A 1,085,127-nucleotide genomic window follows, 5' to 3' on the forward strand; every position below is an offset into this window, starting at 1 on the left:
TCTGTCAAAAACGGGCAGGAGTAGGACCTGCACTACTTTTGACGGAACGGCCGCGCGGTTCCATTAAAACAACGGAATTGTGCATGGCCGCATTGAAATGAATGGGTTCAGGGCGCTATCCGTGACAACAACGGATAGCACCATGAAGAAAAAAACTGAAGTGGGCATGGGGCCTAAGGGTATGCGCACACACAAAATCAAAAACGTCTGGAAATACTGAGCTGTTTTCAAGGGAAAACTGCTCCTGATTTTCAGACGTTTTTTTTTAGCAATTCCACGTTGGAACTTCTGATTTATTAAGGCCTGAAAAACGGCCGAAAATAAGCCATGTGATCATACCCTTAGGGTATGTGCACACAAAGTATTTTCAGCCATTTTTCGGGCCGTAAACGTCCCAAAAAACGGCTAAAAATCGGGCGTTTTTTTTACACTTCATTTTCAAAAAACGGCACGTAAAAAGACACCCGCGAAAAAGAAGTGCATGTCACTTCTTGGGATGTTTTTGGAGCCGTTTTTCATTGACTCTATAGGAAAACAGCTCCAAAAATCAGGAGCTGTTTTTTCTTGAAAACAGCTCCGTATTTTCAGACGTTTGTTTAGTAAGCGCGTGAACATACCCTTAGCCTTTTGGTGTGTCCTATAGCTTCCATTTGTACAATCACTCCCATAATGGCAGCCAGACAATGCTTATCAATTTGAAGACACCTTTTCCTGGCTTGTAGCCAAAAATAGTGAGGGGGAGTGAGATTCCCACCCACATTTACGGCAGCTGTGAGTCAGGTTGCTTTGCCTTATTCACCTTGCTGTAATTCTGGGAAGTGTTCCCTCTGGTGGCCAATAGAGGAATACATGTTATTATTATTATTATTATTATTATTATTATTAAATTTGTAATACTTTCCACCATGTGGAAGAAAAAAAAAAACACAGCGAAAAATGTAAAAAATATAATAGAAATAAGTAACTTACTTTAAAAAAAAAAAGTTTTCATTCGCGACACATTCCCTTTAAGCAAAAGGTCATTTTCTGATGACACATTCCCCTTAACCCCCTAATGACCAGGTCTGAAAGGCCTTAATGACCTGCAAAATATTTTCGATTTTGCCTCTCTGCCTTTCAGCAGCAATAACTTTTCATTGAAGTGGATATATGAGGCTTTGTATTATACGGCAGAAATGTTATTTTTTTCTTTACTTTTTGGGGTAGGAAAAATTTACTGTGTAAGGCCTCATTTACACGAGCGTAATATACGCGCGTGCGACGCGCGTGCTTTTCACGCGTGTCGTACGCACCTATATTACTCTATGGGGCAGTGCAGACGATGCGTGAATTTTGCGCAGCGCGAGTGCGTTGCGTAAAACTCACGACATGTTCTATAATCGTGCGTTTTTCGCGCATCACGCACCCATTGAAGTCAATGGGTGCGTGAAAACAACGCATGACACACGGATGCTCCTGCGTTGCATGCGCGAAAATCACGCAAGAGTTGTTATGTCCATGAAAAAGAGTCTATAAAGCTGGACAAAGCAAACAAAAACCAGGAAGTGCCTGCGTTTCCACTGCGAGGGGGCAAGCCTAGTGAGTGCCTGGAGACTGTGTGAAGGTATCTTCCTCTGTGTGAATCATCTTCTGCCATGCCGCGCGGGATGGATGTAGAGCGCCTCATCCTCCTTGTCCAGGAACATCCTGCGATCTGGGACACGCGCTCGGAGGCGTACCACAACCGGACGGTCAAGGAGGACGCCTGGGAGGTGGTCGCCAAGAACCTTTTCGAGCAGGAGTGGGAGAGTGCACGAACCCGGGACCGCAGTCGGTTGGGTGAGTACCAGGCATTTTCTGTCAATGCCTGTGATCCCTATAGAAGACCTGGGGCCCTGTATGTGTCTTCTGCGCATTAGCACGAGGAACTTTGGTGGAGCAGGCGTATCACCGTGTACCACGTCATTGGCAGTGCAGGGCCCATCATTTAGAAGTGAGAGGTGATAGTTCTGATGGCGTGTTATGTGTTTTTTTAATCCAACAGTCCAAGATATCAAAACACGGTGGCGGAGCTGCCGTGACCAATTTCGGAGAGAAATGGGTGAAAGGGGACGCAGCGGGGATGGCGCATCTCGCAAGCGACCCTATATCTATACCAAGCAGCTGATGTTCTTGAAGGACATCATGGAGATGCGCACGTAAGAGTTTCTGCCTTTGCATGTGTCTAATGTGTGTTTGCCCATGTCCTGTTTGCCAACGTGTTGGTGTGGTCATTGTTCAATATTCTGTTCTAACGTTATTTTCTCCTCCTAGAACCACCGACAATTTGGAGGACACCGCAGAGGAGACAGACGTTGGCGAGTCTCTGCCAGAACCTCCTGCTGCCAATGTCCTGCCGCCCAGCCCAGAGCCGACACCCCAGGAGCCCACCCCTGGGCAGTCTGCAGGGGCCGTCGCCTCTCCAGCAGAGGAGCGCCCCGTGCGTGCCCGCACTCGCCGTGCCCGTGCTCAACAGGCCTCCACAGCTGCCCAGGTAGATACCCGTGTCCTGGAGTATCTAAGGCGAGCCGCTGATGAGGACGGGAACGACGCCTTTGGCCGAAGCATTGTTCCCCTCCTCCGGCTGGTCCCCATGGACCGTATGGGCCGTCTGCAGGCGTCGATCGTAACATTGATTGACGCTTCCAGACCGCCCCACAATCCTAACGTTTGCTTCACGGCCATAGAACAGTGGCGCAGTTCAGCCATGCCGGCCACCACGCCCCAGGTGCCTGGCCCATTCCACCCAGCCCCCCAGATGCCCCGCCCGCATCCTTACATGCGCCCTATGGCTCCCCACTTCCCTGGGCCAACATACCACCCCCAACATCAGCACCACTATGCTGGCGAGGAACAACCTACACAGCTCCAGGTCCAGCATAGTGGTGCTGAAATGCAGGCGTATTCGTCCCCGGGCCACCAGTACCAACACCTCTGAGTGTGTTGGTGGCATGATTTTTGGACGCCACAGTTGGGTGTGGTGCAGGGCTGCCAACTTGCCGTTCTTTTGTTTGTTGGATGTGTATTATTATACACCATGTTGGTGTTTTTGTTTTGATGCGAAATCTGCGTGTGTTGGCAAAACACAGTAGTAAAAAATTTCATGTTTAATGATTGGATTTCGTGTTGTTATTCATTGATACCACACAACATAAGGTTTGGGACACATTTCCTTTGCCTAGACTCTCACACACTTCTTGGCTTTTGGTCCAATGCATACACACGTGATATGAGGTTTTAGTTAATCTCTCGGGATTTGACATGGTTTGCAAGAGGTGCGAACGTTTAGGTGCTGTCATGGGCCCCGAAGCAAACTAAGTACACTTGCAATTGGACTTTCCTAACTTTAGGCCGCACAACATTATATCTCCAGAAAGAAAGTTGCCAACTGTCAAAAGTCCTGCTCAAACCCCGACAGATGTAAGCTCGCAACCCGCGTCAAGGGTCCTCATGTTTTGCGAGTCCCTAACCCAACACGAACCCCAAAAAAACCGAAAATAACTGGTCACATGTGACGTGTGTAGTGAAGCCGCCAAACAACAGACAACCCTTCAAAGGTCATCACGCCCCCACGGTGCGGCTCCTGATGGGCACTCAAAATATGCCGCCAAAGTATCCCGCACTCGAAGGCCGGAAGAGAGAGATCGGCCGAGAGGAATAACCGGGACAGTGTGGCTGGTGCCTGCATGTGTTAGGATATATTCTGCATCAAAGGTAGCATCATTAATGCGGCAGAAGTTATGCAGAACGACACACGCTTGTATAACACGTGTGACATTCTGCATGGACAATTGCATTGTCGTCAGAAAGACACGCCACCTGTTCGACATAATGCCAAAGGCACATTCCACACATCGACGAGCTCGGCCTAGGCGGAGATTGAACATGCGACGACTGTCATCCAAGCCCCTTCTCGCAAAAGGACGCATGACTTGCCTTGTCAGTGCAAACCCCTCATCCGCCACGATGACATACGGGATTGGGGGGCCGCTGGAGCCCGGGAGGATGGAAGGTTCCGGCGCCGCCAGTCGATTATTCACGAGTCGCTTCCCCATTCTTGATGAACGGAATATGCGGGCATCTGCCGAGCTTCCATACGAGCCGATGTCAACAATAGTGAAACAATAATTAGTGTCCGCCAAGGCTAACAATACCATAGAAAAATACTGCTTGTAGTTATAGTATTGCGAGCCACTGCGTGGGGGCTTTCTCACACGAATGTGTTTGCCGTCTAGGGCACCAATGCAATTTGGAAATTCACTTGCTCTAAGAAATCCCTCTGAAATACTTAGCCACTGTTCTGTCGTGGGCTGAGGCATGACCGTGCTCTTTAACCTCTGCCACAACACGACACAGGTGTATGTGACAATGAACGAAATGGTGGTCACTCCCAAAAGAAATTCAAAATGTAACGAATGATAACTATTGCCTGTGGCCAGAAATCTAGAAAACAACGAGAAAGAAAAAGAAAACCACAACACATGTTAGGGGGGGGGGGGGCTGGTAAAGCAGACAGCGTCATTGACTAAGTAATACCAGCTGCACACATACCTCAAGGTCACAAGCAGCCGTTCCTCGGGCGAAATGCAGCGTCTCATGTTGGTATTCTTGTAGGTGAGACCAGAGCGAGTTTGCTCAAGCAGAAGGTCAAATGTGGCCACAGACATGCGGCAGAAGGCTCGAAATTAATCAGGATGCCGTCGTAAGTCCTCATACAGGCTATGGAAATGGCCTTTTATCGTACGTTGGGCCACAAGTGGATGAACCCAAATGCGACATCTTACAGGCGTCTGGTGCTGCAGCATGGGTCGACGCTCCCCAAACCGACGTGAGATCATCCAGGCAAGAAGCACACGTGCCAGCGACTGAGAAGGCATAATTATGGCGTGTCAAGGCGATTCCAACGTCAATGGAGAAACACACACTGTGGTTTCTGCAGAGGCGGAAATAAGGTGCAAAACAGGCTTCTCCCAGCAAGCAGGGGTTGGGCCAGCTGGCCTATTTGTAGGCTGGCGTCGCATTAATCCCCTCGGCGTTTTTTACGCGCGATGCAAACGCTAGTCGTGCGCGCGTTTTAAACGCAACAACGCTGCGTATACGCAGTGCATACGCAATACCAATGCGCGCAAAACGCAGCGTATTTTGAGGCCTTAGTTATATAATTTCTTATATAATTTCTTTTTGTGGCGTGAATATAGGAAAAGGCGAATTTCTGCTTTTTTTTTTTGTTTATTTTTTATCCTGTTCACACTTCAAGTTAATTAACCTGTTAAATTAATTCTTCATGTGTAGATTTAATGTTTTATTTTATTTTTTTAATGTATGGGCAATAAAATTTATCTTTTGCAAAATAATTTGTTTTTGGACCTTTATTTAAATTTTTTTTTTTACATTTTTTTTAATCGCATGAAGAGTTATATTTATTTACAACTTCATTTTATGTTTATAATGTATTAGCATACTCCTGTATGCTAATACATATTACTGTGTCACTATGACACAGGCTGCTGTTAGGGCAACACATAGTGTGTGCTAATAGCAGACAGCCCTGGGGTCCTTTCTAGGACCCCAAGGCTGACTGCAGAGTGTTCCCCCAGTCTCCGACTGCGTCACCGGGTTTCTGACTACACAATAAAAGACCGGAGTCCCTTTTGATCATGCCGCGCTCACAGATCTCGGCGATCAAAGGGTTAAACAGCTGGGGTCTGAATTTTTCCGATACCAGCTGTAATCAAAAGGCTTCTCTAAGTTACAGGTAGGGCACATTCACACGTGGCGGAATTGCTGTTGAATTCCACTGCGGACAGTCCGCAGTGGAATTCTGCAGCAGCCTTTTTTACATTTATTTCTATACATTTTTAGGAAAGTTAGTTCAGATGTTGCAGAAAATAACTGCGGAATTCAGGCTGCGGTGCAGAATTTTCCCTCCGCAGCATGCTCATGACGTTGCAGAGAAGTAGCAGAATTTCATTGCGGATTTCAGCCTTTGCAATGCAAAAACTGAAATCTGTGGCAAGTCCGCTGTGATATCTGCAACATCTGAATTACCTGTCAAATATGCAAATGTTGGTGTAGATCTGTTGCGTAATTGCCCCAAATCGGCACCAACATTTGCAGTGGAAAAATTCCGCCACGTCTGAACGTGCCCCTTCTGCTTAGAGAATGAGCGCTTCCAGGAGCGTTCATATGCCATTTCTACAGTGACACCAAAAGACGTCACTGTAGACTAGGAACCTGCAATGCCTCCCATCAAAGGACAGCGGGAAGTCGTTAAGGGGCTGAACTGTAATAACCAGAACTAAACTTTTGCCGCGTGTTATTAGTTGTCTCACACAATAATAAATTTACCCTGTAGAACAATAGGCAAAGAGTTTGATAATCAAGAAAGTAGTAATTTTCTTACCTAATTAGGTAAACTAAGCTGGTAAAGTAGTGTGACCAAATTCTGTTCTTTGTCTAGAATTCTAAAATGCAATGCTTTTAACAGGTGAAATCCAAACCTTCAATCCAGATCTTAATTCAGTCTCAAAAAAAAAAAAAAAAAGGCTGTGGTTAAACACTTTGGGTGGGTTCACACATTGCGGTTAAATATATGTTTTACTGCTATGAACTGCCACAAAACTGCTCCATTTTGCTGCAATTTTGCAAAAATCACAGCAAAATTATGCGGGTTTGTAGCAGATCGTGGCAGAAAATGCAACTTGAGAACCCAGCATTGCACTTCACTGGAACTCGTGTGAAAAGAACTTAAGGGCTTGTCCACACACGACGGAATTGCTGCAGAAAATATCTGCAGCAATTCCGTTGAGAAACGCAGACATTCCACTGCGGCAAAAATGCACCATTTCCTGCGGTTTTTACGGCAGAAAATAGTGCTTATTTTGCGGCGTTTTTCACAATGTTAGGAGATGGAGACATCTCCTCTGAAAAACGCAGCAATTCTGCACAATTACCGCGGCAGGAATTTACATGCTGCGGTCCGAAAAATATGCAATGCAGGTCAATTTCTGCTCTGAATTTTTACGCAGCATCTGGATGGGATTTGTTAAATCTCATCTATTATGTTGCTACTGTATTCTGCTGCATTTTTTCAGTCCGAAATTGCGTCCGGAAAAAATGCGGCAATTCTGCAGCGTGTGGACGAGCCCTAACTCTCTTAATTCAGCATCATTTCATGGTTTTCAGAGTAGCTAAAGGCCTCTTTCATGCAGCAGTATTTTGCATCAATATTTAGAAGCCAAAAATAGGAGTGGGACCAAAACATGGAAGAATAATAAGGCTGGGTTCACACGAGCACGTTACGTCCGTAATGGACGGAACGTATTTCGGCCGCAAGTCCCGGACCGAACACACTGCAGGGAGCCGGGCTCCTAGCATCATAGTTATGTACGATGCCAGTAGTTCCTGCCTCGCTGCCGGACAACTGTCCCGTACTGTAATCATGTTTTCAGTACGGGACAGTAGTTCCACGGAGAGGCAGGGACTCCTAGCATCGTACATAACTATGATGCTAGGAGCCCGGCTCCCTGCAGTGTGTTCGGTCCGGGACTTGCGGCCGAATTACGTTTCGTCTATTACGGGCGTAACATGCTGGTGTGAACACAGCCTTAATCTTTCCATTATACTTCACTGTGTAGGTTCCACTCCTGGTTTCAGCTTCCAAATACTGATACCAAATCCTGACCTAAATACTACCGTGTGAAAGAGGCTTTATTTTTTTATTTACTTGCTCCTGTGTGATTGCTTGTATATGTACTGTGTGTGAACCCTTAACCTTTTATTGACTTTGTATGACCTCTTACTGCCCTAACCTTTTGGTATGTTGGTAAACATTAACATGAAGATATTTTATAGTGTATGCTAGAGTCTTTCACTTTTTTTTAATATTACCTTAAGGTCTTGTCGACATAATGTTTGTGATGTACGTTTAGCATGTATGCCAGATAAGCTCCTGATGTGCACATGCTAAACATATCCATAGCTGGTATATGTTGGTATACCTTTTTTTTTTTAGGTATGGAATATCATAGTAGATTACGCTATTCCACACAAAGGGATCCCGCAAAAAAAAAAAAGCATACCGAGCAGTACATGTGTTTTCAACATGGGATCCTATTGGTGACGTATGTCACTGTATGGCATACGTCACAGGCAACCATTTACGCATACATCAAGAGCTTTTCAATAGCTTTTCATGATGTATACGTTAAACGGATGCCATAATAATCTATGGGTGATAGATGCTTGTGACGGATGGCATCTGTCACCCATAAACTATTATGTATACATCTTGAAAAGGTCATAAAAATGTTCATGATGTATGTTCATGATGTAAATCACATAATAGTCTATGGGTGACGGATGCCACTGTTAAGCATCTGCTACAGTCTACGTTTAAAGTATACATTAAGAGCTTTTCCCGATGTATACGTAAAACGTAGGCCAAAAACATGATGTGAATTGGGTCTAAGCTTCTGATCTCTGTCTGGTTCTACAAGAAAAACAGTGTGTAGGTAGAACTACTGTATTCTGTCACAGTCTGTTTTTGGAGGTCAGGGTTCCTGTGTTTAACAACTCTAATTGTTTTAGGGCCGGTTCACATCAGCATTCGCTTTCCGTTTAGGGGTTCCGTCTGAGGTTTCCGTCGGGTGAACCCCTCAACGGAAAGCCAGACGGAAACCTTAGCTTCCGTTTGCATCACCATTGATATCAATGGTGACGGAAACATTGCTAATGGTTTCTGTTTGTCACCATTCCGGCAGGTTTCAGGTTTTTTTCGACTGAATCAATAGCGCTATTGATTCCATCTAAAAAATGGAAACCTACCGGAATGGTGACAAAAGGAAATCATTAGCAATGTTTCCAACACCATTGATATAAATGGTGAAGCAAACGGAAGCTAAAGTTTCCGTTTGACTTTCCGTTGAGGGGTTCACCCGACGGAAACCTCAGACGAAAACCCTGAACGGAAAGCGAGCTGATGTGAAGCGGCCCTTACTAGTTCTTCAAATGAAAACAGTGTAAAAATGCTGCAGAAACGAATCTGTATCTGTAACGTACTATAATTATGCTGATTTTCCGTGCTGATTTGCGCACAGAAAAACATCAGCAGATTACAGTGCCAACCATGTTGATGAGATGTTAACAAATCTCATCCACATGTTGCAGAATTTTTTCATGTGGAAATTGACCTGCGATGCAGATTAAAAAAAATTCAAAATTTCAATTTCTGACACAGAATGAGCACGGCTTTATTGAGGATTTTCCCCCTTTAATTCAATGGGGAAGAAAAAAACAAAGCCTAGTGGAACTACCTGCAAAATCTGTTGCAAAATCCGGAGGTGCGATATTTGTTTAAAATGTAAAAAAAAACCAGTATACTCATTTTACCAATCCATTGGCACTCCTGTGGCAATGCTTGCCTGGTTACCCCGCAGCTCTCTATATACTGGCCTCCAGCGATGATGTGTCATGTTCACAGCCTGCAAAATTCACATATGTCGGCACGTCATCGCAGGAGGTCAGCATACAGAGAACGGCGGGAGACCAGGAAAGCGCCGCCATAGGAGTCCTAGGGAATTGGTAAGGTGATCATACTGTTTATTTTATTTTTTGTTTTTTAACAATCAACTTTTCTGTAAGGGTATGTCCGAAAAACGGCCGAAAAAATCGGTAGCAGAACGCCTCCAAACATCTGCACATTGATTTCAAAGGGAAAAACGGCGTTCCGTTCCAATGGGCCGTTTTTTTATGCGGCCATTTTGAAAAACGGGCGTGTAAAAAAACGCCCGCGAAAAAGAAATGCAGGTCACTTCTTGGGACCTTTTTGGAGACGTTTTTCATAGATACTATTGAAAACAGCTCCAAAAACGGCCGTAAAAACCGCAGATTATGTGCGGCATTGATGCGGACAGTGTCGGCAGAAACACGCCACGTCTGGCCATGCCCTAAATGTTAACAAATTGACCTGTGTTGTAGAATTTAATTCCGCAGCATGTCAAATTATTCTGTGTTTTTGTTGATTTTCCGTTGCAGGTTTTCCCCATTGAATTCAATGGGGATGCAAAACCTGCAACAGAAACCCAAGTGTCACGACTTTTGCGATTTTGCGATTATGCAACTGCAGAAAAAAACCAAAAACATAATTATCCATAACCCTCTCCTTCTTACTGCAGTCTGGCCTCCTGGGATGATGTTGCATCCCATGTGACCACTGCAGCCAATGACAGGCTGAGGCACATGGCCTGCAACATAATCCAGGGAGGCCGGAGTGGACGAGGAGGGAGGGGGTAAGTATGAACAGCTTTCTTCCGCAACGGAAATTCCATCCGAAAAAGCGCACGATTTTTCGGACGGAATGTACTGCGGGTTCCAGGTCGGATACGCTGCATGGTTTTTATCCGTACCGTGATCAACCCAGCCTCACAGATTTAACTGCGTTTATTAGAGACTCTGTTTCAGAAAACCTGCAGTGTATCCTGGCTGTCGGAACATACCCTAGAGGATGTTCCAGCTGATAATAAAATAATTCAATTATTTTTTTTTAGGTTAATATTTTATATTTGCAGAGAAGCTTCAATATCCTTGCGTCAGTGTTGGATTTCAAGTGTTCAATAAAAGATGTGGGTTCCCTAGAAACTTTTCCACAACTACACAATGCTTGGAAACATAAAGTTGGGAAACACATGGCTTTCTAGCTTCTCTTTTGCCATTTAATGTTAGCTATCCATCAATATAAAATTCTGCTTTTTAATGCCATGCATAATACTGGTAAGCTTCCATCAATGTTTGACTAATGAGTGAGGATTTTTCTATCAAAATGATTCATGGCATTCAACAAAGGTAACTCACTTTTGCATTGCATATTACTCGTAGCAGCTTCAGATATTATATATTATTTAGCTCCCTTCACTGATTATAAACATAATCATTTATCTTTGCTAATGTAAATGTAAGATTATAAAATGGAAAACATGTCAAGTTTTTCTGTAATCATTTAGGATAATTCATTTAATACATATACACTGGTCCACAGCTTACAGAAACGTGCAAACATTCAAGAACGGAAGGCACGTACCTTTAATTACGGCATTTTATACATCAAATCCAAAAATACCCTTTTTGTATTCAGAGCTCAAATCGGCTTGCAATGGTTATGCGTTGCATATCCCATCGCTACAAGCAGCATCCCACACGACAGATTTGTTGCTGAAATTTCTGTGACTGTCGCTTTCATCTGTATGGGGTTTGTCCATGTGTAGTGTCCCCCAAAACACTACTTGTGAGACAATATGTTGTAAATGTATTTTAGATAGTATTTTCCAGGAAGTTTCCAGAAGGAGGGAGGAGTTTATATATAGTGGACCCTCTCCCCTCAGAGTGGCAGTTGGAGCTAGTTGGCAGTTGGAGTCAGGAGTGACCAGTTCTGGTGGAAGATCAGCACATGGCAATTGAGCCCATGAAGACAGCTCATTGAGGAGATAAAGCAGGAAAGAGAGAGATCACATCACAAGGGCCTTTGACTACAAAATCTGTGATGCTAAGTAACCCCAGGAATTGGAAATAGAGCCAGAGAGCCTGACTGGATGAAGAGATACTGATATGGGTTAGAAAAGCCCTATATAGCAGTCGACTGCGCTATTAATTCAGTCAAAACAACGGAACCCGTTCACAACAGTGGCAAACGGAAACCATTAGCAAAATTTCCGTCACCATTGAGATCAATGGTGATGCAAACGGAAGCTAAGGGAAAGTGACCCAACGGAAACCTCCGACGGAACCCCTCAACAGAAGTGCAACGCCGATGTGAAACGGGCCTACTATAGCGTGGAAAATGCCATAATTGCACTACGCTGTGTTGTAGATTGACATTATCACAGGACTTTGTAACTGACATTTTGTAACTATGTAAAGTCTGTTTAACTGCCACCACAACCTCCTGTTTTCCTTTGTACACCTAACATCAAAGACACCCCAAACGTCATCAGGACAGAAGCAGACACAGGGAGTGTCCCGGGGAATATAGAGACTGACTTCCTCATTTACCCGTGCAGACCCCCTCATCACTAGCTGTGAGGAAGCCCTGAGAGAGTGGGAAGGCCTGTTAGCCACCGTGATGCACACTGAGAGCCCAGGAGGCTGCAGTGGCGGAATGTGTCGCTATAATTGTTTTTTTTAGTTAAACAATTATTATTTAAATGATTACACATTGTTTTAATTTTTTTAATTTTTTCACAAGTCAGGAAATCTTATAAATTAGATTCTAATTTATAACATTTCCATGTGCTGGTCACTAGAGGGAGCAGTTCCCAAAATTGCAGCATGGTCATTGTGGTAAAGCAACCTCATTGCTTTATGCTGCAAATTTGGGGTAGACACACTCGCTCTAGTGTCCTCACACAATCCCCCCTCCCTTATTCTGGCTAGTGCCAGGAGATGGAGGGGTTTGAATCTTCAAACCTCCTACACTGTGTGCCGCCATTTTCTGAGCGACTGCACAGTGTAGGAGGATTAGATACAGTGCTAAGCAGACAGTATAACACGAACATACACGAACATAATACACACATCACATACACAAACATAAATTACCTGCTCCTGCCGCCATTGCCGCTTCAGCTCCTATTCCTTGCGTCTTCGCTTCCTTGAACATAGGGCCGGAAGCCCCGGCCGGAAGTCGTCATCTTACAGTCCGGCAGCGGCTTCCGGTCCACATGAAAATGGCGCCGAATTTTGCTCTGCTAACGAGCTTCGTTTTGGTCTGTGTGGGAGCGGCTCATGCGCCCTTCCCACACAGACGGAGTACGATGCAGAGAATGGAACGGCTCCCGTTCGCATTCTCTATGGGGATGTATGTGCCGTATTCCATCTCTGTATGTGTCGTTAATCAACACATACAGAGATGAAAAAAAATGGCAGCCCCCATAGAGAAGTAAATGTAAGAAAAAAGTAAAAAGTAGAACACAAATAAATAAAATGTATTTTAATATCATACTAAAAGCAATATGATAAAAAAAAAAAATTCATGACATCTTCCCTTTAAGCAGACTCAACTTGCAGCAGACTTTACTTAGTTGCAAAATGTCTGTTACAAGTCCACACAAACTGGGGATACAAGATCCTGTGATAATGTCAATCTACAACACAGCTTAAAGAGGCTCTGTCACCACATTATAAGTGCCCTATCTCCTATATAAGGAGATCAGCGCTATAATGTAGGTGACAGTAATGCTTTTTATTTAGAAAAACTATCTATTTTAAACCACTTTATGAGCGATTTTTTGCTTTATGCTAATGAGTTTCTTAATGCCCAAGTGGGCGTGTTTTTACTTTAGACCAAGTGGGCGTTGTACAGAGGAGTGTATGACGCTGACCAATCAGCGTCATGCACTTCTCTCCATTCCTTTACACTGCACTAGCGATATAGTTATATCGCTATGTGCAGCCACATACACAAACACTAACATTACTGCAGTTTCCTGATAATGAATATACATCACTACCAGCCAGGACGATCTCCTTATATATGAGATATGGCACTTATAATGTGGTGACGGAGCCTCTTTAAGTGCAAGTAAGGTGTTTTCCACGCTATAGTAGTCTGCTCTGCTTCTACCAGTCGCTGATCCCAGGAGTATATGCTGTAAAGAGCTTTTTTAAACCAAATCAGTACCTCTTTATCCTGTCAAGCTCTCTGGCTTTATTTCCAATTCCTGGGGTTACTTAGCATCACAGATTTTGTAGTTAAAGGCCCTTGTGATGTGATCTCTCTCTTTCCTGCTTTATCTCCTCAATGAGCTGTCTTCATGGGCTCAACTGCCATGTGCTGATCTTCCACCAGAACTGGTCACTCCTGACTCCAACTGCCAACTAGCTCCAACTGCCACTCTGAAGGGAGAGGGTCCACTATATATAAACTAAACTCCTCCTACTTTCTGGAAACGTCCAGGAAAATACCATCTTGCATAACATCATAAAATACACTTACAAATATTGTCTCACAAGTAGTGTTTTGGGGGACACTACACATGGCACTTATTGGTTAACTGTACAGAGCATATATTTAATATATATTTCATAAAAAATGTAGTTATTACATGTACATCAGCACTCCATTAATGGGGTCATTCCACTAATAACATTTATCACCTATCTACAGTACAGGTGATAAATGTATGATCGCTGGGGGTCCTACCACTGGTACCCCCACCAATCTCTCGGGCATGTGCGCTGCTGCGCCATCCAATGTCTATGGGGCCAATGGAGACAGCGCTCAGCTATTTCCATCTGCCCCATAAGCATTTTGGGGTACATGCAATTTTTTGATCTCTTATTTATTTTTTGGGGAGCTTAGATGACCAACAAAAAACCTGAAATTCTGCCGAACTTTTAACATTTTTATTTTTTTTGTTCTATAAAAAAACCTGTATTTGACTTTTTTTTGTCCCCCTAGGGGACGTGAACAAGCTATTGTTTGATCACTGGTATTTCAGTGCATGGTTCTTTTAACTGGCTCCTATTAAGTCCTGCCTCTCAGGCAAGGTTTAATAGCAGGAAAAGCATGGCAGACTGGGGAGCATTCGTTAGACCAGCAGGCTCCAATACGTCTGCAAACATCTGCCCATTGCCTGCAGACGAGGTGTAATTTTACGCGTCGCAGTCAAAGAAGTGAAGGACACTTCTTGGGACGTTTTTGGAGCCATTTTTCATTGACTCCAATGAAGAACAGCTCCAATTACATCCGTAAAAGACGCCGCGAAAAACGTGAGTACATGCAAAAACTTCTGAAATTCAGGAGCTGTTTTCGCCTGAAAACAGCGCCGTAATTTCAGACGTATTTTGCATTGTCGTGTGCACATACCGGCATCTAAGTGCTTAAATGGTCGGGGTCGGAGTTATCTCCGATCTTGGCTGTTGTAGTGAGTTGGCTGTAATATATAGCTGACACACGCTGAGTATAGAACAAGCTCAACCAGTGAGCCCATTCCATACGCTACATTGGCGGCTGTAACATACACTTACATCACATGTCACAAAGGGGACTATAGCTTTACAACAGATAGATCTAACCATTGACATTTTGAAATATGTCCAATGATAAGGAAAACATAAGATAAAATGAATGATGTTACAATGGTATTAGACTCCAGACAGAAACTTTGAATCCAATTTGGCCTCCCTGCAGCAATCTAACCGAAGCTGGAACACAAAGAAAATAGAGCAAAGATGATCAAACTTTGAATCAACATCCTCTTGAAATCTATTCATGATAGACAAGTGACTGTTCTGTTTCAAAAGCTTTCCTAATAGAGCTTTGCAGACAAATATAGCTGGGCACTAGTTGCTACAGTCTGGAGTAGACATACTTTAGTGCCGCACTGGGGAATTGTAATACTGGAAATTGCATATTTGAGAACAGGACACAGGAGAGATAAATACTGGATTCTAAGACAAGACCTTAGTTCTGTTATACATGGATCGTTTTTATGTTTCACTTTGCACACTGTATCATCTGCTTAAAGTCAGTGATATAGTCTATCAATTAAATATACCAAACTTTCTGATGATTGTTCCCCGAAAGAGAAATGGAATTTTCCACTACACATGGCAATGTCCCAAATTGCCTCTAAAATTCAACAGATAAAGTTGTGGTAATGTTTTAGGTATTAGGGGAGTACAGTAAAAAATTGTGTAGTACCGTGTTAGCCAGAGACAATATGAAATGTTAAATACTTTTGTGTCAAAAAAGACAAAAGTATAATAGGTATGATACCTTTATTGGCTAACCATAAAAGTTCTATATGCGGCTTTCAGAGCACAGAGGCCCCTTCTTCAGGCAGTTTACAAATGAATGACTTAGAAAAAAGCACAACATTTAGATGTTACACAAAGACAATTAGTACATGAGGTGATACATCATTAAGATAAGCCGGGGCAATAAAACTGAGGTTATAGGGGTGATGACTTAGGAGTTAAGGCATCTGGAGTCAGTCTGATGGGGGACGTGACGTGTGTCCATGTAGTGGCTCATAAATCCTGGTGTTAGATTGAGGCCTTGTGTCAATGACTGGAATTTTATCATCATCTTGAATTCCCAAATTTTTCTTTCTCTGTTGTTTTTAAAATGACCCTTCAGAATGAGTACCTTTAAATCTGCCAAACTGTGGTCTGGTCCAGAGAAGTGTTTTCCCACGGGTGTATCCACCTCCTGTTTTATTGTATGTCTGTGAAGATTCATCCTGGTTTGTAGTTTTTGTATTGTTTCTCCAATGTAGATTCCTTTATTGATGCACCTTGTACACAGGATCATGTACACTACATTGGAGGATGTACAGGAGAACGTGCCAGTGATTTTATAGTCCTGCTGCGTGTTTGGTATCTGGATGGTGTTTGATGACCAGATGTTGGTACAGGTCTTGCATTTTCTACTGTTGCAAGGAAAAGTGCCAGTCTCTGTTAGGGGAAAACAAACGTCTTAGTTCACATGTGGCGTAACTGTTACAGATTTTTGGTGTGGAATTCGACACAGAAAATCTGCAACGGTGTACAGAACAATACTATTGAATGGGTTTTAAAGAAAACATACTCACATGCTTCCATGAAAATCTCTTGTGTGTTCAGGGAATGCTGCAGATTTTAATATCTGCCATATGCACTATATATAGCGTATTTGCGTCGGATGTGTTAGGGTATGTTCACACGCTTAACAAAAAAACATCTGAAAATACGGAGCTGTTTTCAAGGGAAAACAGCTCCTGATTTTCAGACGTTTTTTGAGCAACTCACGTTTTTCGAGGTGTTTTTCGCGGCGTTTTCGTGGCGTTTTTTATGGCAGTTTTTGGAGCTGTTTTCAATAGTCTATGAAAAAGGGCTCCAAAAACTTCCCAATAAGTGTCCTGTACTTCTTTTGACGAGCCGTTATTTTACGCGCTGTATTTTGACAGCGACGCGTAAAATTAAGGCTTGTGGGAACAGAACACCGTTAGGGCATGCCCCCACGTGGCGGATTTCCTCCGCAACTGTCCGCATCAATGCCGCACAGAATCTGCGTTGCAGATTCTGCGGCGGATCTGCCCAAAATGTGCAGTAAATTGATGCGGACTAGCTGCTGCGGACTGCGGGAAAAGTGCTTCCCTTCTCTGTATCAGTGCAGGATAGAGAGAAGGGACAGCACTTTCCCTAGTGAAAGTAAACGAATTTCATACTTACCGGCCGTTGTCTTGGTGACGCGTCCCTCTTTCGGCATCCAGCCCGACCTCCCTGGATGACGCGGCAGTCCATGTGACCGCTGCAGCCTGTGATTGGCTGCAGCCGTCACTTAGACTGAAACGTCATCCTGGGAAGCCGGACTGGAGACAGAAGCAGGGAGTTCTCGGTAAGTATGAACTTCTATTTTTTTGACAGGTTGCTGTATATTGGGATCGGTAGTCACTGTCCAGGGTGCAGAAACAGTTACTGCCGATCGCTTAACTCTTTCAGCACCCTGGACAGTGACTATTTACTGACGTCTCCTAGCAACGCTCCCGTAATTACGGGAGCCCCATTGACTTCCTCAGTCTGGCTGTAGACCTAGAAATACATAGGTCCAGCCAGAATGAAGAAATGTCATGTCAAAAAAGCAAGACGCATCCGCACCACACACAACATGTGCATGACAGCTGCGGACTTCATTGCGGAATTTAGAATCTCCATGGAAGTCAATGGAGAAATTCCGCCATGAGTCCGCAACCAGTCCGCCACTGGTCCGCAACAGACAGAGCATGCTGCGGACACCAAATTCCGCTCCACAGCCTATGCTCCGCAGCGGAATTTTACGCATCGTCTAAACGAACACTGCTAAATAGAAGTGGAAGTCAATGGAGAAACGGCTCCGCTGCGGATTAACGCTGCGGAGTGTCCGCAGCGGAATTCAAGTGCAATTCCGCTATGTGGGGCTTTAGCCTTAAACCCATTGCAAGCAATGGGCAGATGTTTGTAGGCATATTAGGGGCATTTTTTCAGGCGTAATTCGAGGCGTAAAACGCCCGAATTACATCTGAAACCACTGCGTGTGAACAGTGGCGGATTAAGTAGACCATGGGCCCTGGGCTGTTACCCAAACTTGGGCCCCCCTTCCTCACCGCCGCCCTGCCGCGCCGTAACTATTTTTAACACTACCTTTTTGGGCAAGCATTAACAGTGTTACGATTTCCCTTGTCACAGCGCGGTGTCCCTACATACTGAGAGTATCACACTGTGCAGGGACACAACCTCCTGACAAGGGGAATTGTCTATCAGTCCTGGACTGCAGAAAGACTTTTTGTGAAATACAAGGATTCCTATAATAAACATGTCAGGAGAGGTGACAGATTCTCTTTAAATCTAGTGACTCACAGGTGACGACGTCTCAGATTCTAGTAGTTTTTTTCCTCTTTTCTTCTCCATCCGGTCCAGCGCTCATGACGACTTCTCCCGGCCATGACTCATTTCTGCAGAATTTGCCACTCAGACGTCTCCTCACTTTTCCAACATTTCCACACCTATAAACGAAAATAAAGTTATCATGGTGCCACATACTGTGCCCCTAAATATAATAGCACCAAACACTGCGTGCCTGAATATAATAATACCACACACTGTAAAACACCACATACACACAGCCCCCTGTACATAGTGCCGCACACAGCAACTGTAGATATTACACAACCCCAAAGATATCGCCATACACAGCCCCCTCTATATATCACACATCCCCCTCGTAGAGAGCGTTACACACAGCCCCCTATAGATAGTGCCGTACAGCCCCCCTGTAGAGAGCGCCACACAGCCCTCCCCCTCTTGTAAATAGCACCAAAAAGCCCCCCCTATAAAGAGCGCCACACACATACCACTGTGGATAGCACTACACAGCCCCCCTTGTATATAGTGCCACACAGCTCTCCCCCTTGTATATAGTGCCACACAGCGCTCCCCCTTGTATATAGTGCCTCACAGCGCTCCCCCTTGTATATAGTGCCTCCCAGCGCTCCCACTTGTATATAGTGCCTCACAGCGCTCCTCCTTGTATATAGTACCTCACAGCGCTCACTCTTGTATATAGTGCCTCACAGCGCTCCCCCTTGTATATAGTGCCTCACAGCGCTCCCCCTTGTATATAGTGCCACAAGGTTATGTACACATTTAAAAACTTTATATTATAATTATATATATATATATATATATATATATATATATATAGTGTATGTGTGTGTATCAGTGTGATTTATGAAAAAATATTTTTACTTTTTGAGATACAGCTGCTTTGTATCCTGTATCCGTCAGGTCAGCAGGACTGACAGGATCAGTGACACGCAGGATCCACCTCAAATCTATCACATTTAAGATTATAATTTAGCGCAGGGCCCGTTTCACTGATCCCGTCAGTCCTGCTGACCTGACGGATACAGGATACAAAGCAGCTGTATCTCAAAAAGTTAAAATATTTTTTAATAAAACGTAATTACAAAGTTGCCCCAAACACACATTTTTATTAAAAAAAAATAAAACCGACGTGATTTTTGCGACGTTTTTTCCGTAGATAATGCAGGTTTCGTTTTTTTAGCGTTTTTATACACAACTTTTTTGCTATTTTAGAATTTTTATTCATAAAGTTTGAAAATAATAGTAAAAAAATAAGCTTTTTTACGTTTCAGCTATTTTTTTTTTTGGTAATAACATAGTTTTACCCTAAAATAGACCTTTTATTTGTAATCGTCATTGTCTACCGTAAATTTTAATATATTACATGTCTATATTAGGGTAATTGGGTCAGCGCTAGCGTTACAACAATGATTGGCGGGGGGGGGGGGAGGGCGACGTTTTTATTTTGGGTTGGGTATTTTATGTGTATTTATTATTACATTTTTTTTTGCACTTTACTTTATTATTTTTTTATTACTATGGTCTGTCTCCCAAAGGTCAAAAAAGACCTTTGGGGAACTTTATATATTTTTTTTCTTTGTTTTACACCATCTTTTCCACTGTAACTGGAGCTGCACAGCAGCCCCAGTTACAGGGGAAATCAGCCCTCTCATAGTGACGATTGTCACTAATAGGGCTGTGCTGGGTCTAGTAAGACCCAGCAACAGTCTGCCACTAACGGCACCCGGCGATCATGTGACCAGTCACATGATCACCGGGAGGAATAGAGACAGCGCCGCTGCTGCTGTCTCTATTCCTTTACACAGCGTTCATTGAGCGCTGTGTAAAAGAGATCAGAGAAGACAGAAGCAGCGAAAGCTGCTCCTATCTTCTCCTCAGGGTCCCCGGCAGTCACTGACAGCCGGAGACCCGACATTCAGCTGCCCGATCGCGCGGGCAGCAAGTTAAAACCCGAGCCGTAGAAAGTCTATGGCTCGGGTTTTAAGGACCCGTCCCTGACCGCTGGCCGTAAAAATACAGCCAGCGGTCAGGAACCAGTTGGGCAGGAGGATAAGCCTATACTGACCTCAGCGCCGGTGACCGCCCGCCCGGCTCTTCTCCCTCCTGCTGCTTTGGAGTAACAGAACAGCCGTCCGTCGCTGTTCTGTTACTCAATGGCGGCGGCCCGCACTTGTCAGGGAGGCGTGTCCTACCCCTTTCCCGGCCAATTCCCTGCTCCTCATCTTCGGCACTTAGCAGCGCTAGCGCGCTGAATAGATTTAGCAGATGATGTGCGGTTCGGGCTGCCATGGGCCCCCTGGGAGCCTCGGGCCCCGGGCGGCCGCCCGAAACGCCCATATGATAATCCGCCACTGCGTGTGAACATACCCTTAAGCGGATTTCACCCTTTGCAATGCAAATCCGCATGAAAATCCACTGCATGCAACATATGCAGATTTTACAGAAGATTTGTTTTTGCCCCTTGTGTGTGAACTTATCCTTAGTAAAACCAGTCATTAACAGAAGTATTAGGATATGTTCACTCATGGTACTGTAGATTTGTTGCAGAAATTTCTGTGACTGTCCCATACATCCTAATGAGATTTGTAGAAAATCCATGCACATCCCATTCAGATTTATGGAGCGGAATTTCAGTTACAGAAATTTCTGCAACAAATATGCCGCATCTGAACATACCATCGGTGTAAGGCCACATGTAGCAGCAGCAGTTCAGTCGAAGTGCATCAGTGACGTTGTAAAAAAAAACAACAGCATGTGGTTTTACCATGAAACGGCTCAGTTTTGCAACCCTCTTTTATGTCTGCATGGTTTGTGCAGGTAAAGCTACGGTTTCACCTACAGAAACTGCACGTACACATAAGGCTGGGTTCACACGACCTATTTTCAGACATAATGGAGGCGTTTTACGCCTCGAATTACGTCTGAAAAAACGGCTCCAATACGTCGGCAAACATCTGCCCATTACTTTCAGTGGGCTTTACGATGTACTGTGCCGACGACCTGTCATTTTACGCGTCGCTGTCAAAAGACGGCGCATAAAATTACAGCCTCGTCAAAAGAATTGCAGGACACTTCTTGGGACGTAATTGGAGCCGTTTTTCATTGACTCCAAAGAAGAACAGCTCCAAATTACGTCCGTAAAAGACGCCCCGCAAAACGCGAGTACGAGCAATTACATCTGAAATTCAGGAGCTGTTTTCTCCTGAAAACAGCTCCGTAATTTCAGACGTAATTGCAGTTATCGTGTGCACATACCCTAATAGTATTGCAAAACTGCACCAATTAGAGGTAAAACCGCATGCTGCAACCCCACTTCGACCAATTCGTGTTCACTACGTGTGGCTTTACCCTTACACAACTTATGTTCCTTTTCTCATCTTCTGTGTCGACAGATTCTCATGTGGACTAATAATTATGCCTGTGTTCATTCACCTATCTAGTTGGTAAACATAAAAAAAAGAGGCCCATGAGGTTGCCATGGTATTACAAAACATATAAACCATTCACCAGAAAAAGATCCAGCTAAAATATATGTCTATGCAGGACTGCCACCGGGGCAAAACAGGTAGTACTGTAGCCAGGAGCCTTAATGAGTTAAATAAAAAGATCACACAACTGTCACTGTATGGGACTCACATAGTTACACGTAAACAAAATGAATAGGCTATAACATGCAAACATGCCTAGTAAGTCTTCTGTCCCCCACTCCTAAGGGACCATCCATTCCCTCTTTCATTATTCTTAGGGTATGTGCACACACAAAATCAAAAACGTCTGAAAATACCGAGCTCTTTTCAAGGGAAAACAGCTCCTGATTTTCAGCCATTTATTTTAGCAACTTGCGTTTTTCGCTGCGTTTTTTACGGCCGTTTTTGGAGCTGTTTTTCTATAGAGTCACTGAAAAACAGCTCCAAAAACAGCTCAAGAAGTGACATGCACTTATTATTCGTGGGCGTTTTTCTACACGGCCGTTTTGAAAAAAGGGCAAGTAAAAAATGCCCCCGGTCGGAACAGAACGCCGTATTCCCCATTGAAATCAATGGGCAAATGTTTGGAGGCATTGTGCTTCCGATTTTTCAGCCGTTTTTCGGGCCGTTTACAGGGGCTCACAGATTTTGTCACTGTGCATGGGAAAGGGGTTAACATGATCTTAAAGAGGCTCTGTCACCACATTATAAGTGGCCTATCTTGTACATGATGTGATCGGCGCTGTAATGTAGATTACAGCAGTGTTTTTTATTTAGAAAAACGATCATTTTTTACGGCGTTATGACCTATTTTAGCTTTATGCTAATGAGTTTGTCAATGGACAACTGGGCGTGTTTTAATATATGGCCAAGTGAGCATTGTGGAGAGAAGTGTATGACGCTGACCAATCAGCGTCATACACTTTTCTCCATTCATTTATACAGCACATAGCGATATAGCTATATCGCTATGTGCAGCCACATAAACACACTATAACATTACTGCAGCGTCCTGACTAGAGATGAGCGAACCGGGACAACCGAACTCGGTTTCGGTCCGAACATCGGGAAAAGTTCGGTTCGCAGCGAATCCGAACTTCACCGGGTTCGGCCGAACCCGTTTTGACCGAACCCGGTCAAAAATATTAAACAAATCGGCAGCCACTTGTCTCTATCAATCACTGATTGCTCCATTCCGATCCAAAGTAGAGCATGTCCTACTTTGGTCCGAGATTCCGTTACCGTGAGGCCCATGCAAGTCAATGGGGCTGTCAAAAAAACTGAAGGCACACGGAAGGCATCTGTGTGCCGTCCGTGTGTGACGGAGCCGTTGCCTAGCAACGGCCGGGCGGTCAGAAATACATTACAGAAATATTACACTAATCGGCAGCCACTTGTCTCTATTAATCACTGATAGAGAAAAGAGGCTGCTGATTAAAAATAAAATAAAAAGCATTTCATACGTACCCGGTCGTTGTCTTGGTGACGAGTCCCTCTTCTTCCTCCAGTCCGACCTTCTTTTCAGTCTGTTACCTCTCCTCCACTCCTGTCCTCAATAACACCTTCACATGATTGGCAAGTCACCACGTAATGGTAAGAGCAGAGTTCACAGCAGCACAGAGTATTTCAGGAGATGAGCGTGCTGATCTTGTGCGGGGTGGTGACTTGCCAATCATGTGAAGGTGTTATTGAGGACAGGAGTGGAGGAGAGGTAACAGACTGAGCTACGTAATGGTAAGAGCAGAGTTCACAGCAGCACAGAGTATTTCAGGAGAGGAGCGTGCAGATTCTGTGCTGCTGTGAACTCTGCTCTTACCATTACGTAGCTCTCAGTCTGTTACCTCTCCTCCACTCCTGTCCTCAATAACACCTTCACATGATTGGCAAGTCACCATCCCGCACAAGATCCGCACGCTCATCTCCTGAAATACTCTGTGCTGCTGTGAACTCTGCTCTTACCATTACGTGGTGACTTGCCAATCATGTGAAGGTGTTATTGAGGACAGGAGTGGAGGAGAGGTAACAGACTGAGAGCTACGTAATGGTAAGGATTCACTGAACTCTGCTCTTACCATTACGTAGAATTCACTGTATTTCAAAGATGTATTCAATTGTGCTCCCTCAACATAACAATTTTAAAGGATTCACTGGTGTAATATATGAGTAAAATATAACATTTATTTATAACTCTCTAAAAACAGGGGTACAATCACCACTGTGAAAAAGCCCCACCGTGTGTATAAAAACGTATTAAATAATAAACACTGAGTTCTAATTCAATTGTGAACCTCCTATAGCTCAGTGTTCAACTAGAATATCAATACGGAATCAGCATTTGAAAAATGGGCATAACAATAGTCTTGACCCTAATTCACACTAGAGTCCGTGATAACCGCACCGGAAGCTCCTAGTGTTGAGGTATACAAACAATGCTAGTGTTCCCAATGCTAAAAAATTCCTATTCACAACCGACCCTACGCGTTTCAATACTCATCATCAGGGGTCTGTAGCTTGGTCACTCTGGCAATGCTAGTGTTCCCAATGCTAAAAAATTCCTATTCACAACCGACCCTACGCGTTTCAATACTCATCATCAGGGGTCTGTAGCTTGGTCACTCTGGCCGGTATGCCAGCGATATTTAGTTCAGCAGCAGGTATTCTGCTGTACTCCACGGAAGCATGCTCGCATAGATGTCATGCCGATGAAATCTATGCGAGCATGCTTCCGTGGAGTACAGCAGAATACCTGCTGCTGAACTAAATATCGCTGGCATCCCGGCCAGAGTGACCAAGCTACAGACCCCTGATGATGAGTATTGAAACGCGTAGGGTCGGTTGTGAATAGGAATTTTTTAGCATTGGGAACACTAGCATTGCCAGAGTGACCAAGCTACAGACCCCTGATGATGAGTATTGAAACGCGTAGGGTCGGTTGTGAATAGGAATTTTTTAGCATTGGGAACACTAGCATTGTTTGTATACCTCAACACTAGGAGCTTCCGGTGCGGTTATCACGGACTCTAGTGTGAATTAGGGTCAAGACTATTGTTATGCCCATTTTTCAAATGCTGATTCCGTATTGATATTCTTGTTGAACACTGAGCTATAGGAGGTTCACAATTGAATTAGAAATCAGTGTTTATTATTTAATACGTTTTTATACACACGGTGGGGCTTTTTCACAGTGGTGATTGTACCCCTGTTTTTAGAGAGTTATAAATAAATGTTATATTTTACTCATATATTACACCAGTGAATCCTTTAAAATTGTTATGTTGTGGGAGCACAATTGAATACATCTTTGAAATACAGTGAATTCTACGTAATGGTAAGAGCAGAGTTCACAGCAGCACTGAATCTGCACGCTCATCTCCTGAAATACTCTGTGCTGCCTTAAACTCTGTGGACAGGTCAGGATCCTGTTTCTTTTAAATGCTGCACTGTAGCGCAGCCTTATATAGTGGATCGAGCGGGTTCCCCAGCAGCATTTAAAAGAAACAGGATCCTGACCTGTCCACAGAGTTTAAGGCAGCACAGAGTATTTCAGGAGAGGAGCGTGTGATTGGCTGCAGAGGCCGCTGCAGCCTGTGATTGGCTGCAGAGGCCGCTGCAGCCTGTGATTGGCTGCAGAGGCGGTCACGTGGGATGAAGCGTCATCCCTGGAGGCCGGCCTTCTGACGTCATCCTGACGTGCGTGACCGCCACTACAGCCTGTGATTGGCTGCAGCGGCGACATGGATGAAACGTCATCGCTGGAGGCCGGACAGGAGGAATGTAAGTATGAATGTATTTTTTTTTTTATTACATTAAAATTGTATTTTCCGTGCGCCGAGCATGGTACTGTCAAGTTTGCTGAAAGAGTTAGTGCAGCCCATTAACTCTTTCAGCACCCTGGACAGTACCATGCTCGGCGCACGGAAATTACAGGTTCGGTCAGAACTAGTTCGGTCCGAATCGAACTTTTTTGTGAAATTCGGAGAACTAGCCGAACCAAACTTTTCATAAATTCGCTCATCTCTAGTCCTGACAATGAATGTACATTACCTTCAGCCAGGACGTGATGTGTATTCAGAATCCTGATACTTCGCTAATACAATCCCGATACTACAGCACAGGAAGCGTAATCTCGTTTGAAATGACAGTTTACAGCGTAATCTCGTGAGATTACGCTTCCTGTGCTGTAGTATCGGGATTGTATTAGCGAAGTGTCAGGATTCTGAATACACATCCCGTCCTGGTTGGAGGTAATGTATATTCATTGTCAGAACACTGCAGTAACGTTATAGTGTGTTTATGTGGCTGCACATAATGCTATATCGCTATGTGCTGTATAAATGAATGGGGAGAAGTGTATGACGCTGATTGGTCACTGATTGGTCAGCGTCATACACTTCTCTCCACAATGCCCACTTGGCCATATAGTAAAACACGCCCAGTTGTCCATTGAGAAACTCATTAGCATTAAGCTAATATAGGTCATAACTCCGTCAAAAATGATCGTTTTTCTAAATAAAAAAACACTGCTGTAATCTACATTACAGCGCCGATCATATTATATACAAGATAGGCCACTTATAATGTGGTGACAGAGCCTCTTTAATGCATCGTAATGATCAACTGATCCTCCTCCCTAAGGCTAGGTTCACATGTTGCGTTTTTGTTGCATTTTTAAACTGTTAGGCCTTATTCACACGAACGTGTCCATTTTGCGCACGTAAAAATCGCAGCGTTTTTCTTGCATTGCAGTTCTGTGTGACATCCGTGTACAGTGTGTGTCTGCGTTTTATACGCGTGTATGTCATCTGTATGTCACGCGTTTCTACGGAAGCAATACCGTAGTCGACTATGCTATACATTCCGTCAGAACGACGGAACCCTTGCACAACTGAGACAAACGGAAACCATTTGCACCGGATCCGTCACCATTGAAATCAATGGTGATGCAAACGGAAACCTATCGTTTCCGTTTCTTTCAGTCAGGGTTCCATTCTAACGGGAAGCTCCGATGGAACGCCAGAACAGAACCCAAACGCAGATGTGAACAAAGCCTTAGAAACAATATGTCCATTCGGCTGAGCCAAATGGACATGTAAATAGGAGATTCAGTCACTCAGCAAAAATTATGTCCATAGTTAGTATTAGGCACTCCCTTATCATTTAAATAACAATCTTCCCTTCATCCTATTTGTTAACATCCCATACTAGTGATAACTTTCATGAAATAAATAGACTAAATAGAACAAAAACTGTTCTCGTATATCCCTCATGTGAGCAATTAGTAAATTTAGATTTCGCTTAACATTTCTATCTAAAGCTTTGGTCATCCCCACACACCTCTATTGTGTAGAATGAATATATATATATATATATATATATATATATATATATATATATATATATATATACATATATATATATATATATTATACATACATATATATATATATATATATATATATATACATACATACACGTGTATATATATATATATATTGAACAGCCAGTACCCTCCAGGTTAGCTATGTGTCTAAAAAGATTAATAAAGGCTTGCAGATGCCTGCTGTGATTCTTCTAATTGACAGTTCTTCTACTTTCACTTCATTAACCTCTTGTCACTGAAACACAAGTATGTACCATATTCCCAAATGGGAAAACGGACATATATTATTGAGGCATGTTGGATAAGATGGGAACCTCTGATCGAATTCAATATTCCCACAGGACAATAATAAACCTTTATGGTTTATCCATACTTTGAAAGCTTGATTTTTTTTTTTTTTTAGTTATGCATTAGTTATTCATCATTCAATGAGATGAAAAAAAAAATAATGGCAGGGTATACATTTTTTAAAATCAGCTCATGATATAAAATAGTGTAAGGAATGCAATCAAGTGGCATTTTGTGTTGCATTGAAATAGCACCAGTAATGAGGATAAAACACTTTACTAAACAGAATGAATGCCATACCAAATTATAATACAGTAAAATATCTCATGTACGAGAATTGATTACATCTTTAAAGAAAATATTTATTTCATTACATTTAGCTGGCATAATTTATACGAACTAAATTATTGAGAATATAAGGAGTTACTTCGGAATTCGGTGACCTGAATAAATGCACTCAGTCTGCGGCCTCATGCTTTTAGAAGACCATGCAACTCATAGGTGACTCTTAATAGTCTTATAATCTACAGAAGGGTCGAAATTATACCATATATTATCATATTGTACATAATTTGTGTAAATCCAACATTCAGTTAATCTTTTACTCTGAAGTACCACTTTGAAAATATAAAAATGTTGAAATTTTAATGCAGTCATATAGAATTTTAAATGTAAATCCAAATGATATATAAGCCACTTGTGCCTCTAGGAAGCTGTTTTATCATTTGTTACATTTCATAGGTTAGTGGCAATGATCTCTACAGCTACAGTGTAACATGTTAGTGTCTTTGTCTTACTGGCAGGAAATGAAGAGTCAACTAGAGTTGTTGATGCAGAGCAAACAATACAAATACCACAGGGAGAAGCATGGAAGTCAGGTGCAAGGGAAGAGATCAGTCATCACAGATAAAGAAAACATCAGCCAGACACATATATAGCCCACCTCTCATTTTAGGCAAGCTGTGCTCCAATAGTTTTGTGCTTGTGTGTAAAGAAAAAGTAAAAGGAAAACTAGTCCATAAAAATTCATGTTTAAATACTGCTGTTATTATACAGCTATACTACATTACATCATATATGTACCCTCTCACCAATTACTCTATATTCTAAGCAGGGGAACATTTTAGATACATATATCACAGTCTATAGGGAATGCCTGAATAAAGGATTTGGTGGAAAGATTGATGAGACTTAGAAAATATCAATATCTTCCTGTCCTCTTTAAATATTGTAAAATAAGGAATATTAGGACATAAACAAAGGGTACGACTTCCCCCAAATGATGCCAATGGTGGACCATTCATAGGACCATACATTTAAAATAGATTCCCTACATTTATTGCAGTAAGCTAGCTAGAAAGGAGCTTCCCCCCATCGGTATATGAGTCCTGCGTCAATGTGCATTTTGGTAAACTCAGATAAGATGTTTTTGAGCATTTCATTTATCATTTTGATCATTAGGCTTGTACCATAGTAACAGGGATATCAATTTTCAACCAGCTTTTAGTCATGGCACACATTGCTGCTGATAATTGAGTGCAATACCCTGACCTGATTGATTCCTTCAGTATCAAATCATAAACCACTCCATCAGGGGCTTTCGATACAGACATATCTAAAGAAGATTAATCAAGGGTAATATTATAACCCATTAGAAATACATACATTCATAATGAAAGTCAATTATACCACACGCTCATTTAACATTTTTTGTGTGTGTGTGGGGGGTGGGGGGGGGGGATTTTGTAAATAAAGTATTTATCACAGATAATAATAAAAGTTCAGTTTTATGTTATATCTTGACTGTCAGGAAAGGGTTAAATATGGGTTGCTGCTGTGGTACTGTTTGTATGTTATGGGATATTCTCAATCAGGTTTATGTGGTAGTAAAAATGTGGGAGGATATAGTGTAGCAAATTCTAAAGCATGGCACATGTCCTTCCTTCATTGCATTCATAGGAACATATTTGTGATAGCTAAGACTCAATTCAAACCATGTCTGTAGTGCACTGTCGGCATATATCCTGGCAGAGTATCCCAGTGAAAATGCCAACATGCTGACTATATTAGCAAAATATATGACAAAAGAGTGTCCATTTGGAATACGTTTGAAAATGAAATTATAGTTATGCTAATCCTTTTACTATCTAGACCACTAATCCTTTTACTACCTAGACCACCAGAAATAATGGCATGAAAGGGGTTTTACTACTACAGAAATCGATGTAATATTGCTTGACTATGACATCACTTCTTCATTGGTAGGGGTCTGACTGTTCTGACACCCACTGATGCTTAGAATGTAGGGACCACAGCGCTAACTAAGAACTATAGGGAACTACAACACAATCCCATTCATGTGGCCAGGAGAGGTCACAAAGGGTCCCATGGCATATGGGAATACCCCTTTAACTGCTTCACTATCCTAAACCACCAGAAATTTCCCTATTGAGGGTGATTTATCAATACAGTCATCATAGTTTTCTTTCGTATTTGCACTAATTTGATAGAAACATCCCATTTATCATGTTTTGTAACACAACTGACAGCTTTGCTTGTGTCAGCAAAGAGGGGGTGTGGTTTTCAAGTCGCACTCCACGTAACAGATTTTTTAAAAGTTTTCTGCTATATTTTTGTTAAGTAGTCTAGTATGGCCATTGTTAAGTAGCTGCACTATATTCTTCAAGAGGTGTGTGCCATGCTGGGTCAAATGGTGCAAACTAAAGAAAATTACACAGTGGTGAAGTACGCCAGTCTTAGGCCCCATGCACACGGATGTAAAAACGCCCATAGACTTCTATTGGCCACAGGTACCTCCCCGTATGCTTACGGGGAGGTGCCCGTGCCGTTGAAAAATATAGAACATATCCTATTTCAGGCCGTAATTAGGGCACGGGCAGGCCCATAGAAGTCTATGGGACTCCCGTAATTACGGGCGTCTACGTGTGTGCACCCGTAATTACGGGAGCGTTGCTAGACGATGTCAGGGGATAGTCACTGTCCAGGGTGCTGAAAGAGTTAAACAATCGGCAGTAACTCTTTCAGCACCCGGGACAGTAACTACCGATCACACTATAGATCAACCTGTAAAAAAAAAAGACGTTCATACTTACCCAGAACTCCCTGCTTCTTCCTCCAGTCCGGCCTCCTGGGATGACATTGCAGCCTATGTGACCGCTGCAGCCAATCACAGGCTGCAGCGGTCACATGGACTGCCGCGCCATCCAGGGAGGTCGGGCTGGATGTCGAAAGAGGGACTCGTCACCAAGACAATGGCCAGGTAAGTATGAATTTCTTTTACTTTTACTGCGGAAAGGGATGTCCCTTCTCTCTATCCTACACTGATAGAGAGAAGGGCTGCCGATTAGTGCAGTGCAATTTTGCAGCGAAAACGTGCCCGTAAATACGGGTGGAATACTGGTGACACCGGTCCCGTATTTACGGGCACGGGTCCGTAAATACTGGTGCAATACGGGTCGAATATGTGTGACCAAGGACCCGTATTTACAGGAGGACAAAAATACAATCGTGTGCATGAGGCCTTAGTGAACACTATAAAACCTTTAGCAGATACATGGTAAGCACTGTGATATGGAGAGGGGGTAAGAGATTACATAAAAGGAATGTATCATCAGAAAACTACATACATTAAATTAGGTTTAAGAATGGCAAGATTTTTATGCTGCTTAAAGGGGATGTGTCATGTATTTAATTTTAGTTTCATTAATTAGTATATAGATTATAAATAATTTAGTTTTTTTTAAATGTTGTGGCCAATTATTTTTACTTGTAAAACCTTCACTGGGCTCGGCCATATTGGAGACACACATTTTATTCCTGTACTTCCTGTGTAGTCATAACAGCTGGGTGTGTGTGCTTTATGGCAACTGAAATGAATGGGAGTCAATTGACAGAGAAATCTCATAGATTTTAATAATGTCCAGGAAGTGAAGGCGTACAACCCCTACCCCAGAGACCAGGGGAGATGCATACGGTGCATGTGTTTATAGTGTTGCTATCCTACCTTATCTAGGCTTCCAGAAATATAATAGAGATGCTGTTAACTTGCTCACCTTCTAATGATTATTAAATGATTCTCATCATCCTGTGCCTGTATACAGGGCCGTTCTTAGGGGTGTGCGACCTGTGCCATTGCACAGGGCGTATCACTCCAGCAGGTAGAAGCGGGCGCTGCGCTGGCTCTTTTCCCCTTCTTCTGTTTGAGAAGGCCTGGCGACTTAGCAGCTGCCTTTCAGCTGCTTCTTCTCTCAGTGGCGCCGCTACCGCTGTAGCAGCCATAGCGGCTGCTAGCGGCAACATCGGGCATGAGGGCAATAGTGCTGCCCATGGAGACGGGACCCCCCATGTCCGGCGGCACTGCTAGCAGCCGCTGTGGCTGCTATAGTGGTGGCTATGCCACATTGAATAGTATCTGCGTCCTTAGGAGCGCCACTGTAGCTCCTTGAAGGAGCGGAATCCCCGTGTGGCCAGGGATTCGGCTCCTGGATGGAGCGCTTGATGTCTCTGTCCATATATGGACAGTGGCATCAGGGGCAACTCCTGAAGCGGAATCCCCATCCACAGTATTGCCGTTGCTGTAACCGGGGATTCCATTCCAGGAGAAGCCCCTGAAGTCAATGTCCATAAATGGAAAGAGACGTCAGAGGCTTCTCCTGGAGTGGAATCCCGAGTCACAGCGTTAGCAATGCTGTGGATGGGGATTCCGCTTCAGGAGTTGCCCCTGATGTCACTGTCCATATATGGACAGAGACATCAAGCACTCCGTCCAGTAGCGGAATTCACTGCCACATGGGGATTCTGCTCCTTCAGGGAGCTACAGTATGGGGGTGTGTGTGCTATCTAGAAGGGGGCTGTGTGGCAGTACCTACAAGGGGGCTGGGTGGCACTACGTACAAGGGAGCTGTGTGGCACTACCTACAAGGGGGCTGTGTGGCACTACCTACAAGGGGGCTGTGTGCACTACCTATGGGGAGCTGTCTGGCACTACCTACAAGGAGGCTGTGTGGCACTGCCTACAAGGGGGGTTGTGTGGCACTACCTACAAGGGGCTGTGTGGCACTATCTACAGGGGGCATCTGTGAGTAGCGGGCTGATGGTCATTTTAGTGAGAGTGGTGGGCTGATGGTCATTTTACTGTGAGTCGGGGGCTGATGGTCATTTTACTGTGGGTGGTGGGCTGATGGTCATTTTACTGTGAGTGGGGGGTTGATAGTAATTTTAATGTGACTGAGGGGCTGATCGTCATTTTACTGTGAGTGGGGGCTTATTTATTTTTTTACAGGGGTGCCTCGAGTTTGAAAAGGTTGAGAAACTCTGTACTAGACTACAGGATCACGCTGGCCTATGCAAGGATCCCATCGTCAACGTTGTGGAGCAGCTCAGTTCGTCGTGGGAACGGGGCCAAGGTGAGTACAATTTTCTTTTGTTTGGGGGGACTGTCTACAAGGGGGAGGTGGGGGGCTGTTTGGCACTGTCTACATGGGGAGGTGGGGGGCTGCATGGCACTGTCTACAAGGAGGAGGTGGGAGATTATAGTACTGTCTACAGGGAGGCTGTATGGCACAATCTACAGGGGGGGCACTATCTACAAGGGGGCTGTGTGTGGCAGCCAGGGGAGGGTGCATTATACTGTGTGGAGGCCACTAAGCAGACATTATACTGTGTAGGGGCACTACAGGGGGCAATATACCATGTGAGGCACTTAGGAGGCATAATACTTTGTGGGCACAATTAGAGGACAAAATACTGTGTCCTTGAAGGGGTTATAATATATTATTAAATATTATTATACTGTATGGGTGGCGCTAAATGGGCATTATACTGTGAGGGGGCATTATACTTTTTTATGGGGCATTTTTTTTTCTTATGATGAGGGTGGGGCGCCAAAAGATAATTACGCATGGGTCGCCATCTATCCTAAGGCCGGCCCTGCCTGTATGAACAGTAAAGCTGACAAGTGGACAAATGAGCTACAGAGTACTGAAAATATCAGACTATTTTGACTATTTTGACTTCTTTAGTGGCCAGTGTGAAAAGCTGAGGTTTCACTGGGGGGCGGTGTCTGTGTTGATTGTATGACGCTGTCCTCACGCTATGCAGGGATGGGGAGAAGCTGTAAGATGCTGATAGGGCAGCGCCATACAGCCAACACAGACACCGCCCCCAGTGAAGCGTCAGCGTTACCGCCCCTTTGGCTAGTATTGCCTAATTAGCATAATAAGAAAATTGGGATACAAATTACACTGACATCATTAGCGTGACATAGCCTATGACATGTGGGCTTTACTGAACTGGTGATAGGTCCCTACAGCTTTAACATTTAGTGATAATTTTAAAAAACACTAATCAAATATCAACCAATCAAATGACACCTTTTATTTCTCAGAGGCACTTTCAAAAATGAAAGCAGCAAATTTATTGGTTGCCATAAGCAACTACTACAGTTTTCCTTTTCACCAGTTTTGATAAATCTCAACCTAAATGTTCAATAAGTGTGTAAATGACACTGATTATAGATTCAGTGCCTGGGACATTGATACTGTATGAGCAGAATGTGCATTATTTTGGACACACATAAATTTTTTATTTTTTTTGAATGAACTGCGTTTGACTGTATACATAGAGTTCAATGTTTAGAACCTGTTCATTAAGTGAAGCTGGGTTTATCTTTTACGAACGCTACTTTGACCAATTATTGGACCGTGTAAATGGACCTTAAGCAAAGGCATAAGTTGAAGCTCCTGAGCCCCAATGCAAAATCTATAACAGGGCCCCCATCTACCATGTGCCATTTATAATACTGATATCTTCTTATATGGCAGATGGGGCTTTGGGCCTTCACATGCATCAGTGCCCGTGTGCAACTGCTACTTCTGAACCCCCTATAGCTATGCCCTCAGGATAGGCCATCAATATCTCATCGGTGGGAGGTCCAACTCTCAACATCCCATGCCGATCAGCTGTTTGAGGTGCTGCGGCGCTCATGCGAGCGCTGCTTCCCCTTCATTTCTGTCACTGCTCTGTACTGTAAGGGTATGTTCACACGATGAGAGGCATTTACGTGTGAAAAGACAGACTGTTAACAGCTGCCTCGTTTCACACGTAAATGCTCCTCCTCGCATTTTGCGAGCCGTCTGAGATGCTCGTAATTCTTGAGCTGTGCTTCATTGAGTTCAATGAAGAACAGCTCAAATTACGTGGCAAAGAAGTGTCCTGCACTTCTTTGCCGAGGCAGTCCATTTACGCGTCGTCGTTTGACAGCTGTCAAACGACGACGCGTAAATTACAGGTCGTCTGCACAATACGTCGGCAAACCCATTCAAATGAATGGGCAGATGTTTGCCAACGTATTGTAGCCTTATTTTCAGACGTAAAACGAGGCATAATACGCCTCGTTTACGTCTGAAAATAGGTCGTGTGAACCCAGCCTGAATCGCCGACACACTTGTAGCGGCGGTTCACATTAATACAGCCTTCTCCCTTTTACTTGAATTGAAGAAGGTTGTAATACTGTGAAGTCCCTCTACAAGAGTGTCAGCGATTCACAGTATGGAGCATGTAAGGAATGAAAGGGAAGCAGTGCTTGCGTGAGGGCCGCAGCCCCTTCAAAACAGCTGATTGGCAGGGGTGCTGAGAGTCAGACACCCACCGATCAGATATTGTTGGCCTATCCTGAGGGTATAGAACAAAGAATGCAGGTAGATAATGGTGGGGATTTTTGTCGGTGTTGTTCATAGATACCAATAACTAAGCAGTTACTTTTAAAAGAAATTTGGTGTGCAAGCCTGAAAAAGGGTTGTACACCAAGCCTGAGGAAGGGGTTGGTCCAACCCCGAAACGTGTAGCTTATAGTTTTTATGTACTGCATCAAATAAATTATCTTTTAAAAGTAACAGTTTAGTTATTGGTATCCACGAGTAGCGATGAAGAAAATCGGCCCACCATTATCTACCTGCATTCATTGTTTAATTACCGGACCAGAACAAACTCCCGGTGGAGGGAAAGTTGGCAGCAGCCTACATTTTCGGTGTCACATTACACAGAACCACTATTACTAAAGTTGTGCCCTCAAGCACAACTACGATCAACTTAGGGCCTGTTCACATTGCGTTGTCTTTCCGTTGAGGGGTTCCCCCGATGGAAAGCTCAGATGGAACCCCTCAACAGAAAGACAACGCTGATGTGAACAGGCCCTTATCCCTCTATCTACAATTTTTTTTAAAAACAATATGACCTATGGCCTATGAAGCGTGGTTTCTCTCTTTTCCCACATCCCGAGGATAGGCCATCAATCTCTTCTCACTGGAAAACCCCTTTAAACTGTACTCACATCACTCACATTAATCCCTATCCCCAATACAGTTTATCACAGTCTTAGCCAAGCTTTCCTTCACCCGTGACAAAGATTTAGTTAGAATCCCTGTATCTAAATACCTTGGCCAAGGCAGAGCCGTTTGTTCGCCCACTTGGCATCCATCACCTAGGGTACATGTCCCGCCAGGCCCATCCTAGCTATGCCCCCGCAGCTCACAATCTAATTTTCAAATAACATACGTAATCTAGGACTAATGTCTTACAAAAAACTAAATTGTACTAATGCAGTTGGGTGGGGTGGGGGGGCATTTCTGACTGCTATGTGACCCTATGAATTCTAGTTACACCCCTGTACATTGGACATTCATTTACTTCAAGTAGAGCTCTTAAAAATTTGGAGGACCTGATGCATAAAGCATATTATAATCTGTGTTTCTGGGATATTTTGTAGGCGTTTTTGGAAGTATTAGGGTACGGCTGTGTTTACATCAGCGTTGCCCTTCCGTTGAGGGGTACTGTCTGAGGTTTCTGTTGGGTTAACCACTCAACGGAAAGGCAAACTGAAACCTTAGCTTCCGTTTCCCTCACTATTGATCTCAATGGTGACGGAAACGTTGCTAATGGTTTCTGTTTGTCACATTTGTAACAGGGTTCTGTTGTTTTGATGGAATCAATAGCACAGTCGACTACGCTATAGATTCTGTCAAGAACAACGGAACCCTGTCACAACCGAGACAAACGGAAACCATTAGCAACGTTTCCGTCACCATTGAGATCACTGGTGAGGGAAACGGAAGCTAAGGTTTCAGTTTGCCTTTCCGTTGAGGGGTTAACCCGACGGAAACCTCATACAGGACCCCTCAACAGAAGGGCAACGCTGATGTGAACAGGCCCTTAGGCTTAATAAAACAAAGTTGGCAACTATGATATAGATAAGCTTTAATTACATAAGATTTCACAACTTATCTAAGGGTATGTTTACACAGCATTTGTGTGAAGCAGAAAAATATAACGTTGATTTCAATAGAAAACATCCTCTAAATCCAGACGTATTTGGAGTTGATTTTCAGTGTATTTGATTTTCGCAAGCATTTTTGAAGCGTATTTTAAGTCGTATTTTGAAGCTTTTTTTGTAGTGTCAATGGAAAATCATTTTGCAAAACATTTAAAAAAATTGCATGTTACTTCTTTATTATGAGGCCTATTTTTACAAGGCATTTTTTAATTCAGCGGCAAGCAGCATAAAAATACTCATGAACTACAGTGTATTTCCCATTGATATCAATAGGAAGCTGTTTGCAGGAGTATTTCAAGTGTATTTTGGAGCATAAGGCAGGGGCGGACATACCGCATGTGCAGCCGGTGCAGCTGCACAAGGGCCCCGCGTGGGAAGGGGGCCCGTTCAGTGGCGTAACTACCACAGTAGCAGCCGTAGCAGCTGCTACGGGGCCCGCGGCATGGGGGGGCCCGTGTCGCCCTGACAGGCACATTACATTTTATGTACCAGGCCTGGCGGCACGGGCCCCCTCATGCCTAGTAGCATCACAACACTAGGCATGAGGGGAGGGAGGGGGCGGGGGCCCGGTGATAGCCGCCACACTGCACTACCAATCGGGAGGGAGGGGGCGGGTGCCCGGGCCCGGTGATAGCCGCTACACTGCACTGCCAATCTGGCACAGATGAATAGGACAGGACGGCGATGCTGGTGGTAGGAGGAGCGCTCAGGCAGGGGAGAGGACAGGGGGCGGTGCGACGTAAGACTTCGGGCGGCTGGACAGTACAGTCAGGACTGCCGGAGAACTCATAGGATGAGCGGAGGACAGACACAGGACGAGTGGAGGACGTGCAGACTGCAGAGGACAGGTAGATGAAGTTAAAAAGTTCATGTCAGAAGGGAGAAGTTTTTATGTAGAAAAATCTGCCTCATAATTCCTTCCGGAATTTTGAGGCATATTTTGACCTGCCGGTAGAACACTTCCCGCGTTTTTCATTGCGTTTTTTTGTGGCGTTTTTCGGCCATCGGGCCGTGGGCAGGGAAACGCAGCAAAAAACGCATTTTCTGCCTGCCATTGTTGTCAATGGGAAGTCAGAGACAGAAACGCCCGAAGAAAGGGCATTGCGCTTCTTTTTCCCGCATGCGGTTTTTACTGCTCGCAGGAAAAATTTCATGGATTTCAATGGGAGGCACTTTCTGACGTTTTTCGCGAAAAAAACCTCAGTGTGAACTCCCCCTAACACAGGGGCGTAACTACTGCTATAGCAGCCGTAGCGGCTGCTACGGGGCCGCGGCATGAGGGGGCCCGCGTCACCTGCCGGCACGGGCCCCCACCTTGGCCGGAATCTCCGCTAGCTGCCGCTATGGCTGCTACAGCGCGATGCCACGGAACACTACGGCAGAGCAGGGAGTATCTCCCCGCTCTGCCATTAAACATAAGACATGTATCCCCTATCCACAGGATAGGGGATACGTGTGTGATCGCTGGCATTGATAGGGAGAACGGGGGACCGAAAGTCCCCTGAAGTTCTCCATCACAAACCTCGGACTTCCGGGGTCTGTGTCGGCAGCTCCGTAGAAATGAATGGAGCGCCGGTCACACTTGAGCTGCGCAGACACCGGAAGTCAGAGGTGAGTGATGGAGAACTTCGGGGGACTTTCGGTCCCCCGCTCTCCCTATCAATGCCAGCGATCACACATGTATCCCCTATCCTGTGGATAGGGGATACATGTCTTTTGTCTTTTCACACTGTAGGTCGCATTTTTTTGAGTGATTGGGGGTGTATGGCGTTCCCTACAGGGGGGGGGGCTGTATAGCGTTCCCTACAGGGGGGGGCTGTAAGGCGTTCCCTACAGGGGGGGCTGTATAGCGTTCCCTACAGGGGGGGCTGTATAGCGTTCCCTACAGGGGGGTCTGTATGGCGTTCCCTAAAGGGGGGTCTGTATGGCGTTCCCTACAGGGGGGGGCTGTATGACTTTCCCTACAGACCCCCCCTGTAGGGAACGCCATACAGAACCCCTGTAGATAACGCCATACAGACCCCACTGTAGATAACGCCATAAAGTCCCCCCTGTAGATAACACCATACAGCCCCCTGTAGATAACGCCATACAGCCCCCCTGTAGATAACGCCATACAGCCCCCTCTGTAGATAGCGCCATACAGTCCCCCCTGTAGATAGCGCCATACAGTCCCCCCTGTAGATAGCGCCATACAGTCCCCCCTGTAGATAGCGCCATACAGTCCCCCCTGTAGATAGCGCCATACAGTCCCCCCTGTAGATAGCGCCATACAGACCCCCCTGTAGATAGCGCCATACAGACCCCTCTGTAGATAGCGCCATACAGTCCCCCCTGTAGATAACGCCATACAGCCCCCTCTGTTGATAGCGCCATACAGTCCCCCCTGTAGATAACGCCATACAGCCCCCTCTGTAGATATCTTGAGATTCAGTCCTGCTTGATAGGTAACAGTGCAGTAAGCTAAGCATGATAAGATCATCTAAATTATTGCATCTCAGTTGCATGAGTGCTTTGTGTTATATTCAATGATTCAATTTAACCTAAGTCTCTAAATGTGGGCAAAGAAAATAAAAAAACTATACTCACCTCCTCCCTCGCCTCCGTTCACCCGCCGCAGCCCCCATCCTCCTGTCTCGGTCTGTGTTACAAGTGTACAAGGCTGCACTGGTGACGCGCTGCCGATGGCACGTGACCGCTGCTGCCAATAACTCCTCATTGGTGTGCTGCTGAGGACAGTAGTTCCACAGCAAATCGCTGTTGAGGGCATTGATTGGCTGCAGCGGTCATGTGCCATCGACCGCGCGTCACCACAGCAGCTTTGTAAACACAGAAAGGGATAGGGGCTGCGGAGGGGGAACGGAGGCGCCGGAGGAGGTGAGTATAGGTTTTTCATTTTCTTTGCCCACATTTAGGGACTTAGTTTAGATAAGAATTTAACCCGGAAAAAAATGTGTTACTTGTGTTCTAAACTGGTAATAAAATGTACAATATAAATCTTCCTTCATAATTTTTATTAGTAAGGTTTATTTTTATATGCATATATATGTTTAGGTAACTTTGTCGGTATTGGGGGGGGGGCGGGGGGGCCCTGGCACATTATCTGCACAGGGGCCTTTTGCAGTCTGTGTCCGCCACTGGCATAAGGGCATGACCACACGTGGCGGATTTCCTCCGCAACTGTCCGCATCAATGCCGCACAGAATCTGCGTTGCAGATTCTGCTGCGGATCTGCACAAAATGTGCAGAAAATTGATGCGGACTAGCTGCTGCGGACTGCGGGAAAAGTGCTTCCCTTCTCCCTATCAGTGCAGGATAGAGAGAAGGGACAGCACTTTCCCTAGGGAAAGTAAAAGAATTTCATACTTACCGGCCGTTGTCTTGGTGACGCGTCCCTCTTTCGGCATCCAGCCCGACCTCCCTGGATGACGCACCAGTCCATGTGACCGCTGCAGCCTGTGCTTGGCCTGTGATTGGCTGCAGCCGTCACTTAGACTGAAACGTCATCCTGGGAGGCCGGACTGGAGACAGACGCAGGGAGTTCTCGGTAAGTATGAACTTATATGTTTTTTACAGATACATGTATATTGAGATCGGTAGTCACTGTCCCGGGTGCAGAAACAGTTACTGCCGATCGCTTAACTCTTTCAGCACCCTGGACAGTGACTATTTACAGACGTCTCCTAGCAACGCTCCCGTCATTACGGGAGCACCATTGACTTCCTCAGTCTGGCTGTAGACCTAGAAATACATAGGTCCAGCCAGAATGAAGAAATGTCATGGTAGTAAAAACAATACGCTCCGCAGCACACATAAGATCTGCGGACTTCATTGCGGAATTTTGACTCTCCATTGAAGTCAATGGAGAAATTCCGCCATGAGTCCGCCACTGCTCCGCAACAGACAGAGCATGCTGCGGACACCAAATTCCGCTCCGCAGCCTATGCTCCGCAGCGGAATTTTACGCCTCGTCTAAACGAACACTGCTAAATTAAAGTGTAAGTCAATGGACAAACGGCACCGCTGCGGATTAACGCTGCGGAGTGTCCGCAGCGGAATTTAAGTGAAATTCCGCCACGTGTGAACCCGCCCTAATACTGGAGATTTACACTCTGAAATACGCCTAAAAATAAGCAGTGTGAACATATCCTAAAAGTTCCCTACTGATAAATCCTTTTGAGTACTAAGACATGCAGTTGTTTTCTCCTCAGGATAAGGCGACAGATAAAGTATTAATACAAACCCTATTTGTGCCTATGATTGTCTTCATTAATACTCAGCCATGTGACTACTCCTTTCTCTGAGGTAAATTTTATTGAGATAATGTATAATATGCGCTGTGAATTACTGACATGATATTATTGTACATATACAGTGCTAGTTGTTCGCTGTTTTTATTTTATGCTGAAATGCCTGTTTTCTTGACAGTTGTCCAGCGGTCCTTAGGTCCCGTTCTACAGAACATACCGCTATTTCTTTATAATGCCATATGCTCTTAAGTATTATTGGAGGAAATGGTGTGTAACACAGGACATAAGCCGCGATTAATTCACATAACATTAACCGGCTGAGAGATAAAGCGCTCAGCCATGTACGTAACACAGCGATACATTTAGCGCTCATTATTTATCATCTAATAAAACCATTCACCTTTCCAAACTCCTCCTAGCATGAGGTGATGGTCCAATCAGGTGTCGGGGGTGTGGTCGGCTGCACAGATAACAAGATGAGTAGATGAGGCGAGCAGCTACTGTGTAAGGGACCCTCATCTAGGGCTCGGTCTCCTTGCTGTCACCTGACTATTAGCTCTAGTGCTGACTGCACAAGGTGCACGGAGCACGTAAAAATACTGATTTAGATTTGTCCTTTTTTTTTTAGACACAGAAGGGACAGTTGAATTTACTTTTATCTCTCGAAACTTTTATTGATATTTGTCTTGCCCGCTCTTCCTTGAGCCACTTATGCAGCATATAGAATAAGTGCAAGCAGCTTCGGAGGAGCCCAGCAATGGATCAGAGGAGCTCCTGCACTAGCAGGCTGTGGACTGTGCTACTGCTTGGGATGCTGTATGTGGCTGTTGTACGAGGAGCAGTCGGGTATTACCCTAGATTCTCGCCTTTCTTTTTCCTGTGCACCCACCACGGTGAGCTGGAGGGAGATGGAGAGCAAGGAGAGGTGCTCATTTCCCTGCACCTTGCGGGGAACCCCACCTACTATATACCTGGACAAGAGTACCACGGTAAGTAGCGCCCACCATAACACTAGCTCAATGGCATTGTCTGTATGTGATTCAGGGCACAACTACAAGCAGCATCGATGCCAGGCAAGGGGACATTGAGGTGGAAGAAATGGTAATCTAGCACCTCAAGTCCATGCCATAGAAGCCACTCGCAGTATGGGTGAGCCTTGTGTGGGACATGAGAGGGATTATGATGACAATCTCTCCGGCTGTGAAGAGTTTATAATATACATTGTCTTCATTTTAATAGAAAATTAGAGTGCAGCTTACATTTGGGGTGTGATGCCTTGTTCCAGATCTGGCTATACAAGGGCTCAGTAGTTTGACATTACCATGTTGCCAAAACTGCTTCATAGTTTCAACATGTACAATATTGAACAAATGTGTTGGGTCTTGAACGGAAGGAGAATGCTGTGTAACAGGCCTTCCTTCTTATATATGTGTTTTACCAAACTCATAACCAGCTTCAATACTTAATACTTATGTGACTACATTTTGACTACCCTTTGTTTCCTAAAAAGTGTCAGCGTTGAAGAAAAATAGAGCAATACATTGATAAATAGGGCACATGTATAGAATGCTACGTTTTCTGATATAATTGCGCCATTTTGTGCTGTAAAAAGATTGATACATGAACCCCACTGGGTTTATTAAGTTGCTACCTGCAGTTATTCTTTGAAGTCACTGTTCATTTGCCTTTGCTCGGTGAATTTTCAGTCTGCCTTTGTCTATCTAGGTTACTGGATTTATTATTTTCTATACAGGAGCACCGTTCTCTTGTTTTGTACATGAAATAAAAAGATTCTTGCACACCGACCCGTATTATTGCTTTTTAAATGTAAGCGGTACGCTGGCCGTACACATGGTGGCATTATTAATGTCCTACAATAAGATCAACGCTTCTTACATATATCAAAGAAATTTGCAGAGATAAAAACCTCACCACAGAAACCGTTTTCTTTGATGCGTGCACTCTGTAAAAGTCAGTGCAGGAATTGTATGAGTTTTCCCATAGATGGTGCAATTTTTCCCAAACAAATTCCACCTTAAATTGAAGATTTCTGTGTCAGATTTTTCAAGGCAATTGGATTTTAATGTTTCCCTCGCAGGTCAAAGAAAAGTACCAATTGTTTCTCAGCGGTATATCTTTATCTAAATAGATAGATTTACTTTTATTTCATTACTAATCCTGGTACGCAGCCGTAAAGTGAGATAAACTTAATGGTACCAATCACCACCCAGAATATAGACGGAAAATAGTAACTTGATCATTGTGAGTGCTCACTATTGCTCCATGTTCACACATTGTGGATTCTATCAGGATTATGGCGCAGATTCTGCACCTAAATCCAGATGCAATATGCTATCATTCTGCCACAGTGCATGTGAATAGGGTATTTTATGTAAACCTGTATCTTCAAAATCAACTATAGATTTGCCTAGGGCAAATCCTGACCCTGTGAACATGCCCTTTCATACCCTTTCATGTGAACTTTGAAACGAACAGAAAATGTTGTGTATATGCATTATATGGCAGGTAAGAAATATGTTACAGTTATCCTTTTTTTGCTACATTTATCAATAAAAAATTTACATTACATGCTTTATAACTATGTCACTTTGTGTATGGGTCCTTAACAGAAAACTGTTGCTTATGTCAGAACTGGTCTTAAAATTTGGGTATTTCCCTACATTTGGCACATTTTAGCTACATTTTCCATTCCATCTGTATTTTGATATTTTCACTTATTTTTCAGTACATTTATACCTTGTGCAATGTAGGGATAAAAATCTCCTTTTGCTTCCTGAAAGCCACAAACGAGCATGCTAACTGCTGCTGTCGACAGATCTGTTATTTTTGTTACGTATGTGCCTCTAATACATAATGGTGTACTGCTGAAAACGATCTAGCGGTCTGATGGGTTTAATAACACATTAGACCACTTTCACACAGTCATAAGGTGGCTGCATTTTAGGGTCTGAATTACAGCCACAAAACCCAGACCACCCTTCCCCTGAGTCCTAAAGAACTGAACTTAGATCACCATAGAAAACTCTGTTGATCAAAACGTGGCCCTACACTTTAGATAAATGTCTTTCAAACCCGCCGTATTAAGCGTAACTTGCCAACCATCCAATGTGTATGGCGGTGTCCCAACTCTAAGGATTAGGCTGTTGGATTTACACATGCCCCATACTTTTGTTTGTAAGGAGATCATTCTTAACTCCTTTTGAGAACACACGCACGATTGACTGAGCCGCATGTGTATGTGGGGGTTGGGAGGGATAGCTTTCAGCTGTCTAACAGTAGAATAGTGCAGGGTCTTGGTGTTGCTGCCATAAGACCTGTATAGGTCTTGGTTTTGCTGCCATATAGACATTAAAATCTATCCGTTTTACAGCAATATAAAACTAGACTATATTGGGAATGACAGACCCAGATTGGTCCTATGCGTCTTACCATAATAATCAATGACCTCAGCCCCCCCGGCAAGAGAAATATTTTCCAAAGTCCCAAGAACGGGGATGCCCGGTACCTTTTTCCCAGCAGAGTGGTGGCTTCGCATGCATGGTCACCAATATAGTGAAAGGGAGATATGGACACAGCTGAGTGATCAGGCGGGGCTGTTTCTATGTGGTCTGCATTTACCCAAAGAACAGAAATACTCATGTGATATGCTATATAATTCCCCTACACATGTACAGAGCACTTGCACATACTGCTGTATGTGCTCAGGTTGTGCTATTAAATAAATCAATTATGTAATAGAAATAGAAGCATATTTTTGATGTACAATATGAAGACACCTCCAATGAGGAAGCATTATCATTGACAGTGTGCTTTGGAACAAGTTGTAATCACCTGCTGTAAATTGAGGAATCGATTCAAACCCATTTGCCCATAAAATTGTCAGTATACATTTGTAAATAAAAGAATAGTACTTCAACATATAGTATTCATATGCCTCCGTGGGGCAAACGTATTGCAGGTTTACTTCTGGATTCCTTTTTTACATTACTGACAAGCATAGGCTACTGTGTTTTACAAAACAGGAAACCATAAAAATTGTATACATTAAAGGGGTTTTCCAGGCACTAAAAATTGATGGCCTATCCTCGGGATAGGCCATCAATAGCTGATGGTTCAGGGCCCAGCTCCCTGGACCCCCACCAATCAGCTGTTTTGAAGGGTCCGCAGTGCTTATACGAGAGCTGCTTCCTCTTCATTCCGGTCACTTGCTCACACTGTGAATCGCCAACACAGCAGTAGCGGCGGTTCACAGTATTACAACCTTCTCCCATTGAAGTGAATTGGGGAAGGCTGTAATACTGTGAACCGCCGCTACGGCCATGTTGGCGATTTACAGTTTGAGAAAGTAAGGGAAATGAAGGGGAAGCAGCGCTGTATAGGAGCTGCAGACACAAAACAATAGGACATTTTTAATTATGACTTTGCAAAGTTGTGTTACCTTTTTGGTTTTAGATGCAATAAGAAAAAAAATAGTTATAAAGGTGGACATAGCCTTTAAATACTGTATATGGATTGTATATGTATTTGGATATGAACTTCATATGCTATGACAATTCCTTATCCTCTAGGCCTTTGGAACCAACTGACATTTCATAACCATGATAGATATAGAAACCCCTTTTCTTTGTCTGGGCAACTATAATTTGTTCTTCGGGAGGCAGCCACCTAGCACCAGCTATTGGGTGCTGGCGGGCGCCTCCCGATGTTGCCGCTGAAACTATAAAGTGTCCGTGCTGCTACCTCGTAGCAGTGCGGTCACATGAGGTACTCCAGTGTGCGTGCACGCGCACGGGATTACCTCATAATTTGGAGCAAGACGCTGCTCTGGAAGGCGCTACCGCAGGCAATCAGATTAATTCCTAATATCCACAGTTTTAAATGTGCCCTGAAAACACATATTTTTAGACAGGCCTATAACATTCCCTAATCTGACTCCTTTCCTAGGCCCCATTAGTCATCAGAATAAGATTCCCTCACACTCCTTGCCCCGTACTGCATTTCATGTCCATCATACACGGATACTGGCTGGTGACCGGCTCATACAGCTTTATGTGTACCACCCCATGTGTATAAAAGATGGCTGGACCATTGTACTGAACAAACACTTTTACACTTTGTGTCTCCCTTATTTCTTATTATTTCTTGCGAGCAGGCTCCTCAATCCTCCAGTCTGAATTATAAATTAGCTTTGTCACTATTCACCCTGTGTCGTTTCGTCTTGCTCTTCCTACATCCCTTAGGATTCATAAAGTATTTCACAAATCTCTCCTAAAAAAGTTTTTCTCTATCATTTTGTCCACTCGAGAAACCTCCTCCCCCAGTTCAGGTAGAAGGAGACATGGAGTTTGAGGTTAAGAGAATGGTGGATTCCAGAAGGCTAGGGGGTACTCTACAATACTTGGTACACTGGAAGGGGTATGGGCCAGAAGAACGTACTTGGGATCCTGCCCATTCAGTACACGCCAGTCATTTGGTTAAAATTTTTCACTTTACGTTTCCTTTGAAAACTAGGCCAAGGCTTAAGGGTCCGGAGGCCCCTCATAGAAGGGGACGAGTACTGTTAGGGAAACACCTGTTCCCTTAAGGTCGCTATGACAACCTGTTTAGCTTCTTGGCGGTTCTCCTTTTACCTTGAGCCTATCTCTTTTCTCTGTCCTTCTGCCAATCAGCTGTAGGGTTGTCTTTGCTTGTGAATTTTCCTATCTCCTGGTTTCTGCTTAAGCTCCTGACTGTTCCTGCACTTCTGTTTACTGGACCTCATGTATACTGACCTCGGGTTGTCTCTCGTTAACCCTCTGCTTACCGATTCTGATTATCTGCTCCTGGCTGGTTTTGACCGTGGATTGTCTGATTACCTCTACTCCGTTTCTGGACTTTCAGTTTACCTATTGGCTGTCTGGTTTCCAACTCAAGTTTGCCTGCATTGTTGAGAAGGACCTGGGTGTACTTGTAAATCATAAACTCAATAACAGCATGCAGTGTCAATCAGCTGCTTCAAAGGCCAGCAGGATATTGTCGTGTATTAAAAGAGGCATGGACTCACGGGACAGGGATGTAATAATGCCACTTTACAAAGCATTAGTGAGGCCTCATCTAGAATATGCAGTTCAGTTCTGGGCTCCAGTTCATAGAAAGGATGCCCTGGAGTTGGAAAAAATACAAAGAAGAGCAACGAAGCTAATAAGGGGCATGGAGAATTTAAGTTATGAGGAAAGATTGAAAGAATTAAACCTATTTAGCCTTGAAAAAAGACGACTAAGGGGGGACATGATTAACTTATATAAATATATTAATGGCACATACAAAAAATATGGTGAAATCCTGTTCCTTGTAAAACCCCCTCAAAAAACAAGGGGGCACTCCCTCCGTCTGGAGAAAAAAAGGTTCAAGCTGCAGAGGCGACAAGGCTTCTTTACAGTGAGAACTGTGAATCTATGGAATAGCCTACCGCAGGAGCTGGTCACAGCAGGGACAGTAGATGGCTTTAAAAAAGGGTTAGATAATTTCCTAGAACAAAAAAATATTAGCTCCTATGTGTAGAAATTTTTCCTTCCCTTTTCCCTTCCCTTGGTTGAACTTGATGGACATATGTCTTTTTTCAGCCGTACTAACTATGTAACTATGTAACCTATTATCCAAAGCTACACTCTGTTAAGACAACCTGGGTTCTAAACAGTAAAGTTCATTCCACCTTGGGGTCGGCTCTGGCGAACACCTTAGAGAAACCTTAGACACTGCCGATCAGAGTGGTTACGAATTTGAGTTTACGGGTTTACGTGCATGCTCTCTCCCGGTAGACCCTAGCAGCCTTGAGGAAAAGGTTAGCTTTTCACCTAGATACAAAGCAGTTTCAACTACAAGTTCTAGTAGAAAAAGAGTTGGACATAAAAGAGAGAGTAAACATGATTCTCACTACAGATTTTCTCTCTCTAAGGGTCCATTTGAACCAGCCAATTATTGGGCAAACTTGCGTTTATAGAACGCTCGTACCCGATAATTGCACTGTGTAAACAGGGCAACGATCAGCAATGAACGAGCAAACTCTCGTTCATCAGCTGATTGTATAGTTTTAAATGCCCAAAATATTATCATTGTCGACAGCAATGATAGAAATGTATGTGAACGAGCAATCGGAGTAACGATCGCTCGTCCCCAAACTATCTCCTTGTTAAAGGAGCAAATGAGCGCCGATCAACAAGCTGTCTCGTTGATCGGCACTCGTTTACACGGCCCATGTCGGACCGTGTTAGACCGCCCTAAGAGATCTGGCAAGACTCATTGGAAGAGTTGTAGCGTTATAACCAGGGTTCAAAACGGCTCCAACTCTTTGCCGGGAGATGCAGTTTCGTTAGATCTCCTCAGGAAAAAACAGTGTGTTCAGAATTCCTCTACTGGTCAGAAGAGAATTAGAGGCAATTATAGCCTTGCAAGATCCTATTCCAAATTTTATTTGCATCCCTGCTGCGGACTTAACATTAACATCGGTTGCATCTCTTATGGGGCAGGGAGCCTACTCACTAGACTCCACAATAAGAGGCACTTGATCAGGCATAGAGAAAAATATGCATATCAATGTCCTAGAATTAAGAGCAGCGAGACTCGAACTTTAGCGAAGGCAGAGACGACCTGTCAATCCATTCTGATCCAGATGGACAACAAGACAGCAGTGGCATACCTCAACATGATCGGAGCTACCAAATCTAGGAGATTATGTGTAGAAACACTGGAGTTCTGGACTTGGGCAATAGACAGTAAGTTAGAATTGAAAGCACAATATATTCCAGGACACACCAACGAGATTGCAGATCCAATCTCCAGTCAGAAATTATCCTTGGCAACAGTTTCGTGAAAGAACCAGCTCTTCAAGTTTCAGATATTCGGGACCTTGGAGATAGAACTATTAGCGTCAGAGACCACGGCACAAACCGAGAGATTTGCTGCAGGAACATGGTTCCCAGGAGCTTGGAGGATAGATGCCCTATCCTTCCCATGGAGGGACTTAATGCATCTTTATGCATTCCCTCCTTCTACTTTACTGCCACAAACTCTTCAGAAGATAGAAGAAGAGTATGTAGCATGGTTAATACTAGTATACCCTGTATGGCCATCAAAACTGTGGTACCCCAAAATACACTTATTGACAATAGAGGAGAAGCTACCATTGGGGATGACAGTGGAGTGTTTCCAGGGACCAGTGGACCTTCTATTTGAGCTCCCACAACTAATGTGGATAGCTGCGAGAGTTAGCTGTTCTAATTTCTGGAGCTATCAGCACAGGCAAACAACCTAATTAATTGGTCTTTGAAACCGAGGACACGTAATAGATATCGAGCCATTATATCCAGAGTTCCAGACTTGGAGATCAGAAATATATAGAGCAGTTAGAGATCCCTCAGATATGTGGGCAGCACTAGAATTCTCTAATTAATAATTTCATTTAGGTATAGCCTCTAACACTTGAAAATCGATAGGATCCATTCATAATGTCATTATTCCTAAACTGATGGAGAATAGAATATACTTTAGGCTTCTAAAAGGGGCTGTTGGATCCAGACCTATTCTTGCAAAGTACTCAAGTACTTGGGATATAGAGCCTCTTTTGACCTATTTAAGCCAACTGGTTGACTCCACTATGTCTTTACGATGGGTCGGTATAAAACTAGCAAGCCTTTTAGCTCTTGCTATGGCTGCTAGACCAATGGAGTTGACTTTGATTCATGTAGTGGAGCCGTGGCTGTCACGGACTCCTAAAGGTTATCATACTATTTTAAAAGGCAGGACTAAGACCTCACATATTGATAATAGTCCTATGGCGATCGATCTCTTGGAAGATGGGGCTGACTCATCCCTCTGTGCTGTGACACTGTTAAAATCCTATCTTGATAAGACATACACACTGAGGGGTGAGATTAGTAGCTTGTTTGTAACTTTGAGACAACCACTTAGGAAAGCCACAGCCAATACCATTAGGGGTTGGTTACTCTTGGCTTGCAAAGCGCAGGTATAGACACAAGTATCTTTAAAGCGCATTCCTCCAGGGCAACGGCTAAAGGAATTTCTTTGGATTCCATCCTTTAAGGCAGCCAGATGGTCATCAGAGAGATCCTTTACTAAACACTACTGGAGACCCTCTGACATAGATCAGATAAGATTTATGAGAGCTACTACCAGGTGTGTGCTACTCTATCCAATAACTAGTGCTAGGTGGCTGCTTCCCAAAGAACAAAGATCAGTTTGCAGGAATCTATGATCTGCAAACTGCATTTGTTCTAGGGAATAGGCCAGCCACCTAGCAACAGTGCCCACCCTCCCTTCCCTGATGGTATTTTCCTGGTAGTCCCTCTCAAGCTAATTATGCGCTTTATTCTAGGCGCCACCAGGAATCAGAAACAGATATCTCTTTAAAATACTTTGGGGGTCAAGAAGTGATGCCTTGAGGGACAGACTGCATTAGTTGATCAGAAAACTCGTATTAGGATATCTGAAGTTTAAAAACAAAAAAAAAATTGTGCATGCATTATATTTATGACGGAATAACTATACAGTTGTAGTTTGAAATATCTGGCAGCTATTAAAATTCACTTTGAAACATGTTCTAGCCTGCAGCATATTTTACCTTTTCGGGTAGACATAATTGTATATCTTACTTCCAGGGACGAGGTCTTTCCACTGAGCCTCTCGAAAAAATTTGCGTGCACACAGGAGGACTTCACGTGACCGCACGGCTACGAAGGTAGCAGTGCGGACACTTTATCATTTCAACTGCAAATTTGGGAGGCGCCCACAAGCACCCAATACCTGTTGCTAGGTTGCTGACCTATTCCCTAGAACAAATGCAGTTTGCAGATCATAGATTCCTGCAAACTGATCTGTCTTTGAATGAAAGATGTACACACCGTATAGCTCTGTGGTATATTTTACTTGTAATTGTAATATTATTTTCTTAATTTAAATAATCAAACTAATGTATTATATTCTGTAATTGCAGGGCATATCTCATTCAGCTACAACTACATATTGTTTTACAGCACTAACTACATGCATTATAATTATGCTTTGTTGTCTGTTTACATTCTGTCTCATTCCCTTATCAATGTATTCTCTTTATGTGTCTTTTAAAGACTATTTTCATTCTATATAATACGAGAATAAAATAATGAACCATGTTTATGAATATAGGAGTTAGTGTAGTTTGCACCATATTCCAAAACATGGCTCACACCTTTTAAGGAATACAGTGAAGCAACTGAATAACTCTAAGTTGTACCTGGCAATGTTAACCAATACTTTTTTTCTTTAGAAAGATTTCAGTGGCGGATTAAGTTAACAATAGGCCCTGGGCTGTTCCCCAAACTTGGGCCCCCCTTCCCTACCGCCACTCTGCCCTGTCTATAGTGGATACCACCTTCCTGTCCAAGCATTGACAAATGGGTGTTACGATTTTCCTTGTCAAAGGGCTGTGCCCCTACATACTGACAGTCTCCAACCATTGCTGACAGCATCACATTGTGTAGGGACACATCCTCCTGACAATGGGGATGGTAGCACACATTTGTCTATTAGTCCTGGGTACACAAAGACTTTTTGTGGAATACAAGGATTTCCTACAACAGACATGTCAGGAGAGGGGACAGATCCTCTATAGATCCAGTCACTCACAAGTGATGTCTTCTCTGATGGGAGTCGTTTTCTTGTCATCTGACACAGACCATTATGGCGACTTTCCTGATGAGACCTCTTTGCCCTTCGCTTCTAAAGCCATTTCCAGCTTCTATAGAAACACAAAAATGTAGATACCAAGGCCCAGGCACATATATTAAATGGGTTGTCTGGGCACGGACCGGTTTTTCATACTGATGACCTATCCACGTGCCCGGACAACCCCTTTGACTAATAAATTCAGACCCCAGACCGGATCCCAGAATACATACAGGCCCCAGACCTTCTAAATAATTGCAGTCCCCAAACCAGACTCCCCTAAACAAATACAGACCCCAGAACAAGCACCAAAAATAAATACAGACCCTAGACCAGACCCCCTAAATACAGACCTTGGACCAGACCCCAAAATACAAAACCCAGACCTGACTCCCTAAACTAATCCAGACCCCTAAACTAATACAGGCCCCAGACCAGACCCCCTAAATACAGACTAGACCCCCTAAATACAGACCCCATAAACTAATACAGACCCAAGACCAGACCCCCTAAGTACAGACCTTGGACCAGACGTCAAAATACAGACCCCAGACGTGACTTCCTAAACTAGTCCAGACCCCTAAATACAGACTCCATTCCAGACCCCCCTAAACGAATACAGACCCCCTAAATAGAGACCCCTAAATAAAGACCCCTAAACTAATACAGACCCCAGACCTGACTTCCTAAACTAGTCCAGACCCCTAGATCCAGACTCCATTCCAGACCCCCTAAACTAATACGGACCCCCTAAATAGAGACCCTTAAATAAAGACCCCTAAACTAACACAGACTCTAGACCATGGCTTCTGTAGCCATTTCCAGCTTCTATAGAAACACAAAAATGTAGACACAAAGGCCCAGGCACATATATTAAATGGGTTGTCTGGGCACAGACCGGTTTTTCATACTAATGACCTATCCACATGCCCGGACAACCCTTTTTACTCAGACTAATAAGTTCGGACCCCAGAACAAATCCTAGAATACATAGAGGCCCCAGACCTTCTAAACTATTACAGTCCCAAGACCAGACCCTCCTAAACAAATACAGACCCCAGAACAAGCACCCTAAATAAATACGGACCCTAGACCAGACCCCTAAATACAGACCTTGGACCAGACCCCAAAATACAAAACCCAGACCTGACTCCCTAAACTAATCCAGACCCCTAAATCCAGACCCCATACCAGACCCCCTAAATAAAGACCCCTAAACTAATACAGGCCCCAGACCAGACCCCCTAAATACAGACTAGACCCCCTAAATACAGACCCCATAAACTAATACAGGCCCCAGACCAGACCCCCTAAATACAGACCCCAGACCTCTTAAACTAATCCATCCCCTTATACTTACTTAGCAGGTCACCTCACAGTCTTCTCTCTGGAGTCTTGCTGCTGTTCTGGGACCTGCACTCATGTGACTTACAGGTCTCTAAGCAGTAACAAGAACTGCAGACATGAGGTCATATGACCTTATGTCTGCAGGTCCTTTTGCAGGACATACACAATGCGATTCACTGCAAAAAACGCGACAGAACTCCAATGTGCTTTTAGCGGCCATGGGCCATCCGGGAGCCTCGGGCCCCGCACGGCCACCCAAATCCGCCATTGTTTGTTTTGGAAAAAGTGTCTGGAGTCTTCATAAAGTGTGCTATATACCATGTAGTCAATGCAATAACACAATGTGTAATTGCATTGATAAATCTCCCCTATTGTGTAATTTTTACACTGCAAATTTGACACAAAACCGGGTTGAAAATAGTTAATTTAGAAATGAAAAAAAAAATTATATAATTTCTTTGTTATATGTTGAAATCTAAAGCAGCAGTAAGGTTCCATGCATACGACCATATTTTTCATCAGTAATTACGGACAGTATCCATTTATTTATATTGGCCACAGACTCCTTTCAGTATTTTTACTGATGGGTGTCCATGCTGAAATAATTATAGAACCTGTCCTATTCTTGTCAGTAATTATGGCAAGGACTCTCCCATTGAAGTCTATGAGAGCTTCCGTGTATACGGATGGCTACGGATGTACATCCATATATGTCCGTATTTACGGATGCGTTGCTGTGCAACATGCTGATGACATCATTTGCATCCTCCCTCTTTTTTTTTACGGATCCATATATACGGATAAAATACGGATGCCTACGGATCCGTATTTACGGACAGTATTTTGGGATATATGAAAATACGGTCATGTGCATGGAGCCTAAATGTGATGCAGTTTAGATCCTTTTTAGGTTATAGATATTTTAGATAATGCAGAACAATAACTGTTTTCAAATTGTGCCTGTAATTGCAGCAGACTGAAAGAATATGCCTGAAAGTAATTTGAATAGAAATCATATTTAGGCCTCATTTACACGAGCGTAATATACGCGCGTGCGACGCGCGTGCTTTTCACGTGTGTCGTACGCACCTATATTATTCTATGGGGCAGTGCAGACGATGCGTGAATTTTGCGCAGCGCGAGTGCGTTGCGTAAAACTTACGACATGTTCTATAATCGTGCGTTTTTCGCGCATCACGCACCCATTGAAGTCAATGGGTGCGTGAAAACCACGAAGGTCGCACGGAAGCACTTCCGTGCAAACTGCGTGATTCGCGCAAGAGCTGTCAAACTGGTTGTAAACAGAAAAGCACCACGTGCTTTTCTGTTTACAAACATCCGAACGGAGTGTCTTAGACATGAGCGAACCGAACTTTACCGGGTTCGGCCGAACTCGTTTTGACCGAACCCGGCAGGAGACAGTCACTGTGCAGGGTGCTGAAAGAGTTAAACTGGTTCAGCACCCTGGACAGTGACTTCCGATTCCAATATACGTGAACATGTAAAAAAAAAAAAAAAGTTCTGACTTACCGATAACTCCCGGCTTCTTCCTCCAGTTTGACCTCCCGGGATGACAATTCAGTCCAAGTGACAGCTGCAGCCAATCACAAGCCAAGCACAGGCTGCAGCGGTCACATGGACTGCCGCGTCATCCAGGGAGGTGGGGCCAGATGTCAAGAGAGGCGCGTCACCAAGGACGCGTCACCAAGGCAACGGCCGGGAAGTTCTCGGTAAGTACGAACCTCTTTTTTTTTTAAACAGGTTACTCGATATGGTGATCGGAATGCACTGTCGAGGGTGCTGAAAGAGTTACTGCCGATCAGTTAACTCTTTCAGCACCATGGACAGTGACTGACGTCGACTAGCCTCATCTCTATGATGGCGGCTGCGCGAAAATCACGCAGCCACGCATCATACACGGATGACACACGGAGCTGTCAAGTGCCTTTTGCGCACGCAAAACGCACACGCTCGTGTAAATGAGGCCTTAATGTGAGCAAATTCATTGTAATACTTTATTTCTTTGAAATCTTTTATTAAAAAAGCCCAAACATAATAGAGTACTCTATAAAAGTAAATGATATCTGCATTTTACTTTTGGGCAACAGGTAGGCAGATTCTTAGGGCACAATTGAGGGGGGGGGGGGGCAATTAGGGACTACAGAAGCAAAACAAAAGCAGAGGCTGACCCGTCTAATTTTGGGTTCATATTTTTATAATATTTTTTTTTATATTAATGGGGAAGGCAAAAGTAGACAACTATGGATTAAATTAAAAAAAACAACAAATCAAAAATGTTGACTTTCTTCTCCATACATTTTTAAATAAAGCACTTTGTCTTCTAAACTATAATGAAATAACTTCTAGTGCACATTATCTATCTGTGAAAATTCCGTATGCACATTACACTTTAACATTAAATATATTTAGTGTAGGATGGTACTGGTGCTTTTATACTCCCATATCTTAAGCTTTGTTACATTTGCATATTGTGGCTTTGTATTCTGTCTGTGTGAGGTAGGTGTAGACTAAGGAGCTATTTTAAACGGGAAATACTTTTCTTTCAACTCTTTTTTATTTACTGTTGGCATAGCTCACAATGAAAGCACATTTCTTCATTTATAGAGGAAGCATCTTTCTTATATGAGGTTACAATTATTACTATTCCAGTCTTTCAAAGTCTAATGATTTTTTGTCTGTTAATCTCTACAAGGTACATGAACTTAGTAGCACAACAATGTACACTGGCACAGTTGACAGCAGCATATCATAGGCGGAGAGAGAATTTGATTTGTCAAAGGGAAAATATAATTAAAATTATAATAATGAGTTGAACTGACATACTATCTAGGCTGGAGGCTTGGTGTCCAAAGATATGACATGACAAAGGCTGATCTTACGGCTCAAAAAATTTAGCCTGAGGCATATAGCTAATAGGGGCTCTCATTTGGGAATGGTTACTATTCCAAAAAGTCGTTATCACAAAGAGAATTGTGTGACAAAAATGCTAGAAGTTTTTAAAAAGATATATTTTGTTGGAGTTAGTAAGTAATGTGTTTTAAGCATGAATCTGGTTCTTCTGTTTTTGCCATCCGCATATTTGCTAAAAGCATTTGTGAAAATGTTTATATGTATCAAATCACACCGTGAGGGTGAATTGATTTTTGTGTTCCAAGATTAGTATTTAGGATTGATGACATGTACATAGTTAAGCTTCTTTGCTAACATTTTTATTCAGTACGAGCAGAACACTATTTTAATTTATTTTCTATCAAAAGGTTGGGATATATTAGGCAGCAAGTGAACAGTCAGTTATTGAAGTTGATGTGATGGTAGCACGAAACATGGGAAATCACAAGGATCTGAGAAACTTTGACTAGGGTCAAATTTTGATGGCTAGACGACTGTCAGAGCTTCTCCAAAATGGCAGGTCTTGTGGGGTGCTCCCGGTATGCAGTGGTTAATACCTACCAAAAATGGTCCAAGGAAGGAAAACTGGTAAACCGGCAACAGGATCATGAGCACCCAAGGCTCAATGATGCGCATGGGGAGTCAAAGCCAGTCTGTCTGGTCCAATCCCACAGAAGAGATTCTGTAGCACAAATTGCTGAAAAGTTACTTCCAGCTTTGATAGAAAGATGTCAGAAAATACAGTGCATCGCATCTTGCTACATTTGGGGCTGCACAGTCGCAGACCCATTAGAGTGCCTATGCAAACCCCTTTCCACCATCAAAATTGCCTACAATGAGCATGTGAGCATCAGAACTGGACCATGGAGCAAAGGAAGAAGGTTCCCTGGTTTAATGAGTTTTCTTTTGCATCATGTGGATGGCCGGGTGCGTCTGCGTCACTTACCTGGGAAAGAGATGGCACCAGTATGCACTATGGATGTCACGATCTGGGGGTATGTGGACCCACTAGGCCGCTTCGCCATAACGGAGTGGCAACTGACCAAGTCACAGTCTATGCAAAACCTATACAAAATTTGGAGCACAAGGGTACCTGAGATAGTCCAGAAGGTAGCAGAGGCTTTGGCACAGATGGGACTTTGTTGTGGCAGGTAGCGCCAGACATGGTGGATGATACCAGGAGTGGCAGGTGACACCAGATATGGTGTAGAACAGCAGACGTGGCAAGTGATACCAGACAAGTAGAACAGCAGGCGTGGCAACGACGCAACACGACTCCAACACTGGAAAGGCTTAGTGGCAAACACAGCACGGAATACAGGATACAGGTAGCAGCGTACGGGAACACTGGGAACAGGATACGACTAAGGAGCCATTTGCAAGATTAACATAGGAATACAAGCGCTCAGGCAAGGAGTAAAAGGGCAGGGCCCTTTTTATAGTCCAGGGTGATCTGGGAAAATAATTAGTGAATTAATTGCATATGCGAGCGCTGGCCCTTTAAGGCCAGGAACCAGCGTGCGCACGTCCCCTCGTGGACATTGCAGAACAGAGTGACCAGACTGTCTGTGGTTGCGGCCGTCAGCAGGTAAGGGGAGGCGGCGGTCCGCGACCGTGGCCATTACAGTACTCCCCCTTACACCCCCTCTTCTTTGGTTCAGAGTGAGAGAGGAATTTTTTAACGAGGGTAGAGGTATTAAGATTCTCTTTTGGTCCCCAGAACCTCTCCTCAGGACCAAACCCTCTCCAGTCCATCAAATAGAAATTCCTTCCTCCTACCCTCTTGCAGTCCAGGATCTCCTTCACCTCAAACACATCAGATGAACCGCTGGGAGTAACTGCAGGACTAGGAGTTTTAGTGCAGCGCTTCATTACCACAGGTTTCAGGAGGGACACATAAAAGGAGTTGGGGATTCTGAGGGTAGGAGGCAGCCGAAGCTTGTAGGAGACAGGGTTTATCTGTTGTAGGATTTCAAAGGGTATGAGGAACCTGGGATCAAATATTTATGAGGGCACCTTCAAACGAATGTTCCTTGAGGATAGCCAGACCTTGACTCCAGGAAAGAACTGAGGAGGAACTTTTCTTCTTTTATCGGCATGCTTTTTCATACGGTCCACTGCCTGGAGGATCGCAGACATAGTTTGCTGCCAGATATGAATAAAAGTCCCGAATGAGGAATTTGCTGCTGGTACTTGAGTCACGGCTGGCACGGGAAGAGGAACTCGAGGATGCTGGCTGTACACAATGTAGAAACTAAATGAGGCAGTAGATTCACTTGTGTGATTGTTGTATGAGAATTCCACCCAAGGTAGAAGTTGTACTCAATTGTCGTGTTGGGTGGAAACTAAATGACGAAGATAATTCTCCAAAATTTGTTCCTTTCCACTTGACAAGTGGACTGCGGGTGATAGGCGGAAGAGAAGTCCAGCTTAACATCTAGCAAGTTGCACAGGGATCTCCAGAACTTGGACATAAACTGTACACCCTGATCCAAGACAATATGCAGAGTAAGTCCATTCAGACAGAAGATCTGTAGATTAAACAGATTTGCCAGGCGAGGAGCAGACGAAGACCAGTCAACGGAATAAAATGTGCCATTTTAGAGAAACGATGCACTACTACCCAAACCGTAGTACATCCAACTGAGGGAGGAAGGTCTGTAAAAAAGTCCATAGCAATAGGAGCAGACCAGTAGGTTTGCAGTGGGTAGACTTGTTTGAGGCGCAGTTTGTACATGAAGAGACATAGTCTGCAACATCTCTAGGCAGCATGGGCCAGCAGTACTTATGGGCTATGAAGCCCTGAGTGAACACCTGAGTTCCCCGCCAGTTTGGAGCTGTGTACCCAACGGAGAATTCTCTTCCCCTCTGCAAAGCAGACAAAAGTCTTTCCAGGAGGAATTTCTCTAATTTGCAACGGATTAGCGACAATAATCCTAGATGGATCTATAATATATTGAAGAATTTTCTCAGAGCCATTAGTCTCAAATTATAGAGACAGGGCGTTAGCCTTCACATTCTTATCAGCAGGAAGGAAGTGGAGCAAGAACTGAAATCGAGTGAAGAACAACGACCACGTGGCTTGGGGAGGATTTAGTTTTTGTGCTGACTGTAAGTACGTAAGGTTCTTGTGGTCCGTATAAATGATAAGTGGGTGAACCGCGCCATCCAGCAAGTGTCTCCATTCCTCTAATGCCAACTTGATGGCCAGCAACTCCCGATCCCCGATGGAATAGTTGCGTTCTGCCAAAGAGAATAATTTAGGGAAGAAGCCACAGGCCACCATCTTGCCCTTAGAGGTTTTTTTTTACATATTAGTGCTCCAGCACCAACGGAAGATGCATCCACTTTCAGAAAAAACTGCCTAGAAGCATCAGGGTGTGGGCCTTGGCGCTGACACCCTTCTTGGTGAGGGCCGATATTGGACCAGTCAGAGATGAGAAGTTCGGGATAAATTGCCGATAGAAGTTTGTGAATCCCAGAAATCTTTGTATGGACTGAGGGCCCTGTGGATGTGGCCACTCTAAGACAGATCTCACCTTTTCTGGGTTCATCTTGAGGCCACGGTCAGATACAATGTAGCCCAGGAATAGCAGAGAGTTTCTCTTGAACACACATTTCTCAAGTTTAGCATATAGGCAATTCCCCCTTAACCGCGACAGAACTTGGCGAACATGCTTCCGATGTTTCATCAAATCAGATGAGTAAATCAGAATGTCGTCCACATAGACCACCACACAGACATACAGCAGATCCCGGAAAATGTCATTTACAAACTCTTGGAATGCAGCTGGAGCGTTACACAGTCCAAAGGGCATCAAAAGGTATTCGTAATTGCCATCTTGGATATTAAAGAGAACCTTTCACCTGCCCATACATGTGCAGGTAATTGCAGCATGTAATGGGCAGGGCTGCACAAACCCTGGGGCACTTTACATTTTTTCCTACCCTCCTCCGTTATTTAGATATCGGTGCTGTTCTATTTGGCACCCGATATTTAAATAACCCCCTGAACTGTCAATGGGGCGTGTTTTAGTCAAGGGGCGTGTAACATCGCTGTGACACTGTCCAATCAGCTACGGACAGTGCCACAGCAGGAGCCGCGAGAGATCACAGTCTTGTCCTTGTGTGCCAAGAGCTGGAGAGCTTGTGCGCGCGCATGTGCAGATCAGAGCTATGTGCGCGCATGCTTTCACTCACTCTTCAGCTCTCGGCAGACAATGACAAGACTGTGTGATCTTTCGCAAGAGATCGCACAGTCTTGTCTTTGTCTGCCGAGAGCTAAAGAGTGAGTGAGAGCGCATGCGCGCACAGCTCCGAGCTGTGCGCACATTCTCTCCTCTCTACAGCTCTTGCTGTGGCACTGTCCGTAGCTGATTGGACAGCATGGGATCTTCAGGTAGAACAACAGGAGGAGGCAATAGTGGTCTCTGGAACGAGGGTGCCAGTCTGTGGAGACATCTCTCCCAACGAACCTCCTTAGCACATTCCTGGATCCTCATGTTGACCCGTGTAGCCAACAGGATAAGAGCATTCAGGGTAGAAGGAAGATCGTGGGCTGCCAGCTCATCTTTGATGTGCGAGGACATTCCCTGCCAAAAGGTCGCCAACCAACACCTCATTGTTCCATGCCAACTTTCTGCCAGGGTACGGAAGGAGATAGCATACTCTCCTATTGTGGACCCTCCTTGCTTGAGGCTTAGCAGAGTGTCCGCTGCAGAGGATGTTTGACCCGGCTCCTCAAACACAGTACTAAAAGTCTGCAAGAATAAAGCTAGGTCCGAGAATTCATGTCCCTCTCATTCCAAAATGAGCGGCCAGATGCGCTGACGTCTCTGGGGAAGGTAACCTTGGCCAGAGGAGGAAGGTCTGCAATCGCGACCGTCAGCAGGATTGGGGAGGCGGCGGTCCGCGACCACAGCCAATGCAATGGGAAGAAGGTGGAGGTAGTGGGATACTCTGGGTAATGTTTTGCTGTGAATCCTTGGAAACTGTCATTTATGTGGCTGTTACTTTGAAAAGTACCACCTTTCTAAACATTGTTGCAGATCCTTACGCTGGACAATTTTTCCTGTTTCCAACACATCAACTTCAAGAACTGACTGCTTGTGTGCTGCCTAATATATCCCACACCTTGACAGGTGACATTGTAACAAGCTAATCAATGTTATTCCCTTCACTGGCTAGTGGTTTTCATGTTATGGCTTGTTGGTTTGTGTAGAATTTATTATATACAGTTAGGTCTAGAATTATATGGAAAGTGACTCAAGTTTTGGAATTTTAGCTGTTTACCAAAACATATTGAATATACAGTTATATAATAAATATGGGCTTAAAGTGCAGATTCTCAGCTTTAATTTCAGTGTATTCACATTCTAATTTGAGGAAAGGTTTAAGAATGACAGCTCTTTAATATGTAGCTGCCTCTTTTTCAAGGGACCAAAGGTAATTGGACAATTATCTCAAAAGCTATTTAATGGGCTGCATGGGCTATTCCCTTGTTAATCCATCATCAATTAAGCAGGTAAAAGGTCTGGAGTTTGTTGCAGATGTGGCATTTGCATTTGGAAGCTGTTGCTGTGAACCCACAATATGAGGTCAAAGGAGCTCTCAATGCAAGTGAAACAGACCATCATTAGGCTAAAAAAAATTAAGAAATCCATCAGAGAGATGGATTCCATCAGAGAGCACAAATGTTAGGAGTGGCCAAATCAACAGTTTGGTACAATCTTAAAAAGAAAACAAAAGAGCGCACTTGTGATCTTGTGAACTCCAAAAGGCCTGCACATCCACGGAAGACAATAGTGGTGGATGATCGCAGAATCCTTTCCATGGTGAAGAAAAACCCCTTCACAACATCTACCCAAGTGAAGAACACAGTAGGTTTATCAGTAGCGAAGTCTACCATAAAGAGAAGGCTTCATGAGAGCAAATACAGAGGGCTCACCACAAGGTGCAAACCATTAATTAGTCTTTAAAAATAGAAAGGCCAGTTTAGACTTTGCCAAACAACTTGTAATGACGGCGTAAGGAGACAGACAGGTGAGCCCTAATCTACCCGCCACTCAGTCCCTGCCTACTTGCACGACCCGTCCTAGGCGACGGCGTACAACTGGGCGACGGTCCCTACGCTCAATATGTGAACGAGATACAAACAGACAAGGGTACACAGAAGCTAAGGGAAATGGGGCAGTTGCCCACGGCAACACCGTGAGCAACAAGAGTAGTGAACGAGCCGAGTCAAACCAGGAGTATACGAGGTACCAAACGCAGAGCAGGAGCGTAGTCAGTAAAGCCAGGGTCAAAATGAAGCTGAGGTCAATACTAATAGCTGGAACAGCAGAGCCAGGAAACAAGAGAGAATCACAGTCAAAGACAAGAAGCAAATTAAGGTATACATAGACCGAGGGCGGTAGCTAGAACCGTCTGGCCAGGCTGTGATAGGTTCTCCCACTCCTCAGCCTACCAGCCTAAGTGGTAGCAGATAGAGTCACTCTATCAGACCTAGGAGCAGATGCAGACTGATTAACCACGGGCGTCGACACAAAAGCTGTGTCTGGCAGTTCCTTTACACAACTCATCCATGTATTGCAGTGTATTGTACCAACGATGTAATGATCGCTGGTTCAAGTCCCCATGGGGAACTAATAAAATGTGTAAAAAAGCAAAAAAGTTAGATACATTTTCAGGAGTGTAAAAAATGTTTAAAAGTAAAAAAAAAAACTCCTTTTCCCATTTCTCCCCAAGCATAATGTAAAAATAAAAAAATAATAAAAACATTGGTATCACTGCGTCCGTAAAAGTCTGAAACTATTACAATATAGCATTATTTGACTCACACAGTGAATGGCGTAAAAAAAATGAATTGATAACCCCAGAATCGTTGTCTTTTGGTCACCATAGCGCTAAAAAGAATGAAATAAAAAGTGATAAAAAAATTTAGCAAAAAAATGGTGCTAATAAAAACTACAGCTCGTCCCGCAAAAAATAAGCCCCCACACCGCTCAAAAGATGGAAAAATATAACTTATGGCTCTCAGAATGTGGTGAAACTGACCAATTTTTATTTTTTTTAACCAATAGTTTTTTCTTTGTAAAAGAAGTAAAATATGATTTTTTTTCCTATGTTCTGTTGTCTAAAACCTGGGTGCCTCTTATAGTACGAAAAATACGGTACATTTTATTACAAATAATTATTACTTTTTGAGCCGTATCTAGCGCTGAAACCTGTATCAGTCAGGTCAGCGGGACTGACGGGTTCAGTGACAGTGGGTCCTGCGATTTTCTGACACGCAGGATCCACCTGTTATCGAACACATCTAAGCTCATCATGCTGATCACATCTAAGTTCATCATGCTGTTACTCACCTCTCCACGCTCCAGCATCCTTCAATCGCTTCCTTGTGGTGGTCGCACCGTGCTGCTTGGTGACCGGTGCGCGCCCACTGTTATCGCTATGCTACTTTAAAGTCTTTGGGCTTGTGACCAAACCCTATTGATTCAGCTCTCTAATGGCAACGCCAATTAGTATTCACATACAACGTAGGTCACCAATGCATGTACAAATATACAGCCAATTCGAAAGAATCCTGCACAACATAACCTTTCTTGCAAAATAAAATCCAATATTTATTTGTCACCTTTAAAAAGATTTTTACACGCAAAACAGATATATAAAGAGTGATGAGAGACAAAGACAAAAGAACTGATTCAAAAAAAGGGGTGGACTCCCCGCATACAAATGACCCCAGAAACTGATAATAAATGGTAGATATAACAGTTGCAAAGTACTTTAAATACAAATTGTTGGATATAATCCGTCCATCTAGAATAGCATGATGACCCCCATAGTGGAACTGATAACATGAACAAAATGAAGATCCAAAAGACAAAGTAGTACAATAAATTGAGTGGGCAAGCTGGAAGCAAAGGCCCAGGAGAAGGGGTATCAGGGAATCCACCACACGTAACGCGTGTTTTGCAATGAAAGCTTACCCCGACAGGATTAGTCAGGTACAGTACTGTCCATAGGTTGTCCCTCGAGGAGGGAAAATGATTCCAGCTGTGATTGCTCTGTGACAAAGAGCCTTGCTTGTTCTAGCTTTGTCCCAGCCATGTGTTTGCTGTTCTTGGTGCTGTAATGGCCGGGACCAAAGTTAGCTCCGATCCCCGCCATTAACCCCTTAAATGACGAGATTGCCAGAGTACTGGTGGCTGCAATGGCAACCAGAGCCCTAATATTGGTGTCCTGGTCTGCCGGCTACAGAAGTCTTATAGGCCTTGCGTGGAGGCAGTGCTAAACGGCTTCCGGTAGCGACGGGAAGATGGCGTGGGCTCAGAAACTGAGCCTGTATCATCAGCGCTGGATGTCAGCTGTAAGTTACAGCTGACACCCTGCTGTAATAGCAGGGACCAGAGCTAGCTCCGATCCCTGCCATTAACCTCTTAGATGCAGCGATCAAAAGCGATCGCTGCATCTTAGTTGGTTACCCATGTGATCGCAGGAGTGCCGACAGCTGCTATGGCAACAGGAGGCCTAACAATGGCCTACTGGTCTGCCAATTATGGAAGCCGTTTAGGCCCCATCCAGAGGGGGAGCCTACGTGGCTTGCTGTCAGTGAATGACTGACAGTTCTAATAAGTTGCACTACATAGGTATATACATAATACAGTGGGACTAGAAAAAAAGTTGTAAAAAAATAAATAATAAAAGTTTCAAGTAATAAAATAAAACAGTTACCCTTTTTCCCTTATCAAGTCCATTATTATTGAAGAAAATAAATAAACCATATATATTTGGTATCGCCGAGCTGCACTTGTAACTTTAGTTTCATAAAAAAATACACGTAAGTTTTATGAAACTAAGTCAAAGATGTGTGTCAGCACTTGTAAAGAGTGCCGACACATAGATTAGTGCAGATCTGCTCACGCTGAAGCAGCTTCTGCACTCATTAAACCAGGATCCACGCTGCAAACGTCTATATATGTGCAAACTGCACGGGGCATCGGCAGTTAAAATTTATATAGCAGTATGGCAGTCGTGAAGGGGTTAATGACCAAACTATTTTTTTAGTTTTTCCATTGTCATTTAAAAAGCTATAACTTTTTTTATTTTTCCGTCGACATAGTTGTATAAGGACTTGTTTTTTGTATTTTTGTATTTTGTATTTTTTAATAGCACCAATTTGGGGCACTTATAATTTATTAATTAACTTTTTTTTGGTGGGGTAATAGGAAAAAAAACGGAAAGTTCGCCACTCTTTATTTGTGCCTTAAATTTATGCCGTTTACCATGTGGTATAAACATAACTATTCAGCGGGTCATTACGATTGCGACGATACCAAATTTATATAGTTTTTTTTATGTTTTACTACTTTTACACAGTAAAAACTATGGTTTTTTTTCAAAATTATTTGTTTTTGTGTTGCCATATTTTAAGAGTCATAACTTTTTTATTTTTCTGCTAACAGCTGTATGAGGGCTTTTTGGTTTTTTTTGCGGGACAACTTGTAGTTTTATTGGTACCATTTTGGGGTACATGCGACTTTTTGATCACTTTTTATCACATTTTTTTTAAGGCGGGATAAACAGAAAACAGCAATTCTGGCATTGTTTTTTTTATTTGATTTTGTACGCCGTTCACCATGCAGGTTAAATAATGCAATCATTTTATAGTTGGGGTCGTTATGGACTTATGTGTAACTTTTTACTTTTTTTCATAATAAAGTATTTTGTAAGTGGAAAAAGTGGGTTTTTAATTTTTTTTACTTGGTAATTTTATTTAATGCAAACTTTATTAAACTTTATTCGAACTTTTTTTTTTTGTCTCACTAGGGGACTTTACTGTGCGATCTTTTGATATCTTTTATAAAACACTGCAATACTTCTGTAAAACTGACAGGCATATGTTGGACCATGCCTCTGGCATATCCTAATGGGCATTTACTAAAGGCAGACCTGGGGCCCTTTGTTAGGCATTCAGGCTGCCAAAAATACCATCGGCACCCAATGATTGCATCGAGGGGTGCCGATGGGATGAGAGGGGTTAAACATGATCAGAGACCACTGCGAGTGGTCTACGATAGATGCCCTGAAGCCCGAGGCTGTTAGTAACAGCCTAAGCCTCAGGAGCACTACGCCCGATGCGGAAAAACTTCTTCTGAAGCGCTGACTGGAAAAGGCGGCGCTTCAGAAGAACTACACCGAATGGCCGATGTAGAAACACTATGCGCCGGTCGTTAAGGGGTTTAAAAGCAAGCCCTTAAAAATGTACATGCCACCACAATTTTACACTAAACATGAAAATGTTTGATCTAACAGGTAGAAAAGGAACTGTGTGCCTAGTTTGTGGCAATACTATAGTGTCACTTAAATATGCTTTGTAGTGACCTCAGGGATATTGACATGTGTGATTTTACTAAGCCAATGTTTGTAATCTGTTACATAAATGATAGGCGGACAGCTGCCCTTAGATATATATAATTACTATATCCTGGTTATGAAGCAAAAAATAGCATTCTGTGAAGCAGCATAACGAATGATTACATATTGCCCCTGTACACATGCAGCACAAATGAGGAAGTCTGCTTTTTATTTGTGTAAGTGTATGATAATGCTGAATTCTTCTAGAGAATTGTAGAAGCAGGGCCATTAAATATTAAACAATACATGTGCAGTAGTTGATTAATTCAGAAAATTTGTGAGCATCTCATGAAAATTTAATACCCATATTTTGCTTATTGAATATCTTCTGCGTTGTTTACTTCATCTTTATATAGATTATTACCTCATATGTGTGAATGTGTAATGTATTTAATCATTGTTTATTTGAAATACAATAATAATATCTTAACCCCTTCCCGCTTTGGCCACTTTTGACCTTCCTGACAACCTCATTTTTCAAATCTGACATGTTTCACTTTATGTTGTAATAACTTCGGAATGCTTTTGCCTATCCAAGCGATTATGAGATTCTCGTGACACATTGGACTTTGTGTTCCTGTTAAAATTTGCTCAGTACATTTAGTATTTAATTGTGAAAAACACCAATATTTAGTGAAAAATTACAAAAAATTAGCATTTTTCTAAATTTAAATGTATCTGCTTGAAAGACAGGCAGTTATACCACACAAAATTGTTGCTAATTAACATCCCCCATATGTCTACTTTAGATTGGCATAGTTTTTTGAACATCCTTTTATTTTTCTAGGATGTTACAAGGCTTAGAACTTTAGCAGCAATTTCTCATATTTTCAAGAAAATGTCAAAAGGCTATTTTTTCAGGGACCAGTTCAGTTATGAAGTGGCTTTTAGGACCTTATATATTAGAAACCCTCAATAAGTCACCCCATTTTAAAAACTTCATCCCTCAAAGTATTCAAAACAGAATTGACAAAGTTTCTTAACCCTTTAGACGTTTCACAGGAATTAAACCAATATAGAGGTGAAATTTACAAATTAAATTTTTTTTTCTTGCAGAAATCCATTTTTAATCAATTTTTTTTCATAACACAAGGTTTTACCAGAGAAACGCAACTCAATATTTATTGCCCAGGTTTTGCAGTTTTATGAAATATCCCACATGTGGCCCTAGTGTGCTACTGGACTTAAGCACAGGCCTCAGAAGCAAAGGAGTACCTAGAGGATTTTAGGCCTCCTTTTTTAATTCAAATGGTTTTTATTGAAGTTTTTCAGACAAAGAAAACAAAGGGAGCATCAAAATCAACCCAGTCTCATAATAGCAAAAGACATTGAGAAAATGTACAAGCCAAGATTACTCCGGATATAAGAAATCATAAAAATGCAGCATTGGAAATTTCTGAATTATGAACAAACTAACATGTCATGGTATATTAGACTAAGCATGTTCATGACGACAGTGTACATTAAATATGCAATTACAGATTATACATACAACTGCAACAACAAGAACAGAAATAGTAAAAATACTGTGAACAAGCCTAACAGGACTTCAGTGATTAAGATCATGGACAGAAAGTAGAACTTGACCAAGCTAACCAATATTTATTAAAAGACGCAATAGAGAAATTCCCGAATGCAATTGCTTTTTCATACACAAGTAGTGTTAATTAACGAGAGGAGTTCCGAACATGTTTTTTCCAATATCTGGTTACCACAAGTTTAGCCATAACTAGAATTTTACATAAAAGTCTTCTATGAACCCATGGGACCTTGTCCAATTCCAAAAACAGTAAAGATGTGTTGTGGGGCACGAGGGACTTTCATAGAAAATATACCATCTATAAGATTAAACACTTCCGCCCAATATTGCGGAAGAATAGGACAAACCCATAAGATATGGGTAAGAGAGCCGACGTTTCCACAATTCCGCCAACACAATGCAGTAGAATTGGGAGACATTTTATGCAAGCGCTCTGGCGTGTAATACCATCTGGAAAGCGATTTATAAGCGGCTTCCAGGTGTGAAACACACTTAAGAGAGATAGGTATCCATTTTAAGGCCAAAGACCACTGTTTATCTGTAAAAGACTTCCCCAATTCCCTTTCCCAATAAACAATTGGGGTAATTTTTTCAAAACCAGAATGAGAGGACATAGAGCTATAAATATGTTTCAGTCCTTTCATTCCTTTTGCAAAACTATTCAGTAGTGTCAGATTCCCTTGGAATGTCAGATCGATATGACTATGAATAAAATGTTTGACTCTAATATACCTAAACAGTTCGTTCTTGGGGACAGAAAAAGACGCAATACATTTTTCAAAACTCAACTGAGTGTTATTAAAAAGTTGGTCACACGTTGTAATGCCATGCGATTTCCAATTCCCAAGGTCCATATCAATAATGGCCAATTCTAAAAAATCCAATGGAAATACGACCTAGGTATATGTAAACGTTCCGAGGAATTCACATGTATGTGTGTCCAACAAGTCAGAGTTGCTGTAGTGAGTGGGGACAGCCCCTCTGGAAGTGGTAACCTTTCAAGTGGTAGGAACAACAGGGCCTTTAGCCATCGTGATCCCAAATAAGACGCTTCAATATGTACCCAATATTTTGAAATGTCTTCCTTTCACCAATACACCGCTTGAGCAGCCAAGGTCGCCACATAATATTTATGGAGATGAGGAACACCCAAGCCCCCAAAAGTCTGAGCTTTAAACATTAAGTGAGTGGCAATTCTCTGTCTTTTCTTGACCAAATGAAGGTCATTAATATACGTTGAATTTGTTTGAAATATGATGTAGGGAGTGAGATGGATTAAACAGGATGTCTCACAGGACAAATACGTGTAAAGGGGGGAGACAACACTCAACCACCCATATGAATAATTAGAGATAAGGACTCTAACAATATATGATAAACAAGAGAAAAAAAGGAGTCCATACATATCAATATATGAAAAAACTAAACATCTTTATTGATAACATAAAATACATTAAATGACAAAGACAGAGAATCTAAAATAAATCCTAGTACGGATCACAGATGTATACATTGAGTATATATATATATTTTTAATACACTGATGGTATGCACAATTACTGTAACTCAATGTAGCTCCAACATGGGGTGCATCAAAATAGGAGTAATTTTAAAATATAAGTTGTGTAAAGAAGGACAATGTGCCTAACTCAAAAAAGGCCTATAGTAACTGAAAAGTAATTGGTGCCTGGAAAAATGGCATAGAGCCAAATTTAAGTCCGATATGTGCACTTACCCATGTGTGGGAGATTGAATGTGACCCAGCGGTATAGGAGAGCGCCCCGACGCGCGTTTCGCCTGTGGCTTTCTCAAGGGGTGAGATGGGTAGAGTCCTAAACAGGTTTTAGGCCTCCTTTTTATTAGAATATATTTTAGGCACCATGTCAGGTTTGAAGGGCTGTATAGTGAGCATTTTGACCCTACAGGTTTATTGCAGAAATTATTGGAAGTAGGCCGCGAGAATGGAAATCTACATTCTTTCAAAGAAAAGGTAGGTTTAGCTAATTTTTTCTCATTTCCACAAGGACTAAAGGACTAAAGGTGAAAAAGCACCACAACATTTGTAAAGCAATTTCTCCCGAGAAAAGCAATACCCCACAAGTGATCATAAATGGCTGTTTGGACACACAGCAGGGCTTAGAAGGGAAAGAGCGCCATTTGGCTTTTGGAGGTCAAATTTAGCAGTGAAATTTAGCAGTGAAAACGCCCAAAAAGTTACTCCATTTAGGAAACTACACCCCTTGAGGAATTCATCTCGGGGTGTAGTGAGCCCATAGATTTTATTAGAATTGGGCAGTGAAAATAAAAACAATCCTTTTTCTTCAATAAGATGTAGCTTTAGCTCAAAATTTTTCATTTTCTCAACAAAATAAACAAAAAAAAAAGAACCCCAACATTTGTAAAGCAACTTCTCTGGAGAACGGAAATACCCCATATGTGGTCAGAAACTGCTGTTTGGGCACACAGCAAGTGTAGTGAGCATTTGGACACCACAGGTGTTTCATAGATTTTATTTGAATTGGGCAGTGAAAATAAAAAATTTTTCCAATAAGACGTAGCTTTAGCTAAAAATTTTCCATTTTCTCAAAAAATAAAGGAGAAAAAGCAACCCAACATATGTAAAGCTATTTCTACCAAGTACGGCATATGGGGATATGTGGTCATAACCTGCTTTTTGGGCACACGGCAGTGCTCAGAAACGAAGGAGCGCCATTTCGCTTTTGGAGTGCAGATTTTGCTGGATTGGTTTCTGGTCGCTTTGTATCATTTGCAAAGCCCCTGTGGGATGTTAACCCTTCAGATGTTTTGCAGAAATTAGTGTGCACCATAACAAGACAGCTCTATAATTATTATGCTGTGTTTCCCGGTTTTAGAATCACCCTACATGGGGCACTAATCTTTTCCCTGGACATTCGACAGGGCTCAGAAGTGAAAGAGTACCATGTGAAATTGAGGCCAAATTTGGCGACTTACAAAGTATTGGTTCACAATTGCAGGGCTCTGATGTGAAATAATAAAAGAAACCCCTGAGACACACACATCAAAAATTGTTAAAAGGGTTCTGCCGGGTATGGTGGTGCCATATATGTGGAAGTAAACTGCTGTTTGGGCACGCTGTAGGGCTCAGAAGGGAGGAAGCGCCATTTGGCTTTTGAAGCGTAGATTTTTCTTGGTAGCAGTTTTGTTTGGAGTTTACTGGTATTTCATTTTATAATGTGGGGGTACATGTAAGCTGGGCAGAGTACATCAGGGGCATAGTCAGGTGGTATAATAATGGGGTAAAAAAAGAACAATAGAATAATCCATAGATGTGTAGAAGCAATCCTTTCTGCACAGGCCAGTGTCACACTGATGAATGGTGTCCTTTCTTATCCCCCTTTTGGTACACACTCGGCACCTTTGCAGTTTGGGGAATTGTGCTGTGTTGTCCTGGTATAATACGGGCACCCTCACTTCCAGCAGATATGTTTAGGCCCTCCCCTTCCTGGTTCCCTAATTTTATGGCCCCGATAAATCGCTTCTTGAAACAGAAGAAATGTTCTCTGGGCCTACACAACCGCAAATTTTTATTTTCTGACTTACTGGAGCCTTAACTAATTTTAATTTTTCATAGACGTAGTGGTATGAGGGCTGTACTTTTTATCCTATTTTTTGGGAGGCAAGGTGACCAAAAAACAGTCATTCTGGCATAGTTTTTTTAAAAAAAAATTTATACAGCGTTCACCATGCATTATAAATTTACATGTTAACTTTATTCTGCGGGTCAGTACGATTCCGGCGATTTCTAATATATAGCACTTTTTTATGTTTTACAACTTTTTGCACAATAAAATTACTTTTGTAAAAAATTTATTTTTTCTGTCGCCATGTTGTGGGAACAATAACTTTTACATTTTTTAGTCGACGGAACTATATGAGGGCTTGTTTTTTGCTAGACGTGTTATAGTTTTTATAGGTACCATTTTTGCATAAATGTGAGTTTTTTATCACTTTTTATTTACATTTTTGTAGGGCAAAGTGACAAAAAACAAATTCTGGCATTGTTTTTTACATTTATTTTTTTTACACCGTTCACCGCGTGGAATAAATATCATAATATTTTTATAGTTTAGGCTGTTAAGTTTCGGCAATACCAAATATGTTTTATTTTTTATTATTTTCAATAATAAAGGACTTAATAAGGGAAAAAGGGCGATTGTGTCTTATTTTATTACTTGAAACTTTTATTATATTTTTTACAACTTTTTTTTTCACTTTTTTTACACTTTTTGTTACACTTTTCTTTAGTCCCACTGGGGGACTGGAAGGTCTAACTGTCAGATTGTTTTTTCTAATACATTGCACTACCTATGTAGTGCAATGTATTAGATCTGTCAGTCATTCACTGACAGCAAGCCGACTAGTCTTCGCCTCCGGGCGGGGCCTAATAGGCTACAGTAATGGCAGAGTAGGAGGCCATTGTTAGGTCTCCTGTTGCCATAGTAGCAGTCGGCAGCCCTGTAGAATGCCATGTTCATATTGGGCAGCCCAACAGAATGCCATATTTAGGGTCATATCTCAGCATTTCCCAGTACTTATTTATTGTAGTTTTAATGAGGTTAGCACAGCTGTCGTAAGTAGAGACATAATTGTTCATTATTTTTATTTTTGCGTAACTCTTCTCTATTATAAGATGATATTTCAGAGCCGATATTGATCATTTCATTTATTTTGTAGCCTCTGTCAGCAATTTCTTAATCACTTTTTTCTCTTGTTTATGGTATTATTCTTCCGTGCTACAAATATGTCGCGCACAAATAAACTGGCCTTTAGGGATTTCTCCGGTACCTGCCGCTATAGGTCAATGTCAGCTGTAACATACAGCTGACATCCACCGCTGACGACGCCAGCGCTCATCTCCTGGGGGGGGGGGGCTGGAAGTTCTCCGTAATAGGCAGACCGGGAGGCCACTATTAGGCCTCCGGTTGCCATTGCAGCCACTGACACCCCGGCGATTTCATTGCTGGGGGGCCGATGAGCTACAAAAAGCTTAAATGCAGCAATCACTTGACTGCTGCATTTAAGGGGTTAATGGCGGGGATCGAAGCTAACTTCGGTCCCCGCCATTACAGCAGGGTGACAGCTGTAAGATACAGCTGACATCCTGAGATGATGGCACCGACTCAGCTTCTGAGCCAGTGCCATCTATTTGTTGTAAGTATACAACATTTTGCGGGAAGAACTGGCTTTCCATGACGTATACTTACGACAAATGTCGGGAAGGGGTTAAACCATGAAACAAGAACTTCCAGTTAATCAGCTATAGTTATATAAAGAAGAAGATGCCTCTTTGCTCTGAGTACTAGCATATAGTCATAATTCTTTTTTTCCAATATATGGGGAAGATTTACTAAGGCTGGCGTTTTATACGTTCAAATCTCTCTTAGGAGTTGTGGTTAAGGGGTTAAAACCAATTTGAAGCGGTGCATCAGTGGGCAAAAGTTAAAGTTTGGTTATTGTCAACCGGCATATGCGTTTTTAGAGTGTTATCGCCATGATATTAGATTAATTATAGTGAAATATTGCAGATAAATATTTAAGTGAATTGGTGTTCTGGTATATTTATGTAGGATGTTGTGAGAGGTGTATGTGGCCGTTGAGCACATAATAGAAGTCGAAAAGGCAATAACAATAAATTACAATGGGGAGGGAAGGGGGGTTGGACATTCTGACTTAAGTGCAGTTGCACACGACCGGGTGCCACTCGGGCCGTTTATGGCAGTTTTCATGGTTCCATTCACTTTAGCAGGTGAATCTGGTCTGTGAAAACTGACCCGATTCTCCGATCCATGGAAAGGACATGTCCTATCTTTCCACGGATCACTTATGGGACCCAGCCGGTACACAACGGTCGTGTGCATCAGGCGTAAGGGTATACCTAAGGATTTAAAGGTATAGTTAGGTGTAGTACTTGTTAAGTTCAGATAAGGAAGAGATCCTATCCTATGTATGCATATGGTTAAGTCTAGTTTGGTAGCTGTACTTCAGTAACCTAGGAGGAAATAAGAAGTTAAGGCATGATATCTAATATACCATAAACATCAAAGGCACGAGATGGTAATCCTATCTAAGTAATTGAAAGTTCTGTATTCTTGTAACTGAGTTGTTAAAACTATGTTCCTTGAAGAAGATGAAATGGGCTATAAATTTGAATTTGGTATTAGCTCAGGTTTTCAGGGAGCCCAATTGTTTCTGATTCTTTCTAAGGTTAGGGATTGGGAGGCAAATTTTAGTTCCATTTAAGGGCATGTGAGACTGATGTCCAGACTTCTGAGAGTCATGGAGGATTTGGTTTTTTTCCAATATTTGGCTATTAAGTTTCATGCTGCTAAGATGATATGGGATGTCACTGTTCTGGTATGAGGAGGAAGTTTATGCTTTTGAAGAAAACATAGTGGTAAGCCCTGTTTGGGAGGTATGTTTGTTGACAGCAGGTTATTTCGAGTATTGAAAATGGAGGACCAGAAGGAGTTTATTTTGGGGCATGTCCACCATGAGTGGAGGTAGGTTCCTTGTAAGTCGCATCCTTTCCAACATAGGTCAGTGTTGTAGGAGTTTGATTTTGCTGTTTTATTGGGGTCAGATGCCATCTTAATATCAACTTTTTTGAAAGTTCCCAGTGATAAACTCCTTTGGTGACATTTTTGGCCCATTTAAGAGCTGATTGCCAAATCACCGGGCTATATGAAAGTCCTAAGTCCATTTCTCAATATTGTATGTATTTAGATTTCCTGTCACCATTATTGCTTGTCAACTTATTTTAGAAGGTTGATATTCCTTTGAGTGGTATCCGAGTGGAAAAAAGTAGAAAGGCTATTCTGGGGAAAATTGGACTTAAACCACTTAATTTTAAGAAGGCCAATTTCCCCAGGATGAGGGCTGCAATTCAGGATATAGACTGGGAAGAACTAATGTCAAATAATGGTACAAATGATAAATGGGAGATTTTCAAATCTACTTTGGGTAATTCTAGTCCAAATTTTATTCCTATAGGTAACATGTATAAACGACTAAAATTAAACCCTTCATGGCTTACACCTTCTGTAAAAAGGTCAATACATGACAAAAAAAGGCCATTTGAAAAATACAAATCTGAGGGTACAGCTGTAGCCTTTGTAAATTATAAAGAGCTTAATAAAATCTGTAAAAAGGTAATAAAATCAGCAAAAATACAAAATGAAAGGCAGGTGGCCAATGATAGTAAAACAAATCCCAAAACATTCTTCAAGTATGTAAATGCAAAAAAGCCAAGGTCTGAACATGTAGGACCCCAAAATAGTGGTAATGGGGAGTTGGTCACAGGGGATCAAGAGAAGGCAGAGTTACTAAATGTGTTCTTTATCTCTGTATGTACAACAGAAGAAAGAGCAGCTGATGTAGCGGGTGCCAGTGCTGTAAATATATCAGTTGATATAGTGAATTGGCTGAATGTACAGGGTGGGCCATTTATATGGATACACCTAAATAAAATGGGAATGGTTGGTGATATTAACTTCCTGTTTGTGGCACATTAGTATATGGGAGGGGGGAAACTTTTCAAGCTGGGTGTTGACCATGGCGGCCATTTTGAAGTCGGCCATTTTGTATCCAACTTTAGTTTTTTCAATGGGAAGAGGGTCATGTCACACATCAAACTTATCGGGAATTTCACAAGAAAAACAATGGTGTGCTTGGTTTTAACGTTACTTTATTCTTTCACGAGTTATTTATGTCATTATGGGTGTCAGGTCCGAGCATTCCTAGATGAACAGTTTCCTGGAAAGTGGATTGGTCGTCGTGGGCCAGTTGAATGGCCCCCTAGGTCTCCCGATCTGACCCCCTTAGACTTTTATCTTTGGGGTCATCTGAAGGCAATTGTCTATGCTGTGAAGATACGAGATGTGCAGCAACTGAAACTACGGATACTGGAAGCCTGTGCTAGCATTTCTTCTGCGGTGTTGCTATCAGTGTGTGAAGAGTGGGAGAAGAGGGTTGCATTGACAATCCAACACAATGGGCAGCACTTTGAACACATTTTATAAGTGGTCAGAAACTTGTAAATAACTCATGAAAGAGTAACGTTAAAACCAAGCACACCATTGTTTTTCTTGTGAAATTCTAGATGAGTTTGATGTGTCACATGACTCTCTTCCCATTGAAAAAACTAAAGTTGGATACAAAATGGCCGACTTCAAAATGGCCACCATGGTCAACACCCAGCTTGAAAAGTTTCCCCCCTCCCATATACTAATGTGCCACAAACAGGACGTTAATATCACCAACCATTCCCATTTTATTTAGGTGTATCCATATAAATGGCCCACCCTGTACATATGGTCCAAGCTAAGTTAAATAAAATAAATGTAGACAAGGCCAGGGACCAGATGGGTTTACACCCTAGAGTTCTTAACCCCTTCCCTCCGCAACCATTTTTCGGATTCCAAAAGCCATAACTCTTTTATTTTTCCATCAATATTGCCGTATGAGGGCTTGGTTTTTGCAGGACGAGTTGTAGATTTGCACAGAACCATTTTTAGTACCATATAATGTAGTGGGAAACGAGAAAAAAATATATATGTGGGGTGGAATAGGAAAAAAACTGTGATTCCTCAACTTTTTTGGGTGGTTTTGTATTTACGGCGTTCACCGTACGGTAAAAACGGCATGTTAACTTTATTCTGCGGGTGAATACGATTACAGCGATACCAAATTTATATCGTTTTCTTTTTGTTTTACTACTTTTACAAGGAAAAAACTGATTGTTAAAAATAAAATTTGAGTTTTGTCGCCACATTCTGAGAGCCATAACATTTTTATTTTTCTGTCGATTTAGCCGTGTGAGGGCTTATTTTTTGCGGGGCGAGCTGTTTATATTGGTACAATTTTGGGGTACGTGAGACTTTTTGATCACTTTTTATTTCATTTTTTGTGGGAGAAGGGACCAAAAAAAGCAATTCTGATGTTTTTAATTTTTTATTTTTTACGGCGTTCACCGTACGGACTAAATAATGATATATTGTAATAGTTCAGACTTTTCCGGACGCGTCTATACCAGTTAGGTTAGCTTTTTTTTTTTTTTACATTGTGCTTGAGGGAAAATGGGAAAAGGGGTGTTTTTTGAGCTTTCAATTTTTTTCTTTTTTTTTATTTGTTCAAAAAACTTTATTTTACAGTTTTTTACTTTTTTCCCTTGTGCCCCTAGGGGACTTTAACTAGCGATAGTTAGATCTCTTGCACGATATACTGCAATACTAGTGTATTGCAGTATATCACGATTCTGTCAGTCTCCTATGAAGCCCTGTCTCCGGCAGGGCTTCATAGAAGTACAAAGATGGCGGATCTGGGGGACTTCGTCAGATCCCCAGGCAGCCATGACAACCAACGGCTCCCCCTGATCTCGCCGCGGGGGGCCGTTGGGACGTTACAGGTGTTCACCCCCCTGTTTTTAGTAATTTAAAGCGGCATTTAACGGGTTAAACAAGCGGGATCGCGCTCGAACGGGATCCCGCTCGTTACTCGCACACAGCCGACACACTCGCTCTATGGAGCGGTCTCAGCCCGTGAGCCAGCTCCATATTCCCCCACCCGGCGTGCGCCGTATTTATACGGCGGATGTCGGGAAGGGGTTAAAGAGCTTAGTTCAGTTATTTTTGTCCCCCTCTTCATAATATTTAGAGATTCTCTAGTGACTAGTATAGTGCCAAGGGACTGGCGCAGGTCAAATGTGGTGCCTATTTTCAAAAAGGGCTCTAGGTCTTCCCCGGGTAATTATAGACCAGTAACCTTAACATCCATCGTGAGGAAAATGTTTGAGCGGCTATTGAGCGACTATATACAGGATTATGTGACAAAAAATAGTATTACAAGTGACAGCCTGCATGGTTTTGATAAGGACATAAGTTGTCAAACCAACCTGATTATTTTTTATGAAGAGGTGAGCAGAAGCCTAGACAGAGGGGCCGCTGTGGATATAGTATTTTTGGACTTTACAAAGGCATTTGACACTGTCCCTGATAGACGTCTGATGGGTAAATTATGGACTATAGGTTTAGAAAGTATAGTTTGTAATTGGATTGAGAATTGGCTCAAGGATCGTATCCAGAGAGTTGTGGTCAATGATTCCTACTTTGAATGGTCCCCGGTTATAAGTGGTGTACCCCAGGGTTCCGTCCTGGGACCACTATTATTCAACTTATTTATTAATGATATAGAGGATGGGATGAATAGCACTATTTCTATTTTTGCAGATGACACCAAGCTATGTAGTAATGTTCAGTCTATGGAAGATGTTCATGAATTGCAAGCGGATTTAAACAAACTAAGTGTTTGGGAGATCCACTTGGCAAATGAGGTTTAATGTAGATAAATGTAAAGTTTTGCATCTGGGAACGAACAACCTGCATGCATCATATGTCCTAGGGGGAGCTACACTGGGGGAGTCACTTGTTGAGAAGGATCTGGGTGTACTTGTAAATCATAAACTAAATAACAGCATGCAATGTCAATCAGCTGCTTCAAGGGCCAGCAAGATATTGTCGTGTAATAAAAGAGGCATGGACTCGCGAGACAGGGATGTAATATTACCACTTTACAAAGCATTAGTGAGGCCTCATCTAGAATATGCAGTTCAGTTCTGGGCTCCAGTTCATAGAAAGGATGCCCTGGAGTTGAAAAAATACAAGGAAGAGCAACAAAGCTAATAAAGGGCATGGAGAATCTAAATTCTGAGGAAAGATTAAAATAATTCAACGTATTAAGCCTTGAAAACAGATGACTAAGGGTATGTGCACACGCTAGCTGTCATTTACGTGTGAAAAGACAGACTGCTTTCAAGAGAAAACAGCTGCCTCGTTTCACACGTAAATGTTCCTCCTCGCATTTTGCGAGCCGTCTGAGACGCTCGTAAATCTTGAGCTGTGCTTCATTGAGTTCAATGAAGAACAGCTCAAATGACGTGTCAAAGAAGTGTCCTGCACTTCTTTGCCGAGGCAGTCCATTTACGCATCGCCGTTTGACAGCTGTCAAACGACGACGCGTAAATGACAGATCGTCTGCACAATACGTCGGCAAACCCATTCAAATGAATGGGCAGATGTTTGCCGACGTATTGGAGTCCTATTTTCAGACGTAAAACGAGGCATAATACGCCTCGTTTACGTCTGAAAATAGGTCGTGTGAACCCAGTCTTAGGGGGGGACGACGACGACATGATTAACTTATATAAATTTATGAATCCATGTAAAACTCCCTCAAAAAACAAGGGGGCACTCCCTCCGTCTGGAAAAAAAAACGTTCAATCTGAAGAGGGGACAAGCCTTCATTACTGTGAAAACCATGAATCTATGGAATAGTCTACCACAGGAGCTGGTCACCGTAGCTACAGTAGATGTCTTTAAAAAAGGCTTAGATAATTTCCTAGAACGAAAAAATATTAGCTCTTATGTGCTCCTTTTCCCATCCCTTGGTTGAACTTGATGGATATCTGTCTTTTTTCAACCGTACTAACTATGTAACATCCTTTTATTTTTCTAGGACGTTACAAGGCTTAGAACTTTAGCAGAAATGTATGACATTTTCAAGAAAATTTCAAAAGGCTATGTTCTTTCAGGGACCAGTTCAGTTCTGAAGTGGTTTTGAGGGCCCAACCCTTTATAAATCACCCAATTTTAAAAATGTAAACCCTCAAAGTATTCAAGACCGCATTTAGAACGTTTCTTAACAGTTTAGGCATTTCACAAGAATTAAAGCAACGTAGAGGTGAAATGTACAAATATAATTTTTTTTTGCAGAAATTTATTTGTAATTCTTTTTTTTTCTGTAATACAGAAGGTTTTACGAGAGAAACAAAACTCGATATTTATTGCCCAGATTCTGCAATTCCCACACGTTGCCCTAGTGTGCTAATGGACTGAAGCACAGGTCTCAGAAGCATAGGAGCACCTAGTGGATTTTGGGGCCTTCATTTTATTAGATTATATTTTAGAAACCATGTCAGGTTTGAAGAGGTCTTGTGATGCCAGAACAAAAGAAACACCCCAAAAAAGACCCCATTTTGGAAACTACACCCACAAGGAATTTATCTAGGGGTGTAGTGAGCATTTTGACTCCACAGGTGATTCATAGATTCTATTAGAATTTGGACATGAAAATAATAGTTTTTTTAATTTTTCCAATAAGATTAAGTATTAGCTGAAAAAGGAAAAAGAAGAAAAAGCAACCCATAATTAGTAAAGCAATTTCTCCAGAGTATGGAAATACCTCATATGTTGTCGTAAATTACTGTTTGGGCACACGGCAGAGCTTGGAAGAGAAAGCGAGCCATTTGGCTTTTGGAGCGCAGATTTTGCTGGATTGGTTTTTTGGCATCATGTGGCTTTTGCAAAGCCCCTGTGGGACCAAATCTTTGAAAACTCCCCAAAAGTGACTCTATTTGGGAAACTACACCCCTTGAGGAATTCATCTAGGGGTGTAGTGAGCATTTTAACTTCACAGCTGTTTCATAGATTTTATTAGAATTGGGTAGTGAAAATAAAGTTGGTTTTTTTCCAATGAGATGTAGCTTTAGCTCAATTTTTCATTTTCTCATCAAATAAAAGGAGAAAAAACATCCCATCATTTGTAAAGCAATTTCTCCCGAGTACGGCAATACCCCATATGTGGTCATAAACTGCTGTTTGGGCACCCAGTAGGGCTCAGAATCGAAGGAGCGACATTTGGCTTTTGGCATGCAGATTTTGCTGGATTGGTTTCTGGGCGCTATGTCGCATTTGTAAAGCCCCCGTGGTACCAAAATAGTGGAAACCCACAAAAGTGACCCCATTTTGGAAACTACACCCCTCAAAGTATTCACATACGGGTGTAGTGTGAATATTAACCCTGCATGTGTTTTCCAGAAATGAGTGTACACTCGATGTTGCAGAGTGAAATTGCAATTTTTCTATAGATATGCCAAAATGTGGTTCCACATGTGCTTGTGCTTGTGCTACCATAAACAGACATCTCTCTAATTATTATGCTGTGTTTCCTGGTTTTAGAAACACCCTACATGTGGCCCTAATCTTTGCCTGGACGATCGGAAGGGCTCAGGAGTGAAAGAGTACCATGCGAAATTGAGGCCTAATTTGGCGACTTATTAAAGTATTGGTTCACAATTGCAGGGCTCTGATGTGAAATCGTAAAAGAAACCCCTGAGAAGTGACCTCATTTTGGAAACTACACCCCTCAAGGCATTTATTAAGGGGTGTAGTGAGCATTTTCATCCTATAGGTCTTGTCCATAAATTATTGCTGCGGATGTTGCAAAGTACAAATTGCAATTTTTCCCTAGATATGCCATTTCAGTGGAAAATATGTCATGCCCATCTTGTGCCACTGGAGACACATACCTTAAAAATTGTTAATAGGGTTCCCCTGGTTTGGCGATGCCAAATACGTGGAAGTAAACTGCTGTTTGGGCACGCTGTAGGGTTCAGAAGGGATGGAGTGCCATTTAGCTTTTGGAGCGTGGATTTTGCTTGGTAGTATTTTTGTTTTGAAGCTTTACTGGTATTTTAGTTTATAAAGTTTATAATATAGAGTACATCAGGGGCATAGTCAGGTGGTATAACAATGGGGTGAAAAATAAATAAAATAATCCATATATAATGATGGGGTAGGGAGACAGACAGGTGAGCCCTAATCTACCCGCCACTCAGTCCCTGCCTACTTGCAACGACCCGCCCTAGGCGACGGGGTACAACTGGGCGACGGTCCCTACACTCAATAGGTGCACGACAGACAAACAGACAAGGGTACAAAGAAGCCGGGGAAATGGGGAAGTTGCCCACGGGAACACCGTGAGCAACAAGCGAGGTGAACGAGCCAGTCAAACCAGGAGATGAGTGAGGTACAAAACGCAGAGCAGAAGAGTGGTCAGTAAAGCCAAGGTCAAACAAGCAGAGGGTCAGTAGTTCAAGAAGCTGCAGCAGGGCCAGGAAACCAGCAGAGAAGAATCACAAGCAAAGTAGGAACAGGAAAGGCAGGTATAAATAGACAGAGGGTTGGAGCTAGCTCCGTCTGGCCAGGCTGTGATAGGCTCTCCCACTCCTAAGCCTGCCATCCTGAATGGTGGAAGATGGAGTCAGTCTCACAGACATAGAAGCAGGTGCAGACTGATTACCTATGGGCGTTGACACAGAAGCTGTGTCTGGCAGATCCTTTACACCATAGATGTGTGTTACGCTGTGAAGCAATAATTTCTGCACAGGCCGGTGTTGCACTGATAAATGGTGTCGTTTCTAATCCCCCTTTTGGTACACACTGCACTTTTGCAGTTTGGGGAATTTTGCTGGGAAAGTATTTTCCTGGTATAATACAGGCATCCTTTCTTCCAACAGATATGTTGGAGTCTACCCCTTGCTGGTTCCCTAATTTTAGGGCCTTGATAAATCGCCGCTTGAAACAGAACAAATGTTCCCCTCGGGCCTGCACAGCTGCATATTTTTCTTGCCTGAATGGGAGCCTTAACTTATTTTATCTTTTCATAGACGTAGTGGTATGAGGGCTGTTTTTATCAGAACGAGCTGTCGTTTTTATTGGTACCATTTTGGGGTACATGCGACTTTTTCATCACTTTTTATCCTTTTGTTTTTTTGGAGGCAAGGTAACCAAAAAACAACAATTCTGGCATAGTTTTTTTTTATACAGCATTCATCTTGCGTTACAAATGACATGTTAACTTTATTTTGCGGGTCAGTATGATACAAAATTTCGAGCACTTTTTTATGTTTTACAACTTTTTGCACAATAAAATTACTTTTGTAAAAATTTATTTTTTATGTCGCCATGTTGTAAGGGCCATAACTTTACAAAATGTTTGTCAAAAGAGCTATATGAGGTCTTGTTTTTTGTGAAGCGAGCTATAGTTTTTATAGGTGCAATTTTTGGATACATGCGACTTTTTGATCACTTTTTTTTTCTTTTTTTGGAAGACAAAGTGACTAAAAAAAACAGCAATTCTGGCAATGTTTTTTTACGCCGTTCACTGCGCGGGATAAAAAAACATAATATTTTTATAATTTTCTATAGTTCAGGCCGTTACAAACACGGTGATACCAAATATGTATGGCTTAATTATTTTTGCAATAATAAATGACTTGATAAGGGAAAAAGGGCGATTGTGTCTTACTTTATTACTTGAAACTTTTATTTTATTTTTGAAAACTTTTATTTTATTTTTTAAAACTTTTTATTTTTTACACTTTTTTTTTTGTCCCACTAGGGGACTTGAAGGACCAACTGTTTGATTGATGTTGTAATACATTGCACTACCCATGTAGTGAAATGTATTAGAACGGTCAGTCGTTCACTGACAGCAAGCTGATTAGGCTTCGCCTCCGTGAAAGGCCTAATCAACTTCCATAATGGCAGAGTGGGTGGCCATTGTTAGGCCTCCTGCTGCCATAGTAGCGGTCAGCAGCCTTGTTATCGCATGGCAGGGCTGCCGATTTGCTACCAACCACTAAGATGCAGCAATTGCTTTCGATCGCTGCATCTAAGGGGTTAATGACAGGGATCAGAGCTAGCTACGGTTCCTGCCATTACAGCAGGGTGTTCACTGTAACATACAGTGGACACCCAGTGCTGATGATGCCGGCTCAGCTTCTGAGCCAGAAGCTGAGCCGGCGCCATCTTGACGTTGGTATAGGAAGCCTTTTAGGCCCCGCCTCTGAGCGGGGCATAGGAAGCCTCCGTAGGTGGCAGACCAGGAGGCCAGTATTAGGCCTCTGGTTGCCATTGTAGCCACCAGCAACCCAGCGATCACGTTGCTGGGGTGCCGGTGGCTAAAAACCCCTCGTATGCATCGATCCCTATTGCAATCAGCATCTGTGGGGTTAATCGGCCGGAACAGGAGGCTAGCTCCAGTCCCAGCCGTTACTGCAGTCTTTCAGCTGTAGCATACAGCTGGCACCCGGCGGTGATGGTGCGGGCTCAGCTGCTGAGCCCGCACTTTCACCGCAACGTAACTGTACTGCAGTTTGCGGGAACTCCTGCCCGACAGCGCTGTATATATACGGCGGATGCCGGGAAGGGGTTAAGGACTAAGCCTGTTTTGGCCTTATGGACCAGGCAAATTTTTCAAATCTGACATGTCATTTTAAGTGATAATACCTTTGGAATGCTTTTATTTTTTCAAGTGATTCTGAGATTGTTTTCTCGTAACACATTGTACTTTAAGTTAGTGGTAAAATTTGGTCAATACGTTCAGTGTTTATTTGTGAAAAACACCCAAATTTTGAGAAAATTTGCAAAATTGTGCATTTTTATAAATGTAGATGTATCTGCTTGTAAGACAGATAGTAATACCACACGAAATACACCGTGTTCCAAATTATTATGCACATTGGTTTTAAGTGTCATAAACATTTAATTATTCGTTTTTCAATTAAACTCATGGATGGTATTGTGTCTTAGGGCTCTTTGGATCATTGTAATCAATCTCAGACACCTGTGATGATTAGTTTGCCAGGTGTGCCCAATCAAAGGAAAACTACTTAAGAAGGACGTTCCACATTATTAAGCAGGCCACAGGTTTCAAGCAATATGGGAAAGAAAAAGGATCTATCTGCTGCCAAAAAGCGTGAAATAGTGCAATACCTTGGACAAGGTATGAAAACATTGGATATTTCAAGAAAACTTAAGCGTGATCATCGTACTGTGAAAAGATTTGTGACTGATTAAGAGCACAGACGGGTTCGTTCAGATAAAGGCATAATGAGGAAGGTTTCTGCCAGACAAATTGATAGGATTAGGAGAGCAGCTGCTAAAATGCCATTGCAAAGCAGCAAACAGGTATTTGATGCCGCTGGTGCCTCTGGAGTCCCGCGAACCTCAAGGTGTAGGATCCTCCAGAGTTTTGCAAGTGTGCATAAAGCTATTATTCGGCCACCGCTAAACAATGCTCACAAGCAGAAACGGTTGCAGTGGGCTCAGAAATACATGAAGACTAATTTTCAAACCGTGTTTACTGATGAGTCCCGTGCAACCCTGGATGGTCCAGATGGATGGAGTAGTGGATGGTTGGTGAATGGCCACGATGTCCCAACAAGGCTGCAGCGTCAGAAAGGAGGTGGCGGAGTCATGTTTTGGGCTGGAATCATGGGGAGAGAGCTGGTAGGCCCCTTTAGGGTCCCTGACTGTGTGAAAATTACCTCTGCAAAGTACGTAGAGTTTATGACTGACCACTTTCTTCCGTTGTACAAAAAGAAGAACCGTGCCTTCCGTAGCAAAATTATCTTCATGCATGACAATGCACCATCTCATGCTGCAAAGAATAACTCTGTGTCATTGGCTGCTATGGGCATAAAAGGAGAGAAACTCATGGTGTGGCCCCCATGTTCCCCTGACCTCAACCCTATTGAGAACCTTTGGAGCATCCTCAAACAAAATATCTATGAGGGTGGGAGGCAGTTCACATAAAAACAGAAGCTCTGGGAGGCTATTCTGACATCCTGCAAAGATATTCAAGCAGAAACTGTCCAAATACTCACAAATTCAATGGATGCAAGAATTGTGAAGGTGATATCAAAGAAGGGGTCCTATGTTAACATGAAACTTGGCCTGTTAAGTTTTTTTTGATTGAAAGAGCTTTTGATTTCTGATGCTGCAAATTCAACAAATTACCATTTTAGTTCTCTTTACAACCTTTAGGCTGGGTTCACACGACCTATTTTCAGACGTAAACGAGGCGTATTATGCCTCATTTTACGTCTGAATATAGGGCTACAATACGTCGGCAAACATCTGCCCATTCATTTGAATGGGTTTGCCGACGTACTGTGCAGACGACCTGTAATTTACGCGTCGTCGTTTGACAGCTGTCAAACTACGACGCGTAAATTGACTGCCTCGGCAAAGAAGTGCTGGACACTTCTTTGCAACGTAATTTGAGCCGTTCTACATTGAAGTCAATGAAGAGCAGCTCAAGATTTACGAGCGTCACAGACGGCTCGCAAAATACGAGGAGGAGCTTTTACGTCTGAAACGAGGCAGCTGTTTTCTCCTGAAAACAGTCTGTCTTTTCAGACGTAAAAGGCACTTCTCGTGTGCACATACCCTTAAAATGTTTTGATCTGTTATCATTAGGAGATTTGTTCAATAAAATTCGCATTATACTCCAACCGTTGAAGGCTTGAAGATTATACTGACTGTCATTTGCATCGACTATTTAGGAAAATCAGCGAAAAATAACATTTGCATAATAATTTGGAATGCGGTGTAGTTACTAGTTAACATTTCCATATTTCTACTTTATGTTGGCATCGTTTTTTGAACATTCTTTTATTTTTCTAGGATGTTACAAGGCTTAGAACTTTAGCAACAATTTCTCACATTTTCAAGAAATTTTCCAAAGCATTTTTTTAGGGACCAGGACAGTTCTGAAGTGGCTTTGGGGCATATATATGAATATATATATATGGGGCATATATTAGAAATCCCCTAAAAATCACCCCATTTTAAAGACTGAACCCCTCAAAGTATTCAAAACAGCATTTAGAAAGTTTCTTAACCCTTTAAGCGTTTCACAGGAATTAAAGCAAAGAGGAGGTGAGATTTACAAATCCATTTTAATCCATTATTTTCTGTAACACGGAAGGTTTTACCAGAGAAATGCAACTCATTGCCCAGATTCTACAGTTTTTAGAAATATCCCACATGTGGCCCTAGTGTACTAATGGACTAGAGCACCATCCTCAGAAGCAAAGAAGAACAGAGTGGGTTTTGGGGCGTCCCTTTTTATTAGAATATATTTTAGGCACCATGTCTGGTTTCAAGAGGTCTTGTGTTGCCAAAACAGTGGAAACACCCATAAGAAGACACCATTTGGCAAACTACACCCCTCAAGAAATTTATTAAGGGGTATAGTGAGCATTTTGACCCCACAGGTTTTTTGCTGAATTTAGTAGAATTAGGCAGTGAAAATGAAAATCAACATTTTTCTAATAAAATTTAGTTTTAGCTCAGTTTTCTCCATTTTCACAATAGATAAAGGAGAAAAGCCACCCCAAAATCTGCAAGCAAACTCTTCTGAGCACGGAAATACCCCATATGGGGTCATAAACTGCTGCTTGTACACACGGCAGGACTTAGAAGTGAAGCAGCGCTATTTGGCTTTTGGAGCTTAAATTTAGCTGGAATGGTTTTCAGGCGCCATGTTGAATTTGCAAAGCCCACCAAAACAGTAGAAATCCCCCAAAGTGACCCCATTTGGGAAAGTACGTCCCTCAAGAAATCTATCTAGGGGCATAGTGAGCATTTAGACCCCACATGCCTTTTTGCAGAATTTATTGAACTTACGCCGTGAAAATGAAAATCTAAATTTTTTTCCCACGAAATTGTAGAATTTTTTCATTTCCATGAGGGATAAAGGAGAGAAAGCACCCCAATATCTGTAAAGCAATTTCTCCCGAGTTCGGCAATACCCCACATGTGGTCATAAACTGCTGTTTGGAGATAAGGCAGGAGCGCAATTTGGCATGCAGATTTTACTGGATTCGTTTTTGGGCGCCATGTCGCATTTGCAAAACCCCTGATATACCAGGATACAGTGGAAGCCCTAAGAAATGACCCCATTTTGGAAACTACACCCCTCAAGGCATTTATCATTTGCGTGGACATATGACAGGGCTCAGAAGTGAACAGAAACATGCGCATTTGAGGCCTATTTTGATGATTTTCACAGCATTGGCCCACAATTACAGAGCTCTGAGTTTAAATAGTAAAACAAACCCCCAAGTAGTGACCCCTATTTTGGAAACTACACCCATTAGGGCATTTTAAGTGGTGTAGTGAGCATTTTTACCCCACATGTGTTTTTTCATGAGAAATTTGTGCAGCGGATGGTGCAAAGTAAAAGTTGCAATTTTCCACTGATATACCATTTTAGTGCACAATATGTTGTGCCCAGTTTGTGCCACTGTAGATTAATACCTCATAAACCGTTAAGCGGGTTCTCCCAGGTATGGTAATGCCATATATGTGGAAGTTAACTGCTATTTGGGCACACTGTAGGGTTGAGAAGGGAGGGAGCGCCATTTAGCTTTTGGAGCGCAAAGTTTGCTTGGTAGTTATTCTGTTTGGGGTTTTACTGGTATTTTAGTTTGTACTGTGGGGGCATAAGTAAACTGTGCAGAGTACATCAGGGCATAATGGTCATGGAATCAGTACTTGAGCAATTCCCCAGAGTGACAGTTTATGGCATTACTATACGAGCAATTCCCTAAAGGCAGCTGGACACTGTCTGGATCAAGCGTACAAGTAAATCAGCTACCTCAAGTCCGTCACCACTCTGGTCAGCAGAGTCTAAGGCTATTTTATGGTCTTCACCAGAGCCCGCCACAAGGCAGGTTGGATTTGGCTACATAGAACCCAGGTTGCTTTAACAGCATAAGGTGTTGGACAGGAGGTGCACTTGCAGGCAATACCAGAACTGGTAACCAGACAGCCAGAGTGGTGATAAACTAGCAGAGTTCAAACCAGGAGAGACTAAAAGTCCAAATCGCAAAACAAGTATGCCAGGAGTTGCATAGTGTCACGTTGGGTACGTGCACCCACTGGGCCGTACCGCCATAACGGTATGGCAGCTGACCAACAGGACACATGTCAAAGTCTATAGTTCATATAGGTGTAACCTGTGGTAGCTTCAGACAGTAGCGAGGCAGGCTCGGAAGGGACTTTGGCAGCAGGCGGACACCAGGCGTGGTGTAACAGGACAGTCGTGGTACACAGCACACCACGACTCCAACTCAATACGGCACTTGACCAGGATAGCACAGAATACAGGTTAAAGGTAGCAGGAACGGAAAACACTGGGAACTGGAAGACACTAGGAGACCTTTTGCAGAGACAAACTAGGGTAACGACAACAAAGCTTAGGCAAGGCAGGAAGGGGCTGGGCCCCTCTCTTATAGTCCAGGGTGCTCATGGTCTAATTTGGCACTTAACTCCGGTGCGTGCGCTGGCCCTTTAAGAGCGGGAATGAGCGTGTGCGCGCACCATACGGGACCCGGCTGAGAGAAGCAGAAGTGAGCGCTGGTGTCTCCTGAGGCGGAGATGGGGGCCAGCGCTCACAGATCCATGGCTGCAGCCGTCAGGAGGTGAGTGAGCCTGATGACCCGCGGCCATGGGCAGGACACAGAGGTTGAAACCAGCTGTAAGCAGAATATCCAAATAAGTAAGCAGAGGGTAAATCCAAAGACAAAGCCGAAGTTCAGTTCAAAGAGTCCAAGTAGTCAAGGTGGTTTTAGGGTGTAACCTGGAGCTTGATCAGTAAGATCTATTCACAAGAAAATCACAAGCAACAAACAAGAAACTGAACAGACTTAAATACTCCACCCTTGGCCCTGATAGGCTGCAGAAAGAGAAAACAGATTGGCTCTTCATTTCAAACCAGGGCCATCCAGAAGCTTGGCTAGTAGTCATGACAACTTAAAAGTGACGGACGTTTCCTAACAGTACCCCCTTTCTACTAGGGGCCACCGGACCCTTAAACCTCGGGCTAGGTTTCAGAGGAATCTTCTAATTAAAAACTTAAACTAAACGATCAGCATGAACTGAATAAGCAGGTACCCAAGTTCATTCTTCTGGCCCATACCCCTTCCAGTGCACCAAGTACTGGAGTGTACCCCTGACTCTTCTAGAATCCACAATCCTTTTGTAAAGGATCTGCCAAACCGTCAACGCCCATAGGTAATCAGTCTGCACCTGCTTCTATGTCTGTGAGACTGACTCCATCTTCCACCACTCAGGATGGCAGGCTTAGGAGTAGGAGAGCCTATCACAGCCTGGCCAGACGGAGCTAGCTCCCGCCCTCTGTCTATTTATACCTGCCTTTCCTGCTCCTCCTTTGCTTGTGGGCCTTCTCCTTGGCTCCTGACGCCCCTGAACTTTCCTCCGTTGATCTTTTTCTTTTCTACTCTCGGGCTCATTTATGACGAGACTGACAAGACTGCCTTTGCCGAGAGTCAGCTGGTGACCTTACGTCAGGGTGAGAGACCTGTTGAGGAGTATTGTTCTGGCTTTAGGAAGTGGTGTGTAGCTTCTCGGTGGAATGACCCTGCCTTAAGGTGCTAGTTTAGATGGGGTCTGTCGAATGCCCTGAAAGACCTGCTAGTTAGCTATCCCTCTTCTGACTCCCTAGATCAGGTTACGGCTTTAGCGGTACGACTTGACCGACGTCTCAGGGAACGACGACTTGAACGTTTTTGTGTTTTCTCCTCTGACTCCCCCATGATGCCTCCCGAGGTTCCGTTGCTTCGTTCTTCCACGAAAGACTCGGAGGTACCTATGCAACTCGGGGCCTCCGTGTCCCCTCAACAACGTAGAGAGTTCCGCAGGAAGAATGGTCTCTGCTTCTACTGTGGGGATGACAAGCATCAAGTGAACAAATGTCCTAGGCGTAAGAATAACCAGTCGGAGGAACTTCCGCGCCTAAGTGACCATCGGGGAGGTCACTTGGGCGCACAGGTATTTCCCGTAAATATGAAACGTAATAAAATCTTGCTTCCCTTTCAGGTCTCTTTTGGTGGTAGGTCTGCCACTGGCAGTGCCTTCGTGGATTCAGGGTCTTCTGCTAATATTATGTCTGTGGAATTTGCTATGTCTCTAGCTATGTGTAATGGCAGGAAGGAGGTGAAGGGAAAGTGAGCCCTAATCTACCCACCGCCCTGTCCCTGCCTACTTGCAACGACCCGCCCTAGGCGACGGGGTACAACTGGGCGGCGGTCCCTACGCTGTCTAAGTGCACGGGAGAACAAACAGGGAACACGCAAGGGAAGGGGCAGTAGCCCACGGAACGCCGCGAGGAAAAGGATCGGTGAATGAGTAGTCCGGACCAGGATGAAGTGGAGTATACCCAAGTGAGCACGGAGGAGGAAGCAAGCCAGAGGCAAAGCAAAGCAGGTTAAGCGGAACTGCAGCAAGGCAGAAGCACGGCAGAAGCAGGCTGGAGCAAGGCAGCAGTGGGGCCAGGAATCCAGAAGAATTACAAGCACTGAGGAGGAGAACACGGCAGGTAATAAAGGACAGGGGGCGGAGCTAACTCCGACTGACCAGGCCGCGATAGGCTCTCCCACTCCTGAGCCTGCCACCCTGGTTGGTGGGAGATGGTGTCAGTCGAACAGGTCTGGCCTCAGGTGTGGATTGATTAATCCCAGGAGTATACCTAGACGTAGTACCTGGCAGATCCCTAACAGTATGCCATTGATTGATTTGCCTAAACCTGTCCCGGTAGTGGGTATCGACCCCACTCCTCTTGCTAATGGTTATTTTACACAGCATACCCATGTTTTTGAACTCCTTGTTGGCTCCATGCATTTGGAGCAGTGCTCTGTACTGGTGATGCAGGGATTATCGTCCGATTTGGTTTTAGGCTTTCCCTGGTTGTAGTTTCATAATCCCACGTTTGACTGGAATACTGGGGATCTTACCAAATGGGGTAATGAATGCATGACGTCATGTTTTTCTGTTAATTCTGTTTCTCCCCCTGAGGAGGTGAACACTCTACCTGAGTTTGTTCAGGACTTCGCTTATGTTTTCTCTAAAGAGGCCCCCGAGTGTTACCTCATCATAGAGAATACGATTGCGCAATTGATTTGGTACAAGGAGCTAAGCTCCCTAAGTGTAGGGCTGGGTGTAAAAATATTAAGGCTAATGCACTGTCGCGTAGCTTCATGGCCAGCCCTCCTTCGGAGGAAGATCCTGCTTGTGTTTTGCCTCCAGGTATAATCATTTCCTCTATTGATTCTGATTTAGTCTCTGAAATTGCGGCTGATCAAGGTTCAGCTCTCGGGAACCTTCCTGAGAACAAGTTGTTTGTTCCCTTGCAATTCCGGCTAAGGGTACTTAGGGAAAATCATGACTCCGCACTATCTGGTCATCCAGGCATCCTGGGTACCAAGCACCTCATTGCCAGAAACTATTGGTGGCCTGGGTTGCCTAAAGACGTTACGGCCTATGTCGCCGCTTGTGAAGTTTGTGCTAGGTCCAAGACTCCCAGATCCCGACCAGCGGGCTTACTATGTTCTTTGCACATTCCCCAGAGACCTTGGACCCATATCTCCATGGATTTTATCACCGATTTGCCTCCATCTCAAGGCAAGTCGGTGGTGTGGGTTGTAGTAGACCGCTTCAGTAAGATGTGCCACTTTGTGCCCCTCAAGAAACTACCCAATGCTAAGACGTTAGCCACCTTGTTTGTCAAACACATCCTGCGTCTCCATGGGGTCCCTGTCAATATTGTTTCTGACAGAGGGGTACAATTTGTTTCATTGTTTTGGAGAGCCTTCTGTAAAAAGTTGGAGATTGATCTGTCCTTCTCCTCTGCCTTCCATCCTGAAAATCATGGCCAAATTGAGAGGACTAATCAGTCTCTAGAACAATATTTAAGGTGTTTTATCTCTGACTGTCAATATGATTGGGTCTCATTCATTCCCCTCGCCGAATTTTCCCTTAATAACCGGGTCAGCAACTCGTCAGGGGTCTCCCCCTTTTTCTGTAATTTTGGGTTTAATCCACGGTTCTCCTCCGTTTCACCTGGTAGTTCCAACAATCCTGAGGTAGAGGTCGTTCATCGGGAACTGTGCACAGTCTGGGCCCAGGTTCAGAAGAACCTAGAGGCGTCCCAGAGCATACAAAAGACTCAGGCAGATAGAAGACGTTCTGCTAACCCCTTGTTTGTGGTCGGGGAACTGGTGTGGCTATCGTCAAAAAATTTGCGCCTTAAAGTCCCGTCCAAGGATTTTCCCCCCCGGTTTATAGGGCCGTACAAGGTAATTGAAGTCCTCAACCCTGTCTCCTTCCGACTGGAGTTGCCCCCGTCTTTTCGAGTACACGACGTGTTTCATGCCTCCCTCCTTAAACGCTGCTCCCCGTCCTTGGCTCCCTCGAGGAAACCTCCGGTCCCTGTTCTCACCCCTGAGGCGGTAGAATTCGAGGTGGCCAAGATTGTGGACAGCAGGATGGTCCAAGGCTCCCTCCAGTACCTGGTCCATTGGAGAGGATACGGTCCTGAGAAGAGGACTTGGGTACCCGCCCGGGATGTTCACACTGGAGTATTGGTCAGGAGGTTCCACCTTCGTTTCCCCAATAAACCAGGTCCACCTAGAAAGGGTCTGGTGGCCCCTCATAAAAGGGGGGGTACTGTAAAGGATCTGCCAGACACAGCTTCTGTGTCAACGCCCATAGGTAATCAGTCTGCACCTGCTTCTATGTCTGTGAGACTGACTCTATCTTCCACCATTCAGGATGGCAGGCTTAGGAGTGGGAGAGCCTATCACAACCTGGCCAGACGGAGCTAGCTCCCGCCCTCTGTCTATTTATGCCTGCCTTTCCTGTTCCTCCTTTGCTTGTGATTCTTCTCTGCTGGTTTCCTGGCCCTGCTGCAGCTTCTTGAACTACTGACCCTCTGCTTGTTATTGACCTTGGCTTTACTGACCACTCTTCTGCTCTGCGTTTTTGTACCTCGCTCATCTCCTGGTTTGACTCGGCTCGTTCACCTCGCTTGTTGCTCACGGTGTTCCCGTGGGCAACTTCCCCATTTCCCCGGCTTCTTTGTACCCTTGTCTGTTTGTCTGTCGTGCACCTATTGAGTGTAGGGACCGTCGCCCAGTTGTACCCCGTCACCTAGGGCGGGTCGTTGCAAGTAGGCAGGGACTGAGAGGCGGGTAGATTAGGGCTCACCTGTCTGTCTCCCTACCCCGACATTACACCTTTTAACCTCAAATTCCATTTCTTCTTCTAACTCAATTGGAGCAGGATGATTCTTGAGTGGATTAGATGGTGGTACAAATTTTTTAAGGATAGATTTGTGAAAAACATCTTGAATTTTAAAAGGAGGAAGAACCATGCGAATGGACACAGGGTTAATAACTTTAACAATATCATATGGACCAATAAACCTAGGAGCAAACTTGTGAGACAGTACTTTCAGTTGAAGATTCTTAGTAGAAAGCCATACCTTTTGTCCCACACTGAACACAGGACCCACCGTACGTGTTTTGTCAGCATTTTTCTTTTTTAATTAATTAGGAATTCCTCAGGTTTAATTAAACTGTGCACAGTTTATTTGATTCAACTTTCACCTCAGGGCTATCGATAGAGGCGGAAAATGAACCAAAACAAGGATGAAAATCATAATTACAGAAAAATGGCGAGGTATCAAGAGAAACATGGTGACGATTATTGATAGCAAATTCCGCTAATGGAACGAGACACATTCAGCCTGGTTATCCAAAATATAACACTTAAAATATTGTTCTGAGGTTTGATTAAAGCGCTCGGTTTGACCATTAGTCTCGGGTTGGAACGCAGAAGAGAAAGATAACTGTATGCCAAGTTTCTTACAGAAAGCTCTCCAGAAGTTAGCCACAAATTGTACACCTCTATCAGTGAAAATATTTTCCGAAACACCATGCAGATGAACCACTTGGTCAAGAAATCATTTAGACAGAGTTTTGGAATCAGGGAGTTGAGGCAATGGAATGAAATGACACATTTTACTGAAACGGTCCACCACAACCCAAATGACAGTTTTTCCTTCAAAGTGAGGCAAATCGGTGATAAAATCCATAGACAGATGGGACCAAGGTTTCAGTGGCACAGACAATGGAAGTAGTTCACCCATAGGACGAAGTCAAGGAGTCTTAGCGCGAGCGCAGACCTCACAAGCAGAGACATAGAACTAACATCACAAGATACAGACGTCCACCAGTAGAGACGTGAGATTAGTTTATTTAGTACCAGTTATCCCTGGATGACCACACAAAACAGAATCATGTAACTCCTTAAGCAAACGAAATCTGAACTGAGAAGGTACAAAAAGTCTGCCTGCAGGAATGGTTTGCTGAGCGAGCTGCTGACCTTCTTTAATCTCAGTTGCAAGATCAGGCGATATTGCAGAAACCACTATCCCTTTAGACAAAATAGGTTCAGTAAAGACATCCTCAAAATCTTGAATACACTCGGGCAACAATGTTGCATTACATGATACATTAGTAGTAGATATAGACTTTCAAGATTCATGACATTTAGGATTCCATTTAATCAAATCTGCATGTACACAATCAATAACAGGATTGTGTGCTTGTAACCATTGAATACCAAATAATACCTCAGTAGGCAAATTTTCTAGGAAAAAGAAAGAGATTAGTTCAGTATACAAGGTACCCACTTCCAAAGTAACAGGCGGAGTGGAGAACTTGACTGACTCCTGAGAGAGAGGGGTATTATCTACAGCAGACACTTTGACAGGGCTCCTCAGTTGAACGAGGAGAATAGCCAATCTTTTAGCAACCTGAAAATCCCCAAAAATTTTCTGCAGAACCACAATCTACAAAAGCCTGACCAGAAATACGAAAATTGTTAAACAACATATTAGCAGGCAAAAGGATGATGGCGTTCCCGGGGGTCATTTAGGCTCTGAAGTTTTCCAGAGCAGGACATTTGGAACAGTTCTTGACTAGACATCCTGAACCCCAACTACATGGGCTCCTGTGTGACTGATGGGGGGATCTCAGGGAAGGGCAGAGACCATTGCTGAACGTTCATTTTTGCGCTCTCGTAGACGTTGGTAAAGATGAGAGTCATGGTATCTTCTGAAGACGAGGGCGGAGGGTAATTTACAAGAAGATCTTTTAAGGTTTCAGAAAGGCCTCGGCGGAATTAACAATGGAGCCCTGCATCATTCCACTGTGAAGGGACAGACCCCCATCTAAATTCCAAAGCGTAATCCTCGTCATGACGCCGTCCTTGCTGGAGAGATAACAGATTGGACTCAGCCACTGCAGTGATATCTGGTTTACCATATAATAAACCTGGGGCCGCAATGAAGGTCTCAACAGAGAGAAATTCAGTGGCAACAGTGAAGAGGCCCAGGTTTGAGGTCCTCCCTGCAATAAGGAAATGACGAGACCATCTCATTGCTGCTCAGTTCCAGAGGAAAATTGAATTTACAACTCTCCCGAAAGTTAATGAAAGACTTACTTAAAAACTATCAGGTAAGTTCATCTTACTTTCAACCGGAGTTGCAGGGGGAACGACTGCTTGGACCTGCGCAATTTCATGGTGTTGAATCCATTTGGTCAGATCTTGTACCAGCAGAGTAAGACCATTCATCTGCTCCACCATGGCTGCGTATAGGTCCCATAGTGGAAAATAAAATTTGAAGGGCTTGTGATTATGCCATGGAATAACTTCTTGAACAATTCCCCCCATTGAAAGTTTATGGAATTGCTATACAAGCAATTCACTAAAGGCAGCTGGAGACTGTCAGGCATTAAGCATACAAGTAAATCAGCTACCTCAAGTCGGTCACCACTCCGGTCAGCAGAATCTAAGGATACTCTATGGTCTTCACCAGAGCCCGCCGCAAGGCAGGTTGGATTTGGCCACATAGAACCCAGGTTGCTTTAACAGAATAAGGTGTTGGACAAGAGATGCACTTGCAGGCAATACCAGAACGGATAACCAGACAGCCAGAGGGGTAATAAACTAGCAGAGTTCAAACCAGGAGAGACTAAAAGTCCAAATTGCAAAACAGAAGTATATTAGGAGTTGCAGAGGTCTAAACCAGCTGTGAGCAGAATATGCAAATTAGTAAACAGGGTAAATCCAAAGCCGAAGTCCAGTTCAAGGAGTCCAAGTAGTCCAGGTGATTTTAGGGTGTAACCAGGATCTTGATCAGTAACATGTATTCACAAGAAAATCACAAGCAACAAACAAGAAACTGAACAGTTTCAAATACTCCACCCTTGGCCCTGATAGGCTGCAGACAGAATAAACAGATTGGCTCTGCATTTCAAATCAGGGCAATCCAGAAGCTTGGCTAGTAGTCATGACAACCTAAAAGTGACGTACGTATCTTAACAATAATAATAGGGTATAATAATGCGGTAAATAAATTATAATCCGCAGATATGTGGCCAGTGTCGCACTGATAAATGATGCACAATCTTATACGCTTTTGGAACACATTCTGCACATTTTGCTTCGCCATATTCTGAGAGCCAGAACTTTTTTACATTTTTTACCAACAGAGCTGTGTGAGTTATATTTTGCAGGACAACGTGTAGTTTTATTGGTCAAGCTGACCAAAAACCAGTAATTCTGATTTATTCCCTGACAGCAAGCCTATTAGGCTCTGCCTCTGGACGGGGCATAATGGGCTTCTGTACGTGGCAGACCAGCCACTGTGGGACTCCAGTTGCCATAGCAACGATCCGCCACCCTCGATCACATCGTAATGATTCCGATCATCAAGAAACCACCAAGATGCCACGATTGGCCATTGTTAGGTCTCCTGTTGCCAAAACAGCCGATCAGCAAGTAAAATGGCTCCCCGACTCTATTTGCTGGGTAACCATGCTGCAATGCTGTGATTGGTCAGTCACAACTGACTAACCAATCATAGCGATCGTGGGCGGCGCTGCGCCGTGATTGGTCTCCTGCCGCATCATAGTGTCTATTGGCTATCTGTAACTGTACTTCATGGTGCCTTAAGACAGTGCAAACCATGACGTACAGTTGCATCATTGTGCGTTAAGGTGTAAAACATGTAAAATAACTGAACTTGGTGTATTGAAATTGATATTTGGAAAGGAATTCCAAGTAACCCGTATGAAAAAATATATATTTGCATCTAGTAAATACAGTCATGAGAAAAACAAAGCATACCCTCTTTTAATTCTTACGTGTAAAGCTAATAGATAAAAGGCAAGCCAAGTTGTCAATGACTCACTTATTCTCTGATTGGATGCAGTGGTCACTTCAGTCAATCAGTGGCAGGTTGAAGCAGACCTGCATAGTGCTAAATGTAACTCTTCAGCCTGCCTCTCTTCTCCCTGCATGAACTATTGTAAAGGGAACCTGTCACCTGCATTTTCACCACTAAACCCACAGCACCCTCAGGTAAGGTATTAATTATCCTTTTTAGCGTTCCCTCTTTTATGTTAAAAATCTTCAGTTTACCTATAAAAATGCTCACATCTGTGTTGGGGTTCCATTGATGGCTTCTGTCAGACCTTTCCGTCAGGGGAACCCATCAGCGCAAACAAAACCAACCAATCGTGCAATTAATGGAATGAACCATCACAACATGCTGGGGCAGAGTGTTCAATAATCTCATTGTTCTTACAGTAAAAACATGCTGATGGTCAAACTTTCTTTCTTCTATATGTAGGGGATTGCCCCTTGTAGTATTTATAGCCCTGGGCATAAAAAGATCATTGCATAGATCTCTGCACAGTGTAATTAGTGTACAAGTTTTCACTATTTTGTAAGTAATAAATATATATCATCTATTTACAGTGACTATTTCAACGAGTACCTACTTTGATGGCCTTTTAGTGACTGGATTATACACATCCACTAGCGTACAAGCATCTCAAAGTATTGGAGGATCCAAGGCATTTGGATTTGGTGAGTACAAGATGACTGTTATGAATTGGATAGCTAATTCACTGACATCAGAAATAGACATGTAACTTGTGGGTTATAAAGAAGGTAGAACTTTTTTTTCTGACAATTTAGCTTTATATAATATCCAGGTTAAAGAGGCTCTGTCACGACATTATAAGTGGCCTATCTTGTAATATGATCGACGCTGTAATGTAGATTACAACAGTGATTTTTATTTAGAAGAACGATCATTTTTGACAGAGTTATTACCTATTTTAGCTTTATGCTAATGAGTTTCTTAATGGACAACTGGGCGTGTTTTTACTTTTTGACCAAGTGGGCGTTGTGGAGAGAAGTGTATGACCCTGACCAATCAGCGTCATACACTTCTCCCCATTCATTTACACAGCATATAGTGATCTTATTACATCACTATGTGCAGCCACATAAACACACTATAACGTTACTAACATTACTACGTTTTAAATGACAGGTTACATCGTAATCTCGTGAGATTACGCTTGCCTTGCTGTAAATATCACACAGACGCTACGGAAGTGTCAGGATTCTGAATAGACATCACGTCCTGGCTGGAGGTAATGTATATTCACTGTCAGGACACTTGAGTAACGTTATAGTGTGTTTATGTGGCTGAACATAGTGATGTAATAAGATCACTATATGCTGTGTAAATGAATGGGGAGAAGTGTATGACACTGATTGGTCAGCGTCATACACGTCTCTCCACAACGCCAACTTGGTCAAAAAGTAAAACACACCCAGTTGTCCATTAAGAAACTCATTAGCATAAAGCTAAAATAGGTAAACTCCATCAAAAATAATAGTTTTTCTAAATAAAAAACACTGCTGTAATCTACATTACAGCGCTGATCATATTATGTACAAGATAGGCCACTTATAATGTGGTGACAGAGCCTCTTTAAAGCATGAAAGTTGACTGTTTTTTTTTTACAATAAATGTATTTATTAATTGTGGATGGGATTGTCTCAACTAAACGACCCTTTGTCTATATGTCCTAAAAGGTCATATGGACGTCATAGTGGAAGGTACACTTCTTAGGACCTCCTCTATTGGAGTAGTGAGCCACTATAAAGATTGTCTCGCACCCTGGAAGACTAGGCACAGCCATACATCGCATGGCTGCTCATTAATTTGAAGGTGCGCCATGAAATACTGCATTTCCCCTGCAAAGAAATGTGAATGAGTTGATCTCTGGAGTGGTTGTATTCTGAAACCCTTAATAAAGTGCTGATCTGTTGTTAGCACTTTATCAAGAGAATACTCAGTTTAGTCCCTGTAACTAGATTGAAGTTTTCTAATAGTTCTAGGAAAAATAGCCTATTCAGTAAAACAATTTCTCAAAATAAAAATTAATAGCAAGACAAAGAATTGAATAATAAGATCTATCAACAGATACTTGTTGATGGTTTCTAGATAGCAATAGAAGACATTGCTCAACACTACATAGACTAAAACTTAGCTAAACAAAATATAAACAGAAACAGAGGTAATATATAATGAAAATATATATCACAGGTGCTAGATTTTACATTGATGTGTACAGGGTATCTTAGGCCATATTCACATCACATTTTTGGCGGAAAAGCTCCAGATGTATACGCTGGCTGTGACGAATGACAGAATAGCCTTTGGATGATGGATGCCACTTTTAGGCATTCGTCACAGACATCCGTCACCCTCCCCTATAGGCTATTATGAGATACGTTTAACTGATATGTCATTTAAAGCTATTGAAATCTCATAGCATATATGTTTAAGTGGCATAGATCTACCACAGGTTCCCATGTTAAAGTATACTGCTCTGAATTTATTTTTTTTGCGGTATCCTTTTGTATGGAATAGCCTAGCCTGCTATCTTATTCCATACTTTAAAAAAAGATATACTGCTGTTTACCAGCCAGAGGCTAATGGAGCCAAAATATGATGTGAACAGAGCCTTAAATACTTTTCTGACAGCTTAGTACAAGATTTAGCCATGGCACATTGTATTTCATAATAAAAATAAAAAAAATATTTTTTGTAAATAATGTTTCAAAATGGTAGAGAGTGGTCCGGCACACGATGCAGATAAAATTAATGCTGCTTCATTGTAACAAAATTGAAAACAAATAAATAAAGAAATTCATGGGTGAAGAACGCTTACGCGTTTCAAACCATTCGGTTCTTACTCATAGCTACTCTTCCAATAGAGGAGGTTCGATTTAAATCAGGTGTTTCAAAACATGTGATCCTCAGAATAAATTAACCCATTCAATGTCAGGGGCATGTGTACTACCAGAACAGGTGTATTAAGTCATTATCAAAAAGAGATAGATGAACCACAGCGCTTCAGATACTTTGATATAGAATAACACCAAGACATGTATATGTTACATTCATACACATGTCTTAAATGTGTAGGAAAATAAGTCTAAGAATAAGCTATTTAAAACACAGATCGAGGAGCCAAAGAAAATATCCAACCTATACATTGTCTAGGGCATACATATGTGTAAGAGGCGTACGTTACATAACCACAGTTGGAATATAAACTATTAAAGTTTCTAATGCCTTTATTTATATTATATGTCAAAGAGGAATATAAATGTATATTATTAATACGTTTTAGTATATATGTATTAGACTGTTGTTTACTACTCGAGTGGAAGATCTACAATTCTAAATCAAACTTTTCAAGATATAAGATCCTCAGTGTGAGTTGAACCTTTCAATATCAAAGGTATATACAGTTAAGTCCAGAATTATTTGGACGGTGACACAATCTTCATGATTTGGGCTCTCCATGCCACCACATTGGATTTGAAATTAAACAACTGAGATGCAATTGAAGTGTAGACTTTCTGGTTTAATTCAAGGGGTTGAACAAAAATATCCTGTGAAACATTTAGGAATCGCAACCATTTTTCTATACAGCCTACTCATTTCAGGGGCTCAAAGGTAATTGGACAAATTAACATTACCATAAATAAAATGTTTTTGTTTTTTTAAATAGAGAATCCCTTGCAGGCAATGACTGCCTTAAGTCTGGAACCCATGGACATCACTAAACGCTGGGTTTACTCTTTTGTGATTCTTTTCCAGGCCTTTACTGCAGCTGTCTTCTGTTGTTGCTTGTTTGTGGGTCTTTCTGCCTTAAGTTTTGTCTTTAGCAAGTGAAATGCATGCACGATCGGGTTGAGATCTGGTGATTGACTTGGCCATTACAGAATACTCCACTTCTTTGCCTTAAAAAACTCCTCGGTTGCTTTCACAGTATGTTTTGGGTCATTGTCCATCTGTACTGTGAAGCAACGTCCAATCAACCTTGCTGCCTTTGGTTGAATCTGAGCAGAAAGTATATCCCTGAACACTTCAGAATTCATCTGGCTGCTTCTGTCTTCAGTCACATCATCAATAAACACTAGTGACCCAGTGCCTTTGGCACACTGCCTCCACCATATTTTAGAGAACGTGGTGTGCTTTGGATCATGAGCTGTGCCAAGCCTTCTCCATACTTTCTTCCTCCCACCATTCTGGTACAGGTTGTTCTTAGTTTCATCTGTCCAAAGAATGCGGTTCCAGAACTGGGCTGGCTTCTTTAGATATTGTGTGGCAAAATCTAATGTGGCCTTTTTATTTTTGTGGCTGATTTAATGGTTTGCACCTTGTAGTGAACCCTCTGTATTTGCTCTCATAAAGTCTTCTCTTTATGGTAGACTTAGATACTGATACAACTACTTCCAGGAGAGTGTTCTTCACCTGGGTAGATGTTGTGAAGGGGGTTTTCTTCACCATGGAAAGGATCCTGCGATCATCCACCACTGTCGCCTTCCGTGGACGTCCAGTCCTTTTGAAGTTCACGAGATCAACAGTGCACTCTTTTTTTTCCCAAGAATGTACCAAACTGTTGATTTGGCCACTCCTAACATTTGTGCTATCTCTCTGTTTCACTTGCATTGAGAGCTCCTTTGGCCTCATGTTATGGGTTCACAGCAACAGCTTCCAAATACAAATGCCACACCTGGAATCAACTCCAGACCTTTTACCTGCTTAATTGATGATGGACTAGCCGCACCACTCAGTAACTATACGTCATTGCGGGTGGTTACTTCCCGCACGAGGATGTATAGTTGCATCGGGAACCGGGAGGTCAGCTGACACTCCACACTTGCCGCCAATTAAAGCCTTAAATGTGGTGATCAGTTACGATCATCGCATTTTAGGGGTTTCTAGCACATCGGCAGACCCCGCACTGAAATCGCGAGGTTTGCCGATGGTTGGCATGGCAACCGGAGGCCAAACAATGGTTTCCGGGTCTCCGGCTGGTCCTGATAGGCTTCCTGTCAGAGTAGCTGGAAGTCACTGTGTCGTACCCGATTCACACTGTCGATGACAGTGTGCTTCGGAAACCGGGAGGTCAGCTGTCCCCGACAGCTGACACTCCAGTGTTGCCGATCAACGGCTCATCGCTGCTGATTTAGGCAATTAACCCCTTTAAATGCTGTGATCAATTGCGATCGCCGCATTTAGGGGGTTTGTAGCACATCGGCAGCCCCCATTCAATCGTGGGGGTTGCCATGTGAACCGGAGGCCAGACAACGTCCTACGGGCCTGCCATGTATGGAAGCCTATGAGGACCACCCTCTTATAGGGTTACTGTCAGAGTGACTGTGAGATCACACTGACAGTTGGAATACATTACACTACCTAGGTAGTGTAATGTATTCTAGCAGCGATCAGTGCTGCAGGTAAAAAAAAAAATGTAAAAAGTTAATAAACATGTTTTTTTTCCCTATAATAACTCTTTTATTATAGGAAAAAAATTAAAACATTAAAAAAGTACACATATTTGGTATCACCGCATTCGTAACTACCCAAACTATAAAACTATAATGTTATTTTTCCCACACGGTGAACACCGCAAAAAATATAATCTAAAAACTATGCCAGCATCGCTATTGCTTGTTCACCTCCCCTCCCAAAATATAGAATAAAAAGTGATCAAAAAGTTGTATGTAACCCAAAATAGTATCAATAAAAACTAACAACTGTCCCGCAAAAAACAAGCCCTTACACAGCATTTTTGACTGAAAAATCAAAATGTTATGGCAACTTAAAAAAGAAATAATTTAATAAAAATTTGATTTTATTGTGCAAACGCTGCAAAACATAAAAAAAACTTTTTTAAAAGACTTGCAGAATAAAGTAAAACGTAATTTATTGTGCACGGTCAATGTCGTAAGAAATAAAGAATTTAAAACGCCAAAATCACTGTTTTTGGTCACCTTAGCTCTAACAAAAATGTAATAAAAAGTTATCAAGAAGTTGTATGTAACATAAAATGTTACCAATAAAAGCTACAGCTCGTCCCGCCAAAATTAAGCCCTCACGTTGCTCAATCGATCAAAAAATAAAAAAGTTATGGCTCTCAGAATGTGGTGATACAAAACAATGTTTTTTTTAACAATGGTCTTTTCTTTGTAAACGTAGTAAAATATAAAAAAAACTATATAAATTTGGTGTCACTGTAATTCTTTTGAGACACAGAATAAAGTTAAGTTGTCGTTTTTACCGCACCGTGAAATGCGTAAAAACAAAACCCAAAAAACAATGGAGCAATCAGTTTTTTTTCCAATTTCAGCCCGTAAATAATTTTTTTTGAGTTTCCCAGTACATTATGTGGTACTTTAAATGCTGTTAATAGGAACTTTAACTCCTCCAGCAAAAAATAAGCCCTCACACCACTCTACTGATGGAAAAATAAAAAAGTTATGGCTCTTGGAATTCAGGGAGTGAAAAACAAAAATGAAAAAGCAAATCAAAATCAGTCCTGAAAGGGTTAATTAATTTATAATAAAAAACCAATGCGGTATTGTCGATCGTACTCGGGAGAAATTGCTTTACAAATGTTGGGGTGCATTTTCTCTTTTATCCCTTGTGAAAATGTTAAAAAATTAACATTTTAGTGAACAAAAATGTTGATATTAATTTTCACGGCCTTATTCCACTAAATTCTACAAAAAACCTGTGGGGTCAAAATGCTAGAAAAATTCCTCGAGGGGTGTGGTTTCCAAAATGGGGTAACTTTTGGGGGGTTTCCACTGTTTTGGTCCCTCCAGGGCGTTGCAAACTACACATGGCACGGAAAAACCATTTCAGCAAAATCCTCGCTCCAAAATCCAAATGACACTCCTTCCCTTCTAAGCCCTGCTGTGGGTCCAAACATATGGGGTATTGCCGTAATCGGGAGAAATTGCTTTACAAATGTTGGGGTGCTTTTTCTCCTTTATTCCTTGTAAAAATGAAAAAATGCAATGTTTTAGCAGAAAAAAAAGTAGATTTTCATCTTCAGAGACTGAATCCACTAAATTCTGCAAAAAAACTGTTGGGTCAAAATGCTAACTATACCCCTAGAAAAACGCCTTTTGGGGTGTAGTTTCCAAAAAAGGGCCACTTTTCGGGGGTTTTGACTATTTAGGCACCACAAGATCTCTTCAAACCTGACATAGTGCCTGAAATATATGCCCAAAAAAAGGAGGCCCCAAAATCCACTAGGATGCTCCCTGGCTTCTGAGGCCTGTGTTTCAGTCCATTAGCACACTAGGGCCACTTATGGGATCTTTCTAACAACTGCAGAATCTGGGCAATAAATATTGAGTTGCATTTCTCTGGTAAAACCTTTTGTGTTACAGAAAAAATATATATTATAAATGAATTTCGCGAAAAAAATATGTAATTTGTAAATTTCACCTCAACATTGCTTTAATTCTTGTGAAACGCCTAAAGGGTTAAAATTCTTTCTGAATGCTGTTTTGAATACTTTGAGGGGTGCAGTTTTGCAAGTGGGTTGATTTATGGGCACTTCCCAATACATAAGGCCTTCAAAGTCACTTCAGAACTGAACTGGTCCCTGAAAAAATAGCCCTTTGACATTTTCTTCAAAATGTGAGAAATTGCTGCTAAAGTTCTAAGCTTTGTAATGTCCTAGAAAAAGAAAAGGACGTTCAAAAAATGATGCAAACATAAAGTAGACATATGGGATATGTGAAATAGTAACTATTGTATGTGGTATTACTATCTGTTTTACAAGTAGATAAATTTAAATTTAGAAAATTGCTAATTTTTATGAATTTTCTCTAAAATTTGAAGTTTTGCACAAATAAATATTGAATTTATCGGCAAAATTTTTTCACTATCATAAAGTACAATGTTATGAGAAAACAGTCTCAGAATTGCTTGGACATTCCAAAGTTATTTTAAAAAATCATCTGTGTCCACAAGACCAAAAACGGCTGCGTCCTAAAGGCGTTAACGAGGGAATAGCCCATCTCTAAGGCCTCATGCACACGAACGTATTTTTGTCCTCCCGTAAATACTAGCGTAAATACGGGTCCTTGGTCACACGTATTTAACCCGTATTGCACCAGTATTTATGGACCCGTACCCGTAAATACGGGTCCGGTGTCACCCGTATTCCACCCGTATTTACGGGCACGTTTTCGCTGCAAAATTAGACTGCAGTAATCGGCAGCCCTTCTCTCTATCAGTGCAGGATAAAGAGAAGGGACAGCCCTTACCCGGCCGTTGCCTTGGTGACGCGTCCCTCTCTTGACATCGAGTCCGACCTCGCTGGATGACGCAGCAGTCCATGTGACCGTGGCAGCCTGTGATTGGCTGCAGCGGTCACATGGGCTGAAACATCCCAGGAGGCCGGACTGGAGGAAGAAGCAGGAAGTTCTCGGTTAATTCTGAATGTCTTTTTTTTTTTTTTTTTTACAGGTTGCTCTATATTGTGATCGGAAGTCACCAGGGTGCTGAAACAGTTACTGCCGATCGTTTAACTCTTTCAGCAGTCTGGCAGTGACTATTTACTGACGTCGCCTAGCAACGCTCCCGTAATTACGGGTGCACACACGTAGTCACCCGTAATTACGGGAGCCCCATAGACTTCTATGGGCCTGCCCGTGCCGTAATTACGGCCTGAAATAGGACATGTTCTATATTTTTCAACGGCACGGGCACCTTCCCTTAAGCATACGGGGAGGTACCCGTGGCCAATAGAAGTTCATGGGCCCGTAAAAACGTGCCGTAATTACGGGCGTTTTTACGTTCGTGTGCATAGGGCCTAATAACCCATGTCCAATTACCTTTGATCCCTTGAAAAAGAGTCAGCCATATATTAAAGAGCTGTAATTCCTAAACTCTTCCTCAAATTAGGATGTGAATACCCTCAAATTAAAGCTGAGAGTCTGTACATTAACCTCTTCGCGCTCCACGACGTACTATTCCGTCATGCTGAGTGCAGCTTTCGCGCTCAGTGACGGAATAGTACATCGCGGAAGGAACGGCCGTCCTCCCGACACATACAGATGCTGTGACAGCTGCTGTCTCGTACGGGGCGGGCATCCCTGCTGATTAACCCCTTAGAAGCCGCGTTCAATAGCGATCGCGGCTTCTTAGGGGTTAAACCACCATCGATGGCCCGCTACATGATAGCGGGCGGCGATGGTTGCTACCGGAGTCCTAATAATGGTGTTCAGCTATGCCATCTACGGAAGCCTAGTGGGTCCTGTTCATTCTCTGCTTATGCTTCTATGTCGCACCATTTTCTTCTCAGTCATGCTATTCCTTTTTGGCCATGCGCTGCCCGCCCAGAAAAAAAAATTCTGGGCGGGCAGCGCACAAGCACTGAGGAATAGCATGAACTAAAAGAAAATTGTGCTGGCATTGATGCATAAGCAAAGAATGAATGGGGCGGACATTAAGGAGGCTGTGGAACAATGGGATGGATCAAACCCGGGACTTCTGACGTATACCTGGGTTTGAGGCATCCTATTGGTCCACAGCCTCCTCAATGCCCGTGCCGTTCATTCTTTGTATATGCCAGACCTGTGTCGATACTCCATGAGGTATCAACACAGGTCTGTCTGCATAATAACACTCGTGCAGGAGCGTGTGTCGAAGCAAAAAGCACTAGGATGAAAAGCAGAACTTCCGGCCGGCCAGAGGTAGGGTGATTAGGAACAAATGCGTTCTGATTTTTGACAGAATGCATATATTAGGAGGTTTATTTAATTTTGACATAGAGTATTAGTACAAAAATGTTGTATCCCTGGAAAACCCCTTTAAGTTCTTGAATTCTCGTTGAAATTGAGAAAGAGTGTGAATGCTTCAGGATCATTTTAGTTTGTTGTTTTGTAAAATTTGTGTTCAGTTCATTTTCCCGTGTTTGAATATATGAAGGCGTGTCATGGAGTGGCAGTAGAAACTTGTAAAGTTTAGAAATAATACCTCGTACAGGTTTAGTTAAATTTGGTCAATAAATTGTATGACGTTGAGTCAGTGACTTCTGGAAGAAAAAGACTAACAAACTGCAAGATAATTCTAAGGTCTTAATTGTTTAGATCCAAGTCGTTAAAAAGAGGGAGGTGAGATAGATCCTGGATAAAGTTATTTTCAATTAAATGGTTTATCAGTAAGGTAGCTAGACTTGTATTATTGGACATTTTCTGTTTCAAAGATCTGTATTTGTTTGGTTTGGGGTATGTGCACACGTAGTGATCAAAAACGTCTGAAAATACGGAGCTCTTTTCAAGGGAAAACAGCCCCTGATTTTCAGACGTTTTTTGAGCAACTCGCGTTTTTCGCGGCGTTTTTTACGTCCATTTTTGGAGCTGTTTTCATTGGAGTCTATGAGAAAACGGCTCCAAAAACGTCCCAAGAAGTGTCCTGCACTTCTTTGACGAGGCAGTCATTTTACGCGTCGTCGTTTGACAGCTGTCAAACGACGACGCGTAAATTACAGGTCGTCTGCACAGTACGTTGGCAAACCCATTCAAATGAATGGGCAGATGTTTGCCGACGTATTGTAGCCCTATTTTCAGACGTAAAACGAGGCATAATACGCCTCGTTTACATCTGAAAATAGGTTGTGTGAACCCAGCCTTAAGAAACAGCAAAGGGATGAATCCACAAACTTTAGGAATAAGCAAGTGTTTTTTATTGAGCCTATGCCATGTCTTCACAGTGAGATTATGTCAGAGCGTTTCCTATTTCATTACACAGAGTTCTGTTATTACGGAGTGGTCCACATGTATTTTTCTATTTTTTTCCCCAGCATATTTAATTTTATGTCAGTCCAAAGTTTACATTTCGGATAGAGATAGAGCTAGAGAAATCTGTTAGGCCTCATGCACACGACCGTATTTTTGTCCACCCGTAAATACTGGCGTAAATACGGGTCCTTGGTCACACGTATTCGACCCGTATTGCACCAGTATTTACAGACCCGTGCCCGTAAATACGGGTCCGGTGTCACCCGTATTCCACCCGTATTTACGGGCACGTTTTTGGCTGCAAAATTGCACTGCACTAATCGGCAGCCCTTCTCTCTATCAGTGCAGGATAGAGAGAAGGGACAGCCCTTTCCGTAATAAAAGTAAAAGAAATTCATACTTACCCAGCCGTTGTCTTGGTGACGCGTCCCTCTCTTGACATCCAGTCCGACCTCCCTGGATGACGCGGCAGTCCATGTGACCGCTGCAGCCAGTTATTGGCCTGTGATTGGCTACAGCGGTCACATGGGCTGTAACATCAACCCAGGAGGCCGGACTGGAGGAAGAAGCAGGGAGTTCTGGGTAAGTATGAACGTCTTTTTTATAATTTTTTTTATAGCTTTATCTATATTGTGATCGGTAGCCACTGTCCAGGGTGCTGAAACAGTTACTGCTGATCGTTTAACTCTTTCAGCACCCTGGACAGTGACTATTTACTGACGTCGCCTAGCAACGCTCCCGTAATTACGGGTGCACACACGTAGTCACCTGTAATTACGGGAGCCCCATAGACTTCTATGGGCTGCCCGTGCCGTAATTACGGCCTGAAATAGGACATGTTCTATCTTTTTCAACGGCACGGGCACCTTCCCATAAGCATACGGGGAGGTACCCGTGGCCAATAGAAGTCTATGGGCCCGTAATTACGGCCCGTAATTACGGGAGTTTTTACGGTCGTGTGCATGGGGCCTCAATGTGAGTTACATCTCTGTATTTCTCTAAGTCTGGTAGGCCAATTCCTCCTAGTCTCTTCGGCTTAGCAAGGGTCTCATAGTTAATTATAAATCTTTTAGTATGCCAAATGAACCTTGATGTCAATCTCTTGAGACTTTTAAAGAATGATTTTGCAATATTAATGGGGAGAGTTTGTAGGAGATAGAGCACTTTGCTCAGGATTATATTTTTGACAAGGTTGGTTCTTCCAAAATATGAAGTTTGTATTGAGGCCCAGTTGTTGAGATCTGTCTCTACTTTGTCCAACAGGGTTTTGACAATTAAAGAGGCTCTGTCACCAGATTTTGCAACCCCTATCTGCTATTGCAGCAGATAGGCGCTGCAATGTAGATTACAGTAACGTTTTTATTTAAAAAAAACGAGCATTTTTGGCCAAGTTATGACCATTTTTGTATTTATGCAAATGAGGCTTGCAAAAGTACAACTGGGCGTGTTTACAGTAAAAGTACAACTGGGCGTGTATTATGTGTGTACATCGGGGCGTTTTTACTTCTTTTACTAGCTGGGCGTTAGGAATGGGAGTGTATGATGCTGACGAATCAGCATCATCCACTTCTGTTCGTTAACACCCAGCTTCTGGCAGTGCAGACACACAGCGTGTTCTCGAGAGATCACGCTGTGACGTCACTCACTTCCTGCCCCAGGTCCTGCATCGTGTCGGACGAGCGAGGACACCGGCACCAGAGGCTACAGTTGATTCTGCAGCAGCATCAGCGTTTGCAGGTAAGTAGCTACATCGACTTACCTGCAAACGCTGTTGCTGCTGCAGAATCAACTGTAGCCTCTGGTGCCGATGTGTCCTCGCTCGTCCGACACTATGCAGGACCTGGGGCAGGAAGTGAGTGATGACACAGCATGATCTCTCGAGAACACGCTGTGTGTCTGCACTGCCAGAAGCTGGGCGTTCTGAAGAGAAGTGGATGATACTTCTCGTCAGAACGCCCAGCTAGTAAAAGAAGTAAACACGCCCAGATGTAACACACAAAATACACGCCCAGTTGGACTTTTACTTTAAACATGCCCAGTTGGACTTTAGCAAGCCTCATTTGCATAAATACAAAAATGGTCATAACTTGGCCAAAAATGCTCGTTTTTTAAAAATAAAAACTTTACTGTAATCTACATTGCCTATCACTGCCATAGCAGATAGGGGTTGCAAAATCTGGTGACAGAGCCTCTTTAACCCCTTAATGACCGCCGATACGTCTTTTTACGGCGGTCATTAGTGGGCTTTATTCTAGAGCGCCGCTATTCTACGTCGCTGCTGTAGAATAAAGTAAACAGAGCAGGGAGCCGTGAAATCTCCCTGCTCTCAGCTGCCAGAGGCAGCTGAGGGCTGGGGGCGTCTCTGCTCTGCCGGGTGAGATCGATATTAGTATCGATCTCACCCGTTTAACCCTTCAGATGCGGTGCGCAATAGCGAGCACCGCATCTGAGTGGTTTTGGAGAGAGGGAGGGAGCTCCCTCTCATCTCACTGACACCCGGCGATAAAATCGCCGAGTGTCTGTGTCTTCTATGGCAGCCGGGGGTCTAATAAAGACCCCCAGGTCTGCCTGGAGCGAATGCCTGCTAGATCATGCCGCAGGCATGACCTAGCAGATGCCTGTCCGTTTTAAACGGACAGGCAGTAATACACTGCAATACAAAAGTATTGCAGTGTATTATAATAGCGATCGGAGGATAGTGAAGTCCCCTAATGGGACTAGTAAAAAAGTAAAAAAGTTTAATAAAGTTAATAAAAAAAAAAAAAGTGAAAAAAAAAATGAAAAACCCAGCTTTTCCCCTTACAAAATGCTTTACTATTAAAAAAAACTACAATAAAGCAAAAAAGTTACACATATTTGGTATCGCCGCGTCCGTAACGACCCCGACTATAAAGCTGTTGCATTATTTAACCCGCACTGTGAACGCCGTAAAAAATAAAATAAAAAACAATGGAAAAATTGCTGTTTTCTGTTAATCCTGACTTAAAAAAAATGTGATAAAAAGTGATCAAAAAGTCGCATCTACTCTCAAATGGTACCAATAAAAACTGCAAGTCGTCCCGCAAAAAACAAGACATTATACAGCTATGCCGACGCAAAAATAAAAAAGTTACAGCTCTTCGAATGTGACAATGGAAAAATGTAAAAAATGGCTTGGACATTAGGGCCCAGAATGCAAGCAGGGGGAAGGGGTTAAATCATATTATTTAATATTGAGGAGTTTTGATTTTGAGTTGTTTATTTTAAAGCTGGATATTTTCCCAAACTGTTCAGATTCTGTAAGATTTTAAGTGATTTTTGTGGATTGGTCATGATAATGAGCATGTCATCTGCAAAGGTCGCAGTTTTATGTTTAATTTTGTTACATAAGATTCCTTGGATGTTGGGGTTTTCTCTTTGTGCCAATACTTCCATTGTTAAAATGAATAACAGGGGGCATAATGGGTAGCCTTGTCTTGTACCATTCCCAATTTTAAAGGGATGTGAAAGATCACCATTGATTTTAATTCTGGTGGATGGGTTTGTGTATACTGCCATAATTTTTTCTAGTAGATAGTCTGGGAATCAAAACTTTGAAAGTGTTGATTTTAAGAATTGCCAATTGACCCTATTGAATGCTTTTTCAGCATCTGTCGTTAAAAGGGCTAGTGGAATATTTTGTTTTTTAGCATATTGTATGATATTGATAATTCTCACGGTGTTATCCTTCTCTTCTCTGTTTGGGGTGAATCCTACTTGTTCAGGGTTTATAAGGGAGAGTAAGAAAGGCTGTATCCTATTTGCGAGCAATTTTTGCATCATTATTAATTAAGGAAATTGGTCTGTAGTTGCTGCATATAGTGGGGTCTTTGCCTTCTTTAGGGATTAGCGTGAAATAGGCCGTCAGATCCTTTGCGGAAAGGCTTAGAGGCGTTAATGCTGTTTAGATAGTAAGTAATGAAGGGAGTAAGGGCATCTTTAAAAACGTTAGGGTATGTTCACACGGCCTATTTACGGACGTAATTCGGGCGTTTTTGCCCCGAATTACGTCTGAAAATAGCGCCTCAATAGCGCTGACAAACATCTGCCCATTGAAAGCAATGGGCAGACGTTTGTCTGTTCACACGAGGCGTATATTTACGCGCCGCTGTCAAATGACGGCGCGTAAATAGACGCCCGCGTAGAAGAAGTGACCTGTCACTTCTTTGGCCGTAATTGGAGCCGCTATTCATTGACTCCAATGAACAGCAGCGCTAATTACGGCCGTAATTGACGCGGCGTTCAAGCGCCTGCACATGCCGGTACGGCTGAAATTACGGGGATGTTTTCAGGCTGAAACATCCCCGTAATTTCAGCCGTTACGGACCCCCGCCGTGTGAACATACCCTTATAGTAAATGGAAGGGAGTCCATCCGGGCCTGGGCTTTTCCCATTTGGGCTTGATTTAATTATGTTTTCAATTTCTTGAGATGAAAGGGGACTGTTAAGTATTGCTTTTTGTCTGTCGTTGGTACAAGGTAAGTTGACATTGTTTAAAACTTTAGTTATTGCTCTTTCTCTATCTTGGTTGTTTTGGCAGTCCAGATTGTAAAGATCTTCATAGTATGCTTTAAATACTTTGGCTATTTCCTTTGTTGAGTGTACCAAATTTTTGTGTTTATATTTTATCTTTGTGATAAAAGTTACAGTCTTTTTATTTTTTTTACCAGAGAAGCTAGTTTTTTGCCGCATTTGTCCAATTGTTGATAGGATCTAAATTTTGAATATTAGAGGAATTTTTCAGTATTCAAGTTTAATAATTCTGAGTTCTGATTTAAGTTTATATAGATCTTTTTCTAGAATGAGGCTTAAAGAGGCTCTGTCACCACATTATAAGAGCCCTATCTCCTACATAAGGAGATGGGCACTATAATGTAGGTGACAGCAGTGCTTTTTATTAAAAAAAACTATTTTTACCACTTTATTAGCGATTTTAGATTTATGCTAATGAGTTGCTTAATTCCCAAGTGGGCGTATTTTTACTTTAGACCAAGTGGGCGTTGTACAGGGGAGTGTATGACGCTGACCAATCAGCATCATGCACTCCTCTCCATTCATTTACTCAGCGCATAGGGATCCTGCTAGATCCTTATGTGCTGTCTTATACTAACACATTAACAATACTGAAGTGTTTAGACAGTGAATAGACATTCAACGGGATGTCTATTCACAATCCCTGCACTTCGTTACTGTTTCTATGGTAGTTACAGCAGAGGAAGCGTGATCTCGCGAGATCTCGCTGTAAATGACAGGTTACAACGAGATCACGCTTGCTCTGCTGTAACTACCATTTCCACTCAGAAATCTGTTGTGGAAATTATGACGTGTTTAGGCTTTGTGTAAGTCCTGCACAGGTGTCCCGTGCAGGCTGGAGCCGGGACTCGGCTGTCTGATGACAGCCGGGCTCCTGCTCCACTGGCCACGATCGAAGTTGACTTAGATCGTGGCCGTTTAAGCCGTTAAATGCCGCAGTCATTACCGACCGCGGCATTTAAATCATTTGCAGAGGGAGTGCGCTCCCTCTGTCACCCGACGGTGACCCGCAAATAAAATTGCGGGCCTCCGAGGGGGTGTCATGGCAGCCAGGGGCCTGATAAAGGCCCCCAGGTCTGCCCTGGGCATATGCCTATTAGGACACGCCAGAGGCACGTTCTAATAGATTGCCTGTCAGGTTTACACTGACAGGCAATAATGCTCTGGTATACTAAGTATACCAAAGCGTTATAGCAGCGATCTGAAGATCGCACAGAGAAGTCCCCTAGTGGGACTAAAAAAATTAGTAATAAATGTGAAATAAAGATTATTACCCAAAAATTAACGTAAATAAAAAAAATAAAATTTTTTTTTTCCATAAAAAGTTTTTTTATTTAGTAAAAGTTTAAAAAAATAAATAAAACGACACATATATGGTATTGTCGTGACCGTAACAACTCAAACAATAAAGGTAATATGTAATTTAAACTGCAAGGTGAACAACCCAGAAAACCCAGAAAAAACAATGGCAAAATTGCTATTTTTTTCCATTGCTCCCCAATAAAGTCATAATAAAAGTTAATCAATAAGTCCCACAGATCCCAAAACAGTACCAATCAGAACTACTTCTCGTCCTGCAAAAAACAAGCCCTCATATCACTACATTGATGGAAAACGACGCTAGGAGTCCCTGCCTCTCCGTGGAACTACTGTCCCGTACTGAAAACATGATTACAGTACGGGACAGTAGTTCCATGGAGAGGCAGGGACTCCTAGCGTCGTACATAACTATGACATAACTATGACATAACTATGATGCTAGGAGCCCGGCTCCCTGTAGTGTGTTCGGTCCTGGACTTGCGGCTGAAATACGTTCCGTCCTTTACGGACCGAACATGCCTAAGGCCACACGGTGCATCATTGACGTGGTTTTGTTGAGGTTTTGTTGCATTTGAAAACCGCATGCAGCTTTTTTACGCACATAGTTTATGGACATAGTTTTCACTGGTGTTGAAGTTTGTTAGGTGCTTCTTGTATATAGTTCATTACAATGCATTGCAGAACTTTTAGCAAAAATGCAAGCAGTTCAGCAACAACTTTGGCAGCGCGGTCATTAACCGCATGCGGTCGGACATTGTGAAGATGCAGTTAAGGGCAGATTCACACGAACGTGATTTGCGTCTGTGCAGCCCGCATGGTTTTCACGCGGGTCACACGGACCTATGCAAGTCTATGGGGCAGTGCAGACTGTCCGTGAGTTTTGCGCAGCGTTAGTCCGCTGCGTAAAACTCGCGACATGTTCTCTATTTCAGCGTTTTCAGCGCATCACGCACCCATTGAAGTCAATAGGTGCGTGAAAATCACTTCCGTGGGACAAGCGTTATTCGCGCAGCAGCAGTAAAAGAATGAATGTAAACAGAAAAGCACCACGTGCTTTTCTGTTTACAAACATCCAAACGGCGTGTGATATTGATGGCGGCTTTGCGAAAAGCACGCAGACGCGCCTCCATATGAACAGGGCACACGGAGCCGTCAAGTGCCTTTTGGGTGCGCAAAAATGTCACGTTCGTCTGAATCAGCCCTAAGGCTGTATTCACACGAGCGTGTGCTTTTTGCGCACGCAAAAAAATGCGGCTGTTTGCATGCGCAAAAGGCACTTGACAGCTCCGTGTGGCAGCATCATATGATTCTCGGCTGAGTGGTTTTTGCGCAGCCGCCATTATTATGACAATCCATTTGGATGTTTGTAAACAGTAAAGCACGTGGTGCTTTTCTGTTTTCATTCATCCTTTTGACTGCTGTTGCGCGTGATTTCGAATTCGATTTTCACTCACTCATTGACTTCAATGGGTGCGTGATGCGTGAAAAACGTAGAAAGAACGGACATGTCGTGACTTTTTCGCCGCGGACTCACGCGGCGTAAAAATCAAGCACATGTCTGCACGGCCCCATAGACTAATATAGGTCCGTGCGGCGCGCGTGAAAATCACGTGCGTTGCCCGGACGTATATCCCGTTCGTCTGAATAAGCCCTAACTGCGCAAAAAACACATTGTAATATAATAGCAGCAGTCTGTCCATAACAAACATTTCACCATTGACTTCTATTGAAAAATGACTATGCGGTTTAAAAACGCAACATAAACGCAATGTGGCTGCACCGTGTGGATTTACCTTTAGGCCTTATTCACACGTGTCCGTTTTGCGCGTAAAAAATGCAGCGTTTTTCTTGCATTGCAGTTCCGTGTGACATCCATGTGTTTTTTACGCGCACATGTCATCCATATGTCATGCGTTTTTTACGTCGACATTTCTTTAGCAACTGTTGCGTAAAAAATGCATGGCACTCGGATCTGCATATGTGTGCTGTCCGTGATTTTCACGCGTCGTTTGACTTCAATGGGTGCGTAATGCGCAAAAAACGCATAATATATATGAAATGCAGTGAGTTTCACACAGCGGACACACGCTGCGTGAAAAACACTGAATGTCTGAATGGCCCCATTGAATTGCATAGGTCTGTGTGACGTCCATTGTTTTAATGCACGTGAAATACGCTCGTGTGAATAAGACCTTAGTGAGTGATTTGCAAGAGATTTCTAAGCGTTTTTTATGTTACTTTATGAAGGAAAAAAGCAGCTACTACTTTGTAAAATAGTTTAGAAATCTCAGCATGTAGCAATAAAAAAGAATAATAATCGCTAGCAAATCGCTTGACTGGAGCAATTTTGAAGAGACTTTCATGCTACTCAATGTATTCATATAGACAGCGTTTTTATAGTGTAATACTTTGTTTTGCATAAAAACAGCTAGCTCTACATCTTAAATTTAGCGGCAGTAGCGACAGAAAATAAATTGCAACAGCACAATAAATAATCAATTAATTGAATACACTAATGAGCATAATATTGTAAGTTAACATTTATTCTATCTTCAAAGACAGTCACAGGCACTCTTTTACTCACTAAGGCCTCGTTTACACGAGCGTGTTATTCGTCCGTGCGACGCGCGTGATTTTTCACGCACGTCGTACGGACCTATAATAGTCTATGGGGCCGTGCAGACAGTCCGTGAATTTTGTGCAACGTGAGTCCGTTGCAAAAAACTCACGACCTGTTCTATATTTGTGCACTGTTCGCGCATCACGCACTCATTGCAGTCAATGGGTGCATGAAAACCATGCATGTCACACGGAAGCACTTCCATGATTCCATGATTCGCGCAACAGCAGTGAAAAGGATGAATGGATTTCTGTTTACAAACATCCAAACGGAGTGTCATAATGATGGCGGCTGCGCGAAAATCACGCAGCCGCGCATCATACGGGGCTGACACACGGAGCTGTCAAGTGCCTTTTGCGCACGCAAAACGCCGCGTTTTTTGCGTGCGCAAAACGCCGCGTTTTTTGCGTGCGCAAAACGCACACGCTCGTGTAAACGAGGCCTAAGGCTGGATTCACACGAGCGTGTGCCTTTTGCACACGCAAAATACCCGGCTCTTTGCCTGCGCAAAAGGCAATTGACAGCTCTGTGTGGCAGCAGCATATGATGCGCGGCTGCGTGATTTTCGCGCAGCCGCCATCATTATGACACTCCATTTGGATGTTTGTAAACAGAAAAGCACGTGGTGCTTTTCTGTTTTCATTCATCCTTTTGACAGCTGTTGCGCGAATCACGCTGTTTGCACGGAAGTGCTTCCGTGTGACATGCGTGGTTTTCATGCACCCATTGACTTCAATGGGTGCGTGATGCGCGAACAGCGCACAAATATAGAACATTGACCCAAGAACGGACATGTCATGACTTTTACGCAGCGGACTAACGCTGCGTAAAAATCACACACGTCTGCACGGCCCCATAGACTAATATGGGTCCGTTCGTCTGAATAAGGCCTAATGCTAAATGCGTAAGGGCTTGCCTACATGTAGCGGAATCGCTGCATAGTTTTCGTCCGGAATTGCGAATTGAAAATACGCAGCAGAATTCAGTAGCAGCAAAGTGGTTGAGATTTTTTACTGCATAAAATTTCTGACCAGAAATTAACCTGTGGTGCGTATTTTTCGTACCACAGCATGTCAATTCCTGCTGCGGAAAGTGGACTGAATTGCTGCACTTTTCAGATGTCACCATCTCCCAACATTGAGAAAAACGCAGCAAAATCCGCACTATTTTCTGCAGTAAAAAACCCAGGAAATGGTGCGGTTTTTTCTACAGCGGAAATTCTGCTAGTTTCTGCGGAATTGCTGCAGAAATTTTCTGCAGCAATTCCGTTACATGTGGACAAGCCCTAAGGCTGGGTTCACACAACCTATTTTCAGGCGTAATGGAGGCGTTTTACGCCTCGAATTACGCCTTTAAACACGGCTCCAATACGTCGGCAAACATCTGCCCATTCATTTCAATGGGTTTGCCGATGTACTGTGCCGACGACCTGTAATTTTACGTGTCGCTGTCAAAAGACGGCGTGTAAAATAACAGACTCGTCAAAGAAGTGCAGGACACTTCTTGGGACGTAATTGGAGCCGTTTTTCATTGACTCCAATGAAGAACAGCTTCAAATTACGTCCGTAATGGACGCCCCGCAAAACGCGAGTACATGCAATTACGTCTGAAATTCAGGAGCTGTTTTCTCCTGAAAACAGCTCCGTAATTTCAGACGTAAATGCAGTTATCGTGTGCACATACCCTAAGGCTTGTTCACATCTGCGTTGGGGTTCTGTTCATGGGTTCCATTCAATGGTAATGCCTCCGTTGCTATTCCAGAGTCAATAGTGCAGTCGACTACGCTATTGATTCCGCCCAAAAAATGGAAATCTTACGGAACGGAGACAAACTAAAACCATTATCAACGGAAGCATTACCATTGAAATCAATGGTAATGCAAACGGAAAGCTATGGTTTCCATTCATGGGTTCCCGTGGTCTGAAGGTCTGAAGGAACCCATGAACGTAACCCCGACTCAGATGTGAACGATGCCTTAGGCTGGTTAAAAGTTGCAGGATTAGAAAAACATGTCTCTTAATTAGAAACACTGCCACACCTGTATGTAGGTTTATCTGGTATTGCAGCTCTGCTCCATTGAAGAGAATAGAGCTGAGGTGCAATACCACAAACAACCCATGGACAGGTTTGGTGCTGTTTTTGGAAGAAAGCAACCATGCTTTTCTAATCCTGGACAACCCCTTTAACTTCTCTTTCCCAGCAGGCCGTTACAGGTATCTGATATTCTATTGGCTGTATTTTGCGGATTATATATGTACTTCCACTTCTGCAATGTGCTGCTTTTATAACTGGAGACAGTCCAAAGAATGTAAAATTACATATTTAATGTACGCAACAAAATTACCATTGCTTGTTTATTAAAACATGGAAATATTATATTCTAATTTGTGCTTTAGCATTTTCATTTGCATGAATATGAAGAAGAAAATTTTAATTTATCTTTCTTCTTAATGCCAAAAAGAGGACTGATAACCTTCATTATAAGAACTGCTAGCAGTCCTATGAAAATTACTCTGTAAATCTCAGTTAGGGATTTTAATCTTCTGCTACCTCTGCATCCTATCCTTCCATTATGTCAAGTAAGAACTGTAGCCAGTGTCAGAGCATTTGACAAATGAGGCACAAGCGAATGTGATTTACATTGCTCCTGTATCCTTGTCTCATTGCCATCTTTATATTTATGAGGTTTGAGGCCTTTACTTGCTGCAAGTCAGACAGGATATGTTATCATGAAAGATTAAATTTTTTTTTGCTCTAAAGTTTTATTTTCTAGTAAATTGCTATACTGTCATATACATGATTACCGTATGAGTGTAATTTAAACACTTTGCATATGGTCTTCAAACTCTGGAACAGCACGCAGTAATTTATCTTACTGCTATTAATGACAGAAGCGGAAAGATTATTTCCTAAATTCTTCAAGTTATAATCATTCCCTGCTGACAAGAAGTCCAATAAGCATAAAATTGAATCTCTAGGTAGTCCTAGTAGTGTAGTCTGACAGGATTTGTTTGGGCGTGTTCACTTGGCTGTGAACAGTACGTTTGACCTAAAAGTGGCTCTACCTGTGATCTAGCTGTTCACGATGCCTAGAAGCCTACACGAATGTGATAGTGTAGCCCTCTGACAATGGAAATTACCACTTTATAGCGATCCGCCATTTGTATTTATCTGTGGATTATCTGCATTTAACCCCTCAAGGACAGGACAGTTTTTTTTTTTATTTGTCCTCTTTGTATTCTGGTGCAGAAGTACTAAAACGTAATATAAACTATACATATTTGCTATGGCCGTTTTCATACCGGCAGAATAACTAAATTTGCTATTTTTTTACAGACAGTCAACAGCAAAAAATAAAAATAAAGGCAACAAACAATGACAGAATTGCTGTTTGTTCTTTTTTTTTGCATTCCCACCAAAAAAAACAATAAATAAGCTAATCAATAACTTATTTGTATCCCAAAATTATGCCTTGGCAAAATACAACTAGTCGACTACGGTATTGCTTCCGTCAATCAAAACGATAGAACCCTTGCACAACGGAGACAAACGGAAACCATTTGCATCGGATCCATCACCATTGAAATCTACGGTTTCTATTTGTTTAAGTCAGGGTTCCGTTCTGATGGAAAGCTCAGAGGAAACGTCTGAATGGAGCCCTCACGCAGATGTGAATGAAGCCTTAGGGTATGTTCACACGGCAGGGGTCCGTAACGGCTGAAATTACGGGGATGTTTCAGCCTGAAAACATCCCCGTAATTTCAGCCGTACCGGCATGTGCAGGCGCTTGAACGCCGCGTCAATTACGGCCGTAATTAGCGCTGCTATTCATTGGAGTCAATGAATAGCGGCTCCAATTACGGCCAAAGAAGTGACAGGTCACTTCTTCTACGCGGGCGTCTATTTACACGCCGTCATTTGACAGCGGCGCGTAAATATACGCCTCGTGTGAACAGACAAACGTCTGCCCATTGCTTTCAATGGGCAGATGTTTGTCAGCGCTATTGAGGCGCTATTTTCAGACGTAATTTGGGGCAAAAACGCCCGAATTACGTCCGTAAATAGGCCGTGTGAACATACCCTTACCTGGCATCTATGTTGCAGTAAAGTATTTGAATGTAACATTTTTTTGGTTAAAGAGTTTGTCCTAGAATTAACCCTTTCAAGACCGAGCTCATGTTGACCTTCATGACCAGCCCCATTTTCTCAAATCTGACGTGTCAATTTATGTGTTAATAACTCTGGAATGCTTTTGCCTATCCAAGCGATTCTGAGATTGTTTTCTCGTGACATATTGTACTTTATGTTAGTGGAAAAATTTCATAAATTTCATAAATTCATTGCTTATTTGTGAAAAACACCAAAATTTAGAGAAAATTTGCAAAAATTATGATTTTTCTCATTTTAAATGTAACTGCTTGTAAAACAGATAGTAATACCACACCAAATAGTTACTATTTTATATATTCCATATGTCTACTTTATATTTGCATCGTTTTTTGAACATTATTTTATTTTTCTAGGACGTTACAACGTTTAGAACTTTAGCAGCAATTTCTCACATATTTTCAAGAAAAATTCAAAAGGCTATTTTTACAGGGACCAGTTCAGTTCTAAAGTGGCTTTGAGGGTCTTATGTACTAGATAGACCCCATAAATCACCCCATATTAAAAACTGCACCCCTCAAAGTATTCAAAATAGCATTCAGAAAGTTTCTTAACCCATGAAGAGGTGAAATTTACAAATTTTATTTTTTTGCTGAAATTCATTTGTAATACATTTTTTTCTGTAACACAGAAGGTTTTACCCGACAAATGCAACTCAATATTTATTGCCCAGATTCTGCAGTTTTTAGAAATATCCCACACGTGGCTCTAGTGTGATAATGGACTGAAACACAGGCCTCAGAAGCAAAGTAGCACCTAGTGGATTTTGGGGCCTCCTTTTTTTAGAATATATTTTAGGCACCATGTCAGGTTTGAAGAGGTCTTGTGGTACCTAAACAGTGGAAATCCCCCAAAAGTGAGACGGTTTTGGAAACTACACACCTCAAGGAATTTATCTAGGGGTACAGTTAGCATCTTGACCCCACAGGTATTTTGCTATATTTATTGGAGTTTGTCTGTGAAAGTGAAAATCTACTTTTTTTCTGAAAAAATATAAAAAAAAAATAATATTTGCAAGGAATAAAGATTAAAAAGCACCCCAGAACTTGTAAAGCTACTTCTCCCTATTACGCCAATACCCCATATGTGGTACTAAACTGCTGTTTGGACCCACGGCAGAGCTCAGAAGGGAAGGAGCGCCATTTGGATTTTGAAGCGCAGATTTTGCTGGATTGGTTTTCAGTGCCATGTCGCGTTTGCAACGCCCTGGAGTAAGCAAAACAGTGGAATCCCCCCAAAACTGACCCCATTGTGAAGACTACACCCCTCAAGGAATTGTTCTAGGGGTATAGTTAGCATTTTGACGCCACAGTTTTTTTGCTGAATTTAGTGGAATTAGGCCGTGAAAATGAAAATCTACTTTTTTCTGAAAAAACATAGAAATGTTTAATTTTTACAATGAATAAAGGAGAAAAATTACCCCAAAATTTGTAAAGCAATTTGTCCTGATTACAGCAATACGCCATATGTGGTAATAAACTGCTGTTTGGACCCACGACAGGACTCAGAAGGGAAGGAACAATATTTGGCTTTTGGAGCTCAAATTTAGCTGGAATGGCTTTCGGGTGTCATGTCGCATATGCAAAGCCCCTGAGGTACCAAAACAGTGGAAACCTCCCAAAAGTCCCTTTAGGGGACTGGAACGAGCGATCATTAGGTCGCTGGTACAATACACTGCAGTACTAATGTATTGCAGTATAATGTCATTTTACAGGCTCCTGTAACAGCGCGATCGCTGTTCCTGTCCGTTAGTCCCGGGTGTCAGCTGTAATACACAGCTGACCGCTGCAGAATATGGAGCGGGCGCAGCGCGTGAGCCCGCTCCATATATAACCCCTCGCACCACGACATGCTATTAAGTCGTGGTGCGCCAAGGCGTTAATGCGCAGCGGATGGTGCAAAGTGAAAATTCAAATTTTCCACTGATATGCCATTTTAATGCACAATATATTGTGCCCAGTTTGTGCCACTGAAGACAAATACTTCATACAATGTTGAGCGGGTTCTCCCGGATATAAAATGTCATATATGTGGACGTAAGCTGGTGTTTGGGCACGCTGTGGGGCTCAGAAGGGAGGGAGCGCCATTTGGCTTTTGGAGCGCAGATTTTGCTTGGTAACTGTTCTGTTTGGGGTTTTGCTGGTATTTCAGTTTATGATGTGGGGGTATGTGTAAATTGGGCAGAGTACATCAGGGCATAATAAGAGGGTATAATAATGGGGTACATAAATATAATTCACAGATATGTGGCCAGTGTCGCACTGATAAATGGCGCCCGATCCTATCCGCTTTTGGAACACTCTGCACATTTTGCATCGCCATATTCTGAGAGCCAGAACTTTTTTATTTTTTCTCCAACGGAGCCGTGTGAGGGCTTATTTGTTGCGGGAAAATCTGTACTTTTCATTAGTACCATTTTAGGGTACATGTGATTTATTTTTTTTTATCACTTTTTATTCGATTTTTTTTTTTTTGGAAGCAAAGTGACAAAGAAACATAAATTCTGGCAATGTTTTTTGTATTTTTTTTTTTTACAGTATTCACCGTGCGGTATAAATGACATTTTACTTTATTCTGCGGGTCGGTACGATTACGGCGATACCATATGTATATAGGTTTTTTATGTTTTGTGGCGATTGCGCAATAAAATCACTTTCATAAAATTATTTATTTTTTGTGTCACCGTATTCTGAGAGACATAATTTTATATTTTTCCGTCAAAAACGCGGTGTAAGGGCTTGTTTTTTGCGGGACGGGTTGTAGTTTTTATTGGTACTATTTTGGGGTACATGCGACTTTTTGATCACTTTTTATTCTATATTTTGGGAGGGTTGATGACCAAAAAAAAGTGATTCTGACATTGTTTTTTAATTATTTTTTTGCGGTGTTCACCGTGCGGGAAATATGATATTATAGTTTTATAGTTTGGGTCGTTACGAATGCGGTGATACCAAATATGTGTACTTTTTTTTTTTAACATTTTAACTTTTTTCCTATAATAAAAGACTTATTATAGGAAAAAAAGCATTTTTTTTTTGTAACTTTTATAACTTGTTTTTACACTTTTATAAAACTTTTTTATTACTTTATTTTTTAACTTTTTACTTGTTTTACTTGAAGCCTGGCAGCACTGATCGCTGCTATAATACATTACACTACCTAGGTAGTGTAATGTATTATAAATTGTCAGTGTGACGCTGAGAGTCACACTGACAGGAAGCTTATGAGGACCGGCATCCGGCTGGTTCTCATAGGCTGCTGTGCATGGCAGACCCGGGGGCTGTTATATGGCCCCCGGTTCTGCCTTATAACCGACTGCAGCACCCGCAATCTGTCCCCGGAAAAGTTTGTTGTAGCAACAAACTTTCCAGTTTGTTATAGCAACAAACTTTACAGTTCGTTGCTACAACACACTTTCCCTGCGATCACATGACCGGGACCTGAATTAATTAGGTCCCGATCATATCTCCGGGAACAGAGGTCGGTGATAACAGCGCGATCCGGGTGTCAGCGCTACTCTGAGACACCCGGATCGCGCTTTTAACACCCACCGTGAATTCACGTTGGCACTGATGAAAAAAAAGAAAATCAGACAAAATATGGTACATGAAAATCTCTTTCTAACAAAGCTAGAGCCAGCCCTGTATCTAAGGGCCAGTTCACACAGAGTTTTTTTTACACGTTTTTTGATGCGGAAACCGTGGAAAAACCGGCTCGCGGGAAATAGAAGGGGCATGCCCTATCTTCGGGCGTTTACGCCTCTGACCTCCCATTGACATCAATAAGAGGCAGAGAAAGCATATTTTGTGTCATTTTTTGCCCGTGGGCAAAAAACATAGCGAAAATCGGCATGCAGGCAGAGAAAAATCTACCTGCAAAACACTCCGATATCTCCCCATTCATAGATTTTCTTGAGGCTGGCAGCACAGGGGGCGTGTCCTCTGCTGGAGCTCCCCCCCCCCATGTTATAGCTTGTATAGGCAGATCATTCTGTTTCACTGCCTCTGCCTCCTATCTAAAAGAAGCTTTACATATGCCCCCCATTACATGTCTTTTTCGAGGGAGAGCCCAGCCCTATATAACTGAAGAAGGCAAGCTGTGTATAAATCTTCTTCTCTACTTTTTTACTGACAAGAGGAGAAGACATTTTCTATTGGCTACTGGCAGTTGGAGAATTTGACTGAGCGTGTGCGTCCTGCCTCAATTAGCTCAGTAAGTGGATGCGCACCTTACTACACAAATTGAACACCAGGGGAAGCCATTATAATGAAGTAAAGGGAATATCTCGCAACTGGAGCATTTTTGCTAAGGAAAATTACAAAATCAATTCATTTTTAATGCAGAATTATATTGCTATAACATTTAAAAGTGGGACGAACCCCTTTAAAGGGAAGGTGTTATGATTTTTTTTTTTTTTTATTATATTGTTTTTAATAAAATATAAACAAAAAATGTATTTATTAGTGTTGTCACGTTCTAATTTTTACGGTGTTCAAGCTTTTACTTCTCTATGGGGGCTGCCATTTTTTTCATCTCTATGTGTCTATTAACGACACATACAGAGATGGAATACGGCAGATACAACCCCATAGAGAATGCGAACGGGAGCTGTTCCATTCTCAGAAGCGTACGCCGTCTGTGTGGGAACGGCGCATGCCCCGCTCCCACACAGACCAAAACTAAGCTCGTTCGCAGAGCGAAATCCGGCGCTATTTTCATGTGGACTGGAATCCGCTGCCGGACAGTAAGATGACGACTTCCGGCCGCGGCTTCAGGCGCATATGTTCAGGCGCAAGGAATAGGAGCGTAGACCGACGGCGGCATAAGGTAATTTATGTTCGTGTAGGTGATATATGTATTGTGTTCGTGTATGTGATGTGTGTATTATGTTCGTGTAATACTGTCTGCTGAGCCCTGTATCTAATCCTCCTACACTGTGCAGTCGCTCAAAAAATGTCAGCACACAGTGTAGGAGGTTTGAAGATTCAAACCCTTCCTTCTCCTGGCACTAGCTAGAATAAGGGAGGGGGGATTGTGTGAGGACACTAGAGGAGAGTGTGTCCACCCCAAATTTGCAGCATAAATCAATGAGGTTGCTTTACCACAGTGACCATGCTGCAATTTTGGGAACTGTTCCCTCTAGTGCCCAGCACATGGAAATGTTATAAATTAGAATCTAAAAATTAAATTTGTGAAAAAATTAAAACAATGTGTAATCACTCAAATACTAATTGTTTAACTGAAAAAAAATAATAATAATAATTTCTAGCGACACATTCCCTTTAAGTATAAAAGCAGATAGGGACAAGGCAGCAAGTGCTTAAATGGAGGACAATGATTATGTTTTTTTTGTTCGGTTTGGGAAACCTCCATTCTGCATGCTGTGGGTACACTATGGCATGGGTCACTGACATTCTGGTAGGGTATCTATTTTATCCATGATAAATGTAAGCCTATACAGGAAAGTTGTTGCTTTATTTTTTTAATTTATTTTTTTACATATCATAATTTTTCATTTTAAAGAAAGGGGAAAAGTGGGAACAGGGCGGTCACATTTGGCACAATTTTTACCATTTTATATGGAGAGAAAAAACAAGATGGTGTGTAAAATGCAATATATTCACTCACTCTATACATATTTATCAAACAACTTAATATTTTAGTAGGATTCACATGCAGAAACATAGACAATAATGCCCTCTTTACATCATGTTTATGAACTATTCTTAGCATGTACGTCAGGAAAGTTCCACTCTGAGGGATCCCGCAAAAATCTTATACTGCACGGAATACTGTTTTCTAATGTTGAAGCCTATGTGTGACGGATGCCACTGTAAGGGCATTTTCAGACGTGGCGGAATTGCTGCAGACTCTGTCCGCATCAATGCCGCACATAATCCGCATTGTGGATTCCGTTGCGGATTTGGCTAAAATGGTAGGTTAAATGCTGCGGATTTGTCGTTGCGGATTCAGGTTCGGTTCACACCCTTCTCTCTTTCAAACATTCCATCCCAGTCTTGGTATAGACCTCGACACACATAGGTCCTTCCTTGATGCCGTGTGTTGCGCTCACTATACCCTGCACTGGAGGTGTCCCACAATTCGGGATGGTTATGTACCTGAAAAACAAATAGACAGTGCATATTGAAGTTTGATTTGTACTTATGAATAATGTTATATATGTTTATCTTTGTTATAATGTTTACATACTGCAGATGCTGCTATTCAGACATCATACATACAAGTAAACTAGTGAAAACATGACATAAACATGTAAAGTTACTTACAAGGTTAATAAGAGTAGACATTTCCATATCCATTCACCTATATCTGGCCATGGTAATAGCTCTGTGTTCATGTAATAAGCCTGGAAGGCGAAAATGGAGGTTTTTTCTTCCTCATCAGAATGATGAAATATCCTGTTCCTGAAAGAAATCCGCAACGCAACATACAGCAAATCCGCAACACACATTACATCTGCGAATTTCATTGCGTAATTTTGAAACTCCATTGAAGTCAATGGGGAAATTCCGCAACAGACAGTGCATGCTGCGGTCTGAAAATTTTGCACCGCAGCCTATGTTCCGCAGCGGAGTTTTCCGCAACGTCTGCATGAAGTTAACTAAAAAGGTGTTGAAACCAATGGACAAACTGTCTGCTGCGGATTTCCACTGCGGACTGTCCTCAGCGGAATGCCACAGCAATTCCGCCACGTCTGAACGTGCCCTTAGGCATCTGTCTCAGGTATACGTTAAACGTGTACGTCCGAAGCTCCATTGACATAACTGTTCATATATGGACAGTTCTGTCACTGGAGCTTCGTGCTTAGCCGCTCTGCCCAGGGACTCCTATGGAGTCCTCCGGCGAGTCCCTGGGCAGAGCAATTCTTAATGCTTCCTCTGCCTCTGGACTGGGGCCCTGAGGATGCTCCTAAAGTCACTGTCCATACATAAACCGTGACACCAGGAGCTTTCCCAGGGCTGGAGTCCCCGGGCAGAACATCAGGAATTGCTCTGGCCTGGGGAAGCTCCTGACATCATTGTCCATATATGTTAGGAACTTCCCTAGGGCGGAAAATCCTCAGGCAGAGGGATTCTTGATGCTTCCCCTGCCTGGGAAGTCCGGCCCTGGGGAAGCTCCTAAAGTCACTGTCCCTGGGTGATGTATCCCGCTGTATGCCATACAATGCGATAAATTCAGCCAACCATCTGAGATATACATCGAGAGTGAGGTATACCTCCGATGGAAAGCCTTAACACTGTGAAGAGGGTCTAAGGGAATTAAAAACACTAAACGCTGTACATTAATGCCAGGGGTTGCAAGCTCTAATAAGTTGTGACTGCCCAGACTAAGGGTATGTGCACATGATAACTGGCTTTTACGTCTGAAATTACAGACTGTTTTAAGGAGAGAACAGCTCCGTCGTTTCAGACGTAAATGCTGCTCCTTGCATTTTGCGAGGCGTCATTGACGCCCGTAATCTTGAGCTGTTGTTCATTGAATTCAATGAAAAACATCTCAAATTACGTTTCAAAGAAGTGTACTGCACTTCTTTGACGAGGCAGTCATTTTACGCGTCGTCGTTTGACAGCTGTCAAACGACGACGCGTAAATGACAGGTCGTCGGCACAGTACGTCGGCAAACCCATTCAAATGAATGGGCAGATGTTTGCCAACGTATTGTAGCCGTATTTTCAGGCGTAAATTGAGGCATACTACGCCTCGTTTACGCCTGAAAATAGGTTGTGTGAACCCAGCCTAAGGGTATGTTCACACGTACACGTCCGTTACGGCTGAAATCACGGAGCTGTTTTGAGACGTAATGGCAATGGTAGTGGACGTAATTGGAGCTGTTTTTCCATGGTGTCAATGGAAAACGGCTCCATTTACGTCTCAAGAAGTGACAGGCACTTCTTTGACGCGGGCGTCTTTTTTACGCGCCGTCTTTTGACAGCTGCGCGGAAAAAAAAATTACCGTCGGCACAGTACATCGTGAAACCCATTCAAATGAATGGGCAGACGTTTGCTGCCGCTTTGGAGCCGTATTTTCGGACGTAAATCGGTGCTAAAACGCCAGAATTACGCCCGTAAATAGGGTGTGTGAACCCAGCCTAAAAAAAAATGCAACAAAATTCACACACAAAATCCACACCTGTTTTCGCATCAAAATGTAAAATCCGCACCTAAAAATGCATTACGTACGTTAAAATAGGTTCTGTAAGTTATGAGCAATTTTAGATTTATGCTAATTAGTTTCTTAAGGACCAACACTGGGCGTGTTTTTACTTTTGACCAACTGGGCGTTGTACAGAGGAGTGTATGACGCTGACCAATCAGCGTCATACACTTCTCATTGCTCCAGCCCAGCGTGATTGTGCAGTGAAAGAAGCTGAGCTGGAACAATGAGAAGTGTATGACACTGATTGGTCCGCGTCATACACTCCTCTGTACAACACCCAGTTAGTAAAAAGACGCCCAGTTGTCTATTAAGAAACTAATTAGCATAAATCTAAAATAGGTCATAACTTGCTCAAAAATGATCGTTTTTCAAAATAAAAACCACTGTTATCTACATTACAGCACCGATCACATTATGTAGGAGATAGGGCACTTATAATCTGGTGACAGAGCCTCATTTTTGAAATCGGACATATTTCACATTATGTGGTAATCACTTCAGAATGCTTAAACCTATCCAAGCGATTCTGAGATTATTTTCTCGTGAGCCATTGGGCTTTATGTTAGTGGTAAAATTGGGTCGATATATTCAGTGTTTATTTGTGAAAAATTGCAAAATTTAGAGAGAATTTTGAAAGAGTAGCATTTTTCTGAAATTAAACACATGGCTATACCACCCAAAATAGTTACTAGTTCACATTTCCCATATGTCTACTTTAGATTGGGATAATTTTTTGAACATTCTTTTATTTTTCTTGGACGTTACAAGGCTTAGAACATAAACAGCAATTTCTCATATTTTTAAGGAAATTTCGAAAGCCTCTTTTTTAAGGTACCTGTTCAGTTCTGAAGTGGCTTTGAGGGGCCTATGTATTAGAAACCCCCATAAAACACCCAATTTTAAAAACTAGACCCCTCAAAGTATTCAAAACAGCATTTACAAAGTTTTTTTTAACCCTTTAGGCATTTCACAGGAATTAAAGCAACGTGGAGGTGAAATTTAATTTTTCTTGCTGAATTTCAATTGTATTCAATTTTTTTCTGTAACACAGAAGGTTTAACCAGATAAACACTACTAGATATGTATTTTCCAGATTCTGCAGTTTTTATAAATGTCCCACATGTGGCTCTAGTGTGCTCGTGGACTAAAACACAGGCCTCAGAAGCAATGGAGCACCAAGTACATTTTGGGGCCTATTTTTTATTAGAATATATTTTAGGCAGCAAGCCAGGTTTGAAGAGGTGTTGAGGTGCCAAAACAGTAGGAATCCCCCAAAAGTGACCCCATTTTGGAAACTACACCCCTCAAGGAATTAATGTATGGTTGTTGTTACCATTTTGACCACACAGTTTTTTCACAGCACGTATTTGAATTGGGCTGTGAAATTTAAAAAATGATTTTTTTTTTCCAATAAGATCTAATTTTTGATCAAAAGTTCTTATTTTCACAAGAAATAAAATACTCCATTTTGTTGCCCAATTTGTCCTGAGTGCGGCAATACCCCATTTGTGGTGATAAACTGCCGTTTGGGCCCATGGGAGGGCTCAGAAGGAAATGAGCACTATGTGTTCTTTGGAGTCCAGATTTTGCTGGATTGGTTTTCGGGTGTCAGGTCGCATTTGCAGAGGCCCAGAGGTATCAAAGCAATGGAAACCCACCAGAAGTGACCCAATTTTGGAAACTACACCCCTCAAGGAATTGATTTATGGGTGTTGTGACCATTTAGACCCCACAGTTTTTTCACAGAACTTATTTGAATTGGGCTGTGAATCAAAAGAAATGTAATTTTTCCCAATAATATGTAGTTTTGGCTAAAAATTTCGTATTTTCACAAGAAATAAAATGCCCCATTTTGTTGCCCAATTTGTCCTGAGTGCGGCAAAACCCCATTTGCGGTGATAAACTGCCATTTGGGCTCATGGTAGGGCTCAGAAGGAAAGGAGCGCTATGTGTTCTTTGGAGTCCAGATTTTGCTGGATTGGTTTTCGGGTGCCATGTTGCACTAGCTAGAATAAGGGAGGGGGGATTGTGTGAGGACACTAGAGGAGAGTGTGTCCACCCCAAATTTGCAGCATAAATCAATGAGGTTGCTTTACCACAGTGACCATGCTGCAATTTTGGGAACTGTTCCCTCTAGTGCCCAGCACATGGAAATGTTATAAATTAGAATCTAAAAATTAAATTTGTGAAAAAATTAAAACAATGTGTAATCACTCAAATACTAATTGTTTAACTGAAAAAAAATAATAATAATAATTTCTAGCGACACATTCCCTTTAAGTATAAAAGCAGATAGGGACAAGGCAGCAAGTGCTTAAATGGAGGACAATGATTATGTTTTTTTTGTTCGGTTTGGGAAACCTCCATTCTGCATGCTGTGGGTACACTATGGCATGGGTCACTGACATTCTGGTAGGGTATCTATTTTATCCATGATAAATGTAAGCCTATACAGGAAAGTTGTTGCTTTATTTTTTTAATTTATTTTTTTACATATCATAATTTTTCATTTTAAAGAAAGGGGAAAAGTGGGAACAGGGCGGTCACATTTGGCACAATTTTTACCATTTTATATGGAGAGAAAAAACAAGATGGTGTGTAAAATGCAATATATTCACTCACTCTATACATATTTATCAAACAACTTAATATTTTAGTAGGATTCACATGCAGAAACATAGACAATAATGCCCTCTTTACATCATGTTTATGAACTATTCTTAGCATGTACGTCAGGAAAGTTCCACTCTGAGGGATCCCGCAAAAATCTTATACTGCACGGAATACTGTTTTCTAATGTTGAAGCCTATGTGTGACGGATGCCACTGTAAGGGCATTTTCAGACGTGGCGGAATTGCTGCAGACTCTGTCCGCATCAATGCCGCACATAATCCGCATTGTGGATTCCGTTGCGGATTTGGCTAAAATGGTAGGTTAAATGCTGCGGATTTGTCGTTGCGGATTCAGGTTCGGTTCACACCCTTCTCTCTTTCAAACATTCCATCCCAGTCTTGGTATAGACCTCGACACACATAGGTCCTTCCTTGATGCCGTGTGTTGCGCTCACTATACCCTGCACTGGAGGTGTCCCACAATTCGGGATGGTTATGTACCTGAAAAACAAATAGACAGTGCATATTGAAGTTTGATTTGTACTTATGAATAATGTTATATATGTTTATCTTTGTTATAATGTTTACATACTGCAGATGCTGCTATTCAGACATCATACATACAAGTAAACTAGTGAAAACATGACATAAACATGTAAAGTTACTTACAAGGTTAATAAGAGTAGACATTTCCATATCCATTCACCTATATCTGGCCATGGTAATAGCTCTGTGTTCATGTAATAAGCCTGGAAGGCGAAAATGGAGGTTTTTTCTTCCTCATCAGAATGATGAAATATCCTGTTCCTGAAAGAAATCCGCAACGCAACATACAGCAAATCCGCAACACACATTACATCTGCGAATTTCATTGCGTAATTTTGAAACTCCATTGAAGTCAATGGGGAAATTCCGCAACAGACAGTGCATGCTGCGGTCTGAAAATTTTGCACCGCAGCCTATGTTCCGCAGCGGAGTTTTCCGCAACGTCTGCATGAAGTTAACTAAAAAGGTGTTGAAACCAATGGACAAACTGTCTGCTGCGGATTTCCACTGCGGACTGTCCTCAGCGGAATGCCACAGCAATTCCGCCACGTCTGAACGTGCCCTTAGGCATCTGTCTCAGGTATACGTTAAACGTGTACGTCCGAAGCTCCATTGACATAACTGTTCATATATGGACAGTTCTGTCACTGGAGCTTCGTGCTTAGCCGCTCTGCCCAGGGACTCCTATGGAGTCCTCCGGCGAGTCCCTGGGCAGAGCAATTCTTAATGCTTCCTCTGCCTCTGGACTGGGGCCCTGAGGATGCTCCTAAAGTCACTGTCCATACATAAACCGTGACACCAGGAGCTTTCCCAGGGCTGGAGTCCCCGGGCAGAACATCAGGAATTGCTCTGGCCTGGGGAAGCTCCTGACATCATTGTCCATATATGTTAGGAACTTCCCTAGGGCGGAAAATCCTCAGGCAGAGGGATTCTTGATGCTTCCCCTGCCTGGGAAGTCCGGCCCTGGGGAAGCTCCTAAAGTCACTGTCCCTGGGTGATGTATCCCGCTGTATGCCATACAATGCGATAAATTCAGCCAACCATCTGAGATATACATCGAGAGTGAGGTATACCTCCGATGGAAAGCCTTAACACTGTGAAGAGGGTCTAAGGGAATTAAAAACACTAAACGCTGTACATTAATGCCAGGGGTTGCAAGCTCTAATAAGTTGTGACTGCCCAGACTAAGGGTATGTGCACATGATAACTGGCTTTTACGTCTGAAATTACAGACTGTTTTAAGGAGAGAACAGCTCCGTCGTTTCAGACGTAAATGCTGCTCCTTGCATTTTGCGAGGCGTCATTGACGCCCGTAATCTTGAGCTGTTGTTCATTGAATTCAATGAAAAACATCTCAAATTACGTTTCAAAGAAGTGTACTGCACTTCTTTGACGAGGCAGTCATTTTACGCGTCGTCGTTTGACAGCTGTCAAACGACGACGCGTAAATGACAGGTCGTCGGCACAGTACGTCGGCAAACCCATTCAAATGAATGGGCAGATGTTTGCCAACGTATTGTAGCCGTATTTTCAGGCGTAAATTGAGGCATACTACGCCTCGTTTACGCCTGAAAATAGGTTGTGTGAACCCAGCCTAAGGGTATGTTCACACGTACACGTCCGTTACGGCTGAAATCACGGAGCTGTTTTGAGACGTAATGGCAATGGTAGTGGACGTAATTGGAGCTGTTTTTCCATGGTGTCAATGGAAAACGGCTCCATTTACGTCTCAAGAAGTGACAGGCACTTCTTTGACGCGGGCGTCTTTTTTACGCGCCGTCTTTTGACAGCTGCGCGGAAAAAAAAATTACCGTCGGCACAGTACATCGTGAAACCCATTCAAATGAATGGGCAGACGTTTGCTGCCGCTTTGGAGCCGTATTTTCGGACGTAAATCGGTGCTAAAACGCCAGAATTACGCCCGTAAATAGGGTGTGTGAACCCAGCCTAAAAAAAAATGCAACAAAATTCACACACAAAATCCACACCTGTTTTCGCATCAAAATGTAAAATCCGCACCTAAAAATGCATTACGTACGTTAAAATAGGTTCTGTAAGTTATGAGCAATTTTAGATTTATGCTAATTAGTTTCTTAAGGACCAACACTGGGCGTGTTTTTACTTTTGACCAACTGGGCGTTGTACAGAGGAGTGTATGACGCTGACCAATCAGCGTCATACACTTCTCATTGCTCCAGCCCAGCGTGATTGTGCAGTGAAAGAAGCTGAGCTGGAACAATGAGAAGTGTATGACACTGATTGGTCCGCGTCATACACTCCTCTGTACAACACCCAGTTAGTAAAAAGACGCCCAGTTGTCTATTAAGAAACTAATTAGCATAAATCTAAAATAGGTCATAACTTGCTCAAAAATGATCGTTTTTCAAAATAAAAACCACTGTTATCTACATTACAGCACCGATCACATTATGTAGGAGATAGGGCACTTATAATCTGGTGACAGAGCCTCATTTTTGAAATCGGACATATTTCACATTATGTGGTAATCACTTCAGAATGCTTAAACCTATCCAAGCGATTCTGAGATTATTTTCTCGTGAGCCATTGGGCTTTATGTTAGTGGTAAAATTGGGTCGATATATTCAGTGTTTATTTGTGAAAAATTGCAAAATTTAGAGAGAATTTTGAAAGAGTAGCATTTTTCTGAAATTAAACACATGGCTATACCACCCAAAATAGTTACTAGTTCACATTTCCCATATGTCTACTTTAGATTGGGATAATTTTTTGAACATTCTTTTATTTTTCTTGGACGTTACAAGGCTTAGAACATAAACAGCAATTTCTCATATTTTTAAGGAAATTTCGAAAGCCTCTTTTTTAAGGTACCTGTTCAGTTCTGAAGTGGCTTTGAGGGGCCTATGTATTAGAAACCCCCATAAAACACCCAATTTTAAAAACTAGACCCCTCAAAGTATTCAAAACAGCATTTACAAAGTTTTTTTTAACCCTTTAGGCATTTCACAGGAATTAAAGCAACGTGGAGGTGAAATTTAATTTTTCTTGCTGAATTTCAATTGTATTCAATTTTTTTCTGTAACACAGAAGGTTTAACCAGATAAACACTACTAGATATGTATTTTCCAGATTCTGCAGTTTTTATAAATGTCCCACATGTGGCTCTAGTGTGCTCGTGGACTAAAACACAGGCCTCAGAAGCAATGGAGCACCAAGTACATTTTGGGGCCTATTTTTTATTAGAATATATTTTAGGCAGCAAGCCAGGTTTGAAGAGGTGTTGAGGTGCCAAAACAGTAGGAATCCCCCAAAAGTGACCCCATTTTGGAAACTACACCCCTCAAGGAATTAATGTATGGTTGTTGTTACCATTTTGACCACACAGTTTTTTCACAGCACGTATTTGAATTGGGCTGTGAAATTTAAAAAATGATTTTTTTTTTCCAATAAGATCTAATTTTTGATCAAAAGTTCTTATTTTCACAAGAAATAAAATACTCCATTTTGTTGCCCAATTTGTCCTGAGTGCGGCAATACCCCATTTGTGGTGATAAACTGCCGTTTGGGCCCATGGGAGGGCTCAGAAGGAAATGAGCACTATGTGTTCTTTGGAGTCCAGATTTTGCTGGATTGGTTTTCGGGTGTCAGGTCGCATTTGCAGAGGCCCAGAGGTATCAAAGCAATGGAAACCCACCAGAAGTGACCCAATTTTGGAAACTACACCCCTCAAGGAATTGATTTATGGGTGTTGTGACCATTTAGACCCCACAGTTTTTTCACAGAACTTATTTGAATTGGGCTGTGAATCAAAAGAAATGTAATTTTTCCCAATAATATGTAGTTTTGGCTAAAAATTTCGTATTTTCACAAGAAATAAAATGCCCCATTTTGTTGCCCAATTTGTCCTGAGTGCGGCAAAACCCCATTTGCGGTGATAAACTGCCATTTGGGCTCATGGTAGGGCTCAGAAGGAAAGGAGCGCTATGTGTTCTTTGGAGTCCAGATTTTGCTGGATTGGTTTTCGGGTGCCATGTTGCATTTGCGGAAAATCAGAGGTATCAAAGCAACGGAAACCCACCAGAAGTGACCCCATTTTTAAATCTACACCCTTTAAGGCATTCATCTAGAGGTGAGCATTTTGACCCCACCGGTATTGTCTGAAAGGTAATGCGCAGCAGATGGTGCAGTGTGAGATTTGCAATTTTTTATATATCTATGCCATTTCAGTGTCCGATATATTGTGCCCAGCATGCGCCACCGGAGATATACACCCTATAAATTGTAATGTGGGTTCTCCAGGGTACGGCAATACCCTACATGTGGCTGTTATCAGCTGCCTGGGCGCACAGCAGGGTTCAGAAGTCAAAGATGAGGGGGATAAGCTGTGCGGGGTAGAAATCTAAGGGATGTATGATAAATTTTAAAACACTCTTTCATATAGAGCCCTGGGACACGTGTCACATTGATATATTGTGTCCTTCCTTATCCTCCTCTTATAGCAGACTTTGCACCTTTTTTGACTTTTTCCCTTCTTGCCAGTTTGGGGAACTTCTCCTGGAAAGTGTTGCCCTGGTATGATGCGTGTGGGCTTGCTTCCAGAAGTACTGGGTGCCCCCCCCCCTTTCTTGGTCCCTAAAGATTAGGTTCTTGATAACCACCTCTTGAAATTCCAGGAAAGTTCCCGTCTGGCCTGCACATCGACGTAGCACATACGCATTGTACAATGCCATCTGTATGATGTGCATGGCCAGCTTCTCATGCCACACTGCATGGCGATGTGGGGCTTCAGGACTTGATCTGACAAGTCCACCGCTCCCATGTACCTATTGTAGTCCAGGATGCAGTCTGGTTTGGGGTCTCTGTACTGGTACCTCGTCCTTGTACACGGGTACTGGTGTGGCCATGTATTGTTGTCAATACAAGGACATCTCTCTTGTCTTGTACGTGACACACAATATGTTGCTGCTAGAATGTGCCCTGGTTAATCAGCGGGGACACAGCAATCGGTCCCTGCTATAGGAGATATGGCAACTGCTGTACGAGACAGCAGCTGTCACAGCTCTTGTATGTGTCGGGAAGGCGGCTGATATGGCCGTGACTCCTGTGACGTACTATTAGGTCATGGAGCGTGAATGATACAGTTACCATGACCTAATAGTACGTCCAGGAACGGAAGGGGTTAAGAGCCTCCGTCGCAGATACAAAATCTTAAATGGCACGGGGGGGGGGGGTCGAGTGGGAGCTCATTTGAAAGCTATTTTTAATACAAAAACGATGCTGCAATCGATTTTGAGATAGGATATTTTTTTTTCGCTGAGATATTTAACGTTAAAATTATCATCTTCATTATCGGCTACCGCCGGTGTTAGCATTAAATGTGTGTGGGCACTTGTGCGTGCGTGAGCTTGGGAATGTCACATCAAGGTGACTTTAAATTACAATCGGCCTCGGCGATACAAAGTGGACCTTGTCTATGATTGTAACATGATTTCATGTGTACACATTTCGGTAGTCTCTTGTCTTGCTCCACTCGGGACAGATGTTTGGGTCTTCCGGATCTTGGTGCGTCTTTTTTTTTTTTTGTATTTCAAATTTTTTATTTTCAACCAAGAAAGTAAGGATACAGAAGGAAAAAGGGGAGACGAGGGTACATCTATAGAATCTGAACACAATGCGAAATGTACAGTTAACTCTACAAGTCTGCTTGATTTTCAGAAATGTCAATATTTCAAAATACTTCTCACATCTGCCATTGTCGATATAGAGAGACTTGTACCATAATTTAACATCTCTTAGCGACAGTTCCCTATACCCTCCTGCCACCCCCCCACCAAAGACCATCTGTGACTATAGTCAAGAATCAGATGACAGAAAAAGAACAATAAAAGGAAAAGAAAAAGGAAAAAACAAAGAGGATTAAAAGATATGAGGGAAGAGGGGAGTCATCTCTCCCAGCTCTCTCCCCCCCCCCCGCAGCACGTCTCTACTAACCAAATACTTCCCAGCATCATTCCCAACTTGTTCACCCATAGCTTCCTTGTACCTGTCTGAGCAACAAAATTCAAGCCAGTAGAACCATGTTTTCCAGAAACTACCTGCTTGTTCAGGAGAGTAATGAAGCAACTCTTCCATTCTCGTAATATCTTGTACCCGCTTCAGCCATTGTCTAATCGATGGAGGCTCAGAGGACTGCCATTTCGCTGGAATACATGCTTTAGCTGCATTTAACAAGTGTCTCACCAGCGATTTCTTATACGTCCCTATGGGGATGTCATGATGATGCAACAGAATCCACGCCGGATCGTCCCCCAGGGTGAGTCCTGTGATCTCAAATATGACGTCTTGTACTTCTGCCCAAAAGGAGCGAAGACTGTCACAGCCCCAAAATATATGTAGTAGCGTACCTTCTTCCCTGCCACATCTCCAACAGAGATGTGAGACTTCAGGGAACATTTTGTGTAGCGCATGTGGAACTCTGTACCACCGGGATAATATTTTATAATTCGTTTCTTGATAAGCATTACTGATAGAGGCTTTATGAGAGAGGAGCATGACCTTCTCCTTTTGCTCTTGCGTTAGGGAGATCTGAAGATCTCGTTCCCATTTCTCGATAAACGGTGGCGTGAATTCGTCTACAGGAGAAATCAGTATACCATAGATTTTAGACAATGCTCGTTTCACATGTCCCGTCTGGAAACACATTGTTTCAAACTGGGTTAGTCTGCGATCATAAGCAGCAGGTGCAGGTATATGGGCCAAGTAGTGAGATAGCTGTAAAGTCTGCCACTGTGACGCTACCAGCATGCCCTCAGGTTCAGCGAGTTCCCTATCACGTAGCCAAGTCGCCTGTCTACGAAAGTGACTAATCCTAAAATGACCCTGTTGAAGCCAGTTCTTAAATGTCACTTCCGATAATCCTGGTTCAAACTCTGGTGTCCCCAAGACCGGTGCGAGCGGCGAAGGGGCCGATGAAACCTCTTCCCTTCCCCTCACTCTCCTGAACACCTGTAGTGTTGGATATATAGTAGGGTGATCTCTCAGGGATTTTAGATGAGTCATAGGTATCCATGGCAAGCATTTCAGTGGGAGATCCGTAAAGCCTTGTTCCACATTTATCCAATCTTTAAGAGAAGCATGGCGGCACCAGTCAACTATCCTAGTCAAGTGTATGGCTTGGTAATATTGCTCTACATCAGGCAGCCCAATCCCTCCCCGACGTTTGTCAAGCACTAGAATTCTCCTCTGTAATCTCGGCGGTTTATCTGCCCATACAAAGGAAGTGATGTATTGATATACGGTTTTAAAAAAGGACGTAGGTAATTTAATTGGTAAGGCCTGCATCGGGTATAGAAATCTGGGTAACACATTCATCTTAATAATACTCACTCTCCCAAACCATGAGAACGTCCCCCTTGTCCATCGAGCCAAATCATTTCTCAATGTTTGTAACAGAGGTAAAAAGTTTAGCTGGAATGTCCGCTCTATATTGGCCGGTAATTGGATACCCAGATATTTGATCGATTCCCTCGCCCATCTAAAGGGAAAACTAGCTCGTAAGGAATTCTGTAGGTCATGTGGAGTATGTAGCATCATCGCCTCCGACTTCTGAAAGTTGATTTTCAGGTTGGACATTAGGCCATACTCTCGAAATTCCTTCATGAGATTGGGCATTGAAATGTGAGGAGAGGTCACAAAAAATAGCAGATCATCTGCATAGGCCGCCACCTTGAAAACTTTACCTCTCATTGTTAAGCCACTCACATTAACGTTGCCTCTGATCTTACATAAAAAAGGTTCCAGAGCTAAGGCGAACAGCAGGGGTGAAAGAGGGCATCCCTGTCTTGTCCCGTTATGAATCATAAACGGGGAAGAGTAAGTACCATTCACTCTCACAGAAGCCGAAGGCGACGAGTATAGTGCCCCCACCCAGGAGCGCATGTTAGGTCCTACACCCAGATGTTCCAGAGTTCCAAATAAAAAAGGCCACCCGACTCGATCAAAAGCCTTTTCCGCGTCTGTGGATAAAATGACAGCAGGGCTCCTCTGCGAGTTGACCCAATGGACAAGGTTGAGAGCCTTAGTCGTGTTATCTCTCGCTTCCCTTGACTGAATAAAGCCTGTTTGATCCCCGTGAATTACGGTAGTCATCAATGGAGCTAGCCGATTCGCCAAAATTTTAGAAAACAATTTCAGATCTACATTGAGTAACGAAATCGGTCTATAGCTAGCACACGAGGAGGGATCCTTGCCATCCTTCGGGATAACCACTATGGTGGCCCTCAGTGAATCTGAAGGTACCGAGCTGCCTGATGATACAGCCATCTGCTAGTTGATCTAGGAACATTTTATAGTAACCAACCGTCAGTCCATCCGGGCCTGGGGCCTTACCCTTTTTTGTGTCCTGCAAAGCTTCAGAAAGTTCTTCATGAGTGATTGGATGATCTAAGGTGTCACATGCATCCTCAGGTAGTCGTGGGAAACCTGAGTAGGATATATATTCCTGTATAGCTACCTTCGTGGGAGGAGAATGAGGTGTTAATTGGTATAGGGAGGAGTAGAATTCCCGAAAGGATCGGGCGATCTCCCTCGGAGAGGTTATCTTTGCCCCTGTCTGGGAAGTAATATGAGGAACATAAGCTGAGGCTCTCTGGGTTCTTAAAGCATTTGCCAGTATTTTCCCCGGTTTATTTCCATACTCATAAAATATTCTCCGACACTTAACTAATGTGGCTTTAGCCTTAACTTCATAAAGAGCTCTAAGTTCTTCCCGAAGTGACAGCAAGACTCCCCTAGTTTCTGAAGTCTGACAATGTTTGTGTTTGCTCTCTACTTCGCCAATCTTATTCAACAGGTCACTCGTTTTTGCCACTCTCTCTCTCTTGAGCCGCGCCCCCCACTTGATGAAAAAACCTCTTATGTAGCATTTATGAGCCTCCCATAATGTGAGCGGATTTGCTACTGAGCCAGTATTGGTAGTGAAGTAGAGCTCCAGCTCACGGCGAATTTCAGATTGAGCCTCAGGATGTTGAAGTAAAAACTCGTTGAGTTTCCACCGACCTTGTGCCTGTGAGGGCGGGGCGAAAGAGAGAGAGAGCGCAATTGGCGAATGGTCCGACAAAGGTGATGTGTGAATGTCTGCCCCCACTACTCTATCCAGATGGAAATGACTGATGAAAAAATAGTCTATTCTGGAAAACATATCATGAGTTGCTGAGTAATATGAGTAATCCCTAGCTCCCGGGTACAGAGTCCTCCATACATCCACTAGTTGGTGATCATGAATAGTTTTCCTAATGGAGCTGAGTTGAGAGTAGGGAAGATGGGAGGCACCCCTTGAGATGTCTAGGTGAGGTTCCATTGCTACATTAAAATCCCCTCCAACTATAATCACGCCGTCCCCAAAAGTCTGGAGCTGTTCCAAATATACCGCTAGAGCCGCTGATTGTCCCGTGTTTGGTAAGTACAGGTTAGCTAGTGTAACTGCCTGTGAGAATAGAGTGCCCTTGACAAACAGAAATCTACCCTGAGGGTCAGCTAGAGAATCAGTGAAGATCCAAGGTACATGTTGTGCAATGAGAATACTCACACCCCTAGATCTGGCGTCCTCTGAGCAACCATGATAGCAATATGGAAAGCGTCTATTGGAGAATCGTGGTACCTTATCTTTCCGGAAGTGTGTTTCCTAAAGAAACGCCACCTGAGTTTTAAGTCTCCACAGTTCAGCAAGAATCATGGAGCGCTTCTCCGGAGTCCTCAGGCCTCGGACATTGTAGGAGAGCAACTTCGTATTCGTGTTCATAGTTCCCAGGTGCTGTGAGGGAAGAAACCGAAGGGAGGGAGGGAGAAAAAGGAAAGAAAAGAAAAGGAACAACAATAGGAATCGAAAACAGATAAGTAAGTAAGGATAATCAGGGAATTCTCTAAGGAAGGTTAAAGAAACCGAGGGTACTCAGCCAGCGAGACACCTCGGAGGGAATACCTATAGGGGAGAGTTGGTAAGGAATCTAAGGAAGTGGAGACCACCTCCCGTGTAATTATCTGTAAATAGTACACTTTCAGCGAACACAAACACCCACCTCCAATCTCTATTAGTAATTCACCAGGGAGAACAATGAAGTGATGTTACTTCAAAACTCGTAACAATAGAGGTATAGCCCTGCTCCATAGGAGTCTCAAACCTCTTCTCAGCTCTGACTAACTCGCTCCCGCCAATAGGCCCATAAAACTCCATAAGGAGCCTAACCCCAGGTACCAGCTCCTGCAGCGACACTTCATGACAACATAAGGCTCCTCCACCTTTTGCAATGGACTCCTGAAATTTCTCTCACTCTCAGAGGGTGTTTACGAAACGTACTCCATTACCCAGAACAAACGTCTCCATACTCAATAAGTCCCAACTAATAAACCCTAACTCAACTATGTGGCATAATCCTATGCATATCCCATCAGATGACGTACCATGAACCCTGAGGCCCACATTATCCAGCTGCGTGCGTGAATCTATCTCTTTCCCCCTAATCACATACGGACCGCTCCGTGATTTGTTCTGAGAGAGATATCTAGCTACTAGATAAACATTTTTAGGGATCTATTCCTTCAGCATGACTCCATTTATAAGGATACATTATCTGATCATCTAGGCATAAAATCAGGAAACCAAACATTTGCACCAGGATGAACAGGGAGTCCCGTGTCATGTCTAATCATGACTCCACAGCACGGCAAGACAATCATAGATCTTGGATTCCCTTTTATGGCAGTTGTTGCCTCGCCGGTCTGATGCGCTGCGGTCTGGGTTGAAGAGGGTCGATAGGGCGGTTTCTGCTACGTCTTGTAGGACGATAATTCAAGGATGCCGCAATCCAGTCCGGAATTTGGACTTCCAGGAAGACAAAAAGGGCGGGTAAATCTTGTGGCGAATGGATAGCAATCACCAAGCCTTGTTTCTTGACGATAAGGTGGAACGGAAAACCCCACATATATGTCGCTTCAGCTTCTCTGATGATATCCAGTAGTGGTCGCATCACCCGCCTCATATGCAATGTACGAGCTGATAAGTCAGGCAAAATATGAATTTCAGCCCCTCTAAATTTCACGTGGCCCATGGTGCGCATTTTACGCATTAAATTTTCCTTCACTGTAAAGTAGTGAATCCTACATACAATGTCCCGTGGACGATCTGGATCTGCTGACACCGGGCCCAACGCTCTGTGTACCCGATCCAATTCTATGTGATTGCTCGGCAGCTCTCCCAGAATACCGTTAAACAGTTCTACCACTATTGCGCGTAGATTATGGCCTTCCTTCTCCTTCGGTAGACCCCTAATACGGACATTATTGCGCCTGTTGCGGTTCTCCAGATCATCATGGTCCAGAGTCATAGCTTGGATTAATGCCTGTTGTGAGCGCAGTTGGTCTTCCATCCTATCCAGTCTGTCGCCATGAGAAGATGTCTGTTGCTCAATGGCTGAGACCCTAGAGCACATTTGCTCAACAGTACGGTTCACCTCCTCTAAACACGTACGTTGCATTTTCTCCATTCTTTCTAACATGGTGTCAAAGAAGCCCTGGGATGGGAGATGCTTAGGGGCCTCTGCCAGATCTGATCGTGTTAGTGGCGTTCATGGCGTCTCCATACAGGGCGAGGAGACAGGGCCCGGTGACCAAGAACTTCCCTCATGGGATCTCTCCGGACTAGGGCTGGTGACCGGGGCACTCTCCAGGGGTTTATAAGGAGTAGACACACCTGGTAGCTCGTGGGAACGGGCTGATGTCGTCGCTCCCGGTCGTTGAGGCGTTCCACATGCGGCTGCGACCGCCATGTTGGCTTCTTCCTGCTTCTGTGATATACGTGGCCGTAGGAAGCGAGACAGTGAGGATGCCGGAGTATATTTTGCGGGTACTATTTAATGAAGCTACCAGTTGAGGACCTGTGAGGCGTCTATTTCTCAAACTAGAGTCTCTAATGTACTTGTCTTGTTGCTCAGTTGTGCAGCGGGGCCTCCCACTTCTCTTTCTACTCTGGTTAGAGCCTGTTTGTGCTGTACTCTGAAGGGAGTAGTACACACTGTTGTAGGAAATCTTCAGTTTCTTGGCAATTTCTCGCATGAAATAGCCTTAATTTCTAAGAACAAGAATAGACTGTCGAGTTTCACATGAAAGCTCTCTTTTTCTAGCCATTTTGAGAGTTTAATCAAACCCACAAATGTAATGCTCCAGATTCTCAACTAGCTCAAAGGAAGGTCAGTTTTATAGCTCCTCTAAACAGCAAAACTGTTTACAGCGGTGCTAACATAATTGCACAAGGGTTTTCAAGTGTTTTCTAATCATCCATTAGCCTTCTAACACAGTTAGCAAACACAATGTACCATTAGAACACTGGAGTGATGGTTGCTGGAAATGGGCCTCTATACACCTATGTAGATATTGCATTAAAAACCAGACGTTTGCAGCTAGAATAGTCATTTAGCACATTAACAATGTATAGAGTGTATTTCTGATTAATGTTATCTTCATTGAAAAAAACTGTGCTTTTCTTTCAAAAATAAGGAAATTTCTAAGCGACCCTAAACTTTTGAACGGTAGTGTGTGTGTGTGTGTATATATATATATATATATATATATATATATATAATGTGCATTATATTACTTGTATTCTGAAATTTTTTTGGTGTTCCCCTTTGCAGGCTTTATCTCTAATTCTCAGTTTTCTCTGAGCCAGATGGTGAAGCCAGACTGCTATCATGATTTCTATACACTGTACACATAATTTCCTTATTTTTGCAAGAAAAGCACCGTTTTTTTCAATGAAGATAACATTAAATTAATCATAGTTACACTCTATACATTGTTAATGTGCTAAATGACTATTCTAGCTGCAAACGTCTGGTTTTTAATGCAATATCTACATAGGTGTATAGAGGCCCATTTTCAGCAACCATCACTCCAGTGTTCTAATGGTACATTGTGTTTGCTAACTGTGTTAGAAGGCTAATGGATGATTAGAAAACACTTGAAAACCCTTGTGCAATTATGTTAGCACCGCTGTAAACAGTTTTGCTGTTTAGAAGAGCTATAAAACTGACCTTCCTTTGAGCTAGTTGAGAATCTGGAGCATTACATTTGTGGGTTCGATTAAACTCTCAAAATGGCTAGAAAAAGAGAGCTTTCATGTGAAACTCGACAGTCTATTCTTGTTCATAGAAATGAAGGCTATTCCATGCGAGAAATTGCCAAGAAACTGAAGATTTCCTACAACGGTGTGTACTACTCCCTTCAGAGAACAGCACAAACAGGCTCTAACTATAGTAGAAAGAGAAGTGGGAAGCCCCGCTGCACAACTGAGCAACAAGACAAGTACATTAGAGTCTCTAGTTTGAGAAATAGACGCCTCACAGGTCCTCAACTGGCAGCTTCATTAAATAGTACCCGCAAAACGCCAGTGTCAACGTCTACAGTGAAGAGGCGACTCCGGGATGCTGGCCTTTAGGGCAGAGTGGTAAAGAAAAAGCCATATCTGAGACTGGTTAATAAAAGGAAGAGATTAATATGGGCAAAAGCACACAGACAATGGACAGAGGAAGATTGGAAAAAAGTGTTATGGACAGACGAATCGAAGTTTGAGGTGTTAGGATCACACAGAAGAACATTTGTGAGACGCAGAACAACTGAAAAGATGCTGTAAGAGTGCCTGACGCCATCTGTCAAGCATGGTGGAGTTAATGTGATGGTCTGGGGTTGCTTTGGTGCTGGTAAAGTGGGAGATTTGTACAAGGTAAAAGGGATTTTGAATAAGGAAGGCTATCACTGCATTTTGCAACGCCATGCCATACCCTGTGGACAGCGCTTGATTGGAGCCAATTTCATCCTACAACAGGACAATGACCCAAAGCACACCTCCAAATTATGCAAGAACTATTTAGGGAAGAAGCAGGCAGCTGGTATTCTATCTGTAATGGAGTGGCCAGCGCAGTCACCAGATCTCAACCCCATAGAGCTGTTGTGGGAGCAGCTTGACCGTATGGTACGCAAGAAGTGCCCATCAAGCCAATCCAACTTGTGGGAGGGTCTTCTGGAAGCATGGGGTGAAATTTCTCCCGATTTACCTCAGCAAATTAACAGCTAGAATGCCAAAGGTCTGCAATGCTGTAATTGCTTCAAATGGAGCATTCTTTGACGAAAGCAAAGTTTGAAGGAGAAAATTATTATTTGAAATTAAAATCATTATTTCTAACCTTGTCAATGTCTTGACTATATTTTCTAGTCATTTTGCAACTCATTTGATAAATATAAGTGTGAGTTTTCATGGAAAACACAAAATTGTCTGGGTGACTTTTGTAACCTTTTGAACGGCCGTTTATATATATATATATATATATATATATATATATATATATATATATATAACCCTCACACAGCAACAATAAAAAAAGTTATGACTCTCGGATTGCAGTTGAGCAAAAACAGAAAAATGAGTTGCACCTCTAAAATAACCTCTCTTTTTAAGGGGCTGATCAAACCCTATCTCTATATACTAAAGGCCAAAAGTCAAATTCAAATATATAAGAAACTAAGACTAGATTTACACGCAACGCAAATGCTGCAGATTTTCTGCAGTTTCTCCAAAGCATTTTTTATGTTACATGCAGATTTTTCGGAGAAAATTCCTGCGAATTCACTGTACATTTAAAATTAAATCCGCAGTAAATATCCAGCAGAGAATGAGAATTTTGCAGATTTTAAAATCTGCATACTCTGATTTTCGTGCGGGAAAATGTTCAGCAGCATGTGGATGAGATTTGTTTAAAACTCATCCACATGGCTGGGACTGTAATCCGCTGCAGATTTTTCCGCACAGAAAAATCAGCAGCATTTCTGTCCCATGTGAACCTAGTCGACGGGCTTGTTCACCCTTCCATATATATTTGGAGCTGTTTTTCTATTGACCCAATGTAAAACGGCTCCAAAAACGGCCCAAGAAGTGACATGCACTTCTTTTTACGGGGTATCTTTTACGTGCCGTTTTTACAAACGACCGTGTAAAAAAAGTTTTTCACGTCCGAGGTGCATCCGTGCTCAGCGCTGCGGGACGCGATGTCACGCATCCCCCATAGTTGAGAGTCTATGGAGGGATGCGTGTTGCGTGAAAAGGTAGGACATGTCCTATTTTCCCACGGACCCTTCACACGGTGCGTTGAAACAACGGCTGTGTGAATGGCCACATTGAATTACATAGGTCCGTGGGACGGCCGCTGTTTCAACGGCCGTCCCACGGACGTTTAATATGTTCGTGTAAATAAGGCTTAAGTAACGATCTCGGTCTGTTTGGTGTGGAATGAACCTACGGCCGTTTCGCACTACATGCGCTTTGTCAAGGCCCTGGCGTCACTTCCTCTTTGCTCCTTATATATTTTACTCTATATGAGCCTACATAATCGCCTTTTTAATAAAGGTACCAAAAAGGTACACAATGTTAGGGCTTAGTCAGACGAACGGAATATACATCTGTGCAACGCGTCGCACGGACCTATATTAGTCTATGGGGCCGTGCAGACATTTGCGTGATTTTTTTCCGCAGCTTGAGTCCGCTGCGAAAAAGTCACGACATGTCCGTTCTTTGGGTGTATTTCGCGCATCACGCACCCATTGAAGCCAATGGGTGTGTGAAAGTCACGCGCAGCACACGGAAGCACTTCCATGTGACGCACGTGATTCGCGCAACAGCAGTAAAAAGTATGAATGAAAACAGAAAAGCACCACGTGCTTTTCTGTTTACAAACATACAAACAGAGTGTCATAATGATGGCAGCTGCGTGAAAATCACGCAGCCACGCATCATACGCGTCTGACACACGGAGCTGCTAAGTACTTTTTGCGCGCGCAAAACTCACACGCTCGTGTAAATCCGGCCTCAGAATCACGATATACTGCAATACATTAGTATTGCAGTATATCATGCAGTGGATGATCATTGCAGTGGATCGCTGCTTCAAGGGGACCTAGGGGGACTAATAAAAAAAACAAAAAAAAACGTTAAGTAAATGGTATGTTTTTATCTTCCTAAAAAAAATAAAGTAATAAAATAATAAAGTATTAAAAGTTCAAAAAACCCCCCTTTTCACCTTTTTTTTTTCCTAAGCAATTTCTCATATTTTCAAGAAAATGTCAAAAGCCTATTTTTTCAGGGACCAGTTAAGTTCTGAAGTGGCTTTGAGGGCCCTATATATTAGAAAGTCCCCATAAATCACCCCATTTTGAAAACTGCACCCCTCAAAGTATTCAAAACAGCATTCAGAAAGTGTTTTAACCCTTTAGGTGTTTCATAGGAATTAAAGCAAAGTAGAGGTGAAATTTACAAATTTCATTTTTTTTTTTTCGAAAATTCATTTGTAATACATTTTTTCTGTACCACAGAAGGTTTTACCCAAGAAATGCAACTCAATATTTATTGCCCAGATTCTGCAGTTTTTAGAAATATCCCACATGTGGTCCTAGTGCGGTAATGGACTGCAACACAGGCCTCAGAAGCAAAGGAGCACCTAGTGGATTTTGGGGCCTCCTTTTTCTAGAATATATTTTAGGCACCATGTCAGGTTTGAAGAGTTCTTGTGGTACCAAAACAGTAAAGCCCATTTTGGAAACTATACCCCTCAAGGAATTTATCTATGGGTATAGTTAGTATTTTGAAGCCACAGTTTTGTTGCTAAATTTATTTAAATTAGTATGTGAAGATGAAAATCTACTTTTTTTTTTTGTGAAAAAACATAGAAATTTTACATTTTTGCAAGGAATAAAGTAGAAAAAACACCCCAACAAATATAAAGCAATTTCTTCCGATTATAGCAATACCCCACATGCGGTAATAAACTGCTGTTTGGACCCACAGAAGGAGCACCATTTGGAGTTTGGATTTCTGTTTTTGCTGGAATAGTTTTCAGTGCCGTGTTGCGTTTGCAATGCACTGGAGGGATGAAAACCGTGGAAACCCCCAATAGTGACCCCATTTTGGAAACTACACCCCTCAAGGAATTTTTCTAGGGGTAAAGTTAGCATTTTGACCCCACAGTTGTTTTGCTGAATTCATTGGAATTAGTCTGTAAAGGTAAAAATCTACTTTTTTTCTGTAAGAACTTAGACATTTTAAATTTTTACAAGGAATAAAGGAGAAAAAGCACCCCAGCATTTGTAAAGCAATTTCTCCTGATTACGTAAATACCCCATATGTGGTAATAAACTGCTGTTTGGACCCACATCGGGGCTTAGAAGGGAAGAAGCGCTATTTGACTTTTGGAGCTCAAATTTAGCTGGAATAGTTTTTGGGTGTCATGTCGAATTTGCACAGCCATTGAGAGACCGAAACAGTGGAAGCTCTCCAAAAGTAACCCCATTTGAGAAACTACACCACTTAAGGAATCTATCTAGGGATATAGTGAGCATTTATGCCCCACACGTCATTTGCAGAATTTATTAGAATTAGGCCGTGAAAATTAATATCAACATTATTTCCACTAAAATGTTGAATTTTTTTCAATTTCACAAAGGATAAAGGAGAAAATGCACCCCAACATTTGTAAAGCAATTTCTCCCGAGTACGGCTATACCCCACATGTGGTCATAAATGTTTTTTCATTAGAAAGTAATTAACCCTTTCCGAACTGATCCATGTTTTGCATTTTCTTTTTTGTTTTTCCTCCCCGCTTTCCGAGAGCCACAACTTTTTTTATTTTTCCGTCAATAGATTGGTGTGAGGGCTTATTTTTTGCGGGACGAGCTGTAGTATTTATTGGTACCATTTTTTGGTACATAAGACTCTTTGAGCACTTTTTATTACATTTTTTGGTAGAGCGAAGGTGACCAAAAACTGTGATTTTTGCCGTTTTCAAATTCTTTATTTTTCACGGTGTTCACCGTGCGAGTTCAATAATGGTATATTGTAATAGCTTGGACTTTTACGGACGCGGAGCGATACCAATTTTGTGTATTTTTTAAAAAAAAATGTACATTACTTTAGAGAAAAAATTTGAAAAGGGTTTCTGTTTGGACTTTAAATATTTATTTAATTTTTTCCGCTAATAATAACTATTTACTTTTGTTTTTACACATTTTATTAGTCCCCCTAGGAGACTTGAACCAGCAATCGTTAGATCACTGGTAGAATACAATGCAATACTAATGTATTGCAGTATATTGTCATTTTTACAGGCTCCTGTAACAGCGTGTTCGCCGTTTCTGTCCGTTAGTCCCGGGTATCAGCTGTAATACACAACTGACACCCGCAGCATATGGCGCGGGCTCAGCGCGTGAGACGCTCCATATATCACCCCCCACACCACGACATGCTATTAAGTCATGGTGCGCGAAAGGTTTAATGCGCAGCGGATGGTGCAGAGTGAAAATTAAAATTTTCCACTGATGTTCCATTTTAGTGCACTATATGTTGTGCCCAGTTTGTGCCACAAATACCTCATAAAATTTTAACCGGGTTCTCCCAGGTATGGTGATGCCATATCGGTGGACGTAAACGGCTGTTTGGGCACGCTGTAGGGCTCAGAATGGAGGGAGTGCCAACTGGCTTTTGGAGCGCCGATTTTGCTTCGTAGTAGCTCTGGCGTTTTGCTGGTATTTCCGTTTATAATGTGGGGGCATATGTAGACTGGGCAGAGTACATCAGGGGCATAATAAGAGGGTATAATAATGCAGTAAATAAATAATAATCCGCAGATATGTGGCCTTTGTGGCACTTATAAATCGCGCCTGATCTTATCCGCTTTTGGAACACTGCACATTTTGCATCGCCATGTTCTGGGAGCTAGAACTTTTTTTATTTTTTCACCACCGGAGCCATGTGAGGGCTTATTCTTTGCGGGACAATCTGTAGATTTCATTGGTACCATTTTGGGGTACATGCCATTTTTTTAATCACTTTTTATTCCATTTTTCGGCAAGCCAGGTGACCAAATACCATCAATTCTGACAATGATTTTTATTTATTTTTTACAACATTCACCCTGGGCTATAAATGACCATTATATTTTATTCTGCGGGTCAGTACGATTACAGCGATACCATATGTATATAGTGTTTTTATGTTTTGCAGCGTTTGCGCAATAAAATAACTTATTTAGAAAATAATTAATTTTTTGTGTCACCGTATTCTGAGAGCCATAAGTTTTTTATTTTTCAGTCAAAAAAGCTGTGTAAGGGCTTGTTTTTTGCGGAACGGATTGTAGTTTGTATCGGTACTATTTTGGCGTACATGCAACTTTTTGATCACTTTTTATTGTATATTTTGGGAGGGGTGGTGACCAAAAAATAGTGATTCTGGCATTGTTTTTCGTTTATTTTTTTTGCGGTGTTAACCGTGCGGGAAAAATAATATTATAGTTTTATAGTTGGGGTCGTTACGAACGCGGTGATACCAAATATGTGTACTTTTTTTTTACGTGTTCATTTTTTTTCCTATAATAGACTTATTATAGGAAAAAAAGCAGTTCTTGTTTATATCACTTATAACTTTTTATTTTTACACTTTTTTTAAAACATTTTTATTCTTTTTTTTTACTTTTTTCACTTGTCCCACTAGGGGACACTTAGACTTGCAGCTCTGATCGCTGCTGGAATACATTACACTACCTCCGTAGTGTAATGCATTCCAACTGTCATTGTGACGTAACAGTCACACTGACAGGAAGCCTAGGAGGACCAGCAGAGGCTGGTCCTCATAGGCTTCTGTACATGGCAACCCGGAAGCCATTGTCTGGCGTCTGGTTGCCATGGGCACCATCGCCAGCCCCCGTGATTTCACATGGGGGCTGTCGATCGGCGCTAAACACCTTAATTGTGGCGTTCAAAATCGAACGCCGCAATTAAGGGGTTAACTGCCGAAATCAGCACCGATGGGCCGCTGATCGGCAACGGGGAATGCAGGGCAGACACCCTGCACAGTTAACCGACGCTGCGGTGTAGCGCCGCGCGGCGGTTAACTGTCAAAGCACAGACGTTACTGCACGTCAAGGTGCGCGAACTTACTGCACACATTGACGTGCATTAACGTCTAGGTGCGGGAAGGGGTTAAAAGTCCGAACTATCACAATATACAGTAGCGTTGGTTAACCCGCTGGGCGAATGCCGTAAAAAAAAATATATAAAACGCGCAAATTGCTGGTTTTTGGTCAACTTAGCGCTCCAAAAAAGTGATCAAAAAGTCGCATATACCCCAAAATGGTATCGGTGAAAACTACAGCTCGCCCTGCAAAATTTAAACCCTCACATCACTAAATTGATGGAAAAAAGATAAAGTTATGGCTCTCAGAACACGGCGACACAAAACATTTTTTAATTTAGCAAATAGTTTAAAAGTGGTAAAATATAAAACAAAACATATAAATTTGGTATCGCCGTAATCGTATCAAGAATAAGGTGAATATGTAATTTTAACCGCCTGATGGATGCCGTAAAAACAAAACCCCCAAACAATGGCGTAATCGCTGTTTTTTTGCCCATTTCACCCCACAAATGATTTTTTTTCAGCTTCCCAGTACATTATGCAGTACAATAAATGGTGCCATGAAAAACTACAACTTGTCCCGCAGAAAACAAGCCCTCATATGGCTATATAGACGGAAAAATAAAAAAATTATAGCTTTTGGAAGGTGGGGAGGAAAAAACAAAAGTGAAAATCCGAAAAATGGCTGAGGAGAGAGGCAATGGGTTAAATCAGCTGCATGCCTATTAGGGCTTATTCAGACGAACGGGATATACGTCCGTGCAACGCGCGTGATTTTCACGCGCGTCGCACGGACCTATATTAGTCTATGGGGCAGTGCAGACAGTGCAGACTGTCTGCACTGTACTGTAATCATATTTTCAGTACGGGACAGTTGTCCGGCAGCGAGGCAGGGACTCCTAGCATCGTACATAACTATAATGCTAGGAGCCCGGCTCCCTGCAGTGTGTTCGGTCCGGGACTTGCGGCCGAAATACGTTCCGTTCATTAAGGACGTAATGTGCTCGTGTGAATGCAGCCTAAGTTTATCGTGTAGTCCGTAAATCTCCTAACGTACACTATAAGCAACGTAGACGATAATTCACAGGGCTCCATTATGTCCTTTTAGCCTACGTCGGGCTGGTAGACGTCGGTATACCTTATTTTTGAAGGATGGAATAGCGTAGTAGACTTTGGTATTCCGGAGTCCCCAAGCAGAGCATCACAAGTGCTCTACCTGTGGACTTTTGTTCCTGGGAAAGCTCCTGACATCACTGTCCATATATGTGAAGTGACGTCATGGGATTCTCCAGGGCTGGAATCCCTGGTCAGGCTTTGCAAACTTCGGACATCACTTTACGTATATAGACATCAGGAACAGCGCCAGAGTCCCTGGGCGGAGCGCTAGTACAAGGCTCCAGCCCTGTTCATGGACAGTGACTTCAGTAGTTTTCCCTGGGCCATTCCCCGGGCGATGTATGCCATGCAGTCGGATACGTTTTGGCTAAATAGATCAAAATCCAGAGCATGAACCGGTCACTGCCTGCTCCATGGTTTCCTTCACTGTCATTGACATCAGTACCAAAAATAGGTAATTTGTATAACGTACAAACGTGAGTGCCACACTTTCCATTGACCACCCCCGGTAATGGAGGGGGGGGGGGCCAGACATCTTGGCTATATGGGGCGCAGAAATTCCTGATGGCGGCCCTGCATACGGTTGTATTGTTTGTCGACATTAATGCATTGCAGTCCACATTTATGGGAACCAGACTTTTCAGATCTATATTTATATCTATTTGTAGGAATTTCTCTTTGTCTACAACCGCTAATCCATGGTTCATGGCTGCTACTTTACTAACCAATCTATGGAATTATATTTTTAGGTATTTAGCCCTTATCTAGCGGAATTATTGGCTCTATATGGCCCTGACCTTGTATGGTTTTTACATATGTTAAATCTCCATTATACTTCATTAATGTGATGTTTATATGCATTGTGCAATTTCGACTTAGCATATTATCTTTATGAGCAATTGCTCTTCAATACTGTTAACCATGCTATTTATTTCCCGGCCGGGCTTGTGATGTATATGTTTGTTTGTCCGTAAATGCAGGATTGTATCTGCTGCCTTTTATTATATTTAATAAAAAATTTAATTTTTTATAGTATTTGAGCCGAGTGCCTTGTCTATACCAGGATCCCCCCCCCATCTTTGATAGTGTTATGACCATTCGGCATAATTTACACGAGCGTAATATACGAGCGTGCTTTTCACGAGTGTCGTACGCACCTATATTAGGCTATGGGGCAGTGCAGACAGTGCGTGAATTTTGCGCAGCGCGACGGCGCTGCGTAAGACTCACGACATGTCCTTTCTTTGTGCGCTGTTCGTGCATCACGCACCCATTGAAGTCAATGGGTGTGTGAAAACCACACAGGTCGCACGGAAGCACTTCCGTGCGAACTGCGTGGATCGCGCAACAGCTGTCAAACTCTGAATGTAAACAAAAGCACCACGTGCTTTTCTGTTTACAAACATCCAAACGGAGTGTCAAAATGATGGCGGCTGCGCGAAAATCACGCAGCCGCGCATCATACACTGATGACACACGCAGCTGTTAAGTGCCTTTTCGCACGCAAAACGCCGCGTTTTTTGCGTGCGCAAAACGCACACGCTCGTGTAAATCAGGCCTTCCTGGTTGGCACCATACGATTGTACTGAGCTCTGATAGATTGATCTACAACTTAGATTCCCTAAGTTTTTTATGTTTAGCTATATTACGGATGTGGCGATACCAGTTACGTTAACTTTTCTTTTTTTTAACATTGCTTTAGGGAAAAAATGGGAAAAGTTTTTTTTTGGAACTTTTAGTATATTTTTTTCTTTCTTTGGAACATTAAAAAAAACTTCCTTTGGCTATGTTCACACGGAGTATTTTGCCGAGTTTTTTTACGCGGAAACCGCGTTGCAAAACTCGGCAAAAACGGGCCGAAAACGCCTCCCATTGATTTCAATGGGAGGCGTCAGCGGCTTTTTCCCGCGAGCAGTAAAATTGCCTCACGGGAAAAAGAAGCGACATGCCCTATCTTCAGGTGTTTACGCCTCTGACCTCCCATTGACTTCAATGGGAGGCAGCGAAAGCGTATTTTGCGGTGTTTTATGCCCGCGGGCGAAAAACGGCGTGAAAATCGCCACGAAAATCGGCGTGCAGGGAGAGGAAAATCTGCCTCAAACTTCCAAACGGAATTTTGAGGCAGATATTCCTCCTGCAAAATACTCCGTGTGAACATAGCCTTTAACTGTTTTTTACTTTTTTCATTAGTTTCTCTAGGGGACTTAAACCAGCGATCGTTGGATTGCGTGCATGATCTATTGCAATACTAATGTATTGCAGTACATCCTGATACTAACAGTCTCCTTTGAAGCCCTGCCAGATTCAGGGCTTCAAAGCAGTACAAAGATAGCAGACCTGGGGGCCTTCATTAGACCCCCGGGCTGCCATGACAACCATTGGCACCCTCAATTGCATCATGGGGGGGGGGCGATGGCACGTTGGAGCGGGACGACCCCCTGATTCTAACAATTTAAATACCGCTGTCGCGATTGACCGTGGCATTTAAGGTGTTAAATGGGCAGAATAAAAATGATCTTTGATTCCGCCCGTTGCAGTGAGGTGTCGGCTATATAAGGGCTCGTCCACACACTGCGGAATCGCCGTGTTTTTTCAGTTCGGAATTTCTAATGGAAAAAACGCAGCCGAATACTGTAGCAGCATAATGGATGAGATTTAACAAATCTCATCCACACGCTGCGTAAAAATTCAGAGCAGAAATTGACCTGCGGTGAGTATTTTTCGGACCACAGCATGTCAATTCCTGCTGCGGAAAGTGGCCAGAATTGCTACGTTTTTCAGGGGAGATGTCTCCAGCTCCTAACATTGTGAAAAACGCAGCAAAATAAGCACCATTTTCTGCCGTAAAAAACGCAGGAAATGGTGCGTTTTTGCCGCAGCGGAATGTCTGGCTTTTTTAACGGAATTGCTGCAGAAAATTTCTGCAGCAATTCCATTGTGTGTGGACAAGCCCTTACACAGCCGTCACCCGCTGAGTATGGAGCTCGCTCAGCTCGTGAGCCTGCTCCCTACTTTATCATGTCGTTAAGGGGTTAAAATAAATGGAGAGGTTTTTAGCACTGAGATCTGTGGTAGGCATCTGCACTTTAGTACTAAGGAGGGAGTGAAAAGTATCAAAGAGTAGTTCTGGATTATTAGGTGGTGTGGAGATGAGAGAGGTGAAATAGTACATTTTGAGCATAAATTTGTAATGCAGGAAATCTATTGACAAATGTGATTTGCTTCACAGATATTCAGCGCATCTCGAGCACTACTGAAGAAAGCGGGATTGAGTCAACACAGAGAGGGGCTCCCTCTGTCAATGATCAGTGGCCCACGTTCGCCGTCGGCTTGCCATGGCAGCCGGTGGCATAAAAAAGGCCCCTAGGCCTGTCATGGCTATATGCCTATTAGGCCATGCCAGAAGCATGGCCTAATAAATTGACTATCAGTTTTACTCTTAAGTATACCAGAGCATTATATCAGCGATTAAAAGATAAAATTAAAAAGAATAGAGTTTAATAAAATAAAAAAATAAAAAAAATGGTTACAGTAAAAATCAAACATGGCCATAAAAAGTGGTTTTATTTAGTAAAAGTGTAAAAAAACAAAGTAGACATATAATGGGTCGCCTCGATCAAAATGACTCAAACAATAAAGTTAACACATTAATTAAGCTGCTGGGTGAACGCCGTCCAAAAAAAAACAGCAAAAAACAACGGCAAAATTGCATTTCTTCCCCCCCAAAAGAATTTAGTAAAAGTTAATTCATAAGTCCCATGTACCCCAAAATAGTACCAATGAAAACTACAGCTTGTACCACAAAAAACAAGCCATCATACGGCTACATCGACAAAAAAAAGAAAAAAGTTGCTGTATTGCGTATGCGACGATGCGAGAAACAAATAATTATTGTTTAAAAGTATTTTTATTGTGCAAACCTAGTAAAACATTTTTGGTATTGCCGTAATTTTACTGACCCATTGAATTAAGATCAAAAATAGATATTGGGATGCACTCCTCAATCTATTAGCGTGGTGCTAGTAAGGCAGTGAGAGTATCCCACAATATTGGAAATATATAACCCCAGCACACACAGAGGTACACAAGAGATCCAGATGCAAGCAAATTTAAGTTTTATTGCAACAAAAGTTGGTAAAGTTGAGGTAGTAAGCGACTTGGTAAGACGTTTCGGCCAAACCTCGGCCTTTGTCACTGTAGCTGTTCGTCGATATCGCTGGTATGGGATGTCCGCCGGATCTTCCCTGTGTGTGCCATTGAATTAAGATGGCATGTTATTTACACGGTACACCGAATAATGAACGGTGTAAATTTAAACCGAAAAATCACAATACCGGAATAACTGTTTTTTTTTTAAAATCTCTTCCAAAAGAAAATTAATAAAAGTTACTCAATATATTATATGCACCCACAAATGGTGCAATTGAAAAATGCAACTCGTCTGGCAAAAAACAAGCCCTCATACGGCTATGTCGATGGAAAAATAAAAAAGTTATAACTCGCGGTCAATAAGACCAATATAGGCCTGGTCGCAAAAGGGGTTAAAGACTGAGACCGTCTAAAGAAAATATGGTTGTTTATGGGACCTAAATCACAAAAACATTAGTTATTACAGAAAGTAGTTTTCATTTCAGAAGGTTGCCTAGTTTAATTAATTAACGACCGGCGTACAGTCCTTTAACGTCGGCCATTCTGGGTAGTTCTTCTGAAGTGCTGCCTTTTCACGTCGGCACTTCAGAAGAACTTTTCCCACATTGAGCGGGGTGCTCCTGAAGCCCTCCGATCATATTTAACCCCACAGATGCGGCGCACACTAGCGAACGCCACATCTGAGTGGTTTTAGAGGGAGGGAGCTCCCTCTCTCACCCCACTGACAACCCCCGTGCATCGCGGGGTGCCTATGGTTTTTATGGCAGCCTGGGGCCCTAACAAATAGCAAAGGCCCCCAGGTCTGCCTTTAGTGATTGCCTTTTAGGCCATGTCAAAGGCATGGCCTAATAGATGGCTGTCAGTTTAAGTGTATGTTCACACGGCAGCGTCCATTATGGCTGAAATCACGGAGCTGTTTTCAGGAGAAAACAGCTCCTGAATTTCAGATGTAATGGCATGTTGCCGGCGTTTTTCGCTGCGTCCATTACGGATGTAATTGGAGCTGTTTTTCTATGGTGCCAATGGAAAACGAAACGGCTCCAATTACGTCCCAAGAAGTGGCAGGCACTTCTTTGACGCGGGCGTCTTTTTTTACGCGCCGTCTTTTGACAGCGGTGCGTAAAAAAAATTACCTTCGGCACAGAACAACGTAAAAAAGAATGAATGGGCAGATGTTTGCCGGCGCATTGGAGCCGTATTTTCGGACGTAATTCGAGGTTAAAACGCCCGAATTACGTCCGTAAATAGGGTGTGTGAACCCAGCCTTACACTGACAAGCAATAATACACTACAATGCAGAAATATTGCAGTGTATTATAAAAGCGATCAAAAGATCGCACAGTGAAGTCCCCTAGTGGGACTAAAAAAAAAGTTAAATAAAGTTTTAAATAAATAAAAGTCCCAAGTGAAAAAAAAATAAACACTTTTTCCCCTTATAAGATTCTTTATTATGAAATAAAGGAAAAAGCTACTCATATTTGGTATCGCCGCGTCCGTAACGAACCCAACTATAAAACGATTACATTATTTAAACCACACGGTGAACGCAGTAAAAAGTTAAATAAAAAACAAAGCCAGAATTGCTGTTTTCATCCTGCCATCAAAAAAATTTGAGAAGTGATCAAAAAGTCGCATGTACTCCAAAATGGTACCAATAAAAACTACAAGTCGTCCCGCACAAAAAGCCCCCATACAGCTGCATTGGTCGAAAATGAAAAAAGTTACGGCTCTTAAAATATGGCGACACAAAAACAAATAATTTTGAAAAAAAAAGTGTTTTACTGTGTAAAAGTAGGAAAAAACCTATATGCATTTGGTATCCCCGCAATCGTAATGACCCGCTGAATAAAGTTATTATGTTATTCATCCCACACGGTAAAAGGTGTAAAATTAGGACACAAAAAAAATTGTGACATTAGTCTTTTTCCAGTACCCCACTAAAAAAGTTAACCCCTTAAGGACATGGCACGTTCAGGACGCAGTCCCATTTTTCAAATCTGACGTGTCACTTTATGTGGTAATAACTGGAATGCTTATACCTATCCAAGCAATTCTGAGATTATTTTCTCGTGACACATTATACTTTAAGTTAGTGGTAAAATTTTGTCGATACATTCAGTATTTTATTGTGAAAAACACCAACATTTTGCGAAAAATGGCAAAAATTTGCATTTTTCTCAATTTAAATGTATCTGCTTGTAAGAGCCTGTTCACATCAGCGTTGGCTTTCCGTTCCAGGATTCCGTCGGTGGTTTACGTCGGGTGAACCCCTCAACGGAAAGTCAAACTGGAACCACAGCTTCCGTTTTCGTCACCATTGATATCTATGGTGACGGAAACAATGCTAATGGTTCCCGTTCGTCACCATTCCGGAAGGTTTCCGTTTTTCCAAAAATTTAATTATTTTTGCAGAAATTCATTTTTAATCCTTTTTTACTGTAACAGAAGGTTTTACCAGAGAAACGCAGCTCAATATTTTTTGCCCGCATTCTGCAGTTTTTAGAAATATCCCACATGTGGCCCTAGTGTGCTAATTTACTGAAACACAGACCTCTGAAGCAAAGGAGCACCTAGAGGATTTTGGTGCCTTCTTTTTATTCGAATATATTTTAGGCACCATGTCCGGTTTGAAAAGGTCTTGTGATACCAAAACAGTGAAAACACCCCCAAAAAGACACAATTTTGCAAACGACACCCCTAAAGGATTTTATCAAGCGGTATAGTGAGCATTTTGACTGCATAGTTTTGGTTCTTGCTGTTATTATCAGCAATAATATGAAAGATTTTATATGTTTTCAATTTTGATGAAAAAAAATCTTTACACGTGAATATCAGATCATGTACAAATAAAACAATCAACTTGTTTTTTTTAAAAGAAACATATGTAGTGCGTGATTTGAAAGCTGTTTACAAAAATACTCCCCAAACTGATGCTTAGCAAAGTGGCAAAAATTGGCCACCTCAGCTAGTAAATCAAATTTCTATCTGTAAATGGGTTTAATTGACACTAACTTTTCAAAAAACTTATGCTAATCTAATTGTATACCTGATAGATACATACATATATATATATATATATATATATATCTCAACTAACCTTTTGTGGTTTATCCATACAAATTCTGTTTAAAGTTACTGCCACTAGGTGTCTCCCTTCCTGTTGTCAAGCAAGATCCATCCCTAGTTACAGAGAAGAATTGACTGCAGAAAGTGGGAGGTGTCTACAAACTGCCTGCCTAAGGTCTATGGAGAGGGGAGGTGGAAGCAGGAGGAGGGAGTGGGACAAGAGAGGAGCCACAGACACGCTGCCCATACAAGTCTATGGGGAAGGGGAGCAGTAGCAGAGTGAGAAACACACATGTGCTGCAGCTTCCTGGCAATTGCTATTTCTCACCCCAGTGCTGGATTCTCAGCTACACTGCTCAGTACTTCTGTATAATGTACTCCATGCTTCTGCTATATATATATATATATATATAATATGTGTGTGTGATAAATAGAGATAGGACACCCAGACAATTTTGTGTTTTCCATGAAAACTCACACTTATATTTATCAAATGAGTTGCAAAATGACTAGAAAATATAGTCAAGACATTGACAAGGTTAGAAATAATGATTTTTATTTGAAATAATAATTTTCTCCTTCAAACTTTGCTTTCGTCAAAGAATGCTCCATTTGCAGCAATTACAGCATTGCAGACCTTTGGCATTCTAGCTGTTAATTTGCTGAGGTAATCTGGAGAAATTTCACCCCATGCTTCCAGAAGCCCCTCCCACAAGTTGGATTGGCTTGATGGGCACTTCTTGCGTACCATACGGTCAAGCTGCTCCCATAACAGCTCTATGGGGTTGAGATCTGGTGACTGCGCTGGCCACTCCATTACAGATAGAATACCAGCTGCCTGCTTCTTCCCTAAATAGTTCTTGCATAATTTGGAGGTGTGCTTTGGGTCATTGTCCTGTTGTAAGATGAAATTGGCTCCAATCAAGCGCTGTCCACAGGGTATGGCATGGCGTTGCAAAATGGAGTGATGGCCTTCCTTATTCAAAATCCCTTTTACCTTGTACAAATCTCCCACTTTACCAGCACCAAAGCAACCCCAGACCATCACATTACCTCCACCATGCTTGACAGATGGCGTCAGGCACTCTTCCAGCATCTTTTCAGTTGTTCTGCATCTCACAAATGTTCTTCTGTGTGATCCAAACACCTCAAACTTTGATTCGTCTTTCCATAACACTTTTTTCCAATCTTCCTCTGTCCAATGTCTGTGTGCTTTTGCCCATATTAATCTTTTCCTTTTATTAGCCAGTTTTAGATATGGCTTTTTCTTTGCCACTCTGCCTTGAAGGCCAGCATTCCGGAGTCGCCTCTTCACTGTAGACGTTGACACTGGCGTTTTTCGGGTACTATTTAATGAAGCTGCCAGTTGAGGACCTGTGAGGCGTCTATTTCTCAAACTAGAGACTCTAATGTACTTGTCTTGTTGCTCAGTTGTGCAGTGGGGCCTCCCACTTCTCTTTCTACTCTGGTTAGAGCCTGTGTGTGCTGTCCTCTGAAGGGAGTAGTACACACCATTGTAGGAAAACTTCAGTTTCTTGGCAATTTCTCGCATGGAATAGCCTTCATTTCTAAGAACAAGAATATACTGTCGAGTTTCACATGAAAGCTCTCTTTTTCTAGCCATTTTGAGAGTTTAATCGAACCCACAAATGTAATGCTCCAGATTCTCAATTAGCTCAAAGGAAGGTCAGTTTTATAGCTCCTCTAAGCAGCAAAGCTGTTTACAGCGGTGCTAACATAATTGCACAAGGGTTTTCAAGTGTTTTCTAATCATCCATTAGCCTTCTAACACAGTTAGCAAACACAATGTACCATTAGAACACTGTAGTGATGGTTGCTGGAAATAGGCCTCTATACACCTATGTAGATATTGCATTAAAAAACAGACGTTTGCAGCTAGAATAGTCATTTAGCACATTAACAATGTATAGAGTGTATTTCTGATTAATTTAATTTTATCTTCATTGAAAAAAACTGCTTTTCTTGCAAAAATAAGGACATTTCTAAGTGACGCTAAACTTTTGAACGGTAGTGTATGTGTACAGTGTATAGAAGTCATGAGAGCAGTTTGGCTTCACCATCTGGCTCAGAGAAAACTGAGAATTAGAGATAGAGCCTGCAAAGGGGAACACAATTTTTTTTTCAGAATACAAGTAATATAATGGCAAGAAATAGTTTTATTCCTCATGTACACACATATGACAGATTATTATGAAAAGTCACCTGAAAAGTTTGGCTACGCTTCAAAGGATTTTTCCAACCACTAATCAAATGTACAATAATATGCTCAATAGATTCCCCATTATAAAAGAAATATGTAATTCCTCAAAAAACTTACATTTCTACTGAGATTGCATTAGGTGGATGCAGCCTTACAAATAGATATTGGAGTAAAAAAAAAAAATTCCAAACATGAATGCAAATCATACGGCTATTGCCATTACACCATTACATATCAAGAATCTGTGAGTGTTTCCATGAAATCACATGTTTTCTTGATTATTGAACAAGATTTAGGAGATACATAACCTCTCGGATCGTTCAACATTCTCTGTAAACTTTTCAAAAATAATTTTATCCCCTATATCTTCACACTTGGGGGTGAATCAAGTTTGCATGTCCTCTTCCCCCACCTCCCTTCTCTACTATTTAAATGGCTTACTGGATCTTCAACCACATTCTTATCTTCGAGGCTGGATTTAATCTACAAGGACTACATCTCCATAAATGAAGTTAAATGAGTAGTGCTACAATTTTTTAAACATCGTCTTCATGATGAAACATACTGAGAATATACATTTCTAGCAATCTATCCATCCTGGTCATTGGACTGGACAATACCACTGTCTTTCTATGTATTTAAATGCTTTCCTGGACTTGCAAATTAATACAAACTGCCAACAGACCTCAGGCCAAATACTTACCCCTCCACCTCTACCACTACCTTTCCCTTTCCGGTTACATTAGTAAGAATTAGGAAATAAATTATGTTGAAAATATTTAATAAAAACATTTTTCGAAAACAAAATAAAAATCTAAACATGTGTCAGTGACCAGACAGAATCAGTAGTGACTCTTTGACCTCCCTGCCTGGCTATTATTTAAATTCAGGATCTATGAAGCCAGAGCATATACTGCACTTCTGTATGCAAAATTGATGCAAAGTATGTTAAATGTCAAAAATGACTACATTTTAACCCCTTAACGACCCCCAATACCCCTTTTCACGGCAGCCGTTAAGGGTACTTATGCCAGAGCACCGCCTTTTCACGGCGCTCTGACATAAGCCCGGCACGGGTGTCCTGTGCTGGCTAAAGCGGGTGTCGGGCGGTCTAAAGACAGCCGGAAACCTGCACTAACGGACAGGATCAATTTCAACATCGATCTCACTCGTTTAACCCCTTAGATGCGGCGCTCAATAGCGAGCGCCACATCCAAGTGGTTTTGGAGGGAGGGTGCTCCCGCTCTCACCCCATCAGCACCTTGCGATTGCAATTGCAGGATGCCAATGGCTTCTATGTCAGCTGGTGGCCTAACAAAGGCCCCCAGGTCTGCCTGTAGTGGATGCCTGCCAAGCCATGCCTGAGGCATGACCTAGCAGGTGCCTGTCAGTTTTACACTGACAGGGAATAATACGCTGCAATACAGAAATATTGCAGTGTATTATAAAAGCGATCAGAAGATCGCAAAGTGAAGTCCCCTAGTTCAATAGAGCTAATAATAAATTAAATAAAAATCCCAAATAAAAAAAAATGAAAAACCCACTTTTTCCCTTATAAAATACTTAAATATGAAAAAAAAAATAAATAATTAAAACATTACACATATTTGGTATTGCCGCATCCATAATGACCCCACCTATAAAGCGATTACATTATTTAACCTGCACCGTTAACGCCGTAAAAAATAAAATAAGAAACAATGGCAGAATTGCTGTTTTCTGATCATTCTGCCTTCAAAAAAAGTGATAAAAAGTGGTCAAAAAGGTGAACTCCAAAATGGTACCAATAAAAACTAGATGTCGTCCCGCAAAAGACAAGCCCTCATACAGCTGCATCGGCGTAAAAATAAAACAATTACGGCTCTTAAAATATGGCGACACAAAAACAAATAATTTTTTTTAAAGTGTTTTTACTGTGTAAAAGTAGTAAAACATACAACATCTATGTAAATTTGGTATCGCCACAATCTTAATGACCCACTAAATAAAGTTATGTTATTTATACCACACAATAAACTGTGTAAATCTAAGACGCAAAAATGTATGGTGAAATTTATGGTTTTTTTCCATTACCCTCCTAAAAAAGTTAATAAAAGTTAATCAATAAATTATATGTACCCCAAAATGGTGCTATTAAAAAATACAACTTGTCCCGCAAAAAACAAGACCTTATACAGCTATCGATGCAAAAATAAAAAAGTGATAGCTCTTGGAATGCGATGATGGAAAAACGCAAGAAATAGCTTGGTCAGATTTAAAATTGGCCGGCTATTAAGTGGTTAAATAATAAAGGTAGAAGCTACAGGCCAAATACAGTTAAGAAACCCACTAAACAAGAATTAATACTGAAGCTAGAAACATTATCACATTCAAAACTGGTTTCTGATTTTTCCTCTAACAATCTATGCTTTTGAAATGAATCCCTTCCTGCAAAATCGCATACAGTTACGTGATGGGTGCTGGTGTGTTAGCGCATTTCCACGTAACTGTATGTGATGAAGCTGCCTCAGAAGCTGAGCCAGCGCCATCACCGCCGGGTGTCGGCTGTATATTACAGCCGACACCCTGCTGTAACGGCCAGTACCAGAGCTAGCTTCCGATCCGGCCGATTAGCCTCTTAGATGCAGCGATCAAAATCGATTGCTGCATCTAGGTGGTTTCTAGTCTGTTGGCACCACTGAGACTTAGTCTCAGGGATACCGATGGTTGCCATGACAACCGGAGGCCTAACAACGGCCTCCTAGTCTGCCAAGTATGGAAGTCTTTTAGGCCCCGTCCGGAGGCGGTGCCTAAAAGGCTTGCTATCAGGGCCAACAAAATGGCGCAGGCTCAGAAGATGAGCCTGCGGCATTAGCCGCGGGTGTCAGCTGTTTGTCACACCTGACATTCTGCTGTAACGGCCAGGACCGGAGCTAGACTTTTCTCAGAAAAAAAGTAGAATTTAATTTTTACAGACGAATTCCAATAAGTATAGCAAAAAAACCTGTGGGGTCAAAATGCTAACTATACCCCTAGATAAATTTCTTGAGGGGTGTAGTTTCCAAAATTGGGTCACTTTTTACACTATTTTGGCACCACAAGACCTCTTCAAACCTGACCTGGTGCCTAAAATGTATTCAAAAAAAATTTCGTGTTTCAGTCCAGTAGCACACTAGGGACACATGTGGGATATTTCTAAAAGCTGCAGAATCTGGGCAATACATATTGAGTTGCGTTTCTCTGGTAAAACCTTCTGTGTTACAGAACAAAATGTATTACAAATGATTTTTTGCAAAAAAAATTGAAATGGCAAATTTTACCTCTACTTTGCTTTATTCCTGTGAAACGCCAAAGGAGTTAAGAAACTTTCTGAATGCTGTTTTGAATACTTTGAGGGGTGCAGTTTTTAAAATGGGGTGATTCATGGGGACTTTCTAATATATAATACATGTACAGTTGCAAGAAAAAGTGGAATTGCCTGGATTTCTACATTGAATACTAATAAAATGTGTTCTGATTATCTAAGTCACAATTATAGACAAACACAATCTAACTAAACTGATAAAGCACAAACTGTTGTACTGTTTGTGTTTTTATTGAGCACATTGAGTAAACATCCACAGTGCAGGAAAAATGTAAGTGAACCCTTGAATTTAATAACCTGTAGTAGTATCCTCTTTAGTAGCAATCACCTCAACGAAACGTTTCCTGTAGCTGCAAATAAGTTTTTTTTCTTTTGTAAGTACTTTTGTAAGCTGTTTGTCTCGAGACATCGTTCATTGTTCACATCTGCATCGGGACTCTGATCATGGGTTCGGTCGGACCTTTCCATCAGAGTAAGCCATGAACGGAATCCAAACTAAAACAAGCGAAAACCGTATGTTTCCGTTTGCTTCACCATTGATTTCAATGGTGACGGATCCGGTGCAAATGGATTCCGTTTGTCACCGTTGTGTAAGGGTTTCGTTGCTTTGATGGAATCAATAGCGCAGTCAATTATGGTATTGATTCCATCAAAACAACGGAACCCTTATACAACAGTGAAAAACGGAAACCATTTGCACCGGATCTGTCACCATTGAAATCAATGGTGATGCAAACAGAAACCTATGGTTTCAGTTTGGATTCCGTTCATGGGTTCCTCTGACGGAAAGGTCCGACCGAACCCATGAACGGTGTCCCGACGCAGATATGAACGAAGCCTAGGGGCATGTTCACACGTGGCGGAATTGCTGTGGAATTCCGCTGCAGACAGTCCGCAGTGGAATTCTCCAGCGGCCGTTTTTTACATTTGTTTCAATACATTTTTAGGCAAGTTAGTTCAGACATTGCAGAAAACTCCGCTGCGGACCATCGGCTGCGGAGCGGAATTTTCCCTCCGCAGCATGCACTGTCTGCTGCGGAGAAGAAGCGGAATTTCACTGCGGATTTCAGCCTTTGCAATGCAAAAACTGAAATCTGTGGCAAGTCCACTGTCTTATCTGCAACGTCTGAATTACCTGCAAATGTTGGTGCAGATTCGTTGCGTAATTGCCCCAAATCTGCACCATTTGCAGCGGAAAAACTACGCCACGTGTGAACATGCCCTAACTCAGAGGTTCACTTACTTTTTCTCCCTGCATAGTGGATATTTGGTCAATATTCTTAATAAAAGACATAAACATTACAACTATTTCTGTGTTCTTAGCGTAGTAAGATTGTTTGTCTATAATTATGACTTGCATAACAATCAGAACATATTTTATTAGCAATCATTGCAGAAATCCGGGTAATTCCAAAGGGGAGCGAGAGAGCTAGACATGCATCAGAGGGGACGGACGATTTATGTAATTTGTCCACTTTGCCTGTTTTTACCCGCTGGCTATTTCAATGAAGAATAATACTTTTATATTCCACAAGGAGTTCTTATCCGTTTCCTCTTGAAAACAATTCCAAAGGATTCACTAACCTTTTTGTGCAATTATATAACGGTTGGAGCTTAATTTTTCTGATACAGAGCAACAAATCTTCTACCCTTCACGCAGATATATAAATAAATGATCAAACTATAAGTACCTGCAGTCACCCCTATAGGTATCAATGTGACGTAGCTTTCCTAGTTGAAGATATAAAGAAGTCAGGGACTACGGCTGCTTTGTAGAAGGGATAGTCAGGGCATCCCGGTTTGATGCTTTTGAAACTGCATAGAAGCGGACTGGTCAGAGTGCCAATGCTGACTGACCCCTGCAAGGAAACTTCTTGTTTGCCCCTATTGATATCACTTATAATTTTTTTCAACATTCCAACATTCAGTGCATGGTTACATCTGTAGAAGCTGTATAACACAAATATATATATTGCTAGCCACAACTTATAGGTTTAAAGGAGAGAATTTAAATTCTTCTTTCTCAAAGGATGCAGAAGCGTGAATTATTTTTGTTGAAGCAGGCTTATATTTTTCTTTCCTCTGGTCTTTATACGCTAAATTGCTTAGTGGGAACCAACTTAATTACTCAGTTTTGTAACAATCCCCTGAGACCATGATCATGCAAAAGAGAGTAGTGTTTGTTTTTTACGGAGCTAATTTTGTTGCTTACAAAGACCAATAGCTATTTCCTGTCGCTAATGATGAGAGTATAGACTGTTTGCTCTTGAGAAAAAAGTTTAACATTTAGGTGAACCATTGTAGTGTAATAAAGTATATACATCAGGCATGGCAGAAAATAACATCTAACCAATAAAGATATTGAAACAAGAGGGCTAACACCACATTCCAGTTTGCATCCACCTGTATAAAAATCCTTTCCGGGGGGCGTGGCCTGGACGTGGATGGCTGCAGATGCGTGACTGACTAGCTCCTGAAAGCTGGAAGCTTAAAACGGCACAACTAAGCCTAAAAACCTGACAGATTCGGTGGAGTTCGGTCCCCTGGTACTCCGGAACATCCAGCGCAGAGTCGGTCCAACTTTGGGGGAGAATCTGCAGTGTTCCGAGCAGTCCTGGGAGTTGTGGCCTCAGAGTGCTATTTGCCTCCTGCGTAGCAGTTGAGGCTTTGCGGCAGAGAAATCCTTCTCAGACGGCACTGAGCGGCGGCGGATGTGGAGGTGAGAGGAGTTCACACAGCTCACACTGCAGCAGATATTTGCCGGAGCAGAGGTAATCTTCCATATAGAAGCCCGTGGCCCTTTCCAGCTCCTTTCTCATTGCCATAACCGGGAAGACAAGGCGGGATCCGCCGCCATCTTAGATGTGATACATCTACGTACACAGTACATAGCACTATAAGACTACAAGGTGCCTACTGGGTGGCTGCCCACGAACATTCTATTTTTTGGCACTCCTCTGCAAGACATTTGCAGATTATACACATAATTGGTGAAAAAAGGAGAAAGGAAAAAAAAAAAGCACTTTTGCTACAGTGCGAACTGAACATTCTTAAAGTGATATACATACTCCCTCTGCACATCTTCCTGTTCCCACAGGATGGGTGATCCGTCAAAGAGAAATACTAAAGCTAGGCCGACAAAGCTTACTGAATTTTTTGCTAGCTCTCCTTCGCAGCAAATGGAGGTTAGCCGACGTATATAGCTACCTCCCTCCTCTCCTTCTCACTTGTCAAGAGCTGAATCGGTAGATAATGACATGAGTGATGGACTGGAATCCTTGCCTGTTACAGAGGATGTGATAAAAAAAATTACTGAATTCTTTACCAGACTCTCTCCAATCTGATATGAGACAAGTCATTGGAGACTTAAAAGCTGATATTCTATCAATTGCATCAAGCACAGAGCATATTGAACATAAACTAGAGGTCTTTGCAAAATCTCATAATTTACTTATAGATGCCAACTCAAAACTAGAGGAAGAAGTAGGACGCCTAACCAATAAAGTTCTGGATCTGGAAGACAGGTCGAGGAGGAATAACGTGAGGATTAGAGGTATCCCTGAATCAATTGCGCCTGATCAGTTGTTTCAATATCTCACGGATTTAATGGCTATAATTCTGCCTCAAAAATCTACTTTAGATCTGACAATTGACAGAATTCATAGGATTCCTAAGCCAAGTGTAATGACAGGGATAGGGAAACCAACAAGTGAGCCCTAATCTACCCGCCACTCTGTCCCTGCCTACTTGCAACGACCCGCCCTAGGCGACGGGGTACAACTGGGCGGCGGTCCCTACGCTCAGTAAGTGCACGAGACAAACATACATGGGAATACAAAGCAAAGGGAAAGGGGCAGTTGCCCACGGCAACACCGTGAGCAACAGAGTGGTGAACGAGCCAAGTCAAACCAGGAGAGCACGAGGTACCAAACGCAGAGCAGAAGAGTAGTCAGTAAGCCAGGGTCAGTATGGAGCAGGATCAAATAGTTAGGAGCTGTAGCTGGGCCAGGAAACCACACGGAAAGAATCACAAGCAAGGAGGAACAGGAAAGGCAGGTATAAATAGACAGAGGGCGGGAGCTAGCTCCGTCTGGCCAGGCTGCGATAGGCTCTCCCACTCCTAAGCCTGCCATCCCGAGTGGTGGAAGAAGGAGTCAGTCTCAGAGACGTAGATTCAGGTGTAGACTGATTACCTATGGGAGTTAACCCCGAAGCTGTGCCTGGCAGATCCTTTACACCAAGATTTATAGCGTCTCATCTACCTAGAGATACGATCGTTCATATACATTTGCATTTGGTTGGAGACTTTAATGTGGTATCTGACTCAGACATGGATCGTACTATAGGACCAAACAGACTAAATATATCAGAACCTGATATCTGAGGAAAGCTTGCATCATATTTGGAGATACCAACATGCCTCAGAGAGCGACTTTACCTTCTTCTCTTCCCCTCGTAATACCTATTCCAGAATAGATTTCTTTCTAGTGGATAGGGAGATCTTATTGAACTCGGTACAGTCAAATATTGGTGTGATATCGTGGTCGGACCATGCGCCAATTGATCTTATTCTTGCTGACAAATATATAATAGATAACCTAGTTTTCCTTGGAGACTAAATACTTATTTATTAAACTCTATCTCTCTATAGACTTCTATAGGGAAAGCCTTAACAGAATTTTTTTTTTTAACTCCTCATCGGCTTCTTCTCCTGAGCTCTTGTGGTATACTCATAAGGCATTTGTTAGAGGTTTATTTATCCAAGCGGCTGCTAAAGCAAAAAGAGAAAGAAACAAACAAATGGACACCCTTCTTTCTTATATTCAAAGTTGTGAAAAACGGATGAAGGTGTCCCCTTCAGTTGTCCTGAAACAGAAAATTAGGGATAAGTTACGTTCCTTATATCTTTATGCTTATGAGAAAAACCTGAAGAAATTTAAGTGGAATTTTTATGTCCGAGGGGATAGGCCCAGGAAAGTCCTAGCTCACAGAGTTAAATGGCAAACGGCGAAAACCAAAATTCCTTTTTTTAAATCTACAGGAGGAAAAAGAATTTATGATCCTCAAAAGATCACTGACGCTTTTGCAGAATATTTTAGAGAGCTTTTTAATCTTAGGGATGATACTTCACTCCCACAAATATCTACGGAGTCCATACAATATTTTCTAAGTAAGGTAAAGTTACCTCAATTGTCTGATTCACAACTAGCCCAATTGAATGCTCCAATATAAAGTGAGGAATTAAAGAAATTACTTTTAGGATCCAAACAAAATAAATCCCCGGGTCCGGACAGTCTTCCTAATGAATATTTTAAAACATTTGAAAATATTTTAATTCCACACATGGTAGATACTGTCAATGGTGTAGTATCACCTCATGGTCCTCCCTCAGAAATGTTGCAAGCAATTATTGTTACGCTTCCCAAGCCAGGTAAACTTCCGGATTCCCCAGCAAATTTTAAACAAATATCTTTACTAAATAGTGATATTAAGCTCTTTTCTAAATTGCTAGCTTCAGCCAGGGTATTATCCTCAGGTTTTATGTCTAAACTTATTGGGATAACTAATGGGACTCGTCAGCGATGCCCTTTTATCCCCTCTAATTTTTACTTTCTGCATGGAACCTTTTGCAGAAATGATTCGTAGTACCCAAGGGATCTCTGGTATTAAAATGAGCGCCACGGAACATAAGATTGGGCTACATGCAGACGATGTGATTATGACTTGTACTTCCCCCTTGAAGTCTCTGACCGAAGTATTAAATGTTATTTCACAATACTCCTGAGTTTCATACTATAAATTAAATATAGCTAAATCTGTAATGTTACCAATTAATATAACTAACTCCCTGAAGGTGGAATTATCAAAGCTTCTGTTTTCCTGGGCTGTGCCAGGTATTCCTTATTTAGGTATAAAGTTATTTCCAAGTCCTTCTCAAATACTGTCTGAAAATTATTCTGCACTTTCGTTGTCCATAAAAGAAGACTGTGACCGGCTATCTAAGTTTCAATTATCTTGGATCGCTAGGATAAACTTGGTTAAGATGTTCTTATTACCTAAGATCTTGTACTTATGTAGTACCATTCCATTTCTTATGCCTGTCTCTCTCACTACACAATTCCAAAATATTTTCCTTAAGTTTATCTGGAATAATAAAAGAGCGCGAGTAGCTAAAACACTGTTGTACCGTAGGATTTGGGACGGGGGTTTGGGGGTTCCTGACATTGCTTCTTATAATGTTGCAGCTATAATGGACCAATTACGGGAGTTATGGCATTGTTCTCCTAGGTACTTGTGGTCAAAAATTGAGGCTGTGCTTGTCCCCCACCAATCTTTCAAAACGCTTATGATCTCTTCCTATATGGGGGGTCCAGTTCCTACTTTTCCCATACAATCTATGACGGACTCCATCCAAGTATGGTCGCAGTTTGTGTGTAAATATCAGTGGCTGCATGACTCCTTAAATCATATGCCGTTGACCTCTATTCAAAATGTTATTCCTGCCACTCCAATGGTAGAATGGGAAACCGCAGGTTTGAAAGTTCTTTATGACTTTTATGATAAAGTGATCTTTAGGACATTTGCAGATCTGGCCGACTCATTTAATATTTCTCATAAAAAGTTCTTTCAATATCTTCAAATTCTGCATTTTTTACAAGGTTTAAAGCTTCCTACCCAACCGACCCAGCTATCCACATTTCATAAATATTTGTTTGAGTGGCAGGGTTTTCAGAAAGGCCTCACCTTTTAGTTATGACTTATTGTTGCATAGAGGGTGTTCTACAAAAGACTCCTATATGTCAAAATGGGAGGGGGAATTGCGTAACTCCTTTTCGCCAGAACAGTGGATTACAGCTGCTTATTGGCTTTTTAAGCATTCTAGATGCATAAATCATATTGAGCTAGTAAAGAAAATATATTTAAGGTGGTATTTAACACCTTCCAGATTTTCGCATTTTGGTGGGGGTAGTTCCAATACTTGTTGGAGAGGATGTGGGAATAAGGGATCCACATTACATATTTGGTGGGCTTGTCCAACTATTAGTTTTATTATGAAGAGAAGTTTTTCAACTGATCTCTGAATTTTCGGGTATACAACTTACGGGGTCCCCAGAACTGGCTATAAATAGATTTCGGCTTGAAAGAAATCCCAAGCGTAGTCAGACTAATATCTCATCATATACTTATAGCTGCAAGACTGTCAATAGCTAAAATGTGGAAGTCTCCTATATCGCCGTCCTTGTCAAAGGTCATTAGAAGAGTAAACATAGATTGTAGTCATGAAACTTCTTTATATTATTACTTTAATGCTCCTCGAACTAAAGTGGCAGCATGGAATTTATGGAAGGAATCAAAGTATTTTAGGTAATCTGTAAATGTATATGAGCGGAGACACCGTTTGTATCTGATTTTGTTTTCTTTTATGTTATTGATGACACTCTTTAGGTTTTCCCATGTTGGGAGACCTTTGGGTGCTGACCTTTTGATGTATTTTATTTTCTATATGTGTTTGGAAAATCTTAATAAAAAATCTTATTGATTTAAAAAAATCCTTTCCGCACAAAAATATACCCAGGCGTATTTTGGAATGATTAAAAAAGCAAACAAACACTGGTGCCACACAGAAAGCACACCAATGACACAAGGAAATAAAATGCATGAAATATGCTCAGTTTCTTTGCGGAGGGAAAACGGACACGCTCGTCTGAATCAGGCCTAAGAGTGAGGCCACACATCACAGTTTAGTTGCATCGTTGGGCCAAGATTTTAAAAACCACTTTGTTTTTTCTGAAAAAATATGCCAAAGTGCAACAAATTTGCTTCTTGTGGACTCACATTAAGGCATCATTTACACGAGCGTAATATACGCGCGTGCTTTTCACGCGTGTCGTATGCACCTATATTAGTCTATGGGGCCGTGCAGACAGTCCGTGAATTTTGTGCAACGTGAGTGCGTTGCGTAAAACTCACGACATGTCCTATCTCTGTGCGCTGTTCGCGCATCACGCACCCATTGAAGTCACGCATGCCGCACGGAAGCACTTCCGTGGGAACTGCGTGATTCGCGCAACAGTTGTCAAACTCTGAATGTAAACAGAAAAACACCACGTGCTTTTCTGTTTACAAACATCCAAACGGAGTGTCATAATGATGGCGGCTGCGAGAAAATCTCGCAGCCGCGCATCATACACTGATGACACACGGAGCTGTTAAGTGCCTTTTGCGCACGCAAAACGCAGCGTTTTTTGCGTGCGCAAAACGCACACTCTCGTGTAAATCAGGCTTAAAGCTTATTTTAAAGGGGTTGTCTGAGAGTTGAAGGAATTAAGCAGGCTGCAGGAAATGTTATAAAATAAAAAAAAGAAACATTTCTCACCTGCTAACTTCGTCCCGCCGCAACCACTTTTGGCCTGGTGGACACAGCCCCATTTTTCAAATCATTTTATGTGGGAAAACATTTTTAATGATTTTACTCCTCCAAGTGATTCTGAGATTGTTTCTAAAAAGTGATTCTAGATTGTTTTTTTCGTGACACATTATACTTTGTTAGTAGTAAATTTTGTTGATGCATTCTGTGATTATTTGTTAAAATATTGAAAAATTGGCAGTTTTCAAAATGTTAAATTCTGTGCTTGTAAGGCCCGAGTCACACGAGCGCTGCGCATCTCGGACATGAAAAACTGCAGTTTTTCAGGTCCGAGGTGCATCCGTTCTCAGCGCTGAGGGACGCGATGTCACGCATCCCCCATAGTTGAGAATTTATGGAGGGATGCGTGATGCGCGAAAAGAACGGACATGTCCTATTTTCGCACGGACCCTTCACACGGTCCGTTGAAACAACGGCTGTGTGAACGGCCACATTGAATTACATAGGTCCGTGGGACGGCCGCTGTTTCAACGGCCGTTCCACAGACGTTTCACGCGCTCGTGTAAATAAGCCCATAGGCCTTATTTACATGAGCGTATTTCACGTCCGTGATACGTGCATGAAAATCACGCACGTCGCACGGACCTATGTAAGTCAATGGGGCCATTCAGACATTCCGTGTTTTTCACGCAGCGTGTGTCCGCTGCGTGAAACTCACTGCAGGTACTATACTTGAGCGTTATGTCAAAACCACGTGACATGAGGATGCCATACGCGCGAAAATAACGCAGACACGCACCAAACACTGATCACACAAGGAACTGCAATGCGCGCAAAACGCTGCATTTTTTACGCGCGCAAAACGTACACGTTTGTGTGAATTAGGCCTAAGACAGATAGTAGAAAAGTTGCAAATGGCACAAAAGTTGCACCGCACTTTTCTAATAAGTTGCAGAGCTAAGAGGGAGAGCCAGGAACACATTTACCATAATTTTTGCCAAAAGCTAGTAGCTGGCATAGATTTCACTTTCTGGCACACAGACTGCAGAGATGCGCATAATTTATTAAGATGTATGCGCTTCTTAATAAATTAGGAACATTTTACTCCAACTTTGTTTATATTTAGGGCTTCTCCACACGTAATGGAATTGCTGCAGAAAATTTCTGCAGCAATTCCATTGAAAGTAGCACACATTCCGCTGCGGGAAAAAACCCACCATTCCCTGCTTTTTTTTTATTGCAGAAAATGTTGCATATTTTGCTGTGTAATTCAATCCACTTTCCGCAGCAGGAATTGACATGCTGTGGTACGAAAAATATGCACCGCAGGTCGATTTCTGGTCGGAATTTCTATGCAGAAACTCTCACCCATTTTGCTGCTACTGTATTCTGCTGAGTATTTTCCGTCCGCAATTCCGGACGTAAAATATGCAGAAATTCCACTACATGTGGACAAGCCCTAAGACTGGCATATGAAAGGTCAGTCTTAACCCGCCCATTACTGTTTTTATGGCGGCCACTAACAGGAATAAATAAATAGAGCAGGGAGCCGTTAAATCTCCCTGTTCTCAGTTACCAGAGGTAGCTGAGAGCAGGGAGCAGCACTGCTCTAACAGGCGAGAACTCATATCAGTATCGCTCTCGCCCGATTAACCCCTCAGATGCGGCGCTCAATAGGGAGCGCCGCATCTGAGTGGGTTTGGAGAGAGGGAGGGAGCTCCCTCTCTCACTCCATCGGCACCCTGCGTAAGATCGCAGGGTGTCGGTGTGCCAGGCCTGCCACTAGTTATGCCTGCTAGGCCATGCCAGAGGTTTTACACGGACAGACAGTAATACAAAAGTATTGCAGTGTATAATAAAACCGGCCGATGTCAATGCTGCAATTGTCTGCACCATTATATTTTATGTGTTGAAAAACGGAAAATAAAAGAATTTAAAAAAAAAATAAAAACGATCGGATAATCACATAGTGGAGTCCCCTAGTGAGACTAGTAAAAAAAAGTTAAAAACATTTTTAATAAAGTTAATTTAAAAAAATAAGTGAAAACCCACTTTTTCCCCTTACAAAATGCCTTATTATTATTATTATTATTAATAAAAAGAAAAGTTACAAAGTTACACATATTTGATATCGCCCCATCCTTAATCACCCCAACTATAAAGTTATTACATTATTTAACCCACACGGTGAACCCGTAAAAAATAGTAAAATTTCTGTGAATCCTGCCTTTAAAAAAATCCGATAACAAGTGATTGAAAAGTCGCATCTACTTCAAAATAGTACCAATAAAAACGTTGTCGTCCTGCAAAACAAAAGCTTGCATACAGTTGCATCAGCTGAAAAATAAAAAAGTTATGGCTCTTGAAATATGGAGACACAAAAACAAATAATTTAGAAAAGTGTTTTTACTGTGTAAAAGTAGGAAAACATAAAAAAATCTATATAAATTTGGTATCGTTGCAATCGTAAGAACCCACTGAATAAAGTTATTGTGTTATTTATACCACATGGTTAACGGCACAAATTTAGGAAGCAAAAGTGTGGCAAAATTGCTGGGTTTTTTTTCTATTCTCCCCCAAAAAAGTTAATAAAAGTTAATGAATAAATTCTATGTACCCCAAAATGGTGCTAAACTATACAACTTGTTCTGCTAAAAACAAGACCTTATACAGCTATGTCGACACAAAAATAAAAAAGTTATAGCTCTTTGAATGAGACGATGGAAAAACTTAAAATATAGCATGGTCAATAAGGCCTAAAATAGGCTGGTCACTAAGGGGTTAATACATTCTCCCTAAGTGTTTTAACAGTGTATAAAAATTTCTATGCACTCAACTATGTCTGGTATTGAAGCTCAGCCCCATTCAAAGAAAATGTTTACTTTTCAGTTTTATTTGTTATTGTTGAAATTTTGTTTTCATAATGATTTGGAATACCATTTTATTCCAATGCATTAGGTCTAAGTGACTGTATATCTGTGGACTGTGTATAAAGAAAATAAAAATTGCCTGATGTGAGGATACAAGAGAATTTTTTGTAATATTTTTCCATTCTCCTGATCTACACAAGTAGCATTTGAATTTGCAGTTTGGTTGGAGCCTGGATGGTGAATATGTGGTTTATTGCAGAGGTAAGCCTCTAAGGCAGTGATCCCAACTTGTATCTCTTCAGCTTTTGGAAAACTACAAGTTCTATCATACCTTGACAGCTGCTGGCAGACAGGGCATGCTGGTAGTTGTAGATTTGCAACAGCTGGGGAGCCACAGGTTAGAGACCGCTTTTCTAAGGGTATGTTCACATGCTTAGCAAAAAATGTCTGAAAATACGGAGCTGTTTTCAAGGGAAAACCGCTCCTGATTTTCAGACGTTTTTTAATTAACTAGCGTTTTTCGCAGCGTTCTTTACGGATGTTTTTGGAGCTGTTTTTCTATAGAGTCAATGAAAAACAGCTACAAAAACGGCTCAAGATGTGACATGCACTTCTCTTTCGCGGGCGTTTTTTAACTTGGCCGTTTTTCAAAACGGCCGCGTAAAAAATCTCCCCGCCGCTTTTCCTATTGTAGTCAATGGGCAGATGTTTGGAGGTGTTCAGCTTTTGATTTTTCGGCCATTTATGGCCAGAAAAGCAGACGAAAATAAGCCGTGTGAATATACCCTAAGGGTAAGATCATATGCACCTTAACCACTTCCTGACCAGAGGCTTTACCCCCCTTCCTGACCATGCCCATTTTCACGTTTTAGCCATGTGCCGATTTAAAAGCAAATTGTTCTTCTATTACTCTTCTGCATATGTAATTTTAGGTAAGATTTTTTTTTACATCTGGTGCATGCCACTGGGTAAACACATCTAAATACATATATGGCAACTTCTACTGACTTTAACGATACCAAATATGTGTGTATGCAGGGGTGGGATCCGACTGGTTCGCCCCAGTTCCCCCGAACCGGTTGTTAAAATTCCAGCCGGTTCACAGAATACTCAATTGTATTCGCACCCTTCTTGACTTCACTAGCGCTGCCTTGGCGAGGCACAAGATGGTGCTTTAGTGATGATGCAGTCGGCGCGATGACGTTATTGCGCCGCTGCGTCGTTCTGCTGGAGGAGGACTGGCGTTGCTGGAGGATGGCGCGGCAACAGGGCAGGTAAGAATATGTTTTTTTCCTTTTATTGTGGGCAGTGTCGGGGGCCTTAAATATAGGGGACAATAATTACAGGGGAGTACTATATAGGGGACAATAACTACAGGGGAGTACTATATAGGGGACAATAACTAGAGGAGAGCACTATATAGGGGACAATAACTACAGGGGAGGACTGTACAGGGGACAATAACTACAGGGGAGGACGATATAGGGGACAACAACTACAGGGGAGGACGATATAGGGGACAACAACTACAGGGGAGGACGATATAGGGACAACAACTACAGGGGAGGACTATATAGGGGCACTAACTACAGAGAACGCTACTATCTACAGAGGACACTATAGGGAGTACTATCTACAGGGGGCTCTATGAGAGACACTATATGGGGTTTTACACTGGGCAACTATCGGGCAGATAATTAGTTCTTAGAACGCTCGTTGACGATAATTGCCCTGTGTAAACAGGGCAGCAATCAGAAGATGAACGAGCAAATGCTCGATCATCTGCTGGTCGTACCATCTTAAAAGCTTGGGTCTGGTGCTATATATATCTACTGAGCTTGTTCTGGGGCTGTATATATGTACTGAGCTTGCTTCTGGTGAGTATATATGTACGGAGCTTGGTTCCGGTACTGTATTTATCTACTGAGCTTTGTTCTGGTGTTGTATTTATGTACTTGGCTTGGTTCTTTTGCTGTATATATGTACTGAGCTTGGTTCTGGTGCTGTATATATGTACTGAGATTTGTTCTGGTGCTGTATTTATGTACTGAGCTTGGTTCTGGGGCTGTATTTATGTACTTGGCTTTGTTCTGGTGCTGTATATATGTACTGAGCTTGGTTCTGGTGTTGTATTTATGTACTTGGCTTGTTCTGGTGCTGTATATATGTACTGAGCTTGGTTCTGATGCTATAAATATATATGTACTGAGCTTTTTTCTGGGACTGTATCTGCATTAGCTGGGAGAGTTCTCATGACTTACTGCGCACGCCGCCCTGTCCTCCACCCTTCTCACAGTGCACAGCCTAACTAAATGGGCTGAGCACGCTTAGGATAATGAATGTGCGCATATAGGTCTATACGTAATGGGTGAGTTTAATATAATGGTAGGTAGGTATGTATGCTTATGTAATTATATACATAATGTGGTAATACACACTAAAACATTCTGGACAGGGAATTTCTTTATTTAGAGTCCACTTTAATATAGGGCGTATTTGGAATACGCCCTATATTAAAGCCATAGTATGAGATAGATAGATAGATAGATAGATAGAAAAAGGAAGAACAGCACATATAAATGCAAAATAAGCGTAGTTGTGTGTGTACAAGCCTTAGGACCTCAGACTCCAGTCCCACATATATATTTCCAAATGAATAGGCAGCACTACACAAGCCTCCAATTCAGTGAAAAAAAGGTTTATTCACCCATACGTCAGTGCAACGTTTCAGTACACATGGGCGTTTCTCAACCATAACAAACAATGTGTATACAGCATGACATGTAATTACATGATTGTGATAATTAAGTAAAATATTAATATTAAGATGGAATTCCATCTTAATATTAATATTTTACTTAATTATCACAATGTATCAATATCTAATGCTGTATTTAAACCTGTAACACATATTGTTTGTTATGCTTCAGAAAGGCCCTTGTGGGCTGAAACGTATGGGTGAATAAACCTTTTTTCCACTGAATTGGAGGCTTGTGTAGTGCTGCCTATTCATTTGGAGATAGTTAGATAGATAGATAGATATTCAAAAAATAGGCAGCACTCCACATCGTAGTATTCAAAAAAGTGAAAACGTTTTATTCACCCATATGCAAGATTGCTACATTTCAGTCCTAGTCTGGACCTTTCTCAAGCAAGGTCCGGACTAGGACTGAAATGTAGCAATCTTGCATATGGGTGAATAAAACGTTTTCACTTTTTTGAATACTACAATGTGGAGGGCAGCCTATTTTTTGAATTTCTAAATTTGGACTATTGGTCGTGGTCTGGAGGCTTGCACACACGAAACCTTTTGGTAGAGATGATTTTTAAATATCTGTGGTGCGGTTCTCCTTTGCATTTCCTAGATAGATAGATAGATAGATAGATAGATAGATAGATAGATAGATAGATAGATAGATAGATAGATAGATAACATAAACAACAAAAATGTGAACAGCACATTCCAACTAAATGATAAAAAATGTGTATGCAGGTGCAGGAACACCTGTGACTGCAAATATACAGCAGAAAAATAAATGGCGACAGCACACTTCGACACTAATGCCACCTAAACCACTAAATATAAATAAATATGCACTAAAGCTAAATCTATTTATAATAGGGAGGTTCTTTCTGCACATTTTGATCAAAAAGTGTTTGCCCACCTGCCACGACAAGGCGACCTCTGTAAGGTGGGAAACTACGCTGCACATACACCCAGAACTGGGACTAAGCCTACATATATACCTGGGGATGGTAGGATCCAGCATTGAACTAATTAAAATCACCCAGGGCAGAATGGGAGGAGTTCAAGAACAAAAAATGGAGACAGTCACTAACCCCACATATATGGATCACATAAACAACAATCATTTGAACAGCACATTCCAACTAAATGATATAAAATGTGTATGTAGGTGCAGGAACACCTGTGACTGCAAATATACAGCAGAAAAAGAAATGGCGACCGCACACTGCGACACTAATGCCACCTAAACCACTAAACCTCCCTATTATAAATAGATTTAGCTTTAGTGCATATTTATTTATATTTAGTCGTTTAGGTGGCATTAGTGTCGCAGTGTGCTGTCGCCATTTCTTTTTCTGCTAGATAGATAGATAGATAGATAGATAGATAGATAGATATGAGATAGATAGATCGAATTACATAGATACATATTACATAGATTGATATTAGATAGATATTACATAGATTGATATTAGATATTACATAGATTGATATTAGATAGATATTACATAGATTGATATTAATTTGATAGATAGATAGATAGATATGAGAGATCGAATTACATAGATACATATTAGATTGATAGATATTACATAGATACATATTAGATAGATATTACACAGATTGATATTAGATAGATAGATAGACAGAATTCGTGTGACATGGGTACGTAAAACCATGTGCCAAAACGCTAAGGAAGCCTCAAAGGACACTTGGTTTAGGAGAGGGGAATGAACACGATGGTCATCGTCGGATAACCACAGTACATACCCCAAGATTTGAGGGGTACCAGCAACAGGAATATGCATCCATACTGTGGTTATCCGACGATGACCATCGTGTTCATTCCCCTCTCCCCTACCAAGTGTCCTTTGAGGCTTCCTTAGCATTTTGGCACATGGTTTTACGTACCCATGTTACACGACTATACGTGCACACATGTTATGGATACATCCATACTATCGTTTTCCATAGCGTTTTTCACCTATACTATTGGAGTTGCTGATCATTTTTTGAATTCTGTGTATCTAGGACTTGGTCTGTCCCTCAGAGCTTGCACCCTCACGCTGCCGGTGCTACTGGAATTTGTATATACAGGTAGACAGATAGATATGAGATAGATAGATAGATATGAGATTGATCGATATTACATAGACAGCCTGCCAGGAGAGGGAAAAGTTAGAGTGGAGGGCCTTGAGGGGAGGCGGGGGATCAACCGCGAGGGGTGTGGGGGGTGCCGCGAGGATGGGGAATGTATAGTGATATATTGTGACAGTTGTCATAATGATCACATGCCCAGAGAACTCACTGATTGGTCTCTGGGCAGAGCTCCGTGATGTCAGCTGTCTAGAGATAGCTGTATCACTGAGCTAAATGCCGCTACAGAGCGGCAAAAAGCTATTACTGCAGGACATTCTAGAACGGCCCTGCAGAGTTAATTAAGGACCGCCCAGACGTTTATAGTCAATGGGCGGTCCGGAAGTGGTTAAATACCTCTGAATTTCTTACTAGATTCTCTGTGTGGCAACATAAATTAACATGCTGTAGATTGAAAATCCATACAGCAAGTAAATTTCCGCACATCTTTTGTACTGGCTTTTTCTGCAGTATGTGGATGAGATTTGTTAAATTTTCATCCACTTGGCTGTTAATGAATCCGCACATTTTTTGATTGTTTGATTATTTGAACAAGACACTGCAATACTTATGTACTGCAGTGTATTATGCTTTTTGCAGCCTTCTAGTTAGCCCTTCCTCTGGTAAACCAGGAGTCCTTCATTAGACCTCCAGCTGCCATCCGCATCCCACTATCGTGTCTTGGGGGGTCAATGAGGTGACAGAGGGGTTCCCCTCTGTCTAACGCCTTAGATGTTTGGTCGTTATTGAGCCCGTTTCACATTCCCCCTCCCGCCTATGATGTACATGTACATGAAATATCGGGAAGAGGGTGAAAACTCCACCAAAAACTACCGAAAAAAGCATGTTACATTTAAAAAATGCACAGTTTTTTTTACCTGTATTTTTTCATGCAATTTAAAACACCAGACAAAATCTCTGTAAAGGAGGCCTAACACGGCTTAAAGACGTCAATATTAGTGTCATCTCATAGATCTGAGCAAAATAGGTGCAACACTACAGATTATGTTAAATTTATTGTGTTCTCAACTTGTCTAGCGAAGCTGCTCCCTGAAGGGAAACCACTTAATGTCAATGGTGTAAAATGAACAAGTGGCATTTATGGTGCTCTTTGTTGACTAACATCTGGGCTTCTTTTATGCATGCTCAATGGTTGAAAATCTTGTATAGTTTTCAGTGAATGACTCCTAAAATGTTTGTGTCTTCAATCAGCCTCTCTTGCCTGTTTGACTTACTTTCAATACATCAATCACTGCACAATAGACCATGGGCTATGTCTGTGTTGCTGTCTAAGCATAGTGTACATACATACACGCATGGCAGTCATCTTTCTGTGTCTGGTTACCCTTTCAAATAAACTGTGAGTAATCAATTTGACTCGAGAAATTCTGGTAAAATGCAGTTCAGTGACTAAAAAAGTCAGTGGTCTTGGATAGATATTGAAGTGAAGCGATGTCCAGTATATAGTTATAGATGCAGAAAAAAAGCACTTAAATTAGTCACCCAAAATTGCAATGCAGTGATGGCCAAGGCTAATGCTTTCAATTTACCAGCTGAATACATTGAAGACAGAAAATTCAAATCTGCCGCCTGTTTCTGCACCGTAAATACTTCTCCGTTATGTGGTTTTCTACCCTATGATATTAAATTATCCTCAAATAATAAATAATACCTTTCTGTTAAAAACAATACATTGATCACAGACTGTCCGGCTCCTGTGTTCCCCAGAGACCTGCTTTAATCTGCTGGGGAAAATTGACAGGAAGTGTTCAATTCCCCTGCAGCTACGTGACCGAGGAAAAGAGCCATTACCGGTGTCGATTTGTTGCACATATTATAAAGTCTATGCTCCCTGTTGACCAGCTTCACATTTATGTTTCCTGTTAATCTGTCTGTTTTTTAAGGCATATTTTACACGTATTCTACACCTGAAACCAGTGTTGAAGTTCATAAGCCACACATATCAAGATACTGTTACTCTCCATACTACTGTTATTATCCATACTGCATTCATGTTCTACCTAGGTGGTGGTCTTCTGATTTTTCTTTTTAATTAAAATTCCTTGAATTCCTGGTGCAGATTCACATGATGCACAATTAAATTATTAAGTCTGTATTTACTTATTAATGGTACTAATCTATGCGTTTAGAACTTAAAAGCTTTTGGTTACTAGTGGTTCCAGGACTTTTATCATTGTCCTCTATGGAGCATCAGTTATGCCACAAATTAGCATTAATAAAGCTTATATATAAAAAGTATTTTAGTATACATTAAAAATTTAAAAACATTTCTAAAGTATCTGAGTTATAGCCTGTGATTTGACCACTTTAGGATAAAGCCCTGCACTGTATAGAGTTTCTGGGGACAACATGCCCCCTACTGATTTTTGTGATAAGCAGTGTTGTTGTGGCTATCTTGTGTGGATTCAAATCACTATACACAGCAAAGACAAAAAAAGTACTCACTGATATTTCAGAGTGTATCAAGGAAATGTAATTTAGGGAAGTTATCTTCAGCAAATTGAAGTCTTCCTGTACATTGAAAGTTACATCTATTTTTCATGTTTATGTTACATCTGGGGATAAAAAATGTGTTACTACTTTTTGAAATTGAAGAAAAATCCTACAATAGCCTCTGTGTAGTCCCAACCTTATATATCAGTCCTGGAGTAAAGGAGTGGGGGAAAGAGCGCTTCAAAGGACTTTTAATAAGTCTGGTAACAGGGAAACACGCTCCATTGCAATGCTTTTAATATGGGACCTTCAAAACCACAATCCACAGGTTTGTTTGTTTTTTTGTTTGGGTATCCTCTATACCAGGGGTGTCAAACATGCGGCTCGCGGGGCGCCATAGCTACCTCGGGAGAGGAGAGAGCAATCTGAAGGAGGATCACGCTGGCGCTCCTTCATGCCGTCACACAGCTCCCTGTAGATAGTGCACCCCCCCAGCGGGTTTGACAGCGACACCCTCCCTCCCTGTAGATGGCTCTATTGGGGTTTGCTCTAGGTGTGGAATCCCCAGCCAGAGCATTGCTGACGCTTTGGCCAGGGATTCCTCTGCTGGAGGGGCCTCTGAAGTCACTGTCCATATATGTCTATACTAGCGCTCTGCTCCGAGACTCCCACTCTGGGGAAGCCCCTGACATCACTGTCCATATATGGACATTGATGTCAGGAGCAGAGCAGGAGTCCCAGGCAGAGCGCTAGAAGCGGCTCTCCAGGCTCTTCTCCAGGACTCCGGCTCTGGGGAAGCCCCTGACACCACTGTCAATATATGGACAGTGATATCAGACGCAGAGCTGGAGTCCCAGGCAGACTGCTAGTAGCGCTCTGCTCTGGGACTCCGGATCTGTGGGTACCCCTGACATCACTGTCCATATATGGACAGTGATGTCAGGAGCAGAACTGGAATCCGAGTGCTAGTAGCTCTGCCAGGGACTCCAGCTATGGGGGTCCAGGAGGATCCCCTGACATCACTGTCTATGGAAAGTGACATCAGGGGCTCCTTCAGTAGAGGAATCCCCAGCAAAAAGCGTCGGCAACGCTCTGGCTGGAGATTCCACTCCTAGAGGGAGCCCCAATGGATCTAACTACAGGGGTGTGTGTGTGTGGCACGAACTATAGGGGGTGTGTATGTGACACTAACTATAGGGTGTGTGTGTGTGTGTGGCACTATCTACAAGGGGGTGTATGTGGCATTATCTACAGAGGGCACTGTGGCATTATCTACAGGGGACACTGTGGCGCTATCTAAAGAGTGTACTGTGGCACAATCTAAAGAGTACTGTGGCACTATCTAAAGAGGGCACTGTGGCACTATCTAAAAAGGGCATTGTGGCACGATCTAAAAAGGGGCTGCCTAATATTGACATTCTTGTGTCTGCCAAATGTTGCCAACTGAGCCGCCGGACTGCATTTAGCGACGATTAAACTGGAAAACTGGATTGTTAAAAAACACTTGGAGTAAACTCGCAAATTTCCATTAAATTTAAAGCTAGCGGTATTATTGTAGTAATGTAGTATTGTTATAATAATGTTGTATTATTATAGTAATGTAGTATTGTTATAGTAATATAGTACACACCCCTTGAGGAAGCAGACCGCGAAATGCGCGTTGGGGTTCAACAGCACACTCGATCGACACTCCCGGGCCATTCATTATGGGTAAGATGACTTCTTGAATTGAGGGGTAATATCTGATTTTTTCAGTCTGTGGACCTGACTTTCAGGTGATTTATCTCCACTCCTTCACCCTGTTCTTAGTATGTGAAGGCTGCACTTTTTTTCATTAGGATTTAACTATGTATCCGTACCATTAGACCTTGTGTCTTTGCCTTACACTTTGTACTGAGATTGGTTGTTTATCTTGCCCTGGACTACTTCTGGGAGTCTCTCCTGTTGTGTTGTTATTGGAACTACAGAGTCCTTTTGTCCTTTTGTATTTTTTAACATTTTATGTGTATTTATGTGTTAATAAAGGTACTTATTTTTACTATATTTGGCTATCTAGCTCCTTGATCTCCTCTTGTTTATAATAGTAATATAGTATTAGTATTGTTATAGTAATGTACTATTATTATAGTAATGTAGTATTGTCATAGTAATGTACTATTATTATAGTAATGTAGTATTGTTATAGTACGTAGTTCAGATATCTAATTGATTAACAATAATTTTGTATTGTATCAAATTTGAAAATAATGCGGCCCGTCAACGTAAATTTTTTTCTATGTGCGGCCCATTTACCCGGCCGAGTTTGAGACCCCTGCTCTATACTACTGTTCGTTCTAGAGAGGCTCAATGTGGATTGCTCAAAATACCATTATATATTTTCCAGACAGAAACTCATTTGAGTTTACTGGAGGACTTTCCATGGGAGAAATGTACTTTACCGAAAGTCAAATCTTTCTACAGATTCACAGTTTTACCCCGTAATATGGTATATATGCCATTTGAGATAAATCAGATAAACTAGGTAGGCTAAGTGTTGGAGAGCTGGAAATGAGGCAGTAAGACTATGTGGACCATCTGTTTGCCAGCTCTTTTATACATGGCAGGCTTGCTGTAGTGGTTTCAGAAATCTGTTTCTCTAGTTAATGCTCAAGTAACTGATCCATGCTTTTTACAAACAGTGAGTATAAAGCATTCAAGTTAAAGTGGGCATGGTAGAAACTGTGTTGTAAATGTGATTAAAATTTCCTCACTGGCTATCTTTTATTTCTTCAGGTATAATGTCTGACCACCAGTTTGGAACACAGTTCATGTGCAGTGTTGTGGCTTCACATGTAAGCCACCTGCCAACAACAAACCTCAGCTTTGTATGGATCGCCCCACCAGCTGGAACAGGATGTATTAACTTCATGTAAGTAAAATCCTCAAATTGAAAAGGATATTAAATGGTTGTTAGGTATTACAACTCTTAGATATTGCAGTTTAAAATGAAAAAGGTTAATCAAATTGTTGACTTATGGTGTGAAGTTTTCATAAAAGAAAGCTAAAGACTGTAAGCTAAATGATAAGAAATTGCATATTTTAGTTAAATGTACCTCAGTCATTAGGTAGCAGCCTGCTATAGAACAGTGAAATAGAACACTGCCAGACAGTCATGCATTGATCATAGTGTCACACAAGTAAAGTTGCATAGACCGTAAGCTTTGACAGGGTTTTGGCTTAGTTAAGTTAATTTTTTAAACATACTTAGTGTAGTACTTGGTATCTTTGCATTCTTAGGGTATGTTCACACGGCCTATTTACGGACGTAAATGGGGCGTTTTTGCCCCGAATTACGCCCGAAAATAGCGCCTCAATAGCGCTGACAAACATCTGCCCATTGAAAGCAATGGGCAGACGTTTGTCTGTTCACACGAGGCGTATATTTACGCGCCGCTGTCAAATGACGGCGCGTAAATAGACGCCCGCGTCAAAGAAGTGACCTGTCACTTCTTTGGCCGTAATTGGAGCCGTTATTCATTCACTCCAATGAATAGCAGCACCAATTACGGCCGTAATTGACGCGGCGTTCAAGCGCCTGCACATGCCGGTACGGCTGAAATTACGGGGATGTTTTCAGGCTGAAACATCCCCGTAATTTCAGCCGTAACGGACGCCCTCGTGTGAACATACCCTTAATGTTCTTCTAAGATCGTCTAAGATCATCTGAGAATTTTATGGTTCTTTTTTGCCACAAATTCCCAAAATACATGATTTGTCTTCATCGCTGCCACTACTAGATATAAAGTGGCTGCAAATGTTATAATGACAACTGCTTACTTAATGGTTTCCAGTTAAAGTTGTATAAAATGTTCAAGGAACATATGGACCCAAATGGTCTTTGCAATACTTATGCATTTATAATGTTTAAAGATAAGCTATTTATATTTTTTAATCAAAGGACTTTACCACTGTATTTGATTTAAAATTTAAACATTCTAGTAATTGTGAAAAACTAATATGAGCCTATGATTATTTAACATTGATATTGCTGTTTTCTGTAACTATGTGTATGTCTTGAGAATGCCATTTAAATCGTTTGCTTCCAGTTATGCTTCTATGTAAAGAAAGGACTAAATTAACAAAATCTATCGCCACAATGTTTGGACATAAAATAATACTATTATCATGCAGATGTTAATGGAAATACTAATTTCTAGTGCTTTTCTAGTCATTTGCTGCTAACTGTAAATTGTATTTATGGATGATCTCGTAGTAAAACTTAAGGTGTAATAATACTACAATATTGCATGAAAAAAACTTTCAACTTGTATTTTTTTTTTTAAACTCGTTTTATTGAACTCAAAACTTGCAATCGAAAAAACACAATATTACAGTATAACATACATCAATAGAATTAACGAACAAAATTACATGCCATTCAATGCACCGTATACACAAAGAAAAAACACTTCAAACAATTGTTGCAAGTATCATCTAGACAAATTAGCTGCATGACAGAAGTAAATATATACATGCTTACATACAGCAAAATAAAAAATAAAATATATTACTCAATGACATTGTCCCATCTGATCTAACTCACACCACCCTCCACTGTCAGCCTGTCCAATAAGGAACGCATATTATTTCCCGTTTCTAAGGTCAAAGAAGAAGAGAGCCATACATCCCAGATCTTCCCAAACTTGAGGTGGCATTTCCTATTACGGTATACTACTCTCTCAAATGGGATGACATTATTAACCAGGGATTTCCATTGTGTGAGCGAAGGAGGTCTATCTGCCATCCATCTCAGGGCAATAGCTTTCCTAGCCATAAATAAAGTTTCTCTGAGAAATATTTGTGTATGAAATTACCAATTTCCCTCCTGCGGCAAACCCAACAAACACACCTCTGGGGTTTTGGGTACAGGTACCGAGGTAATACCATTCAAAACATCAATCACTTTATCCCAAAAGGAACTAATATATTAACAATCCCAAATAAGATGTATGCAATTTGCCCCAGAAGAATAACAACTGTGACATTCTGTATGTGGCAACCGACCCATACGATATAAACGAGTTGGAGTAAGATAACTCTGGTGTGTTATGAACAATTGGGACAGTCTATTGTTTACAGAATGAGAAACAAACAAATGTGATTCCAGGTCCTCTGACCAATCCTCCTCAGATAAGGTGTAATAATTGTTTTCCAGGCAGCCTGTACAGAGAGCGTACACGACTTGGTTTTTGCATTCAGAAGATGTGTGTAAATTGCCGAGATAATACCCTTGGGTCCCTGTGTCTTCAGAATTCCTATCAACGGGAATTTCGAAAGAGACGGGGGCTGTGCTCAAAATTGCGAATTCAACTCGTGTCTTAGTTGTAAGTATCTAAAGAATTGGGTGCGATTTTAAATGATAGCTTTCCATCATCTGGGTAAATGATAATAACACATTTCCCCGATATACATCACCGAGACAGAGAATCCCATTAGATTTCCAAAACTCAGACCCTTCCAGCATTTGTAAGTGAGGGAACATTGGATTATCCCACATCGGAGTTTCCCCCTCCAAATCCCCAAAACCACATAGCAGCTTAGCTGCCTACCAAACCTGATGTGCAAGTCTATGAAGTAATACTAATTTCTCTCTAAATAGTGTGGGGTTCCCCAGAACAGGCCACAGGACTCAGCGTCCCAGCAGGTGCCCCAAAGCAAACTCCGAAAATGGTTCTGGAATCAAGGCAATCCAATCCTTCAAATAGTGGAGTTGGCCACTCAGGAAATAAATATAAAAATCAGGTAGTGCCAAGCCACCCTTGACCTTAGGACGCTGGGGTGTGGAGAGAGCAAGTTTCCTGCGAGATTTCCCCCATACAAAACTAGCTACCAGGGAGTGCAATCTGTCAAAGAATGATTGTGGAATAGGGCCATTAGCATGTTCCAGTAAATATAAACCTTTCGGTAAAAGGATAATTTTTACCAGGCTTACCCTTCCTGCCACCGATAAAGGTAGAGTCTTCCACGCTCTAAATTTCTGAAAAAAGTGAGTCTCCAGGGGGTATATATTCTTAGCATGATTCAACAGTATACTTCGTTATATATATGCCCTGATATTTAAAACATGTAACAACTGGTAAATTATAATAAATATCTGGCCAGTCCACCTCCCACAAAGGCATCAGAGCCGACTTAGACCAATTGATCAGGAGACCAGAAATAAGTCCAAAACGGTTCACAATTTCAATAGCCATAGGAAGTGTATCGTGAACATCGGACATGAAAAGAACTAGATCATCCGCATACATACCTATTCTACTTTCTCTATTGCCAATAAGCACTCCCAAAAGTATACAGTCCTGGCGAATTTGGATAGCAAGTGGTTCTATAGCCAAAGCAAATAGAAGAGGGGACAAGGGCATCCCTGTCTAGTTCCCCTACCTAGATAACAAAAAGGATGTACCCATACCATTCACCAAAAGATTTGCCTTGGGATTCTTGTATAAAATGGAAACCCATTTGGAAAACCCAGATCCAAATCCAAATCGTGTCAACACCGCTTGTAGATACCTCCATTCCGAAGGCCTTTACCACATCAAGTGATGCCAATGCCCAGTGTTGGTTCAAATCCCTTCCCACCTGTGAACGCCTGGACCCTGTGGATGTTCCCAGAAGTGTACCTCCCGGGAATAAAGCCTGATTGATTGTTATGTATTAACGAGGTAATAATAGAATTAAGTCTATTTGCCAAAAGCTTAGTCAGAATTTTATAATCTAAATTGAGTAAAGAAATTGGTCTATATGACCCACACTCCAGAGGATTTTTGTCAGGTTTCAGCAAAATTATAATAGTGGCTTCGTATAGAGATATAGGCAAAGTACCCAACTCAAAAGCTTTCTCGTACATCTGAAGTAATTCAGGACCAGTAATCTCAAAATATCTGGAATACTTTCTAAAGGAATCCCATCAGGTCCAGGCAATTTTCCAACTTGTATTTTTACTTGTTAGAATATAACAAATAACTTTAGTTCTCATATGGCTAACAGAATAGTGAGAGTTCCAAAGTAATTGCTACAGGTTTTGCCAATTCACACCACTGCTGCTGGCGGCCATGGATTTCTTCTGCAGTGGCCATATTCAAGAGAAGTGTGGTGTTGCACGGCTCCCGAGTCCTTCAGAGGCTCCAGTGGCTTTCCATTCTGGCATACTAGAAAATAGATCTTCTATCATTTAGCATTCAGTAACAGCCCTGTATATAGGACTTATATTGAGTGTCCCTGCATACAGAAGCCACTGTTACTGATGTCTTAGGGTTTGGGGGATGCTGAAAAGAAGCAATATGTATTTTCTGAATGTCTTTATTTAGTGATCACTGGTAACAGCGATCTGTTTGACTGTTAAGGCCCTTTTACACTGGGCAATTATCGAGCAGACAAGCGTTCATAGAATGCTCGTTGACGATAATTGCCCCGTGTAAACAGGGCAGCGATTAGCGGATGAATGATGCTGATCACATCGTTTAAAAAACTGAAATACAATCGTTGTCGGCAGCACATCTCCCTGTGTAAGCAGGGAGACGCGATGCTGACATGATAATAATGTAGCGATCGGAGTCATCCTTGTGATAGGAGCAAACAAGCGCCAATCAACAAGCTGTCTCGTTGATCTGTGCTCGTTGCATCAGCCAAAATTGTCCGGTGTATTAGGGCCTTTACCATTAGTTCATGGTTATTAGTTATCTTATTATGTTGACAGCAGGGAAAACACATACGTATAATGTGTTCCTTTCTAACCTGTGCCCCAATAGTAAAATATTAATAATAATAATAGTAGTAATAATAAGTAAAAAGTAAATATAATGAACTGTAAAATAAATAAATAAATTGAATGAGAATAAAACAATAAGAAAAGTGCAAAACTACCCCATAAAAAAAAAAGTACTAGACCTTCTGTGTGACAAACACTTTTTCCATGTGCATCAGTTGATCATGCATTAATTTTTTCATATCACATGTTACTCCAAACACAGGGTGCGTTCACGTTTATCAGTTGCCCCTTTCAGTTTCCCTCCGGCATGTTGCAGAAAAGCTGGAGGGAAACTGATGCTAGAACGGATCCCATAGCTTTCTATGGGATCTGTTCTGGCACATGGGACATAAGTTGTGGCGCCATACGGCGCGCGGCCTGTGCAGGAGCCGGATCCAAAAACGTTACCTGCAGTGTTTTTGTGTCCGGCTCCCTGTGAGGTCCGTCACCGTATCCTATTTAATATACTGTTCGCCAGTTCAACGTCGGGTGCTGCCGCATCTGCCTTCCAGCAGCACCCGGCGTGGGAATCCCCGGCCAGAGCATTGGCGACACCCACCCGGTAGATGGAGCTACCCCCTGTAGATCTTGCCATTGGCGCTCCATCTTGGAGCAGAATCCCCAGCCAGAGCATCGGCCATGCTGTGGCCGGGGATTCCGCTGCAGGATATATATATCCATATATGAACTGTGACATCAGGGACTCCTCAAGGAGGGAATCCTCTGCAAAAACGTTAATCCCCAGCCAGAGTGTCGGCAACGCTCCGGCCGGGGATTCCGCTACTAGAGGGAGCCCCTGACGTCCCTGTCCATATATGGACTGCGACGTCAGGGGCCCCTCCTGAAGGGAATCCCCGGCCGGAGCGTTGTCGACGCTTGCCGAGGATTCCGCTCCAAGAGGGAGCCCCTGACATATGTATGGACATTGACGTTAGGGGCTCTAACAGGAGGGTTGGTCGGTGGCACTATCTACAGGGGGCGGTGGGTGGCACTATTTACAGGAGGGCGTGGGTGGCACTATCTACAGTGTGGCATGGTTGGCACTATTTACAGGGGGCGTGGATGGCACTATAGTGGCACAATCTACAGAGGGCTATGTGGCACTATTTGCAGGGACTGTGTGGCAATATCTACAGATGGGCTGTATGGCACTATCTATATGGGATGTGTATGGAGCTATCTACAGGGGGCTGTGTGGCGCTATCTACAGGGGGCTGTGTGGCATTATCTACAGGGGGCTGTGTGGAATTATCTATTGAGGGCTGTGTGCCATTATCCAGAGGGCACTGTAGCATTATCTACAGAGAGCAATGCAGCATTATCTACCGGGGGGGGGGGGGGGGGGTGTGGCACTATCTACAGAAGTCACCGTGGCATTATCTACAGGGTGTGTGTGGCACTATCTATAGAGAACAGTGTGGCACTATATACAGAGGGCACTGGCATTATCTACAAATGAAATTTATCAATTTTTAAAACGGACAGTGAAAAACGGATGTAGAACAGATCACAATCGGCAGTCAAAAATGAAAACACGGAACGGATGCAAAACAGATGCAAAATGGTAGGAGATGCGGGGTGGGATTGGGTAGCTGTAAAGGCGCCAAAAACTAGTTACTCCCTAAAGTTAGGTCTAGTGCAGGGGTCTCAAACTCAGCTGGGTAAGTGGGCCACATATAGAAAAATTTTGAAGTTGACGGGTCGCATTACTTTCAAATTTGATACATTGCTAAATTATTGTTAATTAATTAGTTATTTGAACTACTATAACAATACTACATTACTATAATAATAGCGCTAGGTTTAAACTTACCGGAAATTTGCGAGAGTTCTCCACGTGCTTATTTCAACAATCCAGTTTTACAGTTTAAGTGTCGCTAAATGCAGTCCGGCAGCTCAGTTGGCAGTGTTTGGCAGACACACAAATGTCAAAATTAGACAGCCCCTTTTTGGATAATGCCACAGTGCCCTCTGTAGATAATGCCACAGTGCCCTCTGTAGATAATGCCACAGTGCCCTCTGTAGATAATGCCACAGTGCCCTCTGTAGATAATGCCACAGTGCCCTCTGTAGATAATGCCACAGTGCCCCTGTAGATAATGCCACAGTGCCCTCTGTAGATGCTGCCACAGTGCCCTCTGTAGATAATGCCACACACACCCCTTGTGGATTGTGCCACAGACACCCCCAGTAGATAGGTCCATTGGGGCTCCCCTAGGAGTGGAATCCCCAGCCAGAGCATTGCCGACACTTTGGCCAGCGATTCCTCTGCTGGAGGAGCCCCTAATGTCACTGTTCATACACAGTCACGTCAGAGGATCCTCCTGGACCAGAATGTGAAATCAGGAGCAACTCCAGAGCCGGTGTCCCAGAGCGGAGTACTAGTATAGGCTTGGCTCCGGAACTCTGGGTAAGCAACTGACATCAGTGTCCATATATGGACAGTGATGTCAGGGGCTTTCTCAGAGCTGGGGTCCCGGAGCAGAGCCGCTTCTAGCACCCTGCCTGGGATTCCAGCTCTGCTCCTGACATCACTGTACATATATGGACAGAGATGTCAGGGGCAACCCCAGAGCTGGAGTCCCGGGCAGAGCACTACTAGCACTTTTACTGGGACTCCAGCTGTGCTCCTGACATCACTGTCCAGCTCTGGGGAAGCCCTAGATATCGCTGTCCATATGTGGACAGCGATGTCAGGGGATTTCACAGAGTCCCAGGGCAGAGCCTATGCTAGTGCTCTGCCTGAGACTCCGCTCTGGGGAAGACCCTGACAAAACTGTCCATATATGGATAGCGATGTCAGGGATTTCACAGAGTCCCGGAGTAGAGTCTGTACTAGCGGCTCTGTGTACCAGGGGCCGCAGATGACAGCCTCAGGTTCACAAGGCTGCTTCAAAGATCTGAGGTAAGTTGAGTGGACAGCAGCTGCCCTCTGGGCTCTCCCTCTCGGTCCCGACCTTGGCACTGCACTGAATACTACACATGTGACATTACAATGTGTGCTTCAGACTTCAGTATAGCGCCGAGGCCGGAGCAGGAAGGAGAGCCCTGACATAACAGGATCATGTCAGAAGTTTTGTAAAATGACGAGTACACAACATCTAATTTATCATGTATCCAATCGATCAAAAACTATGCATCACTCTGATAAAATTGGCACATTTTCAGACCCTAGACTACCCTTTTGGTGAACCACTGTGGTAAAAACTGATGTTTAAAAAAGTGTGGGAAAAACTAATGACAACTAAGGCCTCATTCACATCAACGTCAGGTTCAGTTCATGGGTTCTGTTAGACCTTTCCATCGGAGGAACCTATGAATGGAAAGACAAACGGAAACTATTTGCATTACCATTGATTTCAATAGTAATGCTTCCGTTGCAAATGGTTTCCGTTTGTCTCCGTTTCGTAAGGTTTCAGTTTTTTTAGCGTAAACAATAGCATAGTTGACTGCACTATTGTTTCCGCTAAAAAAAAAACTGAAATCATATGTAACGGAGACAAACGTAAACCATTTGCAACGGAAGCATTACCATTGAAATAAATGGTAATGCAAACGGAAGCTATGGTTTCTGTTTGTCTTTCCGTTCATGGGTTCCTCCGAAGGGTCTAACGGAACCGATGAACGAAACCCGACGGTGATGCAAACGAGGCCTTACAACAATCGATGACAACTGATGGTTTTGTAGTCAAAATTGTGAAAAAGCCTGATGGCAGCTGATACATTTTTGCATCAATTTTTTCATCAGTTCTTATCACTTGAGAGACTAAATAAACTGATGCTGATGCAACTGATATATGTGAACACATACAATAATTAATTTTACCCTTGTCCTATTTGCTTTCACTAATAAAATTCTGTACCTGGATGATTATCATCTATGTGTACATTCTTAATCTAAAGTTAAGAGGAGAGAAATAGTATGAAGGCTTGTTTTTTTGCAGATCGAGTTAAATTTTATAATAACACAAATTATATATATTAGATATTATGTATTAAAAAAACTTGTGCAGAATATTATTGACGGTGGAGAAAAACATCTATTTGTCATTGTTTTTTAGGTTTACCATTGTTTTTCTCCCCATTAAACCATCAGGCACCACGACCTGTGACAGCTCTGGCACAAAATAAGCCTACATATGGCTACATTGTCAGAAAAATACAAAAGTTATGAATCATGGAATGCGGCGATGCAAAACAAATAATTTTTATTTGAAAGTGTTTTAACATGACAAACCTTTACTTAACAATAATAAATAATAATAATCTTTATATAGCACCAACATATTCCGCAGCACTTTAAAATTTAGAGGGTTCATGTACAAACAATATCAGACATTGCATGTACACTAAACTAATTTACCTTTCAAACAAGAGGAGGGAGGACCCTGCTTGCAGGAGCTTACAATCTGAGGAAATAAGGGAGACACAAAATGTAAAAAAGTGCTTGTTTAGTACAATAGTCCAGCCATCCTTTATACATATGGGCTAGAACACATTAAGCTGCTTGAGCCGGTCACCAGCCAGTATCTGTGTATGACAGACATGAAGTGCATTAGGGTGCAAGGAGTATGGGGGATACTGCTGAATGAGGGGGTCAAGTCCTCATGACTTATCTAAAAGGGGGGCCATGGAAAGGAGTTAGATTAGGGAATATTATAGACTTGTCTAAAAAGATGTGTTTTCAGGGAACGTTTAAAACTGTAGATGTTGGGAATTGATCTGATTATCCGGGGTAGTGCATTCCAGAGAACTGGTGCAGCATGAGAAAAATCTTGAAGATGGTAGTGGGAGGTTTGTATTATGGTGGCTGTTAATCTAAGGTCGTTGGCAGAATGTAGAGCGCAAGTAGTGTGGTAGACAGAGATGAGTGAGGAGATGTAAGGAGATGCATCACTGTGGAGAGCTTTGTGGTTGAGAGTAATGAGTTTGAATGTAATTCTGAAGGGTATAGGCAACCACTGCAGTGACTGGCACAGGGTAGAGGCATTGGTGTCGTGGTTGGTCAGAAAAATTAGCCTGGCTGTTGCATTAAGGGTTGATTGTAAAGAGGAGAGTTTAGTGAGTGGAAGACCGATTAGAAATGAGTTACAGTAGTCAAGACGTGAGTGAATCAGAGCGACAATGAGAGTTCTGGCTGTTTCCACAGTAAGAAAAGGGCGCATTCTGGAGATGTTTTTGAGGTGAAATTGACAGGAGCATGTAAGTGAGTGCGAAGTAAAGGATAGATCAGAGTCAAAAATAACCCCAAGACAGCGAGCATGCTGCCTAGGAGTTATGGTAGTGTTGCACACTGAGATGGAGACTTTAGGTAGGTTAGCAGTTGGTGGGAACACAAGGAGTTCAGTTTTAAGAAGATTCAGTTTGAGATAGAGAGAGGACATGATGTTAGAGACAGCTGAGAGACAATCACTGGTGTTTTATATTAGAGCAGCGGTGATGTGATGTGAAGAGGCATATAATTGGGTGTCATCAGCGTAGAGATGGTACTGGATTCCAAATCTGCTGATGGTTTGTCAAAGAGGGGCTGTGTAGAGAGAAAACAGAAGCGGACCTAGGACTGATCCCTGAGGAACCCCAACAGAAAGGGGAAGAGGAGAAGAAGTAGAACCAGCAAATGATACTCAGAAAGATAGGAAGAAAACCAAGAGACAGCAGTGTCTTTAAGGCCAATAGATTGGAGCATGTTAAGTAGGATTTGGTGATCTACAGTGTCAAAGGCTGCAGAGAGATCCAGAAGAATCAGTAGAGAGTATTTACCGTTAAGAGATCTTTTGCGACTTTAGTAAGACAGATTCTGTGGAGTGTAGAATGCGGAAACCAGATTGTAAGGGGTCAAGAATAGAGTTAGCAGACAGATAGCGGATAAGGCGAGAGTAGACCAAGCATTCCAGGGGTTTGGAGATGAAGGGGAGATTAGGGACAGGTCGATAGTTAGCAGCGCTGGATGGTTCAAGAGTTGTTTTTTTCAGTAATGGGTTTATAACGGCATGTTTAACCCATTAGTGACCACCCCATAGTGTTTTTACGGCTGCCACTATTGGGCATTATTCCGATGCAATAGCCTTTTTACCTCGCTGCTTCGGAATAAATAAACAGAATAGGGAGACATTAAATCTCCCTGCTCTCAGCTACCAGAGGTAGCTGAGGGATGGGGGCATCCCTGCTCGAACGAGTGAGATCGATATTAGTATCGATCTCACCCGTTTAACCCCTCCTATGCGGCACTAAATAGCGAGCGCCGCATCTGAGTTGTTTTTGAGAGAGGGACCTAGCAGATGCCTGTCCGTTTTACACGAACAGGCATAATACACTGCAATACAGAAGTATTGCAGTGTATTATAAATGTGATCAGATAATCGCATAATGAAATCCCCTAGTGGGACTAGTAATGAAGCAAAAAAAAAAGTTTAATAAGAAGTGAAAAAAAAAAATGAAAAACCCACTTTTTCCCCTTACAAACGGCTTTATTATTAAAAAACTAAATAAAGTAAAAAAGTTACACATATTTGGTATCGCCGCGTCCGTAATGACCCCAACTATAAACATATTACATCATTAACCCGCACGGTGAACGTCATAAAAAAGAAAATTTAAAAAACATGCAAAAATTTACTGTTTTCTTTGAATCCAGCCTTAAAAAAATTCTGATAAAAATTGATCAAAAAGTCGCATCTACTCCAAAATGGTACCGACAAAAACTACAAGTTGTCCCACAAAAAAAAAAGCCCTCATACAACTGCATCGGCGAAAAAATAAAAAAGTTATGGGTCTTCAAATATGGATACGCAAAAACAAATTGTAGCGTCCATGGCCACGGGCCGTCGGGTTTACTCAACTCCCGATGCCCGCAGCCATGGATCCGTGAGCGCTGGTCCCCATCTCCTTCCTAGGAGACGCCAGAGCTCATTTCTGCTCTGGTCTGCTGTGTCCTGTAGAGTGCTCGCGCAGGCTCGTGCCCGGCCTTAAAGGGCCAGCGTGCGCACAAGAGGAAATAATCATTATTAACTGCCTATGATTTCCTGGTCCATAAGAAGGCCCCAGCCCTTCTGATCCTTGCCTGAGTGTTGTTAGTTATCCCAAGTCTGTCTTGCAAATGGTCCCTTAGTGTTCCCATTCCAGTTGTTACCCGTGCCCTGTTACCTGTTCCTGTATCCCGTGCTGTTCTTGTTCCTGTGCCTACTAGTGTCGGAGTCGTGTAATGTCCTGTGTCATCTGCCACGTCCAGAGGAATTCGCCACGTCTGGTGCAACCTGCGGCATCTGTGTCATTCACCATGTCCTGTGTCATCTGCCACATCCAGAGGAATTCGCCCCGTCTGGCGCTACCTGTGGCACCAGTGTCATCCGCCACATTTGTCATTACTTGCTGCACCCATCTCCATCAGTGCCAGAGCTGCGGCCACTGTCTGGACTATCCAGGTACTATCCACTGTATTGAAGGGATTCCCTGTTGTTTGGCCAGCTGCCTCCCCGCTACGGCGTTACAGCCTAGTGGGTCCACAAACCCGCAACGTGACACAAATAATTTTGAAAAAAAGTGTTTTCACTGTGTAAAAGTAGTAAAACATACAAAATCTATATAAATGTAGTATCGCTGCAATCGCAACAATTCGCTGAATAAAGTAATTGTATTATTTATACCACACGGTAAACTGCGTAAATTTAGGACGCAAAAAAGTGTGGCGAAATTGCAGTTTTTCTTCTATTCCCCCCCATAAAAAAGTTAGTAAAAGTTAATCAATAAATTCTATGTACCCCAAAATGGTGCTAATAAAAATTACAACGTGTCCCGCAAAAAACAAGACCTTATACAGCTATGACGATGCAAAAATAAAAAAGTTATAGCTGTTTGAATGAGACGATGGAAAAACGAAAAAAATGGCTTGGTCATTAAGGTCTAAAATAGGCTGGTCACTAAGGGGTTAAAAGAGGAGGGAAAGATTCCAGAAGAAAGAGAGAGGTTAAATATTTTAGTCAAGTGACTAGTGACAGCTGGGTATAGGGACTGGACGAGGTGTGAGGGGATATGGTCACAAGGGCAGGTAGTAGGAGGAGAAGAGGGGAGCCTAGAGACTTCTTTTTCTGTTATTGGGTCAAATGCTGAAAGTGAAGAAGAGGGAGTGCGGGAGGTAAGGGGATCGATGTTACTAGGGGACTGGGAGATAATATCATACCAGATGTTGTCAATTTTAACTTTAAAATAAGTGGCCAGGTCTTCAGCACTGAGATCTGTGATTGGCGTCTGCACTTTAGGACTAAAGAGGGAATGAAATGTATCAAAACAAAATTTTGGATTATTAGATAGTGTGGAGATGCGAGAGGTGAAATAGACTTGTTTGGCACAGAAAAGGGCAGAGTTGTAAATTCTTAGCATAAATTATTAATGAAGTAAGTCTGCTGACAAATGTGATTTTCTCCACAGATGTTCGGCACATTTCGAGCACCGCTGAAGAAAGCGGGATTGAGGCGTGTGTCAGAGTGGTGGACGCTTTTGCCGGGTGGTTCGGAATGTAGGAGGGCTGCTTCATCCAAAGCATTTCTGAGAGTATTATTGTAATGTTTGGCAGCCAGATTGGAACAGGAGAGGGAAGAGATAGGGGACACTGTGGACTGTAGACTGTCTATGAGTTGCTGAGTGTTAATGGCAGGTAGATTTCTGTATGTCTGATGGGTAGGCATGTTCTGAGGTGACAGAGAATTTTTGATAGTAAAGGAGAGAAGCTTGTGATCAGAGAGCGGGAGAGGACCGTTATTAAAGTCAGAAACTGAGCAGAGACGGAAGACCAGGTCAAGTGAATGCCCAACTTCATGGGTAGGAGAGTTAGTAAGTTGTGACAGACCTAGGGAGGAGGTTAAAGATAGAAACTGGGAGGCAAATGAGGAGATTGGGTTATAAATGGGGATGTTAAAGTCACCCATGATGAGAGTTTGTGTTGCAGATTATAGGAATTGTGGAAGCCAGGCAGCAAAATGATCCAGGGATTGAGCGGTGAGCACTGGGGGTGGTAGACAACTGCCACTCGGAGGGAGAATGGGCGAAAGAGTTTGAGGGTGTAGACTTCAAAGAGTGAAATTTGAGTGAAGGTACAGGGGAATTACCTGGAAAGTGCAGTGTGGCTAAATAAGTGTGCCTACTCCTCCACCCTGCCTGTTCTCAGGTCTGGGGGCATGAGAGAAGTACAGACCACCATAAGATAGAGCAACAGGTAAGGGGTGTAGCCATGTTTCTTTAATAGCCAGGAGGTTGAGAGAGTTAGAATGGAATAAGTCATGAATAAAGGTGAGTTTGTTGCACACAGACCGAGAATTCCAGAGCGCACAGTTAAAAGAGACAAGAGAAGACATACAAGGAATGTTAAGGAGATTAGCAGGGTTTCTATATGTGGCAGGTAAGGGGTTGGGCTTAGCAGAAGAAAAGCAAGGACCAGGGTTGGGAGAGATGTCCCCTGCAGCAAATAGCAGGAGAATGGAGAAAGTCTGCAAATGGTTCAGTGATTTATAAGAGTGACTTTTGTGTTGAACAGTGGGATGAGATGGTTCAACCCCTTAACGACATCCAACGTACTAGTACGTTGTTGTTAGGTACCTAACGCAACACAAACTATGGGTACGTTGTGTTGCTAATGCGGGCTAAGAAACTGAGCCCGCACCATCGCCAGCGGGTGTCAGCTGTATATTACAGCTGACTGCCTGCTGCATGGCCGGGACCAGAGTTAGCCTCAAAAGCGAGCGCTGCATCTATGGTGTGTACTAGCAGATCTGAACCCCGCAATGCATCGGGGTTCCGATGACTGCTCTGGCAGACCGGAGGCCTAAGAGGCTTCTGGCCATTAAAAGAATATGGCGCAGGCTTGCACACTGTAATGGTATACGTCCACATATAGGGCATTGCCATACCCAGAAGAACCTGCTTCACATTTTATGAGGTATTTGTCTTCAGGGTCACAAACTGGGCACAACATTTTGTGTACTAAGATGGCATATCAGTGGAAAATTGCAATCTTCACTTTGCACCATCCGCTGCGCATTAATTTCTAATGAAAAAACATGCCTTAAGGGGTGTAGTTTCCAAAATAAGGGTCACTACTTGGGGGTTTGTTGTACTATTTGATCTCAGAGCCGTGAAATTGTGGGTCAATGCTGTGAAAATCACCAAAATAGACCTCAAATGCGCATGTGCTCGTCAATTCTGAGCCCTGTCATCTGTCCAGGCAATTGATTACTGCCTTGAGGGGTGTAGTTTCTAAAATGGGGTCACTTCTTGGGGTCTACTACTTTACTCTGATACCTCAGGGTTTTGCAAATGTGACATGGTGCCCAAAAACAATTCCAGCTAAATCTGCATGCCAAGTAGTGCTCCTGCAGTTCTGAGCCCTGCCGTGTATCCAAACAGCTGTTTACGACCACTCGGGAGATTGCTTTACAAATGTTAGGGTGCTTTTTCTCCTTTAACCCTTGTAGAAATGAAAAATGTCAACATTTTAGTGCAAAAAAATTTAATATTCATTTTCACAGCCTAATTGCACTAAATTCCGAAAACAACCTGTGGGGTCTAAATGCTCACTATACCCCTCAATAAATTCCTTGAGTGCTTTTGTTTCCCAAATGAGGTCACTTTTGGGCGGTTTCCACTGTTTTGGTCCCTCAGGGGCTTTGCAAATGTGACATGGCGCCACAAACTATTCCAGTAAAATTTGAGCTCCAAAAGCCAAATGGTGCTCCTTCCCTTCCAAGCCCCGCCGTGGGTCCAAACAGCAGTTTATCACCACATATGGGGTATTGGTGTGCTCAGAAGCGTTCACGCTACAAATGTTGGTGTGCAATTTTTCTCCTTTATCGATCGTGAAAATGGAAAAATCTGAGCTAAATCTAAATTTTATTAGAAAAAAACTTAGATTTTTATTTTCACAACCTAATTCCACTAAATTCAGCAAAAAAAACCAAACTGTGGGATCAAAATGCTCACTATACCCCTTGATAAATTCCGTGAGGTGTTTAGTTTGCCAAATGGTGTATTTTCGGGGAGGGGAGTTTCCACTGTTTTGGCACCACAAATCCTCTTCAAACCTGACATGATGCCTAAAATATATTCTAAAAAAACTGGAGGCCCCAAAATCCACAAGGTGCTCCTTTGCTTCTGAGGGCTGTGCTTCAGTCTATTAGCACACTAGGGCCACATGTAGGATATTTCTAAAAACGTCAGAATCTGGGCAATACATATTGACTTGCCTTTCTTTGGTAAAACCTTCTGTATTTTAGAAAAATGAATTAAAACAGATTTCTGCAAAAATTAATTGAATTTGTTCACCTGCACTTTGCTTTAATTCCTGTTAAATACTGTTAGGAGAATTTTCCATTCTTATCAATAAAAATTCAAGGATTCATCTATTCATCTGAATAAGTTGAGAAGGCGCTTCTTTTATTCTTGCGGCAAGGAGACAAGTGGCAGATCAGCAGTTGTCTGGCCTTCATCACATAAGCACAGGTTTATATACACATATCAAGGCGTATTGCGATTTAGACTAACTGAAAACCGTTTGTGGCTTTCCTGTCATGAAATGTTTTACACCTCAGAATGAGATTAGGCCACAGTTGAACTTCCTCTGGAGATTTCAGTCTTTATTCAGAAGTTCAACCGCCTCACACACTTGATCAGTTAAAAGTAGCTTGCATAGCTTAATGCACATTTAATATCCATTACATGAAGTAAATATAAATTTAGAATAAAACTTTCCTAACATTTCCCCCTGTTGTAAATTTATCAAGAAATGTTCTGTGACACATCCAGGACAGGTTCTCTTCTTAAGTTTTCACCAATCCTTTCATACTTCAGAATCTGGGTACATAGTCTTTGTCACTGAGGTCTCAATTAACCTTTGGACCAATCCTCTTATGCAGGGTATCGCACAACATCCACAAACAGTCAATATACTGGCAACAACAGCAATAGTCATGAGTACAGCGGTTTCCAGGCCAGTCCATTTTCCAAACTACCCCTCAATCCACGAGGTGAAGATGTCATTTATTCTGGAGTTTTCCGCAAGCTCCTTGGACAGGGAATTGAGTCCTTTCAATGCCTTGGTAATACTACCATCAGGAGCTGTATTATTGGCAATAAAAGTACAGCAGAAGGTACCAAACATTTTGCAGACACCCCCTTTTTCTGCTAGTAACGTATCCAGGGCCATTCTATTTCGCCATGTTATTAAAGATGTAGGTCCCAACTGATCTGCAGTGCCCTTTATTGCATCACTGGTATAATTAAAAAATCTCTGTTGATTGTGTTAAATGTGTCATGCCCATGGCCGCGGGCCGTCAGGCTCACTCACCTCCTGACGCCCGCAGCCATGGAACTGTGAGCGCTGGTCCCCATCTCCTCCTCAGGAGACGCCAGCGCTCACTTCCGCTTCTCCCGGCCGGGTCCCGCTCTTAAAAGGCCATTGCGCGCTCCTGAAATTAAGTCAAACTTAGCCCATGAGCCCCTGCACTAAAAGGGGGGCCCAGCCCCTTCCTGCCTTGCCTGAGCCTTGTGGTCATTACCCTAGTCTGTCTATGCAAATGGTCTCCTAAGTGTTTTCCAGTTCCCAGTGTTTCCCGTTCCTGCTACCTGTAACCTGTATCCCGTGCTATCCTGGTCAAGTGCCGTGTTGAGCTGAAGTCGTGCTGTGCTGTATACCACGCCTGTCCAGCTACACCACGCCTGGCACCTGCCTGCTGTTTAGTCCCAGCCGAGCCTGTCTTGCTACTCTCTGAGTTACCACAAGTACACTATATGAACTATAGACTGTGACCTGTTGACCAGCTGCCATACCTTCAAGGTGGTACGGTCCAGTGGGTCCACGTACCCAACATGACAAAATGTAATTAATCCAGTCTACATTCTTATTTATCGTAGACCACCAGCATGATGCAATCTGATTTTGGGCCTTAAACTCATTTGGCACCTCTCGGGGTACACCTATTTTCTATAGTCAAAGGAACCTCCAGTGATCGACCGCTTATAGCGATTCAGACAGTCTCCAGGGCTTTTTCTCATTCTCTGAAACTCAGGTGCTGAAAACAAGTGGAATGGCATCAGAAGCTTGACTAGAGTACAGCTTCCCCGCCGCTTGGCCTTCCTGTCTCCACATAAGCTCCAGAGATCAGATCTTGCCCTTGTATGGTTGGTAAACCAATTAGAGGAGTAATTACCATTATCGGTACCAATATCTATGGTGGTTTTGCAAAACTCCTCAGTGAGGCTCCCTACTTTCTTACCTTGCCCGTTCCTCAGAAAGCAGGTGTAGTTGCCTGGGTAAGTAACTACTAAGAGAGGGATTTCATCTCCACAGGTGGGTACAATAAAGAAAGTGTCTTACATAATTGATCACCTGGATTATGTGATGCATTATATAAAGATCACATGCATTGCAGACCTTGTGGATTCTCCTTATCTGATAGCCTGAAAGGTATAGTACCCAGATGTGGCCTAGCAGTCTTTTATAGCCTAGGAGGATTGTGGCAATTCCCTAACTATCTTACAGTGTGATAAGTGTATCCAAGAGGTACGTTTTGGCTATCTTTACGGCCGTAGGTGTGGTAAGCAGAACCTGATATGGTCTTTCTCATTGAAAATAATACCAGTGTTTTATTTTTATAACTTTGATCATGATCCAATTTCCTGGCTTCACAGGTTCAGGTACAGGGTCACCTGGAATACAATTAGAGATAGAAACTTCCTTGTTGGTTAGCATTTTTGCCATATATTCAACAAGTGTAAAATCAGACTCTTCATCCATCTTAGAGAATGGTTTTAACTGTGGTATTACAAATGGTCTACCATACATAATTTCAAAAGGTGACAAACCTGATGCTGTAGGACTCACATGCATATTTAGGACTACTAATGGTAAACAATATACCCAATTCTTCCCAGTCTCTTCCAGTGTTTTTTATTATCCCATTGTGTCTTTCTACCAATTCCGCTGATTTTAATTCTATTTGTAAGTACTGCACTAGTAAGGATATGACATTATTCACAAAGTTAGATCCATTGTCACTGTATATTTTCTCAGGTATCCCAAACCTAGGTATTATCTCCTTTACCAATGCTTTAGCGACTTTGATAGCATCTGTGCTTGCTGTGGGAAATAATTCTACCCATTTGGTAAATGCATCAATAATCACTAAGCAATATGTCTTCCCTCTGAGTTTTGCATGAGAACCAAGGTCAAAAATAACTAATTTTAATAACATACGAAATCAGCATTAATATACTTGTCTTAAAGGAACAAAAGGAACAATGTCTTTCTTTTTCACTACATAAGAACAAGATGGGGTCTCCAGACAAGATGGCTGCTGCACAAAATTAATTCATTTAAAAATTATTTTATTCACTTTCACATTTCCCACCTTTTGTTTATTTGAGGACATTTTGTACCCAAGCCAGGTACTTAAAAATCCCCTTAACAGACTTTATTGTCTTAGCTTGCTCTACGGTCATACTTGTTCTGCATAATGCCAAAAAGGTCCATACAGTGGCAACAGGCTGGGCCAACTACTTGGCAAATGCCCCCTTGGGCAGCATTCAAAACAACAAACACATAATCTGTAATAGTGTCCAATCTGTCGGCCACTTACTCTATATTATGGGCATTCGTTACTGCTAAACCTACTAATATTGGCAATAATCCAAACTTGTCCTGCCACGGTACATATTGCTCATAATTGTGTCACACTGTCACTTACTGTCCTAATGGGACTTTTACCTCTGCAGATATAACCGGTCATGGGCAGCATCTTTCTCAAACCTAAAGACACACAGGTAACATAACCTCCGGACTCTCAATGCTGCCATGTACTTTTTACTTATGAATGACAACAACCAGTGACCTTCACCTCATAACTCCACATAAAACACCTCAAGTTGAAATACACAATACCGTGGCATGTTTACATACATTATAATTATAATCCTCAGACAATAGTTCTCAACTAATAAAATAATACTATCACCAATCTCATTCTATCACCCCTCAGGTTTGGGTCCCATCAGTTCATTGACAAGTCCTGTACATCAAATCAAACAACAAACAAACACCTTTATATAAGAAAAACTTCTCTGTCCCTCTGGACAGGGCACCTAGAAAATGTGTAGCTGCTGGATACATTTTATTTGCACTTGGTGTTAAACTTTTCAGCAGGATTTGTACCTTGATCTGAGATGATTACCTGTAACAGCTCCTACACACAAAAATATTCACAGATACCATATGTTTTATCTGACAAGTGTCTCAAACCAAATTTCTTCTTACCTACTCTAAGGTAAGAAGCTAAAAACACCTTGTTTAATTCAATGAAATCCATACAAATGTGTTAGAATGGATATTGTGGATTTGGGATCTGTCCTCTTTTTAAACTTACATACCCCTGAGGATTGTGTTTTGCACAAATCAAACATGTTAAACAAAAAGTTTTTGAGTAGTTTGTAAACCCATAAGCCGTGAACAACATAGATATATTCTCTACTATTCCCCCTGTTGAGACATGGCTCGTCCCATGGCTCAATATTGCTGCATATCTGAAAAGATTGCTAGGTAAGAATATATATTTCCGTGGATATACAGTGGAGGAAATAAGTATTTGATCCCTTGCTGATTTTGTAAGTTTGCCCACTGTCAAAGTCATGAACAGTCTAGAATTTTTAGGCTAGGTTAATTTTACCAGTGAGAGATAGATTATATAAAAAAAAAAAAAAAAGAAAATCACATTGTCAAAATTATATATATTTATTTGCATTGTGCACAGAGAAATAAGTATTTGATCCCCTACCAACCATTAAGAGTTCAGCCTCCTCCAGACCAGTTACACGCTCCAAATCAACTTGGTGCCTGCATTAAAGGCAGCTGTCTTACATGGTCACCTGTATAAAAGACTCCTGTCCACAGACTCAATTAATCAGTCTGACTCTAACCTCTACAACATGGGCAAGACCAAAGAGCTTTCTAAGGATGTCAGGGACAAGATCATAGACCTGCACAAGGCTGGAATGGGCTACAAAACCATAAGTAAGACGCTGGGTGAGAAGGAGACAACTGTTGGTGCAATAGTAAGAAAATGGAAGACATACAAAATGACTGTCAATCGACATCGATCTGGGGCTCCATGCAAAATCTCACCTCGTGGGGTATCCTTGATCCTGAGGAAGGTGAGAGTTCAGCCGAAAACTACACGGGGGGAACTTGTTAATGATCTCAAGGCAGCTGGGACCACAGTCACCAAGAAAACCATTGGTAACACATTACGCCGTAATGGATTAAAATCCTGCAGTGCCCGTAAGGTCCCCCTGCTCAAGAAGGCACATGTACAGGCCCGTCTGAAGTTTGCAAATGAACATCTGGATGATTCTGAGAGTGATTGGGAGAAGGTGCTGTGGTCAGATGAGACTAAAATTGAGCTCTTTGGCATTAACTCAACTCGCCGTTTTTGGAGGAAGAGAAATGCTGCCTATGACCCAAAGAACACCGTACCCACTGTCAAGCATGGAGGTGGAAACATTATGTTTCTCTGCTAAGGGCACAGGACTACTTCACCGCATCAATGGGAGAATGGATGGAGCCATGTACCGTCAAATCCTGAGTGACAACCTCCTTCCCTCCACCAGGACATTAAAAATGGCTCGTGGCTGGGTCTTCCAGCACGACAATTACCCGAAACATACAGCCAAGGCAACAAAGGAGTGGCTCAAAAAGAAGCACATTAAGGTCATGGAGTGGCCTAGCCAGTCTCCAGACCTTAATCCCATCGAAAACTTATGGAGGGAGCTGAAGATCCGAGTTGCCAAGCGACAGCCTCGAAATCTTAATGATTTACAGATGATCTGCAAAGAGGAGTGGGCCAAAATTCCATCTAACATGTGTGCAAAACTCATCATCAACTACTAAAAATGTCTGACTGCTGTGCGTGCCAACAAGGGTTTTGCCACCAAGTATTAAGTCTTGTTTGCCAAAGGGATCAAATACTTATTTCTCTGTGCACAATGCAAATAAATATATATAATTTTGACAATGTTATTTTTTTTAATTTTTTTTATATAATCTATCTCTCACTGGTAAAATTAACCTAGCCTAAAAATTCTAGAATGTTCATGTCTTTGACAGTGGGTAAACTTACAAAATCAGCAAGGGATCAAATACTTATTTCCTTCACTGTATATAATCCATTCTGGATTGTTGCTCTTCCCACTTTATCTAATGTATTAAGGAACAATACATATGTTATATACTCATTCTGTCCGTGCCCCCCTAGTCACAAGGGACTGTGAGCTTGAGTCATCATAAAAGACACATATACATTATCACATGAGTTATCATAAATGTTCTCATCATATTTTGAGCTGTGTGACAGTCTGGGGTGAGCTATATCTGATAGGCATATCTAATAGGAACAAACGTTACAGCTTGTGGCTAGCCTTATCTGATAGGCATCTATGAAAAAGGAACTAAAATTTAAACTGTTATTACACAAATTAATTCTAGAATGTAATATTTTTTTAAAAACAGAGAATGAAAATTAATGATTGTTACAAAATGGATACCATAACACAAAAGCAAATCATCAACATATTGCAATAGAAAAGTGGTAGAATGTTTGGGGGACCACTTATCCAGCAGCTCTTTTATTGTACGGGTGAAAATATCAGGGGAGTTTTTTGTACCCTGGGGAAGCACAATCCAGGCATATTGTTTGCCTCTATCTGTGTAGGCAAAATATTGGCAACAATCTGGAAACAGTGGGATAGAGAAAAATACAGAAGTCCTTTCTGCAGACCGTGCTTGTTTTAATATTGTTGTAATATTTCAATTGAGGGAGAGAGAGAGAGATCAGCAATTTACTTCTAACATTTTAACACACTGCCCCCCCCCCTGCCTTTCACCACTTACATTTTCTTGTAGAACTAGAAGCCTCAGCAAGCCAAAATGCTGAAAGTAAATGAAGACTCTAAAACCTAACTTTACACAGCTATCTTTAATGATTAAAACCTTTTAGGTGAGGTAGTTTCAAAAGCCAGTCTATCTACACAACCGTGCACTTTAGTTCAATGTTCTAGGACTTTTTACACACTATTTTTACATATAATAACAATAATTTAAAGTTCAATTAATTCAGTTCTTAATCTGGATTGCATACTTCTCATTATAATCCAGATTACTAATTGCAATGTACCTAGCTGTATTACTCTTTATCATCACTAGTACAGTCACTCTTGTCAAAAGCTATCCTTTTATGCACATACTATTCATATCAACATTTATTTACACACTCTTCTATAGTTCTGCTTTTCCTATCAGTTCATGGTCTTTCAACCAGCCTACATTTTGTTCTATGAAAGTTTTTACGTTTTTCATCTTGATCTATATAAACAACCTTTTTTTGACATTCCTGATCATTTTTACATTCTGTCAGAACCTTCTGCCTTGTTCCCTTTTCTTAGATTCTTCCAACCATCATCTTGCACAATCAAGACCATACTTTCTTCTCTTTTTCTCATCACACTTTTCAATTTCCTTCACTAAATTATCACATTCAATTACACTCAACTTCCCTCTAAATCCAAATTTGCCACACCACTTATAATATTTTACATTCTCCACATGTAATTTGTGCATATACTTAACATCCCCTTCTAAGGGAATATGTGTATATATGTATATATATATATATATATATCTCTATTCAATGGACACACAAATTGGGTATCTTTAGGGATATATAGTTTGACTCCTTCTAGGTCCGTTAATAATGTGCCAATAGTTTTTTCTAGAGTAGGAGTCTTATGTATATTTAATCTAAACACTTTTAATGTGAAAAGATTGTTTGTTAAGGAACCAAATCCTGTTTGATTAACTTCGTATCCTTTATCAATTATGCTGACTATTCTCCAACCTTCAGTAGAAATAGCCAATAATAATCCAAACAGACACTCAGGACAAGACATTTAAAACAATCTGGTGGGCCTTCATCCTTTTCTATTATTTTTAAGTATCTTAACTCCTTAATGACCGTCTATACGTGTTTTCACGGCGGCCTTTAACCCCTTAACGCTCAGCGACGTAATATTCCGTCGCGCTAACCATGCTGTTCGCGCTCAGCGACGGAATATTACGTCGCGGGAGTAACGGCCTTTTCGGCCAAAGTAATTAAGTAAAAAAGAAGTAAAAAGAAAGATGTGTAAAAATAAGAAAATAAAAGTTTTAAAAGTAATACAAGTAAAAATCCCCCTTTTTCCCTTATCAGTCCTTTATTATTAATAAAAATATATAAACAAACAAACTATACATAATTGGTATCGCTGCGTCCGTAACGGCCTGAACAATTGTTTGGTCACTTCACCTCCCAAAAAATGGAATAAAAAGAGATCAAAAAGTCGCATGTACCTAAAAATGGTCCTGATCGAAACTACAGTTTGTTACGCAAAAAATAGGTCCTCGCACGAATTTATTGATGGAAAAATAAAAAAGTTCTGGCTTTTAGAATAAGGTAACACAAAAAGTGAATGATTTTTTACAAAGAGTATTTTATTGTGCAAACGCCATAAGACATAAAAAAAACTATAAACATCTGGTATCGCCACGCAGAATAAAGTGAATATGTCATTTATAGCGCACGGTGAACGCTGTAAAAAAAATAGAATGAAAAAACAATAGTAGAATTGCTGTTTTTTAGTCACCACGCCACTTAAAAATAGAATAAAAACGGATCAAAAAGTCGCATGCACCCCATGAAAACTGCAATGAATTCCTCAAGGGGTCTAGTTTCCAAAATGGGTTCACTTTTGGGGGGTTTCCACTGTTTTGGCACCACAAGACCTCTTCAAACCGGACATGGTCCTTTGCTTCGGAGGCCGGTGTTTCAGTCCATTAGTGCACTAGGGCCACATGTTTCTCTGGTAAAACCTTTTGTGTTATAAAAAAAATGGTATAAAAAGGATTTTCTGACAAAAAAAAATATGTAAATTTCCGTGAAACACCTAAAGGGTTCATAAACTTTCTAAATGCTGTTGTGAATACTTTGAGGGGTCTAGTTTCTAAAATGGGGTGTTTGATACGGGTTTCTAATATATAGGCCCCTCTAAGCAACTTCAGAACTGAACTGGAACCTAAAAAAAAAAAAAAATGAGGCAATACTTCGCTTCTTACATTATGCTGATAATGAGTCGTTCCCACCCTGAGATGACCCCAGTTTTGACCGTTTGTATAAACAGAGACCCCTATTAGACCGTTTCAGTGCCCGGTTTTCCCAAGCATACACCCCCGAGAATTGTATTTCTATTGATGTGTCCATGGTACATTTTAAAGGGAGGCTTCAATTCCGCCAGTACCTGCCGAGTAAGAGGGCAAACAAGGTATGGTGTGAAGATGTATAAGCTGTGCGAGAGTGCATCAGGGTATACCCACAGATTTTGCATATATCAAGGGAAGGACAGCAGTATTCAGCCCCCAGAATGCCCCCCCCCCTTACTGTTAGTTAATGCTAAAATTGTTTGGGATTTGGTGCACCCACTTCTGGACCAGGGTTACCACCTCTACCTGGATAACTTTTATACCAGCTTCCCACTCTTCAACTTCCTCGCTTCCAGAAGTATTGCAGAATGCGGCACTGCTAGAAGTAATCTGAGAGGCCTCCCTAAGACTCTGCTTGGGCAAGCACTCAGAAGGGGTGAGAGCAGGGCACAATCCAGCAGCAACATATTGTGTGTCAAGTACAAGGACAAGAGAGATGTCCTTGTATTGACAACAATACATGCCCACACCAGTACCCATGTACCTGTACGAGATACCAGTACAGAGACCCCCAAACCAGACAGCATCCTGGACTACAATAGGTACATGGTAGGGGTGGACTTGTCAGATCAAGTCCTGAAGCCATACAGCGCCATGCGGTGTGGTATAAGAAGCTGGCCGGGCACATCATACAGATGGCATTATACAATGCATACGTGCTACGTTGATGTACAGATCAGAGGGGAACTTTCCTGGAATTTCAAGAGGTGGTTATCAAGAAACAAATTTTTAGAGACCAGGAAGGGGGGGGGTGGCTCCCAGTACTTCTGGAAGCGAGGCCACACGCATCGCACCAGGGCAACACTTTCCAGGAGAAGTTCCCCAGACTAGCAAGAAGGGAAAAAGTCAAAAGAGGTGCAAAGTCTGTTATAAGAGGGGGGTAAGGGAGGACACAATATATCAATGTGACACGTGTCCTGAAAAACTAAGGCTCTGTATGAAAGAGTGTTTTAAAATGTATCATACATCCCTTAATTTTTAATCTACCCCAGTTTTACTTACCCTGATGCACTCCGCACAGCTTATCCCCCTCATCTTTCCCTTCTGAGCCCTGCTGTGTGCCCAGGCAGCTGATAACAGCCACATGTAGGGTATTGCCATACCCAGGTGAACACACATTACAGTTTATGGGGTGTATGTCTCCGGTCAAAATTCTCACTACACCTCTAGATGAATGCCTTAAGGGGTGCAGTTTTAAAATGGGGTCACTTCTCGGGGGTTTCAACTGTACTGGTACCTCAGGGGCTTCTGAATACATGACTTTGCATGAGGAAAATCCCCAGTAGGCCAAATGGTGGTCTTTTCCTTCTGAGCCCTCCCATGGGCCCAAACGGGAGTTTATCACCACAAATGGGGTATTGCCGCACTTAGGACAAATTTGGCAACAAAATGGGGTATTTTGTTCCCTGTGAAAATAAGACATTTCGATCAGAAATTACATTTTATTGGAAAAAATGACATTTTTTTAATTACACAGCCCAATTCAAATACGCGCTGTGAAAAAACTGTGCCTTCAAAATGGTCACAACAACCATAAATCAATTCCCTGAGGAGTGTAGTTTCCAAAATGCGGTCACTTCTCATGGGTTTCCATTGCTTTGATACCTCTGGGGCTCTGCAAATGCGACATGGCACCCCAAAACTAATCCAGCAAAATCTGGACTCCAAAGAACAAATAGCGCTTCTTTCTTTCTGAGCCCTCCCATGGGCCCAAACGGCAGCTTATCACCACAAATGGGGTATTGCTGCACTCAGGACAAATTGGGCAACAAAATGGACTATTTTATTTCTTGTGAAAATAAGAAATTTTGAGCTAAAACGACATATTTTTGGAAAAAAAATATATTTTTTTAATTCCCAGCCCAATTCAAATAAGTTCTGTGAAGAAACTATGGAGACTAAATGGTCACAACACCCATAAATGAATTCCTTGAGGGGTGTAGTTTCCAAAATGGGGTCACTTCTGGTGGGTTTCCATTGCTTTGATACCTCTGGCGCTCTGCAAATGCGACACTGCACCCAAAAACCAATCCAGCAAAATCTGCACTCCAAAAAAACACACACACAGCGCTCCTTCCCTTCTGAGGCCTCCCATGGGCCCAAACGGCAGTTTATCGCCACAAATGGGGTATATCTGCATTCAAGAGAAATTGGGCAACAAAATGGGGTATTTTGTTCCCTGTGAAAATAATAAATTTTTATGAAAAATGACATTTTATTGGAAAAAATTTCATTTTTTAAATTTCACAGCCCAATTCAAATACGTGCCGTGTAAAAACGGTGGGGTCAAAATGGTAACAACAACCATAAATTAATTCCTTGAGGGGTGTAGTTTCCTAAATGGGGTCACTTTTGGGGGATTCCTACTGTTTTGGCACCTCAACACCTCTTCAAACCTGGCATGCTGCCTAAAATATATTCTAATAAAAAAGAGGCCTCAAAATGCACTAGGTGCTTCTTTGCTTCTGGGGCTTGTGTTTTAGTCCACGAGCACACTAGAGACACATGTGGGACATTTCTAAAAACGGCAGAATCTGGACAATACATATTTAGTAGTGTTTCTATGGTAAAGCCTTCTGTGTTACAGAAAAAAATTAATACAGCAAGAAAAATGAAATTTTCAAATTTCACCTCCACTTTGCTTTAATTCCTGTGAAAGGCCTAAAGGGTTAAATAAACTTTCTAAATGCTGTTTTGAATACTTTGAGGGGTCTAGTTTTCAAAATGGGGTGTTTTATGGGGGTTTCTAATACATAGGCCCCTCAAAGCCACTTTGGAACCGAACAGGTACCTAAAAAAAAAAGGGTTTTGAAATTGTCTTACAAATATGAGAAATTGCTGTTTATGTTCTATGCCTTGTAACGTCCAAGAAAAATAAAAGAATGTTAAAAAAAACGATGCCAATCTAAAGTAGACATATGGAAAATGTGAAATGGTAACTATTTTGGGTGGTATAACCGTCTGTTTTACAAGCAGATGCATTTAAATTCTGAAAAATGCTATTTTTTATAAATTTTCTTTAAATTTTGCAATTTTTCACATATAAACGCTGAATATATCGTCCAAATTTTACCATTAACATAAAGCCAAATGTCTCACGAGAAAATAATCTCATAATCGCTTGGATAGGTTTAAGCATTCCGACGTTATTACCACATAAAGTGAAATATGTCAGATTTGAAAAATGGGCTCTGAGCCTTAAGGCCCAAACTAGGCTGCGTCCTTAAGGGGTTAAGGGTACTTATGCCAGAGCACCGCCTTTTCACGGCAGCGCTTTAGCATAAGATAGCGCCCCCAGGAGGCGCTTAAACTCCGTGGACTCAGCTACGAAGATAGCTGAGGCCTCAGAGCACAGACCGATGACCGTTTTGTCCGGTCCCCGGTCACGTGATCGTCGTTATTCAACGAATAACGGCGATCGCTATAAAAACAGCGGCAGTTCGTTCTCTCCTCACACAGAATATATTCTGTGAGAGAAGAGAGAAATGGTCTAAATAAGGGCTAGCACCCCATAATACACCCCCGATCAAACCCCCCCTGTCTCCCCCCCTTATCTGATCCGGAGCTTCAAGATGGCGCGTGACTGACTGTCCCGTCACAATGACAGAACACATTACACTATGTAGATAGTGTAATGTGTTCTATCAGTGATCAGAGCTGCAAATCTAATAGTCCCCTAGTGGGACATGTAAAAAAAAGTAAAACAAAGATAATAAAAATGTTTTAAAAAAGTGTAAAAATAAGTTATAAGTTACATAAACAAAAAAATTCTTTTTTCCCTATAATAAGTCTTTTATTATAGGAAAAAAATGAACACATTAAAAAAGTACACATATTTGGTATCACCGCATTCGTAATTACCCCAACTATAAAACTATAATATTATTTTTCCCGCACAATGAACACAGTAAAAAACAATCATAGAGTCACTATTTTTTGGTCACCACCCCTCCCAAAATATATAATAAGGGGGGATTCACACGAGCGTGTATTCGGTCCGTGCGGGCCGCGTGGTTTTCACGCGGCACGCATGGACCAATACAAGTCTATGGGGCAGTACAGACAGTCCATGCTTTTTGCGCAGCGTTTGTCTGCTGCGCAAAAAGCGCGACAGGTTCAATAACTCTGCGTATTTCGCGCATCACGCACCCATTGAAGTCAATGGGTGCGTGAAAACCACGCAGGTTGCACGGAAGCACTTCCGTGCGAACCGACTGAAACAGCGCACCAGCTGTCAAAAGGATGAATGTAAACAGAAAATCACCACGTGCTTTTCTGTTTCCGAACAACCAAACGGAGTGTCTTTGCGATGAGCGAAGCCGGACAACTTCACCGGGTTCGGCCGAACTCGTTTTGACCGAACCCGGCAAAAAAATTATCGGTACGCGACGTCAGGAGATAGTCACTGTCCATGGTGCTGAAAGAGTTAAACTGTTTCAGCACCATGGACAGTGACTTCCGATCCCAATATACATGAACCTGTAGAAAAAAAACGAAGTTCTGACTTACCGATAACTCCCGGCGTCTTCCTCCAGTCTGACCTCCCGGGATGACAATTCAGTCCAAGTGACAGCTCCAGCCAAGCACAGGCTGCAGCGGTCACATGGACTGGCGCGTCATCCAGGGAGGTGGGGCCCGATGTCGAAAGACGCGTCACCAAGGACGCGTCACCAAGGCAACGGCCGGGAAGTTCTCGGTAAGTACGAACTTTTTCTTTTTTTTCAACAGGTTTTTCGATATTGTGTTCGGCATTCACTGTCGAGGATGCTGAAAGAGCTAGCTCTTTCAGCACCTTGGACAGTGACGGGCGTAGACTAGCCTCATCTCTATGATGGCGGCTGCGCGAAAATCACGCAGCCGCGCATCAGACACGGATGACACACGCAGCTGTCAAATGGTTTTTGCGCGCGCAAAACGCAGCGTTGATTGCGCGTGCAAAAACGCAACGTCCGTCTGTATCTCCCCTAAGACGTGATCAAAAAGTCCCATGCACGCCAAAATAGTACCAATAAAAACTACAACCCGTCCTGTGAAAAAACAAGCCATTACACAGCTTTTTTGACTGAAAAATAAAACAGATATGGCTCTCAGAATATGGTGACACAAAAAATAAATTATTTTATAAATAAGTGATTTTATTGCGCAAACACTGTAAAACATAAAAAAAAAACTATATACATATGGTATCGCCGTAATCGTATCCACCCGCTGAATAACATAAAATGGTCATTTATAGCCCATGGTGAACGCCGTAAAAACATAATAATAAAAACCATTGTCAGAATCGACACAGCTCCGGTGAAGAAAAAATAAAAAAGTTCTGTCTATCAGAATATGACGATGCAAAATGTGCAGAGTGTTCCAAAAGCGGATAAGCTTGGGCACCATTTATCAGTGCGACTCTGGCCACATATCTGCGGATTATTATTTATTTACCCCATTATTATACCCTCTTGTTATACCCTGATGTACTCCGCACAGATTACATATGCCCCCAAATTATAAACTGAAATAGCCGTAAAACGCCAAACAGAACTACTACCAAGTTAAATCTGTGCTCCAAAAGCCAAATGGCGCTCCCTCCCTTCTGAGCCCTACAGCGTGCCCAAACAGCAGTTTACATCTACCAATATGACATCGCCATACCCGGGAGAACCCGGTTAATATTTTATGAGGTATTTGTCTTCAGTGGCACAAACTGGGCTTAACATATAGTGCACTAAATGGCATATCGGCGGAAATATTTAATTTTCACTCCGCCCCATCCGTTGCGCATTAAGCCCTTCACGCACCATGACTTAATAGCATGTCGTACTGTGGGGGTAAAGTATGGAGCGGGTTACAGGAACCTGTAAAAATGACAATATATTGCAATACATTAGTATTGCAGTGTATTGTACCAGTGATCTAATGATCGCTGGTTCAAGTCCCCTAGTGGACTAATAAAATTTGTAAAAACAAAAGTAAATATTTATTAAATTTTTTTCACTAATAATAATTTAAAGTCCAAAAAAAAAACCTTTTCACAATTATTCTCTAAAGTAATGTAAAAAATACACAAAATTGGTATCGCTGTGTCTGTAAAAGTCCAAACTATTACAATATAGCTTTATTTAACTCGCACGGTGAATGCCATGAAAAATAAAGGCTTTAAAACGGCAAAATCACAGTTTTTGGTCACCTTGTTCCTACCAAAAAATGTAATAAAAGTGCTCAAAATTTTGTAAGTGCCAAAAAATGGTACCAATAAAAATTACAGCTCATTCGGCACAAAATAAGCCCTCACACCACTCTATTGACAGAAAAATAAAAAAGTTATGGCTCTTGGAATGCGGGGAGGGAAAAACGAAAAAGAAAAAGCAAAAATGGATCAGTCTGGAAAGGGTTAATTACTTTCTAATGAAAAACCATTTATGACCACATGTGGGGTTTCTCCATACTCGAGAGAAATTGCTTTACAAATGTTGTGGTGCTTTTTCCTTCTTTATTCTTTGTGAAATTGAAAAAAATTCAACATTTTAGCGGAAATAATGTTGATATTCATTTTCACTGCCTAATTCTAATAAATTCTGCAAAAGACCTGTGGGGTCAAAATGCTCACTTTACCCCTAGATAGATTCCTTAAGTGGTTTTGTTTCCCAAATAGTGTCACTTTTGTGTGGTTTCCACTGTTTTGGTCTCTCAGGGGCTTTGCAAATTCTAAATGGCGCCCGAAAACCATTTCAGCTAAATTTGAGCTCCAAAAGCAAAATAGTGCTCCTTCCCTTCTAAGCCCCGCTGTGGGTCCAAACAGCAGTTTATTACCACATATAACATATTACCGTAATCAGGAGAAATTGTTTTACAAATGTTAGGGTGCTTTTTCTGCTTTATTCCTTGTAAAAATTCAAAATGTCTACGTTTTTTCAGAAAAAAAGTAGATTTTTACCTTTACAGACTAATTCCAATGAATTCAGCAAAATAACTGTGGGGTCAAATTGTTAACTTTCCCCCTATAAAAATTTCCTTGAGGGGTGTAGTTTCAAAAATAGGGTCACTTTTGGGGGGTTTCTACCGTTTTGTTCCCTCCAGTACATTGCAAACGTGATACGGCACTGAAAACTATTCCAGCTAAATCAGAAATCCAAAATCCATATGGTGCTCCTTCTCTTCTGATCCCTGCTGTGGGTCCAAACAGCAGTTTATTACTATAATTGGGAGAAATTGCTTTCCATATGTTCGGGTGTTTTTTCTCCTTTATTCCTTGTAAAAATTAATTACATACTAATTCAAATAAATTACATACTAATTCAAATAAATTGAACAAAAATACTGTGAGTCAAAATGCTAACTACACCCCTAGATAAATTCCTTGAGGGGTGTAGTTTGCAAAATGGGGTCACTTTTGGGGGATATCCACTGTTTTGGCACCACAAGACCTCTTCAAACCTGACATGGTGCCTAAAATATATTCTAAAAAAGGGAGGTCCTAAAATCCACCAGGTGCTCCTTTGCTTCTGATGCCTGTGTTCCAGTAGCATACTAGGACCACATGTGGGATATTTCTAAAAACTACAGAATATGGGCAATAAATATTGAGTTGCATTTCTTGGGTAAAACCTTCTGTGGTACAGGATTTTTTTTTATTACAAATGAATTTTGGCCAAAAAAAAAGAAATTTGTAAATTTCACCTCTACTTTGCTTTAATTCCTGTGAAACGCCTAAAGGGTTAAAACACTTTCTGAATGCTGTTTTGAATACTTTGAGGGATCCAGTTTTCAAAATGGGGTGATTTATGGGGACTTTCTAATATATAAAGCCACTTCAGAACTGAACTGTTCCCTGAAAAAATAGCCTTTTGAAATTTTCTCGAAAATATGAGAAATTGTTGCTAAAGTTTTAGGCCTTGTAACGTCCTAGAAAAATAAAAGAATGTTCAAAAAACAATGCAAACATAAAGTAGACATATGGGAAATGTAAACTAGTAACTATTTTGTGTGGTATTACTATCTGTTTTACAGCAGATACATTTAAATGTAGAAAAATGCAAATTTTTGCATATTTTCTCCAAATCTTGTGTTTTTTACAAATAAATATTGAATTTATCAACCAAATTTTTTCACTAACATAAAGTACAATATGTCACGAGAAAACATTCTCAGAATGGCTTGGATAGGTAAAAGCATTCCGAAGTTATTACCACATAAAGTGACACGTCAGATTTGAAAAATCTGGTCATTAAGGCCAAAACAGGCTCAGTCTTGAAGGGGTTAATCATCACAAATATAGTAAATAATAAAAGACCAACCAAACTTAATGAGAAGCCTTTGGGACAATAGACGTTAATCCACTTTTTTTGCTACGTGGCAATTCAGCTTACTAATGTTCATTTATCCCTTTATTCTATTATTTGGTCTTGGTTCTATGATCTGACTCTAATTTCATCTCGTACAAGGAGTCTTGTAGGATTTTGATGGTCAGTTGGAAATGTTGAATAACTGTTCTCACTGCACCTTATAAATAAGGCCGCTTACCAAAACTTTATTCTCCCTGGACTGTAGTGCTCGCTGCAATCTAGACGCCTAGAGCCGCTTACCAAAACACAGTCCCAAGACAGTAATGTCTCTCACCCAAGGTGACCACGACGAGGATTTTTTGAAAGACTGTCTCAACCTTCAGTTTTGCCACATTTAGACAAGACACATGATGAACGATTAACAATACAAACAAATTCGATATGAATAACAAAACCTACTATCTTATTCTATATTTCTGTATACCTCGTTTATCTTGACCTCAAGGTATTTTCACCAAAGTCACAGTACACACACAACAACGTTCACAAGTATTATGTTGATCAGTCATATACTTAATGTTCCTGTGTGATTTAACAGTATTTATCTTACTAATTTGTCCTGGTAACAATTTTGCATAGGACCAATCCTAATTGGACTCCCTTATACACACAGGGTTTTATTTATTTAACCCTCATACATTCAATCTTATCAGTCAAGGACTCTCATATATGTTTAATCTATAACAATCATTTCTTTCAACTTCACCAAATCAAGAAATACTTGATTACCTTAAATCTTCTGGTGTCAGGGGCATCCAGAGACGGATAAGTCAGATGTTCTGGATGTGTCTTTACACCACAGTTTGAAAGTCTTTATCTTTCTTTAACTTTGGATTTAGTTTATCCCAATCTTTCAATACTTTTAGGCCTCATGCACACAAACGTAAGTGCTATAAGAGTTAACTGATCGGCAGTAACTCTAAGCACCTGGGACAGTGACTACCGCTGGAGTTAATAGTATTAAAAGTTAACTTACCCAGAACTCTTCTTCTTCTTCTTCCTCCAGTCCGGCCTCCCGGGATGACGTTTCATCCAATGTGACCGCTGCAGCCAATCACAGGCTGCAGTGGTCACATGGACTGCCACGTCATCCAGGGAGGTCGGACTGGATGTCAAGAGAGGGACGCGTCAAGACAATGGCGGTAAGTATGAATTTCTTTCACTTTTACTGTGGAAAGGGCTGTCCCTTCTCTCTACCCTGCACTGATAGAGAGAAGGGCTGCCGATTAGTGCAGTGCAATTTTGCAACGAAAACGTGCCCGTAAATACGGGTGGAATACTGGTGACATCGGACCCATATTTACGGGCACGGGTCCGTAAATACTGGTGCAATACGGGTAGAAAACCTGTGACCAAGGACACGTATTTACGCCAGTATTTACGGGAGGACAAAAATATGTTTGTGTACATGAGGCCTTAATCACAATCTTAAACTTTATAAATCAAATAATCCTAACACTCTATAACAAATAATCCTAATACTCTATAATCCTTAATCTATAAGAGATCCTCCAAATCTCCAAGTACTTTATCTTTTACGTACTGCATGGAGTTATTACCTGTAGCCTTCTCACACAGGCTATGGATTACTAACCTCGAAAACGGTATTCTCAGGTTTTTATATTAAGACCTGTGCTTAATATAACTAAGACCCTGTCTTAGTACCTAAGATCCAACATAGGTTTTTATAACATAACCTTATAACATCTAAATATGAAAAATAATAAAAACACATATAAACAAAATTATATTACCGTTATTCAGATGAAAAATCGAATCCTCGATTCTCCTGTCCATGTTCTTTTAGAATCCATCACTCCACCTCGTCTCTCTGTCTGACTGGCCTCAGTTTAACGGCAATTCAGCCGGAGTTCTTTAGATTTAGTGAGTTGATTGAACAACTCACACCATGCACGGTGTACAGTCCTTGAGAGGACGAGGGTCTAGAGATATGGTTTCCGGCTCAAAGAGCCAAAATGTTAGGAGAATTATCCATTCTTATCAATAAAAATTCAAGGATTCATCTGAGTAAGTTGAGAAGGTGCTTCTTTTATTCTTGCGGCAAGGAGACAAGTGGCCGATCAGCAGTTGTCTGGCCTTCATCACATAAGCACAAGTTGATATAGACATATCAAGGTGTATTGCAATTTAGACTAACTGAAAACCGTTTGTGGCTTTCCTGTCATATGAAATGTTTTACACCTCAGAATGAGATTAGGCCACAATGAACTTCCTCTGGAGATTGCAATCTTTATTCAGAAGTTAAACCACCTCACACACTTGATCAGTTAAAAGTACAGCATATTTAAAGAGGCTCTGTCACCAGATTTTGCAACCCCTATCTGCTATTGCAGCAGATCGGCGCTGCAATGTAGATTACAGTAACGTTTTTATTTTTAAAAAACGAGCATTTTTGGCCAAGTTATGACCATTTTTGTATTTATGCAAATGAGGCTTGCAAAAGTACAACTGGGCGTGTTTACCGTAAAAGTACAACTGGGCGTGTATTCTGTGTGTACATCGGGGCGTTTTTACTTCTTTTACTAGCTGGGCGTTAGGAATGGGAGTGTATGATGCTGACGAATCAGCATCATCCACTTCTGTTCGTTAACACCCAGCTTCTGGCAGTGCAGACACACAGCGTGTTCTCGAGAGATCACGCTGTGACGTCACTCACTTCCTGCCCCAGGTCCTGCATCGTGTCGGCACCAGAGGCTACAGTTGATTCTGCAGCAGCATCAGCGTTTGCAGGTAAGTAGCTACATCGACTTACCTGCAAACGCCGATGCTGCTGCAGAATCAACTGTAGCCTCTGGTGCCGATGTGTCCTCGCTCGTCCGACACGATGCAGGACCTGGGGCAGGAAGTGAGTGACGTCACAGCGTGATCTCTCGAGAACACGCTGTGTGTCTGCACTGCCAGAAGCTGGGCGTTCTGAAGAGAAGTGGATGATACTTCTCGTCAGAACGCCCAGCTAGTAAAAGAAGTAAACACGCCCAGATGTAACACACATAATACACGCCCAGTTGGACTTTTACTTTAAACACGCCCAGTTGGACTTTAGCAAGCCTCATTTACATAAATATAAAAATGGTCATAACTTGGCCAAAAATGCTCGTTTTTTAAAAATAAAACCGTTACTCTTATCTACATTGCAGCGCCGATCTGCTGCAATAGCAGATAGGGGTTGCAAAATCTGGTGACAGAGCCTCTTTAACACTTTGACAGCTAAAACATGTTCTGGTAAGCTTGCATAGGTTAACCCCTTCCCGCACCTGGACGTAAATGCACGTCCAGGTGAGCAGTAACTTCGCGCACCTGGGCGTGCAGTTACGTCCGCACTTTAACAGTTAACCGCGGCGCTACACCGCAGCGGCGGTCAACTGTGCAGGGCGTCTGCCCTGCTCTCCCCGTTGCCGATCAGCGGCCTGTCGCCGCTGAAATCGGCAATTAACCCCTTCAATGCGGTGGTTGGTTGCGATCACCACATCGAAGAGGTTTACAGCGGATCAGCAGCCCCCCACATGCATTTGCGGGGGCTGGCGATCGTTATCATGGCAAACAGAGGCCAGACAATGACCTCCGGGTTGCCATGTATGGAAGCCTCGGAGGAGCAGCCTCCGGCCGGTCCTCCGATGCTTCCTGTCAGTTTGACAGTCACGTCACAATGACCGTTAGAACACATTACACTACGTGTGTAGTGTAATGTGTTCTCGCAGCGATCAGAGCTGCAAGTCTAAGGGTCCCCTAGTGGGACAAGTAAAAAAAGTAAAAAAAAGATAATAAAAATGTTTTTAAAAAGTGTAAAAATAAAAGTTAGAAGTGACATAAACAAAGAATGCTTTTTTTCCTATAATAAGTCTTTTATAATAGGAAAAAAATGAATATGTTAAAAAAAGTACACATATTTGGTATCACCGCGTTCGTAACGACCCCAACTGTAAAACTGTAATATTATTTTTCCCGCACGGTGAACACCGCGAAAAAAATAAACGAAAAACCGTGCCCAAATCACAATTTTTTGGTTACCAACCCTCCCAAAATATACAATAAAAAGTGATCAAAAAGTCGCATGTACGGCAAAATTGTACCGATACAAACTACATCACGTCCCGCAAAAAACAAGCGCTTTTTTGACTGAAAAATAAAAAAGTTATCGCTCTCAGAATATGGTGACACAAAAGATTATTTATTTTATAAATAAGTGATTTTATTGCACAAACGCTGCAAAACATAAAAAAATTATATACATCTGGTATCGCCGCAATCATATCGACCCGCAGAATAAAGTAAAATGGTCATTTATAGCCCAGGGTGAAGGCCATAAAAAAACGAATAAAAAACATTGTCAGAATTGATGGTTTTTGGTCACCTTGCTTGCCAAAAAATGGAATAAAAGGTGATCAAAAAAATTTCTGGTACCCAAAAATGGTACCAATGAAAACCTACAGATTGTCCCGCAAAGGATAAACCCTCACACTGCTCCGGTGGAGAAAAAAATAAAACCGTTCTGGCTCCCAGAATATGGCGATGCAAAATGTGCAGTGTCCAAAAGCAGATAAGATCGGGTGCCATTTATCAGTGCGACACCGGCCACATATCTGCGGATTATTATTTATTTACTGCATTATTATACCCTCTTATTATACCCTGATGTACCCCGCAGAGATAACATATGCCCCCACATTATAAACTGAAACACTAGTAAAACCCCAAACAGAACAACTACCAAGCTACATCTGCGCCCCAAAAGCCAAATGGCGCTCCCTCCCTTCTGAGCCCTGCAGCGTGCCTAAACACCAGTTTACGTCCACAGATATGGCATCGCCATACCCGGGAGAACCCGGTTAATATTTTATGAGGTATTTGTCTTCAGTGGCACAAACTGGGCATAACATGTAGTGCACTAAAATGGCATATGAGTGGAAAATTTAAATTTTCACTCCGCACCATGCGCTGCGCATTAACCCCTTCGCGCACCATGACATAGCATGTCTTAGTGTGGGGGGTGAGGTATGGAGCGTCTCACGTGAAAAATAAAGAATTTAAAATGGCAAAATCGCTGTTTTCTTGGTCACCTTGGCTCTACCTAAAAATGTAATAAAAAGTGCTCAAAAAGTTGTATGTACCAAAAAATGGTACCAATAAAAACGATCGCTCGTCCCTCAATAAATAAGCCCTCATACCGCTCTATTGACTGAAAAATAAAAAAGTTGTGGCTCTTGGAATGCGGGGAGGAAAAAACTAACAAGGAAAAGAAAAAATGGATCAGTCCAGAAAGGGTTAATTACTTTCTAATGAAAAACCATTTATGACCACACGTGGGGTATTGCCGTACTCGGGAGAAATTGCTTTACAAATGTTGGGCAGCTTTTTCCCCCTTTATCCTTTGTGAAATTGAAAAAATGCAACATTTTAGTGGAAGAAATGTTGATATTCATTTTCACGGCCTAATTCTAATAAATCCTGCAAAAGACTTGTGGGGTCTAAATGCCCACTATATCCCTAGATAGATTCTTTAAGTGGTTCTAATTTACACTTTTGGGGGGTTTCCACTGTTTTGGCCTCTCAGGGGCTTTGCAAATGCAACATGGCACCCAAAAACCATTTCAGCTAAATTTGAGCTCCAAAAGCCAAATAGCGCTCCTTCCCTTCTGAGCCTTGCTGTGGGTCCAAACAGCAGTTTATTACCACATATGGCATATTTCCGTAATCGGAAGAAATTGTTTTACAAATGTTGGGGTGCTTTTTGTCCTTTATTCCTTGTAAAAATTAAAAATGGCTACCTTTTTTCAGAAAAAAAGTTGATTTTTACTTTTACAGAATAATTCCAATGAATTCAGCAAAACAACTGTGGGGTCAAAATGCTAACTTTACCCCTAGAAAAATTCCTTGATGAGCGTAGTTTCCAAAATGGGGTCACTTTCCGGGGGTTTCCACTATTTTGTTCCCTCCAGTGCATTTCAAACGCGACACGGCACTGAAAACTATTCCAGCAAAATCAGAATTTCAAAATCCAAATGGTGCTCCTTCCCTTCTGAGTCCTGCTGTGGGTCCAAACAGCAGTTTATTACCACATATGGGGTATGGCTATAATCGGGAGAAATTGCTTTACATATGTTGGGGTGTTTTTTCTCTTTTTATTCCTTGAAAAAATTAAAAATTTCTAAGTTTTTTTCAGAAAAAAAGTCGATTTTCATCTTCACATACTAATTCAAATAAATTTAGCAAAAAAACTGTGGGTTCAAAATGCTAACTATACCCCTAGATAAATTCCCTGAGGGGTGTAGTTTCCAAAATGAGGTCTTTATTGTTTTGGCCCCACAAGACCTCTTCAAACCTGACATGGTACCTAAAATATATGCTAAAAAAAAGGAGGCCCCAAAATCCACTAGTTGCGCTTTTGCTTTTGATGCCGGTGTTTCAGTAAATTAGCGCACTAGGACCACATGTGGGATATTTCTAAAAACTGCAGAATCTGGTCAATAAATAATAAGTTACGTTTCTCGGGTAAAACCTTCTGTGGTATAGAATTTTTTTTATTGCAAATAAATTTTGTAAAAAAAAAATGAAATTTGTAACTTTCACCTCTACTTTGCTTTAATTCCTGTGAAACGCCTAAAGGGTTAAAACACTTTCTGAATGCTGTTTTGAATACTTTGAGGGGTGCAGTTTTCAAAATGGGGTGATTTATGGGGACTTTCTAATATATAAGGCCCTCAAAGCCACTTCAGAACTGAACTGGTCCTTGTAAAAATCGCCTTTTGAAATTTTCTTGAAAATATGAGAAATTGCTGCTAAAGTTCTAAGACTTGTAACGTCCTAGAAACCAAACTAAAGTAGACATATGGGAAATGTTAACTAGTAACTATTTTGTGTGGTATTAAAATCTGTTTTACAAGCAGATACATTTAAATTGAGAAAAATGTTAATTTTTGCAAATTTTCTCCAAATCTTGGTGTTTTTTACAAATAAATATTGAATTTATCAGCCAAGTTTTTTCACTAACATAAAGTACAATATGTCACGAGAAAACAGTCTCAGAATCACTTGGATAGGTAACCGCATTCCAGAGTTATTACCACATAAAGTGACACATGTCAGATTTGAAAAATCAGCTTCGTCCTGAAGGCCAAAACAGGCTCAGTTCTGAAGGGGTTAAACAGGCTGCTGATAAACATCAGAAAACAACTCTTGCTTCTCATGTTGGGGACAAAGTATGGCTTACCACAAAAAAATTTAAAGCTGAAAATACCTTCTCCAAAATTGGGCCTGAAATATATTGGATTTCAAATTTCTTCTCAAATTAATGAAATCACTTTTTGTTTAAAACTTCCTGAGAGTATGAAGGTGCATCCTGTTTTCCATTTCTTTCTTTTTTTTTTTTTTTTTTAACCATTTCAGGAGAATCCTTTTCTGGGCTGCGGTTTGCCTCCTCCACTATAAGTGAATGAGCAAGCTGAAGAAGAATATATTGTTGATAAGATCTTGGACTCCAGTATTTTTTGGACTAAAGTGCAGTACTTGATCAATTGAAGGGGTATGACTCTGATGAGAATTTTCATGAAGCAGGGAGTGATGTTTATGTTCCTAGGCTTAGAAAACAATTAGGAGTACTGTCAGAATTCAAACCTGGAAACTCCTGTGTCCCAGGCGCTAGGTGTTCTCGTTGAGCCATTGGTGCTGTTGGACAGCTTTAGTGCGGGATTTAGTGTCTAGCTTCTCTTGATTTCTGTCTCTCTGGATTCCTTGCCTTGATTGCTAAATTTCCTGACTATTGAGATTTCCGCTTGTGGTCTAGCTCCTCCCTGTCTCATGTTACTACCAATTGCCGTTTATCTGTGTACCGAACTTGGAGTGTTTCCTGATCACATCTCTGCCTCACGTAACTACCTTTTGCTTTTTAAGTGTGTACCAAACCTGGACTGTTACTTGATTAGGCCCCATTCACACGACTGTATGTTTCATCCGTAATTACGTACCGAAATTACGGACCTATTAATTTCTATTGGCCACAGATCCGTAGTCATCCGTATTTGATCCGTATATACGGATCCATAAAATAAGAGGGATGCATAGCAACGCTTCCGTAAACACGGATGCACATCCGTAGCAGTCCGTATTTACGGTAGCACCCATAGGCTTCTATGGGAGAGCCATGCCATAATTACGGACAAGAATAGGACAGGTTCTATAATTTTTTCAGCACGTACACACATCCGTAAAAATACTGAATGTTGTCTGTGGCCAATAAAAAGTATGGGTCCGTAATTACGGATGAAATATACGGTCGTGTGCATGGGGCCTAACTCTTTCTGTTAACAGCCTACTGCCTGATCTTTTCAGCCACTGGACTGGACTATGCCACAGTCCCTGGCACTATGATGTGAGGCAGTGTGTGGATGCCTATTGGCTAAAAAAAAAGTGCCAGTCAAACAAAACAAAGACACGGCTAGAGATAAAGTATCTTTTTGGTCTGTAAGAGACAAGATCCCCTTTGTGACACAGTTGTCTCATGTTTACTTGATAATGGGGTTTTATTTCTCCGAAACGCTTTGTACCTCAGCTTTCTGTTTTTTAAGTACATTTTATGATGATCTATTGTTTTAGACAATAAATAATATTTTTTTCAAAAACCTAGCTTCATTCGTGGAACTATTGCACCTGGATGGTGTTGGTTTTTCACAGTGGATCCAACCTGGTTCCCATTGATTTTATCTACGGTACCTGCATTTACTTCCCGGCGAGGTTGGCACCTGACACTCTAGGGATTACGGCACTGGCAGCATCCTTCCTAACCATCTGCCTCCGCAATAGTGTTGTGCCTATCCATGCACAACCTGTAAGGCTGGGTTCACACTGATTTTTTTTGCAGGAGGAAAGTCTGCTTCAACATTCCGTTGAAGATAGGGCATGTCCTTCTTTTCCCTGCAAGCCGGTTTTTCCGCTCGTGGGGAAAAATGCCTCCGCCTCCCATTGAAATCAATGGGAGGCATTTTTGGGCGCAGTTTCCGCGTCAAAAAACTCGTCAAAAAAGTCTGTGTGAACTCCCCCTAAAGGTGAGCCTTCCTTTACTATACTTAACAGAGAAAGCTATTGTTAATCTGACATGCTCACCCTGTGTAGCACTTATTTGTTCTCTCTGTTCTCAACCAGCCTTTATATACGCCTTTGTGACGTCATGGAAGACAAAACAATTGAGGCAGTGCTGCTAAAACCCCGTTACCACTGAGGACGTCGGTGGTCTGGCAAAACATGTCAGGGGACCTCTAAGTTTTAAGTACAAACGAAGTTTAAACTACTTTGTCATAATATAATAAAAAGCAGCTTGGACTGCAGCCATGCAGCTAAAATACGGCCATGTGCAGCTTCATTGCTGCATTGTATCTTTGAGACTTGGTACATTTATATGAGAACAGTCCCATAGGGACAAACATTACTAAAGGTAGATCTTCGAGTCCATATTTGTAATTAATTAAAATCACTAAAAGTAAAGTGGGAAAGATTTAATGTAATTAGTTGCCATTTGGTAAATTGCATAAAAGTTGTGGTTATAGTTGGTGTTCTTAAAAATTTCTATAGGGAGAGGTTGAATAAATATAGTTGCTTTATTTTGAATTACATATATTGTGTTAGCAATAAAACACTTAAAGGGGTTTTCCAAGACAGTAATAATGATGGCCTGTCCTTAGGATAGGCCATTAATATCTGATCTGTGGGGATACAAAGCAGATTAGCTGAATGAAAGGGACAGGCAGAGCACTGTATATTTGGTTGTAGCTGCACCTAGTAATACAGCTTAAAGGCTATGTACACCTTCAAAAGCGATTTTTTTTTTTTTTTTTTTTTTTTTTTTTTTACATTTCTTTATTTTATAAATAAAAATGTGTATCAGTGTGTTTGGTGCAACTTTGTAATTACAATTTATTAAAAAATATTTTAACTTTTTGAGATACAGCTGCTTTGTATTCTGTATACACAGCATCTGTATCTTGCGCTCAATCCTGTATCCATCAGGTCAACGGGACTGACGGGTTTAGTGTCAGCGGGTACTGCGTGTTTCTGACATGCAGGATCGAGCTGTTACCGATCACATCTAAGTTCATAACTTATATGTGATCCATTACAAGTGGATCCTGCTGACACTGAACCCGTCAGTCCCACTCACCTGAAGGATTCCAGTCTCAGGGCACGATACAGCTGCTCTGTATACAGAATACAAAGCAGCTGGATCTCAAAAAGTAAAAGTAATTTTTCATAAAAACAAATTAGAAAGTTGCACCAAACACACAGATTTTTTTAAATTAAAAAAATAAATCACTTTCAAAAGGTGTACATAGCCTTTTTGTCCTATTAAAGTGAATGGGACTGAGCTGCATTACCAATAATGTATAGCACTGTGCCTGGGTAACCAAAGAAGGGGATGCTGCCTTTGTGTTCCCGGAAAACCCCATTCGTTTTACAGTATATTGTTGCATTTTTGGATGGACACAAAAATAAGTTACTATAGTAGCAAGGATAGTGTTGTATATAATATCTATAAATTATTTATACAATATAGTGTATAAATATATACTGTTATAGAGAGTTTACAATTGTTCATTGTTCTGAAAAAAGGGAGAGGAGGTGTGGGGTTAGTGTTTGTGTAGCAGTAACTGAAGTATTTTTGCTCTGACTTAAATATGTTTTTATTGTAGTTTAAATACTGCAGGCAACTACATTTCCCTAACCTTACTTATACATATTTCAATACTTGGCATAAAAAAATTTAATGTCTCTTTTAAATTAACCCTCATAAAACATGCCACTTGCCGAGTTACAAGTAGTACCTTAGAGATAATAGAATGTCTTCTCGGGATTCAGTGACCTTATTTCACTAAGGAAGGACATGAAACAATGTCATGCTGAGGCCTTGACGGAGTTTATTCCTGGCAGGCAACAGTAGTTTACTGGCCACCTGCATCTGATGAAGTATAGACACTTTGCTGACCTTCCATTCATCTCTCCAGTCAAAGCACAGCAGGGCAAAAAGGGAAATGCTTGCATGTCAAGGACTGGTGCAGTACAGTGCAATTTTAGGAAACAATAATGTACATAGCAAAGGGAAGGTTATATGAAAGGTGAGACATGAACTTTATCCAGGAGCGCAAATACTGTCCATGTTTTAGTATCACAGATCACAGCTATGGTTTGTGATGAATGAAGCAATATATATATATATATATATATATATATATATAATATATATATATATACACTATCGTTCAAAAGTTTAGGGTCACTTAGAAATTTCCTTATTTTTGAAAGAAAAGCACAGTTTTTTTCAATGAAGATAACATTAAATTAATCAGAAATACACTCTATACATTGTTAATGTGGTAAATGACTATTCTAGCTGCAACCGTCTGGTTTTTAATGCAATATCTACATAGGTGTATAGAGGCCCATTTCCAGCAACCATCACTCCAGTGTTCTAATGGTACATTGTGTTTGCTAACTGTGTTAGAAGGCTAATGGATGATTAGAAAACACTTGAAAACCCTTGTGCAATTATGTTAGCACCGCTGTAAACAGTTTTGCTGTTTAGAGGAGCTATAAAACTGACCTTCCTTTGAGCTAGTTGAGAATCTGGAGCATTACATTTGTGGGTTCGATTAAACTCTCCAAATGGCTAGAAAATGAGAGCTTTCATATAAAACGCGACAGTCTATTCTTGTTCTTAGAAATGAAGGCTATTCCATGCGAGAAATTGCCAAGAAACTGAAGATTTCCTACAACGGTGTGTACTACTCCCTTCAGAGGACAGCACAAACAGGCTCTACCAGAGTAGAAAGAGAAGTGGGAGGCCCCGCTGCACAACTGGGCAACAAGACAAGTACATTAGAGTCTCTAGTTTGAGAAATAGACGCCTCACAGGTCCTCAACTGGCAGCTTCATTAAATAGTACACGCAAAACGCCAGTGTCAACGTCTACAGTGAAGAGGCGACTCCGGGATGCTGGCCTTCAGGGCAGAGTGGCAAAGAAAAAGCCATATCTGAGACTGGCTAATAAAAGGAAAAGATTAATATGAGCAAAAGCACACAGACATTGGACAGAGGAAGATTGGAAAAAAGTGTTATGGACAGACGAATCGAAGTTTGAGGTGTTTGGATCACACAGAAGAACATTTGTGAGACGCAGAACAACTGAAAAGATGCTGGAAGAGTGCCTGACGCCATCTGTCAAGCATGGTGGAGGTAATGTGATGGTCTGTGGTTGCTTTGGTGCTGGTAAAGTGGGAGATTTGTACAAGGTAAAAGGGATTTTGAATAAGGAAGGCTATCACTCCATTTTGCAACGCCATGCCATACCCTGTGGACAGCGCTTGATTGGAGCCAATTTCATCCTACAACAGGACAATGACCCAAAGCACACCTCCAAATTATGCAAGAACTATTTAGGGAAGAAGCAGGCAGCTGGTATTCTATCTGTAATGGAGTGGCCAGCGCAGTCACCAGATCTAAACCCCATAGAGCTGTTGTGGGAGCAGCTTGACCATATGGTACCCAAGAAGTGCCCTTCAAGCCAATCCAACTTGTGGGAGGGCCTTCTGGAAGCATGGGGTGAAATTTCTCCCGATTACCTCAGCAAATTAACAGCTAGAATGCCAAAGGTCTGCAATGCTGTAATTGCTGCAAATGGAGCATTCTTTGACGAAAGCAAAGTTTGAAGGAGAAAATTATTATTTCAAATAAAAATCATTATTTCAAACCTTGTCAATGTCTTGACTATATTTTTTTGTCATTTTGCAACTCATTTGATAAATATCAGTGTGAGTTTCCATGGAAAACACAAAATTGTCTGGGTGACCCCAAACTTTTGAACGGTAGTGTATATATACACACCTGCCTACAAGAAGCAGCGGGGCAGGGAGACAATGTCTCTCTGCTCCGCTGCCGGATAAAAGCAGCTCGCTGCCTTGGCCCACCAGAGGATCCTCCGGTGGGCTAGTCTGACGCTGGTCAAAGTCACCAATGCATTTAAGGGGTTTGTAGTTAATCGGCGCCCCTGCGACGTGATCGCCAGGGTGCCGATGACAGCAATGGAACTGGAGGCATAACACTGGCCTCCCGAGTACAGAAGCCTTCTAGGCACCGCATAAAAAAGGTGGGGCCTAAAATGGTTCCGGTAGCGACAGGAAGATGGCGCAGGCTCAGAAGCTGGGCCTGCGTCATTAGCGGTGGGTGTCAGCAGTATTTTAAAGCTGACACCCTACTGTAACGGGTGTCTAGCTGCTGCTAGCTCTGATCCCCACCACTAAACCCTTAGATGCAACGATCAAAAGGGCTGGAGGCGGAGCCTAATCTGCTTGCAGTCAGTGAACGACACTACATAGGTAGTGCAATGTATTAGAACAGCAATCAAACAGTTGGACCTTCAAGTCCCCTAGTGGGACTAAAAAAAAAAAGTGAAAATAAAGATGCAAAAATATAACCGTTTTAAGTAATAAAATAAAACAACCGCCGTTTTTCAATTATCAAGTCCTTTATTATTGAAAAAATAAATAGACCATACATATTTGGTATCGCCGTGTCCATAACGGTCTGAACTATAAAAATATGATGTTATTTATCCCGCGCAGTGAACACTGTAAAACAACAACACTAAAACGTCAATGCCAGAATTGCTGTTTTTTGATCACCGTGCCTTCCAAAAATTGGAATAAAAAGTGATAAAAAAGTCGCATGTATCCAAAAATGCAACCTATAAAAACTATTGCTTGTCTTGCAAAAACAAGCCCTCCTACAGCTCCGTCGATTAAAAAATTTAAACTTTATGGTTCTCACAACATGGCGACAGAAAAAATATTTTCTTTTTACAAAATAATTTTATTGTGCAAAAAGTTGTAAAACATAAAAAAAAGTGCTATAAATATGGTATCACCAGAATCATAGTGGGCCGCAAAATTAAGTTAACATGTAATTTGTAATGCATTGTGAACGCTGTACAAAAAAAAAATAATGCCAGAATTGCTGTTTTTTGGTTAACTTGCCTCCCAAAATAACAGAATAAAAAGTGATCTAAAAGTCGCATGTACCCCAAAATGGTACAAAAAAAACCCTACAGCTCGTCCCACAAAAAAAATCCCTCATACCACCACATGTATGAAAAAATAAGATAAGTTAAGACTCCTATAAGTCAGGAAATAAAAAATATGTAGTTGTGCAAGCCTAAGGCAAATATTTCTTCTCTTTCAAGAAGCTGAATGCATTGTCCAAATTTTACCACTGACATAAAGTACAATATGTCACGAAAAAACAATCTCAGAATTGCTCGGATAGGTAAGAGCAATCCAAAATTATCATCATATAAACTGACAATTTGACTGTCAGATTTGAAAAATGAGGCTCTGTCAGGAAGGTCAAAAGTGGCTGCAGCAAGTATAAGTTGTTATGCATATGGGGGATGTCAATTATGTGTTGTTGTTTTTGTTTGTTTTTTAAGTTATATGTATTTCACAAAATTTTATTTGTGTTTTGTGTGTGTTTTATATATTTTTACAAAAATTAATTTTGATGGTACATTTTTTTGGCCTATATAGGGACTTTAAATTGACGTTCTATTTTTTGAATTTTTTGTACAATTTACTGCCATACTTCTGCATGCGAGCGTGTTATGTCTGTGCATAGGAAAATGCACAGGCGCCTACAAGAGCATAATACAAGTATTCCCTAATAGACATACACATGAGACAGCTCTGGGAACCTTAGTTAGCTCATCGGATGTTTCCATGGTGATGCCAGCCTCAGCGATTATGCCGCCGGGTATGCCAATCACCAGATTATAATGCCGAAAACGTACATTATGGTAAGAGAACTGACAACATTTTCGTTATTAGTTGGGACCAGGTTAAACCACATATCAGCTGACACACATAGGATTAGTCTCACTTAAAAGGTCAAAACATGTAACAAAAATACACATTTGAACTAGACAATATCGTTAATAAAAACAAAAGCCACATGTACCAGACACATTCAAAAGCAAGGTATAAATAAGTTTTGTAGTTATAAAGAACAATAACGGGTAGTGGGAATCTGTAGTAATACAGACAAGCCACAAATTAGTATACATGTCCCATTAATTTAATAGAAAAGGAAACAAATCAAAGTACCTATTAAAACCTTTTGAATACATAGCATCAAATTTGTGTTTTCAGTATACCTCCCTCTGTGTTTTCTTATTTCTGTCCTCATCCCTTCTTGGTATCGGGACAAGTTCCAAACTTTGGAAAAACTCCTGATCAGGTAAATAGCCTTTTTCTATGAAGTGGCAAGGTACAGGCAGGGCCGACCTTCGGATAGATGGCACCCCATGCGAAATTTACCTTCGGCAATCTATCCCCATCAGAAAAAAATGCCCCATAAAAAAGTATAATTAATGCCCTTTTTAGCGCCCCACAAAGTATAATGCCCTTTATAGTGCCCTTTACTGCCCCACACACAGTATATTGTCTCCTCAGTGGCCCCAAAGAGTATATTGCCTCCCACACAGTATAATGCCCCTTTAGTGCCCCATACAATATAATAATATATTATAACCCCTTTGAGGACACAGTATTTTGTCCTCTAAGTGTGCCCACACAATATAATGCCCCCTAAGTGCCACACAGTATATTGTACACTGTTGTGCCCTCACACAGTATAATTTCCCACCTCCCCTGGATGCCACACACGGCCCCTCCCTTGTAGATAGTACCCCCTGTAGATTGTGCCATACAGCCCCCCTGTAGTGCCATGAGCGGCTAAGCATAGACAGGCACAATGCAGTGTCGTTATCACACCTGTCTGCGCCAAGCCAAACAGAGCACAGACCGGAGGAGCAGAGGGATCTCCTCCAGTCATCATGGGCTATAGGGGCATTATATTGTGTAGGGAGGCACTAGGGGCATTATACACTGCAGGTGCAGCTAGATTAGATAACTTTGTTAATCCCAAAAGGAAAATTTGTCACAACAGCTCTCAAGAAAAAACACAATATCATAATAATAAATAAAACAATACAGTAAAACCATAACAATAAACACCCAACATAAACACAACCACATCACAAAAATTAAGCATAATAAACATTTACAATAACAAGCTGCACAAAATATACAATTGATTTCAGAATAATAAGTATAAATAATAATAAATTACAACATCCCCTAAAAATCCAACAGGTCATTATACTGTGTGGGGGCTTCTGTATTAGCATTATTCTCTGTGGGGTACTGCTATAGGGATATTATACTGTGTGGAAAGGCACTATAGTGGCATTATACTGTGTGGGGGCAGTATAGGGGCATTATTTTGTGTGTGGGACAGCTAAGGGGCATTTTACTGTGTCGGGAGGCAATATAGGGGCATTATCCTGTGTGGGGTCAGCTATCGGGGCATTATACTGTGTGGAGAAGCACTATAGGGGCATTATACTGTGTGAGGGCAGCTAATGAGGCATTATCCTGTCTGGAGGCATCTATAGGGGCATTATACTGTATGGGGGCAGCTATGGGAGCATTATTCTGTATGGGGGAAGCTATAGGGGCATTATACTGTGTGTTGGCAGCTAAGGGGGCATTATACTGGGTATGAGGGGGCTGCAATAGGGAAGTATACTGTATGGGGGCAGCTTTGATGGTATTATACTGTATTAGGCCGGTATAGGGGCATTATAATTAGACAAGAAGTCTCACAGGACAAGTGCGTGTCAAGGTGGGAGACAAATCTCAACCACCCATATAAATAATTAGAGATAAGGACTCTAACAATACATGATAAACAAGAGAAAAAAAGAGTCCATACATATCAACATATGAAAGAATTAAACATCTTTATTGGTAACATAAAATACACTAAATGACATAGACAGAGAATCTAAATTAAATCCTTGTACGGATCACAGATGTATACATTGATAGCAGTACATATATACAATACACAAATGGTATACACAGTTAATGTAGCTCAATGTAGCTCCAACACAGGGTGCATCAAATAGGAGTTAATTGAATTGTAAGCAGTGCAAGGATGGGCAAAATGCCTAACTTAAAAGGCCTGTAACAACTCTAAGTGATTGGTGCCTTGGAAAAACGGCATAAAGCCAAGTTAGGTCCGATAGATGCACTTACCCATGTATGGGAGATTGAGTGTGACCCAGAGGTGTGGAAGAGCGCCCCAGAGGTGTGGAAGAGCGCCCCGATGCGCGTTTCGCCTGTGGCTTTCTCAAGAATTACATTGAGCTACATTAACTGTGTATACCATTTGTGTATTGTATATATGTACTGCTATCAATGTATAAATCTGTGATCCGTACAAGGATTTATTTTAGATTCTCTGTCTATGTCATTTAGTGTATTTTATGTTACCAATAAAGATGTTTAATTCTTTCATATGTTGATATGTATGGACTCTTTTTTTCTCTTGTTTATCAGGTATAGGGGCATTATACTGTGTGGGGGCAGCTTTGGGGGCATTATACCGCATGGGGCAACTATGGGGCATTATACTGTATGAGGGCAGCTATGGGGGCATTATACTGTATGAAGGCAGCTATGGGGGCATTATACTGTATAAGGGCAGGGCAGCTATAGGGGCATTATACTGTGTGTTGGCAGCTAAGGGGCATTATACTGGGCATGAGGGGGCTGCAATAGGGAAGTATACTGTATGGGGGCAGCTTTGGTGGTATTATACTGTATCAAGCAGCTATAGGGGCATTAGACTGTTTGGGGGCAGCTTTGGGGGCATTATACTGCATAGGGCAGCTATGGGGCATTATACTGTATGAGGGCAGCTATGGGGGCATTATACTGTATGGGACAGCTATAGGGGGTTAGAAGTATATTTACTTTTGTAATAATCAAGACGATGTTATTTTTCTCTGGACACCAATAGCTAAAATGTCTACAAATATGTTATAGCTCTTCTATAAGCTAACATCAATAGTAATCATATTTCTGACTATTCCGTATACTGTACGTTTTACACCCAGCATACATTGTATAATCACTGCTATTAGCCAGAACATGAAAATCAATATTTAAGTATTGTCGCTACCAGGGCATTAAAGGTGAATTCACACGTGGTGTCATTTTATGTCATGGATTTATCCGCAGGGAATCCGTTGCAAAATCTGCATGTTTTACAATGCAATGCAAAGGGTGAATTCCACAGTAAATCCACAGTACTTTTTATAGAAATGTAGGAAGGAATGAATAACACAATGGAAGACAATCTGCTATTATTATTTTTATTATTACTATTATTATTATTTCAGTTCTAAGGTTAATGTTTCTGAAAAAAAAACTATAAATCATCTAAATCATAAATCATTAAACCAAGTGTTTTTTGTTTTTTTTAATATACTTGCTTTTAACCCCTTAACGACATGCCATGTACAGTTACGTTGTTGCAGTTAGGTACTTAACGCAACAGCATGTAACTGTACGTGGCAGTGATGGAACGGACTCAGAAGCTGAGCCAGCGCCATCACCAGTGGGTGTCAGCTGTATATTACAGCTGATACCCTGTTGTACGTACAGAACTGGAGCTAGCCTCAGAAGTGACTGCTGCATTTAAGTGGATTCTAGCCGATCGGCACCCAAAAACCAATCCAGCAAAACTTGAACTCCAAAAGCCAAAAGATGCTCATTCCTTTCTGAACCCTACCATGTGTCCAAACAGTAAAATCCATATGTCAAACATGCTGATTTTGCAGCGGATTAGCTGCAGACATGTTAAAATGTAAAATTATGCCTCGTTTGAATCCATTCTTATATTACCATTGTATGCACAGATTTTAGATTGTTTTCTTTTGCTAAATGATCTGATGGCTATTGGCATGGAACCTATTGTTGAATCCATGCTTACCCTCCAGTATTCCCTGCAGCATCACACAATGTCCCATTATAACTAATGGTGACAGCTACTATCTGCAATCGCTTCATAGGCCACTTTGACACGGCAGTATTTTGGTCAGTATTTTGCATTAGTATTTGTAAGACAAAACCAGGAGTGGGTCCAAAATACGGAAAGAGGTACAAATCATTCATTATAATTTTCTCTGGCACTTTTCAGAGCACCAGCATTATTTTTCCTGCTTTTTCAGTTTCAGCTTTATTTTACCGACATTACAAGGAGTGGGAGAGGGAAACAGAGACAGAATGTGTGCGCTTGCCACATTGTCTGTGAATTTTAACAGAACACAGTTAACAAACATTTCTGCATTAATTACCACCCATTTCTAAATAGCACAATAAAAAGTCTTTATGAAACACATGACCAATTAGCACTTTTTATAGAAATGTAGGAAGGAATGAATAACACAATGGAATACAATCTGCTATTATTATTATTATTATTATTATTATTATTATTATTATTTCAGTTCTAAGGTTAATGTTTCTAAAAAAAACTATAAATCATGAAGTGTTTTTGTTTTTTTTATGTACTTGCTTTTAACCCCTTAACCACATGCCATGTACAGTTACGTTGTTGCAGTTAGGTACTTAACGCAACAGCATGTAACTGTACGTGGCAGTGATGGAACGGACTCAGAAGCAGAGCCATGCTAGTTTTCGCAAATTTTCTCTACATTTTGTTGTTTTTTCCGAATAGACACTGAATTTATCAATCAAATTTCACCACTAACATGAAGTACAATGTGTCACGAGAAAACAATCTCAGAATCACCTGAAAAAATAAAAGCATTCCAAAGTTATTACCAGATAAAGCGACACATGTCAGATTTGAAAAAATTGGCCTGGTCCATAAGGCCAAAACAGGCTGTGTCCTTAACGGCTTAACTGGTGTATTTTCATGTATCTGTTTTTGTTATGAAAAAAAGGTGAAAAAATACAACAGTTTCATGATTCTGCATTATCACGTAAATGCATCCTAAACCGATTGTGACATTTAAGCTACATATTTAGCTCAAAATAGCATGCATTTTTTTTATAAAATCTGAACTATGCACTTTGGTATTTCTGTTTTATTATTTTGCAGGCTGATATTTAGTGATTGGAACCGACACTAAATATTGTCTGTCTGCTTAGAATTCAAAATGAACTCAACATGGCATTACCTAGGACACTTTCACACAAGTGTATTTTGCATCAATATTTATAAGCCAAAACTAGGAGTGGGTTCAAAACATGGAAAGCTGGGTTCACACCTGCTTAGGTGTTTCCGTTGTTCTGCTCCGTCAGAGTAGCAGAAAAATTGAAATACCAGAAGCACCGGTTTTGTTGTTCAACAAACACCACCATTGGCCGACGCAGTGGTGTTGTTGAGGTCAATAAGTCCCAAGTAACTCTAGATCAGGGGACTCAAGCACACGGCCCGCGGGGCTGTCATCTGCAGCCCGCGGGACACAGAGCCGCTAGTGCAGGCTCTGCTCCGGGACTCTGTGGAATTCCCTGACATCGCTGTCCACAGAACAGCGAGCAGTGCATGAGTAAAGATAATACACATTCCTTTTCACGGAGGAGAGAGGTGTATACACGGGAGGGAGGTCACAGTCTGAGCCTTCAATATCAGCTGCCTCCCGCCTTTCACAAAACCCCCCCTTTCCTCAGACCCATGCTTTGCTGGAAGAAATTAAAACTCCTGACTACATTTTTAACTCTAGAATCTGACTTTACACAGTGAATTTTTTTTTTTTTTTTAACCACACACAAGGCACACTAAAAAGCCAGAAATATTTACACTTTGTACTTAAATTTAATACACAAATTTTACACAAAATTTACTCAGTACTGCTGTTAAGAATGAGAGCATGCAATATAGATCTAAAATCAATGCTATACTGTGGCCACCGGTCTCATCAATACGTATAAAACCTGCTCAATGTCTAAGCTTGTACCAGTCTGCTTTTCAGACTCCACATTGCACACATGTTACATCAAAAACATGTTCACACATCACACACGTCACCTTACCCACTCCCCCCCCCCCCAGTTCTAATCCACATTATTCATTATCATCATTATTTCCTTGCATTCAGGATTCACTTACTCTTTCCACAGTTTGTTATAGCGTCTTTCTTACCCTGCTTGTCACAATTTCTTTGGCTGTACACCACACCACGGGGCTCCCCCTGTCACTCTGCCCTCTGAGTTCTGTAATATAGGACTTAATCGCAGAAGTCCTTGTGGTACTCTATCTGGTACTACCTACTGGATATTACCTACGAATATCCAACCTCTCTGTCACCTATGGACAGTCTGTATTGCTACTGTGTTAGTGGTCTGTAACAATAGTCAGTGGCCTGTGACTCTCCACTTTGTCACCTATGGACAGTTAATACCTCGCCGAGTCAGGCATCCCTGACAATCGACTATCTCAGAGCAAATGGGCAAAAGGATAGTTCAACAGAAAGAAGCCGTTCCCTTGAACCTTGACAGATTACACAACTGCCAACAATAAGTGATATTTCCAACAGACCTACAACATTACAAGCCAAATCCAACAGCACAGTTCATTGCAGGTTCATTTTGCAAAACCTTCAACTTCCTCACCTTACACATAAACAGTTGGACGCAATGGACACACGACCTCTGAATTTAGGTTTCTTTATCAGCACAAATTTTTTCACAGTCCAAAATGTAATCCTTTAACGTCACATGTAAGTTACAACTCCTCTCAAGCATCCTCTATGTCAATGCATTCCAAAGGGGGGGTCATTCACTCACTTCTCACAACTTTACACTTCTGCTAATAATCATCTTAAAGGGAACCTGTCACCAGAATTTCACCTATTAAACTCTACTCACCCCTCGCTAGCCGTTGCTGTCAAAAGTTCTTTGCCGTTATCTCCTCTCCTAAATTCCTCCTCTGACCATAAATAATGGTCTGCAAATGTTTTGCACATTTTATGGTAATAATCCGGCAGCGTCTTTCCTTCCTCTTCTTATGCCCGCCCACCTTCAAAAACTGACCCATCCCAAATGCTGTCAGTTAAAAGTAAGCAGTCAATCAAAAGTAAGGAGGCGGGGTTAGCTCGGAAAGGCTTTAGGAATGAAGATATGACTCTTTTCGAACAAAGATATGACTAAAGCTTTTATGCTCATTATCATACGGCATAGGAACACTAAATAATTGAATACTAAAGGTACAGAGCCTTCTTAGAAGATAATTATAGGTTACATATACATGCTTTTTCACCCACTACCGCCATGTATTGCTGGTTTAATAGGTGAAATGCTGGTGACAGGTTCCCTTTAACAGTTTCATTGCTGGCAAAAATCCTCTCATGTCCCCCCCATACCATGAACCTCATTTATGCCTTTCATACCATCATCTCTAGATAGACGTACGCATCTGTAATTATTAATCACACAAAAAGTTTTAACATACCTCTGGATCCTTCATACCATTCTGGATAAATTCCTGGCGTCCGGGAGATATGACGTCATGACAGCTAACTCCAAGGTTTAAGCAATACATGAGTGAAAGGTTTGTGTAAGAATAAGCTTCTCACTTACTGCGGTTTTGACTTCACTGATTCAATGCCCGACCTCTCAGTGACAGCTATTAGACATTTAATCTCCCGGGTTTCGGCACCAAAAACTGTTGAAGCAATCATGGCCAAAAATATATATATATTAGGCCTCGTGCACACTTCAGTCTTTTTCTTCAGGGTGCTAGCCGTTTTTCCGATGGCTAGCACCCTGACCTATTCATTTCAATGGGGCCATGCACACTTCAGTTTTTTTGACGGTCCCGTTGCTCCGTTCTGAGATTTCGTGACCAAGTGGCCCATTCAAGTCCATGGGGCCGTCAAAGAAACTGAAGGCACACGGAAGGCATCCGTGAGCCGTCCGTGTGTGATGGAGCCGTTGCCTAGCAACGGCCGGGCCGGCAGAAGTACATTACAGATATATTACACTAATCGGCAGCCACTTCTCTCTATCCATCACTGATAGAGAGAAGAGGCTGCTGATAAAAATAAAATCAGTTCATACGTACCCCGGTCGTTGTCTTGGAGACGAGTCCCTCTTCTTCCTCCAGTCCGACCTTTTTGTATGACGCGGCAGTCCATGTGGCCGCTGCAGCCTGTGATTGGCTGCAGAGGCGGTCACGTGGGATAAAGCGTCATCCCTGGAGGCCATCCTTCTGACGTCATGCAAACTTGCGTGACCGCCACTACAGCCTGTGAATGGCTGCAGCGGTGACATGGGATGAAACGTCATCCCAGGAGGCCGGACAGGAGGAAAATGCAGGGAGTTCTGGGTAAGTATAAACTGATTTTTTTATTTCATTAAAATTATATTTTGCGAGCACCGAACATGGTCATTCTCCAGCGCTAGTCACTGTCCAGGGTGCTGAAAGAGTTACCGCCGATCAGTGCAGCCCATTAACCCTTTCAGCACCCTGTACAGTGACTAGCGCTGAACAACCCTGCTCTTTCAGCACCCTGGACAGTACCATGCTCGGGGCTCGGAAACGGAAACACGGGGTGTACACGAGAGTGCACACGGAAACCACACGGCCGTTAAAACGGGCACACGGATCCGTCAAAACGGCCACTAAAACGGTGAAGGAAGTGTGCACGAGGCCTTAGATTTAAGTTTTAGACGGGTATGTCAACCGATATCCTCTCAGGGAATTTATCCAGATCCATATCATAGGTTATATCGATATATATCGGAGAGAAGTAAGAGACATATATACACTGCTTGTATGCTCAAAAATACTCCTCTGGCGTTTATTGATCAAACAATTACAATAATATCTTTCATAAAAGGGTAGGCTTAATTTCAACTAATCATTTACAATATAATAATAACTCTGATTCAGCCAATAGCATACAATGAGAATATTTCATATTGAGCCAATCACAGACATACAATACATTTCAAATGTAATAATATAATTTTTCATTAAATGCTTACGTGTGGCTTAACATCTGCACCATTTCTCAGGCAAGAATACAATACTATCTTTATGAGCTGTTCTTTCTCATGAAAGACCACAAACAGTATCCATTTTATTTGGGCTAGAATGAACTCTTATCTCACTCCCCTTCGTTCGCAATTAAAGGGTTTTCTTAGCTTTGAGGTCACTGCACATCTCTTGCAACAGGCTTCATATAAGAACCAAGGAGTTACATAGCTAAGGCCCCATGCACACGAACGTAAAAACGCCCGTAATCACGGGCTGTAATTACGGGCCCATAGACTTCTATTGGCCACGGGTACCTCCCCGTATGCTTACGGGAAGGTGCCCGGGCCTTTGAAAAATATAGAACATGTCCTATTTTAGGCCGTAATTACGGCACGGGCAGGCCCATAGAAGTCTATGGGGCTCCCGTAATTACTCGTGACTACGTGTGTGCACCCGTAATTACAGGAGCATTGCTAGGCAACATCAGTGGATAGTCACTGTCCAGGGTGCTGAAAGAGTTAAACAATCGGCAGTAACTCTTTCAGCACCCTGGACACGGGCTACCGATCACAATATAGATCAACCTGTAAAACAAAAAAGACGTTCATACTTAAACAGAACTCCCTGCTTCTTCCTCCAGTCCGGCCTCCTGGGATGACGTTTCAGCCCATGTGACCGCTGCAGCCAATCATAGGCTGCAGCGGTCCCATGGACTGCCGCGTCATCCTGGGAGGTCGGGCTGGATGTCGAAAGAGGGATGCGTCACCAAGACAACGGCCGGGTAAGTATGAATTTATTTTACTTTTACTACAGAAAGGGCTGTCCCTTCTATCTATCCTGCACTGATAGAGAGAAGGGCTGCCGATTAGTGCAGTGCAATTTTTCAGCGAAAACGTGCCCGTAAATACTGGTGGAATACTGGTGACACCGAACCCGTATTTACGGGCACGGGTCCGTAAATACTGGTGCAATACGGGTCGAATACGTGTGACCAAGGACCTGTATTTACGCCAGTATTTACTGAAGGAAAAAAATATGTTCGTGTGCATGAGGCCTAAGAAATAGCATTATTATACTTTCTTAAAGCAACAGATGACTTCTAAAATTCACTAAAATGGATTATTTAAGATGCAAGATAAAGACCCCATGCAAGATGGATGCTACATAAAATTTAATCATTTAAACATATTTTAATCACTTTTACAATTAGCATCGAAACATACAGAAATCGCCCTTTCGGGTTAGCGTAATCTTCTTAGCTCAGTGACTTTTGTAATATTTTGACTATGCCTTTTGGAGGTAAACCGGGACTGATGAGCATTGTTTAATCCACAGTGCTTTGAGAGTGCATTTTGACTGTGTTTCCTGCAGTAATATGATATCTGGCTGAAGCTGCTTGATATATGTCAGGACGCATTAATGTTTTATCGGTAAATGTAGTGTAAGTATGTAGGAGGTCTAGTTTCTTGTCAGGCAGTGCCATAAGGAATCTCGAGACCTTATAGGTGACTTTAATGATGTAGTTCAGCGGGGGTGTCAGATCTGTTGGGCTGGAGGGGTTCCCAAGGCTTTGGTGTTGAGGGTTTATCAACCAGTTGTGCTGGTGGCAGTAAGTTGGAGGTCATGCCAAGTATGGTGATATCTTTGTGTTTAGCTGCTGCCGATGTAGTAGGGAGGTCCTGTGGTAGCTTCCATTGCGACTTCTTGACCATGTCTGTGATGAACTTCAGCAGATAATTATCTATAACCCTAGGCGCTACAATATAAGTAGGCAGCTGGAGAGATGGTATGGAGCCTCAACTCACTGTTAGATTACAGGGAAAGTTTAAGGTTCGCCAGAGCTCTCAGTAAGGGGGAGGCCGAGGCAGGTTGTGCTGGGTCAATTGCAGTGAACCCACTATGATTCCATTAGTACCACAATTCCAGAGTTAAAACGGGAGGAGAGGGAGTTGGCTGGTCCCGACTTTAGTATTTCAAATGGTGGTCGCTTACTGTGGGGGTGATAGACAGGGTGACAAGAGATAGGTTAGGATGGTCCCTAAGCAGCTGCACACACCCAAAGAGTCACTTATCTTTAATCACAGCAATCAGGTTCAGTCAGTTGGTGCAGGTGGGAGGTGCTGGGTGCCTTGTAAAGGTTTCAGGCTGTGGCAGTTGGTGTGTCCCGGCTCAGTAGTAGGCCTCAGACCGGAAGTCATGGACCTTTCCGCCGCACCAGTGCGACCCAGCGGGGGATGCAAACAGACGACAACTACTCAAGTGCAGCAACGTTGCAGTGGAATGGGGCCAGTGGTCCGTGAACGCTCGTGGACCTAGAGGTGGATAGGCCTTGAAGTGGGATGTGCTGCCGGCATGGGAGCCATTTGAGATGGCATCACATTCCCTGTTCACATGCTTCCTAAGGGCCACAAGGCAAGCTGATCGGAGTACTTGTGAAGGGCATCGTTCAGAGGCTGCAGCTCAGGGGATGGGAGCGGGCAAAGCCTCAGTTGAGGCCATCAAGCCAAGTCAGTATGGTCCTCTGATGAGGGTGCACAGGCAGCGCCGCAAGTTTCGCAGGACATCAAAATCGGCCTACCCCTGATGGCTGCAATTAAGGTCAGCTAAAGGGAAGCCGGATGGCCACAATATTCAGTGAATAGGAGCCACTATCAGGTTTTCTATCCTTCCGAAGATTCTTTATTGATTCCGTTATGAGTTACAAAAATAGTCTAGCAAGAGTGGCCACCTCTCCATTCATTCACCGCCTGGATTCGGCAGCCGGATGCTACATAACTTAAGGTGCACTCTTATGTATGATTAACTGTTATTTCCATAAAATAAGAAAATTCATTCTACCAAAGCTTTTGCTGGGTGTAGATATGTATACCTAGTCATGCATGTTTGTTAATATGATTTCACAGGGACTTCCTGACTTTGAGAATAAAGGCTTATTTTGGTAGCTGTCAGGCTCATTTCATCTGCCATAATAGATTCTTGGCTTATAATCAAATTGTAGCAATTTAGTACTTGCAGGAGCACGGATCAGAATTAACAAGGAAACATTTTCCAATCGCTTAAACCATGAGTCACATTTTATAGGCCTCAATATGCTGTCTGTAATATGTGATAACAGAGCCAATGGAAGCATCTGCCTAGAAAGAGATTACTTTAATTATGGACTCAATGTCCTATTTCCTGCAACAGATCCCTAGAGAATGACTTCATTCTAGACGAGATGTGTTCACATTCACAAAACAATTCTCAACTCAAACACAGGGAGATTATAGTCCAAAATCAGGATTGTGAAAACTCATGAAGCGTCCAGTTAGGTGCTAAAATAAAGTTATTGTCTTCTAATAATTTTACCACCTGTCAAGGTTTTGTATCTCTTAGTGAAGAGATTAATGATATTACAATTTTAAAGGCTATGGATGCCTTTGCACTATTTTTTTTAAAATTATTATTCTTTCGCTTTCTACGTACAAAATTAAGCAACTTTCTAAATAGTTTTCAGTAAAAATTTCCTACCTTTTTATAGCTGTACAGTCTGTGTTACTCCTGTACATAGCTGGTTGTCCTGCTGATTCTGACTTAAATCTGAGCGCACAAAGCTCCTGTAAGTTTGGGCTCTCTCTCTTCTGTAATGCAGTTTGCAACCTGCTCCTAGTTTTACACTTTTGTCATGTGGGCATGTCCCTCCCAGTAATACATGCTGTATGTTAGTTCTGTGAATCCAGGATGCTGCTGCCTTCATTAACTCTTATGTATCAGCACTGCTTTCTCTCGACACTGTAAATTGCCCTTCCCTCCCCATCTGTTTTCTTTTCTATCTACACTCAGATAGTCACAACCTGTGTGATCTGCCCTTCATGAACACTTGGATGGTTTCCTTCTTCTCCACACTCAGATGCGAGAAAAAAGAGAGCCAACACAGCCAGGAGCAGTGTGCTGTAGGAGTTATGTCAGAATTACACCTAGCTGATGTTGTGCAAAGTGTTATATAGACTCTCTAGCAGCAAAATGGTAGGAAATTGTAATGAACGCTATTTGGAAAGTTGCTTTATTTTGCATTTAGGAAGCAAATGCACAATTTAAAAAAACAAAAAACAATCAATGCAAAGGCCTACATAGCCTTTACAGACAAATTAATTGTTTTAGTTTTTGCATCCTTGATTCCGTCAGCCATAGCATTTTTATTTTTTAAGACTACATAGCTATTTAATACTGCTTTTTTTTTGCAGGTCAAGACATATTTTTGAGGCATGTTTTACAGGTTCATATGTGGTAGCATTTAATTTATATTCATTTGTTTATAGCACTCTATTGTCTAGATTCTATTAAGTCTTGCCTCTTGAGATAACTTTTTCTTTTTTAATAAACTTTATTTTACTTTAATAGTACATTTTTTAGTCTTACTAGGAGGATTCACAAAACGATTGCTTCTCTAATGCTTTGGTATACACTACCGTTCAAAAGTTTGGGGTCACCCAGACAATTTTGTGTTTTCCATGAAAACTCACACTTATATTTATCAAATGATTTGCAAAATGACTAGGAAATATAGTCAAGACATTGACAAGGTTAGAAATAATGATTTTTATTTGAAATAATAATTTTCTCCTTCAAACTTTGCTTTCGTCAAAGAATGCTCCATTTGCAGCAATTACAGCATTGCAGACCTTTGGCATTCTAGCTGTTAATTTGCTGAGGTAATCGGGAGAAAATTCACCCTATGCTTCCAGAAGCACCTCCCACAAGTTGGATTGGCTTGATGGGCACTTCTTGCTTACCATACGGTCAAGCTGCTCCCATAACAGCTCTATGGGGTTGAGATCTGGTGACTGCGATGGCCACTCCATTACAGATAGAATACCAGCTGCCTGCTTCTTCCCTAAATAGTTCTTGCATAATTTGGAGGTGTGCTTTGGGTCATTGTCCTGTTGTAGGATGAAATTGGCTACAATCAAGCGCTGTCCACAGGGTATGGCATGGCGTTGCAAAATGGAGTGATAGCCTTCCTTATTCAAAATCCCTTTTACCTTGTACAAATCTCCCACTTTACCAGCACCAAAGCAACCCCAGACCATCACATTACCTCCACCATGCTTGACAGATGGCGTCTGGCACTCTTCCAGCATCTTTTCAGTTGTTCTGCATCTCACAAATGTTCTTCTGTGTGATCCAAACCTCAAACTTCGATTCGTCTGTCCATAACACTTTTTTCCAATCTTCCTCTGTCCAATGTCTGTGTGCTTTTGCCCATTGTGAGGGTTTAGCATCAGGAGAGGTTGGTACAGCGGTTTCTTTGTAGCCAGAGACTGGGACACTGTGCATTAAAAGTCATAACAGGGCTTTGCCTGTGTTTTTTATTCTTGTCAAAGAAACAGCCTCTTGTACAACAAGGCAAAATACAAAATAAATCCTGCTCGTCTGAGCACTAACTAAACAAGATATTATCTAACTATACCAAGTGCCTTCCTACCAGGCACTGGACACAAAGTAACACAGGTCTTTACTCACATAGAATACAGGCTACTCCAGCCTTAGTAGTCTCCAGTGTGAGTCAGGTGTCTGCACCTTTTTATACACAGGCTACAGGTGCAGCTAATTGAGCAGCAGCCTTGTCCTACAAACAGAGATGGACTAGGGATTGGGGAACTTGCCCTGCTCTTCTCCAATCCAACTCCAGGCCCTTTTTCCGGCTTTTCCTTAATCCGAGATTGGAAAGCTAGAGCTTTCTATTGCAAGAACTACTCATTCCCTGGAGCTTAGGATACATATGACAGGATTCCAGGGGAAATGTACCTTCCCTCAATGACTTTACCTGTCACTGTCTCACATACCCTCTTCCTCTGTTCGAGCCCGTGGGATCGGACACATTTAGCTACAAGGCAGTGTGTCCTAGACAAAGCGTCAGCATTGCCCTGCAGTTTTCCTGCTCTGTGTTCCACAGTATATTTGAAGTTCTGCAAAGTAAGAAACCACCGTATAACTCTTGCATTTCTCTCTTTAGCTTGACACATCCACGTAAGAGGAGAGTGGTCTGTAACCAACCTAAACCGACGACCCAATAAATAATATCTCAGGGACTCAAGTGCCCACTTAATTGCCAAGCACTCCCGTTCAACTATGCTATAGTTTTTCTCAGCCGGGGTAAGTTTTCTGCTCAAATAGGTCACAGGATGTTCCTCACCACCCACCTCTTGTGACAGAACTGCTCCGAGCCCCACATTAGAAGCATCAGTTTGGACAACAAACTCCTTTTTGAAGTCAGGAGTGACTAAGACTGGTTGGTTACACAGGGCCAGTTTCAACTCTTGGAAGGCGCTTTCAGCCTTCGTGTCCCACTTGACCATGACAGACTTACTTCCCTTGGTAAGATCTGTCAGGGGCACGAATGAACCTGCGGTGATAACCTACAATTCCTAGAAAGGCTCTGACCTGCTTTTTGGTTGAGGGCTGGGGCCAGTTTTGGATAGCATCAACTTTGTTGACCTGTGGCTTTATCACCCCTCTCCCAATTATGTACCCCAGATACCGTGCTTCCTCCAAGCCTAAGGAACATTTCTTTGGGTTTGCTGTTAACCCCGCGGCTCTGAGGGAGTTTAGTACTTCTTGTACTTTTGGTAAGTGGCTTTCCCAGTCATCACTAAAGATTATAATGTCGTCCAGATATGCCGAAGCATACCGACGATGGGGTTTGAGGACTATGTCCATTTACCTTTGAAAGGTCGCTGGAGCCCCATGTAGCCCAAATGGTAAACAAATATATTGAAACAGACCATCCGGGGTGATGAACACAGTTTTCTCTTTGGCGCCCTCCGTGAGGGGTACTTGCCAATAGCCTTTGGTTAAATCAAGTGTTGAAAAATACCTTGAATGACCCAGTCTCTCTATTAACTCGTCAACTCTTGGCATTGGGTATGCGTCAAACTTTGACATCTCATTTAACTTGCGGAAGTCGTTACAGAAACGCAATGACCCATCTGGTTTCGGAATCAATACAATGGGACTTGACCATTCACTTTTTGACTCTTCAATAATCCCAAGGTCTAGCATTTTCTTGACCTCCTCAGATATGGCTTGTCTACGAGCTTCAGGGACTCTGTAGGGTTTCAAGTGGACCCGAGCCTGAGGCTCGGTCACAATGTCATGTTTTATTATACTGGTCTGTCCTGGCAGTTCTGAAAACACGTCTGTGTTTCTCTGCACAAACTCTTTTGTCTCCTGTTTCTGTGGCTTTGCGAGGGATTCTGACACATACACATCTGGGTTAGGACTATAAGGGGTCCTTACTGCCACGAGGGTCTCTCTTTCTTTCCATGGCTTAATTAAGTTTACATTATATAACTGCACTGTCTTCCTTTTACCTGGTTGGTAAACTTTATAATTTACATCCCCCACCTTTTCAATGATCTCATACGGCCCTTGCCATCTAGCAAGAAATTTGCTTTCTACGGTTGGCACTAAGACCAACACTCGATCACCAGAGTTAAAATTTCTAACTTTAGCAGTTCGGTTATACACCCTGCTCTGAGCATCCTGAGCTTGCTCCAAGTGTTCCTTAACTATCGGCATGACCGCAGCGATTCGGTCTTGCATCAACGTAACATGCTCAATTACACTCCTATAAGGTGTGGACTCTTGCTCCCAGGTTTCCTTGGCTATGTCCAGGAGACCACGGGGTTGTCTGCCGTATACAATTTCGAAAGGAGAAAACCCTGTGGATGATTGAGGAACTTCACGTACAGCGAACATCAAATAGGGCAGAAGACAGTCCCAATCCTTCCCATCCTTACTAACCACCCTCCTCAACATGCCTTTTAATGTCTTATTGAATCTTTCGACAAGACCATCAGTTTGAGGGTGATATATAGAGGTACGCAGGTGTTTAATTTTCAGCAGTTTACATAATTCCTTGGTGATTTTGGACATAAAGGGAGTTCCCTGATCGGTAAGGATTTCCTTAGGTAAACCAGTATGGGAAAAGATGTAAAACAACTCTCTTGCAATGGCTTTTGAAGAGGAATTTCGCAAAGGGACTGCCTCAGGGTAGCGTGTGGCATAGTCCAACACCACTAGGATATATTGATGTCCTCTAGAGGATTTGACTAAAGGGCCGACCAGATCCATGGCAATTCTTTCAATCAGGTTCACCAGCTGTTCCGCATCTGTAGGATCTCCTTGACCGACCCAACGCTGAACCTTCGGTGGTAAGGAGCGGATGTATTTGTCAAGCACCACTCTCTCCACGATCTGCGCAGGGGTTAATTCCTCTGACTGTAGCCATTTCCTTGCAAGATGGACAAGATCATACATTTGTGATCGCGCAGGTAGGTGTTCCACGAAAGTCCATATTAACACCCAGACGGGCAAGGATCTCACCCTTCAGCTTGGAGTAATCCTTGGCATCCTGCTCATTGAGATCAAAGTACGCCTTTTGCGGCTCTCCGGTTAGGAAAGGTGCCACCACTGCTGCCCACTGATCTGAAGGTAACTTCTCTCGTTCTGCCACTCGCTCAAACACCATGAGATAGGCCTCAACGTCGTCGGTGGATGTCATCTAATGCAGAGATGTCTGTACCGCTGCACGAGTGGTTTGGCGCAAACCATGAGGCCCCGCTGACCTCTCCACTGAGACCTGAATTTGGTCTTGCAAATAGCGATTAATTTGCTGCTGTTCTTTTAAGGCCAGTCTGTGGGCTTCACCCAGCAGAATATTGGTTTCAGCCTGTGCACGCATGGCTTCCTCATGCACCATTCGCTGAGTCGCGCTGGCTTCTTGCAGAGCTGTGCTTATCTTCCCCTGGTTGATATTAGCCTGGATCAGCTGTTTAAGTATTTCATCCATTTTAACAGTCTCTTTTAGCCCTGTTGCCGCCTTCACCCAAGACATACACTTCCAAGCACTCTCGGGGAGAAAAAATTGTGTTGTTGCCCCTAGCAACGATTTTCCACTTGGAGCAGCAAAAGTCCTTTTAAATAGGTGTATGTCTCTTTAAGACCGTGCCCGCATCCTCCACCATATGTGAGGGTTTAGCATCAGGAGAGGTTGGTACAGCGGTTTCTTTGTAGCCAGAGACAGGGACACCGTGCATTAAAAGTCATAACAGGGCTTTGCCTGTGTTTTTTATTCTTGTCAAAGAAACAGCCTCTTGTACAACAAGGCAAAATACAAAATAAATCCTGCTCGTCTGAGCACTAACTAAACAAGATATTATCTAACTATACCAAGTGCCTTCCTACCAGGCACTGGACACAAAGTAACACAGGTCTTTACTCACATAGAATACAGGCTACTCCAGCCTTAGTAGTCTCCAGTGTGAGTCAGGTGTCTGCACCTTTTTATACACAGGCTACAGGTGCAGCTAATTGAGCAGCAGCCTTGTCCTACAAACAGAGATGGACTAGGGATTGGGGAACTTGCCCTGCTCTTCTCCAATCCAACTCCAGGCCCTTTTTCCGGCTTTTCCTTAATCCGAGATTGGAAAGCTAGAGCTTTCTATTGCAAGAACTACTCATTCCCTGGAGCTTAGGATACATATGACAGGATTCCAGGGGAAATGTACCTTCCCTCAATGACTTTACCTGTCACTGTCTCACATACCCTCTTCCTCTGTTCGAGCCCGTGGGATCGGACACATTTAGCTACAAGGCAGTGTGTCCTAGACAAAGCGTCAGCATTGCCCTGCAGTTTTCCTGCTCTGTGTTCCACAGTATATTTGAAGTTCTGCAAAGTAAGAAACCACCGTATAACTCTTGCATTTCTCTCTTTAGCTTGACACATCCACGTAAGAGGAGAGTGGTCTGTAACCAACCTAAACCGACGACCCAATAAATAATATCTCAGGGACTCAAGTGCCCACTTAATTGCCAAGCACTCCCGTTCAACTATGCTATAGTTTTTCTCAGCCGGGGTAAGTTTTCTGCTCAAATAGGTCACAGGATGTTCCTCACCACCCACCTCTTGTGACAGAACTGCTCCGAGCCCCACATTAGAAGCATCAGTTTGGACAACAAACTCCTTTTTGAAGTCAGGAGTGACTAAGACTGGTTGGTTACACAGGGCCAGTTTCAACTCTTGGAAGGCGCTTTCAGCCTTCGTGTCCCACTTGACCATGACAGACTTACTTCCCTTGGTAAGATCTGTCAGGGGCACGAATGAACCTGCGGTGATAACCTACAATTCCTAGAAAGGCTCTGACCTGCTTTTTGGTTGAGGGCTGGGGCCAGTTTTGGATAGCATCAACTTTGTTGACCTGTGGCTTTATCACCCCTCTCCCAATTATGTACCCCAGATACCGTGCTTCCTCCAAGCCTAAGGAACATTTCTTTGGGTTTGCTGTTAACCCCGCGGCTCTGAGGGAGTTTAGTACTTCTTGTACTTTTGGTAAGTGGCTTTCCCAGTCATCACTAAAGATTATAATGTCGTCCAGATATGCCGAAGCATACCGACGATGGGGTTTGAGGACTATGTCCATTTACCTTTGAAAGGTCGCTGGAGCCCCATGTAGCCCAAATGGTAAACAAATATATTGAAACAGACCATCCGGGGTGATGAACACAGTTTTCTCTTTGGCGCCCTCCGTGAGGGGTACTTGCCAATAGCCTTTGGTTAAATCAAGTGTTGAAAAATACCTTGAATGACCCAGTCTCTCTATTAACTCGTCAACTCTTGGCATTGGGTATGCGTCAAACTTTGACATCTCATTTAACTTGCGGAAGTCGTTACAGAAACGCAATGACCCATCTGGTTTCGGAATCAATACAATGGGACTTGACCATTCACTTTTTGACTCTTCAATAATCCCAAGGTCTAGCATTTTCTTGACCTCCTCAGATATGGCTTGTCTACGAGCTTCAGGGACTCTGTAGGGTTTCAAGTGGACCCGAGCCTGAGGCTCGGTCACAATGTCATGTTTTATTATACTGGTCTGTCCTGGCAGTTCTGAAAACACGTCTGTGTTTCTCTGCACAAACTCTTTTGTCTCCTGTTTCTGTGGCTTTGCGAGGGATTCTGACACATACACATCTGGGTTAGGACTATAAGGGGTCCTTACTGCCACGAGGGTCTCTCTTTCTTTCCATGGCTTAATTAAGTTTACATTATATAACTGCACTGTCTTCCTTTTACCTGGTTGGTAAACTTTATAATTTACATCCCCCACCTTTTCAATGATCTCATACGGCCCTTGCCATCTAGCAAGAAATTTGCTTTCTACGGTTGGCACTAAGACCAACACTCGATCACCAGAGTTAAAATTTCTAACTTTAGCAGTTCGGTTATACACCCTGCTCTGAGCATCCTGAGCTTGCTCCAAGTGTTCCTTAACTATCGGCATGACCGCAGCGATTCGGTCTTGCATCAACGTAACATGCTCAATTACACTCCTATAAGGTGTGGACTCTTGCTCCCAGGTTTCCTTGGCTATGTCCAGGAGACCACGGGGTTGTCTGCCGTATACAATTTCGAAAGGAGAAAACCCTGTGGATGATTGAGGAACTTCACGTACAGCGAACATCAAATAGGGCAGAAGACAGTCCCAATCCTTCCCATCCTTACTAACCACCCTCCTCAACATGCCTTTTAATGTCTTATTGAATCTTTCGACAAGACCATCAGTTTGAGGGTGATATATAGAGGTACGCAGGTGTTTAATTTTCAGCAGTTTACATAATTCCTTGGTGATTTTGGACATAAAGGGAGTTCCCTGATCGGTAAGGATTTCCTTAGGTAAACCAGTATGGGAAAAGATGTAAAACAACTCTCTTGCAATGGCTTTTGAAGAGGAATTTCGCAAAGGGACTGCCTCAGGGTAGCGTGTGGCATAGTCCAACACCACTAGGATATATTGATGTCCTCTAGAGGATTTGACTAAAGGGCCGACCAGATCCATGGCAATTCTTTCAATCAGGTTCACCAGCTGTTCCGCATCTGTAGGATCTCCTTGACCGACCCAACGCTGAACCTTCGGTGGTAAGGAGCGGATGTATTTGTCAAGCACCACTCTCTCCACGATCTGCGCAGGGGTTAATTCCTCTGACTGTAGCCATTTCCTTGCAAGATGGACAAGATCATACATTTGTGATCGCGCAGGTAGGTGTTCCACGAAAGTCCATATTAACACCCAGACGGGCAAGGATCTCACCCTTCAGCTTGGAGTAATCCTTGGCATCCTGCTCATTGAGATCAAAGTACGCCTTTTGCGGCTCTCCGGTTAGGAAAGGTGCCACCACTGCTGCCCACTGATCTGAAGGTAACTTCTCTCGTTCTGCCACTCGCTCAAACACCATGAGATAGGCCTCAACGTCGTCGGTGGATGTCATCTAATGCAGAGATGTCTGTACCGCTGCACGAGTGGTTTGGCGCAAACCATGAGGCCCCGCTGACCTCTCCACTGAGACCTGAATTTGGTCTTGCAAATAGCGATTAATTTGCTGCTGTTCTTTTAAGGCCAGTCTGTGGGCTTCACCCAGCAGAATATTGGTTTCAGCCTGTGCACGCATGGCTTCCTCATGCACCATTCGCTGAGTCGCGCTGGCTTCTTGCAGAGCTGTGCTTATCTTCCCCTGGTTGATATTAGCCTGGATCAGCTGTTTAAGTATTTCATCCATTTTAACAGTCTCTTTTAGCCCTGTTGCCGCCTTCACCCAAGACATACACTTCCAAGCACTCTCGGGGAGAAAAAATTGTGTTGTTGCCCCTAGCAACGATTTTCCACTTGGAGCAGCAAAAGTCCTTTTAAATAGGTGTATGTCTCTTTAAGACCGTGCCCGCATCCTCCACCATATGTGAGGGTTTAGCATCAGGAGAGGTTGGTACAGCGGTTTCTTTGTAGCCAGAGACAGGGACACCGTGCATTAAAAGTCATAACAGGGCTTTGCCTGTGTTTTTTATTCTTGTCAAAGAAACAGTCTCTTGTACAACAAGGCAAAATACAAAATAAATCCTGCTCGTCTGAGCACTAACTAAACAAGATATTATCTAACTATACCAAGTGCCTTCCTACCAGGCACTGGACACAAAGTAACACAGGTCTTTACTCACATAGAATACAGGCTACTCCAGCCTTAGTAGTCTCCAGTCTGAGTCAGGGGTGAGACTCACACACACTGTGTCTGCACCTTTTTATACACAGGCTACAGGTGCAGCTAATTGAGCAGCAGCCTTGTCCTACAAACAGAGATGGACTAGGGATTGGGGAACTTGCCCTGCTCTTCTCCAATCCAACTCCAGGCCCTTTTTCCGGCTTTTCCTTAAGCCGAGATTGGAAAGCTAGAGCTTTCTATTGCAAGAACTACTCATTCCCTGGAGCCTAGGATACATATGACAGGATTCTAGGGGAAATGTACCTTCCCTCAATGACTTTACCTGTCACTGTCTCACACCATATTAATCTTTTCCTTTTATTAGCCAGTCTATGGCTTTTTCTTTGCCACTCTGCCCTTAAGACCAGCATCCCGGAGTCGCCTCTTCACTGTAGACGCTGACACTGGCATTTTGCGGGTACTATTTAATGAAGCTGCCAGTTGAGTACCTGTGAGGCGTCTATTTCTCAAACTAGAGACTCTAATGTACTTGTCTTGTTGCTCAGTTGTGCAGCGGGGCCTCCCACTTCTCTTTCTACTCTGGTTAGAGCCTGTTTGTGCTGTCCTCTGAAGGGAGTAGTACACACCATTGTAGGAAATCTTCAGTTTCTTGGCAATTTCTCGCATGGAATAGCCTTCATTTCTAAGAACAAGAATAGACTGTCGCGTTTCACATGAAAGCTCTCTTTTTCTAGCGATTTTGAGAGTTTAATCGAACCCACAAATGTAATGCTCCAGATTCTCAACTAGCTCAAAGGAAGGTCAGTTTTATAGCTCCTCTAAACAGCAAAACTGTTTACAGCGGTGCTAACATAACTGCACAAGGGTTTTCAAGTGTTTTCTAATCATCCAGTTAGCAAACACAATGTACCATTAGATACACCTATGTAGATATTGCATTAAAAACCAGACGTTGGTAGCTAGAATAGTCATTTAGCACATTAACAATGTATAGAGTGTATTTCTGATTCATTTAAAGTTATCTTCATTGAAAAAAACTGTGCTTTTCTTGCAAAAATAAGGAAATTTCTAAGTGACCCTAAACTTTTGAACGGTAGGGTATATATTGTGACAACTTGGGGTAAGTTAGCTCACATGATCGCCATCTTCAGGGTAAAATGGTTGGCACACTTAAGAATTTTCACTCCAACAAAGTGGATTCGGTCGGAAACTGGCCGCAATCAGCTTTATTGTCTTCATACAGGAAAAGCAGTTTTACAAAACAGGTCAAAAATAAACCCTAAGCCGTCCAGCCTCTAACTAAACATACAGCTTCCCTAGCTATCGGGGTGAAAGACCTTCTGCCTAGCACCTCACAACAAATGTATGTTCTTACCAGAACTTCTTACTCCCACCGGCTAGTAATACCTGTCTTCCTCAGACTGGGAGCATTGTGTGAATAGATCACACCTCACACCTTTCTTAAAAGAGCCTTAACAGCTGGCAGCTAATGAGACTCATAAGGCAGCCCAAACCCTGGACTGCCCTGAAGACGGAGTGGAACTTTTACTATTCTCTTCAACTCGAGCAACTATATAATTCTGGGCCAAAATCCTGCCCCTTAGTAGCTGCACTGCTACAATATATAGATATATATATATAGATATACTGTATATACACTGTTGCAGCTCTGTAACAATTAGTCTTCTCTCCCTGTCAGCCTGGATCTCTGTGAGGGGAGAGTGAAGAAGGCTATATTCACTCCACAGTGAGAAAAAAAACAGCCGTTAAAAACGGACCAACTGTCAATTTTTCATGGGCGTTTTGTATCAGTGTGTCTCCAAATTTTCATCCATTTTCTGGCCGTCTGACGATTTGTCATCTGTTTGCCATCTGTTTTTCATGGCCGTTAAATGGATTAATTTCATTAGTCAGGGTTTTTTGTCCCAGCCCTCTGAAAGTGCCACAGTGCCCATAGAGATAGTGCCTGTGCCCACATAGATAGTGTGAGTGCCCACATAGATGGTGCCACAGTGCCCACTGTAGATAGTGCCATAGTGCCCAATGTAGATTGTGCCAAGATATAAGGTGCCAGGGCCACATCGTACCCATGTAAATAGTTCCACACACAGTGCCCATGTAGATAGCGTTAGTGTCCCCTGTAGATAATTCCCATATAGTGCCACAGTGTCCATGTAAATAGCACCACACCCTCCTGTAGATGGCACAACACACTCCCTGTATATAGCGCCACACGCATTACACTGTAGATAGCGCCACCCCCCCTATCGCTATTACCACACCCCCCATAGATAGAGCAACTGGGGCTCCCTCTAGGAACAGAATCGTCGGCCAATGCATTGCCGAGACTCTGCCCGGGGATTCTGCTCCTATGGGGAGCCTTTGACGTCACTGTCCATTCCCTGACTAAAGCTTTGCCGAATTCGCTTCTAGAAGGAACTCTTGTTGTCAGGGGCTGCTCCAGGTGCAACGCTCTGGCCGGCGATTTCGCTCCTGCAGTGAGCCCCTTACATCACTGTTGGCAACGCTCTGGCCATGGATTTCACTCCTGGAGCAGCCCCTGACGTGACGTCATATATGGACAGTGACATCAAATGCTCCTTCGAGGAGCGGAATACCCAACCAGAGCGTCGGCAATGCTCTGGCCGGGGATTCTGCTCCTTGAGGGAGCCCCAGTGGTGCTATTTACAGGGAAAGTGGGTGTGGCGTTATCTACAGGGAGTAGTGCTATCTACACGGGGGGTGTATTCTGTCATCTCAAAGCCCCTAATGGACGTATATGGACGGTAGTGTCCAGGGTTTTTCCAAGACAAGAGTCATGCTTGCAATTCTCTGGCCGGAGATTCCATTGGGGAAAGAGCCGACAGACAGGAATATACATTAAGCAGTGCTGCACACATTAAAGCCTTTTCCACGTTGCCAACGTTTATATACGTGACAACTGCATGGGGCATTGGCAGTTGGAACGTATATAGCCATACGGCTGATGTAAAGTGGTTAAAGTAGCTTCCTTGTTATGATTCAGTACAAATTGATAATTGTTGGTGCAACGGGCATTTAATTGAAGTGTTTTATCAAAAGTAGAAGGCTACTACACTACAGGATCTGTGTGTTCTGAATTTATATATTTTCTCTAAAGATTTGTAATATGTAGGACATTACAAATGCCTATATTTCCTATTTAGAGTTCTTGCCAGGCCATTTTAAACTTCGTTCACATCTGCGTCAGGGTCCCGTTCTGACGTTCCGTCATAGCTTTCCGTCAGAACGGGACCCTGACTGAAACAAGCAGAAACCATAGTTTTCCGTTTGCATCACCATTGATTTCAATGGTGACGGATCTGCTGCCAATGGTTTCCGTTTGTCTCAGTTGTGCAAGGGTTCCGTCGTTTTGACGGAATCAATACCCCAGTCGACTACGCTACTCAGTCCGTCAAAACGACGGAACCATTGCACAACTGAGACAAACGGAAACCATTGGCACCGGATCCGGCACTATTGAAATCAGTGGTGATGGAAACGGAAACCTATGGTTTCCATTTGTTTCAGTCAGGGCTCCATTCTGACGGAATGCTCAGACGAAACATCAGAATAGACCCCTGACGCATATGTGAATGAAGCCTTAGCGGCTGCATTCTAAAAATCTTTAAAGATAATTAGGATTTGTTTTTATGTTTGTTAAATATACTATGGTTGGTTATTATTCATACCTTAGCACAGATACATTTGATAACATTTAATTTATGGTCAAGTTTACTTTAGCAATGTAGTTTTTTTCTCAATCTAATAAAGTACATGTTTATAAAATGTATGCCAACAACTATGTAACTACAGTCTGAGATATTTACCAAGCTGTTTCTAGAGGGGGCATTATAGATTGTTAAACCATGCACACAGTTGTTTTTTTGGCATCATATTGTAAGAAGCAAGTAGAAATCCCGCTGCGATACAATATTAACTTCTGATTTTATTCCTTTTTTCCCACATCATAATTGGTTTGCTGCTGGGATTGGCTTGTCCATTACTTATGAGTTTCCTAAACATACATACTACAGTGTATACCGTAGTTTTATTAACACGTTTACCACCTTTTGCTTCCTATATTGGAACTTTGCTATTCTAAAGAATCTTCTTTGTATAATCACTTGGATTTTCTTTTTTTTCTTAAAAGGTTTTCTCAAAATACAATGTACAAAAGTGCAAAATTGCACACAAAAACATACATAGCATACTGACCAACCACACTAGTCGGCAATAACAATAATCAGAGAAAGATACAGTTATAATGCAAAAGCCAGCATGAAAACTTAACGGATCACAGGTGCATATAAGTGTATTGCAAAGAAAACAGGATCACCATTTGACCGTCATTATTGCCAAAAAAGACAAAACAGACAACCAGTCACATTTCATTCACACCTGTCGATCAGACAGCAGTGTCCGAAATCTCCATCCATCTAGCCCAAATCTTCCCGAATTTGTCATGACACCCTCTGCTAATGTATGACTTCTGATATAATGGTATATACTTATTTACCAATTGCAAACAATGTTCTATACTAGGACACACTAGGCCTTCCATTCCATAATTATAACCTTCCGCGCACAGAACAAAACAAATCGGAAAAAGATTTTGTCATAATAGCCTTGTACTAACTCATTCATAATTCCCAAGAGACACACCTGAGGGGAGATAACCCGTGGAAACTCAAAGTTATCATGCAGAAACTCTACAACCCTTGACCAGAATAGTGAAATCCTAGGACAGGACCATACACAGTGGAGGTACGTGCCAACATCCGACTGTCGCCTAAACCAGCTGTACGACCCATAGGCCCCAATTCTCTGGAGTCTAACCGGAGTATAGTAAATTCTGTGTAGAAACCGCGATTGTATTAAAAAATCTCGAGCACTAACTACTGAATCAAAGAAGGAAAGCTCCACCTCCCTCCACTCCTCCTCCGACAAATCAGGGATATCTCTCTCCACCCCAGATACGCCTTATCAAAGGGACGTTTTACAGCGGACAGCAACAGCGCATACGTCTAAATGGGTCTTAGGAAGGTCTGGCGTGCCGAGCAGGTCCTCCAATCCGGAAAACCCCAAAGTTGGCGCGACAGACCCAAACTGAGCCGAGCAGGCATGTCTCAACTGGAGATAATGATAAAACACCTTCCTCGAGACCCCAAACCTCTCCTCTAGCTCAGAAAAGGAAACAAACCCACTGTCCACAGAGTATATTTGGCCTAAAAATCGAACCCCTACCCCTGCCCACATAATCGCTCCCGGCAGGGACATCAGGTGAGGCAACCATGGATTGTTCCATAGCGGAGTCCTAGCGGAAACAGAAGAATCCGCAGTATCTTTTAGTAAGAACTGTGCCTTCTTCCAGGCATTCGCAATAGTTTTTAACGGTACTGGCGCCCGACACAAAGATTTAAACCTATATAAGAGGTTGGTAAGACTCTCATAGGAGGTCATGAGTGCTCCAGCCAGTGCCGTGGCCGCATTACTTAAGTCAATGTCAATCCACCAGTGAGCCAGTAACAGCTGCAAAGCCAAATAATATAAGTAAAGGTTGGGCGCCGCCATCCCCCCCACACTCCTTGGGGCCTGCAGAAGATTGAGACTAAACCGGGGTGTGCCGCCTTGCCAGTAAAACCCATGTAGAATCCCATCCAGGTGGCAAAAAAATCTGCATACAGGGATATTTTCTCAACTAGTGATCCTCGAGGGATACCAATAATGGAAGAGGAACGCCTAATTGCCAGCGCCAGAGGCTCAATCGCAAGAGCAAACAACAAAGGGGAAAGTGGACAACCCTGGCGCGTACCTCGACCTAAAGAGATGGGTCTAGAGACATCCAGATTTGTTCTCACCCTAGCAATCACTTGGATTTTTAAATGTAATTTTACTAACATTGTTGTTTAACTGTGTTCTTTTTAACGTAAAGTATTTGGAAATACCGTACACATTTCCTAAATCTTAATATACAGACGTACATGATGGATTTCTGGGAGTTTAGAAAAGAGTAGGCAACTTTCTGATTACTTCTAGGGTTAAGGGGTGCCCACAGTAATGTACACAGCAGATTCTAAAGTAGGCCTGTCCTAGTTTCTAGTAGAGCTTACAAACTCATTTTCATATCACTATATACACAGATGGTGGGATGAATTACTGATAACAGTATTGAATTAACTAGAGTTTTACAGAAGAATGAATGGGGTGTGTTGAAGAGAGAACCTTGTTTTTTTGCTTTTCGCTTTTTTTCATTATTATTTGCTAACAGCTTCAGCGCTTCTGGGACTGGTCTATAAAATCTATGCATACCTATGTGTCTAGCTCTTCCCATCCCACAAAGAAATACCTACACCTATCTATCTATCTATCTATCTATCTATCTATCTATCTATCTATCTATCTATCTATCTATCTATCTATCTATCTATCTATCTATCATCTATCTATCTATCTATCTATCTATCTATCTATCGTCCAAGGTATAGCAGCATTGGTCACAGTGGTTGGGTGCAGATCCTAGTGATTTGACTATCATCCCAAACTGACAAAAAACACAAAGTAGGCAGCACATCCAGTTGTAAGTGTTGAAAAGATAAGCTTTATTAGCCCAAATGCAATGTTTCGGCTCAGTAGCCTACAGCCTTTCTCAAGGCTTGAGAAAGGTTCTAGGATACTGAGCCAAAACGTTGCATTTGGGCTAATAAAGCTCTATCTTTTCAATACTTACAACTGGATGTGCTGCCTACTTTGTGTATTTTTTTTATCTATCCATCTATCTACTTTTATATATTGATAATATATCCCTCTTTGTCAGCCAGGAAAAATCTGCCTCAAAATTTCTTTGAGAACTTTTGAGGCAGAGTTTGAAATGTCAGCTTATTTTGCCGCTTTTTGTGCTGATTTTTATGCTAAGGTATTTCATAGGCTTTTTTTTTAATGAATCAAATGCAGAAAACGTAAGCTGTTTTAGGTAAAAGACTGCACCAAAAAACACTACAAATGGGCGGCGCAGGCTTTTTCTGCCTACCAATAATTTCAATGTAGGTTCAGTGGCGAAAACTGGTCCATTTTTTTTTTCCACGAGCGATCGAAAACCGCCTGTGGAAATAAACGCCTCTACCTCCCATTGAAATCAATGGAGAGAGATTTGGGGCGTTTGTTGGCGCTGATTTCCTCTCTAATTTAGTGAAGTAAGCTCAAGCCCTTTAAGAGCTGGGACCACTGACTACAGTCAGCAGAGAGCAGTCAAAGTCTCATTTTGACTGCTCTGTGAGATTTCCTGCTTCTGAGCTAGGAGAGCCCACTATGGGGAGGTGGCTGTAAGGCTGGGTTCACACGACCTATTTTCAGACCTAAACAAGGCGTATTATGCCTCGTTTTACATCTGAAAATAAGGCTACAATACGTCGGAAAACATCTGCCCATTCATTTGAATGGGTTTGCCGACGTACTGTGCAGACAACCTGTCATTTACACGTCGTCGTTTGACAGCTGTCAAACGACGACGCGTAAAAATACAGCCTCGTCAAAAGAAGTGCAGGACACTTCTTTCAGACGTAATTTGAGCCGTTCTTCATTGAACTCAATGAAGCACAGCTGAAAATTTACGTCTGTCAGAGAAGCCTCGCAAAATGCGAGGAGGAGCAATTACGTCTGAATCGAGGCAGCTGTTTTCTCCTGAAAACAGTCTGTCATTTCAGACGTAAAAGCCTGCTACCGTGTGCACATACCCTTAGTGTGCACCATGTAAAACAGGGGAGATCTCTACTTCGTGCTAGATGTTGTTATATTGGCAGCAATGTAAGGAGACGAAAAGAAGCAGCAGAGGTCAATCCTGTCACATCTTTCTCCTCAGTGACTTCTGCTAGCTCTGTGTATATGTAGTGAGAGAGTCATATTAACCCTTTACAAGCAGCTGTCTCCTCCTCTAGCAGATTACTGCTAAATTCACATGGGGCGGATACACTGCGTAAAGGTACACAGCGTATCAGCCCCAGTGGCTGCAGGTAATTCCGGGCGAAAAACCGCACCAGATTGCAGCATTTATGACGTTTCACCCCAGGAGACCACTGGAGCCTGTGATTGCATGCAGCGGTGGTCACATGGGATGACACGTCATCCCAAGAGGCTGGCCCTCTGACGTCATCCAGGCCGGCCTTCTGGGATAACGATTCATTCCATGTGACCGCCACTACAGACCTTTATTGGTAGGTCAATTTGTGTGTGGAATCTCTGCATATCAAGTAACCAGCGTGTGGATGAGATTTCTTGAAATCTCATCCACTCCTCTGCTACTGTATTATGCTGCAGATTTTCTGCAACTAAATACTTGAGGAAAATCTGCAGTATTTACTCCGCGTGTGGCCTAGCCCTAACCCTTTAACCACTTCCCACACCTTGACGTAACTGCACATCCTGGTGAGGGGTTACTTCCCGCACCAGCATGTACAGTTACTGCGTGGTACCCGACACACTGTCCTAACGGACAGTGTCTACGAACCGGGAGGTCAGCTGTCCCTGACAGCTAACACTCCACTTTTGCCAGCCAGCGGTCCATTGACACTGATTTAGGCAATTAACCCCTTAAATGCGGCGATTGATTGTGTTCGCTACATTTAAGGGGTTTGTAGCTCATCGGCACCCCCCATGGTGCGATCGCGGTGGATACCGATTGTTGGCATGGCAACCGGAGGCCAGACAACGGTCTGCCATGAATGGAAGCCTATGAGGACCAGCCGCCTCCAAATTTTTTCACTAACATAAACTACCATATGTCACGGATACTGTCACGGCTATGGGGTATGTGGACCCACTAGGTCGCTCTGCTAGAGCAATGTAGTAACTGGCCAAACGTCAATTACAGTCTCTAGAACAGGGGTCTCAAGCACGCGGGTGCTGTCATCTGCGGCCCGCGGGACACAGAGCCACTAGTATCGGATCTGCTCCGAGACTCTGGAATTCCCTGACATCGCTGTCCACATATGAACAGCGATGTCTGGGGCTTCCCCAGAGTGGAGTCCCGGGCAGAGCGCTAGTATCGACTCTGCTCCGGGACTCTGTCTAATTCCCTGACATCACTGTCTATATATGGACAGTGTGTCAGGGTCTTCCCTAGAGCGGAGACCCGGGCAAAGCGCTAGTATCGGCTCTGCTCCAGGCAGAGTGCTAGAAGCGGCTCTGCTCCGGGACTCCAGCTCTGGGGGGCACTGTGGCAGCATCTACGGAGGGCACTGTGGCAGCATCTACGGAGGGCACTGTGGCAGCATCTACAGAGGGCACTGTGGCAGCATCTACAGAGGGCACTGTGGCAGCATCTACAGAGGGCACTGTGGCAGCATCTACAGAGGGCACTGTGGCAGCATCTACAGAGGGCACTGTGGCAGCATCTACAGAGGGCACTGTGGCAGCATCTACAGAGGGCACTGTGGCATTATTTAGGGGTGTGTTGCATTATCTACAGAGGACACTGTGGCATTATCTACAGAGGACACTGGCATTATCTACAGAGGGCACTGTGGCATTATCTACAGAGGGCACTGTGGCATTATCTACAGAGGGCACTGCGGAAGCATCTGCAGAGGACTCTGCGGCAGCATCCGCAGAGGGCACTGCGGGAGCATCCATCGAAGGCACTATCTAAAAAGGGGCTGCCCAATCTTGACATGTGTGTCTGCGAAACGCTGCAAACTGAGCCGCCGGACTGCATTTAGCGACACTTAAACTGGAAAACTGGATTGTTGAAATAAGCATGTGGAGAAATATCTCAAATTTTAAACCTAGCGTTATTATTATAGTAATGTAGTATTATTATTATTATAGTAATATAGTGTTATAGTAGTTCAAATAACTAATTGATTAACAATAATTTTGTAATGTATCAAATTTGAAAGTAATGCGGCCTGTCAACTTCCCATTTTTTCTATAGGCGGCCCACTTACCCGGCTGAGTTTGAGACTCCTGCTCTAGAACAAGAGTACTTGCATAGATGATTTGGCAAACAATCAGCGTGGTAGACACTGGGCGTAGCAGACACGTGGCATAGCAGACTCGTAGCATAGCAACACGTAGCGTAGCAGACACTGGGCGTAGCAGACACGTGGCATAGCAGACACTTGGCACAGATGGCACTTTGCACAGATGGTACTTGGCACAGCTGGTACGTGGCACCGATGATAGTTGGCACAGATGACACTCTCGACTCTGATACTAGATAATGCACTGGAACAAACACAATTATTGGATAAGGGATGCAGGAAACGGAAACACTGGATACAGGGTACAACTAAGGGACTATTTTCAAAGTCTAACATGGGCAGACACAACAACACTCAGGTAAAGAAAGGAAGGGCAGAGCCCTTTTTAAAGTCGAGGATGTATTAGGGATTGGCCAGGGAACTTTGAACTGGTGTGCGCGATGACACTTTAAAGCCAGGAACGAGCGCGTGCACACGCATGCAGATTTAATAGGGAAGCTGCAGCCGTGTGTGCCGGCGTCTCTGGGGAGGGAGACATCGGCATGAAGAAAGTGTCCTGCAGTCGCGGCCAAAAAATTGGCTGTGTCCTCAAGGCCAAAACAGGCTCAGTCCTGAAGTGGTTAAAAGTATCTGTTTCCTTTTCCTATAGCTGGGTTGCAAAATAAACAGGGACATCATATTACATGGCTAATAGAATAACATCTGTGTGCTATCCGTGATTCACGCACCTTTTGCTAAAGAAATGCAAAGAAAATAAAAATAAATAAATAAAAAAATGTGCACCAACACTGACATCAAAAACGTATGCCACACGGAACACACGCCGATGGCACACGGAACTGTTACGCAGGAAAAAACGCTGAGTTTTTTGCGGACGCAAAATGGACACGTTCGTTTGAATCTAGCCTAATACTGAGGGAAATCTTCTATTCGACTAATGATATACACTGATCAGGCAAAAAATTAAAACCATTGACAGATGAAGTGGATAACATTGGTTATATTTTGTTGCAATGGTGCCTGTCAAGGGGTGGGCTATATTAGGCATCATGTGAACAGACAGATTTTAAAGTTGGTGGTAGCAAGAAAAATAGGCAAATCTAAGGATCTTTGACAAGGGACCAATTGTGATGGCTAAACCACATCTCTAAAACGGCTGGGGTTTTGGCATGTTCCCAGTTTGCAATGGTTAGTAACTACTAAAAAATAGTCTAAGAAAGAACAGGCGACAGCTCATGGGCTTATTGATGTGCATGGGGAACAATGGCAAGCCTGTCTGATCCAATCTTACAGAAGAGAAATGTAGCACAAATTGCTGGAAAAGTTACTGCTAGCTATGAAATGTATCAGATTACAGTGCATCTAGCTTCGTTTGAGGCTGCGTAGCCGCAGACCGGTCAAGGTGCCCATGCTGACCAATGTCCACCTCCAAAAGCTCCTAAATGTGGACGAGTGAGAATCGAAACTGGACCCTGGAGCAATGGCAGAAGGTGGCCTGATCTGATGAATGACATTTTCTTTTACATCATGTGGATGGCTGGATGCGTGCGCGTCATTTACCTGTGGAAGAGATTACACCAGGATGCCCTATGGGAAGAAGGCAAGCCAGCAAAGGCGGTGTGAGGCTCTGTGTAAAGATCAACAACTAAATCTTGGTTTCTGGCATTCATGTGGATGTTACTTTGATAAGTACCACCTACCTAAACATTGTTGCAGACCAAGTACACCCCTTTATGGCAACAGTATTCATTAATGCCACACTGCAAACATGGTTCAGTAATGGTTTAAGTAACATGACATGGTGTTGACTTGGCCTCCAAATTCCCCAAATGTCGATATGATCGAGCATCTGTGGGATGTGCTAAAAAAGTCCTATCCATTGAGGCCCCACTTCACAATTTACAAGACTTAAGGATCTGCTGCTAATGTCTTTGTTCCCGATACCACAGGACTCCTTCAGAGGACTTATAAAATCCATGCCTCGATTGGTCAGAGCTGTTTTGGTGGCACAAGGGGGACCTACACAATATTAGGCAGGTGGTTTTATTGTTTTGGCTGATTGGCATATATTTGAAATAACCCTTATTTAATCTACTATCACTTTTTGTACTCTTCTCAGAACCGATAGGTCCTCTTTAAGCCCCATTTATACTGACCCAGTATCGCATGATTCCAAACAATCAGAACGATAATTAGCCAGTGTGGATGTTGGAAAAGATCTAGAATAAAAATCCTCATTATAGCCAGAACTATATAATTTTGAAAAATGAAGCTCTTTGCCCTCCTTAGAGGAAACAGCTGCAAGGAGGGTCGTTCGCATGGAAATGTACAACAGATCTCACCAAAATTCAAATCATATGTGGTTTAATAGAACTCTACATGTATTGGCACCTTTAGTATACTGTGTGTTTCTTATCTTGCGGTCAACAACTTTTTTATAAAAAGAAAATACAGAATAGCGTCTAAGAATATTGGTTCATGTTTTGTATTTGTATATTTTTTGTATATAATATTATATTTTTCCAATTATAGTACAGTGATTTATAAGAGCATGTGTGTTGTATATATTGCCTCAAATTCTGTGTTTGATATAAAACATCAATATCTTTAAATTAATTCAATGACACCAGTTACCAATTTTTGCTTTGATAAGAAATGCACTGAAACCATAAATTAGATTTATGTATAATTCTTAAAGTTTTCTTCTATCTTGAGTAGGTGGGGGTTAGGTTAAAAGGTGCCATAAATACATTTTGTCTTTCCCTCTGTGATTAAACAATAGTTGTATTCATGTGGAGTGAGCAGAAGTATATGAATGCAGCATTTATGGACTTTGCATTATAACAATCACATATGTGTCATTCAATTCATTTTCAAATGGTACAGAATAGGTTTACTACAGAAGTGTCATATATAATTAGATAACTGCATATATATATATATATATATATATATATATATATATATATATATATACACCTATCCATATATATGTATATACTGTGTGTGTGTGTGTGTGTGTGTGTGTGTGTGTGTGTGTGTGTGTGTGTGTGTGTGTGTATATACACTACCGTTCAAAAGTTTAGGGTCACTTAGAAATTTCCTTATTTTTGAAAGAAAAGCCTACTACACTGTGTATTCGCTCAAAAAATGGCGGCACACAGTGTAGGAGGTTTGAACATTCAATCCCCACCTTTCTCCTGGCACTAGCCAGGATAAAGGAGGGGGATTGTTTGAGGACGCTAGAGCGAGTGTGTCTTCTCAAATTTTGCAGCATAAAGCAATGTGGTTGCTTTACCACATGCCAATGCTGCAATTTTGGGAATTGCTCCCTCTAGTGACCAGCACAGGGAAATGTTATAAATTAGAATCTAATTTATAATATTTCCTGACTTGTGAAAAAATTAAAAAAATTAGAACAATGTCTCATCATGTATATAATAAGTGTTTAACTAAAGAAAAAGAAAAATTTCTAGCGACACATTCCCTTTAATAAAGAGATTAAAAAGAATTGTGCCTAACACCGATCCTTGTGTGCTGCTGACTTCAGCCCATTTTGAGTGAGTTCCATTTATAACGACTCTTTGTTTTCTGTCCCTTAACCAATTCTTTACCCACTTGCATATATGGTCCCACAGTCCCTGTGTCTGTAGCTTCAGAACAAGACTGCTGTTTGGAACAGTATCAATTCTTTTGCAAAATCCAAATAAATCACATCAGCCGCATGACCAATCTCCTGATAGAAACCGAGCATGTTAGTTAGGCACAACCTGTTTTTCATGAATCCATGCTGGTTATCAGTTATTAGACTTTTCTCCGCTATATACTTTTGCAGTTCATCTCTTAGAATACCCTCAAATATTTTGCATACCACAGATGTCAAACTTACTGGACAGTAGTTACTTGGTCCCACCTTTTTACCCTTCTTAAATATTGGTACATCAGCTGTCCCCCAATCCTGTGGCACTGATCCTGTTACAAAAGAGTCTAAGAAGATGAGAAACAATGGTCTGTCCAATACTGAGCTCAATTCCCTTAATACTCGTGAATGAATGCTGTCTGGGCCAGGGGATTTATCAATATTTAATTAGCTCAGACGCAGCTGTAGTTCCTCCTGTGTTAAATAGGTAATATTGGATGGGGAACCTTTATCACTGTCCCCTGAATATCTGGCACTGGGAGCTCATCAGTAAACACTGAGCAAAAGTATGTGTTTAATAACTCAGCGCTCTCTTTGTCCTCTACAATCGTTTTGGTGGCAGATACCACAGGACAACTTTAGAGGTCTTGTAGAGTCCATGCCTCATCGGGCCAGAGCCGTTTTGGTAGCAAGAGGGGGACCTACATAATATTAGGCAGGTGGTTTTAAAATTATGGCTGATCGGTATATATAAATATTATGGCTGATCGGTGTCTGTGTGTGTGTGTATATGTAGACATCATTAGACATATGTAGACATCATTAATGAATATGAGAACTGTTTTTAATCATTACACTGTGTACACAATTATTAGGCAAGTGAGTATTTTGACGATATCATCATTTGTATGTTATGAAATCAGTAAACACCGAACAAAAGTATGTGTTTAATAACTCGGCGCTCTCTTTGTCCTCTACAATTATATTCCCATGCTCATCTTTAAGAGGGCCAATATTATCAGATTTATTTTAGCTTACAGGAAATAAATTATCTGCTGCTAACGTTTTGGAGCCAGATACCACAGGACAAAGGTCTTGTAAAGTCCATGCCTCGACGGGTCAGATCTGTTTTGGTAGCAAGGAGGAGGACCTACATAATAATAAGCAGGTTGTTTCAATATCATGGCTGATCGGTGTATATATGTGTGTATGTATATATATATATATATATATATATATATATATATATATATATATATAGACATCATTAATGAATATGGGAACTGTTTTTAATCATTACACGATGTGCACAATTATTAGGCAAGGGAGTATTTTGACTATATCATCATTTGTATGTTATGTAATCACCAGTTGAGCCATTCCCAAGGTGAACGTTTATGGAATTGCTAGGCCAGCGACTCTCCAAAAGCTGCTGAAGATTGTCAAGAATGAGCATGCAAATAAATCTGCAACCCCAAATCCGTCACAACTCTGATCAACAGAATCTAAGGCTATTCTATGGTTTTCGCCAGAGCCCACTGCAAGGCAGGTTGGACTTTGCAGTGTAGAACCCAGGTTGTTTTAATAGAGTTTGTGTTGGATAAGAGGTGCAATGCAGGCAATACCAGAGCAGATAACAAGACAGCCCGAGCGTAAATAGAAATCCAAATCACAAAGCTAGTGGATATCAGGGATTGCAGAGGTCAAAACCAGCCAGGAGCAGAAAGTCGAAATCAGTAAACAAAGGGTAATGCAGAGACCAGCCGAGGTCCAGTTCCAAAAAGCGCAAATAGTCAAAGGTACAGGGTATAGTCAGTAGCTTGAACAAACACATTGAAACAAAGAAAATCACAAGCAAAGAAAACAGAACCATGCCAGATTTAAATACTCCACCCTTCACTCTAATAGGAAGAAAGACAGAGACGTGGAATAGGCTCAACAACTAAAACCAGAACCGCTCAGAAGCTAGACTAGTAGTCATGGTAATCTTAAAGGGACGGACATTTCTTAACAGTACCCTCCTTTCTGCAAGGGGCCACCGGACCCTTAAACCTCTTTCAAATGAAAGACTTTAACTAAACGCTTAGCATGTAATGAATGGGCAGGAACCCAGCGCTACTTAATATTGTGTAAATTTTCACATATATAAGTTTGCATTATTGATTTGTTGGATTTAGCAGTATCTATTGTGATATATCCATCTCTTCAGCTGATCTCTTGTGGTTTTTAACCAACTCAATTGTATGTTATAGATCCTTGTTCCTTGGATTTTGAATGTTTAACTCATTGAAGGAAACGGCATCTACTACTCCTTTTAATTCATAAATATTTTTGTATTTCCTTTGATACTAATTTATTTTACCTAGAGTGTGCTGGTTTTGTCCAATGATTTTTGTTTTGGTTGTCATTTATCATATTTTGGACAGCACCGTGCATAATAGTTTTGCATTTTTTCTAGGTTACTTAATTGGATAATATTTTCATCTATCTTATATTAAATTAAATATTGGTTGACTGAGTTTCAGCTCATCAATGTTAAACTTTTTTTTTAGCTCTGCCCCTGCCTTACCAGCACAGAGTGCTGTATGTCTGTTGCCGTGGAAGGAGTCAGGAGACTCCAGTTCCTGCCTGCCTTGCATCCTGTAATTATTCTTATAAGTGAAAAGGTGGAGGGACCTTAAAGAGGCTCTGTCACCACATTATAAGTGCCCTATCTCCTACATAAGGAGATCGGCGCTATAATGTAGGTGACAGTGATACTTTTTATTTAGAAAAATGATCTATTTTAAACCACTTTATTAGCGATTTTTATCTTTATGCTAATGAGTTTCTTAATTCCCAATTGGGCGTGTTTTTACTTTCAACCAAGTGGCCGTTGTACAGAGGAGTGTATGACGCTGACCAATCAGAGTCATGCACTCCTCTCCATTCATTTACACAGCAGCATCACGTTCTTACTAGAACACGATGTTCAGCCACATAGACACACATTAACGTTAATCAAGTGTCCTGATAATGAATATACATGACCTCCAGCCCGGACGTCATGTGTATTCAGAATCCTGACACTTCTGAATCTTTTCTGTGAGATTTCCAGCAAGGGAAACAAAATCTCGTTTACATTGTAATCTCATGAGATTACGCGTGGCTTGCTGGAATGTCACAGAAAAGATTCAGAAGTGTCAGGATTCTGAATACACATGACGTCCAGGCTGGAGGTCATGTATATTCATTATCAGGACACTTGATTAACGTTAATGTCTGTGTATGTGGCTGCACATCGTGTTCTAGTAAGAACGCGATGCTGCTGTGTAAATTAATGGAGAGGAGTGTATGACGCTGACTGGTCACTGGCCGAAAGTAAAACACGCCAAGTTGGGCATTAAGAAACTCATTAGCATAAAGCTAAAAATCGCTAATAAAGTGGTTTAAAATAGATCGTTTTTCTAAATAAAAGGCATCACTGTCACCTACATTATAGCGCTGATCTCCTTATTTAGGAGATAGGGCACTTATAATGTGGTGACAGAGCCTCTTTAAGCAGTGTATGGGTTGGGTGGGCATCAGTTTGTTTGTGTAATGCGGGGCACCCTTAGTAAGTGTTTTGGTGGTGAAGGGGAGTCCACAGTATTTTACTTTGGGCCCCCACCTCGCATTACACAGTGCCCCAACACCACCATACATGCACTGACTGAGGCCCCCACGACCACCCATACACTTCCTGTCAGTATGTGTATGGGAGATGAGGTGTTTCCTCAGTAAGTGTATGGGTGGTGGGGAGGGGCCTTTATTCAGTAAGTATATGGGTGATAAGGAGATGCCTTAGTAAGTGCATGGGTGGTGGTGGGGCCTTTTAGTAAGGCTTTGTTCACATAGCGTTTGTGAATTACGTTTGGCGTATGCACTGAGAAAACTCCTGACGTATGCGCTGAACATATTCATAGACCATCTTTTACCTGTCTTATGCCAAAAGCGTGTACTTTTGGCATACAGCGGTACAGCAAAGTCTACATACTTTTTTTTAACTATAGAATTGTGTAGTAGATGACTCTATTTTATACAGAGGGATCCAATAAAAAATGTATACCACACAGTAAACCCTACTCTTTTTATAATGGCATACTATTGCCAACGTGTTCCACTGTTTGTCTATACAGTGGGATGTGTGACCGTCTTCTGTCGGAGCCATACTTCGGGAAATTCTCCCGATGTATACTTCAGATGGAAGGGTCTAGCGCAGTGTGAACATAGTCTAAGTTTATGGGAGTGGGTAAGGGGCCTTGAGTCAGTTTTTGGGTTATGAGTCATGAGGGGCTTCCTCAGTAAGTGTTTGGGGGTGGTGGGCATATGGGTGGTAGTGCATGGGTGGTGTGGCAGATAGATAGGCGCTTAATTTCCACGACTTTTTTTGGCGTCACTGTAGAAGAGACTCATGCTCTAAGCAGGAGCTGTGACTAACAGCTCTTGAACTTAGAGCAGCCTGCTGAACACAGCTAAAATCAGAAAACATTCCGACCTCAGCTACTTAACCGTTTGATCGCCGTGGTCTGTGACTGCGGCATGATCAAATGGAACTCCCCTCTTTGATCACATCACTTTAAACCCGGTGACACAATCGAAGACCAGGGAATCCCTCTGCAGTCAGCCCTGGGGACCTAGAAAGAACCCCAGGGCTGTCTGTTCAGTTTGCCTGCTGTTAGAGCACACTATGTGCTGCCCTAACAGAAGCCTGTGTCCTAGTGATACAGTGTAATGTGTTAGTTATATAGGAGTATGCTAATACATTATAAGCAAAAAAAACAAAGTTGTAAATAAAGTTATCTCTTAACCTGTTAGTGACCGGCCCATAGTATTTCTACGTCGGTCACTAACGGGCCTTATTCCAATGCCATAGACTTTTTACGTCGCGGCATCGGAATAAGTAAACAGATCAGGGAGCTGTCAAATTTCCCTGCTCTCAGCTGCCAGAGGCAGCTGAGGGCTGGGGCGTCCCTGCTCAACCAGGTGAGATCGATATAAGTATCGATCTGACCCGTTTAACCCCTCAGATGCGGTGCTGAATAGCGTGCACCGCATCTGAGTGGTTTTGGAGAGAGGGAGGGAGCATCCTCTCATCCAACTGACACCCGGCGATAAGATCGCCGAGTGTCTGTTTCTCCGATGGCAGCCGGTGGCCTAATAAAGGCGCCCAGGTCTGCCTGTGGTGAATGCCTGCTAGGTCATTCCGGAGGCATGACCTAGCAGATGCCTGTCCGTTTTACACGGAAAGGCATAATACACTGCAATACAGAAGTATTGCAGTGTATTATAAATGTGATCGGAGGATCCCATAGTGAAGTCCCCTAGTGGGACCAGTAAAAAAGTTTAAAAAAAAGTTAAAAAAAAAATGAAAAACCCACTTTTCCCCCTTACAAACTGCTTTATTATTAACAAACAAAATAAAGTAAAAAAGTTACACATATTTGGTATCGCCGCGTCCGTAACGACCCCAACTATAAACTTATTACATCATTTAATCCGCACAGTGAACGTCGTAAAAAATAAAAGAAAAAAACATGCAAAAATTGCTGTTTTCTTTGAATCCAGCATTAAAAAAATTTGATAAAAAGTGATCAAAAAGTTGCATCTACTCCAAAATGGTACCGATAAAAACTACAAGTCGTCCCGCAAAAAAAAAGCCCTCCTACAATTGCATCGGTGAAAAAATAAAAACGTTACGGCTATTCAAAGATGGAGACACAAAAACAAATAATTTTGAAAAAAAGGTGTTTTCACTGTGTAAAAGTAGTAAAACATACAAAAACGATACAACTTTTGTATCGTTGCAATCGCAACAACCCGCTGAATAAAGTTATTGTGTTATTTATACTACACGTTAAACGGCGTAAATTGCTGTTTTTTTTCTATTCCCCCGCCAAAAAAAAATTAATAAAAGTTAATCAATAAATTCTATGTACCCCAAAATAGTGCTATTAAAAATTACAACTTGTCCCGCAAAAAACAAGACCTTATACAGCTATGTCGACGCAAAAATAAAAAGTGTATAGCTCTTTGAATGAGAAGATGGAAAAACGTAAAAAATGGCTTGGTCATTAACGTCTAAAATAGGCTGGTCATTAAGGGGTTAATGGGATAAAAAAAATTAATAAATAAATAAAAAAATGTCCCCCCAAAAAAACCATTATATATTATAACACTATATTCACTCTGGAAAAATAAATTATAGAACTCACACAATTAATTTTTTGTACTCCCAAACCACGCAAAAAGAAAATACAATTTCTCCCGCATAAAACAAGGCCTCATGCAGCCACGTCAATGAGTAAATAAAAACGTTATGGCGGCTGAAATACAGAGAGGGAAAAATTTAGCTGGTCATTAAGGCCTTTTCAGGCCCAGTCATTAAAGGGGTATTCGGACCTGCCATAGAGAATGAATGGAGCGGCAGGACGCATGAGCGACCTGCCGCTCCATTCAAATAGGGGGTAATGGACCCCCGTTCTCATAAATGGTGGGGGTCACAGCTTTCTGAAACACCCACCGATCAGCAAGTTACCCCCTATCCTATGGATAAGGGGTAACATGTTGTAACCGGAATACTCCATTAAGGGGTTAAACTAATGGAGTGCTGCCTCTCCTTTCTACTTTATTTAAAGTGAAAGTTGTCAGTCCAGTGACACACATACATGGGTTTGGTGGGGATGTTCCCAAAGGTCTGGATTCCCCAGAATGCCTGAATTATTATTTTTTTTATATTATTTTTAAATACAGTGTAGGCCGTTATTTATTTGATTTATTTTGCATCATGCAAATGAATGCATAACCCTCACATTCTCATGGCTCCTTTTTCCCGGGTTCTTTTTCTTCTGGGCGTTGCCACACTTGTTCCTGGTGCCACAATTAGTTGTTTTTTTTTGCTCTGGTCTGGGATCTGAATTAATTTTGGGGTCCGTATTTATTTAGGCGGTCTGGTCTGAGGTCTGAATTCATTTTGCGGTCTGATCTGGGATTTGATGCCTCCACTACCCCTATCCTATATGTTCTACTTATGTGGCTGATAGTGCGTGTAGAACCATTATTTGTGTTTTTTACACCACCTAGATTTTATTCTTTAGAGCGGAACATCACAACAGAGGGGTAGCTGGCCAGCAGAGCCTGAAGAGAAGAGCACGCCAGCGCGGAAAGCAGTACAGAGAGCTTGCTTTGGTGATGTGCATCCATGTCTCTCCTTCTCAGTCTTCACACATTGTATTAAAAGTAGAGTAGGAGGATTGACCATCCCTATCGGCGCTGGCCACCAATTTTTAGAGAGGGACTGGTAATTACTGGCTATTGGAGGAGGGCAGCACCTCCCTAAGTAAAATTTCTGGGTGCGCACCTGTCTCAGTCTATGGTTGAGTATGCTGAGTCTAGGGCTAGCCTGTCAGCAACCTGCTAATGTCAGGGGGCCACTCAGTGTGTGCCTGGTGGTGCTGCAAAGATAATTCACTATCATGTGAATTAGTTTAATAATTTTTACAACCATATTTATGTTATGTTTACTAGGTACTTTACTAACAATATTCTAAAAATCGTTAACCCTTCAATCGAAACAATAAATGTACGCTTTTCTCATTAGTATCACCTGTGTTTGCGATAGGAGAGAAAGATATATATATTTTTTATTATAATTTCTATAGGGTGATTTGCTGTTTTGTGGTCACCTCGTCTCCAAAATAAAATGGAATAAAAAGTGATCAAAAGTCATATATATCGTAAAATGGTACCACTAAAAACTACAGCTCGCCGTGCAAAAAACATAATAAAGAAGTTATAGGTCTTAGAATATGGTGGCACAAAACAAATTTTATTTTAAACAATTAGATTTTTTCTTTGTAAAAGTAGTAAACAAACGCCGTAATCGTATTGACCCGAAGAATAAGTCGTTTTTACTGCATGTGAACGCTGTAAATACTTAACCCCAAAAAAACAATGGAGGAATCACATGTTTTTTTCCCATTACACCTCACAAATATTTTTTTTTACAGTTTTCCAGTACGTTTTATGATACAATAAATGGTGCCATGAAAAACTGCAGCTTATCCCCAAAAAACAAGCCTTGAACAGGTAAATCGATAAAAAAACTTGAAAAGTTATGGCTTTTGAAATGTGGGGAGGAAAAAAACTAAAATTAAAATGGCTGCAAGGGGTTAAAAGAAATCTGTACTTATAGGGTATGTTCACACGAGGGCGTCCGTTACGGCTGAAATTACGGGGATGTTTCAGCCTGAAAACATCCCCGTAATTTCAGCCGTACCGGCATGTGCAGGCGCTTGAACGCCGCGTCAATTACGGCCGTAATTAGCGCTGCTATTCATTGGAGTCAATGAATAACGGCTCCAAATACGGCCAAAGAAGTGACAGGTCACTTCTTTGACGCGGGCGTCTATTTACACGCCGTCTTTTGACAGCGGCGCGTAAATATACGCCTCGTGTGAACAGACAAACGTCTGCCCATTGCTTTCAATGGACAGATGTTTGTCAGCGATATTGAGGCGCTATTTTCAGACGTAATTCGGGGCAAAAACGCCCGAATTACGTCCGTAAATAGGCCGTGTGAACATACCCTTATAATAAAAGCATTTTTATTGCTCCAAGCTTTCACGCACAATTTGTTTTTAGTCTACCCCCATAGAAACACATAGGTCTGCATAGGAGCTGTATACATAAAAGTAATAGGACATTTTTAATTAAAACTATTTACATGGTTGGTTTATTTTTTATTTGTGTAAAATAGACTTTATTTTAGACAAAATAATAAAATGTATAAATTGCATTGAATTATACTTTCAGTCCTACAAATTGGAAGACTTAACATTAAAGTTGCCTCCAGGCAGCCCTAGCATGTCCCCCACCCCCATACTTTGATGAGCTGATGATGTGCGTTTACATTGCCTCATAGAGGAATTATGAAAGTCTTAGGAAATTGGGGGATCTTTTATGTTAGGGACACACATTCTCGCAAGACTTTGGCAATGACTCTATGAGGGGATATAAAGGCCCGTCATCAGCATAAAGAACAATGGGAACATACTGGGGCGGTCTAGAGGCAACTTTGCTGTGCAATTTGCCCAATCAAGAAAGGTGAAAGGGTTATATTTTAATGGTAATTATACAATTCTTTTAATAAAATCTATTTTACAAAATCCTTTTACTGCTCCGCACTCTATTAAATAATAGTCCTTTTAAGTTCGTAATAGTTTTTCTTTAATTTACACTTTATCTAATGTACCTTAATTTGAAGTATTTATCAGTCATATAAGTTTGATTAATTTACATATTATTTTCTCTTATATATGAGCACGTTTTACTACACAATTAAGAGTGGTTAGCATTATTGCTATATAGCTGAAGGGTGGGGCCTAAGAACAAAGTTCAAGGTAGTCCTGTCCAATACTGACTGCCAGAGTATCTAGTATCTAGCTGCGGCATATGTTCTTCCTATTGAAATAAACATTCACACTCAGCATACCATTCTAATCCCTCCATAATTCTGCAGAAATTGAATGATATTTTGCAGAGATCTGGCATACAACTGTTTATTTGTCAAGTGATAGAGAAAACTTACTGACAATCGTGTTACATTACAATTAAGAAAAGACAATTGTTTTAGATTGATATACTGACAGATAGATAGATAGATCATATATAGAATATTACTAATCTGATGAGTATCTGCGCAATATTTCCATTTCGATATATTGTGTTATAGTGATTAACCACCACATAGGTATCATCTGCTTACTTTGGTCATACTCCTACATTCAATTAATTTTACATTGGGCAGTATTCCAAGTGTATAGCACAAACAAAAAACAAAAAGTTTGTTTTAATTGCTTCATGAAAATTCGATGACTAATTTGTCATCAGTCGGAAGTTTTATTTTTATTTTATTATGCCTTATTGGTTTTGTTTGTTGGAAACTAAAGAACACCAGCAAGCCGCTGAGGCTTCTGGGCTGCAATCCAGATCATCAATCAGCACTCTGGCTGAATTTTCTATGTTTGCTGGGACCTGAACTATGATAAGCTTATGTAGTGTTTATAAATATGGGTAGAGAACATTCTTTGAGGTACAAATAATGATGTCAATGCAGCCATCTTATTTTCTGACTCACTAGCTTTTCATCGAATCACCAGTCAATTAAACAGTTATAATAGCTAGACAAAACCAATTACTAATAGTCACAAACTAATATGCAATTTGTACATATTGGTCATAGTAAAAAAAATATATATAAGAAACACTACTAATACTGAACATATACTCTATATACTTTTTAAATTACATTAATGTCAATGTTATGTGTATCCTTACAATACATATTACATTTGTCCTGAACACAATCTGATAGCATTTTTTATTGTCAAACTGCAAATATTAATGTTCGGGTACATACATAATAGAAAGCTCTGTTTTGAATACGTATTGAGACAAGATATAATTTATTGCATTTTTGCTATCATTCCACTACAGCTTTTTTCTACATAATGACAAGAGTGTGTCAATGACTGCCGCTCTTTGAATCGGAAAGTCTCAAATTTATGCAAACAAAATATGATGATTCTTACCCTAATTAAATGAAACAGTTTTTGACAGTGAATTAAGAGATGATAAAGGTAATTTGCTTCAACAATTTGCTGCAACAACATTTAGCTCATAGCTAATCTTTGGATTAATGTGACCTGACAACGCTTGCAATAAATGTACATTTATCAGATTAATTGCCTTTTACCATGTTTCTTTCTTAAATATATTGTGTCTATCCTGACTAAACAGATTAGAAATTATATTATGTTATTAAATATGGAACACAGCAATATTTCACAATGTTCTAAGAAATTCACTTATGTATTTTGACTTTTGAGCATTCCTACTAAAACAACCATATTCCACTACCCAAGTACCTGTCAATTTCTGATTTAATTTATTTTCTTTGTAGCTGTGCTTGGCATTCAGTGCGTTGCTGTGTCAGTACTGCAGTGAATGGACAGTGGAGCTTCAGTGAGTACAGCTTAGGACACGTGGCGATTATGACCTAAATCAAAATCACGATTAATTGAACATGTAACCTCAATTACGATTAATGAACGATTATTTAGGCCACACCCCTTTTTGCATACCATGCCCCTTTGTGCATTCTACGCCATTGAATTAATATATATCCTCTGAGCCTGCTATATGCTACTGTATATAATATTCCCCCTGACACTGCCCCCACACAATATATTTCCCCGATAGTGCTTCCCACACAGTATAATGGCCCATAGCGGCCCCCACACAGTATAATGCCCCTATAACTGCACTCCACACAGTATAATACCCCTATAGCTGCCCTCCACACAGTATAATGACCCCCATAACTGCCATCCACACACTATAATGCCCCTATAACTGCCCTCCACACAGTATAATGCCCCTATAGCTGCCCTCCACACAGTATAATGCAACTATAGCTGCCCTCCACACAGTATAATGCCCCCATAACTGCCATTTACACAGTCTAATGCCACCATAGCTGGCACACACACACACACACACACACACACACACACACATATACATACATACATACATACATACATACATACATACATACATACACATACACACACACACACACACACACACACAGTAGAATGCCCGATAGCTGCCTCTACACAGTATAATGCCCCTATAACTGGCCTCCACATGGTGTAGTGCTGTTATAACTGTTCTCCATATAGTATAATGCCCCTATAACGGCACGCCACACCGTATAATACTCCCTATAGCTGCACTCCACACAGTATAATGCCCCTTACAGCTGCACTCCACTAAGTATAATGCCCCCTATAGTTGCCCTCCACACAGTATATTGCCTCCATAGCTGCTCCCACACAGTATAATGCCCCCCATAGCTGACCTCACACAGTGTAATGCCCCCATAACTGCCCTACACACAGTATAATACCCCCATAACTCGCCCCACGCTGTATAATACCCACAGATACCCCCCACACAGTATAATGCCCCTATAGCTGCCCCCACACAGCCCCAATAGTGGCTAATAAAACACATTCACCTAACCCAGTTCTAACGATGAGTGGAGGAGATTCCACTGCTCCTCCTGTCTGTGAGGTTTGGCGCAGAGAGGCGCGATAACATCACTGCCTCGCGCCCGTTTGTGCAGAGCATGGAGCGCCCAGCGATACATAGTGATTGGTAGAGCAAGGACCTTATGACTCCCTGCTCTACCATTGGATTCAACTGTATCTGCATCCTGAGGACACAGATACAGTTAAAACTGGAAAAACAAAATAAAATAATCAAAGAAATCAAAATGCGCAAGATGACATTGGGTGATTGCGCTGAATTTCGGTTTCTTTTAGATTAATTGCCCAACCCTAGTACAGCGGCTTCTTTTTTATGCTGATCGCAGGAATACCCGGTGTTGGACCCCTACCTACAGTATCACACAATGATGAATTATCCTGAAGATAGGCTATCAATGTTATATCCTGGGAAAATCCCTTTAACCTTTCTTTGATCCCATAGTGGATTCTCATTTTCATGATGGTGTTGCTTTATCTTACATCCCCTATAATGGTATAGAAAGCTTAGATCAACAGTACTGTTATTCGTATGCTGATTTTGTAATTTTTGTTTGTTTACTTTTTTACAATATTATAGTCATTAGAGACAATTTATGCTTCTGATCTTTTTTAAAACAGTCAACTTTATTAATTTTTTTGCATAAAACACGTATCAAAAATACAGTATAATAAAATACAGAAAGAAGAGAAACATCTGGACATTATCACACAGAGCATAATCCTGGCATCCCTCCCCCCAAATACAACTCCCTAAGAACCCTTCACCTCCCAGGTGTCCAACTCGCTGATCTTATTCCTATCTCCCCCCTGGCCCTATATAATTATCACCCAAGTTCCTATTCCGATACCTCATACTGTTTAACAGCTTACCCCTAGAACAGGGGTCGGGAACCTATGGCTCGCGAGCCAGATATGGCTCTTTTGATGGCCGTATCTGGCTCGCAGACAGGGCTCCTACCTGTCTATGGGAAGGATGCATGCACCGCGCTCCATCAGCCCGTGCACCGCGCTCCATCAGGCCGCGGTGCACGCTGATATTGGTAGTTCTTTGATGGCCTGATAAGCATTGGCGGCAGTGGTGAGCGGCAGGGAGCATGGACTACATTTCCCATAACTCCCTGCATAGCCGCGCCGTCTGCAAGCACGCACCTGCGTCCCCTAGTGAAGCGGCATCTGCCTCCTCCCTTGTGTCTCCCTTGGACGTTAACGGTAGGAAGTATTCTATTCGTCGTTGGTTAGCAACAGCATTAAAACGTTATTATGTTATAAAAAAAAGAGTTCGGAGATTTGTTGTTCTTTAAAATTAAATACAAGTCAATGTGTGCACTTTATGTACAGTGAGACTATTTAATAAAGTTCAATTATTTATTACGCTGGGTGTGCCTGCTTGTATGTACCACTTTAAGTAGTAAATGCTTTAGTTCCCTATGGGTCTGAGCCTCTCTTTTTTGTTCATTTTCTGTAAGACCAACACTTTTAAAAGGGCCACTGACAGATACAATTGCTCCAGCGGTCACTTAGTACACAAAGGAGTGTTCCTCTCTGCTGCACTAAGCCACCGCTGGACCTAAACAATAATTCGCTGTAAAATAATAAAATAGATAATTGACATAACTGACAATGCGTTGTGTGACATGTCCAACATTCCAGCTTCTTTCTTCTGCGAATGCCTCAAAGCTGGCATTCTCTCAACATCAGGTGGGAAGAATGCCAGCTTCCAGTCATGCGCAGGAAAAAGAAGAAGCCAGACTGCTGGACTGATGTCATGCATCGCAAGCTCACAATGTAAGTTATTTATTTAATTTTTTTACTGCTAATTACCATTGTTTCAGTCCAGTTGTGGCTTTATACAGCAGGGAGGAGCATTCCTTGCTGTACTAAGTGAACATTGGAGCGATTGATCTGTCAATGGCCCTTTAAACATATTGTACGGCTCTCGCGGAATTATATTTCAAAATATGTGGCGTTTACGGCTCTCTTAGCCAAAAAGGTTCCTGACCCCTGCCCTAGAAGATCAGGTCAAGCCACATCCGGACAGGTTACCCATTTACCCCATATCTTCTCAAATTTCTTTGGAACTTTACATTTGAAATATATTTTCCTTTTCATCAGAATCATGCCATTGAGAACTGCTATCAATAGATAGAGGATATTTTTCAACCAATACTTAGCCACCAATTTCTTGACATGATAAAAAATCTTAGTAACCACGAATACTTCTCGTGAGTCCACTCCCATGTCTCCTGTCATTTCCAGCAAGCCCACTTTCAGATCCCCTAAGATGGATATCCCATACACTTTAAATATCAGGTCCCCCCCACAGCTTTCCAGTATGGGCCCAACATTGCACAAGTCTAAAGCATGTGCTTAGGATCCACCACTTCAACAGGACATCGAGGACATTTAGCATTATATTGCAGTCCCATTTTCCAGAGCAATTTAGGAGTACCATAAACTGTTAGGAATAATTGTGACCATCATTTCGCCACATTCAGGGAAAGAATCTGTGGAGACCCTATATCCTCCTTCCATTCTGACTGCGAGAGAATACCAACATCCTCCTCCCACCGAAGCCTCACCAGTTCCATGGGGTCACCCAAGAACTCTGACAGTAATCTACCATATGCCAGAGAGATAATTCCTTTAGTGTGTTTGGAGGTCAAAATATTGTCAAGCACCCCAGATGAGCGACAAGTGAGATCTGCCGACTCAGCCTGTGCCTGTGAGGCGTGTCATATCTGTAAATACTGATAAAACATATGATTATCTAAAGTCATCTTTTAGATGTTGAAAGGATTTGAAAGTTCCCTCTCTGAAAGACTGATGGACATAACTTACACCTTTCAGGTCCCAATGATGGAAGCCCTCCAGAAGTCTAAATTCCCACAAATAGCTATTATTCACAATGGCATATAATGGCAACATACTGATATCCCATCAGCCGTTTACATTCCCACCACACTTTATGTAAAAGGAGGATAGTTGATCTACCCCCAACTACTCCCTTCAGCTGACATGCTTCCAATGCCTCAGGCAACAAATTGTTACCAGTCAGAAAATTCATGATTTTACTACTGGCATCCTACATAGTCTTATCCCGCTGCCGTCTCAAGTATTGAAGTTGGGCAACTAAATAAAAGACACAAGCATTGGGAAGGGCAAGACCTCCCTCCTCTTTGGGAAGCTGTAGCTTGACCAAACCAATCCTAGAATGGGACCCCTCTTTTCCACACCACATCTCTGAAGCGATTATGCATTCTGCAGAACCAATATTTAGGTATCCAAACCAGGGAATTATGTATTATATATGACACTTAAGGCATAAGGTTCATTTTTTCAAGTTTGTCCATCCAAGGACCGAAAGGGGCAATTTAAGCCATGTCTCAAAACCACTCTTTAATTCTGACTAATAAGGCTACTGCCACACAGATCGGCCCTGACACGGTCACAACGCAGCCAACAACCGCGCTGGCACTATGTGGGAGCGGCTGACAAATACCTCGTTAAGAGGTATTCCAGTTACATGCACACTGCTGGTCCATTCATTATCTATGGGAGCGCCGGAGATAGCCGAGTGCAGTCTTCTGCTTTTTCCGGCGCTGCCATAGAGAATGAAGGGGGTAAGTTGTTGTAATTTGCAAACTCGTGCGGCCATAAAGGGTGTATTAATTTATGGCCGCACGATTTTGCAGATAGAGGGACGGCTTACCCACGTTAACATGCGGCCACTAACAGGCTGTTTGACAGCCGCACCAAACATGTTACCGGCGCGGTTGTTAGCCGCGTTGTGACCGTGTCAGGGCCACTCCATGTGGCCCTACCCTAAAGGTTGAATATTCAATTAAATTAAATCTTTGAAAACCCTGTATCTAGTGAAATTCAAAAAAATTTGGAAATGCATGAAGAAACTGCACTAATAAATAGATAAGACAAGTAGAAAAAATATATTTTTCAACTGACAACATTGCTATTAATGTCTACTGTGAATGTTATAGGAATCTAGTATTTTAAATACTATTAATGATGCCAAAAAATGGTGGTTTATTGGCTATTAGCAATTCAATGAAAGTGAGGATGTATGAGTCAATGTGGAATGTGGCTGTTAGCTATGAATTTAGGCTTTAATATGGTTCTCTAAGGACTTATGTGCAAGGGGATAAACAAGTTTAGTGCCTCAAAGAAGAACAATCTATATCTGCAGTAGAATGAAGCTGACAGTTGTGATCAGTGAAAAATTAAAATCCTTGAGGCTGGTGTCTCCAATGAAAAAATACAAGGAAAAAAACAAACAAACTGGTTATAGCACATATTAAAATAAGCCTTCAAACCAATATTTTTCAAAAGTAATGCATTTATTTGGTATTGTCTCATGCATATAATTATTCTTCCAATTACAGTCTACTCGCAGTACTATATGCTATAATATTGTGTTGTATTTGATAGCATGTAATATTGCACATTATAATATTTAATATAATATTTTTTTTTTTATTACTTGGGCTACCCGAAAATCCGCAGCAATAAGTGACTTGCTGGATTCTGTGCAAGAATCCCGGAGGATTTCCATACGCGAATTAGTCCCATTGTTTGGGGCTAATCCACTTGCGGATCCGCTGCAATTCCAACTGCAAATCCACGGCAGAAATCCGAGATAAGCCTTGGATTTCTGCCCGTGTGAACATAGCCGAAGATCACCATGTATAATGCAAAATGTTGGCTGGAGTGGTGTCCAGCACGCCACTACTGTACTCTGGAGCAGTGGAAATGTGTTCTCTGGAGTGATGGATTGTGTTTCACTATCTGTCAGTATGATGGACGAATCTGGGTTAGGCAGATGCCAGAAGAACGTTACCTACCAATCACGCTTAATACTGGAAAGTGTACCTGGAGGCAGATGTTCTCTTATGCACTGGATAGGATGGCATGGAGCAGAAAACTAAGAGTTGCTGCTGAGGTGCAGGAGTGCAGGTCATGCTGATGGGCAATACCCAAGTTATATGAAGAGTAGCAGGCAATACAATACTACACCTGCTTGCCCTGCTGGCTACTAGTAATGATGTGGCTGTGGCACCCTGCTCGCCCATGCAGTCCATTAGCAGAGATGCATCCGTGACAGTATCAGGAATCATAGTGCCTACTGTGAAATTTGGTTTAGGAAGGATAATTGTCTGCAGCTGTTTTTCAGTGTTTAGACAAGACCCCTTTTGTCCAGTGAAGGATAATGTTAATACTACAGCATACAAAAACATTATTGATAATTGTATGACTGTGCCCCTGTGCACAAAGTGATGTCCATAAAGACATGGTTTGACAAGTTTAGTGTGGAGAAACTTAATTGGCCTGCACAGAGCCCTGACCTCAACCTTATTGAAAATCTTTTGGATAAATTGGAACGCCAGTTGCGAGCCAGACCTTCTTGTCCAACATCAGTGTTTGACATTACAAATTCCGTTCTGGCTGAATGGGCACAAATTCCCACAGTTACACTTTTAAAAGCTGTATTAGCCACAAAAGAGGCCCAACTCCATATTGGCTTCCATAGTTTTAGAATGGGTGTCCAGCAAGCTCATATAGGTGTGATGGTCAGGTGTCCAGGGCTGGCCTTAGGATAGATGGCGCCCCATCCAAAATCATTTTTCGGCGCCCCACCCCATCATTAAAAAAAAATGCCCCATAAAAAAATTATAATGCCCCTTTAATGCCCCCATACAGTATAATAATAATATTTAATAATATAATATTTTACAACCCCTTCAAGGACACAGTATGTTGTCCTCTAATTGTGCCCACAGTATTATGCCCCCTGTAGTACTCCTACACAGTATAATGTCCGCTTAGTGGCCCCCACACACTATAGTGCCCCCCTGTAGATTTTGCCAAACAGTCTCCCTGTAGACAGTGCCATAATCCCTCACCTCCTCCTTGTAGATCGTGCCATACAGCCCCCACCTCCCCCTTGTAGACAGTGCCATACAGTCCCCCACGGAGACGGGGATTTCGCTTCAGGAGTTTCCCCTGATGTCACTGTCCATATATGGACAGAGACATCAAGCGGAGCGCTCCAGGAGTGGAATCCCCGACCGTACGGGGATTCCACTCCTTCAGGGAGCTACAGTGGCGCTAGTAGATAGCAGAGAGATACTTCCCTGCTCTGCTATAGTGCTGTCGCTACCACTGTAGCAGCTGCAGCTGCTGCTAGCAGCGCCACCGCCCTCATGCCTGGTGTCGCCGCTAGCAGCCACTATGACTGCTACAGCGGTAGCGACGGCACTGAGTGAAGAAGCGCCCCGGTGGAAAGGCGACTGAAGCAAGGCTTCTGAAGCAAGCAGGGGAAGGAAGCCAGCGCAGCGCCCCCTTCCACCTGCTTGAGTGATGCGCCCTGTGCAAAGGCACAGGTCGCACACCCCTAAGGCCGGCCCTGCAGGTGTCTGCATACTTTTGGCCATATAGTGCATGTGTACGTTCTGTAATGTATGATGCTATAGTGTAGAGAATAAAGACCCCAGTTTAGTTTTCCATATATCTCTTTCTTTAGCTTTAGATGCAGCATCTTTATACGAATGGTAACGATCTAGGAACAGACTTGTAGGCTATGCGCAAAAGTGAATACGGCTGGGGTTACAACAGCCAAAATTTAGTGCCCAAGAATATTTATCATATGTTTGGGGTCACATAAATTTTTTCACATACACAAAATCTAATCCCAACCAAATACACTGCCAGGGGCCGTTCTCTATGAGATGGACACATTTTACATGGACCTCTTTGATCCATATATATTATATACACCATACGTGTGCCACTAAGTGCAGAATGTAATGGGCAGTGCTTTACAAACCCTGTTTCATTTGAAATAATTTTTCTAACTTCCTCCATTATTTACATATCGGTGCCATTATATTTGGCACTCAATATGTAAATAATCCCCTGAACTATCAATGGGGCACTGTGTGATCTCTCGCTCCTTCGCTGCTGCCGACGATACTCCCGCCGCCACGGAACAGAAGAAAATAATTCACATGCTTCTCTTCTGTTCCACAGCAGCGCCGGAGCAGTGCATGTGCGCATGCACGCTCTCCCCTTCATCTCTTGTCAGACAGTGAAGAGATCGCGAGAGAGATCACACAGCATAAGCAGCTGTGACAGTGCCCGTAGCTGATTGGACAGTGTCACAGCAATGGTATGTTCACACGGCTTATTTTCGGACGTTTTTCTGGAAAAATCGGAAGCAGAATGCCTCCAAACATCTGCCCATTAATTTCAATGGGAAAAATGGCGTTCTGTTCCGACGGGGCATTTTTTTAACGCAGCTTTTCTAAAAACGGGCGCGTAAAAAAATGCCCGCGAAAAAGAAGTGCATGTCACTTCTTGGGCCATTTTTTGGAGCCGTTTTTCATTGACGCTATAGAAAAACAGCGCCAAAAATGGCCGTAAAAAATGCAGCGAAAAACACGAGTTGCTAAAAAAACGGCTGAAAATCAGGAGCTGTTTTTCCTTGAAAACAGCTCCGTATTTTCAGAACTTTTTTGCTAAGCGTGTGAACATACCCTAACACGCCCCCTTGCCATTTACACACCCCATTGACAGTTCAGGGGTTATTTACATATCGGGCGCTAAATATCACGGCACTGATATGGAAATAACGGAGGATGTTTGAAAAATAATTTCACGTAAGACAGGGTTTGTGAAGCACTGCCCATTACATGCTGCACTCAGCTGCACATGTATGGGCAGGTGAAAGGTTATTTTTAATACATCAATATCACAGAATATACAGTTAGGTGCAGAATTATTTGGACAGTGACACAAGTTTTGCCATTTTAGCTGTTTACCAAAACATATTGAATATACAGTTATATAATCAATGTGGGTTTAAAGTGCAGAGTCTCAGCTTTAATTTGAGGGTATTCACATCCTAATTTGAGGAAGGGTTTAGGAATTACAGCTCTTTAATATGTACAGTGAAGGAAATAAGTATTTGATCCCTTGCTGATTTTGTAAGTTTGCCCTCTGTCAAAGACATGAACAGTCTAGAATTTTTAGGCTAGGTTAATTTTACCAGTGAGAGATAGATTATATTTTAAAAAAAACCAGAAAATCACATTGTCAAAATTATATATATTTATTTGCATTGTGCACAGAGAAATAAGTATTTGATCCCTTTGGCAAACAAGACTTAATACTTGTGGCAAAACCCTTGTTGGCAAGCACAGCAGTCAGACGTTTTTTGTAGTTTATGATGAGGTTTGCACACATGTTAGATGGAATTTTGGCCCACTCCTCTTTGCAGATCATCTGTAAATCATTAAGATTTCGAGGCTGTCGCTTGGCAACTCGGATCTTCAGCTCCCTCCATAAGTTTTCGATGGGATTAAGGTCTGGAGACTGGCTAGGCCACTCCATGACCTTAATGTGCTTCTTTTTGAGCCACTCCTTTGTTGCCTTGGCTGTATGTTTCAGGTCATTGTCGTGCTGGAAAACCCAGCCATGAGCCATTTTTAATGTCCTGGTGGAGGGAAGGAGGTTGTCACTCAGGATTTGACGGTACATGGCTCCATCCATTCTCCCATTGATGCGGTGAAGTAGTCCTGTGCCCTTAGCAGAGAAACATAATGTTTCCACCTCCATGCTTGACAGTGGGGACGGTGTTCTTTGGGTCATAGGCAGCATTTATCTTCCTCCAAACACGGCGAGTTGAGTTTAATCCATTACGGGATTTTAATCCATTACGGCGTAATATGTTATCAATGGTTTTCTTGGTGACTGTGGTCCCAGATGCCTTGAGATCATTAACAAGTTCCCCCCGTGTAGTTTTCGGCTGAGCTCTCACCTTCCTCAGGATCAAGGATAGCCCACGAGGTGAGATTTTGTATGGAGCCCCAGATCGATGTCGATTGACAGTCATTTTGTATGTATTCCATTTTCTTACTATTGCACCAACAGTTGTCTCCTTCTCACCCAGCGTCTTACTTATGGTTTTGTAGCCCATTCCAGCCTTGTGCAGGTCTATGATCTTGTCCCTGACATCCTTAGAAAGCTCTTTGGTCTTGCCCATGTTGTAGAGGTTAGAGTCAGACTGATTCATTGAGTCTGTGGACAGGAGTCTTTTATACAGGTGACCATGTAAGAGCTGTCTTTAATGCAGGCACCAAGTTGATTTGGAGCGTGTAACTGGTCTGGAGGAGGCTGAACTCTTAATGGTCGGTAGGGGATCAAATACTTATTTCTCTGTGCACAATGCAAATAAATATATATACTTTTGACTATGTGATTTTTTTTTTTGTTTTTTTTAAATATATAATCTATCTCTCACTGGTAAAATTAACCTAGCCTAAAAATTCTAGACTGTTCATGTCTTTGACAGTGGGCAAACTTACAAAATCAGCAAGGGATCAAATACTTATTTCCTTCACTGTATATGCCTCTTTTTCAAGGGACCAAAGGTTGAGACAATTATCTCAAAAGCTTTTGTAATGGCCATGGTCGCGGACCGCCGCCTCCCCTTACCTGCTGACGGCTGCGACCGCAGACCTTCCTCCTCTGGCCTACGTCTCCATCCCCGGAGATGTCAGCGCATCCGGCCACTCTGTCCTGTAAAGTCTGTGAGGGATCGCGCGCGCTAGTTCTCGGCCTTAAAATTCCCGACGCATATGTAATTAATTAATTATTTCCCAGTTCACCCTGGACTACTAAAAGGGCCCTGCCTTTTCACTCTTTGCCTGAGTCTTGTTGTTGTCTACCCGTGTTCGTATTGCAAATTGTCCCTTAGTTTCCTGCTCCCATTGTTCCCATGCCCTGCTACCTGTATCCTGTGCTGTGTTTGTTCCTGAGCCTTTCTAGTGTTGGAGTTGCATTGTGTCTTCTGCTATGCCTATTGTTATACACCACATCTGGTGTCATCCACTAAGCCTGCTGTTATACACCACGTCTGGTGTCACCTACCACTCCTGGTATTATCAGCCACGTCTGGCGCTACCTGCCACGTCCAACCCCATCTGTGACAAAGCCTGCGCAACTGTCTGGACTATCTCAGGTACACTTGTGCTACGAATGTTTGCATAAAATGTGACTTGGCCAGCTGCCACTCCGCTACGTCGGAGCGGCCTAGTTGGTCCACATACTCCTAGATCGTGACAGCTATTTAATGAGCTGCATGGGCTGTTCCCTCATTAAGCCATCATCAATTAAGCATGTAAAAGGTCTGGCGTTGATTCCAGGTGTGGCATTTGCATTTGGAAGCTGTTGCTGTAAACCCACAACATGAGGTCAAAGGAGCTCTCAATTCAAGTGAAACAGATCATCGTTAGGCATACTAAAAATGAAGAAATCCTTTAGAGAGATAGCATAAATGTTAGGAGTGGCCAAATCAACAGTTTGGTACATTCTTGAAAATAAAAAAGAGCACTGGTGATCTCGTGAACTCCAAAAGGCCTGGACGTCCACGGAAGCCAACAGTGGTGGATGATCGCAGAATCCTTTCCATTGTAAAGATAAACCCCTTCAGAACATCTACAGAAGTGAAGAAGACTATCCTGGAAGTAGGTGTATCCGTATCTAAGTCTACCATAAAGAGAAGACTTCATAAGATCAAATACAGAGGGTTCACCACAAGGTGCAAATCATTAATCAGTCTCAAAAATAGAAAGGCCAGATTAGACTTTGCCAAACAACATCTGAAGAAGCCAGCCCAGTTCTGGAACAGCATTCTTTGGACAGATGCAACTAAAATCAACCTGTACCAGTATGATGGGAGAAAAAAAGTATGGAGAAGGCTTGGAACGGCTCATGATCTAAAGCACACCACATCCTCTGTAAAACATGGTGGAGGCAGTGTGATGGCATGGGCATGCATGGCTGCCAAAGGCATTGGGTAACTAGTGTTTATTGATGATGTGACTGAAGACAGAAGCAGCCGGATGAATTCTGAAGTGTTCAGGGATATACATTCTGCTCAGATTCAACCAAATGCAGCAAGGTTGATTTGACGTTGCTTCACAGTACAGATGGACAATGACCCAAAACATACTGCGAAAGCAACCCAGGAGTTTTTTAAATCAAAGAAGTGTAATATTCTGCAATGGCCAAGTCAATCACCAAATCTCAACCCGATCGAGCATGCATTTTACCTGCTTAAGACAAAACTTAAGGCAGAAAGACCCACAAACAAGCAACACCTGAAGACAGCTGCAGTAAAGGCCTGGCAAAGCATCACAAAGAAGGAAATCCAGTGTTTGGTGATGTCCATTTGTTCCAGACTTCAGGCAGTCATTGCCTGCAATGGATTCTCTACAAAGTATAAAAAAAAAACATTTGATTTATGGTAATGTTAATTTGTCCAATTACTTTTGAGCCCCTGAAATGAGGAGGCTATGTAGAAAAATGGTTGCAATTCCTAAATGTTTCACAGGATATTTTTGTTCAACCCCTTGAATTAAAATAATTATGGACCTAATAATATGTTAAATCAAAGCTACACAAATGATTATCTGTCATTAGTTTTTGTCTCTCTATCCCTGTCCTTATCTGCTCTTACACCTACAATAAAAATTTCTGTACATGTGAGCGTTGCACCTAAATGTAGTTGGTCCACCAGAAGAAAATAGAGACATGTGTTCTTGGGTAATATAGCAATGATTTACTGTAGGTTGGGCAAAGTATAGGTGTTTGGTATCATTATACCAAAGAGTACTAGATTATTTTGTTAAATATATTTGTCTGGTTAAATTAAAAGAATACATTTTTCCTTATTTTTCCCGCCATATAAAACGTAAAAAATTAAGATGCTGGTTCTGTTTTGGTACCGCATTAAAGAGGCTCTGTCACCAGATTATAAGTGCCCTATCTCCTACATAATCTGATCTGAGCTGTAATGTAGATAACAGCAGTGGTTTTTATTTTGAAAAACTATCATTTTCGAGCAAGTTATGAGCAATTTTAGATTTATGCTAATTAGTTTCTTAATGACCAACTGGGCGTGTTTTTACTTTTTACCAACTGGGTGTTGTACAGAGGAGTGTATGACGGTGACCAATCAGTGACCAATCAGCGTCATACACTTCTCATTGTTCCAGCCCAGCTTCTTTCACTACACAATCACACTAGCTGGAACAATGAGAAGTGTATGACGCTGATTGGTCACTGGTCAGCGTCATACACTCCCCTGTACAACGCCCAGTTGGTAAAAAGTAAAAACATGCCCAGTTGTTCTAAAATTGCTCATAACTTGCTCAAAAAGGATAGTTTTAAAAAAATAAAAACCACTGTTGTTATCTACATTACAGCATCGATCAGATTATGTAGGAGATAGGGCACTTATAATCTGGTGACAGAGCCTCTTTAAAGCCCCATCTGTGCCACAAGAAAAAATAAAATATTTGCCCAAAGTATAAATTGAAAAAAATAAAATATTCACCCATAGAATGTGTTATTCCAAAAAGTGAAATTCTGCTGTGAATATTCAGGCGTCTTGAAAGGGTTAAAGGGGTTTGCCCATCAAGGACATTAATGGCATATCCACAGGATATGCCATAAATATCAGATAGATCTCTCGGACCCGCACCTATCTCTAGAACGGGGCCCCCTAAACCCCGTTCTACCTTCCTCATTTCCCGCTGCACTTGTAACTTTTGTGTACCGTATTTTCCGGACTATAAGGCGCACATAAAATGCTGAGAATTTCTCAGAAATAGAAAGTGCGCCTTATAATCCGGTGCGCCTTATATATGAACCCGACAGTAAAGAGAGGGGTTCATACAGGATCCTTTACCTCTATCGTGGGCGGCAGGGGTCGGCGGCGGCATACCACAGCACACACCATGCTCCTCCCCCCCGTGCGCCTAGGAATGAACTGTAAAAGTACGGTAAGGGTATGTGCACACACACTAATTACGTCCGTAATTGACGGACGTATTTCGGCCGCAAGTCCCGGACCGAACAGTGCAAGGAGCCGGGCTCCTAGCATCATACTTATGTACGATGCTAGAAGTCCCTGCCTCGCTGCAGGACAACTGTCCCGTACTGTAAACATGATTATACTACGGGACAGTTGTCCTGCAGCAAGGCAGGGACTCCTAGCGTCGTACATAAGTATGATGCTAGGAGCCCGGCTCCTTGCACTGTGTTCGGTCCGGGACTTGCGGCCGAAATACGTCCGTCAATTACGGACGTAATTAGTGTGTGTGCACATACCCTAAACGTTTTGATTTGCAATTACAGCTGAACCAGTTGCAAGTTATTGTTAAAAAGTGTAATAAATTTTGACTTGCAGTCTGAGCAATGGTTTATTTAACGGTAATGTGCTGCGCCTTATAATCCAGTGCGCCTTATATATGAAACATGATTGCTTATAAGGCGCTCATAGAAAGTGCGCCTTATAATCCGGTGCGCCTTATAGTCCGGAAAATACGGTAATCAGAAAACAGCGTTTTCGCCGAGCTGCGCTGTTTCCATAACTCCCATAGAAGTGAATGGCAGTTACGGAAGCATCGTAGCATGCCATTAATGCCATTCACTTCTATGGGCGATACGCGTGGTGCGCTTCATACGTTCTTTACTCCTCTTTATGGACACTCCATGATGCTTTAAGGCATGTTCATTTATACGGTTTGATGTAATATTCTCTTTACCTGTGTCCTTACCATTGTTCTAGTTATTTGAGAGGTATCTAGGTAGGTCTTTTTTCTGGGGTTGATTGTATTGGGCTGCTTATCAGGGCGGCATCCCCTAGTTAGACCAGTTATAGCAGCCATTTGCTTTTTTAAGTGATTTTATCATGTTTTTGTGGAGTACTTATTTTCATTAAATTTACATGTTTTATCATATCTCCTGTGTCTATAGACGTTTTGCGATATATATACCCGTGTATGTGTGTGTTCTCTGTCCCAATCTACTTCAGGACAATTATACTGGTCATGTGTCCAAGTAGTTAAGGGGACCCTAAACATGGAAAATACACAGCAGAAATAAAAAAATTGTCAAGAATTCCTTATTTTATCTCCTACTTTACTTTAATTCTATTTTGTCGCATATTGAAATAAAAACTAAGAAAGAGATAAAGAACTTCTCTATATGTTTGTCCCAGGAGATCAGTCATTCCCCCCTTCTTGTCCCCACCATCACATGTCTAGCTGTATGACAACCTGCTGCAGAAAAAGCCTCCCCCCACGTCTCTGTTGTCCGCAAAGGACAACAAAGAATACTAAACCCCAAACATTTGCTAAGCCCTGCTTCTTAGCTGTCTGCAAGACGAAAATGGAAAAAAATCAGAAATAGTTTAACCCCTGTTTTCTTTCAAGAGTTCTATGTTTTAGGACCATACAGATATTCCCGAAGACTGACAAACAGCATTGGGAAAGTTTATCTCATGTTTATTTATCTTTAATTTATAGGTTTAGTGTTCCTTTAATTTTTGAGAAAAAAATCTGGGCTGATGATCGCCCAAATGAGCACACTTTCGAACACTCGTTCTCGGTCTTTGCCCCATGTAAACATTTTCCAAAGCTAGTTTGTTGGCTAACTGTGGGCGTAAAGAACATTTTTGGCAGCACATATCCCCATGTAAACATGGATGTGCTGCCAACTATAATGAAACTGTATATGTCCGAACAATTGACTTGCTATATCGGCACTCATTACCAGTAGAAAATCTACCAGTGTAAAAGGACCTATACTTTTCAAGAGATTTAAGTCCTCGTAGAACTATTTCAGAAATATTTTAATAATAAAACAGGAAATAAATATTAGCAAAAGCAAATTGAAAATACAAATAACAGAAATATGAATAGGATTTCATACTCAATAATCTATAAATGAAAACATAAATTGGCAACAAAATCATCCATGATGTAATATACAATAAGCAGGGAAATTGATGAATAATCAGGCATATAGAATTTGGATTTAGATGTGGATTTTCTGCAGAATTTACCCATTTCATTGCAAAAAGTAAAGTCTTTGGGGAAAATCTGTAACAATTCCATAAGATAATAGGCATAAAAATTCTAAAATCCGGACTGATTTTTTCCGCTACATGTGGATGGAATTTTAAAAACCCCATTCACATGTATTGTACGGTAGCTTGTTGCAGATTTTCTGTATGGAATCTGCCCCGAAAATCCATAATGAATCAGCTGCGTCTGAGTGATCCGTGCTAGAGTTATGTATCTTTTGCAAAGGATCAGTAAGCTTTGGAAAAGGCTTGGTTCTAGATATATGGTTCCAGGACATATCCATAATACGGCTATGCGCTTCGTCACATTTTTCCCTTTCTATCGGGGCTCTAGGATTTTTTATGACAAAAACAGCACCGTAATAGTTGAAAGTATCGGAACCTTGACAGAAAACTGACAGACCTAATTATAAGTAAATAGGACCAATTAAAAAAGGAATCCTTCATTGGGGTCATAACTGTTATGAATAGAAGACATAGCACTAGTGTGCACCTTGCCTTAGAAATAGAAACCTGTTTAAAAATGTAAGTGGAAAAAGGTGTGGCTTCTGCAGTCACTAGGAGTGGATGGTAAAAGTGAAGCGGGAGTAAGGTTTATATGTGAGAACAAACAAAGAACATTAGGAATATGAAATAGTAGAAAGAACAAGAAAATAGAAAAATAAGCAAGATATATTGTTGGACCTAATAGGAGAATACTATGAGAAAAAATAAGAGGCAGCAAATTCAATATTCACCCTCAAAATGAATAATACATTATGAATTGACATGCCTTATCATCTTCAGTGTGAATGCGTCTGTAGTAAAGTAAAAGAAAATATTTATTTGCTGTGCAATTATTGGTATATCTACGTTTATGAAATGTATTTGCTCTATTGAGGCCATTCCGAACCACTGTTTATGAATGTAGAAATCCAAAAAGCTTCTCTTTGTTTGAAGTTATCCCCCCACCCTCGTCTTGGTCAGAGGACATGCTTAATCATCTGGAATTTCAGCTGAGATATTATATGATAGGCAGGGGACATAACATATTGTTATATCATACAATTGATTTGTGTTTTGAAATGTGGTCTGTTTTATATACAGTGCTGATTGAAAGTTTGGGAACCCTGCAGAATTTTCTATATTTCTGCATAAATTTGCCCTAAAACGACATAAGATTTTTAAACAAGACCTAAAAGTAGATAAAGTGAACCAAATCTGACAAATGAGTCAAACATATTAGACTCGGTCATTTATATATTGCGAAAGATGATCCAATATCACATATCTGTGAGTGGCAAAAGTATGAGTGCCCAAATATTTATATGCGTGCCAACTAGGTTATTAGTTCAATAAATTGTATACTATGTATAGTGAATTATGGCTAGTCATAGACTTTTTTTTTTTCTGCCTCCAGGGCTACCGCAACCCACAGAGGCCAGGTTATATTCAAAGATGCTCTAGCACAACAGTTATGTGAGCAAGGAGGTAAGGAATTTTATGTATTGAAATTGTATGTATATGTTGTGTTTTTTTGCAGCGTTATTCATACTCCTGATTTTCATTGTAGGGCATTATTTTATTGATCAAAGACTGCCATCGCTCAGCTTTTTGTATACGCTTAAGGCACTTGTCCTCTCACATTCATTGGATCTGTTACCTTTTATCTTTACTAATGAGGGACCAAGGGACTTCAGCTTTAAGGCTAATGGAAGACGCAAACATGTCAAGAAACAAATCAGAATATACAAAATTATGCAGCAGTTCAAGTCATGTCAAGGATGTGGTCATAGGCACAGAGCCTTGCAAAAATATTAACCCACTTGATGTTTTTCTTGTTTTGTTGCATTACAAATTACAACCTTAAATTAAAATGAATTTTTGTTGAGGTTTGAAGGTGCTAAATATTTTTTACTATGATACAAACAACAATTAACACAAAATACAGAGAACTTTAATATGCATAAGTATTCACCCCCTGAAAGTCAATCCTTTCTGGAGCCACCTTTTGCTGCATTTACAGATGCCAGTCTCTGGGGTATGTATTTCTTAGCTCAGCACATCTAGACACTGGGATTTTTGCCCATTCTTCCAGGAAAAACTGCTCCAACTCTCCAGGTTAGATGGGGTGCCTTGGTGTACAGCAGTCTTCATGTTATGCAACAGATTCTCAACTGGATTGAGATTTAGGCTTTGACTAAGCCATTCCAAGACATTTATATGTATCCCTTTAAACCACTCCAGTGTAGCTTTAGCAGTATGTTTAGGGTCATCGTCCTGCTGAAAGGTGAACCTCCCTCCCAGTCTCAAATCTCTGGCAGACTGAAACAGGTTTTCCTCATGAATTGCCCTGTATTTACTGCCATCCATCTTTCCTTCAATCCTGACCAGTATTCCATCCGCTGCTGATGAAAGGCATCACTGTCATGATACGGTATGTGGACCCACTGGGCCGTGCCGCGTAGCGGGATGGCAGCTGGCCAAACAGGTATAGTACAGAGTCTATAGTCCAGAAAGGGTACCTGTGGCAAATCGGACGGTAGCAAGGCAGGCTCGGCTGGGACCAGGCAGCAGGTAGACGTCAGGCGTGGAGTAGGAAAACATGACAACAGCTTCAGCACGACATTAGACCAGGACAGCATGGGATACATAATACAGGATACAATTGGGAACTGGAAGACACTAGGGGACCATTAGCAAGACAAACTTTGGGTAATGAACAACGCTCAGGCAATGAACAAAAGGGGGGAGCACTTTTTATAGTCCAGTGGCATTCTGGGCTTGATTGCAGATTTCCTGCAATTATGCGCGCACTGGCCCTTTGAGACCGTGCACGTGCACCCTCTGGAGACAGTCTCGATACCAGGAAGTGAGTGCCGGCACCTCACAGGAGGACGACGCTGCAGAGAACTCACATGTCCATGGCCGCGGCCGTTCAGGGGTAATTCAGAACGACGGGACGCAGCCATAGACGTTACAATCCTCACAGCATAATGCTGCCACCACCATGTACAACTGTTCTCACCGGTTTGTTCGTGGATCCTCGGTGTCGTCTGGGAGATGGTGATTGGAACCCAGGCAACGCTTGGCACAGCGGGTAGAGGCTGTCGGATGGATAATCAGAAGTCAGTACAGGCAGCAGACTTCGTAACGGGTATGGCAGCAATAGGTCAAGGCAGGCAGCAGACGTCGTAACGGGTAAGGCAGCAATAGGTCACGGCAGACGTCGTAATGGGTATGGCAGCAATAGGTCAAGGCAGGCGACAGACAAGGATAGTGAAGTTCAAGTAGAGGTCAGTAACGGGAAATCCAGTTAAAAGGCAGAAGGAATGGAAATGGGGAACTAGGGCACAGGGAACTCACGGGGAACTTGGTTAAACAAGCAGGGATGCAAGGGAGGAGGAACCTTAAATAGGAAGTTCTAGGAATTAAGGCGCGCGCTGGCCCTTTAAGGCAGGACGAGTCAGCGCGCGCGCCCTCTAGTGACTGCAGCCGCACATCGAGGATGCTGACCACGGAAGGAGGTAATGGGTGCACTCACCTGACCCCAGAACCGGAGGGCGCCGGAACCGGAGCAGAGGCCGTTGGAACGGCGGGGAACGGCGCGGCAGTCGTTGCAGTACCCCCCTTTATGCCCCCTCTTTTTAGGCTTGCTTGGAAACCTTCGCTCAAAGTCCTTGATGAGAGCTGGGGCGTTGATATTCTCCACGGGCTCCCATGATTTCTCCTCAGAACCATAATCTTTCCAGTCCACTAGGTACCACAATCTCCCCCGTGTTCTTTTGATATCCAGGATCTCTTGAATTTCAAATTCTGCATCAACCACTAGTACAGGATGGACAGGAATTTTCTTAAAAAATCGGTTGAGAATGGTGGGTTTCAGCAGAGAAATGTGGAAGGAATTAGAGATTTTTAGAAACGGAGGAAGGCTAAGATTGAAAGTTACTGGATTAATTTGTTTAGTTATTTCATAGGGGCCCAGAAACCAAGGAGCTAGCTTGTAACAAGGGGTCTTCAAACGTATGTACCGGGTGGATAGCCAAACTATCCCCAGGAAGGAGCTGCGGCGGTATCCTGCGTCTTTTATCCGCGTCTCTTTTAAACCTGGCTACGACTCTGTGGATGGAGTCCTTGGCCGTCTGCCAAATCCGTAGAAAGTCGCTGTGGACCGTGTTAGCAGCTGGAACCTCAGAAGGCACAGAGACTGGTAGGGGAATTCCTGGGTGCTGGTCATACACCAAGAAGAAGGGAGAAGAGCGGGTAGATTCCCCCGTATGGTTGTTGTAGGCAAATTCGGCCCATGGGAGCAGACCTGCCCAGTTGTCTTGTCTCGGAAACACGAAATTCCTGAGGAAACCTTCAAGTATTTGGTTAATTCTCTCTACTTGACCATTGGATTGGGGATGGTACGCGGAAGAGAAGTCTAGTTTGACCTCCAGCAGTTTGCACAAGGCTCTCCAGAACTTGGATGTGAACTGAAATTTTCTGTCAGAAACAATGTGCTTAGGAAGACCATGCAGGCGAAAGATGTGCTCGACAAACAGCGTTGCCAGTCGGGAAGATGACGGAAGGCCTGAGAGAGGTACGAAGTGCGCCATCTTGGAAAAGCGATCCATCACAACCCAGATTACTGTACACCCAGCAGAACTAGGCAGATCGGTGATGAAGTCCATGGCAATGTGCGACCAGGGAGAGTCAGGCACAGGCAGGGGGTGCAACAGGCCAGCAGGTCTTGAATGGGAGACTTTATTTTGAGAGCAAGTGGAGCAGGCAGAAACAAAGTCTTTAGTGTCTTGGTACATGGAATGCCACCAGTACTGACGACCAATCAAATCGAGAGTCCTTTTGATGCCAGGGTACCCAGAAACTCTGGAGGCATGACCCCAAAGCAGAACACAATCCCTTTGTTTCGGGGGTACGTAGGTCTTTCCTCTGGGAATGTGTACCACTTCAGCAGGAGCAGCGATCACAATACGTTTCGGATCTATAATAAACTGTGGGCTGGGCTCTTCGTCCGTGGGGTCAAAACAGCGAGATAAGGCGTCAGCCTTGGTATTCTTTCCAGCAGGTCTGTAATGAAGCTGAAAATTTAATCTGGAGAAGAATAATTCCCACCCAGCTTGACGAGAGTTTAGGCGTTGAGCAGTCTGTAAATATAGGAGGTTTTTATGATCTGTGTAAATGATGATGGGGTGCCGTGCACCCTCAAGCAAATGTCTCCATTCCTCCATGGCCAATTTAATAGCTAAAAGTTCTTTATCTCCAATTCCATAATTTTTTTTGAGCGGATGTGAACGATTTGGAGAAAAAAACGCAGGCCACCAGTCTCCCTCTACAAGTTTTTTGGGACAGAATAGCTCCAACTCCCACAGAAGAAAAATCGACCTCCAGAACAAATGGTTTGGTGGAATCCGGTCTATGTAGGACTGAGGCAAAAGAGAAGGCAGCTTTGAGAGCTTGGAATGCGGCTTCGGCCTATGCGGTCCAGTCTTTAGCATTAACCCCTTTTTTGGACAAAGCAGAATTAGGAGCCGTCATAGAGGAGAAATGAGGAATAAACTGGCTGTAATAATTTGCGAATCCTAGCAGGCATTGGACCTCTTTGAGTCCTTGCGGACGAGGCCAGTTGAGAATTGAGGACAGCTTGGCTGGATCCATTTGAAGACCCTGGTCGGAAATGACATTGTAAAGGATCTGCCAGACACAGCTCCTGTGTCGACGCCTGTGGGTAATCAGTCTGCACCTGTTCCTAAGTCTGAGAGAGTGACACGATCTTCTACCAGTCAGGCTGGGAGGCTGAGGAGGGGGAGAGCCTATCACAGCCTGGCCAGACGGAGCTAGCTCCCGCCCTCTGTCTATACCTGCATTTCCTGCTCCTCCTTTGCCTGTGATTCTGTCTGCGTCCTGGCTCTGTTGCTGCTGCTGCTTGAACATTTGTCCTCTGCTTCATTTTGACCCTGGCTTTACTGACAATTCTCCTGCTCTGCGTTTGGTACCTCATACACTCCTGGTTTGACTCGGCTCGTTCACTACTCTCCTGCTCTGCGTTTGGTACCTCGTACACTCCTGGTTTGACTCGGCTCGTTCACTACTCTCGTTGCTCACGGTGCTGCCGTGGGCAACTGCCCCATTTCCCTAACGTCTGTGTACCCTTGTCTGTTTGTCTGTCGTGCACTTATTGAGCGTAGGGACCGTCGCCCAGTTGTACGCCGTCGCCTAGGACGGGCCATTGCAAGTAGGCAGGGACTGAGTGGCGGGTAGATTAGGGCTCACCTTTCACCTTTGTTTTTCCTCCACAAGATAAACAGTGCAATTTGGCTTTTGGAGCGCAGATTTTGCTAGATTGATTTTTGTGCGCCATGTCGCATTTGCAAAGTTCCTAAGGCACCAGTACAGTGGTAAACTCCCAGAAGTCACCCCACTGTGAAAAGGACACCATTTAAACCATCTATCAAGTGGTGAAGTGATAATTTTTACCCCACAAGTGTTTTCCAGAAATTAAAGCGTAGAAGATGGTGTAAAGTGCGCATTCCAGTGCGTATTATGTTGTGCACAGCTTGTGCCAATGGACATACACACTCCATAAATTAAGTGAGTTCTTCTTAAAATAGTAATGCCATATATGTGGACGTAAACTGCTGTGTGGGCACACTGCAGGGCTCAGAATAGAAGGAGCACCATTTGGCTGTTGAAGCGCAGATTTTAGTGAATTGGTGCTCTTTCTTATCCCCTTTTGGAAAACACTCTGCACATTTGAAGGTTGGGGAATTTCACTTGGAAAGTGTTGCACTAGCACAATACGGGCATCCTCGACTACAACAGATGTGCTTGGGCCCTCCCTTTATTGGTTCCACAATATGAGGGCCTTGATAACCAACTCTTGAAACAGAAGAAATGTTCCCCTCTGGCCTGCACATCAGGATGTTTCAACCCTGCCTTTTGGGGGCCTTAACTTTTTAATATTTTTTATGGACTTAACTGTATGAGGGCTGTTTTTTGCTCCAAAAACGGCCGTTAAAAACGCAGCGAAAAACGCGACTTTGAATAAAAAACGTCTAAAAATCAGGAGTTGTTTTCCCTTGAAAACAGCTCCGTATTTTCAGACGTTTTTTTATTTTGTGTGTGCACATACCCTTATTGGTACAATGACTATTTCATAATTTTTTAGTCCCTTTTGTGGGAGACAAGGTAATAAAAAAACTGCAATTCCTGCAAAGTTTTTAGATTTTTTTTAATACGGCATTCACTTTGCAGTATAAAGGACCTGCTAACTTTTTTCTACGGGTCAGTATGATTATGGCGATACCAAATGTATATAGTTTTTTTTTAATGTTTTACTAATACACAATAAAAAAAAATTTAAATTCATGTTTTTGCGTCCCCATATTCTAAGAGCTATAACTTTTTTTGTTTTTCCGTCGACAGAACTGTGTGAGGGCTTGTTTTATGCAGGACTAGTTGTAGTTTTTATGCTACCATTTTGGGGTACATGCAACTTTTTTTATCCTTTTTATTCTATTTTTGCGAGGCAATGTGACCAAAGAATACAATTCTAGCATAGCTAATACATTGTTGTTTTTTGTTTTGTTTTTGCAGTGTTCACCATGTGGTAGAAATGACATGTTAACTTTATTGTGCACGTCAGTGCGATCCCGGCGATACCAAATTTATATAATTTATTTGTGTTCTACAATTTTTCCACAGTAAAAATAAAGAATATGAGAATGTTTTTTTGTGTCACTATAGTCTAAGAACCATAACTTTGTTATTGTGTCAACAAAGCTGTGTGAGCGCTTGTTTTTTGTGGGATGAGCTGAATTTTCATTGGTTCTTTTTCTTTAAAGCAAGGTGATTAAAAAACGGTCTTTCTGGTATTGTTTTTTTTATTCCTATGGCGTTCACCGCATGGGATAGAAGCCTAATGTTGTTAGAGTTCAAGTCGTTATGAACACGAGGATACCAATTATGTATAATTTAATATTTAATTTTTTTTCCATTGATAAAGAACTTGCTAAGGGAAAAAATAAATTTTTTTATATTTTATTACTTGAAACTTTTTTTTTCCAGAACCTTTTTTATAATTTATTTTTTTAGTTTTTTTTAGTCCCACTATGTAACTTGAAGGCTAGAACCTCTGATCGCTGTTATAATACACCACACTACTTATGTTGCGCAGTGTATTATAACTGTCACTTTTACACAGGACGGGAAGCCTATAGTGCCCTAATAGGCTTCTGTGGCAGACCTGGAAGCCATTTTTAGGCCTCTGGTCGCCATAGCAATAATCGCACCCCCGCGATCATGTTATACACATAACTAGAGACAGGCAGTCATGTTATACATCACATAGAGACAGCTAGCCTTGTTATATATCTAAATACAAGTAATTGTTGCAATAACCATAATAATAAAAGTAATAATAATAATATTCGTTATTCCTCCTTTAGTCCTATTCGGTTAGCCCATATGTCATGACACCCTGTTGCTAACTGAATTCCCGGGGTCACATGACATTTAGGGTGGTGGTCATGATACCATATTTAGCCCTATTTAGTTAGTCCATAGAAGCATTACACAGGACTGATCAATGGGCTATAGAAGGAGTAGGCACCCTTTTTTGTATGGCATGCCGATAAAAAGAAAAAAAATAATAAAGTACTCAGTGTGCCATGCAAACATGAAAGTCATTTAAGACGAACGGTTACCATGTACTTTATATGACATAAACCAATTAATCAGTTAATTAAACTTACATTTCAGTATAACACTTGTCACTGACTTTCTTTGCAAAGATGATCCATCTGTGGTGCATACGAGGCTACTGAACACCTACTGGAGGGGAAGCTGTGCACATAGGAGAGACTACGGTTACTGAACACCAGCTGGAGGAGGGGTGCACATAGGAGGGGCCGCAGTTACTGAACACCAGCCAGGGAAACTGCACACAGGAGAGACTGTGGCTACTAAATCCCAGATTAGGGGGACTGCACAGAGGAGAGAGCGAGTACTGAACAGCAGTTTCAGGGGGTGGGTGCACATAGGAGAGACCATCGCTACTGTACTTGTAGATCATAAACTAAATAACAACATGCAATGTCAATCAGCGGCTTCAAAGGCTAGCAAGATATTGTCGAGTATTAAAAGAGGCATGGACTCGCGGGACAGGGATATAATATTACCACTTTACAAAGCATTAGTGAGGCCTAATCTAGAATATGCAGTTCAGTCCTGGGCTCCAGCTCATAGAAAGGATGCCCTGGAATTAGAAAATAATACAAAGAAGAGCAACAAAGCTAATAAGGGGCATGGAGAATCTAAGTTATGACGAAAGATTAGAAGAATTAAACCTATTTAGCCTTGAAAAAAGACGACTAATGGGGGACATGATTAATTTATATAAATATATTAATGGCACATACAAAAAATATGGTGAAATCCTGTTCCATGTAAAATCCCCTCAAAAAACAAGGGGGAACTCCCTCCGTCTGGAGAAAAAAAGGTTCAACCTGCAGAGGCGACAAGCCTTCTTTACTGTGAGAACTGTGAATCTATGGAATAGTCACCGCAGGAGCTGGTCACAGCAGGGACAGTAGATGGCTTTAAAAAAGGCTTAGATAATTTTCTAGAACAAAAAAAACATTAGTTCCTATGTGTAGAAATTTTTTACTTCCCCTTTCCCATCCCTTGGTTGAACTTGATGGACATGTTTATTTTTCCAACCGTACAAACTATGTAACACCAGATTTGGGGGGAGCACATGGGAGACCGGGAGAGAGAGCAGTGCTGCATTGCATGTTTGCCAAGTGTTCAGCCTCAACAAACACAATGAAGCATAGCTCTCTCTCTCCTGGTATTAAGCATCGCCAAGCTGATATTGAAGCGCCGCTCTCTCTCCCTGTGTTCAGCGCCGCCAAGCACACAACAGCACTGGATACAGGGAGAGGGAAGTGTGCCAGCAAACCGTGCCCCATATACCGGCTGTGGTACTGGTGTCACAAGTTGCTGACCCCTGGGCTATACCATTCTACTGTGCAGACGGGTGTCAACTGTACTGATATAAGAAAGGTATGTGAGCAGCATTTTAAATACATATATATTACAAAATGGTATGATATCCTGATCCATAAAACAAATAAATACCAAAAAAAGTTAACTGTAATACCCCTTTAAGAAAATTTCTGCTCATTAAATTTGATGAAGCGGTGTGCCCTTGTCCAGCCCTCTTAGAATACAAGATTTAGCATCTGATTGGTCAATGAGGTGACCTCACATAATTTTCTAAACTACAATAAATCTTATTGGTCAGAGCGCTCACTGCAGCTCCAGCTCTAATACTCAGAACCAACGCTTCAGACTAATTTCTTCAAAGTTTATGTCACAAAGAAACACTAAAAAGTTAGAAAAATCATGTAATTGAATGTCCACATCATACATCATAAATTAATATGGATACACTCCACATATTAGTGACAGATTAAACCAAGGCTGTAAAGACATGCACCCAATGAATCAAAATTCTTGCAAGACTGTCTAGTGGCCTATAGATGAATATATAAATTTGTACTGAATATGTTTATGCTTTCTTTTTCCTTGTAGCTCCAACAAAAGCACCATTACGCCCAAATTTAGGTAAGTGTTCGTTACTAGATTAGAATGATGATGGTACATGACCTAATTATCAACATTGCTATTTTCACCTGTAAATTTGCTTTATAATATACTTACTCTGTGTAGGTTCTACTCCTAGTCTTGGATTCCAAATACTGATGCAAAATACTGACCGAAATACTTCCCTGTGAAAGTGGCCTAAGGCCATTATCGCACACACAGTTTTGATGCAGTTTTTGATTCTTTTTTTTTAACCAAAGTCAGAAGTAGACCCGAAAGAAAGGAAAGGTATAAACAAAAGACTGACTCAGCTCCTTTCTTTTGTGTCCAGTCCTTCATATTTGGCAAAAAAAATTAAACAAAAATTGTACCAAATACTTCATCAAAACGACGTCTGTAATTATACCGTAAGAGTGAATTCACACGTGCAGTTTTGTTCAAGTTTTTTTTTTTTTTCCGTTTCTAAAGCCAAAACCAGGAGTGGATTGGAATAAGAGGATAATTAATATCTGTCCTTTATACTTTCTCTCCCTTTTATGATCCACACCTGTTTTTGGCTACAAACACTAGATAAAATAACTTGAACAAAACCTGATCAACACCTGCACGTGTGAATACACCATAACACATTTTTTTCATTACTCAAATTGAGACTCCAGGGAAATCTTCATAATTACAAAATTAACCTACTATTGTTATTTAACATATGAGTGCAAATGCAATTTTGCAAGGTGTTCTTTACACTAGAGGTCCCTAACACCGGAGCCAATTACAAATGCTGTTACATGCTTCTCAGTTATACAGGAAACGTTTTTTAAATGATGCCCCCACTCTGACATTACTTCCTGCCCTGCACCTATTAACCAAAGCTGCACTACATAGACTTCCTGCTCTGCCCTCATCCTGCATGCACTCTACACATAATACTGGTAATACTGAGAGATGTCTGCTCCCTTTCAAGAAATTATTTTTGCATTCTAGTCCAAATACAAGAGGAAGCAGCTTAAATGGAGAAGATGGCTCTCAGTATGAACAGTAGTATGTGCAGAGTGAATGCAATGGTTGGGCAGTACAGGAAATCTGTACGGTGCAGCTTCAGCCAACCACCACAAAGCACTGAGTGAGGTCTGAGATGAGGCCATTGCTTTGGCAACTTCTCCGGTACAGCCCAGGAAAATTTGCTGCAGTATGTGTTTTTGCGTGTGGAGTTAAGGATCTATTAGAGCATCTTGGAAATCTGTATTTTGGTCAGAGTAAAATAATAAATTGTTCGGTATGTTAAATGACCCTAGGAGGTCAGTTTTACTAATTATGAAAACTTGCCCAGTGTTTTATTTTAAAAATAGATGTTATTTTATATTCAACGTATACATTACCTGTATACTTTTATTTTCTGTAATCTTTCTTTTTCAGCTGAAATCCATAGTGAAAGTATTATTTTGAGAGATGATTTTGATTCTTACAAGCAGCAGGAATTGAACCCTAATATTTGGTAGGTGGAGTATCTATTGTTTATAACAATTTATGTAACATTACTATATTTTTTTTCTAAATATGACTGACTCATGACTGATTAATGAATTAACAATATACTTGGAAGATAATGCTTAGGCCTTGCTCACATCTGCGTTGGAGGCAGGGGCCCTCTGTCGCAGATCCAGTTGCGCTATGATTTCTAGTACAACCACGGACACCACAAAGGAAAGCCGATGGAACCCTTTAAAGTCAATGGCTTCCATCTGCCGCCGGTGTTCCGTGGTGGAATGGAACCATCGGCTCCCGTTTTCCCTTGTTCTGCTCCTCAGATGAAGCAGAACAACAGAAACCCCCGACACCGGTGTGAACATACCCTAAGGCCAGATTCACACGAGCGTGTTTTTTTTGCGCATTTTGTGCGCGTTGCAGTTCCGTGTGTCATCAGTGAATGGTGCGTGACTGCGTGATTTTCACACATATGCCATCCTTATGACACGCGGTTTTGCTGTTTAGAAAAATAAATGAAGGAAGTTCTTTTATTTTTTCCCTCATTTCTTTATCTACTGTTGCGTGAATCACACGCGACACATGGAAGTGCTTCCGTGTGCCGTGCGCGATTTTCACGCACCCATTGACTTCAATGGGTGCGTGATGCGCAAAAAACGGGCAAGTTCAGGACATGTCGTGAGTTTTACGCAGCGGACATACGCTGCTTGAAAATCACGGACTATCTGAACGGCCCCATTGACTAACATAGGTCCGTGCGTTCGTGTAAATAAGGCCTTACTTGGAATATAAAATTGTCAGTCCTTGGTATTTATGAAAGCAGAGGCAAACCACCTCACTGAATATACATAGGATCCACTAACAATGAAGTAATTAAAATTGATCTGAAATGAAAAATTTATAAACTTTTCAAATAGCCATCATAGTAACAGACCACAAACAAACTCTTGTGTAGTCTGATTCTGCAGTCATACTGCCCTCCATCTGCCCGCTACTTCTTGGCTAGCCTAGTGATTGTGTAATAGCAAGACATGAGGGACAGTTTAAAGAGAGTATGATTTCAGGATCAGACTACACAGGGATGCATAATTTTGCATAGAAGCTGTAGACACGAAGTGGTAGAACATTTTTATCAAGATCATTTCCAAAGTTTCTTTTTTTTATTTTAGATGAACGGGAACAATTTAAAAAAAAAAAATGGTTGCGAAGATGTGCATAGCCTTTTCAGACAAATAACTTGAGCAGTTAAAAGAGGGGCCATGACTGCTACATTTTTTTCATAAGGCCTAGTTCACACAGAGGAATTTGCTGGCAGAAAAAAATCTGCCTCTTAATTCTCTAAAGGAATTTAGAGGCAGATTTTGACCTCCCTGCACTTTTTTGCCACGGTTTTCGCAGAATTTTTCGCTCGCCGCCATTGAGAGCCACGGGCAAAAAGCGCAGTGAAAAACACTTTCCCTGCCTCCCATTGATTTCAATGGGAGGTCAGAGGCAGAACCGTGGCAAGAAAGAACCTGTCATTTTTTTTTCAAAAAAAGCCGCTAAAAGCAGACAAAAAAAAAAAGCCTTTTTAATGCCATTTTTTGTTGCATTTTTTTTTTTGTGTGGCTAGATGTTATATTAAAGTCTATAGGAAAATACCAAATTAAGTAAACATAAGTGTATTTTGGTCAGTGCCATTTTTTTCCGAACGCATCATGCTCTGGGTATGGCTGTTTTTTCAGCCGTTTTTTTCCATAAGTTCCTCAATAGGACTTAAAAAAACAAACAAAAAAGGCATGTACAAAATGACACCAAATAAAAAACGCCAACAAAAACACCACCAAAATGCCTTAAAAAAAGACACATGTTAAATTTAAATAATGCTAGCATTTTTATAAGCATTTTTTGATGCAGTTAGTAAATTAATGTGGTTAAAAAATTTTAATTTAACAATATATTACGTCTGCTAGTATCATTAGGAGAATAAAGAAAAACAGCTTTTTGTAATTTTTTTAAAAGAAACAGTAAATGGAGAGTGTTGTTGAATAGGCGTAAAACTGTTAGAAAATGTGAGGAATAGCAGATGTTTCCCTTCCCTTAAATTGTTTGGTGAGGTGAACTGGGCAGGGATATCTTCATCCGGTAAATGGTTGGAAATGTAGCTTCTTTTTATACCTAAAAAGATAAACATGATATGTGCTAATAGATTCAGTGACATTGAGAATTAGAGATAAAGTGAGCCATGGATAAATTATCATCCCTATTGCCAGGAAACACTCAGCACACGAGACAATGCAGGAAAAATGTGGGTTCAGTTCACATAAGAACAATAATTATGGGAGTATTTACCGTGAAAACATGTTAGGACCATTGCCCATGCTAGGCTGGAATCAACAGTTTCTGTGGTAGTTTTTGTATCATGTTTTGAGTCAAACACTGGAGTGGATACAAAAAAGGAAAGGAAAAGTATAAGGGCTTATTCAGACGAACGTATAATAGGTCCGTGCAACGCGCGTGATTTTCACGCGCCTCGCACGGACCTATGTTAGTCTATGGGGCCGTGCAGACTGTCCGTGAGTTTCACGCAGTGTGTGTCCGCTGCGTAAAACTCACGACATGTCCTATATTTGTGCGTTGTAAAACGCACACGCTCGTATAAATCCGGCCTAAGGCTGAATTCACACATACCGTTTTACTGCATTTTTGTGCGTTTTTTTGTGGTGTTTTTAATGTTGTTTTTTGTTGCGTTTTTTAGTGTGGCTAAGGCCGGATTTACACGAGTGTGTGCATTTTGCGCGCGCAAAAAACACTGCGTTTTGCGTGCGCAAAAGGTACTTCACAGCTCCGGGTGTCAGCCGCGTACGATGCGTGGCTGCGTGATTTTCGCGCGGCCGCCATCATTATGACACTCTGTATGTTTGTAAACAGAAAAGCACGTGGTGCTTTTCGGTTTTCATTCATACTGTAATGATAGGGGTAGGGAAACGGACAAGTGAGCCCTAATCTACCCGCCACTCTGTCCCTGCCTACTTGCAACGACCTGCCCTAGGCGACGGGGTACAACTGGGCAGCGGTCCCTACGCTCAGTAAGTGCACGAGACAAAACATACAAGGGAATATAAAGCAAAGAGAAAGGGGCGGTTGCCCACGGCGACACCGTGAGCAACAGAGTGGTGAACGAGCCAAGTCAAACCAGGAGAGCACGAGATACCAAACGCAGAGCAGAAGAATAGTCAGAAAGCCAGGGTCAGAATGGAGCAGGATCAAATTGTTAGGAGCTGTAGCTGGGCCAGGAAACCACACGGAAAGAATCACAAGCAAGGAGGGAAAGGAAAGGCAGGTATAAATAGACAGAGGGCGGGAGCTAGCTGAGTCTGGCCAGGCTGCGATAGGCTCTAGCACTCCTAAGCCTGCCAGCCTGAGTGGTGGAAGCTGGAGTCAGTCTCAGAGAGATAGACTCAGGTGAAGACTGATTACCTAAGGAAGTTAACCCCGAAGCTGTGCCTGGCAGATCCTTTACACATACTTTTTACTGCTGTTGCGCGAATCACGCGCGTCACACGGAAGTGCTTCCGTGTGCTGCGCGGGATTTTCACGCATCCATTGACTTCAATGGGTGCGTGATGCGCGAACAACGCACAAATATAGAACATGTCGTGAGTTTTATGCAGCGGACACACGCTGCGTGAAACTCACGGACAGTCTGCACGGCCCCATAGACTAACATAGGTCCATGCGAGGCGCGTGAAAATCACGCGCATTGCATGGACCTAATATACGTTCTTCTGAATAAGCCCTAAATGTTAGGGTATGTGCACACACACTAATTACGTCCGTAATTGACGGACGTATTTCGGCCGCAAGTACCGGACCGAACTCAGTGCAGGGAGCCGGGCTCCTAGCATCATAGTTATGTACGATGCTAGGAGTCCCTGCCTCTCCATGGAACTACTGTCCCGTACTGAAAACATGATTACAGTACGGGACAGTTGTCCTGCAGCGAGGCAGGGACTCCTAGCATCGTACATAACTATGATGCTAGGAGCCCGGCTCAATGCACTGTGTTCGGTCCGGGACTTGCGGCCGAAATACGTCCGTCAATTACGGACGTAATTAGTGTGTGTGCACATACCCTTACATTAGTGCGTGTAGTAAATTATCAAATGCACTAAACACAACTGTGTTTTGATTTGTGGCGTTTTTGTGTCAATTTTGTGGGACTGTGGCAGGGATCAGTCTGTTTTGTGTATCTCAGACTAGGCCCTTGTCCTCTAATTGTCCTTCTGTCAAAACTGAATTACCCAGCTCAGCCTCACTAACACTAAACTATGCTCTATTATTTCTAATAGTCCACACTGAAGATTTGATTTATAGCCCCCTGAAGGGTCCTGTTCTTCTCAAGTATGTAATCAAAACCCTGGCTACATTGCATATATGTACAGGTCAAACTTCCATTGCAAATCACCTGACTAGAATGATTTGGCTGGGAAATGGGTAGTCCCTTCAGGGTCAGGTCCCAGGTAAAGGTTTTAACCTTCTGTGGCATCTCAGTTACAATGTTTGAGGTTCTGCTACCAGAGTTGGTATCTATTTGGAGTCTCCTGTAAGGGTATGTGCACACGCTTACTAAAAAAAATCTGAAATTACAGAGCTGTTTTCAAGCAGCGTTTTTTGAGCTGTTTTTTTTTTATAGAGTCCATGAAAAACGGGTCCAAAAACGGCTCAAGAAGTGACATGCACTTATTTTTTGCGGAACAGTACGGCGTATTTCCCATTGAAATCAATGAACGGATATTTGGAGGCATTCTGCTTCCGATTTTATGTCCATTTTTCGGCCGTCTACGGCCAGAAAAATGGCTGATAATAAGCCGTGTGCACATACCCTAAGGGTCATGTTAGCTCCCCTACGAGAATTCATCCAATGACATGGAATATAGTGAGGCTGACATCAAGTCCAGAACTCTCATTACTTGAGAAGGGAATCTAAAGCCGGAACTAAATTAAACTCCTCAAAGGTATACTATGGGCCCTGCGGACTCAAGGGGTCGTGACGAGGGCTGTTTTCTATTGGATTTCATCCAATAAATAATTGCAAGCATCACTTAACGCTCCTCACACCTCTGCCTCTTCACCTCAAGGTGCAGCCACACACAGTGCCTCATTTTGGCACACAACATCCTAATACTTACTGGCATTAGGACCCTGTGTGCAGCAGCGCACACAACGTCCTGGTGCTGGCTGGAATAAGGAACCAGCGTGCAGCGGGGGAGCTAGCAAGTTAATGGAAGTCTGAATTATATTTTTTTTGTTCTAGTCTGGTGTCCGAATATATTTTGGAGTCTGGCCTGGGGTCTTAATTAATTTTGGGGTCTAGTCTGAAGTCTGAATTTATTTATGGGTCTGGTCTGTGCTCTGAATTTATTTCGGGACTGGAATAAGGTGTCAATTAATTTTGGGGTCTGAATAAACTTTGGGATCTGCTTTGGAGTCTGGATTAATTTTAAACAATGGTCTGAAGTCTGAATTTGTTTAGGGGTCTGGTCTAGGGTCTGAATGAATTTTGGGGTCTTTTCTGCACATGGGCACATAAGGCAACCTAGTATATTTCTGGGTTCACATCATCGAGTCTGTCTGGGATTACATAAAGAGGCAGAAGGATTTGAGGAAGTTTATATCCACAGAAGATCTGTGTTGTTTTTTTTAAACTCGTTTTATTAATCCCTTCCCGACATTTGCCGTACATGTACGTCATGGAAAGCATTGACTTCCCGCATCTTGCCGTACATGTACGCCGAATGTTTGTGACCGGCTCAGAAGCTGAGCCGGTGCCATTATCACCGGATCTCAGCTGTATCTTACAGCTGACATCCGGCTGTAACGGCGGGGACCGAAATTAGCTTCGATCCCCGCCATTAACCCCTTAAGTGCAGCGCTCAAACGCGATCGCTGCACTTAAGGTGTTTGCACCTCATCGGAACCCCAGTAATGAAATTGCCGGGGTTCCGGTGGCTGCAATGGCAACCGGAGGCCTAATACTGGCCTCCCTGTCTGCCTAGCACCAAAGCCGGTCAAGATCCGCCCGGCGGCGGAGCCTGATCGGCTTCCGTAGCTGCCGGCAAGATGGCGCCGGGTCAGGAGCTGATCCGGCGTCATCAGCGGTGGAAGTCAGCTGTACTGTACAGCTGACATCCACCTGTAATGGCAGGAACCGGAGCTAGCTCCGATCCCTGCAATTAACCCCTTCGATGCAGCAATCGAAAGCGATTGCTGCATCGTAGCGGTTACTAGCAGATCGCCAGCCCTGACAGGCAATCAGGACTGGCGACTGCTGTTATGGCAACAGGAAACACAATGGTCTCCTGCTCTGCCATTACGAAAGCCGATTTAGGCCCCGCCGGGAGGCGAAGCCTAATCGGCTTGCTGTCAGTGAATGACTGACAGATCTAATACATTGCACTATATAGGTAGTGCAATGTATTAGAAAAAAAAAAATCTGACCGTTGGACCTTCAAGTCCCCTAGTGGGACTTGAGAAAAAGTGTAAAAAAAGTATAAAAAAGTGTAAAAAAAAGTGACAATAATAAAAGTTTGAAAACAATAAAAGTTTCAAGTAATCAAATAAAACACAATCCCCCTTTTACTCTTATCAAGTCCTTTATTATTGAAAAATAATAATAAACCATATGTATTTGGTATCGCCGCGACCGTAACGACCTGAGGTATCAAAATATTATATTATTTATTGCACGCGGTGAACAGCATAAAAAACGTTACCAGAGTTTCTGTTTTTTAGTCACTTTGCCCTACAAATGTTAGAATAAAAAGTGATCAAAAAGTCGCACGTATCCAAAAATGGTATCTATACAAACTATAGCTCGTCCCGCAAAAAACAAGCCCTCATACACCTCCGTCGACAAAAAAATTAAAAAGTTATGGTTCTCACAACTTGGCGACAGAAAAAATACATTCTTTTTACAAAAGTAATTTTATTGTGCAAAAAGTTGTAAAACATAAAAAAGTGCTATATATTAGGTATCGCCGGAATCGTACTGACCCGCAGAATAAAGTTAACATGTAGTTTATAATGCATGGTGAACGCTGTATAAAAAAAAAACGAAAAAACCTGTGCCAGAATTGCGTTTTTTTGTTTACCTGGCATCCCAAAAAATAGGATAAAAGGTGATCAAAAAGTTGCATGTACCCCAAAATGGTACCAATAATAACTACAGCTCGTCCCGCAACAAACCAGCCCTCATACCGCTACGTCTATGAAAAATAAAATTAGTTATGGCTCCAATAAGTCAGGAAATAAAAAAATATGCAGTTGTGCCCGAGGGGAACATTTCTTCTGTTTGAAGAGGCGATTTATCAATTACCTAAAATTAGGGAACCAGGAAAGGGAGGGCCCAAACATATCCGCTGGAAGCGACGGTGCCCGTATTATACCAGGACAACACTTCCTAGCAAAATTCCCCAAACTACAAAGGCGCGGAGTGTGGATAAAAAGGGGGATAATAAAGGACGCCATATATCAGTGCGACACCGGCCTGTGCAGAAAGGATTGCTTCACAGCGTAACACACATCTATGGATTATTTTATTGTTTTTTTTTACCCCATTATTATACCACCTGACTATGCCCCTTATATACTCTGCCGGGCTTACATATGCCCTACATTATAAACGGAAACACCAGTAAGACTCCAAACAAAACTACTACCAAGCAAAATCCACGCTCCAAAAGCCAAATGGCATTTCCTCCCATCTGAACCCTACAGCGTGCCCAAACAGCAGTTTCCTTCCACATATATGGCACCGTCCTACCCGGGAGAACCCTTTTAGCAATTTTTGGGGTGTGTGTCTCCAGTGGCATAAGCTGGGCACGACATATTTGCCACTGAATGGCATATCTAGGGAAAAATATAAATTTTTAATTTGCACCATCCACAGCGCATTCATTTATGGAAAAGACCTGTGGGGTGAAAATGCTCACTACACCCCTTAATAAATGCCTTGAGGGGTGCAGTTTCCATAATGGGGTCACTTCCCAGGGGTTTATTTTTATTATTTCACATCTGAGCCTCTGCAGTTGTGAACCAATACTTTGTAAATCGCCAAATTAGGCCTCAATTTTACATGGTACGCTTTCACTCCTGAGCCTGGTCGACTGTCCAGGCAAGAGATTAGGGCCAAATGTAGGGTGTTTCTAAAACCAGGAAACCCAGCATAATAATTAGAGCGCGGTCTTGTTATGGTGGCACAAGCCGGGCACCACATATTGTCCACATATCTGTGGAAAAAATCCCATTTTCACTCTGCAACATCGAGTTCACACTAATTTCTACAAAACACCTGCAGGGTTAACATGCTAACTACACGCCTAGGTAAATGCATTGAGGGGTGTAGTTTCCAAAATTGGGTCACTTCTGGGGGGTTTCCACTGTTTTGGGCCCACAGGCGCCCAGAAACCAATCCAGCAACATCTGCACTCCAAATGGCGGTCCTTCCCTTCTGAGCCCTGCCGTGTGCCCAAACAGCAGTTTATGACCAAATATGGGGTATTGCCGTACTCGGTAGAAATTGCTTTACAAATGTTGGGTTCTTTTTTTCCTTTATTTGTTGCGAAAATGAAAAAATTTGCGCTAAAGCTACGTCTTATTGAAGAAAAAGGATTGTTTTTATTTTCACTGCCCAATTCTAATAAATTCTATGAAACATCTGTGGGGTCAAAATGCTCACTACGCCCCTAGATGAATTCCTCAAGAGGTGTAGTTTCCTAAATGTTGTCACTTTTTGGGCGTTTTCATTGTTTTTTCCCCTCAGGGGCTTTGCAAATGTGACATGGCCGCCGCAAACCATTCCTGCTCAATGTGATCTCCAAAAGCCAAATAGCGCTCTTTCCCTTCTAAGCCAAGCCGTGTCTCCAAACAGCCGTTTATTACCACATGTGGGGCATTGTTTTACTCGGGAGAAATTGCTTTACAAATTTTGTGGTGCTTTTTCTCCTTCAGTCCTTGTGGAAATGAGTAAAAATAAGCTAAACCTACATTTTCTTTGAAAAAATGTTGATTTTTATTTTCAGGGCCTACTTCCAATAATTTCTACAAAAAAACTGTGGGGTCAAATCGCTCACTATACCCCTAGATAATTTCCTCAATGGGTGTAGTCTCCAAAATGGGGTCACTTGTGGGGGGTTTCCACTGTTTTGTCTCCTCAGGGACTTCGTAAATGTGACATAGCCTCCGCAAACCATTCCTGCTAAACTTGAGCTCCAAAAGCCAAATAGCGCTCTTTCCCTTCTCAGCCCTGCCGTGTCTCCAAACAACCGTTTATTACCACATGTGGGGTACTGTTTTACTCGGGAGAGATTGGTTTACAAATTTTACGGTGCTTTTTCTCCTTCAGTCCTTGTGGAAATGAGAAAAAATTAGCTAAACCTACATTTTCTTTGAAAAAATTTATATTGTCATTTTCAGGGCCTATTTCCAATAATTTATGCAAAAAACCTGTTGGGTCAAAACACTCACTATACCCCTAGATAATTTCCTCAATGGGTGTAGTTTCCAAAATGGGGTCACTTGTGGGGGTTTCCACTGTTTTGTCCCCTCAGGGGCTTTGTAAATGTGACATGGCCTCCGCAAACCATTCCTGCTAAACTTGAGCTCCAAAAGCCAAATAGCGCTCTTTCCCTTCTCAGCCCTGCCGTGTCTCCAAACAACCGTTTATTACCACATGTGGGGTATTGTTTTACTCGGGAGAAATTGCTTTACAAATTTTACGGTGCTTTTTCTCCTTTAGTCCTTGTGGAAATGAGAAAATAAATCGCTAAACATACATTTTCTTTGAAGAAATGTTGATTTTAATTTTCACGGCCTACTTCCAATAATTTCTGTAAAAAACCTGTGTGGTCAAAATGCTCACTGTACCCCTAGATAATTTCCTTGAGGTGTGTAGTTTCCCAGATGGGGTCACTTTTGGGGGATTTTGACTGTTTTGGCACCGCAAGAGCCCTTCAAACCTGACATGGTGCCTAAAATTTATTCTAACAAAAATAATCCACTAGGTGTTCCTTTGCTTCTGAGGCCGGTGCTTCAGTCCAGTAGCACGCTACGGCCACATGTGGGATATTTTCTAAAACTGCAGAAACTGGGCAACAAATATTGAGTTGCATTTCTCTGGTAAAACCTTCTGTGTTATAAAAAAAATTGTACTAAAAATGTATTTCTGCAAAAAAATATGAAATTTGTAAATTTCACCTCTACTTTGCTTTAATTCCTGTGACATGTGTAAAGGGTTAAGACATTTTCTAAATGCTGTTTTGAATACTTTGAGGGGTGAAGTTTTTAAAATCGGGTGACTTTTTGGGGGTTTCTAATATATAAGGCCCTCAAAGCCACTTCACAACTGAACTGGCCCCTGTAAAAATGTCCTTTTGAAATTTTCTTGAAAATTTGAGAAATTGCTGCTAAAGTTCTAAGCCTTGTGTAAAGGATCTGCCAGGCACAGCTTCGGGGTTAACTCCCAGAACTAATCAGTCAGCACCTGAGAATACATCCCTGAGACTGACTCCTGCTTCCACCATTCAGGCTGGCAGGCTTAGGAGTGGGAGAGCCTATCGTAACCTGGCCAGACTCAGCTAGCTCCCGCCCTCGGTCTATTTAAGCCTGCACTTCCTGTCCCTCGGTGCTTGTGATTCTTTCCTTGTGGTTTCCTGGCCCAGCTACAGCTCCTGCTATTTTTGATCCTGCTGCATACAGACCCTGGCTTACCGACAACTCTTCTGCTTTTCGTTTTGTACCTCGCACACTCCTGGCTTGACTCGGCTCGTTCACCACTCTGGTTGCTCACGGTGTTGCCGTGGGCAACGGCCCCTTTTCCTTGCTTGTGTTCCTTTGTATGTTTGTCGTGTTTGTCGTGCACTTACTGAGCGCAGGGAACGCCGCCCAGTTGTACCCCGTCGCCTAGGGCGGGTTGTTGCAAGTAGGCAGGGACAGAGTGGCGGGTAGATTAGGGCTCACTTGTCCGTCTCCCTACCCCCTGCCATTACACCTTGTAACGTCATAGAAAAATAAAAGGATGTTCAAAAAACGATGTCAATCTAAAGTACACATATGGGGGATGTTAATTAGCAACAATTTTGTGTGGTATAACTGCCTGTCTTACAAGCAGATACATTTAAATTGAGAAAAATGCTAATTTTTGCAATTTTTCGCTAAATTTTGGTGTTTTTCACAATTAAATACTGAACATATCGAGCAAATTTTGCCAGTAACTTAAAGTCCAATGTGTCACGAGAAAACAGTCTCAGAATCGCCTGGATAGGTGAAAGCATTACGGAGTTATTACCACATAAAGTGACACATGTCAGATTTGAAAAATGAGGCTCAGTCAGGAAGGTCAAAAGTGGCTAAAGAGGGAAGGGGTTAAGAACTGTTGCAGTAACAAGTATAAAATCAGTCACACAACTCTGATTGTAAAATACATCACATTGGATCAAGGAAATTTACATACAGCAAGTCAAGTAATGAGAACATACAGAACATTCCAGGAATATAATATGCCATAAAAAATGGCGCTTAGACTGGTTTACTTTAACGTATGTATGACTATTCTAAGACAAAAAACAAGAACAGAAATAAAAGAAAACAAAACAGCCTAGGACCTGTGTCACCCACGAGCATCTAATAAATCAGGCACAGCAAGTTCAAGGAGATACATAACAAAAATGCGGGTCACTTATGTTACTATCTCATCGTATCTGGTGAAACAGCAGAGTGGCTGACTGTCAAAAGGGAGTTGTTCAAAATATCCCAAACTTTAGAAAACTTAGTACTACAACCACGATTCAGAAATACTACCTTCTCGAAAGGTATTACAGAATTTACCAATCCCTTCCAATGACCGATGGATGGAAGTCGATCATTCATCCAATGCTGTGGTATAGTTTTTCGTGGTAGAAACAGAGTCTCTCTCAAAAAAATTCTAGTATGGTGATTCCATGTCTCCCCATCCAGTATACCAAATAAACATATCTTAGGACATAAAGGAATACCTACATGTAATAAGGACGATAACAGGGATAGTATATCATTCCAAAAGTCCCTAATGATGGTACATGACCATATCATATGCCAAAAATCTGCCTCAGGGACATGGCATCTCAGACAGTCTGAAGAAGGCAATCGTCCCATTTTGAATATCCTAACCGGGTTCAAATATGCCTGGTGTATTATACATAACTGGATCATTTTATTATTTGCGGATGGGGAAACATGAAGATGGGATTCCAAAATATCATTCCAATCATCTGTCTGAATTGTAGGAATCCACCATTTCCATCTACTCTCTATAGCAAGTGGTGTGGAATTCACCGTGATGGATAACAAATGGGTATAGAGAGTGGATATCAGGCCTCGTGGACCCTGGGAGTTAAGAATCCCTATAAGTGGGAAGGAAGAGATTGTTAAGTTATTTCTCAAGTGATGGAATTGGGTATGTAAAATATGACGAATCTGCAGATACCTATGAAAATGGGTGCGAGGTATGTCATACTTAGTTTGCAACTGAGTGAATGAAATTAGGACATTATCCTCATATAGGTACCCTATGGTTCCAATAGCTGGAGATATCCGTGGTGGCATTAAAGGAAAGTACGAAGCATTGTTCCATAAAGGCATTTCAGACACAATATCATTGTAACCCAGCTGCTTTTTCGCTTGTGTCCAAACCACACCAGCCAGCTTGTGTAAGGGCAAGGGTTTAATATGGGCTGGGAGAGAATTTACTTCAAGGGAGCCGAGCAAACATTGACTTCCAAGTACATGAGCCAAATGGTGCTCTGAGTTGGGAAGATCCTTTTCAGGCATCCAGAAACTTAAGGTTTTCAGCTGACCCGCTAAATAATATAAAAATAAATCTGGTAGAGCCATCCCTGCCAGTGCCTTAGGCCTTTGGAGCGTGGACAACCTAAGTTTATGTCTAGAATTTCCCCATATAAACAGTGATCAGAAGATCTGTGGTTAGCTTTCCACGATGTTCGCAACAATCTCCCTTCCAAGTTCCTTCAAAAACTGTGTGCAAGTGTACCTGGCAGAATTGATGCTGTTTTGAAGGCAAAGGATGATCACACCGAAAATGTATTTGATTTTGATTTCTCTTCCGTTCGTTCACTTTGTATTTTGTTGATTGATAAAAAAAATATGAACACTTTTATTTTTGAAAGGGTTCTCACTTTGCAACATGTTTCCACAACTGCCTAAAACCTCCACAACTGCCTAAAGCGATATATATATATATATATATATATATATATATATATATATATATACACACACCATTCAGCCATATCATTAAAACCATCTGCCTAATATAGTGTAGTTCCTTCTCTAGTCGCCAAAACAGCTATGATCTGGCAAGGCATAGACTCCATGAGACTTGGGTGGTGGAAGATGGAGTCAGTCTCACAGTCATAGAAGCAGGTGCAGACTGATTACCTATGGGCGTCGACACAGAAGTTGTGTCTGGCAGATCCTTTACAGATCCATAATAAGATACACCATGAAGTGTGGAAGAGCCCCAAACTAAATCAAACCTGCTGGACACATGAATGGCCCTAATAAGGATCCCACTTCAACGCATGTGGTAATTCCTAAAATAGGATAAGATCATGAAGAAATGTGATATACAACGCAAAAAGCCACAAACCTAAAACATCGTAAGAATAAGACAATAGATACAAGCCAGGTCGAGGGGCGCACACTTAAAAACAAAGACCAGCCCCACACGTATCGCCAGGAGAAACCTATCTTCCTCAGTGGTATAAACAAGACTGATATGGTGTCCTTTTATATATATATTTGGCGCGAGCAGACCTGATGGGAAAACAGATGCATCATCGACCAGGAGCCAGGGAGTAAATATACGGCAGTGATGAGCAGGAGCGACGGCCGTTATGTTAGCAGCAGATCCTTTAGGGTATGTTCACACGAGGGCGTCCGTAACGTGACGCTGCTATTCATTGGAGTCAATGAATAACGGCTCCAATTACGGCCAAAGAAGTGACAGGTCACTTCTTTGATGCGGGCGTCTATTTACGCGCCGTCATTTGACAGCGGCGCGTAAATTCCGCCTCGTGTGAACAGACAAACATCTGCCCATTGCTTTCAATGGGCAGATGTTTGTCAGCGCTATTGAGGCGCTATTTTCGGACGTAATTCGGGGCAAAAACGCCCGAATTACATCCGTAATTAGTGCGTGTGAACATACCCTCAGATCGTGAAAGCTGAGAGGTGGGACAGCCATTGATCGGACTTGTTTTTCCAGCACATCCCCAGATGCTTGATCGGATTGAGAGCTAGGGAATTTGGAGGCCAAGTTTACACCTTTAACTCTGTCATGATCCTCAAACAATAATGCGCCCTGCAGTGTGGAGGGGCACATTGCCCTTATGAAAGAGAGCACTACTTTTAGGGAATACCGTTACTATTAAGGGGTGTACTTGATCTACAGCAAAGTTTAGGTAAGTAATAGGTGTCAATGTAACATCCACATGAAAGCCAGGACCCAAGGTTTCCCAGCAGAACATTACCCAGAGAATCACACTGCCTCTTGTGGCTTGGCTTCTACCCATAGTGCTTTCCTGGTGCCTTCTCTTTCCCAGGTAAGCGACGGACACGCACACGACTGTCCACATGATGTAAAAGAAAACGAGGTTCATTAGACCAGGCCACCTTATTCCATTGCTCAATGGTCCAGTTCTGATGCTCACATGCCCATTGTCAATGCTTTCAGTGGTGGACAGGGGTTGGCATGGGCACTCGGATTATTCTGACGTTACGTAGCCCCAAGTGCAGCAAGCTGTCATGCACTTTGTTTTCTGACTACTTTCTATCATAGCCAGCATTACCTTTTCAGCAATTTATGCTACGGTAGATCTCTTGTAGTATCAGATGAGATGGGCTAGCCTTCACTACCCTCAAAAATCAATGAGCCTTGGGCGCCTATGAACCTGTTGCTGGTTCACCGGTTGTCCTTCCTTTTGAACCACTTTTGGTAGGTATTAACCACTGCATAACAAGACCACCCCAATCACAATTTGGCTCTTGTCAAATTTGCTCAAATCCTTACAATTGCAATAACGGACTGTTCACTTGCTGTCTAATATATCCCACCCTTTTACAGGTTTCATTGTATCAAGATAATCAATATTATTCAGTTTGTCAGTGGTCTTAATGTTATGGTTGATTGGTGTATATTAAAATTAGCCATAGTAAATAAATAAATAAATATATATATATATATATATATATATATATATATATATATATATAATATATATATATAATGGAAAAGCAGCAGCACTCACAATGCAATTCCAAGATGGTCTCAGGTGCAAGCAGGTAATCCCAATCCGGGCGATATAGATCAATATTGAAGAGAGACCCACAGCACTTCGTGTTAGTGAAAAAAATGGTGGTTTATTAAGCCAGCACAAGCTGCAACGTTTCCGTCCTGCTATAGAACGGAAACATTGCAGCTTGTGCTGGCTTAATAAACTACCATTTGTTTCACTAACACGGAGTGCTGTGGGACTTTCTTCAATATATATATATACATTATCCATCTATATACAGTGAAGGAAATAAGTATTTGATCCCTTGCTGATTTTGTAAGTTTGCCCACTGTCAAAGACATGAACAGTCTAGAATTTTTAGGCTAGGTTAATTTTACCAGTGAGAGATAGATTATATTTAAAAAAAAACAGAAACTCACATTGTCAAAATTATATATATTTATTTGCATTGTGCACAGAGAAATAAGTATTTGATCCCTTTGGCAAACAAGACCTAATACTTGGTGGCAAAACCCTTGTTGGCAAGCACAGCAGTCAGACGTTTTTGTAGTTGATGATGAGGTTTGCACACATGTTAGATGGAATTTTGGCCCACTCCTCTTTGCAGATCATCTGTAAATCATTAAGATTTCGAGGCTGTCGCTTGGCAACTCGGATCTTCAGCTCCCTCCATAAGTTTTCGATGGGATTAAGGTCTGGAGACTGGCTAGGCCACTCCATGACCTTAATGTGCTTCTTTTTGAGCCACTCCTTTGTTGCCTTGGCTGTATGTTTCGGGTCATTGTCGTGCTGGAAGACCCAGCCACGAGCCATTTTTAATGTCCTGGTGAAGGGAAGGAGGTTGTCACTCAGGATTTGACGGTACATGGCTCCATCCATTCTCCCATTGATGCGGTGAAGTAGTCCTGTGCCCTTAGAAGAGAAACACCCCCAAAAGATAATGTTTCCACCTCCATGCTTGACAGTGGGCACGGTGTTCTTTGGGTCATAGGCAGCATTTCTCTTCCTCCAAACACGGCGAGTTGAGTTAATGCCAAAGAGCTCAATTTTAGTCTCATCTGACCACAGCACCTTCTCCCAATCACTCTCAGAATCATCCAGATGTTCATTTGCAAACTTCAGACGGGCCTGTACATGTGCCTTCTTGAGCAGGGGGACCTTGCGGGCACTGCAGCATTTTAATCCATTACGGCGTAATGTGTTACCAATGGTTTTCTTGGTGACTGTGGTCCCAGCTGCCTTGAGATCATTAACAAGTTCCCCCCGTGTAGTTTTCGACTGAGCTCTCAGGATCAAGGATACCCCACGAAGTGAGATTTTGCATGGAGCCCCAGATCGATGTCGATTGACAGTCATTTTGTATGTATTCCATTTTCTTACTATTGCACCAACAGTTGTCTCCTTCTCACCCAGCATCTTACTTATGGTTTTGTATCCCATTCCAGCCTTGTGCAGGTCTATGATCTTGTCCCTGACATCCTTAGAAAGCTCTTTTGTCTTGCCCATTTTTTAGAGGTTAGAGTCTTTTATACAGGTGACCATTTAAGAAAGCTGTCTTTAATGCAGGCACCAAGTTGATTTGGAGCGTGTAACTGGTTTGGAGGAGGCTGAATTCTTAATGGTTGGTAGGGGATCAAATACTTATTTCTCTGTGCACAATGCAAATAAATATATATAATTTTGACAAGGTGATTTTCTGTTTTGTTTTTTTTATATATAATCTATCTCTCACTGGTAAAATTAACCTAGCCTAAAAATTCTAGACTGTTCATGTCTTTGACAGTGGGCAAACTTACAAAATCAGCAAGGGATCAAATACTTATTTCCTTCACTGTATATCATTATAGACATTATCCATCTATCTGTCTGTCTATCTACAAAAATAGAATCCAGCAGCACAGGCTTAAGTGAAAGGGGGTTCAAGCCCTAGGGTATGTTCACACGACCAAGTTTCAGACGTAATTCGGGCGTTTTACGCCACGAATTACGTCTGAGAAAACAGCTCCATTACGCCGACAAACATCTGCCCACCATTACTTTCAATGGGTTTTACAATGTACTGTGGCGACGACCTGTCATTTTACACGTCGCTGTCAAAAGACGGCGCGTAAAAAAGACGGCTCATCAAAAGAAGTGCAGGTATTTTGCGCTGTCATGTGAACATACCCTAAGGGAACTGACCACGGTCCCTCTAGACAAAAAGCAGTAAATAGGCAGCACTCACAAAGGCTTATAGAGAAAAAAGAGGGGGCTTTATTGACCATAAAAGTGCCACGTTTCGGCTCACACAACATGAGCCTTTCTCCTCCGGTTGTGTGAGCCGAAACGTTGCACTTTTGGGTTCAATAAAGCACCCTCTTCTTTCACTATAAGCCTTTTCTGAGTGCTGCCTATTTACTGCTTTTATCTATCTATCCTATCTATCCTATCTATCCTATCTATCTATCTATCTATCTATCTATCTATCTATCTATCTATCTATCTATCTATCTATCATCTAAACTTTTGCATTGTACTGTGTGTAGATAGATAGATAGATAGATAGTGTAATGGCAGGAAGGAGGTGAAGGGAAAGTGAGCCCTAATCTACCCACCGCCCTGTCCCTGCCTACTTGCAACGACCCGCCCTAGGCGACGAGGTACAACTGGGCGGCGGTCCCTACGCTGTCTAAGTGCACAGGAAAACAAACAGGGAACACGCAAGGGAAGGGGCAGTAGCCACGGAACGCCACGAGGAAACGGAGCGGCGAACGAACAGTCAGGACCAGGACGAAGTGAGTACACCCGAGCGGGCCCGGAGACAGAAGCAAGCCAGGGGCAAAGCAAAGGAGGTCAAGCAGAACTGCAGCAAGGCAGAAGCACGGCAGAAGCAGGCTGGAGCAAGCAGCAGTGGGGCCAGGAATCCAAAAGAATTACAAGCACTGAGGGAGAGAACAGGGCAGGTAATAAAGGACAGGGGGCGGAGCTAACTCCGACAGACCAGGCCGCGATAGGCTCTCCCACTCCTGAGCCTGCCACCCTGGTTGGTGGGAGATGGTGTCAGTCGAACAGGTCTGGCCTCAGGTGTGGATTGATTAATCCCAGGAGTATACCTAGATGAAGTACCTGGCAGATCCCTAACAGTACTCCCCCTTTTATGAGGGGCCACCGGACCCTTACTAAGGGGACCCGGTTTAGTGGGGAAGAGAAGGTGGAACCTCCTGATCAATACCCCAGCGTGAACATCACGGGCAGGTACCCAAGTCCTCTCCTCCGGCCCGTATCCTCTCCAATGGACCAGGTACTGGAGGGAGCCCTGGACCATCCTACTGTCCATAATCTTGGCCACCTCGAATTCCACCCCCTCAGGGGTGAGAACGGGAACAGGAGGTATCCTCGAGGGGGACCAGGACGGGGAGCAGCGTTTAAGGAGGGAGGCATGGAAGACGTCATGTATGCGAAAGGATGGGGGGAGCTCCAGACGGAAGGATACAGGGTTGAGGACTTCAATGATCTTATAAGGTCCAATAAATCGGGGAGCAAACTTCCTGGACGGGACCTTAAGGCGCAAGTTCCTGGACGACAACCAGACCAAATCCCAGACGACAAACCGGGGGTTAGCAGAACGTCTACTATCCGCCTGAATCTTTTGTGCGCTCTGGGACGCCTCTAGGTTCTTCTGAACCTGGGCCCAGACAGTGCACAGTTCCCGATGAACATCCTCTACCTCAGGATTATTGGAACAACCAGGGGAGACGGAGGAGAACCTTGGGTTAAACCCGAAATTACAGATAAACGGGGAGACCCCTGACGAGTTACTGACCCGGTTATTCAGGGAAAATTCAGCAAGGGGAAGGAATGAGACCCAATCGAATTGACAGTCAGGACCAGGACGAAGTGAGTACACCCGAGCGGGCCCGGAGACAGAAGCAAGCCAGGGGCAAAGCAAAGCAGGTCAAGCAGAACTGCAGCAAGGCAGAAGCACGGCAGAAGCAGGCTGGAGCAAGCAGCAGTGGGGCCACGAATCCAAAAGAATTACAAGCACTGAGGGAGAGAACAGGGCAGGTAATAAAGGACAGGGGGCGGAGCTAACTCTGACAGACCAGGCCGCGATAGGCTCTCCCACTCCTGAGCCTGCCACCCTGGTTGGTGGGAGATGGTGTCAGTCGAACAGGTCTGGCCTCAGGTGTGGATTGATTAATCCCAGGAGTATACCTAGATGAAGTACCTGGCAGATCCCTAACAGATAGATAGATAGATAGATAGATAGATAGATAGATAGATAGATAATATATTTAAAAAAATAGGCAGCACTCCAAACGTAGATGAAAATAAAGAGCTACTTTATTCACCCTGGAGCGACTTTTCGGCTCCACACACTAGAGCCTTTCTCCAACTTGAGAAAGGCTCTAGTGTGTAGAGCCGATACGTCACACCAGGGCAAAAGTAGCTCTTTATTTTCATCCACGTTTGGAGTGCTGCCTATTTTTTGAATATTTTCTATCCAGAAGGGACTTTGGTCGTGCACCCACCCATCTATATATATAGATGTGTATATCTATATATCTATATATATATCTATATGTATATATATATCTATGTGTGTATATATATATGTGTATAGATATAGATATTTATAAATTAACCAATTATACCAAACAGGTGATAATGACCATCATTTTCATATGTAGGTAGGTAGGTTAAAAAACGGTCATTAACTGTAACAGAAACAGCTGTGTGGAGGCGTAAAACTGGGTGAGGAACAGACAAACTCTGATACAAAGGTGAGATTGGGGAAGACCGTTTCATGTCACAGGTCCACCATGGCAAGTCTGAGCACAGCAACAAGACACAAGGTATTTATACTGCATCAGCAAATTCTCTCCCAGGCAAAGATTTCAAAGCAGACTTGGATTTCAAGGTGTGCTGTTCAAGCTATTTTGAACAACAAAGAAACGGGCAACATCTAGGACCGTAGACGGAGGGGTTGTCCAAGGAAACTGCAGTAGATCAAAGACAAATGCTTACTTCCCTTCAAAATCAGAAGATGCCCAGCAGTGCCATCAGTTCTGAACTGGCAGAAACCAATGGGACACAGGGCTGGAGAATAGCACAATGATGAGTGTCTGCAGGCAACAGTGAAGCATGGTGGAGGTTCCGTGCAGGTTTGCAGCTGCATTTCAGCAAATTCAGTTGGGGATTTGATCAGGATTAATGCTGAGACATACAGGCAGATACTTATCCATCATAAACTATCTTCAGCGTAAAGAAGAACAAGGAGTCCTGGAAGTGATGATATGGCCCCCACAGAGCCCTGGTCTCAACATCAGTCTGTCTGGGATTACATAAAGAGAGAGAAGGACTTGAGGAAGTGTACATCCACAGAAGATCTGTGCTTAGTCGTCCTTGATGTTTGGTACAACCTCCATGTCGAGTTATTTCAAAAACTGTGCGCAAGTGTACCTAGAAGAATTAATGCTGTTACATAAAATTAGCCATAGTCTTCAATCATAGGAACCAAATAATAAAAGCCATAATTTTCCTTAAAGTCCATTTCCACCTTTTAACACTGTGTTGTTCTTAGGTACAGCTTTCTGTGTTGATTTATTTTTAATATATCTTTATAGGGTAGGGAGTTCTGTTTTTATGATACTGAGCTGTAAATCCCCTGCAAAGACATAGGGGGGAATGTAAGAACATTTCTACACCAGCAAAGAAATGGGCAAAAAGTTGCGACTTTTTGGCTGTTTTCGCTACTCTCTGCACTTGTTTAAAAGGTGGGCGGAGCTTAATGAAAAGGGCACCACTCCGGTGTTTGGCTCAAAAAATGGATCAACATGGATCAAAGCTGTGTGTGTTCTGTGGATGCCACGGCCAGTTGCCTTTACTACAATTTATGGCAAAAACTGGGGCAAATTATCGTGGAAATCTGACTGGCGTAGATTTCATTGAGTGGCGCATGGACAGCTGCAGGTGTGACAAATTTATTAAGAGGCCTTTGCCTTGTGCCTTATCCTAGAGGATAAAAATGACCTAATATTTTATAATGATCCTTTTAAGTACAGGCATATCAAATAAGTTCCCAATATAGCACAATAAATTACGTTGAATCAATGACCCAGGTTGATCTTGTTTGATTTTGATGTACTTTAGTGTCACAATTAGCAATAATGAAGACCTACAGACAGGCAGAATGTTTAATACAACTAATAATCAGTAAATAGTGGTGCATGTTTTTTTGTTCTGCAACTGATCTAAGCTCATTGGAAAAGTGATGACAGATTGCTAGTTTTTTAAGTCAGTCACCCGTTGATCATAATTGGAGTGAATTGTTAATATTTCAACATACCTTGGATAAGAAAGGGTTGTACATAGAAAAATGGTAGAATGATATAAAAGTAATATTTGAGAGCTGAAAGAATGCTAAAGAGACAAACACCATAGTTGATTTTAAAATGTTACCATGCCGTTACCCTAGAGACATGGGGAGGGTAGCATGCAGAAGCTTTTTCAAATTTCCAAACAAAAAGCAATGTTTTATACATTTTGTTGAAGTTTTCATTCTAGCAATGGGAAAAATGTTCACCAATTAAATAATATATATTCTTTATTTTATTTTATCATGTAGGGCACCATGCAAAAACTGTGAAGTCGGAGAGCTGTGTGGTGTAATTATGCATGGGAGCGCTGTAACATTTTGTGATCCATATGGTCCAAGAGAAATCGTAAGTTAATATTTTAATTTAGGAGTCAAATTATTTGAACAGTTTTGTTTACACTTGACTATATTTTCCTTCAATTTCAATACATTTTCATTATCATTTTAAAGTTGGAAGCAGGCATTTTTCTGTATTTTGGTAAGGCCTCCTTCACACACACAGAAATTTATAGGTGGTTTAAACGGCATCAAAAAACGCTTCTAACGAGAGGATCACACACACAGTTTTGATGCTGTTTTTAGTGCATTTTTTGGCTCAGTTTTTTTTAGCCAAACACAGGAGTGGACACAAAAGAAAGAAAATGCATCAGTCTTTTCTTTATACCTTTCTTATCCACTTCTGACTTTGGCTCAAAAAACAGAGCCAAAAACTGCATCAAAACGGTGTGTGTGTGATCCTGGCCTAAAAACACAAAAATGTATAATGCGGTTTTTTGAAGGCGTTTTTAGTGGCGTTTTTTTGTCACCTATGTCATTCGTTGTATGTTTTTGTACATGCTTTTTTTCTTGCGTTTATGAAATCCTATAGTGAAGCCTATGGGAAAAAGGCCTAAAAAAATTATATGCCCAGAGCATGCTGCGTTTGGAAAAAACACCACTTACTACAAAATTGCCTCAATAACGCCACAAACCAAAACGCAGTTGTGTGTAGTGATTTGATGTTTTATTTAAGGCCTTAATTTAGCATCTGGCTGCACTAAAAAAATGCATTAAAAAAGCACAGCAAAAAAGCCATTTAAAAACGCCACGAAAAACGCAGCAAAACGCTGTATGTGAATCCAGCCTAAGGCTGGGTTCACACGACCTATTTTCAGGCGTAAACAAGGCGTATTATGCCTCGATTTAGGGTATGTTCACACGCACTAATTACGGACGTAATTCGGGCGTTTTTGCCCCGAATTACGTCCGAAAATAGCGCCTCAATAGCGCTGACAAACATCTGCCCATTGAAAGCAATGGGCAGACGTTTGTCTGTTCACACGAGGCGTAATTTACGCGCCGCTGTCAAATGACGGCGCGTAAATAGACGCCCGCGTCAAAGAAGTGACCTGTCACTTCTTTGGTCGTAATTGGAACCGTTATTCATTGACTCAAATGAATAGCAGCGCCAATTACGTCCGTAATGGAAACGGGCGTTCAAGCGCCTGCACATGCCGTTACGGCTGAAATTACGGGGATGTTTTCAGGCTGAAATTTCAGCCGTTACGGACACCCTCGTTTGAACATACCCTTATGCCTGAAAATACGGCTCCAATACGTCGGCAAACATCTGCCCATTCATTTGAATGGGTTTGCCGACGTACTGTGCCGACGACCTGTAATTTACGCGTCGTCGTTTGACAGCTGTCAAAAGACAGCCTCGTCAAAAGAAGTGCAGGACACTTCTTGGGACGTTTTTGGAGCCGTTTTCTCATAGACTGTATTGAAAACAGCTCCAAAAACGGCCGAAAAAACGCAGCGAAAACGGCGCGAAAAACGCAGCGAAAAACGTGAGTTGCTCAAAAAACGTCTGAAAATCAGGTGCTGTTTCCCTTGAAAACAGCTCCGTATTTTCAGATGTTTTTGGCTCAGCGTGTGAACATACCCTAAGAGATAAATAAAGAAAGGTTTTCTAAGGGAATGTTAGAAAGTCAGACCATACATGGCCCACTTTTTCTTTGTGTATTAGATGATGTTCAGATGATAATCTGGCGGGGTATGAGGGAACATAATTGTAAAATTGGTAAATCTCAGTATATGGGTATGTTCACACGCAGAGTTTTCAGGCGTATTTCGGGTTGTAAACGCATCTAGATACGCCTGAAAAAAACGGTAGCTAAACGCCTACAAACACTTGCCCATTGAAATCAATGGGAAAAAACGGAGTTATGTTCAGACGGAGCTTTTTATTTATGACACTGCTTTAAAAAAATGGCGTGTAAAAAACGCCCCGTAAAAAGAAGGAGCATGTCACTTCTTGAGCCGTTTTTGGAGCTGGTTTTCATTGTGTCTATGGAAAAACAGCTCCAAAAACGTCTAGAAAAAAACGCCTCAGAAGAGTTTTCAGCTTCAAAAACGGCTCAAAATCAGAGGTTGTTTTCTCTGAAAACAGCTGTAATTTCCAGCCATTTTTACTTGTGAACATACCCTAATGTCACCAATGCTTTTACTTTTTAAGAGAAAAATAGGGGAAAGAGAAAATAAACTCATGCACCACTGGTGAAACTCATAGGATCATGCTATTAGTGAATAGGATGTCCTTGGGTAGGTACTTGTGGTTGATAATGAGACATCTGCATGTTCTTGTAACTACTAGATGTGAAGTATTGCCTGATTTCGTGTCTATTTACAGTTAGTTACTTAAATCTACTAGCGGGATCTTACTGACAGAGGTGTACGCAGAATTATTTCAAAGAGGTTTTTTGTTCTTTTACAGAACATGTTTGCATTTAATTTTACAACTTTAGCCAGCCCTCAACCAGACCACTATTATGTAAATGAGCTGGCTGTCAGGCTCTCGTCAACTCCTCAGCTGCAGCCCAGCTCACTGGCTGCTTGCACTCCCGTTCCCCATGCTCGCCTCCCTCCTGCTCCTCAGTCTGCCCAGTGCCTAAACAATTTTACACAGACTTCTACCTCTCACCTGTTTTAAAGGAGAGGGGAAATCCTTTGTAAAGTTGCTATAAGAAAGCTAAAACAAGTGGCTGTGTGTCGATCACATGATCAGGACGGATTGTTATCCTTTAGATGTAAACTATGAAAGTTCCTATTGAATAACTGCAAGAATAGATCTTGAAAATTGTGAGCAATTGATATAGAAAAGATATTGGAAAATTGTATAACTCTTTTTAGGCTACATTCACATGACAGTGAAAAACGGCAGTTTTCAGAACAATAGAGTACTATGGGTGTATTCACATGGCTGTTTTTTTAACGGCCCGTGAAAACTGTCCATCAAAAAATAGTACATGTCCTATTTTTGGCCGTTTTTTTGCCCCACGGCTCCCACAGAAGTCAATGGATCAGTTTTTACCGGCCTTAAAATGATGATCATTATCACCTGTTTGGTGTAATTGGTTAATATACAAATATGCATGTGTATATATATATATATATATATATATATATATATAATAGCCCTTTTAATTTTCTAATCAATATTGCATGTAGATTCTAGATGAACTAATATTAAAATACATACAGGATATTTAATTTTTTTATTTATTTTTTAGGTAACAACTAGCCTTAATACAACGACATCATCAGTGTTGCAGTTTTCTATTGGTAAGTCTATGTGATCTGTCTGTTAATTTACACTGTGACAGGTCCGTATGTGACTGATTGATTACCCGACAGATGATGTGTTCATATCTTAAAGGGGTTTTCCAAGTTAACACATGTAACGTGTATGTGTTAATGCTTTTAACTTGTGCATGTAAATACATTTGTAATGTACTTACAGTTTCCAAATTCGCCCCGTTTCCACATGCTGCTATGAGTACATGACGGGTGATGTTAATCTCTGGCCGCTGTGTTAATAATCAATTTTCTTCTTGATATACGACACGTCACTAGTGACGTGCCGTGTATGGGCTGTTCTGTTGTACAGCCAGCACGCGCATGCGCGGTCCCTGCTGTTCTCGGTAGATTATATTATATGCAATAGCAGGTCCAGATATTTGCTTTACAGCAGGCACTTTACAGCAGGCAGAAAATTCAAGTGTTTCATAAAAAATAAAAGTCAGAAACAACCTATAGTTGAATGATGTGGCAGTCTGTATTTTATTCAGAAGTCAACGTTCAAGGATGGGGAGGAGGGAAGTTGAGCTGAGCGGACTCCATTACCTACAGTATTGCCTTTAGATATATAATAGATATGTTATCTGTCATTGTAATACTATCTGATAATAATAATGATGATGATAATGATCATCATGATAATGATAATAATAAATAACACTCCGCAGCACTTTAGAATTCAGGGGATACATGTACAAACATTATCTTACATCACAGAGTAACAAACTAATTAACAATCCAAACAAGTGGCGTTAGAACCCTGCTCGCAAGAGCTTACAAACTATGAGGAAATAGAGGTGAAACAAAAGGTAAAAGTGCTAGATTTGTATTATGGTCCAGCCATCTTTGGTACAAAATAGAATACTACTGTATATAAATAAAACAGCATGAGTCAGTCACCCAGTCAGTATCCTTGTATGCAAAATCATAGGAAAATTTGTTTCAAACATTAGGTCAAGGTTTTTTAGACATTTTGCACTTCTAGTAAAAAAGGACAATTTTAACTCTTTTGACATGTACAAGTAAAACCTGAATTTTAAAATTAAAAATTCATACTAAACCCCCATTCACATTTATTTTAAAAAAAAAGTAGACACCCAACACAGTAGACATTCATTGCGTGCGGAAGAAAGACGTTTCAGACATCAATATAGGAAAGGGTTCTTTACCGTTAGAGTAGTCAAACTTTGGAATGCATTACCCCAAGAGGTAGTAATGGCAAATACTATGTCAACATTTAAAAAAACAGCTAGATGTTTATTTACTGATGAATGGCATTGAGGCAGGGGTGTATCTAGGAAAGACTGGGCCCCATAGCGAACTTTTGACTGGGCCCATCTCCCCTTGGTGCCACACACAGCTCCGCTTGTAGATAGCGCCCTCCTGTAGATAGTGCCCCCCCCTGTAGATTGTGCCATACAGTCCCCCCTGTAGATTGTGTCATAGTGACCCCATGTAGATTCTGCCAAACAGCCTCACTGTAGACTCTGCCATACAGCCCCCCTGTAGTTAGTGCCATACAGCCCCCCTGTAATTTGTGCCATACAGCCCCCCCATAGATAGTGCCATACAGCCCACTTGTAGACAGTGCCCCCACCTCCACTTTGTAGAAAGTGCCATACAGCCCCCCTGTAGTTAGTGCCATACAGCCCTCCCTGTAAATCGTGCCATACAGCTCCCCATAGATAGTGCCATACAGCCCCCCTTGTAGATAGTGCCATAAAGCCCCCCTTGTAGATAGTGCCATACAGCCCTCCTTGTAGACAGTGCCCCCCATTTCCCCCTTGGAGATAGTGCCATACAGCCCCCCTTGTAGACAGTGCCCCGCAAACAAATAAAATGAAAAAAATGTACTCACCTAGGCCCTCAACGGAGCAACATCCTCAACACCAACAGGATCCTTGCATAGGTCGGCGTGATCCAGTGACGACATCACGCCGGCAGGGATCCTGTCCCTGTGCCTGATAGGCTGAATGCCGAACGTGGCCTGTAGCCTAGTAAATGGCAGAGCAGGTGGATACCTCCCCGCTCTGCCATAAGACTCAATATATCTGCGTCTTAAGGATGCAGATACTATTGAATGTGGCATCACTACCACTGTAGCAGCCATAGTGGCTGCTAGCGGTACCACCAGGCATGAGGGGCTGTGTCGGCGGGCGGCACGGGCCCCCCTCATGCCGGGGCCCCATAGCAGCCATAGCGCGGTGGTTACGCCACTGCATTGAGGGTTATAACTAATCCAGCAATCAAAGAAGTTTTATGGATTGAAAAAGGTTGAACTTTGATGGACCTGTTTTTTTCAACCTATGAAACTATGTAAAACATTGTCACAATGCCGCTCAGTACTTTATACACACATCTGCCTTCATAACATTTTTATTAAAAATGCATAGAAAGTGATGTTTGCAGCCAAAAATCTGAACCATGCAGAAAATTAGACACACAAAATCTTCTAAATATAAAAGTTAAAGATGGGCAGAGTTCATACATGTCATCTATGTCTATATGTGCAGGAAAATATCTTCACAAAATCACTAAACAGACCAAAATTCTGGTTTTAAGCTGTAAATGTAAAAAACGAACAAATTAGAAAACAAGCATTACCCAGTGCCAGATTAAGGCCTGTAGCTGAAAATTATGAGAAGTCTATTGTGAGCAGCTCCGTAACACCCGGGGAGGGGTGTAACTAGTGTTGTAGCAGTGCGGCCACCACCCTGAGGGCGTAGCTATACAGTAAATTGTAAGTTTGCAAACAGGGCACTCTTACCTTGTTGTCTATCTGTTATTAGTGTGTCTTGTTTCACGAACTACAAACACAGCCTGGACCTATTGTACTAAACAAGCACCTTTTACATTTTGAGTCACCCCTTTTTCCTCTTAAGCATGTTTTTTTCTGTACATGTACCCTCTAAATTACAAAGTGAACAGAATGTTTGCGCGAGATAAAGATTATTATTACTAATACGCAGTACGCATGTTCAGTGTTTAAATGTAGAATGCAAGTAGATGCTTGTGAAAAGTAGCTGCCAGTCGGGTATATGAAAGACACGGTCCGTTTCACGTTGCTTAATGTCAATTCGATTGGCTAAGGAGATTAAATCGAGATTAGATCCCGACCTACCATTTTATCCTTAATGCGGCCTGCCAGACTGTCCCAAAACGTAACTCCATAGCCATGGTACGGAACTGGATCACATTTTGTCCAGCCTCAGATGATGCCGACCAGGTTCTTTAAATACCATTTTGAAAATGGATGAGAACGCTTTTATATTAAACATGACTGGCTTATTTTGTTCCCACAATGTCGATGAGCACTTCTCCAGACAATAGAGATAAGACGTAGGCCACTTTGGCCCGATTAGACGCAAACTGATGCGCCACCACTTCAAAATGGATTGTGCACTGATTCAAAAATCCTCTGCAGAACATGGAGTCGCCATCATAGAGAGAGGGAGTCGGTGGATACAATCCAGGGCTGAAGGCCGCAGCTTGAGATGGTGGCATTTGTGCCACAGGGGAGGTGGCAGGTACAGCTGGAGAATACAAATTATGCAGAGAGAAACTTTTTGTAACAACTGAAACAATTGATCTTGGCAGACATGTTGTCTATGAAGTTCTTGGGCCAGGTCAGGAGAACATTAGTGGGGTTCATAGCCTGAGGAAACTGTCACAGGCCTGTAGAAGTAGTCTGTCACAGGGACTACAGAGGATGGTGTGGACCCACTATGTTGCCAATGGATTTGGGTTGGGGCTAAACTGGAGGGCAGAGTCTAAGAGATAGCTAGGGTTTTACCCTTTTACCTCCGTAAGGAGATGTGGACTTGGATGCTAGTTTCCCCAGATCTCTAGCCCTAGTGTAGTCTCAGTTGGTAATGGACAATATGGACAGACGAGGTACAATAACAGCAGGTAGGATGTAGGGTCCAGTATTAGCGTAGGTCAGGGAAGGAAGACGTCCATAAGCGGTTAGCAAAGCCAGAGGTCAGGGTAGGCGGTAGACATGAATAATCAAATTCAAGCAGGGTCAGTAACAGTGAATCCAATAGAAAACACAGGAGAGCTGAACCAGCAAGCTGGACAAACAAACCTAATTGCTCATGCATGGAGGTTCCTTTCTATATCCAGTAGGAGGTTCCTTTCTATATCCAGGAAAGCTGAGTGGAATTTGGCGCACCGGCCCTTTAAGAAAAATGGGTCAGTCTGTGTTCCCTAGGGGCAGCAGAAAGAAAGCCAGAATGAGAGCGGCGGCGGGGAAGGCAGCAAACAGCATGGCGTGGAGACTCGCCACCGGCCGGGAGCCAAAAGCCACGGCGGACTGGTAAGTACACGGTGGTGGGAGCGGGCAGCGGCCATTACAAAAATAATGGAAATTAACAATAATTGTTCAGAATTAGATTTAGATCGAGCCAACAATAGAAATGAATCATTTAATAAGGACAATGTTTCAAGTTTGTGACTACAGCTTGAAATAACATTAAAGTGATATAAATGTTCTAGCCCTACTAAGCTATCCTATAACTAGAAAAGCACACAAATTATACACCAATCAGCAATAACATTAAAACCAACAGCCTAAAATTGTGTAGGTTCCCCTTATGCCGACAACACAGCTCTGACCGGTCAAGGCATGGTCTCCACAAGACCTCTGAAGGTGTCCTGTGGTATCTGGAACCAAGATGTCGACAGCAGATCCTTTAGGTTGTGAAAGTTGCATTGTGGGGTCTTCATGAATTTGACTCGTTTTTCCAGCATATCCCACAGATGCTAGATCAGATTGAGATCTGGGGAATTTCAAGGCCAAGTCAACATTTTGAAATCTTTGTCATGCTCTTTGAACCATTCCTGAACAATTTTTGTAGTGTGCTGGGCACATTTTTCTGCTGAAAGAGGCAAGTGCCATTAGGGATTACCGTTGCCATGAAGGGGTATACTAGATCTGCAACAATGTTTAAGTAGGTGATACAAGTCAAAGTAACATCCACATGAATGCCAAGACCCAAGATTTACCTGCAGAAAATTACCCAGAGCTTCAAACTGCCATCACCGGCCTGCTTACTTCCAATTGTTTATCCCGATGCCATCTCTTTCCCAGGTAAGTGACGCACACACACCCAGCTGTCCACATGATGTAAAAGAAAACGTGATTCATCAGACCAAGTCACCTTCTTCGATTGCACTATAGTCCGGTTTTAATGCTCACATGCCCACTGTAAGTGATTTAGGTGGTGGACATAGATCAGCATGGGCACTCTCAACGCTCTGCGGCTACACAGCCCCAAATGCATCAAGCATGCGTTGCACCTTCCTATTATAGGCAGAATTAACTTTTTCAGCAATTTGTGCTGCAGTAGCTCTTCTGTTGTATGAGACCTGGCGGGATAGTCTTCGCCCCTCACCCGCATCAATGTGCCTTAGGCGCTCATAACCCTGTCACTGGTTCACCAGCTGTCGATGGACCACTTTCGGTAATATCCATCCCATACATGTGAATGTCCTCAGTCTTACAGTCAACAATTTTTCCTGCTTCCAACACATCAACTTCAAAAACTGATTGTTCACTTGCTGCCTAATATATCCTACCCCTTGTTAGGTGCCATTGTAAAAAGATAACGAGATATATGTATATAAATACACACACATATATATATGTGTATGTATGTATATATATATATATATATATGTATATCACAAACAAATGATAGGTTAATGTTGATATCAATTTATAATTATTTTGATCACATCTGCTTCCACTGTCTGTGTTCCAGTGAATGAACATCTGCCGTCCATCTTTGTACAAATCTCCACAACAAGGCTCCAAATTTTAATCATGTTCATTTATTTTACTTAGAGTCACGTACAGAACCAATCAACCTCATCTTTAGTTCGTCAAATACATTCATGCAGCATGAAAGATTAAACTAAACATGATTCTATACAGTAAAATGAATAGTCACATAATGAGAGGAAGATTAAGATCTCTCCTGCTATTTTAAATTGCTAAATTTTACATAATTTCAAAACCACCATTAGTTATTTCAAGCAATACATTCTGTAAGTAAAACACATAGGTGAAAATCACTAATATTTTCTTGACACACATTTTCAGAAAGACTGTCAAAAACTGAAATTTGTATTTTCTTTATATGTTTTTTAGTTACAAACAAAAAAAAAACAATGTCACATTATTTCAAAATACTTAAATATCATTAAAAAAATATCTGTAGGCTCACATCTGCATCTCGGTTTCCGTTTATAACAGAAACCAGTACTCATTGAGCGATGTGTAGGTGAAAACAGAGAAGACATGCTAAATCCCGCGCCGTAGATGTACCATGGCGCGAGCATTTACTATCAGGTCCGCCCACCATAAATATACAGTGGGCGCTACTGAACCGGTTAAAATGAACTGCGCTGGATTAAAATACGCCTATCTTTGCCTGTCCATGCACCAGAAAATCAAATCTAAATTTGCGCTTTAAAAATCGTATATTTGCCCTATAATTTATGGTAAATCTGTCTTTTGCCCACACGGCACACCACTGCAACCAACATGTGAACCCAGTCTTAATGGGAATGTATCATGTATTCAATTTATTTAAACTGTGAAGCACGGCATGTCTACTTTATGGCAGTTATCTGACAGAGAAGTCTCCTAGACTATTTAGTCTCCAAAAAGGGGTGGAGTACACCTTCTCACCTAGAGACCAGGGAGTTACATGGAAGCTGCATACAGAACCTTATCTGCGTGTGTATAGTGTCAATGTACTATTTCATCTAGGCCTGCAGTAGTACAATAGAGCTGTAATTAAATCATCCACCTGTAATTATAATAAGATGACTATGCTCATTTTCTCGCAGTCTATACAGCAAAGTTGACAAGTAAGCTGCAGAATACAGGAAGTTACAACCTATTGTGTCTTCTCTAGTGGCCAGTTTGATTTTTCTTATTTGTGGAAACTTGTTATTTTTAAATATATATATATTTTTTAAATCAGATAATTTTTTTATTGAAGTTTCAAAATTATATAGTACAAAACATACTAAACAAACCCTATCCCAACCCTCCCCCCAGGCACCGTCACAAAATTCCAAATTAGATAGTATATAAAATAGAAATTGTACCAAATATCGAATACATTATTCACAAAATACAAGGTTTATGGGACAGATCATTTTCCAAGTGTCAAGTAGCTTAATCATGTACAAGCATGTATAATACAAAACAGATCTAATATATGGCATATATTTAATCCTCTCTATTTCCCCCCCTTCTCCTTATCCCACATCTATATACATAACCCCAATACCGTGTAAAAGCTGGCGGTCATACTGAGTCCCTGAATAAATTTTATAATACAGATTCCATTACCCCTACCCATGGTCCCCATATGGATTCAAATTTTTTAAGCGTTTTGCGCTTTGCATAGACAACCTTTTCCAATACAATCATTTTATTCACTTTTGCAATGAATTTGCTCCTAGTCGGCGGGGTGCCTTGTATCCAATGTAGGGCAATTAGTTTTCTAGCTATATATAGCAACCTTACAATAGCCAACCGCTCCAAAGTAGAGGGTGGGGTGTCCATAATACATCCCAAAACGCATTCCATAGGAGTCCCTTGCAACACAGATCCATAGGCCTCCTGAATCACCTTCAGTACATCCATCCAGTACGTGGTTAACTGTGGGCAGGACCACAACATATGCATATGGTCAGCCTCCTCTTCCGCGCATCTGGGGCATTTCGAGTCACTCCTTACCCCAATATGAAAAATAAATTTAGGAGTCCTGTATACTCTATGGATAATATATAATCGAGAAAGGCGCCCAGCCTCACTAAGAGAAGTATTCGGAACTGCTTTCATAATATCTATCCATTGTTCTTCAGAGATGGGACCCATATCTATTTCCCATTTTTTAGAAGCCATCAGGGGGTATTTATCAAAAAATTTACTGATCAACAACTGATAAATATGTGAAATAACCCCCGATGTAACACTCCCGGTATGTAAAGCAGACAACACCCCATCTGCGTGTATTGACAAATCCACCGCCTTCTTCTGGGCATCAAAAGCATGTCTTATCTGTAAGTATTGATAGAGGGAATTTCGAGGTAATTCAAACTCCTCTTGGATCTGTTGATAAGTTTTAAATACATCCTCTTGGAGCAACTGGGAGACATAAAGAATGCCTCTTGCTTTCCAACCCTCAAATCCTTCAAGAGAGAAGAATTCCGGAAGTGCCTTATTCCCCCATAAAGATGTAAAAATTGTGCAAACCCCCATATCTCTAATAGCTCGGACTTTATCCCATACTTTACGCATTTAGTGTATATGTGGGCGTATTCCTGCCCGCCAACATAGAGTGACCTGCCTCCAATACTGAGAATAAAACAGATGGTCCAAACTGTGCCTGTAAAATCGATCCATTGGATCCCTTTGATATAATTTCCCCCCACCCCTTAAAGTGCTGACATTGGGAGGCAAGAAAATATATCCAAGGGTTGGGTAGGGCCAGACCGCCGTCATGCTTTGCGCGCTGTAGAATTTCTAATCTAATTCTTGAGCGACCCTTACGCCATATTAGGTCCCTAAAAAGTGCATTAATATAATAAAAATTGCGTAATGAGATCCATACGGGGGAGTTATGTAAAATATACAACATATTCAGAAGGGGAGGTCGAGATCTTGATCCCTAAATATTTAAGATGTTTAACGCATCCTACAGGTACCGCATGCACCCCTGGTATAGAGCACATTGAATCCACAGGGAGCAGATGGGATTTATCCCAATTTATTTTAAACCCAGACAATGCCCCAAATTTCTCAATTAGGGATATTGTTTCTGCCAGAGAGCTACCCATATCCCCCAAGTATAGAAGCATATCATCTGCATAAAGAGCTACCTTTTCTTGCACCGAGCCATACAAGAAGTCCTTAATATCATCAGACAGATGTATGCGCGCTGCCAAGGGCTCTACTGCCACGGCAAACAGGAGGGGCGATAATGGGCATCCCTGTCTAGTCCCTCTTTCAAGAGCAAACCGGGGACACAATCCTCCATTTGCCTGTATTCTGGCTGTAGGGCAAGAATACAGGACCTTAATCCATGCTATAAAAGATGGTCCAAAACCCATAGCCTCCAAGGTGCACCAAAGATATTGCCATTCCACACTGTCAAACGCTTTGGCAGCGTCCAGTGAAAAAATGGCTCTTTCGCCTACATTGTCTGCCCTCAGCTGAAGATTTAAAAATAAACGTCTCAAATTCATGGCTGTCCACCTAGCAGGCATAAAGCCGGTCTGATCCGGGTGTATAATGGTAGCAATAACGCCATTCAACCGCAGAGCTAATGCCTTTGCCAGAATCTTAACGTCAGATGTTAATAATGAAATCGGTCGATAAGAATCAGCTAATTGAGGATCTTTCCCGGTTTTTGGCAAGACCACAATAATGGCTTCTTGCATAGAAGCTGGCAAAGAACCACAATCCAATGAATAATGAAATACTTCTAATAATTTGGGCAAGAGCACCTCAGAGTATTTTTTATATATTTCAACTCGTAGCCCGTCCGCCCCAGGTGCCTTATCATTAGCCATCTGTTTGACCGCTTCTTCCAATTCCTCCAACGTGAGTGGAGAATCCAGAAGTGCCTTGGCGCTTCCTGACAGCTTAGGGAGCTCTGCTTTATTTAAAAATGTATAAATATCAGATGTAGATGGATGCACCATGGAGGTATATAGGTCTGAATAAAAGTCTCTCAAAACTTTTACAACTTCCAAGTTCTCTGTAACTAAATGGCCCTCCGCAGTTTTTAAAGCAGTGATATGTGTTACCCCCTGTTGTGCCTTTGCTACCACTGCTAGCATATGACCAGCCTTTTCTCCTTCTTCAAAGGTATTCTGTGCAAAAAAACTGCCGTTTTCTGCTCGCTACAGTTAACAGATGTAAATTAAGTGCCTCTTGTGCTCTTCGCAAACTCATTTGCTGCACCACAGTAGGATTTAAAATAAATGCCGCTTCTGCCTTACTCATTTCTTCATGTAGTCTCGCATCCTCCACCCTAGTAGCTGTTTTGTGCCTTCTAATTGCCTGCATAAACAGGCCTCTCAAATACGCCTTCATTGCATCCCATACATATGGAACAGAAGAAGAGCCACAATTAATTTGAAAATAGTCCTCTAGCCTTTGGGCAATGAAACCTTGCCCATCAACCAAAGTCAGCCAGAAAGGGTCCAGCTTCCAGATTCTCGGGCGTTGGGGACTCTGGTTATTAATATCAACCGTGACCCTAATGGGAGAATGATCTGATAACGTTCTAGGTAGATACTACACCTGATTAACTAAGGACATCATACCCTCATTCCCCAAGGCCAGATCTATACGGGATAAAGAAGAATACGTGTATGAACAGCAGGAAAACTCCCGTTCACGAGGGTGTTGTAATCTCCATATGTCCAACAATCCTATTTCTTGTACCAATGTACCAAATGGAGTCCCAACCTTCCCTTCACTCCTGTCCCCCTCTCTACATTTGTCCCAGTTGGAATCAAGAATATTATTGAAATCCACGAGTAGGAGCAAGGATATCCCTGGTTTATCCGCCACAAAAGACATGGCCTTTAATAAGACTCTATTACAAAAAGGAGGAGGTATGTATATAGATATTATTATAAACATTTTTTAATATATGGTACAAAGTACACAAATATATCGACCTTCTGTGTCCACCTCCATATCCAGACAATTAAATGGAATCTGTTTATGTATTAAAAAACTTACTCCCCTAGAATATACTGAGTATGTAGAGTGACCACTAAATCCCACCCACCTCCTCTTTAGCTATTGTAATCTTTCAGCTATCATATGTGTCTCTTGCAGACAGACAATCGCTGGCTGGTGCTCACTAATAAGTTGAAAAATGGCCTGACGCTTTGTGGCATCAGCCATTCCCCTAATATTCCAACGAATAAATCTGACTGAATTTGCCATATTTAGAATAAAACACAATATTTAGCCGTACATGTGTCATCTGTAAACAGGGGTGTACAATCCAACTAGGTGCCGACTTTATTCCCAAAATCCCCCCAAAAGAAAACCCCACATATAAACATAGTAAACCTCTCTCACCGAGAGAGTGGGTGTTGAGATTCCTACTGATGAAATATACAAAACCACAATAGAATGGTACAGATCGTATGACCATTTTATCTAAACATGTATCCTGCATTAAAAATATAACAATAAACTTGCAGGGCATAAAGCCCATCAGTGCTGCCTGAGAGACCAGTAAATAACAACAGATTAGATCACATATTCATTCCTTTACATTTCATTAATCAAAATACAGGATATATGACCAGCAAAATAGGATATATGAAACATATTTCAGGGCGTCTTGACACATAGTTGCCTCTCGTGTCCATCAAGCCATTGCATGGCCACTTGCGGATTTTCAAAAAAATGAATTCCTCCCAAAGCTGCGACACGCAACTTTGCTGGGTATAGCATAGAATACGCCACTTGAAGATTTCTCAGCCTCTTCTTGACATCTACAAATCTCGCTCTTTTACGCTGTACTTCTGCTGAGTAATCCGGAAATATGGAAATTTTTCCACCATTTATAACCAGATCCGGGCATTCCCTCGCTTTCCGTATAATAACATCCCGGTCTTTATAGTTTAGTAACTTAGCCAGTATAGGCCTCGGTGGGTGCCCAGGTGGAAATGGGCGAGTCGGCACACGGTGAGCCCGCTCAATAGCAAATAATGGTGTGAAGGTGTCACCCCCAAACGAAGTACGCAGCCATTTTTCCAGGTATTCCGTGCAGTTCAGACCTTCCGATTTTTCCGGTATTCCAATCAGTCTGACATTATTACGACGTAACCTATTTTCTAGGTCGTCGGTTTTCTTAAATAAGGCAACAATTTCTTGTGTCGATTTTTTTGAATCTTTCATGGTTTTAAACATATTATCTTCCAGGTCTGTGACCCGTCCCTCCACTTCACCTAATCGCTCATTAACTTTTTGCATATCGTGCCTAATAAAAGCGATATCTTTCTTCATGGCACCCACCTTCATATTCAAGGTAGACAGTGTGGAATTGCAGTAGTTAATAGCCAGGAAAAAGTCTCTTAATGTAGGCTCACCTCCATCCATTGCCTGCTGCACAGATATCGACTCCCTCCTTGATTCACCAGCCAGCTTCTCAGCTGCCCTGGAGGCCGTAGCACTCACTGCTGCAGTCCCATCGAGAACAACAGGATCAGGAATATGCTGCTCCCCAGTGCACCTTTCCCCGGGCTCATTTGCAGTACAGGCAAAACGCTCCAGTCTGTCCGCGATCGTAACCACCGGCTCAACATGCTGCACAGCCCGCATTTCTTCCCCGTCGCCATCTTGCAGATCCTGGTCCACCGGTCTCTGAGTACATCGTGCCTTACTTCTGGTCATGTTTCAGCTCACCAACCCTCATTCACCACAGCAAGTGAAAATCAGCGGAGGTACAGCAATCCAGGTATGTTTCGCTAATTATAGATCACCTCAGGCAAAGTATCGGATAGTTTAAGGAGTTCTCTGCAGGAGCTCACCAACGTGCGGCTCTCTACATGCTCAGCAAGCCACGCCTCCGCTCATTTTCTCGCAGTCTATACAGCAAAGTTGACAAGTAAGCTGCAGAATACAGGAAGTTACAACCTATTGTGTCTTCTCTAGTGGCCAGTTTGATTTTTCTTATTTGTGGAAACTTTTTATTTTTAAATATATTTAATGTGAAATGGTATCAATATTCACTTTCCCTTCCAAGGGCGTATCTCATACATTCTGGCAGGGAAGCACTTCAGTAGCAAAGACTGCATCTGATGCTTCCTTGCTATAAATGGACCAAGTTTAGGCTAGAGAAGAATCTTGGCTTTAAAACAAGATCAAGATTGTGGCACAAACCGCAATCTATCCCGAGCTAGAGCAGGTTGAAGGGGGAACTGTTTAGACAGGCTGCTAGTACTTCAGCCCGTGTGAAGGAGCAGAGGGAGGACTAGCGGGGGATGTGTTGACAGTATCCAGAAAGAGGAGGAGTATTTGTGATCCTTCTTCTGTCCAAATATAGCTTTACATGACCCCTGGGGCAGGAAAATGTGAAATAAGATGACATTTTGTTTATGTTATTACCTATGTTATTACCTATTCTAATCAGAGAGCATATTTAGTCTCTGATTGTCACATATAGGGGTTGAAGAGGTGAGCAGTTGCTGACCTAATCACCCCTCTGTGCCTAATTAGGCCATTTACATACTCCATGACCTATATGTTTACCAGTGTCTGGATTGCGGCATTAAGTAAGTCGCACTAAGCACCACACACGCACACAAACAAATGTCTATCAAGTGTATACATTTTAGACTTCGTTCACATCTGTATCAGGGCTCCGTTCAGGCGTTCCGTCTGAGCTTTCCTTCAGGGGAACCCATGAACAAAACCCTGACTGAAACAAACGGAAACCATAGATTTCCTTTTGCATCCCCATTGATTTCAATGGTGACAGATCCGGTGCAAATGATTTCCATTTGTCCCCGTTGTGCAAGGGTTCTGTCGTTTTGACGGAATGAATAGCGCAGTCGACTACGGTATTGCTTCCATCAAACTGATGGAACCCTTGCACAACGGAGACTAACATTTGCACCGGATCCGTCACTTTTGAAATCAATGTTGATGCAAACGTAAACCTATGGTTTCCGTTTGTTTCAGTCACGGTTCTGTTCATTGGTTCAGCTGACGGAAAGCTCTGACTGAACGCCTGAATGGAGTCCTGACGCAGATATGAATGAAGCCTTACAATGTCTCTCTCCTGTCTGTAAATGCTTCTCTAGCGATACTTGTTACATACTACAGTAAAAAAAAAATGGTATTAGCTAATGCATTCAATTAGGCTTTGGGATTTGCGATTATTGATTAGAGTTAGAGCTCATATTTGGGAATGGGAAATTAAATACGTATATTCTCCCCAATTTTATTTGCACGCAAGAATCAGTTTATACATTTTTTTAACACACACAACACGTAAATGTATTTCTCTGCTTTTCCATGTATGTGATGCGTGAAACATGGACAGCACATGGATGTCGTTCCTGTGCTGTCCGTGGTTTTAATGCACCCATAGACTTCAATAGGCGACTAGGTGCGTGAAAACACACCAATATAGGAGATGCAGTGAGTTTTACGCAAGGGACACATGCTGTATTAAAAACAACACATGTGTGAATAGCCCCATTGAATTGCATAGGTCCGTGTGCTGTGAGTGATTTCAACGCACAGCACATGGACGAGTATTACACTCATCTGAATGAGCCACAAGTGTTTTAGTTGCAAAGTTGAATTTTCATGCAGTTTTTGTTTATATTCAGTATTTGATGCTCCATTGCGTGAAGGTGGATGTGCACATAAATTATTAATTTGTATTTACATACAAGGCATGCTGTGTGCTTTCTTAAATTTTTTTTTATTTTTGAAGCATAGTAGCTGTTTGGGTTGTGAACTATATATTGTTATAAAATATGTGGATGAAGGCCAAATATTGCATTGCCTCTGTTTCAGCATTTTTTAAACCACGAGATATTGTTGAAGTAGACGGTTGCGGTATATATAAACTTTGCACACCTTGTTTTTGTGTGTAAGCCTGTCATTGGATGAAAGTTTTAGGCGCAAATGTAAGATTGAATGCATTTTTTAAATTATTTCTATTTATCACAAAGTTACATGAAAGTAGTCATGGCTGTAAACAGCCCATAAAGGGCCTGATCACATCACCGTTGCCCTTCCGTTTAGGGGTTCCGTCGGAGGTTTCCGTCGAGTTAACCCCTCAACGGAAAGGCAAACGGAAACCTAAGCTTCCATTTCCCTCACCATTGATATAAATGGTGACGGAAAACAACTAATGGTTTCCGTCTGTCACCGTTGTGACAGGGTTCCGTTGTTCTTGACAGAACCCTGTCACAATGGTGACAGATGTAAACCTCCGACGGAAACCTCAATGTAAGGGCAACTGTGATGTGAACAGGCCCTAAGACAACTGAAATTGTCAGGTTGTACGCTTTCAGGAAATATATAAAGGTATGGGGGTATACTGACATTCCAAGGTATGGAATCCCAGGGCCGTATTAACAATGGGGCTGATGGAGCTACAGCTCCAGGCCTCCATGAAAAATAGGCCTATGGGCTAAGCAGCAGTGTTTTTATCAATGGTACTCAAGGGTTCACATTCCATGAGGCGAGGTGAGCATCTCAACTCAGGTGGCGCTCTTCCCTAAATGCTGGGGGTGGCACATCTGCAAAGAAGCTGCCGGCCCTGCAGTATCAGTGTAGCTTCTGAGGCTAGGATGGGTGAAGAACCTGCAGTTTTATCATGGTGACATGACCATTAGTGAGCAGGTACTTAATACAGCGGTAGTGTGGAGACTAAGTAGGTAAGACAGAAACCCCCCCCCATCTCTAGCATCCTCTTCTTACCATCTGCAGCCTCTGCTTTGTGGTGGGGATTCTGTTCCAGTAAGGGAAGGGTGGGTACGGGGAAACTGCTGCTGTCATTAGGGAGGGTTAGCATGTGGAAAGTGCTGCTGCCAGTGGGAGAAGAGGGGTTAAGGGATTAAAAGCGGTTACCAGTGGAAGGGGGATGTGAAGAAAGTTGCTGCCACTGGAGGGGGGATGTGGAGATAACTGCTGCTAGTCGAGAGGGTGTGGAGAAAATTGCTGCCAGTGGGAGAAGAGGGGTTAAGGGATTAAAAGCGGTTACTAGTGGAAGGGGGATGTAAAGAAAGTTGCTGCCACTGGAGGGGGGATGTGGAGATAACTGCTGCTAGTCGAGAGGGTGTGGAGAAAACTGCTGCCAGTGGGGGTTAGATGTGTAGAAAGCTTCTGACCGTGGAAAGGAAGGGAGTCGGGTAGAAAGCTGGCTGCCAGTGGGCGGGGGGTGAGAAGAAAGAGAATGCTGCTGCCAATGAGAGAGGGATGGGAAAGGGAAGAATGCTGGTTTCAGCAAGGTAGTGATGAGAAGTGCAGCAGGGAAAGGGGGCTGTGCTGGGTTATTAAAACATGTCCATGACTGAGAAGGCAGAAGACATGTCAACTGTGAGCGATTTGACTTAAAGGAGTTTTCCCATCAGGGACATTTATGACATATGCACAGAATATGTCATGAATGTCAGACAGATGAGTCCCACCTCTGGGACCCACACCTGTCTCTAGAATGGCCCCCCCTAAACCCTGTTCTACCTCTCTGTGTTTTGGCTGAAGCGCGTGATTCCCGACCGTGAAGAAGAAAATAGCGTAGCTCACTGAGGGGGTGTGTGGCACTATATACAGAGGGCCGTGTGTGTGTCGTTATCTACAGGGGACTGTGTGTGGCGCTATCTACAGGGGCACAAATGGGGTATTATTACTGTGTAGGGGCACGGGTACTGATGGTGTACTTTTGTTGTGTTGAGCAGTGAGGGATCATCTGGGGCACTGTGGAGTACGAGTTTGTTTAGAGGATGGGGTATAGGTAGAAGGTTGCTGAAAAAGCGAGAAACCAACATGTCTGTGTGTCAAATTCGAAGTTGTCACACTGGTCTGGGCCGGATGGAGAAAAAAAGGGAAAGTGAACGACTAATTGGAGAAAAATATCACCTGTGAGTCATTGGATGTAAATGTGCTGTAATCACTTATATCGTCTGCAGAGCTCCTGTGTATAACTGGTATCTACCACTATATGGTCACTATATGGTGTTCTTTGTATAGTGGTTTTTATTCATTAACAGTATTAAGGGTATTATTCAGTCACTATGTGGTTATGGTGTGGCGGTATTATTCAGTCGCTATGTGGTGATGGTGTGGAGGTATTATTCAGTATCAGTATGGGGGTATTATTCAGTCAGTATGTGGTTATGGTGTGGCGGTAATATTCAGTAACAGTATGGTGGTATGATTCAGTAACTATGTGGTTATAGTGTGGCGGTATTATTTGGACCTTATATTGTGTTATTATTGGTAATATTGGTCTTATAATAATAGTCAATTGTGTTCAGTAACAGTGTGCAGGTAATATTTAGGTAAAAGAAAAAGAACCACCTATTCTATTGTTTCGTTTTACAATTCTTGCCCAGGTGTGCACCACCAATATGAGTCATAGAAAATTGTGGGTATGGCGAAAGAAGGAAAGTAGGGCAAGAATAATTGATGTTAGGTCACCTTCAATTATCGTGTATATTGATACCGACAACTACAGGGAAAGGAATGTCCAGTGCAGTGTCCCCTTTAGTTGCACTGACTATTGCAATTTTTATTGTAATTTTTATTTTTTTATTTTTATTGTACTTAGGTATTTTTGTATCTTATTTTTTATTTATATATTATTAATATTGTATATTTCTCTTATTTCAAATCCCATCGATTGAAACTACCATCCTGTGTGAATGGCTATGTTTGCGTCAATGGGAATAGAGATGGAGTGCTCTTAGGCCCCATGCCCACTTCAGTTTTTTCCTTCAGGGTGCTAGCCATTTTACTGACGGCTAGCACACTGACCCATTCATTTCAATGGGGCCATGCACACTTCAGTTTTTTTGACGGTCCCGTTGCTCCGTTCCGATCCAAAGTAGAGTATGTCCTACTTTGGTCCGAGATTCCGTGACCGTGAGGCCCATGCAAGTCAATGGGGCCATCAAAAAAACTGAAGGCACACGGAAGGCATCCGTGTGCCGTCCGTGTGTGACGGAGCCGTTGCCTAGCAACGGCCGGGCGGGCAGAAAAATATTACAGAAATATTACACTAATCGGCAGCCACTTGTCTCTATCAATCACTGATAGAGAAAAGAGGCTGCTGATTAAAAATAAAATAAAAATCAGTTCATACGTACCCGGTCGTTGTCTTGGTGACGAGTCCCTCTTCTTCCTCCAGTCCGATCTTCCTTTCTGACGCGGCAGCCTATGATTGGCTGCATAGGCCGCTGCAGCCTGTGATTGGCTGCAGAGGCGGTCACATGGGATGAAGCGTCATCCCTGGAGGCCGGCCTTCTGACGTCATCCTGGCGTGCGTGACCGCCACTACAGCCTGTGATTGGCTGCAGCGGCGACATGGATGAAACGTCATCGCTGGAGGCCGGACAGGAGGAAAGTAAGTATGAACTTTTATTTATTTATTACATTAAAATTTTATTTTCCGAGCGCCGAGCATGGTACTGTCCAGGGTGCTGAAAGAGTTACCGCCGATCAGTGCAGCCCATTAACTCTTTCAGCTCCCTGGACAGTACCATGCTCGGCGCTCGGAAACACAGAGTGCACACGGGAGTGCACACGGCCGCTAAAACGGGCACACGGATCCGTCACAAACGGCCGTGAAAACTGTGTCGGAAGTGTGCACGAGGCCTTAGAGCTATGTTTGTGTGACTTCAATGTGTGTAACTTCCTTACATAAAGAATTGCCTAAATGGAACCTCAATCCATAAGGTCATATATACATAACCTGGTGATAGTGGCAGGCAGCTGTGGTATAGTAAGCCAGGGGAAGCTACACTCTCTCGGTTAGCGGCACTGTTTTTTTGCCCGCTGTGCAAGCAAGTAGCTCGCCAGAGCAACCAGCACGCAGTTAAGTGTTGCGATGCTGCCACTAGTAGCACTCACAGCGTCGCTGCTCTGGGAGTTCTCTCTTGAGCAGCGAGACCAGCGGTGAACAGGACCACAGCTTGGTTAGAGCTGCTGGCGGCTAAGGTGTTAGCCGTGAGTGACTCTGTTGTCATCAATGCTCCACGACGGAGCGGCGCGAGCGAGGGATGTAAGCGCTGTTCTCGCTCACTCTCGCTACAGCTAGAAGGCAATTGGTGAGTAAGATAGGATTAGCTTGTATATTTCTACACTAATCTCTCCCTCTATTTATACCATTCCCTATTATGAAGGAATTATATATGGAAAGAGAGGAATTCTAATTGACTGATTCTTCTTTATTTTGGCCCATAATGATCCCCCAATTACTTAGTAATTGGGGGATCAATATGGGCCAAAATAAAGAAGATTCAGTCAATTAGAACTCCTCTCCTTGTCCATAATACACAATATTATTGCTGTTTCCATATATAATTCCTGGTTTCTGGGACAATTTGCGGAAATCGTGGAAATCAAGATAGATAACATTCATGCTTGTATGAAAACTACCTGTGGATACCAGAGTGTCGTCCAACATGATGACTTTTTTGACTTCTTATAACCAACAAAGAGGTGCACAGATTATAGACTAATACTTTAAGTATTAAATGTAAAATCTAAGATACCAAAAATTCTCTCACAACTTATATTTATAATAATATCTATATTGTGTCTTATAAGTGCTTATGTGTCTAGTGGAAAAGACAGATACTGTAACAGTAACATGGGATACTGCTTTTTTGCAAATGCCCTGTTACTATTGAAACTAAAGTCACAATGTTATGTCTTTAACCCCTTAATGACCGCAGATACGCCTTTTCACGGCGGTCATTAATGGTCTTTATTTTAGGCCACCGCCTTTTCACGGCGGCCTAATCAACGTCCTGCACGGTTTTCCCGTGCAGGCTGGAGCCGGGGCTCGGCTGTCTGATGTCAGCCGGGCTCCTGCTCCAACAGAAGCGATCGAAGTTTACTTCGATCGCGGCCGTTTAACCCTTCATATGCCACAGTCATTAGCAACCGCTGCATTTGAGTTGCTTACAGAGGGAGTGTGCTCCCTCTGTCACCCATCGGTGGCCCGCAAATGCAATTGCGGGCATCCGATGGGGTGCCATGGCAGCCAGGGGCCTAGCAAAGGCCCCCAGGTCTGCCCTGGCTATATGCCTATTAGCACGTGCCAGAGGCATGTCCTAATAGATGCCTGTCCGTTCTTTACTAAAGTATACCAATCTGAATCTGAAGATCGCATAGTGAAGTCTCCTAGTGATAAAAAAAATGGTTTTATTTAGTAAAAGTGTAAAAATAAAAACTACACATATATGGTATCCCCGCAATCATAATGACCCAAAAAATAAAGTTATTATATTATTTAAACCGCAAGGTAAACTCTGTATAAAACCCCACAAAAAACAGCGGCAAAATTGCTATTTGTTTCCCATATTCCCCCAAAATAATAATAATAAAAGATTAATCAATAAGTCCCATGTACCCCAAAATGGTAGCAATGAAGTCCCGCAAAAAACAAGCCCTCATATGGTGACATTGACAGAAAAATAAAAAAGTTATGGCTCTTGGAAAGCAGCGATGCAAAGTAAAATTATTTTAGTTCAAAAGTGTTTTTATTCTGCAAAAGTAGTAAAACATAAAAAAAACGCATATTTGGTATCCTCGTAATCGTACTGACCCATAGAATAAAGGTAGCCTGTTATTTACGCCACACAGTAATCGGCATAAATGTAAAACGCATAGAACAATGGCTAAATTACAGGATTTTTTATATATCCCCCAAAAAAAGTTAATAAAAGTTAATAAAAAAATTCTACATACCCCAAAACGGTGGCTTTTAAAAATACAACTCATCCCGCAAAAAACAAGTCCTCATATAGCCATGTCAACCTGAAAATAAAAAAGTTATAGCTCTTCGAATGTGACGATGGAAAAACTATAAAAATTGCTTTGTCATTAGGGCCCAGAATGAATGAAGGGTGAAGGGGTTAAAAGACATAACTAGTAACATTTTACCCCTACAATGTTGACTGAATGAACCTGCTGTCAGTCAACTTTTGGCCTATAAAAAGCGCCATAACCAAAATGCTCCCGCCCCCGGAAGTAGCTGACTATGATCAGCGAAACGTACGTCGGGAAAATACTGACTTAATAATAGGGAATGGTATAAATAGAGGGAGAGATTAGTGTAGAAATATACAAGCTAACTCTATCATACTCACCGATTGCCTTCCAGCTGTAGCGAGAGCGAGCGAGAACAGCGCTTACATTACTTGCTCACACTGATCAGTCGTAGAGCATTGATGACGACAAAGTAACTCACGGCTAACACCTTAGCCGCCAGCAGCTCTAACCAAGCTGCGGTCCTGTTCACCGCTGGTCTCGCTGCTGAAGAGAGGACTCTCAGAGCATCGACGCTGTGAGTGCTACTAGTGGCAGCATCGCAACACTTAACTGCGGGCTGGTTGCTCTGGCGAGCTACTTGCTTGCACGGCGGGCACAAAAACAGTGATGCTAACCGGGAGAGTGTAGCTTCGCCTGGCTTACTATACCAGAGCTGCCTGCCACTATTACCAGGTTATGTATATATGACCTTATGGATTGAGGTTCCATTTAGGCAATTCTTTATGTAAGGAAGTTAACATTGAAGTCCCACAAACATAGCTCTAAGAGCACTCCCTCTCTATTCCCATTGATGCAAAGATAGCCATTCACACAGGATGGTAGTTTCATTCGATAGGATTTAAAAGAAGAGAAATATACAATATTAATAAAATAAAAGTAAGATACAAAAATACCTAAGTACAATAAAAATAATAAAGTAAAAATTGCAATTGTCAGTGCAACTATAGGGGACACTGCACTGGACATTCCTTTCCCTATAGTTGTCGGTATCAATATAAACGATAATTGAAGGCGACCTAACATCAATTATTCTTGCCCTACTTTCCTAATCTGGTATAGACAGTGGCGTAACTACCGCCGTAGCAGCAGTACCGGCTGCTACGGGGCCCGCGGCATGAGGGGGCCCGTGTCGCCCGCCGGCACGGGCCCCCACCATGGCCGGAGGCTCTGCTAGCAGCCGCTAAGGCTGCTACAGCGGGACGCCACTGAACACTACGGCAGAGCAGGGAGGTATCTCCCCGCTCTGCCATTAACTGGTTCCCGACCGCTGGCTGTATTTTTACGGCCAGCGGTCAGGGTCCTTAAAACCCGAGCCATAGACTTTCTACGGCTCGGGTTTTAACTTGCTGCCCGCGCGATCGGGCAGCTGAATGTCGGGTCTCCGGCTGTCAGTGACTGCCGGGGACCCTGAGGAGAGGATAGAAGCAGCTTTCGCTGCTTCTGTCTTCTCTGATCACTTGTACACAGCGCTGAATGCGCGCTGTGTACAGGAATAGAGACAGCAGCAGCGGCACTGTTTCTATTCCTCACAGTGATCATGTGACTGGTCACATGATCGCCGGGTGCCGTTAGTGGCAGACTGCTGCTGGGTCTTATTAGACCCAGCACAGCCCTATTAGTGACAATCTTCACTATGAGAGGGCTGATTTCCCCTGTAACTGGGGCTGCTGTGCAGCTCCAGTTACAGTGGAAAAGATGGTGTAAAAGAAAGAAAAAAAATAATAAAGTGCAAAAAAAATGTCACTAATAAATACACATAAAATACCCACCCCAAAAAAAACAACTTTCCCCCCGCCAATCATTGTTGTAACGCTAGCGCTGACCCAATTACCCTAATATAGACATGTAATATATTACAATTTACGGTAGACAATGACGATCACAAATAAAAGGTCTATTTTAGGGTAAAACTATGTTTATTACCAAAAAAAAATAGCTGAAATGTAAAAAAGCTTATTTTTTTATTATTATTTTCAAACTTTATGAATAAAAATTCTAAAATAACAAAAAAGGTGTGTATAAAAACGATAAAAAATGAAACCTGCATTGTCTACGGAAAAAAACGTCGCAAAAATCACGTCGTTAGCACAACAAATAAAAAAGTTATAGCCATTTAACTAACACGTGCTAAAAATGGCTAAACGGTGTCTGGTCCTGAAGGCGCAAAATAGAGCAAAATACATGTATCCCCTCTCCACAGGATCTCCACAGGACATGTATCCCCTCTCCACAGGACATGTATCCCCTCTCCACAGGACATGTATCCCCTCTCCACAGGACATGTATCCCCTCTCCACAGGACATGTATCACCTCTCCACAGGACATGTATCCCCTCTCCACAGGACATGTATCCCCTCTCCACAGGATCTCCACAGGACAGGGGATACATGTGTGATCGCTGGCATTGATAGGGAGAACGGGGGACTGAAAGTCCCCTGAAGTTCTCCATCACAAACCTCGTACTTCCGGGGTCTGTGTCGGCAGCTCCGTAGAAATGAATGGAGCGCGGTCGTGCTTGTGCGCATGCGTAACCAGCGCTCCTTTCATTTTTATTGAGCTGCGCGGACGCCGGAAGTCAGAGGTTAGTCATGGAGAACTTCAGGGGACTTTCAGTCCCCCGTTCTCCCTATCGCTGCCAGCGATCACTCATGTATCCCCCTATCCTGTGGAGATCCTGTGGAGAGGGGATACGTGTATTTTGTAGGACACACTGTAGGTCGCATTTTTTTGGGAGGGGGTATGCTGTATGGCGTTCCCTACAGGGGGGGGGGAACGCTGTATGGCGTTCCCTACAGGGGGGGGTGGCTGTATGGCGTTCCCTACAGGGGGGGAGCTGTATGGCGTTCCCTACACGGGGGGCTGTATGGCGTTCCCTACAGGGGGGGCTGTATGGCGTTCCCTACAGGGGGGGGCTGTATGGCGTTCCCTACAGAGGTGGCTGTATGGCGTTCTCTACAGGGGGGCTGTATGGCGTTCTCTGCAGGGGGGCTGTATGGCGTTATCTACAGGGCGGCTGTATGGCATTATCTACAGGGGGCAGTATGGCGTTCTCTACAGGGGGCTGTATGGCGCTATCTACAGAGGGGGGGGGCTGTATGGCGCTATCTACAGGGGGGGCTGTAAAAAAGGCCCTATCTACAAGGGGGGGGTTGTGTGACACCCAGGGGAGGGGGGCCCCAGTCAAAAGTTTGCTATGGGGCCCAGTCTTTCCTAGTTACGCCCCTGGGTATAGAGGTATGATTTCATATATATATATATATATATATATATATATATATATATATATATATATAAAAGTAGAGATCTTGCAGCACTCAAAGTGGTGAAAATAAAGTGGTTTATTCAGCCAACAAACAGCGACGTTTCTGTCCAACAATAGGACCTTTATCAAGCATGGTAACATACTGAGTGAGCATGGTATATAAAGAGTGAAAGAGAATTTGCATAATTAATCTCAATAGCATACATGTGACGTGCAAAGTGCAAGAAAAAAACCAAACACAATGTGTTTAAATAGTATCAAGACTGATCAAAGCATTGACACATAAGAAGCACAAGTGTGAATACATACATAGAATACAAATATCGCATGCAAAAACCTATAAATATAAAATTACGGCATAAACATATATGCAACAGTTGTGTTGAACCAGATCACGTTGCTTTTCCTCACCAATCAGAGCTTCAGGACCTTCATAATGCAAACACATACAGGTAATCCAAATAGCAATAATAAATGCACCAAATGTGGTCTTGCAACATGTGTGAATGTGTGTGTATATATATTGCCAACTTCCGGTTGATAAAACCGGAAGTATTACCGTGGCCTAGCAACAGGACGCTGTAGGAACATAGCGGCAGATACGTAATCTCGCCGAAGGCATCCCTCTCGCAGCGCGTCCATCGTTGCCAGGTAACATCCAATCACACGACTCCATGTGATTGGAAAGGTAAATATAGTGACGCAATCACCATTGTTGTCAAGTGTAGTCCATATAGAAAAATTATCAAAACTTGATCACAAATATGCTCGTAGGTGTAGTCAGTAATGATGCAGCAGTATTTCTAATAGTACGTATATATCGAAAGGACAAGATACACCACAAAGTCCACACGCGGGTATACCCGATCCCTGGCCACACTTCCGTGGTCAGGAGGGAACGGTTCCCCAGAAACTCCAGAATCACTCCAACCACAACTTAATGTATATGGGGGATCCAAAGAGATCGTGAACGTGTAACGGACCTATATTGTCGATGTAATATCAAGTCCGCAGAAACAATGTCTGTAATAAGAGAATATGAATCTGGGTAATCAGCCCAGTATTGTTTACTGACAATCCACATACGAGACAAGAAAAAAATATAGTAAAAGCTATCTTTATATGGAATAGATTGGGACTAAACAAGAGTACATTATTTTGGCAAGTGCATACAATACAATAGGACTGAACACGGAAGAAGATGGTCCCGAAGTTCTGTTGGGATCTAGAGTGATACAAAACAGAGTATATTAGTAACAGAAAAAAACATATCCATATAGTATAATATTTTAAAATCATGTCACCAAATTTAGTGTCCGATGAGAGACATATACAAAAAACCTAAAAAAAAAACTAAAAAAGGGGGAGAGGGAGGCAAAGCGCTACACAGTGATTCTATCCACATTAAATTCTACATTGAGCCCATTAGGTCTCAATGTGTTAAGTGAAAAAATCCATTTCAATTCTTTCTTGTGCAGGACCATGTGTCTATCACCACCATTGGGTAATGGGGGAACATGGTCCAAGATCATAAATTTTAGATCTCTCTCGGTATGTCCCTTCTCAACGAAATGTTTTGCAACGGGTAGATCTAGTTTTTTCTTCCTAATTGAAAATCTGTGGTTATTAAAAAGAATTGAAATGAGAGGGTGTGTTACTGTACATATACAAACACAAACATAGATTATTTTATGGAAGTATTTTCTATTCACTATGCAGTGGTATTATTTATTCATTGTATAATAGAGTTATGTGGGACGTGCATAGCAGCTGTATATATGGGTATATTATGATACTGTAAGGGTATGTTCACACGAGGGCGTCCGTTACGGCTGAAATTACGGGGATGTTTTCAGGCTGAAACATCCCCGTAATTTCAGCCGTACCGGCATGTGCAGGCGCTTGAACGCCGCGTCAATTAAGGCCGTAATTAGCGCTGCTATTCATTGGAGTCAATGAATAACGGCTCCAATTACGGCCAAAGAAGTGACAGGTCACTTCTTTGACGCGGGCGTCTATTTACGCGCCGTCATTTGACAGCGGCGCGTAAATATACGCCTCGTGTGAACAGACAAACGTCTGCCCATTGCTTTCAATGGGCAGATGTTTGTCAGCGCTATTGAGGCGCTATTTTCAGACGTAATTCGGGGCAAAAACGCCCGAATTACGTCCGTAAATAGGCCGTGTGAACATACCCTTAGTGGGGTACTTTTATAACATTGTTGTTTGGTCATTCGTTCTGGCACGATTTTTCATTTACAGTATTTTATCAATATTTGTTTTAACCCTTTAGTGTCCAGCCAATTTTCTGATCGTCGAGTTTAAAACACCATAACTTTTTTGTTTTTCCGTAACGATAGCTGTGTCAGGGCTTGTTTTTTGCAGGACAAGTTGAATTTTTAATGGCACCATTCTGGGCTACATTTAATTTATTGATTAACTTTTAACTTTTTTGGGAACTAATAGAAAAAAAAATGTCACCATTCTTTTGGTATCCTTAATTTACACCGTTTACCCTGTGGTATAAATAACCTAATAACTTTATTTTGTGTGTTGTTAGGATTACGGCGATATAAAATGTAGCTATTTTTTTATGTTTTACAACTTTTGCACAATAAAAATGTATTTTTATGTCGCCATATTCCAAAAAACATAACTTTTACATTTTTCCACTGATGAGGCTTTATGGGGGCTTATTTTTTCCAGGTCGAATTGTAGTTTTTATTCGTACAATTTTGGGATACCGTACATAAAACGTTTTTAATTACTTTTTATCACATTTTTTGGAAGGCAAGAACAATAGAAAACAGCAATTCTAGCATTGTATTTTATTTAATTTTTTACAGCATTCACAGTGTGGGTAAAGTAACATAAAGGTTTTATAGTTCGAGACATTACGAATGTGGCGATACCAATTATATGCAGCTATAGTGTAGTTTTATATTTATTTTAGTTTTTCAGAATAAAGCATTTTGTAAGGGGAAAAAGTGGGTTTTGTTTTTTTTTTACTTGGTATTTTTTAATTATTTATTATTAACTTTATTGATCTATTTTCTCCTTTCCTTTTTTTGTCGTAGTATGGGACTTTTCTATGTGATCATTTGATAGCTTTTAGAATATTGTTTTAGGTGTATTATGCCTGTCAGTGTAAAACTGACAGGCACTCTTTTTGGTCCTGCCTTTGACAGGACCTAATAGGCATATACTGAAGGCCGTCCTGTAGGCCTTTGTTATGCTTTCAACTGCCAATCGCGGAGATTCCGATGGGGTGACAGAAGGAGCCCCCTCCCTCCAAAACCATGTAGATGCTGCGGTCGCTATTGACGGCGGCATCTAAGGGGTTGAATGGGCGGGATCGAAGCTTACTTCAATACCACCTGTTAGAGCAGGAGCTCAGCTGCCTTTCAAACAGACCGACACCGGTTTTAACCAGCACGTCCGTTTTAACCAGGACAGCCGTGCCGGATATATGTTACAGCGCCGACTTTTCATGCTGTGCCTTAATGACCCCCGTGAAAAGGCATATGCGCGGTCATTAAGGGGTTAACAGTGCTAGTCATGGAAGTGTAGCAGTATTATTTAAGTTTGTGTAATGTGGTGTGTACTGTATGTAATTATGTAGTCAATTTAAATATACATGTGTGTACGTAGTGAGCGTTTGTGTAAACAAGCATGTGTTTTATGTATGTAGTATATGTATTCAGTGCCAGCCTTAGAGGTGTGCCTTCTGTGTGGCCATAATTTTTTTTATTTGTATGTCTACATAGATGCTTGAAGCCTTATTTTTTTTGCAGGGGTTAGACATGTTTTAGACATCATTTTGGGATACATATATGTTAGCATTTAATTATTTTTTTTTTAATACCTTTCACCTTGAATTACACGGTAACTTTACTGTACAGTTTGTTACTGTTATGGGAATACCAAATATGTACTTGTATTTGACTGTTTAGCAACTATTGTATAAATTATTCAATAAAAAAAGTAACTTTTTTAGTTGCATTAGGGGAAATTTACATTTAAACAGCATTTTAAATGATAATGTTGTCGTTGGCACCCTTATCTCCTCAACTTATGTTATGGCGCCGATTAAAGTATTGAGTTGGAATGTGCGGGTGTTGAATTCCAAATTTAAGCGAGCTATTGCTCTAGACTTGATAAAAATGCATTTCCGCAAATAATCTGTCTGCAGGAGACGTACCTGACTGATCCTTGCTCTTAAACGGGCTTGGATAGCGAGGGGATATCCTTCCACATACTCCACCTACTCACATGGTGTGTCCATTTTAATAGCCACAAGTCTTCCCATTCAGGTAAACCAGGTTGACCATTTTGGATGATTTATTATTCTACATTGTCTATTATATGGTTTTATTTTATCATAGTAAATATTTATGCTCCTCCTCCCCTTGACCCTTCTCTGCTCCATCTGGTATCTGATAAATGTACGCACTTCCATATATGCCCTTTCCTCTGTGTTGGTGATTTCAATGCTGTTCCCGATGCCTCTGTGGACCGAACTGGTGGTCCTGACCCTACTTCTGTACATCTTACCTCTTGGTCCTTATCATTCCATCTAGTTAATATCTGGCGATGGAAGTTCCTGGTGGATAAACAATACACCTACTATTCTACCTCTCATAACATTTTTCTCGTATTGATCTTGCCATGGCCTCTCCAGACCTCTTACACACTATTTTGGTTATTGAGTTTACCTCTAGGGGAATTTCGCATCATTTTGCCCTTTGTCTGACCTTTCTGGCTGGTCCCCCAGTGGACCCCAAGGTCTGGAGACTCCATCCTGCTTGGTTAACTTCTCCGGTAGTGGTGGCAAGGGTTTCTAAGGCTCACGATGAATACTGGGAAATTAACTCCTCGCTCCCGGGCCCTCTGATTACATGGGTTGCATATAAGGCTACAAATAGAGGAGCTTTTGTTGCAGGCATAGCAGGGCAGAGACGCTTACGTAGAGTATTTGACCAACCCCCAGAGTATTTCCAATGCGGTGTGGGCTAAAGCACAGAGGGATCTTCTCACTCTGGCCACAGAACAAACTCAGAAATGCTTGGTGTCAGTTGAGACTGCTCAGTTTGAATATGGAGACAAAAATGGTAAGCTGTTGGCATACTTGGCATGATCTGAGCATACTTGTTCTACTATCCCCTCTGCGCTGTCAGTGGATGGTATGGTTTGTACAGCACCTAAGGATATTAATCAGGTATTTTGCCAGTTTTATTCTACTCTTTATAGTTTGCAGAGTTGTACTTCTTCCTCGGTGGCCGGGGATTTCCTAGACCGACTCCGCATGTTGGAACTCTAGGCTGCTCAGGCCTCTGAAGTGGATGCCCTGATCACCGGGGAGGAAATTGCTGCTGTCATTCAGTCCCTATCTACTGGTAAGACACCTGGTCTTGAAGGTCTGGGGGGGATTGGTACAAATCTGACTCAGATATGCTGGTGCCCAGGCTCCTGGACTTCTACTCAGTGGCTCTGGAATGTGGTGTCTTGCCTGCTTCGATGCGTGAAGTATTCATCGTTATTCTGCTGAAGCCAGGGAAGGACCCTACTCTTCCTGATTCTTATAGACCTATTTCCCTCCTTAACTCGGACATAAAAATACTTCCTAAGGTTCTGGCCACTAGACTGAACAAAGTTATTCTGTCTCTTATACATTCAGATCAAACCGGCTTTATGCCGGGCAAAGGCATGAATATAAATATACAAAGACTATTCCTGAATATTGCAGCTGCACGTCATGACCCCTCTCCAGGCTTTGTTCTTTCTTTAGATAGATGTAAAGTTTTTGATTCTGTTCAATGGCAATACCTTTGGTCCTATATTTATCGCCCTTGTTAAATTATTGTACAAGTCTCCTATTGCTAGAGTTAGAACAAACCTGGATATTTCTGAACCCATTCCACTAGGGCGTGGAACTCACCAAGGGTGTCGACTGTCCCCGCTAATATCTGCACTTGCCATGGATTGCGTTGGCCATTCGCCAAACCCCCCCAATATGCAGGGCACTGTTAGAAGCTCCATTATTGAAAAAGTTTCTTTGTAAGCACATGACTTACTAGTTTATTTGGCAGATGATGGTCCTTCCCTGGTTTCTTTACTAGATCTTGTTGAGATCTTTGGTACCTTCTCGGCACTGCTGGTAAACTGGTCCAAGTCTGTTTTGTTTCTCCTGTCTCTTGGGTATACTCCTCGGCAGACTCTGGCAATTCCCCTCTTGATTGCTCCTCAATTTAAATATCTTGGGATCAGATGCTTAACTTAGATCCTCTGATTAAACTCACTGAACGACAATTGGACTCACGGCGTAATCTCCCTCTCATTATATGGTAGAATTTATTTATTTAAGATTATATTCTTGCCTAAATTTCTGTATCTGTTTTACGCCTGCCCGATAGTGTTAAAAAAAACAACAGAATTTTTTTCACATCTGAATGGTATTCTCCGCTTCTTTTAATGGTGTGGCGGTCCCCCCAGATTTGCTCTTACCCTGCTACAGGTACCTAGATCCCTGGTTGGAATGGCAGCAACCCATATGTATTTTTTATTATCTAGCCTCACAACTGGTATAGTGGATCAACATAGATCTGGGTAATGCAGCTACGGCAGTGGCAGGTGCTCTTATGACCTCCTATGAGTGTCTCACCAACTTCTTTTATAGAGTCAAGTTGCCCTGCTCAGTGGCCCTTCCAATTCAAACGGTTGCCAGGATATTGAACATTGCACAGGCTATCCTTGTGGGCCCTAGCGGCTCCCCTTACTCACTTAGAACCGCTCTGTGTGCTAATCCGCACTATGCAGCTACGGCAGTGGCAGGTGCTGTTATGACCTCCTATGAGTGTCTCACCAACTTCTTGTATAGAGTCAAGTTGCCCTGCTCAGTGGCCCTTCCAATTCAAACGGTTGCCAGGATATTGAACATTTCACAGGCTATCCTTGTGGGCCCTAGCGGCTCCCCTTACTCACCTAGAACCGCTCTGTGTGCTAATCCGCACTTACTAAACTTGGAGTCTTTGCCGGGGCGACGCTCTGGACAGGGGCTGGGATCAAATTTGTGCGTCAACTTTATTCCATTGACAGTGGGTTTGTGTCATTCTCCGATCTGGCGGACCGATATGGTGTGCTGAATACTGCCTTTTCCAATTATTTACAACTACAACATGCATGTGTAACACAATTTGGCCCTCAACCGCCTGAATTGTCTTTCTCTAAACTGGAAAGTCTCCTAGGTTCCATTGAACGGTCTAAACCATTGAAACAGATATACACACTGTTACAAGATGCCAGACCTCGTCCCTTTGACAGGGCTTTCTCTAGATGGAATAGATGGGTGAGGAATGGCAGTAGGTGGAACTTTCCTTTTTCAACACTGCTGTGAGTGATAGGGATTTTGTCCCGATTTTTGCACAGGATATACTACACTCCGGCTTGTTTTTAAAGGATTGGTATTTCTAACTCAGATACTTGTTTTGGATGTCTGTCTGCTGTTGGCACATATCTCCACTCTGTATGACTTTTCCCTAAAATCTCGCCCTTTTGGTCATTGCTTGTTGAATTTCTCCATAACCACTTCCAGTTTCCATGACTCCTGTCCCCACAGGTTTGTCTATTGCGGATCCTGAATGATGTAATATCGGGCTATTAAGATCTTTTTTCGTTTTGTGTTATTTTGTACCAGAAAAGTCATTGTTATGTCATGGAATGCGACAGAGGTTCTGAATATCACACACTGGCTTCAACTTATTAATAAATATGTACCCTTATATAAAAAATTATATTCATAGGAAATGGCCATACAAATTTGAAAAAATTTGGTTCAGATGACTGAATACGCCTGAAACTGTGGTATCAATCTCCTCTCGGTAGGGGTTTGTGTTTGGGTTTGGGGTGGGCCAAGAAGCGCATTTGATTTTTTGTAGTGTGATTGTGCTGTACTTGGGTGTATGGGTGTGAGCTTGTTTGTTTGAGGTTTGAGTGTATGGTGCGGTACAGGAACTATGGTTGGTTATGTTTTTTTAACCTGTTACATTTGTGATTTCCTGCTTTTCTCCGACAGAAAACCCCCCTATAATACTGTTCTGTATCACTTTGAGAATGGGGATACTATTATCCAACCAACCAGTGCAATTGTATACATTCCGAATGTACTGTTTACTTGTTGTATTGTTGAAAAAGCATAAATAAAAACCTTTAGAAAAAAAATAAATGAAAATATTGTGTCATATTTCTGCATTGCCTGTGCCTATAAAATGTTGGTATCTGTTGGGCGCCATGCACACGAATGTATTTTTGCGGCCGCAATTCACCCGCAAATCTGCGGGTGAATTGCAATCCCATTAATTTCAATGGGCCCATGCACACGACCGTGGTTTCCACGGTCCATGCATTTCCCAGGAGCCTAGACTGCATAAAGAACGGACAGGCTCATAGAAATGAATGCACGGCCCGCGATTTGCGGGCGGCCGCGGGTGACACTCTGCGGCCGTTCGAGCCGCAGGTCACTGCTTGTGCACACCACTACGGTCGTGCGCATGAGGCCTTAGGGCATACCTAAAATATTATTACTGGCCAGCCCTGGGGGCCTTTTGTTAGGTTTAGAAAAACAACACAGCACAAAGTGTAAACGTGGCCTAAAAATATAATTCCGCACAAGGAGCCAGATAACATAGAGCTGGCCCTGGGTCCAGCCATCTTTTATAAAAAATAGGGTAGTACAAATAAAGCTGCATGAGTCAGTCACTAGCCATTAAGTGCGTTTTAATACAAGTAGTATCAGGGTTGCTGTTGAATGAAGGGAATAAATTCTGAGGTTTAATGAAAGGAAAGGAGTTAGATTAGGGAATGTGATGGGCCTGTTTCTAAAAAGATGTGTTTTTAGGTCTCGCTTAATACTATGAATATAAGGAATTAATCTTTAATCTGATTGTCTGGGGTAGTGCATTCCAGAGGACTGGTGCATCATAAGAAAAATCTTGGAGACGGAGGTGGGAGGTTCGGATTATGGAGAATGTTAGTCTTTGATAGTTGGCAGAAAATAGAGCATGGGTAAGGTGGAGATGAGATGAGGGAGGAGATGTAAGATGGTGCAGCACTTTAGAGAGTAACATGTTTAAATTGTATTCTAAAGTGAATGCTCAGCCAGTGTAGTAACTGGCACAGGGTAGAGGCATTGGTTTAGCGGTTGGTCAAATAGATGACCCTGGCTGCTGCATGTATGATAGTTTTGGAGAGGGGAGAGCTTAGTGAGGGGAAAATTGATTAGTAATGAGTTAAGAGTAGTCAAGACGAGATTTAATTAGAGCGACAATAAGAGTTTTGGCTGTTTCCACAGTTATAAAAGGTCGCATTCTGGAGGTATTTTTGAGGTGCAGGTGACATAAGCATGTAAGTGATTTTTTATGGGTAAATAAAAGATTTGAGTCAAACATAACCCCAAGACACCGGGTGTGCTGTCTAGGAGTTATGGTAGTGGAAGGAGCTCAGTTTTTGAAAGATTTCGTTTCAGATAGAGAGCACAATGTTAGAGACAGCTGACATACAAAAATTTGTGTTTTGTATTAGTACGGGTGTGATTTCACAGGAAAAGGCAAGTATCGGATGTTGTCAGCATAGACATGTTACTGGAAGCCCCAGCGGCACTGGTTGCCATGCGATACTGCACTTGATAGAGTAGGGACCCACTTAAAAGAGGTCGCCGTGAAGTGGCAAGTGGCAGTTTGATTAAAATGTAAACAAAGAACCTTATGTTCATACATTCTTAAATTTTGCTGAGCCGCAATAGATCAATTATAGCAAAGTGGATGTGCGGTCCAGGTTTTCTTCTCTCCCCTTGTAAGCAAATCTGCTGATCGTTTGTCCAAAAGCGGCTATGTATAGAGAAAGCATAGGAGTGAACCTAGGACTCATCCCTGTTGAACCCCAAAAACAAGAGGAAAAAGAGAAGAAATAGAATCAGTAAATGAAACACTGAACAAGCGGTCAGAGAGGTAGGAAGAAAGCAGACCGAGAGCTGTATCCTTAAGTCCAATAGAGTGGAGAATACTGAGTAGGAGTTGGTGGTCTATAGTGTCAAAGAAGAAACGATAGAGAATTTGCCATTATATCTAGCCATCAGGAGGTCATTTGGGACTTTAGTTTCTGTAGAGCAGTGTTTCCCAAACTGTGGGTTGAGACCCCCATGGGGGTCGGTGTGAAGACCTCCGGGGGGGTCACGAGCCACTCACCGATGTCCCGGTTCCAACTTTATCAGGATGCAGATACAGTTGAATTCAATGCTGGAGCAAGGAGCGGATGGCTCCTTGTTCCATCATCCACAATTGTTCCATCATCCACAATGCGGTGAGCCATGAGCGGCACGGCGCGGACAGGCGCGATGTAGTAACGTCATTGCACCTGTAGGCTCAGAGTCACTCATAGCACAGACCAAATGAGGAGAATGTTCTCCTCCAGTCATCGTGGAAATGGGGATAGGTAAGTATTTTTTTTATTATTTTTCTATTAGGCACTATGGGGCATTATACTGGGTATGGGGAGGGGGCTGATATGGGTCAATATACTGAATTGGGACAGATGTGTGAGGGCAGTTATGGGGGCATTATACTGTGTGGGGGCAGCTATAGGGGTGGTATACTGTGTTGGGGGCAGCTATGAGGACATTATACTGTGTGGGGGCAGCTATGGGGGCATTATACTGTGTGGGGGCATTATAGTGTGTGGGGTCAGCTATGCGGGCAATATAATGTGTGGGGGCAACTATAGGGGTATTGTACTTTGTGGGGGCAGCTACACCTCTGATGGCCACTGATGGACAGATCGGGTCACATAACCACCATAGTCGGGCCTCAGCGACGCACAGCAGCAGAATACCTTGAGCCTGCACCCTCCCTGTCCTGCACAACTATCATTGTTTTCGATGTTGCAGGGACTTATTTTTTGAATAGAGCTAAGTACCAGCATCTAACTACGAATAATGTTGATATACTAGGGTCTAAGTATGGTAGTGGGAGGGGGGGGGGGGGGTCACAAACAAAAGACTTGGCCAAAAGTGGGTCCCGGCCACAAAGTTTACGAACCACTGCTGTAGAGTGTATAGTGCGGAAATCAGATTACAAGGGGTCGAGAGGTGAGTTAGCAGATAGATAGGGTATTGGGCGAGAGTACACCAACTTTCCAGGTAGGGTTGCATGATGCATTGAAATATCTATACTATTTATACTTGCACTCTCAAACGGTTTTTAATACAGTTAATTCATGTATTTCGATACTAAGCTGTGAATTTAGTAAGTAGCAAGATGAGATGCGGCCAGTGCTGCACTTATGAGCGGCGGCACTAGCCCTAAAGACAGAGAACATGGCGGGCGCACTGCAAAACACCGCCATGTTCTGTCTTCAGTTCCAGTACTGTTTCTCATTAGTGCAGTGCCGGCCGCGTCACATCATGCTGATCGCGTGGACACAAGTGTGAGCGCGCGATCAGGAGCGGGGCAGTGGCTGTATAACACAGCCGCAGCCCCGCTGTAACGGCGGAGATCAGAGAAACCTCTGATCTCTGTCGCTATTCCCTTGAATTCGCGATCAAAGCTGACTGCAACATACAACGGGAAAATGAGAAGGAGATGGCCCTTTGATCACGTCACAGGGAATGCCTGTGACGCAAACAAGGGACATACCATATATGGGCAGACAGCCCAGGGTCCATTGAAGGACCCCAGGGCTGTCTGACCATATTTCCCGTTGTTAGGGCATACTTAGGTATGTCCTAACAATTGCCTGTGTATTATCCGTACACAGGCTAATGTACTAGCATATAGATTTATGCCAGTACATTAAAGTATAAAAATAGAAAAGTAAAAAAAAATAATGTTAAATAAAACAAACTAAAAAAATACACATACACAGTTTTTTACAATAAACCTTAAAATAAAAGTCTCAATACATAAAATATATACGCATATTCGGTATCGTCACCACCGTAATAACCTGCACAACAAATTTATAGTGTAATTTATTATGTGTACACAGTAAAAAAATAAAATAAAAACTTCTTTGTTTCACTTATTAATGTGAGGCGCATGGTATTATGAATTTAGTACCTCCATGTACCTCACATTAATAGTAATTAACCCCAACATGTACCTCACACATTACCCAATGTTGTCCATTATGACTGTGAGGAACATGGAGGTTAATTACTACTAATGTGAGGCACATGGAGATTCAAAATTCATCACACCACGTGCCTCACATCAGAATTTTTTTTTTATTATTGTTGGCAAAGTATTGTTTTGGTATAGAGAATCGCAATACTACACGAGGTATCGGTATCGAAGTCCAAATTCTGGTATTGTGACAACCCTAGCTCCAGGAGTGTAGAGATGAAAGGGAGGATAGAGACAGGCTGGTAATTTGCAGCGGAAGACGGTTCAAGAAATGTTTTTTTCAGTAATTGGGTTATAATTGTGTTATAACAGAATGTTTAAAAGTGAAGGGAAAAATCCCAGTGGAATAAGAGAGGTTAAATATTTTGGTTAGGTTATTAGTGACAGCCGCGGAGAGAGACTGGACGAAGTGTGTGGGAATAGAATCACTAATGCAGGTAATAGGGCTAGAATGAGAGAGGAGCATTGAGACTTTTTTGGTTTATTTGATCAAATGCTGAAAGCGCAGAGGAAGTGTGGGAGGGAAGAGGATTGATGCCACTTGGGGACTGGGAGATGATTTAACCCTTTAATGACCAGGGCAATTTTTTAAATTTTTTTGTCCCTTTTCGCCTTCCAAGAGCCATAACGTTATTTTTTTATTGATATATCTGCATGAGGGCTTTTTTTTTTTTTTTGCGGCACACGTTTTATTTTTATAAAGTCACCAAATAGTGTACCATATAACGTACTGGTAAACTTTTACAAATTATTTTGAAAAGTGGACTGCAGAAAAACAGCAATTTCCCCATGTTTTTGGATTTCGTTTTTACGGTGTTTATCCTGCAGTAAAAATTACATGTTAACTTTATGCTGTGGGTCAATACGATTATGGAGATGCAAATTTATATAGTTGTTTTTATATTTTACTACTTTTACAACTTAGAAATTGCTTTGTATCGCCATATTCCGAGAGCCAAATTGTGAGTTTATTTTTTGCGGGGTAAGTTGTAGTTTTTAAGGTAATGAAGCAGCGAATGCATTTACTTCAAACTCTTGACTGAAAACTCAGACGCAATTGAAAAAGGTCTGAGACAAGAAGAAACGTCGTTATGGTCCTACAGTCAAAATCATAAAGCTTATCTGGATACCTTGTTTGGAGATCATAACATTGAATTTGAAATATTCTTTTTGTTAAAAGCTGAGGAGGGAGGTCAATGTAGAAAATAATGGGGTAGTCAGGTTAGAGAGGGGTCAGACTATATTGGTGGGGGGAGAAACAGACTGTGGGGAGAGGACTAGACTACAGGATAGGGAGTTCCTTTTGTTCCAAACAGCAATGAAAATAAAAATACCCAAATAATGTCAAATAATCCAATTTCTGATACTGAAAGTGAAAAACTGAAAGGCAAGTTAAAGTGTATGTTCACAAATGCCAGAAATCTAGCAAGCAAAATGGGGGAGCTGGAGACCTTGATACTGGAATAAAATATAGATATAGTTGGTGTTGCTGAAACATGGCTAGGCTCTTCGCACGACTGGGCTGTAAATCTACAGGGTTTTACACTTTTTCGGAAAGACAGGACAAATAGGAAAGGCGGTGGTGTATGTCTGTATGTGAGAAGTGATATGAAGGCAAGTGTGAAAGAGACATTAGAGGGTGAAGATATTGAGGAAGTTGAAACCTTGTGGGTGGAATTACAAAGGGAGGTAAACACTGAAAATATTACTTTTGGTGTAAACTATAGACCCCCCACTATAACTGAGGAGATGGAAGGTCAGCTATATAAACAGATGGAGCGGGTTGCACAGGCTAGTACTGTAGTGATCAGAGGCGTAGCTAGGTTCTCCATCACCCAGGGCAAAGATTCAGTTTGGCACCCCCCCACCCCAACCTCTTTCCCGACATCTCCTTCCCCCTCGCCATGTTTGTTTTCTCTACCAATCGATGACGTGTCATTTCTTTTCCACAATTTTTTATGTAACACGAGCATAAAAACATTTGTACATTTTACAAGCAATATAATACTATACACAACACCAGAACCAAGCTAAGTACATATATACAGCACCAGAACAAAGCTCAGTACATATATACAGCACCAGCACAAATACAGCTCAATTTAGTGCAACCCCTGCCGTATAGGTTTGCACTAAATTGTTTCCGGCTCCCAGCATGGCCCGAACAATGGTAAGGATATGCTGGGAGATGCTGTTTAAAAAAAATAAATCATATCATAATCATACAACCCATCATCTCGCTGCAGTTCATACAGTGACTGCATTACTGATTAGAAGCATAGTGAACATTTACATTAAGTGACTGACCGGTGACGTCTCAGATTGTAGTTATTTTTCTCCATCTGGTCCAGACCTCTATGATGACTTCTGCAGTTTGCCGCACAGATGTCTTCAGCTTCTCACTTTTCAAACATTTCTACACCTATTAACAAAGATAAAGTTCTCATTATACCACACACTATGCCCCTAAATATAATGGCGCCATACACTTTACCTCTAATTATAATAGCACCATACACAGGATATACACTGCAAACACTACACCAATCACACTACAAAAATCAAATCAAACACACCACTTCACTCACATTCCTGTATTTACTTGCTTTCTGATTGCAGATGCAGACCATTACCAGTGTGCACCACCCATGACCCATATACTGTTTGATCCCCCATCACTATATCACACACACCACTCTAGGGATGTCACGATACCAGAATTTGGACTTCGATACCGATACTTCGTTTAGTATTGAGATTTTGATACCAATTCGATACTTTGCTAACAGTAATAAAAAAAAAAAGTTCTTCCTTTTTCTGATGTGAGGCGCGAGGTGTGATTAATTTTTGAATGTGCCTCACATTAATAGTAATTAATCTCATCATGTTTCTCAGTCATAATGGGTTAATGTGTGAGGTACATGATGGGGTTAATTACTATTAATGTGAGGCACATGGAGGTTAAATTCATCACACCTCGTGCCCCACAATAAGTGAAAGAAAGCAGTTTTTATTTTATCTTTTTACAGCGTACACATCATAAATGACGCAAAAAAATTGTGAAGGTTATTACGGCTGCGCCAATACCGAATATGTATATTTTATGTATTGAGACTTATTTTAATGTTTATTGTAAAAAAGGTGCATGTGTATTTTTTTTAATTTAACATTACTTTGTTTTTACTTTATTTTTAAACTTTAATGTACTGGCATATATCTATATGCCAGTACATTAGCCTGTGTATGGATAGTACACAGGCAGTTGTTAGGACATACCTAAGTATGCCCTCACAACAGGAAATATGGTAAGACAGCCCTGGGGTCCTTCAATGGACCCTGGGCTGTCTGCCCATATATGGTATGTCCCTCAATTGCGTCACAGGAATTCCTTGTGACGCGATCCAAGGGACATCCCCCCTTCACACTTCCTCTTGAACGCTGCAGTCAGCTTTGATCGCAGCATTCAGGGGAATAGCGGCGGAGATGAGGGGTTTCTCTGATCTCTGCTGTGTAATAAAGCCATTGCCCTGCTCCTGACAGTAAGTGCGTGCGCGGTCAGCATGAGGTGATGCGGCCGGCGCTGCACTATAATAAGCGGCGGCGCAGGCACTGAGGACAGAACATGGGGGTGTTTTGTAGTGCGCCCGCCATGTTCTGTCTTCAGTGCCGCCGCTCATTAGGTTAGAGCTGGCCGCATCGCATCATCCTGATGGCGCGCACATGTCAGGACTCAGGAGCGGGGCAATGACTGCATTACACAGCCGCAGCCCCGCTCTCATACATTCATGTTACAATACTGAGCTGTGCAGCCGCACAGCTAAGTATCGAAATACATGAAATAACGGTATCGAACCATTTGGGGATGCACAGTATCGAAACAGTATCGAAGTTTCGATGCATCGTGCATCCCTACACCACTCACACACTAAATACACACCACTCTCACACTAGATGCATACCTCACACGCGGACACCATAATACATTAGACACACATATAGCTCACACAAAGAGTATATATCACTCATACAATGGATATGCAATGTAAACACTACACTAATCACACTACAATTATCAATCAAACACACCGCTTCACTCACATTCCTGTATTTGCTTGCAGATGCAGACCATTACCAGTGTGCACCACCCATCCCCCTATACTGTTTGATCCCCCATCACTTTACCAGGCTGGTTCTAGCTTTGCTGAAGAGATAAACCTGCTGGTGCTGTGCAGTAATTGTGAGTCACATACCTGGCAGGGGCACAAGTCTTCTTCTTCTCAGCAGCAAAACTGAAGCTGTGCTCTGTGGGCAGAGCAGAAAGCAAGCCTAGCGCTGATTGGCTAAAGCTCAGCCAATCAATGTTAGGCTTGATTTCTACATGTAGTCAGGCAGGACTCTACTGATTAGCTGGGAACCTGTGCAGAAAACAAGACTAGCATTGATTAGCCGAGGCATGGCCAATTATCACTAGACTTCTTTACTGCACCCGCCCATCATTGCAGAGGAGCATCTCTAAGCAAAGTGTAGTTGTGAACACCAGGGGGCAGCAGTGCCCGAGCCCAACACTATCCGACATTGATTGTGTGAGCACCCGGCCCTCTGTTCACCGGCCAGTCCGGCCCTGCTGGCGCCCCCCTCTAAGTTGCGCCCGGGCCACATGCCCGGCCTGCCCCCCCTAGCTACGCCCCTGGTAGTGATAATGGGAGATTTTAATTACTGTGATATTAATTGGTGTCATGGTTCGGCTTCAACTGCAAAGGGGAGAAACTTCCTCAACCTGTTGCAGGAAAATGTTATGGGCCAGTTTGTGGAAGATCCCGACTAGAGGTGAAGCTCTGTTGGATATGGTCATTTCTAATATCGCAGAGCTTGTTGGGAATGTGAATGTTCATGAAAACCTCGGTAACAGTGATCACAATATAGTTATATTTTACCAATACTGTAAAAAACAAACACAGGTTGGGAGGGCAAAAATACTTAATTTTAAGAAGACCAATTTCCCAAGGATGAGGGCTGCAATTCAGGATATAGACTGGGAAGAACTAATGTCAAATAATGGTACGAATGATGAATGGGAGATTTTCAAAATTACTTTGGGTAATTATAGTGCAAAATTTATTCCTATAGGTAACAAGTATAAACTACTAAAATTAAACCACACATGGCTTACACCTTCTGTAAAAAGTGAAATACATGACAAATAAAGGGCATTTGAAAAATACAAATCTGAAGCTACAGCTGTAGCCTTTTTAAATTATAAAGAGCGTAATAAAATCTGTAAAAATGTAATAAAATTAGCAAAAATACAAAATGAAAGGCAGGTGGCCAAGGATAGTAAAACAAATCCCAAAAAATTCTTCAAGTATATAAATGCAAAAAAGCCAAGGTCTGAACATGTAAGACCCTTCGATATTGGTAATGGGGAGTTGGGCAGAGGGGATCAAGTGAAGGCAGATATTATGGCAGGAAGGAGGTGAAGGGAACAAGTGAGCCCTAATCTACCCACCGCCCTGTCCCTGCCTACTTGCAACGACCCGCCCTAGGCGACGGGGTACAACTTGGCGGCGGTCCCTACGCTGACTAAGTGCAAGGGGATACAAACAGGGAACAAGCAAGGGAAGGGGCAGTAGCCCACGGAACACTGTGAGGAAACGGAGTGGTGAACGAGCCAGTCAGGATCAGGATGTAGTGGAGTATACAAACGCAGAGCACGGAGCAGGAAGCAAGCCAGGGGCAGAGCGAAGCAGGATAAGCGGGAACTGAAGCAAGGCAGAAGCACGGCAGAAGCAGGCTGGAGCAAGGCAGCAGTGGGGCCAGGAATCCAAGAAGAATCACAAGCACTGAGGAAGAGAAAACGGCAGGTATAAATGGACAGGGGGCGGAGCTAACTCCGACTGACCAGGCCGCGATAGGCTCTCCCACTCCTGAGCCTGCCACCCTGATTGGTGGGAGCCGGTGTCAGTCTAAGAGGTCTGGCCTCAGGTGTCGACTGATTAATCCTGGGAGTATCCACAGACGTAGTGCCTGGCAGATCCTTTACAGTACTCCCCCTTTTATGAGGGGCCACCGGACCCTTACTAAGAGGACCCGGTTTAGTGGGGAAGAGAAGGTGGAACCTCCTGACCAATACCCCAGCGTGAACATCTCGAGCAGGTACCCAAGTCCTCTCCTCCGGCCCGTATCCTCTCCAATGGACCAGGTACTGGAGGGAGCCCTGGATCATCCTACTGTCCACAATCTTGGCCACCTCGAATTCCACCCCCTCAGGGGTGAGAACGGGAACAGGAGGTTTCCTCGAGGGGGACCAGGACGGGGAGCAGCGTTTAAGGAGGGAGGCATGAAAGACGTCGTGTATGCGAAAGGATGGGGCAGCTCCAGACGGAAGGATACAGGGTTGAGGACTTCAATGACCTTATAAGGCCCAATAAATCGGGGAGCAAACTTCCTGGACGGGACCTTAAGGCTCAAGTTCCTAGACGACAACCACACCAGATCCCCGACGACAAACCGGGGGTTAGCAGAACGTCTTCTATCAGCCTGAATCTTTTGTACGCTCTGGGACGCCTCTAGGTTCTTCTGAACCAGGGCCCAGACTGTGCACAGTTCCCGATGAACGTCCTCTACCTCGGGATTATTGGAACAACCAGGAGAAACGGAGGAGAACCTTGGATTAAACCCGAAATTACAGAAAAACGGGGAGACCCCTGACGAGTTACTGACCCGGTTATTCAGGGAAAATTCGGCGAGGGGAAGGAATGAGACCCAATCAAATTGACAGTCAGAGATGAAACACCTTAAATATTGTTCCAGGGATTGATTAGTCCTTTCCGTTTGGCCATTAGTTTCGGGATGGAAGGCGGAGGAGAAGGACAGATCAATCTCCAACTTTTTACAAAAAGCTCTCCAAAATAAGGAAACAAATTGTACCCCTCTGTCAGAAACTATATTGACTGGGGCCCCATGGAGATGCAGAATGTGTTTAACAAACAAAGAAGCTAACGTCTTGGCGTTAGGTAGTTTCTTAAGGGGCACAAAGTGGCACATCTTGCTAAAGCGGTCTGCTACCACCCACACCACCGACTTGCCCTGAGATGGAGGCAAATCGGTGATAAAATCCATGGAGATATGGGTCCAAGGTCTCTGGGGAATGGTCAAAGAACGTAGTAAGCCCGCAGGTCGGGACCTAGGGGTCTTGGACCTAGCACAAACCTCACAAGCGGCGACATAAGCCCTAACGTCTTGAGGCAACCCAGGCCACCAATAGTTTCTGGTAATGAGGTGTTTGGTACCCAAGATGCCAGGATGACCAGATAGTGCGGAGTCATGGTTTTCCCTGAGTACCCTTAGCCGGTATTGCAGGGGGACAAACAGCTTGTCCCCAGGGAGGTTCCCGGGAGCTGAACCTTGATCAGCCGCAATGTCAGAGGCTAAATCAGAATCAGTGGCAGAAACGATTATACCAGGGGGTAAAATACAAGCAGGATCCTTCTCAGAAGGAGGATTGGCCATGAAACTACGTGACAGTGCATCAGCCTTAATATTTTTGGACCCAGCCCTATAGGTAACCAAGAAGTTAAATCTGGTAAAGAATAGCGCCCATCGAGCTTGTCTAGGATTAAGCCTCCGGGCAGATTCTAGGAAAACCAGATTCTTGTGGTCAGTAAGGACCGTTACCTGGTGTCTGGCCCCCTCCAGGAAGTGACGCCACTCTTCAAAAGCCAATTTAATGGCTAAAAGTTCGCGGTTGCCAATATCATAGTTACTCTCCGTGGGCGAAAACTTCCTAGAGAAGTAAGCACAGGGGCGGAGATGGGTGAGGGAGCTGGTACCCTGGGACAAGACGGCCCCCACTCCCACCTCGGACGCGTCAACCTCCACAATAAATGGCTCCCTTTGGTTGGGCTGAACCAGCACGGGGGCCGAGATAAAGCACTTCTTGAGGGTCTCAAAAGCCTGGACGGCCTCAGGAGGCCAGTGGAGGACATCAGCACCCTTGCGAGTGAGGTCCGTAAGAGGCTTAGCGACGACCGAGAAGTTGGCAATAAATCTCCTGTAATAGTTAGCGAACCCCAAAAAACACTGTAGCGCCTTCAGGGAGGCAGGTTGGACCCATTCCGCCACAGCCTGAACCTTGGCAGGGTCCATGCGGAATTCATGAGGAGTGAGGATTTGCCCCAAAAATGGTATCTCCTGTACCCCAAACACACATTTTCCCGGAGGACCTGGAGGACCTTCCTGACATGCTCCACGTGGGAGGACCAGTCCTTGGAAAACACCAGTATGTCATCAAGGTACACTACAAGAAAATTTCCCAGGTAATCTCTCAGAATTTCATTAATAAAATTCTGGAAGATGGCAGGGGCATTACACAACCCAAAGGGCATGACCAGGTATTCGAAATGACCTTCGGGCGTGTTGAACGCAGTCTTCCACTCATCCCCCTCTTTGATGCGGATAAGGTTATATGCCCCCCGTAGATCGAACTTAGAGAACCATTGGGCCCCCTGAACCTGATTAAAAAGATCCGGAATCAAAGGAAGGGGATACTGGTTCCTTACTGTGACCTTATTCAAGTTCCGATAGTCAATGCACGGCCTAAGACCACCATCCTTCTTCCCCACGAAGAAGAAGCCAGCACCTACAGGAGAAGTCGAGGGGCGAATGAAACCCTTGGCCAGGCATTCTTGGATATACTCCCTCATAGCTTCACGTTCAGGACATGAAAGATTAAATATCCTACCCTTAGGAAGCTTAGCACCAGGTACCAAATCGATGGCGCAATCGTACTCTCTATGAGGGGGCAACACCTCGGAGGCCTCCTTAGAAAACACATCAGCGAAGTCCTGAACAAACTCAGGTAGCGTGTTTACCTCCTCACGGGGAGAAATAGAGTTAACCGAAAGACATGACGTCAGGCATTCACTACCCCATTTGGTGAGATCCCCAGTATTCCAATCAAACGTGGGATTATGCAGCTGCAACCAGGGAAGACCTAATACCAGATCGGACGATAATCCCTGCATCACCAGTACAGAGCACTGCTCCAAATGCATGGAGCCAACAAGGAGTTCAAAAACAGGAGTATGCTGAGTAAAATAACCATTAGCAAGAGGAGTGGAGTCGATACCCACTACCGGGACAGGATAAGGTAAATCAATAAAAGGCATTTTTAGAGACATAGCAAATTCCACAGACATGATATTAGCAGATGAGCCAGAATCCACGAAGGCAGTGGCAGACCGGCCAGCAAACGAGACCTGAAAGGGAAGCAAAATTTTATTGCGTTTCATATTAATGGGAAATACCTGTGCGCCCAAGTGACCTCCCCGATGATCACTTAGGCGCGGAAGTTTTCCGGCTGCTTATTCTTGCGCCTGGGACAGGTGTTCAGTAGATGCTTGTCATCCCCACAATAGAAGCAGAGACCATTCTTCCTGCGAAACTCTCTACGTTGTCGAGGGGACATGGAGGCCCCGAGTTGCATAGGTACCTCCGAGTCTTCCGTGGAAGAGCGAGGAGACGGGACCTCGGGGGAAATCGCAGGGAGGTCAGAGGGGAAAACATTGAAACGTTCAAGCTGACGTTCCCTGAGACGTCGGTCAAGTCGTACTGCTAGGGCCATAACCTGGTCTAGGGAGTCAGAAGAGGGGTAGCTAACAAGCAGATCCTTCAGGGCGTCAGATAATCCTAACCTAAACTGGCACCTTAGGGCCGGGTTGTTCCACCGAGAAGCTACGCACCACTTTCTAAAATCAGAACAGTATTCCTCAACAGGTCTCCTACCCTGACGTAAGGTCACCAGCTGACTCTCGGCTAAGGCAGTCCTGTCAGTCTCGTCGTAAATGAGTCCGAGGGCAGAGAAAAAACGATCAACGGAGGAAAGTTCAGGGGCGTCAGGAGCCAAGGAGAAGGCCCACTCTTGGGGCCCTTCCTGTAGTCGGGATATAATGATACCCACCCGCTGGTTCTCGGAACCTGAGGAGTGAGGTTTTAGACGGAAGTAAAGTCTGCAACTCTCCCGGAAGGAGAGAAAAGTCTTACGGTCCCCTGAGAACCGGTCAGGTAACTTGAGGTCGGGTTCTAGAGGTGAGGTGAGGGGTACTACTATGGCAGCATCAGACTGGTTGACCCTCTGAGCCAGGGCCTGGACCTTTAGGGAGAGGCCCGGCATCTGCTGGGTCAGGGTCTCAAGGGGGTCCATGATAGCGTCAGCGTAGGAGAAATGGTAGACTAGGTATGGGCTTGTGATTATGTTATGGCAGGAAGAAGGTGAAGGGAACAAGTGAGCCCTAATCTACCCACCGCCCTGTCCCTGCCTACTTGCAACGACCCGCCCTAGGCGACGGGGTACAACTTGGCGGCGGTCCCTACGCTAACTAAGTGCAAGGGGATACAAACAGGGAACAAGCAAGGGAAGGGGCAGTAGCCCACGGAACACCGTGAGGAAACGGAGTGGTGAACGAGCCAGTCAGGATCAGGATGTAGTGGAGTACTAAATAGGTTACTAAAGTACTAGAGTACTAAATAGCAGAGTTACTAAATAGGTTTTTTAGCTCTGTCTATACAACAGAAGAAAGAGCAGCTGATATAGCCGGTGCCAGTGCTGTTAATATATCAGTTGATGTACTGAATTGGATGACTGTAGATATGGTCCAAGCTAAATTAAATAAAATAAATGTACACAAGGCCCCGGGACCAGAAGCGTTCTTAAAGAGCTTAGTTCAGTTATTTCAGTCCCCCTCTTCATAATATGCAGAGATTCTCTAGGGACTGGTATAGTGCCAAGGGACTGGCACAGGACAAATGTGGTGCCTATTTTCAAAAAGGGCTCTAGGTCTTCTCTGGGTAATTATAGACCAGTAAGCTTAACATCCATCGTGGGGAAAATGTTTGAGGGGCTATTGAGGGACTATATACAGGATTATGTGACAAAAAATAGTATTATAAGTGTCACGGTGTGTGGGTATGTGACCCAAAGGCCACACCGCCGTAGCAGGGAGGCAGCTGACCAAACAACAGGGAACCCTAGCAATACAAAGTCCCGCACAAGGGTACCTGGACAGTCCAGATAGTGCCCGCAGCTCTGGCACGGATGGAGATGGGTGCAGCAGGCAACGCCAGATGTGACCGATGACAGCAGGTGCCGCAGGTTGCGCCAGACGTGGTGAATCCCTCTGGACGTGGCAGATGACACAGGATGTGGCGGATGACACAGGTGCAGTAGACACGACTCCAACTAGTAGGCACAGAAACAAGAACACAGCACAGGATACAGGAACAGGTAACGGCACGAGTAACAACTGGAACGGGAAACACTAAGGGACCATTTGCAAGACAGACTTGGGAATACTAACCACTCAGGCAAAGATCGGAAGGGCTGGGGCCTTCTTATAGTCCAGGAAATCATGTGTGTTGATGATGATTTCCTTTATGTGCGCGCGCTGGCCCTTTAAGAGCGGGCACGAGCGTGCGCGCGCACCCTACAGGACACAGCGGACTGGAGCGGAAGTGAGCGCTGGCATCTCCTCGGAAGGAGATGGGGACCAGCGCTCACAGATCCATGGCTGCGGGCGTCAGGAGGTGAGTAGACCCGACGGCCCGCGGCCATGGACGCTACAATAAGTGACAGCCAGCTTGGTTTTACTAAGGACCGAAGTTGTCAAACTAACCTGATTTGTTTTTATGAAGAGGTGAGCAGAAGCCTAGACAGAGGGGCCGCTGTGGATATAGTGTTTTTGGACTTTGCAAAGGCATTTGACACTGTCCCTCATAGACGTCTAATGTGTAAATTAAGGACTATAGGTTTAGATAGTATAGTTTGTAATTGGATTAAGAATTGGCTCAAGGACTGTATCCAGAGAGTTGTGGTCAATGATTCAAACTCTGAATGGTCCCCAGTTATAAGTGGTGTACCCCAGGGTTCTGTGCTGGGACTACTATTATTCAACTTATTTATTAATGATATACAGGATGGGAATAATAGCACTATTTCTATTTTTGCAGATGACACCAAGCTATGTAATATAGTTCAGTCTATGGAAGATGTTCGTGAATTGCAAGCGGATTTAAACAAACTAAGAGTTTAGGCGTCCAGTTGGCAAATTAAGTTTAATGTAGATAAATGTAAAGTTATGCATCTGGGTACCAACAACCTGCATGCATCATATGTCCTAGGGGGAGCTATACTCGGGGAGTCACTTGTTGAGAAGGATCTGGGTGTACTTGTAAATCATAAACAGCATGCAATGTCAATCAGCTGATTCAAAGGCCAGCAAGATATTGTCGTGAAATAAAAGAGGCATGGACTTGCAGGACAGGGATGTAATATTACCACTTTACAAAGCATTAGTGAGGCCTCATCTACAATATGCAATTCAATTCTGGGCTCCAGTTCAAATTTAACCCCTTAATGACCGGGCCATTTTGCACGTTAATGACCAAGGATTATTTTTTGTTTTTCCACGGTCGCATTCCAAGAGTCGTAACTCTTTTTTTATTCCGTCGACATAGCCGTATAAGGGCTTGTTTTTTCCGGGACGAGTTGTATTTTGTAATTGTACCATTTTTAGATGCTTATAACATATTGATTAACTTTTATTAACTTTATTTTAGGAGAGAATTGAAAATAAGCAGCTATTCCAGCATTAATTTTCACGTTATAAATTTACGCCGTTTACTATGCAGCGTAAATAACATGTTAACTTTATTCTATGGGTCGGCACGATTACGGGGATACCAAATGTGTAAAGGTTTTATATGTTTTTTCTACGTTTGCACAATAAAAACCCTTTTAGAAAAAAATTACTTGTTTTTGCATCGCCGCGTTCCAAGAGGCGTAATTTTTTTATTTTTCCGTCGATGTGGCCGTACGTGGGATTGATTTTTGCGGGACAATGTGTAGTTTTCATTAGTACTATTTTGGGGTACATAGGACTTATAGATGAACTTTTATTTTATTTTTTATGGGGGGAATGGGAGAAAAGAGAGAATTTTGCCGTTGTTTTTTGCGTTTTCTTTGGACGCCGTTCATCCGGCGGTTTAATTAATGTGTTCATTTTATTGGTCAAGTTGTTACGATCGCGGGGATACCATATATGTGTATGTGTGATTTGTTTTGACCGTTTTATTAAATAAAACCACTTTTTGGGGCAAAAAAGTAGTTTTATTTGACTTTGACTGTAATTTTTTTTATTTTTTTTTTCACAAACTTTATTTAACGGTTTTACTTTTTTTTTTTTAGTCCCACCAGGGGACTTCACTATGCGATATGCCGATCGCATATATAATGCTTTGGTATACTTCGTATACCAAAGCATTATTGCCTGTCAGTGTAAAACTGACAGGCAACCTGTTAGGTCATGCCTCTGGCATCGCCTAACAGGCAGATGCTGAAGACAGACCTGGGGGTCTTTGTTAGACCCCCGGCTGTCATGGAAACCCGACGGCGACCCGCGATTTGTTTGCGGGGGCGCCGATCGGGAGACAGAGGGAGTTCCCCCCTCTGTCAAACACATTAAATGCCGCTGTCACTGTTGACAGCGGCATTTAATGGGTTAAACTGCCGGAATCGGCGCGTGCTTCGATTCCGGCAGTTGCAGCAGGAGCCAGGCTGTGTATAACAGCCGTGCTCCTGCCGCTGATCGCGTGGGTAAACTGTCAGTACCCGCGCGATCACAGGACGGATATATCCGTCCTCCTGCGCGAACTAGCAGCTGCTGAGGACGGATATATCCGTCCTTCGGCGTTAAGGGGTTAAGGATGCCCTGGAGTTGGAAAAAATACAAAGAAGAGCAACAAAGCTAATAAGGGGCATGGAGAATCTAAATTATAAGGAAAGATTAAAAGAATTAAACCTATTTAGCCTTGAAAAAAGACAACTACACATAAATCGTCCATGGCCAGCAGGTTTCAGGAAGCGGGTTTTAAAATTTTAACGCGCTGGTATAGGGTGCCTTCCAGATTACATGCTATGATTCCGGCGGTCTCACCGCTGTGTTGGAGATGTGGTGACCAGGTGGGAACGATACTACATGCCTTTTGGGAGTGCCCGAGGCTGACTGCCTTTTGGTCAGAAGTGTGGCGTATCACCTCCAAATTGACGGACTTCCCGCTCCCGTGCACACCGGCCTTCTTCTTGCTCCATCTGTGCGAGGTCCCGTTGTTCTCATATCGTCGCTCTGTGGTCCGCAATCTGGTGAATGCTGCCAGGGCCTGCATACCAGCGCTGTGGAGACAATGTTGTGCGCCTTCGCTCAGCATGTGGTTCGATAAGATACAGGAGATCATGAGGATGGAGGATCTCACGGCATCCATGAGAGGTACTCACGCCAAGTTCATCCAGACTTGGTATCATTGGGTCAGGTTTCAATCATCTTTGGAATTCAGGAACATCGTAGCCTCTTGATTTGCACTTTCTACATGACACTTAAAGAGGCTCTGTCACCAGATTTTGCAACCCCTATCTCCTATTGCAGCAGATTGGCGCTCCAATGTAGATAAGAGTAAGGTTTTTTTTGTTTTTTTTAAACTAGCATTTTTGGCCAAGTTATGACCATTTTTATATTTATGCAAATGAGGCTTTCTAAAGTACAACTGGGCGTGTTTAATGTTAAAGTACAACTGGGCGTGTATTGTGTATGTACATCTGGGCGTTTTTACTTCTTTTACTAGCTGGGCGTTGTGAATAGAAGTGTATGATGCTGACGAATCAGCATCATCCACTTCTCTTCGTTACCACCCAGCTTCTGGCAGCGCACAGACACACAGCGTGTTCTCGAGAGATCACGCTGTGACGTCATTCACTTCCTGCCCCAGGTCCTGCATCGTGTCGGATGAGCGAGGACACATCGGCACCAGAGGCTACAGTTGATTCTGCAGCAGCATCAGCGTTTGCAGGTAAGTTGATGTCGCTACTTACCTGCAAACGCTGATGCTGCTGCAGAATCAACTGTAGCCTCGTCCGACACGATGCAGGACCTGGGGCAGGAAGTGAGTGACGTCATAGCGTGATCTCTCGAGAACACGCTGTGTGTCTGTGCACTGCCAGAAGCTGGGCGTTGTGAAGAGAAGTGGATGATGCTGATTCGTCAGCATCATACACTTCAATTCACAACGCCCAGCTAGTAAAACAAGTAAAAACGCCCAGATGTTACACACACAATACACGCCCAGTTGTACTTTAGAAAGCCTCATTTGCATAAATATAAAAATGGTCATAACTTGGCCAAAAATGCTAGTTTTAAAAAAAACAAACGTTACTCTTATCTACATTGCAGCGCCGATCACATGCAATAGGAGATAGGGGTTGCAAAATCTGGTGACAGAGCCTCTTTAACAACGGAACTCCTCCCTTCCTTTCCCTCCTCTGTCGTTCCTCTTTTCTCCTTTCCTTTTTCATACTTCCTTCTAAGTTATGTTTCGCTGTGGGCCTTAATGCATGTCTGCAGGTTCAGGATGTAGGGGATTAGCCCCAATTATTGCTTGACTATATTCTGTTTTTTACATCTACCATACAGGATGACCACATATGCCGGCCTGCGAGCCAAAGTACTATATAGTTGCATATTCTTTTGGCATTTAATGTGATATGTTTGTTTGTAAAAATTTATAAATAAAAGAATTTATAAAAAAAGAAAAAAGACAACTAAGGGGGGGACATGATTAAGTTATATAAATATATTAATGGCACATACAAAAAATATGGTGAAATCCTGTTCCATGTAAAACCCCTTCAAAAAACAAGGGGGCACTCCTTCCGTCTGGAGAAAAAAAAGTGCAACCTGCAGAGGCGACAAGCCTTCTTTACTGTGAGAACTGTGAATCTATGGAATAGTCTACCGCAGGAGCTGGTCACAGCAGGGACAGTAGATGGCTTTAAAAAAGGCTTAGATAATTTCCTAGAATAAAAAAGTATTAGCTCCTGTGTGTAGAAATTTTTACCTTCTCTTTTCCCATCCCTTGGTTGAACTTGATGGACATGTGTCTTTTTTCAACCGTACTAACTATGTAATGAAGAATAATGTATAGCCAAGTCATACATTTATGTCATATACACAGGTTATACCATAAATGTGTGATGCTAGGTGTATATATATAATATATAAGTATTGCAGTGTAGTATATGAGCGATGTGCTAATCGCATAGTCTAGTCCACTAGTAGGACTTAAAAAAAATGTACAAAAAAAATCTATGAAAGGCTAAAAAATAGATTAAAAAAAACACAAAGAACCTTTTTTTCTACCAACAAAAACTACAAAGAAAAAAGTATACATAAATAGTATCGCCGTGGACATACCAACCCAAACTATAAAATTACTGTTATTTTACCCGCAAACATTTTTAAAAAATTCAAGAATACGTAATAAAAGTGATTAAAAAGTCTTATGTAACCCAAAATGTTACCAATGAAAAGTCAACTTCTCATGCAAAAAACAAGCCCTTTCACAGCTTCGTTGACAGAAAAAGAAAAAAGTTATGGCTCTCAGAATATAGCGACACAAAAACATAAATTTTTCTTTAAAAAAGTACTTTTATTGTGCAAAACTTGTCAAATATAAAAATCTATATAAATTTGGTATTGCTGTAATTAGACTGACCCGCACAAGATAGTTAACATATAAATAATACCACTAGGGGAACGCTATAAAAAACAAAATACAAAATACAATGCAGAGTTGCTGTTTCTTTACACCCCGCAATGTTTTTAAAAATAAAAGTTATTTTTTCTGGACCTCGCTACAAGGGTCTAGTCTGGTGTGTCTTTTAGACTGTCCAACCTCACTTCTATTAAGGGCTTGGCCCAAATTTTTTTCTTTGGTAGCTACAGGCTTTCTAACACACTTCTTCATCTACGTCCACTCAGAGGGCCTGAATATGCCTTGATCCTAGATCTATGTAGGGCAGCCTCATGATCCTTTAAGTGAAAGAAACATCTACGATGGACAAAATCGGTCACAGCAAACCTAGAGAACCCGCTACCTCTACCAGATACGGTAACCTTGATACCTTCTTAAAAAAGAACTCTGCTTCAGACTTGGTTTCCTCAGAGGCATCCGCAATGGGCCCAACCAAACCTCCCACGAGTTCACAACAGGACTCGGGCAGCAACGATGATGACCAACAGTCCTCCTTGTACTTGCCCATATCCAGATCTTTCATCAACAAGGCCCTGATCAAAGCTCTAGATCCCGTGATACGGGACCTGCAAGACATCAAACAGGAGGTTAAACAGATTGGCTCTAGGGTGGAGGCCATGGAGTCCTCTCACTCGCAGGTCGTTGCCTATACTGCGGCTTCTGCTACCTCGTTCCAAGCTTGCCCAAACCATCTCAACTCATTGATGGATCTTATAGAGGATCAAGATAATAGAGTAAGACGGAATAATTTGCGCATAAAGGGCTTGCCGGAGTCCGTCGAGTCGGAATCTTTGACTTCCACGGTTAAACAACTGTTTATTTCCATCCTGGGTGAAAATTTCTTGGAGGAAATTTCGATTGAAAGGGCCCACAAAGCTCTCAGAGCTAAACCTAATCCAAATCCTAATCTCCAGTTCGGGATGCCATTCTTAGGAAGTCAAGGGATGCACATCCTCTTAGATTTGAGGACTCTCCCATTGCTATCTTTCAAGATCTCTCCACGGTTACGCTAACAAAAAGGAGGATTCTGAAACCCCTGACCGATGAACTTCGTCGCCAACGTATACTATACAGATGGCTCTTCCTGTTTGGAATCACGTTTTTCTAGCAGACTATTTATCATCCGTCATCACAGGGACCTCCCTGATGCCCTGGCAGCCCTCAACCAAGCGGATTTATCCATACCTGATTGGGCGGGAGTTCAGGAACTAGCTTCTCTTCCCGCTCTACAGCCACCCACTCTCTGGAAGGTTGTGGGCCCGAATAAGTCGAGCAAGTCACGCAGGAGGTCTGGGAAACTTACACCTCACAACATCAATATGGACGACACCTGGTTTGTCAGATATAATTTGCCTGTCATTACATGCTGTCACTAACCCTTTGTCTGCAGGTTTCAGCTGGGACATGTGATATTTGTTTTGCAACGTTGACCTTCATGCATACCGTTTGTTTCTTTTCTTGATTTTCTGAACAATGTTTGAATATTTTTGCATTTATATTGGATCCTGGGGTACTGCCCTACCCCTGATACACCATCCATTATGACTGTTTTAGTCAATATCCCTCCCTTTGCAACACCTGTACTTCTGTTTTACACTCCCCCTTCCCCATAAGGTTACACCTAGACCCAGATCTTTTTATTAAAGGTCACCTGGCTGGGACTATGGTTACAATGGCTAATTTGTACGCACCGAATGTGAATCAGGTAAATTGGCTGCTGGAGGTGATATATAGTCTTTTACTTTTTGCAGAGGGAATGATTATTCCGGGTGGAGACCTAAACCTAGCTATCAACCCCCTGGTTGACTCCTCGACCACAAGATCCGCTCAAACCTTTTCTTCTCTTAAGCGGTTGATTGCCAAATTACACTCAGCCAAACTAGTAGATGCATGGCGCCTCCAGCACCAAAGTGATAGGGACTATACATTTCATTCCGCCGTACACAACACCTACCATCGGTTAGACTACCTTTTCATATCTGAGCCTCGCCTCCCGTTAGTGCATTCCACGCAGATTGGACATATCAGACTGTCCGACCATGCACCAAAACTTGCTGTTACTTCCCTTCCTCCTCAAAGCTGGTCATGGAAACTTAACGAGACACTTCTAGACGATGCTAGGGAGGTTGCTCGATTAGAGGTAGCCTTATCTGAATTTTTTGAAAGGAACGAGACCCTGGGCGTTTCCCCTCATCAAGTGTGAGAAACACATAAGGCCTTTATTCAGCGCAAATTCATTGCTTTAGGCGCAAGACTGAAAAAACAGAGACAGTTAAAACTGAATTCCTTACTAGCCCAAATTTCTTCTTTGGAAACTATTGGTAAGAGATCCTTGGCAATCTCCCTGCAAGATGATCTCTGTGAATTACGTCGCCAACTTAGGGGGCTAAGCTACTAGCAAATAGGATCAAACCCCTGTTGCACAATCTGATTGGTCCGGAGCAGGCTGCGTTCATTCCGGGTCGAGAGGGCAGACATAACACTACCCACCTAATAAATCTCGTACATTACACTAGAAAATCACACGTCCCTTTGATATTCTTAAGCAACGACGCGGTGAAGGATTTCGACCGTGTCAACTGGGAATACATGAGAGCGGTTCTGTCAAAATTTGGTTTCCTTCCAGGGCTTATTCAGGCAATTTTCTCATTATACTCTTCCCCTAGGGCTAGACTGAAACCTAACGGCACTCTTTCACCTTCTTTCCAAATATTAAATGGCACCAGACAGGGGTGCCCCTTATCCCCTTCCCTTTTCCTATTAATAATGGAAACTCTCATCCAGAAGATCCGGGGGTCAGACGGGATCGAGAGTCTAAAGGTGCGAAATTTTGCACACAAGACTGCTGCCTTTGCAGATGATTTATTGCTCCATCAGTAACCCTGGACCCGCTTTCCCGGAGATCCTTCGGATCTTTGAAAATATTGGCTTAGCATCTAATTTCAAAATTAATTGTACTAAATCTGAAGTTCTAAACATTTCGGCTCCTCCTACAGTTGTGGACCCTATTAAAAGACTCTCACCCCTTAGATAGCCAGACACTGCGATTAAATACCTCGGTATCCTCTTTTCTAGAGATCCTGCACTCTTATATTCTCTTAATTTTAGCATGTTCTTACAACATATTCAGACTCACTTAGACGGCCTGAACATACCCTTTGTTGCCTGGCTAGGCAGGAAAAACCTTCTTAAAACCTACATTCTCCCCAAATTCTTATACTTAATCCAGATGGTACCCATCTTCTTACCCTTGTCCTTTTTTGTTAAATTAAGGAGAGTGTTTGCACGTTTCCTGTGGGCCAAAAAACATCCCAGGCTCTCCTATAGTTTACTGTCTCTGAAACCTCACCAAGGTGGGGCTGGTTTGCCGGACCCGTACGATTACGACCAGGCGGCACACTTAAGTAGATGGGTTTCCCTGTGCAGAGGAAACCAAAATCCTCCCCATATTGATCTTGAACGCCATTTATTAGGTAACGTGCACTCCATGCTATTGTGGGGATTGTTCCCACACCTTCCTGTCTCCAAAATCATTAGCCCACTTTCCAGAGGGACTATCATAGGCTTTCGTTCCTATCTTGCCTCTTCGGACCCTCCCACACAATTTTCTCCGCACACCCCATTGCGTATGGTTCCTGTCATATTGGACGGTAAACCCCCATTGGAGGGTGTATGGGACTCATTAGGGAACATCACCATTTCAGAGGTCTTTGATGACCTGATTTCCGAAGATGTCTCCTCCATTTTAGCACCACACCACAATAACTCTCTGCACTTGCTGGGTTTTCGCCATTCCTGTAACACTTTAAAAAATAGCTTCCCTGTTCTCCCTGAGGCTTCCTGTCTAGATGTTCTCACCCGCTTCCCCTCACCCCCTATAAAATTACTGTCCAAGATCCATTCAGACATTATGATTCGTAAAGCCCCGGCAGACAAAAAACCGACTTTCATTTTGGCATGGGAAATGGAACTGGGGATGATTATTGATGAACTCGACTTGTCCCGGATCTTCGGGGATTCTCATGGGTTCACCAGGTGTGTGAGAGTTCAAGAAAATTCCTTTAAAACCCTCACCCTGTGGTATAGGACCCCGGAATTTTTGTTCAAAATTGGTATCACCTTAGATGACCTTTGTTGGCGTTGTAGAACACACACTGGTTCACTCTCTGGTGGAGCTGTACTAAGATTGCTCCTTTCGGGCGGGCAATCTCCTCCTCCATCCTCGCTGTTTGCAACAAACACTTGACCTTGTCGGCCACTTTGGTTCTCTTGTGGAAACCTGACCCAACTCACCAACCAGCAAAACATGACCTAGTAACTTTCATGATTACCGGGGCTAAATGACTAATTTCCCTTAAATAGCAGTCCGTTGAGCAGCCTTCTATTCGAATGTGGGTAGATAAGATTGACCACCTATGTAGGATGGAAGAGCTTGCTAGCTGGGAGGATAGGACTCATGATAGATTTGAAAGAACCTCGGGTCCTTGGAGGGCTGCCAGGGACACTATTATCTTGGATTGATTCACCCCCCCCCCCTGGGTACCTAGGTCATGCCTCCGATTACTCTCTCTGACTCTTTGCTATGGTGTCTCAGTTTCATAGTACACATGGTCTTTAATGAGCACAGTTCTCACCCTCCCCCTTGTACATAGTTGTTACATTTTTGTTATGTTTCCTTTGTACTTCATATCACTGTATTAGGAACTTACAATCTTATGTGTACATTTTGTGTATGTGCATATCACTTCCTGAAATATGAGTTTGTCTGAAATGTTCTTTTTATCCTTTGATATACAAAATATTGTAAAATTTTCTTTCTATAAATAAAGAATTGATAAAAAAAGTTATACAATACATTATACTGTACATATCCCCAAAATGGGGCCATTTAAAAATACAACTCGTCTTGCAAAAAATAAGCCCTTATATGGCTACATTGACGATAAAATGAAAAAGTTATGGCCATCGATCTTACACACCAATTACACAAAATCAAATGCACTAAATGTTTTGTTTCCCTCTGTGTTCGCTACCTTATAATCCCATTACACCTTCCATTAGGTATTGGGCCAGCTTGACTATCTGGGAAGTAGCCTCACTAATGTTATACCCACTATTTGTATTGCCAACTACCCACTACCCCCCACTGCTGGGATGTCTTAGAGCTATGACGGAAGACTGGGGCAAATACCATATCTTATGGCTGGATCGGGTGCACGCGCTAAAAATGGTGTTTGTACCTAAACTGTTGTATTGAAATTGAATGCTATCCAATCCTACTGGATAGCTCCTATGGCTTCTCCCTTCTCAGCGGTATTTCATCACCAACCCAATGTTGAAGCACTCTTTGCGAGTTTGTGATTCAGTCAAATACACGGCTAAATTGACATCTCCATTCCTACCGCTGGCCCCACTCTGTGTCTATGCACTTTCCCCCCCGGGACTTAAGTCCCCACACCTATTCCAATCTTGGTCTGCATCAGCACTTAGAAAAATGCATTATTTCCTGACTATATCAGGGATTAAACCCTTCCATGCTTTGCAACAAAAGTGTTCCCGCCGAGTGGTGAACTATTTCGCTAATAACAGATTAAACACTATTTCTCCTCCTTGCACAGGAACATCTCTACCCCTCTTGAGAAAATGCTATGTATTTGAGCAAAGTTGTTGTCAGAGCACTCACTGCCTTGGTACCATCTCGCACTTATACAATTGTTTTTCCCAATCCCAGACGCCAGCGGCCGTATGTGCATATCATGGTCCTCACATGGTGGTATTTGACCGCTGCCCAGGGCCGCACTGTCCATGTGGTGAGGTGAGCATTTTGCCTCACGCGGCGGCCTGCTGCCTCTCTGAGGGGGAGACAGCACCACTGAAACCAACCACCGCCACCCCCTCCTGCACTATAATTGTACCTGCGTCTATAGTACACAGATACAATCGTATGCATAAGCGCTGAATGGCAGGGCATGTTCAGCGCCTTTCAATGACGTAAGCGGCACTAAGACGTCATCGCGCCACCTGCGTCGTTGAATGACAGGGCAAGGCACCCTGCCAATCAGCGCCTTTCAACAATGCAAACGGCGCGATTATGTCATTGTGCCGCTTGCGTCATTGAAAGGCGCTGATTGGCAAGGCAGAATGACTTGCCGTGCCACTCAGCGCCTTTTAGCAACGCAAGCGGCGCGATAACGACATCGCGCCATTTGTGTTGTTGAAAGACGCTGATTGCCAGGGTGCCTTAGGTGTGGGGGGTTTAGGTGAGTATGTAAAGTTTTGTTTTTTTCTGTTAAAAGTGCAAGGGGCTATATGTGGAGCACTATCTACAAGGGGGCTACATGTGGGGCACTTTCTACAGGGGGGCTATATGTGGAGCACTATCTACAGGGGGGGCATATGTGGGGCACTATCTATAGGGGGCTATATGTGGGCCACTGTCTACAGGGGGGCTATATGTGGGGCACTATATACAGTGGGGCTATATGTGGGGCAATATCTACAGGGGTACTTTATGTGGGGCACTATCTACAGGGGGGCTATATGTGGGGTACTATCTACAGGGGGCTATATATGGGGCACTATCTACAGGGGGGCTATATGTGGGGCACCATCTACTGGCGGATATATTTGGGGCACTATCTACAGGGTCTACTATCTACAGGTGGTCTATTGGGGCCACTATCTACAGGGGGATCTATGTAACGACATCGCGCCATTTGTGTTGTTGAAAGACGCTGATTGCCAGGGTGCCTTAGGTGTGGGGGGTTTAGGTGAGTATGTAAAGTTTTGTTTTTTTCTGTTAAAAGTGCAAGGGGCTATATGTGGAGCACTATCTACAAGGGGGCTACATGTGGGGCACTTTCTACAGGGGGGCTATATGTGGAGCACTATCTACAGGGGGGCATATGTGGGGCACTATCTATAGGGGGCTATATGTGGGCCACTGTCTACAGGGGGGCTATATGTGGGGCACTATATACAGTGGGGCTATATGTGGGGCAATATCTACAGGGGTACTTTATGTGGGGCACTATCTACAGGGGGGCTATATGTGGGGTACTATCTACAGGGGGCTATATATGGGGCACTATCTACAGGGGGGCTATATGTGGGGCACCATCTACTGGCGGATATATTTGGGGCACTATCTACAGGGTCTACTATCTACAGGTGGTCTATTGGGGTCACTATCTACAGGGGGATCTATGTAGGGCACTATCTACAGGGGGCAGTATTTACAGGAGGCTCTATAGGGGACACTATGTATGTGGGGCACTGTCTACAGGGAGCTCTATGTGGGGCCCTGTTTACAAGGGGCTCTATGTGGGGCACTAATTCACTGTCTATAGGGGTCTCTATGTGGGGGGACTGTCTATAGGGGGCTCTATCGGGGGCACTTTCTACAGGGGGCTCGATGGGGGCACTATCTACAGGGGGCTTTATGGGGGCACTATCTATAGGGGGCTCTATCTGGTGCACTATTTACATGGGGCACTGTGTGTGTGTGGGGGGGGGGGCGGTGGACAGTGTATGGTGCTATTAGAATCAGGGACACAGTGTATGGTGCTATAATCAGGGAGACCGTGTATGGTGCTATTATAATTAGAGGTTCAGTGTGTGGCACCATGAGAATTTTATCTTTGTTTATAGGTGCAGAAATGTTTGAAAAGTGAGAAGCTGAAGACATTTGAGTGGAAAACTGTAGGACTGGGCTGTGGCCGGGAGAAGTCATCATAGAGATCTGGACCGAATGGAGAAGAAAACCGAAAAAGAACAACTAGAATCTGAGAGGACATCACCTGTGAGTCACTTAACGTAAATTTTATATTCTTCCTCTAATCAGTACTGTAGTCACTGTATGATCTTCAGAGAGATGATGGGTGGTATGATTTATTTTTGTGTGGGGCTGCTAGTGATGTAGAACAGCCAGGGAGATGTCAATCAAGATCTAGGGGGCAGCATTTAAATTTTTGCCTCAGGCAGCAGAAAAGCTAGAATCGGCCCTGCCCCTGCCGGTTTAGCTAGGGCATTACCGGGTTACCATCTCTTAACTTTTCTAAAGTTAAGAGACGTATGTCTTGGTACATGACTAATGAGAAACTGACAGCCATACCTCTGGCTTGGGTGGATTGGTTTAAGTCAATATAGTACACATGGGCTGACTATGTCAGTAATACTCTTTTTGTTCATCCTGCTCCCCCCCCCCTCCGCTCATGAGTAAGGGTGTTCCCTGTGCAGGTCGGTGTCCTGGGCTCGGTGCCTCTGGTCTCTGGGTCTTCCTCTTCCCCTCCTAACCGTTCTATTTCTATGTCTTTTCCTGCCCCTTTTTTTCTCTTCTTTCTATCTATTTTCTCCTCTTCTTGTCTTTGTCCTGTATATTGACCACTACTCTATGTGGTCACTTATTCAACAACTGGTCCTTAGGTGGGTGGAGTTTTCCATAACTAGCAGCCCCCCTAAGTCTAGCTTTCAGCTGCATCACGCCTTGATCCTCTGAGCAAACACTATGTAACCCCTTTCTACGCCCCCTATAATAACTTTTTACGATGTTTACTGTGCAGTATTAATAACATGTTAACTTTTTTCTATGTGGTCAGTACAAATACAGCGATACTAAATGTACACTACCGTTCAAAAGTTTATGGTCACTTAGAAATTTCCTTATTTTTTAAAGAAAAGCACAGTTTTTTTTCAATGAAGATAACATTAAATTAATCAGAAATACACTCTATACATTGTTAAGGTGCTAAATGACTATTCTAGCTGCAAACGTCTAAATATCTGCATAGGTGTATAGAGGCCCATTTCCAGCAACCATCACTCCAGTGTTCTAATGGTACAATGTGTTTGCTAACTGTGTTAGAAGGCTAATGGATGATTAGAAAACACCTGAAAACCCTTGTGCAATTATGTTAGCACCGCTGTAAACAATTTTGCGGTTTAGAGGAGCTATAAAACTGACCTTCCTTTGAGCTAGTTGAGAATCTGGAGCATTACATTTGTGGGTTCGATTAAACTCTCAAAATGGCTAGAAAAAGAGAGCTTTCATGTGAAACTCGACAGTATATTCTTGTTCTTAGAAATTAAGGCTATTCCATACGAGAAATTGCCAAGAAACTGAAGATTTCCTACAACGGTGTGTACTACTCCCTTCAGAGGACAGCACACACAGGCTCTAACCAGAGTAGAAAGAGAAGTGGGAGGCCCCGCTGCACAACTGAGCAACAAGAAAAGTACATTAGTCTCTAGTTTGAGAAATAGACGTCTCACAGGTCCTCAACTGGCAGCTTCATTAAATAGTACCCACAAAACGCCAGTGTCAACGTCTACAGTGAAGAGGCGACTCCGGGATGCTGGCCTTCAGGGCAGAGTGGCAAAGAAAAAGCCATATCTGAGACTGGCTAATAAAAGGAAAAGATTAATATGGGCAAAAGCACACAGACATTGGACAGAGGAAGATTGGAAAAAAGTGTTATGGACAGACGAATCGAAGTTTGAGGTGTTTGGATCACACAGAAGAACATTTGTGAGACGCAGAACAACTGAAAAGATGCTGGAAGAGTGCCTGATGCCATCTGTCAAGCATGGTGGAGGTAATGTGATAGTCTGGGGTTGCTTTGGTGCTGGTAAAGTGGGAGATTTGTACAAGGTAAAAGGGATTTTGAATAAGGAAGGCTATCACTCCATTTTGCAACGCCATGCTATACCCTGTGGACAGCGCTTGATTGGAGACAATTTCATCCTACAACAGGACAATGGCCCAAAGCACACCTCCAAATTATGCAAGAACTATTTAGGGAAGAAGCAGGCAGCTGGTATTCTATCTGTAATGGAGTGGCCAGCGCAGTCACCAGATCTCAACCCCATAGAGCTGTTGTGGGAGCAGCTTGACCGTATGGTTCGCAAGAAGTGCCCATCAAGCCAATCCAACTTGTGGGAGGGGCTTCTGGAAGCATGGGGTGAAATTTCTCCCGATTACCTCAGCAAATTAACAGCTAGAATGCCAAAGGTCTGCAATGCTGTAATTGCTGCAAATGGAGCATTCTTTGACGAAAGCAAAGTTTGAAGGAGAAAATTATTATTTCAAATAAAAATCATTATTTCTAACATTGTCAATGTCTTGACTATATTTTGCAACTCATTTGATAAATATAAGTGTGAGTTTTCATGGAAAACACAAAATTGTCTGGGTAACCCCAAACTTTTGAACAGTAGTGTATATATAGCCTATTTTCAGTCTTCTCTTTTGGTGTGTTTGCACTTATTTGTGATGTATTTACTTTGTGATGTATTCCTATTCCTTATTGAAAAATTCTATAAAAATGCAGGTTTGAAAAGAAAAAGTTATGGCCCCTTTGAAACGCAGTCATGAAAAAAAAAAAAAAAATCGTGTCCTCAAGACCCAAAATAGCTGCAGCTCCAAGGGGTTAATAATTACACCAGGGGACTTGAAGCTGAGATCACTTGATTGCATTTATGATGCTCTGGAATACTTCATATGCAAAAGCATTATTGCCTGTCATAATGTTAAATTGCCAAGACTGCAATAAACAGAAAACAGAAAAAGGGCAAGAAAAATCTCACTATAATCACTTATTCTTAAAGCAAAATGGATCAGTAATAATGCCTCATGCACGTGGCCGTGTCCACGATTGTGCTCACTGCCGGACATGGGCCGCAGCCAGCATTTTGGGCACGTGCTCCCATACAAAGTATGGGAGCACGGGCCCGTAAAACGCAAAATATAGGACATGTTCTATCTTTTGCGGTACAGTTCTATGGCACGGACACCTATCCGTAGCGATACGGAACAGCGTCCACGGCCAATAGAACTGAATGGGTCCGTAATTGCGGACCGTATTACGGTCTGCAAGTATGGAGATTTTCTACGGTGGGCATGGGGCCTAAGGTTGTTTGTATGGGAGAACGGGCCGAAAATGCAGGCTGCGGCCCGCGGCTGGCTGTGCTCGCGATCGCGGGCCGTGATTACGGGCATGGCCGTGTGCATGAGCGCAACTACTCGATTGGGGATAGGGAGTTACTGGCCATCAAGTTGGCTTTGGAGTAGTAGAGACATCTACTGGAGGGCGCAGCTCACCCTATTCTGATGTTTACCGACCACAAGAACCTCACCTATCTCCAGTCGGCCCAACAGCTGAATCCCCGTTAAGCCAGGTGTTCTTTGCCCAGTTCCAGTTTGAGCTCCACTACCATCCTGTGAGGTCCGATGCCTTGTCCAGGTCGTTCGAGACTGGGGACGCCATGGTGTCTCTGCAAAACATCAATGATCCGTCCTGCATTGTCTCTGTCAACCCCCCTGCAAGTTAGAAACATTCCTCGGGGAGGACTTTTGTACGCTTGGCGGACAGAAGTAGAGTTCTTCGCTGGGGACACAGCTACAAACTGGCAGGTCACGCGGGTGCCCGTAAAACCTGAGACTTGATTGCCCATCATTTTTGGTGGCCACGCTGCCCAAAGACACCATGGACATTGTCTCGTCCTGCACGGTGTGCGCGGCTAACAAGGTTGCTCACTCCAATCCTGCATGCCTGCTCCAGCTGCTGCCGGTGCCCAATGCTCCCTGGCAGCATATTAGCAATGGACTTTGTCACGTATCTGCCTCCCTCTCCTGGATGGAGTTCGGTCTGGGAGGTGGTGGACCGATTCTCAAAAATGGCTCATTTTGTTCTGCTGACCGGCCTACCTTTTGCTTGTCGACTGGCAATCCTCTTCATCAAACACATCTTCCGCCTGCATGGCTTACCTCTGCATATCGTGCCTGATCGGGGGATTCAGTTTACCTCAAAGTTCTGGAGAGCCCTCTATAAACTCCTTGATATGAAGTTGGACTTTTCCTCAGCCTACCGTCCCCAGTCCAATGGTCAAGTCGAGAGGTTCAGTCAAATCATGGAGAACTATCTACGACACTTCATCTCCAGGCAGCATGATGACTGGGCGCATCTTCCTACTTGGGCCGAGGAATACCTTGTTTTTTGCTGTATTGAAAAGTGTAGTAGACTACGCTATTCCATGCAGAGGCATACAGCACAAAAATGTATACAGAACGGTGTATGTTTTTCTACTGTGCGGCCTATGTGCTACAAATGCCATTGTTTGCCTTTACAGTGGCATACATTGCAGCTTTTCGTCAAAGGTATAAATTGTAGGAAACCTCCAGATAGTAAGCATGAATGTGATATGAACAGAAAATAACTGTACTGAAGTTTCGCTTCAGCTATAAATCACCATCTTGCTTTTCTCTTAAACTGAGCAAAAGTATATTTGAGAAAAGTCACATTATCATTTATGCCAGTACTTTATGACCTATTTCTTGTTTATAAGTGCCTTCCTGACCTTCAGAAATTCAGCACGTATGCTAAACTCTTAACATAATTATGCAAACATTTGTCTTGTGCCAATATCATCTAGGAATAATCCTTTTTATATTTTAGCAAGGCACCATCTAGTGAATAAAAATATGAATATCTACTAATAAATGGCATAATATTTAAATTAACCTGGTAAACTGTTAGAATTGTTGTAATATATTTAGTAGCGGAACTCTGTTTTATATGGTGCATGTAGATTTAAAGCTAGTATGAGGACGTACAAAGTATTGATTTTGCTGTCAGTAATATTTAGGTCATATGTCAGTAATATATACATCTTTACTGAATGCATAATTCACATTGCTCCCCAGGGAAATCTAAAATATATTATAAAGCTAAGCTCTGATTTATCACTTTTATATCAATTTGAGCATCAAGTATGGATAAATCTGTTGGTTACTTTCAGCAACAGCTCTTATGGCATTCTATTATTGATTTAGTAATTCAATATATAAAAAATGGGCATTGTGTGTAGGGGCCACCTGGCAATTTCAGTTATAAAGTAATAATGAATGCCCTTTGTCACAGTGTAACATTTTCTTTAAATGGTTTTATCTTACAGGGTCAGGCGTATGCAGATTCAGCTACTCTGATCCTGGTATTGTTGTTTCCTATGCCAAGAGCAATGCTACCAACTGGATGGCACTAGAGAAAATCAGGTGTGTTCCTGTGTATATATCGATCAATGAAATTATTATAAATGCTTATATCTTGTTAACCTGGCATGCCGTTTATACCTACAAATCTATTGTTGTTAATACATTTTGCAGGCTTTGCACTTCAAATATTCAAGTACTTTAAATACTAAACCAATGTATAGTCTTCCACAATTCTAAAACTAAACTATCATAGAACCGCTGCAATGTGTTTTTTTTTTTTGTTTTTTTTTTATATTCAGAGAATCATGCCATAGGGACCCAGCCTGTTGTCTTGTAGGGGCTTGTTAGGTAGAAACTGGTTGTTCACTGGAGATGGCTATAAAGGTTGGAAATGATAAAACTACTTTGCAGAAAATTATAGCATTGCTTAACCATTTCAATGCTGGAGATTTGGATGCTGTACTTTGTCAGGTGGCCTTACAATTGTTGCTACTGTTAAGAATATCTCAAATCTCTCTTTATATTTTGAAACTATACAACCTGCCCTATTTAAACTGGTTTCTTTTACAACTGCTGCTTTTGTCACAATTTTTGAGAAAAGAAAAAATAATAACAACCATAAAATTAATCAAAACTAAAATAAATAAATTTATCTCCCAAATTCTTTAGGGCTTTTTATTTGGAAAAGGAGCTAGGCTAATAGATTAGTGTCTTTATACTTCAGCAATTCAAGTGTGACGACGGCCCTAACCTCCCTAACATTAAATTATACTCCTTAGTTAAGGTAGATAGCTGAGTGACTATGTGGTAAATCTAACTTCAGAAATCTGGCACAAGACAAAAACTTCTTCCCACCTTACAGGTTGGAATCTATCCTATATTGTTAAACAGTACTAAGACTCAGAACCCATAGAAAACCCCTTATTTTGGTCTGCAATGTTGGCTTGGCACCAGATTAGGAAACGTCATAAATTGCCTATTGAAACTTCTGTGTTCTTAGGGTATGTTCACACGGCCAAATTTCAGACGTATACGAGGCGTATTATGCCTCGTTTTACGTCTGAAAATATGGCTACAATACGTCGGCAAACATCTGCCCATTCATTTGAATGGGTTTGCCGACGTACTGTGCAGACGACCTGTTATTTACGAGTCGTCGTTTGACAGCTGTCAAACGACGACCCGTAAATTTACTGCCTCGGCAAAGAAGTGCAGGGCACTTCTTTGCCACGTAATTTGAGCCGTTCTTCATTGAAATCCATGAAGCACGGCTCAAGGTTTACGAGCGTCTCAGACGCCTCGTAAATTACGAGGAGGAGCTTTTACGTGTGAAACGAGGCAGCTGTTAACAGTCTGTCTTTTCACACGTAACTGCCTCTCAGCGTGTGAACATACCCTTAGCCTTTACTGGTAACCAACTTTTTGGGGAGTCAACCATCAATGCAAATTTTGAATATTTTATAGGGATGTGGCTTACTGATCAATTAGCTTGATTCTGAATATCATGATCTAATCTGTAATGTGGCATGTGATAAATTTCCTATATTATGAGGCCCACAATTCAATTTTTTTTAAATGCATTGATAATAAACCAGATACTATCTTAACTCACTGCAAATGTGGCAGAAAATAAACTTGAGCTTTTCTTTACAAAAAAAGTCTGTGTCAGACTATGAACATGATTTACAGAATTATTAAACCGCGTACAGATTGGTCACAAATTTGAAACGCTAGATGGTCTTTACAGGTGCCAACCATAGATGGTAAAACTATTTTTGTAAAGGATCTGCCAGACACAGCTTCTGTGTCGACGCCCGTGGTTAATCAGTCTGCATCTGCTCCTAGGTCTGATAGAGTGACTCGATCTGCTACCACTCAGGCTGGTAGGCTGAGGAGTGGGAGAACCTATCATAGCCTGGCCAGACGGTTCTAGCTCCCGCCCTCGGTCTATGTATACATTCATTTGCTTCTTGTCTTTGCCTGTGATTCTCTCCTGTTTCCTGGCTCTGCTGTTCCAGCTATTACTATTGTCCTCTGCTTCATTTTAACCCTGGCTTTACTGACTACGCTCCTGCTCTCTGTTTGGTACCTCGTACACTCCTGGTTTGACTCGGCTCGTTCACTACTCTTGTTGCTCACGGTGTTGCCGTGGGCAACTGCCCCATTTCCCTTAGCTTCTGTGTACCCTTGTCTGTTTGTCTCTCGTGCACATATTGAGCGTAGGAACCGTCGCCCAGTTGTACGCTGTCGCCTAGGATGGGTCGTGCAAGTAGGCAGGGAATGAGTGGCGGGTAGATTAGGGCTCACCTTTCTGTCTACTTACCCAGTCATTACAATTTTACAGTCTACTATGAAACTCAATAGGGTTATAAATGTAAGTTCTCAAGATATGGCATTACTGATCTGTCATAGAGGCTACATAACACCTTATCATCCAAGATGTCTAGCACTGAAATATATACTTGTTCTAAAAGCCTAACTTAACTCAGATATCTAATTTAATAAATTATATAACCAAGAAGGACCTGGTGTCCGAAGCTCACATAGAGTTCCACCCACGAGCCAGAAGACTGAGGAAGGAGATGTGAGTGATTAGTGGCGTAGCTATAATGCCCCCCTCCCATACACAGTATAATGCCCCCATCTCCCTCTCATACACAGTATAATGCCCCTATATGTACGGACCTAATAAAAAAATAACATCCCCATTCCCCCCCCCTGTTGGAGGATCCTTCTCCTCCTCCAGTCTGTGAGATGTGAGTGGCTCAGTGCAGAAAAGCGCGATGACGTCACTACATCGCACCTGCCTTCGCCGAGCCGCTCACAGGGCACTGAGCGCAGTGCAGAGGAGGCAAAAGATCATCCACCCATTGTGGCAACGGGGATAGGTAAGTATGTAGGTTATTATTTTTCTAGTTGGTCCGTACATATGGGGGCATTATACTGTGTATGGGAGGGAGGGGGGGCATTATACTGTGTATGGGAGGGAGGGGGGCATTATACTGTGTATGGGAGGGAGGGGGGCATTATACTGTGTATGGGAGGCAGGGGGCATTATACTGTGTATGGGAGGGAGGGGGCATTATACTGTGTATGGGAGGGGGCATTATACTGTGGGGGCAGTTATGGGGAGCATTATGCTGTGTGAGTGCAGCTATGGGGGGCATTATACTATGTGGGGGAAGTTATGGGGGGCATTATACTGTGTGGGGCAGCTATAGGGGGCATTATACTGTGTGGGGGCAGCTATGGGCGACATTATACTGTGGGGGCAGCTATGGGGGGAATTATACTGTGTGGGGAAGCTGTGGGGGGCATTACACTGTGTGGGGCAGCTATGAGCGGCATTATACTGTGGGGGCAGCTATGAGGGGCATTATACTGTGGGAGGAGCTGATATGGGGGCATTATAATGTGTGCGGCCAGCTATGGGGGGCATTATACTGTGTGGGGGCAGCTATGGGGAGCATTATACAGTGTGGGGGCAGCTATGGAGAGCATTTATATACAGTGAAGGAAATAAGTATTTGATCCCTTGCTGATTTTGTAAGTTTGCCCTCTCTCAAAAACATGAACAGTCAAGAATTTTTAGGCTAGGTTAATTTTACCAGTGAGAGATAGATTATATTTTAAAAAAAAACAGAAAATCACATTGTCAAAATTATATATATTTATTTGCATTGTGCACAGAGAAATAAGTATTTGATCCCTTTGGCAAACAAGACTTAATACTTGGTGGCAAAACCCTTGTTGGCAAACACAGCAGTCAGACGTTTTTTGTAGTTGATGATGAGGTTTGCACACATGTTAGATGGAATTTTGGCCAACTCCTCTTTGCAGATCATCTGTAAATCATTAAGATTTCGAGGCTGTCGCTTGGCAACTCGGATCTTCAGCTCCCTCCATAAGTTTTCGATGGGATTAAGGTCTGGAGACTGGCTAGGCCACTCCATGACCTTAATGTGCTTCTTTTTGAGCCACTCCTTTGTTGCCTTGGCTGTATGTTTCGGGTCATTGTCGTGCTGGAAGACCCAGCCTTGAGCCATTTTTAATGTCCTGGTTCCATCCATTCTCCCATTGATGCGGTGAAGTAGTCCTGTGCCCTTAGCAGAGAAACATAATGTTTCCACCTCCATGCTTGACAGTGGGGACGGTGTTCTTTGGGTCATAGGCAGCATTTCTCTTCCTCCAAACACAGCGAGTTGAGTTAATGCCAAAGAGCTCAATTTTAGTCTCATCTGACCACAGCACCTTCTCCCAATCACTCTCAGAATCATCCAGATGTTCATTTGCAAACTTCAGACGGGCCTGTACATGTGCCTTCTTGAGCATGGGGACCTTGCGGGCACTGCAGGATTTTAATCCATTACGGCGTAATGTGTTACCAATGGTTTTCTTGGTGACTATGGTCCCAGCTGCCTTGAAATCATTAACAAGTTCCCCCCGTGTAGTTTTCGGCTGAGCTCTCACCTTCCTCAGGATCAAGGATACCCCACGAGGTGAGATTTTGCATGGAGCCCCAGATCGATGTCGATTGACAGTCATTTTGTATGTCTTCCATTTTCTTACTATTGCACCAACAGTTGTCTCCTTGTCACCCAGCGTCTTACTTATGGTTTTGTAGCCCATTCCAGCCTTGTGCAGGTCTATGATCTTGTCCCTGACATCCTTAGAAAGCTCTTTGGTCTTGCCCATGTTGTAGAGGTTAGAGTCAGACTCATTAATTGAGTCTGTGGACAGGAGTCTTTTATACAGGTGACCATTTAAGACAGCTGTCTTTAATGCAGGCACCAAGTTGATTTGGAGCGTGTAACTGGTCTGGAGGAGGCTGAACTCTTAATGGTTGGTAGGGGATCAAATACTTATTTCTCTGTGCAAAATGCAAATAAATATATATAATTTTGACTATGTGATTTATTTTTATTTTTTTATATAATCTATCTCTCACTGGTAAAATTAACCTAGCCTAAAACTTCTAGACTGTTCATGACTTTGACAGTGGGCAAACTTACAAAATCAGCAAGGGATCAAATACTTATTTCCTTCACTGTATATATATTAACAGACCACTGCATTCCTTTTGCTAGTAAACCCGTGTAACAGGTTTTCTATACTAGTCTAATATATATTTGGCAAGGACGTGGTGATCCGAGGTACAGTTAGCTGTTATACTGTGTGCGGCCAGCTATTGGGGGGCATTATACTGTGTGGGGGCAGCTATGGGGAGCATTATACTGTGGGGGCAGATATGGGGGCATTATATAGTGTGGGGGCAGCTATGGGGCATATATATATATATATATATATATATATATATATATATTAACAGAGCACTGCATTCCTTTTGCTAGCAAACCCGTGTAATGGGTTTTCTATACTAGTCTAATATATATTTGGCAAGGACGTGGTGTTCGAGGTACAGTTAGCTCCGCCTACAGCCACAGCCCGACCTGCAAGAAGCCTGTGAGGGAGGAGATGTGAGTGCTCAGTCTGTCTGCTGTTTGTGCCTCTATTTGCCTGTGTGTCTCTGTGTTTGTGTATGTATAAGCTCCAGTTTGTGTGTGTGTGTGTGTGTGTGTGTGTGTGTGTGTGTATAAGTGCCTATATATGTATCTCTGTATGTGTATATATTTCTGTGTGTGCATCTACTACTTTATCTGTACTCAGAGTTCTCACTGTGTGTTATCTGGTGTGTTATCTGTGGTGTTAAGGCCCTATTCACAAAGCAGGGATTCCCAGCCGTGTGTCGGCCGATACTTGAACGGCCGTCACATGGTTGAAGTAGGAACAATAGACCCTAAATTGGGCCATTCACACAGATGATGTTTTTGACGGCCCGGTAAACCGGGCAGTCAACAATTGGGACATACCTTATTTTGGGGAGCTGTCCCGGCCGCAAATGAAAGGGGTTATCTGGTTCTTATTCTTAAGATAGGCCAACAATATTAAATTGGTGGGAGTCCGACTCTCAGCACCTCATTGATTAGCTTTTTGAAGGAGCAGAACGCTGTGTCCCCTTCATTATTTACCAGGCATATTTCTATAATTCTAGAAGCGGCTGTGCCTGGTATTACAGCTCGCTAAAGTTGTGGTATCATGTACAGTCACTACTAAAAGTATGGCACTGTGCCTGGTAAGCAATGGGGGCGATCTATTATTGCTGGCCTATTATAAATATAGGGAAATCTCCCGATGTACACGCTAAACGTGTCCATAGGGCTCTATTAGGCTGACGAAGGCCAAAAGAGTATTTTTTTGGTCTTTGTTGGGTTGGTATATGGCGGTATACATTTTTTTTTGTTGGATGGAATAATGTAGTAGAGTACACTATTCATCCTGAGGGATACCACAAAAAAAGTATACCGTGCGGTATATTATTTTTTTTTTTAAATGGGAGCCTATGTGTGATGGCTGCCATTGCATGGCATCCGTCAGAAGTATACATTAAGGCTGCATGCACATGTTGCATAATTTGATGCAGAAAATCCGCACCAAAACCGCAGATGTATGCACGTAATTCCGCAGCTAAAACCTCACATAATGGTGTGGTTTTTTTATGGTTTTTTTTCAGTTGCGGTATTTACGTTTTGATGCGGAAATAGGTGCGGTTTTAAGCTGCGTATTTTGGTCTGTTTCTCTTTGCAACTAGTCAGATAAAATTCGCAAGCGAAAACGCAGGATAAATTGACATGCTGCAGATTTTAAAATACGTTCTGCAGGTCAATTTATAAGCAGAAAAATCTGCACCGTGTAGATAAGATTTCTTGAAATCCCATTTACTTTGCTGGTACTGTATTACGCTGTGGATTTGCCGCATGAAAATATGTGCGGCAAATCCAAACGTAATTGTAAAGGATCTGCCAGGCACAACTTCTGTGTATACGCCCATAGGTAATCAGTCTGCACCTGAGTCTATGTCTCTGAAACTGACTCCATCTTCCACCACTCAGGATGGCAGGCTTAGGAGCGGGAGAGCCTATCGCAGCCTGGCCAGACGGAGCTAGCTCCCGTCCTCTGTCTATTTATACCTGCCTTTCCTGTTCCTCCTTTGCTTGTGATTCTTCTCGTGTGGTTTCCTGGCCCAGCTACAGCTTCTGACTATTTGATCCTGCTCCATACTGACCCTGGCTTACTGACTACTCTCCTGCTCTGCGTTTGGTACCTTGTTCTCTCCTGTTTTGACTCGGCTCGTTCACCACTCTTGTTGCTCACAGTGTGTTGCCGTGGGCAACTGCCCCATTTCCCTTAGCTTTGTGTACCCTTGTCTGTTTGTCTCGTGCACTTACTGAGCGTAGGGACCGCCGCCCAGTTGTACCCCGTCGCCTAGGGCGGGTCGTTGCAAGTAGGCAGGGACAGAGTGGCGGGTAGATTAGGGCTCACTTGTCCGTTTCCCTACCCCCTTCATTACAGTAATATGCAACATTTGCATTCAGCCTAAGCGTTTACATTGGGGAATTTCCCCAGCGCCGGAGTCCCCTGGAAGAGCAACAGACAGCACTCAGCCCAAGGATTCCGGCGCTAAGGAAGCCCCTCACATCACTGTCAATATATGGACAGTGATGTTAGGGGCTTTTAACTACAGAGTCCCCGGTCAGAGCATCAGGAGCGCTCTGGCCAATTAACTCCAGGACTGGAGAAGCCCCTGGCTTCACTGTCCACATATAGACAGGGATGCCAGGGGCTTTCAACTGTGGAGTCCCCAGCCAGAGCATCGGGAGCTCTCCTGGACTGGAGAAGCCTCTGACATCACTGTCCATACATGTTTCTTTATGGTGTTCTTCAGTCCTCCAGCCTTCCACCACACTTGGGATCAGCCCAAGCATTGGTGCAGCTGAGTCACTCTGAAGCTTTCTGGTAAGCATCAGATGTGTTTTTATGCGTTTTTTCTTCTTTAATGACTTCTTTCTAGCTACCCTCCCATACAAGCCAACTGTATACAGAGCTCTTGATATACTTGACTAGCGCACACCTTCACTCTCAGTCACTGAACTTTGCAGCTCCTAGAAAGTGATTGTTGGTCTATGCTTCCTGCTCTGATGTTGAGTGTTGAGGGTCAGTCTTGTCTAGACAGTGCTAGGGTGGTAAGATGCATCTTCCATATCCCCACAACGGTCCTAACTGGGATATCCAAACTTAGATATTACTTTGTAGCTTTCTCCGTTTTTCCATTTTTAATTTAATTTTAAAACATCTGCTGGTAAATCATTAATAGTAAGTAAATTTACTTTAATACCATACTGGTTTGCAATATCTACTAGCTATCAAATACTAGGTAGAATAATCTGCGTAAAGTGTAATTTGTAATCCGGATACATCTATTGACTTTTTAGGGTGTTAAATACATGTGCAAGGTAATGAGTATAAATATATAATTTATTTATTGTCTTCTTCCAGCGCTCCTTCTAATGTCAGTACAATCATCCACATTATTTACCTTCCGTATGAAGCCAAAGGAGACAATGTGTGGTTCCGGTGGGCACAAGAGCCCACACAGGCAGGAGATGTGTATGAGGCATGCTGGGCACTGGACAACATACTTATAATCAATGCTGCACATAAGCAAGTTATATTAGAAGATAATCTTGATCCAATGGACACTGGAAATTGGCTTTTCTTTCCTGGAGCTACTATCAAGGTTTGTTGCATTTATGTAAAGTACTTCTATAACAGGCATTTAATAAACAGATCATTTCTGAAAATATCAGTATATTATTTGTGACTGGTGACAAAACCAAAATTGAAGATCATTAGAAAAGTTGTTAAAACAAATAATAGTTAGTTTAGTTAAAGCGGATCTGTAATATATTTATGCTGCTCTGTCACCTATTAGGTAATGTGCCTTACAGTAGTTTCTGAGAAGCTAGATCATACACTCACGGCACACAGCCAGTGGACAGTAGTATATTGATTTATTTGCGCTCCAGCCGCTGATTGCCACTTTCCTCCTAAGGCATGGCAGCATACATTTGTGACAGATCCGCTTTAATTATCAGACATGAACTCAATCCATTAAAAGGGATGCAATTACTAGTGAATACTTTGTTCACGTGAAACATTGAAACAACATCGAAACAACATGTTATAAGAACAATAATAAATACATTCTCACCTTCTTACTTTAAAATGTTCCAGTTTACGCCAGGGTTTGACGACTTTAAACAATCTTTTGCCTTGATGATACCCTGATCACAGGGTGTCCTGTTGCAGGAACCCCCAGTGGTCAGCTGTATTCTTTAGTGGACCCAGGCAACAAGCGTTTCCCACAGGTAAAATTAACCATTGCACATCTGCTAATGAAATCATTGGGATCTAGAGTATGTGTAATGAACAGTCAGGCCAGGTCCTCTAGTATGAGAGAGGCCCTTTGTAGTTGCTTTGCAGTCTAGCTAATTGAGGGGGGTTCTGAATGGGGGACTCCCCTCTATTTACTCAAAATCTCCTAATAGGTTTTTGAAAATTAGTCTTCTGGACCAGAAAAGCCCTAAAAAACCGTGATATCGGGATAAAAACTCTTTGTTCTAGATTTAATAACCTAGTAACTTTTTTTGCAGAAGGTCTCAGCATTAAGAGGCCATCTGAGATTGTTTCAGATATGCAAATCCCAAAGCTTAAAGTTGGATACTACTTCAGCCTAGAATTTGTCGATGTATACTGATGGAAGTGTACTGCAAATCCTCTTTAACTCTTTTACTTTGGCTCTTTTCACATCTGCGTTTAGTTTTTTCTTTGTTCTGCTCCGTCATCGGAGCAGAACAACAAAAAACTTGGGGCCCGCCAGATCCGTTGCATAACGACAACGTCAAAAGAACCCATTGACTCTAAAGGGTTCTTTTAAAATCCAGCTATCTGTTGAAAACCAGCCATCAAACTCCTTAGTTTTCACTCAATATGCCCTTTCGTCCCTACATTCAAGTAAAATCAATAACTGTGGTACAATCAGCATACTTAATTATTACAATTCTCTGTTGCTTAGACACATAATCCGAAGTTAAAATAGAAAAGAAAACTCATTTGATAAGGAACAGCCTTGAGGAACCCCTATATTATATATACTAAGGGAAGAGAATGAATTACCTACTTTCTAACCTGCTAGAGTCTGCTATTTAAAATGCATAATACATTTGTAAATATTACCTCCGGCATCCTGCAATATTTTTACGAAGTTATCAGTCTCTACGGTGTTGACGGCCATACTAAATCAATAAATAGTAATTGTGCATATTTATTCCTATTTTAAGGATCCAGTATCAGTAACATGTATTGAGACAATGGCATCATCAGTACCTGTTAAGCCAAGAAGCAAGCTGTAGCACATCATGGCAATAGCAAACTCACTGTGTAGTGTGGACCATCCCAAAAACAAACTGATTGTTTATTTCAAATTTCAAATTGTTAGGTGTACTATTAATTTTTAAAGTGAACCTACAGTACTATGCTAAAGTATAGAAGTATAAAAATAGAAGTGTTAATAGTTTTCTTTTTTTTTCACCATTTAACAAAATGCAAAGTGAATGAGCAGAAGAGAAAGCTAAATCAAATCAATATTTGGTGTGACCACCCTTTGCCTTCAAAACAGCATCAATTCTTCTAGGTACACTTGCACAAAGTCATGGATTTTGTAGGATTATAGTCAGGCGTCTGGTTCCAAATTTATTCTGCAGCAGTTCAACGACCCCAAACATACAGCCAAGTTCATTAAGAACTATCTTCAACGTAAAGAAGATGATATGGCTCCCACAGAGCCCTGATCTGAACATCATCTAGTCTGTCTGGGATTACATGAAGAGACAGAAGCATTTGAGGAAGGGTACATCCAAAGAAGATCTGTGGTTAGTACTCCAAGAGGTTTGAACTGTGTGCAAGTGTAGTTAGAAGAATAGATGCTGCTTTGAAGGAAAAGGGTGGTCACACCAAATATTGATTTGATTTAGATTTCTCTTCTGTTCATTCACTTTGTATTTTGTTAATTGATAAAAAGGTGGTTTTACACGTACGATGTGGGCTGGGCAAATGAGCACCGATCAACGAGACACTCTTTGATCGCAGCTCGTTTGCTCCTTTCACAAGGAGCTAGTATGGGGACGAGCGTTAATTACTACGATCGTTTATCCCTATACATTTCTGTCATGTCGGCAGCAAATGATTTTGCTCGTTCATCGGCTGATCGTTTCCCTATTTACACAGGAAACTTATCGGGCAAGAGCGTTCCGTGAACGCTTGTTTGCCCGATAATTGGCCAGTGTAAAAGGGCCTTTAACTTTAGCACACTACATTGTAAGGCTTATCTTGAACTTTTGTCGGTTCATTTTTTTTGCTCTTCTGGTCATTAACATTGTTATAACACCTCATTCACTGTATCCAATGTTTTTTCTTTATACTATGTATGACATTATATAAAAGAAAATGTGCAAAATTTTAGATAAAATTGATTTTCATACATTAGGGGAACAAGAATCATAAACTTGTCAGTGTATCATAAATAAATAACAGACCACCTATAGAGAGCTTTTCTGGAAGAGCACCAAATTCATCAGCATTTTGTCTCAGTTGCTTAGACTTAGTAGTGGACTGTTCCTTCAGGATGGATGGAACACCTTTTAAAAATGATTCACTGCTGTGGGACTGAGGGTCAATGCAATTCTGCTTATTAGGAGAGCAAACAATGAGGAGTTTTAGGCTAGTGCTACAATAGGCATGTAATTTAGGATTTTCAACATCCAAATGACACCCAAAAAAAACCTCAAGACCCACATTGAAGTCTATGGATTTTTCGCAACTGTCGTGTCACATCACATCACGTGGAGTAACATTCACGTTCTAAAGCATTACTTGCGATATCGCAGTGCGACCTTGCAAAGGTTGTCTGCCTCCAGCAAAGTCACCGTTTAGCCTTAGACTAATGCTTGCAAATGTGGTTGCATTTCTACACCTAGTGCGATGCAACTGAGGCACAACAATCGTGTAGAATCCATATCTGCTGGATTTTTGGTCACAGATTGCAAATCGCAAGCGACATTTCCAGCATAGACAATGTAGGTGCTTGCCCTGCAACTCATTTGTGACATATCAGCAATTTTTTTTTTTTTTCAGATGTCGCAAATCCTAAATAGCATGTGACTTGCAATCAAATCATACCCTAAAATAGTTGTGTAACTTCAATGCAGCAGCAAGTCACAGACAAATTACACACATACTTTTTGTAAACAAATAAACAACTCAGCTCTCTACTCACTGAAATAAGGAGATAAACAATCAGAGCAGGTAAAAAAGAGATGAAATCCTCAACACCACAAAAAAAAAGAGACAAATTAATAGTTTTTTACCGCTCAGATGGTTGTGGATGTAAAGTCTGAAGTGTCCATCAAGGGCTTGACCTATTTTTTTATATTTTTTGCACAACTTATATGCAAACTAATGTCACGTGACCAAAGTTTTTATATCCTTTAGGGCTGGACCGCTGTTTGTTTGGTAACTCTCTTCTTGATTTGTTTATATAACAGCTGGTAAGATGCATGATAATAATTTAAAAAAAAATAAATATATATATATATATATATATATATATATATATATATATATATATATTGGGCTGATTAGATGAACCAACTTATTTATAGTCTTCTATGGACTCGTAAATCACGCAAATCATCAACTCATACTCATATCTAGCAGCAAATATTGTTTCCTTTGCATTGCTCTGTGTTTTTTTTCCTTTATAGTAAATTTCCTCTTGATATTTACCACAAGGAAAACATTTAAAGCAAGATCTAAAAAAAAGTCAGAACCGTCTGTTGTAGTTCCATAGAAAAAATATTATTGTTAATTAGATTTAACAGTCCAGGGCACCAATTTTTTTTGTATCAAGTTGTATTGTTACATTTTTCAAATACAAATAAAACATGCAAAAATGAATGCACCCCTCCCTCCCTATTCCACCCAACCCTGGTACACCTGGAGTCACAAAAGTGGAACCATCTCCACATATTACCTGTCACATCATTGTAGTGGCACATCATCCCTATCAGTAGCTATGCAAAAGACTTCAGTGGGTACAGTGAAGACAAAGCACAGCACCGTAAGAAACATTCCACTCCCAAATGTATAACAAGTTCTGTATAACCCACAATACATCAAACACAGTTCAGTCAAGAAGATCCTGTCTTTAATCAGAGCTGTTGAGACAAGGCCAGAATCATAAAGGCATTTTGACCATAGCGCTTCATACTTTTTAACAGCTCCACGTTTAAGGTGAATTGGTTTTTCCATAAAAATAAGACAATTTATTTTCTCAATAAACTCATGGTGTGTTGGTGAGTCTTCCTGAAGCCATTTTTGAGCATTCAGCTTTCTTGCAATGTACAACATGTGTGCCACAGTCACTTTTAGAGGTTCAGTTACCAGCAAATTGTCAACATATCCTAGAATACATAGAAGATCTCCAATGAGTTGAGGCTGCTGTAACGGCTGCCGCGCCGTTCCCCGCCGTCCCCACGGCCTCTGCTCCGGTTCCGGTGTCCTCCATCTCCAGCTGCTCATCCCGAACTCCACTTACTCGGTCCGGACGCTCTGCTGGCCCTGGACGGCGTCAGGTGAGTGCATCCCTTACCTCCCTCCAAGGTCGTCATCCTCGATGTGCGGCTGCAGTCACTAGAGGGCGTGCGCGCTCTGACTCGTCCTGTCTTAAAGGGCCAGCGCGCGCCTTAATTCCTAAGAACTTCCTATTTAAGGTTCCTCCTCCCTTGCATCCCTGCTTGTTCAACCAAGTTCCCCGTGAGTTCCCTGTGCCCTTGTTCCCTGTTTTCCGTTCCTTCTGCCTTTGTCTGGATTTCCCGTTACTGACCTCTGCTTGAACTTGACTATCCTTGTCTGCCGCCTGCCTTGACCTATTGCTGCCATACCCGTTACGACGACTGCCGCCTGTCCTGACTTCTGCCTATCCATCCGACTGCCTCTACCCGCTGTGCCAAGCGTTGCCTGGGTTCTAAGCACCATCTCCCAGACGACACCGAGAATCCACGAACAAACCGGTGAGAACCGTTCTAGCTACACTCCAAATGAATTAAAAAAACTACTTTATTTACCCAGTGTTCACAGCAACGTTTCACCTTCTCATTGAAGGCATTTTCAAGCTGAGCTGCAGATAATACTAAGCAGCCACCACCCTCATAAATAGTAGGCGTGAGAGTGACTGTTTATCAGTATTCTTCACCTGTGGAATCTCCCCTTATATAAAGTTATGTCCAGAATTATTTGGACAGTGACACAATCTTCATGATTTGGGCTCTGCATGCCACCACATTGGATTTGAAATGAAACAACTGAGACGCAATTGAAGTGTAGACTTTCAGGCTTAATTCAAGGGGTTGTACAAAAATATCCTATAAAACATTTAGGAATGACAATAATTTTTCTACACAGCCTTCTTATTTCAGGGGCTCAAAAGTAATTGGACAAATTAACATTACCATAAATAAAATGGTTTTATTTAATACTTTGTAGAGAATCTATTGCAGGCAATGACTGCCTGAAGTCTGGATCCCATGGACATCACCAATAGCTGGGTTTCCTCCTTTGTGATGCTTTTCAGGCCTTTACTGCAGCTGTCTTTAGTTGTTGCTTCTTTGTGGGTTTTGTGCCTTAAGTTTTGTTATAAGCAAGTGAAATTCATTCTTTGTGGGTTTTCTGCCTTAAGTTTTGTTATAAGCAAGTGAAATGCATGCTCGATCAGGTTACATAGTTACATAGTTACATAGTTACATAGTTAGTACGGCTGAAAAAAGACACATGTCCATCAAGTCCAACCAAGGGAAGGGAAAAGGGAAGGAAAAATTTCTACACATAGGAGCTAATATTTTTTTGTTCTAGGAAATTATCTAACCCTTTTTTAAAGCCATCTACTGTCCCTGCTGTGACCAGCTCCTGCGGTAGGCTATTCCATAAATTCACCGTTCTTACTGTAAAGAAGCCTTGTCGCCTCTGCAGCTTGAACCTTTTTTTCTCCAGACGGAGGGAGTGCCCCCTTGTTTTTTGAGGGGGTTTTACAAGGAACAGGATATCACCATATTTTTTGTATGTGCCATTAATATATTTATATAAGTTAATCATGTCCCCCCTTAGTCGTCTTTTTTCAAGGCTAAATAGGTTTAATTCTTTCAATCTTTCCTCATAACTTAAATTCTCCATGCCCCTTATTAGCTTCGTTGCTCTTCTTTGTATTTTTTCCAACTCCAGGGCATCCTTTCTATGAACTGGAGCCCAGAACTGAACTGCATATTCTAGATGGGGCCTCACTAATGCTTTGTAAAGTGGCAATATTACATCTTACATATTACATGAGGTTGAGATTGGTGATTGCAGAATATTCAACTTATTTGCCTTAAAAAACTGGGTTGCTTTCGTAGTATGTTTTGGGTCATTGTCCATCTGTACTGTGAAGCGACGTCCAATCAACCTTGCTGCATTTGGTTGAATCTGAGCACAAAGTATATCCCTGAACACTTCAGAATTCATCCGGCTGCTTCTGTCTTCAGTCACATCATCAATAAACACTAGTGACCCAGTGCCTTTGGCAGCCATGCATGCCCATGCCATCACACTTCCTCCACCATGTTTTACAGGGGATGTGGTGTGCTTTGGATCATGAGCCGTTCCAAGCCTTCTCCATACTTTCTTCCTCCCATCATTCTGGTACAGGTTGATCTTCGTTTCATCTGTCCAAAGAATGCTGTTCCAGAACTGGGCTGGCTTCTTTAGATGTTGTTAGGCAAAGTCTAATCTGGCATTTCTATTTTTGAGGCTGATTAATGGTTTGCACATTGTGATGAACCCTCTGTATTTGCTCTCATGAAGTCTTCTCTTTATCGTAGACTTAGATACCGATACACCTACTTCCAGGTGAGTGTTCCTGACTTGGGTAGATGTTGTGAAGGGGTTTTTCTTCACCATGGAAAGGATTCTGCGAACATCCACCACTGTTGGCTTCGGTGGATGTCCAGGCCTTTTGGAGTTCACGAGATCACCAGTGCGCTCTTTTTTTTTCAAGAATGTACCAAACTGTTGATTTGCCACTCCTAACATTTGTGCTATCTCTCTGATGGATTTCTTTATTTTTTTCAGCCTAATGATGGTCTGTTTCACTTGCATTGAGAGTTCCTTTGACCTCATGTTGTGGGTTCACGGCTTCCAAATGCAAATGCCACACCAGGAATCAACTACAGACCTTTTACCTTCTTAATTGATGATGAATTAATGTGGGATTAGTCCATGCAGCACATTAAATAGCTTTTGAGATAATTGTCCAATTACTTTGGGTGTAATGTCGGGGTAGGGAAACAGACAAGTGAGCCCTAATCTACCCGCCACTCAGTCCCTGCCTACTTGCAACTACCCGCCCTAGGCGATGGGGTATAACTGGGCGACGGTCCCTACACTCAATAGGTGCACGACAGACAAACAGACAAGGGTACAAAGAAGCCAGGTAAATGGGGAAGTTGCCCACGGGAACACCGTGAGCAACAAGCGAGGTGAACGAGCCGAGTCAAACCAGGAGATGAGCGAGGTACAAAAACGCAGAGCAGAAGAGTGGTCAGAAAAGCCAAGGTCAATCACAAGCAGAGGATCAGTAGTTCAAGAAGCTGCAGCAGGGCCAGGAAACCAATAGAGAAGAATCACAAGCAAAGGAGGAACAGGAAAGGCAGGTATAAATAGACAGAGGGCGGGAGCTAGCTCCGTCTGGCCAGGCTGTGATAGGCTCTCCCACTCCTAAGCCTGCCATCCTGGGTGGTGGAAGATGGAGTCAGACTCACAGACATAGAAGCAGGTGCAGACTGATTACCTATGGGCGTCGACACAGAAGTTGTGTTTACATTGGGTGTCTTGAAAAAGAGGCAGCTACATATTAAAGAGCTGTAATTTCTAAACCCTTCTTAAAGTTAGTATGTGAATACCCTCAAATTGAATCTGAGAGTCTACACTTTAAGCCCATATTGATTATATAACTGTATGTTCAATATGTTTTGGTAAACGGCTAAAATGCCAAAACTTGTGTCACTGTCCAAATAATTCTGGACCTAACTGTCGCAATTGTGGCTTGTCTTCCCATTCTCAACTGCCATTCACCTTTCCCTTACTAACCTTACTAAGCCTCAATGCCAGATTGGAATTCAGCTCAGCCCACCTACTTCTCTCACTGTATTACTGGTCTTACAGGAACAAGTGCCCACCTTATTTGTGCATGGCTTTCTTCAAATCTGTTCCTAAGCAATTATGACGCTTGTCACAGTGCTAGGGCTGTTTCTCCCTACAACCAGCGGCAATGAGGCTATGGACACTGCCCCACCAATGTTAACTTGACCCCCTTTACAGGCAGAGGTACCATGGTGCATGTAAATCAGTCCTCCCCCATGTATTTATATCTACACATTAAACAGGTTCCTCCAAAGGCCCAGGAATCAAGTACAGGCTTTTCTTTATCATCTGTGTGACAGAAACACAGGTCACACCCATGAAACCGTAACACACTACACTGTGTTCCAAATTATTATGCACATTGGATTTAAGTGTCATAAACATTTAATTATTCGTTTTTCAATTAAACTCATGGATGGCCAGATACTGCAGAGTCATGATTTTCCCTCAGTACCCTTAGCCGGAATTGCAGGGGAACAAACAGCTTGTTCTCAGGAAGGTTCCCGGGAGCTGAACCTTGATCAGCCGCAATTTCGGAGATTAAGTCAGAATCAACGGAGGAAATGATTATACCTGGAGCCAAAACACATGCAGGATTTTCCTCTGAAGGAGGACTGGCCATGAAGCTACGCGACAGTGCATCAGCCTTAATATTTTTAGATCCAGCCCTATAGGTGACCAAAAAGTTGAATCTAGTAAAAAGTAACGCCCATCGAGCTTGTCTCGGGTTTAGCCTCCGGGCAGATTCTAAGAAAACCAGATTCTTGTGGTCGGTAAGGACCATTACCCGGTGCCTAGCCCCCTCCAGGAAGTGGCGCCACTCTTCAAATGCCCATTTAATGGCTAAGAGTTCGCGGTTGCCAATATCATAGTTACTCTCAGTGGGCGAGAACTTCCTGGAGAAGTAGGCACAGGGACGGAGATGGGTGAGGGACCTTGTACCCTGGGACAAGACAGCACCCACTCCCACCTCGGAGGCGTCAACCTCCACGATGAATGGCTCCATTTGGTTAGGCTGAATCAGCACAGGGGCCGAGATAAAGCACTTCTTAAGGACCTCAAAAGCCTGGACCGCCTCTGGAGGCCAGTGGAGGAGGTCAGCACCTTTGCGAGTAAGATCCGTAAGAGGCTTAGCGATGACCGAGAAGTTAGCAATAAATCTCCTGTAATAATTAGCAAACCCCAGGAAGTACTGTAACACCTTCAGGGAGGCAGGTTGGACCCATTCAGCCACAACCTGAACCTTGGCAGGGTCCATGCGTTATTCATGAGGAGTGAGGATTTGACCCAAAAATGGTATCTCCTGCACCCCAAACACACATTTTTCGGTTTTAGCAAACAGTTTGTTTTCCCGAAGGGCCTGGAGCACCTTCCTGACATGCTCAATGTGGGAGGACCAGTCCTTGGAAAACACAAGTATGTCATCAAGGTACACTACAAGAAATACCCCCAGGTAGTCTCTTAAAATCTCATTTATGAAATTCTGCAAGACCGCGGGAGCATTACACAACCCAAAGGGCATGACGAGGTACAGAAGCTGTGTCTGGCAGATCCTTTACAGGCTATTTGTGACCCAGAGCTGGACAAGGCTTGTAGATGGTTGGGCAATGATGTAAGTGGGTATGTAAGAAACTATAAAATGTTGTCTGCAAACATACAGAGCTTATGAGCCACAGAAGCAATTTCTATTTCTTGAATATTAGGGTTCAGATATATGACAATAGATAAGGGTTCAAAAAACAGCATAAAGATTAGAGGAGAGAGAGGACAGCCTTGACAGGTACCTCAGGCAGTGGTAAAGAGGACAAAGGATAACCCAGTATATTGCACAAAGGCCTTGGGAGAGCTATAAAGCACTCTGAGGCAGGTGACAAAATATGAAGGAAAGCCCCACCGGCGTAACACTGCAAAAATGATATGTCCAAAAGAAGGCCTTCTGGATATCAAGGGAGAGGAACATAACCTATATGCCCCTAAGTTGACAACCATGCAGGAGGTGAGAGATCCTGTGCGGATATTGGCAGAAGCCTGTCGATGCGCAACAAAGCCAGCCTGGTCATTATGAATTAACACTTCCAGATCTATGTTCAAACGGAGTGCCAGATTTTGGCTTATACCTCGACATCTATGTTAATCAGCGAGATAGGGTAATTAGATGGTAATTAGACCAACTTAAATGGTCAGTATTGGGTTTAGGGATCATAGAAATAGATGTAGATAATGAAATTAGTGACAGTCCCCACTCTAAGAGAATTGAGGAATTTCAAAATTGGCTGACTCTGTATGTGTGCATACTTTTTATAATACAGGGCAGTGAAGCAATCTGGGCCGTGTCACTTTTTATTCTTTAACATTTTGATGGTAGCCTCGACCTCTTCTAGTGAGATCTCCTTATCTAGAATCTTGGTGTAACGTCTGTGTTCGCTGACCACGAACTCCTTCCATCTGGTCGACGCCCTTCTCCCCAGAGATGTCTGCACATGCGGCCGTCCTGTTCCACTGTGACCACCAGGGTGCGCTCGCGAGCTCAGTCCAGCCTTGGAGCCAAAGCGCACACAGGTGTGAGATTGAGCTGATTGTTCCCAGAGCACCCTGGATAAAAAAAGGAATTTTGAGGCAGATTGTGAATTGCCAGCGTTGTTTTTTGCCGGCAGTTTTATTAAGCTTTTGAAGCGAATGAAAAAACGCTGCAAAAAATGTTCCAAACGAGCGCAGCAGGATTTTTCTGCCTCTTATTGATCTCAATGGGAGGTCAGAGGCGGAAGCTGCTCGAAGAAAGAGCTTGGCGCTGATTACGATGCGGTTTGCATGGCAAAATCAGCCACACAAAACTCCATGTGGACTGACCTTAAGAGTCCAATTAGTGGGGCGGAGACATAAGAGCGAGGAGCACATGGAGAGACATGACGCTGTTATCCGACCATGAGACTGTCATAATAGAGGTAGATAGTAGATTAGATAGAAACATGAGTTTGACCATAATATTGTCATTCCTAGTGTATAGATCAGGGGTCTCATACTCGGCCGGGTATATGGACCGCACATATGAAAAGTGTGAAGTTGACGGGCCACATTACTTTCAAATATTTTTACAATACAAAATTATTGTTAATCAATTAATTATTTGAACTACTATAACAATACTACATTACTGTAATAATAGTGTAGGTTTAAACATACCGGAAATTTGTCAGTTTACTCCACGTGCTTATTTTAACAATCCAATTTTCTAGTTTGTGTCACTAAATGCAGTCTGGCGGCTCAGTTGGCAGCATTTGGTAGACACAAGAATGTCATGATTAGGCAGCCCCTTCTTAGATAGTACCACAGTGACCTATTTTGGTAAATCCTCCACCCCCCCCCCATAGATAATGCCACACCCCTGCTAGATAATGACCCATTCCTCCTAGATAATGCCACAGTGCCCTCTGTAGATAATACCACAGTGCCCTCTGTAGATAATGCCACAGTGACCTCTGTAGATAATGCCACACTGCCCTCTGTACATAATGCTGCACTGTCCTCTGTAGATAATGCCACAGTGCACTCTGTAGATAATGCTGCACTTCCCTCTGTAGATACTGCCACTGTGCCGTCTGTAGATACTGCCACAGTGCCCTCTGTATATAATGCCACACTGCCATCTGTAGATCTTTCCAAAGTGCCCTCTGTAGATACTGACACACTGCCCTCTGTAGATATTGCCACACTGCCCTCTGTAGATATTGCCACAGTGCCCTCTGTAGATAGTACCACACCCCCTTGAATATAGCGTCACCCCCCTGTAGATAGCGCTACCCCCTCCCCCATAGGTAGTGCCTTTGGGACTTCCTCTAGGAGTGGAATCCCCAGCCAGAGCATAGGCCGAGTATTCCGTTCCTAGAGGAAACCACTGATGTCACTGTGCTGGAGCGAAATCCCCTGCTAGAGCGTCGGCAATCGGGATTCCACTCCAGGAGTAGCCACTGACGTCACTGTCCATAAATGGACAGTGACGTCAAGGGCTTCCCCAGGCACAGTGCTTAAAGTAGTGCTGCACCTGGGGAGTCATCAGCGAGCGGAGGAGCTCCCTCTGTTTCTTTGCTCTGAGCTAATGCTGAAGCAGGGAGCTGACGGTTCCTTGCTTTCAGCATTGGGTTCAACTGTATCTGCATCTTGAGGATGCAGATACAGTTGACAGCGGGACATACCCCCGGCCGCCCGGGACCGCAAGACACCGCCTGTAATACGGGACTGTCCCGCTGAATCTGGGACGGTTGGAAGGTATGCCCCGTCAGGAATGTAGCTTTATCTACAGGGGTGTGTGTGTGGCGCGATATCTACAGGGTAGGGTTGCACTATCTACAGGGGGCTGTGTGGCCATTGCTCACCTACCACCAACGGACTGCGCTCCTTCATGACGTCATGAAGGAGCGCCGGCACATTCCTTCTTTCGGCCTTCCCTCTCCTCTCACGAGGAAGCTATGGTGCCCCGTGGGCCGTAGATGACAGCCTCAGGGGCCGCGTGTTTGAGACCCCTGGTATAGATGGTGCCTAGCTGAATAAAATCTATAGTTCCAAGTGTTGAATGCAGTTTCCTCTATGCCTCAGCCCAGTAATGAGTAGAAAGTAAGCAACGCTAGAGTTGGACTAGAGGACTTGTTCAGCCTTGGGTGAAGTACCCAATTAGAGTCACCACACACTATGGTCTAGAAAACTAAGTAGGTGCAGCATAGTCGTCAGTTACCAGGGCAAAGCACAAAGTGCTAAGCAGCAGTGCTCAAAGCACTTGGGGGGACATGGTCATTCAAGTGCTCTAAGTATTATAAGTCGGTCAAGTATTATAAGTATTATCACTGGAAGAACAGAAAGCGAAGAGAGGAGAGAGGGTAAAAAAAATGGTTTGGAATTAAGGGGCACAAAGAAAAAAGTCGCAGTAGTTGACAATAACCAGTGAACCATGGAGACACAGGAGGGCTCTTGGTAACCAGCTGTAAATCTTAAGGATGTTGTAGGAACCAGTCATAGGAGTGCCCTCGGCAAACATCCAATCCGCAGGGTAGTGTGGGATCCAGTCCAAGTGGTGATGACCAATAGCAGTGATGACTAATAGCAGTATAGGGCAGTTCGTTAAGGAACTAAAGGTCTTCTGGTGACCAAATAAAGAAAATTCAAGTCTTTGGAGACCCTGTGGCCGGTGGAATTGAAACGGACAGCTGTGCCAGATCAGAACGTTCAAGAGATGTGGGATGAACTGAATCTTTGAAGCATAGCTTGGAGAAGCATTTCTTGGGCTCCTGCCAGTGACATTACAGTATGAACAACATCCAGATAGGAAAACATCAGCTTAACGGGGAAGCAGCAACAATATTTTATGTTTTTAGCTTGTAGTACTTCCAACTGAGGCCGCATAGCCCTGTGCTTGACAATGGTTGAATGCACCAAGTTAGGGTAAAGCTGATATTTATAGCCTTGTAAAGAAAAAAGTGGGGGCATTAACTAGTTGGTCTATTGTGCGAAAATAATGGAATTTTATGACAATGTCCTGGGGGGACCGTCTGGGTTTCATTTGGTTAGGGCTCTGTGAATGCATTCCATTTCTAGTTGCTCAATAGGAACGCCAGGCATTAGTTTCTGGAATATGAATAGGGCAGTGGCAGTAAATTGTAAGTTGGATATGGACTCAGGGAGCCCCCTTAAACGCATATTGCTCCTGTAGGCTCTATTCTCAAAGTCCTCCAATTTATTGTTTAGGGCATAAATATCATCTTGTTAAAGCTTGACATCTTTCCCTTAGATTTCAAGGGCTGAGGAGACAGAATCCATTCGGTCCTCCAGGGCAGCTATGCGCATACTTAAAGGCAATGTGTTGCCAGAAAAACATGTTGTTTTTTTTTTAATTAAACATTTAGTGTGTAGGTGATTAAACATTGTTCAAATTTTTTTTATTTTTTTCACGAGTCAGGAAATATTATAAATTAATTCTAATTTATAATATTTCCCATTGCTGGTCACTAGATGGAGCTATTCCCAAAATTGCAGCATTGCAAAATTGGGTAAAAAGCCCTCGCTCTAGTGAGCTCTCGGCATCCCCCCCCCTCCTTTATCCTGGCTAGTGCCGGGATAAACGAGGGGTTTGAACGGTCTAACCTCCTACACTGTGTGTCGCCATTTTTTGAGCTAACACACAGTGTAGTAGGTAGTATACGTACACAAACACGTACATACATATAAATCTCTTACCTGCTCCTGCCGCCGCGGCTCCCTCCGGCCCGTCCGCTCCGTCTGCTGCCGCTGGTCCAAGTGCACAAGTCCGGAAGCCGCGACCGGAAGTAGTAATCTTACTGTCCGGGCGCGACTTCCGGTCCACACGAAAATGGCGCCGGACGGCGCGCATTTCAAATTGGACTGTGTGGGAGCGGCGCATGCGCAGTTCCCACACAGACGGCGTACATTGAAGTGGATGGGACGGGAGCCGTTCGCAGTCCCTATGGGACTGTGGCTGCCGTATTCCATGTCTGTATGTGTCGTTAATCGACACATACAGAAATGGAAAAAAAAATGGCAGCCCCCATAGGGAAGAAAAAGTGTAAAAATAAGAAAAAGTAAAACACAAACACACAAATAAATATAAACCTTTTTAATAAAGCACTAACATCGTTAACATATAAAAAAAAAAATTGTGATGACACTGTTCCTTTAAATCTCTAATCTGCTTAGTCAAGTCCTAAATTAGTTTAGGAGAAATTTTTGTGAGCTCAGTATTTAGTATGTTCCTAAATTGCCCCAGAGAGATGCAGGGTCAGAGACAGACAGGGAGATCAGTACCTGGATGCACTGTGGAAAAGAAGTAGGAGTCGTCAATAATCAGGGGATCCAACGCCATGTACTAATCACGGCCCAGTAGGGAAGCGTGCTCTGGAACTTCCCTTTGCTGTGATCGGTGCAGCAGAACTTCTGTGGATGTAGGCTTCCTCCAATCCTTCTGTCTCTTCATTAATCAGGTGTAATGTCAAATGGGCAATGTATTATATGGGCAATATATATACACTGTGTGTATATATATATATATATATATATATATATATATATATATACAGTGAAGGAAATAAGTATTTGAACCCTTGCTGATTTTGTAAGTTTGCCCACTGTCAAAGACATGAACAGTCTAGAATTTTTAGGCTAGGTTAATTTTACCAGTGAGAGATGGATTATATAAAAAAAAAACAAAAAAAAAAAACAGAAAATCACATAGTCAAAATTATATATATTTATTTGCATTGTGCACAGAGAAATAAGTATTTCATCCCTTTTGCAAACAAGACTTAATACTTGGTGGCAAAACGATTTGACGGTACATGGCTCCATCCATTCTCCCATTGATGCGGTAAAGTAGTCCTGTGCCCTAAGCAGAGAAACATCCCCAAAACAATGTTTCCACCTCCATGCTTGACAGTGGGGACGGTGTTCTTTGGGTCATAGGCAGCATTTCTTTTCCTCCAAACACGGCGAGTTGTGTTAATGCCAAAGAGCTCCATTTTAGTCTCATCTGACCACAGCACCTTCTCCCAATCACTCTCAGAATCATCCAGATGTTCATTTGCAAACTTCAGACGGGCCTGTACATGTACCTTCTTGAGCAGGGGGACCTTGCGGGCACTGCAGGATTTTAATCCATTACGGCGTAATGTGTTGCCAATGGTTTTCTTGGTGACTGTGGTCCCAGCTGCCTTGAGATCATTAACAAGTTCCCTCCGTGTAGTTTTCGGCTGAGCTCTCACCTTCCTCAGGATCAAGGATACCCCACGAGGTGAGATTTTGCATGGAGCCCCAGATCGATGCCGATTGACACTAATTTTGTATGTCTTCCATTTTCTTACTATTGCACCAACAGTTGTCTCCTTCTCACCCAGCGTCTTACTTATGGTTTTGTAGCCCATTCCAGCCTTGTGCAGGTCTATGATCTTGTCCCTCACATCCTTAGAAAGCTCTTTGGTCTTGCAAATGTTGTAGAGGTTAGAGTCAGACTGATTCATTGAGTCTGTGGACAGGAGTCTTTTATACAGGTGACCATGTAAGACAGCTGTCTTTAATGCAGGCACCAAGTTTATTTGGAGCGTGTAACTGGTCTGGAGGCGGCTGAACTCTTAATGGTTGGTAGGGGATCAAATACTTATTTCTCTGTGCACAATGCAAATAAATATATATCATATTGACAATGTGATTTTCTGTTTTTTTTTTTAATATAATCTATCTCTCACTGGTAAAATTAACCTAGCCTAAAACTTCTAGACTGTTCATGTCTTTGATAGTGGGCAAACTTACAAAATCAGCAAGGGATCAAATACTTATTTCCTTCACTGTGTATATATACACACTACCGTTCAAAAGCTTGGGGTCACTTAGAAATTTCCTTATTTTTGCAAGAAAAGCACAGTGTTTTTCAATGAAGATAACATTAAATTAATCAGAAATACACTCTATACATTGTTAATGTGCTAAATGACTATTCTAACTGCAAACGTCTGGTTTTTAATGCAATATCTACATAGGTGTATAGAGGCCCATTTCCAGCAACCATCACTCCAGTGTTCTAATGGTACATTGTGTTTGCTAACTGTGTTAGAAGGCTAATGGATGATTAGAAAACACTTGAAAACCCTTGTGCAATTATGTTAGCACCGCTGTAAACCGTTTTGCTGTTTAGAGGAGCTGTAAAACTGACCTTCCTTTGAGAAAGTTGAGAATCTGGAGCATTACATTTGTGGGTTCGATTAAACTCTCAAAATGGCTAGAAAAAGAGAGCTTTCATGTGAAACTCGACAGTATATTCTTGTTCTTAGAAATGAAGGCTATTCCATGCGAGAAATTGCCAAGAAACTGAAGATTTCCTACAACGGTGTGTACTAGTCTCTTCAGAGGACAGCACAAACAGGCTCTAACCAGAGTAGAAAGAGAAGTGGGAAGCCCCGCTGCACAACTGAGCAACAAGACAAGTACATTAGAGTCTCTAGTTTGAGAAATAGACGCCTCAACTGGCAGCTTCATTAAATAGTACCCGCAAAACGCCAGTGTCAACGTCTACAGTGAAGAAGCGACTCCGGGATGCTGGCCTTCAGGGCAGAGTAGCAAAGAAAAAGCCATATCTGAGACTGGCTAATAAAAGGAAAAGATTAATAAGGACAAAAGCACACAGACATTGGACAGAGGAAGATTGGAAAAAAGTGTTATGGACAGACGAATCGAAGTTTGAGGTGTTTGGATCACACAGAAGAACATTTGTAAGACGCAGAACAACTGAAAAGATGTTGGAAGAGTGCCTGACGCCATCTGTCAAGCATGGTGGAGGTAATGTGATGGTCTGGGGTTGCTTTGGTGCTGGTAAAGTGGGAGATTTGTACAAGGTAAAAGGAATTTTGAATAAGGAAGGCTATCACTCCATTTTGCAACGCCATGCCATACCCTGTGGACAGCACTTGATTGGAGCCAATTTCATCCTACAACAGGACAATGACCCAAAGCACACCTCCAAATTATGCAAGAACTATTTAGGGAAGAAGCAGGCAGCTGGTATTCTATCTGTAATGGAGTGGCCAGCGCAGTCACCAGATATCAACCCCATAGAGCTGTTGTGGGAGCAGCTTGACCGTATGGTACGCAAGAATTGCCCATCAAGCCAATCCAACTTGTGGGAGGGGCTTCTGGAAGCATGGGGTGAAATTTCTCCCGATTACCTCAGCAAATTAACAGCTAGAATGCCAAAGGTCTGCAATGCTGTAATTGCTGCAAATGGAGCATTCTTTAACGAAAGCAAAGTTTGAAGGAGAAAATTATTATTTGAAATAAAATCATTATTTCTAACCTTGTCAATGTCTTGACTATATTTTCTAGTCATTTTGCAACTCATTTGATAAATATAAGTGTGAGTTTTCATGGAAAACACATTGTCTGGGTGACCCCAAGCTTTTGAACGGTAGTGTATATATATATATATATATATATTTTATATATATATAGATTTAATAAAAGGTATTTTTTATATTGATACTTTGTGTATTTTGGTCTGCATGACTCCAATTTGGTTGATTGTCAGTTTATCATATGTATATGGAGTTTGGACCCCGTTTATATTTCCTGGACTTCATATAAGTGTAACGTCAAATGGGGTTGTGGATCCACTGAGCTACTCCGCAGTAATGGAGTAATTGCTGGCCAGACCGATGTTAAACAGTCACATGTTGATGATACCCTGATGGCAGCTGGATACAGTCAGATTGCAGGTAGCGGATACAAGTTGGTGCCGGATTACTGGAAGCAGGCTGGTGCTGGATTACTGGAAGCGGCCACAGGATACAGACTGGTCACGGACACAGGACACAGAATGCAGGATATCGACTAGTCACAGTCACAGGATGCCAGATACCGACTGGTTACGGAAACCGGATATAGGTGGTCACAGGGCACTGACTGGTAACTGACACAGTATACAGAACCTTCGCAGACTAACACTAGGTTAGTACACTACAGGTCCCGGGGGTCAGCAGGCAGAGCACGCCGGCATCCCCAGGAAGGCAGAAGGGGACACCGGCGGTATGTATGTACAGACTGACAGCTGCAGCCGTTGAGATGGGGGAGATGCCGATAGTCCGTGACCGTTGGTGCTACATCAGGGGCCTGTGGACGCCATATCATCACTTCCAGGGCTCCTTCCTCTTCTTTACATTGAAGATAGTTCTTATTAACATTGGCTGTATGTTTGGGGTTGTTGTTCTGCTGCTGAAAAATTTGGAGCTAATCAAACGCCTCACTGATGGTATTGCATAATGGATAAGTATCTGCCTGTATTTCTCAGCATTGAGGACACCATTAATCTTGACCAAATCCTCAACTCCATTTGCAGAAATACAGGCAAAACTTGTAAAGTACCTCCATCAGGCTTCACTGTTGCCTGCAGACTGTACCGCTCTCCAACCCTTCAGCAAACAAACTGCCTTCTGTTACAGCCAAATATTTAAAATTTTAACTTATCAGTCGAGAGCACCTGCTGGCATTTTTCTGCACCCCAGTTCCTATATTTCTGTGCATAGTTGAGTCGCTGGAACTTGTTTCCATGTATGGCCTTTTTGCCGCAATTCTTCCATGAAGACTCTTCAGGACAGATTTCTCCGAACAGTAGATGGATGTACCTGGGTTCCACTGATTTCTGCCAGTTCTAATCTGATGGCACTGCTGGACATCTTCCAATTTCTAAGGGAAGTAAGCATGATGTGTCTTTGATCTGCTGTACTATATTTCCTTGGCCAACCATTGCGTCTTTGGTCCTCAACATTGCCCGATTCTTTGTACTTCTTCAAAAGAGCTTGAACAGCACATCTTGAAACACCAGTCTGCTTTGAAATATTTACCTGGGAGAGACCCTGCTGATTCAGTATAACAACCTTGTGTCTTGTTTCTGTGCTCAGTCTTGCCATGGTGGACCTGTGAGATTAAACTGTCTACCACAACCTCACCTACAGTACGTAGCAAAGTTTCGCTGTTGCTCACCCAATTTTAAAGGCTATGTAAATGTTTGAAAGTGTTGTGTTGTTATTTATAAAAATGGGTCCTAGTGTGCGTTAATACATTTTGGTAATACATTTTATTAAAAATAATTTTTACTTTTTAAGATACAGCTGCTCTTTATTCTCTATACAGAGCAGCTGTATCTAGTGCTATTGAATGAATCTGTAAGTCTCGTGGAGCTGATAGTCTTAGTGACAGCAGGTCCTTCGTGTCTCTGACACGCAGGATCCACCTGTAAACTATCACATCTAAGTTATGACTGACGGATTCCGTGAATAGCAAATGATACAGCTGCTCTGTATAGAGAATACAGAGCAGCTGTATCTTAAAAAGTAAACATAATTTTTAATAAAATTAAAATACAAAGTTCATTAACACACACCAATACACATTTTTATTTAATAATAAAATAAAAAAACACTTTCAAACATTTACATAGCCTTTAACCCCTTCCCGCTGCAGCCCTTTTTCAGATTTTCATTTTCGTTTTTCCCTCCCCACCTTCCAAAGGCCATAACGCCTTTATTCTTCCGTCTATATAGTACTATGAGGGCTTGATTTTTGCGGGACAAGTTGTAGTTTTTCGTAGCACCATTTATTTTGCAGTATAATGTACTAGGAAACGGGAAAAAAATTATTTGTGGGGTAGAAAATGAAAAAAACAGTGATTCCGCCATGTTTTTTTGCGCGCCATTTTTACGGAATTCACTGTACAATTAAAACAACATATTCATTTTATTCTATGGGTCAATACGATTACGCCGATACCAAATATGTGTAGGTTTTTCTATATTTTACTACTTTTACAAGTAAAAACCTAAGTGTAAAAAAGAAAATTTATTTTGTTTCGCCAAATTCCGAGAGCCGTAACGTCTTTATTTTTCCGTCGATTAAGTGGTATGAGGGCTTATTTTTTGCGGGATAAGCTGTAGTTTTTAATAATACCATTTTGGTGTAAATGTGACGGTTTGATCACTTTTTATTTCATTTTTTGTGGGAGATTAGGTGAACAAAAAATAGAGATTCTGGCGTTTACAATTTTGTTTTTTTTACGGCGTTCACCGTGCGGGTTAAATAATGATATATTGTGATAGTTCAGACTTTTACGGACGCGGCGATACCAATTATGTTTATTTATTTAATTTTTTACTATGCTCTAGGGGGAAAATGGGAAAAGGGGGGTTTTTTGAACTTTTAATATTTTATTTTTTTTTACACAAAAAAAACAACTTTATTTAACTAATTTTTACATTTTTTATTAGTCCCCCTAGGGGACTTCAACCAGCGATCGTTAGATCGCTTGCACGATATACTGCAATACTAATGTAATGCAGTATATCGTGATTCTGACAGTCTCCTATGAAGCCCTGCCGGAGGCAGAGCTTCTTAGGAGTACCAAGATGGCGGACCTGGGGGACTTCGTCAGACCCCCAGGCAGCCGTGTGAACCAACGGCTCCCCCCGATCTCGCCGCAGGGGGGCCGTTGAGACGTTACAGGGGGTCGCCCCCCTGTTTTTAGTAATTTAAATGCCGCGATCTCTATTGAACGCGGCATTTAACGGGTTAAACAAGCGGGATCGCGCTAAAGCGCGATCCTGCTCGTAACCCGGAAGTGTCGGCTGTAACACACAGCCGACAGATTCGCTCTATGGAGCGGACTCAGCCCGTGAGCCCGCTCCATATTCCCCCACCCGGCGTGCGCCGTATATATACGGCGGATGTCGGGAAGGGGTTAAGACTCCTACACAGCTGTTTCAGTTACAGTTAATGACTGTGTGTCACGTTGGGTGCGTGGACCCACTGGGCCGTACCGCCTTTACGGTATGGCAGATGGCCAACAGGAAACAGGTCACAGTCTATAGTTCGTATAGTGTACCTGTGGTAGCTCAGACAGTAGCAAGACAGGCTCGGCTGGGACTAGACAGCAGGCAGGCTCCAGGCGTGTTGTATCAAAACAGGCGTGGTATACAGCACAGCACGACTTCAGCTCAACACGGTACTTGAACAGGATAGCACAGGATTCAGGTTAAAGGTAGCAGGAACGGGAAACACTGGGTACTGGGAAACACTAGGAGACCATTTGCTTTAACAGACTTAGGGTACAACAACGCTCAGGCATTGCGGAAGGGGCTGGCATCTCCTGAGGAGGAGATGGGGACCAGCGCTCACAGTTCCATGGCTGCGTGTGTCAGGAGGTGAGTGAGCCTGACGGCCCGCGGCCATGACAGTATCCCCCCACTTACGCCCCCTCCTCTTGGGGCCAGAACGAGAGAGAAACATCTTCAGGAGGGTAGGGGCATTGAGGTTCTCTTCTGGCTCCCAGGACCTCTCTTCAGGACCAAACCCCTTCCAATCCACCAAATAAAAGGTTCTTCCACTCTCTTGGTGTCCAGGATCTCCTTAACCTCAAAAGTCTCTGATGAACCACTGCAGGAGTGGAAGTCTTGGAGTAGCGGTTCAAGATCACTGGCTTCAGCAGGGAGACATGGAAGGAGTTGGGGATCTTGAGGGTAGGAGGCAGCCGAAGCTTGTAGGAAACAGGGTTGATTTGTTGCAAAATCTCAAAGTGTCCAAGGAACCTGGGAGCAAACTTGTACGATGACACCCTAAGCAGGATATTCCTAGAGAACGGCCAGACCTTAGTACCTGGAAGGAACTGGGGAGGCTCTCGTCTTCTTGTGTCGCCCTTTCTCTTTATGCGGTCGACCGCCAGCAGAATAGAAGATTGACTCTGCTGCCAGATCTGTAAAAAGTCCCTGAATGCAGAGTCAGCTGCAGGCACCTGGGACGTAGTGGAAACAGGAAGAGGTATACGAGGGTGTTGGCCATAAACAATGAAGAATGGACTCTTAGCGGTGGACTCACTAGCATGGTTGTTGTAGGAGAACTCAGCCCAAGGAAGCAGCTGCACCCAGTCATCATGCTGCCTGGAGATAAAGTGTCGTAGATAGCTCTCCATAATCTGGTTTATTCTCTCAACTTGACCTTTGAACTGGGGATGGTAGGCAGAAGAAAAGTCCAACTTCACACGAGGAGTACGCAGAGGGCTCTCCAGAACTTAGAGGTTGTAGCGCCCATGGCCGCGGGCCGTCGGGTTCACTCACCTCCCGACGCCCGCAGCCATGGATCTGTGAGCGCTGGCCTCCGTCTCCCTCCTAGGAGATGCCAGCGCTCACTTCCACTCCATCCGGCTGGGTCACGTAGGGTGCGCGCGCATTATCGCGCCCGCTCTTAAAGGGCCAGCGCGCGCACATGAAAACAATGATCATTAACCCACATGATTTCCTGCTCTATAAGAATGCCCCAGCCCTTCTGATCCTTGCCTGAGCGTTGTTAGTCTTTCCCAGTCTGTCTCGCAAATGGTCCCTTAGTGTCTCCCGTTCCAGCTGTTACCCGTGCCCTGTTACCGTTCCTGTATTCCGCATTGTTCCTGTGCCTACCCGTGTTCTAGTGCCATCTGCCACGTCAAGTGCCATCTGCCACGTCAAGTGCCATCTGCCACGTCAAGTGCCATCTGCCACGTCAAGTGCCATCTGCTCATCGGATACTGCCCACCACGTCTGGCGCCACTTTCCGCACCTGCCTCCATCTGTGCTGAAGCCACAGCCACCACCCGGACTATTTCAGGTACCTAAGCATTACTGTCTGTCGTCTTACTTTCACATAGACTGTGACCTGGTCAGCTGCCTCCCCGCTACGGCGGAGCGGCCTAGTGGGTCCACAAACCCAGTGTCCGTGACAGTACGCTCAGGCCATGGAAGCCGCTGGCCAGCCCAAAACCCCAGTACAGAAGATTCAGACAGAGATGCATGACCTACGCACTCGTCAGGATCAACTCCTTGAGGCGGTGAATTCTATTCTGGTCCGCCTGGATCTACTCGCTGTTCCACCCCCAGTTCTTCCTCCAGAGGCTGTTGCCGTGCCACTGCCTGTTGCTCCCCCTGTTTGTTCCGGATCCTCAGTTCCTCTGCCTCTTCCTCCTCGCTACGACGGTGACCCCAGAGCATGCAGAGGATTTCTTAATCAATGCACGGTGCATTTTAGGCTACGGCCTCATCTCTTCCCCTCCGAGGAGGCTAAAGTAGCGTTCATTTTCTCCCTCCTCGCTGGCAAGGCCCTCGCATGGGCGAACCCAATCTTGGAGCAACAAGGACCTGTATCCTCGGACCTAGCCTTGTTCCTGCAGTCCTTTCGTGCCGTGTTCGAGGAGCCGGGTCGAACATCCTCTGCCGCAGCCACTCTGTTGACCCTCAAGCAAGAAGGCTCCACAGTAGGGGAGTATGCGGCGATCTCCTTCCGTACCCTAGCAGCCGAGCTGGCATAGAACAATGAGGCACTGGTGGCGACCTTCTGGCAGGGACTGTCCTCTCACATCAAGGACGAACTGGCAGCCCGCGACCTTCCTTCTACCTTGGATGCCCTCATCCTGTTAGCCACCCGGGTTGATATGAGAATCCGGGAGCGCTCTCAAGAGGTTCGTCAGGAGAGCCGGGCCCACAGACCAGCACCCCCTGCCCAGAGACCACTATTGTCCACTCGTGGTGCGCTACCTGAGGAACCCATGCAGGTAGACAGAGTCCGGTTATCTGAACAGGAGAAGCAGCGCAGACGCTCCTCTGGACTTTGCATGTATTGCGGCCTCAAGGGTAATTTTGTGCGTCAATGCCCACAGAAACCGGGAAACTCCAGTACCTAGGGTTGGTTGGAGAGGCATCTCTAGGTGGAACGTCTCCAAACGTTAAAACCTCTTCCAAATTATCGATACCTGTGGCCATCGTCACCGGACAGACTTCACATCCTTCCTCCGCCTATCTTGACTCTGGAGCGGCTGCTAATTTTATCCACCAAGATCTAGTGGATCGGTTTCAACTACCCACAGTCCGTCTGGAGAGACCCCTGGCAGTTGCCTCTGTGAATGGTCTACCGCTGCCTGATCCAATCATGCTCATCACTGAGCCGGTGACATTACGGGTCGGAGCTCTTCACTCAGAACAGATCTCCTTCCTGGTACTACCCAAGGCTATCAATCCTATCCTGCTGGGTCTGCCATGGCTCTGTCTACACGCCCCGACACTCGACTGGAGTTCTGGAGAAGTTCTTCAATGGGGCTCCAGATGCCATAGCCATTGCCTGTCACAAGTCCGTCCTGTTGTGCCCCCTCTGCCTCAGTCACTCTCCAATCTACCTTCTCAGTATGCCAGTTTTGTGGATGTCTTCTGCAAACGAGAGGCTGAGACGTTGCCTCCACATCGGAATTATGACTGTCCCATTGAACTGGTTCCCAATGCTTCTCTTCCCCGTGGACGAGTATATCCTCTCTCCTTGCCAGAGACTTTATCGATGTCAGCCTATATCAAGGAGAACTTGGAGAGGGGTTTTATTTGAAAATCTTCCTCCCCGGCCGGGGCAGGATTCTTCTTCGTTAAAAAGAAAGATGGATCTCTCCGACCCTGCATTGACTACCGTGGTCTCAATCAGATCACGGTCAAGAACAAATACCCGTTGCCACTAATTTCCGAGCTGTTTGATCGCATACGAGGAGCCAAAAATTTTTCCAAGCTAGATCTGTGGGGGGCCTATAATCTAATCCGGATTCGCCGGGGTGATGAATGGAAGACAGCATTTAACACCCGCGATGGGCACTACGAATACCGAGTGATGCCCTTTGGACTGTGTAACGCTCCCGCAGTATTTCAGGAGTTCGTTAATGACATCTTCCAAGATCTCCTCTTTACGTGTGTTGTAGTTTATCTCGATGATATTCTAATCTTCTCCCCAGATCTGATGACCCATCGGAGGCATGTTCGTCAAGTTCTTCTGCGACTAAGAGAGAATCATTTGTATGCCAAGTTAGAGAAATGCACCTTTGAAAAGAGGTCTCTGCCCTTCCTGGGCTATGTCATCTCGGATCAAGGCCTTAAGATGGACCCTGAGAAGTTAAAGTCTGTCCTGGAATGGCCACGTCCTCAAGGCCTAAGGGCCATACAGCGGTTCCAGGGTTTCGCCAATTTCTACCGGCAGTTTATTCCGAACTTTTCTTCTCTGACGGCCCCCATCTCTGCCCTTACCAAGAAGGGTGTGAACGCCAAGGTGTGGACTCCGGAGGCAGAGTCCGCATTCATTAGCCTCAAGAAAGCCTTCACTTCAGCTTCGATCCTCCATCACCCTGACGTATCTCGGCAGTTCTCACTGGAAGTGGACGCTTCCTCTGTTGGTGCAGGCGCACTTCTGTTCCAGAGGAGCTCCAAAGGAAAGGCAGTAGTGTGTGGCTACTACTCAAGACTGTTTTCCTCTGCTGAGCGCAATTATTCCATTGGAGATCGGGAGCTACTGGCTATCAAATTGGCCCTGGAGGAGTGGAGACATCTTCTGGAGGGCGCTGCTCACCCAATCCTGATCTTCACCGACCACAAGAATCTCACTTACCTTCAGTCCGCTCAAAGACTGAATCCTCGTCAAGCCAGGTGGTCACTGTTCTTCACCCGTTTCCAATTTCTGCTCCACTACCGTCCCGCTGACAAGAACGTGAGGGCCGATGCCCTGTCCAGATCATTCGAAACGGAAGACACGGTGGAGTCCCTTCAGACGATCATAGACCCATCCTGCGTTGTCACCGCCAATCCTCTGCAGCTTATAAATATCCCTCCAGGGAGAACTTTCGTTCGGTTGGCAGACAGAAAAATAATTCTCCGCTGGGGACACAGTTCTAATCTAGCTGGGCACGTTGGTGTCAGTAAGACCCAAGACCTAATCGCTCGTCACTTCTGGTGGCCCATGCTACCTAAGGATGTTCTGGACTTTGTCTCTGCTTGCACGGTGTGTGCCTCTAACAAAGTGGCTCACAGCAAGCCTGCCGGCCTGCTTCAACCCCTGCCTGTACCCAGTGCCCCCTGGCAGCACATCGCTATGGACTTCGTCACGGACCTTCCTCTCTCAGCAGGATGCAACACCATCTGGGTGGTGGTGGACCGGTTCTCTAAGATGGCACATTTTATCCCGCTGACCGGCCTACCCTCTGCTCCTCGACTGGCAAGTTTCTTCATTCAGCACATCTTCCGCTTGCATGGCTTGCCTCTTCACATTGTGTCCGACCGGGGGGTCCAGTTTACCTCCAAGTTCTGGAGAGCCCTCTGTAAACTCCTGGATGTGAGTTTGGACTTTTCCTCTGCCTATCACCCCCAGTCCAATGGGCAAGTTGAGAGGATCAACCAGATCATGGAAAATTATCTCCGCCACTTCATCTCTTCACAGCACGATAACTGGGTACAGCTTCTACCATGCGCGGAGTTTTCATATAATAACCACACAAGTGAGTCCACCACCTCCACTCCGTTTCACATCGTGTACAGTCAACATCCCAGAGTTCCTCTTCCAGTGTCGACTTCATCTGAGGTACCCGCTGCTGACTCTGCATATGGGGACAAATCTGGCAACAGACCCGGTCCTCTATTTTGCTGGCGGTAGATCGCATGAAGCGTAAGGCAGATACCAAAAGAAGAGAGCCGCCTCAGTATCTTCCTGGGACTAAAGTCTGGCTGTCCTCTCGAAACATTCGCTTGAGGGTGCCTTCATACAAGTTTTTGCTCCCAGGTTCATTGGTCCCTTCGAGATCCTGCAACAAATCAACCCTGTTTCCTATAAGCTGCGGCTGCCCCCTACCCTCAGAATCCCTAACTCCTTCCATGTGTCCCTCCTGAAACCAGTGGTCCTGAACCGCTACAGCAAGACCTCTAGTTCCACAGTTGCTTCCAGCGGCCCTTCTGATGTATTCGAGGTAAAGTAGATCCTGGACCGCAAGAGGGTAGGAGGAAGGACTTTCTATCTGGTGGACTGGAGAGGGTTTGGTCCTGAGGAGAGGTCCTGGGAGCCAGAAGAGAACCTCAGCGCCCCTACTCTTATTAAAAAGTTCCTCTCTCACTCTGGTCCCAAGAAGAGGGGGCGTAAGAGGGGAGATACTGTAGCGCCCATGGCCGCGGGCCGTCGGGTTCGCTCACCTCCCGACGCCCGCAGCCATGGATCTGTGAGCGCTGGCCTCTGTCTCCCTCCTAGGAGATGCCAGCGCTCACTTCCGCTCCGTCCGGTGATCCGGTGATGATGGCACTGGCTAAGCTTCCGAGCCGGTCCCAAACATTCGGCATAAATGTACGGCAAGATGCGGGAAGTCAATGCTTTCCATGACGTACATTTACGGCAAATGTCGGGAAGGGGTTAATGATCATTGTTTTCATGTGCGCGCGCTGGCCCTTTAAGAGCGGGCACGAGCGTGCGCGCGCGCACATGAAAACAATGATCATTAACCCCTTCCCGACATTTGCCGTAAATGTACGTCAAAAGTTATGGTTCTCACAACTTGGCGACAGAAAAAATACATTATTTTTACAAAAGTAATTTTATTGTGCAAAAAGTTGTAAAACATAAAAAAGTCCTATAAAATAGGTATCGCCGGAATCGTACTGACCCGCAGAATAAAGTTAACATGTAATTTATAACGCATGGTGAACGCTGTATAAAAAAAACGAAAAAAGCTGTGCCAGAATTGCGTTCTTTTGTTTACCTGGCATCCCAAAAAATAGGATAAAAGGTGATCAAAAAGTTGCATGTACCCCAAAATGGTACCAAAAATAACTACAACTCGTCCCTCAACAAACCAGCCCTCATACCGCTACGTCTATGAAAAATAAAATTAGTTATGGCTCCAATAAGTCAGGAAATAAAAAAATATGCAGTTGTGCCCGAGGGGAACATTTCTTCTGTTTGAAGAGGCGATTTATCAAGGACCTAAAATTAGGGAACCAGGAAAGGGAGGGCCCAAACATATCCGCTGGAAGCGACGGTGCCCGTATTATACCAGGACAACACTTCCTAGCAAAATTCCCCAAACTACAAAGGCGCGGAGTGTGGATCAAAAGGGGGATAATAAAGGATGCCATATATCAGTGAGACACCGGCCTGTGCAGAAATTATTGTGTCACAGCGTAACACACATCTATGGATCATTTTATTGTTTTTTTTTACCCCATTATTATACCACCTGACTATGCCCCTTATATACTCCGCCCGGCTTACATATGCCCTACATTATAAACGGAAACACCAGTAAGACTCCAAACAAAACTACTACCAAGCAAAATCCACGCTCCAAAAGCCAAATGGCGTTTCCTCCCATTTGAACCCTACAGCGTCCCCAAACAGCAGTTTCCTTCCACATATATGGCACCGTCATACCCGGGAGAACCCTTTTAGCAATTTTTGGGGTGTGTGTCTCCAGTGGCATAAGCTGGGCACAACATATTTGCCACTGAATGGCATATCTAGGGAAAAATATAAATTTTTAATTTGCACCATCCACAGCGCATTCATTTATGGAAAAGACCTGTGGGGTGAAAATGCTTACTACACCCCTTAATAAATGCCTTGAGGGGTGCAGTTTCCATAATGGGGTCACTTCCCAGGGGTTTATTTTTATTATTTCACATCTGAGCCTCTGTAGTTGTGAACCAATACTTTGTAAATCGCCAAATTAGGCCTCAATTTTACATGGTACGCTTTCACTCCTGAGCCTGGTCGACTGTCCAGGCAAGAGATTAGGGCCACATGTAGGGTGTTTCTAAAACCAGGAAACCCAGCATAATAATTAGAGCGCGGTCTTGTTATGGTGGCACAAGCCGGGCACCACATATTGTCCACATATCTGTGGAAAAAATCCCATTTTCACTCTGCAACATCGAGTTCACACTAATTTCTACAAAACACCTGCAGGGTTAACATGCTCACTACACCCCTAGGTAAATGCATTGAGGGGTGTAGTTTCCAAAATTGGGTCACTTCTGTGGGGTTTCCACTGTTTTGGGCCCACAGGCGCCCAGAAACCAATCCAGCAACATCTGCACTCCAACTGGCGGTCCTTCCCTTCTGAGCCTTGCCGTGTGCCCAAACAGCAGTTTATGACCAGATATGGGGTATTGCCGTACTTGGGAGAAATTGCTTTACAAATGTTGGGTTCTTTTTTTTCCTTTATTTGTTGCAAAAATGAAAAAATTTGCGCTAAAGCTACGTCTTATTGAAGAAAAAGGATTGTTTTTATTTTCACTGCCCAATTCTAATAAATTCTATGAAACATCTGTGGGGTCAAAATAATCACTACGCCCCTAGATGAATTCCTCAAGAGGTGTAGTTTCCTAAATGGTGTCACTTTTTGGGCGTTTTCATTGTTTTTTCCCCTCAGGGGCTTTGCAAATGTGACATGGCCGCCGCAAACCATTCCTGCTCAATGTGATCTCCAAAAGCTAAATAGCGCTCTTTCCCTTCTAAGCCAAGCCGTGTCTCCAAACAGCCGTTTATTACCACTTATGGGGCATTGTTTTACTCGGGAGAAATTGCTTTACAAATTTTGTGGTGCTTTTTCTTTTTCAGTCCTTGTGGAAATGAGTAAAAATAAGCTAAACCTACATTTACTTTGAAAAAATGTTGATTTTTATTTTCAGGGCCTACTTCCAATAATTTCTGCAAAAAAACTGTGGTGTCAAATCGCTCACTATACCCCTAGATAATTTCCTCAATGGGTGTAGTCTCCAAAATGGGGTCACTTGTGGGGGGTTTCCACTGTTTTGTCTCCTCAGGGACTTCGTAAATGTGACATGGCCTCCGCAAACCATTCCTGCTAAATGTGAACTCCAAAAGCCAAATGGCACTCCATCCCTTCGAAGCCCTGCCGTGTGTCCAAACAGCCGTTTATTACCACATGTGGGGTATTGTTTTACTCGGGAGAGATTGGTTTACAAATTTTACGGTGCTTTTTCTCCTTCAGTCCTTGTGGAAATGAGAAAAAAATTAGCTAAACCTACATTTTCTTTGAAAAAATTTAGATTGTGATTTTCAGGGCCTACTTCCAATAATTTATGCAAAAAAACCTGTTGGGTCGAAATGCTCACTATACCCCTAGATAATTTCCTCAATGGGTGTAGTTTCCAAAATGGGGTCACTTGTGGGGGGTTTCCACTGTTTTGTCCCCTCAGGGGCTTTGTAAATGCGACATGGCCTCCGCAAACCATTCCTGCTAAACTTGAGCTCCAAAAGCCAAATAGCGCTCTTTCCCTTCTCAGCCCTGCCGTGTCTCCAAACATCCGTTTATTACCACATGTGGGGTACTGTTTTACTCGGGAGAAATTGCTTTACAAATTTTACGGTGCTTTTTCTCCTTTAGTCCTTGTGGAAATTAGAAAAAAAATCGCTAAACCTACATTTTCTTTGAAAAAGTGTTGATTTTAATTTTCACATCCTACTTCCAATAATTTCTGTAAAAAACCTGTGTTGTCAAAATGCTCACTGTACCCCTAGATAATTTCCTTGAGGTGTGTAGTTTCCCATATGGGGTCACTTTTGGGGGATTTTGACTGTTTTGGCACCGCAAGAGCCCTTCAAACCTGACATGGTGCCTAAAATTTATTCTAACAAAAATAAGGCCACAAAATCCACTAGGTGTTCCTTTGCTTCTGAGGCTGATGCTTCAGTCCAGTAGCACGCTACGGCCACATGTGGGATATTTCCTAAAACTGCAGAAACTGGGCAACAAATATTGAGTTGCATTTCCCTGGTAAAACCTTCTGTGTTATAAAAAAAATTGTACTAAAAATTTATTTCTGCAAAAAAATATGAAATTTGTAAATTTCACCTCTACTTTGCTTTAATTCCTGTGACATGTGTAAAGGGTTAAGATATTTTCTAAATGCTGTTTTGAATACTTTGAGGGGTGAAGTTTTTAAAATGGGGTGACTTTTTGGGTGTTTCTAATATATAAGGCCCTCAAAGCCACTTCACAACTGAACTGGCCCCTGTAAAAATGGCCTTTTGAAATTTTCTTGAAAATGTGAGAAATTGCTGCTAAAGTTCTAAGCCTTGTGATGTCATAGAAAAATAAAATGATGTTCAAAAAACAATGCCAATCTAAAGTAGACATATGGGGGATGTTAATTAGCAACAATTTTGTGTGTTATAACTGCCTGTCTTACAAGCAGATACATTTAAATTGAGAAAAATTTTAATTTTTGCAATTTTTCGCTAAATTTTGGTGTTTTTCACAATTAAATACTGAACATATCGAGCAAATTTTGCCAGTAACTTAAAGTCCAATGTGTCACGAGAAAACAATCTCAGAATCGCTTGGATAGGTGAAAGCATTCCGGAGTTATTACCACATAAAGTGACACGTCAGATTTGAAAAATGAGGCTCGGTCAGGAAGGTCAAAAGTGGCTAAAGAGGGAAGGGGTTAACCCACATGATTTCCTGCTCTATAAGAATGTCCCAGCCCTTCTGATCCTTGCCTGAGCGTTGTTAGTCTTTCCCAGTCTGTCTCGCAAATGGTCCCTTAGTGTCTCCCGTTCCAGCTGTTACCCGTGCCCTGTTACCGTTCCTGTATTCCGCATTGTTCCTGTGCCTACCCATGTTCTAGTGCCATCTGCCAAGTCAAGTGCCATCTGCCACGTCAAGTGTCTTCTGCCACGTCAAGTGCCATCTGCTCATCGGATACTGCCCGCCACGTCTGGCGCCACTTTCCGCACCTGCCTCCATCCGTTCTGAAGCCACAGCCACCGCCTGGACTATTTCAGTTACCTAAGCATTACGGTCTGCCGTCTTACTTTCACATAGACTGTGACCTGGTCAGCTGCCTCCCCGCTACGGTGGAGCGGCCTAGTGGGTCCACAAACCCAGTGTCTGTGACAGAGGTGAACTGAACCCCCCGATCCGACACAATATGTAGATGCAAGCCGTGCAGACGGAAGATGTGTTGGACGAAGAGATTGACCTGTCGGGAAGCAGACGGTAGGCCGGTCAGTGGAACTAAATGAGCCATTTTGGAGAATCGGTTCCACCACCACCCATACTGTACTGCAACCAGCAGAGAGAGGCAGGTCCGTGACAAAGTCCATAGCAATATGTTGCCAGGGGGCATCGGACACAGGCAACGGCTGGAGCAGGCCCGCCGATTTGGAGTGGGCAACCTTATTTGCTGCGCACACCGTGCAGGAGGAGACAAAATCCGTGATGTCTTTGGGAAGCGTGGTACACCAGACTGCCGAGCGATCAGGTCTTGGCTCTTATGGGCGCCCACGTGACCTGCCAATTTCGAACTGTGTCCCCAGTGGAGGATTCTTCTTCTGTCCCCCAGACGCACAAATGTCCTCCCTGGTGGAATGTCTCTAATTTGCAGAAGGTTGACAGGGATGATGCAGGATGGGTTAATGATACTCTGTGGAGACTCCATAGTGTCCTCTGTGTCGAGTGACCTGGACAAGGCATTGGCCCTCACATTCTTGTTGGCTGGACAGTAGTGGAGCTCAAACTGGAACCGGGCAAAGAACAGCGACCACCTGGCCTGACGAGGATTCAGTCGTTGGGCCGTCTGGAGATAAGTGTGGTCCTTGTGGTACGTAAATATGAAGATGGGATGAACAGTGCCCTCTAATAGATGTCTCCACTCCTCCAGAGCCAATTTGATGGCCAGTTACTCTTGATCCCCAATCGAGTAGTTGCGTTCTGCGGAAAAGAAGAGCTTAGAGTAATAGCCACATAACCATTGACTTGCCCTTGGGACCTCTCTGGAACAGGAGTGCATCAGCACTAACAGAGGAGGTGTCAACCTCCAACGAGAACTGTCGAGAAACATCTGGATGATGGAGGATAGAGGCTGACGTGAAAGCACTCTTCAGGCTATTAAATGAGGGCTCTGCTTCTGGAGTCCACACCTTGGCGTTCATGCCTTTCTTGGTGAGGTTAGAGATGGGAGAAGTCAGTGAGGATAAGTTTGGAAGGAACTGGCTGTAGAAATTGACTAATCCCAGGAAGGCATGGCCATTCCAGAACAGACTTTACCTTTTCAGGATCCTTCTTGAGACCTTGATTCGAGATGATGTAGCCCAGGATGGGTAGAGCATCTTTCTCAAATACACACTTCTCCAACTTGGCGTACAGGCGATTCTCCCTTAACTGCAGCAAAGCTTGACGGACATGTCTCCGATGAGTCATTGGATCTGGAGAAAAAAAATCAAGATCTCATCAAAATAGACCACAACACAAACATAGAGGAGGTCGCGGAAGATGTCATTAACGAACTCCTGGAAGAACGCGGGAGCATTACTCAGGCCGAAGGGCATTACTAGATATTCATAGTGTCCGTCACAGGTGTTAAATGCAGTCTTCCATTCATCACCCCGGCGAATCCCTATTAGGTTGTAAGCCCCACGCAGGTATAGTTTATAAAAAATCTTGGCACCACGTATACGATCAAACAGTTCAGATATCAATGGCAACAGATACCTATTTTTCACCGTGATCTGGTGATCCGGTAGTCGATGCAAGGACGCAGAGAACCGTCTTTTTTTTCTTGACGAAGAAGAACCCGGCTCCTGCCAGGGAAGAAGACTTCCGTATGTAGCCCCTCTCCAAGTACTCTTTAACATAGGCGGACATGGACAGAGTCTCTGGCAAGGAGAGAGGATATATACTACCACGGGGAAGGGATGCACCAGGAACCAGGTCAATAGGACAGCCATACGCCCGGTGTGGGAACAGCATCTCCGCCTCTTTCTTGCTGAAGACGTCCGAAAATGCAGAATAATGACCAGGCAATCCTGCCAAGGACCGAGGCAGAGGAGGCTGAGCCGAACTAATCTGTACCAGGCAATGGTTGAGACACTCGGAGCCCTACTGGTGAACCTCTCATACCCAAAAAGGAAATCATTTGCCTTTTTGTCAGAGGTTTCAGTGCTTGGAGTATTGCTGACTTGCTTTCTTCATCTAGATGTTTACCTTCTCGGGTAATATGGTGTATGGAATGCCTGTCTGCTGCCGAGGCTAGTAAGTATATGCCCTAGTACTTCTTAGCTTGCTCTATGGTCATACTTGTCCTGCATAATGACAAAAAGGTCTATACAGTGGCAACAGGCTGGGCCAACTACTCGGCAAATGCCCCCTTGGGCAGCATTCAAAACATCAAACACATAATCTTCGGCAGGACAAAGAACGAGAGGTGTTCGGAGTGGAGGGCTCCCACTTGGAGCCTCAGCGGCTTGGTCACAGCTATAATTGGGTCTGGCAGAGGTAGTCCATTTATAGATGCAACCATCAATGGCCTCTCCAGAGGGGTAGTAGGCAATTGGAGAAGATCCACCAGGTCTCTACGAATGAAATTAGCAGCGGATCCAGAGTCCAAATACGCAGAGACCCGATGCGTTTTCTCGCTGGACACTATGGTCACGGGAATGGATCATTTCGACGAAAGTCCTTCTTTACCCAAGGTTGTCTCTTCCACCAACCCTAGGCTCTGGGGCTTTTGGGGACACAGACGCACAAGATGGCCTCCGAGGCCGCACTATAGACAGAGTCCCGAAGTGCATCTGCGTTGTCTCTCCTGGGTAGATAGCTTAAACTGGTCCATCCCCACAGACTCCTTAGGAGCATCGGCATATGAGGACAGCAGGGGTTGCTGCAAAGCAGGGACCGGACTAGGGAGTCCTGTCTCCCAACGAGCCTCTTGGAGCCATTCTCGGATCCTTATATCAATCCGGGCGGCCAGAAGGATGAGGTCATCCAGAGTAGATGATAGATCTCGGGCGGCAAACTCGTCCTTAATCTTAGGAGACAGTCCCTGCCAGAATGTAGCCACCACAGTTCTCCCACCAGAGTGCGGAAGTAGATGGTGTACTCGCTCATAGAGGTGTCTCACTGGCGTAGGTTCAGCAAGGACTCGTCCAGGCTCCTCAAACACCGTGCAAAATGTCCGGAGGAACCCCTGGAAGTCATTGGTCTCTGGTCCTTGTCTCTCCAAGATAGGATTCACCCATGCAAGGGCCCTGCCAGTGAGGAGAGAGACGATGAAAGCGACCATCAGACGAAAATGCCCTTGCATACAGGCTAAAGTGGATCTGGCACTGGTTCAAAAATCCACGGCAGGTCCTTGCGTCTCCATCATAGCGGTCAGGAAGTGGCAAAGAAAACTTGGGATCAGCACTGCCAGGAGGTGTAGTCAGAGGATCACTACTGCCAGGAGGTGAAGTAGGAGGATTGGCAGCTTGCACCTCCAGCTGACGTGCAATAATGTCCAAGGTCTGGAGGAGTTGGTCCTGTTGAGACCGGAGGTCTAGCATATCCGCCCGCATCTCTTGTGACGTCATCATGGTCTTGGATTGACCAGCTCAGTACTGTCACGTTGGGTGCGTGGACCCACTGGGCCATACCGCCTTGACGGTATGGCAGCTGGCCAACAGGAAACAGGTCACAGTCTATAGTTCGTATAGTGTACCTGTGGTATCTCAGACCGTAGCAAGACAGGCTCGGCTGGGACTAGGCAGCAGGCAGACTCCAGGCATGGTGTAGCAAAATAGTTGTACTATACAGCACAGCACGACTTCAGCTCAACACGGTACTTGACCAGGATAGCTCGTGATACAGGTTACAGGTAGCAGGAACCGTAAACACTAGGAGACCATTTGCTTAGACAGACTTAGGGTACGACAACAATGCTCAGGCATTGCAGGAAGTGGCTGGGCCCTTCTTATAGTCCAGGGTGCTCATGGGCTAATTTAGTACTAATTTCAGGTCCCTACGGGACCCGGCCGGGAGAAGCGGAAGTGAGCGCTGACATCCCCTGAAGAGGAGATGGGGAAGAGCACTCACAGTTCCATGGCTGCGGGCGTCAGGAGGTGAGTGAGACTGACGCATGACACTATGTTTCAACCTACATATGAAAATTATAATCATAATCCCTTTTTGGTATAATTGGTAAATCATACACTTGACTATAATCCTACAAAATCCATGACTTTGCAAGTGTACCTAGAAGAATTGATGCTGTTTTGAAGGCAAAGGGTGGTCAAATATTGATTTGATTTCGATTTTTCTTCTGTTCATTCGCTTTGTATTTTGTTAATTGATGAAAAAACAAAACAACTATTATCACTTCTGTTTTTGAAAGCATTCTTACGTTGCAGCATTTTTCCACAACTGCTTAAAACTTTTGCACAGTACTGTAGCTGTAACATTTGATTTACTAATATATATGGCCAATGTTATGTTTTGGGTGAAAATCCCCTATCTTTTTGTATAATGTATAGTGTTCTTTTACTATTCTGTCTCCCGTCAAGCAGCCCCCCCCCCCCTCCGTTCTGCTCCAAGCCTCCCTCCCAGCATTATGCCTTATTCATACAGTGCAGTTTTGTCTCCGAAATTGAAGATGAACAAATATTTCCTTTCGCTGGATTGACATATGCAGTTTATGAAGCAGTTTTCTTTTAGCCAAAATTAGGACTGGGTTAAAAGGGAAGGAAAAATATAAAGGAAAGACATATACTTTCCCTTTCTTTTTTTTTATCTACCCATGTGTTTGGCTCAAAAAAACACTAAAAACTGAGAACTCAAACCTAGTTTTCGCTAAACAAAACACATGCAAAAACCACACCAAATGCGCGCTGTGTGAGCAATGCCTTAGTCACAGAATCAGACATATTAAAGAAGAGGCTTAGCAATTATAAATAGCCTGTAATGTGTCTGAGAAAATTCAGATGAATTTCAGAAAGTTTGCAATGTCATTTGAATAACCCTGACATACCACTGACTATATTTATTCATATCATTGCAAAAGGGTTGGTCCAAAGAACTGGCAAAGCATCATTTTGGTGACAGATGCTCTTTAGACATATCTCACAGATTTGCTCTTTGCACATTTTCTGACATTTTCTTCTGGACTATTGTAAAACCTAAATAAACCAAAGTAATATTTAAGCTGCATGCATATAAACCAATTTTTATTTTTTTTTACTAAAGAAAGCATCCTATAAACCTATAATGCTATTGACCGTATTTTATTTTATTTTTTGTCATCTGAATGTAAATAGGGAAATCTGCAGTATTTGCAATTTCTGCATTTTCAACATTTGACATCCAGTGAGTTCATTTAAAATGAAATGGCACAATGCGTCTTCTGCATGTTTGTACTGAATGTTTGTTACTTATACATGTTAATATGCATTCTAAAGATAAAAGGTAGTAAATATAATTGACAGCATTTTTTTGTATTTTTTACTCATTATAATTGTTTATACGTCTACAATCCCCTATGTAGACTGACAGTGACTAACAGAACAGTGTTTCATTATAGGTTGGTTCCCAGTGTACTTGTCACAATCATCTAGATTATTGTAGTATGAGAGTGTGAAGACAAGCCAATTAAATATTATGCTGACATGTTGGGAGGTTGACATAATAACGTACTCTTGGTTCTTTGCGTCCTGGGTCCTGTTTGTCAAATTCATTTTTTTCCTGAAAACTAGTAATTACTCACGCTGTTATGTTGGAGTTATTTTGTTTTACTTGGAGTCTTATTTTAGTGAATAGTAGAAAATATGCTGATGTGGCATTGTATGGACGTGTTTTACATGTAGCAATATCTTACTGTTATAGTTTACATATCATTATTTTTATTATTTTATAATAACCTTTCTGTAGAAGTTGGAAGATGGATATTTATGTTATTAGTGATCAGAGCACCTTTTCGCCCACATAGAGCTCTAAATCCCCTGCTTTTATATTTTGTTACCATTTGGCTCACATGAAAACATGAAACTTTGTAGTATGGCATCTTGTTAACCTCCCAGCCGCCTGTAGCTCCATTTCCCTTGCTTACATGCATTATCTAGAGTAATACAGTAGATAGAAGCCAGAAGAAGTGGGATGTGTGTGCAGTTTTTATATATTTCTGTGTCTGTGATATTGCATGATGTGACAGAGGAGCGGAGTAAAAACTGGGCACATATACTGTAAATACTAAATTTACTTTTCTATAAATGTAAATTAATTTCAAATAGATGATAAAGTGTTGTTTAACATCAACCACTTTATAAAAATCTAAGCTGGTGTAGTAATCAGCAGACTGCTGCAGCTCCAGCTTCTCAGAGGGTATGTTCACACAGGGCGGATGCGCTGCATATAAGTACACAGCGTATCCACTCTGCACGCCCCTGGGAGTTACAGACGGAAAAACCTCACCAAACTGTGGTGCAGTTTTACTGCCGGAATGACCGCTGCGGAAATCCTGCACTGAAAAAAATAGATGGCTACTTACCATGGCGACACGTCCCTGCAACGTCCTGACGTTTTGCAGTCCCGGGATAGCGTTTCATCCCATGTCACCGCTGCAGCCTGTGATTGGCTGCAGCGGTCACATGAGATGAAACATCATCCCAGGAGGCCGACCTGGATGAAGAAACAAAGAATTCTGGGTAAGTATAAGTTTTTATTTTATAAGAGTTACGTTTTTTTGCGGTGGAATCACTATTCTACATCTACAGCAACCACTGCAGAGGAAATTTAGCATTACATGGCGAACATTCAAATTAATGGACTGTCTGGAGCGGGAGCTACTTTTACAGACCTATAGGCTACTTTTAAGCCCTACGCTTACAAGATAAATTATTGGGAGAGAAGGAAGAGATAATAATCTAAAGGATTCCTTGAGGTATCATACTACTACATTTCTATAATCTTGTCCATGAGAGTCTTTTCTCTTGGGCTGGAGTATATGAACGGAATGATGTGTATAATAGAGCTCTAGAAACGTGCAGATTGCAAGACTTAGGGTATGTTCACACGGCCGTAAAACGGCTGAAAGATCGGAAGCAGAACGGCTCCAAACATCTGCCCATTGATTTCAATCTGAAAACGTTGTTCTGTTCCGACAGAGCGTTTTTCGCGGGGGTTTTTTTACGCGTAAAAAAACCCCCGCGAAAAAGAAGTGCAGGACACTTCTTGGGAAGTTTTTGGAGCCATTTTCCATAGACTCTATAGAAAAAGTTTAAAAAACGGCTGTAAAAAACGCTGCGAAAATCGCGAGTGGCACAAAAAACGTCTGAATCAGGAGCTATTTTCTCTTGAAAACAGCTCCGTATTTTGAGATGTTTTTGCTCACTGCGTGTGAACATATTGTGAGCTGGCGTCCCCCTTGGGTTGCTGTATTGGGCAGTCACGCACACGGAAACAGGGTAAACAGACACAGCGGGTACTTTTTATTTGCACCAAACAAACAGATCCTTTTTGTACAGAGTTTGCGTCCACTGGGTAAAGTAACAAAAAAAACAATATAACTTGTCGAAAAACAATCTTTAAAGTTCTCACCCTGTAGCAGCCACCACCTGAGTGTGCAAATCCCCTTTGTTAGGGTTCTTCGGTCATAGCAGTCTCCCTGGAGGAATAACAACCTCCTTCCTCCTCACTCTCCCTCTTCACACTGTCAGCTTCCCTTTTAATCAGGGCCAGCTGAGACTCAGAACCTCTAGAAACCAAAACCTGGAGTGGAGGTATGGGAATGACCATCCCACCCAGAATCTCTACAGGCATTCCTAAATCCCGGACCATGAAATCCAGCCTAAAAAACTCCTGCTCACCAACTAACCTTGCTGAGCAACGAACTTCCCAGAGATTTACACCACTGAGATAAGAAATCTCAGTGGCACATACCTACCCTCTACCAGTCTTCCTACTGACAGTTTACATATCCCCCCCCCCCCCCCTCTGCCCAAGGCCAGGGGACTGGGCACTTGTAGCCGATAAGCAATGGAGACGTGAAAGGGCATCGGCATTGACATGTAGTTTCCCCTATCTGTGTTCCACACTATAATTACAATTTTGCAATGCTAGAAACCATCTGGTTACCCTTGCATTATTTCCTTTGTTGTGGCACATCCACTTCAATGGGGCATGATCCGAAACTAGCCGGAATTTTCGCCTAGTAGATAGTATCTCAGCGTCTCTAGTGCCCACTTTATGGCCAAACATTCCTTTTCCACTATTGAATAATTCCTCTCACAAGAAGTGAGTTTCTCGTCCCCATTCACTTCTTGCGATAGGACTGCCCCTAAACCAACATTGGAGGCATTGGGTTGTACAAAAAATTCTTTCGAAAAGTCTGGTGCTATCAACACAGGCTGACTGCACAAGGCTTTCTTAAGCCCTTGAAATGCCCTTTCTGCTTCTGGGGACCACTGAGCCATAACGGACTTCTTCCCTTTCGTTAGATCTGTTAAGGGTGCTGCAATGGAGGCAAAGTTTGGGACGAACCTTCGATAGTATCCCACAATACCTAAGAATGCCCTCACCTGTTTTTTTGTAAGGGGCTGTGGCCAATTTTGTATTGCCTCAATTTTGTTCACTTGAGGTTTTATCACACCTCTTCCTACCAAATAGCCTAAATACCTGGCCTCCTCTAACCCAATGGCACACTTTTCTGGGTTAGCAGTAAACCCTGCTTTTCTGAGGGAATCTAACACAGACTGAACTTTATTCAAATGGGTCTCCCAGTTAGTGAGGAAGATGACTATATCATCTAGGTAGGCTGCCGCGTATCTTTTGTGCGGACTCAAAACCCGATCCATCGCCCTTTGAAAGGTGGCCCGTGCACCCTGTAACCCAAAGGGCATGGTTACATACTGAAACAGCTCCTCTGGGGTGGATAAGGCAGTTTTCTCCCTGGCTTCCTTTGACAACGCAATTTGCCAGTACCCTTTTGTGAGATCTAGGGTTGTAATATATCTGGCTGGCCCCAATTGCTCAATTAACTCATCTACCCTAGGCATAGGGTAGGCATCAAATTTGGAAACTTCGTTCAGCTTACGAAAGTCATTGCAGAACCTCCATGTCCCGTAGGGTTTTGGAACTAATACTATGGGGCTGGACCACCCACTATTAGACTCCTCAATCACCCCCAGTGCTAACATGCGTTTCACTTCCTCTGAGATTGCCTATCTCCTGGCTTCTGGGATTCTATAGGGCTTAATGCTTACTCTGACTTTTGGGTCAGTAATAATATCATGTTCTATCACATCAGAAACCCCTGGGAGATTTGAATACAGGTCCCTATTATGCTGTAAAAATTCACTCGTCTGTTGTTTTTGTGGTGGTGACAAAGTTTCAGCAATCTTAACCTTTCTAATCTGCACATCCAGATGTTCAGATATTTTTGAGAAAGTTAGCAAGGACTCCCTATCCTGCCAGGGTTTAATAAAATTTATGTGATAGAGCTGGATCGGCTTCCTTTTCCCCGGCTGATGTACCTTGTAAGTTACCTCACTAACCTTTTCCAAAATTTCATAGGGGCCTTGCCACCTGGCCAAAAATTTACTTTCAACTGTGGGCACTAACACCAACACGCGATCACCCGGGTTAAACTGCCTCACTTTGGCTGCCCTGTTATATATTCGGCTCTGTGCCTCCTGAGCTCTCTGTAGGTGGTCCTTTACTATGGGCATAACCCTGGCTATCCGATCTTGCATTTGTGCAACATGTTATATTATGCTCCTATAAGGTGTCGCCTCACTCTCCCATGTTTCTTTGGTAATATCGAGGAGACCACGGGGGTGCCTGCCGTACAGTAACTCAAATGGAGAGAACCCAGTGGAGGCCTGAGGGACCTCTCTGACAGAAAATAACAAATAGGGCAAAAAGCAATCCCAGTCCCGACCATCCTTCTCCACAACCATTTTTAACATACCCTTCAGGGTCTTGTTGAACCTCTCTACCAGTCCATCGGTCTGAGGATGATAGACAGAGGTTCTTATTTGTTTGATCTTGAAGATCCTACATAACTCTTTCATGATTTTAGACATAAAAGGGGTTCCCTGATCTGTCAATATTTCCTTTGGCAGGCCAGTTCTCGAAAATATGTGCACCAACTCCCGAGCAATACATTTAGAGGAGGTGTTTCGCAGGGGGATAGCCTCCGGATATCTGGTGGCATAGTCCAACACCACCAGAATATACTGGTGGCCCCAGGCAGATTTAACCAACGGTCCCACTAGGTCCATCGCGATTCGTTCGAACGGGACCTCAATTATAGGCAGGGGAACTAACGGGCTCCTAAAGTGGGCTACCGGAGTAGTTAACTGACAGGTTGGGCATGATTTACAATAGTTCGCAACCTCTTTATAACAGCCTGGCCAGTAGAATCTTTGTAGGATCCTTTCCTGGGTCTTATCTGTACCTAAATGACCACCTAGCACATGGGTGTGAGCCATGTCCAGTACTATACGTCTATAGGGGGTGGGTATCAGCAACTGTTCAACTAGGGTCTCCCTTATTTGCGTGACCCGATACAGTAGATCCCCATTAAGAGCAAAATGGGGAAAACATTTATCCGCATTATGACCCTGCGGAACACCATTAATGACAGTCAGATTTCCGAAGGCATTTTTTAGGGTGGGGTCTCTCAGTTGAGCTGTTCCAAAGTTGTCCCGGGATACCTCAAGATCAGGGGGACTTTCCTCGGGACCTGCAGGCTCACCCTCTTCTCCTGCTAAAACCGCCAGAGGAAAATTGTCGGCCCCCTTTTCTGTTACCGCTACTGCCTCAGTGGGCCCATCCTCATTTAAAGGAACAGGGTGCAAAGACAAAATATCAACCTTATTCCTGCCCACCCCACCCCCCCCTAGCCGACCTGTGGTCCCACAGCTCCCGGAACAAGGGAAAGTCACGGCCAATGATAAAGGCATGAATCAAATTATTTACAACCGCGACCTCATGGGCCTGAGACCCACAGTCAGTCTCTATAGTGACGTTGGCCACCGGGTAGTCCTTGGTGTCCCCATGTACACATATCACCCCCACCCGCCTTTCCGGGTTAACCAGTACATGTGGTAGGGTGGCCCGCAAGAGTGTGACCAGACTCCCTGAGTCCAGGAGGGCTGTGACAACGGCCCCATTCACAAGGACTTGTCGCTCCTGTAGTCCCTCATCCTGTCGGGTACCAGCACTGCAGGCCAAATGGGCAAACAGGGAGCATCGTTGAGTGGCACTGCAATCCATCGGTTCCGTGTTTTGGGGACAGTGGGCCGCAATGTGGCCCGGCTGCTGGCACCTCCAACAGAGAAAGTCAGGTCTACTCCGAATTGGAGACTGGAACTGTTGGGTGCCTGGTGCTAGGGGTTTAAACTTTAGTTTCCCTCCTCGTGGCAACTCTGCCATTCGGGTCCTAGGGACCGGATTCGCTCCGACCGCAGCAGGGTGTACCTCATAGCTTCGCTCAGGAGGTCGCACTTTTGGTTCAGGGGCAAGAAAATCTTCAGTAGAGGTATACCTCTCGACTGCCGAAAGCATTTGGTCTAGAGTCTGGGGGTCTCCCTGGGCAACCCAGCGATACAACTCTCTTGGCAGGCTACTCATGTAGCGGTCCATCACCACTCTTTCCACCATCTCCCTAGGATTTAGGATTTTGGGCTGAAGCCACTTGCGTGCCAGATGCAGGAGATCGAACAGCTGGGATCGCGGTGGTTTTGTCCTCTCGTACCGCCAAGCATGAACCTGCCGAGCCCGCACAGAAAGGGTAACCCCCAACCGAGCAAGTATCTCTGCTTTCAATAGATAATAGTCACTGGCTTGCTCCTGTGTCAGGTCGAAGTTTGCCTTTTGTGGTTCTCCCACTAAAAATGGTGCCAGGACCTCTGCCCACTCTTTCAGAGGGAGTTTCTCTCGCTCTGCCAACCTTTCAAACATGGTTATATATGCCTCCACATCATCTGCAGCAGTCATTTCCTGCAGGGTGCTTTGCACTGTTTTGCGCACATTTATCAGGGTGGTGGCTGTTTCCCGTGGTAGCTGTTATTGAGCCGTCTCTCTTAGGGTGGAAACTTGCTTACCCAGCAGGTGGTTGGTCTCCTGTTGAACCTGTATAGCCTCCGCATGAGCCCTCTGCTGCTGTGCGATCGCTTGCTGCTGTTGCAGGTTTGCCTGCACCATCTGTTTTACGAGCTCTTCCATAACAGTCTCTTTTTTCAATCCTGTTGCTGCTTTTACCCAGGACATACGGGTAGTCCAATCAAATTAAGGAACTGTGCGTTTACCCTTAGCTCGACGCCCGCATTCTCCACCATATGTGAGCTGGCATCCCACTTGGGTTGCTGTATTGGGCAGTCACGCACACGGAAACAGGGTAAACAGACACAGCGAGTACTCTTTATTTGCACCAAACAAACAGATCCTTTTTGTACAGAGTTTGCGTCCACTGGGTAAAGCAACAAACAAAACAATATAACTTGTTGAAAAACAATCTTTAAAGTTCTCACCCTGTAGCAGCCACCACCTGAGTGTGCAACTCCCCTTTGTTAGGTGCTTCGGTCATAGCAGTCTCCCTGGAGGAATAACAACCTCCTTCCTCCTCACCCTCTTCACACTGTCTGCTTCCCTTTTAATCAGGGCCAGCTGAGACTCAGAACCTCTAGAAACCAAAACCTGGAGTGGAGGTATGGGAATGGCCATCCCACCCAGAATCTCTACAGCCATTCCTAAATCCCGGACCCTGAAATCCAGCCTAAAAAACTCCTGCTCACCAACTAACCTTGCGGAGCAACGAACTTCCCAGAGATTTACACCACTGAGATAAGAAATCTCACTGGCACATACCTACCCTCTACCAGTCTTCCTACTGACTGTTTACAATACCCTTAGGCTTAATGCACATGGCAGAGCCTTGTGCACAGAGCCTGTATGGCCGTGTGCTGTACAAGTTGGATTGGGTGTCCTGTGTACAGAAATATTCTCGCCTAGAAGCAATGCTTCTAGGCTAGAAAACCTTAGAACATACAGCATCTGATGAAGCATGCCACATTTTTTTTCCGTCGGATTCATACAGAACTTGACAGAAAAATGTGCGTATGACATCCATACGAAATGGGAGACATACAGTGGCAGAGTGGAAGCCTCATGTACAAAACGAAGGTGTAATACAGACATGTGCATGAACCCTAAAGTTAATCCTTATCATAAATACTATTTCATATTCAGTTAATGTATCATTTGCAAACACATTTAATATGTAATGTTGCATGGAATATGTATACATTTATTTTCTGCTTTTATTATTATAGCAATTTTAAATAAATAAACTTGTTTTAATCCACATAAATATTTAATCCCTTCTGCGTTTAATAACGTTTAAGGGTTCGTTCTCACATTTGCGTTGGAGGCTCCGTTAAGTGTTTCCATTGCAGATCCGGCAGAGATTACCGGGAGAAAACAGCGCAGAATGCTGTTCTATTGTCACGACAGATATCCCAACGGAAATCAGACGAAACCCATTAAAGTCAATGGGTTCCGTCGGCCACCGGAGGTATCTGTCATGCAGCGGAACCATTGCCTCCGTTATTCCCTTGTTCTGCTCCTCTGATCGAGCAGAACAACTGAACACCGCAACGCAGCTGTTACCAAGCTAAGTACATGCATTTTTCATGTTTTAGAAACTCAATGTGTGTGTTGCTACTACCTGTACACAAACATATATGATCAATGTACACAATAAACACCTGAGACTGTACTTATTTCAGTTACCATATAATGAATTACAATACAGACATGTTATTCTATTCCGCAGCGGCTCCCCATTAATCTCTTTCCTATTTTTCCCTCTAACTCTTGTAACTTAGCTGTGCTTATTGCCTACATTTTAATTAAACAAACTTCCTCTCTAAGGAGAAATCAGAAGTGGCAAACATAATCACTTAAAATATTACAGTCATTACAGAAATTGGCTTTCGCATTTTCAATCTACTCGTAAACTCTTATTTTCTATTGCCTCCAAAGTGTTCTTTGCATCCACATTGTTTAGAAGCTAATCTGGTTACCAGAAACCTTCCACTCAGATGGGCTGAGTGACAACTCCTTAATAGATTAAATTGATGACTTTATGCGCACGTAGAGGTGAAGGCAAAGTGGACAGATTTCTTCCCATCTGCCACCAGACCTTTACATGCTGCCTGTCCCAAGTACCCAATATTCTCAATCCAATCAAAGAGATGTCGCCAAAAAATAAATTGTTAGGCTACAGCTGTCTATAAAAATCATTGGCCTATTTGAGCTCCAAGGAGAGATTATGAAAGGAAGTATTTCTGATGTAAGCCAGCAGCAACGGCAAAGATTTTTAAGTTTAATGTAAATCATTCTTAAAGCATGGGGAGCGTGTAATAGCGGAAAAAGCAATATAACAGGTTAAACATGTCTAAACAGTCCCATGTAATTTCATTTTAGTTTATGGAATTAATTTTGGGGATTAAATCGTAAAATATAGCAATTTACATATCTGAGTTTTTATAAACATGAATTTTATTACACTGAATATGTAATATACTATAGTTGATGTCCATTTGGAATATACAGTCAGTCACATTTTATTTCATGTCATGTCTTTCTTTTTGATATTTTGTCAATTCATAGTAGTGTATTTATGTACAGTAAATAAATATCTGTGTGTTGGCCAATCCTATGATATGATAACAAACATAAACTGATTCCTTGAAAGGCAAATTCGAGTTCCATTTCTGTACGTTCAGCATCAAAGAGATAATGTTTGTCCATGGAAGCCATAAATGAATGCAGAGCTGAATAACATCTAACAACATTCTATGGCTAGGTTCATACCACATTTTTGTATCCTGATGAAGATCCTGTTTTATTTTTTCTTGAAAAAAATACAAAAAAACATATGTCAAACAAGATGATGCAATAGGACGCCTATCCTGTAGCATCCTGTTGCCAAAAACTTGCATTGTACAGAAAAGTAGATCCTTGTCGCCACGGGGGATGCCGCGAATAGCAGAGAGGGAGGCAGGAATGCGGCGTTGGCCTGGAGCCAGAGGATGCTTTCGAGAAGTAAGTATATAGCAGCAGGGAGCAGCAAGAGCGGTGGCCGTTACAGTCAGGGCCCCTGAACTCCCCATTATGTTCATCAATCTTCATCTGGTACCCTTTTGCGCACATTCTTACATACAGTAGTGACTCACTGATTGTGAAATGAAAGCGAATAATATGATCTATATGCAGCCTCTCAATCCCATACCTTATATTTAGTGGGCCCATGCGGAAGGGGGAACAGAATGCTAATTGGGGCCTGTACACTTACACTATATGACAGGGTTCCCACGTTGCGGTTGCCGCAACCAGAATATGTGGACGCTTTTTAATTATTGAGTTTAGCTGCTCAAGCCACACCCACTGCAAATAGGTGCATAAAATCAAGCACACAGCCATGCAATCTCCGTAGATTGTCATGTTATTCTAGGACACCACCTTTGACACAAGTAAGTTTGTGAAATGTCTAATCTGTTAGATCTGTCTGCCCTGGTCCTCACACTGCAGCATCCAACATACCTGAATTGCGTTCTTAACAGACGGATTTCAGATACAGATCCGGTATACAGGTGGAGCAGCAGCAGATGACATTTACCTTATCCTAAGCCCTTTATGGTATTGTGCCCATGTTGCACTATTTCCCCAGGATTGCATGTTGGAACTGCCACATAACTTTGTCCATGTAGTTTTACGCTATGGGGTACTGTGTCTCAGTTATTCTGCTCTAGCATTATTGTGAAGTGGAAGCATCTAAGAGTAACAACTGCTGAGCAATAAAGTGGTAAACTATACAAATTCACAGAGCGGGCCGCTAAGTGCTCTGTGAATTTGCACAAGCATGTAAAAATTGTCTATCCTCACTACAGAGTACCAACGGTCTCTGAAAAGTGACATCAGCACAAGAACTGTGCATTGGGAGCTTCATGAAGTGGGTTTCCTTGGTCGAGCATCTACACACAAGCCTAGGATCACTATGCAGAATGCCAAGTGTCAGCTGGAGCTGGACTCTGGACCAGTGGAATAATTTTCTCTGGAGTGACAAACCACTTTTCACTGTTTGGCAGTCCGATATGCAAATCTGGGTTTGGCGGATGCCAGGAGAAGGCGACCTATTGGAATCCATAGTGCCTACTGTAAAATGTATTGGAGGATGGATAATGGCCTTAAGCTGTTTCTTAAAAATCTGGTTTAGGCTACTTGTTACTAGTGATGGCAATGTTAAAGCTGCAGAATACAAAGGCATTTTAGACGATTCTATGCTTCCAACTTAGTGGCAACAGTTTATGACTGTACCCCTGTGCACAAAGCGAGGTCCATGAAAGCATGGTTGGGTAAGTTTCATGTGGAGGAACTTGAGTGGCCCGCATAAATCCCTGACCTCAACCCCATTAAACACCTTTTGGATTAATTTGAACACAGATTGTGAGCCAGACTTTCCTGTCTAACATAAATACCTGACCTTAGAAATGCGCTGAATGAGCACAAATTCCCACAGACACCCTGCAAAATCTTGTGGAAAGCTCTCAGAAAAGTCGAGGCTGTTATTGCCGTAAAAGAAGGTCAAACTCTACAGTGAAGGAAATAAGTATTTGATCCCTTGCTGATTTTGTAAGTTTGCCCACTGTCAAAGACATGAACAGTCTAGAATTTTTAGGCTAGGTTAATTTTACCAGTGAGAGATATAAAAAAAAAACAAACAGAAAATCACATTGTCAAAATTATATATGTTTATTTGCATTGTGCACAGAGAAATAAGTATTTGATCCCTTTGGCAAACAAGACTTAATACTTGGTGGCAAAACCCTTGTTGGCAAGCACAATAGTCAGACGTTTTTTGTAGTTGATGATGAGGTTTGCACACATGTTAGATGGAATTTTGGCCCACTCCTCTTTGCAGATCATCTGTAAATCATTAAGATTTCGAGGCTGTCGCTTGGCAACTCGGATCTTCAGCTCCCTCCATAAGTTTTCGATGGGATTAAGGTCTGGAGACTGGCTAGGCCACTCCGTGACCTTAATGTGCTTCTTTTTGAGCCACTTCTTTGTTGCCTTGGCTGTATGTTTTGGGTCATTGTCGTGCTGGAAGACCCAGCCACGAGCCATTTTTAATGTCCTGGTGGAGGGAAGGAGGTTGTCACTCAGGATTTGACGGTACATGGCTCCATCCATTCTCCCATTGATGCGGTGAAGTAGTCCTGTGCCCTTAGCAGAGAAACACCCTCAAAACAAAATGTTTCCACCTCCATGCTTGACAGTGGGGACGGTGTTCTTTGGGTCATAGGCAGCATTTCTCTTCCTCCAAACACGGCGAGTTGAGTTAATGCCAAAGAGCTCAATTTTAGTCTCATCTGACCACAGCACCTTCTCCCAATCACTCTCAGAATCATCCAGATGTTCATTTGCAAACTTCAGACGGGCCTGTACATGGGCCTTCTTGAGCAGGGGGACCTTGCGGGCACTGCAGAATTTTAATCCATTACGGCGTAATGTGTTACCAATGGTTTTCTTGGTGACTGTGGCCCCAGCTGCCTTGAGATCATTAACAAGTTCCCCCCGTGTAGTTTTAGGCTGAGCTCTCACCTTCCTCAGGATCAAGGATAGCCCACGAGGTGAGATTTTGCATGGAGCCCCAGATCGATGTCGATTGACAGTCATTTTGTATGTCTTCCATTCTCTTACTATTGCACCAACAGTTGTCTCCTTCTCACCCAGCGTCTTACTTATGGTTTTGTAGCCCATTCCAGCCTTGTGCAGGTCTATGATCTTGTCCCTGACAGCCTTAGAAAGCTCTTTGGTCTTGCCCATGTTGTAGAGGTTAGAGTCAGACTGATTAATTGAGTCTGTTGACCGGAGTCTTTTATACAGGTGACCATTTAAGACAGCTGTCTTTAATGCAGGCACCAAGTTGATTTGGAACGTGTAACTGGTCTGGAGGAGGCTGAACTCTTAATGGTTGGTAGGGGATCAAATACTTATTTCTCTGTGCACAATGCAAATAAATATATATAATTTTGACTGTGATTTTCTTTTTTTTTTTTTTTTATATAATCTATCTCTCACTGGTAAAATTAAAATTCTAGACTGTTCATGTCTTTGACAGTGGGCAAACTTACAAAATCAGCAAGGGGTGAAATACTTATTTCCTTCACTGTATATAGTTTGAAAATGGAAAATTCAACAAGCTCAATGTAATGATGGGGGTAGGGAAACAGACAAGTGAGCCCTAATCTACCCGCCACTCAGTCCCTGCCTACTTGCAACGATCCGCCCTAGGCGACGGGGTACAACTGGGCGACGGTCCCTATACTCAATAAGTGAACGACAGACGAACAGACAAGGGAACACAGAACCTAAGGGAAACGGGGCAGTTGCCCACGGCAAAACCGTGAGCAACAAGAGTAGTAAACGAGCCGAGTCAAACCAGGAGAGTACGAGGTGCCAAACGCAGAGCAGGAGAGTAGTGAACAAGCCGAGTAAAACCAGGAGAGCACGAGGTACCAAACGCAGAGCAGGAGAGTAGTCAACAAGCCAGGGTCAATACGAAGCAGCGACAAATAGTACAAGAAGCTGCAGCAGGGCCAGGAAACCAACAGAGAAGATTCACAAGCAAGGAGGAACAGGAAAGGCAGGTATAAATAGACAGAGGGCGGGAGCTAGCTCCGTCTGGCCAGGCTGCGATAGGCTCTCCCACTCCTAAGCCTGCCATCCTGAGTGGTGGAAGATGGAGTCAGTCTCACAGACCTAGAAGCAGGTGCAGACTGATTACCTATGGGCTTTGATAAACAAGCTGTGCCTGGCAGATCCTTTACAGTACCCTCCCCCTTTTATGAGGGGCCACCGGACCCTTTCTAAGTGGACCTGGTTTATTGGGGAAACGAAGGTGGAACCTCCTGACCAATATCCCAGCGTGAACATCCCGGGCGGGTACCCACGTCCTCTCCTCAGGCTCGTATCCTCTCCAATGGACCAAGTACTGGAGGGAGCCTTGGACCATCCTACTCTCCACAATCTTGGCCACCTCGAATTCTACCCCCTCAGGGGTGAGAACAGGGACCGGAGGTTTCCTTGAGGGAGCCAAGGACGGGGAGCAGCGTTTAAGGAGGGAGGCATGAAACACGTCGTGTACTCGAAAAGATGGGGGCAACTCCAGTCGGAAGGAGACAGGATTGAGGACTTCAATGACCTTGTACGGCCCTATAAACCGGGGAGCAAACTTCTTGGACGGGACTTTCAGGCGCAAATTTTTTGACGATAGCCACACCAGATCCCCGACCATAAACAAGGGGTTAGCAGAATGTCTTCTATCTGCCTGAGTTTTTTGTATGCTCTGGGACGCCTCTAGGTTCTTCTGAACCTGGGCCCAGACTGTGCACAGTTCCCGATGAACGACTTCTACCTCGGGATTGTTGGAACTACCAGGTGAAACGGAGGAAAACCGCGGATTAAACCCAAAATTACAGAAAAAGGGGGAGACCCCTGACGAGTTACTGACCCGGTTATTAAGGGAAAATTCGGCGAGGGGAATGAATGAGACCCAATCATATTGACAGTCAGAGATAAAACACCTTAAATATTGTTCTAGAGACTGATTTGTCCTCTCAGTTTGGCCATTAGTTTCAGGATGGAAGGCAGAGGAGAAGGACAGATCAATCTCCAACTTTTTACAGAAGGCTCTCCAAAACAATGAAACAAATTGTACCCTTCTGTCAGAAACAATATTGACAGGGACCCCATGGAGACGCAGGATGTGTTTGACAAACAAGGTAGCTAACGTCTTAGCATTGGGTAGTTTCTTGAGGGGCACAAAGTGGCACATCTTACTGAAACGGTCTACTACAACCCACACCACCGACTTGCCTTGAGATGGAGGCAAATCGGTGATGAAATCCATGGAGATATGGGTCCAAGGTCTCTGGGGAATGGGCAAAGAACATAGTAAGCCCGCTGGTCGGGACCTGGGAGTCTTGGACCTAGTACAAACTTCACAAGCGGCGACGTAGGCCTTAACGTCTTTAGGCAACCCAGGCCACCAATAGTTTATGGCAATGAGGTGCTTGGTACCCAGGATGCCTGGATGACCAGATAGTGCGGAGTCATGATTTTCCCTAAGTACCCTTAGCCGGAATTGCAGGGGAACAAACAGCTTGTTCTCAGGAAGGTTCCCGGGAGCTGAACCTTGATCAGCAGAAATTTCAGAAACTAAATCAGAATCAATAGAGGAAATGATTATACTTGGAGGCAAAATACAATCAGGATCTTCCTCCGAAGGAGGGCTGGCCATGAAGCTACGCGACAGTGCATCAGCCTTAATATTTTTAGACCCAGCCCTATAGGTAACCAAAAAGTTGAATCTGGTAAAAAATAACGCCCATCGAGCTTGTCTCGGGTTTAGCCTCTGGGCAGATTCTAGGAAAACCAGATTCTTGTGGTCGGTAAGGACCATTACCCGGTGCCTAGCCCCCTCCAGGAAGTGGCGCCACTCTTCAAATGCCCATTTAATGGCTAAGAGTTCGCGGTTGCCAATATCATAGTTAATCTCAGTGGGCGAAAACTTCCTGGAGAAGTAGGCACAGGGACGGAGATGGGTGAGGGACCTGGTACCCTGGGACAAGACAGCCCCCACTCCCACCTCGGACGCGTCAACCTCCACGATAAACGGCTCCATTTGGTTGGGCTGGACCAGCAGCGGGGCCGAGATAAAGCACTTCTTAAGGACCTCAAAAGCCTGGACAGCCTCAGGAGGCCAGTGGAGGAGATCAGCACCTTTGCGAGTGAGATCCGTAAGAGGCTTAGCGATGACCGAGAAGTTAGCAATAAATCTCCTGTAATAATTAGCGAATCCCAGGAAGCACTGTAACGCCTTCAGGGAGGCAGGTTGGACCCATTCCGCCACAGCCTGGACCTTGGCGGGGTCCATGCGGAATTCATGAGGAGTGAGGATTTGACCCAAAAATGGTATCTCCTGCACCCCAAACACACATTTTTTGGTCTTCGCATACAGTTTATTTTCCCGAAGGACCTGGAGCACCTTCCTGACATGCTCAATGTGGGAGGACCAGTCCTTGGAAAACACAAGTATGTAATCAAGGTACACTACAAGAAATACCCCCAGGTAGTCTCTTAAAATCTCATTTATGAAATTCTGGAAGACCGCGGGAGCATTACACAACCCAAAGGGCATGACGAGGTATTCGAAATGACCTTCGGGCGTGTTAAACGCAGTCTTCCACTCATCCCTCTCTTTGATGCGGATAAGGTTATAAGCCCCCCGTAGATCAAACTTAGAGAACCATTGGGCCCCCTGAACCGGATTAAAGAGATCAGGAATCAAAGGAAGGGGATACTGGTTCCTCACAGTGACCTTATTCAAGTTTCGGTAGTCAATGCATGGCCTAAGACCACCATCCTTCTTCCCAACGAAGAAGAAGCCAGCACTTACCGGAGAAGTAGAGGGGCAAATGTAACCCTTGGCCAGGCATTCCTGGATATACTCTCTCATGGCTTCACGTTCGGGACAGGAGAGATTAAATATCCTACCCTTAGGGAGCTTAGCTCCTGGTACCAAATCGATAGCGCAATCGTATTCTCTATGAAAAACATGACGTCAAGCATTCATTACCTCATTTGGTAAGATCCCCAGTATTCCAGTCAAACGTGGGATTATGCAACTGCAACCAGGGAAGGCCTAAAACCAAATTGGACGATAATCCCTGCATTAACAGTACAGAGCACTGCTCCAAATGCATGGAGCCAACAAGGAGTTCAAAAACAGGGGTATGCTGTGTAAAATAACCATTAGCAAGAGGAGTGGAGTCGATACCCACTACCGGGACAGGTTTAGGCAAATCAATCAAAGGCATAGCTGGAGACATAGCAAATTCCACAGACATGATATTAGCAGAAGACCCTGAATCCACGAAGGCACTGCCGGTAGCAGACCTACCACCAAAAGAGACCTGAAAGGGAAGCAAGATTTTATTACGTTTCATATTTACGGGAAATACCTGTGCGCCCAAGTGACCTCCCCGATGATCACTTAGGCGCGAATGTTCCTCCGGCTGCTTATTCTTACGCCTAGGACAGGTGTTCACTTGATGCTTGTCATCCCCACAGTAGAAGCAGAGACCATTCTTCCAGCGGAACTCTCTACGTTGTTGGGGGTACACGGAGGCCCCGAGTTGCATAGGTACCTCCGAGTCTTCCGTGGAAGAACGAAGCAATGGAACCTCGGGAGGCATCATGGGGGAGTCAGAGGAGAAAACACCAAGACGTTCAAGTCGTCGTTCCCTGAGACGTCGGTCAAGTCGTACCGCTAAAGCCATAACCTGGTCTAGGGAGTCAGAAGAGGGGTAGCTAACTAGCAGGTCTTTCAGGGCGTTCGACAGGCCCAACCTAAACTGGCACCTTAAGGCAGGGTCATTCCACCGAGAAGCTACGCACCACTTCCTAAAGTCAGAACAATACTCCTCAACAGGTCTCTTACCCTGACGTAAGGTCACCAGCTGACTCTCGGCAAAGGCAGTCTTGTCAGTCTCGTCATAAATGAGTCCGAGAGCAGAAAAGAAAAGATCAACGGAGGAAAGTTCAGGGGCGTCAGGAGCCAAGTAGAAGGCCCATTCTTGGGGCCCCTCCAGGAGCCGGGACATAATTATACCCACCCGCTGGCTCTCAGAACCTGAGGAGTGGGGCTTTAAGCGAAAATAGAGCCTACAACTCTCCCGAAAGGAGAGAAAAGTCTTCCGGTCCCCTGAGAACTGGTCAAGCAACTTGAGGTGGGGTTCAAGAGGTGAGGTGAGGGGCACTACCATGGTAGCATCAGGCTGGTTGACTCTCTGGGCCTGGACCTGTAGGGAGAGACCCAGCATTTGCTGAGCCAGGGTCTCAAGGGGGTCCATAGTAGTGTCAGGGAGCAGGGTAGACTAGGTATGTTGGCTTGTGAATATGTAATGATGGGGGTAGGGAAACAGACAAGTGAGCCGTAATCTACCCGCCACTCAGTCCCTGCCTACTTGCAACGACCCGCCCTAGGCGACGGGGTACAACTGGGCGACGGTCCCTACACTCAATAAGTGAACGACAGACAAACAGACAAGGGAACACAGAACCTAAGGGAAACGGGGCAGTTGCCCACGGTAACACCGTGAGCAACAAGAGTAGTAAACGAGCCGAGTCAAACCAGGAGAGTACGAGGTGCCAAACGCAGAGCAGGAGAGTAGTGAACAAGCCGAGTAAAACCAGGAGAGCACGAGGTACCAAACGCAGAGCAGGAGAGTAGTCAACAAGCCTGGGTCAATACGAAGCAGGGACAAATAGTACAAGAAGCTGCAGCAGGGCCAGGAAACCAACAGAGAAGATTCACAAGCAAGGAGGAACAGGAAAGGCAGGAATAAATAGACAGAGGGCGGGAGCTAGCTCCGTCTGGCCAGGCTGCGATAGGCTCTCCCACTCCTAAGCCTGCCATCCTGAGTGGTGGAAGATGGAGTCAGTCTCACAGACCTAGAAGCAGGTGCAGTCTGATTACCTATGGGCGCTGATAAACAAGCTGTGCCTGGCAGATCCTTTACACTCAATGTGATAGTCAGGTGTCGACAAACTTTTGACCAAATAGAGCCAATTTCTTGTATAATTGAAACTTCGTCGCTCCCAGGCAGTGTTTTTTGGAAAGTAAGAGGGTGACAGCACACAGTGCAGTTTGGACCTCTTATTTGCCTGGGCACCAGGTAGTAGTACCTCCTGGTGGTCCCAATTGTGTCTACTAAACTGCAGGATGTTTGCATAATCTAAGAATTGACAGTACAAAATATGGAAAAAAAATGCAATGAAGTCATTTTTATTTATTTCTAGGTTCAAATTACATATATAATATAATCACAGTTTAATCTGCTAATAGCATATAATTTACTGAAATAATATATGATGTTAGTATAAAACACTATAGGCATGAAAAGACAGGTATAATATATTTATTATATTTATAGCAGAGCATTCCATAATGAGACATATGTCACATGCCCTTTATTATGACAATTGAGATAGCACTGCCAACAATGGGTCATAGTTATGAACCCACTACAAAGGCGAAGAGGATTCTAAATCCTCAAGGATACACTACTCAATGAGAGATGAATACACTAAAATCCTTGGAATAATGTAAGCAATCTTTAAAGCAATGAATGGAAATAGGAGCTTACAGAAAGCTTTTAGCAAAGCATTAAGTCAGTTTTTTATAGTACTTAGATAGCATACAGAAAAAAATTTGTTTAGATAGAAAATGCACTGGAAAGGAATTATGCAAGGATTAAAATCATCCATACACAATTCAACTTATCTGCTTTTAGCAGGATACCAACGCTCTTGGAAATGTGCCAACTGCATGGATCAGTGGTTGTTGGCTGAGCACATTTCATTTTAAAAATAACCATGTCCTTACACTGAGCAGAGTTATGTTAGGTCGTTCTTATGGTGGTTGTGGGTATTGTCATTGCCAAATAAATCAGTGACTTAAATATAATGTACATTTCTTCTTATTTCCCCAGCAGGGTCAATAAGTACACGGCAAAGAAAGATAATCAATTTGTACACAAAATTATATTTTTTACTTGATATGATAAACTACATTCTTGTTAATATTGGAAATATTTAAGCACAAAGAACTTAACATTTTAATTTATTTTCTTTGTACGACATGAGGATTTAGCAGTGATCCTTGTGTCATAGCAGCCTCACTTACAGGAGAAAACAGCTCTGTATTTGAAAAATTTGTCACAATCACAGCTAATATTATTAGCCCTTCTCTGATAATCTGATCAGCACCCCAGTGATCACACAGTCACTTGATGGCCAGTAGTTATGCACTGTATTATATACATTATCCTGTGAGTACTGTGTACATAGAAATCGCCATTGAAAGCCGGCACTTAATGACAGCTGCATGATTTTTTGTGAGGCTGGTTTTAAGTCACAGAACGTTTCACAGAATAAAGATTACAACCTAATGTTGAGCCCTAGTTAATGGTTTTACTAGATAATGTGTCGATTATCTGTGTGACAGCAATGTGCAGCTACTTGTAATGATCTGGTTATGTATAAATTCCAAAGAAAGAAGCAGCCAGACACACTATTCACCTGTAGGGACCCCAACTACGGTTTTGGTTTAAGATACTAAACTGACCCGAGAACTTCGGCGCCAAACTTATTTGGTATTTGATTCTATAAATTTATGCCACTTTTATGAGGCACCACTAGACCATTAGAACCAGATATAAGATGATTTTTTAGAATATGCAGATTTCTGCATGAACTGACCTAGCTTGAACCCAGGACCTCTGGTCTATAGCCCTTCTAATGAACTAAGTATTGAAGGGGACCCCTAATCATTCTGAAGTCTAAATTGGCTGGACCTCAAAATCTTGATGACCTTTTCTACAATGAAAAAATGTGCAGTGGTTTAACAAGATGCATGGGAAACTGGTAAAGTTTTATCAGGGACTTATGGAAGATGTTTGGTATTTTCATGGATGAAAGCAGCTGAAGACAGGAGGCAGTAGGATTAATCACCTCCAGAATCTCATAAGGACCAGGGATCTTTAACTTAAGATACTTTGAAGCCAGCTGAACCTTATCGCCAATACCAAACACAGGACCCAGCAATTGTCTTCTATTTGCTGTTATTTTTTGTCTCTGCAGCCTAGCACAAATTTCGTTGTACCTCTGACCAGACTGATCTCAAATGATCCATGATGATTCTATCTCAAATGAAGACAATGAACAAAAACAGGGATGAAAACCATAATTACAGAAAGAGAGATTTAATGGGAACCTGTCACCAGCATTTCACCTATTGAACTCTACTCACCCCTCGCTGGCCACTGCTGTCAAAAGTTCATTGTCTTTATCCCCTCTCCTAAATTCCTCCTCCAACCAAACGGTCTGCAAACATTTTGTGCCTTTTTTATTTTTTTAAACTCGTTTTATTGTATACAATATACAAATGACAATTATAATCGTAATAGACATTACAAAGGATACAAAAAGCCGTACTAATAAACAGAAACCTGTGACAATAACAAAAACAGTCCTGCTCCAAAACATTTCACATTTTAGCCAAGAGTGTTACATAGATAAAGAGGAATAATCCAAAGTAGAACAAACAATGTCACCGCACACAAGCTTGAAAAGGTACATCAAAATATATAAATGATATAAACGAAATGACAAAAGAAAAAAAATGAAATGAAAGAATCCGGCATAAAGCAAAGCAGGAATCAGAAGGAGAACAGGATATGGTACATAATAGGAAGTCAATCAATCACACAATGCATCTTGCGGTAAGGAAGCTTGAAGGTCGCTCACGCTAAAGGAGGTATGAGGAGATGAGCACCAACCTCCCCAGACATTCATAAACTTATGTTGACATCCCCTATGTTTATACACCAAATTTTCATATGGGAGTATAGAATTCACAAATTTTTCCACTGGGAAACCCCCGGAGAGAGATCACCCATCCAACGAATGGCTATCGCTTTTCTGACTAAGAACAAGGCTTCACAGAGAAAAACTCCCTCATAGTGGGACCAGACATCCAATGTAACCAGCCCCAATAAACATAGTCCGGGTTCACAAGGAACCAATCGGTTCAGAATCGAGGAGAGCAGGTTGGTTACTTCTCTCCCAAAGTGTGCTATGACTGGACACAACCACATCATGTGGTCAAAATAAGCCCGTTCTTGGGAGCATCTAAGGCAGTTTGAGCTAGATGCTCTGCCCATATGGAGTAGCTTAGTCGATGTAACATAACATCTTTGTATAATATACAGTTGTGTCATTTTATTATTCGCTGCAGGTGAGACTAAAAGATGTAATGCTATAACATCCTTTCAATCCTCTTTGGATAAAGAAGGGATTAAGCTCCTCCATCTGACCTCAACCGTGAATTCAGCGTGAGCGACCCTCTGAGACAAAAGGTAAGTATAGATGACCGACACCAACCCCCTCGGACCCTGAGTTCTGAGAATCCCTATAAGAGGTAACGAAGATATAGGACCCTGATCCTCTCTGAATTGACAAATTAAACATGCCGTAGTTGTACACATCTCAATATATCTCTATCTGGTACCCGGAACGTTTCCTGAATCTTCCTAGCAGTTAGTGTACGACCCTCTTCATTAACCAAATTCTGCAATTTGGTCACTTCCAGGGCTGTCCAAAACGCTGAATCATTTAGGCCCAGAAAATGTGACAAGCCGATATGAGACCACAAAGGCAGCTCAGCAACAGTGTGCGAATAGCTCAATACTTTTTTTGCATGGGACCAAACCTGTTTAGCTAGCTTAATTAATGTTAAGGAGTGCTTAGGGCTGTAGCCATGAGGTTTGAGAATTGGCCACAAACTGGGGACTCGGAGAAAGTGAGCTAAATGATGTTCTGCATTTGTCAATGGAACCTCTGATAACCATAGTTTAATATACCTAAGTTGACCCGCCAGATAATAAAGGAAGATGTCCGGTAAAGATGCTCCAGCTTGATCTTTAGGTCTCAGAAGTGTACTAAGTTTGAGCTTAGGTCTTCCCAAACCCCATACAAAAGAGGAGAACAAAGAGCCAACCAAGTTAAAAAAAGCGTTTGGGGACCAAGGTGTCAGCGTGTTCTAATATGTATAACATCTTAGGAATCACCTATCATTTTAAATAAGTTGATTCTACCTGATACCTAGAGGGGAAGCATTTTCCAAACAGCAAATTTATCTTTCAAATATGTTAACAAAGGGTATACATTGAGATCATAAGATTGTGCACCATCTCGGGTGACCAAGATAACCAGATATTTAAAACACTGAACCACCTGTAGACCCTGGAAATATGAATCCCACTCACAATTATCAGTGTGAAGAAGCATGAGATACGATTTACTCAAATTTATGCAAAGTCCGGAAAATCTACCAAACATATCCATAAACGACATAGCTCCAGGGAGGGAGGCATTCGGGTTAGCCATAAACAATATCATATCATCAGCATATATACTCGCGTGGTCCTATAGGAATGCCCTGAAAAGCCGCATCTTGTCGGATACGGATAGCCAGGGGTTCGATAGCCACCGCGAATAAAAGAGGGGACAATGGGCACTCCTGCCTCGTTCCTCTATGGAGGCAAAAGGAAGGGGACAAGATCCCATTAATCACCACCGAAGCTCGTGGATCCTTATAGAAGATATTAATCCATTTGGCGAATCTCTCACCAAAGCCAAATCTACAGAGGACTGTAAATAGGTAAGACCAGTCCACTAAATCGAACGCCTTGGCCCCATCTAATGAGGCCAAGGCCCAGTCCTGTTCCTCCCACCAACCAATTTGAGTCACCACCTGATCCCTACGTATATTATCCGAAGTGGATTTGCAAGGGATGAAACTGGATTGATCCGGATGAATAATATCTGTGATAACTCCACACAGTCTATTAGCTAACAATTTGGTTAAAATGTTATAGTCTATGTTTAGTAAAGATATGGGGCGATACGACCCACATTCCTCTGAACTTTTCCCCGGCTTCAAAATAACTACTATAGTAGCGTCTTTCAAAGTGGCAGGTAACTCACCCCTTTGAAAAACTGCATCAAAAACGGATAGTAGCTGGGGAGATTAAACATCCATATATTGGAGATACACCTCTAAGGGAAGACTGTCAGGGCCTAACGCCTTCCCTTTAGTCATAGAAGACATGCATTCTGCGATCTCTTCCACTGTGAAAGGGGCATCTAACATAAGCCTATGATCAGATGACAGCGCAGGAAATTTAACCTCATCCAAATAGGTGTCCAATTCAGCAAGAGAGTAGCGAGCCCTCGAGGTATACAACTCCCTATAAAAGTCAGCAAAGTTATTCAAAATGTCTTGAGGCATGATAGAGTAGCCCTGATTAGGGTTGCAAATGCCAGCACTGGGGAAGACATTGTATTCTGTTTCACTATATGGGCCAATAATTTACTAGATAGGTTTCCCAGTTCAAAAAACGATTGCGTAGTAAAAAATATCCTACGAGTGGCTTTCTCCCATACGAGAAGTAAATATTGTCTGCCCACTGCAAGCCAAGCTTCTCTATTAAGTGGGGAAGGGTCCCCCACAAAAGTATCCTCTAACTCCCTGCACTTCTGAGCTAGTTCAAGTTCCTGTCTAGCTGAGGATCGCTTAACATATCAGATAGAAGAACGCAGACAGCCTCTCAGGTAGGATTTTAATGTGTCCCAAATCAATAGGCCATTCTGTTCCTGGTTATGTGCCTCTATAAAGACATCCAGTTGGTTGGGAATTCTATTGTTTACTTGAATCTGTTGTAACCAAAAAGGGTTATTTTAAGAGATCCTCTTAAACCTTCAGTCTGCTGCTTCAATTGTAAAAGAATCGGGCTATGGTCCGATACCCCTCTAGGTAGGTGATCAATAGTGAGCATGGCAGAATAAATAGTGGGAGAGCCAAATACATAATCAATACAAGATAATGCGTTAAACTGGGGGGTATGGCACGTAAACTCTCTTATTCCCCGATGACACACCCTACACAAATCAAACCATCCTATCTCCTCTATCAGGGAAGCTAGCTGTGAAGTGCTTGTTTGGGCCCTGGGCCCTTCTAACATATTAAAACGATCCATAGAAGGATTCATAGTTAGGTTTAGATCACCCATGAGGAAAACTCTAGCTACCTGATGAGTAGAAGCGAATGAAATGGACTCTCTAAGTATGTCAAGAGAGCCATGAGGCGGATTATACACTCCTAGAATGACAAATGGGGTAGAAATTCACATTGGCATGTACAAACACAAATCTTCCCTCCGCATCAATTCTTGTATGAAGGGCCTCCCATCTGAGTTTTCTATGAATCAACAGCAACACCCCCCTAGACGAGGAAGATCTTATGGGGTGTCTCCCCCATTGAATCCAAGGCTTACATAACAGATGCACATTATCAGCAGTCAGATGCGTCTCCTGAAGGCATATAATGTTTAGCATGTTTCTCCGTAGCACAGAAAAAAATTATATTTTTCTTTCCCGGCAATCCCATCCCTCTCACATTCCATGTCAATGTTTTAAGAGATGCCATAGTACAAACATTACCATTGCAGGAAGAGCAGCCCACATGTCTCAAAGTAGCTGTGCTAGGGTCACTACAAAAAGGTGACATATATATTCCTTGTCAACTCTATAAAGGAGTATGATATAGCGCAGGACATTAAACAGTAACAGTAAACAGCAGGGCTCAACAGGAGCTTCAGACGCATACGTGGCTGAGAGAACCAAATAAAAAAGGGGCAGTGGCGTAGCTATAGGGGTCGCACTGGTCGCAATTGCGACCGGGCCCCGAAGCCAGGGGGCCCGCAGCCCCCTGCACCACATCAATAAAAAGTTACTATAGTAACTCGGGCCACGGGCCCCTGTTACTATAGTAACTGACAGTACTTACCTTCCCGGTTCTGGAATCGAATCGGAGGTCCTGACATCACAGTGCTGTGTGCAGCGCATTACGTCACAACGCTATGCGCCGCGCACAACGTCGTGATCCTGGATAGAGTCAGGACAGGACTTCCGCTGCGGCTGTAGATGAGGGTAAGATTAATATCCCTGTCTGCTGAAGCTGATTGGCCAGCTCCCGGGAGTCGGACCCCGCCAATCAGCTGTTTTGAAGGGGCCGCAGCACTCGTACGAGAGCTGCTTCCCCTTCATTCCGGTCACTTCACTCCGGTCACACTGTGAATCCGTGTCGGCGATTCACAGTGTGAGCATGTAAGGGAAATGAATGGGAAGGGAGCTGTGTATCTAATCCCATCATGTGTGAAACTGTCTGCTGGGCCTTATATCTAATCCTATCATGTGTGATACTGTCTGCTGAGCCACTGTATCTAATCCTATCATGTGTGATACTGTCTGCTGAGCCACTGTATCTAATCCTATCATGTGTGATACTGTCTGCTGGGCCACTGTATCTAATCCTATCATGTGTGATACTGTCTGCTGAGCCAATGTATCTAATCCTATCCATAGTTTATAGGGTCGTAGTGCTATAGATATGCTATGCTGTCTCCTATACACACACACACACACACACACACACATTTTTTCTGGGCAGACACATATGTATTGGGGCTATTTCCCCTGACATTTTAAGTCCTTAGTGACGCCCCTGGCTGCTAGTGCTGCATTGTTGGGTCACTTAGGAGACCAAGCGATGCAGCTGAAATCTGCGGACCGTCGGCCATGAGAAGTTTGCGGGGGGGGGGGCCCAATAAGAACCTTTGCATCGGGGCCCATGAGCCTTTAGCTACGCCTTTGAAAATGGGGTACTTTGCACTATTAAGGGTATAAACACAGTGGAATCAAGAAAGATGAGATCACACTCCAGTAGCATCCACATGTATCTATCAATATCAAATCAGTAAAGAAGACTATGTCCCAATACACATAACTGTAGCGCCCATGGCCGCGGGCCGTCGGGTTCACTCACCTCCCGACGCCCGCAGCCATGGATCTGTGAGCGCTGGCCTCCGTCTCCCTCCTATGAGATGCCAGCACTCACTTCCGCTCCGTCCGGCCGGGTCCCGTAGGGTGCGCGCGCACGCTCGCGCCCGCTCTTAAAGGGCCAGCGCGCGCACATGAAAACAATGTTCATTAACCCACATGATTTCCTGCTCTATAAGAATGCCCCAGCCCTTCTGATCCTTGCCTGAGCGTTGTTAGTCTTTCCCAGTCTGTCTCGCAAATGGTCCCTTAGTGTCTCCCGTTCCAGCTGTTACCCGTGCCCTGTTACCGTTCCTGTATTCCGCATTGTTCCTGTGCCTACCCGTGTTCAAGTGCCATCTGCCACGTCAAGTGCCATCTGCCACGTCAAGTGCCACCTGCTCATCGGATACTGCCCGCCACGTCTGGCGCCACTTTCCGCACCTGCCTCCATCCGTGCTGAAGCCACAGCCACCGCCCGGACTATTTCAGGTACCTAAGCATTACTGTCTGCCATCTTACTTTCACATAGACTGTGACCTGGTCAGCTGCTTCCCCGCTACGGCGGAGCGGCCTAGTGGGTCCACAAACCCAGTGTCCGTGACAATAACTAAAGGAAGGAGGAGGGCAGACAAATAAGACATCTAACACCCAAGGCTTATAAACCCTGTATAAATCAAAATGGAGAACGACCATAGCTATGCCCCCACGTCCCGCTTCCCCCATATAATATATAAAGAACACATAAGCTACAAGGGTCATGAGAAATATATATGCACTAAAAAAATAAAAAGGATATTCTTCGAACTGCAAAACTTCACATCCTATTTTGAAAAAATAACAAGTAACTAATTCAGGAGAACCACAAGTAAATGTTTGAGAGTGATCTCCCAAAACTCACGACCACCAACTCACGAACAGGTACGATATGTCAGCGGCGAGGAGATCGTCTGATTCTGGAGAGCCATTCATCAGCCGCCTCCGGGGTGGTAAAAAATACAGATCTGTCTCCATCAACCACTCTCAAGCGTGCAGGATAGGCCATGGAATATCAGTCGTCTTTTGATGTGAACATATGAAGCTCTCTGGCGTTGTAACTCCAGAGAGAAATCGGGAAAAATGGAGACTGTAGTATTCTCAAACTTGATCTCTCCTTTACGTCGACCCGCTTGCAGTACCGTGTCCCAGTCTTTACAATTCAACAGGCGTGCCAGGTGGTGGAGGTTTGGCGGGAACTCTGTGCGCCCTTTCAACAGCAAAAGCCTGCGAGAATATAGTGTCTGGAAACAAGTCTTTCAGCCATTTTTCAATATATTCATCTGGCCTTTGGCCTTCCACCCTTTTAGGGAGGCCTATAATCCGCAAGTTATTCCTCCACAAACGATTTTCAAGATCGTCAGCCTTTTGGCACCACAGCTCCACTTTGCCGGTAAGGCCACTCAGCGTGCGAGGCATGGCTGCCGTATAATCTTCCAAGGTAGAGATTCTAGTCTCGACTTGGGTAACCCGGTCTCTCAGGTTATGAAGGTCCTGACGCAGTAAACCGACATCCACTTTCACCTCCTCGACTTTAGTGGTGACTGATGTCCGAGTCTCCAGGATCGCCGCCAGAAGCGTCTCCGAAAACTGCTTCAGCGTCCGCTCAGGAGTGGAAGATTCCTCTGCAGAGTTAAGTATGGCAGGCTGCACAGTCTGTGCATGTGCCGGTGAGGAAGATTCGACTCGGGCGCCATCTTGTCCGGAGTTTCTAGCAAACTCCTTACGTTTTTCGGCCTCAACTGATGTCTTAGAAAGTCCCATAGTGTTCCTAATGGGTCTCCTACCCTTTTTCCTTAAGTTGTAGGGAATTTTGGCATCGATACTACCACCGCAGGATGAATTACAGGGCTCAGCATGAAATCAGAATGATCTAACACCACCCAAATTATAGTTTTATTATTTAAAACAGGGAGATCCATGATAAAATCTATGGATATAATATATGTCTGTGGCCTCTTGGGCACTGGGAGAGTTTGCAGAAGGGTAATATATGTGGTTGCTTAGAATGAGCACATGCTTTGCAGGCTGAAACATAGGGTTTAGTATCTCGCCGGTAAGAAGGCTACCAAAACGGACACAATACTAATCTGCAAGTAAGTTAGATACAGGGATAACCTGCCAAAACAGAATCAAGAACTTCCTAAAATACTCGTAATCTGAGTTGTGCAGGCACAAATAATTTCCCTACTAGGGTGGATTCAAGGGCAAGTTGCTGACAGGCTTCTATCCCTCCAGCCAGTTTAGTTGAAACTGCAGATACAAAAATCCCCACAGGCAGGATATTGACTTCCGCACTGCAATTAAACTGTACTGTTTTGTAATAAAAATTCTAGAGTGCATCTCCCTTATTTGCTTCAAGGTTTAAACGTGACAATGAAATTAAATCTGGTAAACAACAGCGCCTACCTAGCCTATCTAGGATTCCGTTTCTTGGCAGCTTCTAGATATAAGAGGTTCTTAACAACAGTGATAACAAAAACCTGATGTTTAGCCCACTCCAGAAAATGTTTCTGCTCTTCAAAAACCCATTCAATAGTACAAAGGCGGTAATGCAGAATCGTAGTCAGAGGTAGATTGGGTCACAACTATAGACAGATTCATGCATCTATAAGAAACAGGAAACACTAGTAACTGCCCCTGAGGCCACCGTGAGCTGAATTCAAATACAGTGCCCTACATTCTGACTGGACAGACGGCCGTGCACTCTGCAAATGTGCTGCCCGACAACCCTGCCACGACGGCTGACAGGAAAAGACAGCCCTGGAGTTCGGAGAGGTGAGTATGTTACACTATTCAGATACACTGTTTATACAAATTTAAAGGGGGTGTCCACGACCGGACAACTGATGACCTATCCACAGGATAGGTCATCAGTATATGATCGGTGGGGGTCTGACGGCCCTAGACCCCGCACCGATTAGCTGCTCCTGCTTCCTCTGGGCACCAGACGTCCATGCTGGAAGCAGATGGCTCTGGTCATGGAATAGTGGCCGAGCTGTAGTACATTAAATCACGACAAAAGCATGATTACACTGCGACGTGTGGATACAGCCTTAGAGTTTGTAAAGTGGGGGGGGGGGGAAATTATATACCTATATAATCCCCAATTTAATTTACATGCAATAATTGATTGGTGCATTCCTGTAGTTATGCCATTTCTTTAACACACACCTGTGAGCGTAGACATGTACGGTTTGTATCAACTTCACACATCTTACAGTTCTTTGCAGAGTATATATTTTTTTTTGCTTAAGGCCATGTTCACACGGCATGTGTTCAGGCTGAAAAATACTGATAAGGCTGATTTCAAGAGAAAAGAGTCTCTGAATCCAGCATTTTTTATATTTGGAAACGTTTTTTGAAGTGCGAATGGGAAATAGGAAAAATCAGCTTGTAAAACGCATCAAGAAGTGACATGTTCTTTTTTATGAAGCGTATTTTTACGAGGCGTTTTTAATTCAGCAGCGCAAAAATGCGCCTCATATGTACTACACAGTGTATTTCCAATTGAAATCAATAGGAGGCTAAACTCCTCTAAATACTGTATTCCGAAATATCGCATCCCCTATAAATATTTCTGATCTCCTCTCCCCCACAGGTACTGACATGAGTATTTTTCTGAACTCAGCTGGATTTGAAAGTCTTTGCCATAAATTAGAAAAAACTTTCCCCTCCTACAGAACTCTCATGGCTAGATACCTTGCTTTGCTTCCCTTCCAGCCCCACCAAACTGCTCTCTAAAATGCTGACCTTGTTCTTCATTCAGCACCGCCTAAACCAGGATATATTACAGCTTAGGAGAAAGAGCTTAACACTTCCTGGTCACCTCTTGAAATCTCCACTATTTTACAACGTTCGCATGGCTTCTCGAGGTGTGTTAGAATTCAGGAGAACTCTTTAAAAACACTTGCCAGGCGGTATAGAACACCTGAATATCTCCATAAAATGAATTTATCTCCTGATGAGTCATGCTGGCATTGTAGCAAAGGTGTTGGATCTCTCTCACATATCTGGTGGGATTGCCCGCTAATTAAACCTTTCTGGAAAACAGTGTCTGACAAAATCTGCTATATTACTGGGAAGTCTGTATCTCTGTCTGCTCCTTTGATCTTAGTTTGGGTCCCTACCCCTCCCTTTCAGCCAGCTAAAAATTACTTAGCCACCCACCTTCTTACTGCTGCAAAGCTATTAATTCCACTTCATTGGAGTTAACACCGTGTATGAAAAAATGTATCAGAATTGCAGAATGGAGGAGCTGGCTAGTTGGGAAGCTAGAGACCACCCTAGATTCATGTCAACCTGGAAACCTTGGAGATCTTTTAGGCATACTCTTACTCTCCAAACATCTATCCCCCACCCTCTCCAATCGACTACTCCACTACTCCAAATTAGCCCTATTCTATTGAACTATCTCTAGTGCCTTAATAATCACTATCTACGTAGTCTGTAACCATGTATCCCCTTTTACTGAGCTTACTTTAAGCACTTACTGAGGTATACTCTGTTCGCATGGAATTTGTAAATACTGTTTGTAACTACTATTTTTATTTCTGTTTGCTCTTTATTTTTCTCATGCGATCCTATTACTCACCGGTGACTTGTTCACATGTAACTTAAATATTGTTATCTCATTTCCTTTATTTTCTAAACAGGCTCCGCTAGCCCTATATGTAAGAATCTTATTATATTTCATAGCTGTCATGCCGGATAACTTCCTGCATTTGTTATTTGCTCTATTTGATTGTATTTGTTGTTTGTATTAAAAATTTCTCAAATAAAAAGAGAATTTACAAAAAAGAAATCAATGGGATGCGGTATGCAGGCGTTTTTAAAAGTACATTTTGGACTATAATACGAGCGTTTTATGTCCTGAAATATGCCTGAAAATATGACGTATGAACATGGCCTAAGGGGTCTGCTTTACTACACATTTTAGTTCCAAAGTTGAATTTCCATGCAATTTTTTCTTTTATTCAATCTTTGATTCACTGCGTGAAGGTGGTTGTGTGTATAAATTATTAAGCTATATTTTTATATATCGTATGCTGTGCGCTCTCAAAAAGTATTGATTTTGTTAGCATAGTAGCTATTTGCTGTGTGCAATATATATATTTAACACATTTGTGGATAATGGCCAAATATTGCATGGCCGCTGTTTTAGAATTTTTGAAAACACAAGCTGATGTAGATGTTTGTGGTATATATGAACTTTGCACACCTTGGTCTATTATTTTTACATTGTGTTTGGTTTCAATCTCTGCTTCTATGTGAGTTTTAAGTGAGTTCTAAGTGAGTTTTAATTTAAAAAAAAATAAAAAAATTATGTTTGTCACAAAGTTACGTGAAGGTAGACATGACAGCAACAACCTATTGTCAAGACTATTGTAATTGTCAGATTGTCTGCTTTCAGGAAATATATAGGGTATGGGGGTGCACTCACTTTTTAGAGTGTGTAATCCCTATATTTTATAGGTACTAAATTTTTTTTACTTTTGCAGTTTAAAAAACTATTTTTAGTCTTTTCAATTTTGGTGATTTTATGAAGATATGTGCATGTAGACATACACATAAATGGAATGAATGAAATATGCACATGTTGAACTTTTGTTTTTAGGATGTGTGGTGCATCATATTTTTTGCTTGGGTCACATTTTTAGCCACAAATATAAAATTGTATGTCTCTTTTTATGAAGAATCGCAATTTGACACAAAATTGCATAACGGTACCTATGTGTATAAATTGCTGAGAGGCATTTTGACAATGTGCCAGATGTCTACTTTAAGAAAATAAGTTTGAGTTTTGAATTTTGTAATATATGTTTTATTTGTACATGTCAACAGTGTGAAAATTGTCCTGGTTACCAGAACTGCAAACTGTCCAAAAACCCCTGACAGCAAAAGGTTTAATGATTATTTTGTCTGCGTCCCCCTCCAGATGAAAAAAATTATTGTAAAGTAAAAAACAAATTGTGACCCATGCTTGGTGTGTTTTTCTAAAGGAAACTATAGAAAATATAGTAGGATGAAATTTTTTTTTTTTCATTTTTCTTAGTTATTGTTATCTCCAGTGTGGGAAAGGGGTGTGTTTTGAATTATCGATAAATTATAAACATTGTGTTTTAATAATACATGTTCAGTATATGTTCTTGATATGCTATTTAAAAGGAACTAAAATTAAAAGAAAAAAGTAATACAGACACATATTAAGATATTCCTTTTAGCAGAAACTATGGGCCTTTTTTTTCCCAACTTTGTGAAGCTGATGCAGGTGGATGCACTCACATACTTCACCAGCAATGGACTAAATACCAGCCCTTTATGACTTCATAGAGGAACAAGTCAGGGCTGCCCCCTTTCCCCTCCCCTTTATAACATATCGCTACACCCCCTATTACTCATGATACACTCTGATACGAATGTTCAAGGAATCAAAATTAATTCCCAAGAGACACGTGTCTCAGAATTTGCTGACGACATATTGCTGTTTCTATCTAACCCCAGACAATCGCTCCCTTCAATCCTTTCACTTCCAGATACATATGGACCACAATCGGGTTTTACCATTAATTTACAAAGATCAAAAGCCGTACTTCTCAAAGGCCCATCCCCTCCGTCGTGGGCTATGGGACTCCCGCTCAAATGGACGCGATCACATATTACATATCTAGGGACAATCCTTACAAAAAATACAAACAAACTATATGCTGATAACATAAATGCTCACATTGTACATTTAAAACATTTACTTCTCACATGGAAATGCTCCACCCTTTTATTTTCTTGCAGACCCAACCTACTGAAATCAATGGCTTTCCCTAAATTGCTGTATTTACTACAATCCCTTCCTATATATCTAAAGCCCAGAGATGAAGACTATTACAGCCTTATACAGAAACTTTATATGGATTAATAATGCTTGTCTCCGAATAGCCATGAGGGTTTTACAACAAACAAAATATGGTGGTCTTAATTTCCCAAATATACGTAATTACAACTTGGCGGCTATTTTGAGAATCATGGCAGACTGGAACCATAACATGTCCCACTACTCAGATCGCTCCATAGAGGCACAATTTCCCAAACCATACTTCTTATATATCTTACACGCCCCTAGTGACAGCCTTTTGGGCAAGGTGCACCTCAACCCCCTTCTCTCCACAACTATCACAATATGGCATGCTGTGTGCAAAAAAGCCAACTTAGATCCCCATTCCACATTACTGTTACCATTTCTGGGTAACCCAGACTTTCAACACGGTCATCATGCTGGAATATTTGACCAGTGGGTGGAGGGGGTGTGAGATGCATCTCTGATCTTATGTTGTCGGTCAATACTTGTCCGCTCATATTCAGAGAATTTCAGGATAAAATCCACCTTTCCTCCAAAGCACTAATCCCCTTTCTGCAGGTTTCTAGCTACGTAAGGAAAAACACTCATCGAATATCACCTAAACTCACTCTAGATGTGGTAGTCAATTTACTGCTTAAAACAAAAAACTCACATAAAAAAATATTGTTTGTATTATAATTTTCTGAGATCTCCTATAGACTACACTGCCCCTTCGAGGAGAGCAAACTTTTGGTTACAGCATTTTCCTACTTTGTCTATCAAAGATATTATGGACAGCCTATATGCTGCTTCATGATTTCTCCCATCTGCATCTTACTGGGACATGGCGCTGAAAATTACCCATAGGGCTTACATATCCCCGATGAGGAATTAACTTATGGGCAGAATTCCCACATCAGCCTGTCCAAAATGTACAGCATTAAATGCTGACCTCTATCATTGCTTTTGGAGTTGCTCTGTTATTCACCAGTTTTGGAAGAGAGTTGAGGCCTTTGCTTTGAAATACTTAGTTAACTTTGTTCGGACATCTCCTCTTTGGGCAGCTTTTAGTGTTTTAAACTCAGATTCTCCTCTGTGCGCCTCAAATGCTAAAAAAACACTCTTTATAATTTCTAGTGCAGCCCGTAAGCCATCCTACAAGAATAGTTATCACTTCAGCCCCAATCCTTGAAATTGTTCTTAGAAAAACGTTCACATATTTTAGGGATGGAATGGATGGCGGCTACCCTGCATAAGGAAATTAAAGTAAAAAAATGTTTTTCCTTGTGGTAATCGTTTATTGACCCGTTACCGCCTAGGATAAAACAAAAACTCAATACATGTTTTCAGTATACCACCTGGCATCTTGAACAGACGACTGGTGGTGCTCCACCAATCATCTAATGCTTGGTTGTGTTCAGGGCCGCCATCAGGGGGGTATTACTGGTACTCCCGTCAGGGGCCCGGCCACATGGATGAAGAAAAGGGGCCCGCCGGGCTGCCGTCGCCCCCCCCCCCACCTCGGACTGTTGCCCCCCCCTCGCAACGCTCACGGGCCCCCCCTCGCAACGCCCGCGGCACCCCCCTAGCAACGCCCGCGGCACCCCCCTAGCAACGCTCGCGGCACCCCCTGCATACCTGTTGAAGATGCAGCATGTGCAGAAGCTGTGTGTGGAGATCCCGCCCCCCAGCCAGCTCCTCTACACTGCCGACAGGACCTGCAGGCTGGTGAGTATTTTCCCCTATCCATCCTGCTTCCCATCCCCCTGACCCCGTTTGTAGTATGTATAAAGTTGATTAAAATGTTTTTTGGTATTTTTTCGTTTTCCTAGCGTTTTTTTTGCCGCGATTTTCGTAATCGCGGCAAAAATGGCGCAGTTTTGCCGCGATTATATAAAAATCGCTGCAAAACCGTGTGATTTGTGCCCCAATTACGAAAATTGCATAAAAAAAGGATTCAAGACATGAAAAGTGTTGTTAGGCTATATTCTCACAGTGCGGTCAAATCACGTTTTTGCCGCGATTTTGCAAAAATTGTGGCAAAAAATGGGATTTCACCGCACTGTGTAACTAGACTAAGGTCTTATTCAGACGGCCGCGTTCGGTCCGTGACATACTGAGCGTGTATCGGCCGTATTTCCCAGGCTGACCACAATTCATGGAGCCGGACTCCTAGCATCATAGTTATCAGTGTTGCTGGGAGTTCCTGCCTCTCCGCAGGAATACTGCCCCATATTGTAATGATGCTTTAAGTACGGGACCGGGGACAGCATCCCCACGGGAAGGGAAGGACTATGATCATAGAACTGTGATGCTAGAAACCCGGCTCCCTGAACTGTGGTCGGTCCGGGAAATATGGCCGATACACGCTCCGTATTTCACAAACCGAACATGGACGTCTGAATAAGGCCACGTACTTGCCTCCTATTTTTGGTGCGGATTGCGCACTGAAAATTCACTACAAATTACAATATAAGGCCTTATTCACACAAACGTGTTATACGTCCGTGCTACTAGCGTGATTTTCACGGGCGTCGCACGGACTTATGTTAGTGAATGGGGCCGTTCAGACTGTCAGTGAATTTCACGCCGCGTATGTGTGCTGTGTAAAACTCACGACATGTCCTATACTTTGCCCGTGTTTCGCGCAGCACGCACCCATTAAAGTCATTGGGTGCGTGCAAATCGCGCACGGCACACGGAAGCACTTCCGGGTGACGCGCGTGATTCGCGCTACAGCTGGTAAAGAAGAGAAGGGAAACATAAAAGCCCCTCCTTCTTTACTGTGTTGTAACATCAAAACAGAGTGTCATAATCACGCAGCCACGCACCATATGCTGATGCCACACCGAACTTTTATTCGCGCAAAACGCAGCGTTTTTTGCGCGTGCAAAACGGACACGTTCGTGTGAATAAGGCCTAAGGCGATATTCAGACCAACGTGTGTGAAATCAGACGTGAAGAACGGCCGATTTGCAGCCGTGCGGGACCCGTTTTCACAGACTTGAGTCTATTGAGGGATCCGTGAAAACGCACAAAAATAGGACATGTCCTATTTTTTTACAGGCCCTTCACACGGTCTGTTAGAACAACGACCATGTGAATAACCCCATAGAAATACATGCAGCCGTGTGACGGCCAATAAAAAAAACGTCCTTCACACGGACGATTAACACGTTAGTCTGAATAAGCCCCAACTCATGTGAATGGGGTTTGTCAAAACCTCATGCACGTGCAGCATTTCACCCCACAAATAATTTTTTTCAGCTTCCCAGTACATTATGCGGTACAATAAATGGTGCCATGAAAAACTACAACTTGTACCGCAAGTAAAAAAATTATAGCTTTTGGAGGGTGGAGAGGAAAAAACAAAAGTTAAAATCCAAAAAATGACTGAGAAGGGTATGTTCACACAATTAGCAAAAACAGTCTGAAAATACGGACATATTCAAGCGAAAACCGCTGATTTTCAGAAGTTTTTTACGGCCGTTTTTGGAGCTGTTTTTCTATAGAGTCAATGAAAAACGGCTCCAGAATCGTCTGAAGAAGTGACCCGCACTTCTTTTTCGCGGCCGTTTTTTTATGCGGCCGTTGTAAAAAGAACGGCCCATCGGAACACAACGCCGTTTTTTTCTCATTGAAATCAATGGGCAGATGTTTGGAGGCGTTCTGCTTCTGATATTTCAGACGTTTACGGCCAGAAAAACGGCAGAAAATAAGCTGTGTGAACATAACCTAATGTTGCAGAGTTACAATGTAAAGGGTTAATTTGCTGTAAATCCCCAGCAAATTCTGTAACGCACACATTGAGGAATTTGGTGCACAAAATCCGTATCAAAACCGCAGGTAATTCCGCAGGTAAAATCTGCACCTAATAGTGCGTTTTTTTATAAGTTTTTAGGTGCGGTTTTTACTTTTTGATTCGGAAATAAGTGCACGTTTTATGCTGCAGATTTTTTTATTATTTTTTAAACTAGTCAAACAATTCGCAAGCGGAAACGCAAGATAAAGTGACATATATCATATTTTCAAATACGCACCGCAGGTCAGTTTTTGTGCAGAAAATGCGACATGTAGATGAGATTTCTTGATCTCATTTACTTTGCTGGTCCTGTATTACACTGAGGATTTGCCGCACGAAAATACCCGCAACAAATTTGCACGTAATAATTATGTGCATTTGGCCTAACAGAGATTTTTTTCAACTCCCACTAAGGCCCCGTTCACACATGTTGGATTTGATACGGATTCCGATGACATGTCGATGATTCTGCATCCCATGCATATGAGGTTTCCGCAACTCAGTTCACATGCTGTGAAAAATTTTCCACGTGTATTTTTGTCCGCACCATGAAAAGAAATCCACCACCGCAATAAGTAGCATGCGACATATATTACATGGAAAAGCCGAGGATGAGCAACTTTGAATGACAATGGGACTTAGGCCTTGTTCACACAGCTTTTTGCAGGCAGAAAAATCTGCCTTGAAATTCCTTCAGGCTTTCTCTGCCTCCCATTGATGTCAATGGGAGGTCAGAGACGGAAATGCCTGAAGAAAGAGCATGCCGCTTCTTTCTCTCGCGGGAAAAAAACACCTTCGCCTCCCGTTGAAATCAATAGGAGGCAATTTCGGAAGTTTTTTGCCGCGGTTTCCGCTGAAAAAAATGTGGCAAAAAAACACTGTGTGAACAGGGCCTTATTCTCGTGCGGATCTGCTACACGCTTTTAGCATCTGTGCCAGGAATCAAAGGGAAAGCCTCCGATTTTTGCTGTGGAAAAACACATTGAACTTTAATGGCAACGTAAGAGCGGAGCATTAGTGCTCCTTACATCCTCACAAGCGCTTCCCCCTCCCTTCCCCCTTCACATCGTGTTGTTGCCCTAAGTTTATCTGGTAGTCAGGAAATCTCCTTCCTTACAGTATAAACAACGTAAACGATAATTTATAGGGCTCCTTTATGTCCTTTTAGCCTCCGTAGGGCCGGTTTACCTTATTTTTGAAGGATGAAATGGCGTAGTAGACTTTGTTATTCTGGAGTCCCCAGGCAGCATCATGAGTGCTCTACCCGTGGACTTTGTCCCTGGGAAAGCTCCTGACATCACTGTCCATATGTGTAAAGTGACATCAGAGGTCTCTAGGGCCGGAATCCCTGGCCAGAGCATTGTCGACGCTCCGGCCGTGTACTCAGGCTTTGCAAAGCTTCGGACGTCACTTTATGTATATGGACATCCCTGGGCAGAGCGCTAGTAGAAGGCTCCAGCTCTGTTCATGGGCAGTGACTTCAGGAGTTTCCCCTGGGCCATTCCCCAGGTGACGTATCCCACTGTATGCCATACAGTCGGATACGTTTTAGCTAAATAGATCAAAATCCTGACGAAGCCGGTCGCAGGCGAAACGCGCGTCGAGGCGGTCCTGTGCCATCTCTCCACGTCCCGTGCTGCCATCATGTCCACAGGTATATCCGTTTTCACACCACCTTTTTTGGCATATATCTGTAACTTTTGCCTGTATCTGCGCCAGTGATCTGTAGCGGGCACTTGCTATGCACATTTTGCAATGGGCAGCATTTCTTTTATAGATGTAGCCTCATATACATATATTTTGTATACCCTATTGGCATTATATTATACTTGTGCGCATGGCATGTCTAGTATTGGGACGTGTTTCAGAGTTTGGTTGTCTCTTGTTTCCCTCATGGTATGTTGTTCCTTCACTGTAATTGACATCGGCACCAAAATCAGTTAATGCGTATAACGTACAAACGTGAGCGCCACAATTTCCGTTGCCCACCCCCGGTAATGGAGGGGGGGCCCCAGACATCTTGGCTGTATGGGGCCCAGAAACTCCTGATGGCGGCCCTGGTTGTGTTGTCAACTCCAATACGTTACTCTGCTTTTTGAGCTCTCTCGCTGACATTTAGTGACTCACGCATCCATCCTCATACACTATCCCTTCCTTCCCCCCCACCTCATGATTGTTACATGTCTTGATGATATACAATGCTCACCCATATCTTGCTGATATTCCAGACTTATGTACGTCATAACCGATCATTATACTGTACTTGTTTGAGATTTGTTTCACTTTCTTTACCGAATGTACTAAGAAATCTGATTGCATATCTGCTATACAAATACTTGATGTTTATACTGACATGTATCTTATTCTCCCGATAATGTTCCCCATTCCTTCCCCTTTGTTATAATGGAAAAATAGTTAAAACAAAATAAAAACAGTAAAAAAATATATATTCCTTTTATTTCTGTTCTTATCATTATAATTAACCCCTTCACGACTCGGAATACACCCCACACTGTAGATAGTGCCACCCACAACCGCCGCAAAACCCTCTGTAGATAGCGCCACCTAAGCTCCCTCCAGCATCAGAATCCCCGGCCAGTGCTCTGGATGAGGATTCCCCTCCTAGAGGGAGCCCCTTTTCCATCCCCGCTGTAGATAGTGCCCCCCCCACAGATAGCACCCCCACTGTAGAAAGCATCACACCCCCCACTGTAAATAGTGCCACCTGAACAGACTAGGAGCGGAATCCCCTGTGTCAGACCACACTGGCTGGGGATTCCTCTTCTAGACAGAGCTCCTGACGTCATTGTCCATTTGCACAATGACGTTAGTGGCTCTCTCTAGGAGCGGAATCCCCGGCCGACACTCTGGCCGGGGATTCCGCTACTGGAGAAGCCCCTGGGGTCACTATCCATATATGTACAATGACATCAGCGGCTCTCTCTAGTAGCGGAATCCCCGGTGTCAGATCGCTCTGTGTCGAGAGATTCCGCTACTTGAGAAGCTCCTGGTGTCACTATCCATATATGGACAGTGAGGTCAGGGGCTACTCCTGGTGTGGAATCCCTGCTCTGGCAGGGGATTCCACTTTTAGCGTTAACCCCTGACGTCACTGTCCATATATGAGGGGCTTCCTGTAGGAGTAGAATCTTCGGCCAGAGGGATTCCGCTCCTACAGAGAGCTACAGTGGTGCTATTTACAGGAAGGGGTGCCATTTACAGAGGGGGGGGATGGCGCTATCTGCAGCGGGGATATTGCTAAATACATGGGAGATGTTGCTATATATATACACTACCGTTCAAAAGTTTGGGGTCACCCAGACAATTTTGTGTTTTCCATGAAAACTCACACTTATATTTATCAAATGAGTTGCAAAATGGCTACAAAATATAGTCAAGACATTGACAAGGTTAGAAATAATGATTTCTATTTGAAATAATAATTTTCTCCTTCAAACTTTGCTTTCGTCAAAGAATGCTCCATTTGCAGCAATCACAGCATTGCAGACCTTTGGCATTCTAGCTGTTAATTTGCTGAGGTAATCGAGAGAAATTTCACCCCATGCTTCCAGAAGGCCCTCCCACAAGTTGGATTGGCTTGATGGGCACTTCTTGCATACCATACGGTCAAGCTGCTACCACAACAGCTCTATGGGGTTGAGATCTGGTGACTGCGCTGGCCACTCCATTACAGATAGAATACCAGCTGCCTGCTTCTTCCCTAAATAGTTCTTGCATAATTTGGAGGTGTGCTTTGGGTCATTGTCCTGTTGTAGGATGAAATTGGCTCCAATCAAGCGCTGTCCACAGGGTATGGCATGACGTTGCAAAATGGAGTGATAGCCTTCCTTATTCAAAATCCCTTTTACCTTGTACAAATCTCCCACTTTACTAGCACCAAAGCAACCCCAGACCATCACATTACCTACACCATGCTTGACAGATGGCGTCAGGCACTCTTCCAGCATCTTTTCAGTTGTTCTGCGTCTCACAAATGTTCTTCTGTGTGATCCAAACACCTCAAACTTTGATTCGTCTGTCCATAACACTTTTTTCCAATCTTCCTCTGTCCAATGTCTGTGTGCTTTTGCCCATATTAATCTTTTCCTTTTATTAGCCAGTCTCAGATATGGCTTTTTCTTTGCCACTCTGCCCTGAAGGCCGGCATACCGTATTACAGCATTCACTGTAGACGTTGACACTGGCGTTTTGCGGGTACTATTTAATGAAGCTGCCAGTTGAAGACCTGTGAGGCGTCTATTTCTCAAACTAGAGACTCTAATGTACTTGTCTTGTTGCTCAGTTGTGCAGCGGGGCCTCCCACTTCTCTTTCTACTCTGGTTAGAGCCTCTTTGTGCTGTCCTCTGAAGGGAGTAGTACACACCGTTGTAGGAAATCTTCAGTTTCTTGGCAATTTCTCGCATGGAATAGCCTTCATTTCTAAGAACAAGAATATACTGTCGAGTTTCACATGAAAGCCCTCTTTTTCTAGCCATTTTGAGAGTTTAATCGGACCCACAAATGTAATGCTCTAGATTCTCAACTAGCTCAAAGGAAGGTCAGTTTTATAGCTCCTCAAAACAGCAAAATTGTTTACAGCGGTGCTAGCTTAATTGCACAAGGGTTTTCAAGTGTTTTCTAATCATCAATTAGCCTTCTAACACAGTTAGCAAACACAATGTACCATTAGAACACTGGAGTGATGGTTGCTGGAAATGGGCCTCTATACACCTATGTAGATATTGCATTAAAAACCAGACGTTTGCAGCTAGATTAGTCATTTAGCACATTAACAATGTATAGAGTGTATTTCTGATTAATTTAATGTTATCTTCATTGAAAAAAACTGTGCTTTTCTATCAAAAATAAGGACATTTCTAAGTGACCCTCAACTTTTGAACGGTAGTGTATATTGATGTATTGTACAGTTTTAGGCTGGGGCTACATGGCGACTTTGGCTGAGACACTGGTCGCATGCACAAAGATCGCTATGGAATCAGCATTGGAAAATTTTCTCTCCAAATGCCAGTTTGTGCACCATTCATTGTAAGCTCCGTCTTGCACCCAGCGTGTAAGAAATGCGCACACATTTAGTATTGCTGAAGTCGGCAGAAGTTGCCAAATATGTATTCAGGTGTGTTTACCCAGTGGCATGCACCAGATGTAAAAAAAAACATCACCTAAAATTACATATTCACATCTTTTTTTGGCATTTATTTCTCCTTTTTTCCTTTTACATTTTTTAAAAACGAAAATATATCACTTTTTTTTTTTTACACAATATGGAAGCCCAACATGTTCTGAGAAAGACCAAATACATGCAGGTTGGAAGAGTAATAGAACAACAATTTGCTTTTAAATTGTCACATGGCTAGAACTCTCCTATTGTCGGTGCGGATTACGCACTGAAAATTTACTACAAATTACAATATAACTCCTGTGAATGGGTTTTACCTTATTTTCAAGGATGGAATAACGTTGTAGACTATGCTATTCCATTCGGAGAGATCCCGCAAAAAAACGTATACCGATCCTGACAACGCTATATGTACAACACTATATGTACAGTAATGTCAGGAGCTTCCCAATGGCGGAGTCTCCAGGCAGAGCATCGCAATTGATCTGCCCTTGGACTTTGACCCCTGGGAAGTTCCTGACATTACTGTCTAAATATGGACATCAGGAGTCCCTGGGCAGAGCTCTAGTAGAAGCTCAGAGGACTCCAGCCCTGGGGAAGCTACTAACGTCAGTGTCTATTTGTGGACAGTGACTTCAGGAGTTTCCCCAGGGCCATTCAACGGGCAACGTATCACACTGTATGTCATACAGTGGGATACATTTTGGCTGAATTGAACAAAATCCTGGGCATTAACCGGTCATGTGCCTGACCCATGGTTTAGTTTACTGTAATTGACATCAGTACCAAAATCAGTTAACGCGCATAACGTACAAATGTAAGCGCACCACTTTGCTCCAGCATTCACTGTGCCGCGAGCGGTTCGGCGCAGGCAGGTGCAATGTAGTGACGTCATCATACCTGTCCTCGCCAAGTCACTCACAGCACAGTGCAGAGGAGGAGAAGGACCTCCTCCATCCGTCATGGGAACCGGAATAGGTTAGTAATTATGTTATTGTTTTTCTATTCGGTACGTACATATGGGGGCATTATACTGGGTATGGGAGTGGGGGCTTACACGATAGCTGCTGAGGGGGCATTATACTATATGGAGGGGCATTATACTGTATAGGACAGTTAAGGGGCTTTATACTGTATGGGACAGCTATGGTGGGCATTATACTGTATGGGACAGCTATAGGGGGCATTATACTGTATGGGGACATTATACTGTATGGGACAGCTATGGGGGCACTATACTGTATGGGGGCATTATACTGTATAAGGTAGCAATGGGGGGCATTATACTGTGTGGGGCATTATACTGTATGTGGCAGTTATGGAGGGCATTATACTGTATGGGGGAGCATTATACTGTATGGGATAGCTATGGGGGCTTTATACTGTATGTGGCAGCTATGGAGGGCATTATACTGTATGGGGTGCATTATACTGTATGGGGAAGCTATGGGGGCATTATACTGTATGGGGGCATTATACTGTATGTGGCAGCTATGGAGGGCATTATACTGCATGGCTGGCTTTATACTGTATGGGACAGCTATGGGGGCGTTATACTGTGTGGGGCATTATACCGTATGGGACAGCTATGGGGGGCATTATACTGTATGGGGGGTTATACTGTATGGGACAGCTATGGGGGGCTTTATACTGTATGGGGGCATTATATTGTATGTGGCAGCTATGGGGTCATTAAACTGCATGGGACATTATAATGTATGGGGCATCTATGGGCATCATTCTGTATGGGGGCATTATACTGTATGGGGCAGCTATGGGGGCATTATACTTTATGGGACATAGAGTATGGCACAGCTATGGGGGCATAATACTGTATGTGGCAGCTATGGTGGGCATTATACTGTATGGGGGCATTATAGTGTATGGAGTGCATTATACTGTACGGGGCATTATACTGCATGGTGCTGGTATGGGTGGCAATATACTGTAGGGGCAGCTATGAGGGGTATTATACTGTGGGGCAGCTTTGGGGGGCATTATACTGTGTGGGGGCATCTATGGGGGTATTATACTGTGTGGGAAGCTATGGGGGGCATTGTACTGTGTGTGGGCAGCTATGGGGAGCATTGTACTCTGTGTGGGCATCTATGGGGGTATTATACTGTGTGGGCAGCTATGGGGGGCATTATACTGTGTGGGGGCAGCTATACGGCATTATACTGTGGGATCAGCTGTTGGGAGCATTATACTATGGAGGCATTCATGGGGTCTGTCGGACAAGGAGGCTGGGCATAGGCGTGCACATTGGTCTGGTGATGTTGGGAAGGGGTAGGGGGACCCAAGCTAAATTTTTGCACCAGGGCCCATGAGCCTTTACATACGCCACCTGCTCAGAGAACTACAGGATTTCAATTAGGGGTAAACATTGTTCAATATACTTCCTTATAATAGAATGTGAAAAAAATAGAAAACATATTTCCCCGGTTTCCTACAATTTTTCCTAAAAATACTTTTTATTGAAGGTTTTACATTTGAAACATGTACAAATATAATAAATAACCGTACAAAAAAATTATAAGAATACAAATGAGTAGGGCGTAAGTTAACAAAGGCCCTAATAATAATAATAATAATATAGGGAACACATCATCTATGTTACAGTAGATACATACATATATACCAAATGCATACAAATATATGGTTACTTTCAGAACAATCAGCCTTCAATTTGCATAATTACCTGCACTTCTCTAGCCCAGTGGCTTACAAATCGCTAGTGGCTACAAGGTAGCGGGGACACTTTTTAAGGGAGGACAGAACCATGGCCAATTGAAAGAAGTGAAAATGAGGCAGAGTGTGAAATGAGGATTCCACAAAGACATTTCCCTACTGAAAAACCTTCAGAACAAAAATGTTGCAAAAGAGGGCAACTCCACCAGATATGAAATAGGGTGCCCACATCACTCATATACCTCCAGCAAGTGTCTAAAACTGACGGATAAAAGGATCAAACCACTGTGGGAGCAGTGATGCCACCTAGAGAGAATATTGTAGTTGTGTTCCTTAGTTCTACATGCAATAGAGAGGGACTGAGCTAACACACATGCTTTATTTTTCTCCTCATCTCCCAGGGGTATGCCTAGTTTAATTACCCATTTGTCCAGAAAAACAGGAAAACCAGGATTGGTGAATTGAAGCAAGAAAATTAAACTGTGAAGAGGCGTGGGCGTGGAGCAGATAAGTGTAGGAGAAGGGTTTCAAAATCTGTCTAGGATGAAGAATAAGGGGTCTTTGTGAACTGGAAGCGGACAAAGGATTACAATTGTTAATATTGCAGCCAGGAAGAAGATTGACCCATGGAAAGGCAAGGTATGGGCCTCAGCCTTGTACCGTCCTGTGGCCAACATAGTAAAATTGCCCTGTGGCCTACATAGTGAAATCTGTGGCAGCTATGAGCTTGCGTAGATTTGTGCCATCATTTACACCAGTTTTATGACGCCACACCCTTTTTTTAAGTAATGAGCATGATGTAAATAAGGGAAAAGTCAAAAAAATTCACGCAATACAGCTGTGCGACTGAGTTTGCATCTTTTTTTTCGCTAACAGTGGTTAATAAATTCTCCCAATTGTGTTTCTTCTAATGTGACTAAAAGCTTATGGGAGGTCATGAAAGAAAAAAAGAAGAGCATTTGTGAAGTCAGACATTGATGTTGGAGGAGAGGACCTGACTCGCAATCATCCCAAAGGTGTTGGATTGGGTTCAAGTCAGGGCTTTGTGCGTGCCAGTCAAGTTCTCCAAACCAAACTTACCCAACCATTCCTTTACGGACCTTGCTTTGTGCACTGGGGCACAGTTATGCTGGAAAAAACAGCCTTCCCCAAACTGTACCCACAAAGTTGGACGCATACAATTGTCCGAAATGTCTAGGTATGCTGAAGCATTAAGATTACCCTTCACTGGAACTAAGGGGCTAGGCCAATTCCTGAAAAACAACCCCATAGTATTATCCCTCCTCCACCAAACTTTGTAGTTGGCACACTGCAGTCAGGCAGGTAATGGTCTCCTGACATTTTCCAAACCCAGACTCGTCCATCAGACTGTGAGATAGAGATGCATGATTCATCCCTCCACAGAACATGTTTCCACAGCTCTAGAGTCCAGTGTCGGCATGCTTTACACCACTCCATCCGACGCTTGGCATTTCATGCAGCTGCTCGGCCATGGAAACCCTTGACATGCATCTCCAGACACAGTTTTTGTGTGGGTGTTAAAGCCAGAGGAGGAGCAGAGCGTTGGCGACTTTTATGCACTATGCACCTCAGCATTCGGTGACCACGCTCTGTAACTTTACGTGGTCTGACACTTCATGGCTGAGTTGCTGTGGTTCCTAAACACTTCAGCTTTGCAATAATACCACTCACAGTAGATAGTGGAATATCGAGAAGGAAAGACGTTTCATGGACTGACTTGTTGCATCCTATTACACTACCACACTGGAATTCAGTGAACTCCTTACAAACATTTGTGAAAGAATGAGTCGTTCTAAGGGCAAATGCACATGATGCGTATTATGTGCGAATAGGCCACGTGCATTTTCATGTGGCAAATCCGCAGCGTAATACAGTACCAGCAAAGTAAATAATATTTCGAGAAATCTCATCTACACGTTGCAGATTTTTTCTGCTAGTAAATTGACCTGCGATGCGTATTTTAAAATCTGCAGCATGTCACTTTATCTAGCATTCTGGTTGCGAATATTATCTGACTAGTTTTATTAAAAAGAACGCACCAAAATTTGCAGCATATAACTGCACCTATTTCCGCATCAAAATGTAAAATCCGCACATAAAACCGCATAAAAAAACGCACTATTAACAAAAATGGTAAACTGCTAGCATACTTGGCTGGGTCGGAGCACCCATGTGCCTCTATTCCGTCCATTCTCTCCTTTGACGGATTTCTAAGTACTGTCCCTAAGGACTTGAATGAAGTGTTTAGTGACTTTTATGCTGCATTATATAGCTCTAGATCAGGGGTCTCAAGCACGCGGCCACATATGAACAGCGATGTCTGGGGCTTCCCCAGAGCCGGAGTCCCGAGCAGAGCGCTGGTGTCGGCTCTGCTCCGGGACTCTGTGGAATTCCCTGAAATCGCTGCCCATATATGGACAGTGTGTCAGGGTCTTGCCCAGAGCGGAGCAGAGCGCTGGTGTCGGCTCTGCTCCTGGACTCTGTGGAATTCCCTGACATCGCTGTCTGCATATGAACAGCGATGTCTGGGGCTTCCCCAGAGCCGGAGTCCCGAGCAGAGCGCTGGTGTCGGCTCTGCTCCAGGACTCTGTGGCATTCCCTGACATCGCTGCCCATATATGGACAGTGTGTCAGGGTCTTGCCCAGAGCGGAGCAGAGCGCTGGTGTCGGCTCTGCTCCTGGACTCTGTGGAATTCCCTGACATCGCTGTCCACATATGAACAGCGATGTCTGGGACTTCCCCAGAGCCGGAGTCCCGAGCAGAGCGCTGGTGTCGGCTCTACTCCGGGACTCTGTGGAATTCCCTGACATCGCTGCCCATATATGGACAGTGTGTCAGGGTCTTGCCCAGAGCGGAGCAGAGCGCTGGTGTCGGCTCTGCTCCTGGACTCTGTGGAATTCCCTGACATCGCTGTCCACATATGAACAGCGATGTCTGGGGCTTCCCCAGAGAAGGAGTCCCGAGCAGAGCGCTGGTGTCGGCTCTGCTCCGGGACTCTGTGGAATTCCCTGACATCGCTGCCCATATATGGACAGTGTGTCAGGGTCTTCCCCAGAGCGGAGTCCCGGGCAGAGCGCTATTATCGGCTCTGCTCCGGGACTCTGGGGAAGCCTCTGACATCGCTGTCCATACATCGACAATGATGTCAGGGGCTTCCCCAGAGCAGGAGTCCCAGTGATGTCAGGAGCACAGCTGGAGTCCCAGGAAGAGCCTACTAGCGCTCTGCCTGGGACTCCAGCTCTGGGCAAGCCCCTGACATCACTGGGGCAGCCTCTACAGAGGGCACTGGGGCAGCCTCTACAGAGGGCACTGGGGCAGCCTCTACAGAGGGCACTGGGGCAGCCTCTACAGAGGGCACTTTGGCAGCCTCTACAGAGGGCACTGTGGCAGCCTCTACAGAGGGCACTGTGGCAGCCTCTACAGAGGGCACTGTGGCGTTATCTGCAAGTGGGTGTGTGACAGTATCTGAAGAGGACACTGGCATTATCTAGGGGTGTGTTGCATTATCTACAGAGGGCACTGTGGCCTTATCTACAGAGGGCACTGTGGCCTTATCTACAGAGGGCACTGTGGCCTTATCTACAGAAGTTGTGTGGACTGAATACTACTTCTCATCTGAGAGTAGCACAGGTCTGTACAGGTTTTTAGCCTTTGAATGAAAACATTAGTGTTCTCATTCACTAACTACAAAAAAGGTCTTTAGGTTGGAATTCCACAGGGCGTATTGATTGCGTTTTTACTGCAATTTTCTAGTGATTTTCATGTGTTTCTAAAGTGCTGTGAAAAACGCATGATAAAAAACACACACGTTTTACTGCGAGTTTCAGTTGTATTGCCATGAGTTTATTACATGTGAAGCATGTTCTTCATCTGCAATAGCCGCATGCCTGAAAACCACATTTCAAATCCATGGTACAATTCGAGGTACAATGCATTTGATTTTTACCTTGCGTTTTTCACAGTGATTAAGAAGCACATGAAAATCACTACAAAACTGCAGTAAATACCCGATCAAAACTCCCTGTGGAATCCTAGCCAGAAAATGGCGAGCAGTGGAGACTCAAAGTACATTGGAGAATTGTATAACTTTTCACCTTGTAGAGTGATTAATCTTTTTCTGCAAAATACCAGGAAAACCCATTTGACACTGAAAATCGAAGTCCTTTTCAATGCACTTCAAATATGGACAGATGACTAGATGGACGTATAGATGTGTTCTAACCCTCAGACTAACTTGACTTGCTACGTCGTCTTCTTCTTCTTGTCTCCATAGCATAGCTGTCAATCAGATGGAAACTCCATCTATTTCCATGGAACAGAGGGAAGTGAATACAATTTTGCCACAACAAGGGATGTTGATTTATCTACTGAAGACATCCAGGATCAGTGGTCAGAAGAATTTGAGAGTCAGCCAGCTGGGTAAGCATTTCCCTTGCAAACACAAACCAACACACTGATTCAATGGACACCTACTAAATTGAAAGATTAGAAAATTACAAAGTACCTTACTCCTTGACTTTTGTTAGGGTTTTCTATGATAATCATGAAGAGGAGTCTTTCATGTTGCATACGTTTATGTGATATGATTTACCTTATTTCATTCCAAAATACAACTCAATAAGGGTCCTTTTACACAATCTGATTTCTTGCCAGAAATGATCGCCAATAGATGATATAGCCAGTCAACTGGCACTTTTTTAACTTCCTTTTACATGCGGCAATCATTGTAAGTATTCAAACTGTATGGGTACGAACGATTGTAAATACGATTGTTTGTCCCGATACAGTTTGCATTATTGTCTGGCAGTACATCCTCTGTTTACACAGGAAAATGTGCTGGCGATAAATGATTTTGAAGACCACCTAAAAGATGCGATCAACGACAAACGAGTGTTTGTTCATTTTTTCGGCTGATCATTGGGCATAAATAACGTAATTTGTTCGGCTGATCATCAGCCCATGTAAAAGGCCCCTAAAGGGGTACTCCAATCTCAGACAGCCACACTTATCTCTAAAAAAGGGCCCCCTGACTCCCGTCCCACCATCTGCCACGGTGGCTGGGCTCAAGGCCACTGTCTGACAAGGTGGCCGGTTTTTCTAAAATTAGCCGAGTGCGTTTTGCTATGTTGTTTCTGGAACTCCCATAGAAGTGAATGAAAGTTAGGCTGTTTCCGTAGCTCCCGAGTCCTGGAAATAGTGTAGCACAGCAAGCTACGTACGCTGTTTCCGTAACTTCAAATTACTTCTATAGGAATTTCAGAAACAGCGTAGCAAAACACGCTTGGCTTGTTTCAGAAAACCTGACCACGTTGGTCAGAACCCACCTACAGCTGCAGAAGCTAGGACGGAAGTAAGGGGGCCGCGTTCTAGAGATAGGTGTAAGTTCCAGAGTTGAGACCCGCATTTATCTGACATTTATGGCATATCCTGTCAGAGATGGTAATATTCCTTTAGGGCATAAAGTTCCACAACTATAAGTAAGACTAAAAAACATGTGCTTTCTGCGTTGCAAGGAGTGTCATTACTTAACAGAACAAATAAATAATCTCAGATGCTTTTATTTAACTCTGTCTTCTTTCTGTTAGTTAAGAGGTATTTGAACAAATCAGGGTAAGGGTAAGTGCACGTAACCATAATAATACATCCTTTTTCCCAAAAAAGCAATAACAAATAATCAAAAATTCCTATGTACCCCAAAATGTGGTCACACAAAATAAAAAATAAAATTTTTTTTTTATTGTGCAAAAGCAGTAAAACATAAGAAAGATGTATAAATGTGGTATCCCCATAATCATAACAAACCAATGAACAAAGTTAAAAAATAATTCATACCGCACGGTGAATGCCATAAAAACTTATATGGCTATGTTGATAGAAAAATAATGTCTTTGGAAATGAGGAGATAAAAAAATTACTGCGCCCTTAAGGACGCAGCCTGTTTTGGACTTAAGGACACAGACAATTATTTTCAAATCTGAAATGTGTCACTTTAAGTGGTAATAACTTTGGAATGCTTTTATGTATCCAAGCGATTCTGAGATTTTTTTCTCGTGACACATTGTACTTTATGTTAGTGGTAAAATTTGGTCGATACATTCAGTGTTTGTTTGGGAAACACAAAATTCTGAGAAAATAAAGGTATTTGCTTGTTAGACAGATAATACCACACAAAATAGTTACTAGTTAGGCCCCATGCACACGACCGTAAAATCGGCCGTAATTACAGACACATTAGTTACTATAGGTGTCCGTGCCGTAGAAACTTGGCGAAAAAAATAGGACATGTCCTATTTTTTTTATTTTACGGGCCAAGCTCCCATATTTTATAATGTAAACACGGACGGCTGTCCGCGGCCGGCGATGCCCATAATTCCGGGTCGTAATTACGGGCACGGTCGTGTGCATGGAGCCTTAACATTTACCATATGTCCACTTTATGTTGGCATCATTATTTAAAAGTCCTTTTTTTTTCGAGGACGTCACAAGGATTATAACTTTAGCAGCAATTTCTCACATTTTCAAGAAATTTTCCAAAACCTATATTTTTAGGGACCAGTTAAGCTCTGAAGTGGCTTTGAGGGGCCTAGATTTTAGAAACCCTCATAAATTGCCCCACTTTAAAAACTGCACCCCCAATGTATTCAAAACAGCATTTAAAACGTTTCTTAACCCTTTAGGGGTTTCACAGGAATTAAAGCAAAGTGGAGGTGAAATTTACAAAATTATAATTTTTTTGTAGAAATTTGAATTTAATAAATTTTATTCTGTGACACAGAAGGTTTTACCAGAGAAACATAACTCAATATTTATTGCCCAGATTCTGCAGTTTTTAGAAATATCCCACATGTGGCCCTAATGTTCTAATGGACCGAAACACCGGCCTCAGAAGCAAAGGAGCACCTAGTGGATTTTGGGTCCTACTTTTTATTAGAATATATTTTCCGGACCATGTCAGGTTTGAAGAGGTCTTGTCATGCCAAAACAGTAGAAACACCCCCAAAAAGACACCATTTGGCAAACTACAGCCCTCAAGGAATTTATTGAGGGGTATAAAGAGCATTTTGAGCCCACAGGTTTTTTTTGCTGAATTTAGTGGCATTAGGCTGTAAAAATTCAAATTTAATTTTTTCCAATAAAATTTACAAGGAATAAAGGAAAAAGAGCACACCAATTTTTGAAAATCAATTACTCCTAATTATGGCAACACCCTATATGTGGTAATAAACTGCTGTTTGGACACAGTGCAGAGCTCAGAAGGGAAGGGAATTTTTTCTAATAAAATGAAGTTTTAGCCCAGATTTTTTCATTTTGACAATAGATAAAGGAGAAAAAGCACTCAAACATTTGTAAAGCAAACTCTTCTGAGCACAGCAATACCCCATATGTTGTAATAAACGGCTGTTTGGACAGACGGCAGGGCTTAGAAAGGAAGGAGCGCCATTTGACTTTTGGAGCTCAAGTTTTGCTAGAATGGTTTGTGGCACCATGTCGCATTCGCAAAGCCTCTGATCGCTCAAAATAATGCAAACCCTGCAAAAGTGAGCCCATTTGAGAAACTACACCCCTCAAGGAATTTATCTAGCAGTATAGTGAGCATTTTGGCCCCACTGTTTTGCTGAATTTATTGGAATTAGGCTGTGAAAATGAAAATTGACATTTTTTCCATTAAAATGTTGCGTTTTTCCATTTTCACAAGGAGTAAAGGAGAAAAAGCACCCCAACACTTGTAAAACAATTTCTCCCGAGTACAGCAATTTCCCATATGTGTTCATAAACTGCTGTTTGGACACACCGCAAGGCTCAAAATGTCAGGAGTGCTACTTGGCATGCAGATTTTGCTTGAGTGGTCCTTGGGCACCATGTCGCATTTGCAGAGCCCCTGAGGTACCAGTAGAAACCCCTGAGAAGTGAAGCCATTTTGGAAGCTACACCCCTCAGGTCATTCATCTAGGGGGGCATTGAGCATTTTGACCCTACATGTGTTTCATAGATTTTATTAGAATTAAGCAGTGAAAATGAAAAATTTAAAAAAAATTCAAAAAATATGTTGTTTTAGCACCCAGTTTTATATATTCACAAGGGGTAATAATTTAAAAAACACCACACAATTTGTTACTCAATTTCTCCCGAGTACGGGAATACCCCATGTGTGGCCCTAAATTGCTGTTTGGGCACATGGCAGAGCTCAAAATGGAAGGAGCGCCATTTGGCTTTTAGAGTGCAGATTTTGCTGGACTGGTGTACGGGCACCATGTCGCATTTGCAGAGCGCCCTTAGGTACCAGAGTAGAGTGGAAAACACTGAGAAGAGACCCCATTTTGTAATCTATACCCCTCAAGGCATTTATCATTTGCCTGGACATATGACGGATTAGGAGTGAAAGAGCAAATGCGCATGTGAGGCCTATTTTAGTGATTTTCGCAGCATTGGCCCACAATTGCAGGGCTCTAAGGTTAAATAGTAAAACAAACCCCCAAGTAGAGTCCCTGATTTTGGAAACTGCACCCCAAGGAATTTTTTAAGTAGTGAGCATTTTGACCCCACAGGGTTTTTTTTTTAACCCCCTTCCCGCCGCAGCCATTTTTCAGATTTTCATTTTCGTTTTTTCCTCCCCACTTTCCAAAAGCCATAACTTTTTTATTTTTCCGTCGATATAGTCCTGTGAGGAATAGCTATACGAGTATAGACCATTGGCATGCGCCAAACAATAATGCGTCCACACAAATCATAAAGCAAATATCAATACCTATACCAGACTGTGAAGACTACTAGTATAGCCAGAAAATGAAACACACATAGCACAAGTCATGTACCATGACAATATAAAATAAACTTTATTGAAATATACATAACACATTGGCCATCAAAATATAAAAACAATATAGCACACAGTTAAAAAGGAGAGTATGGAGGAGCTGCGTGAATAATCCAATATATATGCTACCATACTATAAATCGTTTATAGTATGGTAGCATATATATTGGATAATTCATGCAGCTCCCCCATACTCTCCTTTTTAACTGTGTGCTATATTGTTTTTATATTTTGATGGCCAATGTGTTATGTATATTTCAATAAAGTCCTATGAGGGCTTGATTTTTGCGGGACGAGTTGTAGTTTTTCAGAGCACTATTTATTGTGCCATATAATGTACAAGGAAACGGGAAAAAAAATATTTGTGGGGTAGAAAATGAAAAAATGAAAAAAAACGGTGATTCCTCCATTGTTGTTAGCGCTTAGTTTTTATGGACTTCACTGTGCAATTAAAACAACATGTTAACTTTATTATGTGGGTCAATACGATTATGGCGATATGAAATATATATATTTTTTTCTATATTTTACTGCTTTTACAAGTAAAAACCTAAGTGTAAAAAATAAAATGTATTTTGTCGCCAAATTCTGAGAACCATAACTTTTTTATTTTTCCGTCGATTAAGTGGTATGAGGGCTTATTTTTTGTGAGATACGCTGTAGTTTTTAATGATATCATTTTGCGGTACATGCGACGTATTGATCACTTTTTATTTCATTTTTTGTGGGAGATGAGGTGACCAAAAAATAGCGATTCTGACGTTTACTTTTGTTATTTTTTTTTATGGCGTACACCATGCGGGTTAAATAATGACATCTTGTAATAATAGTTCAGACTTTTACGAATGCGGCGATACCAATTATGTTTATTTTTATTTTTTTACTATGCTCTAGGGGGAAAATGAGAAAAGAGTTTTTTTTTAACTTTTGAATATTTTTATTTTTTTTTACATAAAAAAACAACTTTATTTTACACATTTTTTATTTGTCCCCCTAGGGGACTTCATCCAGCGATCGTTAGATCGCTTGCACTATATACTGCAATACTAATGTATTGCAGTATATCGTGATTCTGAAAGGCTTTTATTAAGCCCTGCCAGAGGCAGCGCTTAATAGGAGCACAAAGATGGTGGAACGGGGGTCATCATTAGGCCCCCAGGAAGCCATAGTAACCATCGCCACCCCGCGATTGCATTGTGGGGGGGGCGCGATGAGCTGCTAGAGGGGGTCGCCCTCTCTTTCTAACGAGTTAAACGAGCAGGATCGCGCTTGAGCGTAATCCCGCTCGTTACTCTGAAGTGTCGGCTGTAACATACAGCCGACACCCGCAACGTATGGAGCGGTTTCACTCCGTGAGCCCGTTCCATACTTCCCCTACCCGACTTTGGCGTATGGATACGTCAAAGGTCGGAAAGGGGTTAATTAGAACTGAACGCTCAGCGGATGGTGCAAAGTGAAAATTGCAATTTTCCACTGATAAGCCACTTTAGTGCACAATATGTTGTGCCCAGTTCATGCCACTGAAGACAAATACCTCATAAACTGTTAAGCGGATTCTCCCGGGTATGGTGATGCCATATATGTGGAAGTAAACTGCTGTTTGGGCACACTGTAGAGTTCAGAAGGGAGGGAGCGCCATTTGGCTTTTGGAGCGCATATTTTGCTTTGTATGAGGTAAATGCGATTTTATGATCACTTTTTATTTAATTTTTTGGCAAGCAAGGTGACCAATAACAAGCAATTCTGACTATGAATTGTTATTATTATTTTTTTTATGGCGTTTACCGTGTGCTATAATTGACATATTTACTTTATTCTGCAGGTTGATACGATTATGGCGATACCATATGTGTATAGGTTTTTTTTATGTTTTGCAGCGTTTGCACAATAAAATCACTTTTAAATAATTTATTTTTTGTGTCACCATATTCTGAGAGCCATAACTTTTTTATTTTTCCTTCAAAAAAGCTACGGCAGGTCTTGTTTTTTTTTGCAGGACGGGCTGTAGTTTTTAATGGTACAATTTTGGGGTACATGCAGCCTTTTGATCACTTTTTATTCTGTTTTGGGAGGGGTGGTGACCAAAAAAAACATTGACTCTGGAATTGTTTTTTATTTCATTTTTTTACGGTTTTCACTGTGCAGGTAAAATAACATGATATTTTTATAGTTCGGGTCGTTACATGTGTAGTTTTTTAATAGATTCAGTTTTTTCCTATAATAAAAGACTTATTATGGGAAAAAACTTGAAACTTTTATTTCTTTTTTAACTTTTTGTTTGTCCCACTATGGGAATTGAAGACATGAAGCCCTGATCGCTATTCTAATGCACTGCACTACCTACATAGTGCAGTGTATTAGAGCTGTCAGCTACTCACTGACAGCAAGCCAATTAGGCTCTGCCTACAGGCGGGGCCTAAAAGGCTTCCATACTAGGCAGACCAGGAGACCATTGTTAGGCCTCTGGTTGCCATAGCAACGATCGGCACCCTGCGTGTACCGATCTAACCACCTAGATGCAGCCATCGCTTTTGTTAGCTGCATCTGAGGGGTTAATCGGCTAGCCCCGGTCTTGGCCATAACAGCAGGGTGTCAGCTTTGACAAACAGCAGATACCCGCGGCTGATGGCGCAGGCTCAGCTTCTGCGCCATCTTCTTGGTCTTGACCGCAAACCATTTAGCCTAAATGGCTTCAGTACTTGGCATACCAGGAGGCCATTGTTAGGCCTCCGGTTGCCATGTTAACCATTGGCATCCCCGCAACTGTGTCGCACGGTTGCCGATAGGCTAGAAACCATCTAGATGCAGCAATAGCTTTTGATCACTACATCTAAGGGGTTAATACGTTAAATGCCGGGAAGGGGTTAAGCATAGAACCAGATACTGAAACTTTCTTTTTTATATTTTATTTTTATTTTCTGATTCAAGACTTTCTTTTCCTATTTTTTGTACATGATTGGGGGGGGTTTCTTGCCAGAGGAGGCGAGCTGTCCCCATCACCTATTGTCAGTGGTAGATCCTGCGTTATCTGCCTCCTGCTTTTTAATAAAAATTTAGCTTTTCATTGTAATCCTGCCTGTGATGATAATGAGATGACTGCTGAGAAGTGATCTCTACAGAACAGGGAGTGTCAGTCTATTGTGAGGCTTAGTGGCCAGAGTGAAAATGGCAAGATTTTACGATTATTTTAAAATGTCATTTATGCCATTTGTCATTTATTGTCATTTTCTGACAATGCATTCCCTTTAAGACCCCTGTTAGAAAGATGAATTATCAGCTATATAGATGTCTATAAGGGTATGTGCACACGAGAAGTGCCTTTTACGTCTGAAAAGACAGACTGTTTTCAGGAGAAAACAGCTGCGTCGTTTCAGATGTAAAAGCTCCTCCTCGCATTATGCGAGGCGTCTTTGACGCTCGTAAATCTTGAGCTGCTCTTCATTGACTTCAATGAAGAACGGCTCAAATTACATTGCAAAGAAGTGTCCTGCACTTCTTTGCCGAGGCAGTCAATTTACGCGTCGTCGTATGACAGCTGTCAAACGATGATGCGTAAATGACAGGTCGGCTGCACAGTACGTCGGCAAACCCATTCAAATGAATGGGCAGATGTTTGCCGACGTATTGGAGTCCTATTTTCAGACGTAAAACGAGGCATAATACGCCTCGTTTACGTCTGAAAATAGGTCGTGTGAACCCAGCCTAATAGAGAAAGTCACTAACGTGGTAACGGATTTCCTAGGAGTACTTGTTAGAATCTGGCGAGGCATAAGAAGTCAGTCCATCTGGTAGTCAATCCCGGGAAGAGGTAAAGACATCCCTGAGTTCAACATTTTATGAAGAAAAGGGGAAGGAGAGAAAGAAGGGAAGGTGGAGGAGGGGGAAAAGCCCATGTGCCTCTGCATGCTCCACTGATAGGCACTATAAAATGATTTAATAGGGGTTTGCCCCTCAACTTCTGTTCTAGGTGCCAAGTAGTGGCTTGGAAGTGTGTTTTGATTTTGTCTTGGATACTGGGAGTCTGGTTATAAAGCTTTCCGATGTGGCAATCCCTCAACTCATGATTCTTTCATAATGGTTGCCTCCACCTAATCAAGCCCGAAAAGGTTGTACAATTTTTCTAGGAATAATATGCGATAGGGGCTAGGAGGGAGAACCAGGTCTGCAGAACAGCTGGTACTTTTGTATTATGTTTTTAGGATCCACTTTAGGAAGAAAGAGATAGCACAAATGTTAGGAGTGGCCAAATCAACAGTTTGGTACATTTTTGAAAAAAAAAAAGAGTGCACTGGTGATCTCGTGAGCTCCAAAAGGCCTGGACGTCCACAGAAGACAACAATGGTGGATGATTGCAGAATCCTTTCTATAGTGAAGAAAAACCCCTTCACACCTTCTACCCAAGTAAAAAACACTCTCCTCGAAATAGGTGTATCAGTATCTAAGTCTACCATAAAGAGAAGGCTTCATAAGAGCAAATACAGAGGGTTCACCACAAGGTGCAAACCATTAATCAGCCTCAAAAATAGAAAGGCAAGATTAGACTTTGCCAAACAACATCTAAAGAAGCCAGCCCAGTTCTGGAACAGCATTCTTTGGACAGATGAAACTAAGATCAACCTGTACCAGAATGATGGGAGGAAGAAAGTATGGGGAAGGCTTGGAACGGCTCATGATCCAAAGCACACCACATCGCCTGTAATGGTGGAGGCATTGTGATGGCATGGGCATGCATGGCTGCCAAAGGCACTGGGTCACTAGTGTTTATTGATGATGTGACTGAAGACAGAAGCAGCCGGATGAATTCTGAAGTGTTCAGGGATATACTTTCTGCTCAGATTCAACCAAATGCAGCAAGGTTTATTGGACGTCGCTTCACAGTACAGATGGACAATGACCCAAAACATACTGTGAAAGCAACCCAGGAGTGTAAGGCAAAGAAGTGGAATACTCTGTAAAACATGGTGGAGGCAGTGTGATGGCATGGGCATGCATGGCTTCCAAACGCACTGGGTCACTAGTGTTTATTGATGATGTGACTGATGACAGAAGCAGCCGGTTGAATTCTGAAGTCTTCAGGGATATACTTTCTGCTCAGATTCAACCAAATGCAGCAAGGTTGATTGCACGTCGCTTCACAGTACAGATGGACAATGACCAAAAACATACTGCGAAAGCAACATAGGAGTTTTTTTTAAGGCAAAGAAGTGGAATATTCTACAATGTCCTAGTCAATCACCAGATCTCAACCCGATTGAGCATGCATTTCACTTGCTTAAGACAAAACTTAAGGCAGAAAGACCCACAAACAAGCAACAACTGAAGACAGCTGCAGTAAGGGCCTGGCAAAGCATCACAAAGGGGGAAACCGAGTGTTTGGTGATGTCCATGGGTTCCAGACTTCAGGCAGTCATTGCCTGCAAAGGATTCTCTACAAAGTAGTAAAAAAAAAATAATCGCAATTCCTACACATTTCACAGGATATATTTGTTCAACCCCTTGAATTAAAACTGAAAGTCTAAACTTCAATTGCATCTCAGTTTCATTGCAAATCCAATGTGGTGGCATGCAGAGCCCAAAGATTGTGTCACTGTCCAAATAATTCTGGACCTAAATGTGTATATATATATATATACATATATATGTATATATATATATATATATATATATATATATATATATATATATATATATATATATATTCATATATATGTATATGTATATATATATATATATAAAAATGATAGTAGTTATTATCCCTCTCTCTCCCCCCCCCCCACAGTCCCCCTCCGAACACCCTACAGCATCTTAAAAAAAAAAAGGGTTCCCGTCATATATTATTTTGTGTTTCGCTGGGAAGAATAACGAAAATTAGATATTAGCATTTCTCATGCATTTTTTAACTTACATGAACAACATTCTTTTTTTGCTGGTCTGAAGTGAATAATCAGAATATAGGAATATTTTCGATATTTAAATTGCAGTTTCGGCATTTTTCTGTCAGTTCTTAGAATTTTATCTCTATCTTGAACTGATACAAATTTCACCAGAATTGAACGAGGGGTAGAGCCTGGGGATATTTGCTGCAATGTTACTCTGTGAGACCTTTCCACTGGATATAACAATATGCTTGGATCCTAGGCAATCTTTTCTTTTTACCAACTTGAAGTGAATAGTGTACAAACTTGACCTTCAGCTCCCTCCGGAAGCCCACGCATCTGATCTATCTTTAAGATCTGTTAATTTATCTGATATGTTTTTGTTAACAATTTTGATCTGCAACTTCTTTATTCAGAGTAACAATGTTATCCTCCACCAATTCCACTCTCTACTTCGATGTTGTCAGCCGGTTTCTCATTTTCTCAAAGTCTTCCCTCATCAGGGAGACCTCTGATGACCTTCCCCATCTGCATAGTTAAATTTGAAAGTTCACCTTCTATTTTTTGTACCGACTTTAGAATAGTAACCAGCATAGGGTTTAATACTTCATTACTTTGACCTTCTATACCCATTTTGGGATCTCTAGTGATTCAGTTGATGATTCATCAGAATTTTCATGGGAGGTAACCCCTGTAGTGTTGGTTTCAGCTCCCTGAATTTTCCTTACTGCTCCTCGCCCTTTTTTCCGAGGTGGGTGACTTCCATAAATTATCAATTCTTGCATTTGTTTTCTCTTTACTTGGGTCTGCGTGTACACCTCCCATAGATTAGCAACTTTTAACTACTGGAATTGGATCATCTACTCTCTTTAATCTTATAGTATATGCGATGGGTCCTTATACCAGTCCTTCAAAAAATTGAGGCCCAAAAGTCAGTCCCAAATTTGGACCCCTTATTTTCCAAAATAACAATATAGCATAAAGTTCTAGTTTCCCAGGCACAAAACACAGGGAAAAAAAACAAAAATCTCACCCAGACAAATTTCAGGCTCCCTTTATGACAGTCCAACCGGCAGGAAAGGGCCCAGAGTGTCGTCTTACCCCAGTACTAGGCATCCAGAAGCCTCCATGTATATGATGCCACACAGCCTCCCTGTATATGATGCCACACAGCCTCCATGTATATGATGCCACATGGCCTCCATGCATATGGTGCCCCACAGCCTCCCTGTATATGATGCCACACAGCCTCCATGTATATTATGCCACTCAGCCTCCCTGTATATGATGCCACACAGCCTCCCTGTATATAATGCCACACAGCCTCCATTTATATAATGCCACACAGCCTCCCTGTATATGATGCCACACAGCCTCCCTGTATATGATGCTACACAGCCTCCCTGTATATGATGCCACACAGCCTCCATGTATATGATGCCCCACAGCCTCCATGTATATGATGCATCACAGCCTCCCTGTATATGATGCTCCATAGCCTCCCTGTATATGATGCTCCACAGCCTCCCTGTATATGATGCCACATAGCCTCCATGTATATGATGCTACACAGCCTCCCTGTATATGATGCCACACAGCCTCCATGTATATGATGCCACACAGCCTCCCTGTATATGATGCCACATAGCCTCCCTGTATATGATGCTACATAGCCTCCCTTTATATGTTGCCACACAGCCTCCATATATATGATGCCACACAGCCTCCCTGTATATGATGCCACACAGCCTCCCTGTATATGATGCCACACAGCCTCCCTTTATATGATGCCACACATCCTCCCTGTATATGATGCCACACAGCCTCCATGTATATGATGCCAAACAGCCTCCCTGTATATGATGCCACACACCTCCCTGTATATGATGCCACACAGCCTCCCTGTATATGATGCCACACAGCCTCCCTGTATATGATGCCACATAGCCTCCCTGTATATGATGCTAGGAGTCTCGGCCTCCCCACGTACTGAACAAAAAGATACAATGCGGAACAGGGGAAGTAGGGACTCCTTAGCATCATAAATGTCTACGTGACCTACAGCATCATGTGCATTAGTGCCGCCGCTACTAACAACCCCATCTCTGCATTACCCCATGTCATAGTTACTTACCGCCTTCCCGTTCTGTTCTCCTCGCTGCTCGCTGGTCTCCTCGCCTCACTGCTCACTGTAGAACCTCCTACCACTGTGCAGTCGCTCAGAAAATGGCGGCACACAGTGTAGGAGGTTTGAAGACATTCAAACCCCTCCCTCTCCTGGCACTAGCCAGAAGAAGGGAGGGGGGATTGTGTGAGAACACTAGAGGGAAGTGTGTCCACCCCAAATTCGCAGCATAAATCAATGAGGTTGCTTTACCACAGTGACCATGCTGCAATTTTGGGAACTGCTCCCTCTAGTGGCCAGCACATGGAAATGTTATAAATTAGAATCTAATTTATAATATTTCCTGACTTGTGAAAAAATTAAAAAAATTAAAACAATGTGTAATCACTTATATACTAATTGTTTAACTGAAAAATATAATAATAATTCTGGCGACACTTTCCCTTTAAATACGGCAGATGGAGGGATAGAGAGACTGAAGGAGACACCAATAGCAAGGATAGGCAGGAAATGGCTTATTCAGGCGCAAGACAGCGGGAGACACAGCAAGAGAACCACAATGCAGCAAGAGGGCGTCGGCAGTGTTGGGGACGGGCTTTAGCCACTCAGCGGGAGGAGCACTCTGATCACAGGGGACAGAGTACAGTTAAATTTTTGCAGTGTGTGTGTGTGTATATACTGTATATATACATGTGTGTATATATATATATATATATATATATTTATAAATATAGCGTGTCCCACATTTCTATTCTCAATATATTTATACATATATACATACACATACACACATATATATATATATATATATATATATATATATATATATATATATATATATATATATATATATATATATATACATACAAACACACTATATATACAGTATATGTAAATTGCAGTTTCGGCATTTTTCTGTCAGTTCTTAGAATTTTATCTCTATCTTGAACTGATACAAATTTCACCAGAATTGAACGAGGGGTAGAGCCTGGGGATATTTGCTGCAATGTTACTCTGTGAGACCTTTCCACTGGATATAACAATATGCTTGGATCCTAGGCAATCTTTTCTTTTTACCAACTTGAAGTGAATAGTGTACAAACTTGACCTTCAGCTCCCTCCGGAAGCCCACGCATCTGATCTATCTTTAAGATCTGTTAATTTATCTGATATGTTTTTGTTAACAATTTTGATCTGCAACTTCTTTATTCAGAGTAACAATGTTATCCTCCACCAATTCCACTCTCTACTTCGATGTTGTCAGCCGGTTTCTCATTTTCTCAAAGTCTTCCCTCATCAGGGAGACCTCTGATGACCTTCCCCATCTGCATAGTTAAATTTGAAAGTTCACCTTCTATTTTTTGTACCGACTTTAGAATAGTAACCAGCATAGGGTTTAATACTTCATTACTTTGACCTTCTATACCCATTTTGGGATCTCTAGTGATTCAGTTGATGATTCATCAGAATTTTCATGGGAGGTAACCCCTGTAGTGTTGGTTTCAGCTCCCTGAATTTTCCTTACTGCTCCTCGCCCTTTTTTCCGAGGTGGGTGACTTCCATAAATTATCAATTCTTGCATTTGTTTTCTCTTTACTTGGGTCTGCGTGTACACCTCCCATAGATTAGCAACTTTTAACTACTGGAATTGGATCATCTACTCTCTTTAATCTTATAGTATATGCGATGGGTCCTTATACCAGTCCTTCAAAAAATTGAGGCCCAAAAGTCAGTCCCAAATTTGGACCCCTTATTTTCCAAAATAACAATATAGCATAAAGTTCTAGTTTCCCAGGCACAAAACACAGGGAAAAAAAACAAAAATCTCACCCAGACAAATTTCAGGCTCCCTTTATGACAGTCCAACCGGCAGGAAAGGGCCCAGAGTGTCGTCTTACCCCAGTACTAGGCATCCAGAAGCCTCCATGTATATGATGCCACACAGCCTCCCTGTATATGATGCCACACAGCCTCCATGTATATGATGCCACATGGCCTCCATGCATATGGTGCCCCACAGCCTCCCTGTATATGATGCCACACAGCCTCCATGTATATTATGCCACTCAGCCTCCCTGTATATGATGCCACACAGCCTCCCTGTATATAATGCCACACAGCCTCCCTGTATATGATGCCACACAGCCTCCCTGTATATGATGCCACACAGCCTCCCTGTATATGATGCTACACAGCCTCCATGTATATGATGCCACACAGCCTCCCTGTGTGTATATATATAGCGTGTCCCACATTTCTATTCTCAATATATTTATACATATATACATACACATACACACACATACATATATATATATATATATATATATATATATACATACAAACACACTATATATACAGTATATGTACTTACTGCGAACGTGGCAATCCATTTACCCATCACAGTGCAGTGCTTGAGTTAGCACATTCTAAAAACAGCATCATTTCTAACATAATTTTTGTTTTGAGTACTCTTATTCTTATGCAAATTCAATTCTGTACATAATTGCTATATATTATAGATATACTGCCGATTTATGTCCCACTGTGATGTTTTTTCTGTTACCAGGTGGGAAATTTCCGGCGCTATCATTGGTACTGAATGTGGAACAATAGAATCTGGTTCTTCTCTTGTATTTCTGAAAGACGGAGAAAGAAAAGTGTGCACTCCTTATATGGATACTACTGGATATGGCAATCTACGATTTTATTTCAGTATGGGTAAGTTAACAAAAGTTACAATCTTCTGTTCAGATCAGCATTTTGTTACGCAGCAGGACAATGCCTGAAGCACAGAAATCAAGACTTTAAGAAAAAGGAGTTGCACTTGTATAGTCCGCCATCCCTTACGCAGTCTTAGAACCTCTATAGGGAAAATGGTGCATAGAAAGCAGTGTATCACGTGACAATAACATCACTTATGTGACACGTCATCAGTCCATCCGCTCTAAGAGACGCCATTTTGCTGATTGAAGTGGACCTCCCTGCCTGGGTTTCTGGCTCTTGTTTTTTATTTGGTAGGTAAAAACCAACACATCATGCAAGATGCTAGGAGAATGAGTGTACAGTGTAGGCGTTCATAAAGGATCATATGGCATCAAATAATAAAGGCGAGGAAAACAGGCACTTGCAAGTCCCCACAGGATCATGAACTTTAACTTTAATAGCGTTTTTTTATCAACTTAAATTATGCATATATATTGCATTTTATGGAAATAACAAAATGTTCAGGTTATTATATTGTATATACCGGTAGTTTCTGTCATATATAAAATATGTTTCATATAAAGAAGAACTGTGTTTAGGCAATTTTAGGCAAACTCTGGCCCCTATAAAAAATTATGTCAGGTCTGTATTAAAGTTGGTTTGGTCCCTATTCTATTATGAGACCCTAACCCCCTGACACCTTCTTGTTATCAATTATAAGAGATTTATTCTCTCCACTGAAGTCTATTTGAGTTACAGAATCCGCTAAGCCAGCAAGTCTTCAATGGAGAGAGCAACATGCATGGCCACCTCTTAGATTAGAAGTGTTTACTCCACCCATATAAATAGTTCCCTTTTTACCTGCCTGACACTTGTTCTTCTGTACCATTGTGATTTTCAGCAACAGGATTGGAAGAACTGGCCTGGGCAGGGATGGTGGGTGGTGTAGACCTCCTAGGTTCCTTAGCTGGTGGACACCAGTGCATGTGCACCTTGTGCCCTCCCTATAATCCAGGCCTAATTGTTGAATATAACTTACTGTGCTGAGCCCCTTTAGAAACAGGTATATTTATCATATACCAGTTTGATAGGAATAGTATGTGAATAACAATGCAGTTGCTCATCTAATCACCTCTCTTTGCTAAATCACACCAAGCAATCACACCACACACAAACACTTATTAATAAAGATCATACATTTTATACTATCCTTATCCCAGTCCGCACAAATCTATACTGAAAGCCTTACTGATCGTTTTGCTAGCAATACTCGCTACATGCTACAGTCATAGTGATAAGATTATCACGAGAGATTATGTTTCATACATTTCTGACCGATGGAACACATTTTCACCCACTGATTGTTGCCATGAACAATCGTTTTCAACTGTTTCACAAGGGTTACAGTGAGCATAGGGGAATAAAAAATCATATATGTGTATACTTCCTGCTTATGATTATGCAGAAAATGTTTTTGCCTGTTGATACAGGGAAGCTGTTAATCACTGTATGTGGATGGAGAGAAGAAAGTATGCTGGTTATTTAGTGACAATATGTTTTTATACAAAATATAAATGAGTTTTAAAAGGAATCTATTCTTGTTGTTTTTTTTAAAACATCTTTTTATAGAATTTTCAAAAGAGTAAAATGACAGAGCATTTGGCAATTACAAGATAATAACCAGAAATGACAGTACAATACCATAGTTTACATGATATGTCAGATATCAAGGTAATAGCCCCATAACCCAACAGCCCCCCATTACCCATAGACAACAAGTTGAATGTAATAGCACATTATTATAAGAAACACGTAAATAGAGTCTAAACAGAATCGCAACCATATAAGTATCGCCATTTTCATATCATGTATTAACCATTCAGATTTCCCAGCATACCAGTTAAGCCTCTTGTCAAGTACCAAGATGTGTAATAAAAGGGTGTCATCAGCTCCGTAATTTTGCTTGGTTAGAAATGTTTACATACAAAAGTTTTCCATTTTTGGAAAAACTTGAGGGCATGGGACTCTGCCGAGCGTTCCATTTCCAGCTTGTCCATGTGTATAAATTCATTAAACTTGGAAATAACTTCCGATGATAACAGTGGCTTAAGCCAATGGGCCAAAATGATCAGTTTAGCTGTAACTAAAAGGGCGTGTAAGGCCTATGGAGTGCGTGGAGAATCAAGTATCACATGGAATAAAAGAGGTAAGGGGTCGATGGCAAGTGAAATTCCCTATGTATCTACCAGAGCCAAAATATCTTCCCAATATGAAGAACCCATGAAACATGTTTGTCTTAGGAGTGTTGCACCTTGGGCATGCCACCAGCCTATCTGGAACATTGGGATGAGGGGGTATATCAAATCCATAGATGTGCAAGAATTTAAAATGGGTTTCCCTCCATTGCTCACTTACAACCGCCTTCCTCACCCTTGCCCACCCTTCTAAGAGCTTTTGCATTAGATCTGAGTTTGTGATTTCCCTGTTCCAAGCCTTAAAGGCATGGTGTCGCCCCAAAAACATGTTTTTTTTTTAAAATTTAAACATTTAGTGTGTGGGTGATAAAACATTGTTCAAATTTTTTTTATTTTTTTCGCGAGTCAGGAAATATTATAAATTTTTTCAAATTTATAATACTACCCATTTTTGGTCACTAGATGGAGCTGTTTGGAGCTAGTTCCCAAAATTGCAGCATTGCAACATTGGGTTAAAAGCTATCGCTCTAGTGAGCGCTCAGCATCCCCCCCCTCCTTTATCCTGGCTAGTGCCGGGATAAACGAGGGGTTTGAAAGGTTTAACCTCCTACACTGTGTGTCGCCATTTTTTGAGGTAACCCACAGTGTAGTAGGTTTACATGCAGTAGTAAACACACACAAACACTAACATACATTGAAATCGCTTACCTGCTCCTGCCGCCGCGGCCCGTCCGCTCCCTTTGCTGCCGCTGTTCCATGTGCACTTGGAAGCCGCGACCGGAAGTAGTAATATTACTGTCCGGCCGCGACTTCCGGTCCACAGGAAAATGGCGCCGGACGGCGCCAATTTCGAATAGGACTGTGTGGGAGCGGCGCATGCGCAGTTCCCACACAGACGCCGTACACGGCAGTCAATGGGACGGGAGCCGTTCGCAGTCCCTATGGGACTGTGGCTGCCGTATTCCATGTCTGTGTGTGTCGTTAATCGACACACACAGAAATGGAACAAAAAATGGCAGCCCCCATAGGGAAGAAAAAGTGTGAAAAAAGGAAACAGTAAAACACAAACACACAAATGAAAATAAACGTTTATATTAAGGCACTAACATCTTTAACATATAAATAAAATATTTGTGATGACACTGTTCCCTAAACACAGTGGAGAAAATCAGTTTTCTTTATCTAAATGGGGTTGTTTCTGTAGCAAGCACAAAATCTGCAACAAAATAAGCAGCCTTAGGCTATGTTCACACGGGGTCTTTTGCCGAGTTTTTTGACGCGGAAACCGCGTCGCAAAACTCGGCAGAAACGGCCCGAGAACGCCTCCCATTGATTTCAATGGGAGGCGTCGGCGTCTTTTTCCCGCGAGCAGTAAAACTGCCTCGCGGGAAAAAGAAGCGACATGCCCTATCTTCGGGCGCTTCCGCCTCCGACCTCCCATTGACTTCAATGGGAGGCAGGAGAAAGCGTATATCTCGCTGTTTTATGCCCGCGGCGCTCAATGGCCGCGGGCGAAAAACGGCGCGATAATTGCCGCGAAAATCGGCGTGCAAGGAGAGGAATATCTGCCTCAAAGTTCCAAACGGAATTTTGAGGCAGATATTCCTCCCCCAAAATACTCCGTGTGAACATAGCCTTACAATGTCCAAATTACACTGTCCAATTACATGTTATCATAATATATACACCGCATTCCAAATTATTATGCAAATGTTATTTTTCGCTGATTTTCCTAAATAGTCGATGCAAATGACAGTCAGTATAATCTTCAAGCCATCAACCGTTGGAGTATAATGCAAATTTTATTGAACAAATTTCCTAATGGTAACAGACTTTTTTTTAGAAGTAAAAAACTCAAAATGCACGGTTTCAAATTATTATGCACAACAGAGATCAAAACATTTTAAAGGTTGTAAAGAGAACTAAAATGGTAATTTGTTGAATTTGTAGCATCAGGAGGTCATATTTACAGAAATCAAAAGCTCTTTCAATCAAAAAAAACGTAACAGGCCAAGTTACATGTTAACATAGGACCCTTTCTTTGATATCACCTTCACAATTCTTGCATCCATTAAATTTGTGAGTATTTGGACAGTTTCTGCTTGAATATCTTTGCAGGATGTCAGAATAGCCTCCCAGAGCTTCTGTTTTGATGTGAACTGCCTCCCACCCTCATAGATATTTTGCTTGAGGATGCTCCAAAGGTTCTCAATAGGGTTGAGGTCAGGGGAACATGCCCATAGCAGCCAATGACACAGAGGTATTCTTTGCAGCATGAGATGGTGCATTGTCATGCATGAAGATAATTTTGCGAAGGAAGGCACGGTTCTTCTTTTTGTACCACGGAAGAAAGTGGTCAGTCATAAACTCTACGTACTTTGCAGAGGTCATTTTCACACCGTCAGGGACCCTAAAGGGGCCTACCAGCTCTCTCCCCATGATTCCAGCCCAAAACATGACTCTGCCACCTCCTTGTTGACGTCGCAGCCTTGTTAGGACATGGTGGCCATTCACCAACCATCCACTACTCCATCCATCTGGACCATCCAGGGTTGCACGGGACTCATCAGTAAACAACACGGTTTGAAAATTAGTCTTCATGTATTTCTGAGCCCACTGCAACCGTTTCTACTTGTGAGCATTGTTTAGGTTTGGCTGAATAATAGCTTTATGCACACTTGAAAACCTCTGGAGGATCCTACACCTTGAGGTTTGCGGGACTCCAGAGGCACCAGCGGCTTCAAATACCTGTTTGCTGCTTTGCAATGGCATTTTAGCAGCTGCTCTCCTAATCCTATTAATTTGTCTGGCAGAAACCTTCCTCATTATGCCTTTATCTGAAAGAACCAGTCTGTGCTCTGAATCAGCCACAAATCTTTTCACAGTACGGTGATCACGCTTAAGTTTTCTTGAAATATCCAATGTTTTCATACCGTGTCCAAGGTATTGCAGTATTTCACGCTTTTCGGCAGCAGAGTGATCCTTTTTCTTTCCCATATTGCTTGAAACCTGTGGCCTGCTTAATAATGTGGAACTTCCTTCTTAAGTAGTTTTCCTTTGATTGGGCACACCTGGCAATCTAATCACAGGTGTCTGAGATTGATTACAATGGTCCAAAGAGCCCTAAAACACAATACCATCCATGAGTTTCATTGAAAAACGAATAGTTAAATGTTTATGACACTTAAATCCAATGTGCATAATAATTTGGAACACGGTGTAGTTTGGATGAAAGATCCCCCAGCACAGTTAGGCCTCATGCACACAAACTTATTTTTTCCCCCCCGTAAATACTGGCGTAAATACGGGTCCGGTGTCACACGTATTCGACCCGTATTGCACCAGTATTTACGGACCCGTGCCTGTAAATACGGGTCCGGTGTCACCCGTATTCCACCCGTATTTACGGGCACGTATTCTCTGCAAAATTGCACTGCACTAATCGGCAGCCTCTTCTCTCTATCAGTGCAGGTTAGAGATAAGGGGCAGCCCTTTCCGAGGTAAAAGTAAAAGAAATTCATACTTACCCGGCCATTGCCTTGGTGACGCGTCCCTCTCTTGACATCCAGTCCGACATCCCTGGATAACGCGCAGTCCATGTGACCGCTGCAGCCTGTGATTTGCCTGTGATTGGCTGCAGCGGTCACATGGGCTGAAACGTCATCCAGGGATGTCGGGCCGGATGTCAAGCGAGGGAAGCGTCACCAGGCCAGACTGGAGGAAGAAGCAGGAAGTTCTCGGTAAGTATGAACGTCTTTTTTTTTTTTTTTTACAGGTTGATGTATATTGTGATCGGAAGTCACTGTCCAGGGTGCAGAAACAGTTACTGACGATCAGTTAACTCTTTCAGCACCCTGGACAGTGACTATTTACTGACGTCGCCTAGCAACGCTGTCGTAATGACAGGTGCACACACGTAGCCACCCATCATTATGGGAGCTCCATAGACTTCTATGGGCTGCCCGTGCCGTTATTACGGCCTGAAATAGGACATGTTCTATCTTTTCAACGGGACGGGCACCTTCTCGTAAGCATACGGAGAGGTACCCGTGGCCAATAGAAGTCTATGTGCCCGTTATTTCAGGTCGTAATTACGACCCGTAATAACGGAAGTTTTTACGGTCGTGTGCATGAGGCCTTATCTGTATTTATTTTGTTAATTTCAGCATATATACAGTATTTCGCATTAGAAATAGCACCCAACCAATTTCCTGAAAAAGTGTGATAGATGTATGTACTACCGATAAAACAACTAAAGATTTCTGTATTACTTTTCATTTTTTATTATGTATTTTTTTTCCACGCTAAGTAATTTTAATGATACTTTTTTATTTAATTGATATATTATTATATGTAGGTGGACTCTGCAGCCCCGGAGATTCCCATGAAAATGATGTTGTCTTATATGCACAAATTGATGGTGGAAAAGAAAATATATTAGTGGATACACTCTCCTATTCATCCTACAAGGTGAATCTGAAATAAAAGCAGTAGGTAAAACTGGATGGAAAGCTATGTTTCAGAAATATAATCTAAATATACTGACTGATCTATGTTTATAACAGCAGAGTATATGATAATTAGTAACCAATACCTGAATTTTCAGCTTTTAACCAGAGTTAGCAATGAATCTATTAAATGTATTTAAAAATTCTTGTTTGTTCTTTTAAAGGTTCCATCTTTAGTTTCTACTGTTATAAGCCCAGAACTGCAGACTCCTGCCACTAAGTTTTGTCTCAAGCAAAACAGTCACCGAGGACACAACTTAAATGTTTGGGCTGTGGACTTTTTCCATGTGCTTCCTGTTCTGCCTTCCACCGAATCCCACATGATACAGTTTTCTATTAATCTTGGATGTGGATCACATCAGCCCGCAAACAGGTGAATCTATACCCATTACCCATAAACATATAATGCCTTAGAGAAATCGTATAACCTGCCACTCTGTGTATGTGAATGAGCAATATTAAGTGACTAGCTGAATATCAGTAGTCTGTTTCATAGAAGGAATAAACACCCAGGTGTTCTACTTATCAATCCTGCTGACTTGTTTGCCTGATGCCCTTTACACATCTCAGGAATTTCAAAGGTGACCTTACATGACACGGTTTGTCTAAAAAAAAAAAGTGATACAGTTAGAATATGAGCATGTGAGGGAGAAAAGACGTGCCGCTGCTCCTGATTGTGAAACGCTTCTGTAAAGATACAAGCGACCATGTCTTCTCCACGCCAGTTCCACGCTGGTTCCCTGCATTCTGCCGCCAGGCATCATGAACTGCTGAGTTAAGTGGTCGCTTGGGAGAATAGTAGAGTTTCCCTGCAAGCTGTAATGGAGACCGGGGGTTGTGAGGTCCAGGGCCCAGATGTAGGTGTGCTAAAATAGTGTACTCGGCCTTGGTGACTGATTTGCACTCCCTCTCTGGCTTGCTGTCTGTCTGCTGTGGAGATCAGAGGCAGGAGTTATAGGGATGAGTTCTGAGATATTGGGAGTAGCCTGGTATTGCTGCTGGGGAGGACACTATGCAGGCCCCTTTTTCTCCCTTATATATTGTTGCCCAAAGACTGATTCCTGCTGGGGGGCTATTGTGCTGGCTGCCAAAGGTGTCTCTTTAGGTGAAAGATCCCCAACACCACTGAGGTTCTGTTTTGGGCTGCTATGCTGGTTGGCAAAGGTGCCTATTTAGGGGAAAGATCCCCATTGCGACTGAGCATCTGTATGGGCTACCGGACAGGTTGCCAAGGGTGCCTCTCCAGGGGTATGACCCCAACATCACTGTCAGAGGGTATTACTGTGTCACGTCCCAGAAACACAGTGAAGCTAATGGTACCATCAAAAGAGTGCAAGAGTGCCATCATCTTCAGGAATTTGGTGACTATAAAATCATTTCTATTTATTCATTTTTTTCATACTCGCTTAATTGTGCTGGACTTTTTTTTCCATAAGTGTATAATTTGGGGTGCTTGTCTGATCGCTGTTTCCAATATGCCTAGGAAACAGAATGTGTATGTTACTACTAACAATATTAATGTCAAAGATAGAAAGTCTTTGGGGCAGGTTCCTACCTTAGACCGCCCAAAACATCTTACCAGAAATACCACAGCCGCTAAATACTTGAAATTCCCTGGCGTAGCCCAGAAAATGATGCAGATCCCACAGCAACTCTGCTATATCTTGTAACATGCAAGCAACGACATGACACAGCATGCAAGCAACGACCCAGCAAGTCAATATTACTGACTCTAACCTTATTGACTGTTCTCTAATTAGTGCCAAGAGTACCTCAGCTGTGTTAGATGAAAGCTCCTTTAGGTTAGGGCTAGACATAGCGATTAATGATTCTTGAGCGATTAATCACTGTCCATAGGACATAGGTTAGCGCTATATATCTAACTACAAAAAAATCGCTGCGATATCGCTATGTTAAATCGCTGTGTTACAGAGATTTTCAAGCTACTCAATGCATTCCTATGGACCGTGATTTATGACAGTGATATTACAGCTGTTTTTTTTTTTTGCAGTGAGATAATTAGCTCTAGTCTAATACATGCCTATGAACAGCAATTTATCACTGTGATATCACAGGGATTATTTGTAGTGAGATACGTAGCTCTAGCCTAATACATTCCTATAAAGAGTGATTTATCGCACACTACAAAACAAAAGTTTAGGTCTAGCCCCAGTCTTAGGATGGATCTGCTCACGGTGGTAGAACTGGTCTTGGGGATGTTCTTAAAGCTATAAATCTTTGTAATGCCCAATTAAAGGATTTTACACAGCAAACTGGCAGCATAAAAATGTATGTTTCCCAAATAAGGGCTGATATGAATAAATTTAAAAAGAGACTGACTGAACTAGAGACCAAGCTTAGAGATAATGAAGATAAAATGGTTGCTATTACAAAATGAATGGCTAAAATCTCAAAAACCAACAAAATTGTACTGGATAAAGTAATCAATTTGAAGAATAAATCTAGAAGATCTATAGAATAGTGGGATTTCGTGAAAAATGCGAGGGGGATGATCCAGTCAAATTTATGCAGTAGATTTTAGCAAACATCTCAAGAGAGTACCTATTGGAATTGTTGGGTATAGAGAAGGTGCACAGAGTTCCACTCCGTGTACCCCCACCATCTAGCGGACAAAGGGCTTTCTTACTAAAGCTGATCTGCTTCAGGGATTGTGACAAAATTCCGAGGTACCTCAGAACCAATAATTCTCTTACACATTAAACTCACCAAAACATTTTTTTTCCAAAATGTGCTTTGAAGATTGAAGAAAATTGCATGAAATTTAGTGACGTGAAGAAAAGGCTGCAGCTTGCAGATATCAAATTCTATGTTAGAATTTGATAGAGTCTGGTAAGATGTTAACATGAGAAAGTGGGAATTAGATTCCAGGTGGTTTGCTATGCTATGGCTATATTTACAAAAAAGGTGGGAAAGGGGAAGAAGAGAGGAAAAGGGGACCAGGTTATGTTTGTCCAGTAGATATAAAATAGGTACTTAACATGGGCCTAAAGCCGACTAAACTATATTATAGTCGTAGTAATTATTTTACCTATAGCCCTAATGATAAAATAATTTTTTGGGGTTGGGAGACTGTAAATAATATTAAAATAGGGGTTACAAAACCACTGAGGGTAAAAGTAAAGTTACAGATTTATGGCCTAGGGATAATATTGTTTATATGCTACAATTACAGTAGCAATAATATCTATCGGGTAGTACTGGGTTTTTTTCTGAGAGCGAGAGCATGCTCAGGTGTAGGAATCTGTTTAGGGAGCTTTTTTTTAACTTTTGTATGCGACCCGAATGGATTACTTTGGGTTTTAGGGATTTGAGGAGCATGGGGCTATGTGGAATCGACGGGTGTTTTTTTTTTTCTGGTTCTTCTTTTTTGAATGTCATCTAGAATATTGCCCTGGAACGTGAGGTGACTAGCAGACAAATTTATAACTTCAAGGTTGTGCAAACACTACCCATTGGATGCTCCCACTAACTGTGTGAGATTCATTTTAAAATAAGTTCAATTGGTATGCTTTAAAAACATAACAGTATCAAATTAAAAAACAAAAAAAACAACATCAAGGTGCTTCAAAATATTTTCTACATGAGTCCGCTAATACTTATATTTGTTCTCTTCTTGAAATTGCTAGACTAGTAGCCGGGAAATAAATGTGTCTATACAATCCACAAAAAAGTATAAGTTTCCCTTTACTCCTTTGTATATTGTATATGACACCTTGTTCCAGCAAATGGAACTACCTTGATTATATTTTTTGTTTTCTAAACCAGATACTACTGACAAATACGAGCTGAGCTCCCTGCTGCACTTGGTCTATAATAGCATATTAGAGCATCAATCATTAGACTACATAGATTGTGATTTAAAAACTACATACATTCATACAACCTCCCCACTCTTCTTCCAAATGTACAATGGTCCATAAATAGAGTCCATAGTATGGGATACAGCAAAGGTCTATTTAAGGGGGATTTTTCAGGGAGAAATGCCTTGGGACAAGAGGAAACAGAAGGAGGCTCAATCATCCCTCCAGGCAAAACTCAAAGAAGCAGAGATCAGATATTTACATAATCCAATAGATGCTAACAGGGATACATGGGAGTGACTTCAAACAGAATTTAATAATTTGGTCATGAAAAAAGTACAAAACATGCATAGGATACAGGGTTGTAAGAGATTTATGGAGCAGGAACTATCAGGAAAATTCTTAGCCAATCTGATTAAGAACCAGCAAAAATTGTCTTTTATACCGTATATTCTGGCAACAGATGGAAGAATTTTGGAGTATTGTTCGGACGTCTTCCAAGAATTTTTAGCATATTCATTATATATCTTAACCCCTTCCCGACATATGACATACAGTTACGTCATAGCCGGGTAAGGGAAGTATGGAGCGTGCTCACGGAGTGAACCACTCCATACAATGCGGGTGTCGGCTGTTTATTACAGCCGACACTTCAGAGTAACGAGCGGCATCGCGCTCGAGCGCGATCCCGCTCGTTTAACTCGTTAAATGCTGCGGCTTAATAGATGTCTGTCAGAATCACGATATACTGCAATACATTAGTATTGCAGTATATTGTGCAAGTGACCTAACGATCGCTGGTTGAAGTCCCCTAGGGGGACTAATAAAAAAAGTAAAAATTAGTTAAATAAAGTTTTTTTTTGTGTAAAAAAAATAAAAAGAAATATTAAAAGTTCAAAAAAAAACCCTTTGCCCATTCTCCCCCTACAGCATAGTAAAAAAATAAAAAATAAACATAATTGGTATTGCCGTGTCCGTAAAAGTCTGAACTATTACAATATATCATTATTTATCCCGCACGGTCACCTAATCTCCCACAAAAATCAAATAAAAAGTGATCAAACCGTTGCATGTACACAGTGGCGGATTAAGAAGACCATGGGCCCTGGGCTGTTACCCAAACTTGGGCCCCCCTTCTCCACCACCACCCTGCCGCGCCGTAACTATTGCTAACACTACCTAAACACTAGTACACAAAGTAGGCACATTATGCACAAAGTACACACAGTACACAAAGTACGCACATTATGCACAAAGTACGCACATTATGCACAAAGTACACACATTATGCACAAAGTACACACCGTACACAAAGTACGCACATTATGCACAAAGTACGCACATTATGCACAAAGTACACACAGTACACAAAGTACGCACATTATTCACAAAGTACGCACATTATGCACAAAGTACACACATTATGCAAAGTACACAAAGTAGGCACATTATGCACAAAGTACGCACATTATGCACAAAGTAGGCACATTATGCACAAAGTACGCACAGTACACAAAGTACGCACATTATGCACAAAGTACGCACATTATGCACAAAGTACGCACATTATGCACAAAGTACGCACATTATGCACAAAGTACACAAAGTAGGCACATTATGCACAAAGTACGCACAGTACACAAAGTACACACATTATGCACAAAGTACGCACATTATGCACAAAGTAGGCACATTATGCACAAAGTACACAAAGTAGGCACATTATGCACAAAAGTACGCACATTATGCACAAAGTACACAAAGTACGCACATTATGCACAAAGTACACAAAGTAGGCACATTATGCACAAAGTACGCACAGTACACAAAGTACCACATTATGCACAAAGTACACAAAGTAGGCACATTATGCACAAAGTACACAAAGTACCACATTATGCACAAAGTACGCACATTATGCACAAAGTACGCACATTATGCACATTATGCACAAAGTACGCACAGTACACAAAGTACCACATTATGCACAAAGTATGCACATTATGCACAAAGTACGCACAGTACACACATTATGCACAAAGTACGCACAGTACAAAGTACGCACATTATGCACAAAGTACGCACATAATGCACAAAGTACGCACAGTACACAAAGTACACTGTAATGGCAGGGGGTAGGGAGACGGACAAGTGAGCCCTAATCTACCCGCCACTCTGTCCCTGCCTACTTGCAACGACCTGCCCTAGGCGACGGGGTACAACTGGGCGGCGGTCCCTGCGCTCAGTAAGTGCACGACAGACACGACAAACATACAAAGGAACACAAGCAAGGAAAAGGGGCCGTTACCCACGGCAACACCGTGAGCAACCAGAGTGGTGAACGAGCCGAGTCAAGCCAGGAGTGTGCGAGGTACAAAACGAAAAGCAGAAGAGTAGTCGGTAAGCCAGGGTCTGTATGGAGCAGGATCAAAAATAGCAGGAGCTGTAGCTGGGCCAGGAAACCACAAGGAAAGAATCACAAGCACCGAGGAACAGGAAGTGCAGGCTTAAATAGACCGAGGGCGGGAGCTATCTGAGTCTGGCCAGGTTGCGATAGGCTCTCCCACTCCTAAGCCTGCCAGCCTGAATGGTGGAAGCAGGAGTCAGTCTCAGGGATGTATTCTCAGGTGCTGACTGATTAGTTCTGGGAGTTAACCCCGAAGCTGTGCCTGGCAGATCCTTTACATACACACATTATGCACAAAGTACACAAAGTAGGCACATTATACACAAAGTATGCATAGTACACAAAGTACACACGAGTATGCACATTATACACAAAGTACACCTTGTAAACACATGAATATGGACATTAAACATACATGAATATGGACATTAAACATACATGAATATGGACATTAAACACACATGAATATGGACATTAAACACACATGCACTTACCTTTTATGTCTTCACTGCAGCTCTTCTCCTGCTCACAGCACAGAGCCCGCCGAAAGTCTCCCCTCCCCCATGTCCCGACAGCTAGCAGCAGAGGAGAGATGTTTAGAGCAGGGAAGGGGGGTTGGAGGGGGAGCTTCTAAAGCAGCACTGACCACGGCTGCTAAGTAGAAGCGAAGCTCCCCTCGCCTGACAGGTGCGGTCCTGGCACCGGGGCTCCCTCCGGTGCTAGCGACGCCACTGGGCATGAGGGGGTTCGGGCGGTCATAGGCCCCCTGGGAGCCTTGGGCCCCGGGCGACCGCCCGAAACGCCCTAATGATAATCCGCCACTGCATGTACACCAAAATTGTATTATTAAAAACTACAGCTTAACCCGCAAAAATAAGCCCTCATACCACTTAGTCGACGGAAAAATAAAAAAGTTATGGCTCTCAGAATTTGGCGACACAAGATAAATTTTCTTTTTTACACTTAGGTTTTTACTTGTAAAAGTAGTAAAATATAGAAAAAACTATATATATTTGGTAATCGTATTGACCCACAGAATAAATTTAACATGTTGTTTTAATTGCACAGCGAATTCCGTAAAAACGGCGCGCAAAAAACCATGGAGGAATCACGTTTTTTTTCATTTTCTACCCCACAAATAATTTTTTTCCCGTTTCCTAGTACATTATATGGCAAAATAAATGGTGCGTCAAAAAACTACAACTCGTCCCGCATAAATCAAGCCCTCATAGTACTATATCGACGGAAAAATAAAGACGTTATGGCTTTTGGAATGTGGGGAGGAAAAAACGAAAATGAAAATCTGAAAAAGGGCTGCGGCGGGAAGGGGTTAAGGTCATGGAGGTTTATAACTACCTGAAAATGGTTTAGTTTTCATCTTTCTCCATTCATCGGAGAGAATTGTTAGATCACCCAATTTCCTTGGAGGAATTGAAAAATGCACTAATGGCCAGTCCGATAAACAAATCACCTGGTATTGATGGAACATCAAGATATACTTCTTTCTCAGATGTTACAAACGTATAACTGCTGCCTTGTCGAGGGGACCCTGTCGGCGTATATGAAGGAGGCATTGATCATTCTTATTTTGAATCAAGATAAGAATCCCCTTTTCACAGATTCATATAGACATATTTCATAGTTAAATTTTGATACAAAATTACTGGCTAAGGTCCTCTTTACAAGGCTTTACAAAGTCCTTCATGACCAATGGGGAAATATCTTGAGTAAATCGGGTAATGAAAACGTAAGAAATTTATTCTTCAACTTAAAAATTAAATGTTCTAATATGGGAGGTCACTCTATACTATCACTCGAAGCGTTTGACTTTATCGGATGGAAATTTTTGTGGACTGTGTCAGAGAAATTCGGCTTTGGGCATAATTTTATTTCTTGGATAAAGTTGTTGTATGCAGATCTAAAGGGACACAACACGGCTGTTCCTTACACCCCCCCCCCCCTCCCCTCCGTTTTGCCTTAGCTATTAAGCCCCTCGTGCTAATTATTAGAAGTAAGAAAGATAGAGGGATTTAGATATGGACAAACTGAGATATGATTCTATACACCGACGATATGTTATTATTTTTTGGCAATACCATGAAAGGGATCTTAACAGTTATGAATATCTTTGATAAATTTTGTCTGTTTTCTGGTTGATGTATAAACTGGCAGAAGTCTCTTCTGTTTCCAATTGGCCCTGGTACATACTCTCTGAAGACTCCTTTACAGGTTATTGACAAAATTCATCCTTCAAATTTTTGGTCTCTAGAAGGGTCCAGGACTTTATAAACTAAATTTAATCCCTCTTATTCATAGATTGAAAGCTAAAGTTAAAACCTGTAAGAGTATTCCAGTATAAATGGCTTCATTTTTTAAAATGGTGATGCTATCACAGGTTATTTTTGTTATTTGAAATAGTGCATTCTGGATTACACTAAAAATTGTTAAAATGCTTGATGCTTTGATTGCAGAATTAATATGGAAGCGGATGGGCCTCTCCTATCTTCATTGTCCAACAGAAAAAGTCCTAAATATGTTCTATTATTAATCAACAAGCATGAAACTAGAAACGGGGGAGCCCCGGAAAAAATGGGCAGTCGGCTCCAGGGCTCTTAAAATATCACATCTTAGCAACAATATAAAAGAAAAAAAAAAGAAAAATAATATATATAGCCCCTTGTTTATATAGCCCTTCGTTTTTCTACCATAGCATTCCAAGAGCCAGAGTTTTTGTATTTTTTCCTTAACATGGCCATGTGAGGGCTTCTTTTTTGCGGGATGAGCTGTAGTTTTTAACAGCACAATTTAACGTACCATATCATGTCATCATCATATTTATTGCTTATGTTTAAATGACACCCTTTGTCCTTATTTATCTTTAGTTCAAAAAGAGCTATAAATATTCAATTTTATATGGGGCCCCCAAGGATAGCTGCCCCTAAGAGCAAAGTAAAATCACCCAGTTTTATTTAGCATTGTAAGGTGCTATTAGTTAGGAATTGAATTCCAATGTTATGTGGGTACTATAAGCAATATTATGTGGGCTTATTAAGGGAGTATTATTTGCATATTTTTGGGGTACTATATGGTATTATGTAGGCTGTATATGGCAGCCTTCTATTGCCACTATATTTCAGTGTTATGTGGGCTCTAATTACGAGAAAAACTGTCAAACAATGGCTTCTATAAAAAACGCCCCTGTTATTAATATGTAATCTTTCCTTTATCCCCTGTTACTTTAGTATTTAGGGATGTATTTGATTATGTGTGGATTAGACAAAAAGGGGTTATATAACTTTTAAAAAATATATTTCAATATCAGTGTTATGGTAAAAAAAAATACACTTACTAAGACACTTTCATTAGCAAAGCTGCCCAGGAGCTGTTTTCTGAACTGCAGTCACGTGATGCACTGGCCACTATTTACATCCAGGCGCAGTGAAGTTTCGTATTTTATCTGGGTCCACAAAATATGAAATGTCACTACAGCCCTCTCAATAGGAACACCCCCAAATGAAAGGTCATAGATCATGTGATGATTCCTGTTACCAGTGCAACGCCACCTGAAGCCTGCATCCTCGGACAGTTCAGCTATCATTCTACCACTGCAGCAGATCGTTGCTCTGTTTGTGTCCTACTGTATGTATCAAGTGTTTAATTGTCTTCCCCAGCCTTCCCTCTCTCGCATTCATCTGACTTCTGCTTCCCCCCACGTATTCCACCTTTCTGGAATCCAGTATCTGATGCCTCCCCCCTCGCAACGATTTTTTTTACACGAATCGTGGCAAAAAAAAACGCATTTTGACACGACTTGTAAGACCAGCAGCCAGTCTGTAGCTGTTGTACTACAGTGGTCGTGTTCAGAAGCTGCTGAGGGATACGGACAGTAGGAGGGAGGGCTGTCCTTGAAAGGAGGGACTTGGAAGTGGGGATTCATGGGAAATGTAGTTTCCACACTTTCATTTAAGCAGAGAGGGACCACCCATCATTTCGGCAGTGGTACATGTAAACAACAGAGCCACTGCCAACAATCAAAACACAGGAGACAGCAAATATTTAAAAAAAAATACAGATATAGGAGGCATTGTTAAGTAAAATTAATGGAAATACAGGTTGTATTTTTATTTTTTGACAAGTCGGATTAGGGCCTATTCACATCAGCGCTGGCTTTCCGTTCCGGGGTTCCGTCTGAGGTTTCCGTCGGGTGAACCCCGCAACGGAAATTCAAACTGAAACCACAGCTTCCGTTTCCGTCACCATTGATATCAATGGTGATGGAAACATTGCTAATGGTTTCCATTGGTCACCATTCCGGCAGGTTTCCGTTTTTCCGACGGAAACAGAAGCTGTGGTTTCACTTTGACTTTCCGTTGCGGGGTTCACCCAACGGAAACCTCAGACGGAACCCCCGGAATGGTAAGCGAATGCTGATTTGAAACAGGCCCTAAGGCTTCTTTCACACTGGCGTTACAATCAGTTTACCTCTCTTCCATCAGAGGAAGAGGGGACCGATACATTAAACGGAGAGCAACGGTTCCGTTAAAATTACCATTGATTTCAATGGTAATTCTTTTGTATCAGTTGCTTTCCGTTTGTCTCCGTTCACTAGGTTTCTGTTTTTTTGAACGGAAACAAAAGTTCTGCAAACGGCACTTTTGTTTCCTTAAAAAAACGGAAACCTAGCGAACGGAGACAAACGGAAAGCAACTGACACAAAATAATTACCATTGAAATCAATGGTAATTCTAACGGAGCCGTTGGTTCCGTTTAATGTATCGATCCTCTCTTCCTCGGATGGAAGAGAGTTAAACTGATAGTCACGGTAGTGTGAACTTAGCCTTACACCTTTAATAATGTGAGCATATAGCATTTCTTGGAACAATGCAAACTTTGTCATATTTCAACTACAGTATATAAAAATAGGTGGATTATCTTTCATGAGACTTTGCTATAAGCAGTATATTTGTGTACCTTTTTTTATAGATATGAAACTATAAATTTCTAACTTTACCTTTTTTTTCTATTAAATGTCAATAGTGTTAGTTTGGAATTTTCAACCAATCATGGCAGAACCTGGTCTTTATTGCATTCTGAATGTCTGCCTGAGCTTTGTGCTGGACCTCATCTCCCACACAGCACCATATACTCATCTGAGAACTACAGTGGGTAAGAAAAATTGGATACTTTATCTTGAAAATATAACTTTCAAAAATTAGTTTTAATCAACATTCACACAAATATTGCTGCAATAACTGATCCTTCTGATTTTCCCTAATATTCTTTGGAGATGTGAACATATGGCCTCAAGCTGCAGTAATACAATTTTTTTTATAAACAATAGAAAATAAATATATTACTGTCCTCTCAGAAAACAGTATTTATACAAAGATAATCTAAAAAAAAAAGTTACGGATTTGCTAAAATAACATAAAATTTCAAATTCCCCACTGTTGGCATGCCAATTATTTATCAGATCAGAGCCTGATATGAGCACTGCACCAACAGCGCAGTCACCACTGTTCTGACAAAAGTGATCAGATCAGTCTTGCTAGAGCTCTTGTATCAACCTCTGATTGGCTGCTCTCATGTAACTCAGGCTATGTGCACATCACATTTTGGCTCTACGTGTTTGTCAGGAAAGCTTCCAATGTACACGCTAAACCTGTCCAAAGGGCTCCATTAACCCTACGGAGGCCAATAGATCCTCCGTCGGGCCGGTATACGGCTGGTATGGATCACGTATGCAACTGTATGGCGTATGTCACAAATGCACGTTTAACCTATACGTCATGTAAACCTCTCTTCATTCTGGGCTTAGGAGTCCAGTGGGCGGTCCTGCTCAGTAATTAAGAGCATTTCCTGTATGACTATGAATACAGAGATAACTGTCAATCAGTGATTAGGACTGCCCACTGGACTGCTAAACCCAGAATGAGTAGAGGTTTAAATGAATAATTTACAAGTTCTACTGAATCTTTTGCTACAAAAATACATATCAATCTGCTGAGCTCCTCCTGCTCTATAACATGTTCCCCGCAGATTGGTTTGCATTTTCAATTTGACAGGTTTCCTTTAAACTAAAGGGACCGATTGTGATGAAGCTATTTGAGCTGTTCACTAATGTATTACCTAATATATTCAGAAACGTGAACCATAGTTTCATTATAAGAGCATGGTAGGCTTAATTTTCAGTCAATGTGTTATTTAATATTAATGTAGATATTTATATTACTCAGGTGGAATAGGATTACAATCCCTCTTCCAAATGCAGCACTTACCAGAGACACACGACTACGATGGAGACAAAATGGACCTGTTGTTGCGAACATGTGGGCACTTGATAACAGTTAGTATTAAATTCATACCTAAAAGCAAGATATAGAACTCTACTGTGGATGTAAGAATTTAAGTTTCTATTATTTTTTCACCATCTACACTTTTGTGTACATGGCGGATGGTAAATTAACTGGATATGTCCAGATGTAGGTTCATGAGAATACAATTTGAGTTTTCTTACTTCTGTATCAAATATAAGGGAGTATCCCAAAATATAACTTTTATGATGTGTCATCGATAAAAAAAAAAAAGTCATATAAATGGGTGCCCAAATTAAAGGTGTTCTATCATTTCTATTATTTTAAACTAATATTATAACACTAACAGAGCACATGAGGTATCCACCGTGTTGCAATTCATTAGATAAAGACATACTCTGTCAGGGTATGTTCACATGCAGTGGTTTTCAGTCGTTTTTCGGGCCGTATATGTCCTGAAAAACGACTGAAAAATCGGAAGCAGAACGCCTCCAAACATCTGCCCATTGATTTCAATGGGAATAACGGCGTTCTGTATCGACGGGGGTGTTTTCACGCAGCCGTTTGAAAAACAGCCGCGAAAAAGAAGTGCATGTCACTACTTCAAACGTTTATGGAGCCATTTTTCATAGACTCTATAGAAAAACAGCTCCAAAAACGTCCGTTAAAAACGCCGCAAAAAACGCAATTTTGATTAAAAAACGTCTGAAAATCAGGAGCTGTTTACCCTTGAAAACAGCTCCGTATTTTGAGATGTTTTTTATTACCCTTACAATTACCCTGTTGTTGTTCTGCTGGCCTTGACTTCAGGGGGGATAGGTGCATAGATTCCTATAAATGTGTCCCACTCGATGGCTGTGTTCACATAAACAACTAATTCACTATACTCACTAGACTCCTTGGTTCCCAAAATGGGCACATTAAAGTATATAAGAATAACTGTGAGCACTAAATGTGCTTTTTTCCTTACTGATTTTCTGACCTGGTCACAGGTCATTTATCAAAATGAAAAAGGACAAACCACATTGCCTCTAGTATACATAGTGTTGCAGTTCAGAAGAGATGGTGTATACAATAGTTAACCTAAACATACACTTGCGACAGACTGCACAATTTTAATCAATTCTCTTGCAACACATGGTTTAATACTTTAGTAGTTTATGGGGGAATGTAACAACAGGAGGTAAATCAACAATGTGTCTGTTGCTGGCTTCTGATAGCATGCCGCCAGCTGAGCTGCTGATTACGGAGGTGGTGTGTGAATTTAATAAAAGGCATCAGCTCTTCTGACACACAAACAGCCATGTAACTCTATGTGCAGCTTGCTAGATAAATGCTTATCTGAATATTTATTTCATCACTATTCTAGAAACATGGGTTGGGTTAGATTACGTCCAGTTGGTCTACAGTAATCAACATGGCATGCATAAATCTCAAGGATATGATAAGAAACTTTATTATTGTAGCACCCTGGTTTTAAAGGGACTGTCTAGTCAGGGGACTGAACAGTCATGTAAAAACCCTTTTAAATCCACAATTTAAACATTTGAAATTAGCAATATGATGGCAGATTGCTTTTAATATCACACCGCATTTCCTTGGACCAGGCTATCAACATATCAACATGGTACTACTAATGTGACAAAGAAATGAAATAATTATGTCCCTGTGACTAAAAGAGCAGAAATGGTACTTAGCAGAAGCAACATCTAATTTCATCTACTTGTCTTTCAAGTTAAATGTGTGATGTATGGATGATTTTTCAAGCGTAAATATTTCTGTATGATGTAACAAATAAAAAGATATACAAATTGCGGTGTATACAATATAGTTTTCATTATTTGCTAGAGACCTAGAGCTGTATACCTTAAGATTTACTGAACACGTTATTTAGTAATGTCTAAAAAAAAAACATTTTGACAGTAGAGATGAGTTTCTCAGATACTTAGTGATTTAAGGTGGCGGAAAGGTCACTGGTGTGCTAAGCAAATATTTACGGGTCCTGTGTTGGAGTGCCCCTGAAAAAATATATCCTTTTCATCCAGCACCCTTACCATGGATTTATTCTCACAACTTTCCCAGTTGTAATCAGAGTCCACCGTTCTCTCATCACAAATCAACTGACGTGTAAATGAAATTTCTGTTACAGTTTATATTGGACCATCTTGTCTGAAATTCTGCTCTGGTCGAGGACAATGTACAAGAACTGGTTGCAAGTGAGTGTCACATATATCTTGCAAATACCTCATCTGGTGTTGAATTCACTTATTACTGCAGTCTAGGTCAAGACCTCCCTCATGACACTTTATCTTGAAGTGATGAGATTTTTCTTTATTGATTTTTGCTGAGTTTTTATTGTGTAATCATTCTTGTCATCTGCCTTTCAATCACATTTAAAGCATGATAGCATATCTTTATCATATACTGGTATCATTATTTGTATAACAGTTTAAATGTGTGAGAAGCTAAACTATGTTTTAGCTACAATGTTGTTGTAAACTGAGTATACGTGTATATGCAATTTCTGTTAAGATTTTATACGTCACAAGGAATATATAAATATATATATATATATATATATATATATATATATATATATATATATATATTTACACATATCCTGTGTAGTAAATTCAATATGTGTTTGCCAACTGTGCCATCATTTGAACTGGCATTGCGATGCACACTAATTATATGCTTGAAATCTTCTAAGCTGTGGTAAGAACACAACAAATGCATATTTTCTTTTTTTCTCAGAATACCAACTTTTTAAATAATGTGTCAATTTATTGTAGCTACATTTCAAATTTAACTGAACATTTTTTTACATTACAGATGTGAACCTGGATTTTCAGGACCAGCTTGTGAAATGGCTTCACAGACTTTCCCAATGTTTATTTCAGAGAGCTTCACCAGTTCCAGGCTTTCTTCTTACCACAATTTCTACTCTATCCGTGGTGCTGAAGTTAGTTTTGGCTGTGGTGTTCTTGCTAGTGGCAAGGCTTTGATTTTTAACAAGGATGGAAGACGGCAGCTTATTACTACCTTTCTTGATAGCTCACAGTCCAGGTGAGTAAGTAGGAGAGCTGCAAATCTACCAAAACAGCTCTAGTTTACACTTTATTACATCACGTTTGCCAAAGGAAGACAAATCTATCATTATATGTTGGTATGTTGTCCTGGAAACATGTGTCGGTACAATTTCAAAAGAAAAAGTCAAGAATGCAAACATTCAACATTTTATATTTATTTTGAGAACATTTGTTATTGAGAAACATATACACAAAGTCTATTAGCTAAGGCTGGGTTCACACGACCTATTTTCAGACGTAAACGAGGCGTATTATGCCTCGTTTTACGTCTGAAAATAGGGCTACAATACGTCTGCAAACATCTGCCCATTCATTTGAATTGGTTTGCCGACGTACTGTGCAGACGACCTGTAATTTACGTGTCGTCGTTTGACAGCTGTCAAACTACGACGCGTAAATTGACTGCCTCGGCAAAGAAGTGCAGGGCACTTCTTTGCAACGTAATTTGAGCCGTTCTTCATTGAAGTCAATGAAGAGCAGCTCGCCTAGCTTTTTCATAGGATACTCAGGTTTCGTGTATAGATATAATGGCTGCGATGGGCCTCCACTTAGCCCTCAGGAAATGCGTGCAGCTTATACCGTATTAGTTTAAGTGTCAATTATAGACCGTCATATAAGGGGTGTGTGTCCGAAGTTGTTTAGAGGACGAGCTATCACCTGCAGCGCTGGAGGCAATTAGCCTACTGTTACCTCCCCCACCCACCCTCTTTTGCTGGTTAAATATATTAGACAAGGGTTTGCGATGCGGGATAGGGGGAGTTTCATAGGATTCTGCTAGTCTGTATTTCTGATAATTTTATAATGCGGTGATTGCCAGGCATACATCAGATGCGTGTTAATTTTCAAATCCTCTTAACGGCTAGGAGGTCGAATTTTTGGTTGATAGACGGTTATAGAAATCTTGAATACTTATATAGAAGGGTGTTGCATCGCTATAGGTTGTTCATAAGAGGTCATGGCTATTAGCACAGGTTTTGGGTTAACCTTCCTTGGGCTATTAGAAGCTGAGAGATGCAAGTCGGTTCTATCATTGCTTGTGCCTCCATCGCCTCCCCATTGGTAGGCGATGGAAGAAATGGTTTACTGTTTGATGATTATGTTTGCGCCCCCCCGTGGCTTTCCAGGTCCCCACATATTTAACAACCTTCCTTTACAGGTTTTCGTACCTTATAGGAGTCGGCCTTCGGGCCTCTTTCTTGTGTATCGTCTCATTCTCTTTTTTTTCTTGTCTCTATCTGTCCTCCTTTCGTCCTTTACTTTGCCTTCCCCTTCCCCTTCCCCTCCACCGCATGCCAGGACAGATATGTCGCAACATACACAAACGGACCTGACTATTGGCTCAATAAATGTCAAGGGGTTACACAGCCCTGGAAAGCGATCCATACTTTTCAATTTGCTGAAAGGCAAACATATACAGGTGGCATTCCTCCAAGAGACGCACCTATGCCAGCAAAAACCTTTTAAACTCTCTAACGCATGGTTCCCCAATGCATATCATAGTCTTTCTCCGGACACGAAATCCAGGGGGACAAGCATTTTGATCTCTAGATCTCTCCCTTGGGAGTTCAGGGGGTCTCGCAGTGATGAATTGGGACGGATGCTCTTGATCAAAGGAGTTATTGACTCTCAAGTATACACTTTTGCCTCTTTTTACCTACCCAACTCTGGTCAATGCACAGCCCTTGTTGGCTTTCTGAATGCCCTGGAGGAGTTTGGGGAGGGTACCATTGTTCTGGGAGGGGATTTCAATGTAGCGCTAGATCCCGCACTAGACACTTCCGTAGGTTCTTCTTCATTCTCGAGGGCGCATCTGCGCCGCATTATGAAATCATTCCACAAACATCAATTAGTGGACACGTGGCGTCTCCTACACCCAGCAGATAGGGACTTTTCCTTTTACTCCGCAGTACACGACAAATATTCCAGAATTGATCTTTTTTTCGTCAAACATCACTCGCTGCATTCTATACGCTCTGCTGATATTGACTCGATTTCCTTTTCAGACCATGCATTAGTCACCCTAACCCTCTCTCTACATTCCCCTCTATACCGCCAATCTCAGTGGAAACTGAACCCAACGCTTCTTTCGGACTCAGTTGTTACTGCTGATATCCAACGTAATATAGCTGACTACTTCGCAACTAATGCCACGGAGACCATCAATCCTCGCATTATCTGTGAGGCTCATAAATGCGTGATCAGGGGTATATTTATTAAACATGGAGCCCGCCGGAAGAAAGAAAGGGCGGTGGCCACGGTCTGTTTGCTGTCCGAAATTGAGATACTTGAGATCTCACACAAACGTTCCCATGACCCGGAGTGCAGGATCGCCCTCCTCCGTAAAAGAGAGGAACTGCGAACTTTATTGATGGCTCGAGCCAAGGCTACGCTTTCTAAATGTAAACGTCATTACTACGAATATGGCAACAAAAGTAGTAGGTCTCTGGCTAGAGCCTTGAGGACCCAACAAACCTAGAATTATATACCCTCTATAGTATCCCCCTTACAAACACGGCTTCGTTTGCCGTTGGACATAGCTTCCGCATTCCGGGATTTCTACGCTGCCCTATATAATACGGACTCTACCAATCCGTCTGTGGCATCCAGCGAATTCAGGTCTAACATTTCTAAATATATCGCAGATTCTGGTCTACCTGCCCTATCGGAAGATAACATTACTAGCCTGGAAGAACCACTTACCACACAAGAACTTTCATACGCTTTAAAGCACTCCCGAACAGGAAAGGCACCTGGCCCAGACGGATTCACAATTCAATATTATAAAAAGTTTCTGACGACCCTAGGCCCACATTTCCTAGCCTCCTTTAATTCATACTCGGCCTCCTCCCCCATTCCTCCTGACGCCCTTAGGGCGCATATCGCGGTGATCCCCAAACCTGGGAAAGACCCTACACAATGTGCCAGCTACAGGCCTATATCCCTCCTCAATACGGATATCAAATTGTTTGCCAAAATTCTGGCGGATCGTCTCGCACCATTGATTGGAGGAGTCGTTCATACGGACCAAGCAGGGTTCATGGCAGGTAGAGAGGCACGTGACAACACAACTAGAGCCATCAATCTGATCCACAAGGCCAAAATCTCCAATATACCTCTTATGCTTTTATCTACGGACGCGGAAAAAGCGTTTGATAGAGTCAACTGGACCTTTATGGAAGAAACCCTATCACGTCTGGGCCTTGGATCACATATGATGGGCTGGATAATGTCACTATATTCATGCCCATCCGCTCGAGTTCGAGTAAATGGCCTTCTCTCAGATGAATTTGCTATACACAACGGCACCAGACAGGGTTGTCCCCTCTCACCCTTGATATTTATACTGACACTAGAACCCCTTTTACGCCATATACGTGCGAACCCGGATGTGAAGGGACTAGAAACGAATATCGCAGCTAACAAGGTGGCGGCTTATGTAGACGATCTGCTTTTTTTTCTGACCAGTCCAACTGTCTCCCTTCCTAATCTCATGCGGGAATTCCAACGGTTTTCAAGTTTATCCAATTTTAAAATTAATTTCTCTAAGTCCGAGGCCCTGAACATCTCTCTTTCACCCCATCTTTCCGCAACCTTGAAACAATCTTTCAGTTTTAAATGGACTCCAACAGCTCTGAAATATCTCGGGGTTCGCTTAACAGCAGACCTGAGAGATCTCTTCCAATTAAATTTTCCCCCACTCCTTGCGGAACTTAAGGCAGATTGTGCCAGATGGGCCAAAGGCACCTTTACTTGGCTGGGCCGTTGTACCATCTTCAAAATGAATGGTCTTCCTAGGCTACTATATTTATTTCAAACCCTTCCCATAGCCATCCCAACGCAGTTCTTTAAAACGGTCAATTCTCTTCAGATTACGTTTGTGTGGAATGGTAAGACTCCACGTCTTTCCCGCACGCTATTGTGCCGATCTAGGGCATCGGGAGGACTGGCATTACCTGACGTCCACACCTACTACATTGCATCTCATCTTGCTCGGGTAGTTGATTGGTGCAGACATGCGACCGTTAAGTCTTGGGTGTCTTTGGAGCAGAGTTTTTACTCTATTCCATTATCGGCTCTTCCATGGATACACCGTAGCCAACTCAGGCATCTCCATCATCACCCTACTATAGGCCCAACACTAGTATGCTGTTATCTCCCCTCGGTAAGGACATCTTGCTTGCCAATCCCCTCCTCTATGTTTCCGATACTGGGCAATCCATCCTTTCCCACTGGCTTGACGGACCCAATTTTCCGTATATGGCTATCCCTGGGATGGTATCGTGCAGATCGGTTCTTGTCGGACGGTGAATGGCTTTCTGCTGCAGACCTGGCCCAGATGGCTGATCTCCCTCCGTTGGGACACTGGCGTTCGTTGCAATTGCGACACTTCTTAACCTCTATCTCAACCCCTATGTCCTACCAGGAGGTAAAGACTCCACTAGAGACCCTCTGTACAGGCTCTGACTTGATTAGACATACATTGTCCGCAATTTACAAAATTCTCATGGACCCCCCAGATATGCCCACTCCTACATACATATCAAAATGGGAAGAGGACCTGGGGATATCCCTCTCCCCCGCACAAGAGCAGCGTATACTCCTTATGGCTCAAAAAACTTCCATCTGTTCAAGGTACCAAGAGGCAAGCTTCAAACTACTCTCACGTTGGTATAGGACCCCAGCCCGCCTACATAACATCTTCCCCACAGTGTCCCCTATGTGCTGGAGATGTGGGCAAGACATTGGTACCCTCCTTCATACCTTCTGGTCATGTCCTCTCCTTACACCATTTTGGGAAGGTGTAAAAAGGGTGATAATGGAAGTCACAAATACAAATGTAACTATGGATGCGGCCTTATTCCTTCTTCATCACTGCGACATTCCAGCGAACAGGTATAAGCGTTCCCTGCTTCACTTTCTAGTGATGGCAGCACGTCATTGCATCCCACTACGGTGGAAGGATCCATCTCCCCCACACTATCCCTCTGGGTTTCACAGGTTAACGACATCATGCATATGGAGGACTTGACATCCGTTATTCATGACTCATGCTCCAGGTTCTGCCAAACTTGGACCCAATGGATAGTTTTTCAGGATTCGGACTCCTATAAAGACATCATTTGAGAGCCGCATCCCTTTAATCAGCCGGAATAACACCCCTGTCTATGGGATGCTGTGGAGGGCCCCCTCCTCCCCCCCTCCGTCTTCTTTCCGCTTTCTCCTTCTTTCCTCATTCCTTAGATTGGGAGCCTAGCTCCATCCTCTCTTTGGAGATTCGTGTTCCCCTGTCATTATTCCCTCTTTTTCATTCAGTATGCCATTGTATAACGATGTACTTATTGTTTTTTCTGTTCATTTGCTTTTGGATTATGTATTCTAAATGTACATTGCCTTGTTGTATGTTCCCTTTATGTTACAAAATGGACCTCTTGGGTCAACAAAATAAAGAATTAAAAAAAAAATGAAGAGCAGCTCAAGATTTACGAGCGTCACAGACGACTCGCAAAATACGAGGAGGAGCTTTTACGTCTGAAAACAGTCTGTCATTTCAGACGTAAAAGGCACTTCTCGTGTGCACATACCCTAAGGCTCATGAATATGGCAAAGTCCTGTGCACAGACGATGTGTGATGGCTGGAGTTCCTACAGGTCCATATTACTTACCCATAGGCAGTTCATGTTTCACCGCATGACACCATTTACTTCCATGGAGTTAGAGCAAATAAAATTGTGGGAATGCCTAGGTGCAGTATGGGCCCATGGCATACCATAGGTGCGGACAGGTAATATGGATGTGCGCGAGAGAAGATCATATTAAACGGATGGAACAAAATTTATTCTTACGTTATATTTTTTCTGATGGATGGAACAATCTTAGACAAATAACATGAACTGACTTTACCAAGATTAAAGTATTTAAGAATTTTATTCACAGATTTCTGCAGTTTACTTTACGGATCGGAAGTAAATCTGTCTTAAGTACATGCAAAGCCCCCAACAAGCCAGGAGAAGGTGTTTTACTCCACTACTCTCATGATAATGGCATTACCTGGAAACTGCTAGAGCATTATTCTTATCTTAACTATCACGAACCAAGGTATGTACATGTGTTTGTGTCAATACTTTAAAAAGTGGTCTACTCTTCATTGCTTGTATGGGCCTCCTATTATCATTATCCTCTAACATGTGTTTACTGCTACAGGAAACAGTTATTACATGATATTAAAATGTGTTTTGATCAGCAATGGCATCAAATATGTTCTCTAGCCGATCACATAAGCAATTTTGGCATATTTTTTTATCAGGTGTGTAAAAAAAAAAAAAAAAAAAGAAAAAGTCAACATAAGATTCATTTTAAAATGACAAAAATAAAGCATAGAACATCTTATTTTTCATTAATGATATTCAAGTGTTCACATGAAATTTCCTACTTGCCAGACACAAAACCAGAGTTATATAGTGAATATTATTTTACAGTGTTCAATTAAAGGAGTTTTCCGGGCATAACAAAAAAAATCTTTCAGCCGCAAATGAGATAAAATAAGTAAAAAAAAAAGACCATACTTGCTTTTTAAATCCCCCACTGCTGGTATGGACTGGCAGCGCTGGTTATCTTTCTCTCATCCCATTCAATCCCAAATATCAGAACTGTCAATTACAGTCTCATAAGTCCTCTGTCTCAGGATATCCATTAATTCCGCCCTGTCCTTCAGGCCCCACACATCCAGGCCCTTACCACCTCCTGCCATCTCCACCTTAAAAACATTTTTTTGAATCCGCTCTTTCCTTGGCCATGAGTCAATAAACATGCTAGTACATGCTGTCATCATAAACGACATCAACATCCTGTTCCATGACCTCCCCTCTTACACTCTTGCATCCCTCCAATCCATCCTTAAACCACCCTCCTGTCCAAAAAGACAAATTTACTATGCATTGGAAATATAAAGGGAAGTGACCTGCTGCTATGCTCCTTAATGACGCGGTTTCCATTACTACTTTCCGGTTCCCCATTTTCCGCTCTCCAAGATGGCCAACACAGTCTGAGAATTTGCTATGTAGAGCTTCTTTGGAAGTCTGAGACGCCACCTCACCCCTACTCCAACCTCTGTCTGTGCCCAACTCTCCCTGGCAGCATATAGCAATGTACTTTGTCACAGATCTTCCTTCCTTAGCAGGATGCGATACAGTCTGGGTGGTGGTGGACAGGTTGTCGAAGATGGCACATTTTATCCCGTTGACGAGCCTACCTTCTGCCTCTTGACTGGCTAAACTCTTCATCCACCACATCTTCTGTTTGCATGGCTTGCCCCTTCACATTCTTTCTGATCGGGGGGTTCAGTTCACCTTGAAATGCTGGAGAGCCCTCTGTAATCTCCTAGATGTGAAATTGGACTTTTCCTCAGCCTACCATCCCCAGTCCAATGGCCAAGTCGAGAGGATTAACAAAATCATGGAGAATTATCTTTGCCACTTCATCTCCATGCAGCATTATGACTGGGTACAACTTCTTCCATGGGCCGAGTTCTCATACAACAACCATACAAGTGAGTCCACTGCTTCCACACCGTTCTGTTTTGGCTACAATCCAGGTACCCACAGTTGTCTCTGCATTTGGGGACTTTCTACAGATCTGGCAGCAAACTAGTTCCACTATTTTGCTTGCAGTCGATCGCATGAAGCGAAAAGCGGATACTAGGAGAACAGAGCCACCTCAGTATCTTCCGAGTACCAAAGTCTTGCTGTCCTCAAGGAATATCCTTTTTGAAGGTGCCTTCATACAAATTTGCTCCCAGGTTCCTCAGACCTTTTGAGATCCTGCAACAAATTAACCCTGTCTCTTATAAGCTTCGGCTACCTCCTACCCTCAAGATCCCCAGCTCCTTTCATGTGTCCCTCCTGAAGCCTGTGGTCCTGAACCGCTACACTAAAACTGCTAGCCCTACAGTTGCTCCTAGCGGTTCTTCCAATGTGTTCGAGATTAAGGAGATCCTGGACTTCAAGAAAGTAGGAACAATAACTTTTTATTTGGTGGATTGAAAGGGGTTTGGTTCAGAGGAGAGGTCCTGGGAGCCAGAAGAGAACCCCAATGCCCCTACCCTCATTAAGAAATTCCTCTTTCGCTATGGTCTCAAGAAGAGAGGGCGTAAGAGGGGGGATATTGTAACATCCATGGCCGTGGACCGTCGTTCTGACTTAACCCTCGACGGCCGCTGCAATGGACTTGTGACATCTCTCTCCTAGGAAACGCCAGCACTCCGTTCCGCTCTGCTCTGCTGTGTCCAGCGGGGTGCACGCGCCCAACCTTAAAGGGCCACCTCGCGCACATGTAAAAAAATCAACAACTAGCCCATGATCACCCTGGACTATAAAAAGGGCTCTGCCCTTTTACTCCTTGCCTGAGCGTTGTGTATACCCATGTTAGTCTTAGCAAATGGTCCCTTAGTGTTATCCTGTTTCCGTGCCCTGCTTCCTGTATCCTGTGTCCCGTGCTGTTTTTGTTCCTGAGCTATAGAGTGTTGGAGTCGTGTTGTGCCATCTGTCACGCCTGCTGTCTCACACCACGTCTGGTGCCATCTGCCATACCTGATATCATCCGCCAAGAGTGGCGTCATCTGCCTTCATGTTCATCTGTGCCTAAGCCTCCACTACTGTCTGGACTATCAAAGGTACTCTTGTACTAGCACTGTTATTTGGCCAGCTGCTGCTCCGCTGCGGCAATGGGGCCTAGTGGGTCCACATACTCACGAATCATGACAGTAAGAAAGCACTATATATAAATAGTTTACATCTCTTATCCATTAGTCGACCAATTAGATCATCTTTCACCAGAAGAAATCTAATTCTCTAATATGCTGAGATTTAGGAAAATTATATCTATTAGGTGTAAAAATTGTTTCATTTTTGTACCATCCCACAGCTCTTCCAAAGAGCCAATTCTACAAGGAAAAATGAAAAAGCGATGAGACGAAGTTCAGCCAATTTCAGCTTAAGAGGCGACGTTTATATAATATATTTACCCCACATTTTTATGACTGTGCTTATGGAGTCTAGACCTAAGTCAGGGATTCCGCACTGGCCCGTTATTGGTTTGACTAGAATACCTTTAAGTGATGGTTCCCCCATTTGCGTCTATTCAATATGCACCCAGGGTTCTTCAATTACTTCCTGTCAATAGAATTGTAAAGGTTCTAATATTGCCGCAATTTGGTAGCTCTAGATTTTGGGAACTCCCATTCCTCCCATATTCGTACAACTAAATATTACATGATTTGATACTCTTGATCCTTTAGAGCCCCAAACAAATTTGAGAGTCAGATCACTTATTTCCTTAAAGGGAATGTGTTGTTAGCAAAAAATGTATTTTTTTTTTAGTTAAACAATTAGTGTGTGGGTGATTAAACATTAATGTTTTTTATTTTTTTCACGAGTCAGGAAATATTATAAATTGGATTCAATTTATAATATTTTCCATTGCTGGTCACTAGATGGAGCAATTCCAAAAATTGCAGCATTGCATGTGGTAAAGCAACCACATTGCTTTATGCTGCAAAATTGGGAAAAAATCCCTCGCTCTAGTGAGCTCTCAGAATCCCCCCCTCCTTTATCCTGGCTAGTGCCGGGAGAAACGAGGGGATTGAACGGTCTAACCTCCTACACTGTGTGTCGCCATTTTTTGAGCTAACACACAGTGTAGTAGGTTAACATACACTAGTAAACACACAGTAAAACACGAACATACATAGAAATCACTTACCTGCTCCAGTCGCCACCGCTCCCACCGGACCGTCCGCTCCGTCTGCTGCCGCTGCTCCATGTGCACAAGTCCGGAAGCCGCGACCGGAAGTTGTAATCTTACTGTCCGGCCGCGACTTCCGGTCCACAGGAAAATGGCGCCGGACGGCGCGCATTTCAAATTGGACTGTGTGGGAGCGGCGCATGCGCCATTCCCACACAGACGGCGTACACCATAGTGGATGGAACGGGCCCCGTTCGCAGTCCCTACGGGACTGGAGCTGCCGTATTCCATGTATGTATGTGTCGTTAATCGACACATACAGAAATGGAAAAAAAAATGGCAGCCCCCATAGGGAAGAAAAAGTGTAAAAATAAAAAAAAGTAACACACAAACACACAAATAAATGCAAACGTTTTTAATAAAACACTAACATCAAACTGATATAAAAAAAAAATTTGTGGCGACACTGTTTCTTTAAGGCTAAGTTCACACTACCATTGTCTCCCATTTAGGTCTCTTCCGTCAGAGGAAGAGAGGACCAAAAGTCCATTCCGTTTGAATTACCACTGATTTCAATGGTAATTATTTTGTTTCAGTTGGATTCCATTTGCCTCTGTTCGCTAGGTTTCCGTTTTTTTTCACGGAAACCAAAGTGCTGCAAACTGCACCTTTGCTTCCGTAAAAGAATGGAAACCTACCGAACGGAGACAAACGGAATTCAACTGAAATAAAAGAATTACTATTGAAATCAATGGTAATTTAAACGGAAGCGATGCTTTCCTTTTGGACTTTTGGTCATCTCTTCCTCTCCGTTAGAGACCTAAACAGGAGACAACTATAGTGTGAACTTAGCCTAATTAAGGATTTCGGGAATAGGAGTGGAATACATCTAAAAGTGTATTGTATGAGTTGCACTATATTCATCTTGATAACATTATTTTTTGCAATCCAGGAAAAGACAGTTCTCCTATATTATGTGAGTTTATCTAAAACCTGGGACCTTAGCTTATAAGCATTGTGCCTGATACGTAGATGAAATAAATATTCCAAAGTAGGCAAAACACTTTTCTGTCCATTCATATTGGAACTTCTTTTTTAGGGAGTCCCTGAGAGCATCCGAGCAGTGTATTCCCAAGATTTGGCATTTTTTTATTTAGTTTATAATTAGAGACCTTTTTACAAGCTGTCATTGAGCATTCCAAATTAGAGCATGTAAGTATAATATCATCAGCGTAGAGGCCAATTTTAAATTCTTAACTATAAGTTTGACAGGAATAAGCAGGTGTGAGTACAATACATGTAATTGTCCTGCATCCAATCCCATCTAAATACTTGTGTGGAAGGTTGCTTATATAAGGCTGGAAATAAAAAGAATGTTAACAGAGCTGAAGAAGAATTCAATTTCTTATTTTATTATTACATTATGTCTATAGGTCTAGGATAGTTCTTTAAAGTCCAAATCAAAACCACAAACCAGTATTTACATTAGCCACAAAATTATTTTTTTAAAGAAAAACTCCTTTATGTAAGGCTTAATCCTTTACAACATAGTTAAATTAATTAGGCAATCTCTTCTGATATTTACACAGGTAGATTACAGTGTAAGCAAATGATGAACCTTTTTTTTATTGATGTGGGCAACAATCCACAGTCAAGCAATCTTTACAATGTACTATTAAAGTACTGATGAGTCTGCTAAGGATTTATTTCCCTTATGGTAGAGTACTAGGGGGATTTATTATGCACTGCTTTCAGCAAAGGATCCATATATTTCACATAATGAAAAGGAGCGAGACATGCATTATGCATCATTCGGATCACACACACGTCTGTTTGTAGGCTGTGTTAAGTATTACAAAGTGTGCTCGCCTCATTCATAAATCTGCCATCAAAATGATGAAATTCCCTGACTTTTAATACTGTAATCTCACAGCAACATTAATAAATATCATTTTTTATTTACATAGAAATAACATTACATAGAAATAAAGGTTATAGAGACTTATTTTTAAAGCATTTCTTTGTAATGAGAATTGCATTAATGGTTGAGATGTTACCTTCACCATTATATTTTAGATTTGACCGATGTAATTTCATAAATTCTAAGCGTGAAACAAAATGAATGTAGTATTGAAAATGTAGTTGTAACGGCGTGGGCTGTGGACCCACTGGGCCATACCGCGTAGCGGGATAGCAGCTGGCCAAACAGGTATAATGCAAAGTCTATAGTTTTGAAAGGGTACCTGAGGCAATGTAGACAGTAGCGGTGGATTCAGGCTAAGATGAGGCTCTGACAGTAGACAGACACCCAGCTGGGTGCGACACAATAGATGCAGTGGAAGGCACAACACGACTCCAAGTCTTGAAGGCACAGAGGCATGGTAACAAGGGATACAGAGTACAGGCAGCAGTAACGGGAAACACTAGGAACTGGAAAACATTAGGAGACCATTTGCAAGGACAAACTTAAGGTAACACAACAACGCTCAGGCAAAGATCAAGAGGGCAGAGCCCCTTTTATAGTGCAGAAGTATTCTGGGCTAATTGTAGCTATTCTGCAAACAGTGCACTGTTTATTGCACTGATTGGAGAATAAATTCACTTTTCTGAAAACATCTGTTTGGAGTGCTACCTCTCTTTTCTACTTCCTGTTTGGACATATATGGACAGTGACGTCAGGGGATCCTCCTGGACCGGATTCCCCGGCCAGAGCTTTGCCGACGCTCAGGCTGGGGATTCCTCTGCTGGACAAGCCCCTGAAGGGTGTAACAGTGAAAATGTACATACAACAAAACATTGCAAGTGCACAATTAACTACAACTATGGGGTAATGAAATTGATCATACACTAGATAAATTCTTTGAGGGGTGCAGTTTCCAAAGTGGGGTCACTTGTTGGGGGTTTCCACTGTACTGGTACCTCAGGAGTTCAGCAAACGCAACACGGCCCCGAAAACCATTCCAGCAAAATCTGTGCTCCAAATGGCGCTTCTTTACTTCTGAGCCCTGCCGTGGGTCCAAACAGCAGTTTATTACCACATATGGAGTATTTCCGTAATCGGGAGAAATTGCTTTACAAATGTTGGGGTGCTTTTTCTCCTTTATGCCCTGTAAAAACGAAACATTTCTAAGTTTTTCAGAAAAAAGTAGGTTTTCATTTTCGCAAACTAGTTCCAATAAATCCAGCAAAAAACCTGCGTGGTCAAAATGCTAAATACACCCCAAAAAAAATTCCTTGAGGAGTGTAGTTTCCAAAATGGGGTCACTTTTGGGGGTTTCCACTTTTGGTCCCTCCAGGGCGTTGCAAATTTGATATGGCCCCGAAAACCATTCCAGCAAAATCTGCGCTCCAAAATCCTAATGGCGCTCCTTCCATTCTGAGCCCTGCCGTAGATCAACACAGCAGTTTATTACCACAGATGGAGTATTGCCAGGATCAGGATAAATTGCTTAACAAACGTAGGGATGCTTTTTTCCTTTATTCCTTTGAACAAATTAAACATTTCTACATTTTTTCTGAAAAAAAGTAGATTTTCATTTCAGAGACTAATTCCAATAAATTAAGCAAAAAAAAAAACCTGTGGGGTTCAAATGCTAACTATACCCGTAGATAAATTCCTTGAGGGTGTAGTTTCCAAAATGTTTCACTTTTGGGGGTTTTCATTGTCTTGGCACCAATAGCCTCTTCAAACCTGACATGGTGCCTAAAATATATTCTAAAAAAAGGAGGCCCCAAAATCCATTAGGTGCTCCTTTGCTTCTGAGGCCTGTGTTTCAGTCCATTAGCACACGTGGAAAAACGTGACTACATGTGGAAAATTTCTAAAAACTGCAGAATCTGGGCAATAAATATGAGTTGCATTTCTCTGGTAAAACCTTCTGTGGTACGAAAAAAATGTATTCAAATTTCAGCAATAAAAATATAATTTCTAAATTTCACCTATACTTTGCTGTAATTCCTGTGAAACGCCTAAAGGGTAAGAAACTTTCGAATGCTGTTTTTGAATACTTTGATGGGTGTAGTTTTTAAAATGGGGTGATTTATGCGGACTTTCTAATATGTAAGGCCCTCAAAGGCACTAAAGAACTTAACTGGTCCATAAAAAAAAATTCTTGAAAATGTGAGAAATTGCTGTTAAAGTTCTAAGCCAAAATAAAAATAAAAACATAAACACAATACCAAAATAAAGTAGACTTATGGGAAATGATAACTAGTAAATATTTTGTGTGGTATTACTCTCGGTTTTACAAGCAGATACATTTAAAATTTAGAAAAACGCAAATTTTTGCTAATTTTCTCCAAATTTTGGTGTTTTCACAGATAAATACTGAATTTATCGACCTAATTTTTTCAATAACCTAAAATACAATTTGTCACGAGAAAATAAATATCAGAATCGCTTGGATAGGTAAAAGCATTCCAAAGTTATTACCACATAAATTCACACATGTCAGATTTGAAAAAAATCACAAGGCCAAAACAGGCTGTGTCATGAAGGGGTTAATTACAACAACAATAGCAAAATAGATTGATACTCCTGGCGGCCATGAGAAACATATTTCTCCTCTCGTTAGCCCTTGACCCACCCACGATATTGCACCATAAAAAATTAATTGGTCTGGAAAAGATAGAAGTGGAAAGACACAAGGAGATTTAAGCAAAAAAAAAAGAAAAAAGTTGACAAATGGAAACTCTTTTTATTAAACACTGGTCAACGGCAAAACTAAATCAGTTTAGGATGTATTTCAAAATACACAATGGAATACCCGAGAAAACCTTATGGGAAATTTAAGGGTTCTTACTCTCAATCCTAATTTAAATTCCAACTTGAATACATGTTCACCAACCCTCGCTCCAGGGTAGGGCACAGTGCAGCTTTTGTAAAAAAATTGATGGTACGAAGACAGGAGTGATGGTAAATGTCACACACGGCCACAACAACAATTCTCAGTAGCCACAGGGCGTGGCTTGGACGTTGGGGAGAGCAGACGTGTTCCTGCAGAGCTCAGCCAGCTCATATCCAATCTGCCTTCATCTAATCGCCTGGGTACTGGAGTGGTCCTGCCATCATCTCCATTAGATCCCCGCTGCTCTGGGGCACATTTTAACACCGGTTCTGACCGGTTTGGACCACTTTTAAGTTTGGGCCTAGTCGAGAAGACGGATCCCCGGCCTCGATTTAGACCGGAAGTGCGCGGGCCGCGCTCCCGCCGGACTGGAAGTGCTGTTTTGGGAGCCGAGAAGCGCAGGATACGCACTAATCGAGAGCACTGGTTTCCTGGACTGTACCCTGCAAGATTAGTGGGATTGCTGGGCACTGAACAGGCTCCCCTGAAGAGACTTCCAGAGGCACGGCCGCCATTTTAAACTCCCCTATAGAGTGCATCCTGCGGTCTCAACACACTCCTACTGTCCTCACATTGCTCCAGCTGGGCACCTGTTGTACCCTGACATTATCCCATTTGCTGAACATGTGCTGACGCTTTGTCTGACCCCCTCTGCGACTGTCTATTTCAGTCACAGGAGCAACGGACAATGATAGTGACTGTCGGTACTAAAAGCATCAATATTTTTGTAAAGGGGCACTGCTCCAATTTTTTTCAGCTGCATCCATAGTGCAATTTACAACTTGACTTGCACATCCTATTGACTTGGGAAGATAAAGTTCAATATTTGCTGCTGGATGCACTACCATTAGGGTCTGAGGACCGACTTTTTCCTGGCACGTCATGGAAATGTTTGTGATGGCCAGCATTTGATCTACCTTTGGGAAAGATACAGGGGAATTATGTTATACTAGCAAATACTATCTACAACATCACAGTAATTGAGCTTTCCTATGACAGCGAGCGATAAGTAGATTGTCAAACATGGTGAAAATTGGCAAACAAGAGGGGTGTAGTATTCCAAAACAACACAAGAAATCGCAATCTGATATGGATACATTTCTTACACAACGACCCCCATCTACTAAGAGAGTACCACCTAAACCTTCACCCATTCCGACTCCGGAGTTTGAGAATATGGACTCCTCGGGGGACAGCTCAGGGGAGGAAGATCCAAGGGGAGCCTCCTCGTCTATTCACCTGTCGCAGCAAACTATGCAGAAAATAATTGAAAATGCTCTTAAACCAGTTGTGAAAGAATTGAAAGACATCAAATATGAAATGAGACAACTCAATGGCAGGGTCGAACACCTGGAGGAAACTCAGCGTTCGCTCCTCCATCATGGCAAAGCCACAACTGACGCTTTACAAACCTGCCAAACTCACCTGAATAGCCTTCTTACTTATGTCGAAGAACTGGACAATAGAGGTAGGAGGAATAATCTCTGCTTGAGAGGAGTGCCGGAATCTGTCCCGGTTACTGAGATAATGGTCACTACCAATGCCATCCTGAAATCGCTATTAAATGCTGACTTAGCTTCGTCTTTGGAGATTGAAAGATCCCATAGGGAATTGAGACCTAAGCCTAAGGATGGAGAACCGCCCTGTGATATAATTTGCAGAATTCTCAACTCTACACATCGAGATGCTGTTCTTCGGAAGTCGAGAGAAATCCAGGATGTGACTCATGATGGTGTCACGGAGCGGGTTAGTGGACCCACTAGGCCGTACCGCCGTAGCGGGGAGGCAGCTGGCCAAACAACAGGAAACCCCAGAAATACAATGTCCCGCACAAGGGTACCTGGATAGGCCAGACGGTGGCCTCAGCTCTGGCACAGATGGAGATGGGTGCAGCAAATAACGCCAAACGTGGCGGATGACACAGGTGCCGCAGGTTGCGCCAGAGGTGGCGGATTCCTCCGGACGTGGCAGATGACACAGGACGTGGCGGATTCCTCCGGACGTGGCAGATGACACAGGACGTGGCGGATTCCTCCAGACGTGGCAGATGACACAGGACGTGGCGGATTCCTCCGGACATGGCAGATGACACAGGACATGGCGGATTCCTCCGGACGTGGCAGATGACACAGGATGTGGCGGATTCCTCCGGACGTGGCAGATGACACAGGACGTGGCACGACCAGCTACTAAAGGCACAGCACGGGAAACAGGAACAGGGAACACGGGTAACAACTGGAATGGGAAACACTAAGGGACCATTTGCAAGAAGACTGGGAAAACTAACAACGCTCAGGCAAGGATTAGAAGGCCTGGGGCCTTCTTATAGACCAGGAAGTCGTGGCAGTTGATGATGACGACTTCCGATTTGCGCGCGCTGGCCCTTTGAGGCCAGGCACGAGCGTGCGCGCGCACCCTACGGGACACAGCAGAACGGAGCGGAAGTGAGCGCTGGCGTCTCCTAGGAAGGAGATGGGGACCAGCGCTCACGGATCCATGGCTGCGGGCGTCGGGAGGTGAGTAAACCCGACGGCCCACGGCCATGGACGCTACAGATGGTCATAAGATTTCTATCTTTTAAGATATCTCTCCGGTAACTCTCAACAAGCGGAGACCACTGAAACCTTTAACGGACATTCTTGGGGATAGAGCCATCTCCTACCGTTGGCTCTTCCCTTTCGGCTTATCGTTTGTGCTCAGGGGCACTCTAAGGATCATTAAACGTCCAGAAGATCTTCTCCCCATATATGACGACCTGGGACTTGATCCGACTAAACCCTTGTCCTGGCTACTGATCACAGACGTTGCGGGACTCCCGGATCTCCCGGAAATTATGCCGCGGTTTCCTGCTAAAGATTGCTCCTCACGCAAGTGCTCTCCTCCATCTTCGGAAAATTGCTTGGCAAGTAGTCCTTGAACATCACTTGATTGTTTTTTATGTTAATTCTTTCAAACAAAGTTATGATATATAAATAGTTCTGTAGAGCTGATCCATGGGAGGAAAATGCTATGATTTGTATATCTAATGATGTGCCTCCTATCCATGCTTACATAGACTCATACAATCTCTAATATTTTTGATGTTTATGTATTAACTTGTGTATACTGTGCATGTACTTAATTCTTTCCCCTCATATCTCCCGATATCTGGGCAATTGTTATTTTGCTAATGTCCTACTTGGAGTCAATTCATTGTAATTATTGACTCAGGTTTATCCTGTTTAATAGTTGATTAATTTTTTCAACTTGATTTCTGTTAACATTATAAGTAATCTATTATTGTATAATGTCCACAGTACATGTTACTTCTTGGAATGTAAAGGGGTTGAACTTGCCCACAAAGAGGTCTAGAATTCTCCAAACTCTCAGATCACACCACACGGACATAGCGATCTTGCAAGAAACACATTTTGCTCAGGGTAAACTCCCGACTTTACCATGTACATATTTCTCCAAATGGTACCATTCACAGCATCACTCCTCCAAGAAAAGGGGGGTTACAATTAGATTTAAAAAATCTATCACTTTTTCTTCAATCTCACAATTAAGCGACCTGGAAGGCCGGTTTCTGTTCTTGAAAGGGACGATTGCGAACACACTGGTTACCATAGCTGGCCTATATGCCCCTAATACCAAGCAGATTCAATGGATAATTGACACAATTGAAAATTTTTCAATCAGGTATATGTATTGTGGGAGGGGATTTTAATCTTACCCTAGAGCCCCTAGTAGATTCCTCTAATGGACATTCCCAACAGTCATTTAGGAGTTTGAAGGCGCTCCATAGAAAATTGTCTGACTTACAATTGAGAGATATTTGGAGAACCTTTTTTCCATCCACCAAAGATTACACATATTATTCTGCTCCACATCATTCATACCCAAGAATTGATTATTTCTTTGTTAGGTCTCAACATGTTCAACTAGTAACTTCTTCTACTATTGGTCATATCACAGTCTTTGACCATGCACCAATATTCATGAACATGAACATTTTATCACTACCCCGAAAGCCATATACATGGAGACTCAATGAACTCCTTCTTAATAACGACAAACATAAGCAACGTGTAGCAACGGTTCTCTCAAACTTCTTTCTGGAAAATGGGCAGGACCAAACCCTGGTGCCCATAGTTTGGGACTCTCATAAGGCTGTGGTGAGGGGGGAGTTCATATCTCTGGGTTCACATGTCAAAAAATTACATAGAAAATAAATTGATGATGTTTTGAAAAAGATATTACATCTGGAGGGAAGACATAAAAGATCACTGGCGACTGAGGTTCAACAAGAGCTTACTGTACAGAGGGAATATTTGAACAATTGATGAACCTTAAGGCAGCCAAAGCATACTTATATAATCACAACAAAATGTATGTTCATGGAAACAGGGGCTCCAAATTGATGGCTACTATGGCTAAGAAGAGACAGGAACAAACAAACATTAAAGGTATACGTACTGAGGAAGGTCATTTACTTACAGAAATGGCTGACATTGCTAAAAAGTTTCAATCTTATTATGATCTACTTTATAACCTTAGAAATAATACGTCCGAAACAGAATTGCATGAGAGGATATTAAAAATTGACACCTTTTTAAGAGATTTACAATTGCCTTCTCTTACTCCTTCCCAACAAGAACTTCTCTCTAAACCCTATACTCTCTTAGAATTAGAGACTGCCCTGAAGAATACTCCCTTGGGGAAAAGTCCTGGACCTGATGCTCTACCTTCTGTATATTACAAATCCTTTCCAGACATACTGTTACCTCAGATGTTAAATACATTTAATTCCCTTCTTCACACTACGGGTTTTCCCAAACAATCTCTAGAGGAGCACATTTCTATACTACCCAAAGAAGGTAAAGATACTGCTGAATGTAGCAGCTGTAGACCAATCTCTCTGTTAAATGTAGACATTAAGCTTTATGCGAAATTATTAGCCAATAGACTCAAGCCGTTATTGCCGGACTTAATTCATCCAGAGCAAGTAGGATTTGTTTCCCATAGGGAAAGCAAAGATAATACCCTGAGAATTCTAAATTTGATACACTATGCTAAGAAAACACATGAACCAATGGCCTTGCTATCTACAGATGCAGAAAAGACATTTGACAGAGTGGATTGGTTATTTATGAAGTTGGCTCTACAAAAATTTGGGTTACCATTAACCGCTATCATGCAAATTATGGCTTTATACACCTGTCCGTTGGTGCAAATACGGGTTAATGGCACTCTCTCGCCCTATTTTACTATCTCCAATGGCACCAGACAGGGGTGCCCTCTGTCCCCCCTATTGTTTGTACTCACTATCGAGGCACTAATCCAACATATTAGGCAGAACAAATTTATAAAGGGCTTACGGATAAAGGATCACACTCATTGTACAGCTTCCTTCGCGGATGATCTCCTCATTATAACATCAAATCCTGATAGATCTTTCCCTATCTTATCAGAGATATTTGACCATTTTCATGACCTATCACACTTTAAGATTAACCCAGTTAAATCTCAGGCCCTTAATATCACATGTCCCCCTCAGATGATACTTGCAGCCCAGACTGTATCTCCGTTTCCCTGGTCTTCCTCATGTATAAAATATCTAGGTCTGCAGATTTCCGCATTTCCAGATTCCTGCTTTGCACTCAACTATACCCCACTGTTAGACAACATTTCACTGATTATGAAATCTTGGAATCTCCCATATGTTTCTTGGATTGGACGGAGTAATCTACTAAAGATGCTCATTATCCCTAAACTGACATATTTGATGCAATCTATGCCTATTTATTTGCCTCAGAGTTTTTTCTGTAAAATCCATAGGCTTTTATTGAATTATATGTGGAATGGGAAGGGGCATCGCTTATCCTTAAATACCTTGATTCGTCTGAAGCATCTGGGAAGGCTTAATTTCACAGACTTACAGGTGTATTATCAAGCGATTCAGCTGGGTAGAGTTATTGAATGGCATACTCAATATCGACCTAAACTGTATGTACCGGTAGAGGAGGAAATTTGTGAATCTTCCTTGACGCGAGCACTCATTCGTTCTGATTATTTAGGGGGCACTGTACCTAGAGTCAATCTATTGACAAAAGCAGCCATATAGGTGTGGAAAAGGTTGTCTGCCACAATGGCAATAAGTCCTTCGCCTTCTCCATTGATGAAGGTGGGCGATTTACTGGGTATGGAAGACCCAGACCCGAAATTATGGTCCTCCTTACAAAACTCTTTAAAGGGGAAAGTGATTGGTGACATAATGCTAGATGGAACTTTTCCTCCGTTTGAACTATTTCAACTTACATTTCCTAACACTTCTATTAATCACTTACATTACTCGCAATTGTTATTAAACTTTAGGAATCTTTCGAAACAGGGCTCTTTCCTACGAGATCTCACATGATTTGAACGATTGATGTCTGTGACGCAACCTGTTCCTAAACTTACCTCCAAAATATATAAAAATCTCATGCTGAATGCACACCTTGCTCAGTTGTCTTATATTCGGGCCTAGGAAAAAGAGTTAGATACTACATTTAGTCCTACTGACATATCTCATATATTTAAAAATTGCTTTGGCCCCTCTAGGTGTGTAGCTATACAAGAGACGACTTACAAATTGGTGAGTAGGTGGTATAAAACCCCGGCTCTCCTTCACAAATACGACCGCAGTATCCCCCAGACTTGTTGGAGATGTTTATCACATACAGGTACCTATGCTCATATTTGGTGGGAGTGTCATCTTATTAAACCTTTCTGGGCTAAAGTAGAGGACACATATTGTTATCCATTTGCCCACAGGCTCCTAGGTTATCCATGAAACATGTGTTTTTAAATTTGCACTCGATTCTTCCGAGTTCATTTAATAGGGTGTTGTGGTTACATATGCTATCAACTGCTAAAGCCATGATTCCACTTTACTGGAGGAAGGAAGATACTCCTCCAATCTCTCAATGGTTGAATAAAATGACCCAGATTTCTAGACTGGAGGAGTTATGTCATGTAGCTCAGAGAACCGTAGGGAAATATAACCGAATTTGGTCTGCCTGGCATGCCTTTCTTCAAGATCCACAACAATACGGTAGACTCTCTTCATAGTGTGTAGAATTGATAGTCCACTTGAGTACAACTTCCTCCTCTACTCTTTATGTCACCATTTAGTCAATTCCTTTTAGACGGTCTAGTGGTATATGCTGGGGAAGTTAGCTCACCTTTTACACATACTTGCATTCAGATGTGTCATTTACTTATTGTAGAAATTCCTTATAGATATGCATGTACTGACTTTGTGGTTTGCTAATTAGAGATATTTCTCTGCAGTTTATTCTGTAATGGTTTAACATGTTCTTGTAAATGTATGTTCTCTAAAATATGTTATTGTATTGCAGTTTTTGCTACTGATGACTGTACCTTTATTGTGTACCGTGTTGTAGAGAGACAAAACTAATAAAAATATATTTGAAACAATTCTCAGTTACCACTGAGAGGCACAGTTCTTAAAACACATGGTTCATTCATGCATATGATGGCTGGCTTGCTGTATACATGTTGTAGACAGGGACAAGGACGTCTAGTAGGCCACAAAAGGGAGGCTGCTGGCTTCTTTACTTTAGGCCTAGTGCCCTTGAGATGGAGGTTGCTGGTTGCTAATTAACAGGCCTTTATAGGCCTAATTTGGGACTGTCTCTTCCCTTAGTCATTCACTACGCTGGCCACCTCTTTCGAACGTTTCCTTTACGTTTCACTTTAACTGCCTAGCTAGCTCTTCTTACAGTGTGGGCTGCCACCCACCCACTGCTCGCTCCTTAGGACCTACTGCCACTACAAGACCAAACAATGGTTGCAGTCTATCCCGGTTCTCACCAGTTTTCTCTAGGCTCCTCAGTTTCTGCTCAGAACCATCCCTCAGGCTTCCTGCTCCTCAAGGGCTGCTTCCATCAGCACCTTCTTCTTTGCAGGCACTCTTTTCACTCTCTCTTGTCACCACCAGCAACATTTCACTGTATATATATCTCCACCAGTACTGCAGCTTTTTATAACCCCTCACTCCCTTCTGCACAGACTTGTTACTTCATGGGCCTTAGCCCATACTCTGAACCCTGTTTGGCAGCTTCCCTGCTGTTTTATACAATAAACACCCAGCACTGTGCAATACCATGCATCCAATCGCCTACAATTTAGATAGAGATAGCGAGCCAACCTTTCCTTGCTAGGCTTGCAGGGGAACAGAGTTAAATCAACATAACATCAGCACAACACTCTATACTCTAGACAAACAGAAACCATTGGCACCAGATCCGTCACCTATGGTTTCCGTTTGTGTCAGTCAGGGCTCTCGTCTGACGAAAACCTCAGACGGGAACGTCAGAATAGAGCCCTTACGGATATGTGAATGAAGCCTTATCAGTATTTTGCTACTCTTGTACTTTAAGCCTTTGTTGTCTTAACCTTGAGAGAAAAAAAATCTTTGAGAAAAAAAATAAGTAAATTAAAAGCAGTGGCAAATAATATATCTTTCATATCTACTCCTGTAATGCTTTATCAAATAACAGTTAATTACTTAGGTGTGTACATTAGGCGCATTATCTAGTGACTTCACTACAAGCTTTCCATTAGTAAAAAATTGCACGTCACATAATGATAGATAGTTTGACTTGTAACCAAAACCAGGTTTGAGCAAAAACATACAGATGAGGAATTTACTGAATATTAAATCTCATGACAACAATGTTATGACTTTGCTCCACTCCCATATGCAGTAATTGCAACAGGAGATTAGAAATTATTCTTAATTTTCTTTGTCATTTGTCAAGTGCACCTTTCTTGTCACAGCTGCCGCAGCAAATCAAATGACCCTGCAGATTTTGTTACACCCTGAGGAATGGGTCTGGGTCTGATTTCCATACATACAAAGCAAATATTTATACACTGTAGGAGAACATAATCTATGTTTGACAACACTACGCTTGTAGAATAATTTTAATGAATGTACTACTTTGCAAAAATATTTCATATCTATTTACAGAAAAAGTTGTTAAAATTACTTTAATCATACAATATTGCAAAAGGGTACAATTTTGCAACCATTTTTTTATTGCTCAAATAATCCAAAGTAAAAAAGTAAAGCATCTTTCCAAATAGTCTTGATTGAAATTGTCCTACTGTTTTGTGTACAGCTTTTATACAAATCTATGTGTCTCTATGGTTACAGATTACAGACAAACCCTGCATACAGTTTGATTTTTTTGCAGCCATGTGTTACTCCATAACCTACAGATAGTAGAACAGGGGACAAATGCCAAGCTGAGACTGCACACAGTGATTGTTAGTAGTCTGTATCCATGGAGACACATAGGTCTGCATAAGAGCTGCAGACACAAAACTTTATTGTTCACAAAAGAAAAAGAAAAACCCTGGCTCTATAACTCACAACAGAATATATATCCTTCAGGCCGGAGCAGGTAAAAAAAGACTGGTGAAATCCAAAACACCATAGTACCAACACCAAGTAATGCAAAATAAAGGAAATTTTTTACTGCTCAACGGCACTGCAAAGTGAGTTCAATGTGTAGTTTATATGAACAAGAGTTCCAGTGGGTATCGATAGACAATCCACGAACCAGTGTAGGTATAGATGGTACCGATGGTACTAGTAGTTCCACATGTATGCAGTCGATAAATCGACGTCTTCCAATCTGGAAGGAACCTATGTGTCGAATAGGGAAAGAAGGAGAACAATAGTGCAATACCCTTCAACACAATGTTCGTCACGCAAGTTTTATTGCATACTTACAAAACAGGACAAGTATTCAAGCTCATGCGATAAAAACATGTGCAGCACGCCAAACAGTTTCGCCCGACCCTGGGTTTCACCATTCCGGCTTCCTCTGGGGCATGTATGACGTGTCTAATCAGTTAGTTTAAAGAGCCGCTAGTAATATTACTAAAATACATTGATACAAAGATACATTATACAAAAATACATATACATTTTCTCTAAATAATAGTAATAGACATAATGTTCATAATATACATAAAATTATATAAAAACACATAAATAAAAACATACAGCAGAGTCCTCACTACATTAATACGTGAAACATAAATAAGCTGCAACACACAAGGTTCACCTATTTATGATGTCAGGTTATGCAATCCCTTAGATTTTATTTTATTTTTATCCAAATATCCATAATTTAAAAACCACAATCTAAATTCCCACCACTCGGAAATAATACTGAATCGGCCAATGACAAATCACACGATGATGCCAACTCATTCATAAAGACAAGGACGTAATCAATGGAGAAAGAACCACTACGTGTAGAGCAGGACAGGAAGGAACCATCTAAACAATATAGAAACGACATCACAAAGTAAGCATTTACAATAATCTCACATTTAATTTGGCTATGTGCCTGTTGTAGGGCAAAACTAGTTATAAAAGAAACAGCTTATGGGAAAAAAAAACAAAGCCTGACTATCACATATAGCCATACTGACATAATTCCCGTTTTAGTAGGAGTAAATATTATCTTATGCCAGTTATATTAAGAATTTATGTACACGTTACATGTTGTCTCATAAGAAAAGGTCATCACGGGACAGGAAAAAGTATGTTACGGGACAGGAAAATATCATCTCAGGCGCCGCAACACGGTCACCTAAAAACATATAAGTGAGCAAAACTAGACATCCGATTCACCATATACCTGGTTAGTATTTTACATATAGTAATAAACATTATAAACAAACCAAATATATATTGAAGCTAGGAACAAACGAGATATAGAAGCTGCACTGTAGCATAATGTTGTGGGTGCTACCGGTATTCTCAGAGGAATCTTGACAAAAGACCAAGCAAAGATCAGACCACAATCCAAAAGAAGAGGCAGCACTCCAATGGTATAGAAAAATCCAAAATGTATTCACCCAACATACAGGCAACGTTTCACCTTCCCATTGAAGGCATTTTCAAGCAATGAATGTGTGTGGCCAAAGCAATTATATAGTGTGCAAAAGATGCAAATTGGCAATATATGATAATCAAACATGATTAATATTAAATTGGAAAATGCAATACAGTATTACAGAATACAAATATTATAATTGTTACAAAAACATGTGAGTCTATAATTCAATATAAGATATAAGAATATATAACAATAATCACATGAAGTACATAAATCTGCAATAAAGTGTCAATCATGATATTATAAGTTACAGCTGGCACTCACCCCAAGTCATCACGAACAACACACCTGTTCTAACTATGAAAATTATGGTAATGTATTATTACCGTCATGACGCACCGAAATCTCGGCGTTGTGGGGAACCCACAGCGCATGCTCACATCGGCTCACCCGGATTGATTGGAAAGAAGTCTTGGAAACCGGATAGTTATTTCCAACAGGGAATAAGTGTCAAACGGTATCAACAAAAAAACTAGTGAGATCCGGATGAGCCGATGTGAGCATGCGCTGTGGGTTTCTCACAACGCCGAGATTTCGGCGCATCATGATGGTAATAATACATTACCATAATTTTCATAGTTAGAACAGGTGTGTTGTTCGTGAATCGTGATGACTTGGGGTGAGTGCCAGCTGTAACTTATAATATCATGATTGACACTTTATTGCACATTTATGTACTTCATGCGATTATTGTTATATATTCTTATATCTTATATTGAATTATTGACTCGCATGTCTTCCACATGTTTATTGTACCAATTATAATATTTGTATTCTGTAATACTGTATTGCATTTTCCACTTTAATATTAATCATATTTGATTATCTTATATTGCCGATTTGCATCTTTTGCACACTATATAAATGCTTTGAGCACACACATTCATTGCTTGAAATGCCTTCAAGGGGAAGGTGAAACGTTGCCTGTATGTTGGGTGAATACATTTTGGATTTTTCTATAACATTGGAGTGCTGCCTCTTCTTTTGGATTGTGGTCTGATCTTTGCTTGGTCTTTTGTCAAGATTCCTCTGAGGATAGCACCCACCATATGCTACAGTGCAGCTTCTATATCTCGTTTGTTCCTAGCTTCGATATATATTTGGTTTGTTTATAATGTTTATTACTATATGTAACATACTCACCAGGTATATGTTTTTAAGTGACCGTGTTGCGGCGCCTGAGATGATATTTTCCTGTCCCGTAACATACTTTTTCCTGTCCCGTGATGACGTCTTATGAGACAACATGTAATGTGTACATAAATTCTTAATATAACTGGCATAAGATAATATTTACTCCTACTAAAATGGGAATTATGTCAGTATGGCTATATGTGATAGTCGAGGCTCTGTTTTTTTTTCTCATAAGCTGTTTCTTTTATAACTAGTTTTGCCCTACAACAGGCACATAGCCAAATTAAATTTGAGATTATTGTAAATGCTTACTTTGTGATGTAGTTTCTATATTGTTTAGATGGTTCCTTCCTGTCCTGCTCTACACGTAGTGGTTCTTTCTCCATTGATTACGTCCTCGTCTTTATGAATGAGTTGGCATCATCGTGTGTGATTTGTCATTGGCCGATTCAGTATTATTTCCGAGTGGTGGGAATTTAGATTGTGGTTTTTAAATTATGGATATTTGGATAAAAATAAAATAAAATCTAAGGGATTGCATAACCTGACATCGTAAATAGGTGAATCTTGTGTGTTGCAGCTTATTTATGTTTCACGTATTAATGTAGTGAGGACTCTGCTGTATGTTTTTATTTATGTGTTTTTAAATCATTTTATGTATATTATGAACATTATGTCTATTACTGTTATTTAGAGAAAATGTATATGTATTTTTGTATAATGTATCTTTGTATCAATGTATTTTAGTAATATTACTAGCGGCTCTTTAAACTAACTGATTAGACACGTCATACATGCCCCAGAGGAAGCCGGAATGGTGAAACCCAGGGTCGGGCGAAACTGTTTGGCGTGCTGCACATGTTTTTATCGTATGAGCTTGAATACTTGTCCTGTTTTGTAAGTATGCAATAAAACTTGCGTGACGAACATTGTGTTGAAGGGTATTGCACTATTGTTCTCCTTCTTTCCCTATTCGACACATAGGTTCCTTCCAGATTGGAAGACGTCGATTTATCGACTGCATACATGTGGAACTACTAGTACCATCGGTACCATCTATACCTACACTGGTTCGTGGATTGTCTATCGCTACCCACTGGAACTCTTGTTCATATAAACTACACGTTGAACTCACTTTGCAGTGCCGTTGAGCGGTAAAAACGTTCCTTTATTATTAACTAATATTTTGGGCATTTGTTTATGCATGTTTCATTTTAAATGCATTTGAGTAGTAAAAAGATGTTTTCAAAAGTGTACATACCCTTTTAATGTGTTTTGCAAGACATAGAATACAATTACAGTAGTAAGATTTATTGCACGGTGCCTCATGTAACAATTTGTCGCAAGGAAATACTGTAATTGTTGCCCTTAGCAACTTACATTTGAAAAATTAACCATTTATGAACAACAAGGCCATACGCACGACCCTATAGGCTTCCAGTTTTTTAGACTGTTGGTGTACTGTTGAAATATGTAGGGCGATAATCCCCTGAGAAGTTAGAACATAAAAGTACATTTGGAGTTTCATTTGAAGACATTTATTTATTGAATTTGGAAAAAAGGAGGAAATAATGTAACACAAAAGAGGAGGATTGTGAACTCCAGAGGCCTCGCTCTGTTTACCCTTCTTTCATGTGCACACTTGACAAGTCTCTATAAAACATCAAAAGATTATTCCCATCCCAAGGATATACTGTTGTATATAGTGTTTTTTACTGCACCGTGGTGCACCCCTCTATGTAGGGCACAGCAGCTAGCCCAATTCACTTGACTGTGAAGGGGCTGCAGTGCTGAATCCGTTCTATAGCCCCTTAATCCTTATGATTGGTTAGGGTCCCATAGGTTGGACCCCCACCGATTATAACGTGATGGCATATTGTAGAGATATGCCATCACTTTAGGAGATGGGAATACCCCTTTAAGTGCAGAGTCTCTGTAATAACCAGCGGCATGTGGACCCAATAAGTAGCCTCCCCGGTATTCATACTTTAACCCTCGCACGGGGATCTGGACTTCGCTGCCGGGAGACTACTAGCTCTCTTCCTCTTCAGCTGGTACCAAGTAGCAGGATACAGACTGGTAGCAGGGTACAGACTGGTAGCAGGGTACAGACTGGTAGCAGGGTACAGACTGGTAACATGATACAGACTGGTAGCAGGATACAGACTGGTAGCGGGTAGCAGGATATAGACTGGTAGCAGGTTACAAGGAAACAGACCAGTAGTGGGTAGCAGGATGCAGGCTGGTAGCGGTTAGCAGGATACAGACTGATAGCGGGTAGCAGGATACAGACTGGTAGCAGGCAGGGGTGAACCTAGCCCCTCTGCTGCCTGAGGCGAACTATAAAAAGACGCCCCCCAATCTATCCGAGTTTTCTCATTACTGGCTTTATACAACAAACACGCAATATATAATTTTTTTTTAAATAGGAAAACATTTGTTGTTTATTTGTTAAAGTGCTGTTTAATGTATAGAAAAGATTTAAAGAACCCTTTTTACTGTATTACTTTAGTATCATAGATCAGCAACGCAACATTAACACTGAAAATGGTTTAACACATCTTCTATGCCCCTTTTTTATTACCTAATTGACTTATGATATTTAACGGAGTTGAGTGGCCCGGCGTGGACGGCATGATACAGTGACGTCATCGTGCCGGCCAGTTGACATCATCAGCGTGCTCCCAATCTCTTGTAGACCTCAGACCTAAACCAGGCTGTGGCCTACAAGAGCAAACGGCAGAGCAGGGGTTTCTATTATGGCAAATTAAAAAAAAATATATATTTTTATACTGCTAACTTTTTTTTGGTAGGTTCCGCTGGACCGTTTGGACTACGTCGTAGATTCATTGGACTAATTCAATGATCTACTTTAAAAAAAAAATTGTGAAAGAAGGTTGCATGTGGGAGTTTTGATTTCAATAAAAAAAAAAATCTTATGTCTGTTTTTCTTAATACTTTATTATGGCCTTAGGGCTGCTGTCGGATTGACGTTCAAGTACTAAGGCTGGGGCTTAGCATTAGCCAGTAAAAAGGCTATCGCTAACCCCTATTATTACCCCGGTTCCCACTGCCGCCAGGGATACCGGGAAGAGTCGAGTACGATTCAGTACCTGGCCATCTGAAAAAACAGTTAGGCCGCAGGCTGGTATTATCAGACTGGGAAGGGCCAAAAAACTTGGCCCTTCCCACCCTGGTGATGCTAGGCTGCAGCTGCTTTATTGTATCTGGCTAGTTATGAAAAATAGGGGGAACTCCACGTAATTTTTTAAAAATAAATTGAAAAAAAAATTACGTGAGATCCTCTCCATTTTTCATAACCAGCCAGATACAATAAAGCAGCAGCAGCCTAGCATCACCAGGGTGGGAAGGGCAATGGTTTTTGTCCCTTTCTAGCCTCATAGTACCAGCCTGCGGCAACCCCAGTACCCTTCACTTCATATGGTCGGGTGCTGGATCGTACTCAGCTCTTCCACGTACTCCTGGTGGCGGTGGGTACCGGGGTAATAATAGGGGTTAGTCATAGCCTTATTACTGGCTAACACTAAGCCCCTTCTTAGTAATGGACGCTCTCAATCAGACAGCAGCCATTACTAAGGCGGTAATGAAGTATTAAAAAACAGAGACATAAAGAAATTTATTTTATTGAAATTACAACTCTTCCACAATTCCACTTTAACCATTTTATTAAAAAAAAGAAAAAAAGCTTAAATCCGCAAAGTAGTCCAACGAATCTACGACGTAGTCCAAATGGTCCAGCGGAACCTGCAAAGCAAAAATTAGCAGTATGAAAAATAAAAATAAATATGGCTGCCCCACAGAAGTACAAACAGATGAATAAATAGTTACCTTCGGGAACATATTAAAATAATTAGAAAAATTAGGCCCATAAAATAAAACATATCAAATAAAAAAAATAAATTATAACACCTTTCTTTTAAAGAGAACCTTTCGCCTCCCCATACATGTGCAGCTGAGTGCAGCATGTAATGGGGAGGGCTGCACAAACTTTGGGGCACTTTACATTTTTTTCCTAGCCTCCTTCGTTATTTAGATATCGGTGCTGTAATATTTGGCGCCCGATATTTAAATAACCCCATGAACTGTCAATGGGGAGGTAATTGGCAAGGGGGCGTGTAACATCGCTGTGAGACTGTCCAATCAGCTACGGACAGCGTTACAGCAAGAGCTGGAGAGAGAGTGCGCGAGTGCGCAGCTCTGCCACCACTAAGGAACAGAAGAAGATTGAATTCTTCTTCTTCTGTTTCATGGCATCGGAGCTGTGCGCGCACGCACGCTCTCACTCTTTAGCTCTCGGCAGACAAGAACGACAAGACTGATCTCTTGCGAGAGATCACATAGTCTTGTACTTGCCTGCCGAGAACTGAAGAGTGAGAGCGTGTGCACGCGCACATGCTCTCCTCTCTCCAGCTCTTGCTGTTGACATTGTCCGTAGCGGATTGGACAGTGTCACAGCGATGTTACACGTCCCCTTGCCAATTACCGCCCCATTGGCAGTTCATGGGGTTATTTAAATATCGGGCGCCAAATATTACGGCACCAATATTTAAGTAAGGAAAGAGGGTAGGAATTTTTTTTTAAAGTGCCCCAGAGTTTGTGCAGCCCTGACCATTACATGCTGCACTCAAATGCAAATCTGTGGGCAGGTGAAAGGTTCTCTTTAAAGTGTAACAACTTTTTAAAAAACTTTTGACATGTCAGAAGTTTTGATCAGTGGGGTCCAAACACTGAAACCCCCCACTAGTCGCTAAAACGAAGCAGCAGAAGTGCTCGGGTGAGCGGTGTGCCACTTCAATTCTGTTTGGCTTTCCTTGGAGCAGTGTACGGGCTCAATAGAAAGTCTATGAGTCTGTACACCGCTCACTCGGCTGGAAGTCCATCATAAATGAGCCGACACATCGCTCACCCGAGCACTTCTGCTGCTTCGTTTTAGCGATCGGTGGGGGCCTCAGTGCTCAGTCCCCCACCGATGAAAACTTTGGACATGTTACTATGACATGATAAAAGTTTAGTTACAGTTTAAAGGCTATGTACACCTTTAAAAACATATTTATATATATATATATATATATATTTATATCTAAGATATCTATCAATGCGATTGGTGCAAGTTTTAATTACTTTTTGAAAATTATTGTTACTTTTTGAGATACAGCTGCTTTGTATCCTGTATACAGAGCAGCTATATATAGCGCTGAGACCTGAATCTATTAGGTCGCCTATTATTGATCACATTTAAGTTATGAACTTAGATGTGATCGGTAACAGCTCCATCCTGCAGGACCCGCTGACACTGAATCAGTCAGTCCCGCTGACCTGACGGATACAGGATTCAGCGCTATATACATATATATATATTTGAATTAGCGGGGGAAGGATTAGGGCCTGTTCACATCAGCGTTGGCTTTCCGTTCAGGGTTTCCGTCGGGTGAACCCCGCAACGGAAAGTCAAACTGAGACCACAGCTTCCGTTTCAGTCACCATTGATATCAATGGTGAAGGAAACATTGCTAATGGCTTCCGTTCGTCACAATTCCGGCAGGTTTCCGTTTTTCTGAAGGAATCAATAGCGCAGTCGACTGCGCTAATGGTGATGGAAACGGAAGCTGTGGTTTCAGTTTGACTTTCCGTTGCAGGGGTTACCTCCGACGGAACCCCGGAACGGAAAGCCAACGCTGATGTGAACAGGACCTTACTATACTGCAAGGTTAGGGGGTCTGAGCATCTGACTGACTGCTCTAAAGGGGGGGCAGAATCCCCCCCTATAGAGCCCTCTGCAGTAAGTCAGACGCTCAGACCAGACCCTCCCCCCCAATCCTTCCATTATAGTGATGTGAGGGCTCTATGGGTTGGATTATTCCTGCCCCATAGAGCCCTTTGCTGTCGGTAAAATGCCCAGACCCCGCCTTGCAGTATACGGGTCCCGGTCCCAGCAAGGCAGGAACGCACCTCGTGCGTCTCGTCACTTCTCGTCGCTCGACCACTCCTCCTGCAGACTTGCTCCTCTCTGGCTGCATGTACTGCGTACAGCGTCAGAGAGGAGGAGGAGTGTTACAGACGTGCCCATCATGCGGTACGTCTGCTATGTGTGTCTGCATGGCCCTTCCCCCCGCTCCAGTCCGTCCCTGGCTGAAAATGCCGCCCCCCGTTTTTGGGTAGGTGGTGCCGCCTGAGGCTGTCTGCTCACCTCGCCTCATGGCAGGTGCGGCACTGGTAGCAGGTAGCAGGATACAGACCGGCAGCAGGTAGCACGATACTGACTGATAGCAGGTAGCGAGATGCGGGCTTGTATCAGTTAGCGGAGTACAAACAGGAATATTTGCAGGAAACAACTATGTTGCACTATAGTTGCTCAGGCACCAAGTAACCAGTGGAGCTGTCAGGGAGTGGTTGGGGAGCATTGTAAATGCATATGCCCCCGTTGCCATACAGCATGCTGATTAAAAAAAAAATCTGTGCCGTGAAGCCGGCACTTCCTGGTTACGGTCACATGGTACACTTAGTGTACCATGTGACTGTGACGTCACGTGACACGTCTTCCTGCCAGTGCAGTGGAAGAGCCAGTGCGGAGGACTCCAGGTGAGCTGCAGAGTCTGTATTGTAATGTAATGTATTGTGTTGTTTTAATGTATTGTGTTGTGTTGTCTTGTATTGTGTTGTGTTGTATTGTGCTGCCTGTGTTTGCGGTAGAGAGGGGGGCCCGTTAAATTACAGCCCCCCCCCTGTGCCCTGAGCAGCTCGACACACGCAAGCGAGATGTAGCGACATCATCGCGCCTGTCTGCACCGAGTCACTCATCGCACACACTGGAGGAGGTGAAGGATCCTCCACCCGATGTGGGAACGGGGATAGGTAAGTATTTATGTTATTTTTCTATTATGCACATATAGGGGCATTATACTGTATGGGGGCTGATATGGGGGAATTATACTGTATGGGGGCTGATATGGTGGGGCATTTTACCTGATGGAGAGCGGATGTGGAGTGGCATTATACTGTATGGGAGCTGATATGGCAGGTATTATACTGTATGGGGAGCTAATATGGGGGCCATTATACTGTATGGGGAACGGATATGGGGGGGCACTATACTGTATGGGGGCAGCTATGTGGAGCATTATACTGTGGGGGCTGATATGGTGAGCATTATACGGTATGGGGCAGTTATGGGGGGGCATTATACTGTATGGGGCTGTTATGGGGTATTATACTGTGTGGGGGCAGCTATGGGAGCATTATACTGTGTGGGGGCATTATACTATGGGGGCTGTTGGGCAAGGCACCTGGGTATAGGCGCGTGCATGTGTCTAGTGATGGTGGTCTTGGGGAGGGGTAGGGGTAGCCCAAGCTGAATTCTTGCACCCGGGCCCATGAGCCTTTAGCTTCGCCCCTGCTTAGGTTATAAAGCACCCTGTGTGAAACTGTTTTGATGCCCCCTTTTCCTAAAAGGTGATAGGTGAAATACGGAAATGTATTTAGGTGGAAGAGGGAATGGTTCTAAACTGATATTATAATAATAATTAAATGTATACGTAGCGCTAATGCTGCTTTGTGCAAGCACTATTGCAAATATGACTGCTTTTATAAGGGTATGTGCCTGCACTGTGTTCGGTCCGGGACTTGCGGCCGAAATACGTCCGTCAATTACGGACGTAATTAGTGTGTGTGCACATACCCTAATTGTGCCGTTATCTGCATACCGAGCACAAAAATGTCCAAAACTGAAGTCTACATGCACACGTTGTGTAATTTGGTGCAAAAAAGTTTTTATGCTGTGGATTTTGGTGTGTTTTTTTTATAAACTCTACATATACAATTCTGAGACGAAAACTCAAGATAAACGGACATGCTGCGGATTTTAAAATACACACAACAGGTCATTTTAGGTGCGTAAAAATTCTGCAACATGTATATGACATTACTTGATACCTCATTTACTTTGCTTCTACTGTATTACGCTGTGGATTTCCTGCTGGCAAATCTGTACATCAAATCCGCACATAGTACGTATCGTGTGCATGTGGCCTAATGCACCAGGTATAACCCATTCTCAATTGGAGCAGGAGCTCCAGTCATGGAGTTGTATAGGATATAAAGGCAAGTAAATTAAAGTTAGCAAAACCATTCTAACTTTATTCTATAGCAGTCACTTACAAATAAACAAACAAATAGTATAGTAAGACATGACAGATAGATACACACACACACACACACACACACACACACACACACACACACAGCTCTATATACAGTGTACTGTATATATTTGGAACATACCGTACATTCTCATGTATGCACACACACACAAATATACACTTTTGAACGGCTCGAGGTAGAGGGTTTAAATTTGGTGGGATTTAATGGGGTCATAAAATCTACCAGTTAACGCCAATTTGAAAGCTCTTTTCAATGAGAAAACAATGCCGCAATCGATTTTGAGATAGGATTTTTTTTTTGCTGAGATATTTAACTTTAAAGTTATCATCTTTATTATCTGCTACCGCCGGTGTTAGCAATAACCAAAATGTACCGCGCGGGTAAAATCCTAAATGTGTGCGGGCGCGTGTGCCTGTGCCTGTGCGTGTGTGTGTGATCTTGTCTGCAATTGTAACATGATTTCATGTGTACACATTTTAGTAGTCAATTGTGAATTTCAGTGAGCGCTAATTCGGAGAGTAATTTTCATTTTTGTACATTTCTATTGTCATATCACAAAATGCATTTGACCGAAATGGAAAGGATCATTTTATTGATGAGAGGGTATGGCGAAGAAAAAATAAGATCCTATCGAGAAGTAGCGGCTTTATTCAATGCCAATTATCCTATCCGTGATCCAACTTCATTGTCAACTGTTAAAAGTGCACACTGCTCCCTTGGAGGTACAAGTATTATAAAAATCTGATAAACAAGCAAGAGCAGAGAGTGGACTCCCCACGGGATAGGCTGCTGCCCTGAGCAGCCAGCAAAAAGAGGAAGACACTGCGTGGCATGGGCAAGTAAGGGAGGCAGAGCCAACACTTATTGGGGGCCCACAGACCGTTCCGCATAGAGGATCTTGTGTAACAGGGAGGGCTGCCCATGACAGCGAGGAAGTTGGAATGCATTTAAAAGATGAATTATATTTGACCTACTAAAGTGGCACACCAGGGACCTGCTATGCCAGTCCGTTGTGCCTTGTTCTTCGGGAGGTACCAACTGTGAGGTGGAGGAGCTGATACTATTCATTAGTGTTACATAGAGTATTATAAAGTTATAGTTACAGATATCAATTTCTTCTACGTTAAAGTTTTATTAATTCTGGGAACGTTTTAGGTTTATTTGAAAGTTAAATGATGATAAATGATCTTTAATATCAACTGCAAACTTTTAATGGTACAGGTTTTATGGGAAGATATATTATTTAGTGATGTTAGCAAATTTAGCAACATTGGTTGTTCTGCATTCCAAAATAATATATATTTTTTTCTAATGTAAATGTTTAGGTTAAATGGACACTAACTTTTCAAACAACTATTGCTAATCTAATAGAGTACCTGATATAGATCAACTTTGTAAATTACTCACTGATAACATTTTGTTGGTTTATCCAAGCAAATTCTGTGTGATGTTACTGCCACTAGGTGTCTCGCTTCCTGTAATCTGCTGCCAACCCCTATTGTCAAAGCAAAATTCATCTCTAGTTACAGAGCAGAGGAGTGGGACTGCAGAAAGTGTGTGTGGGGGTTGTCTCTTCACAGCCTGCCCATAAAAGTCTATGGAGAGAGGAGGGGGAGGAGGGAGCAGGAGCAGAGTGAGTGAGAGGCAGACAGACACACAGTGACATGATGAAGCTGCTGGTAAGAGTTATATGTCACCCAAGTGCTGGATTCACAGCTTAGCTGCTCATTACTGCTGTATAATGTCATCAATGCTGCTGCAACTTCTATATATATGATAGAGATAGGAGAACAGGATGTTCTCATCTCTATGTGTGCTCTGCATAGAAGACATAATAGTAGTTAGGCTCCAACCTCTGTTTTAGAGAAAACTGAGAATTACAGGGAGAGACTGCAGAGAGAAAAACTGCTAAAAAAAAAATGCAGAATACAAGTCATATAATGGCCAAAAATTGTGTCATTCCTCATGTACTCACATATGACAGCTTATTCTGAAAAATCACCTGAAAAGTTAGGTTTAAGGCATGATAGATGGTAAGTATTTATTTATGAACAAAAGAGATACAAATAGCTGCCATTCAACACACAATAGAGCCAACAAATTCAAGGGAAACAAGTAAAACCATCTAAATGTGTGCTGTTAAATGTCTTCCTTTAATTATACTGTACCAGCAATTTCTTATCTTGAGCCCCACCTATTCTTCTGCTACAAGAAAATCATGCTTTCCATCTATACAATGTATCTACAATGAATACATTTAAGGCCTCATGCACACGAACGTGCTTTTGCGGCCGCAATTCCCCCAAAAATCCACAGGAGAATTGCGGCTCCATTCATTCCTATGGGGCCATGCACACGACCGTCCTTTTCCCAGGAGCCCGCACCGCAGAAAGAACGGACAGAGTTCTTATTGCGGTCGTGTTCTGCGGTCCGGGCTCATTGAAAATAATGGCCGTGGCCATGTGCACGGCCCGCGATTTGCGGGCGGTTCGCAGCTGTCACTCTGTGGCCGGCCGATCCGGAAATCACGGCCGTGCACATGGCTACGGTCGTGTGCATGAGGCCTAAGATGTATTCTGGTTTTAGCAAATAATTGTTAATAAAATAATTCTTTGTATAATTAAATGTCTTACAATTTTCCAATATACTTTCAGTATTAATCTCTTAGATCTCTGCTTGTGGTCATTCAGTAAGAATCTTCAGGGGCATAACGATAAAAGGTCCTGACGTTGGGTAGCACCAGGACGTTGGGTGCTGCATTGCATACATCTGCTTGACACTGCCTGTCATCAGGACTTGTATGCACAGTGGCACAAACCTTGTGTGCTGGGGCCTGATGTGGCAGGGGGGCCTTGTGTGGCAGGCCCTGAGGACAAGTGAAGCCAAAAGCGAGGAGTAGTTAGTATATGCCTTTTGCTTTTTTTTAATGTCTAATCTGGGGTCCGATTTCAGAGTCTGGGGTCTGATCTGGGAGGTAAATGATTAAAATCTGTCTGGGTCTTGTGATGGACACACAGGTGCAGGTCTGGTTACAGTATGTGTATCAGAGATTGGGTCTCGAAAAGAGCTGAGCACCCTGTGTATCCGTTACATGATCAAGGGCGGATTTTTATCCCCTTGGAGTAAACAATGAGGATTCCTATTGAATGACTACAAGCAGCGATCTTGTAAACAATTGAGAATTGATACAGAAAGTATATTGTAAAATTGTATAACTGTATACTATGCAAAAAATAGCATTTTCTTTTCTGGAGAAGGAATACCCCATTACAATATGTGTGATTACGTTTCTGTAAAATCTAGTGATTTATTTTATAATTTTGTTCTTGCTTCAGAATTATATCTGTGGAGCTATCTGAAGAAGCCAAGCAGTTTGGAATTCAATTTAGGTGGTGGCAGCCATACCACTCTGGACAGGGGGAAGATGTTTGGGCCATTGATGAGATCATCATGACATCCGTTCTATTCAACAGTATCAGCCTGGACTTCACCAATCTTGTGGATGTTACTCAGTCTCTTGGATTTTATTTGGGAAATGTGCAGCCATATTGTGGACATGACTGGACTTTATGGTGAGATTCTTATTGAAGATCCTACAGAAAAAAATGTCATGACTGCAATAAAATGCACACACATGCAATACATTCGTATGACTGACTTTTATGCTTCTGTTCCCTTCACAAGCTTAGTGGTGGGTCAGAAAAGAATAAAGAGTGATGGTCATGGTAACAAATATTTGTTTTGGTGCATAAATAATACTGTATATAAGTAACATTTATAGAGGGCTATCAACTGCTTGTAAATGTACTGATATTACTATCCGTAATTTAAAAAAAAAAAAAAAATAGATGTGTTTATGTTTCTTTTTGCAGCTGGAGTGCTTGTTATTGTGATTGTAATTATCATTTTACAGTTTACAGTAAATTCTGGAAATGTGTTCACGATGTACCAAATAGTGCCAAAACAATGTGAGACTAACAGTGTACAAATAACATTGGCTAATGAATAAACTAGGGAATGAAGTTACATCCTATTCAGCTGAATTTCAAGAGTGATCAAGGCCAGTGGCGCTTCTTAAGTAATGACAGGCGATGCGCCCTGTGTGACCACACAGGTCGCAAACCTCTAAAGCCAGCCATGAATGTGTTCATCTTATGGTACAGTCCCACGTAGCGGCGGACGTATGTGGCTGAAACAACACTTACATGCGGTGGTCAATGATACACGATTGTGACGGTAATATCTGGCATAATTGTGCCACCATAATTGCTGGCTAATGCAAATCGGCATGCGACTGCCGCTGCGTGTGACCATACCCTATGTATTCTTAGCTATAGCCATAGATTACTTATAATACTCATGATTCATTTTTGGTTTTTAAATTTGTTTTGTCCCTGGGGCTATTAAGGTAAATGTAACAAATATATTGCTACAATCCCACATGATATCTGCAGTATGCAGCGTTTACCGACAAGACAAGTTTAAGCTCTGTTCACACCACATTTTTTTCTATAAGTTGAGGCATTTTTTTTTTCAGCTTCAAGAAAAAAGTATACTGAAAAATCAAGTATACAACTGGATGCCTATACAGTATTCTGTTGCCATTGACTTTCATCCGAAAAAAACACATTATGGGGCAGATTTACTATTGGTATTGTGCCAGAATTCCAGCCAAGTTGCACCTTGTTTTTGGCGCAAATCATTTTAGACAAATTCATCATTGAAATGAGCCAAAAAGAACCAAAGAACATATGCTTGCGACACGCCTGACGAGAGGGTGTGGCTTATTAGAAAAGGGGGCGTAATTTAAGACAATTTTGTCGCAAAAGAAAAAGTGGACTAAAATGAGTCAACCTAGTGGTATAAAGTTAGTCAGAAGTGTCTAAAGGTGCACCAAATATATCATTCAGCATGAGCCACCGTGATGAATTTTGCACATCCAGTCTAATTCTAAGGGGGGATTCACACGAGCGTGATTTTCGTGCGTGCAGGCCGCGTTTTTTTCGCGCGCCACGCACAGCCCTATAGAAGTCAATGGGGCAGTTCAAACAGTGCGTGATTTTTGCGCAGCGTTTGTTCGCTGCGTACAAAACGCGACAGGTTCAATATCTCCGCGTATTTCGCGCATCACGCACCCATTGAAGTCAATGGGTGCGTGAAAACCACGCAGGTCGCACGGAAGCACTTCCGTGCGAACCGACTGAAACAGCGCACCAGCTGTCAAAAGGATGAATGTAAACAGAAAAGCACCACGTGCTTTTCTGTTTCCAAACATCCAAACGGAGTGTCTTTGAGATGAGCGAACCCGGACAACCGAACCGAACTTCACCGGGCACCGGGTTCGGTCGAACTCATTTTGGCCGAACCCGGCAAAAAAATTCCGGTACGCGACGTCAGGAGATAGTCACTGTCCAGGGTGCTGAAAGAGTTAAACTGTTTCAGCACCATGGACAGTGACTTCCGATCCCAATATACATGAACCTGTAAAAAAAAAACGACGTTCTGACTTACCGATGACTCCCGGCTTCTTCCTCCAGTCTGACCTCCCGGGATGACAATTCAGTCCAAGTGACAGCTCCAGCCAATCACAGGCCAAGCACAGGCTGCAGCGGTCACATGGACTGCCGCGTCATCCAGGGAGGTGGGGCCCGATGTCAAGAGAGGCGCGTCACCAAGGACGCGTCACCAAGGCAACGGCCGGGAGGGAAGTTCTCGGTAAGTACGAACTTTTTCTTTTTTTTAACAGGTTTCTCGATATTGTGTTCGGCATTCACTGTCGAGGGTGCTGAAAGAGTTACTGCCGATCAGTTAGCTCTTTCAGCACCATGGACAGTGACGGGCGTCGACTAGACTCATCTCTATGATGGCGGCTGCGCGAAAATCACGCAGCCGCGCATCATACACGGATGACACACGCAGCTGTCAAGTGGTTTTTGCGCGCGCAAAAACGCAACGTTCGTCTGAATCTGCCCTTAGGGTCAGTTGACACGTTGCATAAATACTGAAGATTTTCCGCAACAGAGTTCGTTGTGGAAAATCTGCAGCAAATACAGTAGCAGCAAAGTGGATGAGATTTAGCTCAGAAATTGACCTGCGGTGCAGAGTTTTATTCCGCAGCATGTCAATTGTACTTGCGTAAATGCTGCTTATCTGTTGCGGGTTTTCCCCATTGATTTCAATGGGAAGGTAAAACCCGCAACAAATAGCAGTTGTTGCGTTTTTTTTGTGGTGGGTTCGCATGGATTCCGCCGCAAAGGACGCAACTCAGAAAAAAAAAATCTTACACTTACCCAGGAGTCTATGTTTCTATGTTTTAATCACAGGCTGGAGCAGCGGTCACATGGGATAAAACATCATCCCAGGAGGCTGGCCTGGATGAGGTCAGAGGGCCAGCCTCCTGTGATGACGCTTTATCCCATGTGACCGCTGCTGCAGCTAATCACAGGCTGCAACAGTCTCCTGGGAAGAAACAACATCCCAGGAGGCTGGCCTGCTAAGAGGCTGGCTAAGTGCTGCAGTTTTTTGCAGCGTACATTCCGGGTGAAAAACTGCACCACAGTTTGGTGCGTTTTTTCGCCCGGAATTCCCTACAGCACACAGGGCGGATACGCTGCGTGCTGTTACGCAGCGTATCCACCCCGTGTGAACTAGGCCTTAAGCTATGTTCACACTGGGCGGATAAGCTGCGGATTTCCCACAACGGATTTCATTACAGAAAATCCGCAGTGGATTACAGTAGCAGCAAAGTGGATGAGATTTAAACAAATCTCATCCCCATTCTGCTGAAAAAATCTACTGAGAAATTGTGCACAAATTTAGTTGTGATGCATTTTTAAATGCGGAATCCTTGCACTTTTGTTGCGTTTTTTTATCCTATTGAGTTCAATAGGGAGGTAAAAGCCGCAACAAATTAGCAAAATAAGAGGGACGCGTCGCAAAGGCAATGCCAGTGAGAGTAAGTATTTCCTTTATGAGCTATGAGTCCCTGCCTCGCTGCCGGACAACTGTCCCGTACTGTAATCATGTTTTCAGTACGGGACAGTAGTTCCACGGAGAGGCAGGGACTCATGGCATCGTACATAACTATGATGCTAGGAGCCCGGCTCCCTGCAGTGTGTTCGGTCCGGGACTTGCGGCCGAAATACGTTCCGTCCATTACGTACGTAACATGCTCGTGTGAACCCAGCCTAATCCACACACTGCGCAAATATAGAACGAAAAATAACGCTCAGAATTTGACCTGCGGTGCGGAATTTTATTCCGCAGCATGTCAATTGTATTTGCGTAAACGCTGCTTATTTGTTGCCGTTTTTGCTTTTTTTTTGCAGCGGGTTCGCAGCGATTCCGCCGCAAAAAACACAGCTCAAAAAAGAAATAAAAATGTTATACTTATCCAGGGGTGGCGCTATATCCAGCATAAGATTGTCTGTGTTTCTCCCGCCAGGCTATGGGTGGATTCACATGCGGCAGATTTTTTTGCAGAAAATTTCTGCGACTGAAAATTAGTAACATTTATCTTAATGGAACTTAAAGAAATCCAAATACCTGCTGCAGAAACTACCCCATTTAGATTAATGAACGGATTTTCAGTCGCAGACATTTCTGCAACAAAATCTCCTGCATAATCTTCTTAGACTGGGTTCCCACATAGCGTAAATGCGGCAGAATTTCAGCAACGGAATTGTGTGCAGAATTTCTGCAGCATTTAGGGTATGGTCACACGTGCCCGTCCGTTACGGCTGAAATTACGGAGCTGTTTTCAGGCGAAAACAGCTCCTGAATTTCAGACATAATGGCATGTGCAGGCGTTTTTCGCAGCGTCCATTACGGACTTAATTGGAGCTGTTTTTCTATAGAGTCAATGGAAAACGGCTCCAATTACGTCCCAAGAAGTGACATGCACTTCTTTGATGCGGGCATCATTTTTACGCGCCGTCTTGACAGCGTAAAACGCCCGAATTACGTCCGTAAATAAACCGTGTGAACATACCCTAACAGTAGCAGTAAAGTGAATGAAATTGAAAAAAAAGTCCGGTCCGGCCTCCCTGGATTGGCTGCAGCGGCGGTCATATGGAATGTAACGTCATCCCCGGAGGCCGGCCTCTGACGTCACTCAGGCCGGCCTTCTGGGATGATGTATCATCCCATGTGACCAGTGCTGCAGCCTGTGATTGGTTCAGCGGTCACATGGGATGACACGTCATCCCAGGAGGCAGGAAGGCAGGAAGGCAGGAAGGAGGAGGGCGTTCTGTGTAAGTATTATTTTTTTTATTTTCCATAGTTATAATTTTTGCTGCGAATACGCCGCAAAAGTCGCAACAATGGGTTTTCTGTTGCGGGTTTTGCATCCCCATTGAATTCAATTGGGAAAACCCGCAACGGAAAATCAACTAAAATGCAGCATAAATGCTGCGGAATTAAATTCTGCAACTGGTCAATTTATTAACGTTTATGATGTCGTTTTTTTCCGCAGTGTGGGCATGAGATTTTCTGAATCTCATCCACTTTGCTGCTACAGTAAATGCTGCGGAATTTACGCACAGAATTCTTATGCGGAAAATCTGCAGCGTTTACGCTACGTGGGAACCCGGCCTTAGGCCAGGTTTCCACATAGCGTAAGCGCTACAAAATTATTGTAATGGAATTCTATGCAGAAATTCCGCAGCATTTACAGTAACAGCAAAGCGAATGACATTAAGAAAATCTCATGCCCACACTGCTGGGGAAAACACAGCAAAAATGTTCATAAATTGACCAGTGGTGCGGAATTTAAATCTGCAGCATGTCAATTTATGCTGCATTTTTATTGCTTTTCTTTTGCGGGTTTTCCACATTGAAATCAATGGGGATGCAAAACCCGCAACAAATAGCAATGTTGCGACTTTTGCAGCAGAATCGTATAAATGTATACTTACCTAGAACTCCCTGCTTCTACCTCCAGTCCGGCCTCGTGGAATGACGTTTCATCCAATGTGACCGCTACAGCCAATCACAGGCTGCAGCGGTCACATGGGCTGCAGCGTCGTCCAGGGAGGCCGGACCAGACGTCAAAGGAGAGATGCATGACCATGCAAACGGCCGCGGTAAGTATAAACATTTCTTTTGTGGTGCGGATTTTGGACGGAATCTGCTGCAGGTTCTAGGTCGGATACGCTGCCTAGTTTTACGCAGCGTATCCGATCCGTGGGAACCCAGCCTTAGGCTAGGTTTCCAGACAGCGCACCACATAAGCGGAATTACTGCTGCGGAAAGCAGCGCTAGAAAAAAAAAAACAGTTCATACTTTCCATGGCGACACGTCCCTCTGACGTCCTGAAGCCCGGCCTCCTGGGATGATGTTTCATCCCATGTGACTGCAGCCCGTGATTGCCTGCAGCGGTCACATAGGATGAAACGTCATCCCTAGAGGCTGGACAGGACGCAGGAGCAGAGAGTTCAGGGTAAGTATGAGATTATTATTTTTTTCGACTTCTGATTTTTGCAGCAGATTCGCTGCGATTCCGCTGCAAAAGTCGCAACACTTAACTATTTGTTGTGGGTTTTACATCCCATTAAATTCAATGGGGAAAATCTGCAACAGAAAATCAACGAGAAAGCAGCATAAATTGACATGCTGCAGATTTAAAATCTGCACTGCAGGTCAATTTATGAATGTTTTCGCTGCGTTTCCTTCTAAATCTCATACAATTTGCTGCTACTGTAAATGCTGAGGAATTTCAGCGCAGAATTGTGTTGCGGAAATTCCACAGCGTTTATGCTACGTGGGAACCCGGTCTAAACACTGCAGAATTTCCACAACAGAATTCTGTGCAGGAATTCTGCAGCATTTAGGGCACATTCAGACGTGGCGGAATTGCTGTTGAATTCCGCTGCGGACAGTCCGCAGTGGAATTCTCCAGCGGACATTTTTTACATTTGTTTCTATACAATTTTAGGAAAGTTAGTTCAGACGTTGCGGAAAACTCCGCTGCGGACCATAGGCTGCGGTGCAGAATTTTCCCTCCACAGCATGCACTGTCTGTTGCGGAGAAGAAGCGGAATTTCACTGCGTATTTCAGACTTTGCAATGCAAAAACTGAAATCTGTGTCAAGTCCGCTGTGTTTTCTGCAACGTCTGAATTACCTGTCAAATATGCAAATGTTGGTGCAGATTCGTTGCATAATTGCCCCAAATCTGCACCAACATTTGCAGCGGAAAAATTCCGCCACGTCTGAACGTGCCCTTAGACTGAGTTCACAAGGGGCGGATACGCTGTGTAAAGATACACAGCGTATCCACGCCGGTGGCTGTAGGGAATTCTGGTTGAAAAATCGCACCAAACTGTGGTGCAGTTTTTTGCCCGGAATGTCCGCTGTGAAAAACTGGCCTCCTTAGCTGCAGCGTTGTTCACATGGGATAAAACGTCATCCCAGGAGGCTGGCCTGTGGGAAGAAACACAGACTTCTGTGTAAGTATAAGATTTTTTTTGGAGTTTGCGTTTTTTGCGGACATTCCGCTGCAAATAATGCAACAACTGCTATTTGATGCAGGCTTTACCTCCCTATTAAATTGAATGGGGAAAACCCGCAACAAATAAGCAGCGTTTACGCAAATACAATTGACATGCTGCGGAATAAAATTCTGCAACGCATGTCAATTTCTGAGCGTTTTTCCCTAAGGGCATGACCAGATGTGGCGTATTTCTTCCGCCACTGTCCGCATCAATGCCGCACATAATCTGCGTTGCAGATTCTGTTGCGGCTCTGCCTAAAATGGGCATTAAATTGATGCGGACTAGCCGTTGCGTATTGAGGTGAAAGTACTTCCCTTCTCTCTATCAGTGCAGGATAGAGACAAGGGACAGCACTTTCCCTAGTAAAAGTAAAAGAATTTCATACTTACCCAGCCGTTGTCTTGGTGACGCGTCCCTCTCTTGACATCCAGCCTGACCTCCCTGGATAACGTGGCAGTCCATGTGACCGCTGCAGCCTGTGATTGGCCTGTGATTGGCTGCAGCCGTCACTTGGACTGAAACGTCATCCCGGGAGGCCGGACTGGAGGAAGAAGCAGGGAGTTCTCGGTAAGTAGGAACTTCTATTTTTTTTACAGGTTGATCTATATTGTGATCGGAAGTCACTGTCCAGGGTGCTGAAACAGTTACTGCCGAACGTTTAACTCTTTCAGCACCCTAGACAGTGACTATCCACTGACGTCGCCTAGCAACGCTCCCGTAATTACGGGTGCAAACACGTAGTCACCCGTAATTACGGGAGCCCCATTGACTTCTATGGGCCTGCCCGTGCCGTAATAACGGCCCGTGATTACGGCCGTTTTTACGTTAGTGTGCATGGGGCCTCAGTCTGGCTGTAGACCTAGAAATACATAGGTCCAGCCAGAATGAAGAAATGTCATGTTCGTAAAACAAATACGCTATGCAGCACACATAACATCTGCGGACTTCATTGCGGAATTTTGACTCTCCATTGAAGTCAATGGAGAAATTCCGCAATGAGTCCGCAACAAGTCCGCTACACGTCCACAACAACCAGTGTATGCTGCGGACACCAAATTCTGCACCGCAGCCTCTGGTCCGCAGCGGAGTTTTCCACAACGTGTAAACGAACCTCAGCTGTGGAAAGCAATGGAGAAACGTGTACGCTGCGGATTTCCGCAGCGGACTGTCCGCAGCGGAATTCCAGAGCAATTCCGTCACGTCTGGTCATGCCCTAAAAGTTCTGGTGTATCAGTGTCTAATGTCTAATGGAGGGATCTTGATGAAATTAAAAATCAACATTAAAGAAAAAAATATTTGAATCTTTTTATCTAATGCGAACTCTAATTAAACTTAAATAAGTATTCGGCTTTTAGTGAATTAAGCTTACTGATTATATAATGTTAAGTTCTTAAAATGTTGTCATTTAATTTGTATAACGGATCCTGACAGTCTTTTAAGATCTCTGCTTGCAGCCATTCAGTGGGAAACTGATCATATAGGTGCATGACTTGTGAGGGTATGTTCACACGGCCTATTTTCGGACGTTTTCCGGGCCGTAAACACCCAGAAAAACAAACGAAAAATCGGAAACAGAACGCCTCCCAACATCAGCCCATTGATTGCAATGGGAAAAACTGTGCTCTGTTCCGATGGGCCGTATTTTTAGGTGGCCGTTTTGAAAAACGACCGCGTAAAAAAACGGCCGCAAAAAAGAAGTGCAGGACACTACTTGGACGTTTTTGGAGCCGTTTTTCATTGACTCAGATTGAAAACAGCTCCAAAAACGGCCGTGAAAATCGCGAGTGGCTTAAAAAAAACATCTGAAAATCAGGAGCTGTTTTCCCTTGAAAACTGCTCTGTATTTTCAGACGTTTTTAAGTTTGCATGTGAACATACCCTTAAATCACCAGAGGTTTTTTCTGTAATGAGCCATGCATCTGTGTAAGCATCACATGACCAGGACATATTTTCCTCCTCTGGAAATAAACGGGGAAAAAAAGATTCCCATTCACTGACAGCAAGCAAAGATCTTGAAAACTGAGCAGTATTGATAGACAAGTAAATTAAAACATTACCTAATTTTTTTAATACAATAAATACCATTTATTTTCTGAAACGGAAGAATAATTTAGGCCTCCTTCACGTCTCTGGCAATTTAAACTGTGCATAGATTGCTGCAGTCTGGCTGTACTGTACTGTGAAACACATGGCCTTTATGTGCTTCACCTGTGCTTACTGCGCATCTGAAAACCACAATTCAAAATTGTTGCAATTTCTGGTGAAAAGGCATGCGGTTATTGCCACGCTACACATAAGTGCTATGTGTATGAGCACCTAATAAACCTTCAAGACCATTCAGATACTTTATTGTGATGCATCTTGACTTATAGAGATCAGATTATATTGTAGCGCACCTCAGTCATATCCCTATCATGCAGTTTTATCGGCCAGCACATTACAGCAATGTGATTCCACCTTGTGATCATCTTTCTATGTGAAGGGGTCGGCTGTGCATGCTGCAGAGAATGTTCTCTAGCAGTGATAATGAGGCTGTGGATGCAGCATTATCCACTTCTAACAAGGACATGGGAAGTCCTCACAGCTCATTAAAGTGAATTGACATGACTTGCACCGCGGTGCTTGCTTTTCCTTAATCAACTAATCAAAACAAAATTTAAAAAAAACACCATCGCATTGTCCTTTACTTCATTCTATTACTTCAGTATTACTCATAATATATCTAAACATATATATATATATATATATATATATACATATATATATATATATATATATATATATATATATATATATATATATATATATATATAATAATTATTATTATTTTCTACACCAATATTGCAATCTGAATCCACTCTTCGTCTTTAGTAAACTGTGGTTAGTTTGGCATCCCTCCAGCTTCGTGTCTATTTAGCTCTCAATAGTTTTTGTTTTTTTACCCATGGCTTTTACGCAGATAAAGATTTATTTGCATGAAAAATGTCCTCACTGGGAACCTTGACAATTGTTTTTGTTTTGTTTTATCCATTAGAATCACTATAATTTCTGACACTGTGCAGATTTTTTTTTACTATTAGGCCGGGTTTACACGAGCGTGTGCGTTTTGCGCACGCAAAAACGCGGCGTTTTGCGTGCGCAAAAGGCACTTAACAGCTCCGTGTGTCATCAGCGTATGATGCGCGGCTGTGAGATTTTCGCGCAGCCGCCATCATTATGACACTCCGTTTGGATGTTTGTAAACAGAAAAGCACATGGTGGTTTTCTGTTTACATTCATAGTTTGACAGCTGTTGAGCGAATCACGCTTGTCCCACGGAACTGCTTCCGTGTGACATGCGTGGTTTTCACGAACCCATTGACTTCAATGGGTGCGTGATGCGCGAAAATCGCACAAATATAGGACATGTCGTGAGTTTTTCGCAGCGGACTCACGCTGCGCAAAACTCACGGACTGTCTGCACTGCCCCATAGACTAACATAGGTCCGTACAACACGCGTGAAAATCACGCGTGTTGCACGGACGTATATCACGCTTGTGTAAATGAGACCTTAAATAAATAAAATACATTCAAAGTGCAATATTTTTAGCTAAGTTGGGTCCACACATTTATGTTTGTTTGTTGAAAATCTTATTTCAAATGAAAACCTGAGCATGTAATATGAAGTTAGTCTCTACTTTGCTGCTACAACAGCCTTTAGGGCTAGAAATCACGCGCGTCGCACGGACCTATGTTAGTGAATGGGGCCGTTCAGACTGTCAGTGAATTTCACGCAGCGTATGTCCGCTGCGTGAAACTCACGACACGTGCTTTTCTGATTGTAAACATAAAAACAGAGTGTCATAATGATGCCGGCTGCGTGAAAATCACACAGCCACGCACCATATGCTGATGACACACGGACCTTTTGCGCGCGCAAAACGCAAAATGTCCATGTGAATAAGGCCTTAAATGTATAACGTTTCTTTTAACATTGGAGACTAAGGCCGACAGATGCTTCTGATGAATGCCATCTGTCGGCCATCCATTGCCCATAGACTTCCAGATTAAAAAAAAGTATACGTTTAATGTACTGTATACGTTATTTACTGGGTGACTGCGATGTATACTTTTTTTAACATGGTAGTCTATGAATGACGGATTGCTGACGGATGGTATCCGTCAGAGGTATACATTTTTTGTAAATTTTTGTTTACTAACTCGCTGGATACATCTCGGTTATGTCAGATTTAGGCTCTGATCACATCTGCGTCGTAAACTCTGTTAGGTGCTTGCGTCGCAGATTTCGTCATTTTTCAGACAAAATGTCTGAAACAATGACGGAAACTGGACAGAAACCATTAGGGTATGTTCACATGTTTACTAAAAAACGTCTGAAAATATGGAGCTGTTTTCAAGGGGAAACAGCTCCTGATTTGAAGCCATTTTTTTAAGCAAACTCACGTTCTTCGCTGCATTTTTTAAGGACGTTTTTGGAGCAGTTTTTCTATAGAGTCAATGAAAAACGGCTCCAAAAAACGGCTCAAGAAGTGACATATACTTCTTTTTCACAGGCGTTTTTTTACGCGCCCGTTTTTAAAAACGGCCGCGTAAAAAAACAGCCCGTTAGAACAGAACACTGTATTTCCCATTGAAATCAATAGGCAGATGTTTGAAGGCGTTCTGCTTCCGATCTTTTGGACGTTTTTCGGCCGTTTACGGCCCTAAAAACAGCCGAAAATAAGTTGTGTACACATACCCTTAATGTCAACGGTCATGCAGCAGATTTGTCACTGTTGTTTTTCTTGTTGTTTTGCTCCTATGACAGAGCAGAACGGAAAATGCAGATGTGAACGAGAAAGTAAGAGTGGACACATCTGCATTAGTAGCATCGAGTACAGAGCCTAACAGTTAGGGTATGTTCACACGGCGGGGGTCCGTAACGGCTGAAATTACGGGGATGTTTCAGCCTGAAAACATCCCCGTAATTTCAGCCGTACCGGCATGTGCAGGCGCTTGAACGCCGCGTCAATTACGGCCGTAATTAGCGCTGCTATTCATTGGAGTCAATGAATAGCGGCTCCAATTACGGCCAAAGAAGTGACAGGTCACTTCTTCTACGCGGGCGTCAATTTACGCGCCGTCATTTGACAGCGGCGCGTAAATATACGCCTCGTGTGAACAGACAAACGTCTGCCCATTGCTTTCAATGGGCAGATGTTTGTCAGCGCTATTGAGGCGCTATTTTCGGGCGTAATTCGGGGCAAAAACGCCCGATTTACGTCCGTAAATAGGCCGTGTGAACATATCCGTATGATTATTTATGTGACTAATCGTCGATTTTTTTTGCTGGTAATTCTGTTAATTACTTTAGAAACTTCTACCATTTTTAAAGTGTAGCTAAACTTTTGACAAACTTCTGACACGTCATAGTGACATGTCAGAAGTTTGGATTGGTGGGGGTCCGAGCACTGAGACCCCCACCAATCTCTAGAACGAAGCAGCTCAAGTGCTCGTGTGAGCGCTCAGCCGCTTCATGTCTGTTCGGCTTTTTCCAGAAAGCCGATGTATCAGAGTACAGGCTCATAGACTTTCTATTGAGTCTGTACACAGATACATTTATTTCCGGAAATAGCCGAACAGACACGAAGCGGCTGAGCGCTCACACGAGAGATTCAGCTGCTTCGTTCTAGCGATTGGTGGGGGTCTCAGCGCTCGGACCCCTACCAATACAAACTTCTGACATGTCACTATGACATGTCAGAAGTTTAGACAAAAAGTAGGAGAAGAGGCCTCCAGCTCACCTTGTATGCTTGTTTGGCTCAGATAACCCTGCACGGATCCTCGTGTCGGCGCACGATGAATAAACAGCAGTAGAAGAGAAAAGTTGGATCCAGCGTGGGATATAAGTAAAATGGAAACTTGTTCCAAGTTTAATGGTCAAAATCTAAAAATCAGGACTTAGTTAAAGTGTAGAATCCTGAAGTGTGAGGAGAGGTATCGTAGGTAGAGGAAGCCTACGCGTTTCAGACGCTTCCAGCGTCCTTAGTCATGGCTGATGATATGTCAGAAGTTTGTCAAATGTTTAGCTACACTTTAACTGAACCAAGTACTTGAATTGAAATGACCATTTTTATCACTTTTATGTCTTATTACGTTTTGGAGATGTTGACTGATAATATTTAACAAATGTTGTTTTGTTCTGAAAAGTTTTACAGGAGACTCTAAACAATCTACCAGCACACGTTATGTAGAGACACAATCCATGCAGATTGGAGCATCTTATATGATCCAGTTTAATTTAGTAATGGGATGTGGTGAGCAGTTCACGCCACATATGGACAATCAAGTGAAATTGGAGTATTCAACCAACCATGGTCTGACATGGCATCTTGTGCAAGAGGTAAGAGTTAGCTCATATAAAGGACGCATACGCTGTGTAGTTTTACGCATCATATCCGAACCATGGGAACCTGGCGTTAATCAGACATATATCTCTGCACAGTGTGAGGAATGGGAGTGAGAAGATCTCACAATTATTGGTTGTTGGGAGAGAGCTGAGATATAGAGGTAATCTTGGCCGGCACAAAGCTGGAATGGTTGACAGGAAATCTTCTTGTGTCATAAACTATATGCCCTGTTAGGACATATGGATGTCATAGAGGGGGCCCTGCTGTAGCTACTGCAGAGAAATGTATAGCTAGGTAACGAATGAGAGGCCACCAATCACACATAAAGTATGTGAAAGATAGACCACATCGGTGTGCACCACCTAGGTAAGTATGTACAAATGGAGAAAGGGAGGAGAAAGAAAGTGTGTGGTCTTGTAATATATAACTTTTATTTGTTTGATTATAATAGACAATAAATGTTAAAAGTTACAATTAGTTGCACGAATTGGAACTTTTATCATTTATTGTCTATTTTAATCAAACAAATAAAAGTTATATATTACAAGACCTCACACTTTCCTTCTCCTCCCTTTCCCCATTTGTACAGAAATGTATAGCTAGCCACAGCTTCCCCCAGCGATAATAGCTGGTCACCAGGGATAGACCCACGGCCATCACGGACACCTTCAAATAATTTTGCATCAAAGCTTAAAGTTTTGTAAAAAAAATGCTTAAAAATTCATATTAAAAAAATGCTTAAAAATTCATATTTGTGACTAAGAGTCCAACTCAGCAAAGCCGGAAATGCAGAAGTTCTCACAAAAATAGAAGCTCAAGATGTGCAGAGTTCATAATGTATATATCTACATGCACATATCTTCATGTAATACCAGAATTAAAGAGAAACAAAAATCTAGATACAGAAGCCAGTAAACATCCAATTCACAATTCACATCCAATTCCATTTAGAACAAATCTAAATGGAAAATCTATATGTGCAATAACGAGTACATCCATTTTTTTTTTTAGAAGTACTTGTTTTTATCCCCATGTACGATTTATTTCCTCCATATTGGTCAGTCCACGCGGTCTAAACAGGCCATTTATTATATAGTCAACCTTAGAATTAATATGCAGTATAAGAAAAATAATTCTGTGCAATGACTAATTATTAAGTAAAAAAAAAAAGTCATAGATAGCTTCAAGAACTTTTTTTACTTTTATTTTTTTTATAATCATTTACCTATACAAAAACGATTGTACCTTTCTACTGAAAATGATTAGAATGTCAGAAGGCAGCACATGTATCTAGCATAGTCTAAGTGCAGTTGCACACAACCTAGTGCCACTCAGGCCATTTTTCACGGAATACGAGTGGCGCCCGATAGTTTTCACAGACCCATTCACTTTAGTGGGTGAACCGGGTCTGTGAAAACGGACCCAACTTTCACATCTGTGGAAAGATAGGACATGTCTTATCTTACCACGGATCACAGATGGGACCTGGCTGGTGCATACTGTCGTGTGCATGAGGCATAAGGCTATGTTTACACATCGTGATTTGTTGCTGATTTAGGCCTGATCCAGACAAACGTATTATACGTCCATGTGCTGTCCGTTAAAAAAACCGGACAGCACACGGACCCATGCAATTCAATGGGACTATTCCCATGTCCGTGTTTTTCACGCATCATGTGTCCGTTTCGGGAATCTCACTGCATTTCTTAGTTTGGTTAATTTTTGCGGACCACGTCACCCATTGAAGTCAATGGGTGCGTGAAAAAGACGGACAGCACACGGACGACACCTGTGTGCTGTCCTTTTTTTTCACACACGAGTTGCTAAAGAAATGAAAAAAATAAAATAAAACAGGAACACTGATACCATATGGAACTGAAATGCAAAACGGACACGTTCATCTAAATCAGGCCTGAGGTGCAGAATTTTGAGCCAAAGCCAGGAGTGGTTTAAAAAAGAATGGGAAATATAAAGGAAGAACATACTCAAAAATCAGCATAAAAATATTTACCAAATGTTTTTGCAGAAATTTTCTGCGACTGAAGATCTGAAATCCATACACCTGCTGCTGAAAAAAACCCATTCAGATGAATGAAAATGATTTTCCAGAAAATTTATGCAAGAAAATCTTTTGCGTGTTGACCCTTAGGCCGGGTTCCCACGGAGATGCGCTACGTAAAAATCACGCAGCGTGTCCGACTTGGAATCCGCCATACATTCCATCCGAAAAATTTTCTGCGGAAAGCAGCAGTAAAAAACGCTCAAACTTACCTAGGCCGTTGCTATGGCGACTCGTCCCTCCTTTGCAGTCCGGTCCAGCCTCCCTGGATGATGATGCAGCCCATGTGACTGCTGCAGCCTGTGATTGGCTACAGCAGTCACATGGGATGCAACGTAATCCCAAGAGACGGGGCTGGACGAAGAAACACAAACTACTGGGTAAGTACAGTATGTTTTGTTTTTTTTCCCCGTAGTTGTGATTTTTGCAGCGTAATCATTGCGAATATGCCGCAAAAGTCGCAACACTTGGCTTTCTGTTGTGGGTTTTGCATCCCCATTGAAGTTAATGGGGAAAACCTGCAACGGAAAATCAACTAAAATGCAGCATAAATTGACATGCTGTAGATTTAAATTCCGCACCGCAGGTCATGTTATTAACGTTTTTGCTGCGTTTTTTTTCCGCAGTGTGGGCATGAGATTTTCTAAATCTCATCCACTTTGCTGCTACTGTAAATGCTGCGGAATTTCCGCTCAGAATTCCGTTGCGGAAATTCCACAGCGTTTATGCTACGTGGGAACCCGGCCTTAGGCCTTGTTCACACAGTGCGGATTTGATGCAGATTTTGCATTTATTTTTTAAGCCAAAACCGGAATTGAATCCAGGAGCGTAGACACTTTAATGCCTTCCTTTATAGATTTCTTCTGTTTGGGTTCCGTTCCTGGTTTTGATTTAAAAAAAAAAAACTTAAAATCTGCAGCAAATTTGAACTGTTTGAACAAGGCCAAAATCTGCTGTGGAATCTCATATAAAACGCAGAAAAATCCGTCACATGAATCCACAGAAAATTGTTTTGTTGGGCATATTTCTGTGGAAACACTGAAAATTTTCTGCAGCAGTTTTACCTGCGGATTTAGGGCACATTCAGACGTGGCAGAATTTTTCTGCTACAAATGTTGGTGCAGATTTGGGGCAATTACGCAACGAATCTGCACCAACATTTGCATATTTGACAGGTAATTCAGACGTTGCAGAAAACACAGCGGACTTGCCACAGATTTCAGTTTTTGCATTGCAAAGGCTGAAATACGCAGTAAAATTCCGCTTCTTCTCCGCAACAGACAGTGTAGGCTGCGGACTGAAAATTCCGCACCGCAGCCTATGGTCCGCAGCAGAGTTTTCCGCAACGTCTGCACGAAGATAACTAAAAAGGTTTGGAAACCAATGGACAAACTGTCTGCTAGGGATTTCTACTGCGGACTGTCCGCAGCAGAATTCCACAGCAATTCCGCCACGTCTGAATGTGCCCTAAGTGGGTGAAGCATTGAATGTAGCAAACTTTATGTGCATCTGCAGTGTTTCTGCTGCATAAGGCCTTATTCACACGAACGTGATTTTCACGCGCGTCGCACGGACCTATCTTAATGAATGGGGCCATTCAGACTGTCAGTGAATTTCATGCAGCATATGTGCGCTGCGTGAAACTCACAACATGTCCTATATTTGGCCGTGTTTCGCGCAGCAGGCACCCATTGAAGTCAATGGGTGCGTGCAAATCGCGCTCGGCACACGGAAGCACTTCCGGGTGCCGTGCATGATGCGAGCTCCAGTAGTAAAATAAATGAATGAATGAATGAAAACAGAAAAGCACCACGTGCTTTTCTGTTTGTGTCATCATGATGCCGGCTGCGCGAAAATCACGCAGCCACGCATCATATGCTGATGACACACGGACCTTTTGCACGCGCAAAACGCAGCGTTTTTTGCGCGCGCAAAACGGACACGTCCGTGTGAATAAGGCCTAACTTTGCTCAAAACACATCAAAACTTGCGTATTTTAGTGCGGAATTTACTCTCCCCATTCAAGTCGCGCCAAACACAGCATTTCCGAACAGAATACAGAGCGCAGATTTCCGTACAAATTTTAGCTTTTTTTTTTGCAGTATGTGGTGGAGATGTGCAAAAATCTCATCCACTTTGCTGCTACTGTGAGAGTATGTTCACACGCTTAACAAAAAACTGAGCTGTTTTCAAGGGAAAACACCCTCTGATTTGCAGCCGTTTTTAATGCGTTTTTTACGGCCGTTTTTGGAGCTGTTTTTCTGTTGACCCAATGAAAAACGTCTGCAAAAACGGTTCAAGATGTGACATGCACTTGTTTTTTACGGATTGTTTTTTTACGCGTCATTTTTAAAAAGGGCCGCGTACAAAACACCCTGTGGGAACAGAACGCTGTTTTTCCCATTGAAATCAATGGGCAGATGTTTGGAGGCGTTCAGCCTACGTATTTTCAGCTGTTTTTTGGGACATTAACGGCCCGAAAAACGGCTGACAATAGGCCGTGTGAACATACCCAAAGGGTGTAATCACACGTTCTTTCATTTTGCACGGAAATCGTGGCAAATCGCAGAAAAACGCATGTTTTTTCGGTGCGGTCAAGAGCTGCTCGGCAAAAAATGCAGCACAACAGCACGCATACTTTTTTCTGTGATTTGCCAAGATTTCTGTGCTAATTGCAAAACCGCGAATGGCGGCAAGAAAAAATGCAACCGCACCATGTGAATACACCCTGCCATTTTTCACGTCCGGGGTGCATCCGTGCTGCACCCCTGCGGGATGCGTTATCACACATCCCCCATAGGCTAGAGTCTATGGAGTGATGCGTGAAATGCAAAAAAATAGGACCTGTTCTATTTTTTAACGAACCCTTCACACGGTCAATTGAAACAAAGGCTGTGGGAACGGCCACATTGAATTACATAGGTCCATGTGATGGCCGTTGTTTCAACCCTCAGCCTTATTCACACGAATGTTGAAATCGTCCGTGTGATGGCCGTTTTTTTTTTAACGGCCGTCACAAGGTTGCATGTCTTTCTATGGGGCTGTTCACACAGCTGTTTTAATGGACCGTGTGAAGGGCCCATGAAAAAATAGGACATATCCTATTTTTGACAATTTTCACGGATCCCTCAATAGACTCAAGTCTATGAGGGATCCGTGAAAAAGGGTCCTGCACGGCCGATTTAACACATGTTCATCTGAATTAAACCTTAATGCTGCTGAATTTCCACACAGAATTCCATTGCGGAAATTCCACAGTGTATCCGGACTGTGGGAACATATCTTTATAGGATCTTATTTTCTTCTTTTCTCCTTCTGATGTAGTCTAGTAGGGGAAATGAGACCAAATCCTGCGCTTATTAGAGCTTCATAACAAAAACTAAAATGTAGAACACTCCATACAGCGGTCTTTAGTCATTCTACAGACAGCGCAAATTAAATGTTTTCATTTTTCTGTGTTAATTTGACTCAGGAATACATCAAAAATGGTAATCCGCTCAAAGATATGAAGATATGTAAATGTGTGTTTTATGTTAGTGTATGATTTATAGAGTGAACTTTCTGGTGGACCTCTGATTATCTGGTAAAAACATTTGCAGTGAAGCTTTCAGCAGTGGGTTTTCCGTACAGAGGAATGAATACAGTATTTGGTCCCATTGTGCCTGTGTTATCTCAAATTGGTCCTGATGGCTGAGTGCTGAGCAGAAAGCCTGCCACTTAATTAGTTTTGCCACACTACCAGGTGTTTTCTCGATAAAAGGATAATAATGAACACAATTCAATCAGTAAACAACAATTTCAGCCAGAGAGGTTTTGATGTTTTTTATATCTTAATAATGGTTCCTACACTTTCAGCGACACACAATTATTGAAAATATTTGGATGGCACCATTAAAACTTAAGAGCTATGTTTTTTCTCTTTGTGGCAAGCTCCGTCCTTCAGGTTCAGTCCCTTGTGTATCCTGGTTGTAAGCAATAATGCATATGATTTAATATGATCATAAAGAAACTGTGTTATTTGTTCGCATCAGCCTCATATACAGACTATATAATACATTTCAGAAAATGTTACATGCAAAATGACTGGGCATGTAGCTCTGTTCCCTCTAGCCATATTTTCAGTTATTACAGTTTTTCAGTTTGCTATACCTTTAATTGTTAATATTTAAATATTAAATGAATACAATAGTTGCTTTATTTAGAAACACATATTTCAATTGAAAATACTTTGTTTTCCAGGAATGTCTGCCAAGTATGCCCAGCTGCCAGGAGTTCACCTCAGCAAGCATCTATCATTCAAGTGAATTTACTCATTGGAGAAGAATAACATTGCCTTTGCCACAAAAGACCTGGTAAGTTAATGCAGTAAACTCAAGCTTTAAGATTGAAGTCTTTGTTTAAATATTTCCTGGCAATATCAGTTTTACCGTGCCTTCTGCTTTCTTTCAAGTTTACTCACATATATAAGCATGGCATGACTTTTGGATATGGGATGGAACATATCTCCACCTTAAAGGGGTTTTCCTGCCAGTAAAAATTGATGGCCTGTCCTCAGGATAGGCCATCAATAGCTGAAGGGTCGGGGTCCCCATCAATCGGCTGTTTTGAAGGGGGTGTAGCAGTCAAACGAGTGCTGCTTCCCCTTTATTTCTTCTTGCTCACTGTGAATTGTCGACACACGTAGCGGCGATTCACAGGTATTGCAGCCTTATTCTCTTATTCACTTCAATGAGAGAAAAGGCTGCAATACCTGTGAATCGCCCGCTGAGCTATGCTGTTTCCGTAACTCCAATAGTAGTGAATAGCATTTACGGAAGCAGAGTAGCATGCGAGCTACACTGTTTCCATAACTACCATACAGTTCTATGGGGCTTACAAAAACAGCGTAGCTCAGCGAGCTACGCTTTTTTTACCTTCATAGTCGGAAATTAGCCGACACACACAGAGCTGGAATGGGGTTTAGGGGCCACGTTCTAGAGATAGGTGCGGGTCCCAGAGGTGGGACCCGCATCTCTCTGACATTTATTACATATCCTGCGGATATGTCATAAATGTCCCTCATGGGAAAACTCCATTAAAGAGGCTCTGTCACCACATTATAAGTGCCCTATCTCCTACATAAGGAGATCGGCGCTATAATGTAGGTGACAGTAATGCTTTTTATTTAAAAAAAACAATCACCACTTTATTAGCGATTTTAGATTTATGCTAATGAGTTGCTTAATGCCCAAGTGGGCGTGTTTTTACTTTAGACCAAGTGGGCATTGTACAGAGGAGTGTATGACGCTGACCAATCAGCTTCATGCACTCCTCTCCACTTGGGCATTAAGCAACTCATTAGAATAAATCTAAAATCGCTAATAAAGTGGTGAAAACAGACCGTTTTTTTAAATAAAAAGCATTACTGTCACCTACATTATAGCGCCGGTCTCCTTATGTAGGAGATAGGGCACTTATAATGTGGTGACAGAGCCTCTTTAAATACTAGTTCTGCAATATAATGTTATCGGGATTGTTACCAAACTAAGGGTGTTACATACCAATAATAAAAACTTTTTTATAGAAAATTATTCTTTCTAGAAGGTTCATATAAAGTAAATATTTCTTAGTTGTAAAGATGAATGTTTAATACCAAGTGTAAATACAGTAATATTTAGATATTTATAGAACATTGTACTATTTTAAGGTCCAGTGCAACTCGTTTCCGCTGGAGCCAACGATATTATACATCGGAAGATGAATGGGCTTTGGACAATATTTACATTGGACAACAATGCCCTAATATGTGCAGTGGACATGGCTGGTGTGACCAAGGAATTTGCAGGTACATTTACATCCTTCCTTTAACCATTAAAGTGGTTGTCAATTGGGCAATGTTTTATTTCTAGATGCGTCCAACAATATGAGCCCGTAGGCGTGCGTGCTGCCAGGAGCTATGGCCACTCCATGCACCAAATTACCAGCATCACAACAAACAGCCCCATACCATTAGATTCCACTGCCACGTTATGCACTCCCTCATCATTTGATAACATATGTTCTTGTCTTTGGCCCAAACATCTTAGGCTCATTCATCCATAACACTGTTTTCCACTCATCCACAGTCCCATGAAATATTAAGCTCCTTGGCAATCTGCCACATGGAGTAGTCTTTATTTAGTTGAATAGGCCGAAGTGTCTATTAAGACAGCTTTGTTGTTTTGGCCATTTTTGAGTTTAACTTTACAATCATATTTGAATAACAGATTATAAATATATGATTGCAATAAATTGAATGGTACCTTCAATATATATGCTAAAAAAATTTTTTATAGAGAAAGATATTCCTTAGTGATACCAAATATATGCACAGTAGTGTAGATGCTCAAAATATTGTATTGTTTTGTACTGATTTAGCAGCTTAAAGGGGTTGCCTGTTTTAGGAAAACAATGTTCAAATACCCTTTTAGGGATTTCTGAGTTGGCATATAGGGTTCCCCGTGTACAGGATCCTCATCTATTAGTCAAAGTGGAGAGTGGCTACAGAGAGCCTCCCGGATCAGGCAATACACAGCCCATTGATTCAGAGTGTGGTGTAATGCTTTGTTTCATCTGACGTTGTAAGGCATGAGGAACTGAATTCTTTTTGGCTGGTTCCCCCACAAATTAAAGCTGATTGCTGGGGGTTTTAACAGTAGGATACCCTGTGATCAGCATGTCACTGTTGCCGCTGGGGTTGTGTTTGACTCAGATCTTTCTTTCACTCCTTATACTCAATAACTTGCACAGTCATGCCATCTGCACCTCAAAAACATCTCCAGACTCTGTGGTAACAGAAAATAATTCTTATTTTTGCATTAAATTCATTCTTGTCTTGACTACTGTAACTCATTACTAATCGGCCCTCTTCTGACTAAACTCTCCCCTCTAAAATCAACTCTTAATGCAGCAGCCAGGCTCATCTTTCTGACTAACTGCCTCTACTCTGTGCCAGTCACTGCACTGGTTGCCCATTCACTTTAGAATAACATTTAACTTATTACTCTCACCCAGAAAGCTCTCCACTCTCCTTTCAATTCTGTCTACCACCCTACCCATGCTGCACATTCTACCAACGATATAAGATTAACATCCTCAATAATCAGAATCTCCCACTCCCGTCTCCAAGTCTTTTCTTGTGCGGCAGCAGTTCTCTGGAATGCACTACACCTGACAGATTAGTTCCCAACAGTCACAGTTTTAAGCGTGCCCTAAAAACACATCTTTTCAGACAGGCCTATAACATTCCCTAATCTGACATGTACCCTCTGAATTGTAAAGTGCTGTGGAATAGGTTGGCGCTATATAAATAAAGATTATTATTATTATAGCCTGATTAGAACAAATTTCATCCTGCAGCCGTACAACAGTCTAATGCGTACCTCTTAGCTATGCAAAATCTATTTGGTGCAGAAAAGAGAGCTGGATATATATCATAGTGACATGTCAGAAGCTTTGATCGGTGGGGGTCTGAGCACTGAGACCCCCACCGATTTCTGAAACAAAGTGACAAAAGCGATCGGAAAGCCGATGTAATGGTGTACGACATTCTATTGAGTCAATCAGACACCAAGCGGCTCAGTGCTCATTCGAGAGCTTCTGCCACTTCGTTTTAGCGATCGGTGGGGGTCTCAGTGCTCGGATCCCCACCGATCAAAACTTCTGACATGTCACTATGACATGTCAGAAGTTTGTTGAAAGTTTAGTTACCCTTTAAATAACTGACAACTAGAATTCTGAATATTTGCAAAGCTACACATGGATAATTGTTTAATAGAGTTAAAAGTTTGAACTTAATAGAAGCTTTGTCATTGTCAATGTATTGATATAGATCTGATATAATGGTACCTTGATCAAACAACATACTATCAAGTCTTCCCAAAGTGATTCCAAACTTTTGCACATTTGTGTGATTACTCACCTTTTGTGTTTTGGTCCTATTGACATCTAAAAAATTTAAATATCTGAAGGAAAACCTGTCTATTTGATGATTGCCCTCTGCTAATGCTAAAGGTTAAATTTACTGTCTAACTTGGCCAATCCTGTGTGTATGGGTATCTCCATCAGCCAATTAAGCAGGTTTATAGATATTTTAATAAAACAACATACTGCATTTTGTTTGATTATTTGTTTACAGGTGTGATTCTGGGTATCAGGGTTCTCAATGTCTTCCTGAAAATTCCCTCCCATCCACTGTAATGTCAGACTTTGAAGGACTAAATGGCTGGGAAACAGACTGGCAGGAAGTGGTTGGAGGAGAAATTGTTAAGCCTGAAGAAGGCTGTGGAATTATTTCATCAGGATCATCTCTGTACTTCTCCAAGGTATTATTTTATTGGCCACAAAATTAAAAGCATAACAACATAGCAGATGTGAGAATAAATGAGTGTATAGTGGTATATGAGTGGAATAAGTTATAATGACGTCCGTTATTTTATCTAAAAAGTTGAGTTTAGAAGCTGCTAAAGTACAAGGCTGTCTCAGGGTAAAAACAAGACAGATCCCAATAGCGCAATTGGTTTTTCTCCAGTAGAATTGAGAATTCTGTGGCAACTTATGATCTGTTCTACAAATTGCCTCTTAGTTTTCACATAAGTTCCAGTTGGAGAATTTTTGAGCAATATGGAGGAAATATAAGAAGGTGGAGTATTACTTTGTATGATAAAACTAGGGTTTTGAATTATATCCTTTGTGTAAAATAAAGCAATGCCTTTTTAAAACAAAATGAATTTTATAGCTCCCTTACATGTACGTTGAGGCATAAAATGATCAAATATATAGCCTTTATATAATTCATGTAAAAATGTACTGCTGACATCCAATTATAGTCTATAGACAAACGGAATCTTTCGCAAGTGAAGCTGAGAGAGGCTGATGGATCACCGCATTCTGAAGACCACCACAGCCCCTTAATTAAAACAATCTTGGGGGTCTTAACGTTTGTTATTTGGCGAGTATTTAATACTTTTTTTGTCCACGTGGGTTCATATTTAGATATTGCGGTAGGCGTCTATTTCTGAAATTCTTGCACAAAATTCTAACTAAAATTACATTGATTTGAAATGCCTTTTATTTAGAATGTTGCAAATTTTCATTTGCTGTACTTATATCTCTGGATTGAGATTGAAGAAGACAAGAATCATTTAGCCCCTTTGATTAAATACCATGCAACTTCTGAGGTTTCTTTTCTTTGTGGCTCTGCCTATAAGCCCCGGATTGTCACCCCACCACTCAACATGCCTTCCTTTGGACCTCTCTATATTTGAGGCCCTCAATCTGCAAACTGAAGTCAAGTGCTGACAGCTGCCTCACCAGGTGGGACGGAGGTCAGATGACCCTTGTTCTGGAGATAGGTGTGGGTCCCAGAGCTAGTACCTATATCAATCAAACATTTATGGCATATCCTGTGGATATTTCATAAATGTCTTAGGTTGGAATAACTCTATAATAACATGATATTCTTTGCATTGAGAATAAAACGAAAATGTGATTTTAATACCCCAAATAGTGTTATAAAATGATGCATTACATAATTAAACTTGATGGGCATGTGTCTTTTTTGAATTGTACTATTTAACTATACAGTATAAGGCCCCACGCCAACTGCCACCCGCATTTTCGGGCCATGCTCCCATACAAAGTATGGGAGCACGGCCCGCAAAATGCAAAAGAACGGACATGTTCCATAATTTTCGGAACATTTCAACGCACGGACACCCATCCGTAGCGCTACGGAAAGGTGTCCGCGTTCAATGAAAGTGAATGGGTCCATTAACAGTGGTACTGGTACAAAGAAAGCTAGGTATACAAAACAACAGTTACAGATGGGCTCAGTAAGTGCCACAGATTATATATACAAAAGAGCAGTGCAAAGCAGTTTCTTCTTAAAATTTCATAGATATTACTAACAATATACTACACCGTGTTCCAAATTATTATGCACATTGGATTTAAGTGCCATAAACATTTAATTATTAGTTTTTCAATTAAACTCATGGATGGTATTGTGTCTTAGGGCTCTTTGGATCATTGTAATCAATCTCAGACACCTGTGATAATTAGTTTGCCAGGTGTGCCCAATCAAAGGAAAACTACTTAAGAAGGACGTTCCACATTATTAAGCAGGCCACAGGTTTCAAGCAATATGGGAAAGAAAAAGGATCTCTCTGCTACCGAAAAGTGTGAAATAGTGCAATACCTTGGACAAGGTATGAAAACATTGGATATTTCAAGAAAACGTAAGCGTGATCATCGTACTGTGAAAAGATTTGTGGCTGATTCAGAGCACAGACGGGTTCGTTCAGATAAAGGAATAATGAGGAAGGTTTCTGCCAGACAAATTAATAGGATTAGGAGAGCAGCTGCTAAAATGCCATTGCAAAGCAGCAAACAGGTATTTGAAGCAGCTGGTGCCTCTGGAGTCCCGCGAACCTCAAGGTGTAGGATCCTCCAGAGGTTTGCAAATGTTCATAAAGCTATTATTCGTCCACCCCTAAACAATGCTCACAAGCAGAAACGGTTGCAGTGGGCTCAGAAATACATGAAGACTAATTTTCAAACCGTGTTGTTTACTGATGAGTGCCGTGCAACCCTGGATGGTCCAGATGGATGGAGTAGCGGATGGTTGGTGAATGGCCACCATGTCCCAACAAGGCTGCGACGTCAGCAAGGAGGTGGCGGAGTCATGTTTTGGGCTGGAATCATGGGGAGAGAGCTGGTAGGCCCCTTTAGGGTCCCTGACGGTGTGAAAATGACCTCTGCAAAGTACGTAGAGTTTATGACTGACCGCTTTCAACCGTGGTACAAAAAGAAGAACCGTGCCTTCCGTAGCAAAATTATCTTCATGCATGACAATGCACCATCTCATGCTGCAAAGAATGCAAAGAATACCTCTGTGTCATTGGCTGCTATGGGCATAAAAGGAGAGAAACTCATGGTATGGCCCCCATGTTCCCCTGACCTCAACCCTATTGAGAACCTTTGGGGCATCCTCAAGCAAAATATCTATGAGGGTGGGAGGCAGTTCACATCAAAACAGAAGCTCTGGGAGGCTATTCTGACATCCTGCAAAGATATTCAAGCAGAAACTGTCCAAATACTCACAAATTCAATGGATGCAAGAATTGTGAAGGTGATATCAAAGAAGGGGTCCTATGTTAACATGTAACTTCGCCTGTTACGTTTTTTTTTATTGAAAGAGCTTTTGATTTCTGTAAATATGACCTCCTGATGCTGCAAATTCAACAAATTACCATTTTAGTTCTCTTTACAACCTTTTAAATGTTTTGATCTCTGTTGTACATAATAATTTGAAACAGTGCATTTTGAGTTTTTTACTTCTAAAAAAAAATCTGTTATCGTTAGGAGATTTGTTCAATAAAATTTGCATTATACTCCAACGGTTGATGGCTTGAAGATTATACTGACTGTCATTTGCATCGACTATTTAGGAAAATCAGCGAAAAATAACATTTGCATAATAATTTGGAACACGGTGTAGAATTGAATAAGAATATATGTATTGTTAAATGCCTGTATTTTATTTTTTTGTTTACTTTGTGTCTATATATATATATATATATATATATATATATATATATATGTGTGCTATGCATCATTCTTCGGTTAAATTCGTGCTGAAACATTGTAACTTTGTATTTCTTAATGCAGCCAAAATATACAGAGCATCTGCAGTAACTTTCTTTGTGTCTGTCCATCACATGCTCACACAGGCTTTAAGAATCTCACCATGAATAGTTGATATCAAGTGTTAAAAATAATACTTGAAAGGTGTCTGCACATATATTATTTCGTAAATCAATCTCCCGATGGGCTATAACTATAATGCTTTCTTTGTGCTTGTTTTTTAGGTAGACAATATTCCCTGTAAATATGTTTTTATATTATTTGTACAAACATTATGCCAGCAATAGTTGTACATAATGCCTTTTTTGTACAATACAGTAATATTTTTGGAGAGTCTGTGCAGACCACAAAGATGTCATTACTAAGAGACAGATCTGTCTGATCTTCAAACCTCATGCATAACAAAACCTGCATCTTTCATGTAAGGCCAACAATATGTATAATACCCTGCCAAATAACTAATTCCCGGCTGTATAAAGCAAAAATTCAGTGCCAGGATTCTTAGGACTTTCCCCTAAAGGGTTCTGGAAACTGGAATGGGAACATTTTAAATTCTCCTTTGCATAGACATGCATATATTCGGTATATTACACAAGAAGGTTCAACAGAAATGGTGAATGGAATAGAACTTTTAGTTTATCATTTATTTTAACAGATATTATTATACAATTGCAAGAAAAATTTGGCTACCTGCATTGATTACTAATAAAATAAGAGGGTATGAACATATTATGATATTCATGAACTCCCATATTGTTGATGTATCTTTATTTAACAGTACTCAATCTAAGTCTAGACTGATGCTTCACTTAGTTGATTGAACTTTGCCATTTCACAATTCAAGGCTCTTGTAGTTAACATTTGTACCATTTTCTAGTCTGATAAATACTTAACATATTAGGGTATGTTCCCACGTAGTCAACAAAAACGTCTGAAAATCCAGAGCTGTTTTCAAGGGAAAACAGACCCTGCTTTTCAGACGTTTTTTTACCAACTCGCATTTTTCGCTGCGTTTTCGCGGCGTTTTTTACGTCCGTTTTTGGAGCTGTTTTCATTGGAGTCTATGAGAAAACAGCTCCAAAAACGTCCAAAGAAGTGTCCTGCACTTCTTTTGACGAGGCTGTATTTTTACGCGTCGTCGTTTGACAGCTGTCAAACGACGACGCGTAAATAACAGGTCGTCTGCACAGTACGTCGGCAAACCCATTCAAATGAATGGGCAGATGTTTGCCGACGTATTGTAGCCCTATTTTCAGACGTAAAAGGAGGCATAATACGCCTCGTATACGTCTGAAATTTGGCCGTGTGAACATACCCTTATAGTTACTGCTTGTCAAGTGCTTCCAGACCTTGATATTGCATCTGGTCTAAGGCTATGGTCACACTGCATTTTTGTCAGTTATATGAACAGTTATATCACTTGAGCTTCCTGCACATAGCCGCAACCAGCGCTATGACATTAATCCCAGCACTGGGAGGAGGGGGAAATACAAAGGGAAGTTGGCAAGCTGCTGCCTTATAATGGTCCCTACTTAGACCTCTGAGGAATGAGCGCCCGGAAGCGCACTCACCTCCCCTGCCATCCTCGGCCATGCTGCCTGCACTTCAACTTCCCTGCACCAGAGTGAGTCAGGTGACTCCCCTCTCTTGATTCCTCCAGCAACATTCCCTTGCCCATATATGGACAGTTACAACATTGGGGATATTCCAGGAAAGCTCCAGTGACGTAGGTTCCCTGGACAAAGACGTAACTGCTCGTACTCGCATTTTGCGAGGCGTCAATTACGGACGTAATTTGGAGCTGTTCTTCATTGAAGTCAATGAAAAACGGCTCAAATTACGTCCCAAGAAGTGTCCTGCACTTCTTTGACGACGCTGTCATTTTACGCGCCGTCTTTTGACAGCGACGCATAAAATGACAGGTCGTCGGCACAGTACATCGGCAAACCCATTGAAATTAATGGGCAGTTGTTTGCCGACGTATTTGAGCTGTGTTTTCAGGCATAATTCGAGGCGTAAAACGCCTCGTTTACGCCTGAAAATAGGTCGTGTGAACCCAGCCTAAGGGTATGTGCACACGTGAACTGTCTTTTACGTCTGAAAAGACAGACTGTTTTCAGGAGAAAACAGCTGCGTCCTTTCAGACGTAAAAGCTCCTCCTCGCATTATGCGAGGCGTCTTTGACACTCGTAAATCTTGAGCTGCTCTTCATTGACTTCAATGAAGAACGGCTCAAATTACGTTTCAAAGAAGTGTCCTGCACTTCTTTGCCGAGGCAGTCATTTTACGCGTCGTCGTTTGACAGCTGTCAAATGACGACGCGTAAATGACAGGTCGTCTGCACAGTATGTCGGCAAACCCATTCAAATGAATGGGCAGATGTTTGCCGACGTATTGTAGCCCTATTTTCAGACGTAAAACGAGGCATAATACGCCTCGTTTACATCTGAAAATAGGTTGTGTGAACCCAGCCTAACAGTTCCGCCCTCACACATGACAGCACGGACAGCCATGCAGGTGGGTGTGGGGTAGATCGTTGTTGGATTGAGGGGTGGTCACAAGAATGGGGCCGAGGAAACCAAGAGAGGGGAGTCACCTGACTCCTTCTGGCGCAGGGTGGTTGTAGTGCGGTGGGCATGGACGAGGACAGCGGAAGAGGTGAGTGCGCTCCTGGGCACACATACCTCAGATGTCTGCACAGGGACCAGTATGAGCAGCTTGACAACTTCATCTCGTGTTTCCCCCTCCTACTGGCGCTAGTATTCATGTGAGGGTATGTTCACACGTGCACATCCGTTACGGCCGAAATTACGGGGCTGTTTTCAGGAGAAAACAACCCAGTCATTTCAGCCGTAACGGCATGTGCAGGCGCTTGAACACCGCGTCCATTACGGACGTAATTGGCGCTGCTTTTCATTGGAGTCAATGAATAACGGCTCCAATTACGTCCCAAGAAGTGACAGGACACTTCTTTGGCGCGGGAGTCTATTTACGCGCCGTCTTTTGACAGCGACGCGTAAATATACGCCTCGTATGAACAGACAAACGTCAGCCCATTGCTTTCAATGGGCAGATGTTTGTCAACACATTCAAGCCGTAATTTCGGACGTAATTCCAGGCGTAAAACACCCGAATTAACGTCCGTAATTTGGCCGTGTGAACATACCCTCATAGTGCTGCCTGCGGCCCTGTACAAGAATCTCCAGTGATATAACTGTCTATACATGGACAGTTACGTCACTGGAGCTTCCCGATTCCTTACAGTGGCATCTGTCACCCAAAGGCTACTAAGTGAAAAAATATATACGTTTAACTATACGTTTTTTTTACTAAATGCCTCTGAATATAATAGTGTAGTTAACTATGCTATTCTATCCTGAAAAATAAATATTATCCCCATCTTATAGCGCCCGACGGAGGCCAAAAGAACCCTCAGTATTAGGCCTTATTTACACGAACGTGTTTAATGTTGCACTGACCTATGTTAGTCAATGGGGCCGTTCAGACAGTCCGTGATTTTCACGCAGCGTATGTCCGCTGCGTAAAACTCACGACATGTCCTATACTTGGCTGTTTTTCGCGCATCACGTACCCATTGAAATCAATGGGAGCGTGAAAATAGCGCACGGCACACGGAAGCACTTCCATGTGTCGTGCGTGATTCGCGCAACAGTAGATAAAGAAATGAAGGAAAAAATAAAAGCACTTCCTTCATTTCTTTTTCTAAACAGCAAATCCGCGTGTCATAAGGATGGCATATGCGTGAAAATCATGCAGCCACGCACCATTCACTGATGACACACGGAGCTGCAACATGCGCAAAACGCACACGTTCGTGTGACTAAGGCCTAATGGGAGCCTAAGAGTACATTTTACATGTGTGCCGAGAACTGTTCTGACACATACTTTAAACATACAGGCAAAATGCAGTGTGAACATAGCCTAAAATCCTAAATTTGTCAGCCCCACCTAACATTATGAAACAAACTTGCAGGTGCTAATCTGTAAAAACGTTAATGCAGAATGCAAAGAAAAGAAAGATCCAATCCCCTCCGAACACTAAAATACATATGTAAAGTTTAAATATTAATGTAATCATACACTGCATTACTGCCATATTTATAATACTTTAATACATTTTAGGTTATTAGCACACATTTCAATGGAACTGCGTTAACCTGTTTGCCGTGACAGGCTTTACCTTTGGATCAGTTCAAGATAAATAAAGTAAATTATTTGCAAAATTACTTAACTTTTTCTGGAAATAAGATAACTTTGCAGAGTTGCCATGAGCCACCCCGGAGTTTGTATTGGAAACACTAGTTTATAACTGCCGATACTGGTGACCACAGATATTGTGCCTTTTGTGTGTATAGATACCGTGGTCACAGATACAGGAGGTCATTAACAGCTCAGGAGAGTTTATGCAGGAGAAAAGAGGATCATTCCAAGGGCGCTGCTGTGTGGTGATAAGGATATGAGTGAAGTACGGAGATAATCGTAATAAAAGGAGTTTATTCGAATGAGTGGCTACGCGTTTCGACGATGAACAATCGTCTTCATCAGGCAATGTTCTCGGCCAGGTTGTCCTGGTTACCAAGTTAGCGTCCCGGCGTCCTTCGTTCGCCACCTAACAACCTACTGGTTTGTAGCTCAGTTTTTTAACTTCCACGTATTGTGTTTTTTTATCCTTTTATTTTGGCATGTTTTCATTTTTGTTTCTGATTACTCATATGTCGACATTATTTTATAAATATCTTTTAGCTCTCCCTTGTAATAAACTTACTGTGTATGAGTGCTATACCGAACATGTATAACTTTTCACTGATCCATGTTGTGATTGGTTCCAGAGGTAAAAAGCCGGGTGTGACGTCACGAACGCACCTTGACCTTTGCAGATTTGGCGGTTTTTTCACTCGTGTCATTTTATGAACCATGATGGTATATAAGACGTGTTTAATGTACTGTGCATATGGCCTGATGAAGACGATTGTTCATCGTCGAAACGCGTAGCCACTCATTCGAATAAACTCCTTTTATTACGATTATCTCCGTACTTCACTCATATCCTTATCACCACACAGCAGCGCCCTTGGAATGATCCTCTTTTCTCCTGCATAAACTCTCCTCCTAAAGCGGTCCCTATTGGATGCCGAATCGGATCTGGCAGCAGCACTGTGGATTTCTTATATGCCTGTTAAAACCTTTACTTAGGTGAGCATAATACCTGTAATACGGCATCATTGTCTCACCTTTACCGACTGATCTGCGCAAGGTGGCGCCGTGGTTTTTCTGTTTTATCTCAATTAACAGCTCAGGAGGAGGCTTAAAACAGGTTTTATGATTTTATGTAATATCACTGTATCATAAAACGATATGCAGCTTTCTCACATATTTTATGTATGTTTTTATAAGCCATTTTCAAGATAACTTAGTGGGAGTTTTTAATACTACAGATATGGAGAATGCCTGATGTAAAGACTATTCTTCCCAGAATGAAAATATATACAGCAAGTTCTGAAATTGAGCCAGCAAAGAACTTTTTGCAAAGACGCATTCTATATATAATTTATAATTTGTGACATATAAAAATGTGGACATATGCTTTATGTGCTCACAAAATGAACTACCTGCCATTGCCATCTGGCTTCTGATTATAAAACTTAAAGGGGTTTTCCCATGAAGGACAAGTATGACATATCCACAGGATGTGTCATAAATGTGAGATAGATGCGGGTCCCACCTAAACCCTGTTCTGCCGCTCTGTGCTCCCGCTTCATCCCGGCCACTTCCTGGTTATATGGTGGGGAGTTAAGAAAACAGTGTAGCTCCTTGAGCTATGCTGTTTCCGTAACTCCGATAGTATTGAATGGCAGTTACGAATATTTCCGTAACTACCATTTAGTTCTATGGGAGAGCTATGCTGTTTTCGTAACTCACGACCATATAACCTTTTTTATGGTCGGAATTCACCTGGTTCAGCCTCAATACCGAGCGGCTGAACAAGGTTTAGCGGGCCCCGTTCTGGAGGTAGGTGCAAGTCCGGGGGTTCACATCTTTTCTGGTCCGAGGGCCACATTGTCAGATTGTACCGCTGCCAAGGGCCGTGATAAAACTTGGCAGGTGGGGCCATTTGGGACTCCCATTTCTGGGAAAACACAGAGACAGCTAAGCATCTTGCAAGTCCCATTAACTATAATGGAGAAAAGAGCATGTATGCGTGGCCACGTCTCCACCTTGTCTCCTCCTCTCTGGAGGATCACTCAGGGTAAAACTGATGTTCTTCATCATGCCTAATTCAGGGCCTGAGAGGCGTGGTGAATGCAGAGGAATTCAAAGGGCACCAAAGAGTGAATACCAGTCATGCACTTCCCCCTAAGCCTGTGCTAAGCATAACACAGTGACAGTTTTGCCTGGATTGCTCCTTTAAGTTGCATAAATTAGGTCTCATACAGCCTCACAGTGTCCCCTACAACAGTGCAATTTACACAGTGCCCCCTGAACAGTGCCAGCCACACAGTGCCCCCTATAACAGTGCCAGACACACAGTGCCACTTGGGGAAGCACAGAACAGCTTTGCAGACTGCAGGTTGTGCACCCCTGCTCTAGATTGATACATTTGTGCATTTTAGAACATTTCCTTTTCTTTTAAAGGATGGCAGAAGACAGCTGGTTAGCTGGGAAATGGAGACAACGTTGGTTGATTTTATACAGTTTTATATACAAATTGGAGGAGAAAGCCCATCCTGTAATAAAGCAGATAGTAGGGAAGAAGGAGTGTTACTGCAGTATAGTAACAATGGAGGCATCAATTGGCATCTGCTGGCGGAAATGTATTTCTCTGACTTTACAAAACCTAAGTAAGTACTAGTTATTCTTTCTTCTTGTTTATGAATAAAGTACTGTGAAAATGAAGTTCAGTTGATTTCTTCGTGATTTATGTTTTTGATTAAGTTTATTTGGCATTGGGAACGGTTTCTGAAATAAATAAAATGAGAAATGGCTTCTCTAATGTGTCATCACTTTCTTGATATTGTAGAGGATGCTTCCTTGTGGACGCTGTTGGGTTAATTTTGCTCCTGACATAGCTAAGTGTAAAATATTTGCTCATCTTATGTATTTTATTAGGTTTGTATATCTTGAGCTTCCTAGTGCAGCAAAAACACCCTGTACCCGTTTCCGCTGGTGGCAGCCTGTATTCTCAGGAGAAGGATATGATCAGTGGGCTATTGATGATGTCATCATTCTGTCAGAAAACCAAAAACAGATCATTCCTATTGCTTATCCAACATTACCACAAGTAAGTCCATATTAAATCTTGATTTCTGAGTACATATACACAATTTTTTTTCTGCAGGTTTTTTCATCCTAGCTTTTTTCTTTTGTTAGGCTAAATCAGCAGGAATATCAGGGCTACCTTATTTACATGTACGCATAAAGCCAATTTGACATGGGAGTCAGCTCTTACATATGGTGCTGCCATTAGTAAGAAAAAGTAGAAATACATTTGTTAAAGTATCAAACGTAGTCATATAAGTGCAGAAAGGAGTAGGAAGTTTTACCTTTACCAAAACTCAGACTTACACTACAAGTGCTAAGCACAAATCTAAATTTTTCTTTTTTTTTTTCTTCAGTAATTCAGTATTTGTTAATAGTTTAAATGTTATACAACAAAACACAGTACGGTCAAATGTGAAAACGGAGAAGGAACTTAGGCTGAGTTCACACCTGCATTGTGAATTATGTTTTTCAAATGTGTCGACATCGCCGATGGAGGCTCCAAATGGAATTTGTCTAATGCACATGTGAACAGATCAATATCCATCAGTGTCTAGTGAAAGCCTATAGAAAAGATATGTGTGGATGGGAAGCTTTAAAGGAATAAATAACATGCAACTGATAGACATTCCAACATAATAAGGGCCTGTTCCCATCAGCGTCACACTTCCTTTCATGGGTTCCGCTAGACCTTTCTGTCAGAGGAACCCATGAACAGAAAGGCAAACGGAAACCATAGCTTCTGTTTTCATTACCATTGATTGCTATGGTAGTGCTTTCGTTGCAAATGGTTTCCGTTTGTCTCCGTTCAATAAGGGTTTCCATTTTTCTGGCGGAAACAATAGCGCAGTCGGAACGGAAACAAACGGAAACCATTTGCAATGGATTACTTCCTGGTCTGCTCTGGCCTCTTAGCCCGGCAGTGTCTGCAGACATTCTCCCCTCCCTCATGGTCCTGACTACTAAGCTTACTGCATGCTACTGTACATTACAAAAGCAGGAGGACGTTTTGGCTGTTGTAATGTATTACATACAGTAAAGCAAAGACAGGAGCTGCTCCCATGGGGGAAAAGGGGAGATGACAGAAGTTTCGTTTGGCACTAGGCAGGGTGTGAATCGTCTATGCAGTAAGGGGTGGGGGGTGGGAAAGGACGGCAGATTGATGTGCTCCCATCAGGGGCAGGCCTCTCTTCTCCATGTTCCCCTTATTTTGCTGATAGGCTGAGCTGTTGCTGTGTATTGTAGGCAGCAGCCCCGGCGCTGCAGCATACAATACACAGACTATAGAAACATAAGCAGCCCAAGTGTGAATACACCATTCAGATCGGCTCAGATCAGCACCCTGGTTGGGCCCCCGCTCTCTGGGCCCCTGTGCAGCTGAATCAGCTGCACAGGCAGTATGGCCGCCCTTGGTGTCACTGTAGTCTGTTCTCGCCACACTGTGCTACTCTGCATCACTGTCCCTGAAACATCATCCAAGTTCCGACTACACTATCTGGGGACCGGCAACCAGAATTCCAAGCATTAGACCGGTTACAGAACCTGCTGGTCCTTTATTCATCTTCTTTGTATATGTGGAAGAATACAAAGTAAAAACAACAAGCTGAAAGTCAAGAACCAATGTTATATATCATGAAACAGGTATGACATAGAAAGGAGCACAAAGATCATTCCCATCAAATGTTCATTCAAACATTATAACCATTTATTACACAGAAAGAAAAAGCAATAAAAATTAGATATCTCTATAGATATGATTTTTAAATTTGTTCGTTTTTTATAGTTATTATTACTATACTGGACTGCAGATGTGATAAATATAAAATAAATATGTTTTCTCCTTCCCAATTAGAATTTTTACGAGAAGCCAGCCTTTGACTATCCAATGAATCAGCTGAGTGTTTGGCTAATGACGGCTAATGAAGGGATGGTTAGAAATGAAAGTTTCTGCTCTATTACCCCCTCTGCTATGATATTTGGAAAATCAGATGGTGATCGATTTGCTGTTACTCGGGATCTAACTTTGAAACCAGGATATGTACTACAGTTCAAGGTATTTCAGAAGTCTTTCTGTTTTAATGGATTTATAATGTACTGCTATACAAACTGTAGAACGTTTTCAACTTTTAAGGCCCCATGCACACGACCGTAAAAAACCTCCGTTTTTGCGGACTGCAATTGCGGGCCGCAAAAATGGACCCATTCACTTTCATTGAACGCGGACACCTTTCCGTAGCGCTACGGATGGGTGTCCATGCCGTAGAACCGTGTCGGGAATTATGAAGCATGTCCTATTTTTCGTATTTTACGGGCCATGCTCCCATACTTTGCTCCCAGCCGTGTCCGCAATTGCGGGCCATGATTGTGTGCACGGTCGTGTGCATGGGGCCTAAGGGGTTTTCCCATCTCTTAAAATGATTGCATATCGCTAAGATATGCCATCTCTTTCTGATCTGTGGTGATTCGACTCCTGTACCTCCACAGATCCTGAGAATGGAATGGCTGCAGTGCCCCTTGAGGGTATGTTCACACGGCTTATTTTTGGACGTTTTTTCAAGCCGTAAACGGCCCAAAAACGGCCGAAAAATTGGAAGTAGAGCGTCTCCAAATATCTGCCCATTGATTTCTCAAAACGGCCGCGTTAAAAAACGCCCGCGAAAAAGAAGTGCATTTCACTTCTTGAGCCGCTTTTGGAGTTGTTTTTCATTGACTAAAGAAAAACAGCTCCAAAAACAGCCGTAAAAAAACGCTGCGAAAAACGCTAGTTAAGTAAAAAATGGCTGAAAATCAGGAGCTGTTTTCCCTTGAAAACAGCTCCATATTTTCAGATGTTTTGTGCTAAGAGTGTGAACATACCCTTAGTATTGCATCCTTTCTAAAGTTTTCCCTGCACACTGACAGTACAGGGAACTACAGCATTGTCCCATTTTATACAATGGGCCTGTTCTGCAGTTCCCTGTACAACAGATGGCCAGAAGCATTGCTATTCAGGGAACAGCAGTGAAGGGACACAGCACTAAACCAGCAATCACATTACATTGTGGGTTTTCATTTATTTATTTTTTACTTTTAACTTATTAAAACTTTCATAAAATGTATGTTCTTATGTTGTAGTTTGAAAGTAGTAATGAACACTCCCCTCCCCCATGACTGTGCCAGCCACTAAGATAATTCAAGTCGAGATTTAAAAGGGCCCTTCTCCAACACTACCCCTATCTATTTCTGTCCCTTTGCGTCGAATAGCATTAGCAGTTTACCCCATATGTGGTCATAAACTGCTGTTTGGGCACACAGTAGGGCTCAGAAGGGAAGGAGCGACATTTGGCTTTTAGGGTATGTTCACAAGGCCTATTTTCGGCCGTTTTTCGGGCAGTAAAAAATCGGAAGCAGAACGCCTTCAAAGATCTGCCCATTGATTTCAATGGGAAAACGGCGTTCTGTTCCAACGCTGCGTTTTCCCTTGAAAACAGCTCCGTATTTTGGGACATTTTAGCTGACTGCGTGTGAACATACCCTAATGGCTTATCCAGATGAACGTTATATACTTCCGTGCAACGCATGTGATTTTCACGCGTCTCGCACGGACCTATATAAGTCTATGGGGCCGTGCAGACAGTCCGTGATTTTTGCGCAGCGTGAGTCCGCTGCGTAAAACTCACGACATGTCCGTTCTTTATGCGTATTTCGCGCATCACGCACCCATTGAAGCACTTCTGTGGGACGCGCGTGAGTCGCGCAACAGCAGTGAAAAGGATGAATGAAAACAGAAAAGCACCACGTGCTTTTCTGTTTACAAACATCCAAACGCAGTGTCATAATGATGGTGGCTGCGTGAAAATAACACAGCCGCGCATCATACGGGGCTGACACATGGAGCTGTTAAGTACCTTTTGCGCGCACAAAACGCCGCGTTTTTTGCGCGCGTAAAACGCACACGCTTGTGTGAATCCGGAAGAGTGCAGATTTTGCTGGATTGGATTCTGGGTGCCATGTTACATTTACAGAGCCAAAACAGTGGAAACCAAAGTGACATTATTTTGGAAACTATACCTCTCAAGATATTCACCTAGTAGTATAGTCAGCATGTTGACCCACACAGGTGTTTTTCAGAAATTAGTGGGAAGTGGATGTTGCAGAATGAAAATGGCAATTTTTCCATAGATATGCCATTTCAGTGTCCAATATGTGGTGCCCAGCTTGTGCCACCATGTAAAGACAGCTCTCTAATTATTATGCTGTGTTTTCCGGTTTTAGAAACACACTATGTGGCCCTAATCATTTGACTAGACATATCACAGGGCTCAGTTCCATGCGCATTTGAGGACTTATTTGATGATTTACTGTACACAGATTTGATTTTACAATTGCAAAGGCTCTGAGGTCAAATAGTAAAAGAATCCCCCAAGACGTGACCCCATTTTGACCTCACAGGTTTTTTTCTAGAAATCAAAGTGCTGCGGATGGTGCATAGTGAAAATGTGCAATTTTTCCACAGATATGCCATTTCAGTGTCCAATATGTGGTGCCCAGCTTGTGCCACCATGTAAAGACAGCTCTCTAATTATTATGCTGTGTTTTCCGGTTTTAGAAACACACTATGTGGCCCTAATCATTTGACTAGACATATCACAGGGCTCAGTTCCATGCGCATTTGAGGACTTATTTGATGATTTACTGTACACAGATTTGATTTTACAATTGCAAAGGCTCTGAGGTCAAATAGTAAAAGAATCCCCCAAGACGTGACCCCATTTTGACCTCACAGGTTTTTTTCTAGAAATCAAAGTGCTGCGGATGGTGCATAGTGAAAATGTGCAATTTTTCCACAGATATGCCATTTCAGTGGCAAATATGTTGTGCTCAACTTGTTACGCTTTTTGAACTCTAAAGTGGATATTTTGTTTCAAATAAAAAGGGTAGAAGCTTTTTAATTCTTGAGGTAAATTTATTTATACGAAACCAACAACTGTTAGGCTGGGTTCACACGTGGCGGAATTTCACTTGAATTCCGCTGCGGACACTCCGCAGCGTTAATCCGCAGCGGAGCCGTTTCTCCATTGACTTCCACTTCTATTTAGAAGTGTTCGCTTAGACGATGCGTAAAATTCCGCTGCGGAGCATAGGCTGCGGTGCGGAATTTGGTGTCCGCAGCATACAATGGATGTTGCGGACCAGTGGCGGACTGGTTGCGGACTCATGGCGGAAGTTCTCCATTGACTTCAATGGAGATTCTAAATTCCGCAATGAAGTCCGCAGCTGTCATGCACATGTTGTGTGCTGCGGATGCGTCTTGCTTTTTTGACATGACATTTCTTCATTCTGGCTGGACCTATGTATTTCTAGGTCTACAGCCAGACTGAGGAAGTCAATGGGGCTCCCGTAATTACGGGAGCGTTGCTAGGAGACGTCAGTAAATAGTCATTGTCCAGGGTGCTGAAAGAGTTAAGCGATCGGCAGTAACTGTTTCTGCACCCTGGACAGTGACTACCGATCCCAATATACAGCAACCTGTCAAAAAATAGAAGTTCATACTTACCGAGAACTCCCTGCTTCTGTCTCCAGTCCGGCTTCCCAGGATGACGTTTCAGTCTAAGTGACGGCTGCAGCCAATCACAGGCTGCAGCGGTCACATGGACTGCCGCGTCATCCAGGGAGGTCGGGCTGGATGCCGAAAGAAGGACGCGTCACCAAGACAACGGCCGGTAAGTATGAAATTCTTTTACTTTCACTAGGGAAAGTGCTGTCCCTTCTCTCTATCCTGCACTGATAGAGAGAAGGGAAGCACTTTTACCGCAGTCCGCAGCAGCTAGTCCGCATCAATTTACTGCACATTTTGGGCAGATCCGCCGCAGAATCTGCAACGCAGATTCTGTGCGGCATTGATGCGGACAGTTACGGAGGAAATCCGCCACGTGTGGCCATGCCCTTAAGGCTTATTCAGACGAATGTATAATACGTCCGTGCTACGCGCGTGATTTTCACGCGCGTCGCACGGACCTATGTTAGTCAATGGGGCCATTCAGACAGTCCGTGATTTTCACGCAGCGTATGTCCGCTGCGTAAAACTCACGACATGACCTATATTTGCCCATTTTTTGCGCATCATGCACCCATTGAAGTCAACGGGTGTGTGAAAACCGCGCACGGCACACGGACGCACTTCTGTGTGCCACGCGTGACACGCGCTACAGTAGTCAAAACTATGAATGAAAACAGAAAAGCACCATGTGCTTTTCTGTTTACAAACATAAAAACAGAGTTTCATAATGATGGCGGCTGCGCGAAAATCAAGCAGCCACGCATCATATGCTTTTGACACACGGAGCTTTTTTGGACCTTTTGCGCGTGCAAAATACTGCATTTTTTGGGCGAGCAAAACACACATGCTTGTGTGAATCCGGCCTTAAACTGACCATACATGAATGTTTTAGTTTGCCAACTTGGTACATTCTTGAAACTTTTCTGAGATACTGTTAGGGTATGTTCACATGGATTATTTTCGGACGTTTTTCGGGCCGTAAACGTCCGAAACGCGGCCTAAAAATCGGAAGCAGAACTTCTCCCAACATCAGCCCATTGATTTCAATGGGAAAAACAGCATTCTGTTCCGACAGGGGCGTTTCTGAAGAACGGCCGCGTAGTAAAATGGCCACGAAAAAGAAGTGCATGTCACTTCTTGTGCCGTTTTTGGAGCAGTTTTTCATTAACTCTATACAAAAACAGCTCCAAAAACGGCCGTAAAAAATGCAGCGAAAAATGCGTGGTTTGAAAACCTTTGAAAATCAGGAGCTGTTTTCCCTTGAAAACAGCTCCGTATTTTCAGATGTTTTTGAGTTTGCGTGTGCATGTACCCTTATAAGATGGAAGTACATTTTTGTTCAATGGTGTGAACTGCCTTATCTCAATTTGTGGTTTAGTTGAAAGCAATAAAACGAGAATATTTAGTAAAAAAAAATTTGCTTATCAATTACCGTATTTTTCGGACTATAAGACGCACCCAGGTTTTAGACAACAGAAAATGGGAAAAAAATGAATTCATATTTTGCTACTTTTACAAAGAAAAAACGATGTTAAAAAAAAAATTTGTTCTGTTTCACCACATTCTGAGAGCCATAACTTTTATATTTTTTCATCGATTGAGCAGTCTGAGGGCTTATTTTTTGCAGGATGGGCTGTAGTTTTTATTAGCACCGTTTTTTGGTACATATGATTTTTTTATCACTTTTTATTTAATTTCTTTTAGCACTAAGGTGATCAAAAAACGATTCTGGTGTTTTAAATTGTTTGTTTTTTTTACGCCGTTCACCGTGTCAGTTAAATAATTGTATATTCTAATAGATCGGACTTTTATTTATTTTTATTTTTTACATTGGACTTCGGGAAAAATGTTAAAAGTTTTTTTGTTTTTTTACATTTATCTAACTTTTTTTACACATTTTATTAATTCCCCTAGGGGACTTGAACCAGGGATTGTTAGATCGCTGGTACAATACACTGCAATACTTGGATGATTCCCTGAGCTACAGTGTTTCCGTAGCTCCCATAGTAGTGATTGGCAGTTACAGAAGCAGCGTAGCATGCGAGATACGCTTTTTCCGTAACTACTATTCAGTTCTATGGGAGTTACGGGAACAGCGTAGATCAGCGAATTACGCTGTTCCAGTAACTCGACATGTTTTCAAGTGGTCGGGTGAACACAAAAAGCTAGAACGAGGTTTAGGAGGTCCTGTTCTAGAGATAGGTGGGACCCGCATCTATCTGACATTTATGACATATCCTGTGGCTATGTCATAAATGTCCTTCATTAAAAAAACACTATAAATGCCGCGGTCGCTATTGACCGTGGCATTTAACTAGTTAAACGGCCAGGAACAGCCCGATCACTGTTCCTGGCTGTTAGAGCAGCGTGTCAGCAGTAAAATACAGCTGACACCAGCAGTGCATCGCAGTGTATAGCATGTGAGCCCGCTCCAAACATCACTCCCCCCCCCCTCTCCGTGATGTGCTGGAATGTCATGGGTCGGGAAGGGGTTAAGTAAGGAAGCGGTCATGGGTCCCTTGACTGCCGACTATAAGACACAGGGACTTTTTAGCAAGATTTATTTTTGCTAAAAACTGAGTCTTAAGCTAAATCCACACGAGCATTGCAAACCACGGATGTGAAAAACTGCAGTTTTTCACAACTGAGGTGCATCCGTGCTGCACCCCATAGACTATGGAGGGATGCGTGATGCGCACAAAAATAGGACATGTCCTATTTTTTAACAGACCCTTCACACAGTCTGTTGAAACAACGGCCGTGTGAACGGCCCCATTGAAAAACATGCGTCCGTGTGACGGCCGTATTTGACACTCGTGTGAATAAGGCCTTAGGCCTTAATCAGATGAACGTATCCATTTTGCGTCCACGAAAAACGGACACATTTGTCATGTGTTGCAATTCCGTGTGGCATCAATTGTTGATGTCTGGTTATGTACACATTTCTTTATTTAAATTGTTTTTTCTCTTCATTACTTATGAACTCGTGTGTGAATCACGGACAGCACACGGATGTGCATCTGTGTGATGTCCGTGATTTTGACGCACCTATTTACTTCAATGGGTGCGTGATGCACAAAAAACGCACAAGTATAAGACATGCAGTGAGTTTCACGCAACAGAAACACACTGCATGAAAATCACTGCATGTCTGAATGGCCCCTTTGACTTGCATAGGTGCGTATGACGGCCATTGTTTTAAGCCTTTGGCGTTATTCACACGAATGTGTAATACGTATGTAATTAAATTGGGCCGTTCACACACCCTTTATTTCAACCGACCATGTGAAGGGTCCGTTAAAAAATAGGACAAGTCCTATTTTTTTGCGCTTCACGTGTCCCTCCATAGACTCTAATCTATGGGGGATGCGTGATACCGTGTCAGGCAGGGTACAGCAAAGATGCACCTCGGACGTGAAAAACTATCGTTTTTCACGTGTGATGTTTTGTTTACAACGCTCGTGTGAATCCAGCCTTATAGTCCAAAAAATACGGTATATATTACCACCAGAGCTGTTGTCAAGCCAAAAGGGGAGCCACCTTATTTATATATGAATCAGAAACTATTAATCTGCATGCTGTCATTATTGAGGCCATATTTACATTTATCATTACCATTTCAATTTGAACATGGATCTATAATATGCAAGTCATTATGCAATTAAAAACTGCTTCTATGAAATTATTTATGTATATAGATGTATATGTATGTGTATATACAGTATATATATATATATATATATATATATATATATATATATATATATATACAGTGAAGGAAATAAGTATTTGATCCCTTGCTGATTTTGGATTTTGTAAGTTTGACCACTGTCAAAGACATGAACAGTCTAGAATTTTTAGGCTAGGTTAATTTTACCAGTGAGAGATAGATTATATAAAAAAAAAAAACAGAAGATCACATAGTCAAAATTATATATATTTATTTGCATTGTGCACAGAGAAATAAGTATTTGATCCCCTACCAACCATTAAGGCCTCATTTACACGAGCGTATTATACGCGCGTGCGACGCGCGTGCTTTTCACGCGTGTCGTACGCACCTATAATAGTCTATGGGGCTGTTTAGACGATGCGTGAATTTTGCGCTGCGTGAGTGCGTTGCGTAAAACTCACGACATGTTCTATATTCTTGCGTTTTTCACGCAACACGCACCCATTGACTTCAATGGGTGCGTGAAAACAACGCATGCCACACTGACGGTCCTGCGTTGCATGCGCGAAAATCACGCAAGAGCTGTCAAAAGGATGAATGTAAACAGAAAAGCACCACGTGCTTTTCTGGTTACAAACATCCAAACGGAGTGTCAAATTAGAGATGAGCGCACCGAACTTCACCGGGTTCGGCCGAACTCGTTTTAACCGAACCCGGCAAAAAATGTTCGGGTACGCGACGTCAGGAGACAGTCACTGCCCACGGTGCTCAAAGACTTAAACTGTTTCAGCACCATGGACAGTGACTTTCGATCACAATATACATATACGTGTAAAAAAAAACAGAAGTTCTGACTTACCGATAAGTCCCGGCTCCTTCCTCCGGTCCGACCTCCCGGGATGACAATTCAGGCCAAGTGACAGCTGCAGCCAATCACAGGCCAAGCACAGGCTGCAGCCAATCACAGGCTGCAGCGGTCTCATGGCCTGCCGCGTCATCCTGGGAGGTGGGGCCGGATGACAAGAGAGGGACGCGTCACCAAGGCAACGGCCGGGAGACCGGACTGGAGGAAGCAGGCAGTTCATGGTAAGTGTGAACGTCTTTTTTTATTCACAGGTTGGTGTATATTGTGATCGGCATTCACTGTCGAGGGTGCTGAAAGAGTTAATGCCGATCAGTTAGCTCTTTCAGCACCTTGGACAGTGACGGGCGTCGACTACCTCATCTCTATGATGGCGGCTGCGCGAAAATCACGCAGCCGCGCATCATACACGGATGACACACGGAGCTGTCAATTGCCTTTTGCGCACGCAAAACGCAGCGTTTTTTTGCGCGCGCAAAACGCACACGCTCGTGTAAATGAGGCCTAAGAGTTCAGCCTCCTCCAGACCAGTTACACGCTCCAAATCAACTTGGTGCCTGCATTAAAGACAGCTGTCTTACATGGTCACCTGTATAAAAGACTCCTGTCCACAGACTCAATTAATCAGTCTGACTCTAACCTCTACAACATGGGCAAGACCAAAGAGCTTTCTAAGGATGTCAGGGACAAGATCATAGACCTGCACAAGGCTGGAATGGGCTACAAAACCATAAGTAAGACGCTGGGTGAGAAGGAGACAACTGTTGGTGCAATAGTAAGAAAATGGAAGACATACAAAATGACTGTCAATCGACATCGATCTGGGGCTCCATGCAAAATCTCACCTCGTGGGGTATCCTTGATCCTGAGGAAGGTGAGAGCTCAGCCGAAAACTACACGGGGGGAACTTGTTAATGATCTCAAGGCAGCTGGGACCACAGTCACCAAGAAAACCATTGGTAACACATTACGCCGTAATGGATTAAAATCCTGCAGTGCCCGCAAGGTCCCCCTACTCAAGAAGGCACATGTACAGGCCCGTCTGAAGTTTGCAAATGAACATCTGGATGATTCTGAGAGTGATTGGGAGAAGGTGCAGTGTTTGGAGGAAGAGAAATGCTGCCTATGACCCAAAGAACACCGTCCCCACTGTCAAGCATGGAGGTGGAAACATTATGTTTTGGGGGTGTTTCTCTGCTAAGGGCACAGGACTACTTCACCGCATCAATGGGAGAATGGATGGAGCCATGTACCGTCAAATCCTGAGTGATAACCTCCTTCCCTCCACCAGGACATTAAAAATGGCTCGTGGCTGGGTCTTCCAGCACGACAATGACACAAAACATACAGCCAAGGCAACAAAGGAGTGGCTCAAAAAGAAGCACATTAAGGTCATGGAGTGGCCTAGCCAGTCTCCAGACCTTAATCCCATCGAAAACTTATGGAGGGAGCTGAAGATCCGAGTTGCCAAGCGACAGCCTCGAAATCTTAATGATTTACAGATGATCTGCAAAGAGGAGTGGGCCAAAATTCCATCTAACATGTGTGCAAACCTCATCATCAACTACAAAAAACGTCTGACTGCTGTGCTTGCCAACAAGGGTTTTGCCACCAAGTATTAAGTCTTGTTTGCCAAAGGGATCAAATACTTATTTCTCTGTGCACAATGCAAATAAATATATATAATTTTGACAATGTGATTTTCTTTTTTTTTTTTTTTTATATATATATATAATCTATCTCTCACTGGTAAAATTAACCTAGCCTAAAAATTCTAGACTTTTCATGTCTTTGACAGTGGGCAAACTTACAAAATCAGCAAGGGATAAAATACTTATTTCCTTCACTGTATATACACACATATATATATATATATATATTACTCTATGCAAAAAGTGCTGAACTATGAAATGTCTCACCTACTTATACTTATCTGAAGATTTTGCTGATGTCCAGGCTAATGTAGATGCTCTGCTTATAGAAAATTACATGAACGTCGCACTACAAAAAGGGTATGCGACTGAATCTTGCCTTAAAGAGGCTCTGTCACCACATTTATAAGTGCCCTATCTCCTATATAAGGAGATCGGCGCTATAATGTAGGTGACAGTAATGATTTTTATTTTTAAAAACGATCTATTTTAAACCGCTTTAGGCTAATGCCCAAGTGGGCGTGTTTTTACTTTAGACCAAGTGGGCGTTGTACAGAGGAGTGTATGATGCTGACCAATCAGCATCATGCACTCCTCTCCATTCATTTACACTGCACCAGCGATATAGTTATATCGTTATGTGCAGCTACATACACATACACATACACAAACACTAACATTACTGTAGTGTCCTGATAATGAATATACATCACTACCAGCCAGTACGTGATGTGTATTCAGAATCCTGACCACTTCTGAATCTTTTCTGTGAGATTCCAGCAAGGCAACCGTAATCTTGCGAGATTACGATGTAACCTGTCATTTCAAGGAGATTACGGTTGCCTTGCTGGAATCTCACAGAAAAGATTCAGAAGTGTCAGGATTCTGAATAAACATCACATCCAGGCTGGATTTCATGTATATTCATTATCAGGACACTGCAGTAATGTTAGTGTTTGTGTATGTGGCTGCACATAGCGATATAACTATATTGCTAGTGCAGTATAAACGAATGGAGAGAAGTGCATGACGCTGATTGGTTAGCGTCATACACTCCTCTGTACAACGCCCACTTGGTCTAAAGTAAAACACGCCCACTTGGGCATTAAGAAACTCATTAGCATAAAGCTAAAAATCGCTCATAAAGTGGTTTAAAATAGATCGTTTTTCTAAATAAAAAGCATTACTGTCACCTACATTATAGCGCTGATCTCCTTATATAGGAAATAGGGCACTTATAATGTGGTGACAGAGCCTCTTTAAAGTCGCTCTACTTTTTGTCTAAGCAATTTGTGTGTAAGTTGCATGTGACTGCGATTTGCAATTTTTTTTGTCATGACCTTATAAATTCGCACGCGATTTACATTACTGCCTGTGCAAAGCCACGTCGCGTGCGACTTGTAACCCACATATACAATCATTGGCTGCGATGTCGCTAGTGCATGGCACCTTTCTTGTAGCATGACACATGTACCTTTGTAGCTCAAGCCTTATTTAATCTAAAAAGAATATAATCAATTATACATTTCATTAGCTGAAACAGTGATGTAGTCATTATATCATTGTAGTGTAGTGTCATATATCATGTGCCAACCTAATCAGGTAGATCCAATGATTAATCTAATGAGAGTTCAGAGAAAATGGGGCAGATGTACTAATACTGTCTAAGTTTTAGACAGTATATCCTTAAACAAGGCAGTCAGACAATGCACCAAATTTGGTGCCTGTTGTACGATAATTTTGGCACATCGTGCTAGACATGCTAGTTGACTTAGTTTACACCATTTTTTTGCACCAAACGTTTTGGCACATTTTTGGTGCACACTATCACATTTTAAGCCACATCCCCTTTCTGAGAGACCACGCCCCTTCCCCGGCAAAAACCCGACTCCCTATTGTCTAACGTGTCAAAAAAAGTGTCTAAAACAGGTAACAAATGTGGCGCACAGCATGTACGCCAGAATTCTGGCGCATTTTGAATAGTAATCCTGCCCCAATATATCAACCAATGAAGAATATTCTTCAAACTAGTTCCCTGTACCCAAAACAAAAACATGTTTAATGTACTTAAGCCTACTATAAAACTTTCAGGGAACAATCGTGCGTGTGCTTTACAATCTTTCAAATTATTTTCATAGGTCTAAATTTTATCCCATGCAAAGAAAACATTTAAAATGTGTATCTGAAATTGGGCTTTATTTGGTTAGACAGGCTGTTGTCTCTAAACCGTGATCAAATTTTCATTAAGTTTATAATGAATTCCCATTTGTGAATTTCCAGGGGTAGACAGCAATGTAATTTTAATGAGCTAGCCACCACTACATGGTCCTTACATAATTGGTGAATACAGATGATGAATAATTTACAAGGGGAATTATTAAAGAGATCAGATGTTTACAGGGGAGCCTTCAAAGATTATTCCCTCAGTTCTATAAATAGGACCGCAAGCTTGGAAGGGGGCAAAATGCACTTTAAATAGGATGTGCTGAGCAAGTATTTTGGGCTTTAAGAAATATGTCCCTAAAACATAGTCATTTATACTTGTTATGATAGCTGTTGATTTAACTTTTCACTTTTTGTCTGTTATAAAACCCTGCTAGAAATACAGACTTAACATTTCAATCACTTACAAATTGTAAACCAGATACATTGATTTAAATAATCACAATGCAAATTCTCCTATATAGTTTGAGCAGTGAAAAACTCTGTCTGCGGTTCAGAAAATTTTAGATTGGCTTTTAATTAGTTATATTTCGTGAAAGATTTTTCATACATTTCAACTGAAACTTGGAAAGGCTCTGAGATCTGTGAGGTACACATATTAATGGTTATTTATATAACATTAGCAAGTAATTTGGCCACATACATTGATTTGCAGAGTATTGAGACAATCTGATTTTATATTTCAGGGCGCCAAATCCAAAATCATATAGGGGGGAATTTATCAACCTTTCCACGCCAGTAGAAAAGTTGCAAAAGGGCCCAAGTTTTTACCTTTATAAGCCGCCGTCACCACTTTTGTGAAAAGGTGGCGTGGCTTCCCAAAAGGGTGGCGGGGCCACAGAAAGCAGACAAATTTATGATAAATTACGCCAAAAAACTGGCGTAAATTATAGTTGAAATCTAAGCCAGCTTCTAGCTGACGTAGATTTTACCCTGTGAGGCGTAGCAAGGAGAGGCCCCAAACCTTGCCCGCCCCCCCCCCCCGATCAGACAATTAAATAAAAAGGTATTCTCACCTCACCGCTCTTCTTCTCCCCTCTGGGTCCCCTCAGGCTCCCTCAGCATGTTGCAGCTTATACAAGGTCCTGACGCAGGGCAGTGTTAGAACGTTCTTTGTGACATTGAAGTGCTGTGTCGCATATAAGGCTCTGATGCTGCTTGGCGTCAGAACCTTGTATGAGCCGCCGCATGCTGAGAGAGTCTCAGGGCACACTAAGGGGAGAAGAGGAGTGGTGAGGTGAGTATACTTTTTTCGTTTATGTCTAATGGGTCGTGTGCCACAATTATGGTGCACGACCAGTGGGAACATGTGACAGATTTATTAAGAGGTTTGCGCCTCTTAATAAATCCCTTAATAAATCTGTTACATCTTACTCCAATGGAACAGATAGCTAAGACTGGCATATGAAACGCCAGTCTGAGTATATCTGCCACATAGTGTGTGAATCCTATATACATATTTCTGAGTACCACCAATAACAAATCACACAAAAGATAAAACTCACCGTCATTTCATTAAACGTCTGTCATGTCAGAAGTTGATAACGGTAGATATCTGGGAGCTGAGACACCCATCCCTTGCTAATGTGATGGGGCACAATTGGTACAATGGTTTCAGCAAATAAAGGTTTTTCTTTGTATAATAAAAAAAAAAGTATACAATTTTCCATTGCATTTTCTATATCTATTACTCAAGATTTTCAAGATCTCTCTTTGCAGTCATTCAATGGGCATTGTCATTGTTTACTTCCAGTGCAGGACTCAATACAAAACAGAGCTCTGATCCACATACTATAAGTAGCCGTGCACCTGTGTGTCCATCACATGACCAGGACAGATTTTTGTTTACAGGAAGTAAACAATGATGGTTCTCATTGTACGCATGCAAGAAGAGATATTTGAAAGACTGAACACATTTCAGTGTGGTGGTCCACAGGGCTAGAGAGTGGAAATAAAATGATTCTCCAAGATTGTAAATACTGTTTGAGGCAACAAAAAAAAAAGGGATAAAGCCTATAAGCAATGGGGTTTATGTTTATTTCCTACTTTCCTATTTCCATAAGTGTTAAACAGCAATGTGAAGATCATCAACACCTTTCACATTAACACATTCCCAGCACAGCTTGTGACATAGCAGCTGGGCAGGTGTTATCACTCACAAGGTTTCTCAACACAACCTAAATAAAGAAGTAATTCATCATTTCTTTTTTTTAAACCTTCACAATGTACCAGACTCAACCTTGAAGTAGACATCTCATTGAGAAATATGTACAGGACCCCTTGGCTAGCCTTAACCGAAATTAAAGCAGCACTACGTGCACCTTCCTTCTGTTCTCTGCGTTTATTACTGGCACTAATACTGCAGAGAACAAAAACAGCTACAAGGTCCAGTACTGATATTTCCTGTTATTAAAAATCCTCCACTGACTCAACATTTTTTTATTATTCATACTGTGGAATCCCAGCATTGTGTTAAAGAATCCTCGAATTTTTGAAATGTCGACACTGTAGTTACATGAATATAGAGTTCACCACATGTGGCAACAGATAAATATGATTTCTTGTTTTTTGTTATGATTATTTTTTTTCATAAAGCCTGTCCATGTATAGTTTACTTATGTTTTATGCTTAATTTCCTAGTGACCATTACCAGGTTCCAGTGTTATCTAGAAAGTAAATTCCATGGTGGACAGTGATTACATACTTTATTCTACCCTCAACTGAACGCACGCAAATCAGAATTTGCTGAAGGACATAATGTTAAATGCAATTAGCCATTTCCAAGATGATAGTCTTTTACTCTCTATTAAGCTTCATTGTTGGTGGTTGGATGCTGGAATGTGTAGTCACATGCGGCAGATTTTGTGAAAGAAATTTCTGCAACTGAAAATCAGTTCCATTCAGCTAAATAGAACTTGCAGAAATCCGTACACCTGCTGCAGAAACAAACACATACAGATGAATGGAACTGATTTTCAGTCGCAGAAAATTTCTGCAACAAAATCTGATTGTTATCTTCAGCAACGTTTAAACTAAGTTACCTAAAAATGTATAGAAACCAATTAAAAATATGGCTGCTGCGGATTTCCACTGCGGACTGTCCGCAGCAGAATTCAACAGCAGTTCCTTCACATCTGAATGTGCCCTAAGACTTCCGCATGCTGTTCTAATCTGTGCAGTAAGAAAAAACTGAGACCTGAGAGACGCTTCAAGATCTGTTACAAAGCGGGCATGACACTAGTGTGAACAGAGCCTTAGGCCATGCTCACTCGTTCAGGATTTGATTTTCATTTAGGTACGGCTTCCACATCCAATGCAGGGTTTTTTGTACAGTGGAAAAATATGTGCAAAATAATGAACGCGCTGATTTACCCCATTAAGTTACAATGGGGCCAATCCTTGTGCGGATCTACTGGCATATCCATGCTGAAAAATTGAGTTTCAGCAAATTTGACACTTTTAAACAAAATGACGAGATTGTGAGGTGCCGATCGGTTGCTGTGGCAGCTGGAGGCCTATTGAAGACCTCTAGATCTGCCTTCTATGATCTATTGTTAAGCCTTACCAGAGGCAAGGCTTTATAGTAAAGCATAGATAAATTCAATACACTACAACATATAATTCCCCAAAAATTATGTTAGTAATAAAAACAAAGTAAACATAATTGGTATAAACTATTAAAATATCACATTATTTAACCCGCCGGGTGAACGCCATAGGAAAAATAAATTCACAAAATCAAGCATTGCTACTATTTGGTCAACTCGATTTCTCCAAAAGATGGAATAAAAAGTGACTAAAAAGTTACATGTACCCCAACATGGTACCAATAAAACTACATCTTATCCCACAAAAAATAAGCCCTCACACCACTCAAATGACTTAGAGGATATGTACACCTTTAAAAGGCAAAATGTTTGTTTTTAATAAAAAGGTGTATCATTTTGTTTTGTGAAAGGCTAGATTCACACGAGAGTGGGGAAACTCAGACGTGATAAACGTGACATTTTTCACGTCATCGATGCCTCCGTGCGGGTTACGTTTTCACGGATCCCCATAGACTTGAATCTATGGAGAGATCCGTGAAAACGGAACAACGGACCCTTCACACGGTCCGTCAGAGACACGCAGGACCAGCCGACACTGAACCCGTCAGGTCCGCGGAACTGACGGATTCAATGAATAGTGCCAGATACAGCTGCTCTGTATAGAGAATACTGTCACAATCTAGGGGTTTGTGGACCCACTAGGCCGCTCCACCGTAGCGGAGAGGCAGCTGGCCAAGTCACAGTCAATGCACAAGTCTATACAATGAGTTCGTATCACGAAAGTACCTGAGATAGGCCAGACAATGGCTGAGGCATTAGCACGGATGGGGCTGGATGTGGCAGGTTGCGCCAGACGTAGAGGATAACAGTAGGTGCAGCAGGTTGCGCCAGACATGGCGGATGACAGTGGGTGCAGCAGGTGGCGCCAGATGTGGAAGATGACAGCAGGTTGCGCCAGATGTGGCGGACGACAGTAGGTGCAGCAGGACGCAACTCCAACACTAGACAGGCTCAGGAACAAAGCACAGCACAGGATACAGGGTACAGATAGCAGGGCACGGGAACAGGATAACACTAAGGAACCATTTGCGATACAGACCTGGGAAGACTACAACAACGCTCAGGCAAGGAACGAAAGGGCAGGGCCCTTTTTATAGTTCAAAGTAATCTGGAGCATAACTAATTAATTACATATGCGCACTGGCCCTTTAAGGCCAGGAACCAGCGCCCTCTAGTGGCCACTACGGGACAGAGCGGCCGCATGTGCTGACGTCTCCGGGGAGGGAGATGCCGACAGGAAGAGAGAGGTCTGCGGACGGAAGTTAAGTGGAGGTTGCGTTCCGTGACTGCGCCCGTAACAAATACAGAGCAGCTATATCTAAGGGTATGTGCACATGATGAGAGGCTTTTATGGCTGAAATGACACTGTTTTCAGGAGAAAACAGCTGCCTCGTTTCAGACGTAAATGCTCCTCCTCGCATTTTGCGAGGCTTCTCTGACAGCCGTAAATTTTGAGCTGTGCTTCATTTAGTTCAATGAAGAACGGCTCAAATTACATCTGAAAGAAGTGTCCTGCACTTCTTTTGACGAGGCTGTATTTTTACGCGTCGTCGTTTGACAGCTGTCAAACGACGACGCGTAAAGGACAGGTTGTCTGCACAGTACGTCGGCAAACCCATTCAAATGAATGGGCAGATGTTTGCCGACGTATTGTAGTCCTATTTTCAGACGTAAAACGAGGCATAATACGCCTCGTTTACGTCTGAAAATAGGTCGTGTGAACCCAGCCTGAAAGAGTAAAAATAATTGATACTAAAAAGTATTTACAAAGTTACAGAAAACATACTGATACACCTTTTTATTTAAAAAAAAACAAAAACATTTGGCCTTTCAAGGGTTTGCATAGCCTTTAATTAAAGAAAAAAGTTATGGCTCTCAGAATATGGCAACACAAAAAAAAATTTTAACCAAGAGATTTTTCTTTGTACAAGTAGTAAAACATAAAAAAACCCTATAGAAATATAGTATGTAGTTTTTACCACACAGTGAACACCATTAAAACAAAATCCAAAAAACAATGAAGGAACCAGAAAGAATTTTTTTTCAGTTTCCCATTACATTATATGGTACATTAAACGTTGTCACTAAAAACTGCAACTGGTCACTCAAAAAACAAGTCTTCATATGGCTATGTCACCGGAAAAATAAAAAGGTTATGGCTCTTGCAACAATGGAAAAACGAAAATGAAAAAAAGAAAATTCGCTGTGTCTCCAACGGGTTAAGAGAGCTATTTGTTTGTTTTTGTTTATGTCATACTATATTTTTGTTTTGGGGACTAGAAATACAACCAATTATGCTGATAAAAAAATAAAACCACTGTCACAGAGATCTCATACTATTTAAAATCCCATTGTATGACAGACTTCAATTACCATGGATTTAATTTATATTGAATATACTATACAATATATTTGATCTTTCCACCCAGTTTAGTCTAATCTGTTCATATATCTGTTAACCTTCCTAACACAAAAATATATCTACCCCTAGCATTCCCGTCAAGCTCCACCAGCTCACCATTTTCCTTATCATTGTCTTCCATGTTAAGGGCAATCAGTTATACATAATTCCGTTAATTATGCTTTACCATCTTGCACACTTTATTTTTATTTTGTTAATGTATCTCACATAGCTGAAAATTTATGAACAGTCAGTACTTATCTATCACACATAAGCGAGCTTAGTAGAAGTTAGACTAGCTTAGTGGGCAGTCCTATCTGTACTAATTGTATTCGCTGCCTGTTCTGCTTAAAAATTGATTTTTAAAAGATATAATGGTTTATCACATATCCTTACCTGCTTCAGTTAAATGTAGGGTGCACGAAAGAGTTCAGCAATTCGACTCCAGTCCTCCTTCAATACTCCCATGATGCAGGTCTATCTTGGTCACTCGTGAGGGAGGGATGTTATCCTGCATCCCCAGGAATCAAAGATTGTGAAGGAAGTTCCAGGGAACTGGGGGAACCAACCTCTTATTTACAAGGAGACTATGAAGATTGGACAAGGGCTACAATCATCATAACAAGATCACTTGCTTCAAGGTAACTTGTCTAATTGTAAAAAAAAATTATATCTATCTATCTATCTATCTATCTATATATATTTATGATGGTGTTCTTAATGGTTATCTTTCAAATGCTTTAATAATAAGACTATTAAAATACTTCAAATATTTAAAGTTGTGTTTGAGAATGGGAAAAGTTTTATAACAGAGACTGGTTAAAAGAGGAGGGTAAGGCAGATACTTATAATGAGACTTTAGTTTTTGGGTTAAAATAATTTATTGAAACAAGGCAGTTTAGCAGGTGTACATTTAAAGACCATTTATTACTTGCCAGACTATGATGCCTGATTTACACGAGCGTGTGCGTTTTGCGCACGCAAAAAACGCGGCGTTTTGCGTGCGCAAAAGGCACTTAACAGCTGCGTGTGTCATCAGTGTATGATGCGCGGCTGTGAGATTTTCGCGCAGCCGCCATGATTATGACACTCCGTTTGAATGTTTGTAAACAGAAAAGCACGTGGTGCTTTTCTGTTTACATTCAGAGTTTGACAGCTGTTGCGCGAACCACGCAGTTCGCACGGAAGTGCATCCGTGCGGCATGCATGGTTTTCACGCACCCATTGACTTCAATGAGTGCCTGATGCGCGAACAGCGCACAAAGAAAGGACATGTCGTGAGTTTTATGCAATGCACTCGCGCTGCGCAAAACTCACGCACTGTCTGCACTGCCCCATAGCCTAATATAGGTGCGTACGACACGCGCGTCGCACGCGCGTATATTACGCTCGTGTAAATGATGCCTGATGCTGGAGAAGGTTGTTGATTGTGGGTGGGTGTGTGTGCACCCACTAAACAGCCCATTGGTTTTCCCTTTGGGTCTGCCAGTTTTGTCATTTTAGCCATATGCATCCAAGCCCTCTCAGGCATTCCCTACCAAAATTTTAAACATAGGTTAATTCAGCCACCCAAGCTTTCTCAGCAAAACCTCATCCTATATAGATTTAATCAGGTGCAGAAGTAAAAAGGTTGTTGCTATGTGAGCCCTCTCAGCACATCTTAATAGCCAAGAGAGCTCAGACACCCTAAGGGTATGTGCACACGATAACGTCAATTACGGCTGAAATTACGGAGCTGTTTTCAGGAGAAAACAGCTCCTGAATTTCAGACGTAATTGCATGTACTGGCGTTTTGCGAGGCGTCTTTTACGGACGTAATTTGGAGCTGTTCTTCATTGAAGTCAATGAAAAACTGCTCCAATTACGTCCCAAGAAGTGCCCTGCACTTCTTTGACGACGCTGTTATTTTACGCGCCGTCTTTTGACAGCGACGCATAAAATTACAGGTCGTCGGCACAGTACATCGGCAAACCCATTGAAATGAATGGGCAGATGTTTGCCAACGTATTGGAGCCGTGTTTTCAGGCGTAATTCGAGGCGTAAAACGCCTCCATTACGCCTGAAAATAGGTTGTGTGAACCCAGCCTAAGTTACAATACAGCATGCCAAGTATCGTAGCTCTGTTTAGTGGATGTTAGGGTATCTTATAAACTTATAGATGTTCTAACTATATCCATTAAATTATTTATTGATTTGTAGAGGCAAAATTGTGCTTTTACAAATTTTTGGTACACAAAGCCCCAATACTGCTCCCACTAAAAGTGGTTTTCCAAGATATTGGTGATTTTTTAAAGAAAAGCACTGTAAATGAAAAATAAAATGCAATTGGAGGTAATTAAGAATTTTTCCCAAAGCTTTCATTCACGCATACTAGCGTCTGTATGTAAATTATACGGCTACAGTAATATGTCATCCATGGCAATGTTTTGTTAATTGGTCAGGTGACATAGTCACTTGACTGAAACATCTTGAAAACTGAAAACAATGTCTTGATCGCTGGTCTAATGTACCAGAAAACCCCTTTAATTGGGGCCCAGAGTAACTGAATAGATTTACAGTTTTAGTTGGGAGCAGCTCTGCTCTCTATCATGTCTCAGCTGAAATTACTTATTGTGGTAGTATAGATTTCAGACTTAAAGACGTATTTATAATATATTTTGTATATAAATTCCTCAAGGTTTTAAACTAGGGCTGAGGAGGGAGGTCAATGTAGAAAATAAAGGGGTAGTCAGGTTATAGTGGGGTTAGACTATATTGGTTGGTGGAGAAACAGACTGTGGGGAGAGGACTAGGCAACAAGATAAGGAGATCCGTTTGTTACAAAATAACAGTGAAAATAAAAATGCCCAAATAATGTCAAACAATCTGATACCAAACGTGAGAATTTGAAATGCAAGTTAAAAGTGTATGTTCACAGAAGTCTAGCATTCAAAATGGGGGAGCATGCGGCCTTGGTATTGAAGGAACATATTGATATAGTTGGTGTTGCTGAAACATGGCTGGACTCTTCACATGACTGGGCTGTAAATCTGCAGGGTTTTACATTATTTTGAAAAGACAGGAGAAATAGGAAAGGCGGTGGTGTATGTCTGTATGTGAGAAGTGATATGAAGGTGAGTGTGAAACAGGGAATAGTGGATGAAGATTATGAGGAGGTTGAAACCTTGTGGGTGGAATTACAAAGGGAGGTAAACACTGAAAAAATTACTTTTGGTGTAATCTATAGACCCCCCCAATATATCTGAGGAGATGGAAGGTGAGCTACATAAACAGATGGAGCAGGCTGCATAGGCAGGTACTGTTGTGATAATGGGAGATTTTAATTACCCATATATTAATTGGCGTCATGGTTCGGCTACAACTGCAAAGGAGAGAAATTTCCTCAACCCGACTAGACCCGACTAGAGGTGAAGCTCTGTTGGATCTGGTCATTTCTAATAATGCAGAGCTTGATGGGAATGTCACTGTTCGTGAAAACCTCGGTAACAGTGATCATAATATAGTTATATTTGACATATACTGTAAAAAACAAACACAGGCGGGCAAAAACACTTAATTTTAAGAAGTCCAATTTCCCCAGGATGAGGGCTGCAATTCAGGACATAGACTGGGAAGAACTAATGTCAAATAATGGTACAAATGATAAATGGGAAATCTTAAAATCCAATTTGTATAATTATAGTGCAAAATTTAATCCTATAGGTAACAAGTATAAACGACTAAAATTAAACCCCTCATGGCTTACACCTTCTGTAAAAAGGGCAATACATGACAAAAAAAGGGCATTTGAAAAATACAAATCTGAGGGTACAGCTGTATGACGCTGATTGGTCACTGATTGGTCAGCGTCATACACTTCTCTGTACAACGCCCAGTTGGTAAAAAGTAAAAACACGCCCAGTTGTCTATTAAGAAATTAATTAGCATAGATCTAAAATGGTTTATATCTTGGTCAAAAATGATCGTTTTTCAAAATAAAAACCTACATTACAGCGCCGATCAGATTATGTAGGAGATAGGGCACTTATGTCATAGCGACGGCTCCTTTTCTTCAGTGCTGTTCTTCCTGCAGTCCGGCCTCTTAGGGCATGGCCAGACGTAGCGTATTTCTGCCGACACTGTCCGCATCAATGCCGCACATAATCTGTGCAGGAAATTGATGCGGATTAGCCGTTGCGTATTCAGGTGAAGAGTACTTCCCTTCTCTCTATCAGTGCAGGATAAAGAGAAGGGGCAGCTCTTTCCCTAGTAAAAGTAAAATAAATTCATACTTACCCGGCCGTTGTCTTGGTAACGCATCCCTCTCTGGATGACGCGGCAGTCCATGTGACCGCTGCAGCCTGTGATTGGCCTGTAATTGGCTGCAGCCGTCACATGGACTGGAACGTCATCCCGGGAGGCCGGATTCGAGGAAGAAGCAGGGAGTTCTCGGTAAGTATGAACTTCTATTTTTTTTACACGTTGATCTATATTGTGATCGTTAGTCACTGTCCAGGGTGCTGAAACAGTTACTGCCGATCGTTTAACTCTTTCAGCACCCTGGACAGTGACTATCTCCTGACGTCGCCTAGCAACGCTCCCGTAATTACGGGTGCACACACGTAGTCACCCGTAATTACGGGAGCCCCATAGACTACTATGGGCCTGCCCGTGCCGTAATTACGGCCCGTGATTACGGGCGTTTTTACGTTCGTGTGCATGGGGCCTCAGTCTGGCTATAGACCTAGAAATACATAGGTCCAGCCAGAATGAAGAAATATCCTGTTCGAAAAAAATAATACACAACGCAACACACATAACATCTGCGGATTTAATTGCGGAATTTTGACTCTCCATTGAAGTCAATGGAGAAATTCCGCAACAAGTCCGCTACAGCCAGTGTATGCTGCGGACACCAAATTCCGCACCGCATCCTATGGTCCGCAGCGGAGTTTTCCGTAACGTGTGCACAAACCTAACTGAAAAGTTGTGGAAACCAATGGAGAAAATGTCCGCTGCGGATTTCCGCAGCGGATTGGCCGCAGCGGAATTCCAGAGCAATTCCACCAAATCTGGCCACGCCCTTAGGATGATGTTTTATCCCATGCGACTGCCACAGCCAATCAAAGGCTGCAATGGTGACATGGGCTGCGGCATCAACACAGGAGGCTGGGCTGCATGGAGAAGAGAGTGACGCGCCAGTATGGCAACACCGGAGAGGTAAGCATTGGCGTTTTTTTTTGTTTTCCGCAGCAGTGACACAGGCCAAAAATCTGCTCCACAATTTGGTGCAGTTTTTTGGATGGAATTCACTGTGGGTTCTAGGTCAGATACACTGTCTAAAAGTTTGCAGTGTATCCGACCTGTGGGAAAATGCTCAGAAAAAAAAATTAGGGTATGTTCACAGAGGGCGGATACGCTGCGTAAAACACACAGCGTATCAGCCCTGTGCGCTGAAGGGAATTCGGGCCGAAAAACCGCACCAAATTGTGGTGCAGTTTTTTGACTGGAATGTCCGCTGCGGAAAACTGCACTGGAAAAAAATAATTATAGTCATGTAGCCATGGAATGCGTCCCTCTGCCGTCCTGCAGCCCGGCCTCCTGGGATGATGTTTCATCCCATGTGACTGTGCCTATGATTGAACCGCTGCAGCCTGTGATTGGCTGCAGCGGTCACATGGGATGAAACGTCATCCCAGGAGGCCGGCCTGGAGGAAGAAACACAGACTTCTGGGTAAGTAGAAGATTCTTTTTTCCTCTGAGTTGCGTTTTTTTTTGCAGCAGCGATTCTGTCGCAAAAAATGCAACATCTCCTATTTGTTGCGGGTTTTACCTCCCCATTGAATTCAACGGGGAAATCCCACAACAAGTAAACAGTGTTTAAGCCAATACAATTGACATTCTGCGGATTTAAAAAACACACCGCTGGTCAATTTCTAAGCGTTTTTTTCCCATTATCATTTGCTCAGCGTGTGGATGAGATTTGTTTAAATCTCATCCACTCTGCTGCTACTGTATTATGCTGTGGATTTTCCACAATGAAATCTGTTGCAGAAAATTCGCAGTATCTACGCTACATGTGAACTGACCCTAAGGCCTGATTCACACGAACGCTGCGCATCTCGGACATGAAAAACTGCCGTTTTTCACGTCCGAGGTGCATCCGTGCTCAGCGCTGCGGGACGCAATGTCACACATCCCCCATAGTTGAGAGTCTATGGAGGGATGCGTGATGTGCGAAAAGAAAGGACATGTCCTATTTTCGCACGGACCCTTCACATGGTCCGTTGAAACAACGGCTGTGTGAACAGCCACATTGAATAACATAGGTCCGTGGGACGGCCGCTGTTTGAACGGCCGTCCCACGGACGCTTAACACGCTCGTGTAAATAAGCCCTTAGGGTGTAGTCACACACAGCAAATTTTGTTGCAGAAATTTTCTTACTGAAAATCCGTTGGAGTTCTGAATGGAACTTGCTGTAATCCATTCACCTGCTGCAGAAACAACCACATTCAGATAAATGGAACTGATTTATAGTCGCAGAAATTTCTGCTACAAAATCTGCCACGTGTGACTGCATCCTTGCAATACCATAGTGGCATATGAGTCTAATATAATTTGTCATTTTATCAATTAGGCTAGTATATAACAAAATCATCCATCATCACGGAACTGAGTTAAGAAATAAAAGGTCAGTGATGTGATTTCATAACCGAGAAGAAAATACATTATAGGTTATTAGCACTTTGACACATCATTGCTTGTGCTCCCCAAGTTAAAATCGTTTTGGTTTGTGTTAAGATTGTGCATGCACTGGGCAATCTCCTGCATATATGGTCAATGTGCAAGACATATTTTAAAAATGCGGGATAATCTTGTTGGCTGCACTGTAGAATACAATTGTATTGCCTGGCAATAATCACTTCTGGGAGTTCAGGCTTGTCTTTTCCCAGATACTATATACTTGGACCAACATATCTCCAGATGGCAAGGAAGCCCTGCACAGCAAGGACACACTGTTTAAATCCCCTCTCTTTCTACTGGAAAAGGGAGCCAGTGATTGACTGGCGTAGGCAATTCATCTCAGCTTGCCATGGTTTCCACTGCTCCACAGCAGCTTGTTTGCAGAGTCATATGCTGAAAGTCACAGCAGCTATTAAGAAGTAGTGACAGTTCATGTTTATGAGATGAAATGAAAAGACATTATGCTAAGGACCGTCATATATTCTCATTTTACTAACATATTTTACAGTTTTGGGATAAGGAATGAAAGGTTTATAAAGCAAAAGCATGTTTACCACTAAGGCCGGATTCACACGAGCGTGTGCGTTTTTGCTCGCGCAAAAGGTACATAACAGCTCCGTGTGTCAGCCCCGTATGATGAGTGGTTGCGTGATTTTCGCACAGCAGCCATCATTATGATACTCTGTATGTTTGTAAACAGAAAAGCACGTGGTGCTTTTCTGTTTTCCTTCATAGTTTTTACTGCTGTTGCGCGAATCACACGCGTCACACGGAAGTGCTTCCGTGTTCTGCGCGAGATTTTTACGCACCCATTGACTTCAATGGGTGCGTGATGCGCGAAAGACGCACAAATATAGGACATGTCGTGAGATTTACGCAGCGGACACACGCTGCGTGAAACTCACAGACAGTCTGCACGACCTCATAGACTAACATAGGTCCGTGCGAGGTACGGATGTATTACACGTTCGTCTGAATAAGCCCTTAATCAGGTGAAACAGTAAGGATACAAGATAACTATTGGAGAACATAACAGTGAGAGGAACCTGCAAGCAAGAGCTGACATTTTAAGGGAAATATCAATATAAATAATGCCACATGGATTTGTCACTATTGAGTATCTGTGCCAATACAGATATAGTGCAATTGGTGAAACTTAAAAGGAAAGCAAGTTGACTTAAATTACATGGGTAACAAAATACAGTTTGTAGGGGGCATATGTGGCATATTGATCGTTATTGCAATAGATTTATGGGACATCTTGAAATAATAAGTTTTCATGGCACACTATTAATGTTAGGGATTAGGCTAAAATCACCCTACATATTGTGGTGTACTCTTGGTTTATACCAGTGGTTCCCAGCCGCGACACTCCGCTCATCTACTGCAAAACAATAAATAAATATATATATTATAACTATGCTTGTAGCAGACGTGATGCGCGCACGTTTGTTACAAGTACCGCCCACCACTTCCCACTAGAAGAGCCTGGCGGAGGGAGAGGAGCCATTAACGCTGGGCATTAAGTATTTAATTGTTTGAGAACTGGAGCCAGGGGAATGCTGGGAGTTGTAGTTTTCTCCTCTTATACCTCCTCCCTGTAATGTCCTCTGATATCACATAACAGTCTGAACATGCTGAGGGTTGTAGTTCTCTCCTCTTATACCTCCTCCCTGTAATCCTGTAATGTCCTCTGATATCACATAACAGTCTGAACATGCTGGAAGTTGTAGTTCTCTCCTCTTATACCTCCTCCCTGTAATCCTGTAATGTCCTCTGATATCACATAACAGTCTGAAGATGCTGGGGGTTGTAGTTCTCTCCTCTTATACCCCCTCCCTGTAAATTTTCTCTGACATCACATAACAGCCTGGACATGCTGGGAGTTGTAGTTCTCTCTTATTCCTCCTCCCTGTAATCCTGTAATGTCCTCTGGTATCCCTTATTAACAGTTTGGATATGCTGGAAGTTGTCGTTCTCTCCTCTTATACCCCCTCCCTGCAAATGTTCTCTGATATCACATAACAGTCAGGACATGCTGGAAATTGTAGTTCTCTCCTCTTATACCTCCTCCCTGTAATGTCCTTTGATATCCCTTAATAACAGCTTGGACATGCTGGTAGTTGTAGTTCTCTCTTATACCTCCTCCCTGTAAAGTCCTCTGATACCACATAACAACAGTCTGAACATGCTGGAAGTTGTAGTTCTCCCTTCTACCTCCTCCCTGTAATGTCCTCTGATATCACATAACAACAATCTGGACATGCTGGGAGTTGTAGTTCTCTCCTCTTATACCTCCTCCCTGTAATCCTGTAATGTCCTCTGGTATCCCTTATTAACAGTCTGGACATGCTGGAAGTTGTCGTTCTCTCCTCTTATACCCCCTCCCTGTAAATGTTCTCTGATATCACATAACAGTCAGGACATGCTGGAAATTGTAGTTCTCCCCTCTTATACCTCCTCCCTGTAATGTCCTTTGATATCCCTTAATAACAGCTTGGACATGCTGGGAGTTGTAGTTCTCTCCTCTTATACCTCCTGCCTGTAATGTCCTCTGATATCACATAATAACAGTCTGGGCATGCTGGTAGTTGTAGTTCTCTCTTATAACTCCTCCCTGTAAAGTCCTCTTGATACCACATAACAACAGTCTGAACATTCTGGAAGTTGTAGTTCTCTCCTCACATACCCCTCCCTTTAATTGTTCTCTATCACATAACAGTCTGGACATGCTAGAAGTTTTGGTTCTCTCCTCTTATACCCCCTCCCTGTAAATGTTCTGATATCACATAACAGTCTGGACATGCTGGGAGTTGTAGTTCTCTCCTCTTATACCTCCCCCTGTAATGTCCTCTGATATCCCAAAATAACAGCCTGGACATTCAGGGAGTTGTAGTTCTCTCCTCTTATACCTCCTTATTTATTCCTTCCCCATGTGTAAGCATACTTTCTGTCTTTGATGGTCACTTTACTAGAGGGGCTGATGGTCATTTTACAGGGGGGGGGCTGATTGTCATTTTACGAGGGGGGGTCTGAGGCTGATGGTCTCTTTACTGGGGTGCTGATGGTCATTTTTCTGTGAGTGGGAAGCTGGTGGTCTTTGAGAGGTTTCTGCCTCTGACCTGCCATTGAAATTAATAGGAGGCAGAAAAAACCTGCGGTGCTCGTTTGGAGTGCTTTTTTGCCTGTGGTTTTTGCATTAGGGTAAGGGTATGTTCACACGCACTAATTACGGACGTAATTCAGGCGTTTTTGCCCCGAATTACGTCCGAAAATAGCGCCTCAATAGCGCTGACAAACATCTGCCCATTGAAAGCAATGGTCAGACGTTTGTCTGTTCACACGAGGCGTAATTTACGCGCCTCTGTCAAATGACGGCGAGTAAATAGACGCCCGCGCCAAAGAAGTGACCTGTCACTTCTTTGGCCGTAATTGGAGCCGTTATTCATTGACTCCAATGAATAGCAGCGCCAATTACGTCCGTTATGGACGCGGCGTTCAAGCGCCTGCACATGCCGGTACGGCTGAAATTACGGGGATGTTTTCAGGCTGAAACATCCCCATAATTTCAGCCGTTACGGACGCCCTCGTGTGAACATACCCTAAAGGTATGTTCACACGCAGTGGTTTCAGACGTAATTCGGGCATTTTAAAGAACGGCTCCATTACGCCTACAAACATCTGTCCATTGCTTTCAATGGCAATTACGATGTTCTGTTCCCACGAGCCTTTATTTTACGCGTCGCTGTCAAAATACGACGCGTAAAATAACGTCTCGTCAAAAGAAGTGCAGGACACTTCTTGGGACATTTTGGAGGAGTTTTTCATTGACTCTATTGAAAACAGCTCCAAAAACGGCCGTAAAAAAACGAAGCGAAGAATGCAGCGAAAATCGCGGGTGGCTTAAAAAAATGTCTGAAAATCAGGAGCTGTTTTCCCTTGAAAACAGCTCCGTATTTTGAGACATTTTTGAGTTTGTGTGTGAACATACCCTAAGGCCACACGGTGCGGCCACGGTGTGTTTATGTTGCGTTTTTAAACTGCAGCAAGTCATTATTCAATAGAAGTCAATGGTGAAATGTTTGTTAGGGCAGATACAGACGGACGTTGCGTTTTTGCGCGCGCAAACAACGCAGCGTTTTGCGCGCGCAAAAAACATTTGACAGCTGCGTGTGTCATCCGTGTATGATGCGCGGCTGCGTGATTTTCACGCAGCCGCCATCATAGAGATGAGGCTAGTCGACGCACGTCACTGTCCAAGGTGCTGAAAGAGCTAACTGATCGGCAGTAACTCTTTCAGCACCCTCGACAGTGAATGCCGAACACAATATACAGCAACCTGTTAAAAAAAAAGAAAAAGTTCGTACTTACCGAGAACTTCCCGGCCGTTGCCTTGGTGACGCGTCCTTGGTGACGCGCCTCTCTTGACATCGGGCCCCACCTCCCTGGATGACGCGGCAGTCCATGTGACCGCTGCAGCCTGTGCTTGGACTGTGATTGGCTGGAGCTGTCACTTGGACTGAATTGTCATCCCGGGAGGTCAGACTGGAGGAAGAAGCCGGGAGTTATCGGTAAGTCAGAATTTCGTTTTTTTTTACAGGTTCATGTTTATTGGGATCGGTAGTCACTGTCCATGGTGCTGAAACAGTTTAACTCTTTCAGCACCCTGGACAGTGACTATCTCCGGACGTCGCGTACCGGAAATTTTTTTGCCGGGTTCGGCCAAAACGAGTTCGGCCGAACCCGGTGAAGTTCGGTTCGATTGTCCGAGTTCGCTCATCTCAAAGACACTCCATTTGGATGTTTGGAAACAGAAAAGCACATGGTGCTTTTCTGGTTACATTCATCCTTTTGACAGCTGGTGCACTGTTTCAGTCGGTTCGCACGGAAGTGCTTCCGTGCGACCTGCGTGGTTTTCACGCACCCATTGACTTCAATGGGTGCGTGATGCGCGAAATACGCGGAGATATTGAACCTGTCGCGCTTTTTGCGCAGCTGACAAACGCTGCGCAAAAAGCACGGACTGTCTGTACTGCCCCATAGACTTACAGAACCGATAAAAACACAGGGACATATACAGAAACACCGAAAAAGGCCATACTTGCAAATGGACACAGCCAGGCCAGAAATGCTGATGAAAGGGCGAGCAGGTGCTTTAAATAATAATAGCCACTCCCACTAGTCTTGAGGGGAGTGGTGTGTGGTGCATGGGATGTGTAGTAAGAAATAATAAATGAATAGTGTGTGTGCAAGTGTAATACTATAAGTGAAATATAGGGGGCAGTAATAAATGAAGTGCCTCAATAGAAATAAATGGATAATGGGGTGCAAGTGAGTGAAACATGGAGGGATAGTGTGTATGTCATGAGGCACAACGTGTATAGCCAGGTAGAAGCCTATTTGTGACGCCTTGATAATTCATAGAGCGGGCTACCCTGCTTGCTATGCCAAACAACAACACACCATGCTCTCCCAGCATCAAAGACCCGGCTGTGTCCAAGAGAAGCGAATATACATAATAATGAAAAATATCTGGGGTATTGGTAATCATTTTGGCCAAAAGGACGCAAGCTCGCAATCCACGACAAGGATCCCCAGACTTGCGAGTCCCTAAATCCTAAACTGGAACAGAACGTTCCTGATGCACAAACAGAACCGATAAAAACACAGGGACATATACAGAAACACCGAAAAAGGCCATACTTGCAAATGGACACAGCCAGGCCAGAAATGCTGATGAAAGGGCGAGCAGGTGCTTTAAATAATAATAGCCACTCCCACTAGTCTTGAGGGGAGTGGTGTGTGGTGCATGGGATGTGTAGTAAGAAATAATAAATGAATAGTGTGTGTGCAAGTGTAATACTATAAGTGAAATATAGGGGGCAGTAATAAATGAAGTGCCTCAATAGAAATAAATGGATAATGGGGTGCAAGTGAGTGAAACATGGAGGGATAGTGTGTATGTCATGAGGCACAACGTGTATAGCCAGGTAGAAGCCTATTTGTGACGCCTTGATAATTCATAGAGCGGGCTACCCTGCTTGCTATGCCAAACAACAACACACCATGCTCTCCCAGCATCAAAGACCCGGCTGTGTCCAAGAGAAGCGAATATACATAATAATGAAAAATATCTGGGGTATTGGTAATCATTTTGGCCAAAAGGACGCAAGCTCGCAATCCACGACAAGGATCCCCAGACTTGCGAGTCCCTAAATCCTAAACTGGAACAGAACGTTCCTGATGCACAAACAGAACCGATAAAAACACAGGGACATATACAGAAACACCGAAAAAGGCCATACTTGCAAATGGACACAGCCAGGCCAGAAATGCTGATGAAAGGGCGAGCAGGTGCTTTAAATAATAATAGCCACTCCCACTAGTCTTGAGGGGAGTGGTGTGTGGTGCATGGGATGTGTAGTAAGAAATAATAAATGAATAGTGTGTGTGCAAGTGTAATACTATAAGTGAAATATAGGGGGCAGTAATAAATGAAGTGCCTCAATAGAAATAAATGGATAATGGGGTGCAAGTGAGTGAAACATGGAGGGATAGTGTGTATGTCATGAGGCACAACGTGTATAGCCAGGTAGAAGCCTATTTGTGACGCCTTGATAATTCATAGAGCGGGCTACCCTGCTTGCTATGCCAAACAACAACACACCATGCTCTCCCAGCATCAAAGACCCGGCTGTGTCCAAGAGAAGCGAATATACATAATAATGAAAAATATCTGGGGTATTGGTAATCATTTTGGCCAAAAGGACGCAAGCTCGCAATCCACGACAAGGATCCCCAGACTTGCGAGTCCCTAAATCCTAAACTGGAACAGAACGCTCCTGATGCACAAACAGAACCGATAAAAACACAGGGACATATACAGAAACACCGAAAAAGGCCATACTTGCAAATGGACACAGCCAGGCCAGAAATGCTGATGAAAGGGCGAGCAGGTGCTTTAAATAATAATAGCCACTCCCACTAGTCTTGAGGGGAGTGGTGTGTGGTGCATGGGATGTGTAGTAAGAAATAATAAATGAATAGTGTGTGTGCAAGTGTAATACTATAAGTGAAATATAGGGGGCAGTAATAAATGAAGTGCCTCAATAGAAATAAATGGATAATGGGGTGCAAGTGAGTGAAACATGGAGGGATAGTGTGTATGTCATGAGGCACAACGTGTATAGCCAGGTAGAAGCCTATTTGTGACGCCTTGATAATTCATAGAGCGGGCTACCCTGCTTGCTATGCCAAACAACAACACACCATGCTCTCCCAGCATCAAAGACCCGGCTGTGTCCAAGAGAAGCGAATATACATAATAATGAAAAATATCTGGGGTATTGGTAATCATTTTGGCCAAAAGGACGCAAGCTCGCAATCCACGACAAGGATCCCCAGACTTGCGAGTCCCTAAATCCTAAACTGGAACAGAACGTTCCTGATGCACAAACAGAACCGTTAAAAACACAGGGACATATACAGAAACACCGAAAAAGGCCATACTTGCAAATGGACACAGCCAGGCCAGAAATGCTGATGAAAGGGCGAGCAGGTGCTTTAAATAATAATAGCCACTCCCACTAGTCTTGAGGGGAGTGGTGTGTGGTGCATGGGATGTGTAGTAAGAAATAATAAATGAATAGTGTGTGTGCAAGTGTAATACTATAAGTGAAATATAGGGGGCAGTAATAAATGAAGTGCCTCAATAGAAATAAATGGATAATGGGGTGCAAGTGAGTGAAACATGGAGGGATAGTGTGTATGTCATGAGGCACAACGTGTATAGCCAGGTAGAAGCCTATTTGTGACGCCTTGATAATTCATAGAGCGGGCTACCCTGCTTGCTATGCCAAACAACAACACACCATGCTCTCCCAGCATCAAAGACCCGGCTGTGTCCAAGAGAAGCGAATATACATAATAATGAAAAATATCTGGGGTATTGGTAATCATTTTGGCCAAAAGGACGCAAGCTCGCAATCTACGACAAGGATCCCCAGACTTGCGAGTCCCTAAATCCTAAACTGGAACAGAACGTTCCTGATGCACAAACAGAACCGATAAAAACACAGGGACATATACAGAAACACCGAAAATGTCCCTGTGTTTTTATCGGTTCTGTTTGTGCATCAGGAACGTTCTGTTCCAGTTTAGGATTTAGGGACTCGCAAGTCTGGGGATCCTTGTCGTGGATTGCGAGCTTGCGTCCTTTTGGCCAAAATGATTACCAATACCCCAGATATTTTTCATTATTATGTATATTCGCTTCTCTTGGACACAGCCGGGTCTTTGATGCTGGGAGAGCATGGTGTGTTGTTGTTTGGCATAGCAAGCAGGGTAGCCCGCTCTATGAATTATCAAGGCGTCACAAATAGGCTTCTACCTGGCTATACACGTTGTGCCTCATGACATACACACTATCCCTCCATGTTTCACTCACTTGCACCCCATTATCCATTTATTTCTATTGAGGCACTTCATTTATTACTGCCCCCTATATTTCACTTATAGTATTACACTTGCACACACACTATTCATTTATTATTTCTTACTACACATCCCATGCACCACACACCACTCCCCTCAAGACTAGTGGGAGTGGCTATTATTATTTAAAGCACCTGCTCGCCCTTTCATCAGCATTTCTGGCCTGGCTGTGTCCATTTGCAAGTATGGCCTTTTTCGGTGTTTTTGCCCCATAGACTTGTATTGGTCTGTGCGTGGCGCGTGAAAACCACGCGGCCCGCACGGACCGAATACACGCTCGTGTGAATCCCCCCTTATGGACAGACGGCTGCTATTATATTACAATGTGTTTTTTGTGCAGTTAACTGCATCTTCATAATGTCCGACCGCATGCAGTTAATGACCGCGCTGCCAAAGTTGTTGCTGAACTGCTTACGTTTTTGTTAACAGTTCTGCAATGCCTTGTAACGAACTATATACAGGAAGCGCCTAACAAACTTCAACACGGGTGAAAACTACGTCCATCAATTATTTCCTTTAAAAACGCAACAGAACTGCAGCATTAGGGCTTATTTACACAAGCGTGTTAAACGTCCGTGGGACGGCCATTGAAACAGCGGCCGTCCCACGGACCTATGTAATTCAATGTGGCCGTTCACACAGCCGTTGTTTCAACGGACCGTGTGCAGGGTCCGTGCGAATATAGGACATGTCCGTTTTCGCGCATCACGCATCCCTCCATAGACTCTCAACTATGGGGGATGTGTGACATCGCGTCCCGCAGCGCTGAGCACGGATGCACCTCGGACGTGAAAAACGGCCATTTTTCACGTCCGAGATGCGCAGCGTTCGTGTGAATCGGGCCTTACAGAGACAAAAAACGCATGCAGTTGACCGCATGCAGATTTTAAACGCAACAAGACCGCAGCAAAACAGCATCAACAACGCACCATGTGGCCTTACCCTTAGCTTCAACGGCTTAAAAATATTTGGGCAAAAAACACATTGAAAAAAAAAGCGTAAATTTACGCTGCCAAAATTTTTCTGCCTTACAAAAAAACGCTGTGTGAACATACCTAAGGCCCCATGCACACGACCATAAAAACGCCTGTAATTAGGGCCTGTAATTACAGCCCGTAATTACGGGCCCAAAGACTTCTATTGGCCACGTAAAAAAAAACGCTGCGAAAATGAAGTGCAGGACACTTCTTGGGACGTTTTTAGAGCAGTTTTCCATAGACTCCAGTGAAAAAAACGGCCGTAAAAAAACACTGCGAAAAACGCTGTGAAAATCGCGAGTGGCACAAAAAACGTCTGAAAATCAGGAGCTGTTTTCTCTTGAAAACAGCTTCGTATTTTGAGACGTTTTTGACTCTGCGTTTGAACATACCCTAAGGGCTTATTCAGACGAACGTATAATACGTCCGTGCAATGCGCGCTATTTTCACGCGCCTCGCACGGACCTATGTTAGTCAATGGGGCCGTTCAGACTGTCCGTGATTTTCACGCAGCGTATGTCCGCTGCGTAAAACTCACGACATGTCCTATATTTGCCCGTTTTTCGCGCATCACGCACCCATTGAAGTCAATGGGTGCGTGAAAACCGCGCACTGCACAGGGAAGCACTTCCTTGTGCCACACACGTATCACGCTACAGTAGTCAAAACTATGAATAAAAACAGAAAAGCACCACGTGCTTTTCTGTATACAAACAGAGTGTCATAATGATGGCGGCTGCGCGAAAATCACGCAGCCACGCATCATACGCGGCTGACACATGGAGCTGTTAAGTACCTTTTGCGCGCGCAAAACGAACACGCTCGTGTAAATCCGGCCTTAGAGTGTAGTTTTTGTTTTTAGTAGTTTTTTTGTCGTTTTGCAAACAATTTTTGGTAGCGGTGCCCTGAGGAAATTCTTTTTTTTACAGGGGTACCTTGAGCCAGAAGAGGTTGGGAAACTCTGGTTTATACACTAGGAATATTTCCCAACATATGCACTGATGTGCCTGATAAACCGTGGTGGGTAAACACAAGACAATTGTATAAAGAAAAGTACACTGCTCGGTATATATTTTTTTGTAATGACTCTGTGGCAGTGATATGCAAATGTGTAAGCCAACACAAACGGTCCTGTTGAATATAAACTCTGAACATGGTGTGAATTGAGTTTAAGGGTATGTTCACACGCTTAACAAAAAACGTCTGAAAATACGGAACTGTTTTCAAGGGAAAACAGCTCCTGATTTTCAGACGTTTTTTAAGTAACTAGCGTATTTCGCTGCGTTTTTTACGGCCTTTTTTTTAGCTGTTTTTCAACAGAGAACTTCTCCAAAAACGGCCTAAGATGAGACATGCACTTCCTTTTCGTGGGTGTTTTTTAACGCGGCCGTTTTTTAAAATTTAAAAAAATGCCCCATTGGAAAGGAACGCCGTTTTTGACATTGAAATCACTGGGTAGATGTTTCCGATTTTTCGGCCGTTTACAGCCCGAAAAACGGCCGAAAATAAGCCGTGTGAACATACCCTAAGGCCTAATTCACACGAACGTGTCCGTTTTGCGCGCTTAAAAAACGCAGAGTTTTTTCCTGTGTTGCAGTTCCGTGTGACATCAGTATATGGTGCGTGTCTGCGTTTTTTACGCCCACGCTGCGTGAAAACCACTGAATGGCCCCATTGACTTGCATACGTCCGTGTGACGTGCATTGTTTTAACGCGCGTAACATGGACTTGAAATCCGCTCGTGTAAATAAGGCCTAGGTCTGATAATCTGAGGCAAAGCATCCCAGTGTATACAATCGTGCAGCGCAACTAATGTCCTGAAAAAGGGGAGTGAGCAGTTGTTATACAATAAGGGTATGTTCACACGCTTAGCAAAAAACGGCTGAAAATACGGAGCTGTTTTCAAGCAAAAGCAGCTCCTGATTTTCAGACGTTTTTGTAGCAACTCGCGTTCAAGCGAAAACAGCTCCTGATTTTCAGACATTTTTGGAGCAACTCGCGTTTTTCGCGGCGTAATTTACTGCCGTTATTGGAGCTGTTTTTCAATGGCTCCCCAAAAAACGGCTGAAAATACGGAGCTGTTTTCAAGCAAAAGCAGCTCCTGATTTTCAGACGTTTTTGTAGCAACTCGCGTTCAAGCGAAAACAGCTCCTGATTTTCAGAAGTTTTTGGAGCAACTCGCGTTCAAGCGAAAACAGCTCCTGATTTTCAGACGTTTTTGGAGCAACTCGCGTTTTTCGCGGCGTAATTTACGGCCGTTATTGGAGCTGTTTTTCAATGGAGTCAATGAAAAACGCCTCCAAAACCGTCCCAAGAAGTAACCTGCATTTCTTTTTCGCGGGTGTCTTTTTACGCACCGTATTTTGACAGCGATGCGTAAAATTACGCCTCGTGGGAACAGAACACCGTAAATCCCATTGCAAACAGTGGGCAGATGTTTGGAGGCGTTATTGTTCCGTTTTTTCAGGCGTAATTCGAGGCGTAAACGGCGCGAATTACGTCTGAAACCACTGTGTGTGAACATACCCTAAGGCCTTATTCACACGAACGTGTCCGTTTTGCGCGTGTAAAAAACGCAGCGTTTTTCCTGCATTCCAGTTCAGTGTGACATCAGTGTATGGTGCGTGTCTGTGTTTTTTACGCGCGTATGTCATCAATATGTCACGCGTTTCACGTCAGCAAAGTAAACTGAAGGAGGTGTTTTTCTTTTTCAAAATAATTTCTTTAGCAACTGTTGCGTGAATCACGCACAGCACACGGATGTGCGTCCGTGTGTTGTCCGTGATTTTCACGCACCCATTGACTTCAATGGGTGCGTGATGCGCAAAAAACGCATAAGAATAGGACATGCAGTGAGTTTCACGCAGCGGACACACGCTGCGTGGAAAAAACTGAATGTCTGAATGGCCCCATTGACTTGCATAGGTCCGTGTGACGTGCGTTATTTACACGCGCATAACACGGACGTGAAATACGCTCGTGTGAATAAGGCCTAAGTGTGGATGATAACTATAGATTGCTGTCCAAGCAGGAAGAATGAGTTGGTTGGTAGAGAGAGATTATAGAGGAGTTGTAGGATGGTGGAGCACTGTGGAGAGATTTGCAAAATAGTTTCAGAATAACATCTATACTTATATTGTAGACTAATAACACAAACTTGGAAAGCAACTTCTGCCCGAGTGCAAAATATATCATTAGAGTAACTGCATGTTTTTTTTATACTTCATATGGCTCACTGGTTTATTAATGTAGACTATGTTATTACATAAATTGTGGATACACTAATGTATTGCCCTACCGGCGGCTCAGGAGCCACATATGGATCTCAGGACTCCTGCATGTGGCTCCCCAGCTGGTGATGGCTATTGCTATTGTGCCTTACCGAAACTTGGCATTAGAACTAAAACCATATCACTGCCAGTTAACACTATGATAAGAGCCATATGACTTGGTCATATCTTTAATCGATTTTTTTTCACTAGTTAATACCCAATGGGCCCAATAGCATCTGTCTTATTCCAAAGTGACACGCTAACTAAAAAAGGGGGACCTCTGCACTAAGTAAAGGCCAATTGTGTATCTACTATATGTACACTATTATATCATTTGACTTTTAAGGTTTGTAGAAAATTATGCTTTTGAAGGATGGAAATGACTTATTTTGATGCCGCTACATAATTCATCTATGTTTATTTCTCTGTTCCAAAATATTGATTTTTGATTAGAAATAGCTACAGTGCATGCCCATATGTTTCCAAAACAATTTATAAATCAACAGTGAGAAAGTCCTAAATATTATGAAAGTCAATAAAAGTGGAAGAACTTCAGAAAAATCTGTAGTAATAATAATCCCTGTCTTCTGCTGATTTACTCATGAACATCAAGCTATGTTTTAGCTCTGCTGACCTATGGGAATGAGTTAAGTACTGTATGGCGCTAGCTGTTAGCCTTCTACCATACCAGTAAAATGTTATTGCTTTCTTTATTTACTAAACTAAAGAGCTGTATTTATCGCTTGTGTTTTTGAACATGATATGTAATACACAGCTAGAAGTTGCATTAAAGTGGTTGTCCGAGAGTATAAGAAAAGAAAGTAGCTGCAGGAAATGTTGTAAAATAACAAACCAAACATTAGTCACCTGTTAAATCATCCGCCGCTCCAGCGCTTATCTCCTGTGGTTCCAGACAGTTACGTGGATGTACGGCCCGTCATCATTGCAGGAAAAGTAAAAAAAAGATCGGTGGCGGCCACCAGATCATCAACCTGAATTTTACAGGTGAGTAATGTTTTGTTTATTTTAGAAAATTTCCTGCATCTACTTTCTTTTCTTATACTCTCAGACAACTCCTTTAGGGTATGTTCACACAGAGTTTTTTGCAGGCAGAAAATTCTGATTTTGCACCTCACACACGTTTTTTGCCGTGTTTTTTTCAGGCTTTTTTTTTTTTGCTATTTCTTCAACAGACAGAGAGAATAACCGCGAGCGCTTATTGCCGAAAATCGCAGCAATAAAACGCGTTTATTTCCGTCTCCCATTGATTTCAATAGGGTTTTTGAGGTGGAAAATGCCTCAAGATAGGGCAGGTAGCTTCTTTTTCCGCAAGCGTTTTTTTTGCTTGCAAGGAAAAAACGCCTCCACCTCCTATTGAAATCAATAGAAGGCAATTTCGGCAGTTCTTTGCCGCAGTTTTTACCACAGTTTCTGCGGCAAAAAAACGCACACAAAAAAACTCCATGTGAACAGGGCCTTAATCTTTCAGGCCTCAGAACAGAGACATCTGTTTTTAATTTCATGCCATATAAGACCCTCTGTTGATCAAGTGCAACACTATTTACCTAAATAAGGGTAAGGCCACACGCTGCGGTCACGGTGCGTTTATGTTGTGTTTTTAAACCGCAGCAAGTCAATTTTCAATAGAAGTCAATGGTGAAATGTTTGTTATGGACAGACTGCTGCTATTATATTACAATGTGTTTTTTGTACGTTTGACCACATCTTCATAGCGTCCGACCGCATGCAGTTAATGACCGCGCTGCCAAAGTTGTTACTGAACTGCTTACGTTTTTGCTAACAGTTCTGCAATGCCTTGTAATGAACTATATACAGGAAGCCCCTAACAAACTTCAACACGGGTGAAAACTACGTCCATCAATTATTTCCTTTAAAAACGCAACAGAACTGCAGCATTACAGAGAAAAAAAACGCATGCAGTTGACCGCATGCAGTTTTAAAACGCAACAAAACCGCCACAAAACCGCGTCAACGACGAACCGTAAGGCCTTACCCTTACAGATCTGGATATGGCATATTAGGCTGAAAGGTGACTGATAAATGAATGCTCCTTGCATTTTTCTTGTACCATTATTTCAGTTTGATTGTAGATAAATCCATAACTAGCAATATCCTAATGTATTCTAAGTGCATTGCAAATACTAAAAAATACACACCTCTTTCTTATAATTTTAGTAAAACCAGATTCCGATGGATACAAGAGAGCAGTTCAATGAAAAATGCCCCGGCATTTGGATTGGATGGTGTTTATATATCTGAACCTTGTCCAAGTTACTGTAATGGTCATGGGGATTGTATTTCTGGAGTTTGTTTTTGTGATCGTGGATACACAGGTAAGAATTTGATTGCTTATTTATTTCTTTATATACCTTAATGTAATGGAACAGAGATGTATGTACTGCTTTTATTTTATATATCTAGAAAAAACGGCTCCCCTCGAAAACTCGAGAGAGATAATGCTCCGAAGATTATGTCAGTTCACACATTGCGTAAATACTGCAGATATTCCGCAATGGAATTCAATGCGGAAAATCTGCAGCATTATACAGTAGCAGCAAAGTGGATGAGATAGAACTAACCTCAACCACACGCTGCGTAAATACTGAGCGGAAAAAACTCAAATTCAGAAATTGACCTGCGGTGCAGAATTTTATTTCGCAGCATGTTAATTGTATTTGCATAAACACTGCTTATTTCTTGCGGGTTTTCCCCATTGAACTCAATGGGAGGTAAAACCCGAAACAAAGTAGTAGCAGTTGTTGAGTTTTTGGTGGCGAGTTCTGCTGCAAAAAACGCAACTCAGAAAATAAAAAATACTTACCCAGAAGTCTGTGTTTCTTCCTCCAGGGCAGCCTCCTGGGATTACGTTTCATCCCATGTGACTGCTGCCGCTAATCACAGACTGTAACGGCGGTCCCATGGAATAAAACGTCATCCCAGGAGGCCGGCCTGGATGATGTCAGAAGGCTGGCCTCCTGAAATTACGTTTCTCCCCATGTGACCGCCGCTACAGCCAATCACAAGCTGCAGCGGTCTCCTTGGATGAAACGTCCGCTACAGTTTGGTGCAGTTTTTCACCCGGAATTCCCTGCAGCGCACAGGCAGGGCAGATACGCTGCATGCTTTTTTGCAGCGTATCCGCCGTGTGTAAACTCAGCCTTTCTCATCACTTCCTTTACAATGAGAAGCTCTTAGGCCCCATGCACATAACCGTATTTTTTCCCTCGCGTAAATACTGTCCGTAAATACGGGTCCGATGTCACACGTTTTTAACCTGTATTTAACTCGTATTTACGGACCCGTGCCCGTAAATACGGGTTCGTTGTCATCCGTATTCCACCCGTATTTATGGACCCGTAAACAAAAAGGGGGCTGGACATGATGTCACATGATCGCTCAGATGCCATTTTCTCTGCTTCACTTTATTCAAAAATTTAAATCCCCTGACGTCGCCTAGCAACGCACCCGTAATTACGGGAGCCCCATAGACTTCTATGGTCCTGCCCGTGCCGTAACTACGGCCTGAAATAGGACATGTTCTATATTTTTCAACGGCCCGGGTACCTTCCTGTACGCAAGCGGGAAGCTACCCGTGGCCTATAGAAGTCTATGGACCCGTGATTACGGGCCATAATTACAGGCTTTTTTACGGTCGTGTGCATGGGGCCTTACATTTTTGCTTGTTCAGTGAATTCTCTTATAGAGCAGCATTTTTTAGCGTTTTGTTATCAATGAGAAAATATCCACATACACTATACGGACAAACGTATTGGGACACACTTTATCATTGAATTTAGGTATTCATTTAGTCCAATTTCCACAGGTGTATAAAATAGCCATTCAGTCTGCCTTTGCAAACATTTGTGCTAGAATGGGTCATTCTGAAGGGATTACTGAATTGCAGCGTGGTACTGTAATAGGATGCAATAAGTTAGCTCTTGAAATTTCTTCCCTTCTAGATATTCCATGATAATCTTTGAGTGCTATTATTGCAAAGTGGAAGCGTTTAGAAACCAAAGCAACTCAGCCATGAAGTGGCATACCATGTAAAGTTACAGAGCGGGGTCACAAGTGTTGAGGCGCATAGTGCATAAAAGTCGCCAATGCTCTGCTGTCTCAATGACTGCAGGGTTCCAAACCTCCTCTGGCATTAACATCTGGACAAACTGTGAACCGGGAGCTTCAAGGCATGGGTTTCCATGGCTGAGCAGCTGCATGCAAGCCATACAACTCCAAGCAAAGTGCCAAGTGTCAGATGGGGGTGGTGTTAAGCAGGCCGTCGCTGGACTCTGGAGAAGTGGAAACGTGTTCTGTGGAGTGATAAATCACGCTTCTCGATCTTCCAGTCTGACGGACGAGTCTGGGTTTGGTGAATGCCAGGAACACGTTACCTGCATGACTGCAATGTGCCAACTGTAAAGTTTTGTGGAAGAGGGATAATGCTATGGGGATGTTTTTCAGGGCTAGGTCTAGGCCCCTTAGTTCCACTGAACGGAAAACTTAATGCTTCAGCATACCAAGACATTTTGTAAATTGTATGCTTACAACTTTTTGGGAACATTGTGGGGAAGGCCCTTTTCTGTTCCAGAATGACTGTGCCCCAGACCACAAAACAAGGTCCATAAAGGCATAGGTGAGTTTGATGTGGAAGAACTTGACTGACCCGCAAAGCACCCTGACCTCAAACTCATTGCAAACCTTTGGGATGAAATAGAACGGAGATTGTGAGCCAGACCCTCTCATCCAACATCAGTGTCTGACCTCACAAATGCTCTTCTGGATGATTGGCCAAACATTCCCACAGACCCACTCCAAAATCTTGTAGAAAGCCTTCCTAGAAGAGTGGAAACTGTTTTAGCTGTAAGGGGTATCAACTCCATATTCATGCCTATGGATTTAGAATGGGATGTCATAAATCTCCTTTAGGTGTAATGTGTAGATTTCCCAATACTTTTGTTCATTTAGTGTATATGGGTAGCATTGCTAGAAAATTGTGGATTCAGAAAGTAGGACTAATAGTACTGGGCTAATGTTATGGTCTTTTGTGCCAAAAAAAAACTGTGTTTCATGTGTTGTTTTTTTCTTTGTTTTTTTAAGCTGCATGTTAACATTACTATGTACTAAATTATTTATATTGTCCCTGTGAAACATCCATAAATGAATAAAAAATATTACTAAGTCCCTATAGATTAAAGTCTTAGTAAAAAAAAAAAAAAAATAGAAATATGTTATGTTAAGGTAAAGAATAAAACTGCTACTTTCCATATATTAAGATTATCTTTATACGTCTGTATTTTTCCTATAGCCACTGTATGATACTGCATTATGTTGCACTTCTTTCTAAAAACAAAATACAATACAAACATATTTTTCCCAACATAACAATTTCCACCCAAAATTACAATTTGGATTAGGGCCTATTCACAACAGTATCGGGTTCTGTTCATCTGTTCCGTTCAACCTTTCCATCAGAGGAATAGATGAACGGAAAGCCGAACGGAAACTGTCGCTTACATTTTCATTACCATTAATTTCAGTGGTAATGCTTCCTTTTTAGTTTGTTTAATTTCCGTAAAGTTTCTTACATGGAAACACTAGTCTTGCTTTGTTATTCCTCCTATAAATGCATGATTTAGGGTAGGCCACACGGAGCGGCCCTGACACGGTCGCAACGCGGCTAACAACCGCGCCGGCACCTTGTTCGGTACGGCTGTCAAACAGCCTGTTAGTGGCCGCATGTTAACGCGGGTAAACCGTCCCTTTATCTGCAAAATCATGTAGCCATGAATTAATACACCCTTTATGACCGCACAATTTTGCAAATTACAACAACTTACCCCCTATCCATTCTCTATGGCAGCGCCGGGAAAAGACGAACACTGCACTCGGCTATCTCCGGCGCTCCCATAGAGAATAAATGGAGCGGCAGTGCGCATGCGCATGTAACTGGAATACTCCTTAACAAGGTATTTGACAGCCGCTCCTACATAGTGTCAGCGCGGTTGTTGGCTGTGCCGCTCTGTGTGGCCTTACCCTTAATTGACAACTGCGTGCTACCTGTTGCGGGTGTGTCCCTAGACAGTCTGACACTGTCCAATCAGAGCTGACAGAGTGAGACTGTGTAGGGACACACCGCTTTGACTAGGGGAATGGTTACACCCAATTTTTCAATTTATTTAAACATTTGCAGTAGGAATAGCAGCATGCGGGAGATGTACAAAAGGGTTATCCAGATTTTTACTTTAATACAATACAAGTATTTACTAAAACAGACATATCAGGAGAGGTGACAGGTCCTCTTTAAGGGTTAACTAAACGTTTGACAAACTTCCGACATATCATAGTGACATGTCAGAAGTTTTGATTGGTGGGGATCCGAGCACTGAGACCCCACCAATCGCTAGAACAAAGTGGCAGAAGCACTCAGCCGCTTCGTGTTTGTTCGGCTTTTTCAGGAAATCATTGTATCGGAGTACGGACTCAATAGAATGTCTATGAGCCCGTACTCTGATACATCGGCTTTCCGGAAAAAGCCGAACAGAATCTAAGCGGCTGAGCACTCACCCGAACGCTTCTGCCATTTTGTTTTAGCGATCGGTGGGGGTCTCAGTGCCCGGACCCCCACCAATCAAAACTACTCACATGTTAATATGACATGTCAGAAGTTTTTCGAATGTTTAGTTACCCTTTAAGTTAAAGTGGTTAAATCAGTGCTTCTAGGGAAAAACTCGGTTTGATATTGATATCCAATGAACCATGCTGCAATTTTATATTATTTGTACTACAGATTAAAATAAAATCTCTGTATGCCACTATATTTTCATACCGTGTAATTATGGCCATATTGAAATGCATTAACATGGTATTTGGGATTTGCATGAGGCTTAAAGATTTAAAGGGGTATTCCAGTTTTTACCTGGAATACCCCTTTAAAGTACAAATTCAGCTCTACAAGATTTGTAACAATATATTTTAAACATGATATATTTCATATTTTTAAAAACTACTATGAATGCTAAACCTTATCCTGTATCACATCTACGGATTTGTTTTCATTTTAGCTGAACATGGAACGTGTGTTTCAAACAAGCCCAATCCGAATGAGATGTTTGATAGATTTGAAAGCAAACTTAGCCATCTTTGGGACAAAATCTCTGGAGGCCTGGTGAGCATAGGCTGTGGGGTACTAACTGATGGAAAATCTCTCTATTTTAATGGGCCTGGAAAGAGAGAAGCAAAAACTGCACCGCTGGACACAACACATACCAGGTGAACAGTCATCCAATAGATTGTATCTGCGTGTATGATACACAGCTTTCTCATGAAAATTGTTTTGTATGTTGGTGGTTACTATTATTGTTCTTCCCTATTTACTGTGAAAAAAAAAATAAGCTTGAAACATTTATACAATGATCATATATTTTATTTACTGGGATTTTTTAAAATGTTACTGTATTAATATGAATAATTTTTCACTTTTAGTATCAGATCTGTTTGTAAATAATGTCATTCATTGATTTGTGACCAGAAAGGAAACAAAAAAATAATACGTCTGTCTTGTCGATCGTTATTGTAAAACTGTAAAGTATTTACACTATCAGCAATGACGAAATACTGATTTATGTATGTGTATATATATATATATATATATATATATGTATGTGTGTGTGTGTGATGATGCAATCATGGACCAAAATATATTAGACTGATATTTGTATTGGGTATGTCAACCGATACCCGCGCTCCAGTGATTTATCCAGTTTCAAATCATAGGTAATCAATATGACATGAAAAGATGACACAAGAGACCATGCTTTGTATGCTCAAAATCCTTCTCTGACGTTTATTCATCAAACCATTACAATAATATCTTTCGAAGTAGGAGCAGCTTGATTCCAGACAATTTTTTACAATGTTTACAATATGACGTTAATTTGGATTTCATTTAACCAATAGCATATAATGACAATATGTTTTGCCCTGAACCAATCATATGCTTACAAGACGTCTAAAGTGCAAAACTATGAGTTCCCATAATATACCACGTCATAGATGCTAGGAGTCAGACTACCCCCTCCCTTATAGTATCTCCAAGGCGAAGTCAGACTACCCTCCTCCCTTATAGTATCTCCAAGGCAAAGTCAGACTACCCTCCTCCCTTATAGTAAAACATGATCTTTCTCCATAGACTTTAAGTTTGAGCGGCTCCATATCACACAAAAATAAGTAAATATTCATCTATATTCTCCATGCTAGAGAGAGACTAAATATAACCATTAATCTCAAGAACAAATAACAGTTTTTTTTACAGACAATTTTAACATAGATATATTAGCCTTAAAGCAACAATTTATTAATCTCAAAATGGCTCCTTCAGGCTACAAGATGGATTCCAACGATCCAAAATGGTCGCCAACCATACAAGATGGAGTCCACGCAAAATTACATCTTTAAAACATATTCTGATCACTTTCACATTTCCCACCTTTTGTTTATTTGAGGATATTTTGTATCCAGGCCTGGTGCTTAAAAGAGGGCTTATCCCCCCTTGTGGACTCACGTAACCTTTTCACCTCATCCCCCAGGCATGTCAACAAAATTCCTTCCCATACTCATTTCACTCATAAGGTACACACTTAATCAAAAGATCTAGGATGGTGGGTAAGTTTTTTAGCCTTTGCTGCGAAGCTTTGCAAAAGTTTTTCCTAACGTCTTTCTTTATTTTCTTTATCTATGTCATACTTGACCTGCATAATGCCAAAAAGGTCTATATAATGGCAACAGGCTGGGCCAACTACTTGGCACATGCCCCCATTGGGCAGCATTCAAAACATTAAACCCATAATCTGTAACATTGTCAAATCTGTCAGCCACTTTCTCTATATTATGAGCGTTCTTTACTGCTAAATCTACTAATGTTAGCAATAATACGAACTTCTCCTACCACGGCACCTGTATTGGTTATAATTGTGTTGCGCTGTCACTTACTGTCCTAATGGGACTTTTACCACTGCAGATAAAACAGGTTATGAGCAGCATCTTTCCCAAACCTAAAGACATCCAGGTAACATAACCTCCGGGTTCTCTTTGCTGCCATGTACTTCTTACTTGTGAGTGACAAGCAACCATTGACCTTCACCTCATAACTCCACATAAAACACCTGAAGTTGTTATGAACAGTACCGTGGCATATTTACATACATTATAATTATAAATCTCAGACAATAGGGCCTCAACTAATAAAATAATGCTATCACCAATCTCATGCTATCACCCCTCAGGTTTGAGTCCCATCAGTTCATTGTCAAGTCCTGTACATCATCATCCTCTTCTTCTTTTGTCTTCTGCTTTTCACTGACTGTCGCCCTTAGGGTAACCCACACAATTGTGGAGTCAGGCTGTACGGTGGTGTCCAGTGGGGATTTATTATTACCCTCCTCCTGGTTACTTATCTTCCACTGTGAAACACTTGAATGCTGCTTAGAGGTTCACTCAGGTCTTTGGCCTTTACTTTACTTTGACGATTGCTGATGTCAGCAGGACTTGTTTGGTCCTTCTCATTTGTCAGTCACTGTCTCTTGTTAGTGTACATGTCTGGGCTGTACACAGCACCTCCTACTGTAAGCCTGGAGTGAGTTCTCTCGTAGACGGATAAGTGGAGTTTTATTATGACTACCAAAAAAACCTTCGCATCGAAATCCTCTTCCTCTGGCAAGTTGCTTGTCTGCACGTCTGCTTAGAATTGTGACACTCCTGTCAGTTCATGACCAGCACGTTGTATTGGCTCAGGCTGTGCCTGCCGAATCTCAGTGATGGAGTTCATGTTAAAAGTCTTTTAGTTCATGTTTATTGGCACTTGCTGAGGACCCAACCCTTGTCAATTGTTAAAATAAATGTTTATCTTGTGATAAAAACATCCGCATACACTATAAAAGTTGTTCTAAGTACATGCAATAACAAGGTCAGGCCCTTAAACGAAATCATACACCTTTATATAAAAAAAACTTTTTTGTCCCAATGGACAGGGCGCCTACAAAATGTGTAGTTACTGGGCACATTTTATTTTGCTCTTGGTGTTACTCTTTTCAGCAGGATTTATACCTTGATCTGAGCTGATTACCTGTAACAGCTCCTACTCACAGAAATATACACAGAGACCATATATTTATCTGACAAGTGTCTCAAACCAATTTTTTCTTACTCTGATTTGTATTACCTGGGAAGGTCTCTTCATGGGAGGCGGGTATGATAAGGTTGGCACCGGTCTGCCAGGGCTGTTCTGTAGGCAAATCAAACAGCTCTAACAGAATTTAGCAGCAACAGCTGAAAAACCTGGGACATACTAATTAGATCTTACCACATCGATCCTTGCAGTCTTGGGGCATATGTGAGGTCACACACCATCAATGCAAATGCCATCAAGAGTGCCTTGGGTCCTACCGGTTTACCTACCTTTACCTGTCCACATTCCATTAGAATCTGGTTTTCACGCCTTCCGCTCCCAGTTGGACACTTCCTGTGAGCAACAATATTTTCATTGCATAATCATAAATTGATCTTAATCCGGTAATTCAATTGAAAGAAAACATTAACAAATCACATCTTTACGTTAAACATTCACATTGGGCAGTAACTAAAAGTGATACATACAAACTGATTCTTCTTTTTATATATACTGCCCAGAATTTTTCCTTTCACAACAAAAACAATTGCAAATGGGAATCTACTTGCACTGAGAAGTTATCATTTACACAATCATAATGCTGACACATGCCTCCAATAGTCCAATGCTAAGGTACGCTGATCCAGAACTTTACATAAAACTTAACCTCAGTATGTAATATTCCCACAACATTTCTTGAATATCATTATTAAACAAACTAATGTTAGGATACCATCTAGAGAACTGATCTTATCATTGTACAAACACCAGTTAAATACTTGGGAGAAAACTATTCCCCTGTCACTACACACAACTTCATTGAAAATTTTCTTGGTCGTGGTCTTTGCAGTGGGGAAACTACTGGCTAGGCTTCAGGCCGTCTTGAGAACAGGTCTACACATACGAGCACATATCCATACACACCTACCTCGGGTAGTTGTATGTTCTGCAGTCGCTGAAACGGGTAATCTGGCCGGGGTGCACTTAGGTACCTTTGCTGTTTTACCTATGTTGTGCTGTGCGCACTTCATGCAGGCTGCTACAAACCTAGTGGTGGCATTATTGAATCCAGGGGCAAGCCAATTTGCTGATACCTGGCTGCACATACTCTTGTTGTCAGCTCTGTCATATCTTACACTCTCAATTGGCTTACCCGATGATTCAACAAAGGTCCTACTACTAATAGGCCCATAATCGTGGGCGATGCAAAAAGCGTACCTAGAGTCAGTGTAAATGTTGGCCGTCAGCAGAGGCGTAGCTAGGTTCTCCAGCACCCGGGGCAAAGATTCAGTTTGGCGCCCCCCCCCCCACCAACCTCTTTCCCGACATCTCCTTCCCCCTCGCCGTGTTTGTTTTCTCTACCAATCGACGTGTCATTTATTTTTATGAAACGCGAGCATAAAAACATTTGTACATTTTACAAGCAATATGGTTCTATACACAACACCAGAACCAAGCTCAGTACATATATACAGCCCCGGAAGCAAGCTCACTACATATATACAACACCAGCACAAATACAGCTCAGTTTAGTGCAACCCCTGCCGTACAGGTGTGTACGGCGTAAAACTACAGCTCCCAGCATGGCCCAAACAATGGTAAGGATATGCTGGGAGATGCCGTTTCACAAAAAATAAATCCTATCATAATCATACCACCCATCATCTCGCTGCAGATCATACTGTGACTACAGTGCTGATTAGAGGCAGAATAAACATTTACATTAATTGACTCACCGGTGACGTCTCAGATTCTAGTTCTTTTTCTCCATCCGGTCCAGACCTCTATGGTGGCTTCTCCCGGTCACAGCCCATTTCTGCAGTTTGACGCTCACATGTCTTCAGCTTCTCACTTTTCCAACATTTCTGCACCTATAAATAAATATAAAGTTATCATTATACCACACACTACGCCCCTAAATATAATAGCGCCATACACTGCACCTCTAATTATAATAGCACCATACACCGTGTCACACACACACACACACACACACACACACACACACACACACACACACACACACACACACACACTGTGCCCCCTGTAGATAGTGCCTGCCATAGAGCCCCCTGTAGATAGTGCCTGCCATAGAGCCCCTGTAGATAGTGCCCCCATATAGACCACCCCTGTATATAGTGTCCCACAAATAACTCCCCCTATAGTGCTCTACAGATAGCCCACCCCTGTATATAGCCCCACTGTAGATATAGCCCACCCCTGTATATAGTGCTCCACATATAGTCCACCCCTGTATATAGTGTTTCACAGATAGCCCACCCCTGTATATAGCCCCCCTTGTACATATAGTCCACCCCTGTATATAGTGCTCCACTAGATAGTCCACCCCTGTATATAGTGCTCCACAGATAGCCCACCCTTGTATATACTATATACAAGGGTGGGCTATCTGAGGAGCACTATATACAGGGGTGGACTATATGTACAAGGGGGCTATATACAGGGGTGGGCTTTCTGTGGACCACTATAGGGGGAGCTATTTGTGGGATACTATATACAGGGGTGGGCTATATCTACAGGGGGACTATATCTACAGGGGTGGGCTATCTACAGGGGGACCATATCTACAGGGGGACCATATTTACACGGGGACCATATCTACAGAAGGACCATATCTACAGGGCTGGGCTATACACAGGGGTGGGCTATATCTACAGGGATGGGCTATATCTACAGGGGTGGGCTATATCTACAGGGGTGGGCTATATCTACAGGGGTGGGCTATATCTACAGGGGTGGGCTATATCTACAGGGCTGGGCTATATCTACAGGGGGGCTATATCTACAGGGGTGGGCTATATCTACAGGGGTGGGCTATATCTACAGGGGTGGGCTATATCTACAGGGGTGGGCTATAGCTACAGGGGTGGGCTATAGCTACAGGGGTGGGCTATATACAGGGGTGGGCTATATCTACAGGGGTGGGCTATATCTACAGGGGGCTATATACTATATAGCCCCCCCCCTGTATATGGTGCTCCATAGATAGCCCACTCCACTATATAGCCCCCCTGTATATAGCCCACCCCCTGTAGATATAGTCCACCTGTATATAGCCCACCCCCTGTAGATATGGTCCCCCTGTAGATAGCCCACCCCAGTATATAGCCCCCCTGTAGATATAGTCCACATTTATATAGCCCACCCTCTGTAGATATGGTCCCCCTGTAGATAGCCCACCCCAGTATATAGCCCCCCCTGTAGATATAGTCCCCCTGTATATAGCCCACCCCCTGTAGATATAGCCCCCCCCTGTAGATATAGCCCCCCTGTAGATATAGTCCCCCCGCAGATATTGCCACACACTTCTATTACAGTTAAAAAATATATATATTAAAACTCACCTTATTCCCGCTCCCATGCCATCCGGCAGCCATGGAGACCTGCGCTCTTCTGCACAGGTCTCCAAGGAGTTGAACACAGCGTCTATGAAAGGCGCTGATTGGCTGGGCAGGATGACTTTCCCTGTCAGTCAGTCAGCGTCTTTCATCGACGGAAGCTTCACTGGTACAAAAGGTACCAGTTGCTTCATTCGTGGAAAGGCGCTGAATGGCCGGGCACGGAACGTGCCCGGTCATTCATTGCTTCTATTTGTACCTGTGTCCTTGCGACACAGGTACAATTATAGTGCAGGAGGAGGTGGCGCTGGCGCCCCCCTGTGAGCTGCGCCCGGGGCACGTGCCCCGCCTGCCACCCCCCTAGCTACGCCCCTGGCCGTCAGGGCGTAGCTAAAGGCCCATGGGCCCCGATGCAAAAGTTCTTATTGGGCCCCCCCCTGCAAACTTCTCATGGCCGACGGTCCGCAGCTTTCAGTTGCATCGCTGGGTCTCCTAAGTGACCCAACAATGCAGCACTAGCAGCCTAGCGGCGTCACTAAGGACTTAAAATGTCTGGGGAAATAGCCCCAATACATATGTGTCCGCCCAAAAAATTTGTGTGTGTGTGTGTGTGTGTGTGTATATAGGACACAGCATAGCATATCTATAGCACTACGACCCTATAGACTATGGATAGGATCAGATAGATTGGCACAGCAGACAATATCACACATGATAGGATTAGATACAGTGGCCCAGCAGACAGTATCACACATGATAGGATTAGATACAGTGGCCCAGCAGACAGTATCACACATAATAGGATTAGATACAGTGGCTCAGCAGACGGCATCACACATGATAGGATTAGATACAAGGCCCACCAGACAGTTTCACACATGATGGGATTAGATACACAGCTCAGCAAACAGTATCACACATTATAGGATTAGATACAGTGGCTCAGCAGTCAGTATTACACATGATAGGATTAGATACAGTGGCTCAGCAGACAGCATCACACATGATGGGATTAGATGCACAGCTCAGCAGACAGTATCACACATGATGGGATTAGATACAGTAACTCAGCAGACAGTATCACACATGATAGGATTAGATACAGTGGCTCAGCAGACAGTATCACACGTTCGGTTGTTGGACTACTTCGGAATCGAGGACTACTTAATTGACAGCGTTTTTTTATTCTCCATAAAATGGTTAATGAGGGTTGTGTTTTTTTATTTAAATAAAATATTTTTTCTATGTGCTTGTATTTTTTGAAACTTTATTATTACCGCCTTAGTAATGGCCGCTGGCTGATTGACAACCGCCATTACTAAGGCGGGGCTTAATGTTAGCAGGTGCAGAGGCTAACACTAACCCCCATTATTACCCCGGTACCCACCGCCACCAGGGGTACTGGGAAGAGTTGGGTACGAACCAGTACCCGACCATCTGTAGTGACGCTCAGGCACCTGGGCGGCCGTAGGCTGGTAGTATTAGGCTGGGACAGGCCAAAAACAGTGGCCCTTCCCACCCTGGTAATGCTGCCTGCTGCTGCTGTGTTGTATCTGGCTGGTTATGAAAATTGGGGGGACCCCACATCGTTCTTTCTAATTATTTTTTATTTTATTTTTTTGAAATGACCTGGGGTCCCCCCCCATTTTTCATAACCAGCCAGATACAATAAAGCAGCAGCAGCCTAGCATCATCAGGGTGGGAAGGGCCACTGTTTCTGGCTTTTCCCAGCCTGATAATACCAGCCGGCGGCCGCCCCATTGCCCGACCATCACTACAGATGGTCAAGTACTGGATCGTAGCCGGCTCTTCCCAGCACCCCTGGTGGCGGTGGGTACCGGGGTAATAAAGGGGGTTAGTGTTAGCCTCTGCACCGGCTAACACTAAGCCCCGCCTTAGCAATGGACGCTGTAAATCAGCCGGCGGCCATTACTAAGGCGGTAGTAATATAGTTTAAAAAAAACCACAAAAACATAGAAAAAATATTTTATTGAAATTAAAAAACCCACACAACCCTTATTAACCATTTTATTGATAATAAAAAAAGCTGTCATCGAAGTAGTCCTGGAATCCGACGTAGTCCAACAACCGAACCTGTAATAAAATACACAAAAAACGATTAGTAACACATGTGTTAGGCTTAAATACAGGGCCCATGTGTGATACTGTCTGTGGGACCCTGTATCTAAGCCTACCACAAGGTAGGCTTAGATACAGGGTCCAGCAGACAGTAATCTTATACAGCATAAGATCACTGTGTGCTGGGGCCCTGTATCTAAACCTAGTGCTGTGGTAGGCTTAAATACATGGCCCATCAGACAGGATCACACATGGGCCATGTATCTAAGCCTACCATGTGATTGGCTTAGATACAGGGCCCAGCAGGCACCATCACACAATCTGTGATCCTGTCTCATGGGCCCTCTAAGCCTGCTACATCGTAGGCTTAAAGGGGTTGTCCAGTCCCTAAACATTGATGGTGTAGCGCCCATGGCCGCGGGCCGTCGGGTTCACTCACCTCCCGACGCCTGCAGCCATGGATCTGTGAGCGCTGGCCTCCGTCCCCCTCCTAGGAGATGCCAGCGCTCGCTTCCGCTCCGTCCGGCCGGGTCCCGTAGGGTGCGCGCGCACGCTCGCGCCCGCTCTTAAAGGGCCAGCGCGCGCACATGGAATCAATGATTATTAACCCACGTGATTCCCTGCTCTATAAGAATGCCCCAGCCCTTCTGATCCTTGCCTGAGCGTTGTTAGTCTTTCCCTGTCTGTCTCGCAAATGGTTCCTTAGTGTCTCCCGTTCCTGCTGTTACCCGTGCCCTGTTACCGTTCCTGTATTCCGCATTATTCCTGTGCCTACCCGTGTTCAAATGTGATCTGCCACGTCAAGTGCCATCTGCCACGTCAAGTGTCATCTGCCACGTCAAGTGCCATCTGCCACGTCAAGTCCGCATTCATTAGCCTCAAGAAGGCCTTCACTTCAGCTTCGATCCTCCATCACCCTGACATATCTCGGCAGTTCTCACTGGAGGTGGACGCTTCCTCTGTTGGTGCAGGCGCACTTCTGTTCCAGAGGAGCTCCAAAGGAAAGGCAGTAGTGTGTGGCTACTACTCAAGACTATTTTCCTCTGCTGAGCGCAATTATTCCATTGGAGATCGGGAGCTACTGGCTATCAAGTTGGCCCTGGAGGAGTGGAGACATCTTCTGGAGGGCGCTGCTCACCCCATCCTGATCTTCACCGACCACAAGAATCTCACTTACCTTCAGTCCGCTCAAAGACTGAACCCTCGTCAAGCCAGGTGGTCACTGTTCTTCACCCGTTTCCAATTTCTGCTCCACTACCGTCCCGCGGACAAGAACGTGAGGGCCGATGCCCTGTCCAGATCATTCGAAACGGAAGACACGGTGGAGTCCCTTCAGACGATCATAGACCCATCCTGCGTTGTCACCGCCAATCCTCTGCAGCTTAGAGATATTCCTCCAAGGAGAACTTTTGTTCGGTTGGCTGACAGAAAAAGAATTCTCCGCTGGGGACACAGTTCTAAACTGGCTGGGCACGCTGGTGTCCGTAAAACCCAAGACCTGGTCGCTCGTCACTTCTGGTGGCCCACGCTACCTAAAGATGTTCTGGACTTTGTCTCTGCTTGCACGGTGTGTGCCTCTAACAAGGTGGCTCACAGCAAGCCTGCCGGCCTGCTTCAACCCCTGCCTGTACCCAGTGCCCCCTGGCAGCACATCGCTATGGACTTCGTCACGGACCTTCCTCTCTCAGCAGGATGCAACACCATCTGGGTGGTGGTGGACCGGTTCTCTAAGATGGCACATTTTATCCCGCTAACCGGCCTACCCTCTGCTCCTCGACTAGCAAGCTTCTTCATTCAGCACATCTTCCGCTTGCATGGCTTGCCTCTTCACATTGTGTCCGAGAGGGGGGTTCAGTTTACCTCCAAGTTCTGGAGAGCCCTCTGTAAACTCCTGGATGTGAGTTTGGACTTTTCCTCTGCCTATCACCCCCAGTCCAATGGGCAAGTTGAGAGGATCAACCAGATCATGGAAAATTACCTCCGCCACTTCATTTCTTCACAGCACGATAACTGGGTACAGCTTCTTCCATGGGCAGAGTTTTCATATAACAACCACACAAGTGAGTCCACCACCTTCACTCCGTTTCACATCGTGTACAGTCAACATCCCAGAGTTCCTCTTCCAGTGTCGACTTCATCTCAGGTACCCGCTGCTGACTCTGCATATGGGGACTTCCTGCAAATCTGGCAACAGACCCGGTCCTCTATTTTGCAGGCGGTCGAATGCATGAAGCGTAAGGCAGATACCAAAAGAAGAGAGCCGCCTCAGTATCTTCCTGGGACTAAAGTCTGGCTGTCCTCTCGAAACATTCGCTTGAGGGTGCCTTCATACAAGTTTGCTCCCAGGTTCCTTGGTCCCTTCGAGATCCTGCAACAAATTAACCCTGTTTCCTATAAGCTGCGGCTGCCCCCTACCCTCAGAATCCCTAACTCCTTCCATGTGTCCCTCCTGAAACCAGTGGTCCTGAACCGCTACAGCAAGACCTCTAGTTCCACAGTTGCTTCCAGCGGCCCTTCCGATGTATTCGAGGTAAAGGAGATCCTGGACCGCAAGAGAGTAGGAGGAAGGACTTTCTATCTGGTGGACTGGAGAGGGTTTGGTCCTGAGGAGAGGTCCTGGGAGCCAGAAGAGAACCTCAGTGCTCCTGCTCTTATTAAAAAGTTCCTCTCTCACTCTGGCCCCAAGAAGAGGGGGCGTAAGAGGGGGGATACTGTAGCGCCCATGGCCGCGGGCCGTCTGGTTCACTCACCTCCCGACGCCCGCAGCCATGGATCTGTGAGCGCTGGCCTCCGTCCCCCTCCTAGGAGATGCCAGCGCTCGCTTCCGCTCCGTCCGGCCGGGTCCCGTAGGGTGCGCGCGCACGCTCTTAAAGGGCCAGCGCGCGCACATGGAATCAATGATTATTAACCCACGTGATTCCCTGCTCTATAAGAATGCCCCAGCCCTTCTGATCCTTGCCTGAGCGTTGTTAGTCTTTCCCTGTCTGTCTCGCAAATGGTCCCTTAGTGTCTCCCGTTCCTGCTGTTACCCGTGCCCTGTTACCGTTCCTGTATTCCACATTGTTCCTGTGCCTACCCGTGTTCAAGTGTCATCTGCCACGTCAAGTGCCATCTGCCACTTCAAGTGTAATCTGCCACGTCAAGTGCCATCTGCCACGTCAAGTGCCATCTGCCACGTCAAGTGCCATCTGCCACGTCAAGTGCCATCTACCACGTCAAGTGCCATCTGCCACGTCAAGCGCCATCTGCCACGTCAAGCGCCATCTGCCACGTCAAGCGTCATCTGCCACGTCAAGTGCCATCTGCCACGTCAAGTACCATCGGCTCATCGGATACTGCCCGCCACGTCTGGCGCCACTTTCCGCACCTGTCTCCATCCGTGCTGAGGCAACAGTCACCGTCCGGACTATTACAGGTACCTAAACATTACTGTCTGCTATCTACTTTCACATAGACTGTGACCTGGTCAGCTGCCTCCCCGCTACGGCGGAGCGGCCTAGTGGGTCCACAAACCCATTGCCCGTGACAGATGGCCTATCCTCAGGATAGGCCATCAATAGCTGACGTGTCGGCGTCCGACTCCCGGGAGCACACCAATCAACTGTTTTAAAGGGGCTGTAGCACTTCCCCTTCATTTCCTTTACTCGCTCACACTGTGAATCGCCGACACGGATTCACAGTGTGACCGGAATGAAGTGATACTCGGGCCGCAGCACTCGGATCATACGAGTGCTGCGGCCCCTTCAAAACAGCTGAGTCCGGGAGTCGGACCCCGCCAATCAGCTTCAGCAGACAGGGATATTAATCTTACCCTCCGCTTCAGCCACGGCGGAAGTTCTGTCCTGACTCTATCCAGGATCACAATGTTGTGCGCGGCGCATAGCGTTGTGACGTCATGCGCTGTGCACAGCACTGTGATGTCAAGACCTTCGCTCCGGAACAAGGAAGGTAAGTACTGACAGTTAATATAGTAACAGGGGCCCGCGGGCCGAGTTACTATAGTAACTTTTTATTGATGTGGTGCGGGGGGCCACTGGCCCCCCTGGCTTCGGGGCCCAGTCGTAATTGCGACCGCTGCGACCCCTATAGCTATGCCACTGTTGGCCGTCTTAACTTTTGCCAGGTTACAAGCCTCAGCGAGCATCTCCAGCTCCGCCTCTTGAGATTAACAAGAAAGTGAGAGTGGTTTCTGGATGATTTGCCTTGTGCATCGTATCCTGTCTTGTACATACTGTATCAATACCTATAAGCTCCAAGCCAGACAGAAACCCTGTTTCAGCAGTAACGTCCATATATATCAACACTGGAAATAGAATACATATCAAGATATATATATAGACAATAAATCTAGAATATAAATCACCAGTAGTACAAATTTAACACTAGCCAATATAGCAAAAAATATCTTTATTTAGAATATATTTATAAAAACATACATAGACCATCACACAAAATATAACACAACACGTAATAAAAATGTGGTAGTGGTATGAGGAGTCATAATGCATCACATTACATATACACCATGTTCCACATTATTATGCACATTGGATTTAAGTGTCATAAACATTTAATTATTAGTTTTTCAATTAAACTCATGGATGGTATTGTGTCTTAGGCTGGGTTCACACGACCTATTTTCAGACGTAAACGAGGCGTATTATGCCTCGTTTTACGTCTGAAAATAGGGCTACAATACGTCGGCAAACATCTGCCCATTCATTTGAATGGGTTTGCCGACGTACTGTGCAGACGACCTGTCATTTACGCGTTGTCGTTTGACAGCTGTCAAACGACGACGCGTAAAAATACAGCCTCGTCAAAAGAAGTGCAGGACACTTCTTTCAGACGTAATTTGAGCCGTTCTTCATTGAACTCAATGAAGCACAGCTCAAAATTTACGGCTGTCAGAGAAGCCTCACAAAATGCGAGGAGGAGCATTTACGTCTGAAACAAGGCAGCTGTTTTCTCCTGAAAACAGTCTGTCATTTCAGACGTAAAAGCCTGCTACCGTGTGCACATACCCTTAGGGCTCTTTGGATCATTGTAATCAATCTCAGACACCTGTGATAATTAGCTTGCCAGGTGTGCCCAATCAAATGAAAACTACTTAAGAAGGACGTTCCACATTATTAAGCAGGCCACAGGTTTCAAGCAATATGGGAAAGAAAGAGGATCTCTCTGCTGCCGAAAAGCGTGAAATCGTGCAATACCTTGGACAAGGTATGAAAACATTGGATATTTCAAGAAAACGTAAGCGTGATCATTGTACTGCGAAAAGATTTGTGGCTGATTCAGAGCACAGACGGGTTCGTTCAGATAAAGGAATAATGAGGAAGGTTTCTACCAGACAAATTAATAGGATTAGGAGAGCAGCTGCTAAAATGCCACTGCAAAGCAGCAAACAGGTATTTGAAGCCGCTGGTGCCTCTGGAGTCCAGAGAACCTCAAGGTGTAGGATCCTCCAGAGGTTTTCAAGTGTGCATAAAGCTATTATTCGGCCACCCCTACACAAAGCAAACAAGCAGAAACGGTTGCAGTGGGCTCAGAAATACATGAAGACTAATTTTCAAACCGTGTTGTTTACTGGTGAGTGCCGTGCAACCCTGGATGGTCCAGATGGATGGAGTAGTGGATGGTTGGTGAATGGCCACAATGTCCCAACAAGGCTGCGACGTCAGCAACGAGGTGGCGGAGTCATGTTTTGGCTGGAATCATGGGGAGAGAGCTGGTAGGCCCCTTTAGGGTCCCTGACGGTGTGAAAATTACCTCTGCAAAGTACATAGAGTTTATGACTGACCACTTTCTTCCGTGGTACAAAAAGAAGAACCGTGCCTTCCGTAGCAAAATTATCTTCATGCATGACAATGCACCATCTCATGCTGCAAAGAATACCTCTGTGTCATTGGCTGCTATGGGCATAAAAGGAGAGAAACTCATGGTGTGGCCTCCATGTTCCCCTGACCTCAACCCTATTGAGAACCGTTGGAGCATACTCAAGCAAAATATCTATGAGGGTGGGAGGCAGTTCACATCAAAACAGAAGCTCTGGGAGGTTATTCTGACATCCTGCAAAGATCTTCAAGCAGAAGCTGTCCAAATACTCACAAATTCAATGGATGCAAGAATTGTGAAGGTGATATCAAAGAAGGGGTCCTATGTTAACATGTAACTTGGCCTGCTAATTTTTTTTTGATTGAAAGAGCTTTTGATTTCTGTAAATGTGACCTCCTGATGCTGCAAATTCAAGAAATTACAATTTTAGTTCTCTTTGCAACCTTTAAAATGTTTTTATCTCTGTTGTGCATAATAATTCGAAACAGTGCATTTTGAGTTTTTTACTTAAAAAAAAATCTGTTATCATTAGGAGATTTGTTCAATAAAATTCGCAAAAGGGAAAAGGAAAAATTGGAAAAGGGCAAAGTTGCCAGATTTATCCTATTCTCAGCCTGATCGTATTAGCACAGCGCCGCCATGATCTCGTCATCCATCCCGGAATAACAGGGAGGCGGACACCACATACACGTGAGTGCACGTAACACCACGCTGCATCGGAAGGAGGAGAGCAGGACAGCGCATATAAATCACAAAAATACATACATCCATATTGCATTAGGGCAAGATTTGCCCATAGTATATATTTAACTCATCATGTGAGCGTAAATACCAACCACTATAAATCAAGAAGGAACCGATATTCAATATATCATAAACAAATATAAAAATAAATATAAATAGAGGCTTTATAAGATTTATTTTTATAAAAGACACACAAAGCATCACTCAAATATATCAACATGAATGTATTAGAAAAAACATCATTTATATCAATATAGTATATGTAAATAAAAATACATCATCACAGCTTTATATGAATACACCGAGGATCTTCAACCCAGAAAATCCCCAATATAATCATAAAAAATATAATAAAAATAATCATAATAATACAAAATAAATCAAAAAAGTCTATATAAATAATAATAATGTGTAAATAAAACCACCAAAAAGTGACCACACGTGCATAAGTGTCAAGTGAAAACTTAATGTACAAACCTCCACCCCTGTGAAAAAGAATTTTATTAGAATCACATTGTACACAAAATATGAATATTATAAACAGCCCATAGATTGTATGGATAAACAGTAGTAATTAATCACCCCCCTATAAATTATATGGGAGGCCAATATACATGCCCCAATGTTACCTAGTATACATATATATATATATAGGTGTAATAGTGCATATTTTAATATAGGATATAAAAAATATCCACCATACAAACAACGTATACATACCTCAATTTAAACGGCCATAAGTGAGCCATAAACTAAATTTAAGTGCACATGTAATCAGTATGTAGCCAATACCCAAAAAAGGGGAAAAGAGAACCCTTGAAAAAGCTGATGATAAAAAAAATATATATATAAATATACTTCCGATACATCACATGTTGCAATATTTCAGGCCAAAAAATAGAAATACAATAGACCACATGAGCTGATCAACACACATCTGCTGGACTCATAGAATAGAAATCCATTTCAAGTTCTAAATTGCATCCAACGAAATCCATCAGAGGTAATGGAATCAACAGCGCCAATAACAAGCCAACCTATAGCCAAAGAGGTCTGTCATATTTTACGCTCTCAATTGGCTTACCCGATGATCCAACAAAGGTCCTAATACCAATAGGCCCATAATCGTGGGCGATGCCAAAAGCATGCCTAGAGTCAGTGTAAATGTTGGCCGTCTTAACTTTTGCCTGGTTACAAGCCTCAGCGAGCAACTCCAGCTCCGCTCCTTGAGATTAACAAGAAAGTGAGAGTGGTTTCTGGATGATTTACCTTGTGCATCGTAACTACCGTGTATCCTGTCTTGTACATACTGTGTATGATGAAGTATTTCTTCATTACAAATTTACATTAGAAACCCATGTTGCATATAGATAGACTATTTCAAAAGGGTGGAGTCTTATTTATTCTCAAAAATAGAAACCAAATGTTATACACTTCTCCACACGCATCTGATAATCTAGAACACTTGAGAATCCCACCCCCATCAGGTCCTATAGATACCTTATTAATACCGCAAATTAATACCGCAACAAAAAATTATTTTTACTAATATCTGTCATAGAATCAACAATGTTCGGGCAATTTTCACCTCCTTTCCATCTAAATATGTAAAGACTCATCTGTGAGTGACGTAACCTCGGCCTCCTGCGCAGATTTCCTGGAGGGGAGTGATCTGTTACACAATACGTGGTGACTACAGCACAGCATACCTAGTGCCATATCTGCCATTCTGAAAGAATCTGAAACCATCTACACAGAAAAATGCAAAAATCTGGTTTACTCTCATAAACATTTTGTAGAGCTTCTAGCTCTAAGTTCATTGATTCAAACAAATGCAAAGCAAATTTGTGTGTTGTTTCACTGAGATGTATCACTACTCCACCCCCCCCCCCCTTTTGGACTCTGCGGAAGTAATGTAGCAGAGTTCAAAACTGCATATCTCAACATAGTGAGGTTGGGCAGTCTATCTGGGGGGGCACTAGTTTGGCCCCTTGTAATATGCAATAGCATAGAACAAAAATGACTTTCTCCTGACAACTACATTTTATCTTTTAGATAACTTGCAACCATTTGCTTTTAAAACATCATACATTTTCAAAAATGACTTTTAGGCAGTACTATAGCACTTGCCTGCATCTGTAAAAACAAAAATAACTATTTATTAATAACAATTTATAACACAGTGGACCAACACTTTTGCTCAGTGGTCCAAAGTCCTCTTTTCAGATAAAAGTAAATTTTGCATTTTATTTGGAAATCAAGGTCCCAGAGTCTGGAGTAAAAGTGGAGAGGCGTCAATCCAAGTTGCTTGCGGTCCAGTGTGAAGTTTCCACAGTCAGTGATGGTTTGGGGAGCCATGTCATCTGCTGGTGTTGGTCCACTGTGTTACATCAAGTCCAGAGTCAGCGCAGCGTCTACCAGGAAATTTTCGCGCACTTCACGCTTCCCTCTGCTGACCAGCTTTATGGAGATGCTGGTTTCATTTTCCAGCAGGACTTGGCACCTGCCCACACTGCCAAAAGTACCAATACCTGGTGTAATGACCACAGTATCACTGTGCTTGATTGGCCAGCAAACTCGCCTGACCTAAACCCTATAGAGAATCTATGGGGTATTGTCAAGAGGAAGATGAGACACCAGACCCAACAATGCAGACGAGCTGAAGGCCGCTATCAAAGCAACCTGGGCTTCCATAACACCTCAGTAGTGCCACAGTCTGATCGCCTCCATGCCGCGCCGCATTGATGCAGTAATTCATGCAAAAGGAACCCCGACTAAGTATTGAGTGCATATACTTCATATATGTTCAGTAGGCCAACATTTCGGTATTCAAAATCATTTTTGAAATTGGGCTTATATAATATTCTAATTTTCTGAGACTATATTTTGGGTTTTCATTAGTCGATGTAGCTACGGTACTTACCTGCAAACGCTGATGCTGCTGCAGAATCAACTGTAGCCTCTGGTGCCGACACGATGCAGGACCTGTGAGTGACATCACAGATCTGCACTGCCAGAAGCTGGGCGTTGTGAAGAGAAGTGGATGATACTTCTCTTCAGAACGCCCAGCTATTAAAAGTAGTAAACACGCCCCGATGTACGCACATAATACACGCCCAGTTGTACTTTTACTTTTCAACACGCCCACTTGTACTTTTGCAAGCCTCATTTGCATAAATACGAAAATGGTCATAACTTGGCCAAAAATGCTCGTTTTTTAAAAATAAAAACGTTACTGTAATCTACATTGCAGCGCCTATCTGCTGCAATAGCAGATAGGGGCTGCAAAATCTGGTGACAGAGCCTCTTTAAGACAAAAAAAAATGCTGGAAATAGATCACTCTGTGTGTAATGAATCTATGTACTATATATGTTTCACTTTTTGAATTGAATTACTGAAATAAATTAACTTTTTGTTGATATTCTAACTTATTGAGGACTAGTGTGTGTGTGTGTATATATACAGTGAAGGAAATAAGTATTTGATCCCTTGCTGATTTTGTAAGTTTGCCCACTGTCAAAGACATGAACAGTCTAGAATTTTTAGGCTAGGTTACTTTTACCAGTGAGAGATAGATTATATAAAAAAAAAAAAAGAAAATCACATAGTCAAAATTATATATATTTATTTGCATTGTACACAGAGAAATAAGTATTTGATCCCCTACCAACCATTGAGAGTTCAGCCTCCTCCAGACCAGTTACACGCTCCAAATCAACTTGGTGCCTGTATTAAAGACAGCTGTCTTAAATGGTCACCTGTATAAAAGACTCCTGTCCACAGACTCAATTAATCAGTCTGACTCTAACCTCTACAACATGGGCAAGACCAAAGAGCTTTCTAAGGATGTCAGGGACAAGATCATAGACCTGCACAAGGCTGGAATGGGCTACAAAACCATAAGTAAGACGCTGGGTGAGAAGGAGACAACTGTTGGTGCAATAGTAAGAAAATGGAAGACATACAAAATGACTGTCAATCGACATCGATCTGGGGCTCCATGCAAAATCTCACCTCGTGGGGTATCCTTGATCCTGAGGAAGGTGAGAGCTCAGACGAAAACTACACGGGGGGAACTTGTTAATGATCTCAAGTCAGCTGGGACCACAGTCACCAAGAAAACCATTGGTAACACATTACGCCGTAATGGATTAAAATCCTGCAGTGCCCGCAAGGTCCCCCTGCTCAAGAAGGCACATGTACAGGCCCGTCTGAAGTTTGCAAATGAACAGCTGGATGATTCTGAGAGTGATTGGGAGAAGGTGCTGTGGTCAGATGAGACTAAAATTGAGCTCTTTGGCATTAACTCAAGTCGCCGTGTTTGGAGGAAGAGAAATGCTGTCTATGACCCAAAGAACACCGTCCCCACTGTCAAGCATGGAGGTGGAAACATTATGTTTTGGGGGTATTTTTCTGCTAAGGGCACAGGACTACTTCACCGCATCAATGGGAGAATGGATGGAGCCATGTACCGTCAAATCCTGAGTGACAACCTCCTTCCCTCCACCAGGACATTAAAAATGGCTCGTGGCTGGGTCTTCCACTTTGACAATGACCCGAAACATACAGCCAAGGCAACAAAGGAGTGGCTCAAAAAGAAGCACATTAAGGTCATGGAGTGGCCTAGCCAGTCTCCACACCTTAATCCCATCGAAAATGTATGGAGGGAGCTGAAGATCCGAGTTGCCAAGCGACAGCCTCGAAATCTTAATGATTTACAGATGATCTGCAAAGAGGAGTGGGCCAAAATTCCATCTAACATGTGTGCAAACCTCATCATCAACTACAAAAAACGTCTGACTGCTGTGCTTGCCAACAAGGGTTTTGCCACCAAGTATTAAGTCTTGTTTGCCAAAGGGATCAAATACTTATTTCTCTGTGCACAATGCAAATAATTATATATAATTTTGACAATGTGATTTTCTGTTTTTTTTTTTTTTTATATAATCTAACTCTCACTGGTAAAAGTAACCTAGCCTAAAAATTCTAGACTGTTCATGTCTTTGACAGTGGGCAAACTTACAAAATCAGCAAGGGATCAAATACTTATTTCCTTCACTGTATGTGTATATATATATTACATCACAAGGAAAATATATCTCCCCTAAACAATACAGATCCTTGGTTTTCTCATATGTTTAGGAAGTGATGGAAGGATTGAAGACAAGTTCCTCTAAAAATAATCTAGTTATAGCAACTCATTAGTCAGTGCCTAGATAACTCTGTAATCTCTTTAGATAAACCTCATGTTAAATATGTGTTGTCAAATCAATGGCCACTTTCTGAGTATCATAGATATTGTAGTGGACAACAGAGGAGGCACATTCAGTATATGGGAGTCTAAGGGCTCTTTTACACCGGCCAATTATCGGTGTTCCAGATAATTGCACTGTGCAATCAGGGCAAAGATCAGCCGATAAACAAGCAAACGCTCGTTCATCGGCTAATCGCATAGTTTTAAAAGCCTTAAATATTATCATTGTCGGCAGCACATCTCCCTGTGTGAACAGGGAGACGTGCTGCTGACATGATAGAAATGTATGGGGATGAGCGATCGTAGTAATGAGCGCTCATCCCCCTACTCACTGTTTGTGAAAGCAGTAAAGAGACGCCGATCAACGAGCTGTCTCGTTCTTCAGCGCTCCTTTACACGGCCTAAGCCGGGCCGTGTAAAAGTACCCTTAGGCAAACTCACTGGGCTTTATGCAACCATATTTGTTTAGCTATAGATCTTAGAATGATTGGTGGCTTCCCTATACCACCTGCTCCCACATTCAGTGCTAACTATACACTAGAGAAAGAGGAAATGTCGTATTCACATGGCTTATTTTCTGCTGAATTAAAAAAACACCTCGTTAAAATAGTCTTCCTAAAAAGGTAGTGACATGTCACTTCTTGAAAGGTTTTACAAGCTGATTTTACATTGACACTACTAAAAACGCTTCTAAAATATGCTTCAAGAACGCTTTAAAAAAGCCTCAAAATACACTTTGAAAAATGCTTCAAAAACGCTTGCAAAAATCAAAAACTTCTTTGAAAATTAGCTCCAAAAACACGTGGATTCTGAGGCTGTTTTCTCCTTAAGTCAGTCTTGTATTTTTCTGTCTCAAACATATGCCGTGTGAAGATAGCCTGAGATTGAGCCAAATCATGACCTGAGTTTGATCACTTGCCACAAACAGTCCTCAAAAAAGCACAGTCCACAGAAAAAGTATTTGTCACCTTCCAGATGGGTTATTTTATGGCATATTTGTCTAGAATTATGCTCACTGATCCGTAAACAAAATGTAAAATTACACTGTGGATCCATAAGTAAACACATAACATGTTTTTTTTTAAATTATGGTAATTTTTAATTCTGAATTAATGTAAGGAACAAAACTATACCATATATAGCTGGTTACCAATTCTGATAGCTGATTGGAAAACACAAAGAAAATAAGGGGTTATTCGGGCACGGGAAGTTTTTTTTATACTGATGACCTAAACACAGGACTGGTTATCAGTATAAGATCGGTAGGGGTCCAACACCCAGACCCCATACTAATCAGCAGCTCCGGCTGCTTCCGGGCACCGGATGTCCAGGCAGGTAGCAGATGGCTCTGGTCACAGTATGGAGACCAAGCTGCAGTACTACAGCTCTGCTAATATTCAAATGAATAGGAGCAGAGTTGCAGTTCTGCTGCACGGCCACTATGCAGTATATGGAGCCATCTGCTTCCCACACTGAACACTTTATACAGTGCATTACATCTTTTGCCGGAGGCAGCTGGACAGCTGATCGGTGCGGGGTCCGGTTGCTGGACCCCTACAGATCTTATACTGATGATCTATCCTGTGGATAGGTCATCAGTATGAAAAAACATCCCATGCGCAGACAACCCCTTAAACATGTACTTATTATTATTATTATTATTACAATTTTATATATTTTTTCCCACAATTTCTAGTTTAAGTATAGTTTTGCTACAATGTTTGAACAACATTTAAATTGCTCCAGTGATTCCATTTCTTTAGTCTTTTTTATTATATAAAAGATAATAATGTTTAACGCTATTTAACTTCTATAAATTATATTAAAATGTGACAATGTACAGTAGTTACAGTTATGGCCATATAAAATGATAAAAAAGGTAAAAAAAATATCTGTGGGATTCATTTGTGCTAGTTATTAGATGTTGGACAGTAGGTTAGAAATTTCAGACATTCAGTACATGGCTTTTTAATTATCTGAGACATTAAAACAGTGGGTGGACTTAAAGTGATGTGGATGGCCAAGCACTAAATTCCATGGGCCCCTTACCTACCAACTTGCATTTCCTTTCTTTTTTCGGACCTTGTACTTATACTTTAAAATAAGTGTCCTCCTTTTAACACCATGTTGTTTTTAGGTCCAAAGTTCTGAAACTTCAAATTTGTCAATATATTTTTACAGTGGTTGAAGTTTGGAGTTATTAAACAGAGCTCCAAATCCCTGCATAGACATAAATTTTAAAGATTTTACATGTTTTATATATTTAAAAAAAAAGATAAAATTCTGCCTACAATCATTAATAGAGGAAGCTTTAGAGCTCATAGTCACTGAAATTTCTACCATTTAAAGGGGTTTTCCAGTCATAAGAAATTGATTGTCATGATGTGGGCGGTGGACCCACTGGGCCATACCGCGTAGCGGGATGGCAGCTGGCCAAACAGGTATGGTACAGAGTCTATAGTCCAGAAAGGTTACCTGAAGCAATGTAGACAGTAGCAAGGCAGGCTCGGCTGGGACCGGGCGCCAGGTAGACGTCAGGCGTGGAGTAGAAGAACAGGCGTGGAAATCCAGCACAGCACGACAACAGCTCAGCACGGCAGTAGATCAAGATAGTACTGGATAGCATGGGATACAGGATACAGGGTACAGGTACGGGGAACACTGGGAACTGGAAGACACTTAAGAGACCATTTGCAAGACAAACTTTGGGAAACAAAAAAAAAAAAAAAACTTGGGGAAACAACAACAACACTCAGGCGAGGATCAGAAGGGCGGTGGCCTTCTTATAGTCTTATAGTCCAGGAAATCATGTGAGTTGATAATGATGATTTTCATGCATGCGCGCTGGCCCTTTAAGAGCGGGGACGAGCGTGCACGCGCACCCTTCGGGAGACAGTCTCGATACCCGGAAGTGAGTGCACAGCAGCAGGATGTCCATGGCCGCGGTCCTCGAGGGGTAAGTTAGAACGACGGACCGCGGCCATAGACGTTACATTGATAAATATCATTTTGATGGGGACCAACTCCCGTCACCCCCACGATCATCTGTGTTGAAGGGACTGCTGCGCTCATACGAGGGCTGCTTCCCCTTCATTACTTCTCATACTGTGAATCGCTGACACACTTGTATCCACGGTTCATAGCATTAAAGCCTTCTCCCATTCACTTAAATGGGGATTCACAGTACGACAGGTAAGTAATGAAGCAGTGAAGTGCTCGTATGAGAGCCATGGATACTTCAAACAGCTGGGAGTCTAACTGATCAGATATTGATGGCCTATCCTGAGGATAGGCCATCAATTTCTTATGACTGGAAAACCACTTTAAGAAGAGTTTTTTGGCCTGTGTGCTTATGACAGCATACCCTGCTCTTGCACTGTATATGTTCACACGGCTTATTTACGGACGTAATTCGGGCATTTTACGTCTCGATTTACGTCCGAAAATGCGCCTCGAGAGCGTTGGCAAACATCGGCCCATTCTTTAGAATGGGTCTTACGATGTTCTGTGCACACGGGCATTTTTTTTACGCCCCACTGTCAAAAGGCCGGGCGTAAAAAAGACGCCCGCGTCAAAGAAGTGCCTGTCACTTCTTCAGACGTAAATGGAGCCGTTTTCCATGGACTCCATGGAAGCATATGATGTGTGGCTGCGTGATTTTCACGCAGCCGCCATCATTATGACACTTTGTTTGTAAACAGAAAAGCACGTGGTGCTTTTCTGTTTTCATTCATAGTTTTGACTACGGTAGCGTTACACCGCGCGGCCTACGGAAGTGCTTCAATGGGTGCGTGATGTGCAAAAAACTGGCAAATATAGGACATGTTGTGAGTTTTATGCAGCGGACATACGCTGCGTGAAAATCACGGACAGTCTGAACGGCCCCATTGACTAACATAGGTCCGTGCGAGGCGCGTAAAAATCACGCGCGTTGCACGTACGTATCATACGTTCGTCTGAATAAGCCCTTACTGTGTATTGTTACAAACCCACAATGCATATTTACTTCTTTATTCTTCTGTCTTCTTTACAGATTACTTCAATTTTATATACAGATTGGAAGTAAGAATGGAGGCTCCTCTTGTAGCAAACCAAAGACAAGAAACGAAGGTAAATATTTTTTATTGCCTGCAGGTCTTGATTGCTTTTGTATGAAATGTGCTGCTTGGAAGAAAATATAGCTGGGCTCTTACATGGTTAAATATCATGAAGTCACTACTGTTCTACCACTTACCTTTTTTTACCCCACTAGGATCAAAACTTGTTTTTCATTCTACAGTACTCACTCTACTAATTTTGATAAATGATATATCTTGCTTCATCCCTGAAGTTATGAGCCTCTGAGTTTTGTCTACATATAATAATTACTTTTTTATTGAAATGCTGAGGAAATAATATACTGGTTTAATCATAAATAATCCTAAACATTCAATTTTATCCATTTCTATATAGAACAAGATAATGTGATTTGATTTTTGGAACTGGTTTATGATAAATCTTTTCCTTGCCACTCATTTATATAAGGGTACTTCTATTCAGGAAGCTGTACCAAAACCATTTCAAGGAAAAATGCACAAAAAAATATACCAAAACTATATGTTAACCCCTTCCTGCCAACCCCATGGAAATTAACAGGCGAATGGCATGGTCCCTCTGCCTGAAGCCTTAAATTTACACACTCTCTTTGATGCCACAGCGCGCTACTGCACTCAGTGCAATCAGCAGGCAGGGCCGCCATCAGGAATTTCAGGGCCCCATACAGCTAAATTTTCTGGGCCCCCCTACCGTGGCACCGCCTGTTAACGGTACTCCGTCCAGCACTATATCATGCTACCCAGGGCCGCCATCAGGGGGATATTAGGGGTACTGATGTGAGGGGCCCGGCCAAACCTAACTGAAAGGGGGGCCCGGCAAGTGCCGCGACTTGCCTTTGGTAGAAAAAAAACAGGCCCCTGCAATGGGGCCAGTTTTTTTCACCAAAAGAATGGCGTGAGCTGCGGGCCCCCCTCTCGTCATGGGGGCCGTCAAACACCGCGCGACCGATCACGCGCACCCGCACGCACCCGCGACCACCCACGCGCACCCGCGACCGCCTGGAACCGCTCACCGAATTTTGAGGCAGATTCTGCCCACACTATCTTGCCGCATTTTTTGCGATTGAGGACAGCAGACAAAAAACGCAGCGAAAAATGCATTTTCTGCCTCCAATTGATTTCGATGGGAGGTCAGAGGCGGAACCGCGGCAAGAAAGTACGTGCTGCTTTTTCTTTTTTCCGCGACTGGCTCCCATTGATTTCAGATTAAATCAATGGAAGGCGGTTTTGGAAGTTGTTTGGTGCGGATTCTGACACAGTGTCCGAGTCAATATCAAGGCCCAAAAACTCTGTGAACTGGGCCTTATTGTTAGGGCTTATTCAGACGAACGTGTAATACATCCGTGCAACGCAAGTGATTTTCACGCGCCTCGCACGGACCTATGTTACTCTATGGGGCCGTGCAGACTGTCAGTGATTTTCACACAGCGTGTGTCCGCTGCGTAAAACTCACGACATGTCCTATATTTGTGCATTGTTCGCGCATCACGCACCCATTGAAGTCAATGGGTGCGTGACAATCACGCCCAGCACTTCCGCAACAGTATAAACTATGAATGAAGACAGAAAAGCACCACGTGCTTTTCTGTTTACAAACATACAAACAGAGTGTCATAATGATGGCGGCTGCGCGAAAATCACGCATCATACGCTGCTGACACACGGAGCTGTTATGGACCTTTTGCATGCGCAAAACGCCACTTTTTTGCGCGCGCAAAAAGCACACGCTCGTGTAAATCCGGCCTTAGGGTAGGAACACACTAGGCATGAACACTGCGGATTTTATTGCGGAAAATCCGCAGCGTATTCCAGTCGCAGCAGAGTAGATGAGGTTTGAACAAATCTCATCCACACGCTGCAAAAAAAATTGACCTGCAGTGTGGCTTTTTAAGCCGCAGCATGTCAATTTATTCTGTGGAATCGCTGCTCCTCTGTTGCGGAAATGCTGCGGTTCTGCCGCAAAAATCACAAATGAGAAAAAAAAAAAGGTACTTTTTGAAATTTATAAAAACGTTTAGACTTACCCCGGCCGTAGTCCTGGTGACGCGATCCTCTATACTTAGCGCAGCCCGGCCTCCTGTCATGACGTTTGATCCCATGTGACTGCTGCAGCGGTCACATGGTCCACAGCGTCATCCCAGGAGGCGGGGCTACGTTCAGAAGAGAGAGATGCGTCACCTAAACTACGGCCGGGGCAAGTCTAAACTTTTTTTTTCCCTGCAGGATTCCCGCAGCGGACATGCCTCACGAAACCTGCGCCACTATTTGTTGCGGTTTTGCTGGCAGAATTCCCTGCGGCTACCGGGGCGGATAAGCTGTATAGTTTTACTCAGCATATCCGCCTAGTGTGTTCCTACCCTTATGATGTCGCTCCTGGAGCTGCTGCCTGTCTCTAAATAGGCAGTTGGTCCAGTAGAATTTGGAATAATTTTTTTTTTGTGAACCAGCTTAAAAAAATACAAAACTTTTGTGTTAGGGCCGGTTCACATCACCGTTCGCTTCCGCTCCGGGGTTCCGTCTGAGGTTTCCGTCGGGTGAACCCCGCAACGGAAAGTGAAAGTGACAGCACAGCTTCCGTTTCAGTCACCATTGATCTCAATGGTGACGGAAACATCACTAATGGTTTCCGTTCGTCACCATTCCGGCTGGTTTTCGATTTTCCAACGGAATCAATAGCGTAGTCGACTAACACAAAAGTTTTGTATTTTTTTAAGCTGGTTCACCCAAAAATTTTTTTCCAAATTCTACTGGACCAACTGCCTATTTAGAGACAGGCAGCAGCTCCAGGAGCGACATCATAAGGGTAGGAACACACTAGGCAGATATGCTGAGTAAAACTACACAGCTTATCCGCCCCGGTAGCCGCAGGGAATTCTGCCAGCAAAACCGCACCAAATAGTGGCGCAGATTTCGTGAGGCATGTCCGTTGCGGGAATCCTGCAGGGAAAAAAAAAGTTTAGACTTGCCCCGGCCGTAGTTTAGGTGACGCATCTCTCTCTTCTGAATGTAGCCCCGCCTCCTGGGATGACGCTGTAGACCATGTGACCGCTGCAGCAGTCACATGGGATGAAACGTCATGACAGGAGGCCGGGCTGCGCTAAGAATAGAGGATCGCGTCACCAGGACTACGGCCGGGGTAAGTCTAAACTTTTTTATAAATTTAAAAAAGTACCTTTTTTTTCTCATTTGTGATTTTTGCGGCAGAACCGCAGCATTTCCGCAACAGAGGAGCAGCGATTCCACAGAATAAATTGACATGCTGCGGCTTAAAAAGCCACACTGCAGGTTCATTTTTATTGCAGCGTGTGGATGAGATTTGTTCAAACCTCATCCACTCTGCTGCGACTGTAATACGTAAAAAAGTGCAGTTTTGCGCATGCAAAAGGTCCATAACAGCTCCGTGTGTCAGCAGCGTATGATGCGCGGCTGCGTGATTTTCGCGCAGCCGCCATCATTATGACACTCTGGTTTGTATGTTTGTAAACAGAAAAGCACGTGGTGCTTTTCTGTTTTCATTCATAGTTTATACTGCTGCGGAAGTGCTGGGCGTGATTGTCACGCACCCATTGACTTCAATGGGTGCGTGATGCGCGAACAATGCACAAATATAGGACATGTCGTGAGTTTTACGCAGCGGACACACGGACACACGCTGCGTGAAAATCACTGACAGTCTGCACGGCCCCATAGAGTAACATAGGTCCGTGCGAGGCGCGTGAAAATCACGCGCGTTGCACGGACGTATTACACGTTCGTCTGAATAAGCCCTAACAATAAGGCCCAGTTCACAGAGTTTTTGGGCCTTGATGACTCGGACACTGCGTCAGAATCAGCACCAAACAACTTCCAAAACCGCCTCCCATTGATTTAATCTTAAATCAATGGGAGCCAGTCGCGGAAAAAGCAGCACGTCCTTTCTTGCCGCGGTTCCGCCTCTGACCTCCCATCAAAATCAATGGGAGGCAGAAAATGCATTTTTCGCTGAGTTTTTTGTCTGCTGCCCTCAATCGCCGCGGGCAAAATACGTGGCAAGATAGTGTGGGCAGGTCAAAATCTGCCTCAAAATTCTTTAAGGACGAGAGGGGGGCCCGCAGCTCACGACATTTTTTTCTACCAAAGGCAAGTTGCGGCAGTTGCCGGGCCCCCCTTTCAATTAGATTTGGCCGGGCCCCTCATATCAGTACCCCTAATACCCCCTGATGGCGGCCCTGTCGGCAGGAACGGGCTGTCACAATGATGTCACAGGGATTCCCTGTTCAGAGGGGGCTCAGAGGCATGCAGAGAAGACACAATCTGCTTCTTGTTTGCATGTCTCTGTATACAGATCACTGGTGGCAGACTGTTACCATTAGATCAGTGACACAAACGCATTTTGCCTGGGCATCAGGTGCTTAGACATTAATACGTTCCTGTCACGCAGAATGCACCTTACCCTTAACAAAAAATGATTAATCCCACCAATTTTTGCCTGTTCTACGCTTGTGCCTTTACTAAGAAAAATTTGTACCTGTAAGGGCACATTCAGACGTGGCAGAATTGTTGTTAAATTCCGCTGCAGACAGTCTGCAGTGGAAATCTGCAGCAGCCGTTTTTTCCATTGTTTTCTATACCTTTTTAAGTAACTTTGTTCAGATGTTGCGGAAAATAACAGTGCGAAATTTAGGCTGCGGTGCAGAAGTTTCACTCCGCAGCATGCACATTATGTTGCGGAGAAGCAGCGGAATTTCACTGCGGATTTCAGAGGCAGAAATCTGCGGCAAGTCTGCTGTGATACCTGCAATGTCTGAATTACCTGTCAAATATAAAAATGGTTGCTGCAAATTCGCAACGAATCTGCAGCAACATTTGCAGCGAAAAAATTCTGCCACGTCTGTATGTGCCCTAGGACTATCATCCATGTGTAGATGCTGCGTCTAAACATAGACATTTAAACTAAGATAGGGCCTTTGTTCGCGGCGCTATAGCGACATCTTTTTTACACAATGTATACATATATGGCATCACTACGCACGGGAGACTTGGAGGATTCATTTTTAAGTTAAATATTATTCATTGAACAAGCTTCCCTAAAACAGAACATGAAGAAGTTATATTTCTCCTGTTTCAGAAAATGTTTCTCTAAATAATACCTACAAAATGAATTGATATCGGTGTCAATTTGAAATAACAAGAAAACCCTATGTGTCTCTCAAAAAAAGTAAGAAAAATATTTTGGATAAGCTAAGAAATAAAAAAAAACTAACAGAGGAAATTTTACTCTGGGCATCAAGGCCCAAAACACCCCCATTTATTAGAGGGTAAAATATACACAGCAGTTCTATGAACATTTCCATGCACAACATATTAAGTTTTCATGTCACACTTTTCTCCCTTTTAAAATCCAAAAAAAGTACTTATAAACATCCTCTAAAGCATTTATGGTTAACAACAAAATTAACAACATAAAAAACATTGTTTTTCGTTTAAACGGTGTGATACTTTGCTTTCCGAGATACACATTGAGGGTATGTTCACACGTAGTCAACAAAAACGTCTGAAAATCCAGAGCTGTTTTCAAGGGAAAACAGACCCTGCTTTTCAGACGTTTTTTTACCAACTCGCATTTTTCGCAGCGTTTTTCGCGCCGATTTCGCGGCGTTTTTTACGTCCGTTTTTGGAGCTGTTTTCATTGGAGTCTATGAGAAAACAGCTCCAAAAACGTCCAAAGAAGTGTCCTGCACTTCTTTTGACGAGGCTGTATTTTTACGCGTCGTCGTTTGACAGCTGTCAAACGACGACGCGTAAATAACAGGTTGTCTGCACAGTACGTCGGCAAACCCATTCAAATGAATGGGCAGATGTTTGCCGACGTATTGGAGCCGTATTTTCAGACGTAAAACGAGGCATAATACGCCTCGTATACGTCTGAAATTTGGCCGTGTGAACATACCCTAATGGTATGTTCACACGGCGGGGGTCCGTAACGGCTGAAATTACGGGGATGTTTCAGCCTGAAAACATCCCCGTAATTTCAGCCGTAGCGCCATGTGCAGGCGCTTGAACGCCGCGTCAATTACGGCCGTAATTAGCGCTGCTATTCATTGGAGTCAATGAATAGCGGCTCCAATTACGGCCAAAGAAGTGACAGGTCACTTCTTCTACGCGGGCGTCTATTTACGCGCCGTCATTTGACAGCGGCGCGTAAATATACGCCTCGTGTGAACAGACAAACGTCTGCCCATTGCTTTCAATGGGCAGATGTTTGTCAGCGCTATTGAGGCGCTATTTTCGGGCGTAATTCGGGACAAAAACGCCCGATTTACGTCCGTAAATAGGCCGTGTGAACATACCCTAACTCTGCATGGGTCCATGCTAAGAAGGTGGATTGACCTCTCTGGATGCAGTGATGTTAACAGACACAAGCAGACACCACAGAGATTTTGTCTAACAAAAGGAGACAAACAGGACTTCTGAGCAAACCCTTCTATTTGTGAATTGCTTTGTTACATGCATAATTTGCATCCCACAGGTGAATAATGGATATAAAATGTAAAACATTAAACAGTATATTTCAAGCATGTTCTGTATAATTGCTCCAGTCCATTAGTCATTTCTAATTGAACTAAAAGTAGATTTTAGATGATTAAACTTGCATCAAAGACACTAAACAATTTTCTTTCAACCAGAGTGGCCTAACCCTTGGCCTGTTTTTACTTATTAGGGTATGTGCACACGACCTCTTTTCAGACGTAATGGAGGCGTTTTACGCCTGGAATTACGCCTGAAAAGACGGCTCCAATACGTCGGCAAACATCTGCCCATTGCTTGCAATGGGCTTTACGATGTTCTGTGCAGACGAGCTGTCATTTTACGCGTCGCTGTCAAAAGACAGCGCGTAAAATTACGCCCGCGTCAAAGAAGTGCAGAACACTTCTTGGGACGTAATTGGAGCCATTTTTCATTGACTCCAATGAAAACCAGCTCCAATTACGTCCGTAAAAGACGCCGCGAAAAACGCGTGCACTTGTAAAAAGGTCTGAAATTCAGGAGCTATTTTCTTCTGAAAACAGCTCCGTAATTTCAGACGTATTTGGCGTTGTCGTGTGCACATACCCTTACTGGTATTTGACAACTCTTCTGGCACGGTCGAGTTACTCAACTGTTTCCGTATCTCCTATAGACTTAAACGGAGAGTCATCATACATGCATGGCTACTCTTCCTTCCCAACAGTCAAATCACCACTGTTCACGCTTTCATTCCATATTCAATGGATGTCATAAAGTCTGTCATGGGACAACCACAGCATTTAGCAGAATTTTCAGTGGCGTTTTATTTTAGGGCTAAAACGCTGTAGCTGAATGTTAATTAAAAGTCAATAATGAAATATGAAAATGTTTATATATATCGCATTTTGGTTTGTAGCGTTTGTGTAGTGTTTTGAGGGTCAGTGACATGCTCTAGGTATGGATTTTTTTTCTGGTGTTTTCTTCATAAGCTTCTATTTAGAACTTCAAAAACACCAGGAAACACATCTGTACATAATAACAACACAAAAAAAAATGACGGAAAAACACATATATTTTATTATTTAACTATCCAGTGCTATGGCCCTGTTTACAAGGAGTTTTTTTGCAGGCAGAAAAAATTATGCATCAGAATTCCTTCAGGACTATTGAGGCAAATTTTGAACTGCCTATACGTATTTTTCAGCGTTTTTTACAGCGTTTTTGGTGAGCGGCCATTGAAGCTAATGCAGGTATTGCAGGCAAAAAATACAGCGAAAAACACCCAGAAACAAGGTTTTTTCTGCCTCCCATTGATTCAATGGTAGGTCAGAGGTGGAAACCACGGCAAGAAAGGACATGCAGCTTTTTTTTTTTTTTTAAAGCGGCAAAAATTCGCCCGGCAAAAAAAAACGCATCTGCCTCCCATTAAATTCAATGCGGGGTGATTTTGGACGTTTTTTGCCACTGATTCCAATGCGGTTTCCGCATAGAATATTATAAAAAATAAGGGACAAAGAAAGAAAGGGAGATCAAGCATCTCTCTATAAAATAAATAGATAAAGGAAGCTTGGGGAATCCAAGGGGACAGGATAAAAATAAAACAGAAAATAGAGTGGACCAGATGGTATGGGGGCAGGTAAAGTGAATGTGATTGGTCAAAGACCATACTGAACACATCTACAATCATCAACCTAGAGACTCAGAATAATAGTTTTATTGAATACCCATTATTAAAAAAAAATTGGGACAGATATTATTTGTCACTTAGCCAGCGAATTTTTCTTACATTTGCTAAACAACCTGTTTTAAATATTTGCCGTTCAAAGTAGCAACTTTAGCGTCAATCACAATGCATATATTTTATTAGATTTTTAAGAGATTTTCTCATTATTGTAAGTGATAAGGAAATCTTGAATAAACTCTTGTCTCACAGTGAAAGTAAATGCAAACTTTATGTAACCCCTTAACCCTTTCAAGACCGAGCTCATTTTGGCCTTCAGGACCAGCCCCATTTTTTCAAATCTGACGTGTCAATTTATGTTGTAATAACTCTGGAATGCTTTTGCCTATCCAAGCAATTCTGAGATTGTTTTCTCGTGGCATATTGTACTTTATGTTAGTGGAAAAATTTGGTCAATAAATTCATTGCTTATTTGTGAAAACACCAAAATTTTGAGAAAATTTGCAAAAATTATGATTTTTCTAATTTTAAATGTATATGCTTGTAAAACAGATAGTAATACCACAAAAAATAGTTACTATTTCACATATTCCATATGTCTACTTTATATTTGCATCGTTTTTTGAACATTATTTTATTTTTCTAGGACGTTACAAGGCTTAGTACTTTAGCATCAATTTCTCACATTTTCAAGAAAATGTCAAAAGGCGATTTTTACAGGGACCAGTTCAGTTCTAAAGCGGCTTTGAGGGCCTTATATACTAGATAGACCCCATAAATCACCCCATATTAAAAACTGCACCCCTCAAAGTATTCAAAACAGCATTCAGAAAGTTTCTTAACCCTTTATGCGTTTCACAGGAATTAAAGCAATGTAGAGGGGAAATTGACAAATTTTATTTTTTTTGCTGAAATTCATTTGTAATAAAAAAAAATCTGTAACACAGAAGGTTTTACCAGAGAAACGCAACACAATATTTATTGCCCAGATTCTGCAGTTTTTAGAAATATCCCACATATGGTCTTAGTGTGCTAATGGACTGAAATACCGGCCTCCGAAACAAAGGAGCACCTAGTGGATTTTGTGGCCTCCTTTTTTTTAAAATATATTTTAGGCACCATGTCGGGTTTGAAGAGGTCTTGTGGTGCCAAAACAGTGGAAATCCCCCAAAAGTGACATGGTTTTGGAAACTGCACACCTCAAGGAATTTATCTAGGTGTATAGTTAGCATCTTGACCCCACAGGTCTTCTGCTATATTTATTGGAGTTTGCCTGTGAAAGTGAAAATCTACTTTTTTTCTGAAAAAATATAAAAAAAAATATTTGCAAGAAATAAAGAATAAAAAGCACCCCAAAACTTGTAAAGCTACTTCTCCCGATTACAGCAATACCCCATATGTGGTACTAAACTGCTGTTTGGACCCACAGCAGAGCTCAGAAGGGAAGGAGCGCCATTTGGATTTTGAAGCACAGATTTTGCTGGATTGGTTTTCAGTGCCATGTCGCGTTTGCAACGCCCTGGAGGGAGAAAAATGGTGGAAACCCCCCAAAAGTGACCCCATTTTGTAGACTACACCCCTCAAGGAATTTTTCTAGGGGTATAGTTTGCATTTTGACCCCACAGTTTTTTTGCTGAATTTAGTGGAATTAGGCCATGAAAATGAAAATCTACTTTTTTCTGAAAAAACATAGAAATGTTTAATTTTTACAATGAATAAAGGAGAAAAATCACCCCAAAATTTGTAAAACAATTTGTCATGATTACAGCAATACGCCATATGCGGTAATAAACTGCTGTTTGGACCCACGGCAAGACTCAGAAGGGAAGGAACAATATTAGGCTTTTGGAGCTCAAATTTAGCTGGAATGGTTTTCGGGTGTCATGTCGCATTTGCAAAGCCCCTGAGGTACCAAAACAGTGGAAACCTCCCAAAAGTTCCTTTAGGGGACTGGAACTAGCGATCATTAGGTCGCTGGTACAATACACTGCAGTACTAATGTATTGCAGTATAATATCATTTTTACAGGCTCCTGTAACAGCGCAATCGCTGTTCCTATCCATTAGTCCCTGCAGAATATGGAGCGGGCGCAGCGCATGAGCCCGCTCCATATATAACCCTCCGCATATATAACCTTCCTGGTGCGTGAAGGCGTTAATGCGCAGCGGATGGTGCAAAGTGAAAATGTAAATTTTCCACTGATATGCCATTTTAATGCACAATATGTTGTGCCCTGTTTGTGCCACTGAAGACAAATACCTCGTACAATGTTGAGCGGGTTCACCCGGATATAAAATATCATATATGTGGACGTAAGCTGGTGTTTGGGCACGCTGTGGGGCTCAGAAGGGAGGGAGCGCCATTTGGCTTTTGGAGCGCAGATTTTGCTTGGTAACTTTTCTGTTTGGGGTTTTGCTGGTATTTCAGTTTATGATGTGAGGGTATTTGTAAATTGGACAGAGTACATCAGGACATAATAAGAGGGTATAATAATTCGGTAAATAAATAATAATCCGTATGTGGCCGGTGTCGCACTGATAAATGGCGCCCGATCTTATCCGCTTTTGGACACTGCACAATTTCTGTCGTTATATTCTGAGAGCCAGAACTTTTTTTATTTTTTCTTCACCGGAGCCATGCGAGGGCTTATTTGTTGCGGGACAATCTGTAGTTTTCATTGGTACCATTTTAGGGTACATGTGATTTTTTTATCACTTTTTATTCGATTTTTTTGGGCAAGCAAAGTGACAAAAAAACTAATTCTGACAATGTTTTTTGTCTTTTTTTTTTACACTTTTCAACATGCGCTATAAATGACATTTTACTTTATTCTACGGGTCGATACGATTACGGCGATACCATATGTATATAGTTTTTTTATGTTTTGTGGCGTTTGCGCAATAAAATCCCTTTTCGATAAAATTATTTATTTTCTGTGTCACAATATTCTGAGAGCCATAACTTTTTTATTTTTCAGTCAAAAAAGCTGTGTAAGGGCTTGTTTTTTGCGGGACGGGTTGTAGTTTTTATTGGTACTATTTTAAGGTACATGCGACTTTTTGATCACTTTTTATTCTATATTTTTGGAGGGTTGATGACCAAAAAAATAGTGATTCTGACATTGTTTTTTAATAATTTTTTTTGCGCTGTTCACCATGCAGGAAAAATAATATTATAGTTTTATAGTTTGGGTCGTTACCAAATATGTGTACTTTTTTTAACATTTTCATTTTTTTTCTATAATAAAAGACATATTATGGGAAAAAAAAGCATTTTTTGTTTTTGTAACTTATAACTTATTTTTACACTTTTATAAAACATTTTTATTACTTTTTTTTTTACTTTTTACTTGTTTTACTTGAAGATCTGCAGCACTGATCGCTGCTATAATACATTACACTACCTAGGTAGTGTAACGTATTATAAACTGACAGTGTGACGCTGAGAGTCACACTGACAGGAAGCTTATGAGGACCAGCATCCGGCTGGTTCTCATACGCTGCTGTGCTTGGCAGACCCGGGGGCTGTTGTATGGCCTCCGGTTTTGCCTTATAACCGATTGCAGCACCTGCAATCGGTCCCCGGGAAAGTTTGTTGTAGCGACAAACTTTCCAGTTTGTTGTAGTAACAAACTTTCTAGTTCGTTGCTACAACAAACTTTCCCTGCGATCACATGACCGGGACCTGGACCAATTAGGTCCCGGTCATGTCTCCGGGACTAGAGGCAGGGGATAACAGCGCGATCCGGGTGTCAGCGCTACTCTGAGACACCCGGATCGCGCTTTTAACACCCACCGTGAATTCACGTCGGCACTGCACAGAGCCCAGCAAGCTCCGACGTGAATTTACTGTGGGCGGTCGGGAAGCGGTTAAAGACCAGGCTTTTTTTGTTCTTAATGACCAAGGATTATTTTTTGTTTTTTCATTCCAAGAGTTATAACTTCTTATTTTTTCATCGACAAAGCCGTATAAGGGCCATATAAGGGCTTGTTTTATGCAGGACGAGTTGTATTTCTCAATTGCATCATTTTTGGGTGCATATAAAATATTGATTAACTTTTAGCAACTTTATTTTAGGAGGGAATTGAAAATAGAACAACTATTCCAGCATTGTTTTTTGCGTTTTAAATTTACGCTGTATACTATGTGGGGTAAATAACGTTACTTTTATTCTATGGGTTGGCTCGATTACGGTGATACCAAATATGTAAAGGTTTTATATTTTCCTACGTTTTTACAATAAAAACCCTTTTAAAAAAAATTACTTGTTTTTTCATCGCTGCATTCCAAGAGCCGTAACTTTTTTACTTTTCCGTATATATGTAGCCATATGTGGGCTTGTTTTTTGCAGGACAAGGTGTAGTTTTCATTGATACTATTTTAGGCTACATAGGACTTATTGATTAACTTTTATTAATTTTTTTGTGGGGAATAGGAAAAAAAGGAATTTTGCAGTTGTTTTTTGCGTTTTGCCAATCACCCGGCAGTTTAATTAATGTGTTAACTTCATTGCTCGAGTCGTTATGCTCACGGTGATACCATATATGTGTATGTTTTGGGTCTTAGGCCAGCAGTCTGACATTCCGAGAATATCGTTCAAGAATAACCTTAGCTAGCAGGTTTCTGGAAAATACATTTCAGAGGCAGAGCATTAGCGTAAGCATATAATATTGGCCTTTGATTATTAGCAAAATCTATAATGATTATGTTTCAGTATCACAAGTGATGGGTTATGCATCACTTGTTGTTTGGTGGGGATCCGACTGCCCTCCAACTGACCCCGACCGATCAGAATGAAGTTCAGTGCTGTGCATACTTAAAAAAAAGCAGCACTCCTAGCCACTCCGGTTCAGGGAACTGCAGCAGAGTCCCATTCCCTTGAAGTCAGCTGTGTTGCAGTTCCTTAGGCTATGTTCACACGGGGTATTTTGCCGAGTTTTTTGACGCGGAAACCGCGTCGCAAAACTCGGCAGAAACGGCCCGAGAACACCTCCCATTGATTTCAATGGGAGGCGTCGGCGTCTTTTTCCCGCGAGCAGTAAAACTGCCTCGCGGGAAAAAGAAGCGACATGCCCTATCTTCGGGCGCTTCCGCCTCCGACCTCCCATTGACTTCAATGGGAGGCAGGAGAAAGCGTATTTCTCGCTGTTTTATGCCCGCGGCGCTCAATGGCCGCGGGCGAAAAACGGCGAGATAATTGCCGCGAAAATCGGCGTGCAGGGAGAGGAATATCTGCCTCAAAGTTCCAAACGGAATTTTGAGGCAGATATTCCTCCCCCAAAATACTCCGTGTGAACATAGCCTTAAAAGCAGATGACTGGCAGCGCCGCTATGCAGGGAAAATGTTAAAGAGGTTTCATTCTCAAAATCTCAGAGGTTGGCCTCCTTCTATATTGTCATATTGTCTTTACATAATGTGATGGGAATACCTCTTTAGCATCTTTTATGACGAGTCCAGCCTGTTTGAAGGCTTTTGAAACAGAATATTTTCTTCAATTAATTCCTCCATTTGTTTTCTACCGTTTCGTTATTTTTCTAGGCTCTGTTGCTGATATCTGTTTGTTTCCATGTATAAGATGTGTAAATGAACATGAAAATGTTTCTTTTTTGTACCCCACGTCATCAGTGGAAGTGGTAGGGCTGAAAAGTGCACAAGCATAATATTGTTGCTGTTGTTATTTCATTCTCATGTTAGGACAAGGTATACGTTGCCCTGTGAACTACGCTTGTTTTGATAGACCATCAGCTTTCTAACCACTGCAAGGTTTACACAGTAATTTTCAGTTTCAATGGATTGTCTCAAACATAGTAATTTTGTTATTTTGTTAAGGTTGTTAAAGCTCTTAGTATACCTCCTGGGGAGGTGCTCTTCATATTTTCAGGAAATGTATACTTAATGTGTATTTACTTTCATATTTACGGCATTTTTATTCTTTTAATGCCAACCCTTCAGGTATTGTTGTCCAGTATACAAATGACAATGGCATCAGCTGGAATTTGTTACGAGAACTGGATTTCTTGTCCTATCTGGATCCACAAATAATTTCTATAGAGTTACCCCATGATGCCAAGACATCTTCTACTGCTTTCAGATGGTGGCAACCACAGCACGGTAGGTTAAAGAAAAAGAACTTCCCTAACTTTTGAGACCATAGACAGTAAAAATTAGCAGAATAAATATGTGCCTAGGCAGCATAGTTTAAGGAAAAGCAGAGGAATAGAAATGTTATTCTTAACTATTTGCTTGAATGCCTTTTACTATCATTTTAGGATTCTTATATATTTTTGCTAGCAATTTTACTAAACCCTTAACAAATATTTTTACAAGCATATGTACATTGCAGTTTAATAGCATGTAAATACCAAGGACTTAACTGATAGTTTAATGCCTAAAGCAAGGTCAGCTGTAAGTACTGGCTTTCTTCCTATGGGCTGTGGCCTATGTTTATTTCAGGGTTTGTGATCCCCTACTTTCATCCCATGATGCTTTCATTTTTATTTGGCCATGTTTAATAAGATTCATATTAAACACCAAGCTTAACAAAGGGGGTTAATATGTGATAACTATGATACATTACTTAGTTGTTGACAGTGTATTTTATGCACTTTTATAAGTAAGGCCCCATGCACACAAACTTATTTTTTTCCGTCCGTAAATACTGGCGTAAATACGGGTCCTTTGTCACCCGTATTCCACCAGTATTTACGGACCCGTTTTCTCTGCTATATTGCACTGCACTAATCGGCAGCCACTTCTCTCTATCAGTGCTGGATAGAGAGAAGGGGCAGCCCTTTCGGGCAGAGTTTCCGCAGCAGAACGCAGCGATTGAAAGTAAAAGAAGTTCACGTGTACCCCAGCCGTTGTCTTGGTGACGCGTCCCTCTTTTGACATCCAGTCCGACCTCCCTGGATTGCCTGTGATTGGCTGCAGCGGTCACATGGGCTGAAACGTTATCCCAGGAGGCCGGACTGGAGGAAGAAGCAGGGAGTTCTGGGTAATTATTAACTTTTTTTTGTTACAGGTTTTTGAAGTTAAACCACTTACTGTCGTAAGCTAATGGGAAGGTACCCGTGGCAAATCGAAGTCTATGGGCACGTAATTACGGGCGTTTTTACGTTCGTGTGCATGGGGCCTAAATCAGCTAAAGCCGGCCCTAGACATATAGGTTTGGCGGCAATCCTTGCAGTGTTCACATATTATTTTTTTTTTTCAGAACATTAGTGAGTGAAAAGTCATACACAAAAAGATAATTCATACAATAGAAAATTGTTCATATCAAAGGAAATATGAAACATTTGCATTGCGCCACCTGTTTTTTTTCTTGGCTAATAGTACAGTAAATGCTTCAATTTACATTTACCACTGATGACCAAGACAAATTTTGAAGCATTAGCGCTCCGCTTTCCACTGGACATGACTAATCATTGTCTGTACCTTAGACAAAATTATTATCACTAACAATCATAACATTTATATGTTGTTGTTGTTGTTAGCGATAATCATTACTTCTATGGCTAGCTCATGACAGATATATCCATATTTAAAGCTGTTCTATGATGTGTGGCCTTCAATATATTACATGTGCTCAAAACCGGTAATACACTGTTTATTAAAACTCAAGATGATGATGGCAGAACCTTTCACTCCTTAACAATGTGATTCAGCTCTACTTTTAATATGTACATCGGGAAAGCTCCCGATCTACTTGTTAAACCTGTCCACAGGGCTCCATTAGCCTGACGGAGAGCAAAAGAGTGTTCTAAAATGCCATAAAATGTGCTATATTTGTTAACGGCGTGCACTGTGTGTCACAAAATATTGATACACCAGCCAAAAGGTGATGTAAGGAAGAGAAAGTGTCTAACATGTCTTGCAAAATGTGCCAAATTTATAATACAGTGTGCGCCATTGTGATAGATTTGGCGCTGTTTCTGCCTGTTTGGTTATCTTGTCTAAATTTAGGACAGAATTAATAAATCTGCCCCAATATAACTTAATAGGGTCACAAAATATGTAAAGTAAACTTTAGAAAAGCCATTTTCAAATAGTTTTTTGGGGAATTCTGAGTTAATAGATGGGGATCCCCTGTTTGGACGCTCATCAATTAGCCATAGTGGAGAGTGGCTACAAAGAGCATCTCTTACTCTGGAGAATCTGCAACGCCCATTTTAATTGGTACCATGTAATGCTATTTCTCCTCTGGTGGCACTGCAGGGGAATTGAACACTTGCTGCCGGATTTTTCCATAAATTGCTAGAGGCTCAAGCAGTGAGACACCCTATGACTAGCTTATTATTTGAGTATCCTTCTAACCAAGGGATTATCAAAGTGGACAACCACTTTTATGTAGACTTAAACTGTGCAATTTTGGAAAATGTTGTTCAAAAGAGGAGTTTTTATTCAATAAAAAATAATTTAAACGTAAAATCTGATCTACAGGATCTTGGAAGCTACAGTTGAAGGGAGGTTCAGTTCGTATTTTCATATGTCTGTTCATACAAATGGGATATATACATAGATCCCTATAAACATATACAACTATGGACTATCATATGTAAACGCCTTCAGAAGCCTTGAGCTCCAAGATCATTGCTGCGAGACAGAATTTTAACACTAAATGTATGGCACATTGAGAGCTCTACATGTGCTGTTAATAAGTCATATTTACATAACAGTAAAACCTCTTTGTGGTTAGAATCACACATGCTGTTTTTGGTTCTGTTTTTGACACCGTTTTTTGGAGCTAAAGCCATAAGTGGATCCAAATGGAAAGAAAAGTATAAAGGAAAGACTTTTACATCTCCTCTCTTTTATAGCCACTGTGTTTGGCTAAAAAAAACGGCATTAGAAACTGCTTGTGTAATTCCAGGCTTTTTGTGTAACCAGTATTCATATCCAGGAACAGAATTATAGTTATACAGTATGTTGAAGTAAATTCATCTCATGACCTTTGATAACTGTGATATTCCAGAAAAATGCTTATGTTAATGACCACTATTACACATCATTATAGATTGGTTTAGGTAAAGCAGAAATGTTGCAGATACTATAATATTAAAAGCAGACAGCTGTAACTCTAAGGCCACATTCAGACGTGGCGGAATTGCTGTTGAATTCTACTGCGGACAGTCCGCAGTGGAATTCTGTAGCAGCCGTTTTTTACATTTGTTTTCTATACATCTTTAAGAAACTTCAGACGTTGTGGAAAATAACTGTGCGGAAATCAGGCTGTGGTGCAGAATTTTCCCTCCGCAGCATGCTCATTATGTTGCGGAGAAGCAGCGGAATTTCACTGCGGATTTCAGCCTTTGCAATGCAAAAACCGAAATCTGTGGCAAGTCCGCTGTTATATCTGCAACGTCTGAATTACCTGTCAAATATGCAAATGTTGCTGCAGATTCGTTGCGTAATTGGCCCAAATCTGCACCAACATTTGCAGCGGAAAAATACCTAATAAGAGTCTGATGTTGTTTTTTATTGTGCAATGATTGCCCGTGCTATGATGTGCATCCACCTGTTCGGGGATTTGAAAAATGTGTCCTTTTTCCTGGTTTTCCCATCTCAGGGAAAGAGTCTGGTCAGTGGGCACTAGATGATGTCCTTATTGGAATGAACGACAGCTCAAGGGCAGGATTTCAAGACCGATTTGATGGTTCTGTAGACTTACAAGCAAACTGGTACAGAATACAAGGAGGCCAAGTAGATATTGACTGTCTTTCTATGGATACTTCCCTTGTGTTTACAGAAAACATAGGTATGTATACTTAATATTTATAGCATCATTTTATACAGTACATCTCTGCTTCATTATTTAACTATCATAATGCAATGATGTATAATATTACAAAATAGAATATACTATGTACAATAGACAATAATGACACATGTCTACAAACAATATTACCTACTATACACATACTAGTCCTTCTCAATGAATCAGAATATCATCAAAATGTTAATTTATTTCAGTAATTAAATTAAAAAAGTGAAACTCATATATTATATAGATTCATAAAAAAAAATTATTTTAATGTTGAAGATTATGGCTAACAGTTAATAAAAACCCAAAATGTAGTACCTCAGAAAATTAGAATATTGGGTAAAAGTTGAAGATTGTAGACTCATGGTGACACACCCTAATCAGCTATACAATACAAAACACCTGCAAAGGTTTCTTAAGCCTTTAAATGGTCCAACAGTCTGGTTCAGTAGGTTACACAATCATGGGGAAGACTGCTGACTTGACTGCTGACTTCACAGTTGTCCAGAAGACAGTCATTGACACTCTCCACAAGGAGGGTAAGCCACTAAAGGACATTGCTAAAGAAGCTGGCTGTTCACAGACTGCTGTATCCAAGCATATTAATGGAAAGTTGAGAGGAAGGAAAAAGTGTGGTAGAAAAAGGTGCACAGGCAACAGGGATAACCGCAGCCTTGAAAGGATTGTCAAGAAAAGGCCATTCAAGAATCCAGGGGAACTTCACAAAGAGTGGACTGCGGCTGGAGTCAGTGCTTCAAGATCCGCCACACACAGACGTATCCAGGATATGGGCTACAACCGTCACATTCCTTAAGACCGGCAGAAACTTCTTACCTAGGCTAAGGAGAAAAAGGACTGGTCTGTTGCTCAGCGGTCCAAAGTCCTGTTTTCAGATTAAATAAAATTTTGTATTTCATTTGGAAACTGGAGGAAGAGTGGAGAGGCACTCAATCCAAGTTGCTTGCGGTCCAGTGTGAAGTTTCCACAGTCAGTGATGGTTTGGGGAGCCATGTAATCTGCTGGTGTTGGTCCACTGTGTTATATCAAGTCCAGAGTCAACGCATCCGTCTACCAGGAAATTTTAGAGCACTTCACGCTTCCCTTTGCTGACAAGCTTTATGGAGATGCTGCTTTCATTTTCCAGCAGGACTTGGCACCTGCCCACCCTGCCAAAGTACCAATACCTGGTTTAATAACCACAGTATCACTGTGCTTGATTGGCCAGCAAACTCGCCTGACCTAAACCCCATAGAGAATCTATGGGCTATTGTCAAGAGGAAGATGAGAAACACCAGACCCAACAATGCAGACGAGCTATCAAAGCAACCTGGGCTTCCATAACACCTCAGTAGTGCCACAGGCTGATCGCCTCCATGCCACACCGCATTGATGCAGTAATTCATGCAAAAGGAACCCCGACCAAGTATTGAGTGTATATACTGTGCATACTTTTCAGTAAGCCAACATTTCGGTATTAAAAATCATTTTTGAAATTGGGTTTATTTACCCTTTCATGACCAAGGGACATTGATGCCCCTGTGTCCAGGTCAAATTTTCCATTTCTGATATGCACTTATTTAAACGATAATATCTTTGCAACCGCTTTGAATATCACAACTATTTTTACTTTGTCTTTCATTTTTTAGATTAGTTTAATTAATTCCATGTTTTTAATTTTTATTATGAGCAGACAAATCCCAAAAAATAAGAAAAGAAACAAATTTTTTTGTCATTTTTTATATATATTTCTCTATATTATATTATATTATATATATATATATACACACACACGCTGTCACCCTGGATCGCTGTGAGCGGATAAGAGGGCTATAAAACTATATTCACATGATGTGAAAAAAAGGGCAGTTAACAACGGATCAATTGTCAGCTTTTCATGGCTGTTTTGCATCAGTGTGTCTCAAAATTTGAATCCATTTCCCGGCCATCTGACCGTTTTCACCGAGATTTGCCATCCATTTTTCATGGACGTTAAAAAAAGGATGAATTTTATTCCTTAGGGCTTTGTTTGTCGCAGCCACATGAAAACACCACAGTGCCCATTTAGATAGTGATGCAATACCAATGTAGATAGCGCCACATTGCCCACTGTAAATAGTGCCGCAGCGCCCACATAGTGCCACAGTTCCCACTGTAGATACTTCCCACATAGTGCCACACACAGTGCCCATGTAGATATTGCCACAGTGTCCCCTGTAGGCATTGCCCACATAATGCCACAGTGCCCATGTAAATAGTGCTACCGGCAGGTAGCGCCACCACCTGTAGATAGCACCATCCCCCTGCAGATAGTACCTCCCCCTGTAGATTGCACCATCCCCCTGTAGATTGCACCATCCTCCTGTAGATAGCGTCCACCCTCCTGTAGATAGCGCCACCCCATGTAGATAGCGCCACCCTCCTGTAGATAGCAACATCCCCTCTCTAGATAGCGCCACTTCCCCTGCAGATAGCGCCACTTCCCCTGTAGATAGTGCCACTCCCCCTATATGTATCAACCCCCCCCCCATAATTGGCACACCCTTCAGGTAAATAGCACCCCTGTAGCTCACTGTAGGAGCAAAATCAAAATCCATCTGGCCGGAGCCCATGATGTCTCTGTACGTATATGGACAGTGACGTTAGGGGCTAACTCTAAAAGTGGAATCCCATGCCTCAGCGTCGGCAGTTCACTGCCCGCGGATTCTGCTCCAGGAGTAGCCCCTGATGTCACTCTCCATATATGGATAGTGACAACTGGGGGCTTCTCCAGTAGCGGATTCCCCGGCACAGAGCGATTTTACACCGGGGATTCCGCTCCTAGAGAGAGCCGCTGACATCACTGTCCATATATGGATAGTGACGCCAGGGGCTTCTCTAGTAGCGGAATCCCCGGTCAGAGTGTCGGCCGGGGATTCCGCTCCAAGAGAGAGCCCCTGACGATGAACAGGAGCTCCCACTAAGAGAGCACTGGCCGGGGATCCCGATGCTGGACTGAGCTTAGGTAGCGCTATCTGCAGAGGGTTTTGCTCTATCTACAGGGGGTTGTGTGTGGTGCTATCTACAGTGGGGGGGTGCAGTCCGGGGCTCTTAAAGCCTCGGCAGACATGAGTGCAGCGCAGCTCACACTGAAGAAGTACTGCACTCATTAAACTCCGTTCAAGGCTGTCAACGTTTATATACGTGGCAACTGCACGGGGCATCGAAATAGATAACACTGTGTGTAATGAATCGGTATAATATATGAGTTTCACTTTTTGAATTGAATTACTAAAAATAAATTAACTTTTTGATGATATTCTTATTCATTGAGTAGGACTAGTATATATACGTAACAACTTTGTAATTGACACGTAGAAAAAAAATCAGGAATGAGTGGGCGATGTCATCAAGGGTTGCTCTACCCACTATCTCAGAAAAAAAAGTCATATACAAAATATATAATGGCCAGAAATAGTGTTATTTCTTAGGTACACACATATGACAACTTATTCTAAAAAGTCCCCTGAAAAGTTAGGTATGCTTTTATGTTTGTATTGTTTGTTTGTCTGTTAACATCCGAGATACATATCCTGATATCTGACTATGCAAGTTGTCTCTTTGTGAAATGTGATGTACTTGTATGTTCATATTATTTGGATGTTGTAATACTTTTTCTGCTGTATTTCGGAAAAATAAAAAACAATTGAATTTTAAAAGTTAGGTACGTTGTAAACTTCTGTAGGTTAACAGCTGTTGTATTCATCACACAATTAAATACACAATCTCCGTTTGGCATTTTATTAGTTGAGTATTAGCAGTAAACGCATCTAAAATTGCCTGATAGAAGTCTTGTACATTTGCACATATTCAGTTCTTCAGTAAGATTAAAACGAGGAAAATTTATCTTTGCTGACTGACTAATTATATGCGATAATAAGCGAATTGCCTTATTTCCTAACCAAAAAAAAGCGTTATTTATTCTTCAAAATCTTAAGGGGTGGTCCAAGAGTTAAAAAAATAAATACTGGCAGCAGAAAAAGTAATATGCTCTGATGGTTCCCCACAGTCTTTGTTTACATTTAATTAGCGATGACTTTCCGGCTGGCGCATGACCAATGCAGCAGTGATGCCAGTAAGTACAGCACGAGACTGCTGAGGCCAGTGACTGGCTGCAGTGGCCACTTGCCGGTAGGGCACGTCATCGCTGCAGGAACGTAAACACAGACCAATTGTGGAGCATCAGCGCTAGTACAATGGGAGATTTAACAGGTGAGTTATGCTTTTTTTAATGTCTTTCTGCTGCTTTTCTGCTGCCATTTTTTTGGGGGGTCCCTTGGACAACCCCTTTAAAGTTAATAAACAACAAAAAAAACAACATTAAAAACATATCCTACTTCCTTTGGTATTAACAGTTACTAAATGTAGAGATCATCGATAACCAAAAGATTTTTTATGTTGTGTTACAGGAAAACCTCGATATGTCGAAACATGGGACTTTCACGTTATGCCATCTAGTTCTTTACAATTTGAGCTGAACATGGGCTGTAGTAAGCCATTTAGTGATTCCCACACAATTCAGTTGCAGTACTCATTAAATAATGGAAGAGACTGGTATCAGGTTACTGAGGAGTGTGTGCCCCCCAGCATTGGCTGCCTGCATTATACAGAAAGCTCTGTGTACCCTTCTGAAAGATTCCAAACCTGGAAAAGAGTTACTGTCTACCTTCCACCTTCCACAATGTAAGTTTAAAGGTTTTAAATCAGTTGGTTTGGAAGATATGAATAAAACAGAATAGGTGATTTTTGTATCGCAAGTGTATCTGTAAGATGTAGTAAAGTGTTTCTCCAGTGATTCGCTTGAAAAGCTTAGGATATGTATTCCAGTGTGTCAATTCAAGTTTCTAATCTAGAATGAAACATTTTGTTCTCTATGCTTTACTTGGCTTCATTCTCTTGCAGTATACACACTTTCCTTACTTAGCCCCTTACGTACTCCTTGCTGTCTGCAGGGATAGATAGATAGATAGATAGATAGATAGATAGATAGATAGATAGATAGATAGATAGATAGATAGATAGATAGATAGATAGATAGATAGATAGATAGATAGATAGATAGATAGATAGATAGATAGATAGATAGATACAGTGAAGGAAATAAGTATTTGATCCCTTGCTGATTTTGTAAGTTTGCCCACTGTCAAAGTCATAAACAGTCTAGAATTTTTAGGCTAGGTTAATTTTACCAGTGAGAGATAGATTATATTTAAAAAAAAAAAAGAAAATCACATAGTCAAAATTATATATATTTATTTGCATTGTGCACAGAGAAATAAGTATTTGATCCCCTACCAACCATTAAGAGTTCAGCCTCCTCCAGACCAGTAACACGTTCCAAATCAACTTGGTGCCTGCATTAAAGACAGCTGTCTTACATGGTCATCTGTATAAAAGACTCCTGTCCACAGACTAAATTAATCAGTCTGACTCTAACCTCTACAACATGGGCAAGACCAAAGAGCTTTCTAAGGATGTCAGGGACAAGATCATAGACCTGCACAAGGCTGGAATGGGCTACAAAACCATAAGTAAGACGCTGGGTGAGAAGGAGACAACTGTTGGTGCAATAGTAAGAAAATGATTCTGAGAGTGATTGGGAGAAGGTGCTGTGGTCAGATGAGACTAAAATTTAGCTCTTTGGCATTAACTCAACTCGCCGTGTTTGGAGGAAGAGAAATGCTGCCTATGACCCAAAGAACACGGTCCCCACTGTCAAGCATGGAGGTGGAAACATTATGTTTTGGGGGTGTTTCTCTGCTAAGGGCACAGGACTACTTCACCGCATCAATGGGAGAATGGATGGAGCCATGTACCGTCAAACCCTGAGTGACAACCTCCTTCCCTCCACCAGGACATTAAAAATGGCTCGTGGCTGGGTCTTCCAGCACGACAATGACCCGAAACATACAGCCAAGGCAACAAAGGAGTGGCTCAAAAAGAAGAACATTAAGGTCATGGAGTGGCCTAGCCAGTCTCCAGACCTTAATCCCATCGTTAACTTATGGAGAGAGCTGAAGATCCGAGTTGCCAAGTGACAGCCTCGAAATCTTAATGATTTACAGATGATCTGCAAAGAGGAGTGGGCCAAAATTCCATCTAACATGTGTGCAAACCTCATCATCAACTACAAAAAATGTCTGACTGCTGTGCTTGCCAACAAGGGTTTTGCCACCAAGTATTAAGCCTTGTTTGCCAAAGGGATCAAATACTTATTTCTCTATGCACAATGCAAATAAATATATATAATTTTGACTATGTGATTTTCTGTTTTTTTTTTATATCATCTATCTCTCACTGGTAAAATAAACCTAGCCTAAAAATTCTAGACTGTTCATGTCTTCTTTGACAGTGGGCAAACTTACAAAATCAGCAAGGGATCAAATACTTATTTCCTTCACTGTAGATAGATAGATAGATAGATAGATAGATAGATAGATAGATAGATAGATAGATAGATAGATAGATAGATAGATAGATAGATAGATAGATAGATAGATAGATAGATAGATAGATAGATAGATGTTCTGTGTGTCTGTAGAGAGAACTGGCTATCTAAAAAAGTCCTGATATTACTGCAGCATCATCACTGATTGGAGCAGGCAGTCTTTTTCTGCAGTGTGAGTGTGGTGAGGGGAGGAATGAAGTGTAATGTAAGCTAGCAGGCTTGTAGAAACAGTGACTGGTGACCGGGCTGTGGCTCCACTGTGTCTGTAACATGGCGGACAATGATAACTACCTGTTAAAAAAGAGAGGTCTGTAACACACAAACAACTGAGCTTTGAAGAGAAAGGCTCCACAAAGATATTGTACTGTTTGGTATGATTTGAAGTAACGCATACTTATTTGTTTAATAATTATATTTTGTCCAAAATGTCAGTTCTAAATTGAGCTTCTACTTCAGTTAGACTGTGTTGACAACTATTATGTCAACCAGTCTACTGTTGATAAAATATATTTCTAAATGGTGGACACAAGCCTGTCCTTATAAACTTCAAAACTTTCACTACTAAGCTTCACTGCAGGGCTGCTATTATTTTAACCCATTACCTGAAACATGACGTACATGTACCTCATGGTCGGGAGGGTAGGAGAGTATGGAACGGGCTCACGAGTAGAACCTGCTCCATACACTGTGGTTGTCAGCTGTATATTACAGCTGACACCTCTCTCCAAATTGTTTAATCACTTAGATGCTGCGGTCAATAGCAACTGCGGCATCTAAGCTGTTAGACAGAGGGGAAGCCCTCTGTCACCTCATCTATTCCCCGGCTACGCGATCACGGGGTGCTGATGTGTTGTCATGTCAACTGGGGCCTAATGAAGGCCCCCAGGTCTGCCATGTTTGTCCTACTGTTAAACCCTTGAAGAGGCAGGGCTTAAAAGCAGGACATAAAATGCACCATACACTGTAATACATAAGTATTGCAGTGTATTGTGCAAGCAATCTAACGATCACAAAAAATGTAATAATAGTGCCAATTAAAACTACAGCGCACCCAGCAAAAATAAAGCCATCAGACAGCTCCATTGATGGAGAAATAAAAAAAATTCTGGGTCTCAGAATATGGCAACACAATATTATTGTTTTTAACAAATTGTTTTCATTTTGTATAAAACATAAAAAAACTATATAAATTTAATATCGTCATTATCGTATTGACCAGCAGAATAAAGTAAACATATCATTTTTACCACACGGGGAATGCCGTAAGAACTAAACCCAAAAAATAATGGAGGAATTGCCCTCATATGTCTATTTTGACGGAAAGGAAGGAAAGAACATGAAAAAACTAAAAATGGCTGTGTAGGAAAGGGGTTAAAACATGCACATAACTGCATGTGATAATGTTAGAAGGAAAAAGTGTTCTTTATCCAAAAATGCACACAATAATATAGAATTGCAAATAATGCTCAGTTTATTTGGATAATTTAATAAGGTTAATTATGGCCTTGTTCACACTGAGTTTATTTGCTGGCAGAAAAAATCTGCCTCAGAATTCCTTCAGGAATTTTGAGGCAGATTTTGACCTGCCTGTGCTTTTTTGCTGTGGTTTTTGCAGCGTTTTTCGCCCACGGCCATGGAAGCTAATGCAAAGGCCATGGGCAAGAAATGCAGTGAAAAACCACGGGCTGCTAAAAAAACAAAACCTCTGCCTCCCATTGAAGTCAATGGGAGCCAATTTTAGCCATTTTTTGCTGCTGATTCGGAAGCGGTTTCAGCGTCAAAATCAGTGCCAAAAAACTCTGTGTGAACAGGGCCTTATATTATTCTTCTTGTAATCCTGTAAATAAATTTTTACACATCTTACTTCTCTCAGAAATAATGTTATGTAAAAGTATTCATTGTAAGAGATAATTGTGTTTCTAAATCAAGATTTGCAGGTCAATCCATTTTAGGAGCAACAAAGCAATACAGTAATATTATACTATCAGGTCTTGTATGTGATTTAGGATGACTCTTACAAGAAGTATTGCTGTAGCTCTAGTAACATTTCACCACTTCAGTCAACACCCTGCATATTAAATCTGTTTTGCAAATAAATAAATGATTGACTTCACTCATGCAGTATTGATTTCAGATTGTGATATAATTGTGCGAATGTGCTTTGATTTTTATGACAGCTCTCCCAGGACTCGCTTTAGATGGATACAGAATAACTACGGGCCTGGTGCAGACTCCTGGGCCCTTGATAACGTTATTCTTTCCTCAGGATGTCCTTGGATGTGTTCAGGACACGGGATATGTGAATCAGGCCACTGTGTGTAAGTTCTGAATAAAAATGTAATACTTAAAGTTGGGAGCAAGTTTTAAACTGTTAGTTTTTAGAATTCTTTGACATCTGATAAAGTAACTATCTAAACTATTTAATTCACTGATTTACAAAGGTCGTTACCATGATCGTTAGTTAAAATAGCTATTTCTGTAATATCTGATCCATTTGACCCAGTAGCTTTTCATATTAATGTTTTAGACCACACACACTTTGCTGTCACAAAATATCCAGGTGTGTTTAGAAAATGGTTTCAGTAAGGGTAAACAGAAATAGTTTAAGGGTATCTTCACAGAGTTTTTTTCAGGCAGAAATTTGACCGGCCAGCACTTTCTTTACTGCGGTTTTCCCAGCGTTTTATCAGCCACGGCCATTGAGCAGCGCGGGCAAAAAACGCCACGAAACGCCATTGATTTCAATGGGAGGTCAGAGATGAAACCGCTGGAAGAAAGATCATGTCGCTTCTATTTCCTGCAAGCTTTTTTTACGCTCACGGGAAAAAACTCCTCCGCCTGATTCCCCAAAAAACTGTGTGAACTAGGCATAAGGCTATGTTCACACAGGGCACATATGCTGTGTAAAAGTAGGCAGCGTATCCGTCCTGGAACCCGCAGGGTATTTCGCTGGAAAAACCACACCAAATTTTGGAGCTGAATTTCAGGCAGGATCTCCACTGTGAAAACAGTGCTGGAAAAAATTTATGCTTTACGCCCGGGCGTTGTTATAGCGACACATCCCTCCGTTCTCCATGCAGCCCGGCCTCCTGGGATGACACTGCAGTCCATGTGAGCGCTGCAGCAGTCACATTGGATGAAACGTCATCTGAAGAGGCCGGACTGGACGGAGAACAGGGGAATGCATAGTTTTGACAACGTCCGGGTTGTAAGTATTAACTTTTTTATTAACTTTAAACAAAAAAAGGTTTTTGTTCTTCTTCTGATTTGCATTTTTTGCGGCGGAATCAAGGCTTTTCTGACGCAAAAGTCTCAGCACTTGCTATTTGTTGCAGGTCTTACCTTTTAATTTCTTAAAATCTCATCCACTCTACTGCTACTGTAAGGGTATGTTCACACTGCCTATTTTCGGCCGTTTTTCGGGCCGTAAACGTCCGAAAAACGGCCGAAAAATCGAAAGCAGAACGACTCCAAACATCTGCCCATTGATTTCAATGGGAAAAACAGCGTTCTGTTCCGACGGGCCATTTTTTTACGAGGCCATTTTGAAAATAGAAATGCAGGTCACTTCTTGGGACGTTTTTGGAGCCGTTTTTCAAAGACTCTATTGAAAATAGCTCCAAAAACGTCCGTTAAAAACGCATCGAAAAATGCAGTGAAAAACGCGAGTGGCTTAAAAACAGCTCTGTACTTTCAGACGTTTTTGAGTTTGCGTGTAAACATACCCTAATACGCCGTGTGTTTTCTGCAATAAAATCTGTTGTGGAAAATCTGCACTATACACTATAGCCTATGTGCATCCATACACCTGCTGCTGAAACAATGGTTCTGATTTTCAGTCGCACAGATGTCTGCAACAAAATCTGCAGCATATGACTGCATCCTTAGGGCATGTTTACACCGCTTCATTTCCAGAGTATTTCGGAGCGTGAAACGGTCGCATTACATTCCAAAATACACCTTGAAAATGCCTGCGAACAGCGTCCCCTTCGTTTCTAATGGTAAAAGCTGTGTAGTACATATGAGGCATAATTTTATAATAAATGCAGTCTAAAAATACGCCCTGTCGACATGTCACTTCTTGAGGCGTTTTTGCAGCAGATTTTTAACATTTCCAAAGGACAATGCAAAAGAGCATCTAAAAAAATTTTAGAGGCTGATTTCTCTAAAACATGCCCTTATAAGTCCCCATGCCCACTTCAGTGTTTTTCTTCAGGGTGATAGCCGTTTTTCTGACGGCAAGCACACTGACCCATTCATTTCAATGAGGCCATGCACACTTCAGTTTTTTTGACGGTCCCGTTGCTCCGTTCCGATCCAAAGTAGAGCATGTCCTACTTTGGTCCGGGATTCTGTGACCGTGGGGCCCATGCAAGTCAATGGGGCCGTCAAAAAAACTGAAGGCACACGTAAGGCATCCGTGTGCCATCTGTGTGCCGTCCGTGTGTGACGGAGCCGTTGCCTAGCAACGGCCGGGCGGGCAGTAAAACATAACAGAAATATTACACTAATCGGCAGCCACTTGTCTCTATCAATCACTGATAGAGAAAAGAGGCTGCTGATTAAAAATAAAATAAAAATCAGTTCATACTTACCCGGTCGTTGTCTTGGTGACGAGTCCCTCTTCTTCCTCCAGTCCGACCTTCCAGAATGACGTGGCAGCCTGTGATTGGCTGCATAGGCCGCTGCAGCCTGTGATTGGCTGCAGAGGCGGTCATGTGGGATGAAGCGTCATCCCTGGAGGCCGGCCTTCTGACGACATCCTGACGTGCGTGACCACCACTACAGCCTGTGATTGGCTGCAGCGGTGACATGGATGAAACGTCATCGCTGGGGGCCGGACAGGAGGAAAGTAAGTATGAAAATTATATATTTTTTTTTAATTACATTAAAATTGTATTTTCCGTGCGCCGAGCATGATACTGTCAAGGGGGCTGAAAGAGTTACCGCCGATCAGTGCAGCCCATTAACTCTTTCAGCACCCTGGACAGTACCATGCTCGGCGCACGGAAACGGAAACACGGAGTGCACACAAGAGTGCACACGGCTGATAAAACGGACACACGGATCCGTCAAAAACGGCCGTGAAAACCGTGTCGGAAGTGTGCGCGAGGCCTTAGCAACGGACTTAGCAATCTATGGCACAGTTAAGGCTATGCATGCATCTCCTCTGCCACTCCATAGTTTCTGGGTAGGGGTTGTTATCCACCACTTGCTAGAGTCTGTATTAGGCCTTATTCACACGAACGTATAATAGGTCCATGCTACGCGCGTGGAAATCACGCGCGTCGCACGGACCTATGTTAGTGAATGTGGCCGTTCAGACTGTTAGGGCATGGCCAGACGTGGCGGAATTGCTCTGGAATTCCGCTGCGGACACTCCGCAGCGGACCCGTTTCTCCATTGTCTTCCACAGCTTTTTAGTAGGGTTCGTTTGCACGTTGCGGACAATTCCGCTGCGGAGCATAGGCTGCGGTGCGGAATTTGGTGTCCACAGCATACAATGGTTGTTGCGGACTGGTTGCGGACTCATTGCGGAATTTCTCCATTGACTTCAATGGAGATTCAAAATTCCGCAATGAAGTCCGCAGATGTTATGTAGATGTTATGTGTGCTGCGGAGCGTATTGGTTTTACTACCATGACATTTCTTCATTCTGGCTGGACCTATGTATTTCTAGTTCTACAGCCAGACTGAGGAAGTCAATGGGGCTCCCGTAATTACGGGAGAATACGTGTGTGCACCTGTAATTACGGGAGTGTTGCTAGGCGACGTCAGTAAATAGTCACTGTCCAGGGTGCTGAAAGAGTTAAGCGATCGGCAGTAACTGTTTCTGCACCCTGGACAGTGACTTCCGATCACAATATACATCAACCTGTAAAAAAAATAGAAGTTCATACTTACCGAGAACTCCCTGCTTCTTCCTCCAGTCCGGCCTCCAGGGATGACGTTTCAGTCCAAGTGACGGCTGCAGCCAATCACAGGCCAATCACAGGCTGCAGCGGTCACATGGACTGTCGCGTCATCCAGGGAGGTCGGGCTGGATGCCGAAAGAGGGACGCGTCACCAAGACAACGGCCGGTAAGTATGAAATTCTTTTACTTTCACTAGGGAAAGTGCTGTCCCTTCTCTCTATCCTGCACTGATAGAGAGAAGGGAAGTACTTTCACCTCAATACGCAACGGCTAGTCCGCATCAATTGATGCGGACAGTTGCGGAAGAAATACGCCACGTCTGGGCATGCCCTTAGTGAATTTCACGCAGCGTATGTGTGCTGCCTGAAACGCACGACATGTCCTATATTTGAGTGTGTTTCGGGCAGGACGCACCAATTGAAGTCAATGGGTGCGTGCAAATCGTGCTTGGCACACGGAAGCACTTCCGGGTCCCGCGCGTGATGCGTGCTACAGCAGTAAAAGAAATGAATGAAAACAGAAAAGCACCTCGTGCTTTTCTGTTTGTAAACATAAAAACAGAGTGTCATCATGATACCGGCTGCGCGAAAATCACGCAGCGACGCACCATATGCTGATGACACACGGACATTTTGCGCGCATAAAACGCAACATTTTTGCGCGCGCAAAACGGACGCGTCCATGTGAATAAGGCCTAAGTCTATTGACATTTGTCTGACCATTAACTCCCATTTATTTGCAGCAGCTACAAAACACACACACCCTGCTGTGCTGTCTATACAGATAAGGCCCCATGCACACGGCCGTAATTTTGATTTGCAATTACGAACTGTCATTGCGGATCAAAGTACGGACCCATTCATTTCTATTGCTCACGGACTCCTTCCCGTACATTTATGGGAAGGTGTCCGGGCCGTAGAAAGGCTCCGCAAAAAATAGGACATGTCCTATTTTTTTATTTTACAAACCGTGCTCCCATACTTTTATAATGGGAGCATGTCCGTAGCTGTAATCACAGACTGAGATTACGGCTACGGCCGTGTGCAGGGGGCCTAATAGAGAGTAAGCTGTCAATCAGTGGCGGGTGGGTAGGAGCCCACAACTCATGAACACAGAGGACTCCTGTCTCACAGAGAAATGCGGGCGCTGCAACTAATAAAGTGTAAATTTCAAAAACAGTACACCACATGTATATATAGCAGGAACAGGGCTAAAATCATAATCTCTGACACTACTTCATTCTGCCATTTTAGCAAAAACGTGGTGACAGATTCTCTTTAAAGCACGGGTTCCGTCCTACTAAGAATTGTGACATTACATTTAAGGAAATGTCTCATGTATTTATTTTAGTTTAATTAATTTAATTTAACTGTATAAGAGAAATAATGTGTTTATTTTTTTTAAATATTGTAGCTATTTATTTTTTATCTTTAAGGGCATGCCCAGACGTGGTGGAGTTCTTCCGCCACTGTCCGCATCAATGCCGCACTGAATCTGCGTTGCAGATTCTGTTGCGGCTTTGTCTAAAATGGGTATTAAATTGATGCGGACTAGCCGTTGCATATTGAGGGGAAGAGGGCTTCCCTTCTCTCTATCAGTGCAGGATAGAGTGAAGGGACAGCACTTTCCCTAGTAAAAGTAAAAAGAAATTCATACTTACCCGGCCGTTGTCTTGGTGACGTGTCCCTTTTTCGCCATCCAGCCCGACCTCCCTGGATGACGCGGCAGTCCATGTGACTGCTGCAGCCTGTGATTGGCCTGTGATTGGCTGCAGCCGTCACTTGGACTGAAACGTCATCCCGGGAGGCCGGACTGGAGGAAGAAGCAGGGAGCTCTCGGTAAGTATGAACTTCTATTTTTTTTACAGGTTGAAGTATATTGTGATCGGAAGTCACTGTCCAGGGTGCTGAAACAGTTACTGCCGATCGCTTAACTCTTTCAGCACCCTGGACAGTGACTATTTACGTCGCCTAGCAACACTCCCGTAATTACGAGTGCACACACGTAGTCACCCGTAATTACGGGAGCCCCATTGACTTCCTCAGTCTGGCTGTAGACCTAAAAATACATAGGTCCAGCCAGAATGAAGAAATGTCATGTTAGTAAAACCAATACGCTACGCAGCACACATAACATCTGCGGACTTCATTGCAGAATTTTGACTCTCCATTGAAGTCAATGGAGAAATTCCGCAATGAGTCCGCAACAAGTCCGCTACACGTCCGCAACAACCATTGTATGCTGCGGACACCAAATTCCGCACCGCAGCCTATGCTACGCAGCGGAATTGTCCGCAACATGTAAACGAACCCAACCACAAAGCTGTGGAAGGCAATGGAGAAACGTGTACGCTGCGGATTTCCGCTGCGGACTGTCCGCAGCGGAATTCCAGAGCAATTCCGCCACATCTGGTCATGCCCTTATTGTGCATAGGGAGAAAGCTGTCAATCAGTGGGTGGTAGGTGTGGGTATGTGTATTGCCAGCACTGCAACTAATAAAGTTTATATTTCACAAAAAGTACACCACAGTTATATATAGCGGGCACAGCGCTAAAATCATCATTCTTTTTGTGGTCCTCAGAGAGGGCAGCATAAATATGGCAACAGATTCCCTTTAAGAATTTTTAGGGTAACTGAATAGTCTCACTGGTCCATAGTGATCGTTTTGGACTTCCATCTGAAGGTGCTCAGCCCATAGCTGTCCACTTGGACTTTTTTATTGGAACTTGGGACTGAGAAGAAATGAATAAAGTGATGATTCTGAAAGAGTCCTAAGATAAAGGGTTAATAGTCCATTTTAGTTTTTTCTTATTCTGGAGATATAATTAACTGTGACTTTTGCAGAACTTGCTTATATCCAGATTATAATCATCAGCTTCATATGTAGCCCAGGGCTTTTGGTTGCTTTCCCTTTGTTTATTACTACATGCCTAAGGGTAAGGCCACACGGTGCGTCGTTGATGTGGTTTTGTTGCATTTGAAAACCACATTCGGTCAACTGCATGTGTTTTTTGTCTCTGTGAGGCTGGGTTCACACGAGCATGTTACGTCCGTAATGGACGGAACGTATTTCGGCCGCAAGTCCTGGACCGAACACACTGCAGGGAGTCGGGCTCCTAGCATCATAGTTATGTACGACGCTAGGAGTCCCTACCTCGCTGCAGGACAACTGTCCCGTACTGTAATCATGTTTTCAGTACGGGACAGTAGTTCCACGGAGAGGCAGGGACTCCTAGCGTCGTACATACACTACCGTTCAAAAGTTTGGGGTCACCCAGACAATTTTGTGTTTTCCATGAAAACTCACACTTATATTTATCAAATGAGTTGCAAAATGACTAGAAAATATAGTCAAGACATTGACAAGGTTAGAAATAATGATTTTTATTTGAAATAGTAATTTTCTCCTTCAAACTTTGCTTTCGTCAAATAATGCTCCATTTGCAGCAATTACAGCATTGCAGATCTTTGGCATTCTAGCTCTTAATTTTCTGTAGTAATCGGGAGAAATTTCACCCCATGCTTCCAGAAGCCCCTCCCACAAGTTGGATTGGCTTGATGGGCACTTCTTGCATACCATACGGTCAAGCTGCTCCCACAACAGCTCTATGGGGTTGAGATCTGGTGACTGCGCTGGCCACTCCATTACAGATAGAATACCCAGAACCGATAAAAACACAGGGACATATACAAAAACACCGAAAAGGGCCATACTTACAAATGGACACAGCCAGGCCAGAAATGCTGATGAAAGGGCGAGCAGGTGCTTTAAATAATAATAGCCACTCCCACTAGTCTTGAGGGGAGTGGTGTGTGGTGCATGGGATGTGTAGTAAGAAATAATAAATGAATAGTGTGTGTGCAAGTGTAATACTATAAGTGAAATATAGGGGGCAGTAATAAATGAAGTGCCTCAATGGAAATAAATGGATAATGGGGTGCAAGTGAGTGAAACATGGAGGGATAGTGTGTACGTCATGAGGCACAACGTGTATAGCCAGGTAGAAGCCTATTTGTGACGCCTTGATAATTCATAGAGCGGGCTACCCTGCTTGCTATGCCAAACAACAACACACCATGCTCTCCCAGCATCAAAGACCCAGCTGTGTCCAAGAGAAGCGAATATACATAATAATGAAAAATACCTGGGGTATTGGTAATCATTTTGGCCAAAAGGACGCAAGCTCGCAATCCACGACAAGGATCCCCAGACTTGCGAGTCCCTAAATCCTAAACTGGAACAGAACGTTCCTGATGCACAAACAGAACCGATAAAAACACAGGGACATATACAAAAACACCGAAAAGGGCCATACTTACAAATGGACACAGCCAGGCCAGAAATGCTGATGAAAGGGCGAGCAGGTGCTTTAAATAATAATAGCCACTCCCACTAGTCTTGAGGGGAGTGGTGTGTGGTGCATGGGATGTGTAGTAAGAAATAATAAATGGTGTGTGTGCAAGTGTAATACTATAAGTGAAATATAGGGGGCAGTAATAAATGAAGTGCCTCAATGGAAATAAATGGATAATGGGGTGCAAGTGAGTGAAACATGGAGGGATAGTGTGTACGTCATGAGGCACAACGTGTATAGCCAGGTAGAAGCCTATTTGTGACGCCTTGATAATTCATAGAGCGGGCTACCCTGCTTGCTATGCCAAACAACAACACACCATGCTCTCCCAGCATCAAAGACCCAGCTGTGTCCAAGAGAAGCGAATATACATAATAATGAAAAATACCTGGGGTATTGGTAATCATTTTGGCCAAAAGGACGCAAGCTCGCAATCCACGACAAGGATCCCCAGACTTGCGAGTCCCTAAATCCTAAACTGGAACAGAACGTTCCTGATGCACAAACAGAACCGATAAAAACACAGGGACATATACAAAAACACCGAAAAGGGCCATACTTACAAATGGACACAGCCAGGCCAGAAATGCTGATGAAAGGGCGAGCAGGTGCTTTAAATAATAATAGCTTACAGATAGATAGAATACCAGCTGCCTGCTTCTTCCCTAAATAGTTCTTGCATAATTTGGAGGTGTGCTTTGGGTCATTGTCCTGTTGTAGGATGAAATTGGCTCCAATCAAGCGCTGTCCACAGGGTATGGCATGGCGTTGCAAAATGGAGTGATAGCCTTCCTTATTCAAAATCCCTTTTACCTTGTACAAATCTCCCACTTTACCAGCACCAAAGCAACCCCAGACCATCACATTACCTCCACCATGCTTGACAGATGGCGTCAGGCACTATTCCAGCATCTTTTCAGTTGTTCTGCGTCTCACAAATGTTCTTCTGTGTGATCCAAACACCTCAAACTTCGATTCGTCTGTCCATAACACTTTTTTTGAATCTTCCTCTGTCCAATGTCTGTGTGCTTTTGCCCATATTAATCTTTTCCTTTTATTAGCCAGTCTCAGATATGGCTTTTTCTTTGCCACTCTGCCCTGAAGGCCAGAATCCCGGAGTCGCCTCTTCACTGTAGACGTTGACACTGATACTATTTAATGAAGCTGCCAGTTGAGGACCTGTGAGGCGTCTATTTCTCAAACTAGAGACTCTAATGTACTTGTCTTGTTGCTCCGTTGTGCAGCGGGGCCTCCCACTTCTCTTTCTACTCTGGTTAGAGCCTGTGTGTGCTGTCCTCTGAAGGGAGTAGTACACACCGTTGTAGGAAATCTTCAGTTTCTTGGCAATTTCTCGCATGGAATAGCCTTCATTTCTAAGAACAAGAATAGACTGTCGAGTTTCACATGAAAGCTCTCTTTTTCTAGCCATTTTGAGAGTTTAATTGAACCCACAAATGTAATGCTCCAGATTCTCAACTAGCTCAAAGGAAGGTCAGTTTTATAGCTCCTCTAAACAGCAAAACTGTTTACAGCGATGCTAACATAATTGCACAAGGGTTTTCAAGTGTTTTCTAATCATCCATTAGCCTTCTAACACAGTTAGCAAACACAATGTACCATTAGAACACTGGAGTGATGGTTGCTGGAAATGGGCCTCTATACACCTATGTAGATATTGCATTAAAAACCAGACGTTTGCAGCTAGAATAGTCATTTAGCACATTAACAATTTATAGAGTGTATTTCTGATTAATTTAATGTTATCTTCATTGAAAAAAACTGTGCTTTTCTTTCAAAAATCAGGACATTTCTAAGTGACCCTAAACGTTTGAACGGTAGTGTAACTATGATGCTCGGAGCCCGGCTCCCTGCAATGTGTTCGGTCCGGGACTTGCGGCCGAAATACGTTCCGTCCATTACGGACGTAACATGCTCGTGTGAACCCATCCTAATGCTGCAGTTCTGTTGCGTTTTTAAAGGAAATAATTGATGGACGTAGTTTTCACCCGTGTTGAAGTTTGTTAGGTGCTTCCTGTATATAGTTCATTACAAGGCATTGCAGAACTGTTAGCAAAAACGCAAGCAGTTCAGCAACAACTTTGTCGGACATTATGAAGATGCAGTTAACTGCACAAAAAACAATAGCAGCAGTCTGTGCATAACAAACATTTCACCATTGACTTCAATTGAAAAATGACTTGTGCAGTTTAAAAACGCAACATAAACGCAACATGACTGCACCGTGTGGCTTCCTGGCTAACATGATGAAGGATTAGAAAATATAGTACAGATATATTCCATTGCTTAGCTAAAGAACATCTTGAATATTGATTTGGCATCATTTAGGCCCCGGGCACACGACCGTAGATTTTGTCCGTAAACACGGACTGTAATTACGGACCCATTCATTCATATGGCCGACTGACACCTTCCCGTATATTTATCTGTACCGTAGAAAGACTCTGCAAAAGATAGCACATGTCCTATTTTTTGCTTTTTAGGGACCATGCTCCCATACTTTATATGGGTGCACGGCCCGCAAATGTGGATGACTGGGTGCACAGCCCGCAAATGCAGATGACTGTCCGCAGCCGGCAGTGCCCGTAATCACGGACCGTGACTACGGGCAGGGTTGTATGCACAGGGCCTTACAGTACCTATAGCGCAGTTTAGTATTAAAAAAATAGAACTCCTGCAGACTGGTAGAACTGCTATTAGGCTTGTTTACCAGTATGTTCACACGGGCTATTCGGAAGCAGAACGCCTACAAACATCTGCCCATTGATTTCAAAACGGCCGCGTAAAGAAATGGCCGTGAAAAAGAAGTGCATGGCACTTCTTGAGACGTTTTTGGAGCCATTTTTCATAGATTCTATAGAAAAACAGCTTAAAAAACGGCAGTAAAAAATGCAGCGAAAAACGCGAGTTGCTAAAAAAACGTCTGAAAATCAAGAGATGTTTTCCCTTGAAAACAGCTCCGTATTTTCAGACGTTTTTGACTTTGCGTGTGAACATACCTTGAGAATGTTGTTTTAACTCATTCTTTTACAGAGCACACAGCAAGGGGTTCTTATGCAAGAACAGTATATGGGCCCCTTGTAGCTCACTATAGAACACCGGCCCTATGTTTCTCTAACAATTCATTAGTAATTGGGAGCTATGGACAGTAGGAAGCTACTGATCTCTTGTGCAGCTGCACAGGTTGCATCAATTTTATTTCCGACCCTGGTTTTGACGACTATGAAGATATATTTAGAAATGAATTAGCATAGAATGTTAGACCTAGTGGACAGTGGACTTTAACTTTAAGATCATACATCTAAATCTTTGCATATTAATATTCCATAAGAAGCATGGGAACCAATATGTCTCATAATATTCATCTTTATTTTTTTTTTACATTTTTTGTTGCTGAATAAATGTATGTCTAATGTTATATATTTGTTTCACTTTTTAATTGCCTTAAGTGGCATGTTTTCAATACCATATATAAATCTTTACATTTTTAGGTGTGACCAAGGTTTTGGAGGACCATATTGTGTTCCAGTTGTTCCTTTACCTTCAATTCTTAAAGATGACTTTAACAGTAATCTGCATCCTGACCAGTGGCCTGAAGTGTATGGAGCAGAAAGGGGAAATCTGAATGGAGAGACAATTAAATCAGGGACAGCACTTGTCTTTAAGGGGGTTAGTAAATTTAGTACTTTTTTGTAGCTTTTGTTCATATCAATCTATTATCTCTTCTTTTATATCTGTTCTCTTCTTTTATATCTCAATAAGTTTATATTTCCATCGCCATCTATGTTCTATATTATTCTAGTAAATAAGATTTTGCTTTTCAAATGTGTAGTAGCCTGATAATTATTCCGCCAATTAAGAACGTAATCTTAAACCCGTTGGTGCACCATTACGTACATGTACAGATGTAGCCGTCTTTACCTTGACTTTTAACGCATTAAATAAACAGTGGCTAGTTCCCTTATCTTGACTTTTTCAATGACTTTCCAATGGCTTTTGTTGTGTGATATCACACTGCAGCAAGTTATCAGAATCAAGTTAAAGATGGCTACATCCGTATATCATGGAATGCCTTTAGTACGTTACTCTGATAGCTTTTGTTCCCATGCAATCATCATGGGGGGCTGGCAATGGTTGACAACCAGGCTCCCGCTATAATGGGCATGATCAGAGAAACCTTTGATCCAGGCCATTAACCTCTTAGATGCTATGGCATCTAAGTTGCTTGACAGAGGGAGTGCCCATCTGCCCCCGCAATGTGATCATGGGGCACTGATAGGTTACCATGGCAGCCAAGGCATGTAACACTAAAAAGCAATAATGCTTTGGAATATTTCTAGTCCCCTAATGGAATAATAATAATAATACAAAAATGTTAAATAAAGTATCATAAACGTAGTAAAAAAATTTCCCTTAAAAATAAAAAAATAAAAAACCATGTCATTATTTTATTAATAAAAATAGATTAAAGCGACCCTTAACGTTTTCTGAAGAATGCAGAGTTTACTTACCTGGTGCCCTCCGTTTAGCATGTTGTGCCACTGATTCCCAGGCCCTCTTTTCTGTCACTCAAGATGGCCACGGGGCTTCTTAAACTACCCGATGCATGCTATGCTTTGGTAGTCCGTGAGATTCCACACTGCTGTCCGATTAGCCAGCGCTACTATTGTGATAGCTAGCACTGCTTTAGCTAATCAGATAGCAGTGGAGAGTGTCTGGTGCTACCAAAGTACAGTGGTAAATACGGTAGTTCACCATGAAAAGAAAATTTGATATTTGGTACTGTTGCAATCATATTGACCTGTAGGCTAATGTACTGGCATATTGATATAGGCCAGTATATTATAGTTAAAAAATTAAAATAAAAATGGAAAATCCCCTATAGGGATTAAAATAAGAAGTACTATTCATTTTTTTTAAAAGTAATGTTATATAAAAAAAAAAATCTGTAAAAAAAAATACACACAAATGCACATTTTTACAATAAATAAACTTTATATAATATAAGTCCTAAAACATAAAATCATAAACACATATTTGGCATCGCTACGACCGTAACAACCTTCGCGACAAATCAACTAATTTATAGCATCATTTATGATGATCTGTGTGTGTCACTGTATGCTGTAAAAAAAAAAAAAAAACTGCATCGAAACGTCTTTTTTTTTAGACATTTTTGCCAAAATAAAAATGTATATAAATTAATCGATAATGTAAATGTACCAACAAATGGCACCAACATAAAGTAAAACATATCCCACAAAAATAAAGTCTTATACAGCTATGTCGAACAAAAAGTTTAAAAAGTTATGAGAACCGGGATGCAAAGAGAAAAAGATCCAAAAATTGATCTGTCCTCAAGACCAAAATTGGCCGTGTCCTTAAGGGATTTGTAAAAATGCTGATATTAATTGGTGTCTAACAAAAATAACGCCATCATAAATAGGTAAAATATGAGTATAATAATGCTATTTTTACACTGCTACCTGTAAATGCTTTTTTTATTTTCAGGAAGGATCCAGAATGCTTGTTTCAAGAGATCTGGACTGCACCCATACATTATACATTCAGTTCTCATTTAAATATATTACAAAAGGTAAGAATTATAATTTAACTCTCAGCTGTAAAGTTCTGAACCTGGCATGCATTTCAAAAACTGAAAGGGTTATTACAATCTTATAAAGTTTTAGCATAATGCTAAAATATGCCATCTTTTTATGATCGGTAGGGGTCCGACCTCTGGGACCCTCACCGAAGAAGTGTTGAATTAGGGAAAATGAGTGAAGGGGGCGCAGCATTTAATCAGTACTGTGGCCCCTTCATTCTTAGGATTGGTGGGGGTCCCAGAGGTCAGACCCCCACCGATCATATTAATATGCTGTCGCTTTATAAAATGGGAAAAACCCTTTAACTGCTTATCTGAATACCTGAGTTTTTCTGTGGTATTACCTCTTCCACTCAGCCCTGCTGCCTTTACTGCTCCTGGTGGCCCTATTTTTGTTACAGTTAATACAGAGAAACAGTGGGAGAACTATGACCCAAATAACTTCCAAGGTGTTCAAGGATATAGTTGTATGTTAAATATAGGGCTGCCTGGACCAGAAATAAAAGCAGGGTGGAGGTATCTAATAGATGCTCTGTCTGGTGACTTCATGATTCTTATATGACTTTTCCTTAATGCTACATAATATCACAACAAAATAGCATTTACTCTTCAGGTTCCAGAAAAAGATTTAGCAAGGTCATGATAACATTGTAAGCAATTTAAACAGGGAGCGGTCCTCAATAAAGCACTACAAGTGAACGGTTATGTTAACCATTGTCCAAAATAAAAATTTTAACAAGGCTGCTACGTTTGATGATGGAGATCTTGATGATGGAGGTATATGTTATGAAATTTAACCTATATTTATTTACAAACAACATCAGTGATATGATAACTATGTAAATATAATTTAGCAATAAGATCTTTTTTTCAGAGCATGCATATTTTAGGAAAATAAATATATTAGAACAAACAAAAAGGAAAACTTTTCCTAATAGAAAAATAAATAAGAACTCTAATAAAATCTAAATTTAATTATTATCTACTAAAATCCATAAATATACATGATATTACGTGAATATATTATGATAATACATAATATATTCACACAAAAAAATAAAAAATAAATCTATTAAGCTTCCCCTGGCCGGGTACATGAGGTCTTTTATGGCTTCTACATTATTTATTCACACGATTACATTAATTTTAAATCAGAGAAAACATTTATGTAATTGCTATATAGGCAAATGCCTCCAATGAGGGCATGTAATACGGCAGAGCACAAGAGCAATATGGCTTCTACGGCCTTTGTCCACACATTTGTAAATTTGGAATCAGAGAGGCCATCTATGTGATTGCTGTTTAGGCAATTGCTGCCAATGAAAACATGTACCATAGCACGATATAAAAGCAAAGTGGATCAATTTTTAAAACCAGAGGGCATGAATTTCTCCAAACAACAAGTGTAGCCAACATTCTTTTTTTTCTTTTGAAGCAAGGAGTAATCAATACAATCGTCTTACTGGTAATTACTTCTACAGTGTATTGAAAAACACAAGACAAGAGGAGGATAGACCAAACGTAGGTCAGTTCTATAGCAGGCAATACTTGTTGGTCCACAACATAAGGCTGGGTTCACACGACCATGTTACGTCCGTAAAGTACGGAACGTATTTCGGCCGGAAGACCCGGACCGAACACAGTGCAGGGAGCCGGGCTCCTAGCATCATAGTGATGTACGATGCTAGGAGTCCCTGCCTCGCTGCAGGACAACTATCCCGTACTGTAATCATGATTACAGTACGGGACAGTAGTTCCACGCAGAGGCAGGGACTCCTAGCGTCGTACATCACTATGATGCTAGGAGCCAGGCTCCCTGCACTGTGTTCGGTCCGGGTCTTCCGGCCGAAATACGTTCCGTACATTACGGACGTAACATGGTCGTGTGAACCCAGCCTAAGGGATAGCTAGTAACTTAAATGTCCGCAAGTTATAGAGTATAGCCAGCACTTATCTTTAGGTGTCTTCAGGTGTTGTTCGGGGGCCCCGGCTTATATATGTATCTATCTTATTCTTGCTCTAATACTCCAAGATGTGCGGCAGGAGAAAATAACTTCCTTTTATCCTATTACTCAGAGTTCTACATTTCCTGGTGCGTAACCAGGATCAAAATTGCTCAGCATCACGTGGGGTCACGCTGAGTAGGTCAGTGACATGACAACGTTAGTCACATCACTTGCTTAGAAGGTTGTTTTTTGGCTAACGCGTTTCATCTTGGTCGGGATTTTCTCAGAGCCATCCTTTGATCGCACACTTAGTTGACTACCATTTAAAGTCCTACAATGCATCGCCTCGGTCAATCCGGGCATTTCTTACCCCATTACTATCAAACTATCAATCAAATTGCAAATATGTAAATACTGTATTTGGGAGCAATTTTAATTACCATGATTAATACAAAATATTGTTCCGTTGTTATCTGGATAACCGGTGTCCCACTACTTGCAAAAATAATTACACACTCAAATAAAATTAAATATACGCAAACAAGAAGGGGGGAGAAAAGAAAGCATTTAAAGAAAAAAAGAAGAAGTAAAACAAAATAAAGAAAAATAAATATATTGCCTTCATTATTGTAAGCATCAGAAGGAACCACTTTTATATTAGGCCACAATGACATTCAGCCTGGAGCATGCCCTCAGATCTTCAAGTAACTGCAGTGTGATCCCTAAAGACCTGGATGTCAGTTTTGGTCACAATCACAATGTATGTGATAAAACCTGTGCTGAAGACCAGTTTACAGTGAACGCCCTGACTGTGAGTGAACTTGTCATTATGGTCTATAGGGATCCCTTTCCATATGTTTGCAGGTCTGTCCACAGAAAATGGAGTCCGTCCTTGGACAATAAACATAATGTATGTGTTTTCCCTATATATCTTCCTTTCTTGGAGGATCTCTGTTTCTACCTTCTTATTAATATACCTAAATGAATTGCTACATCTTAGGAGGATGTTCCAGGACTACCACTATATGATAATAAATATAATAGAACAGGACTGGTAATGTTCAAATTTATGTTTGTCTTGTTTTAGGTGCTCCGGAGAGATCCCACTCTATTCTACTCCAGTTCTCTGTCACAGGGGGCATCACTTGGCATCTCATGGATGAATTCTACTTCACGCAAACTACTGATGTTCTATTTGTCAATGTTCCTCTACCAACAGCAGCACAAAACAATGCAACCAAATTTAGGCTCTGGCAACCATACCACAATGGTAAAAAAAAACACCTTAATTTGTTATTGACATGTTATTACACAGTTGATATCAGAAGTACGATGAATAATTATTTAAATAATATTACTCTTATGTTATGGTGATCTAGAAGTAGAAAAAACACAGCCCATTTGAGATGATACGTACCTTCATCACATAATATAGAAGGATTTATTTTCGGTTCTGTGATAATAGTTCCATCGGGTTTTGTTTCTGTCATGTGATAGATTCGGCGCTTCCTATGACGGAACAGAATAAAGACATCCAAACCCTTTTGTAGTTAAATAAATCCTTTACTTAGGCTAAAGGTCCATCTACACTTAACAATTTTTTTATACCAGCATTTATCATTAGATGACTTTCCGAAATTTCTACGACCATGAGGCTGGAATCACACATGAAGTTCTTGTGACAGTTTTTTGTTCCAAATTAAGTGAGTGGATCCAGAAAGTAGGAAAAGTATAAAGGGAAGACTGAGACTTCTCCTTTCTTTTGTATCCACTCCTGTGTTTGGCTCCAACAACTGCCACAAAAACTGCATGCGTGATTCCAGCCTAAGGGTATATTCACACGGCAAACCAAAAATGGCTGAAAATATGGAGCTTTTTTCAAGGGAAAACAGCTCCTGATTTTCAGCCGTTTTTTAATCAAAGTAGCGTTTTTCACTGCATTTTTTACGACCATTTTTGGAGCTGTTTTTCTATTGAGCTAATGAAAAATGGCTCAAGAAATGACATGCACTTCTTTTTACGAGGCGTTTTTTTCCGCGCCGTTTTTTGAAATTGAGGCGTAAAAAACGCCCCGTCGGAACAGAACGCTGTATTCCCCATTGAAATCAATGGTCAGATGTTTGTAGGCGTTCTGATTCCGATTTTTCAGCTGTTTTTCGGGACGTTCACGGCCCCAAAAACGGCTGAAAATAGCCCGTGTGAACATACCCTAAGGCCTTATTCAGATGGCCATGTTTGGTCCATGATATACGGACCGTGTGTTAGTCATATTTCCTGGAGCGACCACAGTTCAGGGAGCCGGGCTCCTAACGTCATAGTTATCTATGATGCTAGGTGTCCCTTCCTCTCCATGGGAATACTGTCTCATACTGTAATCATGTTTTCAGAACAAGATATTATTCTTGCGGGGAGGCAGCATCGTACATCATTATGATGCTAGGAGCCCGGCTCCCTGAACTCTGTTTGGTCCGGAAAATACGACATACAGTCTATATATCACAGGCCGAACACGGACATCTTCATAAGACCTAAAAGGTGTACTCACATGCGGCAAATTTTGTTACACAACAGAAGCTTTTTTTAACTGAAAATCAGTTTCTTTTCAACTGATTGAAACTTGCAGGAATCAATGCGCCTGCTGCAGAAACAATCACATTTATACGAATGGAACTGATTTTTAGTCACAGAAAGTTCTGTATCAAAATCCGTAGCATGTGACTGCACCCTAAGATAGATGTCACCACCTTTTCCAAAGCTATGCATAATTGATCAGAGTAATACATTATAGAAGTAACTGGTTCTAAAAAAAATATTTACATGTTGCAATTCAACAATCTGATGAAAGGAGTACAATAATGTTTCACCACTGATAAAATGTGTTTTTATTGTTGATAACTTTGTGCATTTAACCTGGGCAATTATTTTTTCTAATGTGCAGAATTGTTCATATCGTAATAATTACATGTAAATTTGCACCTGTCTGAGTAAGATTATACTTACATAGAAGGCCAGCAATTTTTTTTATTGGCTATTCAAGTCTTAACCCCTAAATGGCCAGTGTATATTGGCCTCTTTAGGACCAGATACATTAGGCATCACAGAACCTGTACAGCAGCATGTGAAGTCCGTACAGAGTCCCTAAGGTTCCTCCGTATCGAACCATATTATGGAATTGTTCTCCCCTAGATGCATCGCTCTGAACAACTCTGTAATATGGCATTCAATGTAGCATGCATTGACTCAGAATCCGATAGAAGAATCCTCTGTATACCTCCATAATAAATCGAAAGCATACAGTGTTATAGTATCGCTCTATAGACTATATTACTGCAGTGTGTATAAGCCCTTAAAGAGGAAACAGTCACTCTTTTTCCTAGCATACTCGTATAATTTAAAATCACATGAAGTTTATTTGGGAGTCTTAAAGTATAACATAAGTTATGGTTACAAATATTTTATTTTATAGTATATGTAGTTTAGAGTAGGAACATAGGTAATAGAGTATCATGGAGGTATCATAGAGCATCAAAGGTACGAATCTCCTGGAACATATACATATAAATGAAATTGAGTGAGTAGTAAAATTGTGATTGGTTGTCAGTTTTAAGCACATCATTTTGTAGTTCATATATTAAGGATATTCACAAAGTCCACAAAAGACAGTTAAGATATATTTATATATGTTTTTTCCACCAATATTAATTCTGCTACACATTTTCATGTCGTAGGAAAGAAGGATGAAATCTGGATCATAGAGGACTTTGTCATTGATGGAAATAACATCAACAACCCTTCTATCCTCATGGATACATTTGATTTTGGTCCAAAAGAAGATAATTGGTTTTTCTACCCTGGTGGCAATATTGGTCTCTACTGTCCTTACTCTTCAAAGGGATCACCGTAAGTTTGCATTATTGATAATAGCCACTTTACCATTGCTACTCACAAATAATGACCTATTTTGTTGTGGAAAAATCATCACGGACACAATGTTTCTCCTATAACAGATGTTAATACCTAGTTGGTTTACAGCTGTTCAAGTCCAAGTATGTGCAGAATAGATAAGGCAGGTGCCACTGGACACTCAGACATTTCCATGCTCTTCTGTATGTTTTGTTACTGATTCTCTGAGCAATGTTTTCCTGACACTATTATTGTAAAGGTACATTTGTATTCAATACGTGGAACCATACTTACTAAACCACGGCTTTTTTCATCATCTTAAAGAGACTCTGTCACCACATTATAAGTGCCCTATCTCCTACATAAGGAGATCGGCGCTGTAATGTAGATGACAGTAATGCTTTTTATTTTAAAAAAACTATATATTTTCACAACGTTAGGAGCGATTTTGGTTTATGCTAATGAGCTTTCTTAATGCCCAAGTGGGCGTACTTTTACTTTCGACCAAGTGGGCGTTGTACAGAGGAGTGCATGACGCTGACCAATCGGCATCATGCACTCCTCTCCATTCATTTACACTGCACTAGCGATATAGTTATATCTCTATGTGCAGCCTCATACACAAACCCTAACATTACTACAGTGTCCTGATAATGAATACACATGACCATCCAGCCTGGATGTCATGTGTACACAGAATCCTGACACTTCTGACTCTTTTTTTGTGAGATTCCGGCAAGTGAAACCAAATCTCGTTTAGCTCCGTAATCTCGCGAGATTTGGTTTCACTTTCCGGAATCTCACAAAAAAGATTCAGAAGTGTCAGGATTCTGAGTACACATGACGTCCAGGCTGGATGGTCATGTGTATTCATTATCAGGACACTGTAGTAATGTTAGGGCTTGTGTATGTGGCTGCACATAGTGATATAACTATATCGCTAGTGCAGTGTAAATGAATGGAGAGGAGTGCATGATGCCGATTGGTCAGCATCATGCACTCCTCTGTACAACGCCCACTTGGGCATTAAGAAAGCTCATTAGCATAAACTAAAATCGCTCCTAACGTTGTGAAAATAGATCGTTTTTTTAAATAAAAAGCATTACTGTCACCTACATTACAGCGCCCATCTCCTTATGTAGGAGACAGGGCACTTATAATGTGGTGACAGAGTCTCTTTAAAGGTTTTCTGTATTTTCAAGACTGTTTAAGTGCCAGCTAATACACAATTAGGTTATTGTTTCGCTTTTATCCGTACTGACTAGAAGCAGTGTTGCTCTAATTGTTTGTTGTTCTGGGACAGGGAGGAAGATTCAGCCATGGTGTTTGTCTCAAATGAATTAGGGGAGCATTCCATCACTACGAGAGATCTGGATGTTGATGAGAATACCATTATTCAGTTTGAGGTAAGACTATGAAGCCTCATACTTATATAATCCACTTCCAGTCACTCAAATACATGGAAATGAATAGCAAGGATAATATTTTATACATTTAGAATAAATATTTGCATGTATAATACCTTCAAACTTTTGACAGCTTTTATAGTTCACTAGTTTATCTGTAACCAATTTAATTCTGAAAATGAATAGCATATTACTTTTTTGGCCTCTATGTATTATGTCTTGCTACAATCCCTTACATGTTAATACTTTTTTTTTCTACAAATAATCATTTTATTTACTTTATAAATTAAAGAAGTTACTCTAAATGATTTTCTCATTTAATGCAGATCAATGTAGGCTGCACCACGGACAGTAATTCTGATGACCCGGTGAGGCTGGAGTTCTCACGAGATTTTGGTGCCACGTGGCACTTGCTTCTACCTCTGTGCTATAGTAGTACTAGTCATGTCAGTTCATTATGCACCACTGAGCACCACCCAAGTAGTGTCTACTATGCTGGAACAATGCAGGGCTGGAGAAGGGAAGTCATCAATTTTGGAAAATTACATCTTTGTGGGTAGGTATTAAAATGCTGACTAGTTTTTTTTCTTGCATAGTTATTTATGTCCTCATTCCTACATTTGAAATAGGTTCTTTGAAACTTATCTCAGTCAAGGCAGACTGCAATTGTGTTGCATATTTCATTATTTTCTGACAATTGAGGGCTGTTTTTCTTTTTAATACTAATGCACTTAGACCTTATATCAGCAAACTACGCCTTTCATTGGCATGTTAATTCAGGCGGCTTTAGTCCAAATGAAGTGCTTCATATGAAGTTATTTATACTGAAAACATTGATTAGAAAATTCGGGAAACTCAGTTGACTTTGTTTTTAACTAAAGTACACAAAGAGATAGCTAACAATGCTATTTTTGTGCTATTTAAGCTCCATTAGATTCAGATGGTATCAAGGATTTTACCCAACTTCAATGAAACCTGTGACATGGGCAATCGATAACATTTACATTGGTCCTCAGTGTGAGGAAATGTGCAATGGTCATGGAAGTTGTGTCAATGGGACCAAATGTATCTGTGATCCAGGCTACTCTGGTCCTACTTGCAAAGTCAGCACTAAGAATCCAGACTTCCTCAAGGATGATTTTGAAGGTGAGAACTATCATAAATGCTAGTCACTTTACTCTGTCTTATAACTTTGAGCTGTCTACTGCGCTATTCCATACAGAGGCATCCTGCAAAAAAACATATGCCCCTTGATATACGCTTTTTTAACATGGGAGCCTTTGGGCAACTGACGCCACTGTATGCCTATACAGTATTGGTTACCAAGTAACTGATAGATACAAGTTCAATTACATATATCCCCTGCTGGGTCAAAAAATAGGATTACTAATAGCAGGGAAAGCCCCTCGTAAAATGTAACTTTTATTAAATTATAAATAAAATGTGAAAAACATTTGAAAATAAATACAAAAACACCCTGATGTTGGTGTTCTGTTGAATACTGTTAGGTAAATCAGGACGTACCGAAGACTCAAGAAATAAGTATTGCAATACTTGATACTAAATCTTTGAAACAAGTATGCCCTATCGTTCAGTTATCTCTCAGGCGGAACGGTATTTATCCTCCTAAGTGTCCGCCCTATGGATGTTAGGCTATTGGGGACTCACTCACTATAAGCACTGTCCCTGATAGTAACCAACCAAAGCCTTCCAGCAAATATAACACCACTACTATTGGTAATATTACATTTATTCATGTTCTTTGCAGTCAAGATATCATATTGCAAGGAATGCAGAGCCCTCCACCCGGTCCAGCCGAGCATCTCCCCATGCAACATACTTTAGCTGCTAATAGTTGCTATAAATGGTGTACATAGTATGTTTATTATATGGGCCATATTTTTACTTACTTAGCTGTACCTTACTGTTTAGCTATATTATTTGTGTTTAGGTAGCTTGTATTTTATTCTAAATATTCAGCCCCTTTCCATTTAATGCAGTTATCCAAACTACAGTATGATAGGTTTTTGAAGTGGTGAAATGTGCTTCATTGTTTTTATTTGGTTGAAGCAGATTTAATTACTTCGCCACAACAGTGCCCATAGGTTGCACTTAAAGAATCCACTTAGCATGATTTACACCTGAATTGATCTCAAATGCCCTTTAAGTTAACACTTCATTTTGACTCTGGCATGTTAGCTGGTCATCAGGGAGCTGTTCATATACGTATCCCATAAAGTCTGCACTCCATCATGTTTTCTATCCTCTCAGGTCAATTAGAATCAGATAGATTCCTGTTAGTGAGTGGAGGAAAGCCTTCCAGGAAATGTGGAATCCTCTCCAGTGGAAACAATCTATTTTTCAGTGATGAAGGTTTGAGAATGCTGATGACAAGAGATCTGGATTTATCTTTAGCACGGTAAGATTTACATGTATGTAACATTACATATAAGTGTAGCCTATCACTGAACCGTAGTCCTAATTAAAACATAACTTTTACTTAATAGTTAATAATACCTTAAGAAAAATATATTTAAATATCATAGGTCTGCAATACCAACTGGTATAATCATGCAAAAAAAAAAAAGGTGCAATAGCAGCAATCTCAAAGGGTCCCTGGGTAGAAAAAATAAAGTGAGGATTATTGATGTATAAAAGTCCCAAATGCATCAAGAGTCATAATTTGCACACAAAAGATGTGACTTTTGATGCATTTACATCACCCGCGACACTTTTCAGAAAAGTAAGTGGGGCCTAGCGAAAGTGGGCAGGGCTTGCTGCAGCCTGACAAATTTACTATACACCAGAAATGGACGAGCTGGCGTAGATTTTCCTTTCAGGTGCATGGACAGCCAGAGATACTCCTTATTTAAAAAGGGGCTTAAGCTTCTTAAAAAATGTGCATCTTACTTCAGCAATCTTTAGATTAATATAACCAACAAGTATAGTAGTGATCACACACCAACTAATATCAACTATGTAAACAAATAGCAAGTTTACGGTATCAAAAATAAAAAGTTATCTTTATTGACATATCTCATACATATATGTTTAAAAAGGTACACAGACACACTAAAAAAGAGGACAGCCTAATCATAAGCTCTGATAAACATTAGACATAAGTATGATGTAGACTATTACCATGGTAGTTCACCAAACGTTATTAGGTATAGATGCAAATTATACAAGCAAGTATAATATAAGCTAATAGCAAGCAATAATCTGCAGCATATGTAAAGTATAAGACCGGATTCACACAAGCATGTTCAGTCCGTGATATACGGACCGTATGCCGGCAGTATTTCCCTGACCGAACACAGTGCAGGGAGCCAGGCTCCTATCGTCATAGTTATCTATGACGCTAGGTGTCACTGCCTCGCTGCGAAAAAACTGTCCCGTACTGAAAACCTGATTGCACCAATTGCTCGGAAAGCCGAGCAATTGGTGTATGGGCTCATAGACTTTCTATTGAGCCCGTACACCAATTGCTCGGCTTTCCAAGAAAAGCCGTTCAGAAACGAAGCAGCTGAGTGCTCACTTGAGCGCTTCTGTCACTTTGTTTTAGCGATCGTTGGGGGCCTCAGTGCTCAGACCCCCACTGATCAAAACTTCTGACATGTCACTATGACATGTCAGAAGTTTTTTGAAAGTTCAGTGACCCTCTATGTGTAAAGTATACAGTAGCAAAGCCTTCACAAGAATGCCAGGCCACTGCTTTTTGTTTATATTAAATAACAAACTGCACATTTATAAACCAAAGATAATTGTGCTTTATAGGTTTGTGCAGTTTTTTATGCGGTTAGGATGTGGAAAAGCAGTGCCAGATCCCAGGAGTCAACCGGTGCTTCTTCAATACTCACTGGATGGTGGATTGTCATGGAACCTACTCCAAGAATTCCTCTTTACTAACTCCAGCAATGTTGGACGGTATGTAGCCTTGGAAATCCCCCTTAAAGCTCGTTCCAGTTCGACTCGTCTTCGATGGTGGCAGCCATCAGAGAATGGACATTTCTACAGTCCCTGGGTTGTTGATCAGGTATGCAATAATTAAAGTAGTATTTACTTTGTTGGGCTTCCATACACATACATATTAAATAGAAATGTGCAAACTTCCCTGTTTTTGTTCAGATTTTTTTTTGTATTGTGGTGTGGTTCTAAGGCCCAGTTCACACAGATATTTTTTACGCTGATTTTGATGTAGAAACCACGTTGGAATCAGCGGCAAAAAACGTCCGAAACCGGCTCCCCTTGATCTCAATGGGAGGCGGAAGCAATTTTTTCCGTAGCGGTTTTTAGCCGCTCGTGGTAAAAAAAAGCGGCATGCTCTTTCTTGCTGCAGTTCCGCTTCTGACCACCCATTGAAAACAATGGGAGGCAAAAAAAGCTTTTTTTCGTCGTGTTTTTTTGACTGTGGCGCTCAATCTCCACAGGTGAAAATCTACATGAAAGTTGTGGCAAGAATTTGCACACCGGTCAAAATCTGCCTCAGATTTTTCTGCCTGTAAAAAAACTCTGTGTGAACAGGGCCTAATTGTTTCTTTGTTTGTTTTTATGGTGCTTGTGGTGTTTTAGTTTATTTTGCTGCCATTGGTTTCACTATATAATCCTCTTAGACTGCTGGGCTCTGCATATTTAACCCGTCAGGAACCATCTCCCAATTCAGACCATTATTTTCGTTTCTGTCAAATTAATCTGAAACCCAGACTGCTCATTTCTAATATTAAAATAAATGTGCATGTATTAATGGTGCTGTATTGTGTAAGCAGAGCTTACTACTTCATTCTTACCTTGATTTTAACTTCAAATAAGTAAATTTGTAACATTTAATGGTTTTACAACTATGAGGCAGATTTACTAACAACGTCTAATATTTAGATAGTATAAACTTAAACAAGGCAGTTTGAAGATGCAGCAAATTTATCAAAGTACTGGATGCTGTATGATAAATTAGGTTCATCTATCTAGACATTTTAGACACTTTTCTCTTCCTCATACTACCTCTTGGTTGGCTAAGTTTATGTAAAATTTTGTGGCAACATTTTTATGCAATGTTGGTGCATGACATTGCATTTTAAGCCACACCCCTTTCTGCTAAATCACACCCTTCCCAGCTAAGCCACACCCCTTTGTATCGCGTGGCCCCAAAAGTGTCTAAAAGAGTTTATATATGTGGCGCACAGCATGTACACCAGAATTCTATCTCAATTTGAGCCAGTATTCAGGCACATTTTAAAGCTGCCCCTATAATTTTGTTATATAGATCAGTGTTCATGCTAAATAGAATATTCAACTAAACTAGATGAACAACATTAATTTAATGATAAGAATGCAGTTAAAGAAACCAAACCAAAACTATTGTCACTCTAAGGTTGTGTCCACACGTCTTTTTATAGTTTTATCGAGGTTTTGCCACAATTTTCAGAAAATTGTGGCAAAAAAACTTTGACATTTTGAACACAGCCTTATATCTCACTTCATTAATCAATAAACTAGCAGTCGCCTACTTTATATAAATATATCCCATATATGTCTAATAACTTAAGCCTAGCCACAACTTATAGTCTTTGCCACCATGACAACCTATCATGACAGCTTAGCTTATATTTAAAAGCTGATGTTATTTCGAGTTTTACAAGACTGGAACTTAGCACATTTTGATTTTCCCACCATAATATTTGCTCAACCAGGCACCTAGGTAATTATGACACCGAAAAACTATTGAAGAAATAAAAAGGAAGTTTACAAAACACATGTTTTTATGTTTCTAGATCCTTATTGGTGGGAATATATCTGGAAACACTGTTTTAGAGGACGATTTCTCCATTTTGGACAACAAGAAATGGCTACTCCATCCTGGAGGCACAAAAATGTCAGTTTGTGGTTCTAGTGGGGATGCACTTGTGTTCATTGAAAAAGCCAGCACGCGTTATGTGGTAACCACAGACATTGTGGTAAACGAAGACTCCTTCATGCAGTTGGATTTTGCCGCTTCTTGCTCTGTTACAGACTCTTGTTATGGTAAGGAACCCTAACCGAGGAGAGGCCATCACAGATAGCAATACAGAGTCCATATTTCTACAGCATTCTGTGCAACATGCCTACCGGTTACCAATGTTAGTCTGTTACATTCATATCAAATTCCATGAGGTTCAAGTAGTTTTAGAGATGATGAATTGATACGTTTTTCCAAAAAACATAGTATTTAAGCATAACAATCAGACCATGTAATATTGTTTTACCGTTAATACCTCACAAGTTTCCAAAATAACCATTTTGCCTCAAAAGAAAAATAAATATGTACAAGTCAATACTACATATAAGTTTTATATTGAAATACTGAGTTGTAATGATATTTCTTATAGAATTCAAGCACATCTATAACTGAAATACAATTTTCTGTGTCTTTGGACTAGTCATTTGAAAATATGTAATAAGAATATTTTTCACTACATGAGAGTTGCTTCTTTCATTAATAATACTGCAGACCTGAAATTCATCTGTGTATCTAAATTAAAATGGCTGTTCCCGAATATTCTTTAGGGGTTTTGACCCTGTCCAGAGCTTTTAGAATGTATAACTTAGCAGCTTCCTCTAGATGCTGACGGCTGAATAGCCCGATATGTGAACTAACTTTTTCTGCTGAACAACAGCAAATGTGATAGGTCAAAGCCGTACACTGAAACCCCAGTCTTTAGAAACCCCTTATTTGCTCCTAAAATGTCCTGAGAAATGGCCCAATGCATCAATCTAAAAAGAGACATAACTGAATATTCCTTGGAGAATATATTGTTATTATCGCTCAAAATGAGAGATGCGCTGTAGATTTCTTCAGTTTCTACAGTGTTTTGTAAAGCTTTATTCGTAATGTCCTCCTCACAAAGACAAGTTTACTGAAAAGATGATCACTAGACACAGCTATATGTTGTTTACAAAGCATATCGGTGCATATTAACAACCTATAACTACAATACATAGGTTAAAACAACTCTCAGCCAAAGGGAGCAGAGAAGCTGGTACAAAACTCTGAACATTATATTACTCCTTTATCTCATTTTATCATTTATAGAAATTCCCTGTTAAAGCGAGCTCAGATCTTTCATTGTTAAATGTCATAGTCATATCCACAGCTTCTCTCTTTATGCGAAAACTGAAAGATAAACACTTTGTTAAAGGGATTTTCCAGGCAATTAACAATTGATGGCCTATTCTAAGGATAGGGCTTCAATAGCTGATGGGTCAGGGACTGACTCCTAGGTCCCTGCCAATCAGCTGTTTTGAGGGGAGTGCAGGGGTCGTACGAGCGCTGCCCCCCCCCCCCCCCACCCTTCATTTCTACTTGCTCACTGTGAATCGTCGACACGCATGTAGTGGCGATTCAGAGGTATTGCAGCCTTTTCTCCAATTCACTTCAATGGGAGAAAAGGCTGCAATACCTGTGAATCGCCGCGTGTCGAGGATTCACAGTGAGCAAGAAGAGATGAAGGGGAAGCAGCGCTCACACGAGAGCTGCATTCCCCTCAAAACCGCGGATTAGCGGGGGTCCCGGGAGTTGGACCCTGACCAATCAGCTTTCGATGGCCCATCAATTTTTATTCCCTTTAAGCTGGACTAGCCTTTTCTAGATAATATTTTCTATAAAAGTTACTTTCTAGAGGAAAACTACAGACTCCTTTTTATGTGACATATTTTCTCATTTATTAAAGGTTTTGTTTGCTTCAAGATTCTAGAAAAATACTTGTGCTGTAACATAAAGTTTGTGGAACATATATCCATATCAGCAGTTATCCTAATGTAAAGTTCATGCAATAAAAAAAAAGATGTGTTTTAAAATATCTATGTTTTGCTTGAACAATTGAAATACATTGAAATTGTAATAATCTGCCTTCACAATGGCTCTACTTGACGTGTGCAAAATAGAGATGTGCGATGGGAACGAATGGGAAAATTGTATTTATTTGTCCTGTTTTCTAAATATTTTTTTACTTATTATGTTTTAGTAACAATTTGATTTTCCCATACAAATAATAGTGGAGCTGGGCAGTAGCGTACAGGCATGTTTGAGCTTTGCTCTTCCCCCATTCTTATGAATATCAGACTTGCCTCCTTTTACAAATATCATAAATAATTAAAACTCAAGGGTCATTATAAACTGACCTTCCACCCAGAAGAATATCGCAGCACTACCCTATATAAATCATCCTTGTCTCATTTAGTCAAAGTCCCTCAGGTTATCCCACATCCAATAAATTTGCTATTTCTACACCCATTAATGACGGTCCAGCAGTGTAGCCCTTATTACATGATTTTCTTTCACTTGGATGGCTTTGCTATGTTCTGTCATTTACGAAATGTTAATTTATTTCCTGGAGTAGAGTCATATGTTCCCTTTTCCAAATGAATGCGTAACTCAAGTGTGTTTATAGTTCTAAGTAGGGGGGGAGGTAGGTCACAGACCTGTTACCACCATTTCTTACTAGTATTGACAACAGACTATGTATTCTTCTCTTATAGATTTCACAGCCATTAAATAAGACCACTCTCATTTTATACACTATATCATTGTATTGTAAGTTAAATAGGACTATACAGTGGATAATGTGGTGAGTTTACCACTAAATTAGGACAAAATTGATAAATGTGTAATATTTAGGAGTTTTGCTGCACCCCACAAATGCTGTAATATGTAGGAGCTGCAGGCAGTGAGTTCCTGTCCCCTGCTGTACTGCACAGCAACCATTTTAATCATATTCTATAGTAACCAAATGGGCTATAGTTATTACAGTGACTTGGAATCAATTTGGCAAGACAAGCATATTGCTGATGCTGATGACAAGGCATGATGGGTATTACTGTGTAACCCTAGATTCTGCTTTTCATTATGTTCACCCTACTAACTACAGAAAGACAGTGAATTATTTATCAACATTACTATTATTATTTTCCAGTAGATATTGATTGTAGTTGGATACAATATTCAGTTTAAAAAAATATATATTTAATTATATTTTTTCTCTTATATTTATAGCAATTGAACTAGAATATTCAGTGGATCTGGGGCTTACATGGAATCCTGTATTTAAAGACTGTCTTCCAACCAACGTGGAATGTAACAAATATCAACTTCAGAGAGTTCTGGTGTCTGACACTTTCAATAAATGGACCAGGTTTACATTGCCGCTACCTGCATATACTAGGTACACAAGAAAATACTGAATTAGCCTAATCAACAGAAAGACTTTTAATATTATTGCTTATAATATATGCTATTAAAATAAATGCAGTCCTCTTTATTCTATCGTCTTCTACTTGACTTGACTCAGCCAGCAATATTTGGGCAACTTTTTTCAATGACTTTGTTAGAGGGTTTTTCAATAATTATTTAACCTTTGAAATATGAAGATAGAAAGTTTGTGAACACTTTAGAATTCTCAGAATTTTTGCATACATTTAAACTAAAATGTGATCAGATTTTCATTGCAGTCATACAAATAGGTGAAGAGCACCAAATAAATCTTACATGTGAAATATATACTTTTTCATCCTTTATGATGCAGCTTTAGGCTGTGCTCACACTGACTTGGAGGCTTCTATTTTTACTGAATCCGTGATGGATATGACGGATCTGCTATAATCCTTCATCGTTAATTTTTGGATGGATTTGTCAGGTTTTCATTTTTATTTTTTTTACTAGATTTAATAGTGTAGCATGCAAAATTTTAAGCAAAAGTAAGGAAGTTTGCACAGAACCTACGAGTAAATGGTGTGACCAATTGAGCTACAATGGCTTCAAATGAAAGTTAAGGAGAACTGTTTCAGTCCCATACTTCTAGCTTACAAGCGTTTGGGTTCAATCCTCATATAAATTCTTTAGTCCATGGATTATGGAAGGCTCGCATGAAGACCCCACTTCATTTCCTACCATAATATTTCCATCCAATAAAAGGGTTTTTCCAGTCTAATGGAAATAAAACTTACCACTTCATAATAAAAAGCAATTTTCTAATGCACTTTATATTTCAATTACTCACCATTTTCAAGATCTCTGCTTTCTGTGTGTCAATGAAAACAATCTTCTTCACATTCTGATGTTTTACACCCCCTATCCGTCAAGGCAATCTTCTATGAGCTAAATACATCAGCAGGTCAAATGTCTCTCCTGTCCTTGACACCAAGCTTACAGCTCATACCTACACTGATAGATTATACATATACCTGAATTGTATAAATAAATGCATCCTGCATTTACACTGGATAAGTCATATGAAATAGACCTACATTGTCAAAGCTTCAGGGGGCATGTAATGAATTTCATTGTGCTATTATTTGTAGGTTATGTCTGCTTATTGGAAAGTGCAAAAATATAACTAGCAATATTTCATTCAAGCTAACCTGTCATATTAAATTAGTATCTGTAGAAATAGTTTTTTATATATATATATATACTGTAGTTATTAGTTCCTTACAGCCTGCTACATGTCTACTTTATGATATCACTAGGAACCAGACTCATTTGATCTTTTGAGCCAAGTATACATGAATATAAATATACATGAGTTACCATGAGGGTGTGAAATCCCCATGTACTGACATTTTTGACTGCGGTGTAGCTTCTGATTTGTCCCTTGCAACTGCTAATTTGGATTTTCTCCCAAAGGAGTCACAATAAGATTTTACTGAGGCTTTTATGTTGAAAATAGTCCACAATGTACAGTATAAACGTATAAACTAATACATGTATATTGATTTGGCACGGAACAATTGTACATGGATTACACTGCAGTTCAAATAAATAGGTCACATTAAAAGATTAAAATTCACACAGAGGTTCTATTTCTATAAATGTTATGTTATTTTCAGCCTATCATTGTTAATCCTGAGCGACATTATGTTTGCTACTACACATGGTCTGTAACCTCATTACTTTGTAAGGGAACATTGTATTTATTGTAAAAAATATATAGAGGTTATTTTGCCAGGCTATATTCATAGCAGAATAAAACATTTTCTTTAATAAAAAAAAACAAACTGGGCTTATGTATAAATACTAGAGATGCCCACAACCAGCCATTGCTGATATTTTTTAACTTGAACTTCAAAATTACTGTTATATTAAAGAGGCTCTGTCACCAGATTTTGCAACCCCTATCTGCTATTGCAGCAGATCGGCGCTGCAATGTAGATTACAGTAACGTTTTTATTTTTAAAAAACGAGCATTTTTGGCCAAGTTATGACCATTTTTGTAGTTATGCAAATGAGGCTTGCAAAAGTCCAAGTGGGTGTGTTTAAAAGTAAAAGTCCAAGTGGGCGTGTATTATGTGCGTACATCGGGGCGTTTTTAATACTTTTACTAGCTGGGCGCTCTGAAGAGAAGTACCATCCTCTTCTCTTCAGAACGCCCAGCATCTGACGGTGCAGATCTGTGACGTCACTCACAGGTCCTGCATCGTGACGGCCACATCGGCACCAGAGGCTACAGTTGATTCTGCAGCAGCCTCGGCGTTAGCAGGTAAGTCGATCTTACCTGCAAACGCTGATGCTGCTGCAGAATCAACTGTAGCCTCTGGTGCCGATGTGGCCGTCACGATGCAGGACCTGTGAGTGACGTCACAGATCTGCACTGTCAGAAGCTAGGCGTTCTGAAGAGAAGAGGATGTTACTTCTCTTCAGAGCGCCCAGCTAGTAAAAGTATTAAAAACGCCCCGATGTGCGCACATAATACACGCCCACTTGGACTTTTACTTTTAAACACACCCACTTGGACTTTTGCAAGCCTCATTTGCATAACTACAAAAATGGTCATAACTTGGCCAAAAATGCTCGTTTTTTAAAAATAAAAACGTTACTGTAATCTACATTGCAGCGCCTATCTGCTGCAATAGCAGATAGGGGTTGCAAAATCTGGTGACAGAGCCTCTTTAAATAATGTTTATGTTTTAAATACTTTCTATCTTGTACCCATTATAATTTTTCTAATGTTTTATTACCTATTGCTTTCAAATAGTAAACAAGTGTTGATATATTCATAGGAAAGCGTTTGTTTTCTTCTTTTTGCAGATCTCAGGCTACAAGGTTCCGCTGGAACCAACCATCGCCTTTTGATAAGCAGCAAACCTGGGCTATTGATAATGTCTACATTGGAGATGGTTGTGTAGATATGTGCAGTGGACATGGACGCTGTGTACAAGGGAATTGTGTGTAAGTATCACTAATCCTTGTAAGAACTTAACAAAGGATCCCCTTCTCCAAGATCTAGACAGAATATTGAAAAAAAAAAAAGGGAGGGATGAAATGGGTAACCATGCCTAACTTGAGTTATTGTGAATGGCACAACACCAAGAAGAGACATTCAACAAGGTGCTGTAGACACGTGAGCACCTCTGCTGGAACAACAACCAGTTGCGCTGATATCGGACACCATCGGCATGGAAGAATACTTCAGTAGAAGAAAAAGAAATCTGTGTGCAACCTTTCTTTAGTAGGTTGCCCACTCGAGGTTTTATCAGTGCTTGTACACAGCATCACTGCAATATTGTAGTGATACTTGGGATGGTTATTTCATTCTCCTTTTGAATGTTATGGTACTTCATATACGTATTACGACTTTGTGTTGCTTTTGGTTTACAGGTGTGATGACTACTGGGGTGGAATTTACTGTGATGAGCCTGAGGTGTCTTTACCAACTCAACTGAAGGACACTTTTAACCGAGCTCCAGCTAGCCAGAACTGGCTGACAGTAAGCGGCGGCAAACTCAGCAGTGTCTGTGGTGCAGTAGCGTCCGGAATGGCTCTTCACTTCAGTGGGGTGAGTGTGGATTTTGTCATGTTTTGTTTTTCCATGTATTTTCTGTATTTGTTTTAACTCTTACTAACTATAGTTCAAGCCTGACATATAGCAATTGTACTTTCGGACAACAAGGGAAAGGACATTGCTTTCCAAATAGTGCTACATGGCACAGACATGTCATGGTGACACACACCTGTGTCATTCATATAGGTCATATCTGTTTCGAATTCCAGTGGTAGGTAGACACTGGTTTATTTAGAATGTAGACTTTGTTGCTGAATGACTTGTGTAATAAATGCTTTTTTTCCGCAGGGTTGCAGTCGCCTCTTAGTGACTGTGGATCTGAATCTCACTAGCGCTGAGTTTATTCAGTTTTATTTCATGTATGGCTGTCTGATAACACCTCATAGCCGAAATCAAGGTGTATTGCTGGAGTATTCCGTAAATGGAGGCATTACCTGGAACCTATTAATGGAAATCTTTTACGATCAGTACAGCAAACCAGGGTATGTATGCAAAATCTGGGACCCATTTTTTCTTTTCCTACATCTTTGATACATCTTTAGGACACTGTCCTAGTAGAATTTGGAAGATTAAACACACTGAAAGGGATATAACTCAAGCAGCCATTTTCTGCTTTAAGTGTGTCTTATGGTTCAGGGTAGAGTTGAGACACGGCGGAATTGTAGTGGTGAATCCACACCATGCCCATTCTGTTGCGAAAATGTTCCCGATATTCACAGTCGATATCAAAATTCACATAAAAATCATGCATGTTTTGTATTTGCAGCAAAGTCCACAGGAAAAAATTATACGCCATTTCTGGCCCCAACCATATAGTTTACATTCAACCAAATAACAGTATTTAATTGGACGGGTATTTTTGTTAATATTAAAAATAATGTGAACTTAAAAAAGCACAAATAAAAAAAGCAAACTCAACCATATACCTTGAAATGAACCTCGGGCAGTGGAGAGTTGGTGCTTGTGGAGATAAGCATACAGTTCTCCATTGTTATATCACAGCTCCCCCTACTGGAAGTTTAGAAAAAAGCACGCAAACTGCCACTAATTATTTTAGTGAACATAGGAAATTGCATGAACAGCTATCCTAATATATTATTAACATAGGATTCACCCTCTTTCAAAGAAGGTCCAATAGATCAGATAAATTTTTTATGGCTGCAAGGAATTTTAAATCATTCACAACCTGCATTCTCTTCCCGAGGCAGCACAGTCTGTCACAAAACGGGGAAGACGAAAACACTACAAATCTAAATTCCCTGCAGCTTTCCTGCTGATTTATCTGGAGGTCCCCCCCCCCCCTATAGTATAACATATATAGCTTTATTGTGTTGTTTCTAAAAATATGTAAAAATGCAACATTTATTGCAAGGTGGTATATACTCCTTTTTAAACTGTCGCTTCCGCTAGCCTCACTCATATACCAGAACATGTGAAGATTTTTATGTAAAGTGGAATTATTTTTTTCCAACCCTTTAAAAAATTTACAATATAGCTGGCTGAAGTTGAAAGAGGATCTTTAAAAAATTGTATCACAAAAGTTACAGAATATAGTTTCATAGGTTTAACGTTGTAGTGTGAATCTTGCAGAATATACCTTGAATTATCCACAAGTGTGTTGATTACTTTTAATACTGTAGTTTCTGGAAAAACATAGATATTAAAAAAAAAATTGCAAAAATATGCAATTTCCTTGGCACCAATGTTAGCTACTGAATGATCATGTTTTTTTTGCTTGCAGCTTTGTAAATATTCTTCTACCTCCCAGTGCTAAGACTGTGGGCACCCGTTTCCGCTGGTGGCAGCCTAAGCACGATGGCTTAGACCAAAATGATTGGGCCATCGACAATGTTTTGATATCCGGCTCTGTAGATCAGAGTACAGTGATGTTAGACACATTCAGCAGTGCGCCACTTCCACAACATGAGCGCACTCCAGCTGATGCCGGACCCATTGGGAGGGGAGGCTTTGATTTTTATGGTGAAGAAAAATCAGCAGGTAATTTCATTAACAATATAATAATATTAGCTGTTATTTTCTACTCACCATACTGAGTTATGATGATTTCAACATATTCATTTATAGAATTATACATTTGTCATTTTAAACTGGAGAAAATAATATACTAGAACAGTGTTTGATGTTGTAGAATCTATATACCCCGTAACTAAGTGTAGAACATATAAGTGCAAATCAGATTTTATTTTTTCCATTATCTAACTTAGTGCCATGATATTTAAGGTGATCACAACTATTTTCAAGGGGGTGTTCAGGATTACAAATGTTTTTGTATTTTTTTCAGAACTACATCGCTCTTGTCCATGTCCTGTCTGGTATTTTAGCTCAGCCCTATTCACTTGTATAGAGCTGAGCTGCAATACCAGACACAGCCTGTGAACGGGGGTAGCACTGTTATTGAAGGAATAGCAAACCGTTTGTTTTTTTATTGTGGACAGTCACTTTAAATGATAGTCTACATATTTCAGTGTTTTATGGGTTTTTCAAATACACATAGATTTTGGGATCATTTAAAATATCTCATTTAATACTTTTGCTAAGCACAAGCTCCATGTTATTGAGGAGAGCAGTAGACAGATGGAAGCCATTGTAAAAAGAAAAGCCAAATCATTTCAAATGAATTACATTAGCTGTAGCATCATTCACGGTTGCAGTAGTAAATAACTTGGTTGCTATCAACCCATTGGCAGGTTCCAGACAAGATGCAATGCCGTTTTCAGATGAACTGTCTTGTATATTGAGTTGATCATAGGATTTAGTAAACATCATAATAAAGTCAGATACATTTATTTTAGCTCTCATTTTGTCAATGTGGCAGAAAATCTGCCTCCTCTTATTTGTGTACAATGGCTACACAGTTTTACAAATAGAATCCATGTATTATTATTTTTTTATCTAAGTGAATGAGCATTGGCTCTTCCATGATGACTGCAGTATTGAGAGATTTTGTGACTCACCTGACGGTGTAATGATCTGTGGAAGTCATGACGGCAGAGAAGTGTACACAGTAACCCATGATCTGACGCCGGCAGAAAACTGGATCATGCAGTTTAAGGTAAACATAGTTATGATTTTTTTGATTGCCTTATTCTTGCTATATTTTATGTTATATTTTGCCGAGGTACAGACGGCATCAACAAAGTTGTTTTCTCCAGATTGGAACTCAAGCTGAGCAGCAACACCTGACAAGGGGGGACATTTTTTAAGACTGGCGTTCCATACACCAGTAATAATCTGAAATACGCTAGAGTGTGATTCACCTGATTTATTAAGAGGCGCACGTCTCCTAATAAATTAGACGCATCTCTGGCTATCCGTGTGCCAAAAAGTGAAATCTACGCCATCTACCAATGAAAAATTGGTTGGGCCGTGGCGGTCCCGCCACTTTAAACCCCACCTCTTTTTGTAAAAGTTTGTTCAAAAAAAGAGTTTTTGCGCAAAATTACGTTGGGTTTTTTTTCACCAGAAAATTGGCGTAGAGTGTTAAATAAATTCCCCCCAAGGAGCTATAGGCCCCCTAAACTGGGATCGGATTTGCCGTGGAAAACTCTGCAGCTAATCCGACCCAGATAACACAGGGAATTCCGGGATGAAGAGGTCACATGGGATCAAACACCAGCCCTGGGGCCGGCAGCAGATGGGTGGGAGTTAGGGTATATGCACATGATAACTGCAATTACGTCTGAAATTACGGAGCTGTTTTCAAGAGTTTCAAGAGTTTTTTGTACTCGCGTTTTTCGCGGCGTCTTTTACGAACGTAATTTGGAGCTGTTCTTCATTGGAGTCAATGAAAAACGGCTCCAATTACGTCCCAAGAAGTGTCCTGCACTTCTTTTGATGAGGCTGTAATTTTACGCGCCGTCTTTTGACAGCGAGGCGTAAAACTACAGGTCGTCGGCACAGTACATCATAAAGCCCATAGAAAGTAATGGACAGATGTTTGCCGACGTATTGGAGCCGTTTTTTCAGACGTAATTTGAGGCGTAAAATGTCTCCATTATGCCTGAAAATAGGTTGTGTGAACCCAGCCTAAGGCTTTGCTATAGGATTGCCAGGAGCAATGAGTATTGATTATTTTATTTTTTAAAGTGGAATGAATTACTGGCGACTTTTGCTGCAATTTTGACGCTTTTTCCGCAGCAAAATTTGCAAGACTTTCTATTTGTTGCGGGATTTCACTCCCCCATTGAACTCAATGGGGAAAGTCTGCAACAAATATGCAACCATTCCACAGCATAAATTGACATGCTGCAGTTCCAAAAATCTGCACCGCATGTCAATATCCACACAGAAATTGTTAAAAAATATCTCATTCACTTTGCTGCTACTATAATATAATCAGATTTTTTTATCCACAAATCCGGATGGAAATTCTGTAGCTATTACGATACACGTGCAGAGGCCTTAGGCTATGTTCACACGGGGTATTTTGCCGAGTTTTTTGACGCGGAAACCGCGTCGCAAAACTCGGCAGAAACGGCCCGAGAACGCCTCCCATTGATTTCAATGGGAGGCGTCGGCGTCTTTTTCCCGCGAGCAGTAAAACTGCCTCGCGGGATAAAGAAGCGACATGCCCTATCTTCGGGCGCTTCCGCCTCTGACCTCCCATTGACTTCAATGGGAGGTAGGAGAAAGTGTATTTCTCGCTGTTTTATGCCCGCGGCGCTCAATGGCCGTGGGCGAAAAACGGCGCGATAATTGCCGCGAAAATCGGCGTGCAGGGAGAGGAATATCTGCCTCAAAGTTCCAAACGGAATTTTGAGGCAGATATTCCTCCCCCAAAATACTCCGTGTAAACATAGCCTTAGGGTCCAGACATGCTACAGATTTTGTTGCAGAAATTTCTGTGAAAATCAGTTCCATTCATCTTGGATGAACTTGCAGAAATCTATAAACCTGCTACAAAAACAACCCAGTTCATCACTGAATAAATAAAAAGTTTGCCAACTTTCTAATATACTGTGTTTCAATTTCTTACCAGATATTTGTTTGCAGTTAGTGAACGAGAACACTCTTGCGTACATTCAGAGGCTGCAGGTACCTTAGGCCCCATGCCCACTTCAGTTTTTTCCTTCAGGGTGCTATCTATTGTTGTCACAGATAGCGCCCTGAATCCATTCATTTCAATGGGACCATGCACACTTCCGTTGTTTTAATGGAACCGCGCGGCCGTTCCGTCAGAAGTAGGGCAGGTCCTACTCCTGCCCGTTTTTGACGGAACAGTCTCGGGCTTCTAATTGAATTTGGTCCGTGAAACAAAGGGCTGCACACGGAAGCCATCCGTGTGCAGCCTGTGTGTGAAGGGGCCGTCAATAACGGCCGTTCAACGGCCGACGGAAGTGTGCATGAGGCCTATAGCTGATAAGTGGATACAATTGTATCCAGTCTAGACAGCCTGGACTCCTGACTGATACATTGTAGCAAACCAGAAAGTTTTGTGCAGCTGATATATTTAGATACATGTATCTACTTTTTAGCTGAGAGCAGGACTAGTTATGTATGGGTTTGCATCCTGCAAATGTAAAAAATAATGTTCTCATTCACCGACAGCAATCTTAAAAATAATAAGAAGTTGAAACATAAAGTATATTAGAAAGTTGCAGAACTTTGCATTTCTAAAATGTTTAAGCATTATTTACATTAAGCCTACAACACTGTCATGTTTACGTGCCATGGGATAATAGGTGGCTTATGTGACTATATTTGACAAGGCTTCTTATACCTCTGTCTCTGATGCAGACACCTGCAGCAAAAAGCCCACTGCACATTGCTATTTTACATAAGACATCCCTCGAGCAAAGCCTGAATGCATTGTGTTTGGGCCACCAAGCCTTGCAGACTAGACAGCTGATCCTTAAAAACTTCAAGCATTATTCCCTGATATATCCGTAACTTCTGCAGTGAGCATTTGGTCAGACCCATGACCTCATCCGGCACCTTCTCAAGGTTTTTTGCAACCTTGCTAGATTCGAGAAACGACCGCACTACACCTAAATCCTGTGTACATGCTGCCCAATATTCAGAAGACACGGGACATTGCCCAGCGAGACCTCAATGAACACAATTTATGGCTCTGATGAGTGTTGTCCTTGCTCAATGGCGTATGTGGAAGTCAGAGAGGTCTCAAAATCGTGTAACTTTAACTGGTTCTTATTTGGCTTATGTTAAGTAGACACCATGTCTATAGTCTGACAGGACACTACTATCTACATGCAATACCTTTGGTTATCTCCCCAGATTGTCTGTAGTGCATTACTTTTCCTCTTATCCACTTTTCACTTAATTTATCTCACCAAACCCCATTTACTTTCTCCTTCCCATCTATATCATATATGATTCTTCCTTACCTCACCATTACCGCAGAAGTGACCATTGACGACTGATTGTTACTTCAGTGTAAAACTTACGTGTCATTGTGATTTTTTACATAATAGATAGCAGTTGGCTGCAAGACCTCAGAGAAGAATGTACCAAACAATGTACATGTTCAGTATTCCACTGACTTTGGTGTGAGCTGGAGTTACCTAGTCCCACAGTGTTTGCCTGCTGACCCAAAATGCTCCGGGAGTGTATCCCAGCCATCAGTGTTTTTCCCAGCTAAGGGATGGAAACGCGTCATCTATCCTCTGCCTGCTAACCTCATTGGAAAGTGAGTAATTGAACAAGTATTTGCCTTGATTTTGTCAAAAGTGCATTCTCCTTTACCTATGAAAACTCCATGAGGTCTGTTCCTTTTCAACCTATAAGATTTCTATATGTGTCTTCAAATTATTTTAGATACAAAAAATAAAGAATACATTATATTTATGTGGGGAGCGCACCCCGCCTCTTTTGTGAGATTCAGGGAATCAGAAATAGATGGGAAACTGACTGGTATCTATGAATATGTTTCCCATCTAATTCAGTAAAAATCATTAGAACATGTTATCCGACTTTTGGGCTGAGACTAGATCAGAATTGCCACACTTGGAGGTCAATGGAAACATAATTTGAGAGAAAACAGAGCTTGAAATCCTAGTGAAACACACTGGGTCCACTATGTACTCATATGTTTTAGTTTTTAGTTTAAGGAAGCATGTTAGTGTGTTCGGGCTTTTAGTTTACCATGTTCAGAATGGAAGGTAAGTCTTTTTGAAGAGGACCACTGTACGTAGACTATAATGTAATTGCAAATTGATCACAAACATCTGGTCTTTTGTGAGGGGGTTTTCTTCACAAATACATTAGGTGGTCTTCTATGGAGATTTTACTGCATATTGTTTTACATCTGAAATATTTCTCTCGAAGGGTATGTGCACACGAGAACTGTCTTTTACGTCTGAAATTACAGACTGTTTTCAGGAGAAAACAGCTGCGTCGTTTCAGACGTAAAAGCTCCTCCTCGCATTTTGCGAGGCGTCTTTGACGCCCGTAATCTTGAGCTGCTCTTCATTGAATGTAATGAAGAACGGCTCAAATTACGTTTCAAAGAAGTGCCCTGCACTTCTTTGACGAGGCAGTCATTTTACGCGTCAAACGACGACGCGAAAATGACAGGTCGTCGGCACAGTACGTCGGCAAACCCATTCAAATGAATGGGCTGATGTTTGCCGACGTATTGTAGCCGTATTTTCAGGCGTAAATCGAGGCATAATACGCCTCGTTTACGCCTGAAAATAGGTCGTGTGAACCCAGCCTAATGGTTTATGTAACTGTATCTGTAGTTTTTGAAGCCCCACAAAATCCGCTATATATTTCGACTTTTTTTTTCTAATGTGTTCAACTAAACCAATTCGTTCTTTATAACGTGAGACAAGCATTGAAATACTTACCTTTCTTGGCCATCTCTTTAAATGTTTCTTTTGGGATGATATGTTGTTCCTTTAGATGTGGGTTTTTTTTCAATTATCTTACATAGAATAATGCAGAGTTGTAGCTAGGCTTTCCTTCACCTGGGGTAAAGATTCAGTTTGCAGCCATAGCCATGTATCTAGTCTGACCAAGGCTTGTTGACAAAAGCACACCATCAGCTAATGCACATACATCTCCCCCATACCTCCCCAGCTACTGTGTAAAGCTTTGTTTCAAGATAGGAATTCCTTCTTTAACACTACTTTTGCATATAGTCCTATCAGGTTTCGATTTTATCAGAAGTATTCAGATATGCAGTGGGGAATTGACAATTTATACATTGGACCTTGCTGCTTGGACAACTGTAATGGTCATGGGGATTGCTTGAAGGAGCAGTGCATTTGTGATCCAGGATTCTCTGGGCCAAACTGTTATCTGTCCCATCCACTAAAGGTGAGTACTATAGATTAATTGGGAGAGATATACTAAAGGCCCTTTTACACCGACCGACACTCAGCCGGTGCAGCAAGCGCCGATCAACGAGAGATCATCGTTGATCTGCGCTCGCTTGCTCCTGTCACACGGCACTATGGATGGGGACGAGTGGTCCGATCGCTCGTCCCCATACATTATTATCATGTCGACAGCAGGTCTCCCTATTTACACAGTGAGATGTGCTACCGCCAACGATAATCTTTTACTTTTTTAAACTGACATGACCAGCAGATGATCGAGCGTTTTCTCTCTCATTCGCTGATCGCTGCTCTTTTTATACAGGGCAATTATTGGCAACGAGCGTTATATTAACGCTCGTCTGCCCGATAATAGTCCTATGTAAAACCCCCTTAAGTGAAAGGTGCCAGAATACTAGTGCAAATTGCACCAAAATAAGTGAAGTACATGGAATGCACCAAATATATTTGTTTTGGACACTTTTTACACCTTCAGCCTTGAAAAGTGTCTAGAAAAAGGTGCATGGATAAGAGGAATTGTATGTGCCAAATTTACTGAAGGGGTGCAGCATATTTTAGAGCAAAATATTAGTGTATATGTAAACCACCAATGAACTGTCATAAGGAAGAGTAAACTTAATGACATGCCTACTAAGTTGCGCCAAATTTAACATTCCATTTGTGCCAGTTTGATAAATTTGGTTCTATTTGTAAATGCATGATCCTACAACAGTGTTGATTAACCTCTTGATGACCAGGCCATTTTGCACGTTAATGACCAAGGATTATTTTTAGTTTTTTTACGGTCGCATTCCAAGAGTCGTAGCTTTTTTTTAATTCTGTCGACATAGCCGTATAAGGGCTTGTTTTTTGCAGGACGAGTTGTATTTTTCAATTACACCATTTTTGGATGCATATAATATATCGATTAACTTTTATTAACTTTATTTTAGGAGAGAATTGAAAATAAGCAGCTATTCCAGCGCTGATTTTCACGTTAGATTTTATGTTTTCCTACGTTTGCACAATAAAAACCCTTTTAGAAAAAAATTACTTGTTTTTGCATCGCCGCATTCCAAGAGCCGTAACTTTTTTATTTTTCCGTCAATGTGGCTGTATGTGGGCTTGATTTTTGCAGGCCAAGGTGTAGTTTTCAATAGTACTATTTTGGGGTACATGGGACTTATTGATTAACTTTTATTTTATTTTTTATGGGGGGAATGGGAGAAAAGAGAGAATTTTACTGTTTTTGCAGGTTTTTTTGGACGCCGTTCATCCAACGGTTTAATTAAATATGTTCGTTTAATTGGTCGAGTCATTACGATCGCAGGGATATCTTATATGTGTATGTGTTATTTGTTTTGACGGATATATCCGTCCTTGTGTGGGAACTAGCTCCTGCATAGGACAGATATATCTGTCCTTCGTCGTAAAGAGGTTAATCTTCCCCATTGTTTTTGTAGTAAACAGCAAGTGAGATTTATTCAGTTACATTGATACTGATCACCACCCTGCACATTTTGAGCTGTATTCCCTTAAAAAACTTTACCTAGTTTGCAATTATAGGTATTGTAATACTGGCATTGAGTAAAATTATAAATATATAGGCATTACATTTGCATCACATTACTTGTTGATTCTTTCCCTAGTAAAAATGGATGCTCTGTTTTACAGACCTTTCTAAAGGAGCGCTTTGATAGTGATGAACTGAAACCGGAATCCTGGCTGTCTATGGAGGGGGGGAAAACATGTATGGATTGTGGTATCCTAGCTGAGGACAATGCCCTTTATTTTTGGTCATCTGCCATTCGACAATCAATCACCCAGGATCTAGATTTAAGGGGGGCAAAGTAAGGCTCAGTAAAATTATATTTTTTATATTGCTTTATGTATTGTCGCAAATATTTCACATGGTGTTGTAGAAATGAATTATATAATAATGATCATTGAATTGTCATTTTCAGAAGATGAGAAAATATGCATGTGTAATTGTATCACTAACTGATACATTTATTAAACACATATCATTTTTCTAGGTTTGTTCAATATTGGGCAAGGATTGGCAGTGAAAATATAACATCATGCCATAGACCAACATGTAGAAAAGAAGGTGTTCTTTTAGATTATTCAACTGATGGAGGTAGGTTTTTACTAGCTAAATGTAAATGTGTTGCCATCTAAAGAAGAAATACTCCAACCCTTTATTTCATTAGTTATGTTTTAAAAAATATATATTATTAAAGAGAATGGTTTAAAATTTATAGATTGCTATATGGATTTGACAAGCTAAACACACCAGATAATATAATTCAATGAGTTAGCTGCATTTAGAGAAATCTTATTTATAGATTATTAAGCCAATATCCTATTAATATATCACTATTATGCTAGTTACAGTTACATAGTAAAGTACATCTAGTTCATCCTATTAACATGTAGTGTTGATTCAGAAGAATGACCCCTATGAGACGAGTTTTTTGCCTTGTGTACTCAAGTGAGAGGAAAAGAATCCTTCCCGACTCCAAATATGACAACTACAAAAACCCTCGGACCAATTATGCAACTCAGACAATCCAGTAGATATAAGCTGTAGTATTATTATGGATTTTAGGAGAGGTATACAAACCCTTTTTAAGTTATTTTAAGCAATGTTAAATACCTTTGTATCAAAAAAGACAAAAGTATAGAAGGAATGATACTTTTATTGGCTAACCATTAAGGTTCTATATGCGGCTTTCAGAGCACACAGGCTCCTTCTTCAGGCAGTTTACAAATGAATGTAAGTTATTTTAACAAATTAACCATTACAACAACCTGTGGCATGGAGTTCCATAGTCTTCCTAATCTTATATTATAAACATAAAACAGATTCTCTTCCATGCTCCTGTATAAGTTCTCCTCCATTTAATTGAATTTACACGCTCACATGTAACTTTCTCCGAGTGCAGCTCACCAATGAAGAGGGACAGGGGCATAAAGTCCTTAGACAATTGTCATAGTTGAAGGGGGGTGCAAAGATTTAACCTTGTAACTTTGTGTACACCTCTACATTACTACTTTTTTACTAATAAGTTGGAATTGCCAAACTAGGATCTCTCATATACTCTTCTGAATGTTCTTAAAATGTATTACATTCCTGTAAATGAGCATTACTTCTATATCTTTGTTTTATAAGTGAATGTATATTTACATTAAAATATGTCTGTCAAGTTACTTACTATTTAAAGAGAGACAATTTGAGGTATATATATATTTTTTTAGGTATGTCTTGGACATTGCTTCATGAGATGGATTACCAGAAATATATGGCAGTTCGGTATGATTACATAATTCTTCCAGAGCGTGCCCAAACCAACACAACTCGCCTACGATGGTGGCAGCCCTTTATTATCAGCAATGGTTATGTGGTTCCAGGTCCCGATCGATCTCAGTGGGCCCTTGATAATATATTAATTGGGGGAGCTGAGATTAACCCAAGCCAGCTTGTTGACACGTTTGATGATGGTATGTTTACAACTGATAAATAACACTGTGAATAGACAATTCCACTCCCTTGTGCTAATGCTAGACCGATACCGATCAGTTTTATTAGTTGTAAACAACTAATAGTGTTTTATTGGTATTGGTTTTAAGCTCAGTGTGAAACTGCCTGTGATATCATAAAATGATTAATATTTGTTCTCTTACTAGAAGGTACGTCCCATGATGAACATTGGAGCTTCTACCCCAATGCTGTGAGAACAGCTGGTTTCTGTGGAAACCCGTCATTTCATCTTTACTGGCCAAACAAAAAGAAGGACAAAACACACAATATACTATCTTCTAGGGAGCTTATTATACAACCTGGCTATATGATGCAGTTCAAGGTAAGATTTATATTCAGCCCTATACATGGGACTCTTAGAGTGAATGTCCACCTTTCAACATCATGTCCTTTTTTGAGATCCAACATTCTGGTTCATTCGTTAATTTATAGTTAGTGCTTGGAGCTCCAACTTTATACACTGAACTGTGAGCTTCCACTAGTGGTGCCTGCAGACACCCCTTACTTTTATTCTTTCACTCCACTCTTTGGCTATGTACATGGTTTGAAACTCATTATCATAAAAACAGGGCTCCAGTCCCTATAAAGGTAAGATATAGGTTTAAAAAAATAATCACCACAGTATGTTGAAACTATATTGACTAAAATAACAAACAAAAAGAATGTTCAAGGGTGAGGCCCCATGCACACGACCATAAAAAATCTCCGTAATTGCGGACCGTAATACGATCCGCAATTATGGACCCATTCGGTCTATTGGACGCGGACACCTTTCCGTATCACTACAGGATAGTTGTTCGTGCCGAGAATTACGAAGCATGTACTACTTTTCGTATTTTATGGGCCGTGCTCCCATACTTTGTATGGGAGATCGGCCCGAAAATGCGGCCATGTGCATGAGGCCTGAATATATGAAAAAACCTGTACTTAGCATATTTATAGTAAACCATATTTATCAATTAGCAAAAAAGCCAGTTTACACTATATACTGGGTAAGATAGAGGCATGAGCTTTATACCAAGAACGCAGACTTATTTGACAAGTTTTTGAGGTTTATGTCTTGTTTGAGGATTTGTAAATGGTTAATGTGATTCATTACAATGTTATATGCATCAGTGCACCTTGCTTTTTTGTTTTCCTTTCTATTTATCTTGCTCTTATGTTTCCATTCGATAACTTCCTTCCCTTTACTTCCATTTTTTATGTTTCAGATTGTGGTCGGTTGTGAAGCAAATTTATGTGTCGATCTTCATTCCGTGATGCTTGAGTATACAAAGGATGCCAGGTAAAATAGAAAAGATTACGTTGAAATGTAGATGAAGTTACATTGAACCAAGGTGAAGTTACATTGCAATTATCTTCATTTTTATTAATGAATATCTATTATAAAATTGCATTGGCTGGGGGACACCAGCAGAGAGACTTTTTCTGATACAGTTAATCTTTATTAGTGGATGCTAATGGCAGCTGTGATATAATGTATATTCAACTATAGAGTATATAATTGATATTCATTACTAAAGATGAGCAACTCTTCGTCAGCGTTTTCGACAATAGGCAAATTTTCTATTAACCAGCCGTATTTATGAGTCAATGAAGGCTGAAGTTCTGGAATATGGATCCATATTTCCGCTCACAATGTTTTATATATGGCAAATATGGGTCCATAACAAAAGATTCAACTTTCAGCGAAATGGCACAATAGGCGAATTACAAAGAGTTGCTCATCCCAATTCAGGATTATACAGATTAAAGCCTAGATTTACATTGTGGAAAATAAAATATTTTTTTTTACACTCTCTGCAACACATCCCATTAGAATCGTGTTTCTCAAACTGACCTTTTGTTCTGTTTATTATTTTTAACAGAACGGATTTGTGGCAACTGGTTCAGACTCAGTGTCTTCCTTCCTCATCAAATAGCATTGGCTGCTCTCCATTCCAATTTCATGAAGCAACAGTCTATAACTCCATCAACAGCTCAGTGTGGAAAAGAGTAACACTGCAACTTCCAGACTATGTTTCATCCAGGTATGCAATAGTCATGGGATGCCATAACAATAATTCCCCTGAGATTACCTTTCCGTTGTGTTATCATGATTAAGATTTCCACTCACTTGCCATTTTGCTGACGTTGGCAGTAAAAATCCTGTATTTTATTTTCAAAAGTATTTATTGATGAAACACTGTTACAAAGTGCAAATACCCCCGTTGCAAGGGGCCAGACATTAGCCCATGACAGCAACAGTAGGGAATGAAGTAGGTTAAAATCATCTGAGAAACAGTTACCAATAAGATCTACCACAAAGAATTTTCAAATTAAAATTTTCACGTGTGGGGCATATATATATATATATATATATATATATATATATATATTGTCACGGTCACAGGGTATGTGGACCCACTAGGCTGCTCCGCCGTAGCGTGGAGGCAGCTGACCAGGTCACGGTCTACACGAAAGTCAATAGCAGATAGCAATGCTTGGGTACCTGAACTAGTCCAGACGTTGGCGGTGGCTTCAGCACGGATGGAGGCCGGTGCGGCAGGTAGCGCCAGATGTGGCGGGCAGTATCCGATGTAGCAGAAGACGCTGGACGTGGCAGAAGACACTGGACGTGGCAGAAGACACTGAACGTGGCAGAAGACACTGGACGTGGCAAACGACAGGAACAAGAACAATATGGAATACAGGAACGGGTAACAGGGCACGGGTAACAGCTGGAACGGGGAAACACTAAGGGACCATTTGCGAGACAGACTGGGATAGACTAACAACGCTCAGGCAAGGATCAGAAGGCCTGGGGCCTTCTTATAGACCAGGAAATCATGGCAGTTGATGATAATGACGATTTCCTTTGTGCGCGTGCTGGCCCTTTAAGGCCGGGCACGAGCATGCGCGCGCACCCTACGGGACACAGCAGAACAGAGCGGAAGTGAGCGCTGGCATCTCCTAGGAAGGAGATGGGGACCACAGATCCATGGCTGCGGGCGTCGAGAGGTGAGTAAACCCGACGGCCCGCGGCCATGGATGCTACAGTATCCCCCCTCTTATGCCCCCTCTTCTTGGGGCCAGAGCGAGAGAGGAACTTTTTAATAAGAGCAGGAGCACTGAGGTTCTCTTCTGGCTCCCAGGACCTCTCCTCAGGACCAAACCCTCTCCAGTCCACCAAAGAGAATGTCCTTCCTCCTACCCTTTTGCAGTCCAGGATCTCCTTTACTTTGAATACATCAGAAGGACCGCTGGGAGCATGTAAAGGATTTGCCAGACACAGGTTCTGTGTCGACGCCCGTGGGCAATCAGTCTGCACCTGCTCTTATGTCTGTGAGACTGACTCCATCTTCCACCACTCAGGATGGCAGGCTTAGGAGTGGGAGAGCCTATCACAGCCTGGCCAGACGGAGCTAGTTCCCGCCCACTGTCTATGTATACCTGCCTTTCCTGTTCCTCCTTTGCCTGTGATTCTTCTATGCTTGTTTCCTGGCTTGCTGCTGCTGCTTGTACTACTGATCCTCTGCTTGTTATTGACCTTGGCTTTCTGACCACTCTCCTGCTCAGCCTTTTGTACCTAGCTCTCTCCTGGTTTGACTGGCTCGTTCACTACTCTTGTTGCTCACGGTGTCTCCGTGGGCAGCTGCCCCGTTTCCCTGCTTCTGTGTACCCCTGTCTGTTTTGTCTGTCTTGCACTTACTGAGCGTAGGGACCGTCGGCCAGTTGTACCCCGTCGCTTAGGACGGGTCGTTGCAAGTAGGCAGGGACTGAGTGGCGGGTAGATTAGTGCTCACATGTCTGTCTCCCTACCCTGTCATCACAGAGCAACTGTGGAACTAGAAGTCTTGCTGAAGCGGTTCAGGACCACTGGTTTCAGGAGGGACACATGGAAGGAGTTGGGGATTCTGAGGGTAGGAGGCAGCCGCAGCTTATAGGAGACAGGGTTGATTTGTTGCAGAATCTCGAAAGGACCAAGGAACCTGGGAGCAAATTTGTATGAGGGCACCTTCAAGCAAATGTTTCGAGAGGAGAGCCAGACTTTAGTCCCCGGAAGATACTGAGGCGGCTCTCTTCTCCTAGTATCTGCCTTTTGCTTCATGCGATCTACTGCCAGCAAAATAGAGGACCGGGTCTGTTGCCAGATTTGCAGGAAGTCCCCATATGCAGAGTCAGCAGCGGGTACCAGAGATGAAGTCGACACAGGAAGAGGGACTCTAGGATGTTGACTGTATACAATGTGAAATGGAGTGGAAGTGGTGGACTCACTTGTGTGGTTGTTGTATGAGAACTCGGCCCATGGAAGACACTGTACCCAGTTTTCGTGCTGTGAAGAGATGAAGTGGCGGAGATAATTCTCCATGATCTGGTTGTTCCTCTCAACTTGCCCATTGGACTGGGGGTGATAGGCTGAGGAAAAGTCCAAACTCACCTCCAGGAGTTTACAGAGGGCTCTCCAGAACTTAGAGGTAAACTGAACCCCCCGGTCGGACACAATGTGAAGAGGCAAGCAATGCAAGCGAAAGATGTGTTGAATGAAGAGACTCGCCAGTCGGGGAGCAGAAGGTAGGCCGGTCAGCAGGATAAAATGTGCCATCTTAGAGAACCGGTCCACCACCACCCAGATGGTGTTGCATCCTGCTGAGAGAGGAAGGTCTGTGACGAAGTCCATTGCAATGTGCTGCCAAGGGGCATTGGGTACAGGCAGAGGTTGAAGCAGGCCAGCAGGCTTGGAGTGAGAAACTTTGTTAGAGGCACACACCGTGCAAGAAGACACAAAGTCCAGAAATTTTTTAGGTAGCGTGGGCCACCAGAAGTGACGAGCAATCAGGTCTTGGGTTTTACGCACACCAGCGTGCCCAGCCAGTTTAGAACTGTGTCCCCAGCGGAGAATTCTTCTCCTGTCTGCCAACCGAACAAAAGTTCTCCCCGGAGGGATGTCTCTAATCTGCAGCAGATTAGCGGTGACAACGCAGGACGGGTCTATTATAGTCTGAAGGGACCCCACCGTGTCCTCCATCTCAAATGATCTGGACAGGGTGTCAGGTCCGTATTTCACACCGAATAACCACCTCTGTAAATTGAAAGCTGAAGGCATGCCTGGAGAGAAGTACACCACACAAATGTCTGAGGTACAGCTTCATTGTCAGCCAGGAGGAACTGCACTTTATTCAGAACAAAGAAACACACACAGAGAAGACACATGCCCCTCCCTATAGATGTGGGACTTGCTTAAATTCTATTCGCTCCTCAGCTATAAGTTTTCGTGTATATTCTTCTGCACACTCCTCTTTGCATTCCAGGGGGCGGTGTCTTCCATAGGTGTGTCCGACATGAACAAAGAACTTGTTATATATATCAGTATATTACACAAAGAACTGAAATGTATATACATATGTGTGAGGATAATATTTTTCAGACAATATACATAGTAATGATCCCTGACAAGGGCATCGGCCCTCACATTCTTGTCAGTGGGACGGTAGTGGAGCAGAAACTGGAAACGGGTGAAGAACAGCGACCACCTGGCTTGACGAGGATTCAGTCTTTGAGCGGACTGAAGGTAGGTGAGGTTCTTGTGGTCGGTGTAGATCAAGACGGGGTGAGCTGCGCCTTCTAGAAGATGTCTCTACTCCTCCAGAGCCAATTTGATGGCCAGTAGCTCCTGATCTCCAATAGAGTAATTGCGCTCAGCAGAAGAAAAAAGTCTTGAGTAGTAGCCACACACTACTGCCTTTCCTTTGGAGCTCCTCTGGAACAGAAGTGCACCTGCACCAACAGAGAAAGCGTCCACTTCCAGTGAGAACTGCCGAGATACGTCAGGGTGATGGAGGATTGAAGCTGAAGTGAAGGCTCTCTTGAGGCTAATGAATGCGGACTCTGCCTCTGGAGTCCACACCTTGGCGTTCACACCCTTCTTGGTAAGGGTAGAGATGGGAGCCGTCAGAGATGAAAAGTTCGGAATAAACTGCCGGTAGAAATTGGCAAATCCCAGGAACCGTTGTATGGCCCTTAGGCCTTGAGAATGTGGCCACTCCAGGACAGACTTTAGTTTCTCAGGGTCCATCTTAAGACCCTGATCCGAGAAGATGTAGCCCAGGAAGGGCAAAGACTTCTTTTCAAAGAGGCACTTCTCCAACTTGGCATATAAGCGATTCTCTCTTAGTCGCAGAAGAACTTGACGGACATGGCTCCGATGGGTCGTCGGATCTGGGGAGAAAATCAAAAGATCATCGAGATAAACAACAACACAGACATAGAGGAGATCTCTGAAAATATAATTGACGAATTCCTGAAATACTGCGGGAGCGTTACACAGTCTGAAGGGCATCACTAAGTATTCATAGTGCCCATCGCGGGTGTCAAATGCCGTCTTCCATTCGTCACCCTGGCGAATCCGGATTAGACTATAAGCCCCCCCCCCCTCGTATGGCTCCTCGTATGCGATCAAACAGCTTGGATATAAGTGCCAATGGGTATTTGTTCTTGACCGTGATCTGGTTGGGACCACGGTAGTCAATGCAGGGTCGAAGAGATCCATCTCTCTTTTTAACGAAGAAGAAGCCTGCCCCAGCCGGGGAGGAAGATTTTCGAATAAAACCCCTCTCCAAGTTCTCCTTGATATAGGCTAACATAGATAAAGTCTCTGACAAGGAGAGAGGATCTACACGTCCACAGGGAAGAGAAGAATTAGGAACCAGTTCGATGGGACAGTCATAATTCCGATGTGGAGGCAACGTCTCAGCCTCTCGTTTGCAGAAGACATCTGCAAAACTGGCATACTGAGATGGTAGACCGGAGAGTAATTGAGGCAGAGGGGGCATAACAGGACGGACTTGTGACAGGCAATGGCTATGGCATCTGGAACCCCATTGAATAATCTCTCCGGAATTCCAGTCAAGGACCGGGGCGTGTAGGCGGAGCCATGGCAGACCCAGCAGGATAGGATTGATAGCCTTAGGTAGTACCAGGAAGGTGATCTGTTCTGAGTGAAGAGCTCCGACCTGTAGTGTCAAAGGCTCCGTGATGAGCATTATCGGATCGGGCAATGGTAAACCATTCACAGAGACAACAGCCAGGGGTCTCTCCAGACGGACTGTGGGTAGACGTAAACGATTCACTAGATCCTGCTGGATGAAATTAGCAGCCGCTCCAGAGTCAAGATAGGCAGAGGAAGGATGTGACATCTCTCCGGAGACGATGGCCACAGGAATCGATAATTTGGGAGAGGTTTTAACGTTCGGAGACGTTCCACCTAGAGTTGCCTCTCCAACCAGCCCTAGGTACTGTAGAAGTGCCGGGGGTGGAACAGTGAGTAGATCCAGGCGGACCAGGATATAATTCACAGCCTCAAGGAGTTGATCCTGACGTGTGCGTAGGTCATGCATCTCTGTCTGTATCTTTTGGACTGCGGTCTTGGGCTGGCCAGCGGGTTCCATGGCCTGAGCATACTGTCATGGTCACAGGGTATGTGGACCCACTAGGCCGCTAAGCCGTGGCTGGGAGGCAGCTGACGAGGTCACGGTCTACACGAAAGTCAATAGCAGATAGCAATGCTTGGGTACCTGAACTAGTCCAGACGTTGGCGGTGGCTTCAGCACGGTGCGGCAGGTAGCGCCAGACGTGGCGGGCAGTATCCAATGTAGCAGAAGACACTGGACGTGGCAGAAGACACTGCACGTGGCAGAAGACACTGCACGTGGCAGAAGACACTGGACGTGGCAGAAGACACTGGACGTGGCAGAAGACACTGGACGTGGCAAACGACACTGGACGTGGCAAACGACAGCAGGTGCAGTAGACACGACTCCAACACTGGTAGGCACAGGAACAAGAACAATACGGGATACAGGAACGGGTAACAGGGCACGGGTAACAACTGGTACGGGGAAACACTAAGGGACCATTTGCGAGACAGACTGGGATAGACTAACAACGCTCAGGCAAGGATCTGGGGCCTTCTTATAGACCAGGAAATCATGGCAGTTGATGATGATGACGATTTCCTTTAAGGCCGGGCACGAGCGTGCGCGCACACCCTACAGGACACAGCAGAACAGAGCGGAAGTGAGCGCTGGCGTCTCCTAGGAAGGAGATGGGGACCAGCGCTCACGGATCCATGGCTGTGGGTGTCGGGAGGTGAGTAAACCCGACTGCCCACGGCCATGGACGCTACATATATATATATATATATAAATATATATAAAACTATATATATATATATATATATATATATATATATATATATACATATATATATATATATATACATAGATAGATGGATGTTGCATATCATATAAAGAAAGAAAAGTTCAGCAGAGGTACAAAATAAGAGGATAGCCTCCAAGGTTATATTCCAACATCATAAGGTGATTTGTCACATTCAAGGCATAGGAGAAGGACAGCATTAGGTCCTATTTTCTCATACAGTAAGATTTTATTCACTCTTTCAATGACTGAAGTCAGCGAGAGAGTATTGGTCTTCTATTTGACAGCTATATAAATTGCTGCAAGCAGCATTGCTGTATAAATTTGAATTGAGGATTGGCCAGGCCTCAGGCTATGTCCCCCAACAAACAAACCATGAGAAGTTTATGTATTGTTCAAGTAAAAAAATCTTGAAATCATGTTATCAATCTGTGTCCAAAAGGAAGAAACCTCCCTGCAGGACCACAACCGTGGAACCATAGATGGGACTAAGTTGGAAAAAGTACATGTAGATGATCGGAAGCATGTAGTACCTGTAAGAATTTTATAGCTGTTTTCATTAGGGGAAACTGCCAGTTACACTTAAAAGCAATTATTTTACACCAATGTCCTGATCAGGAACATAACCGTTCTTTTGTTAACTGCTTTAACTCCCTAAAAACCAGTTCCAATACACTCACCTATTAAATTCATTACTGTTCCCGCACTGCCAATTTCTATTTTAAAGACTTAGCGATGATGCTTTGTCCAGCACCACGTGAAGAAATGAGGGATAGATGGAAGGGAGTATGACTGCAGGATAAGACCATGCAGGGTTTGTTTGGCGTTTGTTATCATGGAGACACATAAGTCTGTATAGGAGCTCTAAATACAAAATGGTAGGACATTTTTTTTTGCAAACATGCCTCAATTTCTATTTTATATGAATTGGGGCAATAAAGGAAACATTTGTTTGTCTATAGTTTCTAATGCCTTGGAGAATTTTATTGCATCCAATAGTTTATAAACTTGAAAAATAAAAGTGATTTTTTTAAGAAAAAGTTTGATTTGCCACAGCAAAACAAAATGCCTAGCGCTACAAAATACCTAGCTTTACCAGATAAATTGGTAAACTATCCATGACTTCTTGTTGCCTTTATTGCAGAATAACCTTTGGCTAATGTAATAAAAACATGATAAAGATCTCATTCATTTTTTTGTTCCACAGTTCTACACAGTTCCGCTGGATTCAGAAAGGGGATGAGGCAGAAAAGCAGAGTTGGGCTGTTGATCATGTATATATCGGAGAAGCTTGTCCTAAGCTTTGTAGTGGACATGGATACTGTACCACTGGAGCTGTTTGCATTTGTGATGAGGGATACCAAGGTAATCTTTTCGTAGTAGAGCCTAGTACTCAAAGAGGTATGCCCAACTTAGAATGTTATGGCGGAACAGTGGGAGTCAGGCCTCTGTAACCACAGCCCATCCTGAAAACAATGAGACAGGTCTCTACGGCATTTCTGCTGCACAGTTGCGCTCACCGCCAGCTGATGTGCAGGGTAGCTGCAAAACGGTTATATTGAAATTTTCTGCAGGGGGTGGTTGGGAGCGTCGCTCTGCAGGGAAAATATCAGTCAGACCCATATCGATGCGATATACCTAGCGATATGCCATCACTTTTTCTGGTAAAAAAAAAAACACATTTAAATATTGAAATAGATGAGAGAAGATGTAACACCAGTTTTATAATCAGAATATATTTAAAGCTAAATGGGATTTCATGTTGGACTATTAGTAAAAATTATGTTTTTTTTATGCAGGTGACGATTGCTCATTGTTTAACCATGACCTTGCAAGTTACATTAAAGATAATTTTGAATCAGAGAAGGTGACGGAAATCAATTGGGAATATATTCAAGGAGGCACAATTGGAAATGGATGTGGCCAGCTTGCACCTTATGCTCATGGAGACTCCCTTTATTTTAATGGGTGCCAAATAAGACAAGCAATAACTAAACCACTTGATCTTACTCGTGCCAGGTATGATAGATACTGACTGATTTAAAAAAAATAATTAAATATAGTATGTTAGTTTAAGTAATTTTTCACGTCTGCTTCTCTTTACAGCAAAATAATGTTTGTGCTTCAGATCGGAAGCATTGCCCAAACAGAGAGCTGCAATACTAACTTAAGTGATGCCAATACTGTAGATAAGGCAGTGCTTTTACAGTACAGTGTAAATAATGGGATAACATGGCAAGTCATCGCACAGCACCAGCCAAAAGACTTTATACAAGCACAAAGAGTATCTTACAATATTCCACTGTAAGTAACTGTTTTTCTCTGATATGTCATTGCATTCTTAAATGGGTTTTCTGAGAAAACACATTGACAACCTATGCTTACCCCCTAAACCCCTCAGTAGAAAGAGGGGCCAATACACTCCCTGGAGTGCCACAGCTCCTTTAATTTCTCTCCAGTAACAGCTGCCCCTCTGTATTTGCAGCTGTGCCGGTACTGGAGCCCAGCCCTGTTCATTTGAATGGACATTCCCCTGTGCCTGGACACAAGGGGCTACAGCACTCCCTTACTGCTAATTGGCAGGGGTCCCAGGAGTCAGTCCCCACCAGTCACATAGGATAAGGCTATCCTGCATTCCCAAAAAATCCATTTCAGGCCATTTTGTAAATGATTCGCTAATCATGCAGTTTACTTTTACTTACTATATTAAAGCCTAATGTTAATTTATGATTTACTGATTATCTGCAGTGAAACCCATTTTTATTTTTCTACAGAGAAGCACGTATGAAAGGAGTTCTATTAAGGTGGTGGCAGCCACTCCACAGTGGATCAGGTCATGATCAATGGGCTTTGGATCATGTAGAAGTTGTACTGTGAGTATCTGCTATGCTAATATGTCCATTAAATAGAACCATTTTCAACTCCATCACTAGAGTTTAAAACCATTCATCTATCTCTGTGTGGATATGTAAGTATCCATCTTTCACATACATTCTAACCATTGTATCTTCAAGGGACCAAACTAACCAAGTTTAATGGGGGTTGTCCCCCAATAAAATCTTTGATGTCATGTAATTCAAACATGTCATTAAAGTCAGATTTGTGGTGTCCAACAGCTGAGACCCTCACAAATCCCGAAAATGAGCGGGCCTTGGTTCCAACCATCAAAAGGCCATCTCTATTGAAATGAACAGGAGTCTTACGCCATGTGTGGTCATCTCTTCATTGATGGTCTCATCGTGGATAGATCCTTTTTGGTGGGCATCTCACCACCTATTGGACTTTTAGACATGTCTGATTAACATGCCACAACAGTCTTTTTTGGGACACCCTCCAGCATGCAACACGTATTAAATGTGTTTTACAAACTGTTATGTTTGCCTCAACAAACTAGCTTTGACCTAAGAGACACAGGGCCACATTTGTTATTATTATTCTTTATTAAATTTGATCTTGTTGCCTGTAAAATCAGCTTCTATTTTCTAAAACTTCCCTGAAGGTTGCTTTGGGCAACAAGACATTTTTGATAATATTGCTGTGCTTTCCTTTATGCAATGTCATCTGGAAAATTTGCCCAAGACAGATAATACATTGGAATATATTAATGCTTTTTATACAGTCCTATTTATTAGAAGATTCAAGTTTTACATGCAGCAATTTTCAGGTTCTTAGGCTCAAACTACACACCAATAAAAAAAATTGCTATTTGCGGAATCATGTAATTTTGATAAACTTTGTAGTGTTTTTTATTTGATTTTGGATGACTGGAGAAAGTAGCATTTTGTATTCCCAAGTGATAGTTCCTGGTGGCACCAAGACCAGTGGCATAACTACCAGTGTAGCAGTCATAACGGCTGCTACGGGGCCCCCCTTGCCCAGTGGTGCCGCTAGCATCTGCTATGGCTGCTACAGCGGTAGCAACGTCACATTCAATAGCATCTGCGTCCTTAGGACGCAAATACTATTGAACACTATGGCAGAGCAGGGAGGTATCCCTGCTCTGCCATTTACTAAGCTACAGGCCGTTCAGCCTAAAGCCTATCAGGCGCAGGGACAGGATCCCTGCTCAGGCTGGTGTGATGACATCACTAGATCACGCCGGCCTACGCAAGTGGAACAGCTCTGTTCGCTGCGGGAACGGGGCTTAGGCAAGTACATTTTTTTTGTTATTTGTTTGGGGGACACTGTCTACAAGGGGGAGGTGGGGGGCACTATCTACAGAGGGGCTGTATGGACCGGTTTACAAGGGGAGGTGGGGGGCACTGTCTACAAGGAGGAAGGGGGCACTATCTACAGGGGGCTGTGTGTAGCACTGTCTACAAGGGTGTGTGTGACACTATCTACACAGGGCCACATCTAACATGAGGCGAGTTGAGCCTCTGGCCTCAGGTGGCACCCTGCAGAGTTTCAGAGGGGGCGGCATGACTGAGCTGCTGGCCTTAGGTTCCCTCCACTTAGCAGCTGCTTTTAGTTAAAGGGGTTGTCTACTACCAGACAACTGATGACCTATCCACTGGATAGGTCATCAGTATTTCATCGGTGCGGGTCCGACATCCGGACCCTGCACTGATCAGCCGCTCTGGTGGCCTGCGGGCACCGGATGTCATTACCTATTATGCGATGTACGGAGCCGGAAGCAGTTGGTGTACATAGCATAGCGGCCTTGCTGCAGAACTGCAGCTCTGCTACTATTCACTTGAACAGTACTGCAGCTCGACCGCTATTCCGTCGCCGGAGCCAACTGCTTCCAGCATGTACGTCTGGTGCCCTGAGGTAGCCAGAGCAGCTTAACAGTGCGGGGTCCAGATGTCGGACCCCCACAGACCGGTGGATAGGTCATCAGTTGTCCGGTAGTGGACAATCTCTTTAACAGTATGAGTGGCATTATCTACAGGAGCTTTATCTACAGGGGGCTCTATGGTACAATATCTATAGTGTACAACCAATCTCTATAACCATAGTTCCAAAAATCAAATGATAACAAAATGAGAATATCAATATCTTTATTAATAATCCATTAACCCCTTCGCGCTCAGCGACGTAATAATCCGTCACGCTAACTGTATCGTTAGCGCTCAGCGACGGATTATTACGTCGCGGGGATAACGGCCATTTCGGCCGTCTTCCCGACACATACAGGAGCTGTGACAGCTGCTGTCTTGTTCAGCAGCTGTCACAGCTCCTACAGCGGGGACCGATCGCTGTGTCCCCGCTGATTAACCCCTTAAAAGCCGTGTTCAATAGTGATCACGGCTTTTTAGGGGTTAAGCTACAATCGCCAACCTGCTACGCGATAGCGGCTGGCGATGGTGGCTATGGCAACCGGACACCAAACAATGGCGTCCGGCTCTGCCATCGACGGAAGCCTAGTGGGTCCTGACGAAGTCAGGACCCACTATGCTTGCTGTCAGTGAGTAGCTGACAGTTCTAATACACTGCACTACACATGTAGTGCAGTGTATTAGAATAGCGATCAGTGCCTCCTGCCCTCAAGTCCCCTAATGGGACAAAGTAATAAAGTTAAAAAAAAGTAAAAAAAAGTTGTGTAAAAATAAGAAAATAAAAGTTTTAAAAGTATTAAAAGTAAAAATCCCCCCTTTTCCCTTATCAGTCCTTTATTATTAATAAAAATATATAAACAAACAAATAAACTATACATAATTGGTATCGCCGCGTCCGTAACGGCCTGAACTACAAAATTATTTCGTTATTTATCCCGCGCGGTCAACGCCGTAAAAGAAAATAATAATAAACCGTACCACAATAACAATTGTTTGGTCACTTCACCTCCCAAAAAATTGAATAAAAAGAGATCAAAAAGTCGCATGTCCCTAAAAATGGTACTGATGGAAACTACAGTTCGTTACGCAAAAAATAAGTCCTCGCACGGCTTTATTGATGGAAAAATAAAACCATTATGGCTCTTAGAATAAGGTAACACAAAAAGTGAATGATTGTTTACAAAACGTGCTTTATTGTGCAAACGCCATAATAAATTAAAAAAAACTATAAACATCTGGTATCGCCGTAATCGTATCGCCCCGCAGAATAAAGTGAATATGTCATTTATAGCGCACGGTGCACGCTGTAAAAAAAATAGATTAAAAAAACAATAGTAGAATTGCTGTTTTTTAGTCACCACGCCACCTAAAAATAGAATAAAAACTGATCAAAAAGCCGCATGCACCCCAAGAAAACTACAATGGATTCCTCAAGGGGTCTAGTTTTCAAAATGGGGTCACTTTTGGGGGGTTCCCAATGTTTTGGCACCACAAGACCTCTTCAAACCGGACATGGTGCCTAATAAAAAAGAGGCCTCAAAATCCTCTAGGTGCTCCTTTGCTTCGGAGGCCGGTGCATCAGTCCATTACCGCACTAGGGCCACATGTGGGATATTTCTCAAAACGGCAGAATCTGGGCAATACGTATTAAGTTGCGTTTCTCTGGTAAAACCTTTTGTGTTATAAAAAAATGGTATAAAGAGGATTTTCTGACAAAAATTTTTTTTCAATTTCACCTCTACTTTGCTCTAAATTCCTGTGAAACACCTAAAGGGTTCATAAACTTTCTAAATGCTGTTGTGAATACTTTGAGGGGTCTAGTTTCTAAAATGGGGTGTTTGATAGGGGTTTCTAATATATAGGTCCATCAAAGCAACTTCAGAACTGAACTGTAACCTAAAAAAAAATAAAAAATCAGGCAATACTTGGCTTCTTACATCATACTGATAATGAGCCGTGCCCACCCCGAGATGACCCCAGTTTTGACCGTTTGTATAAACGGAGACCCCTATTAGACCGTTTCAGTGCCCGGTTTTCCCAAGCATACACCCCCAAGAAGTGTATTTCTATTGATGATTCCTTGGTGGATTTTAAAGGGAGGCTTCAATTCCGCGAGTACCTGCCGGGTAAGAAGGCAAGGTATGGCGTGAAGATGTATGAGCTGTGCGAGAGTGTATCAGGGTATACCTACAGGTTTAGGATATATGAAGGGAAGGACACCAGTGCTCAGGCCCCAGAATGCCCCCCCTTACTGGGAGTTAATGCAAAAATTGTGTGGGATTTGGTACACCCACTGCTGGACCAGGGTTACCACCTCTACCTGGATAATTTTTATACCGGCGTCCCACTCTTCAACTGCCTCGCTTCCAGTCCTGTGGCATGCGGCACTGCTAGAAGAAATCTGAGAGGCCTCCCTAAGACTCTGCAGGGCAAACAAGAAGGGGTGAGCGCAGGGCACATTTTAGCAGCAACATATTGTGTGTCAAGTACAAGGACAAGAGAGATGTCACACCAGTACCCATGTACCTGTACGAGGTACCAGTACAGAGACCCCTAAACCAGACTGCATCCTGGACTACAATAGGTACATGGGAGGGGTGGACTTGTCAGATCAAGTCCCGAAGCCCTACAGCGCCATGCGGTGTGGTATAAGAAGCTGGCCGGGCACATCATACAGATGGCATTGTACAATGTGTACGTGCTACGTCGATGTACAGGCCAGAGGGGAACTTTCCTGGAATTTCAAGAGGTGATTATCAAGAACCTAATCTTTAGGGACCAGGAACGGGGGGGGCACCCAGTACTTCTGGAAGCGAGGCCACACGCATCGTACCAGGGCAACACTTTCCAGGAGAAGTTCCCCAAACTGGCAAGAAGGGAAAAAGTCAAAAGAGGTGCAAAGTCTGCTATAAGAGGGGTATAAGGGAGGACACAATATATCAATGTAACGCGTGTCCCGAAAAACCAGAGCTCTGTATGAAAGAGTGTTTTAAAATTTATCATACATCCCTTGTTTTATAATTTACCCCAATTCTACTTACCCTGATGCACTCCGCACAGCTTATCCCCCCTCGTCTTTCCCCTCTGAGCCCTGTTGTGTGCCCAGGCAGCTGATAACAGCCACATTGCCATACCCGGGAGAACCCACATTACAGTTTATGGGGTGTATCTCTCCGGTCAAAATGCTCACTACACCTCTAGATGAATGCCTTAAGGGTGTAGTTTTTAAAAAGGGGTCACTTCTTGCGGGTTTCAACTGTACTGGTACCTCAGGGGCTTCTGCACACATGACTTTGCACGAGAAAATCCCCAGTAGGCCAAATGGTGGTCCTTTCGTTCTGAGCCCTCCCATGGGCCCAAACCGCAGTTTATCACCACAAATGGGGTATTGCTGCACTCAGGACAAATTGCGCAACAGAATGGGGTATTTTATTTCTTGTGAAAATAAGAAATTTTCAGCCAAAACTACATATTATTGGAAAAAATTAATTTTGTTTTAATTCCAAGCCCAATTCAAATAAGTTCTGTGAAAAAACTATGGGGTCAAAATGGTCACAACACCCATAAATGAATTCCTTGAGGGGTGTAGTTTCCAAAATGGGGTCACTTCTGGTGGGTTTCCATTGCTTTGATACCTCTGGGGCTCTGCAAATGCGACATGGCACCCGAAAACCAAACCAGCAAAGTCTGTACTCCAAGAAACACATAGCGCTCCTTTCCTTCTGAGCCCTCCCATGGGCCCAAACAGCAGTTTATCATCACAAATGGGGTATTGCCGCACTCAGGAGAAATTGGGCAACAAAATGTAGTATTTTATTTCTTGTGAAAATAAGAATTTTTGAGCTAAAACGACATATTATTGGAAAAAATATTATTTTTTTTAATTCCCAGCCCAACTCAAATAAGTTCTGTGAAAAAACTATGGGGTCAAAATGGTCACAACACCCATAAATGAATTCCTTGAGGGGTGTAGTTTCCAAAATGGGGTCACTTCTGGTGGGTTTCCATTGCTTTGATACCTCTGGGGCTCTGCAAATGCGACATGGCACCCGAAAACCAAACCAGCAAAGTCTGTACTCCAAGAAACACATAGCGCTCCTTTCCTTCTGAGCCCTCCCATGGGCCCAAACAGCAGTTTATCATCACAAATGGGGTATTGCCGCACTCAGGAGAAATTGGGCAACAAAATGTAGTATTTTATTTCTTGTGAAAATAAGAATTTTTGAGCTAAAACGACATATTATTGGAAAAAATATTATTTTTTTTAATTCCCAGCCCAACTCAAATAAGTTCTGTGAAGAAACTATGGAGTCTAAATGGTCACAACACCCATAAATGAATTCCTTGAGGGGTGTAGTTTCCAAAATGGGGTCAGTTCTAGTGGGTTTCCATTGCTTTGATACCTCTGGGGCTCTGCAAATGCGAGATGGCACCCGAAAACCAAACCAGCAAAATCTGCACTCCAAAGAACACACAGCGCTACTTCACTTCTGAGGCCTCCCATGGGCCCAAACTGCAGTTTATCGCCACAAATGGGGTATTGCTGCACTCAGGAGAAATTGGGCAATAAAATGGGGTATTTTGTTCCCTGTGAAAATAAGAAATTTTGATAAAAAATGACATCTTATTGGAAAAAAAATTATTTTTTTCATTTCACAGCCCAATTCAAATAGGTGCTGTGAAAAAACTGTGCGGTCAAAATTGTAACAACAACCATATTTGAATTCCTTGAGGGGTGTAGTTTCCAAAATGGGGTCACTTCTGTGGGTTTCCATTGCTTTGATACCTCTGGGGCTCTGCAAATGCAACATGGCACCCGAAAACCAATCCAGCAAAATCTGGACTCCAACAAACACATAGCGCTCCTTTCATTCTGAGCCCTCCCATGGGCCCAAACGGCAGTTTATCACCACAAATGGGGTATTGCCGCACTAAGGACAAATTGGGCAACAAAATGGGGTATTTTGTTCCCTGTGAAAATAATAAATTTTGATCACAAATGACATCTTATTGGAAAAAAAATTATTTTTTTAATTTCACAGCCCAATTCAAATAGGTGCTGTGAAAAACCTGTGCGGTCAAAATGGTAACAACAACCATAAATGAATTCCTTGAGGGGTGTAGTTTCCAAAATGGGGTCACTATTCGGGGATTCCTACTGTTTTGGCACCTCAACACCTCTTCAAACCTGGCATGCTGCCTAAAATATATTCTAATAAAAAAGAGGACTCAAAATGCACTAGGTGCTTCTTTGCTTCTAGGGCTTGTGTTTTAGTCCATGAGCGCACTAGAGCCACATGTGGGACATTTCTAAAAACTGCAGAATCTGGACAATACATATTTAGTAGTGTTTCTCTGGTAAAACCTTCTGTGTTACAGAAAAAAAATGAATAAAATTGAAATTCAGCAAGAAAAATGAAATTTGCAAATTTCACCTCCATTTTGCTTTAATTCTTGTGAAATGCCTGAAGGGTTAAAAAACTTTCTAAATGCTGTTTTGAATACTTTGAGGGGTCTAGTTTTTAAAATGGGGTGTTTTATCAGGGTTTCTAATACATAGGCCCCTCAAAGCCTCTTCAGAACTGAAGAAGTACCTTAAAAAAAAGGATTTTGAAATTTTCTTAAAAATATGAGAAATTGCTGTTTAGGTTCTAAGCCTTGTAACGTCCAAGAAAAATACAAGAATGTTCAAAAAACGATGCCAATCTGAAGTAGACATATGGGAAGTGTGAACTAGTAACTATTTTGGGTGGTATAACCGTCTGTTTTACAAGCAGATGCATTAAAATTCTGAAAAATGCTATTTTTTCAAAATTTTCACTAAATTTTGCAATTTTTCACCAATAAACACTGAATATATCGACCAAATTTTACCACGAATATGAAGCCCAATGTGTCACGAGAAAACAATCTCAGAATCGCTTGGATAGGTTTAAGCATTCCGACGTTATTACCACATAAAGTGAAATATGTCGGATTTGAAAAATGGGCTCTGAGCCTTAAGGCCAAAACTAGGCTGCGTCCTTAAGGGGTTAAAAACAAGAACAGCTGTAAAATCAACAGAGTAGTAGGATAATGGGGGATACAGGTTTAATATGTATGAATACAATGCCTGGGAGCAGTATATACTGACACAAATACAAAAATAGATATATATATCCCAAATATTATAGTACAAAAAAGAAGTAGGATTTAGGTTATACACATGTATATAATAATACTCCAAAATTAATCATCACTCACAAATGTGTACTGTATTTATGTACTGAGCTTGGTTCTGATGTTGTATTTATGTACTGAGCTTGGTTCTGATGTTGTACTTATGTACTGAGCTCGGCTCTGGTGCTATATTTATGTACTGATCTTGGTTCTGGTACACTGTTTATGTGCTGAGCTTTGTTCTGGTGTTGTATATATGTACTGAGCTTTGTTCTGGTTCTGTATTTATGTATTGAGCTTGGTTCTGGTACAGTATGTATGAGCTTGGTTCTGGAGCTATAATTATATAGGATATCTTTATGATAACAACATTGCAGGGCAGATGGAATTCTTTTCAATTCATTGTGTATTTAATGGGAATCTGTCAGGTAGTTTTAACCCCTTGAACCACCACCATGCAGTAATACATGACCTGACAATATTTCCAAACATTCCCCTGTTTGTTTTTTTTTCCAGATACAGCAAAATATATAAAATCAACTTTTAAAACGGCGCACACTATATGCTAATTACTCATTAGAGGGTCATGGGGGGGGGTGCTGCTATCCTGAAGTGTCACATAGTCCTGCTTCCAAACCCACCATTCCATGCTTGATTGCCATCCCCCTGGCAGTTCTACATAACTAGCGGTCTCCTCCAACTTTCTCGGATGCACCATTGCATGGGGACGCACTGTGCAGCGAGGTGTTTTTTGCCCGACTTCATTGCTGCACCGCGCATGCCAGGGAGGTATAAGGCAACGGTGCATCCGAATGAATTTGAGGAAGACGCTAGTGAAGTAGAACAGCCTGGGGGGGGGGGGGGGCACCATTTCAATTTTCACCTCCGGCAGCACAAAAGCTAGAATTGGCCTTGTATCTACAGGGAGGCTGTATAGCACTGTCTACATGGGGGACTGTATGGCAGAATCTACAGGGGGGCTGTATGGCACTATCTACAGGAGGGCTGTATGGCACAATCTACAGGGGGGCTGAATGGCACAATCTACAGGGGGACAGTATTTACAAGGGGGCTGTGCGTGGGACCCAGGGGAGGGGAGCGGGCCCAGTCAAAAGATTGCTATGGGGCCCAGTCTTACCTTGTTACGCCCCTGACCGAGGCTGTTGCCCCAACACAGTCACTTGTCTAGATCGGACTTTACATGAAAAATAATTCAGTACTGAAGTATGCAGGCAAATTTACCAAGATGTAGACAGACGCCATTACCTAGATATTGACGAGAACATAACAAGGAATAACAAAATTATTGTCAAAAATAATGTTATGAGCGCTTTCTAAACAAATCTTCATAATTTTTTTTTATTAAGGTATAACTTCCACTTGAGTACAGTCAAGTTTTAAAGAAAGAAGATCTTGCGGCTGTAAATCTGCAATGCTATGCCCATTTATTTTGATACAGCTGGCAGATTTCAATTGTCTCCTAAGCTATGTACAGTAAATGTCCTCCTTTCCTGCCTGCTTAGGTACTGTACACATTGGGGCAGATTTATCAATGTATTTACAACAGATTTCTGGCATAAATACACTGAGACATATGGTGTTCAGTCCAAACGCCATATTTATTAAGCCCCTGCGCCACTTTTTCTGAAATGTGCAAATGTGTCTGAAAAAAGTGGGTGGAGTTTAAGAGTTGCGCTGAGCATAATTCAATTAATAAGGATTTCCAAGACTTTTCTAACTAGACCTGTCTTTGTTATCCCATATGACAGATTCATCAACATGGCATTTGCCAGTAATAGCAAATCTCCCTCGTTGGCTGTTCTTCTTGATTCATGATATAATATGCCTGTCATGAAGAGCTCCCACGGTGGATACTAAGGCCGCTTTCAGATGGGTGTAATAAGGGTGTTTTTTTTTAGCCCATATTGTGGATGTTATAGCCGGACCTCCGACAGTTCATCAGACCCGGAGTTAGAGCACAATAGAAGCCTATTTAGCTCTAACTCTAGTTCTAATAAACCACAGGCAGTCCGTGTGGTACGCTCGTAAGATGGGCGCAAAAAAGCACCCGTATTACACCATTCTGAAAGCGGCCAAAGGCAGAGAGAAGCCTACTCTCCTATTTTCCTATGAGTGCACCCAGATGCTTAAAGTGTTCCTCGTCCTACTATCAGAGGAGGGGACCTGATGGCTCACAGATACACGAGTGCAGATGTCGGCTCACATGTGCATTTTATACACATCTAGACAGTCCCATTCCTCAAATTAATTATAATCGAAATGCAGCAATGGACAACTGTCCATTATGTTTGTTAAAATAATGTACTGCCACAGCAATTGAGATATATGGCCTATACGGCAAAGGCATCTACTGGTTGACACTATCCATCTTTATTTTAACAGCACAATATCGTAACTTTGTAGTGAGATTGGGAAAGAATATTAAAGGGGATTTTATTTGACATAATCTATGTAATGACATGACGGTCTTGTGATGCCCCATAGATGTTATGTCATCACATACATTTTGTAAGCTTAGAGGCCCGGGAATGGTAAGTAGCAACTGTGGCGCAGTCACGGAGAGGTATTGATAAGATAATATTATATTATAACTTTTTCTACTATTCCATTTGAAGGCCTTAGGCTGGATTCAAAGTGAGGAGTGGATCTAAAAAGAAGAAAAAGTTTAAAGGAAAGACTGATATGTCTACTCTCTGTTGTATCCACTCCTGTGTTTGGCTCAAAAAACTGCATCAATAAGTGCAGAAACTTGGTGCTGAAAATAAACCATTAACCATGATAAGAGCCAGGTTCATATTAATGGTACTTTTCCAAAGGGAAAGGGAAACTATTTAAGACCTTTATTGTTTGCATTCTGATTTTTTTTGCCCCAAAAGTAGGTGCACATCCAATAGAGATGTTGTTGAAAGCCATTCACAGTTTTGGTTGAGTAAAACAATATACAAAACGGCATAATAAAACATGACTTGCGTCTTAGAAAGAACCTCAGACTCCCTAAAAATCATTTCTTATTAATTTCCACGATGCAGGTAAGCCCTGGTCAAAATGTGTTCCCTGCTCGGTGACAGCAGATACAGTCAGCGGATAACAACGCCAGATCTGAGTTGCAGTTGTGCAGACCCAGCCTTGTCACCCACAGGGGGACATTGGCACCAGTGTGAAAAAAATGCAGCACAGGAATGCGCATTGCTTGGAGATTATGTTTTATATTTTTTTTTATCCACTGCGTTATCACAAGTAAAGCAATTCCGAAATACAACTCTATCAGAATAACTTCTTATCTCATCACAAAGTTGTAATGTAAATGATTTTCTAGAACTATCATTAATGTCATACAAGAGAACAAGATTTTTAAAATTGAAAATTCACTGGTAAATCAATAACATATGATGTTTTATGCAGAATTCTCATCCTGTGCATGTGTATTTTTTTTTGTTTCGCACCAAAACCCGCAGAATAAAAAACACATCATAGGGTAAAAACCGCATCCAAAAACACATTGAAAAAACGCACGATTAGGTGTGGTTTTTACCTGCAAATTTCCTGTGTATTGATGCAGTTTTGGTGCGTAGTTTTTCGCAATGTGTGCATGTAGCCTTAAGGTTCCATTCACACCATATTTAAATATCCTGTTAAGGTTTCATTTTTAGTTGAAAAAAAAAAAAGAAAGAATGCAACAGGATGGCAATTGTGTTGCCATAGACTTCTGTAGTAAAACAACCAGATCCAAACAGGATACACAAATGTAGCAGGCTTTGTTTTTATGTTAATCCGAACAACTGGACACTTTTAAAACAGATGATTGTCCCATAGAAGTCTATATGCACAGGATACATTTGTAATTTTAACAGGATGCACTAACGTGATGAGACCTTGGCCTGGGATACACCTCTGAATTTGATTTAGGGATAGTGGATTCAGAATTCCATACTTACTTGTAATGCAGTAGTTTGTATATCAGAGGATCAAAGCTCCCTATAATGCCTTTCCCCGTAGAAAATATCATAAAAAACAAAAACAGCAAAAAAAATTGTAAAAAACAAAACAAAAACCTGACACTTTGCCACATACCACCACCAGGTGGCAATATATGTAAAAAAAGCAAGAAAAAAAGTGTCAAAAAACCAAACCCCTGACACTTTGCCACATACCACCACCAGGTGGCATTATACGTCATTATGTGTATGGTTTGAAAATTTAATCTGCGCATTTAAACGGGCAGAATTCATACATAATCATTTATTTTTATAGACCGTAAAACCACAATCATCCAGTGTGTGTAGGACTGCAGAGATGATAAATTTAAAGACTTCTGGATGCTTTAGCCCTAGTACCAATGGTATTTCTGGCCTTAAAGTGATTACAGGAGACTTTTAAAAATCGGAATCAGGGGAGAGGATGGTATAAAATAATAAACTAGCAGATACTCAACCCCTGAAGTGCCCCCTGCCCCAGCACTAATACCAAGTTCGCCACTTCTCCAGTCCCAAAAGCTCCTGCAGAGGTCGCGTGCCGTTAAATCGGCGGTCACATGCTGTTCATAGTAGCAGCCCTCCTGACAGCAGCGATTTGAGTGGCATATGACCAATGCAGTGTCTTCCTGGCCTGGAGTGGCAGAGAACGGTACCTCAGTGCTGAAGTGGGGGACACATCAGGGGGTGAGTATATGGTAGATTATTACTTTATTAACATCCCCTACCCAAAGTCCAGGATTACCTATTTAATGACCAGAAAGTTTTGCAGTTTTGGCTGCTTTAACAGCTGTAACATTTGTTAAAGAGGCTCTGTCACCAGATTTTGCAGCCCCTATCTGCTATTGCAGCAGATCGGCGCTGCAATGTAGATTACAGTAACGTTTTTATTTTTAAAAAACGAGCATTTTTGGCCAAGTCATGACCATTTTTGTATTTATGCAAATGAGGCTTGCAAAAGTACAACTGGGCGTGTTGAAAAGTAAAAGTACAACTGGGCGTGTATTATGTGCGTACATCGGGGCGTTTTTACTTCTTTTACTAGCTGGGCGTTAGGAATGGGAGTGTATGATGCTGACGAATCAGCATCATCCACTTCTCTTCAGAACGCCCAGCTTCTGGCAGTGCAGACACACAGCATGTTCTCGAGAGATCACGCTGTGACGTCACTCACTTCCTGCCCCAGGTCCTGCATCGTGTCGGCCACATCGGCACTAGAGGCTACAGTTGATTCTGCAGCAGCATCAGCGTTTGCAGGTAAGTAGCTACATCGACTTACCTGCAAACGCCGATGCTGCTGCAGAATCAACTGTAGCTTCTGGTGCCGATGTGTCCTCGCTCGTCTGACACGATGCAGGACCTGTGAGTGACGACACAGCGTGATCTCTCGAGAACACGCTGTGTGTCTGTGCACTGCCAGAAGCTGGGCGTTCTGAAGAGAAGTGGATGATACTTCTATACACAACGCCCAGCTAGTAAAAGTAGTAAAAACGCCCCGATGTACGCACATAATACACGCCCACTTGGACTTTTGCAAGCCTCATTTGCATAACTACAAAAATGGTCATAACTTGGCCAAAAATGCTTGTTTTTTAAAAATAAAAACGTTACTGTAATCTACATTTCAGCGCCGATCTGCTGCAATAGCAGATAGGGGTTGCAAAATCTGGTGACAGAGCCTCTTTAAGCTAGTACAGGGACTTTTGCCCTGTTTATTTTTTTTTTTTTGGGGATATATAGGACTTTCATTATATACTACTTTTCTTTTTTACATTTTGTGTCTTGACGCTAAAACTAAATTTTTTTTTGCCGTCTGTTATTACCTTACGATTATTTTGTTTATTATATTTAGTATTTGGCACAACAGTTTGGGGGCTATGGAGAAGGAAGTCAAAGGCTTTTTTGTATGTGGCGGGAAGGGTCATACTTCAAATCGATTACTTTAACTTTTTTTTTAAAAAACGTTCCTTGTTTTTTATACGTCAAAGCAGCTCCCAAAAAGTCAGAAAATACATTTGGGGGAAATAATCATTATACTACATTATGGAATTTAAACTGTAACAGCTGAACAAAGCAGCCCCTTTTATAGTGCATAAAAAGCCCAGAGGAAAACAGCATGTGTAAAGACGGTATATGTGTAGTGACCAGATACAATAGGGCATAAAGAAAGAATTTATTAGTCTCTGACCACAAATCCAGGAGATGGCCCATGCGGTCATGTGAGTATATCACATAGATACAGGTTGGTGACATTACATAGTCAGCATTTACTTGTTGCTATATTGTTTACAGGTATTTAAGCAGGTACTTTTGAAACCGAGAACCGGTGCACAGTTTAAACAAACAATATATTGATAAGTTATTTAAATTAACAGTTAATTTACAAACTTTTACTACACATGGAAATCCCCTTTAATCATCAAGACATTTGTAATGGTTAGCTTTACGGTTCATATTAAAAACATACCTGTCATTTTAGGTGACTTTTCAGAATGTGTGTGTACATAAGGAATAACACTATTTCTGGCCATTATGTGGCTTGTATTCTGCCTTTGTTCCTCCCTCAAGGCTTCAATTTTCCCTGAGCTAGTGGGTAGAGCCTAATTCATATTGTGTCTGCCATGCATTGCACACATTGAGAAGAGGAGAATCCTGCTCTCCTTTCTCTATCTTTAACATATATAGAAGCTGCTGCAACAACATGGAGATTATACAGCAGTAAAGAGCAGTGTAGCTGTGAATCCAGCGCTGGGGTGAGATAAAACACATACTAGGAAGCTGCAGTAGTACCTGTGTGTCTGTCTGCCTCTATCTCTCTCGCTCTGCTCCTGCTATCCTCTTTCCACCCTCTCCATAGACTTCTATGGGCAGCTGTAACATGATCCTTCAGTGAGCTGATAGTAAATTGCATCTTGAGGTGATGGAAAAAGCAGTAAATTCAGAGTGAGTGAACAGTTAGGAGGGAGGAAGGAGAAGGAAAGAAGCCTAATAAATGGTGAAGGCATTTTTCTCTAATAAGATATATATTACAGTTCCTGTTATTTGCTTATACTATTGATTTATGCAGAGTTTTTTAAACGACAGTGCCTAGTTAAGTTTTTATTAAAATGTTTTTCACCTTACAATGCTCTCTCAAGCCTTGAACTTGTGGTCTAGAACAACAGGCAAGATTTATCAATAGTGTTATAAGATGCATGAATTTAGCAGTCAGCGAAAAAGGCACACAATGTGCCAAATTTATTGAAATGGCACACATGGCATAATATATTTGGCTTAACCAGGCAGCTTACACACATTTCTCTTTGTCACACTACCTCAAGACTGGCATACATGTATACTGATTGTTTGTGCTAAAAAATATTGCACATCTTTCGTAAATTTGGCGCATTTTCCTCCTCTCCAACTCCTCTTGGTCACTCCCCTTGCTCTCAACACTTTTCAAAACTGTTGAAGTTGGCGTGAAAAATACATAATACATTTGGCGCACATGTACCACATTTTGTTTAGTAAATGTCCCCCGTTGTCTCATAAATGACAAAGACACCAATATTTCTTCTTCATTTTTCAGCCTATTGATAATATGATGTCTCCTTATTTAGTATTTAGCTGTAGATATATATATATATATATATATATATATATATATATATATATATATATATATAGGTGGCTTCGGCTTCACATGTTTAGTGATTGTCAGTAACTCTCGCTCATCTTATTCCTTACGATTTAGAAAGACAATCTATGGATTCCTCTATTTTCTCATCTACAAAGTGTTGCTATTTTGAATGGTTAACAGTTTGCTCCTTCCTTTTATATATCCTGACACAGTCTTCTGGGCAAAAGGTTGACGTGATGTCATGTACATACCAGGTCCTTTTAGATGCTACCACTATTTCTGTATATGCACTTGTAAATTGCTGGAACTGCCTGTGTGTATCTTTTGCACATCTTCTTTTCACCTGCTCTTTTTTTGTCTGCTGCACCTAAAGAAAAGAAGTCACGCAATGTTTGCATGTGCATCTGGAATTATTGCAATGTAGGAGAAGAAGAGAGAGAAATTCACACGCATATATGTTTAGTATATGTGTGTAGATGTTGTTCTCAGCTGGAGAAGATAATGATATTGCTATACTGAGATACTGCTGAAATTCCAGACAGTTCTAATAATTTACAGCTTAATTCTGTTTCAGATCTTTACTTATAATATATGGCTGATTGCAGAATGTGCGCTAAAGTATTTTTGTGTAAAATGTTATTGTACACAGATTTAATCTAAACATAAAATGAAGTCTCACTGTCACCTATGGACATTGTCATTACATCATAAATGTTCAGTACGTCGTTGTATTGTGAGTAAATACTGCATGGCATACGTAGCAAGTATTCTAAATGTCTGCAACCACAATAGTAACGTCTCTAATTTCTCTTTTTATAAGAGATGAAAAATCGTTTATTGCCTCTAATCCTCATCCGTCTTTTATGAGTAATCACAGTGCTGCATGCATAGAAAGGCATTTTCTAACTCTTGTTGTATTTCATTATTTGCTTTCGTTGGTCCTACACTAGAGTAAGGTAAGTGCGTATTCTTTGTCTTTCTCAACTGGAACACAGTGCAACACTAAAAATATAAGAGGGTTTTAAAGATTACTCTTAACACACATCCTTCTTACCAAGAGCTACATGACTGGCTGAGCAATCTTTGTTCCCATCTTATTAACTTTAGTATTAAGTGACTATGAAAGGAAGATAATAGTGTTCAAGAGTTGATTTTTTATTTTGCAAAATTCTTATACCAAGAAAGTATTAGGCCACTTTCACATGGCAGAATTTTGGTCAGAATTTTGCATCAGTATTTATAAGCTATTACCAGGAGTCGATCCAAAACATGGAAGAGATATAAATCTTTCCATTACACTTTTTTTCTGTGTAGGGTCCACTCCTGGTTTTGACTTACAAATACTGATGTGAAATACTGACCACAATACTGCTGTGTGAAAGTGGCCTTAGGCTAGATTCACACATTCAGTTTGGATGCAGTTTTTTGAGCCAAAGCCAGGAGTAGATACAAAAGGAAGGAAAGGTATAGAGAGACATATAGTTCTCCCCTCTTTTATATTCACTTCTGGCATTGGCTTAAAGGGAACCTGTCACCAGCATTTCACCTATTGAACTCTACTGACCCCTAGCTGGCCGCTGCTCTCAAAATTCATAGCCATTATCCCCGCTCATAAACTCCTGCTCCGACCGCCTGTCATGTATAGTCTGACACCCTTCCGTGCTTCATCCGGGCCTCAAATCTAGTTACTGTGCATGTGCCGCTATGGTGTCCCATTGTGCGCACACACCAGGACATCGATGTGCATGCACAGGATTTCGTGTGTGCTGGGGGGAGGCGAGGAGCTGTCAATCAAAAGTAAGGAGGAGGAGTTAACTCGGAAAGACTTGAGGAATGAAGATATGTCTCTTATGCTCCTTCGGCTGGGTTCACACGAGCACATTAACGTCCGTAATGGACGGACGTATTTCGGGCGGAAGTCCCGGACCGAACTCAGTGCAGGGAGCCGGGCTCCTAGCATCATAGTTATGTACGACGCTAGGAGTCCCTGCCTCTCCGTGGAACTACTGTCCCGTACTGAAAACATGATTACAGTACGGGACAGTTGTCCTGCAGAGAGGCAGGGACTCCTAGCATCGTACATAACTATGAAGCTAGGAGCCCGGCTCCCTGCACTGTGTTTGGTCCGGGACTTCCGCCGGAAATACGTCCGTCCATTACGGACATTAATGTGCTCGTGTGAACCCAGCCTTAGCATACGGCACTGGAACACTAAAAAACCTGAATACTAAGGGTATGTTTACACGCAAAGTCAAAAACGGCTGAAAATTACAGGGCTGTTTTCAGAGAAAACAGCCTCTGATTTAAAGCCATTTTTGAAGCTCAAAACATTTTTTGAGTCGTTTGTTCTAAGGGTATGTTCACACGCTAGCTGGCTTTTACGGCTGAAATGACAGCCTGTTTTCAGAAGAAAACAGCTGCGTCGTTTCAGCCGTAAATGCTCCTCCTCGTAATATACGAGGCGTCTGTGACGCTCGTATATCTTGAGCTGCTTTTCATTGAGTTCAATGAAGAACGGCTCAAATGACGTTGCAAAGAAGTGCCCTGCACTTCTTTGCCGAGGCAGTCAATTTACGCGTCGTCGTTTGACAGCTGTCAAACGACGACGCGTAAATTACAGGTCGTCTGCACAGTACGTCGGTAAACCCATTCAAATGAATGGGCAGATGTTTGCCGACGTATTGTAGCCCTATTTTCAGACGTAAAACGAGGCATAATACGCCTCGTTTACGTCTGAAAATAGGTCGTGTGAACCCAGCCTTAACGTTTTTGGAGCTGTTTTTCTATAGACACAATGAAAAACAGCTCCAAAATCAGCTCAAGAAGTGACATGCTCCTTCTTAATACGGTGCGTTTTCTTACGCGCCGTTTTTAAAAAAAGGCGGTGTACAAAATGCCCCGTCTGAAAAAAACATAGTTTTTCCCATTGAATTTAACGTGCAGATGTTTGTAGGCGTTCAGCTACCGTTTTCACGTGCGTATTTCGGGGAACATACCCTAAAGTTACAGAATTTATTAGAAAATAATTATAGGTAACATAAAAATGATTTTTCACCCACTCTCATTAAGTATTGCTGGTTTAATAAGTGAAATGCTGGTGACAGGTTCCCTTCAAAGAACTGAATCAAAAACTTCATCAAAATGACATCTGTGAATCTAAACTTAGGCCCAGTTCACACAGAGTTTTCTTTTTGCGGATTTTGATGAATCGGCGCCAAAAAAAACTGTCGAAACCGCCTCCCATTGATTTCATGGGGAAAAAAAGTGGCATGTTCCAATGGGAAACCAATGGGAGACAGAGAAAGTGGGTTTTTTTTGCAGCGAAAAAACACAGTGAAAAACGCAGCGAAAACCGCAGCAAGAAAGCGCAGGCAGGTCAAAATCATTTTTTTTCTGCCTGCAAAATCCTACATGTGATCCCCCTAATCTCCCTAAATCACATATTTGCCACAAATAATAATTTCTAATCTTAAAGTGTCATTATTATTATTAGGTTTTTTATATTGCAGAAATGAATGTCCAAGTATAACCTGATTCATTTATTTCTATATTGCAATAGGTTTATAAGTTTTGTTTCTATGTGTGCAGATTTGTTAAAGAGAATCTGTCACCTCTCCTGACAGGTCTAGTTTAGTAAATACATGTATTCCCCATGAAATAACAATTCTGGAGTATCTTTCCTTAGAACACTCCATTGAGTTATTTATTTTAGAAATGTATGAATAATGGGTGTTACCATTCCATTTGTCAAAGGGGTGTGTACCTGTATAGTCTCACTCTGTCAGCACTGATTGGACAGTGTCAGACTGTGTAGGGACACCCCCCCAACTGGTAACACCCAGTTGTCAATTTATGCATACATTTCTAGGAGGAATAACAGAGGAACGTCACAATGTAGAGTTCTAAGAACAGATGCTCCAGAGTTGTTGTTTCTATCATTTTTTTTAATACAATTATTTACTAAAACATACATGTCAGGAGAGGTGACAGGTCCCCTTTAAATACTATACATACGTCTTTGTACCACAAGGCCTCCACTAAAGATAGGGTGGGGGCTCCTAGCAATTAGACAATTATCACCTAGCCTGTGAATAAGTTTTGACTTTGGGAATACCCCTTTAATTTACACAGGCAAATGATCGAAAGAGCTCTTGTTACCGATCATCGGCCCGTGTAACATGCCCAGCGAGCAGTCGACAAATGAGCAAACGCTTGTTTGTCGGCAGAATGGATCTTTTATTACAATCATCAGTTGTCTGCAGAACATCTCTCTGTGTAAACAAGAATATGCTGCCAACAATAATGAAACTGTATTTGCCCGAACTATTGCATTAACGAACGTTCGAGCATATAGAGTACAGATGATTTCTCCACGTAAATAGAGCTAAATGAGTGTCAATATACATGGTAGTGTGAAATGACCCTTACATTTCAGCTTCAACGCTAAGGGTATGTGCACACGATAACGTCAATTACGGCTGAAATTACGAAGCTGTTTTCAGGAGAAAACAGCTCCTGAATTTCAGACGTAATTGCTCGTACTCGCGTTTTGCGAGGCGTCAATTACGGTCGTAATTTGGAGCTGTTCTTCATTGAAGTCAATGAAAAACTGCTCCAATTACGTCCCAAGAAGTGTCCTGCAATTCTTGGACGACGCTGTCATTTTACGCGCCGTCTTTTGACAGCGACGCGTAAAATTACAGGTCGTCGTATTTGAGCCGTGTTTTCAGGCGTAATTCGAGGCGTAAAAGGCCTTGTTTACACCTGAAAATAGGTTGTGTGAACCCAGCCTAAGGGTATGTTCACACATAGTTTTTTCAGGCGTATTTCTGAGCGTAAACGCCTTGAAATATGCCTGGAAAAACACTAGCAAAACGCCCACAAACAGCTTCCCATTGAAATCAATAGGATATACACTGTGTTGTTCACATGAGGCGTATTTTTATGCTGCTGAATTTAAAAAAAACGCCTTGTAAAAAGAAGCCTCATAAAAAGAAGTAGCAGGTCACTTCTTGAGGCTTTTTTGGAGCTGATTTTCCATTGACACTATGAAAAACACCTCAAAAAACGCCTCAAAAGAAGCTTCAAAAGAAAAAAAAAAAGCTGCATTTTCAGCTTCAAAAAACGCCCTAAAATCAGAGGCTATTTTCCCTTGAAAACAGCTACGTAATTTTCAGCCAGTTCTTTTTGTACGTGTGAACATACCCTAACACATAGATAACTTGACATTGTTTTTAACAATGTTCTGGTGCGGTTAAACCAATTCTACATGAGCCTATTAAACTTGTGCTCTGCGTCCCGTACCAAAATTGTTAAACACACCCACCACAAAAAGATGTAAAAAGGACAATATCCAATCATTCATTAACTCCTTCATGACAGCCATACGGCTATACACGTTCCAACTGCCGATGCCCGTGCAGTTGTCACATATATAAACGTTGGCAGCCTGGAACGGGGTTTAATGAGTGAAGTGCTGCGTCAGTGTGAGCAGCGCTGCACTCTCATGTCTGTGGGGCTTCGAGAGCCCCGGAATACACCCTCCCCTGTAGATAGCGCCACCTAAGCTCCCTCTAGGTGCAGAATCCCTGGTCAGAGCGCTCTGGCCAGGGACTTCCGCTCCTAGAGGGAGCCCCCGACGTCTCTCCATCCCCCTTGTAGATAGCAGCACACCCCCTGTAGATAGTGCCACCCAGTGGCGTATCTATAGGGGTCGCAATTGCAACTGGGCCCCGAAGTCAGGGGAGCCCGCCGCCCCCTGCACCACATCAATAAAAAGTTACTATAGTAACTGGAGCCGCGGGCCCCTGTTACTATAGTAACTGACAGTACTTACCTGCCTGGTTCCGAAGCGCAGCGGAGGTCCTGACGTCACAGCGCTGTTCGCAGTGCATGACGTTACAACGCTTTGCGCCGCGCACAACATCCCGACCCTGGATAGTCAGGACAGGACCTCCGCTGTGGCTGAAGAGGAGGGTAAGTTTAATATCCCTGTCTGCTGAAGCTGATGGGTCGGGGTCCGACTCCTGGGACCCCGCCAATCAGCTGTTTTGAAGGGGCCGCAGCGCTCATACGAGAGCTGCTTCCCCTTCATTCCGGTCACTTGCTCACACTGTGAATCCATGTCGGCGACTCACCGTATGAGCAAGTGAGGGAAATGAAGGGGAAGCAGCTCTCGTACGAGCGCTGCGGCCCCTTCAAAACAGCTGATTGGCGTGGTCCCGGGAGTCGGACCCCGACCCATCAGCTGAGGATAGGATCCTGAGGATAGGCCATCAATGTTTAGGGACTGGACAACCCCTTTAAGCCTACGATGTAGCAGCCATAGAGAGCCCATGAGACAGGATCACAGATTGTGTGATGCTGTCTGCTGGGCCCTGTATCTAAGCCAATCACATGGTAGGCTTAGATACAGGGCCCATGTATGATCCTGTCTGATGGGCCCTGTTTATAAGCCTACCACATGGTAGGCTTATATACAGGGCCCCAGCAGACAGTAATCTTATACGGTATAAGATTACTGTCTGCTGGGGCCCTGTATCTAAGCATCTTACACAACCACATGGTAAGCTTAGATACAGGGCCCATATGTGATACTGTCTATTGGACCCTGTATCTAAGCCTATCCTGTGGTAGGCTTATAAACAAGACGGCCGGCAAATTGATTCAAATTTTGAGACACACTGATGCAAAACAGCCATGAAAAACTGACGGTTGATCCGCTTTAACTGCCTTTTTTTTCCCCACGTGTCAATATACCCTTATAGCCCTCTTCACTCTCCCCTCACAATGATCCAGGCTCACCTAGAGAGAAGAAGACTTTGGGTATGTTCACACGATTAACAAAATACGTCTGAAAATACGGAGCTGTTTTCAAGGGAAAACAGCTCCTGATTTTCAGACGTCTTTGGAGCAAATCGCGTTTTTCGCGGCCGTTTTTGGAGCTGTTTTCAATAGAGTCTATGAGAAAATGCCTCCAAAAACGTCCCAAGAAGTGTCCTGCACTTCTTTTGACGAGCCGTCATTTTACGCGTCGTATTTTGACAGTGACGCGTAAAATGACAGCTCGTCTGCACAGAACATCGTAAGACCCATTGCAAGCAATGGGCAGATGTTTGCCGACATATTGGAGCCGTCTTTTCAGGCGTAATTCGAGGCGTAAAACGCCTCCATTACGTCTGAAAAGAGGTCGTGTGCACATACGGTAATTGTTATAGAGCTGCCATAGTGTATATATATGTATGTGTATGTGTATATATATATATATATATATATATATATATATATATATATACACATATAATATAGATAAATATATTTACAAAATTACAGTGTTGGTTTTTTCATATTTTTTGTGATTTGTCTGCTCATGATAAAAAAATAAAAACATGGAATTAATTAAACTAATCCAGAAAATGAAAGCCTCATAATTCTTATAAAAAAAACAAAGTAAAAATAGTTGTGATATTCAAAGCGGTTGCAAAGATATTATCGTTTAAAGAAGTGCATATCAAAAATTGTAAATTTGACCAGGACACAGGGGCATCAATGACCCTTGGTCATAAAAGGGTTACATTTATCTTAATATAACATTAGTATATAAAAAAAAATGAAAAACCAACAACATACAGATCAAGACACACACTATTCATTTTCTAATAAAGATTAAAGATAATGTCATCAGAAAATGACCTATTGTTTAAATCAAGTTTTTATGTTAAGTATATTTTTTAAGAATTTGTGTTTTGTTTTTTCTACATTTTACATGTTATTGTTTGTATTCAAAAATAACCCTAAAATTTTGCAGTTTTCACTCTGGCCACTGAGCCTCACAATAGACTGAGACATTCTATTCTATAGCAAGGTTACACCTATATATACTAGTCCTCAATTAATTAGATTATCATCAAAAAAGTTAATTTATTTCAGTAATTCAATTCAAAAAGTGAAACTCATGTATTATATAGATGCATTACACACAGAGTGATCTATTTCCAGCTTTTTTTTCTTTTAATGTTGAAGATTATGTCTAACAGTTAATGAAAACCCAAAATTTTGTGTCTTAGGATATTAGAATATTATTTAAGCCCAATTTCAAAAATGATTTTTAATACTAAAATGTTGGCCTACTGAAAAGCATGTAGAGTATAAGCCCTCAATACTTGGTCGGGGCTCCTTTTGCATCAATGCGGCGCGGCATGGAGGCGATCAGCCTGTGGCACTGCTGAGGGGTTATGGAAGCCCAGGTTGCTTTGATAGCGGCCTTCAGCTCGTCTGCATTGTTGGGTCTGGTGTCTCATCTTCCTCTTGACAATACCCCATAGTTTCTTTATGGGGTTTAGGTCAGGCGAGTTTGCTGGCCAATCAAGCACAGCGATACTGTGGTTATTAAACCAGGTATTGGTACTTTTGGCAGTGTGGGCAGATGCCAATTCCTGCTGGAAAATGAAATCGGAATCTCCATAAAGCTGGTCAGCAGAGGGAAGCATGAAGTGCTCTAAAATTTCCTGGTAGTCGGCGGCGTTGACTCTGGACTTGATATAACACAGTGGAGCAACACTTTTGTTCAGTGGTCCAAAGTCCTGTTTTCAGATGGAAGTAAATTTTGCTTTTCATTTGGAAATCTCGGTCCCAGAGTCTAGAGGAAGAGTGGAGAGGCACTCAATCCAAGTTGCTTGCGGTCCAGTGTGAAGTTTTCACAGTCAGTGATGGTTTGGGGAGCCATGTCATCTGTTGATGCACCCTCACTGAGCCAGTTATTAACCCAATAACACACATTTTCCCCCAGTCGCAGAATTATTATTTTATGTACTGTCACGATCTAGGGGTATGTGGACCCACTGGTCCGCTCCGCCGTAGCGGAGAGGCAGCTGACTAACTCACAGTCTATGCAAAGTCTATGAAAGAGGTTCGTAACACAAGGTTACCTGAGATAGTCCAGACGGCGGCAGAGGCTCTGGCACAGATGCGGCTAGATGTGGCATGTAGCGCTAGATGTGGTGGATGGCACCAGGAGTGGCAGATGACACCAGACGTGGTGTATTCCAGCAGGCATGGCAGGTTGCGCCAGACGTGGCGGATGATACCAGGGATGGCAGATGACACCAGATGTGGTGTATTCCAGTAGACGACACAACACGACTCCGACACTAAACAGGCTCTGGAACGAAACAGCACAGGAGACAGGTAGCAGGGCACGGGAACACTGGGAGCAGGAAAACACTAACGGACCATTTGCAATACAGATCTAGGAAAATTACAACAACGCTCCGGCAAGGAGTGGAAGGTTGGAGCACATTTTTTATATTCCTTGGTGCCCTGGGGATAGGTTAGGGAACTTTTAGAGAGTGCGGGCGTTGGCCCTTTAAGGGCGGGGATTAGCGTGCGCACCCTATCACGCAATCCGGGACGGAGAGCCTATGCCAGCTGGCGTCTCTGGTGAGGGAGATGCTGGCAGATGGCCAGGAAGTTGCGGTCGCAGCCATTCGCCGAACGTGAGCGGCAGCGGTCCGCGACAGCAGTCAGAACATGTACAGATCTATTATGAGGCACAGTATCATATGCCTTTGAAAGTATTCACGATCATTCGTCCGCATACATTCTGATCCTTGCTTCGTTAAGATGGCACAAACGAGCACCGATCGACATTTGCTATGCGCCAGTCTTGTGGAACAGACCAGTCATTATAGAATCCTGAAATATTAGAAATAAGGGTCTGTCTGTCACTTTATTTAATTCCTGCAGAGTACGGGGGTGTATATGACTATTTTTATATATATTATATTTTCATAAAATAAATATTTTTATAAATTGTGTTCTATATTGAAAATAAATATTAATTTAGATTCAAAGAAAGTGTGATAACACTCAGAAGAACTTGTACAAACTGATATTCAAGAGGTTTGAAAGAAAAATGTTTCCAAAGGGAAGAAAAGTGAAGCTCCCCTGTTGTTAGATACCACAATTAATACTATTATTACGAAAAGCAAATACCTATGGCTCCAGGAAATTTTAAATTCTTCACGATTTTCCTGCAGACCTATCGGCAGACTAAAGACTGCAGTTTAAGGCTATGTTCACACTGGGTATTTTGCCGAGTTTTTTGCCGCGGAAACCGCGTCGCAAAACTCGGCAAGAACGGCCCGAGAACGCCTCCCATTGATTTCAATGGGAGGCGTCGGCGTCTTTTTCCCGCGAGCAGTAAAACTGCCTCGCGGGAAAAAGAAGCGACATGCCCTATCTTCGGGCGCTTCCGCCTCTGACCTCCCATTGACTTCAATGGGAGGCAGGAGAAAGAGTATTTCTCGCTGTTTTATGCCCGCGGCGCTCAATGGCCGCGGGCCAAAAACGGTGCGATAATCGCCGCGAAAATCGGCGTGCAGGGAGAGGAATATCTGCCTCAAAGTTCCAAACGGAATTTTGAGGCAGATATTCCTCCCCCAAAATACTCTGTGTGAACATAGCCCTAATGCAGCCTCTAGCTTGTTAAAGGACTGACGAGAACAGGCTGGTGTAAAACAGCCTTTGGCCTCATTTACACGAGCGTGTGCGTTTTGCGCGCGCAAAAAACGCTGCGTTTTGCGCGCGCAAAAGGCACTTGGCAGCTCCGTGTGTCATCCGTGTATGATGCGCGGCTGCGTGATTTTCGCGCAGCCGCCATCATAGAGATGAGGCTAGTCGACGCCCGTCACTGTCCAAGGTGCTGAAAGAGCTAACTGATCGGCAGTAACTCTTTCAGCACCCTCGACAGTGAATGCCGAACACAATATACACCAACCTGTGAATAAAAAAAGACTTTCATACTTACCAAGAACTTCCTGCTTCCCCCAGTCCGGGCTCCCGGCCGTTGCCTTGGTGACGCGTCCCTCTCTTGTCATCCGGCCCCACCTCCCAGGATGACGCCGCAGTCCATGAGACCGCTGCAGCCTGTGATTGGCTGCAGCCTGTGCTTGGCCTGTGATTGGCTGCAGCTGTCACTTGGACTTAACTGTCATCCCGGGAGGTCGGACCGGAGTTATCGGTAAGTCAGAACGTCTTTTTTTTTTTACAGGTTCATGGATTTTCGGAGCGGAAGTCACTGTCCATGGTGCTGAACCAGTTTAACGCTTTCAGCACCGTGGACAGTGACTGTCTCCTGACGTCGCGTACCCGAACATTTTTTACCGGTTTCGGTCAAAACGAGTTTGGCCGAACCCGGTGAAGTTCGGTGCGCTCATCTCGAATTTGACACTCCGTTTGGATGTTTGTAAACAGAAAAGCACGTGGTGCTTTTCTGTTTACATTCAGGAGTTTGACAGCTCTTGCGCGAATCACGCAGTTCGCACGGAAGTGCTTCCGTGCGGCATGCGTGGTTTTCACGCACCCATTGACTTCAATGGGTGCGTGAGTGCGCGAAAAACGCACGATTATAGAACATGTCGTGAGTTTTTTTCTGCGCACACGCGCTGAGCGCAATTCACGCATCGTCTAAACTGCCCCATTGACTAATATAGGTGCGTACGACATGCGTGCAAAGCACGCGCGTCGCACGCGCGTATAATACGTTCGTGTAAATGAGGCCTTTGTATGACTCTGAGGTGTGCAATGCCCCTCAGCCCTGCATGTTCTTATCCAAGCAGTCCTAATAATGGTGCATTCCCAATAATAACAATTCATGAGGAAATTTCTATTTATGGAATTATCAAAGAGATTAGTCCTTAGTAGTAGTCCAGTCGCTTCAGCCTTAAATGTTGCAGGGTCATTTTAAGACAATTGGAACTTGTTCTAGTAAAACATTATTTTCTTTGGCTTTCCGTCATTGCACAATTTAAATGACACTGACTCACAAATGACAAATCGGTAAACATGACTTGTTTTGCAATGAAGAATTTGCACTGAGCTTGTTCACACTCTCTCCAGCAATTTTTCATTACTTTATGTTATGTTTTTTTTTTGCAGCACTCGCAAACAAAATTACATGATGAATTTTTCACGGCAACATGGGCTGAGGCATTTCTACAACAGACGAAGGAGGGCTCTGAGACGCTACCCATGAAGTGAAATACGTAACATTCCTGCCATCATGTGAAGTGTTTGCTTTTCATTGTCCAACCACAACACTGCGTCAAGATTGAAAACATTAATGCAGTTGTCTTAAATAACTAAGAACCTCCTTTAAGACTGACCATACTCCACTTTTCGCACTGTGAACTAATGAGAAGTTACTTATTTTCTCATCAGTAAATGTTATAATGTTGATGTGTCCGTGAACGTATGTGATCTTTGTAGCAGTTTATTGGCAGTATTTCAGTTAAGCAATATAATCTGTTTAACATGAAATCCTCATTAAGCACAAGGACTTTGAACATATAAAAAAGCTCAGTATTTACAGTATTTAACAAAATGTTGACACTTATTAAGTGCACTGTATTTCATCTATGGGTCAAATTTTATAAAATTAAATGATCGTGTTTGTGTCCTCTATGTACTCTCCTTAGACATGACTTGCTGGCATCTGTCACATCAAATACAGTACAATGTTCTGTGTGATTTATGTCCCAATGAATGTACATGTTGACATCAATGAACATGTAGTACAGATATATCTAATAACAATGAAAGTTCCATTTATCGTCTCATAAATCTGGTGAAGAGTTATAGCTGGAATGTTGATAAGATAGATTGGTGGATATGTGATCTTGAAAGTCTCCCTATAAGAATTGTGGAAATACCCTAACCCATGCCTCAGCATTCTATTCTTGACAGTGACCGTGTTTTTAGCTGGCCAATAAACCCAACAGTAACTGCATAGTAGTGTCCGTGGCATTAGAGTGGTTTTAGCCTGTGGATGTGTTCTTTGTTTTCCATTTATAATATGTCCCTATTGCAGTTTTATGTATCTTCTGCTAATATAACTACCACCAGCAACATGGCCGCGTTCATTATGTATCATACACAACAATCAACATTTTACAATTTTCCAGTCAAAATAAAAATACAAGCAATGTTTAAAATAGATGGTATACACTGGTATGCGCTATAATCCAATTGTTTGTGTTTAGAATCTGTCTGTCAATCTCATTTTATAATGTGTACGCATTTATCACTGCATAACCACTCAGAAAAAAGAAATACAAGATACGTTTGCGGATTTTAAATACAGTTGCTAAGAGTGCCCTCTTCTTTCATCTACCTTAATTTGTATATACCATGACCCTCTGATCATATTGATAGAAAGTATCATTCTCTGTTCTGTTAATGTTAATACAGAAATAAACTGTTCTAAATGTTTATGCTATTTGAATCGTTTACTTGTTTTAAGAAATCGGAAAAATACTGTATACATTCTGTACTGTATGGAGTATGCCCATCCTCCGGCTCTATTGCCACATGTGGCACAATTACTTTTTGTATGATCCTCGGCAAGAGGGGAAGTCACAAGGGAGAGATTTATTACTCCATTTACGCAAGCAATCTGGTGGAAAAAAGTTGCAGATTTTGGTGCAGACATCTTTTGCCCAAAAAATTGCGACTTTTATGCTGCGCCTGAAAAAAGTAGGTAGGCTTTGTGGGAGCAGCAGGCCCATCCGCAGCCAGACAAATTGACTATAATTTACGCCAGAAATTGGTGTCAATTATAGGGGAAATCTACGCCAGCTCAAAGTTGGTGGAGATTTCAGTTTGTGGCGTATGGACAGCCCAAGATGTGACAAATTTATTGAGAGGTTTGCACCTCTTAATTAGTTTCACGTAGTTTACTCTAGCAGGCTTCTTCTGAAACGCCAGTCTTAGTTAATCTGGGCCTTCATGTAGAAAGTCGTGCAGAGAAGAACTATAGGTTTTGCTTATATCAACCAATCTGATCATTTCAATGCTTTTATTTTAAGACCTGCTTTAAAACAAATTAAAAGTACTTTCACAAGGCAGTATTTTGCTTCAGTATTTGTGGGCCAAAACCAGGAGTCAATCCAAACATGGAAGAGTTGCAAATCTTTCCATTCTACTTCTTCTGTTTATTTGTCACTCCAGGTTTTGGCGTGCAAATACTGATGCAAAATACTGATAAAAATACTGCTATGTGAAAGAAACCAAAAGCGGATTCGGTAATTCTGTTACTAGACCGCTTTCCAAATTATTATGCAAATGTTATTTTTCGCCGATTTTCCTAAATAGTCGATGCAAATGACAGTCTTCAAGCCATCAACGGTTGGAGTATAATGCAAATTTTATTGAACAAATCTCCTAATGATAACAGATTTTTTTTTAAAGTAAAAAACTCAAAATGCACAGTTTCAAATTATTATGCACAACAGAGATCAAAATATTTTAAAGGTTGTAAAGATAACTAAAATGGTAATTTGTTGAATTTTTCATATTTACAGAAATCAAAAGCTCTTTCAATAAAAAAAAACTTAACAGGCCAAGTTACATGTTAACATAGGACCCCTTCTTTGATATTACCTTCACAATTCTTGCATCCATTGAATTTGTGAGTATTTGGACAGTTTCTGCTTGAAGATCTTTGCAGGATGTCAGAATAACCTCCCAGAGCTTCTGTTTTGATGTGAACTGCCTCCCACCCTCATAGATATTTTGCTTGAGGATGCTCCAAAGGTTCTCAATAGGGTTGAGGTCAGGGGAACATGGGGACCACACCATGAGTTTCTCTCCTTTTATGCCCATGGCAGCCAATGACACAGAGGTATTCTTTGCAGCATGAGATGGTGCATGAAGATAATTTTGCTACGGAAGGCACGGTTCTTCTTTTTGTACCACGGAAGAAAGTGGTCAGTCATAAACTTTACGTTTTTTTCAGAGGTCATTTTCACACCGTCAGGGACCCTAAATGGCTTACCAGCTCTCTCCCCATGATTCCAGCCCAAAACATGACTCTGCCACCTCCTTGCTGACGTCGCAGCCTTGTTGGGACATGGTGGCCATTCACCAACCATCCACTTCTCCATCCATCTGGACCATCCAGGGTTGCACGGCACTCATCAGTAAACAACACGGTTTGAAAATTAGTCTTCATGTATTTCTGAGCCCACTGCAACCGTTTCTGCTTGTGAGTATTGTTTAGGGGTGGCCGAATAATAGCTTTATGCACACTTGCAAACCTCTGGAGGATCCTACACCTTGAGGTTGGCGGGACTCCAGAGGCACCAGCAGCTTCAAATACCTGTTTGCTGCTTTGAAATGGCATTTTAGCAGCTGCTCTCCTAATCCTATTAATTTGTCTGGCAGAAACCTTCCTCATTATGCCTTTATCTGAACGAACCCGTCTGTGCTCTGAATCAGCCACAAATCTTTTCACAGTACGATGATCACGCTTAAGTTTTCTTGAAATATCCAATGTTTTCATACCTTGTCCAAGGTATTGCACTATTTCACGCTTTTCGGCAGCAGAGAGATCATTTTTCTTTCCCATATTGCTTGAAACCTGTGGCCTGCTTAATAATGTGGAACGTCCTTCTTAAGTAGTTTTCCTTTGATTGGGCACACCTGGCAAACTAATTATCACAGGTGTCTGAGATTGATTACAATGATCCAAAGAGCCCTAAGACACAATACCATCCATGAGTTTAACTGAAAAACTAATAATTAAATGTTTATGAAACTTAAATCCAATGTGCATAATAATTTGGAACACGGTGTATGAGCATTCGTTTTCACACGCGCAGTTAAATGTGCCCATCCTGTATTGTCAAAATATCAAGTTTGCAACCAATGAGAAGGGATTGCGGCAAAGCAGCAGAGATGGAGGCTTAGTAGAACCAGTGGCATTCGTACTAGGGCTACATGGTGACCTTTGTCTCTGGTAGCATTGCTGCTGCATCATATGTAGTACATGCTTCTTCCATATCAGTGGAACTTTTTGTTTTTGATTGTCCTGCCATTGGAGCCATGCAACTATGTTCTATCAAAAAACAATGCGACATACACAAACATTCACGCCTCATGCATGACCCGTGTGTGCCGACCGAGTCCCGTCAGTGATCCAAAGAAAGATAGAACATGTCCTATCTTTCCTCGGATCAGAGACTCGGATCATTTTTCATGGACCCGATTCACCCGCTAAAGTGAATGGGTCCGTGAAGACTATCGGGTGCCACTCGGATGGCGTCAAAAACGGCCCAATTGGCACACCGACCGCGTGCATGAGGCATAAAGATATAGATTATTTTAAATTGCATTTCTGCTATGTTCACTGTACAGATTTACAAAATGTAAGGTTCTTGGCGCACATTTTGGTCAAATAGAGTTACGCCACCCCACGACACAGCTTCTTAGTGGGTACCTAGCCAAAACAGAGACCTCTCTCCTGGGCATAGGCCTAGGAAGGAAATACCTAAATTCTAATTCAAAACAGCCTTGGACAGATGGGAGGAGTACACAAAGAAAATGGAGTCAGTCACCAGCCCAAATGGACATCACAAAATATAAAGTTGATCAGCACATCTGAATAAAATGAAATAAATGTTCTGGTGCTTATACGCTGTGACTGCAATGCAAACAACAATGTAATAGCACTGTAGCAGTGCTGTTGCATGGTTTTTGTATGACTTGAAGGTACACAGCGTACGTGCACTTGCACATTTATTTAATTTTGTTTGGATGTGCTGATCAACTTTTCTATTTGGTTTTTTACTATGTCTTATCAAGGCACATACACATTGCACCCTACCTGTTTGCAGACAGATGTGATGCAACACATTGGCTAAAATACGATATGATGTTGCAATGTGGTGGCAAGCCAAGATAAATTATGCACGGATCAGAGAGATTTCATCCAGATTGGATTACATTTGTGAAGCGATGGCATGACTTATCTTTGACTGGTTTAATTGATCCTTAGTGTATGTGCGCACATAGTATTTTCAGCCGTTTCTTGGGCCGTAAACGTCCCGAAAAACATCTGAAAAATCGGAAGCAGAACGCCTCCAAACATCGGCCCCTTGATTTCAATGGGAAATACGGCGTTCTGTTCCGACTGGGCGTTTTTTACATGCCCGTTTTTCAATGTGGTAAAAAACGCCCACGAAAAAGAAGTGCATGTCACTTCTTGAGACGTTTTTGGAGCTGTTTTTCATTTACTCTATAGAAAAACAGCTCCAAAAACGGCCGTAAAAAACGCGAGTTGCTAAAAAAACTGCTGAAAATCAGGAGCTGTTTTCCCTTGAAAACAGCTCTGTATTATCAGACATTTTTAATTTTGTGTGTGCACATACCCTTAAAGTGTATCTCTCCTTCAAAAAACTATTTCACGTGATGAAAGTTAATACAATAGTAGATAAAATAGTAATAAGTCATGTTTAACCCCTTCGTGCTCAGTGACATACTATTACGTCACGGGGAAAATGCATCACCATTTTCCGCCGGCGCATTCACGAGCTGTGACAGCTGCTGTTTCGGACAGCAGGCTATTACAGCTCAATACACCGGGACCTGTCATGATGGTCCCGCCTCCTCGATCGCCGCTATTGGTCAGTCAGTGACTAACTGTCCAATAGCCGTGATCGGTCTCTTCACTTCCTCTCCCTGACATCACATCCTGCTGCAACCGCCCTGAACGCCTCTGTTGGAGATAGCGAGGTGTTCAGAGCGGTTGTGAGAAGAGACAGAGAAGAGCAAAGTCTAAAAAATGAACTTTTTTTTGCTAATTTCTGCTTCCCACCTCCCCCATCCACTACCCACTCCTGTACCCTTCCTCCTTGTGTTCCCCCCACGTTTTTGGTCAGTGATCTCCTATCATTGACCACTTCTTAGTCTTCAGGACCAATTTCTTGGTCCCTGGCGATTATTTTTTCTTTATAAAATATATAAAACCAAAAAATTATAAAAATAATAAAAAAATTAGTTCGTTTAGACAATTTAACTGGTTAGTTTAGTATTAGGGTTAGTTAGTCTCAGGGAACCGTTAAAAAGCGTGGTTAGGTATAGCGTCAGGGAATTAAGTGTGAGGAATCCGTCACCGTAGTTAGATCTAGCGTTAGGGGTCCATCACCGTAGTTAGGTTTAGCGTGAGGGAGCTTGGAATAATCTAGTTAAGTTTAGTGTCAGCCATCCGTCACCGTAGTTAGGTTTCGTGTCATCGAAGCTCGGAATAATATAGTTAGGTTTAGTGTCAGGGAATAGTCACCGTAGTTAGATTTAATCTCAGGGAAGTTCAAACAAAATCTAGTTAGGTTTAGTATTAGGAACCTTCGCCCTATTTAGGTTTAGTCTCAGGGAAGCCCACTCGTTCTATAAAAACATAAATTTTTATGGCTGGTTTAGGTAGCAGCCTATTGCTCCTAGTTAGGGAAGCAAACAAACATGTCCCAACGGACATTTACTGCCGAAGAGGCATATTCATTTCTTGCCTCCGACACAGACTCGTCGGATGGTGAGACTCTGTTTTATTTATCCACCTCCTCATCCAGTGATGAAGAAGAGGAAACCCCTAGGAGACACCCCAGGACCACCACTACAGTTAAAACCCCTGAGCGAAATGACCCTGCCGCAGTTGAAACCCCCCGAGCGAAGTGACCCCTCCACAGTTGAAACCCCAGAGCGAAGTGACCCCATTTGGACCCCCACACCAGACATTTATGAGCCCCGAGTACACGGGCAGCCCAGGGATCAAATTTAATACGGCAGGGCTCAGTGAGATGGACTTTTTAAAGTTCTTCTTCACTGATGACTTTATAGAGCTTATGGTCTCCCAGACAAATTTATATGCCCAACAGTATATTACTAAGAACCCCACATCATTTTGTGCCCAATCCCACAGGTGGACCCCTGTACATGCAGCAGAGTTGGGCAAATTCTGGGGACTTCACTTGAACATGGGGCTTCTGAAAAAGCCGTCCATTAGGACCTACTGGAGCACGGAAATCTTATACCACACCCCGATGTACCGTATGGCCATGTCCAGGATGCGTTATGAGGCAATACTTTGCTTCTTACATTATACTGATAATGAGCAGTGCCCACCCCGAGATGACCCCAGTTTTGACCGTTTGTATAAACTGAGACCCCTATTAGACAATTTCAGTGCCCGGTTTGCCCAAGCATACACCCCTCAGAAGTGTATTTCTGTTGATGAGTCCCTGGTACATTTTAAAGGAAGGCTTCAATTCCGCCAGTACCTGCCGAGTAAGAGGGCAAGGTATGGCGTGAAGATGTATAAGCTGTGCGAGAGTGCACCAGGGTATACTTACAAATTTATGATATATGAAGGGAAGGAGAGCAGTATTCAGCCCCCAGAATGCCCCCCTTACTGGGAGTTAATGCAAAAATTGTGTGGGATTTGGTGCACCCACTGCTAGACCAAGGTTACCACCTCTACCTGGATAATTTTTATACCAGTGTCCCACTCTTCAAGTGCCTCGCTTCCAGAAGTACTGCGGTATGCGGCACTGCTAGAAGAAATCTGAGAGGCCTCCCTAAGACTCTGCTTGGGCAAACACTCAGAAGGGGTGAGAGCAGGGCACATTCTAGCAGCAACATAGTGTGTCAAGTACAAGAGAGATGTCCTTGTATTGACAACAATACATGGCCACACCAGTACCCATGTACCAGTACGATGTACCAGTACAGAGACCCCCAAACCACACTGCATCCTGGACTACAATAGGTACATGGGAGGGGTGGACTTGTCAGATCAAGTCCTAAAGACCTACAATGCTATGCGTAAATCGAGGGTGTGGTATAAGAAACTGGCCGTGCACATCATACAGATGGCATTGTACAATGCGTACATGCTATGTCAATGTGCAGTCCAGAGGAGAACTTTCCTGGAATTTCAAGAGGTGGTTATCAAGAACCTAATCTTTAGGGACCAAGAAGGGGGGGGCACCCAGTACTTCTGGAAACGAGCCCACACGCATCGTACCAGGGCAACACTTTCGAGTCGAAGTTCCCCAAACTGGCAAGAAGGGAAAAAGTCAAAAGAGGTGCAAAGTCTGCTATAAGAGGGGGATAAGGAAGGACAAAATATATCAATGTGACACGTGTCCCGAAAAACCAGGGCTCTGTATGAAAGAGTGTTTTAAAATTGATCATACATCCCTTGATTTTTAATCTACCCCAGTTTTACTTACCCTGATGCACTACGCACAGCTTATCCCTCTCATCTTTCCCTTCTGAGCCCTGCCGTGTGCTCAGGCAGCTGTTAACAGCCTCTTGTAGGGTATTGCCATACCCGGGAGAACCCATATTTATGGGGTGTATGTCTCCGGTGGCACATGCTGGGCACAATATATCGGACACTGAATTGGCATATATGTATAGAAAATGGAATATCTCACTCTGCACATCTGCTGCGCATTATCTTTTACACAATACCTGTGGGGTCAAAATGCTCACTACACCTCTAGATGAATGCCTTAAGGGGTGTAGTTTTGAAAATGGGTTCACTTCTCGGGGGTTTCAACTGTACTGGTACCTCAGGGGCTTCTGCATACATGACTTAGCACCAGAAGATCCCCAGTAGGCCAAATGGTAGCCCTTCCCTTCTGAGCCCTGCCGTGTGCCCAGGCAGCTGTTAACAGCCACTAGTAGGGTATTGCCATACCCGGGAGAACCCACATTACAGTTTATGGGGTGCATGTCTCCAGTGGCACATGCTGGGCACAATATATCGGACACTGAATTGGCATATATGTATAGAAAATTGCAAATCTCACTCTGCACCATCTGCTGTGCATTATCTTTTACACAATACCTGTGGGGTCAACATGCTCACTACACCTCTAGATGAATGCCTTAAGGGGTGTCGTTTTGAAAATGGGGTCACTTCTCGGGGGTTTCAACTGTACTGGTACCTCAGGGGCTTCTGCATACATGACTTAGCACCAGAAAATCCCCAGTAGGCCAAATGGTGGTCCTTCCCTTCTGAGCCCTGCCGTGTGCCCAGGCAGCTGTTAACAGCCACTTGTAGGGTATTGGCATACCCGTGAGAACCCACATTACAATTTATGGGGTGTATGTCTCCGGTGGCACATGCTGGGCACAATATATCGGACACTGAATTGGCATATATGTATAGAAAATTGCAAATCTCACTCTGCACCATCTGCTGCGCATTATCTTTTACACAATACCTGTGGGGTCAACATGCTCACTACACCTCTAGATGAATGCCTTAAGGGGTGTAGTTTTGAAAATGGGGTCACTTCTTGGGGGTTTCAACTGTACTGGTACCTCAGGTGCTTCTGCATACTTGAATTAGCACCAAAAAATCCCCAGTAGGCCAAATGGTGGTCCTTTCCTTCTGAGCCCTCCATGGCCCCAAACGGCAGTTTATCACCACAAATGGAGTATTGCCGCACTCAGGACAAATTTGGCAACAAAATGGGGTATTTTATTCCTTGTGAAAATTTTAAATTTTGAGCCAAAATTACATCTTATTGGAAAAAATTTCACTTTTTTAAATTAAAAGCCCAATTCAAATAAATTCTGTGAAAAACCTGTGGGGTCTAAATGTTCACAACACCCATAAATGAATTCCTTGAGGGGTGTAGTTTTCAAAATGGGGTCACTTCTGGTGGGTTTCCATTGCTTTGATATTTCTGGGGCTCTGCAAATGCGACATGGCACCCGAGAACCAATTCTGCAAAATCTGGACTACAAAGAACACATAGCGCTCCTTTCCTTCAGTTTATCACCACAAATGGGGTATTGCTGCACACAGGAGAAATTGGGCAACAGAATGGGCTATTTTGTTCCCTGTGAAAATAAGAGATTTTGATCAAAAATTACATCTTATTGGAAAAAGTTTTTTTTTTAAATTTCAGAGTCCAATTCAAATACGTGCTGTGAAAAAACTGTGTGGTCAAAATGGTAACTGAAAAGATAAATGAATTCCTTGAGGGGTGTAGTTTCCAAAATGGGGTCACTTTTTGGGGATTCCTGCTCTTTTAGCACCTCAACACCTCTTCAAACGTGGCATGCTGCCTAAAATATATTCTAATAAAAAAAGAGGCCCCAAAATGCACTAGGTGCTTCTTTGCTTCTGCGGCTTGTGTTTTAGTCCACGAGCACACTAGAGCCACATGTGGGACATTTCTAAAAACTGCAGAATCTGGACAATATATATTTAGTAGTGTTTCTCTGGTAAAACCTTCTGTGTTACAGAAAATGTTTTTATAAAATTGAAATTCAGCAAGAAAAATTAAATTTGCAAATTTTAACTCCACTTTGCTTTAATTCCTCTGAAATGCCTAAAGGGTTAAAAAAAGCTTTCTAAATGCTGTTTTGAATACTTTGAGGGGTCTAGATTTTAAAATGTGGTGTTTTATGGGGGTTTCTAATACATTGGCCCACTTCAGAACTGAACAGATACCTTAAAAAAAGGTCTTTTGAAACTTTATTAAAAATATGAGAAATTGCTGTTTATGTTCTAAGCCTTGTAACGTCCAAGAAAAATAAAAGAATCGCTTGGATAGGTTTAAGCATTCTGAAGTTATTACCATATAAAGTGAAATATGTCAGATTTAAAAAATGGGCTCTGAGCCTCAATGCCAAAACAAGGCTGCATCCTTAAGGGGTTAAAGAGGACCCATCAGCTCGCCTCACATGTCTGTTTTAGCTTATACTTAATATATGTATTCCCCATTAAAATAATTCATGGGCTGCTTTTCTTAGAATACGGCATTGTGCCATTTCTCTGTTAGTCATCCTGGAAATCCATGACCAAATTTACAATAGGGTGTTGACATTTACTTGTCAATAGGGTGTGTCCCTACACAGTCTGACACTGTCAGCACTGGTATCATACTGTAAAGTCATGATAAAGATATTAATGTTTATGCATGCACTTTTCTATTTCTTGCAATAAAAAATGCATGGTGGCTGTGACAATCCCTCTACCGGCTTTAATGTTTAATGTAAGGTTTGTAAGTAAAGTTATTTGATTTGATTAATAAAACTTAATTAAAGAGAACCTTTCACCTGCCCATACATGTGCAGCTGAGTGCAGCATGTAATGGGCAGGGCTGTACAAACCCTGGGGCACATTACATTTTTTTCCTGTCTTCCTCCTTTATGTAGATATCTGCGCCATTATATTTGGCGCCCGATATTTAAATAACCCCCTAAACTGTAAATGGGGCGTGTAATTGGCAAGGGGAAGTGTTACTATGGCCGTGACACTGTCCAATCAGCTAAAGACAGTGTCACAGCAAGAGCTGGAGAGAGGAGAGCATGTACGCGCACACGCGCAGCTCGGAGCTGTGTGAGCAAGCACGCACGCTCTCACTCTTCAGGCTCTTGACAGACAAGGACGACAAGATTGTGTGATCTCTCACGAGAGTTTACACAGTCTTGTCTGCCGAGAGCTAAAAAGTGAGTGAGAGCGCTCACCACTCTTCAGCTCTTGCTGTGGCACTGTCCGTAGCTGATTGGACAGTGTCACAGCGATGTTACAAGCCCCCTTGCCAATTACACGCCCCAATGACAGTACAGGGGATTATTTAAATATCGGGCGCCAAATATAATGGCACCGATATCTCAATAACGGAGGAGGGTAGGAGAAAAATGTAATGTGCCCCAGGGATTGTGCAGCCCTGCCCATTACATGTTGCACTCACCTGCACATCTATGTGCAGGTGAAAGGTTCTCTTTAAACACATTGCCATTTCTTGCAATACTTCACAAATGACAACACTTGCAAGGTAATTTCTGCAAACTCATCCTAAAAGCTGGTTGTGCAAGTAAATCTGGGAAAGTCCGGTTCATTTAGTATTAAGAATAACACATAAGGGCAGTAATAGAGGGTATTTGTTTTAAGTGGTGGTTATTAGTCCAAGTCCAAACAAAGCACAAAGTTGGTCAGCGCATCCCAAGAGGTCGCCTTGTCGTGGCAGGTGGACCTACACAATTTCATCAAAATATGCGCTAAGAACCTCACAATTGTGTACAGTGCATTTGGTCGTCTTGGCGCTCGTCGAGTGCAATGATTTTTTTGTTATGAAGTCTGGCAACACAAATCTTGGAACTTCAGGCTTCATAAATTTAATGGCACTATGTAACTGCGCATGCGGCTAGTCCGGAGGATTCACACGTGTCCAGCTGGAGCGGCCGCCACGGGGTAAGGTAAATAAACTGTATATATTTTTTTAGGTGGGGGACTATCGCTGTGTATATATTCAAGGAGGGGGGGATTGCTCCGTTACACTATATACAAGGGGGATTGCTGGGTGGCCCTATATACAAGGGGGGGTAGCACTGTGTGGGCCTGTATACAAAGGGGGGAATGCTCTGTGTCACTATATACAAGGGGGGTGCTATGTGGCCCTATATGCAAGGGGGAGCTCTGTGTGGCCCTATATACAAAGGGGGAGCGCTGTGTGACACTATATACAAAGGGAGGAGCGCTGTGTGACACTATATACAAGGCGGGAAGCGCTGTGTGACACTATGTACAAAGGGGGAGGGCTGTGTAGAACTATATACAAGGGGTGGGCTGTGTAGCGCTATCCAAAGCGGTATGTGTATGGCGCTCTTTATAGGGGGCTTTTTGGCGCTATTTACAAAAGGGTGAGGGCTGTGTGGCGCTCTCTACATGGGGCTGCATGGCACTATCTACAGGGGGTTGTGTGTAACGCTCTCTACGGGGGGATGTGTGATATCAAGAGGGCTGTGTGTGGCGCTATCTATGGGGATGTGTACATTTCTACAGGGGCCGTGTGTGGCACTATGTACAGGGGGCTGTGTGTAACGCTTTCTATGGGGGGGATGTGTGATATCTACAGTGAGCTGTGTGTGCGCTATCTATGGGAGTGTGTAATATCTACAGGGGCTGTGTGTGGCACTATGTACAGGGGGCTGTGTGTGGCACTATGTACAGGGGGCTGTGTGTATGTGTTTTACAGTGTGTGGTATTATTATACTCAGGCGCACAGTGTTTGGTGCTATTATATTTAGGGGTACAGTATGTAGCACCATGATAACTTTATTTTTGTTTATAGGTGTGGAAATGTTGGAAAAGTGAGGAGCCGATGACATCTGAGTGGCAAATTCTGCAGAAATGAGTCATGGCCGGGAGAAGTCGTCATGAGCTCTGGACCGGATGGAGAAGAAAAGAGGAAAAAAACTACTAGAATCTGAGGCGTCGTCACCTGTGAGTCACTAGATTTATAGAGAATCTGTCACCTCTCCTGACATGTTTATTATAGGAAATCCTTGTATTTCTGTAATGACAGGGATAGGGAAACAGACAAGTGAGCCCTAATCTACCCGCCACTCAGTCCCTGCCTACTTGCAACGACCCGCCCTAGGCGACGGGGTACAACTGGGCGACGGTAAGCGCACGACAGACAACCAGACAAGGAAACAAAGAACAAAGGGAAATGGGGCAGTTGCCCACGGCAACACCGTGAGCAACAAGAGTAGTAAACGAGCCGAGTCAAACCAGGAGAGTACGAGGTGCCAAATGCAGAGCAGGAGAGTAGTGAACAAGCCGAGTCAAACCAGGAGTGTACGAGGTACCAAACGCAGAGCAGAAGAGTAGTCAGTAAGCCAGGGTCAATACGAAGCAGGGACAAGTAGTTCAAGAAGCTGCAGCAGGGCCAGGAAACCAAACAAGAAGAATCACAAGCAAGGAGGAACAGGAAAGGCAGGTATAAATAGACAGAGGGCGGGAGCTAGCTCCGTCTGGCCAGGCTGTGATAGGCTCTCCCACTCCTAAGCCTGCCATCCTGAGTGGTGGAAGATGGAGTCAGTCTCACAGACATAGAAGCAGGTGCAGACTGATTACCCATGGGAGTTAACCCCGAAGCTGTGGGAGCTGGGAGTCTTAGACCAAGCACAAACCTCACAAGCGGCGACGTAGGCCTTAACGTCTTTAGGCAACCCAGGCCACCAATAGTTTCTGGCAATGAGGTGCTGTAATGATGGGGGTAGGGAAACAGACGAGTGAGCCCTAATCTACCCGCCACTCTGTCCCTGCCTACTTGCAACGACCCGCCCTAGGCGACGGGGTACAACTGGGCGGCGGTCCCTACGCTCAGAAAGTGCACGAGACAAACAGACAAGGGAATACAAAGCAAAGGGAAAGGGGCAGTTGCCCACGGCAACACCGTGAGCAACTAGAGTGGTGAACGAGCCAAGTCAAACCAGGAGAGCACGAGGTACCAAACGCAGAGCAGGAGAGTAGTCAGTAAGCCAGGGTCAGTATGGAGCAGGATCAAATAGTTAGGAGCTGTAGCTGGGCCAGGAAACCACACGGAAAGAATCACAAGCAAGGAGGAACAGGAAAGGCAGGTATAAATAGACCGAGGGCGGGAGCTAGCTCCGTCTGGCCAGGCTGCGATAGGCTTTCCCACTCCTAAGCCTGCCATCCTGAGTGGTGGAAGATGGAGTCAGTCTCACAGACATAGAAGCAGGTGCAGACTGATTACCCATGGGAGTTAACCCCGAAGCTGTGCCTGGCAGATCCTTTACAGTACCCCCCCCCCCTTTTATGAGGGGCCACCGGACCCTTTCTAAGTGGACCTGGTTTACTGGGGAAACGAAGGTGGAACTTCCTGACCAATACCCCAGCGTGAACATCCCGGGCGGGTACCCAAGTCCTCTCCTCAGGCCCGTATCCTCTCCAATGGACCAGGTACTGGAGGGAGCCTTGGACCATCTTGCTGTCCACAATCTTGGCCACCTCGAATTCCACCCCCTCAGGGGTGAGAACGGGAACAGGAAGTTTCCTCGAGGGAGCCAAGGACAGGGAGCAGCGTTTAAGGAGGGAGGCATGAAACACGTCGTGTATACGAAAAGATGGGGGTAACTCCAGCCGGAAGGAGACAGGATTGAGGACTTCAATGACCTTATACGGCCCAATAAACCGGGGAGCAAACTTCTTGGACGGGACCTTAAGACACAAGTTCCTAGACGATAACCACACCAGATCCCCGACCATAAACAAGGGGTTAGCAGAACGTTTTCTATCAGCCTGAGTTTTTTGTACGCTCTGGGACGCCTTTAGGTTCTTCTGAACCTGGGCCCAGACTGTGCACAGTTCCCGATGAACGACCTCTACCTCGGGATTGTTGGAACTACCAGGTGAAACGGAGGAGAACCGTGGATTAAACCCAAAATTACAGAAAAAGGGGGAGACCCCCGACGAAAATTCAGCGAGGGGAATGAATGAGACCCAATCATATTGACAGTCAGAGATAAAACACCTTAAATATTGTTCTAGAGATTGATTAGTCCTCTCCGTTTGGCCATTGGTTTCAGGATGGAAGGCAGAGGAGAAGGACAGATCAATCTCCAACTTTTTACAGAAGGCTCTCCAAAACAAAGAAACAAATTGTACCCCTCTGTCCGAAACAATATTGACAGGGACCCCATGGAGAAGCAGGGTGTGTTTGACAAACAAGGTAGCTAACGTCTTGGCGTTGGGTAGTTTCTTGAGGGGCACAAAGTGGCACATCTTACTGAAGCGGTCTACTACCACCCACACCACCGACTTGCCTTGGGATGGAGGCAAATCGGTGATAAAATCCATGGAGATATGTGTCCAAGGTCTCTGGGGAATGGGCAACGAACGTAGTAAGCCCGCTGGTCGGGACCTGGGAGTCTTGGACCTAGCACAAACCTCACAAGCGGCGACGTAGGCCTTAACGTCTTTAGGCAACCCAGGCCACCAATAGTTTCTGGCAATGAGGTGTTTGGTACCCAGGATGCCTGGATGACCAGATAGTGCGGAGTCATGATTTTCCCTAAGTACCTTTAGCCGGTATTGCAGGGGAACAAATAGCTTGTCCTCAGGAAGGTTCCCGGGAGCTGAACCTTGATCAGCCGCAATTTCAGAGACTAAATCAGAATCAATAGAAGAAATGATTATACCGGGAGGCAAAATACAAGCAGGATCTTCCTCCGAAGGAGGGCTGGCCATGAAGCTATGCGACAGTGCATCGGCCTTAATATTTTTAGACCCAGCCCTATAGGTAACCAAAAAGTTGAATCTGGTAAAAAATAGCGCCCATCGAGCTTGTCTCGGGTTTAGCCTCCGGGCAGATTCTAGGAAAACCAGATTCTTGTGGTCGGTAAGGACCGTTACCTGGTGCTAGCCCCCTCCAGGAAGTGGCGCCACTCTTCAAATGCCCATTTAATGGCTAAGAGTTCGCGGTTGCCAATCTCATAGTTACTCTCAGTGGGCGAAAACTTCCTGGAGAAGTAGGCACAGGGGCGGAGATGCGTGAGGGACCTGGTACCCTGGGACAAGACAGCCCCCACTCCCACCTCGGATGCGTCAACTTCCACGATAAATGGCTCCATTTGGTTGGGCTGAACCAGCACCGGGGCCGAGATAAAGCGCTTCTTAAGGACCTCAAAAGCCTGGACAGCCTCAGGAGGCCAGTGGAGGAGATCAGCACCTTTGCGAGTGAGGTCTGTAAGAGGCTTAGCGATGACCGAGAAGTTAGCAATAAATCTCCTGTAATAATTAGCGAACCCCAAAAAACACTGTAACGCCTTCAGGGAGGCAGGTTGGACCCATTCCGCCACAGCCTGAACCTTGGCGGGGTCCATGCGGAATTCATGAGGAGTGAGGATTTGACCCAAAAATCGTATCTCCTGTACCCCAAACACACATTTTTCGGTTTTTGCAAACAGTTTGTTTCCCGAAGGACCTGGAGCACCTTCCTGACATGCTCAATGTGGGGGGACCAGTCTTTGGAAAACACCAGTATGTCATCAAGGTACACTACAAGAAATATCCCCAGGTAATCTCTCAAAATCTCATTTATGAAATTCTGGAAGACCACCGGAACATTACACAACCCAAAGGGCACGACGAGGTATTCGTAATGACCTTCGGGCGTGTTAAATGCAGTCTTCCACTCATCCCCCTCTTTGATGCGGATAAGGTTATACGCCCCACGTAGATCAAACTTAGAGAACCATTGGGCCCCCTGAACCTGATTAAAGAGATCAGGAATCAAAGGAAGGGGATACTGGTTCCTTACAGTGATCTTATTCAGGTTACGGTAGTCAATGCATGGCCTAAGACCACCATCCTTCTTCCCTACGAAGAAGAAGCCAGCTCCTACCGGAGAAGTAGAGGGGCGAATGTAACCATTGGCCAGGCATTCCTGGATATACTCTCTCATGGCTTCACGTTCGGGACAAGAAAGATTAAATATCCTACCCTTAGGAAGCTTAGCTCCTGGTACCAATTCGATAGCGAAATCGTATTCTCTATGAGGAGGTAACACTTCGGAGGCCTCCTTAGAGAAAACATCAGCGAAGTCCTGAACAAACTCAGGTAGCGTGTTCACCTCCTCAGGGGGAGAAATAGAATTAACAGAAAAACATGACGTCAAACATTCATTACCCCATTTGGTAAGCTCCCCAGTACTCCAGTCAAACGTGGGATTATGCAACTGCAACCAGGGAAGGCCTAAAACCAAATCGGACGTTAATCCCTGCATCAACAGTACAGAGCACTGCTCCAAATGCATGGAGCCAACAAGGAGTTCAAAAACAGGGGTATGCTGTGTAAAATAACCATTAGCAAGAGGAGTGGAGTCGATACCCACTACCGGGACAGTTTTAAGCAAATCAATCAAAGGCATAGCAAGAGACATAGCAAATTCCACAGACATGATATTAGCAGAGGACCCTGAATCCACGAAGGCACTGCCGGTAGCAGACCTACCACCAAAAGAGACCTGAAAGGGAAGCAAGATATTATTACGTTTCATATTTACGGGAAATACCTGTGCGCCCAAGTGACCTCCCCGATGATCACTTAGGCGCGGAAGTTCTCCGGCTGCATTCTTACGCTTAGGACAGTTGTTCACTTGATGCTTGTCATCCCCACAGTAGAAGCAGAGACCATTCTTCCTGCGGAAATCTCTACGCTGTTGGGGGGACACGGAGGCCCCGAGTTGCATAGGTACCTCTGAGTCTTCCGGGGAGGAACGAAGCAACGGAACCTCGGGAGGCATCATGGGGGAGTCGGAGGAGAAAACACATAAACGTTCACGTTGTCGTTCCCTGAGACGTCGGTCAAGTCGTACCGCTAAAGCCATAACCTGGTCTAGGGAGTCAGAAGAGGGATAGCTAACTAGCAGGTCTTTCAGGGCATTCGACAGACCCAACCTAAACTGGCACCTTAAGGCAGGGTCAGTCCACCGAGAAGCTACGCACCACTTCCTAAAGTCAGAACAATACTCCTCAACAGGTCTCTTACCCTGACATAAGGTCACCAGCTGACTCTCGGCAAAGGCAGTCCTGTCAGTCTCGTCATAAATGAGTCCGAGAGCAGAAAAGAAATGATCAACGGAGGAAAGTTCAGGGGCGTCAGGAGCCAAGGAGAAGGCCCATTCTTGGGGCCCTTCCTGGAGCCGGGACATAATTATACCCACCCGCTGGTTCTCAGAACCTGAGGAATGAGGCTTTAAGCGAAAGTAAAGCCTACAACTCTCCCGAAAAGAGAGAAAACCCCCCCGATCCCCTGAGAACTTGAGGTGGGGTTCAAGAGGTGAGGGGGACTACCATGGTAGCATCAGGCTGGTTGACCCTCTGAGCCAGGGCCTGGACCTGTAGGGAGAGACCCTGCATTTGCTGAGCCAGGGTCTCAAGGGGGTCCATAGTAGTGACAGGGACCAGGGTAGACTAGGTATATGGGCTTGTGATTATGTAATGATGGGGGTAGGGAAACAGACGAGTGAGCCCTAATCTACCCGCCACTCTGTCCCTGCCTACTTGCAACGACCCGCCCTAGGCGACGGGGTACAACTGGGCGGCGGTCCCTACGCTCAGTAAGTGCACGAGACAAACAGACAAGGGAATACAAAGCAAAGGGAAAGGGGCAGTTGCTCACGGCAACACCGTGAGCAACCAGAGTGGTGAACGAGCCAAGTCAAACCAGGAGAGCACGAGGTACCAAACGCAGAGAAGGAGAGTAGTGAACAAGCCGAGTCAAACCAGGAGTGTACGAGGTACCAAACGCAGAGCAGAAGAGTAGTCAGTAAGCCAGGGTCAATACGAAGCAGGGACAAGTAGTTCAAGAAGCTGCAGCAGGGCCAGGAAACCAAACAAGAAGAATCACAAGCAAGGAGGAACAGGAAAGGCAGGTATAAATAGACAGAGGGCGGGAGCTAGCTCCGTCTGGCCAGGCTGTAATAGGCTCTCCCACTCCTAAGCCTGCCATCCTGAGTGGTGGAAGATGGAGTCAGTATCACAGACATAGAAGCAGGTGCAGACTGATTACATATGGGCGTGGATACAGAAGCTGTGCCTGGCAGATCCTTAACAATTTCACAAAAAGTCTTTCTGCAGTCCAGGACTGATAGACAATTCCCCTTGTCAGGAGGATGTGTCCCTGCACAGTGTGATACTGTCAGTATGTAGGGACACAGCCCTGTGACAAGGAGAATTGTAACACCCATTTGTAAATGCTTGCCCAAAAAGGTAGTGTTAAAAATAGTTATGGCGTGGCAGGGCGGCGGTGCGGAAGGGGGGCCCAAGTTTGGGTAACAGCCCAGGGCCCATGGTCTACTTAATGCGCCACTGGCAATGGCTGAAATCTGCGGCAAGTCTGCTGTGATATCCGAAAACGTCTGAGTTACCTGTCAAATATGCAAATGTACTGCAGATTCGTTGCATAATTGCCGCGAATTTGCAGCTAAAAAAGTCTGCCACGTCTGAACATGCCCTTAAACACCCCAATTGCAGCATAAAGGGCTCAGTGTTAATGCCATGTGCAGCTACCTGGTATAGAACGGCAATATCACACAGCAGTCCAGATGGCATATCCAGCAGGGACCCAACAAAAGGTCACTGCCACATGAGATATTCATGTTATTTGGGTCTAATAGAGGAAGATTGATTTGATAATTGATACCGAATAATTTATTAATCACAAAACAGGAAATGTATAAAATAATTAAAGGGAACAGACTTATAAGGTGGGAAGAAAATAATAAGGCCTCATGCACACGACCGTAGCCATGTGCACGGCTGTGATTTTCGGATCGACCGGCCACGGAGTGTCACCTGCAAGCCGCCCGCAAATCGCGGGCCGTGCACATGGCCGCGTCCATTATTTTCTATGAGCCTGGACTGCAGAACACGGCCGTAATAAGACATGTCCGTTCTTTCTGTGGTCCAGGCTCTTGGGCCATGCACTGACCATGGAAACCACGGTCGTGTGCATGAGCCCATAGAAATGAATGGGGCCGCAATTGTCCCGTGGATTTTTGGGGGAATTGCGGTCGCAAAAGCACGTTCGTGTGTACGGGGCCTTAACCGCTTCCCGACCGCCCACTGTATATTCACGTCGGCACTTGCTGGGCTCTGTGCAGTGCCGACGTGAATTCACGGTGGGTGTTAAAAGCACGATCCGAGTGTCTCAGAGTAGCGCTGACACCCGGATCACGCTGTTATCACCTTCCTCTGGTCCCGGAGATATGATCGGGACCTGATTAGTTCAGGTCCCGGTCATGTGATCGCAGGGAAAGTGTGTTGTAGCAACGAACTGGAAAGTTTGTTGCTATAACAAACTGGAAAGTTTGTTGCTACAACAAACTTTCCCGGGGACCGATTGCGGGTGCTGCAGTCAGTTATAAGGCAGAACCGGAAGCCATACAACGGCCCCCGGGTCTGCCATGCACAGCAGCCTATGAGAACCAGCCGGAGGCTGGTCCTCATAAGCTTCTTGTCAGTGTGACTCTCAGCGTCACACTGACAGTTTATAATACGTTACACTACCTAGGTAGTGTAATGTATTATAGCAGCGATCAGTGCTGCCAGGCTTCAAGTAAAAAATAAAGTAATAAAAAAGTTTTATAAAAGTGTAAAAACAAGTTATAAAAGTTACAAAAACAAAAAATGCTTTTTTTCCTATAATAAGTCTTTTATTATAGGAAGAAAATGAAAATAATAAAAAAAGTACACATATTTGGTATCACCGCGTTCATAACGACCCAAACTATAAAACTATAATATTATTTTTCCCGCACGGTGAACACCGCAAAAAAAATAATTAAAAAACATGTCAGAATCCCTATTTTTTGGTCATCAACCCTCCCAAAATATAGAATAAAATGTGATCAAAAAGTCGCATGTACCCCAAAATAATACCAATAAAAACTACAACCCGTCCCGCAAAAAACAAGCCCTTACACCGCTTTTTTGACGGAAAAATAAAAAATTATGGCTCTCAGAATATGGTGACACAAAAAATAAATAATTTTATAGAAAAGTGATTTTATTGCGCAATCGCCACAAAACCTAAAAAACCTATATACATATGGTATCGCCGTAATCGTACCGACCCACAGAATAAAGTAAAATGTCATTTATACCGCACGGTGAACACTGTAAAAAAAAAATACAAAAAACATTGTCAGAATTTATGTTTTTTTGTCACTTTGCTTGCCAAAAAAAATCTAATAAAAAGTGATAAAAAAAATCACATGTACCCTAAAATGGTACCAATGAAAAGTACAGATTGTCCCGCAACAAATAAGCCTTCACACGGCTCCATTGGAGAAAAAATAAAAAAGTTCTGGCTCTCAGAATATGGCGATGCAAAATGTGCAGAGTGTTCCAAAAGCAGATGAGATCGGGCGACCATTTATCAGTGCGACACCTGCCACATATCTGCGGATTATTATTTATGTACCCCATTATTATACCCTCTTATTATGTCCTGATGTTCTCCGCACAGGTTACATATGCCCCCACATCATAACTGATATACCAGCAAAACCCCAAACAGAACAGTTACCAAGCAAAATCTGCGCTCCAAAAGCCAAATGGCGTTCCCTCCCTTCTGAGCCCCACAGCGTGCCCAAACACCAGCTTACGTCCACATATATGATATTTTATATCCGGGAGAACCCTCTCAACATTGTATGAGGTATTTGTCTTCAGTGGCACAAACTGGGCACAACGTATTGTGCATTAAAATGGCATATCAGTGGAAAATTTAAATTTTCAATTTGCACCATCCGCTGCGCATTAACGCCTTCGCGCACCACGACTTAATAGCATGTCGTGGTGCGAGGGGTTATATATGGAGCGGGCTCACGCGCTGCGCCCGCTCCTTATTCTGCAGGTGTCAGCTGTGTATTACAGCTGACACCCGGGACTAACGGACAGGAACAGCGATCGCGCTGTTACAGGAGCCTGTAAAATGACATTATACTGCAATACATTAGTATTGCAGTTTATTGTACCAGCGACCTCATGATCGCTCGTTCCAGTCCCCTAACGGGGCTTTTGGGAGGTTTCCACTGTTTTGGTACCTCAGGGGCTTTGCATATGCGACATGATACCCAAAAACCATTCCAGCTAAATTTGAGCTCCAAAAGCCAAATATTGTTCCTTCCCTTCTGAGTCCTGCCGTGTGTACAAATTGCTTTAAAAATTTTGGGGTGATGTTTCTACTTTATTCATTGTAAAAATTAAGATTTTCATTTTCACTAAATTCAGCAAAAAACCTGTGGGGTCAAAATGCTAACTATACCCCTAGAAAAATTCCTTGAGGGGTGTAGTCTTCAAAATGGGGTCAGTTTTGGGGGGATGCCACTGTTTTGCTCCCCCCAGGGCGTTGCAAACGCAACATGGCACTGAAAACCAATCCAGCAAAATCTGCACTTCAAAATCCAAATGGCGCTCCTTCCCTTCTGAGCTCTGCCGTGGGTCCAAACAGCAGTTTAGTACCACATATGGGGTATTGGCGTAATCGGGAGAAGTAGCTTTACAAGTTTTGGGGTGCTTTTTAATCTTTATTCCTTGCAAATATTATTTTTTTTTATATTTTTTCAGAAAAAAAGTAGATTTTCACTTTCACAGACATACTCCAATAAATATAAAAAGACCTGTGGGGTCAAGATGCTAACTATACCCCTAGATAAATTCCTTGAGGTGTGTAGTTTCCAAAACCGTCTCACTTTTGGGGAATTTCCACTGTTTTGGCACCACAAGATCTCTTCAAACCTGACATGGTGCCGAAAATATATTCTAAAAAAAGGAGGCCCCAAAATCCACTAGGTGCTCCTTTGCTTCTGAGGCCGGTGTTTCAGTAAATTAGCGCACTAGGGCCACATGTGGGATATTTCTAAAAACTGCGGAATCTGGGCAATAAATACTGAGTTGCATTTCTCGGGTAAAACATTCTGTGTTACAGAATTTTTTTTATTACATATGAATTTCAGCAAAAAAAAGAACATTTGTAAATTTCACCTGTACTTTGCTTTAATTCCTGTGAAGCGCCTAAAGGGTTAAGAAACTTTCTGAATGTTGTTTTGAATACTTTGAGGGGTGCAGTTTTTAATATGGGGTGATTTATGGGGTCTATCTAGTACATAAGGCACTCAAAGCCACTTCAGAACTGAACTGGCCCCTGTAAAAATAGCCTTTTGAAATTTTCTTGAAAATGTGAGAAATTGCTGCTAAAGTTCTAAGCTGTGTAACGTCCTAGAAAAATAAAATAATGTTCAAAAAACAATGCAAATATAAAGTAGACATCTGGAATATGTAAAATAGTAACTATTTTGTGTGGTATTACTATCTGTTTTACAAGCAGATACATTTAAAATGAGAAAAATCATAATTTTTGCAAATTCTCTCTAAATGTTGGTGTTTTTCACAAATAAGCAATGAATTTATTGATCAAATTTTTCCACTAACATAAAGTACAATATGTCACGAGAAAAGAATCTCAGAATCGCTTGGATACGCAAAAGCATTCCAGAGTTATTAACACATAAATTGACACATGTCAGATTTGAGAAAATGGGGCTGGTCATGAAGGTCAAAATGAGCTCGGTCTTGAAAGGGTTAAAGAGGAATAATCATTTTACTGGACCCGTTTTATGGTTATATATGATGGCTACAGATGAATATATTATAATCAGAATTATGTCCATTATCTCATCCTGATTAACTCTTTCTGTCCGAACCCATTTAGATGGGTTTCCACATTTTTATGAGCTGTTTTTATTCATGTGCGTCTGAATGCTTGAGCGTCCTGCCCCCCCCCCCCTATTCTCTCTCTCTCTATTTTTTCTTTTTATTTCTCCCTCTGCTTTTCCTATCCCTCTCCTTTCTGTCCCTTTTACGGTACATTTACGTTAATTAACCTCTTCCCGCGCTGCTCCGCAATAGTACGTCCTGCAGAGGGGTTAGTTCCCGCATCCAGATGTACTATTGCGTGCGGAGTAGTTCCCGGCGCAGGTCCCTGACAGCTGACACGCCAGCCTTGCCGGTCAGCGGACCATCGCCGCTGATTTCGGCAATTAACCCCATAAATGCGGCGACGGATTGCCGTCGCCGCATTTAAGTGGTTTGAAGCACATCGGCAGCCCCCACGAAGTGATCGTGGGGGCTACCGATGCTTGTCGTGGCAATCAGAGATCAGACAATGACCTCCGGGTTGCCATGTACGGAAGCCTCGGAACAGCAGCCTCCTGCCGCTCCTCCGAGACTTCCTGTCAGTGTGACTGTCACGTCACAATGACAGTTGGAGTGCATTACACTACGTGTGTAGTGTAATGCATTCCAGCAGCGATCAAAGCTGCAAGTCTAAGTGTCCCCTAGTGGGACAAGTGAAAAAAGTAAAAAAAAATGTTTTAAAAAAGTGTAAAAATAAAAGTTAGAAGTTATATAAACAAACACTTCATTTTTTTCCTATAATAAGTCTTTCATTATAGGAAAAATATGAACACGTTAAAAAAAGTACACATATCTGGTATCAGCGCGTTCGTAACGACCCCAACTATAAAACTATAATGTTAATTTTCTCGCACGATGAACACCCCAAAAAAAATCAATAAAAAACGACACCAGAATCGCTATTTTTTTGTCACCACCCCTCTCAAAATAGAGAATAAAAAGTGATCAAAAAGTCGCATGTATCCGAAAATAATACCGATAAAAACTACAACCCGTCCCGCAAAAAACAAGCCCTTACACCGCTTTTTTGACTGAAAAATAAAAAGTTACGGCTCTCAGAATACGGTGACACAGAAAATAAATTATTTTATAAAAAAAGTGATTTTATTGCGCAAACGCTGCAAAACATAAAAAAAACCTATATACATATGGTATCGCCGTAATCGTACCAACCCGCAGAATAAAATATAATGATCATTTATAGCGCACGGTGAACGCCGCAAAAAATAAACTAAAAAACATTGTCAGAATTGCTTGTTTTTGGTCACCCGGCTTGCAAAAAAATTTAATAAAAAGTGATCAAAAAAATCGCATGTACCCCAAAATGGTACCAATGAAAAGTACAGATTGTCCCGTAACAAATAAGCTCTCATGCAGCTCCGGTGGTGAAAAAATAAAGAAGTTCTGGCTCCCAGGAATATGGCGATGCAAAATGTGCAGAGCGTTCTAAAAGCGGGTAACATCCGACACCATTTATCAGTGCGACACCGGCCACACATCTATGAATTATTATTTATTTATCGCATTTTTATACCCTCTTATTATGCCCTGATGTTCTCTGCACAGATTACATATACCCCCACATTATAAACTGAAATACCAGCAAAACACAAAACAGAAAAACTACCAAGCAAAATCTGCGCTCCAAAGGCAAAATGGCGCTCCCTCCCTTCTGAGCCTTGCAGCGTCCCCAAACAGCAGTTTGCGCCTACATATATGGCATCGCCATACCTGGGAGAACCCGCTTAACGTTTTATGAGGTATTTGTCTTCAGTGGCACAAACTGGGCACAACATATTATGCACTAAAATGGCACATCAGTGCAAAATTGTAATATTCACACCATCCGCTGTGCATTAACCCCTTTGAGCACTATGACTTAATAGCACGTCATGGTGCGGGGGTGATGTATGGAGCGGGCTCACGTGCTGAGCCCGCTCCATACGCTGCGGGCGTCGGCTGTGTATTACAGCTGACACCCGGGACTAACGGACAGGAACAGCGATAGCTCTGTTACAGAAGCCTGTAAAAATAACAATATACTGCAATACATTAGTATCGCAGCATATTGTACCCGCGATCCAATGATCGCTGGTACAAGTCCCCTAAGGGGACTAATAAAATGTGTAGAAGAATTCAAGTTATTAGTAGTGAGAAAGAAAAAAAAAGTAAAAAAAAAAAACCTTTTCCCATTTTTCTTCAAAAGTAATGTAAAAAAATAAACAGAATTGATATCGGTACGTCCGTAAAAGGCCGAACTACTACAATATACCATTATTTAACTCGCACGGTGAACACCGTAAAAAACTTAAATAATTTAAACCGGCAAAATCTCTGTAGTTTTCGTTTTTACCGCACGGCGAAAGCTGTAAAAACGAAAACCACAAAAAATGGAATCAGATTTTTTCCTATATCACTATATTTTCCAGTTTTTTTACAGTTTCCCAGTACTTTTTATTTCACTTTAAATGGTATCAATAGAAACTACAATTCCTCCCGCAAGAAATAAGCCCTCACATCACTCTACTGACGGAAAAAGAAAAAAAAGTTATAGCTCTTGGAAGGCAGGTAGTGAAAAATGAAAATAAGAAAGCAAAAAATGGATCAGTCCTGAAAGGGTTAATTCATTTCTAATGAAAAAAATGCATGACCCCATGTGGGGTATTTCCGTACCCGGGAGAAATTGGTTTATAAAAATTGGTTGTTTATTTCTCCTTTATCCCTTGTGAAAATGAGAAAATTCAACATTTTAGTGGAAAAAAATTGTGATATTAATTTTCTCCGCCTAATTCTAATAAATTCTGCAAAAGACCCGTGGAGTCTATATTCTCACTATACCCCTAGAAAAATTCCTTGAGGGGTGTTTCCAAAATGGGGTAACTTGGGGGGCTTCCACTGTTTTGGTCTCTCCAGGACGTTGCAAAGGCGGCATGGAACCGAAAAACAATCCAGCAAAATCCGTGCTCCAAAATCCAAATGGCGCTACTTCCCTTCTGAGCGCTGCCATGGGTCCAATCAGCAGTTTATTACCACATATGGGGTATTGCTGTAATCAGGAGAAAATGCTTTACAAATGTTGTGGTTCTTTTTTTCCTTTATTCCTTGTAAAAATTTAAAATTTCTATGCTTTTTCAGGAAAAAAGTTGATTTTCATTTTCACTGCCTAATTCCACTAAATTCTGCAAAAAAACCTGTGTGGTCAAAATGCTAACTATACCCCTAGATAAATTCCTTGAGAGGTGTAGTTTCCAAAATGGGGTCACTTTTGGGGGGTTTCCCCTGTTTTGCAAACGCGACATGGAACCGAAAACTAATCCACCAAAATCCGTGCTCCAAAATCCAAATGGTGCTCCTTCCCTTCTGAGCCTTGCTGTGGGTCCAATCAGCAGTTTATTACCACATATGGGATATTACCGTAATCGGGAGACATTGCTTTACATATGTTGGGGTGCATTTTCTTTATTATTTCTTGTAAATATTAAAAATTTCTATGATTTTAATTTTTACAGACTAATTCTAATAAATTTAGCGAAAAACCTGTGCGGTCAAAATGCTAACTATACACCTAGATAAATTCCTTGAGGGGTGTAGTTTCCAAAATGGGGTAACTTTTGGGGTGTTTCCACTGTTTTGGCACCACAAGACCTCTTCAAACCTGACAAGGTGCCTAAAATATATTCTAAAAAAAAAGGAGGCCCAAAATCCTCTAGGTACTGAGGCCGGTGCTTCAGTCCATTATCACACTAGGGCCACATGTGCGATATTTCTAAAAACTGCAGAATCTGGGCAATAAATATTGAGTTGCATTTCTCTGGTAAAACCTTCTGTGTTACAAAAAAAAAAAATGTATTAGAAATTCATTTCTGCAAAAAAAATAAAATTTATAAAATTTCACCTCTACTTTGCTTTAATTCCTGTGAAACGCCTAAAGGGTTAAAACACTTTGTGAATGCTGATTCGAATACCTTGAGGGGTGCAGTTTTCAAAATGGGGTGACTTCTGGGGATTTTCTAATATATAAGGCCCTCAAAGCCACCTCAGACTGAACTGGTCCCTGAAAAAATAGCCTTTTGAAATTTTCTTTAAAATATGAGAAATTGCTGCTAAAGTTCTAAGCCTTGTAAAATCCTAGAAAAATAAAAGGACATTCAAAAAACGATGCAAACATAAAGTAGACATATGGGAAATGTTAACTAGTAACTATTTTGTGTGGTATTACTATCTGTTTTACAAGCAGATACATTTAAATTTAGAAAAATGCAGATTTTTGCTAATTTTTTCTAAATTGTGGTGTTTTTCAGAAATAAATACCAAAATTATCGACAAAATTTTTTCACTAACATAAAGTACAACATGTCACGAGAAAACAATCTCAGAATCGCTTGGATAGGTAAAAGCATTCCAACGTTATTACCACATAAATTAACACGTCAGATTTGAAAAATCGGCTGGGTCCTGAAGGCCAAAACAGGCTGGGTCCTGAAGGGGTTAACCCCTTCCAGACATTTGCCGTATAGGTACGTCATGGAAAGCATTGACTTCCCGCATCTTGACGTACCTATACGCCAAATGCAGAAGGGGTTACCGTATCAAAAATAAAAGTTTTAAAGTAAAGATGGCTGCTGTTCATAACAGCAGGCCATCTGTACACGATGCCCAGGGGGGTGTCGCCTCCCCCCCGCATCGGCGATCGCCGCCATTGGCCGGTCAATTCAGACCGGCCAATTGAGGCTGTTTGCGGCTTTTGCCAATCACTGTGCCACAGGGCACAGTGATATGGTGGTGATTGGTGCTGTCTAGGACAGCACCAATGACTACCATGTTCCATATAAAAAATGGCGGTGATGCCAGCCTCCAGATCGCTATGGTTGGTCGGTCAGCACCGACCGACCAATCGCAGCCATGGCGGGTGTTTGAAACACCCTACACCAGCCCTGCCCACCTCATTCCGGTTAGGAACGGTGAGCAGAGCTGGTGTGACCGTCTGTGAAGCCAACTTACCGAATCTGAGGCCTTCTGTGCTGCGATCCTGCTGTGACGTCTTCATCCGACTGCTTCCTGCAGAAGAGTGAACCGTCATCATCATCAACTGTGCTGCTGCTGATTTATTTATTTTTTGCAGCAGCAGCACTTGTTTTTTTCCTAAACTTCTTATCCCTATACCCTCCCCCCCCATCCCTCCCCTCCCCCTCTTTCCCTTTTTACGTCCTGCGGCCGCCGAGTGCGGATCAGTGACCGCCATTACTGACCGCCAATTTTTGGCACAGGACTTTCTTTTTTTTTGTATTTTTGCACCTCCCTGTGTGCACCCTGCGGCCACTGAGTGCTGATCAGTGACCGCCATCACTGATCAGCATCCGTGGTCATTTTTTTTATTTTTTGGCCTTTTTTATTACTGCACCTTTTTTTTGCGTGCGCCCTGCGGCTACTGAGTGCTGAGTCTAATAATCAGCCTCAGTGGTAATTTGTTTACGCAGGTTTTTTTTTGGCCTTTTTTTCTTCATTTTATAAAACTGTAAAAAAAAAAAAGAGTAGCATTAGAGTAGCGGACGTTTACTGACGTTCGTTTTGTAAAAAAGATATATAGCAGAAGTTCTAGCTATATATTTTTTTATACAGTTTGAATAAATTTACTTCTTATAGTTAGCGTCCATTTAGTGATGGACATTTAGTTAGTTCACTAAATTTTTGATAGCGTAGCGACAGTTTTAGTATAAATTTACATCTTATAGTCAGCGTCCGTTTAGTGACGGACATTCATTTTTTTTCAACTGAAGTTCATTCACTAAATTTTTGATAGCGTAGCGACAGTTAGTATAAATTTATAGCGTTATAGTCAGCATCCGTTTAGTGACGGACATTCAGTTTTTTTTAACTGAAGTTCATTCACTAAATTTTTTATAGCGTAGCGACAGTTAGTATAAATTTATAGCGTTATAGTCAGCGTCCGTTTAGTGACATACATTCAGTTTTTTTTAACTGAAATTTGTTCACTAAATTTTTGATAGCGTAGCGACAGTTAGTATAAATTTATAGCGTTATAGTCAGCGTCCGTTTAGTGACATACATTCAGTTTTTTTTAACTGAAATTTGTTCACTAAATTTTTGATAGCGTAGCGACAGTTAGTATAAATTTATAGCGTTATAGTCAGCGTCCGTTTAGTGACACATTCAGGTTTTTTTAACTGAAATTTGTTCACTAAATTTTTGATAGCGTAGCGACAGAGTTGTAGCTCAGTTTTTTTTACAGTTCTATATTGAACATTCAATAAATTTCTTTCTCCTACATTTTTCTTATTCTTCTCTTCTTTTTTTTTTCCTATAAATTTAATATTACACGTGTAAAAGCACAACATACAAAACCACCTCTATAAAGAGTATTATACGTGTTGAAGCACTACATACCCCCCTAATAAAAATGGCCCAATCATCTCAAAGGCTCTACTCCGCTGAGGAGGCATACGCCATCCTGGCCTCTGACACTGAATCGGCCAGCGAGGGAGAAGAGGAAATTGCCCCATTCATCTTGACCTCATCAGCCTCATCCAGTGATGAGGAACCCCCGCAAAGACGCCCCAGGACATCAGCTGAGGCAACCCCCCAAATGAGCGATACCCTGTGGAACCCACCCCCTGATAATTATGAGCCTCACATTCCAGATTTCACAGGGAGCTCAGGAATTCGATTTGAGACTGTAGGCCTCGCAGAAATTCACTATTTCAAGCTGTTTTTCACTGAGGATTTTGTTAATTTTATGCCCAACAATTTTTAGCCCAAAACCCCACGTCATCATTTGCTAGGTTGACCCCCATAGAGGCAGCGGAGATGATGAAATTTTGGGGCCTTGTCCTACATATGGGCCTAGTAAAAAAAACTGAGATTAGGCAATACTGGAGTGTGGACATTTTATACAGCACCCCATTATACCGCATGGCAATGACCTGGGCACGATTTGAAATTATTCTGAAATTTTTGCATTATAATGATAATGCACAGTGCCCGCTCCGTGATGACCCCACATACGACCGCCTATTCAAAATCAGGCCAATGATTGATTATTTCTGCACCAAATTTCAGGAAGTGTACACCCCCGAAAAGAACATAGCAATAGACGAGTCCCTTGTACATTTTAAGGGGAGACTAAAATTCTGCCAATACCTGCCAAGCAAGAGGGCGAGGTATGGAATTAAAATGTACAAGCTGTGCGAGAGCAGCTCAGGGTACACCTACAGGTTTCGGGTTTATGAAGGAAAGGACACCAGGATAGAACCTCCAGAATGCCCCCCTGTCCTGGGAGTTAGTGGAAAAATAGTGTGGGACTTGATGCACCCACTGCTGGACCAGGGTTATCACTTTTACGTGGATAACTTCTATACCAGCATCCCACTATTTAAATGCCTCTCCACCAGAAGTACTGTAGCATGCGGCACCGTGCGCAAAAATCAGAGAGGCCTCTCTAAAAATCTGATTGGGCAACCCCTAAGAAAAGGAGAAAGCAGAGCACTACACAGCGATAACTTGTTGCTGGTCAAGTATAAGGACAAGAGGGGTGCTGCCACAATACACGGTAGTGGCAGCACCCCTGTCCCTGTCCGAGGTAGCACCACAATGACCCACAAGCCAGACTGCATCCTCGGCTACAATAAGTACATGGGAGGTGTTGATCTCTCTGATCAAGTACTGAAGCCGTACAGTGCCATGCGTAAAACAAAGGCGTGGTACAAAAAGCTGGCCGTGGACGTGGTACAGATGGCATTGTATAACGCTTACGTGCTATACCGATGTGCAGGCCGGACAGGGACATTCCTTCAGTTTCAAGAAGCGGTTATCAAGGCCCTTGTATTTGGGAACCAGGAAGGGGAGGGCCCCAGTACTTCTAGATGCGATGGTCCACGTATTGTACCAGGGCAACACTTTCCTGGCGAAATCCCCTCCACTGGTAAAAAGGGAAGGAGACAAAAAAGGTGTAAAGTGTGTTACAACAGAGGGAGAAGACGAGACACAACTTATCATTGTGAAACCTGTCCCGACAAATCTGGCCTGTGCATAAAAGAGTGCTTCAAAGTTTATCACACATCCATGGATTTTAATTGAAACATTTTTTTAAATGCTCACTATACCCCTAGATAAATTCCTTGAGGGGTGTAGTTTCCCACATGGAGTCACTCTTGGGGGGTTTCCACTGTTTTGACCCCTCAGGGGCTTTGCAAATGCGACATGGCCACCGCAAACCATTCCAGTTACATTTGAACTCCAAATGGTGTTCTTTCCCTTCTGAGCCCTGCCGTGTGTCCAAACAGCCGTTTATGACCACATGTGGGGTATTGTTTTACTCGGGACAAACTGCTCTACAAATGTTGTGGCGCTTTTTCTCCTTTAGTCCTTGTGGGAATGAAAAAAAAATTTGCTAAACCTACGTTTTATTGGTTAAAATTTAAATTTTCATTTTCACGGCCTACTTCCATTAAATTCTGCAAAAAGCCTGTGGGGTCAAAATTCTCACTATACCCCTAGATAATTTACTCAAGGGGTGTAGTTTCCAAAATGGGGTCACTTGTGGGGGGTTTCCACTGTTTTGACCCCTCAGGGGCTTTGCAAATGCGACATGGCCACCGCAAACCATTCCAGTTACATTTGAACTCCAAATGGTGTTCTTTCCCTTCTGAGCCCTGTCGTGTGTCCAAACAGCCGTTTATGACCACATGTGCGGTACTGTTTTACTCGGGACAAACTGCTCTACAAATGTTGTGGTGCTTTTTCTCCTTTAGTCCTTGTGGGAATGAAAAAAAAAATTGCTAAACCTACGTTTTATTGGTTAAAATGTAAATTTTCATTTTCACGGCCTACTTCCATTAAATTCTGAAAAAAGCCTGTGGGGTCAAAATGCTCACTATACCCCTAGATAATTTACTCAAGGGGTGTAGTTTCCAAAATGGGGTCACTTGTGGGGGGTTTCCACTGTTTTGACCCCTCAGGGGCTTTGCAAATGCGACATAGCCACCGCAAACCATTCCAGTTACATTTGAACTCCAAATGGTGTTCTTTCCCTTCTGAGCCCTGCCGTGTGTCCAAACAGCAGTTTATGACCACATGTGGGGTACTGTTTTTTTCTCGGGACAAACTGCTCTACAAATGTTGTGGTGCTTTTTCTCCTTTAGTGCTTGTGGGAATGAAAAAAAAATTTGCTAAACCTACGTTTTATTGGTTAAAATTAAAATTTTCATTTTCACGGCCTACTTCCAATAAATTCTGCAAAAAGCCTGTGGGGTAAAAATGCTCACTATACCCCTAGATAATTTCCTCAAGGGGTGTAGTTTCCAAAATGGGGTCACTTGTGGGGGGTTTCCACTGTTTTGTCCCCTCAGGGGCTTTGCAAATGCGACATGGCCTCCGCAAACCATTGCTGCTAAATTTGAGCTCCAAAAGCCAAATGGCGTTCCTTCCCTTCTAAGCCCTGCCGTGTGTCCAAACAGCAGTCTATGACCACATGTGCGGTACTGTTTTACTCGGGACAAACTGCTCTACAAATGTTGTGGTGCTTTTTCTCTTTTAGTCCTTGTGGAAATGAAAAAAAATTAGCTAAACCTACGTTTTATTGGGAAAAATGTAGATTTTCATTTTCACATCCTACTTCCAATAATTTCTGCAAAAAACCTGTGCGGTCAAAATGCTCACTATACCCCTAAATAATTTCCTCAAGGGGTTTAGTTTCCAAAATGGGGTCACTTGTGGGGGGTTTCCACTGTTTTGTCCCCTCAGGGGCTTTGCAAATGCGACATGGCCTCCGCAAACCATTCCTGCTAAATTTGAGCTCCAAAAGCCAAATGGCGTTCCTTCCCTTCTAAGCCCTGCCGTGTGTCCAAACAGCAGTCTATGACCACATTTGCGGTACTGTTTTACTCGGGACAAACTGCTCTACAAATGTTGTGGTGCTTTTTCTCCTTTAGTGCCTGTGGGAATGAAAAAAAAATTTGCTAAACCTACGTTTTATTGGTTAAAATTAACATTTTAATTTTCACGGCCTACTTCCAATAAATTCTGCAAAAAGCCTGTGGGGTCAAAATGCTCACTATACCCCTAGATAATTTACTCAACGGGTGTAGTTTCCAAAATGGGGTCACTTGTGGAGGGTTTCCACTGTTTTGACCCCTCAGGGGCTTTGCAAATGCGACATGGCCACCGCAAACCATTCCTGCTAAATTTGAGCTCCAAAAGCCAAATGGCTTTCCTTCCCTTCTAAGCCCTGCCGTGTGTCCAAACAGCAGTCTATGACCACATGTGCGGTACTGTTTTACTCGGGACAAACTGCTCTACAAATGTTGTGGTGCTTTTTCTCTTTTAGTCCTTGTGGAAATGAAAAAAAATTAGCTAAACCTACGTTTTATTGGGAAAAATGTAGATTTTCATTTTCACATCCTACTTCCAATAATTTCTGCAAAAAACCTGTGGGGTCAAAATGCTCACTATACCCCTAGATAATTTCCTCAAGGGGTGTAGTTTCCAAAATGGGGTCACTTGTGGGAGGTTTCCACTGTTTTGTCCCCTCAGGGGCTTTGCAAATGCGACATGGCCACCGCAAACCATTCCTGCTAAATTTGAGCTCCAAAAGCCAAATGGCGTTCCTTCCCTTCTAAGCACTGCCGTGTGTCCAAACAACAGTCTATGACCACATGTGGGGTACTGTTTTACTCGGGACAAACTTCTCTACAAATGTTGTGGTGCTTTTTCTCTTTTAGTCCTTGTGGAAATGAAAAAAAATTAGCTAAACCTACGTTTTATTGGGAAAAATTTAGATTTTCATTTTCACATCCTACTTCCAATAATTTCTGCAAAAAACCTGTGGGGTCAAAATGCTCACTATACCCCTAGATAATTTCCTCAAGGGGTGTAGTTTCCAAAATGGGGTCACTTGTGGGGGGTTTCCACTGTTTTGGCACCGCAAGAGTCCTTCAAACCTGATATGGTGCCTAAAATATATTGTAATAAAAACAAGGCCCCAAAATCCTCTAGGTGCTCCTTTGCTTTTGAGGCCGGTGCTTCAGTCCATAAGCACGCTAGGGCCACATGTGGGATATTTCTAAAAACTGCAGAATCTGGGCAATAAATATTGAGTTGCGTTTTTCTGGTGAAACTTTCTATGTTACACAAAAAATGGATTCAAAATGAATTTCTGCAAAAAAAACGAAATTTGTAAATTTCACCTCTATATTGCTTTAATTCCTGTGAAACGTCTAAAGGGTTAAAACACTTTCTGAATGCTGTTTTGAATACTTTGAGGGGTGCAGTTTTTAAAATGTGGTGACTTTTTGGGGGTTTCTAATATATAAGGCCCTCAAAGCCACTTCAGAACTGAACTGGCCCCTGTAAAAATAGCCTTTTGAAATTTTCTTGAAAATGTGAGAAATTGCTACTAAAGTTCTAAGCCTTGTAACGTCCTAGAAAAATAAAAGGATGTTCAAAAAACGATGCCAAACTAAAGTAGACATATGGGGGATGTTAATTAGCAACAATTTTGTGTGTTATAACTGCCTGTCTTACAAGCAGATACATTTAAATTGATAAAAATGCTATTTTTTGCAATTTTTCACTATATTTTGGTGTTTTTTACAATTAAATACTGAATGTATCGACCAAATTTTACCACTATCTTAAAGTCCAATGTGTCACGAGAAAACAATCTCAGAATCGCTTGGATAGGTACAAGCATTCCGACGTTATTACCACATAAAGTGAAACATGTCAGATTTGAAAAATGAGGCTCGGTCAGGAAGGTCAAAAGTGGCTAAAGAGGGAAGGGGTTAAATAAACAGGTGTTTATCAACAACAATGGTTTCCCTTTCTGGAAATAAAAAGGATTGTCAAATTGTGAATAAGACTTTTAAAGCTTTCATCTGTGAGATATTGTAGAAAACCAAGCTCCACTCACATTTCAGATTAGAAAAAATCTGAGAAGACAACTCAATGCTATGGGTCTGAACCAATGGGTAGCTGTCAAGAAATGACATACTGAAAAAAAGATGTAACATGGTAACAAAGTTTGTATGATCGAAAAAAGGAATAGGCTTCTCACGTTAGGCTACATTCACACGAACGTATCAGATTCACGAGCATCAGTGTGTTTTGCGAGTGAAATGCGTTTTTCACGCGCCTAACTAATCTAATAGGCATTTTGCTGCTGATAACTAGTGTGATTTGTTTTTTAAAAAAACGTTTATCATTTTAAAAGTTATGAGCATTTTTCTAAATATGCTAATGTGGCTCTAACAGCCAAATAGGAGGTGACTTACTTTTCAGTCTGGGCGGTGTAATGTTTTCTGTATGACGCTGTCCAATCAGCATACAGCTTCTCCCCCTTCCCTGCCCAGCAACACCGGGTGATCATATAGTATACAGCTCCCATTCCCAACTGTATATTCAACTGGCGATATATCTGGTTGTGTCTGCGGATTAGAATCTCCTCTTTCAGGTGTCACTAGAACTGCTGTTCTAGGTGGTCCACAGCCCGAGATATGGCTGTGATCCCCTTCCCTCCAGCCTCAGTCTCTCACACTGTGCGAAGCAGGTTCATGCTGATTGGACAGCGTCAGAGGCTGTGAGGAAGCTCCACCTCAGGAGAATCGCTGCTGTTACCTCCCATTTGTCGAATAAAGGCTCATTTACATATTTAGAAAAAAAGCTCATAACTTTTAAAACAATAAACCGTTTTGGGACACAATTTTCACTAACATTATCAGTGTGACAGCGCCTATCAGATTAGCTAGGAGATAGGGCATTACTGAACTAGTGACAGATCCTCTTTAAATCTATTGTCTAACAGTGTTGATCCAGAGGAATGAAAAGTAAACCTATGAAGTAGCTACTAAATGCCTTATATTAGGGGAAAAATAAATCTCTTCTGACTTAATACATGACAATAAGAATAAATGCCTCAATTAATAACTCACCACCAGTTATCCAATACATATAACTTGTAATATCACATTGCTGAAACCTTCTCTCCTCTAGACATAGAGGATACCCTTCTGTTATGATTGAAGGCCTAGTTATAAAAAGATCATCTGTCCATTGATATGTTAATGTATACTAATAAGGTTGCCAATTAACCATAATATTTCCAAAGTAAATAACCTCAATTCTGACCATCTTCTGTGTACTGCAATCCACCCATTCCCTTAACTACCTTAGCTGCTACTTACGAATTGACACTGGTACAGCTATGTCTTCCTAAAGGTGGTCATACACCTCAGATAGACCGACAGCTATTCCCCCTAATCCCCCGACATACACTACCATTCAAAAGTTTGGGGTCACCCAGACAATTTTGTGTTTTCCATGAAAACTCACACTTATATTTATCAAATGAGTTGCAAAATGACTAGAAAATATAGTCAAGACATTGACAAGGTTAGAAATAATGATTTTTATTTGAAATAATAATTTTCTCCTTCAAACTTTGCTTTCGTCAAAGAATGTTCCATTTGCAGCAATTACAGCATTGCAGACCTTTGGCATTCTAGCTGTTAATTTGCTGAGGTAATCGGGAGAAATTTCACCCCATGCTTCCAGAAGCCCCTCCCACAAGTTGGATTGGCTTGATGGGCACTTCTTGCGTACCATACGGTCAAGCTGCTCCCACAACAGCTCTATGGGGTTGAGATCTGGTGACTGCGCTGGCCACTCCATTACAGATAGAATACCAGCTGCCTGCTTCTTCCCTAAATAGTTCTTGCATAATTTGGAGGTGTGCTTTGGGTCATTGTCCTGTGAAATTGGCTCCAATCAAGCGCTGTCCACAGGGTATGGCATGGCGTTGCAAAATGAAGTTATAGCCTTCCTTATTCAAAATCCCGTTTACCTTGTACAAATCTCCCACTTTGCCAGCACCAAAGCAACCCCAGACCATCACATTACCTCCACCATGCTTGACAGATGGCGTCCGGCACTCTTCTAGCATCTTTTCAGTTATTCTGCGTCTCACAAATGTTCTTCTGTGTGATCCAAACACCTCAAACTTCGATTCACCTGTCCATAACACTTTTTTCCAATCTTCCTCTGTCCAATGTCTGTGTGCTTTTGCCCATATCAATCTTTTCCTTTTATTAGCCAGTCTCAGATATGGCTTTTTCTTTGCCACTCTGCCCTGAAGGCCAGCATCCCGGAGTCGCCTCTTCACTGTTGACACTGGCGTTTTGCGGGTACTATTTAATGAAGCTGCCAGTTGAGGACCTGTGAGGCGTCTATTTCTCAAACTAGAGACTCTAATGTACTTGTCTTGTTGCGCAGCGGGGCCTCCCACTTCTCTTTCTACTCTGGTTAGAGCCTGTGTGTGCTGTCCTCTGAAGGGAGTAGTACACACCATTGTAGGAAATCTTCAGTTTCTTGGCAATTTCTCGCATGGAATAGCCTTCATTCCTAAGAACAAGAATAGACTATCGAGTTTCACATGAAAGCTCTCTTTTTCTAGCCATTTGGAGAGTTTAATCGATCCCACAAATGTAATGCTCCAGATTCTCAACTAGCACAAAGGAAGGTCAGTTTTATAGCTCCTCTAAACAGCAAAACTGTTTACAGCGGTGCTAACATAATTGCACAAGGGTTTTCAAGTGTTTTCTAATCATCCATTAGCCTTCTAACACAGTTAGCAAACACAATGTACCATTAGAACACTGGAGTGATGGTTGCTGGAAATGGGCCTCTATACACCTATGTAGATATTGCATTAAAAACCAGATGTTTGCAGCTAGAATAGTCATTTAGCACATTAACAATGTTATCTTCATTGAAAAAAACTGTGCTTTTCTTCCAAAAATAAGGACATTTCTAAGTGACCCTAAACTTTTGAACGGTAGTGTACATGCATCCTCAGCCGAGCGAGCATGTGTACTCAACAGGGAGGGGGAATAATCTTCCATACACATTAGATATGATAAGTACAGTTATTTGTAATACATTATGCAATATCCAAAGAAAGTTTGATTTACTGTGACCGCGGCAAGATCAAAGGGAGCTCTCCTCTTTGATCGCGTCACTGGAAACCTGGTGACATGATCAGAAACTGGGAAATCCCTCAGTAGTCAGCCCTGGGGACCTAGAAAGGACGCCAGGGCTATCTGTTCAGTTTGCCCGCTGTTGGGGCACACTATGAGCTGCCCTAACAGCAACCTGTGTCATAGTGACACAGTATAATTATTAGCATACAAGAGTATACTAAAACATTATAAGTAAAAAAATAGAGTTGTAAATAAGGTTCACCCTTAATGGGATTTTAAAAAAAAGTAACAAAATAAAAATAAATGTCCCCAAAAAAGTCATTATTATGCATAAAATATATTTTATTGCCCCTACATTAAATAAAATCAAAAAACCTACACATATTAGGTATCTAAACGACCTTAATAAACGGAAGAATTAATCTAACATGTTATTTAGCGTTAACCGCGAACAGGATAAAAAATAAACAAGAAATACGATGTCAAGAATCACTTTTTCCTATATTCACGCGGAAAAATATTTTTTTTCTAACCCCCCAAACTGCGAAAAAAATAATAACATTTCTCCCGCATAAAACAAGGCCTCATACAGCCAGGTCAATGAAAAAATAAAAAAGTTATGGCTGCTGAAAGGGAGACAGGTAGTAACTGAAAAATTTAGCTGGTTGGGTCCGGTCATTAAGGGGTTAACTAACATGGGTAGAGAACTACAACGCTCAGGCAAGGGGAGGAAGGGCAGAGCACTTTTTATAGTCCTGGGTGAAAAGGGATTGGGTAGGGAACAGAGACGCCGGCATGAAGAAACTGACCTGTGGTCGTGGCAGCCGGTAAGTGGGACGTGTTGGCAGTCAGCGACCGCGGGCACGTGCCACACAGTCCCCCTGTAAATTGTGCCACACACACCCCCTTCTAGATAGTGCCACACAGTGCCCCTGCAGATAGTGCCAGACAACCCCTGTAGATAGCACCCCCCCTGTAGAAACGGCACACAGCTCCCTGTATATAGTGCCACACTTACCTGTCCCCACTCCCCGTCCTCTTCTCCAACGATGCAGGCCTGGTCTCTTCTGACCAGGCCACATACAGCAGAGCGACACAAGGGGCGCGATGACATTATCGCGCCACCTGCATCACAAAAAAACGCAGAATGGCGGGGAAGGGAACCCAAGGTTCCCCTACCTTGCCAGCGATGTCAATACAATTGAGTCCAGGGCTTTCAGTTTTGTCGCGGTTATGGCAAAAACGTGACATGTTTTTTGCGGCTCAAAAAATTGTCGCTTGTCGGCAGCACATCTCTGGGATCCACCGGGCCCTGTTTACATTAACGTTATGGATCCCATTCATAACAAATCCTGACAGATCCTATTCATATACCATGGAGTCTGTCAGGATTCAAGGACAATGCTGCAGACTGCGCTATTCTAGTCGTGAAAAATACTGGAACCCCGAACATAAAGCAAATACGTTAATATGACAGGTCCTAAACAGTGGCTGGGATTGTGCAGACTGAGGCTACAGAACACCGGGTCCTTTCAGCTGCCTGTCTCTGAGCTCCTGGTCTGACCTATATGTTGGGCTGTGTCAGGTGACAACCTGTATGAGAACACAAAGTTGTCATCTTTTCCCACTCTTTAATAAGACATCTTCTAGATGGTGAATTCTAGCCCACGCGCCTTTTATATAAATCACCATTATGAAAATGGGATATATTTTGTATACAGCAAACTCCGAACGACACAGTGTGACTACCACCATTGCCCGGCCACTATGACACAGCCACACACGCACGCCCCCGTACATAACACACTAGAAAAGAGGGCGGGACCTGACTATTGCTCCAAAGCTAACCTTTAACTCTGCAGCAGTGCATTGTGGGATTTGAAGTCCTTTTACCGGCCCAGCACTGTATTTCTTATAGCAGAAGACTGCATTACCCGTCAGCCACCGGGAGGAGTCTGTCAGTTACACAGGCGTACTGGTGCCCTATCATCAGCTTCTCACATTTCAAGGAGCTGATAGTTGTCCAAGTCACAAGTGAGACTGCTGCTACTGCTGTTAAATTGTAACTACTGTCAGACATTAGCGGCTACTGTGCTGACAATTACACGAGGAAACGCTTCCAGTGACTCAGGTAAGTGAACTGCCATGAACCTCATCTGCTCGTTTACTATAATCTCAGCCATTCTTCATCAGGGAAGTGAGATGTGACATTAGTCAATGCCACTCACAGTCATCACCACAGCTGCTATATACTGCTGGACTTCATGTGTGACTGTATCAATAGGTCATGTAGACAGAAATGTCTCAGTGTGGAGGATATGTCTCACACGAGACCACTAATACCAGCCATTAGTGCTGTCCTATATCCGGCACTGTTGTGTTTTCTGAATATGTTGTACAATGGTTGCCATGTCTTTAAGTCTCCGGCTGCATTTATAGCAAGTACCGGTATATGCGCCATTTATAAAACTTGAATTACACTTCTCACCACCGACATGTGCCATTCCCAATATTGGTGATGTTTTTTACCTGACAGGATTATCCACTGCTATTTGATATTTCAAACCTGGTGCCAAGGAATAAGTGGAGTTGTTGCCCATGGCGTCCAATTGAATTCCACCTTTCATTTTTCAGAGGCCTTTTAAAAAATGAAATCAGCAAAATGATTGGTTGCCATGGGCAACCCCTCCACTTTTCCTTGGCACCAGCTTTGATATATCTTATCAATTGTACCAAATATTGACTTGTAAGTCTCCACCCGTAAAGAGCACATGAGTTTTATTCACTCGCAGATAAACGTTAGCACAATCATTTAGTGATGCCTGGTTACGGGACGTTGACCTTCACTATGTTGAAATCACCCATCTTCCTCTTCAGTTTTGAGTCACAGCCTGGGCGTTCTGTCAGCACTGTACATACAAAATGGATAATCTGCCTAAAAGAAACCATTCAGGAACTTTTCATGAGCATTTCATGACCTAAACGGATTATATAATAGCTTATGGGTGACGGACGACACTATTGGGCATCAGTCACAGCCTACGTTTAACGTATACGGTACATTGGGAGCTATTTCCGACGTATGTTAAATGTCCAAAAACATGATGTGAATAAGGCCTAAGGCTATGTTCACACGGAGTATTTTGCAGGAGGAATATCTGCCTCAAAATTCCGTTTGGAACTTTGAGGCAGATTTTCCTCTCCCTGCACGGCGATTTTCGCGCTGTTTTTCGCCCGCGGCCATTGAGCGCCGCGGGCATAAAACACCGTGAAATACGCTTTCTCTGCCTCCCATTGAAGTCAATGGGAGGTCAGAGGCGTAAACGCCCGAAGATAGGGCATGTCGCTTCTTTTTCCCGCGAGGCAGTTTTACTGCTCGCGGGAAAAAGCCGCCGACGCCTCCCATTGAAATCAATGGGAGGCGTTTTCGGGCCGTTTTTGCCGAGTTTTGCGACGCGGTTTCCGCGTCAAAAAACTCGGCAAAATACTCCGTGTGAACATAGCCTAAGGGTCCATTCAGACGTTTACCACAACCGCATCGAAAAACGCACCAAACCGCGTTAAAAACGCCTACGGTTTGCGAATGCGGTTATTCAATGTGGTTTTAATCGCACCTCAACCCTAGGCCCTGTTCACACTGAGTATTTTGACGACCTTTTTGGAGCGGAAACCGCTCCGCAAAAACCGGCCGAAAATGCCTCCCATTGATTTTACAGGGAGGCAGGGCGGTTTTCTCCCGCGAGCGGTAAAACCGCCTCGCGGGAGAAAGAAGGGACATGCCCTATCTTCGCGTGTTTACGCCTCTGATCTCCCATTGACCTCAATGGGAGGCAGAGAAAGCGTATTTCGCTGCTTTTTTTTGCCCGTAGCACTCAATGGGCGCGAGCGAAAAACGCAGCGAAAATCGCGGCAAACGACATGCAGGAAGGACAAAATCTGCCTCAAAATCCCAAACGGAATTTTGAGGCAGAATTTTCCTCCTGCAAAAAACTCTGTGTGAACGAGACCTTACAGTTAACACCATATTTAAAAAGCATCCTCCTGACAAATTGTTGAGAAAAAATAGAGTTCATGGTCTTTTGCAAATCCCTGGCCTTGCTACTTATTTACAAAAGATTTCTACAACTTTTCCGCACGGGACAGTAAGCTAGTGAACAGAGGTGATATCCAACAGGTAGAACCCGGCCTAGGTCAGTAGCTGCACCATATTCCTGATGTCTTGTGTCCCGGGTATAGGAGCGCAGCACCCCCTACACTACAGTGGTAATCTAACAGTAGTAAAAATGCCTCCATATATTTAACGGGTTTCTCCAAAATATGCTCATACTTATTTTACAGGGGGGTGGGCAATATTTGTTTACAAACAGCCCATTTTAGGAATTGGAGTGTGTATATAGATCCCCATATGCAACATTTTCATTCTTGAACAAGAGGTATGTAGACGACATTACCACCCTAAATTATGGAACTGAGCTGGTGAGGTTTCAAATGTCTTCTCGTGGCATATCCCACTATACGTTAACACTTTTTTTCGGTTTGTGTTTTTTACACGTGAACTGTCACAAGTGAAAGCCCTCACATGTCACACTGATCTAGGATGCTGGGTTCACACATTGCGGCAGTGTGCGGCACAGTCAATAAGCGTGACAAAACCACGCCCTGTCTTACCATGGTTTGCCGCGGTTTTAAAATGCGGTTATTGGCCGCACAGTATTAGTGGAGTCAATAATTGCATCGCAAAACTATCAGATTGCAGTAAAATGCGTGCAAATTTTGCATTGCAGCACAAAACTGCATCATGTGAACCCAGCCTAAATAACCTGTTAATCTGTCCACTTTTTCCTAATAAGTCGCACAAGCTTCATCACTTACGCGTCTGAAAAACCATGGCAAAAGGAAGTCGTTCTGGAAATGCCCCTAGAACTGCTCATCACGGCGCTACATGTAGTAATGGCGGTTTACAAGAAAGCCACAAGAAAAGTGTAAGGGCACATGCACACGACTGTAGCAGTGTGCACGGCCGTGATTTTCGGGTCGGCTGGCAGCGGAGTGTAACCCGCGAGCTGCCCGCCAATCGTGGGCCGTGCACATGGCCACGTGCATTATTTTCTATGAGCCTGGACTGTAAAACACGGCCGTAATAGGACATGTCCGTTCTTTTTGCGGTCCAGGCTCTGTGGCAATGCACGGACCGTGGAAAACATGGTCGTGTGCATGGGCCCATTGAAATGAATGGGGCCTCAATTCACCCGTGGATTTTCGGGGGAATTGCAGCGGCAAAAGCACGTTCGTGTGCATGGGGCCTAAGGGTATATTTTAAATTTTCATAATGGCTGCAAAAACACAGTGGTTTTTACAAGCGCCAATACAAAAACTTCGCTAAAACGACTCATGCATATATACCCTAATGGACAGGAGGTGCTAGAGTTTAAAAAATGGAACTTTTTTTTGGCCTTATTTGGGAAGATTTGTTAATATTTATACAGCCTGGCAGAGCCAGCCCATCAACACATTACATGTACGGCAAGGAGTTATCAGAGGTGAGGTGGAGGGCTCATATACTTGTGTGGGGGGGCATAAAACACAGCCATAATACAGCTATGTACATGAGGCCTTACCCTCTCTTTTTTGTTTTGTTTTCACCAATTTCTTCTCATTCTATATCATCTAACTGTAATTGCTCAGGTTATGCTGGGAGTTTATAATCTTGTCATAATGGCTATTTGTGTATGGTAGTATACTACGTCCAGGCCTTCCTTGTGTCCCAGATTTATTGGGGACAGTTGGATTGCCAGTACTTTCCCGTGTGCCCAAACACCACGCGTCTTTTCTGGCAGAAGTGATCACTTCTGGGTCTCTTCAACTGGGCATGCGTCTCTGCGGAGTGAAGCGGACATGTACATTGGAAGTGCCAGTGGAATAAGAGATCAGTAAGATAACATTATATTGAATGGGCAATGTGGTGGAGACTATTATATAGGCACTTAGGAATGTGTACAGTAGCGTGCCTCACATACCCAGCCCTCCTTATCTTCCTGAATGAAACAATATCACATAATGAAGGTCCTGGAGAGAATTGGAGGAACGCGTGTGTGTACTTTAGGTAGTAATAACACTTTAATGATAGGAAACCAGTCATCCTGAGCACTCGTGTAGCGCGTGACTAAACTTCCTGCTCTCCATGTGTGTCAGGATTTCTTACACTCTTTTTGCACATGGGATTTTCCCGCCGGATAGTTCCACCTGTAAGTCTGTACAGTGCATTTATGGTCATCTTGTTCCTGTTCACAGCTTTAAGTTTGTCTCTAAATGTATATAAATGCAAGCGGAAAGATGACATGCAGGGCAATCTGTGCTTCTGGAGCCTTCTGTGAGCATTCGGTATTATCCCTGTGAATGTTATGTAGGCAAGACTCCGTATTTTATGTACGTATCTTTTATTTTATTGGGTCTTGAGCAAGATTACAAGTAGAACTATAGTAATTCACACTATGCAGACTTGACATCCAGAAGTTAGAACAAGTGAAAGTATAGTAAACCATGTCATTTTGTAGTGAGATTGTCCAAGTCCTGGGGTAACAGTATTTTATCAAGAGTTGTGGTCTGTAAGGGTATTTTGAAGATAATCCGCAGCAGAAATTTGCGGCTGGAACTCTTGTTTTCTAGCGCAGATTGGCATGTGGATACTCACATGAATTAGCGCCATTGAAGTTCAATGGAGTTATTCACAGCTCTTCAGCATGGAATCTGTATGATTGATGGACATACTGTGGATTATAAAATCCATGGTGCAGTCATTATTTTGTGCAGGTATTTTCTGGTGCATGTGAATGGAGCATAAAATACCTCCTCCACCTTTTCTTACTGGCAGAATGGTTGCAGATACTGACAGGAATCCTGACCGTATTGATAACACGTGAGCATGGCCTAACCGTGCCTAGATGACATTCTATTTACTGAATGCTACGCCTGTCAGGAGAGACTCCAGTTATGCCACAGAAACGTCCCAGAAGGAGTTGGGTAGCCTGAAAGGGAGTGGACAAGCTGTGTTAGAACATTAAACTCGCGATATGACCACACCGTGTGACTATACCCTAATTGTCACATTTACTGGCCTACTGATTAATACTCGGCATGGAAGAACTGATACTATCCAAGTGGTAACAATGAGTATTTGTTGTAATTCTGTGGTGTTTCTGGCGTAATAATGGTTCGGCTTCCTTTTTGTCTGGTCTCTAGCCTGTCTTATACAGAGGGCATAGCAGAGACTTGGCATGGAACATGAAACTCCGTTATTACACACAGGACGGCTGTAATTGAACTTTCTGTTGTTGCTGCATGCCTTAAAGTGGTTGTACCAAGATTGCATTCATGCCCCATTGCATCACAAAAATAATGAAGATTTGCAAATACAATCAATTGTCTAAGATGAACATGTAAACAGATCTCACCCCCGCTGGTACACCACCCTCTGGGCTTGCTTACTAATCGTTGTCAGGAGCAACATCCTCCTGTAGTTCTTTCTTTAGTGCTGTATATAGCGCGCCTCTTCTCTGCGCAGTGGGACCGTTCATGCGCGTATTTGCCGTTCCCACTGCACAAGACGAGCATGTGCATTTCAGCTGCGCTTGCCCTGTATGGGAAGATCTTTGGGTTGCCATCAGCACCACTTGGGTGCTCATGGGAAATTAAGTTTTCACTACTAAAGGATGCGTCACGTTTTCAAAGCCCATTTCGACATCTTCACTGGTAAGAGTGACCGGACCTGCAAGAGTGCAGAATGTGGACGGGAGGACACAGGAGGTAATGCACAGTTTGTGTAATGATTCTAGGACTTTGAATGAAACCTGGGATCTTAGTACAATGAGAACTAATTTAATTTCTACACAGCTCTTCTTGTGCCTGTATGGCAGATCTACCCCTGAAAAAGGGAAACTGGTGAAAAATTACATTTTTCTATTGTAATTCTTAGTCCATCACACGCTGTAAAGAATAATTTCTGTATAGCTTACTGATGATTGTGGCTGTGCAGCAACCGGCCCTGCCACCGGAGGTGATGACTTCTCCTCCTTTGGATACGTTCGTTGTTTGCATATGTTAGAAACTAAACTTGGTATCTTTCTACAATGACCTTCAGATACCTAACAAGCACGTGAAATGTGCTATGGAACTAGCTTCAGGGGAAGATGAATGTCTGTGCCAGAGACAAAAATATTGCGTGGAGAGGCCAATATACACCCAGGAATATTTGCAAGAACATTTACATTTGAGGAAGAAAGAGCCAACATCACTTCTCCATAAAGTAGCCCAATCTTGCCGGTAAGAACGTCTAAATGTGTTATTGGTGGAAGGCACCATTGAATGTGATCTACTTTTATGTAACCTGATAAAGGGAATCTGTCAGCAGATTTGACCCCCTTTAAATTATTAACACCCACTAAATAGGTGCTGGGGAAACTAGTTCAAACATCCCCATGTTTGCATTAGTGAATGGTATATGGGAGAAAATGATATTTTATTCACTCATGTGTCCTATGCTAATAAATCTTTAAGTGTCTGGAGTTCTTGTCGGCTGCCCTCCTCTCCTCTGTTCATTGATGTCTCCTGGAAAGGACGAGGGATAAGCAGGAGATGTCAATCAAGAGGGGAGGGGTTAACTCAGGAGACATCAGATAAAAGAACGCCCAGAGGACACTTCATTAGCATATGACTTGTGAGTGAATAAAAGATCATTTTCTCCCGTATACTTGGTTTATTATAGCAAACATGGGGATGTTTGAACTAATTTCCCCAGCACCTATTTAGCGGCGTTAAGAGTTGGCGGGTGGCATCAAATCTGCTGACGGATTCCCTTTAAGGACTACGCATCATACATGTACATCACATTGTCATGGGCTTTAAACTTGTGCCGTACATTTATTATGACAAGTAGTCATGCAGCAGAAGGTTGAATACCTGGCTATCCGAGACATATAGTACAAACTATAATGTTTGCATATACTAGTCCTTCTCAATGAATTAGAATATCATCAAAAAGTTCATTTATTTCAGTTATACAATTCAAAAAGTGAAACTCATTATATTATATAGATTCATTACACACAGAGTGATCTACTTCCAGCATTTTTTTTTTCATTTAATGTTGATGATAATGGTAACAGTTAATGAAAACCCAAAATTTAGTCTCTCGGAAAATTAGAATATTATATAAACCCAATTTAAAAAAAGATTTTTAATAACGAAATGTTGTCCTACTGAAAAGTATGTACAGTATATGCACTCAATACTTGGTCGGGGCTCCTTTTGCATGAATTACTGCATCAATGTGGCGTGGCATGGAGGCGATCAGCCTGTGGCACTGCTGAGGTGTTATGGAAGCCCAGGTTGCTTTGATAGCGGACTTCAGCTCGTCTGCATTGTTGGGTCTGGTGTCTCTCGTCTTCCTCTTGACAATATCCCATAGATTCTCTATAGGGTTTAGGTCAGGCGAGTTTGCTGGCCAATCAAGCACAGTGATACTGTGGTTATTACACCAGGTATTGGTACTTTTTGCAGTGTGGGCAGATGGCAATTCCTGCTGGAAAATGAAATCAGCATCTCCATAAAGCTTGTCAGCAGAGGGAAGCATGAAGTGCTCTAAAATTTCCTGGGTTTTCCTGGGTTTTCATTAATGGTTAGACATAATCTTCAGCATTAAAAGAAAAAAAATGCTGGAAATAGATCACTCTGTGTGTAATGCATCTATATAATATATGAGTTTTACTTTTTGAATTTAATTACTGAGATAAACAAACTATTTGATATTCTAATTTATTGAGAAGGACGTGTGTGTGTGTGTGTGTAAAAATGTAAGATTAAAAATGGCCGCGGCGCCAAGTGGTTAAAAGAAATGTTTGTTTTTTCCGTTAATTCCCTGTAGATGTGATGACCTTCACATACATAAGACGATAATCTGCTGTAATTGTGAAAACTGTTTAATCAGCCACTCCTTGAAGGTACACAGGATGTAGCGGTATCGCTGACCAGTTATGACGTCATTATCTAATGGGCATTTCTATGTTTGTCATTATTTGATTTGCAGATGTTTCATTTTATTAGAAGACTATGTATGCTCGCAGTATAATGTAATGTCTCGCAAATGTCTGTGCCTGAAACTTTTTTTTAGTCAGAATCTCAGGAAACTTGACAAATGTCAAATCATGCTTTTCCGTGGGCTTTTATTATACAGCAAAATGTCCTCCGTTTTTATCTAACTGCAATGTAAATGTAAAAAATACCTCCATTTTCGAGGTATACAGAACCTCACATTATGAAACGGATTGGATTCAGTTCCCTAACTATATATTTATTAGTATTTTGATTGCATCAAAGGAATCCTTCAGCGGGATTCTGATCATGTTCTTCTAGGGCTTGTTTACATGTCCACATGTGTAGACTGTGTTACTCCCATGTACACTGTTTTTTATTAAATGGAACTGGATTCCACTATAATTGAATGAAAAGGTCTCTCTTTTCTATGCCCCCATAACAGATACCCTCCTTTATAGTGGCTCACAGTGACTGATACCCACGTAACTGATGGCCATAGTTCCTACTGCTTACGATCCACAATTTTCTCCACTTCTTCCAACGTTATTAGATAAGTCTTCTAAAATCCAGCAAATGTGCAAAACAGTGCAAAGTTTTATCAACTGAGCGTGGCATGTTCTACTGCTTATACGTATTTGTCCTGTTTTACAGATGTACTGCAAAAAAAGCTAAATCTCATCTGTACAGCTTTCTTCCAATTTTGAAATGGCTACCGCGTTATCCAGTAAAAGAATACCTTGTAGGAGACCTAGTATCCGGACTGAGCACAGGAGTCATGCAGTTACCCCAAGGTTAGTATATTCATTCACTGAGGAGTACAACTATGTGTACTGAGAGGTGCATCACAAACTGGTAAAAGCGAAACACTATTATAATCTCCAAATAAATGACGACTCAGCAGAAATGTGCAAATAATAAACCAATTTCAATTGTTCAATAACTACATTCATTGCCCTTGAGGAAGCCAGTTTTCTTGACTATTTTGTCCAGTAAAACGAACGACACCCGCCAAACTCCATTTTAGTCAATGGGGTCCGTCGGGCGCTGTTGGTATATGTTCTGCAAAGGCTTTGCCACTGCCTTAATTTTCGTTGTCCTGCTCCTATGATGCAGTTGTGAACAGAGCCTAACCAGTATAATGACATCAGAGAGCAAAGGCATTTTTATAACTGTTCAATAGAACAGCCTGGCTGGTTCATCTATGATAGATTGGAATTGGTGGAATATGTTAGTAATGAATTACAATAATTGATATGAGAAATGGTTAGTGTCTGGATTAGTGTTTTAGCAGTGTTAATATGGAGGTAAAGATTGTTATTTTGCGAGATGTTTTTCAGGTGAAGGCTACAGAATTTGGCAATAAACTAAATATGCAGAAGAAAGGAAAGATCAGAATCAAATATATCGCCAAGACATCAGGTCTGTCTAGGAAGAATGGTGGTATTTTAAACAGAAATGGAAACGGTCAGGAATGAGAGGGTGGGAACAGAAGGAATGATAGTTTTTGAGGCTTTGGTCCTCTCACGGGGTCTCTCACCTTTTATTACATGGGTTATTTATTTGAAGCTTCCTCTGCTAGTCTCAGCATATTTTCAGTGATCTGATCATTGCCGGGGCAGATTTGATATGAAGTTCTCCAAATGGAACAACCCATTAATGACTATTTAGAGGTGAATATTTCCGCTGTAGTTTACAGAACCTGTTTTCTTTATCTTTCAGGTTTAGCCTATGCCTTGCTGGCAGCAGTACCTCCTGTGTTTGGATTATATTCTTCATTTTATCCAGTGTTCCTGTACACTTTCTTTGGCACATCAAGACATGTATCAATAGGTAATCACGCAGACATGTAATATCTGTAGTAACGTGATACAAATGTATTCCCGAATCTATTAATTGTTGTATTTAACTATTTTTGACTTTGTTCAGTTTGCTGCACACAGACTGGGGGGAATTCATTAAGACCGGCGTCTCTATCTTAAGAGAAAGTAACGTTGGAGTTGATGCGACACATTTATTAGGAGGCAATCTCCTCTTAATAAATGTGTCGCACCTTTTGGCCACCATTCATCAAATAAAAAAATACATAATCCCCTCACTGCTCCTCGTCTTCCCTCCGGGTCCCGTCAGAATTCCAGCGCAGCTCATACAAGGTTCTGACTCCAAGCAGCATCAGGACCTTATATGCGACGCAGCACTTCAATGTCATCAGTGTTGTGTCACATACAACGTACTGACACTGCCCGCTGTCACCACGTTGTATGTGCTGTGTCATGCTGAGGGAGCCTGAGGTGAGCATAATTATTATTTATATTCTGAGGCCACGCAACTTCTCACACAAGTGCTGAGAGTGGCGTGAAAAGGCCAAACGTTTTTGGGCTCTTTCTTTTGCAGCTTTTCTACGGCAGAAAACTGTTAGGCTGGGTTCACACACCCTATTTACGGACGTAATTCGGGCGTTTTAACCTCGAATTACGTCCGAAAATACGGCTCGAATGCGACGGCAAACATCTGCCCATTCATTTGAATGGGCTTTATGATGTACTGTGCCGACTGTCATTTTTTTTTACGCGCCGCTGTCAAAAGACTGCACGTAAAAAAGACGCCCGCATCAAAGAAGTGCCTGTCACTTCTTGGGACGTAATTGGAGCCGTTCTCCATTGGCACCATAGAAAAACAGCTCCAATTACGTCTGTAATGGACGCAGCGAAAAACGCCTGCACATGCCATTACGTCTGAAATTCAGGAGCTGTTTTCTCCTGAAAACAGCTCCGTGATTACAGCCATAATGGATGCTGCTGTGTGAACATACCCTTAAGGAAAGGTCCCCCCAGTGAATCGCCTTTGGTGAGCATGACCTAAATGACATGTGCTTTTCAGAGCCACTGCAGACAAACATCAGAACAGAATGAGCAATGTAAGGCTTTGTTCACATCTGCGTCAGGGCTCCGTTCCGTCGGAGCTTTCCGTCGGAACAGAGGCCTGGTTGACACAAATGGAAACCATAGGTTTCCGTTTCCATCACCATTGATTTCAATGGTGACGGATCCGATGCCAATGGTTTCCGTATGTCTCCGTTGTGCAAGGGTTCTGTCGTTTTGACGGAATGAATAGCGCAGTCTACTATGGTATTGATTCCGTCAAAATGACAGAACCCTTGCACAACTGAGACATACGGACACCGTTGGCATCGGATCCTTCACCATTGAACTCAATGGTGTTGGAAACGGAAACCTATGGTTTTCGTTTGTCAGTCAGGGCTCCGTCGTAACGGAGCCCTGACGTAGATGTGAACGAAGCCTAACCAGTACAACAGATTGCAAACATGTCGTTTTTCTAAGGTGAAATGATTCTAAATTGTTTGATAACATACAGACGTATGGACTAGTAAAATAATAGGGACATTGTGATATGTGCCATTATCCTCGTGAGGTGAATGATTACCTAGCAGCTGCAGGGCAGGAAATCATTGATCGCAGAGGCTGCACACTGGGCTGTAAAATATGGCATATCTCCACTGATAACATTATAGTCTGTTCCTCATTTCTTATCTTATGGTTTGTTCACTTAACAAATGAGCAACAACTGTTTATTTTAATGTCCTTCAGTTTTATGAAAGAGCATTTCCCTCTAAATAAAATACACATTGTCCTCCTGTGTCACAGCTATTCTATTCTGCTGTTTCTGATTTATATGGTTTCCTACAGAAGTCCCAGATGATGGGTGACAACCAGTAGTGGCAGCCATTGCAGTAAATGCCTGTCACCTAGCTTTCTACAGACTCTGAATGGCAATTACATTTGTCCCCTGCTCCTTTTCTCCTACCACCTATGTCAGTCCTCAGTGTAGTCCTGGAATTCTGTTTATGAACCTGGAACAGTACTTTGGTTCTCATGCAGATAGAGGTGTTTGAAATTGTGTTGCAGTACAAGAAGTTGTTGAATAGATAAAAATTTAATGGTAAGGGTATCATGAACACCGCCTATTTTCAAACGTTTTTCGGGCCGTAAACGCCCGAAAAACAGCAGAAAAATCGGAAGCAGAATGCCTCCAAACAACGGAAAAACGGCGTTCTGTTCCGATGGGCCGTTTTTTTTTACGCAGCAGTTTTGAAAAATGTCCGCGTAAAAAAATGGTAGCGAAAAAGAAGTGCAGGTCACTTCTTGGGTCGTTTTTGGAGCTGTTTTTCATAGACTATTGAAAACCGCTCCAAAAGCGGGCTTAAAAAACGCAGCGAAAATCGCGAGTGGCTTAAAAAATTTCTGAAAAAAAGGAGCACTTAATGCTTCCCTCTGCTGACAAGCTTTATGGAGATGCGGATTTCATTTTCCAGCAGGACTTGGCACCTGCCCACACTGCCATTAGTACCAATACCTGGTTTAATAACCTTAGTATCACTGTGCTTGATTGGCCAGCAAACTCGCCTGACCTAAACCCCATAGAGAATCTATGGGATATTGTCAAGAGGAAGATGAGACACCAGACCCAACAATGCAGACGAGCTATCAAAGCAACCTGGGCTTCCATAACACCTCAGCAGTGCCACAGGCTGATCGCCTCCATGCCACGCCGCATTGATGCAGTAACTCATGCAAAAGGAGCCGCAACCAAGTATTGAGTGCATATTCTGTACATACTTTTCAGTAAGCCAACATTTCGGTATTAACTCCTTAACGCCGAAGGACGGATATATCCGTCCTCAGCAGCTGCTAGTTCGCGCAGGAGGACGGATATATCCGTCCTGTGATGGCGCGGGTACTGTCACTGTACCCACGCGATTAGCGGCAGGAGCACGGCTGTTATACACAGCCTGGCTCCTGCTGCAACTGCCGGAATCGAAGCGCGCTCCGATTCCGGCAGTTTAACCCATTAAATGCCGCTGTCAATAGTGACAGCGGCATTTAATGTGTTTGACAGAGGGAGGGAGCTCCCTCTGTCACCCCATCGGCGCCCCCGCAAACAAATCGCGGGTCGCCGTCGGGTTTCCATGACAGCCGGGGGTCTAACAAAGACCCCCAGGTCTGCCTTCAGCATCTGCCTGTTAGGCGATGCCGGAGGCATGACCTAACAGATTGCCTGTCAGTTTTACACTGACAGGCAATAATGCTTCGGTATACTAAGTATACCAAAGCATTATATATGCGATCAACAGATCCCATAGTGAAGTGTCCTGATGGGACTTTAAAAAAAAAAATGACAATCCGTTAAATAAAGTTTGTGAAAAAAAATAAATAACTACAGTCAAAGTCAAATAAAACTACTTTTTTGGCCCAAAAAGTGGTTTTATTTAGTAAAACTGTCAAAACAAATAACACATACACATATATGGTATCCCCGCGATCGTAACAACTTGACCAATAAAATGAACACATTAATTAAACCGCCGGATGAACGGCGTCCAAAGAAAACGCAAAAAAACGGCAAAATTCTCTCTTTTCTCCCATTCCCCCCATAAAAAATAAAATAAAAGTTAATCTATAAGTCCTATGTACCCCAAAATAGTACTAATGAAAACTACACATTGTCCCGCAAAAATCAAGCCCACATACGGCCACATCGACGGAAAAATAAAAACGTTACGGCTCTTGGAATGCGGCGATGCAAAAACAAGTAATTTTTTTCTAAAAGGCTTTTTATTGTGCAAACGTAGAAAAAACATAAAACCTCTACATATTTGGTATCCCCGTAATCGTGCCGACCCATAGAATAAAGTGAACATGTTATTTACGCTGCATAGTAAACGGTGTAAATTTATAACGTGAAAATCAGTGCTGGAATAGCTGCTTATTTTCAATTCTCTCCTAAAATAAAGTTAATAAAAGTTAATCAATATATTGTAAGCATCTAAAAATGGTACAATTACAAAATGCAACTCGTCCCGCAAAAAACAAGCCCTTATACGGCAATGTCGACGGAATAAAAAAAAAAGTTACGACTCTTGGAATGCGACCGTGAAAAAACAAAAAATAATCCTTGGTCATTAACGTGCAAAATGGCCCGGTCATTAAGGGGTTAAAAATCATTTTTGAAATTGAGCTTATATAATCAAATTTTCTGAGACAGAAAAAAATGCTGGAAATAGATCACTCTGTGTGTAATGAATCTATATAATATGAGTTTCACGTTTTGAATTGAATTACTGAAATAAACTTTTCGATGATACGCAAATTCATTGAGGTGTGTGTGCGTGCGCTATCTTTCTCTTCCCCAGGGTTGCTGTGTACGTATGGGCTTTTGTTGTTTTTAACTTTTTGCTGAAAGTTTTATTTTCATTGTATTTCCTTTTTCACTTGAAAAATCTTTATTTTCATAAACATTTCTGTGCTGCTTTACAGGAACATTCGCTGTTATCAGCCTGATGATTGGTGGAGTTGCTATTCGAATAGCCCCAGATGAAATGTTTGATATAGTGGGAGCCAATGTTACAAACAGCACCGAGCACTTAGAGAAGATTGAAGCAAGAGATGCAATGCGAGTGAGAGTAGCTGTGGCAATCACTTTGCTTTCTGGTCTTATTCAGGTACGCTTTTACTGCTTGGGAGCTGTACTACTCACAATATACATGTATTTTTTTTTCATTTTTTTTTTAGATGCTTTACCTGTGACAGGAATTTTTCTTTAATTGAATTTCTGCATTAAATATAATTGTTTTTTTTAATTAAATAGGTTCAAAATCCTGTGTAATAAATTCTTAATATGCCCTTATGGTGGTCAGATCTAGATTTTTCAGAGCCAGAGCTTCAAATCCCCTGCATAGACTGAGATTTAAAAAAAATGTATGTGTTCTATATTTTTTATATGGTGATTTAAACTCTTTTACTCCAACACTGCATGATTCTTCTGGATGTTGGCAGCGCTGTTTTATTCCCAGTTCTTTTACATTTTACCTGCATAGATTGAAAACATAAGCTGGCTGTCTGTAGCCGCCACTAGAGGGAGCTTACTGCATACTGTTATATATTTAACCCCTTTAGGACCGGTCTAATTTGGATAGATTTTTTTAGGGCATCCATCTTTAGATGCTTCGTCTTTTTTCATTGTTTCATTCCACGAGCCGCAACTTTTATTTTAGTTTTTCCTTCGATGTTACTATATGAGGGCTTGTTTTTTGCGCGACAAATTCTATTTTTTAATAGAACCATGTTTAGGGTACATATTGATTAGCTTTTATTGAGGATGGAAAAAACAGCAATTCTATCATTGCTTTTTCTGCGCTTTAAATTTACGCCGTGCAGTATAAATAACATGTTACCTTTTGTGTCATAGGTCAGTGGGATTACAGCAACACCAAATATGTATAATTGTTTTGGGTAATTTTTTTTTACAACTTATTTTTATTTTTTTATGGAACATTTTTCGGGGTTATATATATATATATATTATTACCTATTCATTTTTACGCCATTCAACATGCTGTTAACCGTAACCTTTCTTCATGTTATCACCCCATACAATCACAAAGGACGTGTGCTCTCTGTCACATTTATGGGGGTCTTTTCTTTTCTACGACCGCGATGAGCAGATGCACATGAAATCATCCCCTGCCCCTAATCGGACCATTTACTGACTTCATTACTGATGTTTACCAGAATCTGGTTTGCATGGTTTTTTGGTCTGTTTTGCTCTGGTCAAGATATGTGCAAGTAGACAAAGGCATAAGTGGCCTGTATTAGCTCTGCACATCTTGTACTTTTATTTTTAGGGCATGACCACACATGGCGGAATTCCTCCGCAACTGTCCGCATCGATGCCGCACAGAATCTGCGTTGCAGATTCTGCAGCGGATCTGCACAAAATGTGCAGTACATTGATGCGGACTGGCCGCTGCGGACTGCAGGAAAAGTGCTTCCCTTCTCCCTATCAGTGCAGGATAGAGAGAAGGGACAGCACTTTCCCTAGTGAAAGTAAACGATTTTCATACTTACCGGCCGTTGTCTTGGTGACGCGTCCCTCTTTCGGCATCCAGCCCGACCTCCCTGGATGACGCGCCAGTCCATGTGACCGCTGCAGCCTGTGCTTTGCCTGTGATTGGCTGCAGCCGTCACTTACACTGAAACGTCATCCTGGGAGGCCGGACTGGAGACAGACGAAGGGAGTTCTCGGTAAGTATGAACTTATATGTTTTTTTACAGATACATGTATATTGGGATCGGTAGTCACTGTCCCGGGTGCAGAAACAGTTACTGCCGATCGCTTAACTCTTTCAGCACCCTGGACAGTGACTATTTACTGACGTCTCCTAGCAACGCTCCCGTCATTACGGGAGCCCCATTGACTTCCTCAGTCTGGCTGTAGACCTAGAAATACATAGGTCCAGCCAGAATGAAGAAATGTCAAGTTAAAAAAGCAAGACGCATCCGCAGCACACATGACATGTGCATGACAGCTGCGGACTTCATTGCGGAACTTAGAATCTCCATTGAAGTCAATGGAGAAATTCCGCCATGAGTCCGCCACTGCTCCGCAACAGACAGAGCATGCTGCGGACACCAAATTCCGCTCCGCAGCCTATGCTCCGCAGCGGAATTGTACGCATCGTGTAAACGAACACTGCTAAATTAAAGTGAAAGTCAATGGAGAAACGGCTCCGCTGCGGATTAACGCTGCGGAGTGTCCGCAGCGGAATTTAAGTGGAATTCCGCCATGTGTGAACCCGCCCTTAGGATGTGTTGTGCGTCTCCAACTTTGCCACAAACATGACTTTTTATATATTTTTTTACACAATGTTACACTTTAATGAAGGCACCCATGAGTGTGAAGTGCTTGGTGGCATTTCCACAATGCTCCAGGTGTCTGCTCTCTGCAATATATAGGTATAGGGTATATTATTTTTGATATCTTTTATTTTATAATTGAGGTTTTAGTTTTGCATGTTAAGTGTGAAAATTGTTGAGGCAGCGAAAGGGTTACATTTGTCTATGAAGGAGAATTGGAGCACTGTTTCAGAAAAACGTATGGCTGTATTCACATCACCATCTGTGTTCCGTTGAGGGGTTTCCGTCTGAGGTTTCCGTCGGGTTAATCCCTCAACGGAAAAGCAAACTGAAACCTAAGCTAAGTTTCCCTCACCATTGATCTCAATGGTGACTGAAACCTATCTAATGGTTTCCGTCTGTCACCGTTGTGACGGGGTTCCGTCGTTTTGACAGGATCAATAGCGCAGTCGACACAGACCATTTTCTGCTGTCGGCATCTTTTCGTGACAGACGCTCGCTGAAGGTTGATATCTATGGAAAAGTTGATCTGTCAGGTGCAGTCTTGGAAAGTCATTCATGCCAAATGACATATCTGCATCCCATCAGTTGAAGCCCAGACCAGGCCACCGATCAAGGCAGAGATCGATCGGTGATTTGTCTTATTAATTTATGACGTTGTCGTCCAGTACAGACCAACAGCCGTCGTAAATCCCTAATGTATGACAAGCCTTACCTATAAAGGAAGTATCTGAGATAGTCTGGAGCACAACCCCTCTCAGGCTGCTCTTCCATCCCTCCCTTATGTTTTAGTGTTTAAGTAATAATTTAGGACTATGGTGTACTGACGTGACGTGTATTTTTCCAAGCTGTGCCTAGGCATACTTCGATTTGGCTTTGTAGCCATCTACCTGACTGAACCTTTGGTAAGAGGATTCACAACAGCAGCAGCAGTTCATGTCTTCACATCTCAGCTGAAATACCTCTTGGGAATTAAAACTAAAAGATACAGCGGACCTCTAGCAGTCATCAATGTAAGTTTACGTTTTATGTTCTTTTGATAATGTTATAAAGGGCTGTCTATTTCTGCATCAACCTGACCTGTTACATATTTTTAGGATTATATTCTGCTGACAACAATAGACCGTTATTCCAATGCATTGTAGCTTGTGGAGTATAAATTCCCCCTGGAGTATAATTTTCGATTTGGGATTCGTACTGACCGTGATATGGATAATGACATTAGAGCAGGTTATAATGGTAAATTCAATGGACTATTTAAAACCATGCTCTCCATTATCTAATGCTTAAAATACTTTGCAAAACCGTTTTGTATTCGAACATAATAAAAAAAAAAAAAAGAAAGAAAGAGAAAAGTGGGTTTTTTAAGAATATAAAATTTGCAGAATGGAACTTTAAGCTTATTTCTAGACCAGTCAGAGTCTGGGTGTCTTTAACTTCTCTTTGTCTGTCTCAGAGTTTAATTGCAGTATTGTCCAATATCGCAGCGACCAATATTGCCACCCTGATTGTCGGGATTATATGTATGGTGTTACTGCTGGGTGCTAAGGAAATTAATGATCGATTTAAAAAGAAATTACCAGTTCCAATTCCCATGGAGATAATTGTTGTAAGTACTGGACTTTTATCAAATATTCACGTTGAAGAGGTTTCCTGGAATAGTACAAAAAAAACAAAATAAAAACAAAAGATATCCTCACAGTATGAAATGTATGTTCTGCTTAAAGTCCCCAAAGCAGATCTTGGGGACCGCAGCTACAGGGACTGCACAATCTGTTTACATCCATTGTGTCATTGGATGAGGTGGGATATGTACGTAGAACCCTACGTGCATATACTTTTGTTCTTGGACATGGTGAATGTAAGCAAATGCATTGAAGGGTTAGCCCATGTTAAAGAGGCTGTCACCACATAAGTGCCCTATCTCTTACATAAGGAGATGGGCGCTGTAATGTAGGCAACGGCAGTGTTTTTTATTTAGAAAAACAATCTATTTTCACCAAGTTATGACCTCTTTTAGATTTATGCTAATGACTTTCTTAATGCCCAACTGGTAAGTCACACACAAACGTTACCGAAGTGTCGGGATTGTGAATAGACATCCCGTCCTGGTTGGACGCGATGTCTATTTACTGTCAAGATGCAGTAAAGTTAGTGTGTGTGTAAGTGATTGCACATAGTGATCAACTCAGGATCACTATGTGCTGTGTAAATGAATGGAGAGAAGTGTATGACGCTGATTGGTCACTGATTGGTCAGCGTCATACACTCCTCTGTACAACGCCCACTTGGTCAAAAGTGAAAACACGCCCAGTTGGGCATTAAGAAAGTCATTAGCATAAATCTAAAATCGCTCATAACTTAAATAATCGTTTTTCTAAATAAAAAGCACTGCTGTCACCTACATTATAGCGCCCATCTCATTATGTAGGAGATAGGGCACTTATAATGTGGTGACAGGGCCTCTTTAACTAGTGATGGCTATATACTCAAGTACTATATTCAAGGTCCTCCTTTTTTGTTTGTTTTAAAATAAGTGAATATTTCTGAAACCATTTAAGATATTGTGTGGCCTTGAGATATGCTATAGATTATTTTTTTTTTTTTTTTAAAGAAAACAAAAGTCACATTTCTACCTTGCCATTGTGTTTTGAAGATATGTAAAATATTGTGTGGAATATTTTAATACACATCTATTAGTATGGTTATATATTATATCTGAGTTCTGTATTAAATGTGTGGACCAGCTGAGGTGCCCATGATAAGTTCTCCAACCCATTAAAAGGTTCTTATGCCGTTGTCACAACTCCACAATAGAGATGAGCAAATCGTATGCTCATTCACCAGTCCATAGATTACAATGGGAGAATCAATTTGCCTATATTTTTCTAAATTCCCCAGGAGTGAATTTCAAACCTCTATCGCAAATGCATCCGAACGGCTAACAAATTGCTAATTGATTTTTCAAATCTATACTCGCCAATGCTCCTGCGATGAGCTCAGTAGTGTGGGATATTGATGAACAGTGAGTGTATCCTGCAGCCTTAGACCGCATTCACACGCTGCGTTATTTTATGGAAACACGCAGAATGCACTATTGGTAGTGGTTTCGTCACCTTTTTAATGTCCGCAGCATTTTGTGGTTCAGTAATTTGCCGTGATCACATGCTAAAAATGGGGTTGAATGTGATTAGATGGTAGCGAGAAAACAAATGTATCAATGCAGCCCAGTGCTGTAATATGGAAACACGTAGCCACATTTCTAACATTCCTAAAACTATTGCCAGCACAAAAACAAAAAAGTGCTTCATTTTCTGTTTAAATTGAAAAAAAATGTTTTTAATTATTTCACACTATTATTTTAAGGTAATAATCACAACTGGAGTTTCCGCTGGACTTAATCTTGAAAAGTCCTATGAAGTAAATGTGGTTGGCAATATTCCAACTGGGTAAGAGATTTTACAATTAAAAATGTATTTATCATTGGTTTCTATCTGGGGTGGACAGCTAGCTGACTTTTGGGAGCCACAGTAATGGCTCGCTACTGTTCAGGAGGCCCAACCATGGATACATAGAAGCAAACGTTGCAGCAAATTTCTGAAATCTATTTGTAGTGCTTTACAGCAGACTGTGCCCAAACTATTCCACGATGCAATGTCCATGCCTCAGTGTAGTAATAGCAGTGCCAGCACAGTAATAACATCAACACAGAATAGCTTATACTATTGTGCCACCATACAGAATGATCTATAAAAGTGTGCCTTCACATAGCAGTGACCATAAAATGGCCACTACATCAATAACCACACAAATGTGCGAGTCAGAGTGCCCCCATACTACAACATTCTTAGATCCTCCATGGCCCTACATTGCTCTATACTAAGGGGATGTTTACACAGCTTGTGTGAAGCAGGAAAAGATGAGGCTGATTTCAAGAGAAATCCGCCTCTGTAGCCAGGTGTTTTTTTTAAAGTGTTTTTGTTTTTCAAAGCGTTTTTGCATTGTCTATTGGAAATGTTTAAAAAAAATCTGCTTAAAAAACACCTCAAGAAGTGACATGTCACTTATTTTATTGCGAGGCGTATTTTTTAAACCGCGATGTAAAATGAATTGTACAGCTTTTTACCATTTAAATCAATGGGAAGCTGTTTGCAAGTGTGTTTTGAGATGTGTTTCGGAGCGTAATGCGATTGTTTTATGCTCCGGAAAATAAGCCGAGCGAACATGCCCTAACAGGATCTTACGTTTCTGAAGGTAGTTAGCAGCCCTTTGAATGTTCCTATCTCTCTCTGTATTAATAATTGTTTGTCATGGGGTTGGAGAGTCACGAATCACAGAAAAGAGACCACTAAGACCCACTTGTATACTACAAGTATATAAAATGTCTTTGCATGCTGTAGTATTAACATTACTCTTCACTATAAATAAGGAGCCTAGCCCAAACCCTCAAAAACAGTCCCAGACCATTATCTCTCCTCTCCAAAATTTTACAGTAGGTACTATGTATTCCTGTAGGTATCATTTTCCTGGCATCTGCCAAACTCGGATTCTGAAACTTTTCTGGGGTCTTTTTTTATTTTTTAATTTCTATCTCTTCCCCACTAGAGGAGTGAGAAATTCCGCAACAGGTATGCAGCACTAATCACCCCTTACCCCTAGTCGGATCATCATCATTTGATCAAGAATCTGGGTTGCTGACATTTTTGGTCTTTTTAAACCCTTTTATTTATATTTTTGGTTTAGAAAAGGTGATCTACAGTACAGACACAGATACAATAGAGGAAATGAACAATAGTCTCCACAGGCAAAGCATAAGTCCATGACCATCCGTAATGCATTCAGTATTTTACATGAAAATCTTTCAAAAAGTTGAATAAACCTTAATATCTAGGGCTTCAGAGAAACAATTCTGATTTGTTTTATATATAGGATCAAACATAGTTAGAGATCTGTTGGAGGCATGAGAATACTGTAGAATCATCATAAACAGAAACCCAAAAGAGGGCAACAACTAAAAAAAGCCAACAAACTTAGATATGGGATACAAAAGCACATGGTTAGATTATACTGCATGCAATACACTAAACTCAACACACAGGGCATAGTTAGGAGTATACTTATTTCGTATAGGCTGAGGATAACCAATGTCAGGATTTGTGGAAACCCTGAGCCTTATTTGTATGTTGTTCAAGCATGTGCTCATATTCCTAGCTTATATAAAATTGGTGGTCTTTTAATTATGTAAAGATATGTGCGTGTGGGCATAAGGGGCATGTTTGCACTTTTCACATCTCGAACTTTTATTATTTGGTGGCGCAGCTCAGGCTTAGGGTAGACAATTGTCCACAAACATGACTTTTATAAAAAAAAAAAAAAATAATAATTAATACCCAAACTAACACTTTGATTCAAAATTGCATGAAGGCTCTTATAAATGTAAAGTGCTGGGTGGAATTTTTTCAGTGTGTAAAGTGTCTACTTTCATAAAAATAGCAAGTACCCATGTAGATTGTGCCACGCTGTTCGTTCTAGATAGTGCACTATCTAGAACAGACACTTGAAGATAGTGCCACATGACACCCTCCCCCTGTGGATAGCAACAAATACCCCCCCCCCCCTGCATTGGGGCTCTCTCTAAGAGCGGAATTCCTAGCCAGAGCGTTGCCAATGCTATAACCAGGGATTCCGCTCCAGGCGGATCCCCTGATGTTACTGTCCATATATGGATAGTGACGCCAGGGGCTCCTCCAGGAGTGGAATGCCTGGCCAGAACGTCGGCAACGCTCTGGCCAGAGATTCCGCTCCAGGGGGATCCCCTGACGTCAATGCCCATATAGGGTCAGTGACGTGAGGGGCTCTCTCTAGGGGCGGGATCCTCAGCCAGAGCGTTGCCGGCGCTCTGGCTGGTGATTCCGGCAGTAACGTTAAGGGCTTCCACGGGCTCCGCGCTTAAAGTAGAGTTGTGCCCTGGGAGTCCTCTTGGCCAGGACCTGTTTTTAATGGCCGTCACAAAGATTGATTCCTGATAAACGGCCCTTAAATACTGATTCATTGAGTTCTATGGAGGGCCAGCTGGCTGTGAAAACAGCCAAAAATAGGACATGCCCTATTTTTTGACTGCCAGTACTCCCGCCGTTAAATTTAAAAAAAACAAAACGGCTGTGTGATACATTGTTCTAAAAACGGTTGTGTGAATGTAGCCTAATACCATTATCATCTGATAATGATACTATGTTATAATATGAGCAATAATTACTTTACAGTCATTGCTATCATGATTGATTATATATAACATACACATGCTGCTTTTGTGTTCATATTTTTTTTTTTTTACAAATGCGAGAATGAGAATTTATATCTTGTAGGTTTCGTCCCCTGGACCTCCCAGATGTTAGCCTCTTCTCTGAAGTTTTTGTAGATTCAGTGGCAATAGCAGTTGTTGGATTTTCCATGACTATTTCGATGGCCAAAACATTTGCACTTAAACATGGATATGCAGTTAGTGGAAATCAGGTGGGTAAACAATAAAACTATTAATACTTCTACATTGTCATGCTAGATTCGCACTGCGCACACACACTACACTGGTGAACTGGTCTACAAATCCGCACCAAAATCTGCATGTGTTGAATGCAGATTTCGTTGCAGATACAGTCGCAAATTTCACTCCTCGCGTTGCAATGAGGGAAAATTGGCAGTGAAAATACGCAACGTTTCCACAACATATAGGGCATGATGTTGATTTGAGAGAACTCCCCTCTTTGACACCCAGGTGCCATAATGGGGCATATGGACCAGGGTTTTATCTGGTGGAACATAATCCTTGTAATTGTTTTTATATCAAGAAGCCGGCTTCGTAAGTCTCACTGCTGAGGGTTTGTTACAATGTATTAGAGCGCAACCCTGTGAGCTAAATGCAGCAGCAGACGCATTCATTTCTCTCTCCTGGACAACTTATTCACGTTTTGGCTGAAAATTGTCTTCTGTTCAGGACCGCCCACTGTATATTACGGCAGGCAGTCCTCGTCCTTAAAGCTTCCGCTATAGTATATCTAAAGCTTGGGCATTAACTGGCTGCCCAAGCGATCGGTCACCTGAATGTCCGGTTTCCGGCTGTCAGTGACTGCCGAGGACCGTGGAAAGACTACAAAAGTTTTTTTTCACTACTTCTATCTTCTCGGGTTTCACATACACTGCCTCTATAGGTCCTGGTGATCATGTGACTGGTAGTGGGGGGGGCTGCTGCCGGGTCTAACCAGCCCAGCACTAACAGTGACAATTATCACTATAACAGGGCTGGTTTCCCCTGTAAGATGGGCTACTTTGCAGATGCAGTTATAGGTGGAAAAGTATAGTGTAAAAAAATTTAATTAAATAAGTCACCCAATGGTGTTTTCTGACAATTGAGGGACAGACCATCATAATAAAAGTAAAAAAAAGCAAAAATAAATTAAATAAAAAATACAAAGTCTATTTTAGGGTAAAATTATGACCAGTAATAATTGGCTAAAGTGTTTTGGTTTTTTTACTATTATTTTTTATTTATTTATTTTCAAACTATAAACCTAGAAATTCAGAAAAAGCATAAATTGTGCGTATAAAAATAAGAAAAGAAAGCTGCGTTGTTCTAAAAAAAAACATAGGAAAAATCGCCTCGCTTGCCCAATAAAAAAAGCTACAGCCATTTAACCAATGCGTGCTAAAAGATTGTTAAACCATACCTGGTCCTGCTCAAAATCACCTGGTCCTGAACTGGTCCTAAAGCCACGTACTAGAACTTGTGCATACTATTTGTGGACATTAGTCTTTTTGTACTTTTATTACACATTTTTTACTTTATAACCCCTTCCCCCAAATGGCCCTGAATGTACGTCCTAGCAGGAGAGTCAGGGGGAATATGGAGCAAGCTCACATATTACAGCTGACAACCTGCTGATGAGATGTCATGGCATCCGATGCCCTTATGAAGGCCTCCAGGTCTGCCATGTTTCTCCCTTAAAACCATTATAATATAACATTATTTATCCCACAAAAAACGCCTTTAAACCCCCCCCCCAAAAAAAATTTGAGTTGCTGTTTTTTGGTAACCTATTCTCTTCCAATAAATGGAATAAAAAGTCATATATATAAAGTTAGCATGCATGTCCTTTTTTTTTTTTTTAACCGCACTGGGAACGCCATAAAAACGGAACCCAAATAACAATAGAGAAATTGCTGAGGTTTAACAAGACCTCGTATGGCTATATCAACGGAGCAATAATAAAAATATGGCTCTTGAAAGATGGGGAGGAAAAGACTAAAATGGAAAAACTAAAAATAGCCTGGCCCTGAAAGGGTTAAACTGCTGCAGAATATGATGGTGTCATATAAATTAACAAAACGTTTTTCCTGCTGTTAAAGGCCTTTGGAGCGTAATTCATTTTTTTTAAAAAAATCAATGTTTTATGTAATTTCAAACAAATTTTTAAATTAAGTTTTATGAAAAACTTGTATCCTGTATACATAGAAGCTTTGATGAAACGATACAGCTATATATACAGGATACATAGAAGCTGTATCTTTAAAAAGTAAAAAAACTTTAATCAAACTTATTTTAACCCCTTCTCGCACCCAGACGTGCTATTACGTCCGGGTGCGAGGGGTGATGTTTGGAGCGCGCTCCATATTCTGCGGGTGTCAGCTGTATTTTACAGCGGACACCTGGGACTAACAGCCAGGAGCAGCGATCGCGCTCTTCCTGGCTGTTTAACCCCCCCAGATGCTGCGGTCAATAGCGACCTCAGCTCTGAGGCGTTGAAAAGAGGGGGCGGCCCCCTCCGACAGCTCACCCCCCCCCCCCTCTGCAACGAGATCGAGGGGTGATGATGGTTGTCATGGCAGCCCAGGGGCCTAATGAAGGCCCCCAGGTCTACCTTCACTCTGCCTCTGCTAACCTGCGGCAGGGCTTAACAGAAGCCTGTAAAAATATACAATACAATATTGTGCAATACGTTAGTTTATCTAACGATCGCTGGTTCAAGTCCCCTAAGGTGGCTAATAAATAAATAGTGTAAAAAAAAAAAAAAAAGTTAAAAGTTTTTAATAGTGAAAAATATATATATTAAAAGTTAAAAAAAAAACTTTTTCCCATTCTTCCCCTAATGTAATGTAAAAAATAAACAAAATTGGTATCGCTGCGTCCGTAAAAGTCTGAACTATTATAATGTAGCGTTATTTAGCGTGCACGGTGAACGCCGTAGAAAATTTAAAACTGCAAAATCGCAGTTTTTTGGTCAACTTAGCCCTCAAAAAAAATTTAATAAGTGCTGAAAAGTTCTACGTACCAAAAAAATGGTACCGATAAAAACTACAGCTCGTCCCGCATAAAATATGCCTTCACACGGCTCAAACGGTAAAAAAATGTAAGAAGGTATGGCTCTCAGAATGTGGCGACACTAAACTTTTTTTTTTTTTTTTTTAACAAAAGGTTTTTTTTATCAATAAAAGTAGTAAAATATAAAAAACAACCCTATGTAAATTTGGTCTCGCCGTAATCGTATTGAGCCACAGAATACAGATAAGTTATCGATTTTACCGCACGGAGAAAGCTGTAAAAACGAAACACAAAAAACATTTGAGGAATAGCAGTTTTTTCCAACATCCCAGTACATTATATGGAACTATAACTGGTACCAAAAGAAACTACATCTCCTCCCGCAAGAAATAAGCCCTCACACCACTCTAGTAATGGAAAAATAAAAAAGTTATGGCTCTTGGACTGTGGGAAGTGAAAAACTAAAATGAAAAATCAAAAAATGGCTCAGTCCCGAAGGGGTTAAAAGCTTTCAAATCCTTTAAAACATTGATTAATAAAAATGTAGCTTCCAAGATGTACATGGCCTTTAGGTGTATTAAATCTGACACTGAAATGTTTGCAATTTTCAGGAACTCATTGCACTAGGATTGTGCAATTCTGTTGGCTCTTTCTTTCAAACATTTGCGGTGACTTGCTCAATGTCACGTAGTCTGGTTCAGGAGAGCACTGGGGGCAATACACAGGTATGTGTCATTTATGTTCATGAAACAATCATTTTTTTTGTTTTTGTTTTTTCCTGAGAAAATTACAATTTTACAACGTTTTAATAAAATCGTGTAAACCTCGTTAAATTCTTCTCCTAAAACAAGGACCTAAAAACACACATTTCTCCCAGCACATCCACGCCATCCTCCGCTACAGCGCACGGTGTCACACACTCCTTTGATGCATCAATACAGAGAATGTATGTCAACGTCATTCTCAAAAATAAAAAAAACTGTCCCCAGTCTACCGACACCATTCCCTATTTACTATTACGATTACACTAAAAGTATGTTAGTGACACTGTACAAGGGACATTCTGAGGATTATTGTTTTTTTAACCAGCTAATAAAGGATTTTTAGCCTTATTCCCATGAACATATTACTTGTCCACGTGCTGTCCATTTTAACAACGGACAGCACATTGACCCATTCAAGTCAATGGGGCTGTTCACACGTTGTTTTTATATTCAATGGAGCGTGTGTCTATTGCAAGAAACTCACAGCTATTCTGCTCCGTCTCTGCGGATCCGACTCGCTCATTGAAGTTTATGGGTGCGTGAAAAAAACGGATAGCAAATGGACGACATCCATGTGCTGTCTTTCATGGATCAGCTGATAAAGAAATGCAGAAGAAAAATAAAAGTGAAACCAGGAACTTATTGCAGAGGAGAAAAACGGATGACACATATGGATGGAACCTGTCTTTATTTTAATTTTATTTTTTTGCAAATGCAAAGCAGACAATGGCCTAAGATGGAGTTCGCACTATCTGGGTGGCATCCGATTATAATTTAAGCCATAATGCTCTGCCGGATCCGTCACATGTTGGACACCACCGTCGCCCGACAGACTCCATTGACTTATAATGTAGTGTGTCATGGTTTCTGTCATTTTAATGAGAAGGATAGTGCTACATGCAATGCTATTTTCACCCTCAGATCTGCTAAGACTGTCAGCGGAGCCTATGGTGGCAGGGTCCAGACTGCTCACCTTTCTTCTACCAAATTGAAAACCAAGTATTTGAGTAGTCTCCGATATAAAAGGAAATCTTAACTTGTGGCATTTCACAAGGTTACATTTTGTTTTGGACTGAGGTATCGATCACTTCTGGTTATGAACTAATTACGTAAACGAAAAAAATATCGTTGTTTTCTATTGTTTGTGGTCAGATTATTGTATTACCTAAAATGTATAAAAAGTGTGAAAATGCACAGGCCGAGATGAGGAACAGTATGCACTTATAGAAAGGGCTTTTATTAAATATTGTTTGTGTGGTGGTTTCATTAATAGGTATATACAATTAGATTGCAGGTCTGTTGTCCTCTTTTATGGTGCTGTTGGTCATATTGGTCATTGGATACCTCTTTGAACCGTTGCCACAGGTATGTATATATTGTCTTCTGTTTGTACTAGCACATTGATGACCATAGATCGACTATTTGTGAAACAACAGTACAAATTACAATATTTATCACGTAAAATAGTGCTAACTACTTAAGCTACAATGCACAATAGATAAAAATTGTCTGAAATTAGATTTTGGCTGATGATTGTATAAAAATGTAACACCAATAACCACTGTCTGCTGAAAGTATGATCAGTCATGTTTTGGATCTTTTTGTTGTCTGAGATAATGTATGACCCAATTGTCCGCTTCAGACAAGACCTATTGAATGCAAAGGAGGGGGTTGTCCCGCTCAGAACTCCCCCCTATCAGCCAGAGCCACCGCAAAGAGCAGGTCCCCCTCTGGTGGAACAAGCACATCTGTGAATATGGCCACTCACTCTTGGTTTTTGCTTCCAAATACTGATGCAATATACTGATCAAAATACTGCTGTGTGAAAGGGGCTTTAAACAACCAGCTCATTGATGTGTAATGTTTCATTGACAAATGAAGACTAAAGGTGGCCAGACACATTAGATGTATGTCGGCCAAACTGCCGATTTCGGCCACTGACCATCTAATGTGTATGGTGGCGTCCCGACACTTCCCTATTAAAAACACATGCACGCTCAGCTGATGCCGTAGTCGGGAGGAAGAGTTGTTGGCTGAATGATCGTTTGGCCAATGGTTATCTCAAATGTATGGCCATCTTAACCTGTAAAATTTCTGCTGCACCTTTTTGTGTGAGGGTGAGTTGTTCTTCTTTTTGTATGGCAACCTAAATGGAAAAGGTGATGTATATTTCTATTCTAGACCGCATTAGCAGCTATAGTGATGGTGAATTTAAAAGGAATGTTCAAGCAATTTGCAGATATCCCACATCTTTGGCGAACAAGTAGACTAGAACTGGTGAGTGTGAACATAAATTGGCACGCTTATCGACCTATCACATTGAGCTTTATCAATCTTTCGTGCTGTGGATTAGTGCTGCAATGTATTTATTTTTACAATCTGTTTATAACTGATCTAAGGATAATACAGCATGTTGCTAAATCTGAGATTGTCCGTGCACTTTACATGGATTAATAATCTGAGTATTGAGGTCATTATTTATCTCAGTGGAGGGTTATTATTTAACCGGGATAACATATGTTCATTTTTACTAAACTAACTTGTTGGAAGGACACCTCCCATAAACCAACATTTATTTATGCAGATTGTCATAGGGAGGTGGAGTGGCTCTACAGCACTGGACTGTGAACCAGGAGTCCTGGTTTCAATACCTGCTCCATGTGGCTTTGGGCAAGTCATTTTATCTCCCTTTGCCTCAGGTACTTATATTGTAAGCTCCTTGGTTTCTGCGTTCATTCACATCTACGCTAGGGCTCCGTTCTGACGTTCCGTAGGAGCTTTCTGTCGGAACGCAGCCCTGACAGACACAAACGGAAAGCGTAGGTTTCCGTTTGCATCACCATTCATTTCACATTGAATGTGAGAGATACAAGAATGCAGTCGGTGGAAGGTGAGAGGTGGCAATCCCTGCACTATTTGTGAAGTAAATCAACCCTGCAGAATGTAATCTGAGAGGCTAGGAAAAAACAAAGTGTCAGGAAGCCCTGTTAGGACTGCGCAAAAATGTATCCTTACAAGAAAAGTAAAGCTAACAGCAAACCGAAAGCACTCACTTTAAAATGATGTACATATCAATATTGTTGTCATAATCATACTTGCCGGCATTCAATATTTTATTTTTATTTTAGTCTTTTCAATACTTCAAAAACAACAAAACATTATTCATGCATTTTATACAACTATGCACACCAAACCTACCCCTCTACTGGCTAAGGGGAGAAAAAAAGATGGAATTCAAGTATACCAAAATCAACTTCACAAACTGTAATACGTACTCCTAAAACTATTGCAGTAGTATAGTGTACTTCTGTACTTCCAAAATAGTGTCCGTGCATCCCAATATGTTAAATAATATATCGAAGATGGGGGGCACTCGCTGAACTTAGAGTTGAGGTGCCTGGTAAAACGGGGGGATTTATTCACTTGATAGTAGAGAAGTATTCACAGCACACTGTTCAGAGGTATTTTGCAAAGGTGAGTACTTATAGAATTTTTAATTCATTAGGCAGGTGTGTATGATAACATGCAGAGTAAGCGACATGGTATATCTCCACGTTTCAATCCTACCTTAATCTCCAAGTCGCAGATGGATGCCAGTAGGGAGGGTATGGAAGCGCTATCAGCGTCAGTGGACAAGGTATGTGCAAGGCAGGAGGACTAAATCGTCAAAATATACGGTGTCGCTTACTTTGCATGTTCTCATACACACCTGCCTAATGAATTATAAATACTCCACTTTGCAAAATACCTCTGAAGAGTGTGCGTGAATACTTTTCTACTAGTGCATCCCAATATGATCTGAATTTTACCCCGTTTTTACAAGTTTTATTGAATATGACTCAATATCTCAAAATTTTATACACCAAACTCCTCCATTTGGACATATTTAGTTACCACCACGGTGAGATATAACCTGCGTTCTACAAAAAATGAAATCGCCTTGTGTGTACTAGCGGTGAGATATCCAGCACTTGATTCAGAAATTGTACTCCGAGATGTGCCAGATTTACATGCATTTATATGATAAGTTTAGTCTTTTACTCGTAATAATCATGTTAAAAACCTTTCCTTCTGGAAATTCACAATGAAGTATAAAATATTCTTGTCCTTTTTAGGCAATCTGGGTGGTGTCGTTCTTGGCGTCCGTTTCCCTAGGTCTAGACTATGGTCTACTTGTTGCAGTGGCATTTGCCATTATAACAGTCATCTACCGCACACAAAGGTTTGAGTTTACAGTTTATAGACCCTTTTTTATTTTGTATTTCTTGTTTTAGGATAGTGTGCATGCTGGTGTGTTTTAATCTGTCCAACAAAAGTACTGTTTACATTTGTCAATTATAGCCACATAGGTCTTTTTTTTTTTGTTTTTTTTCAACCGTGCTATGTTCATCAAGCACAACCAAGGGATGGGAGAAAGGGAAGAGGGTATAGGTAAACTTTAGAGATTTGATCCAGAGGAAGGTAAAAATAAATAAAAAATATAAAAATAACCCATAAGGCATAAACCAATCTGCTCTTCAAAGGAAAAATTTCCCTCCTGATCCCAAGTGGAGATCAAACTGGATCAACATTCAAACAAGAATTCTACACATTGACATAGGAGCTGATATTTTTTTGTTCTAGGAAATTATCTAAGCCTTTTTTAAAGCCATCTACTGTCCCTTCAGTGACCAGCTCCTGTGGTAGGCTATTCCATAGATTCACAGTTCTCACAGTAAAGAAGACTTGTCGCCTCTGCAGGTTGAACCTTTTTTTCTCCAGCCGGAGGGAGTGCCCCCATGTTTTTTGAGGCGGTTTTACTTGGAATAGGATTTCACAAAATTTGGGCCATTCATATATTTATACAAGTTAATTATTGTGATTTGCTCATTCCTGATTGATCGTAATGATGCTTGGCCAGTGTGAATGAAGTAAGAGAGGTTAAAACTATGTGGTATATTATTGATTTATATTGATCATGTTTCTGTTTTAAGCGGCACGTTCAGTAAATGAAAATGTAGCTCGTAGCAATGATTACATTGCATTGTTTACATAGCAACCTAGTGCATGGCTCTTCTGAGAGCCATTGCTGGGCAACATTGACTGTCTTTTTTTCATTTTAGCAGTAACATTGGTAACTATAGCTGAACACATTGCTTAGGCTGGGTTCACGCCTGCTTTGTGACATTCCGTTATTCTTTGTCAGAGGAGCAGAACAAGGGAATAACGGAAGCAACGGTTCCGTTGCACAACGGACACCGCCGGCAGACAACGGAACCCATTGATTTCGGGGTGACGGTGATTTTACTGGATACATTAGTGCAGCATGCTGTGCTGTTGTCTCCGGTAATCCCTGCCAGATCTGCGACTGAGGCCCCTAATGGAGCCTCCAATGCAGATGTGAACGAAGCCTTAGATTGTTTGCTAGGATCACTGAAATAGTAAACATATGAACCTATGGGGGCACCTAGAGTTTCCCCAGGTGAGGGAAAATCCCCACTTTCGCGAGTGGTGTTCCTTGGGTATCTCACAACTCCGCCATCTATTTCATACAGCAGATAGACACTATATAACCTTTGAGGAAATGAGGACGATTAAAAACTTCTCGTCACGCCATTACCTAGCCTACTATCAATTAATGTCATTCTTAAAGTCGAAACTTCATGATGTGGCACCAGAGTGTGAAGGGAACTCATTAGACCCCTTAATTACTAGTCCACCGACTAAATCTTCCTTAAGTTGTAATACTCCTAAGACAAACATGTTCCACGGGTTGTGGAAGTGCCCTAAAATACTTCCATGTTAGAAGCTATTTTGGTGGTCATAAGGGATACCTGGGGGATATCACTTGCCATGGACCACTTACCTCTACTATTTCACGTCCTTCCTGATTCTTCATGTCCTCCACAAGCTTTACATGCCTTTTTGCTAGTGGCTAAACGATCCATAGTGACCCATTGGCTTAAGCCACTGATACCGCCAGTAAACTATACTATATCTCAGATGAAAAAAATGTATACATATGGACAGGGTAGAATTGAACATGCAGCGGAAGTCTCACGCCTCTAAGTTTAAAAAAAAAAATTGAAAACTTTTTATATGCAAACATTTACAACCAAGTGAAATTGTGGAGTTGATGACTCCTTTTTCTTACACGTCTTGGTAATTGACGAGAGACATGGCGGGTACGCTGGGAGTTCTGAAGGGCTAACACATACTGTGTGGGGGATAGGATTGCTTTGGTGGCGATTCTGATTCTGCTTAGACTTTATTTACTTGTTGTTTTATAAAAACATGCTATTACGTTTTTTTTAGATGTCTTCGAGCAAGGAGAAAAGGAGTTTTTGTTAGGCCATTAGGCAACTACGTCGATACCTGAAATATGGTTATTGTTACATAACTTATAACATTGTATGACTTTGTATTATCATCTCTGAATGTTGTACTACATGGCCGAACGTTTTGTTCAACGTGTTTCTTTTCTTTTGGAAAATTTAATAAAAAGATTTTTTTTAAAAAACAAACTCGCAATGCATAATATCATACAGAAATACTCAGATTTGTGGTTTCTGTGTCTTTGTATAATCACATTTGTAAAGATAGTATGTTACAGATAACAGAAGACAAGTTAATAGGTTAATCTACTTTTTGTAATCTTCATGCAATAAAAGGTGTTAAGTGGTTCTCCAGTAATGCAGTCAATTACACATCGCAATAAACAGCTGTAGTTTCCATAAACCTGCTTTATCTTAATTTATTGCCACATTTATCTATGGTAGATAAAAAAGGAGAGTGAGGCAGCACAACCAGATAGATGGGAAAAAAGTGATCCTGTTTATTTCCACATGCAACGTTTCAGCTCCGTGTGAACCTTTTCTCAAGCATTGTTATATGGTTGCTTCCTCTTTTATAACAAACTTTAAAAAAAAATGTATTGAGGGAAAAAAGGCACCACTCTATTTACCCTCTGAATTGTAAAGTGCGATCTGTTACCATAGTGGGGTTGCTGGAACTTCAATAAAAAACTCTGACATTAGTTTAATATGAGGTAACATTGCTATTCTTTTGCAGTTCTCAGTACAGAATTCTCGGACCGGTTCCAAATACGGATATATATTGTGACGTAAAAGAGTATGAGGAGGTACGTATATTACTGTTTTGTAAACCCCTTCAACAACCAAAACAGTCACCAACATAAACTTACAATTTCAAGTTATTTACTTTTTCAGTCACCACATTATAAGTGCCCTATGTCCTACATAAGGAGATGGGCGCTATAATGTAGATAACAGCAGTGGTTTTTATTTAGAAAAATGATCTATTTTTAACAAGTTATTAGGGATTTTAGCTTTATGCTAATTACCTTCGTAATGCCCAACTGGGAGTGTTTTTACTTTAGACCAAGTGGGCGTTGTACAGAGGAATGTATGACGTTGATCTATCAGTGACCAATCAGCGTCATACATTTCTCTCCATTCATTTAGTCAGTGCATAGTGACACTGCTAGATCTCTATGTGCTGTCTTATACTGACACATTAACGTTACTGAAGTGTTTAGACAGTGAATAGACATTCCTTCCAGCCAGGACGGGATGTCTATTAACAATCCCGACACTTCGTTAACATTTCTGTGGCACTTACAGCAGAGCAAGCGTAATCTCGCGAGATCACGCTGTAAATGACAGGTTACAGCGAGATTACGCTTTCTCTGCTGTAAGTACCACAGAAACATTACCGAAGTGTCGGTATTGTGAATAGACATCCCGTCCTGGCTGGAAGGAATGTCTATTCACTGTCTAAACACTTCAGTAACGTTAATGTGTCAGTATAAGACAGCACATAGAGATCTAGCAGTGTCACTATGCGCTGACTAAATGAATGGAGAGAAATGTATGACGCTGATTGGTCACTGATTGGTCAGCGTCATACACTCCTCTGTAAAACGCCCACTTGGTCTAAAGTAAAAACACGCCCAGTTGGGCATTACGAAGGTAATTAGCATAAAGCTAAAATCGCTCCTAACGTGGTAAAAATAGATAGTTTTTCTAAATAAAAACCACTGCTGTTATCTACATTATATAGCCTATCTCCTTATGTAGGAGATAGGGCACTTATAATGTGGTGACAGAGCCTCTTTAAATCTCATGCACACGACATATCGTGGCTCTGTACAAGTTCCAAGTTGCACAGAGTTATAGGCACAAATTTCTTTAAAGAAATTGTCATGCTCCGTTGGATGCTATATTATGGAGGTATACTACACTATAAACAATACTTTCATAATATGGTGCTGTATGGAGGCACCACATGGAATGCCTATGGTTCTAGAATACTGACTCATAGGGACTAAAACAGTTTGCATGAGGCCTAAAACAGTTTGTTTTTGTACAATTCATGCAAATATGTTAATATACACGGAGTTTGGTTAGGCTATGTTCATATTTGCGATGTAGGCTCTGTAAAATGACAGACACCGTAACAGAAACCTCGACGGACCTCACTAAAGTTAATGGGGTCCGCCAGGCGCCATTGTTTTCCATCTGACGGATGTCACCATTGAATTCAGTTTTTGTGCTCCTATGACCGAACAGAAAAACTGAATTCTTTGCGCATTGGTTTGGTGTGCAGTTGGTTATATCTGCCACCAACACTGATCTGTCATTGACCATGTGCATGCTAGGAAGGCATATTTTCAAGTCTTTATCTACATTTCATTTATAGTAAAATCCCAGTATTGTGTAGCTGCAAGGGCACAATGTATTGTAAGCAGAAACCAGAGCATTCCCCACTTTACCGTCTCTGCATATGTGGAAAGGACAACAGGAATATCTTTCTGCACAAGCCTGTCTGCGGGTAGTCCTACATCACCAGCACAGTAATGCCAAGGAGTTACAGATGAATCTTAATATGATAGAATGATTTTGCAATAAAATTTAGCAAGTAGCTTCTCGGGATATTATGTGTTCAAGGCAAATCTTTCTGAAACTGGTCAATCCCTTTCAACGGGATTTCTTGATTATAAAAAACATTTTTATAGAAACGTGTCCAATTGAAAATGAAGTACTTGCCTATATATCCTCCATCTCAATTCTGTCCACACTGACTGTTGATCATAATGTGGTGTTCTTAATGCAATCCCATGTCACAGCGGCTGCGCAGCATATAGAGGACATATGGGTAAATGTTTTATTTCTTTAATTTTGCATATGTTTCTGTAAAAGAACAAATACTACTTAACCCTATAAAGCTCATTTAATGAAAAACCTCAAGTAAAAACAAAAGCGGCAGCACAAGCTGTTACAGTTCCATAATACACATCCATCATTTGACTTTCCTACCCATGAGTCCCTGACCCCAGCAGTTATTGCCACCAGTCTGCTTCCATCTTTTCCTTCTTCCTATTACCATTATTGTCTGTTGATGTACTGATTGCGCAGTATGCTTCATCCTATGAACCCCCATCATTTTTAAGTGTTTTATCTCTAAACCTATATATCTTTTATGATACACTTTTTTAAATAATGTGTCAAATACATGTATTCTTTCAATAATGTAATTTGTTACGGTTTTTTCTAGATTAAAGAATACCCTGGAATAAAGATATTTCAGGCCAACACCTCTTTGTACTTCGCCAACAGTGATCTCTATGTCTCTGCTCTGAGGAAAAAGGTATAGTATTGTTTGAGACTTATGACCGATATTAAGCATACACCAAGCAAATAGCTTGTAGCTGGCATAGATATCCCTTTCAGGAGCACGAATGGCCAGAGATGTGCCTAATTTAATAAGACGCGTACGCTTCTTAATAAATTAGGCGCATCTAACTCCAGCGATCCTTATATTAACCCCTTCCCGCACCTTGACGTAACTGCACGTCCAGGTGAGCAGTAACTTCGCGCACATTGACGTTTAGTTACCTCTGTACTTTAACAGTTAACCGCCACGCGGAACTACACCGCAGCGGCGGTTAACTGTACAGGGTGTCTGCCCTGCATTCCCTGTTGCCGATCAGCGGCACATCGCCGCTGATTTCAGCAGTTAACCCCTCGGATGCGGCGTTCGATTGCGATCGCCGCATTTATGGAGTTTAGCGCAGATCGCCAGCCCCCACATGAAATCACGGGGCTGGCGATGGTACCCATGGCAACCGGACACCAGACAACGGCTTCCGGGCTGTCATGTACAGAAGCCTAGGAGGACCAGCCAGAGGTTGGTCCTCCTAGGCTTCCTGTCAGAGTGACTGTCACGTCACAATGACTGAATACATTACACTACGTAGGTAGTGTAAAGTGTTCTAACAGCGATCAGAGCTGCAAGTCTAAATGTTCCCCAGTGGGACAAGTAAAAAAAAAAGGCTTGGATAGGTTAAAGCATTCCCAGGTTATTACTACATAAGGTAACACATGTCAGATTTGAAAAAATCGGCTTCGTCCTCAAGGCCAAAACAGGCTCAGTCCTGAAGGGGTTAAGACTGGTGCATAAAACGCCAGTCTTAATAAATGTATACCTGTGTGCTAGATTTATCATAATGTAAAAAGACTGGATGTAAAATGCTGCTTCACTTTTCACTTTTTTTTGTGAAGTAAATATTTTGGTCTTATCTTTGTTATAAAAGACTGGAATCGATCCTGGTGCAATATTGATTGCAAAGAAAAAGGCGCAGAAGAGACATGCCAAAGAAATGAAAAAATCGACTAAAAATGAAAGAAGGGCAGTTTTAAAGCTTGTAAGTCACCGATGTAACACTCAAGATTAATGCTGCTCAACCAACCAGGATGTGAAGTATCTGACACGACAATTATTATAGGGGGGAATTAAATAGTGCCCTGTAGAGTTGTTAGTTTACAACACAGCCCAGTTTTACTACAGGACAGGTGCGGCTGGCTAACTGCCTTTTTGTAGCCACAATCACGGACACGCTATCAACAATGTATGTATGTTTGCCGCAGTGCCAGCTGCAGTGACTCTGATAACAAACTTATTAAAATGAAATGAATACAGGCTTAAATGTATTTAACTGTTTTTATAAGAGCGGTTTTAGCAACTATAATTTTTATATTTATGTTATCAGTGTTTTTTGCTTCTTTTTTTCATGACGGACAGTTTTTCCTGTATCATTTCTAATGTAATATTTTTTTTATACGGTTCCATATTTTTTATAATTGTATGTGGCATTGCATTTTTATCTGATCCGTGTTAGGGCTATGTGTTTGGATCATCAGCGTGTTATATTTTGTATTTTATCGTGTTATTACTGTTTGTTTTTCTAGGTCATTGTTAATTTTTTGTACAAAATATTTCCCAAATGATGGAGATAGACCTTGGGAGTACATTATAATTGTGTTTACACTACAGTTTTCCCATGCATCTGCCAAAGCAACAGTAGCCCTAGTTACAAGTCAAAACAATCCTGTATTGTCATATTTATCACAATCCGAGATGGTGGGGGTGAAATAAGACACCGCAGCTCTGGTATAGTGACGAACGCCCAACCATCACATGGTCAATTGCGTAATTGCTGGAAACAATATAGGAAACAGCACTACTACTCCCAGCATTGTTTACATAGAAGCAATTTTAAACATTTTCCTCCTTCTTGATTGTTATATATAGGAAAGCGAAAAAATGAGGGCTGTGTTCTTTGTCCAGTGTCTCATGGTTTTCAACCCAGCACCATTTCTGTAGCAACAACAATAGTCAGTGGGTGGTTATTAAGAACTTTTTATTATACTATCTAGGACTGCCGGATCTGACAAGTTATGGATCGTAGAGCATTCTAGATATTTGCAGGGGGGAGGGGGCGCGAGTTAAATGTCCACCTGTTAACATCATGTCGTTTCCAGGTCAACATTCTCTGCTGATCAATTTTTTAATATATCTTTGTGGTCGGCAAGCGGTTAAATTTGAACATGTTGGCTATCTGCAGCCACCACTAGAGGGAGCTTAAGTGTATACTGCGCATTGTGTTATTAAGTTTTTAATGTATATTATTATTATTATTAATAATAATCTAATAATCAGTCGTTTTGCTCATGTTGTTAGAAGTCTAAAATTCTTTTGTCTCCTAATGAAACTTAACAGTTGCGTTAATTCAGATTATCCAGATAGTTTTATTTTCCTTAGGTAAAAGACTTATTTTAACAGTCTGTTTTTTATCAGTAACTAGCGACGTCACTACAGTGTATATATATATTTCTTTGCATTTTTCAGACTAATGATGTGGAAATGGCTGTGAAACATGAATTGATAGACGATGATCCAGCCACAGACTCAGGAAAAGTGAAAAATGGATCAGCTGAAATAAACCTGCATAACTCACCTTCTGAAGAGTTAGAGTATTTCATGAGTCCGATCATCACCACCCATTCAGTAATTCTGGACTTCACACCTGTCAACTTTATAGATTCCGTGGGAGTGAAAACCCTAAAATCTGTAAGTTGTTAACCAGCTAATGGAAACCTTGAGTAAAAAGGGATTTCTATCTAAGCTGAAGGATCCCTGTCTACTTTTTACATATTATACGGATTCTTAGTCAGTGGGATGGGTTCAGGCTTTCTTTACTTTGGTAACAAGCGACAAATTAATAGTAATAAATACTATAATAATGGCTTTATTAAAATATTCTTGCTTTCTACTGAAACAATTCTGATTGGCCAGACTCTAGCTTAGTACTTGATATTGTAGTAATTTGCCTTTTCTTTTGCTGTTCTACAGATAATCCGAGAATACAAGGAAATTGGTATTGACATCTTCTTATCTGGTTGTAATGGTAAGTTATGGATCATGCTCATTTCTGGAAACTGTCCATTCACTACAGTTGTAAAATGTAATTTTCTTGGCCACTTTTCAATTCTTTTCAGAAATGTATTGAATTTGTTAAATTAGTAATCCTATAATGATCCACCATTGTTATGTGGCTGCGTTGCTATAGGATCGCTTATAAGCACTTGCTTGCCTATGGTTTTATTTATTTGTCCTCTCTTTTGGCCCTAATTTTATAAATGGCTAAACATTTATGTAGCATTGAAAATTGAAGGTTAAGTCCCTGTCACATGCGTAGTACTTAACCCCTTAGCAATGTTCGCTGTACTTGTACAGCGGATATGAGCTACCCCAATATGGTGTGGGTTCAGGAGCTGAGCTTGAGTCCTATGTGGCGGGTGCCGTCTGTTTCATACAGCAGACACCCACCTGCAATGTCTGGGATCGTCTATAACGGATTCTGGTTGTTTAACTCCTCTACCACAGTCCATAGCGACCGTGGCATCTGAGAGGTTAGACAGATCGATTGTCATGGCAGCCGGAGGTCTATTGAAGGCTTCCAGGTCTACTATCCGTGCTCTATCATTAAACCTTGCCATAGGCAAGGCCTAAAAGTAGAGCACAGATAAAGGATGACGATCTAACTATCACATTGTAAGTCCCAATTTCATAAAGTTTACGCTCATTGATACATTTAGGGGCAATGAAAAGATACCATGTCTCCCATAACACAAACTATTATCCATTGGAAATATAATTTTATATCGTGGAAATATCTATCGATGTATGTCTCTTTCCTGATGAGCATCCAAAAATTGGAGTACTCCTACAGTCAGGAGAGGATTGTGTCCATGGCCAGCCTAACTGCTGCTCTATGACCAAACCACTGTCACCGGCATAGTTTCGGCCCTTCCCTCACACGTTGCAGATGGAGAATGACTAGTGATCCACTCCAGCCAGAAGTTCTGATGTTAATGTCTTTGTACAAGCATTTGGGACATTGAAAAGTTCATTTAGATTTTGGTTGTATCCATGTCCGGTGTGTATGTAACAAGTAAAGTATCCAAAAAATGAAAATGTTGAAATGTTCTGTAACCTGACCATGGAATTATCTGTGCATTTCTGCTTCTCTCACAGGACCGGTTGTACAAGATTTGACCAGGTTGAATTTCTTTGATAAGTCTATAAGAAGAGAGATTTTATTCCACAGTATTCATGATGCTGTGATCCATTGCAGGTTTACAGCATCCTCCTTGGCTCTCGCCTCCTCAGAAGAGCAAGTTCTCAGCTCAGACACACAAAGCCAGATCTGATCTTTCCTTTGACCAGAGAACAGTGCAATAACCCTTACTAGACGTTGCCTCAGATTCTGAACCACACATGCAGAATTTTCATAGAATAAGTCATTTCCTACACTCAGAGACCTCCCTATGTTTATTACAGCCATGTGGGCTGATCACTCTGGCTTATACACCCTGAAATATCCACAGAATTCATGTGCAAGTTTAGGGGTATATTATTTCATTGTAAATGCTTGAATCAGTACATGTTGGGTGTGGAATCACCTTGTTCGTGCTTTATAGTTCTTCTTATAAAGCATATGTCCCATTTTTAGGATTTTGTACTGTGCCTCTGGTACTACATGGGAATTAAGGGCTTTGGGGAAGGGGAAAACCACCTCTAAATAGCATAATACCTTTATCCACAACAGCTGCCTTTTATATCAAATAAGAGCTGGGACCAATAGAGTGAAGTCAGATATTTAGGTATCTGAGCTTAAGTGAATTGCATTACTGCCGGATGTCCACATGCCCTCCAATTTTTTCCAAACTGGTAAATATTTTCAATACGGATGTAAACTAAGGCCTCATGCACACGACTGTAGAGGTGTGCACGGCCCGTTATTACGGCATGGACGGGCCACGGAGTGCCATCAGCAGGCCATATGCAATCACGGACTGTGCACACACCAGATGTAAATTGACTTCAATGAGCCCGGACCGCAATTGCGGACCGTATAATGACATGTCCTTTTTTTTTTTTTTTTTTTTTTGCGGACCGGGCTCCGGCCAAAGCACGGACCGTGGAAACCATAGTTGTGTGCATTGACCGGTAGGATAACGTGTTCTATACTATCCGCAATTGCGGATAGTATACGGCTGCAAATGCACGGTCGTGTGCATGAGGCCTAAGGCTGTGCCCATACTGGCATCTTGGATTTTATTTTTTAGAGGAGCCATGATGGATCTCTTATGATCCATTTTGTAAGATCCTGACTGATCTTATTGACGTATATTGTATCCTATTCTAGTTTGGCCCCGTGCACACAACCGTAAAAATAGTCTGTACTTGCGGACCGTAATTATGGGACAATTCACTTTTATTGACCACAGACAGCTTCCCGTATATTTACGGGAAGGTGTCCGGGCCGTAGAAGTGTACCGCAAAAGATAGGACATGTTCGTTCTTTTGCATTTTATGGGACGATGTATGGGAGCACGGGCCGAGAATGCGGGCAGCTGTCCGAGACCGGCCGTGCCGTGGGCATAAGGCTATCTATTTAATGGGTAAAATAGAGCAACATGCTACACTATACTGTCAAAGTTCCATTGCTCTCTGACAGAAAAGACCTAACCAGTATGAACAGATGATGATAAAAAGTTTTTCCCAACAGACATGGCATATCCACAGGATATGCCATAAATGTCTGATAGATGCGGGTCCCACCTCTGACACCTGCACCTATAATGAGAATGGGGGTCACCCGGCTCCTGTTTTGCCTGGTGAGGCGTAGCTCCCATATAACAGCATGGACATTGCTGCGTACATGCGTGGCCCCCACTCCACTTGCCCCTGCCTGGAATCGGCTGTCAGCAGACACCACAAGCAGGGGTTGGGTGGGTTGGGTGATGGGAGCCCCGTGGATATGCCATTAACGTCTAAGTTGGGAGTAAACCTTTAAAGGCTTTTTCTGTGTGTAGATGAAGTAACTGCAGGAAAAATGAGTGACTTACTAATATACTGCCTGTTGCTGTAAGCCAGTCTCACATGCAGTCATATGACAATGCCCCAGGTGTTTATATCCTGCCTGTGTGACTCTTGTATTCTGAATATGTGGTTATATCCCCTCTCTCCCTCCCTGTAGTATGGATGTCGCACATCACATGCCACTAATCTCCCTGGCTTCCCCCTCCCGGCCTGTGTCTGGTGGGGGGAGGGGGTGTTGTGTAGTGTCCAGCGAGCAGCATAGCTGTGTGTGTGTGTGTGTGTGTGTGTGTGTGTGTGTGTGTGTGTGTAGACAGTCAGTAATTACAGCACTACCATGCACCTTGTAATAGAGGTACATACAGGTAGCTGTTATAGAGACAATGTCTGGGAGAGGGGTAAGGAATCATGGGAACTGTAGTCCTTTACATTGGAATCTCGCCCCCAGGAAGCAACAAAATAAAGGTGTTCTACAAAGCTGGGCAACATGATGAAAAAGAACTACTACTGAGCTTTGGCGGCATTAAGACACACAGGTGCTTTTCTTTATTTTTTTCTATACGCTTGGAAAACTTTAATTCACACCGTTTAATTATTTTGGCTTTTATAATTTATCCCTTTCTTAACCAAGTAGAAAAACATTACAAGATTTTTATAAAAGTCTTATCATTCAAACTTTAATTTCATGGTGAAAGCTGTTACAGATAACTTAATTTTTGACATCCATCTTTAATCTCATAGAGCACATCATCACTTTACCGCTGTAGATGACATAGGAATCTACAAAGACGTTTGTCCAGATAAATTCCAGCTTCTAGCCATGCTAATTATACATGTGACTGTTACTATATAGAGTAGTTCAGAAAGCTTGCCTCATCCATGCCATGATTCTACACGGCTTGTTCCTGCGACTTGCCATACTATTAAGACGCAGCGATGGTGCGGGCACAGGGGCTGTGCTTGCATCATCACGTGTAGGTGCCGGCTGTATTAAAGTGGGCTGTCGGCTTTATAAGGCTATGTTCACACGCTTACTAAAAAAACGTCTGAAAATACGGAGCTGTTTTCAAGGGAAAACCACTCCTGATATTCAGGTGTTTTTTTAATCAAACTCGCGTTTTCTAAGGCTGTTTTTTGAGCCGTTTTTCTATAGTCAGTTTTCGTTAAAAAAAAAGGCCCGTCGGAAACAGAACGCCGTTTTTCCCATTGAAATCAATGAGCAGATGTTTGGAGGCGTTCTGCTTCCGATTTTTGCGGCCGTTTACGGCCCGAAGAACAGGCGAAAACAAGCCGTGTGAACATACCCTAACTGCGAGATAACGCTGATCCTGGCAGTTTAACCCCTTACATAGCACAGTCAACAGCAATCGTGGCACTTAAAAGATTTTATCACTCTGTAAGCCCGTCGGAACCCCCGTGATGCAGTCGCATAGTGCCAATGGGTTGTTATAGCAGCAGTAAGTCTTAAAATGGCTCCCAGATCTGCAATGATTGAGAGCCTACAGGTCTGGGTTCACACATCGTGGTCGAAATGCCTTTTTATAGTGGAAAAAAATGCATTTTAACTATGACGTAAAAACCCAGCCGTAGACTCTGACAGGCAGCCCATTAGGCTCAACCTTTGGCAGACAGGCATAAATACATTACAATACATAAGTATTTCAATATATTCTAGAAGCGAATAGGAGATCAGATGTTCAGGTCACATAGAGGGACTAAAAAGAAGTTCTCTAAAGTCTCTAGAAAGAAAAAATAAAAAGAGAAGCCCAAGAAAAATAACAAAAAATTTTTCCTTTCCAAAATACTTTATAATGGGGGGAAAAAAATCAAACTACACATAATTGGTATCACAGCATCCGTAATGACCTGTACTAGAAAATATGTTAATTAAACGCCATTAAAAAAAACCAAAAAACAGAATTGCTATTTTCTGATTACTTTTTTGAAAGGAGAGATAATCCAAAAGTCATATGTACCCTAAAATGGTACCAATGAAAACTACAACTCTAACAATATGGCGACACAAAAAAAAAAGTTTGTGCGAAAGTAGTTAACCTTAAAAAGATATATAAATTTGGTATTGCCATAATCGTAACAACCCACAAAACAAAGTTAACATGTAATTTATACTGCACAGTGAACGCCGTATAAACATAACAGAAAAAATTCAAATTTTGGCTTTATTATCTCAACAAAAAAAAACATAAAAGTTATTCAATCTACTCCAAAATGGTGCTATTGAAAAATACAACTTATTACGCAACAAATAAGATTTCATAAGGCTAGGTCGATGGAAAAAATAAAATAACATATAGCTTTTGGAATTTGGAGATGAAAAAAACATAAAAAATTGCTGCTTCATGCACATGACCGTGCCCATAATTACAGGCACAGCCAGCTGTTTTTACGGGCCGTGCTCCCATTATAAAGTATAGGAGCATGGTCCATAAAATAAAAAAATAGGATGTGTCCTATTTTTTCAGCAGGTTTCTACGGCACGGTCATACTCCCATAGACATATTGGAAGGTGTCCGTCGGCCATAGAAGTGAATGGGCCCTTAATTACGGACCGTAATTGAGCGATTTTACGGTCCTGTGCAGGGGGCCTTAAGGCACGAAGTAGGCCACATTCCTAAGGTGTTTAGTATAATTTAAATACATTTCAAGTTTGAGTGCCGTTCAAATCCACTGCCTTGGCAGATTCCGGTGTGTACTAGCTCCAGGTGGTCCATGAGTGGACTCCATTACTTTAGACTAGGACAGCAGCAGCAATGGCTGTAGCCACAGACAACTATCATTAAATTTTTCTTATTGCAAAAATAAATGCCCAATTTAGTATTACATTGTAATAGGGTTCTCAACTCTATTAACATTTATACAGGCTATTTCCATTGAGTTCAGTCACAGAAACAAATACCCTGTTTAAAGGCTGTCGACACCTTTTCACATGGTAAAAATTATTTTGACAGGTCAGTGGTTACCTAGAGATAAAAAGAAGTTTCAGACTGCAATCTCCATTCTTTAATTGATTTTCAGATCACTTGGTATGCCGTTTGAAACAAGGAGCAGGTTCCAGACTTTGTGGTTGTGTCCCTCCCAGCAATACATGCTGGAGGTGAAGTCTGTGTGTCCAGGATGCTGCTGCCTTCACTGGCTTATTTATTAGCACATCTTCATTCCTGTACTGGTTCCCTTTCTGTACATACTGATACAGCCCCTGTAAAATCTCCTCTCCCCTGTGCCGACAGGGACGCTGAGGAGTGTGCAATTTTCCCTTGAACCTACATATACTGGTCTCCTCTCTCTACACTGATTTCTCTCCCCTTGTAGATTCTGCGATGTGTGTGTTCTCCTCCTCTAATATAACTTTCTCTGCTGCGTGCAACCTTCTTTCCCTCCCTACCAGTATATCTAACATAGTGCTACTGTGGGAGGATGGAGGGGCAAAGCCGATAGATGATGTCAGCCCTAGGCGGACAGCAGCCAGCAATTATGTCAGAAGCAGCACCACAGCCAACTTTGTGATTGAGTTTGACTCTACAGCAAGAAAATGTTAGGAAATTCTAATGAAGACTATTTAGAATGCTTTATTTCTTTATTTTTCATTTTAAGAAACGAATGAATAAAAAAAAACTGTGCAAGGGTGTCCATAGCCTTTAAAGAAGCACTCCGGCGAACCCCCACCTCCCACTCTTAAAAATTTCATTAAGTGAAAGCTAGTGAGGTGTATTGGCTTATCGGCACTTTATTGTACTGTTAGCCGCTTCATTACCGGCCCCCGTTGAGTTATGTGTTCCCCACACTGACTTTTGGTCCCTAAAGCAGACGTTGTAGGTTTCAGGGAGTCAGTCTCTCAATGCAAGTCTATTAGAGCTTTGGTATAAGTCTCATAGACTTGCATGGGGAGACTGACCTCTGGTCCCCCCAGCAGACACCAGTCAGAATGGAGATCATGCGACCCATAAAGGAGCGGCTAACAGTAATCTAAAGTCGTGGGTAAGCCAATCAACCGCAAAACCTTTCACTTAATCACATTTTCAAACGGTGTTCGGGGGTGGGGGCTGTACGTGAGTTTTGCCGGAGCGTTTCTTCAAATCCATCTGAGGTTTGCTTCCCATATTTGTAGTATAGTCTTGATTTAAAAGAATGTATTTAGCAAATCTGTGCATACATCTGTATCTAAGAAACTAGTGTAAACTGGGGCATTCATTTATGTAAGGAGTGTGACATAACGTGACGGGGGGCTGTATATGGTTATACAGCGGTATAGGTCAGTAGTATATGTTGGGAATACTCCCGACACAAGGTTCTGACGAAATGTGAACAGAGCTTTACTCATGAAAGACGTGGCCATGGACCTATTTGTTGGCAAGTCCTGCCGACTTGGGTGGGAGATCAGATTGTCAGACGTTGGAACTGCAAATTTCAGAACAAATCGTTTAGTTCTTGTAAACATGTGCTGTTTGTTCTGTTGTCCATTCTAAACCTCCAAACTACAAATATTCCATTATAGTAAAGTCTACGACCGCAGTGGTTAAAGAGGCTCTGTCACCAGATTTTGCAACCCCTATCTGCTATTGCAGCAGATCGGCGCTGCAATGTAGATTACAGTAACGTTTTTATTTTTAAAAAACGAGCACAAGTTTATGACCATTTTTGTATTTATGCAAATGAGGTTTGCAAAAGTACAACTGGGCGTGTTGAAAAGTAAAAGTACAACTGGGCGTGTATTATGTGCGTAAATCGGGGCGTGTTTACTACTTTTACTAGCTGGGCGTTCTGACGAATCAGCATCATCCACTTCTCTTCACAACGCCCAGCTTCTGGCAGTGCAGACACAGCGTGTTCTCGAGAGATCACGCTGTGACGTCACTCACTTCCTGCCCCAGGTCCTGCATCGTGTCGGACGAGCGAGGACACATCGGCACCAGAGGCTACAGTTGATTCTGCAGCAGCATCGGCATTTGCAGGTAAGTCGATGTAGCTACTTACCTGCAAACGCTGATGCTGCTGCAGAATCAACTGTAGCCTCTGGTGCCGATGTGTTCTCGCTCGTCCGACACGATGCAGGACCTGTGAGTGACGACACAGCGTGATCTCTCGAGAACACGGCTGTGTCTGCACTGTCAGAAGCTGGGCGTTCTGAAGAGAAGTGGATGATACTTCTATACACAACGCCCAGCTAGTAAAAGTAGTAAACACGCCCCGATGTACGCACATAATACACGCCCACTTGGGCTTTTACTTTAAACACGCCCAGTTGTACTTTTGCAAACCTCATTTGCATAAATACAAAAATGGTCATAACTTTGGCCAAAAATGCTCGTTTTTTAAAAATAACGTTACTGTAATCTACATTGCAGCGCCGATCTGCTGCAATAGCAGATAGGGGTTGCAAAATCTGGTGACAGAGCCTCTTTAACAATACATGGCACCATGGATTTATAACAATTAAATATTTGTTATATTACTCCAGTATATCAGGCTCCCGAGTTGACATTTTTATTATAAGAAATGTATTGAAATAAATAAATTGCTAATTTAGAGGAAAAAAAATGACAAAAGCCTTAAAACCGTGTGACTGTGACCTCTCACCAAAACCGGACTTTTTTTCATGATCGTGTTACTGCTTTGAAATTAGGAAGTTATTTATTCATGTGATTGAAATGAATGTGGAATAAATGATGAGATGTATGTATTGATGGGAACCTGTTACACTTGCCAGGGTTTTCAGCGTACAAATGCTGTTTGTTACCGATGAGTATATGGTTTTGTTACTGGGCAATTGTTTTTGTACTATATGTGGACAAACCAAATTTAGCGCTTCGTAGTTATGGCAAAATGCTTTTATTGTATTTAGTGTAAATGAAGATGATTGGTGTACTGTGAATATATATTATAATTGCAAATGTTCTTTACAATTGTATAGGTTGCTCCCTAAAGGTTCATTTACATATGCATATTATGTTTGTTTGATCATTTGTGCTTTAGTGTATCCTAGAAGGGATGCGAGCCAGTTCTAAGTTTGCTACCAGCATCACGCTCATGCCATGTAGAGGTCAAGCCCAACACCATCACTTTGTATTCATTTCCTCTTATTATAATCCCCCTCTAAATCAACCTTGCACTATTGTAACACTCAGGTTGCTGCAGGCTTGTAACTGTTAGGGTATGTTCACACGTGCACGTCCGTTACGGTTGAAATTACGGAGCTATTTTCAGGCGAAAACAGCTCCTGAATTTCAGACGTAATGACAAGTGCAGGCGTTTTTCGCAGAGTCCGTTAAGGATGTAATTGGAGCGGTTTTTCTATGGAGTCAATGGAAAACGGCTCCAATTGCGTCCCAAGAAGTGACATGCACTTCTTTGACGTGGGCATCTTTTTTTACGCGCCGTCTGCACAGAACATCGTAAAGCCCATTCAAATGAATGGGCAGATGTTTGCCGACTCTTTCAAGCAGTATTTTCGGCCGCAATTCCAGGCGTAAAACGCCTGAATTACGGCCGTAAATAGTGCGTGTGAACATACCCTAAGGGTATGAGCGCACTGCTTATTTTTCGGGCCGTAAACGGCCGAAAAATCGGAAGCAGAATGCCTCCAAACATCTGCCCACTGATTTCAATGGGAAAAACAGCGTTCTGTTCCGACGGGCCGTTTTTTTTTACGCAGCCGTTTGTAAAAATGGCCGCGTAAAAAGAAGTGCATGTAACTCTTGAGCAGTTTTTCCATTGATTATAGAAAAACAGCTCCAAAAACGGCTGTAAAAAAACGCGAGTGGCTTAAACATCCGAAAATCAGGTGCGGTTTTACATTTTGGTGCAGAATTTTTCTGCTGTGGAAAGTTATATGTATGTGTTCATTTTGGATGCGTTATTTTAACATAAACTTGACTGTTATACTGAAATACGCGACACATATGCAGCAAATCGCATTAGTGAATTGTGCAATCTCTGATCGCCACTGATTTCTAGAATAAAAGCGCTTTGTAAAGAGCTCAAACTCCTTTGAAGGCGCAGTGACCCACAGCAGATTTTACTGAAGAAATTGTCTGCAACTGAAAATCCGTTTCATTCATCTGAATGTGGTTGTTTCCGCAGCAGGTGCCTGGGTTTCTGAACCTTCCATTCAGATCAATGGAACTGATTTTTAGTCGGACAATTTTTGCAACAAAATTTGCTGCCTGTTACTGCACCAATGAAAATGTCGCGCTGATCATGATTAATAGATTTTTTTTATTGCTCTGGCGTGGGACCGGAAGTATAGTTACGCAGTCTTCCTTCAAGATGACCCGACTCCGTCATGTATCTGACCCCGCTGTACTCTATATACTAGCTGTAGTTACTGCTTATACATAAATTACAACGGGGGACCGGAATGTATATTAGTGAGTGTATTTACATATTGCAGTGAGTACACTGTGAATACTTTTCGCTCCCCACGTAACCCCTTTCTAAGGCTGTGTTCCTATCACATTAAAGTCCCATGTTTGGCGTATGCATCGGGAAAACTCCCGATTCGTATGCCAAACGTATCCTTAGGCCCCATTCACCCGGCGTATGCCAAAAGTGTGTCCTTTTGGCATACATTTTTGCTGTATAGAATAGCGTTGTAGACAAAGGTTAAAAAAACAAACAAAAAACAGCGGTATATGTTTTTTCCACTGTGGAAGCTTATTAGCAATATATGCCTATACAATGGGATACATTGCAGTTACCATCTTTATATGTCGTGAGATTCTCCCGATGTATATCTCTGACATAGGGCTGTAATGTGAACACAGCCAGTTTGGGATGGTATTTGTTAACCCCTTAATGACTAGGCCTTAATGACCAGCTACATTTTCGCTTTTGCCTCTCCGGCTTTCCCTAGCCATAACTTATTTTTTATTTTTTCAGTGACGTGACTGTATGAGGCATTGTTTTTTTGAAGGAGAAATTGTATTTCTTTCCTGCACGGTTTGAGAGTACAAAAAAAATGTACTGTTTAAGCTGTGTAATTTCGTTTTGCGGGGTGAATATATAAAGTGTGATTTTCAGCCTTATCTTTTATCATGTTCACACTAAGGCCTTATTCACCCAAACATGTCAGTTTTGTGTGCTTAAAAAACGCAGCGTTTTTCCTGCGTTGCAGTTCCGTGTGACATCAGTGTATGGTGCTTTTCAGCGGTTTTTACACGCGTCTGTCATACGTATGTCATGCGTTATTTACGTCAGCAAAATAAAATGAAGGTGTTTTTTTTTTTTTCCTAATTTCTTGAGCAACTGTTGCGTGAATCACGCACAGCACACTGATGTGTGTCCGTGATTTTCACGCACCCATTGACTTCAATCGGTGCGTGATGCGCAAAAAACGCACAAGTATAGGACATGCAGTGAGTTCCACGCAGCGGACACACGCTGTTTGAAAAACACTGTCTGGGTGGCCCCAGTGACTTGCATAGGTCCGTAAGACATGCGTTATTTTCACGCGCGTAACACGGACGTGAAATACGCTCGTGTGAATTAGGCCTAAAACTGTTAAATTAGTTCTACAGGTTATTAGTCGTGGAAATATAAAATGTGTGGTTTTATTTTTATGTAATGTATATAGGAAATGAAAAAAAATTAACAAAATAAAAAGTATAAAATATATTTTTAGTCCCATGAAGGAACAACTTTATTCATTACTTATGTATTAGCATACTTCTGTATGCTAATGCATTACACGGTCATGCTGAACAGACTACCATGGGGTCCTTTCTAGGTCCCCAGGGCTGACTGCAGAGGGTTCACTTAGTCCCCAATCGCGTCACAGGGTTCCCATTGATGCGATCGAAGAGGGAATTTGATCATGCCATGGTCACGGCCCTTTAGTCTTAAGTTTGGCGTATGCATTGGGAAAGTTCGCTTTTGGCGTACTTTTTTTGCTGTATAGAATAGCAAAGTAGACAAAGTAAAAAAAATAAAAATATTTATATATATATATATATACACTTAGTTTATTTATTTTTTCTCTGTGGAAGTTTATTAGCAATGTATACCACTGTATGCCTATACAAAGATACATTGCAGCGTTCTGTCTTTATATGTCGTGAGATTCTCCCGATGTATACCTCGGATATAGGGCTATAACGTGAATGTCAACACAGCAAGTTTGGGCTGTTAATCTGTAAATTATTTTTCAAAGAAATCCTTATCCATATAGGTCAAAAATTACTTCGTCCATTTAAGGACCATTATGACATAACTGTTCAAACAACTTATGCTGACCTAATAGTATACCTGATATAGAACAACTTACTGTTAAAATTCACTTGTTTTATTTATGCAAATTCTGTGTGAAGTTACTGCCACTAGGTGTCTCCCTTCCTGTAATCTGCCGTCCACACCCTGTTGTCAAGCAAAGTCCACTGCTAGTTGCAGAGCAAAATTGAGGGGTTGCAGAATGGGGGGGGGGGGGGGTCACTTCACTGCCTGTCCATACAAGTCTATGGAGAGATCAGGGGGAGCAGAGAGAGTCAGCAACAGACACGCTGTATACCACCTGTGCACACATATGACAGCTTATTCTGAAAAGTCTCTTGAAAAGTTGTGTGTGCTTTTTCTAAAAAGTTAGGTATGCTTCAACAAAGTCCCATGTCCATGGAAAAACAGTTTAATTATTGGGATTATTGGTATTCGGCAACATTTCCTCTTTATTTAGGGGCACATGTTTAAATCATGTACTTTATGCAAACTACGCCTCTCTTATAATTACATAGTTCCTCTGGACCAATCAGTCACATCCACAGCACTGTAGTGTAGCAGGAGTCGTAGATGTAGTCGGCCGAGAGTTTTGAAATTTGCATAGAGCACTAGCTTTAGGCTGGGTTCACATGGTGCATTTTTTTGCTTTGGTATACAAACTTCCATGTCTCAATGGGAGATCACCAACCAAAACAAAAGAACCGCAACAAAAATGCACCATGCGAACCCAGGGGGAGTCACAACGTATATTTTTTTTATTCAGTGTTTTTGGGGAGGTAGAATAATGATCAAAAAGCTGTATGAACCACGAAATGGTACCGAGGAAAAAGTCAACTCTTCCAGCAAAAAACAAGCACTCAAAGCTACAGTCACTGAAAAAGAAAATTATTGGTGTTGGAATGTGACAAGATAAAAATAATTTTTTTTTTTAGCAAGGTCTTATGCACAGCCGTGATTTTCGGGTCGGCCGGCTGTGGAGTGTCACCCGTGGGCCGTGCACATTAATTTCTATGATCCTGGACCGCAAAAAGAACGAACATGTCTTATAACGGCTGTATTTTGCGGTCCAGGCTTCTGGGCCATGCACGGACCGTGGCAACCACGGTCGTATGCATGGGCCCATTGAAATGAATAGAGCCACAATTCGCCCACAAAAATACGTTCGTGTGCATGGGGCACAAAAGTTGTAACAAAAAAAAAAAGTTAGAAATTTGGTATGGCCATAACCTGACAGTGAGATTTACTCCTAACAACCCCAAATCTGCAAAACTCAATAGTTTTTAGGCTTTATGTACACCTGGGTCACTGCAGGAATTTACCGGACGTTGTACTGTTGTACATGGGAATAACCTTCTTAGTAACAATCCTAGTGCTGTTGAAAACCAAAGTTTCAGGCGTGTTGCAAAATGACCTGCAGTTTGATTTAGTTATGGTTTCTTATAGACAACAGTTGTATAAAAGGAACAGTCCTAGGAATATTATTGAAATGGAACAGTGGAAAGTTACTGGTGATCTAATGATTAGTGCCTCACAATACACAGCGTTTACATGAAGTAGTAATTCAACAAGAAATACTGCTTGGTTTACAAGTTATATTGCAGCCATCCGATAGACCTCTCTAACACATGCCGGCATTTCAACGGTTTAGATAGGACTTTCCTCCATAAGAAACTTGGCTCGAAATTATTATAAATTGACAACTACATTCTTTTTTATAATGCATCCGAATGGTAAATTGTTACAGAAGTTGCTAAACAGTACTTTACTTAGATGTCTTATTTGCTGTTACATTTATTACAATTGGGCCAAGAGCCGGTTGTCCTTTGAGAAAATCGGTTTTTGACAGGTTGGGGTTTGCTTCAATTCTCTGCATTACCTGTGCTCTCATTCTCATGACATCACTCACCAACAAAGCTTTATCGTATAGCACAAAGAAATGTCACGGACCAGAACTGGCCTCTGTTTACATCATTAACAGTAGTGGGGGTTTCTTAATAAAAAGCACGATGTGTGTGACTACAATTTTATTACAGACAGGAGTAAGCCTATTCCAGCTCCACGTGCCACAATTGGCTCAGTCACTCACATCTGAAAGAGCTGAAGATGACATTTTAATAAATGTTTTCAATATTGTGTTTACTGAAATATTAATGTATGTTATTTGCCAATAGTCTATTTTTCTAGATATATATTTTTATGTTAAATACTACAAGTGAATTTGCCTACATAGATGATATTGTTTGCTCAGATGAGACTATGGATAAATATAAATTCTGAGATCAAAATAAAATTATTTGACCGCATAAAATGTCTTTTCTTTTATTGATGACACTTCAAATAAAATGGCAGCAGTATAAATTGACGACTGGAAAAAAATATAGAATTTCAGATCTTTTATTTCAAACAAATACAGCAATAACCCAATCACATAACATGGCTAAAGGGGATATTTTATGTTCTTAAACGCTACATTAGGCAGCAGCTTTAACTACAGCCCAAATTGTGGCAACACAGTCAGATAATATTTAATTGTAGGTCATGTATCTGGGTGTAGCACTGAATTTTGCGTATGATTTGATAACCTTGTTTACAGCCTCCAAGAAGTCTTTCTCTGTTGCCACCTTGCGACGTGCTCGGATTGCAAACATTCCTGCCTCAGTGCACACACTGCGGATTTCAGCACCTAGGTAGCAATGGTCAAAGGCAAATAATCAAATATATACGTCATGGCATTCATACTTGATCAGCCATGTGTAGTACATATGCTTGACAATCAAATGTCATTTAGTGATCGTAAATAAACCACAACATTAAAATTTGGTTGCGTAAGACTTACCTGTGCTGTTTGGACATAAACGTGCCAGAAGCTCAAATCTAATATCTCGCTCAACACTCATTGACCGGGCATGAATCTTAAATATGTGTGTACGTCCCTTAAAAAGTAAATAAAAAATAGCGCATTGATTAGGAAATAATAAGAAACAGGAAATTCCTTTAATCTGATAGTCCACAAAGCCTGCTAATTTGTCTCATCACAAGACCTGAAGCAGAATACTGAACAGAGAGAACCAACTGGGAGATATTAATGTAGCAGATTTTGTGTTAACATCTTATTTGGGGGGCCTTAGATTATCTATCCGTAAAGGTATATTTACACAGGCCAGTAGTGCGCTGTGCGGTCACAATAAAAAGTTAAAATACACATTTCAACAAAAAAAAAAACAGTAATTCATGGTTAAAATGAGTACCTGTGTTTATACACCCTAAGGCCTCGTTAACACGAGCGTGTGCGTTTTTCGCACGCAAAAAACTTGGCGTTTTGCGTGCGCAAAAGGCACTTAACAGCTCCGTGTGTCAGCCCCGAATGATGCATGGCTGCGTGATTTTCGCGCAGCCGCCATCATTATGACACTCCGTTTGGATGTTTGTAAACAGAAAAGCACGTGGTGCTTTTGTTTTCATTCATCCTTTTCACTGCTGTTGCGCAAATCACGCTGTTCGCACGGAAGTGCTTCCGTGTGACATGCGTGGTTTTCACGCACCCATTGACTTCGATGCTCCGCTGAGCAAAACTCACGGACTGTCTGCACTGCCCCATAGACTATTATAGGTCCGTACGACACGCGTGAAAATCACACGCGTCGCACTGACTAATAACTCGCTCGTGTAAACGAGGCCTAAAAGTGCTTTTTATTTAGTTTTCTATGACTGTCTGATCCAGAATATCAGATGATCCAATACACGTGATGCTGGATTGAAGGAACTTTGACATAATATAATTAGTAGAAATACAAGGCTGCCTTCACACGGTGTTTGGCACATACATGGAAGCGAATTCAAAGAACACCATATAAAGGCAGCCTAAGAAAGCAATGATATTAGTTGAAATTATTAATTAAAAATATTACTTGCGTTTACCTCAAGATCAGGTAAACTGAATTCAATCTTTCTGTCCAGCCTTCCAGGCCGCATGAGGGCAGGGTCCAAAGTATCTGGTCTGTTTGTAGCCATTAATACTTTAATATTTCCTCTTGGATCAAATCCATCCAACTGATTGATGAGTTCCAGCATAGTTCTCTGAACTTCATTATCACCCCCGGCTCCATCATCAAAGCGGGCACCTAAGAAAACAAGAAGACATCAAGTCCTTAATAAATTACTACTGGTGCATTTGTTTATTTCCATGGGTCGTGCAACAAATTTTCGATGGGAATTTTTTTTTAGAAATAATTGCTTAAAAGAACTTGTACGCGGTTAATTGTAGCAACTGTAGCGAGGTGGATGAGAGGCCGGTGAGAGAGTAGATCAAGCCAAAGTAGTAAGTGCCGGGGAGCGTCGACTAGTAGGGCCACCACTACGGTGTGCCAACAGCAGGGCAGCCAATCTGGAGTGCCCAAAAAGATTGGAATACCCTCTGCCCTGATCCTCCTGAGGATCTTGGGAAGAGGCAGTGGGGAAATATGAATATCAGGCTTAAGTGAGCCACAAGAGCGTCGACTGCGTACGCCTCAGGATCCAGAGACCTAGTGACAAAGAGAAAAACCGGTCAATTGAGACGCCAGCAAGTCCACTTCCAGTGTGCCCCCTCGAAACCGTTTTGTGCGAACAATTCAGGATGAAGGGTCCACACACCCTTAGGTCGAACTGCTCGCCACAGAGATAATCTGTGATCCAATTGTCAGTCCTGGGAAAGAGAACTGCGAGAGTAGGAACGTGAAGTGCCACACATTCCAGAATCATGGAGGGTTCCGCCAATGCTGCCAACTCCGGGTCCCGTCTGGTGATTGAGGTGGACCACCGTCATAACATTGATGGTCTGGTCTGGACTGCCGGCCAGAAGAGACGTTCAGTGACTGAGACAGAGGAAAATCACAGTTTAAGATGTTGATGGGGAAACTGGCCTACTTATGGCACCAAGGCCCTGCACCTTGAGATTCTGTAAGGCATCAACCCAACCCCGAAGGTTGGCATTCGCTTAGAGGGCTTGCCAATAGAGTGGGAAAGAGAGGTAGCCCTGAGGGAGTGCCAGGGAGTAAAGTGATGTGATGAGTAATGTGCCCATCTCCAAAAGCAGATAGAGACCTGGGTGCAGGGCGCAGACCCCCTGTTGCAGGGTGGATAGTTTCTCTGGAGTAAGGGACACCCCAGCCAAGGTGGTGTCAAACACCATTCCCAAAAAAGGTGAGTTTCTGACGAGGAATGAGGCAAGATTTGGACTGGAGAAACTCCATCCAAAACAAGGCACTGTATCTAGTATGATCTGCAGGCTGGTCATATTTTCCTCCCAGGATGGGGAGTTGATGAGAATATCATCCAAAAAGGGGACAACCAAAATTCCTCTGGAGCAAAGAAGAGCCATTTCCACAGAGAGAATCTTTGTGAAGACCCAGAGGGATGTTGCCAAACCGAACTTACGTGCCACAAACTGGTAGTGGTGATGAAGAACTGCAAAGCACAGAAAGTGCTGGACGAATGGAGGCGTGTGGTATGCATCCTAGATGTTTACGGACGATAGGAAGTTCCTCTGTTCCATGGAGGCGATCACCGACTGAAGGGACTCCACGTGGAAACGACAGGCCTGAACACCGGTAATAATGATTCCTTGACCCAAAAAATATTCTAGTGCTTGAAAAAGGGAAGACCCTGTCACGTGGAAGGTGTACAAGCTCAATCTACTACCCTGAGGGGACTCCCGCACCCCGGTGTCCAAAATGTGAGAAAGCCAGACCCTTAAAGAGGCTCTGTCACCAGATTTTGCAACCCCTATCTGCTATTGCAGTAGATCGGCGCTGCAATGTAGATTACAGGAACGTTTTTATTTTTAAAAAACGAGCATTTTTGGCCAAGTTATGACCATTTTTGTATTTATGCAAATGAGGCTTGCAAAAGTACAACTGGGCGTGTTTACAGTAAAAGTACAACTGGGCGTGTATTATGTGCGTACATCGGGGCGTGTTTACTACTTTTACTAGCTGGGCGTTCTGACGAGAAGTATCATCCACTTCTCTTCAGAACGCCCAGCTTCTGGCAGTGCAGACACACAGCGTGTTCTCGAGAGATCACGCTGTGACGTCACTCACAGGTCCTGCATCGTGTCGGCACCAGAGGCTACAGTTGATTCTGCAGCAGCATCAGCGTTTGCAGGTAAGTAGCTACATCGACTTACCTGCAAACGCCGATGCTGCTGCAGAATCAACTGTAGCCTCTGGTGCCGATGTGTCCTCGCTCGTCCGACACGATGCAGGACCTGTGAGTGACGTCACAGCGTGATCTGCCAGAAGCTGGGCGTTCTGAAGAGAAGTGGATGATACTTCTCGTCAGAACGCCCAGCTAGTAAAAGAAGTAAAAACGCCCCGATGTACGCACATAATACACGCCCAGTTGTACTTTTACTTTTCAACACGCCCAGTTGTACTTTTGCAAGCCTCATTTGCATAAATACAAAAATGGTCATAACTTGGCCAAAAATGCTCGTTTTTTTAAAAATAAAAACGTTACTGTAATCTACATTGCAGCGCCTATCTGCTGCAATAGCAGATAGGGGTTGCAAAATCTGGTGACAGAGCCGGTTTAAGAGTAGAAGTATGCCCTCCCACCCAAGATCCGAGTGGAGCGTTCCATTAGACGGAAGTGTTTTTCCTGCTGGAAGCTTAGCAGCTTGAAGACGGGGGCGCAAGGAGGAACGGGCCTTGAAGGGAGGCATGTTCTTAGAGTCTTGGTGGGACCGCTGATCGGATGCCCGTGGTTCGAGAAATCTGCGAAAGGGAGGAAAACAAAGTCCTGGTTGCCTAAGGTTAGGAGCATGGCGAGCTTCAGTCTGCGGCAGGTGAGCGCTCTTTCCACCTGTGGCTTATAAGATGATCTCATCCAGTCGGACTCCAAAAAGATGGTAGCCAAGAGAAGGCAGAGCCGTAAAGGAGCGCTTAGAAGCAGTGTCGGCGGACCATCACTTTAGTCACGCTGTCTGGCCACTAGGCAAGAGGATTCACGAGGCAAGCCCCATCCAGAGAAGCTTTGCAGAGATACTTGGTAGCCTCTAATAGATGTTGAGAAAGATTCACTAGATCTTCAGTTGGTGCTCCTGAAAGGAAGTCATGGCAGAGTTAGCGAAGCCTCTCCATAATGGCTCTGTTGACCCATGCAGAAGCAAAAATCAGCCACAAGGCAGTGCCAGGGCCTGGAAAGGCTGCTTTGAAAAAAAAAGTTAATGTGGCAATTCAAAGGATCGTGAAAGGAGGCAGAGTTTGCCATAGGAAGCTGAGTGTGCTTGGCCAGACAGGAAGCTGAAAGATCCACCACTGGGAATGTTTGGAAGAAACATCTATGGGGAATGGATACATGATGTCCAGACGAGAGGTCTCGGCAAATTTCTTATCTCTTCCAGCTCCGAGTGGGAAGCGCTTATAAGGTCGTCTGGGGCTACCAACTCCGCTGGAGATGGGTCCTTGTCAGTAACATGTGAGGTGTCTCTGACCACAGAGATTAGACTGTGAACCACAGTAGACAGCATAGAGGAACACTCTTCATCCAGCGCGGAGTTGGAATCCAAAAGCTCACCTTCAGACAAAGGCTCCCTGTGAGAGGAAGAAACAACGGAGCGGTCCACTGAAGGGAGAGGGGAAACTGGTGAGGCAGATGATTCAGAGATAGCACAAACCTGAACCGTTTAGGGGGTCTACTATGGAAAGAAGACGTGGACGAAGAGTCCCCAGAGAGTTGATCAGCAAGGCGTACCAAGATGCCTAAGACTAACTTGGTGTCATTGAAAAGCCCTCTGGAGAGGGAGTTGTTATGCTGTGTTTCCTGGGTTTTAGAAACACCCTGCAAGTGGTCTAAATCTTTTCCCTGAACATATGACAGGGCTTAGGTGTGAAAGAACACCATGTGCCAAGTTTGGTAATTTACGCAGCATTTGTTCACAATTGCAGAGGCTCTGAGGTCAAATTTATGCAGCTTCTATTTCAACCTGCTATAACTCAGGCTGGATCGTAGTTAGAGCTGTGATCCAGGGCTAGCTTGAAAGCTAAGATTGTTAACTTCGATCCACAGCCGTTAGTAGCAAGGACCCATCAGATACTGGAGTGCCGCTCTGCCAGGACGTATGAGCTACGTCCTTGGCAGGGAAAGGTTTAAACGCAGTGTCATGTTGCAATACTTAGATTTCTCCTTACAATTAAATCAATCTAGAATGATACAATACATACCACCAATAGCATCAATTTCATCAAAGAAAATAAGACAGGCTTTCTTTGTCCTGGCCATTTCAAACAATTCACGAACCATTCGTGCACCCTAAAGGGGAAAAAAAAAGGCGATGAATAAGGGGGGGGGGGGGGGGAACAAATGAAAAAAAATTACATCTTATGTTATGGCCACAATGTCTATCCTACATTAATACAATGTTACAGCAACAAATTAAATGGTTTGGCACTGATAAAATGTCATTTGTGAGTAACTTTAACCCTTTCGCTGCCAGGGGTTTTTGGGCATTTTGCACCTCTGGTAGGAGGAAAATTTTACACAAAAAATAAATATAAATTTAAAAATATCAAAACTACGCCCCCAGACGACACCTGCCATATTGTCAAAACACAACTAAACTTGGACACAAAATTGAATGACGATGCTTATGTGTATTAAGTGTGATTTTTCAATAGAAAAAATACATAAAAATTGAGATTTAAAGGGAATGTGTTGCCAGCAAAACAGGATTTTTTTTTTTTTAGTTAAACAATTAGTGTATAGGTGATTAAACATTGTTCTAATTATTTTTTTTTTTTTTCACGAGTCAGGAAATCTTATAAATTGGATTCAATTGGATTCTAATTTATAATATTTCCCATTGCTGGTCACTAGATGGAGCCATTCCCAAAATTGCAGCATTGCATGTGGTAAAGCAACCACATTGCTTTATGCTGCAAAATTGGGTAAAAAGCCCTCGCTCTAGTGAGCTCTCAGCATCCCCCCCTCCTTTATCCTGGCTAGTGCCGGGATAAACGAGGGGTTTGAACGGTCTAACCTCCTACACTGTGTGTCGCCATTTTTTGAGCTAACACACAGTGTAGAAGGTTAACATACAGTAGTAAACACACACTGAAACACAAACATACATAGAAATCCCTTACCTGCTCCAGTCGCCGCCGCTCCCTCCAGTCCATCCGCTCCGTCTGCTGCTCCATGTGCACAAGTCCGGAAGTCGCGACCGGAAGTAGTAATCTTACTGTCCGGCCGCGACTTCCGGTCCACAGGAAAATGGCGCCGGACGGCGCGCATTTCAAATTGAACTGTGTGGGAGCGGCGCATGCGCCGTTCCCACACAGCGGCGTACATGTTAGTGGATGGAACAGGCCCCGTTCGCAGTCCCTATGGGACTGGAGCTGCCGTATTCCATGTCTGTATGTGTCGTTAATCGACACATACAGAAATGGAAAAAAAAATGGCAGCCCCCATAGGGAAGAAAAAGTGTAAAAATAAAAAAAAGTAACACACACAAATAAATACAAACGTTTTTAATAAAGCACTAACATCTTTAACATATTAAAAAAAAAATTGTGGTAACACTGTTCCTTTAAAGCTAAAAGTGTGGTCCAAGCGGAAAATTAGATGCACAAGACATCCTAAAAATAAAATTGCAGAGTTTATACATACACTTATGTCTACATGCACGTATCTTCATAAAATCACCAGAATTAAGACCAAAAATCTGTTTTTATAATTGAAACGTTAAAAAAGTAATAACCTATAAAAAAAAATTAAAAAAAAAGGGGGATTATACACCTCACAAAGGGAGTGCACCCCCAAACCCTATACATTTCCTGAGAACAGACAACCTGACAATTGCAATTGTTTTTTTGCGCGGTTTTTGATGCGGAAACCGAGCCACATAACAGCCGAAAACGCCTCCCATTGATTTCAATAGGAAGCAGAGGCGTTTTTTTCCCCCACGAGCGGAAAAAACGCTCACAAGAAAAAGTAGTGTCATGTCTTTACTTGAGGCATTTCCATCTCTGACCTGCCATTGAGGGGGGATGACGCCATCTACAGGGGGCACAGTGTGCAGCACTGTCTACAGTGGGAACTGTGGCACTATCTAAAGTGGGCAATGTGGCACCATCTACAGTGGGCAATGTGGCACTATCTACATTGGTATCGTGTCACTATCTACATAGGCACTGTGGTGTTTTCAGGTGGCTGGGGAAAAAAACCCTAACGAATAAAATCAATTTTTTTTTAACGTCCATGAAAAACGGATGGCAAACGGCGGTTAAAAACGGTCAGACGGCCGGGAAATGGATTAAAATTTTGACACACATTGATGCAAAACAGCCATGAAAAACTGACAGTTGATCCGTTGTTAAGGCTTTGTTCACATCTGCGTCAGGGCTCCGTTCCGACAGCTTTCGGTCGGAACGGAGCCCTGACTGACAAACTGAAACCACAGGTTTCCGTTTCCATCAGCATTGATTTCAATGGTGACGTATCTGGTGCCAATGGTTTCAGTTTGTCTCTGTTGTGCAAGGGTTCCGTCATTTTGACGGGATAAATACGGTAGTCGGAACAGAGCCCTGACGCAGATGTGAACATAGCCCAACTGCCCTTTTTTTCACGTCGTGTGAATTAAGCCTTATAGCCCTCTCCCCTCACAGCGATCCAGGCTGACGGAGGGAGAATATACATACAAAAAAAAATTTTCTCCCAAAATTTGGGGTGATTTTTCTGCTCATGATAAAAATGTAAAACATGGAATTAAATGAATCTAGAAAACGAAAGCCTCAAAAGTCTTGTAAAAAAGATAAAGTAAATATAGTTGTGATAATTAAAGCGGTTGCAAAGATATTATCGTTTAAAGAAGTGCATATCAGAAGTGGAAAATTTGACCTGGACCCTTGGTCATGAAAGGGTTAATAATCACAAATCGCTAAACCGAATCTGTTAACTAATTTCGATTTTTAAGTGAAACCAGTTGGAAAACGATGATTTATGGTGAACATCAGTGGTTAAAAATTTAATTTTTGAGGGACATAAATATCTTTTCATTCATCAGAAATGTCATCGGAATGTCTGCTCTAGTGAGAATTGTTCTCACTATAAATTTTAGCGTGTAACGGGTATGGCTAAAGTAGTGGTCAGCAGATTTTAGGCAAAAAAAATTGGTACGAACAAGATAGAGACAGCATAAAATGTACACATTTTATTTAAGGGAATGTATCACCCATATTTTTTTTCTAAACAAAAACAGATAATGAAACAATCTCCTTTTCTACTCTGTTTTTATTTTTTCATTATAGATTTTTTTTTAATTGTATTTTCTGCACATGATTATAGGGGCAGCCATTTTGCCGGAGCTGCTGTTAACAGACATTTAGAGATATGCTTCACAGCAGCAACATGGACCATAGGAACCTATGAAGAGAAGACCCAATGACTATGGGAGAGTTTTCTAGGCATGCTATGTGAACTGTGCCTATTGTCAATGGGGTAAATTATATATATATATATATATATATAGATAGATATAGTAGGTGTTACCTTTCATTGTAATCCTGCCTGTGATAATAATGAAACGACTACTTAGAAGTGATCTCTATAGAACAGGAAGTGTCTCTATTGTGAGGCTCAGTGGATAGAGTAAAAACTGCACGATTTAAAGATTCTTTTTTTGAAATAAATAACATTGAAAAATGTTTAATTTAAGATTTTAAAGGTGAAACACAAAAACTTGATTTAAACAAAAAAAGGTAATTTTCTGATGACACATTCCCTTTAAAGTTTGCGTGTGCGTGCGGTGCAACTTATTTGAAGCCACGCTCCAAACTCCAAATGCTGGTAAACGTCCACATTGTAAGTGGTCTCAAATTGTTGCAGAGGGGTAATTAAATTAGCAATAGCTCATCCACTCACTCCTTTTCTGAAATAAAAAAATACCCTCCAAATGTGACAATCAAAGAAGAATGCGCTCTGAATGACAACAGTGAACTTTTGTTCATGTTGCCCTTACCCCTTGGGGTAATTACAGCCAAATTGGGACAGGAGGAGGACCACAGCTGCTCCTCTCCCTTGCACGCTGCCAGCACCTCACCTGTTGGCTCCCACTCTCCTCCTCCACCTGGGCTAAAGCGAGAGCTGCAAATATATGCAGCTCTTACTTCAACTCATTCTAGATCGCAGCAAGAGCTATTGTATGCTCGTATTCTAGGTATTGTTTTAAAGCCGAGAATATACATTTAAAACAAGACCTAGCTGCGATCTAGCCTGAATTAGAGCCTAAAGAGTTAAGTATTTATCAGATACTTCCTTGGCTGCTGAAGGGCCTCCCTGCCAAGACATAATAAGCAAGTCCTTGCCAGGGAAGGTTAAAGTAAAAAATGGAAGAAAAAAAAATAATATATATCTTACTTCTCCAACGTATTTCTGGACCAGTTCGGAGCCAATGACTCTGATGAAGCAGGCGTCAGTTCTGTTAGCAACGGCACGAGCACAAAGAGTTTTTCCTGTACCAGGAGGACCAAACAGAAGAACTCCTTTTGGGGGCTCAATACCCAGATTAACGAATCGTTCTGGCTGTGGAAAGAAATAACAAATTAAAAGGAGTATGTCTACAACTGGTAAATAAATGTAACGTGCTCAGGCTCTGTACTATATAATGTGTTTTTAATAAGTTCTCAGGGATCATAACTATGGATGTCCTATGAATGAGGAGTATGGGACTAGTAATGTCCTATAGGTAGTCAAACAAGCAAAGTGAAATGAGAATGTACATATCAGGTCACTGCCATTCCTACAAAGCCCTAAAAGAGGAGTCTAGCTTTTCCTGGGTACACAGAGTGACTGACAGCTTTTCCTATAGAGATATATATATATATATATATATATATATATATATATATATATATATATATATATCTTTATTTTGTTAGGCGGGTGAGTATGGACAGAAATTACAAGGCTTTTGTCTAAAATACTGCATCAGATACTATAAAGCTATATATTATTAGGTGCCCCAAAACTGTCCTATGTTGCCCACAGATGGTGCCAGAAGTGTGACCTGACAAGTCACAGGTCTGTTTTAAAGCCAACCATACACATGTCAATTTGCGGCCACATATTTTTCTAGATAGGGACGACGGTTAATAAAAGATGAATACACTGCAAGAAATGGGAGGCGATTTGAATGATTTTCCTCATGTAAATTGCTGCATATACATTTTTTTTTAAACAGTTTATGATTAAATGTGAAAAATATAAAAACAAGATCCCAAATCTGTTATGACCAATGAAACAAATTTCTATTGGTCAGAGCCATTTATTTTAGCACCTTTACACAGAATTGTCAATTTAAATTTAAACTACAAAGATTTTTTATTATTATATTTACCTTGCATATTTTTTTAACCATATTCCATAATGTACATATGAGTTAGATAGTGGCTAGTCCTTGCATCAGCCTTGTAAATTGCCCTAACTAGTAATTCATGTAGTTATACACAAAACACCAATCCAGGTGAACGTTCATAGGATACCTTAAAAAAATTACTTTTATAGCTAAAAAATATACACTTAAATTGGAAACTGCTAGCCCCCCTTAATCTACCATGTAGTTTAAAGAATTCTGATTTTATTTATATATTTATTTTTATTTTTTCCTATATCAACTCTTCAAACAATGGTTCCAAGATCTTAGAAGTCTTTATATTAATCCAGATCGAACTGCTACATAAATGATCTGAGGCAAGAGCATCATCTTAGTAAGGCAAATAGGAATTTGGAACCTATTCCATATTTTGATCTTTAATCTTATAGATCAGAGGAACCATATTACAGTTGTCATGTTCCCTGGAGTCAAAGGAGATAGGCACTCCTAAATATCATATTATAAAATTGTATCCTTGAGCTCAAAAGGAAGATAAACGGATTCTGTCCAGTTAAATTTAAAGGTATCCGATGGATAGGTCATCAGTTGTCAGAAGTTGGTAAACCCCTTTAAGGATTTAAAAACTTTGGCTGCACAAAGGGATTACAAAGTTTTGTCATAAGGTTACAAATAACCCAAACTTTACAACACTCATAGAAGAATTTAATATTTCCACTAATGCATATTACAATCATGTTCGCATTAAAAATATGGTTAAATGGGTCGTCCCACAATTAAATATTAAAGAGGACTTGTCACTGGGGGGGGGGGGGGTGTTGCCTGAACTCCGGCAGGAGAGGACGTGCTTCTGGAGCTCCGCTGGTGGCACACTTTATCCACCTCCACCCTCTCTCCCGGAGCCCATGATCCACCTGGCAGCTGTCCTGTTGCACTCCCGCTGTCGAGAGGCACAGTTTGGGACCTTCCTGGCCCGGATCGGACACATTTTGTTTTCGGCCTAGTAGGAAGAGCGGATCCCTTCTGACGGAAGCTGGCCGGTGGCTACTTCCGGTCGGAACTTAACGGCGGAGGACCGCGGTTCCACGGCCCTGCATCAAGGCCTCAGTGCTGCCATGGCACCCTAGTACTACGTAGGGACAGGAAAGGGTGGACCCTCTGCAGAGTAGAAGCTGGGGATGCAGACGCTATTTTTTGCAGCAAACACTGTGGGTATGCTATGTGCTCCCTGCTGTCCGTCCCTACACCACACAGATGTAACCTGGATATAATGGCACAAGTGGAGGATCTTCCCCCTTCCACATGCACATAATTCTCTAACGTATATTTGGCTGTGCACTGATCTGAGGTGATTCTCCATTCTTACACCATCATGCTGCTAGGGGTACTCCCATAATGGCCTCCTCCTAGCAACCCAAAATTATGGCTAAGATGTACAAGTCCACTGGTCCTGCATCTGGGCCCCATGCACTGCGGTCTTCTGGGGCTTCCACCTCTCATTCCACTACTGTCGACTCCCATCCTGAGCCGTCCATGTTAGACGTGCTGAAGGCTATCATGGAATCTTGTACGGTTCTGACTGAGAAAATTGATGCCATTCAAACGGACGTTTGTCTTCTCAGAGCTGATGTGCATGCACTGCGTGTAAGAGCTACTGAGTTTGAGAGGCGTATTTCTGACTTGGAGGATGTAGTGACTCCGCTGAGATCATGGGTCAACACTGTAGAAACGCAACAGTCCGCATGGCAGGCTAAAATTGATGATATGGACAACCGCTTGCATAGATGTAATATCCGCTTCATCGGCCTGCCTGAAGGCGTGGAAAAACCTGACCCTGCTGCGTTTTTGAAACATTGGCTCAAATCAACATTTGGGGATACTGACTAGAGCTCCTACACCTGGGGCACCACCGTGTACTTTTATTGCCAAGTTTCTGAATTTCAAAGACAGAGATAAATTGCTGGAACTTGCAAGGAAACAAGGGCCTTTGAAACATACCAACCAGGATGGGAGTGTCTTTCCTGACTGTTCATTGGAGGTACAAAAAAAAAAAGAGAGGCAGCAATTTACGGAGGCCAAGAAATATTTGAGGGTGAAAAAAATAGTCTATTCTATGCCATACCCTGCAAAACTCAGATCGGTGCACAATGGCTCCGCCATATTCCTCTACAAGCCGGAAGACGTATTTGCATGTTTAGAACGTCATAGACTTTAATGGACTCTGGTTTCTGTACTCCTGTAATTTTGTATCTCCTCATGTGAGGGAGACATACCACAGGGGGAAACTGTTCTGCAACATGTTCTTAATTTTGCTCCTTGACGGAGCTCTCTATTCTTCTCACCAAAAATTTCAGGTCTGATGGGTGCGGAGAGATGCGCCAAATTATCGATCTTTGTCAGGTACTCTAACTATGGGGCTCCTATACCTCAATATTTTCCTATGCTGTAAGGAACTTTAATTAAGGGAGATTGTTTTACACCAAGGAAATTGTTCTTCACTTTACTCTTCGGGTGAAGATTTGGAGTTTCCTCGCTGAGATCTTCAGTGACTATGGATGTCAGGTCACCTACCAGGTCTTCCAAGCTGTAGTTCTCTCATGTCTATTAATTTTATGTGAAAATTCCGTTTTCTAGGGGAAGGGGGTTGCCCCCCTTTGCTAACCATTTCAACATACCTTGTAGTTTAGTTTCAGTTTTTTTGCTACTTGCTGCAATTGGGAATGAAACCTAGCCCAAGTTCAAGGGGATAGATTTAAATGTTTTTGCCTTTCATACATGTCTGCTTGTATATATGTAATTTCTCTGAATAGGTGGACTGGCGATTTGATCTATGGGGGTGCTGGTCTTTGATATTTCCATAGGGGACACAATTTCAATATTCAACCCCAGATTTTATATTGCCCTTATTATTACTCACGGAGAAGCTACCCCATCTTAAAGTTACCTCCTGGAACATGAGAGAATTGAATGACAAATTCAAAACATGCTGTAGTGTTTAATTTCCTCTCTACGTACAATCCGCAAATGGTTGTTACAAGAGACCCATTTACTTGGTTCCAAACTGCGAGCTCTTACACAGCCTTGGGTCAGGCGTGGCTATCACGCCTCCTACTCCAGTTACTCCTGTGGGATCTCTTTGTAGAGATTTATGAACCAGAAATGTGAGAATCAGTGTCATACACTTCTCTCCATTCATTTACTCAGCACATGTGCTGTCACTTACTCACACCTTAACGTTACTGAAGCGTCTTGAGAGTTAATAGACATCACCTCCAGCCAGGACGCGATGTCTATTCACAAACCCGACACTTCAGTAACGTTTGTGTGGGACTTAATGACAGCAAGCGTGATCTCGAGTAAGTCCCACACAAACGTTACCGAAGTGTCGGGAGTGTTTAATAGACATCACATCCTGGCTGGAAGCGAGGTCTATTAACTCTAAAGACACTTCAGTAACGTTAATGTGTGAGTATGTGACAGCACACAGTGAACAACGCAGGATCACTATGTGCTGAATATATGAATGGAGAGAAGTGTATGACGCTGATTGGTCAGCCTCATACACTTCTCTCCACAACGCCCACTTGGTCAAAAAGTAAAAACACGCCCAGTTGGGCATTAAGAAAGTCATTAGCATAAAGCTAAAATAGGTCATAACTTGGTGAAAATAGATAGTTTTTCTAAATAAAAAAAACACTGCTGTTACCTGCATTACGCGCCGATCTCATTATACGTGCCCTATCTCCTACATAATGTGGTGACACAGCCTCTTTAATGTATCTTCCAATAAACTTGACAAAGCCTTGGACGGATGGTCTCAGACTCTTCCCTCTGTATCTGTGTATGATCATAAAGAAATGCTATCTGCTCTAACAGGTCCTTTAATATCTACAAGAGACTGACTTATTCAAGTTAAATTTTTCCACCAAACTTATTACACTCCTTCAAATTATTTAGGATGGGACGTATATCTACTCCTGTTTGCCCGCTATGCCAGGGAGCTGAGGGCTTCTTCCTGCATATGTTCTGGGAATGTCCAATTATTAATAAATTCTGGGCTGAAGTACTTGAATTTCTTGAGCTCAAACTAAGTCTCCCTCGTATTCTTGACCCTAGAATTTGTCTCCTATTGCTGGTGGAAGAAACTATTCATACTGAGGCTGTCAGATCTCTCATGACACTACTATTATTCAATGCTAAAAAAAAAAAACTAAAAAAAAACTATACTCCCGCACTGGAAACATCCTAAGGTTCCTACATTGTCCGCATGGATTGCATTGGTTAACTGTACCCTTCCATGTTTTAAACTCGCAAATGAAGCTCGTGGATATCCTGACAAATTTCTGAAAATATGGAACTCTTGGGTGTCCAACCCTCATACTAGGATATCTGGATGTGGACTCTGCTGCCGTCTCTTTGTGCCCCCCACTTCACTGCATTTCTCTCTTCGTGCGTACTCACCAAACTATCGTGTATTCTTTTGCTGATAAGGAAAGGCCGTTTGTGAAGTTTTGTTTTCTAATATCTATGCATATTGATGTGTCAAAACTACATTTGTATGTTTCAATTGATAATGGATTTTATACATTGGTACTATTGTTTTCTCTCCTTTATGTATTATGCAGGCTTTTCTGCCCGCTGTTTGGTATGAGGTCTTAATGAAATTACATTTAAAAAAAAAAAAAAAAAAAAGAAGAAGAGGAGGAGGACCTGTCACTAGGTCATATAAATTTAAGTGGTTTACTGACCTGAATAGTGCGGTTTCCCAGATTCCAGAACTGTTTTTTTTTCCTACCGGACCCCCCCCCCCCCCCCCCCCCACCACCACCATTCTAGAGATATGGCCCACTGTTGTGTTGGCTCACTCTATGCCAATTTGCTGCAGTTAGCCAACAGGGCGAGAACTACCCTCAAGCTACCTCACGCTGAATGGTAGGAATCTGAGGCAGGGAAGCTAGCACTATCCAGTTAGCGAACTACAGCAAATGTAGCATATAGCAAGCCAACACAACAGTGGGCCATCTCTCTGGGACGGGTGGGGTCCAGGAACAAAATAAAAACAGCGCTGGAATAAGGGAGAAAGCACTATTCAGGTCAGATCACCATTATATATAACCATTTATATGACCTAGTCACAGGACCTCTTTAATTTTCTCTGTTAGATTATGCAAAGATTGAAAAAAAAAAAAAAAAAAAGGATCGGTGTTACATACTTGTTGTGGAGTTTGTTTTTTTAATTCCCTCTCAGGACATCAAGCCAATGTGTGGAGGTTCTTACTGGCTGGCCTGCTCAATAGTCAGAATCAATGTGCCGTGGATGTAGGATTCACGCAGTGGGACTGAGCAAGTTAGGTTGACGTTCTGAGAACACCAGGGGGCGCCATAACATGTAAAAGCAATATCTACACACAGGAACATTTTTTTTACAATGATTTGAATTAAAAAATTGTTCTGTTTTGCATGATCGAACAGAGAAATGTAATATTTAATCATTGGAATACTCATTATAAAATTAGAGGGGAATGTATGATTAAAAATGATATAATGGTGATATTACGGATATTAGAATCCACGGTCAAAAAATCTGTATATTACATGTATATATATTTATAACATTATCCAATTAAAAGTAGCGAAAAACGAGAAGATGATTTGGGGACATTATCAGACATCTAGTGGAGCAATATTCTTGGTACAGAATATATAGACTACACCTAACTGAATTGGCTTATATGGGTACAAGAGATTCTTCTAGATACCCATGTTTAGAAAGTACTGCCGGGCTGATAACATTTATAAGAGAGATATTCTAAATTGCAAAGATATTGGAGAAAAGTTGTAGATAGTTTAAATAACATTGAGGGTTACCACCCTGTTTGATCCAACGATTTGTCTATTTGGAGACAAGTCAAAGTTAAATTGACGAAATAATAAATAATTAAAATCCCTGTAATGAGGTCTTCTGTTTGCAAAAACTGCGACATTGTAAAATTGGATGTCTCTGGAAGGCCTACAACCATTGTCACGGCATAGGAAGAAAGAGTGGTCGATTACAAGTTTTTAGTCAATAAGGCAATCATTGAAGCAATTTTCAATATAAAAAATACTTTTTATACTTAAAATGTTTTCCCTCTTCTTCTGAATGGCAATCTGTCCTCTATTCATCTACTCTTTTTGCACATATGGGGCAATTTACTAAGAGTGCAACGGTGTAAGATGCGCCTAATTTATCAGGAGGTGCACGCCTCTTAATAAATTTGACCCATCTTTGGTTGTCCATGCACCAGAATTTGAAATATACACCCGATACGAGCAGGCAGAGATTTTTGCCATAATTTATGCCCATTTCTGACATATGTTATGTTAAAGCCTCATCACTAAATCTTGGACACTTTTAAAAAGTTTTACGGGGTGTGAAAAGTCACAAAGTATAGCGCAAATATGACAAGCATCACAATTTGCGACATTTCTACACTATTATAATGGTGTAAAGGCTTTAGTTAATTGCCCCCTTTGTCTTTTGCAAAATGACCATTCTTTTGGAATTCTTCTGACTTGCTATAAACCTTGAGATGCTGAGACTCCGTCTGCAAGTAAAGGGGTAGGATAAACAGACTTGGCTATGCACTTTTATGGCTGCTGAACATATCCATAGAGCCCTATAGACCTGACGGATAGCAAAAACAAAATAAGAGCCTTTTTGCCATCCGCTGGGCATGTATACATTAGTATACCATTAATTATTATTATATGGTAATGTGATGTGAATAGAGCCTAAACAAGACCGGAGTGTTGAACTCTGCAGAATATCGCACTAGCAGTCATGATTCCATAAGTTAGTATTTTGGAGCAGAAGCGGACATAGGAAAACTGCAACATAGCAGACATTACCATACAGATACTTACATGAAGCAACGGCGTTTCAACAACTTCCCTTAATTTTTCTATCTGTTCTTTGCAGCCTCCAACATCACTATATGTAACATCAGGTTTCTCTTCCACCTATACAGGAAATTTAAAAAAAAAAAAAGACACCGTCTGGTGAAAAACAGCAAAAAAAACAAAAGCCTGAGGCTTTGCTCAAACTTGTATTCATTTCTTTCGGTCAGGTTACTATTGTTTATTGAAGATCAGATTATCGTCAAAAGAAAAAAAATCAAAACAGATCATAATAGATTTCTCATGAATCCTAGAAAAAACGATAGCCAGGACATCAGCATGAACAGTTGTAAATTAATGAAAAACCATTACCTGCATCATAGTCACAGTGGGATCAATTTTTGGAGGCAATGGGATATGGATCTGGTACTTGTTTCTGTCCACACTGTAGATAAAAACCAATACATTTCATAAAGAATCAAGTAAAAACTACCAGACTACCATATTCCAAATTAAGACAGTCTTTCCCAACCGAGGTTCTTTGGGTATCAAGACCAGTTGTTCGAACCATGCAGACATAGATACATTGGAGAAGGGCAATGTCTATGTCATCAGGTCTGCAGGCATCAATGGCGGAGCAACCGCCGGAGCCCGGCACACAAGGTCCGGACGCTGGGCAGTGTATTTTTACAAGGTATATTTTAATTCAGCAGCTAAAAATACACCTCGTATGAACCACACAGTGCATGCCAATGAGAAGCTTTTTGCAGGCGTATTTCAGCATGTAACATGAGCTGAAATACATCTGAAAAAAAGCTGTGTGAACATGGCCTTACATTGCAGTTCTGTGCTGCCAACAAATGTCAGATTATCACACTATTTTCGGATGCCGGATTAAAGGAGTTTTAGATTTGTTACCTAAAACAATGAGAAATAAATGGAAAGTTTGCACTCACTGCTCAGTTAATCTATAAAAAATATATATATATATATATTTCAAATCACCCTCACCCAACTCTCATTCCTTCCTCTATGTCTGTTGGAGCAACCTGGTCACTCAGGTCTACCACAAACTTTGCAAACTGTTTCACATTAATGATGTACTTTGGGTCCTCGGAGTCGGCGTTTATTATTTTTGTACATCTGGAAAAGGAAAAACAAAGTCATAATTAGTAAGTCTTCGAAGGTCAAGAAGCATTCAGGCAAAAAAATAAAATAACAACACGGCGTTTACATATTTTGAGAGATTCTGTCACCAAAGGTCACCAGAAATAAGTATTTCTTAGGGTTTGGGTTTACAAGATTTTCTTCAGATCGGATTATACAATGAATGATTACACACAGTGGGTTCTCAATCACTTAGTTATGGGGAGGGAAATATTTGTAGAATGTTTAAAACCTACTCAGTCAATAAAAGTATGGGGGGGGGGGAATTTAAAGGCCAGTCAATCTCAAGACTAGTCTTTATCTCAGGACCAGTAGAAAAATGCACATATTTTATTAAAAGGCGCACTACACTTAATAAATTAGGCGCATCTCTGCCAGTGTGTCAGAATGTTGAAGCTACACCAGTTATAATTCGCGCCAGTTTACCCTGTAAATTATAGTACATTTGTTAGAATAGCTCTTCCCCTTTTTCCTGCCATGCCTTTTTGTTTTTCTTTAAAAAGACGCAAAACACGTGTGCGCCAAATTTTGCTATTTTTTATGCCTCTAAATCTGATAATAAGTTCCCCCCCTTAAAGGGGTTTACCTATCAGGGACATTTATGGCATATCCACAGGATACGCCATATATGTCAGATAGATGCGGGTCCCAACACTGGGACTCGCACCCATCTCTAGAACGGGGCCCCATAAACCCTGTTCTATCTTTCTCTGTTCCTGATGCTACTTGTAATTGTAAGTACTTGCTGAGCTACGCCCGTTCTAGAGAGAGGTGCGGGTCCCAGAGGTGGGACCCGAATCTGACATTTATGGCATATCCTGTGGATATGCCATTAATGTCCCTGATAGGTAAACCCCTTTAATATCTTCAGTAACACAACCAACAGGCAAGGGAAATGTTGCCGTTTATCTGACTGCGTGTGTATGGCTCCTTAAGAAAAGATAGACGCTTTAAATGTCCACTACTTGTCAATAAATGATCTCATAATCTTGGCATAAAAAAGTACAGGTTATAGTATATGCGCCTACAGAAAAAAAAATTGTGCACATGACAAATGGCAAAGCACTGCAGGGTATAGGGGACATACTGGGGCACATCAGACTGCATCCATGAGGTCCACACAGCATGGAACTTATCCTGGACTCCCCGATGTAGGTACACAAGCTTCTTATAGGAAGTGCCCCCTTTACACAGCCTATCTAATGGGCAAGAGTAGGGACGATATCAGTGATCTAATTATGTGCTATCAACTTCCTAGCTTGGAAGAGCGTTTCATGTAACAGTTGATGTTGGGATGGAGAAAATTGAGGGATGTCCAGTAGCCCAGCAGACACACCTTAGGGGACTGGGGGACAGGAGTCTGTACACGTAGACACGTATAAAGATGAAAATGTATATTTACAAAAGTGGTGAAGGAAAAGACCCAGAAAACATGCCGGTTACACATAACATGTCTGGCTGCACTATATGTAATAGACATTGACAGCTGCATAAGGAGAGATTGCGAGTTTTGAAACATTAGACTTTAAACTCAAACATAAAATTCATTTCATAATATTTAGCAAAGGTAAGTCTAGCTTGTAACTACTGGGAAAGTGGGGGTGTCTGCTGAGAATACTGGGGAAGTGGAGAGCACAATGTGGGATACAATATTTAGTGTACATTCACATGGGATGGTAATGCGCCACACCATTACTGTCCTGTGTGAATGTGCCCTTACTGCTAGAGGGGGATTATGACAATTTCTACTATTCAAGTGACATGCAAGGCCAGGTTCACACATCCAGTTACAGTGTGGATCCCACCCTATAGCGTGTCATTGTTGGCGCCTAACTTTTGGAGGAGATTCCTGGACCTGGCTTAGATTCGTCCAGGCATAATGCCCCCTTTTAGACCTCCCACACCGTGACAATGCCCCCACTCCGTGACAATGCCCCCACTCTGAATTAGTGTCCTAACTCCATTAATATTAAACCGTTTGCCCCCCTTAACTCAAAAATAATTAACCTAACCCTGTTTGCAGGACAAGTTTGGTCTTCTTTTTATCTCCTTTTTTAGCAGCCCTACACAGGTGGCAAGATGCAGTTACGTCATACAATGCCTGCGCCGGGCCGCTGACATTATTAGCATGCTCCCGTGGTTTTGTAAGACGCAGGCCTAAACCAGCCTCTGCACAACAAGATTAAATGGTGGGGCAGGGAACTAATGGCTCTCTTTTCCACCATCGTTTTCAATACAAAGGAGACTTAACTGTGGACCGTGGTCCCTGTGGCAGCTGCTATGGCGGTAGTTATGCCGTTATGCCAGGCCTGTCCTACACTCATAATTTTGTTGAGCTTTTGTCATGCACCTCCGTCCCTGTACTGTCACCTTCCAATTATAAAGAGAGAGAAATAGAGATTGGTACCTGGCCACCTGAAGTGGTTGCTCGCTCTGAAGTGTCTGTTTATCTGCAGCCAAATCCCACAGGGCCGGAGGGGCAAGACCTGTGTCAGACTCCTTAATACCTATTGTGAATGAACAGGAGTTAAACAAATCAGTTGGTTTGTTTCTTTTCCAAACTAATACAAACTAAAACCACATGGCATACCTGTGAGCTCATTAATTTTCTTAAGAAGTTGCTGTATGTCATCTTCCACTTGTTTGATTTGCCGGGAATATGTGCTTTGTCCCTGTAACAACACAACGTTTGTGATTTTGCTATAAAGTAGTCTAAAGTAACCTAAAGGCTACACTTGTAAACTCACAGCTTGAAAGATGGCGAAAGTCACAAAGTTTCGAGAGGCTGACAGATGAGCGACAAGTTTTTTTGGGCAGACTGCACTTTTGGCTGATACTACTGATCACAGTTAAATATCTTCAGATAAAGAAGAGGAAAAAAATAAAAGCACCCCATTTATAACGTCCAATAGGATATTGATCGGCCAATCGGAGCCCAAACATCAGTTTTCAGCCGACTGTTAGCCGAGAAAATCTATAATGGAGCAAAATGTAGAAACCGCCTAAAGCCGATATTTAATATCAATGCAACTTTGGTAGAAGAAATCTGTTATATATTTTATTTTTTAATAATCTAATATATAATTTTATTTCTCGATGAGGACAATCCATATTCCTTACACGGTACGAGCTCCTATTTGACACAGTCATTTGGAATGTGTATTTCTAGATCTGTACCATCACCGGCTATTATCCTGAAGAGTCGTGACACAAGCAGCTCTTAAAACCATTATTGTTGAGTAACCAAACTATAGAAAGCAGGCATTTACACCTCATTAGTTACTACTGATCAATAAAGATAGTATTACTTACATAGGTCTTCAGCAGGGCAATATCCCCTTCATCCAGAGCTGGAATAAAAGAAACAAAACCATTAGATAATGAATCATACATGGAGTATCTGGAATGCTACATTATAATAAAGGTGGTTGTGTTATCCTCGTGAGCATGCAAAATATTTAAAGGGGTTGTCCACTACCGGACAACTGATGACCTATCCACCGGATAGGTCATCAGTACATGATATGTGGGGGTCCGACACATGGACCCTACACCGGACATCCATGCCGGAAGAAGATAGCGCCGGTCATGGAATAGGAGCAGAGCTGCAGAACGGCCGCTATGCAATGTACAGAGCCAACTGCTTCTGGCTCCGTACATTGCATACTGTGCCATAACATCCGATGCCCACAGGCCGACGGAGCAGCTGATTGGTGCAGAGTTCGGTTGTCGGACACGCACCGATGACATATTGATGACAGTCAGTTGTCCGGTAGTGGACAACCCCAAGTTGAGAGATAATTTTAATACTGAACATTTGCTATTCTAACACTTAGTCTCCGTTTACAGGTGTTATATTTGACATGGATAAACGTAAAATCTGATAATAATCCAAATCCCACACACGAATGGTCATTCTGCAACCACGCTGACATGCTACAGAAATTGTCCGCTCTGCGGAAAAAGGCAGCAGAAACAAATAGAATGCTACTTATTTCCGCAGATTCTGAAAGGAAAACTAGAGGAGGAGCTCCATTGAATCCTACAGCAGAAATCCGAGGAGAAGCCTTAAGTTTCTGCCATGGAAAAACATGATGCATTTTAAAGGGGTTTTCCAGGACTTTAACATTGAAGGTCTATCCTTAGGATAGACAGAAGGAGAATATCACAGCACTGGAGACCCAAAGCAATATGCAATATAGTGAATGCAAGCCTCAAAGGGACCTGATCCAGAGTCCCACAAATGGAATCCAAGAAAAAAGCAGCACGGCAATGCTTGAGAAAGGTCCTGTTGGACTGAAACGTCTCACCTGTGGGTGAATAAAATTCCGGGTTTCTTGGATGTACTGCCTTGCTGCTTTTTTCTTGGTATCCTTAGGATAGGTCATCAATATCAGATCAGTGAGGGTCCGACTCCCGACACCCTTGCCAATCAGCTGACCGAAGTGGCTGCAGCATTCGTTGCTACAGCCCCTTCTGTTGGGGGGGGGTGTACACATCTGCAGCGGCTTTGCCTAGGATTGCCGTTTCGGTCCCATTCAATGGAATAGGAATGAACGGAAATTCAAAGCACAACCACTACAGATTTGCATGGCAAATGTCGTGTAAACACTGAAGAGGCCGCAAGGATGAACGTCGCAGCTCCTTCAGTCCGCTGATCGGTGGAGGTGCCGAGAGTTGGACCCCCAATGATCTGATATTGATGGCCTATCTTAAGGATAGGCCATCAACATGAAATGCCTGGAGAACCACTGTAAACTTTATATAAGCCTGGTACAACCCATTTTAAAAAGAGATCCTGTCCATATGCTAATGAACCTAATGATGTTAGAGCAGCGGAAAATGTTTGATCATTTTGTTACCTACAGAGATATTGGTGTTTTACTATTCAGTCTCATTTTTGCAAAAGTGCAGCCATATTGGTTGTCACCATTGAAACTGCCGGGTTACTACCACCTTGTTAGGCTTCGTCCACATCCGTGTCGGGACTCCGTTCGTCGGTTCCGTCAGAGCTTTCCCTCAAGGGACCCCAAGAACTGAATCCAAAGTGAAACAAGCGTTTGCATCACCATTGATTTAAACAGTGACGGATCCGGTGCAAATTATTTCCGTTTGTCACCGTTGTGTAAGGGTTCCGTTGTTTTGACGGGATCAATATCGTAGTCGACTACGAGATTGATTACGTCAAAACAACGGAACCCTTACACAACAGTGACAAACAGAAACCATTTACACCGGATCCGTCACCATTGAAAAAAAATCAATGGTGATGCAAACCTATGGTTTCCGTTCAAGGTTTCCCCTAACTGAAAGGTCAGACGGAACCCACGAACGGAGTCCCAAAGCAGATGTGGATAACTCGTCTGTGTGACGGCCGTTAAAACAATGGCCGTCACACGAACACATGTATTTCAACGGGGTCGTTCACACTCATGGGGGATCCGTGATAACGCGTCCTGTACGGGTGCACCTCAGACATGAAAAACGGCAGGTTTTCACGTCCGAGGTTGCCCACGCTTGTGTGAATGTAGCCTAAGTTACTAAACATGCTGACATATCAAGCAGTGATCAAATTGGTTGGTATGGATAACTGCATCACGTGTCTTGTGAAACTTCTAGGATTTATGAGAAAGAACATTGACTACGGCGATCTTATACCCATGACTGGAGAAATCAATGATCCTGAGTAATAGAAGACTGTGGATCACAGAATCTACACAGTATATCCAACATCTGATCTCCGGGATACAATAATATGGCACGGTCCGCTTGTATTACTCTGGAACTATCACAAGTCTTTGCTGCTAAAACCAGTGCCGGCCTCACGTGATCCCCGCCACAATCTCTCACCTCGTATAGGTTTATCCTCTTTCTCTTCCTCCTTTGTCTTGCGCTGGTCGGCTCCCAAGTAGTCCGGCATGATGATAGTGACAGAAGCAACGACAACAGCGACCCAGAGAAAGAACAAGACCCAGCAGCAATTACACAGCAAACTGGAGATAACTTCCGGGCATAACCGGAACCTACGTCACGACGACTCCTACGGCAGCAGCAGCCTCTAGTGACAAGTGCACGTAGTACAAGGGGAGCGGACCATTACAGTGTGTGGTCCTCCAGTGAGGGACATAGTTCTGGAGTCAGCCCCCATACACTACACTGGTAGATGTCACACACCTAGGACCATAGTATTATTACTAGATAGATATTACATAAATGTGCTTCCCACGGGAGCAGTGACTTCCATTCAAATGTTCCTAGGAAGGGTAGTGAACATTGGGCCGCACCAGGCTGAAGTTCAAGGGGGAAGTTGTTTTTTTTCTTGTTTTTTTGTTCAATAACTAAGAAGAATTTATTTTATTGATAAATTGCAATGACCCGAGCGCCCTGAGAAAAATAAAAGTTGAAAGAAGCCCCGAAAACAGGAATAAATAACACAAAAATGTGGGATGCCCCACATCAATTTCAATCGTGTCCAGGCTAGTCCAAAGTGGTTCTGGGCATAAAAACTGGTATCAAAGTGGGCAGATGGGCACCTTTTTAGTGATTTGAATAAGTAGCTGGTGTTGTCCCACATCAAATTCAGTTGAATTCAGGCTGGCCCAAAGTGCTTTTGAGCAAAAAAGCTGCCATCAAAGTGGGCAGATGGGCACTTTTTACTGATTTGAATAAGTAACTGGTGTTTTTGAAGGGTTAAATGACTTTGGGCTACAGATCTCACGCTGCCAACACACAGAAAGAGATGTCCTGCATGAAATTCCGTCAAGTCCAGGCTGGCCCAAAGTGGTTCTCGGCAAAAAAAAAGCTGTCATCAAAATGAGCAGATGGACAGGTCTGTCTGCCCACTTTGTTGCCAGATTTTATGCCCAGAAGCCCTTTTCGCCAGCCTGGACTCGCCTGAATTTGATGTGGGACATCTCTATCTATGTGTTGGCAGCGTGAGATCTGTAGCCCAAATTCATTTAACCCTTCAAAAACACCAGTTACTTATTCAAATCCATAAAAAGTCACCATCTGCCCACTATGATTCCAGCTTTCATGCCCAGAACCATATTGGGCTAGCCTGGATTTGACTGAAATTGATGTGGCAGTGTGAGATCAGTGGCCCAACTAATTTAACCCTTCAAAAACACCAGTTACATATTCAAATCAGTAAAAACTGTCCGTCTGCCCAATTTGATGCCAGCTTTTATGAACAGGACCACTCTGTGCCAGCCTCGAATTTACTGAATTTGATGCGGACATCTCTATCTGTGTGTGAACAGTGCTAGATTAGTGGCCCTAAGTCATTTAACACTTTAAATCACAATCTCAGTTGCCCACTTTGATGCCCATTCTTGTGCCCATTATAATTTTTTTCATTTATTCAACTTGATTCTAGTCAAGGCACCCTGATCATTATAATTTATTAATAAAATAAGCTCTACATAGTTACTGAACCAGAAAAAAAACTAACAATACTTTGCCCTTGAATAAGTAACTGTCCGAATAAGAAACCAACTTCATCATGATACTGCAGTTGGTTGCTTATTCGTCCAGTTTCTTTCTCAAGGGGAAAGTGTTTTTATTTTTTACTGGTTCAGTAACTAAGAATTTATTTTATTGCTAAATTACAATGACCTGGGTGTTCTGAGGAGAATGAAGTGAAAACAGCCTGTAAACAGGAATAATTGACACAAAAATGGGCATCGACTTCCGGTTCCGGCGCTGGGATGTGAGGACGGCGTGAGGTGAGCTCCCGAGACCCGATCCCCTGAACCTCCGCCGCCACACACACCCGCAAAATAAACCTACCTCGGCAGTTAGCTGGAGGCACGGTGAGAGGGCACAGATAGTGCATGGAGCGGTACCTCCTCAGGAGCGGCAGCCGCGAGAACACCCGTCCGTCCGGACACACGAGGCAGGGAGAGGAGATATCCAAGATGGCGACGTTGCAGCATGTCTCTCCGCCGGGCAGCAGGCCACAGAGTCCAGAGCCCCCTGTAGAGCAAATATCACAGCCGGAGGTGGCAAAACTGGATTATAGGAGATTGGCGATAGAAGTTGCCACACATCTAGCTCCCGACATCAAAGATTCGCTGGTGGCTACGGTAACAACGACATTGCAGAAACTGCAAAATGAGGTTACGTCACATGGCACACGGCTGGATGAACTGGAGCAACGAGTCAGCCTTATGGAGGATGAATCAGCGGGGGCACACACACACATCCAAGGCCTATTGCAAGACAACTCCAGGCTCAGAGACCGCCTGGAGGACTTGGAAAACCGCTCCAGGAGGAACAACCTCAGAATTGTCGGCCTGCCTGAGCACATTAAACCCCAGCACTTACAGGGGATATGCGAAATGGAGCTTCCAGAAGCCCTAGGCCTGAACAGGTCTTGCAGAGTGGAGAGAGCGCATCGGGTCGGCCCACCGGGTGCAGTAAAGGCCAACACAGGAGAACCGCACAACAGGCCACGTCAAGTGATTATGCGATACCTAGACTACAATGACAAAGAGGAACTCTTGCGAACCTTTAGGAATCGAAATACACCATTACAGCTTCGAGGAGCTAAAATAATTTTATTTGCCGACTACTCTGCAGATGTCACGCGGAGACGGAGATCATTTGGAGGAGTATGCACTACTTTATACAAGAGCAAAGTTAAATTCCAGCTGCAATACCCGGCAACATTGAGGGTTACAAGACCAGACGGTTCAGTCAAGGTTTTTCATACGCCGGAGGAGGCGACGCTCTTCGTGGACAAGATGGTGAGACATGAGAACTCCGACGCAACAATAGCGAACACCCGGCAGAGCTCAACGACAAAGAAAAAGACCTCGATGGACTCAGCATTAGCACGGGACAGTTCCTGGTCCTCCATTGCCCGGGTTCCATCACCCAAGCAACAACGCACAGAGTCCTCCAAATCCTTGCAAGGATCCCGCATTGATAGGATGATGGAGGCGCTACCGGACTGATGAGTATAACTTGCAATATGGAGGGTGTATACATGTCTCATGTCACGCACAAATGTGGTTTTACTGTGGGGTACGAAGGCTAGACATATAAGGCATTATAATTGTATCTAAAGGGTAGGATATTGTACATTAATGACACCCTGGCAAAAGGAATGGTCCAGAAACACCCGAGGGTCATTAAAATCACAAAAATAAGGAGGGGGGGGGGAGGGGGAAGGGCCTTCACCCAGAAAAAAGTGAAGTCAGGCATACCAATATGACGCGAGACACACAAGAGAGAGTGTGGACTTTGCTGGTCGGGTATTATGTTGATACTGGTTATAATACTGTTTTTTTACTGTTTGCACATGAAAATGTTATGGGTTTAGGAGCAACGTGGAGCAGGAACCTCCGAGCAGCCACCATGGGAACGGGGCGCACATGCCCGGAAATAGATATACAAAATAACTCAAATTTGATCCTTATAGAGAAATTTAGAATATGCAAGTGACCTCATGGAATGTTAAGGGGCTCCGTTCCCCCAATAAACGGATGATGGTTCTTCGTCACCTAAAAAAATTACACACTGACATCGCTCTCCTACAGGAGACCCATTTGGAGGAGAGCGACTTCCACCGCATGAAAAAAATGTGGGTGGGTGCAGTTTACGGCTCTTCAGCTTGTGGTCGTAAAGCAGGTGTACTCATTTTGATCAATAGAAATATGATACACAAGGTACTACGCACAAATTCCGACTCGGCAGGTCGCTTGCTCCATGTCGTTCTTGACACTCCGTGTGGGGTCCTAAGCATATACAACATCTACGGACCCAATGATGATAACGTTAAATTTTATAATGAATTGGAAAGGGCGTTGCTAACAGATGATATTCCACATAAATTGGTAGGGGGTGATTTCAATTCTGTCTTAGACCACAGAGAGGATAGGAGGTCACACAAAATTCAAGAGTCGGGATCCATTTTTGCAGGGACCCCCAGAAAGCACGATAGGGTATTGGGACCTTTACTAGAGAGCACTCATCTAATAGACGCATGGCGGGAGGGCAACCCGGACGCAAGGGAATTCACACACTATTCGCATTCTCAGCAGTCATGGTCAAGGATAGATTACATTTTCATATCGGCACCCTTGAGGCAACGAATAGGAGTTTCTACTGTGGGGGACTTGGTGATATCGGATCACGCACCTATAATGATATCCCTTCAAGAGGTGTACCCGAGAGGGACAGATTTTATTTGGCGCTTTCCGGCTCATCTAGCGCTAGATGATACATTCAAAAGACAGTTGCAGGGATGGTGGTTGGAATACGCATCCGAGAATGACGGGCACAGGGATAATACCTCCCTCTTTTGGGACACAGCGAAGGCAGTATTGAGGGGTAGGATTCTCGCTTACTCTGTAAGCAAAAAAAGGGAAATAGCAAGACAATTTAAAGCAGCAAGCAGTGCGTTGAGGTCAGCATACACAACATATCTCTCCCAACCAACGGAGGGCAATAGACAAACCTGGGTACAGGCCAAACACAACTTTGATGAGTGGACTTCTCAGAAAGAAATAACCCGCAATTACGAGTTTGAGGCAACAATACACAGATTTGGAAATAAGGCGGGAAGATTGCTAGCAAATGTAGCTAGGGGACAACGCCCGGCACAACACATAGCCAAACTTAGGGATCACACGGGACAAATCACGGGAGATCCTTCACATATAAATTCCATTCTGGCCAGATTCTACGAGGAGCTGTATTCCGATGAATCAGTCTCACCGTTAGAGGCTACACTCCTGGACAGCACCACTCTTCCTGTCATCTCAGAGGATCAACTGCAAATACTGAATGCGCAGGTTACTAGGGAGGAGGTAGATAGGGCTATCAGAAACCTGAAAAACTCCAAAGCCCCAGGCCCAGATGGCTTCTCAGGAGAATTTTACAAAGCGATGAGAGAACAGGTGACCGAAACCCTGGTTTCGCTCTTTAACAATGCCCTGGGTAGTGAAGGTCTGCCACCATCGGCAAACACGTCCTATATCAAACTTCTGTTGAAACCAGGAAAAGATCCCCTGCTACCAGGGTCTTACCGACCCATATCCCTGATAAACGTCGATGCGAAACTTCTCTCTAAAATCATAGCAAATAGATTAGCGGATATAATGCCGCACCTCATAGCTCCTGAGCAGGTGGGGTTCATTAAGGGGAGATCGGCGGTCACCAATATTAGAACGGTATTGGCGGTGCTAGACAGGGTGCAGCACAGTCCAGGACAGGGGGAACACCCAGCACTGCTTTTGCTGGATGCTGAAAAAGCATTCGACAACGTTAGATGGAAGTGGCTGGATGCGGTTCTGGACAGAGTAGGGATTACCGGGGCTTTTCGAAACCTACTGCGACACATTTATAAGTCCCCTAATGCTAGGATCTGCACCACAGGGTTTCTATCTCAGCCGTTTCGCTTATATAAAGGCACAAGACAAGGCTGCCCGCTGTCTCCATTGCTGTTTAATCTGGCATTGGAGCCACTGGCAAGACATTTGAAATCTTCAGAGGTATTCAGAGGCATCTCGGTGGGGGAAATGGAGGTTAAGGAAACACTGTTCGCAGATGACATACTTTTATTCCTAGCAAACCCCTCACGGGACGTTCCACGGGTATTTCAGACGCTAAGTGACTTTGGGGAATATTCAGGATATAAAATTAATTATTCAAAGTGCCAACTGCTAGATTTGGGACCGAAGGAGGGTAGTCATGGTCGACTATTGGATGCTCTAGATGTGGAGATAGTGCGGTCACAGATCACGTATTTGGGCATCAAGGTGGGGCGAGCACCTAGCTCCCTATATGATCTAAATTATCCCCCTTTGATACGGGACATACAGGCGGATCTTCTGAGGTGGCACGGACTGCCCCTTTCACTCCTGGGAAGGTGTGCCTTGGTCAAAATGTCGGGATTTGCAAAACTACTATACCCCTTACAAACCATTCCATTACTAATCAAACACGGGGATATCAATACACTAAATTCGTCCTTCACTAAATTCATATGGGGGGGAAGAAAACCGAGAATAGCACTGGCAAAACTTATGTTAAGAAAAGAAGAGGGGGGCATTAACTTCCCTAACATACGGGGATACAACCTGGCATGCTTGAGCAGACACTTGCTGGATTGGCAACATGGCACCGGATGCCATTCCAACATCAACCTAGAAAGGCAGCTAGCAAAACCATGGGATCTTATGGCTTTAGTGCATACAGCATTTGCGTCCCTGCCCACTAACATTAAGAGATCGGCCCTACTACGGGATACCATTATCACATGGAAAGTATTGCGTAAGCATTATGGTCTTCCATATCGCATTTCAAAACACATGCCTATATGGAGACATCCAGATTTGTGGGCGGGAAGGCATAGTCAGCTACTCCAGAGATGGAGAGAGAGAGGGATAGCGACTCTGGGTGACATGTTCCAGGAACAGGAAGGGAGATGGCTGACCCTGCAGGAAATACAGACAAAGTACAATTTTGACCATCCCCAACATCTACAATATTATCAAATATTATCTTCATGCAAAGCAAAACTGGCGGACATATCCGACGAGACCCACCCCAACCTGTTTGACTCATGGTTCCTAAGCACACACCACAGGTCCATATCGCAACTGTATAACACCCTAAAGCCAGTGCTATTAAAGGTGACACCAGCTCAGGCATTTATGAAATGGGAAAAGCTATTTGGCTTGCCTAATATTGCCAAACATGTGGAAATGGGGTTGGTGGATCTCAGAAAACATATAACAAGCGAGAAATGGAGAGAAACCCACTTAAAAATCCTCCATCATGCCATATATGCGTTCACCTTGCCCCCTTCCATAACTAAACCAGATAGAAAGACTTCATGCCCGAGGTGTGGATCACCTCGCACAGACATGTACCATGGGTTTTGGGCATGCACCAAAATACAGCCATTTTGGAAAGAAATGACATCTTTAGTGCAACAAATAAGCAAATTTAAGGGGCTCCTGGGGCCAATGGAAGTTCTTTTACATGTCCAGCATGATGGAGGGTCAGATGACACAGAAGTAACCCACTTGCCCCCCATTACACATGCGGCATTGATGGTGGCAAAACGATGCATACTCCAGAAATGGTTGGTACCAGATATCCCGCAATCAAGTGAGGTTGTACAGGGGATGAAAAGCCTATTCTATTTAGATAGAATGGATGTTCTAAAACACAAAGATGCACAAGGGGGGAGATTTTTTGGGAAATGGAAACTATTCATAACAGAGCATTTCTCGGGGGAGGAGATATGCAAAATGATCGATCCATTCACGGGATCACCTTGGTACCTGATAGAGGATCTTAAGGGCACCTTAGGAGTGTTGAGAACACGTAGAACATAATATCTATAACTTTGAAATGATATCTAGGCCAACTCGGTTAGGAATGTAGCTTCATGTGGCTCCAGTTTAGGTTATTCATGTTTATACGTATATTAAATAAGTTTTGTATGCATTGTTTCTCAGGGATATTCATTGTTAACGCTGTTCACCAAATGTTATGGAAATTTCTGTAATGACCTTCAATAACTGTCACATAATGATGTAAACAACTATGAGCTTAGTGTCATTGTAGGAATGTGTTTTTTTCATACCATCAACAATAGGTGACTATATTCCTGTAACAGTTTATTGCATATCATGTTATGTGAAAAATTTTCAGAAAATCAATAAAAATATGTTTTAAAAAAAAAAAAATGGGCATCAATATAGGAAACCAAGAGGGTGATTTAAAAGGGTTTTTCCATGAGGGACATTTATGGCATATCCACATGATTTGCCATAAATGTCAGATAGATGCGGGTCCCACCTCCAGGACCCGCACCTATCTCTAGAACGGGCTCCCTAAACTCGTTCTAGCTTTTTGGGCTCACGCTGCCTCCCGGCCACTTACTGATTACATGGTCGGGAGTTACGGAAACAGCTTTTGTCGCTGAGCTACGCTGTTTCCGTAACTGCCATTGTAGTGAATGGAAATTACGGATGTAGCGTTGCATGCAAGCTACGCTGTTTCCGTAACTACTATTCATTCTATGGGAGTTACATAAACAGCGTAGCTCGGCGACAAAAGCTGTTTCCGTAACTCCCGACCATGTAATCAGTAAGTGGACAGGAGAAGAGGACCCGCCTCTGCGGGTCCTGGAGGTGGAACCTGCATCTATCTGACATTTATGACATATCCTGTGGATATGTCATAAATGCCCCTCATGGGAAAACCCCTTTAAAGGGTTAAATGGCAAAGTGGTTCTGGTCATAAAAGTTGGTATCAAAAGTGGGCAGATGGACACTTGTTACTGATTTGAATAAGTAAGTGGTGTTTCGAAGGGTTAAATCACTTTGGGGCACTTATTTAACAGTGCCAACACAAAGAGCTGTCTCACATCAAATTCAGTCGAGTCGAGGCTGGCCCACAGTGGGTCTGTGCTTAAAAGGAAACTTGTTACTGATTTGATTAAGTAACTGGTGTTTTCAAAGGGTTAAATGACTTTGGGCCACTAATCTAACACTGCCTACACACAGATATTTATGCCTGAAACAAATTCATTTGAATTCAGGCTGGCCCAAAGTGGGCATAAAAGCTGCCATCAAAGTGGGCAGTTAGACACTGATTACTGATTTATATAAGTAGCTAGTGAGTATAAAGGGTAAATCACTTTGGGCCACAGATCTCACACTGCCAACACACAGATAGGGATGCCCAGCATCAAATTCAGTAGAGTCCAGCCTAGCTCAAAGGTTCTCGGCATGCTCGCTGGCATGAAAGTGGGCTAATGGATACTTTTTACTGAATTGACCAAGTAACTATGGCCTTCAAAGGATTTTATGACTTTGGGCCATCGATCTCATGTTTTAAAGACACCTTTTTTTATTTTATTTTTTTTTAATTGACACGTGTCTGTAGAATGAAAGCATAATGTAATCAGTTTGTTCCCATTTTGCCCCCCTCTTTCCCAGCGCCTAATTCAGCTGGCCCTCATAGTTGCTTTGAAAAATGTGTACACCATCTCCAGGAACTCCGTACAGATATCCTAGTGTAATTACACAGAGAAGAGGCAAGCTAGCCCTGACTAAACTGAACTTGATGCCCAATAGTGGCCCAAAGTCATTTAACCCTTTGCAAACACCAGTTATATTCAAATCAGTAAAAAGCGTCCGTATGCCCACTTTGATGCCAGTTTTTATTCCCAGGACCACTTTAAGCCAGCATGGACTCGACTGAATTTGATGCAGGGCATCCATATCTGTGTTGGCCGAGGTAGTTTAGTGGCCCAAAGTCTATTAACCCTTTAAAAACACTAGTTACTTATTCAAATCATTAAAAAGTGACCATCCCCCCACTTTGAAGCCAGCTTTTTTTTTACTCAAAAGCACTTTGGACCAGCCTGAATTCATCTGAATTTGATGCGGGACATCGATTTCTGTGTGCTGGCAGTGAGAACTTAGCGGCCCAACGATTTAACACACACTCTTGGTTTGCCCACTTTGATGCCAATTATTCCTGTTTTCAGGCTTTGTTCAATTTTATTCTCATCAGGGCACCCGGGTTATTGTAATTTATCAATAAACTAATTTCTTCATAGTCCCTGAAAGTGGAGGAATAAGAAACCATCTTCAGCATAGTCTCTAATGCTGCCTTCTCTACAGGGAAAAGGAAACAACGGAATTCTGCACATTCTTTCACTCAGACTGCACACTCCATTACGGGGAATATGCTGCAGCCCGGACAGGATTGAGTGTGACACTCGTGACCTGGAAGTGCTCTGTGCTTCCTCCATGCGGCTTTGTGGGTGAGTGCCGGGAGCAGTAACGCAGTCTACCGCTGACTGGCGTCCTCAGGCCGGCACCATGCTGCTAGAAGCGCTGCCAGAGCTCTGTACAGCCGTCATCAGGCCCCTGAGTGCAGGTACGTCCTGGCCGCTTATACCTGGCTTCTCTGCCGTCTACTACAAGGCCAAACAGGCAGGGTGTGCAGACTGCGCGCCGCTAATGCGAGGATTGCGGGTGTCAGTCAAATGGCGTAGTATCGGCTCATTCACAGGCCTGTGGGGGGCGCTGAGACACATGGTGGTCATGTAGTGATGTTATGAAGAAATAGAAATGCATTATTACCAGGCAGAGGCCTTCACAGACTGCTCGGTGACCTGACCATCTCTGCCATTACCTCAGCAATTACCACTGAGGCCAGACCTTGTCCTGACTAGTGCGGATCATACAACTCTCAGCTGGTAGTAATAAGTAGCAGCCGGGAATCACTTCCAGCAGATCGTTCTTCAACCACAATTTTGTCTTCAGTAGAAACCCTGAATATTTCTCCGAACATTTTGTTGAAAAGGGTATTGGGGAAATTAATTGGCATGTGTGGCAATGGGCACCTTTTATAGGCTATGTACTCTTTTGAATGATTTTTTTTTGTTTTATCATTTTTTTTTTTGTGTAAAAGCTGTATTGTTCTCTTAGCTGATTCCGTCAGTTTTGCTGAACTGACGGCTCGGCTGAGAGCATGTCCTGCGTATATCTGACACACAGAATCCAGATAAAAGTTATTACATCTAAGTTGTTTTTGGGAAAGAAACTCCCAACTAATTGGAAATAAATGATAATGTGAACATAGCCTAATATCTGCGTTGCGTTAGATCACAGCCAGAGTCCAGTACACGCACAAGTACTTATTTTACAATGGAAGAGGATATCCTATAATCTCTAATGTAATGAATGCATTTATGTGACGTTACGTTGTGTCCATATAGAATTTGCTATGGATCTTTTCCAGTCTGCTGTATGTTTCCTAACTTGTGTCTTTTGTGTGTTTTTCGTCAGCTTCGTTGCTGTGTCAAGTTGAACCAGTGGGACGATGGTTTGAAGCGTTCATTAAACGCAGGAACAGAAATGTGTCCGCCTCATTTCAGGAGCTGGAGGATGAGAAGGAGACCTCCGAAGAGTCTGAGGATGAAGAGTTTCAGCTGGAGGAATTTGCACTTTTGAAAACCCTTGATCCGAAAGACTGGAAGGTTAGTTTTTATGTAAAGAAATCATTGTATAATAGAGTTGTGTAACCTTGTAATATACTTTATGTATTCATACACTTCCCACAAATGTCTGTGTATACGATGGAAAAATCTCCTTCTGTATATGCCAATGTGCCCATAGACTTTAACCCCTTCCCGCTCCTTGACGTACTATTACGTCATGGCAGCTGTATCGTTCGCGCTCCATGCCGTAATAGTACGTCTCGGGAGTAACGGCCGTTTCGGCCGTCCTCCCGACACATACAGGAGCTGTGACGCTCTTGTCTTGTTCAGCAGCTGTCACAGCTCCTACAGCGGGGACAGATCGCTGTGTCCCCGCTGATTAACCCCTTAAAAGCCGCGTTCTATAGAGATCGCGGCTTTTTAGGGGTTAAGCTGCCATCGCCGGCCTGCTACGCGATAGCGGCCGGCGATGGTGACTATGGCAACCGGACACCAAACAATGGCGTCCGGCTATGCCATAGACGGAAGCCTAGTGGGTCCTGACAACGTCAGGACCCACTATGCTTGCTGTCAGTGAGTAGCTGACAGTTCTAATACACTGCACTACGCATGTAGTGCAGTGTATTAGAATAGCGATCAGGGCCTCCTGCCCTCATGTCCCCTAGTGGGACAAAGTAATAAAGTGAAAAAAAAGTTAAAAAAAGATGTGTAAAAATTAGAAAATAAAAGATTTAAAAGTAATAAAAGTAAAAATCCCACCTTTTCCCTTATCAGTCCTTTATTATTAATAAAAATATATAAACAAACAAATAAACTATACATAATTGGTATCGCCGCGTCCGTAACGGCCTGAACTACAAAATTATTTCATTATTTATCCCGCACGGTGAACGCCATAAAATAAAATAATAATAAACCGTACCACAATCACAATTCTTTGGTCACTTCACCTCCCAAAAAATGGAATAAAAAGAGATCAAAAAGTCGCATGTACCTAAAAATGGTACTGATCGAAACTACAGTTCGTTACGCAAAAAATAAGTCCTCGCACGGCTTTATTGATTGAAAAATAAAAACGTTCTGGCTCTTAGAATAAGGTAACACAAAAAGTGAATGATTGTTTACAAAACTTATTTTATTGTGCAAACGCCATAAGACATAAAAAACCTATAAACATCTGGTATCGCCGTAATCGTATCGCCCCGCAGAATAAAGTGAATATGTCATTTATAGCGCACGGTGAACGCTGTAAAAAAAAACGAAAAAAAAAACAATAGTAGAATTGCTGTTTTTTAGTCACCACGCCACCTAAAAATAGAATAAAAACTGATCAAAAAGCTGCATGCACCCCAAGAAAACTGCAATGGATTCCTCAAGGGGTCTAGTTTCCAAATTGGGGTCACTTTTGGGGGGTTCCCAATGTTTTGGCACCACAAGACCTCTTCAAACCGGACATGGTGCCTAATAAAAAAGAGGCCTCAAAATCCACTGGGTGCTCCTTTGCTTCGGAGGCCGGTGCTTCAGTCCATTACCGCACTAGGACCACATGTGGGATATTTCTCAAAACTGCAGAATCTGGGCAATAAGTATTGAGTTGTGTTTCTCTGATAAATCCTTTTGTGTTATAAAAAAAATGGTATAAAAGAGGATTTTCTGACAAAAAAAAAATGTACATTTCACCTCTACTTTGCTCTAAATTTTTGTGAAACACCTAAAGGGTTCATAAACTTTCTACATGCTGTTGTGAATACTTTGAGGGGTCTAGTTTCTAAAATGGGGTATTTGATAGGGGTTTCTAATATATGGGCCCCTCAAAGCAACTTCAGAACTGAACTGGAACCTAAAAAAATAAATAAATGAGGCAATACTTCGCTTCTTACATTATACTGATAATGAGCCGTGCCCACCCCGAGATTACCCCAGTTTTGACCGTTTGTCTAAACGGAGACCCCTATTAGACCGTTCCAGTGCCCGGTTTTCCCCAGCATACACCCCGAGAAGTGTATTTCTATTGATGAGTCCCTGGTACATTTTAAAGGGAGGGTTCAATTCCGCGAGTACCTGCCGGGTAAGAGGGCAAGGTATGGTGTGAAGATGTATAAGCTGCGAGAGTGCATCCGGGTATACCTACAGGTTTAGGCTATATGAAGGAAAGGCCACCCCCAAACCAGACTGCATCCTGGACTACAATAGGTACATGGGAGTGATGGACTTGTAAGATCAAGCCCTGAAGCCCTACAGCGCCATGCGGTGTGGTATAAGAAGCAGGCCGGGAACATCATATAGATGGCTTTGTACAATGCGTACGTGCTACGTCGATGTGCAGGCCAGACGCGAACTTTCCTGGAATTTCAAGAGGTGATTATCAAGAACCTAATCTTTAGGGACCAAGAAGGGGGGGCACCCAGTACTTCTGGAAGCGAGCCCACACGCATCGTACCAGGGCAACACTTTCCAGGGGAAGTTCCCCAAACTGGCAAGAAGGGAAAAAGTCAAAAGAGGTGCAAAGTCTGCTATAAGAGGGGGATAAGGGATGACACTATATATCAATGTGACACGTGTCCCGAATAACCAGAGCTCTGTATGAAAGTGTTTTCAAATTTATCATACATCCCTTGGTTTATAATTTACCCCAATTTTACTTACCCTGATGCACTCCGCACAGCTTATCCCCCCTCGTCTTTCCCCTCTGGGCCCTGCTGTGTGTCCAGGCAGCTGATAACAGCCACATGTAGGGTATTGCCGTACCCGGGAGAACCCACATTACAGTTTATGGGGTGTAGGTCTCTGGTCAAAATGCTCACTACACCTCTAGATGAATGCCTTAAGGGTGTCGTTTTTAAAACGGGGTCACTTCTTGTGGGTTTCAACTGTACTGGTACCTCAGGGGCTTCTGCATACATGACTTCGCACTAGAAAATCCAGAGTAGGCCAAATGGTGGTCCTTTCCTTCTGAGCCCTCCCATGGGCCCAAACGGCAGTTTATCACAACAAATGGGGTATTGCGGCACTCAGAACAAATTGCGCAACAGAATGGGGTATTTTGTTTCTTGTGAAAATAAGAAATTTTCAGCCAAAACTACATATTATTTGACAAAAAGAATTTTGTTTTCATTCCCAGCCCAATTCAAATAAGTTCTGTGAAAAAAGTATGGGGTCTAAATAGTCACATTACCCATAAATGAATTCCTTGAGGGGTGTAGTTTCCAAAATGGGGTCATTTGTGGTGGGTTTCTATTGCTTTGATACCTCTGGGGCTCTGCAAATGTGACATGGCAGCCGAAAACCAATCCATCAAAATCTGTACTCCAAAGAACACACAGCGCTCCTTCCCTTCTGAGGCCTCCCATGGGCCCAAACGGCAGTTTATCACCACAAATGGGGTATTGCCGCACTCAGGACAAATTGGGCAACAAAATTGAGTATTTTATTTCTTGTGAAAATAAGAATTTTTGAGCTAAAATGACATATTATTGGAAAAAATATATTTTTTTTAAATTCCCAGCCCAATTCAAATAAGTTCTGTGAAGAAACTATGGGGTCTAAATGGTCACATTACCCATAAATGAATTCCTTGAGGGGTGTAGTTTCCAAAATGGGGTCACTTCTGGTGGGTTTCCATTGCTTTGATACCTCTGGGGCTCTGCAAATGCGACATGGCACACGAAAACCAAACCAGCAAAATCTGTACTCCAAAGAACACACAGCGCTCCTTCCCTTCTGAGGCCTCCCATGGGCCCAAACGGCAGTTTATTGCCACAAATGGGGTATTGATGCACTCAGGAGAAATTGGGCAACAAAATTGAGTATTTTGTTCCCTGTGAAAATAAGAAATTTTGGTAAAAAATTACATCTTATTGGAAAAAAATGACATTTTTTTTAATGTCACAGCCCAATTGAAATAGGTGCTGTGAAAAAACTGTGCGGTCAAAATGCTAACAACAACCATAAATGAATTCCTTGAGGGGTGTAGTTTCCAAAATGGGGTCACTTTTGGTGGGTTTCCATTGCTTTGATACCTCTGAGGCTCTGCAAATGCGACATGGCACCCGAAAACCAATCCAACAAAATCTGGACTCCAACAAACATATAGCGCTCCTTTCCTTCTGAGCCCTCCCATGGGCCCAAACGGCAGTTTATCACCACAAATGGGGTACTGCCACACTAAGGACAAATTGGGCAACAAAATGGGGTATTTTATTCCCTGTGAAAATAAGAAATTTTGATCACAAATGACATTTTATTGGAAAAAATGTCATTTTTTTCATTTCAGAGCCCAATTCAAATACGTGCTGTGAAAAAAATGTGCTGTCAAAATGGTAACAACAACCCTAAATGAATTCCTTGAGGGGTGTAGTTTACAAAATGGGGTCACTATTGGGGGATTCCTACTGTTTTGACACCTCAACACCTCTTCAAACCTGGCATGCTGCCTAAAATATATTCTAATAAAAAAGAGGACTCAAAATGCACTAGGTGCTTCTTTGCTTCTAGGGCTTGTCTTTTAGTCCACGAGCGCAGTAGGGCCACATGTGGGACATTTCTAAAAACTGCAGAATCTGGAAAATACATATTTAGTAGTGTTTCTCTGGTAAAACCTTCCGTGTTACAGAAAAAAAAATGAATAAAATTGAAATTCAGCAAGAAAAATGAAATTTGCTAATTTCACCTCCACTTTGCTTTAATTCCTGTGAAATGCCTGAAGGGTTAAAAATTTTTATAACTGCTGTTTTGAATACTTTGAGGGGTCTAGTTTTTAAAATGGGGTGTTTTATCAGGGTTTCTAATACATAGGCCCCACAAAGCCACTTCAGAACTCAAGAGGTACCTTAAAAAAAAGGCTTTTGAAATTTTCTTAAAAATATGAGAAATTGCTGTTTATGTTCTAAGCCTTGTAACGTCCAAGAAAAATAAAATAATGTTCAAAAAACGATGCCAAACTAAAGTAGACATATGGGAAATGTGAACTAGTAACTATTTTGGGTGGTATAACCGTCTGTTTTACAAGCAGATGCATTTAAATTCTGAAAAATGCAATTTTTTCAAAATTTTCTCTAAATTTTGCAATTTTTCACCAATAAACACTGAATATATCGACCAAATTTTACCACGAACATGAAGCCCAATGTGTCACGAGAAAACAATCTCAGAATCGCTTGGGTAGGTTTAAGCATTCCGACGTTATTACCACATAAAGTGAAATATGTCAGATTTGAAAAATGGGCTCTGAGCCTTAAGGCCAAAACTAGGCTGCGTCCTTAAGGGGTTAATGACAAACCATATGGCAAAACGGTGTCCTTTTGTCATTATTTTGGCCAAGATAAATCTGGATCCGGCAGCCCCAACTATATTGTAATGTGTAGTCAACCCCTTAATGACCAGCCTATTTTAGACCTTAATGACAAGCCATTTTTTTACGTTTTTCCATCGTCACATTCCAAGAGCTATAACCTTTTTATTTTTGCGTCGACATAGCTGTATAAGGTCTTATATTTTGCGGGACAAGTTGTATTTTTTAATAGCACCATTTTGAGGTACATATTATTTATTGATTAACTTTTATTAACTTTTTTTTGGAAAAATAGAAAAAAACCTGAAATTTCGCCACTCTTTTTTGCGTCCTAATTCTACGCCGTTTACCGTGTGATATAAATAACAATAACTTTATTCGGCGGGTTGTTACGATTGCAACGATACCAAATTTGTATAGTTTGTATGGTTTTACTACTTTTACACAGTAAAAACACTTTTTTTTTCAAAATCTTTGTCTCCATATTTGAAGAGCCATAACTTTTTTATTTTTTCGCTGATACGGTTGTATGAGAGCCTTTTTTTTGCGCGGGAAGACTTGTAGTTTTTATTGGTACCATTTTGGGGTCGATGCGACTTTTTGATCATTTTTTAATCATATTTTTTTAAAGTCAGGATTCACAGAAAACAGCAACTTTTTCCATAGTTTTTTATTACATTTTTTTACGGCGTTCACCGTGCGGGTTAAATAATGTAATAGATTTATAGTTGGGGTCGTTACGGACGCGGCGATACCAAATATGTCTCACTTTTTTACTTTTATTTTGGTTTTTTTAATAGTAAAGCATTTTGTAAGGGGAAAAAGTGGGTTTTTCATTTTTTTTCACATTTTTTTTTAAAATTAACTTTAAACTTTTTTTTAACTTTTATACTAGTCCCACTAGGGGACTTTAATATGCGATTCTCCGATCGCTATTATAATACACTGCAATGCTTTTGTATTGCAGTGTATTACTGCCTGTCCGACCCAGCGGCCATTCACTGCAGGCAGACCTGGGGGCCTTTATTAGGCCCCCGGCTGCAATCGGAGACACAGACACTCGGTGATCTTATCGCCGGGTGTCAATTGGATGAGAGGGTGATCCCTCCCTCTCTCCAAAACTACTCAGATGCGGTGCACGCTATTCAGCGCCGCATCTGAAGGGTTAAACGGGTGAGATCGATACTAATATCGATCTCACCCGGTCGAGCAGGGACGCCCTCAGCTACCTCTGGCAGCTGAGAGCAGGGAGATTTACTTTATTCTGATGCAGCGACGTAAAAAGGCTTATGCATCAGAATAAAGCCCATTAGTGGTCGCCGTTAAAAGGCGTATTGGCGGTCACTAACGGGTTGAGGGATTAAAACCTGTTAATAATGGTATGGATGTTTCTTTTAAGATGTAAATGTGTGTTTGTTTTTAGAACCAGGATCATTACGCAGTGCTTGGACTGAAGAGCCTGAGGTACAAAGCCACGCAGAAACAGATTAAAGCAGCTCGTAAGTAAAAAGGAACTTCTGTTCTGTGGATGAATTGCTGTGTGTGGTTTTCTGGATTCTCTTGAGAGAACATAATTTTTTCTAAATGCATAAGGGGCTGTTTACATCAGCGTTAGGTTTCCGGTCATGGGTTCCGTCAGACTACGCTATTGTTTCCGCCCAAAAAAAACGGAAAGCATACGGACGGAGACAAATGGAAACCATTTGCCACGGAAGCATTACCATTGAAATGGTAATGCAAACGGAAGCTATGGTTTCCGTTTGCCTTTCTGTTGATGGGTTCCTCAGACGGAAACGTTTTAACAGAACCCATCTAGGGATGTCACAATACCAGAATTTGGACTTTGATACCGATACTTCATGTAGTATTGCGATACTCGATACCAAAACGATACTTTGCCAACAGTAATAAAAAAAAAAAAGTTTTTCCGTTTTCTGAGGTGAGGCGCATGGTGTGTTGAATTTTGAACCTCCATGTGCCTCACATTAATAGTAATTAACCCCATCATGTTCCTCAGTCATATTGGACAACATTGGGTTAATCTGTGAGGTACATGATTGGGTTAATTACTATTAATGTGAGGCACATGGAGGTTCAAAATTCATAATACCTCGTATTAAAGAAAACAGTTTTTATTTTATAACCGCGTAGACCTCATAAATGACGCTATAAATTTGTTATTACGCTTGCGACAATACCGAATGTGTATATTTTATGTATTGAGACTTATTTTAATGTTTATTGTAAAAAAAAAGTGTTTTTTTTATTTACCGTTACTTTATTTATTTTTAAAGAGGCTCTGTCACCAGTTTATAACTGCCCTATCTCCTGCCTAATCTAATAGGCGCTTTAATGTAGACCACAGGTTTTTTTTTTTTGTTTTGTTTTGTTTTTTAAAACGTTTATTTTTCGTTTTATGCTAATTTTAGTTTTTTACTTTTCACCAAGTGGCCATTGTAAAGAAATGTGTATGACGCTGACCAATCAGCGTCATACAGTTCTCTTTATTCATGCCCTACTTTATTCACAGCACCGCGTGATCTCGCAAGATCACGCTGTGACGTCACTCTCCCGCAGTTCCTTCACCGGAGCGACAGGAGAATAAGACATCGCCTCCTGCCATGCCAGGCACTGAAGACAGAACATTGGATGTTTTGTAGTGCGCCCGCCATGTTCTATCTCCAGTGCCAGCAATCATTAGTGCAGCGCTGGTCGCATCACTTCATGCTGACCGCGTGCAATCTTTTCAGGAGTAGGGCAATGACTGTATTACACAGCTGCAGCCCCGCTCTAACAACATTTATGTGTTACTATACTTAGCTGTGCGCCCGCACAGCTTAGTATCGAAGTACATCAATTAATGGAATTGAACCGTTTGAGGGTGCACAATATCGAAATAGTATAAAAATTTCGATGTATCGTGAAACACTAAACCCATCAACGGAAACTGAACGCTGATGAGAACACACCCTAAGGGAATATTTGACCAGTTGTTGAAAGGTAGAAAGCCTTCAATTAAAACCTGTCACTTAGCTTTAGGTTGTAATCACACATGCAGTTTTTGTGGCAGTTATTTGAGCCAAAGCCAGAAGTTTATCTAAAGAGAAGAAAAAGTATAAAGCAGGGGTAGTCAACCTTAAATAGGTGGAGGTCTGCTTTCTTACCATGGAAGAATCTTGAGATCTACTTGGTACCGAGTTGTGACGGGACCATGGGGGGAATGGTGTGTAAGTAATTGGGGGCATTTCTAGGGTCTTAAAAGACACGGTACCAGGATATATATTACTTTTTAGATTTAATTTAGCGCTACAGAACATACAGGAGAATCCAGAACTGATTAGATGCAGTCATAGGCAGAATATACAACAATTACATTCAGTGACTTACAGGTGATGTCTTCTCTGAATAGGGACATTTTTTTCTTTCCATTTCTCCTCCACTGGACCCAGACCGCCATGAAAGATTCTTCCAGCCACTTGCCTCTACAGATCTTAAACTCAATCAGTAAGCATGCCCACATAATGCCTACAAAATAATTGTAGCAAACAGAATGCCCCCATAGTCACCGAAACCCCACCTATGTACACCCAATCAGGCCCAGCCTCCCCCGGTAGACTTGCAAAAAAATCCACTCTACAGAGCGCCACCTAACTCCGAACTACAGATGGGGGCAGGAGCAGGCATCCGGGAGATAGTACTGCGCAGAGTGACAGGCTCAAGCTGGCAGAACAGTGATAGGGCGAGTTGTGCATGGAGCCGATGGCTCTCGAGCTCTGCTGCAGTTTTCAACTTCATCTTCTTCCTGAGACCATGGATAAAGTCGGAAAGAAATACAGAAACCACAGGGGCGTGAGTTTTCTGACGTTTTTGTCAGTGCTATACACTTTAAATGGAGCTGCAGGGCACATGCTCGACCTCCGCTCTATTCAAACTACTCCTAGATGCTTTTTGTGGCTGGGTAACCAGGGTCCCCAGTTCTAGCGATTAATGGGGGCCCCAACTGTCAGACATCCACTAGTCCAGCGTTTATCACCTATCCAGTGGAAAATGCTTTAAACTGGAATTCTGGGAAACCTGACGACGACTTTATGCTGCCCTCTCTGAGGGCAGCATAAAGTAGTGACAGACACGCTTATTTCAGCGGTCTGTCACTTAAGTGTAAATAATGTGTTTTTTGAGGACTTACAGTTTAATTGTTGCAGTGCGATGCAAATGCTGTGAGGAAGGAGTCTATCGTATTCATGAGCTTCCGCTCCTTCAGCCACTGATTGGCAGCTTTGCAATCCGCAGTAGCTCGTCTTGAGCAGCGCAACGCCTGAACACTCACATATAAGTGACAGACCATTGAAATCAGCACGTCTGTCACTACTATGCTGATGGATGGCGCCGTGTCCCCAACCCCTTTGTGTACCTACATACCTGTTACGTCTGTCGCCTTCCCTGCCCTACTGTTCCATCTTACTGTCCTTCTATTATGTCCCTGTGGTTGTGCCTCCAATCCTTTTGGGAATTAGGAGCTCTGTATCACAAAAACAAAGATATATTCAGTAGTTAATCAGCACAGAATTTTAAGGCTTAAAGGGATTGTTTGGGATAAGAAAAAAAGTATTTTTCCTGAAAGACCACCACCCACCCTGAAACATACCCACTCTTGTCCATGGGCCGTATTTGGTATTGCAGTCCAACAATCGTTCACATGAATACCAGACACAACCAATGGACAAGATTGGCACTGTTCTGAGAAAAGAAAGCAGACCCATTTTTTACTAATTCTGAACAACCTCTTCAAAACAGAATAGTGTTAAATGGCGGATATTAACTTCAATATGTCAAGTCTATTTTGTGAAAACAGTTTTTTCTTCTTTTTTGGCCAGATAAAGCAATGGTTCTGAAACACCACCCTGACAAGAGAAAAGCGGCAGGAGAGCAAATAGTTGAAGGCGATAATGACTATTTCACGTGTATTACTAAAGGTAAGCTTTCCAGAGATTAAACACTCATTGACTCCTCATCGTTCCCACTAACAATAAGTCTTTTGTACGGAATATTGGGAAGACCTGCAATAACCATACAAGTCCCATGCAATCTTGTCTAAAATGTCTGGTTTGCCATATATATCTTGACTTTTATTTTATCAATATTCTTTGCAGGATCAATGTTAATGATAGGAAATAGTGGAGTATAAATGTCTGTCTCCAAGATTTGTAGATTATCTATTATTGCAAAAAAAAATATTATGGTTTAGTTATTTTAACCATTTTTGCGGTTTTGGTGTTTTAGCAAATGAAATTCTATCTGACCCTGTGAAGAGAAGAGCCTTCAACAGTATTGATCCCACCTTTGAAAATTCTGTCCCTTCGAAAAGTGAGGGAAAAGACAATTTCTTTGTAGTATTTTCTCCAGTGTTTGAGAGAAATAGCAGGTAAGAAATTTATAACAGAGGCTGACAGCCAAGTCTTTACATGTAGAAGAAAAATATTTACATGAGGGGCCCCAGTTCACACAATAGTTTGAGGGACAATGCTGCAGCCAGATATTACTTTAAAGGGAATCTCTTGACAAGTTTATGCTGCCCTATCTGAGGCAGCATAAAGCGGTCCCCGAGACCCTGATTTCAGCTGTGTATCGCTTACTTTGTAATATTCACATAATTTTTGTGTGTCTCCTGCAACATGAGCCAAGCCAGGAGTTATCTCAATGATGTGCTCGCGCTCAAGACTCCCCAATATTCATGAGCTGTGTCTTTCTCCGCTCACCCCCATCTGATTGACCGCTTTCTCCCCATACTATGCATAGGGATAAAGCTGACAATCAGCGGGGGGAGAAGCCGCTCATAAATACGCTCGGCCAGCGCTGCAGGAGATAAACGGGCTTTTATGAAAACGAAACGACGAAATACTACAAAGTAATATTACAAGTAACACCGCTGGAATCGGGGTTTCTCACTATTTTATGCTGCCCTCAGAGTAGCGTAAACCTGGTGACAGATTCCCTTTAAAATCTATAGTAAAATATGAGAGATCCTACATACATGTGATTTGTGGCGTTTTTATATATATTATTTTTTTTTTTTACCCAAAACGCAGTATGCACTAGATATGGCGTTTTTCATGGCCTTTTCCATTGTCTTCTCTATAGGACATCAAAAACTTCAGCAAAAATGCCTGTGCAGAATGGCACTGAAAAAAAAGAATAGCACAAAAAAACGCTTGTTAGCACATGGCAGTTTTGTTACATGCAATTTAAAACACAGGAAAAAAAGTGTCTGAAGGAGGCCTAAACTTGGCTGCTTTCATTTCCAGCTGCCAACTATTACCACTGAGATCGCTGTGCATGGCTGCTAGGGAAATGTAGTATTACATGGCACCCATTTAAATGAATGTTTGACCATGTAATACATATGAGTCTGCCAGGGGGGAGCTGTTTCCAGCAGCCTTTTGTTCTGGCTCTTAGAGGAGGATCCCTAATGGGGCATATAGAAAGGGGTTGTCCTCTTGTGACCATCACTTTTATATCAAATATTTTGTAGATGCTTCTTTTTCCGTTACGTGTGCTGTTAACTATAACATTGTAACAAATATATTTACCCGTTCCAGGTGGTCAAACCAGAAAAATGTTCCAAAACTTGGCAATATGAACACCTCCATTGAAGATGTAGATGCGTTTTATTCTTTTTGGTATGTTTGTCTTTCAGATGTAAATGAAACCATTGAGCACTATGAAACCTCTGGATTAGTTTCCACAATTTTTTTTTTTCTTTTCTGAAGAATTACATTTAAATAAACATTAAAGGGTAACTAAACAATCAACTAACTTTTGACATGTCAGAAGTTTTGATTCGTGGAGGTCCGAGCACTGAGACCCCCACTACTCGCTAGAACAAAGCGGCAGAAGTTCTCGTGTAAGCGATCAGCCACTTTGTTTCTGTTCGCTTTTTTCCGGAAAGCCGATGTATTGCAGTGCGGGCTCGTAGACTTTCTATTGAGTCCGTTCTCCGCTACATTGATTTCCAGAAAAAGCTGAACAGAAACTAAGCGGCTGAGCAATCATCCGAGCACTTTTGCCGTTTCATCTTAGCGATTGGTGGGGGTCTCCGTGCTCGGACCCCCACCAATCAAAACTTCTGACATGTCAGAAGTTTGAACGTTTTAGTTTTTAACCTCTTTCTCAGTATAAGACTTATGCTATTACATGTCAAGTGTCTCTGATCACTGATCTATTAATTTTACTTCAGTTTTGTGGGGGGTGTTTTCATGCTAGGTACAATTTTGATTCTTGGAGAGAATTCTCTTACTTGGATGAAGAAGAAAAAGAAAAGGCAGAATGGTAAATCATATTTACATTTCCTAGATGCAATGTGGCTGTCTTTCATGTGTCTTCTATATCGTGACCTGGCATGTCATAGTTGAGATTCAAATAGGTTGAATTAGGGGCAGCATGAGGTGTTGTTTTCCATGAAGCACGATTTTACATAGACCTTAAGAACATGTATTAGAATGTCAGATATGTTCATACACAGTAGACAACGGCAATTCATTAGAAACGTCAGAAAACGTATTGCTTGTGGTCTTAATTTCTCTAGCTCTACATGTTAGCGTGACCGTTATTACACTACTGTTCTGCTACTAATAATGTTGATCGTGATTAATCTATCTTGTAAAAGGCAAAAATACAGTACCTCATTAGATTCATTGTCTCTTATATTTGTGTTGTCAGTCGTGATGAGAGGAGGTGGATTGAAAAACAGAACCGAGCCGCCCGAGCGCAAAGGAAAAAAGAAGAAATGAATAGGATTAGAACATTAGTTGGTAAGTAGAATTTATCTCTGACGTGAACATATGCAGCATTTTCTGCTACTATCAATCCTCTATTCATGTAAACTTTTAGATGTATTAGCAGCTACTTAATAACATTGGTTTTCTCATTTCCTTAGATCAGTGCTTGAGTCTGAATATATTCCAAAGTTAGAGCTTGTTCAATGCTTTGCTAATTTAGCGTTATTATATAGAACACCTTTAGTACAATAGAAACATTCCATTGATAATTCCTGCTTATATATGTTATACTGCTTTATGTTAAGAAATATATTTTTGTAACCGTGCCTTAGTGTAAAGCACTGTATTTACTAGATATTTTGGAATTCAAATGAGTTTGACGGTAACTGAGAAATCACCGGTATATTATATTTCCAAAATTAAAATGTCACCATTATTATTCCTCTATTAAATTCACATCTAAACAATTATTCTTAGTCCACTTTTCCCTAGCTGGGACAGCTAGGGAAAAGCTATGAGATTAGACTGTAGGGTAATGTAAGCCTTGAGGGCCAGGACAATATTGGCCTTGAGGGCATTATCAATTTCCCACTTGTATCATTGGGGGACACAGAAGACCTTGGTTATAGGCTGCTACCACTAGGAGGTGGAAACGAAACCTAAAGTGTTAGCTTCACCTACACAGGCTATATACTTCTGGCAGGCACTGTGCTAATCGGGACCAGCTCAAAAACCTAAAACAAAACTATTGATGGATTACAACCGAGAAAAAGAGAAATCCATCCAGTAAATGCCAAAAAAACACAGAAAACATTAATGAGCGAAATCGCCACAGTGAGCATCGCGACACGTATTTCGTAGCCTTTGTCAGGAGAAGGTCCATCCTGACGAAGGCTCTGAAACGTGCGTCGAGGGGCACCCTGGGTGACTTCTCCAATTGCCACCTGTCCGAAACAAGGAACTGATCTATGTGGAAAACATTATCTTCTGTGGCCTAATAATCTAGGGCTTGATTCTAGACACAGAGCCTTGTTTAGACAGCCCACCACTGCTAGTCTTTTTGATACACTGTCACTCTTGCCTGACCGGTTGTTATGGTGGAACTTATCCCAGGATGTTTTTATATATTTCTATCTTATTTGTTTGGGGTAAATTAGTTTCTTATTGCATGTATTAATAAAGATTGACTTTTTCTGCACTATTTCCTTTGTCTTACATAAGCACTCTATTGATAGCTTAGACAGTATAAATTTATTATTTTATGCTTTTGTCCTGTTACTTCGGGTATTGCCGATGTTCAGAAAATACACTCCTCAACATTGACATTGCAACACGAAGAAGAGCAAGCCGTAAAGTTATGCAAATCAAGGAAGTAGCAGAAGTCGCTAAGATCTACAAACTATCACATTTTCAAGCACCTAGCTCCAATCTGTGGCATGTGAGGGGCATAAAAACCAGATTGAAAGCAAAGGTTTGTTTTAGCCACATAAAACCTCAAAAATCGAAACAAGTGGTGTGGGATGATTGTGCGATGCCCCTTGTTTGTCAACGTGCCAGTTATCACCACTTGCCGCAAACTGAGAGGGACAGAATCCTCGGTCTGAGAGACCTTGCTTTATCACTCCTGGCAGATCGTTACGCGCATAGGCCAAGATGTCAGCACTGTTCAACGTTTCGTGTCCCAGAGGTTGGGAGAACAACAACAGAGTGACTGCAAGAGGTGTGCGGAGGCGAACCCTTGCACGGACGAGTCATCTGATTGGAAGAATGGCTCGTTGTGTTCGATTCTGTATTGCAAGTGAAATTGTACATCACGTCTCAAGCCTAGGGCGTCAACCAGTGTTAACACAAACCATCAGAAGGCGTTTGCACGACATTGGGCTACGAGCCAGACATCCAGCTACAGGTGTTCCAATGACCACACGCCACCACTCTCAAAGGCTATCATGGTGCACAGCAGGATGACAATGGAGGCTGGAGTGGCATTCTATCCTCTTGAGCGATGAGTCCCGCTTTAGTCTCTGACACAATGATAGCCGGAGATTGGTCTGAAGACCACGTGTGCAATGCCATGAAGAGGCCTTCACTAGAAAATCTCACACCAGTCCTACTCCCGGGATTGTGTGGAGTGGCATAATGCACAGTAGCCGGACCCCTCTAGTCTTCATTTCAGGTACGCTAACCGCTCAGCAGTGGTGCAACCATTTCTCCAAAGTATCCCAGAAGACTTTTTTTCAACAGGACAACGCCAGGCCCCATGTTGCTTGTGCTACTTTGAGCAGCCTGTGGGGCCCAAACGTGCTACCATGGCCTGCAGTGTTTCTGAACTTGTCTTCCATCGAGCACATCTGGGACATCTTTGTCTAAAATTGCATAGGGAGCTGCAAGCAGCCAATCTTGATGATTTCTGTGCCCAAGTGCATTCAGCGTGGCATAACATCCCTCAGACAACCATTAATAACCTAATTAAAGGGGTTTTCCAGGGACATATTTTTTTCAGGCAGTGCAAGAGCAATGAGGAGTTTTACTAATAAGAGGCAAATGGGGCGGGCATTGAGGAGACTGTGGACCAATATGATGCATTAAACCCGGGTGTACATCAGAAGTCCTGGGTTTTGAGGCATCCTATTGGAACACGGCCTTTTAAATGTCCGCTCCGTTCATTCTTTGCTTGTACTTGAATAGCCACACGATTTCCTGCATGCTATTCCTCAGTGAAAGTTGAGGAATGGCATTCACGCAAAGAAAATGGTGCTGCTATTCAAGTACAAGCAAAGCATGAACAGAGCGGACATTGAGGAGACTGTGGACACATATATTATGATGGGGATCACATTAGATATCTGAGGTGCGGTCAATAGGATTCTGTGACCGCACCTTAGATTAAGCAGGTGGGTGGGATAAACTAAAGGGGAAGGGAGAACTAGTGGGGGGGCCAATAGACAGAGGGGGCAGAATAATTAGTAAAGAACAGCCCTGTGTCGTTACGTAGGTCAGTGATGTATCGACAAAGGGCTGTGTGTATTCTAAGGCTGGGTTCACACGAGCATGTTACGTCCGTAATGGACGGAACGTATTTCGGCCGCAAGTCCCGGACCGAACACACTGCAGGGAGCCGGGCTCCTAGCATCATAGTTATGTACGATGCTAGGAGTCCCTGCCTCGCTGCTTCAAGTCCTCTAGAACAGTGGACGCTACCAGACAGGCATTTCTCCCACTATAAACACCTGGTTCTGTAGACCTCCTGGCATAGAAGTCAGCTTTGCCTACAGTAGACGCATAGGTCTCTTGACCGGCCAAGGACACCACCGTTCTTGTGGCAGATGCTTCCTCATGAAGCGTGCGTAGGTAAACCGTTGCTCCACTGCACTTTGTGTCGATCTGCTGTGTTCTTTGGTTCAATGCTTGGGCAGCTGATTCAGCTTTCAAACGCACTCGAGTCTCTTCTTTGCAGACTCCCTTCTCTTTGGTCCAAGACTGGTCAAGATTATCTCAGCGGCTACTGGCATCAAAAGCGCTCACTTGCTCCAGAATAAAAGGAGACGCTCATTTTTCCAAAAACTCCTATTCTTGGATTTAGTCCCTTGGCCATTTTCCACCCGTTATACGGGGAATAGACTGCTCATTAAAACATAAAGAGGAAACCAGGCTTCTAGCCATGTTTTTCCTGGTGTCCCTGTACTCAACCCTCTGATACTGGTTTTGATGAACCTGCCTCTATGAAGACAAGCCCTCTTAGGCCTGCTTGGGTGGTGGACAGGATCCTTCTGTTTTGGGTGACTTGGATCGTTCTCATCTCTGATGTATGTAGGTCTAGGACATGGCCCCTTCGGGCTACAAAATAGACCTTGTTTCCATGCCCCCACACCTCTTCCTTCTGTTCTTTCCTCCTAGCTATTGCTCTGTGGGCTACCTACTTCTCCAGGTCATAGTCATCCTCGTTCTTCAGGAGACAAGTTTTGGGGTTCTTTAATCCAGTCCCCAAGAAGGAGGGGTTTGGCTGCTCCATCCTAGATCTAAAGAGCCTCTATCATTTTGTCAGGGTCCAACTTTTTTGAATGAGCCACTGAGGATGATGACCAACTTGTTAGAAGCACTATATTTGATGGCACGAGTGTTCAAATTACAGCCTTGGGTTCTCCACATGAGTTCTCTTAACCATTCTCAAGGCCAGAGGACCTTCCCCCCATCTTGTATTTCCCACAGGACCTACAAATCTGACTCCTTGGAACCTTGATCTGGTTCTTGATTCATGAAGTGGTCTCCTTTTTAAGCCTTCGCAGTTCTCTCTCCAGCTTCTACTTGGTAGGTGGCCCTATTTTTTGATAGCCGTCACTAATCGATTTGGCAGTTCTCCTGTCGTTCTCTGTCCGTTTCCTGTCGAAGGTGGTCCTTCCCATCCTGGGGAATACTCTCCACTCCATCTGGTTATGGTCGCTACTTGTTTGGGCCTATCTATCATAAACATTCTCCTTCTGTCGGTTCAACTCTCCTTTCAACTTCCCAGACAGCACCCAATGCTACGATCGTTCGACAGATCAGGAAGGCCATTTGTGCTGCCCTTTCTGATTCACCGTTCACCCCTTCAGTCCTGGTGTGTATAGCAGCCTTCTCTCGATACCTTACTCAGTCCTATACGGAGCACTTTTTTTTGCATTCTTTTAAGTTTTTCCCGGTTGCAACCTTCTGCAGATAATTGTTCGCTCCACTGGGGACTGCCTTAGGACATCCCATGAGCGGGAAAAGAGGATTTTTTAAAAAAAATTTAAGTTCTGACCCTACTTGCTCCTACTGCTTGTTTACAATCTAAATTAGCACAGTGTCTGCAGAAGGCGTATAGCAGGTGTAGGAGGTACTAACACTTTTGGCTTAGTGTCTGCCTCCTAGTGGCGGCAGCCTATAACCACTGTCCTCTTTGTCCCCCCAATGAGCAAAGCGAAAATACGATTATACAGGTAACAAAGTCCGAGCGCTGTGGCCCTTTCAAAACAGCTGATTGGTGGGGGTCTCGAGTCGGACCCCGACCCATCAGCTATTGACAGGCCATCAATATATAATGGCTGGAAAACCTCCTTTAATACTAGTTTTATACCAGTTTTTTTTTTTGTTTTTTTTTTAATGTAACAATGGTTTTGTTTTTTTCCCTCTCTAGATAATGCATATAGCAGTGACCCCAGAATCAAGAAGTTCAAAGAGGAAGAGAAAGCTAGAAAAGAAGCAGAAAAGAAAGCCAAGGTAGATGCAAGGAGAAAAGAACAGGAAGAAAAAGAAAAGGTATGTATTATAAAGTGAAATTTCATAACATAGCAGTATCTATTTTTGTGACTACAATTATCAAATTATTTAGCTGTAGTAAATGCAAAGGTTATTGAAATCAGGCCCTGGTGCCAAGTCAAATTGTTTATTAGGTTCAAGTTGAAAACTAAAATATTAATAATTAATTAAAACTGGAAACAACTCCTCCAATAAACAAATACATACTGGGGAGTCTGTCACCAGATGTCCGTATTGAACTACCAACAGGCTATTATAGATTAGGTTAACCTGATTCTGACGTGTATTCTGTTTTTCGACAGCGTGCTCCCTTTTGAAGAGAAAAAGCTTTTATTACATTTATGCAAATGAGCATTTTGAAGTAAAGAGGACGTCTTAAAGGTTTTACTGCACATGCGCAGTGTAATCTTTATGCTCATCGTTCTAATTGACACTACTGTGTATGCGCCGATTAAGATGTGGGGAAGCGTGCGTTCACTACACTACGGGGCCACACGTGAACCTACGATGTCTGGCCCCTGTCAATAAAAAAAAAAATGGGGGAGGGAGGGTGGTTGTACTGGGGAATGACTAGAGAGCATTTTGGAGCAATGGTGATGCCCTCGTTGCTCCAAAATGCTCATTTGCATAAATGTAATAAAAGCTTTTTCTCTTTAAAGGAGGCACTCTGTGGAAAAACATAATACACGTCAATCAGGTTAGCCTAATCTATAATAGCCTGTTGGAAGTTCAATAAGGACATCTGGTGACAGACTCCCTTTAGAGGGCTACACATCAGAAACACTTTTATTAGCCAAGTACCTTCCATTAAATAGACAAGAAAAAGCAAGTTATCAAAGAGCGCACACCTAAAAGAGTGAATGAAGAAAGTACAAATTTTATTTGATACAAAAAAGTTAAAGACCTCTAAAAACACCGCCCAAATCAACAGGCCGTGCTACAGCAAAAAACATCCCTAATAAAGATGTAACACTATACTTGGGTCAACAAAGTATACACACTATATCGATTGTATTAAGATAACCAGGACTGTAGGTCCAGTCAGAAATGCGGCAGTATAGCATAAAGGTCACATATACATAAATTATGAAGAGAATAACAATTCTGCAATTATGGACATCTAGGACAAGCCATGACAACATCAGTACCTAGAGAAAGTTCCCAGAATGTTTTAGAGCAAAAAAATCTGTATATAGAAATAATGAACACAGAGTATAGTCAAAAGTATACATGACCCAAGAAGGCTGTAGAATAGAATCTGCTCCTGACAAGTGTGTAGCTCAGCATGTAGAGAATAGAAAACAATTACTAACAAATAACTTAAAGGGAAGGTGGCACTAGCCAGGATAAAGGAGGGGGGATTGTGTGAGGACACTAGAGCGAGTGTGTCTTCTCCAATTTTGCAGCATAAAGCAATGAGGTTGCTTTACCACATGCCAATGCTGCAATTTTGGGAATTGCTCCCTCTAGTGACCAGCACATGGAAATGTTATAAATTAGAATCTAATTTATATTTCCTAGCTTGTGAAAAAATAAAAAAAAATTAAAACAACATGTAATCATTTATATACTAACTGTAACTAAAAAAAAAAAAAATTTTTCTAGAAACACATTCACGTTAACTGAAGCAGTTTTGAAGAAATTTTCAAGATACTCAATGCATTCCTCTGCACATCCATTTATCACAGCGATTATTTTTGTAGTGAGATAGTTGCATTCCTATGTCCAGGGATTTGTCATTCCCTACAAAAAAAAAAAATCTATGTCTGGCTCAAGCCTTATAGGAGCCAAAAGGTGAGACTAATTAGGTAATCAAGGCAAAGAATTTCAAGAGGTGAGAATTAAGAGAACTTCGATTCATCATTGGCGCGGTCTAGCAGCACCATAAATGGCTCAATAAGAAGAGCTACTTCCTGGGATACAGGCGTACCGTGGTTTAAATCCTGACCATATCTGTCATCTACCCACAAACTATTGTGGATTCTACCTGGATTATGACTGAAGATGTGCTGTAATTTTAATACGAGCTGAGCTACGTTGGTAAGAGTAATAACCATGTAAAATTATTACAGCAAAGGCAGGCGGAACTGGAAGCTGCTCGATTAGCAAAGGAGAAGGAAGAAGAGGAGGCTCGCCAGCAAGCACAACTTCTGAAAAAAGAAAAGGAAATACAGAAGAAAGCCATAAAGAAGGAACGTCAGCGACTACGTACTACATGCAAGGTTGGTTAAAATCATATTTTATAGAAGCTAAAAACATGGCCTATTTTTTATTTATTTTTTTTACATTCTTTTATTTTTGTTTTCTACTGAATCATTATACAGCAAAAACATAAAATATTCGCAGAAAGCATACACGTATAGCAATACAATATAATACAATTTTATTATGCATACAAAGTTCCAAAACACAATGCACAGCAGTCCTCTTATCCAGCAGAAGACAAAGTTATATTGCAAACAGAAAACATGAATATTAGAGAGCATATACATGTCAATACAGAATGAGCAATACTAGCAGTACCTTGGGCACCACGGTGACCAGAACCAAAACCACTACGCATCTCAGAACACCTATATATATATATATATATATATAGATATATATATATATATCTATATATATATATATATATATATATATATAGCCTGTGTCAGAGAGAGGATAAAGAATGGAAACTGACCAAGAGAACCCAGAGAACTTCTGATTGATCCAAAAAACATGGCTTATTTTTAACCTTTTAACGACCAGCCTATTTTGGCCTTTAACCCCTTCCCAACGTCCGCCGTGTATATACAGTGCACGTCGGGTGGGGGAGTATTGAGTGGGCTCACGGCTGAGCCTGCTCCATAGAACGTTGCATGTCTGCTGGATCCCGCTCATTTAACCCGTTCAATAGCAACAGCAGCATTTAAATGGCTAGAAACAGGGGGGCGGCCCCCTGTAATGCAACGCCCATATTCCCCCAAGAACAATGTAAAAAAAATTAACTTAACTGGTATTGACGTGTCCATTAAATAATGAACTATTACAATATATCATTATTTAGTCCACACGGTGAACGCCGTAAAAAATAAATGCCAGAATGAAAATACCAATGGACCTGCAAAATACAAGCCCTCCTACTGCTCATTCGACGGAAAAATGTAAAAGTTATGACCCTTAGAATATGGCGACAACTCAAATTTTATTTTTAACAATCCTTTTTTTCTTGGAAAAGTAGTGAAACCCAAGAAAACAATATAAATTTGGCATCGCCGTAATCTTATTGACCCGCAGAATAAAGTTAACGTGACGTTTTTACCGTACATTGAAAGCCGTAAAAGCAAACCCCCCCCCCCCCCCAAATATTGAGGAATCGCTGTTCTATTTTCCAATTTCACTCCACAAATAATTTTTTCCCAGTTTCCCAATATATTTTATTGTAAGAAAATCTACAACTCGTCCTGCAAAAAATAAGCCCCCATACGGCAATGTTGATGAAAAATAAAAAAGTTATGACTTTCGCAAAGTGGAGAGGGAAAAACGAACGTGAAAATGGCTGCGATGGGAAAGTGTTAATGATAAGCAATTTTTATTTTCCCCTTGTTTTTTTGCCGGATTCATTGTATTTTTTAATGGCACCATTTTGAGGTACATGCAGTTTTTTTTTTTTTGTTTTTTTTGTTTTATAAACTTGTTTTATTGAAGAATTGCAGGACAAATGTATACAATTCACAACAGAGCATAATAAGGCTATGTTCACACAGGGTATTTTGCCGAGTTTTTTGACGCGGAAACCGCGTCGCAAAAACGGCCCGAGAACGCCTCCCATTGATTTCAATGGGAGGCGTCGGCGTCTTTTTCCCGCGAGCAGTAAAACTGCCTCGCGGGAAAAAGAAGCGACATGCCTTATCTTCGGGCGCTTCCGCCTCTGACCTCCCATTGACTTCAATGGGAGGCAGGAGAAAGCGTATTTCTCGCTGTTTTATGCCCGCGGCGCTCAATGGCCGCGGGCGAAAAACGGCGCGAAAATCGGCGTGCAGGGAGAGGAATATCTGCCTCAAAGTTCCAAACGGAATTTTGAGGCAGATATTCCTCCCCCAAAATACTCCGTGTGAACATAGCCTTAAGGTTAAATTATCTTAATAAAGTAACAATACAAAACAGGGTCATATGTATACTTTACAATCCCTTCCACATGTATGATATACTGTCATCAGCGAGAGCAAATATACAAATGTAATACCCAATAGCACAATTGCAATGTACAATATACATATTTGGAGTAGTGCAAAATAGTTTCAAAGTATATAAATTGTAAAAAATACGTTATATCATATAAATCAACTTTGCATTAATGAGTCTCTTAGGTATAAGTGTCTATGCGGGGCATAATTAGTAAGGGAGGAATTACACCATTTTCCCCAAATCTTTTGGAATTTATCTACACAACCCCTGCGCCTATATAAAACCCGTTCATAAGGGAGAATTGAGTTAACTAAGGACTTCCATTTGGATATTTTGGGCGGTCTAGGATCCATCCATTTCATTGCGATGCTTTTCCGCGCCATAAACAGCACTTCCCTGAGAAAGGTCTAGTATAGTATGACCAATTCACCATTTTTCAGGTAGAATACCGAACAAGCAGACCTGTGGGGTGTCCGGGACTGGTCGCTGTGTCACCCCAGTTACTACATCCACCACCTCTCCAAAAGGAAGATATATGCGGGCAATCCCAGATCATGTGCCAAATGTCCGATATGGGATAGCGGCATCTATGGCATTCCGTACTTGGGTATCTTCCCATTTTGTGCATTCTTACTGGTGTGAGATAACTTTGATGGCTGATCCAGAGCTGTATCATTTTATTGTTAGCCGCAGGGGACACTGTAAGTGTAGAGGAAAGTACTTTTTTCCAATCACCATCTTTTAAATCTGCTATTTGGACAGCCCACTTGTCTTTCACAGGCATGGGTGAGTTAGCCAGTGTGCTTTGGATGAGAGATGTATATATGGCTGAAATTAGGCCTCTCGGCCCTTGGGATTTAAAAATACTGATCAATGGGAAATGGGAGAATGTCACCTCTGATGCCGGGTATTGGCTTTTAATGGCATGAAGTAACTTTAGGTACCTGTAGAATGGCTCTCTAGGCAAGTTAAAAATCATTTTGCATCTGTGCGAAGGACTTGAATACATTGTCAATAAATATGTCTCTTGTAGCGCATACCCCATATCGGATCCAAAAAGTAGGAGCTAACTCATCAGTCAAATGTGTATGCAGTGGGTTTGTCCACAGAGGCATATCTGTATGTACGTCTGAGTATACATATATACTTTTTGCTGCTGACCGTACCGGAGTCGCCACGCCGTGTATCGGCAACATATTTCTTAGGGTACCCTGAGGACTCTCCAATAACGGCCACAGATGTGATCATCTCAAGAAAGTGTCTAGGTGATGTTCTGTATTTGGTATTCATGTGAATACATAGAACATAGCGAGGGGATGAGATGGTCGGAGTACCTGCCATAAACCTCTATAGGGAGCCCGTCTGGTACGGGTGCCTTTCCCTTAGACATGTCTCTCGATGCCTGCAAAATTCCGTCCTGTGAAATATTTTGCTCTAGGGCAGGGGTCTCAAACGCGGCCGGCTAAGTGAGCCACATATAGAAAAAAATGTGAAGTTGACGGGCCGCATTACTTTCAAATTTGATACAAAATTATTTTCTAATCAATTAGTTATTTGAATTACTATAACAATACTACTTTAATATAATAACAATACTACATTACTATAATATTTTATTTCTGTTACTTATATATTTGTTACTTATATAGCGCCAACATATTCTGCAGCGCTGTACAGAGGTCCTCTTTTACTGTCCCCATTGGGGCTCACAATCTAAATTCCCTATTGGTATGTTTTTTTGGGGTGTGGGAGGATACCGGAGCACCCGGAGGAAACCCAAGGAAACACAGGAAGAACATACAAATTCCATGCAGATGTTGTCCTTGGTTGGATTTGAACCTAGGACCCCAAGGCAATAGTGATAACAACTGAGCCACCATGCTGCCCTGTAGCTACTGCCACGGTGCCCTCTGTAGCTACTGGCACGGTGCCCTCTCTAGATGATGCAAACCCCCCCCCCCCCCCAGTAATGGCTCCATTGGGGCTCCCGCTAGGAGTGGAATCCCCAGCCAGAGCGTTACCGTCGCTTTGGCCAGGGATTCCTCTGCTGGAGGAGACCCTGACGTCACTGTCCATAGACAGTGACGTCAGGGGATCCTCCTGGACCGAATGTGATGTCAGGGGCAACCCCAGAGCCGGTTTTCCAGAGCAGAGCACTAGTATAGGCTCTGCGCCGGAACTCTGGAGAAGCCCCTGATATGAGTATCCATATATGGTCAGTGATGTCAAGGGCTTGCCCAAAGCTGGAGTCCCGGAGCAGAGCCACTTCTAGCACTCTGCCTGGGATTCCAGCTCTGCTCCTGACATCACTGTCCATATATGCGCAGTGATGTCAGAGGCAACCCCAGAGCCGGAGTCCTGGGCAGAGTGCTACTAATGTTCTGCTCTGGGACTTTGGCTCTGGGGAAGCCCCTGACATCACTGTCAATGTATGGACCGTAATGTCCGAAGCTTCCCCAGAGTCCCAGAGCAGAGCCTATACTAGCGCTCTGCCCGGGACTCCGACTCTGGGGAAGCCCCAGACATCACTGTCCATATATGGACAGAGTTGTCGGGATTCCGCAGAGTCCCGGAGCAGAGCCTATACTAGCGGCTCTGTGTCCCACGGGCCACAGATGACAGCCTCAGGGGCCGCGTGTTTGAGACCCCTGCTCTATGGCTTCCCTCCCAGCCTCATCCAGAGTAGGGAATGGTGTGCCATCCATATAGGAAAAATAGGTAAAATTGTGTGAATCTAGCTGCTATCTTCAATATAGCTGGACTAAGAGTTTTGATGTATCAGGTGAGCCAAAAATTTGCTGGACTGATTGCCCATTTCATAATAAGTTTTTTTGGCAACAAAAAAGTTTTCGATTTTGCTTTTTCCTGTAGTAATAATAATAGATATTTCTGTCCTGCCTGCACCCACAAATTTTTATTGTCATCAGTTGGGTCTGCGATATATTGTACTTCTAATGCACTACACTGCTGTGCCATGTCCTTTTCATGCCTATATGCTTATTTTAAAAAGGAAATGGTGGAGTGTAGGCAGCCCCTAAGAGAAGCTTTCATGGTATCCCAGAGGATACCCAATTCCTCAAATGATCTATGGTCTGTGTGAAATACCTCTAGTTGATCTGCGATACGATCCTAAGTACCTATCAGATTCAACCAATAGGGGTGTATCTTCCAACCCCTGGGCTTCTATGGGCCTGGGAGGGTAAATTTTAATAACACGTGGTAGTGATCTGACATCCCTCTACTTTTATATCCCACCATCGTTATCAGCAGGATCATGGGGGAATTAACAACTACATAATCGATTTGGGATAGAGAATACCAACCTATGGAGTGAGACGAATGTTTTAGCGGTTAGGTGTTTATAACGAAAAATATCAATCCATCCTATCTCTTCTAGTCACAAACTCAGCATCGAAGGTGCTGAAGGAGCACGGTTGGAGAGAGGTACATTCCTAAATCTATCCTAGTTGGAGTCCATCACCATATTGAAGTCTCCCATTCCCAAAATAGTTGCAGTCCGATAGGTCGTGCAAACGTAGAACATGTAGAGACCACCGGCAGTGGGATGTAGATTCCCAATATAACACATGGTATATTTTCAATGTGTGCATAGATAAACACATCTACCGTCGTTGTTCACTTTGGTCACTAAACGAGCGGGAGCGCGATCCTGCTCGTTACTGTGAAGTGTCGGCTGTAACATACAGCCGACACCCACATCGTATGGAGTGGGTTCACTCCATGAGCCAGTTCCATACTTCCCCTACCCGGCTATGACGTATAAATACATCAAATGTCGGGAAGGGGTTAACGGCCATAAATGTCTCACAACGATTTTGTAAATCTGCTGAGAAGTCCGGGAATATGGACATTGCAGCCCCGTTGTACTTAATCTTCGGTAGTCTTCGAGCGAAACGTAATATCATATCTCTGTCGTTACAAGTTGGCATCCGGGCAAGTAGTGGCCTTGGCGGAGCTCCTGGCGGTGGTGGTCTCGCCGGCACTTTGTGTGCTCGGTCTACCGCAAATGACTGCGAGAAGGCTGCATCCGGGAGCAAGTGCCTTATCCATTTCAGGATAAATTCACCTGGATTCTTACCCTCGGCTCCTTTGGGTAAGCCTATAATCCTGACATTATTCCGGCGAAGCTGGTTCTTAATGTCGTCTGTCTTCTGATTCCACGTTTCAGTGGAGGATTCTATGTCTGCGATTGCGTCTAGCATGTTAGCCGTTCTGTCTTCCACGTCCGGATACTCTATCTTCCACGTGGTTGAGGCGTTCCCGCAAGGTTTGCCTGATAAGGCCAATATCAATCTTGACCACTTCCAGCTTGCCAGTCAAAGAGGTCGTACATGCTGCGATAGCTGCCAGCACTTTGTTAGTCACCTCTGACAACGTGAGATCCGGATCTGCCTCCGCAGTTGTGGCTTCGCCTCCTGAGGATTCAGCACCTTTAGTACGCTGTCACGGGGATGCGGCCACTATCTTGTTCCTCACCGCTAGTGTACTCTTGCAGCTTTTCAGACGCCGTTTGTCCTCTTGTGGGGCTAATGCCTTTACTCTGGTCAGCCCTCAACCGTCGGGATGTCCAGGACAGAATTTTGGAAGGTAAGGTTAAGTGCAGGATAAGTATGGCACGAGATCACTGCGGAGCTACAGACTCATGCGACTGCTCCCCCTGCGCGCTAAGCCATGCCCCCGAGGTACATGCAGTTTATTGGTTGACTTTTATAAAAAAATTTGAGGGGGATGGAACAGCCATTCTGCCATTTTTTGCATTTAAATGTACTCCGTTTACCGCGCAGTGTAATAAATGTTACCTTTTATTCTATGGGTCGATATGATTACGGCGATACCACATATGTATAGTTTTTTTTTTTAATGTTTTACTGCCTTTGCACAATAAAAACACTTTAAAAAGAAAATAAATTTGTTTTTGCTTCTTCGCATTCCAAGAGCCATAACTTTTTATTTTTCTGTCATTGTAACCATATATGGGCTTGTTTTTTGCTGGATGAGATATAGTTTTTATTGGTATCATTTTGGGGTACGTTTTTTTACCAACTTTTATTCCATTCTTTGGGGAAGGGGGATGGGGAAAAACAGCAATTCTGTTGTGTGTGTTTTTTTAATTTTTTTTTTACGGCGTTTACCTTACAGCTTAAGGCCTGATTCACACGAGCGCTGTGCATCTCTGACGTGAAAAACTGCAGTTTTTCACGTCCGAGGTGCATCCGCGCTGCGGGATGCGAGGTCACGCATCCCCCATAGTTGAGAGTCTATGGAGGGATGAGTGATGGGTGAAAAGAACGGACATGTCCTATTTTCGCACGGACCCTTCACACGGTCCGTTGAAACAACGGCTGTGTGAACGGCCACATTGAATTACATAGGTCCGTGGGACGGCCGCTGTTTCAACGGCCGTCCCACGGACGTTTAACACGTTCGTGTGAATCAGGCCTAAGTAACATGTTAACTTCATTATTCGGGTCGTTACAATTGCAGCGATACCATATATGTGTACTTTTTATTTTTTTTACGCTTTGACAAAATAAAACCACTTTTTTTTTTTTTTATGGGAATTTTTATTTAATTTTTTACTGTGCACTTTTTTTAAATTACATTTATTTCACATTATTGAATAATTGTCTACGGGACATCACTTTGCAATCTTTTAATCGCTTTTATAGTACTTTGGTATACCTAGAATATTAAAGCATTACTGCTTGTCGGTGGGAATCAAACAATCTATTATGCCATGCCTCTGGCACAGCCTAATCGGAATATAGCCATGGCAGGCCTGGGGGCCTTTAATAGGCGCCGACTGGACTTTGCGGGCCAACGATGGGTGACAGAGCGAGCCATCTCCCTCTGTATACCACTTAGATGCAGCGGTTGCTATTACCACCTAAGGGGTTAAACGTCTACGATCGCAGCCATTAGACCAAAAGCCGGCTCTCATCAGATAGCCGAGCACCGGCTGCTCCTGGCACAGGACACCCGTGCTTATATTTTGATGTGCCGTAAAGAGGCTTCTGCATCGGAATAAGGACCTTTTGGGGGGCCTTCGTGAAAAGGCGTATTGGCGGTCACGAAGTCAATTCCACCTGTACCAGATACTTCCAGGACTGTAATATTGATGGCCTCTGTATTTATGGTGATTTGACTGGGTAAACAATAAACAGGACAAAGTGCACTGTTGGAGCACTGTGACCCCTACATTCAGCTGATTGGGATGGGGTGTCGGGCCGTCATCGATAAGATATTGATGGCCTATGCTTATCATAGGTCATCAATATTAGTCTCGGAAAACCCCTTTAGTCTAGACCTTCATTGAACAAGTACTGTCCTCACTTATGTAAACTTTCAAAACATGGTACCACATAGGTCATATGTAGGAAATTATCATTTATATCCTTGAATTCTTGTGCCTGTTTTGACCGCAACACCCAGACCCTCTGCGATCGAAGGTCTGTTCAGTAGAACTGTGAGTGGTCCAGGAGTTGCTGCCGTATTACAGCAACGTGTAGCCTAAGTACGTTATTTCTTGGACCAGGACACGATTAGCAGTGCACAGATAGTTGGTTATGGCACAAGTGTCATTTCACATGGGAGGGGACCTGGGAAGTTACAGGCAGAAACTCAAAAGGTGTTATCAGACTGTAGAACAGATGGTGATTATGGAGGCTTCCCTTGTCTATAGCTGCTTTTTTTTAAAATCATACTGGATCTGCAAGAAGTAAGGCCCCTCATCTGGAAAATAAAGCAGAGTCTGCCAAGTTAAAATTGTACCTTCAGTGATTGCAGCGTTTGTGTCTCCCACCAGAAGTTTAAATGTAATGGTGGGAGACAGCCCAGGGAATAGAAATGACCTTGTCGCAGAGGTAACTATACGGCTGGAAGTCGGAATAGGGGTTTTGCAGGAGAGGCTTCCAGCAATCATCCTTTTATTATGCTTCATCGACAGGACCATTACTTCTGGCAGACGTAGTGGACACAGACATCACTAGATGTGCATTTAAAATAGTTATCCTTCAGCTGAAACAGGATCCATGATAACCGTGTGGCCAGTCTTCATTATTCAGTAGGTTCATATCCAGATAATTGTTTTGGATCATTTTAATTTCTCACAGCTAGCTTGTCAACAGAGACATGCTCTTCCTCAGACCATAAACTTTCATGGAATTTCTAAGCCTTTTGTTCCACATGCGCTCTGCATGACAAATTCATTATTTGTTGACACATTCCTCTCTCAATAGTACATAAAAGTGGTGATGTCTGCCTCGCAAATAAACGGGTTGTCTCACTAAGGTAACCCGCTTCAATATGCCGTGTTAGGGCATATGCAGGGGACTCCTCCACTCAGGCGCTAAGTATTTAAAAGGTCTCCATGTAATACTAAATTTCACCAGCAGCAGAAGAAATTTTTGACTGGCCGTAACGTCCCCGCCGCAATAACAATGGATCTTTAGGGGTGTCAGGAGCCAAACCCACTGCATTCAGCTGATCGGATCTGCTTCATTGCAACAGAGGGGTTGTGTTTGTGAGACAACCCCTGTAATCCCTCTAAATGTGGCATCCTCACAAATCAGATTACTATCCCATTTAAACAACTCCATGAACTCCTCTAACAAGATAATAGATTCTGTTGTCCTTAGGAGGATGTGCATAGGTCGCTCTGACCTTGGTTCAAACTAAATTGGAGCACAGATAGTCCTGTCTACAAACAGTGTTCAGAAAATAGAGATAAAGACCATTAATAAATTAAACAGTGTAACAATGTCTACTTCTTCAGGATTATGTCAGGTAAGACTTCGTTCACATCTGCAACGGGGCTCCGTTCGTGGGATCCGTCTGAGCTTTCCATCGGGAACCCATGAACGGAAATGATAGGTTTCTGTCTGCGTCATCATTGATATCAAGTCGACTACGCTATTAATTCCGTCAAAACAACGGAACCCTTACACAACGATGACAAACCGAAATCATTTGCAACGAATCCGTCACCATTGAAATCAATGGTGATGCAAACGGAAACCTATGGTTTCTGTTTGTTTCAGTTTGGTTTCCGTTCATGAGTTCCCCTGACGGAAAACTCAGACTGAACGCCTGAACGGAGCCCCGACGCAGATGTGAACGAAGCCTTACTTTAACACTTGTTACAATGTAAACAGGAATAGTGTGTGACACTTATCCCAGCCCTTATGTACCGTATATGCAGTCGGCACCACATGCAAATCACACTCAAACACATTTATATATTGTACTTGGAGGAGTTAGATTATGTATGTTCAATTTAATAGTTTTGAAAATGACATCATTAGCCATGATTTAAAAATACTTTTTTTTTTTAAACCACAGAATTGGAATTACTTCTCTGAAAATGAAGCAGAAAGTGTGAAAATGATGGAAGAAATAGAAAAGTTGTGTGATCGGCTTGAAATAACTAGGTATGATTTCTTTGGTACTGTTTTAACACTTTAGGTGTTCAGCATGACCACTTTTAAGATCACATTTTTGAGCTAATGATGAATGCCTTTAAAGTGGTGTTGTATCTTATATACTTCGCATACTATGCAATCTTAGCTTGATTGAGTTGTTCATAGCTTTCTCCAGTTCTTTTGCATTCGTTACGGGCATTAGATAATGTGAGAGTGGTTGTAGACCTAGTAAAGTGATATGCACTGTTAAATCTATTTGAACTCCTGGAGAATGTTAGATCTGATCTCAGCATATGTCTTATTTATTTTTATTTGTATTGACTTTTTCATGGTGACCCTCCACTCTTAGTTTACAGTCTCTAAATGAGGCCCTTTCTGGAAGTTCGAAAGAAGAAGGTAAAAGTGCTGTTGAGAAGCAGGTATGTGAAGTTGAATAAAACTCCTGTATTAATTTTTGAAAATCATGATGGAGTATTTCTTATTACTATAGCTCTATTTGAAAGCTTGTAGTATTACATGGCACCCATTCAGATGAATGGGTGACTATGTAATATATTACCAGGCTGAGTCCACCAGGGCAGAAGCTGGCCTTTCGTACCGGCTCTAAACTCGTGCTAATATGGGGCAAGCCGGAGACCCCCCTCTGAAATCTATGTTCTCCTATCCATCATATGGATTTGGTGAGTTTTAGACACAACCAATTTCTTCTGCTGCAAAATTGCAATTGGAGAAATCTTCGATCCAAATCAGTAACATAATAGCCATGTTGTGGATTTGAACATTCCCATCGGGACAAATACAATTTTTGGACCCCCCCATAAAATTCTCATTGAATTAATTAGGGGACACAACACCATGGGTATAAGCCCTTGCCACTCGGAGGCTGACACTAGGCCATACCCTTCCCACAGCAGAAGACCAAAAAAATAAACATGTTCTTGGGGAAAAAACAATCAAACCGCCAGAGCCAACAGGTCCCGGGCCTGTGATAAACTAATAGAGGGCTGGATCTGTGTTCCCCAATGAATTAAACAAGAAAAGTATTTTACAGGGAGTACAAAAATCCAATTTTCTTCATATCATTGGGGACACCGCACCATGGGGCGACCTATAGCAGTCCTAGGGGATGGGACGAAAACTAAAGGATGAAAATTGGAGCCATGTAACCTGCCTAATGCACAGCTGCTTGCAGCATCTTGCGACCCAGACTGGCATCAGAGGAGGTCAAAAGAATGTATATAGTGTAATTTTGTGAAGGTGTCCACCGAAGCCAAGGTAGCATCTTTGCAGACCTGAGAGCCTACAGATAAGGTCAATTAACACAAAATGATTTCGAAATTTACAAAATGTTCTTTGTTTAACATATGAGACACAAACAGGTTAAAACATGAAAAATACAGTGCAAAAAGGTGTCCTGCACAGCGGGAATTATATGGGCATGCTATAATAGATGAAAGTATATGTAAGCCACAGAGGAATGCTGACACAATATACGCTTGTTTAATGGTGGGAAACCAATCTCTATACATGTAATTAAAGCTAATTGTAAGCTAATGAAGTAATCATTCAGAGTGTGACATCTTGGTTGTAAGTAACGTCATGAATTTATGTAATAAGGAAGAAACACACTCATGAGCATATAATTACAGCAAGACCTATATGAGTGGCACAGTAAAGCATCTTACTCACCCATATCGTTGCTCCTGCACTGTAGAGACACCAGCCCGACGCGCGTTTCGGTGGAATGCCTTCGTCCGGATTTGTAGGCTATATCTTGAATATAATAGGTCAATTCACCAAGCTCTGACTTGTTTACATGTTTAATCTATTCTGATTGTCAGTCTAAAGATTTTTCTCCTGAAGGTACATATAGGTGATACCTGAGAGACTAAAGCCTGATGCCTGACCACTCGGGAGGCAACAACAGCCCTTGAAGAATGAACAGTGGAAGGGGCGTGGCCATCTGCGGATGTGAGAGGTCGCGTGTGGCGATGTCTCCGGGCCAGCATCCTGTATAACATCCTCCTGACGGTGTTAAACCTGCTAAAAACAGCCAAAATTCCTTACCTGCTGCGTCGGAAGGGAAGGACATCTTCCAAAAAAAAAGATGAGCCCGCCTAAAGCGATGGATGCAGCTGAAAAGCTGAAATCATATGCCTGCGTGGTGATCCAAGATGGCGCCGGCGGGAGCGCTGCGGCGCAAGGGACTCCTGAAGCTGCTCCTGGGACTTCCACTCCTGTTCCCTCAGTGCCGGATGCGGGGATCACGCTGCAGGAGGCCTCGGATAAACTGCTGACAGCCATCCTGGAGACCCGTACATCGCTCACTGCCAAGATGGATGAGGTGAGAGTGGATATGGGCCTGTTGAGGCAGGACTTACAGAATGTGCGGGAGAGAGTTACTGAGGCGGAGGGCCGGATCTCATCCCTGGAGGACCTCACTGCTAGCATGCCTGCTGCTATTCAGGATTTACATCGTAAAGTGGATCTATGGAGGCAGAAAGCAGACGACCTAGAAAACAGGTCGCGCTGCAATAATCTCCGTATCGTGGGATTGCCGGAGGGGCAGAGGCCTGGGGAATTTATGGAGAAATGGCTGCGAGACACCTTCCCGACTGCCTCCTTCTCGTTGGCTTTTGCGGTAGAGAGGGCACACAGGGTTCCAGCGAGACCACCCATCCCAGGTGCTCCCCCAAGACCTCTACTGGCTCGGATGCTGAATTGTAAGGACCGGGACACTGTCCTTCTGGAAGCCCGAAAGGCTGGAGGGATCCGCTTTGATAATGCTTCAGTGTCCATCTATCCTGATTTTTCTCCTGATTTGCAGCGACAGAGGGCGTCCTATGTTCCCATTAAGCACCGTCTTCGGGATTTACAGATTCCGTACTCCATGGCTTATCCTGCTCGACTTCGGGTGGTGGACGGAGATCGTGCTTTATTCTTCACTGATCCTGCTGAGGCGGATGAATGGCTCACAAAAAAGAACAGACGTTCTCCTCGTCGCTGATCGCGGTGATTATTACTCATATGGAACTCATGGATATCCCATATTGTTTGACCTCGGAGCATCTCCTGTTGGAGGCATCCTTCTGTGAGAAAGTTATGGCTCTGTACCTTGCTATTTGATGTGAAAACCGCATGGTATACAGGGTATGGGTTGTGTATCTTGGGATGTTTATGTCCTTCCTATCCTTGCTGGGGTGTAATGCAACTAAGGTATGCGGGGCTTTCACTGACAGTCAGGTTTCATTATGTTTATCACATACTCTGCGTGATGGGTGCTGGCCAGGGGGGGAGCTGCATCACTTGAATATAAATTGCGTTTGTACGTCAGAAATACGCTTGCCGTAGAGACTACCCCCTAGATTCTTGGCTACAAAGGTTTGCTCCTGTTGAGCAATGTATGTTAATGAGTGTGTTCTGAAGGTTTTTGAGTCAACTCATGTTGCGGTAGAGCTATTCATATACATAGTACAGGTGTGGGACATGTTCAGGTTGATACACTGGCTTGGGAAGGTATGTCCTATGGGGTTCGTGGGAGGGATTCAGAGGTATGGCTGTCTAATATATTTGGATTGTGAGAAATGGAGGGACTACGGTTAATGTCCTGGAATGTTCGGGGTATGGGTTCTCCTGAAAAGAGACATATGATATTTGCAGTTGTGAGACGACACCGCCCTCACTTAACGTGCTTGCAAGAAACTCACCTGACTCCTGATACTATGAGAAGCTTGAGTAAGCCCTGGGTACAGTGGGTGGGGCATGCTTCCCACACTTCCTATTCTAGGGGGGTGGCGATCTTGGTGCACTCTGAGCTTCGTTGGAAACTGCTACAGTCCAATTTAGACCCTCACGGGAGATACATTTTTCTGCATGCGGTTATTGATGACTCTCCCTATGTGATATTGGGGGTGTATAATCCTCCGCCTGCATCCTTGGAGATACTTCAGGAAGCCATGCGGTTCGTGTCCTCATATCCGGGTTCCCGTGTGGTTATGATGGGGGATTTTAACATGCTTATGGACCCTGGTTTAGACCGCCTTCAGGGAAATGAGGGGCGAGGATCAGGGGGCCCGACTCGGTTAGGCCTACTTATGCAAGAGATGGGGTGGATTGATCTGTGGAGGGCGACTCACGATTACCATAATCGTCTTGTTAAAACCTGAAAAAAAACCCTGACGAGAGTGGTTCATATAGGCAGATTTCGCTGCTGACAGTAGATTACAAGATCTTGACCAAGATGTTAGCTAATCGGCTCTGTACTGTGATAAAGGAGGTCATTCATCCGGATCAGTGTGGTTTCATACCAGGCAAATCTACCTCTGAGAATATACGCCGGGTGCAGGTTGTGTCACAGATCGGATGGGGAAAGCAACAGGACTGGGCTTTGGCATCCCTGGATGCAGCTTAGGCTTTTGACTCGGTTGAATGGTCTTATTTACTGGCAGTGCTGCGCAGATTTGGGTTTGGGGAGGGTTTCATTAAATGGGTTTCCTTGATGTATCGTTCTCCTAGGGCACAGGTGTTGGTGAATGAGGTACTGCCTCCTTCCTTTTGCCTCCATAGGGGCACGAGGCAGGGGTGTCCCCTTTCGCCACTCCTGTTTGCGCTGGCTATCAGTATTAGGCGTGATCCCGCGTACATGGGGATTAGAATAGGTTCCAGAGAGGACCGTATAGGGCTGTATGCAGACGATATGGCATTATTTATGGCTAATCCTAATGCCACTCTTCCTAGGGCCATTTCTATTATCAATGAATTCGGGTGGTATTCTGGCTTATTGATTAACTGGCAAAAGTCGTATTTGATGCATCTGAGGCGGGACGATTGTGGGTGGGGCACTGGGTTTTGTGGCTTGAAAGTAAACCCTGACTTCAAGTACTTGGGAATTATTATTGCCCGAGCATGTTCTCGGTCGCATGAGCTAAATGTGGCGCCCCTATTGACCTACCTTAGGGATAAAGTGCAGGTGTGGAAAAGTCTGCCTTTGTCGGTGGCAGGTTGTGTTAATATACTTAAGTTTGTTTTACCCAAATTCTTGTATGTTTTAGAACACATGGATGTGCTGGTGCCTAAATGTTTTTTAAAAATGGTGAACTCGCTGTTTGCACCGTTTGTATGGGGGGGGGGGGAGATCCAAACTTAAACTCTCTTCCCATCAGAGACCTAAAGACGAGGCGGGGGCTGCGTTACCGAATGTTTTTCTATACTATTTGGCGGGTCAGCTCCGGTATCTGGTTTCTTTGGGTTCTCCCCCCCCCCCCCCTGACAACTAATGCTGAGTGTCATCTGGCTCGGGTCCTGTGATTGAAAAGCTTATGGCCAATATTGGAGCCCAGGACTTTAGACACCGGTCTCTGTTGCCGCTGCATAGGTTGGCCAGGCGTGTATGGCAGCAGGCTAAAGCTGTACTGGGGTTTAAGGGGGTAGTGGCGGAGAGTCCGCTGTGGGAGAATCCGAGCTTTTCTCATCTTTTTGGTTTATTGGGGAAGACTTATTGGATTTCACGAGATGTACATACCCTATCACAACTGCTTACAGGAGACGGTTCTATTATGTCGGTGAATGAGATTCGAGCGGCTTTTAATATACCACCGGGGGAGGAGATATACTGTATACAACTTCGCCATGCGTTACTAGCACAATTTCCACCGAACTCCACCATTTTCACTAGCTATGTCTTGGTAGCACGTTTAGGTACTCATCCTACGGGTGGATTTGTATCTCAAATTTACTCTTTTTTTACTAGACGCTAAATTGCGCCTTGAACCCCTAGCGGTTGAGGATAAATGGCGTGAAATTATTCCACAACTCACAGATGAGGACTGGAGGGAGGCCCAGAGGTCCCATTTGCTGGTTTCACCTGCTGCTAATAACAGACTAGTACAACTGTTTATCTTACACCAATGTTATTTAACGCCCATTAGATTACACCGTATGGGACGGATGGCATCCTCACACTGCCATAGATGTGGGGAGGAGGGGGCTGATTTTATTCATTTAATGTGGGGATGTCGGTGGATCCTTAGCTTCTGGGAGGAGGTGGTCGTATTATTAACGGCAGTGATGGGGAAGACGGTACCTCGCAGGCCGGAGGTGTGTTTGCTGGGACTGATCTCTGAGGAACAGTGGTCGGTACACGAGAGGACCTTTCTTAGGGAAGCACTCTTTATGGCAAGGAAGGCGGTGGCTATACGGTGGATGGCAGATTGGGCACCGACAGTGGCGTATCTTGATTAATGACACTCTTCCATTTGAAAAAGTGGTGTATAAACATCGGGGAAGACCGGCTAAATTTGACCTGATCTGGGGTGGCTGGTGCTCATCGAATCTCACTCACTGTACAGTCCAAGGGTTGTCGGCAGCTTTGTCACATGCCGGAGGTGGACATGGTTGAGGGACTCGGGTGGATGTTTTTGTATACGAGATGTTGGGTTCTTATCTGAATGCTATTGAAGTGCAGGCATTTATTACTTGTATTTGAATGTACATTTAATGATACTGTTTTGATTCATTTGTATTGTGAATACGTGGTCTGCGTACCACGGACAGATTAAATGTGATCTTGCTTGCTCACCTGTATATGTGTATCTATTCTTGTATGTGGATGGATAGATGTATTCTGTTATACTGCTGTATATGAAAGTTTGACTCTGACTTCACTGGAGAACAAAAGGCCAAAGTTCGCTAAAAAAAGAATGGACAGAGCAAGGACCTGAAACTTATGTGAAGATGAGCGTGATGGCAGGATTCTAGGTGTAGAACATATTATAGGATGGAGATTATGCTGTTTAAAACAGCAGAAATAGGCCCTCCACGTATGGTGGTACACATTGGCTGATTCAAGTTTCCTGGCCTGCAACATCGTACAGTCGACTAGTTCAGAGAGGCCCCAGGCTCTCAAAACCTTTGCTTCGAAAGCCACGCCGTTAAAAACACATCTAAAGTGGGGTGGAATAGCGGACCTCGGGAAAAGAGGTTGCGTCGAGGTGGAAGATGCCATGGTGTGTTCGCAAGTAGGTTGACCAGGTCAGTGTACCTGGCTCGGCGAGGCCAGTTCAGTGCCACCAGGATTGCGTGAACATTTCTCTTGTGCACTCTTGGCAAGAACAGAAAGGGGGGAAAGAGATGCAGGAGAGCAAAACTCCCACGGAGTCACCAGGGCGTGGACCACGTTGGCCCTGGCATCCCGTCGGGATCAATGGCCACGTAGGCTGGAACCTTGTGTTTTGAAGTGAGACGCAAAGAGATCCATATCTATGAAGCCCCACTTCTGGCTAATCTGATTAAATACATCCGGGTGAATAGACCACTCTACTGGATCCAGCCTTTCCCGACTTAAAAAGTCTGTGACCCAGTTGTTAATTTCCGGTATGGGGGCCGCTGATATTATTTGCATACAACACTTCGCACTATGAGTATCTGAGAGGACCCACAGAGCAGCCCAATTCCTGAGTGTTTCAAATAGACAACTGCCTGGCAAACCTGTAGAAGAGTCCAATGGAAGAGGGCCAGGAAGATTGCCCACACTTACAGAAGGTTGATTTCCAAGGTTGTCCCCCTCTTTCCCCCTAGACCGTGTTGTGGCCAAAAACTGCACCCCACCTGGATAGGCTGGCAATCCATCGAGATGACTAGGAACTTGAGGGAAAGAAGAGACCGTCCCAACAAGATGACCGGTGAGTTCTCCTACCAGCATAACTCCTGGTAAATCTGAAAGGGCAGGAGAAGCCACTTGTCCAATGAATCCTGGGGCTTGTCCCAGCTCGAAATGATTGCCTCCTGGGGAGGCATGGTGTTAAATTGTGCATATGGAACTGCCTTGATGGTCAACACCATCCTCCCCAGCACCTGCATAAAATACGGATGAAAAAAGGAGTATGGTCTTGCTATTGTCTGCTGGGAAATGGATCTTTGTTGTCCTGGTGGTGAAGATCATATCCAAAAATTGCATGTGCCGTGTTTGTTACTAAGGATTTCTCCTCGTTGATGATCCACCTGAATCTCTTTAACAGGGTGATGTTAAGACTGTAAAGCTTATCTATTTGTCTTTCCTGAAGGGGGCCTTCACCAAGAGGTCGTCCACGAAAGTGATGAAAACGACTCCTCTGGCGCGGAGAAGTGTCATAAGAGTCGCCAGGACAAGCCCAAAGGGGAGGATGACGTACTTGAGATGTTGAGAACTGTTCACGAAACTAAGGAAATGCTGATGGGCCCTTGCAATAGGGTTATGGAGGTATACATCGAAAATGTCTATGGAAGAAATGTACTTTCCATGTTCCAGTGATGTGGTTACTGATCGCAGGGATTCCATGGGAAACCTCCATATGCGCACAAAGTAATTTGACGTCTTCACAATCCTTAAATAAAGACTGATTAGTCCGGCCCATCCTGGATTTGAAGGCGTTTAGGTAGAACCGACTGAGGAACTGGAACTATAACTTCCTGTAAAAAGGAACGAGCAGCCTGGGAAAAAGCAGAAGCACGATTCGGTGGGCAATGCAGACTGGACAGAAAAAAAAATGACCTGGGGAAGGGTCAAGCAATCTATCTTGTGTCCTATCAATATTTGTCAAAGAAGATGTCGTCGTCCCCCCCCCCCCCCCACTCGGGCAGCCAAAACGAGTGGGCAGACACCTTTGGGCTGAGGATGTCTTAAAAGTGGAGTGCTTCTGGGCCCTGTGGTGCTGCCACCAAGCAGGCTTTGGCTTGAAAGATGGATTTCTGGAGTCACTGGGCAGCTAGTTCTCTTGTCTGACCTCTGTGAAGAAAAAGATCTCTGGGAGGAAGAGTTAGGAAAGGATGAAACCTCTGAGGACAGGGAGAAGGCAGCGGATGCCGCTTATGGTTCTGAGGCAGAAAAGAACTCTTAACTGCCAGTAGCCTCCAAAATAATTTTGATCCAGACGTTTTCCAAAAAGTCTGTTCCCAACCAATGGAAAGCCATCAAGGGCTTCTTCTTTTTTTTTTTTTTCTTTTTTTTTTTGGAAGCCTGATCGGCCACTCAAAATTTTAGCCAGACAGATCTACGGATAGCTATTAAATTAGCAGATGCATGGGCATTGAAGCTGTGAAGTTTTAGATCCTCGTTCCCAGTTAGTCAGCCTGGTTTTCACCGAGTAGCGCGGGAAGAATTACACCAGAAGCAGAGCTCAGGTAGAATATCCTCTCTCGATGAGATAGGAGCACAACAACTTTATTTAAAACAATGCAAAACTTATATAGCAAAAATGGCGTCAATTATCAGTATATGATCTTGTGACACCTCCAAGGTGCTAATTGGTTCTTGTTCAAACATGTCCTTTTCTTATTTGTTCAGTAAGTTTATAGAAGTTTGTGGGTTAAAACTTCATGTTGCTTTTTTCACATTCCAGGGCGTTGTCTCTTGCTCCGGCGCCATCTTGTGCCATCTTATCATACTACATAGCATTATAGCAGAATATGATATACTGAGAAGCTTTATGTAAGGATAATAATAATTTTTGCAAGCACACAAATATACATAGTGGTGATCCTTCACAAAGCCTCAAACAAGAATTCTGAAGTATGAATATCCTGCAAAGGAAGATCTGCTGTAGCGCCTCATCCAAGATACCGCGGTACAGTTGTTGCGCCCAAATAGAGTAAGAAACAGCATTTTGAGACCAAGCCCTCCTGGATAGGAAACTATATTCATATTCATTTATTTTTTATTTATTTTTTGTTAAACAGCCAGTTGCCTGTCAGGATGTTTCAATTTCTTAGAATTTTCTAAAACTCGCTATGCTTCATGAAATGTATCCTCTGGCACCATAAGAGTACCTCTTCTTGAGAAGCAGTATTAGGGTCATCCTTAACATTAAAGGTGTATTTGACCGCACGTATCAAGGCCTGCATGGCAGCTGACAACCGTAAGTCCTGATCTGATTCTGAATCCAAATCAGAGGTTTCACCTGAGGAAAAAGACTGATCCTAATAAAAAGCAGCTTCTATTAATGACCCTAAGAGGGGACTTATGGAAGAAACCTGAAGAGGAGTGGGATTTGCACAGAAAAAGGCAGATTATCTATGGGAATGGAAGAAGGGGCATTCATTTCGGATTACAGAAGGTCAACGCTCCAAAGACTCAACAATGGTTTGGGAGAGTGTAAATTTTCCCTAACCCATAAGCAAAGGACTTTGCCCATTCAAGGGGTGCCACATACTCTCGGCTGTCTGATGGAATCCTCCTGAGACAAACACGTCACAAGGGAGAGGGGAACAGACAACTAACCGTGTCAGAGGGAAGTGTGACCCCCTAGGGAAGCTGCACCTAATAAAAAAAATAACAAATTGACCCCCATATAAAAATAAAATAAAATCATCCCTAGCGTTGGCCTACCAAACCTTGACTGGAGATTCTAAGAACCACTGGAAAATGGCCCAAGTGTAAGAGCTGTGTATCAGGCAGAAGCGCTTCTGAAATGGTGCTGGCACCAGAAACCACACCATGGGAAGAGGAAGAACAACCGCTATATAGGTTTATGTTTTAGAGCGGACGTCCTGCTCCTAGGACCGGCCTCCTCAAAAAGGAGTGTCCAAAATCCTCTAGGTGCACCTTTACTTCAGAGGCCTGTGTATAAGGCAAGAAGTACACTAGAGCCGCATGTCCTAAAACTGCAGAACCTGGGCAATAAATATTGAGTTGCGTTTCTCTGGTAAGACTTTGTGTTACAAAAAAATGAATTTCTGCAACAACAAAAAATGAAATTTTGTAAATTTCACCTAGTTTCATTTAATTCCTGTGAAACGTCTAAAGGGTTAATAAACTTTCTAAATGCTGTTTTGAATACTTTGAGGGATGAAGTTTTTAAAATGGGGTGACTTTTTGGAGGTTTCTAATATAGAAGGCCCTAAAATCCACTTCACAACTGAACTGGCCCCTGTAAAAATAGCCTTTTGAAATTTTCTTGAAAATGTGAGAAATTGCTGCTAAAGTTCTAAGCCTCGTAACGTCCTAGAAAAATAAAAGGATGTTCAAAAAACTATGCCAATCTAAAGTAGACATGTGGGGGTGTTAATTAGCGACTATTATGTGTGGTATAACCATGGCCGGCGTTAGCTATGTTCGACTAGTGCGGTCGCACAGGGCGCCAGCCGCCACACGGCATGAGGGGCGCCAGCGGGTGTGTGTATCCCCGCGCCGTTGCAACTACCAGCGGGAATACACACACTAACTGCAGTCGCACCCGGGCGCTTCTTCACTTAGTGGCTACCGCTATAGCGGCTGCTAGTGGTGACACCGGGCATGAGGGCGGTGGCGCCGCTAGCAGCTGCTGTGGCTGCTATAGCGGTAGCGTGGCACTATATCTCCCTGCTCTGCTGTCTACTAGCGCCACTGTAGCTCTTTTTCAGCTACAGCGGTGCTAGTAGACTGCAGAGCAGGGAGATACCTCCCTTGCTCTGCTATAGTGCCCCCCTGTAGATATCAAACCCCCCCCCCCTTCCAGGGTAGCGCCACCGTAGCTCCCTGAAGGAGCGGAATCCCCGTGTGGCCGGGGATTCCGCTCCTGGAGCGCAGCTTGATGTTTCTGTCCATATATGGACAGTGACATCAGGGGAAACTCCTGAAGCGGAATCCCCGGTCACAGCATTGCAGACTCTATGACCGGGGATTCCACTCCAGGAGAAGCCAATGACGTCATGGACATAGACGACAGGAGCTTCTCCTGGAGTGGAATCGACGGTCATAGCGTCTGCAACGCTGTGGACGGGGATTCCGCCTCAAGAGTTTTCCCTGATGTCACTGTCCATATATGGACAGAGGCATCAAGCAGCGCTCCAGGACCGGAATCCCTGGCCACACGGGGATTCCGCTCCTTCAGGGAGCTATGGTGGCGCTATCTTTACTGGAAGGAGGGGGGGTTGCTATCTACAGGGGGGCTGTGGGCTGTGTGGCACTACCTACATAGGACGACTGTGCAGGAGCACACAAAATACCCAGCTTTCCCGGGTATAAAAAAAAAGTGTGGAAATAAACTTGGATATAACTTTTATTTAATCTAGCTAAAAGGATTAATCCTTTACTCAGACTAAATAAAAGTTATAACTTCGTTTATTTCCACACATTTATTTGATAGCTGGGAAAGCTGGGTATTTTGTGTGCTCCTGCACAGTTGTCCTTTTTTGAATGTCTATTGCCTGCCAGCTATCGGTCATTTCGTAGTCCTTGCACTACCTACAAGGGGGCTGTGGGCAGTGTGGCACTCCCTACAGGTGGCTGTGCGGCACTCCCTACAGGGGGCTGTGCGGCGCTATCTACAAGGGGGCTGTGCGGCGCTATCTACAAGGGGGCTGTGCGGCGCTACCCACAAGGGGGCTGTGCGGCGCTACCCACAAGGGGGCTGTGCGGCGCTACCCACAAGGGGGCTGTGCGGCGCTACCCACAAGGGGGCTGTGCGGCGCTACCCACAAGGGGGCTGTGCGGCGCTACCCACAAGGGGGCTGTGCGGCGCTACCCACAAGGGGGCTGTGCGGCGCTACCCACAAGGGGGCTGTGCGGCGCTACCCACAAGGGGGCTGTGCGGCGCTACCCACAAGGGGGCTGTGTGGCGCTACCTACAGGGGGAATCTGTGAGTGGGGGTCTGATGGTCATTTTACTGAGTGGTGGGCTGATGGTCATTTTTCTGTGAGTGGGGGGCTGATGGTCTTCAAGTGGTTTCCACCTCTGACCTCCAATTGAAATTAATAGGAGGCAGAAGATACCTGCGGCGCTCGTTTGGAGCTTTTTTTTTCCTGCATCTTATGCATTTGCTTCAACAGCTTAAGAAAAAACACAAAAAAAGGTCAAACAACGCTGTCAGTTGCTGAAGGAATTTTGAGGCAGATTTTTTTTTGCCTTACAAAAAACGTGTGTGAACATGCCCTACGAGTGGAGTGCTTCTTCTTAGCCGTTTTCTGTCTTAAAACAATTTTTGGTAGGGGGGCCCTGAGGAAATTTTGTTTTTCCAGTGCTGCCTCGAGTCCAAAAAGGTTGGGAAACTCTGTACTAGGGTCCCGTCATGGAGCAGCTCAGTTCGTCATGGGAACGGGGCCTAGGTGAGTACAATTTTTGTTTTTGTTTGGGGGCACTGTCTACAAGGGGGAGGTGCGGGGACTGTATGGCACTGTCTACAAGGGGGAGGTGGGGGGGGGCTGTATGGCACGATCTACAAAAAGGAGGTGGGGGATTATGGCACTGTCTACAGGGAGGCTATATGGCAAAATCTACAGGGGGGCATTATACTGTGTGGGGGCCACTAAGCGGACATTATACTGTGTAGGGTTACTACAGGGGGCATAATACTGTGTCCTTGAAGGGGTTGTAATATATTATTATTATTATACTGTATGGGGGCACTAAAGGGGCATTATAATTTTTTTATGGGGCATTTTTTTTTAATGATGGGGTGGGGCGCCGAAAGATCATTTCGCACAGGGCGCCATCTATCCTAGGGCCGGCCCTGGGTATAACTATCTATCTTACAAGCAGATACATTTAAATTTAGAAAAATGCAAATTTTTGCTATTTTTCAGTAAATTTTTGTGTTTTTCACATTTAAATACTGAATGTATCGGGCAAATTTTACCACTATCTTAAAGTCCAATGTGTCACGAGAAAACAATCTCAGAATCGCTAGGACAGGTGAAAGCATTCCAGAGTTATTACCACATAAAGTGAAACATGTCAGATTTGAAAAATGATTCTCTGTCAGGAAGGTCAAAAGTGGCTAAACAGGGAAGGGGTTAAAAACTACAGCTTATCCCGCAAAAAATAAGCCCTCATACCACTTAATCGTCGGAAAAATAAAGTTATGGCTCTCAATTTGGCGACACAAAATAAATTAAATTTTTTACACTTAGTTTTTCCTTGTAAAATATAGAAAAAACTATATATATATATATATATATATTTGACATATTGTTTTAATTGCCTAGTGAATTCCGTAAAGACGAAGCGCAAAAAAGGAATGTTTTCATTTTCTACCCCACAAATAATTTTTTTTGCTGTTTCCTAGTACATTATATGGCACTACGAAAAACTACAACTTGTCCTGCAAAAATCAAGCCCTCATAGAGCTATATCGACGGAAAAATAAAAAAAGTTATGACTTTTGGAATGTGGGGAGGAAAAAACAAAAAATGTAAATCTGAAAGTTGTTTATGACAGGAAGGGGTTAAAAAGCGCTTTGCAAAAAATTGCTAGCGGTTTTTACACAACGTTTTGGGTTTTTTAGCGCCGTGTGAACAAGGCCTTACGGTGAAATCTTCAATTTCTGTCAAGTCTATTTCTCTTGCATTTTGCAGACTGATGATGGGAGTGGAATGTGCCATTTTTCTGACAGCAGCAAATGAATAATAAAAAATACTCTACTTTGAACCAAAATAAGGCATCTAAATGTGTCTTTGATCTTTTAGGTTACAGAAGTAAACGCACAGATTAGAAGAGAGAAGGAGCAGGAGGAGGCTCGTATGAGGCAGTCTACAAAGGGTGCAGAGCAGTCGTCTTCTGGAGGAGGGGGAAGCAGTAAGACATGGTCAGAAGATGACTTGCAGCTACTAATAAAAGCTGTGAACCTTTTTCCTGCTGGAACCAATGCCAGGTAAGAGCACATTTGTCTGAATACTGAAAGTCTGCTCAATCATTCCTGGTGGTAATATTCCACTTACAGCCACAAGCAGCACCTATGGGATTTGGTTTGTCTATTTGGGCTTTTGTTTTGTATTGTGGACCTTTATGCTGTCTTTGAAAACGTGATTTACTGTGACTATAATCCATTAGCACAACACTTAAAGGAGTTGTGCCATCAATAGAAATGACCATATATAAACTCCATATACATTTTAGAGTAACTTTGTAAAGTATTGTTAAAAAATAATAATAATTGTATCCTCGCAGAAATATGGTAATTATCTGCTTGTAATAGCAACCCCTGGTATCCAAATGTATAGGTCTCCGCACATCATTGTAGAGAATGTCTGGTGTGCATGCACAGTACAACACAGTTAAAGATACAGGCATGTCTTTAAGGCTAGACATATGCCTTAGGGTATGTGCACACGTAGTGACCAAAAACGTCTGAAAATACAGAGCTGTTTTCAAGGGAAAACAGCCCATGCTTTTCAGACGTTTTTTGAGCAACTCGCGTTTTTCGCTGCATTTTTCGCGGCGTTTTTTACGTCCGTTTTTGGAGCTGTTTTCATTGGAGTCTATGAGAAAACCGCTCCAAAAACATCCAAAGAAGTGTCCTGCACTTCTTTTGACGAGGCTGTATTTTTACGCGTCGTCGTTTGACAGCTGTCAAACGACGACACGTAAATGACAGGTCGTCTGCACAATACGTCGGCAAAAACATTCAAATGAATGGGCAGATGTTTGCCGACGTATTGTAGCCCTATTTTCAGACGTAAAACGAGGCATAATACGCCTCGTTTACGTCTGAAAATAGGTCGTGTGAACCCAGCCTTACTTCTACATCTCGGAGTACAAAGACTTCAAGCAATAAAGGTACTTTTAGACCGGGTTCCCACGCTGCAGGATTTCTGCAACAAATTGGGTGTGGAAATTCCGCAGCGTTTACAGTAGCAGCAAAGTGGGTGAGATTTAGTAAATCTCATGCCCACGCTGCAGGAAACAAAAAACAGCGTAAGTGTTAATAAATTGACCCGCGGTGTGGAATTTGATTCCGTAGCATGTCAATTTATGCTCCGTTTTCATTGATTTTCTTCTGCGGGTTTTCCTCATAGAATTCAATGGGGATGCAAAACCTGCAACAGAAAGCCATGTTTTTGCAGCATTTACACTGCAAAAATCGCAACGCCGTGAAAAAAACGAACAAACCTCCTTCATGAAGTCCAGCCTCCTGGGATGACGTTGTACACCATGTAACCGCTGCAGCCAATCCCAGGCTGCAGCGTCACATGGCCTGAAACGTCAACCAGGGAGGCTGGAGCGAACGTCAGAGGCGGGAGGGGGTAAGTATCTGTGCTTAATTATGCAGCAGAATTTGCATCCGAAAATTCACACCACAATGTGGTACGTTTTTCGGGCGGAAAGATCTTCCAGGTCGGATATGCTGCATCGTTTTTACGCAACGTGTTCGTCCCGTGGGAACCCGGCCTTACGCTAGCCAATTTTGGCCCATACAACGAGCGTCGATCAACGAGACCGTTGGTCGGCACTCTCTTGCTCCTTTCGCTCGTCCCTATACATTAACATGTCAGCAGCGAGTGTCCGTTTCCCATGGAGATGTGCTGCCGACAACGATAATATTGAACTTTTTTTTTTTTTTTTTTTTTTATAAACTATCCCATCAGCAGATTAACGAGCGTACGTTTTATTAAAAAATATTTTTAGTTTTTGAGATGCAGCTGCTTTGTATCCTGTTTATAGAACAGCTGAATCCTGTATCTGTCAGGACAGCGGCACTGACTGGTTTAGTGTCAGCGGGTCCTGCGTGCCTCTTGACACGCAGGATCAAGATGCTATTGATCACATCGACATTTATAATGCTGGACCCGCTTTCACTGAACCAGTCAGTCCCGTGGACCTTACTGATTCAGGTATTGGCGACCGATACAGCTGCTCTATATAAAGAATACAAAGCAACGGAATCTCAAAAAGTAAACATTTTTTAATAAAACGTAGGACGTTGCACCAATCACACTGATGTTCAAACTATGTCAAAGGTGTACATAGCCTTTAAAATTTCTTGTGGAAATATACAATCGGGGGAAAACTTTTTAACCCCTTAAGGACAAGGACAATCTTCGTTTTTCCATTTTAAATTTTTCCTCTCAGCCTTCCAAAAGCCATAACTTTTTTTTCTTCTTCCGTCGACAGCCATACGAGGGCTTGGTTTTTGTGGGACAAGTTATAGTTTTTCATGGGGCAGTTTATTGTACTGCATAATATATTGGGGAGCTGAAGAAAAAATATTTATGGGGTGAAATAGGCAACAAACAGCGATTGACACCTTTTTTTTTTTTTTTTTTTTTTTTTGCGGGGGGGGGGGTTTACGGTATTAATCAGGAGGTAAAAACTGCATGTTCACCTTATTCTACGGGTTGATAAGATTACAGCGATACCAAATTTATTGTGTTTTTTTGAAAATGTATTCCGCTATTAGGGTATGTGCACACGATAGCAGGCATTTACGTGTGAAAAGACAGACTGTTTTCAAGAGAAAACAGCTGCCTCGTTTCAGACGTAAATGCTCCTCCTCGTATTATGCGAGGCTTCTGTGACGCTCGTAAATCTTGAGCTGCTCTTCATTGAGTTCAATGAAGAACAGCTCAAATTACATTGCAAAGAAGTGTCCTGCACTACTTTGCCGAGGCAGTCAATTTACGCGTCGTCGTTTGACAGCTGTCAAACGACGACGCGTAAATGACAGGTTGTCTGCACAGTACGTCGGCAAACCCATTCAAATGAATGGGCAGATGTTTGCCGATGTATTGTAGCCCTATTTTCAGACGTAAAACGAGGAATAATACGCCTTGTTTACGCCTGAAAATAGGTCGTGTGAACCGAGCCTTAGAGAAAAAAACTATTTGCTAAAAAAAAAAAAATTGTTCTTGCCATAGTCTGAGAGCCATAACTTTTTTTTATTTTTCCATCAATTGAGTGTTGTGAGCTCTAGTTTTTAGCGATAACATTTTGGGGTACATGCGACTTTTTGATTTTATTTTTATTCAATTTTTTGGGAGATCTAAGGTGACCAAAGAACAGCAATTTGCATATATATTTTTTACAGCGTTCACTGAGTGGGTTAAACCACGCTATATTGTGATAGTTCCGACGTATAGACGTGGCGATACCAGTTATGTTAACTTTTTTTATTTTTAACAATGCTTGTGGGAAAAGGTTTTTTGTTTTTTTAACTTTAATATATATATTTTTTTTACTAGTCCCCCTGGGGGACTTGAACCAGCGCTTCGTATTGCAGTATATCGCTATACGGACTCCAGTAGGGCTTCAAAGGAATACAAGAAGTTGGCAGGCCTGGGCGCCTTCATTAGGCCCCCAAGCTGATTTGACTATCATCGGCGCCCCTGGTCGCATCATGGGGGGGGGGGGGTTGATGACACTTCGGAAGGGGCAGCCCCCCCCCCCCCCGATTCTAACAATTAAAATGCTGTAGCCGTGATTGACTGCAGCATTTAAGGAGTTAACTGAGTGGAATAAAAGTTCTTTGATTCTACCCGTTGCAGTGAGGTGTCGGCTGTATTACACAGCCGACAACTGCTGAATATGGAGCTCAACCCGTGAGATGTGCATAGCGACATGTACGTGGTATGTTGTTAAAGGGATAATATCACTTTTGCAATTAAGGCCCCATGCACACGACCGTAAAAAAAAAAAACCTCAGTTTTTGCGGACCGCAAAAATTGACCCATTCACTTTCATTGAACACTGACACCTTTCTGTAGCACGACGGACGGGGGTCCGTGCCGTAGAAATGTTCCGAAAATTATGGAACATGTCTGTTGTTTTGCATTTTGCGGGCTGTGTTCCCATACTTTGTATGGGAGCACGGCCCGAAAATGCAGGTGGCAGTCAGCCGTGATTGCGGGCACGGTCGTGTGTTAGGGGCCTAAGATTGTAGTGTGATCTTAGAAGAGACATTCTCAATAGGGTCTCCTCTATCTTTTTTTTTTTTTATGCCCACCTTGATCTAGTTTAAAGGGAATGTGTCGCTAGAAATTGTTAATTTTTTTTTCCATTAAACAATTCGTATATAAGTGATTACACATTGTTTTAATTTTTTAACAAGTCAGGAAATATTATAAATTAGATTCTAACTTATAACATTTCCATGTGCTGGTCACTAGAGGGAGCAGTTCCCAAAATTGCAGCATGGTCACTGTGGTAAATTAACCTCATTGATTTATGCTGTAAATTTGGGGTGGACACGCTCTCCTCTAGTGTCCTCACACAATCCCCCCTCCCTTATTCTGGCTAGTGCCAGGAGAGGGAGGGGTTTGAATGTCTTCAAACCTCCTACACGGTGTGCCGCCATTTTCTGACCAACTGCACAGTTGTAGGAGGTTCTACAGCTCAGCAGACAGTATAACATGAACATAAATTACCTACTCCTGCCTCCGCTGGTCTACCAAAGTTCTTGCCGCCTACACTACTCTTCCTTGCGCCTTCGTTGAACAGATGGCCGGAAGTCGTCATCTTACTGTCCGGCAGCGGCTTCTGGTCCACATGAAAATGGCGCTTGATTTCGCTCTGCGAACGAGCTTCGTTTTGGTCTGTGTGGAAGCGGCGCATGCGCAGTTCACACACAGACGGCGTACGCTGCAGAGAATGGAACGGTTCCCGTTCGCATTCTCTATGGGGCTGTATGTGCCGTATTCCATCTCTGTATGTGTCGTTAATCGACACAGAGATGAAAAAAAAAAAATGGCAGCCCCATAGACAGGTAAAAGTATGAAAACATTAAAAAGTAGAAAGCGACAACACAAATAAAAATTGTTTACATATTAAAAGCAATATAATAATTAAAAAAAAATCATGACCCCCCTTCCCTTTAAGTGGCTACTCATTCAGCATAACATGCTTAGAAATATCATTATTTTGGAGATTTTCTGCTCTATGGGCATTACATTACTCCTCCTCTAGAGGGCAGTTCTAACAGTTGTTTGAGATCAGCCACTGCATCTGCAGCAGAATGAGCTGTGTAGTGAGTGACAAAGCTTGTACCAAGACCCAACTTGTATTGTATTGTCTTTAAGTTTAGTTGGTTTCAATTCATTTTATTCTGCAGGTGGGAAGTTATTGCCAATTATATGAATTTGCACTCGGTTTCTGGAATAAAAAGAACTGCAAAAGATGTAATAAATAAAGCCAAATCTCTTCAGAAGCTAGGTAAGTAGTCTAAAGAAAATATTTTTATATATTTATTTGGCACTTCACTTCATTGTTTAAGAACAATACAGTATTGTTAAAATTACATTTGCCAAACATCTTACATTGTACACTTTATTCACTTATTGGATTTGCTCACCCCTTAAGGCCCCATGCACACGACAGCAAAAAACCTCCGTAATTGCGGTCCGCAAAAACGGAGCCATTCACTTTCATTGAACACTGACACCTTTCCATAGCACTACGGAAGGGTGTCCGTGCCGTGGAAATGTTCCGGGAATTATGGAACATGTCCGTTCTTTCGCATTTTGCGGGCCGTGCTCCCATACTTTGTATGGGAGCACGGCCCGAAAATGCGGCTGTCAGTCAGCGGCCGGCCGTGCCCGCAATCGCAGGCCGTGATTGCGGGCACGGTCGTATGCATGGGGCCTAAGTCTATCACAAATTAATCAAAGGCAGTTGGCAATACACGAGTAATCGACAGTGGGGTGGCGCAAAAAAAAACCTGCAGCATGGTGTGTTTGTAGCTCAGACCTTGCGGTTCCATTTATTAGCTAGAAGTATGTAGATGGGAAACAATGTTTTATTTAGTGTAACTTTTTAAAGGTCTCCCTGTGGCGGCTGTATTAGAGGCACACACTTCCTTTCTGTATTTATATAGATTGCAGCAGTGTGTGCTTTATGGCAGCTGCAATGAATGAGAGTTAATTGACAAAGATGTCGGACTATAAGGCTGGATTCCCACGTAGTGTAAACGCTGTGGACGTTCCGCAACAGAGTTTGATGCGGAAATTCTGCAGCATTTACAGCAGCAGCAAAGTGAATGAGACTTAGAAAATCCCATGCCCACGCTGCAGAAAGAGTAGTGAAACCGTTCATAGATTTACCTGCAGATCAATTTATGCTGTGTTTTTGTTGCGGGGTTTTCCCCATTGAATTCAATTGCCCATGTAAAAGCTGCAACATATGGCCAATTCTGCTGCTACTGCATTAAAAAAAAAAAAAGAAGTTTATACTGACAACCCAGGCGTTGTCAGAACAACGCTTTCTACTGTTCTTCCAGGCCGGCCTCCTGGGATGATGTTTCATCCCATGCAACTGCTACAGCATCATCCCGGGAGGCCAGACTGCATTGCCATGACTATGGCTGGGGTAAGTGTGAACGCGTAGTTTTTTTTCTTCAAGCGCTGATTTCCATCCGAAAAACAGCACCACAATGTGCTGCGGGTTCTAGGTCGGATAGGCTGCGTAGTTTTACGCAGCGTATCCGACCCGTGTGAACATGGCCTAAGTGTGATACACAAATGTAGCAAAGTTTCCACAGCAAAATCTTACCCCTTCTATGTTAGTTTTTTGTGACTATCAATTTTTTTGTGGTTTGTCACAAAAAACACAACTTTCACAAGATATGCTTAAAAAAAAACCTTGATTCAAATAGGTCATGTGATACTCCCTTTTAACTTCATCATACATGGCATATAGGTACATAATCTAGTAGGGGCAGCCCAATTGTCAAATAAGGATTTTAACATGCGATCCTTTGCACCCCCAGGTGATAAGCACTGGTAACCGTCTATATAGCGGTTTGTCCTAATATAGAGAGGATGTAAAGTGTGGCTAGGATCAGTTCATTTCTAAGGGTATGTGCACACAAACTCAAAAACGTCAGAAAATACAAAGCTGTTTTCAGAGAAAACAGCTTCTGATTTTCAGGCATTTTTGAAGCTGAAAATGAAGCTTTTTTTTTTTTGAGGCGTTTTTCAGAGTGTTAAACTGAGAATCCGCTCCAAAAAAACGTCTCAAGAAGTGACATGCACTTTTTATGGCGCGTCTTTTTACGCTCCATTTTTTTAAAACAGGAGTAAAAAGATGCCCCGTATGAACTAAATGTAGTTTTTCCCATTGATTTCAATGGGCAGATGTTTGTAGGCGTTCAGCTTGCGTTTTTAGAGGTGTTAACCCCCCGAAATACGCTTGAAAACACTGCATGTGAGCATACCCTAAGAGTTGTTTCACCTTATAGATGCAATGACATGTATATAATACCAATGTGTATGTAGAGTAGTTACCAATTATTAGGCAAGCAGCCATCTTTTAACTAATACAAGTTGGACGGCTACTTGTCGCTAGTTTTCTATGAAGGTTTTAGTTTGAAAGGTAAAGACCAGACATGGTGCTTCCTAAGTAAGGGCAAATAACTAGAAGCAAATAGTTATTTCTATATATTTATTTTTTTTAATTCGTTTATTCAAAATATTACATACAAAGTATCACAGCAATTGGATAATGCATGACAGTATCAGTGATGACAGTGTGAGATATCAACAGTAATATACAGTCACATGTAGAGAGATGACAGAGTATCCAGTTGCCCATCATACAGTAAAGTGCAGGAATATTCATTTCTATATATTCTAATTCCGGAAGAAAAGCAAGAACACTGTGGCCCTTCAAACACAGAAGGCTACCTTCATACCTGCATTACATGACTACTGATAAGTCTGTTAAAAAAAAGTTTTATTTTACTGCAGATCCTCAGCAAAAGGATGACATTAACAAGAAAGCATTTGACAAATTCAAGAAAGAGCATAAAGTTGTTGCTCAGTCGGTGGATAATGCGGTGCCTTCGGAGCGCTTCGAAGGTAAGAAATCTGTGTGGTTGTTAGACCAGTTTCAGACCGCCTTAATGCAGCTTCATATTAGCAGGTGGTCTGGGTATTGCAGCCTCATTACGGCCTTCTGAAGCCAGTCAAATACTGGGCTTCAAGACTAAGGCCTCATGAACACGACCGTAGCCATGTGCACGGCCGTGATTTTCGGGTCGGCCGGCAGCGGAGTGTCACCCACGAGCCGCCCGCAAATCGCGGGCAGTGCACATGGCCGCGGCCATTATTTTCAATGAACCTGGCCGCAGCACATGGCCGTAATAAGACATGTCCGTTCTTTCTGCAGTCCAGGCTCCTAGGCCATGAAAACCACGGTCGTGTGCATGGCCCCATAGATATGAATGGGGCCGCAATTCTCCTGTGGATTTTCAGGGGAATTGTGGCCACAAAAGCATGTTCGTGTGCATGGGGCCTAAGACTGGGTTTAAGGGGGTATGTCATGTGTCTGATAAGTGTGGAAAATAGGTTTCCCCTGACCACTGTCCCACCTGGTGAGGTAGAAAATAAATGGAGGTGGCAACGCATCTGACTTTCTTCATTCTGTTCTATGGTAGTAATGGAAACAACCTAAATCTATTTTATAGTATACAGTTGGGTTTTCAGTATTATAAATAGCCACCACATTTTTACATTTTGATAATAAATTGTTCTATTATACAGTGAGAAAGTAGATATGCTGAACAGAGTGAACTATTAGCTTGATATCCTGAACAACCACTTATGTTTATTAGTTCCTGGTGCAGATTCCTCCACACCATGGACCACTGAAGAACAAAAACTTCTAGAGCAAGCGCTGAAAACCTATCCTGTGAATACTCCTGAAAGGTGGGAGATGATTGCAGGTGCAGTCCCTGGCAGGTCCAAGAAGGACTGCATGAAAAGATACAAGGTAAGCGGCATGTACTGGTCTTCACAAATGACGGCTTTCATTGTTGCCATCAGTAGAATTACCTAATAGTCATATGAATGTCCGCTTTATTATGACGCACACCCTCACATGCTATGTGACATCTGTGGGAATGTATGTGGCACTTTGAAACTAATCGGACTCTGATTTGATTTTCATAGGAGCTTGTAGAAATGGTAAAGGCCAAGAAAGCTGCTCAAGAACAAGTACTTAATGCAACCCGGGCCAAGAAGTGAACCTGTTCATCTGTTTGTGTGTTATGTTTTCTAATAAAATAAGCAAATGCTGCACAAGTATGTGGTTGGGTCATTCTCTTGTTAATGTATTTTAAAGAGGACTTATTTCAAGAGAGGAAACCTTTTAATTGCTAAAGATTTAGCCCCCCCAAAAAATCTAAATGACTAATACTTTGTTGTTTTTTAAGGTGCAGCACCTATTCTGCACCCAGGACTCTTACCTCGAGTGGTCGCATGCATCTTCTCTAGAGGTCTCCCTTCATGACCTGCTCCACCAGCATCCCATTCCCACAAACCCCTGATAGCATAGACTAAACCTGCGAGCTCTCATTATTGCGGCTGGGACTAAAAGAGCATTGGCAACTTTGAATGATATATTCTAGCATAATTATTCAAGTTTACTAGCGGTAACCACGAGATTTCGCAGGTTCAGTCTATTCCACAGGGGTTTTTTGGGAATATGGGGTCGGGCATTATGAGAGCAGTCAGAAGACGCACGTGCTGACCCCTAAGATGAGAATAGTCTGTTTGAATAATCTGTGTGCTGCTTACACTTTGGTTTTTTTATTAGATATATTTAGAAACTTTTTTTTTTTGTGGGGGGCTAGCTCTTTATCAATTAAAGCAGGCATCTCCTGATGAGAAGGTTCTCTTTAATATGCTAAGGAATTTGCCAATATTTTACAGGAAACAAAGTGGTTAACAAGCAAGTTAACAATTGAGGCCTACAAGGCTCATAAACACAAGTTACTAAAAACTCCTGCAAATCACATGGGATTTTAAAATCGAAATATCTGATACTGGAAGGGCTTGGATCACTATCTAAGCCAGTACATGCCACTGTAAATCCGGTCATATTCAGGAAGTTGTCCAATGGGTCCTAATAAAGTAAAACAATGTGTTAATACCACTACCCATTATCTCCACTTACAACACACAGTATTGCCAATGCAAAATGTTTAGTGTAAAAAAAACGTAAGGGTTATTCCCATCTCCGTTAATTTTATTTTTTTGTTTAGAATATGCTATAGAAAAATATATATTTCACATCTCCATGTGTTTCTCCTACCATGATTTCCTCATCCATGCACATCTCCCTTGTTCCTCTTCGGCTTTAGATATGGGGGGGTGACGCTTCTTCATAAGCATCACTAGCAAGCGGCGCTGTGATAACCTCACAGCACCACTTTCCTCAACATGTGCATTCCCAATGCCACTATCTAAAATATAGAGAGCAGCATCGGGCGTACAAACAAAAACACATTTCCCATGCTGCAGTGAGGAAGTCTGAGACACTATGCTTGCTTCAAAGTCCACAATAGAGATAACCTTGTATCTGAGCAAGCTCAGTGTCTCTTATCACGTGGCTGCAGAGCGCTTATTAGGTAAGTGGGAAGCGATTAAACTACTCCAGGGAAGTACGCATGCCCTGGAGCGCCCCATTGATTTACAGAGAGAGGAAGCCGGGCTAGGAGCTACTAATGTGCAATCCATGCACGCATTCGAGACCCGGCCAGAATCAAGAAAGTGACACAGGAAACTGCGAAAGCGCGGCCACCGCTGCTGGATGCCGGTAGTGGCCGTATCCATAGGGGATGGCAATCAAAGAGGGAACATGTGTTGTACAGCGTGGAATATCTGCCAAACGCTGCATCATTAAAAAAATAAAAGGTATTTACAAATATGCTTATATTTACATTAAGGAGAACATGGACATTGATCATAGAGATGGGAATACCCCTTTAAGGCTGGATTCACACGAGCACATTACGTCCGTAATTGACTGACATATTTCGGCCACAAGTACCGGACCAAACACAGTGCAGGGAGCAGGGCTCCTAGCATCATGTACGATGCCAGGAGTCCCTGCCTCGCTGCGGGACAACTGTCCCGTACTGTAATCATGTTTTCAGTACGGGACAATTGTCCTGCAGCGAGGCAGGGACTCCTGGCATCGTACATAATTATGATGCTAGGAGCCCGGCTCCCTGCACTGTGTTCGGTCCGGGACTTGCAGCCGAAATACGTCCGTCAATTACGGACATAATGTGCTCGTGTGAACCCAGCCAAAGACTACATTCACACGACTGTAAAAAACTGTTCTTTTCAATGGCAGTTTTCAGAACAACTATGTGCTATGGGTTTATTAACACGGCCGTTTTTTGTTTTAACGGTCCGTGAATGTTGGCCGTCAAAAAAAAGTGTCCTATTTTTTGACGTTTTCACGGCCAGACGGCCCCCATAGAAGTCAATGGATAAGTTTTTAATGGCCATCAATACATCTACCAACTGTTAAAAACTGATCTGTGACATGGGAATTCAAAGAGGTAAGGGAACTATTGGCTCCCTTGCTCGCTATTGGTGGCGCTAAATGCCCTACACGCTCACCGATGCAGCACCGTTTTCTTCACGGGTTCTACGAAGGCGAAAAAAAATAATTAGACTTGTGTGTCGAGGCCGGCCTCCTGGGATGAAACATCATCCCGGGAGGACCACGGATGTACATGCCGCCATGGTATAAATTTTTTAAGCACAGTTTTCCACAGCAGACATTCTGGTGGAAAAACTGCACCACAATTTGGTGCAGCTTTTCCACCAGAATTTCCTGCGGCGCATAGGGCAGATACCCTGCGTAAAAGCACACAGTGTATCTGCCCTAGGTGAACATACCAGAATACTGTGAGCGGCTGCAAGTAGTAGTGTGTCTGCGTTTTTGACAGTACAGAGGAGTGTATGATGCTGATTGGTCAGCGTCATACACTTCTCCCCATTCATTTATACAGCACTAGCGATATAGCTATATCACTATGTGCAGCCACATAAACACACTATAACATTACTGCAGTGTCCTGACAATGAATATACATTACCTTCAGCCAGGACGTGATGTGTATTCAGAATCCTGACACTTCTGCAGCGTCTCTGTGATATTTACAGCAAGGTAAGCGCGTAATCTCACGAGATTACGATGTAACCTGTCATTTCAAAGGCGATTACGCTTGCATTGCTGTAAATATAGTGTGTTTATGTGGCTGCACATAGCAATATAGCTATATCGCTTTCTGCTGTGTAAATGAATGGGGAGAAGTGTGTGACGCTGATTGGTCAGCGTCATACGCTTCTCTCCACAACGCCCACGTGGCCAAAAAGTAAAACATGCCAAATTGGTCATTAAGAAACTCATTAGCATAAAGCTAAAATAGGTCATAACTCCGTCAAAAATGATCGTTTTTCTAAATCAACACTGCTGTAATCTACATTACAGCGCCGATCACATCATGTACAATATAGGCTACTTATAATGTGGTGACAGAGCCTCTTTAAAGTCAAATCTAATGTTTAATATAAACTGGTGGGTTGCTCAATTAAATAAAAACAATACCCCTTTAAGTATTGTGAAAAACATCTAAATTTTTATAGGGGTTTCCCAGTTCTAAGAAATGTATGGCCTATCCTCAGACTAGACCATCAATAACTCAATCGGATCTGACTCCCACCGATTAGCTCTTTTGAAGGGATCGCATAAGTGCTGCTTCCCCTTAATTTCCTTTGCTGCACATTGTGAATTGCCGACACACTTATAGGCGCTGTTCACAGTAGTACAGCCGTCTCCCATTGAAGTGCGGCCCCTTCAAAACAGCTGATCGGCAGGGAGTCAGACCCACGACAGATATCCTATCCTGAGAAAAGACCATCAATTTGTTAGGACTGGAAAACCACTTTGATTTAAAGTCGATGCATTAATAAATTAGAGATTGATATTCACTTAACCCCATATTTGAAGTCCTTGTTCACACACCAAGCTAGTGGTGCAGGCCATTGCATTAAGATGCTGGATGGCACCTTAAAGCCAAATGCACACATTGCGTAATTTGATGCAGAAAATCCACAGGTATACGCACATAATTCCACAGCTAACGCCACCCCGAATGGCGCGTCTTTTGATGCAGAAATAGGTGCGGTTTTAGGTAGTTTTTTCTGTAAAACTTGTCAGATACCATTCGCTAACTGAAACTGAACAAAATTGACATGCTGTGGATTTTGAAAATCCGAACCGCAGGTCAATTTAAGTGCCAAAAAAATCCACTGTGTAGATGAGATTTCTTGAGATCTCATTTACTTTGCCGGTACTGTGTTTTACGCTGCGGATTTGCTGCGTGAAAATGCGCACGTAATACGCAACTCGTGCATTCAGCCCAAGACCAATAAAGATGCTCAAGGACAAAGCAACCAGGGTATTCAGTATATCGTATCAGAATTACACAACCTTTATGAAGTGGACTGCAATATTAAACATTTACAACGCTGAAGCATTACTGACTATACACTGCCCAACCCTTGCTCTTAGGGCTTATTCAGACAAACGGGATATACGTCCGTGCAACGCGCGTGATTTTCACGTGCGTCGCACAGACCTATATTAGTCTACGGGGCCGTGCAGACAGTTGCGTGATTTTTACGCAGCGAAAAACTCACGACATGTCCGTTCTTTGTGCGTATTTCGCGCATCACGCACCCATTGAAGTCAATGGGTGCATGAAAATCATGCATGCCACACGGAAGCACTTCCGTGGGACGAGCGTGATTCGCGCAACAGCTGTCGAAAGTGTGCTTTTCTGTTTACAAACATCCAAACGGAGTGTTAGGGTATGTTCACACGGCAGCGTCCGATACGGCTGAAATTACGGAGCTGTTTTCAGGAGAAAACAGCTCCTGAATTTCAGCCGTAATGGCATGCTGCAGGCGCTTTTCGCTGCGTCCATTACGGACGTAATTGAAGCGGTTTTCCCATGGAGTCAATGGAAACCGGCTCCAATTACGTCTCAAGAAGTGACATGCACTTCTTTGACGCAGGCGTCTTTTTTAAAAAAAATGACCGTCGGCACAGAACATCGTAACCCCATTCTAATGAATGTGCAGATGTTTGCCGATGCTTTGGAGCCGTATTTTCTGACGTAATTCGAGGCTAAAACGCCCGAATTACGTCCGTAAATAGGGCGTGTGATCCGAGCCTCATAATGATGGCCGCTGCGTGAAAATCACGCAGCCGCGCATCATACAGGGCTGACACACGGAGCTGTTAAGTGCCTTTTGCGCACGCAAAACGCCACATTTTTTGCGTGTGCATCCGGCCTTATACTAAATCATAAGTGATCCAAAAGCACTTTCCATAACATTATATAAAATATAGACTTACCAACTGCTGCTATTGCTGGACTCTTGTTATAAATGTATTTGGTGCACACATCTCTTATGACCTGGGCATCAATTAACTAGATAAAATGTAATAGGATTGCTTTATAGAATGCAAGACACATCATCATAATGAAAAACAAACATGAGCTAACAATTTACATTTTTCCTTAGTCATTTTTGTAACATATACCAAACATTAAAATCTTAACGCGAACGGTTAGCAACTTAATGCTGCCGTCTGTTTTCAGCGGTCAGTCACTTATGTCTGATAGTTATGTAATGTTTTATTAACTTACGTTCAAAGGTTGCAGAGCTCGCAATGCGCTGGGAAGGAGTTTTACGTATTCAGGAGCCATCACTCCCTTCGCCCAACCGCCGATGATTATTGTGCATTTGGAGAAAGCTGCCAATCGTTGGCGGCTGGGCAATGGGAGCGCAATCTCATGAATACACCGGACTCCTTCCTCCTGGCACGATGCACGTGCTATAACAATAATGAAAACTATCAGACATAAGTGACAGACGACACAGCGTGTCGCAAATCTTTATGCTGCCCCCATAGAGAACAGCATAGCGTTGTTGACAGGTTCCATTTAAAGAGGGTGGAAATGACCATATTTCTTTATCTACCATACATTACTGAAGCCCTGTTGTATCGATGAACCCCTTCCTGTTGCTAATCTGCATATAGGAGTCCTAGCTGCTGCATATTAACGAGGAAACAAATGGCTTCTCAAATTAAAAAACCTCATTTAATTGCTTCCCCAAATCCACCCTCCATGCCATGGAAGTCGAACCACACTAATTTTTTGACTAACGTAAAACAGGTCTCCATTTTAATTAAATAACAAACATTTCTGCCCATTATTTTTTACTTTATTAAACCTAAAAACTTAAAGGGGTTGTCCCACAGAACACATGTTCCCGTATCCACATCATAGGGGATACATGTGTGATCGCAGAGGGTCTGACCGCTGGGACCCCCAGCGATAATGAGTGGTCAGACCCTCTGTGCGATCACACATGTATCCCCTATGATGTGGATACGGGAACATGTGTTTTGTGGGACAACCCCTTTAAGATACTGGTTCTGTTTGGGTAACACATAAAAGCCTTATCTGGGCAGCCACAGGGTGGGCTACTGACTACAACCCCGTTCACACTTCCGATTTGGGCATAGATTTTGTGCCAAAGACTGCGTCAAATCGGAGTACAGTCTGCATCCATTGCATGTGAACGGTGTTTCTGCAACCCCATTCACATGCAACAGAAAATTCTGAGAGGATTTTAGCTGCGCAATTCAGACGGAAACTACATGAATTGGCTCAATTGAATCCTCCTGCGGATCTGCAGTACAAACAGGTGGCAGAAGTCAGGGGTCAGCCTTGGATTTCTGCCATGGAAATACACGTCTGATTTTAAGCAGAAGTGTGAACAGAGCCTAATGGACCAACCAGTGGGCCCCCAGAGAAATCGGACTTGATGAAGTGGCACAGCACTCTCCTAGCAATCGGCCAGGAGCCCCTGCCTATCAGATGTTGATGGCTTATACTAGTGATATGCCATCAATGTCTCTGCTGAAACAACCCATGTATGGCGATTATAGGCCTTGGTCATTAAAGGGTAAAGCCCAAGTCATTAAGAGACTGTTTTATAGTTCACCAGTGAAATGGACCCAACAGCATCTCACTGGGAGCAATTTATTAAGGCTGGCGTTTCATACGAAGAGGCCATCTGTGCGCCAGCATATCAAATCGACTAAACTAGCTATTCCAATTCATATTCTGCAAAGTTACTGGGATTTTTTGAATGAAAACATTAGCATTTTCAGCCAGGAATATAGTGGAGTTTGGTCATGTAAATTCATGTAAGAAAAGAGTATTCTCTGAAGAGTATTGTCCAGCACATATAGAAGTCAGCGCTTACATCAATTCTTGCCTCCAGTTCAGGCAGCGGTATTCTGCGGTTATAACACAACATTTGACGGCCAATGTCTTCACAGATGGGGGTTGAACCTTGACAAACAGTAAGTGACAGGATTAAAAACAAAATAAAATATACAGGAAAAAAAATACAACACTCAAATTGAGATTATTACCATCCAACTGAAGCAACATATTTGTTTTCAACAAGTTCTTGGCTCTTGCAACTTCACCTTCTGTAACACTTGTGCAGAGTCTTATCCTAAGAGATTAACACAAAGATCAGTCACACATACTACACGTACCAGGATTTATCCATTTTATTAATATCATTTCAATTTCTTTTCTCAACCATATAGAATCTGCTGCAGAAACATGGTGTGCTCTGATGCCATTGGACATGCTGTACAACACTAGCAGCCATAGTGCAAGACAGCCTGCAACAGTAGTAGTAGTGAGAGAAGAAATTGCCCCAGAAAGACACTGAAATTCTGTAGGGATTGGCGAGAATTACAAACACAGAAAAATTCACAAAAAAGATTAACATAGCGGAAACGTATTGACGCGACCAATTGCAACAAAGCAAGCTTTTAAAAGACCGCTTTAAAAATGAAACTTCTTGGTATATGAAGGAACAGACGCGTGGAAATGTAACCTATTCTAATTTAGTTTAATATAGTTCCTAAATCCGACAGTCAATGCCAACTCAAGATGCACAGGAAAGGTTGAGGATTTGATAGGGTGGGGGAAGGCTCTTTTGTTCTGTTAGAATAAAAAATTCTTGGTCACACTTATCGGGATTTGAAGACTATCTTTAAAATATTGTCTGTCATTTTATTTGCATCTTCAGTGAGATCAAGTATAAAAAATAAAACAACACAAACCGTGGCCCCTGTGCACAGTGGACCTGAAATTCACAGCAAAATCCAGATTTATTACATGAAGATTATGCCACAAATTTCAACCATTGCATTAGTGTTAGGTAAAATCCATGGCAAACCTGGGGGGAAAAATAAAAAATCTGCCACAGATAGGCCCTCAGTCACGCTGACTTTTACCTGCATGTGTATAGGGTTTTGTAATACTTTAGTTGAGTACTTTCATCGTGGATTTCACACCAAAACTCTGCAAGTAATCCACTGCGTGTGAACATGCGCTCAGGTAATCATTACAATATTAAAAGTCGACTATTCACATTGCTTTAGAAAGCTTACCATTCTCTCTGCACAAAATGCATCATATCTTCCACTGTATTTGGCTCACAGACCATGTACAGGCCCCAGAGTCCCGTGTCCGTATAACAGGTATTGAAGGACTGGAAGCTGTGGCACAAGTTCCCATGACACGTGACCTGAGCAAGTTTACTGGACAAATTCTGATCGATGAAAGAAAAAAAACTGTCATATGATAATTGATGCCTGGAAAATACAGCCAACTTAGGTTTTTATTCAAAAAGGAGGTACTCGCTAATTAACATAACTAGTATAGTGAAGTCTTCAGCTTGGCGTTTTAAGTAACTAGACTGTCCGACATGCTGTCATGGAATGGTCAGTGAATCCACGTGTCTATCTTGTGGTTTAACTTATCGTTAATTTACATATATACTCTGAGCCGTTATTGGTTTTTAAAATTACAAAAAATAATACGTGGACTTTAGAAATATAAAATAAATATAAAAAAAAAAGAAAAAAAGTGCCATACCACACCACCTCCAAAGGATCGATCCCAGTTACCAATCAACGTGTTGGCCACCATCAGTGGGATTGTATCTGGATGAGACCAGCCAACAGCTTCAACGGAAATAGCAATGTGAGCAAGTGGCATTTTATCATCACGTACACGAATCTACAAGAATATAAGAAATAAGCATTGGTGCTTGAATCCGATCACTGGAAACATATTCAGCGATTAGAGTTTATACCCTTGATATGGACTATACGTAAAAGGTTGTTTGTAATGGTGCAGTCATCTGCATATAGCCCATGGAAAGGTCTAGTAACTATTAGGGTATGTTCACACAAAGAACGGCTGTAAAATACAGGAGCGATTTTCAAGGGAAACAGCCTCTAATTTTCAGGCGTTTTCTATGCATCAAGCGTTTTTTTCGGCCATTTTTGGAGCTGTTTTTCTATTGAGACAATGAAAAACGGCTCCAAAAACAGCTCAAGAAGTGACATGCACTTCTTTTTTACATGCGTTTTATTACGCACCGTTTTTTAAAAGGCCTCGTAAAAAACGCCCCGTGGGAATGGAATGCCGTATTTCCCATTGACATCAATGGGCAGGTGTTTGGAGTTACAGGTTCAAATGACCAAACAGCATAACATCTACAGGACTTGAATAGTGGCAGTCTGGCAGTTGTGTGTGTATATGTAGATATTGATATGTTTGGCGTACTGAACTAGAAGACGACATTCCTGTAACTTTAAAGGGGTTGTCCCAAAAATAAAGGTCATCCCCTAACCACATTATAGGTGATAACGTGCTGATGGATGAGAGTTCGACCTCTGGGACCCCCACCACTCACGAGAACGGGGGTCCCGTTTCCCCCGAATAAATGGAGCAGCTGGTCGCGCATGCACCCTACTGCTCCATTCATTCTCTATGGCACTGCCAGAGATAGCCGCCAAGTGCTCTTACGAGCGCTGCTCTCTCTTCTAAACAACTGATCAACAGGATTCCCAAGAGTCAGACCCCCACCTATCAGATATTGATGATCTATCCTGAGGATAGGCCTTCAAATTATTTCTCACTGAAAAACCCCTTTAAATATACTTGTATCCTTGTGAACGAACAACGGCTACATTGTGATTTCTTTTGAGGTGCTTACCTCACTACCTGTGAAGGTGCATGGAGGGAGAGTCTCTCCTTCATATGTTGCTGGCAGATTACCAAAATGATACTTTGCTAAATCATGCAGCTCGTCATGTGAGATGCCTGAAACCAAGAATATTATAAACATTCATAAACCAAGTTTATTCAACATACAGCATGATGTGCCTGTTCAGAAGAGTGTTGTATTATATAGGAATGGAGGCAACTATAGCTACCCCAGAAAACTTACCACCAGCAGCAGCAAGAACAATCCTAGGTCCTTTATAGTGTGTGGTTATATATTCAACCAGATCACTTCGATTTATAGATCTGTAGTCATAACAAGCATGAAATAAGTTTACACCAAAATTCACTTGATACATGTAAACAGGTTCACGTAGTGTTTACATATGATAGCAACATGGAGCAGAAATATATCTATAGAGGCCAGATTCAAACTACATCCTTTCACAGACTTTTAGAAAAGTTACACAAATTGGGGTCCATGGAGAATTTTGATCTATGCAGTTGTATTACTTTTGTGAAGATATTTGCATGTAGCCATAGAGATAGATGGCATGTATAAACACTTATTTTTGAGAGGAGGTGTTGTGCATCTCAGGCTCTGCTTGGATTAGACTTTTAGCCACAAACATTATTTTCTAATTGATTTTTACACAACTATACGCTTTGATGCAAATTGCGTGAAGGCGCCCATGAGTGTAAAGTGCAGGATGCCATTTTTACAATGTGCCAGGTTTCTGCTTACATAAACTACATGGACACTAGATAGGAAAAAGTCTTGGCAGGCCATGCCCTTACCACAGACACTATCTAAATCAGTTTGTACAGGAAGCAGTGGGAGATGACAAAAAAACAAAACCCCAAAAAATTTCCATGGTAGAAAAATTACCAAACAGCCAGAACAGGTTCTGTGTCCTTCACTTAATACAAGGAGAAAAAGATACAAAAATCTAATTTTATGGTTAATATCACTAGGGGACACAGCACCATGGGACGTCTTAAAGAAGTCCCAGAGGGTGGGGAGAAAAAACACAGGAGAGGTACAGACATTTGGCCCACCTAATGCACAGCTGCCTGCAGTACCTTGCGACCCAGACGGGCGTCAGGAGGCCAAAGAAAGAATCTGGTACAATTAGGTAAAGGTGTGCACCGAAGCCCAGGTAGCAGTCTAGCAGACCTGAAAAACCGAAGGCAAATGCCTGATTGACCAGCAGGCACCAACAAGTCTTGTAGAATGGACAGTGACCAGGAACTTTGCCCTTAAACAAATAGGCTTCCGAAATCACAGACCAGATCCAACATGCAATGGTGGTTTTGTACGCTGCCAAGTCTCTGTGTGGGCTTTCAGGAACCACAAAAAGAAGTATAGGAGCGTCAAAATGACTCTGTTGCAGCCAGATAGACATAGCATGCTCTCACCACGTTAAGGCAATGCAAAGCCCTTAGGGAGAGCAATCTCTTCATTATCACAAAAAGCCAAAACGACCTTCAGGAGGAAGGATGGGACAGGTCGGAAAACCACATTATTCCTATGGATAATCAAAAAGGCGGGCTTGAAGGACAGGGCAAGCAGTTCCGAAAGGAGTAAGACTGGGTTCGAAAGGAGTAAGACTGAATTTGGATTCCAAGGCTCAATGGGATGTCTGAACGGAGGAAACGGCATGAGCCACTCCATGCAGGAAAGTCTTCACTTGAGGACAAAGGGGAATAGAGCAGAAACCTGCCCCTTAAAAGGAAGACAATCCAATTCCCAGTTTAAGGCCTGATTGCAGGAAAGACAGGATTCTAGGCATATAACATACCAAAGGATAGAAACTACGCTGTTCACAACTGGAAAAATAAGCCTCCAGGTACAATGTTGCACTTTGGCTGATTGAGGCTCCATGGCCTTCAACATCGTATGGATGACTGGCTCAGAAAGACTTTGGGCCTTCAGAACCATGCCGTTAAACACATCTGACGTAAAGTGGAGTGGAATAGCAGACCTTGGGAAAGGATGTTGGGTTGAGTTGTAAGATGCCAATGACTGTCTGTGAGCAGGAAGATTAGGTCAGCATACCAGGACTGGAGAGGCCAGTCAGTGCCACCAGGATTGCAGGGTCACCCTCCCTCCCTCTTGAGCACTCTGGGCAAGAGCAGAAGGGGGGGCAGCTACAGGAGGGAGAACTCGTCCAATAGGCGTCAACCACGATGGCCCTGGGATCCCTCGCCCAGGTAGGTTGGAAAGCAGTTTTCCCAATACTCGGATAGACGACACAAGCAGGAGGCACATTCAGGATGAAGATGTCTTGAAAGAGGAGAACTTCCGGGTCTTAGAACGCATTTGCCATCAGGTCTAGACTTGAAGGTAAGGGCACTGGGCTCGATAGGGTGACCAGTCCTCTTGTCTGGTCTCTGAGAAGAGAACGACATTCCGGAGGAGTACGGTTAAGATTGAGAGCCTCAGAGCGGAGGGAAGGCTGACAACGGTGGGGGCTGTGCTAAGACAAAAGAGAACTCTTACCTCCTCCCATAGTTTTAGAAACAATCTCGTCCAGACGCTTTTCAAATAGTCTGCCACCAACAAAGAGAAGACCGACGAAGGCTTTTTTGGAAGCCCGATTATCCATCTAAGGTATCTTTGGAGGCAGGCGGTCGGTCCAGAGACACAACAATGGTTTGGGAGAGTATGAAAACGTCACCTATGCACGGAGCAAAGAATCTTGTCCATTCAGGTGGTGCCATGTCCAGGGGGGTCCTGGGTTGCAGACACTGTGGGCAAAATGTGTTAGACTGACCGCATGTAGACTTTTTATTACACATAGCCATAATTAAAGTAAGCAACCAGGGTCGCCTGAGCCGGTTGCCTGGTGGAATCCTCCCTAGATGAGTAGGGCCACAAGAGAGTAGGAAAAACAGACCACAAAATAACAGACAACCAAAAGAGTCATGGTTAATGGGAAGAGTGACCCTCTGGGGAGAAAAAAAAAAAAAAGTGACTCCTTAGGAGAAACAGACTTCTTGAGGAGCAACAGAATATAGAAGTGTTTCTGACCAGTAGCACTGTGAAATGGCTTCAGTACCCAGAAGCTGCTAAGGAATGACACAGGAAGCAGAAAATACCGCCCCCCAGAAGCCAGCGCTGGAGAGCAGCTGCCGTGCTCCTGATCCTGCCTCCATAAGAATACTTCCCAGCAGCCAATGTGAGTATGCCAGCCAGCCAGCCGATAGAGCCGCAGTAATCAGGTGACCAAGAGGGGGCGTCATGTGGCCGAGATGAAGGCCAGGGACTGACATAGAAGACCCAGCCTGCAGCGCTGAGGGAACAAGTGGCACAACATCGCAGGGAGTAGCAAAGCGTGCAGTTCATTCCCCTAACGATAAAAGCGGAAGTAGAAGAGAGAGGAAACGGCTCTCTTGCAACTGGACCTTTTACGTAGGAAAAAAAGTTTGATTAACTCAGATTTGATCGGTATTTCTTTTATGTTGTGTGTTAGAGGCACACAGGAGTCACCGGTTCAGCTGACTGACAAGTTTGGCTTACAGCGGCATTATGTAGCTTCTATGCTTAGTGGATATATAGAAGCTGCAGCGCTAAAACTTAATACAACCTTGAATAAATGTATATTAGGAAAATGTTTAAAAATGACAAAACACATATATTACATTAAACAAAAAGTTCAAAGTTTGAGTCTTTAATTTGTGTGTTAAGTGTTAAAATTGTCTCAGCAGCTAAAGGGTTAATTAACTATGCCATGAGAACATACATGTACAGCAATGCATATAGACAAAAATTATACCACCTGGATTGCGGGCAAATCTACCAGTTTATGGCCAAGTTATAACTACTACGTACTTTATGTTTTCAGTAGGTCCAAGGATGGTTCTTCCAAGAGCAGTGTTGTGATAGGCAGTAGCATGTAGGTAGTCAAAGACCACTTCCTGTAGATTAGTCTCCACTTCTTGCATCTCACGTAGGATGACTCCCCTTTCACGTTCAATTTCAGCTTCACCCAGGGTGCTGTTCTGTATAATGTCTGCAAGGATCTCCACAGCTGCAAAATAGGTTTCAAATAACAGGTTTGTACAGAGTATCATCACACAAGCTTTCTTCATGCAACTAAAGTTATTTACATCGGCCGATTTTCGTCCCGGTAACGAGCGGCGATAGACAACAGCATTTCGAGTGGTGCTCATTTGCTCCTTTTAAACTGAGCAATAGTGAAAATATTTAGGGATGCACGATCGTTAATACGATTGTTCGTCCTCATACATTTTGCATCTTGTTGGGGATATGTGCTGCTGAAAAGCGACCATTTTTTGGGCTGCATAAAAGGTCTGATCAGACGATAAACTGACGTTTGCTCGCTTGTCGGCTAATCACTGCCCTGGGCAATGATCGGGAACGAGCGTTCATACGAGCACCCGTTCCCCCCCGAGCAATGGCCAATGTAAAAGGGCCTTTACACTGGGATTCTCCTGAATTTCATCTTGGTATCTTAGTCAACAGCTCATTTGGAGTTCCGTCCTTGTCCAGCCCCCTAAGAACATAATCTAGTACATACTGATAGCCGATAGGCCTAGTTTGTTATACGATCGCACATACACTACAAAGCAAAACTCTGTGCAGAGTCCCTAACCTTTATACGCATTTACTTTTACAAAACGACCCAATTTTACATACAATAATTTTAAGCGCACTATCATTAGTGATCAGCTCATGTGGCTGCTTTTACCCATGGCAATTAACTTATCGGAGAAAGCCGTACATTTCCCATGCAGTGAAAGGTAGTATTTCACAGCCCCCATTTAAGGGAATGGGACACCATACATTACATGGCAGCACCAAGCCCTCAAGAGTGACAGCCATTGTATGCAGTGGTTTTCTGTTTTGATTAATAGATGGGGAAGGACGTGTTCTCTATGAAGTTTATATGACTTAATAGCCCCTTTCCACATGCCCTGTCTTGACGCAATACCTTTTCTTATTATAAAATTATATGTTACTTAGATCAGGTTTTAATAATAAAAAAACAAAATTTTTTTTTTCCGGGACAAGGTCATCAGAGGAGAGGGGGGTTCAGTTCCAGCTCTATTGCACAGCCTTAGGCTAAGATCGGGCAGGATAGCAACAATATACGTATGGTGAAGGAACTGTACCCAAGCACTTCCTGGAGACTGGATTAGTATACTGACATTTCTCTTATGTTGTATAGGTATAAATGAATACAACAGAATTGCATAAATCCTGACGCAATATCTGTACCAGACAGGCAAATTCAAGCAAAGGGTATGTTTAATATTTAAAAGGAAAAAAGAAAAAGAAAAATACAGCAAGTTGTGGTTCTGGATCATTGAAACATGTGAACAATTTTGTCAAGTACCTCTAGGCAGATCTCTGGAAAAGGCCTTTGCATAATACACCGTCTGTTCTCTTGATGTATATGCATTTAAGTGAGCACCCATGTTTTCTATTTCCAGCTCCAGGTCCAGTTGGGTACGTTTTTTTGTTCCCTTTAACACAAAGCAGAGGATTAGGGCTAGGGTTACTTTCATGTTTTGCTATAAACTGAATTAAAAAAAAGTACAACACTATACAAACATTTTCAGATTAAAACACACGAGTAAGGTGGGCGACATCATGATTCAGACGTGCTTATTAAGTAGCCCGCATGTTAACAGCCGTGTGCATTCTGGCTTGTAACACGGGGCACAAAACAGAAATGTATCGCGCACTGATGGGGATATTGTTGGCCACATAGTACCGCGTGTCTTATTACAGAAAGCGTTTCCTCCAATATACAGCATCATTGGTCTGCATAAAATGAGACCTTAGCCCTTTTTGTGGGAGCTGCATACTTCATACCAAAAACGGGATTGGATCCCATTAGAAATATTATATCCCACATACCATATATACTGCTTGTTGTAACTACAGGCATGCTTCAAGTGCTCTGCCAGAGTGGCACATTGGATTTACCATTGAAAAAGAGTTTAGAGGTGCTTCACAGAATATTTAGGAAACTTGTTATCATTTTCTAAAAAAGTTATAAAACGAATCACTCCTGTTAGGAGGTTGATACAAAAACAATAGGGCAGGTCAAAAGGGAGAAAACCACCTCTAACCCCCACAACCAGCTGTAACCATGCCAAAGTGCCACAGACAATGTGTCTAGTGATGTAATTCTTTCGTTTTTACCAACCCGCATTCCCTTGTAATTTGCCTGAAATGTCTCTGAAGCCCATGCCAATCATGTCCATACGATGCCCACTCACCGCTGCTCTCTGCCCCACATCATGAATATTCATTTTGAATAGCTCCTGGCTAACCCTACCCACCACGCTGCAGTGCTCTGTTAGAGCAAGACTTTAGTTGATTTGCTACAGGCGTGGTGTCAGGGAATTGATCACTCAAGGAGGATGGACGGAGATCAGAGCGGTTCATTTGCATCTGGAGGACTACACGGCGTGTGCAGTTCAATGAGGACTACTTAGGGCTTTTTTGCGTGCGTACAATTATCTAGAGTACAGCGAGGGTTAGTGAGTAAGTAAACACAAAGTAAATACGTATTCTGACTCCGGGTCTGAACTTTTATTTTCTGCCTACTGTAGTTATTGGTAGCAAAAGTTGGTGACAATCTCTTTAAGCACCCAAATTCCTCTACTCTACCATCAGGATCTTTCTAGTTAAAAGTCCCCTCACAAAGTTTGTAACACCTTACAGTGTCTGCTGGTTTATTTTGTTAGCTTAAACTCACCTTAAATGCCATGTGCTCCAAAAAATGGGCAGTTCCATTATTCATCTGGTTTTCATATCTGCTTCCAGCATCTATCCAAAGGCCAACCTAATTAAAATGATACATATTAAAAACCAACTGATCCGGTTCTCTCTTGCACGTTTGAAATTTTACACTTAAAAGGGGTTGTCCAGTCCCTAAAAATAGGGATAGGCCATCAATAGCTGATGAGTAGGGTTCTGACTCCCGGGACCCCGCCGATCAGATGTTTTGAAGGGGTGCAACGCTCGTACTTAATTTCTTCTTGCAGACTGTGAATCGTCGACACACACGTAGTGGCGATTCACAGGTATTGCAGTCTTTTCTCCCATTCACTTCAAATGGGAGAAGGCGGCTGCAATACCTGTAAATCACCGCTACATCCGTGTAGACGATTCACAGTGAGCAAGTAGAAATGAAGGGGAAGCAGCGCTCGTACGAGCGTGCACCCCCTTTTCAAAACAGTTGATCGGCTGGGGTCCCGGGAGTTGAACCCGGACCCATCAGCTATTGATGGCCTATCCTGAGGATCGCCATCAATTTTTAGGAACTGACAACCCCTTTAAAGCGTACCTAACTTTCAGAATAAGCTGTCATATGTGTGTACATGAGGAATAACACTATTTTTGCCCATGATACGATTTGTTTTCAGCATTATTTACCCCTCTGCAGGCTCTCTCTCTAATTCTCAGTAGTCTCTCAGCTAGTGGACAGAGCCTAACGGCTATCATGTCTTCTATACAAAGCACACACAGAGATAGGGGAGCAGGATTCTCCTCTTTTATCGCTTATATATAGAAGCTGCAGCAACATGGAGGACATTATACAGCAGTAATGAGGAGCATAACTGAAATCCAGCACTCAGGTAAGATGTACGTCATACCAGCAGCGCCTCTGTGTTTCTCTTTGCTCCTACTTTCTTCCCATGCTGAGCCCCCCCCCCTCCATCGACGCATGCAGCGTGTCTGTTGCTGACTCGCTCTCTCTCTCTGCTCCCCCCTCTACATAAACTTCTATAGCAGGCAGTGACGTGACATACCCCCTCCTCCTACAGCCGTAATTTTGCTCTGTAAACAGGGTTGGTCAAAGCTTAACAGGGGACAGACGGCAGATAACAGGAAGGGAGACACCTAGTGACAGTAACTTCACACAGAATTTGCATGGATAAAACAACTAAATGTTAACAGTAAGTAAATTACAAGCCTGCACCTGTCGTAACGGCAGGGAACGGCGCTAGCATCGCCGGGGGTTGCTATGGTAACCGGTGGCCTAACAATGGCCTCCTGGTCTGCCACCTACGGAAGCCCATTAGGGCCCGGCCTGAGGCGGAGCCTAATAGCCTTGCTGTCAGTGAGGTCAGTAATGCATTGCACTACAAATTGGGTCACATTTTGTGGGTTTCCACTGATTTGGTCCCGCAGGGGCTTTGCAAATGTGACATGGCGCTACAACCATTCCAGGAAAATTTGAGCTCCAAAATCCAAATGGTGCTCCTTTCCTTCTAACCCTGCCGTGGGTCCAAACAGCAATTTATTACCACATATGGGGCATTGCTATGCTCAAAAGAGTTTGCTTTACAAATGTTGGGGTCCCTTTTCTCCTTTATTTATAATGGAAATGGAAAAATCTGAGCGAAAGTTAAATTTTATTAGAAAAAACTGATTTTTTTCATTTTCACGGCCTACTTCCACTAAAGTCAGCAAACAAATCTGTAGGGTCAAAATGCTCACTATACCCCTCAATAAACTCCTTGTAGTGGCATATGGTTAAGGGTTATCTTCATTAGACAACTCTTTTAGGTTATTTTCAAAAACTTCGGAAGAATACGCTGTCATGTGTGTACATGAGGAACACCATTTCTGGCCATTGTCTCAGCTAGTGGGTGGAGCCTAACGGCTATTATGTCTTCTATACACTACACACACAAAAGCAGAATCCTGCTCTCCTATCTCTATCTTTTACATATATAGAATCTGCAGCAGTATAGCGGATATCATAGATTGGTAACGAGCATCATAGCTGAGAATACAGCACTGGGGTGACATATAACCCTTACCAGCAGCCTGTGTCTCCTCTCTATCTGCTCCCTCCTCCATAGACTTGTATGGGCAACGTGTGCCACTCTACTTCTCATTCCCCTCTCCATAGACTTCTATGGGCAGGAAATAAAGAGAAACACCCCCCATCTTTTGCAGTCCGTCTAACTAGGGACTAGGGATGTCACGATACCAGAATTTGGACTTCGATACCGATACTTCGTTTAGTATTGCGATTTCGATACCAATTTCGATACTTTGCCAACAGTAAAAAAAAAAAAAAAAAAATCTTCATTTTCTGATGAGGCGCGACGTGTGATGAATTTTGAATGCGCCTCACATTAATAGTAATTAATCCCATCATATCTCAGTCATAATGGGTTAATGTGCGAGGTACATGATGGGGTTAATTACTATTAATGTGAGGAACATGGAGGTTAAATTCATTGCACCTCGCGCCTCACATTAATAAGTGAATGAAAGCAGTGTTTATTTAATTATTTTTTTTACAGCGTATACATCATAAATTATGCAAAAAAATAGTTGTGCCGCCCTTACTGAATGTGTGAATATTTTATGTATTGAGACTTATTTTAATGTTTATTGTAAAAAGGGTGAATGTGTATTTTTTTTAAATTTAACAATACTTTGTTTTTACTTTATTTTTAAACTTTAATGTACTGACATATATCAGATATATCCCAGTACATTAGCCTGTGCCCTAACAACAAGAAATATGGTAAGACAGCCCTGGGGTCTGTCAATAGACCCTGGGCTCTGTCAATAGACCCTGGGCTGTCTGCCCATATATGGTATGGCCCTCGATCGCGTCACAGGAATTCCCTGTGACGCGATCCAAGGGGCATCCCCCCTGCTCATTTTCTCATGAATGCTGCAGTCAGCTGTGATCGCAGCATTCAGGAGAATAGCGGCGGAGATGAGAGGTTTCTCTGATCTCCGCCGTTATAGAGCGGGGCTGCGGCTGTGTAATACAGCCATTGCCCCGCTCCTGACAGGAAGTGCGCGCGCGGTCAGCATGAGGAGGTGCGGCTGGCCCTGCACTAATGAGCGGCGGTTCAGGCACTGAAGACAGAACATGGGGGTGTTTTGTAGTGCGCCCGCCATGTTCTGTCTTCTGTGCCGCCGCTCATTAGTGCAGCGCCGGCCGCATCGCATCATCCTGACCCCACGGCACTTGTTATCAGTACTCCGGAGCGGAGCAATGGCTGTATCACACAGCTGAAGCTCCGCTCTCATACATTCATGTATTACTATACTGAGCTGTGCGGCTGCGCAGCGAAGTATCGAAATACAGGAAATAGCGGTATCGAACCGTTTAGGGATGCAAAGTATCGAAACAGTATCGAAGTTTCGATGCATCGTGCATCCCTACTAGGGACAGACTATGCTTGACAACAGGGGATGGACAGCAGATTACAGGAAGGGAGACAACTAAATTTTAACAGTAAGCAGATTAAAAAATTTATATATATCAGGTATACTATCAGATTAGCATAAATTCTTTAAAAACTAAAGGCCCTTTTACACGGGCTGATGATCGAGCAAACTAGCGTTCATATGAACACTCGTTCCCGATCATTGTCCTGTGTAAACAAGGCAACGATCAACCGATGAATAAGCAAATGCCCGTTCATTGGCTGATTGTATCGTTTATGCAGCAGAACATATCGTTGTCGGCAGCACATCTCCCTGTATAAACAGAGAGATGTGCTGTCGACATGATGGTAATGTATGGGGACGAGGAATCATAGTAACGATCGCTCGTCCTCATGCATTACTGATCATAGCTTTTTGGGAAAGGAGAAAACTAGCACCGACCAACGAGTGTCTGGTCGATCGGTGCTGGTTGTTATAGCCAAAAGTGGGCCTTGTAAGCGAGCTCCGATTAAAAAGACAGCTCCTTGATCGACACTCGTTTGCTCCTTTCATAGGGATGAGCGCTCTTTACTACGATCTCTCGTCCCCATACATTTCTATCATGTCAACAGCACGTCTATTTACACAGGGAGATGTGCTGCCAACGACGATAATATTTTGGGCATTTAAAGGGAAAGTGTCATGATTTTTTTTAATTATATTGCTTTTAATATGCTGTAAACAAAAAATTTTTTTATTTGTGTTGTCGCTTTCTACTTTTTAATGTATTCATACTTTTACTTCTCTATGGGGCTGCCATTTTTTTTCCATCTCTGTGTGTGTTTCGATTAACGACACATACACAGATGGAATACGGCAACTACAATGCACAGGGCTGCCGTTCATTGCCTCTGCTATCTGGCTCTGTACTGCGTAGACGCAGGTCAGAGTCACACAGCAGAGAAGCTGGATTGTATGGAGGTAGCAGGCGCCATCATGAAGACCAGCTACACTTCAGGTAAGGTGTGTGTCTGTCTGTCCCTCTCTCTATCACAGACCCCCGCTCTCGTGACCCCCGACACCCCCCCCTGTAGTCGTACAGGAGACTCTGTATAAAGGACGCAGCTTACCCTTCTCTGTAATGTGATGTCTGCCGTCCACACATTATGTGGATGTGACTGTGCGTCCCCCGTGTAGCGTGGGTTGTGGTGTCTGCCGTACACACATGATGTGACTGTGTCCCCCCCCTGTGTAGTGACAGTTGGTGTAGTGTAGGTTGTGGTGTCTGCCGGTGTCCTGGGGGGAGGCGAGTTCTTCTCCTCGACCAGTGATTCAGGTGTTTATCACAGGTTCCTGTCCTGGGAAAGCTGGGTGATAAACAATATGCCCGCAGTTAGTGTGGTACCCAGCTTTCCCAGACCCCTGAACAGTAAATCTCTCTAGTTGTGCTGAGATTGTTTGGGGATGTGACTAACGAACCTCTCACACTCCAGTAGGAGGGGCAATTGTGGTTACCCAGCTTTCCCAGAAACAGATATAACCAGGAAAGGGCTGGATGGACGGGCTGAGGGTGCACAAGGTTTTTGGGGATCCCCCTCTGTCATGTGATCGGACCTAGGTTAGCGGTTCTGATGCAGACGGGGTTCATGTGACTATAAATCCGTCCATAACAAGAGATAGTGCACTCAGGACAAGCCCTGCCCTCATGCCGTAGTTGTGTGCTTCTGTCTGCAGTGATGGCGATGGGTGGCTCTGACACCCGCCTCCCCCGTCGGGTCATCTCAAGACAGAAGGGGGTGTCCGTATTGGAGACACAGCACTGCACCTGTCCTCAGGTTGTGTCTGGTATTGCAGTTCACCTCCATTGAAGTGAATAGGACAGAGCTGTAAAACCACACACGACCTGAGGACAGGTGCGGCGCCATGTTTTCCTAGACGACCCCTTTAAGACTCTTCCCGTGTCCGCAGTGGTGCGTGTGTGTCAGAGCGGAGTGTGCACGGGCGCCGCTGACACTTCATAACCACTTATCAGATGTTTTGAAGAATCAGTGGCAAGCACCCCCCCCCCCCTACCTACACACACACACACAATCAAGCGTTTTTTTATGTGGTTTTTGGCACGTAAAATGTGCAAAACAACATGTCAAACACACACCGTGTGAACCTGTCAACTGAAAAGTCATTCACTTCACTTTCATCATTCTAAGGGTATGTTCACACCAATGTTTTCAACTGAAAAATTGGAAGCAGAACGCCTACAAGCATCTGCCCATTGGTTTCAATGCAAAATACGGCGTTCTGTTCCGACAGGGCGTTTTTTTACGTGGTCGTTTTCCAAAAACGGCACGTAAAAAGACACCCGCCAAAATAAAGTGCACATCACTTCTTAGGACGTTTTTGGAGCAGTTTTTCATTGACTTTATAGGAAAACAGCTCCAAAAACGGCAGCCAAAAAATGGCTGAAAATCAGGATCTGGTTCCCCTTTGTTGAGTAAGCGTGTGAACATACCCTTAGCCTTTTGGTGTGTCCTATAACTTCTGCCAGCTGCAGAATCACACCCAGAATCGCAGCCGGACACTGCTTAGCAATTTGAAGACACCTTTTCCTGGCTTGTAGGAGGGGGGGGGGGGGGTTAGATTCCGTCCCACATTTACGGCAGTTGTGAGTCAGGTTGCTTTGCCTTATTCACCTCGCTGTAATTCTGGGAAGTGCTCCCCCTGGTGGCCATACTGTAATCATGTTTCCAGTACAGGACAGTAATTCCACGGAGAGGCAGGGACTCCTAGCGTCGTACATGACTATGATGCCAGGAGCCCGGCTCCCTGCAGTGTGTTCGGTCCGGGATTTGCGGCCGAAATACGTTCCGTCCTTTACGGACCAAACATGCTCGTGTGAATCCAGCCTTAGTGTCCATTAAAGGTTTTTGCCATATTGTAGACTAGGGTTCTAAAGTAAACGGATGTGTTGATTATTTTTATCTAATAACATTGTCCGCTCAGGCACATCCCATAGATAAAAAGAGAATGACAAACAGGACGAGTGTGTCTGCATCACCCATGAACTACTGACTGCATAAATTAAAGAGGCTCTGTCACCAGATTATCAAACCCCTATCTCCTATTGCATGTGATCGGCGCTGCAATGTCGATAACAGTAACGTTTTGTTTTTTTAAAAACTATCATTTTTGGCCAAGTTATGAGCAATTTTATATTTATGCAAATGAGCCTTTCTAATGGACAACTGGGCGTGTTTTCTCTTATTTCCAACTGGGCGTGTATTGTGTTTTAACCCTTTCACGCCGCAGCCCTTTTTCAGATTTCATTTTCGTTTTTTCCTCCCCACCTTCCAAAGGCCATAACGCCTTTATTTTTCCGTCGCTATAGTACTATGAGGGCTTGATTTTGCAGGACAAGTTGTAGTTTTTCGTAGCACCATTTATTTTGCCGTATAATGTACTAGGAAACGGGAAAAAAATTATTTGTGGGGTAGAAAATGGAAAAAACGGTGATTCTGCCATGGTTTTTTGCGCGACATTTTTACGTAATTCACCGTACAATTAAAACAACATGTTAATTTTATTCTATGGGTCAATACGATTACGCCGATACCAAATATGTGTAGTTTTTTCTATATTTTACTACTTTTACAAGTAAAATTTATTTTGTTTCGACAAATTCCAAGAGCCGTAACTTCTTTATTTTTCCGTCGATTAAGTGGTATGTGGGCTTATTTTTTTGCGGGATAAGCGGTAGTTTTTAATAATACCATTTTGGTGTAAATGTGACGGTTTGATCACTTTTTATTTAATTTTTTGTGGGAGATTAGGTGAACAAAAAATAGAGATTCTGGCGTTTACAATTTTTTATTTTTTTTTACGGCGTTCACCGTGCGGCTTAAATAATGATATATTGTGATAGTTCAGACTTTTACGGACGCGGCGATACCAACTATGTTTATTTATTTATTTTTTTACTATGCTCTACGGGAAAAATGGGAAAAGAGGGGTTTTTTGAACTTTTAATTTTTAAAGGAAGTGTCACCACTAATTTTTTTTTAATATGTTAAAGATGTTAGCGCTTTATTAAAAACGTTTGGATTAATTTGTGTGTTACTTTTTCTTATTTTTACACTTTTTCTTCCCTATGGGGCTGCCATTTTTTTTTCCATTTCTGTATGTGTCGATTAACGACACATACAGACATGGAATACGGCAGCTCCAGTCCCATAGGGACTGCGAACGGGGCCCGTTCCATCCACTAACATGTACGCCGCTGTGTGGGAACGGCGCATGCGCCGCTCCCACACAGTTCAATTTGAAATGCGCGCCGTCCGGCGCCATTTTCCTGTGGACCGGAAGTCGCGGCCTGACAGTAAGATTACTACTTCCGGTCGCGGCTTCCGGACTTGTGCACATGGAGCAGCGGCAGCAGACGGAGCAGATGGACCGGAGGGAGCGGCGGCGACTGGAGCAGGTAAGTTATTTCTATGTATGTTCGTGTTTTACTGTGTGTTTACTACTGTATGTAAACCTTCTACTCTGTATGTTAGCTCAAAAAATGGCGACACACAGTGTAGGAGGTTACATCGTTCAAACCCCTCGTTTCTCCCGGCACTAGCCAGGATAAAGGAGGGGGGGATGCTGAGAGCTCACTAGAGCGAGGGATTTTTACCCAATTTTGCAGCATAAAGCAATGTGGTTGCTTTAACACATGCAATGCTGCAATTTTGGAAATTGCTCCATCTAGTGACCAGCAATGGAAAATATTATAAATTAGAATCCAATTTATAATATTTCCTGACTCGTGAAAAAAAAAAATAATTAGAACAATGTTTAATCACCTACACACTAATTGTTTAACTAAAAAAAAAAAAAACAAAAAACATGTTTTGCTGGCAACACATTCCCTTTAAAAAAAAAAAAACTTTATTTAACTAATTTTTACATTTTTTATTAGTCCCCCTAGGGGACTTCAACCAGCGATCGTTAGATCGCTTGCACGATATACTGCAATACTAATGTATTGCAGTATATCGTGATTCTGACAGTCCCCTATGAAGCCCTGCCGGAGGCAGAGCTTCATAGGAGTACCAAGATGTCGGACCTGGGGGCCTTCGTCAGACCCCCAGGCAGCCGTGTGAACCAACGGCTCCCCCCGATCTTGCCGCGGGGGGGGGGGGCCGTTGAGACGTAACAGGGGGTCGCCCCCAGTTTTTAGTCATTTAAATGCCGCGATCTCTATTGAACGTGGCATTTAACGGGTTAAACAAGCGGGATCGCGCTAAAGCGCGATCCCGCTCGTAACCCGGAAGTGTCGGATGTAACACACAGCCGACACACTCGCTCTATGGAGCGGACTCAGGCTGTGAGCCCGCTCCATATTCCCCCACTCGGCGCGCGCCGTATATATACGGCGGATGTCGGGAAGGGGTTAAGCAACTGGGCGTGTTTACTTCTTTCACTGAACAATCACGCTGTGCTGTGGATCATGCTGGGCTGGAACAATGAGAAGTGTATGACGCTGATTGGTCACTGATTGGTCAGCCTCATACACTCCTCTGTACAACACCCAGTTGGTAAAAAGTAAAAACACGCCCAGTTGTCCATTGAGAAACTCATTAGCATAAATCTAAACTAGCTCATAACTTGCTCAAAAATGATCGTTTTTCAAAATAAAAACCACTGTTGTTATCTACATTACAGCGCCGTTCAGATTATGTAGGAGATGGGGCACTTATAATCTGGTGACAGAGCCTCTTTAAATGTTCAGTTCTCTTTTAACCCTCATTCAATAAGCTGGAGGGCACAAAGTAAATCTTTCATATAGTCAGCTTACCGTACAAGTAGAAATTCCAGAATCTTCAGAGGAAACTCGAAGACCATTTTCTAACGTGGTTACCTTAGTCTCTGGGACATTCAATATTGCTTGTGTCGCTGCTTGGGTAGATCGGTATTTGTTTATACCAAACTGAACTGGCTGCACACAGAGAGTACATTAGAAAATTATATATCCTGAACACAACGCTACATATAAAACATAAGTTTATATTTTCCAAACATGAAAACTTTGCTTAAAAACTATTATCAACCAAAAATACTTTAGCATTTATTCCTTGTTCATACAGCGCAGGATCCAATATTGGTTTTTAAACAAGAGAAATGTAGATGGAAGCTGCACTGTATTAGCAGGGACTAAGAAAACCTCTAGCAGGAAGTCTATAGGGTCAATAGATGTAGAAGACTTCGTGCAAAGCGTAGTTGCCCATAGCAACCAATCAGATTCCATCTTTCATTTTTCAGACGCCCTTTGAAAAATGAAATCGGAAACCTTATAGGTTGCCACGGGCAACTACTTCACTCTTCCTTCACACCAGTTTTCATACATCTCCCCTTGTGTTTTCTAGTGGTTCTTACTCCTACCCTCCTCCACATAGCACCTGTAAGCTATTTAAAAAATATCTATTTACCTATTGCACCCCAGTCCGGCAAATGATAGATCTAAAGGGCATCTTTCAGGGCCAGAAGGGCTGGTGGATTGTCAGCAATATTCCCTATCTAGCGTAAAGGGGGATCACACTGATATCAGCAAAATGCCTGGACATCCAGAATGTTTACATCTGGCCACTGGGCGGCAACCAAAGCGTATTCGGGGCGCTTATCAAATTCAGTACTAGCATAATTATAAACTAGGTTGTAAGGCCCCATACACACGGCCTTGCCCGTAATCACAGCCCGCAGGCAAGGCCGGCCGCCGACTCCCACGGGCCACATTTTCGTGGCGTGCTCCCATACAAGGTATGGGAGTACGGCCACAAAAAAAAACTAAAAGTAGGAAATGCTCCATATTTCCCGACACAATTCTACAGCACGGACACCCTTCCATAGCGGTAAGGAAAGGTGTCCGTGGCAAATAGAACTGGGCTGGTCCTTAATTGCGGCCCGCAATTATGGAGTTTTTTTTTGCAGTCGTGTGCATGGGGCCTTAAGACTCTACAAAATTATTACAATGAGTATACAGTCCAAATAAGATTTCATACATGTCAAGGGAGTTTTATACAAGAACAGTGGGGGTGCTGCCAATAACTACCAACTCTTGTTTGATGCTGTACTATTAGAAGGCACGTTCTGTTGGCATACAACTTCCCAGTGATAAAGGGGCAGCGCTGTCAATTCTGCATTAAAAGGGGTTTGCTTATCAGGGACATTTAGGGTATGTTCACACGTGCACGTCCGTTATGGCTGAAATTACGGAGCTGTTTTCAGGAGAAAACCGCTCCTGAATTTCAGACGTAATGGCATGTGCAGGCGCTTTTCGCTGCGTCCATTACGGACGTAATTGGAGCTGTTTTTCTATGGAGTCAATGGAAAACGGCTCCAATTACGTCTCAAGAAGTGACAGGCACTTCTTTGACGCAGGCATCTTTTTTATGCGCCGTCTTTTGACAGCGGCGCGTAAAAAAAATGACCGTCGGCACAGAACATCGTAACCCCATTCTAATGAATGGGCAGGTGTTTGCCGACGCTTTGGAGCCGTATTTTCGAATGTAAATCGAGGCTAAAACGCCCGAATTACGTCCGTAAATATGGTGTGTGAACCCAGCCTTAGGGTATATCCACTGGATATGCCAGGTGTCAGATAGTTGCGGGTCCCAGCTCTGTGACCTGCCTATATCTCTAGAACGAAGCCCCATAATCCCCGCTCTACCCTTCACGGTTCCCGCTGCCACTTGTAAATTCCAACCATGTAATCGGAAAACAGCGTAGCTCGCTTAACCGTCATAGAAGTAAATGGCAGTTACGAAAGCTGCGTAGCCTTGAGCTACGCTGTTTTCTGATTTCATGGTCGGATATTACAAGTTGCAGAAGGACCAGTGAAAGGTAGGACGTGGTTTAGGGGGCCCTGTTCTAGAGATGGGTGCGTGTCCCAGAGGTGGGACCCGCATCTATCTGACATATATGGCGTATCCTGTGGATATGTCATAAAAGTCCCTGACGGGAAAACCCCTTTAAAGAGGCTCTGTCACCAGATTTTGCAACCCCTATCTGCTATTGTAGATTACAGTAACGTTTTTATTTTTAAAAAACGAGCATTTTTGGCCAAGTTATGACCATTTTTGTATTTATGCAAATGAGGCTTGCAAAAGTCCAAGTGGGTGTGTTTAAAAGTAAAAGTCCAAGTGGGCGTGTATTATGTGCGTACATCGGGGCGTGTTTACTACTTTTACTAGCTGGCCGTTCTGATGAGAAGTATCATCCACTTCTCTTCAGAACGCCCAGCTTCTGGCAGATCACGCTGTGACGTCACTTCCTGCCCCAGGTCCTGCATCGTGTCGGACGAGCGAGGGCACATCGACACCAGAGGCTACAGTTGATTCTGCAGCAGCATCGGCGTTTGCAGGTAAGTCGATGTAGCTACTTACCTGCAAACGCTGATGCTGCTGCAGAATCAACTGTAGCCTCGCTCGTCCGACACGATGCAGGACCTGTGAGTGACGTCACAGCGTGATCTCTCGAGAACACGCTGTGTGTCTGCACTGCCAGAAGCTGGGTGTTCTGAAGAGCAGTGGATGATACTTCTCGTCAGAACGCCCAGCTAGTAAAAGTAGTAAAAACGCCCCGATGTACACACATAATACACGCCCACTTGGACTTTTACTTTAAACACGCCCACTTGGACTTTTGCAAGCCTCATTTGCATAAATACAAAAATGGTCATAACTTGGCCAAAAATGCTCGTTTTTTAAAAATAAAAACGTTACTGTAATCTACATTGCAGCGCCGATCTGCTGCAATAGCAGATAGGGGTTGCAAAATCTGGTGACAGAGCCTCTTTAAACTCCCCCATTTTCTTCATGTCTGTCTGGCTGACATTTTACAACTATGTATGCTAATAATATATGGAGAAATTACCAGATTAATAAACGGGACATCACACGACAAACTCTTTCCCTACATATGGGCTTTCCAATGACAAACATTTCAGGCACACTGTGTCATCGGGGTCATTAAAGTCTATGGGAGATACAGAAATAGGTAAGTGAAGGCGGTCGCTCACTATATACGACCAATATGCAATAAAGGTCTGTGATTAGAAACGCCGCCCGTATGAACACTGCCATACTTTCTAGTAGGTATGAGGAGCCCGTCCATGCACCTAGTACAACAAAGAGCAGAGCTCAGTAGCATCGGCTCCATGTGTTCTACAAGCCCCCGGCGCACGTCATGTAACATTCCCTCCATGTAACTACGTCTCCCAGGAGCACATAGTCCACCCGGTTACTTTACCTGGGACCTGCTTGTCACGCCGCTAATAACTTTCCGCCCCAGAGAGCTACCAAGTCTCAGCATGGACGCCGCCATCTTTGCGCTGAGCAGATGCATGACGTAACTTCCGCCCTCAAACTTGCCCTGTCATTGGAGATAAGCAGATTCCTGTTTTCTCCTGTGTAGTCGATGTCCTATTCCAAACACTTCAAGTACTGTGATATGATGTAACAGCTATGAATGAACATCAGTTCCAGCTATATCTCCATTATACTAGAGAGTTACAACGGCCTAGGAAAGGAATTGACTCCAAAACAAATATAAGGGCATAAGCCCCAGTGACCCAGCCTTTTCACTAGCAGGCATTTAAAAAAAAAAGAGATTGTCTGAGAGAATAAGAAAACAAACTGGCTGTAGGAAATGTGCTAAAATAACAAACCAAACATTGCTCACCTATAAAATTCCGCGCCACTCCAGCGCCAATTCTCCCCGCTGGTCTTTGGTTACTTGTCCTGCAGTGATAAGGTGCCATTTTTCCATGTGTCCTCTGCAGCCGAACATGCTGTTCTTGTTAGCATCACCGCTAAGGCCAGCGATTGGCTGTAGCGGTCACGTGGATGTACGGCACGTCATCACTGCAGGACAAGTAAACAAAGACCGCTGGGGACAACCAGAACATCGGTGCTGGAGCACGGGGGGATTTTAGAGGTTATGAGAGTAAGGGGGGATTTACACGAGCGTGTATTCGGTCCGTGCGGGCCGCGTGGTTTTCACGCGGCACGCATGGACCAATACAAGTCTATGGGGCAGTACAGACAGTCCGTGCTTTTTGCGCAGCGTTTGTCTGCTGCGCAAAAAGCGCGACAGGTTCAATAACTGCGTATTTCGCGCATCACGCACCCATTGAAGTCAATGGGTGCGTGAAAATCACGCGCACCACACGGAAGCACTTCCGTGGGACGAGCGTGATTCGCGCAACAGCAGTGAAAAGGATGAATGAAAACAGAAAAGCACCACATGCTTTTCTGTTTCCGAACATCCAAACGGAGTGTCTTTGCGATGAGCGAAGCCGGACAAGCGAACCGAACTTCACCGGGTTCGGCCGAACTCGTTTTGGCCGAACCCGGCAAAAAAATTATCGGTACGCGACGTCAGGAGATAGTCACTGTCCAGGGTGCTGAAAGAGTTAAACTGTTTCAGCACCATGTACAGTGACTTCCGATCCCAATATACATGAACCTGTAGAAAAAAAAACGAAGTTCTGACTTACCGATAACTCCCGACGTCTTCCTCCAGTCTGACCTCCCGGGATGACAATTCAGTCCAAGTGACAGCTCCAGCCAATCACAGGCCAAGCACAGGCTGCAGCGGTCACATGGACTGGCGCGTCATCCAGGGAGGTGGGGCCCGATGTCAAGAGAGGCGCGTCACCAAGGACGCGTCACCAAGGCAACGGCCGGGAAGTTCTCGGTAAGTACGAACTTTTTCTTTTTTTTCTACAGGTTTTGCGATATTGTGTTCGGCATTCACTGTCGAGGGTGCTGAAAGAGTTAGCTCTTTCAGCACCTTGGACAGTGACGGCCGTCGACTAGCCTCATCTCTATGATGGCGGCTGCGCGAAAATCACGCAGCCGCGCATCAGACACGGATGACACACGCAGCTGTCAAATGGTTTTTGCGCGCGCAAAACGCTGCGTTGTTTGCGCGCGCAAAAACGCAATGTTCGTCTGTATCTGCCCTTATGTTTATTTTTAGCACATTTCCTGCAGCTCGTTTGTTTTCTTATTCTCTCGGACAATCGCTCTAAGGCTGGGGTCACACACCCTATTTACGGACGTAATTTGGGCGTTTTAGCCTCTAAATACGTCCGAAAATATGGCTCCAAAGCGTTGGCAAACATCTGCCCATTCATTTGAATGGGCTTTACGATGTTCTGTGAGGACGGTCATTTTTTTAATGCGCTGCTGTCAAAAGACGCCTGCGTCAAAGAAGTGCCTGTCACTTCTTGAGACGTAATTGGAGCCGTTTTCCATTGACTCCATGGAACAGCTCCGTAATTTCAGCCGTAACAGAGGCTGCTGTGTGAACATACCCTAAAAGGAGTTATCCAACTTGTAAAAGAAAATTTTAAATAGCTGCAAATGTTAAAAAACAAAAAAACAGTACTCACCTCTTCTTTTCCCCCGGAAAGCCAGCAGTGATGTTCTGGCGGTACACCCGGTCATTATATACAAACAGCCAGCACGTGACCGCCAATCAGAGGCCTCAGCGGTCATGTGTTGTACTTCTGGCATTACCGCTCAGCGATGGGTGACATGATGCAAGGAATAAGGCACATGATTGATGAGGCCTCTGATTGGCTGTGAAAAAGGAGACTTTTGTCTATCTGTATTATGTCCCTTTACTCTGTTCCTAGTCTGTAACCTCTGTTTCCTATACAGCCAACTTTGTATTATTTACTATGTATACACACTCCAGTCCTTCACACACCACAGGAGTAACATACAACCCTTGCAGAAACGTAACTATATAAAAATACTTTACTTATAACATAGAAGTGACAAAGCAATATACATTACAATATACATTACATTAGGATACAACGCATTACATAGACAACACAACCACACACAGCCACCTCCTTTTCCTACCTTCCCTGGATACTAAACAAATTATGACCAGCAATGTGTATGTATATATAATATCATATTTTTCAGATTATAAGACTATAAGACGCACCTGACTATAAGACGCACCCAGGTTTTAGACAACAGAAAATAGGAATAAATTTCATCATTTACTACTTTTACAAAGTAAAAACTGTTTGTTAAAAAAAAAAATTTGTTCTGTTTCACCACATTCTGAAAGCCGTTTTTTGGTACATACCATTTTTTTATCACTTTTTATTTTATTCCTTTTTTTTTATTTTTTACATTGCGCTTGGGGAAAAATGGGAAAAAGTTTGTTTTTTTTAAGTTTTAATATTTTTTTACACTCCTGAAAATGTATCTAGCTTTTTTTTTTTACGCATTTTATTAGTTCCCCTAGGGGACTTGAACAAGCGATCATTAGATCGATGGTACAATACACTGCAATACATGGACGAGTTGAGGAAACAGCGTATCTTGCTGAGCTACGCTGTTTCCATAACTCCCATAGTAGCGAATGGCAGTTACAGAAGCAGCACAGCATGCTATGCTGTTTCTGTAACTACAATTCAGTTCTATGGGAGTTACGGAAACAGCGTTGCTCAGCGAGTTACGCTGTTTCCGTATCTAGACCATGTACGCTGTTTTTGGAGCTACCGAGTTCCGGAAACAGCATAGCTTGCGGTGCTACGCTGTTAACGTAACTCCCATTCACTTCTATGGTAGTTACGGAAACAGCATAGCTTAGCGAGCACTCGGCTGTTTCTGTAACTCCCGACCACCTAACCAGGAAGTGGCCGGGAGACAGCGGAGCGAGTAAGCTAGAACGGGGTTTAGGGGGCCCCGTTCTAGTGATAAGTTCACCTCTGGGACCCGCATCTATCTGACATTTATGACATATCCTGTGGATATCAAGAGAAAAAGGATTTTTGAAGCAGCACTAATTCCGAGTATGGTGCGGTGCACGCTGTCAAGCCAGGTAAACCCACTCCGGCATGATGTAAATTTCAAAGAAGTAGTAGGACAACAGCACACGTCTTCAAATCATCAAAGTGGTTTTATTGTCAAGACATCCACAAACGATAGCCTGTCGTTTGTGGATGTCTTGACAATAAAACCACTTTGATGATTTGAAGACGTGTGCTGTTGTCCTACTACTTCTTTGAAATATCCTGTGGATATGTCATAAATGTCCTTCATGGGAAGACCCCTATAAATTATGCGGTCGCTATTGACCGAGGCATTTAACTAGATAAACAGCCAGGAACAGCGACATCGCTGTTAGAGCAGCGTGTCAGCTGTAAAACACAGCTGACACCTGCAGTGTATGGGGCGGGCTCAGCGCATGAGCCCGCTCCAAACATCATCCCCTCCCCGCTCCATGATGTGCCGGCACATCATGGATCGGAAAGAGGTTAAGTAAGAAGCGGTCAGGGGGCCCGGCGCTGTCGGGTCCCTTGACTGCCAACTATAAGACGCAGGGACTTTTTAGCAAGATTTATTCTTGCTAAAAACTGAATCTTATAGTCCAAAAAATAAGATATATATCCAGATCTCAACACTATACGGTCTCCTGGAACTACACTTATAACCAAAGCCACATCCAGCGCCTGACCATTAGTACATGTACATATAGAGACTAAATAGCATGTATAGTCTAATCCACAGAATATATTCCTAGAATATCTCTATGTACACATATAAAGTCTGCTGTAATGGTATTTATATACATACACAGAAAGCACACATATAACTTGCCCTTTTGTAAGTGCTGTTCATCCAGGGGTGGCAGGAAAAGTGAGAGCCTCCGAGCTTCACATAGGCTAAATGTTCCTATCTCTAAGTTGACTCCGCCCACTCCATTGACTCCGCCTTAAGACCACACAAATACCTTCCAATCAATGGCGGATTATAATATGGGCAGTTCGGGCGGTCGCCCGGGTCCCGAGGCTGCCAGGGGGCCCATCGGGGCCCGAGGCTGCCAGGGGGCCCGAGGCTGCCAGGGGGCCCATCGCGGCCCGAACCGCACACAAACTTCAAAAACTATGCAGCGCTGCTAGCTGCCGCGCTTCCCGCTTCCAACTGAATCTGCGTCCGCAGGTCGCAGATTCAGTTGGGTTGAATGCTGGAGCCTCGCCCCAGCATTCACTCTGCCGTCAGCGGCTCGGTGCAGGCAGGCGCGATGTAGTGACGTCATTGCGCCTGTCTGCACGGAGTCACTCACAGCACAGTGCAGAGGAGGAGAAGCATCCCCCACCGTCGTGGGAACCGGGATAGGTAAGTAATTATGTTTTCTTTTTTATTAGGTACGTACATATGGGGCATTATACTGTGTCAACTATGGGGCATAAGGCTGGGTTCACACGACCATATTACGTCCGTAATGTACGGAACGTATTTCGGCCGAACACACTGCAGGGCGCCGGGCTCCTAGCATCATAGTGATGTACGACGCTAGGAGTCCCTGCCTCTGCGTGGAACTACTGTCCCGTACTGTAATCATGATTACAGTACGGGACAGTTGTCCTGCAGCGAGGCAGGGACTCCTAGCATCGTACATCACTATGATGCTAGGGGCCCGGCTCCCTGCACTGTGTTCGGTCCGGGTCTTCCGGCCGAAATACGTTCCGTACATTACCGACGTAACATGGTCGTGTGAACCCAGCCTTATACTGTGTCAGCTATGGGGCATTATACTGTGTCACCTCTATGGGGCATTATACTGTGTCACCTCTATGGGGCATTATACTGTGTCAGCTATGGGGCATTATACTGTGTCACCTCTATGGGGCATTATACTGTGTCAGCTATGGGGCATTATACTGTGTCACCTCTATGGGGCATTTTACTGTGTCACATCTATGGGGGCATTATACTGTGTCAGCTATGGGGCATTTTACTGTGTCACCTCTATGGGGCATTTTACTGTGTCACATCTATGGGGCATTATACTGTGTCAGCTATGGGGCATTATACTGTGTCGCAGCTATGGAGGCATTATACTGTGTTGCAGCTATGGAGGCATTATACTGTGTCACATCTATGGGGGCATTATACTGTGTCACAGCTATGGGGGCATTATACTGTGTCGCAGCTATGGAGGCATTATACTGTGTCGCAGCTATGGGGACATTATATTGTGTCATAGCTATGGGGGCATTATACTGTGTTGCAGCTATGGGGGCATTATACTGTGTTGCAGCTATGGGGGCATTATACTGTGTCATAGCTATGGGGGCATTATACTGTGTCATAGCTATGGGGGCATTATACTGTGTCGCAGCTATGGAGGCATTATACTGTGTAGCAGCTATGGGGATATTATACTGTGTCTCAGCTATGGAGGCAGTATACTGTGTCGCAGCTATGAAGGGCATTATACTGTGGGGGCAGCTATGGGTGGCAATATACTGTGGGGGCAGCTACGGGGGACATTATACTGAGCAATTACAAGAGCTGAAGGTCCAAGGGGGGAGACGCTGTGTAGCACAATATACAAGGGGGGATTGTTGTATGGCACTATATAGAAGGGAGCGCTGTGTATCACTATATCTAAGGGGGATTGCTGTGTAGCACTATATACAAGAGGGGGAGGGCTATGTGACGCTATTTACAGAGGGGGAGGACTGTGTAGCGCTATTTACAGGGGGCTGCGTGTGGTGCTATCTACAGTGTTTGACACAATTATATTCAGGGGCGCAGTCTATGGTGCTATAATATTTAGGGGCACAGTGTTTGTACTATTTTATTCAGGGGCGCAGTGTTTGGTGCTATTATATTTAGGGGCACAGTGTGTGGCACCATGATAATATTATCTTTGTTTATAGGTGTGGAAATGTTGGAAAAGTGAGGAGCCAAAGACATCTGAGTGGCAAATTCTGCAGAAATGGGTCATGGCCGGGAAAAGTCGTCATGAAGTCTGGACTGGATGGAGAAGTGGAAAAAAACTACGTCGTCACCTGTGAGTCACTAGATTTCTAGACAATCTGTCATCTCTACTGACCTGTTTATTATAGGAAAGTCTTTGTGCAGTCCAGGACTGATAGACAAATAAGTGTTACTATTCCCCTTGTCAGGAGAATGTGTCCCTACACGGTGCGATACTGTCAGCGATGGTTGGAGACTGTCAGTATGTGGGGACACAGCCTTTTGACAAAGGGGAGTAGTAACACCCATTTGTTAATGTCTGGACAAAAAGGAAGTGTTAACAATAGTTACAGGGCGGCGGTGGAGAAGGGGGGCCCAACTATGGGTAACAGCCCAGGGCCTATGGTCTACTTTATCCGCCACTGCTTCCAATGTGCATCTGTACAGTATAGGTAAATCTATTTCCAGTATGCCCAGCTGCCTCCAAATCCAGTTTACAAGGGCTCCTTCCTGTACTGAGAACGATCTTAAGGCTAATAAGGCAGTAGATAAGAATCTATGACCAAATGGCTTCTGGGCATACTGACACCACAATGGGTGAACACCAGTGAATAATATCTGTATATACTATCTCCCTTTACCATGTATATTATTTGTGTTTATAGGGCAGAGTGTCTGGATGGGAACAATATTCTCCTTTAAAGGGAAGGTGTCATGATTTTTTTTTTATCATATTGCTTTTAATATGATATTAACATAAATTTTCTTTATTTATATTCTCGTGTTCTACTTTTTACTTTGTTCTTATTTTTACTTCTCTATGGGGCTGCCATTTTTTTTCATCTCTGTATGTGTGGATTAACGACACATACAGAGATGGAATACGGCACATACAACCCCATAGAGAATGTGAACGGGAGCCGTTCCATTCACTGCAGCGTATGCCGTCTGTGTGGGAACGGCGCATGCACCGCTTCCACACAGACCAAAACGAAGCTCGTTCGCAGAGCGAAATCCGGCGCCATTTTCATGTGGACCGAAAGCCGCTGCCGGACAGTAAGATGACGACTTCCGGCCACGGATTCCGGCCATATGTTCAAGGAAGCGAAGGCTCAAGGAATAGGAGCGGAGGCGGCAGAAGCAGGTAATTTATGTTCGTGTATGTGATGTGTGTATTATGTTCGTGTATGTTTGTGTTATACTGTCTGCTGAGCACTGTATCTAATCCTCCTACACTGTGCATTCGCTCAGAAAATGGCGGCACAATGTGTAGGAGGTTTGAAGATTCAAACCCCTCCTCTTGGCACCAGCCAGAATAAGGGAGGGGGGATTGTGTGAGGACACTAGAGAGAGTGTGTCCACCCCAAATTTGCAGAATAAAGCAATGAGGTTGCTTTACCACATTGACCATGCTGCAATTTTTGGAACTGCTCCCTCTAGTGGCCAGCACATGGAAATGTTATAAATTAGAATCTAATTTATATTTCCTGACTTGTGAAAAAATTAAACAATGTGTAATCACTTAAATAATAATTGTTTAACTAAAAAAAAAAAAAAAAAAAATTTCTAGCGACACATTCCCTTTAACAGGCTGCAGCGATCACGTGCTGGCCACTTGTAAACCTAGGGTGAGAGTACGCCAAAGCATCATCACTGGATCGCCGAGGGAAAAAAAGCGGTGAGTACTGATTCTTTTTTTTGCTTAATAGTATTTGCAGCTGTTTTTACATTTTTATTTTTTTTTACAAATTTCATAACTCTAACTGTGTGCCTGGTGTTTGTACTTTATTGCTATTGTATGCATAGAGTGATAAATAGCACTCCAAACGTTATTGAAGAGAAAGGGGGATAGGTGTCTGGACTCCTAACTCCAATATGTTCTTCAGATGACACTTGGCACAGAGTATATTAAAAATAAAAAACCTTCAAGTGTCTCCCCGACATGTTTGACCGTGTCCGGGGCATAATGGAAGGAATAGGACACAAGCGTAAGCAGGAACTCGTCCACATGATGTAAAAAAAAAAAAGCGTGATTCTTTAGATCAGGCCACCTTTTTCTATTGCTTCATTAGCCAGTTCTGATGTTCACATGCCCATTATAGGCACTTTCAGCAGTGGAGAGTGGTCAGCATCGGCACCGGTCTGTAGCTATACAGCGCCAAACGCAGCAAGCTGTAATGTACTATGTGTTCTGACACCTTTTTAAAGGTCAGCATTAAAGGCTATGTACAGCTTTGAAATGTTTTTATTTATTTTTTTAAATAAAAATTTGTATCAGTGTGTTTGGTGCAACTTTCTAAATAGATTTTATTAAAAATTATTTAAAATTTTTCAGATACAGCTGCTTTGTATCCTGTATACACAGCAGCTGTATTTAGCATTGAAACGTGTATATGTCAGATCAGCGGTACTGACGGGTTTAGTGTAAGGGTATGTTCACACGCCCTATTTACGAACGTAATTCGGGCATTTTACGCCTCGAATTACGTCCGAAGATACGGCTCCAAACCGCCGGCAAACATCTGCCCATTGAAAATGGGGTTACGATGTTCTGTGCACACAGGCTTTTTTTTTTACACGCCGCTGTCAAAAGACGGCGTGTAAAAAGACGCCCGCGTCAAAGAAGTGCATGTCAATTCTTGAGACGTAATTGGCGCCGTTTTTCATTGACTCCATTGAAAAACAGCTCCAATTACGTCCGTAATTGGCGCCGTGAAAAACGCGAGTACGAGCAATTACGTCTGAAATTCAGGAGCTGTTTTCGCCTGAAATCTGCTCCGTAATTTCAGGCGTATTGGACGCTGCCGTGTGAAGATACCCTTAGTGGGTCAGGAACGAGCTGTTACCGATCACATCTAAGTTCATAACTTGTCAGAGACAAGCAGGACCCGCTGACGCTGAACCCGTTAATGCCGTTGATCTGACGGATTCAGGTCTCAGCTGCTCTGTATGCAGGATACAAAGCAGCTATATCTCAAAAAGTAAAAATTATTTTTAATAAAAAGTATTTAGAAAGTTGCACCAAACACACTGATAAAAAAAGAAATAAAAAAAGATTTCAAAGGTGTGCATAGCCTTTAACTAGTTGCCGACACAGGACAAGAATACGCGTCCTGAGCGGCGGGAACTTCGCGCATTAGCACGAGCATTCTTGTCCTGTGTGAGAGCCGCGTCCGCGCATGATCAGGAGCAGAGCAACGGCTGTAATACACAGCTTCAGCCCCGCTCTAATGGCGGAGAGAAGAGAAACCTCTTCTCTCCGCCGTTAACCCCTTGAATGCCCCAATCAAAGCTAATTGCGGTATTCAAAGTAAATAAGAGAAGGGGTGACTGCCGAAACAGGACAAGAATACGCGTCCTGAGCGGCGGGAACTTCGCGCATTAGCACGAGCATTCTTGTCCTGTGTGAGAGCCGTGTCCGCGCATGATCAGGAGCAGGGCAACGGCTGTAATACACAGCTTCAGCCCCGCTCTAATGGCGGAGAGAAGAGAAACCTCTTCTCTCCGCCGTTAACCCCTTGAATGCCACGATCAAAGCTGATTGCGGTATTCAAAGTAAATAAGAGAAGGGGTGACTGCCCTTTGATCGCGTCACAGAAAATCCATGTGACGCAATCAAAGCCCTTAACTTGTATGGCCAGACAGCCTAGGGTCCATTGAAGGACCCCAGGGCTGTCCGGACATATTTCCTCTTGTTAGGGCATACTAAGGTATGCCCTAACAACTGCCTGTGGTGAATCAGTACACAGGCTAATGTACTGGCATATAGATATATGCCAGTACATTACAGTTAAAAAATCAAAATGAAAACTCCCTCCATAGGATTAAAAAAAAATAGTTTAATTAATTTAAAAAAAAAATATTGTTAAATTAAAAAAAAAAATAGTAACAAAAAATACAAAGAAATACAATTTTTTTTTACAATAAATAAACTTTTTAAAATAGAAGTCCCAAAACATGAAATAATGTAGACATATTTGGTATCGCCACGACCGTAACAACCTGTACAACAAATGTATAACATTATTTATTTCGGTGTATGGTGTAAAAAAAATATAATAAAACAGCAACGGAACTGTTTTTTTTCTGCATTTTCGCAAAAATAAAAATGTATATAAATTAAGCGATAATATATTTGTGCCAAAAAATGGTACCTACATAAAGTACAACTCATCCTGCAAAAAACAAAGTCTCATACAACTACGTCGTGTTCAGTCCTCAAGGCCAAAATTTGCCGTGTCCTTAAGGGGTTAAAGGGGTTGTCTCATAAAAACAACTACTGTCCATATGGCCTATTAGAGCATATGGTCATTATAGAGGGGGTGAGACAGAACAGAGAGCTCCTTGGAACGACAACATTCTGAATGGCTGCCATGTAATACTACATTCTGACTAGCTGGCTGAAATATTCCCCCGACAAAATCAGCCTTTTGTTGGGGGTGTTGGGAGCAGGACCTGGAGCCAGGGCCGGCATCAGCACCAGGACATGTGCCGGGGGGCCCGCTACCCTTGGTGGGGCCGACTCGGCCGCCGGGTGCTGTCGCTGCTGTCGTCACGGCATCACTGTCCATATATGGACAGTGATGTCAGGAGGAGAGAAGGAGTCCCAGGCAGAGTGCTAGAGGCTCTGCTCCAAGACTCAGTCTCTGGGGTAGCCCCTGCATCACTGTTCATATATGGACAGTGATGTCAGAGGGAGAAAAGGAGTCCCAGACAGAGCGCCACAAGCGGCTCTGAACTGGGACTCCGTCTCTGGGGAAGCCCCTGACATCAATGTCCATATATGGACAGTGATGTAAGGAGGAGAGAAGGAGTCCCAGGCAGAGCGCCAGCGGCACTGCTCCGGGAACCCATCTCTGGGGAAGCCCCTGACATCAATGTCCATATATGGACAGTGCTGTCAGGAGGAGAGAAGGAGTCCCAGACAGAGCGCTAGCGGCTCTGCTCCGGGACTCTGTCTCTGGGGAAGCCTCTGACATCACTCTCCATATATGGGCAGTGATGTCAGCGGGAGAGGAGTCCCAGGCAGGGCGCTAGAAGCAGCTCTGCTCCGGCACTCCGTCTCTGGGGAAGCCCCTGACATCACTGTCCATATATGGACAGTGTTGTCAGGAGCAGAGCAGTGTCCCAGGCAGAGTGCTAGTAGCGCCCTGCCAGGGACATTGGCTCTGGGGTTGCCCCTGACATCACTAGCCGTATATGGGCAGTGAAGTCAGGGGCTTCCCCAGAGCTGGAGTACCTTGGACTTCAGCTCTGCTCCCAATATCGCTATCCATATATGGACAGTGATGTCAGGAGCAGAGCAGGAGTCCCAGGTAGAGTGCTAGTAGTGCTCTGCCCGGGACTATGGCTCTGGGGTTGCCCCTGACAACACTGTCCATATATGGATGGTGACATCAGGGGTTTCTCCTGAAGCGGAATCCTCAGCCAGGGATTTATAGCAGAGCAAGCGTAATCTCGCTGTAACCTGTCATTTACAGCGTGATCTCACGAGATTATGCTTGCTCTGCTATAAATCCCACACAAACGTTACCGAAGTGTCGGGATTGTGAATAAACATCCCGTCCTGGCTAGAAGGAATGTCTATTCACTGTCAAGACGCTTCAGTAACGTTAATGTGTCAGTATAAGACAGCACAAAGTGAACAACGCAGTGTCACTATGCGCTGAGTAAATGAATGGAGAGAAGTGTATGACGCTGATTGGTCGCTGATTGGTCAGCATAATGCACTCCTCTGTACAACGCCCACTTGGTCTAAAGTAAAAACACGCCCAGTTGGGCATTAAGAATCGAATTAGAATAAAGCTAAAATCACTAATAACGTGGTAAAAATAGATAGTTTTTCTAAATAAAAAACACTGATGTCACCTACATTATATAGCCCATCTCCTTATGTAGGAGATAGGGCACTTATAATGTGGTGACAGAGCCTCTTTAAAAATAATGATTATGTAATGGCAGGAAGGAGGTGAAGGGAAAGTGAGCCCTAATCTACCCACCGCCCTGTCCCTGCCTACTTGCAACGACCTGCCCTAGGCGACGGGGTACAACTGGGCGGCGGTCCCTACGCTGTCTAAGTGCACGGGAGAACAAACAGGGAACACGCAAGGGAAGGGGCAGTAGCCCACGGAACGCCGCGAGGAAACGGAGCGGTGAATGAGTAGTCCGGACCAGGAAGAAGTGGAGTATACCCAAGTGAGCACGGAGGAGGAAGCAAGCCAGAGGCAAAGCAAAGCAGGTTAAGCGGAACTGCAGCAAGGCAGAAGCACGGCAGAAGCAGGCTGGAGCAAGCAGCAGTGGGGCCAGGAATCCAGAAGAATTACAAGCACTGAGGAGGAGAACACGGCAGGTAATAAAGGACAGGGGGCGGAGCTAACTCCGACTGACCAGGCCGCGATAGGCTCTCCCACTCCTGAGCCTGCCACCCTGGTTGGTGGGAGACGGTGTCAGTCGAACAGGTCTGGCCTCAGGTGTGGATTGATTAATCCCAGGAGTATACCTACACGTAGGTATCTCCTGGCAGATCCCTAACAGTACTCCCCCTTTTATGAGGGGCCACCGGACCCTTACTAAGAGGACCCGGTTTAGTAGGGAAGAGAAGGTGGAACCTCCTGATCAATACCCCAGCGTGAACATCACGGGCAGGTACCCAAGTCCTCTCCTCCGACCCGTATCCTCTCCAATGGACCAGGTACTGGAGGGAGCCCTGGACCATCCTACTGTCCATAATCTTGGCCACCTCGAATTCCACCCCCTCAGGGGTGAGAACGGGAACAGGAGGTTTCCAGAGGGGGACCAGGACGGGGAGCAGCGTTTAAGGAGGGAGGCATGGAAGACGTCATGTATGCGAAAGGATGGGGGCAGCTCCAGACGGAAGGATACAGGGTTGAGGACTTCAATGATCTTATAAGGTCCAATAAATCGGGGAGCAAACTTCCTGGACGGGACCTTAAGGCGCAAGTTCCTGGACGACAACCAGACCAAATCCCCGACGACAAACCGGGGGTTAGCAGAACGTCTACTATCCGCCTGAATCTTTTGTGCGCTCTGGGACGCCTCTAGGTTCTTCTGAACCTGGGCCCAGACAGTGCACAGTTCCCGATGAACATCCTCTACCTCAGGATTATTGGAACAACCAGGGGAAACGGAGGAGAACCTTGGGTTAAACCCGAAATTACAGAAAAACGGGGAGACCCCTGACGAGTTACTGACCCGGTTATTCAGGGAAAATTCAGCAAGGGGAAGGAATGAGACCCAATCGAATTGACAGTCAGAGATAAAACACCTTAAATATTGTTCCAGGGATTGGTTAGTCCTTTCCGTTTGGCCATTAGTTTCGGGATGGAAGGCGGAGGAGAAGGACAGATCAATCTCCAACTTTTTACAAAAAGCTCTCCAAAATAAGGAAACAAATTGTAGCCCCGTCAGAAACTATATTGACTGGGGCCCCATGGAGACGCAGGATGTGTTTCACAAACAAAGAAGCTAACATCTTGGCGTTAGGTAGCTTCTTAAGGGGCACAAAGCGGCACATCTTGCTGAAGCGGTCTACTACCACCCACACCACCGACTTGCCCTGAGATGGAGGCAAATCGGTGATAAAATCCATGGAGATATGGGTCCAAGGTCTCTGGGGAATGGGCAAGGAACGTAGTAGGCCCGCAGGTCGGGACCTAGGGGTTTTGGACCTAGCGCAAACCTCACAAGCGGCGACGTAAGCCCTAACGTCTTTAGGCAACCCAGGCCACCAATAGTTTCTGGTAATGAGGTGTTTGGTGCCCAAGATGCCAGGATGACCAGATAGAGTGGAGTCATGGTTTTCCCTGAGTACCCTTAGCCGGTATTGCAGGGGAACAAACAGTTTGTCCCCAGGGACGTTCCCGGGAGCTGCACCCTGATCAGCCGCGATATCAGAAGCTAAATCAGAATCCGTGGCAGACACGATTATACCAGGGGGTAAAATACAAGCAGGATCCTTCTCGGAAGGAGGATTGGCCATGAAACTACGTGACAGGGCATCAGCCTTAATATTCTTGGACCCAGCCCTATAGGTAACCAAGAAATTAAATCTGGTAAAGAATAGTGCCCACCGAGCTTGTCTAGGATTAAGCCTCCGGGCCGATTCTAGGAAAACCAGATTCTTGTGATCCGTAAGGACCGTTACCTGGTGTCTGGCCCCCTCCAGGAAGTGCCGCCGCTCTTCAAAAGCCCATTTAATGGCTAGAAGTTCGCGGTTGCCAATATCATAGTTACTCTCCGTGGGCGAAAACTTCCTAGAGAAGTAAGCACAGGGGCGGAGATGGGTGAGGGAGCTGGTACCCTGGGACAAGACGGCCCCCACTCCCACCTCGGATGCGTCAACCTCCACAATAAATGGCTCCTCTTGGTTGGGCTGAATCAGCACGGGGGCCGAGATAAAGCACTTCTTGAGGGTCTCAAAGGCCTGGACAGCCTCAGGGGGCCAATGGAGGACATCAGCACCCTTGCGAGTAAGGTCCGTAAGAGGCTTAGCGACGACCGAGAAGTTGGCAATAAAACTCCTGTAATAGTTGGCGAACCCTAAAAAACACTGTAACGCCTTAAGGGAGGCAGGTTGGACCCATTCCGCCACAGCCTGAACCTTGGCAGCGTCCATGCGGAATTCATGAGGAGTGAGGATTTGCCCTAAAAATGGTATCTCCTGTACCCCAAAGACACATTTTTCAGTCTTAGCAAACAGATTATTCTCCCGAAGGACCTGGAGCACCTTCCTGACATGCTCCACGTGGGAGGACCAGTCCTTTGAAAACACCAGTATGTCATCAAGGTACACAACAAAAAAATTACCCAGGTAATCTCTCAGGATTTCATTAATAAAATTCTGGAAGACAGCAGGGGCATTACACAACCCAAAGGGCATGACCAGGTATTCGAAATGACCCTCGGGTGTGTTGAACGCAGTTTTCCACTCAGCCCCCTCTTTGATGCGGATAAGGTTATATGCCCCCCGTAGATCGAACTTAGAAAACCATTGGGCTCCCTGAACCTGATTAAAAAGATCCGGAATCAAAGGAAGTGGGTACTGGTTCCTTACGGTGACCTTATTCAGGTTACGATAATCAATGCACGGCCTAAGACCACCATCCTTCTTCCCCACGAAGAAGAAGCCAACACCTACAGGAGAAGTCGAGGGGCGAATGAAACCCTTGGCCAAGCATTCTTGGATATTCACCCTCATAGCTTCATGTTCAGGACATGAAAGATTAAATATCCTACCCTTAGGAAGCTTGGCACCAGGCACCAAATCGATGGCGCAATCGTAATCTCTATGGGGGGGCAACACCTCGGAGGCCTCCTTAGAAAACACATCGGCGAAGTCCTGAACAAACTCAGGAAGCGTGTTTACCTCCTCCCGGGGAGAAATAGAGTTAACAGAAAGACATGACATAAGACATTCACTACCCCATTTGGTGAGATCCCCAGTATTCCAATCAAACGTGGGATTATGCAACTGCAACCAGGGAAGACCTAATACCAGATCAGACGATAATCCCTGCATCACCAGTACAGAGCACTGCTCCAAATGCATGGAGCCAACCAGGAGTTCAAAAACAGGAGTATGCTGAGTAAAATAACCATTAGCAAGGGGAGTTGAGTCGATACCTACTACAGGGATAGGATAAGGTAAATCAATAAATGGCATCTTTAGAGACATAGCAAATTCCACAGACATGATATTAGCAGATGAGCCAGAATCCACGAAAGCACTGCCCGTGGCAGACCGGCCAGCAAACGAGACCTGAAAGGGAAGCAAAATTTTATTGCGTTTCACATTAACGGGAAATACCTGTGCGCCCAAGTGACCTCCCCGATGATCACTTAGGCGCGGAAGTTTTCCGGCTTTTTATTTGCGCCTGGGACAGGTGTTCAGAAGATGCTTGTCGTCCCCACAGTAGAAGCAGAGACCATTCATTCTGCGAAACTCCCTACGTTGTCGAGGGGACATGGAGGCCCCGAGTTGCATAGGTACCTCCGAGTCCTCCGTGGAGGGGCGAGGAGACGGGACCTCGGGGGGGATCGCAGAAAAGTCAGAGGGGAGCACATTGAAGCGTTCAAGCTGACGTTCCCTGAGACGTCGGTCAAGTCGTACTGCTAGGGCCATAACCTGGTCAAGGGAGTCAGAAGAGGGGTAGCTAACTAGCAGATCCTTCAGAGCGTCAGATAATCCTAACCTAAACTGGCACCTTAGGGCCGGATCGTTCCACCGAGAAGCTACGCACCACTTTCTAAAGTCAGAACAGTATTCCTCCACCGGTCTCCTACCCTGACGTAAGGCCACCAGCTGAGTCTCGGCTAAAGCAGTCCTGTCAGTCTCGTCGTAAATGAGTCCGAGGGCAGAGAAAAAACGATCAACAGAGGAAAGTTCAGGGGCGTCAGGAGCCAAGGAGAAGGCCCACTCTTGGGGCCCTTCCTGGAGTCGGGATATGATGATACCCACCCGCTGGTTCTCGGAACCTGAGGAGTGGGGTTTTAGGCGGAAATACAGTCTGCAACTCTCCCGGAAGGAGAGAAACGTCTTACGGTCCCCTGAGAACCGGTCAGGTAACTTGAGGTCGGGTTCTAGAGGTGAGGTGAGGGGAACTACTAAGGCAGCGTCACCCTGGTTGACCCTCTGGGCCAGGGCCTGGACCTGTAGGGAGAGGCCCTGCATCTGCTGGGTCAGGGTCTCAAGGGGGTCCATGATAGCGTCAGCGTAGGAGAAATGGTAGACTAGGTATGGGCTTGTAATTATGTAATGGCAGGAAGGAGGTGAAGGGAAAGTGAGCCCTAATCTACCCACCGCCCTGTCCCTGCCTACTTGCAACGACCCGCCCTAGGCGACGGGGTACAACTGGGTGGCGGTCCCTACGCTGTCTCAGTGCACGGGAGAACAAACAGGGAACACGCAAGGGAAGGGGCAGTAGCCCACGGAACGCCGCGAGGAAACGGAGCGGTGAATGAGTAGTCCGGACCAGGAAGAAGTGGAGTATACCCAAGTGAGCACGGAGGAGGAAGCAAGCCAGTGGCAAAGCAAAGCAGGTTAAGCGGAACTGCAGCAAGGCAGAAGCACGGCAGAAGCAGGCTGGAGCAAGCAGCAGTGGGGCCAGGAATCCAGAAGAATTACAAGCACTGAGGAGGAGAACACGGCAGGTAATAAAGGACAGGGGGCGGAGCTAACTCCGACTGACCAGGCCGCGATAGGCTCTCCCACTCCTGAGCCTGCCACCCTGGTTGGTGGGAGACGGTGTCAGTCGAACAGGTCTGGCCTCAGGTGTGGATTGATTAATCCCAGGAGTATACCTAGACGTAGTACCTGGCAGATCCCTAACAGATTATTTGTGAGACAACTTACATTGCTGTAAGTAGTAGCGCCCAGTGTTCCCTATAAGGTGCGCGGCCGCGCACCTTCCAAGGTCCGCCCGCTCACTAAAGTTTAAAGCCCACGCACTGTCACGGGCGGATGCAGTGGCGTCGCTAGCACCGGAGGGGGCTCTGGTGCTAGCGACAGCTACATTCACTTGTATGTGCGTCCTCAGGATGAATACTATAGGATGCAGGCCACGTTATGCCTGCAGCCTATAAAGCGATGGGAGTTGCGCAGGCTTGCGTGACAACGTCATATCACGCCGGTCTGCGCATGCGTCTCGTCGGAGAGGCAGTGTAGTGTTCCATTTGTTACGGGAGCGGGGCAAAGTAAATACAATCTTTTTTTCTTTTTTTTTTAAAGAGCTGTGGGGGAGTGGGGCTATGTAGCGCTATATACAAGGGGAGGAGTGGGGCTGTGTAGCACTATATACAAGGGGAGGGTGGGGCTGTGTAGCGCTATATACAGGGGGAAATTGCTATGTAACACTATATACACAAGGGGAGGAGGGGGGCTGTGTAGCACTATATACAAGGGGAGGAGGGGGCTGTGTAGCGCTATATACAGGGGGGGAATTGCTGTGTAGCTGTAATGTCGAGGTAGGGAGACAGACAAGTGAGCCCTAATCTACCCGCCACTCAGTCCCTGCCTACTTGCAACGACCTGCCCTAGGCGACGGGGTACAACTGGGCGACGGTCCCTACACTCAATAGGTGCACGACAGACAAACAGACAAGGGTACAAGAAGACAGGGAAATGGGAAAGTTGCCCACGGGGACACCGTGAGCAACAAGCGAAGTGAACGAGCCGAGTCAAACCAGGAGATGAGCGAGGTACAAAAACGCAGAGCAGAAGAGTGGTCAGTAAAGCCAAGGTCAAACACAAGCAGAGGATAAGTAGTTCAGAAGCTGCAGCAGGGCCAGGAAACCAGCAGAGAAGAATCACAAGCAAAGGAGGAACAGGAAAGGCAGGTATAAATAGACAGATGGCGGGAGCTAGCTCCGTCTGGCCAGGCTGCGATAGGCTCTCCCACTCCCAAGCCTGCCATCCTGAGTGGTGGAAGATGGAGTCAGTGTCACAGACATAGAAGCAGGTGCAGACTGATTACCTATGGGCGTCGACACAGAAGTTGTGTCTGGCAGATCCTTTACAGTACCCCCCCTTTTATGAGGGGCCACCGGACCCTTTCTAGGTGGACCTGGTTTATTGGGGAAACGCAGGTGGAACCTCCTGAGCAATACCCCAGCGTGAACATCCCGGGCGGGTACCCAAGTCCTCTCCTCAGGCCCGTATCCCCTCCAATGGACCAGGTACTGGAGGGAGCCTTGGACCATCCTGCTGTCCACAATCTTGGCCACCTTGAATTCTACCCCCTCAGGGGTGAGAACAGAGACCGGAGGTTTCCTCGAGGGAGCCAAGGACGGGGAGCAGCGTTTAAGGAGGGAGGCATGAAACAAGTCGTGTACTCGAAAAGACGGGTGCAACTCCAGTCGGAAGGAGACAGGGTTAAGGACTTCAATGACCTTGTATGGCCCTATAAACCGGGGAGCAAACTTCTTGGACGGGACTTTAAGGCGCAAATTTTTTGACGATAGCCACACCAGATCCCCGACCACAAACAAGGGGTTAGCAGAACGTCTTTTGTATGCTCTGGGACGCCTCTAGGTTCTTCTGAACCTGGGCCCAGACTGTGCACAGTTCCCGATGAACGACATCTACCTCGGGATTGTTGGAACTACCAGGTGAAACGGAGGAGAACCGTGGATTAAACCCAAAATTACAGAAAAAGGGGGAGACCCCTGACGAGTTACTGACCCGGTTATTAAGGGAAAATTCGGCGAGGGGAATGAATGAGACCCAATCATATTGACAGTCAGAGATAAAACACCTTAAATATTGTTCTAGAGACTGATTAGTCCTCTCAGTTTGGCCATTAGTTTCAGGATGGAAGGCAGAGGAGAAGGACAGATCAATCTCCAGAAGGCTCTCCAAAACAAAGAAACAAATTGTACCCCTCTGTCAGAAACAATATTGACAGGGACCCCATGGAGACACAGGATGTGTTTGACAAACAAGGTAGCTAACGTCTTAGCATTGGGTAGTTTTTTGAGGGGCACAAAGTGGCACATCTTACTGAAGCGGTCTACTACAACCCACACCACCGACTTGCCTTGAGATGGAGGCAAATCGGTGATGAAATCCATGGAGATATGAGTCCAAGGTCTCTGGGGAACGGGCAAAGAACATAGTAAGCCCGCTGGTCGGGACCTGGGAGTCTTGGACCTAGCACAAACTTCACAAGCGGCGACGTAGGCCTTAACGTCTTTGAGCAACCCAGGCCACCAATAGATTCCGGCAATGAGGTGCTTGGTACCCAGGATGCCTGGATGGCCAGATAGTGCAGAGTCATGATTTTCCCTAAGTACCCTTAGCCGGAATTGCAGGGGAACAAACAGCTTGTTCTCAGGAAGGTTCCCGGGAGCTGAACCATGATCAGCCGCAATTTCAGAGACTAAATCAGAATCAATAGAGGAAATGATTATACCTGGAGGCAAAATACAAGCAGGATCTTCCTCCGAAGGAGGGCTGGCCATGAAGCTACGCGACAGTGCATCGGCCTTAATATTTTTAGACCCAGCCCTATAGGTGACCAAAAAGTTTAATCTGGTAAAAAGTAACGCCCATCGAGCTTGTCTCGGGTTTAGCCTCCGGGCAGATTCTAGGAAAACCAGATTCTTGTGGTCGGTAAGGACCGTTACCTGGTGCCTAGCCCCCTCCAGGAAGTGGCGCCACTCTTCAAATGCCCATTTAATGGCTAAGAGTTTGCAGTTGCCAATATCATAGTTACTCTCAGTGGGCGAAAACTTCCTGGAGAAGTAGGCACAGGGGCGGAGATGGGTGAGGGACCTGGTACCCTGGGACAACACAGCCCCCACTCCCACGTCGGACGCGTCAACCTCCACGATAAATGGCTCCATTTGGTTGGGCTGAGCTAGCACTGGGGATGAGATAAAGCACTTCTTAAGGACCTCAAAAGCCTGGACAGCCTCAGGAGGCCAGTGGAGGAGATCAGCACCTTTGCGAGTGAGATCCGTATGAGGCTTAGCGATGACCGAGAAGTTAGGAATAAATCTCCTGTAATAATTAGCGAACCCCAGGAAGCACTGTAACGCCTTCAGGGAGGCAGGTTGGACCCATTCCGCCACAGCCTGGACCTTGGCGGGGTCCATGCGGAATTCATGAGGAGTGAGGATGTGACCCAAAAACGGTATCTCCTGCACCCCAAACACACATTTTTCAGTCTTAGCAAACAGTTTGTTTTCCCGAAGGGCCTCGAGCACCTTCCTGACATGCTCAATGTGGGAGGACCAATCCTTGGAAAACACAAGTATGTCATCAAGGTACACTACAAGAAATACCCCCAGGTAGTCTCTTAAAACCTAATTTATGAAATTCTGGAAGACCGCGGGAGCATTACACAACCCAAAGGGCATGACGAAGTATTCGAAATGACCTTCGGGCGTGTTAAACGCAGTCTTCCACTCATCCCCCTCTTTGATGCGGATAAGGTTATAAGCCCCCCGTAGATCAAACTTAGAGAACCATTGGGCCCCCTGAACCTGATTGAAGAGATCAGGAATCAAAGGAAGGGGATACTGGTTCCTTACAGTGACCTTATTCAAGTTTCGGTAGTCAATGCATGGCCTAAGACCACCATCCTTCTTCCCTACGAAGAAGAAGCCAGCACCTACCGGAGAAGTAGATGGGCGAATGTAACCCTTGGCCAGGCATTCCTGGATATACTCTCTCATGGCTTCACGTTCGGGACAAGAGAGATTAAATATCCTACCCTTAGGGAGCTTAGCTCCAGGTACCAAATCAATTGCGCAATCGTATTCTCTATGACGTGGTAACACTTCGGAGGCCTCTTTAGAGAAAACATCAGCGAAGTCCTGAACAAACTCAGGTAGAGTGTTCACCTCCTCAGGGAGAGAAATAGAATTAACAGAAAAACATGACGTCAAGCATTCATTACCCCATTTGGTAAGATCCCCAGTATTCCAGTCAAACGTGGGATTATGCAACTGCAACCAGGGAAGGCCTAAAACCAAATCGGACGATAATCCCTGCATCACCAGTACAGAACACTGCTCCAAATGCATGGAGCCAACAAGGAGTTCAAAAACAGGGGTATGCTGTGTAAAATAACCATTAGCAAGAGGAGTGGAGTCGATACCCACTACCGGGACAGGTTTAGGCAAATCAAAGGCATAACTAGAGACATAGCAAATTCCACAGACATAATATTAGCAGAAGACCCTGAATCCACGAAGGCACTGCCGGTAGCAGACCTACCACCAAAAGAGACCTGAAAGGGAAGAAAAGATTTTATTACGTTTCATATTTACGGGAAATACCTGTGCGCCCAAGCGACCTCCCTGATGGTCACTTAGGCGCGGAAGTTCTTCCGGCTGCTTATTCTGACGCCTAGGACAGTTGTTCACTTGATGCTTGTCATCCCCACAGTAGAAGCAGAGACCATTCTTCCTGCGGAACTCTCTACGTTGTTGGTGGGACACGGAAGCCCCGAGTTGCATAGGTACCTCCGAGTCTTCCGTGGAAGAACGAAGCAACGGAACCTCGGGAGGCATCATGGGGGAGTCAGAGGAGAAAACACAAATACGTTCAAGTCGTCGTTCCCTGAGACGTCGGTCAAGTCGTACCGCTAAAGCCATAACCTGATCTAGGGAGTCAGAAGAGGGATAGCTAACTAGCAGGTCTTTCAGGGCGTTCGACAGACCCAATCTAAACTGGCACCTTAAGGCAGGGTCATTCCACCGATAAGCTACGCACCACTTCCTAAAGTCAGAACAATACTCCTCAACAGGTCTCTTACCCTGACGTAATGTCACCAGCTGACTCTCGGCAAAGGCAGTCCTGTCAGTCTCGTCATAAATGAGCCCGAGAGCAGAAAAGAAAAGATCAGGGGCGTCAGGAGCCAAGGAGAAGGCCCATTCTTGGGGCCCGTCCTGGAGCCGGGACATAATTATACCCACCCGCTGGCTCTCAGAACCAGAGGAGTGGGGCTTTAGGCGAAAATAGAGCCTACAACTCTCCTGAAAGGAGAAAAAAGTCTTCCGGTCCCCTGAGAACCGGTCAGGCAACTTGAGGTGGGGTTCAAGAGGTGAGGTGAGGGGCACTACCATGGTAGCATCAGGCTGGTTGACCCTCTGAGCCAGGGCCTGGACCTGTAGGGAGAGGCCCTGCATTTGCTGAACCAGGGTCTCAAGGGGGTCCATAGTAGTGTCAGGGACCAGGGTAGACTAGGTATTTGGGCTTGTGATTATGTAATGTCGGGGTAGGGAGACAGACAAGTGAGCCCTAATCTACCCGCCACTCAGTCCCTGCCTACTTGCAACGACCTGCCCTAGGCGACGGGGTACAACTGGGCGACGGTCCCTACACTCAATAGGTGCACGACAGACAAACAGACAAGGGTACAAGAAGACAGGGAAATGGGAAAGTTGCCCACGGGGAAACCGTGAGCAACAAGCGAAGTGAACGAGCCGAGTCAAACCAGGAGATGAGCGAGGTACAAAAACGCAGAGCAGAAGAGTGGTCAGTAAAGCCAAGGTCAAACACAAGCAGAGGATAAGTAGTTCAGAAGCTGCAGCAGGGCCAGGAAACCAGCAGAGAAGAATCACAAGCAAAGGAGGAACAGGAAAGGCAGGTATAAATAGACAGAGGGCGGGAGCTAGCTCCGTCTGGCCAGGCTGCGATAGGCTCTCCCACTCCTAAGCCTGCCATCCTGAGTGGTGGAAGATGGAGTCAGTCTCACAGACATAGAAGCAGGTGCAGACTGATTACCTATGGGCGTCGACACAGAAGTTGTGTCTGCCAGATCCTTTACAGTAGCACTATATACACAAGGGGAGGAAGGGGCTGTGTAGCACTATATACACAAGGGCAGGGGGGCTGTGTAGTACTATATACACAAGTGGAGGAGGGAGGCTGTGTAGCGCAATATACAAGGGTAGGGGTGGCTGTGTAGTGCTATATACACAAGGGGAGGAGGGGGGCTGTGTAGCACTATATACAATGGGAGAGGGGGGCCGTGTAGAACTATATACCAGGGGAGAGGGAGGCTGTGTAGCACCATATACAAGGGGAGAGGGGGGCTGTGTAGCACTATATACAAGGGGAGAGGGGGGCTGTGTAGCACTATATACAAGGGGAGAGGGGGGATGTGTAGCACTATATACAGGGGGGAATTGCTGTGTGGCACTATCTACAGGGGGTCTGTGTGGCACTATACAGGGGGTCTGTGTGGCACTTCCTACAGGGGGTCTGTGTGGCACTTCCTACAGGGGGTCTGTGTGGCACTATCTACAGGGGGGTCTGTGTGGCACTAGCTACAGGAGGTCTGTGTGGCACTATCTACAGGGGGATCTGTGTGGCATTATCTACAGGGGGTCTGTGTGGCACTATCTACAGGGGTCTCTGTGGCACTATCTACAGGGGGGTCTTTGTGGCACTATCTACAGGGGTCTGTATGGCACTATCTACAGGGGTCTGTGTGGCACTATCTACAGGGGTGTCTGTGTGGCACTAGCTACAGGTCTGTGTGGCACTATCTACAGGGGGGTCTGTGTGGCATTATCTACAGGGGGGTCTGTGTGGCACTATCTACAGGGGTCTGTGTGGCACTATCTACAGGGGTATGTGTGGCACTATCTACAGGGAGGTTTTTGTGGCACTATCTACAGGGGTCTGTATGCCACTATCTACAGGGGTCTGTGTGGCACCATCTACAGGGGGTCTGTGTGGCACTATCTACAGGGGGTTGGGGTGGCACTATCTACAGGGGGTCTGTGTGGCACTATCTACAGGGGGTCAGTATGGCACTATCTACAGGGGGATCTGTGTGGCATTATCTACAGGGAGGTCTGTGTGGCACTATCTACAGGGGGCTGAGTGGCACTATCTACAGGGGTCTGTGTGGCACTATCTACAGGGGGTCTGTGTGGCACTATCTACAGGGGGTCTGTGTGGCACTATCTACAGGGGGGGGGTCTGTGTGGCACTATCTACAGGGGGTCTGTGTGGCACTATCTACAGTGGGGGTCTATGTTGCACTATACAGGGGGTCTGGGTGGCACTTCCTACAGGGGGGTCTGTGTGGCACTATATACAGGGGGGTCTGTGTGGCACTATCTACAGTGGGGGTCCGTGTGGTACTATACAAGGGGGTCTGTGTGGCACTATCTACAGGGGGCGTCTGTGTGGCATTATCTACAGGGGGTCTGTGTGGCATTATCTACAAGGGTCTGTGTGGCACTATCTACAGAAGGACTATCTACAGGGGGTCTGTGTGGCACTATCTACAGTGGGGGTCTGTGTGGCACTATACAGGGGGTCTGTGTGGGACTTCTTACAGGGGGGTCTGTGTGGCACTATCTACAGGGGGGTCTGGGTGTCACTATCAACAGGAGGTCTGTGTGGCACTATCTACAGGGGGGTCTGTGTGGCACTATCTACAGGGGGGTCTGTGTGGCACTATCTACAGGGGGTCTGTGTGGCATTATCTACAGGGGGGTCTGTGTGGCACTATCTACAGGAGGGTCTGTGTGGCACTATCTACAGGGGGGTCTGTGTGGCACTATCTACAGGTGGGGGGTCTGTGCGGCACTATCTACAGGGGGGGTCTGTGTGGCATTATCTACAGGGGGTCTGTGTGGCATTATCTACAGGGGTCTGTGTGGTACTATCTACAGGGGGTCTGTGTGGCACTATCTACACGGGGTCTGTGTAGCACTATCTACAGGGGGTCTGTGTGGCACTATCTACAGGAGGGTCTGTGTGGCACTATCTACAGGGGGGTCTGTGTGGCACTATCTACAGGTGGGGGGTCTGTGCGGCACTATCTACAGGGGGGTCTGTGTGGCATTATCTACAGGGGGTCTGTGTGGCATTATCTACAGGGGGTCTGTGTGGCATTATCTACAGGGGTCTGTGTGGCACTATCTACATCTACAGGGGTCTGTGTGGCACTATCTACAGGGGGTCTGTGTGGCACTATTTACAGTGGGGGTCTGTGTGGCACTATACAGGGGGTCTGTGTGGCACTTCCTACAGGCGGTTCTGTGTGGCAATATCTACAGGGGGGTCTGTGTGTCACTATCAACAGGAGGGTTTGTGCAGCACCATCTACAGGAGGTTCTGTGTGGCACCATCTACAGGTCTGTGTGGCACTATCTACAGGGGGGTCTGTGTGGCACTATCTACAGGGGTTCTGTGTGGCATTATCTACAGGGGGGTCTGTGTGGCATTATCTACAGGGGGGTCTGTGTGGCACTATCTACAGGGGTCTGTGTGGCACTATCTACAGGGGTCTGTGTGGCACTATCTACAGGGGCGTATTTGTGGCACTATCTACAGGGGTCTGTATGGCACTATCTACAGGGGTCTGTGTGGCACTATCTACAGGGGGTCTGTGTGGCACTATCTACAGGGGGTTGGGATGGCACTATCTACAGGGGGTCTGTGTGGCACTATCTACAGGGGGTCAGTGTGGCACTATCTACAGGGGGATCTGTGTGGCATTATCTACAGGGAGGTCTGTGTGGCACTATCTACAGGGGTCTGTGTGGCACTATCTACAGGGGGTCTGTGTGGCACTATCTACAGGGGGTCTGTGTGGCACTATCTACAGGGGGTCTGTGTGGCACTATCTACAAGGGGGGGGTCTGTGTGGCACTATCTACAGGGGGTCTGTGTGGCACTATCTACAGTGGGGGTCTATGTTGCACTATACAGGGGATCTGGGTGGCACTTCCTACAGGGGGGTCTGTGTGGCACTATATACAGGGGGGTCTGTGCGGCACTATCTACAGTGGGGGTCTGTGTGGCACTATACAAGGGGGTCTGTGTGGCACTATCTACAGCGGGCGTCTGTGTGGCATTATCTACAGGGGGTCTGTGTGGCATTATCTACAAGGGTCTGTGTGGCACTATCTACAGGGGGACTGTGTGGCTCTATCTACAGGGGGTCTGTGTGGCACTATCTACAGTGGGGGTCTGTGTGGCACTATACAGGGGGTCTGTGTGGGACTTCTTACAGGGGGGTCTGTGTGGCACTATCTACAGGGGGGTCTGTGTGTCACTATCAACAGGAGGTCTGTGTGGTACTATCTACAGGGGGGTCTGTGTGGCACTATCTACAGGGGGGTCTGTGTGGCACTATCTACAGGGGGTCTGTGTGGCATTATCTACAGGGGGGTCTGTGTGGCACTATCTACATCTACAGGGGTCTGTGTGGCACTATCTACAGGGGTCTGTGTGGTACTATCTACAGGGGCTCTGTGTGGCACTATCTACACGGGGTCTGTGTAGCACTATCTACAGGGGGGTTTGTGTGGCACTATCTACAGGAGGGTCTGTGTGGCACTATCTACAGGGGGGTCTGTGTGGCACTATCTACAGGTGGGGGGTCTGTGTGGCACTATCTACAGGGGGGGTCTGTGTGGCATTATCTACATGGGGTCTGTGTGGCACTATCTACAGAAGGACTATCTACAGGGGGTCTGTGTGGCACTATCTACAGTGGGGGTCTGTGTGGCACTATACAGGGGGTCTGTGTGGGACTTCTTACAGGGGGGTCTGTGTGGCACTATCTACAGGGGGGTCTGGGTGTCACTATCAACAGGAGGTCTGTGTGGCACTATCTACAGGGGGGTCTGTGTGGCACTATCTACAGGGGGGTCTGTGTGGCACTATCTACAGGGGGTCTGTGTGGCATTATCTACAGGGGGGTCTGTGTGGCACTATCTACAGGAGGGTCTGTGTGGCACTATCTACAGGGGGGTCTGTGTGGCACTATCTACAGGTGGGGGGTCTGTGCGGCACTATCTACAGGGGGGGTCTGTGTGGCATTATCTACAGGGGGTCTGTGTGGCATTATCTACAGGGGTCTGTGTGGTACTATCTACAGGGGGTCTGTGTGGCACTATCTACACGGGGTCTGTGTAGCACTATCTACAGGGGGTCTGTGTGGCACTATCTACAGGAGGGTCTGTGTGGCACTATCTACAGGGGGGTCTGTGTGGCACTATCTACAGGTGGGGGGTCTGTGCGGCACTATCTACAGGGGGTCTGTGTGGCATTATCTACAGGGGGTCTGTGTGGCATTATCTACAGGGGTCTGTGTGGCACTATCTACATCTACAGGGGTCTGTGTGGCATTATCTACAGGGGGGTCTGTGTGGCACTATCTACAGGGGTCTGTGTGGCACTATCTACAGGGGTCTGTGTGGCACTATCTACAGGGGCGTATTTGTGGCACTATCTACAGGGGTCTGTATGGCACTATCTACAGGGGTCTGTGTGGCACTATCTACAGGGGGTCTGTGTGGCACTATCTACAGGGGGTCTGTGTGGCACTATCTACAGGGGGTTGGGATGGCACTATCTACAGGGGGTCTGTGTGGCACTATCTACAGGGGGTCAGTGTGGCACTATCTACAGGGGGATCTGTGTGGCATTATCTACAGGGAGGTCTGTGTGGCACTATCTACAGGGGTCTGTGTGGCACTATCTACAGGGGGTCTGTGTGGCACTATCTACAGGGGGTCTGTGTGGCACTATCTACAGGGGGTCTGTGTGGCACTATCTACAGGGGGTCTGTGTGGCACTATCTACAAGGGGGGGGGTCTGTGTGGCACTATCTACAGGGGGTCTGTGTGGCACTATCTACAGTGGGGGTCTATGTTGCACTATACAGGGGATCTGGGTGGCACTTCCTACAGGGGGGTCTGTGTGGCACTATATACAGGGGGGTCTGTGCGGCACTATCTACAGTGGGGGTCTGTGTGGCACTATACAAGGGGGTCTGTGTGGCACTATCTACAGCGGGCGTCTGTGTGGCATTATCTACAGGGGGTCTGTGTGGCATTATCTACAAGGGTCTGTGTGGCACTATCTACAGGGGGACTGTGTGGCTCTATCTACAGGGGGTCTGTGTGGCACTATCTACAGTGGGGGTCTGTGTGGCACTATACAGGGGGTCTGTGTGGGACTTCTTACAGGGGGGTCTGTGTGGCACTATCTACAGGGGGGTCTGTGTGTCACTATCAACAGGAGGTCTGTGTGGTACTATCTACAGGGGGGTCTGTGTGGCACTATCTACAGGGGGGTCTGTGTGGCACTATCTACAGGGGGTCTGTGTGGCATTATCTACAGGGGGGTCTGTGTGGCACTATCTACATCTACAGGGGTCTGTGTGGCACTATCTACAGGGGTCTGTGTGGTACTATCTACAGGGGCTCTGTGTGGCACTATCTACACGGGGTCTGTGTAGCACTATCTACAGGGGGGTTTGTGTGGCACTATCTACAGGAGGGTCTGTGTGGCACTATCTACAGGGGGGTCTGTGTGGCACTATCTACAGGTGGGGGGTCTGTGTGGCACTATCTACAGGGGGGGTCTGTGTGGCATTATCTACATGGGGTCTGTGTGGCATTATCTACACGGGGTCTGTGTGGCATTATCTACAGGGGTCTGTGTGGCACTATCTACATCTACAGGGGTCTGTGTGGCACTATCTACAGGGGGTCTGTGTGGCACTATTTACAGTGGGGGTCTGTGTGGCACTATACAGGGGGTCTGTGTGGCACTTCCTACAGGCGGTTCTGTGTGGCAATATCTACAGGGGGGTCTGTGTGTCACTATCAACAGGAGGGTTTGTGTGGCACCATCTACAGGAGGGTCTGTGTGGCACCATCTACAGGAGGTCTGTGTGGCACTATCTACAGGGGGGTCTGTGTGGCACTATCTACAGGGGGTCTGTGTGGCATTATCTACAGGGGGGTCTGTGTGGCACTATCTACAGGGGTCTGTGTGGCACTATCTACAGGGGTCTGTGTGGCACTATCTACAGGGGGTCTGTGTGGCACTATCTACAGGGGGTCTGTGTGGCACTATCTACAGTGGGGGTCTGTGTGACACTATCTACAGGGGGTCTGTGTGGCACTATCTACAGGGGGTCTGTGTGGCACCATCTACAGGGGTCTGTGTGGCACTATCTACAGGGGTCTGTGTGGCATTATCTACAGGGGGTCTGTGTGGCACTATCTACAGGGGGTCTGTGTGGCACTATCTACAGGGGGGTCCGTGAGGCACTATCTACAGGGGGGTCTGTGTGGCACTATCTACAGGGGGGTCTGTGTGGTATTATCTACAGGGGGGTCTGTGTGGCACTATCTACAGGGGGTCTGTGTGGCACTATCTACAGGGGGGTCTGTGTGGCACCATCTACAGGGGGTCTGTGTGGCACAATCTACAGGGGGGGTCTGTGTGGCACTATCTACAGGGGGGTCTGTGAGGCACTATCTACAGGGGGGTCTGTGTGGCACTATCTACAGGGGGGTCTGTGTGGTATTATCTACAGGGGGGTCTGTGTGGCACTATCTACAGGGGGTCTGTGTGGCACTATCTACAGGGGGGTCTGTGTGACACCATCTACAGGGGGTCTGTGTGGCACAATCTACACGGGGTCTGTGTAGCACTATCTACAGGGGGGGTCTGTGTGGCATTATCTACAGGGGGGTCTGTGTGGCACTATCTACAGGGGTCTGTGTGGCACTATCTACAGGGGTCTGTGTGGCACTATCTACAGGGGGTCTGTGTGGCACTATCTACAGGGGGTCTGTGTGGCACTATCTACAGGGGGTCTGTGTGGCACTATCTACAGTGGGGGTCTGTGTGACACTATCTACAGGGGGTCTGTGTGGCACTATCTACAGGGGGTCTGTGTGGCACCATCTACAGGGGTCTGTGTGGCACTATCTACAGGGGTCTGTGTGGCATTATCTACAGGGGGTCTGTGTGGCACTATCTACAGGGGGTCTGTGTGGCACTATCTACAGGGGGGTCCGTGAGGCACTATCTACAGGGGGGTCTGTGTGGCACTATCTACAGGGGGGTCTGTGTGGTATTATCTACAGGGGGGTCTGTGTGGCACTATCTACAGGGGGTCTGTGTGGCACCATCTACAGGGGGGTCTGTGTGGCACCATCTACAGGGGGTCTGTGTGGCACAATCTACAGGGGGGGTCTGTGTGGCAGTATCTACAGGGGGGTCTGTGAGGCACTATCTACAGGGGGTCTGTGTGGCACTATCTACAGGGGGGTCTGTGTGGTATTATCTACAGGGGGTCTGTGTGGCACTATCTACAGGGGGTCTGTGTGGCACTATCTACAGGGGGGTCTGTGTGACACCATCTACAGGGGGTCTGTGTGGCACAATCTACACGGGGTCTGTGTAGCACTATCTACAGGGGGGGTCTGTGTGGCACTATCTACAGGGGGGTCTGTGTGCCACTATCTACAGGGGGTTCTGTGTGGCACTATCTACAGGGGGATCTGTGTGGCATGATCTACAGGAGGGTCTGTGTGGCACTATCTACAGGGGTCTGTGTGGCACTATCTACAGGGGTCTGTGTGGCATTATCTACAGGAGGGTCTGTGTGGCACTATCTACAGGGGTCTGTGTGGCACTATCTACAGGGGTCTGTGTGGCACTATCTACAGGGGTCTGTGTTGCATTATCTACAGGGGTTCTGTGTGGCACTATCTACGGGGGGTCTGTGTGGCACTATCTACAGGGGGGTCTGTTAGGCACTATCTACAGGGGGGTCTGTGTGGCACTATCTACAGGGGGGTCTGTGTGGCACTATCTACAGGGGGGTCTGTGTGGTATTATCTACAGGGGGGGGGTCTGTGTGGCACTATCTACAGGGGGTCTGTGTGGCACTATCTACAGGGGTCTGTGTGGCACTATCTACAGGGGTCTGTGTGGCACTATCTACAGGGGGTCTGTGTGGCACTATCTACAGTGGGGGTCTGAGTGACACTATCTACAGGGGGTCTGTGTGGCACTATCTACAGAGGGGTCTGTGTGGCATTATCTACAGGGGGGTCTGTGTGGCACTATCTACAGGGGTCTGTGTGGCACTATCTACAGGGGTCTGTGTGGCACTATCTACAGGGGGTCTGTGTGGCACTATCTACAGGGGGTCTGTGTGGCACTATCTACAGGGGGTCTGTGTGGCACTATCTACAGTGGGGGTCTGTGTGACACTATCTACAGGGGGTCTGTGTGGCACTATCTACAGAGGGATCTGTGTGGCACTATCTACAGGGGGGCTGTGCGGCAGTATCTACTAGGGGGGCTGTGCGGTGCTATGTACACGGGGTTGTGCGGCGAAATCTACAGGGGGCCGTGCAGTGCTATCTACAGGGGGCTGTGCGGCGCTATCTACAGGGGGGCTGTGTGGCAGTATCTACAGGGGGATGTGTGGCGCTAACTACAAGGGGTCTGCGTGTGATGCTATCTACAGGGGGGTGACGCTATCTACAGGGGGATGTGTGATGCTATCTACAGGGCGGCTGTGTGTGGCGCTATCTACAGGGGGGTGACGCTATCTATAGGGTCTGTGTGGCGCTGTCTACAGGGACAGTGGTGTAATGAGGTATTCTTTCATTGATGCCTATAATTGGTGTTTATAACGGTCTATTTTACAGGTGTACTTGTAATATAGTATTTAAAAAAGTAATTAAAACTAATTTAAAATAAGTTTTTTCATATTCTCTTATTTAGTCGCTATATTAGTGTTTACTGGGGGTATTACTTTTGGTCATCAGATCGCCCACCATTGATGGAAACTCGCCCTGCTCCCTAACTGCCCCGCTCAGGAGCTGCCAAGACTTAGAGGGAATATTGGTAGTGCCCCCTATTTTTTTTTTAACATGTCCAGAATCCTGCATCCACCTTAACCAGCGGGCAGAGGACATGCATGCGCCGTGCATCATAATTTTCCTGCTCTGCATCGGTGCTGCGCATGAATACCTCTGTGTGATGCGGCCAATTGAAGAAAGCGACGCAGGGACTTTTTTACTGCTATACAGCATAGAGTCAAACAGGCATGTCTGCGCTATGAGCAGCTGTTTCACATTGATTGAGCTGACAGCGGGAAGGAGAAGTCTTATATACAGGCAAATGAATGGTTGTGGGGGTATTAAAGTAGTTGTTACACCTGCACAGGTGATAAATGCCGCTGGGAAGAGGGTCCAGACCCTCTGTTCCTCCTCACTGCACCCCCCGTAGTGAGGAGGACCTTGAATGGAGTGGCAGTTGAGAAATGCACCTTTTGCTCCATTTAACGTCTATGAGACTGACGAAAACAGCCGCTGTTCTCGGCTGTTTCCATCATTACCATGAGGGTATAATGCAGTCAATGTTATGGAGGCATTGTGCCTGATGGTTATGAGGGTACTATGGCAGTCATTACTATAGGGCATTGTGGTTGGCACTGTTATGAGGGAACTATGGCAGTCACTGTTATGGAGGCATTATGGCTAACTGTTATGGGATACCGTGGTTGACACTATTATGGGGGCACTATGGCTGTAGGGGCAGTGCTTAGTAGTATTAGAGCACTGGTCAGAGGGCTTCTGTGCCACAAGTTGAGCTTCATACTCATTGCCTGCAGTGCATACCAATAGTGTGGCCATATTTTACAGAGCTGAATTGTCATGGAACTTTGTCAGACTCGCAGCCTATAAGCAGCAGATGAATGAGCCGACCCTGTACAATTACCACATACTAGTTGCACAATAGGTTTGTACTATGGCCGGTCCTTCAACAATCAGCACTGACTCCTCCTACTACCGGTCGGGCCCAGCACGTTCTCGTGTAACCACTGCTCGGTCCGCTGGGTAATCGCCGCTCCCGGAGGCTGAGTGGTAAGAGAGGCGGGCCGCAGTGACATGTTGGTGAGGAGGAGCTGCCTGCAATTACTCGTGGTGGTGCCGCCTGCAGCCCATATTACCGGCAGGGACCGCATTGACAGCTTCTTCCAGAACAGGCCCAGCAGTGACTTGTGGCCGGCGCAGCGGAGAAGAGCGGCAGATCAGCGGGGGATCATCGCTACAGAGGCGGGGATGGCAGGAGACGGGCTGGAGGCGGACAGGTGAGCTGCGGCACTGCACGTCTATACAATGTATACTGGAGTGCACATTGGCAGGAGGCTGCAGGTTTTCCTGTGCAGGCATGAAGATGAGCGTTTCTGCAGACAAGTGCACGCGATTTGAGTTTAAAATCTGCTGGCTATATGAAGTTGTAAGCCATCTCCCCCCAACTTCTGTGGTAGGAGATAGGATAAGCAGCCGCCTGGCGCTGCTTATCACGGGAAACAACTGGATCGGAAGAAAACGTAAACGAACGATCCCAGTTTCCCTAGATGACAGACATCACCATTGCTGTGAGATCCCCCTCCAATTTGGCAGGGATCTTATCTATGGTGATTTATGGCACTTCATCAGCTGACCATAGAAGTAATAATTATAATCATATAATTTTGTGACCGTAAAATCAGCAATAAGTCTATTTTTAAAAGAATTTGCAGCAGAAATCCAAGGCTGACACTGACTGGCGAATGTGCCAGCGAATCCGCACACAGATTAGCCCCATCGTAATTCAGTAGGGCTGATCAGCGGCTTTTCCATATGAAATCCTATAATAATGAGCACGCTGTAGATTTTAAAATCTGTAGCGTGGTCGTTATTCCGTGTGGATTTTTTTTTTCCGCAGCATCGGGTGCGGAATGTCAACAGATTTGATGAGGATTTAGGCGTAGAATCCGCGCCGAAGTCCTCGTCAAATCCTAAACGTGTTGTTTCCTGGCGTTTTTAACTGCATGAAAAACACTACAAATGGCACTGACTGCAAAAGTGCAATAAAATTGCCCCAACTTGAATGCATTGTATGTACTGCTTTTTATATTTTACTATAGACTTTAAACCGGCTGCACAAAAAACGCACCTTGAAAAAAAAACCATAAAATCACAGCAGAATGCTGCGTGCGAAACCAGCCTAGAGCTGCATGCATACGTCGCAGAAATTGATGCGGAAAAGCTGCAGATAATTGCGCAGGAAGCAGATTTTAGATTTTGATGCCAAAACAGGTGCAGATCTCGTTGCGTTTTTTATTTGTTTTTTTGGGGGGGATTTTAGAAGCTTGTCAAATACTTTTCAAAATGTTAAAATCCGCACTGCAGTTCAATTTTATGTGCGGGTAAACATTTTGCAACTTGTAGATAAGATTGCATGAAGTCTCATTCGCTTACTGGTACTGTACTACGCTGCGGATTTGCTACAAATCCGCACGTAATACACATGGTGTGCATGTGGCCTAACCGTTCATGATGTGGCCAGAAAATCCGATCACTAATGATTATGTTCCGATTACATAGGCGTTATGGCTTCCATGGTTACGCTGGATCCTTTGTCCTTATTTATGTGTTACTGACGGTCAGATGGAAATGTGCGTGTGGGAATCCAGCATTAGTTTAATTAGGGTTAGGCTACATTCACTCAAGTGTGACCGATTTATGCGCGTAAATCCATCCGTGTTTTGCATCAGTGTACAAAAGTCCACCCTGAAAAAGAACACCAGTGAAAAAATACTTATAGACCACGTAGAGTACTATTAGGGTAAGGCCACACGGTGTAGTCACGGGGCGTTTATGTTGCATTTTAACTTCAGCAAGTAATTTTTCAATAGAAGTCAATGGTGAAATGTTTGTTATGGACAGACGGCTGCTATTATATTACAATGTGTTTTTAGTGCAGTTAACTGCATCTTCATAATGTCCGACCGCATGCAGTTAATGACCGCGCTGCCAAAGTTGTTACTGAACTGCTTGCGTTTTTGCTAAGGGTATGTGCACACGTAGTGACCAAAAACGTCTGAAAATACGGAGCTGTTTTCAAGGGAAAACAGCCCCTGATTTTCAGACGTTTTTTGAGCAACTCGCGTTTTTCGCTGCTTTTTTTCGCGCCGTTTTTGGAGCTGTTTTCATTGGAGTCTATGAGAAAACGGCTCCAAAAACGTCCAAAGAAGTGTCCTGCACTTCTTTTGACGAGGCTGTATTCTTACGCGTCGTCGTTTGACAGCTGTCAAACGACGATGCGTAAATGACAGGTCGTCTGCACAGTACGTCGGCAAACCCATTCAAATGAATGGGCAGATGTTTGCCGACGTATTGGAGCCCTATTTTCAGACGTAAAACGAGGCATAATACAACTCGTTTACGTCTGAAAATAGGTCGTGTGAACCCAGCCTAACAGTTCTGCAATGCATTGTAATGAATTATATACAGGAAGCGCCTAACAAACTTCAACATGTCCATCAATTATTTCCTTTAACCCCTTTAGGACGCAGCCTGCTTTGGCCTTGTGGCACAGCCGATTTTTTTTTTTAAATCTGACGTGTCACTTTTTGGTAATCACTCCGGAATGCTTTTACCTATCCAAGCGATTCTGAGATTGTTTTCTCGTGACATATTGTACTTTATGATAGTGGAAAAATTTGGTCGATAAATTCAATATTTATTTGTGAACACCAACATTTAGAGAAAATTTGCAAAAATTGGCATTTTTCTAAATTTAAATGAATCTGCTTGTAAAACAGATAGTGATACCACACAAAATAGTCACTAGTTAGCATTTCCCATATGTCTACTTTAGATTGACATCGTTTTTTGAACATCCTTTTATTTTTCTAGCACGTTACGAGGCTTAGAACTTTAGCAGCAATTTCTCACATTTTCTAGAAAATTTCAAAAGGCTATTTTTACAGGGGCCAGTTCAGTTCTGAAGTGGTTTTGAGGGCCTTATATATTATAATACCCCAATAAATCACCCCATTTTAAAAACTGCACCCCTCAAAGTATTCAAAACCGCTTTCAGAAAGTGTTTTAACCCTTTAGGCGTTTCACACGAAATAAAGCAAAGTAGAGGGGAAATTTACAAATTTCTCTTTTTTTTTTGCCGAAATTAATTTGTAATAAAAAAAAATTGTGTAACACAGAAGGTTTTACCAGAGAAACACAACTCAATATTTATTGCCCAGGTCCTGCAGTTTTTAGGAATATCCCACATGTGGCCCTAGTGCCCTAATGGACCGAAACACAGGCCTCAGAAGCAAAGGAGCGCCTAGTGGATTTTGGGGCCTGCTTATTTTTAGATTATATTTTAGGCACCATGTCGGGTTTGAAGAGGTCTTGTGGTGCCAAAACAGTGGAAACCCCCCAAAAGTGACCCCATTTTGGAAACTAGACCCCTCAAGGAATTTATCTAGGGGTATAGTTAGCACTTTGACCCCACAGGTATTTTGCTATATTTATTGGAGTTAGTCTGTGAAAATGAAAATCTACTTTTTTTCTGAAATAACATAGACATCTTTAATATTTACAAGGAATAACGAGGAAAATTCACCCCCATCATTTGTTAGGCTGGGTTCACACAACCTATTTTCAGGCGTAAACGAGGCGTATTATGCCTCGATTTACACCTGAAAATACGGCTCCAATACGTCGGCAAAGATCTGCCCATTCATTTGAATGGATTTGCCGACGTACTGTGCCGACGACCTGTCATTTACGCGTCGTCGTTTGACAGCTGTCAAACGACGACGCGTAAAATGACTGCCTCGTCAAAAAAGTGCAGGACACTTCTTTGAAACGTAATTTGAGCCGTTTTTCATTGAGTTCAATGCAGAACAGCTCAAGATTACGGGCGTCAATGACGCCTCGCAAAATGTGAGGAGGAGCATTTACGTCTGAAACGACGGAGCTGTTTTCAACTGAAAACGGTCTGTAATTTCAGACGTAAAAGCCAGTTATCGCGTGCACATACCCTAAAGCATCTTCTCCCGATTACGGAAATACCCCATATGTGGTAATAAACTGCTGTTTGGACCCACGGCATCGCTCAGAAGGGAGGGAGCGCCATTTGTATTTTGGAGCGCAGATTTTGCTGGATTGGTTTTTAGTGCCATGTCGCGATTGCAACCCCCTGGAGGGAACAAAATAGTGGAAACACCCCAAAAGTGACCCCATTTTGGAAACTAGACCCCTCAAGGAATTTTTCTAGGGGTATAGTAAGCATTTATACCACACAGGTCTTTTGCAGAATTTACTAGAATTAGGCTGTGAAAATGAATATAAACATTTTTTTGTCCACTAAAATGTTGCATTTTTTCTTTTTCACAAGGGATAAAGGAGAAAAAGTCGCCCTAAATTTGTAACGCAATCTCTCCCGAGTATGACAATACCCCACATGTGGTAATAATTTACTTTTTTAATAGAAATTAATTAACCTTTGCAGGACTGATCCTTTTTTGCTTTTCCATTTTAGTTTTTCACTCCCCGCCTTCCAAACTCCATAACTTTTTTTTTTATTTTTCCATGAATTGAGCGGTGTGATGGCTTATTTTTGGCAGGACGAGCTGTAGTTTTTATTGGTACCATTTTTTTGGTACATGCAAATTTTTGGTCACTTTTTATTACTTTTTATTTAGAGCTTTGGTAACCAAAAACAGTGATTTTGGCTTAACCCCTTAGTGACCACCAATACGCCTTTTCACGTGATTCACTAATGGGCTTTAGGCTAGGCTGACGCCTTTTCACGTCAGCCTAGTCTAAGTCCTGCACGGGTCTCCCGTGCAGGCAGGAGCCGGGGCTCTGCTGTCTGATCCTGCTCCAACGCCCGCGATCGAAGTTTACTTCGATCGCGGCCGTTTAACCCGTTAAATGCCGCCGTCAATAGCGACCGCGGCATTTAACTTTGTTTACAGAGGGAGTGCGCTCCCTCTGTCACCCATCGGCGGCCCGCGAATGAAATCGCGGGTCTCCGATGGGGTGTCATGGCAGCCGGGGGCTTGATAAAAGCCCCCAGGTCTGCCTTGGACATATTCCTGTTAGGACGCGCCGGAGGCACGTCCTAACAGATTGCCTGTCAGATTTACACTGACAGGCAATAATGCTCTGGTATACGAAGTATACCAGAGCATTATAGCAGTGATCGGAATATCGCACAGTAAAGTCCCCTAGTGGGACTAATAAAATCAGTCATCAAAGTGAAATAAATATTATTAATAAAAAGTACAGTAAAAAAATAAATCCATTTTAATAAATCCATTTTTTTCCATAAAAAGTGGTTTTATTTAGTAAAAGTGTAAAAAAAAAAAAGTACACATATGTGGTATCGCCGCGACCGTAATGACTCCATTAATAAAGTTAATAGGTAATTTAAACCGCAAAGTGAACACTGTAAAAAAAAAAAAAACGCAAAAAACCATGGCGAAATTGCAATTTTTTTCCATTGCCCCCCAAAAAAGTCATAATAAAAATGAATCAATAAGTCCCATGCACCCCAAAACAGTACCATTCAAAACTACATCTTGTCCCGCAGAAAACAAGCCCAAAAAATCACTACATTGATGGAAAAATAAAAAAATTACGGCTCTTGGAAAGCGACGATGCAAAAGCAAATAATTTTAGTTCAAAAGTGTTTTTATTGTGCAAAAGTCGTAAAACATAAAAAACCTCTACATATGTGGTATCGCCGTAATCGTACCGACCCATAGAATAAAGGTAACATGTTATTTACGTCGCATAGTGAACGGCGTCAATTTAAAAACGCATAGAACAATGGCGGAATTTCAGTTTTTTTTATAATCCCCCCCCCCCCCCAAAAAGGTTAATAAAAGTTAATATAAAAATTATATGTACCCAAAAATGGTGCCATTAAAAAGCACAACTAATCCCGCAAAAAACAAGTCCTCATACAGCTATGTAGACGAAAAAATAAAAACGTTATAGCTCTTTGAATGCGACTATAGAAAAACGAATAAAATAGCTTGGTCATTAGGGCCTAAAATGGGCTGGTCACTAAGCGGTTAAATTCTTTATTTCTTACGCATAATGCGCTATAAATGACAATTTTACTTTATTCTGCGGGTCGGTACGATTATGGCGATACCATATGTATATCGTTTTTTTATGTTTTGCAGCGTTTGCACAATAAAATCACTTCTTTATAAAAATAATTTATTTTCGGTCACCATATTCTGAGAGCCGTAACTTTTTATTTTTCAGTCAAAAAAGCGGTGTAAGGGCTTGTTTTTTGCGGGGCGGGTTGTAGTTTTTATTGGTACTATTTTCGGGTACATGCGACTTTTTGATCACTTTTTATTCTATATTTTGGGAGGGGTGGTGACCAAAAAATAGTGAATCTGGCATTGTTTTTAGTTTGTTTTTTTTGTGGCGTTCACCGTGCGGGAAAAATAATATTATAGTTTTATAGATTGGGTCGTTACGAACGCGGTGTTACCAAATATGTGTACTGTTTTTTAACGGTTGCATTTTTTTCCTATAATAGACTTATAGGAAAAAAAATCTTATTTTTACACTTTTGTGAAACATTTTTATTAACTTTTTTTTTTTTCCTTTACTTTTTACACTTTCTTTTTTTACCTGCAGCCCTGATCGCTGCTAGAATACATTACACTACCTAGGTAGTGTAACGTATTCCAACTGTCAGTGTGACGTCACAGTCACTCTGACAGTTAGTCTACGAGGACCAGCCAGAGGCTGATCCTCATAGGCTTGCATACATGGCAGACCCGGGGGCCATCACAAGCATCAGCAGCCCCCACAATTGCATGGGGGCTGCTGATGTGCTACAAACCCTGTACATGCGGAGATCGCAATCGAGCCCCGCATGTAACGGGTTAATTGCCAAAATCAGCGGCAATGAGCCGCTGATCGGCAACTAGTGGAGTGTCCGCTGTCAGGGACAGCTGACCTCCCGGTTCTCGATGCACACGGTCGCCGACAGTTTGCATCGCGAACGGCAGTGACGTCCTGTCACGCTGACAGGAAGTCTATCGGGAGGCTGATCCTGATAGGCTTCCGTACATGGCAGACACGGAGGCCATTGCTTGGCCTCCGATCGCCATGCTAGCCATCTGCAAACCTCACGATTTCATCGAGAGGTCTGCCGATGAGCTAGAAACCCCTGAATGCGGTGATTGCAATCGATCACCGCAATCAAGGGATTAATTGCCGAAATCATCGGAAATAAGCCGCTGATCGGCATACAGTGGGGTGTCAGCCGTCAGGGACAGCTGGCTTCCCGGTGCACACTGTCGCCGACAGTGTGCACCGGGAGCCACGCAGTAACTGTACGTCCCTGTGCCTTAAGACACTGGCCACATGAACGTACAGTTGCGTCCTGGTGCGCGTAGGGGTTAAAAAACGCAACAGAACTGCAGCATTACAGAGACAAAAAAACGCATGCAGTTGACCGCATGCGTTATTTAACCGCAACAAAACCGCGTCAACGACGCACCGTGTGGCCTTACCCTTACCAACGGTAAGGGAAGAATTCTTAATATAAACAGTACTCTACGTATTCTCGTGATCTCCAGAACAAATTAAAGAGGCTCTGTCACCAGATTCTCAAACCCCTATCTCCTATTGCATGTGATCGGCGCTGCAATGTAGATAACAGTAACGTGTTTTTTTGTTTGTTTTTTTAAAACGTTAATTTTTGGCCAAGTTATGAGCTATTTTATATATATATATATATATATATATATATATATATGCAAATAAGCTGCACAGCGTTCTCACTTCTGACTCTTTTCTCTGAGATTTCAGCAAGCCACTCGTAATCTCACGAGATTACGAGGTAAACGAGATTTCGTTTCACTTGCTGGAAATCTCAGAGAAAAGATTCAGAAGTGTCAGGATTCTGAATACACATGACGTCCAGGCTGGAGGTCATGTGTATTCATTATCGGGACACTTGTTTATGTGGCTGCACATCGTTCTAGTGTTGACGCTGACTGGTCACTGATTGGTCAGCGTCGTACACTTAAACACGCCCAGTTAAAAACACTACACGCCCGAAAAAAAATGCCCCGTTGTCCATTTCAAAGCTCATTTGCATATATATATATAAAATGCTCATAACTTGGCCAAAAATGAACGTTTTTGAGAAAAAAAACACGTTACTGTTATCTACATTGCAGCGCCGATCTGCTGCAATAGGAGATAGGGATCTGAGAATCTGGTGACAGAGCCTCTTTAAATGAGTATATATGAGTAAATGTGGTCAATGGGGGGGGGGGAGAGTTGTACAGGGGGTTTTACACTGGGCGATTATCGGGCAGACGAGCAATCATAGAAGCAGATGATCAGCGGATGAACGCGCAATCTGCTGGTCATATCGTTTTAAAAGAGTAAAATATTATCGTTGTCTGCAGCACATCTCCCTGTGTAAAGAGCGAGACGCGCTGCTGACATAACTTATGGGGAGGAGCAACGACCGCTCGTCCCCATCCATAGCTCCGTGTGACAGGAGCAAACGAGCGCCAATCAACAATGTTTCGTTGATCGGCGCTCGCTGCACCGGCCGATTATCGCAAAAGGGCCTTAAGGAGATCTTCTCTCCGTCCTGATCGGGGGAGGTGGTGATTGGCAAATGGAAAGTCTTAATGCCGGGTTCCCATGGGTCGGATACGCAGCGTATCCGACCTGGGACCTTCAGCACCTTCCAGCCGAAAAACCACACCACACTGTGGTGCGGTTTTTAAAATGGAATTTCCGCTGCAGATTCCCTCTGTTTTTGTGGTTCTTTCACATCAAAAAAAATTTCAGGGATATTGAAGAAAACCTGAATAGCACCAAAAAAAGTGTCTTGCTCCACCATGCTTTTGGCCCCCTGTTTTTTTTTTTTTGTCTTTAAAATGAAAGGTAAAATCTGATTGGTTGCTATGGGCAACGACGGCCATTTATTTTTGCATGCAGAGCTGTGCATAGACGAGTTATGTTGATGTTCCATGATCCGGTGGCAGGACGCTGCTGTTTGTGAGGACGTGTCCATAGCCCTCCTGTTTTGTGCAAATTAGTTCATCCTGGAGGCCTCGGTGTTAGTCCAGGTATTATGTAAAGTTGACAATAGACTTAGTGAAAAAATTTGTCATGTCCATAGGTAGGCTCGTTTATACGTAACAATAGTTGTATCGAGACATCTATTCACCTGTGCAAATGACTAAAATATATTTATAATTGAGTGTTTATACATGCATAGCGTTTAAATGTTTATGGTTACGATTGCATGATAATTTGCATATTGGTTAATGTTTGTTTTTTTCAATAAAAAATTGGTACGGCCACAAAGTCCATAGCTGGTACCCTCCCCCCATGCCCAAGCAACCTCCTGACTGGTCTGACCCCAAGTGCTGCAGGCATGTATGAATATGCATCTCAGGCACTTCATCTCTTTTTGTAAGACTACAATGTAACAATGCAGTATCCGCACAAAAGTGTAGCGATGCCGGACTGTCACCCACTTGTTACTAAGCAGCCTGAACATATTCAGTTCCATACAGAGCAGCTCAACCAAATTATCAGAGCTCTAGGGCCTTGTTCACACACTTCAGATTTGCTGCAAATTTAGCATGGGAGCAGACCTATAAGGCCTTTCTTTATATATTACTTTTGTAATACGTTCCTGACTGCTCTGCTCAGAACCCCCCCCCCCCCACCTTTATAAATCAAAGGAGAGACGCTAATAATGTGACTCTTGTTCTGATGGGTCTTCACTGAATTATATGGACGGACGGCTATTCTTTTGAATGGCTTCGATGTATTACTAAATTTTCCTTACAGCAGTTGCTGCAGGAAAAATGTCTGGCGGGCCGTGTCCTCCCATGGCAAACTGATTTTACCTCCTGGGAAAGTTGATTTTTAGGAGCCGGATTCACAGCTCTTATGTTAAAGTAGTGTAATGTAGATAACGGTGGTTTTTTATTTTGAAAAACGATCATTTTTTAGCTCGTTTATGGGCAATTTTAGATTTATGCTAATTAGTTTCTTAATAGACAACTGGGTGTTTTTTGACCAAGTGGGTGTTGTAAAGAGGAGTGTATGACGCTGGCCAATCAGTGACCAATCGGCTTCATACACTTCTCTCCATTCATGTCCATTTGTACTCGTGAGATCATGCTGTGCAGTCACATACTCCCACATTAACTTTACTGAAGTGTCTTGAGAGTGAATAGACATTGCCTCCAGCCAGGACGCGATGTCTATTCACAATCCCGACACTTCAGTAAAGTTTGTGTGGGACTTAATCACAGCACAGAGTGATCTCGCTGTGCTATGAGAGTATGTCCAACAAAAACTTTACCGAAGTGTCGGGATTGTGAATAGACATCGCGTCCTGGCTGGAGGCGATGCCTATTCACTCTCAAGACACTTCAGTAAAGTTAATGTGGGTGTATGACCGCACATCATAATCTCACGAGATCACGCTGTGCTGGGAGTACAAATGGACATGAATGGAGAGAAGTGTATGAAGCTGATTGGTCAGCGTCATACACTCCTCTTTACAACGCCCACTTGGTCAAAAGTTTAAAAACGCAAGAAAGTAATTATTATAAATCTAAAATTGTTCATATCTTGCTAAAAAATGATCATTTTTCAAAATAAAAAACACTTCTCTACATTACAGCGCCGATCAGATTATGTAGGAGATAGGGCACTTATAATCCGGTGACAGGGCCTCTTTAATTAAGACTAAGGGTGTCTTCAGACATTGCAGTTAAACCGTATCTAAAAACGCATGTGTTTTTACTACTGTTTAATGTGTTTTTCGGTGCGGTTGTGCTTTTTACCGCATCAAATAACGCACCAAATCACCTCAAAAACACGTGGTTTTAACCACATCTGAAACTCAACTTCTGAATACACCCTAAGGATATGTACACACAGGTTGAATGTGCTGCGGAGAATTATGCAGCGTATCTGACTTTGCGCCCTCAGGGAATTCCGTCCGATAGACCGCACCAAATTGCAATGGAGATTTTCGGCTGAAATTGCTACTGCGGAAAGCAGAGCTGAGGAGAGAATAAATCGATACTTGTGCTAGCGACGCGCCCCTGCTCCCCAAGTCTGGTCTCCGTGCGGTCTGGCCTCTTGTGATGACGCTGCAGTCTATGTGCCCATTACAGCCTATGATTGGTTGTAGTAGTCACATGGCGTGAAATGTTAACCCAAGAGGCCGGCGGCGCGGAGAATAGCCGGGTGGACTAGGAGCCGTCGCGATGAACATGCCAGAATAGGAAATATGGACTCTTCCGCCGCAAAAATTGACATTCAGCGGATTAAAAATGAAAATGTTTGTTTTTTTTACTTTTCTGCAGCATTTGTATGAGATTTGCTACTGTAATACGCTGCAGATTTTACACAATGAAATCTGTTGCAGTAAAACCGCAACTAATACAAACCGTGTGCACATACCCTTTGGCCTTATTCACACGAACGTGTTATATGGACCTATGTTAGTGAATGGGGCCGTTCAGACTGTCAGTGATCTTCACGCAGCGTATGTGCCCTGCTTAAAACTCATGACATGTCCTATACTTGGCCGTGTTTCGCGCATCACGCACCCATTGAAGTCAATGGGTGCGTGAAAATCGCACACAGAAGCACTTAAGGATGATGCGCGTGATTCACGCTACAGCTGGTAAAGAAGGGAAACATAAAAACCCCTCCTCCATTACTGTGTCGTCACATAAAAATCACGCAGCCACGCACCATATACACATGTCACACTGAACTTTTGCATGCGCAAAACGGACACGTTTGTGTGAATAAGGCCTTAGGTTGGGTTCCCACATAGCGTAAACGCTAGGGAATTCTGTGCAGAAATTCCGCAGCATTTAAACTAGCGGCAAAGTGGATGAGATTTAGAAAATCTCATGCCCGCGCTGCAGGCAAAAGATGCAGCGTAAACGTTAATAAATTGACCTGCGGTGCTGAATTTAATTCCGCAGCATGTCAATTTATGCTGCGTTTTTTTTTTGGTTTTTTTTTCATTGTGGGTTTTCCCCACGGAATACAATGGGGATGCAAAATCTGCAACAGAAAGCCAAGTGTTGTGACTTTTGCAGCGATTACGCTGCAGAAATCTCAACAAAAAAAACAAAAACATACTTACCCAGAACACTCTCCTCCTTCCTGCAGTCCGGTCTCCTGGAATGTCGTTTCATCCCATGTGACCACTATAGCCAATCACTGGCTGCAGGATCACATGGCCTGCAACGTCATCGTAGGAGATCGGACTACGCTCAGAGAAAAGGGAAGGGGTAAGTATCGACTTCTTTTTTTTTTTTTTTTTTTTTTTTTTTTGCGCAGCGGAAATTCGGTTTTAAAAACCGCACCACAATGGTACCTTAGGCTACATGCATATGTTGCGTATTTTGCTGTGGAAAATACGCATCAAAACCACCTTGTAGTTTTTCAGTACAATTTTTAAGTTTTTGATATGTTTTCATGCTGCAGGTTTTGGTGTGACTTTCCACCGCACTAGGCAGATAGAATTCGCAAATGGAAACGCAGGATAAATTGACATGCTGCAGATTTTAAAATTAGCATTTGAATGGCCAATTTGGAACATTTTCCACATATTTTAGGGCCTGTTCACATCACCGTTCATTTCCGTTCCGGGGTTCCGTCGGAGGGTTCCGTCGGGTGAACCCTGCAACGGAAAGTGACAGCACAGCTTCCGTTTCAGTCACTATTTATCTCAATGGTGACGGAAACATCGCTAATGCTTCGTCACCATTCCGGCTGGTTTCCGGTTTTCCGACGGAATCAATAGCCAAGTGGGCGTTGTACAGAGGAGTGTATGAAGCTGACCAATCAGCATCATGCACTCCTCTCCATTCATTTAGTCAGCGCATAGGGATCCTTTTAGATCGCCATGTGCTGTCTTATACTGACACATTAACGATACTGAAGTGTTTAGACATTCCACGGGATGTCTATTCACAATCTCTGCACTTCGTTACTGTTTTTGTGGTAGTTACTTGGTCTAAAGTAAAATACGCCCACTTGGGCATTAAGCAACTCATTAGCAGAAATCTAAAATCGCTAATAAAGTGGTGAAAATAGATTGTTTTATTAAATAAAAAGCACTGCTGTCACCTACATTATAGCGCCCATCTCCTTATGTAGGACATAGGGCACTTATAATGTGGTGACAGAGACTCTTTAACATCAAGAACAAAATGAGTCTTTTCGGATGTCCTGGTGGAAAATGTTCTGCAGCCCGTAGATTAGATTTTTTTTTTTAAATTTCATCCACTTGCCTTCAACAGTCTTTTGCTGAGGATTTTCTACCAGCAAATACGAATGCTACGTTGCAGGGTGCAAAATCCGGAGCATATTACAGAAGCAGCGAAGTGCATGAGATTTAAGATGTCAATTTATGCACCAGAATGGTTGCAGATTTTCCAATTGAGTTCAATGGCAAAGTGAAAACCCGCAGCAAATGTTATTTATCTTTATTCTGCATTTTTCAAAAAACAAATTAACTTTAAAATGAAAAATACTATGCTCACCACTCCCATAGTGATGCGTCCCCACTCCCCGAGCTGGTCTTTGTTCCGGCCTACTGGGATTATATTTTGTCCCATGTAACCACTGCAGTGACGGACCAGCCAGGGGGACCACAAACTTGTTGCTACTGCAGCCACAAGGGAGTATAGTACATACACGTGCTGCAAAAACAACCTTATTTAACCCCTTCAGGACCCAGCTTATTTTGGCCATCAGGACACAGCCGATTTTTTTCAAATCTGACATGTCACTTTATGTGGTAATAACTCCAGAATGCTTTTACCTATCCAAGCGATTCTGAGCTTGTTTTCTCGTGACATGTTGTACTTTGTTAGTGAAAAATTGTCGATAATTTCTGCATTTATTTCTGAGAAACACCAAAATGTAGAAAAAATGTGCAAAAATTAGCATTTTTCTAAATTTAAACGTATCTGCTTGTAAAACAGGCTGTTATACCACACAAAATAGTCACTAGTTAACATCCACCATATGTGTACTTTATGTTTGCATCGTTTTTTGAACATCCTTTTATTTTTCTAGGACGTTACAAGGCTTAGAACTTTAGCAGCAATTTCTCACATTTTGAAGAAAATTTCAAAAGGCTATTTTTTCAGGGACCAGTTCAGTCTGAGGTGGCTTTGAGGGCCTTATATATTAGAAAATACCAAGAAGTCATCCCAATTTGAAAACTGCACCCCTCAAAGTATTCGAATCAGCATTCACAAAGTGTTTTAACCCTTTAGGCGTTTCACAGGAATTAAAGCAAAGTAGAGGTGAAATTTACAAATTTTTATTTGTTTTGATGAAATTAATTTCTAATAAAAAAAAATTTTTCTAACACAGAAGGTTTTACCCGAGAAATGCAACTCAATATTTTATTGCCCAGATTCTGCAGTTTTTAGAAATATCCCACATGTGGCTCTAGTGTGCTAATGGACTGAAACACAGGCCTCAGAAGCAAAGGAGTACAGGGTGGATTTTGGGCCTCCTTTTTTTTTTTTTGAATAGATTTTAGGCACCTTGTCAGATTTGAAGAGGTCTTGTGGTGCCAAAACAGTGGAAATAGCCCAAAAGTTTCCACATTTTGGAAACTACACCCCTCAAAGAATTTATCTAGGGGTATAGTTAACATTTTGACCACACAGGTTTTTTGTAGAATTTAGTGGAATTAGGCCATGAAAATCTACTTTTTTTTCTGAAAAAGCGTAGAAATTTAAATTTTTTACAAGGAATAAAAGAACCAAAAAATTTGTAAAGCATTTTCTCCTGATTATGGCAATACCCCATATGTGGTAATAAACTGCTGATTGGACCCATGGCAGCGCTCAGAAGGGAAGGAGCGCCATTTGGATTTTGGAGCACGGATTTTGCTGGATTGGTTTTTGGTGCCATGTCGCGTTTGTATCGCCCTGGAGGGACCAAAACAGTGGAAACCCCCAAAGTTACCCCATTTTGGAAACACCCCTCAAGGAATTTTTCTAGGGGTATAGTGAGCATTTAGACCCCATGGGTCTTTTGCAGAATTTATTACAATTAGGTCGCGGAAATGAATATCACAATTTTTGCCACTAAAATTTTGAATTTTCTCAAGGGATAAAGGAGAAAAACAAAACAACCAATTTTTGTAAAGCAATTTTGCCCAGGTACAGAAATACACCACATGGGGTCATACGGTTTTTGTTTTTTTTCATTAGAAATGTATAACCCTTCCAGGATTGATCCCTTTTTTTGCTTCTTTTCGTTTTTCACTCCCCGCCTTCCAAGAGCCATAACTTTATTTTTTATTTTTCCATCAATAGTGCAGTGTGAGGGCTTATTTCTTGTGGGAGAAATTCTAGTTTCTATTGACACCATTTAAAGTGCCATAAAATGTACTGGGAAACGGAATTTTTTTTTATTTGCGGGCTGATATAGGAAAAAAATCGGATTACATTTTTTGGGGTTTTCGTTTTTACAGCTTACGCCATACGGTGAAAACGTTACTTTATTCTGCGGCTCAATACAATTACGGTGATACCAAATTTATATCGTTTTATATTTTTTTTATTATACTATTTTTACAAAGAAAAATCTATTTGTTAAAATAAAAATTGTTTTGTTTCACCACATTCTGAGAACCGTAACTTTTTTTACAATTTTTCGGTTGAGTGGTGGGAGGACTTATATTTTGTGGGACGAGCTGTAGTTTTTATTGATACTATTTTTTGGGTGCATAAAAAGTGATCAAAACGTTGTATTACATTTTTTTTTTGAGCGCGAAGTTGACAAAAAACCAGCGACTTTGGCGGATGGAATTTAAGTTTTTTACGGTGTTCACCTTGTGAGTTAAATAATGATATATTGTAATAGTTCGGCCTTTTACGGAACTAGTGATACCAATTTTATATTATATTGTTTTTAAATTTATACTTTTTTTTTTCTCTCACTACTAATAACTTTAATTCTTCTACAAATTTTATTAGTCCCCTTAGGGAACTTGAACCAGTGATCATTGGATCGCTGGTACGATATACTGCAATACTAATGTATTGCAGTATATTGTTGTTTTTACAGGCTTCTGTAACCGCATGATCGCTGTTCCTGTCAGTTAGTCCCGGGTGTCAGCTGTAATACACAGCCGACACCCGCAGCATATGGAGCGGGCTCAGCACGTGAGCACGCTCCATATATCAACCCCCGCACCATGACGTGCTATTAAGTCATAGTGCGGAAAGGGGTTAATGCACAGCGGATGGTGTGAATATTGCAATTTTCCACTGGTATGCCATTTTAGTGCATAATATGTTGTGCCACTGAAGACAAATACCTCATAAAATGTTAAGCCGGTTCTCTCGGGTATGGTGATGCCATATATGTGGGCGCAAACTGCTGTTTGGGCACACTGCAGGGCTCAGAAGGGAGGGACGCCATTTTGCTTTTGGAGCGTGGATTTTGCTTTGGTAATAGTTCTGTTTGGTATTTCAGTTTATAATTTGGGGGTACATGTAATCTGTGCGGGGTACATCGGCATAATAAGAGGGTATAATAATGCGGTAAATAAATAATAATTCATAGATGTGTGGCCGGTGTCGCACTGATAAATGGTGCCCGATCTTATCCGATTTTGGAACACTGCACATTTTGCATCGCCATATTCTGAGAGCCAGAACTTCTTTATTTTTTCACCACCGGAGCTGCGTGAGGGCTTATTTGTTGCGGGACAATCTGTAGATTTCATTGGTACCATTTTGGGGTACATGCTGTGTTTTTTTTTTTTTTTTTTTTATCACTTTTTATTTCATTTTGTTGCAAGCCGGGTAACCAAAAACAAGCAATTCTGACAATGTTTTTTAGCGCCGTTCACCATGTGCTATAAATTAATGTTTTACTTTATTTTGCGGGACGGTATGATTACGGCGATACCATATGTATATAGGTTTTTTTATGTTTTGCAGCGTTTGCGCAATAAAATAACTTTTTTATAAAATAATGTTATTTTCTGTCACCATATTCTGAGAGCCGTAACTTTTTTTTATTTTTTAGTCAAAGCTGTGTAAGGGCTTGTTTTTTGCGGGACTGGTTATAGTTTTTATCGGTTCTATTTTCGGGTACATGCGACTTTTTGATCACTTTTTATTCTCTATTTTGGGAGGGGTGGTGACCAAAAAAATAGCGATTCTGGTGTCGTTTTTTGTTTTCATTTCTTGATTTTTTTATTTATTTTTGGGGTGTTCATCGTGCGGGAAAAAACTTTACCGTTTTGGTCGTTACGAACGCGGCGATACCAAATATGTGTACTTTTTGTAGCGTGTTCATTTTTTTTTCCTATAATGAAAGTCTTATTATAGGAAAAAAAACATTTTTTGTTTATATAACTTAAAGAGGCTCGGTCACCAGATTTTGCAACCCCTATCTGCTATTGCAGCAGATCGGCGCTGCAATGTAGATTACAGTAACGTTTTTATTTTTTAAAAACGAGCATTTTTGGCCAAGTTATGACCATTTTTGTATTTATGCAAATGAGGCTTGCAAAAGTCCAAGTGGGCGTGTTTAAAGTAAAAGTCCAAGTGGGCGTGTATTATGTGCGTACATCGGGGCGTTTTTACTACTTTTACTAGCTGGGCGTTCTGACGAGAAGTATCATCCACTTCTCTTCAGAACGCCCAGCTTCTGGCAGTGCAGACACAGCCGTGTTCTCGAGCGATCACGCTGTGACGTCACTCACTTCCTGCCCCAGGTCCTGCATCGACTTACCTGCAAACGCCGATGCTGCTGCAGAATCAACTGTAGCCTCTGGTGCCGATGTGTCCTCGCTCGTCCGACACGATGCAGGACCTGGGGCAGGAAGTGAGTGACGTCACAGCGTGATCTCTCGAGAACACGGCTGTGTCTGCACTGCCAGAAGCTGGGCGTTCTGGAGAGAAGTGGATGATACTTCTCGTCAGAACGCCCAGCTAGTAAAAGAAGTAAAAACGCCCCGATGTACGCACATAATACACGCCCACTTGGACTTTTACTTTAAACACGCCCACTTGGACTTTTGCAAGCCTCATTTGCATAAATACAAAAATGGTCATAACTTGGCCAAAATGCTCGTTTTTTAAAAATAAAAACGTTACTGTAATCTACATTGCAGCGCCTATCTGCTGCAATAGGAGGTAGGGGTTGCAAAATCTGGTGACAGAGCCTCTTTAACTTTTATTTTTACACCTACTTTTAAAAATCAATAAAAGGCGTTCAGTGTCCTGTTTCAGGGAAGATAAATCTGAGTAAATGGCTTTTCCCAGACATATTCTTATCAACTTCAAAAATTTACTATTCACTAATACCTTTTGGCGTTATCTCGCCAATCGTGTTCATTTCATATAACCTAAAAAAAGCCACTGTATGAGAATACTTGCAGTAGTGTATTGGCAGTCATTCCCCTGTGTGACTTTGCTATCATTGTCTGTAGTTGTTGGATGGCAGTTTCTGTAAATTATTCATAGATTAATGTTGAAGCTGACGCAGAAGAAATTAACCATGCAGGGATTTTGTAAAGGACGTACAAACCTGAAACTGTCAATCGGCTAGGGCGAATTATTCCTAGCCACATCAAAGTGTGCATCGAAGTTGTGCATGCAACTTTGTCATTGTTTTTTCTTGTCACAAAATCAATAGCTGGTGGGGCAATGAACAGCATTTCATCTCATGATTCAATGAGCAACAGCAAATATTTTTATTTCAAAATGGTTTCCTTAGGCCCCCTGTCACGAGCGTGCCCGTAATCACTGTCTGTGAATATGGACAAAGCCGGCCGCGTACAGCCACCCGCATTTACGGGCCGTGCTCCCATATAAAGTATGGCAGCACGGTCTGTAAAAAAACAAAAGATAGGACATGTCCTATCTTTTGCGGGGCCTTTCTGCGGCACTGACCCCTTCCTGTAAATATACGGAAAGGTGTCCTTTGGCAATAGAAGTGAATGGGTCCGTAATTATGGATGAATTCTACGGTCGTGTGCATGGGGACTCCACTAATAATGGTAGGAAATTGTCCAATATTCTAATGTTTTAGCCAAAGCACCTCCATATTCTACTGCTGATTTATATCCACAGACCGTCTTGCCAATAGGTAAAAAGGGATCACTCGGAATAATTCAAACACTTCTGCGACTGAAAATCAGTCCAGAACAAGTGTTTGGGACAGTCGCAAAAAGCCTAGTGGCTAATAAAGATCTTACCTGGTGGTAAATTTGATGTATGAATACAACCTGAAATGTACCCACATAGGCTGACCACTATTCTTCCAAATAAATAAAAATACAATCTAACATGGTACAACCTATTGGGCAAAGCTGTCGCACTAGTGCATTTATTACAGGGGAGACTGACCATGGCGGCCACCTCCCCTTTGAGAGTTGGGGCTGGTACTGGCCTATACCTATTATCAAAAATCTATTTCTAAACAGATTATGGTTTGTTGCCTTTGGTGACCATCTCTCTCATTGTGATAGTGGGTTTCTGGTGTAAAGCCAATTATGGCAGTTTCTAGAAAAATCTGATGTTGAAACCACGGTCGTGTGAATTACCCCATTAAAAATAAATGTTGTGTGACGGCTGCGGTTTTAACGGCCGTCACACGGATGAGTTTCCTGCTCGTCTGATTGAGCCCTTAGAAGTGAATGTGGCCTAAGGCCGGATTTGCACATAGCATAAATATTCTACTGGTGAACCGGTCTACTAAGCCACAAAGAAATCTGCTTGTGTTACAAAGGATTTTGGCGCGATACAGCTGCAGATTTCACACACTTCAATAAATGAAAGCTACAGTAAAAATCGAATTTCCGCAGCGTCCAAACTGTAAAAATTCAGCAGCAGATTTTTAAAGTACTATGTAATTGAATGGGGATTGTTAAAACTATTCACTTGCATTGTTCTGCACTTAGTAGCGAAATTTTGGTGCAAATTTGCCAACAAATGTGGTGCACATGGCTATTAGGCCTCATACACACAGATTTGGTCTATATTTTGTATCCGTATTTGTAAGCCAAAACCAGGTTCCTAAACACAGAGTACAGTATAATGAAACGATTTACGCCAGGTCCAAACAGGGCGGATACTTTCCGCAGCTGATTTTGCTGTGGGACTGTGGCAAATCCTCGGAAAAATGTTACATGCGGATTTTGTCATGGATTTCACACTATGCATGGCAAAGTTTGAAATTAGCGGTGAAAATCTGCTGCATTTCCGCAACAGAATGAGAATGCTGCAAATGCTACATGGGTTATCCTGTTTTTTAAAATTGATGACCTATTCTTAGGATAGGCCATCAACACTAGATCGGCTCTCGGCACCCTCACCGTTAAGCTGTTTACAAGCTCTTTGTTTTCATGGTTCTCGTTCGTACTTGCACACGCAGTTACATTCGTAGCAGCCATGCAAGATATTGCACCACTGCCCCATTCGCTTGAACGAGTGCCGCAGCCTCTTCAAACGGACGGCTGATGGAGGGAGTGTTGAGAGTCGGGACCCGTAGCCGATCTAACATTAATGGCCTTTCCTAAGGGTGAACCATCAATATTTTTAAAAACTTGTATTGTATTGTCCCATAAATTGCTGTGGTCCCAAATCTGCCGCATTTGGAGCCGGCCTTTTATACTTCTCTTTTTATTCATCCACTGCTGCTTTTGGCCTCAAAATACTGATCAAATCTGCAATGTATGCATGAGGCCTAACTGGTGCATGTTTCTAATAAATGGCTTTTAACACTTGAAAAATGAAATGTTGTAAAGCTAATTATGTCTCCTTAAATTCTTCTTCCTTAAGATCTACAAAAAGCACTGCAGGAGTGGGGTGCATGCTAACACTTGAGGTGGCCGTAAGCGGCAGTCGCATGACGTACTTTGTGACTCATAGCCTCCCTGACTTGCTCATACTCGTACTTCTAGAAGAAATTACGAGCTTTATCAGAAAGTGTCCAATCCCTTTTAATCCTCAAAGTTGTTGAAGACATATGAATACAATAAATATTTAAGCATTTGCGAGATCACTAACTTTATATGTGGATTCAAATGGTAAAAATAAGTATTGTACTTCTGAGGGCATAGCCTAATAATACATTAGGGAATTTCTCATAATGTCGCCGTCGCCCCCCCCCCCCCTCTAATATTTCTAAATCAGGAGTTTGCTGCTACAGATTTACAGCTGCAAACAGTGTGAAAATAAAATGTAATGTTTGAGCTTAGTTTCAGGTTTATTACATTAAAATGTATGGTGGTTTCATATCATTGATGACAATCTTTCTCATTGTGATCACAAGGGCCCCTTTACACCGACCAATTATCGGGCAAACGAGCATTCACAGAACGCTGGTTCCCGGTCATTGCTCTGTGTAAACAGGACAACGATCAGGCCGTGAATGAGCAAACGCTCGTTCATCGGCTGACCGTATCGTTTATAGCCTAAAATATTATCGTTGGCTGCAGCACATCTCCTGTATAAACAGGGAGACGTGCTGCCAACATTATGATAATACATGGGGACGAGTGCTCATTGCTTGGCTCCTTGTGAAAGGAGCAAATGAGTGCCGATCAACGAGCAGTCTCCTTGATTGGCGCTAGTTTACACGGCCAAATTGGGCCAGTGTAAAAAAAAACTCGAAATATTGTTCCTGATCCTATTACTGCTATCTTAGGAAAATTTTATAACATAGTCATAGGGAAGATAGATTTACCGTTGAACCTACAGTCATTGACCTATGTACTTCTAGTTAGATAACCGGTCAGGTACAATGGTATTATTACAGGCCGAGAGAACAGGGATCTCATGTGCGTTACTGGTTGTATAAAAGAACAGCCCATACACGGCACGTCAAGACCATTTGAATAATTAGACCACGTAACAGGTATGCGGTGGATGAACAAAGCGGGCAGAGAGTGACATCACCAGTCATGTGCCCCACGGTAGCATCGGGAAACGGGGCCAATTTGGAAACTAAGGACATCACAAATGTACTCACATTCCTAAGTTAAAAGCATTTACCATACCAGTTTTAACTTGGAAAACCACTTTAAGTGTGGACTTGAAACTTCGACGGTATCTCCATTTTCATTATCAACTGCAAACCCCCCCCCCCTCATACGTGCAGATCTTGACAGTATAACATATTATTTTTTTTTTTAGCTATGGATGGTGTAAAAACATTCACTTCTGTGTAGGTTTGTATAGTGTTTAAAGGGGTTTTCCACTTTCCACCGGATAGGTCATCAGTATATGATCGGTGCATGTCCGACACCCGGACCCTGCATCGATCCGCCGCTCCGGCTGCCTTTGCGCACCGGATGTTTGGAATGGTATGCAGTAGTTGGAGCCGGAAGCAGATGGCTCCAACCAGTGCATAGCAGCAGTTTGGCAGAACTGCAGCTCTGCTCCTATTTACTTGAATAGGAGCAGTGCTGCAGCTCGGCCACTGTTCTTTGACCGAAGCCATCTTCTTCCGGCAATATCATCCGGAGCCCGGAGGCAGCCAGGGTGTCGGATCAGTGCGGAGTCCGTGTTTCAGACACTCACCGATCGTATACTGATGACCTATCCAGACCTACATCAGAACGTGGAAAACCTCTTTAACAGTCAGTTATGTCAGACTTAGGCCTTATTCACACGAACGTGTGTGTTTTGCGTGCATTGCACTTCCGTGTGTTAGCTGCGTGATTTTCACACATATGCCATGCTTATGACACGTGGTTTTGAAGTTTAGAAAAATAAATGAAGGAAGTGCTTTTTTTTCCCCTTCATTTCTTTATCTACTGTTGTTCGAATCACGCGCGTCACAAGGAAGTGCTTTAGTGTGCTGTGCACGATTTTCACGCACCCATATGTGAGTTTGTTAAAATCGGTGCAATGTGCGTGTCTGCTCGACCTACAAATGTAAGGGTAAGGCCACACATTGCATCGTTGACGCGGTTTTGTTGCATCTGAAAACCGCATGCAGTCAACTGCGCATGTTTTTGTCTCTGTAATGCTGCAGTACTGTTGCGTTTTTAAAGGAAATAATTGATGGACGTAGTTTTCACCCGTGTTGAAGTTTGTTAGGGGCTTCCTGTATATAGTTCATTACAATGCATTGCAGAACTGTTAGCAAAAACACAAGCAGTTCAGCAACCACATTGGCAGCGCGGTCATTAACTGCATGCGGTCGGACATTATGAAGATGCGGTCAACCGCACAAAAAACACATTGTAATATAATAGCAGCAGTCTGTCCATAACAAACATTTCACCATTGACCTCTATTGAAAAATTACTTGCTGCAGTTTAAAAACGCAACCTAAACTCACCGTGACTGCAGAATACGAATTTAATCAATTTCTTTAATCACCCGTGTTCTTCAGACACGGGAAAACAAACTGGCACCCAGAAAACACTCCTCCCCAACATGTACATCGGACAGGTACTTAAAGAGGCTCTGTCACCACATTATAAGTGCATTATCTCCTACATAAGGAGATCGGCGCTATAATGTAGGTGACAGTAATGCTTTTTATTTAATAATACGATCTGTTTTCACCATTTTATTAGCGATTTTAGATTTATGCTAATGAGTTGCTTAATGCCCAAGTGGGCGTGTTTTTACTTTAGACCAAGTGGGCGTTGTACAGAGGAGTGTGTGACGCTGACCAATCAGCATCATGCACTCCTCTCCATTCATTTAGTCAGTGCATAGGGATCCTTTTAGATCGCTATGTTCTGTCTTATACTAACACATTAGTAATACTGAAGTGTTTAGACATTCCACGGGATGTCTATTCACAATCTATGCACTTTGTTACTGTTTTTGTGGTAGTTACAGCAGAACAAAGCGTAATCTCGCTGTAACCTGTCATTTACCGCGTAATCTCGCGAGATTACGCTTCCTCTGCTGTAACTACCAAAGACAGAGTAACGAAGTGCAGAGATTGTGAATAGACATCCCGTGGAATGTCTATTCACTGTCTAAACACTTCAGTATTGTTAATGTGTTCGTATAAGACAGCACATAAGGATCTAAAAGGATCCCTATGCGCTGACAATCAATGGAGAGGAGTGAATGATGCTGATTGGTCAGCGTCATGCACTCCTCTGTACAACGCCCACTTGGTCTAAAGTAAAAACACGCCCACTTGGGCATTAAGCAACTCATTAGCATTAATCGAAAATTGCTAAAAGTGGTAAACAGATGTTTTTTTTAAAATAAAAAGCATTACTGTCACCTACATTATAAGTGCCCTATCTCCTACATAAGGAGATGGGCGCTATAATGTGGTGACAGAGCCTCTTTAAAGGGAATGTGCCATCAGAAAATGACATTGTTTAAATCAAGTATTTATGTTCGCCATATTTTTGTAAGATTTTTGGTGTCTTTTTTTTTTTGTTTTTTTTTTTCCTATGTCCCTAAATCTTGCTGTTTTCACTCTGGTCACTTAGCATCATAATAGATTGACACTTCTTGTTCTGTATAGATTACTTCATCAGCAGCATCTCATTTTAATTACAGACAGAATTACAATGAAAGGTAACACCTATAGGTTTTATTCACACCATGTATTTGTTGAAGATATTTGAGCCGAAGTCAGAAGTGGTTTCAAAAGGAATGGGAAATCTAAAAAATGAACTTCTCCTTCCTCCTGTGTCCACTTCTGTCTTTGGCAAATAAAAATATATATTCCATTACACGACCTAAAATTATGAAACACTCCACAATCATGTAATCATTGATGGTGTCGTATGCAAAATAATTGGTGGGCACCACCTATTAAATTATATCACTGTGGTGAGGCGTGCAAACTAACAATGGCCAGAAAAACTATACGACAATAGAAAACTCAAAAGAAAAAGGTGGTCATTGTATAAGAAGGGACTTAACCTCTCATAATGTCATATAATCAAAGATATTTATAACAAAGACTCAACAGTTTAAAAACACACAATTCTGGGTCCATCATAAGAGGAAACCTCCCAATAGGCATCCCAGTGAATCCTACCAGAAACTGGTAGTGCATGTCAGGCATTTTAGTTTCATTAAAACTTAAGAACCACAGGTTGAAAAACACTACAAAGTACTTTACAGTATACTTCTCGATTTACAGCATTGGTTACCCCTCTTCTCAGTCCCCATCATGGCTACCCTCTTCTGAGTCCACAGGATGATGCCTCCAGCATAACTCCCCTATCTATTTCTTTACAATTCAACACAAGGAAATTCATTCTGTAGCAACCAGCAGAGCCCCCTATTATACCCGGTTAGGGTCATCGACCATGTGAAAGTTGCCCACAGAATGGGTGTTCCAAGTTCCCACTATACTCTGTATCAAAGGATACCGTCTACACCTCCGCAGGTCACCGCAGGAGCTACCCACTGACAGCAGCGACCTGCTACCCTCCTCAGTACCACTCCCACCTGGCTGCTACCTTACAAGGTAATAGACTTGCCGATATAACACTATCTGGCAGTTTCCGGATTAGTATTTAATAGTGCCTTTGTTAGTCAGAGCACTTTAAAAGGTGCTTGCCTGCCGTGTTCTATGCAAGACAGGTACAAGTGTAATTTAACAGGTGATGAACACAAACTCTGTTATCTGGTTACCAACACAATCTTTGCAAAGGCCAATCTCTGAAGATGCAACAGATCGGCAAAGGGTTGAAGTTCTTAGGATTGTTTGACTATAAATAGTAGGTCTGGTTCACTTATGGTAGGACTCACACTTTCCTATATACTACCACAGATAGAAAGAAATGTTGCTGGTTTAACTCACAGCCTCTTCTCACTCAACCAGGCCCCTCCGATGGTGAGACCCTCTCGCTGCTTTGCAGCTCTCTTCTTTCCTCTGTTAGGCCTTGCTTGGCAGCTCTCTTCTTTCCTCTGTTAGGCCTTGCTTGGCAGCTCTCTTCTGTCCTCTGGGAGGCCTTGCTTGCAGCTCTCTTCTTTCCTCTGTTAGGCCTTGCTTGGCAGCTCTCCTTTCCTCTCGGAGGCCTTGCTCGGCCGCTCCGTTCCGTCCCCTGGGAGGCCCTGCTCGGCCGCTCCGTCCTCTGGGAGGCCCTGCTCGGCCGCTCCGCTCCGTCCTCTGGGAGGCCCTGCTCGGCCGCTCCGCTCCGTCCTCTGGGAGGCCCTGCTCGGCCGCTCCGCTCCGTCCTCTGGGAGGCCCTGCTCGGCCGCTCCGCTCCGTCCTCTGGGAGGCCCTGCTCGGCCGCTCCGCTCCGTCCTCTGGGAGGCCCTGCTCGGCCGCTCCGCTCCGTCCTCTGGGAGGCCCTGCTCGGCCGCTCCGCTCCGTCCTCTGGGAGGCCCTGCTCGGCCGCTCCGCTCCGTCCACTGGGAGGCCCTGCTCGGCCGCTTCGTTCCGTCCTCTGGGAGGCCTTGATTTTCCATGCTGAAATCACTTTCCGGAAACACAGAAGCCTGGAGAAGGGTCAAGTCAGCGACGCATGTAGTCTTTTTACAAAGTGGGTTTAAAGAGGCTCTGTCACCACATAAGTGCCCTATCTCCAACATAATGTGATCGGCGCTGTAATGTAGATTACAGCAGTGTTTTTTTTATTTAGAAAAACAATCCATTTGGACAGATTTGACCTGTTTTAGCTTTATGCTAATGACTTTCTTATTCGACAACTGGGCGTGTTTTACTTATTGACCAAGTGTGCGTTGTGGAGAGAAGTGTATGACGCTGACCAATCAGTGCCATACACTTTTCTCCATTCATGTAATCGGCACATAGCAATCCTGCGTTGTTCACTATGGGCAGTCACTTACTCACACATCAATGTTACTGAAGTGCCTTGAGAGTTAATAGATGCGATGTCTATTCATCACTGCCGACACTTCGGTAACATTTGTGTGGGACTTAATGACAGCAAACGTGATCTCGCGAGATCATGCTGTAAATCACGCTTGCTGTCATTAACTCCCACACTAACGTTACCGAAGTGTCGGGATTGTGAATAGACATCGCGTCCTGGCTGGAGGTGATGCCTATTCACTCTCAAGACACTTCAGTAACGTTAATGTGTGAGGATGTGACTGCACATAGTGAACAACGCAGGATCACTATATGCTGAGTAAATGAATGGAGAGAAGTGTATGACGCTGATTGATCACTGATTGGTCAGCGTTATACACTTCTCTTCACAACGCCCAGTTGGTAAAAAGTAAAACACGCCCAGTTGTCTATTAAGAAAGTCATTCGCATAAATCTAATATAGGTTATAACTCCGTCAAAATTGATTGTTTTTCTAAATAAAAACCACTTATCTACATTACAGCGCCGATCACATTATGTAGAAGATAGGGCACTTCTAATGTGGTGACAGTCTCATTAAGCAAAAACTTTTGGAGGAGGGGGGCTCACTTTATGTATAATATATACACAATCGAAGAAAGGAACTGCAGCACTCCAGATAATCCAAAGAAGTGTATTTGATTTATTCACCAAGCATAAAAACACTTGCAACGTTTCAACCCATAGATGGGTCTTTATCAAGCATGCTGTGGCTGTGCTGCTGTTTTCCTGAATATGTATGTGTATAATATTTTATAGCTAATATAAGTAAGCATTTATCTCTACTGCATGTTCTGCTGCTTTACCACTCGCTGATCGTTTGGTTCAGAAGTTCTATTGTTCGGCTTAGATGTATTCTTCTTTAGAATAGTCCAGAATGTACTGGTGGTGTCTTGCTTGCTGAGCTCAGCTGTGACATTTTCTTTTTAAATGTTCTTTTCTTTCCTTTTTCACTTCTTTGACTCTGTGCATGCTACCATCTCAATAGCTATATGCACTACCATTTATTGCTCAGAGAGCAGGGATACGGTTCTGGGGAGGGGGGGAGGGCACACATGCAAAGTTAAAAGTTCACATCTGAAGGAGAGCTGTTTTACCTGCTGACCAGATCTTAAAGGCTTTGTACACCTTTTCAAATAGTGTGTGGCTTTTATTTTATTTTTTTCCAAATAAAAAGGTATCTGTTTGGTGCAACTTTCTAAATACTTTTTATTAAAAATTATTTTAACTTTTTGAGATACAGGTGCTTTATATCCTGTATACAGAGCAGCTGTATCTAGCGCTGAGACCTGTATCCGTCACTAACTGGTTTAGTGACAGTGGGTCCTGCGAGTCTGACACGCAGGATCCACCTGTAAGTTCATAACGAAGATGTAATAGATAACTGGTGGATATTTAATGCAAACATAAATTATGCCTGGGGAGGAGGAGGGAGCAGGTGAGTGATCACAGTATTGAAGCTTGAAGAACATAGGGTGCTCCGCTGGATACTGATCAGCACCGGCAGCGGGTTCATTAGAATTGTGGGCTGGGGACAGAGCGCAGGGCTTCTGAATGTAGGAGAACATTAGAAGAACTGACAATTACAGGTGGAGCTTGCTGAGAGGGTGGACAGCTAAAAAATGCCTGATACAAGTTCTATTATAGTTGTTACTCTAAACACACATCTAAAAAATAAAGCTTCCAGCTGATTCTTTAAAACAACACTCCATATTCTTCTATAATACACGATCCAGTGTGGCTAAATTATAAGGTTTGTGTCCTCCGGTAGTAGGTGAGACCTTAGACCTGCACCACATCTTGTTTCAAAGACTCATTTTTATCCTCCCACTGAATATTTCCAAACCACCTCCACATTGGCCTTGCTAGCTACATAGACTATAAAACTAGTTTGCAAAAAAAAATAAAAAATCAGCTTCTACACGAAAAGTTTTTCTCTTGAAAATGCACATAACAGGAGCGGTATACAGCAGAAATCTATATGTTGTGTTATTGGTGGCAGATTGGACATGTATACTTACTCATCAATATCCCATCTTAGATTACAAAAGCTAATCGAAGCAGATGATAAGGATGAAGAATGTTTAATCTCCACTAACCAATACCCAAAAGAGACGCTACGGAAACGTCAGAACTCGATTCGCAGCTCCAGAAGTAGTGACTCTTCTCGTTCTTCAAGAAAGAGCTTCAGACTGGATGTCCGATTAGAGGAGGACGTCACCAAGTCCATCAAGGGAAACAATGGCAGATTTATCAACCCCTGGCCTACATGGAAGGCCCCTGCCTTTAGAAATATTGTAAAATGGGCTGTAACTGAGAAAAATAACAGCAATGTACCAAGTTCAAAAGAGGTATTTCCTATGCAAATGTGTTTTTGTTTGTGTGTGTGTGTGTGTGTGTGTGTGTACACTGATGTGTTGTGATTTATGTATACTTTACACCTACATAAAAAAAAAAAAAAGCTGGTCTAACGTTCATCTATCACTTCCATCTGTAGCGCTTTATAGTGGTTCTTTAAGGCAAACTTTTTGATGTCCAACTTTGCAACTACTTCTTTTTTTTTTTTTTTATTAAATAAATCTAAAATTTAAAATAAGGAAGCAATTTTACAGATAGGCTTGTTACAAATTATCCTCCAGTTCCTTAATGGTTACAGACTACAAATCCAATCTGTGTAGTCCAATCCTGCAGTCATACTTAATTTTGCTAATATACATTCAGAAAGCTAACAATAAATAGGAGACAGACAGAATTCAATATAAGGGTATGTTCACACGCAGTGTTTTCAGACGGAATTCGGGCATTTTACACCTCGAATTATGCCTGAAAAAACGTCTCCATTACGCCTACAAACATCTGGCCATTGCTTTCAATGGGATTTACAATGTTCTGTTCCCACGAGGCTTAATTTTACGCGTCGCTGTCAAAATACGGCGCGTAAAAAGCCACCCGCGAAAAAGTGCATGTCCCTTCTTGGGACTTTTTGGAGGCGTTTTTCATTGACTCCATTGAAAAACAGCTCCAAAAACGGCCGTAAAATACACCGTGAAAAATGCGAGTTGCTACAAAAACGTCTGAAAATCAGGAGCTGTTTTCGCCTGAAAACAGCTCCGTATTTTCAGACGTTTTTGGTCGCTGCGTGTGCACATACCCTAACTGTAGAACCCAACATCGGGTTTGTAGTATGCAGCCATGGAGACACATAGGTTTGTATAGGTGCTGCAGACGCAAAACGGTTGGATAGTTTTAGTCAAGACTGCAAAATGGCTTAATTTTTCTTTTATGTGCGTATCCGGAGGAATACAAAAAAATGGCGGCATTGTTGTACATACCATATAAACTATCTGAATAATGTAACAATTTTTCCTCAGATATTTATTTCGCTTACAGTTGGATACAGGTGAAAACATGGAGACTACGGCCGTGTGCAAATTCACGGTATCCAACAGAACGGCCGTGACACACACGCGTAACATTGTTCATTTACATATTACCATTGACAAAAGATTACTAGCACCCATAGGTGGGCCAGAGATTAACCGCTGAAGAACATGTCCCCTAATTTCTCACAGCTGAGTTTATTACGTTTTTATCTAGTCTAGGCAATCCTATGTGAGCTGAACAGCCTGGACTCCAGGCTAATACATTTTACCTACACTGATACATTGCAGCAAACTATCAGGATAGGAGAGAGATTTGTGCTGCTGATGTATTTGGCTGACAGAGGATTGTCTTGACTGGAAACCATTGTAGGAAACTCGGCAGTGAAAAGAATTCGATCTATAAGAACTAAACACGCCAGTATATTAGACTGCTGTGTTGTACAATAAAGCTTTATTTACATAAAACCATATTCACTATATAATGCCAGTATTGTCATGTACGGAGAAATTCTATTCTGCTTCGGTCTATCGTTTTAGTCAACCCTTAGGCTGCCTATCTCCAAGGAGGGACAAAGAATTGAGCCTGTTGAAGTCCAATATGCCATTGGCACGGCCGTGATTTTCGGGGTGTCACCCACGGGCCGCCCGCAAATCGCGGGCAGTGCACAAGGCCGCGTGCATTCATTTCTATGAGCCTGGACCGCAGAACACGGCCATAATAAGACTTGTCCATTCTTTCTGCGGTCCAGGCTCCTGGGCCATGCACAGACTGTGGCAACCACGGTCGTGTGCATGGGCCCATAGAAATTAATGGGGCCGCAATTCTCCCGTGGATTTTCGGGGGAATTGCGGCTGCAAAAGCACGTTCGTGTGCATGGGGCCTTACCCTTAACTTATGCCATTGAGGGACTGTCCGGCTGCTCCCATAAACATTAGGGCAATCATTGGTCAATCCTGCCAAAATTGTTAGGTTCTGACTATTTTATGGCCAGCTTTAGCAATCTGAATAGAATATCTTTAAAGATGGCAAAACTATTTTCTTCTATACTAATAATTTAGCTATTCCACATGACTACTGAATAATGTTGTTTACCTTGTATTATTCTATAAGATTCAATTATCTCAAAGGCTTATACATAAATCTAAGCATAGAGATGATATAAAGAAAATATCTGGTAAAATGACCGCATTACAAGGGTTGTCCAGGGTTAGAAAAACGTGGCTGTCCCACAACTGTCCACAGGTTGTGTGGTAATGCAGCTCCCCCATTCACTTCAGTGGAGCTGAGCTGCAATACCAGATGCAACCCATGGACAGGTGAGGTGCTGTTTCTGGAAGAAAGCAGCCATGTTTTTATCATTCTGGACAACCCCTTAAAAGAAAATGTAGTAACGATCGCTCGTCCCTAAGCATTGCTGCTTCTGAAAGGTGCAAACGAGCGGTCTCCTTGATCGGCGCTCATTTACACGGACCCTTAGCACTGACAGCACTAGGCAGGTGAAGCAGGAATTTCTTGTTGGGGTGCGTTCACATATATTAGTTTCATCAGCATTCGTTTTTTTTGTCAAGTGATTGCAACTGATGCAGAAATGAATCAGTTGCCATCAGGCTTCTTCACAATTTTTACTACAAAACCATCAGTTTCCATAGGTTGTCGTTAGTTGCCAGTTTTTACCACCGTGGTCCACAAAAAATTTAGTTTAGGGTCTGAATATCTGCCAATTTTATCAGTGGTGCATAGTTTGTGATAGATACGTGTTATGTACTTGTCATTTCACAAAACTTCTGACATGATCCTGGCATGTCGGGGTCCTCTTTCTCCGTTGCCGATGCTCTGGCAGCGGATGCCGCTCCAGGAGTAGCCGATCAGGTGAGGTGCTGTTTCTGGAAGAATGCAGCCGTATATGGACAGTGACATCAGGGGTTCTAGGAGCGGAATCTCCGGCCACAGCGTTTCCGACGCTACAGTGGCGCTATCTACAGGGAGGGCAGGGGTGGCACTAAATTCTGGTCCTGCTCTCCAGCCAGAGCGTCGGCAATGCTCTGGCCGGGGATTCTCACGCCGGATGCTGCCAGAATGTGGATGCAGCAGCACCTGGCGTTCATCCGGCTAACCGTGAGTTAAGACAGGATTGGGAGCCGGACCCAAAAACGCTGCAGGTAGCGTTTTTTGATCCGGCTCCTGCACAGGTCCAGCGCTATAAATTGTGTCCCATGTGCTAGAACAGATCCCATAGAAAGCTATGGGATCCGTTCTAGCATCAGTTTCCCTCAGGCTTTTCTGCAACATTCCGGAGGGAAACTTGAAGTGACAACTGACGTATGTGAACGGCCCCCTTAGAAAAGAGAGAGAGAAAAAAAAAAAAAAGCATGCTTACGCTATAGAAAGTTCACTTAAATTCTGCTGTACTTTATGCAGTTCTTTAACCCCTTAACGACCGCTGCATTTTCACTGCGCTGTGACATAAGCCCGGCACGGGTGTCCTGTGCCGGCTAAACTGGGTGTCGGGCGGGCTAAAGAAAGCTGGGCACCTGCTCTAACGTGCAGGATCGATTTCAACCTCTATCTCAACCGTTTAACCCCTTATATGCGGCGCTCAATAGCGAGCGCCACATCCAAGTGGTTTTAGAGGGAGTGTGCTCCCCCTCACCCCACCGGCACCCTGCAATTGCAATCACAGGGGGCCGGTGGTGTCTATGGCAGCCGGGGGCCTAACAAAGGCCCCCAGGTCTGCCTGTAGTGGATGCCTGCTAAGCCATGCCTGAGGCATGACCTAGCAGGTGCCTGTCAGTTTTACGCTGACAGGCAATAATACACTCCAATACAGAAGTATTACAGTGTATTATAAAAGCTATCAGAAGATCGCATAGTGAAGTCTCCTAGTGGGACTAAAAATAAAGTTATCAAAAAGTTTAATAAAGTGAATAATAAATAAATAAAAATCCCAAATAAAAAAAATGAAAAACCCACTTTTTCCCTTATAAAATACTTTTAATATGAAAAACAAAAAATATTAAAACATTACACAGTTTATCGCCGCGTACGTAACGGCCCCACCTATAAAGCTATCATGTTATTTAACCCGCTCGGTGAACGCCGTAAAAAATAAAATAAAAAACAGGATAAAACAGAAAACTGCAATTCTGCCAGCTTTCCAAAAAATTTGATAAAGTAATCAAAAAGTCACATGTACTCCAATATGGTACCGATAAAAACTAGAAATCGTCCCGCAAAAAACAAGCCCTCATACCGCTGCATCGGCGGAAAAATAACAAAATTACGGCTCTTAAAACATGGCTACACAAAAACAAATAATTTTGAAAAAAAATGTTTACTGTGTAAAAGTAGTAAAACATACAAAATCTATATAAATTTGGTATCTTTGCAATCGTAATGACCCGCTGAATAAAGTGATTATGTTATTTACACCACACAGTAAACGGTGTAAGTCTAAGACTCAAAGAATATATATACATGCACGCACCACACACCTGCACATATATAGTTATTTATTTTAGCAGAGTGCTGTAAATTTGCCATTTTGCAACATTTTCAATGTTTAAATATGTAATAATCTTTCTCTCTTTCTTCTTAGGAACTTGACCGAGAACTACCTATTATTGAACCTTATTTTGTGCAGCACCCTGAGCTTGCTAGCAAGACAAAGAATGGGATAAGGATCACTTGGTTGGGGCATTCGTCTGTCATGGTAGAGATGGATGATTTGATATTTCTTACTGATCCCATCTTCAGTCAGAGGGCTTCTCCATTTGGCTTTGCAGGTCCCAAACGGTTTCGGGGGCCACCATGCACTATAGAGCAACTTCCCAAAATCGATGCTGTTGTGATAAGCCACAACCACTATGATCACCTGGATTACAACACTGTATGGGCCCTGAATGCCCGGTTTGGCACTGAGTTGAGATGGTTTGTTCCTTTGGGTCTCCTGACCTGGATGCAGAGTTGTGGCTGTGAAAATGTGATTGAACTGGACTGGTGGGAACAAAATTGTGTTCCTGGACATGATGAGGTGACCTTTGTTTTTACCCCATGTCAACATTGGTGTAAAAGGACACCATTCGATGATAACAAAGTTCTCTGGGGTAGTTGGTCTGTTCTTGGGCCCTCAAATAGGTTTTATTTTGCAGGAGATACTGGTTATTGTGCTGCATTTGAACAGATTGGAAAAAGATTTGGTCCTTTTGACGTAGCCGCAATTCCTATTGGAGCCTATGAACCGAGGTATGGAGTGTGATACGAAAGCCATGTTTCTAAATATACCTGATACTTAATACGGACATGACCTATGCCGGCCGGCGGGCGAGGGCTGGAAATGATTCTTACACACACTTACACACTTTCAGGCTTTCTCATGTTTTACTATAGACTTTAAAGTGTAACTAAACTCTCATAAAACTGTCGCTGTGTTTCTGATGCACTTTCCCTAGAAAGCCAAGCAAGTGGTGTACGGGTGCAATAGTCCATACCCTGCTCGGCTTCCTCAGGAAACGCTCTTCCGAGTGCTTCTGTCGCATCGTTTTAGCGATTAGTGGGGGGGGGGGGGTCTCAGTACTCAGACCAGCACTGATCCAAACGTCTAACGTGTCACTATGATATGTCAAAAGGAGGTTTCAAAGTGTTAGGCCTCACTGAGGCAGCTGTAATGTGGCCACATTTTAGTGTCCGTATTACGGCAACAAATCCCGGGCATACTGTAAGTCTAGTGGCCTGATGATGTAATAGCATCATAGATCCTTATAATGCTGTTAGTTTGGATCTTTTAGACCTGCGGTCGGGCTGGAACTTGCAACTGTAGTATGGACTTTAAAGAGCGGCCTCATTTCGGCCATCTGAATGAGGCTTTTATGAGAGATTTACCACATTTAGACAACTGTCATTTAGTGCTAAATGCCTGCCTGCCGAGCTTCTGTCAGGAGTAGCCACGCATACTGTATCCGTTCTAGATCTCTTAACCGTACCTCCCGCAAGTTAATGAAATGGATTTGAAGTGTAATAAGTTTCTGCCACTGTAAACCAGTATTTCTATAGATCCTGTCCCTTCAACATTTAGCTGCCCCTGTAATTGATGGTCATCCTTTTTCTGGGGTCTTAGTTAAAACATACACCTTTTTGATAAAGGAGGCTCAATGAGCCATTTTTTTATTTCTTTTTTTAAATCCGAAAATCCCTTTGCAATGTGTAGATAATCTTTCTTTCGGTGTTCCCCTTCTCCACTTGTGCCACTGAGAAGATCTTTAGAGATCTCCCTAACACATAGGAGTCCAAGGGAAGGCAAATGTATCTGAAAACCATCTGGAGGGGAGATCATACTTTACCAGTTTTGTCGATAAACCAAAAAAGCTATACTTGTAAATTAACAATTCGGACAATAATGTTCGGACATAAATTAAGGTAGAGGATGCATCTGAATGTAGTCCGTTTTTTGTTTTTTTTTTGTTTACCCTTTTAGGTGGTTTATGAAATACCAGCACATCGACCCAGAAGAAGCCGTGAGAATCCATGCTGACGTTCGTGCCAAGAAATCTGTTGGGATTCACTGGGGAACATTTGCTTTAGCAAATGAGGTTTGTCCTAGCCTATCGTTTTGAATTCTGAATACATTAGTCATACAAAACCACCGGGTTTATATATATTTTTCATAGCACCGTTCAATGCCCGTGCAGTATGAACATAGGAATGTCCCTGACAACCCACACTGATGTCACAAAGGTAATCTCCATCATCACCTTAAAGAGGAGGCAAAAATACTTCCTACATGGGTCACGTCTGCTCTTTGCTGCAGCAGACGCGGCTGTCTTGCTGCAGTGGGTCGTATGGATCATTTTATTGGGTTCAGCACTCCATGTGACCCACTGCCCACTTAGCCCCTAACTGTGACCTCACAGCATGTTCTGTGGCCTTAAAAGTTTGATCCTTTCATAGATGTTGAAAACACCCTGCGATACAGGATCTTCCTAAGGCCCCATGCACACGGCAGTATTTTTCAGCAGTAATTACGGAGAGTAAATACTGACTAATTACTCACCCATTTATTTCTATTGGCCACGGACACCATTCAGTATTTTTACGGATGGGTGTCCGTTTAAAAAAAAAATCATAGAACCTGTCCTATTGTCAGTAATTACGGCACGGACTCTCCCATAGAAGCCTATGGAAGCTTCCGTAAATACGGACGGCTACTAATGTGCATCCGTAAACCGTCTGTATTTACGGAAGTATTGCTAGGCAACATGTTGATGACATCATTGGCAACCTCCCTCTTTTTGTACAGATCCGTATATACGGATAAAATACGGATTCCTACTGATCCGTATTGTCAGACAGTATTTCGGGATAGATGAAAATACTGTCGTGTGCATGGGGTCTAATGTGTTAAGATGACCTCTCCATCAGTGGTGCCTAAAATATATCCTCCTTAGTCACTGTAATGGAAAATACCGGCCTCCAATGGTAATGCACACTGCGACGTGTTTACATCCATGAAAGGAGCACGTTCTTTTAGCTTTAAAAACCCTATGGACGATCTGGTGATTTCATTAACTGTAAGCTGCGCAAATTATTTATTCAATATAAAGCAATGACTGTCCCCGGCGTCCACAGCATTATTACACTCACAATAGAGCATTAAAGGGGATGCACCTCTGCTTTCAGGTGACAAGCTGTCTGGCAGCTGCAGGTCCTGGTGATCCATTTATAAACCGGTCCCCTTTGTGGCATCACCACCCACCAAGCCCTCACCTGTGACATCGCCACGTGAACTGGTGCCCAACCCCAACAATGACGTCATTAACATTGACTTCTCCAAGGCAGTGATGATTCCTGTGACACAATGCCTGCAGCATCATTACCCACTGTGGAGCTATATGCTGCAGAAACAACCACATTTAGATGTATTTCAGTGGCACAAGTTTCTGACACATCTATGGCAGATTTGTGTTAATACCCTAATCACACATGCCATTTTTGGCATAGTTTTTTTTTCTACTTTTAGGTAAACACAGGCGTGGACTCAAAAACCGAATCAAAACTGTGTGTGGGATCTAGCCTATGGGTTTATGTACATAAGTAGTTGTTTTTTTGGTTTTTTTCGTAGCGTTTTCAGAATCACTGCAAAACCCATGGCAGTTTTTACAAAAAACGACTCCTGTAAACGCACTATAATACAGACGTTTCAATAAAGTGCACGAAGGTGTTTTGTTTTTTTAGTAGTGGATCCCACACAACATGTACCGTTTATTTACTGCTTATCCTTGAGCTTGAAATGTCCTGTCAACCATCTACAACCATGGTTAAGCTGTAGTGTACATGGGTTTCCCTACAGTGATTTATTAGAAAAAGCAGTTGTTTACGAGTGGATTTGCACGTGGCCGTTTTTTCTTTTTTTTGCAGCGGTTTCTGCGAGTGAACACCGGTCCATTCATCTGAAGGTGGTTGTTTTTGTAGCAAGCACATGGATTTCTGCAAGTTCCATTCAGGTACATTTCTGCAACAAAATCTGCCACATGTGAATCCATCCCTGGGTCCTTGCACACGCTGCAGATTTTGTGGTTGCTGCAGAAACGACCCTATTGAGATGAATGGCACCGAGTTTTCAGTTGCAAAAATTTTTGGAACAAAATCTGCAGCGTGTCTAGGGGCATGTTCCCACAGGCAGGAAATGCTGCAGATTTTCCGTAACGGAAAATCTGCAGCAGAATGTCAAAGCCGCAGGTAAATCAGTCCCACAAATCTGCAGCAAATAATGCGTTAATGCAATATAGCTGCGGAAATCGATGATAATTTTATACAGCAGATTTAGTGTGAAACATTGATTATAGCAAAGTTTATGTGCACTCTGTACAAACAAACAAAAATCTACTTGCGTTTAGTGCGGAAATTATGCTCCCGATTCAAGTCTACAGCCCAAACCAGCTAAATCTCGGCTCACAATACGCAGCTTAAATTGACATACTGCGGATTTAAATGCCGCACCACAAAACACTTTCCGCTCCGCTTTTCTACAGCGTGTGGGTGAGATTTGCAGAAATCTCATCCACTTTTCTGTAACTGCTGCGGAATTTCCTCACACTATTCCATAGCTGAAATTCCGCAGTGAATCCTGCCTAGGGAAACACTTCTCCTTAGGGACTATAGAGCTTTTTTTTTTTTCTATCATTCAAAAGTATACGTGATATATGCAGACAATCATTTAATACATTTTTGTCTTCCCCCTGTAGCACTACCTGGACCCACCAATAAAACTGAAGGAAGCCCTTGAGCGTTACGGCCTTACCTCAGAAGACTTCTTGGTCATGAACCATGGAGAATCCAGACTCCTTAATACGTACAATGATGATCCATCTGAGGGATAAATGAGTTTATATGCATTCTGATTGAAATGCAGTGTTTTCTATCTTGAGAACAGTTATTTTTTTCCCGATACTTTTCTCAATGACCTACACCCAAGTGTATTTAAACGCTTACTAGGAATCTATACAGTTAAAAATTGATTTACTTGAATAATAACAAAATAATTTGATTACTTAACCACAATGTGGAAGTCTTCCAAACGATTTTAATTTGGGCTTGCACAATAGCTGCATACATATTGCTTTCAAGCTGATACCTTTTTAATAATTGTGCCTTTTCTAGAACATGGTGAAAGAAAACAGAAGATGTCTCTACTGTTTATAGGTTAGAATTAATCGCCTGTGCTCACATTCAGCATGAAGATTGTTAAAGAGGCTCTGTCACCAGATTTTGCAACCCCTATCTGCTATTGCAGCAGATCGGCGCTGCAATGTAGATTACAGTAACGTTTTTATTTTTAAAAAACGAGCATTTTTGGCCAAGTTATGACCATTTTTGTATTTATGCAAATGAGGCTTGCAAAAGTACAACTGGGCGTGTTGAAAAGTAAAAGTCCAAGTGTGCGTGTATTATGTGCGTACATCGGGGCGTGTTTGCTACTTTTACTAGCTGGGCGTTCTGATGAGAAGTATCATCCACTTCTCTTCACAACGCCCAGCTTCTGGCAGTGCAGACACAGCGTGTTCTCGAGAGATCACGCTGTGACGTCACTCACAGGTCCTGCATCGTGTCAGACGAGCGAGGACACATCGGCACCAGAGGCTACAGATGATTCTGCAGCAGCATCGGCGTTTGCAGGTAAGTCGATGTAGCTACTTACCTACAAATGCTGATGCTGCTGCAGAATCAACTGTAGCCTCTGGTGCCGACACGATGCAGGACCTGTGAGTGACGTCACAGATCTGCACTGCCAGAAGCTGGGCGTTGTGAAGAGAAGTGGATGATACTTCTCATCAGAACGCCCAGCTAGTAAAAGTAGTAAACACGCCCCGATGTACGCACATAATACACGCCCAGTTGTACTTTTACTTTTCAACACGCCCAGTTGTACTTTTGCAAGCCTCATTTGCATAAATACGAAAATGGTCATAACTTGGCCAAAAATGCTTGTTTTTTTAAAATAAAAACGTTACTGTAATCTACATTGCAGCGCCTATCTGCTGCAATAGCAGATAGGGGTTGCAAAATCTGGTGACAGAGCCTCTTTAAGCTGTACTGTATTTCTTTACTGCAGTGCAGCTAAATGTTCTGGCAGATCTCATACCAGTTACCGTATTTTTCGGACTATTAGACGCACTTTTTGTCTTAAACTGAGCTGTAATCTTCTGGTGCATCTAATAGTCCTAATGCAGGCAGCTGCCAGTGTATGAAGAAGCAGGAGACAGAGCTCTGATTCAAATGTCCTTGCAGTGTAATGTTATGGAAGCAGCATGTCCGGTGCTGTGTGAAAAGAATCTGTGTAATCTGGTCACTGAACAGTCACATTTTAGGGCCTGTTCACATCACCGTTCGCATTCCATTCCGGGCTTCCATCGGAGGTTTCCGTCGGGTGAAGCCCGCAACGGAAAGTGAAAGTGGAACCACAGCTTCCGTTTTAGTCACCAATTGATATCAATGGTGACGGAAACATCGCTAATGGTTTCAGTTCGTCACCATTCTGGCAGACTTCCATTTTTCCAACGGAATCAATAGCGCAGTCGACTGCTATTGATTCCATCGTTAAAACGGAAACCTGCCGGAATGGTGACGAACGGAAACCATTAGCGATGTTTCCGTCACCATTGATATCAATGGTGACTGAAACGGAAGCTGTGGTTTACTTTCCGTTGCGGGGTTCACCCGATGGAAACCTCCGACGGAACCCCGGAACGGAAAGCGAACGGTGATGTGAACAGGCACATCTGTAAAATGTGACTACACAAACACAGATCAGTAAATCTACGTAGGTACTGATCTGCAAGGACCTTCTAGCCCCCCCCCCCCCCCCCATTCTGAACTAGAAGCATCTACTCTGGAGTAGACCTGAGCAGATTCATCACCATTAACCCCTGCCTATGGACACCTTTGATGTCTGGTGAGATCAGGAGAGGGTGGGGGTACTGTAGCTGCCAATATATTCTATCATGTGGCTGGCATTGTATGGTACTGTATCTACCATATCGCCTGAATATTACCTATAGGCAATGTTCAGCAGAAAAAAATACTTTCTCTTTTGTTATACGCTTAAAATTATGGGTGTGTTTTTATGGTCCAGTGCGTCCTCTAGTCTGAAAAATACAGTATTTTCATCCAATACTTGGTATCTTCGCTAGAGCTCAGTGCAGCTCTAATTTAAGTAGCAGAAGGGGACTCTGAGTAAGGCCCCATGCACACGACTGTATTTTTCATCCGTACGTACGGACCCATTAATTTATATTGGCCACTGACACCTTTCCGTTTCTTTACGGATGAGTGATCGGCACGGGCGCTTCCATAAATACGGATGGCTACGAATGTGCATCTGTAAACCATCCGTATTTACGCAAGCGTTGGTATGCAACACGTTGGTGACATTATTTGCAGCCTCCCTCCCTCCCTTTTTTTTGTTTTTTGTTTTTTTTAGGGATCTGTATAAAACAGATAAAATACGGATGCATTACGGACACCATTCCGTATATACCGATAGAATACAGATTAGGGGATACTGTTGAATAAAGGCGTCAGGTTCTGATAACTAATGTACAATTAACAAAAGATGTCTCACAGGTATGGTAATTTGGCTAGGTGTCACCCACACAGTGGTGTCAAGACACCTCCAAGAACATCACTAGAGAATAGCGAAACTCCAAAATTACATTAGAAACATGAGAAAAAGGAGTCATGAGCCAAAAGTACAAAGAAAATATATATATGATTTTATTATTACACATATAACTAATGTAATAGCGAGGCAAAAGGAGGAGTCAGATTTGGGAATGTGATAGGTGTGTTTTCAGGACACACACCAAACTGGAAGTTGGGAATTAATCTGATTGCCTGGGGTAGTGCATTCCAGAGGACTGGTACAGGACGAGAAAAGTCTTGGAGACGGTAGTTGGAGGTTCAAATTGTGGGACATGTTAATCTTAGGCAGTTGGCAGAACATAGAGCGCTGGCAGGGTGGTAGACAGAGATGTAAGGCGGTGCAGCACTGTGGAGAGCTTTGTGGGTGAGAGTAAGGCTATGTTCACATGCTTAGCAAAAAACGTCTGAAAATACAGAGCTGTTTTCAAGGGAAACAGCTCCTGATTTTCATCCGCTTTTTAAGCAAACTCGCGTTTTTCGTGGCTTTTTTTATGGCTGTTTTTTGGAGCGGTTTTTCTATAGTCTATGAAAAACGGCTCAAGAAGTGACATGCACTTTTTCGCGGGCGTTTTTTTTACGAGGCCGTTTTTCAAAACGGCAGTGTAAAAAAAAAACAACCCGTCGGAACAGAACGGTGTATTTCCCATTGCAATCAATGGGCAGATGTTTGGAGGCGTTCTGCTTCGGATTTTACGTCCCGAAAAATGGCTGAAAATAAGATGTGTAAACATACTCTTATAAGTTTATATTGTATTTTAATGGGAATGGGCAACCAGTGCAGTGACTGGCAGATGGTAGAGGCGTTCGTGTAGCGGTTAGTCAGAAAGATGAGCCTGGCTGCTGCATTCAGGATAGTTTAGTGAGGGAAGCCAATTAGTAATGAGTTACAGTAGTCCAGACAAGAATGAAAAAGCAACAATAAGGGTATGTGCACACACACTAATTACGTCCGTAAGTGACGGACGTATTTCGGCCGCAAGTCCCGGACCGAACACAGTGCAGGGAGCCGGGCTCCTAGCATCATACTTAAACTGTCCCATACTGAAAACATTATTACAGTACGGGACAGTTGTCCTGCAGCGAGGCAGGGACTCCTAGCGTCGTACATAAGTATGATGCTAGGAGCCCGGCTCCCTGCCGTGTGTTCGGTCCGGGACTTGCGGCCGAAATACGTCCGTCAATTACGGACGTAATTAGTGTGTGTGCACATACCCTAAGGCCTCATGCACACGACCGTAGCCCGACCGTAGCCGTGTGCACGCCCGTGATTTTCGTGTCGGCCGGCTGCGGACTGTCAGCGGACTGTCAGCCGCAAGCCGCCCGCACATGCACATGGCCGGGCCATTGTTTTCAATGAGCCCGGACCGCAACTCCGGACCATAATAGGACATGTCCGTACTTTCTGCGGTCCGGGTTCCCGGGCCGTGCACGGACCGCAAAAACTACGGTCGTGTGCACGGCCCCATAGAAAAGAATGGGTCCGCAATTCTCCCGTGGATTTGCGGGGGAATTGCGGACGCAAAAACACGGTCGTGTGCATGAGGCCTAAGAGTCTTTGCTGTTTCCACAGTAAAAAATGGGTGGTTTCTGGAGAAGTTTTTGAGATGCAGATAACATGACTGCAAGTAAAGGAATGTGCGGAGTAAAAAAAATATCTGAGCCAAACTTAACCTCAAGACAGCGGGTGTGCCGTTGAGTTGTAGTAGTACCACACACAGACGAAACATCTGGTTTCGGCAGCTACGCTACACAACTTACTAAAATCTATATCTATTAGAATGTTTTACAGACACTAGGGCTGAGTAAGCAATAAAATATTATACTACTGAATCCAAGGTTGCCTCTATTCCACATAACAGTTACCTAGAGCATTGTTCGGAAATATATCATGATTGTTTCCTGTGGGTCGCGAGTTACACTTTAGGTTGGGTTCCCACTGAGCGCAAATGTTGCAGAATTTCAGAAACTGAATTCTATCTGGAAATTCTGCCGCTTTTATGCCACTGCAAAAAGCCACCTCCCGTTCTTTTTAATGGAAGGCAGAGGCTTCTTTTTCCCGCTACCTGATTTTTTTTTTTTTTTTTTTTTTTTTTATGTGCACATAGTGCGTTTTTGCTGCGCATATTGCTGTATTTTCTTATGTCAAGTATTGATCATAGCAAACTTTGCTGTGGATTTCTGTGATTGATGAATGAGCGTTTTCATTTTTTTAAGATTCTGATGATTTTCTGTCACAGAAGATCTGCAGGGTATGCTGTGTGGGAACATACTTTGGCCAGATTCCCACAGGTCGAATATGCTGCGTAAAAACTGTGCAGCGTATCCGACCTGGAACCCGCATCACATCTTGTCCGAAAAATCGCACCACATTTTGGTGCGGTTTTTCGCACGTAATTGCTGCGATTTTTGCAACATTTGGCTTTCGGTTGCGGGTTTTGCATCCCCATTGAATTCAATTTATTAACGTTTACGATGCGCTTTTTTCCCGCAGCATGGGCATGAGATTTTCTAAATCTCATCCACTTTGCAGCTACTGTAAACGCTGCGGAAATTCCGCTACGTGGGAACCCGGCCTTAGGTTTCGTACGCCTCTACTTTCCTACAATGCAGGTAGAGAGAGTCTGATGGTTCAGGGAGGCATGGCCGTCAGACATCCGCATCCTACTGATGTAGAGAACGGAGCGCAGTCATTAGACCGCAGTTACCTTCTCACTTCCCTGCACTGAACATAGATAGTGGCTGTTCACATGTATCTTACCGGTCAGAGACTAGGAGTGGTGGGGAACGTCACGCAGGGGCAGGTAAGTACTAATGGTGCACTTTGTGGCCAACACTGGTTTAGGGGGCATCGTGGGGCTGTGTAAGTTCTATTTCTGGCAACCTAATGGAGCAATTTAGGCAAAACTGTTATTGTGATGCGCTTAGTGCAGACCATGACTGGTATTCTCCATTGAGTTGTCTTTGATTATTAGGCCTTATTCACAGGACCGTGTTCATTTATAGCATAACTGCAGGATACTCCTTTTTTTAACTAAACTAATTTTTTTTATTTTTTTTAGTGAGTAATAAAGTCTGGGTGTAGCCCTAACCAAGGGAAACTTGTCTAAATGCAATTCATACTCTAGTAATGCGTTGTTACAGTTTTTGTTTATTTTGGTGGTAGGTCCTCTTCAAAGCTCACTTGGAAGCTTTTTATCTCTAACGATTGGATATAAAAATAATAAATGGTTGTGATGTGGGTACCTGTAGATTGGAAGTGCCTTTCTGAAGGGAAAAAGACGCATGCAAATATTGACTAATGTATATAAAGGTTATTGTATGATCTGATAGAATGTATGTATAAAGAAAAACCCCACAGAACTGAACTGGTTGAATGTATGATAGAGAAGTAAATAGTTATATAGAAGTACTGAAATACAACATTCTTATGACTAATGGCTTGTCTAGTTATTTCTTTCTTCAGATGTTTACAATGCTGACTGACTTTACAATGATTGTGTGCTATGTAAAGGGTTAAACCATGGGATAGGGCAGTTGTCATTCTTCAACTCACATCTCCTTTAGGAGTTTGCCTTTTGATATTTCAATATGTGCGGATTTAATACCATATAGTTTTTAAAGTTGAATTGGGCAATACATTATTTTCTTCTAAATGAAGTGTATCCCAAAGTCATGCCTCATTGGGGATACCTGGCAGGTGTTGCTAGAACGTTGCTCATATGTGATTTATCATTAATATTTTGCATACTGCGATCAGTCAGTCCAACCAAAATACTTGCTATTCTGACTATGTATTTTTTTTTAAATGTGGACTTTGTATCCTAAAACTGATTAAATACAATTTGTGATCACTTGTGACTTTTCTGTGGCTTTTTTTTTGAAACAGTCAAAGCTCTGTTCACACTGGTGTTTATGTTCTATTCTGTCCAGTTTCCATTGCCTGTCTGGCAGAATAGCATGGTCTGCAACGCTATTCGTCACAGTAGGGCCTTGTTCACACGGCGGATATCCGCTGCACAATTTCGCGTCCCATTAATTATAATGGGAGTTGGATGCTTTTTTCTCGCTATCTGATTTTCTTTTCAGCTAGTGGGAAAAAGTGTCCTGCCCAAACCTCCCATTGAAGTCAATGGAAGGAGGTATAATTCTGTGGCTGATTTTGCGGTACAACCCGCCACAAAAATCCGCCATGTGAACTGACCCTAAGGAAACAAAAGAAAAGCAGAAACCGGATTTGATTTCCATTGTCAATGGAATCATTACAAAAATGTGTCATTCACACCTTATGCATGTTGGCTGTTGTCACGTAGGGTTCGTGGACCCACTGGGCCGTACCGCCTTGGCGGTATGGCAGCTGGCCAATAGGGCGCCGATCAGAGTCTATAGTTCATATAGGGTACCTGTGGCAGCTCGGACAGTAGCTAGGCAGGAACTAGGCAGCAGGTAGACGTCAGGCGTGGAGAAGCAGGACAGGCGTGGTATACAGCATGGCTACAGCTCAGCACGGCACTAGATCAGGAACAGGAAACACTGGGGGACCATTTGCAAGACAAACTTGGAATACGACAACAAAGCTCAGGCGTGGGAGGATGGGGCTGAGACCTTCTTATAGCCCAGGGTGCTCTAGGAACAATTGGCTCCATCTCCAACATGCGTGCACTCTGGCTTCTTAAGTCTGGACTGAGCTCGTGAGCGCACCATGGTGGTCACTGGAGCAGGACGGCCGTATGTGCAGACATCTCTTGAGAGAAGGGCGTCGACTGGATGGAAGGAGTTCGTGGTCAGCGACCACGGACGTTACAGCTGTGTATTCTGCCAGTGTGGAGAAGGTGCACAAGGAGCCAAGGTT

General features: G+C 42.6%; 6 protein-coding genes across 12 annotated transcripts; 4 read left to right on the forward strand and 2 right to left on the reverse strand.

Annotated features, from left to right (window-relative positions):
* Positions 1 to 41,654: 41,654 nt before the first annotated feature.
* Positions 41,655 to 791,385, forward strand: RELN (reelin). 4 transcript variants are annotated; one of them, XM_075857308.1, is made up of 65 exons: positions 41,655 to 42,140; positions 98,446 to 98,556; positions 187,836 to 187,971; positions 300,566 to 300,636; positions 309,745 to 309,777; positions 311,170 to 311,248; positions 333,178 to 333,274; positions 336,480 to 336,531; positions 402,147 to 402,243; positions 410,578 to 410,818; positions 497,848 to 497,993; positions 512,960 to 513,111; positions 519,649 to 519,761; positions 519,964 to 520,172; positions 531,065 to 531,193; positions 532,264 to 532,373; positions 534,491 to 534,557; positions 535,177 to 535,410; positions 541,368 to 541,529; positions 573,636 to 573,872; positions 586,983 to 587,175; positions 593,481 to 593,593; positions 594,928 to 595,065; positions 597,397 to 597,583; positions 607,560 to 607,765; positions 608,034 to 608,205; positions 610,036 to 610,236; positions 628,547 to 628,782; positions 649,804 to 649,961; positions 654,690 to 654,897; positions 679,096 to 679,172; positions 693,277 to 693,435; positions 696,890 to 697,078; positions 701,530 to 701,803; positions 705,746 to 705,886; positions 717,348 to 717,525; positions 719,368 to 719,452; positions 722,495 to 722,677; positions 725,136 to 725,307; positions 726,614 to 726,716; positions 727,043 to 727,272; positions 727,642 to 727,862; positions 728,988 to 729,135; positions 730,494 to 730,752; positions 732,485 to 732,734; positions 735,742 to 735,910; positions 738,772 to 738,912; positions 739,342 to 739,519; positions 739,814 to 740,007; positions 741,267 to 741,523; positions 742,444 to 742,598; positions 745,978 to 746,192; positions 747,649 to 747,826; positions 749,500 to 749,675; positions 749,862 to 749,965; positions 751,087 to 751,329; positions 751,516 to 751,691; positions 752,581 to 752,654; positions 753,238 to 753,399; positions 760,773 to 760,930; positions 761,365 to 761,584; positions 761,672 to 761,869; positions 762,340 to 762,438; positions 778,937 to 779,072; positions 790,054 to 790,140. In XM_075857308.1, the coding sequence occupies exons 1-64, from the start codon at positions 41,909 to 41,911 to the stop codon at positions 779,064 to 779,066; spliced, it is 10,416 nt and encodes a 3,471-aa protein (XP_075713423.1). In that variant the 5' UTR covers positions 41,655 to 41,908; the 3' UTR covers positions 779,067 to 779,072; positions 790,054 to 790,140. The 4 variants fall into 4 exon arrangements, with proteins under 4 accessions (XP_075713423.1, XP_075713424.1, XP_075713425.1 ...); XM_075857309.1 differs by having other exon boundaries at positions 751,519 to 751,691; XM_075857310.1 differs by lacking the exon at positions 778,937 to 779,072 and having other exon boundaries at positions 790,054 to 791,385.
* A 39,590-nt stretch (positions 791,386 to 830,975) lies between these two features.
* SLC26A5 (solute carrier family 26 member 5) lies at positions 830,976 to 878,120 on the forward strand. 3 transcript variants are annotated; one of them, XM_075857312.1, is made up of 19 exons: positions 830,976 to 831,108; positions 837,115 to 837,296; positions 839,718 to 839,857; positions 840,786 to 840,896; positions 845,399 to 845,583; positions 848,626 to 848,790; positions 849,234 to 849,386; positions 851,144 to 851,226; positions 854,143 to 854,290; positions 857,702 to 857,815; positions 859,142 to 859,219; positions 860,036 to 860,131; positions 861,970 to 862,076; positions 864,905 to 864,974; positions 867,410 to 867,502; positions 868,449 to 868,559; positions 870,044 to 870,265; positions 870,548 to 870,602; positions 871,733 to 878,120. In XM_075857312.1, the coding sequence occupies exons 2-19, from the start codon at positions 837,142 to 837,144 to the stop codon at positions 871,906 to 871,908; spliced, it is 2,262 nt and encodes a 753-aa protein (XP_075713427.1). In that variant the 5' UTR covers positions 830,976 to 831,108; positions 837,115 to 837,141; the 3' UTR covers positions 871,909 to 878,120. The 3 variants fall into 3 exon arrangements, with proteins under 3 accessions (XP_075713427.1, XP_075713429.1, XP_075713428.1); XM_075857313.1 differs by lacking the exons at positions 830,976 to 831,108; positions 837,115 to 837,296 and adding an exon at positions 840,404 to 840,485 and having other exon boundaries at positions 839,794 to 839,857; XM_075857314.1 differs by lacking the exons at positions 864,905 to 864,974; positions 867,410 to 867,502; positions 868,449 to 868,559; ... (1 more) ...; positions 870,548 to 870,602; positions 871,733 to 878,120 and adding an exon at positions 864,149 to 864,283.
* A 7,063-nt stretch (positions 878,121 to 885,183) lies between these two features.
* PSMC2 (proteasome 26S subunit, ATPase 2) lies at positions 885,184 to 910,262 on the reverse strand. The gene is made up of 12 exons (XM_075857315.1): positions 910,071 to 910,262; positions 907,533 to 907,570; positions 906,811 to 906,892; positions 906,628 to 906,727; positions 904,065 to 904,196; positions 903,426 to 903,498; positions 903,081 to 903,176; positions 895,202 to 895,366; positions 891,010 to 891,097; positions 886,724 to 886,926; positions 885,642 to 885,738; positions 885,184 to 885,488 (listed from the first exon to the last, which is right to left on the reverse strand). Exons 1-12 carry the CDS (start codon positions 910,138 to 910,140, stop codon positions 885,331 to 885,333), a joined length of 1,302 nt encoding a protein of 433 aa, XP_075713430.1. The 5' UTR covers positions 910,141 to 910,262; the 3' UTR covers positions 885,184 to 885,330.
* Positions 910,263 to 919,931: 9,669 nt separating this feature from the next.
* On the forward strand, positions 919,932 to 975,891 carry DNAJC2 (DnaJ heat shock protein family (Hsp40) member C2). 2 transcript variants are annotated; one of them, XM_075857318.1, is made up of 17 exons: positions 919,932 to 920,135; positions 921,050 to 921,240; positions 927,915 to 927,990; positions 931,366 to 931,464; positions 931,772 to 931,913; positions 933,088 to 933,168; positions 933,752 to 933,817; positions 934,208 to 934,299; positions 939,419 to 939,540; positions 941,613 to 941,762; positions 952,072 to 952,160; positions 952,501 to 952,570; positions 966,568 to 966,752; positions 971,925 to 972,025; positions 974,557 to 974,667; positions 975,435 to 975,580; positions 975,760 to 975,891. In XM_075857318.1, the coding sequence occupies exons 1-17, from the start codon at positions 920,078 to 920,080 to the stop codon at positions 975,832 to 975,834; spliced, it is 1,854 nt and encodes a 617-aa protein (XP_075713433.1). In that variant the 5' UTR covers positions 919,932 to 920,077; the 3' UTR covers positions 975,835 to 975,891. The 2 variants fall into 2 exon arrangements, with proteins under 2 accessions (XP_075713433.1, XP_075713431.1); XM_075857316.1 differs by having other exon boundaries at positions 919,934 to 920,135; positions 975,423 to 975,580.
* PMPCB (peptidase, mitochondrial processing subunit beta) lies at positions 974,238 to 1,005,357 on the reverse strand. The gene is made up of 13 exons (XM_075857319.1): positions 1,005,244 to 1,005,357; positions 1,001,795 to 1,001,935; positions 992,528 to 992,614; positions 991,154 to 991,283; positions 989,626 to 989,824; positions 986,017 to 986,096; positions 985,783 to 985,889; positions 984,654 to 984,797; positions 984,167 to 984,327; positions 983,129 to 983,214; positions 982,957 to 983,045; positions 981,032 to 981,107; positions 974,238 to 976,714 (listed from the first exon to the last, which is right to left on the reverse strand). Exons 1-13 carry the CDS (start codon positions 1,005,337 to 1,005,339, stop codon positions 976,653 to 976,655), a joined length of 1,458 nt encoding a protein of 485 aa, XP_075713434.1. The 5' UTR covers positions 1,005,340 to 1,005,357; the 3' UTR covers positions 974,238 to 976,652.
* Positions 1,005,358 to 1,038,683: 33,326 nt separating this feature from the next.
* On the forward strand, positions 1,038,684 to 1,077,848 carry NAPEPLD (N-acyl phosphatidylethanolamine phospholipase D). The gene is made up of 5 exons (XM_075857320.1): positions 1,038,684 to 1,039,147; positions 1,067,743 to 1,068,052; positions 1,072,681 to 1,073,327; positions 1,074,556 to 1,074,670; positions 1,077,323 to 1,077,848. Exons 1-5 carry the CDS (start codon positions 1,038,945 to 1,038,947, stop codon positions 1,077,455 to 1,077,457), a joined length of 1,410 nt encoding a protein of 469 aa, XP_075713435.1. The 5' UTR covers positions 1,038,684 to 1,038,944; the 3' UTR covers positions 1,077,458 to 1,077,848.
* Positions 1,077,849 to 1,085,127: the final 7,279 nt, after the last annotated feature.

Source organism: Rhinoderma darwinii, chromosome 3 (genome assembly GCF_050947455.1).
Source record: "Rhinoderma darwinii isolate aRhiDar2 chromosome 3, aRhiDar2.hap1, whole genome shotgun sequence".
NCBI classification, from domain to species: Eukaryota; Metazoa; Chordata; class Amphibia; order Anura; family Rhinodermatidae; genus Rhinoderma; species Rhinoderma darwinii.

Excerpts from the sequence above, each read along its gene's own strand:
- RELN (XM_075857308.1), top strand. The coding sequence starts at position 41,909 with ATGGATCAGAGGAGCTCCTGCACTAGCAGGCTGTGGACTGTGCTACTG. Across the intron at positions 410,819-497,847 it reads TTCCTGGAGCTACTATCAAG|CATAGCTGTCAATCAGATGG; the intron begins GTTTGTTGCATT and ends TTGTCTCCATAG. Across the intron at positions 749,966-751,086 it reads AGATTATTCAACTGATGGAG|GTATGTCTTGGACATTGCTT; the intron begins GTAGGTTTTTAC and ends ATATTTTTTTAG.
- SLC26A5 (XM_075857312.1), top strand. The coding sequence starts at position 837,142 with ATGGAACTAGCTTCAGGGGAAGATGAATGTCTGTGCCAGAGACAAAAA. Across the intron at positions 851,227-854,142 it reads GTTGGCAATATTCCAACTGG|GTTTCGTCCCCTGGACCTCC; the intron begins GTAAGAGATTTT and ends TATATCTTGTAG. Across the intron at positions 862,077-864,904 it reads GTCATCTACCGCACACAAAG|TTCTCAGTACAGAATTCTCG; the intron begins GTTTGAGTTTAC and ends ATTCTTTTGCAG.
- PSMC2 (XM_075857315.1), bottom strand. The coding sequence starts at position 910,140 with ATGCCGGACTACTTGGGAGCCGACCAGCGCAAGACAAAGGAGGAAGAG. Across the intron at positions 903,177-903,425 it reads CCACTGTGACTATGATGCAG|GTGGAAGAGAAACCTGATGT; the intron begins GTAATGGTTTTT and ends TTTCCTGTATAG. Across the intron at positions 895,367-903,080 it reads TTGAAACGCCGTTGCTTCAT|CCAGAACGATTCGTTAATCT; the intron begins GTAAGTATCTGT and ends TTCTTTCCACAG.
- DNAJC2 (XM_075857316.1), top strand. The coding sequence starts at position 920,078 with ATGCTGCTAGAAGCGCTGCCAGAGCTCTGTACAGCCGTCATCAGGCCC. Across the intron at positions 931,914-933,087 it reads GTGTTTGAGAGAAATAGCAG|GTGGTCAAACCAGAAAAATG; the intron begins GTAAGAAATTTA and ends TACCCGTTCCAG. Across the intron at positions 939,541-941,612 it reads AACAGGAAGAAAAAGAAAAG|CAAAGGCAGGCGGAACTGGA; the intron begins GTATGTATTATA and ends AAATTATTACAG.
- PMPCB (XM_075857319.1), bottom strand. The coding sequence starts at position 1,005,339 with ATGCATCTGCTCAGCGCAAAGATGGCGGCGTCCATGCTGAGACTTGGT. Across the intron at positions 991,284-992,527 it reads TGGAGCACATGGCATTTAAG|GGAACAAAAAAACGTACCCA; the intron begins GTGAGTTTAAGC and ends TTTGTGTTAAAG. Across the intron at positions 984,328-984,653 it reads GATCCTTTGGAGGTGGTGTG|AATTTGTCCAGTAAACTTGC; the intron begins GTATGGCACTTT and ends TTCATCGATCAG.
- NAPEPLD (XM_075857320.1), top strand. The coding sequence starts at position 1,038,945 with ATGTTGGTGAGGAGGAGCTGCCTGCAATTACTCGTGGTGGTGCCGCCT. Across the intron at positions 1,068,053-1,072,680 it reads ATGTACCAAGTTCAAAAGAG|GAACTTGACCGAGAACTACC; the intron begins GTATTTCCTATG and ends CTTTCTTCTTAG. Across the intron at positions 1,073,328-1,074,555 it reads ATTGGAGCCTATGAACCGAG|GTGGTTTATGAAATACCAGC; the intron begins GTATGGAGTGTG and ends TTACCCTTTTAG.